The 1,008,688-nt window shown below is 44.5% G+C and overlaps 5 protein-coding genes, 2 long non-coding RNA genes and 1 other non-coding gene across 12 annotated transcripts in view; 6 read left to right on the forward strand and 2 right to left on the reverse strand.

Annotated features, from left to right (window-relative positions):
* Nucleotides 1-4,824: 4,824 nt before the first annotated feature.
* LOC148137426 (uncharacterized) lies at nt 4,825-22,231 on the forward strand. The gene is made up of 3 exons (XR_015754263.1): nt 4,825-6,126; nt 10,956-11,112; nt 22,141-22,231. It is a non-coding gene; the product is annotated as an uncharacterized LOC148137426 (long non-coding RNA).
* A 1,067-nt stretch (nt 22,232-23,298) lies between these two features.
* Nucleotides 23,299-292,444, forward strand: unc5b (unc-5 netrin receptor B). 2 transcript variants are annotated; one of them, XM_043679162.2, is made up of 17 exons: nt 23,299-23,878; nt 201,351-201,572; nt 215,192-215,335; nt 226,252-226,355; nt 230,294-230,474; nt 233,466-233,633; nt 235,879-236,043; nt 238,005-238,037; nt 243,600-243,794; nt 249,653-250,021; nt 261,684-261,771; nt 270,066-270,234; nt 274,629-274,862; nt 276,874-277,023; nt 284,653-284,817; nt 286,238-286,416; nt 289,073-292,444. In XM_043679162.2, exons 1-17 carry the CDS (start codon nt 23,794-23,796, stop codon nt 289,233-289,235), a joined length of 2,814 nt encoding a protein of 937 aa, XP_043535097.1. In that variant the 5' UTR covers nt 23,299-23,793; the 3' UTR covers nt 289,236-292,444. The 2 variants fall into 2 exon arrangements, with proteins under 2 accessions (XP_043535097.1, XP_087838535.1); XM_087982409.1 differs by lacking the exon at nt 238,005-238,037.
* Nucleotides 292,445-376,381: 83,937 nt separating this feature from the next.
* On the forward strand, nt 376,382-397,098 carry slc29a3 (solute carrier family 29 member 3). The gene is made up of 6 exons (XM_043679158.2): nt 376,382-376,590; nt 381,625-381,991; nt 383,077-383,159; nt 386,713-386,939; nt 387,640-387,802; nt 394,194-397,098. The coding sequence occupies exons 2-6, from the start codon at nt 381,737-381,739 to the stop codon at nt 394,855-394,857; spliced, it is 1,392 nt and encodes a 463-aa protein (XP_043535093.2). The 5' UTR covers nt 376,382-376,590; nt 381,625-381,736; the 3' UTR covers nt 394,858-397,098.
* A 40,337-nt stretch (nt 397,099-437,435) lies between these two features.
* On the forward strand, nt 437,436-437,537 carry LOC122541956 (U6 spliceosomal RNA). Its single transcript, XR_015754312.1, has one exon. It is a non-coding gene; the product is annotated as a U6 spliceosomal RNA (small nuclear RNA).
* Nucleotides 437,538-458,643: 21,106 nt separating this feature from the next.
* LOC148137427 (cadherin-23-like) lies at nt 458,644-893,598 on the forward strand. 2 transcript variants are annotated; one of them, XM_087982496.1, is made up of 16 exons: nt 458,644-458,813; nt 471,540-471,626; nt 474,847-474,927; nt 624,174-624,316; nt 630,228-630,275; nt 637,861-637,953; nt 676,077-676,271; nt 680,617-680,745; nt 694,392-694,470; nt 750,533-750,645; nt 768,518-768,706; nt 780,069-780,218; nt 789,306-789,464; nt 869,418-869,482; nt 887,988-888,225; nt 893,072-893,598. In XM_087982496.1, the coding sequence occupies exons 2-16, from the start codon at nt 471,563-471,565 to the stop codon at nt 893,084-893,086; spliced, it is 1,761 nt and encodes a 586-aa protein (XP_087838622.1). In that variant the 5' UTR covers nt 458,644-458,813; nt 471,540-471,562; the 3' UTR covers nt 893,087-893,598. The 2 variants fall into 2 exon arrangements, with proteins under 2 accessions (XP_087838622.1, XP_087838623.1); XM_087982497.1 differs by lacking the exons at nt 869,418-869,482; nt 887,988-888,225; nt 893,072-893,598 and adding an exon at nt 808,535-808,939.
* A 3,202-nt stretch (nt 893,599-896,800) lies between these two features.
* Nucleotides 896,801-916,951, reverse strand: LOC148137428 (uncharacterized). Its single transcript, XR_015754281.1, has 3 exons — nt 916,904-916,951; nt 900,252-900,417; nt 896,801-897,173 (listed from the first exon to the last, which is right to left on the reverse strand). It is a non-coding gene; the product is annotated as an uncharacterized LOC148137428 (long non-coding RNA).
* A 6,691-nt stretch (nt 916,952-923,642) lies between these two features.
* On the forward strand, nt 923,643-973,209 carry LOC148137429 (cadherin-23-like). Its single transcript, XM_087982342.1, has 11 exons — nt 923,643-923,675; nt 925,333-925,405; nt 926,067-926,183; nt 928,612-928,724; nt 938,280-938,387; nt 945,157-945,346; nt 948,083-948,228; nt 951,133-951,352; nt 953,214-953,366; nt 962,675-962,788; nt 973,040-973,209. The coding sequence occupies exons 1-11, from the start codon at nt 923,643-923,645 to the stop codon at nt 973,207-973,209; spliced, it is 1,437 nt and encodes a 478-aa protein (XP_087838468.1).
* A 15,736-nt stretch (nt 973,210-988,945) lies between these two features.
* LOC122541926 (uncharacterized protein C10orf105) overlaps nt 988,946-1,008,688 on the reverse strand; it is a 30,452-nt gene continuing 10,709 nt past the window's right edge. Inside the window, exons 1-3 of one of the 3 annotated variants that reach the window (XM_087982674.1) lie at nt 994,994-995,084; nt 993,230-994,343; nt 988,946-990,873 (exon numbers count right to left, since the gene is read on the reverse strand). In XM_087982674.1, the coding sequence (XP_087838800.1) occupies nt 993,922-994,343; nt 994,994-995,045 (474 nt within the window). In that variant the 5' untranslated portion in view covers nt 995,046-995,084 and the 3' untranslated portion in view covers nt 988,946-990,873; nt 993,230-993,921. Of the gene's footprint in view, nt 990,874-993,050; nt 994,344-994,993; nt 995,085-1,008,688 lie in introns of those variants that run through there. The other 2 variants (XM_087982673.1, XM_087982675.1) reach the window with 2 other exon arrangements.

A 1,008,688-nucleotide genomic window follows, 5' to 3' on the forward strand; every position in this document is an offset into this window, starting at 1 on the left:
CTTCATAGTTTTGAAGATTTCCACCAAACCTCCAGTTAAACTGCTCGGTTCCAATGTGAAGGTTTGGACATGGTTTCCCTTGTTTTGCATCCTTCCATCTCTGACATTCCCTCTGTGCCTCTCATTCTGAAGCTCAAGTGTAATCTCATTGCTCCTGGTATCTCAGAATATCCTCATCACTGTGTGGTGTCTATATGCTCAATGGTCCCTTTCTATTGTAATCACCAGAATGGTCTTTAAATTGACCAACTCCAATTTTCCAGGTAAATAATCAAATCCAATGATTTCCAATGCCTTCAAATTAAGGTTTAATTGGAAGCACTAGCTTTCGGAGCGCCGCTCCTTCATCAGGTGGTCCACAATCACCTGATGAAGGAGCGAGGCTCCAAAAACAAGTGTGCTTCCAATTAAGCCTGTTGGACTGTAACCTGGTGTTGTGTGATTTTTAACTTTGTACACCCCAGTCCAACACCAGCATCTCCAAATCATTCAAATTAAGGAAGGTTTATGTTAACTGTTGCTGGATTATTTATTTGCAACAGGAAGTGACGGCTTCCTGTGTAATCCACCAGGGAGCAAGTCTAACAGCTGAATTGGTTCATGTGGGAATTTGGTTGTGTAGTAACGGAGTTTGCTTTTACAGTTGCTTGAGTGAACCGAGACCCCTTTGTCAAAGCAAAGCTCTTGGCATCAGGGAGTTGGAGAGGGCGTCTCGAGACCAGCTGTGTGTTTGTTCAGTGTTTGGCTCCATGACATTTGATAGAGAGCAAGTGACGGGCACAGCTCTCTGCTGTATTGATGGTTTCTGTGCCAGCACAAGGCATAGTGGTGGCCTCAGCTGAAAGATTGAAGGATGGTACGGGCGGGGCATGGTGAGCAGCGAAAGAGAAAATAAAAGGAAAACCACATGGCATTTGCAAAATGAACTTGCAGAATGTTACTGGAAGAAAAGGCTAGGAGGGGATTGAAACGTACCTCAGGTTGCAAAAGGAAGTTTGGATGGCATAAGCAATGATGGACAAGTTATTGTCATACTCTTTTTCTATCTTCCTGGGGTATTTCAGATGTTATTTTTGGTCTCATTGTTATAAACACCCTTGAAAGAGGAGATGGTTTGGGTATAACAATGATATGCTATTGATAGCATTCACAGCTGCCCTCCATTAGACACTCTACAATCAACCAACCAACCAGGAATGAATGATCAGGGTCCAAAGTACATCCATTCAATTCCTCTTTGGTGAAGCTTGGAGGCTAGGGCTGCTCTCTCTTTAGGAAGACAGACGACTGGCTGTGGTTTAACCTGAGGGCCACCACACCTCAGGCAGGGGTGAGGTTGAGAAGGAGAGTCCATCATGGGAACCTAATCAATGCAGGAATTGAACCCATGCTGTCAGCATCACCTGCATCCTAAACCTGCCGCCTAGCCGACTGAAGGTTGTGAGAAACTTGAGCTCTGCAGCAGAGACGAGTTGGGCCAAATGGCCTCTCCACAAATGTTGCCAGATCTGTGGAGTTTCTCCAATAGTCACTGCGTTTGTCTCTGGATTACTAATCCAGCAACAATACCATTATGGTGTGAAACTATTTCATAGAATTCCACAATTTTGAAGCAGGTCATATGGTCCATCAAGTTGACACCACCCTCAAATAGCATCCCACCCCATCCCCATCCCCATCCCCATCACCCTGCATTTCCCATAGCTAACTCACCAAGCCTGCACATCCTTGGACACTATGGGTAATTTCCCATAGCCAATCTACCTAACCTGCAAATCTTTGGACTGTGGGAGGAAACCGGAGCACCCGGAGGAAACCCACGCAGACACGGGGAGAATGTGCAAACTCCACACAGACAGTTGCCCGAGGCTGGAAACAAAACCGGGTCCCTAGCGCTGTGAGGCAGCAGTGCTAACCACTGAGCCATCGTACTACCACGCCACTGCATTCATTTAATGTGAAGATTTCAGGATCTCAAAAGAAGAGAAGTTTTATGTGAGTGTTTCTATGCTGAAAATGTGTTGCTGGAAAAGCACAGCAGGTCAGGCAGCATCCAAGGAGTAGGAGAATCGACGTTTCGGGCATGAGCCCTGAAGAACTTTCCAGCAACACATTTTCAGCTCTGATCTCCAGCATCTGCAGTCCTCACTTTCTCCTGTGAATGTTTCTATGTCAAGCTCGAAACAGTCTTCAATGGTTCAAATCAAATTAGGGGGGAAGTAATATTCTTTGGTTGTGCGATATTTTACATTTAAATCCTTACCTATAATGAGTAATAATCTCCCCAATTTATTGAGCATTACTTTCCCAGTCTCGGGATGACAAATGGAATTCCAACCTTCCCTGAGCTGTTGCCTTTTGGCTTGGAGTTCTTCCCTGCAGATAGAGGCAGGACAGGTCAAGGATTTTACTCCAGGGACGGGAGGGAGAGAACTCAAGGGACAACGTTCTGTGACGGATGCAGTGGATCATTAAAGGCCATGCAGTGATTTGATACAAATTAATGGCTTGCTCAGCCATTTCAGAGGGCAAATAAGAGTCAACCACATTGTCATTAGTAAGAGATACGAATTCTGAGAATGCTAGCTGGCTATGTGCCATTTCAGAGAGTAGTTAAGAGTTAACCGCATTCTTGTGGGTCAAGGATCACATGTAGGCCAGACCAGGTGAGGAGGGCAGATAATATGGTGGGACTGGTTATTGACTCACTGGAGCTGCAGCTCTGTACTGGTTACCCCCAATCTGGCCTGTGCTGAGGTGGAACAGTACCTAACGAGAGGCTATCAGCTTTCCCCAGGACATAATATCTACAGCACAGAAAACCAAATGCCAGGCTTTTACTCCTGGACCATGGGTCTAAAATCCACGTGCCAACTGATGGCATTTTATCTCAATAAATAAACCTGGAAGATAAAGCTAGTGTAATGATGGTGCCATGAGAACTATCATTGACCACTGTAAAAACCCACCTGATTCACTAATGTCCTTTAGGAAAGGAAATCCATACTTGGTCTGGCCCACACATGATCCCTGACCCACAAGAATGCGGTTAACTCTTAACAACCCTCTGAAATGGCACACAGCCAGCTAGCGTTCTCAGAATTCGTATCTCTTACTAATGGCACACATTTCCAGCAGAGTGGGTAAAGGAACTGTCCAATGCTCTTATCCTTCTGGGATGAGACAGTTGGCTGTCCTTGGTGCTAGTGGTCAAAGCACTATACAATGGGTTGCATCTTCATCCCGGACCAACCAACCCAACCACCCTGTGGCTCAACATTTCAATTCCCCCTCCCACTCCACCAAGGATATGCAGGCCTTTGGACTCCTCCATCGCCAGACCACAACAAAACGACAGTTGGAGGAAGAGCGCCTCATCTTCCGCCCAGGAACCCTCCAACCACAAGGGATGAACTCGGATTTCACCAGTTTCCTCATTTCCCCTCCCCCCACCTTGTCTCAGTCAAATCCATCGAATTCAGCACCGCCTTCCTAACCTGCAATCTTCTTCCTGACCTCTCCGCCCCCACCCCAGTCTGACCTATCACCCTCACCTTGACCTCTTTCCACCTATCACATTTCCGACGCCCCTCCCCCAAGTCCCTCCTCCCTACCTTTTATCTTAGCCTGCTGGACAAACTTTCCTCATTCCTGAAGAAGGGCTTATGCCCGAAACGTCGATTCTCCTGTTCCCTGGATTCTGCCTGACCTGCTGCGCTTTTCCAGCAACACATTTTCAGCTCTGCATCTACATCCAGCAATGCCAGAGGAGAGAAGGGGACAGTGACTCATGTTCACCTTCCTGATCAATATGCGCTAACTCCAGCAAGAGTCTGCAATAACATCTCCAGTTGTGTGATGTTGCACTGGATCAATCTCAAGGTGCATTGGCACTTCTGAGCCAGAGGCCTTAGTTCGAGTCCCACCTACTTCAGAGATATGGCATGCCATCACTGATACAGGCTGATCAGAAAATATAAAGGTTATTACACTACAGCGTCAGCCTTGAATTTCATGCTCAAATTCTAGAATGAGACTTAAACCCAGAATGTTGTGACTCAAGAAGTAAGAGTACAGAAAGGTGATGTTGAGGTAGTGGCAATGCTAGTAATGTATGGGGAGCAGTTCTAGGACAGATGGTGAAATTTGTATTCAGTAAAATATCTAAGATATTTACTTAACAGTGACCATGGGTATTATTGTAAAAGTCTATATGTCAAATTGACGTGACTCTAGGCACACAATGATGTGGTTGACTCTTAACTGTCCTCTGAGGAATTGGAGATGGGCAGTAAGTGCTGGCCCAGCCAGTGATGCTCATGTCTATGAATGAACAAAAACAGACTGATGCTTCTAGAACCATATGCTAGCACTTCGGGGGACAACGCAGGGGGAGAAAAGTGACAGAGCAAGTCAAATCAAATCTAATTTCACATTCAGCCAGAACAGACCTGATCATTTATATCAAGATGGTTCTTTTTAGCCAGTCCTGTACCATGCCTGGAAACAGGACTGAGTTGAATTAATTGGGGTCAATACACACCACTGAAGTCAGCAATTATCAGGAGCCCGGCTCCGCAGTGTCTACATGATTATTGACAGAGAACTAAGGCAGCCGGAACTGATCAGAGCCTAGCTTCTGAACCCAATAGATAGGATCAGTAAGCAACCTGCTAGTAAAAGACCAGCCAACACGGAGAATTACCACAAATGCTGCTTCACTCACCGAAATAACTCATAATAAATGGTCATGTTCTTACAGCCGCATCTACTTTGGTTTGTCTTGGGGGGGGTGAGTCATATATTTGTATAATGAAGGGCAAATCTAAGCAATCTTCTGTCGTTATATGTCAGAAAAACTGAGTGTCAGATTGAGAAAACCCACTGCTGGAGCAACAAATTGTGTGTTGGAAAGGATGACGATTCTGACCAAGCTGTGCACTGTTATTGAGGTTACTGTGGGGCAAGGGATTTACACAGGGTGAATGAAGCATCATTCTCAAAATCAGCTACACCATTAACAATTCAAATCTATCACATACCAATTAGGAAGCACATTGAAACGCAGGAGAAAAGGAACCTGGGTGTATATGTGTATAGATTACTAAAAGTAGCGGGACAGGTAGAGAGAGCAGGAGGTAAAGCATACAATGTCCTTTCTGTGATTACAAAGGAAAGGCACCACTTCAAGGTGGGTGTGGAGTAACAGGGCTGTGTACAGGCTCTTGCCTCAGGCTCATCCACTCCTGCCAATCTCTTTCTTTCAACGGCTGCTATTTTTCTTTCATTTCTTTTCTTTCTTTTTTTTCTTCTTTGGAGCCTTTTGAGGTGGGTTGGTCGGTGAAACCGGCATGGCAGTGAGAGCGAGTGGAATGGTGGCGCCTCTGGTGGCCGGAGGCAGCGGTGGAGGACGCATGGAGCTCCTCACTGTGAGGATCTTGAGAGGGGGAATCTGCAATCCCCCTTGATTGCCTTCCCGTGCCCATACCTTGGGGCCAATTTGTTCTTCTTGTTCCTCGGTCAAAAGGGTCATTCTGACTACTATTTGTCGGTCGCCCACCCCGATCCCGAGTCCTAATAGTATAATTAAGTCTCTCGGTGATTCAGCACTATTTTTGGGATGAGGTGGATACTTAGATATACAATCTTAGCTCTCCTAGTCCTAAAATTTCGTCGAACCTTGGTGTGGTCCTCTTACTTGGTAGTAATGTTCCCCAAGACCGCTAATCTGCAAGTAATAGATACCGATGTCTGCAGCCCAGTTGATAGTGGAAATGTGGAAAATCAGAGGCAGTACAGCTACTCAGAGATACATCTTCAGTCCTACCAGGATGGCCTTGGGGTAGTACTTGGATTAATCCACTCGTCACAGTACACCGGGGCCCCTTCCGGCCAGCTCTTGAGTGTCCCGATAAGAAGTGTAACCCAATGTATTTAACGATAAAGAAAACCACATGGCACAAAGCGGTTCTGGGGGGAGACACCTATCAGGTCCAATTAAATGAAACATCTGGGATAGAGATGAAAGCAAACAGGAAGGATTCCTCTGGCTGTTGTTTCCACATACAGGTGGGCAAAGGGAAGTGGCCAGTCGAAGTAAATGAAAAGAGCACTCAGATGCCACAGGTATGTGTCCAAAAATTAGGCACACCCCTGAATAACATTAGTGCTTATTTATACAGTTTCTCTGAGTCTGTCGATACTTCCCCTTTTACCTCATGTGACAATTGCAGTTGCTCTGTGCAGCTGCTAATCTAATCGGTTAACCACATCCATCTGTGGCCTGTTGTTAGCGTGCAACCCCACCCCCCCACCCTTGATAGCTGAGTCTTATCCCTTCCGCAGAAGCAGCACTTACACACATTTTCCACACCACCCAGATCCATCCACCGTTACTCTACATATACCCCTGACTAATGCACCTAACCTACACATCCCTGAACACTATAGGCAATTTAGCATGGCCGATTCACCTGACCTGCTCATCTTTGGACTGTGGGAGGAAACCCACGCAGACACGGGGCAACTGTGTAAGCTCCACACAGACAGTTGACCCAAGGCTGGAATCGAACCCAGGTCCCTGGTGCTGTGACACAGCAGTGCTAACCACTGAGCCACCGTGCCACCCACCATTGCGCCCATCAAATCCACTCCAACCCTCGAAAGGCATCTCACCCACCTGTACCTTATCCCCGTAACTTTGTATTTTCATGGCCAATCCACCCTAACCTGTATACCTTTGGACTGAGGAAATCCACACAGACACGGGGAGAGCGAGCAAACTCTGCACAGCCTGAGGATGGAATCGAACCCGGGTATGTGGGGTTGTTAAGGACAAGGAGACAAGGGGCTAGACCAGCATTTATTGTCCATTCCTAATTGCTCAGAGGGCAGATAGAAGACAACTAATTGCTGTGGGTCTGGAGTCACTTGTAGGCCAGACCAGGTAAGGACGGCAGTTTCCTTCCCGAAAGAACATTAATGAACCAGATAGATTTTTCCGACAATCGACAATAGATTCATGGTCATTGTTAGACTCTTAACCCCAGGTTATTATTGATTCAAATTCCACCATCTGCCATGGCAGGATTTGAACCCAGATTTGAACATTACTTACATCCAGCAGAGTGCCACAAGGATCAGTGGTGGGTCTACTGCTTTTCATCATTTATATAAATGATTTGGATGTGGGTGGCACGTGGCACAGTGGTTAGCACTGCTGCCTCACAGCACCAGAGACCCAGGTTCAATTCCCACCTCAGGCAACTGTCTCTGTGGAATTTGCACATTCTCCCTGTGGCTGCGTGGCTTTCCTCCGGGTGCTCCAGTTTCCTCCCAGAATCCAAAAATGTGCAGGTTAGGTGAATTGGCCATGCTAAATTGCCCGTAGTGTTAGGTGAAGAGGTAAATGCAGGGGAATGGGTCTGGATGGGTTGCATCTTCGGAGGGTCGGTGTGGACTTGTTAGGCTGAAGGGCCTGTTTCCACACTGTAAGTACTCTGATTTAATATAGGGGGGGTGGTTAGTAAATTAGCAGATGACACAAAAACTGGAGGTGTAGTGGACAGTGAAGATGATTATCACACGGTGGCACAGTGGTTAGCACTGCCTGCCTCACAGCGCCAGAGACCCGGGTTCAATTCCCGCCTCAGGCGACTGACTGTGTGGAATTTGCACATTCTCCCCGTGTCTGCGTGGCTTTCCTCCGGGTGCTCCAGTTTCCTCCCACAGTCCAAAAATGTGCAGGTCAGGTGAATTGGCCATGCTAAATTGCCCGTAGTGTTAGGTCAAGGGACAAATTTAGGGGAATGGGTCTGGGTGGGTTGCGGGTCGGTGTGAACTTGTTGGGCCGAAGGGCCTGTTTCCGCACTGTAAGTAATCTAATCTAATCTCAGATTACAATGAGATCTTGATCAATGGACTGAGGAGTGGCAGATGGAGTTTAATTTAGATAAATGTGAGGTGCTGCATTTTGGGAAAGCAAATCAGGGCAGGACTTACACACTTAATGGTAAGGTCCTGGGAAGTGGTGCTGAACAAAGATACCCTGGAATGCAGGTTCATAGCTCCTTGAAAGCGGAATCACAGGTAGATAGGATAGTGAAGAAGGCATTTGGTGTGCTTTCCTTTATTGGTCAGAGTATTGAGTACAGGAGTTGGGAGGTCATGTTGCAGCTGTACAGGACATTGGTTAGGCCACTGTTGGAATATTGCGTGCAACTCTGGTCTCCTTCCTATTGGAAAGATGTTGTGAAACTTGAAAGGGTTCAGAAAAGATGTACAAGGACGTTGCCAGGGTTGAAGGATTTGAGCTACAGGGAGAGGCTGAACAGGCTGGGGCTGTTTTCCCTGGAGCGTTGGAGGCTGAGGGGTGACCTTATAGAGGGTTACAAAATCATGAGGGGCATGGATAGGGTAAATAGACAAAGTCTTTTCCCTGGGGTCAGGGAGTCCAGAACTAGAGGGCATAGGTTTAGGGTGAGAGGGGAAAGATATAAAACAGACCTAAGGGGCAACGTTTTCGCACAGAGGGTGGTACGTGTATGGAATGAGCTGCCAGAGGAAGTGGTGGAGGATTGTGCAATTACAACATTTAAAAGGCATTTGGATGGATATATGAATAGGAAGGGTTTAGAGCTATATGGGCCAGGTGCTGGCAAATGGGACTAGATTAATTTAGGATACTGGTTGGGAATTGACAGGTTGGACTGAAGGGTCTGATTCCGTGCTGTATAACTCTATGACTCAGTGACTCTGCATTAACAGCCCAGTGATAACACCACCAGACCTTCGGACCCCCGCACATACACCCTTCCCCCACCCCCGGCCTCCCCATCTCACATATGGGATTTGGGAGTTGTTGGCTGGGCCAACATTTATTACTCATTCCTAGTTGCCCCTTGAGAAGGTGATGGTGAGCTGCCTTCTTGAGTCCCTGTGTAGGTAGACACACAATGCCATTAGGGAAGGAATTTCAGGATTTTCATTCAATGACAATGAAGAAATGGCGATATATTTCCAAGTCAGGATTGTGAGTGGCTTGGAGAGGAACTTGCAGGGAGTGGTTTTCCCATATATCTGCTGCCCTTGTCTTACTAGATGGAAGTGGTCAGCTGTTTGGGGGGTGATGTCTAAGGAGCCTTTGTGAATTTCTGCAGTGCATTTTGGAAATGGAACATATTGCTGCTCCTGAGTGTCGGTGGTGGAGGGAATGGATTCTTATGAATGTGGTGCAAAACAAGTGAGCTGCTTTATCCAGGATGGAGTCAAGCCTCTTAAGTGTTGCTGTTGATGCACCCATCCAGGCAAGAAGTGAGTATTTTCTCACACTCCTGACTTGTGCCTTGTAGATAGTGGACAGGTTGTGGGGAGTCAGGAAGTGAGTTACTTACTGTAGTAATCCCAGACTCTGACCTGCTCTTATAATCACTGTGTATATGTGGTGAATTCAGTTCAATTTCTGATCAATGGTAACCTCCAGCCCATTGACAATGGGGGATTCAGTGATGGTAACGCCATTAAATGTCAATGGGCAGGTGTTCCATTATCATTTGTTGGACAGTCATTGCCTGGCATTTGTGTGGCGTGAATATTACTTGTTTGTATTGTCCAGTTGTCCAGATGAAGTTTAAGGAAGCCTCAGTGCTATTTCAAGAACAAAAACAATGAGAAAATGCTGAAGCAGGTCTGACAGTATCTTTGGAGAGAGAAACGGGGTTAACATTTTGAGGCTAATATGGCTCTTCTTCAGAACTGAAGACACAGAACATGGGGCACAGATTTCAGAATAGAGCTTCAGTTTCTCCTGCTGAATTTTCCCTGTATTTGATTCAGATTTTCAGCATCGGCAGAATTCTGCCCTTATTCCCCTGGTATCTTCACCAATGATCTTCCCCAACCAACAGCTGAAAGATAGTTCAGAAATAATTTCACTATTTGAGTGAATGTGGCATCATGTCATGTATAAAATAATGACTCTATTACCCCTGACAGTGACAATCTTTCATTTAATTGCAGCATTTACGGGTCTTTGAGAGGTCTGAGTTTCACATTGCTCCTTTTATTGACATTACACCAAGTGCCACCAAATACACCTCAGACTGTAGCAAAAAGACAATGTCATTGCTGAAGGCAAGAGCTATGTTCAAGAAATAGTGTTATTGTCCTCCTTTATGACAATGAGTTTTTGGGATTAGCTTTTAGCAATGCAAATTTATGGGACATTATCCAGCAGGTACCATTTCAACATCGTCTAACGATCTGTGTTCAAATGAAACATGAATGTGCTCCTGAGGAATAGTTGCTTGCACAATAGAACATTTGAGGAATTGTAATAAGTTACAATTTTGACACACCTCAGTACAGTCACTCTCTTCCCAAGGGTGCTGTGTGTTTGATCATCCGTCCATAAACCTCCATATAGGGCTCAGAGTCAAATGGTGAAAAGCCATGGTGCTACTTCTTAATGACATCAGAGGTGCTATGGGACTGATGGTGTGGTGCTGAATATACACCCAGGATGGTCCCACCAAATTAAATGATCGTCTAGCGTCTGTTTCTTTTCAGTGCCAGCTCAGAAAATGCCATTGCCCTGTGCTCCTTTTCAACTTGAGTCAGGGCAGCACTAAACCTAACATTGCATCTGAAAGGTGGCACTGCCAACAATGCAGGGCTCCCTTGACACCTCTCCAAAGTTGATCATGTGCTCACCTCTTTAGAATAGACCTTGAAACCATGACCTTCTAACACCAGGCTGTGAGTGAGCCAAACCAAAACTTAATGAAGGAACTCATAAAAGAGATTAAACAGAGCAGGAAGTAAGTACAAACAGAGGCAAGGGGAGACCATTCAGCCCCTCAAGCCTGCTATGCAATTCAAATAGATCCCGCTGATCTTCTACCTCAGTGCCATGGTTTTGAACCTCCATCTAACCAGGGGAAACATTCCTTCCACAGCCAATCTGTCAAGACGTGTATGACCTAGGATGCTTCAGTGAGATCTTCCATCGAAACCCAGGAGAATACGGGGCCCTATCTCGTCAATCTCGCAAAAGCAAGGTGATAATCAAAATTAGAGACCAGAAGGTGAAAAAGAGAACAGAAGACAACACAGGTAACAGAAGCAGACAGGATCAGTGGGATGGGTAACTTCGATGGGAGACAACCAGGTGATTGTTAAAAAGATCAATAATCTGAAACTACAAGAAGTTTGGGTAAATGTTGACAGTGAATTGTCAGACTGCTCCATATCTCTCTCAATCGTCAGTTCAAAGAACATCAAAAGGGAGAGGTATAAAACAAGCTCACCTGTTAAACATTGCTGCTCCAAGTCAAGTGCTTACCTCTTGGTTGATCAGGAACTGAAGTGTTTGCCCAATATCAGCCTGGAAGGTAACATAAGGGACAAGAAATGAGAAAGTGGAGGGTACAACTGGGAGCATGGGTCTTGAATGAGATTGCACCATGATCACTGAGTTAGGTACAAAGGGGCCATGTTATAGAGACATAGAGATGTACAGCATGGAAACAGACCCTTCGGCCCAACCCGTCCATGCCGACCAGATATCCCAACCTAATCTAGTCCCACCTGCCAGCACCCGGCCCATATCCCTCCAAACCCTTCCTATTCATATACCCATCCAAATGCCTATTAAATGTAACGATTGTACCAGCTCACATAGCCTCCGTGAGAGACTTACTTTGCGTCTTCCCCTTTCTAAAATACACAGGAACAGCGGTGAAGTGCTTTTTGAACCCTGCTCAGGAGGTGCTGGTGGAAGAAGCTGTGCTCGTGAGCTGAGGTTCTTCTGCTGCCAATAGGTTGAGGTACTCTGCTATCCCATTTGAGGGTTAGTGTGCTGAGAAAGTTGCACTCTAAGAATTAACTATTCATGACTTTTGCATTTCAGATAAACAATACTCTCACTCAGAGTGCTAAGTTAAAAATCACACAACACCAGGTTATAGTCCAACCGGTTTAATTGAAAGCACTACCTTTCAGAGCACCGCTCCTTCATCAGGTGGTGAAGGAGACTGATGAAGGGTGAAGGAGCGCCGCTCCGAAAGCTAGTGCTTCCAATTAAACCTGTTGGACTATAGCCTGGTGTTGTGTGACTTTTAACTTTGTACACCCCAGTCCAACACTGGCTCCTCCAAATCACTCTGAGTGCTGGAAGCCAACTCATCTGCAAGGCAACCTTAGGAAACTTTTCTTTTAATCATTCATGGGATGAGGGCATAGCTAGCCAGGTCAGCATTTATTGCCCATCCCTAATTACTCAGAGGGAGGTTAAAAGTCAACCACATTGCTGTGGGTCTGGAGTCACATGTAGACCAGACCAGGTAAGGGCAATTCCCTAAAGGGCATTAATGAACCAGATGGGTTTTACCAAGCATCTACAATGGTTTCATAGTCACAATTAAACTGTTAACTCCAGACTTTTTTTTATTATTGAATTCAAATTCCAACATCCGCTGTGGTGGGATTCAAACCCAGGTCCCCAGAGCATTGGGGAGAAAGTGAGGACTGCAGATGCTGGAGATCAGAGCTGAAAATGTGTTGCTGGAAAAGCGCAGCAGGTCAGGCAGCATCCAGGGAGCAGGAGAATCGACGTTTCGGGCGTGAGCCCTTCTTCAGGTTCCAGCAACACATTTTCACCCCAGAGCATTGCCTGGGTCTCTGGGATTAACAGTCTAGCGATAATACCACTAGGCCATTGCCTCCCCCAATGGCAAGTGAAGGACTTTCCAGCTTTGAATTTTCAGTCAACAACAATAAAAAGTTACCAGAATGAAATGATTTTGACTAACCTGCTAAGTCAAGAATCCCAAAATTGTCAGCTCCAACTGTTGACGTTGCAATATCTACTGTTTACAAATGATCCACAGAGTCCCAGACATATATCTTTAACTTGCACTTGTCTGGTATCACTCCTATAAAATGTCTTGGGATATGGTTACAATAGTTGAGGTGTTATTTAAATGCAATTTATTGTCATTGCAATCACAATCCTTCCCCTTTTCACTGTGTGAATTGCTTTGAGTAAAAGTGAAGGCTCTGTCTCTGTGAGGCTGCTGTGTGTTTTCATTGGCATCATCAAGGACGTCAAAGGTAAAAAACACAGACATTGCTCATTGGAAAAGTTGAGGCTGTTGCAGATTAAGTGTGTGTTGCAGAGAGGCAGACTGTCTCAGAGCAAGGCCCTGATACTCGAACAACATTCTTAGGGGGAGAGATTCAGACAATGCCAGAGACTGTCAGAGTTTACCTCCAACAGACTGGCACATTCCACCACCGACCTGAATCAAGACATTTACAAGGCTCTGACCAAATAAGAGACGGGATGGGGGATGTTAGAGAGCTGCAGGGAAGGTTAGGTGAACTGGAATCAGAAATCAATCCCGAAGGAAAACTGCCCACAGAAAGACAGCACGACAACACCACTGACAACATGATCGAGTGAGATGCCCAGGACTGGGTGATGCAATAAGATGGCAATTAAACACATCTATTCAAACCATACTGACGATTATTATAACAGAATTATAACCAGACCAAGTGACATAAATCTTTATGCCTTATTTGACAAACTCAAACTGACCTCATCATTCAAAAAACGATGCAGTCAGTTTCAATGAATGTGACAGGAGGTCACACTCACTCACTCTGACATACACACATACTGACACACACACACTCACATTCACACTCACTCACTCTGACATACACACACACTCACATTCACACTCACTCACTCTGACATACACACACACTGACACACTCACTCACTCTGACATACACACACACTGACACACACACACACTCACATTCACACTCACTCACTCTGACATACACACACACTGACACACTCACTCACTCTGACATACACACACTGACACACACACACTCACATTCACACTCACTCACTCTGACATACACACACACTGACACACACACTCACATTCACACTCACTCACTCTGACATACACACACTGACACACACACACTCACATTCACACTCACTCACTCTGACATACACACACTGACACACACACTCACATTCACACTCACTCACTCTGACATACACACACACTGACACACACACTCACATTCACACTCACTCACTCTGGCATACACACACTGACACACGCACACTCACATTCACACTCACTCACTCTGACATACACATACACTGACACACACTCACATTCACACTCACTCACTGACATACACACACACTGACACATACACTCTGACATACACACACACCGACACACACTCACTCACATTCACACTCACTCACTCTGACATGCACACACACTGACACACACACTCATATTCACACACATATTCACACACTCACTCTGACATACACCCACACTGACACACACACACTCACATTCACACTCACTCTAACATACACACACACTGACACACTCACTCACATTCACACTCACTCACTCTGACATACACACACACTGACACACACACACTCACATTCACATTCACTCACTCTGACATACACACACACTGACACACTCACTCACTCTGACATACACACACGCTGACACACACACACTCACATTCACACTCACTCACTCTGACATACACACACTGACACACACACACTCACATTCACACTCACTCACTGACATACACACACTGACACACACACTCACATTCACACTCACTCACTCTGACATACACACACTGACACACGCACACTCACATTCACACTCACTCACTCTGACATACACACACACTGACACACACACTCACATTCACACTCACTCACTGACATACAGACACACTGACACACACACTCTGACATACACACACACTGACACACACTCACTTACATTCACACTCACTCACTCTGACATGCACACACTGACACACACACTCATATTCACACGCATATTCACACACTCACTCTGACATACACCCACACTGACACACACACTCACATTCACACTCACTCTAACATACACACACACTGACACACTCACTCACATTCACACTCACTCACTCTGACATACACACACACATACTCACATTCACACTCACTCACTCTGACATACACACTGACACACACACACACTCATATTCACACACTCACTCTGACATACACACTCACTCACTCTGACATACACAAACACTCACACACACTCACTCTGACATACACACACACTGACACACACACACACTCACATTCACACTTTCACTCTGACACACACACTCACATTCACACTCACTTTGACATACACACACACTGACACACACACACTCACATTCACACTCACTCACTCTGACATACACACATACTGACACACACACTCACATACTCACTCACTCTGACATATACACACACTGACACACACTCACACATTCACACTCACTCACACTGATACACACACAAAGATACACATACACTGACACACACTCATTTCTGACATACACACACACTGACACACTCACGTTCACACTCACTCACCCTGACACACACACTGACATATACACACTGACATACACACTCACTCACTCTGACATACACTCACACTGATGTGCATACACTCACATTCACGCTCACTTATGTACACACACACACACATTCAGTCCACTAGCACAATGTGCCCCATGTGACACAGATCAGGGTTACAGTCAGATATTTTTGGTTATTCCTGAAAGTGCAAAACGCAGTTGATATCTACAAGAGGTGGCCTTTTGTTGAAAGTAAGAATACAGTCACACCCCTCATTTTCTCCTCCTGTTCCATCCCCCTCTCTCTCTCTGTCTCTGTGAAATTTCCCTGATACCCTCCAGGTGTAACATTCCAATGTTCCCACACATGACAATGTCAGGCAGCACTGAATTCACATCTACAGTACTTTTTACCTTTAAAAATCCTTTTTTAAAAGCACATTTTTGAATTACAGGTTCATAAGTACTTTGGAGTTCAGTTTCATCATCATATCTCACGCTTAGTATTATTCAGATACCTTAAAGGGACATGCCCATGATATCCTCACGATATCATGTGACCTACAGTTATAAAGATTCTGTGTTCCATCTTACTGCAGTGCTCCAGTGAAGCTCAGCACAAGCTGGAATAACAGCACCTCATTTTCTGCTTGGGGACCCTGCAGCCCTCCGGACTCAATCTCGAGTTCAATAACTTTAGGGTTTGAGCACCTTCTCCCATGTCCTTACCCCAATCCCCACACACCAAGTTCTATCATCTCATGGACTGCTACCGCAAACAACTCATTATCAGCCACTTATGGTCCCCATTAGCAGTTATTGATTCCCAAAGGCTGACTTTTACCCATTCCTTCCTCTGCCATACTATCCATCTTGATCTATCGTTTACTCTTCCCATCTCCTCCCACCCCACCTTCGGCGTATATACCAGTCCTTTTCCCAGCTATTCTCAATTCTACAGAAGAGTCACTGGACCCAAAACATTAACTCTGCTTTCTCACTGCAGATGCTGCCAGACCTGCTGAATTTCTCCAGCAATTTCTCCAGCAGTTCTGGAAAGCATGCTCATCTATGCAATACCATAGATTAACATTAACCCAGACATTATTGTATCTGAAAAATATAGAGATTTTTACAAAATAGCCACCTGTCATAACCATCTGTTGGATTCTTCACTATCACAAGATTCATGTCTAGCTTGGTACGCTATAAAGGATAACATAAGCATTGTTGCATCAGATAAAACACTCTGTTAGAGGCAGTATTCTCATTATTGCATGTTCCTGTCTATTTAATCAAAGACACCAAACCTGCTTATAAAGACAATGGGGACTAGAATATCCTGAAACTGCAGGGGCAAGGCCACTGGCATCATCAATTTATTGACTCCGAAACATTGATAGTTATTATATCCCCAGCAGATTAATTATTGAGATGACATGGGAAGGTTTGATGCTTCCTGGCTGCAGTGTAAAGTATTTGCTGTGAGTCTCCCACAGAGACAGTTTTCATCCTTTGTATCAAAGGGAGAGAGCAGGTTATCTACTGAGCTAAATCTCCAACCAACAGGGAAATAGAAACAACTTCCAGGTAATTATTGTCCATGGATATGCACAGGAGAGAAGCTCATCAGATACACACAGACAGATCACTGTTTATTCCACAGGTTCTCCTCCTCTTCTACTTGGATAGTAAAAGAAGGTGATATACTGACACAGCCCATAAACCCGCTCAGATCCTACTTTCATTGTCCCTCATTCTCACAAGGATGCAATCTCCAACAACAGAGTCGTTGAGTCATAGAGATGTACAGCATGGAATCAGACCCTTCGGTCCAACTCGCCCATGCCAATCAGATACCCTAAATTAATCTAGTCCCATTTCCCAACACTTGGCCCATATCCCTCTAAACCCTTCCTATTCAAATGCCCATCCAGGTGCCTTTTAAATGCTGTAATTGTACCAGCCTCCACCACTTCCTCTGGCAGCTCATTCCATACACGTACTACCCTCTGCATCCCTTTTAAATCTTGCCCCTAGCAAGTTACAGTTGGAAATCTGAAACAAACACAGAAAGTTCTGGAGAAACTCAGCAGGAATAGCAGCATCTGTGGAGAGAGAAACAGTTTGTGTTTCGAGTCCAGTACAACTTTTCTTTTGAGCTCCAGGACAGTTAGGAATGGACAACAGATGCCAGCCTGTTCAGTGATGCCCGCTTGTTGTGAAAGAATAAATAAAAGAGGAATGAGCCCCCACCAGATTCCATTGACCACACTCCTTATTTAATGCATGGATGGTTTTGGAAAATCAGGACGAGGTCATATTACTGAGCTGGATTGAGTGCAATGCAGAGTGATACAGACAGCACAGGGGATGTGTGTCACACAGTGCTGCTGTTCCTAACCTTGACTCAGAGAGTCCAGCTTCAAGTCCCACCTGCTGTAGCCTTAATGTGCCTGAGTCATTAATAACAATTACAAACAAAGTTAAAAATCACACAACACCAGGTTATGGTTCAGCAGGTGTATTTGGAAGCACTAACTTTCAGAGTGCTGTTCCTTCATCAGGTGGCTGTCGAGTATAAGATCCTATGCTCCACAACCACCTGATGAAGGAGCAGCGTTCCGAAAGCTAGTGCTTCCAATTAAACCCATTGGGCTATAGTCTGCTGTTGTGTGATTGTTAACTTTGTAAACCCCAGTCCAACACCGGTATCTCCAAATCATAATTACAAACACGGTGGGTTAAATCCCTGTGCTGGTTCGTGAAGAAATGCCACCTTCTTTTCTAACACAGCCATTGCCTCAGGACCCAGGATGACTTTCTCCCACAGTGGAGCCACAGTTGCTGATTGGATGATTCTGGAGTTAGATGGCACCTCACAGGCAGGCAGGGGCTGTTTGAAGGTTCTGAGTGGGAATGAGGCTTGGATTTTCACACCCTCCCTCCACTTGAGCTTTCGAAGCAATTGACCCCTTCACCGGCTGCTTCTGCCCCAACTGGGATCGTTTCAGGCTCAGATTTCCCAGGAGTCAGTGGGGACTGATGCAACATGATGCCCCTCAAAATAAAGAACCATCTCCCCATCTCTCTAACAGACACTTCCAGTGTCTTCATAGACAGTAGCTACTATCTGGCAACTGAAGTTATGACTAGGGAAGAGAGGGGAGTCATTTTATTTCTGCCTTCCTTTTTGCATATTTAAATGGAAATTCTCCAGCGCACTCCTTCATTAGTTACAAAAGGGGACGTGGATCTCATTGGCTGAGCCTTCCCTCATTGCTCTGAAAGTGACAAGACGGTGGGGACCAGTTGTTGTCTAGTTGACCCATTGCAGTCAGCAGGGATACCCCCCAGAAGGGTATTTAGAAGGAAGTTCTCAGATTTTGACCCAGCCACACTGAAGGAACGGCGATATAATTCCAAGTCAGGAAGGTGTGTAACTCGGAGGGGAACTTGCAGGGGGGTCCTGTTCCCATGTATCTGCTGCCGTTGTCCTTCTCGATGGTTTGGAAGATGCTTCTTGACAACCAACACGAAAATAAAACAAAGCACCGTGGATGTTGAAAACCTGAAACACAAACAAAAGTTGCTGGAGAAACTCAGCAGGTATGGCAGCATTTGTAGAGAGAGAAAGCAGAATCAGTATTCCGGGTCCAATGATCCTTCTTCAGAACTGACTTGAAACATTAACTCTGCTTTCTCTCAGTTCAGGAATCACACCGAAACGTCGACTCTCCTGCTCCTCTGATGCTGCCTGACCTCCTGTGCTTTTCCAGCAACACACTCGCGACTCAGACAGAAGCCACACGACACCAGGTTATAGTTCAACAGGTTTATTTGAAATCACAAGCTTTCGGGACACTGCTCCTTCATCAGGTGAAGAAAGCTCGTGATTTCAAATAAACCTGTTGGACTATAACCTGGTGTCAGGTGACTTCTGACCTTGTCCACCCCAACACTTCCACATCATCAGCTGTCTCTCGCTACAATTTCTTGAAGCAATTTTTTTTAATAGAATCCCTACAGTGTGGGTGCAGGCCATTCAGCCCAACAAGTCCACGCCAACGAGTATCCCACCCAGAGCTATTGCCCTAACTGATGCACATAACCAACACATCCCTGAACACGACGGGCAATTTAGCACCGCCAGTTCACCAGACCTGCACATCTTTGGATTGTGGGAGGAAACAGAGCACCCGGGGGAAACCCACGCAGATACAGGGAGAATGTGCAAACTCCACACAGACAGTCACCCGAGGCTGGAATCAAACCTGGGACCCTGGCACTGTGAGGCAGCAGTGCTAACCACTGAGCCACCATGCCAGCAGTGGGTTTGGCTTTTCTTTGCATGGCCTCCTCCCTTTGCCATTAACAGTCATCCTCCGAAGTACAAAGCATGAATGTGCAACCTGACCACACAAAGAGTTCGATGTACACTGAATGGTTAGAACTTCAACTCCATGTTATTTGTTTCGCAGATAAGCTCCGGGGGGGGGGGAGGAGGATTCCAAGTTTGCAAGGTCATTATTACCAGGGAGTTTTTTTTTAATCCTCCCTTCATAACACTGACTAATCTTGAGCTAGCATGGGGACATTGGATGTTGGCTTGGTTCTGATACTCGGCTACGAGCGCCCCCTCGTGTCGTGCCCAATATTGCTGCATCGTTGCTGTTTGCCCTGAAGTTGCGAGTTGACTGAGCTCCCGAGAAACCAAAATCAATTCATGGCAAGATTACATTTTACAGAAAAGGTGGAGGGGGGAATTCCGGAGGGTAACCTCCGCAAAGTTTTATTTAAAATTTTAAATCTTAACATTTTTGCATCCACCGGATAATTTAAAACGGTGTTTCATTTGTTCCTTTCTTTTAAAAAAAATCAAATTCAAAAGGAAATTATTTCAAAGATTTAATGTTTTTAAAAAGAAATCAGATGAACGTTCAGACATTGGGATTCTCATTCAATCAACTTGAACTTTTAAACAAAAGACCGGGTTTAGTAATCTCCGCTGTTCCTCACTGGCAATGAGATATGAAAGTGAGGAGCAGACTAAAAAAGAAAGTTAAGACTTGTCCCAGTTTTGTGCAAAACAAAAGATCTCTCTCTCTCTCTCTCTCTAAAACAGGCCAACTTCAAATCTCTCTCCACTCCCCTCACGTCCCAGCCTAAAACACCGGTATCTTCCCTCTAACCCCGCATGGCGCCAGCTTGCTCGCTCTTATCACAGTGTAAAACAATAAAAATGGACCCGACCAACACATGAAGGTCACCGATTGTGATCGTGGTGAAATTAGCAAGGCAGTGCAGCTGCCTGTTAATAGGGGTCTCTGGCCTGTTATCTCCCAACTGCTACCTGAAGCTTTTACTGCGATTAAACAGTTCATTTGAAAATGGAACTATCTTGGACTAGAGCGCTGATTACAAACTCTGTGTGTTTTTGTGTGTGTGCGAAGTATACTTTCTGAATGTTGGGTTTTCTGTTTTGATATTTTGGGTGTACTCCCGTCAGCGGGCTAACTCCGAGAGTATACAAAGGTGTTCGATTCTGCTGCCAAAATGCCGAGTCTTTGTCTAAGTAATTGCCTCTGGCCTGTTTTCAAAAGGCGATTTGCAACTTTATCACAGCGTCCAGACTGAGGAGGGATCTATTGTATCTCTACACCAGGGAATGAACCAAGTGGCTTTTAAGACATTCAACACAAAACAAAAACCCCACAAGGAACTGCTGGTGCTGGAAGACCTGAAACAAAAACAGAAACTATTGGAGAAACTCAGCAGGTCTGGCAGCATTGGTGGAGAGAAAGAAACAGGGTTAATGTCGGAGCAAATTACTGCAGATGCTGGAATCTGTACTGAAAAAAAAACAAATGCTGGAGATCCCAGCGGGTCAGGTAGCATCCATGGAGGGAGATCTGGCTAACCTTGCCAGTTTAAATGAGTCTTCATCATGAATCTGTGATCTCCAGCATTTGTTGTTTTCGAAGAGTCCCTGTACGGGGGAAATATGAACTGTTGTTTTCTCTCTCTCTCTCCACAGATGATGCCAGACCTGCTGAGTTTCTCCAGCAATTTCTGTTTCTGTTACATTTAAAACACCTTTTGTTGTTGTGCAGTTATTATCCGCTTTTGCAATGGCAGGTGGAGGTATCCAAGTGTGATGCGTGGCTGTATGCTGTTTGCTGCACACTTTATAAAAATTAAAATAAACCTTCACTAATTTGTTTATTGTACCAGACTCATTCGGGATTACCTGCTCGGCTCTGTATTTGCTGTTCAGATTGGGAACATTCACACTGTTCAGTGAGAGAGCGGTTTATACAAATTGGAGAACCCGTCCTTTATTCCGCTGAATTCATGTCAATTCATTTCGTGGGAGGGACTGTGCATCATAGAGTCATCGAGATGTACAGCACGGAAACAGACCCTTCGGTCCAACCCGCCCATGCCGACCAGGTATCCCAACCCAATCTAGTCCCCCCTGCCAGCACCCAGCATTTATTACCCATCCCTAATTGCCCAGAGGGCAGTTAAGAGTCAACCACATTATTGTGGGTCTGGATCACATGTAGGCCAGACCAGGTGAGGATGGCAGATTTCCTTCCCTCAAGGGCATTAAGTGAACAGGCTAACTGACAATATTTACATCTTTTTTAATTGCAGATTTTTATTGAATTGAGAATTACACCATCTGCCCTGGTGGGATTTGAACCCTGACCCCCCAGAACATTAATCTGGGTCTCTGAATTTCCAGTCCAGTGACGTTCCCACACTTTCAATAAAATGATCGAACTGCAAAGTTTACTCTGGTGAATTTCACTGTATATAAACAGTCAGCGTTCCCTTGTTTTGGTTTGATGTCATTTATGTTCGCTCTCCTTCAGAACTGGAGCCCCCGGTTTAGTTGGTTTTACTTTGAGGGGTGGGGGACAATAACCAGTAGGTGACAGGCAGTGAGTTCCGTCCTCCTCCTAATTTAAAACAGGAGCTTGTTTTCAGGAACTAAGCGAAGGCAAGTGTTTTCCAAGTGCTTCATTTGCAATTTCTCCCTGTCACCCTGGTCCCAAATCGCAACATAGATGGGGATAAGATTGGTCAAGGCCTTGGTGTATTCTCTGAGATGTTGTGGAAGGCAGTGAGTGTGAGACTGTGGGTGCGTGAGTGAGTGGGTGTGACTGTGGGTGCGTGAGTGTGAGACTGTGGGTGCGAGAGTGAGTGGGTGTGACTGTGGGTGCGTGAGTGTGAGAGTGTGAGACTGTGGGTGCGAGAGTGAGTGGGTGTGACTGTGGGTGCGTGAGTGTGAGAGTGTGAGACTGTGGGTGCGAGAGTGAGTGGGTGTGACTGTGGGTGCGAGAGTGAGAGGGTCAGAGAGTGTGGGTGCGTGAGTGTGAGTGCATGTGTTTGTGTGAATGCGTGTAAGTGTGAGTGAGTACATTTCTGTGCGTGTGTCATGGTCTGTGTAGTTGCTTTAAATTAATTGTGGGGAACGGGAGGTGACACTTCCTGTGTGTTTTAATAATGAAGAGTTTACAATCTATTCCATCAGAATCCGAATAAACTGTACCTTGACAGCTTGCTGGGGGGTGGAGGGGTGGGTGCGAGCTGGAGGATAGTGTGTTAAATGTTGAACCATTCACTTGCTCCTTTTATTTTCCGGTTTCAACTCCGAACAGCAGCGTCGCAACTGAGGAGAACGTGATTGGAACAGATCCCTCACACACTTGAGGGAGGAAGGGCTTAGGGGGGGAGAGAGAGAGAGTGTGGAAGAGAGAGAGGGAGGGAGGGGACGGGACGGGGATAGCTGCTGGAGGTTTTTGGAGAGAGAGGGAACAGAGTAAAGTCGGATCTGTGTCGATTGGCAGAACCCCAGAGCCATCAGCGAGTGTCGAACATCGCAGTTTTAGACCTTGGGATTGGAGGGGGTTTTTTGTGTGTGTGTGTGTGGGTGGGTGGCTCTGGGACACAGACACACAGAGACACACACACACACCCACTCCACAGTTTAAACCCGGAATGATGAGAACACACAACTTGGGATTTCGAAGTGACCGGGAGAAATTGAAAACCTAAGGACTTCTTGCCGCTGTATCAGCTGCACCTCTGGAAGAAATTCACAGGATTTCTCCTGCAAACATTTTCTATTTTAAGTTTATTATTTCTGTGAGGCAACGGAGGGAGAAGGCTGTGTGTGTTTTGTTTTGAAGAAATCTCCCATTCTTTCTGCTCCTGCACTTTCGAATCCGTGTTTATTTCTGCATTGGCCTTAAACAGAGAGAGAGGGAGAGGGAGAGAGGAGCTGTTTCCAACGCCTTCATCATGCTCTCCCCTCAGCCACACCGACTGCGGGCTCTGGCTCTGCTGCTGTCGCTGTTTCTGTGGATGGTCAGCCCGGGACAAGCAGGTACGGTTCCACCTTGAGGGGGCTGCTGAGGGGCCAGCGACTAAACTGCATCCCTCACTCAGATCTTCAGGAGTTAGCTGTGTTACAATTTAACCTGTGTCTTTCCTCAAGTCCGTGGTGGGGCTTTTTGTGGGGAGAATAGTTTGTGTGTGCGTGTGTCCCAATCTAACGCTACTTTGTGTGGCTTTCTGTCTATTTTAGCAATGTTTACCTCACCCCCCCCCCCCCCCCCTCACCCTCAAACTCTCGGCTCAATGGCAAGAAAGTTTATTTGTCCCAGCTTTCCCAGTTTGTTTCCCTCCCCCCATCCCCACCACCTTTTGGATTTCAGATGCAATTTAACCGCCCCCCTCAAACTTCCCCTTTTAAAAAATTACTCCTTTTTCCCTAAACCCAGGGGAGGGGAGGGGAGAGAACAGGAGGCAGAGAGCTGCTGGTGCCCGGCGTTTGACAGTGACATACCCCTGCCCGGCCTTATCTTACTCATTGCAGAGGCAGGGGGACAGACAGGGAGAGAAGAAGAGAGAAATGGACAGGGAGGGAAGGAGAGAGAGGGAGAGAGAAGGAAAGGCAGAGAGAGAGACAGATGGGGTGGGGGTGTGGGGAGAGAGAAAAAATAGGCAGGGAGAGGGAGAGAGAAAAAGAAAGAGACAGAGAGACAGACGGGGGACAGAGAGAAATAGAAAGGAAGGGAGAGAGAAAAATAGGTAGATGAAAAAATAGACAGGGAAAGAGAAATTGTGAAATGAAGAGAGAGATGGAGAGAGAGAAACAGACAGGGAAAGAGAAAAAGTGATAGGGGAGATTGAGAAAGAACAGATGGGGAGAAAGAAACTGACATAAGGGGAAGAGAGAGAAAAGACGAGGAGAAAGAAAGATGATGGGAGAGAGGCAAGGGCAAGATGGAGACACGTGAGGGGAAAAAAGAGAGAGGTAGGAGAGAGACTCGAGACTGAGACAGGAGAAAGTTAGCCTGGGGTAGAGAGGTGGGAAGTGAGAGACAGGGGGAAGAGAAACAGAGAGAGGACCAAGAAAGAAGAAATGGGGAAGAGGGAGAGAGACAGGGTGAGTGTGTGTCAGAGAGAGAGAGGGTAAAGAAAGACAGAGACAGGCAGGAAACTGACTCTCTGCAATTGTAGTACCACCTCCAAGAGGGAGAGACCGAGGACCCCCATCCACCTGGGGCACTCCCAAAACATTCCCCAGTGCCAGCCCTGCTGTTTGGTAGCACCTCGTTCCAACAGTCAGCCCCCACCACACCCCCTGACTCTGGTGAACACTTTCCTCCTTTGCGACTCTTCCCTGACACTACACCCTGCACTCTCCCCAACACTCCTATCCCCATCCAACTCTTCCCTCATCAATGCTTTTCCCATCTGACTATTCCTGTACCCGTCCCATTCAACTATTCCCAGACTCCAACTTTGCCCAACTCCTCTGTCATCCTCTCACCCCACCCTGCTCCAATTCTGTCCCCTTGCTCCCCCCACTCTTGTTTGAAAAATGTATTTAAGACTGTCAGGTTGGCATTTGGGGAACCTGAGGGTATGGGGCACAGGGAGATTGAACCTGTATGTTCACATATTGCTCAGATTAGATTCAGTCATTCACAAGTCCCCATAACAATTTGGTGCAAAGCTTTTGCTGCTACCTCTTGTGAAATTTCAGTATTTTATAAATATTGAGTGGGTCTGTCTGGGAGACCCTTCTTGTTTATCAGGATTATATGACTGACCTGCACTGTGTAGTTTGTCAAACTTATTTCTCTCTGCACTTAGTTCCCAACAACAAGATATCCATCTCCTTTATGTCAACTTTCAAACTTACAATTGTTACTTTCCTGACAGTGTGTAAAATGGGACCTCTCTAAAGATTCGGTTAATTAAACCCATCTGCTCCCGAGTTAACTCAGTGTTTTAACCCTGGTTGGAAATCACTTACAATCTGCTCAACTTCATCCTAATATCATTCAGGATAAACTGCTGACAAGTCAATAGCAGCTTCCAATTGAATGAAAACTTTGCTTCAGTAAACACAAACAATCAATATTATGAATAAAAAGATCCAAAAAATCCTCTGTAAATCTTTTTAAAAGTGTACACATGGTACAAACACACAGTCAGCCTGACAATTAAATTAGTAAAATAAGATTGTTAATGGGGGCTATTTTCCTGGGTTCTGTTCCAGTATCTCAAAGAGTTAGGGGATTATTAGCAGAAGGTTGAAGAGTCAAACAGACATTTTCCTGTCAATGGGGTTAATAGACATAATCAGCATCTCACACTGAAATGTATCATCTGATTTGAATGAAAAGAATTTGATCTAATCAGCTCTGAACATGAAGGTACAGTAAAATGTAACTTGAAGAACAATGGAATGCTGCTTAAATTGGAAATTGTCAGTTATCCACATTTTGTACACCCTGCCCTCCTAGCCTTCTCCAGGCATACCTTCTCCCTCTGTGTGTCTCTTGTTTCTCACAATTGAACATGCAACCTCACCTTACTCCCTTCATCTCTCTCTCTCTCTCTCTCTCACACACACACACACACTCATACACGCACGCACTCACTCGTCCCCATTCCCTTTCACACAGGCACCCAGCCCCCAGACTCCCTTGTTCCCCTACAGATGCTCCAATGATGCCCTATTTGTCCTCCTCCTTGCATTTTTTTAGGTTAATTATAAACTGTGGATCTCCTGCAATGTTTGCATGATTGGATTGCTCACAGAGCTGATAAACTTCCATTTCTAGATTAAAATGCATTTGGCCTAATGGTTTCCAAGATGCTGGTGACACATCACCCTGACGTAGAGTTATATCACTGTTCTTTCAGTATTTTTGGGTCAAAGTCCTGGTAATCTCTCCTTAATGACTGTCGGGTCTACTTCCAACACATGGACTGAAGTAGAAGTCAAGTCACAACCACCTTCTCAGGGGCAACTGGGGGTGGGCAATAAATATCCAGGCCTGGCTAGAAACATCCACATTCCACACTCATTACTTATCCTCAAAAATGTATAAGAAATGTCAAATTATTTGATGTTTATGCCCCTTCTCTGGTCAAGGGTAGCCTTCCCTTGTATTGCTGCACTGTACCTCTTTCATTAAAATCTGGGTGTGATCGGGAGACAGGATTGGCTCAGAACCCGTTAACTTCATGTCTGTTTAATTGATTTTCTTACAAATGCATAAAGAGATTGTTATCAAAGGATTCCGAACTCGCTCAGTGAAAGGATTTATTTGGGTGCTGCTATGCATGTATTACTTCAATGTGTTGTTTCATTAACTCATTTTTTTTATATTTGAAACTGCATTTGCAACTCTTATTAATGTGCTCTTACATCACCGTATAAGTTCAAGATAACAATAAGATGTAGGAGCATAAGTGAGCCATTCATTCAGAACATCAAGTTAATAAGATTTTGACCGATCCAAAGATGTGCAGGTTAGGTGGATTGGCCATGCTAAATTGTCCATAGGGATGTACAGGCTGGGTAGATTAGCCATGGGAAAGGGTTACAGGACCACAATAGAGGGCTGAATTTGGGTGGGATGCTCTTCGGAGGGTCAGTGTGGACTCAATGGGCTGAATGGCCTGCTTCCACACTGTAGGCATTCTATGTTCTGATAATCATCAACTCCACTTTCATCTCCTTAATTTTCTGACATCCATCTCATCCCAGAGTCACTTTTTACCCTTCCTCTCCTCTTCCTTCCCAATTCTTTCTCGTCTCTCCCCATCGCTTTTTCCCTTCCACCCTTCTATTCCTCCCTCCATTCTGAAGCTGCACCCTGCGGCTGGTATGACCCTGTCGATTCAGAATGCCCACTGTATTTCCCACCATACCCATTGTATGCTCCTGGGTAGACTGACTGACTGACTTACTGACTCACTCCGAGAAATTGCAAATCTCTCGCCAGGTTGGGGAAAACCATTTAGCTTCCCTCACTGGAGTTTGGATGATATGTAGGAATCAGCATTTACCATTACAATCTGGGGTTTCTCTCTCGTCCATGTAGACCTCCCATGGGTTTGCTCTTCCCTTGAAAGAATTGTGAACCTTCTCAGAGGGGTTTGCATTTCATGTTCGGTGAGAGTTCACTGAAATGTTTTGAACATTACTTAAGGAGCAGGCTTCACAAAAGGGCTGGGGGTGGTGAGTGATGAATGGGGCATAACAAAGAGGGTTCAGGGAGGCTTATGTGGATCATCAGTGCCACCATGAACTCTTTGGGCTGAATGGCCTGCCCTGTGTAATACCCAAATCTCATTTAGTCACAAAGCTCAAACTTTAAAAAGACCTGAGTGATGACTCACAGAATTTAATCTAAACTTTGTCTGGGTGCTGGTCCTTTGATATAGTTCCTGGTTAAGATCTGTGCGTGAGTGTCTTCCAGCATTTTATACAACAATCTGTTTTATTGTTCCTTACTTTGGAATCCACATGCAGTGTAGGTGCAATTGCTTTTAAGTGTTCCTCACTCAGTCACGAGTCTGTGGGTAGGTATTCACAGCAGACTAGTGCAATGGTAATGGGAGGGTTTCATAAACTACCCTTAATGCTTTATGAAATATATATTCAGCAACTAATGGCACATTTCAGTCGGAGCTGGACTGTGTAATGATGCGCGACTGCACCAGCAAAGTAAACAGGAGGAGCCAATGTGTGATTAGTTGGTCATAAAATGTCTTTGACAGAGACTGCCAGGGGCAATAACATGCAGGCAGACTGCTGACTGGAACCTCCAGACACACTCTGCCAACCAGGGGCCAGAATAGTTTTGGGATGCTTGTCAGCGCCTAACTGGATGGGCATTTTCCAGTGTTGGCGAAATGGACAACCAGCTAATGTTGTTTTCTTAAATGTGCATCGATCCGTCTGAGACTGCTGCCAGGCTGAGGCATAGGCACGAGTTTACTTGGTAACTGATACTGGTTGGCTGGGGGATGGTGGGGAGCAGTCAATGGGCTATTCAGCTTTCACCACTAGGTGGCATTTTGAGGCTTCCTCAATGCAGTTGGCTGACAGTGCACCCCAGAGACGTCTGGAGGTGGGAGAGAAATCTCATGAATTTCACCCACTAGTGAATGTGGGGAACTACAGCGTAAATGCTAACTTCCCCTAACAGTCAGATGGAACGTGATAATCTGATTCCTGACTCTTGCCCGATTTTAATGAAGGTGGGATGAAGAAGAGGGTGGCCTGTCATGATTTACACGGCTGGTTGACAATTGGGTGGCTCAGTAGTTAGCGCTGCTGCCTCCCAGCACCAGGGACCCAGGTTCGATTTCAGCCTCGGGTGACTGTCTGTGTAGAGTTTGCACATTCTCCCTGTGTCTGCCTGGGTTTCCTCCGGATGCTCTGGTTTCCTCCCACAATGCAAAGGTTAGGTGTATTGGCCGTGCTAAGTTTTCCCGTAGTGTCCCGGGAGGTGCAGGCTAGGTGGGTTAGCCATGGTTAATGTGGGTTATGGGGAAGGGTGTTGGGGGGAACTGGAGGTCTGGGTGGAATGCTCTTTGGAAGGTCGGTGCTGACTCAATGGGCTGAATGGCCTCTTTCCACACTGTAGAGATTCTATGAAATGTTACAACCTGTTTCTGTGTTTTCTATTTAACTAGCACCAAGGTTACCCAGACCTGTCAGTGGCTATGGTAGGCCAGGGCACTTGGGTCTGGAAGGTAACAGCCAGCTGAATCCACAAAGCTTGGAAAATCCACCTCAAACTCTTCAGGATTGTAGGAAACAGGAGCATGTCCCTTGAGCCTTCTCTACCATTCCATATGGTCATGACTTCTATGTACCTCAACTCCACCTTCTCACACTATCCCAAAACTCCAAACTCCCTTCATACACAAAGGAATCTATTGGCACAGATAGGGTAAATAGACAAAGTTTTTTTCCCCAAGGTGGGAAAGTCCAAAACTAGAGGGGATAGATGTCAGGTGAGAGGGGAAAGGTATCAAAGGGACCCGAGGGACAACCTTTTCATGCAAAGGGTGGTACGTGTATGGAATGAGCTGTCAGAGGAAGTGGTGGAGCCCGGTACAATTACAACATTCAAAAGGCATCTGGATGGGTATATGGATAGATAGGGTTGAGGATAAGATGGGCCAAGTGCTGGCGAATGGGACTAGATTTATTTCGGATGTCTGGTTGGCATGGATGAGTCGGACCGAAGGATCTGATTCCCAGCTGTATATTTCTTATGACTCCATAATCTCCGTCTTGTAACCCTTAATGACTGAGTATCCACAAATGTCAGGGACGTGGAATTCCAAAGATTCACTGATCATTGAGTAAAGAAATTTCTCCTCCTCTCACCTTCAGAGCTCCTGCATAAGAAGTCTTGATAACCCTGCCTCTTCCGAACCCTCCAAATTCCCTTTAATCTTCACTACCTTTGAGCTCCATGTGGTAGATTATAGGGATCGCAGCTTGCGGCGTCCACTGACCCCAGTCTCCTTAGTGCTCCTGACCATGTGTCCCCTTTATACCGTGCTGCCATTTTCCCTAACTATGCACTCCTTCCTGACAGTTGGCTAATTCAGCCTCTACTCCCCTCCCCTCATCCAGCATCTTCCCTGTAACTTCCAGTTTCAGCTCCCCTGCACCCATCCTTGGCACTAAGTTAAAAATCACACAACACCCGGTTATAGTCCAACAGGTTTAATTGGAAGCACACTAGCTTTCGGAGCGCCGCTCCTTCATCAGGTGATAGTGCTACCTTACCCAGCCACCTCTGTCACTCTGGCTGGCTGCAGTCAGGTAATGAAGCTAAATATTACTGCCATTCAAGTCCAGTGCAGATGTAGGCCTCTCTAGCTTGCTGCGCCAATCTATAAACGAAGGCTGTTATTCCACAATCCCGTCCAGCCCCGAGAAACTGTGAATTGGGAACTCGTTTGTCCGGGCTGAGGGATAACCCTTCTCTTCCCAGCATTTTCCCCATCTCACAGCAGCCCCTCTGTCCCCTCCCCCACTTCCTGAAATAAAACCCAGCCCACGGAGTAACTCAAGCAGAAACAGAGGAAGCATGATAAGAAGAGCAGTTGAAATGACCCTGAGAGCTCAGTGGGGTCGTATCACCACAGAGAGAGGAAAGTTCCTTTAGCTGTGTGGAGCTGCAGTGTGAATGATTTACAAAGTGCATGCTTCGCAAAGTCACAAAACTCTTTCTCACCACCCCCCCCCCCCCCCCCCCCCCCCCAACTGAAGTGAAACTTGAGCTTATTGCATTTGGCTTTATTCTCATGTGGGAGGCACCCAGTGTGTCCAGCAGTATCCAAGAGGAGTTTTATCGACAGCAGTTTAGAAGAGTCGTAATTCTTGGTTTTTTTTTGAAGAGCAAATAGTTGATTTGTTTATTGCCTCACTTCTGTCAACACAATCAAAATGCCCTTGAGTCTGTGTGGCAGAGTTCCAATGCCCCCTAACCCAAGGACAATACCCCCTTCACACAGCCCAGCACAGAATCTGTGTTTTCTCTTAGAAACAATGATTTCTTTATTAAAGAGATGAATAAGTCAGTTGATTGCAAACATTCACCCACTTCTTTCACATTGAATTTACATGGTTAAGACATGTCCCTCAGGACAACTGGTCTGTGCTGGTGCTAATGCCCCTCTCAAGCCTTGTCTCACCCCTTTCATATCTCATTCTATCTTCAAATCCTGACTTCCTCGAGTACTTACCTCATGTCCCCTTGCCAGTGTCCAGTTCTGGTTACTAGTCCCCTCAGCTGTTCCGTGTGTTAGAAGTTCAATACTCTCACAACCCTCTGGATAATAATATTAATAAATAAACTTAATATTATTTTTCTTGTGATTCTGTTTTTTTCCCCTTATCCAAAAAATGCAGTCATCCAAATATGTATGTAAGCAACTGAAGAACAAGCAAAAACTTCAAAGATAAGACAGGACAGACCTCCTGATTGCCTCAATGACACCTGCCCATTTTAAATACCCCTACATTCTCCCCGTGGCTCTGCATTGGGACGTCAAGCTAACTTAGCCAAGCCGTTACCTTTTGAGCTCTGTGTTATGCTGTAAGTGTTGGCAAGGTGACTTGGCTTTGCTTGTGCAGCCCTTACTTTAGGCATTGTGTACAACACTCCGCATGGATTCAGAGATTTGCAATTGCTTTTGGTTTTGTTGTAGTTTGAAAACACACAGCAGCTGCCTTTGGCTGCCAGCCCATCTGAGTGTGCTGGGCACAGTTTTGTTCCTTGCATTATTTTGCAATGTTTGGGGTTTAACAGAATTTCATCCCAGCCCCTCATCCTCCAACATCCTTTGCTCAGCTTTTTAAAATCCCCCTCTACGCCTCTCTTGACTGAAGGCATTCACTCCAACTGTGAAAATGATATCCAACAACATTCATAACCTTGTCCAGTGGTTGTTGTAGACATTGTAATCAACCTGTTTAGATATAACAGATGCCTGGGGCAGTAGGGGTGGCACCCAGGTATTGTGGCTCAAAGGTAGGGACACTACCACCCTACCACAAGTGGCTTTCCTGAATCAACATGCTAATTGTCATGGATGTAGGTTTGCTCACTGAGCTGGAAGGTTCATTTCCAGACGTTTCATCACCATACTAGGTAACATCTTCAGTGAGCTTCCGAATGAAGCACTGGTGATGTAGCCCACTTTCTATTTATATGTTTGGGTTTCCTTCAGTTGGTGACATCATTTCCTATAGTGATATCATTTCCTGTTCTTTATCTCGGGGGTGGTAAAGGGGATCCAAGTGCAACTGAAGCTCTATCAACAAACACATTGACTTGGATCCCATCCAGAACCTCAACCTGAGCTACAGATCGTCTCAAATTGCTAATTGTCAGTCTGTTGCTCAGTTATTGGGGTGAAGGGTAGGGTCAACCCCCATGTTTTGGTTAATGTGCACAGAATCATATAGCCCAGGAGAAGCTCATTCAAGCCATCAATCCTGTCCTGGCTCTTTGGAAGCACTGTCCAATGGTCCATTCCCTTTCTTAAAATCCCATCAGCAGTTTCCCTGTGATTTTCTAAATCCAAATTTCTTTCAAAAGTTGATGTTTAAATCAGCTTCTTACCCCCTTTTGAAGCAACACAATCCAGATCACAATATTCCTCGAGTCATTTTTGGCTCTTTTTTGAACCTCAGCTTAAATCTTGTATTTTCTGTCTCATTTCCCCTATCGCTAACAAAGGCTTATATTCATTTACCCAATCCAAATGCACTGTGCTTTTGAACCCCTCAATCAAATTTCCCTTTCACCCTTCCTTGCCCTTAAGGGGACAATGTGGACTCCTATCCCTCCAGATCCCTTGGCATCCTCCTTCAAGTAACTGCTGGGGGTGGGTTGAGGAGATTCTGGAGCCAGGGAAAGAAAATTGAACGGAAATCAGGATTGTTCCTGGTGATGTGATGGTGTGGTGGTAATGCCACTCTAACTTAGTCTCTCTCTTCCCTATTCCTGCCCAGGGCACCTTGGCCCATGTGTGAGTCCTTCCTTGTTTTCTAAACCATCCCCCCCCCCCTTCCTGGGCATCTCCACAAACCCCAGTTTGTGAACAATTGGAATGATCAATGGAAATTCCAAGAAAAATCAAAAATATGGAGGAAAAATCAAATTATTCTGTTTCTGTAAATTGCCTCTTTTACAGAAGAATATCCTGCCATATATAATTTCAAAAAACATAGAAACTTAGAACATAGGAGCAGGAATAGGCCATTTGGCCCTTCGAGCCTGCTCTGACACTCAGAACAATCATGGCTGATCATCCAACTCAGTACCCTATTCCTATTTTCTCTCCACACTCTTTGATTCCTTTAGCGCTAAGAACTATATCTAACTTCTTATAAACATTCAGTGTTTTGGCTTCAACTGCTTTCTGTGGCAGAGAGTTGCACAGGCTCCCCACTCTCTGGGTGAAGACATTTCTCCCCATCTCAGTCCTGACTGGCCTACTCTGCATCCTTCAACTTTGACCTCCAGTTCTGGGCATTCCCCCTCTTCCCACCCCACACCCCATCCCCCACCCTGGTCATCAGGAACGTTTGTAAAAGCTGTTTTCTCTGGTTGAAGCGACGTACTCCAGAAAGCATTAGAAATTTTGCAAACTGAAAGCTGTGTGCTTTCTGTCTGTTGGCCTGCTTTATATAAGTGGAGATTGAGGGTCCCCAGGGTCTCAGTGCAGCGACTGTTTGTTAACTCTACACACAGGAACTTGATGCAGTCTGGCTGATTTTATCCTGTTTGTTCACTTTCTCCCCTACATTGTACCCTGGCACTCTCCCATACACTTTCCCTCTACCCTACCATTTCTTCTTCCCCACCCCCCTGTCCTATACACATTTTTTTCTGACACTTTCATGTTTCTTGCGACTCGACTTTCCACCTTGATGTGTGTTCGCTGCAGCTCATTGGTTAGCGCTCCTCCTGTAACATTGTTTGAGTTCCAGACAATTCAAGACAGACACCAGGAGTGTGGTACACCAGAGGGAGTTCTGTTCCGTATTTTCCAGTGATCTATTTAACCCAAGGCCCATCTGCCCCCTTCAGGTGGATAAGAAACATGCCATCACCATGATAGCAAAGAATAAGCAACTGTCTAATTGATTCCCTCAAGAGGAACCCTGAAAAAAATCACAGCATAGTCCATCTATTTTGGGATGGTCAGTTGCTGTCCTGTGTATCATGTGTGTTTTAATTTGTTCACGGGATCTAGGTGTGGCTGGCTCGCAGGTTGATGAGATGCTGAAGGGGATTGCGAAAGTAGACATGGAAAGTTTGTTTCCTCATGTGAGGCAATCTAGAATAAGAGAGGGGTCATAGTTTTAGGATAAGAGGGTAGCAAATTAAAAACAGAGAGGCGGCATGGTGGCTCAGTGGTTAGCACTGCTGCCTCACAGCACCAGGGTCCCAGGTTCGGTTCCAGCCTCAGGCAACTATCTGTGTCATGTTTGCACATTCTCCCCTTGTCTGTGTGGGTTTGCTTTGGTTTCCTCCCACAGGTCAGGTGAATTGCCCACAGTGTTAGGTGCATTAGTCACAGGGAGATGCGTTACTCTTTGGAGGGTCGGTGTGGATTGGTTGGGCCGAAGGGCCTGCTTCCACACTGGAGGGAATCTAATCTCATCTACAAGGCGGAATTACTTTTCTCAGAGGGTCATGAATCTGTGGGATTCTGGGTAGATGCTGAGACATTGAGTAAGTTTAAGAAGGAGATAGACAGCTTTGTAATTAGCAGTGGGTTGGAGTGTTGTGGAGAATGGGCCAGGAGGTCAAAGGAGATCCTGCAACTTTCCTCCATCCCAGACCATGTGCCCAAAGATCAGGAGCATGCATGCAACCAAGAGAATAACAATATTTTTCAAAAAACTAAAAGGGGGGTGCAACTGTCCACAACCATCATGCATATGGTCCACAGACTCCAGAGCATAGCTGGGCCGGGAAAGGTTTCCATTTATCAATTTTGTTCTAATGTCGACAAGACAGCCCCTCTGACTGTGCAGCACTTACTCCGTATGGCAGTGAAATGTCAGCTTTGAGTTTTATCCTCGAATCTCTGGTGTTGGACTTGACCCCACATCCTTCAGACCCGGTGCTGAGGAAGGGTCATTTGACCCGAAATGCTAGCTCCGATTTCTCTCCACAAGTGCTGCTGGACCTGTTGAGCTTTTCCGGCAATTTCTGCTTTTGCTTCAGACTCTGCCTCATTATTTTCGAGTAGGTCATTCAAAAGTGATGTCTGCAGCACACGGTCTCTTCCTTCTCACGATAATTCAGCAAGTTAACCAAAAGCATGTTCTCCTTTGACTCCACGTTATACTCTGTCTGATTATCAATGCGTCTTTATGTCCTTTTGGTCAGGGAGGGTTTGGTTTGCTTGTGTAGTCGCTGTGACTTGGTATCCTTGGCGTCTTACTCTGCCCTCCCCATTACATTCCTTTTGTTGCTGTCTGGTGAACAAGCAGACGTTAGCTTTGTGTGCACTTTGAGTTGCTTGGAAGCTTTCACCCCTCTGTTATGAGTGCAGATGAGGAGATATTTCATTGAGATGCACTGGTAATTGTCAGGGAGTGGTCAGTGAACACACGGAATGGATAATTGATCTAATGGCCAGGAGATGAAGTGTAACTGCCTGGCCTTTTCAGAAGGTGGGCATGTTAAAAGCTGCTCTTTGTGCCAGATGACCTGCTGTGCAATGCTTTAAAGTTCATTTATTTAACTTGTTGCCAAATTGCAGTGCTGATAATCTGTCACAACTGTGAGTTATTTTGTCCCTGCAGCCGAACGCCAATAAAAAATGGTCTGAAGATTCAAAGGGGCAAATTGGAATAACATTTTTAAAAGTTAATGTGACAGGGGCTTGTTTGAGTTCAGATCCATAAAGGGTCTATTGTAAGCTCTGACCCATTACACTATTAAATAAAGTGGAAAGGTCTGTGATTTTTCAAACTGGAAGATTGGCTGGCTTTCAGTGATTCATTTTTGTGCCTTGAGATCAGTGAGGGAAATTCTCAGGGGGTCACTTTAGAAAAGATTTCACTCCCAGGACAGCCCGAGGATTCTCTCTCTCCCCCTGGGGAATGTGCATGCACTGGGTGGGAAGCCAGAGGAGAACGCTCAAAGCGCTGGTACATAGGCAAACCTCCTGCCAAAAAGTGAATTCCTAAAACCCATCTGTAAAAATGAAGAAGTGCATTTCAATAGCACCTGTCAGCAGCTTGGGATGCCCCCCACTCCCCTGTACTTTACAGTCAATTAAGTGTGTATTTGTTTTAGTGTGGTCATTGTTGTAATGTAGGAACCCTAATGATACTGTACACAGCAAGCTCTCTCACACACAACGGTAATATAGTGACTAATGTGATATTGATTTGAGGGTTAGATATTGTCCAAGACCCTGGGGAGTATAAGGGAGATACCTGTACTTTTTCAAATCGTACAATGGGATCTTTTATGTCCACCTGAGAGGGTAGACTAGGTCTCGGTTTTGTCTCAAAAACCTCACCTGGCCTTTTCGTTGAAATAGGACTTGGGTAAAAATGTGCCACCCAGTGTCGCAAGGCAAGTTCCACAAACAGAGAGAAATCAAAGCCCTTCAGATGTGAAGGGAGTTGACTGAAAAAAGATGGAGCCTCACACCAATAGATCAGGAAAGGGAAATCCAGATCACAGCTTCAAGACCCCAGCTGGCAACTGGTCAACCTGGGATGTTCATGGGGGAAATCTACATACTATTTACAGCATAACAACAGGCCATTCAGCCCATCAGCCACTTACCTACACCTCCCCATCTCTGTAAATGTCTAATATTCCTTTGAGACATGTGTTCCTCTCACTCTGGCCTTTTGTGTGTTCCCACTGCAGTCAGTTCTTCTATAACAGAATGGTAGTGTTCTTATGCAACCTTGCGTTATAGAAAAATTACGCTTTAAAAACAGCGCATGAAATGTTGATGCTATCATTGGATTATAGCCAACACACATTTTAAAAGTTCTCACTGTAGAAACAACGTCCCCAAATCGTCAATTGTGTTTCGGCGAATTTGCGTTGATGAAACACGTGTTATAACAGAACGCCCTGTAACAATTGCCTTACTATTGGGAGTGGTGCCTTTAATTTGCCTGGGGTCCAAAGCTCTGGAATTTCTCCCCTGAGTTTCTGTGCCTCCCTCAGTTTCCTAGTTTCAGTCACTCCTTAAACCTCCTTTATCAGGTTTTTGGTCATCTGACCTAATATTTCTTCACGTGACTTGGAGTTTGTTTTATAATACTGCTGTGAAGAGTCCTGCAGTGTTTTGTAATATTGAAGCTACTTTATAAATATTGTAACCATAGAGCTCCACATAATTTATTCTGCTGGATCTATTTCTTGCCCTTTGTTCAACAAATACTTCCATTTTCCCCTTTGTACTTATTTTTATGCATCTATTCTATTTGTTCTAGTGTAGAGTTTTGTGCATCTGAGTATTAGCTCTGACCAGATTTCTGGATTACCATTAAACAAAGTTTATTAACAGTCTGTATTGATGGTAAGGTCAATGACCAGCATGTTTTGAACCGTACAGAATCTAATCTTCTAGCAGAGTATTAGCTAACTGAGGGTAACAGTTTACTTCAGAGATTCATAGAATCCCTCCAGTAAGGAAGCAGACCATTTGACCCATTGTGTCCACACCGACCCTCTGAAGAGCATCCCAACCAGACACACCCCTCTGCCCTATCTCTATATTTTCTATGGCTAACCCACGTAGACTGCACATCCCCAGATACTATGGGCAATTTAGCATGGCCATTCCACCTAACCCGCACATCTTTTGGACTGTGAGAGGAAGCCCACGCAGACCTGGGGAGAATGTACAAACCCCACACAGCCAGTCACCTGAGGGTGGAATCGAACCTGGGTCCCTGGTCCTGTGATGCAGCTGTGCTAACCATTCAGCCACCATGCCACTCCCCTACATATTCACAAATCACTATTTCTAGACTATTCACCTCAACCAATCAACGCTATAGTAAGCTCCTTGTTCTTGACACTCTCTGACAAATGAAGGTTCTCTTAAGTTCCATGTGAGGGGTTTACTAAGGACCATCTTGTCCTTACACCCCTAGTCTTGCTCTTGCTGATGGTCATCTTTATCCTATCCAGCTCTTTACTAACTGTGAAAAACCTCCATCAGGTCATCTCACAGTCTTCTATTAGTGGGGAAAAAAAAGACTCAGCCTATTCAGTCATCAGCAATTTTTTTTTCCACCTTTGTTGCTGTCTCTCACATCCTTGTCATGGTTATGTCAGATAAATGGCATCCAGATTTGATGCAGAGTGATGCCAACAGCGTGGGTTCAATTCCCGCACTGGCTGAGGTTACCATGAAGGACTCTCCTTCCCAACCTTCCCCCTCGCTTGGCTGTGGTAACCCTCATGTTAAACCATTACCAATCATCTCTCTCTAACGAGAGAGCAGCCCCTATGGTCTGGTAAGATGATGGCGACTTTACTTTATCACAGTCAGCAGACCAAATCTGAGCACAGAACTACAGATACTGGGGTGGGGATTAGGAAAGGTTGGTGATTTGAACATGTCTGAGGCAGTGAGTGAACACTCACAATTGTGTAACTCGAAGTTGTTCAGTATCTAACTCCTGCATGTGAAGAGAGAGCAATGGGTTCTTTGGAAGGTAGTCAGGATGTTTGTTTTATTGAGAGTTTAGTTGACAGATCTAGCCAGTGCCGGGACATCTCAATTGAAGGCCCTTGAATCCTCTTGGTTGAAGGTTCCATATCTAGTGGTTAGAGATTCAGGTTAGAGTGGTGCTGGAAAAGCACAGCAGGTCAGGCAGCATCCAAGGAGCAGGAAAATCGACGCTTCAGGCAAAAGCCCTTCATCAGGAATGGAGATTCAAACAAGAGCTAGGAGACATTGAGTGGACTCAATGGGAATTGAATTCCCCGTGTGGGTGATGGGGATTTGGAATTCACCACCTGAAAGAGCGGTAGAGACAGAAATGCTCATAACACTCACAAAGTAGTTGGAGGTGTACTGAAGTGCTGTAACCTTTCAGGTTATTGCTCAGAACTGGAAAGAGGGACTAGATGTCAACTTCATGGAGACTTGGGTCTTTGATGATTTTTGAGCTGACCTGCCCTATTACCCTCTTCATCTACACTGACCCTGCTTACTCCCCTCGCCACCATGAACTGGGGAAATGAGCTGTTGTGGTGGAGTCTGTCGTTCTGTGTTGCAGAGTCCCACAACCCATTTGGGGAAACTTTCTGGGGCATTGTACAAGGTGATTTCCTGTATGCAGAAACAGTTGCCAGGTCGACTCCTGCACTGACACAAAGAGATATTTAATTAAACTGGTACAGCAAAGAATTTGTGCTGAAATTTTCCAGTCACTTGCCGAGAGGCTGTCTGGAATATGCTGCGTTGCCTGAGGCCTTTCCATTTTTAGCTTGCCTGCCAAAAGCCCATCAGGATATTGCTCATTACTAAGACGAAAGTAAGGACAGGCTCAGCAGCCCAGTCGAAGCTCAAGAGTGATTTGAAACAAAGCCTCTATAATGCCTGTCTCTTCACGGGCCTTGTTTTGAAGAGTTCATTGGTTTTCAGTCTGGATGGATCTGAGCGTGTGTTGTGTTGCTGGATGACAAAGTAACATTTCTACAATGTGAAGTGGCTTCAATGCATCACTGATGGAATTTGTATCAGGAAAGGTCTTGTAACCCCTGAGACCCATTTGCATCTTATTTCCAAGTTATGCTTTCCTCCCACCCTCTTTTCAACTCAATCTGTCTCATTCTTCGCTCGTAACAGACTGAGCCCTCTCACCTTGTTCATCCTGAGCCCCAGAACAATTCTTTCCAAGTCTTCTCTAAGGTAGATGGTGTTGGGATTCACAAAGATATATATATTTATAATGGCAGACAAGGGATTCACCTGTTAAAATGTTCAAAATCAGAATCTCTCTTCAGCTCTATGAATTGGATGACCTGCAAACTGTTAGATTTTCATGCTGATGAATAGGAATAGCTCACAGATATACATTGGCACTGTACTTTTTAAAATTCCTTCGTTGGTTGTGGACATCTCTGACATAATCAGCATTTGGTATAGAATCCTAAACTCATACAGCACAGAATCAGACCCTTCGGTCCAACCTGTCCAGGCTGACCAGATTTCCCAAACTAAACTAGTCCTATTTATCCACGCTTAGCCCATATCCCTCTAAACCTTTCCAATTCATGAACCTGTTCAAATACCTTTTAAATGTTTTAATTGTACCTGCATCTACCAGTTCCTCTGGCACTTCATTCCATATCGAACAACCTTCTGTCTGAAAAGTTGCCCTTCAGGTTCTCTTTTAAATTTTTTCTTTCACTTTGAAAGTAAGCCTTCTAGTCTTGAACTCCCCTGCCCTGGGGAAAATACCCTAGCTATTCACCTTACCTATGTCCCTGATGATCTTATAAACCTCTATAAGATCACCCCTGAGCCTCCTCCATTCTGGGGAGAAAAGTCCCTTTTATTCAGCCTCTCTTTGTCATTCATGCCCTCCAGTATCGGTAACATTCTTGTAAACCTTTTTTGAATCCCCTCCAATTTAATAACGTCCTTCCTATAGCAGGGGGACCAGAACTGCACATAGTATTCCAAAAGTGGCCTCACCAACATCCTGTACAACTACAACATGATGCCCCAACTCCTATACTCATTGATCAGAGCAATGAAGGCAAGCGTGCTAAATGCCTTCAACACCCTCTCTTCCTGTGATGCAACTTTCAAGGATTTGTTTCCCATCCCTAATTGTCTCTGAAATGTGGTGGTCAGCCAACTTCCTGAACTATTGCAACCTAAAAGGTTAGGTAGACCTACAGTGCTGTCAGGGAGTTCCAGGATCTTGACCCTTCGACACTGAAGGAACGGTGATATATTTCCAAGTCAGGATGGTGAGTGGTTTGGAGGGGAACTTGCAGGGGGTGGTGTCCCCATGTTATCTGCTGCCCTTATTCTTCTGGACACAATGATTTTGGAAGGTGTATATGGTGGCTTGGTTGTTGCATCATATAAACAGTACACTCTGCTGCTACTGTAGGGCAGTGGTAGAGGTAGTGAATGTTGAAGGTGACGGATGGTTTACTGATCAAATGGATTACTTCTCCCTGGTGTCAAGCCTCCTGAGTGTTGTCGGAACTGCACTCATCCAGGCGTGTGCAGAGTATTGTGTCACCTTCCTGACTTGTGATTTGTAAATGGCACAAGCTCTAGTGAGCTTGGAGATGAGCTTCCTGCCACAATATTCCCAGCCTCTGACCTGCCTTTACATGTGTTTATATGGCTCGTCCAATCCAGTGGAGAGTTTTCCTATTGACTCCAGCTTTGCTGGGTTTTGTTGATGCCATTCAGTCAATGCAGCCTTGATGTCAAGGGCAGTCTCTCTCTCCCCTCATCTCTGGAATTCAGCTCTTTTGTCCATGTTTGAACCAAGGCTGTAATGAGGTCAAGAGATCAGTGCCCTGGCAGAACCCAAATAGAACATCAGTGAGCAAGTTATTACTGTGTAAGTACTCCCTGATAGCACTGTTGATGACCCTTACTGATGATTGTCAGTAGTCTGTTGGGGCAGTAATTAGCCAGGTTGGATCGGTCATGCTTATTTTTTGAGTATTGGAAATTCCCAGGCAATTTTCCACATTGGAACATAGAAGAGTAAAACACAGGAATAGGCCCTTCAGTCCACCATGTCTGTGCCAACCATAATGCCATTCTAAATTAATTTGATCTGCTATCATGTGGGCCGTACCCCTCTATCCCCTGAGTAGCCATGCGTCTGTCTAAGAGTCTCCTGAACTTTGCTATTTCTGGAAGATTGGTCTGTTTCTACCACCTGTTCTGGCAATGTGTTCCAGACGCCGACTGTGTAGAGTTTAGACTTCTCCCCTCTCACCTGAAACCTATGCCTCTGAGTGTTGGCATTGTTGGGTTATTGCCAGTTTTATGGTTGCATTGGAATACCTTGCTAGGGGCATAGCTACCTGTAAAGCCCAAATATTTGGTACTACTCCCAAAACGTTGTCAAGGTTCACGGTCTTGAAAGCGTCCAGTGCCTTCAGCCGTTTCTTGATATCACGTGGAGTGAATAAAATTAACTGGAGACTGAAAACAACAAGCACTGGAGATCATAGCAGGTCAGGCAGCATCCACAGAGAGAGAGCAAGCTAATGTTTCCAGCCGAGGTGGGGATCTCTGGAAGATGTCAAGATGGATCATCCACTCAGCACACCTGGTCAATGACTCAGTCTTGGATGCTTCAGGGCGAAAATGAGGACTGCAGATGCTGGAGATTAGAGTCTGGATTAGAGTGATGCTGGAAAAGCACAGCAGGTCAGGCAGCGTCCGAGGAGCAGGAAAATCGATGTTTCGGGACTTCCTGGTGAAGGGCTTTTGCCTGAAACGTTGATTTTCCTGCTCCTTGGATGCTGCCTGACCTGCTGTGCTTTTCCAGCACCACTCTAATCTTGGATGCTTCTGTCTTGTCTTATTATTAAGGAATAACTAACCAGTGAATATTGGGAAATGTGTAGGGCTTTCCTTAATTGATATCACCCCAGCATTTGGGAGGTCTGAAGGATGAAGAACTGATATTGGTAAGCTAGTCTTTTGACTGTAGTGACTTGTGTAATGTAGGAGAAGACCCAGTAATTTTACACGCAGTGAGCAAGGTCATCAATCTTTTCTGCATAAGATGATTGCGTTTATGATTATCTAAAAGGTCGATAGTTTAAGATTTGCAAAGTAAGGTGGAGATGAGGAGCAATCTTTTCTCTGGCCATGGTGGAATTCTTCAGTGCTGAGACCTGCAGAGCTGCACCATTAGGTATATTCAAGGCTGAGATATATTTTTAATCAGTAAGGTAATCAAGAATTATGAAGAAGAGGCAGGAAAAGTAGAGTTGAGAATCATCAGATCAGCGAGGATCTCATCGAATGGCCTCCTATGTCTCAGGATGAAGAGTTATCTATTGTCCAGGAAAAGCACACCTAGCATTCGAAAAGATGCATGTAACCTCTCTTTGCTGTCGAGGAGGTAGGCAAATGACTCATCTGAAAGAAAAACGAAAACAGAAATTACTGGAAAAGCTCAGCAGCATCCGCGGAGGCAGAGCAGAATTAAGACTGCAGCCCTCTGAAGAAGGGAAACGTTAATTCTTGCAGGCTTGCTGGGTTTTTCCAGCAATTTTTGTTTCTGATTTCCAGAAGTTGCAGTCCTTTGGATGTTTTTTTTGTTCGTTTAGTGCGTCCTCTGAAAGACTGCACCTCCAGCAGTGCAGCACCCTGTCAGTACTGCACACGGAATCTCCACTGAGGTTGTTGTACTCAGGTCTCTGGAGTGGGACTTGCCTCTAAATCAGATGGCTGTGAGTTTAAGAGAGTGCTACCCACTGAACTTTGGCTGATACCTAAAGGTTGTTACATTGAACACCATGAAAATATAACTGTGGCCCCCTCGGTCGCCTTTTAAGTCTCCATATAAAAGTTGAGCATTATTTTGTGACTGCTGTTGCTTCTGCACAACTCACAACACCATTTGGAAACAAACCAATCTGGAACAGAGCTGTGTGTATTTCAGAGCGGAGTGAGCCAGAGGGTCTGTGTTTATAGGTGGCCCGTGAAGGATGAGATTGGTTGCAACAGTATAACTTAATTCTTCTGGTGCGTCGCAATTGTAAATCTCTTGGACAGGCAGTCATTGAGGATTTACCCCACCCTTCAAAGTGAGAGCTAACCCCATCAGTTTGGAATCTTGTTAGCACTAAGCACGAAAAAGAAAGGCATACTGTGTTCATGCTGAGCATGCCTTGTGGCATTTGGCGTTTAAATCCTGAGAAAGCATTTTAATTTCTGCAGAAAATCCTCATGAAAGGTTTGCTTTGAATATTCAAGCTGCTTGGACAGCTCAGAAACTAAAAGTCAACTCGGTCAGATCATATTGCAGTGATTTAGGATGATCTTGTGCTCTTTCTCTCTTTCTCTCTCTCTCTCTGTTTGAACGGGGGGGAGGTCTGAGGTGAACGTGCTGCTAATATCCAGCCAGCGCTTGTGAAAATTTGCTGACAGTTTTCACAAGTGGCAGGTGGGGCTGCGTGGTCTTTGAAACCCCACGGAGATGCATTGTGATGTTTCTTAATTCGTAGGGAAAAGTTTTCCTTGGCACGGTATCAATGGGCGTCTGGAAGGAATAAAAAGCGCACTGCAGGGGACCTGATTGTTCTCCTGTGTTTCTGGCAGAGTCTGCAGCCTCTCTTGCCTAGACATGTTGTTGCAGCACAGTGCTCTCACAGACCTGCCTACTGCAGCAAGGGCTGACTGACTGACAGACAGACAGGAGACAAGTAGCAGGGAAGTTTGGGGAGCGCGCCTACTCTTTGTGCTCAACAATCAACTGAAAGGCGTGACATTCATTGACCGCAGTGCGTGTCGAGTGAGGCTGCTTTACTCCAGCTCCAATGTTGGCAGCAGCTGTGGTCTTACATATAGGGGGGATCAGCTGTCTCTTGCCCTGCCTGAGCCACAAAGGTAATCACAACAAAGCTCTCCACTTTCCAAAAGTAAAACTGATTTGGCAATGCGAGATACCTCCAGTTATCCAACAAGCTGCTTGTTCCAGTAAACCCATTCTCCTTTCGAATCACCAAGCCAGATTTAGCACACTTGTAACTTCCTGGGCACTTTGTCACAGAATCAGCAATCCGAGCTGATTAAGGTTGAAGATCGAGGCGAAGGAGCACCCAAACCTTTTAGGAAGCTCTTAGATGTACGTTATTGTGAAGCTGCAACATCTCCTTTCTCATTTAAACTCAAATTATCTCATTCATTTCAAACACTGAGGCAGTAGTGTTAACCATTGAGCCACTGTGCCTTCTTGAACTGCTGCTGTCTGCGTGCAATGGGTTAACCAAAATGTTGTTAGGGAGGGAATCCCAGGATATTGACCCAGTGACAGAGAAGGAGTGGTGATGTATTTCCAAGTCAGGATGATGAGAGGCTTGGAGGGGAACGTGCAGGGGGTGGTGTTCCCAGGTACCTGCTGCCTTTGTCCTTCTAGATGGAAGTAGTCGTGGGTTTGGAAGGTGCTGTCTGAGGATCTTTGGTGAACTTGTACAGTGTACCTTGTTGACAGTACACACTGCTGTTACTGAGCTGGGTATATTCCCTTTAGCATCTATTACATCAAATAAAGAGTGTGGCCTTCAGTTCTGCACTGATGCCTCTGAGGATAACCAGACAACAAGGATAACCAGACAACAAGGAAAACTTCAATTCTGCTCAGTTTTGTACATATCTTTTCATTAAGATGTGTTTTGTATTTCAGACTCCCCTCTCCATAGCAGCATAGCGAAGATTGAGGACCTGTTGCTTGAATCTCTCCGTATATGAACTGATATTGCACCAATAGATGCTCACTGTGTAGCTTATGGAATCGGGATCAATTACTCTAAAGTGATTTTGCTGGCCATTACCTCACATCTTTAATCTTTTTAAGTGCATTGTGACTCAATAATGTAATTGGTAAGACATGACTAATAGTGATAGTTTGATAAGGATTTTATAATTGTGCATAACTGCATCGATTTTCCAAAGAGTGAGCTCCTTGTGCCATGCCCTTTTCCAGTGGCACGTCTTCCTGGATTGGGAGCCAAGGGCTTGTTGGAACGATTCAGTGTGGCTAGTGCAGAGAGACATGCTGGCAACCCCCATCCTCGGAGCCAGCCATGTAAAAACAATTTCAAACACCGTTTATCAATTTCACGGGAAAAAGTCAGATTACTTTGTGATCTCCCTCAGCAGTTTTGTGACAAAGCCACGTTAGATTTGATACTGGGTAATGAGCCCGGCCAGGTGTTAGACTTGGAAATAGGTGAGCACTTTGGTGATAGCGATCACAATTCTGTTATGTTTACTTTAGTGATAGAAAGGGATAGGTGTATACCACTGGGCAAGAGTTACAGCTGGGGGAAAGGCAATTACGATGCGATTAGGCAAGATTTAGGAAGCATAGGATGGGGAAGGAAACTGCAGGGGATAGGCACATTAGAAATGTGGAGCTTATTCAAGGAAAAGCTCCTGTGTGTCCTAGATAAGTATGTACCTGTCAGGCAGGGAGGAAGCTGTAGAGCGCGGGAGCCGTGGTTTACGAAGGAAGTGGAATCTCTGGTCAAGAGGAAGAAGAAGGCTTATGTTAGGATGAGATGTGAAGGCTCAGTTAGGACGCTTGAGGGTTACAAGGTAGCCAGGAAAGACCTAAAGAGAGAGCTCAGAAGAACCAGGAGGAGACATGAGAAGTTGTTGGTGGATAGGATCAGGGTAAACCCTAAGGCTTTCGAAAGGTATTTAAGGAATAAAAGAACGACGAGAGTAAGATTAGGGCCAATCAAGGATAGTAGTGGGAAGTTGTGTGTGGAGTCAGAGGAGATAGGGGAAGTACTAAATGAATATTTTTCGACAGTATTCACTCGAGAAAATGACAATGTTGTCGAGGAGAATACTGAGATACAGGCTACTAGACTAGGTGGGATTGAGGTTCACAAGGAGGAGGTATTAGAAATCCTGCAGAGTGTGAAAATAGATAAGTCCCCTGGGCCAGATGGAATTTATCCTAGGATCCCCTGGGAAGCCAGAGAGGAGATTGCCAAGCCTTTGGCATTGATCTTTAAATCATCATTGTCTACAGGAATAGTGCCAGAAGACTGGAGGATAGCAAATGTGGTTCTCCTGTTCAAGAAGGAGAGTAGAGACAATCCTAGTAATTATAGACCAGTGAGCCTTACTTCAGTTGTTGGTAAAGTGTTAGAAAAGGTTATAAGAGATAGGATTTATAATCATCGAGAAAAGAATAATTTGATTAGGGATAGTCAGCACGGTTTTGTGAAGAGTAGGTCATGCCTCCAAACCTTATTGAGTTCTTTGAGAAGGTGACCAAACAGGTAGATGAGAGTAAACTGGTTGATGTGGATTTCAGCAAGGCATTCGATAAGGTTCCCCACAGTAGGCTATTGTGCAAAATGCGGAGGAATGGGATTGTGGGAGATATAGCCGTTTGGATCAGTAATTGGCTTGCTGAAAGAAGACAGAGGGTGGTGGTTGATGGGAAATGTTCATCCTGGAGTCCAGTTACCAATGGTGTACCACAAGGGTCGGTGTTGGGTCCACTGCTGTTCGTCATTTTTATAAACGACCTGGATGAGGGCGTAGAAGAGTGGGTTAGTAAATTTGCAGATGACACTAAGGTCGGTGCAGTTGTGGATAGTGACGAAGGATGTTGTAGGTTACAGAGAGATATAGATAAGCTGCAGAGCTGGGCTGAGAGGTGGCAAATGGAGTTTAATGCAGACAAGTGTGAGGTGATACACTTTGGTCAGAGTAACCGGAATGCAAAGTATTGGGCTAATGGTAAGATTCTTGGTAGTGTAGATGAGCAGAGAGATCTCGGTGTCCAGGTACACAGATCCTTGAAGGTTGCCACCCAGGTTGACAGGGTTGTTCAGAAGGCATGCAGTGTTTTAGTTTTTATTAGTAGAGGGATCGAGTTCCGGAGCCATGAGGTCATGCTACAGCTGTACAAAACTCTGGTGCGGCCGCACTTGGAGTATTGCGTACAGTTCTGGTCACCGCATTATAAGAAGGATGTGCAAGCTTTGGAAAGGGTGCAGAGGGGATTTACTAGGATGTTGCCTGGTATGGAGGGAAGGTCTTACGAGGAAAGGCTGAGGGACTTGAGGCTGTTTTCGTTAGAGGGAAGAAGGTTGAGAGGTGACTTAATAGAGACATATAAGATAATCAGAGAGTTATATAGGGTGGACAGGGAGAGACTTTTTCCAAGTATGGTGACAGCACGCACAAGGGGGCATAGCTTTAAGTTGAGGGGTGATAGATATAGGACAGATGTCAGAGGTAGTTTCTTTACTCAGAGAGTAGTCAGGGTAAGGAATGGTTTGCCTGCAACGGTAGTAGATTCGCCAACTTTAAGTACATTTAAGTCGTCATTGGACAAGCATATGGACGTACGTGGAATAGTGTAGGTTAGATGGGCTTCAGATTGATATGACAGGTCGGCGCAACATCGAGGGCCGAAGGGCCTGTACTGCGCTGTAATGTTCTATGTTCTGTGCTTTGTCTACTTATCCTTGGATTGTGATCAGTTTCTGTGCCCGGGACGCAGGTCTATAAAGTGTGTCACAAACTCATTTCCCACATGGGTCTTGTACCAGAGAGTCGGCCATAGGGAGAGATGACCGATTCCATTTCCCCGTAGGTATGAGCTCTCCTCCATGCAGAAGTCCAGATTGGGCAAACTGAGCTTGGGAACCAATTTAGGCCTGTCTGATTGGTGATTGTTGGAATTGCGAAGGAGTAGCAGTTTGAGAGTTACATTGGTGTTGGACGAGATTGCAAATGACAGATCCATGCATTACTCTGCGAGTTTGCCAGCCGGCGCATTTTGTTTTCCTGTGAAGGGATTTTGAGGAAGAATTTGCATCGCACCTTCCATGACCTTGAAATGACCCAGTCTGCTGACCAGCCAATGGAACGCTTTTGAAAGTGAATGCTGTTGTAATGCAGCCAACATGCACACAGTAGGTTTCTGGCTCTTACTTGGAATGGAGAAGGCAACCTAAGTGGCAGAATTGAGAGGAATGATTGCATTTCTGCAGCAAACATTAATATGACCTTTTTTGCTAGATACACAGACCAGCCAACTAATGACTGAGAGCTTCATCAGTACATCTCGCAGTAATCGGTATGAATATTTAACTGTAGGTTCTTAACTAATGAATGACCTCCTTCTTAATCCAAGTCCATTTCAACGAGAACTGCTTGATAGAATGTTTTAACACCTCTGGGAGTTCTAATGCTTTTCACAGCCATCGGGTTAACCCTTGTGATGTTGGGAAAATGTGCCAAGGGTTTTTTTATGGAAGTGTAATCACAGAAAACAGGTTGTGGAAACCGGGTAAGGAGAAAGTAAAGAGGGTTGACCATGGACTTTGTCAAAGAAGTGAACATTAAAGAGGTTCATGAAAGAGGATCAGGAGGTGGAGAAACAGAGAGGTTAAAGGAGGGAATGACAGAGTATTCAGTCTTGTCCTCAAATTCTGAGCCAGGAGGCGAGAGAGCTCCATGAGGAGAGGAGTAAAAAGTGATGAGATATGACCTACAGTGTTGGGGGAGGTTTGAGAGGTTGGCAGCTTGAAACCGGTGAATAATTTTAAATATGAAGATGAATATATTGGAGACAAAGCAGCAGCAGATTACTAAAGATTTAGCATGATGCATGCGTGACATAATGCGGGTAGGAAATTTCAGGTGACGGTTATTTGGTGAAATACATGACTCTTGCTGAACAGAGAGATGCATTGCTGAAGCTTTTCATCCTGCAGCGTCAGGGGACACAGAAGAACACCAAATTTCAAACTATCGCAACGATTTATTCCACATGAGACATGGGTGCTGGTACATTGGCATATCGGTTCTGATTGGCTGAGGCGTTGCCATGGAGAAAGCAATTGGGAGTTGTAGAAATTTGGTATTCTTGCTTTTTGTCTTGAAGAGTTCAAGGCAGAAAAATTCAGCTCTCCCATCAAGTCAGATTCCCGTTTTGGAAGAGCTGAAATTTATCGAACGCCAGAGAATTCATCAGGTGCCCACTGGGAGACTAGAGAGTTCTAGTAGTAACAGATAAGAGTCAGAGACAGGAGATGGGTGATGTTCCAGAGGTGTGTGAAAGCGGGAATTGTGCTGGAGGAAATCTAATTTCACTCCCTTATTTCGGGGTGCTTGCTGTGTGTCTGTGCAAGAATACACAGGAGAGAGATTTGCAAGTGGTATCTCAGTCATTATGGAGGTGCCATTTTGTATTGGAGTCCAGACACCTGGATCATTTTAGTTCCAATGCAGTCACTTTTTAACCTGACCCCTTTCTCTGGGGCTCCCCAGTGTTTCCCAGCAGTCTCTCACCCCTGCCTGTACTGGTTGGACCAATAAAGGTGTTGTAGAGTGTGTATTAAAATCTTCCTTCCTCACACCCCATGGAGCCAGGGTGAATGATGGTGTGTCTCTTACACATGGTAAGTATGCTATACAGTTGCATGTTTGTCTGCAAATATTCCCAGTAATCTTTCAAATCATGTTTATATCACATTCACAACATTAACTGACTTCATAGTAAAGGAGATTGTATCTTTGATAAGGTGGTGGAAAGGAAGATTTCTATCTGTTTGCGTGCTACCATTGCACAATTGTATTCAGCTGTGGTTCGGATGGGAGAGTGTTTGCCACTGAATCACAAAGTTCAATGTTCAAATCCTTGGGTTAGTACAGAAACCAAGGCTGGCACTGTGGTGGAGGTATGGGTGAGTGCTGCAATGCCAGCCATGTTGCCTTTCAGGTGAGAGGTTTAAACCAAAGCTGTGTCTCCCTGCTCAGAATAATGGAAAGAACTGTAGGCCATCAGAGCTGGATAGGCAATTTGGCCTCTCAAGTACCTTTCCAGTGCACTTTGGCTGAGTAGTGCAGCGGGAGGGTGCTGGGCCCATAATCCAGAGGCCAAGGACGGCACGGTGGCTCAGTGTATAGCACTGCTCCCTCACTGCACCAGGGTCCTGGGTTCGATTCCAGCCTCAGGCTATTGTCTGTGTGGAGATTGTACATTCTCCCCGTGTCTGCGTGAGTTTCCTCTGGGTGCTCCCGTTTCCTCCCACAGTCCAAAGATGTGTAAGTTAGGTGATTTGGTCATGCTACATTGCCCATAGTGTTAGGTGCATTTGTCAGAGGGAACTGGGTCTTTGGAAGGTCCGTTGGGCCGAAAGAGTGTGGAATGAAACTGAACATGGCCAGTTTCTGAAGTTTTGGGATTCAGTGTTGAGCCTTCGAGGCTGTAATGTGGCTGAGCAGGAAATGAGGTGCTTTTCCTCCTGAGCTTTATTGGAACATTGCAGCAGAAATTTTAGCAAGAGTGAGCAGGCTTATTGAGCTACCTAAATGCAGGTTATTGTTGTTTTCTCTCACACCATAATGTGAAAGATTGTAAGTCAAGGCATGAATTCAGACTTTATTGTATTCTGGTGTATTGAATATTTCCCGTTTTTTTTCCCCCAGTTCATCACTCCAGGCTAATTCTTAAAGGCATGATGTCCTACACCCCCCTCCTTAGTTAATCTGCAGTTCTGCAAAACAGTGTAACCAGGCTGAGATTGCCATTGTTGTGAGGTAAAAACAATGACTGCAGATGCTGGAAACCAGATTCTGGATTAGTGGTGCTGGAAGAGCACAGCAGTTCAGGCAGCATCCAAGGAGCAGCGAAATCGACGTTTCGGGCCAAAGCCCTTCATCAGGACGCTGCCTGAACTGCTGTGCTCTTCCAGCACCACTAATCCAGAATGAGATTGCCATTGTTGCCTGACTACACTCCTGTCAGTCTGAGGGTGTGTTTGACCATCTGCTCTGCTGGGTAAACAGTGAGGACTGCAGATTGCAACAAGGTGAGGTAGCTGAACATTGTGAAGACTGAGGCAGGTTTTCAGCATGGACCCGTGAGGAAAAACTACAGCTCTTTATCATCCCTGCAGCGAGGTGTCTATCAGTGCTTGAGGGAGGGTAGTGCAGGGAGTAAACAGGTTCATGCTGATTCCTTCTTTTCAGTCACTGCAAACGGCTTAGAGTTGTCAACATTCCAGGGATATCCTGGTCAGAGAACCATGTGACATAGGAGCAGACGTAGGCCATTCAGCCCATCAATTCTACTCCACCATTGACTGAGATCGTGGTTGATCTGATAATCCTCAACTCCACTTTCCAGCCTTTACCCCCATGTTCTTATGATTCACTTCTTAGCATCCCCAGGAATTCAAAGTTTGCCTCTTGTGTCCAAATACGGTGGGACAGAGTGGGGAATGAGGAAAAGAAGCTGTATAGATATTGAAATGAAAACCATGTCTTCTAATTTTATGTTTAACCATTTTGGTTGCTTCAGCGAATGGACGTGGGCAGCAAATCGATTTGGGCATGTTGGGGGTGGGTGGGATCGTTGGAAATGCAAGGTCAAGTAATGGGACCTCTAGGTTTATATCCAACATGAGTTGGCAGCCTGATTTGTAATGTGATTTACTGCTGGGATATTGGAGGTTGTAAAAAAAAGCACTAGCGTGTGAGTGAAAACAAATGGCTTAATTATTGGGCAGTAAAACATCCTGACACATGTCTTGTCTCTTTTGCTTATCCAAAATAGAAAGGACTTGTATTTATGCAGCATCTCAGGATGTCCCAGGGCCCTTTACAATCAATGACATCTTGCTAATGGCCTGTAACATATTTTAAATGTAACCGTATCGCAAAAAAAAACAATGTGTGCCATTTTTCTGGTTGGATCTCAGCTTTCAATAAAAAAGCAGCTATTTTGTAGCACCACAGGGGATGTTACAAACCCCAGCCCAAATCCTTCCTTTACTGTCTCTGGGCAACACCAGGAGGGTATTTAATCAAATCAAGAATTACAGATGCTGGAAATCTGAAACAACGCCTGAAATTGCTGGAGAAACTCAGCATGTATTCTGATGAAGGGTCTCTGGACCCACAACATTGTCCCTGCTTTCTCTCCATATATGCTGCTGAGTTCTCCAGCAATTTCTGCCTTTGTACCAAGTGTGTTTTTGCTAGTTTTCTGCCCAGATGTTCAGAATCTTAACAGAGAGGCATAGAATCATGTAAAACACTGAAGGAGGCCATTCAGCCTGCTATTTCCAGGCTGACTGGAGTTACTTATTGTACCCCTCTATTGGTGTGAAGCCTTGTGGACTGGCGGGTGCCTATCTGAATATTTTTTTGATTGCAATGAGGGTTTCTGCCTGTACCACCCTTTCAGCCAGTAAGTTCCAGACTGGATGGAAAAGAAAATCAATTTTAACTCCCCTCTAACCACGGCAGCCATTAACTGTGGGTGGTCTGTGCCTCTTGGTCATTGAACTCTCTGCACACAATGATAGATTCCTCCTAACCACTCTAGACCCCTCTCATCATTTTAAATTTAAATGAAATATATGCAGCATTTAAAAGGCATCATGATTAGGAAGGGTTTAGAAGAATATGGGCCAAGTGCTGGCAAATGGGACTAGATTAATTTAGGATATCTGGTTGGCATGGATGAGTTGGACCGAAGGGTCTGTTTCCGTGTTGTACGTCTCTGAGACTCTAAGCTCACATCAGTGTGGCTGATTCTTAACTGCCCTCTGGACAATTAGAATCCCTACCGTGTGGAAACATGCCCTTCAGCCCAACCTGACCCTCCATAGGGTAACCCACCCCCCTACTACTCTACATTTACCCCAGACTAATGCACCTAACCAACACATCCCTGGACATTACGGGCAATTTAGCATGGCCAATTCACCTGACCTGCAGAAACCCACACAGACACGGGGAGAGTGTGCAAACTCCATGCAGACAGTCGCACGGGGCTGGAATCGAACCTGGGTCGCTGGCACTGTGAGGCAACAGTGCTAACCACTGAACCACCATGCTGCCCTTTTGGGGGTGGGCAAGAAATGCCAGTCCAGCCATGATGCCCACAAAAGGATAATAAAATAAATTTACATCTTGTGAGTGGGGTCAGGGTGGGTCCTCGCTGTAGGGAATGTTTGACATTTTCTACACGCCCCCTTCATTTAGCCATGCAACAGGAGCAGCCAAGCTTTGTGATGGGAAATTAATTCATGAAACCACTTGACCCTTTTCTCTTTCATTGACCAACTGTTGGTGACCGGCCCCTGCTGGGCAGTTCTGTCGATTTGAGCAGATGGCTTAGAATCTGCACTTGCTTTCAGTTTGCAGAAGCCTCACAGGCCACCTTCTATTGGGGCCCTTATCATTCCTCACCCTGAAGGAAGTGAAAAACCAACAAATCTTGGAAAGTGCAGCACAATGAGCATTAAAAAGTGTTCAATACTTTGTGAGGTACCTTGGCTCGATTGTCATTAATGTAAGTGCTCCCTGAAGGTCCAGGATTGGTTTGTCAACATCATCACGACAGCAGTTTTGCTATTATCGAGTGGATTCCTATGGTATTCAAAGCATGACAGATGGTAATGGACTGATGGGGAAGTTCCTGTGATGTTATGTGTATTTAATATAAATGAGTCACGCATTCCTTGCTTTCTGGAAGCAAAGGTTTTTTTTAAAGCTGAGGAGTTGGGATGTCAGACAAGTTTGTGGGCCAGAACTCAAGAGGAAAACAAACAGGTTTTCTTTTCAATTCCTGCTCCCTTCACCCAAGGAAGGCAGATGCTACAAGAATATTTCTTGATGCATTCATAAATTTAAATAGTGCTTTTCAGCATCCAGTGAAATGGAGGGAGGACTCGACAGGCAGTAGGATCACCCAAACTAGCGCAAGATAATCTTTTTAATCAGACAGTCATTATTTTTCACCTTGCTGCTTTTCTCTCCTCCTTTTAAGCCAGTCCTTAAGACTCTGATCAAGCTCATGTTCCTCTCAGCCAGCTCCCCCCACAACGGTGTGGTTCCTGTAACTGAGTATTCCATCCTATGGGCCTGTATAGTTTCGAATGGCTATTTGAGCTCATGTTCCCTGCCTGCAGATTTTTCCTGTTCACATTTTGAATTGCGGAGGCTTTGACATGTGCTGTTAGCTCATAAATCTCGAATTGGAATACCAAAATCTCTTAGCAGTGGGAACTTGAGTCATTCCTAAATTAACAGGAATGGTAATTTAAATTTTCCTAAGAAGTTACAGTGCATATGATCCAAAGAGATGTCCGAGCTCCTATCTTAAATCAATGATAAATAACATTGAAGAAGTTTTGAAGTGAGGTGAAATCTCACTGTGAGATTTGTATAGTATTCTTTTGTTCACTGTTTTTAATGAGTATCTTGACCCACCTTCATTAAAACAGCTGCCATAGATTAGCATTTAAACATGTTAACAGTTAATATCATTTTAACCTTCTGAAGTGCTGCCTCTGTGTTAATAATCTAGTTTTGCAAACTTGTAAGAAACTAGCAAAGCTTTTCCCTGTTTAACCAGCCAGAAGTAATAAAATCAGATATGCCTCTTCAACATACGAGGAGTCCAACTGCAGACAGAGTCATGAACAACGATCACGTTCTACTTGAAACATTGACTCAGCTACACTGCATAGATGCTTTTTGGATTTCAGATTTCCAGCATTCATAATATCTTGCTTCCATCTTTGTATTCATGTTCGATTGGGTTGACACTGGTTTGACCTGTCACCTTGGCTGCTCAGTCCTATTGGGTTATGTTATAGAGTCATAGAGATGTACAGCATGGAAACAGACCCTTTGGTCCAACCCGTCCATGCCGACCAGATATCCCAACCCAATGTAGTCCCACTGCCGGCACCCGGCCCATATCCCTCCAAACCCTTCCTATTCATATACCCATCCAAATGCCTTTTAAATGTTGCAAATGTACCAGTCTCCACCATATCCTCTGGCAGCTCATTCCATACACATACAACCCTCTGTGTGAAAAAGTTGCCCCTTAGGTGTCTTTTATGTCTTTCCCCTCTCATCCTAAGCCTATGCCCTCTAGTTCTGGACTCACCCATCCCAGGGAAAAGACTTTATCTATTTACCCTATCCATGCCCCTCATGATTTTGCAAACTTCTATAAGGTCACCCCTCAGTCTCCGACGCTCCAGGGAAAACAGCCCCAGCCTGTTCAGCCTCTCCTTATAACTTAAATCCTCCAATCCTGGCAATATCCTTGTAAATCTTTTCTGAACCTTTTAAAGTTTCACAGCATCCTTCCAATAGGAAGGAGACCAGAATTGCACACAGTATTTCAACAGTGGCCTAACCAATGTCCTGTACAGCTGCAACATGACCCCCCAACTCTTGTACTCAATACTCTGACCAATAAAGGAAAGCATACCAAATGCCTTCTTCACTATCCTATCTACCTGCGACTCCACTTTCAAGGAGCTATGAACCTGCACTCCAAGGTCTCTTTGTTCAGCAACGCTCCCTAGGACCTTACCATTAAATGTATAAGTCCTGCAAAAATTTGCTTTCCCAAAATGCAGCACCTTGCATTTATCTGAATTAAACTCCATCTGCCACTTCATAGCCCATCTGGTCCAGATACTGTTGTAATCTGAGGTAACCTACTTCGCTGTCCACAACACCTCCAATTTTGGTATCATCTGTAAACTTACTAACTGTACCCCATGAGGTTTATGACTGAAAGACTGTACTATGTCCATTTTTACTGTACTGTGTTTCAGTCATGGCTTTATGTAAGAGGGACTATTGAGTGACTTAAGAGCTAACAAACTCTTTATTTGCTTAAAATACTATGTTTTGGAGGTTGGTTAGTTCAGTTGGCTGGATGGCTGGTTTGCAATGCAGACTTATGCCAACAGTATGGGTTCAATTCCTGTACCGGCTCCTTCTCAACCTCTCCCTGGTATGGTGACCCTCAGGTTAAACTGCCACCAGTCATCTCTCTCTCCAATGGGAAAGCAGCCCTATGGACTGGTAAAACAATAGTACAGATCTGTTTTGTATCAGCTATTCCATCATCTCCTCTCAGAGTCTCAGTAGCATGTGACTACTGATACTAGTTATCATCATCATCGTATACACTATTGTGTCATTAACCCATACATTCTCATTGTACTACACGGTGGTTGGATTTCTCTGCCTCTCCTTCTGTGAATTGCCTCTCAATACCATTCGTCTGTCCTTATGTTTCCATTCAAGTGGTTTGATGTCAAAGCTATAAAACATTTTGTGTCATTTTGCTACACCAGAGGTGCTATGTATAATTTAGGCTCTTCACATTTGATCAAGTTGTTAGGGTATTCGTCTTTCTGACAAAGGTCTAGCCCCAGTCGTTTTGTAACCCCCCTGTCCAGCTTATCATTGCTTTTATTTTGCAGCTTTTACTGGTGCCACCCTCTGGCGTTGCCCCCCATTCCTTACACATTCTTTCTATTTAAATAACTATCCAATCCCCTCCTCGAATGCTTCAATTGACTCTTGTTTCCACCAGACTTGCACTTGTTGTTTTAAAATCCTCTTTCTCATTTCACAGAGAGAAGGTGTTTCCTCATGTGGGGGAATCTAGAATGAGAGGCCATTGTTTTCGGATGAGGGGTAGCAGATTTCAAACAGAGGTGAGGAGGAATTGCTTCTCTTCTAGGATCATGAATCCGTGGAATTCACTCCCCCAGAGTCCGGTGGATACTGGGGCATTGAGTAAATTTGAGGAGGAGATAAGCAGATTTTTAATGGGTAATGGGTTGAAGGGTTATGAGGAGCAGGCAGAAAACTGAAGTTGAGGTCAAGATGAGATCAGCCATGATGGTATTAGATAGTGGAACAGGGGGATGAATGGCTGAACCCAGGCTCCTAGTTCTTATATTCTTACATTTGTTTGAAATCTATGCCCTGTCCTTCTCAATCATTTCACAAGCAGGAACTATTCTCCCTATGCACTCTATCTAGCTCCCTTAGGATTTTGAAAACCTCTATCAGATCTCCTCTCAGCCTTTTTTTTCTCTCTCAAGGAGAACACTCTTTGATCTAACTTTACATCCGGTATTTCTCATCCCTGAAACACATCTTGTCAATCTCCTCTCTCCTCTGCCACCTCTCCAAAACCTGTACATCCTTCTCATAGTATGGTGCCTGGGACAGGACACAATGCTCTAGCTGAGCTGTATGAAAGGTTTCATGCAGTTGCAGTTGAGAAGTGTGGTGCTGGAAAAGCACGGCAGGTCAGGCAGCATCCAAAGAGTAGGAGAGCTGACGTTTTGGGCTTAAGCCCTTCATCAGGAATCGTGCAGTTGGAGCACATTTTTATCAGGATGATTCCCACCAGTGCATATTTTAACACTACCTTTTGCTTATTCAATAGCTCGATAGTTCTTTGCCGAGAATTGGGTCCTATCAATTTTGCAGGATTGCAGCTTTGGGATGCAAATTTAACAGAAAAAAAATGTGTCCAGAATTATTCTGTTTGATGAAATGTTCTATGTCAGTGAGGTTATGCTCCAAAGGTGGTGGTGGGGAGGGGCGGGGGGCGGTTGACGTGTTGGGGGAAGAGAGATGAAGACAGAGAGAGAGTGAGAGGAAAGAGAGAGAGAGGGGAAGAGAGAGAGAGAGGGGGAAAAGAAAGGGGAAAGAGAGAAGGGAGAGGAAAGAGAGAAAGAGAGAGAGGAAAGAGAGAGAGAGGGGAAAGAGAGAGAGGAAATCAAGCCATGAGCTCCCAGAATGAAGCCCACACTCATCCCGATAAGTGTTAATAAGATCTTCAGGAGGTTACAATTCTGATTTCCCTGATTGAAAATCCAAGTACTATGGGATAACTATTGCATGCAGAAGCAAGACGTCTTTCTGACTGACTCTTATATAGGAATTCCAGTTGCTTGGATGGCCTGGATAACAGAAACTTTACTGTATTCCGAATGCATGCGGAAACTGTTTCAGTGGTGGATTGGAGAGCTCGGGCCCATGATGGGTGCTTGCTTTGTGGAAGTGGATGATGTGTCCAGCGATCTGTCCTGACAATCTGATAAAACAGTAATCCCAATATATCATTGAGTGCCAAAGTGTTGAGCTGTTCAGTTTGAAAATCAACAATACCCGTGGGAGGGAATTACATGTAACGACTCAAAATCCTTCATTGTCCTTCTTTCAACTGGTTTCTTCCCCTCCCGGCTAGTTTGGGAGCTCCTTGTGGGCCACAACAACAGTGTTTGCAAGTTCTCCAGCGCTGTGAGATGGATTTCCCCTCTCTTGATGTAGTGCTTTGGAGAATATAACTTGCTGTTCCCTGAGGTCTACTGATCCAGGTTTCAAGTCCCCCCACCGCAGCTTCACTGAGCTGGGATTTTCAATCTATGAAAGGGTAGCAATGCTGTCAAGAGCCTTGCAGTGTAATTGTCGCTGTATGCCACTCTGTCCGTGCCACACAGTGTCTGTGGACATTTCCTTGATGATGCCACTTGCTCAGTGTTACATACCTTCAGTGCAGTGCTCCCTCATAGCACATATTCGTACCTCATTTCCAGGACCAATAGCAGGGTGAATTCTGTGTTTTCAGTGAATATGTTAAGAATAGCAAAGGCTCAAATCTCACCTGTAAGTTTTAACATTCAGAGTGACCCACTCTGTGAATTTAGTGATCACTGAGATCGTGTTGTGTACACAGGAACTTGAATGTTACTGGCAAGATCACAATTACCATTGAGCCAAAGACAGATGGAAGAAATAATTTGGATTATCTGAGCCACTTTAAGTTGATTTAGCCAACTTACAAGATGGAAAGCATTTACAATTTGTTAAAGACATAAATAAATAAGCAAATGAAGGGATTTGGGAGAAGGTTGGAAACCTCGAGTTCACATCAGCTCTGAACGTAAGTGGCAGAAATAAAAATAGAAATTGTTGGAAAAACTCAGCAGGTCTGGCAGCATCTGTGGAGAGAGAAACAGAATTAACATTCTAAGTCAGGTGACTGCTCTTCAGAATTGAAACAGCAGGGTAGGATGGAAGGGCTGAATAGCCTGTTCCCACTTTTATTCCTTATGGTCCTCTTACAACGTTATTGTGTAACTTTGCATTAAGGTTGTATGCTGTGCACTGCAGGTGAGCAGGAATAACTGTGTTCATCTCTGATTCCCTAAGATAAAGTTGGATGAAATAGTTTTGATGAAAACACATAGGCTTGAAGCATTAACTCTGTTTCTCTCCACCTGATGTTGTTATAACCTGCTGAGGACATCTCAGAATTTTCTGTTTTTATTTCAGCATCCACAGTATTTCACTTTTTGATAACAAAGAAAGGTACCCTTTTCTACTTCAACTGACAACAGAAATCCCGATTTCGATCTCTCAATTCATTCTCTTCAGTAGTCATTCAACCTCCTTAGGCTTCACAGATGTGCCTCTGGGTTTTTTTCCCCTTTCCCAATACTGTCTTTTCACATTAAGTTATCTCCTGGGGGTTCTCAGTCTATCTCCAGCTAGGCCAAGACTCCAGCCTTGTTCAAACTTTTTCACAAATGAGCTTTTCAAATTGGGGGTGAGTTCCCATCAGAATTCCGCATGGTGAATGAAGAGTCGCCACTTTTTCCTCTGAAGGTGTAGATCTAGCCAACAGTAGCCTGTTGCTTGCTCCTCCCTTTGAGATACATGTCACTCAAAACCAGAAACTGCTCTGCCTATGCTTCAATCATCTCCCTGAACTTATAGGAAAGCCTATAATCTGATCTCAGAATGCCATTCTCCAATCTCCTCACCATTGCAACATGAACCACCCATTATCTAAGAGCTACCTTCATGTACCACTGCTTTCCATCTTATGAACAAAGTTCCTACACAATCACTTGCAAGTTGATGGCAGTAACAAATTTCTGGGTTTTGGGAAATCTAACATCTCTCGATTGTGGACATAGAAGCAGCTGCCATTGCCCCCATTTGACATGTTCATTTTGACAAAGTAATGTGATGTGCCCTTTGACAAACTGTCAGATACTGTAATCCCAGTTACAGGTACTACCTAATCAACCTCTTCAGTTTTCGGGAGTAGGTAGTCCTCCTTGCTCACAGATTCACAGATAGGGTCACTGCCTCTGTACAACAAGAACACCTTAGCAACCTGTTCCTGCATGCTATGACACACATCTGGAGGAGCTGAAACCTAAATTCAGTCCATCTGACTCAGAGGTAGGGACACTACCACTGTGCCATAAGATCTCTAGCCTTAGTCCCATGTTTCCTTTCAGTTAACCTACCTTTAAAGATATAGTTCCAGAACATGGTAATCTTTATGGACCAAAAGAAATAGTCCAACAACATTATAATCCTAACCTCACGTCTGTACCAATGAGTGGAGTTCTGAGAGGATTTTAGCTCAGTAAGAGTTAACATGTGAGATTTTGCTAAGAGTGTCACTCTAATCCTGAACAAGCTGAAATGAGTTCATGGGGCATGACAGAGTGTCACACCAAAGGGGTAATGGGCCATGTGAACAGACAATGTCTTTTCATAAAGTGTATCCAATTACTTCAGAGACATTTCCTGTGAGAGGGACTAAGTGCTAATCATATTGGGTAGCTGCTAATGGTTTATGGCATTCTGGTACTGCTGTGCTCAACTCTTTCATCTCTCCTGATACTCTGAAACATAACCAGGTTACTTGGTCACCAGCTGAAAGACAGAGTTAGTAGTGGATTAAAGAGGAACCTTGCTGTTTCACACTAAAATGCACTGCCAAGGGGACTGTGTCAGACTCACAGATTAGTAAAATTCAGCACTGCCTTTTGACTGGGTTGAAGGCTTCCTTTAAATAAACTGAAGTGTTGCAACTGATAACGAACGCAATTCCTCTTGCTGTCGATTATTCGGTTTTGTCCAACAGTGACAGGCGAACGTTGACTGTCTTCACTGAGTTACTGAGGCTGACAGATGGCAGCAGGACAGTTAACCTGTACTGGACCTTTCCTCCATCAGCTGTCCGTCTCCATTCCATTACCACAGCAGAGAGGGCAATGGATGAAAAGATGTACTCTGCAGTGGATTTGAATACATGCATACAGAGGCTTTTGCTGCAGAGGCTGGCCCTCAGAATACACCTTTCATGAGCCTCAGTTATCCCAAAGTGCATTATGAAATGAAGTGAAGCAATGGTGCTTCACGCAGCGAGCTCCTGTTTAAAAAAAAGGCACAATAAATGACCTAGTTCGGTGATGTTGGCTGAGCATTAACTATTGACCATGACCCAAGGGAGAATCTCCAGCCCTCTGGAATTGTACCATAGGAGGTTTGTTTTGCATTGTCCACCTGAGCTCTGATTAACATCTGACTTGAAAGATGCAACAATTCCTCAGGCTTCAGAGTGACATTTGAACCCATGACTTTCTGAGTCAGAGGTTTGAGTATTACCCACTGGATCACATGATATTAAACTCAACCTCATCTGTAGCTTGTGTTCATTTCCTAATAAATAGTTAGCATCAGGAAAATAAAACTCACTCAATTCAGACATTTCACCATCTTGCTTAGGCCTGGGAGTGAGGCTGTTACAAATTATGTGCATTGCTCCATCTCATAAAGAGCAGGAAGAGACACCAGTTGAAATAGTCACTTGGTAGTGCAGAACTCCAGTCTTACTGAACACAGATGCATGTTGCAGAAACTTATTATTTTGTGCTCATCAGGAAATCTACTGTAATGCCACATTTCAAAATATCAGAACAGTTTAGCAATAGGTAGAACAAAATGCCTACTCTTAAATTTGGCAGCATTTGCTAAACTATTCTGAGTGTGTTACACTAACATTGAATTGAAGAAAATCAGTTGAGCCCGTAATGTGGCTCATTGTTGGAAACAGCAAACATTCACACACAGTGTGTCACAAAAGCATAATCTCAAACCCCATGTCTGCTTCAAATTTACAAACTTGGGTAGCATATTGTTCCCCATTACTTTCTTCCATGAAAGACCTTGGCAAATCAGAGTAGATTGTTAATCAATCAGCGCCTAGAAAAACTGATGTGATAGTTTGAAAACTGACATTCTCGCAGTTGTCCTGATAACTGTAAGATAAGAATCTTCAGTAACATATCAGCAGCACAGTGACAAATCTCACTTGTGTCAATGGGTTGAAATCTGTGTTGAAGTGGGTTCATTCACTCCCATGTTCACTCCCACTTTCTCTCACACACTCATGCTCCCTCTCTCTCTCACTCACACACACTCACACCTTACACACACTCTCTTACACCCACATCCTCTCTTTCACACGCACTCTCTCTCTGTCTCTCACACACACATTCTCACGCACACACTCTCCCTCTCATACATTCTCTCTCTCTCTCTCACCTGCACACACACTCTCTCATACATACACATTCTCTTTCACACACTGTCTCACACACACTCACACTACACACAATCTGTCTCAGACACACACTCACATTCACTCTCTGACTCTCTCTCTTTCTCGCACACTCACACTCTCTCTCTCACACACACTCTCTCTCATATGCGCACACTCTTTCACACACACTCTCTCTCTCACACACTCTCCCATGCACAGTCTCTCATGCACATACAGTCTCTCTCATACACACACACTCTCTCACAATACACATACTTTCTGTCACACACACGCACACTCTCTCAGCCACACACTCTCACACATACACACACACCCTCTCTCTCTTTCTCTCTCTCTCTCACACACTCACACTCACACACATGCACACTCACTCTCTCTTGCATACTGGCAATGAAAGGATGTGATACATATGCAAACATACATCCACACATGCACACACACACTGGCAAAGAGAGGGAGACACATAAACACACAGATGCGCACACCAGGCAAGAGAGACAGAATACCCTATACTACAAGCCCACCGACTCCCGCAGCTACCTAGACTACACCTCCTCCCAACCCTCCTCCTGTAAAAACGCCATCCCTTATTCCCAATTCCTCTCCCTCTGCCCCACCTATTCTCAGGATGACCAATGCCATCGCAGAAAGTCCCAAATGGCCTCCTTCTTCCATGACCACAATTCCCCTTCCCATGTGGTTGACGATGCCCTCCAGCGTACCTCCTCCACTTCCCACACCACCGCCTTTGAACCCCACCCCTCCCAATGCAATGAGAACAGAACTCCCCTGGTCCTCACCTTCCACCCCACCAACCTCCGCATGCAACGCATCATCCTCTGCCACTTCCACCACTTATAAACGGACCCCACCACCAGAGATGTATTTCCCTCCCCACCTCTATCAGTGTTCCGAAGAGACCATTCCCTCCGTGACTCCCTCATCAGGTCCACACCACACCCCACCAGCCCATTCTCCACTCCTGGAACCTTTCCCTGCCACTGCAGGAAGTGCAAAACTTGCGCCCACACAACTCCCCAAGGGATCTTCCACATCCGACAGAAATTTACCTGTACCTCTACCAATGTCATCTACTGTATTCTTTGCACCCGATGTAGTCTCCTCTACATGGGGGAGACAGGATGCCTTCTTGCGGATCGCTTCAGAGAACATCTCTGTGACACCCGCACCCACCAACCTCACCGCCCTGTGGCTGAACACTTCAACTCCCCTCCCACTCTGTCAAAGACATGCAGGTCCTGGGCTTCCTCCATCACCAAATCCTAACCACCCAATGCCTGGAGGAGGAATGCTTCACATTCACCTTGGGACCCTGCAACCACACAGGATTAATGTGGATTTCCCCAGTTTCCTCACTCCTGCACCCCCAAACATTATCCCAGTCCTCAGCCTCCAACTCGGCACTGCCTTCCGGACCTGACCATCACCTTTCCAATCTATCCGCTCCACCCTCTTGTGTGATCTATCACCTTCTCCCCCAACTTCATCCACCTATTGCTTTCTCAGCTACCTCCCCCAAAACCCCACCCCATCCCATTTATCTCTCAGCCCCAACCCACGATGCCTCATTCCTGATGAAGGGCTTATGCCCGAAACATTGATTTTCCTGCTCCTCGGATGCTGCCTGACCTGCTGTGCTTTTCCAGCACCTCACTCTCGAGTCTGATCTCCAGCATCTGCAGTCCTCACTTTCTCCTAGAATACTCACATACATCCAAGCACACTGGCAAAGAGAGAAATACATATACACAAACAAGCACAGAAACTGTACCGAACCAGTGTCTAAGACAATATCAGGTAGAGGTTCTACTCAGGAAACCCCCGATCCCTGTGGCGGAAGATGTGCAGACTCTGGGACAATGAGGTAAAAGATAACCAGAACCAATTCTCCCAAGATTTCCATCGAGCCTGGGCCAACATTAGACCAAGGAAGCACTCTCACCAATTCCAAAAGATTTGTGTTTGATTTGAATTTCTGTCACTTTATGAATGTGCTGCCTAGTTCCACATGGGTATAGCTGCTGATTACTTTCATTAATATTACAAATTATTTCAGGATGATAATAAAAAGAGGGAAGGCTATAGGTAAATGAAGTGCAGCTAATTTGATAATGTCTCTGTTCTGGTTTCTGGAGTCTGATAAAGGTTTACAAAATTATGAGGGGCATGGATAGGGTAAATAGGCAAAGTCTTTTCCGTGGGGTCAGGGCGTCCAGAACTAGAGGGCATGGGTGTAGGGTGAGAGGGGAAAGATATAAAAGAGAATCTAAGGGGCAACTTTTTCACACAGAGGGTGGTACAGGTATGGAATGAGCTGCCAGAGGATGTGATGGAGGCTCGTACAATTGCAACATTTAAGAGGCATGTGGATGGGTATATGAATAGGAAGGGTTTGGAAGGATATGGACCGGGTGCTGGCAGGTGGGACTAAATTGGGTTGGGATATCTGGTCGGCATGGATAGGTTGGGCCGAAGGGTCTGTTTCCATGCTGTACATCTCTATGACTCTAAGTCTGCTTGCAGAGGTAAATATTGTATTTTTTAAATCTCAGATCTATGCAGAGATGGCTTTAGTTTCCATGTGTGTAATATGTTTTAAATCACAGAGCTTTGAAATGTCTGCTCCATACTTCCGTAAAATAAATAATACCTTTTATTGGTAAGAATGGAAGGAGCTGTTCATTGTGATACCAGGTCATATGGAACAAAACTTTGAATTCATAGGGCTTCAGGTAAATCCTCAGTCTTACCATCCTCTGCATTTCTGTTCAATAAAACCTGTTGCTGTTCCCTCATGTTAGTGTAGAGGTCACATTGCTGCTACCTCTAGCTCGTGTTTTCAGCATTTTTGATATGAAGCTGTGCTTGGTCGTTAAGTCTGTTCGATGATGTGGAGGTGCCGGTGTTGGACTGGGATGGACGAGGTCAGAAGTCACACGACACCAGATTATAGTCCAACGGGTTTATTTGAAATCACAAGCTTTCAGAGCGCTGCTCTTTCATCACCTGACTATAACCTGGTGTCATGTGACTTCTGGCCCAGTCTATTCAAGGGTGAGATAGGTTTTTAATCAGTGAGGGAACCAAGGATTATGGGCAGGAAAATAGATGAGGATTATCGGATCAGCCATGATCTTATTGAATGACAGAGCAGACTCAATGGGCTGAATAGCCTGTTTCTGTTCCTACGTCTTACAGTCTTATTTCCTACATTACAACAATGGCCACTTTTTCAAATTACTTTATTGGTGTGCGGTGCATTGGAGGTCAGGCAGCATCCAGGGAACAGGAGATTCGACGTTTCGGGCACAGGCCCTTCTTCAGGGCCTGTGCCCGAAACATCGAATCTCCTGTTCCCTGGATGCTGCCTGACCTGCTGTGCTGTTCCAGCAATAAAGTTTCAACTTTGATTTCCAGCATCTGCAGACCTCACTTTCGCCTGTGCGGTGCATTGGAGCATCCTGAGGTCCTGAAAGACGCTATATGAATGCAGGGTCTTTCTTGACTTTCTCTATGCAGAGTGCTGGAGATGACCACCCGCTCTCCTCCCCCCCCCCCCCCCCCCCCCCAGTAGTGGCTGCTACTTCGAGCTATCAGTAATGGGAGAGTACTTGTGACATTGTTTTGATTCATTCCTGTGGTGAGGTGCATCCAGGGGTAACTTGAGACCGAAAGCAGCACAGGGAACTGAATAACTAAAGTACCACCACTTTAAAAAAAGGTCTTTTATTTAAGGTTACAAAATTGAGAAATTAAACAAAATTAGATTTGGGGCAGAATTGAAATAAACCTTTGTTCTTTCCCCCCCACTATTTATTAACTAACGTGTTTACAGAAGCCGATGCAGTGACAGATAAGAACTGGCAGCTGCATACACTTCACTTCAATCCTTGCCCTTTAATGAGATGGTCTTCCTAAGGAGCCTGAGGCAGGATCCCAGGCAGCCTGGACATCCGTGGCCATGCTGAGCAGACCCCACAGTTCTGGCCTTGGTCCAGCACATGTCCCAGAAATGGTGCCATCCATCGCCTATCACATCGTCTGGATAGGAAATTAAACATGCAACAAGCAAAAGGATTGAAACTGACCGTTCTGACAGGGGGGGGGGCGTGTCATTTATTTACAGGGTGTTCCTGGGGGAGTGTGTTAGTATTTACACGGGGGTCCCTGGGGGGGGGAGTGTGTCAGTATTTACAGAGGGGTCCCCGGGGGGAGTGTTTTAGAATTTACAGGGGGGTGTCCCTGGGGGGAGTGTGTCAGTATTTACAGGGGGGTCCCGGGGGAGTGTTTTAGAATTTACAGGGGGGTCCCTGGGGGGAGTGTGTCAGTATTTACAGGGGGGTCCCGGGGGAGTGTTTTAGAATTTACAGGGGTGTCCCTGGGGGGAGTGTGTCAGTATTTACAGAGGGGTCCCCGGGGGGAGTGTTTTAGAATTTACAGGGGGGTCCCGGGGGAGTGTGTCAGTATTTACAGGGGGATCCCCAGGGGGAGTGTTTTAGAATTTACAGGGGTGTGTCCCTGGGGGGGAGTGTGTCAGTATTTACAGGGGGTCCGGGGGGAGGGGGGGGTGTCAGTATTTACAGGGGGTCCCAGGGGGGTCCCAATATTTGCAGGGGCGTCCCTGGGAGGGGTCGGGGGAGTGTGTCAGTATTTACAGTGAGTCCCTGGGGGGGTCAGTATTTACAGGGGGTCCCCGGGGGGGGGGGGGGGGAGTGTGTCAGTATTTACAGTGGGGTCCTTGGGGGAGAGTGTCAGTATTTACAGGGAGGGTCCCTGGGGGGGAGAGTGTCAGTATTTACAGGGGGGTTCCTGGGGGGAGTGTGTCAGTATTTGCAGGTGGGGTCTTTGGGGGGGGCTGTGTCATTTATTTACAGGGGTTCCCTGGGGGAGTGTGTTAGTATTTACATGGGGGTCCCTGGGGGGAGTGTGTCAGTATTACAGAGGGGTCCCCGGGGGGAGTGTTTTAGAATTTACAGGGGGGTCCCTGGGGGGGGGGAGTGTGTCAGTATTTACAGAGGGGTCCCTGGGGGAGAGTGTCAGTATTTACAGGGGAGTCCCTGGAGGGTGTGTGTCAGTATTTACAGGGGGATCCCCGGGGGGAGTGTGTCAGTATTTACAGAGGGTCCCTGGGGGGCCGTGTCATTTATTTACAGGGGGTCCCGGGGGGAGTGTGTTAGTATTTACAGGGGGGTCTCTGGGGGGAGTGTGTCAGTATTTGCAGGTGGGGTCCTTGGGGGGGGCCATGTCATTTATTTACAGGGGGGTCCTTGGGGGAGTGTGTCAGTATTTACAGGGGGGGTTCCTGGGGGGGAGAGTGTCAGTATTTACAGGGGGGTTCCTGGGGGAGTGTGTCAGTATTTGCAGGTGGGGTCCTTGGGGGGGCCGTGTCATTTATTTACGGGGGTTCCTGGGGGAGTGTGTTGTATTTACACGGGGGTCCCTGGGGGGGAGTGTGTCAGTATTTGCAGGGGGGTCCCTGGGGGGAGTGTTTTAGAATTTACAGGGGGGTCCCTGGGGGGAGTGTGTCAGTATTTGCAGGGGTGTCCCTGGGGGGAGTGTGTCAGTATTTACAGGGGGGTCCAGGGGGAGTGTGTCAGTATTTACAGGGGGATCCCCAGGGGGAGTGTTTTAGAATTTACAGGGGTGTGTCCCTGGGGGGGGGGTGTGTATCAGTATTTACAGGGGGTCCGGAGGGGGTGTCAGTATTTACAGGGGGTCCCAGGGGGGTCCCAATATTTGCAGGGGGTGTCCCTGGGAGGGGGCGGGGGAGTGTGTCAGTATTTACAGTGAATCCCTGGGGGGGTCAGTATTTACAGGGGGTCCCCGGGGGGGGAGTGTGTCAGTATTTACAGTGGGGTCCTTGGGGGGGGGGGGGGAGTGTGTCAGTATTTACAAAGGGGTCCCTGGGGGAGAGTGTCAGTATTTACAGGGGGGTCCCTGGGGGGTGTGTGTCAGTATTTACAGGGGGTCCCTGGGGGGAGTGTGTCAGTATTTACAGGGGGGGTCCCTGGGGGAATGTGTCAGTATTAGGGGTAGATTGGTGGGAGATGAGTCCCTGAGATGAATCACTGGGACTCTTGAGGATTGTGACACATTCCTTTCTCATGTTGTTTATTTGTGTGATATTAGTTGTGCTGGCAAGGCCAGGATTTGTTGTCCATCCCTCATTGCCATTGATCATGCCTTGCTGGGTAATTTCAGAGGGCAGGTAAGAGATAACCACATAGCTGTGGGACTGGAGTTACATATCAGCCAGTCCAGGTAAGGATGGTAGATAAAAGCAAATTACTGCAGATGCTGGAATCTGAAACCAAAAGAGAAAATGCTGGAAAATCTCAGCAGGTCTAGCAGCATCTGTAAGGAGAGAAAAGAGCTGATGTTTCGAGTCTAACTGACCCTTTGTTAAAGCGGATTCCTTTTGTGCGTGTGAACCAGATGGGTTTTACAACAAGGATTCTTTCATGGTCATCATCATTGATGACTAACTTTCAGCTCCATGTTCATTAAATTTAAATTCCACCTTCAGATACAGTGGCAACTGAACCTGTGACCCCCAGAGAATTTGTTAGGTTGAGCTCGCTTACTGACAATTACCACTATACTACTGCCTTCCCAAAGAACGTTGCTCTTGTGCTGTGAATCAATGTTGTACCCAGCCCAGAGAGGTTCAAACAATATTTATGCTTCATGCTGTCACATTTATTAAAGACAGAGACATATTTAAAGAATCCAACATGTTTTTGTCAAGCTGTCTCCTAACATTCCAATATCTGAGACCTAAATTTTGTTTTCCTACACAGTTATTCTTGCTAACAGGTCTGTGAAACATGAAAACAATTTCAGTTTAATTATCACAGCATGCCTGTAATTCCTACAGTGGCACTGCCTAAAATGGATAGACGCCCCTCTTAATTTGGCCATTTCCTTAGCCTGTTCTGTGTTAGTGGTTCTTTTTGTGAGATGTCTGGAACTGAATTTGATCAGCCCAACAAAATGAGGGATCGCTGGCATGCAGAGTCCTGGATTGGATTCTTCTGTCAGTTTTTATTTTGAAAATCTGGGTCTGTGATGGGGCGGGGGGAGCGGAAATGGATTTTTTTTGTGTGTTTCCCTGCCAACAGTCCATCAGTTGGTTTGTATAGTAACCTCACTGACTCTGAAGGATGTGCAGAGTGTGTCCATACTGGGAGGTTGGACTGGGGAGAGAATGAGAAGGAACATCATCATGTTAGGTTTTACTGTTTGGCGGGCTCTCTCTCAAAGTCACCTTTTCACCGAGACACCAGAGACGTGGAAGCAGTGAGTCATTAATACAGCTCTGGCCCGACTCAAGTCTTAGAATAAAGATTTCCCTCAGCTGTGGTAAATGCCAAGTCAAAAATTGGTGCATTAATCTTGAATCCCACTATAGTGCCATTGTTGATGTCCTCCCAATATTATTAAATACTGCTCTTAATCTCGGAAGAACAGAACAATTTTAATAGAAGGTGGAAAGTCATACAACAATTTATCTTTAAGCTGCAGATGTAATAAAGGTCTTGTTTATCTAAAGCATCACTCACAGCTGTGGGATGTCCCAAAGCCCTGGTCGGACAATTGCTCACTTTCTTCGTAACAGTGACTACACTTGTATGGAGGAATTCATGGCAGGAATTCAGTGCAGCAGCCAATTTGTGTGCAGCAAGCTCCCAAAGTCACACTGTAATAAAATGACCAGATGATGTGTGTAAAAGTGGTGTTGGCTGAGAGGTGTGTTTTATGGGGCTCAGAGCACACCTCATTGTTCTCCAGTTGTTGCTTACAATAAGGTAGATTTGCTGCCACTATCATGCTTCAGAGAAAACACTTGCGAACAATGTTCCCTGTAAGCTGTACGCCCACACGTTCCCGACACGTGAATCCACGTGCTCATGAACGGCTTCCATTTTCAGAGGCCACTGATATACACAGACCTCAGAAGATTGCACAGCACCAAAAGAAAATTACGCAGAATGTAATTGCTGGGCTATTTTAGTGAAAAAAGGCTCTTGTCTTAAACAAGATGTAGTTTGGTGCAGGATAGCAATGACCTTACACTAATGCAATCGTCATTATTACAGAGCAGGACGCAGTGGTTAGGTCTTATCCCTTTGAGATCCGAGCCTGTTCTCTTAACACCCAGCTCATATAACATCATCGCATTAGGCAGTGCTTAATGGGCTCCTTTGCATTAACTCTTTCGGAAACTTATATTCTGGTATTCAGAAATCACACGACACCCAGGTTAAAGTCCAACAGATTTATTTGAAATCACAAACGTTTGGAGCGCTGCTCCTTCGTCAGGTGGAATCCTCCTTCTGACATTGTCCACCTCAGTCCAACACCAGCACCTCCACTTCATTGAATAGACTTAACAGCTTTGTTTACATTTATTGTCAAAAATGCGAAAAATCAGAGCTAGGATTAGCAGCAATGTGACCTCTACACTAATATGAGGGAACAGCAACAGGTTTTATTGAACAGAAATACAGAGACAGAACAGTAAGACAGAAGATTTACCTGAAGCCCTATGAATTCAGAGTTTTGTTCCGTATGACCTGGTATCACAATGAACAGCTCCTTCCATTATTACCAATAGCTATCCTTACAATGAAAATATTATTTACTTTACAGAAGTATGGAGCAGACATACTTGTGGGTGGCACAGTGGTTAGCACTGCTGCCTCACAGCGCCAGAGACCCGGGTTCAATTCCCGCTTCAAGCGACTGACTGTGTGGAGTTTGCATGTTTTCCCCGTGTCTGCGTAGGTTTCCTCTGGGTGCTCCGGTTTCCTCCCACAGTCCAAAAATGTGCAGGTTAGGTGAATTGGCCATGCTAAATTGCCTGTTAGATGCAGGGGTAAATGTAGGGGAATGGGTATGGGTGGGTGCGCTTCGGCGGGTCGGTGTGGACTTTTTGGGCCGAAGGGCCTGTTTCCACACTGTAAGTAATCTAATCACATTTCAAAACTCTGTGATTTAAAAAAATGTTACACACATAGAAACTAAAGCCATCTCTGCATAGATCTGAGATTTAAAAAATACAATATTTACATGCCTCAAATAAACCTGTTGGACTCTAACCTGGTGTCGTTGGCCTCTGGCCTTGTCCACCCCAGTCCAACATCGACACCTCCACATTGTACATTCTTGTCGAACAGGATGGAATGGGGCAAACTCCTCAGCTTCACACTTTGAATTGTTGCTATGGGATATTTTTGCACCTACCTGGGAGGGGAGATGGGGCAGCTATTTGGGTTGGAAATCAAAACTGCATAGCTGACTCTTAATCTGTTTAGTACTGGCAGCAACAGACACCACTAACATAATCACCGGGAATGTATTGAATAATGTATTTTGGTGTCTTAACTGAAGTCAGCATTTGGCTCCCATTCTGTGGGTATAATTCACTGGGAGATCACATCATATGAGAGTTCTAATGATGGTCTCCACATCCTGTAAAATGAATTGGCTGCGAACAGCAATTCCGTTGTACTCCAATTTAGTAAACAATACTTTTAATGTTGAATAACTGCCACCGTGGACAAAGACTTCATGCTTGGTCTGCTCAGGGAACAGTAAAACAGAAGGCAGATCAGACACCAGTACTGCTGCATAACTCAAATAACATCTCATATTTTCCACCCTGAGTCTGCACAGGGACTAAGCTGCAGCAAAAAGATTCTCAGTCTAAATAAGGTTATTACAGAAAGTCTGCAGAAGGATCCTGGTCAGCAATAATATTGTTGGAGCAGACCCAAGATCCATTAGGGTCAAATGTTTATCAAGTCTAAAGGGAGCAGATGGGATGTCCAGTTAATCGCCCATATTTACTGCTGGCAGGACCTGATGCAGAGGGCTGGCTGACTTTAATAATCCCAGTTCTGGGCAGGAGGTGCTTAATAGAGTCATACAACATTGAAACAGACCCTTCAGTCCAACCAGTCCATGCCAACCATGTTCCTAAACTAAACCAGTCCCACCTGCCTGCGCTTGGCTCATATCCCTCCAAACATTTCCTATTTGTGTACCTATCCAAATATCTTTCAATCATTGTAACTGTACCCACATCCATCATTTCCTCTGAAAGTTCATTCCCCACATGAACCACTCTCTGTGTAAAAAAAAAACACAAAAATTACCCTTCATGTCTTTTTCTATCTTTTTCCTCTCACCTTAAAATTATGCCCTCACCCCACTGCCCCAGCCTTGAACTCCCCCACCCTAGCGAAACGACACATACCATTTACCCTATCGAAACACGCTATGATTTTATAAACCACTATAAGGTCACCCCTCAACCTGTCTGCCAGTCTCACCCAGTATACCCAGCTAAAAGGGGACTGCTGTAGACAAATGCCAGCTTTCTCTCAGCTGCTTGAGCTGTTTCCCGTGGTGATAGATTCCTGCCACCACCTTCTTCAAGTGTAAGAAACTGCTTGGTCCTGCTTGGTCCAGTGTGGGAGAGGTACCCCTCTTTATCAGCCACGCTGGTGGAATAGACTCGAGAAGCTGGAATGATCTCAGCCTGTTCGTGAACCTGTAATGAGTTAAAAAGTCACCATGAGGTTTCCAAAATTATGAGGGGTATGGATTGGATAAATAGACAACCCATGGCGTCGGGGAGTCCAGAACTAGAGGGCATAGGTTTAGGGTGAGAGGGGAAAGATATAAAAGAGACCTTAGGAGCAACGTTTTCACACAGAGGGTGGTACGAGTATGGAATGAGCTGCCAGAGGATGTGGTGGAGCTGGTACAATTGCAACATTTAAGAGGCATTTGGATGGATATATGAATAGGAAGGGTTTGGAGGGATATGGGCCGGGTGCTGGCAGGTGGGACTAGATTGGGTTGGGATATCTGGTCAGCATGGACGGTTTGGACTGAAGGTTTGTTTCCATGCTGTACATCTCTATGACTCTATGTAGTTGATGATATAATGATTATAATGTTTTGAAAGCCCTTCATTAGTTGTGCGGTGGTTAGAACCACCCCAAGATTGAAAGGGGTGATATCAGTGCACTGTTGAGTGAATTTCATAAACATCTCTTTCCTCACTCTGGGTATCTCTTCAGTCCATGGACTGTATCTGTTCAAGAAGTCAGCTCAGCCCCATCTTCAGCCGGGCACAATTAGGGAGCAGCCGAAACTCCTCATCAGCAGGGTGCATCTTCGAAATGAATAAAAAGGTTACAAAGGGAATAAGGAAGTGAAAAAAAGCTGCATTTCCTTGCCTCCTTCACAACCTGAGAGTGGTGCAAAGCACTAGTCGGCATGTTTGATGTGTAGGGACATTCAGGTTTCCACAAACTGTTTGCTGGTTATCAGGTTCTATGTTTGTTTTACATTGATTGTGGGATAAATATTGCCCTTTTGAGAAAGGGATCAACCACTAGTCTATCAATCTGCGACATACTACATCTTTGTGGGTGGGTCAGTGATAGCGAAGCAAGGAGAGCTGCTGTCCAGATCTCACTACCACATGGGTCACATGTTGTACATATACCTTACCTTTAAGAGGGCTCAGCTTTAAGGATTCCACATGCTCTGACAATACAATATTGTGACTCTACCTGCCAGTTGCTCTGCTCTGAGCCTCCAAGCTGCTCACTTAGAAATCACTTGAATTGCTGTAATGTCTGCCTCATAACTTAGAATGTGTTTTATTGTTTTAAATAATCTAACCCACAAAGTTATGAATCCCTGGTGAGCGACTGACCATTAGACCATTTTCACTGACGTGACAGGGAAATCCTGTTGCAGATACCAAGAATTGGTCTGTATAATCATATAGCTGCCCACAGCAGAAATGTGTGACCCATAGCAAACACCGTCCTGGCATCAAGGGACATTCAGTGACGAGTGGCCTGGGATACTAGGGGGAAATTTCCAGAAAATTTCTGGAAAATGATGCAGCAGGGTCTTCTATGCCCCTTTGAAAGGACCTTGATTTCGTGTCTCATCTGAAAGACAGCACCCCTAACAATGTGGGACTCCCTCAGCAGTACGCTGGAGTGAGATTTGAGTTTTATTTTAGGAATAGGAGACAGTTTACCATTTGCTAAATTTCCACCAATGTATCGCATGTGACAAGATATTGGGAACAAGTTTTGTCTTTTCATACAGATACAGTTTAGCCAACATTAAAGTATTTTATTCTGTCTTTTCTACATTATTTATTTATAGTTAAATAGAAGCACATGCATAATTTTAGTCAATGGGATTAGGTAACAGACTGGGAAAATGGGACATTCAGTAGAGGCACTTCAGCATCCCCTGTGGCTGGAGGTTGCAATTACAGGCAAACAAATGCCATTCAAACAGAAATTTATAATCAAGTGTAATGTGTCAACATCAGTTTGATGGGCTCATACTCCACAAACTTTCTGCTGACCTTGAGGTCAGGGTGCTGTATAGGTTAAAAAGTGTTTTGCATAAAAACAAAATACAGTGGGCCTGGAAATCCAATCAAAAATTGAAAAATGCTAGAAATACTGAGATCAGGCAACGTCAATGATGAGGGAATCAGAGCTAACATGTTACCCTTTTGTCAGTAATGCATTAACATGTTCCTAAGCGCTTATGCATGAACCTGTTTATACACCACACAGCTTACCACTTCACTCAGAAAATCCTGACAGTGCAGAAGCAGGCCGTTCAGCCCATTGAGTCCACACCGACCTGCTGAAGAGCATCCCACCCAGATCCACACCCCTTACCCTACCCCTGCATTTCCTATTTCTAAACCACCTAACCTACACTCCCTGGACACTATGGGCAGTTTCCCATAGGTCAGTTCACCCTAACCCGCAAAAGTTTGGATTGTGGGAGGAAACCAAAACATGAGGAAGAAACCTTCGCAGACACAGGGAGAATGTGTAAACTCCACACAGGCAGTTTTCCAAGGGTGCAATCAAACCCCATTCTTGGCTCTGTGAGGAAGTGGTGCTAACGTCATTGCTCATAAATTTGTCCCAGGTTGTATTCAGTAATACAACGCGACTGATATTGAGAATGGGACCACTCCCTTTGAAAGAAGGCAGCAGACAGGAGATTTGATAGAGCTTGTGAAAGTCACGAACAGGCTGGATAGAGTAGATAGGGAAAAGCTGTTCCTGCTCGTAAAAGGAACAATGAGAGGGGCATAGATTTAATGTGATGTGCAAATAAACCAAGGATGATATGAGAAAACGTTTTGTCACTCAGTGAGGAATTAGGGTCTGGAATACACTGCCTGGAAACGTGGTGGAGGTAGGTTCAACTGAGACATTCATGAGGCGCATTATATAGTTATTTGGATAGAAATGGTGAGTAGGGAGATGGGGAAAAGGTGGGAGATTAGTGTTAGATAGGGAATAGAACTAGTGCAGATAGAATGGGCCCAATAGCCTCCTCCTGCCATCCCTTAACAATTCTGAGTGAAATGACTCTACAGAAGTCAGTACCTATTCACAAGTCCCCCTTTTTCCGTGCACAGTACTTGACGCTGGTCGGGCTCCCTCAGCTCTGATGAAGAGTCATCTCGACTTGGAACATTACCTTGCTCTCTCTCCATGGATGATGTAAATCTGCTGAGATTTACAGTATTTTTTGTTTTCAGTCCAGATTCCAGCACCCACAGTAATTTGGTCAAAAATTAGGACAACATTGGTCAGGATCTTACTGAAATCTCTGTGATGTTATGGAAGGCAGATTTCCCTCCCATTAGTGAGCAATCAATGAGTGTTTCATGGACACCATTACTAAGACCACCTACTTATGAGAATTATTAATTACGCTACCTTCATCCTTGTTCAGTGGTTGGTTGTTTTGACTGGTGTGTACATGATGGGTTGAAGGGCTTTTTACTGTATTGTAGATCTCCAGCTCTATGAGAGGAAAGATATGTGACACACCTGTAATTAAATCGTTAAAGGAGGGTTTTAGCACCTACAAGGAGGAATGAGCCCATCATGGGTGACCAGATATCATGGGGCAATTTGAACCCACGTTAACGTGGAAGCTCTATTATTAATTGGCATTACCACATCATCACCATCAGAATGTAGTGAAAGCTGCTGCCTCAGGTATGCTTAGAACAGGAAAGTAGCTTCTGAGAAATGGCTTTTCTATTGACGGAGCTGTTTAAGCTGGGTTCTGACTGCAGATGGGAATGTCGAATTAATGTGTAGTGACAGCAGTCACTGAGGCAAGACAAGGATCACCCATTCCTGTCAGTGCTGAATAAATCCTTTAATGATCCAATTACAGGTGTGTCAGATCATTCTGTTTCTTCTCCAAGTCAGAATGTTGCTTGCAGGCTTAAGAAGAATAGAATCCATTCATTTTTTGCTCAGGTTACAGTGGCCTATAGGAAAGCAAAGAATTAATGTGCATTTATAAAGCAACTTGCACAACTTTGGGATTTCCCAAAGCACTTTGCATCCAACTGAAGTGCAGTCTCGTAGGCCAGCGTCAGCCGATTTGTGTACAGCAATCTCCACCAAAGCAATGCCCCACAGTCAGATTGGCTTTAATTTGCAATGTTATTTGAGTGATATGTGTCAGTTAATGTGGTCATTCAGTGGTTAAAAGAAAACTACTTCTGAAAAAGAATTACTACTGCCTAACAAAAATAGAAATTGCTGGAAAAGCTAAGCAGGTCTGGCAGCACCTGTGGAGAGAAATCAGAGTTGACGTTTCGGGTCCAGTGGCCCTTTCCTCAGACCCGAAACGTTAACTCTGAATTCTCTCCACAGATGCTGCCAGACCTGCTGAGCTTTTTCAGCAATTTCTGTGTTTGTTTCTGATTTCCCGTGTCTGCAATTCCTTTGGTTTCTACTTCTGCTTAAGCTTTCTTACTTCACTCATCAGGACAATGAGCAAGAATGCAAATTTAAGGGGAAAAGTAGCATCTGTACTGTTTTAGAGGAGAATGCTTATTGATTGGCAAATGGAATCTGATTGGAAGTAGTCTTGCCGCAGAGAATGCATCAGTTAATGGTGATTGACAGTTAACAGCTAAACTTTGCTCAAAGTTTAAAATCAGGTAGGTTGTCTCCACTTGATCAATCCATTGCCCAGGGATTTTCCCCTTCAATTGGCATTTCTTGCATATTGTCCTGATGTGTGCCAAAATGTGTCTTTTTCAGCAATATTAGATATTGGTCAAGTGTTCGAACGGAATTACTTTATTATTTAGCCATCTGCAAAAAAGGAGCGTGTGTTTCTGAATTGCTTCATTATATCTTGTAGAGATTAGGTCATGGAATTTCTGGGCAAATGATTGAACACCCAAATGCAGAATTGCTTACAGATTTTAAAAAGGTGTTTACATGGCTACAGAAAGCTCATCCTGAGGCTTGACTTAATTGCACCTTGTGTTTTACCCAGGGAAAGGTCTTCCTTTGTGCTGGAATTTAATAAATACTCATTCGGATGTAGGAGTCGAGTGTGTTCTCCAATGTTTTATATAAACTGAACATTTCTGTCCTGTTTTCAAATTTTATTTAAAGCAGTTGAATGAGCTATTCATCTCTTTACGTGGGGATTGCATTAGCCTCCTTCCTACTTACCATTCAGCTCACATCTCACAGCTTTCACTGTGGGTCGACTTAGATTTATATAGTGCCTTTAATGTTAGCACAAGTCCCAAAGCACTTCAAAGAGGAAAAATATGAAAATTCAGCTGAGAAAGATGCCAATATGAGTGGATCTTGATCAATGAAAGGGAGAGAATTATAGAGTGTGAGGCAACTGGGATGGAGGGACCATGGCTGAGGGTGATGTGGGAAGGAGAGAGAAAAAACTCTCTGAGGAGGGAGGTGGCTGGGTGACGCACACTCCAGAGATAGAGGCAAAAGGCTACTGGAGGACTACCATTGTGAGGATCAGAGTTTGGGAGCTCTGTTGTTTTGTCACAGAATATGACCAGCATAAACGATGAGTTATTCTGGGTTAGTGGAATAAAGGATATTGGTCAGAGGATCTTGACAGGCTGAGTCTTCAAAAGGAATAAACCATGGAGTGTTTATACCTTTCCAGAAGGTAACACTTCTGAATATTCTCTCTGGTAATGCTGTCGGCCCATGAATGTGGTGAGGACCTTGAATACGTGACTCTCTGACAAGAAAATGGACAAGTTCCTCTTCACAGCCATAATGCTTTGTAACTCCTTATCCCTTCAGCCTGTCTGCAAGAGGTCAGTGAGTGACTGAGCAGCAGCAGTTGGACATTTGATGTGTGATGTGTCTTACTCAAGGGATTCCCAGTTCTGACGCTATCACTGCAGCTTTTATGGGAGTATCCCACAACTAGATATTATGGTTTGCACATTTATTATGGAGCTATCAAATCAGCTATGTCCATTGACAGAACCATCAGCTGATAAAAGGTGATGTTCTTAAAAGGAAACATTGCCTCAAGATTCCTTGTAAGCTCTTAAGTAAGATCAGTTACTGTCACTAACTGATCAGATGGACCAATATGGCAGCTGTGTGTGACTTGATGTTTTCAAAACCAGCATCGAAGCAGATTATCGGGACTGTGACTATACAGTCCCAGCGATCTACAGCACTGAAAAGCACATTTCAATCCATCAAGACTGTGCCAGTCAAAAAGCAACCACCTAACTATTCTATTCTCATTTTCCAACCTTTGGCCAATAGCTTTGTGTGCTTTTGCACTGCAAGTGCACATCTTATTCTTACATTTACATCTTCAATGGTTTCTGTCTCTCCCACCCTCACAGGCGGTGAGTTCCAGATTGCAACCACTCTCTGGGTGAAAAATATTTTTCCTCACCACCCCTTGAAACCACCTGCCCCTTACCTTAAATCTGTCCCAACCCCTCCCTGGTCATAATCCCTCCATCGAGGGGCACTGTTTCTTCCTGTCTACCTGATGTGACTGATGTATTTTGTACATTATGTCAGCGTCTTCTCTCCCGCAGCAGTCAGCTACACGTCATCCAAACGGTCATCCTGGACATGAAACACTAACTCTGTTTCTCTCTCTGCCAGACCTCCTGAGTGTGGCCGACTTCAATACAGCGTTTGCATCATTTTTCTTTAATTTAAAAAGAAAAGTTGGCATTCAGAGAGCGGTTAAATTTCTTCAGGGAAGCTGTGGGAGGGAGGGGAGGTCACCTGATGTCTCTGTTCAGTGTGTTGTTCTGTAATCCCATTACCATTCCCAACAGAAAGGAGGAATGGGGGGTTGGGTTGAGTGTGAGATGTTGTACCGGTCAGGGGAGCCAGCGTGGTGTCCCCTTCCCCTCACCATTCAGTTTTGCCACCCAGGGGCTTTAGCATACAGAGTCATAGAGCTGTACAGCAAGGAAACAGACCCTTCAGTCCAACTTGTCCATGCCGACCAGATATCCTAAATTAATCTAGTCCCATTTACCAGCACTTGGCCCACATCCCTCTAAACCCACATATCCATCCAGGTGCCTCTTAAATGCTGTAATTGTACCAGCCCCCACCACTTCCTCTGGCAGTTCATTCCATACACGCACCACCCTCTGCGTGAAAAAGTTGCCTCTTTGGTCCCTTTTATATCTTTCTCCTCTCACCCTAAACCTATGCCCTCTAGTTCTGGACTCCCATACCCCAGGAAAAAGACCTTGTCTATTTATCCTATCCATGCCCCTCCTGATCTTATAAACCACTATCGGGTCACCCCTCAGCCTCCGACGCTCCAGGGAAAACAAACTCTGCCTATTCAGCCTCTCCCTATAGCTCAAACCCTCCAACCCTGGCAACATCCTTGTCAATATTTTCTGACCCCTTTTAAGTTTCACAGCATCCTGTGACAAAATGAGGGAAACACAAAGGCAGCAGGGAGACTACCCCAATAAGAGTTAGCACCCTCTGATGTCAGGGACAGGACATTTGGTCAAGTCATTGTGAAAATAAAGTTACCGCCACAGAAAGGAAAATGGTCACACTGAATTAACCAGCCTTCCTCATCAACCAAGGATCTGTACTGGTCTTTGTAACAAGACTGCAACTTGTATTTTTAGAAGGAAAAAAAAGGTCTTCCTCAACGGAGAGATCTAATAAATACTTCCTCAGTGTGTTATCAAATATTTTAGGTGAGCTGAATGCTTTTAACTCTGAGTTTGCAGTTGTTATTGAAAGCTGTTGAATGAGCCATTCATCTCTTTGGTTGGGAGTACATTAGGCCACTTGTATATAGCCTTGCGAGCATTCCCTTTGCTAGTTACAGTCCACTGCAAATCCTTTCAACAGCTTTATAGCTTCCAGTTACGGGAAGCAGAGCTGACTTGGTTTATGTATATTTAAATTAAATGATGGCCACAGCTAATGGACCTTGATTGGGCAAACATGGAGAGTCAGCTCACTTATGGAGGGCACTTAGGGTCAGCATTCTGCTTCCCTCAGAATCTACACACATCATGAGACCTTCCTCACAAAGGTTTTTAGACAAGATTCACAGGCTGGGGTGAGGGAAGGTAAGGCTTGAGTCTTTGCCATGTCTTAATCATTCAAGATTGTGATCACAGCTGGAGTGCTGTGTGCAATTCCGGTCTCCACACTCTCGGAAGGATGTGTTTGCACTGGAGGGGCTGCAGAGGAGATTCACCAGGATGTCGCCTGGCATGGAGCAGTTGAGCTACAGGGGGGGACTGGATAAGCTCGGGTTGTTTGCCAGAGAAGGCCAAGGGGAGATCTGATTGAGGTGTGTAAGGTTATGAGGGGCGCGGACTGGATGGATAGGAGGCAGCTGTTCACCTTCATTGAAGAATCAGTAAGAAGGGGGCATTATTTTATAGTGAAAGGCAGAAGATTCAGAGAGGATTTATAGAGTCATAGAGATGTACAGCATGGAAACAGATCCTTCTATCCAACTCGTCTACGCCAGCCAGATATCCTAAGCTAATCCAGTCCCATTTTCCAGCACTTGGCCCATATCCCTCGAAACCCTTCCTATTCATATACCTGTCCAGATTCCTTTTAAATGTTGTAATTGTACCAGCCTCCACCATTTCCTCTGGCAGCTCATTCCATACACGTACCACCCTCTGCGTGAAAAAGTTGTCCCTTAGGTCTCTTTTATATCTTTCCCCTCTCACCCTAAACCTTTGCCCTCTAGTTCTGGACTCCCCCACCCCAGGGAAAAGACTTTGTCTATTTACCCTATCCATGCCCCTCATGATTTTATAAACCTCTATAAGGTCACCCTTCAGCCTCTGACACTCCAGGGAAAGCAGCCCCAGCCTCTTCAGCCTAAACTTATAGCTCAAACCCTCCAACCCTAGTAACATCCTTATAAATCTTTTCTGAACCCTTTCAAGTTTCACAACATCCTTCTGGCAGGAAGGAGACCAGAACTGCACACAATATTCCTACAGTGGCCTAACCAATGTCCTGTACAGCCGCAACATGACCTCCCAACTCCTCTACTCAATACTCTGACCAATAAAGGAAAGCATACCAACCACCTTCTTCACTGTCCTATTTCAAGGAGCTATGAACCTGCACTCAAAGGTCTCTTTGTTTGGAAACACTTCCCAGGACCTTACCATTGAGTGTATAAGTCCTACTCTGGTTTGATTTGAGGAACAATTTTTCACGTGGGGGATGGTGGCGGCCTGGAATGCACTGCCCAGAGTGGCAGAGACAGGAAACCGAACAATCTTTAAAAAGTAAAATAAAAAGAACTGCAGACTCTAGAAATCAGAATCAAAATCAGAAGGATTGTAGAGTCACACAGTATGGAAACAGACCCTTCGTTCCGACCCATCCATGCCGACCAAGTTTCCGAACTAAACTAGTCCCACCTGCCTGCATTTGGTCCATATCCATTCCAAACCCCTCCTATTCATGTACCTGTCCAAAATCTTTTAAATGTTGTCACTGCACCTGCATCAACCACTTCCTCTGGCAGTTCATTCCACATATGAACTACACTCTGTGTGAAAAAAATTGCCCCTCAGGTCCCTTTTAAGTCTTTCTCCTCTCACCTTAAAAATATATCCCCTAGTTTTGAACACCCCTAACATAGGGAAAAGACCTTTGCACCTTAGCCATACCTTTCATGATTTTATAGACCTCTAAGATCACCCTCCAACCTCCTACATGCCAACTAAAAAAAGCCCCAGCCTGTCCAGCCCTCTCATTATTACTAAAACCCTCCAGCCTTGGCAATATCCTGGTAAATCTCTTCTATACCCTCTCCAGTTTAATAAATTCCTTCCTATGGAGTGGAAACATTAACCCTGCTTTCTCTCCACTGATGCTGCCAGCCCTGCTGAGTTTTTTTCCAGCAATATTTGATTTTGTTTCTTCTAAAAAGTATGTGGATGAACATTTGAAATGTCGTAACATTGAAGGCTACAGACCAGGAATTGGAACGTGGGATAAGTGGAGACCTGATGGGCCAAAGGGCCTGTTTTGTGCTGCAGAAATCCATGACTCTGAGTGTTAGTTACATCCCCCAGTCACACATTGTGTCAATGCTGCAAGTCTGACATATGACAGAAATGGGGAACTTACTGCCTCAGTTCATAAGTGGTTATCATATAGAGAGGAGGCTGTTAAAACCAATTGGGGCCAAGTCATTAACTTGACTTGCTTCCTCACTGCTGCTTTATTTATTCACAGGATGAGAGCATCATGGCCAGGCAGTATTTATTGCCCATCCCTAATCACTCAGTGGGCAGTTAAGAGTCAACCACATTGCCTTGGACTTCACCAGTTTCCTCATTTCCTCTCCCTCACCTTACCCCAGTTCCAACATTCCAGCTCAGCACCATCCTCATAACCTGTTCTACCCACCAATCTTCCTTCCCACCTATCCGCTCCACCTTCCTCTCTGACCTTTCACCTTCAGCCTCACCCCCATCCACCTATTGTACTCTTTGCTTCCTTCCCTCACCCTCCTCCCTGACCTATCACCTTCATCCCCAACCCCCATCCACCTATTGTATTCTTTGCTACCTTCTCCCCACCCCACCCCCATTTATCTCTCCGCTCTGGAGGCTCCCTGTCTTCAAACCTGATGAAGGGCATTTGCCCGTAACGTCGATTTTCCTACTCCTCGGATGCTGCCTGACCTGCTGTGCTTTTCCAGCACCACTCTAATCTATACTCTGATTTCCAGCATCTGCAGTCCTCACTTTTGCCACACTGCTGTGGGTCTGGAGTCACATGTAGGCCAGACCAGGTCAGGATGGCAGTTTCCTTCCCGAAAGGACATTAGTGAACCAGATGGGTTTTTACAACAATTGACATTAGACTCTTAGTTCCAGACATCTTTTTTTCATTGAATTCAAGTTCCACTATCTGCCATGACAGAATTTGAACCCCTATATTACCTGGCTGTTTGGATTAATAGTCCAGCGATAATGCCACAAGGCCACCGCCATCCCAGATGACTTGAAGTAAAATAAAAACTTGTTCATATAATAGATGTCAAATGATGCAGTGATTTGAATTCAAGTCTGTGAATAATAGAGAAGAATGGAATAATATGAACTAGAGAGATCAATTGATTTCAAATCCCAATTAGAAGTGAAACAAATGAGTGGATTTTCAACAAAGAAACCTCAAAACTTTATCTAAAGATGTGAGCTTAGATAGAATATAAAACCTCCTCCATTGCCAAATCCAAACCACCCGACGCCTGGAGGCAGAAAGCCTCATTATCTGCCTTGCGAACCTTCAACCACACGGCATCAACATTAACTTCACTAGTTTCCAAATCTCCCCTCCCCCCACTTCATCCCAGAACCAACCCTCCAACTCAGCACCACTCTCTGTACCTGTCCACCTTCCTTCCCATCCGCCCTATCACAATTACCCCCACCTGCATCCACGTATTGCCTTCCCAGCTACCTTACCCCCCACCCCCAACCCCAACCCCACCCCCACCCCCTGCCATTTATCTCTCAGCCCCCTTACCCTTCCACATTCCTAATGAAGGGCTTATACCCGAAATGTTGTTTTGCCTGCTCCTCGCATGCTGCCTGACCTGCTTTGCTTTTCCAGCATCACGCTTTTCAACTACAAAACCAGAATCTATTGGACCCCAGAGGCAAGTGTCAAAGATACAACTGTGCAGTTTATTCTCCTTAATGTCAAAGGAAATGATCTGCATTTATACAGTATCACTTTTGTATATAAAAAAGAAGCTACCTGGTCATCATCACAGTGTGTGGGATCTTGCTGTGTTCTCCAGGATAAGTTGGGTCACTTGAGTTACTACATGAATACAGTATGTTTTTCTACTTTAAATTCTAAATCCCATTAGGGAAGCTTGAGAATTGGAACTCAGTTTTCCATTTTCAGAAGATAATTGGAAATAATTTCTTCAGTTGAGCATGAAGTTGTTTATTGCCCAAGAAATCCACTGGTTGGTTAATGTCCATTCTGGTAGTGGAATGAAATGTGCCTTTAACTAGTCAGGGCCATTGGTCAGTGACAAGACAATGAGCGTATACTCAGGGAGAGTTGTGTGTCAGCGTGAGACATGGAGTGCATATTCAGGGGAAGTATATGTTAGTGAGTTGAGTGGTAGTGTGGGACACGGAGTGTATATTCAAGGGAAGCTGTGTTTTAGGATGGGTCAGGGAGTGTATACACAGGGGGAGTGGTGTGTAGGTGTGGGACATGGAGTGTATACACAGGGAGAACTGTGTGTGAGTGTGGGACATGGAGTGTATACACAGGGGGAACTGTGTGTGAGTGTGGGACACGGAGTGTATGAACGGGGGAGCTGCGTGTGAGTGTGGGACACAAAGTGTATGAACGGGGGAACTGTGTGTGAGTGTGGGACACGGAGTGTATGAACGGGGGAGCTGCGTGTGAGTGTGGGACACGGAGTGTATGAACGGGGGAGCTGTGTGTGAGTGTGGGACACGGAGTGTATACACAGGGGGAACTGTGTGTGAGTGTGGGACATGGAGTGTGCACACAGGGGGAACTGCGTGTTAGTGTGGGACATGGAATGTATACACAGGGGGAGCTCTGTGTGAGTGTGGGACACAGAGTGTATACACAGGGGGAACTGTGTGTGAGTGTGGGATATGGAGTGTATACACGGGGGAACTGTGTGTTAGTGTGGGTCACGGAGTGTATACACAGGGGGAACTGTGTGTTAGTGTGGGACATGGAGTGTATGAACAGGGGAGCTGCGTGTGAGTGTGGGACACAAAGTGTATGAACGGGGGAGCTGTGTGTGAGTGTGGGACATGGAGTGTATACACAGGGGGAGGTGTGTGTGAGTGTGGGACACGGAGTGTGCACACAGGGGGAACTGCGTGTTAGTGTGGGACATGGAATGTATACACAGGGGGAGCTCTGTGTGAGTGTGGGACACAGAGTGTATAGAAAGGGGGAACTGTGTGTGAGTGTGGGACACGGAGTGTATACACGGGGGAACTGTATGTTAGTGTGGGACACGGAGTGTGTACACAGGGGGAACTGTGTGTTTGTGTGGGACATGGAGTGTATGAACGGGGGAGCTGTGTGTGAGTGTGGGACAGGGAGTGTATGAACGGGGGAGCTGTGTGTGAGTGTGGGACAGGGAGTGTATGAACGGGGGAGCTGCGTGTGAGTGTGGGACATGGAGTGTATACACAGGCGGAACTGTGTGTTAATGTGGGACATGGAGTGTATGAACGGGGGAGCTGTGTGTGAGTGTGGGACACGGAGTGTGTACACAGGGGGAACTGCATGTTAATGTGGGACATGGGGTGTATGAACGGGGGAGCTGCGTGTGAGCGTGGGACACAGAGTGTATACATGGGGGGAACTGCGTGTTAGTGTGGGACATGGAATGTATACACGGGGGAACTGTGTGTTAGTGTGGGACACGGAGTGTGTACACAGGGGGAACTGTGTGTTAGTGTGGGACACGGAGTGTATACACAGGGGGAACTGTGTGTTAGTGTGGGACACGGAGTGTATACACAGAGGGAACTGTGTGTTAGTGTGGGACACAGAGTGTTTGAACGGGGGTACTGCGTGTGAGTGTGGGACATGGAGTGTATACACAGGGGGAACTGTGTGTTAGTGTGGGACATGGAGTGTATGAACGGGGGAGCTGTGTGTGAGTGTGGGACACGGAGTGTATACACAGGGGGAGCTGCGTGTGAGTGCGGGACATGGAGTGTATACACAGGGGGAGGTGTGTGTGAGTGTGGGAAATGGAGTGTATACACAGGGGGAACTGCATGTTAATGTGCGACATAGGGTGTATACACAGGGGGAACTGTGTGTGAGTGTGGGACACGGAGCATATGAACAGGGGGACCTGTATGTTAGTGAGGGACGGGAGTCTATGAACGGGGCCAGCTGAGTGTGAGTGTGGGACATGGAGTGTATGAACGGGGGAGCAGTGTGTGAGTGTGGGATATGGAGTGTACACACAGGGGGAACTGGCTGTGAGTTTGGGACACGGTGTGTATGAACGGGGGTAGCTGTGTGTGAGTGTGGGACACAGAGTGTATACACAGGGGCAACTGTGTGTGAGTGTGGGACAGGGAGTGTATACACAGGGGGAGCGGTGTGTGAGTGTGGGACATGGAGTGTATACACGGGGGAACTGTGTGTGAGTGTGGGACACCGAGTGTGTACACAGGGGGAAGTCTGTGAGTGTGGGACAGGGAGTGTATGAACGGGGGCAGCTGAGTGTGAGTGTGGGACAGGGAATGTATACACATGGGGAGCAGTGTGTGAGTGTGGGACATGGAGTGTATACACAGGGGGAACTGTGTGTGAGTGTGGGACATGGAGTGTATACACAGGGGGAACTGTGTGTTAGTGTGGGACATGGAGTGTATACACAGGGGGAACTGTGTGTGAGTGTGGGACATGGAGTGTATATACAGGGGGAACTGTGTGTGAGTGTGGGACATGGAGTGTATACACAGCGGGAGCTGTGTGTGAGTGTGGGGCACGGAGCGTACACACAGGGGGAGCTGTGTGTGATTGTGGGACACGGAGCGTAAACACAGGGGAGCTGTGTGTTAGTGTGGGACATTGAGTGTATACACAGGCGGAACTGTGTGTTAGTGTGGGACACCGAGTGTGTACACAGGGGTAGCTGTGTGTGACTGTGGGACACGGACTGTATACACAGAGAGAACCATGTGTTAGTGTGGGACATGGAGTATATACACAGGAGGAACTGCATGTGAGTGTGGGACACTAGTGCATACACAGGGGTAACTGTGAGAGAGTGTGGGTCAGGTAGTGTATACACACGGGGAACTGTGTATGACAGTGGGTCAGGGAGTGTATACACAGGGGCAACTGTGTGTGAGTCTGGGACACGGAGTGTATATACAGGGGGAACTGTGTGTTAGTGTAGGACACGGAGTGTATATACAGAGGGAACTGTCTGTTAGTGTGGGACATGGAGTGTACACACAGGGGAAGCTGTGTGTAAATGTGGGACATGGAGTGTATACACAGGGGGAACTGCATGTTAATGTGGGACATAGGGTGTATACACAGGGGGAACTGTGTGTGAGTGTGGGACACAGAGTGTGGACACAGGGGGACTTGTGTGTTAGTGTGGGACACGGAGTGTATGAACGGGGGGAACTGTGTGTTAGTGTGGGATATGGAGTGTACACACAGGGGGATCTGTGTGTGTGAGTGTGGGACATGGAGTGTACACACAGGCAGAACTGTGTGTTAGTGTGGGACACGGAGTGTATACACAGAGGGAACTGTGTGTGAGTGTGGGACATGGAGTGTACACACAGGCAGAATTGTGTGTTAGTGTGGGACACGGAGTGTATACACAGAGGGAACTGTGTGTTAGTGTGGGACACGGAGTGTATACACAGAGGGAACTGTGTGTTAGTGTGGGACATGGAGTATAAACACAGGAGGAACTGCATGTGAGTGTGGGACACTGAGTGCATACACAAGGGGATCTGTGTGTGAGTCTGGGACACGGAGTGTTTACACAAGGGGATCTGTGTGTGAGTCTGGGATACGGAGTGTATACACAGGGGGAACTGTGAGTTGGTGTGGGACATGGAGGGTATACACATGGGGAACTGTGTGTTAGAGTGGCACATGGAGTGTACACACAGGGGGAGCTGTGTGTTAGTGTGGGACATGGGATGTATACACAGGGTGACCTGTGTGTTAGTGTGGGACACAGAGTGTATACACAGGGGGAGCTGTGTGTGAGTGTGGGGGCACGGAGTGTATACACAGGGGACCTGTGTGTGAGTGTGGGGGCACGGAGTGTATACACAGGGGGACCTGTGTGTGAGTGTGGAATATGGAGTGTGTACAAATGGGGACCTGTGTGTGAGTGTGGGACACGGAGTGTATACACAGGGGGACCTGTGTGTTAGTGTGGGACACAGAGTGTATGAACGAGGGGAGCTGTGTGTGAATGTGGGACATGGAGTGTCTGAACGGGTGGGGAACTGTGTGTTAGTGTGGGACATGGAGTGTATACACAGGGGGAGCTGGGTGTGAGTGTGGGATACGGAGTGTATACACAGGGGGATCTGTGTGTTAGTGTGGGACATGGAGTGTATACATAGAGGGAACTGCATGTGCGTGTGGGACATGGGATGTATACACAGGGTGACCTGTGTGTTAGTGTGGGACACAGAGTGTACACACAGGGGGACCTGTGTGTTAGTGTGGGACACGGTGTGTTTACACAGGCGGACCTGTGTGTTAGTGTGGGACACGGAGTGTATACACAGGGGGAGCTGTGTGTGAGTGTGGGGGCACGGAGTGTATACACAGGGGGACCTGTGTGTGAGTGTGGGGGCACAGAGTGTATACGCAGGGGGTCTTGTGTGTGAGTGTGGGATATGAAGTGTGTACACAGGGGGACCTGTGTGTTAGTGTGGGACATGGAGTGTATGAGCCAGGAGTGCTATGTGTGAATGTGGGACATGGAGTGTCTGAACGGGTGGGGAACTGTGTGTTAGTATGGGACATGGAGTGTATACACAGGGGGAGCTGGGTGTGAGTGTGGGACACGGAGTGTATACACAGGGGGATCTGTGTGTTAGTGTGGGACATGGAGTGTATACACGGGGAACTGCATGTTAATGTGGGACATGGGGTGTATACACAGAGGGACCTGTGTGTTTGTGTGGGTCACGGAGTGTATACACAGGGGGAACTACATGTTGATGTGAGACACGGAGTGTATGAATGGGGGGAGCAGTGTGTGAGTGTGGGATACGGAGTGTATACACAGGAGGAAATGTGTGAGTGTGGGACATGGAGTGTATACACAGGGGGAAATGTGTGAGAGTGTGGGACATGGAGTGTATACACAGGGGGAACTGTGTGTGAGTGTGGGACATGGAGTGTATACACGGGGGGGCAGTGTGTGAGTTTGGGACACGGAGTGTATTCACAGGGGGAGCTGCGTGTGAGTGTAGGACAGGGAGTGTATGAACAGGGGAGCTGTGTGTGAGTGTGGGACACAGAGTGTATATACAGGGGGACCTGTGTGTGAGTGTGGGACATGTAGTATATACACAGGAGGAACCCATGTGAGTGTGGGACACTGAGTGCATACACAGGGGAAACTGTGTGAGAGTGTGGGTCAGCAAGTGTATACACAGGGGGAGGTGTGTGTGAGTGTGGGACATGGCGTGTATACACAGGGGGAGCTGTGTGTGAGTGTGGGACACGGAGTGTATACACACGGGGAGGTGTGTGTGAGTGTAGGACATAGAGTGTATACACAGGGGAGCTGTGTGTGAATGTGGGACATGGAGTGTATACACAGGGGGCAGCTGTGTGTGAGTGTGAGACATGGAGTGTGTACACAGGGGGAACTGTGTGTTAGTGTGGGACATGGAGTGTATGAACGGGGGAGCTGTGTGTGAATGTGGGACATGGAGTGTATACACAGGGGGAGCTGTGTGTGAGTGTGGGACATGGAGTGTGTACACATGCAGAACTGTGTCTGAGTGTGGGACATGGAGTGTATACACAGGGGGAGCTGTGTGTGAGTGTGGGACATGGAGTGTGTACACATGCAGAACTGTGTGTGAGTGTGGGACATGGAGTGTATACACAGGGGGAGCTGTGTGTGAGTGTGGGACATGGAGTGTGTACACATGCAGAACTGTGTGTGAGTGTGGGACATGGAGTGTATGAACGGGGGCAGCTGTGTGTTAGTGTGGGACATGGAGTGTATACACAGGGGGAACTGTGTGTGAGTGTGGGACATGGAGTGTGTACACATGCAGAACTGTGTGTGAGTGTGGGACATGGAGTGTATACACATGCAGAACTGTGTGTGAGTGTGGGACATGGAGTGTATACACAGGGGGAGCTGTGTGTGAGTGTGGGACATGGAGTGTATACACAGGGGGAACTGTGTGTGGGTGTGGGACATGGAGTGTATGAACGGGGGCAGCTGTGTGTTAGTGTGTGACATGGAGTGTATACACAGGGGGAGCTGTGTGTGAGTGTGGGACATGGAGTGTATACACAGGGGGAACTGTGTGTGGGTGTGGGACATGGAGTGTATACACAGGGGGAGCTGTGTGTGAGTGTGGGACATGGAGTGTATACACAGGGGGAACTGTGTGTTAGTGTGGGACATGGAGTGTATACACAGGGGGAACTGTGTGTGGGTGTGGGACATGGAGTGTATGAACGGGGGCAGCTGTGTGTTAGTGTGTGACATGGAGTGTATACACAGGGGGAGCTGTGTGTGAGTGTGGGACATGGAGTGTATACACAGGGGGAGCTGTGTGTGAGTGTGGGACATGGAGTGTATACACAGGGGGAACTGTGTGTGGGTGTGGGACATGGAGTGTATGAACGGGGGCAGCTGTGTTAGTGTGTGACATGGAGTGTATACACAGGGGGAGCTGTGTGTGAGTGTGGTACATGGAGTGTCTTAACGTGGGCAGCTGTGTGTTAGTGTGGGACATGGAGTGTATACACAGGGAGAGCTGTGTGTGAGTGTGGGACACAGAGTGTATACACAGGGGGAGGTGTGTGTGAGTGTGGGACATGGAGTGTATACACAGGGGGAGCTGTGTGTGAGTGTGAGACATGGAGTGTATACACAGGGGGAGCTGTGTGTGAGTGTGGGACATGGAGTGTATACACAGGGGGAGCTGTGTGTGAGTGTGGGACATGGAGTGTATACACAGGGGGAGCTGTGTGTGAGTGTGGGACATGGAGTGTATACACAGGGGGCAGCTGTGTGTGAGTGTGGGACATGGAGTGTATACACAGGGGGACCTGTGTGTGAGTGTGGGACATGAAGTGTATACACAGGGGGAGCTGTGTGTGAGTGTGAGACATGGAGTGTATACACAGGGGGCAGCTGTGTGTGAGTGTGGGACATGGAGTGTATACACAGGGTGAGCTGCGTGTGAGTGTGGGACATGGAGTGTATACACAGGGGGCAGCTGTGTGTGAGTGTGGGACATGGAGTGTATACACAGGGGGAACTGCATGTGCCTGTGGGACATGGGATGTATACACAGGGGGAACTGCATGTTAATGTGGGACATAGGGTGTATACACAGGGGGAACTGTGTGTGAGTGTGGGACTGGGAGTGTATTACGGGGGGCAGCTGCGTGTTAGTGTGAGATAGGGCTCTGATGAAGAGCCATCTAGACTCGATACATTACCTTGCTCTCTCTCCATGGATGCTGCCTGACCCGCTGTGATCTCCAGCAATTGTTATTTTCAGTACAGATTCCAGCATCTGCAGTAATTTGCTCCAACAATATACTTGGGTGGCTGTTTGTCTGTCTGCAATCTGGTAGCATGTACATCATTCAGCAACAGTTCCTCCTTCTAGAATGGATCCCACCTGGGCTTTTCAAGCGTTGAACATTATTTTCTCCCTGAAGCTGGGCAGAATAAAAAGGTCGGCTAATGGATGTAATTACCTAAACTCGGCCTATTCCTACTGTTAGCACAAATCAGTCTTGTAAATGTTCCAGTAGCCTGATCAATGGGTGCCAGAGATGACTTAAGCTATGATTCATTATCTTATCGAGAACTCTGCTCCGACCTCAGTAATAACTCACCTGTAAATGCTGGGCATTCAGCATTTAACAAAGGAAAATTATCCTCTTCCTCTCTGTACCATGAGTGCACCTACATGAACAGGTTTACTAGTGGCTTGAAATGAAAGGCACAGCAAGAAGTTTATCACAGAATGGCAGTGCACAGCAAGAGGCCATTCATTCCACGGTGGCTGCGTAGCTTTTAGACAGGACTTTCCAATGAGTCCTAGGCTCTTGCTCCTTCCCTGTCAAGTACCTATCCAATTAATTCCTGTTTGAACATTCCTATTGAATCCACTTGCCTTCAGGCAGCCTGTTCAACATCAGAACAGCTCTTGCACAGAATGATTTCACTCAATTCCCCTCCTCCCCCGCAACATTTGTTTTATTTTTACTAATTATCTTACATCTGATGAGTGATCCTACTCACAATGGAAGCCATTTCTAAGCCCTTTGCAGTTTTGAATGCCTTTTTCAAATCTCCCTTAAGACCATAGATGTTGGAGGCCATTCAGCCCAGTTCAGTTTGAGAATTGGGTCTCATGACCTTAAGTGTCTGAGACTGTGTGGGATCAAGAGAAGGGAGCAGTGGGTCACTTGCAAAAGCGTTGCTGGTGCATTAATTCTTCCATTCTAGTGGCAGACTGCAGTGACTCAAGGAAAAGCTGAAACCAAATAACACTCAGCAGGTGGGAAGTGGATCGAGCTGGAGAGAGATGCAGCTGTCCACAGTAAACCCTGAAAGACAGAATTGAAAGAAGTCCTCCCATGTTGTTGCTTCAAAGCCATGATTCCTAGACGGAGCTGATAAAGACAGCCAATTAGTGATCTTGCCAATTAGTGCCTGGGATAGCTGCTCTTGATTTTTATCCACTGTTGAAAAATAAACAGGGACGGCTGGAAAATGGGGGGATGACTTCAGAACTGAGAATAACGAGAGTCCAGAGACAATATATTCCTGTCAGGGTGAAAGGAAAGGCTGGTAGGTATAGGGAATGCTGGATGACTAGAGAAATTGAGGGTTTGGTTAAGAAAAAGAAGGAAGCATATGTCAGGTATAGACAGGATAAATCGAGTGAATCCTTAGAAGAGTATAAAGGCAGTAGGAGTACTTAAGAGGGAAATTAGAAGGGCAAAAGTGGACAGAAGATAGCTTTGGTAAATAGGTTTAAGGAGAATCCAAAGGGTTTTTACAAATACATGAAGGACAAAAGGGTAACTAAGGAGAGAATAGGACCCCTCAAGGATCTGCAAGGCAGCCTTTGTGTGGAGCCGCAGGAGATGGGGGAGATACTAAACAAATATTTTGCATCAGTGTTTACTGTGGAGAAGGACATGGATGATATAGTATGTAGAGAAATGGTTGGTGACATCTTGAAAAGTGTACATATTACAGAGGAGGAAGTGATGGATGTCTTGAAATGCATAAAGGCAGATAAATGCCCAGGACCTGATCAGGTGTACCCTAAAACTCTGTGGGAAGCTAGAGAAGTGATTGCTGGGCCTCTTGCTGAGATACCTGTATCATCGATAGTCATAGAGGAGAAAGTGAGGACTGCAGATGCTGGAGATCAGAGCTGAAAATGTGTTGCTGGAAAAGCGCAGCAGGTCAGGCAGCATCCAAGGAACAGGAGAATCGATGTTTCGGGCATAAGTCCTTAGGTGAGGTGCCACTGTTTAAGAAGGGCGGTAAAGACAAGCCAGGGAACTATAGACCACCCCATAGGAGACTGCTTAGCAAGGTTAGATCTCATGGAATAAAGGGAGAACTAGCCATTTGGATACAGAACTGGCTCAAAGGTAGAAGACAGAGGGTGGTGGTGGTGGAAGGTTGTTTTTCAGACTGGAGGCCTATGACCAGTAGAATGCCACAAGGATTGATGTTGGGTCCACTACGTTTCGTCATTTATATAAATAATTTGAATATGAACATAGGAGGTATAGTTAGTAAGTTTGCAGATGACACCAAAATTGGAGGTGTAGTGTACAGCAAAGAAGGTTACCTCAGGTTAGAATGGGATCTTGATCAGAGGGCCAATGGGCTGAGAAGTGGCAGATGGAGTTTAATTCAGATAAATGCGAGGTGCTGCATTTTGGGAAAGCAAATCTTAGCAGGACTTCTACACTTAATGGTAAGGTCCGAGCGAAAATTGCTGAACAAAGAGACCTTAGAGTGCAGGTTCATAGCTGCTTGAAAGTGCAGTCACAGGTAGATAGGATAGTGAAGAAGGTGTTTGGTATGCTTTCCTTTACTGGTCAGAGTATTGAGTACAGGAGTGGGGGGGGGGGTCATGTTGCAGCTGTACAGGACATGAAATAGGCCACTTTTGGAATACTGTCTGCAATTTTGGTCTATCAGAAGCATGTTGTGAAACTTGAAAGAGTTCAGAAAATATTTACAAGGATGTTGCCAGGGTTTGAGGGTTTGAGTTATAGGGAGAGGCTGAATAGGCTGGGACTGTTTTCCCTGGAGCGTCGAAGACTGGGGGGGTGACCTCATAGAGGTTTATAAAATCACGAGGGGCATGGATAGGGTAAATAGACAAAGTCTCTTCCCTGGGGTGGGGGAGTCCAGAACTAGTGGGCATAGGTTTTGGGTAAGTGGGGAAAGATTTAAAAGGGACCTTAGGGGCAACTTTTTCATGCAGAGGGTGGTGCATTTATGGAATGAGCTGCCAGAGGAAGTGGTGGAGGCTGGTACTATGAATCCAGAGACCCAGGTAATGTGTTGAGGATGAGGGTTTGAATCCCACCACAGTAGTTGGCAGAATTCAAATTCAGTGAAAATCTGGAATTAAGAGCCTAATGATGACCAGGAATCGATTGTCAGAAGAAAAAAACGCATCTGGCTCACTAATGTCTTTTAGGAAAGGAAATCTGCCATCCTTATATGGTCTGGCCTGCACGTAACTCCAGACCCACAGCAATGTGGTTGACTCTTAACTGCCCTCTGGCATCACTGGCGAGGCCAGCAGTGACTAACCATCCCTAACTGCCCTGAGGGTAATTAGGGATGGTCAATATATACTGACCTCACCAGCAAGGCCCACATCCTATGAATGAATTTTGAAAAAAAATTCAGAGGAGTGAAAAATGTCTTCATGCAAAATGTTGTGAATCTTTGGAATTCTTCAGATCAGAGGATTGTGGATGCTCTATTATTGAACACCTTGAGGGTGGGAACAGAAGGATTTTTGGTCTCTTGGTGAATCAATGAGTGTTGGGAATGGTGAGAAAGTGGAGTTGAAACACAAAATCGACCATGATCGTATAATGGCTAACAGAGCAGGCTCAATGGGCTGGATGGTGTACTGCTGTCTTGTTTCTTGCATTCCGTGAAATAGGTTCAAATCAAGATTCAATGCCAGGGCATTGGTGTTCTTGGACATATCTCTACATATCAGGGCTGAGCGAACTTTGGGATCTTCACAATGTCTGCTGTGTCGATGAGATCGGGTGTGGCTGATCACTTTTAAAACCAACCCAACCTGTTTACTAACACACCGATGATCAGAAAAACCGAAATGACTGTGGATGCAGTTAATCAGAAATTGAAAATGCTGGAAAAGCCCAGCAGGTTGGGCAGCATCCATGCCCTTCATTCCTGATGAAGGACTCCTGTCCAAAACATTGATTCTCCTGCTCCTCGGATGCTGCCTGACCTGCTGTGCTTTTCCAGCACCACTCTAATCTTGACTCTAATCTCCAGCATCTGCAGTCCTCACTTTCGCCTCTGTGGAGAGAAATCAGAGTTAATGTTTTGGGTGGAGTGACCCTTCCTCAGAACTGATGGTCAGTGCTGATGTATGTGAGCGTAATATCAAGCTGTTATTTTCAAAATTAAAATTAACGTTCTACTTTTTTTCACAGTTTATTTCTGCTACCCGATGTACTGTTTCATTAAAGTTGTAGCGTTAATTAGTTCTGGTGAATATTTGTTTCTATATTTATGAGGGATATCACTGCTCAAGGTCTGTGCTGTCAGCAGACGTTGGCTAAAATCCTCGCTATTTTGTTCTGATGGTGAGAGTGACCTAAAGGACAGAACGTTGAGGCTTAAGTATTGCCACTACAAAAGAAGCCAGTGAAAAGTTAATGGGTGTTTTCTTTGAAAGTTCTAAATACTTGCTCCTAAATTCAAATGCATACGTGTCTACACACCCCACGCCCCCCCCCCCCCCCAACCACTGAAGCCCACCTTATGCCCACTGCTGCTGAACAAAGGAGTGCCCAATTATCCACCCACATTCCCCAGTCCCACTTAACAACTCTCCCATCCTTCAGGTTTTCAGTCTGGGCTGTGGGTGGTCACATGGACACCCTGGAGTGTTGAAATGGGACCGGGTTTGAGAAACATTGATGGTCATTTCCCCGTCTGACCTCTCGTGTGGAAGCTTCAGAGCCCCTGACCCCGTTTCACGAGACTTGGCGTTCTCCCAGTGTCCCGGTGAAAATGTATTCCCAGAACAACATGTGTAATATAGGGTGCTATTCACTGTAAACAAAATCCGAAAGAACTACAGATGCTGTAAATCAGGAACGCAGACAGAAGTTACTGGAACTTCTGTGAACACCTTTGAAGAAAAATCAGCGTTAACGTTTCAGGTGTCACTAGACCTGAAGTGTTAACCCTGTTTATTGCTTTATTGTTTGTGGGATCTTTCTGAGCACAAGATGGCTACCTTTGAAAAGCACATTCATAGGCTGCTTTGGGACTCTCCCTGACATGGCTGCACGTACTGTAGAGAATTTTTAAATCACCTGCTATGACAGACGTCTGGAGTGGGTGGGACTTGAGCCTGGTTCCAGAGATTGGGACGCTACCAAAGGGCCACTCCAACCTTTAAAGTGACACCATAAGTAATTTATGAGTGAATTGTTGAAAGACAGGATGCAAGGGTCTGATGCAATGAAATGGTAGTGCTGAGAGCAATACATTTTGGTTAATAATCATGCTTTTTCTTCTTTTCTAGGTAAGTGCATCGAGTTTTATCTTTCCAGTGGTTTTTCTGATGAGTGCTAGTGATGAGTAGAGGGACAGAGAGAAGGACTGCAGCCTGATACTCTGGGTGTGTCCAGGATGATGACAGCGACGACAGTCTCGGGTAACATCAGCTTCTTTTCTAAAGCTTCTTGTGTGAGGGGCTTTCCAATGTTTGCTTGGATTGTGTTTGTGCAAAGTCTAAGCTTGGTTGAACTCAGAAGCTCATGAGAGCTGTTTTTTTCCCGGAGAATCACCAGGGCGTCCCACTTGGCGCTGCCAACTCTTGTGTTGCTGGAGGCTTTACCATGCTTCAAACACCTCCAGCCCCTGATCCAACCGCCTTCCTCCCCCTGTCTCCGAACCAATCGGAAGAGTTGACTGAAAATATGAAAGAAAAATGTGCAGGTTAGGTGAATTGGCCGTAGTGTTCAGAGATGTGTAGTTTAGGTTCATTGGTCATGGGGCTGGATGGAATACTCTTCAGAGGGTCAGTGTGGACTTGTTGAGCCAAATGGCCTGTTTCAACACTGTAAGGATTCTATGAAAGGCATGGTGGAATTAATCGTTCTTTACCCAGGCACTCAGCAATGCCAGCGAATCAGATTTCCCATCCCTGAAACTTCCAAGACCAATCCAGAAGTGTTGGCAACGAGAAGCTGCTTTAGTAGTGGCCCAGAATGTTGACTTTGGGCTGAATGACTGGTGAGCTAGTGTTGCAATCAGAGTTTGTTAGACAGTGTTAGGAGAACGGGAGAATTTCAGGATGTCACTTGTTGAAATGATTCATTCCGTTTTTGTCAAGTTCAGGACAGCCGCCTCAGCCGAGCAGGTGAAAGGCCCCCGGGGAGCCTGGCTTTGTGATCTCTCAAGCAATGGAAACGCTGGCTAGAGTAGTCGCTGGGGCTGATCTTTATTGGGCGGGTGGGTAGAAGAACAGGGGAGCCCAGATGAGACACTTCGCACAATTGCTAACGAGACCAAAACGACCACCCTCCAAAGACATTTCTTTACATCACAACAGACTCATTACAAAGATCCTCCAGTCAACCGTTAGAGAAGGGAAATTTACTCAACAATTTGGATTCAATAAATCTGTTTGCACTTGCTTCTGGAAACGGGATGTGGTCTTCAGAAAGGCAAGAGTTTATTGAAAGCATAAAACTCTCCAGACATTCTTTAGCGTTGCAAGCAAAGTGCATAAATCAGGGGAAGCTTTAATTGACACAATCACAAGTACATGATTAAAAACAGTCCTCGCCTCTCTGTTGTGTCTCTGTCTCCGCCATGTATTTGTTATGCCAAAAAGCTCTGTTTTTGAGGAACTGACAGACATTTGCGTGGATTTTAAAAGCACCGCACACAGTCAGCATGTGATTAATATTGGGCCCCAAGCACGTTCCTGAGGGTGGGTAGGAATCTCACAGCAGGAAGCCCAGAGAGTAAGAGAAAGACATTCTACAAAGAATTATTAAATAAGGAAAGAGTGTTCCAGCCAGAACCTGGGAAAGAAAGGAGGTTGAGGGAAACCTAGGATAAATACAAAGTTCAATTAAAAAGTCCTGTCCAATCAGCTTTGAGAGACAAGGCATTGTTGCACTTTACTCTGGACAAACTGATGGTACTTCACGGGAGAGGGATGGGGATAACAATCCAATACAGAATCACAGTCAGGGAAAAGCTTAAAGGAGTAACTGCAGATCTCAATCCATCTTGGATTAGGAGGTTGAGAGGTGGCCTTATAGAAGTTCACGAAATAATGAGGTTTCTTGATTGAGTTAGTGGAAGTTGCCTTTTCCCGAGGATGGACGATTTCAAGACAAGGGCGCACATTTTTAAGGTGTGAGGGGAGAGATTTAAAAAAGACCTGAGTGGCAACTGTTTTACACAGAGGGTGATTGGAGTGTGGAACAAACCTCCTGAGGAAGTGGTGGATGTGGATACAAGTGCAACATTTAAAAGACATTTGGATAAGTACGTGAATAGGAAAGTTTTAGAGAGATATGGGCCAGGTGCAGGCAGGTGGGACTAGTATAGTTTGGGATCATGTTCGGCATGGACTAAGCGCCTGTTTCTGTGCTCTATGACTTTACGTCATGTGACTATGACATGAATTCATTGTGGAATTCATTGCCACGGAGCACAGTGGAGGCCGGGATGTTAAATGTCTTCAAAGCAGAGATTGATAAATTCTTGATCTCGCAAGGAATAAGGGCTATGGAGTGGAGTTGAAATACCCATCAGCCATGATTAAATGGCGGAGTGGACTCGATGGGCCGAATGGCCTTACTTCCACTCCTATGTCTTATGGTCTTACCTAATTGCTACAGTTTCATTCACCTTGCTCAGTGGAAAACTCTTTTGCACTGAATGAGAATTCCTTTCTGTTTGGTTATGCAGGCTTTCCGTTGACTTGAAAACTGCTGTTAGCTGCTTCATAGAGATGCTAATTATCAGCTTTAAGAGGTCACACTGTTCATTATAGACTGAAAAGCAGGGACTTGAGACTGGAAGTGTTGCATTTGTCCTACTGTTTGTTATTTGGGATGATTTTTGGCACCTAACATTCACCCCAAATCAGCCACTGACCATCTCCAACAAGAGAGATTTTAACTCTTCCCCCCTTGACATTCAGTAGCATAACAATCACTGAATCCCCCATAAACAACATTCAGGATGTTACCATTGACCAGAAACAGACCTGACTCTCAAATGGAAAGCTCTGCTAATAGGTAAAACAACTGAGGAACAGTGGAGTGTGTTCAAAGAAATGTTTAATGCTATTCAGGAGCAGTTTGTGCCCATAAGGAGAAAAAGGTCTATCTCACACAAAATACAGCCATGGATATCTGAGGAGGTAAGGCCCAGCATAATACTGAAAGAAAGGGCTTATAAAAATGCAAGGAACAGTACAGATCCCACAGAACGCAACAAATACAAACAAAGGGTCGCAAAGCAGCTTATAAGAGCATCTAAATGGATTATGAAAGGAAACTTGCAAGGGACATAAAAGACAGTAAGAAGAGATTTTATAGTGACATAAAGGGAAAGCAGCTGGTTAAGCAGTCTACTGGCCCACTGAAGACTGAGAGTGAGCATATTGTCAATGGCCTTGAGAAAATCGCATCATGTTGAACGATTATTTTGCTTTGTATTCATAGCAGAAAAGCTTACGACAAGTCCTGAAGAAGTTAGCAGAGGGTCAGGGTCTAAATAAAAATAGCTTAAGTAAATCATCAATAGTGGGGACATTAATGGAACTGAATTGTGACAAAACCCCAAGACCTGATGGTTTCCACCCACGGGCATTAAAGGACATAAGAAAGCACATTGCTAATGCCCTAACCATAATCTTTCAGAGTTCCCTGGGTTCAGGAAATGTACCAACAAATTGGAAGTTTGTTCATGTAACTCCGCTTTTTAAGAAGGGTTCACAGGGAAACCAGGGAATCGCAGACGGGTTAGCCTGACGTCTGGTGGGGGGGGGGGAGGGAGACGACTCATTGGAGTCCATAAACAAGGGTAGGGTAACTGCTCAGCTTGAAAAATTGCAGTTAATCATGAAGACTCAGCATGGATTCATGATGGGAAGGTTATCCCAAACAAACTTCATAGAGTTTTTTGAAGAGCTGACAAAGGATGTTGTTAAATCGATGGATGTTGTTAAAGTGGACATCCAGATGATTTTGATAAAGTCCCATGCAAGAGTTCATTAGATAAGGTGGATGCCCACAGAATTGAGAGCAAATTATTAACATGGTTGAGTGACATGAAACAGAGTGTTACAATAATGAGTAAGTATGCAAACATTGGCAGAACGTGACTGGTGGTGTCCCACAGAGATCTGCGTTGGAACCTCAATTATTCACAATTGAATCATAGAGTCATAGAGGTGTAGAGATGTACAGCATGGAAACAGATCCTTCTGTCCAACCTGTCCATGCCGACCAGATATCCAACTCAATCTAGTCCCACCTGTCAGCACTGGCCCATATCCCTCCAAACCCTTCCTATTCATATACTCATCCAGATGACTTTTAAATGTTTCAATTGTACCAGCCGCCACCACTTCCTCTGGCAGCTCATTCCATACACGTACCACCTTCTGCATGAAAAAATAGCCCCTTAGGTCTCTTATATATCTTTCCCCTCTCACCCTAAACCTATGCCCTCTAGTTCTGGACTCCCCCACCCCAGGAAAAAGACTTTGACTATTTATCCTATCCATCCACCTCATGATTTTATAAAAACTTGGCCGTGAACAAATTGGACAATGGAGTAAAAAGTGCAGCACCAACAACACAACAGGACAAAGCAACTCACTTGATTGGCACCACCTTCAACATTGACCCCCTCCCACTGACGCTCTGTAGCTGCAGTGTTTACTGTCTGCAAGATGTACAGCAGCTCCCTTAACAACACTTTCCAAACCTGTGACCTCCTTTACCTTTAGATTAGATTAGATTACTTACAGTGTGGAAACAGGCCCTTCGGCCCAACAAGTCCACACCGACCCGCCGAAGCGTAACCCACCCAGACCCATTCCCCTACATTTACCCCTTCACCTAACACTACGGGCAATTTAGCATGGCCAATTCACCTGACCTGCTCATTTTTTGGATTGTGGGAGGAAACCGGAGCACCCGGAGGAAACCCACACAGACACGGGGAGAATGTGCAAACTCCACACAGACAGTCACCTGAGGCGGGAATTGAACCCGGGTCTCTGGTGCTGTGAGGCAACAGTGCTAACCACTGTGCCACCGTGCCACCCACAATGGTAAGGTCCTGGGCAGTGTTGCTGACCAGAGACCTTGGAGTGCAGATTCATTGTTCTTGAAAGTGGAGTCACAGGTAAATAGGATAGTGAAGAAGGCGCTTGGTACGATTAGATTACATTAGATTCCCTACAGTATGGAAATAGGCCCCTAGGCCCAACAAGTCCAACCGACAATCTGAAGATTAACCCACCCAGATCCATTCCCCTACCCTGACTGGTGCACCTATCATTATGGGTAATTTAACATGGCCAATTCACTGTGTGAGGAAACCAGAGCACCCAGAGGAAACCCACGCAGACACAGGGAGAACATGCAAACTCCACAGACACAGTCACCCAAGGCAGGAATTGAACCCGGATCCCTGATGCTGTGAGGCAGCAGTGCTAACCTCTGAGCCACCGTGCTGCCCCCTTAAATGATTGAGAAGGAATTACAGATGCAGGGGAACACCATCACCTGCAAGTTCTCATTAAAGCAACACACATCCTGACTGGGAAATATATCGCTGTCTTTGCATCAAAATCCTGGGACTTCCTCCGTAACAGCATTGTTGGGTGTCTCTATTCCTCATGTCTTTAAGTTGAATCTCCAGTCATGATCCAGGTTGAATGTTGTGCTGAATCGGTAGACATCATTTCACAGAACTATGGTTTAAACACATGCTCGGAGACACACTGGGCTTTCAGCTAATGATGTCTGAGAGCAGTTTGCAATTGCTACTGTGTCAGTTAAAAGGCTTCTCTTTTGTACCTGTGTTTTAAAGTGAAATGACAGGAAATGAGTTATACACTAGGAGCTAGAAATTGGCAAAGAATTGTATGTATTAACTACAAGCTGTTGAAAGTGTGCAGTTGTCTTAGAAAAATGTGAATGCTTTTCATGGTGGACGTTGAATTGTATTTTGATTTAGCTTAATGCCTTCAGGTAGTTATATCACTAACCTTGCAGTCATTTCTTAGGTCATTATGTCTTTTGAGAAGCATTCCACACAGTAAAACTAATAAAATGTCTGCAATGAATTGAGGTTTTTTTTGGGGGGTATCATGGTGTGAGAGGTGTTTGTGAAGGTTGTGGTTTCTGCAAAAATCACAAGGCTGAGTCATCGCGTGGGGTGTATGTTAAGTGAGATATGTTTGCACAAACAGTTACAAGTAGCTGCATCTTGCTTCTGCAAACATCGCAAGGCGGAATCATGAGAGTGTATACCAAGAAATAACTAACCAAAAAGGGAGATGGTCGACTGGTAGAAACAGATGTATTGACATGACAGTTGCAATTGTCACGCACATAGGGAGTTAGTATGAACAAGATAACCAAATAAGACCCAGTGTTGCGTCAGCAAAACTAATAAGGCCCAGCTATCAAGGGAGTTGCACCCTAACAACAGGCCACAGACAGATGTGGTAAGCCGATTAGATTAGCAGCTGCACAGAGCAACACAACTATCAGATATGAAGTAAAGGGGAATACCGAGAGACTCAACTGAACTGTATAAATTGTAATGTAACCTCCTGATCGATGTGCCTACTTTCTGGTCACTCGGCTTGCAAGAACGTATGAATTAAGACTGCTTCACAATTTGACTCGAACTGAACTTATTGAACAGTGAGCTTCGTTTCTCAATGGTCTGACATTGTGGTTTGATAATGAGGATCCCCTTGTGCGTTGAAAATCTAATGTTTCAGAATGTGTCAATCCTCTGTTAATGATATGCAGTCTCTCAGGCTTCCGTATGTACTGTGGCAGGCATGCAAATATATCAAAATGTCAGCAAATTAATCTGGAGAGATGGTCTTCAATGGATGAGCTCACTCAGTCAGTGCATTGAAGACGAGACAGATGGATGTACACAGACTATGACCATGCACTAAACTGATTTTGAGGAATTATTTTACCTCTTGTGCAATTCTGGTCTCCCTCCTACAGGAAGGATGTTGTGAAGCTTGAAAGGGTTCAGAAAAGGTCTACAAGGATGTTGCCAGGATTGGAGGGCTTGAGCTACAGGGAGTGGCTGAACAGGCTGGGGCTATTTTCCCTGGAGCATCGGAGGCTGAGGGGTGACCTTACCGAGGTTTATAAATCATGAGGGGCATGGATTGGATAAATGGACAAGGTATTTTCCCCAGGGTGAGGAAGTACAGAACTATCCAGGGGGACACAGTGGTTAGCATTGCTGCCTCACAGTATCAGGGACCTGGGTTTGATTCCCGCCTCAGGCGACTGACTGTGTGGAGTTTGCACATTCTCCCCGTGTCTGCGTGGGTTTCCTCCAGGTGCTCTGGTTTCCTCCCACAGTCCAAAGATGTGTAGGTCAGGTGAATTGGTCATATTAAATTGCCCATAGATAATTTAATGTTAGATGCACTAGTCAATGGTAACTATAGAGTAGGGGAATGGGTCTGGGTGGGTTACTCTTTGCAGGGTTGGTGTGGATTTGTGGGGCTAAATGGTCTGTTTCCATACTGTAGGGAATCTAATCCAAAAAAAACTAGAGGGTGTAGGTTTAGAATGAGTGGGGAAAGATTTAAGAGGGACCTGAAGGGCAACTTTTATACACAGAGGGTGGTATGTGTATGGAATGAGCTGCCAGTGGAAGTGGTGGAGGCTGGTACAATCACAACTTGTAAAACGCATATGGATGGGTATATGAATAGGAAGGGTTTGGAGGGATATGAGCCAAATGATGGCAAATGGTATAGATTAACTTGGGATATCTGATTGGCATGGACGAGTTGGACTGAAGGGTATGTTTCCGTGCTGTACATCTTTATGATTCAAACCGTAAGACGGTAGACACATTTTTAATCAATAGGGAAATTATAGGTGCTGGGGAAAAGGCAGGAAAATGGAGTTGAGGATTACCAGATCAGCCACGATCTCATTGATTGGTGGAGTAGGCTCAATGGGCCAAATGGGGTCCTATCTCTGCTGTGATGCCCTCTGGCCATGTGATATTGAAGAATTGCTTTTACTCTCAGCCTCAACCCGTCTGCCTATTGATTTCCCCAACCCGTTCCAGAGCCACAAAAGCAAAATTCTGTGGATACTGAGACAGGAAGCAAAAGAATAGCTGGAGAAACTCATAGGGACTAGCGGCATCTGTGTAAGAGAGAAACAGAGTTAACATTTCAAGTTAATGGCTGGCACAGTGGTCAGCACTGGTGCCTCACCGTGCCAGGGACCTGGGTTCGATTCCAGCCTTGGGTGACTGTGTGGCGTTTGTACATTCTCCCTGTGTCTGCGTGGGTTTCCTCCGGGTGCTCTGGTTTCATCCCACAGTCCAGAGATGTGCAGGTTAGGATGGATTGACCATGGGAAATTGTGCATAGTGTCCAGGAATGTGCAGGCTTGACGGTTTAGCCATGGGAAGTGCAGGGTTAGGGTGGGTCTGGATAGGTTGCCCTTCAGAGGGTCAGTGCTAACCGACTGGCCTCTTTCCGGGGATTCTATAAATGCACTTTCAGATACCTGTTATTCTGCATTCGATTCACTGCCTGGTATCTGTTATGAACCAACAATATTCATTTCATCCAATGGCCACAACCTGCTGCTTTCTCTCCTTGCCGTCAGCTAGTTTCTTTGCATGCATCTCCCCCTGCCCCTAACTATTACTCAATTCCCTTTTTTTACCCTTGCTTGTTTGATTCTGCTCCAGTGTATGTCACCGAGAGTGAGCTCAGCACAGCAGTGTATGGGAAGCTGAAAGTCTTTTATTTTCAATTAATGCAGAAATTTACATTAAAACTTCCTCTCTGTTTCTATTTTGAGTCTCATTCTGAAATAAGCCCCTGGTTCTGAGGCTGCTGGTCAGAAGTGCTGAGTCGTTGCAGGGTCATTAATAATGCAGTGCTCCCAAGTTTCCAAGGAATGCACAGAGCAGAATCTCACTCGACTCAGTGAACCTTTTGTCTTCAGATTTCACATCATCTGAGGTGCCTTGACTTTGTAAACTCACTTCTGGCTGAGAGGTGTCCTGCTTCTTTTTGTAGCTTAGAAATTCTTTGCAACCCTGCTGACCTGCGTGTGCTAAATGTCTTCCAGTCTATAGTTTCCCTTCCTGAGGAACTCAGTTTTACGTTTTTCCAGAATGCAGAAATGTAACCTTGTTGTAGAGCTCAGAAAGCTTGCAAGCACAGACCCTATATGGAAGGCAGTCAATCCATTTTCGAGCTGGCATATTCAACATGGGAGCACAGCACAGGAAGAGGCCATTTGGCCCTCCACTTTTTTTTCTCATTTGGAAAGTTAAAGTCCCCCATAACAACCACCTTGTCACTCTCGCTCCTATCCAGAATCATCTTTGCTATCCTTTCCTCCACATCTCTGCAACTATTTGGAGGCCTATAGAAAACTCCCGACAACATGACCTCTCCTTTCCTGTTTCTAACCTCAGCCCATCCTACCTCAGTAGATGTGACCTCAAATGTTCTTTCTGCCACCGTAATATTGATCTTGATTAACACATATGCACACACTCTCACACGCTGTCTTGCTCACACACGCTCACTCACTCACCCTCTCACTCACTCTCTCACATACACACACATACACACACTCTCACACGCTCTCTTGCTCGCACATGCTCACTCATACACTCTCACACTTATACACACACACACTCTCTCTCACACACACACACAGACTCTCACAAACACATATACATACACACTCACACTCTCACGTGGATTCTCAGACTCACACACAAGCACACATACACACAGACAGGCACACAATCCATTGTGCAGTAATTCCTGCCTGAGGAAGTGTCACCCAATGTGAACTTTCCTGTTTCCTGTTCCATTATTGTTTAATTAATGACTGAATTGAAAAGCTTGATTGACTAAGCACCTCCCGCAGCTGCAATGCAGGATGCACAGTTCGGCTTTACTGCCCCTTCATTTCTATTATTTTGAATCATCTGGGAGTTGTCCATTCACCTCATGTCCTGGGGCTTTTTCCCATTAAAAATTCCCACTTTGTATACGGTTTGGGAAAAACACCTGCCTCGACCAAGTCGCCAGTTCTCACTGGACGAAGGACGTTAATCCCATTGTGTTATAAATAATGGCCATTTGTCTCATTATTGTCCGTGCAGCACATTTTCCGACCTCCGGATTTCCTGAATTGCTATACAGCCAAGAGGTAGTTTGGAAGTGCCTACAGTGCAGTTCATTCAGAGCGAGTTGATGTTGGGAAGTTTCCACTCCAGGCAATCAAGTATATTCAAAGCTGGGATCGATGGGTTTTTGGGAATCAGGGCAGAGTTGAGATAGGAAATCCATCTTTTTCATATCGATTGGTGAAGCAGCCTCAAGTGACTGAATAAGCTGATAAGATATAGGAGCAGAACAGGGCCATTTGTTCCATTGAGATTGATCTGCCATTCAGTCATGGCTGAGATGTGTCTCAACCTCATTCTCCAGCATTTTCCCCTTGATCCTCTTACTAATCAAAAACATACCTATCTCTGTCTTAAATACACTCAATGACTCAGCCTCCATATCCTTTTGTGGCAATGAGTTGCACAGAGACATCACCCTCTGGCTGAAGAAATTCCTTCTCATCTCAGTTATGAAAGGTCATCCCTTCACTTTGAGGCTGTGCCCTCAGGCCCTAGTTTCTCATACTGGTGGAAACATCTTTTCCATGTCCATCCTGTCCAGGCCTCTCAGTATTCTGTATGTTTCAATCAGATCCCCCCCCCCCCCCCCCCCGCCACATCCTTCTAAACTCCATTGAGTACAGACTCAGAGTTTTCAACCACTCCTCACATAACAAGACTTTCATCCCCAGAATCATTCTTGTAAATCTCCTTTAGACCCCCCTCCAAGGCCATCACATCCTTCCATAGATACAGGGTCCAAAACAACTCACAATAATCCAAATGCCATTTGACCTTGGCAGTATACTTTTGCTCTTGTATTCTCGCTGTGTTAAAACAAACACTAACATTGCATTTGCTTTCCAAACTGTCACATGAACCTGCGTGTTAACCTTAAGAGAATCCTGAACCATGAACCAGTTTTACCAAGTCTCTTTGTGCTTCAAATTTCCAAAGCCTTTCCCCATTTTGAAAATAGTCTATGCTTATTCTTCTTACCAAAGTGCATGACTTCATGCTTTTCAATGTTGTATTTCACTTCTTTGCCCTGTACATATTAAAGTTAAGAAGATTAGATTACCTACAGTGTGGAAACAGGCCCTTTGGCCCAACAAGTCTACACCGACCCTCCAAAGCGAAACCCACCCCCCCTATATTTACCCCTGACTAATCCACCTAACACTACAGGCAATTTAGCGTGGCCAATTCACCTAATCTCCACATCTTTAGACTGTGGGAGGAAACCGGAGCACCTGGAGGAAACCCACGCAGACACGGGGAGAATGTGCAAACTCAACACAGACAGTTGCCCGAGGCAGGAATTGAACCCAGGTCCTGGTGCTGCGAGCCACCATGCCACCCTGATGGACACCTGCTTGTATTTCTTATGAACTGTACACACTGAAGTCCCACGGACTGCAATGACATAAAAGATGCTGAAGGCTTGTTTCGCAAGGTTGCCTGAAGCATTATTATCAGCCGAAGTTCTCCTCCTCTTCCTGGAACCGTGCCCATGATACGTTTATAAGCAAAATAATGCCGATGTCAGAGATCAGAATGAACAATGTTGAAAATCACACAACACATTATAGTCTAACAGGTTTATTTGGAAGCACTAGCTTTCGGAGCACTGCTCCTTCATCAGGTGATTGTCAGTGAAAGACATGGAAGCGTGTTTCTGAAGACAGGGGAGTCTGAGTCCTGGCATCATAGTTATGGACTGGCCGGGTAAGCTATTTAGGATTGAGATGAGGAGAACTGTCTTCGCCCAGAGAGTGGTGAGTCTGTGGAATTCACTGTCACAAAGGGTGGTCAAAGCTTAAACATGAAATGTTTTCGAGAAGGCATTAGATATAATTCTTAGTGCTAAAGGGATTAAAGGGTATAGGGGTGAAAACAGGAACAGGGGACTGAGCTGAATGCTCAGCTATGATCCTATTGAATGGGGAACAGGCTGGAAGGGCTGAATGGCCTACTCCTCCTCCTGTTTTGTTTGGTTCAATATAATTCAGCAGAACCATCGTTCCGATCACTTATCCAAGATGGTGGCGAAGTAGGGCTCCTGAGGCCAGGCCTCATCTGCTCCATCCATGTATCTTCTCTTGTTTTTTTAATCTTTTTATTTACCTCTCATGAAGAGATCTTGTCAAGGCGATGGCAAGGTGAGCCCAGTGCAGACCCGTGACAGAGGCATTGGAGGTGAGTTTGGGCCCAGTACGAGACCCGGCAACATCGGTGGCAGCTGCATTGGCACAGTCCAGTGAGGACTCACGGTGGCAACATTGTCAGTGGAGGCAAGATGGCGTCAGGGAATGGTGACTTGTGTTCTGGCAACACGGCGAAGGGGTGTTATTATATCTTATTATATCTGGCCACTCCAGGCCCATGGCTAAGCACTGAGCAAGAAGGACTGTAAAGTTGAATTTTATTTCTTTTTTTTCCTGCCTTTTATATTCTATGTTTTGGTTTATTTTCTTGTGTGTTAAGATGGCGCCGGAGAGTGGCGACACTATACACCACCTTTCACTGCAGTTTGTAACAACATTCATTTGACAATAAATTAATCAAATCTTTCTCGTCTTCCAATTGTAGTCTCGTGTGGCATCTCTGAATTTCATCCTCCTACCATTGATGGCAACACCTCCAGCTGGCTGGACACCCCCTCCCCCTCCAAACTCTAGAATCCCCTCCTGAAACCTCACCACCTTCCTTTAAACTATACTGCAATCCAAGTCTTTGATCAGAGCACCTGGACCAATATCACTTTCCGTGGCTCCGTATCAAATTTTCTTTGGTTCACCTCTGAAATTGCACGAGGTCCTGGGTGCTATATCAATGCATAAGCTAGTGGTTGTGACTTGCAGCGACACTATGCATGTATTAGCTTGACTCAGTTAGTAAGTTGTCAGGGACTCTGAAGTGAGGGAGATGATTTGCTGGCAGGAAGTACGGGTTGAGATGCAGAAGGGGTATGATAGCACTGAATGGTGGAGCTAGATCAAGGAGTCGAATGGTCTACCCACCCCCCCCCCCGTTCCCATTTCTTAGTTCCTTATATAGCCCTCACAAGTCATCCTGAAGCATAACCCAGGGTTAAAATTGAAGGAGCATTGAGCAAGTACTTCGGTGTTGGAGGTGCTCTCTTTTGAATAAGACTATACTAAGGCCTCGCACTCAACAGATTGATCCCCTGGGATTATAGGAGGAGGATCAGCACATTCTCCCAGCATCCTGCCCAAGGGAATGAGCATTCTGCTAAGGTAGTACAGAGTCATCCTTCCTCTTAAGTATGTGTTTGTAAAGTTCCACCACAATCTAGTTCAACTAGAACTTAGTTTAATTAGAAGTTAGCCAGCTTAATTAGAAGTTAACCAGCTTAATTAGAAGCAGTAACAATGTAGCTGCCAGAACCTCCTTCATTTGAAACCACCCACAATCTCTGTCTGAAATAATTGCAGCGAGACTGGTATCCCGTCACCCTTTATTTTCATGGGCACAGTGCACTGGCTGTGGCCAACCAGCTCAGAGCCAGTCCCCTGAACTGAGGCGATTCTAAATCTCCTGTTTATATTTTTTTTCTTTGTGGAGACTCTAAATCTCCAGGTTATATTTTTTTTTGTTGTTCTTTTTCTTTTTATATGTTTCCTCCACACTGCTACTTAATTGCGGTAGTGCTTATTTTTCCCCAGCACCCATGGTGTGTGTATGTGTGTAGGTGTGAGACACAGTGAGAGACACAAGGTACACGAATCTTTATTTAATTTACACCACCAGGAAGATAGGAAAACACCCGAGTGGCCAGTGACAAGCACTGCCCTTCACATCAAAGGGCAATGCTGTGTGATCAAACAGTGAAGGGGAGGGCAGGGATTAAATCAAAATAGAGTGGGAGGGGGAAATAAAGCATGTCACTCCCAGCGGTGCCCGTCTCTCCCTGAAAACCTCGAGGGACCTCCTGTTTATTTTTTTTCTCTTTTTTTCTTTTCTCCGGTATCCCATCACCAAGTCACCTTTATTTACATATGGAGAGTCCTTGGCACTGACCCAGTTCCCTCAGAGCCAGCTCTCAGAGTGAACAGAACCCCTGACACTCCTGTTTGTTTTCTTTTTTCTCTTTTTTTTAACCCCCACACTACCACCGAACTGCGGTAGTGCTTATTTTTTCCCCAGCACCCATGGTGTGTGCAGGTGTGAGAAACAGTGAGAGACACAAAGTGCACGAATCTTTATTCAAATTCCACCACAGGAAGATAGGAAAACACCCGAGTGGCTAGTGACAAGCACTGCCCTTCACATCAAAGGGCAATGCTGTGTGATCAAACAGTGAAGGGGAGGGCAGGGATTAAATCAAAATAGAGTTGGTAGGGGAAATAATGCACTCCACTCCGTGCAGTGCCCACCTCTCCCTGAAAACCTCGAGGGACCTCCTGTTTATGTCTGTCAGCCAGGGCTCCCTAATTGGCCCAAGTTAACAACCCCACTCTACATCTCATAGTGATCGAGGTCCACCTGGTTTCAAACACTACACTGTCGCTTACTCAAAGAGAGATGGTCTTAATTAATTCTAGCTTGTTTTCACCTACCAGTTCAAACCTGTAATGACACACCTCTGGGACAGGTTGGATGAGAAGCTGGATTTATTTTACTGAGAAAAACGCATCTTGCTGCTGGCTAATGTATCTGTGGCTTCTCTTTGTATGAGTTAAGGATCTCTCCCCTCCTTTGGCTCCTGGGATTTCCCCAAGTTACTGTTCCCAGCCCCACTCTCACAAAACTACTCTAGACCAATAGCGACTTCATTGCAACATGTACGGTCGATCGGGTAAATGTGAAGAGATTCTCCCTTTTCCAGAACAAGCTAAAATGAGGGGTCAATGTTTAAATGTGAACATTGCCAAGTTCATGTAGAGCTAAGGAGAATTATTTTTCTCATAAAAGGTGGTTCCTCGTAAGACAGTGGAGTTTTGCACCAATTTAAGGGAGAGGTGGATGGATTTTTGACCAGCAAGGGGGTCAAAGGTTATCAATGGTAGATGAAATGTGGAGTGATCACATCAGCTAAGATCCTAATCATAGCTTCATAGAATCCCTACAGTGCAGAAAGAGGCCATTTAGCCCATTGAGTCTGCACCTACCCTCTGAAGAGCATCAATCACATCCCTGTATGGGGTTTTAACCATAGCTAGGCCACCTAGCCTGCATATCCCTGGACACTATGGGGTAATTTCCCATGGTCAATCCACCTAGCCTGCATACCCCTGGACACTAGGGGGTAATTTCCCATGGTCAATCCACCTAGCCTGCATATCCCTGGACACTATGGGGTAATTTCCCATGGTCAATCCACCTAGCCTGCATATCCCTGGACACTATGGGGTAATTTCCCATGGTCAATCCACCTAGCCTGCATATCCCTGGACACTATGGGGTAATTTCCCATGGTCAATCCACCTAGCCTGCATATCCCTGGACACTAGGGGGTAATTTCCCATGGTCAATCCACCTAGCCTGCATATCCCTGGACACTATGGGGTAATTTCCCATGGTCAATCCACCTAGCCTGCATATCCCTGGACACTAGGGGGTAATTTCCCATGGTCAATCCACCTAGCCTGCGTATCCCTGGACACTATGGGGTAATTTCCCATGGTCAATCCACCTAGCCTGCATATCCCTGGACACTAGGGGGTAATTTCCCATGGTCAATCCACCTAGCCTGCATATCCCTGGACACTAGGGGGTAATTTCCAATGGTCAATCCACCTAGCCTGCACATCCATGGACACTATGGGGTAATTTCCCATGGTCAATCCACCCTGACCTGCACATCTTTGGACTATAGGTGGAAACCAGAACACCCGGAGGAAACCCATGCGACCATGGGGAGAATGTGCAAACTCCACACAGACAGTCGTCTGAGGGTGGAATAAAACCCAAGTCCCTGACGCCATAAGGCAGCAGTGCTAACCACTGAGCCACCGTGCCACCCACAGATGGCATTCAGAGATGGAGCAGCCTCAAGAGGCTGAGCAGCCTCCTCCTGCTCCTTGCTCCATGTGCTCCTGGAGCTGTGAAAGGACTGGAGGTGACATGAGCCAGTGAATACTGTGCACATTACTATGAGAGTCCCTGGCCTTGTTATTTTATGCAAAGGCACTGATCTGTCGATTTTTAAGTGAGTCAACACCCCCAGTAAAATGGCAGCATTTCGAATATCATGCAGTCACATGAAGTACAAGTATTAGAAGAGTCTCCAAAGGTTACTGGATCAGGAGGATAAATGGTAAATTTGCCTGATCTCCCATGAGAGATGATAGTGCTGATTTAACCTGAGGGTCACTGTGCCTCAGGTGAGGGGAGAGGTTGAGAAGGACAGGCCTTCTCAGGAACCTGAGCTGGTGCGGGAATTGAACTCATACTGTTGGCATCACTCTGTATCACAACTGGCCGTCCAGCCAACTGCCCCTCTCCTGTGTAAATACCCAGGTTAGTGTGAGCTCACGATAGCCGTGTGTACGGCTAAGGCATAGCAGTTTCAGTGAAGGTGACTTTATTGTTGCAAAACATACCCGAGAATAAGTTGGAGCTGGCAGGTGTGAGGGGATTGATGTGGACCACCTATCAGAAGGGTTAATTTTTGTCCCTTTCTGGATTTGCCAGTCATCTTGTTAATGTGTGATCCAGGTTACCACCAGTCTCTGGAGAGTGATCACAGTGCAATCCACTGGGATTAGGCTGTGATCACAGACCCTTACTTGCACGACAGCTTCGGAATAGGATCTGTAGCGACATGTTAAACTTAATCCCATTAATTAACCGAGTTAGTAAGGTGCCAGGCAGCTGCAGTTTAACAGTAACAGCCTTGCCAGTAACATCCAAAGCTGTTATCTAATGTTGGGCCAGCAGAGGGTTCTCTTAGAGGGAGGGGTAAAGCGACTGTATTCATGTTTATTTACCTTTGCCAATCTTATTCCTTACCCCAGCGCTCAGTGGCCACGCATCCTTCTTAATCTTCCAACATGAGTTGCGGTTGGCTATTTAAATGCAGGAGCATCACAATCAGGTCTCTCCTTGGATGGGGCACTTGCTGAGCAGGGCTAGTGCTGGAAGGAACCACAGTGATTGTTGTGGTAGAGATTCTGATCATCACTCTCCTCACCCTCTTCCCTCCGGCAGGAGATTGAAAACATTGGAAATGTCAAAGCAGAGCAGATCTTCCATCAGTGAATGATTCAATGAATCATTGCTAAAGACCACTGACCCCATTGCAGAGGGAGGGCTGGATGTTTGTATTTCAACCCATCAGATGAAAGGTGCATTTCTATAGCACCTTTTGCCCAAAGAGGCGTGCTTACAGCCAATGAAGTAATTGCTTTTGAAATGTAACAAATGCAGCAGCCATATTGTACTGGAGGAGCACAGAGATTGAAGAGAGCAGAGCTAACACAGGAAGGATATTATTAAGCTGGAAAGAGTTCAGAAGAGATTTACCAGGATGTTGCTGGATATGGAAGGCTGGAGTTATAAAGAAAGACTGGATAGGCTGGGATCTTTTTTACTGGAGCGTAGAAGGTTGGGAGGTGACCTTATAGAGGTTTATTAAATCATGAGAGGCACAAATAGCGATTAGTGATAGGTGTCTTTTTCTGAGGATGAGGGATTCAAGACAAGGGAGCACATTTTTAAGGTGAGAGAAGAGAGATTTTAAAAAGACATGAAGCAACTTTTTTACACAGAGAGTGGTTGGCAGGTGGAATGAACTTCCTGAGGAAGGGGTGGATGTGGGCGCAATTACAACATTTAAAAGACCTTTAGGTAAGTACATAACTGGAAAAGGTTTGGAGGGATATGGGCCAGGAGCAGGCAGCTGGGTCTAGTTTAGTTTGGGATTATGTTCGTTATGGACTGGTTGGACTGAAGGGTCTGTTTCCTTTGCTGTATGACTCTATGATAAAGGCGTTCGGGACTTGATGAGGCTGTGGAAGTGTTTGAATGTGCATAGAAGAGAATTTGAAATTTGAAGCAATCCTAGGGAACAAGAGCTAATGTAGATCAGTGTGCACAGAGGGTAATGGAGAAATGGGACTCGATGTGAATTAGAATACAGGCAGCTTGAGTTTTGGGATGTGACATTATCTAGGTTTCATGCCCAAGTGGACATTGTCGATGTAATTGAGTACATGCTGGAAAACAGACGAGGTTGTATTCCTTTTGAAAGATAATTCAAAGCCTTCTCTCTTTGACACTGAAGTCAAAGCAATCACTGACGCTGGTTGCAATTCATTGTCAGCTGCATTGCTCCTCTGTGATAATGAAGGCTACCAATGCTTCAGTTGTACCTGCAAAAGGGCAGAGCATAGGCAATCCTTCCTATTCTCCTCGTACATCTTCATATTGAATCGCTCGACCACTCGCAGTCTTCAGTCTCGGAGCCTGGAACTCGCCTCCCGAAAATACTCTGCCTGTCTGCCATTCCTTCCTTTAAGATGTCTCTTCAGATCTAACTCTTCCAACAAGCTGATCTTGGCTGGGTGGGTGTGACACGTCAGGATAACTCACTGTATTAGAGATGCAGGTGTTTGTTGGCAGAGAGCAGTGCAGGTCAGTGAGCACAGGGCAGCACATGGGTGGAAGTAAAGATCCCATTCTCTTGGGGTTGGAATGCATTCCCCACTTCAGCGTTTTATCAGACCTGTCTTGCATTGACAACCGCCTGTGCGTTAACAGAATAATTGACTTTCCTACTGTCATATTTTGACAAGGCACGGAAGCTATTCATAGATTTGAATGATACATCATAGATTTAAGTGCACACACTGCACTAAACCATCATCAACAATGTAAAATATTAAGATGTGTCAAAATAGTTGTCAAGCTTACAAAAGATTTTTTGTGAAGGAGTGATGGACAACAGGGATAACAAGTGCATATTTATTTGTGAAGAGTCATGTCAGTTTTAAATGACGTATGATTGATGGATCATCCATAATGAAACTGCACCATACAGCTTAGTCCTCAAAGCCCATTGACACATGATGTGATTATTGTGATGATGGACTTCATGATATTGAACAGGGGCTGTCATTGGTAAACACTAAGTGCAGGATTGCGTGGGGGTCATTGAGGTACCCGAAAGATGGTGGGATCTGGGTCCTAATCACTCAACAACAAGTTAGCTTGAGACATCTGATGGCAATGTGAAGGAAAAGGTTGACCATTAAAAGTTACCAAACTTCTTTTCACTGAGGGTCAGTCACTAAAGTGTAGTTATCTTCAGCTCATACAGAACTTGAAAGAAAAACTGACTCTTTGTGGTGAACAACCTTCAATGAATTTAGCTTAGAAGTGCACTTACTGTCGGCCTGTGGGCAAGAATGACATCCATTTTACACACAGCAAGATCTCACTGAGAAGAGACACATTTATTATCGAAGAGTGTCTTTTGGATTGTCTGCCATTCAATTACAGCTGAGTGGGGATCCAATCAGATATAAAATCTGCCCCAGCTCCCAATTAAGACTTCACTCCACACACGAGCATGGGGGCTTGGAAGGGTGGGAGACCATCTCCTGCACGGAGGTACCTGGGCACTTGCAAACTAATTGGCAGCTTCCCAGCTCGATGCTTACAAAGCTCCCAAATCCAACTTTGATCTCACTCAGTTTACAAACGAGTCCCAAAACAGAAGATAGCAGGGTATAACAGACTCTAGATTAAGGATCCAGGCCCTGTAGACAATTGCACTTTCTCCAGGGAATTTAGGGATGGGCAGTAAATGCTGGCCTTTTGAGTGATGTCTACAGCCCCTGAATGAATGAGAACAAGTGTTTGCCGTCTGTACCCACTCCCTGCAGTCCACACGGCAGAGTCTTGAGTTGATAGCGCATCAGTGTCACATGGAGTACAATTACTCCTCAGACTGGTGAGTTTATCACATACTGATTTGGAGTGGGATAAACAACCAAATGAATGCTGGGTGGACAGAATTGATTTTCATGTCGCTAAATCCATTTGAGCCCTGTGACACTCAGTGGCAAAACATTCAATCCTTTTCCAAATCAAGCAGTTTGCTGCCAATTAGTTTGCAAGTGGCCAGGTACCTCCGTGCAGGAGATGGTCTCCCACCCTTCCAAGCCCCCATGCTCGTGTGTGGAGTGAAGTCTTAGTTGTGCACACTTAATTCTGTCAGATATGTATGAGATGATCTGAAATATTTAACATATTCTGGTTTTTATAATAATGAGAGACAATGTTTGTGACTCTCTCCAGTCTGTTGTCACAACGAGAGGATATAAATTGTTTGATGTTTGTAGAAAAACTGAATTGCTATCTTTAAGGGATCGATGCTGACACAGTTGTACAGAGGATCACTGTCATTATATGTCAATGAGATTGCAACCGATATAGCTTCACCCCCTCCCCTGTGTCTCGCACGTTTTGATATTCAATTGCTTCATGCTTCCTCTTCAAAGAATTGTTGCCAATTCTCGTTGGACCTTTTCCTGGAGAATTTACCACATGACGTTTGACCGCCCTGCAATTGATAACGTGACACGTCCATTCCACCACCAAATAGACAATCGAAGGAAGATTAAACTACATATCTTGGTTAAATGGTCTTTGCCAGTCATCGAAAAGACCTTTTTCCTCCAAATTGCAGAAACCAAATAGGAATGGCCAGGCTAGTAATGGGTGGTTGTGCTGCTTGGAAGGCTGTAGTTTGAATTTTTGAAATTATTCATTCACCCAGGGATGTGGGTGTCACTGGCTGGACCAGCATTTATTACCAATCCCTAGTTACCCAGAGGTAAGAGTCAACCGCATTGCTGTGGTCTGGAGTCACATTTCAACCAGACCAGGTAAGACTGGACGTTTCCTTTCCTAAAGGATGGTCTTGTTTCTTGACCCAGAAGTGTTTTAAAATGATTAACAGTAGTTTCATTGTCATCATTCAGCTATCTTTACAGATTTTAGTCAAACCAAATGTCACTCTCAACAAGTTAACAACAGGAACATATGCCTGGAGAAACAGAGTGACTGGCTAAAGGGAGTTTCTTTATTTGGCTATTGAACTGAATATTTTCATTGAAAAGACCAATCATGATTTCTCATGAACAACTGCTGTGACAAACAGTTCCCCACAAAAAGTACAAAGTCGGTTAATTTGACGTTTGATGCCTTGAACCCTGATAAGCAGAGGGATTAGCGAGGGCTTGAGTGAATCTGAAATGTCTTCTTGTGATGAACTATAATTTAACCAAGCCTAAAGGAGCTGGAGTCTGGCTGGGTGTCTGGTCTTGTCTACTCCATCAAGAACTGAGACTCTTCAGGCAATCCCTTTGTAAGAAGGAATGCGTTTACAGACTGAATCAGGCAATGACTGTAGCAACAGTACGAGACCATTCAGCCCCATTGAGATTCACCTCGATGGATGCTCTGTATCTCAGTTTAGCCAACCATCCATCCTGGATCTTTATTTTTATTCAGTTAAGATAGGAGGATATTGACAGGCCAATATTTATTGCCCACCGCATAGGATATTTTAAGAGTCAACCACATTGCTGTGGGTCTGGAGTCACATGTAGGCCAGACCAGGTAAGCAAGACCATTTCTTTCCCTAAAAGGACATTAATAAGCCAGATGGGTCTTCCCAATAATTGACAATGGATTCATGATCATCATTAGACTCTTAATTCCAGATTTTTATTGTGCAAGTTGTTCTGCTATAATGCGCATTTCATTAACGCGATTGATGAATTGGGGACACAGTTTTAAAACATACATACAATGCAATTCTGGCCCCATTAATTTAATGGTGCTGCTATTACGTGATTTTCTTATAACACTTGATTCCACGAGAATGGGATTACCGCTTTGTAGCAGCATTGACTGTATTCACATTCCACTATCTGCCAAGGTGTGATTTGAACCGAGGTTCCCAGGATATTATCTGGGTCTTTAGATTAATATTCTGGTGATCATACCACTAGGTCACCACCTCCCTGTATCTCCTAATCAAGCCTGCTACAAATCTTTATATCTCAGTTTTGGAATTTTCAGCTGATTTCCCAACTTCCAAAGGGTTTCTGGGGAGAAAGTTTCAGATTTGGCCTGTCATATGGGGGAAGACATCCTTCCTGATATCACTGCAGAGTCCAAAACTGCCATTGATCTCGTTTTAAGGTTAGGCTCCTTTGTTCTGGACTCTTTCACTATTTCCCTCACCCCATCAAATGCTTTAATTAGCTTAATCACATTGATCAAGTTGCCCATTGACTTTCAAAACTTACTCTTACATGGACATCACTGCAAGCCCAACACTTTCATCCATCCCTAATTGCCTTTGAACTGAGTGGCTTTCTACACCATTTCTGAGGGCATGTAAGAATCAACAACATTAGAATCCAGACAGTGCAGGACCCATTGAGTGCTCACCAACCCTTCGAAGACCACCTCACCAAGGCCTCCACCCTTGTCACATAACCCTGCATTTTGCATGGTCCATCCACCTAACCTGCACATCTTTGGATGGTGTGAGGAAACTGGGAGCCAGAGGGAGCCCACAGAGAGAATGTGCAAACTCCATACAGACAGCCGCCCGAGGGTAGGATTGAACCTGTGCGCATGGCACTGTGAGCCACTGTGCTACCCACATTGCTGTAGGGTCTGGAGTTACTTGTTAACCAGACAGGGGTAAGGATGGCTGATTCCTTCCCTAATGGTCATTAGTGAACCAGATGTACAGCAGTTGTTACGATCACAGTTTTCCAATTTCAGATGTATTACACACATTGATTTTCCATGAGCTGCTGCAGTGGGATCTGATTCAAGGTCCCAGCCTCTAGGTTGCTAATCACATGATGTTACCAATACAACACCACCTTCTTTGCTTCACTGAGCCTTTCTAGAGAAGGGAATGAAAGTCTTGTCTGTGCAACTTGTCCTCAGTTCAGCTCCACTCACACTGGAGTTGACATTAGAGGCTGTGGTGCCAGTTCTGTGTGGCCAGAGCTTGTCTTTGTCTTCATTGTGCTGTTGGTAGACCGCAGATTCTTGGGTGTGGCAGTAGTGTTCTCTCTTGATTGTTTAGTGAGAGGACATCAAGAGAATTGCTGGGTCACAAGGGTCAGTCGGGCCCCACTTGATCTGACGACATTAAAAAACTGAAGCTTGATGGGAAGTCCTGTTACCTTGTTTTTACAAGGTTATGGTTTCAAGTCCCACTCCAGACCAAGTTAAAAATCAGACAACACCAGGTTATAGTCCAATAGGTTTAATTGGAAGCACATTAGCTTTCGGAGCGGCGCTCCTTCATCAGGTGATAGTGGAGGACACAATTCTAAGGCACAGAATTTATAGCAAATATTTATAGTGTCATATAACTGAAATTATACATTGAAAAATACCTTGATTGTCTGTTGAATCTTTCATCTTTTTGAATACCATGATAGTTTCACTTCTTTCATGTGTAAATCATGGTAAATCAATTTTTGCTATAAATTCTGTGCCTTACAATTGTGTCCTCCGCAATCACCTGATGAAGGAGCATCGCTCCGAAAGGTAGTGCTTCCCATTAAACCTGTTGGGCTATAACCAGGTGTTGTGTGATTTTTAACTTTGTACACCCCAGTCCAACACCAGCATCTCCAAACCATAATCCTTGGAGTTGTCATAATACTTTGAACATGAACTCCTTCTTCTGCCGCTGTTTTTAAGATGCCAATGACCAAAATCTACTTCTTTGACCAATGTTTTAATCATTTGATGTAATACCTCCCTAAGTGGCTCAGGCACATTGTCTGGTAAGGTGACTCAGGAGTGACTTGGCTGCAGTTAAAGGTGATGTATAAACATGAGCTGTTGCTGCTGTTTGTTTGTTTGCAAATTGGGTTTCTGTGCTTCTGACATTACACAGTGGTAGCACTTCAGATGTGTCTCATTGGCTCTTTTTAACCTCCTGAGATTATGAAAGGCACTATACAAATGCAAGTTATTTACTTTGAAGGATGCTACTTGATTTGTTACAATGGGAGTCTGCTGCAAGGAGATGTCTTGGGAAGGTCCTTGCTGGCTTTAGTCTAGGCTGCTGATACCCATGTAGAGAAGGATTCCCACATCAGATCTTAGGCAGAAGAGAGGCTCAATATTGATAAAACAGTAAATAGAATTGTTACATACTGTTTAAGAGCTATTATTTTTTAATTCATGATGTGGGCATCACTGGCTAAACCAGCATCATTGCCCAGTTAAGCATGAACCACATTGTGATTAGGTTCCCTACAATGTGGAAACAGGCCCTTCAGCCCAAGAAGTCCACACCGACCCCCCAAAGAGCAACCCACCCTGACCCACATCCCTCTGATTAATGCACCTACATTACGGGCAATTTCCCAAGGCCAATGCACCTGACCTGCTCATCTTTGGACTGTGGGAAGAAACTAGGGCACCCAGAGGAAGCCCAAGCAGATATAGGGAGAACATGACAACTCCACACAGGCAGTCACCCAAGGCTGGAATTGAACCCAGGTCTCTGGTGCTGTGAGGCTGCAGTGCTAACCACTGAGCCACCATGCCACCCTTTTTTTTAATTGCAGGCTTGCTTCCATGGTAAATGGTAAATGAGTAAATGGTGCTGGAGTCACATGTAGGCCAGACCAGGCAAAAATGGAGTTTCCTTTCTTCAAGGATATTAGTGAACCAGTTGGATTTTTCCATGGCCGTCATTACACTCTTAATTTCAGATTTTTAAATAATTTGAATCAAATTCCAACATTTGCCACAGTGGGATTCGAACCCAGTACCCCAAAATGTTACCCAAGTCTTTGGAGTAGCAGTCCAGCAGTAAAGCCATGAGCACATAACCTCCCCAAATTAATAGTTGCTTCCATGATATGTGAAATACATGCTGCTCTCTTGTGAGCTAGCAGTTTCAATGCAAGAGTAAGGTGACATTATGTCGACTAAAATATTCTCACTCAGCACTGGGACCAAACGCAAATGCAGAACTGGTTGAGACACAGACACACACACTTTGTTTAACTGTTCCCAAAAAACAGTTCTTCGCATCCTGATAGGTGGAGCCTAGCGCGCAATCTTAATTAACCCTTTCAGAAGCTAATTGTCTTCGGCTACACAATTTGCCCGGGTGCTTTTTTGCTGGGGCAGGATGAAATGAGATTCCTGTGGCCAATCTGCACTCAGTGAACTACAGTGGAGACTGGATTCCCCCTAGCAGAGCGCTTTAGGCAACGTCTCCGGGACACCCGCACCAATCAACCACATCGCCCTGTGGCCCAACATTTCAACTCCCCCTCCCACTCTGCCGAGGACATGGAGGTCCTGGGCCTCCTTCACCGCCACTCCCTCACCACCAGACGCCTGGAGGAAGAACGCCTCATCTTCCGCCTTGGAACACTTCAACCCCTGGGCATCAATGTGGACTTCAACAGTTTCCTCATTTCCCCTTCCCCCACCTCACCCTAGTTCCAAACTTCCACCTCAGCACTGTCCCCATGACCTGTCCGACCTGCCTATCTTCTTTACCACCTATCCACTCTCCTCCCTGACCTATCACCTTCATCCCCTCCCCCACTCACCTATTGTACTCCATGCTACTTTCTCCCCACCCCCACCCTCCTCTAGCTTATCTCTCCATGCCTCAGGCTCTCTGCCTTTATTCCTGATGAAGGGCTTTTGCCCGAAACGTCAATTTTGCTGCTCTTCGGATGCTGCCTGAACTGCTGTGCTATTCCAGCACCACTAATCCAAAAACAAGCATCTGGGCAGCGAGCTTGGAGCATGAGGCTTTGATTCATCTCATGGTCCAACAGCATGTTCATTGTCCAGGGTGTAATCATGCAGGGGAGCGGCTGGAAAAAGAACTGATAGCCGCTGATCTCTTCCCAGCTCTGATTGGGAATGTAATTGACCATTAATGAAAATGGACCAACTGTTCCAAGTTCATAAATCCTGCATTCTATTTGTGCCACATTCTTCTATCCACACCCTGCTCCTGGAGTGTGTGTGTCTCTAGACAAATTGGCCTTTGACTGCTCATCCCAACTCTAGTTACTAATGTCCTGTTCAGACCAATTGGAGTCAACAGACTGGTTTATTACGTTAAGACACTAGGAGGCTTTCAAACCATGCTATGGGGTGTGTGTCTTTGTTATATGTGTTATGCATGCATGTTTCGTGTGTTTTTGTACATGAGTGCATTTGCATGTGGAGTGTATGTTTTGCATGTGTGTGTTTTTTTGTGTGTGTTTTGCACATATGTGTGCTTGTTTGTGTGTTTTGCATGTGCTTATTTCCATGCATAGGAATGTGTTTTGCATGTGTGAATGCTTTTTGTGTGTGTTTTGCATGTGCTTATTTGCAGGTGTGGGAGTGTGTGTTTTTTGTGTGTTTATTTGCAGATGTGTGTGTGTTTTGCATCTGTTTACATGTGTTCATTTGCACGTGTGGGAGTATGTTTTATGTGTGCGGGTGTGTTTTGCGTGTGTTTATTTGCAGGTGCGTGTGTTTGCATATGTTTATGTGCAAGTGTGGGAGTGTGTTTTGCGTGTGTGTGTATTTTTGAGTATGTTCATTTGCAGGTGTGTATGTGTTTTGTGTGTATATGTGTGTGTGTTTTGCATGTGTTTATCTCCAGGTGTGGGAGTATGTGCTTTGTGTGTGTGTTTGTTTTTTGTGTGTGTTTATTTGCAAATGTGGGAGTGTATGTTTGTATGTGTGTTTAATGTTTTTGTATGTGTTTTGCGTGTGTTTATTTGTAGGTGTGGAAGTGTGTGTTTTATGTGTGCATTCGTGCATGTTTTGCGTGTGTGTATTTGCAGGTGTGGGAGTGTGTGTTTTGTGACTTTTTTTATGTATGTTTTGCGTGTGTTTATGTGCAGGTGTGGGACTGTGTTTTGTGTGTGTGTTTGTGCATGTTTTATGTGTGTTTATGTGCAGGTGTGGGACTGTGTTTTGTGTGTGTGTGTTTGTGCATGTTTTGCGTGCGTTTATTTGCAGGTATGGGACTGTGTTTTGTGTGTGTGTGTGTATTTCTCGACCCCCAGTCTAAAAAGCTATTTTCTTTACACTGTTCTAAACCCCTGTTGCTGTGGCTCAAACTCATTGGAAAGCCTTTCAGAAAGTTAAATCTGCCCGGGTGAGATAATGAGATGAAAGGGGTGCCAGAGAGAGAGAGACAGTGAGAACAGAGATTACAATTTTGGCTTGTGGCATTTGCTTGTTCCCATTGGCGCTACATAAATGCGAGCTAATGTACCATCCTGCTGTTCAGTTGGCAGGGTGAGATCGGAATGAGTTGAGCTCCTTGATCCTAGCTCGGGGGTTGCTGGTTGGAATTAAAAGCATTTCAATGTTATTTAAATGCATCTCCCCACCCCCCCACCCCGCCCTCAGGTTAGGGAAGGGACATTAAAGAACTGCATCTGCTTGGAGCACTAATGGGACATGGTTTTAATGTAGAAACTGCCAGACATCAAGGCATTGCTGCACAGCAAAATTCTTGTATGTCTTTCTTGCCCCTCAGACCTTTGAAACCTTTCCCCTCTCACCTTAAACCTATGCCTTCAATTTTTGAACTCCCTCACTCTAGGAAAAAGACCTTGGCTAACTCCCCCCTATCGTTATAGATTTCTATAAGATTGACCCATCTGTTGCTGGGAAAGGTGTATCTTTGTTTTGTGTGGATTCAGGAGGCCCTATTGAGGCAGGTGCTATGTAAACCAGATGTTGTTTATACAGTGCTAAGGCACAGAGGGCTTGGGCAACTAGCCATGTGTTGTTACCAGTGGACATATTGACTTGTTACTCTTTGCAGATAAGCTCTCCTGATAATAACAATCTTCGCAAAACTTGAGACAGCAGACTGCGGCCGTTGTCATAGTTGCAGAGTCACTAAAAGCTTTTTGTTGTCTGGCATTTCAGGTGCGGGGCTGGGGGGGTGGTGGGGGTGGAGGGAGGAGGAGTGGCTACACTTAAAAGGCTTGCACTGTTAATGGCTTACTTTAACCCCAAATCTGCACATCAATCTCCCCATGGTAGGAACCCCAGGTAGATTACATTGCCAGGAGCATGGCAGACTGTTTATGCTTAAAGAGAGGCAGGTTCGTTCAGCAGGAAAAGCTTTTACAAGAAACTGAAACAGAACTGGCCACAGTGCATCCCATTATTCGAGAGCTTTCAGTGCTGAGAGTTACCTGGCCTGAATTATCTTAACACTTCACCCCCCCACCTCCTCAAACAGGGTAACTTGCTTTGAAGCTTTTATCATGTTCCTGTAATGTTACTTTGCAATAGTATCGAAGAAAAAAAAGGGTTTGGCACGCTTGCCATCATTGCTCAGTTGTTTGAGTGTAGGTCATGATTTGGAGATGCTGTTGTTGGACTGGGGTGTACAAAGTTAAAAATCACGCAACTTCAGGTTGTAGTCCAACAGGTTTAATTGGAAGCATGAGCTTTCGGAGCGACGCTCCTTCATCGACAGCCACCTGACGAAGGAATTTGAGTACAGGAGTTGGGAAGTCATGTTGAGGTCATGCAGGACATTAGTGAGGCCTCTTTTGGAATACTGTGTCCGGTTCTGGTCACCCAGTTACAGGAAGTATGTTATTATGCTGGTGAGCGTTCAGAAGAGATTTACCAGGATGTTGCCGGGTGTGGAAGGTTTGAGTTATAAAGAAAGGCTGGATAGGCTGGGACATTTTCTCGCTGGAGCGTAGGAGGTTGAGAGACGACCTTTTAGAAGTTTATAAAATCATGAGGTGTATAGATAGGGTTTAATGGTAGTTGTCTTTTCCCTGGGATGAAGAATTTTAAGACTAGGGGGCACATTTTTTAAGGTGAGAGGAGAGAGATTTAAACAAGACATGAGGGGCAAATCTTTTACAGAAGGTGGTTCATATGAGGAATGAACTTTCTGAGGAAGTGGTGGATTCAGGTACAATTGCAACGTTTAAAAGATATTTAGATAAGCACATGAAGAGGAAAGGTTTGGAGGGATATGAGCCAAGAGCAGACAGGTGGGACTCGTTTAGTTTGGGATTATGGGTGGCATGGACTGGTTGGCCCAAAGGGTTTGTTTCTGTGCTGGTTGACTCTATTACTGTAAACCTATTTATTTTTATGCCTTTATTTAGATTAGATAAGATTCCCTACAGTGTGGAAACAGGCCCATCGGCCCACCAAGTTCACACCAACCCTCCGAAGAGTAACCCACCCAGATCCATTTCCCTCTAACTAATGCACCTAACACTATGGACAATTTAGCATGAGCAATTCACCTGACCCACACATCTTTGGACTGTGGGAGGATACCGGAGCACCCGGAGGAAACCCATGCAGATACGGGGAGAATGTGCAAACTCCGCACAGAGGCTAGAATCGAACCTGGGACCCTGGTGCAGTGAGGCAGCAGTGCTAACCACTGAGCCACCCATTGAGCCACCATGCCACCCCTTATATTTGATGTTTTGGTTTACAATTCCGTGTTTTAAGACGGCAGTGGTGAGTGGCAACTTGATACAACACTTCTCACTGTATTTTATAACCACATGCACATGATAATAAATAAATTAAATCAAATAAAAGAACGACTTGAATCAATAGACCTTTGCATAAGGTCAGGACACCCCGACCTCAGATAAGCAAATATATGAAATAGGAGCAGAAATGAATCACCCCAATACCCCCCTCAAATCTACTCCACTGATCAATAAGACTATAGCTGATCTGTTTGTGTAAAACTCCAGATTTCCAACCGTCTCCCCTCTGCCACCCCCCTCACCATGATCTTCCTTGATTCCCCTGCCTCCCAAGAAACTACACCCCAAATAAAGGCAATACACTGCAGATACAGGGAATCTAAAACAAACACTCATGCAGAGTGCTGGAGAAACTCAGCAGGGCCGACAGGATCTGTGGAGTGAGAAAGACAGCGTTCATATTTCAAATCCAATATGATCGTTCTTCAGCACTCAAAACATTAACCCTGTTTCTGTCACCACAGATGCCGCCAGATCTGCTGAGTTTCTCCAGAGTTTTCTGTTTGTTTATACCCCTCTGTCTTAAAATATTCAATTGTCCCACTTCCCCACCACCATGATTCAATATGATCATGGCTGATCATCACAACTCATTACCTTATTCCCACTTTCACCCCAGAACCATTGATCCCTTAAGCCATAAGAACTATATCTGTTTCTTGAAAACAAGGTTGTTTCAATTCTACAGGACATGGTGAGACCCCCATCACAAATGTATGGGAAGCGATGGCCAGATGAGTAACCTCGTGACACAGGTAATAAACTGGGAACCTGGGTTCCAATCCCACCCTGGCATTAAATTAAAAATCTGGAATTACAGAAGTCTAATGTGACCGTGAAACGATTGTCAAAAAAAATCTCATCTGGTTCATTGGGTGGCACTGTGGCTCAGTGGTTAGCACTGCTGCCTCACAGTGTCAGGGTCCCAGGTTTAAGTCCAGCCTTGGACGGCTGTCTGTGTGGAGTTTGCACATTCTCCCTGTGTCTGTATGGATTTGCTCTGGTTTCCTCCCACATTCCAAAGATGTGCAGGTCAGGTGAATTGGCCATGCTAAATTGTCCATAGTGTTAAGTGCATAGGTCAGAGGCGGGTGGGTTACTCTTCGGAGGGTCGGTGTGGACTTGTTGGGCCGAAGGGCCTGTTTTCACACTGTAGGGAATCTAATCTAATGCCCTTTTGGGAAGGAAGCTGCCACCCTCACTTAGTCTGGCCTACATGTGACTCCAGACCCAGAGCAATGTAGTGCTGCATGCAACATTTGCAACTGCTACTGGATTCTCTATCTTGTTGGGGTGTAAGGGAATGTTAAGTGCGTGGGGAACCTGTCTGGGAGATGTAGCTCGTTGAAAAGCAGCCAACCTTCACCAGTTGATTGAGTTCTGAGCCAGATCCTTGCGATGGTGGTGCCAAATCTTGTTTTCCCATTGCTTGCAGTGGTCAACATGGGCCCAGGGGAGTCTTTCCCTTCTGAAACTCCTGTTTGTCTGTGAGACACAGACAGGCACAGCCACAGGTCTGAATGATGCAACCTCAGAAACAGCTACGTGGCATAATGTAATTCCACCTAGTGCTCTATCAGAGCTAACACTGGTGTCATCAGGCTCCTGTTCCAGGAAAACAGAGCCCTGTACCTTCAGCACCTCTGTTGCCTGATTCGGCTGTACTGTGTGTCACAACTGTTTCTTCTGCCTGATCATAATTGGTCCTGGGAGAGTTGGGTTAAACCCATTTTGCCACTGCGTTCTCCCGAGGTTCCAGCTTATGTATCTTTTTTGCTTATGTTTCTCTCTCTCTCTCTCTCTGTTGTTGCTCTACCCTCAGTCAAATTCACATGCAATGAATCAGATTGCTCATTTAAAGAGATAGACGGACTTGCATTTATGTAGCACCTTTCACTGCCACCACCCTCAGATGCCCCAGCATGCCTCGTAGCCACAGAAGTCCTCTTTTGAAGTGCATTCATTATCGTGATTTTGGGAATGTGGCAGTTCATCAACACACAGCAGACTCCCAACAAATAGCATTAATTCAGTGGTAGCTGTTGAGCAGAAGGCTGGTGTATAACACACAGTATAGCACCAGTAGCACATGGTCGGTTCCTTTACTGGCTGATGTTACCATGAAGGATTCTCCCTCACCCGAAGTGTAGTGACCCTCAGGTTAAACGGCCACCAGCCGTCTCTCTCGACTGATGATGTGGAAGTGCTGGTGTTGGAGTGGGGAGGACCAGGTCAGAAGTCATGTGACACCAGATTATAATCCAACAGGTCATTCTGTTAGAACGCGCGTTCCATCAATGCGAATTTGCTGTAATGCGATTGATGAATTGGGGACACTACAATGTTTCTACACCATGAAATTTTAAAATGTGTGTTGGCTGTAATAGGAATGCAGTGGCAGCACTTTAAGCGCTGTTTCTAAAGTGTGATTTCTCTATAATGCAGGGTTGCATTGCGTTATAGCAGAAGTGACTCTATTTGAAATCACAAGCAACTGGGGTATTGCTCCTTCATCAGAATGGAGTGCTCCAAAACCCTTGTGATTTCAAATAAACCTGTAGGACTATAAGCTGGTGTCGTGTGACTTCTGACTCGCTAATGAGAGAGAGCAGCCCTATCATCTGGTAGGACTATGATGGTTACTTTATTGACCAGGAGAGAGCTTCCTTTGATGTAGTTCTGTGGGATGGTTTGCATCCATCTGAGATGGTAATTGTAAGGCAGTACCTCCGACAGTGTAATACCATAGCGGTTCCACTAGTTCCATGAACTGGACGATGCTCAGTTACTCCAACGGTGTAGTTTCAGTGTTTGGGCAGGAGCTATCACTCTGAGCTGTGCCCTCATTTGTGAATGATGACTCTCGGTTTCAACTCACCACCAGCTCTCTCTCTCTCTCTCTCTCTCTCTAATGAGAGAGTGGACTGTTGCGATTTTCTGTCTTTTGGGTGTATCAGTGCGGAATGTTGTGCTCAAGTCCGGTAGAAAATGTAGAATTTATTCACCATCAGTGTGAGGTCAAAACCTCAAACTCCAATTTCTCACCTTATTCTGACCTTTCTCACCTCCTTCTCTGGCAACAAACTGGGTTAGTATAAGCCTTGAAGAAGTTTTCCTCCTCTCTCTGAAGAAGTTTTCCTCCTCTCTCTACAAGAATCTCAGGGAGTCTCTCTCCCACTGCAACTCCCAGTTCATTTCCTCAGCCCTGAAGCTCCTCCCTGACCTATCACCTTCATCTCCTTCCCCACTGACCTATTGTACTCTATGCTACTCTATCCCCACCCCGACCCTCCTCTAGCTTATCTCTCCACGCTTCAGGCTCTCTGCCTTTATTCCTGATGAAGAGCTTTTGCCCGAAACGTCGATTTTGCCTGTCCTCGGATGCTGCCTGAATTGCTGTGCTCTTCCAGCACCACTGATCCAGAATCTAGTATAACCCATCGCACATGGGAGATGGTCACACCCCTGAGCTTATCATCCTCAATCCCTGGGACATGACTGACCCAGGACTGTCCAAAGAACTGGTTCTGAGGAAGAGTCACTGGACCTGAAATGTTGACTCAGACTTTTCTCTAGATACTATCCCACCTGCTGAGCTTTTCTAGCAATTTCTGTTTTTCTTTTGCAGAACAAACTGACAGTCAAAATTATTTAGCAATGAAGCATGAAGTAAACACTTTTCATGAACCTCCAAAGTTAAAGGTTTAGTTCAGACATGCATACTGTCGTCATGAAGTAATTTTGCAGGGGTTAACTGTTTTTTGGCCCGCTCACTCAGCTGATTTCTCAATCTTCATGGGACTAAATCCTTTCCACCATCATTACAAGTTTCAGAATTGCACAATGTCAGAACTGCATTACTTTTTTGCCTAGTAACTGCATGTGAAGGGTGAACAGTAGAAAAAAGAATTTACCTGCACTCCCTGAGAGAATGGAATCTTTCTTACAATGTAAGTTTTTCCAGGAGAGAGCCTCATAACGAGGGCTTTAATACCGTGAACTCCAAAATAAATACAAACTACATAAAGATGTAATGCCAACCAAATGTTCACCTTCCATTTACTCTGATTGTGAGGAACACCACACTGTATGCGGTACCTTGCCTTTAACAGAATTCACCTTTAAGGGCTCTGTGTGCATACAATATTGCACCTCTGCCTGACAGTTAGATTAGATTCCCTACAGTGTGGAAACAGGCCCTTCAGCCCAACCAGTCCACACTGACCCTCCGAAGAGTAACCCACCCAGACCCATTTCCCTCTGTTTAATGCAACTAACACAATGGGCAATTTAGCATGGCCAATTCACCTGACCTGCACATCTTTGGACTGCGGGAGGAAATCGGAGCACCCGGAGGAAACCCAAACAGACACGGGGAGAATGTGCAAACTTCTCGCAGGCAATTGCTCGAGGCCAGAATCGAACCTGGGATCCTGGTACTGTGAGGCAGCAGTGCTAACCACTGAGCCACCGTGCCACCCCAAATTCTGGTTATTCTGCTATGACCCTCTAAACTGCTCATATAAAAATCAGTCAGTCTGCTGTAATGTTTGTTTCATAAGAGTTGGAACTATGCAGACCATTAAAGGCCTGAGAAAGTCTGAGCTTCCAGAAATGACTGGTCAAGGGAAAAGACCTTGGAGTTCACCCGATTTGAACTAAAGAGAAACATATGATAGGGGAGGAAAATATAAACTGATGGCATTGGGAAGTGGATGGGATTTTGTTTTTGGCTTTTTGAAATCTATTTAACAGTGTAACACATGTGTAGCTTGGTCTATTTTATTTTATTATTCTGCCTTTTGTGTTCTACTCTATTGTTAAAACTAAATCTGCAGCCTCATGTGTCCACAGTTTAGTGAAAAACCAGAAGGGGTTAAATTAGAAGACGATGTGATGTAAAAAGCCATATTTCATTCTGGGATCTGAAGTGTCCAGTGGTAACATCGGCTGCAATCATAACATCCCAAATGTTTAACCTCTAAACTGGGAGCACCCTTCCAGCTTCCAAAGAATGGCTTCCATTCAGCAGTGACTACTCATAATGGGATGCACGGTGGTTCAGTAGTTAGTACTGTTACCTCATGGTGCCAGGAACCCAGGTTTGATTTCAGCTTCAGGCATAAGCTCTTCATCAGGATTCACACTGTAGGCATTCTATCAATTATTACACTGCAGAAGAAGGTTACTCAGCCCATCATTTCTATACAGGCTGTCTGGATGTGCTTGATGACATGCTCCTCCCTTTTTCTATGGAACCCTGAATATTATGTTTAATTCAAATAATCATCCAATGCCCCTATTTAATGCCACATTTGAATCAGTCTCCACCACATTTCCAGGTAATGCATTCCTAACGACTCGCTGAGTGAGAAAGTTTTTCCTCGCAAGAATATATATAATATAGAACTCACTGGCATATGCAGTGACCTCAGAGAATAGCATTGATGTGCTCACAGAAAGCCCATGAGAGGGAGGAAGGTGTAGAAAGATACACTGATAGGGACAAAGACTGGAAGGAGATTGGTGTGAAACATAAACACAGACCTGTCAGTGCACAACAAATATAGAAAGGCTTGAGAGGACATCTTGTCAAATGTGCTCTAAATATATTCAAGCATTTGAGTAGATCTTATGACCTAGATGTTTGTTATAAAGAATGTACCATATGTTGGATCGTTCTTAGTATCTGCCCTCAATTACAGGTCCCCACAGTGTGATCTAACCTGCATTATTACTTAATCTTTCTCAACAGCAAATCTGCATGAGTGTTTTTGATGTCTGTCGGTTTGCTGACAGGAGAGCAGGAGGATTGAATTAATAACCTGCCTGCAATCTGTTAATGGCTTTTAGATTTTATTTAAGCTATTTTACACACTGAACATGATTGTTAGCGAGTTTTGAGAAGATTTATGGCTCAGTTTGAGATTTTGGATGTAGGTTTGCTGGCTGAGCTGAAAGGTTCATTTCCAGACGTTTCATTACCTTACTAGGTAACATCTTCAGTGGGCCTCAGGCAAAGCAATGCTGAAAATTCCTGCTTTCTATTTATATGTTTGGGTTTCTTTGTGTTGGTGATATCATTTCCAGTGGTGATGTTATTTCCTGTGGTGAAGTCATTTCCTGTTCCTTTTCTCAGGGGGTGGTAGATGGGGTCTAACTCGATGTGTTTGTTGATAGAGTTCCGTTTGGAATGCCATGCTTCTAGGAATTCTCGTGCGTGTCTTTGTGATTGTGTCTGTATTGATTGTAACAAGGTCAGTCAGGTGGACCTCATAGAATATGGGTTCCCTGATTGGGGCTGTTAACCCGGTCCAATCAGAGAGCTCCGGCATGTCAGAGGTTCTGTTCACTCTGAGAGCTGAGTGTGTCAAGGACTTTCCAGGTGTAAATAAAGGGTGACTTGGTTTTGGGATACCCCTGTGAAGTTATTTCAGTGTCACTGATTCTCCAACCAACCTTCATGGTATATCCAGGCTCTGGGTGGGATGCTTTTTGGAAGGTCGGTGCAGACTCAGAGGGCTGAATGGTCTCTCATACTTACTGAGTACCTCCAGCACTTTCTATTCTCCTTTTTTCAGATTTCCGGCATCCTGAGTATTTCGCTGTTAGTTAAGCTCTTCTGCTAACATTCCTTCACTACCTGATAGCACTGAGACTCCCTTTCACCACACCACACCCCACCCCAAATCGACTCATTGGTCAGCGAGCTTGTGGGATCTTCCTTTGCACAACATGTCTGCTCTGCAATGTCCAGACTGCCAACTGAATGTTTTAGGGGAATCTTAACTTTCTGAACATTCAAGTTGTCTACCCACATTGATTCCTGGAATTGTCAATATTTCCATCTAATAAGGGAAGAGCATAAGAACATTGGTCTGATCATCCCTCATGAATGTCCTACTCTAGCTGCTGTGTCCCCCTGCTCCTAACTTGTCACTAATCAATTTAATCAGGAGATAAATCTTTTAAGAGAGTGCTGAGAATGTAGAACTCTCTACTCCAGAGACTGGTTGATATATTTGAGGGGAAGCTGGCTAAACATGGAATCATAGAGTCAAAATGACTCCGGAAAAAAGAATCATGGAGGTCTACAGCACAAGGGACAGAGCAAACAGCATATAGGAGGGAGAAAGATGCAGAGTGGAATTGAAATAATCCCATCACCAAATCACCCTTCGGTTACACATGCCAAGTGCATGACACTGACCCAGCTAGAACTGAGCCGGTTCCTAGTGTGAACTCAGCCCCTGACGCTCCTGTTTATATATTTTTTATTTTATTAAGCAATACAGTTTACAAAACATTTAACATTAACAGCTGTATACAGAGAAACAGCAATTTACAGGAGAGAGGACCGGCAAAGCCAGACCCCAAACCTCATCATTCAACCAGTTTTCAGGGAAATGAGGACAAACCTCAAAGCCCACTTTCAGTCATTGCAAAACAGTATCAGTAGCAAATACATATAAGTCAGTCCAATTAGATAATGCATAGATCACAGACCCACCCAGCTACCCACCAGTCCCTCGCACCTTCTGGCTGAGACTCCAGTTTATTTTTTTTAATTTTACTTTATTAAACAGTACACAGTTTACAAAGCAGTTCACATTAACAGCTGTATAGCAGTGGCAAAGCCAGGCACCAAACCCTACAGTTCAACCAGTTTTCAGGGAAATGAGGACAAACCTCAAATCCCCCACTCCTGTTTATATCAGTCAGCCAGGACTCCCTGATTGGACCGGGTTAACTGCCCCAATCAGGGAACTCCTATTCTATGAGGTCCACATGGCTGACCCCGTTGCATTCACTACAGACATGTTGATAGGGTGAGATGAAGAGGGGTGGCAGGAAACCTCTTTGGAGTAGGCCATGCCCTTCCCATCAGGCCTAAGGGGCTGTATGTATGCAGCATCATCCGTTCAGGCCAGGAGTTCAGACTGGGTCTGGGCTGTACTGTAAATGTTTCCTAAAGACTGAAAGTGTTCAACCTCTTGTAAGGTCAAGGTTAAAATGGAGCGTGACCGTGTTCGAATCAATCCGATCTGTTTGAGTGGCATTACGTGGTGTTTTAAAGGAGCCATTAATTTGCTTAAATGCAGCCTTTAAAGTGGTAGACCAAGTAATCCCCTATAAAAGTTAGTATGGGCCCTCTGTGGTAGTGCCCTTACCCCTGGACTGAGAGGCCTGGGTTCAGGTCCCACCTGTTCCAGAGGTGTGTAATTAAACCTCTGAACAGATTGATTGGAAAAATAGATAACTTTTTTTAAAAAGCGTGTATCTCCCTTAGCCACAGAGCTTTGTCAGACTGGAATTATGTTCATGTTGGGGGTCGTGTGATTCAGCTTAGCTGTGTTTGTAATCCACTGACCCCTCAGCAGGAACACTCGCCAGGAGAAATTGATTTTGTTGTTGAAGAAAAAGTCACTTGTTCTCTTCAGTATCTCAAAAGCTGCTACAACACTTTTATCTCTTTCAGTGTGGAAGTACAAACAGGTTTTAATGTGACAATCCGGCCAGTCACTGGTATGGCGATTAGGAGTTGTGAAGGAAAATTAATCCACCTTCCAGCAGCAACAGGAACAATAATCCTATCATTATCATCATTAACGATTGCCCTTTGACCTCAGGTCAGGCTATTAGAGTGCTGGAACCAGTGAGGACAGAGAAGTTGCCCCTCTGGGTACAAGCAGATGACACGTATCATTAATAACATGGTGTCACCTTTGGGAGACACTAGTGGGGGGGGCAGTAATTTGGCGTTTTTATCTACAGGAGAGCAGTGCGACACTTCCACAGATGGAGAACTCAGCAAATTGTATGATGTACAGAACAAGGATGCCTCAGCTCTTGAATTGATACTAGTGACTCGTTTCATATAGAGGAGCACAGTCTTTGCTTTCCTGAAAAGGATGACTGTTGTTCTTTGTCATAGCCAGAAGGAAGTGCAAAAATCCTGGGTGCTGCAATTTAGTCTCACAATATTCCTTTACTTCAGTGAGCACCACTTGTATCAGTTTTGTGTGTGTGCGCTTTATGGATGATTCCTTCGCCATCGTTATGTGCCAATGTCATAATTAGACAAAGCAGTTAGCCTCAGATTGAAGAAGTCAGGTTTTTAAGATGAAGCAGCCTTGTAGTTTTAATCTCATCCTTTTTCCATTTGCTCGTGGCTCTCAGTGAAACCTAACGTGTTTCCAGTTCTGTTTCAATCTCAAAACGCCCATGTTCCCTGTGTTTAGTTAAAGCACCTTGTTATTATACAGTGCGTTACACAGAATAATGGATACCCACGAGTAATAATTACAAGGCAGTAACTTAATCATGGGTTCCTTGTTAATAATACAGAGGCTCAACTGGTTGATAATCACCACCCAAGGACTCAGGGTTCATTTAAAGCTTTGACATCGCTCTGTGATATCTGCTGTCGACAGTTTTTTACTGTCCTTTGTTCTGTGTACCTATTTGTGTCAGGCATCCATTGTGCTGTGTATTTGATGTTTGATAAATTTCTACTGTTGAGGACGAAGTGTTGCAATGATGTTAATTTTAGTGAGAAATAATCAATTACCTACAATCAGAGGTGATGTTCCAATTGAGATTGTTTGCAATCTCCAGAATAGAGGAAGGCCATTCAGTCCCTCAAACCTATTCTGCCAATTGATAAAACATGAGAATAGTGTGTCAACGTGTCCACCCAAATTGGCTGCTTTAGTCCCCAATATTCCCATCCTACAAAAATTGTCGAGAAACGCAGTACTGAGCAAATGCTGGTCTGGTCATCCTCAGACAGATACAGAATATGGGGAACACTAGAAATATTTAACAGAAAAATGCTGGAATTACTCAGGTTTCACCAGATCTGAAATTCTGAATCATGACTGTTAGATAGATGGCGAAAGAATGAACAACTTGTTTTTACATCCAGGAACATTGCAAGTCAATTGAACGCCAGCGTAGAAAGGGTGTTTTTGAGCTCGTAATTCTGTTTTACACCATTCTCAATCTTTATGTCCAATGTCTTCAAATATTATAATTGCCTAAAGTCAAAACCAAACCCTTTGCCTTTAAAAACAAACACACTTGTTAATGAGATCAGTAATTTAGTGAATCATTTGATAACTAAATCAATGATTGTCTTTAGGCATTTGGAATATTTGAAGGCATTGAAAACAAAGATTGGGAAATAAAGCAAAGTATTTTTGAAGTGTAGTCACTGTGGTAAATACTTTTTATTTAATCACGGGATGAAAGAGTTGCTGGATGGGCCAGCATTTATTGCCCATCCATAATTGCCCAGAGGGCAAGTCAGAGTCAACCACATTGCTGTGGGTCTGGAGTCACAGGTAGGCCAGACCAGGTGAGGATGACAGATTTCCTTCCCCAAAGGACACTGGTGAACCAGATAGGTTTTTCTGACAATGGACACCAGTTTCATGGTCATCATTAGACACCTAGCTCCAGATTTTATTGGATTCAAATTCCACCATCCACTATTGCGGGATTCAAACCTGGATTCTCAGATCGTTGCCTAGCTTCCCCGGATTAAGAGTTTGGTGATCATATCACTAGGTCATCATCTTCCCATTAAATATAGGAAGCATACCAATCAATTGGCACAGAGTGCTTCCACAAATAGCAATGTGATAATGGCTAGATCACATTTCGATAATATAGTTGAGGATTAAACATTGGCAAAACCTCCAGAGTAAAGTCCCTTTTCATCCGGAGTAGGATAGTGGGATCTTATATATTCTCAACAGATCAAACTTGGCTTAATCATAGAATCCATACAGTATGAGGAAACGCCATTTGGCCCATCGCGTCTACACTGACCCTTTGATGAGCATCTCACCCAGACTCACCCCTCCACCGTATTTACCTTGATCAGTCCATCTGACCTGCACATCCCTGGACACTGTAGGCAATATGGCATGGCTATTTCAGCTAACCTGTGCACCCATGGGCTGTGGGAGGAAACCGGAGCACCAGGAGGAAACCCACGCAGACACGGGGACAATGTGCCAACTCCACACAGACAGTCACCCAAGGCTTTTTGAACAGATAGAAGCTCTGCTGAGACTCCCTGAGGACGACATAGTCTGGAAGGCTTTGGGCTCATTACCTTCTGACTCAAGATGGAAGGGCACCACCCTTGAACCATGACTGACCATTCCAACTGACTGCTTTTCTTGGGAACTCGGCCCTGTTTTCTGCATACATTTCCAGAAGTTATTGTTTTGTTTCCCCAGTTTTATCTTCACTGATATGCTCTTTCCAGTTTCCAATTTCTCACGAGCCACCCAACTTCATCGTTGGACAACTTCTCTGCCAGTTTACTCAGATTGTTAACGAGCTTGCTCAGAGGGTGGTCATGGTCAGACTGCACCAAGCAGGGAGATGTAGAAATTAACATGAGCGCAAAATGAAATCTGAAAACTTCGAGGAATGAAAGGGTGAATCTCACATAAACCGAAACAATTCTAACCGGACTAGACTGGTTAACTGCAGGAGGGCTGTTCCTGACAACTGGGGATTATATGGCCAGGAATCACAGTTTGAGAAAACATAGTGGACCATTTATGACTGAAAACAGCAAATGCTGGAAATCACAGTGGGTCAAGCAGCATCCATGGAGAGAGAGTGAGCTCATTAGCTTTATTTTGTTTTCAGTCCAGATCTCAGCATCTGCAGTAATTTACTCCTCCCTGAGTTGAGGAGAAGTGACTGGGGAGCCTGTGGAATTCTCTGCCACAGAAAACAGTTTTGGCCAAAATATTGAATGTTTTCAAGTAGAATTCAGATGTAGTTCTTAGGGCTAAAGGAATCAAAGGGTTTGAAGGGGATGTGGGAACAGAATACTGAGTTGGATGTTCAGCCATGATCAACTTGAATGACAGAGCAGGCTCAAAGGGCTGAATGGCCTACTCCTCCTGCTCCTATATCCCATGTCTCTGAATGAGCATGATCATATTTCCACTCTCTGTGACATGCAGAAGGAGCTGTGCTATTCTTTTCTCTCATGTGGTACACTCCAAACTTGAAAGACACTGAACGATGTGATGTTGAAGGAGTATATTCTTGCCCCTGCAATCCTGAATTCTCACCCATTTTTAACAGACCCTATTCATCCACTGCACTTTGTAGTAATAAATAATTTGGCATCTTTGGGAGACAATCCAAGAGGTTGGAGCAGCTTGGTGATGTAATGACCTGTTTTACAAACAGAAAATGAGGCCATGACATCATGCAGAACAGCGAGGCCCTTCGGCTCATCAAGTCTGTGCTGACCTATCTGCACTAATCCACTTTCTCACACCAGGCCCAGAGGCTAGAATGTAATAATGTTTCAAGTATTGATCCATGTACCTTTTAAATATTGTGAGGTTCCCTGCTTCTATCTCTCCCACCACCCCCTGACTGAGAACAAAATGTCTTCCCATCCCCTGTAAAGCTCCTTCCCATTCATGTTCAAATTATGGCCCTCATTATTAACCCTTCAACTAAGGGAACAGCTGCTTCCTATCCACTCTGAGGCACCTGATAATCTTATGCATCATTCGCACCATCCACAACTCCTTAGATACTGAAGCAATCCACGTTCAAATGCAACAAGATCTGGACAATGTCCAGGCTTGGGCTGACAAGTGACAAGTAACATTCATGCCACATAAATTCCAGGAAATGACTATTTCCAATAAGAGCAAATTTAACTAGCATTACCGTCACTGAATCCCCAACTATCTTCATCTTTGGGTTTACCATTGACCAGACATTGAATTAGCCTTGCCACATAAACACAGTGGCTACAAGAGGAGGTCAGAGGCTGGGAATGCTGAGTACAGCACCTCCTGACTCCACAAAGCCTGTCCATCATCTACAAAGCACAAGTCAGGAATACTCCCTGCTTGCCTGGGTGGGTGCAGCAGAATCAACACTCAAGAAGCTCAACACCATCCAAGACAAGCAGCCCGCTGGATTGGCATCACATCCACAAGAACCACTCCCTCCACCACCAATGCTCAGTAGCAGCAGTGTGTTCTATGTACAAGATGCACTGCAGAAACTCGCCAAAGATCCTCAGGTAGCACCTTCCAAACCGATGACCATGTCATTCTAAAAGGACAAGGGCGGCAGATGCATGGTAACACTATCCCCTGCAAGTTCCCTGCCAAGCCATTTATCGTCCTGACATGGGAATATATCGCTGTTCTTTCAGTGCCACTGGGTCAAAATTCTGGAATTCCCTCCATAAGGACATGTGCCTCAACCTACAGCAGGTGAAATGCAGCAATTCAAGAAGGCAGCCCATCCTCACCACCTCTAGGGACGGGCATAAAGTGCTGGCCCAGCCAAAGAAGCCTATGTCCTATTAGTGAATGAAATAAAACCTCAATCAGGCCCAGTCCGTCCTGGTAAAATATTATTTTCTTCATCCCTCCCCATGAATGCTCCAGTTAGATTTGAGAGAATAGACAAACCTCAGCCACCCATTTAGATTAGGTTAGGATATCTGGTCAACATGGACGAGTTGGACTGAAGGGTCTGTTTCCATGCCGTACATCTCTATGACTGTATGACTTTCCCTTTGAACCAGTCCTCAGAAGGTGCCAGACCACCTGACAACGAAAAACATTCTTCATCTCCTCCACTCTTGCCCAGAGATGTAGCTTGCCTCGGCTTGTCCATCTACTCTGACCATTGGAGCTCTGCTTGTTATAGAAAGTAAGCTATTTTTAAAGAAAGAGTTGAAAGTACTCATTATATTTTACCTGTACACCTCTGGAGTTGAAGTTGAACTCTCAACTGAGTGGATCAGAAGTGAGCATGCTACCCACAGTTGATATTAATGATGCAGTGGGTGAGATGTTGAAGGCAATGACACTTGTTAGCCCTCCCTGAACACCCCTCACATCAGCAGGTGGCATGGTGGCTCGCACTGCTGTCTCACAGCGCCAGGGACCCAGGTTCAATTCCAGCCTCGGGTGACTGTCTGTGTGGAGTTTGAACATTCTCCTCGTGTCTGTGTGGGCTTCCTGCCACAGGCCCAGTGAATTAGCCATGCTACATTGCCCATAGTGTTAGGTGCATTAGTCAGAGGGAAATAGGTCTGGGTGGGTTACTCTTCGGAGGGTTGGTGTGGACTTGTTGGGCCAAATGGCCTGTTTCCACACTGTAGGGAATCTAAAATAATCACAGGGCTCTCTGTGGAGTGGATGGGTGTAAATGTTTATAGTTTCCGTCTGGCACGGGTAGATTTTGCTCAGCCTCACACTGTCCCGAACAACATGATGTGCGTAAAACGGAATCTTTTGGTGCTTGGGAGGCAGGACACAGTACCATGATGCTCTATGTCTAGATCAGAGTGGTGCTGGAAAAGCACAGCAGGTCAGGCAGCATCCGAGGAGCAGGAAAATCGACGTTTCGGGCAGGAGTCCTTCATCAGGAATACCATGATGCTCTATAATGACTTTATATTGCCAATGCTGACTCTATTGCTGATTGGAAGCACAGCCTATTGATTGGGCCTGCAAAGATGCATTGACTTTTTGAGTTTCTGTGGTTGCTTCAAGTTCATTCATTTTTCACTTGCATGTTGCAGGTGCTAGAATGTCTCCCGGATATTGATTCCTGTTCCGTGGAGAAAAGAAATCAGTGAAAGCAATGAAGGTCAAACCTGCTCCGGCTGTGGAAGCTGGTGAGCTGCTCCGTCCAATATCTCTGGGACAATTGATTTTGATTGCTGGTGCTTTGATCATTGCCATCAAGCACATTCATTACGAGAGACATTTATTAGGCAGCCATAAAATTAGTACATTATCTCTGAATTTAATAAGCACAAGAGTCTCATTTTGTCAGCAATTCAGAACTCCCATTTATGTCAGTTGCTGTTCATTAAACCTGCGTTGATATTTATGTTCGCAGATTGACTCTGCAGAGACTTGTTCTCAGTGCTGCCTGGTCTTGTTGGGTAAGCAGCTTACACACGGCGCCAACCCAATGCTGCCACTCTTTGCTCGTAAGAGCCTGTTTGTCCAACGATGGGATTGTTGGTTTTGGCATTTTGTGTCCTCGGTGGGTGTTGGCACTCGGCTCAGATTTGCATTGGAGGCAATAGAAGAAAGGCACCAGAATTCTGTGCTAACTTGGTTGAATATGAGAACCCTTCAGAAACCATGAGATCATTGACCTGAAATTGGCTGAGAAGGAATTTTGATTTACAGGATGCCTTTCACATTCTAAGGACATTTTGCATTTTGAGTGGTTTGAGCTACAGGGAGAGGCTGAACAGGCTGGGGCTGTTTTGCCTGGAGTGTCGGAGGCTGAAGGGTGACCTTACAGAGGTTTATAAAATCATGAGGGGCATGGATAGGATGAATGGATAAGGTCTTTTCCCTGGAGTGGGGGAGTCCAAAGCTAGAGGCTTAGCATTAAGATGAAAGATTTAAAATTAACCTAAGTGGCAACTTTTTAATGCAGAGAGTGGTGCGTGTACAGAATGATCTGCCAGAGGAAGTGGTGGAGGCTGGTACAATTATAACATTTAAAAGGCATCTGGATGGGTATATGAATAGGAAGGGTTTAGAGGGATATGGGCCAAATGCTGGTAAATGGGTCTAGATTAATTCAGGGTATCTGGTTGGCATGGATGAGTTAGACCGAAGGGTCTGTTTCCATGTTGTACATCTCTATGACTCTATGAATGTGTAGTGGCTGCTATTTGAACAAGCTTAACAGCCATTTTAGAACATAGAGCAGTACAGCACAGGAATAGGTCCTTCGGCCCACAATGTTGTGCTGAACCTGACGCCAAATTAAACTAATCCCTTTTGCCTGCCCTTGGTCCATATCCCTCCCATCCATTCATATTCACGTGCTTATCCAAACTCCCCTGTAAACACCTGTATCTACCACTTCCTCTGAAAAAAAAATCTGACCCTCATATCTGCTTTGAACTTTCCTCCTCTACATTTAAATTGCAAATTTCCACAGACAAGAGAGGCAATGATGATGTGAAAATGACACTGGATATTAATCCAGAGGCCCAGGGTAAATCCCCAGGAACTTGTGCTCAAGTCCCATCATGGCAGATGGTGAAAACTGTATTCAACAAAATCACAAATCTGGAATCAACTGCTACCCGAACTCTAATCAATGAAACAATTGCTATAAAAACCCTTATGGTTTACTAATACCTTTCAGGAAGAAATCTGCTTTCCTTATTTGGTCTGGCCTACATTTGTGTCCAGATGAGAAACAGTGGCTTAGTGATAATGTTATTTGACTTGCACGGTGGCTCAGTGGTTAGCACTGCTGCCTCACAGCGCCAGGGACCTGGGTTTAATTCCCACCTCTAGCAACTGTCTGCGTGGAGTTTGCACATTCTCCCTGTGTCTGTGTGGTTTTCCTCCCACAATCCAAAGATGTGTAAGTCAGCTGAATTGTTCATGCTAAATTGCACATAGTGCTAGGTGCATTAGTCAGGGGTAAAATGTAGGGGAATGGGTCTGGGTGGTATACTCTTCGGAGAGTCGGTGTGGACATGTTGGCCTGAAGTGCCTGTTTCCACACTGTAATTAATGCCTTGGAAGGGCGCCAGCACAATGGCTCAATGGTTAACACTGCTGCCCCACAGCGCCAGGGATCTGGGTTCAATTCCAGCCTTGGGCGACTGTCTGTGTGGAGTTTGCACATTCTCCCCATGTCTGCATGGGTTTCCTCCTACAGTTCAAAGATGTGCAGGTTAGGTGAATTGGCCATGCTAAATTGCCCATAGTGTCCAGGGATATGTAGGTTAGGTGCATTAGTGAGGGGAAATAGGGGTGGTGGAATGGGATACTCTTTGAAGGTTCGGTGTGGACTTGTTGGGCCGAATGGCCTGTTTCCGTACTGTAGTGATTCTATGATGGGTTTGAATCCTTCCACAGTACATGGTGGAATTGAATTCTGGAATAAATCAGCTCGATGGAGACCAAGTAATCACTGCTGATTGCTGCAAAGATCCATCTGGTTTACTCATGTTCTTTAGGGAAGGAAACTGTCATCCTTACATGTGACTCCAGACCCACAGCAATGTGGGTGATTGGTAATTGCCCTCTTCGTCATTAGGGATGGGCAATAAATGCTGGCCCAGCCACTGATACTCACATCCTGTGTATGAAAGAAAGGAAATATCACACAGGACATGCAGTTGGTATGTAGCTGACGACTGAACAATTAAGCAAAAGTGGGGACTGAAGATGCTGGAGATTAGAGTCAAGAGTGTGGTGCTGGAAAAGCACAGCAAGTCAGGCAATATCCAAGGAGCAGGAAAATCGACGTTTTGGGCAAAAGCCCTTCATCAGGAATGCATAATCTGTACAATCAATGGTGGCTCAGCCAGTGATGCTTACATATTAAAAACAAGTTAGGAAAATCACAAAGGTTTGCAATGAATTTTAGTTTGGGTGCATTAGTCAAAGGGAAATGGGCCTGAGTGGGTTACTCTTTGGAGGGTTGGTGTGGACTTGTTAGGCCAAAGGGCCCGTTTCCACACTGTAGGGAATCTAACCTAATCTACTCTGAGCTTGTATGGTTGTGGGAAAAATTAATTTTGGATAAAAGGGTGAAAGAGAACACTGCTTGATCTTCTGATACATTCCACACTGCTGCTGGGCAGAATGTCCCTTACAGGTTCCCATACCATTAGTCCCAATTGTTATGAACCTTATTGAGAGTTCACAGGTTAACAGTCTCTGAAGGAACAGTCCTATCACTAGGTGCAGGTTCACTATGACTGGCACCATTATTGAAACACAAAATTGTCATAGAACAACGGAAGGCCATCCAGTCCATCATGATCTGGTGCCAATCTCCCACCCTTTCCCCATGTCCCTGCTCACCATTTCTATCCAAAAATAACCACCCAATGCCCTCTTGAATGCCTAAATTGAACCATGCCTCCTCTATATTTCCAAGCTGGACTGTTCTTACCAAACCAAACCATTGGTGATCCAATTGCTTCCCAAGGTCAAGGAAGAGCTACCATTGGGCAAAATCAACCCACGCCATCACTGTGCCCCCAGCAATGCACTCAGTGCCTTTCTACCGTCAAGGCCTACCCTTCTTCAGGGGTGACACACTTCAGTTAGAGTGTGCTAGCCTTCCCTCGATTACATTCTTACTTCTCAGCAGTCATGTCTGTGATAATACGCTGACCTTAGCATCTGCTCAGAGGTAATTAATAATCTCTGATTTCACGGAGCACCATATGGGACGTACTGTGCACACAGACACAGAAATAATGTGGAAAGCTGGAAAGTGGAAACAGCTGCTGGGGTCTTGCTGAGCTGCTTCTGGGAGTCTCTTACTCCTTCTGTGAAATTGTGGAGTTCTCCACAAGACTGAGAACATCAGCTGCTGGAGGTAGGGTTCACTGACCGAGAGAGGGCTTTAGGACAAAAAGGTATAGATTAAGTGGAAGATGTTTGAGTCAGAGAGCAGGGCAATTCCCTGTGTATAGGAACATGAATAAGGCTATTCTGTAAAAATCATATTGAAACATCTAATCCTAAGGGGACTAGATGGGAGCATGTTTCCTCTTGTGAGAAGGACTTGGAGTCAAAAAGATGTACACCACGGTAACTAACCGATCCACACCGGCCAGTTATCCTAAATTAATCTCGTCCCACCTGCCAGCACCCGGCCCATATCCCTCTTAACCCTTCCTATTCATATACCCATCCAGATGCCATTTAAATGTTGTAATTGTACCAGCCTCCACCAATTCCACTGGCAGCTCATTCCATACACGTACCACCCTCTGCGTGAAAAGATTGCTCCTTAGGTCGCTTTTACATTTTTCCCCTCTCATTCTAAACCTATGCTGTCTACTGCCCCACACTGGGTAAAAAAAACCTTGTGTATTTACCCTATCTATGCCCCTCATGATTTTATAAACCCTTATAAGGTCATCCCTCAGCCTCCAACACTCCAGGGAAAACAGCCCCAGCCTGTTCAGCCTCTCCCTGTAGCTCAAACTCTCCAACCCTGGCAACATCCTTGTAAATCTTTTCTGAACCCTTTCGAGTTTCACAACATCCTTCCTATAACTTAAATGAGGGGACACAGGGGGTTTTCAGCCTTCTTTATTGCCCACCCTTGTTGCCCTTGATGAGTTGTTGATGCTGAATCACTGCAGTCCGTCTGGGGAAGGTGCCCCCACAGAGCTTCTGAGAACAGGGTGCCAGTGAAGATGAATGTGCAGCTGATACAATACCAATCAGAATGGTGTCTGAGTGAAATGGGAGCTTGGAGGTGACGGCATTCCCAACCACACCTGCCTAGCTCGGTACTGGATTAGCAAGGTCACATTACAGATCTTTACATCAGCACCAGTTGCATATGTAGTGAGCACAGAAGCTTCTTCAACTTTGCACAGTCAAATTTAGCATTATTAAATATTAACCAAATATAAATATGAATAAACGTATAGCACTGTAAAGTGTTCACAACTGTTTAAAATATTTGTGCCTGGGGATATCATTGGCTAATGTTGCCTTTACTGCCCCTGTGAAGGGTAGTCAATCACATTGCTGAGGGTTTGGAGTCATGCATCAGCTAAACAAGGTAAGAATGGCAGATTTCCTTTTCTGATGGTCATTCTTGAAACAATTGTTTTCTTTGTAAGAATGATGATGTGCTGGTCATTATGCCAGCTATATATTTGGCGCCACCATTCAATAAGGTCAGGGCTGATCTATTTCCACCTTCCCCGATAGCCTCTCAACCCTTTCCTTAACATGAACCCTCCCTCTGCCTTAAAAAGATTCAAGGACTCTGCTTCCAAAACTGTTTGAGGAAGAAAGCTCCAAAGACTTCTGAAAGTAAAATTCCTAATCTGTTTTAAATGGACAACCTATGATTTTAAATCATTTACCCCTTGTTCCAGACTACACATTGAAATATTGTCCTGATATACCTTAAACTGTAGGCAGCTTGAGGCAGCTTGCTTCTTACCACTAGTAAGCCTCCTACCACTAAGTAAGGTTTCTTCACTCCTTTTGTACTTAAACACACCTTCATCTGTAAATAGTAGGTTATCAATTACTGCGCTCTCGTGTAGTGTTTAAAAGCTCCCTTTCTCTTCACACACTCATTCCAGACTGGTGTCCACTCTTACTAATATCAGAGCAATGTGATCACATGCTCTCATGAATTACATGAATCTCTATCACTTACACCATCATTACCATCTCTCTGTTATTGCAAGGACATCTCTTCTGGAGAAAATAAAAAGTGCTGGAAATCAGAGCTGATGAAGAGTCATCTGGACTCGAAACGTTAGCTTACTATCTCTCCACGGATGCTGCCTGACCCTCTGTGATCTCCAGCATTTGTTGTTTTCAGTTCAGATTCCAACATCTGCAGTAATTTGCTCTTCTTTTCGAGAGGTTTGTGGCTTTAACCACTGGACAGATTTTAAAAAATGAAGAGATAGCTTTTCCAGCAGCAACTGCATTGATCATGTGTTACTCATTCTTCCTTTGCTAATCCCCAGCTACAGTTGTCCAACCACTGTTACACTGATGTGATTCTGTCCTGACTACTAGGATAAACACTGATGGGCCTTGACAAAGAGGAATCTTCTGTCTTCCCAGTGTTGCCCAGTTATCAGTAGGTCTGAAGCACTCAAAGCTGATTAGCATTTCCCTGATTGAGGTCTCTACTGCCTGCATCATTGATGTTATCAGCCCTTTCATAGATTCCTCCAAATACCAAGATTCCTGACAGTTTGTGCTAATTTTTATTTGATGGAAATGGATTTTTTTTGGATCCTTGGAGGAATTAAGGATGGGAAACTGGGAGTTAAGATGGAAAATCAGCCACAAGCTTAGGGAGTGGTGCAGCAGGCTGGAAAAGGTCATCACCTGTGTCTTAGGTTCTGCTTCCTGTTGATCTCAGTGAATGCACTTGGCAGTGTTTTATTTCCATGGGGAAGGCCCGATCCAGTGTCCACACTGAAAACACCGGTCACAGCCCGGAATACCCACTCCAGGTGCCACAGGTGAAACAAAACAAACTTGACAAACTGCAGCCGTTTCTTAACAGAAATCCAGACTGAAAGGAAGAAGAGCACAATCACTTCCGAGGCTGGAGTTTGTGTTTCAGACATCCCAACATTGAAGTAGTAACCAAACCCAGATGCTATTTCCTCCACCCTCATTTCTTTTTATCATAATTCTGTTGCCTCTTTGTAGTCCCTCCGTTTTCTGAGTTTGGTTCTTCCTATCTTCCCTAATGTAGACATTGAGTCATCGAGTTCTACAACAAGGAAACAGACCCTTTGGTCCAACTCATCCATGCTGACCAGATATCCTAAACTAATCTAGTCCCTTTTGCCAGCATTTGGCGCATATCCCTCTAAACCCTTCCTATTCATATACCCATCCAGATGCCTTTTAAATGCTGTAATTGTACCAGCATTTACCACTTCCTCTGGCAGCCTATTCCATACATGCACCACCCTCTGTGTGAAAAAGTTGCCCCTTAGGTCCCTTTTAAATCTTTCCCCTCTTGCCTGAAACCTTTGCCCTCTAATTTTGGACTCCCCTACCTTGGAAGTAAAGACCTTGGCTATTCACCCTACCTATACCCCTCATGATTTTATAAACATCTGTAATGTCACCCCTCAGCCTCCGATGCTCCAGGGAAAATAGTCTCTCCCTATAGCTCAAATTCTCCAACCCAGGCAAATTCCTTATAAACTGGGGAGGCATGGTGGCTCAGTGGTTAGCACTTTTGCCTCACAGGACCAGGGACCTGGGTTCAATTCCTGCTTCGGGCGACTGTCTGTGTGGAGTTTGCACATTCTCCCCGTGTCACTGTGGGTTTGCACTGATTTCCTCCCACAATCCAAAGATGTGAATTGGCTGTACTAAATTGCCCATAGTGTTGGGTGCATTAGTCAGGGGTAAGTATAGGGTACAGGAATGGATCTGGGTGAGTTGCTCTTCGGAGGGTTGGTGTGGACTTGTCGGGCTGAAGGGCCTGATTCCATATTGTAGGGAATCTTTCAAGCTAGGTAACATCTTTGCCCCTCTTCAATTATTTCTCTGGACAAAAGGAGCACCGTACAAGTTTAGACTGTTGAAGCACTTTGTAAGATGTTGCTAGGTCCATGTCCTGAAAGAGCAGTGCACGGCCAGTTAACGCCAAAGGAAGTGAAACTCTTCCCCAGCCTCAGCTGCAAGAAGAAACACCGGCACACTGAGACTTTGTGGGCTGCGAATGAATTATTAATAAAATACATGGCTTCTCAGCCATTAGCTGATTGAATCAAACAGCAGGTTCCTTTGATTGTCTGTAACAGGCTGAGGACAGACATTCATCATCCAGGCCACTCTTGCAAAACACAAACTACTGCATCTTCTGTTAAATGTGATTTCATGAATTTTCAGCACTCACTGGACAATCCCAAGTGCATGAATAGCCACACCAACTAGCAATGTAAGGTAATCAGTCAGGCGTACAATGTGACTCACTTGTGCTAATACATTCATAAAGAGGGACCTGTCCTCTGCAAATAAAAGAAACATGTTACAAAAACAGAAATTGCTGGAAAAGCTCAGCAGGTCTGGCAGCATCTGTGGAGAGAAATCAAAGTTAATGCCTCCGGTCCAGTGACTCTTCCTCAGAATCTGTTTCTGATTTCCAGCACCCACAGTTCTTCCAGTTTTTTAATTGCGTGTAAGGTTTGCGTCTGTTTTGAATTATCTGGGAGCTTGGGAAGCCTATTGTTCCCTGTTGTTTTTCCCATGGCAATGCTTCCACCAATCAGAGTCAATTTGCCAATTATTCTTGTCTCTTGCCCAGAGGAGTGCAAGACAGAAAGCTTAAGTGACATGTTTCCCTTTTCAGAGAGCTAGTACAGACACTGTGGCCCAGATGGCCTCCTTCTGTATCAGGTAAAAACAGGTCCACGCCCCCCAACAACCCACCCTCCCTTCCTGGCACCCTCCCCTGCAGAAATTGCAAAATCTACGCCCACACCTCCTCCCTCACCTCAATCCAAGGCCCCAAGGGAGCCTTCCACATCCATCAGAGTTTTGCCTGCACATCCACCAATATCATTTATTGTATCCGCTGCTCCCGATGCGGTCTCCTCTACATTTGGGAGACTGGGCACCTCCTTGCAGAGAGCTTTAGGGAACATCTCCGGGACACCCGCACCAATCAACCCCACCGCCCTGTGGCCAACATTTCAACTCCCCCTCCCACTCTGCCGAGGACATGCAGGTCCTGGGCCTCTTTCACCGCTGTTCCCTCACCACCCGACGCCTGGAGGAAGAACACCTCATCTTCCGCCTTGGAACACTTCAACCCCGGGGCATCAAGGTGGACTTCACCAGTTTCCTCATTTCCCCTTCCCCTGCCTCACCCCAACTCCAACCTTCCAGCTCAGCACCGCCCTCTTGACCTGTCCTACCTGCCTATCTTCCTTTCCACCTATCCATTCCACCCTCCTCTCTGACCTATCACCTCCATCCCCACCCCCATTCACCTATTGTACTCTATGCTACTTTCTCCCCACCTCCACCCCCCTCTCATTTATCTCTCCGCTCTGCAGGCACCCTGCCTCTATTCGTGATGAAGGGCTTTTTCCCGAAACATCAATTTTCCTGCTCCTCGGATGCTGCCTGACCTGCTGTGCTTTTCCAACACCGCTCTAATCTAGACTCTCCTTCTGTACCTTCTGTGATTTAGCAATGTTCAAGTTTTGTTCAGCTAAAGTGCCTTTGTTCCAGGGAAATGGACAGAAAGGCCTGGGATATTGTAGCAATCCATTGATTTTTCCATTGCTCTTTCTTTGACAGGGTAAGTGATTAGGTGGAAATGAGGACTGTAGATGCTAGAGATTAGAGTCACAAGTGTGGTGTTGGAAAAGCACAGCAGGTCAGGCAGCATCCGAGGAGCAGGAAAATCAACGTTTCGACCAAAGGCCCTTCATCATATCCGAAATGTTGATTTCCCTGCTCCTTGGGTACTGCCTGACCTGCCGTGCCTATCCAGCACCACACTCTTGAGGGTATTGATTAGTCAAGGGTGGATTCATTCATTGGATGTGGGCATCGCTGCTGAGGTCAGCATTTATTGATTATCCCTAATTATTCCAGCAAAGGTGGCAGTGGATAACAACAGAGATAGGATTACCCAGAATTCAACCCAAATGAGCACCTTGTAGTTAATACCAATCGTCTGTGAGTGGCCAGCTGACTACCTCTTATTGGTGTCAATGAAGCCAAGCAGAAGTAGTAGAAAGGATATTTTTATTGCAAGATGTTATTGGTTGCAAACTTTGATAAAAACTCTTCGTGATGTGCCTGCAGTTTGCAACGAGAATTGTAGTAGTTGCTGTCTGGTAACAGTTAGATTAGATTAGATTACATTACAGTGTGGAAACAGGCCCTTTGGCCCAACAAGTCCACACCGACCCGCCGAAGCGCAACCCACCCATTCCCCTATATTTACCCCTTTACCTAACACTACGGGCAATTTAGCATGGTCAATTCACCTAACCTGCACATCTTTGGACTGTGGGAGGAAACCCACACAGACACGGGGAGAATGTGCAAACTCCACACAGTTAGTCGCCTGAGTCGGGAATTGAACCCGGGTCTCTGGCGCTGTGAGGCAGCAGTGCTAACCACTGTGCCATCGTGCTGCCCACTATGTCTGACTAAGTCATGCTGACTGTTTGGAAATGGCCAAACACCCAAATAGTCAACATTAAACTCTTGATGTTGGCTAGCAAGTTAACCTTAATCGCCCCTGTGTAAAACCAAGGGGACCCCAGATCTGCTTCATTTCATGGAGCAGAGCAAATACCGTCTAAACCAATTCTTTCCCTCTCTCAAAATGCAACTGAATCCACATTTTGATTCCCATTCTCAGACAAGTTTCCAATCTTAACCAAGCTGTTGTAACATCTCTATAAGGAATGTCAATTTCCTACTGCAATCCCTTAAAACATTTTGATTTATCTTTGTGTTTGGTTGACGTCGGAGTGCGAATGCTTGGAAAAGATGGGCATGCGAAACCAACACACAGAATGCTGTAGAAACTCAGCAGGTCTGGCATCATCTGTACAGAGAGAAACAGTTCTTCCAAAGGACTGTAAAAGACTCAGACTGGACTCAAAATGCTAATTCTGTTTCTCTCCTTCAGATTTTTAGCATTTTGCTTTTATTGTGATGGCCATGTGTTCACACAGTGCCTTTCATAATCTCAGGAGATCCCAAACTACTTTCCAGTCAATTAAATACTCCTGAATAATAAACAATATGGAACATTTCCAATGGTTATGTTGTTGTTCAGCAACTAAGGCAGGTTGTTGCCTGGGATTGGCATTGACATTCTCAGGGGATCTCGCAGGTTGTGAATATCTTTTGGAAATCTTGGGAGAAGGTCAGGATTTGTCCATGGTCACTGGAGTGTGTATAGTTGCAGAGACCTCTGGTCACATTTATGACAGGAAGCTGCCATTTTTCCAGTGGTGCCCTGCGAGTAGGTTATATCATTGGGTTAGTCCTCGCAGTATTTCTGTCTTTGCTCCAGTCCCATGTGCAGAAACTTTTGCAAATATGTTTAGTACTAGCAATCCACTATAGTGATTAGAACAGGGGTCAGGTGGATCTTATTGACCATGAGGTCCCTGATTGGGATTATTAACTTGGGTCAATCAGGGAGCCCTGGCTGAGATTCCCCTCAGTCTAGGGGCTGTCTCTAAGCTGGCTTGTCAAGAGCCCAGATACAGTGCACATGTAAATGAAGGGTGACTTGGTGACAGGATACTGGACTCTGTGCAATTATTTCACTGCAAAAAGGTGGGTCCACTGTTTACCTCTGCCATTTGGTTTGAAGGAACCTTACATTTTGACATCAATGAGCAATATCATTAGGTTAAGAGTACTTGGCCTAATTTCCTGTTACCTTGCTCCTACTTAAAGAAAACCTTTAAAACCCCTCTACCTGAAATGAAATCACAAAGTGCTGGTGAAACTCAGCAGGTCTGTAGAGAGAGAAACAGAGTTAATGTTTCGAGTCCAGTGACCCTCTGTATTCATTGGGAGAGCCCTCCTGCTGTGATATTCTTGAGACAGTAACATGCATATCTTCACCCATTGAACATGGATCCTTTATTGTCAGTCCCTCCATGTGCGTGTGTGGTAGCCTCAAATGGACCAATTGCATGATGCGATTTTCAATACACTGCGCTTGGTCCATTTTAAACTGTGCCTTGAGGACTTCTGCATCTAGCTGAAGCAGCAAACACAGTCTCATTGACAGCTCTCTGGAAAAACCAGTGCCTGGACAGTCCCTCAGTTCTGCCCCAGAGCCACTAAGATTATGTGCTCAGAGGTCGGCACATTCAATAAGACTTCCTTGTTTTTGTATTCAGGCTTCAAAAATGCATTTTGCATTTTCTACCTACGGTGTTACATGCTTTACTGAGGTAGGAAAGAAAGAAGGTTCCCAGATTTTCTCTATCCATCTCCCACCATCTTGAAAACCTCTTATACATTATCCTATCTTTTTTACCTATATAAGTAATAATCATAGATTGTAAAGTTGCATCCATCTATCTATCCAACTTGTCTCTCACAATGCATTCACCATCCCATATCACCATCCCATCTATCCTTCCCCCAGCCCCCACCCCCCTCCCTCTATATTCTTCTGGGCTCCCTCGCCTTCCCCAGTCCTGGCAAAGAGTTTCGGCCAAAATCGTTGACGTTTCTGCTCCTCAAATGCTGTCTGACCTGCTATACTTTTCCAGCTTCATATATATTGTCTCTCACAATGTGACCCTCTCTGTATCATGATGTGCACTCCCCACCCCCATGATACCATGTGATCTCCTCAAGGGGGGTTAGTAGCCTTTGGCCAATAGTTAACTCTGTGTTAAACTTTGTAAAACACTGTCAGCTTCAGGTGGAGTGTTGCGTTGAGTTTTTTTGGTGCTGCATTTTAGGAAAGATGTGAAGACATTAGGGATGGTGTAATAATGATTTGAGAGAGTACTCCTAGGGATAAGGAACTACAGTTATGAGGATACGTTGGAAAAGATGGAGAAGGGAAGGTTCTGAGGCAAGATAGGGACAAACTGTTCCCGATTGTGGAAGGATGAAGAAGATGGGAAAAAAGAAGCAAATGGATAAAATCTGGAATGTGTTTCCTGAAAGTGTGGCAGAGGCAGGTTCAAGCAAGTGGAAGTAGGATTATAAGCTGTAAAGGAAGAAGTTTTTTGTCTGTTTATGGGATATGGCATCACTGGCTAGGCATTTCCATTCCCTCATTGCCAGGGGAAATTTTAGAATCACGTGGATCTGAAGTCACACGTAGGGCCAGACCAGGTAAGGACAACCAGGTAAGGTCCTTCCCTCCAGGACATTAATGAACCAGATGGGTTTCCCCCAGCAATTGGCAATGGTTTGATGGTCATCATTAGGTTCTGAATTCTAGATTTGTTTATTGAATTCAAATTCTACCAGCTGTCATGACAGGATTCAAGCCCATGTCCCCAGAACATGACCTGTGTTAATAGTCCCATGATATCACCACTACATCACCGCCTCCCCCTGCTGTGTGCAGTCATGGGGAGAGGTTGGGGAACGGGTACACATTCGCAAAATCAATGCAGACATAATGGGTTGAATGTTGAAATTCAGTGATTCCGTGAATTCGGGGGTGGAAGTTTTTAAGAATCTGCAAATTCGTTCTGCAATCCGTCTTGAAATTAGACCAGGAGCTTCAAGGCTGCAGTCCCTGTCTCAGGATCAGGCTGCGATACCTTGGCAATGTTGCTCGGAAAGCTGATTTGCGTGTTTCGGGAGGGAACGTGCTACATTGGCAAACTTCAACTGCAAATGGGCCTGGAAGCAAAGAGTAGAACGGAGAAATGAAAGTGCCTTTCAAACCCTCACGATGTCTTCAAAGCACTTGGCAGCTAATGAAATACTTTTGAATTACAGTCACATTTCTATTCTCAGCAGAAAGGGAAAGTTAATCCCTTCTATGAATGATTGCAGTTTGGCTTTAGGTGCGGAGGTGATAGTCTATAATTCCGATTATTTTCTTTGTAGAGATCGTAAATTTTGCATGACGTTTAGATTTAGACAGTTTGTTTGATCTGTTGATGTTCCTGAAGGAGTTGATGTCGCTCTCGGAACGAGTTTATTTCACTTGTTTTGAAAGGGAGATGTTTCGCAGAATGTTCAACAACTTTGCCCTGGTCCAAAGAGACTGAAGTCTTCCACCCAACAGTTCGAATTGCCCGTGAGTGAACTGTTGGTTTGCACAAACCTGGGACAGGCACTTTCCTTCAGAAGTGTTCATCACTGCTGAAAGCTTTTATCGTTGTCGGTAAAGCATCAGTTTGTGAGGCAATCCAACTGCCTCCTGATAACATCGGAAATAAGGACAGCAATCAGCCATTGGACCTACCTTGATCCTTGCTCAATGCCAATTTCCCACATTATCCCTCAATGTCTTTAATATCCAGGAATATATTGATTTAAGTCATGAGCATACTCAGTGACTGACCCTCTGAAGTGGAGAATTGCATTGAATCACCACTTATTGAGTGAAGAAATTCCTCCTTATCTCAGTTCTAAATGGCCAAACCCTTAGCGAGTTTTGAGAAGATTTGTAGCTCAGCTTGAGGTTCTGGATGTAGGTTTGCTCGCTGAGCTGGAAGGTTCATTTTCAGACGTTTCATCACCATACTAGGTAACAACTTCAGTGAGCCTCGTGCTTCATCTGGAGACTCACTGAAGATGTTACCTGGTATGGTGACAAAACGTCTGAAAATGAACCTTCCAGCCCAGCGAACAAACCTACATCCAGGGCCTAACCCTTATTCTGAGACTGTCCCTTCAGTTCTCAGTTCCACCCCTTTCCAGCTACTTCCAGCCAGTGGGAAGGTGCTGCCTGTTTCTCCCCTATTGACCCCTGTAATTCTTACATGATGTACACTATTGTTGGAGATGCTTTTATGATTGGCTGCAAAATGTGTTAAATGACCATTATCTTTTAGTTTCTTCTCTGGCTTGATGTCCTCCAAAGTTGTCTCCGTCAGATTCAGGAATGTGGCTGTTAGATATGGAGGGTTTGGTTTTGTAAGATGCAGTTACTCAACAGTGTTCAGCTCTATGATCAGGGGCAGGAATCCAGACCCAGCCTTGTTGACAGCTACAAACATTGATATAATGACTAATGAAGATGAGTGTTTAACTCCTGCCAATCACATTGCGGTGAGAGGGAGTGATTGATTTTTCACAGATAACCTGCGTTTCAGTGTAACAATCCTGCATGAAACTGCATTTTCCTGGAGAAATGATGTTGCTTTTATTGGGCTGTCAGCTTGTTCACGTTGTGCTTTTGACTGTAGCAGCCTTTTGTAAATAGACTCTGTAGACTGGTACAGCACTTTGTTTAAGCACAAAGACTAGCATTGTTCAGTTGGGCCAAATGTCCTCTTTTTGTACTTTATATTGTACGATAACTCTACATAATGTATGTGCAGCTGAGCAGGACTGTAAGCTCAGGGACCCTGCAACCACACGGGATAAACGTGGATTTCAACAGCTTCCTCATTTCCCCTCCCCTCACATTATCTCCAACTCAGCACTGCCCATCACTGCCCCCTCTGACCTATCACCTTCTCCCTCACCTTCATCACCTATCGCTTTCCCAGCTACCTCCCCCCAACCCCACCCCCCTCCCCTTTATCTCTCAGCCCCGACCCACAAGCATCGTTCCTGGTGAAGGGTTTATGCCTGAAACGTCGATTTTCCTGCTCCCCGGATGCTGCCTGACCAACTGTGCTTTTCCAGCACCACACTCGCGCCTGTAAGCTCAGGGAGGAGGATGGGGTGTCAGTGGTATATCCTGGGGATCATTCATCGCTTGGAACCTCCCACTGTCATATGGAGTCAGGGATTACCCACCCTGTGTTCGTTTTAAAATGAGCCGCGTATTACTTTGCTAATTTTATTTTGTTTCTGCCCTGCCTGCAGTTGGAAATAATTGGATTTGCTGAGATTTACCGGGCAAGGTCATGGCCCTCCACCTCCCCACCATGCCCAGATACCATGGGCATTGTCAAGGTAGGGAAGTGGAGGGACATCCTGCAGGTCAAGGATTTGTGTTGAGAGCCAACCACATTGCTCTAGGGTTGGGGTCACATGGTTAGATTCCCTACAGTATGGCAACAGGCCCTTCGGCCCAACAAGTCCACACCGACCCTCCGAAGAATAACCCATCCAGACCCATTTCCCTCTGACTAATGTACCTAACACTCTGGGCAATTTAGCATGGCCAATCCACCTGACCTGCATATCTTTGGACTGTGGGAGGAAACCGGAGCACCCGGAGGAAACCCACGCAGACACGGGGAGAATGTGCAAACTCCACACAGTCAGTCACCCGAGGCTGGAATCGAACCTGGGACCCTAGTGCTGTGAGGCAGCAGTGCTAACCACTGAGCCACCGTGCCACCCCGGCAGACCGGGCACATTTCCCTCCCGAACTAATATTAGTGAATCAGATGGGTTTTCCCCTCCCGTCCCAATAATAATTTCACGGTCATCATTAGACTCTTAATATTCCAGATTTTTATTCAATTGGAATTCCACTATCTGCCAAGTCAGGATTCGAACCTAGGACCTCAAGACATCACCTGGGCCCCTAGAATAATAGTCCAATGAAATAGTCCATGAGACCATTGCATCCCCAGGCTTGTGAAAAGGAACAGGCTTGGCTTGTAAACAGAACCATGGTGCCCAGTGATGAAAGGGACCTTTGAAAGATCACATGAAGTCATGCGATGCTGGCATCCAGCTGCAAACTTTATTACAGTCATTGGCAGCTTCTTCTGGCGACGTCCCTGGCATATGCAGCATCCCTCATCATCAACAGCAACATCTGTTCTTAATTTCAGCTCGTGGGCCTCTGTCAAATGGCCATAAATAATTCGGCACGGTGAGCCATTAACTCATTTGACTGCTGCCTGTTAACTTCTGGCCTGGCCTCCAAGGGAAGCAGTGTTCCTTCCAGTGTGGTTTCTGTCAGTGGAGACTGTATGCTGCTAATCAGCAACAGCAAGGTGCAGGACAAACTTCAGACAAAGGAGCAAAGCCCTGTATCCTGGCCAGGGGCAGCGACAGAGTACAGCACGTGTTGCTGCAGCCGAGACGGGATGGCTTTGACTTTCCCATTATCCTGTATTGACTTCCGTGCAGTGTTGAGCTACAATCAGAAATTGCTGGGGAAACTCCACAGGTCAAGCAGCCTCTGTAGAGAGAAAGCAGAGTCAACGTTTTGGGCCTTGTGACCTTTCTTATTCAGAGCAATGCTTTGGAGTGGAATAGGTTCAGTCTGTACTTGTTGGAATTTAGAAGAGTGAGTGGTGATTTCATTAAAACATGTAAGCCTTTAGGGGCCTTGAGAGAGTAGATTTGGGACGGTTGCTTCCCCTTGTGGGTGAGTTGAAGACCAATCTCAGAGTAGGAGGTTGCACATTTAAGAGGAATTTCTTCTCTCCAAAGGTGGTGCATTCTTTACCACAGAGGTTGGGTTGCTCACTATATTCAAGGCTGAGAGAGGCAGATCTTTAATCAGAAAGGGATTCAAGGGTTATGGGGAGAAGGCTGGGAAGTGTAGATAAGGATGATCAGATCATCCAAGATCCCACTGAATAGTGGAACAGGCTCAATGGGCTGCATGGCTTACTTCAGTTTCAACGTCTTATGGTCTTACATATCATTTCTAATGGTCCTTTACTAGCGAAGAACTTGAATCTTGCTGAAAAGAGACTTGTCAAAGCTTTAGGATTGTATTCATCATGACATAAAGCAAAAAAATGTCAAGTTTAAAACCATCAGAACAGGAGAAGTGGGTGCTGTTAACATGACATGTTTATACTCAATAGGAGTAAAACATAAACTACCACAGAGTACCATTCTCTGCAAGCATTAGGAATATGTTCTAGCCCTGTGCATAATTTTGAATTGCCCAGAAGCTTGAGAAGCATATGGTTCCCCATTGCTTTCTCCATGTCAACACCTCAACTAATCAGAGTCCTAGGGAGTGTTGCTGAACAAAGAGACCTTGGAGTGCAGGTTCATAGCTCCTGGAAAATGGAGTCGCAGGTAGATAGGATAGTGAAGAAGGCGTTTGGTATGCTTTCCTTTATTGGTCAGAGTATTGAGTACAGGAGTTGGGAGGTCTTGTTGCGACTGTACAGGACATTGGTTAGGCCACTGTTGGAATATTGCGTGCAATTCTGGTCTCCTTCCGATCAGAAAGATGTTGTGAAACTTGAAAGGGTTCAGAAAACATTTATAAGGATGTTTCCAAGGTTGGAGTATTTGAGCTAGAGGGAGAGGCTGAACAGGCTGGGGCTGTTTTCCCTGGAACGTCGGAGGCTGAGGGGTGACCTTTTAGAGGTTTGTAAAATCATGAGGAGCATGGATAGGATAAATAGACAAAGTCTCTTCCCTAGGGTCGGGGAGTCCAGAAAACTAGAGGGCATAGGTTTAGGGAGAGAGGGGATAGATATAAAAGAGACCTACGGGGCAACTGTTTCACACAGAGGGTGGTATGTGTGTGGAATGAGCTGCCAGAGGAAGTGGTGGAGGCTGGTACAATTGCAACATTTAAAAGGCATCTGGATGGGTATATGAATTGGAAGAATTTGGAGGGATAAGGGCCAGGTGCTGGCAGGTGGGACCAGATTGGGTTGGGATATCTGGTCAGCATGGACGGGTTGGACCGAAGGTCTGTTTCCGTGCTGTACATCTCCGTGACCCTATGACTTGCCAATTAATCAGCATCTTTTCTCCTGTTGTGTAAATTGTCACCATCATTTGAAATTTGGGATTCCTGCATTTGTGGGAGAGAAACAATGTGGGTAGGAGAGAGGGGTTGGCGGATGTGGACAAGAGGCAGTGAGCGATAAAAACTGAAGGAACTGTGGACGCTGTAAATCAGAAACAAAAAGAGAAATTGCTGGAAAAGCTCAGCAGGTCTGGCAGCATCTCTGGAGAGAAATCAAAGTTAGCATTTTGGATCGAGTGACCCTACCTCGGAATTGTGATCCTGCCAGACCTGCTGAGCTTCTCCAGCTATTTCTGTATTTGCAGTGACAGATAGATGGATGACTGGAGTGGAAGAGGGGCTGGAGGGGGAGAGACGAGCTGGGAGGGGGTGGTTTGGGACTATGGGAGAGAGACTGCTTGAGTGGGAGTCTCTGATTCCCAGTTGTCTTCATTAAATAGAGCAAAATTGTAGCTGGCAGCCAGGCTGCATGCTAACTGCTGAAGATAAAGTACAAGTTGTCATGGCAAATGTGTAAAGTGTACGCTGGACACAGATGCACAGCTCACAAGAAGGGGATTAAAAGACATCAGCTGCTTGTAGACTCCTGTTAACATTCCTGAACCACTTAAAGTCAGGAGCCCCTTGGTTGAATTACGGCCTCATAAACTCCCTCCCAGGTACCTGTCATCCTATACATTCACTTGTCAGCACTGAACCACTTTGATGTGATCATTTATTTATTAAAGATATTTCCACAGGATCTCTCATTTAAGCTTGTTCACAATGAGCTGGTGCCTAGAGGCAGGGAGCAGATGCAGTGTAGAACAGGAGACACAGTCAGCAGCATGCTGGTCAACAGGATATAATCCAACCTTTCAGATCTCAGCGTCATTGTCATATCGGAAGAATGTGCGATGCTTTGCTGAGTAATGGGGGGGGGGGGGAGGGCTGGTTGCTGACTGTGTGTGCCGTAGGGACTGGAGGTTATGGCTTTCATTGCTGCTGTAGCAAAGATGTTTCCAGCTGAGGATCTGACCCATCGCGTTCAGATATTTAGGACTCAGAAGGAGGCAGGTTGGCCCATTGCTGGCTCTCTGTAATGCCATAGAGTCATACAGCACAGAAACAGACCCTTCGCCCCAACTCATCCATGCTGACCAGGTTTCCCAAACTAAACTAGTCAGTCCCACTGCAGGTCTACAATTCTACCCTTGGAATTGGGTGTTAGTTTTGGAACTGGGAGGCATTGGCATGGCCTGAGATGATTCAAAACAGAAAGTTACATACAAACATATCCACAAGGAACATGTGGAGGCCATTTGGCCCTCCAAGCCTGCTAGGCCATTCAGGATGATCATGGCTCATCAGATTTTAACCTCAACTCGATATTCTTGCATCTCCCTGATCATCTGACACCCCCTTGGTAAACAAGAAGCTATCTCCTGCTGAGTGAACAATATTTCAAGATTCTGTATCCGCTGTGTTTTGAGGAGGGGAATTCCAAAGATTCACCACCATCAGAGAGAAAAATTGTTTCCTTATCTCTGTCTTATTCTCAAAACAATTGGGGAGGTGTTGGTCTAGTTGTATTATCACTGGACTGGAAATCCAGAGACAACAGTAATGTTCTGGGGACCCAGGTACAAATCCTGCCATGGTAGATGGTGGAATCTGAATTCAATTAAACCTAGAATTAAGTGTCTAATGATGACCATGAATCTGTTGTCAATTGTTGGGAAAAACATCTGTTTCATTAATGCTCTTTAGGGAAGGAAACTGTCGTCCTTTCCTGGTTTGGCCTACATGTGACTCCAGACACACAGCAGTGTGGTTGAATCTTAACTGCCCTCTGGGCAATTAGGGATGGGCAATAAATGCTGGCTTAGCCAGTGATGTCCTCATCGCATGAATGAATGTAAAAAGCTCTATAGTCTCACTCTCATTACTCCGCTCTTTAGCCCCAGGACCCTCCAAGTTCTTTGCACCTCTCGGGTTCTGAGCATCTCTGGTTTAAATTGCTCTACCAGTGGAGACTGTGCCTTCAGCTATTGACCCCCAAACTCAGTCATTTCCTCCTAAAGCCTTCGTGACTTTTTACCTCACTCTCTCTCTCTTTCTCTATCTCTCTTCCTCCTTTCAGTCTGTCCTTAAAACACACCACTATATCCAATCTAGAATCAGAGTCCCTACAGTGTGGAAGCAGGCCATTCGGCCCTTCAACTCAACACCGACCCTCCGAAGAGCATTCCACCCAGACACCCCGTTACAATCTCTCTGTAACCCTGCATTCTCCATGGCTAATCCACTTAGCCTATACGTCCCTCTGCCCTACTATGGCCTTCTGTGAGTCAGCATCAAATTTCACTCCAAGAAACTCTTGCATAACTCTTCAGGATGTTTGCTCACATACAAGGTGCTATGTAAATACAATTTGTTGGTGTTATTGTAGATTTTGAGATGCATTACTAAAGGGCAGAGTGAAGAGGTGATGGAGAGACAGTGATGGATTTTCTCCAGCCTCTACACTTCCCAGCTGCTATTCCACAGATTAGAAGCGAAGTTGTCGCAGTTAGCAGCCTGAGAATATGGATTAGCTCATTTCGGACTGAAATGAGGAGAAATTTCCTCGCTCAGAGAGTGGTGGAATTCTCTGCCAGAGAAAGCAGTTGAGGCCAAAACATTGACAATTTCCAAGAAGGAATCAGATATCGTTCTTAGAGCTAAGGGCATCAAAGGGTATGAGGGGAATTGAGGCTATTGGGCGGCACAGTGACTCAGTGGTTAGCACTGCTGCCTCACAGCGCCAGAGACCCAGGTTCAATTTCACCCTTGGGCAACTGCATGTGGAGTTTATACATTCTCCCTGTGTCTGTGTGGGCTTCCTTCCACTGCCCAGGGATGTGCAGGCTTGGTGGATTAGCCATGGGAATGGCAGGGTTACAGGGAGAGGATATGATTTGGAGGTGTCGGTGTTGGACTGGGGTGGACAAGGCCAGACGTCACACTACGCTGGGTTATAGTCCAACAGATTTAATTGTAAGTACAAGCTTTCGGAGCGCTGCTCCTTCATCAGGTAGCTGGTGGGGCAAGGTCATAGGGCACAATTTATCTTCAATCAGTTAAAGTGAAGGTGCAGGTTTTGATTGATTAATATATGAGGGGCTGGGTGGGATGTTCTCCGTAGGGTTGGTGTGGACTCGATGGGCCAAATGGCATACTCCTGCTCCTGTTTTCCATGATTCCAAAGACTGGCAAAGCATCAAACTCCACTCCCCTCACCCATCCCCAACTCTGTGACCCCACCTATTTCTACTCGTGAATACCAGGATTGAAACATTCATTGCAAATGTTTATTACTTTCAGATGTCGGCTGCACACTTAAAGCTGGAGGATTTAAAATAAATCCTGCCAGGGCCCCCTCCACTCATTGTTTTGTAAACCCCGAATCGAATGTTGTCAGGGAGAAAATAAACGGAAGGAAGCCGATAAGGGCTCCATTGTTTCTCGCACCCCGGGGTTCATTACCGTCTGAGAGCTTGGCTCCTCGTTTTCTGAGTCTGAGATTTGATCTTTGCTTTGTGCAATGACACAGGGGTTCCTCTGCAACCCTGTGCAGTGATGTGTTCAGCCAGTGGTGCTGCCACCGGGATTCAGTGGCTCTGCTCTGCCCAGGAATATGGATCATTACATTCCCAACCCCGGCTTTCCTCGCTTGCGTTGGCTCCAAACATTCCGCAGTGCCAAGGAATGTGGGTCACTGCCAGGAAGAAGGCTGACTTTTCGCAGCAATTTGTTCTTCATGAGGAGCCAGCGTAGAAGAGCCAAGCTAAATATGTGGAGAATGTAGGCACAATGCTCTGGTGGTGGATCCCATGGTCTGTGGTCGGGAGCAGGAATGTCCATAAGTGCCACTCAGTAACCCTTCGCACCACGCATCCCCTCCTCACCCCACCGCCACCATTCCCCAACCCCACGGCTGCTATCACTCTTCACATTGGGCTGAGGACACAGCAATCATCAGCTGCTCCTGTCACTGTTTTAGGGTAATGCAGTGGCTCAGTGGTTAGCACTGCTGCCTCACAGCGTCAGGAACCCGGGTTCGATTCCACCCTCAGGGGACTGTCTGTCGGCACGGAGTTCTCCCCGTGTCTGTTTCCTCCGGGTGCACCCACAGTCCAAAGATGTGCAGGTCAGCTGGATTGGCCGTGCTAAATCACCTCATTAGTGACCAAGGGTTACAGGGATAGGGTGGGTTTGGATGAGATGCCTTTTGGAGGGTCAGTGTGAACTCGATGGATTGAATGGCCTGTTTCCAAACTGTAGGGGCTTTATCTCTGTTAGGCTCCTCTGGGACTGCACCCATTGTTGGAAGTTAATCACCTGACACAGGACTTTACTTTGGATATGGGGGCAAAACGGAGTCTGGGTTATGACCTTTCACAGGCTTTCGAGAGTTAAACCTCTGGTCATGTTGCCTGCACTGGATGAATATACAGGGCGTGCCCCAGTAAATCTTACAAGCCTTTATCCTCCAGCTACATGGTGTGTTCTTTCATCACTCTATTGCGGTTAAAGGAGCTTTTTAATTAAGCTCTCAGTATTTAACCCACAGGACCATCAGATGTTCCAGATGCCTTTAAAGTTGGCAGCTTCTAATTTTCATTTTTCCTGTGTTTTTTTTCCTCCCCTCATTATTCCGATGCGTGACTCCTTGAGATTCATTTTCTCACACTGTGTTCCAGTGCCTTATATTTAAGGAAATGGCTTTGACAGGTTTTTTTTCAAATTCCTAGTGCAGAACACAGGGCTGCTCAGACCTGCAGAGTGACAGATGTTTCCTCATCCTTTTTAATGTGCTTTCTCTTTGTCTCAAGTGAATAGTGTGTCTTTAACTGCAGAGATGAGGAGTTAATAAGTGAGTGCGCTGGTGGATGCTGCACTAACATAATTGACAGGATAACGACAGTGGATCTTCACTTGCTGGGTTTATACTGTAGCATAGGTATAAGACAGCAATGGCATTCATAGGAACATGTCTAGATGAGGGTGAGGGGTCAGCAATGGAGGTGGAGTCGGTTGCACTCACCTTAAAACTCAGTTTCACATTAGATCCTAAAGACAGCATCTCTGACAGTGCAGCATTTCCCGACTGGGAGCATGGGCATGGATTTTATGCTCAAGTCTCTGGTGCTGGAATTGAACCCACCACCTTCAGATTTCAAAGCAAGAGATCTCTCCACTGAGCCAGGCCAATACAGGGTTCTGGTGGGATGTCGATGAGTTCTCTCTTTGTAAAAAGAACTGTGGATACTGTAAATCAGAGACAAAGATAGAAACTGCTGGAAAAGCTCAGCAGGTCTGGCAGTAACTGTGAAGAGAAATCAGGGTTAACGTTTCGGGTTCTGTGACCCTTCCTCAGAACTGGACCCAAAGCGTTAACTCTGATTTCTCTCCATTGATGCTGCCAGACCTGTTGAGCTTTTCCAGCAATTTCTGCTTTTGTCTGGAGTCTCCTTGTGGTTGGCGAGAATATATAGTTGTTGGGGGAGACCACTTCTGTCTGTAGATATTTTTAAACAATCTGTCCAGACATTTTATGGCATCTCTCTGGAGCAGGTGGCTCTTCAACCTGGGCCTTCTGACCCAGAGTTTAGATTAGATTACATTACAGTGTGGAAACAGGCCCTTCGGCCCAACAAGTCCACACCGGCCCGCCCCGCCGAAGCGCAACCCACCCATACCCCTACATGTACCCCTTACCTAACACCAAAGGCAATTTAGCATGGCCAATTCACCTTACCTGCACATCTTTGGACTGTGGGAGGAAACCGGAGTACCTGGAGGAAACCCACGCAGACACGGGGAGAATGTGCAAACTCCACACAGTCAGTCGTCTGAGGCTGGAATTGAACCCGGGTCTCTGGCGCTGTGAGGCAGCAGTGCTAACCACTGTGCCACCGTGCCGCCCACGGGACGCCACCACAAGAACCCTTGAGAAATCAACAGTTAAACCCACGGCTGTGAAATCATCAAATCCAAAGAATCCCACTTCTGTTTGTCATCTTCTCTTAGCAAGTCAGAGTGGAGTCAACCTCCTCCCTCCCAGTGAAGATCAAGGACATGCATCAGCCAATTCCCATCCTCCATGAAACTGCCTTCTAGATATTTCATTTTATATGAACTTGTTCTTATGCACTTCCTGAGCAGATGGGCTCTGAACGCAGCCTCCCTGGTTCAGAGATAGAGACACTACCACAACACCATCAGAAGATCCATACCATCTTTTTTCTTCACTCACAGGATGAATTTAGGCCAGTCCGTCCCTAACTTCCCCTTGGGCCACATTGCTGTGGGTCTGGAGTCACATGTAGGCCAGGCTAGGTAAGGATCGCAGTTTCGTTCCTTAAAGGGCATGAGTGACCCAGATGGGGGTTTCCAACAGTTTGATTAGATTAGATTCCATACAGTATGGAAACAGGCCCTTAGGCCCAACAAGTCCACACCGACTTTCCAAAGAGTAACCCACCCAGACACATTCCCCTACCCGATATTTACTCCTGACTATGGGCAATTTAGCACAGCCAATTCACCTAACCTGCACATCTTTGGACTGTGGGAGGAAACCCACACAGACACGGGGAGAATGTGCAAACTCCACACAGACAGTCATCCGAGGCAGGTCCCTGGCGCTGTGAGGCAGCAGTGCTAGCCATTGAGCCACCGCACCACCCCTTGGCAATTGCTTCATAGTCATTATTAGATTCTTAATTGCAGATTTTTATTGGATTCAAATTCCACTATCTCCTGTGGCAGGAGTTGAACCCTAGTCCTCAGAACATTAGCTGGGTCTTGGATTAGCAGTCCAGCAATAATATCACAAGGTAGTCGCCTCCCCTTCTTGAAATTGTTTCCCCCTGCGGCAGTTTGTGGTGAGCAGAGAGACAAACCACTGGTTTAACAGGTCATTCAACTGTTCAACAGAGAAATTTGAGCTGATTAATTAGCCCTTTCAAACTTATCCTGAAATACTGGGCAATGTTCATTCAGTGACCGCTCCCTTTCATAGTGACCACTTCCCTGCAGCCCTGGTACAATATGCAAAACACCAGGAGGGCAGTGAAAGGTTAAAGAGTCTTGAAATTCATCTGAAAATGATCAGGAATGCCCATTTAATTGAAGATTGCAGACAGCTGCTTCATGTTACCCTTCCTCCAGCTGTATTGGGCAGGCCGAGAGAGCACTCAGTGTTATTCATCCAGCAAAGGGTTAATAATTTAATTTTGAGTGAAAGGTATTGATTGTGTCGGGATCTAATGGAACAGGGGCAGATGAAAGAAAAAACTCTTAATTACCAAGCTTCATAATCCCTGGTTATGATTTTTTTAATGCATGTTTTATTAATTAGCAGATGCAATCATCTCTTGCCATTTGAGAATGACATTCTTCATTTTTAATTCACCTTTTGACATTTTCCCTGACAGCTTGTTCTCCCGATTGTAGTCAGGAGATCGGTCTGATTTCGAGGGCATGGGAGGTCTTCAAGCGCTGGTTCTTTGGAGCCAATGTGAGATTGAGGTCTTTGTTTAGAGGGGAAGGTGAGGCCTAGTAGGGGGATTTCCAAAAATTAGGATCCATGCACTAAGGAGAGATGAAAAAACTGCGGAATTAACCCTAGGCCTACCAGAGGGGAGATGAATAAACTGAGGAAATAGCCCTGGGGGTGAAGGTAAAGGTACATAGAAGTTCAGGATTAGAGCGGGAGGGGAGAAGTCACGGAAGGATCTGACTGTGAGGATGGGAATTAAAAAGTGAAGGCAGTGGTGGGCAGGGAAATAATGTCAGTCAGTGTAATGTGACACATGAGGGAGGTTGAGTGTGTCCAGAGATCAACCAAAAGTCTTTATTTATATGCATGTGAGACATTGGTGTCACTGGCTGGGCCAGCATTTATTGCCCTTCAGAAGCTGGTGGTGAGCAAAGTTTTGTGAACCGCTGTAGTTCACGTGTTCTAGGCACATTCTTAGGGAGGAAGTCCCAGGATTTTGACTCACTGATACTGAAGGAACAGTGAGATATTTCCAAGTCAGGCTAGTGAGTGGCTTGGAGAGGAATTTGGAGCCGGTGGGGCTGTTCTGTATCTGCTGCCCTTGTCCTTCTAGATGGATGTGGTCATGGGTTTGGAAGGTGCTGGCTGAGGAACCTTGGTGAACTCCTGCAGTACATCATTTAGATGGTACCAATCAAGTGGACTACCCTTAACTAGATGATTTGATTTGATTTGATTGGCATGTGTACTCAGTACAGAAGTACAGGGGTACAGTGAAACGTGTATAATTTTGCCACACAAGATGCCATCTTGGGTACAAGTGCCTAGGTACAAAATCCTAAGAACAACGTAGAGAGAAAGAACAAAGTTGAATGTTATAAACTGCAGTAATTATAATGTAGTGACACCTTATCAGTTTTAAGTAGAAAATAAAGAAATAAAGCTGAAAGCTTCTTGAGGGTTGTTGGAGCTGGCTCCAGGAAAGTGAGGAGTATTCCATTCCATTCCTGAATTGTGCCTTCCAGATGGTAGGGGTCAAAAAGCGTGGTGTTGCAAAGGCACAGCCGGCCAGGCAGTGTCTGAGGATCAGGAGACTCCTGACGAAGGGCTTATGCTCGAAACGTCGATTCTCCTGCTCCTCGGATGTTACCTGACCTGCTGTGCTTTTCCAGCGCCACACTCCTGACTCTGATCTCCAGCATCTGCAGGCCTCACTTTCTCCCTGTAGATGGTGGACAGGCTCTGGGGAGTCTGGAGGTGAGTTAATCGCCTGTTAACTGCACTTGTAAGCACTGTGTTTATGTGTTAGCAAAGACCCAGAATTGATTCTGGGACTGTGCTGGAGTTAGTGAAAGTCACTTTATAAAGTAAGGCCATTTCTGACTGGTATCTCCCGACTCTGAGAGACGAGAGGATCAGGTGTGACTGCCGTGCCTGTGCTGATGACCCGGGCTCTTTGCATTCTGTTCTGGGAGGCAGGCAAAGTGCCATGTCTGTGGAAAATGGGCCAATGCTTCCAGCGGATGGGAGGTCACAGTGGGAATGACTGGAATGGGTCAACGTTATTGAGGAGAAAGGAGAGCTGCTTGCTGGGATTCTGGTAGGGGATGAGTTCACAGCCGCCAGTACTGGGGAAATGGGGAAGAAGAGACATGGCCAATCAGCGCAGAGTATTGGCTGCCTATTTCCCAATGTGTTGATGGCCAGTGAGGAGGTTATCTGTGAGCCTCCTGGTCAAATGTGGGTGAGGGGCTGCAGTGGAATCTGGGACATTTCATTGATCAAACTTCACAGTGGAGAGGTTTTCACTAAAAATTGCTTCACCTCTTCCCCTTTGTAGTCTAGGTCTATGTGTAAGTGTCACACATTTTACTGCATCTCTGTTGCTGTCTGTTAACGTATCTCTGTTGGTCTGTCAACATATATCTAAATATTTTCAGTAACAGTATCCTCAAAGTTACTACAGGTGGGTGATACAAGTTGATCATATTTGCATTACAAGTCCAACTCTCTTATTGATTATCTCAGAGGATGGACTAAGGGCTATTGACTTGGACAGCTAAATTTAATTTTGAAACATAAGGTTATAAATCAGGCAAGCTGAAGTGATCGCAGCAAGACTCTGCTGTCATCCTGATCAAATCAGGCCACAGGAAAATAAAAACACAGAAAATCGGTGCAGGAGTAGGCCATTCGGCCCTTCAAGCCTGCACTACCATTCAATATGATCATGGCTGATCATCCAATCCCAGTATCCCATGTGCTTTCTTTCCATACCCTTCGATCCTTGTAGCTGCAAGGGCCACATTCAGCTCCCTCGTGAATACAGTATACCAAATGAATTGGCCCCAACAGTCCCCTGAGGGAGAGGATCCCACAGGTTCACAGAGTGTTGTTGGAATTGCCTTCATCCAGGAAAATGGGGAGTACTCCATCTCACTCCTGACCTGTGCCTTTGTTGATGGTTGACAGCCTTTGAGGAGTCAGGAGGTGAGTTAATCATCTCAGACCTGAATGATTTACCCCTTATGCTTAGACTACAATCCCCTAGTTCTGGACATCCCTAACATCGGGAACATTCTTCCCTCATCTGCCCTGTCCCGTTCCATCAAATTTCATATGTTTCTATGAGTTACACCCCGCCATTCTTCAAAATTCCAGCGAATGCAAGCCATCCAAGACTCGGCCTTTGAATTCTTCCACCTGTTCGGTTGCGTCCTAACAAATGGGTCAGTGCTATGCAGTAACTTAAACTAACACTCAACACAGGGTCGCTTCATTCGAATGTCAAACAGTCTTTGTTTCTCGGCTGGCTCAGGAAGACATTCTCAACTGGCAACCCAGAAGATGTCTTCATCTGTACAAAGTTTCCAGCACTTTACAGATACTAGCCTGTTCCAAAATGTTATTACACGCCTCTGGAGCAGGTGGGACTTGAAGCCAGTCCTCACGGTTCAAAGGTAGGGACACCACCACTGTATCACAAGAGCCCTCTGAGCTAGTTATATGGAATATATGCTACTCTGTAATCTTCACAACAGGAGTGATATCACGAACAAAGGGCAATTTAAGACAATACAACAATGACACCAGATGAGTGCCATCAGGTAATCTCTTTAAGAAATGGCAGAAGTTATTGTTATAATCAATAATCCCTGACAACATCCATTCACCCCTGTCATAGAAAGAGCAAAAGTCTTTTACATAAAGATTGGGTTGGGAGCCAGGGATACTCTGTTTGATGAACTTGTTCCATTACTAAGTGCCTGTCCATAGTAAGGTAGATGCCAAGCACTGAGCCCTCGGTAGCATTTCCTGACAAGGGGTGTTGGTGATAGTGCTTACTGAAACCCAACCACACACCTTCAGAGTTACTGTGCTGTTTGTACTTTGTGTCTAAGAATCATTTGAAGACCCATGACTGGTGTTTGGTTGAAAACCCCACTTCAGATAAGAATACCATTGTTAGAGTGGATTAGAAAGAAACCTTTTACCTCAGTGGTGGCTTTTGGTGTTATATTAAATGCCTCAGCCCATTGTTTTAATCGGGGTAAAAACCAAAGGAACTGCAGATGATGTAAATCAGAAACAAAAGCAGAAATTGCTGGAAAAGCTTAGCAGGTCTGTGGAGAGAAGTCAGAGTTAACACTTCAGGTCCGATGACCATTCCAATCTTCAGCTCAAACAGAAATGATCTGATTGATCATCCATCGATCTCATCAAATTATCTTTGATATTCTCCAGAAAGGCATCAGGACTTTCATTCTGAAAGAGGCTAATCAGTTTTAAAGCGCCATGGAACACTCTGGGGGGTGGGGGGTGTCGATGGGGGTGATAGAAAGTAGATATGGTTGAACTCCTGCCGATGACCTCAACCCTTGTTGCTGTGCACTTCAGTAAGTAAGAGTTTCAGCCTGACTGATAACACCGATAATTCAATCAAGCTGTTCAGACCACAGGCAGGAAGTCAAATCTCAAATATTTTAATTGGACTGCCATGAAACTTCATCCTGTGTTATTGTCCAACCACAACATTGAGGAGAATGAGCAAAGGCACCACATAACTACAGCTTTTAATTCTATTTTGAACAGCCTTTTGTTTCCACTAACACTGCGATGGTTCTCAACCACAGGAGGTGGTTATGGAGTGGGTTAAAGTGACCTACAAATGAAACAAGGGTGATGTGGGGAAAAAAAGACTTCTTCACTCAGTGAGTAGTTAGGGTTTGGAATGCAGTGCCTGGAACTGTGGTGGAGGCACGGTTCCATGGAGACGTTCAAGAGAGGCCTTGGATGGTAATTTGGATAGAAGTAGGGTCCAGGGGTATGGAGAAAAGGCAGGAGATTGACATTAGGGGATAGAACTGGTGCAGGTACAATGGTCTCCTTCTGCACTGTAACAATTCTGTGGTGATGGCACTGGACTGGTCATCCGGAATTCTACTCTAGTCATCCGGAATTCTACTCTAATGTACTCAGACAGAAAAATTACAGGAGGTCAGCACAAACTGTGAGGAGAGAAACAGAACTCCTGTTTTGAGTCCACTGTGACTCTGCTTTCTTTCCACAGATGCTGCCAGGCCCACTGAGCTTCCCCAGCAATATCTGTTTTTTGCTCCCCAGATAATTAGACTGGAATAAAAATGCAGCACTCTCCTACACTTTTAGATAAGCGCAGGAATGGAGGGATATGGACCAAGGGCAGGCAGAAGAGGTTAGTTGAAGTTAGCATCATGTTTGGGGCTGTAGGGCCCACTCCTGTGATGAACCGTTTCTGTGTTCTATCGTTTGAGATGCTGGAGATAGGAAATAAAAACGGGGATTGCTAGTGATCTCAGCAGGTCTGTGGAGAGAAAGCGGAGTGAACATTTCGGGTCCAGTGACCCTTCTTCTAAGCTGGGTGTGAATCCCACTGCAGGAGAAGGTGACATTCTGACTCAGTCAATATCCAGAATTTAAAGTTACTCCAGTGATGACTATATAACCATTCTCAATTGTCGCAAAAACTCATTGGATTCACTAATTGTTCTTCAGGGTAGAAAATTTGCTGTCCTCACCCAGTCAGGGCCTACACATGACTTCAGACCCACAGCAATGGGGTCAACTCTTAATTACTCTCTGAATTGACTGAGAAAGACACACAGTTCAAGGGCATTTAGGGATGGTATTAAATCTTGGCTCATCCAGAAACTCCTACATCTCATGGATGAAGGCAACAAAATTGAAGGGGAAAAGATTTACAAGGGTTGGAGGGTTTGAGCTATGGGGAGAGGCTGAATAGGCTAGGACTGTTTTCCCTGGAGAGTCAGAGTCTGAGGGGTGACCTTACAGAGGTTTATAAAATCATGACGGCATAGATAGCATGAATAGATAAGGTCTTTGCCCTGGGGTGGGGGAGTCCAAAACTAGAGGGCATAGGTTTAGGGTGAGAGGGGAAAGATTTAACAGGGACCTAAGGGGTAACTTTTTCACGCAGAGAGTGGTACATGTATGGAATGAGCGGCCAGAGGAAGTTGTGGAGGCTGGTACAATGGTAACAATTAACAGGTTCCAAATAAACCTGTTGGACTATAACCTGGTGTTTTGTGATTTTTAACTTTGTACACCCCAGTCCAACACCAGCACCTCCAAATCACGTTCAAATCACATTTATCCATCTCTTTCTTGAATGTATTCAGTGACTTGGTCTCCATTGCCTGCTGTGGAAGAGAATTCCACAACTTCACTAACCTCTGAGCGAAGACATTTTTCATCATCCCAGTCATTTCCTCAGGACGTTCATTCCATGTGGGAACTACCCTTTTTGTAAAACATTTGCCCGTCATCTCCCCTAAATCTATCTGCTTGCACCTTAAAAATGTGCAAATTTTTAAGGTGTCCAAATCCTTGATTCTAGACTTCCCCAAACAGGGAAAACATTCCCCCTGCATCCAGTCTGTCCAGCCCTGTTAGAATTTTATGCATTTAATCAGATCCTCTCTGGACCTTCCAAATTCCTCTTTTCAGCTTTTGTTTCAGCCTCTGTAACAGCATTGATAATTTGCTTGCTAAAACTTAAATAGGTTAGATAGAGTCATACAGCACGGAAACAGATCATTTGGTCCAACTTGTCTATGCCCAACAAGTTTCCCAAACTAAACTAATCCCATTTGCCTGTGTTTAGCTCATAAACCTTTCCTATTCATGTACACACCCAAATGCCTTTTAAATGTTGCAACTGTGCCTGCATCCTCCACTTCCTCTGGCAGTTCATTCCATATATGAACCACTCTCTGTGTGAAAAGGTTGCCCCATCCCCAATAAATTGTAACAACAGCCTGTCAGGACTCACGTGCTTCAACAGGATCATTTTTCATTCTTCTAAGCTTAAATTGACAGGTGGTTCTGTCCACTTTATTCTTTTCTGCAACAATTTATCGAAGGGTACAGGGAGAGGACGGGGAGAGTGGGGATAGACTATTGACTTGGAAGATCAGCCATGATCATAATAAATGCTAGGGCATGCTTGAAGGGCTGAATGGCCTACTCCTGTTCCCATTCTCTATGGATCGAGCACAGAGCATAGACAGGTTTGAGGGAATGGCTGCTGTTTGTGCAGCATGATCCTGGCGATGCCATGGAAGATGAGTAAATAGAATTGAGATGCAGATCAGCCATGATGGAACCTGAATGACAGAACAGGAGCCGGGGGCCGAATGGCTTTCCTCCAGCTCCCAAGCCCACAGCAAATGTTCAAGCACTCGTATTTGCACAGTCTGGAGTTAAAGAAGCCAAAGGGAATGAGTATAGATTAAGAGGTCCAGTTCTGGTCGCCCAGTTATAGGAAGGATATTATTAAGCTGGAGAGGGTTCAGAAGAGATTTACCAGGATGTTGCCGGGTATAGAAGGTTTGAGTTATAAAGAAAGACTGGATAGGCTGGGACATTTTTCACTGGAGTGTAGGAGCTTGGGAGGTGACCTGGTAGAAGTCTATAAAATCATGAGGGGTATAGATAGAGTTAATGGTAGATGTCTTTTCCTGAGATGGGGGCTTTCAAGACTCAGGGCACATTTTTAAGGTGCAAGCAGAGAGATTTAGGGGAGATGACGGGCAAATGTTTTACAAAAAGGGTAGTTCACATGTGGAATGTATGTCCTGAGGAAATGGGTACAGTTACACCATTTAAGACATTTGGATAGATACATGAATGGGAAAGGTTTGGAGGGATATGGACCAGGAGGAGGCAGGTGGGACTTGTTCAATTTGGGATTATGGTTGGCATGGAGTGGTTCGACGAAGGGCCTGTTTCGGTGCTGTATGACTCTGAGAGGGAAGGCAGGGGAAACGGGAGGCCTCCCTAAAGAGAGACACTAATAAATGAAGGGCAAGTGTTAAGTGTCAATGATGGTTGATCCAGCTTTTTCAGCTCCTATCGTACACCTTACACTGACGGGCTGGCCCAGTGGTCGGTGTATTGCCCTTTTAAAAAAATACTGTCTTGAGAGCTTTGTGCACAGTGTATGGTGCATGTGTGTGTTTGTGTGTGGGGTGTGTGTGTGTATGTGTGTGTGTGTGTGTGGGGTGTGTGGTGTTTATGTGTGTGGTGTGTGGTGTGTGTGTGTGTGGTGTATGTGTGTGTGGTGTGTGTGGTGTATGTGTGTGTGTGGTGTGTGTGTATGTGTGTGTGTGGTGTATGTGTGTGTGGTGTGTGTGTGTGGTGTGTATGTCTGTGTGGTGTGTGTGTGGTGTGTGGTGTATTTGTGTGTGTGTGGTGTGTGTGTGTGGTGTGTGTGTGGTGTGTGTGGTGTGTGTGTGGTGTGTGTGTGTGGTGTGTGTGTGTGGTGTATGTGTGTGTTGTGACTGTGTGGTGTGTGTGGTGTGTGTAGTGTGTGTGTGTGTGTCTGGTGTGTGTGTGTGTGGTGTGTGTGTGTTGTGTCTGTGTGTGGTGTGTGTGTGTGTGTGGTGTGTGTGTGTGGTGTGTGTGTGGTTGTGTGTGTGTGTGTGTGGTGTGTGTGTGTGTGTGTGTGTGGTGTTTGCACTTAGCCAGTTGGTATTATTTACAGCGCTCATAAACATTGCTTGTAGCTTTGGAAATATTGTTTATCTGACTTCAAGACAGGACAGTAAATTATGTTGGAGGTTGAGAACTACATTTGGTTGGTGGCACCTGTGTGTTGAGGGTTCTGCCCTGTTGTACTTGCGCTGAAATAATTGACTCATAAACAATGGAATCAGAAAAACTTTGCACTGCTGACATAATCAAGTAATCACTGGGGATTCCTGCATCTTTAACACTGCAAGGACAGCAGCATTCGATAATGGTGGCGTCACTCCTGAATTTAATAAATGAAGAGTGATATTGGAAAACATTTGTGCATTTAAACAAGTGGTTCAACCAGCAATACAATTACACACTTTTAACCATTCAATCTTGGATTACGTCCTGGCAGACAGAAAGGAACAAAGTGCCAGTGGTTACCGGTAATCTGTCCCCTCTCAGGCATGAACATTTTTCCTTCGGTAAGGAAAGTAAAGTAGCACACCTGAGGCCAGCTGTGATCTTACCAAGTCCTATATTGACAGCAACACTTCCTTGTCATTCTACCCCACCCTGCTAGCAGTAAGGGTTAACCTTAACCTTTCCAAATATTTTACTGTACCTTCATGTTATCATGCTCTGATTTGTATTTACTTTTCCTACTCGATAATTCCAGGGTGTTTTGTAATCACAGAAATGATGGAATAAAGATGAAGTTCCTATGGTCTTACCAAACCATAAGGTAATCTCCCATTAGAGAAGGAGAGAGAGAAAGAATTAGAGATGTGTAGTGGTGGTTTAACCTAAGGAGAAGGTTGAGTAGGAGAACCCCTCATAGGAACCTTGGCTGGCACAGGAATTGAACCCATGTTATTGACATCACTATACCTCACAAAACAGCCAACCTGCCAAATGAGCTCATCTGATGCACCCTCCATCACCCCACCAAACCCATGGTGCCCCCTTGCACCTCATAATGTCTCTCTTGGTCTCGCATGTGCACACACACACACAGACACATACCATAATGTGGGAAGTGTGAGTTGATTTTGAGATTTTCACGGAAATTACTTTCATCACTGAAAAAAGAACAGACGGAAACATTTAATGTTCCCACAGTTTCTATTCATGGACATCTTCTGAGCTGTGTTGTTTAATGTGAATTGCAGACACTGGGAATGCTAGCACTCTGTCTCTCCAACTTGTGTCCTCCTCAGCAGTGAGCAAGGACACTGAAACTCAACTCTACTCAGCTCATCAATTGAAACCAAAATACAGGTTTGCTGGATCAATGGGAGCCTGGCACAGTGTGAAGTAGGGTCAGTGACTCTGTAATCTCTTACTTTCCTTTAGCTCACTTCAACTTAGACAAAGTGTTGAAAAATAAATCCTAAAAATTGTGAGCGCAAACTCCTTTTAACAAATTGGTCTATTTAAAAAATTAAGCAAACGTTCTATCTTTATCCCTGTGTATCAAGTATTTTACCCTAAAAAACCTACCACCTACATTTATTTTAAATTAAGTTTCTTTCCAGTGGGCTGCAGATTCTCAGAGCATCTATAAGCTCATTGTTTTTCTGCATATTGGCAGCCAAGCCTGCTGAGGACAGGATCTCAAGAATTCAAGATTTGCTGACTCATACACACCATGTTCTCTTGCTGTTTAACAATATGTTTGTTTTCTGCAGTGATACCACTGCTTTAGACACATACACATATACAGACACTCACACACGCACAGACATACAAATCGAAACACAGAAAGAGACATAGACCCGCAACACACAGACACCTTCAGTGAAGCACAAATGATATTGGAAAATCATGCTCATGAACAGCGAGAGAGAATGCACACAGGAAGGCACACACATACACAAAGACACACAGACTCAGGCATAAATTACTCTCACTCACTCTCTCAGTAACTATGCTCTTTCTCTCTCATATGCACTCTCTCACTTATTCGCTCTCTCTCACCCTCACTCACTCACTCACATTCACGTACTCACTCTTAACTCTCACACTCTGTTACACATCTTAGTCACAGAAACAGATACCCGCAGTTCCACAATAAGATAACCCCACTGCGGTCATCTTGACAGTATCATGAAACTTGCCCAGTCTTCCCCTAATACCGATATATTTCCAGGGATACAATTTGTTTTGTCATGGAACCTTCAAATTAAACTATTAAATCAAAGGACTGCCTACAATTAATGTAACCAGGACAGCAAAGTGTTGCAGCTTCACCTGGTCCTGTAGCTTCTGATTTACCTGTTTTTAGTTTTAAAAATGGGAATATGAAGAGGTAAATATTGCTTACATATGTAAGGGTGATAAAAACTTCACCCACCAGACAGTAAAGCAGGTTGTGAAGAAACCCCACCATCATCAGTTTTGTCAAAAGCAGTGAGTGATTTGCAGAGTCACCAACACCAGAAAAATTGCAATAATCTTGAATAATATAAACATTAAACTGAAAATGTTGGAAACTGTCGCTGAACAGGGTCTATGGAGATTGCAGAGGAGCTAGCAATGAGGTGTAAATTTGCATGAGATACACATATTTTGAAAAAGGACAGAACAAGGGGACAGGGAGGATAGACACATACACATATGCAGACATATGCACAAACATGCATACAAACACAAACATAGATACGCACACACATGCAAACACATATGCATACACATGTACAAACACACACACACATGCATGCACTCACACACATGTGCATGCACAGAAGAAAAATGTGTGACTGCACAACATTCAAAATATTCCAAAGCACTTTACAACGAGTTATGTGTTTTAAATACATTGTAATTATGGACAGAGGAACGAGCCAATATGCACACAGGAAGCAGCCATGTGATATTGACCAGATCATCTGCTTTGTTTGTGGGGATAGAAAATACTGGAATTATCCGGTACATACCGGGTCAATGACCTTCCGACTGAACTGGAAAAAGTCACTGTCCTGAAGAATTAACCCTGTTTCTCTGTCCCTGGATGCTGCCTGAGCTGTTGAGTGTTTGTGGCATTCTTCACCCTCAGTCCAGCAATATGTTCCTTCAGAATCAATGTTTGAGGCATTAGCTGAGTGGCAGGATCAGCCAGGGCACCAAGATTAACTCCTGCCTTTCACAAAGCCATAGGAATCTTTTCTTGGCATCCTCTTGCGACTGCAAACCATTTCACATGTTGTCCAAAATCTTCATTTCTTTTTTAAACTTGTTCACAGAGTGTGGGCATCTCCAGCTAATCCAGCAATTATTGCCCATCCTGAACTGCTCAGAGAGTAGTTAAGAATCAAGCACACTCTGTGGGACTGGAGTCACCTGTAGGCCAGACCAGATAACGATGGCAGTTTCTTCCTCAGAAGGACATTAGTGAACCAGATGGGGGTTTTGCAATATTCAGCAGAGGTTAGGTGGTCACCACTGGGCTAGTTTATTCTTGAATTCAGATTTCACCATCTACCGTGATGAGATTCAAAGCCAAATTTCCTCTGGATTATAAATCCAGTAACGTTACCACCACCTCAGATGTAATTGTCTGGGAGGATCGTTGAGGTAAGAAACCTCACAACCTTTAAAAAGTACTTGAATGGGAACTTGAAATGGCATAACCTTTAAGTTCATGTGAGGAATTGGGACTAGTGTCGTTAATAATATTTTTTGGCAGTACACACTTGATGGGTGAAGAACCTCTTCTGTACTGTATGAATGTATGATTCCACTCCATCTGTGTAGTATTCCCTCAGTATTAGCACCAAAGTGTCAGCACAGAGTGTGTATTTGCCTCACTAGAGTGGGACCTGAACCCACAACCTTGTGATAGTTTCCACCATAACAAGAGAAATTAAAGACATTCCAGAGAAGCTCATAATATAGGAGGGTTTGAGGCATTGAGATTCAATTAGTCTGAGAGCCAGGGAGAAGGATAGTTAAGTCAGACCCAGTTGGTGTGACATCTCACCAACTGGTGTTCCTGTGAGACCACCCCAACCAAAGGCACTGAACCTTCTCTCCCCTCCTCTTCATTGTCATGGACATTCATGTTTCCACCTGAAATGGAATCTGATACTAGGGGGCCCCCACAGAAACCATCCTTAATAAATACAATGGACAATTCAGGAGAAAATTCTTGATGCAAAGTGGTGAGAATATAAAGGAGTGGTTGAGGTGATTAACATGGAGGCATTTATAGAGGTTTATAAAATCATGAGGGACATGGATAGGATAAAGAGACAAGGTCTTTTCCCTGGGGTGGGGGAGTCCAGAACTAGAGGGCGTAGGTTTAGGGTGAGAGGGGAAAGATTTAAAAGGATCCTAAGGGGTAACTTTTTCACGCAGAGTGTGGTACGTGTATGGAATGAACTGGCAGAGGCGGTGAGGGAGGCTGGTACAATTACAACATTTAAAAGGCATCTGGATGGTAACATGAATAGGAAGGCTTTGGAGGGATATGGGCCAAATGTTGGTAAGTGGAACTAGATTAATTTATATGGGCAGCATGGACAAGTTGGACTGAAGGGTCTATTTCCGTGCTGTACATCTCTCTGACTCTAAATGCTCCATAATCCACTTCAAAGACATCTCTTGCAACAAAATGGTGAAGTCTAAATTTATTAAAGTAAACAAGAACAAACCATTTGCCATTAATTAACACCCTTTCCTCATGCAGGAGAAATTGTTGTCCCCATTGAAATTTGACATTCTTGCACCAGTTCTGATGAGTATAAGACAAAAAGGTTCGCCAACATGTCTCTTCTTCTTGGTAACATGAAATGAATGTTTATGACAGGAAGTTGTGAAAGTGACTAATAGGAAAAAACATGGTTTGATTCTCCTTGAAATTGTGTGGAGATTCTACCTAGCAACATTGAAGGGCCACAATGAGAGAGAGGTCTGGGTGGGAGCATGGAGATTAAATCTGTTTTCTTCAGTCACCCCGTGACCATCATCTTAATCATAAGCAGCTGGCTTTCCACAAAGTGATTCTGAAAAGGCTGTTAAAAGTCCCAAGTAATTAAAACAGAATGTGACTTGTTCAGACAGTGTGAATGAGTGAGAGGGAACTGAGACCTTGTGTAGCAGCCGATACGTCTGTTGTGCATTTTGTGCTTGTGGATGCAGGTACGGTTCCATTACATTTGGATATGTACATGACCAGGAAAGGTTTGGGGAGACATGGGCTAAATGCAGGCAAGTGGGACTAGGTTCGTTTGGGAACACAGTCAGCGTAGATGAGTTGGATCAAAGGATCTGTTGTATGACTCTATGACTACAATTGCTTAATACAGCTGTGCTTTTCTTGATGATCACTGCCCACAGGAAGCATATTTGTGTATTGTCCTTGCTCAAAAGCCCTGAGCAGTGGTCAGCCAATAGATCATATCTCCACGTTGTCCCATCAGAATCCAAGCTGGGAGGACGGCTTTCCAAAATAACTGCACTGCGTCCTCTATTTGAGGTCAGTATTTGTAGTAATTGCTTCAGAGAGAGCTTAAGTGCAGCAGGGATTTTGATGCTTTAGGTATTCCCTGAGATGAGCAAGTAACAGGTATTCGTATGACGACAGTGTTATTTCAAGATTGACGTCAGCTGTTTAAGGTCACCTGTTGCGTAACGCTTACAGTTAAGAATTAATGAATAAAGCTGTCTGCCAACTGCCACCATGCTTCTGGACCCCATCTGATGTTCAGTAGTCCTACAATTAACCTTCGCAGCATCAATACTTAGTTAGAAATATATTGTTGCTAAAGCCAGATTTATTGTTACTAGTTTCCCAGTTGCCTTGAAGATGGCTCTCCCACTGAACCACTGCAACCCATCCTGTGATTGTGATTCCCAAATGGCTTTGGGACAGAAGTTCCAGGATGGCAACTTGGGACAATGATTGACAAGATGAATATTTTAACAGCAAAGCATATTTTAAAATGCAGTGTACATCCATTGTAATTAGTGGGTCAGGCCACACTTGCAGAACTGCATGCTGGTCTGGTTAGGGTTAGCATACCTTTCAGTTCTGAAACAGAATCATATCAAACTCAAAGCGTTAACTCTGCTTCTGTCTTGATAGATGCTGCCTGACCTGCTGAGTTTCTCCAGCATTTTGTATACTTGTCTAAAGCAAAATACCTGTTTAATTCATGTGCCATCACCTTATTTTTCAAGATTTCTTTAAGAGCAATGCTCAGTTCTAACACTTTTTAAAAATATATAGAACCTTTTATTATTTGTTTTTACATTTCTAGCTAGCTTTCTCTTGTATTCAATTTTTTTCTCATTATTAATCTTTTAGTCATTCTTTACCTTTTTTTAAAGTTCTGTCTAATCTTCCAACCTGCCATCCATCACCTTGCAATTTTATAGTTTTACTTCAAGTTTGATGCTATCTCTACCCTACTTAATTAACCACAGACATTAGGTAGTCCTGTTGGAATTTTACATTTTCATTGGAATGTTTCTAATCTGCGCATTCTGAAATGGCCCTGAAACATCTGCTATTGAATCTCTCTTGACTATCTCATAACCTACCTTGTTGGTTCATCCTAGCTGGCTCTGCTTTCATGCCCTCATAAGTACCTTTATTGAAGTTTAAACAGTTAGTTTTGGAACCTCTGTTCATTCCCTCAAACTTAATGTAAAATTCATCTACATTATGATTGTTGCTACTTAGGGGTGCCTTCACTATGAGGTTATTAATTAATCCTACTTTATTTGTAGGTAGTGCAGTGAAGAGGTAACAGAGCCTTGGTGAGGGGAAGGCTGTTGATGCGATGTGCATGGACTTCCAAAAGGTGTGCAATACAGTGCCACACGGCACAACAGATAGGGTGGCACGGTAGCTCAGTGGTTTGCACTTGTGCCTCACAGCACCAGGGGCCTAGGTTCAACTTGACACTCAGGTGACAGTCTGTGTGGAGTTTGCACTTCCTGTCCGTGTCTGCGAGGGTTTTTAGATGAGATTAGGTTACTTACGGTGTGGAAACAGGCCCTTCGGTCCAGCAAGTCCACACCGACCCTCCGAAGAGCAACCCACCCAGACCCATTCCCCTACATTTACCCCTTTACCTAACACTACAGCAATTTACCCTGGCCACTTCACCCTAACCTGCACATTTTTGGACTGTTGGAAGAAACCGGAGCACCCAGAGGAAACCCACGCAGACATGGGGAGAATATACAAACTCCACACAGACAATTGCCTGAAGTCAGAATTGAACCCAGGTCTCTGGCACTGTGAGGCAGCAGTGCTAACCACTGTGCCACTGTGCCGCCCACAGTCCAAAGACGTGCAGGTTAGGTGGGTTGGCCATGGGAAACTGCCCCGTGGTGTGCAGGCTAGGTAGGCTAACCATGGGCAGTGCAGGGTTTTAGAGGTGAAGTGGGTCTTGGTGGGATGCTGTCAGAGTGTAGGTGTGGACTCAACAAGCTGAATGGCTTGCTTCCACACTATAGGAATTCTATGAAAATTGTGGACCATAAAATAAAAGGAGCAACAGCATTAAGGTTACAAAATTAGCTGAAGGATAGGATGCAGAGAGCAAAGGTGACTTGGTATTTCTGGGATTGGGAGATTGGAAGATTATTTTTATTAATTCACTGGATGTGGGCACCACTGGCTAGGCTAGCATTTATTGCCCATCTCTAATTGCCCAGAGGGCAGTTCAGAGTCAGACACATTTCTGTGTGTCTGCAGTCACATGTAGGCCAAACCAGGTAAGAATGACACTTTCCTTCCCTAAAGGACATTAAGTGAACCAAATGGGTTACCCAAACTCAGTATTCAGGTCCTTGTTTTTCCAGACTTATATTAATGATTGAGATCTTGCTCTGCAAGGGACAATTTCAGGGTTATCAGATGACACAAAACTTGACAGAATTGTAAACTGTAAAGGGGACAATGCAGAGCTTCAAAAAGACATTGGTAAATTTGTGGAATGGGCAGAGAGAGGTGGCAGATGAACTTCATGTGGAGAAGTATGAGTTGACATGCTTTAAACAGTCATAGAGTAATAGAGCCGTACAGCATGGAAACAGACCCTTCGGCCCAACTCGTCCATGCCGACCAGATATCCCAACCCAATCAGCACCTGGCTAATATGGAGAAATAGTATAAAATAAAGGTTACTATTCTAAAGAGGGGCAGAGAGGCCTGCTATGTGTGAAAGTAAGTCAATAAAGATGAAAGTTCAGGCAGAGAGCAGTTAAACCATCATTATTCTAGGCTTCATTATTAGGTGCATGCAAGGCTATGATGAACTGGCCCTCATTTGGAGTATTGTATCCAGTTCTGGGCACTACACTGTAGGAGAGAAATCAACACCGTGGGACAGCACGATGGCTCAGTGGTGCCTCTCAGCACCAGGGACCAGGGTTCGATTCCAACCTCGGGGGATTGTCTGTGTGAAGTTTGCACATTTTCCCTGTGTCTGCGGGGATTTCCTCCGGGTGCTCTGGTTTCCTCCCACAGTCCAAAAGAAACATGTAGGTTTGGTGAATTGGCCATGCTAAGTTGTCCATAGTGTTCAGCGATGTGTAGGTTAGGTGCATTAGTCAGGGGTATATGTAGAATGATAGGGTAGGGGAATGGGTCTGTTTGGGTTACTCTTCAGAGGGTTGGTGTGGACTGGTTGGGTTGAAGGGCCTGTTTCCGCACTGTAGGGATTCAATGATTGACAATTGAACACATTTCATAGAGTAGGCAAAAATGAGGACATTTCATAAAGTGCAGAACTGAGATGAGGAGGAATTTCTTCAACCAGAGGGTGGTGGAATTCATTGTCACAGAAGCCAAGTCATTGAGTGTCTTCAAGATAGAGATAAATAGGCTCTTGATTAGTAAGAGGATCAAGGGTTACGGGGAGAAGGCAAGGGAGTGGGGTTGAGAAACATACCAACCGTGATTGAATGGCTGGGCAGCCTCGATGGGCTGAGTGGCCTAATTCTCCTCCTATCTTATGGTCTTACAGAAGCAGTTTACAAAAATGGATGAGGAAAGATTGGGGAAGGTGGGACTTGAGGAAGAGATTGGGCAGAAATTTTCAAAATCACGAGGGGTCTGGATTGAGTGGATAGGGAGAAATTGTTCTAGTGGAGTGGCTTCCTGCATTTCTGGGTTTCCGAAATCCATGAGAAAAAAATACTATATTAAAAGAAAGGTAGTTTACCCAGCGCCTAATCGACATAAAGCTGGAGAGTGGCTCCGTTCCTTCTGGACTTGCTGAATTAACTTGTGTCCCTGGATTAACTGCTTTTGGCTTGGCAGGGATACATACTTTGGCAGCAAAAGAATCAAATATTTGCAGGCTTGAGCCCCCTGCATAAACTGAGCATTGATACAAGGGTGGCCTCCCGTTTAGCTGTGCACTGAAGGACATTCAATTTTGTTATAAATATGATACGGACATAAACACAGCAGAGCCAGACAGCTCGGTTCCGTGGCGCAATCTAATTTTGTTCAGCTTGCTATGTAAACAAAGGTCTAACTTTACAGCCACAGCTCTGAGAATACACAGGAAGCCATGGAAATCTAAGATAAATAGGAATAATTTACAGCGCACAGTCAGACATTTCTAAATAAATTTTATGTACATATATATCTGTGCTTGTATTTGTCTGCACGCATTCTGGCTACGTTCCACATTGAGTAGATGATGTGATTTAGTATTCCAGTTAATCCAGGGCAAGTAATGAGTGGGACATTTTCGGGGGGGGGGGGGGGTTGCCTTTTGAGTGCTTCTGTGCTTTAGCCTGTTTGGAGCAAAAGGCAATTTGGGTGCTAATGAGTTAACAATGCAATGGGTTTTCCAGAATGGAGACCACTCCTGAACCATAGGAAGAGGCCAGTCAGCCTGTCAGACCTGTCCTCCTGTTCGGTTAGATCACAGTAGGGCTGTACTTTGGTGTCCTCAACACTGACACAGGAAACTCGGTTGCTCATTGGTGATCGGTTCCGGGACGCTGCTAAGATTTCGGAAGTCATGTTCCTGTATCTTCTCCTCTCTTGTTACATTCTCATGAGCAATAACAGGCCTGCTTTCTGGAGCATCCATGGAATGGAATGTTTGGGAGGGTGCACAACCAGACTGCAGAACCCCTCACCCCACCTCCTCCCACCCCCTCCACCGACCTGTCACGTTTCCTTCAATTGGTGCAATCTCAATTTTATGGGGTGGTGCGATTTTTTTTGTTGCGTGACCTTTTCCGCTGTGAGGACATGACAGAGATTAGTGATTTAAGCTGTCAGCTATTTCTTATTTTACTCGAGCACAGTCCGATCCCACAGTGCCCATCTTATTGCTGTAGCAATAGCGCAGGAATTCAAGGACTTGCTTTTGTGTTTTTTTTTGCTTTTTTGAAATCCAAATGAGAGGAGAGAATATCAGGCAGCCTGGCCAGACATTGTCAATCCTTCACGCATTTTCAGCTTCACAGACTAGTTGGGAAATGCAGTGATGGTTTCCATCACTTCAAACATCTGCATTCCGGTCAGAACCTCTTGGAAAATGAGGCATCGTATTTGCTTAAATTTAAACTCCGTAAACTTAAGTCATCTTTTTTCCATTCTCCTCCCACCGCAGTTAAACACAGCAACATAAACAACTGTGAACAACTCATCTAACATTCACTCACTCAGTTTTATTTGTTTACCTTCAGGTCATGGCCTGTATATTAGAGTAATTACGACCAGATATTTCACTTCCCCTTTGTAGTGGTGGTAATGGGGCTGCTGCTGTGACAGTAAAATGGATTGAAAGGCTCTAAGAGCTGCCAATGTACAGGCACTTTTTATTCACTCTTAGAAACACAGAATCCGACCGTGCGGAAGCAGGCCATTCAGCCCATCAACTCTGCACCAACCCTCCAACACATCCAACCCAGACACATTTCTATAATCCTGCATTTCCCCTAGCTAATCCACCAAGCCTACACGCCCCTGGACACTATGGGGCAATTGAACATGGCCAATCCACCCTAACCTGCACATCTTTGTACTGTGGGAGGAAACTGGAGCACCCGGAGGAAACCCATGCAGCCACGGGAAAAATGTGCAAACTCCACACAGACAGTCGTCCGAGGCTGGAATCGAACCTGAATCCCTGGGTTGTGAGACCGCAGTGCTAACCACTTGGGATGTGGGTGTCATTGACTAAGCCAGCATTTGGAGCCTGTCCTTAATTGCACACAGGGCAACTAGGAATCAACCACACTGTTGTGGGTCTGAAATTATTAATAGGCCAGACCTGGTCTGAGTGACAGATTTCATTCCCTAAAGGGCTTTCATTATTTCTTTTCAACTGAATATCATTGGGCCAGATTTCAGCTGAATTCAAGTTTCCACCTAATGGGATTTTAATCCACATTCCCAGAATGAGGGTTCTGGCTTGTTAATCTTGTGATATTACCACTAGGTCACTACCTTCACCTACTCTAAACATATAGAGGGTTCTTGTGGTAGTGTCCCTATCTCTGAGCCAGGCATCCTTGGTTGAAGCCCCATCTAGAGTCAGCCCATTGAGTCCCCACCAACAAAACTACTACTAAAGGTGCGCTGATCCCAATTTCTTGCATTTGTCCCACATCTTGGAATGCTACGATATTTCAAATGCTTATCCAAATTTTTTGAAGGTTTCTGGCCTGCTCTAGAGGTGTGTAATAACATCTCTGAAACGGGTTGATTTAAAAATATACCTGCTATGACAGGGAACCACCTTTTCCACCTCTTCGAGGCATCATCGAAAGGGCTTGGATACAGACGTGGTCCAAAAGGGGTTATTTCTCTTTTCACTATTCCCTGCAAGTTGAGTTCGGACTGAAGAAACCTCTTCCCTCAGAGAGTAGATAGACTGTTGAATGCACCGTGATGGGTGGCACGGTGGCTCAGTAGTTAGCACTGCTGCCTCACAGTGCCAGGGACCTGGATTCAATTCCAGCCTCGGTCTGTGTAGAGTTTGCACATTCTCCCTGTGTCTGCGTAGGTTTCTTCTGCGTGCTCCGGTTGCCTCCCACAGTCCAAAGATGTGCAGGATAGGGTGAATTGGCCATGTTAAATTGTCCATAGCGTTAGGTGCATTAGTCAGAGGGAAATGGGTCTGGGTGGGTTACTCTTCAGAGCTTCGGTGTGGACTTGTTGGGCCAAAGGGCCTGTTTCCACACTGTAGGGAATCTAATCTAAAATTTGACATTGAAGGGAAAGTAGCCCATCAGAGGAGGGATAGGGCATGGAAGGCTATATCCGTAAGATGAGTGGGAAGAGGTTTGTGTGAATCACATGCAGAGGCATGAAGCAGTTGGGCTGAATGGTCTATCCCCGTGCTGAAGAACCAATATAGTTCATTCCGTGACATGCCAGATGAAGTCAGATGCATTGACTCAGGGTGCCTGAAGCAGTAAAACACTTTTCAAAACTGCAGTGTAAATCCCTTTCCCTGTGTTCTGACTCTGATGGATTTGAATTGATTCTAACATTGACCTATAAAGAGCCTTGATTGTATCATAGTCAGGAAAGATTACAGTAAACCAGTCTGAATTGGTTCTGTCCACGCGGGTCAATTGGAATCAGCTTCCAACTGAGATGTGCGGAGATTTGCTCTAAAACCATTACTGAGAAACTCGACAGATAAAGGAAGCTGATCAAAGTGGAAGTGTAAATTGTTGGGAAGCTGGAGGGGAATTGTAGCTTTTGACAATTTAATATGGCAGGACATGAAAAAATGTCTTCCAAAGGAGAATGTTGTCATTGTTGATGGATTATTGTCAAAATGGAAATGTAAAAGCAGAAGGAGAATATGTCTGAATATATCAGCAAGTAATAAATGTATTGACATTGGCCCATTAACCCCAGGTTGGGGGGTTCGGCTGGTCTGCTGTACATTTCCATTGGTCCAGTTTACTGAGAGTGACTGTGTCAGAAACTGTTGTTGAAGAATTTCTCCCGTCAGCTTTGCATTGTTTGAGATGGATGAAGTCAGGGCACTGAGTGCTCTGTTGAATCTTCAACAGCAAGAATGAGAGAGGTTTGTCATGTCTGACCCCCACCTCACACCACTGACCCATTCCACCAGCTGTGGCCTCATTAAAGGGGGTCAGTTAGTTTAGTTGGCTGGACAGCTGGTTCATTAATGCAGAGTCACACTAACGATATGAATTCAAATCCTGCACTGGCTGAGGTTACTGAGAAAGAATTTCTTTCTCAGCCACTTGCCCTCACCTCAGGGATGGTGACCCCTGGTTTAAATCGCCACCAGTCAGCTCTCTCTGGTGGGAGAGTGGGAGGGTTGTAACTTTAGCAACTGGATAACGCTTTCATCTCTGAATCAGACAGTTGTGAGTTTGATCCAGGCTAACACATTCAGACAAAGCATGTCAGAGTGGCTCAGTGATCAGCACTACTGCCTCATACAGCTTCAGGGACCTCGGTTCGATTCTAGCCTTGGGTGACTGTCTTTGGTTTTCTCCAAAGATGAGCAGCCTGGGTGGACTGGTCATGCTAATCTGCCCATAGTATCCAGGAATGTGCAGGCTAGGTGAGTTAGACATGGGAAGTGTGGAGTTACAGGGATAGGGTGGGTCTTGGTGGGCTGCTCTTCAGAAGGTTGGTGTTGCCCTGATGGGTCAAATGTCCTGCTTCTACACTAGGGATTCTATGTTGAGCTGATACTGTGCTAACAGAGGAACCTTGGGTCACTGCATGACTTGACATTTTCGGATGGATATAAAGGATCCTGCAGACTGATTACAAAGAAACACAGGGATATTCTCCTGAACTAATATTCATCCTTCAACCAACACTGACAGCAAACAGGTGATAGAACATAGAACAATACAGCACAGAACAGGCCCTTCGGCCCACGATGTTGTGCCGAACATTTGTCCTAGCTTAAGCACCTATCCATGTACCTATCCAATTGCCGCTTAAAGGTACCAATGATTCTGACTCTACCACTCCCACAGGCAGTGCATTCCATGTCTCCACCACTCTCTGGGTAAAGAACCTACCCCTGACATCCCCCCTATACCTTTCACCCTTCACCTTAAATTTATGTCTCCTTGTAACACTCTGTTGTACCCGGGGAAAAAGTCTCTGACTGTCTACTCTATCTATTCCCCTGATCATCTTATAAACCTCTATCAAGTCACCCCTCATCCTTCGCCGTTCCAATGAGAAATGGCCTAGCACTCTCAACCTATCTCGTATGACCTATTCTCCATTCCAGGCAACATCCTGGGAAATCTCCTCTGCACCCTCTCCAAAGCTTCCACATCTTTCCTAAAATGAGGCGACCAGAACTGCACACAGTATTCCAAATGTGGCCTCACCAAGGTCCTATACAGCTGCAACATCACCTCACGACTCTTGAATTCAATCCCTCTGCTAATGAACGCTAATACACCATAGGCCTTCTTACAAGCTCTATCCACCTGAGTGGCAACTTTCAAAGATCTATGAACATAGACCCGAAGATCCCTCTGCTCCTCTACCTTACTAAGAACCCTACTGTTAACCCTGTATTCTGCATTCTTATTTGTCCTTCCAAAATGGACAACCACACACTTGACAGGGTTGAACTCCATCTGCCACTCCTCAGCCCAGCTCTGCATCACATCTAAGTCCCTTTGCAACCGACAACAGCCCTCCTCGCTATCCACAACTCCACCAATCTTCGTATCGTCTGCAAATTTACTGACCTCCCCTTCGACTCCCTCTTCCAAATCATTAATAAAAATTACAAACAGCAGAGGACCCAGGACTGATCCTTGCGGAACTCCACTTGTAACTGCGCTCCAGGCTGAATATTTACCATCTACCACCACTCTCTGACTTCGACCGGTTAGCCAGTTCTCTATGCAACTGGCCAAACTTCCCACTATCCCATGCCTCCTGACTTCCTGCATATGCCTACCATGGGGAACCTTATCAAATGCCTTACTAAAATCCATGTACACTACATTCACTGCTCTACCATCATCCACATGCTTGGTCACCTCCTCAAAGAATTCAACAAGACTTGTAAGGCAAGACCTACCCCTCACAAATCCGGGCTGGCTGTCCCAAATCAAGCAGTGTCTTTCCAGATACTCATAAATCCTATCCCTCAGTACCCTTTCCATTATTTTACCTACCACTGAAGTAAGACTAACTGGCCTGTAATTCCCGGGGTCATCCCTATTCCCTTTTTTGAACAGGGGCACAACATTCGCCACTCTCCAATCCCCTGGCACCACCCCCATTGACAGTGAAGACGAAAAGATCATTGCCAACGGCTCTGCAATTTCCTCGCTTGCTTCCCACATAATCCTAGGATATATCCCATCAGGCCCGGGGGACTTGTCTATCCTCAAGTTTTTCACAATGCCTAACAACTTGTTGGGCCAAATGGCCTATTTCCACACTGTAGGGAAGTTATGAATTCTACATCTTCCTTCCTAACAAGTATCTACTCTAGCTTACCAGTCCGTTTCACACTCTCCTCTTCAACAATACGGTCCCTCTCAATTGTAAATACTGAAGAAAAGTACTCATTCAATACCTCTCCTATCTCTTCCAACTCAATACACAGTCTCCCACTACTGTCCTTGATCGGACCTACCCTCGTTCTCGTCACCTATCAGATTAGATGTTTGTTTTCTACAGTATTTAGTTACTTGTGAAACATGTTGGGTCATCCTAAGGTGCTATTGAAATGCAAGTGCTTCCCTTCCCATCTCTCGAACAGCAAGTGTTGGTAGTTGAAATGAGGAGAGGATGTTGCTGGTGCACATTAACGAAAAGGCTTTTATCTTTCTGGGCTGTGTCAGGTGTCATGAACAGTTGATGTTGCCAAGTCTGTGAGGAGAAATTTTCCCGTCTTTGAATAAACTGAAAGATTGATTTCTTCTTTCCCCGTTTACTGAGCTTTAATCCATTTGACAAGTGAACTGACATCTCATTGACTTCCTGTATTCAAGCCAGGGAAACAAGTCAAACCGAAAGCAAACCCCTCTTTGAAATTATAGTGCAGATTACAAAATTAACTGCAAGGTCTGAGGAAGGATCACTGGACCAGAACTCTGATCTCTCTCCATAGAGGCTTCCAGATTTACCGAGCTTTTCTAGCAATTTCTATTATTGTTTCTGACCAGAATGCCTCTCAGTTTACTGAGAGAATGTATCTTGGAATGTATTAATTATTTCAGATTGTTGTAGGGGTAGGTGCTGGTTATGTAGCACTGGACGGATAATGCAGACTAAAGTTCTGAAGGCATGAGTTCCAAGACCATTCCGATTAATGATGAAAACTGAATCCATTTAAACAGCTGGAATTATAAAATGAGCAGTCTAATGGTGAGCATGTAACCATTGTTACAAAAACCCATCTGATTCTCTAATGCTCTTTAAGGAAGGAAATCTGATGGGTCTGTATGTGACTCCAAATCCACAGCCCTGTGGGTAATTCCAAACTAAATGACCAGCAATAAATACTGAACCAGCCAGTGATGCCCACAGCCCATGAATGAATGATGAGCAAGAGTGCTCCCAATCACAGCCACCAAGTCCTGTTTCTGCATATCTACCTCCAGTATTATTTACCACCGGAGATAACTAAAATGGAAAGGAGTCTCCTTCTCAACCTCTCCCCTTGCCTGAGACTGTGGTGACTCTCAGGTTAAACCACCACCAGTTGTCTCTCTCTATAATGAGAGAGCAGCCCCTATGGTCTGGCAGGACTATGATTTTAACTTTATTGTAAAAAGTGCAAACAAACATCAGGATTTGTAGGACAGATCCCATACTGTGAAGTTATAAATATTGGGGAAGGCAGAATGGGCTGGTGCTGTTGTTTCTAAGAGAAAGGATGGGCGACCAGAGGTGGACAACAATATGCAATAGGTTTGTCGGGTGTGCGTGGAGATGATGCTTCCACTTATTTTAATATTGAATCCTTACAGTGTGGAAACAGGCCATTCAGCCCAACAAATCCAAACCTACCCTCCAAACAGTAACCCACCCAGACCCATTCCCCTACCCTATGTTTGCTCCTAATGTACACATCCCTGAGCACTATGTGCAATTCACCTAACCTGCACAGACATGTGAGAATATGCAAATTCCATGCAGACAATCACCTGAGGCTGGAATTGAATTTAGGTGCGCTGAGGCAGCAGTACTAACCATCAAGCCACCATGCTACTTCCCAGTCACTAGGGAGACTGTGACTAAGTGAGTCAGGAATTAACAGCCATCAGTATCTCTTCCCATTAGAGACAGGGAATTATTTATAAAGAGTCACAGAGATGTACAACATAGAAAAAGACCCTTCGGCCGGTCAGCTGGTCAAAAACAACCCCCTAACTATTCTAATCCCACTTTCCAGAAGTTGGCCCATAGCCTTGTGTGTCTTGGTATTGCAAGTGCACACCTCAATACTCCTTCAATGTGCTGAAGGTTTCTGCCTCTCCCACCCTTTCATGCAGTGAGTTCCAGACTCCCACCCTCTGGGTGAGAAAGCATTTCCTCACATCCTCTTGAACCCTTGTGCCCCTTACCTTAAACCTATCCCACATGGTCACTGATCCCTCTACCAAGGGGTAGGTCTGCCACTTACTCTGCCTCATTGGTACTTAGGCTATTTGGCTGGAGAACTAGGAACTTTAAGGATAAGATAGCCACTAATAAATCTGATAGAGGCTTCAGAAGAACCTTTTTTAACCACGGTGGCACAGTGGTTAGCACTGCTGCCTCACAGCGCTAGAAACCCAGGTTCAATTCCCGCCTCAGGTGAATGACTGTGTGGAGTTTGCACACTCTCCCCGTGTCTGCATGGGTTTCCTTCGGGTGCTCTGGTTTCCTCCCACAATCCAAAGATGCACAGGTTAGGTGAAGTGGCCATGCTAAATAGCCCGTAGTGTTAGGTGAAGGGATAAATGTAGGGGAATGGGTCTGGGTGGATTGCGCTTCAGCGGGTCGGTGTGGACTTGTTGAGCCAAAGGGCCTGTTTCCACACTGTAAGTAATCTAATCTAATCTAATTAGCTTAGTGAGAACATGGAAGTCACTGGATGCATTTGAGGCAAATCGCCTTGATCCATGAAAGGGTGGCTGGAAAAACATGCAGAAAGGAGTTGTAGGATCGGGTATGGAATGGGATGAAGAGGTAACTGGAGAATGAACATATGGAATGGTTGGGCCGAATGGCCTTTTCCTATTGTACATGCAGTGTGCGTATTCCCACAGCCACTGAATGTGAGACGGCGTTGCCAAGAGATCTGTCTGTATGTGCAAGATGCCTTTGTGGAATCTTCCTCTCTGAGGGTTTGTTTTAATGATACTTCCTTCGAACTCTGCCTCGTTGGGTCTTTCATCACGTGAGATCAGCAGCATTCTGCAGACCACCCAAAAGCAAATACTTGTGGGAAGTATGTCCTATCAAACGAAACGTACATTTCGCACGTGAACTCCCTCCAGTGACAGTGTGGTGTTTCTCCACTACTGTACACCGTCTGCTTTGTCACTTTTAGCATGGCGGTGGGTTGGTGGGGGGGGGCTGGGCAAAGTTGTCTGATTCATGATTTACACTTTGGAAACCGTAATGTGGGTTTATTAATGAGGCTGTTCTCCTGGATAATAAATGGTGCCTTTTTTGCACTTAACAGTTTGACCCGATACATTCCTGCCATCGTGTTTGCAGGGATACAAGGAACACTTGTCCCTCTCAGCACACACCTTTGCGTGTAGCATTAAAACTGGTCAGAAGCAGATGCAAGTGGAGCATCTGCTTAATATGTAAAGTTATTGCATTTTTTGGTGTTTCCATGTGTAGGTGGACAATCTCTCTCTCTTCCACCCTATCAATATTGATGCACTCCTTCCTCCCACTGGCATTCGATCCCCTGAAAGGCGTTGTCAGATAGCCAGAGGCAGACTTGCTCAAATTGCAGGCAATATGTTTTCGGTTGGGCACGGCAGACCAAGGCAGTACAGAAATGCTGAAGAAATCCAGAAATCTCATGTCAACTTGACACGATTTCAAACTTCCAATTTAAAAACACATGTTTGAGTAAAAAGGGGAGGGGGAAAAAAGACAATTTGTCCTTCTATTGCATCTTTCACCAGCTGAAAACACGGTGAAGGTGACAGAGTACACTTTGTGATGTGTGGTAATGTAAGAGAGCCGGCAGCCATTTTGCACACAGCAAGATCCCACAAACACCGATGTGATAATTTTTTTTGTGTAATGATGTTGCTGTGGTGATAAATATGTGTCAGGACACAGGGCTGGGGGTGGGGAGTGGGGGAAGCGTTCCGACTCTTCTGGGAAATAAGTCCAAAGGGTCATTCACACCCGAAACACAGGGCAGAAAGGGGGCTCAGCATGAGGTCTCATCGGAGAGATCAAGTGCACTGAAATCGAGCAGAGCCCCACGCTGGCAATGGCCAGGTTTTGTAGCATCGCTCAGGAGTCAGATTGATTTTGGGGGGCCTTCCCAGCTCAATATGCCTGTCACCATTACCTGTTCCAGAGACAGTCAGTGTGGAGAGACCTGGGTCAGCTAAAACACTCCTTTACCAAGTGCAAAAATAACATAAAATATTGCACAAAACTATCCAATATTCTTCACGTTCTCAAAGGAAATTATAAGGGATCTGTTTCTAATTGGACCTGACTGCATGGAAAAATCAACCAGCCCAGGTTTCCAGCGATGCTATTTTTTTCCACAGGTCAATTTGACCTGCGTATTAACTCCAGTTCACCCTGGTACAGCCAAGCATTTCATGTGGTTGGAATGACAGCTCCTCACCAATGGCCAAGACATCTGGCTACGGTGGAAAATTGCAGCGACTCGTGTGTTTTATTTTAAAATCTTTGCCTTCACGTGTGGGTCAAGCAGGACGTGTTTCCCTGAAAAAGCACAGTGCATCCATTTACACAACAAAAGAGGTATTCAGAGTACGGTTTCCTAAAGCATGCATTGGCCTGCCACCATGAAGCCAGGTGGTCTAACCCTCCCCTCCACAATGTTGCTAAGACTCAGTTGGTAGTCTCTGTGGATTACTGAAGGAACGCCGCACTGCGTGGGGGCATGGATATTAAACTGGGGCTATTGCCTGGCCCTCTGACCTGCAGGTGAAGACTCGCCTGCGAGGCACTTAGCTCGACTGGCGATGTAGAGTGATACTTTTTATTCATCCATGGGATGAGGACGTCACTGACTAGGCCAGCATTTATTGCCCATCCTTCATCACCCAGAGGGCAGATGAGGGTCAATCACATTGCTGTGGGTCTGGAGCCACCTGTAGGTCAGACCAGGTAAGGATGGCAGCTTCTTCCCTCAAGGGCATTAGTGAACCAGATGGATTTTTCCAACAATCAATTCATAGTCATCATTAGATTCTTAATTCCAGATTTTTTTAAATGAATTCAAATTCCACCATCTGCCACAGTGGGATTCTAACCAAGATCCCCAAACCATTATCTGGATCTCCAGATTAACAGTCCAGTGATAATACCGCTAAACCAGCACCTCCCCATCTACCATTGCTAACAGTGGGACCAAGAAGGTTACTTATTCTCAACCTTGCCTTTTGCCTGGGGCATAGTGACCCTCAGGTTAAACCACCACCAGTCCCTCTCTCTCTCTCTCTCTATTGAGAGAGTGGGATTATGGTAATTTAACCTTTGAAAGTCTATCAATGATGTGATTGCAGAGATGAGCAGTGGAGTTAACCCCTTCCACACTGGCTGACAGACAAGACAATTGAATGATTCTCTCACTGATGAAGTGTGATGAGCATGTTGTAGCGAGCAGCTAACTTCCCAAACGTCACTCAGTAGATTAATTACTTCAGAAAGTAGACAGGATACTGTGTTACTGTTACTGTTAGCATAATACATGACCTATTTCTAACACTCCACTGGCTTAATTTAGGGAACACAAAAGGTTCCAATTCATTATCCAGCTAGACATTGTTCCAGAGACAATGATGCACACAGGGCCATATTGTAACATAAATTGACAACTGCTGTCGGTGTTGTACAATGTCTTTATGCAGGTGTACAGCATTTAAGCATAAAAACTAGGAGCAGGAGTAGGCCATTTGGCCCATCGAGCCATTCACTAAGACCAATGGCTGATCCTCAATCCCAGATTCTCCTCATTTCCCTAAACATCTTAACTGTCTAGAAATATATCTATTTCTTTCTAAATATATTCAGTGATTTGGCCTCCGCAGATTTAAATGGAAGAGAATTGCACAGGTTCACCACCTAACAGGCTTGCCCAGTGTCCCGAGACTTTGACCATTTGATCTGAGCACCTACAGTGCAGGGAAACATCCAGCCCTGTCAAAGCTCTGCAAATTTCAAGAGATTCCCTCTCGATCTTCTAATATCCAGTGAATCCAGGCCCCAGCTAACCTGCTGTCTCCTGACATTCAAAGGAATCAGTCGAGTGGTAACTTTATCAGTGCTTGTCTTAAAATAGCAGGAGAAAGGAATTTGATGAAAAAGAACAAAATATTGCTAATGCAGGGAATAGAAATGAAAGTGGAAAGTGCAGGAGAAACTCACCAGGTCTAGCAGTATCTCTGGAGGTAGAAGCAGAGTTAATGTTTCAAACGTTCATCAGATTTGAAATGTTGACTTTTGTTCCTCTTTGCACAGATGATGCCTGACCTGCTGAGTTTCTCCAACAGGAATTTGACATTTGTGTGTTATCCATTCACACAGTGATATCATGACAAGCATATCCAACCTTAAAATAATTGACTGGACAGCTTCTTCATGATTCAGAGTGACTCCAACAGCGTGGGTTCAGTCCCCGCACAATGAAGGACTCTCCTTCTCAACCTCTCCTCTTGCCTGTGGCGTGGTGACCCTTAGGTTAAACTATCACCAGTTTTTTATTCCTCTCTCTCTCTCTCTCTCTAATGAAATTAAAAATCACACACCAGGTTATAATCCAACAGGTTTATTTGGAAGCACTAGCTTTCTGATGAAGGAGCAGCGCTCTGAAAGCTAGTGGACTATAACCTGGTGTTGTGTGATTTTTTAACTTGGTCCACTCCAGTCCAACACCAGCACCTCCACAGCACCTCTCTAATAAAAGCAGCCCTGTGGCTTGGTAAGACTATGGCAACTTCCCCTTTAAAAGACAGAACATATCACTTCACATTGGAGAATAAACTCTGTCAGTGAAAACACTGCAGTGTCATGCTATGCAAATTGTGATATTCCACAAGGATTCACATTCTGAATAATTATGTTTAATGTGAATGTGATGTTAGCATTCACAGATGATTGAATGATCGTGACAAAGTGTTTGTAGGGCTGAAACAAAATAATGATAACCGATATCCATCTCTTGACTGAAACACTTCGCAAAGATTACTTTTGAGATTTGAACTCTGTGTTTCACCTAATGATTGCAGCTCGCATTTATTTGTGTGGGAGCATCTCAAAGTGTTTTCCAAAGGCTTCATCAAGAATGAAAATTAAGATGTCAGCTCAAGAAGGAGACACTAAAGAAGGAGAGATGAACGTTTGGTCAGAGAGGTGGATTTAACATTGGATTTCAAATAACAAGTAGCCAGGAATGAAGATGTTTTGGTGGTTTTAACAATATAAGACTCCATGCAAACTCTTCCAATGAGACAAACTCCAAAGAACATAAGAACTAGGAGCAAGAGTAGGCCATTCTGCCCATCGAGCCTGCTCCACCATTCATTAAGATCATGGCTGATTTTTCCGTGGACTCAGTGAGGAATTGTGTGTTTGAGGAGATGACAGATTAATATTTCATAGGTTGCTGCTTCATTAAATTGCCTCATGAAAAATCACTGCTCACCTGGAGTTACCTTTCCACAGGCTGTTGCTGGGCGGAATAGCAAAAAATGCTTTCTTTACTTTCTCTCAGTTAGCAAATAGCCTTCTGTTTTTCATTGCTTACATCTCGTTTTTGGGGTTTAGTGTCTATTTGTGCTCCAGCAGGTTTCAATCTGCCCTTCAGGGAAGCTGGAAGTCAGCCATTAACCCCAACAGCAATAACTGATTTCCAGCTCTTCCTCTTCCACCTTGTTCTTCTTTCTCTTCCATTTCATGTGGTGCGTCCAGCAGTGTTGGTTGAAGTCCTTCTCCATCCCCTCCTGTCAGTCAGCCATTCGTCTTCCAATCCCACTACATTTAAAACTCTTGCCACTGCATCTTTCTGTCTGGTCTGAGGCACTGCTCTCCTCTTTCTTCCTGGCAATCCCAGCTGCATCACGCCCCTCATCGCACTCTCCCTCTCTTCATAGAACAGATGACCACATCATTTTGCTCTCTTTGCAGTTACTTTCCTTAGTTCTCCCACAATCTTTGCTGCTTCCTTTCATACACACCTTCCACATACATCTCAGCTTCCAAATCTTCTTCCCATCCAGTCACTGGTCCTCTCTTGATGTTACCACATCTTCTTCTCTTTCTCACAATGCCAGTCTCACAACGTATATTTATGCAAAAACCCAAAAAAACTACGGATGCTATAATTCAGAAACGAAAACAGAAATTGCTGGAAAAGCTCAGCAGGTCTGGCAGCATCTGTGGAGAGAAATCAGAGAAAGGGACCAGTTCTGAGGAAGGGTCACTGGACCTGAAAAGTTAACTCTGATTTCTCTGCACAAATACTCCCAGACTTGCTGAGCTTTTCCAGCAATTTCTGTTTTTTCTTAGTTACATTTACATAAGTTATGTTTATCTAAGTCAACATTGCCTCTTGCTTTCTTGGTAACAAACAGAGCATGCTCTACAATTTCTGTCTCTCATTGGTCTTTCAGTCTTGATGGATGTTGACCCCCACCTTGGACCAGCTGTAATACTGTCCTGTTTGTATTGGCTGCCTATCTTTCATTTCCTAGTTATACTTCAGTCCCACAATGCTCTGTCACCCAGTAGACATTCTACTAGCCCAGGCTTTCAAATCCATTTCTTTCTCCATCATGTGGTCTCTGGGTGGACATGATACCAGCTCACCAACACCTGCTCCAGGGCAGCTGGGGATGAACAATAAATACTGACCCAGCCGAGAGACCCAAGTCCCAAGTCTGTTGCCAATCCATTGACCTGATTAATCAGCAGCTAATTGTATGGTGAATCAGACTTGATTTTAACTATTTTAGTAGTTAACTATTTTAACAGAGAGTTGGAGATGCATTTGATGAATAAACCAGCTGGCTGACAAAAAATGTTCTGTACTTTCTATTTTTGAACTGCATTGTAAATGAGATAGTGCAGAAAGCTCCAATTTAGTCCTATATGTTACAATGCTGTACTAACTCATTATAATCACCGTAATATTCTCCTTCTGTAGAAACAAAGTAAACAGGGATAGGCCATCCAGCCCTTCGAGCGTGTTGATGGATAGGTGCTCAGTTTAAATAGTACAGGCATAAAGAACCTAGCCAAGAGGCAGGGGCAAGTTACAATGACTGGGCAGAGGAGAGAACATTTGAGGAGAGAGAGATTTGCAATTCATCTGATCCTCCTCAGTCCTCGTACTTACACAATTCTGTCTAATAGAATGATAGAGCCCTCATTTTCTTTATACTGAGCTGTTGTTGAAAGATTAGCAGCATTGCTAACAAGAGAGTGCGTATTCATGGGTAAGGACACCGCCTCTCCCCATGGGGTACAGGTGAATAGACAATGTATAACTCACAGGAAAAGGAGAGAGAGAGGAAACGTGAGACTGAACTGAAAGCCTGAACTAGGAGCTCTTTGTGAAGTGGACGCTGGGAGCCTAGCACTCACCAAGGTGCAGAAAGATCCAATGTTAAACACACTGACAAGCCCTGTATCAACCACGGAGAGGAATGGGTGACTGTAAATATTGAGGGCAGCTGGTCTGAGTTGGCACATTGCTAAACTAAACAATTCCTTATTATCTGTCCTGAAAGACACTGTAAACACATTAGGCTGCAGAAAATGCACTGCACACTTGTTATGACACCAGGCTTGATTGATTAAGTGCTGGAGTTCTCTATAACTAGTGTCATTATCTCAGGATAATGGACAGCCTTTGGTTCCTGTGTGACTAATCTCCTGTGCTGTATATTAAATGCCATGCAGTTAAACCTTCCTTAAATACTCTTCAGTAATCTCTGTGCTGTTCCTTATCACCCCTAGGATCCGAATATAGTGATCTGCTTCCCGAGAGTTTCCCCTCTTCACCAACAGAGCCACTTCCACGATTCCAAGTGGAGCCAGATGATGCCTATATTGTCAAGAACAAGCCAGTTGTCATGGCCTGCACCGCTACACCAGCCACCCAGATCTACTTCAAGTGTAACGGGGAATGGGTGCATCAGAAGGACCATGTGACTGAGGAGAATGTGGATCAGATCACAGGTAAACGGACATAACCCATTCTCACAAGCACCGTGGTGATCCAACAAGGTTGCACACTCTTGCTTGCGGGATTCACCAATGCAAGGGTGGACCAGACCCATCCATGATCGTCCTCAATGTCTCCACTGACACAGGGTTCCTCTCAGTTTGTAACTGTACAGGGGTCAGAAGGAACAGAAAGGTATGCACCAGGTCCCCTAACACTCCCTGATCCCTTTAGGTTCAACTGTCCTCGATGAGAGAATCCTGACAACATTACAGCAATCTGCTAAAGGGGGTTAAATCCAAAAAGTAAAAGAGGAGGCTTATATGAATTATAAATGCTACAGAAACAGGTTTAACCCCACTCCACCGTTAAATATGATAATTGAGCTTAATGCCCTAGTCCCACTCTCCAAATTATTGAGATTTATTACCCAGGCAGGTCATGTTGCGGCTGTACAGGACATTGGTTAGGCCACTTTTGGAATATTGCATGCAATTCTGGTCTCCCTCCTATTGTAAGGATGGTGTGAAACTTGAAAGGGTTCAGAAGAGATTTACAAGGATGTTGCCAGGGTTGGAGGATTTGAGCTACCGGGAGAGGCTGAACAGGCTGGGGCTGTTTTCTCTGGAGCGTCAGAGGCTGAGGGGTGACCTTATAGAGGTTTATAAAATCATGAGGGACATGGATAGGATACATAGACACGGTCTTTTCACCGGGGTGGGGGAGTCCAGAACTAGAGGGCATAGGTTTAGGGTTAAAGGGAAACATTTTAAAAGGACCTAAGGGGCAACTTTTTCATGCAGGGGGGTGGTACGTGTATGGAATGAGCTGCCAGAGGAAGTGGTGGAGCTTAATACAATTGCAACATTTAAGAGGTATCTGGATGGATTTATGAATAGGAAGGGTTTAGAGGGATATGGGCCGGGTGCTGGCAAATGGGACTAGATTAGTTTAGGATATCTGGTTGGCATGGATGAGTTAGAATGAAGGATCTGTTTCCTTGTTGTATATCACTATGTTTCTATGACTTTTGAAGCGTGGGGATTTGAATACTGGCCTGCTGGCTCACAGGTGGGGGTGGTACCGTTGCACTAGAATTGACCCTGGCCTACATGGGCTAGTTGGGCCGAATGGCTTATTTCTGTGCTGCCAGTTCAATCAAAGTCCAACTGAAAGCTGTAATGTTGATCATGAACATCTCAAAGACGTTGGTCACTAAGGACACCAGCACCTACTGCTGTTAAGAGGAGGAAGTTCAGGATAAGGAGCTACTAACACTGGCATTTTGGTGCGGTGGGGGGTGAAAACCTTACAGCAGAAGAGCTAGAGCTTTGTGAGAGGAACTGGCCAGATTGGAAGTGTCAGCAGTGCTACATGGTCGTTTGGGCTCCACTTACTGCCCACCCAGCTCTCCATCTCCCATCCCAAATTGTCACCAGGGAGGCCATCGGAATATTGGCAAAAGCACTCCAAAAGGAATTACTATTAACCCTCCCTGTCCAACTCTGCGTCAGTGCCCAGATTAGACACAGGTGTGCCCGCACACACACAGACACACACACACACACACACACACACACACACACACACACACACACACACACACACACACACACACACACACACACACACACACACACACACACACACACACACACACACACACACACACACACACACACACACACACACACACACACACACACTCTACACCACCCCCACCACCGCATGGGTAAGTTTCAGCAGGACCCTACAGTCCAGACAGGGAGCTTGTTAAGAGAAAGACCGGAGTAGGGGACCCTGGCTAGCTTTTCTGTCTCTTGCCCAGGGGCACGGTATATCAAAAACCATTCTCAGTACAGGCCATGTTTCATTTTGTATATATAAGTTTGAAAAGGGTGAAACACTGGAATGCAGAACATGAACAGGAGACAGCTTAAACTGCCTCTAAATGCTAATGTCTGTTTATATTACAAGAAATACTCTTCAGACTTTGAACAGACCTATAATTATGCATTCGGCACACTGTCTCCATAATGTCTGTTCTTGCTTGGTACTGGTAGCATGTTGCTGCTGATAGCCATTGTTACACTACGGACATATGTTTTCTTTTTAGCTCTGCTTATTTATTTCCTGCTTGCTTAACAAGACAGATAAAATGTCTTTATAAGTAGCACTTACTGACTTCTGTGTTAATTATCCATCCCCATTCCAGCACTAACAGACAGGATAGGGAAAACTTTTGCCCTGTGTTTATGACTTTATGTTTAATACTGGTTTTTGGATCACAGAATTATAGAGATTATTATGTGAGACAAGGCAGTTCTACCTGTTGAATTCTGATTGGTGCTCGGTCTTCATTGACCCAACAGCAATTACATTCCTGTCCCATAAAAATGAACTCCATTGGATGCTGGAAATCTGCAATAAAAGCAGGAAGTGCTGGAGAGAATCAGTAGGTCTGGCAGCATCTGTGGAGAGAGAAAGTAGTGTTTGATTTTTCCGATGGGTGTGTAAACATTGTGGTAATGTGCATAACATGAAGGACAGAAGAACCAGGAGCAAAATTAGGCCGTTCAGCCCATCGAGCCTGTTCCTCCATTTGATATGATCATGGCTGATGTTATCTCAGCCTTAACTCCACTTTCCAACTACTGTCCATAACTTTTAAACTTGTTACTGATTAAAAGTCTTATCTATCTCCTTACTCAATGTCCCTGGGGAATGAATTCCACAGATTCACGAACCTATGAGAAAATCAATTTCTCCACATCTCTGTTATCCCTTGTCCTAAAACTATGACCTTTCATTCTAGATTGCCCCAAATAAGGAAACATCTTTTCTACATCCACTTTGTCAATTCCCTTTAGCATTTTATATACCTCAATTAGGTCTCCTCTTGTTCTTCTAAACACCAGAGACAAACGTCTTAAACTGCTCAATTTCTCTTCAAACCCTGCATCTCTGGAATCAGTCAGTGAGCTTCCTCTGAACTGCCTCCAATGCAACTACATCCCTCCTCAAGTAAGGAACAAAAACTATTTGCAATGCTCCAGATACACTGCTTCAAACTAAGATTAGATTCTCTACAGTATGGAAACAGGCCCTTCGGCCCAACAAGTCCACACCGCCCCTCCGAAGAGTAATCCACCCAAACCCATTCCCCTACCCTATATTTACCCCTGACTAACACTGGGCAATTTACCTGACCTGCACATCGTTGGATTGTGTGAGGAAACCAGAGCACCCAGAGGAAACCCACACAGACACAGGGAGAATGTACAAACTCTACACAGACAGTCTGGAATCGAACCCAGAACCTTGGTGCTGTGAGGCAGCAGTGCTAACCACTGAGCCACCGTGCTGCCCATGAGTGATAGAGAGACAAACAAATGGAGAGCAATCAACAAAGCTTTATCAGAAAGTTCTTCAGGAAGTCATTAGGGTCCTGAGGCAATGGATTGATTTAGCAAACTGTTGGATGGTGTGATGGGGATGAAGTGTGGGTGGATGGATGTATCCATCTTGTGAACAGATCTTCTCAGAGTGAGCTTTAGTATGGGGCTTCACAAATTAATGCAATGATGCAGCAAGGAAGGATGCCATTTGACCCATTGTGTCCGAACCAGATCATTGAAAGAGCAATCTTCGTAGTCCCACTTTCCCTTTAGCCCTTCAGATATTTCCCCTTCAATTATTTATCTAATGTCCCTTTGAAAATTATTATTGAATTTGCCTCCACTGCCCTTTCAGATGGTGTACTCCAGGTCGTAACAATGATTTATTATCCAGTGCTGAAAACTTAAGCATTGCCGGGAAACAATGCTGTCATTGAAATATTGATTTCAAATTGTTGAAAAGAATGACATTTTGTGGATCCTCTGTAATCAGTAATTGTTTCTAAATTTCTGTCCATGGAGACATTGGCTTGATGCTCTTGTATGGAACAGAATGGTACTGATGATTTGAGCAATGTCCTAAGAACACAAGGAGTAAAGTCAACGAGATTAGTGTGTTTGCAATCTGTCCTCAGATCACAGACACTGCAAGTGAATAATAATGGAAATCTTTAGATCCCTGGCATTGTACGCAGAAAAGAATCAAAGCCCTCAGAAGCAAAGATTATTTAAACAAAGGATTGAAATTACTGTCAGCAATGTCATATACACATACTGGGGGATAAATAATATGGTGGCTCAGTGGTCAGCCCCGCGGCCTCACAGCACCAGGGACCCGCGTTCAATTCCAGCCTCAGGCGACTGTCTGTGTGGAGTTTGCACATTCTCCCCATGTCTGTATGGGTTTCTTCTGGGTGCTCTGGTTTCCTCCCACAGTCTAAGGATGTGCAGCTTAGGGTGAATTGGCCAAGCTAAATTGCCCATAGTGTTCAGGGATGTGTAAGTTAGATGGGTTAGCCATGGCGGGGAAATACACAGATAAGGTGGGATGCTCTTCAGAGAGTCAGTGTGGACTCGATGGGCCGAATGGCCTGCTTCCACACAGTACGGCTTCTGTGATTCTAACTAACACTTGTGTTGGCACCTTTAATGTCACAAAACATCCCAAAGGACTTTTTGCAAGCCTCCATTAAAATGTGATGCCAAGGCAAAGGCGGAGACATGGGAACGGCTGACCAAGAGGAAGACTTCTAGCAGAGTTCTGAGAGAGGAGAACAAGGTCGAGAGGTTTAGGGAGGGAGTTAGTGTGCAGACAAGATGACAATACATTCGCAACAGATTGCTACGCACCGCCTTTTTTTGAAAATAGATTTGTTCATCTATTTAAAATGCACAGGAGAATTTGCAGTGAATTTTGTAAAGGGATTTTCTTCCCTTATTTCCTCAGCTTGAGGGGCTGGTGCTTGTTACTTGTGGCAGCACTGAACTGGAGAGACCGGATGCATTAGTGTAGATCTAAAATACATTAGAGACCGTTGTCTTTGGGAAATGTATCTAGGTTACTCTGCTGGGTAAATAAAGAGTAAGTTATTTGATATGTCTGATGGTTTCTGTTGAAACTGTACACCAGAGAACTGATGTAATTTTTTAGCTGCCTACCCAGTCCCATTGTTAATTAATTTGGGACGCAGTTTGTCTTGGGTTTTGCACATGAATTTCTCAAAAGACATTCAGCAGGAAAAGAAATGACAACAGACCGATTCTCCTGCCCCCAGTCTTGGGTTATGTCAGATTGCCTCAGTTATTTGAGCCAGAGGTTATAGGTTCCCAATGCCAGCTCAGGATGCAAATACATAATTATAGATTGACAGATCCAGGCAGTGCTAAATGTGAGCGGCATTATTGAGAGTGCTGCCCCTCCGAGGATATGTTAAATCAAGGCCGTCTTCGTTGGTCCACGTGTGGGCGAAGGTCCCATTGCACTGTTTGCAGAAGGGGAACATCGCTCAAGGCTCCCCCATTCTTCACTTAGCACATGACACCTCACTGTAGTTAGTGGGATCTTGTCGCCTGCTAAATAACCACTTCCAATTCTAAAGCAAAAGTTCTCACATCTTGAGATGAACTTATGACCACATGTTGGCACCATCATTAAGGCTGGCTATTTCCATCACTGCCATATTCTCCCACTCCATCCATCCACACAGCTTAGGTAGATTGGCTGTGCTAATAGGGCGGCACAATGGCTCAGTGGTTAGCACTGCTGCCTCACAGTACCAGGGACCCAGGTCTGATTCCGCCTTGGGCGATTGTCTGTGTGGAGTTTGCACATTCTCCCCGTGTCTGCGTGGGTTTCCTCCGGGTGCTCCGGTTTCATCTCATGGACCAAAAATGTGCAGCTTAGGGTGAACTGGCCATGATACATTGCCCATAGTGTTCAGGGATGTGTAGGTTAGGTGCATTAGTCAAGGGAAATGTAGAGTAATAGGGTAGAGGAATGAGCCTGAGTAGGTTACTCTTCACGGGGTCAGCGTGGACTTGTTTGGCTTAATGGCCTGTTTCCACACTGTAAGGATTCCATGATCTATGATTAAATTGCCCATAGTGTTCAGGGATATGTAGGTTAGGTGCATTAGCCACAGGAAATGCAGAGTTATAGGGATAGGGTGGGCGATTGGGTCTGGGTTTGACGTTCAACACAGGGTCAATGTGGACTTGTTGGGCCAAATGGCCTGTTTCCACACTGTAGGAATTCTATAATTCTGCTGCTAAAGCCCTCACTTGTGCCATTATTCACTAGACTGGACTATTCAATGATGCCTTTTTGTAGTCATGGAATCCTCACAGTGTGAAAGCAGCAATTCATCCCATTGAGTCCACAGTCACCCTCTAAAGAGGAGCATTCCCCTCCCACCCCCTCACCGAAGACCCACATTTTTCATGGCTAACCCACCTGGCCTAGAATCATAGAATACCTATAGTGTGGAAACCAGCCCTCTGGCCCACCAGGTCCACACCAACCCTCCGAAGAGTAACCCTTCCAGACCCATTCCTCTATCCAATTATCTGATATTTATCCCTGCCTATTGCACCTAACCTACACATCCCTGAACACTATGAATTTGGCATAGGCAATTCACCTGACCTGCACATCTTTGGAGTGTGGGAGGAAACTGGAGCACCTGGAGAAAACCCACACCGACATGGGGAGAATGTGCAAACGCCACACAGACTAGAATCAAACCTGGGCCCCTAACGCCGTGAGGCAGCAGGGCTAACCACTGAGCCACTGTGCTGTCCCTGTTCTGCCATCTTTGTATTGCCTTTATCAAACCTTTTGCAGCCCATGGCCAGAATCATGCCAAGTCTTGCTCACCAATCAGCCTGCGCCCTCTGTGCTTGCTGACACATAGTGGCTTCCAATTAAATAAGATCGTATATTAAAATTCTCATGCTTGTTTTCAAATTTGCCGCTGGCCTGGCTCCTCCCTAGAACATAGAACATAGAACAATACAGCACAGAACAGGCCCTTCGGCCCACGATGTTGTGCCGAACATTTGTCCTAGCTTAAGCACCCATCCATGTACCTATCCAATTGCCGCTTAAAGGTCACCAAAGATTCTGACTCTACCACTCCCACAGGCAGCGCATTCCATGCCCCCACCACTCTCTGGGTAAAGAACCTACCCCTGACATCCCCCCTATACCTTCCACCCTTCACCTTAAATTTATGTCCCTTGTAACACTCTGTTGTACCCGGGGAAAAGGTTTCTGACTGTCTACTCTATCTATTCCCCTGATCATCTTCTAAACCTCTATCAAGTCACCCCTCATCCTTCGCCATTCCAACGAGAAAAGGCCTAGCACTCAACCTATCCTCGTACAACCTATTCTCCATTCCAGGCAATATCCTGGGAAATCTTCTCTGCACCCTCTCCAAAGCTTCCACATCTTTCCTAAAGTGAGGCGACCAGAACTGCATACAGTACTCCAAATGTGGCCTAACCAAAGTCCTGTACAGTTGCAACATCACTTCACGACTCTTGAATTCAATCCCTCTGCTAATGAACGCTAATACACCATAGGCCTTCTTACAAGCTCTATCCACCTGAGTGACTGTCTCTGCAATCTCCTCCAGACCCTCAGCTTTCTGACATACCTGCGTCCTTCTCATTCTGGCTTCGAGCATCATGCCTGATTTTAATGGTTTTGCTGTTAGTGGCCATACCTTCAGCTGCTGAGGCTCTCGAATACCCCCCCCAAAGCCATTCCATCTCAACCTTTCTCTCCTTCTTTCAGATTCTCCTTAAAAAACCTCCTACTTTGACCCAGCTTTTTTTTTGGTCTTTTGGAATATTGTGTGCAATTCTGATCTCCTTCCTACAGGAAGGATGCTGTGAAACTTGAAAGGGTTCAGAAAAGATTTACAAGGACATTGTCAGGGTTGGAGGGTTTGAGCTATAGGGAGAGGCTGAACTGGCTGGGGCTGTTTTCCCTGCAGCGTCGGAGTTGGAGGGGTGGCCTTATGGAGATTTATAAAAGCATGAGGGGCATGGATAGGATAAATAGACAAAGTCTTTTCCCTGGGGTGGGGGAGTCCAGAACTAGAGGGCATAGGGTGACAGGGGAAAGATATAAAAGGGTCCTAAAGGGCAACTTTTCCATATAGAGGGTGATGCGTGTGTGAAATGAGCTGCCAGAGGAAGTGATGGAGCCTGGTACAATTAAAGCACTTAAAAGGCATCTGGATAGGTACATGAATAAGAAGGGTTTGGAAGGATATGGGCCAAATGCTGGCAAATGGGACTAGATTGAGTTGGGATCTCTGGTTAGCATGGACGAGTTGGACTGAAGGGTCTGTTTCCGTGCTGTATATCTCTATGACTCTATGACCTGCCCTTGTGGCTCATTGTTAAATTTTGCTTCAGAGTATTGGGAGTTTTCACTGGGCGACAGGCACTACAGAAATGCAGGTTATTTTTCTCAAAGATGAACTCTCTTTGTTCTCCTGTCCTTTATAAGTCACTCAGATGGCTTTTGTGCATCATGTATTGTGTTGCTTAATGAATTCTCAGAGTACCTGGTTACTGAGGGCACTAGACTGAATGATATTTCAGAATGTCCTGTATATACGGTAATAAGGCAAGAAGGTCAATTGACCTTCCCTACCGCTCTTCAGGCATTTATCCAATTCTCTGTTTAAACTTATCATTAAATCAGCTTTTGCTGCTCTTTTCAGTTCCAATTCACAGCATTTTGGCTTGTTTGCCAGTCGCTTTAATCTGTGACCTCTGATCACTGCTCTGTGTTCCTCATACAATGTGCTCTTCGTATTCAATGTTTTCAATGTACAAATCTTTCAAATTTACTTACATGGCTATTTAACCTGGAACAGCGCCTGTGTAGTATCTTCCCAAGCTGCTGGGTGAGTGCACATGTGCACAGCTTAACCTGGACATTGTTAAGCATAAAACCATATAGTGTAGATGAGGCCCTTCAGCCCATTGAATCTGTACTGGGCTCCTGCCCGGGACGTCGATTTTCTTGTTTCTCGGATGCTGCCTGACCTGCTGTGCTTTTCCAGCACCACTCTAATCTTGACTCTAATCTCCAGCATCTGCAGTCCTCACTTTCACGACTAAAAATGCACCACTCCCTACATCTGTCCCATTTGCCCACACGAGGTCCGTGGTCTTGAATATTATGACACTTCAGTTATTCATGCAAGTACTTTTTAAAGGTTTTGAGGTTTCCTGTCTCAACTATTTGGCAGTACATATTTGATGGGCCAAATGGCCTCTACTGTATCTGGTACCCCTCTCAGGCAGTGACTCCAGCCTCACCACTCTCTGTTTCCCTCAAATCCCCTCTTTTCCTCCTGCTGTTCACTTTAAAAGTGTCTGCCCTTGTTCTTGACCTTTTGACTAAGGGGAACAGCTGTTTCCAATCCACCCTGTCCATGCCCCTAATCTTATACACCTCCTGACTCCCCAAAGCCTGCCCACTATCTAGAAGGCACAAGTCAGGAGTGCTATGGAATACTCCCCACTTGCCTGGATGGGTGCAGCTCCAACAACACTCAAGAAGCCATCCAGGGCATAGCAACCCACTTGATTGGCACCACATCCACAAGCATCCATTCCCTCCACCTCCAATGTTCAGTAGTAGCAGTGTGTGCTATCTCCAAGATGCACTTCAGGGATTTACCAAAGATCCTCAGGCAGCACCTTCCAAAACCCACAACCATTTCCATCTAAGAGGGCAAGTGTAACAGATACATGGGAATACCACTACCTCCGAGTTCCCCATCAAGCCACTCACCATCCAGACTTAGAAATACATCACTGTTGCTGGGTCAAAATCATGAAATTCCCTCTCTAATGGCATTGTGGGTCAACTGACAGCAAGTGGGACCAGCTCACCACCACCTTCTCAAGGGGCATCTAGGGATGGGCAATAAATGTTGGCCCAGCCGGTGACACCCACATCGCACAAATAAATAAAAACAAACTTCTCCATTAATGCAAATAATTTCCCTCTTCTTTATACGAACAGCAAGACGTTTGAGTGCTTTTCTTTCTGCACTCTGCAAAGTAACAAGCCCCATCTTCTCTGGCTTTCCTGTATAAGTCCCTCACTTCTTGGGTCATCTTGGTAACTCTTCCCTACACCTTCCCTGAGGGTTTGACAGCCGTTTTCAAGTGAGTTGTTCAGAACAGGACACAGTCCTCCAGCTGGGGCCCAGGCAGTGAGGTTTTGTAAAGGTAGAGGAGACTGTGATTCAGAAAGTGCTGAGCAAGACCATTGTGTCTGCATTTGCTCTCTGAGCACTTAACGCAAAGCCTTTCTCTCCTGTCTTTTCCCCATAGCTCCGCACATTGTTGCTTTATAATTAATCTCCTGAATAACTATCCAGCAAGGTAAAAAAAGAATCACAGATCATACAGCCTGCCTTGCTCAATGGGTAACTCTCACTTTCTGTAGCACATGCATAGAAACCAAGAGATGGAATAGGCCATTTAGTCCTTCGAGCTTGCTCTGCCACTAAACATGATCATGGTTGATCTTCTATCTCAATTCCATATTCCCACTTTCTCCCCATATTCCCTGATGCCTTTCATATCCAAAACACAATCCATCTCTTTCTTGAATATACTCAGGATTTGGTCTCCATAATACTGTGGTAGAGAATTCCACAGCGTCACGAACCTTTGCATGAAGAAATATTTTTGAACCTCAGTCCAAAATAATCGACCCGGTATTCTGAGACTTTGCCTCCTGGTTCTAGATTTTCCAGCCAGGGGAAGCCCCTCCCTATACCTAGACTCTCCAGGCCTGTTAGAATGTTACAATTCCATCAGATCCCCAGTCACACTTCTAAACTCTAGTGAAAACAAGCCCAGTCCTGGAACAAAAATCTGTCCTGACTGAACTGTGAAAACTTGCATTAATACAATTCTTGTTGTGGTTCTGTTCGCCGAGCTGGAAGTTTTTGTTGCAAACGTTTTGTCCCCTGTCTAGGTGACATCCTCAGTGCTTGGGAGCCTCCTGTGAAGCGCTTCTGTGGTGTTTCCTCCGGCATTTATAGTGGCCTGTCCCTGCCGCTTCCGGTTGTCAGTTTCAGTGTCCGCTGTATATTGGTTTCCAGGTCGATGTGTTAGTTGATGGAGTTTGTGGATGAGTGCCATGCTTCTAGGAATTCCCTGGCTGTTCTTTATTTGGCTTGCCCTATAATGGTAGTGTTGTCCCAGTTCTCCGGTAAATGCCGGAGGAAACACCACAGAAGCACTTCACAGGAGGCTCCTAAGCACTGAGGATGTCACCTAGACAGGGGACGAAACGTTTGCAACAAAAATTTCCAGCTCGGCGAACAGAACCACAACAACGAGCACCCGAGCTACAAATCTTCTCCCAAACTTTAATACAATTCTTCCTTTCTTCAAATATGTATTGTGTCAGCAAAGAGCATGTGTATATGGATAGCCGAAAGAACAAAGAAAAAAGATTACAGCACAGGAACAGGCCCTTCGGCCCTCGAAGCCTGTGCCAATCCAGATTCTCTATCTAAACCTGTTGTCTATTTTGTAAGGATCTGTATCCCTCTGCTCCCTGCCCAGTTATGTATCTGTCTAGATACATCTTAAATGATGTTATCTTGCCCACCTCTACCACCACTGCTGGCAACGCATTCCAGGCACCCACCACCCTCTGCGTAATGAACTTTCCACGCATATCTCCACTGAACTTTTCCCCACTCACTTTGAACTCATGACCCCTAGTAACTGAGACTCTCACTCTGGGGAAAAGATTCTTGCTATCCACCATCTATACCTCTCATGATTTTGTAGACCTCAATCAGGTCCCCCCCTCAACCTCCTTCTCTCTACAGGCTGATACAATTGCAGCATTTAAGAGGGTATATGAATAGGAAGGGTTTGGAGGGATATGGGCCGGGTGCTGGCAGGTGGGACTAGATTGGGTTGGGATATCTGGTCGGCATGGACGGGTTGGACCGAAGGGTCTGTTTCCATGCTGTACATCTCTATGACTCTATATTGAAAATAATCCTAATCTACTCAACTTCTGTTCATTGCTACTGCCCTCCATACCAGGCAACATCCTGGTGAACCTCCTCTACATCCTCTCCAAAGCATCCTTTTGGTAATGTGGTGAACCAATTTCCAAGAAGTCATGATTGTAACTCATCCTGACAGATATTTCCCAAATTCCTAATCTTATGGCACATCTCTGGGGTGGTTGGGATTTGAACCCAGGTCTCTTGGCTCCGAGATAGGGACACTACAACTGAACCCTTCCTTGTCCTGGTAACAGCTGTAATTTGAGAGATCAAACCACATTCAAGTTTAGCAGCATAGCGGTGAATTAATTATATTTTTCTCTTTGCATATTGGAATCCATTAACTTTTCTATAAAATGCATTCATTGGATAGGAACATCACACTTGATGCCTATCCCTAATTACTCTAGAACAAATATTCTCTCTTCAATTCCACATTTTATTTAATTGAATTCAATTCTAGCAAATGCCTTGGTAAGGTTTGAACTCATGCCCCAGGAGAATGAGCCTGACCCTCTAGTTTAACTTGTACCATAGTATTCTCATGATACCACTCTCGTCCCCAGAACCTAGTGTCTGTTTGGGCAATATAATGTGACATAACACACCCTCACATTGTAGCAATTTTGAAATAGCAATGTGTTTCTGATTCATAGGCTGAAATTAATGAATGCATCCATTCTCTGCAGTTCACTGGCCATGTACTAATTGAACATTTTCTTAATAACAATTAGATGTTATGGCTTTAAGATATGAAACCGGCTTAGAGTATGTGTTCCTTCATTTTTTTTTAATAGCTCATGGAATGTGGGTGGCACTGGCTGGGTCGCTATTTATTGTCCGTCCCTAGTTTCACCTGGAGAAGGTGTTGGTGAACTGCCTTAGTGAACTCCTGCAGTAGGTAACACCACAATGCAGGTGGAGAGGGAGCTTGAGGATTTTGACCCAGCCATACTGAAGGAGTGGGGATAAATTTCCGAGTCAGGTTGATGAGTGGCTTAAAAGATACAAAAACCCCAGCCCTGATAAAATATCGCATCTAACAATTGCCAAGGAGTAATGTCACAGGAGAGTTGCTCAAATTTGGAAGTGGTTGCCTGTTTGTGTGTAAAACTGTTATAAACCTGTTTGTCAAAGCACATGCTAGAGATTACGAGGCATATTTCCAATGAGCTGGAAATGTGTTGCTGGAAAGGCGCAGCAAGTCAGGCAGCATCCAGGGAACAGGAGAATCGACGTTTCGGGCATAAGCCCTTCTTCAGGAAAATATTTCCAGTGAGGACCAGGGAGGTGTTTTCAGTGCTCTGACTAAAGTAATTCTACTGCTGCTGGAAACAGTTAGCAGGTTAGATCACTGTGGGATCTTACTGTGCAGAGAATGGCTGGTGCTCCTTGCCTCCATATCATTGGATGAGGCATTTAAAATTGATCTGAAGTGTTCCAGGAAGTCTGCGAGCTGTGCAGTGATGAAACGGCACATTGGGGTCTGACTGGATTGTCAGGCTTGGTCATGGGAAAGAGATGGGATTGCAATCCAGGATAGCTTTAAAGCAGATAGTCAACCTTTTGTCGCATGGCGGGGGGGGGGGGGGGCTGCTACACCGTCAAACAGCGCGGCCCCCTGGCTCTATGTAATCTGTCTCTCTCCTTGTACAGGACTGGTGGTCCGGGAAGTTCACATCGAGGTCTCTCGGCAGCAGGTGGAAGAGCTGTTTGGTTTAGAAGACTTCTGGTGTCAGTGCGTCGCCTGGAGTGCTTCTGGCACGACCAAGAGCAGGAGAGCATATGTCCGCATTGCCTGTGGGTATACCCTTACATTACACTGCTCACCTCACCACTGTGATCGACTCCTTGCTATAAGCTGTAACATGTAGTCTCACTCCGTACTGTCTTTGCAAGTCATGGGTAATCAACGTTGGTGATCCTGTGAACAAATAAATCGTCTTTCCCTCTTTCCTCTCCCCCTCTTCTGGCCCTATTTCAAATGGAGCGCAATGGGATTAAAGGAGACATTCAGAATGAGCCAATGTCCAAAAGCAATAGTGGACCTGGTTAATTTGCAGCTGTTTGTTTACAGTGAGGCACAGGAACCCAACCCATCCCTCTGCTAATGCCAATCTTACCATCCCATTGACAACAGCTATTGAAGCAATCTAGAAGTGAGCTCCCATACTGAAGTGATTCGTTCTGAATTCACTCTCTCCTTCCATTGAGATGTCTGCACTCAATCTTAACTGGAATTTGAACCTGCAATATCCTTCTGAAAGAGCCTGCTTTCAGGGGTTAAGTAGACTCGGGCTTGGTGGTACTTCCTGGCAATCCCAGGAAATACCAGGTGAGATAGGCTTTATGTTTCCAGTAGGGAGGCTACTCATCTCAGACACTTGTGTTCTCCCACACAATGGAATGGCTAGCCATTCATGGGGCCCTTCATGAGCACCATACTAGTGTCCCTACCTTTTGAATAACTGTCCAGAGGCTGGTATCCCATCACCAATCACCCTTTATTTGTAAATGCATAGTCTTTGACAATGGCACTGCCTCTCACTCAGTCAGGCAATCAGCCTCTCAGTTTCCCTGGCATTCATCCTTTTATATCAACCAGGGCTCCCTGATTGGACCAGGTTAACAGCCCCAATCAGGGAACTCATATTCTATGAGATTCAGCTGGCTGACTTTGTTACATTTACATGACACCTTTCAGCTGGAAGGTCTTTGTTCAAATCCCACCTGCTCCCTCTACCTGTCCTTTCTGTTCAGTTTCCCATTGGAGTATGCTTAACCAATTGAACTATTGCAAACAATGATCATTATCAAATTAGGTCATTTGTCCCAATCAACTCCACTTGAAGTTCCTCTTATCTTTCTTCAGTTAAGGCTATCACTCATGGTTACCTACACCTTCATTTGCCAGTCATTCTTCCCCCATATGTGTGTGACCTGCTCACTTTACCCACTCCCCCATGATTTATTCTGAATTCTCTGTTGGATCTTTTTTGTAACTGCCTTGTGTTAATGATCTCTAGTTATGTTCATTGCCAGAAGAGGAATGAGCCAATTCATATTTTGAAGAGTAACTACATAAATGCAAAACAATAAACTATCATCTTCCCCCAGAGCTCCATGTCAAAATGTGACATACCTTCACCTGACCTGAATTTGCTTGCATCTTAGATTAACAATAAGAGCTGGAAGAGGTCATTCTGCCCCTCAAACCTATTCCAACATTCAATAAGCTAGTATGGCAGATCTACCTCAACTACCATATGGTCCCCATCTCTTTATTGTCTTACTACTCAAAAATCTATTATCTATTATCTTTTTATTTTACATGACAACCGAATGTCCAGGATACTTTAGTGTGAGAGATTGCGCTATTATTCCATTGGAAACAATAAAATGCAATGGGTGCTGGAAGACAAAGTAAGATGTCATCACAGGATCCTAGAAGTGTTATGGCACAGAAAGAGGCCATTTGGCTCATCATGTCTGCACCAGCTCTCCAATGAGCATTACAACTTAGTGTCGTGTTCCTGCCTGTTTGCCCTGGCAAATTGTTTCTATTTAAATAATCATCTAATACCATCTTGAATCCCTTAGTTGGACCTGTCGCCACCACACTCCCAAGCTGTGCATTTCAGACTGTTACAAACAGTTGTGTTTGACTGAGCCAGTTGTCCATTTGGCAGAAGGTGTAATCCCATTCATCGCCACTCCTGAATTCACTGTAATTCAGTTCATGTCACCACTTGGCTTTGAAATCAGGAAATACTTTGTGGCCAGAATCAGATCACTGTAAAAGAGAAAGAGTTGAGTTCTTAAGAGAAGGCATTGGTACCTAAATGTTTCATTAACCTGGATAATGAGGTTTTGTTGGCAAGCGTGGAGCCTGCTTGGTTGTCTGAGAAAGTGCAAGATTAATCTCTCAGTGTTACTCTTAAATGAATCTAAGGACGTAGAATCAGGAGGCAACCCGTTAGCTCCACATGAACCTGTTCCACTGATTTAAATTTGACAACTCTGCAGGCTTGGCCTATAGCCGCCAGGAATTTGTGGTTAATCTTGAGGACGCTGATTTGTGCAAATCCTGGAGAAAAATCACAGGGACATTAAAATACAATATTTCTTTGTCATTGTCTTCGAACATTTCTCTCTGACAGCCGTAAAAAATGTTGGAGATTGGATTGTTAAAAATAGGCTGGCAGTCACTCACCATCCAGCTGAGACTTTTTGCTTTTTCCAATTGGTGAATACAGAAAATGCATCACCCGTATTGGTCAATTAAAGACTGAAGTGTGGGGGTTAGTTAATGGAGGGAATACATTTAACCTCAGTTAGCAACCCCATCTTTTACTTCATTGGAAAACCACTGATCTGCAACTGAACTCCATAAACCTGTCATTGCCCCCTTATCGCTTAATACCATTGGCTAACAAATATCGACTAATCTTGACAACTACCAGTTGATCTAGTGTCAAATGTCATTTGCAGGAGAGAGTTTGAAAATTTGGCTACCCTTTGTCCAGTCAAGGAACCAGAGTAGGTCACATGGACCTTCAACCATGCTCCACCATTCAGTCTGATCATGGGTGATCTGATTTCACTCTCAACTCTACGTTTCTGCATCTATCATCTCCTTGGTCATCAAGAATCTATGTACAGTTCTGCCTTATAAAGATTTTAAAGACTCTGCATCACTATCTTATGAGATTAATTGATTGATTTATGCTTGTCACATGTACCAAGATACAGTGAAAAGTGTTGTTTTGCAAGCTGTACAGGCACATTGTACCATACAAAGTGTATCAGGGTAGCAGAACAGAGTGCAGAATACAGTGTTACTGCCGTAGGGAAGGTGCAGAGACAGAGATTAGAATTAACATTCGAGAGGTCCTTTCAAAAGTCTGATAACAACAAAGCAAAGAGCTGTTCTTGAATCTATTTGTACGTGTATTGAAACTTTTATATCTTCTGCCTGACAGAAGAGAGTGGAAGAGAGTTGAACCAGTCTGGGAGGGGGTCTTTGATGATGTTAAAAATCACACAACACCAGGTTATAGTCTAACAGGTTTAATTGGAAGCATACTAGCTTTCGGAGCAACGCTCCTTCATCAGGTGGTAGATGATGTTGGCTGCTTTCCGGAGGCAGTGGGAAGTGTTGACGGAGTCAGTAGATAGGAGGCTGGTTTGTGAGATGGAGCTGGCTGTGTTCACAACTCACTGTCGTTTCTTACAGTCATGGGTAGAGCAGTTGCCAAACCACGCTGTGATACACCCGGATAGAGTGCTCTCTGTGGTGCAAGGAAAGGGAATTCCAAAGATTCACAAATCTTTGAGAGAAACAATATGTGCTCTCACCTCAGTCTTAAATCAGCAATTCCTTATTTTTCGAATTATGAATCCTAGTTCGAGATCCTGCCACAAGAGGAAACATCCTTTCCACATCCATCTGGTCAAGTCTCCTCAGCAGCTTTGTATGGAGAAGAATTTCCTAACTTCACTGTGGAAAGAGCTAGCTCTAATTTTCAGACCACTCCCTTCACAATAGAGTTGGGTTGGCAAGTGGACTTTTTTTTCCATTCATGGAATGTGAGCCAACATTTATTGCCCATCTCTAATTGCCCAGAAGGTAGGTAAGAGTGAACCACATTACTGCAGATCTAGAGTAACATGTAGACTAGACCAGGTAAGGATGGCAGTTTCCTTCCCTGAAGGATATTAGTCAATCTGATGGGTTTTGCCAACAATTGACAATGGATTCATGGTCATCATTAAACTCCTAATTCCAGACATTTTATTGAATTCAGTTTTGACCCATCTATGGTAGGATTTGAAGCCAGATGCCTAGAACATTACCTGGGTTTGGATTAAAAGTCGAATGATAATATCACTAGGCCTCACTTAGGCAGAGGTGTGGTTAGATTAGATTAGATTAGATTAGATTAGATTAGATTAGATTAGATTAGATTAGATTAGATTAGATTACTTACCGTGTGGAAACAGGCCCTTTGACCCAACAAGTCCACACCAACCCCTCGAAGTGCAAACCACCCAGACCCATTCCCCTACATTTACCTCTTCACCTAACACTATGGGCAATTTAGCATGGCCAATTCACCTAACCTGTACATTTTTGGACCGTTAATGGACAGTGCACCCATTAATGTTTATTGACAGTTAACAGCCAGATTTTAAGTTTGATGGTTGCCAACCAATTGGAACTCTCCTGTCATGCAGCATAAATGTTAGTTTTCCCCGTGAACTGGTACTCTTGCAAAATGTCCTGATGACTGCAAAGATTAAAAACCTTTGATAAAAATGTGTTTTTTCTATGGCAATACTCAAGCCCAGTGACATCACCATTAAACTGTTCTGCCCCTCTCAAGGTGTGGGCAGCACTGGGTAAATGTTGGTGAGCCAACCCTCCCCTTTTAACACCCCTACCAAGCCTCAATGATCCAGTGCCTTCTCCTCTACACCTTCACAAACTGCTTCCTGGATTCAATTCAGTTCGAGATCTGCAAAATGATCGAACTTTTTCCAGCTAGTCTCTCTCTTAATCCTGTGCAGAGAAAGGTCCAAAAATTTAGCAGCACCCTTGCAACAGAAATGAAATTGAAACAGTATATAATGCTACATAAGAGCAGAATGCCAGGGAGTGATTAGAAATCTGCAATGAATCTAATTTCAGGGTTCACTTGATAGTGATAAACCATTCACAGTTCACTCATGCAGTTGGTGACATCAGCTGGAGCTCCTCAATCAGGTTAGCGATCAGTAATCACTCCCAGGTGTCCCTGAGAGATGACTCTGAGATGACTCAGAGAAGCCTGTTACAGTTCCAGCCCTGTGCTGTACACATTGCTTCACTTCATCCATTTCAGAGCACTGACATAAATTGAAAACACTCTGCTCAAAGCCCACCAAAGGTTTATTTTGCAGAGCCCAATGTTCGCATGTTTAGCTGATCATTTTTCCCAAGGACTGAATTCCTGAATGGAATGCCACAAAGTCCGAAAACCTCTCTCGGGGACAAAAGGTTGAGTCAACTTTAAAAGCTCAATGCATTTCACTGCATCTAAAATGAGTGAGAATTAGAAAACCTTTCATATCTTGCCTTCCTAGAACTCTTCACCTCGAGCAAACACTATAAACTATTACAATCTGGAGTGCTCCTTGGCTAGACACGTGTTTTGCATTCATACAATAGTCCGTCCCAGCTCAGAGCTGAGCAAATGAATCTCAGTAAGAGGGGGCTGTATTTTTGGGCTCAGCACCTCTAGGCCTGATTGGGGGAGAATGGGTGGTGGGAGTCATTGGAATAAGCAATGGGGCGCAGTGTTTGAAATAACTCCAAGGAGGTAGGTATCCCGTCACCAAGTCACCTTTTATTTAGTTGTGCATGGGCTTTGACTAGCCAGCTCAGAGACAGCCCCTGGACTGTAGGGCCCTTCTGAATCTTCTGTTTATTTTGTTGCCCCCCCACAACCACGTGTGTGTATGTGTGTGTGTGTGTGTGTATGTGAGTTTGTGTGTGTGTGTATGTGTGTTTGTGTGTGTGTGCATGTATGTTTGTGTGTGTGTGTTTGTGTGTGTATGTGTGTTTGTGTGTGTGTATGTGTGTGTGTTTGTGTGTGTGTGCATGTGTGTTTGTGTGTGTGTGTATGTGTGTTTGTGTGTGTGTATGTGTGTGTGTGTATGTGTGTGTGTGTTTGTGTGTGTGTGTTTGTGTGTGTGCGCGCGTGTGTGTGTGCACGCGTGCAGTGACTCAGTAAAGACACCACATGCAAAAACATTATTCAATATTTCCACCACCAGGAGAACGCCCTTGTTTCCAGTCGCCAGTAAAAAGCAAAAGCATGATGAGGGCAATTCTTGTGTGAGAAGAAGGCAAAGGGGGAAGGTAGGGATTAAATAAAAGTAGAGCTGGAGGGGGAAATGAAGCACTCACCCCCAACCCCACCCCCCTCCCCCCCTCCCACCCCATGGTGCCCACCTCCCCCGAAAGGTATCGAGAGCATTGGTGAACAATCTCCTGTTTATATCAGAGTCGAGAGTGTGGTGCTGGAAAAGCACAGCCAGTCAGGCAGCATCCGAGGAGCAGGAGAATCAATGTTTTGGGCTAAAGACCTTCATCAGGCCCGAAACTTTGGCTGTCCCGCTCCTCGGATGCTGCCTGACCTGCTGTGCTTTTCCCAGCACCACACTCGTGACTCTGATCTCCAGCGTCTGCAGTCCCCACTTTCTCATGTTTATTTCTGTCAGCTAGGGCTCCCTGATTGGCTCCAGGTTAACAACCCCCAATCAAGGATCTCGTGGTCAATGAGATCCGCCTGGCCCTGGTTCAAATCACTACAGTGATCCTGTTATGTATATTTCCAGAATGTACAGCTCTGGGACATTAGGTATTAGGATGAGGATCAGATCCACCAGGGATGGTACTTGCAATCAAATAACCTGCTGACCTTTCCCGGTCACAGAGGATGGCCACTTGGTTGTGGTGTGTAATAAAGGCGTAACTCATCAGTAGCCAGCAGCACTTGGAAGGAGACTGGGCCTTTGGCTTTCTTGAGGGTCTGACATCAGTCATAGAGTACAGGTCATTCAGCCCATCCAGTCTAGACCTGTTTTTATTCTCAGTATGAGTTTCCCCCCACTCAATGTTCCTCTTCTCCTACTTTGTCCCCCTCTTCCTTTTAGTCCCCTCTCCCTTTAGAATTAAAATGTTAATTTTTGCAGTTGTTGACAGTGCACAAGACAGGCTGCGGGATACAGAGTCTGATCTCGTTTTCAAGTTTTTGTCTGAATAGTGTAGTTCACTACGTCATCTTAAAAGGAAGAGCCAACATTTGGAAGCTTATGTTCTGAAGCTGACTGTGATCAAAGACACTGCTCCCTCTCTCTTCTCACCTTGTTCTTGCAGCACACTCTGATCCTCTCTCCTTTCAAGGGGCGATATTTGAGCTGATGTTATTAATGTGGTTGTTTCATGGTGGTTTCCCCCGGCTCTGCCAAGGATTGCAGCAAGGGGAACTGTTCACATGGCTTGAGCAGAAAGAGACTGCAATGTTCTTGGTTTCCTCTGCTACTCCTTTGCCAGTATTCTCTCGTGCCCTCACTATCTCAAGATGTTAACTCCTTGGTGAAATGCTGTTCGATTGTCTCCACACAATGTTGCTGGGATACAGTTTTCATGCAAATTCCACATAACCTCGTACCAAGCCATGAAGTATGTAACACCACTAAAGATGACTCGTTGTTTCCTAGCCTTCAGCCAGTTTATTTTTAGCCATTCCTAGTGTTTACACTGAATCCTTACAGCTTAGATTTTAAGTAAGTCTTTCATGTGCAACTTTGTCAGAACAAAACCTTCTGTGAGTGGAGGTAACCACATTCGCAGACTCTGTTTGGCCTATTGTCACTTACTCAAACTCAGCAAGGAGTACGCCTTCCTCCATTGCTGTTACTGTGCAGAGAATACTCACGGTTTCACACGATGTGTGATTTCGCTGTTTAACATGGGGAGTTAAGATAGATTAAACAGGCCTGGAGTCACTTATCTCTACCTTGTTACCCCTTTTGACTAGACATGCCACTTTAACCTCTAACCAATCCTCCCTGGTGTCGTCTGCCTGGCTCATAATGGTTGTTGGTGTTTTGCAAATTGACCCTCTCGTCTTTTTGGCACTCTGGGATAAATATCATCTGTCCCAGGAGATTTATCTGTTTTAAGATCGATCCACCTGTCTCAGATTTCCATCTCTTGTATAACAGCTGATTGATTATACTATACTGGAAGATGGTTCAGTTTCCCCTGTGAATACTTGAATGAAGCATTCATTTTGAATATTTACCATTTTCTGCTTGTCCTCAATTACAGGCAGTTTCTTTCTCTTCTGGTTTTCACCTTTATCTGACTGCAGTTTTGCTGATTATGACTCACTGTTCTGCTCAACGCCTGCTGCTTATCTCACCCTCTTAACCTTTCCAATGATCTTTTTAATGTGTTCCTGTGACTTCTTCCCTTTAACCCATTGTTCACACCTTTCCTTTCCCTTTCAGGGATTGTAAGGGCCGTTTCTCCCCTTGTTATCTCAGTTTTAATCAGTTTTCCGATCTGCTTATTGTCTTGTGGGTGGAGTCTGAGCTTGCTGTTTTGGAGAGTGTGTCTTAATTCTGTGCAAACTCAGCATAACATCTTTAAAGGTGATCCATTTGTCTTTCACTGCTGAGAGGTTGATCAACCTTTTCCAGTCTATTTATTTCAGTTGCTCCTTCCAGCATTGACTATAAATTCAAAGCACTAAAAAAAAACTGGGATTCAAGTGTAGGAGCATATCCAATAGAATTGCAGTCTGCAACACTACACCACACAAATAAACCAGGATCTGCTGTTATAAGAAGCTTGTTGCAGGGCTGACAATTATTTGCCACTTCCTCGCCCTTCAAAGGAATATCAAACAGCTTGCATTAAATTCTGACGAAGAGTCATCCCAGACTTCAAACATTAACTCTGCTTTCTCTATCCACAGATGCTGCCAGACCTGCTGAGTTTCTCCAGCCTTCTCCGTGTCTGTTGCATTCACACAGTCCTTCCATGACTACCATAGGGCCAGTTAATTTGTTTTCAAATGTAGTTGCTGTTGTAACATATAATAAAAACCGAAAGAACTGCAGATGCTGTAAATCAGAGACCAAAACAGAAATTGCTGGAAAAGCTCAGCAGGTCTGGCAGCTTCTGTGGAGAGAAAGCAGAGTTAACGTTCTGTGGAAGGGTCATTCGACCCGAAACATTAACTCTGATTTCTCACTACAGGTGCTGCCAGACTCTGCTGAGCTCTTTCAGCAATTTCTAATTCTGTCTCTGTTGTAATATATGGCACTGAAGTTTACACAGAAGACATTCCTTCAGCAGTGGGGTAATGAACTGATTATCTCTTCCTTTTTTGGCATTTGGATTGAGGGTTAAATATTCGTGTGGACCCGAGGGAGATCTCTTCTGTTATTCTTCAAAAAGGTGCCATGGGATCTTTAGCATCCACCAGGAGGCCTCAGTTTAATATTACATACAAAAGGTGGTACCTCTGAGAGTGCAGCACTCCCTCGGTACTGTCAGCCAAGGTTCCTGTGCTCAAGGGTGCAAATTGGAACTGAAACTGTGCAGCTCAGAAGCCACTGCAAATGCTTAGGAGACTTCAAGATTATTGCTTTGACTGGAAACATTTTGGGAGGGCCTTGCAGTCACAGCAGGCTCTATGTAAATGCAAGTCTTTCATTTCTTTCGGAGCTACTTTGCTGTGACTGGTAGAAAATGTCATAGATCAGTACAGCACAGAAACAGGCCCTTCGGTCCACCATGTCTGTGCTGATCACAATGCCATTCTGAACTAATCCCATCTGCCTCCACATGGTCCATATCCCTCTATTGCCTGCCTGTTCATGTATCTGTCTAAATTGTGATTGTATCTGTTTCTACCACCTCTGTATTCCAGGCACCTACCACCCTCTGTGTAAAAAACATTCCTCATACATCTCCTTTAATCCCCCTCTCACCTTAAACCTATGCCCGTTAGTATTTGACATTTCCACGCTGGGAGAAAGACCCTGACTGTCCACCCTCTCAAAGTCTCTCATAATTTTAAAGACTTCTGTCAGGTCGCTCCTCAACCTCCGATGCTCTAGAGAAAACAACCCAAGTTTGTCCAACCTCTCCTTATGACTAATGCTCTCCAATCCAGGCAGTATCCTGGTAAACCTTTTCTGCACCATCTCCAAAACCATCACGTCCTTCCTACAGTGTGGTGACCAGAATTCAAGTGAGGCCTACCTAAAGTTTTACACAGCTGCAACGTGACTTACCAATTTTTATACTCAGTGCACTGACCAATGAAGGTAAGCATGCCTATGACTTCTTTGCCACCTTATTCAGTTGTGATGCCATTTTCAGGGAGCTATGGACTTGTACCCCAAGATCCCTCTGTATATCAATGCTCCTCGCTATCCTGCCATTTGTTATATACTTTCCTCTTGCATTTGACCTCCCAAAACGCATCACCTCACACTTCTCCAGATTAAACTCCATCTGCCATTTCTCCATCCAATTTTTAACCAGCCTACATCGTGCTGTATTCTTTGATGGATTTCCTCACTATCCACAACTCGACTAATTTTTGTGTTGTCTGCAAACTTACTAATCAGACCACATGCATTTTCAACCAAATCATTTGCAAACAATGTGAGTCCCAGCACTGATCCTCGTGGAACACCACTGGTCACAGGCCTCCAGTCAGACATAAAATAACTACCAGAGGCCCTCTGTCTTCTCCTTTGCCTCCCTCAGCATCCTAGGTCAGGTGTCATCAGGGTCTGGGGACTTCTCTACCTTAATGTTTTTCAAGACACCCAACACCACCTCCCTCTTAATACCGACATGTCCCGAGGATATCTGCATGCCCCTCCCTAATATTACCATCATCCATGTCCTTCTCCATGGTGAACACAGATAAAGGACTCATAATGCACCTCTATATTAGCAGCTTTCACATCAAGTAGATCAAGAGCATTGATGAACAGGTGAAGAGTGACACCATTGCAAAGAGGTAGATGCTGGATGATAATAAAGAGATGCCTTGATTGCATGATAATTATTTTAGTTGTTTTGTGAGGAGCTCTGGTCTAGCACAAATTCAACTGCGACATTTTCTTGTTCTGTCCAGACCTGAGGAAGAACTTTGAGCAGGAGCCATTGGGAACAGACGTGTCCCTGGAGCATGAGGTCCTGTTGCAATGCCGCCCTCCAGAAGGAGTCCCACCAGCAGAGGTACCAGTGCATTCTCATAGAACTAAGACCATCCCCTCTGGTCCAGTCCTTTATCAGTAACTGTGGATGTGCGCGGTCTGTCCTCCCAGTGATGGAATAAATAGAGGGACATGAAAGAAGGGGTTCAAAGGACTCACAAGGATGATGCCAGGATTGAAAGGAAATGCAAATAGGAAACACACTGAAGAGACTGAATATCTTGTCTCTGAACATAAAGCACACAGAAACAGGGAATATAGGAGCAAGGGTAGATCATTCGGCCCTTCAGGTCTGCTCTATCATTATGGTCATGTCTGATTGTCCAACTCAGTTCCCTATTCCCGCTTTCTCCCCATAGCCTTCAATCCCTTTGAGCTGTATCTATGTCTTCCTTGAAAGACTTCAATGCCTTGGCCTCAACAGTTTCCTGTGGCAGAGAATTCCTCAGTCTCACCTTCTCAGGGTGACAAAATTCCTCCTCTTCTCTGTTCTCAAAGACCGACCGTTCAGAAAAGATTTACAAGGATGTTGCCAGGGTTGGAGGATTTAAGCTTCAGGGAGAGGCTGAATAGACTGTATCTGCTTTCTCTGGAGTATCAGAGGCTAGGGGATGACCTCATAGAAGTTTATAAAATCATGAGGGACACAGATGGGATAAATAGACAGGGTACTTTCCCCGGGGTAGGGGAGTCCAGAAGTATAGGGCATAGGTTAAGGGTGAGAGGGGAAAGATATAAAAGAGACCTAAGAGGCAACTTTTTCACACAGAGGGTGGTACGTGTATGGAATGAGCTGCCAGAGGAAGTGGTGGTGGCTGGTACAATGACAACATTTAAAAGGCATGTGGATGGGTATATGAATAGGAAGGGTTTGGAGGGATATGAGACTAGATTAGGTTAGGATATCTGGTTGGCATGGACGAGTTGGACCAAAGGGTCTGTTTCTGTGCTGTACATCTCTCTGACTCTATCCCCCTTCATCTTTTTGACAACATAAGCTGGGGGAAGGCATTACTCCACCAATGTTACTTTCTCGGTACACACGCTTCCAAAGTGCAGGCACAGCATCGATGTCTGAAACCAGAAGTCAATGAGTTGGAGGTCCAACCACCATTTACAGAACCTCAAAGGAAGTTTAGAGGGAACATTGAGGGGGTGTGGTTTGTTCTGATCAGTGTTGTGAAAAGGTTTGATGAGTTAAATGTTGAACAAATGCTACCACTTGTGAGTGAATCTAAAGTTAGCAGTTATTACTAAGACAGTCACTTTAAAAATTGGGATAATTTGGAGAGAGAGTTCCTGACTCATAGAGTGATGGAAACGTGTATCGTCATGGAAACCCTACAATGTGGAAGCAGGCCATTCAACTCATTGAGTCCACACCAACCCTCCAAAGAGCGTAACACTCAGACACACTCCCATATCCTATCTGTACATTTCTGTAGCAAGCCTGCATATCCCTGGACACTATGCGCATTTAACTTGGCCAATCCACCTAACCTGCACAGAAACACAGGGAGAATGTGCAAACTCCACACAGACAGTCGCCCAAGGGTAGAATCGAATCCACGTCCCTAGTGCCGTGAGGCAGCAGTGCTAACCACTGAGTCAGTGTGCCATCCCCTTGCTAGCCTTGTAACTTGCTGTGACATTGGGGTGGTAAAGGCAAATACAATGGATGCATTGAAAGGGACGCTGAATATTCACATGTCAGAGAAGGGAAATAGAAGGGTATTGCAGGTGGGGTGTAAGGTAGGAGAGTGGGGCAAGGCTTGTGTGGAGCTTAAACACAGCTTGGCTAAAAGTCAGTGACAGTCCCAAATCACTAAGCAAGTGTTCGAATGGTGTTTGACCATGGACACCAGCACTGAACTGCCTAGAGTTCACTATTGGCTTTATCTGAATGCTGCTGAAAAATGTGTTGCTGGAAAAGCGCAGCAGGTCAGGCAGCATCCAAGGAGCAGGAGAATCGACGTTTCGGACATAAGCCCTTCTTCAGGATTCCCCACTTGCCCCTCTAGTACCTTCCCCTGGCAAAATCCTGTATCAAAACGGGAGCCTGTCTTTAGTTTCAGGCTGCAGCTTGACATGAGGCGTCCTGGGAGAGCTGAGCTTCCCTTTTGACAATTACTGGATATAACAAGGTTTCTAAAAGCAGCACTTAACACAAAAAGCTGTGCATTGGCACTTCTCCATAGATCAGTTTTGGTATGTTACAAGATCTGAGCGGACTTGTGCTGAGCCAGGTTTTGACTCCTATTGAGAAATCATTCAAAGCGTCTATTCTTTAACCCACCCTGTTACTATTAAATATTTCTCAATAGCATCCCGGCCCAGCCTTGTAGACATTGCTAGTTTAGAACATCAAGGCACAGTATCATTCCAAAGGTAAATTCCAAAGAGACAAGACCTTTATGCATGAAAAAGAATATGTTGAATGGGTCCAGTTTTATTAACGCACATTTTAATAAGAGTCAATGTAGCAAGAGAAGATTAAAGGGGATAAAAACCTCTCGAGGTCAGGGCGATTAATCAGTGAACACTTGTAACTTTGTGAAAAGAAACAAATTAATTATAAATGCATTAAACCTAATGAAAATAAAATTCTGCTTACTGAGCTTCCTTCCCTGCGTCTGGATTAAATGATTCTTTGCCCTTCACAGATTAAGTTGCATGCTTCACTGACTTTCACTGGGCACTCTCGAACAGACAACTCAGCAGCGAATATGATTTAGTAATCACACCCCTGAAATGATATCTTTAAATCTTGTAGACTAAATGATACTGAGTGGAAACGTGGGAGAGAAAGGCTGATTGAGGTAAACCTGTCAGGTTATTTAACAACATCATCACTGTCTCTAAGTGAAACCTCCCCTCACAACATTGCCATGAGCGAGTTAATAGCTTGCCTTGAGGCCATGTTAAAGAACCCTTACAGTGCATACGGAGGCCATTCAGCCCATCGGGGCTGCACCGACCGTCTGAAAAGTATCCCATCCAGATCCACTCCCCCACCATCCCCATAACCTTACGTTAACCACAGCCAATCTCCCTAGACTACACATCCCTGAACACAGCCAATCCTGCACACCTTTGGACTGTGGGAGGAAACCCACGCAGACACAGAGAGAATGTGCAAACTCCACACAGATAGTCACTCGAGGCTGGAATCGAACCTGGGTCCCTGGCACGGAGGCAGCAGTGCTGACCACTGAGCCACAACCTGTAGACCCTTATACTTCCTTCACTATCAAACATGTGAAGGAAGAACTAACAGTGCATTTCCTGATGTATTTCTCTTACCTTGAGGAATCTTTAGCTGAGAGCTCTCAGGCAGTCACCCAAGGCTGGAATCGAACCTGGGTACTTGCCGCTGTGAGGCAGTGGTATTAAACACTGTGCCACCCTCCAAGCAAAGGTTGATGTGCACAAGGCTTTCCTCATCTCTGGACACCTGGTTGCATTTGAAATTTCCAGGGTGTATTACTGTGTGCCCCTCCCTTTTACCTGCCCTTTCGAAAACAAAAGCAGCGGAATTCTCCCTCACATCAATCAATCATACGTTCTCAGTGAACGGTGGATCATATTCGAGGGATGGGTGAATTATTCCCCCTCCCTATTTTCTGTCCTTCTATAGACATGAGGATAGTGCAGGGAAATGTCATTGGAGTAGAGGTTCAGCCATGGCTCATTCTATTTTGCACACTGCTATGTTTGATACCTCATAGTAATGGGTGAAAATATACTTGCAATGACTATCTGTCTGTTGTTACCTGGAAGCTTTTAGGATACAACTCTGCCAAATCCATTTGTGAATTTGTAGGTTCTTGCTATATCTATATGTTGCTTCATCAGTTTTATATGATTAACCATATAACCGATGACAGTGCTATCAGTATGAGGGACAATGGCCCTCAGAGATGCTGCCATTTATTTCCACTGCTTCCTTACCTCGTTCAGGTGGAGTGGCTAAAGAACGATGAAGTTATCGATCCAGTGCAAGACTCGAACTTCCTCCTCACCATCGACCACAACCTGATTATCAAACAGGCCCGCCTCTCCGATACGGCAAACTACACGTGTGTGGCCAAGAACATTGTGGCGAAAAGACGTAGCACCACGGCCACAGTGGTTGTATACGGTAAGTGAGGGGACTTTATCTAAAGAAGATGTTTCTGCCAGTGGGAGCCGGGGGCAGAGCCTCAGGGTGAAAGGACGGCCCTTTAGAACTGAGATGGGGAGAAATTCCTTCAGCCAGAGATTGGTGAATCTGTGGAACCGATGGGCTGTTGGGCCAAGTCATTTGGGTGTCTTTAAGACAGAGATAGATAAGTTCTTGATTAGTGAGGGGATTGAGAGTTACAGGGAGAAGGCGAGAGATCGAGGTTGAGAAACATGTCAGTTGTGATCAAATGGTGGAGCAGATGCGATGGGCTAAACGGTTGATGTTTGCTCCTATGTCTTATCGGCTCTCAGAAGCTGCTCCACTCCCATGTTGCTCTCGCTGACTACACAACATTTTGTAACAAAGTACGTGTGAAAGTATATAAATCAAATCAAATCTCCAACAGTTGCTTTATGCTTATGGACAGGCAAAGTGTGAGGGGGTTCCATCTCCCTCTCACAACACGTGGGCCAAATAGTTCAGGTGAGCGATGAGCTGGGCTGACCACATTCAGCAGAATTGTGGGGAACGCAGTACATATATTGCTTTAACAAAACGGGGCGGCACGCTGACTCAGTGGTTAGCACTGCTACCTCAGAGCACCAGGGACCCGAGTTCGATTCCACCCTCAGGCGACTGTCTGTGTGGAGTTTGCATATTCTCCCCGGGTCTATGAGAGTTTCCTCCAGGTGCTCAGTTTCCTCCCACAGTCCATATTGTGCAGGTTAGGGTGGCCATGGGAAATTGCCCTGTAGAGTCCAGCGACATGCAGGCTAGTTGGGTTAGACATGGGATGTAGAGGGACAGGGGGTGGGTCTGGGTGGGGTACTTTTTGGAGGGTCAGTGTGGATGGTCTGTTTCCCCACACTGTAGGGATTCTATGAAAAGTGCACTTGGCTTTTTGACTTGTTTTCTGCAGATTTAGCATCAGAACCCTGTCAGTCCCAAGCGTCCTGCAAAACCTCTTAACTCATGGCGTGTAATTAACCCCTTGCCCCTTAATTCGTGAGCAGGGAAAATGAGTTACAGGGATGGTAGAGAACAGCAGAAATGTCTGATTTTACACTGCCTGCTATTCTAGCAAAACATGGAACAATATTCCCTTTAAAACTGGTCACAAAGAGATTTCATTAAAATGTTGTTACTGTAATTTCACACCCAGCAATTCACAGGCTTATAGGTTTAATGGTGCCAGTATAATTGCACCTTGTTCCTTCACAGTGCTTAACCCGTGATACAGATTCCATTTGGATCTTTTTATGTGCAGTTTTTGATGACAAATTTAAGGATCTGTACTGCATCTATCTTGTGGAGAGAGAGAGAGATATTTAATGGCATGCTGGGGGCTGGAGGGGGAAAGCAGCAGAATTCAACATGCACAGTCAGACTTGATGATAATTGGAGGTGAAGGTGGGTCAGGAGGTTGGGGTTTCAGGAGAGGAGTAAAGCTGGGGATTATCAGAGAATCCCATCAGTGTAGAAACAAGCCATTAGGCCCAGCAAGTCCACGCTGACCCTCCAAAGAGTATCCCATCCAGACCCACCCTCCTACTTCATTCCTGTCACCCCACATATCCCATGGCCTATCCACCTATCCTGCACATCTTTGGACTGTGGGAGAAAGCCAGAGGGAGGCCACACAGACACGGGAAGAATGTGCAAACTCATTACAGACAGTCACCTGAGGGTGGAATTGAACCCAGGTCCCTGGCGCTGTGAGGCAGCAGTGCTAACCACTGAGCCACCGTGTAGATTATTTCTACGCTCAAGAAAAAGGCTGAAGCAACAGGTTTTGCACTATAGTGAGTGTGATAGACACAAAATAAACCATAAATATGAGGTAGTAACTAACCAATCCAATAAAGAAATAATGTGAAATGCCCGTTTGTGGGGAGTGGTTAGAGTGTGGACCTCGCTATCACAGAAAGCGCGCGTGATAAGTGGCTTAGATGCTTCATAGAATGGGTACGTGAGAGAAAAAAGGAATAGAAATATTTTATGAAAGGGTAGAGTGAGGAATGAGGAAAGACCAGAGAGAGGAGTTGTCTTGGATTGCCTCTGTCTCTCTCTTGTGAAATCTATGCAAATATGGTCTTACAAATGTTTGCAGGTTGATCATTGATCATGGGAAATGCCAAGGTTGAATCAATAACAGGTGTTATGTTTCTGAGCCACCTACACCATCTGGTTGACCCCTGACCTAAGGGGCCCCTGAGACGGCCAAGCACATTGCACATGCAGCTCAGCTGAGTCTACACCAATCCGTGTGCTCAGTTTGCTGCTAATGTCCACATTGAGTGGAGAGATGCGCAGAGCCTTGTTTGATCTAGTGTGGCTCTAACTGGAACAGACTCTCCAACTGAACAAAATGTGGTTTGTTGCATATGAGCAATCAGCTCCAAGTCACATTGACATGACCGCTATTGTCATAGAGACTGAGGAGCTCCTCAATGTTCGGTCTGTCCTGAGATCCTAAGCCTTTGTTCCCACTATTCCAAATGACATGGTCATAGTTGGTGCTGCCACACCTCAGTATTAACTCTTCCAGACCCATATACAACAATGTGGAGACGTTAGTAACTCTCATTGTCCCAGTAAACAGATATTGAAGCTTTGAAGAAATAGATTGGGTAGCTAGAAACTATTTCTGAGGGCAATTCTTTCACACAGAGAGTGGTGCGTGCATGGAATGAGCTGCCAGAGGAAGTGGTGGAGGCTGGTACAATTGCAACATTTAAAAGGCATCTGGATGGGTATATGAATAGGAAGGGTTTGGAAGGATATGGGCCGGGTGCTGGTAGGTGGGAGTAGATTGGGTTGGGATATCTGGTCAGCATGGACAAGTTGGACCGAAGGGTCTGTTTCCATGCTGTACATCTCTATGACTCCATGACAATGATTTTGAGAGGAAGGAGTGCAATGATAATGTCACTGGTAATTGAATAATGCGGCTCCCCCCAATTGCAGTGAATGGTGGCTGGTCGACCTGGACAGAGTGGTCTTCGTGCACTAACCGCTGTGGCCGGGGCTGGCAGAAACGGACAAGGACGTGCACCAACCCAGCACCCCTCAACGGCGGGGCCTTCTGTGAGGGACAAACCTTTCAGAAGATCGGCTGCACCACCATGTGCCCAGGTGAGTGGAGAGAAGGTACAGCAGTTTCCCACAGACCCGACAGAGAGAAACAACTCAGTGAAACAAGAAATGCTTTCAAGGAGGAGATGAATATAGTTCTTCTGGGTAAAGGGGATGGGCGAAAGCAGGAACGGGGGACTGCATTGGATGAAAAGTTCTGAGAAACGGTCACTTGACCCAAAATGTGGACTCTTGATTTCTCTCCACAGATAGTGCCAGACCTGCTGAGCTTTTCCAGCAATTTCTGTTTTTGTTGCTGAGTTGGATGATCAGCCATGACCATATTGAATGGTAGAGCAGACTCAAAAGGGCTGAATAATGTTTTCTGTGCTTCTAATAAACACTAACTCCATTTCAGAGGAATTATAGTCACGCCAGAATCATTAAGAATTGACGCTCCCCCCCCCCCACCCCCTCCCCCCTCCCCTGTATGCAATATAATAGCTATATTCACAAATGGCCCTTTTTCTCTATATTCATTCACAAGATGTGAGCTTTGCTGGGAACGGGACTATTTATTGCCCATCCCTGATTGTCCATGGGAAGATGATGCTCAGCTGTCTTCTTGAACTGCTGCTGCCCATGTGGTGTGGGTGCACGCACAAACCAGCAGCTAGGTGTCATGGTTTGGGACAAGCCATGTGAGGAGGTTTGGCACATTGCAGCAGTTCATCTTGTAGATGCTACTGAGTGGCAGGGGTGAAGGGAGTGGATGTTCACGATGGTGGATGGGGTGCCAGTCAAGTGGGCTACTTTGTTTTGGGTGGTGCCAAGCTCTTGCTTGCACCCATCGGGAAAATGGGATGTATTCCATCACACCCCTGACTTCGACCTTGGGAGGCTCAGGCTCAGGGTGAGACAGGGGGTGGGGTGGTTAATGAATCACTGCAGATCGCTGCATTCTGGCAGAAAATGGGTAGGTATGGGCTCCGTGAAGGGAAAATAGAAGAGTTGGATGAAGAAGAGTGGCAGGCTTCAAAATTATTGGATTCCCCATCCTTAGATCTGGTGTGGTTAGTCTAATTTAGTTTCTGGTTTGTGAGGGTAAACCAATCAAGTTAGTGCTAAGTCTATCAAGGTTGGTGACTTAGAGTCATACATCAGAGAAGAGTTTATTTGGCCCATAATGTATATTCTAGCTGTCTGAACCAATAAGTTCCTAGCTCCTGTCCTTTCTGACAATACTGCAAGCTTCTCCCCTTTACATTCTTATCTTGTCCTTTTGTTTGCTAACTACCTTGAACTGAGCATTCTGACATCTGCTGCTAGAAAGTTCCTCTCTCTCTCCCTGAAGCACTCTCTACATTAGCTTCTAGTTGGATGGGAACTGAACCTGATGATATTCTCTGGATAACCAAGTTTGTCCTGAATTCCTTATTGGACTTTGTCGTGACTGTCTAATATTTCTGGTCCCATGGACACTGCCAAAAGTGTAACTACTTCCTCTATGTCCACACTGTCGACCCCCTTCATTATTTTAAACCCTGGTCACTTGGTCACCTCTGAACTTTCTCTTTTTGAAAGGCAAGAGCCTGTTCTGCCTTTTCTGATCATTACACTCTCTCAATTCTTGTACTATCCTTTCAAATCTTTCAATACACATTCTCTCGGTCCTTTTTGAGAATGAGGAACTTGCTTTCACGTGCAGTAGTTTTTATAAAAGCTCATTAATTCACGGGATGAGGGCATCGCTGGCCACGCCAGCATTTATTACCCATCCCTAATTGCCCAGAGGGCAGTTAAGAGTCAACCACATTGCTGTGGGTCACATGTAGGCCAGACCAGGTAAGGATGGCCGTTTACTGCCCTAAAGAGCATGAGTGAAACAGATGGGTTTTTCCAGCAGTCGACAATGGATCCATGGTCATTATTAAACTCTTAATTCCAGATTTTGTTGAGTTTAAATTCCACCATCTGCCATGGCATGACTTGAACACTGGTCCCCAGAATATAATCTGGGTCTCTGAATTAGCAGTCTAGCGATAATACCACTAGGCCACTGCCTCTCACCTTGAGGTGATTTATATCAATGCATTTAAGGTAAAGCCCGGTATGCACATGAGGGAGAATGGAAAAATAGTCAGGGGTTCAAGTGGCAAGATAGAAATTATGAAATGTCAGTGCGAGTATGGCCAATGGACTTTTTCTGCATGAAGTAATGTCATTGTACGTACGTTGTTTGAGCAAGTCCCTTTCACCCACGCCCCGAGTCATTCTTCTCTTTGTTCTTTCTGGTGAAATGCAGTTGACGGCGGGTGGACAGATTGGAGCAAATGGTCAGCCTGCAGTACCGAGTGCACCCACTGGAGGAGCCGTAAATGCACCGAGCCCTCACCCAGAAATGGAGGCAAGGATTGCATTGGTCCTGTTCTGGAGTCCAAAAACTGCACAGATGGCCACTGTATGCAGAGTACGTTGTGTTTTTTCTCTCTCTCACTCAGAAACATTACCTGGGTCTCTGGATGAACAGTCCAGCAACAATATCACTAGGCCATCACTGACTAACAGTGAGGAGGGAGGATTTGCATCTCTCTTTCCTCAATCGCCCTCAGTTGTGTTTAGTTGAGGTGAAGTCTCCTCCTTCTGAACCCTTCATAACTAAATCAGACCCACAGTGGCCAGAAAAAAATGGCTTGGTGAACTAGCCAGCATTCCCTGCGACTTTCACTGCTCACTTTTTATGAACCAGCCACAGGATCCTCAGTCAGCCCTGTGCAGTCTGCAGGAAAATCTGAAAAGACCACACAGTTGCACACTTGTCAGGTCAAATTATCTCTCATTCCCCGGCGCTGCCAAGTCATAAACTCACCACTCCTCCTCCTCCCCTGCCCGACATCTTTGCAGTGATTTGTTGAGGTGAAAACCCTCAGGGTCATGTTTTCAGAAACGTGTAGTGGAAGACTGATGGAGTCTCCACAAGCTCGATGGGCCTGCAGTCATGTGTCCACTCCAGGGAACAGTTCGGTGCCACTTGCCAATGGCGCACACACACACACACACACACACACACACACAGACAATGCTCAGCCTTCTATTGCTGAGCTCAGCTCCCTCCTCTCCCCAGCCCTCCTGCAGCATCAGAAGCACTGCAAAGAGTTCTTTATTTTATTGTGAGCTGAATAGCCAGGAGGCATTGCCATAAACAACTACAGAAGAACCTGCATTGTATTGTTCAGGGGAGGGAGGGAGTTCGATGTCTTTCCTTTGTATTACAAATAAATGCACAATATTCCTTGTCATTGCCATGCCCTCTGGTGTAGTTCTGGTCTGACGTGGATGGTTTATTGACTATTTTAACGTTGCCCCTGGCTCTCAGATGAATGGGATTTGACTGAATTCCTATAGCAGGGGTTCTGGGCATCTGTGAAATGTTCAGTCAATAAAACGGCAAGATGATCGCTCGTGCAAAACGTCTTGACATCCCTCTCCCTTTTGCCTTTAAAGTAAAATTCTTAATCCTGTTCCACAAGACTGTAATCTCTCACCAGTGATTACCGGCTGAAGCAGGGCGTTCTTAAAGTGTGGAGGAAGAATTTTAATAATCACGTCTCAGGATGTGCATCTTAGTCACCACCCTAACAATTTTGGGATATTTTCACAACCCCATCATTTTTCTTACTCCACCTTTATTTATCATTCTGTGCAGAATAACAGCATGCTTTCCCCAAAATCAAGCAGAAATTGCTGGAAACGCTCAGCAGGTCTGGCAGCATCTGTGAAGAGAAATTGAGAATTAACATTTCGGGTCCACTGGATTTATCTTCGCAGATGCTGCCAGACCTGCTGAGCATTTCCAGCAAATTCATGCAATCCCTACAGTGTGGAAACAGGCCATTGGGCCAACAAGTCTACACCGGCCCTCTGAAGAGTAACCCACCCAGACCCATTCCCCTACCCTATTACTCTACATTTAACTCTGACTAATGCACAAACCTACACATCCCTGAACACTAAGAGTAATTTAGCATGGCCAACTTACCTAAGCTGCACATCTTTGGACAGTGGGAGGAAACCAGAGGACCCAGAAAAAATCCACACAGACACAGGGAGAATGTACAAGCTCCACACAGACAGTTGCCTGAGACTGGAATCGAATCTGGGTCCCTGGCGCTATGAGACACCACTGAGCCACCATGCCATCCAAATCCTGGGAGGGGTTGGTTCTGATATATAGCATCGTTGGTTCTTTCAGTTTTGATATGGCTTCCCCAAAATTCTTGTGTGAGTGTGCGGTGCCTTTCCACACATTAACATTGTTTTCAGTGCATTTATTTTAACCATTTTAACTAATTTTTTACTTCTGTGTGCATTCTAATAAATTCATTTCATTCTTTTTTTCATGTTGATTTCATTTTTGTTTTCTTTTAACAGATAAAAAGTTTTTAAATGAACAAATAAGCTCTCGTAAGTTTCCATTTCATTATTTCAATTCCATTTTATTTTTTTTTGGTCATGTGCAGTAGTCACTGACAGTAAGACTCAGATTCATCCACTCCACTGTGACTGTTGGGTAAACACCAGTCTTCATGCCAGTGTTAGGGTATTCTGTATATTTTATGCTGAGCTGGAATGTTTAACTTATCCAAATTAATTTTATGATGTCTGATAATAAATGTCTTTATGTGCTTCCTTGTCAGTAATCAATGAGTTTTTTTCATTCACTCATGGGATGTGGGTGTTGTTGGCTGGGCCAATATTTATTGCCCATCCCTAGTTGCCCCTTGAGAAGGTGGTGGTGAGCCGCTGCAGTCCATATGCGGTAGATACACCCGCAATGGGGCAGCACCATGGTACAGTGGTTAGTGCTGCTGTCTCACGGCCCCAGGGACAGTTTCAATTCCACCATTGGGTAACTGTCTGTGTGGAGTTCGCACATTCTCTCCATGCCTGTGTGGGTTTCCTTCGGGTGCTCTAGTTTACTCCGTCAGTCCAAAGACGTGCAAGTTAGGTGGATTGGCCATGTTAAATTGCTCACAGTGTCCAGGGATGTGCAGGCTAGGTAGATTAGCAGTGGGAAATGCAGGGTTACAGTGATGGGTTGGGACAGGGTGGGGTGCTCTTTGGAGGGTCAGTGTGGACCCGATGGGCCAAATGGCCTGCTTCCACACTGTAACGATTCTATGATGATCTAACACTGTTAGGGAGAGAATTCCTGGATGTTGACCCAGCGACACTGAAGGAACGGCGATATATTTCCAAGAGAGATGGTGAATGGTTTGGAGGGGAACTTGCAGGGGATGGCGTTCCCATGTATCTGCTACCTTTGTCCTTCAAGATGGTAATGGTCGTGGCACCACTGTCTTAGCCTCCTGTGGCCATGAAGTTAGACAACAAGATTCTTTCCCTTAATGTTTTGTGGGAACATTAGCTCATTTTCTGAATGCATCGATAAGATTGTGTCGCAGGGAAGTCGAAGCAACTGCATTGTGTGGGTGGATCTTTGGGATCATTGCCGTGACTTCAGTGTCTTGTGTTTTGAACATTGCCTCCCATTGGTTATCTTTATGATTTGCACAGGACCATTGTTGTTGTGCCCCCCACTCTGACACTCCCTTGTGAAGCCACCTACTGCAGTCACACTGGTTCTTTGGGAACTAGGAGCTATCAATGTATACCATGGTCTCTAAGTTCAAGAGGGAGAAACATCTTCATCTAGAGAATGTGGAGCTCACTACTACAAGGTGTAGTTGAGGTGAATAGTAATCAAGCTGCAAGAATCATCATAGTCTTCCTTAGCCATACTTGTTCTTCAGAGAAACGTAGTGTATTTAACCTGAGGGTCGTCACCCCTCAGGTGAGGAGAAATGTTGAGAAGGAGAGTCCTTCATGGGAACCTCAGCCACTGTGGGAATTGAACCCACGCCATTGACATCTCTCTGCATCACAAACCAACCATCCAGCCAATTGAGCTATTGGTGCAGTAAAGGGGAACTGGAAGTTTTTGTTGCAAACGTTTCGTCCCCTGGCTAGGCGACATCGTCAGTGCTTGGGAGCCTCCTGCGAAGCGCTTCTTTGATGTTTCCTCCAGTGTGTATAGTGGTCTGTCTCTTCCGCTTCCGGTTGTCAGTTTCAGCTGAAACTGACAACCGGAAGTGGCAGAGACAGACCACTATAAACACCGGAGGAAACATCAAAGAAGCGCTTCGCAGGAGGCTCCCAAGCACTGATGATGTCGCCTAGCCAGGGGACGAAACGTTTGCAACAAAAACTTCCAGCTCGGCAAACAGACCCACAACAACGAGCACCCGAGCTACAAATCTTCGCACAAACTTTGAGTAAAGGGGAAGCTGGGGAAGCATATACATGAAGGGGAAAGAACTTGAAGGATAAGCTAGAGAAAGAGGAAGCTCCTCTGGGTCACAAACAACAGCATAGATGGTTGGACCGAATGGCCTGTTTCTGTGGTATAGATATTATGTCATGGAGGGGATTTTTTGAACCCCAGATTCCCTTTATCTATACAGCACAATGTGACTGGAAGAATCAGGGAAAATTGGCTTTGTCTGGACTTCATGGGGCGATAGGTGAACACATATGCTTGTGAGAAGTTGGAGTACGGAACGGTTTAGACATTCCTGGATTGAAGAGGATTTATCATTTGGTTGCTTTGAAACAAAATTCAAAACTTCAAAGAGAATAATGGTTTGTTTTCTGTTTTCTGGGAGAGTAAGTCATTTGGGAGAAGTGTCCAGTTAAAAAAAAATCTGTTAAGAGAGTTGAGTTGATTTTACAGACCCCAACTTGTGGATGCACAGACTCAGGAAAGCCTTGTGCTGTTCATCGTCTAGCAACAGCCTCTGGTTTCATGTTACTGTGTGTTATCGCAGGCCTGGGATAGGAGTTATTGAAGGAGCTGACAGTAGGAAGCCACTGTCTTGCTCAGTGAGGAAGAGAACAATCTGAAAGCAAAAACCAGCTAAAAACTCAAAATGAAATTATTTTGGAAAGCCGGGAAAGCGTCAAATATCAGGATTCCTATCTGTTTCCAATCTGAATGTGAAATCTGGCCTGCTGATCTTCCTTCCTTTTGTGACTCTCAGCAATTTGATCTTGTCAACAGGAATCGAAGAAACTGAGAGATGTCAACTCATTCTATCTTCAGAATTGATACCCTTTGACTCCTCGGGGTGTTGTTGTTCTATTTCACACCCATATCTGTACAGTGCTATGCCATATGGGGATTAAAGAGATGCAGTTTAATTCTGAAAATTAACTTAGTTCTTAACCATTTTTTTCCGCTCGGTTGAAGAATAACTCTTGCTTGTAATAGATGAATTATTTTGAGTTAATTAAAGAAGCTTGATGGGCAATTATTCTGGTAGTAGGACAAAAGAGAGATAGATTGACCATACTGGTGATAAAAAAGAGAGATTTATACTTCTTGTATGGCTTGTGGAGTAGTGAGGCTTGATACACTCCTCCCACCAGAGTCATACAGAAAATTGAAATGTTTAATGACACAAAAGGTAGTTGCAATCACTTGTAGGCTCTAGTTTGAGTACATGTTCAGGAGTTTGGATGCCTCACTGTGACAGTATGGGGAATTAATATTGCATTTGTTTTCTTACTGGGCGTCCCTCTGCTCTGAATGGTGATTGCTTATGCACTAAAATAAGATCCAGCGGAAACAATGACTGAAAACTAGCATTGTCTGCAGTTCCTTCATCTCTCCAATCGATGTGATTTTATTTGTCCATCTATATGCAGTTCTGGACACCACACTTCGGAGAGAACAAGCCTCGGAATGAGAACAGCACAACTTCTCCAAATTGTTGCTAAACTTCTGTAGCTAGGAGGAATTATAGTCATAGAGTTGTACAGCACAGAAACAGACTATTCGGTCCAACTCGTCCATGCCGACCAGATATTCTAAATTAATCTTGTCCCTTTTGCCAGCCTTTGGCCCACATCCCTCTAAACCCTTCCTATTCATATACCCAATCCGATGCCTCTTAAATGCTGTAATTGTACCAGCCTCCACTACTTCCTCTGGCAACTCATTCCATAAATGCACCAGCCTTTGTGTGTAAAAGTTGCCCCTTAGGTTGCTTTTAAATCTTTCCCCTCTCACCCTAAACCTATGCCATCTAGTTTTGAATTCCCCTATCTTGGGGGCAAGACTATTTAGAGCTGAAAATGTGTTGCTGGAAAAGCGCAGCAGGTCAGGCAGCATCCAAGGAGCAGGAGAATCGACATTTCGGGCATGAGCCCTTCTTCAGGAATGAGGAAAGTGTGCCAAGCAGGCTAAGATAAAAGGTAGGGAGGAGGGACTTGGGGGTGGGGCGTTGGAAATGCGATAGGTGGAAGGAGGTAAAGGTGAGGGTGATAGGCCAAAGTGGGGGTGGGGGCGGAGAGGTCAGGAAGAAGATTGCAGGTTAAGAAGGTGGTGCTGAGTTCGAGGGTTGGGACTGAGACAAGGTGGGGGGGAGGGGAAATGAGGAAACTGGAGAAATCTGAGTTCGTCCCTTGTGGTTGGAGGGTTCCTAGGCGGAAGATGAGGCGCTCTTCCTCCAGCCGTTGTGTTGCTATGGTCTATTTACCCTATCCATGCCCCTCATGATTTTATAAACCTCTATAAGGTCACCCCTCAGCCTTCGACACTCCAGGGAAAACAGCCCCATTCTATTCAACCTCTCCCTGTAGCTCAAACCCATCAACTCTGGCAACATCCTTGTAAATCTTTTCTGAACCCTTTCAGGTTTAACAACAACTTTCATATGGGAGAATTAAATAAATTGGACACGTATTCCTTGCAATATAGAAGGTTGAGGTTTTTAAATGACTTATACAGAAGTTGAATATTGCTGAAGGATGATGTGTTTTTAAGTTTTTTGATTTGCAGTTATCAGGTAAAAATGGTAAAAATGCTAGTTTGAAGGGAGAAACCCTTGCTAAACAATCAGCACTCTCCTCACACAGTATGCAGTGTTCTCCACTATGTTAATTCTTTCAAATGTTCCTGATGAGAGCAAGATGCAAATGTACGTTTTCTTCAGAGATATTGAGGTATTTAGGATTTTAAAGCTATTTCCATTGATTGCAGTGGGGTTAGAGGTATCAAGGACGTAAACTAAAAGCCAGTTCATTCAAGAGAGGAGTTAGTAAACACATCATACAAAGGCTGGTCAAAAGGTGGAATATTTTCCCAAAAAAAGTAGGTGTATTACATCTTAAGATGGATAGAAATTTGCTAGCCAAGAGTGTGATAAGTACTGGAGCAATTGGATCGGGCGCAAGTATAGACAAACTATAATTTCATTGAATTGCAGAACACGTGCAAATGGGGAAATATGATGATACTGTGGCTTTTGTCCTGGTTTCATTTAGAGAGAGATTGGGGGACAGGTGCCGAGCAGTCTACGAGAAGATAAGCAATTTGTGAAGTCTTGGGTGTTATATTTAAAAGTTGGAACAACAGAAGCAGCCTGAATGGGTGGAGACAGACGCAGACCCAAGATTTTGCAGGTTTTGCTTTGGTTGGCTAATGGGTGTGAACTGAGATTGTGGAAAGACCTCTCTCTCTGGGGAGCTGCTGCACATATCTCTTTCTTGCTGATAGAATTGCAAGTGAGACAATCTGAATTTGCCTTTTGCCAAGGGGTGTGCTTATGGGATGTTACTATATTAGAACAGTTAATTAGTAATAGTTGCTATATCTATTGTTCTGTTAAGTTTTCCAATAGACTAAAGTTATTCCAAATACTTTTTCCTTTTGTTGAATTTTAACTATAGCATTTGAATAAACTGTGTTTTGCTTAAAATTGAGTAGTTTGATCAATTGAATTGCATCCGGAACACAGCACCTCATAGTTACCTTTGAAATAAGAAAACTTTAGAGTCTAGGCTGTCTCTTTAATATAATTGGAGGAGGTCTGTTCTGTTCTGTAACCAGGGTGAATGGTCATCTCCTGCTGCTATGAATTTATAAACAAACTTCACATGTTTGACTGTTCTTGAATTCCACAGCGATGAGGAGCAAGGGCGATGTTGCCTTGTATGCAGGGTTGGTGGTGGCTGTGTTCATCTTCCTGGTTATAATGCTGGTGCTCGGTATCATCGTATACAGAAGGAGCTGCCGGGACTTTGACACTGGCATCACCGATTCCTCTGCCGCACTCACTGGAGGTTTCCAGCCCGTCAACTTCAAGACAGCCCGGCATGGTGAGTAATGCAGTGTGCATCTGCTGTCTGCTTATTCCCGTGGTGGGACCAGTGCAACGGATAGGGGCACGAAACACATTCCCACTCTCCCAAGCCCCACTTCCACTCTCCCCATCCCACTCTCCCCACTCCCACTGTCCCCATCCCCATTCCCCCACTCTCCCTATCCCCACTCTCCCCACCCCCACTCTCCCCATCACCACTCTCCTCACCCCCACTCTCCCCACTTCCACTCTCCACATCGCCACTCTCCCCACCCCCAATCTCCCCATCCCACTCTCCCCACTTCCACTCTCCCCATCCCACTCTCCCCACTCCCACTCTCCCCACTCCCATTCTCTTCATTCCCACACTCCCCAACACCCCATCGCCACTCTCCCCATCCCCATTCTCCCCACCCCCACTCTCCACGTCGCCACTCTCCTCACCCCCACTCTCCCCACCTCCACTTTCCCCATCGCCACTCTCCACACCCCCACACTCCCCATCCCCACTCACCCCATCCCCATTCTCCCCACCCCCACTCTCCCCATTCCCGTTCTCTTCACTCCCACACTCCCCAACACCCCATTGCCACTCTCCCCACCCCCACTCTTCCCGTCACCACTCTCCACACCCCCAATTTCCCATCCCCACTCTCCCCACTCTATCGCCACTCTCCCCACTCCCCCATTCTCACCAGCTATCATCACTCTCCCACCCCCCTCACCATCCCCACTCTGCTCCCCCACCCCTCCCTCGTCGCCACTCCCAATCAGCTGCCTCTCAGCTGAAAGGTGGAATGTGTTGGAAAGGAAAGGGGGTCAGACTTTCATTTGTGTGGCACCATTCACCAAATTAGGACTGCCCTACACAGTGCTTATCAGCCAATGAAATGCATGGCAATGTAAGCATTTCCATTGTGGGTACTGCAGGATCTCCCAAATCACAATGTGGCTGTGACCAAACGGTGTGTTCCTCCTTGTTGACTGAGGGATAGATACAGCCGAAAAGGGCAGAGAGAGCTCTTCAAAACAGAACTAATTCAAGACCCTGCATTTGTTTTATTTTTATTAACCTGTTTTTCTAATCAACCCATTCAGAGATGATGTCATTACACAAGCCTGGAGCAGGTGGCACTCTACCATCGTATCACAAGAGGTCCCCTGCATTTACTTGTCTGTAAATGCTCAGGGCCATTGATACCAGGACATTGCTTTCCCAGTTTAAAGAGAATGACAACAGTTTCAGAGCCTCACTGACTGAGGCAGCTTACTGACTAACTCCAAGGCAGCTCGGTTTTGGATGCAGTGCTAAAAGAAATACACTTTCTAGTAATTGCTAAAATTTCTACTAGTTATTAAACCGATTGATTTTTGTAATGACAGTTGTAAAAGCAGGAAGTGAGAATTGCTTGATATTTAGCAGGGTAGTATTGTTAACTGTTGGACTGGGATTGTGTTGAGAAGGTTTACTGCAGTAGTTCAGACAGGGCAACACTGGGAGCAGGGTGATAACGGTAAACTTCAGAACTTTAATAACTAACAGAACCCTGGACAACCAGAGACAGACACTGGTGGCTGGAATGGGAGGTAAATTCCTCCATTAGTCACATAATAGCCTAGTTGAGTTGTGAAGCTTAATTTGTTTACTTGCGGTGTCTTGTTTTGGTTGCTGCATGCAATAAAGTTTCAGGATTTGATTATGTATGAGATTTCTGATAAGTAGCTGATTTTAAAGGTAGCTGGTGATAATTGACACACAACAGTAGCCTCAACAGATACAGACCAGAAAGGCCATTCAGTCCCCTATGGCTGTGCTATCAAATCAGTCTGTTCTGGTATAACATGATAGATCTGTTCCTGTGTGAGTCTGCAATATAAGAAAATTGCGTAATAGCAGCACCATTTAATAGTAACACCATTTAGAATTGTGTTATGGACAATATGGGTAAAGGAAGTTTGTATTCTACAAGTAACAGCCTAAATTCTTCAATTGCATTAGAGCCAATTTGCATGGAAGATACGCATGTTATAGCAGAAGCGACTGTATGTTAATGCAAACCAGGAGCCAGCCATTCTGCCCCTGGAGGCTCCTCTGTTATTCAATAAGCTCATGACTCACCTGGTTGTGGCTTCAACTCTCCCAACACCTCAACAACCTTTGTTAGGCGATTATTTATCTACCTCTGCCTTAAAAATATTTAAGAGCCTCGCCTCCTCCGTTCTCTGGAGAGCGCTGTTCCAAAGGCTTGTGAAAATGTAAGCATGGTACTGCAGCTGCCGGAGACCCGAAAGCAAGTCAGAAAGTGCTCGGGAAGCCCAGCAGCATCTGGAAGCGGCCATGGAGAGAGAAACACAGTTAATGTTTCGAGTCTGATATGGTAATTCTTCTTTGGAACTGAACTTTGGTTTCTCCAATGCTTTCTGTTTTTATTCCAAAAGCCTGAGAGAGAGAGAGAGATAAAATTCTCCTCACTTCCATTGTCAATGGGGGAGCCTTCTGTTTAAACTGTGTTCACGAATTCAATATTCTTGCCCCAAAGCCACTCAGTTATTTCTTCATCAAGTATTCATCCAATTTCTCATTGACATTTATTTCACTGTATCTGCTTCCAGCATCCAGCATCCTTATATGTATATAAAATTTGAATGGCTATATATGTATTCATAATATAATATATATGTAAACAACAGTCAGATCCTCTTTCCTCCAAGTATAATTTTCAGCTGAATTGTATTCTATCTCTTGTTACACTGAGGTTTGGTTTGTATTCAAAGGCTTGGTCAAACCACCTTGGTTCAATACACCTCATGTTTCAATTGATTGATAAGTGTCGTATAGTGTCACCAAACCCCAGCATCATCTTAAAACACAGAAAAATAAACCAAAACATAGAATATAAAGGCAGATAAATAAAGAACATGTCCACCTTTACAGTCCTTCCTGTGAAGTGCTGTGCCATGGGGCCCTGGTGAACAGGCACAAACCCCCTTTTCTGCGATGTCATTGCTGGAATGGAAGTTGCCCACTCTTTGGTGCCATTGGTCAGACCCTTGCTACCAAAGAGAGCCAGGGAGATTCAAAATTCCTAGATCATAAACACGGCCCATCTTTAAGAGACTCCATCTCTTTATCTTCCCATGCTTTGTCCGTAAGAGTTGTGTGGACCCCCTTTGATCCCACCAAAGGGAGGCAAATGCCCCCTTAGTGAGGGGGGGGGGGGTCTTGAACAAGACAGTCAGCTGTAGTCCAATGTGATGGCTTTCTTCACTATGGATAGTCAAGGTAAGGCAACTTCCTGTGGAGGGAGCTTTATTTTCCTTATTCAGATAAAGATCATCATTGCCAGCATTTTAAGGGGAGGGGTGAGGGTGTCACTAGCTAGTCCAGCATTTATTGTCCTTATTTAATGGTGGCCCAATGGTTAGCACTGCTGCCTCACAGCACCAGGGACCTGGGTTCGATTCCAGCCTCAGACTGCCTGTGTCTGTGTGGGTTTGCTCCGATTTCCTCCCACAGTCCAAAGATGTGCAGGCCAGGGTGGATTGGCCAAGCTAAATTGCTCATAGCATTCAGGGATGTGTAAGCTCGGTGCATTAGTTAGGAGAAAATGTAGATTAATAGGTGTAAGGAATGGGTTTGGGTGGGATACTCTTCAAAGAGTCAGTGTGGACTTGTTGGGCCAAATGACCTGTTTCCACACTGTAGGGATTCTAATTCTAATTGCCCAGAGGGCAGTTATGGGTAAACCGCTCTGGAGTGGCATGGACGAATGGAACTGAAGGGTCTGTCCTGTACTGTATGACTCTATGAGTTGCACATAGGCCAGATGAGGTAAGGGTGACATTTTCCTTCCCTAAAGGCACCAGTGAGCCAGACGGGGCTTTTCCAATAATTGACAATGGATTTATCGCCATCATTCGACTCTTAATTCCAGATTTTTTATTGAATTCAAAGTCTACCATCTTTGTAGCGGGGTCTGGACCCAGGTCTGTTGATGAATAGTCCAGCGATAATTCCACCTCCTCTAAAGTCCTGGTCATGAGAGTGAAGCTCGGAGGTAGTGAGGAGAAAGCGAGTGCAGCTGATGGCCAGCCTTGGAAGACATTGATCCGTGGAAAGTTTGTATAGACTTCAAGCTCAGCAGAGTGGGATCCCAGTATGCACAGCATGCATGGGCAGCAGAGAACAAAGGGTTAATCAGGGTAGAAAGAAAAATTCTTGCATTCCTATAGCCTCCTTCACATCCCAACGCTTCCTGAAGCACCTTACATCCAATTAAGCCATGTTAAGCAAGAGACACAGTGGCCAATTCTGGCACAGCAGGATCCCACAAACAGCAATGTAATAATAACCAGATGATTTATTTTAGTTTGTTGAGGAATAAAGATGGACATGGTAGAAAACGCTATTGTTTCTTTCCTTCAAAGCAGTACTTTCCAATCTGAGGAGGTCAGATGAGGCCTCAGTTTAGTGTCTCGTCTGAAAGATGACAAATCTTGAGAGTGTAGCTCTCCCTCAGTCCTGCGTTGGAGTGTCAGTCTGGATTGTGTCAGTCAGACCTCTGGAGTTTGACCCAAACCCACAACCTTCAGACTTAGAGACAAGTATGTTGACCTCTGGGCCATTGCAACATAAGAAGCTAAGTTGATATCACTACGGATGCAATGGCCTAGTGGTGTTATCGCTGGACTGTTAATCCATGGATCCAGGCAATGTTCATAGAGCCTGGGTTCAAATTCCCACCCCCCGTGGCAGATGGTGAAATTTGAAATCAATAAAAGTCTGGTATTAAGAGTGTAATGATGACTGTGAAATAATTTCAGGGAAAAAAAAATCCATCTGGTTCCCTCATGTCCTTCAGTGCCTGACATTCAGGGTGTGAGGAGCAAGCTTGTCTAGATTGTATATCTCAGGCTTGAGAAACTAGAGTCATAGAGATGTACAGCATGGAAACAGACCCTTCGGTCCATCCCGTCCATGCCGACCAGATATCCCAACCCAATCTCGTCCCATCTGCCAGCACCCGGCCCATATCCCTCCAAACCCTTCCTATTCATGTACCCATCCAATCGCCAGGGGGCTAAGACAAAACCAGTTAATAAGGACTGACCTTTCTTGCTGGGCCGGGAATCACAGCAATACTTCCAACAGCTTTCGTCTTCTCGGGATTTTAACAAACATTGTGCAATTTCCAGACGAAGGTACTAAGGGGTATGGACCAAAGGCAGGTCTATGCCATATTGTGGTGCAGAGGTAATGTCACTACCTCTATTCTAGGAAGCCAGCACTCAAGTCCCACCTATTCCAGAGGTGTACAATAACATCTCCAAACAGATTGATTATCGAAAATAAGTTAAATAAAAACAAATGTAAGGAGTTAGACCTTAAATCATTCATGGTGGGACAAGCCTGAGGGGCTGAATGGCCTATGTATGTCCCAATGTAAGAAACAGGATCCAAGAATCTGTCTTTGGATCAGTTTTTCTTGGTGCTGAATTCAAAACAAACTTTTTTTCACTTTTGGGGAGAGAGAAACCAAAACCAAGTACCATTAAAATACCTTAAATCCAACATGGAATTGGGAACAACACATGCACACAACCTCCCTCCAGGTGTAAGAGTGGAACTGCTGGATTTCTTTTGTCTAGTAACATTGACAAAAATAACAATGAATGAGAATAACATTGTCGAATAACATTAACTATATCACTGCATTGAAAGGGAAGTTAGATTAATCCCCGAGGGAGTCAGGATATGTTAAAGAAATGAGATACAGAGAAATGAGAGGTAGCTGATTTGGGGCAATCCGGTAGGATTGATCCGTGCTGTAAATTCAGTGCTAATCTCGTCGTGTTTCTATATCTTTGTTCTAGATAATTCCCAATTGTTGAACTCGTCAATACAGCCTGACCTGACGGCCAGCGCTGGCTCATACCGAGGACCCATGTACACTCTTCAGGACACAGCTGACAAGATTCCCATGACAAACTCCCCACTCTTGGACCCCTTGCCCAGCCTGAAGATCAAAGTATACAACTCCTCGACGACCACCTCCATGCTGGTGGGTGAGATGGACTCAGGCACATACCCTGGGGGCAACAGCAGCGACAGCAATATTACCATGAACATGAGGAACAAAGCCCTCAGCTCCCAGCACTTGGGCACCATGCCCAGAGACCCTGGATACAGTGCCAGTGGAACCTTTGGCTGTCTGGGCGGACGACTGACAGTGCCCAACTCAGGTTTGTGTCTTGGACTTGCATTCAGGGTGGGTAAAGGCTACAACCACAAATGTCATTGATATGAAGCCTTGTCAGACAGTGAAAGGTCCAAAGGAAATTTGTTGGGGTGGGGAGACAGTGGTATATCTCTGGGACTCTGGACAATTCTATTGTTGATTGTTGGAAAAATCCATCTGATTCATTAACGTCCTTTAAGGAAGGAAGCTGCCTTCCTTACCTGGTCTGACCTACATGTGACTCCAGAGCAATGTGGTTGACTCTTAACTGCCCTTAGGGCAATTAGGGATGGGCAATAAATGTTGTCCTGGCGAGCAAGGCACTCATCCTGTGAATGAATTTTAAACAACTAATAACTCAGAGCACCAGGCTAATATTCTGGAGATGTGAGGATGGATCGGCACTATGGCGGATGGTGAAATTTGAATTCTATATAAGAAAAATAATGCTGGTCTATATGGTGGTGGATGATGGTACAATTACAACATTTAAAAGACATTTGGATAAGTACATGAATAGAAAAGGTTTGGAGGCACATGGGTCAGGAGCAGCCAGGTGGGACTAGTTTTAATTTGGGATTATGTTCGGCATGAACTGGTTGGACCAAAGGGTCTGTTTCCACGCTCTATAGCCCTTTGTAATTATTGTCAATTATATAAAGACCCCTTGACTAATAGCTTTTAGAGAAGAAAATCTGCCATCTTTATCTGGTCTGGCCTACATGTGACTCCAGGCCCAAAGCAACATAGTTGACTCTTTGCTGCATTCTGGGTAATGAAGGATGGGCGATAAATGCTGGACTAGCCAGCAGTGTCCACATCCCATGAATGAATGAATGACAAATAAAGGACCTCAATTGGCCAAGCCATATCAGGAGGTGTTAGGATGACTCACCAAATCACTGAGGCAGGTTTTAAGGAGCAGTTTCAAGGAGAACAATGAGGCAGCTGCAGAGCTTTCGGACTAGGACTGAGCATGTCTGTCACCAGAGGATTTCCGGAAGTCATGATGCCAACATGATCACACATAGAAATCCTGAAGGCTTGGAGGAAGTTGCAGAATTAGGGATGAAAAGGACTAGGTCATCTTATGATTTGAAAATGAGAACTTTAATGTTGAGATATTGCCAGAGCAGGAACCAAGAGTAGGCCATATGCCACAGCAGAAGACTAACCTTCAACTGGTAGAGTTTAAGACCTAGACTGCTGAGAACATAGCCACCAACGACAACCTTACTGTGTGTACCTGTTTTTGAGCTCCGTATTCCAGCTATAATGTAATGGGGGGCATGGCAGAGACAGGAATGAATATCTACCAGTGGCGATAGAGGAGCAATTCTAATAGGGGCTCCATTTCTATAACTGGAGGGATGTCATTATGGGAAATAATTGGGCAAGCCAGTGATTGCTCAGTTGGTTGGTCAGCTGAAATAAAGCAAAGGATTGCTCGAAATTTGAAACCAAAGCAGAAATGTTGGAGAAATTAAACATCTGTGGGTTGGAAGCAGAATTAACATTTCAGATCCAGTGAGCTTTCTTCAGATTGTTTTCTCTCTACAGATGCAGCCAGACCTGGTGAGTTTCTCCAGCAGTTATAAACAAGCAAGAAAGATGTTGCTGGAAAGCAGGTGTAGCAGCACCTGTGCAGAGAAATCAGAGTTAACGTTTCAGGTCCAGTTACCCTTCCTCAGAACTCATTCTCCAGCAATTTCTGTTTTTATAGCTGATTGACTGGTTTGCGATGCAGAATAACACCAACAACATGGGTTCAATTCCTGCACCAGCTGAGGTTACCTTGAAGGGGTCTCCTTCTCAATCTCTCCCCTCACCTGGTGAAATCAGCACCAGTCATCTCTCTCATGAGGGAACAGCCCCTATGGTCTGGTAGGATGAGGGAGGCTTTACCTTTTACCTTTTTACTATTTGGTCTGGCACAGAAAGGACTCAGAGGTGATTAAGTCACTGTTTTAAGAATTCTATTGGGACTAAATAATACCAGGATAGATAGCAGCTCCTCATTGTCCAAAGTGCACCTGAACGGTTGTGGTGGTGGTTGTGGTCGGAGAGAGGGAGGTGTGGGGAATGGTATATAAATCCAAAGCACATCTGCGGAACCAATATGTGGATAATCAAGCAGTTGAAATGTGGAGCACACTGTCCAGGGAGAAAGTGGAAGCAGTCAGTGCTGATCAATTCAAATGTAAATTTGATTGATTTCCCATAGATAGAATCTATGATTGATTTGAGACATATATGGTAAGCGGAGCACGGAGCAGGTGACTTTGAGCCTGGGTTCAGTGAATCTAGAGAGTTTAGTGGAGGTGCACATGAAAGCTGTGGTTAATGGTTGTGTCATCAGTAAACTGTCCCCATGGCTCTCCACTCCTAGGGATTTCCCTCTTGTCATGTCTGGTTCTGCTCCAGACTTCTTAACATAGACTGACTGCAATGATGAATCATAAAGACCCGAGTGCCATCATATCATAACAGAGTAGGTGATGAATTGGATAAACATCATGACCTTTCTCATCCAATAAAATTCCATTTGGAGCAAATCTTGTGCACATGGGGCAAAAGAATTTTTATTTGGACATAGAGGTTCCTTGAAGTTCAGGACAAATGCCACTGGGTGTTTTTTTATATTATGTTAATGGCTCAACATAACATAAATTTGAAATTTGCAGAGGACACCAAGTAAGTGCAGAGTGCAGCGAGAAAGGCAGGAATAGACTTTAAAAGGATAGAGGTAAAAACAAGGACTGCAGATGCTGGAAACCAGAGTTTAGATTAGAGTGGTGCCCGATGCAGTCTCCTCTACATTGGGGAGACTGGATGCCCCCTAGCAGAGCGCTTTAGGGAACATCTCCGGGACACCCGCACCAATCAACCCCACTGCCCTGTGGCCCAACATTTCAACTCCCCCTCCCACTCTGCCGAGGACATGCAGGTCCTGGGCCTCCTTCATCGCTGCTCCCTCACCACCCGATGCCTGGAGGAAGAACGCCTCATCTTCCGCCTCGGAACACTTCAACCCCAGGGCATCAATGTGGATTTCCCCAGTTTCCTCATTTCCCCTTCCCCCACCTCACCCCAGCTCCAACCTTCCAGCTCAGCACCGCTCTCATGACCTGTCCTACCTGCTTATCTTCCTTTCCACCTATCCACTCCACCCTCCTCTCTGACCTATCACCTTCATCCCCACCACCATTTACCCATTGTACTTTTTGCTACCTTCCTCCACCCTCCTCCCTGACCTATCACCTCCATCCCTGCCCCCATTCACCTATTGTACTCTTTGCTACTTTCTCCCCACCCCCACCCCTCCTCTCATTTGTCTCTCCACGCTGGAGGCTCCCTGCCTCATTCCTGATGAAGGGCTTTTGCCGAAACGTCAATTTTCCTGCTCCTCGGATGCTGCCTGACCTGCTGTGCTTTTCCAGCACCACTCTAAAAGGATAGAGACAAACTGATAAAATGGATGGAGGATTATAAGAAAACGTTCAATGTGGAAATGCAGGAGGCAATATACTTTGGGTGGGTGAAGCAGGAGAGAAAATAAACCTAAAATGGTGCAATTTTAACAGGATGGAACAACTTTGGGAGGTTTCTCCTAAGATTTTTGTGAGTGACAGTGTAGGTTGGCAAAGTAGTTAATTAAAACTTTACAAATAAACAACACAGAGTACTATTGGTACCACATCCACAAGCACCCTCCATCACCGACGCTCAGTACCAGCAGTGTGTACTATCTACCAGATACAGAAATTCACCAAAGATTCTTGGGTAGCATCTTCCAAACCCGTGACAACTTCCATCTAGAAGGACAAAGGCAATTGATAGATAGGAACACCACCCCCTGCAAGCTCTCCTCTAAGCCACTCACCATTCTGTCTTGCAAATATATCGGCGTTCCTTAAATGTCACTGGGTCAAAATCCTGGAATTCCCTTCCTAAAGGGCATTGTGGGTCCACCTACAGCAGATGGGCTGCAGCGGTTCAAGAAGGCAGCTCACCCCCACCTTCTCAAGGGTAACTAGGGAAAGGCAATATATGCTGGCTGAGCCAGTGACTTACATCCCACGAGTGAATTTAAAAAATGAAAGGTAGGAAATTGTGTTGAAGTTGATACAAAGCATTGGATCATTCCAGCTCCATGAATGGGTCTAATTCTGGCCACTATGCATTGGGAAATTCATGAGCTGCTCTAGATAAGATAGTTATGGTGCAATGATTCCAGGGATCAGGGACTGTTACAGAGATAATTGGAGAAGTTGAGGTTGTTCTCAACTGAGCCAAGAAAGGTAAGAGGAGATTTTACTGTTTAAAAAGAATTTAGCTCAGGGAAATAAAGTGAAACTGTTATTAATGGCTGAAGGTTTTACAACTAACTGTTCCACGAATATTTCTTTCAAAGTGTATCAAAGTTAGTGATAATGATCAGAGATTAATTAACTCATTAAAACAGTAAAATAAATTATAAGTTACAAAGCAGGGAATGAACTGGTTCCTGTATGTGTGCAACATGCAAACCCAATGCAAATTATCAGTAAGGCAGAGTCACAACACGGTATACAAACAGCACATGGAGCCCTTAAAGGACAACTCTCTTCGAGACAAAGTGTACGCACAATGAAGGGTGCTGGCAACTTCATTGAAGTGCACTGCCTCTTTGAACATTGTACACAGCTGCACATTGATCTATTCCTTTAAAGGAGCTGGCCTGCTCGTGGCCTCCACGGGAACTTTCGGATTGTTGAAAGACCTCTGGAAATTACAGCTTAAAGGGACATTGTCAGTAATCACAGGCTCCAGATTTAAAGTGATTGGCCAAACCAAAAATAAAGGCAATGACTTTCTTACAATTCCAAGAGGTTAGGATCAGGAATAAGCTGTGGAAACAAACCACTGCAGCTTTCAAAGGGACTTAGGCAATAGATAAAGGAAAAAAAAATTGCATGGATATAGGGAGAGAGCTAGGGGAGTGGGGCTAACTGAATTGTCCTGAGGAAGGGCTTATGCCTGAAATGTCGATTCTCCTGCTCCTCAGATGCTACCTGATCTGCTGTGCTTTTCCAGCACCCCACTCTCGACCCTAACTGAATTGTTCCTTGAAAGAGCCAGCATAGACTCAGTAGAGCAGATAGCCTCCTATTCTCTGTGCTTCCATGAATGTGTAACACACTCAGCCTATCCCAGAGTTGTTACTGTGCAGAATGAGGCTGTTTGGCCCATCATGCATGCACTGTCTGTTTGCACACGCATCATTACCTAATGCCTATTTCCTGCAATTAACTGCATACGCTTGCACACAATTTCCATCTAAATAACCGTCCAGTGTCCCTCTTGACTACCTCAGCTGAACCTGCCTCCACCACATTTTTAGGCAGGGTGTTCCAGACCCAAACCACTCACTGAGGGAAAGAAAAGGTTTTCTCTCACATCAGCATTGCTTCTTTGGCACATTATTACCCGTCAGTGTGGCTGTTCCCTATTTCACCTGCACTTTGCTGATGGATGCTTGGCAGCATTTTAATCAAGGCACTTAGATGGCATCAGATTCAAGATCAAAAGCTTTATGAATGTCATCTTGAGAGGATATTGCATTCTGGGAATCAGTCCAGGGTATTGTGTTTTGTTTTGCATTGTTTGATATTTCTGAGCATTCCTGTTCAATTTAGGAGCAGGAAGCATAAAGAGTAACTTTGATTTGGGGATAATCTCAACTTTGACAGTTTGGCATCTGACTGTGCTGCATTGACACTCATGCACCCCATTTCCCATGCTCATATTATCGTGGATGTGATCACCTCCACATGTACAGAGGTCTTTACGCAACATAGAGCTGTCCCAAGTCCCAACATGTCCAAGAAACAAACAACATTGATTTTACATCCCTGCGTTTGAACATCTCGAGGTGGTTCAGGGCTTAGGGCTGATTGGGTACAGACTGAGACAAGGTCTCAAACATTAGAAGACCCAGTGTCCTGCTCTGTGATGCCTTAGTTGACCTCTTCCAGGGTGAAAGCAGTTATTTAGCTTTAAAGTTGCAAGGCTGTTGTCTGGGTAGACAGTGAAAGTCTTTTTCCTCGGATATGACGTCAGCGTGTATGAGGGGGCATAACTACAAATTGAGGGGTGTTAGATTTAAGACAGATGACGGAGGCAGGTTCTATATGCAGAGAGTGGTAAGGGCGTGGAATGCACTACCTGCTAATGTAGTCAACTCAGCCACATTAGGGAGATTTAAACAATCCTCAGATAAGCACATGGATGATGATGGGATAGTGTAGGGGGACAAACTGAGAATAGTTCACAGGTTGGCGCAACATCGAGGGCCGAAGGGCCTGTTCTGTGCTGCATTGTTCTATGTTCTATGTTCTATCAGCCATGGTCTGAATCTTCAGCTGAAAATATATCCGTGAACAGACTTGAGGACTGCACAGACACGTTTTCATAATGGTGATGGTTTTTAATGTTCCCACATTAAACTCCTTTCTGCACTTCAAATAAATATACTGAAACCTGTCCAAAAAATGTCACAGGCTGGAATGTCCGGCAAAGCACATTAACCTACCAATTCACCTTGCTCTTTCACATAAATTAACCTGCCCAACTTCACTGAAATCCAGACACAGTTATAGCCCACCTTCACTCCGCCAAGGACACGCAGCTCCTTGGCCTCCTCCATCGCCAGACCATGGCAACACGACGCCTGAAGGAAGAGCGCCTCATCTTCCGCCTAGGAACCCTCCAACCACAAGGGATGAATGCTGATTTCTCCAGCTTCCTCATTTCCCCTCCCCCCACCTTTTCTCAGTCCCAACCCTCGGACTCAGCACTGCCCTCTTGACCTGCAATCTTCTCTCCGACCTCTCTGCCCCCACCCCCTCTCCGGCCTATCAGCCTCACCTTAACCTCCTTCCACCTATCGCATTCCGAACGCCCCTCCCCCAAGTCCCTCCTCCCTACCTTTTATCTTAGGCTGCTTGGCACACCCTCCTCATTCCTGAAGAAGGGCTTATGCCCGAAACGTCGATTCGGTCCAACCAGTCCATGCTGACCATAATCTCAAACTAAGCTAGGTCCCACCTGCCTCCTGGCAGATACCCCTCCAAACCTTTCCTATTCATGTACTTATCCAAATATCCGTTAAGCGTTATAATTGTACCTGTATCTAGCGCTTTCTCAGGAAGTTCATTCTACACGCGAACCACTCTCTGTGTAAACAATTTGCCCCTCATGTCTTTCTTAAATCTCTCTCCTCTCACCTTAAAAATGTGTCCCCTGGTCTTGAAATCCCCCATCCTAGGGAAAACACACCAACCATTAACCCTATCTATACTCTTCATTAGTTTATAAACTTCGATAAGGTCACCTCTCAACCTCCTACCCTCCAGTGAAGAAAATCCCAGCCTATCCAGCCTCTCCTTATGACTCAAACCTTCCATATGGCGCAACATCCTGGTAAATCCCTTCTGAACCCTCTCCAGTTTAATAATATCCTTCACATAACTAGGCAAGCAGAACTGGACACAGTATTCCAGAAGAGGCCTCACCAATGTCCCTGAACTTCCAACTTCTATTACAGGGCATAAAATCATTGCCCATTTCAGAGTAATTCACAGGGCTTTCAGGAAAGGGAACAATATATAGACCTGCAACAACAACTTATTTTGTAAAACACCCCTGAGGGTCTGAGGATCATTTTGGAAGTTACAGAGTGGTAATCAAATTGAAGCAAATTTGATCGTTTATAAATCAAATAATATGCATGAATTTTCTGATGAGGGAACTACACAGACTGGGCTAAAACTGTGAGGAAGTGAGGACTACAGATCAGAGCTGAAAAATGTGTTGCTGGAAAAGCGCAGCAGGTCAGGCAGCATCAAAGGAGCAGGAGAATCGACGTTTCGGGCACGCTGGGGGAATGCTGCACTATCAGAGGTGCAGATTTCTGAGTGAGGTGTCAAACCAAGGTGCCAACTCCCCCTCTCCGTTGGGTGTAAAAGTTCTCATGGCACCATTTGAAGGTCCACTGGCTAACACCTCTCCCTCAGTGCCTCGTCACTGAGGCAGACTGTGTGCTCCATTTTCCCAATGATTTATGGGAGCTTTCTACACACAGTGACTACATTCCAAACATCTTCAGAGTTGCTTGTGGTCACAAAAGCAGCTACATAAATGCAGGACTTGCTTTTTAACTAGCCGATTTCACAGTGGTTAAACAGCACCCACCAAGACGCTCCAGGAACAAAGTATTTTAGCTTTACAAACAAAAACAGAAATTGCCGGAAAAGCTCAGCAGGTCTGGCAGCATCTGTGGAGAGAAATCAGATATAACCTTTTGGGTCTGGTGACCTTTCCTCAGAACTGACCCGAAACATTAACTCGCATCGCAGTGACGTATCAGAACAAATTCAGAGCACTGTCATCTTTAGCTTCTAAGGAAAACTTAATAAGGGATCAGAGTTAAATCAAATCAACTCAAACCAATGGGTGAAGGAACATTAATAAAAACCGAAAGAACTGCAGATGCTGTAAATAAAAAACAAAAGCAGAAATTGTTGGAAAAGCTCAGCAGGTTTGGCAGGATCCATGGAGAGAAATCAGTGTTAATGGTTCAGGCCCGGTGACCCTTCCTCAGAACTGACCCGAAATGTTATCTCTGATTTCTCTCCACGGATGCTGCCAGACCTGCTGAGCTTTTCCAGCAGTTTCTGATTTTGTTCTCGTTTACAGCACCTGCAGTTCTTTCGGTTTTTATCCTATCATTTTTTCTTTGCCCCGCCCAAATGTACACTTGTCCCTTTCTCATCTAAAACTAAACCGATCAATGGGAGCTGGTCGCTGATCAATTCCATCCCAGTGTTCGCCTCCACAATGCAACTACAATCACAGTTGGATCAGAGCTCTCCCGTGCCTGTTGCCTCATTACCCAGGTTCTGGATTAGTGGTGCTGGAAAAGCACAGCAGTTCAGGCAGCATTCGAGGAGCAGTAAAATTGATGTTTCGGGCAAAAGCATCAGGAATAAAGGCAGAGAGCCTGAAGGGTGGAGGGATAAGTGAGAGGAGGGTGGGGGTGGGGAGAAAGTAGCATAGAGTGCAATAGGTGAGTGGGTTAGGGGATGATGGTGATAGGTCAGGGAGGAGAGGGTGGAATGGATAGGTGGAAAAGAAGATAGGCAGGTAGGACAAGTCATGGGGACAGTGCTGAGCTGGAAGTTTGGGACTGGGGTGAGGTGGGGGAAGGGGAAATGAGGAAACTGTTGAAGTCCACGTTGATGCCCTGGGGTTGAAGAGTAAATCGATGAGAGGTGTTCCTGCAGCTTGCTCCTCTGTGTTTGTGTTGATTTGCCTTGTTCTGGGAAGTTTCTGTCAGTCACAGTAGCTTCATGTCTGGCAGAAGCAGGTCAGGTGTGCTCGACTGGTCTGCGCCTGAGAAAAGGCAGGTGAGTCACACCCGACCGGAAGCTTACTGATAGATCTAGCAAAGCCATGCTCAATGGTAACATGATCTTCTCATTTCAGAAACGCCTGACCTCAGCCATCAGTCAGCTCTGGGTGTCAGGCAGCTGACTGTACCATGTGATGGGGAGTGCAGACTGAGCAAATACATCAGTTTGATGCAATACCTCAGACTGCATCATCTCCCAATCCCCCCATGTGAATTTCAGATTCCCCACCCCACTCCTCCCATCCCCTCATTTGTACAACTACCAGGAATTCATTTTGTACCCGCTCCTGTCTCCCTTCACAAGGAGGATAGACAACAGGTTGGTCCTGATCCAACATCAATTGTTGAGTTCCCATGTAAAGCAACATTTTTTTTTATTTTATAGTTCATAATCATTTCCTGTTTTCCAAGCTGACTGAGATGTAATCTCTGCTCCTGTGCGGACATCTTTATATTAAAAAAATCCCAAAGCAGAAAATGTCAACAATAATACAGTGGCATGAAATTTATATTTATGATAAATGTCACCTGCCAACTGCATTAACTGGAAACCAACCTCCCATTTTAGTTCTACTGTCAACCAGCTTTCATTATTCTTGGCATATACAATCTCGAAATGTCAAGATTACTAGAGATTAAGAACACACTCAGCGGTTTGCACATATTTTATAGAAAACTCGATAGTAAACTGCTGGGATTGCTTCGCAATAATTACTCTTAAAGACATTATTGAGCAAGTCCATCAGTGAGCATGATCGAGATATTCAAAGATCCTGCCCAGTTATTGCTTTAATATTACAAACGATTCCATTCAAATGACTGCAGCATATCTAATTTATCTGTTTATGTCAACTTCAATTCATATAAATGCTTGAATCCTGCACTGCATAGACATGCCTGTAACTCCAGCAGATAGAATCGAGGTTACTTAAAACACTTCTTTTTTCCATGCTCAGTAATGAGGGGATTTAATTTTAAGGTGAAATGCGGAAGGTTTTGAGGGGACTTGAAAATCTTTGACACCCAGAGGATGGTGGCACACTGTCTGGGCAGGTCATTGAGACAGGGAAACCACAAAACCTTTAAACTCTGCTTGGATAAGCATTTAAAATGTCATTCTCTTTAAGCCAATTGCTGGAAAGTGGGACTCGTGTAGATTTAGAATCGTTTTGTCAGTGCAGGCTCAATGGGCCAAAGGGCCTCATCTGTACCATATGGTTAAAATGGTAGGAAAAAGTCCTGTAGTTGTGCAGGGGCTTTTGTAGCCAGATTGCTTTCCATCCAATGGGATATTTTTTGAAGTGAGATACAGGTATGAGTTAGGGTCTATGTCCCCAGCAAATTCCCCAGAAACAGCAAGGAAATAAACCAGATTTTCACCCAGAGTATCAGAGGCTGAGGGATGACCCCCCTTATAGCGATTTATAAAATCATGAGGGGGAAGGAAAGGGTGAATAGCCAAGGTCTTTTCCATAGGGTGAGGGAATCCAGATCTAGAGGGTTTGGGGTGAGAGGGGAAAGATTTAAAAGGGACCTAAGGGGCAACTTTTTCACGCAGAGAGTGATGCGTGTACAGAATGAGCTGCCAGAGGAAGAGGTGGAGTCTGGTACAATTGCAATATTTAAAAGGCACCTCGATGGGTATATGAATAGGAAGGGTTCAGAGGGTAAAAGTGGGTGCTGCAGATGCGAGTCAAGATTAGAGTGGTGCTGGAAAAGCACAGCAGGTCAGGCAGCATCCGAGGAGCAGGGAAATCGACATTTCGGGCAAAAGTCCTTCATCAGGGCTTATGGGAATATGTGCCAAGTGCTGGTAAATGGGATTGGATCAGTTTAGGTCAGCATGGATGAGTTGGACCGAAGGGTCTGTTTCCATGCTGTACATCTCTATGACTCTATAAATTTGCTTCTTTTACATTGGTTAATGGGTAAATACTGATTAAAACAATGCTTTGGGAACCTTTGTATCCACTTTGGAGGGTCTCGATTTAACATCAGAAAGACAGCATCTCTAACACTGAAGCACTCCCTCAGTACTGTAGTCAAAGTGTCAACCTGGGTCACGTGCTCAAATCCCTCACGTAGGAATTGAACCCACAAGCTCCAGCTCCAAGGACGAGAGTGTCACTTGCTTCAAACATGCAGCAGTGTGTTTTCTAACCTGTGTCAACTGCTCTTCACTTACCAACCTTCCCTTTCTTGTTCCAAACAGGTGTCAGCTTATTGGTACCACAGGGAGCAATCCCACAGGGCAAGTTCTATGAAATGTACCTGATAATAAACAAGAGGGAAAACATGCTGTAAGTAACATACTTCCTACAGTGAATCTAAGCAAAGCTTTCACGGTGACTGTAACCAACCAAAGCAAAAACGCAGCAACCTCAGTCTTTGTCGGGTCCACTTACTTCATCCAAAAGATCACAGTAAAGCACAGCTCAGAACCAAAAGAGAAAATTGGAGAGTTACCTCCAAACAAATAGCAAACATGGGAATTCTCACACTGAACTGTAACAATCGCAAGTTCAAAACTTTCAGAGTTCTAAAATAATTTACCCTACAAAGTCTTCATTTTCAAACTGTGACAGTGATCACTGGGGTGGCATGGTGGCTCAGTGTGCCAGTGCCAGGGACCCGGGTTTGATTCCAGCCTTGGGTGACTGTCAGTCTGTGTGGAGTTTGCACATTCGCCCCATGTCTGCATGGGTTTCCCCCAGGTGCTCTGGTTTCCTCCCTCCAAAGATGTGCAGGTTAGGTGAACTGGCCATGATAAATTGCCCCATAGTGTTCAGGGTTGTGTAGGTTAGGTGCATTAGTCAGTGGTAAACATAGGCTAACTGGGGAAGGGAATGGGTCTGGGTGGGTTACTCTTTGGAGGGTCGGTGTGGACTTGTTGGGCCGAAGAGCCTGTTTCCACACTGTAGGTATTCTATATCATATCCAATCTATTTTCAAATTAAAATGTACCCGATACATTGTGCTGAGAAATGACTGCTTTCTGATTTAATGATGAATTTCAAGTGAATGGTGTATAAGAGTTTATGTTTGTGTATGATAAAATTGGCACATTTTGAGGGGTGAAGCAATATGTATAGTTTTCAGAATATCTTCTCAAGCTGAGCATAGGAATCTGCATTAATAATTCACCTATCGCTTCCTGTAGGGTTCAGGAAGTTAATGTGTGCACAGAACCTGCTCAGTGATTGAGAATAAACTAAAACAAAATACTGCTGTAAATCTGAAACAAAAACAGTATATGCTGGAGAAACTCAGCAGTTCTGGCAGCATCGTGGAGAGAAAGCAGAGTTAATATTTCAAATCCAGTGACTTTTCTTCAGAACTGAGTTGAAAGAGAGCTTGAAATGTTCACTCTGCTTTCACTCCACAGATGCTGCCAGACCTGCTGAGTTTCTCCAACAATTTCTGTTTTTTTTTATCTGAGCGATTGAGAAATCTCACTTATCCTTTTACTATCACAAGAAGGTCAGATATTCATACAATTCAACCGCTAGAGAGCTCCCCTCCCATCTTCCTCCACTGAAGAAACACAGTTACTGCGTAAAACGTAAATATTGTATCAATGTTAATATTTCTCTTTTGTCATCAGGAGTTAACAGGAATGTGGAGTGATCTAATCAGTCATGAATTTTTTGAATGATCCAGCAGGTTTGAGAAGACTGACTGACCTATTCAGCTCCTAATTCTTATATTTATATCTTTAAAACACCCTTCTGTTCAATAAGGTGTTTGCTAGCTCATATTCAATGCTTACAATCTCCATGATAGTTACATCAAGACAGAGATGAGGAGGATTTTTCTTTTTCTCAGTAAATCTGTGGATTTCTTTACCATAGAGGGCTATCAAGGCTAGCTCATTCAACGCTGAGGTCGATGTTTTAAAAGGCAGGGAATTAAAGGTTATGGGGAAAAGGCAGGAAAATGAAACTAGGGATTATCAGATCACGCATGGGTCTTACTGAATGGCAGACCTGACTGGATGGGCTGAAGGGACTACTTCCACTCCTGTGTGTTATGGTCATCAGCCCATCAATGCCCATCAGCCATGATTGAATGGCGGAGTGGGCTCGATTGGCCAAATGGCCTTACTTCCACTCCTATGTCTTCTGGTCTTTTTGGGCTTCTTGATAGTAACAGTGCATACTTGTACGAGGCACCCCTACCTTGCACGGAAATTATCTGGTCTTTCTTACAAGCAGCTTTTAAAAATCTCATGCACTGAGTTCCAGTTGACAGCTGTGCAGTTTCCGAGATTGCAATATTCAATCTTGGATTGACTTATCTGTTGAAGTTAATGGAAAGAAAGACAATAGGCTGGGAAACCATGTGAATCTGCCTATACATGCCTCTGATAATTCTTGTGCAAGTAGCCTCCATCCAACTAACACAACAGAATGGCCTCAATAAAGAGAAAGCAGCATCCTGACAGTAAAACATTTGTAACGTTATTTATTTTCTGGCTGAAATTTCCCTTCACGTTGTTAATGCCCAACAGGTTCTTTCCCAGTTGTGGGTATGTTTGTCAAGCTGAGAAGTTGATTTGCAGACGTTTTGTCCCCTGTCTAGGTGACATCTTCAATGTTTTGGAGCCTCCTGTGAAGCGCTTCTGTACTGTGTCTTCTGGCATTGATTTGGCTGCGTTCCTGCTGCTCCCGGTGGCTGGTTCTGGTTGTTCATTGTAGTGGCCTGTACATTGGGTCTAGGTTAATGTGCTTATTATTAGAGTCCATGGATGAGTGCCATGCTTCTAGAAATTCTCTGGCTGACCTGTGTTTAGCTTATCCTATGATCATTGTGTTGTCCCAGTCAAATTTGTGGACCTTGTCATCTGTGTGTGTTGTTACTGGGCAAGCGGGTCATGGTGTTTTGTGGCTAGTTGGTGTTTGTGGATGCGGATTGCTAGTTGTCTGCCTGTTTGCCCTATATAGTGTTTTGTGCAGCCTTTGCATGGAATCTAGTAAATTATGTTTGTCTTGGACATGATGGGTATCGGGTCTTTTGACCTGGTGAGTTGTTGCCTGAGCGTGGCTATCACATTATGGGCTGTTGTGAATCCGAATGGTCAGAGAAGTCTGGCTATCAGTTCCGAGACAGTTTTTATATAAGGTAGCGTGGCTAGCGCGTTCAGTCGTGACACATCCTCTTTGCATTAACTGTCTGTTAGGCATCTGGAACCAGCCACCGGAAGCAGCACGAACGGGACCAAATAAGTTTTAGAAGACCCCAGTGCAGCAGCGCTTCACAGGAGGCTCCAAAGCACTGAAGATGTCACCTAGACAGGGGAACAAAACATCTGCAAATCAACTTCCCAATTCAGCCAGCATACCCACAAACGTGACAACCAGCACCCGAGCTACAAACCTTTATGCTAACCTTGAAGTTTTTTTCTCGATTTGATTCCCTACAGTGAGGAAACAGGCCCTTCGGCCCAACAAGTCCACACCAACCCTCCAGAGAGTAACCCATTCAGACCCATTTCCCTCTGACTAATGCATCTAACACTATGGGGTAATGTAGCGTGGCCAATTCACCCGACCTGCACATCTTTGGACTGTGGGAGGAAACCAGAGCACCCGGAGGAAACTCACGCAGACACAGGGAGAATGTGCAAACTCCACACAGACAGACAGATACCCGAGGCTAGAATCAAACCTGGCTCCCTGGTGCTGTGAGGCAGCAGGTGCTAACCACTGAGCCACCATGATACCCCGATACCAGGTTCTTCCCCATTTTGATAAAATAAATTAACTCAATTAGCATAAACTGAACTTCTGCCTACTTATTAAAAATAGTCAGGGTGACAAACTTGTTACAAGAAATTTTAAGCCTGCAAGTTAAATCAGCAGCAATATTTATTCTCACTGTTTATTACAATGTAGGTTTATTTATCTAATTCAGCAACATGTTAGGTACCAAACCCAGTGTGCTGTTTAGTGCCCCTGGAGACATACCAGGTGCATAAAATAATTAAACCTGTACCACAATTTGTCTGGAAGCTCAGAAATATCCTGTAACGAAAGCAAGACAATAACTTAGAATGGGGTTTCAGGATGATGGGTGTGTGATTAGCTCAGAATGCTTATATCTCAAGATCCCTGATCTCATATTTCTTCAGCAATTTCCAAAGACTTGGCTTCGCCCTGTACCTCCATGTATGTCTTTTCTTGAATAATTTCAAATAATTTACCTGAACATGTAAACTCCTCATGAGAATAAGTTATAGTGTCGGCACAGTGGGTTCAGTGGTTACACTGCTGCCTCACAGCGCTGGGGACCCGGATTCAAATCCAGCCTCGGGTGACTTTAAGTGAAGTTTGCACGTTCTCCCCGTGTCTGCGTGGGTTTCCTCCAGGTGTCACCACAGTCCAAGATGTGCAGGTTAGGTGGGTTAACCATGGGAAATGCAGGGTTATGGGGATGGGATGGAGTGGGTTTAGATGGGTTGCTCTTCGGTGGATTGGTATAGATTCATTGGGCTGAATGGCCTGCTTCCATAGTGTAGGGATTCTATGGGTCATAAAGTTGCACAGCATGGAAACAGACTTCGATCCAACCAGTCCAGCTGACCATAATCCCAAACTAAACTAGGCCCACCTTGATTCATATCCCTTCAGACATTTCTTGTTTGTGTATTTCTAAGAAATGTAGAATTAACTCTAGAAATAAGCCTGGATCTGAGGAGCCATACTACTCTCAGTCCACCATGTTGGAGATGTTCCTCATTATCTCCTTCACCTCGATTAAGGAGCATCTGCCTGTTCCTCAGGGAGAACAATGGACACAGTATTCTCAGTCAGGAATGTTCTGTGAAGTTGGAATCCAAAGTAGACGGTCAGGATGCTGGAAGAACACAGCAGGCCAGGCAGCATCAGGAGGTGGAGGAGTCAACGTTTTGGGTGTAAATATTTCGGAAGTCCTGAAGAAAAGTTCCACCTGAAATACCGACTTCTCACCTCCTGATGCTGCCTGGCTTGCTGTGTTCTTCCAGCCTCCTACCTGTCTGCTTTGGATTCCAGCATCTGCAGTTTCTTTGTCTCTGATAATTCTTAGACAAGCAACTTCCTCCCACCTAAATGGAGAATGGAAACAATGGTTTGGCAGACAGGAAAAAGTGAGGACTGCAGATGCTAGAGATCAGAGTCGAGAGGGTGGTACTGGAAAAGCACAGCAGGTCAGGCAACATCCGAGAAGCGAGGGAGTCAACATTTCAGACATAAGCCCTTCATCTGGAAAGTCTGGCAGACAGTCAATCAAAAAGGAAATAGTCCTGCACGCATTCTAATTTCTTGTTTGACAAGAAGAGGATGGAGAATGTGTTAACAAATACACACATGAATTCCCAAAATGTCTTCACCTGCCCATGAGCAAAGTATAACTCTGTTTGTGACTGGTTAAGCCATAGGACACTGACCGAGACTTACAAGTCTTGATTAACAAGTGGCAGGGCCTGTATTTGACAAATGATTTCTCGTGAAGAAAGAGAATTTAGATAGCACCTTTTGTGGCTTGAGGACATCCCAAAGCCATATCGTACAGTGACTGAAATAACCCTTTGAAGTTGTCATGTGGCAAGCGTAGCAGCCAACCTGCACACAGCAAGATCCCAAAAACAATGTCACCACGGCTAGATCATCATACTTTTGTGATGTCAGTTGAGGGGTAATTATCAGGCACTGCACTAGGGAGAACTCCTGTTGCTGTCCTTCAAAACAACACCATAGTAACGTAAACAGAAATTTCTAGAGAAACTCAGCAGGTCTGGCAGTATCTTGCATTCTGAAGGAGGGCCACTGGACTCAAAATGTTAACTCTGTTTGTCTCTCCACAGATGCAGCCAGACCTGCTGAGTTTCTCCAGCACTTTCTCTTTCAGATTTCCAGCATCCCACAGTTCTCTGTTTTTATGTTACCATGGTCACTTCTACATGAACAGAGTAGGTTGGGCTTTGGCTTGACAACTCCTTTAAAAGGCAGCTTCCCCAACTGTGCTGCATTCCCTCCGTGCTTTCCAGCTTTTCGCATGCAGCTACTGAGCTCATAACCTTCTGATCCAAATACAGGCGTCCTGCTCACTCAGCGACATGGGCACCTCCTTTAACATGTTGCCATTCTGAGTCAGAATTATGATTCCATTTTGCCACTCACCAGGAGCTCTCTCAGTGACTTATTCATAGAATCCCTGCCATGTGGAAGCAGGCCATTCAGCCTGTCTTCACTGAGACAGCATTTGACAGAGCAGCCTGATTCACAATGCCCTGCAAATCTGGTCCCATCAAGAACCGTCCCATTGCCTCTTGGAAGCTCCTCGGAGAACCCACCTCTCATTATAGACCATGCGTTCGTTCCTCCCAGGTGTGAACACGTGAGGTGTGTTTCTCGATTGAATAATACTCAGGATGGATCTTCCTGGGTCACACTGAATCCTGGTAGATCTATTTGCATCAACCAGATCAGAGATGTTTCTACAACCTTCTTGAACCCAGAGCTCCTGGTTCAGAGATAGGGAAGCTACCATGATACCACAAGAACCCCTGTCCAAACCAAGGGAAAGGCTGCATTAATGGGTCCAGAGGCATTGACACATTTGACAAAAAAATTGTTGGGGAGGTTTCCAATGGTGCTTCTGGGAAGGACATTGCTGCCCCCTTGTGGCAACATCCATTATAAACTTAGTTTATTGTGAGCTCGAGGTAACTGAGCAAATGGACAAACATGCAATGGACCTGTGTCGCTGTCCCCCACAGGCCCAGAACTTTAGCACAGTCTTACTTCACCGAAAGCAGTAGACTTATGCCAGTGTTAAAGTGGCATGTCAGCCAAATATGTTCACGCACAATGTAGATTTGCGTTAATATCTGGCAACTTGTGGAAAAAAGTCATTCTGCTTTTTAAATTTGTTTGTTGAACACGTGTATGATTGGCTAGGCCCATGTTTACTGCCTGTCCCTTGAGAAGGTGGTGGTGAGCTCCCTTCTTGTATTGCTGCAGTCCATGGTTGACCCACAATACCATTCGAGAGAGAATTCCAGGATTTTGACCCAATGACAATGAAGGAACAGTGATATATTTCCAAGTCAGGGCAGTGAGTGGCTGGGAGGGGAACTTGCAAGGGGTGGTGTTCCCATGTATCTGCTGCCCGTGTTCTTCTAGAAAGAAGTCGTCGTGGGTTTGGAAGGTGTTGTCTGAGGATCTTTGGTGAATTTCTGCAATGCATCTTGTAGATAGTACACACTGCTGGTACTGAGTGCTGGTGATGGGGAGTGTGGGTAATTTTGTGGATGTGGTGCCAGTCATTGGGTTGCTTTGTCCTGGATAGTGTCAAGCTTCTTGAGAGTTTTTTTGGAGCTGCACCCATCCAGGTAATTGGGGTGTATAGCATCACACTCCTGACTTGTGCCTTGTTGATGGTGGACAGGCTTTGGAGAGTCAGGAGGTGAGTTACTCGCTGCAGAATTCCCAGCCTCTGACCTGCTCTTGCAGCCACTGTGTTTATGTGGCCAGTGCAGTTCAAATTCTGGTCAATGGTAACCCCGAGGATGTTGATAATGGCGGTTTCAGTGATGGTAACATTATTGACTGCCAAGGGGTGGTAGTTAGATTGTCTCTTATTGGGGATGGTCATTGCCTGGCATTTGTGTGGCAGGAATGTCACATGTCAGTCTAAGCTGAACTAGCCAGTGCTGGACTTAATATTCCACATGAGATTCCTCACAATCCATTTACTCTGGTCTTTCAGTGTATCTTTCTGTTCGCTCTCTTCCCATTTATGTTTGGCAGTTTCCAACTTCATCGGTAAGATGTGGGTGTGTGTGGTGGGGCCAGCATTTGGCACATGTCCCTTCCCTTGAGAAAGTGATGGTGAGCTGTCTTCTTGAACTGTTGTAGCCCACATGTTGTAGGATGACCCACAATGATGGTAGGGATGGAGTTTAGGATTTTGATTCAGCGACAGTCAGGGAACAGCAATAGATATCCGAGTCAGAACATTGAAGGGTTTGGAGGGAAACTAGCAGGTGGTGATGGACTTTTGAAAGTATCGACACTCCTCAGCTCAGCATGTCTGGTGATGGCAGGGTCCAGATTTGAATGATTCCTGAACTGATTTCCATGTTGAATTGGCACGTTTATATCTTGACTTGACGTTGTCTTGCTATCAGGTTTTATTTTGTCCACTGCTGTCAGCTGCAGGCACCTAATTGGGAACAGAAGAACCAGGAGCAAGTGTAGTCCATTCGGCCCCTCAAGCCTGCTGCCCCATTCAATGAGGTCATGGCTGATCTTCTTGTGGCCTCAACTGCACTTCCCTCCATTAACCCTGAAGTCCCTTGTCTTACCAAAACTCGATCAAACTCAGCTTCGAATAAATTCAGTAACCCCACCTCCACCGCTTTTGGGCAACACAGACTAATGGGAGAAATGAGACCCCATCTCCATTTTAATAATGAGAGCACTTATTCAAAGACGGTGTCAACTATTGGTATGCATGTGTTAATCTAACCCCTTTTATCAGAGCCATAAGGATGGAGGTTTTGTTTCCAGTGATGATTGAGGAATTCTCTTATTATTGTCTTCCCATTAAGGCCCCCATCTGAAGGTTCACAGACGGTCCTGAGTCCAATGGTGACATGTGGCCCAACGGGCATGTTGTTGTGTCGGCCTGTTGTCCTCAGTATCCCTCACTGTGCAGACATCTGCGGATCTGACTGGACCATTAAATTCAAGACACAGACTCACCAGGCGGCATGGGAGGTAAGAACACAAGGACCCAGCGAAGCCCTCTCGCAGACGATCCCCAAGTCCAGCACCCTCTTCATAATACCCTTTTGTTGATTCATTTGTGGGATCTGACTGCACTTATTCCCCATCCCTGAAGGCTCTGGAGCTATGGCTCATCATCAGCAACAAGCAGCAACTTTCAGACACTGTTTTTGTTGTGTGTGATATGCCTGGCAATGACAGAAGTGGAAGAGGTTTAATAACGAAGAGTGTTTCATTTGAATTGTTGGGCTGTCATCTATCATGGTCACTCACTGCCAATTCCAGTTAATTTGAACTGATGTAAAATTCCTCAAGCTCATGGGATTTGAACCCATGCTCTCGGAGCACTGGATTGAGTGACTACATTACCAACTGTGTCACCATCACCTCATGAACGTTGGCGGAGTGCGGATGTGATGCCAACACATCTAAGCCAGCCCACCTGTTGAAGCAACGCCCTGCCAGTTGGAGGGGCCGGTGAGGACTCAGGACTCATAATCCAGAAAGATAAAATTAGGAATTTCTTTTACACCTAAGCCTAATCCAAGAATTAATTTTACCCTCGAATGCACTTGGTCTCATTAGATTCCCTACAGTGTGGAAGCAGACCCTTTGGCCCAACCAGTCAACACCGACCCTCCGAAAAGTAACCCATCCAGACCCTCTGACTAATGCACCTAACACTATGGACAATTTAGCATGGCCAATTTACCTGACCTGTACATCTTTGGATTGTGGGAGGAAACCCACGCAGACACTGGGAGAATGTGCAAACTCCACACAGGCAGGTGCCCGAGGCTGGAATCAAACCTGGGACCCTGGTGCTGTGAGGCAGCAATGCTAACCACTGAGCCACCCTCTCTCCTGCCCTAATCTGTATCCATTCCTGGAATGTGGGCATCTCAGGCTGGTCCAGCATTTATTACGTCCCCAGTTGCCATTGGGAAGGTGGAGGTGAGCTGCCTTCATGAACTGGCCATGTGCTGTGGGTTGACTCAAAACGCCCTTAGGGAGGGGATTCCAGGACTTTGACCCAACGACACTGAAGGAATGCCGATATATTTCCAAGTCAGGATGGTGAGTGGCTCGGAGGTGAACTTGAAGGTGCTGGTGTCCCCATGTACTTGCTGCCCTTGTCCTTCCCGATGGAAGTGTTTGTGGGTTTGGAAGGTGCAGTTGGAGGACCCTGAGTGAGTTACTGTAGTGCATCCCTCTCAGACAATGTACTGAAGGTAGCTGAAAAGGCTCGCCTGAAGAAATGTCCCCAAGGGAAATTATTGCAATAATACTCAGGGGTAATAGTTCAGTTCTGTTTTGTTTGCTGACTTTACAGAATCATTACAGCCCAGGAGGCCATTCGGCCCAGTGAACTTACTCTGTGAGTTGTCATTGATGATTGTTACACCCCCTGCAAGTTCCCCTCCAAGTCCCACAGCATCCTGACTTGAAAATATATCACCATTCCTTCAGTGTCGCTGGGTCAAAATCCGACAACTAACAATATTGTGGGTCTACCCTGCAGTGGTTCAAGAAAGCAATTCACCACCACCTTGTAAAGGGGCAATTAGGGCAGTCAATAACTGTCCCACAAATTAATAAAAATAATGGGCAGCATGGTGGCTCAGTGGTTAGCATTGCTGCCTCACAGCACCAAGGTCCCAGGTTCGATTCCAGCCTCGGGTGACTGTCTGACTGTCTGTGTGGAGTTTGCACATTCTCCCCATGTCTGTGCGGGTTTCCTCCCATTATCCAAAGATGTGCAGGTCAGGTGGATTGGCCATGCTAAATTGTTCAGGGTTGTGTAGGTTAGGTGCATTAGTCAGGGGTAAATGTAGGATAATACGGTAGGCGAATGGGTCTGGGTGGGTTACTCTCCAGAGAGTCAGTGTGGACTTGTTGGGCCGAAGGGCCTGTTTCCACACTAGCGATTCTCTGAATGGAGGGAAAGACCAACTGCAATCGAAGGATAAAATTAATTCTTGGATTAGGGTTAGACAAAAAAATGCATTCAAAATTTTGTCTTTCTGGAATATGAGACATGATTCCAAGAACCATCCGGTGAGATGACAGGGCTTTGGTTTGAGCAGGGCAGACTCCTTCTGCTTTAAGTGTACAAGAACAGGGAGTGCTAGAGAAACTTAGCAGGCCTGGCAGTGTCTGTGGAGAGAGAAACAGAGTTGATGTTTTGAGTCCCGTCAAGCTCAGAATATAGGTCACAAGACATACAAGCAGAAGTTAGGCCATTCAGCTCATTGAGTCTGCTCTGCCATCCAACCATGGCTAATAGGTTTCTCAATCCCATTCTCCCTGTAACCCTTAATCCCCTTGATACTCAAGAACCTATCCAGTAACAGGTCACGGGACTCGCAACATTATCTCTGCCACGCTGCCAGATCTGCTGAGTCTCCCCAGCAGTGGTTTCAGATCTCCTGCATCTACAGTTTTTTGTGTTATTTCTGCGTTCATTGTGATGGCTGTAGAGCAGGTGAATGGTAACGGTTGAAGGAGACAGTTCACCACCAGTTTCTCAAGGGGCAACTAGGAACAGGCAATAAATGCTGGCCCAGCCAGCGATACCTACATCCCACAAATGAATAAAAACAACACACCATTCTGACCCTTAATCATGCCCACGATTCCAGTCCATTGTTGCTGCAGCCTCTTTAAATGAAGAAAAAATCTAAACAAAGTTTGGCTTGTGATAATGTCAAATCTATGTCTGAGAATAAAAATACTCCCATTTTGTTCAAGCTTTTTGACTTCCGTCTTTGTCAGGTTGATGCCAGGTTACACACACAATAGAAACAATGTCTGAAGATTATAGACATTGCCTGGACTGATTGCTGTTCAATTGATTGGACTGGACACTATTGTAATGCTAATGAACAAAGCTAATTGTAAAGAGCTGCATCAGATTTCCCCAATGAGCAATTGGTGTTTATAAGTTTTTCTTTTATGCAATGTGTCGTCACTGGCAAGGCCAGAATTTGTTGATTGTCCCTCAGTTTCCTTGAACTGAGTGGTTTGCCCAAGCTCTTCAAAGGGCCATCAAGAGGCAACCCCATTGCTGTGAGTCTGGGATCAACCCCATTGCTGTGAGTCTGGGATCAACCCCATTGCTGTGAGTCTGGGGTCAACCCCATTGCTGTGAGTCTGGGGTCAACCCCATTGCTGTGAGTCTGGGGTCAACCCCACTGCTAAGAGTCTAGGTCAATCCCATTGCTGTGCGTCTGGGGTCAACCTCATTGCTGTGAGTCTGGGGTCAACCCCATTGCTGTGAGTCTGGGATCAACCTCATTGCTGCGAGTCTGGGGTCAACACCATTGCTAAGAGTCTAGGTCAATCCGATGGCTGTGCGTCTGGGGTCAACCCCATTGCTGTGAGTCTGGGGTCAACCCCATTGCTGTGAGTCTGGGGTCAACCCCATTGCTAAGAGTCTGGGTCAATACCATTGCTGAGAGTCTGGGGTCGACCCCACTGCTAAGAGTCTGGTCAATACCATTGCTGTGAGTCTGGGGTCAACTCCATTGCTGTGAGTCTAGGGTCGACCCCATTGCTGTGAGTCTGGGGTCAATACCATTGCTGAGAGTCTGGGGTCGACCCCACTGCTAAGAGTCTGGGTCAATACCATTGCTGTGAGTCTGGGGTCAACTCCATTGCTGCGAGTCTGGGGTCAACCCCATTGCTGCGAGTCTGGGGTCAACCACAGCAGAGTGGATCTGGAGTCACGTGTAGGCCAGACCAAGTGAGGATGGCAGATAAAAGCAAAATACTGCGAATACGACAGTTCTGAAATAAGAGCAGAAATTGCTGGAGAAACTCAGCAGGTCTGTGCAGACAGAAGCAGAGTTAATGTTTTGAGTCCAATACAGCTCTTTCTCAGTGCTCTGTTTCTGAGTCTGCAGATGCTGCCAGACCTGCAGAGTTTCTCCAGCATTTTATGCTTTAGTTTCCGATTTCCAGCGTCTGTAGAATTTTGCTTCCATCTCCTCGGAGTATTTGCCTGGGCCTTGGGATTACAGAACACTCCGAAACGCCTTCCTGTTTGACCAATCTTTCAGGCCTTTGTCTGAATATCTCCCAATGGAGCTCGGTGACAAATTCGATTTGGTAAACCTCCAGTGAAGCACATTTTACTGTGTCAAAGGTGTTATAATTTGTTGTTGGTGATCATGGAGCTAACTGTCCAGGTTTGTCTCTCCCTTAATTTGGAGAAATTTGCAGCTAACTCCCTGCAGAAGAATAACAGAGTGGCTAATTATTCTGTTGTCAAGTAATCACGCGAGGACCATTGCCCAAAGCTCCAAGGGGGAGCTTTGTCATTGGCTGTTCACTCCTGACTTTTTTATTTCTCTCTCTCTCTCCCTCTCTGTTTTGCTCTTCAGGAGGTGGTGACACTGGAAGAGGAGAATTTAAATACCCCCTGCTACTGTCAGCTGGACCCCCAGTCCTGCCACGTTTTGCTTGACCAATTGGGCACGTATGCCCTCGTGGGAGAGTCTGCCTCCAGGTCAGCCGTTAAAAGACTCCAGCTCGCCATATTTGCACCCATCTCATGCACATCTCTGGAGTACAGCCTTAAAGTGTACTGTGTGGACGACACTCCAGATGCTTTAAAGGTATCGGTTATATTGTAAACTCCTCCGCACCCATGCTCAGCTTTCGACATGACAGTGATCCTCTCTTTTATCATTGTGTGTTTTGTAGTGTCACACAATAGACACGTTCTCAGGGATTTAAAACCTTCCAGATACTGAGTTAACTAACCTGGGGAAGGGTCACCCAACCTGAAATGTTAACTCTGATTTCTCTGCACAGATGCTTTTCTAGCGATTTCTGGTTTTGCTTCCAGATATTGAGTAGAGGAGTTGGGAGGTCATGTTGTGGCTGTACAGGACATTGGTTAGGCCACTGTTGGAATATTGCGTGCAATTCTGGTCTCCTTCCTGTCGGAAAGATGTTGTGAAACTTGAAAGGGTTCAGAAAAGATTTACAAGGCTGTTGCCAGGGTTGGAGAATCTGAGCTACAGGGGGGAGGCTGAACATGCTGGGGCTGTTTTCCCTGGAGCGTCGGAGGCTGAGGGGTGACCTTATAGAGGTTTACAAAATTATGGGGGGCATGGATAGGATAAATAGACAAAGTCTCTTCCCTGGGGTGGGGGAGTCCAGAACTAAAGGGCATAGGTTTGGGGTGAGAGGGGAAAGATATAAAAAAGACCTAAGGGGCAACTTTTTCACACAGAGGGTGGTACGTGTATGGAATGAGCTGCCAGAGGAAGTGATAGAGGCTGGTACAATTGCAACATTTAAGAGGCATTTGGATGGGTATATGAATAGGAAGGGTTTGGAGGGATATGGGCCGGGTGCTGGCAGGTGGGACTAGATTGGGTTGGGATATCTGGTCAGCATGGACAGGTTGGACCGAAGGGTCTGTTTCCATGCTGTACATCTCTATGACTCTATATGATTTCGATAACTTCAGTTTGAAACTGCCCCTCTGATTTCATGCAGCATTGGTTTCAGCTGGTTCCATTTACACCTCCAATGGACTCATTTTTTTCTCTGTTTCCTGTCCCAATATCAATCTGTTTTTGCTTTCCCTTCCACCATCCTCCCTTTTGTCACTTAATCATTCCCTGCACCCTTCAGTCTCTAGTGATTTCAAAACTTGGTTCTGCTGGTTAAGTTATAAAACACAATGATTTAATACAACCAATAGCACTTATTTGTAAAGCATATAACGTGTTTTTTACATACCTCGCTTCCCCATTCAGCTGCTGGGTAAATCCCCACACACCGTGTGCAGATTCTAACTCGGACCTTGACTTGACGAACAGGTCACATGACTCCTCCCTTAGTGATCCTTCCTCAAAGGGGCCAACTACAGCACAGTCCATTGGGATCGAGAGGGAATGGTTTCCACTTGGACTCACTAGATTCTGATAATGAGCTGATAAACTCAACCTATTGATGTGTGGACAATGCCACATGTGAATATGTTCCTCATTACTTTACCCACTGGATTTATCAATAACTCTCTTATAGTTATGGATTCTTGTGAAGGGTCGGGCAGTGGGTTAGCTGAAGGTTTGAATGCCCCCTCAGAGACCTCAATTTCACCTCCACATGTTCCTGCTGAAGTCTCTCCATGTGTTCCTTACTTTCCCAAATCAGTCTTCCACATTTTGACCAGTAACTTACCACATCTGACCTCTTCGAGAATGATTTAGGAACATCCCTAAAACTTGCTTAATGTCCTCCCTTGAGTCTCTGCCACGGTTAAGGTCCCTGCTATGCTTCACTTTTGTTCTGTACTTGCTTCGAGACAGTTAAAGCCCGAACATCTCCCTGCCCCAGCGGAATGTTTAAGCTTGAATGTTAACTCCATTAAACGCCAAGAAACTCAGCAGGTCTGGCAGACCCGTGGAGAGAGAAACAGAGTTAATGTTTTGAGTCCAGTATGACTCTTCTTAAGAACTCTAGGCTGAAGTAGGGTCACACTGGACTTGAAACGTTTCTCTCCCCATAGATGCCGCCAGACCTGCTGAGTTTCTCCAGCATCCGTCACGGAATCGATTAACAGTCTCACAGAATTTCACATTCTTGTTTCTTTAATCTGTCTCCCAACAGGAAGTGCTGGAGCTAGAGAGGACTCTGGGAGGTTACCTTCTTGAGGAACCCAAGACACTACTGTTTAAGGACAGTTACCACAATCTCCGGCTGTCCATTCACAATATCCCCCACTCGCTGTGGAGAAGCAAGTTGCTCGCCAAATATCAGGTCAGGCCTGAATTGTCACACCTCCAGCCCCGCTTGCAGAGAATAAAGAACTGTGGTTTGCAGTTTGACTTATTCAGAATTTTATGTTCAGCCGCAGCTAGAACAGCAACTGAGCTGAAAGCATTTGCTCGGTGATTAATACTGAATTGATGATTTGCTACTCAAGGGAAGGCCATTCAGCCCTGTGCTTGCTTTTTGATAGCTTCCAGCCCCACATTCTCACCGTGAGGGCGGCACGGTGGCACAGTGGTTAGCACTGCTGCCTCACAGCGACAGAGACCCGGGTTCAATTCCCGCCTCAGGCGACCGACTGTGTGGAGTTTGCACATTCTCCCCGTGTCTGCGTGGGTTTCCTCCGGGTGCTCCGGTTTCCTCCCACACTCCAAAAAAAAATGTGCAGGTTAGGTGAATTGGCCACGCTAAATTGCCTGTAGTGTTAGGTGCAGGGGTCTGGGTGGGTGCGCTTCGGCGGGTCGGTGTGGACTTGTTGGGCCGAAGGGCCTGTTTCCACACTGTAAGTAATCTAATCTAATCTAATCTAATATACCCATTAAAGCTCATTGTGGAGAAAGGGCATGAGGAAGTCAGAATAAAGTGTCCCACGTTTTTGTTACTATCCCACTAGCAGTTGGTAACTAAACAATCCTGAACCATTCAGACTAGACAAGCTCTTCCATGTGTCTATAACGTTGCAATTGTTCAGTATTTTGTTGTACTGCCCTCTCTGATGGGGAGGTGCAAATAAACACAGGAAATACAGGCAGGAGTAGACCATTGTGCCCATCGAACCTGGTCTGTTGTTCTATACAATCGTGGTGGATCTTCTGCCTCAGCTCCAGTTTCCTGCTTTCCCTCCCTCCATATCCCTCAATTTTTAATCAGAAAAGGCATCACAGGAATAGATAGGAAAGTGGAGTTCAGGATTGTCAGACCAGCCACAATCTCAATCAATGGAAAACCGGGTTGATGGGCTGAATGGCCTGTTTCTGGTCCTACATCTTATGCTTTTAATTTTTCTGAGAGACCTGTCTCCGCCTTAAATATTGGATTTGGATTTCGTTTTTATTGTCATGTGTACTCAAGCACAGGAGTACAGTGGAAAGTGGCTAATATTGCCACACATGACACCATCTTGGATACAAAGGAACTGAAGTACAAAAAAACCTCAGGTACAAAGTAATAAGAGAAACAGAGTTTAAAAGTTAAGTATTACCTGTGGTGGCATGGTGCCTCACAGCACCAGGGACCCGGGTTCAATTCCCTTCTGTGTGAAGGTTGCACATTCTCCTCGTGTCTGCGTGAGTTTCCTCCCACAGTCCAAATATGTGCAGGTCGGGTGAATTGGCTGTGGGAAATTGCCCATAGTGTTAGGTGCATTAGTCAGGGGTAACCTTAGAGAGTAAGGGAAATGGGTCTGGGTGGGCTACTCTTCAGAGGGTCAGTGTGGACTTGTTGGGTCGAAGGGTTTGTTTCCATACTGTAGGGAATCTAACCTAATCTCACAGAATAAGTAGAAAAATTAAGGAAATTAAGTCTTTCTTAATTTAAACTAGAAAAATAAAGGAATTAGGTTAAAGGTTCAGCAGCTTTTGATGAGCCCTGTGCTTAGCTCGCTCTCCAGGAGACTTCAGCTGTTTGTTCTCATCACTGCAGATACCAGGGAGGGTCCTCCCTCACCGCTCACCCATCCCACATTGGGAATATATTCAGCAATGGGCACTCCACAATTCTCCAGCAGAGGGATTTCCAATTATTTACACATCGCTCTGCATGATGACCTTTCTCAGTCCGAAATAATCTTTCAATATGAGTGTGACCCCACACCCCTTCGGTTCAAAGTTGCTCAGTAATGGCTGCCTGACAGCAAGTCCATGTTGACCTCACTATTATGATCCAGGCCAGACCATATTTTAAGAGGGTAGCCCAGACCTAACTTTTTTTTATTTTAAAGGTAGATGTGAAGTGGATATTCCAGGTGTGAGGCAGTTTGTCAAACCAGAGCTGAAAATGTGTTGCTGGAAAAGCACAGCAGGTCAGGCAGCATCCAAGGAACAGGAGAATCGACGTTTCGGGCATAAGCCCTTCTTCAGGAATGAGGAAGGAAAGAGCTTATGCCCGAAACGTCGATTCTCCTGTTCCTTGGATGCTGCCTGACCTGCTGCGCTTTTCCAGCAACACATTTTCAGCTCTGATCTCCAGCATCTGCAGCCGTCACTTTCTCTCAGTTTGTCAAACCACTCAGCTTTAAGCAAAGTAGTGTTTATTTAAACACTACAGTTGAAACACAAACAAAAGAAAATGGAATTTAGAATAACTTAACTATTAGAAAACATAACCAACTCGACATAGCAACTTAACTAAGGAGCTGGTCCAATTCTCGTAACATTCCATAAACACACCCCTTGGCAAAAGGTAAATTCAAACACAGGTTCTTACAGGCTGGAGAGATTTCAGAGAGAAAAGTCAGTTAAGAATCATCTGCTGAAGCTTGGAACTTTTCTCTGGACTGCAGCAGCTTTTGTGGCTGCTACAATTAAACTAGAAATTGAATTGGGAGAACTGACCACTCCCCTGCCATTGTTAAACTGGGATCTTTTCAGACATTTCAACACATCTGCCAGCGCTCCTCAGTTGGGTTGGGGAGCAAAAGCTGGCATTTTGAGCAAAGCCTGCGATGTGTCATATTTCAGCATCAGCCTGTAGATGAGAGAAGGTGATGAATTCGAAAGGGAGGTGTTTTGGAGTTCTGAAATTTCCAGTGCTTTCTGACCTAATTTGCTTTCATGTACCTGGTGAGACTTTGACACTAACATAAAGATTATTTCCTCCCCTGCTAGTAATATAAAATATTTATCGTCATCCTGGTCTGTGCTAGCCCAGGAAAGCTGTCAAAGGTCATGTTTTAGATTTAGATTACTTACAGTGTGGAAACAGACCCTTCGGCCCAACAAGTCCACACCGACCCGCTGAAGCGCAACCCACCCATTCCCCTACATTTACCCCTTTACCTAACACTACGGGCAATTTAGCATGGCCAATTCACCTGACCTGCACATTTTTGGACTGTGGGAGGAAACCAGAGCACCCGGAGGAAACCCACGCAGACACGGGGAGAACGTGCAAACTCCACACAGTTAGTCACCTGAGTCGGGAATTGAACCCGGGTCTCTGGCGCTGTGAGGCAGCAGTGCTAACCACTGTGCCACCGTGCCACCCACCTTGTTATGGAAACTGTGACCAGCAAAGTACGGGCATGGAGTGCACCTTTTTGATCATTTTCTGTGCGTTTCTGGTCTATCATAAAATCTCTACAGCGTGGGAACAGGCCATTTGGCCCACTGAATCCATACCGACCCTCCAAACAGCATCCCATTCAAAACCCCACCCTATTCCTGTAACCCACATTTCCCATAGCTAACTGACCTACCTGCACATTATGGGGCAATTTAGCACAGGCGATCCACCCTAACCTGCACATTTTTGGACTGTGGGAGGAAACCCACGCAGACACAGGGAGAATGTGCAAACTCCACACTGACAATCACCTGAGGCTGGATTCGAACCTAAGTCTCTAGCGCTGTGAGGTAGCAGTGCTAACTACTGAGCCACCGTGCCATGCACGAGGAGACAAGCTAACGATATGTGACTCATGACATCATCCAGGATTACACTTGCTTCCAATCATTTGCCTTATTTTGTTTCTGCACATGGATATTTCTCCCTGCTCGCCCTTGCTGTCAATTCCCAAGATGTTGCTTCAAAAACCTTTCCTCTTCTTTCGTGATGCACCTTGTAACAGATCTGAAATGATGCCAGTATATTCCCAGGGGCTATCTAGTAATGTGTGTTTTTTTCAGTTTATTAATTCATGGAACATTCACCAAGACTCCTTAGATATCACGTCCCAAACTCACAACCACTTCCATCTAGAAGGACAAGGACAGCAGATACATGGAACACCATCCACTGCAAATTCACCATCCTAACTGGGAAATATAACACCGTTCCTTCAGTGTCGCTGTGTCAAAATGTCTTCCTAACAGCATTAGGGTTCTATCTAATCCAAATGGACCGCAGTGGTTCAAGAATGCAGTCCATCACCTCTTTCTCCTGGGCAGTTAGTAAGCCGTGCTGATCCAGCTCTGATCCCTTGAATGAGTTTTTTTTTAAAAAAGCACATTGCTATCTTGGCCAATGTGTGTATATGCCAACCCTAATTCCTATTGACATGGTGGTAGTGAGCTATCTTCTTAAACTGTTGCAGTGTCTGGGACATGGGGTCACCTACAATACAGTTAGGAAGGGGGTTGCAGGATTTTGACCCAGCGATACTGAAGGAACGGCGAAATATTTCCAAGTCAGGATGGTGAGTGGCTTGGAGGGGAACTTACAGGGGGTGGTGTTCCCATGTATCTGCTGCCCTTGTCCTTCTGGATGTCAGTGGTTGTTTATTTGCCAGTATTCTTTAAATTCTGAGCCTCTGATTTGCTGTAGCTCTGTGTTAAAGTTGGCTTAAAATGATTGTCTCAGGATTGTCACAAAAACAGAGTAAAACTTTCTCAGAGGAATCACCATTGGATTAGTCACTGGGAGAGTATTCTCAAAACCTGGCTTCATTTCATAAAGAATTGTGGTCAAATTCTCTCAAAGCAGCTTCAGAATTTAAATCCAAGTAATTGAATAATTGCAGAATTTAATGCTAATCTCAATAAAGACGCCATGAAACTATCGCGTTGTCATTCAAACCCGTCTGGCTTGCTGGTGTCCTTTCGGGAAGGCAATCTGCTGTATTCACCTGGCCTGGTCTACATGTGACTCCACACCCCAGTAATGTGATTGGCTCATAGCTGCCCCATGGTTCAGCTAGTCATTCATTTCTGTTAAAAATTCTGGCCTAGCGATGGATGTATAACAATTGATTTTTAATAGCTGTTCAATGTACCTAACACACTATACCCACCACTACAATTCCTTCCCAGAAAATCTGCAACTACTGACACACTCCCCCCAGGAACCCCCCTGAGAATACTGACACATTCCCCCAGGGACCCCCCTGTAAATACTGACACACTCCTCCCAGGGACCCCCCTGTAATACTGACATACTCCCCCAGGGACCCCCTGTAATACTGACACACTCCCCCAAGAACCCCCTGTAAATACTGACACACTCCCCCCAGGGACCCCCCTGTAAATACTGACACACTCCCCCCAGGGACCCCCTGTAAATACTGACACATTCCCCCAGGGACCCCCTGTAAATACTGACACACTCCCCCCAGGGACCCCCTTTAAACACTGACACACTTCCCCCCCAGGGACCCCCTGTAAATACTGACACACTCCCCCCAGGGACTCCCTGTAAATACTGACACACTTCGCCCCCAGGGACCCCCTGTAAATATTGACACACTCCCTGGGGACCCCCCGGAAAATACTGACACACTCCCCCCAGGGACCCCCCTGTAAATACTGACACACTCCCCCCAGGGACCCCCTGTAAATACTGACACACTCCCCCCAGGGACCCCCTGTAAATACTGACACACTCCCTCCAGGGACCCTCTGTAAATACTGACACGCTCCCCCAGGGACCCCCCTGGAAATACTGACACACTCCCCCCCGGGACCCCCACTGTAAACACTGACACACTCCCTCCAGGGACCTCCTGTAAACACTGACACACTCCCCCCAGGGACTCCCCTGTAAATACTGACACACTCCCCCCGGGGACCCCCCTGTAAATACTGACACACTCCCCCCAGGGACCCCCCTTGTAAATACTGACACACTCCCCCGTGGACCCCCCAAGTAAATGGTGACACATTGCCCCCACGGACACCCCTTGTAAATATTGACACACTCCCCCAGGGACCCCCCTGTAAATACTGACACACTCCCCCAGGGACCCCCCTTGTAAATACTGACACACTCCCCGGGAACCCCTCTGTAAATACTGACACACTCCCCCCAGGGACCCTCTGTAAATACTGACACACTCCCCCCCGGGGACCCCTCAAGTAAATACTGACACACTCCCCGGGGACCCCCCTGTAAATACTGACACACTCGCCCCGGGGACCCCCCAAGTAAATACTGACACATTCCCCCCAGGGACCTCCCTGTAAATACTGACATACTCCCAAGGACCCCCCTGTAAATACTGACACTCTCCCCCAAGGACCCCTCTGTAAATACTGTCACATTTCCCTCCAGGGACTCCCTGTAAACACTGACGTACTCCACCCGGGACCCCCTGTAAACACTGACACACTTCCCCCAGGGACCCCCCTGAAAATATTGATATTCCCTCCCAGGGACCCACCTGAAAATATTGACACACTCCTCCCGGGGATCCCCCTGTAAATACTGACACACTCCCCCAGGGACCGCCCTGTAAATACTGACACACTCCCCTCCAGTGACCCCCTGTAAATACTGACACACTCCCCCTAGGGACCCCCCTGTAAATACTGACACACTCCCCCCAGGGACCCCCTGTAAATACTGACACACTCCCCCCAGGGACCCCTGTAAATACTGACACACTCCCCAGGGACCCCCTGTAAATACTGACAAACTCCCCCCAGGGACCCCCTGTAAATACTGACACACTCCCCAGGGACCCCCTGTAAATACTGACACACTCCCCCAGGGACCCCTCTGGAAATACTGACACACTCCCCCCAGGAACCCCCCGATAAATACTGACACACTCCCCCCAGGGACCCCCCCCTGTAAATACTGACACACTCCCCCCAGGGACCCCCCCTGTAAATACTGACACACTCCCCGGGGACCCCCCTGTAAATACTGACACACTCCCCCAGGGGCCCCCTGTAAATACTGACACACTCCCCCCAGGGACCCCTGTAAATACTGACACACTCCCCGGGGACCCCCTGTAAATACTGACACGCTCCCCCAGGGACCCCCCTGGAAATACTGACACACTCCCCCCAGGGACCCCCTGTAAATACTGACACACTCCCCAGGGCCCCCCCTGTAAATACTGACACACTTCCCCCAGGGTCGCCCTGTAAATACTGACAGCCCCCAGGGACCTCCCTGAAACACTGTCACACTCCCCCCCGGGACCCACCTGTAAATATTATCCCCACCCCCTTCCCACTCCTGTGGACCCTCTTTCGATGTTGACAGTCACTGGGAGTTTCTTGTCCTGTGTCCAAACTAAAACATAACACCCTTTGTTATGTTTTATTAATGATAGAAATAAAAGGTCAATCCACCGACAAATGGAGAGTATTCCTGACTCTCCTAAATTCTGTGCTCCCTATATCCCTAACCCCAGCGGTTTGCAATTCACAAAGCTTTGCTTTCGCTAACTCCCAAAATTTGCAAAATTTTTATATTGATTTGTTTCTCATGTCTCTCTTAATGAGTAGATTAAATGAAAGGAGTCAAATGTCATCCTCTCCCTCCCTCTCTCTCCCATCTTGCTCTCCTCTCTCACTCCAATCTCATCTCTATCTTTCCTCCCTGCCCTCTCCTCTCTCCCTCCTTTCCCTTTGCCCACTCTCACTGCCCCCATCTTTCCTGCCTCTCTCCTTCCTCTCCCCCTCCTCTCGGTCTCTCACTTTCTCATTTTCGGGCTATTGTGTATTCCAGGAAATCCCATTTTATCATATTTGGAGTGGTACCCAGAGAGCATTGCACTGCACCTTCTCACTGGAGCGATACAGCCTGGCATCCACGGAATTCTCCTGCAAAATCTGTGTCCGACAGGTGGAGGGGGAAGGTCAGATATTCCAGCTACATACAACCATTGAAGAGGTAAGAGATCGGGAAGCTGAAGCTGTGATCACAAACCTCCAACACTTTCTGGTTCATGACGATAAAGAAACTATGAGCTGTACCTCGCAAAGTAAAATTTCCCAGAGTTTTACCAACCCACAAGGCTGTCCTCTCTTTAGAGAGAGAGAGAGAGAGAGCGAGACAGGACAGGTACTGGTTTAACCTGAGGGTCACCATACCACAGACTAGGGGACTGTCCTTCATGGTAACTTCAGCTGATTCGGTCATAGAATCCCCACAGTGTGGAAGCAGGCCATTCAGCCCATACTAACCCTCCAAAGAGCAGCTCACTCACCACCCCCCCGTCCCATCCCTGTAACCCTGCATTTCCCATGGCTAACCCACCTAGTCTACATGTCTCTGCACACTATATGACAGTTTAACATGGCCAATCCACTTAATCTGTACATCTTTGGACTGTGGGAATAAACCAGAGGATCTGGAAGAAAACCCACATAGACAGGGGGAGAATGTGCAAAACTCCACACAGACAGTTACCCAAGGGTGGGATTGAACCCAGGTCCCTAGTGCTGTGGGGCAGCAGTCCTAACCACTGAGCCACCATGCCACACTTTCAGGGGTCAAACTCATGCTGTTGGTATTATTCTGCATTGAATGCGCCATCAACCAGCTGAGCTAACCAATGGGAGAGGTGCAGGATACTGAGGGGTGAGACAGCTGATATCCATCCTTATCTGTATTACACAGTACATACAGCGTAGATAAGGCCATTTGGCCCAAAAGATCTGTACACATTCTAACAGATTCCACAGTCTCACCACTTTCTTGGTAAAGTCATTTCTCCTGAACTACCATTTGGACATATTAGTCACTGATTTGGATTAATGGCCCTTTGTTCTGGTGTCACCCATATGTGAAAACAACATCTCTATCTCAACCCTTTTCAAACCCTTTCATAGTCTTAAACGCCACGCTCTGTCAGATCTCCTAATTTTCTCTTTCCTAGACTCGTCACACTTTCTTGACCTGTGTAGTCCACTCTGACCTGGTGTTATTCCAGTCTTTGTGTTTCGTGATTTCTCTGGTGACTGTCATCATTTTGATCAATCTCTGTGGGCATCTTATAACAAATTTCCTGGGAGGGTGGGGAATGTGAGTTGGACCTGGACAATGCCCCAGAACATTTGCACATACGATGCCTCTCAAAGTGAATTGAAGAATCTGGATTTTTTTCACTCAGATAACAGTTCTGTGAAGCACCAGGGAATGCCTTACTAGGTGCTATATAAATAAAAGCTGTTGTCAATGGATTGGTCACTCTGTGCCCTCACTTTGACCATCATGAAGTGTCGTATTCCATGATCTCGTTTGCCATTGAAACTTCGGACATTTTCGTCAGTCTTAAATAACAATAGATATGTGTTGCTTTTGCCAACAGAATGCCAAATGTGTTAGCCCATTCCACACGCAGGGTGGCACCAACATTACCACACAGGTCGGCCCTTATGCCTTTAAGATTCCATATTCCATCCGGCAGAAAATCTGTACGAATTTGGATGCACCAAATACCCGAGGGAATGACTGGAGGCTCTTAGCCGAGAAGCTGGGGGTGGACAGGTGAGTGGAGGAACGCCTTAGTGGCTGTCAGCAAGCAGTATTGGCAAAAATACTAGAATCCATCAACAAGGAAGCAGGGGCAGAACGCTCTGAAAATCATTACACAAATGGGCAGAGTCAACTTGGTTTTGTGAAAGTGTGATCCAGAATGACTGGAGTTTGTTACGACACGGGGTAAACCCTCTCTGTTAATTTTAAACCAGCAACACAAAAATGATTTATCCTGTGCAGTAATCTGTGAAAATTCGAGAGTAAAGTAAAAATTAACAACTTTATTTCTTAAAAGCATAACGGAGAATAATTAACTAACAACTATTTACAACTCCTTCCTCCAACCTATCTTTTACTTTCCCTTCTATAACACTAGTCCGGTAAAACCCCCAATTAAAATTTACTGAAAAATTCAAATTTCAAAACCAGCCAGCGGTCCAATCTTCTCTTTATATCTTCCTTTGTAGATCTGCTCTCCAGGTCGGTGTCGATGTTTTTTCTCTGTGCAAACTCCTTCTCTAGACAGGTACCTCTAAGAGAGTGCTGACTAGTAGCCTACATCTGTTGGTCTTTTGGCAGGTCTCTCCCAGCTGTTCAAGTTTTCCTGGTCTTATATTCCCACAGCATCATATTGTGTCATTGGCTTTTAATATTGTCAATATAGTCAATTCAAACTTGATTGGTGTTTGGTATTTTTTTAGGGAGTATAATTTAAACTGATTGGCCCAATTTGAGTTTGTTTTTATCTTCTGGCAACCAGCTACTCTAGCTGCTGGACTACATATTACATTGTGTCTTGTTCAGAACACTTGGTGCTGTGTCAGGTAGCTTTTAACTCTCTTAAAGGTACAGTATGTCCACATCTTCATAACAAGTTCTTTGAAGTTGTAACAAACAGACTGGGTGAAGGCAATTGGCAGATGTGGCATATCCAGATTTAAAAGGCATTCAATAAATCTCCACGTGAAAGGTTACTGAGGAAGTTAAGAGTTCATGGTGTTCAAGTGGTGATATGTGGAGCTGGAAAAGCACAGCAGGCCAGACAGCATCCGAGGAGCAGGAGAATTGACATTTCGGGCATAAGCCCTTATTCAGGAACAAAACGTCGATTCTCCTGCTCCTCGGATGCTGCCTGACCTGCTGTGTTCTTCCAGCACCACATTTTTCAACTCTGGTCTCCAGCATCTGCAGTCCTCACTTTCTCCTCCTTCAAGTGGTGATATGTTAACAAGGATAGGGGCCTGGCTAACCAATAGGAAGCAGTGAGTCCAGATAAATGAGTTAGTTTCAGGATTACAAGCTGTAACAAGTGGAGTGCCACAGGAATTAGTATCGGGACCTGAACTGTTTATGAACTGTTACCAAAGCAATTACATCCTTCCTTAAGTAAAGAGATCAGAGCTGTCTTCAACACTGTCTGCTTAATCTCACCCAAACTGTTGCAGCAAGATATCGCTCCTTTCATATTTCACCCGTCAGTAATATAGGCCAGCATTCCACTTGCTGTCCTTCCTGAAAGCAAAGTCTGCTGAGAAAAGCTGAATTATTTCTCCGGCAGAATGCAGTCAGTCAAGAATGGTCATACAGTTGATAGATGTTATATAAAACCATGTCATTTAGAGTAATGCAATTTATTATTGGGGGTGCTGGGATTAACTAATTCTCCCCTTTCTGCTGGGAAGGAGGAATAATTAGGTGAAACCATTGGTTTATTAATTTGTCATATTTCAGTCACTTCATCTCAATATATGTAAAACCATAGACAAGCCCAAGCGCAAGAGAGCCTTTCCATTTCAACCTGAACTAAAAGATTATTGTGCTGTCAGTGTTATTTCAATATATCAGTATGACTGTCCTATATTAGAACATACATAGAACGTAGAATAGTACAGCACAGCAATAGGCCCATCGGCCCATCATATCTGTGCTGAGCATGATGCCATTCTAAACTACTCCCAGCTGCCCTCACATGGTATATCTGTATTTCCTGCCTGTTCATGTGTCTATGTAAATGCCTCTTAAACGTTGCTATGGTATCAGCTTATAACACCTCCCCTGGCAGTGCATTCCAAGCACCTACCACCCACTGCTTAAACAGCTTTCCTCACACATCTCCTTTAAACTTCCCCCTCTCATCTTAAACCTATGCCCCCAAATATTTGACATTTCCACGCTGGGAGAAAGACCCTGTCTGTCCACCCTATCAATGTCTCTCATAATTGTAGAGACTTCTATCAGGTCGCCCTTCAGCCTCCAACACTGTTGTGAATACGATCCGAGCTTGTCCAACCTCTCTTACAACTGATACACTCCAATCCAGGCAGCATCCTGGTAAACCTCTTTTACACCCTCTCCAAAGCCACCTTCTTATAATGTGGTGACCAGAACTACACACAATACTCTAAATGTGGCCTTATGGTTTTACACAGCTGCAACATGAATTGTTAACTTTTACACTCAGTGCCCCGACAAATGAAGACAAGCATACCCTATGCCTTATTCCATTTTATCCACTTGTGTTGGCGCTTTCAGGAAGCCATGGACTTGCACCGTAAGATCCCTCTGTGTATCAATGCTCCTAAGGGTCCTGCCATTTACTGTATGCTGTTGCATTTGATCTCCCAGTACATGTTAATTTTGCTCTCTCTCTCTCTCTCATGTTTAGATATCTCACCTATTTTGCTACAAAACTTAGTCCGACTGGCGTCATCCTGGACCTGTGGGAAGCCCAGCATCAGGATGATGGAGACATCAACTCCCTTGCCAGTGTCCTCGAGGAGATGGGCAAGAGTGACGTGATGGTAGTCATGACAACAGAAGAATGCTGAAAGATGGATAACTTTACAATGTAGTGATGGATCCCCAGCATCCATGGCAACTGTTAGAGAAATCCACCTGCTGCTGACTGCAGCACCAAGCCAATTAGGAACGAGTAGCAATTTTTACATGAGAGCTGAAGATGTCATGTTCGATCCAGACAGAAAAAAAACCCTCTCTCCTCTCAAAAGCTTTGGGCAGCTTGTATAACGTTAACAGTTTCTTAGGAAACGCATTTAATTTATTGTCCATATCTTTGGATGCTCTTTTTTTTTGTTCGCTCCTATGTTGAGACTTTGTATAAAAACCTGAGGATTTGTTTACATTCACAGCCAATGTAGACATCCCTCAAAATCCCAGTGCACATGTTGCACAAATCAGAACAGGGAGAGGAATCCAATTGAGTTGCTCAACAAAACTATACGAGAGGAAGAGGATGAATTGTGAATGTTGGCAGATGTCACAGAGTCATGTTAATGCCTTTCATTTTATTATTATGTTGCAAACACAGTTTCTCCATACAGACAAGGACATGGACAGACAAGGACAGCCATACAGGTTTCTCACAAGCCATGACTGCAGAAACACAACTTGGATCTAAAAGTGGTTTTTAAAGCTTTTCCCTCTCTCTCTCTCTCTTTTTGATACAAGCTCATTAGTTATGGTTGAGGATGGCAGTGGCTGAGCTTGTTCTGCATTCACTGTCCACAATGTCACAACAGCGTTTCCAGTAAGTCAGTCAGTAAGTGCAGAGGAATGTCGTTTGATGGTTAGTGGGCATTCACCCAGTAATATCAACTGCAATCATTTCCAGGCTAGCAACCAGCATTTCTGCTCAAAGGATTTGTTCATCTACTGCAGTTATACTGCTGACCTCCTGCCTCTTTCCCCTTCACCACATTGCCCCAGCTCTCCATTGACACACACAGGAGTGATTCCTACTCCAGGCTGCGCTAATTGATACCAGGATTTAAGGACGCTCATGAAGTGAAGCAATAGTCAATCATCGTAGGGACCTACCATTTCCCAGGAGAAATAAGCCTGATTCATAAGCTTGCAAAGTCCTCACCGGCGAAATGGCCAGATTCACGCACACATGAGGAATGAACATCCAACTTCTTGGCTTGAAGAAATATGGGCCTGGAGATTTGATTGTGTCACCATGTCTTTGTTACTTTAAAGCACATTGTCAGCGTTAAACTGTTCTTAAACTGCAGTCCCATTTTTGTTCCTCTGAATTTTCATTTCAACATCAAAAGTTATTGAAGTGGAAAGTTAGGTGGAAATCATGGAGGAAGCATACGGATGGGTTCTGACACTATCTGACGTATTCCTCCATAACAGGGGCTTTATTCAGAGATGTGATTTCCTCTTCTGGCTACAGCTCCCTCAATCCCAACCTCCATCCACTCCACCTCACCTTCAAAACCTCAAGCCGCTGCAAGCTGGAGTTCCGAGAATGTTTAACCGTCGATTTCCTTTGCCCACAAACTGGAAGAATTGTAAAGCCATTTTCAAAGCCTGAGGTCAGTTCCCAGAGAGAGCTGTGGACGTGGATGAGGCGAAGGTGCATCATGTGGGGAGCTGGCCTCCTCAGGTCAGAGGTTGAAATGGAAGCACTCACCGGGAGACAATGCAACCCGAGATCATTTTCTTGTCAGAACGTCTCTTGCATAGGGAAGCCTTCACATGGTCTCACTCTGCATCTGGTGTTGAGGATCAGTATTCAATGATGTCTTATTCCAAACTTGCCTTTAAATAAAAACACCTTTGGTTTTTGTCATGTCCTCATCGAGATATTTGATAGTAAAAGCCAATAGACATCGAAAGGTGGGTACACCATTAGAAACATCTTAAGTTGAGTAAATGGTCAAGCCAACCCAAGAAATTGGGTGATTGTGGGAGTGTGCATTTTTGATGCTATGGTAGTGTCAATAAGAGTATGAGATACACAAGGCTGCACCATCAAAAGTGATACTAATTTGTGTTATTTGTAAATGTTGTTTAAATGTTTAAGTACTTGGTAGCATGGCACATTTTGATTTATTTATTTTCAAGGTGGTTTGGACAAATATATTTTAAATTCATCATTGTGTTAATTTTAATTGTTTTAAGTGTCTGATTCAGAAAGTGAAGTATCAGACATTAATTATCAGCCTTAGTCTGGCTTGTGGGGAGAAAGAACCTTCATACTTTTTGCCTAATCCAAATCAGACACCTGTGTATAAAGAAATCCACTTATAATTCCATGATTGGGTTGACAACTCTCCCCGGATTGCTCTGGAATCTTCCGCTTTTGAAAGTTAATCTCCGGGGTCCCGCTACGAGTAAGGCCCAGGAAGAGATTCACAGGGCTTCTAGAGAACTTGTATCTCCCAGTTTCTTTGAGTGCATCTTTTTGTTAGTTATAAAAACGTATGGCCGGGGAAGGGGGGGTGGGGTGTTGGGTGGAGCTTAATGGGAGAAGGGCTGTTCAATCTGGTAGAGGGAACAAGAACAAGGGTGGTCACGTGCTGGAAATTTCCAGGAGTGCACCCACCCAGCACTGACACCCCTCCTTCCAAAGAGCTGATGAAAGAGAGGTCGATCTCTCCCCATATGCAAACCAACAACTATCTAAACCACACACTCCTTATTAAATATTTCAATCAAGTTTTATCGACGTGTAGCGGTGAGCTTTTAAAAGTAAAGAATCCTCAGTTTAGATGACAATATATAGTTTTTATAAAATTATATTTGAACAATCCATGATGGCTACTGGTGTGCATTTCAATAATGGTGTAACTGAGACTCTGGACCTAAATAAGAGCAATCCTGCTTATTGCAGAGAGGGGTGGTTGGCGCTAACTTTTAGATGGCTATGGCCAGCATTTTTCAGTATTCATTGATTAAAAGCGGCTGAAGGTGTTTTAGTGAACAGTAAATCCTCTTTTTCCCATATAAAGGGTAACATGACACCAAGCAGTTAGCAAAATAATGCTTTAATTTCTTTCATTCACTCCAAGTGCTATGCAAGTTCATAGAAGTTAATTCATTTTCAGGCATATCGTTATGCTTCAGTTTTTATGTACACCTTTCATATTTATATGTATAGAAAGTGCTAGAATCAACTGCTCTGTCCCTCTTTTCATGTATTGTTCATTCTGTAAACTACCAATTGTAAATAAGTTTAGCATTCCTATTGTAACAAATTAATTTTTATGCAATAAATTATATTTCCTAGTTTAATTAATCAAATATTGTTTTTTTTCTTTAAAATGCCAAATATTGATGCTCATAATGTTATCAGTTAGATAACATTCCTCTCCCCTGTTTGAACATAGTTGGAATTCTTTGGTATGAGTAATTAAGTGCTCACAATATTTTTTGCTCCTTTTGAGATTGCCCCAGGGATATATTTTGATTTTCAGGAGCTTTTTGATATACTTTTTCAATCTCATCAGTCAATATAGTCACTTAGTAAAAAATAACTTTTGCATTTGTTTTCATAGTTAGAAGTCAACACAACACCAGGTTATGGTCCAACAGGTTTATTTGAAATCACAATTCTCAAAGCTCTGCCCCTTCATCCTGACAAAAGCAGTGCTGCAAAAGTTTGTGATTTCATATAAACCTGTTGGTCTATAAGTTGGTGTCGCGTGACTCCTCACTTTGTCGACCCCAGTACAACATTTTACACATCATCACCTCTGTTCTAACAGAGCCATCACCTTAAATATGTTGTGCACACACTGGCAAGATCAGTTAAAATTTGACTCAAAACACAGTCACTGCACCTCAAGTGGTTCACAGAATGGGAAATGCTTTGAAACATGATAACACATACAGAACAACCTCGGTTATCCAAACATCATTTATCCGAATTTCAGATTATCTGAACAAGATCTCAAGGTCCTGTAAAAATTTTATCAAAGTTAAGTAAAAGCACAACAAAAGCAGGCAGCCTGGGCTGGTGGCAAGAGCAGGAACAGGGTCGCCACGGGAACCCTGTTCCTGTTACTGCCCCGCCCCCACGGGAACCCTGTTCCAGTTACTGCCCCGCCCCCACGGGAACCCTGTTCCTGTTACTGCCCCGCCCCCACGGGAACCCTGTTCCAGTTACTGCCCCGCCCCCACGGGAACCCTGTTCCAGTTACTGCCCCGCCCCCACGGGATCCCTGTTCCTGCTATTGCCCCCGCCACGGGAACCCTGATCAGTTATCCAAACAATCAGTTATCTGAACAATCAGTTTTCCCAATAAAATACTCCCTGCCCGTCTCATTCGGATGATTGATCTCGTTCTTGTAAATGCAAACCTTCATGTAATAAAACTGTTCAATATTCATTGGAGTTGTGGAGGAAGAGGTGTATGCTCCTAGCCATAAGGCAGCTGTGCAGTTTGGACGGTCACCACAGGATTAAACGGGACACCAAGGTTTTATGTGGCTCAGCCTCATACAGTTGCTGGGGTTGGAACTTCCCATATTGAATTTCCTTGCAGATATTTTGAATCAACCTGTTCAGAAATGGTTAATTTACTTGAGTTTATCTTTCTAATCAACCCATTCAGAAGTGTTATTACTCGCCTCTGGGGCTTGAATCCAGACCACCTGGTCCAGGGGCCGGAACACTGCCACAGCACCACAAGAGGCTCCTATCAATTTACTTGTACAGTCAAGGAGCCTACAGATAACATGTGTCCATCACTGTCACACGGTAATGGGTTCAAGTTTCACTCAGAGACTTGGTCTGTTCACAATAAGGGGAGTTTAATTTCAGTGTTTAAACCAGTGTTAAAGGATGGCAGGGATTGCTATTTATTGATTAGATTACCTATAGCCCAACCCAACCCAACCCTCCAAAGAGTAACCCACCCAGTCCTATTTCCCCCTGACTAATACACATGGCCAATTCACCCGACCTGCACATCTTTGGACTGTGGGAGCGAACACGCGTTGACACGGGGAGAATGTGCAAACTCCACGCAGACAGTCGCCCGAGGCTGGAATTGAATCTGGGACCCTGGTGTTGTGAAGCAGCAGTGCTAACCACTGATTGCAAATCTCATCAAAGTAGCTTCCACCAACACAGGCCTGAATTCTGACAAAGTATTGGAGAATCGACGTTTGCAATTTTCCATGACTGTTATGCCTGCAAAAAGCAGGAAAGTCGACTTTAAAAAAAAACAATTGAGAGAGGTTTCTCTTGATGGAAACACATTTAGATTTATGCAGTTATTAATGGGTTAACTCAGGGCTTTGCAGTTTTTTAAAGAGTGTGCTGTATTTAAAATCCTGTCAGGAACTCTCACCAGCAGTTCAAGTGGGCTGCCTGATGTGATTTTGAATGCAATCCATTTAAAGTAACTATTTAAAAATCTATTATCTAAAAAAAGAAAAGTAAACCTTGTTAAATGCAGTGACAGAAACAGAATGAGCATCTCATTCATTGGATTGATTCCCAAGTCTTCCGTTTTCTCATACATCCCTGCCAGAGTTTCCATGCTATTGACTGAATGTTGTGCAAGACAGAGGCAGACCTCCCAGACCTTGGGGCTCCAGTTTGGCTCAGTGCAGAATATCCTTATCTTTATCTTTAAGTCAGACGAGTTTGTTCCCGAGACCTGACCACGGTAATCTGGGCTAACATTTCTGCTCCTTCCTTGTCGGGGGATGGGATTGTTCAAACTCAAAGTAAAATTGTGACCCTGTGAACTTTCTTGAAGCAATGTGAAAGATCCTGTGACACAGTTTGGAATAAAGGGGATATTCTCTGAATGGTGTTGTTATTCTTCATCCATCACCAAAATAGATTTCATGATCATCTACGTTTTTGTGCAGTTTGTGGGAGTTTGCTGAGTACAACTGACTGTTGTGGCACTGACATTTCAACAGTGACTCCCCTTCATAATTGCAACCCTTTTTTTCAGATTTCTCCAGCCCCTACACCCCCCCTTCCTATCCCTGTAACCTCCCTCAGAACCCCACACCCCTTCCCAATTTCTGTAATCCCCCTTAGAACCCCACACCACCCTCCCTATCTCGGTAACCGCCTCCAGCCCCTATACCCCTCCCTATCTCTGTAACTTCCCCCAGCTAATACACCCCGCTCCCTATCTCTGTAACCTCCTGCAGTCCCTACACTTCCTCCCTATCTCTGTAACCTCCTCCAGTCCCTACACCCCCTCCCAATCTCTGTGAGTTCCTCCAGCCCCTACACCCCTCCCTATCTCTGTAACTTTCCCCAGCCACTACACTCCCTCCCTATCTCTGTAACCTCCCTCAGAACCCCACACCCCCCTCCCTATCTCTGTAACCTCCTCCAGTCCCTACACTTCCTCCCTATCTCTGTAACCTCCTCCACTCCCTACACCCCCTCCCAATCTCTGTGAGTTCCTCCAGCCCCTACACCCCTCCCTATCTTTGTAACCTCCCTCAGAACCCCACACCCCCTCCCTATCTCGGTAACATCCCCCAGCCCCTACCACCCCTCCCGATCTCTGTAACCTTCCTCAGAACCCCACACCCCTTCCCTATCTCTGTCAACTCCTCCAGTCCCTACACTCCCTCCCTATCTCTGTAAGCTCCCCAGCCCCTACGCCCCTAGCAACTCTGTAACCTCCCCAGCCCCTTGACCCCTCCCTATCTCTGTAACTTCCCCTAGCCAATGTTGTGTAAGACTCTGCTGTGTTTATCTAACTAACTAGTGTTTCTTCACCAGTTTGTTGCAGCATTGTTCCCTGTGGCCTCTCCTACCTTATCAACATCAGATCCACTTTTACAGCCCTCCCCTTGATTGAAAAATGTGATTAGAATCTAATAACCTATACAGCGGTGTTTAGTTTCTGCCGACCTGGCTTTGGCAGAAATAAAATTATTTTGTTTTGTTACTTGCAAAGAAGAGCATAGAAACGAGCCAAGACATTGCCTTTTGACTCATTGTACATAGTTTAAAAATTACTGGCTTTAAATGCATACTTTTCTCATCTCTGGGACATGGAACTTGCTATCTGGCCAATTACACTACTTAATGCATGTTACCATGTTTGTAATTAGCTGAAACTATTAGCCACTCCCATCTGCACCTGCCCAGCCATCCACTCTGTTATTTTGAGAGACTTTGCATTTTCAATTGTCGGCAGTGAGGAGACTGGGTGCAGGTGTCATTAATAAGCCATGGTTACCTACAACACCGCTGCTCAGTGACAGCGGAAATTCACCAAGCTTCCTCCATCAGTGCCTTACCAAACCCACGACTGTCTGGAAGGACAAGGGCAGCAGATACATGGGAAACACCACTAGCTACAAGTCGCCTTCCAAGCCACTCACCATCTTGGAAATACGTTGCAGTTCCTTCAGTGCCACTGGGTCAAAATCCTGGAGTCTGAAATGTTGTGTACTTACACATGGGAATTGTTAATATCAGGGCTTATATACAAGTTAACGATCACCAGGATTAATTAGGTAATCCCTCCCTAAGGGCTATGTGGATGTATTTACCCTGAATGGTTGCAGATGTTCGAGAAGACAGCTCACCACCCGTTCTCAAGGGCAACTAGGGTTGTGCAATAAGCGCTAGTCCAGCCAGTAACATCCGCATCCCATAAATCACAATTAAACATTACCCCTATCTCACCTTGTCATGGAGAAAATGTAGAGAATCACCAGGAGACGCAGAGAGTTCTTCAAGAAGTAGGTCTTCTTTTTGCAAATAAAAACTGTGACACTGAGAAAGCAGATTCTTTAATGCCCACGGACCTCAGGTTTCTGTTAGCTTATCAGCACGTCCAACTATATTAATCAAAGTACCTCACTCTAGCTACACAATAAACCAGTGATGTTAGTTCCCATTATCTCTTTAGTTGTACATTCTACTTAATGTTATTCTAATGTCACGGTTAGATATTTAGTACCAACTCTTGCAACGATGGGATTTCATTCCAGACCCTACTTAATATTTTCCTAATGTCATAATTAGATATTTATTATCACCTCTGCTAAAGTGATCTTCCATTCATGATAGATATTTAGTTATTCCATCTATTACAACAGTCTACTAAGTATTAATTAGATATTTAATGTCATGTCCCAAATATTTATGGTCCCAACCTTGTCATAATGACACTTAACAGAGAAACTAGCTCTTCTAACTGTTATCTCATCTCACCATAGTGACCTTTCAGCCTTAACCTTACTCTGCTCATTGGTGTAAGAGTATTCCACTGTTCTTATCCCATCCTGCCTTCCACAGACCACAGATTGCCAGTGGTCTTCATGCTTTCACCCTTTGATGCTTTCATGCTCTTTATTTTCCATAACCTCATCCATTGAAGCCAACGTTTTAAGCCTTTTTAACCCTAGACTTGACCAGCACATTCGTCTCCCTAGAGATCATTCAAAAATCAATAGCCCATGTCCTTTCCTTGCAGTGGCCTCTACATCAGCTCATAGCCTGGAAACAATTTGATTTTAAAATTCCCTTCCTTGTTTCCAAAGCCCTCCGTAGCCTTTCCCTCCTTATCTCTGGAATCTCCTCCAGCCCCTAACCTCCCTGACATCTCCATGCTTCCCTATACATGTTGTCTTGAGCATCCCTCGAGTTTAAAGTTGCCTTCACCACCTCAGAGAAATTGACCTTGACCAATCTGAAAATGAGATTGCATGATTGGCATGAAATAGAGTAATGAATACTTTCAGAATATGCAATCTGTCTGTAGTTTTGGGCATGAAAAATGTACACTGGAACGAGAGAACATGCAAGCAAGAATGGGTCATCTTTCCCAGTATCTGTGTCCCATTTACACAGATTACTGTGAAAATCAATCAAGTCAATGTTTCTCTGTAAGCTTTAGATATTTTTACCAACATGTTCAGACTTGTCATGTCTGGAGTAGATGGGACTTGAACCAAGGCCTATAGATAGAGATACCATGCACCTTAAGGGCCAAATCTTTGTCAACTTGAAAGATTTAGGAAAGGTTTGTTCATGAACCAGATACAGTAATAAATAGTGGCTTTGTATCTATCGGCTGTTGAGTTCTCAATTTCTCCTCTCTAGCGTACAAGTTGTCTGCCTCTGGTAATTAATTGTTTCTCTGAATTACAATCGTGCCCAAATCAATAAAAGCCAACTCACCAACCAATCACACTAATACAGGGAATAGGAGGAGGAGTAGGCCATTCAGCCCTTTGAACCTGCTCCTTCACTCAATATGATCATGTCTGACCATCCAACTCAGTCCCTCATTCCAGCTTTCTCCCCAACCCCTTGGATTACTTTGGTCCTAAGAATGATGTCTAACTCCTTATTGAAAACATTTGGTGTTTTGGCCTCAACCTGTTTTTTGTGGCAGAGAGTTCCACAGGTCTCACCACTCTCTGAGGAAAAATAAATCTCCACATCTCAGTCCTAAATGGCCTACCCTATATCCTTAGACCGTGATCCCTGATTCGGGACAGTTTGGTCACCTCTGCATTTATCCTGTCTTGTCCTGTTAGAATTTATTCCTTTCTATGAGGCTCCCCCCTCCTCACATTAGAAGTCCAGTGAACATATTGCTAACAGATCCAGTCTCTATTCATATGTCAGACCTGCAGTCCCAGACGTCAGTCCGGTAAAATGACATTAATAGCAACCTGTGGTATAAACTGTAATCAAATAGAATCTAGAAAGTCTTTGACAACGTGTCTATGTTCAGCAATTGGAAGAGTGTTATAGAGGTATTGGAGCAAAGGTGCAAGAAAATCCCTCATAAGGGCAGCACTAAAACTGACAAGTTATAACCATTGGGAAAGATTGGTTGGCTGGTGTGCTTTCCCCTGGGTTACTGTTTTGGGAGCATGCTGTGTACAAAGTTTCTACACTACAGCAATAACTATGTCTCAAGGGCAATCATTGACTGAAAATAATGAGCTTGGACATCCTCAAATTATCAAAAGTCAGATGACTGCAAGTTCAGATTGAAACATGGGAACGCATTGCAGGAGTAAGCGAAACAAACTCTTGAGTCTGCTTCATTATCCGATGAGACCTGCAATCTCAAATGCACTTTCCCACCCTCTCCCTGGAGACTTGACTCCCTTAAAGCCCAAAAATCAAGCATGTCAGTCCTAAATAGACTCAACAATCAAGCATTGCTCTCTGGTGTAGAGAATTTCAAAGAGTCATAAGCTGCTCAATGAAGAAATCCCTTCTCATCTCAGTGCGACAGGGGCTGAACCCACAACATTTAAGGTGCGATCTCATGTTCTGCACTCTCTGCTCAATCAGGGAGCAGCTTCTACCTTCATCCAGACTTCTAAGAACGTCAGAAAAAGAAACAGAAATTGCTGGAAAAACTCAGCAGGTCTAGGAGCGCCTGTGGAGAGAAAGCAAAGTTAACATTCTGTTAATGTGTTAACAAAGGGGACTAAAGAAGGCTCACTGGACCTGAAACATTAAGTCTGCTTTCTCTCCACAGTTGTTGGCAGATTTGCTGAGTTTTTCAAGCTATTTCTGCTTTCCAGCATCATAGTTATTTCAGGTATTTTTTCTAAGAATGTCATATGTTTCCATGAGATCACCTCTCACTTTTCTTAATGTCAGACAGATGAATTGCAGCATCCTGTGCAAGAGCACAGAGCAGTGAGCTTAACAGTAAGTGACCTTTAGTTAATTCCCCTGCCCAGCAGAGCCACATTCAGTTATTTATAAGATGCTTAACAATCGTCATTAATATTTTCTACAGCTATGCATCTAGCGATTAATATGTAGCAAGAAGACAGCACATTCTAACTGGGGTCACACAGCAGTGAAATTGTGCATTGCCAGAAGATTAAAATAAGCTCTCTTTAATAAAAGCTTTTTTTATTTAGTATGAAATGAATTAAGCTGTCAAATCCTCGTTAATGATATTGGCATTGAAGTATTTTTTTAAAACTGAAGAAAAGACCTCTCAGATGATGTCAAGTGATTGTATTGTGGGTTTTGTTTTACAGATTGCACGTGACTAACTGAAATCTTTGCCACTTTGTTGATCTTTCACATAAACGTCTGTATTACTGCTTTGATTGAGAGGTGTCGGAGGAACCTGGAATATCGTGAGAATTGGAGTGGTCGGTAGTTTTTTTAATTTCACCTGGCTTAGTGGCTCATACCAAGTTTTAAGTGGAGAATTTGGACTGACATTGATTCGGACTGAAAGAGCAACGCTCCGAAAGCTAGTGCTTCCAATTAAACCTGTTGGACTATAACCTGGTGTTGTGTGATTTGTAACTTTGTACACCCCAGTCCAACACCGGCATCGCCAAATCTTGCAAAATAATGGATTCCATTAAACCAGGTGAATTTTGTTTTATTTATTCATGGGATGGTGGGTCACACTGTTGTCTGTCCCCAGATGTTCTTCAGGAGGTGCCGGTGAGCTGCCTTTGTGACTATTGACTTGGTCCGTATTTCCGGAACATTGATTTTAGAGCCAATATGTGTTTCAGAGCAGATAACTGCAAACACCCGTGTAATATTAATGGAAGTTTGTTGATATTATAGGGAGGTGGGGAACTACAACAAGAGAGAAGGGGTGGGGTACAAAAAGATGGGGTACTGGGCTAACGGTCGGATACTTGGTAGTGTGGATGAGCAGAGGGATCTTGGTGTCCATGTACACAAATCTTTGAAAGTTGCCACCCAGGTAAATAGTGCGGTGAAGAAGGCATATGGCGTACTGGCTTTTATTGGTAGAGGAATTGAGTTCCGGAGTACTGAGGTCATGTTGCAGTTGTATAAGACTCTGGTGCGGCCGCATCTGGAGTATTGTTTGCAGTTTTGGTCGCCATACTATAGGAAGGATGTGGAGGCACTGGAACGGGTGCAGAGGAGGTTTACCAGGATGTTGCCTGGTATGGTAGAAAGATCGTATGAGGAAAGGCTGAGGCACTTGGGGTTGTTTTCATTGGAGAAAAGAAGGTTTAGGGGTGACTTGATAGAGGTGTATAAGATGATTAGGGGTTTAGATAGGGTCGACAGTGAGAATCTTTTTCCTCGTATGGAGTCAGCTATTACAAGGGGGCATAGCTTTAAATTAAGGGGGGGTAGGTATAGGACAGATGTTAGGGGTAGGTTCTTTACTCAGCGAGTCGTGAGTTCATGGAATGCCCTGCCAGTAGCAGTGGTGGACTCTCCCTCTTTATGGGCATTTAAGCGGGCATTGGCTAGGCATATGGAGGATAGTGGGCTAGTGTAGGTTAGGTGGGCTTGGATCGGCGCAACATCAAGGGCCGAAGGCCTGTACTGCGCTGTATTCTTCTATGTTCTATGTTCTATGTTCTAGAACAACACTTAACCATTAGCATAGCAAAGTCTTGGATAACCAAATTTTCTCTTTAAATTTAGTTCAAAGTTTTTGGTTCATTTCAAAGCAGATCTGGCCACCAACTTTAAAAGGCCTTTGTACAGCCAGATACACTCGGTCAGTCAGTCACTGTCCTGCATGGTTCCTGACATTCCACCAACTTTAAAAGGCTGTAGTACAGCCAGACACACTCGGTCAGTCAGTCACTGTCCTGCATGGTTCCTGACATTCCACCAACTTTAAAAGGCTGTAGTACAGCCAGACACACTCGGTCAGTCAGTCACTGTCCTGCATGGTTCCTGACATTCCACCAACTTTAAAAGGCTGTAGTACAGCCAGACACACTCGGTCAGTCAGTCACTGTCCTGCATGGTTCCTGACATTCGCCCTGCACATGGCGGATAGGGGGTAATCGGTGTCCCTCTATGCAGACAGGGACAAGGAGGTCCTGCTGGGTGGGGTGGATGTCAGGAGTTCTTACTCTTCGCCCAGGACTAGCAGAGGAGGCCATGTCTCACCTGGTCTGAGGTTACTGCACTGGTCAGTGTGGTGTCAGTGTCTGGAGGAATGCCCAGTGCTGTAGGAAGGAGGCCAATGATCTTCTCCACTCTGCCATTGTCTGCCCCCTCACACACACTCTGTCAACTCTGTCAAGGATCATGCTCTGCCACTCTTCTCTCACTCACTCTCACCCTCCCCCATCCTGGCACCACTCACCCCGCATGCCCTCTGCGCTGCCCACTCACTCACCCGGATCCACTCCCCACCTGCACTGACACCAACAGCTGTGCCACCCACTTTCAGCACCCTGAACACCTGCCTCTGTCTCATTCCAGGAGGGCAATAGCAGAAGATAGGCATAAAGGATCAAAACGAGAGGTGAGCAGGTTGAATAGGCGATGGAGGGAGGCGGGTGCGGAGCGTGGGTGTTCTGCCTAACATTCAGCTCCTCACCCCTGATAAGGAGGGTATCCTGACTCTGAACACACTGATGCGCTGACTGACTAGCCTTGGCCTAGTATCAGAGGCTGCACTTCACTCACTGTGATGGGGACCCATCCTGAAGGAAAACTATTCCCCCTTGTCTTGATTGCGACCTGACGACCACGACAAGCTTCCTGGTTTTGTGTCTCTGCCGAATGGCATGGAAGTACGGCAATACCGTGGGCCTGGTATCACTGACTAAAGGGCAAAGCAGAGGAAGGCAAGGCCAGGCAGGGATGCTGTCAGCATCATTTCAGCTCAGAGCAAGTGAGCGCTACGACAGTGAATGACGCGCCCGGAGATTTAGCCTGGTGCAGTCCCTGAGCTGGGGGCGGGATCCCTGAGCACACAGTGTCCTTATTGTAGTGTTACAATGAAGGTTACCAGGGCAGTCTAAGGGACAGCATTGAAGGGCAGAAGTGGCCTGTAAATGTATCAGAGATGTGCCAGGAGGGTGCTTAGATGCTGGTACATGTTGGATGCCAAAGTCCATGGACATGGGGTGTGTGTGGCTGGTGCCCATTCGGTATCCCCTGAGATGTTGGTGCCTCCTCTCCAACATGGACTTCCTTAGGAGCAAGCCCATGGGTCGGCATTGGACTGGTGAGCTCTGGATTATCACTGAACTGTTAATCCAGAGACCAAGGTAATGTGCTAGTGACCTAGGGTCAAAGCCTGCCATGGCAAATGGTGGAATTTGAATTCAATAAAAATCTGGATGTAACGGACAGATGATGACCATTGTTGTAAAAACTCTTCTAGATCCCTAATGCCCTTCAGGGAAGGGAACTGATCTGCATGTGACTCTAAACCCACAGCAACGTGGTTGCCCTCCTAGCAATTAGGGATGGGCAATAAATGCTGGCCTAGCCAGTGATGGCCTCATCCTGTGATGAATGTTTACAAAAAAAGGATTTTTACTTGGCTTAACAATGAAAAGAATTAGCACATGCTACATAGAATTGTAAACCGTCGAGTTTTAAAGAAACAAAAAGGAATTATGCATCAAAAGACTGACTTAAAGCTAGTCACAATTGTTGAAAACCACATTGAAAACTGAATTCTTTAGACTGACATATAAATAGCCACTCACCTTTCCCTTTCTAATCGAGATGGTAAAGTTCTTATGCTATGTCAAGCAAGACTGCATTCTCCCATCAGCACTTACAAACCAACCGGCCGTTCGAAGGCTTCCTGCACATGTCAAAGGTTCCGATTTAATGAGCAGCTACAAATCTCTGGTGTGCAATCATTCTGTCTTTCTTGTCAGTTCATGTCTAAGCAGCCTTAACAGTACTGTGGCAGAGATAGCTCATGGATCCCATGGCACTAGGCTTGGCAAAATATGTTACCTGCAATAATTTTTCACTGGCAGTATCTGCACAGCTCAGTTTGGTAAATGACTCCTAATTTGGAGGGCTGTGGGTTTGCAGGAATATAGTATAGGTGGTTGGAAATAACGGAAAGCTACCTTTAGTTTTGAGTTTTTTTCTCTCTCCTGCTCTTTTGATTTCCACTCCTCAACCCCTCTTGTCCCTATTTACCCCCCTCTCATAGACACCAGCCCCCTCCAAGAGGCTAAGAGTAATTATCCAGGAGCACACCCCCAAAGTGTCTGAGGATATTCTAGGTTGTGAGAGATGCTGTACTTCTGAGGAGAATTTACCTCGAGGTGCCCTCTCTCAGGTTAGAAGCTCCTTGTGTTCCAATGGTCCAATGGTTTTGGTTAATGCCAGAGTCTCGAGTAACACCCATTTCTCCAGGTGACATGCTAAAACACAGCCAGAGCCATTTCCCGTGATTCCCAAGAAGGGTCACCAGACTCTGTTTCTCTCTTCACAGATGCTGTCAGACCTGCTGAGTTTCTCCAGCATCCTCTGTTTTCATTGCAGATCTTCAGCATCCAGAGTACTTTTCTTATATTTATTCTGATTCCTTTTTATCCCAAATGTGAGATATGAAAAGGAATGGGCTGTATACTTGATAAAAGGAAAAATGTTAGAGCTACAGGAGACTGTAATTAAATGGATGACTTTTACATGGAGACATAAAGACTGATGAGCTAAGCAGTTTCCTTCTATGTTGTAAAATTGGAAAATATTTCTGAGGGATGTGAGTGGTGCTATGCTAATGTAGGCCTTTCAAGACTGAAACCCGCTTTCTTGCCTTGAGTGTGTTCAATGTACACATGGTATGGCTGAGTTTTGTGATCATTGCCTCTTTCACACCGTAAGACCCATATAGACTGTCACTGGGCACTCACTATAATATAAGCGTCTTTGATCACCTTGATGAAGAGGTCCTGCCTGAAATGTCAATTCCCCTGCTCCTCAGATGCTGCCTGACCTGCTGTTCTTTTCCAGCACCACTCCAATCTTGACTCTAATCTTCAGCATCTGCAGTCCTCATTTTCGCCTCTTTGATCTGCCAGTAGTGAGTTTACAATGGGAGGTCAGTATACAGCTTGTTGTTTCAGGAGCACCATGACATGCTAGAAATATTGTTGAATGCAAGAATTGTTACAAAATGCACCCAGTAACTCAGCAAGGCTCCTTAGACAGTACCTTCCGCACCACTGACCTCTACCATCTGGAAGGACAAGGGCAGCAGATACATGAGAACACCTCCACCTGCAAGTTTCCCTCCAAGCCACTCACCATCCTGACTTGGAAATATGTCGCCGTTCCTTCAGTGTCACTGGGTCAAACTTCTCGCTCTGGCCCCTAGAGTGTAGAATCTACTTGGACACGAAGGACCAGGGCACTTCAAGAAACTGGCTCATCATCACCTTCTCAAGAACAATTAAGGATGAGCAATCAATGGTGCTCAGCCAGTGAGGTCCACATCCTGTGAAAGATTTTTTTTAAAAATGAGCAAAGTTTTCATTAAAATTGAAGACTGACGTGTTTAATTGTCTATACGGTGCACTAATGCACTCTGTCTACGCTTATGAATATTAATGAGCCAATACTAACTTGTGCATTCACACAGGAAACCATAAGATTCAATAGCAGCAGGGTATATTTTTTAAATGGTCAATTGAGAAGATTTTAATTTAATGTTCTATAGTGAACCCACAAGCTCTTATCTTGACTAGAGTACAAATGCCAGCCTTCTCTATGTCAAAAACCAACAAGGAAGGACAAGTGGTAAAAGGTCATATTTGACTTTGAGGCTGTCGTGTGTTTAAATATTCCTGGTGTTAGTCTGTGAGAAAGGAGTCAAACCAAAGCAGCAATGCAACCCTGGGAAAGCATTCCAAATCATTTTGTAAATTGATGCTGAAATAGTGATCTTCTTTATTGCTAAGGTGGATGCAAATGCATTGGGTAGAACTGAGAATTCATAGTTTTTATTCATTAATGGGATTAGGACATCGCTGGACAATTAATGCTGACATAGCCATTGGGCAGTTAAGAATCAGTCACATTGCTGTCGGTGTGGAGTCACATGAAGGCTAGACTAGGTAAGGATGGTAGTTTCCTTCCCTAAAGTACATTAGTGAACCAGATGCATTTTTTTCTGACAATCAATAATGGTTTCATTAGACTCTTAATTCCAGATTTTAAAATTTAATTGAATTCAAAGTCCACCATCTGCCATGTCAGGATTTGAACCTGGTGTGGAAAATGTGTGGAAGTGTTGCTTCAGCAGAAGTCATAAGACTCAGCTATCAAGGTGGGGAGGGGTGGTGGGGGGGATTGCACGCTAACAACAGACCACAGACGGATGTGGTAAACCGATTAGATTAACAGTTGCACGGAGCAAATGCAACTGTCACGTATGAGGCAAAAGGGGAAGTACCGAGAGACTCACAGAGACTGTATAAAAATGCACTGATATTGTTCAGTGGTGTGCCTATCTTTTGGACACCCGTTCTTGCAAGAATGTATGAATAAAGACTGCTTCGGAATTTGACTTGGACTAAAATTATTTAGCAGTGAGCTTCGTTTCTCACACTGGGTCCCCAGAACGTTACTGGGTCTTGGGATTAACAGTCCAGTAATAATAACATTAAGACATTGCCTCCCTGTGTTCTGGAAAAATAAGCTGAATCCTACCAATTCCACTTCCCTTTCTGTGTAATATTAGTGTGGTTGTTTTGGAAAGGTAGAGATGCATGTTGCTAAGCTTGCTTTAGTGTGTGGTCAATTTAAATAACCAGCAGCAGGCTTTTGTGAGTTTAAATTTAAAGATTGTTTATTCACGCACACCCTGAAAAAGTCTATGCTCTGTCATGTGATCAATAATATAAAAGCAAAGATACTGCAGTTGCTGGAGATGCAAAACAGGAAATGCTGGAGAAACTCAGCAGGTCTAGCTGTATCTTTGGAGAGAGAAGCAGAGTTAACCTTTCAAGTCTGGTATGACTCTTTTTCTGATCAATCTGTTTTGTTACAGGTTTGTCTGTTCAGATTCACTCAGAGTACACAGCAAAGTGTTTATTCACATTAGACACATGAGGATCTAGGGGTAGAGATGTCTGCTCTAAGTTACCCCACCTTCATCTGTCCAGTCAAGTCTATCCCACATGGCCCTAGGGTCACTACTGGGTCACAGCATTCCCCTGGAGGCTTATCTGAAAACCTTTCTCTCCACAAATCTCAGAGTCATTGAGTTATTCAATACAGAAGAGGCCCTTTGGCCTATCGAGCCTGCACTGACCTGTCTACACCAGGCCCACCTTCCAGCACTTGGTCTGTAGCCTTGAATGTTATGATGCTTCCAGTGCTCATCCGTGTACTTTTTAATGATTGTGAGGTTTCTTGCCTTCCAATGTGCTGTGCCCCTGTGTTGGGTAATTCTTCTTTTGTATCGACAGCTTTGTGGGTCAGATGTCGTTAATCCTGTGTTATGTAAATAGCCAGGAGACATTGCTTTTCTCATTTGGATACTCTTCCAACTTCACTCATAAAGATAACCCTGTCCAGCCGTGATGGAACAATATTCAAGGGTGTTTGCTCTTTGTTCCCTGAACAGTTCACAGGACATAGGTTAAAGGGTTAAACACTGTATGGAAGGCTTTTGCTCAAAACGTCGATTTTCCTGCTCCTCGGATGCTGCCTGACCTGCTGTGCTTTTCCAGCACCACTCTAATCTAAACTCTGGTTTCCAGCATCTGCAGTCCTCACTTTTGCCACTGTACATGTACATCCACAGAAACTCAAGGTATAGAACTTGGTTTTTCTTTGTATCACCTTGCAGACAGAATATTGAATTCAACTATTTCAGATCGTATCCTCTGCCCAATTTGGTTTCAAACAGCAGTGACCACCAATGATTCTGCTGTTGCCATTTACAATTCCTCTGAATTCAGGTCTTTGATTCTCCAATGGACCAATTGTCGTCCACTATTGTCCCACACCAGACCATTGTTCGAGAAGAGTTTACTGAAGATAACTCAAACCAAGCAGGTTTGTGTAAAATTTCATGTGCAGAGAAATGAAATATCACAAAACACCTCTGACTGCTAGTTACTAAGCAACGATACAAGTCCTTTCTAACAGATGACCATAACAGAATGTAATTATGGTTTGGGCCTTTTGTGTCTGTATGCTGCTGTCAAGAATGAAATGAATCATTTCTTTCCCTGTTTGCCACCTGTTCAGTTTAGTAGTTCTTCAGGATGTTTTGTGGGAAGTTGAATCAAGTTACTGAGTCGAGTGAAGCTGTTTTAGGAGCCTGTCACCATGTTAATGAATGAGCTTACTGTACCTCATTGTTACTTCTCCAAACATGTCACCTTCAGCCCATCACTTGGAATTGGCACTGAGATGTGACAACTATTCCGTAAAGAACAAGATTCAGCAGCCATCACAGGCACAAGTGACTGATTCAGGGTGAGATATGCTCCTGTGCTGACTGCCACGTCACTTCCATCACTATTTTAAGTGTAGCAAGTGGTTAGGATCTGGTATGTGCTTGTCAAGCTGGGCTAGAAACAAAGGGCAAAGGAATTACACAACCTGTCCTGCACTTGTAGATAGCAGGGCCATACTGGGAAGGACGGCTTTCTTTGATGACTGAATTTGAATAGTGCCTTTGCAACCACAGGAAAGCATCCCCGTTTCCCACCCCCACCCGCCTCCCCACACCATGTTTATAGCTGACAAGGTGGGTTTGAATGCGATCAATATTGTGGGAAATCCAACAGCCAATTTGTGCACAGGGAGTCCCCATCAACAGAACGTAACAGTGACCAGGCGATACCAGAGAACATTGGAGCGAAGTGTACAAACTCTGTAATAACCCGATGCACAGTGCCTGTATATCAAACCACCTCACCTTCAATCTTCTCCCCACAGTCCACACTACAATCACTTCTGTTAGGATTAGATTCCCTACAGTGTGGAAACAGGCCCCTCGGCCCAACAAGTCCACACCGACCCTCCGAAGAGCAACCTACCCAGACCCACCTCCCTCCGACTAATGCACCTAACGCCATGGGAAATTTAGCATGGCTAATTCACCTGACCTGCACATCTTCGGACTGTGGGAGGAAAGCAGACCACCCAGATACGGGGTGAATGTGCAAACTCCACACAAACAGTCACCCAAGGCTGGAATCAAAACTTGGACCCTGGTGCCCCAAGACCACAAAAGACTGGGTCAGTTGCTCTGAAATTCATTCCAAGCAGGAAGCAAGTAAACAAACCGAAGTAACTGCTGTGTTTAAACTGATTGTAAGATCTGGGAAAGCACAGCAACACTCAATAAATTTCTTCACAATCGGCACTTCTGGTGATTGCTAAATAGTCTTGGCTCCGTATCAAAGTCAGGAAGATATTTTATGGCAATTAATCAGGTTTGTTTTCATTGAAACTAGGGACACTACTATCAAAGAAATTTGCAGACTGACTGTAATTATAGAATCATACAACACAGAGACAGATCCAACCAGTCCACCCTGACCATGTTCCCAAACGAAACTAGTCCCACCTGCCTGCTCCTGACCCATATCCCTCTAAACCTTTCCTATTCATGTACTTATCCAGATGTATTTTAAACATTGTATTTTAAACATTGTAACTGTAGCCACATCCATCACTTCCTCTGGCAGTTCATTCAACACATGAACCACTCTCCGCATAAAATAATTGCCCCCCCATATCCTTTATAAACCTTTCTCCTCTCCCCTTAAAATTATGCCCTCCCTGAGTTTTGAACTCCCTCACCCCAGGGAAAAGACACCTGCCATTCACCTTATCTATGACCCTTGTGCTTTTATAAACCTCAATAAGGTCACCCCTCAACCTCCTATGCTCATAACCTTTCCAGTCTATTTTTATATGTCAAACCCTCCATTCCCAGCAACATCCTGATAAATCTCTTCTGAACCCTCTCCAGTTTAATAATATCCTTCCTATAGCAGGGAAACTGGAACTGCAAACAGTACTCTAGAAGATGCCTCACCTGTACAATCTCAACACGACTTGCTGCTGTGTTTACCTGAACCTTTGTAGTGTTGGATCGTGGTGTGCATTTTTATGTTCGGAACATACATTCCAATCGGATGTAAACTTCTAAAGGAATAAGATGCAGTGTGATGAGAAAAAGGACATGAGGGAATGGGAGTAATCGGACAGCTCTTTCAAAAAGGCCACCATAGTCATGCTGGGCTGAGGAACCTCTTTTTGCGCTATAACGTTGTCTAAACTGAACTTCTGATCCTGATGATAGTCCTTTGAGTAAATGCACAATGAGGTAGAAGTGAGCCTCACTGACTAATCCAAAACCAATTACATCTTCCGATCATTGCTGCATGAACCAATCTCTGTTGAAGGCTGCACCGTAACTTGACCTTTAACAATGCCTTTTTCAGAAAGGTCAAAAAGACTTCGATCAGGTGTTTCCCAATTTCAACTTACAGAAATATTGGGAGGGAAATGATTAGCTCAATTTTAAATAGAAAATTCATGAAAGTAAAAATTCAGTTCTTAAGGCTAGATTAATTTAGGATATCTGGTCGGCATGGACAAGTTGGAGCGAAGTGTCTGTTTCTGTGCTGTACACCTGTCTCAGTCTGTGACTCTTAGCGTCACCTTTGACTCTTATTGTTAACTCTCTCTTTTTTTCTTTTTCTCTCCCCCCCCCCCCCCCTTACCGTGTCACGCCTCACTAGGACAGAGAACTGGAATTAAGCCCCATTGTTCCCTGAGTCAGTACAAACATTAAAGATTTTATCTAAAGATGAAAAATTTCCCAATTTACCTGTCCTATTAGACCCAAGTTAACAGAAAGTACAAACCAGGATTCCATACTTAACAAGAATTTCAAATAATTACAAATAAAAAGATTGAAGCTACAGATAAACAATTTTGAATTGTCAACCTATAACTCTACTGGTTAAATCTCTAAACCCCTTATAAAGTCCCTGCGCACAGACACAGACAGGCACAAAAAACATTGGTGTTATGGGTGGAGGGAAAACTGAGAAAGCAGAGAGAGACACTATCTCCTGCTCCAGAAGTCCAAAGGTTTCTGTTCATATCATTCACACCAACAAACTGTTGTGCCACCCAGGAACCAATCACATCGTTGTTAGCAGGCAGATAACTTTTGCCATGGACAACTGGTGACCACTCCACAAACCTATCAGCTTCTTGTCGCTGGCTGAATCTCACTTCCTACACACTCTTGGCTGTCAGTCTGTCTGCAGTTACATTCCCCTGCACCCTGCATTCCCCCATCCTGGCTGAACAAGCAGCAGATATAAACTGCTTTTCCAATGAACTCGCCTTAAAAAGTGCAACAGATCCTTCCACAACCCTCAGTTTTTCAAACAGTTCTTTTCCCATCAGAGTTCACAATACATCAAAAATACAGAAAACGAAAGGTAAGGTCTTTACAAAAGATGCTGTCAGACGTGCTGAGTATTTCCAGCGCATCATTATTGATAAATCAGCAAAAATGTGGCCTCGTCAACCTTTGATAGATTGAGGGTGTGAGTACAGGGTGTATTGAAATGACACAAATGACACCTCTTCAGAAAAAACAAAATGCCAATTCTGTCAAAAACAAAGACAAAGAGGAAACTGTTTTAAAGCAAATAGAGTTTTTCTTTAATCAACAGCACTTAAATCTTTGTTCACAGTCTCCCTGCAGTGTGGAAACAGGCTGCTTTGCCCAATGAGTATGTACACACCCTCTCAAGAGCATCCTACCCAGCCCCCTGCCCATCATCTCACAGCTCACCCACCTAGACTGCACACTACAGACAATTTCAGCATGGCCAATGCACATCTGTGGGCTGTGGGAGGAAACCAGAGCACCCAGAGGAAACCCACATAGACGCAGGGAGAACATGCAAATGTCACACAGACAGTCATCCAAGTCTGGAATCAAACCCAGGTCCCGGGCGCTGTGAGTCAGCAGTGCTAACCACTGAGCCACCCATTGTAACCCAATTATCAGACTGCATCTACACAGAGCAGGCTTTCAGCTGTCAACTCAGTTGAGGTCTCCTTTCAAGAGCAAAGCTTACTGTGCTAGAGTGTCATTGTGCATGCAGCTAATGTTCCAACACTTCCCACAGCCATTATCTGGCAAGAAAGCTCTGAACGATTACTTGTCAGGTGACAAAATGTGAAAAGAGACTTCCAATGAAAGCATTTTTTACGTAGGAGGGTCCATGTTTCTTTTTCTTATCAATTACATCCCTTTTTTGCGTAAAAAATTGGTTTATACCACTGCTTTGAAATTATGCTTTTCTCCAAAAAGTGAAATGTTAATCCCGAATTTCTGTCGTCATGTCAGAACGATTGGCTCCTTCAGTTCTTCACAATGACATTGATTAATTCCCATCTGTACTCAGCATTGTGTTTCTGTATTCTCAGAAAACTTGCCTTTAAAAGGGTGACTAGGGACGGGCAATAGATGGGAAGTTCAATGTGGAGACGATTGGAGTGATATTTTCAGAGGAAGGACACGGAGGACCAGTTCAAGATATTGGCTACTGCTCTCAGTAATAGTGTGCAAGAGCAGAGAGATATCGTTGTACATGTATATAAGATTTTAGAGGTGGCAGAATAGCAGAGAAGGTGGAGGGAACAGTTAACTAAACATTCAGGATTCTGGGATTTCCTAATAGGAGCATAGAGTACAAGAGCAGGGATGTCATGTGAATCTGTATAAAGACCTTAATTGTTAGAGACAGTGTAGACGTTTATGAGAATAATTTCAGGAGTGAGAAACCTCAGTTATGAAGACAGATTGAAGAAACTGGAACTGTTTTCTTTGGAGAGGAAATGGCTAAGAGAAGGTTTGATGAACGTTTTCAATATCATTGGCAGTGTGAATAGAGCCGACAGGGAGAAACTGTTCCCATTCATTAAAAGATCAAGGGTGACAGGGCACATATTGGGGTGGTATGGTGGCTTGGTGGTTAGCACTGTTGCCTCAAGCAGACCTGGGTTCGATTCCAGCTTCGGGAGACTGTCTGTGTGGAGATTGCACATTCTCCCCGTGTCTGTGTAAGTTTCCTCCCACAATGCAAAGATGTGCAGGTTAGGTGAATTGGCCATGCGCAATTGCCCATAGGGTTCAGGGATGTGTCAGTTAGGTGCATTAGTCAGGGATAAATGTGGAGTAATAGAGGCATGGGTCTGGGTGGGATACTCCTTGGAGGGTTGGTGTGGACTTGGGCCAAATGGCCTGTTTCCACACTGTAGGGATTCTATGATTAGAAGCAGTTTATGGAAGATGCAAAGGTGAAATGAGGGAAAAAAACCTTTCACACACCAGGTTGTGGGGTATGGAATGCACTGCCTAGAATTGTGGTGGAGGGAAGTTCGATGAAGGCCTTTCCGGATAGAAACAACGTAGGGAGAAAGCAGGGGGATGGCTCTAAGTCGTGATGCTCATTCAGAGAGCAGGTGCAGACATGATGGACTGAATGGCCTCCTTCTGCCCTGTAACCCTGCAGTGAACTTTATGATTTAAGGTGATTGGTAAAAGGATTAGAGGGAGCATGAGGAAAACCTCTTTCACCCAGAGGGTGGGGGTGCCTGAAATTCCCTGCCCAGATTGGTGCTAGAGGCAGGAACACTCTACTCATTTAAAAATGACCTGGGGAGATCCAAGATGGCGGCAGTCTGAGTGGTCTGCAGTGCTGGGCTCTATGCTATACGCCCGGGCAAGGTGGACCTTTACCCACCCCGCCCTTATCAACCACCCCCTGGAGAAAAAAGTATTAAATTAAACTTACTGACTATTTGGAGCTGCTGGAATCGTATGTGATAGCTTTAAGGCCAGGATGAAGTCGAATAAAGGAAAGGGGCCTAAAGGAGTACAGAAGACAGGGCACTCCCCTACTTGCATTAGGTGTAGCCAGTGGTCAAACTCCTGGGATGGCCCCTTTGGATCCAGCAGGACAGCAGCATTTACTCTCAGAGTTTGCCAAACAGCAGTTGAGCCACTATCTGCCATGCTGAGGAAGCATGAGCAGAAAACCCAGCTGCTGGACCGAAGACTGGAGGCAGTGGAGGAGAGGACCACGGCATCGGAGACCGTAGCGGAGCTCTCGGAAGGACAAATCCGAACGCTGGAAGACCAGGTTCGGGTCCTTCAGGATCAAGTCGACGACCTGGAAAATAACAATAAAAACGACCTGGATTTGTACCTGGAAACCACAAGGTTACAGAGTAAGTGATGGAAAGTGGGATTAGAGTAGGCAGCTAGTTTATTCAGCCAGCACAGACGCGATGGGCTGAACAGCCTCTTTCTTGCTAGAACCTTTCTATGGTTTCCATATCCTTTGACTTGCTTCCTGAAATGGTTAATGTGTCATTGGACTGCAATACATTAGATGCAGAGAATGGAATGGGTTAGTCCCCGTACCATGGAAATGGATCAGTACAAGCAATAACATTTCATAATTCTGGCTTTGGGGTAAACTAAGTGCCCAGGGGATTGATGGTCAGAAAGCGAGCACCATTTCTAGGGTTAAAAAAAAATCTATCCTTTGCTCCTCTCCTGGTTATTTCATCTGACTTGGCTGCAGACAGAGCTGTTAAGTTTTTAACCCATCATTTGATTCTTTGCCAATAGCAGGGAGAGCAAAGCAGTGAACATTTTTTTATAGAGCCTTGAGACTGCTGTAAAAGGCACACACACAGCCATTAATTGATCCTCAAAATTCCGAAACAAAAGGCAATGATAAAGTTGCTCACAACCCAAGGGATTTTCTTTAAATCTGGCCCCTGGGTAAACATCAAGGACAGGATCTTGTTATTACTGAACAAGCAGGGAATAGAGGGCTTAGACAAGGTCTCTGTGTAGCTGAGACAAGAGAAAAAAAAACTATAATTTCTACTTTGATGATGAGTATAATCTGAAATATATTATTTGTTTGAATATCCTGCATTTATTTATGAAGGAATTGACTACTGTAATGATTTCGCACTTTACAATATTGTAAATCTTATTATAATATAATCCAAGGCGTATCTTATCATATAACGTTAATAAGCAATCATTATAAAATCTGCATACTCACTTTATGCCTCAGGACCCTAAACCTTGCGAGAGTTCTTAAATGAGGGGTTTTATATGGTGAGAGTGGTCAGTTCAGAGGATTTAATTTTGCTGTCGCGTACTTCGATGTTTTATGGACAAAGCTTTTGACTGTGCCTCGTTGCAATTCAAATTCAAAATCAAATTCTAAGATTTTGTTGCTTTAGAAGGATAGGAGATAGGAGTAGGAGTAGGCCATTCAGTCCGTCAATATGATTGTGGCTGATCATCGAGCTCAGTACCTTAACTCCACCCACCCTTCATATCCCTTGATCCCTTTAAGCCACAAGAGCTGTATCTACCTCTTGAGTGAAAAAAACTCTAAATATTCCTGGGAACAAGGACATTTGGGGTCTGTGCCCAGTTTTTTGGAAGGATATTATTAAGCTGGAGAGGGTTCAGAAGAGACTTATCAGGATGTTGCCAGGTATAGAGGTTTAACTTGTAAAGAAAGGCTGAATAGGCGAGGACTTCTTTCACTGGAGTGTAGGAAGTTGAGAGGTGACCTTATAGAAATTTATATAATAATGGGGGGTATAGATAGAGTTAATGGTCGTTGTCTTTTCCCTAGGATGGAGGATTTCAAGACAAGAGGGCATTTTTTAAGGTCAGAGGAAAGAGATTTATAAAAGAACTGAGGGGCAAATTGTTTACACAGAGGGTGTGATTTGCATGTGGAATAAACTTCCTGAGGAAGTGGTGGGTGTGGGTACAATTACAATGTTTAAGAGACATTTGGATAAGTACACGAATAGGAAAGGTTTGGAGGGACATGGGCCAGGAACGGGTGGTGGGACTAGTTTAGTTTGGAATTATGTTCGGCATGGACTGGTTGGGCCCAAGAGTCTGTTTCCATGCTGTATGACTCTATGTCTCTCTGCTCTATAGCTAGTAACACTGTCTAAGATCTTCCGATGGATTTATATCACTCCTAGGTGAGGATGAAGAACAAACAATAAGTTTGACTGAATAAATGTTCTTTGTTGGAACCATTACACAGCCAATTGCTGAGGGGGGTTGGAGCTTTCTCATGGTGTTGTGGGGTGTGTGACCCAAAATGGGGGTGGGCTGGCGCAAGTGGGGGTCTCTTTGAAGCTGTGATAGACTGAGGGGGCATTTGATCCAGAATGTGTTTGAGGCCCTGACCCAATCCCCTGACAAAGGCTTTGGAAATGCAGATGGGGCAGCCCGCTCGAAAGGTGGTAAGCATTCTGGCCAGGTCACCTCCATCACTTAGCTACAACACCCTCCGTAAGGGAGGCACAGTGGCTCAGTGGTTAGCACCAGGGACCCGGGTTCCATTCCACCCTCGGGAGACTGTTTGTGGAGTTTGCACATTCTCCCAGTGTCTGTGTGGGTTTCCTCCCAGGTGCTCTGGTTTCGTCCCACAGTCCAAAGGCGTGCAGGTCAGGTGAATTGTCCATGCTACATTGCCCAGTGTCTAAGTGGATTAGCCATGCAGGGTTTCAGGGGTAGGGCAGATAGCAGGGTCTGGGTGGGCTGCTCTTCTGAGAGTCAGTGTAAACTCGATGGGCCAAATGACCTGCTTCCACACTGTAGGGATTCTGCAATTCTATATACAGTACTGAAAGGCTTCACTTGGGCAGTCTGGCTTTGAGACCCCACCCACCATCATCAATTGGACAGAAACCCCATCCTCTGTCCTCTAATTGGCCAATACAAGCATGAAGTAATGTCAGGTGACCACTCCTGACACAATGTGGTGTCAGGGCTCTGATACTGGTGTCACAATACAAAATGCAAAATCTTGCTCCTGGTCTTTATTGGACTTGCAAACCTGAGTTTAATATAACTGGAGGTAAAATTTTGTAAACCATTTCTCAGAAGTGGGGAAAATCTTTTGAAAGAAACACAATTTTGATCAGCGGAACATAAATTGCAATATTGAATTTTACAAAAAAAATGCAATGTTAAAGTAAAAATCTAAACGGTTCTCATAAAGTTTTTGGCAAAGCAAACAGAAATTGCAACAAATATTTCTTTACTTGTCGAAAGGGAAGAAATGGAAGGATGTTATCTTGAGACATAATCTATACAACCGCTACCTGCTGTTTCTGAGCAGGTATTTTATCAACATCAGCCAAAGGCAAGATTTTACTCTGGTAAATAGCAACTGGGTTTAGATTTGTTACTGTTCATCTTAATACAAAGGGAATTCATTGTCATGAGTGAGCAGGCCACTCGTTCTGAGCATCTTAAGTGGACCTCCTCACCCTTTCTAAGTGCAATCATCCTCCACTATTCAATATAAAAGCACAACAGCAATTTATCTCTGCTGGCAGTTCCAGAAGCTTCTTTCAGACACTGCCTAAAAGGTTACACTCTAGGAGAAAGGGACTATGCAACATTAAGTGGGCCCTCTTTAGAACAGACCACTATCTCTCCTTTCCCACCAGCTGCCACCAAGCCATTTGCGGTCACACAGAAGAAATAATTTCAGTAATTACAAGTACTGCCGGGTGTCTGGGGGTGACATGGAGCACCAATCACTGGGCATTTCAATTTTCAGTCAGCACTGAGTTTAAGCTCCATTACTATCTTGTAATTATGAAAGTATTGTTGCATGAAAAATAGCAGGATCTGGCAAGTGACGTGTAATCCATTTTGGCCCCAAGACTGAAAAATAGGATGGAATGTAAGAATGGGGCCCACACAAAACCTTGAAACATAAAATATTTTCCTCTATCCTTCTCAAATATCATCACTGTGAGAGAAGTGTGGTGCATAGCTTTAAATTATAGCAGCATTTCATCTTTGTTACTTTTCCAGAATCTCACTGTGGCATTGTATTAAAAGAGAAAGGGGTTATTAAAGGGGCATATTCTATTAAACTTGGGGTGAAAGATTTGGTGGCTTCTCATGGAATTTTAAAATGGTACAGCTCCAAAGGAGGCCATTCAGCCCATTGAGTCATGTTAGCTCTGTAGTACAGTAACTAGTCCCACCTCTTTTCACACCAAGATCAACTCATTGCAACATCACATCCTTCTATTGAGTCTTTAACAAAGTAAACTTTCCCATCACGTGAGGTGACGTTAGGCCAAATGTTCTTAAGTCGTTACAGAATAGCAAAGCAACAGCCCATTCAGCCCATTGAGTCAGTGCTAGAATATGGAAGGAAATAAAGGACTCGCATTTAAATAGAAACCAAAGAGATCTGCCGATGCTGTAAATCAGGAACAGAAATTGCTGGAAAAGCTCAACAGGTCTGGCAGCATCTGTGGAGAGAAATCAGAGTTCTGGAACCAGTTCTGAGGAGGGTCATTCAACACAAAGCGCTAACTCTGATTTCTCTGCACAGATGGTGCCAGACCTGCTGAGATTTTCCAGTAATTTCTGTTTTTAATTCAAATTAATATATTTATATACCATCACTTGTATACCATCTCATATTTATATATTTATACCATCTTTTATAAATGCTCTTGTATTTTGATCTGGGCGGCGCGGTGCCTCACAGCCCCAGAGACCCGGATTTAATTCCTGCCCCAGGCGACTGTCTGTGCGGAGTTTGTACATTCTCCCCGTGTCTGCGTGGGTTTCCTCCGGGTGCTCCTATTTCCTCCCACAGTCCAAAAATGTGCAGATTAGGTGAATTGGCCATGCTAAATTGCCCGTAGTGTTAGGTGCAACGGTAAATGTAGGGGAATGGGTCTGGGTGGGTTGTGCTTCGACGGGTCGGTGTGGACTTGTTGGGCTGAAGGGCCTGTTCCCACACTGTAAGTAATCTAATTTATATATGATATCACCTTTTATATACCATCTTGTATGTATGTATTTATACCATCTTTCATAACCTAGGAAGGCCCAACGCCCTTTACAGTTCATGAAGTGTCATCACTGTTGTGGACAGGAAATATGGAGTCAATTTACTCTCAGCAAGAGCACATGGGCCTGATAATGACCAGAGAGCCTGTTTGTGTGATGTTGGTTATTCAGTCAGTTATTAGTTCCATTATGGAATAAGCAACATGAATAAAATTGTGAATTTAAAAGCTGCCTCTTTTACCTGGGGACTTGTATCACTAATTCTGTTTCTGCAGGCACTCATCAGGAATGATACTAATTCGGTTGGCTCTTGTGTGGCAAGCAGCTGCTGTTGTTCCCTGTGATTTACATACTAACAGAGTAAAGTACACATTGTCTCCTCTCAATATTGAGAGCACTGTGGGCTGCTCACGTTTGTTGTAATCCTCAGAAGTCTTCCAGCCCCAATTTTTGCATTGAATCATTTCCATTATCATTTATCACACATTAGAATTCATTTAACAGCTATGTCTTTCACTGAACATTTGTGAGTTATTGTCACATCTGAGATGCAGGGTTGTGAATTATTCCATTGACTGGCAAATCTAACAACACTTCCATTTCTCTTTAAGTGTCTACTTTGTTCAGTTTTGCTGATCTATTTAAACACCCTTTGATACGGGCCCGTACAAAGTGCTGAAAAACATTTTACCCCTTGCTCCCTTATTTTCTAATAGTTTGGTCTCAGTGATGCAAATACAATAATGAGGTAGGAAAATAGTTTAATTTATTAACTCAGCAAAAGGAAGCATCCTGAACCGTGGCCTCCATCAGAGTAATCTGCATTATTTCAAAACCATTCAAAAACAGTGTGAGATGTGTACTTAAGTGAAATGTTGCAGTCATAGCAATGAAATAGATTGTATAGTTCATAAAGACGCCTGGAGGAAGAACGCCTCATCTTCCGCCTCGGAACACTTCAACCCCAGGGCATCAATATGGACTTCAACAGTTTCCTCATTTCCCCTTCCCCCACCTCACCCTAGTTCCAAACTTCCAGCTCAGCACTGTCCCCATGACTTGTCCGGACTTGTCCTGACTGCCTTTCTTCTTTTCCACCTATCCACTCCACCCTCTCCTCCCTGACCTATCACCTTCATCCCTTCCCCCACTCACCTATTGTACTCTATGCCACTCTCTCCCCACCCCCACCCTCCTCTAGCTTATCTCTCCACGCTTCAGGCTCACTGCCTTTATTCCTGATGAAGGGCTTTTACCCGAAACGTCGATTTCGCTGCTCCTTGGGTGCTGCCTGAACTGCTGTGCTCTTCCAGCACCACTAATCCAAAAACTGCAGATCAGAGTCAAGATTAGAGTGGTGCTGGAAAAGCATAGCAGGTCAGGCAGCATCCAAAGAGCACAATGGTATAAATATAGAAGATGGCGTATAAATATATAAACATGAGATGGTAAATAAAAGATGGTACAAATATATAAATACAAAATGGTACTTAAAAGATGGTACAAATATATAAATACAAGATCGTATATAAAAGATGATATAAATAAATAAATGCCAGATGGTATATAAATATGTAAGTATATAAATTCCTGATGAAGGGCTTTTGCCTGAAACGTTGATTTTCCTGCTCCTCAGATGCTGCCTGACCTGCTGTGCTTTTCCAGCACCACTCTAATCTTGACGGTAAATGCACTTTGTTGGTCTGGCTGGTTGAGAGCCAAATGTATATTGTTCAAAGCAGCAATTCTTTGCCCCTCCCTCCACCTCAGTATCGGTCAAACCAGATTCACCACACGTCGGAAATAATATGTGTCCATTGCACTTCACGTTTACATGATCAATTTGTATCAATGGAACCAAAAGTACAAGGCCTCACTCACACAACTAGCTACTCCCAAAATAAAATCATAGAATCCCTACATTGTGGATGCAGGCCATTCAGCCCATTGAGTCCACACCGATGCTCCGAAGAGCTTCCCACCCAGAACCACCCCCTCTACGTTATCCCCATAACCCTGTTTTTCCCATGGCTAACCCATCAAGCCTGCAAGTCCCTTGACACTATGGGCAATTTAGCTCAGCCAATCCACCTAATCTGCACATCTTTGGACTCCAAACTGATTAATCCCCAATCTAAGTTTCCACTAATTGTCTCTTGTACATATCTTCAAGTACGCACTTAAAATAAAGCCACTGAAATGGTTCAAAGTTTTTGGATTTAAAAAAACATTCATTCATGAGGTCTGGGAGATGCTGGTCCACTTTTATTGCCCATTCCGATTTCAAGTGTCAAACACATTTGTTTTGGGTCTGGAGTCACAATTAGGCCCTCTGAGCCATTCCATATGATCGAACATAGAACATAGAACATTACAGCGCAGTACAGGCCCGTTGGCCCTCGATGTTGCGCTGACCTGTCATACCAATCTGAAGCCCATCTAACCTAACTATTCCATGTACGTCCATATGCCTGTCCAATGACGACTTAAATGCACTTAAACTTGGCGAATCTACTACCGTTGCAGGCAAAGCATTCCATACCCTTACTACTCTCTGAGTAAAGAGACTACCTCTGACATCTGTCTTATACCTATCTCCTCTCACTTTAAAGTTGTGTCCCCTTGTGTTTGCCATCCCCATACTTGGAAAATGGCTCTCCCTATCCACCCTATCTAACCCTCTGATTATCTTGTATGTCTCTATTAAGTCACCTCTCAACTTTCTTCTCTCTAACGAGAACTGCCTCAAGTCCCTCAGCCTTTCCTCGTAAGACCTTCCCTCCATACCAGGCAACATCCTTGTAAATCTCCTCTGCACCCTTTCCAAAGCTTCCACATCCTTCTTATAATGCAGTGACCAGAGCTGTACGCAATACTCCAAGTGTGGCCGCACCAGAGTTTTGTGCAGCCACACTTGATCATAGTTAATCCTCTGTCACTCTGCAACACTCACAGTCTCTCCCTGTACTACTAGATGACTTTAATATCTGATTATTTCTTACTTGAATATGTTCAGTGATTTGACCTCCACAGGGACAAGTGCAAGAGTGACCACCTTCTGAGTTTTTTCGGTTACCAGGTTAGGATGCCAGATTTCCTTCCCCAGAATTGATGGGATTTTGCCCTCATGGACAGTGGTTACTTTTAGCTTACTTAGTTAAATTCATTAGTTAAATTACTTAGTTAAATTCAGAGCTTTGTAAAATTCAAACTTCACCATCAGCCATGATGGGGATTTCAAACCTTGGCCCCAGAGCATTAGAGAGATGATCACAATTACTAGTGCAGTAACATTACACAAACACCTCACCCTTAGGGCAGTGTGTGTTTACTGCTATTGCATTAACAGTGCCACAGATTGACTGTCTGAATGCTGCTTTTAAATTCATTTTCAGTCTTTTTAAAAAGAGCTCACTCACAGGTGGAGGATCCAGGCACTGCAAACACAATGTCTATGTACCTACGATAAACCTGCTTCCAGTTGTCTGATTCAATGTCCCTCTCTCAAGGGCATCATGAAACGTCCTTTAGCACAAACACATATTTCGAAAAATGCGACGGTCTGAGATTGCACAAAATTGCGCAGGTTCACTGAAGGTTCCACATGCAACATACCATGTGAGCTCAGGTGCAAATTTGAACAAAAACAATAATTTAAAACAAGTGTTGAATTAGCACACAGCGTGTGCACAGAGTGCTAAGTGCTGAGTTCTGTACTTACCAGAAAAGCATTCAGAAACAAAGCAGAAACAGTCACTAATCTCTGGAGATGATCTGACAGCAGCAAGAACCACATGCAGGTTAAAATCCTTTGGAAACTCAAATCAGTTTAACCCAACAATTGTTTCTCACTCCGTATTCTATGTTTTAAGTTGTCTCCCTCCACGGACATAATTTAATATTAATCATGAGCAGAGAATCTCTTAAAGGATTACCATTAATCCCCATCCTCCATCATTCTGACATAATGATGGAGGCACTTTTGGAATGAGCATTGGATGCGATAGTGTACTGAGAATGATTGAAGTGAGGCGTACTGGCTAGGTTCAAGGCAAGACACGTACTGTGCTTTTGCAGATTTTAAAATAAATCATGACTTAAAGTCAATTTTATTTTGCTTTAACATTGTCAATAAAAGAGGGAGTGATGAAGCCTATTTCCCGTGTTTCTAATTCCAGCAGGGAACACGCGGTTCCATTATATCATACATGGAGAGCACATCGGTTTCCAAGAGTGGTTCAGTAATAACATTCAATTCTGCCCAGCAACAGGGGAGGGGCTCACTGCCAGGTTCTCAATACATCACAAAAGTGAAGCTCAAAGGAGACAAAGGTGTACAGGATGGAAACAAACCCTTCATTCCAACTCCTCCATGCTGACCAGGTCTCCTAAATTAATCTAGTTTCATTTGCCAGCATTTGGCCCATAACCTTTCCTATTCATATACCCATCCAAATGCCTTTTTAATGTTGTAATTGTACCAATATCTACCACTTCCTCTGGCAGTTCATTCCATACACGCACCACCCTCTGTGTAAAAAAGCTGCCCCTTAGTTCCCTTTTACATTCTTCCCCTCTCACCTTAATTCTATGCCCTCTACGTTTGGACTCCCCTACCTTGGGGAGAGACTGAAAGACATTTACTTGGTGACAGAGGCAGGGTCAGACAACATTTCAGCAGTGTCTGAGAATCAGTTGGGAACTATGAGATTCTATCTAACTGGGGACCCAGTGAGAAAAGGAATTGAACAGCTCAGGACTTCAAAGAATCTTCAAGCATTATTACATCAGTGCAGCTGAGGGAGACAGAGAGAGTCAAAAAGCCACATGCAGTAGCCACTTGAAACAACTGAGGAAGGTTAGAGCTCAGAAAAATTGCCCGAGTCAGTTTCTAGCTTGGTGAAGCTAGCTGTCTGTGAAAGGCTGAGGTTTGTGCCTGTGAATGAGCCATGGTGGGCAGTTTCCTGGACAAGGGGAGAGTGGCAGAACGGTGACTGACTCGAACAGGAACAGTCATTGCGGTAGTCCCCAAGGACCTTACAGAGGTTTATAAAATCATGAGGGGCATGGATACAGTGAAAAATCAAGGTCTTTCCTCAAGGTAGGCAAGTCCAAAACTAAAGGGCACAGGTTTAAGGTGAGAGGGGAAGAATTTAAAAGGGACCTAAGTGGCAACTTTTACACATAGAGGGTGGTGTGTGTATGGAATGAGCTGCCAGAGGAACTGGTGGAGGCTGGTACAATTACAACATTTAAAAGGCATCTTGATGGGTATATGAATAGGAAGAGTTTAGAGGGATATGGGCCAAGTGCTGGTAAATGGAACTAGATTAATTCAGGATATCTGGTCGGTATGGAGGAGTTGGACCGAAGGGTCTGTTTCCATTCTGTACATCTCTATGTCCATGATACAGCATCTTTTGAGAGTGAGGTACAAGATTGGATCAGCAAAAGTGAGGAATTGTGATCCCATGTAGAGCTTAACAAGATGTTAATGACCCACTGATCATTAACATCTGGAGGAGGGGACCACTGAGAAATCAGAGGGATCTGTCCTGATCACATTTGTGATTGTAAGTCCACCAGGGGGTGGGTTTGATCGCAGCTCTTATTTACTCATGTTTACCACAGATTAGAAACAAGACATTAATTGAACACAGATTGTGTTATCATTCCAAGGTATAAATTCTACTGTTTATTTAAAACAAAAGAATCTTGTGGTTTTATTCATATCCTTTTTGAAATTATAGGTTGTTAGCTGCTCACTATGATACGTGTTGGTGACCAGATAGTAACTGTGTATTGTGTATCCATTTAACATTCACTGGGATATTGTTTGCCAGTGATTTCATGTTGTGGGCCTGCACATCCCACACCAACATGTGGCCCTCCCTAAAACCTCTCCCCACCCACTCCGGGTGTTGGCCTCAGTTAGATAGCATTGCCACAATCCCACTCCCTTGTTACAGAGAGGGATGATGAGGAGTGAGTGAACCTGAGGGTAAGGATGAGAAGGCAGGAGCTCAGGCGATATAGGAATTGAGCCCAAGCTGTGGGATTCATTCTGCATTGTGAACCAGATGTCCAACCAACCAAGCTAACTGTCGCTGACCTGGGGTGTAACCTTCCCTCGGAACTCAGTGCCACAGTTGTGAAGAAAGGTCATACTGTCCATTTGTTGTCTCTCTCTGTCTTTATCTTTATATCTCTATCTATCATGGATGTATTATCCACATCTCTTTAACTATTCTGTATCTCTATGTCTATGTTAATCTATATCCATGCAGTATCTCTGCATCTCTCTCTATCTCTTTGCAAGTATTCTATCTGTATTTATTTATCCCTTTACTTATCTATGCTGATCTCTCTATCTCTCCAGCTATCCCTCTCTCTGTCTCTATCTATCTACCTCTCTGTCTGTCTCCCTGTCCATCTATTTCTGTTTATCCCTTTCTCCATCTCTGCTGCAACTCACAATGTTCCTATCTTGCTCGCTCTATCTGCCTATCTATCTCTATTTATTCCTTTATCTATAATGCAGGTCTCTATCTCCCTCTCTCTCTATCTCACTCTCTCTCTATCTCCCTTTCTCTATCTACATCTCTCTGTATATATCTCTGTCCCTTTCTATCTCTCTCTACTTCTCTCTCTATCTCTCACTGTCTCCCTCTCTCCATATCTCCCTATCTCTATCTCCCTGTCTCTCTCTATCTCTCTCTTTCTCTATCTCCCTCTCTATCTATGCATCTCTCTCTCTATCTCTCTCTCTCTCTCTTTCTCTATCTAACTCCCTCTCTCTCTACCTAGCTCTCTATTGTCTCTGTCCTTACCTATCTCTGTTTCCATCTCTGTATGGGACATGGCAACAAGAAAGGGAGATGGTATTAAATGAGTGTAACTCTGGATGATGTCCACAGCGGTGTCTAGTCACTTTGTCTCCTCTCCAACAGCACGGTGGCTCAGTGGTTAGCACTGCTGCCTCACAACTCCAGGGACCCGAGTTCAGTTCCACTGTCGGGCAACTGTCTGTGTGGAGTTTGCACACACTGTCTGTGTCTGTGTGTGATTGCTCTGGTTTCCTCCCACAGTCCAAAGCTGTGCAGTTAAGGTGGGTTAGCCATGGGAAATGCAGGGTTACAGGGATGGGTCCAGGCGGAATACTCTTCGGACAGTTAGTGTAGCCTCGATGGGCTGAATGGCCTGTTTCCACACTGTAGGGATTCTATGGATCACTTTGCTGCAGTTTATGGTGTCAAGGTATCTTCAATGTCCAACTAAAGTCAGGGAATAAGCAACCAGTTTAAATCTCATCCGAAGGGTTTGAGCAGCTGTTGAATCTGAGCAAACTGTCTCATTTTACAACCTCAGTGTCGAGATCCAGAGCTGCTATAACATCGGCGAGGGTCGAGGACTTCCTGGGAATATGCCAGAAGCTGACGTCAATTAGGGCCCAGAACAAAGGAAAATATTTCTACAGAGTTGTCATCTCCGACAAGTCGTTCACCGAATAAGTCCAGAGGTTTATTTACCTGGTAATCATGTGAATGCAAACACAGCCAATTTGTCAGACTGTGATCATTGCTTTTGTTTCATACCCCAGGCCTCTGAGAGCCCATCAACACATCATTAAGATGCGTCAGTGAGGCCCCATTCTGCCCGGTACAAAACAGGAGCTCTACAGGAGCAATGCTGTGAGCAGAAACTGTGGGGTTGTCAGTGAGATGTTCGGACAGAGCTGTCCCCATTTGGCTCAGTCGCCTCAATTTGGAGTGGGAGTGGTCTAACCTCCTTTCTAATGATGAAACCCTTTCTATATTAAGGACACTACAAAGAGGTCAATGCCTGTGATGCAGTGAGCCAGCACACAGGCTCTGAAAGGGGGCTGGTCTGTGCGCTCAATGCTCACTTCTGTTGACAAGACATTGCAACAGACCCAGGCTATTCAGGTTTCAGGCATAATTCCTTCAGCAGCAATGGAGGGGGAAAGGGGGCTGAGAGATAAATATGAGTGGGCTGGGGGAAGGCTGGGTGGAGCAGAGAGGTGGGAAGGAAGATGGATAACTCCACCCCACCAACTGCAAACAGTCCTATCTATCCACTCCACCCTCCCTCCCCAACGTGTTACCATCACATGCCCACCTGCATCTACCTATCACCTAGGTAAAAACAATGACTGCAGATGCTGGAAACCAGATTCTGGATTATTGGTGCTGGAAGAGCACAGCAGTTCAGGCAGCATCCGAGGGCTGAAGGGCTTGAAGGGCTTTTGCCTGAAACGTCGATTTCGAAGCTCCTTGGATGCTGCCTGAACTGCTGTGCTCTTCCAGCACCACTAATCCAGAATCTACCTATCACCTTCCCAGCTACCCTCCCCCAAGCCCCACATCCCGTCCTATTTATCTCTCTGCTCCCTTTCCAACCCCCTTTTCCTGATGAAGGGATTATGCCTGAAATGTCGATTCTCCTGCTCCTCAGATGCTGCCTGACCTGCTGTGCTTTTCCAGCCCCACACTCTTCGACTCTGACTCTCCAGCATCTGCAGCGCTCACTTTCTCCCAGGCTACTCAGCCCAGTGATGGAAAAATAACAGGAAACAGATGACGTGATCGTTTACCTTGTTGCTGTTTGTACTTTGATGCTGCATTACAACAGCAACTACACTTTGAAAGTAATTCATTGGCTTTGGGATGTCCTGAAGCTGTGAGAGGAGCTTTGGAGGTGCAAGTCTAGCATTAATTTTATATTATGAATGATGTGCCTTTTCAGTTCTTTCTGACTTTTGTGGATTGAGAGTGTCTTTTGAATCCAGGTCTGGTCACAAACTGATCCACGTACCTCCCCCCTTTCCTAAAGAAACCAGGAATCCTGTGAGCTGCAGCTGGAGCAGGGTCTAATTTTAAAAATGATAGATTCTCCTGTCACTCCGAGCAATGTGTGTTCAGCAAGGCGCCCAGTTGTTCACCCTGCAGACTTGTGTGGCTCATACATGATGTGAAGCCAAACCTTGATTTACAGTTCCGATTGCAAATATTATGTTTAAGTTCAATGTTATTGAGTGAAGCCGTTGGTTTTGTCTGGCCTACAGTAACAGGGCTACTCTGTTCTCCTCAAATGTTGAGATTGCTTGATGCCAGAGCCTTCTCCACTTGGAGCTGACCAGAGGCTGGCTGTTTCACCGTAGAGTGGGGTTCAGCTCAGAGGCTGTGGGATTCAGTCATCTTTGAAACTAAGGTGACAAGTTTTCATTGCAGACAAAACATTGCATTTAACATTGTTAAGTAAATCAAATTGGAAAAAATCTGGTGCAGGGTGACAAAATATGAGGAAACTGTAATTCAGCCTGTCTGGTAAAATGACATCTTCAAATGTCTGCTTTAAAGTCAATTTGTTTGTTTAAGGAAAGGTGAGGTGGCAACATAACATGGAGCAATGCTGCCCTCTGTAGGTAAATCACAGAATGACACATCCGAGCATTACTGAAAAATCTCAGGTTCAAATGATATCTATCTCTAGCTTATGATTTAGAGATGCTGGTGTTGGACTGGGGTGGACAAAGTTAAAAATCACACAACACCAGGTTATAGTCCAACAGATTTAACTGGAAGCACTAGCTTTTTGAGCGCTGCTCCTTCATCAGGTGGTTGTGGAGTGCACAATTGTAAGACACAGAATTTATAGCAAAAGTTTACAGTGTGATGTAACTGAAATTATACTTTGAAAAATACCTTAATTGTTTGTCAAGTCTTTCATCTGTTAGAGTGACCATGTTAGTTTCACTTCTTTCAGATGTAAATCACAAAACCTTTTTTAAAAGTTACATTCTCAGGTTAACTTTAACAATTGGTGTCAGCCCACATAATGTGTTGAAGGTGTTAGCACCCCTGTAAGTTACCCTTCTAACTTACCTCTCCAACTTACCTTCCCTTCTATAGTCCAGTTGAACCCCTTCATGCTCCGTCACTGGATTAGTAATCCAGAGACCCAAGCTAATGTTTTTTGAGGGGGGAGGACATAGGTTCAAATTTCTTCACAGCAGCTCGGGGTGGAATTTGAATTTAAAAAATTAAAACTGGAATTGAAAGCTAATCTCACGATCAATGATGGTGAAAATACCATTGATTTCTGTTAAGAAAAAGAGCCATCTGGTGCAAAGAAAGGAAATCTGCCATCCTTACCTGGTCTGGCCTATATGTGACTCCAATCTCACTGCAAAGCAGTTGACTGGGAAGTTTGAGAAGTCTAATTCCAGAGTGAACTACGCTGTAAACAGTAGAGCCTTGGGAAAAGTTGATGGGCAGAGAGATCTGGGATTGCAAGTCCATTGTACCCCGAAGGTTGCTGCACAGGTGGATAGAGTGGTCAAGTAGGCATATGGTATGCTTGCCTTCATTGGACAGGGTATTGAGTATAAGAGCTGGCAGGTCATGTTAAAATTGTACAAGACATTGGTTCAGCCACGTTTAGAATACTGTGCACAGTTCTGGTCGCCACATTACCAAACGGATGTGGACGCTTTGGAGAAGGTGCAGAGGAGGTTTACGAGGATGTTGCCTGGTATGGAAGGTGCTAGCTATGAAGAGAGGTTGAGTAGGTTAGGATGTTTTCATTAGAAAAAAGGAGATTGAGGGGGGACCTGATTGAGGTTTACAAAATCATGAAAGGTATAGACAGGGTGGATAGAGATAAGCTTTTTCCCAGGGTGAAGGATTCAATAGCAGGAGGTCATGCATTCAAGATGAGAGGTGAAAAGTTTAAGGGGGATACATCGGAAAGTACTTTCCACAGAGGGTGATAGGTGCCTGGAACGCGTTGCCAGCAGAGGTAGAAGAGGCAGGCACAGTAGATTCATTTAAGATGTGTCTGGATAGATGCATGAGTAGGTGGGGAGCAGAGGGATACAGATACTTAGGAATTGGGCGACAGGTTTAGACAGTGGATTTGGATCAGCTCAGGCTTGGAGGGCTGAAGGGCCTGTTCCTGGGCTGTAAATTTTCTTTGTTCTTTTTTGTTCTTTGACTCTTAACTGCCCTCTACAAGCTACTCATTTCAGGCATAGGCAACAAATGCTGGTTTGTCAGCAACAGTCACATCCCATGAAAGAATAAATGACCTTACGTAAGATGCAGCTTATTTAATGTTTTCCCTGGAGTGTCAGAGGCTGAGGGGTGACTTTATAGAGATTTATAAAATCATGAGGGGACATGGGAGTCCAGAACTAGAGGGCATAGGTTTAGAGTGAGAGGGGAAAGATATAAAAGGGACCTAAGGGGCAACATTTTCACACAGAGGGTGGTACGTGTATGGAATGAGCTGCCACACGAAGTGGTGGAGGCTGGTATAATTATAACATTTAAAAGGAATTTAAAACATTTAAGGGCAGCACGGTGGCTCAGTGGTCAGCACTGCTGCCTCACAGTGCCAGGGCCCCAGGTTCAATTCCCGTCTCGGGCAACTGTCTGTGTGGAGTTTACACATTCTCCCCGTGTCTGCGTGGGTTTCCTCCAGGTGCTCCAGTTTCCTCCCAGAGTCCAAAGACGTGCAGGTTAGGTGAATTGGCCATGCTAAATTGCCTATAGTGTTAGGCGTAGAGGAATGGGTCTGGGTGGGTTGCTCTTTGGAGGGTCGGTGTGGACTTGTTGGGCTGAAGGGCCTGTTTCCACACTGTAGGGAATCTAAAAAAAAGGCACCTGTACAGATATATGGATAGGAAGGGTTTAGAGGGATATGGGCTGGATGCTGGCAGGTGAGACTGGATTAATTTAGGATATCTGATCGGCATGGACAAGTTGAACCAAAGGATCTGTTTTCATGCTGTACATCTCTATGACTATATGCAGCACTGTCACAGTTATAGTACTGGCCTGCTGATCGCAAGAATGATATTCATGCCGCACAACTGCCAGGTATTAAAGAGAGAAGTTAACCATCGCCCCCTTGACATTCAATGGTGTTATCCTCATCGAATCATTAATATCAGTCAGAAGCTCAACTGGACTCACCATATAAAGACTGTGCTCATGAGAACAGGGTCACAGGCTGGGAATCCTGCAGCGAGTAACTCACCTCCTGACTCCCCAAAACCTGCCCACCATCTACAAGTCTCAGATCAAGACTGTGATGGAATACTCCCCACTTGCCTGAATGGTTGTAGTTCCAACAACACCCAAGACATTTCACACCATCCAGGACAAAGCGGCCCCCGCTTGATTGGCATCATCCACAAACACTTGCTCCCTTCATCGCTGATGCTCAGTAGTGTGTACTATGGACAAGATGCAAAATCTCACCAACACTCCCTTGAGAGCATCTTCCAAATCCATGACCACTTCCATCCAGAAGGACAAGGGCATCCAGAAGGACAATGCCAGTGACCCAGACGGTGCCTGAACTGTGCGTCTCAGATTTTGCATCCATGACACTTGTATCTTGTCTCTTTGTGCCTCTGTTTGTATGTGTATTGGAATTTTTAAAAAGGGGTAGAGTTTAAGTAATAGAGTTAAAAGTCGATAAGTTATCTCTTTTTTTTCAATTAGTTACAAACAGTTTGCGTATAATAAGTAGTCATTTTCTTGTTAATGTAAGCAAATAACTGATGTGCATATTCTAAATTATTCAGGCAGTTTGGTCATTTAATCAAATTTGCACATTTGTGATGACTCCAGGAAGAGTGATTAGATTACTTACTTACAGTGTGGAAACAGGCCCTTCGGCCCAATAAGTCCACATCGACCCGCTGAAGCGCAACCCACCCAGACCCATTCCCCTACATTTACCCCTTCACCTAACACTACAGTCAATTTAGCATGGCCAATTCACCTAACCTGCACATCTTTGGACTGTGGGAGGAAACCGGAGCACCCGGAGGAAACCTACGCAGACACGGGGAGAATGTGCAAACTCCACTCAGAGTCACCTGAGGCGGGAATTGAACCCTGGTCTCTGGCGCTGTGAGGCAGCAGTGCTAACCACTGTGCCACTGGGTTTGATTTTTAGCTTACAACCCCAGCAAGTCACGACCCTGTGATCAGAATGAATTTATAGTCTCAGGAGTTTAGAAGAATGAAAGATATCACATTGAAACATAAACATTTCTTAGAGGTCCCAACAGGTTCAATACAGGGTGATTGCTTCCCACAAGCTGCTATGTCTATAAATAGAGGTAATTTAGAATGAAGGATAGGAGAACACTGGTCACACACAGGGTTGTGGATTGTCAGCCATTGAGTATGTTCCAGACTGAACCGCACAGTGTATTTTGCAATAGGGTCAGGGAAACAAGAGATATTGGGAAGTAGCCAGGAAAATAGATTCAAGATAGAAAATCAGCCATGATGTGCTATAAGAAAGATGTTGTTAAACTTGAAAGGGTTCATGAAAGATCTAAAAGGATGTTGCTGGAGGAGTGAGCTATAAGGAGAGGCTGGAGAGTCTGGGACTATTTACCCTGGAGTGTCGGAGGCTGAGGGGTGACCATATAGAAGTTTATAAAATCATGATGGACATGGATAAGGTGAATAGCTAAGGTCTTTTTCCCAGGGTAGGGGAATCTAAAACTAGAGGGCAGAGGTTTAAGGTGAGAGGGTAAAGATTTAAAAGGGACCTAAGGGGCAACGTTTTCACACAGAGGGTGGTGTGTGTATGGAGTGAGCTGCCAGAGGAAGTGGTGGGGGCTGGTACAATTACAGCATTTAAAAGTTACAAATCACACAACACCAGGTTTGTAACTTTGTACACCCCAGTCCAACACCGGCATCTCCAAATCATAACATTTAAAAGGTATCTGGATGGGTATATGAACAGGAAGGGTTAAGAGGGATATGGGCCAAGTGCTGGCAAATGGGACTAGATTAATTTAGGATATCTGGTCGGAATGGAAGAGGTAGACCGAAGGGTCTGTTTCCATGCTGTACCTTATTGAACTGCAGAACAAGTTCAAGGGGGCAAATGGCCTGCTGTTTTGTTTTAACATGCTCCTTATTATGGCCTTGCTGTCTGTCCAACAGGTAACTCCCCTCAACAGGGACAACAAGACACCTACAGTGTAAGGGATTCCAGGTGGATGATAGTCCAGGTCCATCAGCATGGTCCATGTTGCCTTTGCCAGCATCGCCCAGAGGATTAAGACCTAGGAACGTACACTCGCCTCAACATCACCCGCATCACAGGAAATAGACAGGAAATGTACAATCTAGGAGGATGCTGTACACTTTCTGATCATTCCCAGCATGTTCCCCAGCAGCTTGTAGAGAGCCACAGCCAGGCGTCTGCTCTAGCAGAGCTCTGTCAGCAGCCCCAGTGAACAGGATTGGATCCATAATCACCGATGTCTCACTCAGTCTGAGGCTGACACACGCTTGGCTTTTTCAAATGTCTTGTTGACACTCGACAAACGTGGGACTATTAACTGTTACAAGCTGTGTCAATTAAATTTGCTGCGCTTTCTCCTGGTCAAATACTGAAATTGGTAAATAATTACTTTGTCTCTGACAGCTCCAGCCCCAGCTCTTGCCAGCTTTTATTTAAGCACTGACAAAATTTTATTACTTAATTCAATCAGGGAACGCAAGCGTCTGTGATGAAGAGCTCCCTGTTGCTGAGGAGACCCTGTCTATTCCCTTTGCGACCTGCTAATGGGCCTAATTTATGCCAATTCAAAACCAGACATATGTCCTCTGCGACAGCGATTGAAAATCTCGGAAGCCATCAGCTTCATCAAAGTCGGCCTTATTTGTTTTACCTCGTACCCCTGACTTCCCCCCAACCCCCCCCCCCCCCGTGGAGGAGCTAGGCTGTGTACCAGTAAAACGTGCAAATGGCAATCAAGGCTGTGTAAAGGGGTTTAAATCCATTTAGGCCCCGATATCACAGCCACTTAGTGGCAACAGGCAGCTGCAAACGTAAGGAAACCAGGCGCAAATCAGATTTTGAAATGGAACTATCCTCCTTAAATGGTGCAAGCTGCAAATTAAACCACTTTCCTTCTGGAGACAGCCTGGAAGTACATTGACAGAGCTGAGGCAAATCTCAAACAAAATCAGACTTAAGCAAAGAAAAATGACTCCTGATGTGGTCTCCTGGTGCCATTTCAACTCGGGCTCATTATGTTAACATTCCTCACTGATAAATGGGATGTATTAGAGTTTAAAACAAAGGATAGATGTTTATCAGCACTGTGTGCCTTGCAGTTTTTGCCTGCTGCATTAGCAAAGAATTGCTTAAAAGCTTGAACCTATAGCCAAAAGGTCATTTCGCACACAGATAAAACGCATTCTATGAAAAAAAGGTACACATCAAATGGTGCTTCTGTCACAAAGAAATGATGTTCGTATAAAGTCCTGTCACATCTCAAACCAAAAGCCTGACCTATGATTTGAATTGCAGAAGTTATTACACAGGCAGCAGAGGCAAAAAAATCTCTGCACAGCAGGAGCCCACAACAAACTATCAAAAGGCTTTCGGAGGAAAGACTGTCAATCAGGAGCCTAGGAATTGTTATCTTTCATTTTAATGAGTGTGGCACATAGTTAAAAAGTGTCTCAAACAGTGGAATAACCTTGTATGTTTTATAATGTTCCTCTGAAATGCCTTGAGGTATTATATTATATCAGAGGCTCTACATGAATGGGATTATACTCAACGGATTTTAGAAGAATGAAGGGAGATCTTATAGAAACATATCAAATTAGAATAGAATCCTTACGGTATGGAAATAGGCCCTTTGGCCCAACAAGTCCACACCGACCCTCTGAAGAGTAACCCACCCAGACCCCATTTATCCAATATATACACCTGACTAATGCACCTAACCTATACATCCCTGAACACGATGGGCAATTTAGCATGGCCAATTCAACTGACCTGCACATCTTTGGACTGTGGGAGGAAACTGGAGCACCCGGAGGAAACCCATGCAGACACGGGGAGAATGTGCAAACTCCACACAGTCACCCGAGGCAGGAATCAAACACGGGTCCCTGGTGCTATAAGGCAGCAGTGCTAACCACTGAGCCACCATGCCACCCTCCATTATGAAGGGAACAGATACAATAGGAGCAGGGAGGTTGTTTTCACTGGCGGGTGAAACTTGAACCAGGGGGCATAGCCTCAAAATAAGGGGGAGCAGATTGAGGACTGAGTTGAGGAGGAACTTCTTCACCCAAAGAGTTGTGAATCTATGGACCTCCCTGCCCAGTGAAGCAGTTGAGACTACCTCATTGAATGGTTTTATGATAGATAAGGTTTTTGAACAGTAAGAGAATTCAGGGATACGGTGAGCGTGAGGGTAAGTGGAGCTGAGTCCATGAAAGGATCAGCCAAGTTCTTATTGAATAGTGGAGCAGGCTCGATGGGCCAGACAGCCCGTTCTTATATTACCACGAGTCAGTGCTGTTGTCACTACGTGCAGCTCTGTGGCTGGAATGGGACCCAACAATTTAGATGCAAACTGAGTCATAGAGTAAGATAAGCGTAGGCCTTTCCAAAAATTCTGTTAACACAATCCTGTTCAGAAAAAAAGTTCGCAATTCAGTTCAAAAATGAATCAAAAACATTGACAGCACTGACATGTAATAACTGTAAGAAGTAAATCTGAATTTCAGGAGCAGATGCAAGATCCATGTTACTCTCAGTCCACCATCTTAGAATCTCCTCACTCTGAGAGTTGGGGTTACATGGTCTGTTGTAAACCATATTATGATTTCAATCTGGAGGATGACAAGATGAGTTGCTGACTTCATAGAATCCCTACAGTGAGGAAATTGGCCATTTGGCCCACCCTGACTCTCCAAATATTCCAACCAGCCCCACAACCCCACACATTACAATGGCCAATCCATCCTCTGGCCACTATGGGCATTTTAGCACAGCCATGCCTTCTAACCTACACATCTTTGGACTGTGGGAGGAAACCAGAGCATCTGGAGAAAACCCACGCAGACACGGGGAGAACATGCAAACTCCACACAGACAGTTGCCCAAGAGTGGATTTGAACCTGGTTCCCCAGTGCTGTGAGACATCAGTGCTAACCTGCAAACAGCAGTTTTCCCAACCATCCCGCGACTGAGGGCCTGAGGTCACAGAATTCTTACGGCACAGACAGAGGCCATTCAGCTCATTGGGCCTGCCCTGGTTCTACTACCCAGTGCCCAATCTCCTGCCTTTCCATGAGCATTAATTATCTAATGCTCTCAACTGAACCTACCTCCTCTACATTTCCAGACCCTAACTACTCGCCAAGTGCAAACGTTTGTCCATCCATCATCATGGGCTTCATTGTCCAACTGGATGATTCTTTTAACCAGGTGTAATAAATGGGAGGTTTCAATGAGACACTGAATTTTGTGTGTTTTTTCCGATTTTATTCTTTCATAAAATGTGTGCAACACTGTTGTAATAACTCCAGACACCAGACTGGCTGTCTAACATACTGTGTTTTACCAGCTTCCCACCTACTGGCTCTGATTTCCAGCATCTGGAGTCCTTACCATCACTGGGAAGGAAGACTGTCCTTGTACACCAAAATAGAGCTGCTACTCATATTGCCCATTGGCTGGTTCCAGCTCAGGACAGACCTATCTGCACTTATCTCTGCATTTTTAAAATATCTATCCAAGTTGTTCTTACATACAACTGAATGCTTTCCTCTACCGCCAAAATCAATGCTTTTTTTTTAATCCATTAGCCAGCACCAGTAAATCAGCCACATTTGTAATTGAATAATTTATATGCAAAGTCTGTTAAGCACAATGCAAAACGTCAAAGGTGAGGGACCGCTTCTGCCTTTATAGGCATCTTCTAATCAATCCACTCAGCGATGTTATGACACACTTCAAGTGGGGATTGAACCTGGGTTGCCCGAGGTAGAGATAGGGACACTACCACTGCACCACAAGATCCCTTAGATTGGCTTGATCATATTACTTATACTCTGAGTGACATTATATACAACTGAGGGGTCATCCCACCACTAAAATTATTTTATTCCTGTTCACCACCTCCAGTAATCACCCTTGTAGCCAATCAATATTTACAAGCAAAGCCCATAATAGGTGATGAGGACGCATGCAGATTTGAATTAGGGACCTCTTTACCTGCAGTCAGATGTCCTACCACTGAGCTCTACCCACTTGCATCTGCTTTGTAAAGGGCTCAGGTGGTGAGTTCTAGCTGGGCAGGCCATTGCCTTTTATTGTGGGAACTCAAACACAAGGAGACTAATTGGTGAATCCCATCGATCTTGTAGGCAAGGCCAATGTTTGCTGCCCATTCTGGAATAACACCCCAGAAGGAACAGGACTTGGCCATTTCGCCCTTTGAGCCTGCTCTGCTGTTCAATAAGATCACTGAATGATCATAGAATCCCTACAACGTAGAAACAGGCCATTCAGCCCATCAAGTCCACAATAACCCGCAGAAGAGAATCCTACCAAGACTCTCAACCCCCTACCCTATCCCTGTAACCCCACGTTTTCCAGGTTAATCCATCTAACCTGCACATCTCTGGACACTATGGGGCAATTTAGCATGGCCAATCCACCCAACCTGAACTTCTTTGAACTTTGGGAGAAAACTGAAGCACCCAGAGGAAACCCTTGCAGACACGGGGAGAACGCGCACACTCCAATTTGGGTGAAGAAATGTCAGATGGAACTTAATTTGCGCAAGTGTGGGGTCCTGCACTTCAGAAGATCAAATGTTAAAGAAAAGTATACATTTAATGGCAGAACACTGAACAACATTAATGTACCGAGGGATCTTGGGGTTCCAAACAATAGCTCCCTGAAAGTGGCCACGCAAGTAGATTGGATGGTAAAGAAGGTATATGGCATGCTTGCCTTTATTAGTGTGGAGCTGGAAATGTGTTGCTGGAAAAGCGCAGTAGGTCAGGCAGCATCCAGGGAACAGGAGAATCGACGTTTCGGGCATAAGCCCTTCTTCAGGAATGAGGAACGTTTGTCCAGCAGGCTAAGATAAAAGGTAGGGAGGAGGGACTTGGGGGAGGGGCGTCGGAAATGTGATAGGTGGAAAGAGGTCAAGGTGAGGGTGATAGGTCAGACTGGGGTGGGGGTGGAGAGGTCGGGAAGAAGATTGCAGGTTAGGAAGGCGGTGCTGAATTCGATGGATTTGACTGAGACAGGGTGGGGGGAGGGGAAATGAGGAAACTGGTGAAATCCGAGTTCATCCCTTGTGGTTGGAGGGTTCCTAGCCGGAAGATGAGGTGTTCTTCCTCCAACCGTCGTTTTGTTGTGGTCTGGCGATGGAGGAGTCCAAAGACCTGCATATCCTTGGTGGAGTGGGAGGGGGAATTGAAATGTTGAGCCACAGGGTGGTTGGGTTGGTTGGTCCGGGTGTCCCAGAGGTGTTCTCTGAAACGCTCCGCAAGTAGCCGGCCTGTCTCCCCAATATAGAGGAGGCCACATCGGGTGCAGAGGATGCAATAGATGATGTGTGTGGAGGTGCAGGTGAATCTGTGGCGGATATGGAAGTTTCCTTTGGGGCCTTGGAGGGAGGTGTGGGCGCAAGTCTTGCACCTCCTGCGGTTGCAGGGGAAGGTGCCGGGAGTGGAGGTTGGGTTGGTGGGGGGTGTGGATCTGACGAGGGAGTCACGGAGGGAGTGGTCTTTACGGAATGCTGATAGGGGAGGGGAGGGAAATATATCCTTGGTGGTGGGGTCCGTTTGGAGGTGGCGGAAATGACGGCGGATGATGCGCTGTACATGGAGGTTAGTGGGGTGGTAGGTGAGGACCAGTGGGGTTCTGTCCTGGTGGCGGTTGGAGGGGCGGGGCTCAAGGGCGGAGGAGCGGGAAGTGGAAGAGATGCGGTGGAGGGCATCGTCGACCACATCGGGGGGGAATTTGCGGTCCTTGAAGAAGGAGGCCATCTGGGTTGTGCGTTTTTGGAACTGGTCCTCCTGGGAGCAGATGCGGCGGAGTCGAAGGAATTGGGAGAATGGGATGGCGTTTTTACAGGGGGCAGGATGGGAGGAGGTGTAGTCCAGGTAGCTGTGGGAGTCGGTCGGTTTGTAGTAGATGTCCATGTTGATTCGGTCGCCTGAGATAGAAATAGAAAGGTCGAGGAAGGGGAGGGAGGAATCTGAGCCTGTCCAGGTGAATTTGAGGTCGGGGAGGAAGGTGTTGGTGAAGTGGATGAACTGTTCAACCTCCTCGTGGGAGCACGAGGCGGCGCCGATACAGTCATCGATGTAGCGGAGGAAAAGGTGGGGGGTGGGGCCAGGTAGTTGCGGAAGATGGATTGTTCCACATATCCTACGAAGAGGCAGGCATAGCTGGGGCCCATGCGGGTGCCCATGGCTACTCCTTTCGTTTGGAGGAAGTGGGAGGATTGGAAAGAGAAGTTGTTCAGGGTGAGGACCAGTTCAGTCAGTCGAAGGAGGGTGTCAGTGGAAGGGTACTGGTCGGTACGGCGGGAAAGAAAGAAGCGGAGTGCTTTGAGTCCTTCGTGATGGGTGATGGAGGTGTACAGGGACTGGATGTCCACGGTGGAAATAAGGCGTTGGGGACCGGGGAAGCGAAAATCATGGAGCAGGTGGAGGGCATGGGTGGTGTCCCGAACGTAGGTGGGGAGTTCTTGGACTAAGGGGGACAGGACGGTGTCAAGGTATGCGGAGATGAGTTCAGTGGGGCAGGAGCAGGCGGAGACAATGGGTCGGCCGGGGCAGTCAGGTTTGTGGATTTTGGGCAGGAGGTAGAAGCGGGAGGTGCGGGGTTGTGGGACTATGAGGTTAGAGGCGGAACTGAGTACAAGAAACAGGATGTGACATTGCAGCTTTATAAGACTTTGATTAGACCACACGTCGAGTATTGCATTCAATTTCGAGTCACCACATTACAGGAAGGATGTGGAGGCTTTGGAAAGGATGTAGAAGAGATTTACCAGGATGCTACCTGGATTAGAGGGTATAAGCTATAAGGAGAGTATAGAAAAGCTTGGATTTCTTTCTCTGGAGCAGCAGAGGCTGAGGGGACACTTGAAGGAAGTCCATAAAATTATGAGATGCAGAGATATGGTTGGCGGTGCGAATCTTTTTCTCAGAATTGAAATGTCGAAAACTAGGGGCCGTGCATTTAAGGTGAGGGGGGAAAGTTCAAAGAAGATGTGAGGGACAAGTTGCTTCCACAGAGAGTAGAGCACACTCCATGGGGAGGTAGTGGAGTAAATACAATAGGGGCGTTTAAGCGACTTTTAGATAAGCACATGAATACACAAAGAATAGAGAGATAAGAACCAAGGGCAGGCAGAAGGAATTAGTTTAATTTGGTGTCATATTGCGGGCTGAAAGACGTGTTCCTGTGCTGTGCAGTTCCACACAGGCAGTCGCCTGAGGGGGAAATTGAACTTGAATCCCTGACACTGGGTGGCAGCAGTGCTAACCACTGATCCATCATGCCAGCCGTGGTTGATCTGTTCTGTTGGAGTTTTAAATTCCACATCCCTGTGGATTCCTAATGACTCTCAATCCCCCTGTCTAAAAAGAATCTATCTACCTTGGCCTTAAAAACTATTCCAGACCCTGGCTCTACCGCATACTGAGACAGACACTGTAAAAGCTTCCAAGAGAAAGCCCCCCTGCTCACTGATCGGTGGAACCAGTAAAACCTTGGGGATTAGTCACACTGGTCTAACTGGAGTTGCCTAACTCAAAATGGGGCCACAGTACGGACAATATTCACTTCCAAATGCTACTTTCTTTTACTGTTTTTCTTGCTCTGGGATGTGGGCGTTACCATCAAGGCCAGCATTTGTTGCTCATCACCAAATGCCCGTGAACTGAGTTTCTTGCTCAGAGTCCAACCAATTGCTGCAGGTCTGGAGTCACATCTAGATCGTAGATCATAGAAGATCATAGAATCCCCACAGTGCAGATAGAAGCCATTCAGCCCATTGAGTAATCCAAGATGGAGGATGGGAAAAATTTCTGGCTGTAAGAGCTGCTCCTTTTTTTGAGGTATTTTAGGTGTTGGAGGTGATTTCCTCGAATTCCAGGAGCAGCAATTACTGTTTTATATGCTGTTGCATTGTTTTAGAACTTTTGGGAAAAAAAAGTCAAAACAACAGCAGTTTTAAAAGGGAGAAGCGCAGACAAAGGAAGCACATGGTGAGGACAGTGCAGGAGAGAGAGAGAACCTGCACAGTTATTGCCTTTGCTGTTTTTGAATTCATGTATCGCTGGACATCGGAGTACGTCTGGGAAAATTAACAAACAGTGGAATACACAACTAATCTTGGAGGAACCTGTTTGGGTGAAGTTCACAGCACAGGATCAGATAAGTTCATCGTTGTTTTAAGTCTGTCCAATAGAAAGGCTGCAGTAGTGAGTACAGTGGGTTCTTTCTTGATTATATGTTTTTGGAGATAAATCTCTTGATTAAACTTAAAATATAAGCCATAACTACTAATTTAACCTGGGGCAGTATTTGTAGAAGAATAAAATGGTGTTATTTTCTGGGTCTGTAGATTGTGAAGGAGCAAAAATGGCCTTTACAGTGATATGTACTTCTTGTCAGATGTGGGAGTTTAAAGAGAGTTTAAGGGTTACTGCGGATTATATCTGCCATAAATGCTGTTGGATGAGAATCTTATTAGATCGAGTGGATCAGTTGGAGAGACAGTTAGAAGCAATGAGGAATTTGCAACAGCAACAGTATGTGATGTATGGCAGTTATAGGAAGGGGGGAAAGTCTCAGATACAGTCACATAGATGGGTTAACTCCAGGAAGGGTAAGAGAGATGGCAACTAGTGCAGGAGTCTTTTGTGGATATACCCATTTCAAACAGGTATGCTGTTTTGGAAAATGTAGGGGGTGATAGATTCTCAGAGGAACGTAGCACAAACAGCCAAGTTTCTGGTATTGAGACTGGCTCTAATGCAATGAGGGGTACATCAGTTTCTAAGAGATCAATTGTGATAGGGAATTCTGTAATCCGAGGTACAGACAGATGTTTCTGTGGCCAGCAGAGAAAAAGCAGAACAGTGTGTTGTTTCCCTGGTGCCAGGATCAAGGATGTCTCAGAGAGGGTGCAGAATGTTCTCATGGGGGAGAGGGGCCAGCAAGAGGTCATTGTCCACATTGGAACCAATGATATAGGAAGGGAAAAGGTTGAGATTCTGAAGGGAGATTACAGAGAGTTAGGCATAAATTTAAAAAGGAGTTCCTCAATGGTAGTAATATCTGGATTACTCCCAGTGCTACGAGCTAGTGAGGGCAGGAATAGGAGGATAGAGCAGATGAATGCATGGCTGAGGAGCTGGTTTTATGAGAGAAAGATTCACATTTTTGGATCATTGGAATCTCTTTTGGGGTAGAAGTGACCTGTACAAGAAGGACGGATTGCACCTAAATTGGAAGAGGACTAATATACTGGCAGGGAAATTTGCTAGGACTGCTTGGGAGGATTTAAACTAGTAAGGTGGGGGGGGTGGGACCCAGGGAGATAGTGAGGAAAGTGATCAATCTGAGACTGGTACGATTGAGAACAGAAGTGAGTCAAACAGTCAGGGCAGGCAGGGACAAGGTAGGACTAACAAATTAAACTGCATTTATTTCAATGCAAGCGGCCTAATAGGGAAGGCAGATGAACTCAGGGCATGGTTAGGAACATGGGACTGGGATATCATAGCAATTACAGACACATGGCTCAGGGATGGGCAGGACTGGCAGCTTAATGTTCCAGGATACAACTGCTACAGGAAGGATAGTGGTGGAGGGAATCCTGAGGGACAGGATGTACATGTATTTGGAAAGGCAAGGACTGATTAGGGATAGTCAACATGGCTTTGTGCGTGGGAAATCATGTCTCACAAACTTGATTGAATTTATTGAAGAAGTAACAAATAGGATTGATGAGGGCAGAGCAATAGATGTGATCTATATGGACTTCAGTAAAGCGTTCGACAAGGTTCCCCATGGGAGACCGATTAGCAAGGTTAGATTTCACGGATTACAGGGAGAACTAGCCATTTGGATACAGAACTGGCTTAAAGGTAGAAGACAGAGGGTGGTGGTGGAGGGTTGTTTTTCAGACTGGAGGCCTATGTCCAGTGGAGTGCACGAGGATCGGTGCTGGGTGTTCCACTTTTTGTCATTAACATAAATGATTTGGATGCGAGCATAAGAGGTACAGTTAGTAAGTTTGCAGATGACACCAAAATTGGAGGTGTAGTGGACAGCGAAGAGGGTTACCTCAGATTACAACAGGATCTGGACCAGTTGGGCCAGTGGCTGAGAAGTGGCAGATGGAGTTTAATTCAGATAAATGTGAGGTGCTGCATTTTGTGAAAGCAAATCTTAGCAGGACTTATACAATTAATGGTAAGGTCCTAGGGAGTGTTGCTGAACAAAGAGACCTTGGAGTGCAGGTTCATAGCTCCTTGAAAGTGGAGTTGCAGGTAGATAGGATAGTGAAGAAGGCGTTTGGTATAGACAATAGACAATAGGTGCAGGAGTAGGCCATTCTGCCCTTCGAGCCTGCACCACCATTCATTATGATCATGGCTGATCATCCACAATCAGTATCCTGTTCCTTTTTTATCTCCATAAGCTTTGATTCCACTATCCTTGAGAGCTCTATCCAACTCTTTCTTAAACGAATCCAGAGACTGGGCCTCCACTGCCCTCTGGGGCAGAGCATTCCACACAGCCACCACTCTCTGGGTGAAGATGTTTCTCCTCATCTCTGTCCTAAATGGCCTACCCCTTATTTTTAAGCTGTGTCCTCTGGTTTGGGATTCACCCATCAGCGGAAACATGTTTCCTGCCTCCAGAATGTCCAATCCTTTAATAATCTTATACGTCTCAGTCAGATCCCCTCTCAGTCTTCTAAACTCAAGGGTATACAAGCCCACTCGCTCCAATCTTTCAACATAAGATAGTCCTGCCATTCCAGGAATTGACCTCGTGAACCTACGCTGCACTCCCTCAATAGCCAGAATGTCTTTCCTCAAATTTGGAGACCAGAACTGCACACAATATTCCAGGTGCGGTCTCACCAGGGCCCTGTACAGCTGCAGAAGAACCTCTTTGCTTCTATACTCAATCCCTCTTGTTATGAAGGCCAGCATGCTATTAGCCTTCTTCACTACCTGCTGTACCTGCATGATTGCCTTCATTGACTGGTGTACAAGAACACCCAAATCTCTTTGTACTGCCCCCTTACCTAACTTGACTCCATTTAGGTAGTAATCTGCCTTCGTGTTCTTGCCACCAAAGTGGATAACCATACATTTATCCACATTAAACTGCATCTGCCATGCATCTGACCACTCACCTAACCTGTCCAGGTCACCCTGTAATCTCCTAACATCCTCCTCACATTTCACCCTGCCACCCAGCTTAGTATCATCAGCAAATTTGCTAATGTTTCTATTAATACCATCTTCTATATCATTAATATATATTGTAAAAAGCTGTGGTCCCAGCACTGATCCCTGCGGTACCCCACTGGTCACCGCCTGCCATTCCAAAAGGGAGCCGTTTATCACTACTCTTTGTTTCCTGTCAGCCAACCAATTTTCAATCCAAGTTAGTACTTTGCCCCCAATACCATGTGCCCTAATTTTGCTCACTAACCTCCTATGTGGGACTTTATCAAAAGCTTTCTGAAAGTCCAGCTACACTACATCTACTGGATCTCCCTTGCCCATCTTCAGAGTTGCATCCTCAAAAAATTCCAGAAGATTAGTCAAGCATGATTTCCCCTTCATAAATCCATGCTGACTGACCTATCCTGTTACTGCTGTCCAGATGTGTCGTAATTTCATCTCTAGCATCTTTCCCACCACTGGGGTCAGACTAACTGGTCTATAATTTCCTGCTTTCTCTCTTGCTCCTTTCTTAAAAAGTGGTACAACATTAGCCACCCTCCAATCCGCAGGAACTGATCCTGAATCGATCGAACTCTGGAAAATAATCACCAACGCATCCATGATTTCTAGAGCTTTCCTTTATTGGTCAGAATATTGAGTACAGGATTGGAAGGTCATGTTGCAGCTGTAAAAGACATTGGTTAGGCCACTGTTGGAATATTGCGTGCAATTCTGGTCCCCTTCATATCGAAAAGATGTTGTGAAACTTGAAAGGGTTCAGAAAAGATTTACAAGGATGTTGTCAGGGTTGGAGGATTTGAGCTACAGGGAGAGGCTGAACAGGCTGGGGCTGTTTTCGCTGGAGGGTTGGAGGCTGAGGGGTGACCTTATAGAGGTTTACAAAATTATAAATGGCACGGATAGGATAAATAGGCAAAGTCTTTTCCCTGGGGTGGGGGAGTCTAGAACTAGAGGGCATAGGTTTAGGGTGAGAGGGGAAAGATATAAAGGAGACCTAAGGGGCAACTTTTTCACAAAGTGGGTGGTACGTGTATGAAATGAGCTGCCAGAGGAAGTAGTGGAGGCTGGTATGATTGCAATATTTAAGAGGCATTTGGATGGGTATATGAATAGGAAGGGTTTGGAGGGATATGGGCCGGGTGCTGGCAGGTTGGACTAGATTGGGTTGGGATATCTGGTCGGTATGGACGGGTTGGGCCAAAGGGTCTGTTTCCATGCTGTACATCTCTATGACTCTATGAGTCTGCACTGACCCATCCAGACCCACACCTCCATCTCCATAACCCCACATTTAACACGGCCTGTCCACCTAACCTGCACATCTAAATACATCTCAGCCTGACCAGTTAAGGATGGCAGATTTCCTTCCCAGTGAGTTTTTGTTTCCCAATGGAACCCCACATGGGTTTTTACAATGATCAATGATAGTCTCATGTTCAGCTTTAAGGAGACCAGCTTTAAGTTTGAGATTCATTACTGAATTTCAATTCCACCAGCTACCTGCAGAATATTAACCTCTGGATTATTCATCCTGTAACATTGCTGCTGTCTCCCAGTTCCTAGCTGTTGCAGGGTCCTGGAGATTTTCTCCAATTCCCAGAGATTCCATGATAATCCTGGAGAGTTGCCAACTCCACAGAGTGGCCACACATTTGGGTATTAACTGAAGGTTAAACAACCCATTTCTTGAGCATTGTTGAAATGAACCAGAGATGCTTTTCAAGCTTTTCATCTTGCTCTCATCAGGACGGATGCTAAAGTCCCACATTTCAAATGGAACACCAAATTATACGGCATGACAAAACGGTTGGCGAGTCATCTTTGATTGGTCAGGGTGTCTCCATGGAGCATGATCAGGGAACTACTGTCCCTACCCCTTGCGATATATTCAAATCAGAAAAATCACAACACACACATCTGTTCCTTCCTCTGCAGAGATCGAGTCTCTGTACCAATCAGAAACAACTTGCAAACTAATCAGAATCTTTTCCTTATTGCAATACAATTTGTTAATTCATTTGGAATTTGGCATTCTTGCCATCTGTCCTGATCAGTACAAAATGAATACTTGAGGCAGTATGTGCCTATTTTCAGTAATGTCCAGGTCCTGCGCTGCAGTCACAACGATCTCTTTAAACTGGTGAGTGATAACCAAGATAAGTGAGGTACAAGCTGTGCTCCAAGATACAACTACAGCTGTCAATCACGACTTCTCCTTTCGCTCTGACTGGAAATAATATGACCAGTGCAGCATGAAATGTGACATTACACAATTCCCCTCCCTCGCTATAAATAGCAGATTGGCTAAACCACTTTTGAAAATCAACTGAATCCTGCTTCAGGCAAAATTCTCAATCTGAAGTTTTCAGTCAAAATTCTGCCAAATGGCAGTGACTTTAAAAAAAACAAAGGATTGGCTTTCCCAATAATTATAAAGATCTTATTGCAGTTCCAGTGTTTATTGGAGATTATTCACATTCTCTTGTGACACTAATTAATTAACACCATGATAAAAGTCTGCATAACAACAACTTGCAGTTATATAGCACCTTTAATATAGTAGAATGTCACAGGAGCAATTATCAGACATCTGTTACATTTGGACTGTTTGCAATTTCTGACTCTGCTCTCTTGTTTGTCCTCTGATTGACTTCACTCCACCTGTATTCCTGATGAAGGACGTTTGCCCAAAACGTCGATTTTACTGCTCCTTGGATGCTGCCTGAACTGCTGTGCTTTTCCAGCACCAATAATCTAGAGCCTGGTTTCCAGCATCTGCAGTCATTGCTTTCACTCCACCAATGGCAGACCTACCTTCAGCCTCCTAGCGCCTTTAAGATGCTCCTTAAAGTCAGTCTCTTTAACACATCTGTTTGGTCCCCTGTCCTAATGTCTCTACATGTAATTCTCAATGTGGAATCTGGATTGTCAACTTGCTCCCCACTCCCTCTCTGCAGCAGCATACATTGGCTTTTCAGGGAGTAGAGCAGGATATATTAGGCTTGGAGGGAGTGCAGCAGGATAGATTAGCCTTGGAGGGAGTAGAGCAGGATATGTTAGCCTTGGAGGGAGTAGAGGAGGATATGTTGGCCTTGGAGGGAGTGCAGCATGATAGATTAGCCTTGGAGGGAGTAGAGCAGGATATGTTAGCCTTGGAGGGAGTAGAGGAGGATATGTTAGCCTTGGAGGGAGTAGAGGAGGATATATTGGCCTTGGAGGGAGTGCAGCATGATAGATTAGCCTTGGAGGGAGTAGAGCAGGATATATTAGCCTTGAAAGGAGTAGCCATGGGCACCCGCATGGGCCCCAGCTATGCCTGCCTCTTCGTAGGATATGTGGAACAATCCATCTTCCGCAACTACACTGGCCCCACCCCCCACCTTTTCCTCCGCTACATCGATGACTGTATCGGCGCCGCCTCGTGCTCCCACGAGGAGGTTGAACAGTTCATCCACTTCACCAACACCTTCCACCCCGACTTCAAATTCACCTGGACAGTCTCAGATTCCTCCCTCCCCTTCCTCGACCTTTCTATTTCCATCTCAGGCGACCGAATCAACACGGACATCTACTACAAACCAACCAACTCCCACAGCTACCTGGACTACACCTCCTCCCATCCTGCCCCCTGTAAAAACGCCATCCCATTCTCCCAATTCCTTCGACTCCGCCGCATCTGCTCCCAGGAGGACCAGTTCCAAAAACGCACAACCCAGATGGCCTCCTTCTTCAAGGACCGCAATTTCCCCCCCGACGTGGTCGACGATGCCCTCCACCGCATCTCTTCCACTTCCCGATCCTCCGCCCTTGAACCCCGCCCCTCCAACCGCCACCAGGACAGAACCCCACTGGTCCTCACCTACCACCCCACTAACCTCCATGTACAGCGCATCATCCGCCGTCATTTCCACTACCTCCAAACGGACCCCACCACCAAGGATATATTTCCCTCCCCTCCCCTATCAGCATTCCGTAAAGACCACTCCCTCCGTGACTCCCTCGTCAGATCCACACCCCCCACCAACCCAACCTCCACTCCCGGCACCTTCCCCTGCAACCGCAGGAGGTGCAAGACTTGCACCCACACCTCCCCCCTCACCTCCCTCCAAGGCCCCAAAGGAAACTTCCATATCCGCCACAGATTCACCTGTACCTCCACACATATCATCTATTGCATCCTTTGCACCCGATGTGGCCTCCTCTATATTGGGGAGACAGGCCGCCTACTTGCGGAGTGTTTCAGAGAACACCTCTGGGACACCCGGACCAACCAACCCAACCACCCTGTAGCTCAACATTTCAATTCCCCTCCCACTCCACCAAGGATATGCAGGTCTTTGGACTCCTCCATCGTCAGACCACAGCGAAACGACGGTTGGAGGAAGAACGCCTCATCTTCCGGCTAGGAACCCTCCAACCACAAGGGATGAACTCGGATTTCACCAGTTTCCTCATTTCCCCTCCCCCCAGCCTGTCTCAGTCAAATCCATCAAATTCAGCACCGCCTTCCTAACCTGCAATCTTCTTTCCGACCTCTCCGCCCCCACCCCAGTCTGACCTATCACCCTCACCTTGACCTCTTTCCACCTATCACATTTCCGACGCCCCTCCCCCAAGTCCCTCCTCCCTATCTTTTATCTTAGCCTGCTGGACCAACTTTCCTCATTCCTGAAGAAGGGCTAATGCCCGAAACGTCGATTCTCCTGTTCCCTAGATGCTGCCTGACCTGCTGCGCTTTTCCAGCAACACATTTCCATCTCTATTAGCCTTGGATTGAGTAGAGCAGGATATATTGGACTTAGAGGGATTACAGCAGGATATATTGGCCTTGGAGCGAGTGTAGCAGAGTATATTAGCCTTGGAGGCAGTAGAGCAGGATATATTAGCCTTGAAGGGAGTAGTGCAGCAGGATATGTTGGCCGTGGAGGGAGTGCAGCAGGATATATTGGCCTTGGAGGGAGTGCAGCAGAGTATATTGGCCTTGGATGGAGTAGAGCAGGATATATTCGCATTGGGGCGAGTAGAGGAGGGGATATTAGCCTTGGAGGGAGTAGAGCAGGATATATTGGCCTTGAAGTGAATGCAGCAGAGTATATTGGCCTTGGAGGGAGTAGAGAAGGGTATATTGACATTGGAGGGAGTACAACAGGGTATATTAGCTGTGGAGGGAATAGAGCAGGGTTTATTGGCCTTGGAGGGAGTGCAGCAGCGTATATTGGCCTTAGAGGGAGTAGAGCAGGATGTATTGGCTTTGGAGGGAGTAGAGTAGGATGTATTGGCTTTGTAGGGAGTAGAGCAGTGTTTATTAGCCTTGGAGGGAGTAGAGCTGGACATATTGACCTTGCAGGGAGTAGAGCAGTGTATATTAGACTTGGAGGGAGTAGAACAGGATATATTGGTCTTAGAGGGAATAGAGCTGAAAATGTGTTGCTGGTAAAGTGCAGCAGGTCAGGCAGCATCCAGGGAACAGGAGAATCGACATTTTGGGCATAAGCTTATGCCCGAAACGTCGATTCTCCTGTTCCCTGGATGCTGCCTGACCTGCTGCGCTTTTCCAGCAACACATTTTCAGCTCTGATCTCCAGCATCTGCAGACCTCACTTTCTCCTTAGAGGGAGTAGAGCACGATATATTGGCTTTGGAGGCAATGCAGCAGGATATATTGGTCTTGGAGGGGGTACAGCAGGATATATTGGACGTGCAGGGAGAAGAGCAGGGTATATTGTCCTTGGAGGGAGTACAGCAAGATATATTGGCCTTGGAGGGATTAGAGCAGGATATATTAGCCTTGAAGGGAGTAGAGCAGGATATATTAGCCTTGGAGGGAGTAGAGCAGGATATATTGGCCTTGGAGGGAGTAGAGCAGGATATATTAGCCTTGAAGGGAGTAGAGCAGGATATATTAGCCTTGGAGGGAGTAGAGCAGGATATATTAGCCTTGGATTGAGCAGAGCAGGATATATTGGCCTTGGAGGTAGTAGAGACAGATATATTGGCCTTGGAGCAAATGCAGCAGGATATATTGGCCTTGGAAGGAGTGCAGCAGAGTATATTGGCCTTGGAGGGAGTAGGGCAGGGTATATTAGCCTTGGAGGGAGTAGAGCATGATACATTGGTCTTGGAAGGAGTGCAGCAGGGTATATTGTCTTGGAGGGAGCGCAGCAGCATATATTGGCCTTGGAGGGAGTAGAGCAGGGTATATTAGCCTTGGAGGGTGTGGAGCAGGACATATTGGCCTTGCAGGGAGTAGAGCAGGGTATATTGTCCTTGGAGGGAGTAGAGCAGGGTATATTGGCTTTGGAGGGATTGCAGCAGAGTATATTAGCCTTGGAGGGAGTGGAGCAGGGTATATTGGCTTTGGAGGGAGTAGAGCAGTGTATCTAAGCATTGCTGTGAGTAGAGTATGGTATATTGGCCTATGAGGGGGTAGAGCATGGTATATTGATCTTGGAGCGAGTAGAGCAGGATATATTAGCCTTGGAGGGAGTGGAGCAGGATATATTGGCCTTGGAGGGAGTAGAGCATAGTATATTAGCTTTGGAGGGATTGCAGCAGGATATATTGGCCTTGGAGGGAGTACAGCAGGATATATTGGTCTTGGAGGGAGTAGAGCACGAAATATTGGCCTTGGAAGGAGTGCAGCAGGGTATATTGGCCTTGGAGGGAGTACAGTAGGATATATTGTCTTGAATGGAGTGCAGCAGCGTATATTGGCCTTGGAGGGAGTAGAGCAGGATATATTGGCATTGGAGGGAGTGCAGCAGCGTATATTGGCCTTGGAAGGAGTTGAGCAGGATATATTGGCCTTGGAGGGAGTAGAGCAGTGTTTATTAGCCTTGGAGGGAGTAGAGCAGGGTATATTGGCCTTGGAGGGAGTAGAGCAGGGTATATAAGTATTGCTGTGAGTAGAGCATGGTATATTGGCCTTGGAGCGAGTAGAGCAAGGTATGTTGGCCTTGGAGGGAGTAGAACAGGATATATTGGCCTTGGAAGGTGTAGAGCAGGGTATATTAGCCTTGGAAGGAGTACAGCTGGATATATTGGCCTTGGAGGGAGTAGAGCAGGATATATTCGCCTTCGATGGAGTAGCTTTGGAGGGATTGCAGCAGTATATATTGGCCTTTGAGGGATTGCAGCAGGATATATTGGCCTTTGAGGGAGTGCAGCAGGATATATTGGCCTTGGAGGGAATAGAGCAGTGTATATTAGCCTTGCTGTGAGTAGAGCATGGTGTATTGGCCTTGGAGGTAGTAGAGCAGGATATATTAGCCTTGGAGGGAGTGGAGCAGGATATATTGGCTTTGGAGGGAGTAGAGCACGGTATATTAGCTTTGGAGGGATTGCAGCAGGATATATTGCCTTAGGAGGGAGTAGAGCAGGGTATATTCGCCTCGGAGGGAGTGCAGCCGGGTATATTGGCCTTGGAGGGATTTCAGCAGGATATATTGGCCTTGGAACAAGTGCAGCAGAGTATATTGGTCTTGGAGGGAGTAGAGCAGGTTATATTACCCTTGGATGGAGTAGAGTACGATATATTGGTCTTGGAGGGAGTGCAGCAGGGTATAATGGCCTTGGAGGGAGTAGAGAAGGGTATATTGGCATTGGAGGGAGTACAGCAGGGTACATTAGCCTTGAAGGGAGTAGAACAGGATATATTGGCCTTGGAGGGAGGAGAGCAGCATATATTTGCCTTGGAGCGAGTAGAGCAGGGTATATTGGCCTTGGAGGGAGTAGAGCAGGGTATATTGGCCTTGGAGGGAGTAGAGCAGGGTATATTGGCCGTGGAGGGAGTGCAGCAGGATATATTGGCCTTGGAGGGATTAGAGCAGGTTATATTGGTCTCAGAGATAGTACTTGATTCGAAGCAAACAAAAAAACTGCAGATGCTGGAATCCAAAGAAGACAGGCCAGATGCTGGAAGAGCACAGCAAGCCACGCGCCATCAGGGGGTGGAGAGGTCTACCTTTTGGGTGTAGCCCTTCTTCAGGACTAGGGGTGGGTGTAGGGGAAGCTGCAGATAAAGGTGTTTGAGGGGGCAGGGTGGTGAAGTGGAGATGGATGAAGACAGGTAGAGGGTACGACTTGGTTGGTCAATGGGAAGAATGAATCTGGAAGGTGGCCACCCTTTCCCCCACCACTCCCTTTATCTGGTGCTCTTCTTATACCGACTCCCAGTCCTGGGAAGGATTACACCCAAAATGTTGACCTCTCCACCTCCTGATGCTGCCTGGCTTGCTGTATTCTTCCAGCCTTTGCAGGGCATATGGTAGGATATATTGGCCCAGGTGGGAGTACAACAGAAGTTTATAAGAATGATTTGTGGACTTCATGAGGAGATAGTATACAAATTAGGCCTGTTTTCTCTAGAAGTTAGAAAGGTTAAGGTGTGAGTCGATTAATGTCTTTGAGATATTAACTGAAAAACACAAGTTAGATAAACTATTTCTATTGGTTGAAGATTCTAGAAAAAGGAACATAGTTTGAGAATTAGGGCCAGAATATTCCAGAGAGATGTTAGGAAAAGATGATCTTTCTCAACCAGCCCTGCCATTTCCATGGATTAAAAGTGGCAGATTGAATTTGATTTCAGTAAGTACATGATACTACTACCCAAATAGCAGGAATTAACCACAGAGTGAATGCAGAGCCAGGGGATATTGAGATTATCAAATTCACAAGAGATTACAGACAACACCTTGTGTCAGTAAAACTATTCAAACACAGATTTTAGAATTAGGTGATTTAAAACGGTGATGAAATAAAATGTCATACAACTTTTGGAGAAACGACTTTCTCCGGTAATCTGAGATCACAGATTTAAGGCACAGGCGTAAGTACAAAAAGGGAAGTGTGACGTTTCACCATCGGAGGATCATTAAGGTCTGGCCACACACCCTGAAATGGGAGAGGCATCAGATCCTCAAGGAACAGATTCAAACTCATTACAACATGCTCTGAATGATGACTAATTTACTGTGTTCCAGAGAAGGGTTGGGAGTGAATGAATGATGACTAATTTACTGTGTTACAGAGAAGGGTTGGAAGTGAATTGGAACATTATTTCAAAGAACCATCACAAGCATAAGTATCCCCCCCCACCCCGGCCCCTCATCATCTCCCTCCTCTAACTCTTCCTCACCCCACCTCTTCCCACTGTCTCCCTCCCTTCCTTTCACCCTCTTTCCCACTCTCTACCACATTTTCTTACTCTCCCACTCTACCTTTTTTCCACTTTCTTCCTCTCCCACACACTCCCTTTCTCCCTCTCTCTCCTTTCTCCCACTTCACCTTTCGCCCTGTCTCCCTCTCTTCCACTCTCCCTCTCTCCCATTCTCCATATTCTCCTCCTTTTCCTCCTTCCTTCCTTCCTTTCTCCTGTCTTGCTCTACCCATTCCCAATCATCCCTTCACCCTTTCCCTCTCCTTCCTCCTCCTCTTCCTTCCCCTTTCTCTGTGGCCTCTCCCTTCCTCTATCCTTGCACCCCCTCTTCCCCAAAACATCTCCTTGTTTAGCTTTCCAAAGAAGAGTCATATCAGATTTGAAACATTAATTCTGTTTTTCTCTCCATTGCTGCTGCCAGACCTGTTGAGTTTCTCCAGCACTTTCTGTTTATATTTCAGATATAGATAATAAAATATAATCTGTTTAAAGTATTTCCTCTCTTTGAAGTCCTGTTAAAATTTTAAATAGACTTGACACAAGTGAGCCCGTAATGGTGTGTAACCACTTGAGGACAATGAGTGGTCACATTAATGTCCATATAACATCCTTGGAATTGGCTACAAACTATAGAAACAGGGTTGCAGCCTAGATTCTAGAGTGTTAGACCATATGCCACAGGAACAAAATTAGGCCATTCAGCCCATCAAGTCTGCTTAGCCATTCAATTGTGGCTGACATGTTTCTCAATCCCTTCTCCTGCCTTCTCCCTGTAACCCTTGGTCAACTCACTAACTCTAAATTCTGGAGTTGAGATTCTACAGTGAGGATGCTGGACTTTTGTGTACCTAGTGCAAAATCTCACACAATCAGAGCCCAGTCTGGGACTCTGGGCTCAGAGTCGCAAATGAGCATCTCTCATAACTTTCTCTTAAACTTTTTTGTGGGATGTGGGTGGTCGCTGGCTGGGCCCAGTATTTTTTTGCCTGTCCCTAGTTGCCCCTTGAAAAGGTGGGGGTGAGCTGCCTTCTTGAACCACTGCAGCCCATATGCTGTAGGTGGACCCACAATGCCCTTAGCGAAGGAACTCCAGGATTGTGACCCAGCGACAGTGAAGGAACAGCAATATATTTCCAAGTCAGGATCATGAGTGACTTGAAGGGGAAGCTATAGGTGACGGTGTTCCCATGTATCTGTTGCCCTTGTCCTTCTAGATGTGACATTAAATGAATCTCTGCGTTGGCTAAGTTAATGGCTACAATGGAAAGAGTAATGGCCTCCTGCTAAACTGCTACAGGGTATAAAAGGCAAAGCATTTGTCTCACCGCCTGAAAGGATATGGGTTCAATTCCTATTCTGGATGTTTTGTGTATCTAATCCAAACTGACTCTCACAGTGCAGTGCTGAGGGAGTGCTGTATTGTCAGAGGTGGCCTCTATTAGATCTTAAAGTGGGACCCAATCTGAAGCAAGGACTTAGGATCCCGTGCCAGTATGGCATGGGGAGACCTGAACAAATTCATCACTTAACTAACTACGGCAAAGCAAATCATCTGGTTATTGTCACAGAGTTGTTTGGGGGAGCTTGCTGTGCACAAATTGGTTGCTGACTCTCCTACAATACAACAATGACCCCCTACAGTTCAAAAAATAAGACATTGGCTAACCTTGGTGTGGACTTGTTGAGCCAAATGGCCTGTTTCCACACTGTAGGGATTCTATAATTCCATGAAATGGATTCTGGGGCATCCTGAGGTTGTGAAAGGTGCTATATAAATGTTAATCTTTCAATGTGCTCTCTGGGAAGAATCTCAAATTATCTGTCAGAAATATGTCAACAACAAAACGCCCACAGCTTTCCGACCAACCAGAAAACAGTTTAAAAAAACAGTATAAATCACTCAATTTCAGCACAATAAGAATTAAAGATCAACCCTGAATATAACTCATCATGAAGATGAAACGGTCAGGTCAATACGATTTATTTTATTTTTAAAAATCCTGAAATTGACTAAACGCAGTTCTTCGCAAGTTGAGGGGGAAGAGGGAGGAGGGAGAGATAGTTGATGTTAGTAAATGGGAATGTGATTCACTTTCTGTGGATTGTACAGCAGCCCCAATTGTTTATGACATTGTTTCACAGCGGCATTTTGGAGGCAGTGGCATAATTGTATTGTCACTGGGCTATTAATCTAGAGACGCAGTCTGATGGTCTGGAGTCATGGTGTAGCGATTGGAACCAGGTGGATCTCATTGACTATGAGATCCGTGATTGGGGCTGTTAACCCGGGCCAATCAGGGAACCCTGACTGACAGGAGATTCAGAAGGTCTCCTCACTCTAGGGACTGGCTTTGAGCTGGCTGGTCACTCTGTACATGCAAATGAAGGGTGACGGGATACCAGCCTCTGCACACTTATTTCACTTATGGCAGATGGTAAAATGTGACTCCGGTACAAATCTGGATTAAAACGAAAGCCTGATGATGACCACGTAACCCATCTGGTTCATTAATCTGAAGGAAGAAATGTGATGCAAGGCGAGGAAATCTGCTGTTCTTGGCTGGTCTGGCCTACGTGTGACGCCAGACCCTCTGGGCATTATATGCTGGCCCAGCCAGTAACACCCATACCCCACAAGCAAATTTTAAAAAGTGTTGAAACTGTGAAAGATGAATTTTTGAGAGGTCAAGCTGTAAGGCATAGGGCAGGGATGGCATTGGACACAGATTAGCCTTAATTGAACTGAATGTCAGAACAGATTCACAAAAGCAGGAACCTCTAGAGAAATTCAGCAGTTCTAATAGAATCTGTAAAGAGAGAAGCAGAGATGATATTTGAAATGTGATGTGAATCTGCTCTGGATTCAAACATTTACTCTGTTTCTCTCTTCATAGAAGCTACCTGAGCTGTTAGCTTACTCTAGCACTTTCTATATTTTCGTTTCAGATCCAGCATGCACTGTGTTTCATTTTATTTTATGACGGAACAGACTCAATGGGCTGAATGTCCTCCCCCAATCTTCCTGGATCTGTCCCTCTGAGGTAAATAAAGTGTTCAGCTCCTGAAAACATTGAGGTCATTTTAAACTGGAAAATGAAACCTTAAAAGGTTCAGTTTGAAATTTAATTCCACTGTGTGATTGCTGAATTGAAAATAGCTGCAAACAGGGCCTGCACTAACTTTTTATTCGTTCACAGGACGTGGACATCGCTGGCCAGGCCGGTATTTATTGTCCGTCCCTAATTGCCCAGAGGGCAGTTTGCCGTGGGTCTGGAGTCACACGTAGACCCAGACCAGGTAAGGACAGCAGATTTCCTTCCTTAAAGGACATTAGTGGACAGATGCTTTTTCCAACAATTGACAGTCTTATGGTCATCATTCGACTCATAACTCCAGATTTATTTTTAATTGAATTGAAATGGCACCATCTGCCATGGCAGGATTTGAACCCAGGCCCTCAGAACATGACCTGGGTCTCTGGATTAATGCACTAGTGATAATCACGAGGTCATCGCCTGCCCCAAATTAACCCAGTGTACACATGCCCATAAGGCAGAACTGACCGAGCACTGCATCTATTTCATCTGTGGGGCGGTTGAGTCATAGAGTCATACAGGAGAAAGTGAGGACTGCAGATGCTGGGGATCAGAGCTGAAAATGTGTTGCTGGAAAAGTGCATCAGGTCAGGCAGCATCCAAGGAGCAGGAGAATCGACGTTTCGGTCATGAGCCCTCAGGCTCATGCCCGAAACGTCGATTCTCCTGCTCCTTGGATGCTGCCTGACCTGCTGCGCTTTTCCAGCAACACATTTTCAGTCATACAGTCGTACAGCATCATCCTTACTGAACAAGTTTCCCAAACTAAACTAGTCCCATTTGCCTGCACTTGGCCCAGATCCTTCTAAATTTTTCCTGTTCATGTACTGGTCCAAATGTAAATCTTGTAACTATATCTACATCTACCACTTCATTACGCAGCTCATTCAACATATGAACCACCCCCCTGTGTGAAAAATTTGCTCCTCAGGTCTCTTTTAAATCTTTCTCCTCTCACCTTAAAATTAAACCCTTTAGTTTTGATTAACCCCATAGGGAAATGATCTTGGCTATTCACCTTATCTCCACCCCTCATGATCTTATAAACCTCCATAAGGTCAGCCGTCATGGTCCAGTGAAAAATGTCTCAGCCTATCCTGCCTCTCCGTATATCTCAAACCCTTCAGTCCCAGCAACGCCCTGGTAAATCTTTTCTGCGCGCTTTCCGATTTAATAATATCCTTCTGAGAGCAGGACGACCAGAACTGCACACAGTAATCCACAAGAGGCCTCACCAATGTCCTGTACAACCTCAATATGACATTCTGAGGCAACTGGACAAAGACCTGGATTCTTGGTGTGTGAAGTTGGTTATTTTGAAAGAAATAACTTTTTTTTATCTAACAGTTTTGGAGCGAAGCGGGTGAATGCAAATTGTTCGACAGAACTGTCACTCCCGCCCCCACCAATTAATGTGCTTTTCCTCTTTGGGATTTACCCATCTCATTTACAATTGACAACCTTTAAAACTTCAGAAGGTTTGAAATGAATAGAAGCTGGCTAAATGTTAATTGTGTTCATCTGAAAGCCAACATTTTCTGTTGAAACAGCAGGTGGAGCTACAGTAAATATTAATTTACTGTTCATGTCCAGCTCTCTTTCCAACACTTGGGGCTCCTTCAATACTAATTAAGATACTCATTTTTGTAAAGCTCCATATTAGATTCCTAAGACAGCACCTTCCAAACCCAGGACCACTTCCATCTTGAAGGACAAGGGCAGCAGATACATGGGAACACCACCACCTGCAAGATCCCTCTGAGCCATTTACCATCCTGACTTGGAAATATATTGCTGTTCCATCAGGTCGCTGGGTCAAAATCCTGGACATTGTGGGTCAACCTGCCCGCACAAGACTGCAGAAGTGCAAGATGGCACCTCATACCACCTTCTCAAAGGCGACTAGGCACAGGCATTAAATGTTGGCCCTCCAAACGACGCTTACTCACCACCGAATGAATTTTAAAAAACAAAATAACTAGCATTAGAAGAGTCACTGGTCTTTTCTCTTTCCTTTTCCTCACATTTTACAGAACCTCACATGATCAGATGGATTCAAAAGGGAATTCATTTATCACATGAGCAGCTTGAACGCAGAAGCTTACCCCAACTACTTTGTTGCACAATGCATCTTTATGTCAGCAACTGAATCATAAAAAAACAAAAAATGTTGACAAGACCAAAATTAAGCATACACAGACTCACACCCACTCACGCATGCACATGAGCTGATACACACACACACAGACACACTTATACACACAAATAATGTGTACATGTACACACAACACACACACACCTGCACATGCATACACACTCACATACAAATATGGTACACACGTAGGCAGGCATGGTTTAACACACATGTTCATACATACACACCACATGCATGCAGGCACATTTGCACATCCACACTTGTTTGCACACTGCATGCAAATACACAGACAGGCACGTACACACACATATTCGTACATGCACACATGCTTGCACACTCATGCAAATGCAGATGCATGATGCACACACACACACGCACACACACACATATGCAGACAGGCACTTACACCCATGCATGCATACACTTGCACACACAACACATGGGCACACACATGCCCATAGACATTTAACAGAGCCACTTCCAATTTCAGGAGAGCCTTGCTGCTGAAAATCCTGTCTCTGAACTTTGGCCACAGCATTCGGTTCTTGCAGGTCAGCTTCTGACCCTCGGGCAGTAGGGGGCTTGACAACACGTTATCAATATTATTGGATGGTAAGAAAGGAGATTTTATCTGGTCACAGCACCTATGCCACACCATTCAAAGCGGCAGACTGAAGGAATTATTAGCTTGCTTGGAGAGCTGAATATGCCAGAATGCTGTCAGGTGTGTGGCTGTCAGGAGGAGAGTGGCCCTTATTGTGACCCTCCTCACCAGGTTTGATTTTGATAAACTTCACAATGGGGCATTTCGACCGTTTTGTCAATGTATAGTTCATGAATTTTAAACTGCACACAGCTGATAGAACTGTCGTTTCTCAGTAAATGGTGTAACCTGAAGGTGAACAATAATATATTTTTATCATTATAATGTATCATTATTGGATGGCATGGTAGCTCAGTGGTTAGCACTGCTGCCTTGTAGCACCAAGGACCCAGTTTCAATTCCACCCTTGAATGGCTGTCTGTGTGGGGTTGCATGGTTCTCCCTGTGTCTCTGTGTGTTTTCTCCCACAGTCCAATGATGTGCAGGTTCGGTGGCTTGGCCATGGGAAATGCAGGGTGACAGGGATGGGGTACTGGGCTGAATCTTGGTAAGATGCTCTTCAAAGGGTTAGTGTGGATTTGATGGGCTGAATGGCCTGTAGGAATTCTCTGCTCAGTGGAGTTTAGCCTGAAGTCAGACAGTGAGGATGTTTGTGGTGTTTCTAGTTTCTGTCGGGCTTTGAGTTTCTGTCTGTGGTAAAGTTTCTGCCTTCGTCATGTCCTGCTGATTTGTTTCAGACCCTGTCATGAGGAATTGTTCCAGATTTCCTTCACCGTCTCAAACTCTTTTAACCACTTCATCATGCACCAAGCCAGAGCCAGAAACATTCCCCTGGATCATGAATCGGTTGCAATCATTTGGCTTGTTGCATTTTTGAGTTGGTTCTGATTATAGCAAAGCTGTTGTTTTTGTAAATTGAATTTGCTTGCTCCACATTACTGTTGTTGAGGAAGGCAAAGTTTTGCAGAGTTTCACAAATCCGCCATTGGCTTGAGAATATTAGCGATTGTTATTTGTGAGGCTTGCTGGCGTGGCTGGTCAGCGTGTGGACGCTCCCAGCAAAACAGATTTGCATTTATCTAACACCGAACACAGTACATCACAATGCAATGTCCAGACAATGAATTACTACAGGAGTGCAGTTACTCTAGCAAACCTAGGGGGAAAAAAAAGTGACATTTTGTACACAGCAAGCTCCCACAAAAAGAGAATCTGACAAACGACGGGATAAGCTGTGGTCAAGTTGATTGTTTTCTTTTATATTTTTTCACAGGATGTGGCTACTAATGATTAAGTCAACACTGGTTGCCCATCCCTAATTACACTAGAGCTTTAGAACGCAGTTAAGGGTCAATCACATCGCTGTGGATCTGGAGTCATATGTAGGCCAGACCAGGAAAGGATGGCAGATTTCCTTCCCGGAAACACACGAGTGAACCAAAAGGGGTTGAAATGACAACAGCTGTCATGGTCACCAGTACCTAAGTCTGACTCTTAATTCCAAATTTAAACAAGTGAATTTAAATTCTGCCCGTTGCCAGATTTGAACGCCAGTCCTCAGAGCATTATATGGGGCTTCTGCGCTGCGAGGTCAGTCATAGAGTCATAGAGATGTACAGCATGGAAACAGACCCTTTGGTCCAACCTGTCCATGCCGACCAGATATCCCAACCCAATCTAGTACCACCTGCCAGCACCCAGCCCATATCCCTCCAAACCCTTCCTATTCATATACTCATCCAAATGCCTCTTAAATTTTGCAATTGTACCAGCCTCCACCACTTCCTCTGGCAGCTCATTCCATACACGTACCACCCTCTGCTTGAAAAAGTTGCCGCTTAGGTCGCTTTTATATCTTTCCCCTCTCACCCTAAACCTATGCCCTCGAGTTCTGGACTCATCTGCCCCAGGGAAAAGACTTCATCTATTTATCCTATCCATGCCCCTCATAATTTTGTAAACCTCTATAAGATCACCCCTCAGCCTCCAACACTCCAGGGAACACAGCCCCAGCCTGGTAGGCCTCTCCCTATAGCTCAAATCCTCCAACCCTGGCAACATCCTTGTAAATCTTTTCGGAACCCTTTCAAGTTTCACAACATTTTTCCGATAGGAAGGAGACCAGAATTGCACGTAATATTCTAACAGTGGCCTAACCAATGTCCTGTACAGCCGCAACATGACCTCCCAACTCCTGTACTCAATACTCTGACCAACAAAGGAAAGCATACCAAACACCTTCTTCACTATCCTATCTAGCTGTGACTCCACTTTCAGGGAGCTATGAACCTGCACTCCAAGGTCTCTTTGTTCAGCAACACTCCCTAGGACCTTACCATTAAGTGTAGAAGACCTGCTAAGATTTGCTTTCCCAAAATGCAGCACCTTGCATTTATCTGAATTAAACTCCATCTGCCACTTCTCAGCCCATTGGCCCATCTGGTCAAGATCGTGTTACAATCTGAGGTAACCCTCTTCGCTGTCAGCTACACCTCCAATTTTGGTGTCATATGCAAACTTACTAACTGTACTTCTTATGCTCACATCCAAATCATTTATATAAACGACGAAAAGTAGTGGACCCAGCACCGATCCTTGTGGCACTCCACTAGTCACTGGCCTCCAGTCTGAAAAACAACTCTCCACCACCACTCTCTGTCTTCTACCTTTGAGCCAGCTCTGTATCCAAATGGCTAGTTCTCCCTGTCAGGTTATTATGCTCCACCATCTCCCTTTAATTTGAGATCTGGACTTTGAGAGGAGCTTCCATTCTTGTCACAGCATCAACAAGTGCTTTGTAATTTTACACCACCTGAGACAGCGAATCCCACTGAGTTTCACATCTACTTCAAAAGATGACTCTTCCGACAGTGCTGCACTACCCCACAGTGCTGCACTACCCCACGGTGCTGCACTACCCCACAGTGCTGCACTACCCCACGGTGCTGCATTACCCCACAGTGCTGCACTACCCCACAGTGCTGCACTACCCCACGGTGCTGCATTACCCCATGGTGCTGCACTACCCCATGGTGCTGCACTACCCCACAGTGCACCACTACCCCACAGTGCACCACTACCCCACAGTGCTACACTACCCCACAGTGCTGGAATTCCCCACAGTGCTGCACTACCCCACAGTGCACCACTACCCCACAGTGCTGCACTACCCCACAGTGCACCACTACCCCACAGTGCTGGAATTCCCCACAGTGCACCACTACCCCACAGTGCTGGAATTCCCCACAGTGCTACACTACCACACAGTGCTGGAATACCCCACAGTGCTGCACTACCCCACGGTGCTGCACTACCCCACAGTGCTGCACTACCCCACAGTGCTGGAATTCCCCACGGTGCTGCACTACCCCACAGTGCTGGAATTCCCCACAGTGCTGCACTACCCCACGGGGCTGCACTACCCCACAGTGCTGGAATTCCCCACAGTGCTGCACTACCCCACGTTGCTGCACTACCCCACAGTGCTGGAATTCCCCACAGTGCTGCACTACCCCACAGTACTGCACTACCCCACGTTGCTGCACTACCCCACAGTGCTGGAATTCCCCACAGTGCTGCACTACCCCACAGTGCTCCACTATCCCACAGTGCTGGGATTCCCAACAGTGCTGCCCTACCCCACAGTGCTGGAATTCCCCACAGTGCTGCACTACCCCACGTTGCTGCACTACCCCACAGTGCTGCACTACCCCACGTTGCTGCACTACCCCACGGTGCTGCAGCATCCCACAGTGTTGCACTGCCCTACAGTGCTGCACTATCCCACAATGCTGCGCTACGCTACTGTGCTGCACCACCCCACAGTGCTGCACTACACCACAGTGCTGTGTATCTCACAGTCCTGCACTATCCCACAGTGCTGCACTACCCCACAGTGCTGCACTACCTCACAGTGCTGCACAACCCCACGGGTCTGCATTACCCCATAGTGCTGCATTACTCCACAGTGCTGCACTACCCCACAGTGCTGCATTACCCCACAGTGTTGCACTATCCCACGGGTCTGCATTACCCCAGAGTGCTGCATTACCCCACAGTGCTGCACTACCCCACGGTGCTGCATTATCCCACAGTGTTGCACTATCCCACGGGTCTGCATTATCCCACAGTGCGGCATTACCCCACAGTGCTGCACTACCCCACAGTGCTGCATTACCCCACAGTGTTGCACTATCCCACGGGTCTGCATTATCCCACAGTGCGGCATTACCCCACAGTGCTGCATTACCCCACAGTGCTGCACTACCCCACGGGTCTGCATTACCCCACAGTGCTGCATTACCCCATAGTGCTGGATTACCCCACAGTGCTGGAATACCCGATGGTGCTGCACTACCACACAGTGCCACACTATCCCACACGGCTGCATTACCCCACAGCGTTGCACAACCCCACGGTGCTGCACTATCCCACGGGGCTGCATTACCCCATAGTACTGGATTACCCCACGGGGCTGCATTACCCAACAGTGCTGGATTACCCCACAATGCTGCAATACCCCATGGTGCTGCACTATCCTACAGTGCTGCACTACCCCACTGTGCTGCACTACCCCACTGTGCTGCACTACCCCACGGTGCTGCACTACCCCACTGTGCTGCACTATCCCACAGTGTTGCACTACTCCAGAGTGCTGCATCACCCCACAGGGCTGCACGACTGCACGGTGCAGCATTACCTCACAGTGCTGCATTACCCCACAGTGCTGCATTACCCCATAGTGCTGCACTATCCCACAGTGCGGCACTAACCCACGGTACTGCACTAACCCACAGTGCTGCACTATCCCACAGTGCTGCACTATCCCACAGTGCTGCACTACCCCAGAGTGCAGCATTACCCCATTGTGCAGCACTACCCCACAGTGCTGCATTACCGCACAATGCTGCACTATCCCACAGTGCTGCACTATCCCACATTGCTGCACTACCCCATGATGCTGCACTAACCCGCAGTGCTGCACTATCCCACTGTGCTGCACTACCCCACACTGCTGCATGAACCTACGGTGCTGCACTATCCCGCAGTGCTGCACTGCCCCACAGTGCTGGATTACCCCACAGAGCTGGATTACCCCACAGTGCTGCACCACATCACAGTGTTGCACTACGCCACAGTAAAGCACTACCTCACGGTGCTGCACTACCCCACAGTGCTGCACTACACCACAGTGCGGCACTATCCCACAGTGCTGCACTACCCCAAGGTGCTGCACTACCCCATGGGCTGCACTATCCCACAGTGCTGCACTACCCCACAGTGCTGCACTATCCCAAGGTGCTGCACTACCCCATTGGCTGCACTATCCCACAGTGCTGCACTACCCCAAGGTGCTGCACTACCCCACGGTGCTGCACTATCCCACAGTGCTGCTCTACCCCACAGTGTGGCACTACCCCATGGGCTGCACTACCCCACAGTGCTTCACTACCCCAAGGTGCTGCACTACCCCACGGTGCTGCACCTTTCCACAGTGCTGCACTACCCCACAGTGCTGCAACACCCCACTGCACTGCACTACCCCACAGTGCTACACTACCCCACGGTGCTGCACTATCCCACGGTGCTGCACTACGCCATGGTGCTGAAATACCCCATGTTGCTACACTATTCCATGGTGCTGCACTACCCCACAATGCTGCATTACCCCACGGTGCTGCACTACTCCACAGTGCTGCATATCCCCACGGTGCTGCACTACCCCACGGTGCTGCACTAACCCACAGTACTGCTCTACCACAGGGTGCTGCACAATCCCAAAGTGCTGCACTACCCCACGGTGCTGCACTACCCCACGGTGCTGCACCACCCCACAGTGCTGCTCTACCCCAGGGTGCTGCATTACCCCACAGTGCTGCACTATCCCCCAGTGCTGCACTACCCCGCGGTGCCGCACTATCGCACAGTGCTGGACTATCCCACAGTGCTGCATTACCCCACAGTGCTGCACTTGCCCACAGTGCTGCACTACCCCACAGTGCTGCATTACCCCACGGTGCTGCACTACTCCACAGTACTGCATTACCCCACAGTGCTTCATTACCCCACGGTGCAGCACCATCCCACAGTGCTGCATTACCCCATGGTGCTGCACTACCCCACGGTGCTGCACTAACCCACAGTTCTGCTCTACCCCAGGGTGCTGCACAATCCCACAGTGCTGCACAATCCCACAGTGCTGCACAATCCCACAGTGCTGCACTACCCCACGGTGCTGCACCACCCCACGGTGCTGCTATTACCTACAGTGCTGCATTACCCCACGGTGCTGCACTAACCCACAGTGCTGCTCTACCCCAGGGTGCTGCATTACCCCACAGTGCTGCACTACCCCACAGTGCTGCACTATCTCACAGTGCTGCACTACCCCACGGTGCTGCACTACCCCACAGTGCTGGACTATCCCACACTGTTGAATTACCCCACAGTGCTGCACTACCCCACAGTGCCCCACTACCGCACAGTGCTGCACTATCCCACATTGCTGCATTACCCACGATGCTGCACTATCGCACGATGCTGCATTACCCCATAGTTCTGCACTACCCACGATGCTGCATTACCCCATAGTTCTGCACTACCCACGATGCTGCACTATCGCACGATGCTGCATTACCCTATAGTGCTGCACTACCCTCGATGCTGCACTATCGCACGATGCTGCATTACCCCATAGTTCTGCACTACCCACGATGCTGCATATCCCACAGTGCTGCATTGCCCCATAGTGCTGCACTACCCTCGATGCTGCACTATCGCACGATGCTGCATTACCCCATAGTGCTGCACTACCCACGATGCTGCATATCCCACAGTGCTGCATTGCCCCATAGTGCTGCACTACCCATGATGCTGCACTATCCCACGGTGCTGCACTATCCCACGGTGCTGCACCATCCCACGGTGCTGCAGTGCCCCACAGTGCTGCACTATCCCACGGTGCTGCAGTAACCTAGAGTTCTGCTCTACCCCATGGTGCTGCATGAACACGGTGCTGCACTACCCCATGGTGCTGCACTATCCCACAATGTTTCACTTCCCCACGGGGCTGCACTATCCCACAATGCTGCATTACCCCATGGGGCTACACTACCCCCTGGTGCTGCACTACCCCACCGTGCTGCACTACCCCGCGGTGCTGCACTACCACACAGTGCTGGACTATCCCACAGTGCTGCACTACCCCACAGTGCTGCACTACCCCACGGCGCTGCATGACCCCATCATGCTGCACTATCCGACAGTGTTGCACTACCCCGCACTGCTGCACTACCCCACGGTGCTGCACTACCCCACGGCGCTGCATGACCCCATCATGCTGCACTATCCGACAGTGTTGCACTACACCGCACTGCTGCACTACCTCACGGTGCTGCACTACCCCACGCTGCTGCATTACCCCACGGTGCTGCACTATCCCACGGTGCTGCACTACCCCACAGTGCTGCACTACCTCACGGTGCTGCACTATCCCACAGTGCTGCACTACCCCACAGTGCTGCACTACCTCACGATGCTGCACTACCCCACGCTGCTGCACTACCCCACAGTGCTGCACTATCCCACAGTGCTGCACTACCCCACAGTGCTGCACTACCTCACGGTGCTGCACTACCCCAAGCTGCTGCATTACCCCACAGTGCTGCACTACCCCACAGTGCTGCACTACCCCACGGTGCTGCATTATCCCACTGTGCTACACTACCCCACGCTGCTGCATTACCCCACAGTGCTGCACTACCCCACAGTGCTGCACTACCCCAAGCTGCTGCATTACCCCACAGTGCTGCACTACCCCACGGTGCTACATCATTCCATAGTGCTGCACTACCCCACGGTGCTGCACTACCCCATAGTGCTGCACTACCCCACGGTGCTGCACTATCCCACGAGGCTGCACTATCCTACGGTGCTGCACTACCCCATGTTGCTGCACTACCCCATGGTGCTACATTACCCCACAGTACTGCACTACCCCACAGTGTTACACTACACCAAACGGTGCTGCACTACCTCATGGTGCAGCATTACCTCACAGTGCTGCACTACCCCACAATGCTGTATTACCCCACAATGCTGCATTACCCCACAGTGCTGCACTACCCCACGGTGCTGCATTACCCCACAGTGCGGCACTACCCCACGGTGCTGCATTACCCCACAGTGCTGCATTACCCCATGTTGCTGCATTACCTCACATTGCTGCACTACCCCAAGGTGCTGCATTATCCCACATTGCAGTAACCTAGAGTGCTGCACTACCCCACGGTGCTGCATGAACTCATGGTGCTGCACTACCCCACAGTGCTGCACTACCCCATGGGCATGCATAACCCCCCGGTGCTGCACTACCCCACAGTGTTGCACTACCCCACAGTGCTGGACTATCCCACAGTGCTGCACTACCCCAAGGTGCTGCATTATCCCACAGTGCAGCACTACTCCACACTGCTGGACTATCCCACAGTGCTGCATTACCCCACAGTGCTGCACTATCCCACAATGCTGCACTACCCCATGGTGCTGCACTACCCCATGGTGCTGCACTACCCCACGGTGCTGCACTAACCCACAGTGCTGCACTACCCCATGGTGCTGCATTATCCCACAGTGCAGCACTACCCCACAGTGCTGCACTATCCCACAGTGCAGCACTACCCCACACTGCTGGACTATCCCACAGTGCTGCATTACCCCACAGTGCTGCACTATCCCACAATGCTGCACTACCCCATGGTGCTGCACTACCCCACGGTGCTGCAGTATCCCACAGTGCTGCACTGCCCCCCAGTGCTGCACTACACCACAGTGCTGCACAATCCCACAGTGCTGCACTACCCCACAGTGCTGCACTATCCCACAGTGCTGCACTACTCCACGGGCTGCACTGTCCCACGGTACTGCACTAACCCACGGTGTTGCACTATCCCACAGTGCTGCACAATCCCACGGGGCTGCACTACCCCATGGTGCTGCATTACCCCACAGTGCTGCATTACCCCATGTTGTTGCATTACCCCACAGTGCTGCACTACCCCACGGTGCTGCATTACGTCACAGTGCTGCATTACCCCACGGTGCTGCACTATCCAACGGTGCTGCGCTAACCAGGAGTTCTGCACTACCCCAGAGTGCTGCACTACCCCACGGTGCTGCATGAACTCATGGTGCTGCACTACCCCATGGTGCTGCACTACCCCACAATGTTTCACTACCCCACAGTGCTGCACTACCCCATGTTGCTGCATTACACCACAATGTTTCACTACCCCACAGTGCTGCACTACCCCATGTTGCTGCATTACCCCACAGTGCTGCACTATCCCACAGTGCTGCACTACCCCATGTTGCTGCATTACACCACAGTACTGCACTACCCCACAGTGCTGCACTATCCCACTGTGCTGCACTACCCCATGTTGCTGCGTTACCCCACAGTACTGCATTACCCCACAGTGCTGCACTTCCCCATGGTGCTGCACTACCCTGCGGTGCTGCACCATCCCTCAGTGCTGCACTATCCCACAGTGCTGCACTACCCCACAGTGCTGCACTACCCCACAGTGCTGCATTACCCCACAGTGCTGCACTACCCCGCAGTGTTGCATTACCCCACAGTGCTGGACTATCCCACAGAGTTGCACTACCCCATAGTTTTGCACTACCCCACGGTGCTGCACTATCCCACGGTGCTGCACTCCCCCATGGTGCTGCACTGCCCCATGGTGCTGCACTGCACCACAGTGCTGCATTATCCCACAGTGCTGCACTATCCCACAGTGCTGCACTCCCCCATGGTGCTGCACTGCCCCATGGTGCTGCACTGCCCCACAGTGCTGCACTATCCCACAGTGCTGCACTATCCCACAGTGCTGCACTATCCCACAGTGCTGCACTAACCCAGAGGCCTGCACTACTGCACGGTGCTGCATGAACGCACGGTGCTGCACTACCCCACAGTGCTGCACTACCCCATGTTGCTGCATTACCTCACAGTGCTGCATTATCCCACAGTGCTGCATTACCTCACAGTGCTGCATTATCCCACAGTGCTGCACTACCCCACAGTACTGCACTACCCCATGTTGCTGCATTACCCCACAGTGCTGCACTGTCCCACAGCGCTGCACTTCCCCACGGTGCTGCACTACCTCGCGGCGCTGCATCATCCCACAGTTGTGCACTATCCCACAGTGCTGCACTACCCCACAGTGCTGTACTACTACACAATGCGGCATTTACCCCACAGTGTGGCACTACCCCACGGTGCTACACTACCCCACAGTGCTGCACTACCCAACAGTGCTGCATTACTCCACAGTGCTGCACACTACCTCATGGTGCTGCACTTACCCACGGTGCTGCACTACCCCACAGTGCTGCATACTATCTCATGGTGCTGCACTTACCCACGGTGCTGCACTACCCAACAGTGCTGCACTAACCCACAATGCCACATTACCCCACAGTGCTGCATTACCGCACAGTGCTACACTACCCCACAGTGCTACACTATCCCACAGTGCTGCACTACCCCACAGTGCTGCATTACCCCACGGTGCTGCACTATCCAACGGTGCTACACTAACCCACAGTGCTGCACTACCCCAGAGTGTTACATTACTCCAGAGTGCTGCACTACCCCACAGTGCTGCACTATCCCGCAGTGCTGCATTACCCCACTGTGCTGCACTGCCCCACAGTGCTGCACTATCCCACGATGCTGCACTATCCCACGATGCTGCACTAACCCAGAGTGCTGCACTACCCCACAGGCTGCATTATCCACGGTGCTGCACTACCCCACGGTGCTGCATTACTCCACAGTGCTGCACGACCCCACAGTGCTGCACTACTCAAAGATGCCGCACTACCCCACGGAGATGCACTATCCCACGGTGCTGCACTGCCCACGGTGCTACATTACCCCACAGCACTGCGCTACCCCACAGTGCCACACTACCCCACAGTGCTGCACTACCCAACAGTGCTGCATTATTCCACAGTGCTGCACTACCCCACTGTGCTGCAGTATCCCACAGTGCTGCACTACCCAATGGTGCTGCACTATCCCACAGTGCCACACTACCCCACAGTGCTGCACTACCCAACAGTGCTGCATTATTCTACAGTACTGCACTTACCCACGGTGCTGCAGTATCCCACAGTGCTGCACTACCCAATGGTGCTGCACTATCCCATGGTGCTGCACTACCCAACGTTGCTGCACCATCCCACGGTGCTGCACTGACCCACAGTGCTGCACTACCCCACGGTGCTGCACTGACCCACAGTGCTGCATTGCCCCACAGTGCTGCACTAACCCACAATGCCGCATTACCCCACAGTGCTGCATTACCACACAGTGCTACACTACCCCACAGTGCTGCATTACCCCACGGTGGTGCATTACCCCACAGTGCTGCATTACCTCACGGTGCTGCACTACCCAAGAGTGCTGCACTAACCCAGGGTGCCGTATTACCCCACAGTGCTGCACTATCCAATGTTGCTGCTTTACCCCACAGTGCTGCACTACCCAACGGTGCTGCATTACCCCACAGAGCTGCACTACCCAACGGTGCTTCACGACCCCACAGTGCTGCAGTACCCCACTGTGCTGCATTACCCCACGATGCTGCACTATCCCACAGTGCTGCACCATCCCAGGGTGCCGCATTACCCCACAGTATTGCATTACCCCACAGTGCTGCACTACACCATGTTGCTGTTATATCCCACATTGCTGCATTTCTCCGCAGTGTCACACTACTCCATGTTGCTGCATTACCCCACGGTGCTACACTACCCAATGTTGCTGCATTACCCCACAGTGCTGCACTACCCCACAGTGTTGCACTATCCCACGGTGCTTCACTACCCCACATTGCTGCACTATCCCAGGGTGCTGCACTATCCTACAGTGCCTCACTTTCCCACAGTGCTGCACTACCCCACAGTGCCACATACCCCACAGTGCTGCATTACCCCTCAGTGCTGCACTACCCATGTTGCTGCATTACCCCACAGTGCTGCACTACCCCACGGTACTGCACTACCCAACAATGCTGCATTACTCCACGTTGCTGCACTATCTCATGTTGCTGCTCTATCCCACAGCTCTGCAGTGGGGTTGAAGGCCTGAATTTTCTGCTCATATCTCTGCTATTAAATGCTGTTGACTTTACTTGTCTGTCTTAACATATTTATCAAAGATATTATATCCTTTTAATGTGTGAAATGCTGAGAATGGGAAGTCATTCTGCTCGGGCAGATTTGAGGTTCCAATGCATTGAAAATTTTGGTTATCGGCGTGTAGACTAGACAGTAGAGGTTCATGTTCCAAAGCATGGTTATAGGAATGGAGACCTTGTTTGTTCGTGTGTGTGTGTGTGTGTGTGTGTGCACATATGTATTTTTTTTTGGTGAGTAACTCTGTGTTTGCATTGGCTGTTGTTAGGCATGTGAGCACAAAGACTCCTGATGGGTCAGTATCTAGCAGATCCTTGATGACATTAAGTCATGGGTGGAAGAGTTACTGAGGGCACCTAGATTGTTATAATCCTATATACTCACTAAGAAAGATAGTGTTTGTTTGCCAGAATTAAGCAAATGTATCCATTAAAGAATGTTAGATGGGATGGATCTATATGGGGCATAAGTGCAAACATAGATGAGTTGGGCTGAATGACTTGTTCCTATGCTGTAAATTCTATGCAATTTAACTTGATTTCAATTAGATCTACCTTCAACATGGTGATTTGTTCTGTCTTGACATTAGGGAGAAAGGACAATTTCTGATACAATCTAGAATGAATGGTGACTGGCTTCATAAGGAAGTTAAAAATCACACATCACCAGGTTATAGTCCAACAGGTTTATTTGGAAGCACTAGCTTTTGTAGTGCCACTCCTTTATCATGTAGCTGTGTTCCGAAAGCTAGTGCTTCCAAACAAACCTGTTGGGCTATAACCCGGTGTTGTGTGGTTTTCAACTTTGTTCACCCCAATCCAACAATGGCATCTCCACATCATTCATAAGGAAGGGCTAGCCTCCATTAATGTTGCTGAATCATACAATGATGCAGCGCATATGGAGACCATTCTGTCCAAACTGCCTGTAGTAGCTCTTAGAAAGAGCGTCTGATGAAGACCTTATGCCTGGAATGTTGATTCTCCTGCTCCTCGGATGCTGCCTGACCTGCTATGCTTTTCCAGAGCCACACTTTTCGATTTAGTAGTCCCAAGTAGTCCCACTCTTCCCTGCCTTATCCCATAGCCATGCAATTCATTTCCCCCTTTCAAGTATTTATCCAAATCTCTACTGAGAATTATTATGAATTGTTTGTAACAACATTTCCCCACTCCCATCCAGACAGTGTACAGGAAAACCCTTCTCTCCACTGGCAATGTGCTCTGGGGTATGTTGCAATTGACAATTTTTGTGAACAGCAAAAATGACTGACCATGCCTGCACACCACACAACTGTGCAAGCACATTATGCAATATATGCTAGTGCACATGTTTACTCCCAGAAAACCAAGGATGTAGGACATTGAAGCTGCAGTGGGTGATAAGGAGCACAGTAAGTGTTGAGCGGATATGTTAATTCAAGAAACATAGGCAAGTGAACAGTGACACATTTTCAGACCATAACTTGTTAAGTAAAAACAACAAAAAGCAAAGAATTGCACATGCTGGAATTCTGAGATAAAAGAGAAATTGATGGAGAAATGGCAGCATCTGTGGAGAAAAAACAGGGTCAACATTTTTGAGTCTGGGGCCATTTATGAAGAAGGATCATTGGACATTAACTCTGCTTTCTCACCACAAATGCAGCCAGACCTGCCGAGTTTCTCCAGCAATTTCCACTTCTGTGTCAAAAGAAAGCCTCTCCTCACATCACGTTAAGTCTGTGCCCCCTGATTATCTGGCATTGGGAAACAATTTGTGAAGAATGCAAGGTTTCATAAATGATGGCTATGTTTTAAGTAAAAAGGGAGCATAGAACGTAAGCTAATGTGATCTGGTTACCATGGAGATGAGGGATCTAGGTCAAGATCTTTAAAATCCAAATGTGAATTTTCACACCTGAACCAGAAGGCAGTACAGTATAAGGTGATCAATGTCTATGGAGGTTCTGGGCTGGAACAAAGGGTTAATGAAGTTGATCCAGTGAAGAGTAAGAGTGATTTATAGCAAGAATAATGATAGTGTAACAATACAAATTTACATCATTTTTTAGATTCACTCATGTAGACATTGCCGGCTGGGTTAGCATATCTTGCCCATTCCTAATTGCTCAGAGGGCAGTTAAGAGTCAACCACATTGCTGTAGGTCCAGAGTCACATGTAGGCCAGACCAGGTAAATATGTCAGATTTCCTTCCCTGAAGGCCATTAATGAGCCAGATTTTTTAAAAAATGACTGCCAAGAGTCATAATTAGATGAGCTTCTTATTTCCAGATATCTACTGAATTTGATTATTACCATCTGCGATGGTCAGAGTTGAACGCATGTTCCAAGGTCATTAACCCAGAGTACTAAATCAGTGACATTACCAGTAAACCACCTCATCCCCTCAAGTATTTCACTGTAGTAACATGCCCCAAGATATTCACGTGAGAGGATTTAACAGCCTAATATCCGACACTGAGCCACACAAGCTGACATTGGAACTGCCAAACCGAAGAGGCGGACTTTTAAATTGATTGTCTTAAAGGCAGGATCAGCAGCAGAGAGGTTTAGGGAAACAATTTGAGTGATTAGGGCACAGATAGTTGAAACCACAGTCACTGATGATAGTGCAAAAAGGAATTAGAGAGACTGAATCTAGAACTGGAGAAGCCTGGTAAAGATAAAGAGACTGGAACATATAAGGAGATCTGTAAAGATTATCACAGAGTTACAGAGGAAAAATTGTGACGTAGTGGAAAAAACCCAGACTGAATGAATTTGTATTTTGTGAATAAAGTGTGTGTGTGTGCAGCAGCTTCCACCTGCATTTGTAATTTGTTAAATCAGTTGATCAAATAAATTATCTAATTATCTACCTGCAGCTGCTGAGTGGTAAAAGGCATGTTTGTTTATGGGAAGAACATGCAAATTTTGCTGTGAAGTGCAAAGCAGGATAAATGATAATTAATTGTTCCATTGCTATTCCTCCACCCCAGGAGCTTGTCAACTGTAGTTTGTGTTTTATATTTGGAATTAATCTTTCTGAATTAATGGCAGGGAGTTTGTACAATGCGGCAGGATCATTGCAAAAATCTTGAACAATAGCTTTTTGTATTCATAGAGGGCATTAAATACAGTAAGGTGTTTCAGAAGAACTCCCTGGGCAATAATTATTGCAGTATCACCATGGTCATCACAGTCCAAAGAGCTACATTATAAGGAGTGATTTACAAAGAGGATAGTGAGGCTAGGAAGGTTAGGGAGAGAATTCCCGACCTCAGGGCCAGGAAAACTGAAGGTAAGGTTGCGAATATAAAGCGACCAAAATTGCAAATGCACAAGAGACCAGTATTAGATGATACTGATATTTCTGAGGCTGGATGAGGTCAAAGACACTGGGATTCAGAGTGATAACTTTAAAATCGGCCCACTGTCATAAATCCAACAAGGGTTGATTCTTTTTAAAGAAAATATCGGGGATTCGGCGTATTTTCGGTCATGTTTTCCGAATCATCCCATGCCAGCATGTTACTGAAAATCAGAGTGATTTAATGGATGCAGAGTAGTCAGCATTATCTCAGCCACCGCTTTCAATACTCACTCTCCCAACTCATCAGCAATGTACACTGAGAGCAGTAGGCACCATCTACAAGATCAACCACAACAACTCATCAAGAATCCTTCAACACGATCTTCCAAAACAAGGGCCACTATCATCCAGCAGGTACATGGGAACACCAGCACCCACAAGTTCCCCTCCAAGACACTCACTATCCTGACTTGGAAATTTGTTGCTGTTCCTGCCCTGTCACTGGATCAAAATCCTGGAATTCCCTCCCTAAGGGATTCAATTTTACTGAACACACTTAAGGAATTCACTCCCTCAGGTCAACCAATAGCATGTGGACTGCAGCGGTTCAAGAAGGCAGCTCACCACCACATTCTCCAGGGCAGGCAATAACTGCTGGTCCAACCAGTGACACCCATGTACTGTGAATGATTAGATAACCTACAGTATGGGAACAGGCCCTTCGGCCCAACAGGTTACTCTGAAGAGTAACCCACCCACACTCATTTCCCTCTGACTAATGCACCTAACACTATGGGCAATTTATCATGGACAATTCACCTGGCCTGCACATCTTTGGATTGCGGGAGGAAATTGGAGCATCCGGGGGAAACCCATGCAGACACGGGGAGAACGTGCAAACTCCACACAGACAGTCACCCGAGGCGGGAATCAAACCTGGGTCATTGGCACTATAAGGCAGCAGTGCTAACCACTGAGCCACTGTGCTGCCCGTAAATGAATAAAAAGCTCTGGGTTGCAGGTATGGACATACTTAAAACAAACACAGAAATTGCTGGAGAAACTCAACAAGTCTGACAGCATCTGTGGAGAGAAACAGAATTAATGTTTCAAGTCCAGTGATTCTACTTCAGATAAAACAAAAAGTGTGGAAGCTGGAAAGACAAACTGCTGGAGAAACTCTTCAGATCTGGCTGCATTTCAAGACAGAAACAGAGTGAATGTTTTATGTAGTGCGAACCTACAGAGAAACAAAACCTGCAGTTCCTTGTTTTATTTTATGTAGTTGGCTGGAATATGTTTAGCCTGTTGCCTGAAAACCTTTAAAACCTGCAGATTGCACCGGAATTATCTTAATCGTTGCTGTTAAATGTGAAATAACAGAGGAGCAGAGTTAATTCTCAGGTTCCCATCTGATTGCTGCAGTATTTGCACCTTTTATTTGTTTTAATTTTGATTCATTTTTTGCTCTCTCATGACAACCAACCAGAGACAGCATTGCAATGTTTGGACAATCCTGCAGAGGGTTCCTTTCTGCGGGGAACCCCTCACTTATTCTGAGACAAGTTTGAGAGAGAGTGCTGGGGAAACCGCCTAGATCCGGAATGCAGCCTGCTGATTGGATACTCGCTGCAAGGGGGTGGAGAGATTGGTGTGGAAGGGCCGAGCGGCACCGGAACTGGGAGCGAAAGCTGGAACCGTGCAATGCGGCGAACTCCAGGGACAGCGACAGGGCAGTAGCTCCAGTGCGGAGCTCCGCGGTAGCAGCAGCGACCCTCTCTCTCTGGGGACAGCGATGGAGCAGTAGCCCCAGTGCGGAGCTCCGCGGTAGCAGCAGCGACCCTCTCTCTCTGGGGACAGCGATGGAGCAGTAGCCCCATTGCGGAGCTCCGCGGCAGCAGCAGCGGGTCGGTAAAGTCTGGGCCCTGGGTTTAAGTAGCTCTCTGTGTGAGAGATGGATAGAGTGTGTGAGGGTCAGAGAAACTGAGACAGACAGAGAGAGAGTGAAACAGTGAAAGGGAGAGAGAAACACAGGGAAAGTTGAGGGGGAGGGAGAGAGATTGTAAGGGGGACGATGGATAGAAAATGTGGAAATCCTCGTAGGACAAACAAGACATTCAAGAAAGGCAATGTATGAAAGGGTGTTTTGGTTGTCTGTGTGTGTGGTATTGAGATGGAGGTATGTGTATCTCAGGGAAATGGGCAGAAGGTGCCTGTGTTTCTCTGGGCAAGGACAGGGATATTCCTGGTTTACAGTATCTGATTTATGTAACTGTGCTAAGATACATTAAACTTGTTACTGTAATCATATTAGGAGACAATGTTTCTGTTGGAGTTTGAGTGAGAGAGACAGATGCCTTCTTTGTGATTAATGTCTGATATCCATTGAGATCCTGATTATACGTTTCCACAGCCATGTGTGCTCTGCACCTTCTGAAATTTGCTTGTTTTCAGAGAATCCCTGTGGAGTGCAGTGTTCATGGCTTTGTTGTCCTGAGGGAACAATAATGGGAAAATGGAGTTTCTATCCTTGGCTTTATCAAAATGTAGCCTTCAGAGTTTTGTGTATGTTTTGAGTTTCTGTTTATATGGCGGGGGTGGGGCGGGGAGTGCAGTTGCAATTTTGCACTGCCAATTATTGGTACAGTTTCACATTGGGGCTTAATTTTAGAATCAATGCATTTCATTTTAATGCGCTGTCTGGTTGTCAGGCTCAGGTATTCACCAGTTGTTTGCAAGAAACCCACTGTTTTGCAAAGCAACTTTGAAAGCCTACCAAAAATGATCAATTATCACTTAATGTCTTGAGTTGGAGTGAGCTGGACAGAAGAAATTGCTCCCCCTTGCATTTGGACTAAAAGTGTTTGCATTGTAAAAATTACATTCAAGTGGCAAGTTTAAGGAAGGACATTTTAGGCTCTGTGTCTATTTGAAATGTGTTCAATAAAACTGTGTTTCTCGACACAATGATGCTCAGGAGCGATTGACTGAGACTACACTTTCAGACAGGAACCTTGCAGTTACATTGTCCCTCACTTTATTATTTGTTATTTTTAGACTCACTGAAGTGAAACCACTTTTGCACCAATATAACACTTGTGACACAACTGTACTAATCACAGATGGGGTGGCATGGTGGTTCAGTGGTTAGCACTGCTGCCTCACAGTGCTAGGGTCTCCGATTCGATTCCAGTCTCAGGCGACTGTGTGGAGTTTGCACATTCTCCCCGTGTCTGTTGGGTTTCCTCCCACAGTCCAAAGATGTGCAGATCCGGTGAATTGGCCATGTTAAATTGCCCATAGTGTTAGGTGCATTAGTAAGAAGGAACTGGGTCTGGGTGGGTTACTCTTCGGAGAGTTGGTGTGGACTGGTTGGGCTGAAGGGCCTGTTTCCACACTGTAGGGAATCTAATCATGTTGCCTTTTGTGACATTTATTATTTCTGGGCAGGTCCTTTCACCAGTCCCTGTCACTTAAAGGTGATGATTTGGTGATTATTTCAATGTTTTGTCCCTTTCAAGGTGATGTGCACGTCTACTTGTAGTTTCAGCGTTGAAGAACAAACTTAGTTTTATTGAATCCCACTCAGGCTGACCAAAGTTTCAAATCCCAATGGATCAGTTTTCAATGATGCTGCTGGAGCTGTGAATAATGAGCAGGAAATGGGAGGGACTTCAAAAATAAAAACAGAAATTGCTGGAGAAACTCAGCAGATCTGGCAGCATCGGTGGAAAGAGAAAAGGAATTGATATTTTGAGTCTGATATGACTTTTCAGAACTGAAGTTCCAAAGCAGATCTGTTGGACTTGAAATATTAACTCTGTCTCTCTCCACAGATGTTGCCAGACCTGCTGAGTTTCACCACTTGCTGATTTTATTTCTGATTTTCAATACCTGCTGTATTTTGCTTTTATTTGAGAGTCATAGCGTCATAGAGATGTACAGCACGGAAAACAGACCCTTCAGTCCAACCTGTCCATGCCGACTAGATATCCCAACCTAATCTAGTCCCACCTGCCAGCACCCGGCTCATATCCCTCCAAACCCTTCCTATTCAATTGTACCAGCCTCCACCACTTCCTCTGGCAGCTCATTCCATACACGTACCATCCTCTGCATGAAAAAGATGCCCGTAGGTCTCTTTTATATCTTTCCCCTCTCACCCTAAACCTATGCCCTCTAGTTCTGTACTCCCGACCCCAGGGAAAAGACTTTGTCTATTTATCCTATCCATGCCCCTCATAATTTTATAAACCTCTAAAAGGTCACCCCTCAGCGTCCGATGCTCCAGGGAAAACAGCCCCAGCCTGTTCAGCCTCTCCCTATAGCTCAAATCCTCAGAACATCCCAACTTGCTTAAAATACTGTCACCTTGGAGGAAAAGGGCAACAGATACACGGAAACATCAGCACCTGCAGGTTCCCCTCCAAGTCACTCAGCATCCTGACACTTGGAAATGTATCACCATTCCTTCAGTGTCGCTGGGTCAAAGTTCTGGAATTCCCCCCCTTAACAGTATTGTGGGTATACACACAGCAAGTGGACTGCAGCATTTTGAGAAGGCAGCTCACAATCACCTTCTTGAGGGCAACTAGGGACAGGCAATACATGCTGGCCCACCAAACAATGTTGACATCCCAACAATGAATTTTTTTTTTATGGAATCCTTTGCATCCATCTACCAGGGCACTCGGGGTTTCAGTTTCCCAGTCCCTGCAGAAGTTGATAGCTCTGACAGTGCAGCCCTCCCTCCGTCATTCTCTAGACTTGTCAGCCTCGATTCTGTGGTGAAACCTCTGACCTGGAGTCTGAACCCACAACGTCCTGAATGACGGGTGAGAGAGAGCAGGCTGGCTGCTCGGTGCAATTTACTGAAACCAACTGTTGCGCCTGTGCAGTGCAGAGACACTTCAATCCTGTGTGGCTTTATTTCTTAACTGTGTTAATAATGAGTTTTGTAAAGAAAATGAGAGGAGTGAGTATTGAGACAGACTGTTGAGACAAGTGTCAAGCTGCCTGTGCTCAGCATGGCAGTATTTTTGGAGAGTTACTCATCGAGCACAAAAATCGCCAAATAATTGGGTCAATTGTCTTTTTATTGTGCTGTAAATTTCATAATCATTGATTTTATTGGGCCCATTAAATCCGAGTCAACTCTGTATTTCGGTTATTGTGTACTTGTGGAATTGATTGGACTTCAGGACGTCTGGTGTGATTTCACTATGAATTAAGTGCACCAATGGAAATTTTGACAAGTTCCCTTCAGCTTCTGGGGAGATGCTGGAGCAGGACACAGCCGGAGAGAGAGCACTGAACCAGACAGGCAGCCATAACAATAGGCCAAGGGACTGGCTTTTGAAAGTGTGTGCAAACTGCTGTCTTCTTTTGATGAGAACTTTTTTATCGGGAGGATGATCAAGCAAAATGTGACACCCGACTCTTATGAGTGAAGAATAAGTTGATCAAACAGGCAGTTTGTAAGGGAACGGGGGACTTTTACGGAGAAGGGAGAGGTTGAGGAAGGTAATTATAGAGCTTAAGGTATGGGCACCGATGATGAGGTTGAGGAAGGACAAGGCACAAAAGCTGGAGGAGCACGGAGATGGTGGGGGGGGAGGGGGTCTATGTTTGGAGGAGATCACAGAGTTAAGGAAGAGTGGGCTATTGAAGTTTCTGAAAATCAGCATTCACAATTTAAAATGGAGGTATTGGCAGGACTAGGAGTAAATCTAGGAGTGACTACAGGGACGAATGGGAAGTGGACATTAGTACAAATTGGGACAATGAGTGGCAGAGTTTTGGATGTGTTTAGGTGTCCATGGAGTGAGACATTGGTCAGGGAACATTGGAATGGTCAAGGCCAGCAGGTTTCAGCAGCGTTGCCCTGAGGTGGGAACTGAGATAGTCATTCAGCACGGAAATGGACCCCTTGATCCAACCGTGGGTAATATTGTGAATGTAGAGCGGAAGAGTGCAAAGGTGCCTAAAGAGTTTCTCAACACCCCGTCTAAAGATAGCTGTGTCATGTTGCGTGATGTGTCAAGAGATGATGCTCCCCTCACAGGGCATGTTTGGAATGTGGAAATGTTGAGAGAGCTTTGTGGGGCAATCAAAAAGTTCTGGTGCAGCAAATGCACAATAGGAGCAGGAGGTGGTTAGTCAGTGCTTAAAACCTGCTCACTTCTGGTCATCATTTCACAATTCACGAGTAATGTTCATGGTAAAGGCAATCAGATTGCATTATCTGTTCCTCAATCACATCCCAGTGATTTGTCTCGTTTTTATCAAAACTTACTTTCACTCCTAAAGTGGTGAAGGTTTCCTTTCTCCAAAGTTGATTTCGTTTCTTAAAAGCCTCAGTTGTCTGACAACCACATCATATTGTCAGAAAACTACCCACAGTGTGCTTAGATTGATGCTGATATCGATTAGTGAACCAAATAGCCCTCTTACAAATGACTGGCTTGAAAAATGTTGTGGGGGGACAGGAATCGCAGAAAAACAGTTTGATTTACCCTTGTACCACAGACAGGATGAGGAGGTCACTGGCTTGGCTAACATTTATCACCCAACCCAGAGAGCAGTTAAATATCCATACGTCTGGAGTCACATGTAGTCCAGATCAGGTAAGGATGGGAGATTTCCTTCCTTGAAGGGCATTAGTGAACCAGATGGGTTTTTCACCTGACAATTATTTCATGGTCATCAGTAGACTCTTTAATTCCAGATTTTTATTGAATTCAAATTTTACCGTGGCAGGGTTCGAACTCCAATTCCGAGAACATTACCTGGGTCTCTGGATTAAGAGTCCAGTGATAATACCACTCGGCCATCACCTCCCTTTGGCTTAAATCAGTGGACCAAGTAGCCAAGTATGTCCACGGCAAGTGTCAGACTTTTGTGTTCAGGAGTTCACTAACTCCTCCTGTTTTGTTTCATAGGTGTGTTGCAGCATCACAGGAGACCTGAAAAGCAGATGTTATTGTGGACAATTGCCCTATCATTGTCCTCTGACATCGTCCTCCCTCTGGCATAGTCCCAGCTTCAGTCAAAATGGAAAGTCAAGAGTCTCTGTACAGCACCCCCAACTCACAGACCGAAGAGGAGGACTCTTTAATCTTCACGCCTTTGGTTCGAAGTCACTTTCAACAGGCACCTCCTGATAAGTTCAATGCAGTCTATATGATTTTCTTCTTCCTTGGGATTGGCTCCCTGTTGCCATGGAATTTCTTCTGCACTGCAAAGCAATATTGGTTGTACAAGCTGAGCAATGCTACAGACCACTCTCCCCAGCGAAATGACCTTGGTGTGAGTATAATGCCATGGCAAGTGTGCTGCATTTGGCAACACATTGATAATCAACTTGTAAATCTTTCCAGAACATACCAATGGCGTGTAGTCAGAGCGGGAGAAATTCATAGTTCTGCCACCCGATGGACAGAAATCTCCACCAAGCTCCCAGGCTGCAACATGCTGTGTTGTGCTGCATGGTGGCTCAGTGGTTAGCACTGCTGCCTCACAGCGCCAGGGCCCCATGTTTGGTTCCACCCTCAGGCAACTGTCTGTCTGTGTGGAGTTTGCACATTCTCCCCATGTCTATGTGGGTTTCCTCCCACATTCCAAAGATGTGCAGATGAAGTGGATTGACCATGGGAAATGCAGGGTTACAGGGATGGGGTGGGGGTGTGGGTGTAATGCTCTTAGAGGATCGGTGTGGACTTGATGGGCTGAATGGCCCGTTTCTACACTATATAGGGATTCTATGAACATGCATGTAAAAGTGTGTGTTGCCATAACAACACAGACTCCACACGTGATTTTAATCCAACACCACCATCTTACAGTTACAATTACTCAAACAAAAGCATCGCATTGTGGATGCAGGACATCTTAAAATAAAAACAAAGTCCTGGAGAAACCCAGCAGGTCTGGTCAGGTCTTTTTATTCCTGTTACAAGAAAGAGTCAGACAAGAATTTGAAATGTGTACTGTGTCTGTCTCTCTCTCATGTTCTCTCTCACTCACACATATGCATATATACAGATGATGCCCAGCCTGCTGAGTTTCTCCAGCATTTGCTGTGTTTAGTTTATATTCACGGCTTCCTGTTTAAGATGTCCTCCGAGGAAGACCCACCTTACCTAAGCAATACTTATCTGGTCCTGTTTCAAGACCTCTGTCAGGCCATGCCTCAACCTTGTCCTTTTCCCAGGAAGGGTCTCCTGTTTATTCAGTCTTTCCTGATATTTCTAACCTCTTCAGTTCTGGTGTTACCTGCGTGCACCTGTTCTATGCCTCAGTATCCTTTTTGTAAAATTTACAGTAGTTTAATCCCTTATATAGTAAGCATTGCAGCAATCTAAAACCTGTTCTCATTTTGGCTTGTTTCCTAGAATTATTTTGAGAGCTACCTCTCATTTGCATCGACTGTACCCTCTGTGCTATGCCTCATGGTTAATTACCTCCTGGTGAACAAGTAAGTACTGTTGACAGCAATTGACTGCTCCTATTTCCTGTTTAACCTGTTCCAGCACAATGTGTCGTAGTACGGAGGATTGGTTAGTTCAGGTGGCTGGTTTGTGTTGCAGGGTGACAGAAACCGTGTGAGTTCAATCCCCACTCCAGCTGAGGTTACTGTGAGGGACTGTCCTTCACAACCTCTCCCCTCACCTGAAGCGTGGTTACCCTCAGGTTGAATCGCCACCAGTTGTCTCTCTGTAATGAGAGCGCAGCCCCATGGCCCTCTAGGACTCTGCCAAATTTACCTTCATAGTAAGAATGTTTGACAGTCATTGCCTGGGTAGTGGCATTGATCTTATTTGGAAAGGTAAATACAGGTCGTTCTGCTATAACGCGACAGTTGTGTCCCTCAGCAACCTTGTTCTATAGAAAATCGTTCTATAGAATATCACCTAGGAGACAGTGAGGTCTGCAGATGATGGACATCAGAGTTGAGGGTGTGGAGCTGGAAAAGCACAGCAGGTCGGGCAGCATCCGAGGAGCAGGAAAATCGACATTTCGGGCTGGAGCCTGTCATCTGGAATGTGTTGGGCTCCGGCCCAGTCGATTTTCCTGCTCCCCGGATGCTGCCTGACCTGCTGTGCGTTCCCAGCACCCCACACTCAACAGTAGAAAGTTTGTGTAATCCATGCAGCGTCCATAATTTGTCAATCGCATTAAAGCCAATTTGAGTTAATGACACGTGCGTTATGCCAGAGCTACCTGTGTGAGACTTTCCAATACTCATCATTCAACAGAGTGTGGGCCATTTGGTCCATCTCCTCTGTGCTTGTGCTGGCCCGAAAGAGCTGTGTTTCTGAAGTTTTTAATTTCCAATACCTGGATTACTTTCTCTGTTCGAAGAGGGCAAAAGTCTGCATGCTATCCTTTCTTGTGCATTATAATTTATTGTTCCCTTTGAAATTTGGTATTCTTCTGATGCTGTCATTTTGTTCAAATTCATAAAGATTTATAACATCAAATGGAACGACCAAGGTATGAGACAATTGATTAGTTATTTCAGAGCAGGGACAGTGGACCCAATAGTCTCCCTTTGACTTATTGGATTCTCTGATGTGAAAATCAAATTTGCCAACAGACCTTTTCCATTTCAGGAATTTTTAGTCGTCCCATTGTTCCATAGAATTTGCACAGTGTGGAAGCAGGCCATTCAGCCCATCAAGTCCACACTGACCCTCCAAAGAGCATCCCACCCTATCCCTGTAACCCTGTGCACCTAGTCTGTCTATCCCTGGACACTGCGAGGCAATTTAGCACGGCCAATCCACCTAACCTTCGGACTGCCAATAATTCCAGGCAATACTTACCCTTGAACCAAAGTATTATTAACCAAATGTAAAACTGAGGGACCATTTTGGGTTCCAGTTTTAATTCATGTAAGTTTTACTGCCCCGGCTTGCACTTATTGCCCATCCTTAATTGCCCCAAGGACAGTTCAGAGTCAACCACATTGCTGTGGGTCTAGAGTCAAATATAGGCCAGACCAGGTAAGGATGACTGATTTCCTTAAGGCCATTACTGATGTGTTTTTTTTAATGACAATTGACAATAGTTATATGGTCACTATTAGGCTAGCATTTCAATTCCAGAATTTTATTGACTTTAAGTTTCACCTTCTGGGATTTGAACCCCTGTCTGTAGAACACTAAGATGGATTATGAGTCCAGTGATGTAATCCCAACTGACAAGAAAACAGAAATATCTGCACTTGCAAAATAATTCGTTGGTATCAGAGGACTTAGATTTGCCAGGCTCTCTATAAATAAATGTTCATTTATTCTCCTGTATCTAAGATGTTGTAGCTGGATTTTGGAGATTTTATCAATTTTATGTATTAAATAAAATCCAGAAGCAGACCATTCGCTCCGTTTAAGCTCCATGTGTTGCTGTTTAGATTCCAAGTGGGTCTCCTTTTATTGCATCTACTCCACCTCTGTTTTAAGTTTAATTCTCTGTTCCCCTCTCCATCTCACAAATACCTAGTTTCCTTTTCAAAAGCATTTCAGCTATTTGCCTCGAGCTTCTCCTGGGTGAGTTCCGCATTCTCTGAATAAAGAATTTATCTGTAATTACCTGTTTAAATTTATTATTAAATGTATTTAAAGATTGGGTGGCACGGTGACTCAGTGGTTAGCACTGCTGCCCCATAGCGCCGGGGCCCGGCCTCGAGTAACTGCGTGTGTGGAGATAGTACGTTCTCCCCATATCTGAGTGGGTTTCCTCTGGGTGCTCCGGTTTCCTCCCACAATCTGAAGATGTGCAGGGTAGCTGGATTGGCCATGCTAAATTGCCCATAGTGTCTAGGGATGCGCAGACTAGGTGGGTTAGCCTAGTGAGAAGTGCAGGGTTACAGGTATAGGGTAGAAGGGTTGGGTCTGGGTGGGCTGCTGTTTGGAGGGTCGGTTTGGACTTGATGGGCTGAATTTTGCCTGCTTCCACACTGTAGGGAATCTTTGATTGTATGTACTGATTGTGGTGGTGAATTGTGTGGACTTTTTAACATAACGATTGTGCAATCACAAAAGCATACAGTACTGAGAAAGCTAGTTTGGCCCATCATGCCTATATTAATAGCTCTTTAATATAGCTATTTGGTTGTTTTGATTGCATTGAGAATCCTGCAAACGTTTCCCTTTGTAAATAGTTATCCAGTCCCTGTCTGGAAGCAGTGGTTGAATTTCCTTCGCCTGTCTCCTGAGGCGGTGTGTTCCAGATCACAATTCATTACTCTGTTTTCCTTGCCATGTGTCGCCCCCAGATTCTTACACCGATCACCTTAAATCTGTCTCCTGTTGTTGCCAGTCTTTCTGTGTCAGGCAAGCATTTCTGCATATTTACTCCCCTCAATATCCTTCACGGTTTTGAACAACTCTCATCAAATGTCTCTTTGACTTTCCCCAATGCAAGAAAAGTTCTTACTGTGGGATTTCTGTGGGTTGTGGCCAAAACATTGAATGTTTTCAAGAAGTAGTTAGTTAGATACCTTTCTTAGGATGAAAGGGACCAAAGGCTGTGGGGGGGGGAGAAAAGAGAACGGGGTTCTGAGTGGGTGATCAGCCATTAGTGAATAATGTAGCCGGCTTGAAGGGCCAAATGGCCTACTACTCCTGGTTTCTGTGTGAGAACAAGCCCAGCATCTTCAATTCTTCCAGCTCACCAAGGGCCCACACTAATCATTTATTTCTTGCAGAGTTTGTCTGCACCACCTTTGAACTGAGGCTTTTCTGCTTGAGGTATGGTAGTCAGGATTGGATTCAGTCCTGCAGCAGACAGCTAACCAGGTTCTGTGGAGCGTCCTTGCTTTTGTATTCCTGTGGTCTTGTGTGTAAAACTTGGGGAGCTTTTTTAAACAACTATCTCAACTCGTCTGTCCATCTTCAGAGTGTACCTGGTCCTACATCCCTCTCCCAATTGTACCGGGATAGTTTGATTTTCCTGCATTGTTCTCTATTAGGGAGTGGATTGGAATAATTCAGTACCATCTCTGCACATCTGTTCTTTTGTTTTAGGATTTCTGCAAAGGTCCGCGTGCTCTCTTCCTTGTTTGTCATGCTCATTATATTTTGCGTCACCACCGTTCTGGTGAAAGTGGACACCTCTTCCTGGACCTACGGGTTTTTTGGTATCACCATGGCCTGTGTAGTCATCATTAGCGGAGCTTCCAATGTATTTCTGGGCAGTGTTTTTGGAGAGGTTGGAAGGTTTCCCATGAAGAACTTGCAAGCGTTAATTTCAGGTAAGTTACATCGAGTGTACAGCCTGAGAACAGCCCATTCAGCCCAACTCGTCCATGCCAACCTCTATATTCCTCAACACAACTCCTCATTGAACTCCATCAGTATGTCCTTTTGATTCTCATGCAATCGTCCAGTGCACCCTAGAAGTATCTGTGCCATTTGACTCAGTACTCTGTGTGGTTGCAAGTTCCACATTCTCTGCAGAAAGAGATTTCTCCTCAGTTCTTTATTGTACGTGTTAGTGACTGTGTCTTACGTGTATAGACCATGGACTGCCCCAAATAAGTGGAAGCATCTTCAAGTCCAAATAGTGCTGCTGAGGAGGAGCCCATTTGGTCCATTGATTCTGTGCTGGTCTTTCAAAGCACAGACTATTTCTTGCCCCAAACCATTGCAGTTTAACCTCCAGGAAGCACCAATCCAAATCCCTTTTTGAAAGCTAATATTGCATCTGTATCCACCATCTAATCAGATAGTGCATTCTGATCTGAGCGCTGGCAGTCTAATCACCTAACTGGAGTCCTTCATGCCTGGCCTCTGTCGCAGTGGGGCACTTAAAACTCAATGTTAGCTAGCTCACAGCTTCACAACTGTGGACTAAAGTTGCTTCTGTATTTGGAGAAATGTGAAGTTGCCCATTTCTGTGGAGTGATTTGGTTTCTGGTCTGATGTTCATTGCTTCTTTTGCTTCCTGTATAGGGCAAGCCATGGGAGGGACGTTCAGTGCCCTGGCTTCAGTGATAGATCTTGCTGCTGCTGGTTCCATTTTAGACAGTGCACTGGCTTATTTTCTCACGGCTGACGTTTTCCTCCTCATCTGTATTGTGCTGTACCTGACCCTGCCCAGGATCCCATATTCCAGGTAAGCATGTTCCCTCATCGTCTTTCATTCTGACCATTGGACTCTCTTATTACAAAAACGCCAAAGTGAATTTGTCAGACCACCTCTACCTGAACGTTCCCCTTCAAGCTACACAACACACCATCCTGACCTGAAACTTTATCGTTGTTCCTTGAGGGTCAAAATCCTGCAGTTCCCTCCCTGACAGCATTGTGGGTGTACCAACACCAGGTGGACAGCACTTGTTTAAAGAAGGCAGCTCACTAGCACCACCTCCAGGGCAATTGGGGATGGGCAACAAACGCTGGCCCAATCAGTCAGAAGTCACATGACACCAGATTACAGTCCAACAGGTTTATTTGAAATTAAGTGTCACTTTACCTGAAGATGGAGCAGTGTTCTGAAAACTTGTGACTTCAAATAAACCTGTTGGACTAAACCTGGTGTCATGTGACATCTGACCTTGTCCACCCCAGTCCAACACTGGCACCTCCACATTATAGCTCAGTCAGTGATAAGAGTCATAGGGTCATACAGCACAGAAACAGAGCCTTCGGTCCAACCAGTCCATACTGAACATAATCCCAAACTAAACATAGTCACACCTGCCTGCTCCTGGTCCAAATCCCTCCAAACCTTTCCCATTCATGTATTTATCTCAGTGTCTTTTAAGTGTTGTAACTGCGCCTTGCATCCATCACTTCCTCAGGGAGTTCATTTCACACATGAACCACCCTCTGTGTTTAAAAAATGTTGCCCCAGTGAAGTACACATTTCATGAAAAAAGAGAAATAAAAATGAACGTACTTCAAAGCAAGTCTGAAATATTCCCCGAGTATGGACAGTTGTTGGGTTAGTAACATTAGTGGTATGAAGTTTGATTTTAACTGTCCTGAATATGGAATGGAACTTAAACAGAACTGACTGGAAGAAAGTTGGCTACTTTTGGGAAAGATTTTCTAACATTTTTTTCTATTCCTTTATGGGATGTGGCTGTTACTGGTAGAGCCAACATTTGTGGACATCCCCTAACTGCCGCTGAACTAAGTAAATGTGAGACCAATTAGGGGCCAGCCATACTGTTGTTGGTCTGGAGTTACATATAATGCCAAGTTAGGATGGCTGATTTGCCTCCATTAATAAGGCCATTAAGAATATAAAACCATAAGAAATAGGAACAGGAGTAGGCCATTTGGCTTCTTGAACCTTTTCCACCATTCAATAGGATCATGACTGATCTGACGATCCTCACATCCACTTTCCTGCTCCTTCCCTGTAACTCTTGATTCCCTTTCTGGTCAAGAATCTATCCATCTCAGCCTTAAATTTACTGAAGGACTCTGCCCCACAGTTCTCCAGTGGCAAGGAGTTCCAAAGCCGCTCAATTCTTGGAAAGAAAAAAATTCCTCTTCATCTCAATCTTAAATTGGTGCCCCTTGATTCTGAGACTATGTCCTCTGGTCCTAGACTGTCCCAAGAGAGGAAACATCCAGACGTTTCATGGAGAAAATGAGAAAAGAGATGTATAATTACTTGCATTTGAAAGCAAGTCTCCAATATTCCCAAGATGTTGTTTGCTGGGTTAGTAACATCATGGGTTAGGGACATTAGTGAACCAGATGGGTTTCTAAGACTATCAGTGGTAGTTTCACGGTCACCATCACTAAGAGTAGTTTCAGTTGCAGGTTTTACTTAATGCATTTAAGTTCCACCAGTGACCATTGTGAGATTTTAACTCATGTTCCCAGGAGCATTTACCCATTCAATGACATTATCACTGCCATCCCACCTCTTTCCTTTCCCATTGGGGATGGTTCTGGGGTTTAGAAGGGGCTACAGTAACCCAATTTCAAATATGCACAACACACAAAGGTGGTCAGGAAAACATTGGCAAACACAGCTCCCTTAAAGTGTTTGGAAAATATCATACTGACGTGGTGAAAGTGAAGTGCAAAGTTATTGCATTAATTCACAGTTACTTACCTCTAGTTATTTCTGTTCTTTCCTCCATTGTCATTAAAATTTCAGCAGTCATAGAGATGTACAGCATGGAAAGAGACCCTTCGGTCCAACCCGTCCGTGCCGACCAGATATCCCAACCCAATCTAGTCCCACCTGGCTGATATCCCTTCAAATCCTACCTATTCATATACCCTTCCAAATGCCTCTTAAATGTTTCAATTGTAGCAGCCTCCTCCACATCCTCTGGCAGCTCATTCCATACACGTACCACCCTCTGTGTGAAAAAGTTGCCCCTTAGTTCTCTTCTTATATCTTTTCCCCTCTCACCCTAAATCCATGCCCTCTAGTTCTGGACTCCCCCACCCCAGGGAAAAGACTTTGTCTATTTATCCTATCCATGCCCCTCATGATTTTATAAACCTCTATAAGGTCAGCCCTTGGCTTCCAACGCTCCAAGGAAAACAGCCCCAGCCTGTTCAGCCTCTCCCTATAGCTCAAACCCTCCAACCCTGGCAACATCCTTGTAAATCTTTTCTGAACCCTTTCAAGTTTCACAACATCCTTCTGATAGGAAGGAGACCAGAATTGCACGCAATATTCCAACAGTGGCCTAACCAATGACCTGTACAGTCGCAACATGACCTCCCAACACCTGTACTCAATACTCTGACCAATAAAGGAAAGCATACCAAACACCTTCTTCACTATCCTATCTACCTGCGACTCCACTTTCAAGGAGCTATGAACCTGCACTCCAAGGTCTCTTTGTTCAGCAACACTCCCTAGGACCTTACCATTAAGTGTATAAGTCCTGCTAAGATTTGCTTTCCCAAAATGCAGCACCTCACATTTATCTGAATTAAACTCAATCTGCCACTTCTCAGCCCATTGGCCCATCTGGCCCAGATCCTGTTGGAATCTGAGGTAACCCTCTTCGCTGTCCACTACACCTCCAATTTTGGTGTCATCTTCAAACTTACCTCTTATGCTCGCATCCAAATCATTTCTGTAAATGACAAAAAGTAGAGAGTCCAGCACCGATCCTTGTGTCACTCCACTGGTCACAGGCCTCCAGTCTGAAAAACAACCCTCCACCACCACTCTGTGTCTTCTACCTTTGAGCCAGTTCTGTATCCAAATGGCTAGTTCTTCCTGTATTCCATGAGATCTAACTTTGCTAACCAGTCTCCCATGGGGAGCCACCTTGTAAATGGTGAATCAATAGTTACCATCTGTTGAGCTAGGTGCTACAGGACACTAATGGAAAAGAAAACACTCCCGACCTATTCAATTCTTCCTTGTTAATCAGTGTGGGCACTTCCCTTCCACAAGTGTGACTGGGTTAATTGTAAATGTCACTTGGCCAAATTAATTTGTGCTGGCTCAGGTGATGGAAAGTCAGTGGATTGCATTTCTATTTCTGCCAAACACCAAGCGAATCTCCACTTGTTCAACCCTGCACTTTCACCACAACCCAAAATCGTTGTCTCTGGCTGCAAGTGCCCACTTCCCACAAATTCAAGGTGGTTTTGTGCTCTGGACCTCTACAGATTGGGGCTTTCTCAAACTATTCTCTGGAATGATCCTCTGGAGAGGTGCAGTCCATTGGAGTAGGTTGTGATCCGCTGTACCATCCGCTGCTCCTGTTGTTAATAGTTTCTAATTAACCTGTTCAGAGATGTCATTATACATCCTGGAGTAGGGAGGACTTGGACTCCTGGCTCAGAGATAAGGACACTCCCACTGCAGCATGTGTCCCACTCTGAGGTATATGCACGTTTAATTGGTGACGTTGTTGTATCTAGTTAGACTTGAATCTACTACAAACCGACCGACTCCCACAGCTACCTGGACTACACCTCCTCCCACCCCGCCCCCTGTAAAAACGCCATCCCATTCTCCCAATTCCTTCGTCTCCACCGCATCTGCTCCCAGGAGGACCAGTTCAAAATACGTACAACACAGATGGCCTCCTTCTTCAAGGACCGCAATTTCCCCCCCGACGTGATCGACGATGCCCTCCACCGCATCTCCTCCACTTCCCGCTCCTCCGCCCTTGAGCCCCGCCCCTCCAACCGCCACCAGGACAGAACCCCACTGGTCCTCACCTACCACCCCACCAATCTCCATGTACAGCGCATCATCCGCCGTCACTTCCGCCACCTCCAAACGGACCCCACCACCAAGGATATATTTCCCTCCCCTCCTCTATCAGCTTTCCGTAGAGACCACTCCCTCCGCGACTCCCTTGTCAGATCCAGATCCATACCCCCCACCAACCCAACCTCCACTCCCGGCACCTTCCCTTGCAACCGCAGGAGGTGCAACACTTGCGCCCACACCTCCCCCCTCACTTCTCTCCAAGGCCCCAAAGGAAACTTCCATATCCGCCACAGATTCACCTGCACCTCCACCCACATTATCTACTGCATCCGCTGCAGCCGGTGTGGCCTCCTCTATATTGGGGAGACAGGCCGCCTACTTGCGGAGCGATTCAGAGAGCACCTCTGGGCCACCCGGACGAACCAACCCAATCACCCTGTAGCACAGCATTTCAACTCCCCCTCCCACTCCACCGAGAATATGCAGGTCATTGGACTCATCCACCGCCAAACCACAACAACCCGACGGTCGGAGGAGGAGCGTCTTATCTTCCGACTGGGAACCCTCCAACCACAGGGGATGAACTTGGACTTCACCAGTTTCTTCATCCCCCCTCCCCCCATCTTGTCTCAGCCGAATCCCTCCAGCCCGGCACCGCCTTCCTGACCTGCAGTCTTCTTCTTGACCTCTCCGCCTCCACCCTACTCCGACCTATCACCCTCACCTTGACCTCTTTCCACCTATCACATTTCCAACGCCCCTCCTCCAAGTCCCTCCCTACCTTTTATCTTCTCCTGCTGAACACTCTCTGCTCATTCCTGAAGAAGGGCATGTGCCCGAAACGTCGAATCTTCTGTTCCCTAGATGCTGCCTGACCTGCTGTGCTGTTCCAGCAATAAAGTTTCAGCTTTGAATCTATGTAAAACAACTCAGGGACTACATCTTCGTGTTTGGTCACCATAGAATAACTTTTAGAATACTGTGGGTGGCACGGTGGCACAGTGGTTAGCACTGCTGCCTCACAGCGCCAGAGATCTGGGGTCAATTCCCGCCTCAGGCGACTGACTGTGTGGAGTTTGCACATTCTCCTCGTGTCTGCGTGGGTTTCCTCCGGGTGCTCCGGTTTCCTCCCACAGTCCAAAGATGTGCAGGTTAGGGTGAACTGGCCATTCTAAATTGCCCATAGTGTTAGGTGAGGGGGTAAATGTAGGAGAAGAGTCTGGGTGGGTTGCGCTTCGGCGGGTCGGTGTGAACTTGTTGGGCTGAAGGGCCTGTTTCCACATTCTAAGTAATCTAATCTAATTTGGGATAAAGTTGAAATGGTTTGTGTTTTCAGTGTTTAATGTCTGCAACAACTGACTTAAGAAGTAGACTTGCATTTGTATTTTGCCCAATGCTTCATGTTGAATTAGAGTGCAGACACTGTAACTGTGCTGGCTAAGGAAGATTTCATAAATAGCAGAGGTGAGTTAAACTTTCTTTGAATGGATTGGTTGAGGGATCTGACAGATGTGCCTGCACTATCTTGGAATAGTCTGGTGGTGTTTTTAATATTCTCTTTCCCTGCCTTGTCAACCCCAGCAGGACAGCATTTCTGACAGTGTAGCACCATTGTGACTCTAGCAGCTTGGATTGGATCCTGAAGACGTGGAGTGAGGTTTAAACCCAGAACTTTCACTGGTGGCACTCACTTCAAACCCACATTTGCCGCCAGGATCGATTTTGCAGTTTTTGTTCATTCGTTTATGGGATGTAGGCATTGCTGACTAGGCCCCCTACTGCGAATCCTCTTGCAAGGATGCCTGCCTTGAAGAAGTTTTCCTCCTCTCTCTATTCCTGATGAAGGGCTTTTGCCCGAAACGTCGATTTTTACTACTCATCGGATGCTGCCTGAACTGCTATGTTCTTCCAGCACCACTAATCCAGAATCTGGTTTCCAGCTTCTGCAGTCATTGTTTTTACCAACTATTACCACGCTAACTGCCTAACCATCACTACCCTAACCGCCCTCTATTAAGGACATTAGTGAACCAAAAGGTTTTTAACTGATTGCCATGAGGCTAGCTTTCTTTCCAAACCCTTACTGAATCTGCTAAGGTGGTATCTGAGCCCATGTTCCCAGATCATTAGTCTACATCATTAATCTAGTGACACTACACTATGACTTCCCCTAATGTACTTTCTTGTAGATTGTGACATTAAATCAATGGGTATTTTGCACAGAGAGAGTTCCCAAGGTCCATAATCATAAATTCCTATCCCTGATAATAAAATTAAGATATTGAGAATTGTGTGTCCTGTCCTAATTTCTAATGTAAATCTAACATTTCTGTTGTTTGATCCTTAGCTACTATCTGAAGAGTCTGGATCAGAGAACACAACACACTGGAGGTGAACCGAATGGTTTAGTCGCTAATGACACTGGCTCAGTCAGAAGTGCTTCCCCTTCAAGCAGTGCTGGTACAATTCCTCCATTGAAACCCATCCTGAAAAAGACTGCAGGCGTGGGCTTCAGTGTATTTTACACCTTCTTCATTTCCATCATTATCTTCCCTTCCATCTCGTCCAGCATCAAGTCCACTTCCAGAAACTCAGGCAGTGTGTGGACAACTAAGTACTTTGTGCCTCTGACCTGCTTCCTCTTGTACAACCTTGCAGACTGGGCTGGTCGTCAAATAACCGCTTGGATCCAGGTCCCTGGGCCAAAAAGCAAAGCTCTTCCCGTCTTGGTGCTTTTACGGACTGCCTTCTTGCCTTTGTTCTTATTTTGTAATTATCAGCCACGAGATCACTTACACATTGTATTCTTCGACCGAGACTTTTATCCTGCTATCTTCACCTCTGCCCTGGGCCTGACGAACGGATACTTGGGGACTTTGCCGATGATTTATGGCCCAAAGATTGTGCCAAAAGAATTGGCTGAGCCGACTGGCGTGGTAATGTCTTTTTTCCTGACTCTTGGCCTTGCAGCTGGATCTGCTTTTTCTGTTCTTGTCGTCCACCTGATTTAGCGAAGACTGTTCGAGCGTTTGTGGGATTTTAAACTAATTGAGAACTGCAGTGGACCAGAATTAGACTTTTCACCCTTCATATGGGAAAATACTTGGACTACATTCTGTAAAATAGAATCACCGTCTCAACAGGGCTATGAACTGGCTTGAGTTGTGCAGTGACTCTGTTGTTGCTATTGTTCAAATGTCTTCCATTTTGGACAATATTGGATCACTTTTTAAAAAATTATATTCATTCATGGGATGTGCAGGGTGCTGGAAAGACCAGCATTTGTTACCCATCTGCCCCTTGTACTGAGTGGATAGCTCAGATTTTTCAGAAGGCAGCTAATAATCAACTATGTTGCTATGGTTCTAGAGTCGTATGTCAGCTGGACCAGGTAAAGATGGCAGATTTCCCTCCCTAAAGGGAACTGGATGGGTTTTATTTTTACAACACTCAATAGTCATTACTTGATTGTCATCGAGGAGATTTCCACTCCCAAATTTGTATTGAATTCACATTTGGCCATCTGCCGTGGTAGGATTTGAACTTGTCACCGGAACATTAGGGCCTGAGGTTCTAGATTATGGGTTGAAGAGTGTGGTGCTGGAAAAGCACAGCCGGTCAGGCAGCATCTGAGGAGGAGGAGGAGAATCAACATTTCGAGTGTAAGCCCTACATCAGAGCTAATGCTCAAAACATCGACTCTCCTGCTCCTCAGATGCTGCCTGACCAGCTGTGCTTTTCCAGCACCACATTCTTAGACTGTTATCTCCAGCACCTGCAATGCTTACTTTCTCCCCTGTTCTGGATTGCTAGTCCGGTGACATTACCACTACATCACCACCTCCGCACTCCATTTTGATGTAGGTTTCCTACTTGGCCCTAGCTACATACGATCAGGTGCGTGAAAGATTATGCAGGTTGCTTAAGCGAAGGACTGTGCACTCCTTAGCCCTATCTTGAGGACATCGGTCTGGTTTGGATAACATTGCAATTCCTTATGATCCCTTTACTGAGTGGATTTAGTGCTGAGAGGAACCAGGAGGTGAAGGATGGTGTCATGATGGTGAAGAGCAGTGACATCCAATGCAAAACATTTGGAGTGGATTTGCTTCCCTGTTGGAGGAAGTCAAGTAGAATGTTAACCAGCCCCAATGCACCAAATTTCTCTAACATGCAACCCAAATGTATTCCTTGGGTTGATTTTAAAGAAACAAAAATGTTGGATAAAATTTTAAGTCATTTATTTTGTACCTTTTTTTTAAAAAAAAATCTGGAGCACCCAGGAGATGCTCCCAAAAGTGATCTTCCTGACCAAGTGGCTTCCATGTTTGAAAGGAGCAACATTTGTAATTGTTTTTGTTTCATTGAACAATAAAACAAAGAGAAACCAAAATTGCTGGAGAAACTCAGTGGGCCTGACAGCGTCTGTAAAGAGAGTTAACATGTCAAATTTAGTGACACTTTTTCAGAACTAGGAGGAGTTATAATTCTGAAGAATGGTCACAGGACTCAAATCTCTGCTTCTTCTCTCCCCAGAGGCTGACAGACCTGCTGAGTTTCTCCAGCAATTTCTATTTTTGTTTGATTGCAAACAAACAGATGTTCAGTACTTTTGAGAATTATAGGAAAGTGACATTTCTTTTGTTAGAAGTCCATTGTATCTCATTTCACACTTCTGCACACAGAAGGTTATGTATTGGATGGAGATGTCTCATTTCAACTGGGATAACGCATCCATCCTCTGACAAGCCAAACAGAGACTCTCTCAAGAATTCCTACAAGCATGGCATTCTAACCGGAACTCTTATCAACAAACACATTGACTTGGATCCCGTTTGCCACCCCTGAGAAAATGAACAGGAAATGACATCACTATAGGAAATGATGTCACTGCAGGAAATGACATTACCCAACCTTAGGAAACTCAAACATATAAATAGAAAGCAGGCTACATGACCAGCGCTTCATGAGGAGGTGCACTGAAGATGTTACCTAGTATGGTGATGAAATGTCTGAAAATGAACCTTCCAGCTCAGCGAGCAAACCTACATCCAGAACCTCAACCTGAGCTACACATTTTCTCAAAACTCATTGGATGGGGAGTTTATTTTTTTAAAGAAACTGATCATACCTTTTGATTGAACATACAGATATACAATTTGCCAAATGTATAACCTCTGAGCAGCCTTGACACAGAGACTATCAGAAGGAAGATGATGCCAAATAAAAATATAAATCTGTGTTTAACAATTTCACTGAAGCTGGAGAATAATTTCTTTCCTTTTACAGAATCAACATTTTGAATGCGGTAGTGTATTTTAAATTGAGCCATGATGGTAAGGAAACAGATTGGTTTAAAATTACAATGAAAGAAAGGTTATCAATACGCAAGGGATGAATTAGCAGTTAGCATAAAAGGCTCACATTCAGTGAGAGATGGTGAAAATCAGTCCAGATTTTGTATATAGTTGGGAGAATGATACATTAATTTCTCAATGGATGAACAAAGAACAGCATGGCACAGGAAAAATACAGGCCCTTCAGCCCATGAAGACTGTTGATACATAATGCTTATCTAAACTAAAACCCTTTTACCTCTATGCTGTCCATATCCCTCTATTCCCTGCCTATTCATATGTCTGTCAAGCTGTTATTTTATCCCCCTCCTCCACCACCTCTGGCAGCACATTACAGGCACTTAACACTCCGTAAAAACGCCCTGCTTCTCTCATCTTCTTTAAACTGACCCCCTTTTACTTAAAGACCTATGTCCACTAGTGGTTGAAATGGGATAAGATGGGGATGAATACCATTCTTTACATCATTAAAAATCACACAACACCCGGTTATAGTCCAACAGGTTTAATTGGAAGCACTAGTAGCTTTCGGAGCGACGCTCCTTCATCAGGTGGTTGTGGAGTACACTAGTGTAAGGCAAATAGTTTTTTTGTAAAAGTTTACAGTGTGATGGAACTGAAATTATACACTGAAAAATACCTTGATTGTTTGTTGAGTCTCTCATCTGTTAGAGTGACCATGTTGGTTTCTCTTCTTTGTTAAAAACGTTTCGCGATTTTTCAAGTGAAAGAAGAGAAACCAACATGGTCACTCTAACCGATGAGAGACTCAACAAACAATCAAGGTATTTTTCAGTGTATAATTTCAGTTCCATCACACTGTAAACTTTTACAAAAAAATTCTTTGCCTTACACTAGTGTACTCCACAACCACCTGATGAAGGAGCGTCGCTCCGAAAGCTAGTGTGCTTCCAATTAAACCTGTTGGACTATAACCGGGTGTTGTGTGATTTTTAACTTTGTACACCCCAGTCCAACACCGGCATCTCCAAATCATGACTTCTTTATATCCATTTTGTAATGAAAGATGCAGAATATGTTGGCATATATGGTGAAGCAGGTTGGCGATAGAGATTGGAGTGGATGCATCAATCCAACTTTTTAACAATGACGTGTGCTCCAATTGTATTTTTTGGTAGCTGGATTTAGGGATGGACAGGCCACCAGATTTCCCTTGGTGGAAGGCACTCTGCTAGGAAGCGGAGACTGGACGCCTCCTAGCAGAGCGCTTTAGGGAACATCTCCGGGACACCTGTACCAATCAACCACACTGCCCTGTGGCCCAACATTTCAACTCTTTTCCCCCCCCCCCCCCCAACTCTGCCGAGGACATGGAGGTCCTGGGCCTCCTTCACCGCCGCTCCCTCACCACCAGACGCATGGAAGAAGAACACCTCATCTTCCGCCTCGCAACACTTCAACCCCAGGGCATCAATGTGGACTTCAACAGCTTCCTCATTTCCCCTTCCCCCACCTCACCCTAGTTCCAAACTTCCAGCTCAGCACTGTCCCCATGACCTGTCCTACCTGCCTATCTTCTTTTCCACCTATCCACTCCACCCTCTCCTCCCTGACCTATCACCTTCATCCCCTCCCCCACTCACCTATTGTACTCTCTGCTACTTTCTCCCCACCCCCATCCTCCTCTCACTTATCTCTCCATGCTTTAGGCTCTCTGCCTTTATTCCTGATGAAGGGCCTTTGCCCGAAACGTCGATTTTACTGCTCCTCGGATGCTGCCTGAACTGCTGTGCTCTTCCAGCATCTGCAGTGATTGTTTTTACCCAGTTGATTTTAACCTGTTATTAACAGGTTAATCATTCCTGTTTATTGACTGTTCCTTGACTTATTCATTTATTCCTTTGCGATCATTTTCTCTTTTGAAATCTTAAAACAAAAGGCTGCATCAGAAATAATAGTCCCAGCAATCTCAAGCCCAGTGTCTCCAACAATGAAAATTACAATCAGTGTACAAGTTAGACCATGGAGGGACACAATCTGATGTCCCAGGAAGCAGTTGGATTAATTAATTACAGAGACGAGCTATCCAGAATATGATTGTTAATTAAATCCTACATCCAAGTGATTTGGCAGATTGTTGACCTGTGTTTGAGTAAAAGCAGAGTTAGTAATTTTTAAGTTCAGTGGAGGTGCGATCATTTCCCAGCCATGATGTCACCAATCCCATTAGGTAAAGTTACACAAAACATGGAGTCTTTAAACATCTGTTATCTTTACAGATATCCATTTGAAATGTTCAGTGTGGGACTTGCAATTCTCCTCTTTGATTATTTCAGCAGTTCAGCTTACCTGAATAAATGTCACTTCCTTCAGTAAATTTTCTTTGATGTTTTAAGGAGGTGCAACGTTAGTTGTTTTGAAATTGCACTATTTGGAATTGCTAATTATTCTCGAAGGAAATCATTTTCTTTCTCAGTCTTTTCAAGACCTCGTTCTGACAGGAATTGTGCTTTCCTAGACTGCTCTAGCGGAAATTGATACATTTTGAAAATAACTCTTCGTGGGCTGTGTTCATTGCTGGCTGGGCCGGCATTTATTGCCCATCCCTAATTGTCAAGAGGACATTTAAGGTCAATCATATTGCTGTAGGCCTGGAGTCACATGTAGGCCAGGCCAGGTAATGATGGTCGATTTCCATCTCTAAAGGGCATTTGTGAACCAGATGGGTTTTTACAACAATTGGCATATTTAACAGTGGCTATGTTGGCATTAGGCTAACTTTTCATTCCTGATATTTATTGAGTTCAAATTTTTCCATCTGCTCGGGCGTGATTTGAACTCCATGTCCCCAGAGCATTAGTGCGAGGTTCTGGATTACTAGTGTAATGTCTGTCCTGGAGCTCTGTAGGATTTATAATTACTGGAGTGCAATGATCCCATATTTTACATAAGTACCCTGAATGGTTATTTTAACATAAAGAATCTGCATGCTGAACAAATGGGTAATTGTCTTTTGGAATCTTCCCTGAATTCATTTCTTCAATGAAACCGGTTTGGAATTTCACTCTGTAGCCTGCCCTGGAAACAAGCAGGCCTTTATCTGATTGGATAAAATCCGAGAGAAATGTAGCTACTGGAAATCAGAAAGAAAAACAATTTGCTGGGAAAGCTCAGCAGGTCTGGCAGCATCTGAGGAGTTCGCATTTCGGGTCCAGTGACCCTTCCTCAGACCCTTCATAGGAAGAGTCAGTGAACCTGAAACACTAACTTTGATTTCTCTCCTCAGATGCTGCCAGACACGAGTTTTTCCAGCAATTTCTGTTCTTGCTTTTCTAATTGGGACTGTTTTATGGCACGATTTGATGTGATGCAACAAATTTCCATCAGTGTTTACTCTTGCTGCCACAATACACATACACTCTTCCAATAGGAGTCGGGCAGTTACAACCAGGAGCAGAGCTCCTAGTCCCAATTCTCATTCATTCATCTGGTGTATCTACATACTGATAGTGAACTGTGCTGTAATTGTTGCACTTCAGTCTATTCCACCAGGAGATCAGCAGCAATCCACCTGTGTAACCTTACTATTCCCTTTGCTTTTTGACAATGCATCAAGCATATTGTTAGATCACTGGGTAAATTTTAATGACATGTTAATTGATGTCCTATCAAAGCTCTACACGTGGTAATCAACTTGTGTCATGTCTCACAGCTACAACATTGATATACCTTTAGGAGATCTGCTCAATACAATCAGGGTATATGACGTCAGGTCTGAGGGTCCAAAATCCATCTTAACCAGGGTCACTGGAAGCAGGACCTGCGGATGAAAGTGTGCAATTGTTTGAAACTGAATAGGTTAGTATTAGCCCAGACATGGAAATCCATGTGAGTGTAACATATCAGGAGCTATAATAAAGATCCACTGAATCTCTCAGGTCTACATTACCACATCTAGTTCTTCTGTGTATTGATAGCATTAATGGTGAGTGTCTTTTCCCTAGGATGAAGATTTCAAGAGCAGGAGGTACATTTTTAAGGTGAGAGAGATTTAAAAAGAGACACAAAGTGCAAGTTTTTTACACCGTGGTTGGCATGTGGAATAAGCTTCCTGAGGAAGTGGTGGATGTGGGTATAATTACAGTGTTTAAAAGACATTTGGATAAGTACTTGAATAGGAAAGGTTTGGAGGGATATGGGCCAAATGCAGGAAGCTGGGCCTAGTTTAGTTTCGGATTAGATTTGACATGGACTGGTTGGACTGAAGGGTCTGTTTCTGTGCTGTGGTACTTCTTGAAGTGTCATCCATTGTAATGTAGGAAATATGGCCAGGTAGTTGCTGCAAACTACAATGTGATAAATGTTCAGATAATCTGACTTTGATTAAGGAATAATATTTGGTCAGGGCACGGTGGAATCCACAAATCTCTTTGAATAGAGCGGCAAAATTTTTTAAATGCATCTGAGGGGGCAGATGGGGTGTCAGTTTCAAGCCTCATGGAAGATGGCATCTCTGGCAGTGTGCCACTGCCTTGGTACTGCACCTACTCCAAGGGGGTGTCAGCCTAGATATTGCGTCCAAGCCAGTGGAGTAGGAACTGAACCCACAATTTTGTGACGGGGAGGCAAACGTGGTATTCCTGAGCCAGAGCTGAAACAACTGAGGGACTTTAAGATAATTGGCCTCCAATCACCTCCATTCCTTGTTCAGCCTGAATTTATTGTGTGGAGAACAACTGCTGGGTTTGGAAACAAAGCCAAGTGTTTGCTAAGTTTTTACTTTCTGCTGTAGAGATTTTTAACCAACCTGTTTTCTTTTTCATTCATGGAAAGTAGGTGTCACTGGCTGGGTCAGCATTTATTGTCCATCTCTAATTGTCCAGAGGGCAGGTGTGAGTCAACCATTGTTATTGTGGGTCTAGACCAGACCAGGTAAGGGTGGCTGTTTCCTTCTCTAAAGGGCTTTCGTGAACCAGATGAGTTTTTCCGACAATTGACCGTGGTTTCCTGGTTATTGTTAGGGTTTTCATTACAGCTTTTAAAAAATTGGATTCAAATTCAAATGGCAGTATTCAAACCCATATCCCCAGAACCCGCATCCCCAGATTCCCTGGGTTATTGGTCTAACAATAATATCACTAGGGCCATTACTTTTCCAAGACAGGTCAGGACACAAGTCTGGGGCAGGTGGGCTTTGATTCTAACCCAAAGGGAGGGAAAGCTTTCTCTTGTATTCCCGGACTGATATTGATCATGAATGTATTGGTGCTTAATTCATATTACTCCAAAGACTCATTCACATGAATTAATGAATAAATTGAATAACTTACAACAAGTTTACATGAGCAAGGTTGGAGCTAAAATTGCCCAGACACTTTTAAAGAGAAATGTCTTGTTGTTCTCACCTTCTGCCTCTGGGAGATGCTCTTAAGCCACGGACTGAGCAAAGGCAGGACCCTTCTATTTGCCTGTATTCTCAACACTCAATGCATTCAGGTTATTTACAGTTCAATGCCACAGCTTAATGTGAGCTGACAATATTCCCGCTTTATCCTTCCATTTACTGTGGAGCTGCTGCCATAAAGCAGCAAGTTCTTCTGGAAAACTGTCAGCCTGACTTTTTTTTTTGTGAGCTGTTAGTGGGATTGCACTTGCACGCTGAGATTTTTCTCATGTTTTATCAATGTAAGCTTGTGTGATGGTGCTGTGTGAGGTGCACCAGCCCCCAACCAATAGTGGTGGTTGGTGTTAAGGGTGTGGGGGGGGAGGGGGGGGGGGTGGGTAGGCGGTAAATGTAATGATTGGAACCAAGGCCAGTGGAGCTCATTGACCATGAGATCCCTGATTGGCCGTCATTAACACCCCAATCAGGGAGCTCTGGCTGACAGGGGATTTCACACAGCATTACCTTTTGTGAAGGGAACTGCTTCTCACTGGCCACTCGCGTGTTTTCCTTTCTTCGTGGTGGTGGAAATTGAATAAAGATTCGTACACCTTGTGTCTCTCACTGTGTCTCATACCTGCACACACACACACTATGGGTGCTGGGGAAAAAAATAAGCACTACCACAGTTAGGTGGTATGTGGGGGGTTAAGAAAAAAAATGATAAATAGGGGATTATCCTGGAGGTGGTTGGAAGGTGTGTCAGGGTGGACCAAGAACCAGAAGGAGTGTGGGGCGGACCGAGATTCGGAAGGGGCTTGGGGCGGGCTGCCTTAGAGTGGCCGGAAGGTGGGATGGATGGGTGGCTTGCTGGGGATCTGTATTGTGTGCACTGTTCTTTATGTAAGTGGACTGTCGTATATGTATTTGTTACTGTTTTGTGATGACTGAAAGTGGGATTTGAGGTGTGTCCTCATTTCCTGAAAACTGGTTGAACGGTAGGGTTTGGGACTTGGCTTTGCTGCCTCTCTCCCTTGTAAAATTGCTGTTTCTTTGTATACAGCTGGTAATGTTAACTATTTTGTAAACTGTGTATTTAATAAAATCAGAGAGTCTCCTCATTCCAGGGACTGGCTCTGAGCTGACTGGTCAGTGCCCATGCACTGTGCACATGCACTTAAAGGGTGATTTGGTGACAGGACACCAGTATCTGTGCAGTTATTTCAGCAGACTAATCGTGTAAGGAGCTGGGATCAAGCCTGTCTGAAAACTCCTTCCAAAAACATTGCTATTCTTCAATTTAGCTGATACTGAAATGATCACTCGCAGCACAGTATGCCATTGAATCAAACTGTGGGCATCTCCTATTTCCCTATCTTTCAGTGAGACCTTGTATGAACAATTGAAGACACCATTGCAGCTGGCAAGAAATGCTAGAAGAGTTCTGTTTGAAATTAAAACATACCTTAAAGGGGGACATGGTGATTAAAACACAAATGAAACTAATTAAGCACAGACAACAAAAGGTTAGAGACAATAGTTTAGTCTCTGAAAGACAGACCAGGAAAAAAACGTAGCAACATCACACCTATGTATTTTTTCATGTCAATTGCTGGAGGAATATTGGGTCAAACCAACCTGTAAGAGATCCTTATTGGAATAATACAATTAGCATGCAACAACACTCAGACATGGAAATCTTTAGTGATAAACACTTAATGAAGAATTCTTTTCAGATTGAAGAAATAAGGGACAGATTAATTGAATGTCCATATAAGATTATAAAACATCACAAACAAATCGGTTAGATGAAAGCTTACATCTTCACAAAGAAATCTTCACCAAATAATTAAGGAATAATGTTAAATGATGAAATGAGAGGAACCAATATCTAGGATTAAAACCATACTTGCAAAGCAGGAAGGATCAGGAGAAAATATCTTTCTTACTTGAGGTTTTATGGTAAAACTTTACTTTAAATGCTGATGTAAATTCTATTCTTGCCTGTTCTTAGATAATCCTGGATGTTCTTAGATATTCTTGAAGAGTTATTTCATTGTATAAGGGGAGGGGATAACCTATTGGTATAATTGCTCGACTGTTGACTGAGGTAATGTCCTGGGGACCAGGGTTTGAATCCTGTCACAGTAGGTGGTGAAGTTTGAATTCAATAAATATCTTAAATGAAGAGTTTAATGATGACCATGAACCGATTGTCAGAAAACCCCATCTGGTTCACTAATGCTCTTAAGGGAAGGAAACTGCTGGCCTGCATGGGACTCCAGGCCACAGCAATGTGATTAACCCCTAACTTAGGGAAGGGCAATAAATGCTGGCCTAGTCAGCGATGTCCTCATCCTGTGAATGAATAAAAAAAATTGGATTCTATTGGGTTTGATATTGCACCTTTTGATCATTTTTAAGCATAGCCATGTACTGATCCACTTAAAGTATGTTACTCGTTAATTTCAGTAAATGAAATTGTAAAATTAGTAAATCCACTCATTTAAGTTTTTCTGTTACAATTGGAATAAATCCTATACTCTCTATACTCTTTAAATGGGGATGTATATGTTCTGGAGAGAGAAAACCCAGAACCTTAAAAGACCATGAGAATTAATAACAGTAGGCCATTCAGCCCCTCGAGTCTCCTCCACCATTCAATAGGATCATGGCTGATCTAACAGTCCATATGTCCACCATCCTGCCAAAAATCTTAATTGACTAATGAAGATCGATCTTAAATACTCTGCCTCCACTGCGCTTGGTGGCTGGAGTGGTTAAAGAATAACTAAGGATGATTAAAATTAAACAGATTATTTAGAGCAAGGTAACTTTCTCGAGCAGTTTTGTTCTCCTGTGGATGGTCCTATCGATCCTATAAACGGCAGGCAAAAAGTTAATGGGATTGCCTAATGGTATTATTGCTGGACTATTAATCCAGAGAGTCAAGAGTGTGGTGCTGGAAAAGCACAGCAGATCAGGCAGCATCCAAGGAGCAGGAGAATCAACATTTCGGGCAAAAGCCCTTCATCAGAATCCAGAGAGCCAGGTCACATCCTGAGGATCCATGTTGGGATCTCAACATGGTGGATGTTGGAATTTGAATTCAATATTTAAAGAAGTCTGGAATTCAGAGTCTATTGATGACCGTGAATCCATTGTCAATCGTTGTAAAAACCCATCTGGTTCACCAATGTCCATTAGGGAAGGAAACTGCCATCGTTACCTGATCTGGCTTACCTGTGACTCCAGACCCACAGTAATGTTGTTGACTCTTAAATGTCCCTCTGGGTAATTAAAGAAGGATAATAAGTACTGGGATGGAAATGTGTTGCTGGAAAAGCGCAGCAGGTCAGGCAGCATCTAGGGAACAGGAGAATCGACGTTTCGGGCATTAGCCCTTCTTCAGGAATGAGGTAATGTCCTGGGGACCAGGACCCTCATTCCTGAAGAAGGGCTAATGCCCGAAACGTCGATTCTCCTGTTCCCTAGATGCTGCCTGACCTGCTGCGCTTTTCCAGCAACACATTTCCATCTCTGATCTCCAGCATCTGCAGACCTCACTTTCTCCTAATAAGTACTGGCCCAGGCAGAGACATGCTCAACCCGTAAACAAATAAAACCAAAGTTCTAATCTAAATTATCCCTAAATAACAGTTACAAGCTATATGTCACTTCACAGTTACGGGTAGCTGGTTATAACCATGGGCCACATCGAGACTACCGAAACATTTTTTACCTGACAAGACTTATAATACTTCCTCAACTTTAAGTAGGGAGGAAGCATCTTTGAGTCTTTGTACTATGTGTCCTATTATCAACGTTGATCCTCACTCTTTGTTCCTCATGGGGACTATTAGATAGGCATATGGACTTGACAACTCTCTGATGGCACCTCACTCAAATGGCTTCCACAAATCGTGTTTGACCTCTTCCCAGTGATAAAGTGGGATCTGGCAGCAAGAAACCTTTACTGGATGGCCATCTTTAGTCATAATCCTGTGGTTTACTAGGTGATAATACCCAATGTCACCATCATCTTTACTGAAAGTTGTCCTGTACTCAGTGACAGTGAAGACCAGCTGCTTCCTCTGAGTCTCCTCCAACTCGCCAATATCCATCTTTGAAATGAAGTTAGAGGTTTCTCCTCCAGCTGGTCCATTGTCCACGATGGTGGCAGGTTCAGGAACACCTGTGAGCGTTCTTGGTTGGAGAGAATCATTCTTGCTGCTGATCTGTGCGAGTATCCCACGGTAGTGAGAGCAGTTCCCAAAGTTACACCAAGTAGGATTCACTCCAGTTGTAACAGAGAAACTGAAATGAGATAAGTTAGTAATTTTGCCAGTTTATTAACAGAAGTAAGAGCTGCTCCACATAATGCATGTCTCTGTAGCTGGGCCAGATGTTGACCAATTAAGAGTGGCTGATATGAGCCTTTAAGAACAATGATGATATAGGCAGGTTAAGGAACAACGCGATTACCTGCTGGAGTCTCATACGGACTGATATACCATGAATGCATGGAGCAAGGTCAATGACTCCCTGTGAGCCAATCCTGCAATGAGTTGCACACAGCAGTCACCATCCATACTTTCCAAGGAAACTGAGTATCTCTTCATGCATTTGATCTTCAACAAAATGGGCATCTCAACTTCTTTACTTTCACTGGTGTATCGATTGGGTCATGAACCATCAGAAAGATCAGGCTATGGCAAAGGACAGATAGGGAGAGCTCGATGTAGCCACAATAGGGATGTCTGACCCCTGTGAAGCAGAGACTGGGATAAAGGAAAAGATCTCAATCAGGTCATAACCCTCAGCAAGCTGGTCATGGAAAAGCTGGAAAGTAATTCTCGACACTTCCACTCCTGTGTCAATGAGACACAATGCTTCTACCTTGCCAAATTTCACACTCAATTGTAGTCCAAATTCTTCTCACTCTACATAAGGCTGAGAATCTCAGTTCCTTCCTGGCTCTCTGTGGGAGTCTGAAGTAAATGTAAAGCATGGTAAGAAGGGAAGGCTGGTGCACTGGATGGGATCTCAAAGCCTCACAGCAGTGGAGGCTGGCATTGCCGAGGGCACTTCTCAATTGAGATGTCTAGTCCTATCCTAATTCCAACATCTCTTTAGAGCATCTTTGGACAGGATTGGTCTCCATAGAGACAGGACAGCAAGGACTGGGTCTGTACTTGCTGTACAGCAATCTGTTCCAATTGCCTCTTTAGACTGAGGTCTGCATCCGTGCCAACAGTCACCTCCCTGATGGTAGCCACTTCCCGGGTATTAGGAGCCCAATCTTCCTCATGATCTGGTTGATGTGATCCTGTGACAACTAGGTTTTGTCACTCGTAGGCATCTTTAGCTCCATTCACTGGTTCCCGTCCATTACTGTTTTCACGATTAGGTCTTCCAGCTGACTTTCCTGTGTCATTTTGAAGCTAGATCCAGGAGGAATGATGCATTTGAACAACGTTATCAGGTTCAGGTATACGGATACCAGGTCCTCCTAAAACCTCCGCTGTAGCTGTGACTGGCTAGTGCTGTCCCCAAAAATTTGTCAAGCACCTCAAAGATCCACTGCTGGTATCTTTGAACATTCTCCTCTTCCTCGTATTTCCTGACTGGTTTTCCCGCAGAGATGTTTAATCATAAATGCTGCCTGCTAACTCACATTGAGGGCCCTGGATACCTGTCTGTCCTTAATCCAGTCTTCAATCCGCAGATCATTGGGCATTTCCGGTCTTTCCACAAATCTATCCATGTACCTACTCATCGATGGGAAGAATATCCAATCAGAGGTATTGCTTCCTTCCTCTGTAGTATCGAGGGAACACACACGGGCAGACTCTCACCAGTTTCCTCCATGTGCGATGACACCAAAGTAGATTCCCCGAAAGCACTGTCCTCCAGAGAGGGTCTGTTCGACTGCTTGAGCTCCCCTGCTCAGTGCCCTCCGTCACTATCGCCACCTGCTGCTGGAGTATCTTGCTATTTTTGACTGTAGCCTTGACAACACAGCACAGAGTGACCAGAGCAATCCCCATTACATTTCCAGATCTCTTAGGGGCTGCAGATCTATGAGAATAATGGGAAAATGTGAAAGGCAATGCATTTTGAAAATAGAGTGTTCTGAGGCAATAAATCTCAAACAAGTGAATGGATTTATGCAAATGAAATGGGTTCATATTACAAACAAAATACTTCATGTCATATAACATAATGAATTATGTTAGAAGAATGTGGAAATGCTAAGGACTGTATTGGGTGCATTTAAATAATCCATACATCAAAATCAATTGCAGTCAAGAGGTATAATGTTGGCAAGAGCACAATGGATTTTGGAAATCGGATGAATTTACTGCATGGTTTTGGTCACATGCTTAGGGTTGTGTACACACTGGTTATAATTTCGGATGATCCCACCAAATGTTTTACAGTGACTGTGCAGAAGAATTGTACGCATCTTTCAATTGTTTATTGCAAAAAGTATACTCTGAGAGTCTGACAGGTAAGCTGACAGCTCAAGTTGTTGATATGTTCCATGTCTCACCTGGTGCCGAAGGTCACAAGTACAAGTCTGGAGGATGATTATCAATTCTACCTCATTAGCTTCACTCTCCAGGTGAGCTGCTGGACAGCTGCCTGAGTGCAAGGCAAGGCAATTCATGACAGAGGGAAAAGTGGCTCATACAGTGTGGAGTTCTTTCTTCTTTTACCCTAAGTTCCAAAAGTACTCACTTTTAAAACTTGTGACAAGAACTTGATGAATCTTCAGCTTCGAGGCTGAGCGTGAGGGTTTGTGGAAAACTGCTTGAAGGAAGTTTCAGACTGATCCCTCTTTTTATCTTTGAGTCAGAAGGTTCTCTGCCACAGAAAGTGGTTGAGCCTAAATCATTGGGCGTTTTCAAGTATTTAGACATATTTCTTGGAGCTAAAGGAGTCAAATGTTAAGGGGAGAAAGTGGGAATGGGTTACTGATTTGGGTGATCAGCCATTACCATGTAAAATGGTAGAATAGGCTTGAAGGGCTGAATGGCCTACTCCTGTTCTAGTTTTGATGTTTAAACTTGCTGCTGACCGGAATCCGTTCCTTCCAAATGGTGTCTATTTTCACTGTCCTGGAAAGAGGAATAGCTCAGTGCTTTATACATAGACCATGTGGACAACTCAGACACAGGCTATACGCCACTCTCAAAGCCAAGTGGTTATCTGCACTGCTGCATTAGCAGAGCCCAGGGGCAGTTCTCAACCCATGGACTGAATAAACCTCGTCATAAAAGAAGTGAAGAATGGCAGAAAAGGCGCAGTTCCTCACAAATCGTTCAGAATGATATTATTTGATTTCTTCCCAATTTACTGCAACATTCAGTTACACATTGGTCAGTTTCATGTGGCTAAAACATCAGAACAATTTCTACAAAAGATAGATTATAGAACATAAGACTGTACAGCACAGGAACAAGCCCTTCGACCCACAATGTTGTGCTGAACATGACACCAAATTAAACTAATCCCTTCTGCCTGCAATTGGTCCATATTCCTCCATTCCTTGCATATTCGTGTGTTTATCTGAAAGTCTCTTAAACACCCTTATCATATCAGCCTCCACCACCCCTGGCAGTGTGTTCCAGACTCCTACCACTCTCTGTGTAAAAAACTTCCCCTTCATATCTCCCTTGAACTTTACTCCTCTCACCTTAAGTGCCTGTGCCCTAGATTTAGACATTTCAACTCTGGGGAAAATATACAAATCGTCAACTCCTTTCTACTCATCTCATAATTTTATTAACTTCCTGTTTCCACACTGTAGGGATTCTAATTCTGAACTTCTAACTGTCCCCCCTCAGTCTCTGCCGCTCCAGAAAAACAAGTTTTTCTAGCCTCTCCTTATACCTCATACTCTCTAATCCCGGCAGCATCCTGGTAAGCCTCTTCTGAATCCTCTCTAAAGCCTCCATATCCTTCCTATAATGTGCTGACTAGAATTGAATGCAATACTCTAAGTGTGGCCAAACCGAAGTATAATAAAGCTGTAACATGACATCCTGACTCTTGTTCTCAATTCCCCAACCAGCAAAGACCATACGCCTTCTTTACCACCCAATCCACTTGCAAGGCCACTTTCAGGGAGCTAGGGACTTGAACCCCAAGATTCTCCTGCACATCAAGATGTTGCATGTTTTTGTCCCAGTGGGTGAACTTTTCTTGTGGAAAATATTTTCTCCCATTGCCTGTCTCAAGGTTGTAATGCCCAGCCCTCATCATTGGTACTGAGGGGCAGGATGTCCATGTCCCTGCTGGATGTGATATTAGGCTGTGGGGAAGAGGTCACCAGATAATGTGGGGAAGCACGGTGACTCAGTGGTTAGCACTGCTGTCTCACAGTGCCAGGGACCCAGGTTTGATTCCTGCCTCGGGCGACTGTGTGTGTGGAGTTTGCGCATTCTCCCTGCGTCTGCGTGGGTTTCCTCTGGATGCTCTGGTTTCCTCCCACAATCCAAATCCAATTGGATGAATTGGCTAATTTGCCCATCGTAATCAGGAATGTGTAAGATAGGTGCATTAGTCTAGGGTAAAATGTAGAGGAATGGACCCTCTTTGGAGGGTCAGTGTGGACTTGTTGGGCCAAAGGGACTGTTTCCACACTGTAGGGATTCTATGATGATTCAAAGTAATGCCCTGACTGTTGGCAAGAAGGTTATGACAATGCTGTGGCTTTAAGAGGTTATTTTGTCCTGGTTCTTTCTGAAGAGAGGTTGTAAGGTAGAGGTAGCGAGCAGTCTACTAAAATCACTAGAGTTAACAATTTGTGAGGCCTTGGGGTTTTTAAGTTGGAACAATAGAGGTAGCCTGGCTGGGTGTGGCCAGCTCTCACAGACCAGGGTTTTTAGTTTTTCTTTAGTTTTAGATTTAGCTTTAAGCAGTTGCTGTTGTGGATTTGATGTTGTGGAAGCTCTCTTTTCCCTCACTTGGTTACGAGTAGAAGCTGGGGTTTCTCTCTGCTGCTGGGTTACTTGTCAGACAAATGTATTTTTCTGAATTTTCCTTTCCACCAGGGGGATGTGTTTATGGGATGTTGCTACATTGGAACAGCCAATTCGTAATTGTTACTGTATCTATTATTCTGTTGAGTTTTCCAATCGTTAAGTTATTCAAAATTCTTCTCTCTGTGGTTGTGTTTTAACTATAGTCTTTAAATAAATTGTGCTTTGTTTACCATTGAGTAGTTTGACAGTCACATTGCATCTAGAAAAATTGCACTTCACAATTGCCTTTAAAATAAGAAACAGTTTGGGTCTAGGCTACCTTCTTAGAGGGGGTCTGGTCTGGTCCATAACAAAGGTCAATGACTTGAGCATGCAGTCCAAATCATAAACTCCTTGGAGCTTCTCAGGCCCTGAATGATGCAGTGCTTAGTAACTGCTGCCTGTTGGAGATGCTATCTTTCAGATGAGATCTTAAACTGAGGTCCTAACTGCAATCTCAATCTCATCCCATACCAAGTTCAGTGCAGAGCAGGCAAGTAATCTCCATTATTGCGGCCAACATTTACCCCTCAATCATCAGTGCAAAAAATACAAATTATCTGTTGATGATCACATTGCTGTCTGTGGGAGCTTGCTGTGCACAAGTTAGCTGCAGTGTTTCCGACAGTGACTTTACATCAGAAGTGCCTCATTAGCTGTAACCCAGTCTGAGACATTGCATGGTCATGGAAAATACTATCTAAATGCAAGTCTCTCTTTTCACTCCTTCAGTTTGTGAACCAATGGTTCATCATTATTTTCTGTCAGAGAGCACTAATGACCAATTTTAATCTTGCCTTAGGTGAAGGGACTCCAAAAAACGTTTAGGAATGGATTCAACAAAGCACTCACAGCAAAATGCTAGATTGGGTATGACAGAGGCAATATTAACTTCAGTGAAGATCGTTTTGGAGTCTTGAGATATATACATGCCTGAATATATGCTAAATGTATTTATTATTCCAGAAACAAGGTTTCATTTACTCTTTATGTGGCAGACCTCCTATAGCAATGCTCCTGGCAGGTTAATTAATAACAGTTTCTAATTATAGGAATATTACATCGTGTAGCAAAGTATTGTTCTGCTGCTAAAGCAGACTTCTTTTGTTACTGAAACTCCTTCCAATACAATGAGATGGGACTGCTGTACCTTGCTTCCTAATTGTCCTTGGTTAGGCCTTCAGGTCAATTGAAGATGAGACTGATTTTTAAAATAGTTTTTTCATTGAAAGTGGAGGTTGGCACGGTGGCTCAGTGGTTAGCCCTGCTGCCTCACAGTGCCAAAGACCTGGGTTTGAGTCCACCCTCTGGTGACTGTCTGTATGGAGTTTGCACAATCTCCCCGTGTCTGTGTGAGCTCCTAAAAATGTGCAGGTTAGGGTGGCATAGCCCATGTTAAATTGTCCATAGTGTGCACGGATGTGCAAACTAGGTGGATTAGCTGTGGGGAATATTGGGCGGGATGCTCTTCGGAGGACTCGATGGGCTGAATGGCCTGCTTCTGCACTGTAGGGATTCTGTGAGAAAATGCAAATTTTCCATAGATTATAATTGATATTTGCATGCAAGCACTTTATTTTTCACCAGATGCTCAATTTTAGATAAGATTTGGATAATAAGGGAGCAGAAGATGATTCTGAAAATTAAGATTGTCCCGTCCAGCTAAACCATTTAAGAAAAGGTGGTCTTGTTGCACAGTCAGTAGACTCTCTATCTCCAGGCCAAAAGCTCCTGGCTAATGTCCCACTTCAGGACCGGTTAGCTGTGGAAGGTGCAACAGGAATATAGCCAAACAGGTTGATTAGAGACTAATAATTTCCAATTCTGCCTGACGGGAGAGCAGGAGATTGCTCTGCCAGTTGTGATACTGAGGGCAATGGAAAACCATTGCTGTACCCTGCCCAGTAATCATGCAGCTCTCCCACTCCAAGTCACAAGCATGTTCCTGGCTGTTCTCTGGCTTCACTGCTCTACAATCTTGGACAGATCCAATGGTATTCTTCAGTTGCCAACAGCCCCTTGAAGAGAGAGAGAGAACTTCAGAACCTAAACTCGTAGGGTGAGGAAACTGAGACTGTGGTAGAGGTGATTGACCTGATGGAAACTTTAAACGCTAATCATCAATCTATTGCAAGAAAGTTTTCAAATCTGGAGATGAAAACCAGGGGGTGAGCATTGTATGTGAATTCGAGACACAGGTAATGATTGTCAGCAATGAACTTGACCTATGCTGATTTGGAGTGACTTATAACTGCTATTCTGAACTGTCTGTGGAACTGTTAGAGTTCTGTCTACACATCAGTCTAAACCTCAATTTTTTCAGTGATAATTCAGGGTGTCAATATTTGTGGAAGCTGGGGTGCCAGTGGTGTTGGGGTGACAAAGGAGCCTTTTCTCCACTTAAACTCATTCTATCAATGTACCCGTGAAAGTATTTGTAAGTGAAGAAAGACAAGCTGACCTCAAGATGGTCTTGTGAGTCAGATCTGGACAGTAAACCCTTGGGTGTTTAATAAACTCAAGGTGGACATAAATCAGAAAATTTACAATGTTATTGGAAATAACACAATTATATGACAAGCTAGCGAGTGCGTTTCACTTCCTTGAAAAAGAAGGATGACCCTGTTAGCTTGACACCTAACAGTTCGAATCTATTGTAAAAGATACCGTTCTCGTCCATCTGTTGACAATAAATCCAAGCTAACTGGGCCTTGTGAAAGGAATCTAGCATCTAATGAGCTCTTGGAGAATGTTACTGAGTTAGTGGCTGAGGTATTGTGCTTCCTATTGCACATTGATTTCTGGAGAAAATTCAGAAATTTATAATTTGTTACAAAATAGAATGGATGGGAATGATCAATAGCAAGGAAAATAAATTGAATTTTGTCGGAATTCTGTGCCGCTCATGATGAATTCCGACGGGAAGTCACAGTCGTGTTTAGTGTTCAGATGAAGTGGCGACAGAAGGGGATGGTATTGGTCACAGAGAAAATATTGTCACCATTTTAATGTGGCGAGTGTTTTTATTAATTTGTTCACGGGATGCAGGCATCACTGATTAGGCCAACACTTATTGTCGTCATTGAACTGAGTGACTTGCTTGCCCATTTGTTGCCCATTCCCAGTAGCCTTGGAAATGGAGTGGCTCATTGACCCATTTCAGAGGGCAGTTAAGAGTCAACCATAATGCTGTGAATCTGGAGATAAATACAGGCCAGACTAGGTAAGGATGGCCAATTTCTTTTCCTGATGTAAGTTCAAAAGGACTAGCAGAATCCTTGGAGAGAGAAACAGAAAGAACATTTCAGGTTGACCCTCTATCCCCATAACTGCACGGGTAAGCTGCGGTGACCGGGTCTCTGGCACGAGGTCCGGCTCTGAGGCCCAGAAAGGAAAGGGGGAGAGGAGGAGAGCGCTAGTTATAGGAGACTCGATAGTTAGAGGGACAGACAGGTGGTTCTGTGGACATGGGCAAGACTCTCAGATGGTTTGTTGCCTCCCAGGTGCCAGGGTCAGAGACGTCTCGGACTGTGTCTTCAGAATCCTTAAGGGGGAGGGTGTGCAGCCAGAAGTTGTGGTGCACATTGGCACCAATGACATAGGTAGGAAGAGGGGTGGGGAGGTCATTCAGGAGCTCAGGGAGTTAGGCTGGAAGCTAAAAGCTAGGACGGACAGAGTCGTCATCTCTGGGTTGTGGCTGGTGCCACGTGACAGCGAGGCAAGGAATAGGGAGAGAGTGCAGTTGAACACGTGGCTTCAGGTATTTGGACAATTGGACTGCATTCTTGGAAGGTGGGACCTGTACAAGCAGGACAGGTTGCACCTGAACCAGAAGGGCACCAATATCCTGGGAGGTAGGTTTGCTAGCACTCTTCGGGGGGGTTTAAACTAATTTGGCAGGGGGATAGGATCCGGACTTGTAGTCCAGCAAGTAGGTTAGCTGTTTTTCAGGATGTCCAAGAATGTAGGGAGGCTGTGGAGAAGGTAGCACTGACAGGGAATACTTGCAGACACAGAGATGGGCTCAAATGTGTATACTTCAACGCAAGGAGTATCAGAAATAAGGTGGGTGAACTTAAGGCGTGGATCGGTACCTGGGACTACGATGTTGTGGCCATCATGGAAACGTGGATAGAAGAGGGACAGGAATGGTTGTTGGAGGTTCCTGGTTACAGATGTTTCAGTAAGATTAAGGGGGGGTGGAAAAAAGGAGGGGGGGGGGGTGGCGTTGCTAATTAGAAATGGTATAACGGCTTCAGAAAGGCAGTTCGAGGGGGATCTGCCTTTGGAGGTAGTATGGGCTGAAGTCAGAAATAGGAAAGGTGCAGTCACCTTGTTGGGTGTTTACTATAGGCCCCCCAATAGCAGCAGAGATGTGGAGAAACAGATTGGGAAACAGATTTTGGAAAGGTGCAGAAACCACAGGGTAGAAGTCATGGGCGATTTCAACTTCCCAAATATTAATTGGAAGCTCTTTAGATCAAGTAGATTGGATGGGGCGGTGTTTGTGCAGTGTGTCCAGGAAGCTTTTCTAACTCAGTATGTAAATTGTCCGACAAGAGGGGAGGCCATATTGGATTTGGTACTTGGTAATGAACCGGGACAAGTGGTGGGCTTGTTGTGGGTGAGCATTTTGGTGATGGTGACCACAATTCTGTGACTTTCACCTTGGTTATGGAGAGAGATAGGTGCGTGCAACAGGGCAGTTTTTACAACTGGGGGAAGGATAAATACAATGCTGCAAGACAGGATCTGAGGAGCATAAATTGGGAGTATAGGCTGTCGGGGAAGGATGTCGTTGAAATGTGGAACTTTTTCAAGGAACAGATACGACGTGTCCTTGATATGTATGTACCTGTCAGGCAGGAAAGAGATGGTCGTGTGAGGGAACGTTGGTTGATGAGGGAGGTTGAATGTCTTGTAAGGAGGAAGAAGGAGGCTTACATAAGGTTGAGGAAACAAGGTTCAGACAGAGCCTTGGAGGGATACAGGATAGCCAGGAGGGAGCTGAAGAAAGGGATTAGGAGAGCTAACAGAGGGCATGAAAAATCTTTGGCGGGTAGGATCAAGGATAACCCAAAGGCATTTTATGTGTATGTGAGAAACATGAGAATGATGAGAACGAGGGTAGGTCCGATCAAGGACAGTAGTGGGAGACTGTGTATTGAGTCAGAAGAGATAGGAGAGGTCTTGAATGAGTACTTTTCTTCAGTATTTACAAATGAGAGGGACCGTATTGTTGAAGAGGAGAGTATGAAACGGACTGGTAAGCTAGAGTAGATACTTGTTAGGAAGGAAGATGTGTTGGGCATTTTGAAAAACTTGAGGATAGACAAGTCCCCCGGGCCTGACGAGATATATCCTAGGATTATGTGGGAAGCAAGAGAGGAAATTGCAGAATTGTTGGCAATGATCTTTTCGTCTTCACTGTTGATGGGGGTGAAACCAGGGGACTGGAGGGTGGCGATTGTTGTGCCCCTGTTCAAAAAAGGGAATAGGGATAACCCCGGGAATTACAGGCCAGTTAGTCTTACTTCAGTGATAGGCAAAGTAATGGAAAGGGTACTGAGGGATAGGATTTATGAGTATCTGGAAAGGCACTGCTTGATTAGGGACAGCCAGCATGGATTTGTGAGGGGTAGGTCTTGCCTTACAAGTCTTATTGAATTCTTTGAGGAGGTGACCAAGCATGTGGATGAGGGTAGAGCAGTGGATGTAGTGTACATGGATTTTAGTAAGGCATTTGATAAGGTTCCCCATGGTAGGCTCATGCGGAAAGTCAGAAGGAAAGTCACAGTGGGAAGTTTGGCCAGTTGGATAGAGAACTGGCTAACCGGTCGAAGTCAGAGAGTGGTGGTAGATGGTAAATATTCAGCCTGGAGCCCAGTTACAAATGGAGTTCCGCAGGGATCAATTCTGGGTCCTCTGCTGTTTGTAATTTTTATTAATGACTTGGAAGAGGGAGTTGAAAGGTGGGTCAGTAAATTTGCAGATGTTACGAAGATTGGTGGAGTTGTGGATAGTGAGGAGGGCTGTTGTCAGCTGCAAAGGGACTTAGATATGATGCAGAGCTGGGCTGAGGAGTGGCAGATGGAGTTCAACCCTGTCAAGTGTGAGGTTGTCCATTTTGGAAGGACAAATAAGAATGCGGAATACAGGGTTAACGGTAGGGTTCTTAGTAAGGTGGAGGAGCAGAGAGATCTTGGGGTCTATGTTCATAGATCTTTGAAAGTTGCCACTCAGGTGGATAGAGCTTGTAAGAAGGCCGATGGTGTATTAGCAGAGGGATTGAATTCAAGAGTTGTGAGGTGATGTTGCAGCTGTACAGGACCTTGGTAAGGCCACATTTGGAGTACTGTGTGCAGTGCCTCATTTTAGGAAAGATGTGGAAGCTTTGGAGAGGGTGCAGAGGAGATTTACCAGGATGTTGCCTGGAATGGAGAATAGGTTGTAGGAGGATAGGTTGAGAGTGCTAGGCCTTTTCTCATTGGAACGGTGAAGGATGAGGGGTGACTAGATAGAGGTTTATAAGATGATCAGGGAAATAGATAGAGTAGACAGTCAGAGACTTTTTCCCCGGGTACAACAGAATGTTACAAGGGGACATAAATTTAAGGTGAAGGGTGGAAGGTATAGGGGGGAAGTCAGGGGTAGGTTCTTTACCCAGAGAGTGGTGGGGGCATGGAATGCGCTGCCTGTGGGAGTGGCAGAGTCAGAATCATTGGTGACCTTTAAGTGGCAATTGGATAGGTACATGGATAGGTGCTTAAGCTAGGACAAATGTTCGGCACAACATCGTGGGCCGAAGGGCCTGTTCTGTGCTATATTGTTCTATGTTCTATGTTCTAACTAGTTTCCATTGTAACTGCGGATGCAAGAATTGAGTGGGTCATGGGGAAGGGCAGAACATTTGCAACTCTTGCAGATCAGATGGCCCAAATAGACTCATTCTGTGTTCCATGATGTAAGAGGAATGCAAATGAACCAAAATTGAACATTTCTGGTCCTGGTTGTAAAGGAGGCTTTGTGGCACAATGTATAGTGTCCCTGTCTCTGAGCCTTCTCTGTGTTTGACTCTCATTTCAGGACTCTCAGGAAGGTGCATTCCGTAACATGCTCAAACCATGGTGAAAGAGAAAATCCTTGTGTTACTCCAGTGGGAGTCGTAAAAGTGGGAGAGTTTCCTGGTCAGCCATGCTTGATGTGGAGAGAAATTTTCTGGCAATGCACTAGTCACCTGTTCCAGGAGAGACTGGTCATGGGCACAGACCCAAGTCTATACTTTGTCTGCCTCATGCACCATGTGATGCTCGAAATCTTGTACGTCTAAAATCCTGTGAATATTCCGACCGTAAATAATTGAAATGGACAGCTGAGACCATTCTACCATTCAGATGGATTGTCCAGGTATTCACTGTTGTTTTGCCTCATTAGTTTGGCTTACTCCTTTCAACTCGAAAACATTTTTCACAGTTAGGTATTGGAAATATCCATTCTAATGGCACAGTGAGTTATTTAATGAGGTGCTCATCAGTCAAACCTTTAACCAATATGATCCCGAGGATTAAGAGAAAGGGTGAATCAGAGTCAAATCAGCTTCAGACTGATAAGTCAGAGGGCAAAAATGATTAAATGTGGCAAGGCAGGAAAAGTAACAATAGAATTTTAAAAATTGACATTTAGATTTAATTAGGAGAAAGCGAGGACTGCAGATGTTTAAAAATGTGTTGCTGGAAAAGCGCAGCAGGTCGGGCAGCATCAAAGGAACAGGAGAATCCTGAAGAAGGCCTTATGCCCGAAACGTCAATTCTCCTGCTCCTTTGATGCTGCCTGACCTGCTGCGCTTTTCCAGCAACATATTTTTAAGATTTAGATTTAATTGTGTCTCTAAGCTCAATTAAATTTTGGTTTCAATTCTTTCTTTTCTTGGCAGGAACTCAAATGCTCTCGATAAAATACCATTTATGCTGCTGAATGTTTGTCCTAACTTTGTGCTGTGGGTTTCGCAGGTAATTAATGTTATTGAACCTTGTGAGGAGGTTGAGGACAAACTGCAGCGGAAAGGAGCAAATAGTTTAGCGATTCGTAATTCACTACATGTCTCTTCCTCACCGCAGTTCGACTGATCATCTTGCACGTTAATAACAATGAGTGCCGTTAAACCCATCGTTATTTCGGCAGCACATTCTGGCCTAACTGGTTTATCTGGTGTGCTCCTGTTCTTATTTCATGTGGTCTTATGAAAAGCCATAGGGAATACCTCCCTCTGCAACTCCCCTTGGTATTGATGTTTCTAGGGTGACAAGAGATTGAATACTCTTTACTGAAATGAGGGAGTATTCAAGAGGATGACCATCATATCTCTATCTCGGCACTGTTCTGAGAAGGCTCTGTGACAATCCTCTAACCTGAAGGTGTCAATCTTTATTAATTTGCTTTCAAATTCTTTTTGTGAAATGCTCCAGTAGACGCGAGGACTAAATCTTATACTGTGTTGGGTTAGCACTCTGCTCCCTCCCTGCTACATTTATATTTCTACCAGAATACATTCCTTTTTCCAGAGGGTGTCATTAATATTTATATCTGATTTATTTTCCCCATCTGTTTCAGCCCCCTGAAAGCACTCCTTATTTGGAGCAGTTAGCTATTTATTATGTGTTTGAGGCTGTGATACCACCTGTAATTCTCTCCCCTAGGAACTTTCCTTAACCTGACCCTAAATCATAGCCAGTATATATTAGATTCTGAGGGTTTTATCCAAGTGAGCGAGCTTAAGTCCTGCTTAGTGTGGAAGAATTGAAAAGATCATCCTGTTGATGATTGCAGAGTAACTGACTGCTTCTCTTCAGTGCAGTTTATTTTCAATTCTAGTTCTCCCCAGACTAGAACCTTCAATGATTTACATAGAACATTTCAGGGAGAGGTTTTTAAAATTCTTCCTGTCTTCTTAAGGATTGGGATATCTGATAGTTTAAAGAGAGATAGCCAATCAACACTGATGAATCTAAATTATGTGGAAAGCTGCAAATTTATAACAAAAAAAAACCAAAGAACTGCAGATGCTGGAAACCATAAATATGTTGTATATTAATAATATTTAAAGTTCTGTCATCAAACAATTTAAATTATAGAAGTAGTCCACACATACACATTTACATATTCACACTCGGATGCGCTCTCAATCACACACACAAACACACACTTAGGGCGGCACAGTGGCTCAGTGGTTAGCACTGCTGCCTCACAGCACCAGGGACCCCGGGTCAATTCCAGCCTTGGGTGACTGTGTGGAGTTTGCACATTCTCCACATGTCTGCGTGGGTTTCCTCTGGATGCTCCGGTTTCCTCCGACAGTCCAAAGATTTGCCGGTCAGGTGAATTGGCCATGCTAAATTGCCCGTAGTGTTAGGTGCATTAGTCAGAGGGAAATGGGTCTGGGTGGATTACTCTTTGGAGGGGTCGGTGTGGACTTGTTGGGCCGAAGGGTCTGTTTCCGCACTGTAGGGAATCTAATCTCACAATCTCTCACACACACACTCACCCTCTCACTCACACACAGACTCTGAGACACACATTCTCACATACAACAGACACACACACATATACACTCTCTTTCTCTCTCTCTCGCACACACACACACAGTGTTATACCAAATACCCCATGACAACTATATTTGTGTCACCATGACTCCACAAGTTCGACTGTTCTGATTCAGAAAATTAAGGATTCAAGACCCACTCCAGAGATATTGGTACAATATTCAGTATGATAGAACAATAGAGTACAGAGGGAGTGTTGCATTGTCAGAGGTGCCATCACTTGGACTCATGTTAAACCAAGGCCTCATTCTGTCCCTCCAGATGGATGTAAATGATCCCCTTTTACCATTTGAAGTGAATGGTGGAGTTCTGCCACATAGTGTCCCAGCCAAACATTTATCCCTCAGAACAGATCTTCTGGTCATGGCCATTTATCGATATTGTTATTAATTGTGAGCAAATTGGCTGCCACTTTTACTCATTACAGCAGCCATGTTATTTCAAAAATAAAACTCTTTGGTACATTGCTCAATAGCATACTATCCACTGCAGAAACTCACCTTAGACAGCACCGTTCAAACCCACAACCACTTCCAACAAGAAAGACAATGAATAAGAAGACCATCCCTTGCAAACTCACCATGCTGATTTGGTAATATATCGCTGTTTCTTTGGTAATATATCGATGGTTCAAAATCCTGGAACTCCTTCCGTAAGGGTTTTGTGGGTCTACCTACAGCACACGGACTCCAGCGGTTCAAGAAGGCAGCTCACCCCCACCTTCTTGAGGGCAACTAGAGAAGGGTAATAAATGCTGACCCAGCTAGCAACACGCACGCTTTATGAATGTATACGAAAAGCTTGTGAGATAGAAGATCAGCAACATTGGTATTGAATAGCAGAGTAGCTCCAAGGATCCTTACAGCCAACCCCTGTTGCTACTGTATTGTTCTAAACTTCTAATCAGCCCACAAAACTGGCCTCTGACTTTGATAGATAGCCTTTTGCCGTCATTTCATCTGAGGCGAGTAAATTGTAAACAATCTTTCAATCTGTATTGTCTGAAGACTGGGTTAGCTCGGTTGTCTCTTGGTCTGTACCTTGATCTGAATGTTTGAGTTTGGACCATCCTCTCTCATGCACCAGTGGACAATGGGTTCTGTTGATCTTTTACTGGTTAAGTTAAAGCTGGAATTGTGAGTCCTTTCCTCTTACTTTTACTTTGAGAGGCTCAAAAGAGGCTTGCTGTTTCTTTTCTTCCTAGCTATCAATGTGGTGAAGAGCACATTGGGATCAATTATACACAAATAACCACATGAAAATAAACTGTAGCAGCCTAGTTTGGCATTTATTGTAGAAATGATTAGCCATCCTAATCCCATGTATCCACTCAGATCCGGTACCATTTTCCCACTTTTTCCTTCTATCATGTATCTATCCTTTTCTTGACAGTTCACGTAATTCCTGGTCCAACCACAATATCTGGATATGAATCCCCCAGCCTCATAACCCTCAGTATATCTCTCTGACACTCGCATAGCATCTTAGATCTAACTACCCTTGTTCCACACATTTCAGTCACTGAAAATGGTCTGTAGCCTCTTTACACATTGTCCATTCCCTTTGCAATTATAACACCCTTTAACAAATCATACTGTATATGTTGCAAAAACAGAAATTGCTGGAAAAACTCAGCAGATCTGGCAACATCTGTGGAGAGAAATCAGTATTAATGTTTCGTGTCAAGTAGCCCTTCCTCATTAACTCTGATTTCTCTCCATGATTGCTGCTAGACCTGCTGAACTTTTCCAGCAATTTCTGTTTTTGTTTCTGATTTCCAGCATCAGCAATTCTTTCGGTTTATATTCTGTAAGTGTTGAGTCCGAGCTATGCTGCCCTCTACTCTTTCTATTGCCACAATATATTTCCAGTAGTCTGGATCCAAATAACAGCACTCAGTTGCCCAAGTGCGGTCTTTTTACAGACATTCACCACCTTTGCTTTAATAATCTATGCCTCTTGACATGAAGCACAGGTTTTATCTGGTTTTGTGACCACATCTATTTGGGGTTCTACTTTTCTTGTGCACCTGAATCTGCAGATTCCACTGTTCTTCCACATCACCTGAACTTCCCCTCATTCAAAGTCTTTTGTTATTTATTGTTTTCTTTCATGGTACGTGGATGTAGCTGGCTAGGTCAGCATTTATTGTTCATCCTTAATCGCCCTCAAGCTAACTGACTTGCTTGGCCATTTCAGAGGGCAGTTTTACGATCTGGGGTCATTTGTAATCCAGACCAGGTAGGGGCAGCAGATTTCCCTCAAGGGTATGAATGAACTAGATGATTGGTATGTAAGTTAACTCACTGAGCTGGAAGGTTTGTTTTCAGACGTTTCGTCACCATGTCTCGGTAACATCATCAGTGAGAATCTCTGGTAAAGTGCTGGTGGTATATCCCGCCTCTCTATTTATAGGTCTTGGTTTCTTAAGGCGAGTGATGTCATTTCCAGTTCTTTTTCTTCAGGGGAAGATAGATGGAATCTAAACGATGTGTTTACTGATGGAGTTCTGGTTAGAATGCCTGTAAGAAGTCTCATACATGTCATTGGATGTGTGTGTTGTCCCAGTCAAAGTGGTGTCCTTCTTTGTCTGTATGTATGGAAACAAATGATAGTGGGTCATGTCTTTTGGTGGCCAGTTGGTGTCCATGTATCCTGGGGGCAAGTTTCCTGCTTGTTCCGATGTAGTGTTTTTACAGTTCTTGCATGGTATCTTGTAAATGCGTTAGTTTTGCTGGTAGTATCTAATGGATCCTTTAGTTTCATTGGTCGCTGTTTAAGTGTGTTGGTAGGTTTATGGGCTACCATGATGCCAAGGGGACTGAGTACTCTGGAAGTCATTTCTGATATGTCTTTGATGTAAGGTAATGTGGCTATAGTTTTTGGTTGCATCGTGTCTGCTTGTTTGGGTTTGATGAGGAACAGGCAGATTATGTTTATTGGGTATCCGTTTTTCTTGAAAACAATGTAAAGGTATTTTTCTTCTGTTGTGTGTAGTTCTTGGGTGTTGCAGGGTGATGTAGCTTATTGAAATAATGCCTTGCTACAGCTCCGTTTGTGGGTGTTGGGATGACATCACTCACCTTAAGAAACAAAGACCTATAGATAGAGAGATGGGACATACCACCAGCGTTTCACCGGAGACTCTCACTGATAATGTTACCTAGTCAGGGTGACGAAACCTCTGAAAACAAACTTCCAGCTCTATGAGCTAACTTATCATCAACCTGAGCTAAAAATCTTCTCCAAAATTGTGAATGAGATGATTTTTTTGATGACAATCATGGTCACTATCAATAAGACTATGTTTCAATTCCATAATGGTGAATTGAATTGAATCCCACCAGCTATAGTGATGGAACTTGAACCTATGTCCCCAAAGCGTTAGACTCAGCCTCTGCATTACTGGACTAGTGCCTTTACCACTATGATGCCACGTCCCAAAATGTACTAATCATACGATGCTGCTGGAGGCAGTTGGTAGCATCATGGGCTTATCATTTAGACATGAAGGTTAATCCTCTGGGAAAGTGGGTTCAAATCCCGCCATGATATTTGTGGAATTTAAATTCAATTAAAGTATGAATGTTAGTTCAGAAACCATAAAACGATCACAATTTGTCATTGAAAACACATGCATTATCCCTTCAGGGAAGGAAACCAGTCATTCTTACCCAGCCTGGCCTACATGTGACTCCAGACCCAGTATGACCCAGTAAATCACACATTAGTGGATGGACAGCAAATGCTGAATTTTTTAGTGACAACCACAGCACATGAAAGAATAATATTGAGATTTGCCCAGTTTTCCAAATCTGACAATGGCCTTTCAGCTTTAATAAAGAACAGATTTAGAACATAGAACATAGAACAATACAGCGCAGAACAGGCCCTTTGGCCCTCGATGTTGCGCCGACCTGTGAACTATTCTCAGTTCGTCCTCCTACACTATCCCAAAATCATCCATGTGTTTATCTAAGGATTGTTTAAATCTCCCTAATGTGGCTGAGGTGACTACATTACCAGGTAGGGCATTCCACGCCCTTATCACTCTCTGTGTAAAGAACCTGCCTCTGACATCTGTCTTAAATCTATCACCCCTCAATTTGAAATTGTACAAGCTGACATCATCATCCTAGGCAAAAGACTTTCACTGTCTACCCTATCTAATCTTCTGATCATCTTGTATGTCTCTATCAAATCCCCTCTTAACCTTCTTCTTTCCAATGAGAACAGACCCAAGTCTCTCAGCCTTTCCTCATAAGACCTTCCCTCCAGACCAGGCACCATCCTGGTAAATCTCCTCTGTACCTTTTCCAATGCTTCCATATCCTTCCCAAAATATGGGGACCAGAACTGTACACAATATTCCAAGTGTGGCCGCACCAGCGTTTTGTATTGTTGCAGCATGATATTGCGGTTCTGGAACTCAATCCCTCTATGAATGAAACCTAACACACCGTATGCCTTCTTAATAGCACTATCCACCTGGGTGGCAACTTTCAGGGATCTATGTACATGGACTCCAAGATCCCTCTGCACATCCATTGGAATTGGAATACGAAAGAAAGAACTTGCATTTATACATTGCCTTTCACAATGTTCCAACACGCTTTACCACTAAATGCAATTGTTATGACTAGATCCCAAATGAGTCCACAGTTTGTCATGAGCTGGCCTTGAGCAAGTTTGCCCGAGTTAACATGGTTCCAGATGGAATACCTCAAATCGTTAAACTACTGGATGAGGTGCAATGAACAGAGTCACCTGGATCATTCAATCATCGGCTCAGTTCGTCACAACAAGGTTCACATTGTGAATACCTCTTCCCAGACCCAAATGAACTTGGGTTTTAAAGGGAACCAATTTAAGGAGGCTTTCTTGAATGAACAAAAAAAAAGAGTCTATTACTTGGTAAATGCAGAAAGACATAGTGAGAGAACATACATATACACAGAGTAGAACTAAAAGGTGAGTTCACAAAGATAAAAGTTAAAAAAATATAAATCAGGCTGTGATCTGTTTGTGAAGAGTGTGCATTGACTGGGACACCTGTTGCAGTGGATGTCACCAGTAACATTGATGTCATGAGTTGATTTTGAGATTCTTGGCTTTGTGGATATATTTAAAATCTTTTGTTCTGATTTCACTCAGAGTGAGGAGTATTTTTGCTTGTTTTATGTACAGTGCAGGGGCACTTGAATGACTGTCCTCAGAGCTGTGACCCTCACAGTACACTAGTCCACTCACAAGAACATCAAGCCACTAACATGCCCAGATTGGTGTTGTGGTCGGTTTTTAAACCATTTTTGTCTATTCCTGGAAGATCGAAACAGAAACATTCTGCAAGAGTGGCTTTCTGCTGAGAAGGGGAGAAAGTCAGACCTTCATTATGTCTTCCTGTTACATCCCTCTCTCTGTTTGAAGTTTCCTTGACACTCTACAGTGAGACATTCCATGACCCCACACAGGAATTTGCCACATAGTTACTGAGTTTATACCAATGTCAGTTTATCTTGCAGCAGAGTTATTTTAAACAACACATTTTGGAACTAAAAATTAACAATGTCGGTGGTAAGTTGGAGTTTATTCCCTTCGTCATGACCCTTCCCATGCAGAACAAATGAAATCAGATCCATTTTATTGCCTTATCATGGGAACATGGCGCAATGTTTGCTTTTGCCAGATCTGGGATCTCAATCAAATAATTCACTTCCCCAATGTTTTAGCTACTCTGCACAGCTCACTGATCTGTGCCTTTAAGTGTTTGCTAACACCTAGTCTCCTGCCTGAAAGGTTGGAGTTCTGGAATGTTTAGTTTGGCTTTGGCATCTTCGCCACGTGAGAGAATTTCAACTGTCCTTGGGACATTTCATACTACGTTCTTCTGCATTTTTTTTCCAATGCGTAGACTACTGATGCAGAATAGCAACTTCTGCCTGTTGAAGTCAATGTTTTGGCTTCTGAGTGGCTTGCATGAGACATCCAAACAGCCTTACAGGTTAGAGAGATCATTGCTTCACGGCTTCATGAGAGTTGCTCTTGAGGCTCTGCTACACAGTCTAATAGGGAAATACTTTCTCCTGTTCTGAAAACCTCTCTTTTAGCAGCTTGCGAAAATGCAGGACTGACCTTGAGTAAGGCACCCCTATGTTTGAACAGCTTCCCCAAAACCAGGAGAATCTGAGATGCTGGCAAGTCTACTGTTGTTGTCCACCACTTACTGAGGTAGTGGTAGCAGCTGGTAGTTATTCTGATGACTGAATGGGTTACAAATCTCATCAACAGGCATCAAAAGCCAAGCATGTGCTTTTAGCTGGAGTGATAGCCGAGTTAAACAAGAGATTAATGATGGGTTCGCTCAACTGAAGAACATGAGTGAACAAGTAGGATTTTTCTGACAAGCTTTTCTGGTCACAGTCCTGATGCAAACCCAGCCAGGGGCCAGGTATGTTTGTGTTGATTTACTGATGTTTTGTCAATTTTGATGACCCAGTGCAAAGCTATGACTCTCCTGTGGCCCGTTGGATGAGGAGGCAGAGTGTTAAGTATGGGTACAGGATTAAACACAAGTCCTGCACGTCAGAAAATCAGGAGGACACTCCTGAAAATAACGTCTCCCGTAGACATTGGCACCAAGAGATTCATCGCAAAGACAGCTTTGTCTTTAGTAGCTGCACGTTCGTTTAACTGTGATGATAAATAATATGCTGCTCCATTAGTTCAAACTAACTAAGCTCATCACTCTGTCTTTTCACAGCCTGATATTGGGAAGTTGTAGCAGGAGTGTAGAGTGTGTCTGACTTTACTTGGCACAGGATGCTGTGCATACGGAGTAATTGGTGCAGTGGTAGCAAAGGTCACTCCCCGGTTTTATATGACATAGCAGCTCATTATCGGTGTGAGTGAAATAGCTGAGGAATGGAGAAGATCCCTCTGGGTTTCTGACAGCGCAGTGTACGGTGAACTATAATGATCAACTTGTCCTCCACTCTGAGTGTTGCTGTACAAACAGCAACGTCTTTGACACATTTTTACAGGATTGTTGCAAGGTGCAATCTGTTGTCTGGTTGAACCTCGTCAAGTCTGGATTGTTCGAGCAGACTGAGGGTCTCGTGGAAGAAATGTGACACCAACTACTGTGCAAAAAAAAAGTGCACCTAGGAGAAAGTGAGGACTGCAGATGCTGGAGAGTCAGAGCTGAAAAGCATGGTGCTAGAAAAAGCACAGCAGGTCAGGCAGCATCCGAGGAGCAGGAGAGTCAACGTATTGGGCCTTAGCCCTTCATTAAAAAAATGAAGGCCTATTGCCCAAAACATTGACTCTCCTACTCCGCGGATGCTGCCTGACCTGCTGTGCTTTTTCTAGCATCACGCATTTCGACACTGCACAAGAACAAGCCATTTGAATCTGTGCTGATACTTATGCCAATCACAAGCCTCCTCTCACCATGCTACGTCAAAGGAACACAAGAAATTGGAGCAGGAATAGACCATTTGGCCTTTTAGCCTGATTGCTTTGTCCGCACATTAGTAATAGAATCATTTTTGAGTATTTAGTCACTGAGTAGGTACTGCAGTAGCCAAATTGCCAGCAACACGCTCCCATAAGCAAAAGTGAAACCAAAAAGGTATTAAAGCTAAGTTTGGCTAGGTCTGAGCAGCATTGGATATTTTGGAATGTTTGTTTTTACCATGACAACTACCATGTTTTCTTGCCATATCTTACCAAAGCACCATGTTAGTTACCTGCCATGCCTCTATATCATCTCTCATGCTGGATTTCCTGTCTGTGTGTGCAAAGTATCCTCAGTGTAGCCTTTCAGTGCTAGGTCTCTGCTTTCTCAGTGATCTGACGTATATCAGCGAGGTTCATTCCTGGTGAAGAGCTTATGCTCAAAACGTCAACTCTCCTGCTCCTTGGATGCTGCCTGACCGGCTGTGCTTTTCCAGCACCACACTTTTTGACTTGTATAAGCGAGGTACCATGTTGGTCATGAGGAGGGTTGGCAAATATCATTTCCCAAAATCTGCCAATGGCACTGCGCGTGGCTGATGCCAGTGGATTGTACCTGAGTTGAAGCGTAGTCATATACGACACTGAGGTTGTTCAGAAAAAGGGGTGAGCTCAATTTCCTTGATACACGCTCTGGTTTCCATGCCAAGTGGCCTCATTCCTGATGAAGGGCTTTTGCTCGAAACGTCAATTTTCCTGCTCCTCAGATGCTGCCTGACCTGCTGTGCTTTTCCAGCACCACTCTAATCTAGACTCTGATTTCCAGCATCTGCAGTCCTCACTTTCGCCTTTCTTAACATCTTGTTTGTTTGGTGGGACTTGGCATGGTGTCAAAACTGTATGTTAATGAGCGGCTTGATTCACCAATGAGGCGTTTAACAAGCAATAATTGGTGTCAGCTCACCGCTGCCTAGTGAGAAACCTGCCACACCACTTGTGAGAAGCATAAAAGACGATGCAGGAAGGATGCTAGTGCTTGCTGGTGTTGTCCCTACCTCTGGGCCAGGAGGCCTGGATGGCAATCCCACTTCATCCAAGAAATCATGTCATAACATCTCTGAACAGAGTGATTAAAAATATCGAGAAAATGGCTTGAGATGCTCCTGAATTTGAGATGGGCCTCAGTGGGCATCTCATCAGATTCCGCCATTAATTTTGCGATGTAGGCTGAGGAACAAATATCAGTCAATACATTCCCCTGTCAATCATAGAGGTTCATAAGAGCCACCCGAGGGGACTGACAAGATCTTTAATGCCCCACCTGAGAGATGACACATTCGACAGGGCATCTCTTCCCTGGAAGTCGAGAGAGGGGCTTGACTCAGAGGAGAAAATAGGCGAAAGTGAAAACTGCTAATGCTGAAGATTAGAGTCAAGATTAGAGTGGTGCTGGAAATGCACAGCAGGTCAGGGAGCATCCGAGAAGCAGGAATATCAACGTTTCGGGCAGGAACCCTTCATCAGGCTCCTGCCCAAAACGTCGATTTTCCTGCTTATGGGATGCTGCCTGACCTGCTGTGCATTTCTTGCACTACACACTGATCTTGACTCAGAGGAGAGAATGTTAGACACTGAGCAAAGGATGATTTCTAGTGAGCGTGAAGTAAGAACCATCATCTGATGGCGATGACCTCCATTCTAAATATGTTGAAAGGAAACTTTAATGGAAAAAGTTGACACAAAAGTGTGACAAAGATGTGATGTTAATAACTGATGTTAAGTAATAGGGAAATGCTGACAGATGGAAGATTTTTGAAAGATTACAAGCCTTCCTTTTGAGATAGCCCTTTTCATTTTATCACAGGTAACTTTCTCTGTGGCTGTTTTTGTAGAAAGTGTAAAAGAGAAAAACACCAGCAAATCAGTAATCAGATCACCACCTCACATGTCCATCACAGCTGGGATTTATCTTTTTGTAGCTGTATCACTCTCAATGTTGCAGTTCAATGGAACACTTTGCACAAAGGGCTGAGAAAAACTGAACATTCTCCCCTTAAAAGTTATTGTGGCCCCATGTCAGTTGAAAAATATCAAAACTGAGATTGATAGATATTTGAAACTAACAGAACTTGCTGGAGAAACTGAGCAGGTCTGGCAGCATCTGTGGACAGAGGAAGCAAGTTTTGAGTTCAGTCACCCTCCTGTAGAAGATTAGATTCCCTAATGTGTGGAGACAGGCCCTTTGGCCCAACAAGTCCACACCGACCCTCCGAAGAGTAACCCACTCAGACCCATTTCCCTCAGACTCATGCACCTAATACTACGGGTAATTTCGCATGGCCAATTCACCTAACCATGACATTCCTCCCCAATGTCATCTGGGGGTTGATTCCATTCTGCTGGTGAAGTGAGGGTGAGAGTTTTTCTCGAATCTCTGTTTGCCTGTTCATCTGCGATTTGATAGTTTGATGGCGAAGAGAGAAATGGAAGTGGTGAGGGTTTGGAACTTCTTACTCGGCATATCCTTGAGGGTTTTTCCCATCCCCTTCATCTCAGGACAATCAAGGGTTGCTATCTCCCATTGGTTCATATTCTTACGGGTTTCACAGAATTGTTATTCCAAGGAAGGAGGCCATTTGGCCCAATGTTTCTGGACTGTGGGAGGAAACCAGAGCACCCCGAGGAAACCCATGCAGAAGTTGGCAGTTTTGCAGGAGAGTCTCTAGATTTGAAGTGTTAGCTCTGTTTCTCTCTTCACAGATGCTGCCAGACATGCTGAGTTCCTCCAGCAATTTCTGTTTCTGTTTCAGAATTCCAGCATCTACAGTTCTTTATTTTGTATTATTTCTATACTGGTAGGTGTTTGTAAGGTAAGGGTTCAGGTGCCAAGGCTGGTAAATTAATTTATGACACATATCAACCGTGATATAATTGCAAAGCAGATTAAGCTCAATGGTAGCCTCCTCTTGCCATTGTTTGAGACACAATGAACTCCAAGACAAAGTGACATTGTTCAGGCATCTGACAAGTGAGGTTTCAGGGCAAGAGTTTGTGTTCTGTTTAGTTCCAAAAAGTGTTTTTTTTCTGACTGGCATGATGATGAAGGGGCTGAGAGAGAGATGGAGAGAGAAGGTTTGACTTACAATTACCAGAGAAAGCCTCAGTGTGAAATTGCTTAGAGAATAGCAGGATTACTGGTCTTAGAAGCTTGCAATGCAGCAAGACTTGTTAAAAGTGAGACCAACCTGGGAGCCAATGCTTTTAATAATTTTACTCTGATCCAAAGACGATTTTAATCCGAAAACATCATTTGATCAGCAAAACTGTATATAACAACATTGCTGGTGGTATCTAAAGAAACAGTTTCTCGCTATTGTTTCAGGATAGGACAGGAAATATATCCTGAGGTTTTCCTGTATGAAACCACACCGCAAATACTCTTACATTTCCAAATGATTGTGAATTCCTATTAAATGCATCCTTATACATAGAAACACTCCTGTAACCTTCAGTAAACACTGGGATATTCTTGAGACTCTCTGTAAACACTAGAACGTTCCTGGAACCTGCTGTAAATACTCAGATATTCTTGAGACTCTCTGTTAATGGTGGGATACCAGTAGAACCCTGTGTAAAGATTACCAAGCTCCTGGGCACCCTCTTTAAACAGTTGTGACCCTCAGCAGTTTACTAGACACTGAGATTTGCAGTAGTACTTCCACTGATAATAAGGAAAGCAACCAGAAAAACAGAGGCTAAGAATTTATATATAAGTACATCCATTAAATAATTGGCAAAAAGTTTTGATTTCAAGTTGCTACTCACAGAATTTGTGCTTTAATAACAGCAAGTATATTACTCTCTGCTATAAAGTTAAAAATCACACAACATCAGGTTATAGTCCAACAGGTTTATTTGGAAGCACTTGCTTTCGGAGCACTGCTCCTTCATCACTCTGAATCATCTCTTCTCTTAAGTCACTTTAATTTTTTCTGATATTACAATGAATTTCACAGTGCCTTGTTCCCATTGACATAAGACCAGAGAAAGCAAAGGCCAGTCAGCCTGTTGTGCTGGTCCTACCTATAGTCAGTAATTACCTTACTACCGGTTTTATGACCTTCCTCCTTCAGGCACTCATTCCTACCACACAATCCTTCCTTACTTTGAGATGTTTTCCTGCTGGAAATCAACTTTTGAATATTAGAATGAGAAATATTGTTAATGTTTCCTTAACCCACAATGACATTCCTCCTCAATGTCATCTGGGGGTTGATTCTATTGTGCTGGTGAAGTGAGGGTGAGAATTTTTCTCAAATCCCTGTTTGTCTGTTCATCTGCGATTTGATAGTTTGATGGCGAAGAGAGCGATGGGAGTGGGGAGGGTTCTGAACTTCTTACTCGGCATATCCTCTTCATCACAGAACAATTGAGGGTTGCTAACTCCCATTGGTTCATATCCTTGTGGGTTTCACAGAATTGTTATGCCAAGGAAGGAGACCATTTGGCCCAATGTTTCTGTACAGCTCTCCAATAATTATGTGCATTTCGTTGCCTTTTCCACATCCCTTTCCTTCAATCCAAATAATCACCCAATGCCCTATCGAATGCTTGAATTGGACCCAACCACAGTTTTTTTTAAATTGAATCCCTACAGTGTCGAAGCAGGCTATTCAGCCCATTGAGATCCACTGACCCTCCAAACAGTAGCCCATCCAGACCCACCTCTCTAACACTGCGTTTCCCATGGCTAATCCAGCTGGACACTATGGGGAATTTAGCATGGCCTACCCACCTAACCTGCACATCTTTGGACTGTGGGAGGAAACTAGAGGACTCAGAGGAAACCCATGCAGACACAGGGAGAATGTGCAAACTCCAGTCAGACAGTTGCCCAAGGCTGGAATTGAACCCGGGTCCCTGGCACTATGAGGCAGCAGTGCTATCCACTGAGCCACCGTGCTGCCCCCACAGTTTGAGCCAGTGCATTCCCGAACGAGCTGTCTGTTGTGTGAAAAAGATTTTTCTTGCATCAAGTTTGCTAGGTTTGCAAATCACTTCAAATCTGTGTCCCCTTGTTCGTGATCCTTTTGTATGCAGAACAATTTATCTGTATCTAGAAACAAATTCACAGGTTGGCAATCTTATTCTCTCCAACCACCTGATGAAGGTGCTGCACTCTGAAAGCTAGTGCTTCCAATTAAACCTGTTGGATATAACCTGGTGTTGTGTGATTTTAAACTTTGTATCCCTGGAGAGATTTATGCTTGACGTCCTGGTGCCCTGTAGCTCTCTCTCTCTCTCTCTCTCTCAGTGACCTGGCTGAGGGCTAAAGTGAGTAGGGTTGGAAACTGGTGTAGTTTCATGGTCATACCAAGCTGTGACTCCATCTGATCATCCGGTTGATTACTGAATTGGATTACATAACGTGTAGGGTAATAAAGCAAAATACTAATCACATAACTTTCAGATCCATCTCAGCATTAGATGGTGTTCCTTCAGAGGAGACCAGTACTTTTACACAAGGTGGTAGTGGTGACACTTGCACAGAGAGCTGTCCAGCAATGTACCCTCCACCCCCCCAGGTTATGTCCAAGAAGTTACAAGGCAGTCAGGACAAGAACTGCAGGATTCTGCCCGCAGACAGACCTTTAAAAAACAACCAGCAAAATTGGAGGCACCATTTCTCTCCCTGTGCATCTCACTTCATCCAAATGGACAGTTTGAAGGCTGCAACAGGCAAATAGTTTTACAATTCATTCCATAAATTGGGATTTCCTCTTGGGGAGGAAGATTTAATCTCAGTTAATAGAACCTGGAGCCTGAACACTTCTCCGTGGTTTCATGTTTCTTAAAATATTAAAAAAGAATAAGCTGGGCTTCCCATGATTTCCAATTACGCATGAAAGAATAATCCTATATTCTACACTTCAATAATATTTTATAAATAGTATAGATTATAAGAGCAGGGATAATTCTCCCTCTGTCTCTGTGGGTTTTCTCTGGGTGTTCCAGTTTTCTCCCACAGTCCAAAGATGTGCAGGTTGGGGTGGATTGGCCGCGCTAAATTGCCCCATAGCATCTAGGTAGATTAGGTATGGGAAATGTGGGGCTACAGGAATAGGGTAGGGGAGGTGTGTCTGGGTGGGCTGCTCCTCAGAGGTTCAGTGTGGACTTGATGGGCCAAATAGCCTGCTTCCACATCAGAGGGATTCTATTAAAAACTAACTGTTGTTGGGTCTAATGGAGGCATTCAAAGGGGCATGGTAAGGTTATTTGGAGCTGCACAGGATTTTAGAGAGACCATGTCTGGAGTACTGTTTGCAGCTCTGGTCTCTGCACTATAGGACGGATATTATTGCACTGGAAGCGCATTTGCCAGGATGTTGCCTGAATTCATCCATTTGTTATTCATTCAGTTTGAGGAGATCACCAAACATTCTATCCACATACCCCTCTGCCTTGCAGATGCACAAAAGGGACTGCAGCTGCTAAACTTCCAAAACTCAAAGTTCAAACTTGTACAGCCAATGAGACTTCCTACGGATATGTTTACCTGTGACATATCACAACTCATACACTCCACTTAGCCACACTGACCTGTAACCTTAATAACTATCTATTGTGATTTTTTTCCCCCTTATTCATTCATGGGATGAGTGTGTCACTGGCTAAGCAGCATTTATTGCCCATCCCTAATTGCCCCAGAGGGCAGTTAAGAGTCAGCCACATTGCTGTGGGGCTGGAGTCACATGTAGGCCAGACCAGGTAAGATGTCAGTTTCCTTCCCTAAAGGGCATTAGTGAACCAGATGGATTTTTCCAACAATTGATAATGGATCATTAAACTCCTATTTCCATATATCTTATTGAATTCAGTTTTGACCATCTACCCTGGTGGATTTGAACTCAGGTCCCCCGAACAATCCAGTGACAATACCACTAAAACATTGCCTCCCCAAACTGCTATTAGAATAGTAGAAACAGTCCTCAACAATCAGCATCGTTCCCCCTCCATCGCAAAGTAAGACCCAACCATAGAGACAGCTACCAGGCCAGATACTGTTCTCATGCTGCTTTCAGTCTCTCAAACTGCTCTCTTCTCTAGGTGATGCTTACTGCCTGGGTCAGGACCATCACCTCAGCCACTCCTCGCTGGAATTTAGAAAAAAAACCAAGAGGTGATCTCATTGAAACATACAAGATTCTGAAGGGGCTCAACACGATAGTCACTGTGACGTTGACATGGGGCACAGTCAGAGGAAAAGAGCATTTAGGTCTGAGATGAGGAGGAATGTTGTGCATCTTTAGAATTCTCTACCCTAGAGGATTGTGGATGCTGCAACGTTGAGTCCATTTAGGGCTTGGGTGAACATATATTTGAGCTCTAATGGAATAAGGGGTTATGGGGAGTGGGCAAGAAAATGGAGTTGAAACTCAAGACTGACAATAGTTAATACAAGTGGCGGAGCAAGCTTAAGGAACTGAAAGGATTACTCCAGCTCCTATTTCTGGTGCTCTGTGGTTAATATGGTGGGTGTTGAGCATGCATTGCCTTCAAGAGGGGGCTGGAGTGGTCCCTGACTTGGATAGAGATTGCATTCCATTGGCGCTAAGTGTCTTGTTAGAGAACACTTGGTTAATGTGATCTTCGAAATTCATTCTAATAACCTGAAGGGATTGGAAAGGAATTTTTCAGTGTATTTTACTGACTTTGTATTTTTGATTTCTTTCTCATTGTCCCTTCTCATTAGCCTTGTACTTTCTTAGGAGCAGAGGTGTAAGTGTCATGTTCTCATGCATCAACCATCAATTAATTGGCTTCAATTTTATAATGATGCAATTGCCCAGCAGGGGGTGCCATGCTGCAGAGTTAGCATGGTGATTAATTCTGTCAGCTCCTGGCCAGAGTTCATGGGTTCAACAAGTTAGAGCTGAAAATGTGTTGCTGGAGAAGCGCAGCAGGTCAGGCAGCATCCAGGGAACAGGAGAATCGACGTTTCAGGCATAAGCCCTTCTTCAGGAATGAGGAAAGTTTGTCCAGCAGGCTAAGATAAAAGGTAGGGAGGAGGGACTTGGGGGAGGGGCGTCGGAAATGTGATAGGTGGAAAGAGGTCAAGGTGAGGGTGATAGGTCAGATTGGGTTGGGGGCAGAGAGGTCAGGAAGAAGATTGCAGGTTAGGAAGGCGGTGCTGAATTCGATGGATTTGACTGAGACAGGGTGGGGGGAGGGGAAATGAGGAAACTGGTGAAATCCGAGTTCATCCCTTGTGGTTGGAGGGTTCCTAGCCGGAAGATGAGGCGCTCTTCCTCCAACCGTCTTGTTGTTGTGGTCTGGCGATGGAGGAGTCCAAAGACCTGCATATCCTTGGTGGAGTGGGAGGGGGATTTGAAGTGTTGAGCCACAGGGTGGTTGGGTTGGTTGATCCGGGTGTCCCAGAGGTGTTCTCTGAAACGCTCCGCAAGTAGCCGGCCTGTCTCCCCAATATAGAGGAGGCCACATCGGGTGCAGAGGATGCAATAGATGATGTGTGTGGAGGTGCAGGTGAATCTGTGGCGGATATGGAAGTTTTCTTTGGAGCCTGATCTCCAGCATCTGCAGACCTCACTTTCTCCTCAACAAGTTAGAACATGGCAATTAAATACAGGCCTTAAAAACCGACCTTATGAAAGCTGCACTTTCCCTACACCATAATTACGCACCTCACACTCACTCAGAATGTTCCTGTCTTTCACCACCTCAATTCTATTAATCTTCACCTCTTTGGATTCAGTGGATTGTGCACAGACTCCCAGTCACCAATTCTGCTCACTTCAGTCATAAAAAAAATGAATGACACAGAGACGGTTAGCATGGACCCTGCACAAGGATGATGCAAAAATTGATGAAGGATTCTGTTTTATGTTTGTAGGTATTGTCGCTGCCTCTGTGCCAGAACATCTGGGCTCAAAACCCATGTCAAGGCATGTTGGCCACAGGGGTGTGTCATCACATCTCCAAACAGGTTGGATTTTTGATAAAAAAACTATCTCTGGATGACTTCACACATATCACATGATGTATACTCTACTTGACCAAACTGACCTGCCATTGTGTAACTTTAGAAATGATAAGTAACCTTGCTCCTCTAACCAACAACTGCATCCCCACACTCCTCCTATTGGTCATCTCCACACTCCTGCTATTGGTCAACCCCACACTCCTGCTGTCAGTCATCCCTACACTTCTCCTATTGATCATCACCACACTCCTATTGGTCATCCCCACAATCCACCTATTGGTCACCCCACACTCCCCCTATTGGTCACCCCCACACTCCCCTATTGGTCATCGCCACATTCTTGCTATTGGTCTTCCCCACAATCCTGCTATTGGTCACACAACATGCCCATCCTCATGGTGTCTCATTTTAGCACAGTGCGTCGTTAACCTTAGGTATAATTTGGCTGACAGTTAAATAAATTTGTTTTTGCTGTAATTTGTTTTTATATCACTGATAAACATAAAATGCTCAAAGGAATTGAAAAATGTTTATGTCAGCTCCCCAAGGATTGATCTCTCCTATACTATCTCGCGACAATGCCCTTAAAATTAATTTTTAATTGCTGGAAGCTCTAGAATCAGAGATTGATATTAATACTGATAAGGATTAACAAATTGGGGATGGGAAATAAATAAATAATAATGTCATAAAGTGCTGGAGAAACTCAGCAGGTGTGGCAGCATCTGTAGAGAGAGAAACAGAGTTAAGGTTCTGAGATAAGCATTGTTTTTCTTCAGAACAGGGAAATAATTGCAGGCCTAGCCAGTGACTTACACATCCCATTGACAAATCATCAAAATTAAACCACAGCACAATGCAATCCTTTCTACACTAACACTGAGGCAAACCCATCTATTGAAATCGACACATAACTTCCATTACCAATACGATTACTCTGAAAATCTCTGCCCTTCTTCCTGATTCCTTTCACGACTCCTGCTCTGGTTGACTGTCAGAACTCTAATCATTTGTGCAATTTTGGCATCATTTTTCCAAGCCCCTGCTCCCTTTCCAAATTTTCTCCACATCCTTAAATGTTTGCTCAGAGCTGAACTCTTCACAGATTTGTCGCGGTACTGAAGGCCATTCGGCCCCTTTGTGTCTGCATTGGCTCTCTGAGCATATTCATTGAGCACCATTCTGCTGCCTTTTCCCTGTAACCCTGCACCTTGTTTCTATGTAGGTAACCATCCAGTACCCTCATGAATGCCTCAACTGAACCAGCCTCCACCGATATTTCTAGGCAGTGCATTCCAGACCCTAACTACTCGCTGCAAGAAAAAGATTTTTGTCATCTCATATTTGAGATTTTTCAATCTTCAAATGAACAAACATTCTGACTCTTGCCGAGGCAATTATTTCCATTCAGCTTCCTGAAGTGTCCTGGGAAATTTTGCACTGATTAAGGTTTGGCTCAGGCAACTGTTCACAAGAAGCAAAACACTGGAATGTCATGCTCCAGAAAATTTGATAGCCCTTACAGATGTCAGAGTGCATTTGTCACTTAAACATGTATGTTATATACTTACACACAAGGATAAAATTCAGGCTCATCACCAAAACATTAGGAGAGGTTGCAAAAAAGATATTTTTGGGCCTGTGGGCCCTACAAGCCTCTCACATGACACCAGGTTATTAGTCCAACAGCTTTGTTTGAAATCATAAGGTTTCGGAGCACTGCCCCTTCTTCAGGTGAAGACACCTATGTACCTGTGAAATTCTGTGCTGCAAATCACAGCATGCTTTCAAGAAGGAATTAGATGTAGTTTATAGGGCTAGAGGGATCAAAGGGAATGGGGAGAAAGCAGGAACAGGGGACTGAGTTGGGTGATCAGCCATGACCATATTAAATGGCAGAACAGGCTCAAAGGACCGAATGGCTGCTCCTGCTTCTACTTTCCATGTTTCGATAAGAACACACCTCTGAGCCTCCTGAACCTCTATTGAAACTTTTGCCCATGGTTTGAATCCCATTATACCGCCCTATTCCTGAAACCTCTTCCCAATCTCTTCCATTCTTTTAATTCAGACTATTGCGTGTAAATTTCCCCATCTTCCCAACCTCCATTTCACACCTCACCTGCAAGGCAGTGTCTTCAACAGTGTGGCACTCCCTTGGTGCTGAATAGGGAACCTCTGATCTGCTTTTCAGTGCTCAACAGTCTCTGGAGTATCTTCAACTCACAACCTTCTGACTGTGAGGTGGGAGAGTGACATCCCGAAGCTAAAGATGAGACTCAAAAGCCCTAATAGGACCCCTTGAGACAATATACCTGTTAGACTGAAAATGATTTTGGTTCTCAAAAGTACAATGCAGTGATGTAAATCATAAAGAAATGAATAAATTCATACAAAAAAAGTCATAAATTCACTGTCACCCACTGAATGCTATGAAAAATTACTATTGCTAATATTAAACTCAGCAGTCAGTTTCTCTCATACAACACTGAAATGCTACAGATTCAATTTAACATTACAATGTGATTTTTAATACATATATATTTATAAAATTCTAGAAGCTGCCAGTTGATTTAAAATTATTTTGCTTTCTAGCTGCTAGTCTGAAAGCACGACAAATCTTTTTCAATCCCCTCTCCTCTCTATTTCCCTCTGTCAGGTATCTCTGTTATAATTGAGCTGAATTTCAAACTCAGCTCCCAAATGTAAACTAAGTCTAGACCTGGCATGGAATGAAAACTCTCACCTGCACCTCTTAGACAAGTATCTGTCAGGAACCATTTTTGCAAACATACGCTGCTTGGAGCTCAGATATCAAAACAAACACTTGCCTTCCCTCAAATTGCCAATCATTTTCCACATTTCAGAACAAGATCAAGGTAGATTGTCCTGAAATAAACCTCATGACTAGTTTGTACTGAAGGATTTGGGGAGTGGTACAGTGGCTCAGTGGTTAGCACTGCTGCCCCACAGCGCCAGGGACCCAGGTTCGATTCTACCCTCGGGTGACTGTCTGTGTGGAGTTTACACATTCCGCCTGTGTCTGAGTGGGTTTCCTCCTGGTGCTCTGGTTTCCTCCCACAGTCCAAAGCTGAGCAGGTTAGGTTAGATTAGATTAGATTCCCTACAGTGTGGAAACAGACCCTTCAGCCCAACCAGTCCACCCTCCGAAGAGTAACCCACCCCAATTAGTCATTTCCCTCTGACTAATGCACTTAGCACTATGGGCAATTTAACGTGGCCGATTCACCTAACCTGCACATCTTTGGACTGTGGGAGGAAACCGGAGCACCCAGAGGAAACCCACACAGACATGGGGAGAATGTGCAAACTCCACACAGACAGCCGCCCGAGGCTGGAATTGAACCTGGGGCCCTGGTGCTGTGAGGCAGCGTTGCTAACCACTGGGCCATGATAAATTGCCTATAGTGTCCATGGATGTGCAGGCTGGGTGGGTTAGCCGTGGGAAATGCAGGATTACAGGGATGAGGTGGGTCTGGGTGGGATGATGATTGGTTAGTCAGTGTGGACTTGATGGGCTGAATAGCCTGCTTCCAAGCTGCAGGGCTTCTATGATTACCATCATGATCTCCCTTGGCCACCCCATTCAGAAAGTCCCCTTCCACGTCACCCACTATCCTGACCTGGAAATCCATTCATTCAGTGTAGCTGGGTTAAAATTCTAGAACTCCCTCCCTAACACCATGACCACCCCAAAGACTGCAGCAGTTCAAGAAGGCAGCTCCCCTCTGCCTTCTCAATGGCAACTAGAGTTGGGCAATAAATGTTGACCCAGCCAGAGACACTCACATCCCATGATTGAATTTTTTAAAAAGCGCGTCTTGCTTTCTACATTTCTCCATCTACATCCATCAACTCTGCACCACCTCAGTGTGACAGAAAATCTCTGGTGTGTGGTCAGTTAGCTCATTTCGTTGGGCAACTGCTTTGAATGTTAGAATGATACCCACAACAGAGGTTCAACTTTAACAGTGGCTAGCATTTACCATGAAGAATATTCCTTCTGAGCTTCTCCCCTCCCCTGAGACATGGTGACTCTCAAGTTAAACCACTACCAGTTATTTTTCTATTGAGAGGGCAGCCCTATGGTGTGGTAAAATTATGGGCAACCAAACCTTTAGTCACCAATAAGCTGTGATGTCCTCCAGTTCAATATCAAACAGCCTGGGATTCTCACCTTCAAACCCTAGCACAAACTGCACAATACTTCCATCTCCTTCTCTGGCCACTGTCTATGCTTGGCGCAAATCTTGGAGTTCTTAGCGAGTCTTGAGAAGATTTGTAGCTCAGTTTGAGGATCTGGATGTAGGTTTGCTCCCTCTGCTGTAAGGTTCATTTCCAGGCGTTTCGTCACCCTACTAGGTAACATCTTCAGTGGGCCTCTGGGCAAAGCACTGTTGATAGTTCCTGCTTTCTATTTTTTGGGTTGGTGATGTCATTTCCTATGGTGACATCATTTTGTGTGGTGATGTCATTTCCTGTTCTTTTTCTCAGGAAAACATAGGGTCTAACTCGATGTGTTTGTTGATAGAGTTCCGGTTGGAATGCCATGCTTCTTGTGTTCTATCTGAGTCTGAGTTGAATGTTTGACCCCAAAAGTAAACTTTGACTACACACGTCTCCATCATTACATACCCTCCTGTCTCCTTTCAAACATTCGATGCTGATATTCTCATCCATGTACTTGTCACATTCTGATTTACCTCATTGGCAATCAGCTAGGTGCCTTGTGAGGGATATATGGGAATATTGTTGTATATCAGCTGATGCACGGTCCTTCACAGAAGAAAGATCTACTTTGAGTGGGCAAGGAAACGTTGACGATCGGGATGTCTTGACTGCTCCAGCCTTCAGCCACCATTGATACCACATGGATACCTTCCACATGAGTCGTTGTTGAGGGCATGTTTTGGATTGCACTTTCTGGTTCCTCCCCTCAGACCTTGCCATCATGGGTGGCCCTGCCTAGAGTGGAGAGCTCCCCAGCAGCATTGTGCGTGGGATCAACGGGAACACTTGACCCTCTGCCACTCAGCTGGGTGGAAAATCCTTGGAAAAATCTAATTGACCTCACCCTGCACTGTCCTGGCTGGCTCCTCAGCCTCCACACACTTCAGCTCATACACAATATTGCAGCCCGTATCCTTGGAACCTGCAGTAAGTCACATCCATCATCTTCTGGAAGATCTACATTGGTCTCAGATTATCCAGTCCCAGTTGAGGACTGTTAGTAGTTGTGCCTTTTGACTATTTGGGGCTGATCTTTGGAAATACCGACATGAACACCTCTGCTTCACCACCGTCCTCTGACTTTTCAATTGTTCTTTCATGAATTTTGGGCATCAGTGATAGGGCTAGGATTTCTAGGGGTTTGCCCAGGCTATTTCACAAGGCAGTTAATAATCAACCACTGTGGATCAGACCAGGTAAGGACAGCATCTTTCATTCCATAAAGTATATTAGTGAGCCAGATGTATTTTCAAATAATAATCAGTGTATATCATCATTACAGCGATGAACTTTGTATTGTAGATTTATTCATTCAGTTTAAATCCACCAGCTGCTGTGGCAGGATTTGAACCCCTCAAAGGTCAGCTTGAGTCTCCTGATTGCTAATGAATACCTCTATGCCATCTCTCCACTATCTCAAAAAAACCTTACTTCTGTGAGCAAGTTTGTGGCCCGTCCTCCTCACAGCTCCCCCCGTTTGCTCAGTCTGTGCTTTAACATGTTTCAGTTTGCAGATAACAGAGTCGGTACAGTGCAGTAGGAAGCCTAGGTAAAAACAATGACTGCAGATGCTGGAAACCAGATTCTGGATCAGTGGTGCTGGAAGAGCACAGCAATTCAGGCAGCATCCGAGGACAGGCAAAATCGACGTTTCGGGCAAAAGCCCTTCATTTATTCCTGATGAAGGGCTTTTGCCCGAAACGTCGATTTTGCCTGTCCTCGGATGCTGCCTGAATTGCTGTGCTCTTCCAGCACCACTGATCCAGAAGCAGTAGGAGGCCTTTCAGCCCATTGCATTTGCAGGGCTGTCCAACTGCATTTGTTTCGTTTTCAGATGATTCCATTTTGATTGAGCCTGCCTGGACTGTGAGTCGGTGCTTTCCGGACCTTAATTACACGCTATCTGAAAAGGTTCCTCCTCATGTCATTTCTGCAAATTATTTGAAGTCTTTGCCCTTCTCATTCTCAATCCCTTTAATGAATGGGGCAAGTTTCTTCCTATCTACTCCATCCAGAGCCCTCATGATTTTGACCATCTCTATCAAATTCTGGATCAGTGGTGCTGGAAGAGCACAGCAATTCAGGCAGCATCCGAGGACAGGCAAAATCGACGTTTCGGGCAAAAGCCCTTCATCAGGAATAAAGGCAGAGAGCCTGAAGCGTGGAGAAATAAGCTAGAGGAGGGTGGGGGTGGGGAGAGAGTAGCATAGAGTACAATAGGTCAGTGGGGAAGGAGATGAAGGTGATAGGTCAGGGAGGAGAGGGTGGAGTGGATAGGTGGAAAAGGAGCTGGGCAGGTCGGACAAGTCCGGACAGGTCAGGGGATCGAGTTTCTGGAGGTTAGAAGCTAGGATGAGGTGGGGGAAGGGGAAATGAGGAAACTGTTGAAATCCACATTGATGCCCTGGGGTTGAAGTGTTCCGAGGCAGAAGATGAGGCGTTCTTCCTCCAGGCGTCTGGTGGTGAGGGAGCGGCGGTGGAGGAGGCCCAGCACCTCCATATCCTCGGCAGAGTGGGAGGGGGAGTTGAAATGTTGAGCCACTGGGCGATGTGGTTGATTGGTGCGGGTGTCTCGGAGATGTTCCCTAAAGCGCTCTGCTAGGAGGCGTCCAGTCTCCCCAATGTAGAGGAGACCGCATCGGGAGCAACGGATACAATAGATGATATTAGTGGATGTGCAGGTAAAACTTTCATGGATGTGGAAAGCTCCTTTAGGGCCTTGGATAGAGGTGAGGGAGGAGGTGTGGGCGCAGGTTTTACAGTTCCTGCGGTGGCAGGGGAAAGTGCCAGGATGGGAGGGTGGGTCGTAGGGGGGCGTGGACCTGACCAGGTAGTCACGGAGGGAACGGTCTTTGCGGAAGGCGGAGAGGGGTGGGGAGGGAAATATATCCCTGGTGGTGGGGTCTGTTTGGAGGTGGCGGAAATGTCGGCGGATGATTTGGTTTATGCGAAGGTTGGTAGGGTGGAAGGTGAGCACCAGGGGCGTTCTGTCCTTGTTGCGGTTGGAGGGGTTGGGTCTGAGGGCGGAGGTGCGGGATGTGGATGAGATGCGTTGGAGGGCATCTTTAACCACGTGGGAAGGGAAATTGCGGTCTCTAAAGAAGGAGGCCATCTGGTGTGTTCTATGGTGGAACCGCTCCTCCTGGGAGCAGATACGGCGGAGGCGGAGGAATTGGGAATACGGGATGGCATTTTTGCAAGAGGTAGGGTGGGAAGAGGTGTAATCCAGGTAGCTGTGGGAGTCGGTGGGTTTGTAGAAGATGTCAGTGTCAAGTCGGTCATCACTGATGGAGATGGAGAGGTCCAGGAAGGGGAGGGAGGTGTCAGAGATGGTCCAGGTAAATTTAAGGTCAGGGTGGAATGTGTTGGTGAAGTTGATGAATTGCTCAACCTCCTCGCGGGAGCACGAGGTGGCGCCAATGCAGTCATCAATGTAGCGGAGGAAGAGGTGGGGAGTGGTGCCGGTGTAATTACGGAAGATCAACTGCTCTACGTAGCCAACAAAGAGACAGGCATAGCTGGGACCCATACGTGTGCCCATGGCTACCCCTTTGGTCTGGAGGAAGTGGGAGGATTCAAAGGAGAAATTGTTAAGGGTGAGGACCAGTTCGGCCAAACGAATGAGAGTGTCGGTGGAGGGGTACTGTTGGGAACGTCTGGAGAGGAAAAAACGGAGGGCTTGGAGGCCCTGGTCATGGCGGATGGAGGTGTAGAGGGATTGGATATCCATGGTGAAGATGAGGTGTTGGGGGCCGGGGAAACGGAAGTCTTGGAGGAGGTTGAGGGCGTGGGTGGTGTCTCGAACGTATGTGGGGAGTTCCTGGACACCATCTCTATCAAATGTCTCTCCCCCACCCTTCTTTTCTCTACGCAAAGCTTCTCCATCCTTGTAACTGTAGTTCCTCATCACTGGAATTCATTTCCTGCACTCTCTCATACCTTCACAACATTCCAAAAGTGTGGTTCCTAGAATATTGACCACAAATCTTAAAATTGTGCCCTGTACACCAATGTCTGTGTGATTAGTGCATATAAAAGTCTGAAAACTGACTCTGGGAAATACCATTAGAAACCTTTGTCTTGACGAAAAACCATTTATTAACTGCTATTATGGAGAGAAAGCAGAGTTAACGTTTCAGTTCCTAAGAAGGTTCACAGGAACCAAATTGGTAAAAACAAGGACTGCAGATGCTGGAAACCAGAGTTTAGATTAGAGTGGTGCTGGAAGAGCACAGCAGGTCAGGCAGCATCCAAAGAGCAGGAAAATCGACGTTTCGGGCAAAGGCCCTTCATCAGGAATAGAGGCGGGGTGCCTGCAGAGTGGGGAGATAAATGAGAGGGGGTTGGGGGCTCAGCACCATCCCCATGACCTGTCCTACCGGCCTATCTTCTTTTCCACCTATCCACTCCACCTGATCAGGTTGAGATGGAGAGTCCTTCATGATAACCGAGGTCAGTGCAGGAACTGAACCTACACTGTTGGTCACACCAACCAGCTATCCAACCAACTGGGCTAACAACATGTCAACAGCATTGGCCTGTTATCTCTCCAAAAAAAAATCATCCCAAGTACCCTGTATATATCAATGCTCCTGAGGGTCCTGCCATTAACTGTGTACTTTCCTCTTGGATTTGACCTCCCAGAATGCATCACCTCGGACATGTCCAGATTAAACTCCATCTGCCACTTCTCTACCAAACTTTCCAACTGACCTATATGCTGCTGTATCCGTTGATAACATTCCTCATTACCCTCAACTCCACCAGTTTCCATGCCATCTGCAAACTTACTAATCAGACCACCTACATTTTCATCCAAATCATGTATACATATTATAAACAACAGAGGTCCCAGCACAGATGCTTGCTGAATACCACTAGTCACAGAACCCCAGTCATAAAACCACTCCTCCACGACCATCCTTTGTCTGGAAGCCAATTTTGTACCCAACTTAGCAACTCACTGTGGATCTGGTACAACTTAATCTTCTAGACTCAAAAGTGTGGCACTAGAAAAGCACAGCTCGTCAGGCAGCATCTAAGGAGCAGGAGAGTCGATGTTTTGAGCATAAACTCTTCATCAGCACATTCCTGATGAAGAACTTATGTTTAAAATGTCGACTCTCCTGCTCCTCGGATGCTGCCTAACTGACTACGTTTTCCAGCACCACACGATTCAACCCTGATCTCCAGCACCTGCAGTCCTCACTTTCTCCTAGTTACTGTGAAGCTTCTTCTGAGGATTCCCACCTTGAAGAAGTTCTCCTCCTCTCTCTACAAGGAGCACTTCCTGATGAAGAGCTTATGACTGAAACGCCAACTCTCCTACTCCTCGGGTGCTGCCTGACTGGCTGTGCTTTTTCAGCACCACACTCTCGACTCTGATCTCCAGCACCTGCAGTCCTCACTTTCTCCTAGTTAATCTTCTAGACTAGCCATTGCATGTAACTAAACAAACATGATCAGTTCTGGCATTTAGTTCAGTCTAGCTGTCACCTTGGATTAGTTCCTTCTCTAATTTCTTTCCCAATCTGCTAAATAAAAACATATTTACAATGCTAATGACTCATTGGGAAAGAGATTTATGCTATCCCAAAATACATTGTTAATGAGACCATTCTGAAAGCATTGATTGAGAAAAGAAAAAATAGCAATCATATCAAACTTCAAGTGCTACTCTTGTAATTAATTACTTGGAAAATCTGTGACTTCTTTTGCAGTTAAATATGACACGCAGCAAGATCAGACAAATGGCAAATAACCAATTACTCCTTATTATTGGTGTGACTGGGGGAGGAGGTTGATTAGGTAAGCTCCATGCTCGATTTGAAAAATGCAGTGGAATTTTTAACATTCACTTGGACCATCAGAGCAGAAATGTTGTCTCAGGTTAATGTTTCATTGATGGAACAGCAACACTGACAATGCAGCATTCCAGCACTCATGAACTGGGGTATTGGCCAGGAGTAAATCTTTGGCATTGTTCTCAAAGCCATAAGATGACTGTGAAGTGTGTTTTCACGCCTGCACAATCTCCTCTGGAGCTTTGTGGATGGCTCAGTTGGTTGGACATCTGGTTTGTCAATACAGAATAAAACCAAAGGTGCAGGGTCAGTTCCTGCACTGACTGAGGTTACCATGAGGGACTCTCCTTCTCAACCTCTCCCCTCACCCTGAGGTGTGGTGACCCTCAGGTTAAACGGGCATCAGTTGTCTGTATCCAATGAGAGAACATCCCTTTTGTCTCTACAATATGGCAACTTTACTAATCCAAAGCTTTAAATAATGGTGGGAGAGGCTAAAATTTTGTTTCCATCACTTGGCTGACCAGTAATATTTCCCACTCTTACTGTCTGCCATTGATATGTGATGGAAAGATTTGCAAATTGCTTTAAAAGTATACAAAATACTAATCTATTTGGCCGCCTTATGAAAGCAACTTTAAGAAAATACCAAATAATGTAGATGCACTAAGTGTTCCCAGTATTTGTCTAACCATGGGCACAATTGTAATTATGAATTGGAAAACCATTCAGGGCCGAGGTAAGTGATCTGCTGTGGTGGATGGTTAGTGATTACATAGTCATTGAGTATGACATAGTGATAAAAACAGACACAGGCCATTTGGTCCATCAAATCTAGACTAAAGTTCATGTTCCACATAAGCTTCCTCCCTTGTTCATCTAACCCCGTCAATACTTCATCCCTTTCTCCCATATATTCCTGTCCAGTTTCACCTTCATGCGTTAGTGCTATTTATCTCAACTACTCCTTCTTGTAGCAAGCTCAATGTTTTTCACCATTCCCTCGGTAAAGAATTCTCCCGAATTCCTTATTGCATTTATTAGTGATAGTTTTATACTTTTGGACTCTTGTTCTGGTCTCCCCTCAATGTGAAAAGATCTATTTTACAATCTCCCTATCAAGCCATTTCATAAAATGTAATGCCTCTATCACGTCTCAGTTGCTTCCAGAACATTCTCAGCAAAGTTGTAGCATTTGGGTGACAGATCGTTAAATATGACGAAGATGTGAAGTCATGGAGTTTGTGGCAGGATGGCTCCCATAAATTTTAAACAGTCTGTACAAACTGTCATAAACAGAGACAAACCCGCCATCCAGATGGGCAGGGGCATCAGGCACAGGGCAGCAGTCCATGTTGCTCTCCGAGTCAAGCAATTCACCACCCAGCTTGAACATTTATCGCCAATCCTTCATTACTATTGGGTTAAAATCCTAGAACTCCTCAGAACAGTACAGTAGGTGTACCTACAACAACAGTTGAAGATGGTGGATCTTCTCAAGAGTAAATCAGGTTGGGAATATAGTGAATGACCTCAATTTGCATTCAGACAAAAATCCAGTAAGTACTTATGCTGTGGAGCAGACATTTCTGGAGTATGTTCAGGATGGTTTTCTAGAACAGTGTGTCAATACATAGTACAGAAGTAGGCCATTTGATCCAGTGAGTCTGTCCTGCCATTCAATGTGATTATGCCTGATCTGAAAATCATCAACACCATTTTCCTGCCCTTTCCCCATTACCCTTCATTCCCCATTACCCATCATTCCCCATTACCCATCATTCTCCATTACCCTTCAATCTCCATTACCCATCATTCCCCATTACCCTCATTCCCCATTACCTATCATTCCACATTACCCTTCATTCCACATTACCCTTCATTCCCCATTACCCTTCATTCCCTTTCTGATTAAACATCTGTTTACCTCAGCCTTGAGTATATTTAATAGCCCAGTCTCTGCAGTAAGGAATTCTATCGATTCACTACATATCAAGAGAAGAAATTTCTCCTCAGACTGTCTTAAATGAATAATCCCTTACTCTGAGATTATATCCTCCGGTCCTTGCCTCTCTCACAAGGGGAAAAAACCCTTCAGCATCAACCTGAATGAGTCCTCTAAGAATCTTGTATGTTTTAATAAGCTTGCATCTCATTTTTCTTAGCTCCAATAAGTACAGACAGAACTAACTCAATGTCTCCTCATAAGACATTCCTTCCACATCCAGAATCAACCTAGTGAACCTTTTCTTGATCTGCTTCCAATGCCAGGATATCTTTCCTTAGATGAAGAGAATCAAAATTGCTCACCACTAAGTGTAGTCTAACTAGCGTCTTGTATAGTTTAGCAAAGCTCCCCTGCTTTTATGTTCCATTGCCTTTGAAATAACATCCAACAATTCATTTACTTTCTTTATTACCCACTGAACTTGAATGCTAGCTTTTTATGATTTATGCATGAGGACTTCCAAATTCCTCTGTTCCACAGCTTTCTGCAGTCTTTCTCCATTTTAAGTATGAATCTTCTCCTCTATTCCTCCTGCCAAAGTGCATAATTTCATACTTTCCCTCATTATATTCCATCTGCTATGTTTTAGTCCATTCAGTTAATCTGTCTCTTCACACTCTTGTTGTCAACCTCACAAATTACTTTCCCACCTACTTTTGTGTTATCTACAAATCAGGTATAGTATATTCATTTCCCTCATCTGAGTCATTAATGCACATTCTAAATAATTGTGATCCCAATACTGATCTGTGTGGCACTCAGATTGTTACAGTTTGCCATCCTGACCATGATCCTTTGTCCCAACTCTGTTTTCTATTAGTTAGTCAATCTTTTATCCAGGTTTATATAATACCTGACCAACATAGATTCTGAATTTATTAAGTATCCTAATTTATCAAATTCCTTTTGGAAAATCCAAATATTTTCCATTTCCTGATTTATTTTTATCTATCCTGCTTGTTACTTCCTCAAAGAATTCCTATTAATTTCTCAGCCATGATCTTCATGAAACCATGCTGATTTCTCCTTATGCAAACTTTATATTTCTAATTGCTTTGTTATTATATCCTTTAAGACATGCACCTACATTTTACCAACAGTAGATGTTAAGCTAACTGTCCTAATCTGATTTTCTACCTCCTTCCTTTTTTTTCAATTAAGGTGTTACTTTTGCAGTTTTCCAATCCTCTAGGAATTTTCCGGATGCTAAGGATTCTTGACAGATTACTACCAGTGCTTGATTTAATTCTCTCATGGGATATCGATGTCACTGCCTGCGCCAATATTTATTGCCAGTGAGAGTGGGCTGCCTTCTTGAACTGCTGTTGTCCACGTGTTGTAGGTAGACCCACAATTCCATGTGGGAGGGAGTTTCAGGATTTTGACCCAGCGACAGTGAAAGAACGGCGATATATTTCCAACTCAGGATGGTGAGTGGCTTGGAGAGGAGCCTGCAGCTGGTTGTGTTCCCAATTATCTGCTGCCCTTGGTGGAAGTGGTTGTAGGTTTGGAAGGTGCTGTCTGAGAATCTTTGGTGATTTTCTGCAGTGCATCTTGTAGATAATACACACTGCTGCTACTGAGCGTTAGTGATGGAGGGAGTGAATGTTTGTGGATGTGGTGCCAATTAAGCAGGCTGCCTTGTCCTGGATAGTGTCAAGCTTTTTAAATGTTGTTGGAGCTGCCCCCATCCAGGCAAGTGGGGAGTATTCCATCACACTCCTGACTTGTACCTTGCAGATGGTGTTTAGGCTTTGAGAAGTCAGAAGGTGGATTACTCACTACAGTATTCCCAGCCTCTGACCTGCTCTTGTAGCCATTGTGTTTATACAATGAGTCCAGTTGAGTTTCAGGTCAATGGTAATGTTCAGGATGTTGACGGTGGAGGATTTATTGATGGTAAAGCCAGTGAACATCAAGGGGCAGTGGTTAGATTGTCTCTTAAAGGAGATGGGCATTTCCTAGCAGTTGTGTGGCACCAATATTACTTGCCACTTATCAGCCCACTCCCAGATATTGTTAAGATCTTGTTTTCTTTGGACATAGACTGCTGAGGAGTCATGATTGGTGCCGAACATTGTGCAATAGTTGGCGAATGTCCCCACTTCTGACCTTACGATGGCAGGAAAGTCATTAATGAAGCAGCTGAAGATGGTTGAGCTGAGGACACTACCCTGAGGAACGCCTGCTGAGATGTCCTGGAGCTGAAAAGACTGCTATCTGTCATTCATTATTTTTGTAGTTACCTGTGTTACTGTCCGAGGAAGCAACCTAATCATTCAAGGGGGCTTATTGGTCTTTAGCACCAGAAGTTTCTCCAGTGCTTTTACTGATAGACATAGTATTTATTTCCTCTTTCATCTTTGACCATTGTCCTTTTTTTTGGAATGAGAGAAGTGTTTTCTACCATTAAGATTGTTCCAAAATATTTATTCAAATGCTCTGTCACTTCCCCGTTCCCCATTGTAATTTCCTCAGTGTCTCTAAGGGGCATATTTTGACTTTGACCTATCTCTTCCCACTTGTCTATTTAATGAAGCTTTTACTGTACATCTTTATGTTACTTGGTAATTCACCTTCAAAGTTTATTTTGTCCTTCTTTATTTATGTTGGTTTTCAGAAAATTTCCCAATACTTTAGCTTACCACTATTTTGTGCCACATTGTATATTGTTTCTTTCAATTTGATAGTATCCTTAATTTCCTTAGTTAACTATGGTTTGTCTATCCACTTCCTAGAGTCCTTCTTCCACACTGGGATAGATCTTTGTTGTGAATCATTCATGATAATATTAGATATCTGCCATTGTTGTCTTTCCTGCTAAGCTCTTTTCCCAGAACACTACAGCCAACACTGACCTTGTTATTTTGTAATGCACTTTTTAAAAAGTTTATCACAGTTGTTTCTCCTCCAAGTTTCTAACTTTCAAATTAAATGTTAAATTCTGTGGTGCTGAGGTCATTGTTTCCTCAGGGATTTTTCACTTTGATCATTTATTAAATCTGCTTCACTACACATTACTAGAATAGCCTGATCACCAGTTGATCCACAATATATTGCTTGTGGAAACTGTTCCAAATACACTCTATGAATTGTTCCTTGTGGCTACCTCTGCCAATTCGATTTGTCCAATGTGCATGAAGATTAAAGTACGGGACATGAAAGCTCAGTCATTGAGTATGCTTGAATTACAGGTTGACAGATCTTATGAACCAATGTCATAAAGTTATATAGGATTGAGTGAGGGAAAAAAAGCGTTGTGGTGGATGCTCAACCATAATCATACTGACTGCAGATTAAGCTTGATGAATTGAATTACTCTTCTAGGGTGTGAATTCTGTCATTAACAATTCAAAAAGATGAAATAACCAACATGCAAAGTCAACAGGTAAGGAAAGACCACCTGAACCTATCTCACACTCACGGCTGGAGAGTATTGATGAAACACTTCCTTAGACTACCCCCACTATCGTGTACTTTACCGCAGTTGAATTTAATGGGGCATATATGGGTGGCTTGCTGTCATGTTTTAGAGCCAACACTAGCAGATCTGTTGCGATGGGTTTTTTTCTAGAGGGACCCCTTAATTACTTTGTTTAAGCCTCTTGTACATTTGGTGTTAGTGTGGTTGCTAAGGGACCATTTTTATTGCTTGATGTGGGACTTTGTGTATCTACACAGAGGGAATTGGAGTCCGTTTTGCCGTACTCATATGAGGAAAAGAAATGTTTCCATTGAAAGCCATTCCTAATTTTGATTTAATCTGATTTCCCTGAACAGTACTGAGGGACTGTTATGTTGCTGAAGGTGCATTCTTTCAGATGAGATGCCAATCAAAGACCCTGTCTGAATTTTTTGCTGGTTGGAATGACATTTAAAGATTCTCCCTTACGATTTAAAGAATTCTACTGTGGTTCTAACTCAACCAGCACTGGCAAAAGTAGATTGATTGATCATTTGTCTCAAGAGTGAGATCTTGCTGCGTACAAGCAGGTTTCTAACGTTGCCTACCCGATGGCCACCACGATCAAAAGTAATTTGCTGTGCATCAAACACTTGATATGATGTCATCATGAGCGGTACAAACATTAGTCTTTCTTTGATGAAGAGGTAATACTATGGATAGAACAAGGAGGTACACACGGAACTGTGGTAAGGTTTGATTCCAGCCTCGGGTGACTGTCTGTGTGGAGTTTGCACATTCTCCTTGTGTCTGCGTGGGTTTCCTCCAGGTCCTCCCACAGTCGAAAGATGTGCAGTTCAGGTGAATTGGCCATGCTAAATTGTCCATAGTGTTAGGTGCATGAGTCAGGGGGAAATGGGTCTGGATGGGTTACTCTTCGGAGGGTCGGTGTGGACCTGTTGGGTCAAAGGGCCTGTTTCCACACTGTAGGGAATCTAATCTAATCTAATCTAATTCATGATGGCAATGAGGCTCAGAATAATTTGATTTGTGGAGAATCTGCCCAAAAGAAGAGAAGATTGGAAGAAAAGAAATATCATTCTGAGAATGTAACTGAGGGAAAATTACAAAAGAAGGTACTAATTCAGTTCAAAAGCAATGCAGGTGCCGTGTAAGAGAAAGGAAAGCAAAAGAATTTTATTGCTGTCAAAGTATTTTAATATAGTTCATTTAAACTTATTTTAGATTGTAATGCATTATGCATTTCAATTGATGGCTTTAGCATGTATATCAACATCTCATTAAGAGTTTGTTATGCATTTCAACATGAACAATATATCTTTTTTGCTTTATGAATACTAAATTTATGTCATTTATTCATATTTAATATTTCAAACAATATGCATTACATTCTTATAATGCATGTTCTGCGAGTATATTTATGTTTGTGTTTTACTTGTACTGTGAGTGAAACAATGTACCTTGTGACACGCCTATGATTGGCTAGGGCAACATTCATGATTCACAGTGTTTTGCTATTGTGTTTTTAGTATTACTTCTTGTTGTTCACCATTGTTAAAGCTGTTGATCATCAGGAATGGGAAATTTTCTGTTTTAAGTTCCCAGTCTCCTCATCAAGCAGCCCTAATTAAGGTGCAGAAATGCAGAGTAAACCTTATTGAACTTTGACCCAACAAGTTTTCTTACAGTCTGATCACTTAACAGAAGTTTCACGTTGCTTTGAAGCTAAACCTGCTTTACATCAATGTAAAACTAGAGCATAATTTTGGAATGAACTGGCACCAAAAAAGGAGTGGAGGGACACTATCTTCTCCAGAGAATTTAACTTCACGTTTTTTTACTAGTGGGTTAGGCTGGATCAAAATAGGTCGAGGGGCTAAATGGCCTATAGTTGTGGCTTTTGTCTTGGTGTTTATAGCAATGCATATCACGAACGGGACGGGTCTGAATCTGTGCAATTCTGTTTGTTGGGCAAGAGATTGACAGCTTTTTTGTGTGACACTTTTGTGTGGTATGCAACTGTGTAAGGAAAGGCGTTTCCTGGACATTATAATCAAGCACTTTCATGATAACAATTAACTGGCATGGAATTCTAATAAATCCCACACAATGTAATGTCAGACAGAATGGGAATCAAGTCAACCATCCATCCCCTTTCTCCGTCCCCCCTCAATATCCTTAAAGGTTCCTTTCCGATATATCACCCAAGCCTCTTTCAATACAACACCCATTGCCCTTTTAGGTTCAGTTAAAGCTGCTGTATCAGTCTCACTTGTAGTATAATTCCAATAACCTGTTTTATTTTTGTTGTTTTTATAATGTTTTGTGGGTATTACAGGCTAGATCAACAATTATTGCCCATCCCTAATTATCCTGGAGAATGTAGTGGTGAAATATCTTATTGAACTGTTGCATGGGAGATACAGATGTTGTGCTAATGTCACTAACTGGAGAAAGTGAGGACTGCAGATGCTGGAGATCAGAGTCGAAAAGTATGGTGCTGGAAAAGCACAGCCGGTCAGGCAGTGTTTGAGGAGAAGGAGGGGGTGTGGTATCAGTGAAATGGGCTGCATTATCCTGGATGGTGTCAAGCTTCTTGGGTGTTGTCGGACCTGCACCCATCCAGGCAAGTGGGAAGTATTCCATCACACTCCTGACTAGGCCTTGTAGGTGGTGAACAGTGTTTAGGAAGTCAAGGTGAGTTTCCTAGCCTGTCTTCTCTAGTAGCCCCGTTATGTATATGGCTAGTCCAGTTTCAGTTTCTAAATTGTTCAGTGTCCATAATGCCATGGGGTCGTATATTCCAACTGACCAGGCACCAGGTACCTGGAGCCTCAGTTTAATGTCTCGTCTGAGACAACAATTCCCACAAAGTGCAGTGACTGCAGAATCAGCCCACCCTTGAGTTTAGGATTCTTGAGTTGGTGAGTCCAGAACCAGGGACCACTGTCTCAGAATAGAGGGTAGACCATTGAGGATTGAGATGAGGAATGATTTAAGGAGTAATGAACCTGTGGAATTCTCTACCACAGAAAGCCGTGGGTTTCAAGTCACTGAATATATTCAAGAAAGAGATGGAGGAATTTTTAGATTTTAAAGGCATCGAGGATATGGGGAAAAGCAGGAATATGACTTTGAGGAAGAGGCCACGATATGGAGAAACCGGTGTTGGACTGGGGTGGACAAAGTCAAAAATCACACAGCACCAGGTTACAGTCCAACGGGTTAGCTGCCTGAAGCAGTGCTCCAAAAGCTTGTGGTTTCAAATAAACCTGTAGGACTATAACCTGGTGTCCTGTGATTTTAAACTTTAAGATAGAGGACCAACCTTAACCAAGTGAGGACTGCAGGTGCTGGAGATTAGAGTTGAGAGTGTGGTGCTGGAAATGTACAGCATGTCAGGCAGCATCGGAGGAGCTGGAGAATCGACGTTTTGGGCTTTTGCCTGAAACATCAATTCTCCTGCTCCTCGGATGCTGCCTGACCTCCTGTGCTTTTCCAGCACCACACTCTTGATTCTATTGACCTGAAAGGTTAACTCTGTTTCTCTGTCCACAGAGTTGGGCTGACTCCTGAGTATTTACATCATTTTATTATTGCTGTTTGCTTTAGGAGTTCAAGCTAGTTGTTGTATGGAAGTCCAGATCAATAAATAAGAAGAGTAAGCATTCATAGAGTCATAGAGTCATAGAGATAAACAACATGGATACAGACCCTTTGGTCCAACCCGTCCATGCCGACCAGATATCCCAACCCAATCTAGTCCCAACTGTCAGCACCCGGCCCATATCCCTCCACACCCTTCCTATTCATATACCCATCCAAATGCCTCTTAAATGTTGCAATTGTACCAGCCTCCACTCCACATCCTCTGGCAGCTCATTCCATACACGTACCACCCTCTGTATGAAAAAGTTGCCCCTTAGGTCTCTTTTATATCTTTCCCCTCTCACCCTAAACCTATGCCCTCCAGTTCTGGACTCCCCAACCTCAGGGAAAAGACCTTGTCTATTTATCCTATCCATGCCCCTCATGATTTTATAAACCTCTATAAGGTCACCCCTCAGCCTCCGACGCTCCAGGGAAAACAGTCCCAGCCTGTTCAGCCTCTCCCTGTAGCTCAAATCCTCCAACCCTGGCAACATCCTTGTAAATCTTTTCTGAACCCTTTCTAGTTTCACAACATCTTTCCTTGGTTGAATCTCAATATCTCTTGGTAAATGGCCTCTAATTTTATTCTGAATCTTAGTGTCTCATTGCAGTTAACACTAAAGTGCAATTCCTAACTTTGCCATTCGGGTAGATTTTCCAAATTTTTGATAAAATCCCATTTGTCTTGAGGGTTGGCAGCAGTTAAGAATGAAACATCACAGAAGAGAATGAAGCATCCTGCTGTCAATGAGGAGTTGGATAACCTACCTTATCTGGCGAACTTACTGGAAATGTGGCACAAAAACCCATTAAATGGTGTATGTAAAAAGTTGTGTTCAAAGTGAAGAAAAGAGTGGCTAATAATTTCCAATTAAAACTAACTTCTGGGTGAGTAGTTGGTATCTAAAAGAGAGAGAAAAAAAAACTGTTCAAAATTGTAATTAATCATTCTGGCTTGGATGTTAAGCAACTCACTGAATAATTTCAGTCCTTTTTTGTATTTATATTGCTCCTGTTACGCTTTTCTTCAAATTAGAAAACCTGTAATTTCCAACGTGACTGTCTTTTTAATAAGTAGAATTTGCCGTTAATTAAAGCATTTGATGTTTCACAATTATCTGTCCCCTCTGTTACAGAGCAAGTTCACCTTTTTTTCTCTTGTTTTGGACATGTACGACTAATTGTTGTTCAGGATTTGCATAATTCATTAGTGTAAATCAGTTGGTGTTTTTGGGGTGCCCTTGACAGCTGGAGTGAGACTGTATGGATTAAAGTGCAGCCCACACATCATGTTGCCCTCCAATCATAACCAATTGTAATTTGCCATTTATTCCCAAATTATGTCCACTCTGGTCCAGCAGTTTCGACTCTAATCAGCCCGACGCGTCTGGAAAATAAACCCCTTCTTGATGTTTGTGAATTGAAAAGAGCGAATTAAAAGGTTAGGGTTTGAACAGTGTGTAGTTTGCCTGAACATTTGATTTTTACAAAGTCATAATATACAGTTAATCATTTTGGGTTGGGGAGAATTAAAACAAGAATTTGCCACCGTGGATCTGCCCTTTCCAATCACTTTATTGCACCCAACACAATAAAATGATTTTGCAATGTTGCATCGGCTGATTTCCCAAGGTTTCTTTAATAACTCTTCTGCAGTGGAATGATTGACAGAGGTGGGGACCCGCCCATCGTCCCACCCGCAATGATTGATTGACACGCCCGTGTCCAATCAGCACAAAGGCCCCCCCCCCCACCTAACCTCCCCCAGGACGGATTGATTGACAGGCAGGGCAGGGGGTAGTGTTGTAGCTCAGGTGCAGGAGCTGCTCTGAGTGTGTGTCAGTGGGAGAGAGTGTGTGGTCCTGTCTGAGCAGTGAGGAGAGGGGCGATAGCACAGCAATGCCAGAGGAAATCCAGCAGACAGCATCCCCTCACTGAGCCCGGGACTTCAGGAGAGACTGTATCCATCCCTCTCTCAACAGGTCCATCCGAGCGAGAGAGGCTTGGGGCGAGAGTCCGCCAACACAGCCAGGGAGCTCGGGTAAGATAGCGCCTGTGTATCCATCGCGAACGGATAGATCCATTCCTCTCTCTGACAGTGACACAGTTTGTTGCAATCCGAACTGCCTGTTTACACAATTTAAAACAAAAAAAAATACCCAGTATCTATTCCCGATTTCTCAAGTTATGTACTTTGTTTCCAGAAAAAAATTGTAAAACCTTTTTTTAAAGTTGTGTGCTTTTCTCAAAAAAGTGTACCTTCTTTATTCAAATTTTGTACTTCTGTTTCAAATTGAGCACTTGATTCAAGTTGTGAATCTTACGCCCCCCAATTGTGAATCTTTTCCACCCAAATTGTGAACCCTTTACCCCCAAATAATGACCCCCACTTTCCCCCAAATTATGAACCTCTTTCTCCATACACTGTGAATCTTCTCCCCCGAATTGTAACCCCTTTTCCCCCCTCCCCAAATTATAATCCATTTCCTCCCAAAATTGTAACCCCCCCCCCCCACCAGCAACTTGTGAAACCCTTTCCCCCCTCAAATTGGGAACCTTTTTTTTAAACGGTGTGTCCTTTTAAATCGTGTACCTTTCTGATTTTTGTTTTGTGCGATGTGGGGTGTATGTAAACAGTGTTGTGTCAGTCGTTTATAAAATTCTTGGCGTTAAAGTCAGGTAGAGACCCCCCTGCAGCCTGAAGGTATTTTCCAACCCGAGATAGCCCCCTCCGGTCTAACGCTGCACCGCTTCTTGTCAAACTGCAGGAATGTGCTCTGTGCTTGAAGGAAGAACTCGAGCTTACGCTGTCGTTAGTGTTCCATGGTCAAGAATTTGGGTTTTCACTGGGCACCCTGGTACCTGCCAGGCACCTGGGTTTACTCCCCTGAGTAACGGCAAATGTCAACCCGCTTTTGTACTATTTGACCGAGAGGGATTATAGACCTAGTCTGTATTACAGCCAGTTTTTGTTTGGGGAGACATTGCTGGTGGGAGAGATTTAGGGGTAGAGGTGTGAGGGGAACAGTATGGGTGGCTGTAACGAGCGGAAAGCTCTGTATTTTGGCGTATGTTAGACGGTTTCTTGACCGTCAGAGCGTCGGCTTAACATTTCCAAAGCAGAGCAAGCATGTCAGTGAAAACTTGAAGCATCTTACCCAGCCGTCGGCGGTCACTGCTGGGCACCTCTCTCTCCCTGTCTCTCTCTGAAATGGCGTGTTTTGGAGATTCAGAAGCATGTTTAGCGTGTGTTGCAGACGGAAGCTGGGTGTGTGAATGATGCAGACTAATGAATGTGTTGGATTTGAAAACATCGATGTGTTTCCAATTTATAGTCAGCAACAAAATCCTCTGGATATTTCTTTAACTTGCCGAACTCGTACAGTGCTACATGCGCTCATTGTCAGCCGGAGTGTGTGTGTGTGTGTGTGTCTGGGAATGTGAAACCGTGTGTGAGAGACAACATGGGACTCTGTGTGTGACTATGTATGTCTGTGTGTGTTGACACTGTATGTGTTTATGTATGAGACACTGTATGAGAGAGACATTGTCTCTGTGTGAGGGTGTGTGGGTCTGTGCGTCTGTGTTTGTGTGTGTGTGAAAGAGAGACTGTGTGTGAATGGGTCTGTGTGTGAATGGGTCTGTCTGTCTGTGTGTGTGGGGGGGGGTCTATGTGTGGTGGATCTTTGTGTGTGTGAGAGACTGTGTGTGGGGGCGTCTATGTGTGGTGGGTCTTTGTGTGTGTGAGAGACTGTGTGGGTCTGTGTGTGTGAAAGAGACTGTGTATGTGTGTGTGAGTGAGACTGTGTGTGTATGTGTGTGTGAGTGAGACTCTGTATGTGTGGGTCTGTGTGTGAATGGGTCTGTGTGTCTGTGTGAATGGGTCTGTGTGTCTGTATGTGTGGGTCTGTGTGTGGGGGTGCCTATGTGTGGTGGGTCTTTGTGTGTGTGAGAGACTGTGTGGGTCTGTGTGTGAAAGAGACTGTGTGTATGTGTGTGTGAGTGAGACTATGTGTGTGTATGTGTGTGTGAGTGAGACTATGTGTATGTATGTGTGTGAGAGAGAGACTCTGTGTTTGTGTGGGTCTGTGTGTGTACATGTGAGAGAGACTGTGTGTGTGTGTCTGTGTGTGAGACTTTGTGTGTCTGTGTGCGCGCACACGTGTGTGTGTGTGAAAGAGAGACTCTGTGTGTGCGTGCACATGTGTGTGTGTATGTGTTTGTGAGAGAGAGAGGAGGTATTCTGTTATCTCATTGTTGTGCTAATAGGCTGTAAGAGCAATCCACACAACCTGGAACTGAAAACTTCAAAGGCTCGCTCCAGCAAACAGTCTCAGCTGCTGGCTGGAGCTCGGAGAGATAGTGAGGAGATGATTCTTGAGGTTATTAGTCAGGGGCTGGATGCTGAGATGGTTGCAACCCGCTGCTTATTGACACTAATTGAGCTATTCATTTTTGCTTCTAATCCACTTAGACTATGTAAAACGTGACAATCTTAATTCTATAGCCCACAGGGCCAGTGTATCACTGCTCCTGCCTATGACTTGGATCTTCCTGATCACAATTACTTTTTACACATGCTACTGACGCCCACTGATGGCATCTTTGCCCCAGACTCACTCTCCATTGTAGTGCTAAGGGAGTAACACAGGGTGCCACCATTCAGATTGGCATTAGTTCCAGCCCCATTGGTCACTGTTTTGAAGAAGGGCAAGGGAGCAGGAACAGGCTGCAAGGCAGCAGGGGAGATCAAACCCTTGTGAGGAGTGTGAATCCAGCAAGACCAGGTGCCTCTGGTCAGTAGTGTTGACCTTTTAACTGTGTTTCTTTGTTTTTCTGCTTTGAACCTAAGATTCTGTGCCTAGGTACCTTTGTACCTAAGATGACTCTAAAAGTGGTGACTTGTGTGACAATAAACCTAATTCTAATTCTCTTTGATCTTATCAGTATTTATCCCTCAGCCAACAGTATACCTTGTCGTTACTACATTACTGTTTCTGAGGATCAGGTTGTGCCCAAGTTGGTTCCTGCATTTCCTACGTGACAGCAGTGACTTGATATATACTCCGTTAGCTAGAAAGCTGCTGAAATTGGAAAGGGCGATAGAGAATTGCAAGATCTCTCTTGCTGTGTAGAATAAGAGTTAAAAATCACACAACACCAGGTTATAGTCCAACGTTTATCTGGAAGCACTAGCTTTTGGAGCGCTGCCCCTTCTTCAAGTGGTTGTAAGAGCGGCATTCCGAAAGCTAGTGCTTCCAAATAAACCTGTTGGACAACAACCTGGTGTTGTGATTTTTAACTTTGTCCACACCAGTCCAACACCGGCACTTCCAAGTCATGTATAGAATGAATTGGTGTTCATTTGATAGTAGTTCCTTATTATCTCTCTAATTACTGTGTTCCAGTCCTGATCAGAATGTTTTCTCACATGGAGAGAACATTAGCAGAACTGACTATACTGTACTAAAATTTAACTAATATCACCTTCAGTTTATACGGTCCTCAAAAAGTCACATTGGCCCTATGTCTCTTAAGCAATCTTTAATGTCCCATTTGGAGTTATGTATTCTGCAGTATTGTGGTAATCTTGTCACAATCCTCCCAGAGTCCAGTCAGCTCAAGGCTGCTGCTATTATTTTATCGTTTTTGTGATGTTGCAGAGTGGGAAATGCTTTGAGATTTTGCTGTAATTTCACCAGTGTAATATGTTGTAACTACAGCACCGTTTTCATTGGGGGTGGGGATTTAGTTGGAGCAAAGATGTATGTATTTGCAACTATTAAATTTTAACAATTTGCAATAATGTCTTTGAGATTGTAGATTCGTTCGCTGAGCCGGTGTGATATTCTGCAGACCTTTCGTTGTCTCGTTAGGTCCATCTTTGATAAAGTGTTGGTGGTGTGTCCCACTTGATATCAATGTGTCTCTGTTTCTTGGTACTTCTAGCTCTATATCTGATGTCTTTATCTATTGTATTTATTTCAGGGCAAAGAAATGTTAAACCCAACTTTCAACCATACTTCTTTGAGATTTGCACTGTTTGCATTTAACTCTTCTCTGGGCGCAGTCCAAGTTTCAGCTTTAGTCACTTCCACTCTCATAGCATCCCTAAAGTGCAGAAATAGGCCATTCAGCCCATTGAGCCTAAACCAACCTTCCCAACAACAGACCACCCAGACCCACCACCACCACTCCCACCCACGACCCCCATCCTATCCCTGTAACCCTGCATTTCCCATGACTAACCCACCTGCTCTGGACATCTCTGGACACTATGGACAATTTAACATGATCAATTCAGATAACCTTCACATCGTGGGCTGTGGGAGGAAACCAGAGAACTCGGCAGAGACCCACAAAGACACGGGGAGAGTGTGCAAACTCCGCGCAGACACGGGGAGAGTGTGCAAACTCCGCGCAGACACGGGGAGAGTGTGCAAACTCCGCGCAGACACGGGGAGAGTGTGCAAACTCCGCGCAGACACGGGGAGAGTGTGCAAACTCCGCGCAGACACGGGGAGAGTGTGCAAACTCCGCGCAGACACGGGGAGAGTGTGCAAACTCCGCGCAGACACGGGGAGAGTGTGCAAACTCCGCGCAGACACGGGGAGAGTGTGCAAACTCCGCGCAGATAGTCACCCAAGGCTGGAATTGAACCCGGCTCCGTGCCACTGTGAGACAGCAGTACTACCTATGGCATTCATGGAGATTCATTTTAAGTGTTTTGTCAACTGGCAAAGCACTAACATGATAATCTAGTGTCAAAGGAGGCCATTCAGCCATCATGTCTGTGCCAGGCATCTGAAAAAGCCAGGCGTTGAATCACCAGAGATAACAAAATCAATTGACAGACAAAATGATAACCAGAGAAACCTTCAAATCTCTGAATTACGTAGTTCCATTTGGGATCTCATTGATTATTGGAGGCTAAGTGACTAAAGGTGCTAGGAAAATCCCTCAGATCAGTGAACTTCCAGGTGAATTCCTTTCTACCGGCTGTCTGCCCTTAAAGTGGAATGCAGGTTCATCTATTTGTTTATAAAGGCTTGTGCTGAAATGCAAACTGGATTTGCTGCACAATTAACTTCTATCACATTTGCTAATTGAAATAAAATGACTTGATGAGCAAAATAACATTCCCTGCTCTGATCGGATGCTATAATACGTACAATAAATTCTTTATGAGGATGTTAAACTGAGGCCTGTCTGCCCTGTCAGGTAGCTGTAAAGGATCCCATTGTCAGGGAGATCTCCTGGCATTCTGTATCCCTGTGCAATCGTCACTTTAGCCACCTCCTTGATGTTTATTGTGCTGCTGTGTATGAAGGTTTGTTGTCTTTATGTTAGCTACTGTGTCTCTTTAGGTTACAACAGTGACTTTGCAGGAATTCTGTATCGACTGAAGTACTTTTGGATGTTGGAAAGTCATGAAAGGTGCTCTTGTAAATACAATTTATTTTTTCCTACCCACTTCGAACCAGCGTGTGTTTGCAAGAATTCTCGTCTCCATTGCAGCTGTCATTTACTGCACCTGTCTTTTTTTTAAGCAGTTGTCCCTGTCATTTTCTGGTTTGATTTTAAATAATAGCGAGCCTTTGCCTGTGTAGTGAGGCAATAACGCCACTTAGGGTCTGTTTGGACTCTCATACTGAGTAATGACTTGGTCAGAAATTGGATATTTTTCCTTCCTGATGTGAGGAGGCATTACAGCTGTAACAGATTATCGCTGTTTAAACCTGGGGGTGGGGATGCTTAATTATTGAACCAAACCTAGCTTTGATCAAATGATAAATCCTCCAGATGACCAGGTTATATCTCTTAGCTTCAAGAACTTTGAAAAGATTAAACTCCCTACCATTTGGAAGTGGACCTGTAACCTCCTGCATTTGAAGTTGTCTGAAGGTTAACAGTTTGCTTGCAGTACGTAAGATAGAACAAGACACGCAGTGCAGCTTACTGAGTAGTTGCAGATATCCGAAGAAGGGATAATATTGTCAGATGGTTAGTGTGCTTTTGGGTGTTTGGGATCAGTCTGGAAGGTGAGAAAAGTTTCATGGAATATATTACAAATCATTCTTTTCTCAACCATCTTCAAAAGTGGTAAAGTCATAATCCTCCCAGACTATAGGGCTGCTCTCTTATTGGGGAGGGGGGGGGGAGGGTGGAGGGGGGGAGGGAGTGGAGAGAGAGAGACTACTAGTGCTGGTTTAACCTTCTCAACCATGAAGTTGAGAAGGAAAGTCCCTCATGTTAACATCATGGTTACATTCTCCGTCAAGAATAGAGTGCTCTGCTATTGGCCTGCATGGCCATTCTTGTTGCTAAGAGACAATTGAGATACTCTTCCATTCTGAAGAAGAGTCACGCCAAACTCAAAAAGTTCACTCTGTTTCTCTCTTTGCAGGTTCTGCCAGACCTGTTGAACTTCTCCAGCACTTCCTGGTTTTATTTTAGGCAACTTGGATTCCTTATTGAGCCCAGAATCCTCTCTGACCCGACATGCCTGTCATCAGTCTGCCTCTGGGTTCCATGAAACTAGATTGAAACCACGCACTTCTTGTTTGGAGACCTTGTGTTTAACCCGTCAGCATGCCCAATATATGGCTCCATGCAGAAAGTAAGCAACAGGGAGCAATGTTAGATGTGTTTTGAATGAATGTGAGGTCAGTGAGCTCAGGTGGTTGATTGGCTGATCTGCAATTGAATCCATGCTGTTTGCAAGAGTGATGCCAACAGCATGGGTTCAATTCCTGCCACCAGCTGAGGTCACCATGTAGGACTTTCCTTCCCCAATCTCTCCACTCACCTAAGGTGAGGTGACCCTCAAGTTAAACAACCGCCAATTGTCTCGCTGTAATGACAGAGCAGCCCTATGGTCATAGAATCATAGAGATGTACAGCACAGAAACAGACCCTTCGGTCCAACCCATCCAGGCCGAACAGATATCCCAACCCAATCTAGTCTCACCTGCCAACACCCGGCCCATATCCCTCCAATCCCTTCCTATTCATATACTCATCCAAATGCCTTTTTAATGTTGCAATTGTACCAGCCTCCACCACTTCCTCTGGCAGCTCATTCCATACACATACCACCCACTGTGTGAAAAAGTTGCCCCTTAGGTCTCCTTTATATCTTTCCCCTCTCACCCTAAACCTATGCCCTCTAGTTCTAGATTCCCCCACCACAGGGAAAAGACTTTGCCTATTTATCGTATCCATGCCCCTCATGATTTTATAAACCTCTATAAGGCCACCCCTCAGCCTCCCGACGCTCCAGAGAAAACAGCCCCAGCCTGTTCAGCCTCTCCCTATAGCTCAGATCCTCCAACCCTGGCAACATCCTTGTAAATCTTTTCTGAACCCTTTCAAGTTTCACAACATCCTTCCAATAGGAAGGACACCAGAATTGCACGCAATATTCCAAAAGTGGCCTAACCAATGACCTGTACAGCCACAATGTGACCTCTAAACTGCTGTACTCAATACTGTGACTAATAAAAGAAAGCATACCAAATGCCTTCTTCACTATCCTATCTACCTGCGACTCCACTTTGAAGGAGCTATGAACCTGCACTCAAAGGTCTCTTTGTTCAGTAATGCACCCTAGAACCTTACCATTAAGTATATAAGTCCTGCTAAGATTTGCTTTCCCAAAATGCAGCACCTTGTATTTATCTAAATTAAATTCCATCTGCCACTTCTCAGCCCATCTGATCAATTTCCCGATGGAATCTGAGGTAACCTTCTTCGCTGTCCACTACACCTCCAATTTTGGTGTCATCTGCAAACTTACTAACTATACCTCTTATGCTCACATCCAAATCGTTTATGTAAATGACAAAAGGTAGTGGACCCAGCGCTGATCCTTGTGGCACTCCACTGGTCACAGGCTTCCAGTCTGAAAACCAGCGCTCCACCACCACCCTCTGTCTTCTACCTTTGAGTGGGAACTTGTTCACATTTCACCAAATTATCCCTTGTCAGGCTGATGAAACCAGTCTCACATCTTCAGGAAAAATCAATTCTGAGAATCTTTGCTCTGACCTGATGTGAAATACTTTCCTTCTGGAGATGCTGATGCTGAGTGGACAACAGCTTGTCAGATAGTATAGAAATGACAGAGTCAACAAAGATCGAATCTAAGTCAGTTCAGTGTGAAACTGTTGCTTTTAGATTTCCAATTGCTGTTTCAGTTGGTGGAGAGCAGCACTTGTTGTGAGGAAGAATGAATGGTTCTGGGACAAGAAATTGTCTTCAGTCAAAGTTAGAGTGGTGCTGGAAAAGCACCTCAGGTCAGGCAGCATTCGAGGAGCAGGAAAATCGAGGTTTCGGGCAAAAGCCTTTCCTGATGTCTTCAGTCAGTCAGAGCTTTTCTACTTTGCATTGGTATCTCACTCAGTACAATGCACCTTGTGCTGAACGTAGAACTGAAGTCTGATTGTTGGTTGGATTGGACATCCACATGAGTACAGCCTAAATAAAAAATAGAAAGTTCTGTAAATCAGTTCACTCTGATAATCTAATATAACTTAAGTTGCCCTGCTTATGTCGGTTTCTTGTAAGTACATGGTAATGTAATGCACATTTAAAAGTCTCTCCTTCAGGTGAGAGATGCCTGTGGTGAGGGATTAAGTGCTGCGTACTTGGCAACACGATAGCAGCCTCAGTTGTCTTCAGATCAATTATTGAAAATGACTTGAGGCACTAACAGGTGGATGTCTGATTCCCTTGTATCAACAGCTGCGCATCTGGAGGGGTTGGTGTGGAGGTGGGGGGCATACATGTTCACTTGGATACCTGTTTCTATGATGGGTAAATGGAGTTTCTGGGAGCATATCTGCCATTCCCATTGTGTTTCTATTGTGGAACCTATCTGTGGCTCACTTGCTCAGTTAGGCTCGAATGATGAAAGCGACCCACATTGCACAGGATTGATGTGGGCTATTCTGTTAAGATCCAATGCATAAAAACAACATTTGCTGAATTGTAAGCTAGCAGGAAGCTGTTGACTGAGAAACAGAATCATAAATCATAGAATCCCTACAGTGTGGAAACAGGCCCTTCAGCCCAACAAGTCCCCACTGACCCTCCAAAGAGTAATCCACCCAGACCCATTCCCCTACCCATTTACCCCTGACTAGTGCACCTAACCTACACATCCCTGAACACGATGGGAAATTTAGCATGGCCATTTCACCTAACCTGCACATCTTTGGATTGTGGGAGGAAACCAGAAAAAGAGACTCTCCCAATCCGATCGCCATCCCGGGATAGTAAAGCTGAGAGCGCACTTCATTCACTACCTCTGTTGATGCCATTGACTGATTTCACCATTAGTTGGCCATTTTGCAGTGTAATACAAATGAAACATTAAGTGGGCTGATTTGAAATAGCAAAGTAAACCCTCTAAAGGTATGTTAAGTGTGCCAGGACAGCTTTCTGTCTGCCTCGTCAGAATGCTTGTTTCACACTGAGTAATGTTAGGGACATCACAAGCCACATTGTACCAGACTGCTATCTCTGCATGAGACGATGACTCACTTAAAGGTTCAAAAGAAAATCAATCAACAAGGGGTCTTGAGAAGAGGAATAAAAGGTGAGAATGCTTTTCCCTTCTGTGCTTTGCACTAGTAGTAGATTCATGCTAAATGGATGGTGAGAATGTGGCAGCTATTACCACATGAAGTGGTCGAGATGAATAGCATAGCTATCTACCTACCTTCTCTTTAAAACGCATGGGAGACAGAACTGAATACTGCAGGAAGGTAAAGCAAACGGGAGGGGGTTTGTGCAGAGCATTAGTACTGAATGGATGAATTGGGCTGAATGGCCTGTTGCAGTGCTGTAAATCTGTGTAATTCTGTAATCTGCCTGGCTGTCTCCTCTGCTGCTGTTAACAGATTTTCAAGAATAGAATTTAGATTGTTCTTGCTAATTCTTATTCCCTGGAAAGCAATGGATGTTGATCTCTTCTGTCAATGATGGGGCTGTTATTCCCTTGGCCTAGTTTGTGCATTGAGTATATTGCTGACACCAACAGCACCCTCTGCCATCATTCATTTGCAGTTATATGTGGGAATCTGCACGTTGCTATCTGATTTTGCTCACTGTCTCTACAGGCTTTATTGTAACAGTACCTCATGTATTGCTAAGCTGTGATGCTTGTTCACTAGTTACTAACTGAACAGAAATATTTGGAGCTCAGTGTATTCAGGCATAAGTGAATTTCTCAGAGTGCTAGGTCACAATTATCGGCAAATAAATTCCCTAGCACCAAAAAAAAACTTACTTCTATAAACTTGGACTCTCGTTCCATCAGAATTTAATTAGTGTTGGAGATTTTTGTCTCAAACCAATCATCTTTTTCTCATATCTGCCCATGTCAAGTAGCACAGATCATGAAAGATGCTGCACTGGATCTCACCATCCTGACTTGGAAATATCGCACAGAATCCTCATGGTCTGGAAGCAGCCATTTGGCCCATTGAGTCCACACCAACCCTCCAAAGAACATGTCACCCAGACCCAACCTATCCCATGGCTAATCCACCTCCGTATCCCTGGACACTATGGGCAATTTAGCACAGCCAGTCTGCCTAACCTGGGCATCTTTGGACTGTGGGAGGAAACCCATGCAGACATAGAGAGAACATTCAAACTCCAGACGGTCGCCCGAGGCTGGAATCGAACCTGGATTCCTGGAGCTGTGAAGCAGCAATATGAACCACTGAGCCACCATGATGCCCCTATGTTGCTGCCCCTTCAGTGTCACTGAATCAAGATGCTAGAATTCTCTCCTTAATACCATGGTGGATGTACCAACCCCAAATGTATTGAAGTGGTTCAAGAGGGCAGCTCACCACCATTCTCTCAAGGGCAATCAGACATTGGCAATAAATACTGGCCCTGCCAGCGATGCCCACCTCCCATGAATGAATTTTTTAGAAAAAACACAGAAACACTAAACAGCAATTGGCATTCATTTGCTGCTCACTGCAGCATCCAGCCCGTGTTATTTGTCAAATGTGACATTTCTAGTTTGCTTTTTAATAGTGAAGCAAATTACAGTAATTTTTAAAAACATTTGATTTAGTTAAATGCACACAGTTCATTGAGCAACAATGACAACCTATTAAGTGCAGATTAAAATAAATAATAAGCACTTGCTTTTGAAATATAATACAGTGGTTTGTTGCCAAAAGTTTACTTTGCTACCCCCTTACATGGGATTGTTTGACTGAACAGTATTGGGAATTGTAGAGGAATCGAAAAAAGACCAGTGTGCAGTTGATAGGGCAGGGTTCCAGAGACATTTCAAATACATTGTCTCATAACTTCAAGGTGAATATTTATTTTTGGGATATGCAATCTTAGAATATTAATTGTGCTCAGTAGATTACACATTTGACTCCTGAGTCAGAAAGTTTATGTTCAGATTTCAGTGCAGAAGCTTTGGCCACCCCATCTTGGCTGGTACTTTGCTGCAGTGCTGAGAGGTACCATCTCTCATTCAGGTAAATATAAAGTCATCCCATGGGGTTATTAGAGGGAGAGAAACATTTATTCTTCAAAGCACACCAGATATGCTGATCAAAACCAGGAATTGCTGGAGAAACCCAGCAGGAGAAAGCTTTCTCTCCACAGATGCTGCCAGACACTGTTGAGTTCTTCTTCCCGACCTCTCCACCCCCACTCTGGCCTATCACCCTCACCTTAACCTCCTTCCACCTATCGCATTCCCAACACCCCTCCCCTCAAGTCCCTCCTCCCTACCTTTTATCTTAGCCTGCTTGGCACACCCTCCTCATTCCTGAAGAAGGGCTTTTGCCCGAAACGTCGATTCTCTTGCTCCTTGGATGCTGCCTGACCTGCTGCGCTTTTCCAGCAACACATTTTTCATCACTGCTGAGTTCCTCCAACAATCCCTCGTTTTGTTTCAGATTTCCAGCACCCAGAGTTCTCTAGTTTTTTTTGTGTGGACAGGGAAACTCTTCAGGGATACCCTCAAGGCCTCACTGGGGAAGTGCAGCATTCCCACAGACACCTGGGAATCACTGGCCCGAGATGTCCAAAGTGGAGGAGGAGCAATGGGGAAGGCCCCTCGAGACTTGCCATCAGGAATAACGCTGAAGTCAGGGGGAAACAGCGTCAAGAACAATGCCCCACCCAACCCTTCCCGTGCTCACCGCCTTCCCCAAGTGTAACAAAGCCTGTGATAGCCCCATCATTCTGTACATCCCCCTACGGACTCACCCTGAGAGTGGGAGAGAGTCATCCTCGTCTACAAAGGAGTGACGATGATGAGTTTTTTGATTCAATGCCGGTCACAGATCTTTGCTCCACGCAGATTGGTTGCTACGTTTATCTGCAGAACAACAGCGTTCACACTTCAAACCAATTAGCAGTGAAGTGTTCAGGCATTAAAGAATGTTTATATGAAGTAGCTTTCCTCCTTTGTAATTGTAGATGTCTAATTTCACTGTCAACTTGAGTGTGTCTAAATATTTTCTTTTAAAAGGGAAATAAATACCTAGAAATTAGTGGGAGGATGTAGCTTGTTTATGTAGCATACTAATAGAGATGTGAATGTGTTTATTTTAACACTTTTCTATTCATGTAACTAAGGAATGCTGTTCAAATTTGTTTTATGTTCAAGCTTTGGCTCTTTATAATTTAAGATGAATGTATTTTGCTTGGTAATGTTTTTATAATTTCAAGACCAAGTATGAACTGCTTTTCCTCTCCTCCACTCTCCCAACAGGACACAGATATCTGCACGCTGAAATGAAGGCCAATCCTTGCAACAGTATCCTTGGTTGGTTACTTTTCCTGTATTCTCTATCTCCGTGTAAGTATTGTCAGGAAACAGAATGTTATCTGAAACAAAAATAGCTAAGAAATAGTTAGCTATAAAAGTAATAAGTGTCCATTCTAATGAAAATGGTTTTTCTTTGTTGCTTTTTCCTATCAGGCTATTTCATAGAGTTACAGTTTTTTGCAGGGTTTGGGGGTTTGTAGACTGCCAGATAGCAGTGACGGGAAAGCCATGGATGTGTACTACATATAGACAGCAAAGTGTCTGTTGTGACTTAATGGTGAGCTCTTTCACCTCTCTGTGAGTCAAAAAGTTGTAAGTTTGAGTCATACACCAGATTGTCGGCTCATATGCCAGTGCAGTCCTGAGGGAGTGCTCCAGATAGGCCATCATTGGTAATGCTGCTGGTTTAAGGAGTCAGTGCAGGTACCTTGGGCCAAATGGCCTCCTCCTGCAGTGTAACAGTCTGTGACTTTGTGCTCTCTGTGGTTGTATTAGGTCCCAGTGCATGTTGTCCGGAGAAGTGCAGAAGTTCACTGAACTGTTCCATGCTACCCTCTGGTTCTTTTGCCATCTCCGTTTAACCTGTGTCCTTGTGCTCCTTGGCACTTTTGCAGCTTGAGACCTTGTCCTTACTTACCTGTCTGAACCCTACATGGTTTTGCTTGAAATAAACAAATGCTGGAGGTCATGGTGGGCCAGACAGCATCCATGGAGAGAGAGCAAGCTACCATTTCGAGTCTCAATGACTCTTCACCAGAGCTGAAGTGTGGATGTGACAGCATTACACAAGAGTTTGGGGAGGGGGGCACGGTGGAGGTAGTGGGTGTAGAGTGCTGGTGGAGAAAATATGTCGATAATTCATATGAAGTGATCAGAATATGAGAATGGCAGAAGAATGGTGTGTCTCCTGCCAGAAGGGGGAGATCCTGGGATGAGGGGGAGGGGAGGACATGATGACAAGCTAAAAGAAAGGGAAGAAATGTTCACAATTTAAAGGCGTGGAACTCAATATTGAGTCCTGTAAATCGCCTAGACTAGAGATGAGATGTTGTTCCTCCAGCTTGTGCTGTGATTCATTGGAACACTGCAGAATGCCGTGGACAGACATGTGAGCAGGACACTGCGTTAAAATAACCTGCTATGGGAAGGTTGGGGTTATATTTGCACACAGACCGGAGGTGTTTCGCAAAGCTGTTGAATTGTTTGCCCCTATCAAACCTCCTTTTCTGCTCCCAAGGAGAATATATTATGTTCCAAATTGGGAGGGTGGTGGACATTGTGCTGGGGAGCTGATAATTGATTGATTGGATTATTGTCACGTGTACCAAAATACAGTGAAAAGCCTTGTTTACAAGCAGTACAGGCAGATCATAACTGAATACATTGAAAATCCTGCTTAGGGCAAAGCTCAGAGGATAAAGATTGCAATGTAAGATTCCGGGCTCAGGAGATTTCTCAAAAAGAGTGGGAACTGGGCAGTTGAGTTTGAGGTTTTCCTGCATTTCTCATAAATTAATCTGCAATGTGAAATCAGAATCACTGTGTAGCACTTAACAGGAGCCCTGTTGTAGCAGCCTCACAGGGAAAACTCCATTGGGAATGACTGGACATCCCGGTTTTGGTCAATGCTCCTCTATACAATCATATTCCAACTTTACAAAATATATGGCTGACAACTCTCTCCAACGCCTTCCAAACCATTTACTATTAAACAGTTAAAGGGTTGATGTATGATTGCATGTAGTATCATCAACATTCAACCAACTGAAAAAGAAGTGTAATTATGGAATGTGATAGTTCAATGAGCTGAGTTGTCTTGAATGACAGGGGTCAGAAGTTATTTTCTGGGTTACTGCGTCAGGAGCAGTTTGCCAGAGAAACTGTAGACTACATATTGTAATATCAGAAAATGGCAATAAATTTTGTGGTGATGGCGGTGTTAACTTATCTTTATCACTGCTGCAGTATCTCTCATTTCGCTTCAAGTGTTAATCATGGAACTGTGTTTTATCCAGTCATCTTTGTTTGATTTAGCTGTTCTTGGCCACAGCTTAATCCCATTTTTTTTGTCAATAAAAACACACTGTGCCAAATGTTAAAGGGAGTCTCTGTTAGTCTGTAAGATTGTGAGCTTCCTGTACCATGAATCTCTCGAAGATGTGATTTACAAGTCTTCTTTTGGTTAGCAAAAGAAGTACAAATATACAGATTGACCTAAGGATGTCCCAAAAGGAACTGATTATATGTCTTTGTAACAGAGCCAATCTTGAATTGTAGGAAATGCTGCTGCTAATGTTCACACTTGCTGATGTGTGATAGCATACAGCTAACCTAAATCAAATCAGATAAACTGGTTACTAGTACTAACCAGGAAACAGTAATGTGTAGGCTAGGAACTTAACCAGTCTTTGTCATGGCTTCTTACAGCCTGTTTTGAAAGGGCAGACAAGTCTCTTTGTTAAATATTGCAGCATTGGATGAGTGTTTCACTGTCAGAGGTGCTGTCTTTCGCATGAGGCACTACACTAAGGTACTGCCTTCCCTCTTGAGTGGATAACAAAGATTGCATGGCAGTAATTTGAAGAAGTTTGGTGAGACATCCTAGTGCCTTGGTTCAAGCTTAGCTGACTGGGCAGCTGGGTTGTAATACCTAATAGTGTGGGTTCAATTCCCACACAGGCTGAAGTCACCATGAAAGACTCACCTTCTCAACCTCTCCCCTCACCTGAGGCGTGGTGACCCTCAGGTTGAACCACCACTGGCTGTGTGTCTCTCTAATGAGAAAACAGCCCTGTGGTCTGGTAAGACTATGGCAATTTTTATATACTCGATATTTATCACTAAAACTGATGATCTGGTCATAGTCACATGGGAATTTGCTGTGTGCAAATTTGTTTCATATATCACAAATGAAACTACATTTCATTAAGAACATCATTGTCAGTAAAACACTTAGCAACATCCTAAGATCATGAAATGTGCTGCACAAATGTAGGCCTGTCTTCCTGTTTGATATTGCCCCTTTCATGCCCAGTTAAGCTGATAATCCTCTTTGACAATTCTGAACGGAATGTGAGTTTCAGAAAAGTTGATTTAAAATATCTAAGAAGCAAAACTAATGGTGTATTAGAAATGTTTGGCTATCTAAGAGCTGATGCAAACTATAGCTCTGCTTTTATGACCCAGCCTGGTGGTATATATCTCGTTGTAATTCACCTTTTTGATCTGATTTTTATTTCCTTCTTTACAGGTCTGTCATATAATCGACTACCTTACTTCTTAAATTACTACTTTGATCAATATATTTTAATATACGAAAATGCCTCTGTTGGTGAGTACACTTTTATTTAACCTGGAGTGACTGTGGTGGTTCATCAGTTATCTTGCTGTTGAATTGTTTCGACATTGTCTGAATGCAGTTGCTTATATAAACCTCATGATAGTGAATGAGAGTTTGAGAGGCTGACCTCCAGCCCTTCAGACCCATTCCAGCAGGTGGTGGTGATTGTTCAAGTTCCTGTTGGGCACCCCACCTCTCTATGTCTGTCTGTCTGATTCTCTCTCTCTCTCTCGCTCGTCTCTCTCGTCTCTCTCTCACTCGTCTATTTCTGTCTCTCGTCTCTTTCTCTCTCTCTCTCGTCTCTTTCTCTCTCTCTCTCTCTTTCTCTCTCTCTCGTCTCTTTCTCTCTCTCTCTCTCTCTCGTCTCTCTCTCTCTCTCTCTCTCTCTCTCTCTCGTCTCTTTCATTTTCTCTCTCTCTCTCTCTTTCTCTCTCTCTCTCTCTTTCTCTCTCTCTCTCTCTCTCGTCTCTCTCTCTCTCTCTCGTCTCTCTCTCTCTCTCGTCTCTCTCTCTCTCTCGTCTCTCTCTCTCTCTCGTCTCTCTCTCTCTCTCGTCTCTTTCTCTCTGTATATGTCTCTCTCTCTCTCTCTCTCTCGTCTCTTTCTCTCTCTCTCTCTCGTCTCTCTCTCTCTCTCTCGTCTCTTTCTCTCTCTCTCTCTCGTCTCTCTCTCTCTCTCTCTCGTCTCTCTCTCTCTCGTCTCTCTCTCTCTCTCTCTCGTCTCTCTCTCTCTCTCTCTCTCTCTTTCTCTCTCTCTCTCGTCTCTTTCTCTCTCTCTCTCTCTCTTTCTCTCGTCTCTTTCTCTCTCTCTCTCGTCTCTTTCTCTCTCTCTCTCTCTCGTCTCTCTCTCCCTCTCGTCTCTTTCTCTCGTCTCTTTCTCTCTGTATATGTCTCTCTGTCTTTCTCTCTGCTCTCTCTCTCTCTCTGCTCTCTATGTCTCGGTGGTATCTCTTTCTTTCTTTTCTTTCTGTCTCTCTGCCTTTTGTCTTTCCCTGACATCACCAAAGATAAGTCACTCGCTAACTCATCGCATTGGTGTTTGTGGTCACATACACAATGCTTCTGCATTTGTAAAGCAACCTCCAGGTATTTAGGGCTTTGTTTAGACTGTGTACTTGGACTCTTGTGAAAAACTTTGGGATTGACTGAGATCATGGGACTTGTTGCTGAGCAGATCAGTGCTTGATATACGAAGGTGAGAGAAAAGAAAATGTGAACTGGCAGCAGTTTCCAAACACCGTTAATGGATGGTTCCATCTCAATCATTCGGAAATATGGGCACTGTAATTTCTGTGCACGTTTCCCTTGTTTTAAAAGTTGACATTACAAATGTGTAGGGTTTGTTTTTTTTAACAGCTCTGGCAAGCTGCAGATTAATGCAAACACAAAACACTTCAGTACTCTCCAAACGGTACTTGTTGTGAATTATCCTGAAGAGACTGCTGAGATTAAGATGAAAGACATGGACATTGTAGTGCTGAAGATAAACACTGCTAAATGAGAGATGAGAAATTGAAATGTTTCATCTTGCACTCATCAGGATCAGGACACAAGAAACAGGCTCAAGGAAAGGAACATCAGTTATTCAGCAGGGGAAGAGGTTGCTGATTGTTTGGGTCAGCAATGGCTTGGAGATATGGCTGGAGCAGTTAACTGTCATAGATTCATCGAGCCATGCAGCATGGAAACAGGCCCTTCAGTCCAACTCCATGACAACCAGACATCCAAAATTAATCTATTCCTATTTGCCAGCATTTGGCCCATATCTCTCTCAACCCTTCCTATCCAAATATCCATCCAGATGCCTTTTAAATATTGTATTTGTCCAGCCTCCACCACTTCCTCTGGCAGCTCATTCCATACAACATCTAGTGAAAATGTTACCCCTTGGGTCTCTTTTATATCTTTCTCCTCTTGTCTTAAACTTATGCCCTCATGGTTTGGACTCCCCTACCCTGGAGAAAAGACATTGTCTATTCACCCTATCCATATGATTTTATAAACCTCTATAAGGTCATTCCTCAGCCTCCTTGCTCCAGGGAAAATAGCCCCAGCCTTTTTTTTCATTCAATCACAGGGTGTCACTGGCTGGCCCAGTATTTATTGGGGAGAAAGTGAGGTCTGCAGATGCTGGAGATCAAAGTTGAAACTTTATTGCTGGAACAGCACAGCAGGTCAGGCAGCATCCAGGGAACAGGAGATTCGACGTTTCGGGCACAGGCCCTTCTTCAGTATTTATTGCCCATCCCTAACTGCCCTGAGGGTGGTTAAGAGTCAACCACATTGCTGTGGGTGTGGTGTCGCATTAATCTAGACCAGGTAAGGATGGCAGTTTCCTTCCCTAAATGACATTAATGAAACATTTATTCGTTCTTATTTCTCAGACCCAGCAGGTAGACTCTGACTGATCAGAGTGTTGTCATGAGAATGCAGTACAGATTGGCAATCTCCATGATTTGGGAGTCCCATGGGGTCTTAAAGACTGTTTGCTTATGTTTTTTTTATTTTATAACTGGGGGGGGGGGTGAGGGGTATTTTTGTGCTGTGATCGTCTGTTTGGATCAGGTAATATCTTCCTTATCTGCAGTTGTGCTGCTGAGTGCTGTGCACACAGTTATCTTCATTTAGATAATCGTCAGATTTGTTCCTCATGATTGACTCCAGTATTCCACCAGCTCCTGATTTGTAAGACTAAATTGTCCAGCTTTGTTTTCATTGCCGCTCTTGTAGCTTGTTGGCTTGTTTCTAGTTCAGAATTGATTTGACTCCCACCACAATGAATGTGTCAGCGACCCTTTTGGATTTTGTCCTGAATCTCGCATACCTCTTTGAAGTAACAGGTCTGCGATGATTTCCTCTGCTCTGAGTATTTTGATCTGGGTGTAAAGATGATAAAGAGATGGTCATGAGTTTAGATGTAGAGCCTCCTATGGTGGGTGGTATGTTACTTTTGTGTTTTATCTGTTAAATGTTTGCAGGGACTAATCTCTCTCTTTTTGTGAACTACTCTTAATTCATCCCCAGATTTAATTCTGTTGGCACCCATGAGAGCTCTCATCCCTTCTTTGATAACCAGCTTGCTGTTATAATTCTGAATGAATCCCTTACTGCTGTACTTGGCTCCTAGACCAAAACTAATTTCCAATGCGCTGTTTTGTTCTTTGACTGCTTTTGTTATATTTCCTTTTCAGGACATTGTTGTTGCATTTTTGTTTGACTTGTTTTTGGGGTGTGGGCGTCGCTGGCTGGTCCAGCATTTATTCCCCATCTCCAGTTGCCCTGGCGAAGGTGCAGGAGAGCTGCTTTCTTGAACCACTACAGATCACTTGCTGTAGGTCGGCCCACAATGCCCTTAGTGAGGGAATCCTGGGATTTTGACCCAGTGGCACTGAAGGAACAGCGATATATTTCCAAGTCAGGTTTCTGAGTGGCTTGGAGGGGAGCTTGCAAAGTGGTGGTGTTCCCATGTATCTGCTGCCCTTGTCCTTCTCGGTGGAAGTGGTTGTGGGTTTCACATGTGTTGGTTAAGGAGCCTTGGTGAATTACTGTCCCAGTTTTCCTAGCCATACACTTACTGGCTTTAGAGAATCTGTTTATTTGACAAGTCCATTTTAGTGCTTGGTTTCTTTCCAGTGTGTTACATTCCTGGATCAGATTTAAGTTATGATCTGTTTAGGTACCAATAACTATTTTTTTGAAAAAGTGCACAAAGTGTGAGACAATGAAGACTTCCAAAGGGAATAAAGCTGCAAGATTACCACGGTGTTAAACAAGCAGCAATTAACCGCACTATACAAATCAGAACAATATTATAACCTATAATACATGTACAACCTATTTCTAACAATCAGAATTAATATGTGGTAAATATAGGTGACAGACTGTGATCAAACAGCATGTGCAAAATAGCAAATGTGCTCAAGGCAGATCTCATGAATTTCTCAGCAATTTCTTCCCTATCCATATATGATGATGTCATATCCGATCACTAAACCTCATTAGGCTTCACAAAGGATCATAATTCTTCATTTTTGTGGATCAGTCCTTGAATCTGCTGTCTCAAGAATCCTTCCTTGTGAATTACCTCAGTGAGCGCTCCAGATCACTCTTCCCCCCTTCCTTGGGTCTATGCTCTCCTGGACTCGGAAACCATGTTCCATCATTCATTGTCAAGCATGGCTCTGGCTCTACACCAGCAACTAGCCCCACTACTTAAGTTGTTCCTAATTTTGCTCAGCTGCATGAAGCAAATACAGCCTGTGAGCTTTTCAAAACAACTCTCAGCTAGAGTATTCATGTTTGCAGGATGGTTCTGAGGCCCTTACAATGGGGGATGAACTTCCATAGGAAGTGGTGGATGTGACTATTATTACAATCTTTAAAAGACATTGAGATAAGTACATGAATATGAAACATTTGGAGGGATATGGGCCAGTAGCAGGCAGGTGGGACTAGTTTAGTTTGGGATTATGGTCGGCAGGGACTGGTTGGGCTGAAGGGTCTGTTGCTGTATAACTCTGCGACAATGACACGCAGCTCAAAACCAACAACCACCTCATTTTCTCACCTCCCCTCTGGTCGTCTTGACTCTGACACCTTAGCTGCCCACAAATTCTTAGACTTTCTTGCTGAGCATAAAGCTATTCACCTGTTCTTGACTCCTCATCAAGTCCCCTACAAGAAAATGTATACTTCAGGTGTCTCCTCAGAAATACGCTAACGGTCACACTCATCATATGGAGAATGCTTCTAACTGATTTCTTTTTGTTTTACTAACTAAGGAGGATAAAGTTTAAAAAAAATCACACAACACCAGGTTATAGTCTAACAGGTTTAATTGGAAGCACTAGCTTTCGGAGCGACACTCCTTCATCAGGTGATTGTGGAGTACACAATTGTAAGACGCAGAATTTATAACAAAGTTTACAGTGTGACGTAACTGAAATTATACCTTGATTGTTTGTTGAGTCTTTCATCTGTTTGAATACCATGATAGTTTCACTTCTTTCCATGAGTAAATCGCAAAGTTTTTTTAAAAAGTTACATTCTCAGGTTAACTGTGACAATTGGCGTTAGCCAGATAATATATTGAAGGAGGATAGTAATCTTTGAACTTGTCATTGACTCACTCCAGAGTGAACTTTGAAAAACCTGCCAATAAAAACCTTCCAATAAAACCACCCCATTGCTGGCCAGTATTGAATGGGGCTACTGAGCACCTCATGGAATTATCCATTCCAGGACACTCGCACCAATCAACCACACCACCCCGTGGCCCAACATTTCAATTGGGATTGGGAATACGGGATGGCATTTTTGCAAGAGGTAGGGTGGGAAGAGCTGTAATCCAGGTAGCAATGGGAGATGATGGTTTGGTGATGGGGGGTGGGGTCATGGTCGGGGGGCAGTAGGAAGAAGTGTCCTCGAATTGGCATTTGGCTTCAGCGGCGTAGAGGTCAGTGCGCCAGACTACCACTGCGCCCCCTTTATCCGCTGGCTTGATAGTGAGGTTGGGATTGGAGCAGAGGGATTGGAGGGTTGCGCGTTGTGAAGGTGAGAGGTTGGAGTGGGGGAGGGGGGTAGACAGGTTGAGGCGGTTAATGTCCCGGCGGCAGTTGAAAATGAAGAGGTCGAGGGCAGGTAATAGGCCAGCGCGGGGTGTCCAGGTGGATGCAGTGTGTTGGAGGTGGGCGAAGGAGTCCTCGGAAGATGGGCGGGAGTCCTGATTGTGAAAGTAAGCTCAGAGGCGGAGGCGACGGAAGAATTGTTCGACGTCATGGCGTGTATTAAATTCATTGATGCTGGACGGAGGGGGATGAAGGTGAGTCCTTTGCTGAGGACTGATCGTTCGTCCTCAGTAAGGGGAGGTCTGGAGGGGATGGTGAAAACTCGGCAAGGCTGGGAGCTGGGATCTGGTGTGGGTGTGGAGTTGGGAGTGGGGGCGGAACCTGTAACTGGAGTGGCTGTGATGGTGGAGGGAATGGGGGTGGAGTCATGAGCAGGGGTAGTGTTCCCCTCGAGGTTCTGGGGGGTGGGGATAGTGACAGAGGGGTGTGTGGGAGGCGTGTCAGCAGAATGCAGGTGAGTGGCGTTGGTGGGGGCGGAAGTGGTGGTGACCACGGCAGTAGAGGTGGCGGAAGTCACTGAGCGTGTGGCATCAGCGATGATGTGAGGGGCGGAAGTGATGTCATGTGTGATGCATGAGGAATTGTGAGGGGCGGGAGTGGTTGTGGGAGTGGCAATGTTGGGGCGGAAGTGACATCATCAATCAGCATGGGGATGGCAGCTGCATCAGCCGCATGGCTAATGGCGTCTGAGTAGTCTCCGAGGCCAGGGGAATCTTCTGGAATGTTTGAGAAATGCCCCTGGTGCTCACCTTCCACCCTACCAAGGCCCTAAAGGAGCCTTCCACATCCATCAAAGTTTTACCTGCTCATCCACTAATATCATTTATTGTATCCGTTGCTCCCCATTACTTGTCTGGACCTGTCCTACCTGCCTATCTCCTTTTCCACCTATCCACTCCACCCTCTTCTCCCTGACCTATCACCTTCATCCCCTCCCCCACTCACCTATTGTACTCTATGCTACTTTATCCGTACCCCCACCCCCATCCTCCTCTAGCTTATCTCTCCACGCTTCAGGCTCTCTGCCTTTATTCCTGATGAAGGGCTTTTGCCCGAAACGTCGATTTTACTGCTCCTCAGATGCTGCCTGAATTGCTGTGCTCTTCCAGCACCACTAATCCAGAATCTGGTTTCCAGGATCTGCAGTCATTGTTTTTACCTTGCCTCAGCCTGAAGCCCTGGCATTACCTCCCCTCTATCTCTTTCCTCCTATATGACCCTCTTTAAAACCCAGGACTTCAATCTAGGTGTAGGACATTTATCTTTGTGTCTCGTCCAGCAACTTGTGTAACACTCTTCCAATGCTCTGGTGAAGCACGTTGAGATGTTATACTGTGCTGCAGTTATTAGATTGGATTAGATTACATTACAGTGTGGAAACAGGCCCTTCGGCCCAACAAGTCCACACCGACCCGCTGAAGCGCAACCCACCCATACCCCAACATTTACCCCTTACCTAACACTGCGGGCAATTTAGCATGGCCAATTCACCTGACCTGCACATCTTTGGACATCTTATTGATATGAGGTGAGGATTGATGAGGTGATGTTGCTCTTTCAGAGGCTCTGATAGTCTCTCAGCTGTTTTGTTTCTGGTGAAACAGTTAGTGCAGAAATTCACATTTGTCGTTCAGTTTTAATTTCTGAAAAAGAAATTCTGCTTCATTTTGTAAATAATTTGCATTGCTTCTTGTGTCTGTGGCACTCTTTTTATATCTTCACTTTTTGTTTCTCGTGTCGAACACTGTACTTGTGATAGTGCACACTAATAACTATCAAGGTGCACGTAGCATGTTCCTTTTGAAATCTCACCAGGGATGAAGAGATCTGTGATTAACCTCCTGAATAGCTCCAATTAGTATCAGAAAAAACGCCAATCCTGTCAATATCACCTCTGCCTTGCATGTCTCTTCAGTATTCTACTCTTGTTTTCATTTTAAATTACTTACCATATACAGAGGCGTCCTGTGCAATTGCGTTCTGATGTAGAAAGCAAGATTTGCATTTGCATAGCATCTTTCCAGACCTTGAGGCATTGTTCTTTAGGCAATGAAGTACTTTTGAGGCAGTTGTTAATCCAGTGGGTGAATAGACAGGCAACTACACAAGCAGCAGTCTGATAAATAACCATAAAAGATTTTTGGATGCTGTAAATCAAAGACAAAACCCAGAAATTGCTGGAAAAGCTCAGCAGGTCTGGCAACATCTGAAGGCTCAGAGGAAAGGTCACTTGACCTGAAATGTTCACTCTGAGTTCTCGCTGCAGATGCTGTCAGACCTGCTGAGCTTTTTCCAGCAATTTCTGTTTGTGTTTCTGATAAATGAGATGGAAATGTGTTGCTGGAAAAGCGCAGCAGGTCAGGCAGCATCTAGGGAACAGGAGAATCGACGTTTCGGGCATTAGCCCTTCTTCAGGAATTCCTGAAGAAGGGCTAATGCCCGAAATGTCGATTCTCCTGTTCCCTAGATGCTGCCTGACCTGCTGCGCTTTTCCAGCAACACATTTCCATCTCTGATCTCCAGCATCTGCAGACCTCACTTTCTCCTTTCTGATAAATGACCACATGGTCTCCTTTACTGGTGCTGACTTGCAGGATAAATACTGGCCTGGACGCTGGGGCGAACTCTTGTGATCAAAGCCACCAGTTTGCAATAAAAGTGAATGTAATTGTGGAATTTAATCTTAAGCATTTCACAGGAAACACGGTCCCTCAGTGATGGATTTTGACTTGCCCAGTCACCATAAGTAAGTGGCTGTAATTATAACTGACAGGATTGTAAAATGCTGTCCCCAACATAACAATCAAGGCCTGGCATCACCTGTAATGAAAATGGAATTTGACTTGTTCTGCCAACATTAATTAGTGGCCTTGACATTGCATACAATATGCTTCATTTTACACAACGTTCAGAAGTCACTACAAACACTGGAAGCGTAAGCAGATAACAGGCTGGTAACTGGTTTCTGCTGGTGTAAACTGCGCGTAAATAATCCACTGCCTGGGCTGGAATGGGTAACCCGGAGGTACACTCCACTATTGGGCTTCATTTAGCGGTGCAGTGGTATTGTCAGTCAGCTAACATTCCAGGACCTCAGGCTAATGACATACATTCAAATCCCACAATCGCAAATGGTGAAATTTGAATTCAATAAAAGTCTGGATAGCTACCGTGTCATTTGAAAACCAATCCAGTTCATTAGTGTCCTTCAGAAAAGGAAATCTGCTGTCCTTACTTGGTCTGGCCCTACATGTGACTCCAAACCCACAGAAATGTGGTTGACTGCCTACTTGGTAATTAGCCCAACCAGCGATGCCCATGTTCAAAGAATTAATTTTTAAAAAAGCTAAGATGAGGCCAATGGAATACAAACACTTATACTGAGCTTCATCATGGAGGTTGCAGACAGAAAAAAGGTTTTGGGAAATTTGGGGTGGGTTTGTGATCAGTAGGAACAGGGCAGCTGGGATCTAGTCTTCTGTATCTGAGGATCACTGTGCACCACTGTTTATACAAACATACAGCTATTCATAGTCACACAGACCCTTCAGTCCAACTCGCCTGTGCTGACCAGATATCCTAAATCAATCTAGTCCCATTTGTCAGCATTTGACCCATATCCCTCTAAACCCTTGCTACTCATAAATCTATCCCGATGCCTTTTAAATGCTGTAATTGTACCAGCCCCCACCATTTCCATGACCGCTCATTCCATACACACACCACCCTCTGTGTGAGAAAGTTACCCCTCAGGTCCTTTATAAACCTTTTCCCTTCCACCTTAAACCTCTAGCCTACGAACCCCTAGGAAAAACCCCTCGGAAAAAGACATTGGCTATTCACCGTATCCATGCCCCTCATGATTTTATAAACTTTTATAAAGTTAGTGATTTATAAGGTCACCACTCATTCAGCTCCTCACGCCTGTTCTGCTATTCAATAAGATCGAGGTGCTGTGTTTGTAGCCTTTAAATCCACATTACTGCCTACTCCTGATGGCCTTACACCCCCTGATTTGAATATGGTACAATTACAACATTTAAAAGACATTTTGGGTGGATTCATGACTAAGAAATGCTTGGAGGGATATGGGCCAGGAGCAGGCAGATGGGGCTAGTTTAGTTTAGGATTATGTTCGGCATCGACTGAAGGGTCTGTTTCCGTGCTGTATGACTCAATGACCCCATCTCCTCCTTTTCACAAAATCACTTAATCTCTCCTATAAATGGGTGGCGTTTGATTTTTAAGCAGTGACACTTTGTTTCATATTCTTCCAAAAGAGGAAACATCCTCTCCACGTTGGGACCCAAGTTTCAATCAAATTACCTGAACGTAGGCCTCGCCTGTCTAACCTTTACTCTTGTTATAGTACAAGTCTGATGGTGGAATTTGAATTCAAAATCTGGAATTCAGGTCTAGTGCTGACCATGAAACCATTGTCAAATGTTGGGATGACACGATGAGATTCACTAATGTCCTTTAGGGAAGGAAATCTGCTGTCCTTACACGGTCTGGCCTGCATGTGACTCCAGACACACAGACTCATAACTCCCTTCAGGGTATTTGGGGGTGGACCATAACTGCTGGACTAGCCTGAGACACCTACAGCCCATGAGTGAATTAAAAAAAAAACACAATTGGGATCTGGGAGGAGTTGATATGAAAGAGGAAGTGAAGGCTGGGTCAGTTGAGGCATGACCTTAGAAAATGGTGGGGCAGTCTTGAGGGACTGAATGGCGTATTCCTGCTCCTGTCCCTTATGTTAGACTGTGAGACATCAGACTGGGGGGATCTCAATACAATTTGAACATTAACTCTTTCCAGACCATAAACATACAGGACCCTAGTGATCCAGATGAGTTTTTATGGAGAAGTGACAGTCTTATGGTCACCATTATTGATACCTAGTGTTATGATTCCCAATTTGGAATTAATTGAATTAAAATCATACTATCTACTGGAGTGGGACTTGTACTCATGTTTCCAGAGCATCATCCTGGGTTTTCTAGATTGCAAATCACTATACCATCATGGAGCCAGTGAAGCTGGGAAGTTCAGTGTGGCCTTCTGCTAGCTGAAGTTGCCAAAGAAGCAAATAGAGTTTTCATCACTAAGTAAAGTCAGGCAGTCATAGTCATAGTGTCATATAGCATGGAAACAGACTCTTTATCCATAATTCCAAACTAAATTAGTCCGACCTGTCTGCACTTGGCCCATATCCCTGCAAACCTTACTTATTCATGTACTTATCTCCATGTCTTTCAAATGTCATACGTGTACCTGCATCCACTATCTCCTCTGGAAGTTCATTTTACATACACTCACACACGCCCAAACCCTCATATACCAACACACACACACACCAATGCACACACGCGCACACAGACACTCTGTGTCTCTCTTTTTATCTCACTCTCATGCTCCCTCACTCTCACTCTCTCACTCTCACTCTCACTCCATCTCTCTCCCATTCTCTCACTCTCTCATTCCCTCTCACTCTCACCCTCAAACTCTCTCTCGTCTTCACTCTCCCACTCTCTCTCTCCCACTCTCACTCTCTCCCACTCTCTCACTCTCGCTCTCTCTCCCTTCCACTCTCTCTCCCCCCACTCTCTCTCTTCAACTCTCTCTCTATCACTCTAACTCTCACTCTCTCTGTCTCTCTCTCCCACGCTCTCATTCTAACTCCCTCACTCTCTCTCCCCCCATTCTCTCACACTCTCATTCCGTCTCACTCTCACACACACTCTCTCTCTCCCCCTCTCCTTCTCTCCCCCTCTCCTTCTCTCCCCCTCTCCTTCTCTCCCCCTCTCCTTCTCTCCCCCTCTCCTTCTCTCCCCCTCTCCTTCTCTCCCCCTCTCCTTCTCTCACTCTCACTCTCACTCTCACACACACACACAAACACTGTCTCCCTCCCTCTCCCTCCCACCCTCTCTCTCTCTTTATCTCCCTCTCTATCTCTCTCTCCCCCTCCCACCACTCTCTCTCACACCCTCTCTCCCACTCACTTTTACTCTCTCACACTCTCATTCTCAACTTCTCACTCTCCCACTGTCTCATTGTCTCTCCCTCTCTCTCGCACTCTCACTCTCACTCACACACACACTCTCACTCACACACACTCTGTCTCTCACCCTCTCTCTCACTCTCCCTCTCACTCACACACACACTCTCACTCACACACACTCTGTCTCTCACCCTCTCCCTCTCTCACCCTCATTGTCTCTCCCTCTCTCTCGCACTCTCACTCTCACACACACACACACACACACACTCACACTCTGTCTCTCACCCTCTCTCTCTCTCACCCTCATCCTCTCTCCCTCTCTCTCGCACTCTCACTCACACACACACTCTCACACATTCTCTCTCTCACCCTCTCTCTCTCACCCTCACTCTCTCACTCCCCCTCTTTCACTTTCTCTCACGTCCCCTCTCTCCCAATCTCTCTCTCTCTCTCCCCTCCCACTCTCTCCCCCCCCCACTGTCTCTCCCCCACACTCTCTCACTCCCCCCACTCTCTCCCTCCCCCCCTCTCTCCCTCCCTCTCTCCCCCCACTCTCTCCCCCCCCACTCTCTCCCCCCCCACTCTCTCCCCCCCCACTCTCTCCCCCCCCACTCTCTCCCCCCCCCACTCTCTCTCCCCCCCCACTCTCTCTCCCCCCCCACTCTCTCTCCCCCCCCACTCTCTCTCCCCCCCCACTCTCTCTCCCCCCCCACTCTCTCTCCCCCCCCACTCTCTCTCCCCCCCCACTCTCTCTCTCCCCCCCCACTCTCTCTCTCCCCCCCACTCTCTCTCTCCCCCCCACTCTCTCTCTCCCCCCCACTCTCTCTCTCCCCCCCACTCTCTCTCTCCCCCCCACTCTCTCTCTCCCCCCCACTCTCTCTCTCCCCCCCACTCTCTCTCTCCCCTCCACTCTCTCTCTCCCCCCCACTCTCTCTCCCCCCCACTCTCTCTCCCCCCCACTCTCTCTCCCACTCTCTCTCCCCCCTTCTCTCCCCCTCTCTCTCCCCCCCACTCTCTCTCTCCCCCACTCTCTCTCCCCCCCACTCTCTCTCCCCCCCACTCTCTCTCTCCCCCACTCTCTCTCCCCCCCACTCTCTCTCCCACTCTCTCTCCCACTCTCTCTCCCCCCTTCTCTCCCCCCTTCTCTCCCCCACTCTCTCCCCCCCCTCTCTCCCCCCCCTCTCTCCCCCCCTCTCTCCCCCCCCTCTCTCCCCCCCCTCTCTCCCCCCCCTCTCTCCCCCCCCTCTTTCCCCCCCCCTCTTTCCCCCCCCCTCTCTCCCCCCCCTCTCTCCCCCCCCTCTCTCTCCCCCCCCACTCTCTCTCCCCCCCCACTCTCTCTCCCCCCGCCCACTCTCTCTCCCCGCCCACTCTCTCTCCCCGCCCACTCTCTCTCCCCGCCCACTCTCTCTCCCCGCCCACTCTCTCTCCCCGCCCACTCTCTCCCTGCCCACTCTCTCCCTGCCAACTCTCTCCCTGCCAACTCTCTCCCTGCCCACTCTCTCCCCCGCCACTCTCTCTCCCCCGCCCACTCTCTCTCCCCGCCCACTCTCTCTCCCCGCCCACTCTCTCTCCCCGCCCACTCTCTCTCCCCGCCCACTCTCTCTCCCCGCCCACTCTCTCTCCCCGCCCACTCTCTCTCCCCGCCCACTCTCTCTCCCCGCCCACTCTCTCTCCCCGCCCACTCTCTCTCCCCGCCCACTCTCTCTCCCCGCCCACTCTCTCTCCCCGCCCACTCTCTCTCCCCGCCCACTCTCTCTCCCCGCCCACTCTCTCTCCCCGCCCACTCTCTCTCCCCGCCCACTCTCTCTCTCCGCCCACTCTCTCTCCCCGCCCACTCTCTCTCCCCGCCCACTCTCTCTCCCCGCCCACTCTCTCTCCCCGCCCACTCTCTCTCCCCGCCCACTCTCTCTCCCCGCCCACTCTCTCTCCCCGCCCACTCTCTCTCCCCGCCCACTCTCTCTCCCCGCCCACTCTCTCTCCCCGCCCACTCTCTCTCCCCGCCCACTCTCTCTCCCCGCCCACTCTCTCTCCCCGCCCACTCTCTCTCCCCGCCCACTCTCTCTCCCCGCCCACTCTCTCTCCCCGCCACTCTCACTCACACACACTCTGTCTCTCACCCTCTCCCTCTCTCACCCTCATTGTCTCTCCCTCTCTCTCCCTCATTGTCTCTCCCTCTCTCTCGCACTCTCACTCACACACACACTCTCACACATTCTCTCTCTCACCCTCACTCTCTCACTCCCCCTCTTTCACTTTCTCTCACGTCCCCTCTCTCCCAATCTCTCTCTCTCTCTCCCCTCCCACTCTCTCCCCTCCCACTCTCTCCCTCCCTCCCTCTCTCCCTCCCTCCCTCTCTCCCCCCCCACTCTCTCCCCCCCCACTCTCTCCCCCCCCACTCTCTCCCCCCCCACTCTCTCCCCCCCCACTCTCTCCCCCCCCACTCTCTCCCCCCCCACTCTCTCCCCCCCACTCTCTCCCCTCCACTCTCTCTTCCCCCCCACTCTCTCTTCCCCCCCACTCTCTCCCCCCCACTCTCTCCCCCCCACTCTCTCCCCCCCACTCTCTCTCCCCCCCACTCTCTCTCCCCCCCACTCTCTCTCCTCCCCACTCTCTCTCCTCCCCACTGTCTCTCCTCCCCACTCTCTCTCCTCCCCACTCTCTCTCCTCCCCACTCTCTCTCCTCCCCACTCTCTCTCCTCCCCACTCTCTCTCCTCCCCACTCTCTCTCCTCCCCACTCTCTCTCCTCCCCACTCTCTCTCCTCCCCACTCTCTCTCTCTCCTCCTCTCTCTCCCCCCCCCACTCTCTCTCTCCCCCCCACTCTCTCTCTCCCCCCCACTCTCTCTCTCCCCCCCACTCTCTCTCTCCCCCCCACTCTCTCTCTCCCCCCCACTCTCTCTCTCCCCCCCACTCTCTCTCCCCCCCCACACTCTCTCCCCCCCACTCTCTCTCCCCCCCCACTCTCTCTCCCCCCCCACTCTCTCTCCCCCCCCCACTCTCTCTCCCCCCCCACTCTCTCTCCCCCCCCACTCTCTCTCCCCCCCCACTCTCTCTCCCCCCCCACTCTCTCTCCCACCCCACTCTCTCCCCCCCCCACTCTCTCTCCCCCCCCCACTCTCTCTCCCCCCCCACTCTCTCTCCCCGCCCACTCTCTCTCCCCGCCCACTCTCTCCCCCCCCACTCTCTCCCCCGCCACTCTCTCTCCCCCCCACTCTCTCTCCCCCCCACTCTCTCTCCCCCCCCCCGCCCACTCTCTCTCCCCCGCCCACTCTCTCTCCCCCGCCCACTCTCTCTCCCCCGCCCACTCTCTCTCCCCCGCCCACTCTCTCTCCCCCGCCCACTCTCTCTCCCCCGCCCACTCTCTCCCCCGCCCACTCTCTCCCCCGCCCACTCTCTCCCCCGCCCACTCTCTCTCCCCGCCCACTCTCTCTCCCCGCCCACTCTCTCTCCCCGCCCACTCTCTCTCCCCGCCCACTCTCTCTCCCCGCCACTCTCTCTCTCCCCCGCCACTCTCTCTCCCCCCCACTCTCTCTCCCCCCCACTCTCTCTCCCCCACTCTCTCTTCCCCCCTCTCTCCCCCCCCTCTCTCCCCCCCCCTCTCTCCCCACTCTCTCTCCCCCTCTCTCTCCCCCTCTCTCTCCCCCTCTCTCTCCCCCTCTCTCTCCCCCTCTCTCTCCCCCTCTCTCTCCCCCTCTCTCCCCCCCTCTCTCCCCCCCTCTCTCCCCCCCTCTCTCCCCCCCTCTCTCTCCCCCCTCCACTCTCTCTCCCCCCCATTCTCTCTCCCCCCCATTCTCTCTCCCCCCCACTCTCTCCCCCCCACTCTCTCCCCCCCCACTCTCTCCCCCCCCACTCTCTCCCCCCCCCACTCTCTCCCCCCCCCACTCTCTCCCCCCCCACTCTCTTCCCCCCCCACTCTCTTCCCCCCCCACTCTCTTCCCCCCCCACTCTCTTCCCCCCCCACTCTCTTCCCCCCCCACTCTCTTCCCCCCCCCACTCTCTTCCCCCCCCCACTCTCTTCCCCCCCCACTCTCTTCCCCCCCCACTGTCTTTCCCCCCCACTGTCTTTCCCCCCCACTGTCTTTCCCCCCCACTGTCTTTCCCCCCCACTGTCTTTCGCCCCCACTGTCTTTCGCCCCCCACTGTCTTTCGCCCCCACTGTCTTTCGCCCGCACTGTCTTTCGCCCCCACTGTCTTTCGCCCCCCACTGTCTTTCGCCCCCCACTGTCTTTCGCCCCCCACTGTCTTTCGCCCCCACTGTCTTTCGCCCCCACTGTCTTTCGCCCCCCACTGTCTTTCGCCCCCCACTGTCTTTCGCCCCCCACTGTCTTTCGCCCCCCACTGTCTTTCGCCCCCCACTGTCTTTCGCCCCCCACTGTCTTTCGCCCCCCACTGTCTTTCGCCCCCCACTGTCTTTCGCCCCCCACTGTCTTTCGCCCCCCACTGTCTTTCCCCCCCATTGTCTTTCCCCCCCACTCTCTCCTTCTCACTCTCTCTTGTTCTCTCTCTGTGTCTCATTCTCTCTGTCTCTGTCTCTCTCTCCCCCCTTAATCTTACTCTCACACTCTCTCTTCTCTCTCTGTCTCTCTTCTCTCTCTGTGTCTCTCTCTCTCTCTCTCTGTCTCTCTTCTCTCTCTCTCCCACTCACCTGGTAGATTTCAATTAATGTGAAAATAAGATTGTACTTATTTCTTTTGCTTTACTTTATATTTCCCCGTTTATTACTGTGAGATGCTAATTATTAGAATTAGGTTGTGTTTAATGTGGGTTAATCCAGTGTTTCGCCTAATCCAGTTGGGTCGAGCGAGTTTCCATTTCCTTTCAAATGTGCTGACCCTGTATTTGCTTTCAATTTTTTTTGTTTAGAATGATGTTTTTTTTTAACTTTCTGTTGCCTTTAGTTCATTTGTTTGTGGGATGTGGGCATTGCTGGCTTGTCCAGCATTTATTGACCATCCCTAATTGCCCAGAGGGTAGTTAAGAGTTAACCACATTGCTTTGGGTCTGGAGTCACATGTAGGCCAGACCAGGTGAGGATGGCAGATTTCCTTCCCCAGTGAATGCCATTGAACCAGATGGATTGTTACATCAACTGGCAGTGGTTACATGGTCTTAGCAGAAAGTGAGGACTGCAGATGCTGGAGATCACAGTCCAAAGGGTGGTGCTGGAAAAGCACAGCAGGTCAGGCAGCATCCGAGGAGCAGGAAAATCTACATTTTGGGCATAAGCCTTTCATCAGGAATGGACTTAGGTTGGCTTTGATTCCAGATTTTTATTGAATTCAGATTTCACCGTCTGGCAATGATGGGATTTGAACACATGTCCCTCAGGAGTTATTGTTTGCTCATCCAATGACATTGCTATCACAATGACATCTTAGAACAAAATCAGATCATGGTCATCCTTCGTTGGGAGCTTCTCAGGGAACTGGTGGAAACATTAAATAAGGAAACTCAATCAAATCAAATTAAACCAATTGGCAAAGGAACATTAAATAAAAACCAAAAAAACTGCAGATGCTGCAAATCAAAAACAAAACCAGAAATTGCTGGAAAAGCTCAGCCAGTCTGACAGCATCTGTGGAGAGAAATCGGAGTTAATGTTTTGTGTCCAGTGACCCTTCCTCAGAGTCCTGTTTTTAATAGGCCCTCCGATTGAAGATTGGTTACAGTTCAGCACAGAATCCCAGACAGTGAGACTGGAATCCGATCTATTCAATCTCTATACACTATGGAATTACAGTTCACCATCACCCACTTGTGGAATTTGGCTTCTTTAATCAATTGAGCCTAAAAGAAAGGGTGTTAAATGTACAGTGAGGTGTATATTTGTTTTAACAATGGAAAATAAGTACTTCTGAGGTCACCATTTGCAGCCAGTTACAGATGAACCACTCCAGGTTCGAGAGAAGATTGTGGATACCTGTAAGTCAATTTTAAGGTAATTTTATTTAAGGCATTGAGAGGATATCAAACAGCAAGTGTGAGGCTTAAGTGGCTTAAGGGTGTATTCTGTACCCAGGACTTCAAATTGAAGATTTTTTTAATCTCATCAGACACAATCCATTGCAATTTCTTTTTGTGCTTTTTATACTCTGATCCCAAGAAAATGAAAATCTGCTTTGGCTCAGTGAGTAGCACTTTTGGAATCTTCAATTCCCAACTAACCTCACTAAAACTGTTGCTCTGGCCAGTATAACATTGCAGTCTGTGAGACTGCCCAGGCTGGAACTGATCGGCATGGATGGGTTCGACCGAAGGGTCTGTTTCCATGCTGTACATCTCTATGACTCTATGATGGTCTGTATTTCCCACGGCATTACAATCCTCTGAGCTTGATTCAGAGAGAAAAAAAAAATTCTTTAATGGGATATGGAAGTTACTGGTGGGGCCAGCATTTGAATTCAACTAGCTTTATTGCCACCTGCAATGGTCAGTGCATTGAGTACAGGAGTTGGGAGGTCACGTTGCGGCTGTACAGAACATTGGTGAGGCCAATTTTGGAATATTGCGTGCAATTCTGGTCTCCCTGCTACAGGAAGAATGTTATGAAACTTGAAAGGGTTCAGGAAAGATTGACAAAGATGTTGCCAGGGTTGGTGGGTTTGAGATATAGGGAGAGGCTGAGTAGGCTAGGGCTATTTTCTCTGGAGCATCGGAGGCTGAGAGGGGACCCCATAGAAGTTTGTAAAATCATGAGGTGCATGGATAGGGTGAATAGTGAAAGTCTTTTTCTCTGGGGTGGGGAGTCCAAAACTAGAGGGCATAGATTTAAGGTCAGAGGGCAAAAATTTAAAAGGGACAACTTTTTCACACAGAGGGTGGTGCGTGTGTAGAATGAGCTGCCAAAGGAAGTGGTGGAGGCTGATACAATTATAACATTTAAAATGCATCTGGATGGGTATAACATTTAAAATGCATCTGGATGGGTATATGAATAGGAAGGGTTTAGAGGGATATAGGCCAAATGCTGGCAAATGGGACTGGATTAATTTAAGATGTCTGGTTGGCATGGACGAGTTGGACCGAAGGGTCAGTTTGCGTGCTGTAAACAGTATGATTGATTAGATTAGATTCCCTACAGTGTGGAAACAAGTCCACACTGACCCTCCGAAGAGTAACCCACCCAGACCAATTTCCCACTGAGTAATGCATCTAACACTATGGACAATTTAGCGTGGCCAATTCACCTGACCTGCACATCTATGGATTGTGGGAGGAAACTGGAACACCCAGTGGAAACCCACGCAGACACGAGGAGAATGTGCAAACTCCACACAGACAGTCACCCGAGGCTGGAATCAAACCTGGGACCCTGGTGCTGTGAGGCAGCAGTGCTAACCACTGAGCCACCATGCCGACCATTGTGTAAGTATAAACGCATACAGTGAAAAGTTTACAATTTGCCACTTACAGTGCCATCTTGGGTACAAGGTACCTAGGTACAGGTTCTTCAGTACAAGTTCTTAGGGGGAAAGAAATTAGAAGTGTAAAGTCCAATATTACAGATGGTAGGAGTAAATCAGAAAGTACAGAAATAAAAAGTTGCCATTTCCAATTGGCTTGCTAGCTGAGGGTAATTCAGGCACGACCACAAACAACAAGAGGACATTTCTGTGGAGAGAGAAAAGGAGTTCATGTTTTGAAATTGAAAGACTCTGCTTTGGACTCAAAATGTTACCTCTGTCTCATCCTCCACAGATGCAGCCAAAGTTGCTGAGTTTCCAGCAGCAGTTTCTTTTTTATTTCAGAAATGCAGCATCCGCATTTAATGAAGCGTCAGCTACATTAATGTGGGTCTGGAGTCACTTGTACATCAGGAGGTTCCTCATGATCATTGATTATCATTAGGACCAGCTTTCAATTCCAGCGTTAGCGACTGAATTTAGAGTCCAGCTGTGGTAGAAACCCATGCTCCCAAACTAATCATCTTGGTCTTCTGTAATTACTAGCATGGTGACCTCATCGCCGTGACACCATTATCTCCCCTCACATCAGCAGAAAAGAACAGTGAGATAGCGTGAGGTTACGAAAGGTGCTACATAAATGCAAATCTTTTATTACGTGCTGTTAAATCAGTAGAAGTAGAACTGAAATTACTTGGGTTGAAGGCTGTCTTTTCAATTTAGTCTGATTCACACTGGGTGTAAATGGAATTTATTTGCACCTGGAACTAGTAATTGGGATATAATGAGCATTACTCAGTGCGAAAGAAAATTGAAACCACCTACCTCCAAACAAAAACATGTTTTGTACCATTTTAATATTTCTTACCGGTGTTGAGTCAATAGTTTTGACATATTTTATTCTAAACTACCATTTTATGGAAAAATAGCTATCTTGACATCCTTCATTGTTGAAGATGTCCTTTGCATCATGTGAAATGTATTCATTCACGGCATCAAATTTTTTGAAAATCATTTTCAAGTTAAGCGTGCCAGGATATCTGTAAAGTGAACTGTATCTTTTTAAAAGCAAATTTCTGTGAAAAATGCATTATCAGTTATTAATGCCTGACAGATATTTAAAATCTAGTGGTCAGACGTTCCTTTCTTAACTCAGCACTTTGCACAGACTCTGTATTAATGAGAATTTAAGTGTTGCTTGTAGGATTAATGTGAGTCCTTTGCAGATGTGGAAGTTTTCATTTAGTTTTTAATCTGTAAGTCATACTTCATAGATGTTTAATATAAAACTGAAGGGTCATGCAGTGACTAAATTCAAACATGAATTAAGTCAATATCCTCCTCATATGCTCCAGAAAAAAATTGAGGTGGAATGTTTTTAAGGGTCAACTTGGGTCATTTATTCACACTTTGACTTCGACCTTGAGTCGATAGGCTTAGGCTTAAGCCTCACTATTGGCCTTAAGCTTGTAATTGAGGTTGACTCTGCAATACAGTACAACTGAAATGCTACCTTAGAGAGTGTGGTGCTGGAAAAACACAGCAGGTCAGGCAGCATCCGAGGAGCAGGAGAATCGATCATCAGGGAGGGCTTATGCCTGAAACGTCGATTCTCCTGCTCCTCGGATGCTGCCTGACCTGCTGTGCTTTGCCAGCACCAGACTCTCGACTCTGATCTCCAGTATCTGCAGTCCCCACTTTCTCCTGAAATACTACCTTGCCTGAGCAACCTTATTTTTGGATGAGATATTAAACCGAGGTAGATTCTGAGAGGTTAGAAGCTATGTGCAATTATTCAAAGAAGAGAAATGAAGGTTTGCTATTTTCTAGTCACCATTCTTCCCCCAACCTCCAGCATTAACATGGGATAAGCAGGCTTTTACATCACATTCCAGTTTCTGGGAAAAATAATGCTGGCTTCAGTAACAGTGTGATCACCTTCAGAGGTCTACAAAATTGAGCATTCTTGATAAAGCCAACACCAGTTGACAGCAATTGATCTTATAAACCCTAAAACTGCACCCTCAGTCTCTGACACTCTAGAGAAAATAGCCCCAGCCTGTTTAGCTTCTCCTTATAGTCCAAACCCTCCAAGTCCAGCAATATCCTTGTCAATCTTTTCTGAACCCTTTCAAGTTTAACAGCATCTTTCCCAAAGCAGAGAGGCCAGAATTGAATGCAGTATTCCAAAAGTGGCTGAATCAAAGTTCCATACAGCTGCAACATGATCTCCTAATCCTATACTCAATGCTCTGACCAATAAAGGAAAGGGGGCAGCACGGTGGCTCAGTGGTTAGCACTGCTGCCTCACAGCGTCAGGGATCCGGGTTCAATTCCTGCCTTGGGTGACTGTGTCTGTGGAGTTTGCATGTTCTCCCTGTGTCTGCGTGGGTTTTCTCTGGGTGCTCTGGTTTCCTCTCACAGTGAATTGGCCATGTTAAATTACCCATAATGATAGGTGCACCAGTCAGGGTAGGGGAATGGATCTGGGTGGGTTAATCTTCAGATTGTTGGTGTGGACTTGTTGGGCCAAGGGGCCTATTTCCATACTGTAGGGAATCTAATGTAACCTAATCGTACCAAGCGCCTTCTTCACTATCCTATTTACCTGTGACTCCACTTTCAAGAACAATGAATCTGCACTCCAAGGTCTCTGGTCAGCAACACTGCCCAGGACCTTACCATTAAGTGTATTAGTCCTGCCCAGTTAACCCTATCAAAATGCAGCACCTCACATTTATCGCAATTAAACTCCCTCTGCCATTCCTCATCCCATTGGCCCATCTGATCAAGATTCTGTTATATTCTGAGGTAGCCTACTTCCACTGCACCTCCAATTTTGGCGTTATCTGCAAACTTACTAACCATTCCTCCTATTTTCACACCACCTCCCCCCAAATCATTTACGTAAGTGACAAAAACATTGTTTTCCTTGCTGCTCCATCTCCCCCACACTCTGAAACACGGCCAGTGATCTTGCTTCACAGTTTTTCAGATTTTATTTCAAATCAACCGTCTCCAAGCACTTCATAGAAATATTCTTCCCCGCTTATTAAAAAAAAATCACATTGCAGATGAGAGTTCGATTTCAGGATCACCAAGAGAGAATCTCTGGGGCAGATGCTCGGTCAGAATCAGTAACCTTCTGATTTACTTTGAACAGCTCCCCAATACAAAGTACAACAATCTATATTGCCAACTAATACCAGCTCTCAGATGAAAAGGTAAAAATCCATCTCTATACCACTTAGCAACCTTTTTTGAATGAATATTTTAACTGTCGGCATTAGTTGAAAGAAGGATAAAATTGATGGCAATTCTCAATGCAAGTTGATCTAACTAACATTACTGAAGCTCATCCACTGATTGTGATGAGTTAATAAAACTAATTGCAAAGCAAAACCAATACTTAGAGCAGGATAATAAAAATGCAGGTATTAATGATCGGATGTATACGATGTGATAATTCTGATAATAACGGTCCCATGCTACCAGACTCTGAGAAGGGAGCAGGGTTGTAAAGCAGGGATCAGAATTCTGTCTGAAATTAAAGGAGTTTATTAGAACTCCAGAGTGTCAGGTAGAAACAGAGGCACAGCAGATCCAGAGATGGAAGAGTCTAGTCTAAGAAGCAGCCTCTACATTGTAACACTAAACCCAGACACTCAGGCCTCACTGCAAACAGATCCATGAGGACTGACTGACGAAGGGATGCACCCACAGTGGTAAGTGACAGCTTTAAAAGGGGAGGCAATGGCCTAGTGGTATTATCACTAGGTTGTTGCTCCAGAGACCCAGGTACTCTTCTGGGGACCCAGGTTCGAGTCCTTACATGGCAGATGGTGTAATTTGATCTCAGTAAAAGTTGGAAGTAAGAGTCTAATGGTGACCATGGATCTATTGCCAATTGTTGGGGGAAATACCCATCTGGTTCAATAATGTCCTTTAAGGAAGGAATCTGCTATCAGGAATCCCTGATGATGGGTTTATGCCTGAAACGTCGATTTGCCTGCACCTCAGATGCTGCCTGACCTGCTGTGTTTTTCCAGCACCACACTCGATTCTGATCTCTAGCATCTGCAGTCCTCACTTTCTCTCAATCTGCCATCCTTACCTGGTCTGGCCTACCTGTGACTCTCGACCCACAGCAATGTGGTTGACTCTTAACTGCCCTCTGGGCAACTAGGGTTGGGCAATAAATGCTGGACAAGCCAGCAATGCCCTCCTCCCGTAAGTGAATTGAAAAAAATACTCACAACCACAATAAATGTAGACATATCCGAGAATGGAAGCAACATTAAACCGTCCTCTAACTGGCCATTATGTACATAGCACCTCTCCACAACAGATGTCATGCATAGAAGATCATCCACCAGAGCTGCCATCAATGTCACTGACCATGAAGATATTTAAAGGGGCAATCTTACTTCCATTTCTCCACTCAGCACCACCCCACAGAGAATGGCAGCAAGTAAAGGAACTCCACTGGGAGTGTAAAAGGTAAAACCACCATAGCTCCACTCTCATCAGAGATAGAGATGACTGATGGTGGTTTAACCTGAGGGTCACCATGGCAACCTCAGCCAATGCAGGAAGTGAACCTGCTCTGTTGGTGTCAGTCTGCATTGCAACCCAGCTGTCCACCCAACTGTGCTAGCCAAACCCCAAAGTGGAAAACATGCATACATCCCAGTGACCTGGAGACCCAATACATAGGGTGCTGCAACACTCTGTCCTTCCTGTGACATCTAAACCTGACTTAATCATGTATAAATGAAAATATCCAATGTCATAGTTCTCATGAGATTCCTTTGGCCTTCTGATTCCAAAAGACGGCTGTATTTGAAAAGGATGCATTTTTTGTGTGAATACCGTGTTGCTGTAGATAGAAGGCCATTCAGCTCCTCATACCTGTTCCACCACTCATTGTGATCATGACTGATTATCAAACTCAATACCCTAATCCCACCCTCACCCCATATCACTTGATTCCTTTAACCATGACAGCTATATCTATCTCTTTCTCGAAAGGTCCTCAATTCATGTCAGAAAGGACACAGTCATGGTAGGGCATGCGCTCACTGCAAGATGCTAATATAAGACAGAGCACATGTGCAGAGGCAAGGCAATATTTTCAGTTCATTTAACGATGATCAGAATGCAGTTGGCTGGTAGCTCAGCATCCTTGGCTGCATTGGGCTGGACATAAAGGTAAAATTTCCTGGGTCCACTAACTTGAATAATGAATTGATGCGTCATTTTGAAATATAGGTACATTTCTGAAAACGGACTTGAAACATTTAACCCTGCTTCTCTCTCTCTCCAGATGCTGACAGACCCACTGAGTTTCTTCAGCACTTTGTTTCTGTTATGAATGAAATTTTAACTGGAGCGCATTTTCCTGCCTGTGGAAAACACAGCCAAATAAATTCAAAAAGTCAATTCTTTCCCACACTCACACCTAAACCCCAAGTTCTGGAAAGGCACAGAAAACAAGAATATAGAATACTGCAGCACAATTGCAGGAGGTACATCCAGAGATCTCAAGGGTATTCAGGGGTCAACTGTTTGAAGATACTCTGATTCTTTCCAGAGATCCTTTTAAGATGGTGCAGACATCAACAAGAGAGAGGTCATGTTGCGGCTGTACAAGATATTGGTTAGGCCACTTTTGGTTGACTTGTGCATCCTCCTATCGAAACGATGTTGTGAAACTTGAAAGGGTTCAGGAAAGATTTACAAGGATGTTGCCAGGGTTGGAGGATCTGAGCTATAGGGAGAGGCTGAACAGGCTGGGGCTGTTTTTCCTGGAGCATCGGAGGCTGAGCAGTGACCTTATAGAGGTTTCTAAAATCATGAGAGGCATAGATAGGGTAAATAGACGAGGCCTTCTCCCTGGGGTGGGGGAGACCAGAACTAGAGGGCATAGGTTTAGGGTGAGAGGGGAAAGATATACGGGGCAACTTCTTCATGCAGAGGGTGGTATGTGTATGGAATGAGCTGCCACAAAAAGTGGTGGAGGCTGGTACAATTATAAAATTTAAAAGGCATCTGGATAGGTATATGAATAGGAAGGGTATTACATGCTGAATTGCCAACTATCAACATTCTCTGGATCACCACAGATCAGACCGTGGACTGCACTCACCATATAAATACTGTGGCTGCAAGAGCTGGTCAGAGGCTATAAAACATGCGGCTCATCTCCTGACTCCCCAAAATCCGTCCACCAACTACAAGGCACAAGTCAGGAGCGTGATGGAATACTCCCCACTCGCCTGGAAGGGTGCAGCCCCAAAAACACTCATGAAGCTTGACATCATCCAGGACAAAGCAGTCCATTTGAATGCCACCCCAAACATCCAAAACCTCCACCAACAACACTCAGTAGCAGCAGAGTGTACCATCTGCAAGATTCACTGCAGAAATTCACCAAAGATCCTTAAACGGCACCTTCCAAACCCACAACCACTTCAATCTAGAAGGAGAAAGGCAGCAGGTACGTGGTAATAAGTTGCAAGTTCCCCTGAAAGCCTCGTGCCATCTTGACTTGGAAATATATCTCTGTAGCTTCAGTGTCTTTGGATCAAAATGCTGAAGTTCTCTCTTGAATGGAATTATTGGTGTGCCAACAGCACGTGGACTGCAGTAAACTGACTGCAAAAAGGAGTAAACATACTCCTCCAGGGCAGTTAGGGATGGGCAAAAAAAAAACACTGGCAGCCAGCGATACATACATCCTATGAATGAATAAATAAAATGGGAGCCATACACGCTATAAGACTTATTGGTTACTGAGCATTCTATTTAACGTTGAAAGTGTAGACTTTCAGGAGCTACTGTTACTTTCACTGTAACAGCTTGGAAAGCTTTGCAATTACTGTGTTTAGATTTTACTGTTTTTCCTGGTCTGGTTATATACAACAAATAGAGAAAGATGCACATCAATTTATGCACCACCCCCTATCAATTGATTCAACATGTTGTCTTGAAGCATAATAAAGGTCAAGGAATCAGAGAAATATTTAACAACCAACAGCTCAATGTCTTTCATTCTGAATGAAGGGTCACTGGACCCGAAAGGTTAACTCTGCTTTCTCAGCACAGATGTTGCCGGACCTGCTGAGTTTCTCCAGCAATTTCTATTTGAGCTCAAGGCCTTTGTAAAAAGCAATGAGAGCGCAGTTTGTTTATTTTTTAGCTTCACAGTTGTGTCACAAGTTCACTTTACAGCAGATCAGGCCACGGAGATGGTTTATGTTTTTGTCCCATTAAACCAAACAGATTTCCACTCTGCAATAAGACATCAACCTGCTGGGAACAGGATGTATTCTTTCAAGCTCGATTGAATCCTTGTTCTTTGTCAGAAGGATAGAGAGCATGGTTTGGCAGCACAACATGCATTACCGTGTCGTACATTTAAATTGTTCAAACCTGAGATTTCTTCCGAACCACTGTAACTAGTTATTTAGCTTACACAGATAATTCGTAATTTTCAGTATAGTTTATTTTATGAACATTCAAGTAAACTGTGTCCAGTTCTGTATGCCCGGTTATAGGAAGGATATTATTAAGGGTTCAGAAAAGATTTATCAGGATGTTGTCAGGAATGGAAGGTTTGAGTTCCGGTGAGAGGCTGGATTGGCTGAGAACTCTTTCACTGGAGAGTAGGAGGTTGAAATTTACAAGATCGTGAGGGACATTGATTGTGTGAATGGCAGGTGTCTTTTCCCGAGGGTGGGGGGATTTTAAAACTGGGGACATATTTTTAAGGTGAGAGGAGAATGATTTAAAAAAGAAATGAGGGGCAACTTCTTTCCACAGAGAATGGTTCATGTGTAACAAAATTCCAGAGGAAGTGGTGGATGTGAGTACAATTACAACATTTAAAAGACTTTTGGATAAGTACATGAATAGGAAACATTTGGAGGGATATGGGCCAGGAGTAGGCAGCTGGGACTAGTTTAGTTTGAGATTATGGTTGGCACAGACTGGTTGGACCGAAGGGTCTGTCTCTGTGCTGTATGGCTCTATGGTGATCAGATGGGCCAATGGGCTGCGGAGTGGCAGATGGAGTTTAATTTCGATAAATGTGAGGTGCTGCATTTTGGAAAGGCAAATCAGAGCAGGACTTATACACTTAATGGTAAGGTCCCGGGGAGTTTTGCTGAACAAAGAGACCTTGGAGTGCAGATTCATAGTGCCTTGAAAGTGGAGTCACAGGTAGCTAGGATAGTGAAGGATCTCAGTGATCCTGAAATTGAACTCTCATTTGCAATGTGATTTTTTTTTTAATAAGCAGGGCAGAACATTTCTATAAAATGCTTGGGGGATGGTTGATTTGAAATAAAATCTGGAGAATTGTGAAGCAAGATTGCTGGCCGTGTTTCAGAGTGAGGGGGAGATGGAGCAGCAATCAAAGGAAAACAATGTTTGGTCATTTATGTAAATGATTTGGGTGTGAAAATAGGAGGAATGGTTAGTAAGTTTACAGATGACGCCAAAATTGGAGGTGTAGTGGACAGCAAAGAAGGCTACCTCAGACTACAACAGGATCTTGATCAGATGGGCCAATGGGATGAGGAGTGGCAGATGGAGTTTAATTGCGATAAATGTGAGGTGCTGCATTTTGATAGGGTTAACTGGGCAGGACTTATACACTTAATGGTAAGATCCTAGGGAGTGTTACTGAACAAAGGCACTTTGGAGTGCAGGTTCATAGCTCCTTGAAAGTGGAGTCACAGATAGATAGGATAGTGAAGAAGGCGTTTGGTATGCTTTCCTTTATTGGTCAGAGCATTGAGCATAGAGTTTAGGAAATCATGTTGCAGCTGTGTAAGACATTAGTTAGGCCACTTTTGGAATACTGCGTTCAATTCTGGCCTCTCTGCTTTAGGAAAGATGTTGTTAAACTTGAAAGGGTTCAGAAAAGATTGACAAGGATATTTCTGGGCTTGGAAGGTTTGAACTATAGGGAGAAGCTAAATAGGCTGGGGCTATTTTCTCTAAAGCATCGGAGGCTGAGGGGTGAAGTTTTACAGGTTTGTAAGATCATAAGGGGCATGGATAGGGTAAATAGACAAGATCTTTTTTGCAGGAGAATGGGAGTCCAAAACTAGATGGCTTATGTTTAAAGGGATCTAGGGATTTAAAAGGGACCTAGGGATCGAAGGGGAAACTTCTGCACATAGAGGGTAGTGCGTGTATGGAATGAGCTGCCAGAAGAGGCTGGTACAGTTACATCATTTAAAAGGCATCTAGATAGGTACGTGAATAGGAAAGGTTTAGAAGGATATGGACCAAATGCTGGCAAATGGGACTAGATTAATTTCGGATATCTCATTGACACGGGTGAGTTGGACCGAAGGGTCTGTTTCTGCACTGTACAAATCTATGATTAACTTAAAACAGCAACATCGCTGCTGCTGATGTTCTGTTTGCATAATTTCCAGAAGACTTGGGGACATTTTCTGAACAGCTGGAGAAATGATGGGGAGTGAGCAGCAAACATAGCAAGGAATGTGAAAGGCAGGAAGCTGTATTTTCCAGACAGTCACCCTCCCCGTGTGGGGAGTGTTCAGAATGCTTGGCTTAATGATGTTTTTGAGAATGTCTTCGCTAAAATTACTTCCCTTTATCCATTGCAAATAGTCGAATTGGTGCCAAGCACTATCAAAGTTAAAAATCACACAACACCAGGTTATAGTCCAACAGCTTTAATTGGAAGCACTAGCTTTCGGAGCCCCGCTCCTTCATCAGGTGGCTGTGGAGTACACGATTGTAAGACACAGAATTTGTAGCAAAAGTTTACAGTGTGATGTAACTGAAATTATACATTGAAAAATACCTGAAATGTTTGTTAAGTCTCTCATCTGTTAGAATGACCATGTTATTTCACTTCTTTCATATGTAAATTGCAAAATGTTTTTAAAAGTTACATTCTCAAGTGAACTTTAATAATCAGAGTCAGCTCAGATAATGTATTGAAGGTGTTAGCACCCCTGTGTGCTGATGTCACCTTCAATAACTTCACCTTCAATAGGGGTGCTAACACCTTCAATACATTATCTAGACTGAAACCAATTGTTAAAGTTCACTTAAGAATGTAACGTTTTAAAAAAGTTTTGTGATTTACATATGCAAGAAGTGAAACTACATAGTAATTCTAACAGCTGAGAGACTTAAACAATCAAGGTCTTTTTCAATGTATAATTTCAGTTACAACACACTAAACTTTTGCTATAAATTCTGTGTCTTACAATTGTGTACTCCACAACCACCTGATGAAGGAGCAGTGCTCCAAAAGCTAGTGCTTCCAATTAGGCCTGTTGGACTATACCCTGGTGTTGTGTGACTTTTATCTTAACACACTGCAGTCCAACACCGGCATCCCTAAATCAAGCTCTATCAATGTTTTCCTTCACCAAATAGTCAGTTTGGTAAATGTTTTCCTGGTGATCATCCAAAGGATGGAATGCAAAGTCTTTTTCAGATCCAAATACAACCTCAGCTCAAATTGTTTTAGAAGGTTCAGGTCCCCTAATGACAACAGAAAGCTACTTGAATGCCTAACCAGCATTTTTTAACACGGTAAATAGCTTTAATGCTTGAAAATATTTTCTTAGCCATGTGACAGAGTGGAAAGAAATCTTTTCTGGTTTAGACATAGTAGTTTGGAGCCTACTTCAACTTCAGTATACAATTCTGACCAATTAAAATCGTAGTCAGGTCAGAGGTTTCAGATCCTACAGTGAGTAACTCACCTCCTGACCCCCCAACACCTGTCCATCATCTGCAGTGCACAAGTCAGGATAATGGAGTCCCCCCCACTGGCTTGGATGGCTGTAGCTCCAACAAAACGCAAAAAACTTGACACCATCCAAGACAAAGCGATCACTTGCTTGGCACCATATCCACTAGCATCCGCTCCCTCCACATCTGACACTCAGTAGTAACATTTTTCAGCATCCATCAGATAAACTGTAGAAATTTACCAAGGCTCCTCAGACAACATCTAAGCCTGTGACCAATATCATCTCGAAGATAAACGGGAACACCACCACTTGCAAGTTGCCCTCCAAGCCACTCACCATTCTGACTTGGAAATATATCGCTGTGCCTTCATTGTCACTGGATCAAAACCCCAGAATTCCCTCCCAAAAGGCACATTGTACCTAAGCTAAATGAACTGAAGCAGTTCAAGAAGGCAGCTAGGGATGAGCAATGGCCCACAACCCATGAATGAATCATGAAACTCTGTAAAAGTTGATCTCTGAAAAGTTGACTGCTTGCTTTTAGACCTCCAATTATAACTTTTTGCCTACCTCATAAGAATCAAACATGATTTCTCAGGGATGGAATCTCCAAAGTTTTGGAGTCAAACTACAGTCCTGGAGATGTGATTTCATTTAAAATGTATAAATATGAATAAAAACGCACACTATTTCAGGTATAGTATTTGTGAACAATAAGTAATGCAAATCCTTTAGTGTTGTTGGTTTGTAGCTTGTTCCATTGTGGCTGTCTTTTTTGACCTTCACTTGTGTGTACGGCAACTTCTGAAACAATATGCATATAAAATTCGACACCAGGGTTTTCAGCTTAAAAAATTGGTCTTAAAATTTTGACATTTCCGTTCGCCTAAATGGTAGACGTTCTGGCACTAGTTTGCAGTTGATCTGGGTCTGTCCCTGCTGCCTAACGTTTATCCACCAGACGCCATCAGAATATGATGAGGCTGATCCTTATCATAGTGCTGTTTGTGGGAACTTGCTGTGTTCAAATTAGATGTTCTCAGGCTCCTTACTTTTAAAATGGTGAATAACACTCCTGAAGTACTTGATAAGCTATAAAGGGCTTTGGCACATTCTGATGTTGCAAAAGGTGCTACATAAATGCAAGTTTTTCTTCTTTCTCCTGCTAAAAGTTGCACAATGTGTTGGTGGATGTTTAAGGTGATGCCTAGTAATATAATACGCCCGGAATTTCAGCGAGAGATTGCTAATTTCTCTGGCCCCTCATACGATCATGTGGAAGCCTACTAGAGCTTAGGTTTACATACAAATACAAATAAATTTATTTTATTTAAGTATGTGATGCACTTTTTTTGACTGCTATTATCAGGCTTTAAAGTTGCCTTGTGTTACAATTTTAAGTGATGTTTAATAGAGTTTTCAATTTTAGACTGAAAATTCAAGTCAATCTACCAAACACCCATGTTGACCTGAAATCAGAATGCTGGGCGACGCAGTGGGATCTGTGTGGAGTGAAACAGGATTAGTGTTACAACTCAACAAGCTACTTTCTAAATTTATTCACAGAATGTGGGCATCACTGGCGAGACCAGCATTTATTGCCCATCCCTAATTGCCCCAGGGGGCAGTTAAGAGTCAGCCACATTGCTGTGAATCTGGAGTCACATGTAGGCCAGACCAGGTAAGGATGACAGTTTCCTTCCCTAAAGTGCACTAGTGAACCAGTCAGGATTTCCCAACAATGGACAGTTAATTCATGGTAATCATTAGACTCTTGAGTCTGCCATTTGCTGTGATGGGATTCAAACCCGGTCCCCAGAATATTACCTGGGTCTCTAGATTAATAGTCCAGCAATAATACACTAGGGTGTCACCTCCCCTTTCATTAACTCTCTTTCTGAATCCTTGGGTGGTTTTTGGGTAACATTTTCTGTTTTTCATTTGGATTTCTGTGAACTGCAGGATTTTACCTCTGCTGCAGTTGCAGACCCTCTCCACCAGATGACGCTGAGTTATATCTTGCCCAGAATCGGTTGCTTGAGCAAATCCTCATCCATTCCTTGTTACTTTGGATTGTAAAAAATTTCAGGATTAAGGAATTAAGCAAAATGGAAGTGTCTTTACCGAGGTCAAAAGAAGATGTTGGAAGAACTAATGTCTTAAGCTCAGGGTTTTGTCTGGATTGTTTCAGCGGTGAATTTTCAGAACTTGCTGGAAAAGCTCAGCAGGTCTGGCAGCATCTGAGGAACAGTCAATGAACTCAAAGTTTAACTTTGATTTCTCTCCACAAATGTTGCCAGAGTTTTTCTAGCAATTTCTGTTTTTGTTTATGATCTACGACATTTGTAGTTCTTTTGGTGTTAATCGAGCAATTTTGTTCTGTTTAGCTTTAGTTTCTGAGCAAATTGTACACATTCCATAAGAAATTCTCAAGTATAACATCTGTGCGGCAACAATTGAAAGTTGTGGTTTTTGACCGGCGACACTTTTATTGTCTGAAACACAATGCGACTATTCTTGACCAATGTCCACCTGAAAATTGACTAAGAGAAAGAGAGATAGACAAGCAGGAGGCTGGAAGAACCCAGCCTCCTCCTGCTTGTCTATCTTGGAATCCAGCAACTGCAGCTTTTTAGTCATGAAAAGAAAGAGAGAGCAGGATTAGTCATCAGTCTGACGGTCAGAAAATAGTCTTTGCTGGTAATTATTTATTTCTATGCAGAAGTGGGTACTGCAGATGCTGGAGATTAGAGTCAAGATTAGAGTGGTGCTGGAAAAGCACAGCAGGTCAGGCAGCATCCGAGGAGCAGGAAAATCGACGTTTCGGGCAAAAGCCCTTCATCGGGAATTATTTATTAAAATGCAATTTTAAAAAAATTCTCTTCTTGTTCAAGAATGAAGAGTGAATCCAATAACGCAACTATAATTTCTTAGTGGACGTTTGTTCAAGAGTTTTAAATGACGATTTAACTTGCTAGGGTTGGCAACTTTACATGAACTGAAGATCATTCTCCAGCATTCTGCTGTTTGCAACTCTGGAGAAAGATCACAAACAAGAAAGAGTTCTGTCATTTTCTTTCAACATTCCTTTTTAAAAATATTGAAAATGGGGAGAATAGGCTGTTTGGCCAAAAGCCAAGTAACGTCTGGTTGGGTAACAGGTCGTCTTGCTTCCCTATTGATGTAGGTGTGTCCCCAGGATGAATGTGTTGGCCAATGATTCTCCCAGAATTCACTTGATCCCATAAAGCCAACCTCGCTTGCTTGTGTCCAGGGGGAATGTGCTCACCTGTAATTAGTGAATGTTTGGGAGGAGGAGGAGGGAGGGAGGTAATTTCAAAGCTTAGGGCCTAATTCAAGGCATGGCCACCAATGGGGTGGTGATGAAAGCCAGGGAGAATTGCTGCACAACGATTTCAGCATTGCAGGTACAGGTCATTCTGCTATAATTTCGTTAATACAAATTCACTGTAACTCAACGAATTGGGGACACTGTTTCTAAAGCGTGAACTTTTAAACAATGCATTGGCTGTAATGCGATTACGTCACCAACTCTTTAAGTGCTGTTTATAAAGTGTGATTTTTCTACAGTGCGGGATTGAACAAGAACGCCACCATCGCGTTATAGGAGAACCATGGGTACTTCACATTGGGAGGAGTGAGACTTTGGTCCAGAGAAACCTGGTCACCTCCAAGGTCCCTGGGCAGGTGTCAGTAGTTTTGGAGGTCCCACAAAGAGAGAGAGGGTCAGTAAACATTCAGGCACAGCTTTGCTGAAGAATGACATTTTTCTTTCCAAATACAAACCTCTGGTCCCAGTGAGCTGATGACCTGCAATAAATGAGCTCTAACATGGACCTGTTTTGTGAAGGAATTTCTGAACATCCACATGCTTCAACGCACATAACCTATTCCTCAGTGCAGTCTTTCTCAAATCGACAGGGAAGCGATGTACCTTTAAAAAAAGCTACTGTGACATCTGATTGAGAATTCCAGTGTCAGAGAATTCATAATCCAACTTGAGCAATTGACAAAATCAAAAGACAACCTAGAAATTAGATTATAATTTTGCAATTGTTTCTCTCTTCCTGTTTTACAGCAGCGCACACTATTTCAATTTTATGCTGCTTTTGGCCTTTTCTTTTTGCTCAAGGGAGTGGTTCTGTGTGTGCTGTGCTTAGAGCTGTCTCTCACTTATGCTCTGAGTTAATGACTCTGACATTATCCTTCCTCTGTAAGGCTGGAGCAATGAACAATGGAGTCTGGGGAAATGCTGTGTCTGCAGTAGGGTGGGTGTGTTGGGATTGGGGTGGGAGGGGTTTCTGAATGTTTTGGGAATGGAGTCTACCTTGGTAGACCTTGGTGAGCCATTTGAATTTGGACAGCGATCTGGCTGATTTGGTGGGACTTCTGTTTTCCCCTGGTCATGTCAGAAACTGCCTCATTTCAGGAAATTCATTTTGTATGTTGCTGGATCTGACTCCAAACCCTCTCAAATTTTTACTCCAGTAGCATCAATGCAAGGCTCAAGCTGCATGGTGGCTCATTTGTTAGCTCTGTCACCTCACAGCCCTAAGGACCTAGGTTCAATTCCAGCCTCGAGTGACTGTCTGAGTGGAGTTTGCATGCTCTCCCTCTATCTGTGTGGGTTTCCTCCCACAATCCATGTTTCAAAACTCCAAATCGACTTGATTCAAATCTTTTGCTGGAGTTCCTCTAATGCCACATTTGGTTATTTCTGTTTGTGTGGGCTGACTGGGTACAAATCAGAAAAATGGCTGCACTTGAAAAGATTATCATGGGATAAATCAGGCGAAATCAGGAGTTATCTTCCATCCCTATTTTCTCTATCTGACAGAAATTGCTGGAAAAGCTGAGCAGGTCTGGCAGAACTGAGGAAGGCTCACTGGACCTGAAATATTAACTCTAACTTCTCTCCAAGGTTGCTGCCAGACCTGCTCAACTTTTCCAGCAATTTATGTTTTTGTTTCTGATTTACAACATCCACGGTTCCTTCAGGTTCTGTTCTTTATTTGATGGCTTTGCCAGGCCCTTTAAGAATTTATTTAGGAGTCAGTCACATTCCTGTGGGTCTGGAGTGACATTGCTGTGGGTCTGGAGTGACATTGCTGTGGGTCTGGAGTCACGTTGCTGTGGGTCTGGAGTCACGTTGCTGTGGGTCTGGAGTCACATTGCTGTGGGTCTGGAGTCACATTGCTGTGGGTCTGGAGTGACATTGCTGTGGGTCTGGAGTGACATTGCTGTGGGTCTGGAGTCACATTGCTGTGGGTCTGGAGTCACATTGCCATGGGTCTGGAGTCACATTGCTGTGGGTCTGGAGTGACATTGCTGTGGGTCTGGAGTCACATTGCAGTGGGTCTGGAGTGACATTGCCATGGGTCTGGAGTCACATTGCTGTGGGTCTGGAGTGACATTGCTGTGGGTCTGGAGTGACATTGCTGTGGGTCTGGAGTCACGTTGCAGTGGGTCTGGAGTGACATTGCCATGGGTCTGGAGTCACATTGCTGTGGGTCTGGAGTGACATTGCTGTGGGTCTGGAGTCACATTGCCATGGGTCTGGAGTGACATTGCCATGGGTCTGGAGTCACATTGCTGTGGGTCTGGAGTGACATTGCTGTGGGTCTGGAGTCACGTTGCAGTGGGTCTGGAGTGACATTGCCATGGGTCTGGAGTCACATTGCTGTGGGTCTGGAGTGACATTCCTGTGGGTCTGGAGTCACATTGCAGTGGGTCTGGAGTGACATTGCCATGGGTCTGGAGTCACATTGCAGTGGGTCTGGAGTGACATTGCCATGGGTCTGGAGTCACATTGCTGTGGGTCTGGAGTGACATTGCTGTGGGTCTGGAGTCACATTGCCATGGGTCTGGAGTCACATTGCTGTGGGTCTGGAGTCACATTGCAATGGGTCTGGAGTGACATTGCTGTGGGTCTGGAGTGACATTGCTGTGGGTCTGGAGTCACATTGCAATGGGTCTGGAGTCACATTGGTGTGGGTCTGGAGTGACTTTGCCATGGGTCTGGAGTCACATTGGTGTGGGTCTGGAGTCACATTGCCATGGGTCTGGAGTGACATTGCTGTGGGTCTGGAGTCACATTGCTGTGGGTCTGGAGTGACATTGCTGTGGGTCTGGAGTGACATTGGTGTGGGTCTGGAGTCACATTGCTGTGGGTCTGGAGTCACATTGCTGTGGGTCTGGAGTCACATTGGTGTGGGTCTGGAGTGACTTTGCCATGGGTCTGGAGTCACATTGGTGTGGGTCTGGAGTCACATTGCCATGGGTCTGGAGTGACATTGCTGTGGGTCTGGAGTCACATTGCTGTGGGTCTGGAGTCACATTGCTGTGGGTCTGGAGTGACATTGCTGTGGGTCTGGAGTCACATTGGTGTGGGTCTGGAGTGACATTGCTGTGGGTCTGGAGTCACATTGCTGTGGGTCTGGAGTGACATTGCTGTGGGTCTGGAGTGACATTGCTGTGGGTCTGGAGTCACATTGCTGTGGTCTGGAGTCACATTACTGTGCGTCTGGAGTCACATTGCTGTGGGTCTAGAGTCACATTGCTGTGGGTCTGGAGTCACGTTGCTGTGGGTCTGGAGTCACGTTGCTGTGGGTCTGGAGTCACGTTGCTGTGGGTCTGGAGTCACATTGCTGTGGGTCTGGAGTCACATGGCTGTGGATCTGGAGTCACATGGCTGTGGGTCTGGAGTCACATTACTGTGGGTCTGGAGTCACATGGCTGTGGGTCTGGAGTCACATGGTAATTGTAGTAATTTCTCTTCCCTTAGTAAATAAGATGGGTTTTACCGATGATGCATTGATAATTTCATGTTATCTTTCCTAAATTTGTCTTCCGTTCTTTATTATTTTAATTTGAACAGCTGCTGTAATGCAATTTGAACCACTATTTTCAAAGAATTAGTTTAGATCTGGGCAGGTTTAATCCACGGACATCAGCATTAAAGCACCTTCTCCTGTTTTAACTTCTGAATGTCCTGAAACGCATTAATTCAATGTGGGTCTTTATTCCTCCTGTGTCACCTCTATCTTGCTGTATGCAACAGTCGTTTATTGCCACCAAATTTATTTTCTCTGTGTTAATAAAATTCTTCTCATCTTCTTGGATATTTTCCCTAAACCTCTGTTGCAGAGTTTGCATTATCTCAGGCCTGAATGGGTTTGTGATATTTCTGTACCTACAGAATCACCGAACGCAGTATCACAGACTGAAACCAAATTGAAATAATTGTGTCTCCTTCTGGTGTCAGTTGAGTATTGAAGATATGCACCAATTTCCCCTGTTGCGAATGTTATTATCTGCCTAAAACAGGTAGGAAATCTCTGACACATGAGCATAACGCAAATAGACTATTGATAAGCTAAATGCCTTTGAGATGTTGGCATATCGGGGGATTCCATATGGACAGACAGTCAAATGGAGTAATACTTGAATAAAAAGGAAAATAATGCAGAACATCATCAAATAGAAAGTCACATCTTGTGACCATATCTTTAGAACAGATGGTAGACAGAGATAATTATTGGGGAAAAAGCAGATCAACAGGGAGAGGGAAATGGAGGAGAAATTGGCTGATGGATGGACTGGGCTTGGTGCATTTGACCAGTGCAGAATGGATCAAGGGCTGCACAGGACAGGGAGATGGGTGTCAATCAGACCATTCAGCTTCCTGGGAACAGGATCTTGCCAATGGAATGGCAGAAAACTAATTACATCTGCAACATTCTCCAGCTCTAGCCAACGTTTGTTAACCTGAGACATTGAGTGTGCTTCACTCTCTCTCGCTCTCTCTCTCTCTCTCTCTCTAGCTTTCTCTGTCTGAATGTCATCTGTCTGACTCTCTCTGCACAAACCCCACCAGACCCACTTGGATGTTTCAGAGATATTCTATTTATTCTTGATGATCCACCGTTCATTCTGGCTTTGGACTTTGAGTTAGAATCAATATCATTTTCCACTTGTTGTCCCCTTATGTTGGACTCCCAGTTCAGGGAGCAGATTTAAAGACGTTTCAACATTAAAGCAAATAGTGCTTTTTGGAAGTTTGTTTCTTGTTGGTACACTGATGTGAGTTGTGTTAATTCACTTGGCAGAGCCCCAGGCATGGGTTCAATGTCACTGACCCATCTAATTGGCAACTGAGGTTTTTAAAGGGACCGTTTGCAAGGAGCAATGGGGTCACAATGTAGCTGGTTGTAAACTGGCTTAAATGCAAACTTCCAAAATTATCCGGACTGCTCCTGTTGCAAAGGGTACAGCTGAAGGTGAACTGGTAATGGTAACGTTGTGTACCCCAAGGTCAATATTTTTAAAGTGGCCCTCAGCTTAAATGTAATACAAAGGGATATGAGCAGAAATTTGGTATAAACTCCGTAACAGATTGGAGCTGCCACAGCTCCTTGGGTTTGCAGCAAAGTGGGAGATTCAGTCAAATGTTTGGGTCAACATTTGCCCTTTTGTCTCCACTCAAACTTAGGGAAGGACTAGTTTTCATTGATTTATTGTTGTCATGTACCAAGATACAATGAAAAGTGTTGTTTTGCGTGCGCTTCGGGCAGATGGTATCAGAGTAGCAGAACAGAGTGTAGAATACGGTTTCATAGCCGCAGAGAAAGTGCACAGAGAGAGATCAGAATGAACATTTGAGAGGGCCATTCAAAAGTCTGATAGCAGCGGGCAAGAAGGAGTTCTTGAACCTGTTCATATGTTCAAACTTATATATCTTCTGCCCAACAGAAGAGGGTGGAAGGGAGTATAACCAGGATGGAGAGGTCTTAGCTGTCCACATTGGAAAAGGTAATTAAGGAATGTAATTTAACGTTAAATGATTGTGTGTTGGGTGGACAGCTGCACTGGTGACCTTTGTGCAAAGAGTTCCTCTTGGAGAAAGCTCAATTCTAATTACAGTGTTTCAAACGCTACACAATGGGAGCCATGCCTGCAATTATTAGTGCAGGGTTTGGTGCATCTTCTGTAAACTGGTATTTTCCTTTGGATTTGCAACAGTGGAGGTCTCTGTGCTGATTATTGGCACACATACATACATACAGAGGCCTTACTGAAACAGATTCTCCAAACGATCATCTGTTTCAATTTGTAGAGTTGTTGCTGTGTTTCCATTCATTAGTGTTCCCATTGCTAATGTACTTGATTGGCTGGTTGAGAAACCTTTTGGCCAATCTGATGGCATGAACACACCGTGTAAGTGCTGAGAGGATTTATTCTGGATCTGTTCATCTTGTTTTCTCATCAGCGAGAGTTACCAACTCATGGAGAGGCTTGGTGTGTATTGTGAGGGGAGGGAGAGGAGTAGAAGCTTGGGAGGAAATGGTAAAGTGATGGCAGAAAGTGATGGCAAAAATGCACCATGGACTCCTCTAGCACATTGCCTTCCAAACCCACAACCACTTCCATCCACAAGGACAAGTGCTACTCTGATGCACTGGTACCATTTGCCTGAAGCGCACGCAAAACAACACTTTTCACTGTATCTCGGTACATGACAACAATAAATCAATCAATGAAAACTAGTCCCCACACCATCCTGGCCTGGAAGTATATCACCACTTCTTCACCGTGGATAGTTCAAAAACCTAGAACTTTCTCCCTCAGGCTATTGTGAGAATATAGACTGCAGTGATTCAATAAAGGCAGCTCATCACCACCTTCTCTTTTGGGCAGCACGGTGGCTCAGTGGTTAGGACTGCTGCCTCACAGTGCCAGGCACCAGGGTTCGATTCCAGCCTTGGACGACTGTGTGCAGTTTGCGCATTCTCTCTGTGTCTGCGTGGGATTCCTCTGTGTGCTCCAGTTACCTCCCACAATCCAAAGCTGTGCAGGTTAGATTAGATTATGATTATAGATTAGATTACATTACAGTGTGGAAACAGGCCCTTCGGCCCAACAAGTCCACACCGACCCGCCGAAGCGCAACCCACCCATACCCCTACATTTACCCCTTACCTAACACTACGGGCAATTTAGCATGGTCAATTCACCTAACCTGCACATCTTTGGACTGTGGGAGGAAACCGGAGCACCCGGAGGAAACCCACGCAGACACGGGGAGAATGTGCAAACTCCACACAGTCAGTTGCCTGAGGCGGGAATTGAACCCGGGTCTCTGGCGCTGAGAGGCAGCAGTGCTAACCACTGGTGGATTGGTCATGCTAAATTGCCCACAGTGTGCAGGCTAGGTGGGTTAGCCAATGGAAATGCAGGGGTAAGGGATAGAGTGGGGGTGGGGGGAGTGTTGGGTCTGGGTGGGCTGCTGTTCTGAAGGTCGGTGTGGATGCAGTAGGCTGAATGGCCTGCTTCCACATTGTAGGATTACTGTGATTCTATGATTCTTAAGGACAACTAGCGATGGGCGATAAATGCAGACCCTGCCAGTGACACCCACATCCCATGATTGAATTTAAAAAAAGTGGGAATGAAATGGAATCTAATGTTGCTCTCCGATAAGAGTATTGCAGCTGCAGAAACGTTCCCTTAAGAAGTCTGAGACGCCAGAATTGTTAAGCCCTTGACTTGTATCAATTTAAAGAAATAGGACAGGCAATCAAATAGTGGATGATAAAGAAAGCAAACTTTTTCATGTCTGACTGTACAGAATATATTAGCAGCAAAAGTTAATGCTTCGATAGTGTCCAGTTTTTTTTTTTATCTTTACGGACTCCACACTCTGCAAGTGAATTATGGGATTAAAATATGTGCACTACTTCAAATCATCAGAAATTATTGTTCTATTTATATGATTTCCAACATCTATGCTGCCAAATAGATTTTTGTTCTGTGTTTTAACTCGAGTCCCAGGAGACCTATAAATACTGAGAGACATTCTACTCTCTGTGAATTTAGTTTATTTCATGGAAAAGCTGCTGTACTGTGCTGAACATTTTATTGATCTTTCAGTAAAGAGTGATGTTCTGGTAAATGTGGAAATAATAACCCCATACATCAGGCCCATGCACAGTGAGAAAACTTGTGTAGATGCGGTTGCACATGGAAATGCCTTGTTATCTCGCTGATGTTTGCAGTTGCTCAGGACTTGTGCCATCTGCCTTGTTGAGGTTGAACTTCCATCTAACACTATTTAAGAGTTAAAAATCACACAACACCAGGTTATAGTCCAACAGGTTTAATTGGAAGCACACTAGCTTCCAATTAAACCTGTTGGACTAAAACCTGGTGTTGTGTGATTTTTAACTTTGTACACCCCAGTCCAACACCGGCATCTCCAAATCATTAATAATAGTTGACAGTGCTCTTCCAAGAGCAGTCTGTGTTGCCGGACAGCCCCCAGTGAGGATGCAGCAACAATTTGATGCTGCCTCAGTCTATGCCTCAACAGGAATGAGATCTCATGGTACCATTTGGACTGGAATTTGAGGTTCTCCTGCTCTGGGTACCTCTCTTGGCCAACACCACCACATTAAGTCTGAGGAAATTACTTCAGGTGCTGGAGTCTGTACTGAAAACAAAAAATGCTGGAGTTCACAGCAGGTCAGGCCGCATCCATGGAGAGAGAGCAAGGTGACTCTTCATCAGAGCTCAGATTTCCAGCACTTTCTTATTTTCACATTATGCTAAACTCACTGTTCACCTTGTACGTTCCTATCCATAAAGTGTCTGCTCAAGAAGGAGGTAAGTGGTTTGTTGGCCTACATAGTAAGAGAATTCAAGTACTGTCTTACTGCGGTTGTACAGGAGGCATTGATGAAACCTCACATAGAACATTACAGCGTATTACAGGCCCTTCGGCCCTCGATGTTGTGCCGACCTGTGAAACCAATCTGAAGCCCATCCAACCTACACTATTCCATTATCATCCATATGTTTATGCAGTGACTATTTAAATGTCTTAAAGTTGGCGAGTCTACTACTGTTGTAGGTAAGGCATTCCACACTCTTACTACTCTCTGAGTAAAGAACCTAACTCTGATGCCTGGATCCTTTTGTGCTGGTTGGTCAGCTTTATTTGAGGAAGGATAATAAAGAACAAAGAAAATATACAGCCCAGGATTAGGCCCTTCAGCCTTCCAAGCCTGAGCCAATCCAAATGTACTGTCTGAACCTGTCAGTCAATTCCTAAGCATTTGTATCCCTCTGCTCCCCACCTACTCATGCATTTATCCAGATGCATCTTAAATGAATCTACCGTACCTGCCGCTACCATCTCTGCTGGCAACGTGTTCCAGACACGCACCACCCTCTGTGTGAAGTACTTGCTATGTGTATCCCCCTTAAATTTTCCACCTCTCACCTTGAAAGCATGACCTCTTGTTACTGAATCCTTCACCCTGGGAAAAAGCTTGTCTCTGTCCACCCTGTCTATACCCTTCATGATTTTGTAAACCTCAATCAGGTCTCCCCTCAATCTCCTTTTTTCTAATGAAAATAAACCTAACCTACTCAACCTCTCTTCATAGTGAGCACCTTCCATACTAGGCAACATCCTCATAAACCTTCTCTCTCTAAAGTGTCCACATCCTTTTGGTAATGTGGTGACCAGAACTGTACTCAGTATTCTAAATGCGGCTGAACTGTACAATTTTAACATGACTTGCCAGCTCTTATGTTCAATACCCCGCCCAATGAAGGCAAGCCTTCTTGACCACTCTATCCACCTGTGCAGCAACCTTCAGGGTACAATGGACCTGAACTCCCAGATCTCTCTGCTCATCAACTTTTCCCAAGGCTCTTCCATTCATTGTATAATTCGCTCTAGAATTAGACATGCCTAAATGCATCACCTCACATTTGTCTGGATCGAAAACCATCTGCCACTTCTCCGCCCAACTCTCCAGTCTATCTATATCCTCCTGTATACTCTGACAGTCCCTTATGCTTTCTGCTACTCCACCAATCTTCGTGTCATTTGCAAACTTGCTGATCATACCAACAGTGCCCTCTTCTAGATAATTTATGTTTATTACAAACAACAGTGGCCCCAATACTGACTCCTGTGGAACACCACTGGTCACCTTCCTCCATTCGAGAAACTCCCTTCAACTACTACTCTGTCTCCTGTTGCTCAACTGGTTCTTTATCCACCTGCTAGAACACCCTGCACACCATGTGACTTCACTTTCTCCATTAGTCTACTATGGGGAACCTTATCAAACGCCTTACTAAAGTCCATGTCTATGACATCAACAGCCCTTCCTTCATCTAACAACTTGGTCACTTCCTCGAAGAACTCTATTATGTTGGTACGGCACGATCTGCCCCGAACAAAACCATGTTGCCTATCACTGATAAGCCCATTCTTTTATAAATATAAATAGATCCTATTCCTCAGTACCCTCTCCAGCAACTTCCCCACCACCAACATCAGGCTCACTGGTCTGTAGTTACCTGGAATATCCCTACTACCCTTCTTGTACAGGGGGACAACATGAGCAACCTTCCAGTCCTCTGGCACCTCACCTGTATTTAAGGATGCCACAAACATATCTGACAGGGCCCCAGCTATTTCCTCTCTCGCTGAATCAGCAACCTGGGATAGATCCCATCCGGTCCTGGGGATTTGTCCACCTTAATAACCTCTAGCATGCCAACTTATCAAACTTCTATCGCTAATCTCAAGATTCATCATGTCCCTCTCCACAGTGAACACTGATGCAAAGTAATCATTCAGAATCTCACCCATTCTCTCAGGTTCGACACACAGCCTTTCTTCATTATCCTTTAGTGGACCAATCCTTTCTCTAGTTACCCACTTGCTTCTTATATAGGAATAAAATGCTTTGGGATTCTCCATAATTCTGCTTGCTCAGGCTATTTCATGACCCCTTTCAGCCCGCTTGATTCCTCGTTTTAGACTTGTCCTACTCTTCCAATATTCCTCCAGGGCTCGTTCTGTTCTTAGCTGCCTGGACCTTATGTACACTTCCCTTTTCCTCTTGGCTAGTTGTACGATTTCTCTTATCATCCACGGTTCACGAATCTTGCCCTTCCTATCCTTTGCCTTCAACGGGACATGCCTATCCTGCACTATCTTTAACCTATCTTTGAAAGCCTCCCACATCTCAAATGTGGACTTCCCTTCAAATTGCTGTGTCCAATCCACATTTCCAAGCTCCTGCCTAATTTTGATATAATTGGCCTTGGCCCAGTTTAGAACTCTTCCCCGAGGACCACTCTCTTCTTTATCTATGAGTAATCTAAAACTTACAGAATTGTGGTCACTGTTCCCAAAGAAACCCCCCACCGCAACTTCTACCACCTGGCCTGGTTCGTTCCCCAGTACCAGGTCCAATGTGGCCCCTTCCCTCATCGGACTATTGACATACTGCTCTAGAAAACTCTCCCGGAAGCTTCGTACAAATTCTACCCCATCCAGACCTCTGACGCTAAGTGTATCCCAGTCAATGTTGGGAAAATTAAATCTCCCATCACCACTACCCTATTGCCTCTACATCTTTCTATAATCTGTTTACCTATTTGTTCTACTACCTCACACTCACTGTTGGGAGGCCTGTAATACGGCCCCAACAATGTAACTGCACCCTTCTTATTTCTCAGCTCCACCCATAATGCCTGACTACCCAAGACCTCCATAGTGTCCTCCTTTAGCACAGCCGTGATATGATCCCTGACCAGCAATGCAACTCCACCCCCCCCCACTTCCCTCCCTGTCCCTGAAGCGTATATATCCTGGAACATTTAGTTGCCAATCATCATGCCCTTCCTTCAACCAAGTCTCTGTGATTGCAATAGCGTCATACTCCCAGGCACCAATCCAAGCCCTAAGTTCATCTGCCTTACACACTATACTCCTTAGTATAGTATAGATGCATTTCAGGCCAGTAGTTTTTTTGTGCTCACCTGCTCTCTGCCTACTCTTCCCTTTATTAATGCTATCTTCATAATCCTTACAGTCTCCAGTCTCCACCTCGCTGCCGACTTGTTTTCTCTTCTGGTTCCCAGTCCCCTGCCACATTAGTTTAAAACCGGCCCAACAGCAGGAGCAAAAACTCCCCCCAGAACATTGGTTCCAGTCTGGTTCAGATGTAGGCCGTCCCTTTTGTGATAGCCCCACCTTCCCCAGAACCAGTCCCAATGTCCAACAAATCTGAACCCCTCCCTCCTACACCATCTCTCAAGCCACGTGTTCATCCTGCCTATTTTTCCATTTCTACATTGGCTGGCACATGGCACTGGTAGTAATCCCGAGATCACTACCTTTGAGGTCCTCCTCTTTAACTTCTCTCCGACAGCTCCCTGACTTCTTCTTTCAGGACCTCATCTAGTTTTCTACTTATATCGTTAGTGCCTACATGCACCGAGGCAACTGGCTGTTCATCCTCCCCTTTTAGAATGCTCTGCAGCCGATCGGTGACATCCCTGACCCGAGCACCTGGGAGGCAACATACCATCTGGGAGTCCCGTTTTCGGCCACAGAACCACCTATCTACTCCCCTCATAATAGAATCCCCTATGACTATGGCCCTACAAGTCTTTTTCCTGTTCTGTCTATTTTGGGGAATGCAGACTGAAATACTGGGTTGGCAGCTCTGATGTAAAAGGTCAGTTAGGACTATATTCATTGGAGTTCAGAAGAATGAGGGGGATTGCATTAAAAACCCAAAACGTTCAGGATTAGACAGGGTAAATGCAGAAATGACCAGGGAGTCCAGAACCTGGAGACACAGTCTAAGAATATGGGGTAGGTCATTTGGGACTGAGGTGAGGAGAAACTTCTTCACTCGGAGAGTGGGGAGCCTGTAGATTTCTCTGCCACAGGAAACTGCTGAGGCAAAACATTGAAGAACGTGGGTGGCACGATGACTCACGGTGCCAGGGACCCAGGTTCGATTCCATCCTTGGGTGACTGTCTGTGTGGAGTTTGCACATTCTCCCCGTGTCTATACGGACTTCCTCCGGGTGCTCCGGCTTCCTCCCACAATCCAAAGGTGTGCAGGTTAGACAGATTGGCCATAGGAAATGCAGGGTTACAGGGATAGAGTAAAAGGGTGGATCTGGGGTGATGCTCTTCAGAGGGATGTTGTGAACTCAGTGGGCTAAATGGCCTGCTTCCACACTGTAAGGATTCTATCACTTTCCAGAAAGATGCAGGTGTAGTTCTTAGGACCAAGGGGTATGGGGAGAAAGTGGGAACAGGTAACTGAGTTGGATGACCAGCCATGGCCATATTGAATGGAGGAGCAAGCTTGAAGGGTTGAATAGCCTACTCCTGTTCTCTGTTTCTATGTTACCAGTGTCCAACCTGAACTAAGTGGGCCAAACAGCCTCTTTCTGTACTGTCCCATTTGAGGATGCTAGGTTTGTTGACACGTTGACTCAATTCTCTTCAAGCTTGCATACTCCTTGTGAAGTTTTAAGGTATATTTGTTTATTCTTGGGATGTGACCGAAAAGGATATCTTTAAAACAGAGCACAACAGTTGTCATGGTCACCAACATTGAGACCAGCTTTGTTTCCCTGCTTTGTTCATTGAATTTAAATCCCCCCAGCTGGTGTTGGTGGGATTTGAACCCCTGGCATTAGGCCAAGCCTCGAGATGACTAAAATAAAACAAGAAACTGCAGATCTGAAATAACAAACAGAAGCGACATCTTCTGGTGAAGAGTTCAAAATGTTAACTCTGTTTCCCTCTCCACAGATACCATCAGAGCTGCTGAGTTTCTCCAGCAACTTCTGGTTTTGTCTCTGGATTTAATCCTAATATGCCCAAGTATCCTGTCCTCAAATCCAGCGAGACATTTCACATTTAGAAGATGCTGAAACATTTGGGTTCCAGTTTGAACTGAAAAGTTGACTCTTAAGAAATCAGAGGAAAAGAGAAAGTGGCACAGTGGTTAGCACTGCTGCCTCACAGCACCAAGGACCCAGGTTCGATTCCAGCCTCGGATGACTGTCTGTGTGGAGTTTGCACATTCTCCCTGTGTCTGTGTGGGTTTCCTCCGGGTGCTCTGGTTTCCTCCTACAGTCCAAAAATGTGCAGGTCAGGTGAATTTGCCATGTTAAATTGCCCGTAGTGCTAGGTGCATTAGTCAGAGGGAAATGGGTCTGGGTGGGTTACTCTTCAGAGGGTTGGCATGGACTTGCTGGGCCGAAGGGCCTGTTTCCACACTGTAAGGAATCTAATCTATTACTTGGATGCAGTTACGTTTATCTCACTTTATCTTCCCCGTGGGGAAGTTCAGTTGGATGGTGAATAATCTTATCATCATGGAGAACTGGCAATATTAAATCCGGAACCTTCAATGTCACAGTCACAATTAGGAATTTCTACTTTCCTGTTCCTCAAGAGGCAAGTCTACAGCAACAATGGTTTGTGTGTGTGTCTGTCTCTCTCTCTCTCTCTCTCTCTCTCTCTCTTAAAAAGACAGACACACCAGGCCATCTGCTCCAAAAATGATGATACTTGCATAATGCAATGCATTCGGGTGAATACTTTTACTGCTGGTCATTTAGAATGTGCATCTTTTATGCTGCAGGTGTGCTGTCTCTGAAATAGAACAACAGGGCCACAAGGTGAGGACTGGAGTAACCAGATGATTTCGATGACAGTGAAATGAGTCACTTTGGTTTCCCTTCTGAGACTTGGTATAAACGTGGCACAGATGGGGATGATTAAAATAGTATCTCTTTATCAGTTAAGGGTCATTAAGTGAAATGAGTATGAGCAGGTTCAGCCTGGTTTTCAGTGGACTTCAATTCCTAGCACAAAACTGCCTCCAATCTGGTATGATTTCACTGAATCTGGTTCTTTGCACAGACCTGATTTATTGTAAACCAGATGAAAATGTTTTAGTAAGTAACAAGCTTATAGCTCTTATTGCTTTAATATTTTTGAACAGTGTCTCCCTGTACGCTTGGATATTGTCTCCATATTGTGGTAACAAATTATTTGCTAATATAACTGTTGAAACACATTGATTTATAACATTTGAAACTTATAAATAAATCCAGAAAGCTAGTATCACTTAGAGAATCAAAATTTTGCAACAAAACTTTTGGAAACATAGATTTGGAAATATAGTAGAAGCCAATTAAGAGCAGGGAGGTGATGCTGAAATTCTGTAAAGTGTTGGTTGGGTCATAACTGGTGTTATGTATGTAGTTCTGGGATCCTCATTATAAGAGGGATGTGATCGCATTGGGGAGGAGATTTACCAGGATGTTGCCTGGGCTGGAGAGTTTTTTAGAAGTTCATGAAGAGAGATTGGACAGACTGGAATTGTTTGCCTTGGAGTAGAGGGGACTGAGTGGGGTGGGGGATTGAGATGTATAAAACTTATGAGGGGAATAGACAGGAAGAAACAGTTCCCTTTTGAAGGGGATCAGTGATAAGGGACAGGAGGTTTCAAGAGAATGAGTTGAAAAATCTTTTCACCCAGAGGGTGGGGGGAATGTGGAACTCACTGCTCGAAAGGGTGGGAGAGACAGAAGCCTTCCTCACTTTGAAAAAGTATTTAGATGTGCACTTACGATGCCAAGGCACACAAAGCTATGGAGAGTTGAAAAATGTGCTGGAAAAGCACAGCAGGTCAGGCAGCATCCGAGGTGCAGGAGAGTTGAAGTTTCAGGCATAAGCTCTTCACAAGGCTATATGCTAAGTGCTGGACGATGGTATTAGAATAGTTAGGCAGTTGTTTTTGGCCAGTGTAGATTCGATGGGCTGAAGGGCCTTTTTCTGTGCTGTAGATCTTTGACTGTCTGAGCAGTGAGTTAACCCAGTGTTGTTTTGCAGTGCCAACGTAGAAAAGTATTCCTTGTCTGTTAAGCCTCCCCCACACACTGGAATATCAGCACAAAGCTTCTCTACCCTTTCCCACTCAGCCTCACACATGGTGCTCACTCCTCATTGGCATGTAATCTCTGAGGAAAAGCAAAGAACCCAAATTACCTAACACTCCTTTAGACCTTTTCAGTTTCCCTATCGAGGGAAACTTTGTCAGTTACTCGGTAATGAGAATGTATTCCTTTTGGGATTAATTGAGGTGCACACTCATGGCTTTCCTCAAACAAATGAATACTCAAATGTCTCTCTCGGTGGTCTTCATTAGCTTTGGTTCCTCAAACAAATGAATACTCAAATGTCTCTCTCGGTGGTCTTCATTAGCTTTGGTTCATGCTCCATAACTTCACAGTCCATTGTTTACTCTGCCTATTCTTCTTGTCCCTTGCAACTGCAGACTCTACTGAAGTAGAAGTAATGCATTTGTCATCCTCCAAGTCCACATTGTCTGTAAGTAACTCCCCAAAGCCCATCCATCATCTACAAGGCACAAGTCAGGAGAGTGATGGAATACTCCCCACTTGCCTGGATGGGGGCAGCTCCAACAACACTCAAGAAGCTTGACACCATCCAGGACAAAGCCGCCCAATTGTTTGGCACCACATCCACAGGCATCCACTCCCTTCACCACCCACGCTCAGTAGCAGCAGTGTCTACCCTGTGATTGATACAACTTTTCCTTTTGAAAATATTGTTTCTTTTCTTAAATGTTCTCTCGGTAAAGTGCATCATGTGATGCCGTTCAGTTGGGCAACGCTAAGCTGTGGCATGAAAGCACAAAATGTTGGAGGAATCGAGTTCTGACAGAGTTCTACCGGAACTCAAAAGATTAACTGTTCCTCTCTTCACAGAGAGACCTGCCAGATCTGCTGAGTTTCTCCAGCACTTTGTGCTTGTTTCAGGTCTTTAGCATCTACTTTGGCAATGTCCAGAATTTAGTAAATAAAAGGAAAGAGCAACGAGATCAGACACTACAATTGGAAAAGGTCACCATGCTTTAAATGTTCCCAAGGGTGCGATTTTTCGGGGCATCTTTTTTTGATAATCTGTAACTTCAGCTGACCAGGTAAATAAATGAAACTAAGTTTCCTTGAATTGTGTATAAGACCATTAGTTGGGGAGGTGTGAAATTAGCAATATTTCAAAATCACTGCTTGAAAGAGTGATGGAAGGCAGATTCAATATTAAGAACATAGAACATAGAACAATACAGCACAGAACAGGCCCACGATGTTGTGCCGAACATTTGTCCTAGCTTAAGCACCCATCCATGTACCTATCCAATTGCCGCTTAAAGGTCACCAAAGATTCTGACTCTACCACTCCCACAGGCAGCGCATTCCATGCCCCCACCACTCTCTGGGTAAAGAACCCACCCCTGACATCTCCCCTATACCTTCCACCCTTCACCTTAAATTTATGTCCCCTTGTAACACTCTGTTGTACCCGGGGAAAAGTTTCTGACTGTCTACTCTATCTATTCCTCTGATCATCTTATAAACCTCTATCAAGTCACCTCTCATCCTTCGCCGTTCCAATGAGAAAAGGCCTAGCACTCTCAACCTATCCTTGTACGACCTATTCTCCATTCCAGGCAACATCCTGGTAAATCTTCTCTGCACCCTCTCCAAAGCTTCCACATCTTTCCTAAAGTGAGGCGACCAGAACTGCATACAGTACTCCAAATATGGCCTTACCAAGGTCCTATACAGCTGCAACATCACCTCACGACTCTTGAATTCAATCCCTCTGCTAATGAACGCTAATACACCATAGGCCTTCTTACAAGCTCTATCCACCTGAGTGGCAACTTTCAAAGATCTATGAACATAGACCCCAAGATCCCTCTGCTCCTCCACCTTACTAAGAACCCTACCATTAACCCTGTATTCCGCATTCTTATTTGTCTTTCCAAAATGGACAACCTCACACTTGGCAGGGTTGAACTCCATCTGCCACTCCTCAGTCCAGCTCTGCATCATATCCAAGTCCCTTTGCAGCTGACAAGAGCCCTCCTCGCTATCCACAACTCCACCAATCTTCGTATCATCTGCAAATTTACTGACCCACCCTTCGACTCCCTCATCAAGTCATTAATAAAAATTACGAACAGCAGAGGACCCAGAACTGATCCCTGCGGAACTCCACTTGTAACTGGGCTCCAGGCTGAATATTTACCATCTACCACCACTCTCTGACTTCGACCGGTTAGCCAGTTTTCTATCCAATTGGCCAAATTTCCCTCTATCCCATGCCTCCTGACTTTCCGCATAAGCCTACCATGGGGAACCTTATCAAATGCCTTACTAAAATCCATGTATACTACATCCACTGCTCTACCCTCATCCATATGCTTGGTCACCTCCTCAAAGAATTCAATCAGACTTGTAAGGCAAGACCTACCCTTCACAAATCCGTGCTGGCTGTCCCTAATCAAGCAGTGCCTTTCCAGATACTCATAAATCCTATCCCTCAGTACCCTTTCCATTACTTTACCTGCCACCGAAGTAAGACTAACTGGCCTGTAATTCCCGGGGTTATCCCTATTCCCTTTTTGAAGTTTTGAAATGGACTTGGTGAGCTGATTGGAGGGAAAATCTTTGCAGGGCTATTGGAGGAGGAACCGGAGAGTGGGTAAAGATTAGATTCCCTACAGTGTGGAAACAGACCCTTCAGTCCAACAAGTCCACACCAACCCTGGGAAGTGTAACCCACCCAGATCCATTTCCCTCTGACTAATGCACCAAAAACTATGGGCAATTTAGCGTAGCCAATTCACAAAGATGTGCAGGTCAGGTGAATGTGGGAGGAAACCCACGCAGACACAGGGAGAGTGTGCAAACTCCACACAGACAGTCACCCGAGGCTGGAATCGAACCTGGGGCCGTGAGGCAGCAGTGCTAACCACTGAGCCACCGCGCCATCCAAAGAACTAGTACAGGCACAATGGATCAAACACTGATCTCCTCTGCTCGTTCAGCCTGATTCGATATGTAAATCCATTCCTTTGATTTTATGATAATAACAAATCCATGTTAGTCATTATATCTGTTCACTGTTTTGTCAGGTCTAATTTAGCAGCCTCCTTTTGATATTATTATCTGCAGTGAGAGATTAACTGAGTCAAAAGTAACTTGCTTCTGCAGCATTCCCTCTTAGCAATTGTTAACTTTTGTGAGTTTACAGATTGCGTGAGTTAGACAAATTGATCGTTGCTGATGCTTGGGTTATTGGGAATGCCTTAAGAAAGCTGCTACTTTTTCAAATTGAAAGACATTAGCACAGGAGGCTTTGTGGCTTGTATCACTTCCTGTTACCACCACCCCTGACACACAAACCCACAAACCAGTGACTTCAGTACATAGTTGGCATCCAGTTCCTCTGTGGTTCAGTAGGGATTGGGTTATCCACATAACCTATCTTCACCTGTTCATCCAAATACCTTGAGTAATGAGTTGTTCAGGAAACAGGCCCCAGAAAAGGATAGGTTACCCTCTTCTTGTCTGATTAATATATTTTAGATTTAGTTTTAATTGGAACAATTATATTGAATTGCATTAGCTTTATTATCATGTATTCAAATGAGGGCAATGAGAAGTTTACAGTTGCCACATTACAGCGCCACCTTGGGTACAAAGGTACCGAGGTACAGATACCGAAGGGCAGAGGACATGGTGGCTTAGTGCTCCAGGGACCTGGGTTCGATTCCAGCCTCGGGTGACTGTCTGTATGGAGTTTGCACATTCTGCTCGTGGGTCTCCTCTGGGTGCTCCAGTTTCCATCCATAGTCTAACCATGTGCAAGTTATTGGCTATGGGAAGTTGCCGTAGTGTTCAGGAATGTGTAGATGCAGGGTTGCAGGGATAGGGTAGGGGGAATGGTTCTGGGTGGGATGGTCTTCAGAGGGTCAGTGTGCTGAATGGTCTGGTTCCACACTGTAGGGATTCTATTCTGAAGATCAAAAAGTTAGAAAAGTAAAGAAATAAATAGGCCAGCATATAGGTGAAGTATTTCTGATGAAGGGCTCATGCCCGAAATATTGATTCTCTTGCTCCTCAAATGCTGCCTGACCTGCTGTGCTTTTCCAGCAACACACTCGGCTCTGATCACCAGCACCTGCAGTCTCACTTTCTCCTAGCATTATAGGTCAGAGGAATAAATCTATAAAGAAGTAAAAAATTCAGAATATCAGTCTCCATCTGACCCAGTCTGTGCGATACCTAGCCTCAAGGGAGACATCCACCACCTCACTGATCCCCCTGTGCCAGACCCACCAATGCCCCACTTTAGGTGTCATCTCTTTGCCATGTGCCCACATCGCTGAAGTCCCTGGCTCCATGGCCTGGCCAGGCCTGGCCAGGAATCCTACATTGGCTGCAGATGTCAGCTCGCTGGTGCTGCCATTTTGAAGAGTCTGTTGCCACCGATAGCTGGAGGAGCGTTGCTGCGGCTGATTGTCTGAATTTAATGTAACGTCTGTAATATACACTGAGTTTATGGTGGCTTAATGACTCGTTGGTGATAGACCTTCGTAAATAATTGCTTATCTTTAGGGCAAGACGTAGTGCATTAGATTAAATTAGAGTGGTGCTGGAGAGAAGCACAGCAGGTCAGGCAGCATCCGAGGAGCAGGAATATCGATGTTTCGGGCAAAAGCCCTTCATCAAGGAGTGGTACGGTGGCTCAGTGATTAGCATCTGCTGCCTCACAGTGCCAGGGACCCGGGTTCGATTCCGGCCTCGGGACACTGCCTGTGTGGAGTTTGCCCATTCTCCCTGTGTCTGCGTGGGTTTCCTCCGGGTGCTCCGGTTTCCTCCCACAGTCCAAAGATGTGCAGGTTAAGTGAATTGGCCGGGCTAAATTGCTCATGGTGTTAGCTGCATTAGTCAGGGGTAAACGTAGGGAAATAAGTCTGGGTGGGTTTCTCTTCGGAGGGTCAGTGTGGACCTGTTGGGCCGAAGGGCCTGTATCCACACTGTGTAGGGAATAAAATATAAATAAATCAGATTCCTGATGAAGGGCTTTTGTCCGAAACGTTGATTTTTCCTGCTCCTCGGATGCTGCCTGACCTGCTGTGCTTTTTCCACTTTATTGGCTCCAACTCTCTGTACCCTAGGGGCAGAATCCTTCTGTACCCTCCTGAGGTCCAGGAGAGAGGGTGATGGGCTAACCTGGGCTAACTTTGTCTGTCTAACTAAACCAGTCATCCCTGCACAGTGGCTGATGAATTGTATTGTCCCTGCGCCCCTTATTAAATCGAGTTTCTGTGTGTCATTCTCCTGCGGGATGTACAAAGGTCTGATTGCTTTCTTTGCCAACCTGCTCCACACAGACACACACACAGACACACACACATGCACGCACAGACACACTCTCACACACTCTCACACAGACACACCCCTCCCCCCAACTAGAAATACTGACATTCTCAGAAAACTAATTTGCCTGGATCCATTTTTGTCGAGCGCTTTGAAATAGCACTTCAAACACACTTTGAAAATGACCTGACTGATGGTTTCTGAAAGGGAACCCTGCTGTGAAATCAGGTGTCCAGCTGATGTCACAGATGCAGTTCATTTGTAAGTGTAAAAACCATTGATTTTTGCCTTTTCTCTTTATTATTTGCTATCGCTGCTGCAGGCAGACTGGTATCCGAGCTGCTGCCAAGCTCATCAGCTCCTCATGTTGTATTAGTTGGCACGAACTTCAAGTGTTTATGGCACAGACCATTACCAAGAGCCTGTGGTATTCCTCAGTGCTACAACATAGAGACAGGGCCTTTGGCACAAACTGGTCTATGCCGACCAAAATGCCCATCAACACTAACCCCATTTCCCTGCACTTGGCCTATATCCTTCTAAACCTTTCCTATCCGTGTATTTATCCAAATGTCTTTTAAATGTTGTTACTCGTGACCTGGGCAGGGGTGGAGTAATGCCAACAATGAGCAGGGTAGGGCAGTGCCAACTGGGATGAGCTGATGCCAGCCTGGTGTAGGATGATGTTAGGGGGGTGGACTGGGTTGATGTCAACTGGGGCAGGTGTCGGGGGGGGCTTGCCAACCAGGGGGCAGGGATAGAGCAATGCCAGTTGGAGTAGGGTAATGCCAACGAGGGCAAAGCAACATCCGTGAGGAAGTGGCACCAGTGGTTCCCCTTTCAGGATCATCCCAATCCAGCAGCAAAGAAGGTGGCTCTCTCCCATATCGAACCACCCAGCAGCTGGGTGCTCATTGTCAGAAACCCACCCCTCTGGGCGCGCCTTGTCGGTCGGGAGTCTGGTGTCGGGCGTATGGAGTAGCTGGTCTGTGAGAAACCTCCTTGGGGCAGGGGACTCCTGGGGCAAGCAGAGAAGCAGTGTCCCCTGGACAATCCTGGAGAGGTCAACCAGAGTCGCCAACCCCCTCAGGAGACCTTGGCTGGTGACCGACGCACAAACGAAGATTCATTTGAGCAAAGCACCAACTCATCGAGTGACCTTTGTTGGGCACGTAGCGAGGTGAAATCAGAGGAAGTGTAAAAGTCCCACAGCCCCTCACCCCTCCCAAACAGCCTATCTTCTCTCTCCCCAACACTGCCAATCCTATAAGCACCATCTGCCCACGTGGGGCAGAGTTGCAGATCACGCAATGGATTTCCAGCTGGCTCAGATCACCGTCGAGCAGAATTGGGAGTGAGTTATCCAGGATCCTGAGGGGCCGGCTATCTTTCAGACTGTGTTACTTTTACAGTGAGAGGATCGTGCATTATGGGGGGAAGGCAGGAAAGTGGAGTTGAGGATTATCAGATCAGTCATGATCTCATTGAATGGTGGAACAGAAATGATGGGCTGAATGGCCTACTTCTGTTCATAAGCCAATGACTAGGGTCATCTCTGGCTTCAGGTGCAATATTCTGTCTAAGCTGCATGGCCATGTAACCACAGTAAGGCTCAGTGTGTGTCAGTCGATGTGCCGGCATTCCCAGCATTCCTGTCCTGTTTCCCAGGCCAGACCTGGAGCGTCCATGAAGGGGACGTGAGGGGTTGGGGGGGGAGGGGAGGGTTGCGGTCATGACCTCATTGCCTAGTCAGAAGATTCTGAGCTCAACTTCCAGTCAAGTCAGAGGACAAGTTGGACATTCAAGTAGAGCACTGGGTGAGTGCTACACTTCCAAAAGTGCCATCTTTTGGATGAGACATTAAGCAGAGGCTCTGTAGAGTTCCCCTGAGTGGGTTTCAAATAGTTCTTGGCACTTGTGCCTTGCTTCATATTTATCCCTCAAACCATGTCGTCAGGTTGCTGATCACATTGCTATTAATGGGACCTTGCTGTGCATTAATTGACTGCCACATTATCTATATTACTGACAACACAGCTCATTTTCTGTGGTATCCTGTCATTATCAAAGGTGCTATACAAATGCAAGACTTGTTTTTTTTTTCCCCTTTGCTGATAACCCACTTTAATTTTCGGTTAGGGATGTGAAGAATGAAAAGCACCTGGCAAGCATGTTTAATGAGTTCAAGATATTTCTTCTCTGCTATTAAGATTAGTAGCATCTGTCCCACCCTGACCTGGGGATGTATATCGATCCTGAGTGGTGTGGCCTGTTGAGGAATGGGTCACTTTTCTCGGACGTAACTTGTTGGATACTGACTGTACTGAACTAAAATGTTTGCAAATTATTACAAAACCTGGGAACAAAAAAACACCATGCGTAGCCCAACAAGGAAAGAAATATAAGCAAAGCATACTTCAGAGAAACACTGAAATGCAAAAACTCGTTTGTTAAAACTAGCACAGAATCCTGGTTAGACTACACTTGTACGCTGTCCATCCTTCTGCTCACCATAGTTCATTCTTGTGACGGGTTGAACCTCTTTTCTAGTCAATTCACTCAGCAATGTTATTCCACCCCTCTGAAACAGGTTGAGTGGTTAGGGAGAGCAGAGGGGTCGAGGCCAAGGTGAGATCCACCATGATCGTATCAAATGGTGCAGCAAGCATGAGGGACTGAATGGCCTACGTCTGAAGTCCTCTATAAGGGGACATAGAACATAGAACATAGAAGAATACAGCGCAGTACAGGCCCTTTGGCCCTCGATGTTGCGCCGATCCAAGCCCACCTAACCTATACTAACCCACTATCCTCCATATACCTATCCAATGCCCGCTTAAATGCCCATAAAGAGGGAGAGTCCACCACTGCTACTGGCAGGGCATTCCATGAACTTACGACTCGCTGAGTGAAGAACCTACCCCTAACTTCAGTCCTATATCTACCCCCCCTTAATTTAAAGCTATGCCCCCTTGTAATACCCGACTCCATACGCGGGAAAAGGTTCACACTGTCAACCCTATCTAACCCCCTAATCATCTTGTACACCTCAATCAAGTCACCCCTAAACCTTCTTTTCTCTAATGAAAACAGCCCCAAGTGTCTCAGTCTTTCCTCATACGATCTTCCTTCCATACCAGACAACATCCTGGTAAACCTCCTCTGCACCCGTTCCAGTGCCTCCACGTCCTTCCTATAGTATGGCGACCAAAACTGCACACAATACTCCAGATGCGGCCACACCAGAGTCTTATACAACTGCATCATGACCTCAGGACTCCGGAACTCAATTCCTCTACCAATAAAAGCCAGTACGCCATATGCCTTCCTCACCGCACTATTTACCTGGGTGGCAACTTTCAGAGATCTGTGTACATGGACACCAAGATCCCTCTGCTCATCCACACTACCAGGTATCCGACCATTAGCCCAGTATCCCATCTTTTTGTTATTCTTCCCAAAGTGAATCACCTCACACTTAGCTACATTGAATTCCATTTGCCACCTTTCTGCCCAGCTCTGCAGCTTCTCTATATCCTGCTGTAACCTGCCACATCCTTCCTCACTGTCAACAACTCCTCCGACTTTCGTATCATCCGCAAACTTGCTCACCCAACCTTCTAACTCCTCTTCCAGGTCATTTATAAAAATGACAAACAGCAATGGTCCCAAAACAGATCCTTGCGGAACACCGCTAGTGACAGCACTCCATGAAGAAACTTTGCCATCAACTACTACCCTCTGTCTTCTTCCATCCAGCCAATTCCTAATCCAAACCTCCAACTCACCCTCAATGCCATATCTCCGTATTTTCTGCAGTAGCCTACCATGGGGAACCTTATCAAACGCCTTACTAAAATCCATATATACCACATCTACCGCTTTCCCCTCATCAACCTCCTTCGTCACCTTTTCAAAGAATTATGGAGGCACTGGGAAAGATACCTAGATTTATAAGAATGATGGAAGAATTAAGATGGTCCAGCCAATGTGGAAAGATTAAGAAAAGACTGAAGGATGTCTTGCTTTGCATATATTAACGTTTTTAAGAAGAAGTTTGTTCGGGCAGGTGTAAAGGGTATGCTTCCAGTTGAGGTTAAAAGAATTGTGGATCTTTTACATAAGAGCCAATATCCCTATGGGATGTTTCAGGAGAAACTTCTTTGACCAAAGTGAATGAGTTAGAATGTGGGGCCTTTTTCTGTGGAGTGGGCAGACACCGTAGAGGCAATTAAATACATGACCTGAAGTAGTCTTGTGGTAATGCCCCTATCTCTGAGACAGGAGGCCCAGATTCAAATCCCACTGCTCAAAAGGGCGTGTAATAACATGTCTGGGCAGATTGATTTGAAAATAACTGAAAGCTCGTGAAGGAGAAAGGAACTGAAGCATGCTGACGAGCCAATAGAACAAAGAAAATTTACAGCCCAGGAACAGGCCCTTCAGCCCTCCAAGCCTGAGCCGATCCAAATCTACTGTCTAAACCGATCACCCAATTCCTAAGCAACTGTATCCCTCTGCTCTCCACCTACTCCTGCATCTGTCCAGACGCATCTTAAATGAATCTACCGTGCCTGCCTCTACCACCCCTGCTGGAAACGCGTTCCAGGCACCCACCACCCTCTGTGTGAAGTACTTGCCGCATGCATCCCCCTTAAACTTTTCACCTCTCACCTTGAAAGCATGACCTCTCGTTATCTCTATCTACCCTGCCTATACCCTTCATGATTTTGTAGACCTCAATCAGGTAATTGATTGGTGGCAGAGGTACATGTAGAGACAAAAACAAACTGCAGATGTTGGAGTCCAAGGTAGACAGGCAGGAGGCTGAAGGAACACAGCAAGCCAGGCTGCATCAGGAGGTGGACAAGTCCGTGTTTCGGGTGTAACTGTTTCGGAAGTCCTGATGAAGGATTCCACCCGAAACACTGACTTCTCCACCTCCCAATGCTGCCTGGCCTGCTGTGTTCTCCCAGCGTCCTGCCTGTCTACTTGAGGTTTAGGTAGAGCAAAAGAAACACAGACCAATTGGGCTCCATGTTTCTATGCTGTAAATACATGTAAAATTTATCTATAAATGTTTAGAAATCTCAATCTAAAAATCAAATCAACATTTGAAGAAAGAGGAGATGCATTTGGAATGGGGAGCTGATTCTAGAGCTGACACATGATGATCGATAACCAAAATGTGAATGGGCCATTTCTAATTTCCAGTATGACTATGATTCTAGGAGATGTACAGCATGGAAACAGACTCTTCAGTCCAACTCATCCATGCCGACCAGATAACCTAATCTAGTCCTTTTGCCAGCACTTCCTAAGCCCTTCCTATTTGTATACCCATCCAGATGCCTTTTAAATGCAATTGTATCAGCCTCCACCACTTCCTCTGACAGATCATTCCAAATACGTACCACCCTCTGTGTGGAAAAACTTTTCCCTTGGGTCACTTTTATATCTTTCCCTTCTCACCCTAAACCTATGCCCACTAGTTCTGGACTCCCCCACCCCAGGCAAAAGATCTCGTCTATTTATCCTATCTATGCCCCTCATGATTGATAGATTGTTTTGAACAGTTTCCAGTTTAATTTCAGAAAAGATTTGAGTGTTACGTTGGAGTGTTAAATGGGAAAGCTTTCCATTGGGAAACATTTATGACCATTAGTTGGACAATAACTACACATGAATTGGGCATATTTGAAGGAATTGGATTTGGTGCCCTTTCAACTGATACCTAAGATATTACTGCTTTTGGTTTCTGCTTCAGTTTTTTTTCTTGGTTTGGATTTGTAAACCTAAAGAGCTTTGGTGAGAACACACATGGAGTATGGTGTGCAGTTTTGATCTCCTTATCTGAGAAAGGACAGTCAAGCTACAAAGAGAGTGCAATGTAGGCTCACGCATGCCCACTCACAGACTTATACCCCTTTACACTCACACACATACACACAGATACACTCTCTCACAGTCATTCCCCCTTGCTCACATGCACATGTGCACCCTCTTACAAACTTATACCCCTTTACACTCACACACACGCTCTCACAGGCACTCATACCCCCCGCACACACACACGCGCACACGTGCACCCTCTCACAGAGATGCTCCTTTACACACACACACACACACTCATACTCCACCCCCCGGACACACGCACCCACATGCGCATGCACGCACACACACGTAAGTTTGTAGGGTGAATTTGTTCTTGCAGAATTTCATTTTATTTTGCTGAAAAACTGCATGAATCCATGTAAGATTCTGTAAATCCCTTTAGTGGATTAGAATCAGTCTGAACATTGGGGCACAGACAGCCTCACACAGGGCACCTCACACCTTCAATGCATTATTTGGGCCGACATGGCACCCATTGTTATAGTTCACTTGAGAATGTAACTTTAAGAAAGTTCTGGGATTTACATATGAAAGAACTGAAACCAACATGGTCATTCTAAAAGACGAGAGACTTAACAAACAATCCAGGTCTTTTTCAATCTATAATTTCACTTACATCACACTGTAAATTTATGCTATAAATTCTGTGTCTTACAATCTTATACTCCACAACCACCTGATGTCTGAAAGCTAGTGCTTTCAAATAAATCTGTTGGACTATCACTAAGTGTTGTGTGATTTTTAACAATGAAGGCTTAGCAGACTGATTCTTGGGATGGCAGGACTGATGTCAGTAGAGAGACTGGATTGGATAGAACTATATTCAATACAGTTTAGAAGAGGGAGGATTTCATAGAAACCTGTACATTTCTAATAGGGATTGACAGGAAGGATGTTCCCAATGCACAGGGAGTCCAGAGCCAGGGAATCACAGTTTAAGGATACAGGTAGGCCATTTAGTATTGGGATGAGGAGCAATTCCTTCACGCAGAGTGGTGAGCCTGTGGAATTCACTGTCACAAAAAATTGAGGCCAAAGCATTGAATGTTTTAAGAAGGAGTTAGATATGGTTCTTAAAGGAAGAAAGATCAAAGGGTATGAGGTCAAAAGCGAGAATAGAGTTCCACGTTGGATGATCAGCCAAGGTCATTGAGTGGTAGGGCAGTATTGAAGGGCTGAATGGCCTAATTCTGCTCTTTTTTGGTTATAAAAATGTTCAGCAAGGTACCGAGGTAAGAAGTGTGCTCCAAAACCATACACAAGTGATGACACTTTTAATGACTCCTCCAGTAATAGCTCTGATTATTCATCTCATGTGGATAGTAACATCACAGGTAGAAAATCCTGCTAAAGAAATAATGCAGTTTCTAATTTTCCACAAAGCTACATTTTAACATATCAGAAGATGAGAACAAATAACAAAAGCAGTAGGCCGCTCAACCCTTCGATCCTGGGCCACCATTTGATAAGGGAATGATAGATCTTCTGCCTTGGCTTACCTCCCTGCACTATCTCCATGCCTTTGTATAGCTGAGCACCCAGAACTCTGCGGTGGTCTGCCGTCAATATATTCAACTTGTTCTGACTTTCCCCCGTGTCTTCTAGAACTGAAATGAATAAATGTTCTAAAGTCAGATTGCTGGAAACATTCACAGTCAGAATAATGGGCATGATTTCCTCAAAGGAACTGCTTGATGACATCCTTTAATGAACATTTTCAATCAGTGCTGTGAAATAATTTCTTTTTACAGCTTTTGTCTTTGAAGAACTGTACTGTCACAATTTTTCTGAATGCTTTTAAATCAAATGAAATGGCAGATATATTTGAAGTGATAAATAGCATTATGCAACAGTTGTTTAAACTACCAATAGATAGACTTTTAAACTTGATATTTCATGTATTTTAGCACTGCCTAAACACTTGAGAGAAAACAGCAAGGGGCTCTTTTCTATAGAGAGATACCTGTTGCTTGCACAGGTTGATGGGTAAATTATACAATTAACCACTTTGTCTTCATTTTCAGGTAAGTGATGTATTGATTTTAATAACAATTAGTAAAAACCTTTTGAGTTTTGTTTTCACCCTGCCTGGACACTTATCCAGTACAGGCTGGGACATGGATTCGGACCTGGACCTTGCTCAATACTGGTATTGAGCAATAAGACTTCCCAATGAGAAGTTACCTTTGCATTGGTGAATTCTAGCTGAGGAAGCGGAGGTACTTACATAGATTTGAGGTTAGTTGCGAATGACACTGGATTGCTTATATTGTTGGTCCACCGGACTGTAATTGCTTGTAGAAAGCTGTTTACAAGTATTGGGTTCACCCCAAATATTGTAGTAAGTGGCAGTACCTGAAATTTCCTCAAACGTGTAGCACATAATACTTTCTTTCATCAGGCTTTTACGGTCAAATGGTAAGTGTTGATTTTGGTTTTGCATTAGATAAATGTTGGCTAACTCCTTTTGGTTGTGGCTAAACAGTTACATTTCTCTCCATTATACTGTGTTCATAGACTGCTGAACACAAGTGTTACCACCTTGAAAGTTGCATTTTTTTTTCATCTGGTATCACACTAGTTAACCATGGTCAAGGCTATCCGTCAACAAATGCACTTGCTTTTTCCATAACTGATTGACTTGTATTTTTTCACTCTATAACAGAACCAGATCAGAGCATCTGAATAGATGCCAGTCATACTACAACAGTCATTGGATCGATTCAGCATTGTTTGATGTAGGCACGGTGTCATAGAGCCATACAGCACGGAAACAGACCCTTCGGTCCAACTCCTCCATGCTAACCAGATATTCTAAATTACTCCAGTCCCATTTACCAGCATTTGGCCCATATCCCTCTAAACTCTTTGTATTCATATACCCATCCAGATGCCTTTTAAATGTTGTAATTGTACCAGCCTCCACCACTTCCTCTGGTAGTTCATTCCATACTAGCACACTTTCTGCATGAAAAAGTTGTCCCTTTTTAAATCATTCCCTTTCTCACCCTAAACCAATACTGTCTAGTTCTGGACTCCAGCACCGCAGGGAAAAGACCTTGGGCCATCCACTCTATCCATGCCCCTTATGATTCTATAAACTTCTATAGGGTCACCCCTCAACCTCCAAAGCTCCAGGGAAAACAGCCCCAGCCTATTCAGCCTCTTCCCTACTGCTTAAACTATCCAATCCTGACAACATCCTTGTAAATCGTTTTCTCAACCCTTTTCAAGTTTCAAAACATCTTTCCTATAGCAGGGAGACCAGAATTGAATGCATTATTCCAACAGTGGCCTAACCAATGTCCTGTGTAGCTGCAAAATGACCTCCCTACTCAGTGACTAGAATTATTTCAGATATTTGTCTTTTTTTAAATAAAACCTGCTAATTAAGAAAGTGCTGGAGTTTGCTTCAGTCTTCCACAAAGGAAAGTAGGCTCTTATCTTATGATGGAGGACAGGAATTTGAATAGATAATTGACTGTGCACAGATAAGTCACTCAGTGGTAGCCACCATCTTGGATGTGAATAGCCTGCAGTGGGGTTGGGGTGGTGGAAGAGGAAAGGAGCAGGAGAAAGTAATTGACACATTTTGTATGAAGCTTTTTGTATAGTAATTGTTCAAGTTTATAGGTAATTCGAGAGTCTTGACTGATGACTTGTGGATCTAGTAAATATTTGCAAACCAAAATATTCTTGTTGGAAAGGTGTGAATTGTGTTTAATGTAACACTTTATTTATTCAGATATATGAACTTCTCAGTATTTTAAATATATTGGGAATAATTAATCTATTATCATCACTTTAAACATTTATTTTGTGTTCTAGGTTTAGCTGATGCAACACTGAATATATTTGTGGAAGTAGGCCTAAAAGCAGTTTGTGTTATTACTATGCAAATAATATGTTAAGTGTGCGTGGACGGAGTCAGAAGTCATATAACCCCAGGTTATAGTTCAATGGGTTTATTTGAAATCCCAAGCTTTCGGGCATCTGTTGTCTTTCAACTCTGCTATCTATTGTTTGTCATTTGTTTCTGTCAAGCTTTATCTTCCATCAGTTTGCATGTTATATTTTTGAGATCAAAACTTGAATTTCAACCCCTTTTTAATCTTTTGAAAGCTGCTTTTTCCTTTCAAATTACATTATATTGTAAATTTCTTTTCTGAAGTAAACAAACTCTTTTGGGATTCCTTACAGATTCCCAAAATTTTTAATTTTCTGTAGTGATTCCTTGCAGACACCTTTGAGAATTCAATACAATATAAACTAATGTTCATACCACCACACTGGACATGTGCGATTTTCTTTGAAATTTAACAATAGGGTTGTTGTGATTCACATACAGAGGTGTTAAATGTTTGGAGAACGGGATTGAGTTGATTTGGAATGGAAACAATTTACATAGAGCAGGGCATCCCAAATTCAACGTTGAGACTCCAACTTGTGACCCCATTTGAAATGTTAGCATCCTGACCTTCCCCAAGGCCACCATTAGCTGTTATGGAGCTCTGATGGAGTTACAACAGCTATTCTCCTACTCTGAAAAGCCCCCATACTCTCAGCAACTTCCTTCCTTCCTCACCCTCCCCAACACTCTCCAGCCTGCACCTATTGTTCTCCCCCAACACCTACTCTTGCCATTCTCTCTCCCCTGCTCCATTCTCTAGCCCACTCCCAGTTCCCATTCTCTCAAATCATGTAGAGAGATTGTGGCAATTTTCAAAGGTCAATGTAGGATCATGATGGGGGGAGATGTTTTAGACGCAGTGACGTAGAGGGGGCAATTGAGGTGTTATCTGAAATGATGGTTCGGTGGCTCATTGGTTAGCACTGCTGCCTCACAGTGCCAGGGATCTGGTTTTGATTCCAGCCTCCAATGACTGTCTGGCTGTGTGGAGTTTGTGCAATCTTCTCGTCTCTGTGTGGGTTTCCTCTGGGTGCTCTAGTTTGCACCCACAGTCCAAAGATGTGCAGGTTAGGTGAATTGGCCATGCTCAATTGTCCCATATGTCCAGGATTTTCAGGCTGTGTGGGTTAGCTGTGCGAAATGTGGGGTTGCAGGCATTGGGTAGGGCAGTGGGTCTGGGTGGGATGCTCTTTGAAGGATCTGCACAGACTAGATGGGCTGAATGGCCTGCTTCCACACTGTAAGGATTCTGTAGTTGAACAGCACTCCGATAGTTTGGTTCTGTTTTCACATCAGAAACATTAATTTCTCAGAGTGGGGTTAGGGTAAGGGGGCATTTGGCAGGGAGGCACTATTTTTAGATTTCCTGAGTTAATTTTTAAATTACAAAACATATAAGAATAGGTGTTTAAAATAAGCCTCTGATTGCCGTAGACGGGGGGGGTAGAGCAAAGTGGCCACAGTCCCAGAGGATCACGGAGCTGTGTTCTCGGAAGAGATAGACGACTGGTGATGGTGACTGAGGGTCACTGTACTCTTAAAGAGGGGAGAGATTGAGAACTGACCACAGCAACTCCCCACCCCCACCAAGCCACCACCTCCAAGAAGCAGATTAAACTCTTGCTGTCTAGGTATTAATTCTCTTCCTATGCATCCTTGAGCTTAGAGGAAAGAATAGAGGGAACCAACTGTTTTAATGGTGATTGCTTCAGGTTCAATGGAAAATTCTCTACTTGCTGGGAAGTAAAAGTTCATATTCAAATACACAAATGGAGTTGATAAAACCCTGATGAGATGCTATAATATGAGTTTTAAAAACAAAATATAAAACTGAAATGTGTATATAGTCAGTCAGCACTAAACTGCCACTTTTCGATGCATGAAACCTATTGCAGACTATGTTCCACCTGGTGCCATTAGTATCAGAAATGATATATTTGCTGTCTTGGGTATACTTATGTTCCTGTGGGCATGTATTTAATCTGCAGGGGGTGTCTCATCATGATCAGCGAACATTGTTCACTTCATTCCTTTACAAAGATGCTCCAGTAAACATTGATAAACTGATGTTAGCTTCTTTGAACTGTGGATAGAGTGAAGCCTTGATAGCAGCAAACTGGAGCAGAACCAATCTAAAGGAACTGTGGATTAAGGGGATAAAACGATGGTGACACACAGCAATGCTATCAACATTTGAGGTGATGAAAGGTTCGATTATTTTTTAAACACATTCGAGGTCAATTTGCTTAAACAGTAAACATCAGGCCCAAGGATGTTACAGATACAGGATCTTCTCAATGAAGAGATGCAGGATGTCATGTTTTTTTTAATTTAAATTTACTTATCAATCTCCAATAAGCTTTGGCTGTGAGCCAATATAACTACCCATGGTATAATTATTCATTCTAAACTTAACCTACATTCAAAGTGACATACTTGTCTCATCTGAGAGCATGGACACACAGGAACAGAATTCACGATCATTGGCGCTCCCTCACAGATGAGGATGACTGTCTCCCACACTCAGGATGAGGCTGTAGGTGACTGTGTAGACTGATGGGTTTACCCCAGGCTTTGTTACACTGGGGGCAGAAGGTGGTCATAGGAAGGGGTGGCAGTGCGTTCCTTTCTGGCTTCCATCTGTTTTCACCCGACAGCAAGTCTCGAATAAAAGAGACTTCTCCACTTTGGATGGTCTGGTGTTTGTGGGAATGTTACTTTCCCCCAAGGCCTCATTGGAAAGTGAGGGATTCAGCAACCATGCCTCCTTCCCAGGCTGACTCTACCGTTGAATACAATCATGACTAACCTTTCTTTGTTTCAAGTTCCATTCTCCCATCAACTTCTGACTTAATCTTTTGATGCTGTTTCCTAACAGGAAACTATCAATGGTTCCATCTCCCCCACCTTTTGACCTAATGTTCCAAATTTGCTTAACCATCAGAGGCAAAGAATAATTCTCCTCTCCTTTCTCTTGAAAGGGTAATCCCTGATTTTAAATCAATGTCCCCTAGTTCTGGACTGACTCCAAAGAGGAAACATCTTTTCCACATCCACCTTGTCAAGACCATTTCGGATCTTGTATACTTCCATCAAATCAAAACCCTCAGCCTCCATCCATCCCTGCACTTCTAAATTCTAGTAAAAAAAAATCCAACTTTTCTTCATAATAAAACCCACTCCTAGAGTCACAGAGTTGTACATCATAGAAATAGACACTTCAGTCCAACTTGTCCATGCTGACCAGATATCCTAAACTAATCTAGTCCCATTTACCAGCACTTGTCTTATATCTCTCTGAACTCTTCTTATTCTTATACCCATCCAGATGCCTTTTAAATGTTATAATTGTACCAGCCTCTTGCTCCATACACTCACCAGCAAGTCCTTTTTTTTAAACCTTTCCCCCTCTCACCTTAAATCTATGCCCTCTAGTTTTGGGCTCTTTTCCTCCTCCTTCCCCAAAAAGGCAGGGTCTTTGGTTATTCACCCTATCCATGCCCCTCATGATTTTACAAACCACTATAAGGTCATCGCTCTGTCTCCAACACTCCAGGGAAAATAGTCCCAACCTATTCAGCCTCTCCCTATAGCTCAAACCTTCCAAACCTGGCAACATCCTTTTTAAGTCTTTAACTGACTCCTTTTACGTTTCACAACATCTTTCCGATAGGAGGGAGATCAGAATTGAATGTGGTATTCCAAAAGTGGCCTAACCAATATCCTGTACAGCCACAACATGATTTCTCGACTCCTACATTCAACGCACTGACCAATAAAGGCAAGCGTACCGAACACCACCTTCATCATCCTATCTACCTGCGACTCCGTTTTCAAGGAGCGAAGAACCTGCACTCCAAGGTCTCTTTGTTCAGCAACACTCCCTTGGAGAAAGTTAGGACTGCAAATGCTGGAGTTAAAGAATGTGGCACTGGAAAAGCACAGCAGGTCAGGCAGCATCTGCGGAGTAGGAGAGGTGATGTTTCAAAGGACTTATGCCCAAAATGTTGATTCTCTTGCTCCTTGGATGCTGCCTGACCTGCTGTGCTTTTCCAGCGCCACATTCTTCGACTCCAACATTCCCCAGGACCTTACCATTAAGCGTAGAAGTCCTGCCCTGATTTGCCTTCCCAAAATGCACCACTTCACATTTTATGAATCATTGCAGGTACCAGAAAATGATGGGCAGTGCTTCTGTGTTAAGAGTTCATAGCAGGGCCTTTAGCCCATTATACCTGACCTGGAATTGCTCAATTTAGTTTGAGCTGTTACAGCACAGAAGGAGGCAGTTTGTCCCATTTTGAGTGCAGTCTTGCTCCTCCTACACCCTTACCACTTCCATGTAGCGCTAAAAGGTTTTCCCTTCAGATGCTTATCCAATTTCCATTTGAAATGTGCCTTCACCTCACTCGTAGGCTAGGCTTTCCAAATCCTAATTGAATGCTGTGTAAAAGAATATTTCTTTGTTGCTTCCAATTCTTAACCAAAAATATACCAGTTTACCCCTTGCATCAACAGAACATTATGGCATACTGGTAATGTCACTGGGCTAGTAATTCAGAGACTCTAGGCTAATGTTTTGGGGACATAGTTTAAAATTCTCCCACAGCATATGGTGCAATTCAAATACTGGTCTAATGGCAATGTAAACATACACATGGTTCACTTCTATCTTTTTTTTAAGGAAGGAAATCTACCATCTTTCCCTGTTCTGGCTTTTGTGTGACTCCAGACCCACAGCAATGTAGTTTGACTTTGAAATGCCCATATCCCAAATGTGGTTTGGGGAAAAATTAAAGTCTTTCTCTATCTACTCAGTCACGACACCTCAGAATTTTAAGCACGTTTTTATTAAACCTCTGCTGTGAGGTGAACATGCAGAACTGTCCCACTCAATCATAGATTCTCTACTGTGTGGAAGCAGGCCATTCAGTCCATCAAGTCCACCCCACCTCTCTGAAGAGCATCCCACATAGACCCCCCCCAATCCCTGTAACCCTAGATTTCCTATAGCCAATCCATCTAACTTGCAAACCCACAGGGAACTCTACATAGTCACCTGAGGCTGGAATTGAACCAGATCCCTAGTGCTGTGAAGCAGCAGTGCTGACCACAGAACCACTGTGCTGCCAACACCTATCCTCATGACTGAAGTCACTCAACCCTGAAATGTTTCTGAAAAACCTTTTTCAATGCTCTCTAAACTTTCTGTAGCACAGTGTCCAGAATAGAGACCAATCCAGTGTTATATGTGAAAACTGTACTTTATTAACGCACAATTTACCTCAATTGAATGCACTGTGCAGGAAGCTTTGTTCTGTATCACTAATGTCAAAACCATGTTGGATTTCCTTGTTTGAGAGTTGGCGCAAGGAAGAAAATCTGAAATTTATTTCACCAGAAATGCTACCTCCACCCCCCCCCCCCCCCCTCACTTTAAGCATGAAATGTGTTTCCTTTTTCCCCATTTGATCCTGCAGCTGATGCACTTGGCATCAGGTCGAAATGAAAAGAGAGTCTTTTGTATTTGCCTGCCGAAATTGCGACTGATGCAATCATGTGATTCCTTCAAATGTAAGGTGCTTATTTCCAAAGTGCATGTTCTGACTCAGGCAGAGGGATCCTGTCAGTGCTCACAGTTCTTGGTTTTATTGTAGACTCCAAGCACTGCACACTTCCATGAAGGAAATCAAACAATCACATTCCTTTCAGAAGCCTTGATTGGCCACTGGTGAATTCTGGATCAGTGGTGCTGGAAGAGCACAGCAATTCAGGCAGCATCCGAAAAGCTTCGAAATCGACGTTTCGGGCAAAAGCCCTTCATCAGGAATAAAGGCAGAGAGCCTGAAGCGTGGAGAGATAAGCTAGAGGAGAGTGGGGGTGGGGATAGAGTAGCATAGAGTACAATAGGTCAGTGGGGGAGGGGATGAAGGTGATAGGTCAGGGAGGAGAGGGTGGAGTGGATAGGTGGAAAAGGAGCTGGGCAGGTCGGACAAGTCCGGACAAGTCAAGGGGATCGTATTGCTGGAGGTTAGAAACTAGGATGAGGTGGAGGAAGGGGAAATGAGGAAGCTGTTGAAGTCCACATTGATGCCCTGGGGTTGAAGTGTTCCGAGGCGGAAGATGAGGCGTTCTTCTTCCATGCGTCTGGTGGTGAGGGAGCGGCGGTGGAGGAGGCCCAGCACCTCCATATCCTCGGCAGAGTGGGAGGGGGAGTTGAAATGTTGAGCCACGGGGCGGTTTGGTTGATTGGTGCGGGTGTCCCGGAGATGTTCCCTAAAGCGCTCTGCTAGGAGGTGCCCAGTCTCCCCAATGTAGAGGAGACCGCATCGGGAGCAACGGATACAATAAATGATATGAGTGGATGTGCAGGTAAAACTTTGATGGATGTGGAAGGCTCCTTTAGGACCTTGGATGGAGGTGAGGGAGGAGGTGTGGGCGCAGGTTTTACAGTTCCTGCGGTGGCAGGGGAAGGTGCCAGGATGGGAGGGTGGATCGTAGTGGGGCGTGGACCTGACCAGGTAGTCACGGAGGGAACGGTCTTTGCGGAAGGCGGAGAGGGGTGGGGAGGGAAATATATCCCTGGTGGTGGGATCTGTTTGGAGGTGGCGGAAATTTCGGCGGATGATTTGGTTTATGCGAAGGTTGGTAGGGTGGAAGGTGCGCACCAGGGGCGTTCTGTCCTTGTTGCGGTTGGAGGGGTTGGGTCTGAGGGCGGAGGTGCGGGATGTGGACGAGATGCGTTGGAGGGCATCTTTAACCACGTGGGAAGGGAAATTGTGGTCTCTAAAGAAGGAGGCCATCTGGTGTGTTCTATGGTGGAACTGCTCCTCCTGGGAGCAGATACGGTGGAGGCGGAGGAATTGGGAATACGGGATGGCATTTTTGCAAGAGGTAGGGTGGGAAGAGGTCACTGGTGAAGTTAATTTTAATAATCCTTGATGCTCTCCCCTTGATGCTTGAGCCCCAAGGCAAGTTCAGGATAAATCTTCAGAGATTTAAAAACCATTGGAGAGTAATTAATTCAATCAATCTGCTGTAGTAGCACTCAGACCTCTAGAGTCTGAAGACAGTGCTCAATTCTCAGAGGAGGTGGTGGATACAGGTACAATGCAACATATAAAACACATCTGGACAGGTACATAATAGGAAGGGTTTAGAGGGATGTGGGTCAAACACAGGCAGGTGGAAGGATTTCAGTAAGGGCCTGTTCTGTGCTGTGTGACTCTAGAGCTCCAGAGCGAAAGGAGGTGGAGTTGCACTGATAATATGGGATGGGATCAGTACATTTAGTAAGGGAGAGTCTCCGATCAGGAGAATAAAGGCAGCAAGTGATAGAAAACATTGGTTGGAGTTACGTAAAGGCTCCAAATAGTATTGGTTGTGTGGGGCGTGGTATTATTAATCAGAAGATGAGGCAATCTTGTAGCATGGATATCACTGTTATTATGGGTGATTTCAATCCACATATAGACTGGGTAAACCTGGGAAATGGAATGTCTTTGGGACGGTTTTCTAGAGCAGTTAACTTCAGTGCTGTGTAGAAGACCTGTTGCCCTGTTAGAAACATTGGCCCAGAACATCTCTTGGAACAGATCTGTGCTGGGTCAGAGAGGAGTGTCAAGTCAGGAATGTCAGACTGGGGGGAGTGTTGATGGTGAGTAAGTGGGAGGCGATGGGGATTCGGTTGGTAATTACCCAGGAGTTAGAATAGATTGCCAGTCCTCTGATATTTCCATGGCCGCTGTTGAACTCCACACGTTGGAACCATTGGATGTCCCCAGCTCTAACTGAGTTGGGGACATTTTTTGGAGGATTCCAGATGATGGCAATTGCAAATCAGAAGTTTCAACTTGCCGGACAATTCCCACTGAGTCAGTTGCATTGGAACCTCAGTGTTGCAGCAGCTATGTTTCTGATGGAGGACCCGAAGCTGGGCCTTTCAAATGGACAATAACATACTCCTGGAAATCTGAGGGATTGGGGCAACTTCTGTGCAGGTGGGACCTGTACTAAAAGAATGGATTATGCCTTAATAGGAACTGGGACTGGTTTTAAACTGGGAATCTGAAAGGTAACCCAAATTATAAGGAACCAAAGTTGGAAACTGTATATCAGAAAATGCCAGGGAGGCTGGAAGACAGAAGAAACAAAGGCAAGGATTGAGTATGTTTCAGAAGGAGAATAGTTTCCAAATGAGAGTGTTCAGGTAGAGCACCCTTAATGCACACAACATTGACAACACGTAGTCTATCCTCAAAATGCAAACAGAGATATGTGGGTATGATCCAATTATCATTACAGAAACATGGCTACAAGGTGACTAGGACTGGGAACTGAATCAAAGATATTCAACATTTTAGCAATGACAGACAAGAAGCAAAAGGAGGTGGAGTTGCACTGATAATATGGGATGGGATCTGTACATTTAGTAAGGGACGGTCTCTGATCAGGAGAATAAAGGCAGCAAGTGATGGAAAGCATTGGTTGGAGTTACGTAAAGGTTACCAAATAGTATTGGTTGTGTGGGGCGTGGTATTATTAATCAGAAGATGAGGCAAACTTGTAGCATGGATATCACCGTTATTATGGGTGATTTCAATCCACATATAGACTGGGTAAACCAATTAAAGCTGGGAAATGGAATGTCTTTGGGACGGTTTTCTAGAGCAGTTAAGTTGAAGAACTGATTATGGGATATGCTATTTTGGATCTCGTATTTATGTCATTAAAAAAAAGCGAATTCATCCTGTAGTAGAAACTTTTAGGGATGAGTAATCTTAACATGAATTTTATAATGCGTTCGAAAGTGACGTATTTCAATCTGAAGCAAAGGTGTTAAATAAAAATAAGGGAAATTATGAAGTCATAAAGCAGAAATTGGCTGAGGTGGATTGAGAAAAATCATTCAAAGGCGTGACTGTAGATTGTTCATTTACAGACTGTGTTGCATTTTGCATGGCTTTTAGACACTATACATTTCATCAAGGTGTAAACACTCAAGATCAGTCAACTGTCGCTAACAAATTAAGTTCAGGAAGTATAAGGTGAAAAGGAAAGGCCTTTAAAGTTGGCAGAAATATTAGTAAATCTGAGCAATAGAAATATTGCTCAAGTGGCCCCATGATGAGGAAAGAGCGAGTAAAATATAAAGGCAATCCAGAGGGAAATGGACTGCATTGAGATAAAAAGGTTTTAGTTTAGAAAGGCATCATGTGTCGGTGCAGTCTTAGTAGGCAGAAAGGCCTGTTCCTGTGCTGTTCTGTTCTTTGTTCAAGCAGAGAACATAAAAATGGACTGTAAAAGCTTCTGTAGTCACGTTAAAAGAAAACATTTGGCTAAAACAAAACAGGGTTAATTACCGGCAGAGCCAGTAGAATTTATAATGGGGGGGGGGGGTAAACAAGAAATAACAGTGATTCTAATTGATTGCTTTGTACCTTTTTTGCTGAGGAAGGTATGGAAAATCTTCCAGAACTAGAGATCCAGGTAACTATGGCCAGTTTAAGAATCAAATAACACTGGAGAAAGTAATGGGGCATGATATTCTGTATTCAAAAGAGTTGAAGGTGGAAGTAGTTGATGCAGTGGTAATCAGCACCCAAAATTCTACAGATTATGGGATGATTGGAAGGAGAAAATGTCACCCAACTACCTAAGGAACTTTAGACGAGTTAACCTTACATCAGTGGTAGGGAAAATGCTAAAATCTGCTATAAAGGATGGGATAAGTGGACACTTGGAAAGTAATGATTGCACTTACAGTCAGCATTCCTGATGAAGAGGTCTGGCCTGAAACGTCGATTTTCATGCTCCTCAGATGCTGCCTGACCTGCTGTGCTTTTCCAGCAACACACTCTCAGCTCTGATCTCCAGCATCTGCAGGCCTCATTTTTTCTCCTACAGTCAGTTCACCTTTTAGGCCAAAAGACAGAGGAGCAGAGTTCAGTCATGTGGCCCATCGAGGCTGACAACTTTCTCAAACCCCTTCTCCTGCCTTCTCGAACATAGAACATGAACGTTCTCTCCATAACCGTTGATCCCCTTATTAACCAAAGACCCACCTTTCTCTGTCTTAATACACTCAATGACTTGGCTTCCACAGCATTCTGTAGCAATGAGTTCCACCGACTCACCAGCTCATGGATGAAGAAATTCCTCATTGTCTCAGTCTGCAATTAGGGAACTTATTGGAAGTTTTGAAAATGTTCCCAATAGAATTTCTAAAGGACACACAATGGACAGGAGATGCTTTATAATTTGAGAAGGCTTTTTGATGGAGTTACTCAAAAGAGGCTAGTTAGAAAAATTAAAGCACATGGGATGGTAGGTAATGTATTGGTATGGATTAATGATTGGTTCCTGTCTATGAGCCAGAGTAGAAATAAATGGGTTCTTCTCATGTTGGCAGCCAATACTAGTGGAGAATGAACAGGATCAGTACTTAGGGGCCCTAGCTGTTTATATATCAATGATTTAGAGAGGGGACCAAATGGAATATTTCCAAAATTGTGGATGATACAAAGCTAACTGGGAACGTGTGTTTTGAGGAAGAAATAATGAGGCTTCAGGAGAATTTGGACAGGCTTGGTGAATGGGCCAGAGCATAGCAGATGGGATATAACGTGGAAAAATGTGAGGTTATTCACTTTGGTGGGAGGAACAGATATGCAGAGTATTTTTAAAATGGTGAAAGGTTAGAAAATGTACAACAGGACTTGAAAGCTAACCTGCAGATTCAGCAAGCTATTAGAACAGCAAATGGAATATTAGACTTTACTGCAAGTAGATTTGAGTACAAGAGAAATGACATCTTGCTTCTATTGTATGGGAGCTTGGTTAGACTGTACCTGGGGTGGGCAGTTTTGGTCTCCTTAGATCAGGAAAGATATTGCTGGAGAAGGAGTGTAATGAAGGTCCACCACATTTCTTTCTGGGAGAATAGGACTGTTCTACGAAGAGAGCTTGGGAAAATTGGGCCTGTATTCCGTAGAATCTTGAAGAATGTGAGCTAATCTCATTGAAATTTACAAATACACTTAAAGGGATCGACATTGTAGGTGAAGGTAAGATGTTTTTCCCCGATTGGGTAATCCAGAACAATTTAAAAATAAGGTGGAAGTCAGACAGGTTCATAATGAAGAGAAAGTTTTTTTTTGGAAAGAGGGGATTGAACCTTTGGAAATTATTTAGGTCAGAGGGCTGTGGAAGCTGTTTTTTGAGTGTGTTTAAGAGAAGAGCATGAGAGATTTCTGATTTACTGATGTCATATAGGATTATGGGGACGGGATGAGTAAAAGGTATTGAAGTGTTTGATAAGCTGTGATCTGTTGGAATGGCTTGACGGGCTAAATGGCCTGGTGCTGTTCTTTCAGCTCATGCTTGCTGTTAGAATATATCCTCAGTGCTTAATATTTAGCAGCAGATGGTGCAGCTTCATAGCTGGCATGTTTTAAAATCTGTTCCCCTTTTTCTTAGTCAACACAGAGCCATGGCAATATCTATTTTGGCTCAGTGACTAGCATTCACGCCTCAGAATCTGCAGGTGATTTGTTCACAAAGTCCAACTCCAAGAAGACGAGCATAAAACCAAATGCAAAAGCTCAGCTGATGTTTGAGGGAAGTACTGAGTGTATTGCATTGTTGGAGGTGCATGTCTTTCAGGATGAGGCAATAAACTTAGGCCCTGTCTTTCCATATGCAGGCAAAGATGCCTGGATGCTAATCTCAAAAGAAGAGGAGTTGGAAACAATACCCAGGCAATAGTTAACTTTTCCCCAAATCACCTTTAATTCACAGGATGGTGTCTCCGAAACTCACCATCAGTCAAAAAAAAAGTTGTCCAATAAGTTCTCACAATTTATCATGTTGTTGACCATCTGCTGTATTTTCTATACTGCTGCAGTGACTGTGTGTCAGGACTTACTGAACTGGTCAAAGGCAGTAATTAGCCCGAGTGAAAAGCTGGTCATCAGAATGGCCACATGCCTCACTGAACTTCTGTCTCCATTCTCCACCAGCCAGGATACGATTCCAGTGACAGGGAAGCTTGTAATATTACAATAGAGCAGAGCTCAAAACCCATGATCCCACACTTTATTTCTGATTGTTTGTGAATTGCTCGATGTGAGATTCCACAAAGTGTAGCTGTGAAGAGAAAGAATGAGAGACTCATCTGCAAACTTAGTGACATTGCTATTGTTTACTTTGTCTCCAACATTAATGCACATACCAATACCCAGCTGAATTGTACTTTTTTAATACTCTGTTCAGTGAAGGGAATCACCGGGTAGGAATATACATCTTGTGCAGATGCTGGTTCATTTACATACAAAGCAGATATTCTACAAACGTGGGTGTCAATATTGGCTTTACTGTGTCTGTGGAAGTTTGATATTATTATTTTTGCTCTAATTACACCCTCCAGCTTAATAAGTCCTGGACCTAATTAGGTTATTTATAAACCAGAAAATAAATAACCAGACTGGTTATAAAATTCAGCTGTTTTTGTTGTATCCACAATTGCTGCTGGTTTTTTTAACATGTTAACATGCCTTTATCTCTCCGTATGAAAAGGGAAGTCTCTTTGCCTTGACTGTAAAGCCTCCTGATGCCAATTTGTTTCAATGTGAATATAATTAGCTATATCAGTGAGAGGCTGTGGGAAGAATCAACAGGCACATATGGCCAGATTATAGGAACAGCTGGCAGTCTGTGATTCGCACTGCCTGATGAAGCAGACTAATAAAACACAAGATATGGTCATAGTAACAGCTGCATGTTGATAGAAGATGCTCCTCTTTTTTTGAAAAGCTATAATGTCAAAGTATAAACTCATCATTTACTTCATTACACTTGATCAGGTCAGCTCTTCTGATTTCATTTCATTACCATCCTGAAGGAAATTTGATAACGTTCAACACTTTATCAAAGAATCGTGGAGAGACTGATGCAGGAATGGGGAGCTGGCCATGGAAGATGCATGCGATGCCAGGAGACTGACTTCTCTGCGAAAGTTGCTCCCGTCTCTCACTCTCGACTGCCCTGGTGGTCTACACAACAACACTGCAAATACACTTCATTGACTGTGACGCACATTGCCCGCTCCTGAGAGTGTGAAAGATGCACTGGTTGGAGAGTGGGGTTTTATTTGTGATTTCAGAGTGCTGTCCCCCTCTTCATCACTTTTGTAGGCTACAGTAGGCTACAGCCTACTTTATTAGAATAGTACTCATCGTATTCTGAACAGATAATACTACTGAACCACAACATGGGGTGGCATGGTGGTTCAGTGGTTAGCATTGTTGCCTTACAGCGCCAGGGACCTGGGTTCAATTCCAAACTCAGGTGACTGTGCGGAGTTTGCACATTTTCCCCGTATCTGCATGGGTTTCTTCCAGGTGCTCTGGTTTCCTCCCACGGTCCACAGATATGCTGGTTAGGTGAATCGGCTATGCTAAATTGCCCATAGTGTTCAAGGATGTGTAAGTTCAAGGGCATTACATAGAAGAACATAGACAAACATAGAACATCAAAAGTGTACAGCCCAGGAGCAGGCCCTTCGGCCTTCCAAGCATGAGCCAATCCAAATCCACTGTCTAAACCTATCACCCAATTCCAAAGGATTTGTATCCCTCTGCTCCCCACCTACTCATGCATCTGTCCAGATGCATCTTAAATGAATCTACCATCGGGGGGAAATGTAGGGGAATGGGTCTGGGTGGGTTACTCTTCAGAGGATTGGTATGGACTTGCTGGGCTGAAGGGCTTGTTTCCAAACTGTAGGGATTCTAATCATGACTGAGACCAGTTGATACAGAAGCATTCATTCTAAGTTGACGTGGAGGCTGAACAAGCCCTTATTGAATCCCCAAAATGTCTAGAAACTCTGTTTTGTACATTTTATGCTCCTGTAGTATAGTTATGTCATCTTCTGATCATCACACTGTTAGAAAGATATGGATGCTTTGGAGAGGGCACAGAAAAGGTTTACCAGGATGTTGCCTGGTCTGGGGGATTTTAGCTATGAAGAAAGGTTGGATAGTCTATGTTTGTTTTCACTGGAACACAGGAGGTTGATAGAAGTTTATAAGATTGTGAATGGCATGGATAGAGTGGAAAGTATGAGGCTTTTCCCCAGGGTATAGGAGTCAATTACTCGGGGAACACAGGTTCAAGGTGTAGGGAGTGGAGGTTTCAAAAGAAATGTGTGAGGCACGTTTTCTCGTATGTGTTGTTGAGGGCCTGGAACGTGCTGTCAGAGGAGGAGGTGGAAGCAGATACAATAGCAGCATTCAAGAAGCACCTGGACAAATACATGAATAGGAAGGGAATAGAGGGATACGGATCCTGTAAGGGAAGACCGTTTTAGCATGGAAGGACAAAATATGTTGGCATGGGCTTGGAGGGCCGAAGGGTCTACTCCTGTGGTATTGTTCTTTGTTCTTTTCAAGCCCTCTTTTCACAGGTAAAACTGATTTTGACTGAAACTTGTACCACTCCCTGAAATTTAAAAATAAATGTACAATGTTTTTACGTGTCCAATCACAATAGGTAAGCATCTCTGGTTAATCCAGCATTTATTGCCCGTCCCTAATTGCCCAGAGGGCAGTTAAGAGTCAAATCACGTTGCTGTGGGTCTGGAATCATTTGTAGGCCAGACCAAGTAAGGCTGGCAGTTTCTTTCCCTAAAGAGCTTTCATGAATCGGATGATTTTTACCTGACATTTGACAATGCTTTCACAACCATTGTTAGACTCTTAATTGCAGATTGGAATTTAAATACAATTCCAGCAATCTGCCATGACAGGATTCGAACCCAAGGCCCCAGATCATTATCTGGGTCCCTGGATTAACATATTGGGATAATACCACTTGGCCATCACCTTTAATTAAGTCTTTCATGAGTCAGCCAGCCGTTGATGTATAGTTAAACTCTCAGTTCAATGGGCACTGCTGTAAATTTTGTTGCTTTTGTTAGTGAAGAGTGTTAAGAGATATGAGGTTATGCTGGGAAATGAAGTTGTGGTTGGCTGTGTTCTCATTGGTGGGCTCAAGGGGCTGAATAGCCTGTTGTAATTGGCCTGAGCATAACCTTGTATCTTCTAAGTCGAGTTAATAAATGCTAACTCTCTTCAAAATATGTCAGTGGTCTTTCTCTCGCCTATAATTGATGAACGTGATTTCAACATGCATTTCTTTTTTTCAAACTGGGCAAAATGGAACAGCGTAACACTTAAATTTGGCATAAACTTTGCTTAATATCAGTCAGTTTAAGAAGAACAGCCTTCTGATGTTCAGTAAAAAGAAGGAAGTGAAGTTTGTTTTTAATTCAAAGTGCTGGAGAAACTCAACAGGTCTGGCAGCATCTGTGGAGAGAGAAACCGTTAAAATTTAGCATGTGATGTGACTTGTCTTCAGAATTCAGAAGTGAGGTTCAGCTACTCAATGGGTAAATTATCCTTTTCATTAAGTCCTTTCCTCCCCTTCATTGTTTACTGTTACTCTTTCATAAGATGAGTGTAAAAGGTAAAGCCAGCATTTTTTACCCAACCTTACCTGGCCTTGAAGTGGCTTGCTAGACTAATTCTGACTAATTTTGACCACACTTTGGGAGTCTGGAGTCACACAGGCTAGACCAGCTAAGATGCTAGATTTCTTTCTCCAAGGAGTATTAGTGAACCAGATGGGCTTTTGCAACTGTTGCTGATAGATTAAATGGGGCAGAACCTTCTCACCAATAAATTATGTGGGCCGTCGTGAGTCAGTTGTGAAAATACGGTGAGATCAGAAAGATGCCTCTCCTGCTTCTCCTTTACAAAGAGTGCTCTTCCCTCTTGCCTCTCGATAAATGGAAGCCCCTGTGCCTGTGGTAAGCTTTTTAAACCGTTTTACTTCCCTTCCCAGCAGTCCTCTTCTCCTCCCTCTCACCTCTCGATAAATGTACAATTTGTCATATAATTGCAACATTTAAAAGGCATCTGGATGGGTACGTGAATAAGAAGAGTTCGGAGGGATATGGGCCGGGTGCTGACAGGTGGGACTAGATTGGGTTGGGATATCTGGTCGGCATGGACGAGTTGGACCGAAGGGTCTGTTTCCGTGCTGTACATCTCTATGACCCTGAGATTTTTGACATCGAGCGGGAAAATGTCTGATTCTGCATCCACGTTTTGAATGATGAGAGGTCTATTTGCATGCATTAGCATGACATTGTTATGTAACCTTGTTGCTTTACATATGCAGTTTCCCAGAACCTAGACTATGATGTTTCTCCATGAGAAAGTCAGTGGGTATTTGTTGACCCCAGCTCACTGTTTGCTCCTCTTGCGAAGGTGTAGAGAAATTAGCAAGGAACCATTGGGTCTGCAGCCCCGATGTGAAGAGGGTGCAGCTGAAGACCTCCTTTTGGATATGCAGGAAGAATTGTCATCTTCGATGCAGTTTCCATCAGGCGAACAAGCTGCAATGTCCTTGCAGACTGAGGATGCCACTGGACACTGTCACAGAAGAGTACCTGCTGCAGGAGCAGGACCCTGTGAGATTGAGGTGGCCATGAAGACTGCAGTTATGTGAAACTTTTTTCTGCAACCAACTCTGTCCGAGGATCAATTGGGGAACTTCAGACATTCGGATGTAGGAGCAGAAGTAGGTCATTTGGCCCATCAAGTCTTCTCCACCAATCGATGAGATTATGGCTGATCTGATCATTCTCAATTCCATTTTCCTACTCTTTTTAATTCCCTCATTGATTAAAGTCTGTCTATCTCAAGCTTGAAGATACTTAATGACCCACCTTCGACAGCCCTCTGCGGTAAAGAATTCCACAGATTCCCTCCCCTCTGAGAGAAGAAATTCCACCTCCTCTCCATCTTAACTGGGTAATTCCTTACTCTGAGATGATGCCCAATGGCCCTGGACTCTTCCACAATGGAAGACAAACTTTCCACACCTACCATGTTGAGTTTTCCAAGAATCTTGTACATTTCAGTAAGGTTCTCATTTGTCTAAACTTTAATGAGGCCCAACCCCTCCTCCTTGGACAATATTTCAGTACTTTGTCAGTCAAGGGAACCTTCTCTGGAACCTCCAATGTCAGGATATCCTTCCTGAGGTAAGAAGCACAGAACTGTTCACAATATCCCAACTGTTCTCTGACTAGCGGCATGTATAGTTTCAAGCAGACTGCTATTTTTAGACTCCATTTGCTTTTAAAATAAAGGCCAACATTCCGTTTGACTTCCCTGTTACCTGCTGAGCCCGTATGCTCACTTTTTATGAGTCGAGCACGAGGACCTCCTAATCCATCTCACCTGCAGATTTTTGCAGTCTTTCTCCATTTAAATAACATTCGGTTCCTCTGTTTTTCCTGTATGGCTCACAGATTAACCTTTTATATAGTCATCAGTGGATCTTCACTTAATCTACAAGACTGTTTCTTCAATTTTACTTTTAGAGACAATGATGTATAATGTTGTGGCAATCGTGGATCAGTAACATTTTGTTGGAAGCTGTGCATGTGGGGATATGGTAGTGTGTGGTTTTGCTCATTCTTTGAATGAACTGTGTCTTCGGCCTGATGAAGAGCTTTTGCCTGAAATGTCGATTTTCCTGCTCCTTGCATGCTGCCTGACCTGCTGTGCTTTTCCAGCACCACTCTAATCTTGACTCTAATCTCCAGCATCTGCAGTCCACATTTTTGCCCTGTGTTTTTAACGGGCTATCAATTGTGGTGACTGTGTGCTAATCTATTAATGAAAGAGTGAACGAGTAATATTTGCTAACATCCCACACAAAATCTAATGATGAAGCACATCTCTTCAACAATATTTCCAAATTTTAACATCTGTTATTCATTGGATAAAATGGTAGTTCCAAAATGTGCCTATTGCATTGAGACGGTAATAAACTTCATGGAGCATGCGGTCTGCATCCTTACATTGCACAGTTAGATATACCCTTCTCTGGCTCTGACCATTTTTTAAACTTCAGTCTTTGAATATTTTAATGATTTATCAACAAAATGCGTTTATGTTGATGACTAAATGTAAGGAAAATCAGCCAATTATTGTGCAATAAAAATTGATTTGAAGTATCTTTTGTGGTCACTTTTTTTTGTAATCTGTGTAAAGATTTGAGAAAATGATTCCACAATGTCGCCTGACCAGAACTTGCAACACCATCATTACATGTATCACAAAGCTGGCCCCTTTTTTGCTAAAAGCTGCTCCTTTTCTCAAGGATACTGTGCCTTTGGTTTTTTTTCAGAGGGGTCATAAATCCCTCTTGGCTCTGAGGTGACTAGCTGAAAAATGTGTTGCTGGAAAAGCACAGCAGGTCAGGCAGCATCCAAGGAGCAGGAGAATCGACGTTTCGGGCATAAGCCCTTCTTCTGAGGTGACTAGTTTGGTACAGTGATGGAAAAGGATTTTGAGAAGCCTTTTTGTTTATATGTAAACAGATGAGACTTCAGGCCAAAATGGTCATGTTTTAGAAGTGACCTGTATAATGAAAGGGTGTGGTCAGCTCTCTAGAAGAGCAGTTCAGTTCAGAACTAGTTCGGAGTTCAACTGTGAGCAGTGTGGAAACAGGTTGTGAAACTCTCTCTCTCCTTCTGCCCTTCTAACTTCAACCTATAAGCACTTATTCTATTTTCACTTTTTTTCTCAGGGGGTTTGCTTATTGGGACTATTGTGTATATTCAAAACAGCATAATTAAGTCTAGTTTGGATAGACTGAGTTCTGTAGGGGTCCTTTATTCTGTTCTTCGTGTTTCATTGTGCAAATTTGTGAATAAATTTTTGTCTGTTTGAAAACCTAGTAGTCAACCTCGCTAACTTAATCCGGGTAATTTTCACTGTACACCTACTGAAACAAATTACAAAGTTATGGTCTAGGCTGCCTGCTTAAGAATGTTTTGAATGGTTTGGCCAAGTCCATAACACATGCAACTGTTTATATACCTTTTTCATTCCAAGTGGTTCTAAGCAGCTGCCTTGTTAATTACAGACACAACAGTTAAGAGTTTGGGTAAGATGTCCTTCGACAGGGAGGTAAGTTTACTAATCTCACTTGGCATCTTCCCATTTCAGATGGTATCCTTTATTCTTTTGCATTTGACCTATTTTCATATCTTTCCTTGCCTGTTTAGCAGCATCAGTGACACAACCCCCACCAGTAATGGTTGTACACTCATCCCTGACCTTGCCAACCTACCTTTGTTCTGAAGAAGGGTCACTGGGCTTGAAACATTAACTCTGTCTTCTCTCCACCGATGCTGCCAGACCCTGCTGAATTTCTGTAGCAATTTCTGTGTTTCTCCAACATCCACAGTTCTCTGCTTTACCATAACTCTAGGTCTAGGTAAAAACAAGGACTGCAGGTGCTGGAAACCAGAGTCTAGATTAGAATGGTGCTGGAAAAGCACAGCAGTTCAGGCAGCATCCGAGGAGCAGGAAAATCGACGTTTCGGGTAAAAGCCCTTCATGATTCCTGTTGAAGGGCTTTTACCCGAAACGTCGTTTACTGCTCACCGGATGCTGCCTGAACTGCTGTGCTTTTCCAGCACCAGTCTAACCTTAACTCTAGATCTGCCAACCTTTCATTTAGCGTACTTCCTTTTTTGAGTTACCTGCCTGCCCATCTCTGTGAGCACTTCCCTTTTCTCCAGCTCTGAGATTTCTGATCTTCGAATGCTATCTTCCCTGAGTGCAGTATTTTGCTTCTTTTTGCCCCAGTGTTGCTGACTGTGGCCATAGGTAGAAGCAGTTTCCATTGTAAATGTGCACATGAGGATTAACAGACTTTCTCGCTGCATTGTGGGTTTTGAATTTTATCTGCATCCAGATATTCCCAAGCCTGATTTCCTGTACGGTCCTTGATTTTCACTCTCTACTACTATAGATGTGAATGAGACAACTTAAATATGTTTTGTTTATTGTTCAGTGTTTAAATGGAAAGAAGAAAGGATACTAATTTCTTCCAGTCATTTTTTAAAGGTAAATTTTATTTTGTAAAACTGAAGAGTCTGGCATAATGCAAGTTTCTATCAAGTAAACAGTTTACGGGAGGCATATTGACAACTTTGCAGTTCCAAGTCCATTGAGTTTAAAGTGGAGTGTTGCCTTTGACATATCTAATACACCTTCTGGGGCTTTGTGAAGAATGTGTGCCCAGGATGTTGCTCGTACTGAGGATAAAAATATAGGCATGATGTCTGACTGTTAATGCAGTTCCTGTGGCGCTATCCAATTGTGATGTGGATTTGTTAAAGAGTGATAAAGTGAAGCTTTAGTTACTGTTCATCATAACGTGCCCAGGATGTGACCTTCAAGTATGCATTTTGTTTTTGGAGGAAACAATGAGCTCCCCAGCCATGACTGAATTGGTTATAAATCTACAAAATTAATGTACTCGACCTCCAGGTTCATTGTCCTGTTTGCATATAAGGGAGGTAAAATTGTAAGGCTTGCTTGGACAATATTTATCAAGTAATCTGTCATCTTCATAAGGAAAGAATCCTAGAACTGAAGGTTGGTACATTTTTCTTCAGTTCATTTTACCCTTTTTTTTTGTAGTTCAGAACAAATGGCATCTCCTGTTCTCTCTCTCTCTCTCTCTCTCTCTCTCTCTCTCTCTCTCTCTCTCTCTCTCTCTCTCTCTCTCTCTCTTTCTCTCTCTCTCGTAAAATAGTAAGTGCTTCACAAGGTGGTGGTGTCCAAAATTATGCTTTAATCAATGCCATGAAGTTCCTGCTAATGCACTGGATGTACTGCTGAGGATAAGGCTGTGGTCAGACCACATTTGAAATATTGAGAGTTTTGGACCACCTCAGTAAGGAAGGATGTGCTGGCCTTGGAGAGGGTTCTCAAAGTTTTACAGTCATGGTCCCAGGGATGAAGGGCTCGTCATGAGGAACAGTTGAGCACCCTGGTTCTGTACTCCATGGAGATTAAAAGGATGAGGGGATGGGGGTGGATCTGATTGAAACTTGCAGAATACTGAGAGGCCTGGATTGAGTGCAGACCGAGAAGATGTTTTCACTAGTAGGAGGCACTGAGACCCAAGGGAACAGCGTCCGAGTGAAAGGGTGACCTTTTAAAACTGAGATGAGGAATTTCTTCAGCCAGAGGGTGGTGAATCTAGAACGTAGAACGATACAGCAGAGTACAGGCCTTTCTGCCCTCTGTTGCACCGACCTTTGGAACCAATCTGAAGCCCATCTATCCTACACTATTCCATTTTCGTCCATATGTTTATCGAATGACCATTTAAATGCACTTAAAGTTGTCGCTGTGTGGAGTTCATTGCTGCAGAGGGCTGTGGAGGCCAAGTCAATCAGTGTATTTAAGACAGAGAGAGATTCTTGATTAGTGAGGGGGTCAAAGGTTATGGGGGGGAAGAGCAGGAGAATGTGGTTGAGAAACATATCAATCCTGATCAAATTGAGGAGCAGACTGGATGGGCTGAATGGCCCAATTCTGACCCAAATATCTTGTGGCCTTATAGAGGTGGTGGTGAAGTCACTGAACGAGGCATCCAAAGGCCCTGGCTCATTAACTGGGTGGCATGGATTCCGATCTGACCACAGCATTTAAATTGAATTAATAAATCTGGAATTAAAACCTAATCCCAGCACTGAGTGACTTCCATTTGATTTTCTGCACATACATCTGTCCTCCAAGTGGAATGGAACATGTTGTCCTAAACTGCGTCCAGTCTCCATGTGACTCCAGACACACAAAATGATTGAGCCACTACTGCCCACAAAAATGGCCGGGCACCCTGCTCTATTCGGGAGGGGTGCGGGGGGGGGGGGGTGGGTGGGGGGGGGGGGGGGGCGCAATTGGTAAGAAATGCTTTCCTTGCCGGCCACTGCCCCATGCCATGACCCAAGGAAAGACATCCTCCTGGTTGTCAAGGCCAGATTCAGCATGGGAAGTTACTTCACTCGTCATCGAATAGGCCAGCCCAGATGGAGGGGTGAGTGGCTAGGAGGGGAATTGGTGCTACATGTATTTGCTGCCCTTGTCTTTCTCGATGCTGGTGGTCATGGGTTTGGAAGATACTGATTGTTTATTGAGGTTTTTTGTTTGCGATGAATCTTATTGTTGGCACACACCTGTTGTGACTGTGGTGGTGGAGGGAGAGTGTGTTCAGGGATATGGCGATAATAAGCAGGCTGGTAGGTGTGAACTTTCTGGTTGTTGGAGCTGCACCCATCCAGGCAAGTGGGGTGTGTTCCAGCCCAGCCCTGACTCGTGACTTGGAGATGGAGGAATTGGTTTGGGGAGTTGGGAGGTGAGTTACTCACCAGAGGATTCCTGTTTGAAGAGAACTTTTTAACTTTCCACAGGTAACAAGTTTCAGAGGTGATTTGAGAGAGGGTTTACAAACCGACACTTTAATTTTGATAGGTGGCCCCTGAAGGAGCAATCCCATCTCTTGACTAAATGCCAGAATTTGCAGTTCTGAAGAAAGCATCTGGAAACATTAACTCCGCTTTTCTTCCCCACATGTGCTGCCGGACCTAGTTGAGATTTTAGAATTAGAATTAGAATCAGAATCCCTACAGTGTGGAAACAGGCCATTCAGCCCAACAGGTCCACACTGACACTCTGAAGAGCAACCCACCCAGACCCATTCCCCCACTCCAACATCCCACATTTCCCCTGACTAATGCAGCTAACCTACATATCCCTGAACACCGTGGGCAATTTCCCATGGCCAATCCACATCTTTGGACTGTGGGAGGAAATCCACACAGACACAGGGAGAATGTGCAAACTCTACGCAGACAGTTGCCTGAGGTTGGAATCAAACCTGGGACCCTGGCGCTGTGAGGCAGCAGTACCAGGTGCTGTGAGGCAGCAGTGCTAACCACTGTACCATCATGCCACCTGCAATTTCTGTTTTTGTCTCAGCATCTGCAGTCTGCTTTATTTTAGGAAAGCAGGAATTGGCATATCAATGGGTGTATTTGAATGTTGCTTCATACATTAGGGCAGGAAAAAACTTTTGTTTCCAAATTGACTTCATTCTGGGCCAGCCTCCTTGAACTGCTACAGTCCATTTAATATAGGTTGACCCACAATGCTGTTAGGGAGGGAATTCCAAGCTTTTGACCCAGGGACAATGAAGGAACGGTGATATAATTCCAAGTTAGGCTGGTGAGTGGTTTGGAGGGGAACTTGCAGATGGTGGAGTTCCCATATATCTACTGCTCCTGTCCTTCTAGTATTGGTTGTGTGTTTGGAAATTTGGTTTCTGAGGAGCCTTGGAGAATTTCTGTGGTGAATTCCCCCCCCCCCACCCCATCACACCCCCCCTCCCCCCACCACCACAATTAGAATATTACATGCCTAAAGATTGGGTTTGTAATTTGTCTTTTCAATAATGTAGTTTAGATTTTAGGGTGCAAACCACAAAAAGATTGATTGTCGTCTTAATGCACTGGTTGGGAAATTTTTGATTTTTCTATTTTCATGTTGTTTGGTATCCTTCAGTACAAACAGTGATGGCATTATCAGATCAGGGAGTTTACCATATCTGCATGCATAATGCATTATGAAGATTGATATTGCGTGGGAATTATTTGAAGACATTGGTAGAGGTACCAAACTGAGAGCAAAATTAGTTTTTATTGTCCTCTGAATTCTGATATTACTGCGTCAATTTTTCTGGTTTAATGCTCCCAGCACTCGCTTCATGAAATGAGGCAAGTATCAGAAATTCAAGACATCAGTGAAGTCAGTTTGCAGATCTAATGATCTGATCTCTGCACTCAACATCCCGGTAATGTACTCTTAATTCTGATCGGCGTTGGCGCAGTGTAAAATTCCATATTTGTATCTCTTACATCACCGTAGTCGGCTGTGTTGCTTTTGTGTTGGGTGGTTCAGCTGTTGAGGAGCACTCTGAGCTGCACAATCCAGACATGGTTCAAACGCATGTATTTCTGCCAGGCACAATCATTATCCCATGTTGAATGCTCCTGCTGTCCATTGCCGTTCACTTAAAATCGAGACAGACTCTCTCGATCATCTCTTGTTCATTTTATTTTCAAAATGGTGGAGTAAGACTAGCTCAGATCTTGCAGTTACTCCTGAGATTGCAAACTTATTTCTAGATTTTTTTTTAGTTATTACATTTCAGTCATATAAGATTTTTATTTTCATTCATTTCTGATTCTTTTATAGTCAAAAAATACATAAAAAACCAAGCAATGGCACTTAATATTTTTCAAACAGTTGTGTTAATGGATCTTTTCAAGATGCCTAAACATGGAGGGCTGGGTTTAGTTTTAAAATCGTCCATGCAGAAGGCATGATTGTTAGAAACAAAAGCATTGCTAAAGCAATGTTAGCAGGAGGAGAGATTCGATAGAAGGTTAAAAGCAAAACCTCAAAAGTAGTAATCTCAGGTTTACTCGCAGGGCCAAACTCGAATGAGGGAAAGAGTAAAAGGATAAAGGAGATATCTGAAGTCAGTGGTTGAAGGGGTGATGTAATATGCAGGTTGTTGGATCATTGGGATCTCTTCTGGGGAAGAAAAGACGTGTTCAAAAAAGATGGGTTTCACCTGTACTGGAAAGGGACCAATATCCTAGCATGGAGATTTGCTAATTCTGTTAAGAGAATCTCTCAACTATTAGAGAAGGGTTGGGAGGAATCCTAAGTAGCAGAGTAAATAGATGAGGATGGTTCTGAATCTGAAAAGAACACATTAATAAGAAAAGACAGTCAAGAGCATTTCAGAGAACGAAGTAACCGTGAAGAATTAAACTGCATTTATTTCAATGCAAGCGGCCTTACTGGTGAACTTGGGGCGTGTTTAGGAACATGGGATTGGGGCGTCATGGCTATTACAGAAACTTTGTTGAGGGATGGTCAGAACTGGCAGCTCCATGTTCCGGGTTTCTGATCCTATAGGAAGGGAGACAAAAGAGGAGGGTGAGTGGCATTTCTGATGAAGGAAAACACTACCACTGCAACTAGAGAAGATATTTCTGAAAGATCATCCACTGGAAGTATATGGGTTGAAAGGAATGATGACGTTGATGGGATTGTGTTCAGATTCCCCCTGCGTACACCCCACCCCAAAAAACAAGAGAGGAAAATTGAGGAATAAATAAGAATAATAGGTTGTAACAGCAGGGGATTTTAATTTTCCAAACATTGACTTGGGCTGCCACAGTATTAAAGGTTTGGATGGTGAAGAATTTGTTCAAAATCACACACTAGGTTATAGTCCAACAGGTATATTTGGAAGGACAAGCTTCCAGAGCAGTACCTGATGAAGGATCAGTGCTACAAAAGCTAGTGCTTCTGAATAAACCTGTTGGACTTTAACCTGGTGTTGTGTGATGTTTAACTTAGTCCATCCCAGACCAACACCAGCACCACTAGAGAGAGCAAAACTTGACCTTCTCTTGGGAAATAAGACAGGGCAAGTGACTGAAATGATAGTAGGGGAACACTTTGGGTCTAGTGATCAGAGCTGAAAATGTGTTGCTGGAACAGCGCAGCAGGTCAGGCAGCATCCAGGGAACAGGAGAATCGACGTTTTGGGCATAAGCCCTTCTTCAGGAATTCCTGAAGAAGGGCTTATGCCCGAAACGTCGATTCTCCTGTTCCTTGGATGCTGCCTTACCTGCTGCGCTGTTCCAGCAACACATTTTCAGCTCTGATCTCCAGCATTTGCAGACCTCACTTTCTCCTCTAGTGATCAGAATTGTATTTGTTTTAAAATAGTTATGGAAAAGGATAAGTCTTCCATTAAAATTAAAGTTTTTTGGAGTAAGGCAAATTTTAATCGTATGAGACAAGAACTTTTCAAAACTTGATTAGACTGTTTACAAGTTAAAGGACATCAGATAAGTGGGAGGCTTTCAAAAGTGTGACAGTGAGAATTCAGAGTCATTATGTTCCTGTTTGAGTGAAATGGTAGGATTAGAGAACAATGAATGAATAAAGACATTGAGGTTCCAGTCAAGAATAAAAAAGAGGCCTATATTAGATATAGACAACTAAGTTCAAATGAATCTCTTGAACAGTGTCAAGACTGTAGGACCTTATGAGGGAGATTAGGCAGGCAAGGAGAGGATATGAGGGAACCTTGGCAAACAAGGTTAAGGATAATCCAAAGCGATTTTACAAATACATTTTAATGGCAGGAAGGTGACTGGAGAGAGAGTAGGGCCCCTCAAAGATCAAAGAGGTTGTCTTTGTGTTGAACCTTAGGTGATGGGAGAGATATTAAATGAACATTTTGCAGCAATATTTACTGGCGAGGAAGAAATTGAGGCTAGAGAACTTGGAGAAAGAAATATTGATGTTTTGAAAACAGTTCACGTTGCAAAAGTATTAGTGCTGGAGGTCTTAGGAAATATAGCGGTAGTTTAAATCTCTGGGACCTGACTGACTGAGTGTATTCTAGGACATTGTGGAAGCTAGGGAGAAAATTGTGGGCCTCTTGCAGAAATATTTGTTTTATCTATAACTGCGGGTGAGGTGCTGGATGACTGGAGAGTGGTTAATGATGTGGCTTTAAGAACGGATGTAAGGAGAAGCCTGGGAACTATGGACCTGGGAGTCTGGCTCCGTTGATGCGTTGAGCTTTGCAGGTGATTATGAAAGATGGGTTTGAGTATTTGGACAGGCAGGGAATGATTTAGGGATAGTCAGTATGGTTTTGTACAAGAGAATTCCTATCTTTCAAGTTGATTTGAGGTTTTTTTGAGGAAGGAACCAAAAAGATTGAGGGAAGAGCAGTAAACGTTGATAATTTGGATTTTAGTAAAGCCTTTGACAAGTTTCCATATGATAGACTAATTTGTAAAGTTAGATCACACTGAATTCAGGGTGAGCTTGCCAATAGGATACAAAAATGGTTTAACAGCAGGAGAGAGTGATGGTGGAAGATTCCTTTTTGGACTGGAGGCCTGTGACCAGTGGAGTTCCACAGGGATCAGTTCTGAGTCCTCTTTTGTTTGTCATTTATATAAATAATTTGGATGAGAACATAGGAGGAGGCATGGTTAGTAGGTTTGCAGATGACACCAAATTCGGTGGTATAGTGGACAGTGATGAAGGTTATCTAAGATCGTAAAGAGATCTTGATCAATTGTGTCAATGGGCTGAGGAGTGGCAGAGGGAGTTCAATTTGGATAAATGTGTGGCATTGCATTTTTGGTAAAACAAATTTGGGCAGGACTTTTAACTGTATAAGGTAAGGTTGTGGGTAGTGTTGTAGAACAGAGAACCTAGGGGTGCAGGTCCATAATTCTTAGAAGTTTGTATCACATATAGACAGGGTGGTTAAGAAGGCATTTAGAACACTGACCTTCATTGTCCAGTCCTTTGAGTATAGGAGTTGTGACTTTGTGTTGAGGTTATAGAGGATGTTGGTGAGGCCTCTTCTGCAGTACTGTGTCCAGTTCTGGTTGCCCAGTTATAATAAGGATATTATTAAACTGGACAGGGTTCAGAAGAGATCTAGCAGGATGTTGCTGGGAATGGAGGGCTTGAGTTATAAGGTGAGGCTGGATTGACTTGGACTTTTTTCACTGGAGTTTGGGAGATTGAGAGGCGACCTGATAGAGTTTTGTGAAATCATGCAGGGCATAGATTAGGTGAATGGCAGGTGTCTTCCCCCTGGGGTGGGAGATTTCAAGATGAGGGGACACACTTTTAAGGTGCTTGGAGAAAGATTTAAAGACATGAGGGGCAACTTTTTCAAATAGTTGGAGTGAACTTTCAGAGGAAGTGGTGGATGCGGGTACAGTTACAATGTGATGGACATTTGGAAAAGTTCATGAATAGGAAATATTTGGAGGGATATGGGCCAGGAGCAGGCAGGTGGGACTTGTTTAAATTGACATGATGGTTGGCATGGACTGGTTGGATGGAAGGGCCTGTTTCTGTGCTGTATGTCTTATATTATTTGCAATTATTAACAATACTGAGAAATCATACTTTGTTTAACAAGGTACAACTACAAATAAATGACAGCATATTATTCTGATTGAAAAAACTAATATCTCAATCAAAGGTTGAAGGGAAGATGTCATTAATGTTCCTAATTGCCCATGATGGCCCAGTGGTTAGCACTGCTGCCTTGCAGCACAAGGGACCCAGGTTCAATTCCAGCCTCGGGCAACTGTCTGTGTGGAGTTTGCACATTCTCCCTATGTCTGCGTGGGTTTCCTCCAGTGCTCTGGTTTCCTCCTACAATCCAACAACGTGCAGGTTAAATGAGTTGGCTACGGGAATTAGCCCACAGTGTTCAGGGATGTGTAGGTTAGGTGCATTAGTCGGGAGTAAATGTAGAGGAGTAGGGGAATCAACCTGGGTGGGTTGCTCTTCAGAGGGTCGGTGTGGACTTGTTGGGCCGAAGGGCCTGTTTCCACACTGGAGGGATTCTATGAATTATTAGGGAGGTGGTGAATCTTAACCCACTGTAGTCTGTGAGGTGTAGTTACAGCCAAAGCACTGAGAGTGCAGGGTTTTTAACTCAGTAGTGATATTGTCTGTCTTGAAGGGAGACCTCCATTGTTATGTCAGATGTCTTCAGCTTGGTATTTATACCAGATGAGGCATTGACTTATGTTGTCTTCTGTAACACACATGAATTAAATGTGCATGAAATGTTATTGTAAATGCAATGCATGCTTATCACAGCTTCTGGCATGTGTATGCATTAGAGTCAGCACTTCAGTGTTTGGGCTAATGTGAAGCTATTTACAGACAAACATTAGTAAACCTACTCCAGCATGTCATGCTTCAAGTGGTCCCAGTTAGGATTTTTCCTATAATTTCTGATGCAAGACAATGGAAGATTTCTGGAAAGCCCAATTCCCAGCATAGTTTCTCTTTTTATTCAAACATTGCATCCATCAAAACACATCTGCAGACTGTGTTACTCTGGCTTTTTTTTAAACCGGGTGTTCCAAAAACAATGGGGTTAATGTTTCTTACTGCAAAATGAAGCATGTATTTGCAGGATAGATACAGAAGAAATTGAGCTGTCTAGAGTGGAATGGAAAAGGCTATACTTAGTGTGAAACAGAGCTTGAAGATTTCAGTTTAAATTGAAACCCAAGTGTTGGTTTGAAAATCATTACCCTTGATCCGTAAACAAAAATATTGCACAGTGGTTACTGCGCCATTAGTCAGAATCCTTCAGCAAACAGAACCTGACACACTGGTTGCTGCATTTACTGAGTTTTCAGCAGTAGTCTCCATCCAGTTGCTACCTGCAACTTAACAGACTGGTTATGATCAATTCCAGTTGACAACATGTTTGGTTTGTTCCTTCAGAATGAGGCCTTTCAGCCCATTTATGTTTGTGCTGGCACTTGGTTGGGGAAATGAAAAGCCACTGTTCTGCTTTCCTCCCCATAACTCCCAATCAGATGTGTATCCACTTCCGGCTTCCTTCCCCACCCCCCTGACCTTAACAGCAGAAGGAGGCTATTCAGCCCATCGAGTGTACTGTGAATTCAATGAGATCATGGCTAATTAGAAAATTCACAGACCCACTTCCTGCCTGTTATTGTTTTTTTTGCTTTAGCCCTGGGTACCTCTTATTGATTAAAAATCTATCTTCTCCTTGAATATACTGAATGATACAACCTCTACAGCCCTTTCCAGAAAACCATTCCAGATTCACTACTCCCTGAGAGAAAAAATCCTTCCACATCTCTGTCTTAAATATGCAACCCCTTATTTCTGAGTTTATGCCCTCTTGTCCAAAGATCTCCCATAAGGGGAACTGTCATTTCTGCATGTCACCTGTCAAATCCCTAAGAATCGTGATGACCAGTTCTATTGACTAGAAGACCCGGCTCAATCGGTTGAATGGCCTACTGTTTTTCCTATATTCCTGTTCACACATTACAGTCCCAGCACACCAGTGTCTGGGCTAACGTGAAGCTGTTTGGTTACAGGCAGTCGTACACTCCCATCAGAGTCGAAGAGAGTGGTGCTGGAAAAGCACAGCAGGTCTGGCAGCATCCGAGGAGCAGGAGAATCGACGTTTCGGGCATAAACCTTCCTCAGGAATGAGCACGTCCATCACTTTCATCAGCATGTCATGCCTCAAGTGGCCTGAGTTCAGATGGGATCTGAGGTCCCATGCTGTAATATAGTAATATTATTCATGTGTCTCTTAAATGCACACTGCCTGACATAACACCAAAACACATATTTCTATCTTAAATGGATGAACCCTTATTCAGAGATGGTGCCCTCTGGTCCTAGACTCTCCCACAAGGAGAAACAACCTTTTACCATTCACCCTTTCAAATCCCTAAGAATCATTTTGACGTATTAGGCAAGAACTTTCAAAAGCTGATTGGAAGCAGATGTTCGCAGGTAAAGGGACGGCTAGAAAATGGGAAGCCTTCAGAAATGAGATAACAAGATTCCAGAGAAAGTATATTCCTGTCAGGGTGAAAGGGAAGGCTGGTAGGTATAGGGAATGCTGGATGATGAAAGGAATTGAGGGTTTGGTTAAGGAAAAGAAGGAAGCATATGTCAGGTATAGACAGGATAAATTGAGTGAATCCTTAGAAGAGTATAAAGAAAGTAGGAGTATACTTAAGAGGAAAATCAGGAGGGCAAAAAGGGGACATGAGATAGCTTTGGCAAATAGAATTAAGGAGAATCCAAAGAGTTTTTATAAATATATTAAGGACAAAAGGGTAACTAGGGAGAGAATAGGGCCCCTCAAAGATCAGCAAGGTGGCCTTTATGTGGAGCCGTAGAAAATGGGGGAGATACTAAATGAGTATTTTGCATCAGTACTTACTGTGGAAAAGGATAAGAAAGATATAAAATGTAGGGAAATGGATGGTGACATTTTGCAAAATGTCCATATTACAGAGGAGGAAGTGCTGGATGTCTTGAAATGGTTAAAAGTGGATAAATCCCCAGGACCTGATCAGGTGTACCTGAGAACTCTGTGGGAAGCTAGAGAAATGACTGCTGGGCCTCTTGCTGAGATATTTGTATCATCAATAGTCACAGGTGAGGTGCTGGAAGACTGGAGGTTGGCAAACGTGGTGCCACTGTTTAGGAAGGGTGGTAAGGACAAATCAGGGAAGTATAGACCAGTGAGCCTGACGTCGGTGGTGGGCAAGTTGTTGGAGGGAATCTTGAGGGACAGGATGTACATGTATTTGGAAAGGCAAGGACTGATTAGGGATACTCAACATGGCTTTGTGCGTGGGAAATAAGGTCACACAAACATGATTGAGTTTTTTGAAGAAGTAACAAAGAGGATTGATGAGGGCAGAGCAGTAGATGCGATCTATATGGACTTCAGTAAGGCATTTAACAAGGTTCCCCATGGGAGACTGGTTAGCAAGGTTAGATCTCATGGAATATAAGGAGAACTAGCACTTGGATACAGAACTGGTTCAAAGGTAGAAGACAGAGGGTGGTAGTGGAGGGTTGTTTTACAGACTGGAGGCCTGTTATCAGTGGAGTGCCATGAGGATTGGTGCTGGGTCCTCCTACTTTTTGTCATTTATATAAATGATTTGAATGTGCACATAAGAGGTACCTCGACACTGTCCTATCCCCCCCCCGAGTCCAGAAACTCCCCACATACGTTCGAGACAGCACCCACACCCTCCACCTCCTCCAAGACTTCCGTTTCCCCGGCCCCCAACGCCTCATCTTCACCATGGATATCCAATCCCTCCACACCTCCATCCTCCAAGCCCTCTGTTTTTCCCTCTCCAGACGTCCCCAACAGTACCCTTCCACCGACACACTCATTCGTTTGGCCGAACTGGTCCTCACTCTTAACAATTTCTCCTTTGGTCTGAAGGAAGTGGGAGGATTCAAAAGGGTAGCCATGGGCACACGTATGGGCCCCAGCTATGCCTGTCTCTTTGTTGGCTACGTAGAGCAGTTGATCTTCTGGAATTACACCGGCACCACTCCCCACCTCTTCCTCCGCGACATTGATGACTGCATTGGCGCCACCTCGTGCTCCCGCGAGGAGGTTGAGCAATTCATCAACTTCACCAACACATTCCACCCTGACCTTACATTTACCTGGACCATCTCTGACACCTCCCTCCCCTTCCTGGACCTCTCCATCTGCATTAGTGACGACCGACTTGACACTGACATTTTTTACAAACCCACCGACTCCCACAGCTACCTGGATTACACCTCTTCCCACCCTATCTCTTGCAAAAATACCATCCCGTATTCCCAATTCCTCCGCCTCCGCCGTATCTGCTCCCAGGAGGAGCGGTTCCACCATAGAACACACCAGATGGCCTCCTTCTTTAGAGACCGCAATTTCCCTTCCCACGTGGTTAAAGATGCCCTCCAACGCATCTCGTCCACATCCCGCACCTCCGCCCTCAGACCCAACCCCTCCAACCGCAACAAGGACAGAATGCCCCTGGTGCTCACCTTCCACGCTACCAACCTTCGCATAAACCAAATCATCCGCCGACATTTCCGCCACCTCCAAAAAGACCCCACCACCAGGGATATATTTCCCTCCCCACCCCTTTCCACCTTCCGCAAAGACCGTTCCCTCTGTGACTACCTGGTCAGGTCCACGTCCCCCTACAACCCACCCTCCCATCCTGGCACTTTCCCCTGCCACTGCAGGTACTGTAAAACCTGCACCCACACCTCCTCCCTCACCTCTATCCAAAGCCCTAAAGGAGCCTTCCACATCCATCAAAGTTTTACCTGCACATCCACTAATATCATTTATTGTATCCGTTGCTCCCGATGCGGTCTCCTCTACATTGGGGAGACTGGGCGCCTCCTAGCAGAGCGCTTTAGGGAACATCTCCGAGACACCCGCATCAATCAACCACACCGCCCTGTGGCCCAACATTTCAACTCCCCCTCCCACTCTGCGAGGACATGGAGGTCCTGGGCCTCCTTCACCGCCGCTCCCTCACCACCAGACGCCTGGAGGAAGAACGCCTCATCTTCTGCCTCGGAACACTTCAACCCCAGGGCATCAATGTGAACTTCAACAGCTTCCTCATTTCCCCTTTCCCCACCTCATCCTAGTTTCAAACTTCCCAGCTCAGCACTTTCCCATGACTTCTCCGGACTTGTCCGACCTGCCTAGCTCCTTTTTCACCTATCTACTCCACCCTCTCCTCCCTGACCTATCACCTTCATCTCCTCCTCCACTCACCCATTGTACTCTATGCTACTCTCTCCCCACCCCCACCCTCCCCTAGCTTATCTCTCCACGCTTCAAGCTCACTGCCTTTATTCCTGATGAAGGGCTTTTGCCCGAAACGTCGATTTCGCTGCTCGTTGGATGCTGCCTGAACTGCTGTGCTCTTCCAGCACCACTGATACAGAATCTGGTTTCCAGCATCTGCAGTCATTGTTTTTACCACAGTTAGTAAGTTTGCAGATGACACCAAACTTGGAGGTGTAGTGGACTGCGAAGAGGGTTACCTCAGATTACGACAGGATCTGGACCAGATGGGCCAATGGGCTGAGAAGTGGCAGATAGAGCTTAATTCAAATAAATGCGAGGTGCTGCATTTTTGGAAAGCAAATCTTAGCAGTACCTATACACTTAATGGTAAGGTCCTAGGGAGTGTTGCTGAACAAAGAGACGTGGGAGTGCAGGTTCATAGCTCCTTGAAAGTGAAGTCGCAGGTAGATAGGATAGTGAAGAAGGCGTTTGGTATGCTTTCCTTTATTGGTCAGAGTGTAGAGTATAGGAGTTGGGAGGTCACGTTGCGGCTGTACAGGACATTGGTTAGGCCACTGTTGGAATATTGCATGCAATTCTGGTCTCCTTCCTATCGGAAGGATGTTGTGAAACTTGAAAAGGTTCAGAAAAGATTTACAAGGATGTTGCCAGGGTTGGAGATTTGAGCTATAGGGAGAGGCTGAACAGGCTGGGGCTGTTTTCCCTGGATCATTGGAGGCTGAGGGGTAACCTTTATAGAGGTTTACAAAATCATGAGGGGCATGGATAGGGTAAATAGACAAAGTCTTTTCCCTGGGGCCGGGGAGTCCAGAACTAGAGGGTATAGGTTTAGGGTGAGAGGGGAAAGATATAAAAGAGACCTAAGGGGCAACTTTTTCACACAGAGGGTGGTACGTGTATGGAATGAACTGCCAGAGGAAGTGGTGGAGGCTTTTACAATTGCAACATTTAAGAGGCATTTGGATGGGTATATGAATAGGAAGGAATTGGAGAGATATGGACCGGGTGCTGGCAGGTGGGGCTAGATTGAGTTGGGATATCTGGTCGGCGTGGATGGGTTGGACTGAAGAGTTTGTTTCCATGCTGTAAATCTCTATGACTCTAAGGTCGCCTCTCATTCTTCTAAACTTCATTGAGGGAACTTCCAATAGTCCAACCTACTTGACATCTCCTTATTAAAAAAAATCCTACCTTGACCTCAACTCAACAAGTGAACCTTTAGATTAAGAGGAGGAGAAATTACCCAGAGTGGTGAGCATTGGGAATTCTTTACCTCATCAGACTGTGGAGGCCCCAGTAACTGAATATTTTTAAGAAAAGAATAGATTCCGATGGGGCTAAAGGTGTCGGAGTGTATGGGGAAAGGACAAAGTTTGCCATTTCAGCAGAGGATGATGTTGAATGGCGGACCAAGCGGAATGGCCTAATCTTGCTCCTGTTTTGCATCCATGAGGAGTTTGTAGGAGGAGGCGGTACGAAGTTGTCGTGACCAAGGATGTTGGGGAGAAATTGCTTGAAGCAGGTGTGATGACAAGAGAAGAAACTGATTTTTGTCGAGATAATATATCTGGGGCTGGCCAGTTTACAATTGCCTGCTTTAGTGGATAATGCTTGACGATAATTGATGTCAAGTATTAATGTAGATCATCCATCAGGAATTCCAAACTTATTTCGAGTAGGCTTTTGAGAAGAATGCTATTCATGATACATCTAATACAAACCAAAACAAAACATTTCAGAATGCCAGGGGTCTCATGCTAATGAGGAGACTTGCAGCATCTTGAAGGTTTTTTTCTTTAGAAAATATTATAAACTCCATCTTTATTGCCTGAAAAATTCTCAACTGCATTCTCTGAATTGTGTTCAATCTTGCTGATCTAATGGCTTGCTAGCTGTCATTCAAAGATATAAACAACTTGGTTGCTCAGTACCTCATTGGTCTACATTAACACATCTATTAATTTGAACTGTCACTTGACTGACTTGGTTATTTTTGGTATAACTATGGTGAAATAAGTTGCAACTGTTAACTCCTAAACAGAAATCCAAGTAAGGCATTTAACACACTTGCCTTCATTGCTCAGACCTTTGAGAATTGGCATTGGGACGTTATGTTGAGGTTCTATAAGACGTTGGTGAGGCCTCTTCTGCAGTACTGTGTCCAGTTCTGGTTGTCCAGTTATAGGAAGGATATTATTAAGCTGGAGAGGGTTCAGAAAAGATTTGCCAGGATGTTGCGGGGAATGGAAGGTTTGAGTTATTAGGAGAGGCTGGGACATTTTTGACTGGAATGTAAGAGGTGAGGGGGACCTTGTATAGAGGTTTATAATGTCATGAGGATCTTAGATAAGATGAATAGTACAAGAATATCATGGATCAAACCAATTCTTTGCCATTTTACTCTCCATCTTGAGGTTTTCAAATAAATAAAAAAGAGTCATAGAGATGTACAGCACGGAAACAGACCCTTTGGTCCAACCCGTCCATGCCAACCAGATATCCCAACCCAATCTAGTCCCAACTGTCAGCACCCGGTCCATATCCCTCCAAACCCTTCCTATTCATATACCCATCCAAATGTTGCAATCGTAACATTTCAGAGATCCAGCCATTATCAATCCTTCTTCACAATAAACACAGTCCCAGAAATTCAACACCTCACCAAGACCATAAGATGTAGAAACAGAAGAAGTAAGCTACTCAACCTAAGGATTCTCCACCTTGAATATACTCCACCATCTCCTCTGGCAACTCATTCCATACACGTACCACCCTTGGCATGAAAAAGTTGCCCCTCAGGTCCCTTTTAAATCTACCCCCCATCACCCTAAACCTATGCCTCTAGTTCTGCACTACCCCACCCCAGAGAAAAGACCTTGTCTATTTACTCTATACACCATTAAGATTAGATTAGATTACATTACATTACAGTATGGAAACAGGCCCTTCGGCCCAACAAGTCCACACCGACCCGCCGAAGCGCAACCCACCCATACCCCTACATTTACCCCTATACCTAACACTATGGGCAATTTAGCATGGCCAATTCACCTGACCTGCACATCTTTTGGACTGTGGGAGGAAACCGGAGCACCCGGAGGAAACCCACGCAGACACAGGGAGAACGTGCAAACTCCACACAGTCAGTCGCCTGAGGCGGGAATTGAACCCGGGTCTCTGGCGCTGTGAGGCAACAGTGCTAACCACTGTGCCACCGTGCCGCCCACTGTGCCACCGTGCCGCCATGCTAAGATTTGCTTTTCCAAAATGCAGCACCTCACATTTATCTAAATTAAACTCCATCTGCCACATCTCAGCCCATTGGCAAATTATCTTTTAATCTGCTATGATATCTTACTCTGTTTCAAGAGGAGGCGGTATCACAGTGATAATGTTACTAGACTAGTAACCTAGAGTTGTAGACTAATGTTCTGGGTCTGGGGTCATGGGTTCAAACCCCACCATTGCAGGTTGTGAGATTTGAGTTCAATAAATAAACTGGCCTATCTAAGACTGTGTTGATTGTCATAAAAACCCATCTGGTTCCCTAATGCTCTTGAAGGAAAGAAATCTTTATTTGGTCTGGCTGATGTGACTCCAGACCCACAGCATTGTGGTTTGACCATCAGCTGCCTTCAGGACTATTAGGAATGATGATGTGGTGTCTGAGCCAGCCGCACACACATTCGCTGTCAAACAACCTCAAAAAATTCAGGCCAGTATTCATCAATTAGGTAACACATAAAACAGATTTAGGTTGCTGTTCTTGAGAGCGTGCTGTGTGCTAATTAGCGTGTTTCCAACCTTACCTCAGGGACTTCCCTTTTAAATGTACTTTATTGAGGGAAATGTGGAAAGTCCTGATCCTGAGGTGAGATCAGTCCTGATCCTGTTCAAAGCGGGAGCAGGGGCAGAATGGCCGACTCCTCCCAAGTCATTCCCTTGTTTGAGAACATGAAAGGTGCTTTATAAATGCAATTCTTCTTATTAAGACCCATGCAAGTGTTTTAAAATTATTGAGCAGCTATTGGCTCTTTAACATATGGATTTTTATGGCGATTTCCCACCTGGTGCTATATCTCTCAACAGTTTTGACTCTGAGAGGCTGGGTTCCCACTCCACCTTCCTCTGTTTGCCCTAAGTTCCAGGTGATTCTGAGAGCAGACATTAAAGCTGGAGACAGGAGAACACCTAGACGGTGGCTATTATGTCTTTGATCCACATACAGATCACTGCAACTGTACCAAATTGACCAGAAATGAGAAACTAGATGGTCCATCTGTCATCTCATTCCTCCGCTCAGTCAAAGCAAAACGCTTAGATACACAGTATAGTTTTACTTCCTTCATCTTTATTCCGGGCCCTGGAGGGAGACAGAACAATCACCCATGTGCACATAGACATGAGTCCACCGTCTTCTCTGGAACAGTAGTTTCTCGATGAATTATATAATCATTTTACAGGGAGCATCCAGATAAGGCAACATATGTATTGATTGGGTGACCATTACAATCAGCGAGTGTCAATAGTAAAGATTAAGCCATCTGCAGTTAAACTGACCTCACATACTGAATGCTACCTCATCTTGTTAAATGGCTCTACATAATGAATGCTTTTCTGCCTTGTTAACCCATTACCCTTGTCTCCAACATCCCATTGTTAACTGTAAGTGCTTATCTGATCTGAGTCATGCTCTGTTGAACCTCTTGTTTCACAAAACTCAGAACTTAACTCTTATACCCATTCTCACACATTCTCACATCCACCCCTATCCATGGTTGGGGTGTTATTTTCACCTATTCAGTCCTTTGCTAAGGGAGGTAGAAAAACCCCAGGGCATAAAGTGGAATAGCTCCTCCCTGGTAATTGAGTTCAGATCAAGTTAGCAAGATTCTATCAATATTCAGAGGCTGTATACTTGCAGTACAATGTGATTGCCTGTTTCTCTGCTCGTTCCAGTCCGTGTGTTTCTTTAGACTCTCACAGTGGGGAAGAAATCGCAGTGCGGACTGACTTTGTCTTTGCAAGACCTCAAGGGAAGCAAATATGGAGAATTATCTCCCAGGCACTTTGACTGAGAAGGATAAATCAGTCTTCCAATTTTTCTCTCTTTTTGTAATGATGTGACAGCCCATGACTCCATACTCTCGCAATGTGGGGATTTGAAAATGAGTGCTGTCCTTTTCAAAATAATTCTTGCTGCATTTTGCTGGTGAGATTCTATGACTAAATGAGGATTCCGTGGTAGGTGCTTGATATATGCAAATCTCTTGGATTTGAGTAGATTGATGCCGGGGATGAGTGGATTGCGCTATGAGGATAGGTTGGGACAGACTGTGTTAGTTTCACTGGAGTTTAGAGAGTAAATGTAAAGTCACCATGGTCTCTTAGGGACCTTTTGGGCTGCTTTCTCTAATTAGAGAGAGGCTACTGGTACTGAATTTAGCCTGACGGTCGGCATGCCTTTGGCAAAGTTGAGAAGACAAGACCTTCCTGGTAGCCTCAGTTAGTACAGGAATTGACCCAATGTTGTTGGTGTCATTCTGTAACACAAACCAGCTATTCAGGTAACTGTTTCTTTTCCTTTAGAGTAAACTTGCCATTGTCTGACTGGACCATGTACCTGCTCTCTCTCATTGGAGAGAGGTGACTGGTGTTGGTTTAACCTTAGCGTCACCATGCCTTGGGTAAGAGGAGAGGTTGGGAGAGACAGTCATCGTGGTATTTGGGGCGGCACGGTGGGCCAGTCATTAGCACTGCTGCCTCACAGCACCAGGGTCCCAGGTTCGATTCCAGCCTCGGGCGACTGTCTGTGTGGAGTTTGCACATTCTCCCCGTGTCAGCGTGGGTTTCCTCTGGGTGCTCCGGTTTCCTCCCACAATCCAAAGATGTGCAGATCAGGTGAATTGGCCATGCTAAATTGCCTGTAGTGTTAAGGGCATTAGTAAAAGGGAAATGGGTTTGGGGGGGTTACTGTTCGGAGGGTCGGTGTGGACTGGTTGGGCCAAAGTGCCTGTTTCCACACTGTAGGGAATCTAATCTAATCAAATCTAATCTCAGCCAGTCTTGAACCCGCACTGTTGGTGTCACTCTGCAACACAAACCAGCCATCCAGCCAACTGAGCGAACCAACTCTCTTCTCTTAGAGTCATCCAGCACAGGAACAGACCCTTCGGTCCAACCTGTTCGTGCCAGCCATGTTCCCAAACTAAACTCGCCCCAACTGCCTGCGTTTGGCCCACATCCTTCCCAGCATTCCTTACTCATGTACCTATCCAAATATCTTCTGATTGTTGTAACTTCAGGTGAATTGAAGTCTAAAATCCTGAATTCTCTCGACAAGGTGAATGTGGAAAGGATGTTTCATCTTGTGGGGACCTTTTTTTATGTCTTTTTGTAAAAGTAACTCATTAAAAGGTAAAGTGGGTGAGATTCTTTCTGTGGGTTGTGTATCTTTGGAGCTCTCTGCCTTTGGGGAGGTGGTTGAGTTGGGGTCATTGAGTATTTTTTAAAGTGAATCCTTGTTAGGGAGGGGACGGAAAGGTGGTCAGAGAGTTAGATGGAAATGTGCAATTGGAAACGCAAACAGCACAGCTAGGGCCAGTCTGACCGTTATGGTGCAGTAGGTCATTTCTCCTCCAGCTGAGTGGCTCCTGAAACACCCAGCCCCCTAGTGAGGGAAGGGCACCTGGTGTACACACTCTGTCGCTATGCCCTCAACCCTGAAGACCAGTGGCTGGGCCGATTGGGGATGTTGGTGTCTACAGCTCTCCCGGAGATCCTGTCCCTCCCTCATCTCCTCCTGTCACTTAACTGTGGAATATCTTTGCAGGAATCTATCTTGCTGTACTGTTGGGGGTGAAAGTTACTTTCAGTACTAGACCGGTAAGTACCAGCACTAACTCTTGGGCTGTGCACAGCAACAGCTTGAAATCAAGAGCACCCAGTATTTAAGGGTAAGATGAGAGGAGTCTCCGGGCAATGGAGACGTTGAGATTTGTTTGCCTGTTCTTGATGCAGTCAGAACTCCCAACATCAGTTGGATGCTGATAGTCGTGGGTGATTACTGTGTTATTCATTACAGAACCCCTCGGGCAGTGTGTTACAGTCAATCACAGAACAATCCTTTTACGCTGATCGCATCAAAGCAACACAACAAAGGGCTGTTCCTCCGCCATAAAAATAAACCAAATGTGTCATTGGAGAAGTGCACACGCCATCTTTTATTGCTTTTCAAAAAGGTTCGTATCCACTCAGTCCTCACCTTTGAAATAAAATCCTGTTTGGTCTCGTTCAAATCTGGGTTCAAAACAACTCCATCTCCCTCACGCTCGCCCTCTCTCTCACTCACTGACCTTTTTACACTTGCCATTGCCATTAGTATGGGCTCTACATGATGTTTCTGGACTAATCTTTTTGACCCTAAGTGTATGCATTTCCTTGATCAAAGACTGATTTATAATTTCCAAGCAATGGTTAGTAAGTAGTGTTAATACTTTCAAACTTCTACAGCTTTGCTTTGCATTTGTGAACATGATTTTAATCTCTGTTTTTCACTTTTTTGGGTTAAACTGACTAGCGGTTCGTTACCTTCCTTCCGAAGTTTACATTCCTGAAAAGTGGAATGACTGTGTGGCACATTAATCATGTGTGGAAACATTGGAGTATTGGCTACTTTTATGAATGTACTGGACCTGGCACATCATTCATAATCCTGAGAGCAGTATCACTTGTTTCAGAAAGTTACATTCATCAGCAGGCGAATTGCTGAGAGACGGAGCTAAAAGAGTGAACAAATCCTGGTCCCGGAGATTCATTGAGGCCTGATGACAACTTTTAGAGGAGATGTGGTATAGGTGGAAGGGGAGGTGGGGGTGGTGGAGAATGTTGATTGGAATTGTTTTGGACAGAACTGTACACATGGAAGTACCATTCGTGTGAGAAGTTTGGTCTTGTCTGTTCTTCCAACTATAGTAATGGAGAATGTGAAATAACTCGCCAGAGGCCAGTATCCCAACACCAATCACACTTTATTTACAAATGCATAGCCTTTGACAATAGTACTGCATTTGAAGGCTCAATATCCCAGATGTTCATCTGGTTAGCACTGCTGCCTCATAGCAAGAGAGCCGGGTTTGATTCCAGCCTCAGGCGACTGTCTGTCTGTGTAGAGATTGCACATTCTCCCCGAGTCTGCGTGAGTTTTCTTCCAAAGATGTGCTGGCAAGGGTGTATTGGCCATGCTAAATTGCCCCATCGTGTCTAGGGTTGTGCAGGCTAAGTGGATTAACCATGGGATATGCAGGGTTGCACTTATAGGGTAGGGGGATGGGTCTGGGTGAGAAGCTCTTCGGAGGGTCAGTGTGGGCTGAATGGCCTGCTTCCACACTGTAGATTCTGTGATCCTTTTATGTCAGCCTGGGTTCCCTGATTGTACCAGGTTAATAGCACCCATTCGGGGAACTGCTATTGTAACTCATTCAATCACTCCAGAAAGCTTCAATATTTGCTTGTGTTAAGTCTTCCTTACAATGGAAGAACGTAATTCTTCAAGCCATCCTGTCAATTTTAAAAAAAATGCGTTTTATTCTTCCACGGGATGGGGGTATCGTTGGAGCGACCAATGTTTGCCGTCCATCCTGAATTCCTCCTTGAACTGAATGCCTTGCTTGGACTATTTCGGAGAGCAGGCAGGAGATTAGATTCAAGATTAGAGTGGAGCTGGAAAAGCACAGCAGGTCAGGCAAGCATCTAAGGAGCAGGGGAATTGATGTTTCGGGCAAAAGCCCTTCGTCAGGGAGGAGAGCAGCTAAGAGTGGCCCACAGATTCTGGAATCTCACGTAGGCCACATCAGGTAAGCTCAACAGATTTCCTTCGACAAATAGAGTCAATAAACCTGTTGAATCTTATTAAATCTAAGCTCTAAATTTGAGAGTGTCTGCTCTCCCCGAGAAGTGCTTATTTTGTTACATGAGCATTTTGCTCATTATTGAAGTAGAATTCATGACATCAATTGTGGAGTTTAATCACCCAGCTGCCTATACAGCAGTTAGTTTGATCATCTCTGCTGATTTTGTAAATGGAAACCAGACCTGTGGTAATGTAGTGCACCAGAGGAACTGGCTACGTGATGAGACAATGCACTGAAATATCGCAGAAAATGTTTTTTGAGGGTTGTGGAGTGTGCATTGCAATATGGCTTCCAAAATAATGGCAAATGCCAGGATTTGAAGTTCGCTGATCAACCGCATTCGTTTAACTTTGGGTTAAAATATGCCTTTTTTTTTCTCTCCTCACCAAAGTAACTGGTTCAAAATCAATTGCATTAGGGAATCTGTTCTTCATTAGTGCGGTGCTGGAAAAGCACAACAGGTCAGGCAGCATCCGAGGAGCAGGAGAATCGACGTTTCGGACTGGTGCTTTTCATCAGGAATGAAGCTGGGAGCTTCGGGGGTGGAGAGATAAATGAGAGGGGAGTTGAGGCTGGGGGAAAGATAGCTGAGAGTGTGGTAGGTGGATGGAGGTGGGGGTGAAGGTGCTAAGGTGGAGCGGTTAGGTGGAAAGGAAGATTGGCAGGTAGGACAGGTCATGAAGACGGTGCTGAGGTGGAAGGTTGGAACTGGGGTGAGATGGGGGGGAGGGGAAATGAGGAAACTGGTGAAGTCCACATTGATGTCCTGGGGTTGAAGAGTTCCGAGGCGGATAATGAGGCGTTCTTCCTCCAGGTGTCGGGTGGTGAGGGAATGGTGGTGGAGGAGGCCCAGGGCCTGCATGTCCTTGCAGAGTGGGAGGGGGAGTTGAAGTGTTTGGCCATGGGGCGGTGGGGTTGATTTGGTGCGGGTGTCCCGGAGATATTCTCTGACCTTCCAGCTCAGCACCATCCTCATGACCTGTCCCATCTGTCCATCTTCCTTCCCACCTATCTGCTCCACCCTCCTCTCCGACCTATCACCTTTACCCCACCTCCAACCACCTATTGCCCTCTCAGCTACCTTCTCCCCAGCCCTATCCCCATTCCCATTTATCTCTCCACTCCCGAGGCTCCCAGCCTCACTCCTGATGAAGGGCTTTTGCCCGAAACGTCGATTTTCCTGCTCCTCGGATGCTGCCAGCATCACTCTAATCTTGACTCTAATCTCCAGCATCTGCAGCACCCATTTCTGCCCAATCTATTCTTCTTAGCTATTTTGAGCCGAACGGGTCAGATCAAAGAGGCAGTGGCCCAGTGGCATTATTGCTGGACAATTAACCCAGCAAATCTGGTAACCACTGTTCAAATCCTGCCATGGTGGAATTTGAATGAGATTTTTAAAAATCTGGAATTATAGAATATCCTTTTTATTGCACTGTAGAAATACAGTGAAAAGCTTTTACAATGTCCACCTCTTACGGCATCACCTTGGGTACAAGTACTTCGGTACAAATCGTGAAAACAAAAGAGGAATAAAAAGTACTTGCATTACTTCTTAGAGTTTAAAAAATAAGTTAGCAATAAGACATTGTTAAAGGATTGACATTGCGGTCAGGTAAAAAGTTTCAAACGCACATTACAGTGCAGCGGTTCAGTGCAGGGATACCGCAAGTGGTCTGACTGCCCATCCCAGACCCGAGTGCAGCAGACCCCTGCCACCCAATCCCCCAACCCAGACCCCAGCCCAACAGATCCTCCCTTCACCCCCCCGCCCCGACCCCAAGTTGCTCCCTACCCTGCTCCTGCTTCCATCCCCGCCCCTGCCCCAGACCCCAGTCCAACAGCTAACCCAGCCCCGCCCCACCCCATCTCACCTCCACCGCCATCCCCACTCTGCCCCAGACCTCCGTCCAGCTCCAAGCCTCCAGCCCACACTGTACTGGCTCTCAGCTGCTCCAAGGTAAGTTCCAGGGCTGCCTCCTCCCTGTGCCAGTCTCCACCTGGGACCCGCCGCTCCGGGACGTGCCTCTTCAGCTAAAGGGAGAGAAAGGAAAGAAAAATAAAAAAGGGGAAAGAGAAAGAGCAGAGGAGCTCCAACAGGAATGTCTTACTCTGTTGCCATTAGTTGAGGGAATCCTCTGCTTTTGTAAGAAAGTAATGATCACCCATGAATCCAGTATCCATTGTCAGTCAGGAAAAACAAATCTGGTTCCCCTAATGCCCTTTAGGGAAGGAAACTTCTGTCTGGTCTACACGTAACTCCAAACCCACACCAAAGTGGTTAACATTTAACAGCCCCCTGGGCCTTTAGGGATGGGGCAGTAAATTCCTGATGAAGGGCTTTTGCCCGAAACATCGATTTTCCTACTCCTGAGATGCTGCCTGATCTGCTGTGCTTTTCCAGCAACACTCTAATCTTGGCATGGGGCAGTAAATGCTGACCCAGCTGCTGATGCCCCCGTCATATAAATGAATTTTTAAAAAATTGTACAATTTTGTTTTTAATGAAAGTTTTTATTCTTGAACCCTGTGTCTTAATAGCTCAGCTCACCGTTGAATCATGCCATAGAATGGTACAGCGCAGAAAGAGACCATTCAACCTATCTAGTCTATGACGTATCAACGGGAGAAAGCTCCCACTGTGTTCATGATCTAGACACTTTAATAAGCAAGGATAACCTTTCCTTTCCATGTTCAGCTCAGTACCACGTGACTTGTTTGTTTAAAAGGCCACCATTCTTTGGAATACAGGCATCACTGGCAAGACCAGAATTTACTGCCCATACCTAATTGCCCCTGAGCTGAAAATGTGTTGCTGGAAAAGCGCAGCAAGTCAGGCAGCATCCAGGGAACAGGAGAATCGACGTTTCGGGCATAAGTCCTTCTTCAGGAGGGCTTATGCCCGAACGTCGATTCTCCTGTTCCCTGGATGCTGCCTGACCTGCTGCGCTTTTCCAGCAACACATTTTCAGCTCTGATCTCCAGCATCTGCAGACCTCACTTTCTCCTAATTGCCCCTGAGCCAAGTGGCTTGTTGGGCCATTTCAGAGTGTTGTTAAGAGTCCACCTCCATTCTGCATCTGGAGTCACATGTAGGCTAGATAAAATAAAGGGCACCACAGTAGTCAGCACCCCTAGCTCACAGCGCCAGTGTCCCAGGTTCTAGTCCGACCTCGGGGGACTGTCGATGTGGAGTTTGCATATTCTCCCCGTGTCTGCGTAGACTACCTCCCACAATCCAAATGTGCGCAGTTTGGGTAGATTGGCCATGCTAAATTGCCCATCGTGTGCAGGATAGGTGGGTTAGCCATGGGAGATGCAGGGTTATAGGGTAGGGGAGTGGGCAGGGAGGATACTCTCCAGAGAGTCGGTGTGGACTCGATGGGCCAAATGGCCTGCTTCCTTACTGTAGGAATTCAAAGATGAGGATGTCAGACTTTCTACAGGGCATTCATGAGCCAGGTAGGGGTTGTTTTTAACAACAGACAGTTGTTGACATGGTCACTTTCACAGAGATTAACTTTTATTTCCGAATTTGTTAATTTGAGATTAAGTTCCACCAGCTGCCATGTTGAGATGTAAAGCCCTGTGTACCACTGGATTACAAATCCACTACAATTTCCTAGCTGCCCGTCCTCCCTCCATCTCATGGAGTCGATGTCCATTTTTAAAAATGACTAATCGTTGTCTGCAGGGCTTCATAATGATGTGTTTCTTTAAGTTTTCAGTTGAGCCGATCTGTGGGTGTGAATCTACTTGACTGTTACACAATGTATGTCTTACCTAAATCAAAACTGCTTGAGTTTTCATATGCTAAGACATAAATTTAATTTCCATCATTGAGAGAGTTTTGATATTGCAGCATCATTGACCAGCCTTTACTTCTGAGGACAATTATTTCAGAGCACTGAGTAATGGAAGGAGCTACACCAGACTCCCACATGAAAACTCATTGTCAGCTTGTATCTATGTAATTCATGTTGTGAGATAAGTGGAATGCAAGAATGTCAATTCCATTATCTTCAATCGGCCTCTAGCAGGTTCAAGGCTATCAACAGAGATGTTTAGAGATTTCTTTCTACTCTCCCACCTATTCTGTCTTTTATTGTTGTGCTCCTCAGTTTGTACTTCTCCCAGGCAGGTAAAAAACTTCAAAAATATGACTGTGCTTCCTTTGCTGTGACAACCACAATGTCGGAATGAAGAGAGAAATAGAGAGGGTTTTAGGATCAGGTCAAAAATCATAGCGGTACTGCAACTTTGTTGATGTTGTTTGTAGATGTAGGGGTGACGGAACAGTGTGGTGGGGTCAGCACCAGAGTTCGCAAAGGTTTCATTTCTGTTTCTTTGTGAATCGCTTTATGTATGTTTCACTAATATCATTCAGGGCACAAAATCTGCCATCCTTACCAGCTTTGACCTACCTGTAACTCCAGAACTACCATGCGATTAATTCTAAACTGTCCCCTCAAATGGCCAAGGAAACCACACAGTTCAAGGGCATCAAAAGGCGCTTTTGTGAGGCAGGGAGAGGTTGTTGTTGAGACTTTTCCTTCAGTATCTGGCATTTATACATTCAGTATTTGCCACTTGCCAAAGCAAAATTGAATACCTGACTGTAAGCCAACACATGCTGCTTTGTTATGACAGGAGCATTGAGTTAATTCACTTCATGTTAGAAAACTGTCCACTTTTATTTAATAATGGGATGTAAATCATAGTATCCTTGTCTCGATCATCTTTAGGTGACATAATAATGCAAGGTATATGACATAATCGTATTACTACCATTTTTGGAGTTTGGATTTCAAAATAGAGGCAAATGAACCTTAGTTGCTTATGTGACTTTTTTAAAAAAAAAGTGACTAAATCCAGCATTTGTCAGAAAGCATTCTTTGGATTAGCGGTGCTGGAAGAGCACAGCAGTTCAGGCAGCATCCGAGGAGCAGCAAAATCGACGTTTCGGGCAAAAGTCCTTCATCAGAAACATCGAATTCGCTGCTCCTCGGATGCTGCCTGAACTGCTGTGCTCTTCCAGCACCACTAATCCAGAATCTGGTTTCCAGCATCTGCAGTCATTGTTTTTACCTTTGTCAGAAAGCAGGTAACCCCCGCATTGTTAATGGAAATATGTTTATCCTGTTGGGAGTATAAAAAGTAGATTAAATACTTGATCATTTAGCTTTTGCTTTCAGCTCAGAACAATTTCTGAATAAATAAATCAAATTGATGACAATATTGAGTTCAGAAACCAGCCTCTGAGGAGAAGTTCAAGTTAGTTCAGGGTACAAGCCATCTCAGTATAATGGTTTATCATCTGAAACTTCCAAACTGGGAGAGTTTAGTTAAAAATCTGCTGAGAGATTTATAAGTGAGAAAGTTTTATGTTCTCAGATTTGTGAATAACTTACGTTGGCAGGCTTGGAGAGGATTCATCAAGTTGTCTCCATAGTTCAGAGAGAAAAAAATGTAGGAGTCAGTTAAGTCAAGACTCAAGGAGTTAAGATAAGGGTGTAATTTCTCTGAATTTGAGACTCTGTAGCAAGACGTGTCAGGAAAAATATTGAAACTTTTTGTTTTGTTGCATATTTTAGTATCATTCCAATTGTCCATATTTAGGTAACTCTGCTTGTCTATTCTTCTTTTAAGTAATAAATAACAGATCAATTGTTAAAGACATTCTATAGCCTTGTGTGATCTTGTGGACAAGACCAGACCTCCCCCCCACCCCCACCCTTCAAAATCTATTGAGAAGGTAAATGTAAGATGGGGTGTTCCAAATGCAATTGGATTGGTCAAACTATTTAATGTTCAGCATAACACAATTTATTCAAACACTCTAGTTAAAATACAACAAAAGAAAAGAAGATCATGGAATAACAAGTCTACTGTAAAACTTAACAGAGTAATAGTCAGAGTAACTATTACTAATTAAACATTCAAATATATTCACTTTCCATAAAAACCCTTGGCAAAAGGCAAATTCAGAAATCAGATTTGTCTCTTGTGCAATCCAGCAGCCCAGGAAGAGAACTCTCAGCTTTTGGCTGTAATCAAAAGAGAGAAAAATAGCTCCCACTTCAAGATCCTAATAGCAACTGCCTGATTCTGTGGATGGGAGCATGACCACACCCATTCAGGCTGCTTCTATTATTCTAGCCTTTTTTTAAAAAAAAACACCCAAGGCTTCAAAAGTTGTTTATCTTCTGATAGACTGCTCATACTTATCCCCCAATCTCTGTCTCTTTTTTAAGAAAAAGGACAAAACACATCTCTGAAAACCACAGCCGCATCACAGTAAATATATTTCGATGATGAACCATCATGTTAACCAACAGAACAAAAAATCGGTTCGAGCCAGATTCCATTCTGGAATGTGACTTATCGATTCCTACTATCAGCTAGAATCATAACAATAGAGCTTTGAATGTCTGTGCAATGTCCGAGTATTGGAATAGTTTGACTATTGGAGTCACACTGTCCCCGTGACTTGTCCTACCTGTCTATCTTCTTTTCCACCTATCCACTCCACCCTCTACCCCCCCCCCCACCCCGACCTATCACCTTCATCCTCTCCCCCACTCACCTATTGTACTCTATGCTACTTTCTCCCCATCCTCACCCTCCTCTCATTTATCTCTCCACCCTTCAGTTTCTCTGCCTGTATTCCTGATGAAGGGCTTTTGCCCGAAATGTCGATTTTCCTGATCCTCGGATGCTGCCTGAACTGCTGTGCTTTTCCAGCACCACACTAATCTCGACTATTGGAGTCACAACCATTTTGCTGCATGCAAATTGGAATTGCAGCCTCTGACATGACTCCCTATTGTCTGTGGTTTGACTAACTCCTTTTACTCTCACACCATAACCTCTTGTTCCTGTACTTCACTGAGCATCAAATTGAAGTTGCACAGTTTGTATGTTTGTATGAGGTAGTTGTTACGGATGACGCACAGTAGAATTTGAAAATTGGAGTGCTCCATTGCTTTGCCATTAGCAAGTGCCGGTTTTGACGGAGTGAGTTGAAATTCTGTTCCTTATCTGGTTTCACCAGGAGGATTACGATCCCCATGTCATTGAAATGGATGATGGACCACCGTTTCTAGAAAGGACCAACTCCCGGTCTTTGCTTTGATTTGCAGTGTGAAGCTATAACTTTGTACCAATACTCGTAGCTTGCAGACAAGTACTGAAGTGGAGCCATGTGCTCTGATGTGTTTTAACAGGATCGCAAATAACTTGCTAAGTACAGGTTTAACTCTTTAATTCATTTTTCTCACTGGTGTATTCATAAATACTTGAGATCATTCAGCCTTTGCATTACTTAATCCAGTCGTAAAGTTGGATCATGAAAGTACAGTTGCTTTTGGTTACTTCCCACGAATTAGTGAAGTTTGATAAATATCCTGTAACAAAGGAGAGACCAGTTGGTATATCACAAGCCTTATGCAGTTTCATTAATGTTATGAACTGTGTCGATCAACCCATTCTAGGACAGGATATTTTCCCTCATCGACCTTTTTAGAGATGCGATAACCTGCCTTCAGAGCAGGTGGGTCTTGAACCCAGTCCTTTTGAATCAGAGGTTTCAAGCTCAACACTAATCTTATTGAATCAGAGATGTCTGGTTTCCAGCATCCATAGTTTTGTCTTTGTTTAGCCTTGGGGAAAAGTGCTTGGGTGGCCAAATTGAAATGTCATAACGTTCAAGATTTCGAGTGTAGCAGAGCTGGCCAATTGTGGATTTGGTTTATATTTGGTGGGACCCTGACTCAATGGGCAGAAGGGCCTTTTCTCAATTGGGTGATTCTCTATCCTCTATCTGAAAGTTTTTAGCAGTGAGACAGGGTTATGCGGGGAATAGCTAGAATCTCGGGAAGGGTGCAGTTAAAACTTTCCGTGCGATTGATCACTCAGCTCTACAAACATGATCTCCTGCATTTTTAAGAAGCAGATCAAAGGAAAAGCAGTGATGTTACTGTGCCCTGCACCTGGTGGTTCTGTAGCTGTAGGGCAGATGGAGTCTAGGACAGATGGCGCGGATCTTTAATGGGACGCTCAGGCTTACACTGACAGTGAAGGAGGTGCCGAGGGGAGGATCAGGGAGTGGGATGTGCAGCAGATGAAACACTTGGAGAGATTCCAAGAAGGTGTTGCGAAGCCAGAGTTTTATTTTGCAGTCCTGCTTTTAACCTGATAGCTGAACATGGAGGCAGGTCACTGTTAACATTGTGTGTTCTTCACTCAAAGAGCTTTCTTGGTATCGAGGCACTGGAGAAACAGGGGTGATACTGATGACATGAGGAGTGAAGCCCATCAGTAAACTTGTGAAAAGGCCGCGGCGCTCTCTTCTCACGCGGAGAAGATCGAAGGGTTACGATAGTGGTTTTGAAGATTTATGAGAGGGTTTGTTAGGGGAGACTTGGAGAACACACGTACTTGTGAGAAAGATCCAAACATAAACCTAAGATCCTCCGTAGAGGTGTCTTTGGGAGCAACCTGCTGAGGGTTTGGCAATTGTTGAGTGAGTGCAACTCTCCATTGAATAGCATAAAGAGAAACTAGCTATGCTTAGTTAGAAAGGGCTAGAATGATCTGCGGTTAGAGTGAAGAGGAGTGGGAGGGGGTTTCCTGTGGAATATTTATTTTAAAAGAAATTGACTGATTAGGCTGAATGGCCAAATAGTGAAAATCTTAATGTCTTCATAGTAATTCAGTAAGAAGAGTATATTTCAGCAAGCAATATTTTTCACTGTTAACCATTGAAATCTAGTCCCTTTTCTGTTCCTTTCAACAAATCCGGATTTCTTGGAGTGTCACATTTATGAAGCAATACTGTAATCCTCTATCATTGAATCATCTTTAATCGCAAGTGACAGCATGTAAAGTGCTCTGAAATATCTTTGCATCTTAGTGTCTAACTGTTATCTGTTCCAGAGTGTTTGTCATCAGTTTCTGTAAACCTTACTTCCCACTGCTGCTTAATAGGAATTGGTTTATAATTTGGGACTATTCAAAAATGTAAGTTTTTAGAATTGGTTTAAAAGAGAAAAATCCTTTCCTATAAATTGTTTACTTCACTGTCTCTCACTGTATCTCCTATCCCACTGTGAGAGTGCTGTGGTGATTTATTATCTTGGTCTGAATACAAACTATAAACTCAAGTCCACTCAGGTAAATGCACAAAGAAGCGATATATATCGAAATGGTTCACCATAATGTTTACGCATTCCTTCCATCCGTGAAGTATGGTAGGACCTCTGCACTGAATTATCTCCAGTTTACTGACCCCTTCCAGACCTATTCTTAGTTAGCAGTGAAGAAGCAGCTTAGTTGACGACATATGACTTTTTCTTCTCCACAAAACATGGAAACATTGACATTTGGGCTTTGAACTTGGATCAATTGGTGTTTGATCTCGAAGGCGTTGAATTATGTTCAGGTCGATGGCTGGAACATCGGGAATGACATTCTGGGATTCGGATATTATTCCGAATTGACCTGTTCAGGGACATTGTGAGAAGTCACCTCTGGAGCAGATGGGACTGGAACCTGGGGACACGACTACTGTATCACAAGAGTGCGCCGCCCCCCCCCCCCCCCCCATTCTGGGGTTTGTTGATTGGGATCCAAGTATCAACAGCATAATATGTAATCAAGGTGTTTGTTCAACTATTTGGGTGAATGGCAAGGTGCCAGCCCAAGATTGAAATGGCAGAGGCAGAGAGTAAATGAAATAATGTAAATCTTTGCTCTGTCGCCTGGCACCCATTTGATATGTTTGTTAAAGCCACAAGGTTAGTTCTGCAGCAGCCTCTGTGCATTAGTCTGGTTAATTACTCACTCCCGTTCCACAAGGGCTGGTTGTAGCTTAGCTTCTAGGCTTCTATAAATATGCAAGCATATTCCTGTAATGCACACAGCTGCCTAGTCATTCCTACATTCAGAAAGAAGGACATATTTTGCAAGGGAAGGGAAGGGAACCTCACCTCGTGTTTACACATTCCCATTTGTTACTGATTGACAGTAGTGGTCAGTGAGGACTGCGGATGCTGGAGATTAGAGTCGAGAGTGTGGTGCTGGAAAAGCACAGCAGGCCAGGCAGCCTTTGAGAAGCAGGAGAATCGACATTTCGGGCATAAGCCCTTCATCACAAGGACATTCCTGGGAAGTTCCGTGTGGAGTCTGAAAGTTTAGGAGAGATGCTAATTGAACTTTTTTTTTCAGTATTCATAAAGGAAAAAGATAATGTTGTCGAGGAGGATACTGAGATACAAACTACTAGAGTAGACTGGATTGGGGTTCATAAGGAGCAAGTGTTAGCAATTATGGAAAGTGTGAAAATAGATAAGTCCCCTGGGCTGATGGGATTTATCCTAAGATTCTCTAGGAAGCTAGCGAGGAGATTGCCAAGCCTTTGGCTTTGATCTTTATGTCATCATTGTCTACAGGAATAGTGCCAGAAGACTGGAGGGTAATAAATGTTGTCCCCTTGTTCAAGCAGGGGAGTAGAGATAGCCCTGGTAATTATAGACCAGTGAGCCTTGCTTCGGTTATGGATAAAGCGTTGGAAAGGATTATAAGAGAGAGGATTTGTCATCATTGATTATGATTTCGCAGTTTGGATCAGAAATTGGCTAGCTGAAAGAAGACAGAGAGCGGTGGTTGTTGGGAAATGTTCATCCTGGAGTTCAGTTACTAGTAGTGTAGATTAGATTCCTTACAGTATGGAAACAGGCCCTTCAGCCCAACAAGTCCACACTGACCCTACAAGGAGCAAACCAGCCAGAACTATTCCCGTACCCTATATTTACCGCAGACTAATGCACCTAACACTATAGGCAATTTCCCATGGCCAATTCACCTGGCCTGCTCATCTTTGGATTGTGGGAGGAAACCCACGCAGACACTGGGAGAATGTGCCATCTCCACATAGACAGCCACCTGAGCTGGGAATCGAACCCCTGTCCCTAGTGCTGTAAGGCAACAGTGTGAGCCACTGTGCCACCCCATTGTACTGCAAGGATCTGTTTTGGGTCCACTGATGTTTGTCATTTTTATAAATGACCTGGATAAGGGCATAGAAGGATGGGTTAGTAAATTTGCGGATGACACTAAGGTCAGTGGAGTTGTGGACAGTGTGGAAGGATGTTGCAAGTTACAGAGGGACATTTGTAAAGTTGCAAAGCTGGGCTGAGAGGTGGCAAATAGAGTTTAGTGTGGAAAAGTGTGAGGTGATTCATTTTGGAAGGAGTAACAGGAATGCAGAGTACTGGGCTAATGGTAAGATTCTTGGTTGTGTAGATGAGCAGAGAGATCTTGGTGTCCATGTACATAGATCCTTGAAAGTTGCCACCCAGGTTGATAGGGTTGTTAAGAAGCGATACAGTGTGTTAGCTTTTATTGGTAGAGGGACTGATTTTTGGAGCTATTCGGTCATGTTGTAGTTGTACAAAACACTAGTGCAGCTGCACTTGGAGGATTGCATATAGTTCTGGTCATCGCATTATAGGAAGGATGTGGAGGGGTTCAGAGGAGATTTACCAGGATGTTGCCTGGTATGGAGGGAAGGTCTTTTGAGGAAAGGCAGAGGAACCTGAGGCTATTTTCATTAGAGAGAAGAAGGTTGAGAGGTCACTTAATAGAGACTTACAAGATAATCAGAGAATTAGATAGTGTGGACAGTGAGAGCTTTTTCCTCGGATGGTGATGGCTAGCACGAGGGGACATTGCTTCAAATTGAGGGGTGGTAGATCTTGGACAGATGTCAGAGTTAGGTTCTTTACTCAGAGGAGTAGGGGTGTGGAATGCCCTGCCTGCAGCAGTAATAGACTCACCAACTTTAAGGGCATTTACATGGTCATTGTGTAGACTTAGAGATGATAATGGAATAATGTAGGTTAGATGGGCTTCTGATTGGTTTAACAGGTCAGCACAAATTTGAGGGCCGAAGGGCTTATACTGTGCTATAATATTTTATGTTGTGTGATGTACATCTTGACATTGCCTTACCATTTGTTATTGTAAGCCTTGACACGATCACCTAGATTTGCTAGAGACTTTCAGCAAGTGACGTTTTGTGCTTTAATAATTTCACCAAATGGCTTGAGGTGTTATTTCTGGTGTGGTTTCCAGTTATCAGCTGCTGGTTTGGATTGCACTGATTTGACTGAAAGGATTGGATGCGCACTCACTTGAAAAGTACGTATTTGTAGGGCAATAGGGAAAGGCCTGGATACCATAAAACCAAACATTATAGGAGTGGAAGTAGGCCGTTCAGCCCATCAAGTCAATGAGCACATGGCTGATCTGTTAATCCTCAATTTCACTTCCCAATCTTTTTCCTATCCTCCTTGATTCCCTTCTGTTTGTCTCAGTCTTGAATGTACTTAATGGCCCAGCCTCAGCAGCCCTCTGTGGTAAAGAATTCTGTGGATCCACCAACATCTGAGAAGAAATTCTTCCCCATCCCCATCTTCTCTGTGTGATCCATAAAACCATAAGTCATAGGAGCATAAATTAGGCCATTCAGTCCATCAGGTTTGCTCTGCCATTTGGTCATAACTGGTATGTTTCTCAACCCCATTCTCCTGCCTTCTCCCTGTAACCTTTGATCCCTTTAACAGTCCAGAACCTTCCTATCTCCGTCTTAAATATCCTCAATGATGTGGCTGCCACAGCCTTCTCTGGCAGTGAATTCAATAGATTCCCCACCCTCTGGCTGAAGAATTTCCTCCTCATCTCCGTTCTAAAAGGTCTTCCCTTCACTCTAAGGCTCTCCTGCCAATGGAAACCTCTTCCCAACATCTGCTCTGTCCAGGCTTCTCAAAAATCTGTAAGTTTCTATTAGATTCCACCCTCATCCTTCTAAACTCGAAGGACCAAGTTTAGACCAAGAATCCTCAAACCTTCCTCATATGTTTCATTCCTGGGATCATTCTCATGAATCTCCTCTGGCCTTGGAGCAGGTCCAGTACACCCTCCCTGAGATACAGGGCCCAAAATTACTCTCCATATTCTAAATGTAGTCTGACCAGGGCCTTAGAGCCTCAGAAGTATATTGCTGCTTTTATAATCTAGTCCTCTCGAAATAAATGCCAACATTCTATTTGCTTTCCTAGCTCAACCTGAAAGTTAACCTTAAGAGAATCCTGGACTGGGACTGCCAAATCCCTTTGCACTTTCGATTTCTGAATTTCCTCCCAGTTAGAAAATAGTCCATGCCTCTGTTCCTCATACTAAACTGCATAACCTCACACTTTCCCATGTTGTATTCCATCTGTCAGTTCTTTGCCCACCCTCCTTCTGCATCCTCCCTGCCTCCTCAATGCTATCTGCCCCTCCACCTATCTTTGTATCATCTGCAAACGTAGCCAGAATGCCGTCAATCCCTTCATCTAGATCATTAATGTATAAAGTGAAAAGTTGTGGTCCCCACACTAACCCTTGCATAACACCACTTGACACCAGCTACCATCCTGAGAAGGAATCTTTTATCCCCGCTCCCTGCTTTCTGCCAGACAGCCAAGCTTCTATCCATGCTAGCACCTTGCCTCTGACACCATGGGCCCTTATCCAACACAGCAGCCTGATGTGGAGCCCACTGTCAAAAGCCTTCTGGAAGTCCAAGTAGAAAACAACCACTGGCTCTCCTTGGTCTAACCTGCTCATTACCACCTCAAAGAATTCTATTCAATTTGTCAGGCATGACTTCCCTTGATAAAACCATGCTGACTTTGCCTTGTTTTACCATGCCCTTCCAACTATTCAGAAATCTCCTCTTTCACAATGGACTCCAATTTTACCAGCGACCAAGATCAGGCTAATCAGGCTAATTGGCCTATAATTTCCTTTCTTTTGTCTTATGCCCTTCTTAAACAGGATCCCTTTTACTTTGAGATGATGTTTTCTCTCCTTGACTCTCCCACAAGGGGAAACAGACTCTCCAAGTTGACCTTGTCAAGCCCCCTAAAAATCTTGGTTGTTTTAACAATATTAATGCCTCTCATTCTTTTAAATTCCAATGAATACAGGCCTAACCTACTGAACCTCCCCTCATATGGCAGTCCCTCTGTACCTGGGATCAGTGCAGTAAACCTTTTCTGGATTGCCTTGGGGACTTTGGGAATAGCTCTTTCAAAGGGCAAATGTTGTGGGCTCAATAGCCTTGACAATGCTGTCTGACTTTCTGTTTTAGAAGGCTGTATTTTTGTTCTCTTTTCCTCTCTATTCTGTTACAGACGATGTTTCTGAAAGCATCGTGATGGCTGACACTGCTGCTCGCACCTGGCATTTTGCCCACCTGTGAAATTCCAGGATTTTGTTGCGGTCTTTGAAGTTTTATGATAAGCAGTTTATTCTTTGAGAAGCAAGATCTCCTGCTGTTGAGATCAAATGACTGCTATGTGATTAGCATTTCTTTTTGAGCTATTATTACTTTCCATCTTGTTTTCCATTGACCCAGCCTATCCAAACAGAATTGTACAGCACGTAAGGAAACCACTCAGCCCATTGTCTGTGCTGACCCTTTGAAATATCTGTCCAATTAAAGTCATAGAGATGTACAGCACAGAAATAGATCCTTCAGTCCAACTTGTCCATACTGATCAGATACCCTAAATTAATCTAGTCCCATTTGCCAGCACCCGGCCCATATCCCACCAAACCCTTCCTATTCATAGACCCATCCAGATGCCTTTTAAATGTTGTAATTGTACCAGCCTCCACCACTTCCTCTGGCAGCTCATTCCATACACGTATCACCCTCTGTGAAAAAGTTGCCCCTTATGTCCCTTTTAAATCTTTCCCCTCTCACCCTAAACCTATGCCCTCTTGTTCTGGACTCCCCCACCCCAGGGAAAATACCTTGTCTTTTCACCCTATCCAAGCCCCTCATGATTTTATAAACCTCTATAAGGTCACCCCTCAGCCTCCGATGCTCCAGGGAAAACAGCCCCAGCCTGTTTCGCCTCTCCCTCTTGCTCAAACCCTCCAACCCTGGCAACATCCTTGTAAATCTTTTCTGAACCCTTTCAAGTTTCACAACATCCTTCCGATAGGAAGGAGACCAGAATTTCACATAATATTCCAAACGTGACCCAACCAATATCCTGTACCAATAACCAATAGCCGCAACATGACCTCCTAACACCTACACTCCGTGCACTGACAATACAGGCACGTGTATCAAACACCAGTTCACTACCTTGTCTACCTGTGACTCCACTTCCAAGGAACTATTGTGACAGTATTGCTGCTTTAACAAGGTTCTGCTGTACTTGGCTTTTTTTTTCCAAAGAGGTTGTAAATTCAGAAAAGTCTAAGTTGAAGGGGTTTAGGACCAATTTGATTATAGCTAACGACTGCCTCAGACAAAAGACTTTCAATTAAAAAAAAACAACTTGTACAATGAAAGGGGAGTGGCCAGTTCTCTGAGCTCAGCTCCTCTCTGGTTTGGTCTGGTCTGTAGCAGTCCGGCTGTTCACTGAAAGCAGTCAGTTGTGAAGCTGCTGGACCCTAGGAAGCAGGTCTATGCTGGTCCTCTATCTCTGTCCTGTAAGACCCTGTGTTTGACTTTACATTTTTTTTTGCCAAGGGGGTGTTTATGGGGATTGTTGCAGGAATTTGGAACAGGTGGTACAGTGGCTCAGTGATTAGCATCTGCTGCCTCACAGCGCCAGGGTCCCAGGTTTGATTCCAGCCTCAGACGACTGACTGTGTGGAGTTTGCCCATTCTCCCCGTGTCTGCGTGGGTTTCCTCCGGGTGCTTCGGTTTCCTCTCAAGGTCCAAAGATGTGCAGGTCAGGTGAATTGGCCATGCTAAATTGCCCATAGTGTTAGGTGCATTAGTCAGAGGGAAATGGGTCTGGGTGGGTTACTCTTCTGATGGTCAGTGTGGACTTGCTGGGCCGAAGGGCCTGTTTCCAGATGATAGGGAATCTAATCTAATCAGCATCATTAAGTTGGGACATTTGTTGGATTTTCAGATAGATCTAGTTCTTCTATATTCTGCGTCTTTTTGTTTGTGTTTCATTCAGTAATCTTGAAACTAAATTCTGTTTTGTTTAAAACTCAGTTGTTTGACCAGCTGCATCACTCCTGGAATATCCTGCTTAAAATAACCAGCACGGTGGCACTGTGGTTAGCACTGCTGCCTCACAGCGCCAGAGATCCGGGTTCAATTCCCGCCTCAGGCGACTGACTGTGTGGAGTTTGCACATTCTCCCCGTGTCTGCGTGGGTTTCCTCCGGGTGCTCCGGTTTCCTCCCACAGTCCAAAGATGTGCAGGTCAGGTGAATTAGCCATGCTAAATTGCCCGTAGTGTTAGGTAAGGGGTAGATGTAGGGGTATGGGTGGGTTGCGCTTCGGCGGGGCAGTGTGGACTTGTTGGGCCGAAGGGCCTGTTTCCACACTGTAAGTAATCTAATCAAAGTTACGGTCTGGGCTACTTCCTTGAAATATTTTGACGGGGTCTGGCCTGATCCATAACACTATGAACCTACACCCTAAGGTCTCTTTGTTTGGAATTAGTCTGAGATTTCTGCTCTCTCTCTCTCTCCACAGCCCTGTAAGGTTTACTTGCATTCAATCCTATTGAAACTGCTCCCACCACCCTTTTTGAGCTAAGGAATCCCGAAATAAAAATAATAAAAATCAATGCATTAAAATGTTTCGTGACTTTTTCCTGGCTGTTTATTAATCATCTTAGATCTGTCTCTCTCTGGTTATGAACTTTTGTTGAATCTGAGGGTCACTGCTCCTCAGGCAAGGGGAAAGGTTGAGAAGGAGAGTGCAGGAATTGAACCCACTCTATTGGCATCACTCTGCATCAGAGACCAGCTAACTGAGTCCCACCTTGTGAATCAAAACCCTGTGTATAGTGCAGTAATTTTTAGTAATTAAAGCCAAGATGTTTTATGGATCATGGCTGAATTGAGTCATTAAAACTCAAAGCAGTTTAGTGTATGTCACTGTTGTTGAGATGTGATATGGCATCAAACAAAGGTATATCGTTTGTTTTCTTGTATTCTGTTACACTGTGCAGCTTAAATTCAGGTCACCTCAAGCACATTATTTCCATGTTGTAGGCAGCATTGTAAAATGCTTGAGGCTTAAAGTGATTATGTGACCAAGAGTTTGATACAGAATGATGAAATAATAACAGCGCAGGAAAAAAGCGCACGTAAGTGTGCGCTTGTGATTTGGCTTGCTATGCCCAACGACCTGGCCCTTTCCCTGTGGTACGAGAATTTGTTTCTTTATCAGGTGCTTGTCAAGTTGCCTTTTCGAAAGCTGCATTGGAACCTGCCTCTTTGACACTCTCAGGCCGAGGATTCCAGATACTAACCACTGAAGGCTGAATGTCATCATTGCTTTTGCCATGCAACTTAAATCAGTGGCCCTCTGGTTCTCTACACTTTTTCACCAGTTTCTCTCTATTTCAGATCCCCCATGGTCTTGAGTATTCCTTTCAAATCCACCTTTTGCCTTCTCTGAGGAAAACAATCCCAGTGTAGAATCGTAGAGTCCTACAGCAGAGACAGGCCCTTCAAACCACACTGGTCCATGCCGACCAAAATATCCATCCATACCAACCCCATTTCCTTCTAAACCTTTCCTAACCATGTATTTATCCAAATGCCTTTTAAATGTTGTTCATGTAGAGGGTCACCATGTCTCAGATGAGGGGAATGGCTGAGAAGGAGAGCCCTTCATGGTAATCTCAGCCAGCGTGGGAAATGAACCCATGTTCTTCGTGTTACAAACCAGCCATTCAGAAACTGAGCTCACCAACCCCCTAAATTTATTCTTAAATTCACCCTCATAACTGAAATACTAACCCCACATTACTAGAAACATTCTCTCAAATCTCTATTCCATCTTTTCAAAGTTTTGCATTCTTCAAATGTGGCACCCATAATTTGATTGGATTAGATTGTGGAAACAGTCCCTTCGGCCGAATCAGTCCACACCGACCCTCCGAAGAGTAACCCACCCAGTCCCATTTCCCTCTGACTAACACACCTAACACTATGGGGTAATGTAGCATGGCCAATTCACCTGATCTGCACATCTTTGGACTGTGGGAGGAAACCGGAGCACCCGGAGGAAACCCACGCAAGACACGGGGAGAAATGTGCAAACTCCACACAGACAGTCGCCCGAGGCTGGAATCAAACCTGGGACCCTGGTGCTGTGAGGCAGCAGTGCTAACCACTGAGCCACCGTGCCGCCCCATAATTGGACAGCATTCCTTCCTCCAGATTGTTACTTGTCTTTTTCCAAAAAATAGTGTCTCATATGGTTTAGGTTATGATCATTGTTGCCTACGTTTACCTCAGTGGACACCTGATCCACTTGAGATCAAGGTGAGTAGCTGTAAGGATGTTGATGCCAGGTTGCAACCAATGAATCTCAGATTGATTTTGGTACAAAGCATCACATTATGAGACTATTTCTCCCTTTGAAGAATCAGATTTATATCGTGGTTTCACAACAAGCTGTTTTTGAGATGTTGCTTTTGAGGTTGGTCAGACCCTCAACATTAAGAATCTCCCTTGTGCTTGGCCAGAGTCAGGAGAAACAGGTGAACTGGACAGAGGAACCATGGAGTTCCCTGGTTTTAGAGATTTTTGCGGAGCAGTGGCAATGTCCTGATTTCTGGACTAGGAGGCCTGCATTTCAGTCTCACCTGCTCCATAGGTGTGTAATGACACCTGTGATCAGTTTGGTTAGAAAATATCTAAAATAATTGTCCTGAAAAATTAGAGATTTCAGAACCTGCTAGACTCTGCTTTTGAGAAAAGAAATCATTCCTTGGTTTCAGAAGGCTCTAGAGTCAGTGTCAAAGTGTGGCACTGGAAAAGCACAGCAGGTCAGGCAGCATGCAGGGAGCAGGACAGTTGACGTTTCGGGCATAAGCCCTTCATTAGGAATTCCTGATGAAGAGCTTATGCCAGGAACATCGATTCTCCTGCTCCTCGAATGCTGCCTGACCGGCTGTGCTTTTCTAGCACCACACTGTTTGATTGATCTTCAGCATCTGCAGTCCTCACTTTCTTCCACAGGCAATGTCCCTTCCTCTGAGCCAGGAGGCCTGGGTTCAAGTCCCACTTGCTCCAGAAGCATATCTCTGAACCCCTCTTGTAGTTTAAACAAAAAACCTTCCTGTCTCAGCTGTTCCCTGTATGAAGAAAGACAGATGCTTCACTCTCTGTACTTAGTATCTGCCCAGTGACCTTGACATGGCCCCCAAATGTTGTGGTTAAAGCGTGAGCATTCTGAATGTGTCATTTCCAGAACTTTGTGAAGGTGTTATAAACAGCGGTGCTAACCCAATGTGGACCACTTCTCCATTAGCTGGGGGGCCTTCTTTCCTGCAAAGACATTAAATCTTTTTATTTCCATCCATAACAACATGTCCATTTCACACGTGTGTTCAGGGCTTCTGAATCTGATACCACCTGATTAACAAACTCTGCAATGTTTTATGATTAAAATTGTACTGATTTTATGCCTGGAAAAGAAATTGGAGATGTGCATTTGTATCGTAACTTTCAGAATCACCCCAACTGGAAAATGACGGCCCAATGGCATTATTACTAGACTATTAACCCAGGGACTCAGGTAATGTCCTGGGGACCTGGGGTTCGAGTCCAGCTATGGCTGTTGGTGCAATTTGAATTCAGTACATATCTGGAATTAGGAATCGTTTGATGACCATGAATTAATTCTTGAGGAAAGATGTTGAGGTTCACGGATGTTCTTGAGGGAAAGAAAATGCCATCATTACCTGGTCTGGCCTACATGTGACTCCAGACCCACAGCAATGTGGTTGACTTTTAACTGCCCTCTAGGCAATTAGGAATGGGCAATACATTTTGTTCTAACCAGTGACACCCTCATGCCATGAATGAATTACGAAGAAACTTCTTCAACACTCTCATTCCCTTTTCTCTTTTAAAAGGTTTCTTTATTAAAAAAAACCTCCTTCGTGGAGCCTCATGGTTATTAATGTATTCTTGTCTGACTGAGTATCAACTTTTGTTTGGTAATGCTCTTGAGGTATTTTATGATGTTAAAGATGCTATGTAATTGAATGAATGTTGCTAAAGTGGTCAGTGGAATTGTAGTTGGTGCTTGTTTGCGTGGTAATACTTTCTGGACCCTTGTGTGTGAAAATTTTTGATTTTTCAAGGAATGCATTCTGACTTGAGCAGATGAATTATCCACCACCTTCTAATTTGTAATATGAGGGTTCAGCAGACTCTCTGAGCACACTATGCGAATCACATTGTGTCAAAGCAAACACATTGAACGGGTGTCTTCCTGTTTGTCTTTTAGATGAGCCACTATACAGGGTTAGTGTCTACCTTCTTGGATGACTTAGACAGGCTAGGTGAGTGGGCAGATGCATGGCAGATGCAGTTTGATGTGGATAAATGTGTGGTTATCCAATTTGGTGGCAAGAACAGGAAGGCAAATTACTATCTAAATGGAGTCAATGTAGGTGAAGGGGAAGTACAACTAGATCTAGGTGTTCTTGTACATCAGTCAATGAAAGCAAGCATGCAGGTACAGCAGGCAGTGAAGAAAGCTAATAGCATGCTGGCCTTCATATCAAGAGGAAATGAGTGTAGAAGCAAAGAGGTCCTTCTGCAGCTGTACATGGCCCTGGTGAGACCGCACCTGGAATATTGTGTGCAGTTTTGGTCTCCAAATTTGAGGAAGGACATTCTGGCTATTGAGGGAGTACAGCGTGGATTCACGAGGTCAATTCCTGGAATGGCGGGACTATCGTATGATGAAAGATTGGAGCGACTGGGCTTGTATATACTTGAGTTTAGAAGGATGAGAGGGGATCTGATTGAGACGTATAAGATTATTAAAGGATTGGACACTCTGAAGACAGGAAGCATGTTTCTGCTGATGGGTGAGTCCAGAACCAGAGGACACAGCTTAAAAGTAAGAGGCAGGCCATTTAAGACAGAGATGAGGAGAAACATCTTCACCCAGAGAGTGGTGGGTGTATGGAATGCTCTGCCCCAGAGGGCAGTGGAGGCCCAGTCTCTGGATACTTTTAAGAAAGAGATGGATAGAGCTCTTAAGGATAGTGGAATCAAGGGTTATGGGGATAAGGCAGGAACAGGATACTGATTGTGGATGATCAGCCATGATCATATTGAAAGGTGGTGCTGGCTCGAAAGGCCGAATGGCCTACTCCTGCACCTATTGTCTATTCTTGGGTGGATTCAAATGTTCACACAGCATTATCTCAAGGAAGAGCAGCAATTTGACTAATATTTATCCCTCAACCACCGTGTCCAATCGGAGTACAGTCAGTTCCTCGATAACACAGTAGTTCCGTTCTCGTGCAATCCCGTGTTGTAAGAAAATCGCGTAATAGCAGCACCACGTAAACTAATGGGGCCTGAATTGTGTTATCACTAATACACGCTTTAAAAGTTTGTGCTTTAGAAACAGTGTCCCCAAATTCATCAATCGTGTTATAGCAAATTAGTGTAAACAAAACGCGCATTACCACAGAACGACCTGTATCCGATTATCATCATGTTGGTGTTTGTGGGAGCTTGCTGTGCAGAAATTGACTGCTATAGATCCTGCTTTACTGCAATGAAAGCTTCAAAAGCAGCTCATTGGTGGTGAAGGTCTTGAGTGGCCTGTGATTTTGAAAGTTGCTATACAAATGCACATCTCCAATTTTTTTTGCCAACCTGAAATCAGCAGAATTTTCATCATAAAAACACTGCTCAGTTTGTTGATGATCAGGTCTCCATTTCAGAAGGGCATGTTGTTACCACACAGGGTAAACCCCTCTGCTAACTTAAACCAGCCACACAGAAAAGATTCACCCCGTGCTGTAATCTTTTAAAACTCGAGAGGCAAAGAACTATCCCAGAGGTCACTATTTAAACTAAAAATTCAAACTTTATTCCTTAAGTCCAACAGAGAATATTAAAAGCCAACAACTCCTTTCTCTTAAACCTATCTTTTACCTCCCACTGAGCAATACTAGTCTAGTTTAAAAGGTCCCAATTTAAGACTTACAAAACAAAAATCATGTTTCAAAACCAGTCAGCTTTGCCGATCCTCCTTTGGAGATTTTCCTCTGAGGATTCTCTCCAGGTTGGCCTAGATGTTCTGCTGCACCAACACCCCTCAGACAGGTACCTTTGGAGAGTTCTTCACCTCACAATCTACATTTGTTGGTCTTTAGCAGTTCTCCCCCAACTGTTCAAAATGTCTGGTTTTATACCCCAAAACATTGGATCAGTTCATTGGTTTTAATATTATCAAAATACTAAATTCAATGTTGAATTTTGTGATCTTGGGGCATAATTTAAACTGGCTGAATTTGAATTTGTTTTTGTTTCATGACAACTCATCTGCTGCTATTTGTTTTGACCATTATTACCTTGTTCAGGACTCTCTGTGCTTTGTCAGTCCTTGCTAGCTTTTCAACTCTCTTAAAGGTACAATACACCTCTACACCTGCATAACAGTGTGGAATGGACATTCCCAGGTTAAGACAAGAGCCTGCAGTTGCTCAGCTGATGGTCACTGGGTCGCAGAGTCTGAATCACATGGGATTTCAGGGAAATCACTTGAGAGGAACTTGACCAAGACAGGAATGTTGCTTGTGACAGCATCCGCAAGGGATGACCAGCTCTTCGCTGACCGTAGGTTATCTCTCTGTGGCAATATATCTGCTAATTTCTGTTCCTTCTAGATTTACTGTTGCGGTGTAAGCTAATTTGTTGCCTGTCCCTAACTTGCTTTAGAAGTGATAGTAAGCTGCTGTATTGAATTGCCACAGGTGTAGGTGTACAGGAACCTCCAAAAGCAGGTGTTGAATGTGCTGGAGAGAGCAGTGAGTCCTCTGGGCCCTCCAGCAGGTGGCAGCAATGAGGGATGGAATCTTGCTAGACAAAGGAAGAGGGTCTTTGGTGGAGTGAAGGCAGATGGGATGGGATTGGAGTTGGAAAAATAAATCCTCCAGTCCATTGTAACCCTTATAGAATCCCTACCATGTGGAAGCAGGCCATTCAGCCCGTAGTGTCCACACTGATGCTCTGAAGAGCACCTCACCCCCCAATCTCTCCCTTTAATGCTGCATTTCCAATGGTCATTCACACGTGTAAACAGTTCTTAGTGTGTTCTGAATTATACTTCCTAATTGTAACAACCTGATGCTCGTGGAGTAAAGAATCCCTCTTCATGATCTTTTGGGCCGTCCCTATGTTCAGGTTCCATGGTTATACGCATACACCCAGAGTGCTGCTGTGAAGGGAGCCCCAGCATTAGGACCCAGCCATGCCAAGGAATGGTGATGTAGTTCCAATCAGTACACTGTGGAGCTTTGATTTTGATTTGATTATTGTGACATGTCCTGAGATACATTGAAAAGTATTGTCTTGTGTGTTATACCTTACCTAAATACACCACGGTAAAAGAACAGAATGCAGAATACTGTGTTACAGCCATAGAGAAGGTGCAGAGAAAGATCAACTCAAATATACAAAGGTCCGTTCATAAGACTGAAAACAGCAGGGAAGAAGCTGTTGGTACTTGTTTTCAAACTTTCACATCTTCTGCCTGATTGGAAGAGAGTATTAATAGGGTGCGAGAGGTCTTTGGTTATGTTGGTTGCTTTCCCAAAACAACAGGAAGTGCATATGGAATCATAATCAACTTGTAAGTAGGTGGCAGTGGTGGGAAACTGTAAATACTGTCTCTGATCTCTGACTAGATTTTGTTCTGTATTGTCCTATTGGCATAGTTCTGTGATATTTGAGGTGGGGAAGAGTTATTAATGAAGCCATACCATAAGATATACAAGCAGAATTAGGCCATTCGGCCCATCTGATCTTCTCTGTCAGTTAATTGTGGTTGATACATTTCTCAACCTCCTTCTCCTGCCTTCTCCCAGTAACTCTTGATCCCCTTAGCAATCAAGGACCTATATATCTCTGTCTTAAATACACTCAGTGACTTGGCAATGCATTCCACAGATTCATCTCCCTCTGGCTGAACAAATTCCTCCTGATCTCAGTTCTAAAGTGTTGTCCCTTCACCCTGAGGCTGTGACCTCGGGTCCTAGTCTCTCCTACTCATGGAAACATCTTCTCCACATCCACCCTATCCAGGCCCCTCAGTATTCTGTAAGTTTCAATCAGATCCCCCCCCCCCCCCCATCCTTCTAAACACCATTGAGTACAGAACTCTGAGTCCCCAACCACTCCTCATGTGACAAGACCTTCATTTCCAGGATCATTCTTGTCAACTTCCTCTCGACCTCTTCCAGCGTTAGCACTTCCTTCCTTATATACTGGACCCGAAACTGCTCTCAATATACTACTTTTACTGTTAAAATTACTTGAGACCAGGAGTTCAGGTTCTAGCTGTGTTACTACGTATGAAAATTTGTTTCCCAGTTGTTAAACCAGATGCCGTCCCTCTGCTTTTGAACCATGCTGAGGCAAGGTATTGATCCTCGACGTTTGGTTGGCTTGGCTGGAGGGCCCAATGCCATTTAAATGACGGTGGATTAATGGCACAGACCAAGAGCTCGAGAGACAGTCCAACTTAGAGTGCATTTAAATTGATAGTGACTGCTTCATGGCCATCCGCTAGTTATCTCACCAGCTGGTAACTTCCTCCATTGGGCCACAGATGGGCATTGAGCTGTGGGTCAGAGCTGCCAGCATCTGGCAGTGTGTTGGAAAGTAGCATCAGGTAGTTAGTTGATTGAGTGGCGCTGTCAAATAGCAAATTTATTTTTGACATAGCTTAGCAAAAATGCGTTTTTTAAAAAAAATAATGTCTTTCCCAGAGTGGCATCACAGTAAACAGGTTTATGCTTCCAAGATTATTATTTAAATAGAAAGAAAGCAGGTGTAAGTCTGCCTCAACGGTGGGGGGTGGGAGAAAAACAAATATTGAGGGATAAACCCCTCAAGGTAATGCTACTGAAAATATTAATATATTGCAAGTCAATGGCAGCATAGAGCTTCAATTAATAGACGTTGATAATGAATTAGGGGGACTGTGAGAATTCCCATATGCTTCACTCCTCCAGACATCTTCATTTAGATTAATTTTAAATTATACTGTTCTGCAGGTATGTCATCAAATCTGTTGATTTCCTCTGCTATGTAGGAGGCAGTTTGAGAGCTCATGTGAGAGCTCTCTCGCACAAATCCGTATTTCCGATTTCCATGGAAAAGCTCCCTGTTCTCGAAAGCTTCAAAAGCCTGTCATTGCATTCAGAGGCTCCCTGACCTTGCTTATCTTGCTGAGCTTTCTTCTTCAGCAGTGTGTCCAGCTGATTTGCTCCAATCCAGTCACTCTGTTTTACCTCCTGCTGACTACACTTAATCATTAGACATGGATCCGTCAGCCTTTCTGCTGCCCACCTTGAAATTCCCTGCCAGAACCATCCAGCCTTGTTAAACCCCTTGCTTTTCTGTTCACATTCGATGTCAGACTCTGGTTTGGTTTGATCTTGAATTTTTTCTGCTGCTGGTCCCTGTGTCTCCCACTTGGAAATGCCTCATGGCCTCATGCCCAATGAGCCTTTCACATATAACCAAGAAGTGCTGTTTTATTTATCTCCCTTGATTTCCCCCTCCCCCCCCTCCCCTTTCTTTCTCTCGCTGTCTCTTTCTTTCTCTCCCTCTTTTTCTCTTTTTTTTTCTTTCTTTTTGTCTCTATCTTTTTGTCTCTCTCTTTCTCATTTCTCTTTCTTTCACCTTTTTCTCTTTTTTTTCTTCTTCTCTTGGCTCACCTTTTTCTCTTTCTGCCTCATTTCTCTCTTTCTCTTTCACTTTTCTGTTTTTCTCGCTCTCCCTCTCCCTCTTTCCCTCTCCCTCTTTCGCTCTCCCTCTCTTGGTTTGGAGATGCCGGTGTTGGACTGGGGTGTACAAACTTAAAAATCACACAACACCAAGTTATAGTCCAACAGGTTTAATTGGAAGCACACTAGCTTTCGGAGCGTTGCTCCTTCATCAGGTGGTTGTAAGACACAGAATTCAGTGTGATGTAATGAAATTATACATTGAAAAATATCTTGATTGCTTGTTAAGTCTTTCTCTGTTAGAGTGGCCATGTTAGTTTCTCTTCTTTCATATGAAAATCGCAAAACTTTTTTACATTCTCAGTTTAACTTTAACAATTGGTGTCAGTCAGATGTTGAAGGTGTTAGCCTGCTGTGTTCCCTGTCTGTGCCATCATGTTTAGACTGATTCTAAAAAGTGAGTTAACAGAGTCTTACATGGATTCATGCAGTTTTTGAGCAAAGTACAATGTAACTCCACAAGTACAAATTCACCACACAAACGTACGTGTGTGTGTGTTTGTGTGTGTGTCTGGGGTGGGGTTTGTGAGTGTCTGTAAGAGAGAGTGTATATGTGTATGTGTGTGTAAAGTGTCTAAGTCTGTGAGAGGGTGCATGTGGGAGTGTGTGTGTGTCTGTAGGAGTGTGTGTGCGCGTTGTGTGTATATAGTGCAATGGTGGTCACCTGTAGTGTGACATGAGCCCAAGGTCCCGGTTGAGGCCCTCCCTATTGGTACCAAATTTAGCTATCAGCCTCTGCTCGGCCACTTTTCGCTGCTGTCTGTCCCGAAGTCCGCCTCGGAGGATGATCACCCAAAGGTCCGAGGTTGAATGTCCTGGACCGTTGTAGTGTTTCCCCAACTGGGAGGGAACACTCCTGTCTGTTGATTGTTGTGTGGTGCCCATTCATCCGTTGCCGTAGCCTTTGCTCGGTCTCACCAATGTACCATGCCTCAGGGCATCCTTGCTTGCAGCGTATGAGATAGACAATGTTGGCTGAGTCACATGATTACTTGCCACGTACATGGTGGGAGGTGTCCCCACGCAAAATGGTGGTATCCATGTCTTGCAGCACCTACTGTGACAGGGTTGTTTTGAGTTGTCCTGAAAGCCAGGCAGTTTGCTACGAACAATGATCAATGATCTGTTTGAGGTTTGACGGTTGTTTACAGGTGAGCAGTGGAGGTGCGGGGAAGGACTTGGTGAGGTGCTCATCCTCATTGATAATGTGTTGCAGGTCACGAAGAACATGGCGTAGTTTTTCAGCTCCTGGGAAGTACTGAACAACGAAGGGTACCCTGTTGGTTGCAGCACGTGTCTGTCTCCTGGGGAGGTCATTACAGTTCCTTGCTGTGGCACGTCGGGAGTTGGGCATTGTACCCCGTTCTTGTGAGGGCATCCTTGAGTACTTCCAGGTGCCCGTCACGTTCCTCCTCATCTGAGCAGATCTGGTGTATGCGTAGGGTTTGTCCATAGGGAATGGCTGTTTTAATATGTTTTGGGTGGAAGCTGGAGAAGTGTAACATTGTGGGGTTGTAAGTGGGTTTGCAGTAGAGTGTGGTGCTGTTCATTTTCCCTTTTAAAGGGTTACAGAAGTTATGCCCTGCACGGTTGCCTGTGGCAAAATATTCATTAATCCGTGGATATTATGGAAATTTAAATTTCTTGGAATCCCACATTTCACTGGTGGTGATGATGGACCTTTAAAAACACGTAGGACCTTTCAGCAAACGGATCACAATGCTGTCTGATTGTCAGTCACCTTTTGAATTGAGCATACTGAAACTTGGATGCACATGTCTGTGATTCCAAATTTGCAACTACTGATATAGAAAACCACATCACTGATTATGCCAATCGATATTGATTATGCTAATTGACATTTCATTGTTTGCACATATATAAATGTAGAATCGCTGGCTGGGCCAGTATTTATTGTCTGTCCCTAATTGCCCTGGAGAACTGCCCTCTTGAACCGTTGCAGTCTGTTTGTTAGGGAAACCCACAATGCTGTTGAGCAGGGAGTTCCAACTTCTCCCTCAAGGGGAGGGTCATTTCTGAAGAAGGGTCACTGTACTGGAAATGTTCATGCCAGACCTGCTGAGTTCCTGCAGCAATTACTGGTTTTTGTTTCAAATTTCCAGCATCTACAATTCTCCTGTTTTTTAAATTTTGCTTTACTTTTCCAACTTCTGTCTGCTGCTGCTGCTGCTCATTCCAAATTAATTCCTCTTTGGATAACCGGGTGTGGCTGTATTTCATTTGAAGCTCCCCACCACTCTGAATCAGATACTCCTGTAGCATGTCTTGGATATTTTTATTTAAGCTACATTAACACACTATTTAAAGGCAAGTTGTTGTTGTATATGCTGACAAGCCCTGGCACTGTGGTGTGAATGTGGTTGTCCAAACCATGAATTGGCTGGTGATGACCCTTACAACACCCACGGGAAATTACTAATTAATGTTCTTGTCAAGTATCAGTTCCCTTGGTAACAGGAAATAGCCTGTGACCAGGAACTCATCACCTAAGCCCTTTATTCAAGTCCCACCTGGTCCAGACATGTGCAAAAAATCACTGAGGAGAATGGTTGGCAAATAGTATAAAGCAAACTTAGGGCTGGGTCTGCTCCTGGGCCTGGTCTCTATAAACAGGCTGTGAAGGGGATCATATCTGCTGACTGTTTGCCCCGTTCCATGGTTGCATTCATATATGGTGTCCATCGATGTTCTTGATGCCTTTAGAGAGAGGTGGCCCCCGTGGGTACACAGTCCTTTATTTCCCCCTCTCCAACTCCATTCTGATGTAGTCCCTTCCCGCTCTCCCAACCCCCTCCTTTCACTTTAGATGGTTTGCTTTGATCCGAACAGGATTGTAACTATCTGCTCAGCTGCATGGGTGTTTTGTTGATGGTGGTTAATAGTTTGAAACAAAAAGAAAATTCTTCGTGATTTCCTGGTAGGATTCGTTCGGTTGTCTGTGATAACACTTCTGGATTTAAAAAAAAGCGATACTCAGGGGTGATGGGGGGGGAGGGGGCTGGTTAGCTCAGTTGGTTGGACAGCTACTTTGTTATGCAGAGTGACACCAACAGTGGGGAGTCTATTCCCCGTAGAAGTTACCATAAAGGACTCTCCTTCTCAACCTCTCCCCTCGTCTGAGAAGTGGTGACCCTCAGGTTAAACCAACACCAGTCATCCCTCTCTAATGGGAGCAGCCCTGTCACCTAGCAAGACTATAAGGTAGACCCAGGAAGGAAGGACCACTGGGGTATAGTGGTAATGTCCCCACCTCTGGGTGCGGAGAACCAGGTTCAAGTCTCACCTGCTCTAGAAGTGTGTCATAGCACCTCTGAGCAGATTGATTGATTAGAAAATATCTAAAGCAGACCAAGGTTAGTGGTGAAAAACAAAAATCACTGGGTTCTTAGGTTCAAGTCCGACTTATTCCAAAGGTATGAAATAACTTCACGGAGCACGTTGATTAAGAAATACGAAAAAAAAGGAGACCAAGTCCCTTTCAACTCTCTTTTGATTTAGCCCTGACTCACCCTCCCTCACCTTTTAATGATCCACATTTCCCTTTAACCGGCATTTTGTGTAAATTATTCAATTGGAAGTATGTGTGATTTACAGGTGCTGGTTAGTAGATGGAAAGAAAATTCCCTGGTGATTTGCTGATCTGAAAAAAAAAATTAATTGTGTGATAACAGTTCTTCATAAAGCAGAGCCAGGGGTGGCTCTGTCCTGGCCTGGAACTAGGCCTTTATTTGCCACAAATAGTGGCTCTGTTTTGGTGTCCAACAATAGACAATGTTCCTTTCCAGTCTGGTTTCTGAGTTAGTACAAAGCTCTCATCATTTAGAATCTAGACAAGCTAGGTTGGAAACCATTAGCGGAGAAAGCGAGGTCTGCAGATGTTGGAGATCAGAGCTGAAAATGTGTTGCTGGAAAAGCGCAGCAGGTCAGGCAGCATCCAGGGAACAGGAGAATCGACGTTTTGGGCATAAGCCCATTCCTGAAGAAGGGCTTATGCCCGAAACGTCGATTCTCCTGTTCCCTGGATGCTGCCTGACCTGCTGCGCTTTTCCAGCAACACATTTTCAGCGGAAACCATTAGCTGCAAGGCATTGACAACGCTCTAGATAAATGCACGAGTGAGGTTGAAGGTTAGGGAGAGAGAATGTACTGACCAGGAGGGTCATGTGGATAAAAATCACCATGGTGGACCAATCGGGCCTTGATGTTCTAATTGTCAGGGATATGAGCACAGCACCCCCTTGCAGTGAGGAACGTTACTGCGCTGGTGGTGCCATTTCCCAGATGTCATTGAAAGTCACTGTAGGTTATCTCCCAGCAAGTGTGGTTGAAAAGGCAGGGCCTTGAGACCCTGTCGGTTCTTTGGAGTGGTCGTACAGTATCCCACACTGCTTGGAGGAAGAGTAGTGCTGTTCCTTTGCACAAGTGTCGTCATTTCCAGATACCCCTTTATCTGCCGTAAACATTGCTCACCAGTAGCTTCCTTGCTGTAAATTCAATGTACGTCAATGTAATTGTAGAGGAAAATGCACCTTGCCCTGCAGGAGACATTGTGATCGGTCTCCTTTCTGTATCGAGAGGCTGTATCTTTAAAACCATGAAAGCCTAGGTGCTCTTTGTAATGCTGTAACAGTCAGAGGCTGAAACTGTTGCATTACTCAGTGAATAATATGTTGGTGATCTGCCAGACTTCAAGTTCAAAAGCATCTTTCTGGCATTGCCCCAGTAGAACATGGACTGCTTTTTCATTATTTAAATTCTGAAATAATTTTCCAGGATTTAAAAAAAAAAGCCAAATACATAAATTTGTTCCCAACACCAATATAAACTGATGAACATGGGAAAAGTTCATCAATTCAGGCCAAACAGGTAAAACTGTTCCACACTGGGAAATGGCTGCAGCAAATGTTTTATGTTCCTATCACTGGGCATAACATTCCGGGGGAAAATACAGTGAGTGTTTGTGCTGTGGTTTTATATTCCTGTATATGAGAGTCTTATGAGCTTATTCATTCTATGGATTTATACACTTGTATATATCCTGCTCAGAGTGCTGAAATTCAGAAACCTCCTTCCATGTCTGAATCAATGAGAGTTGGAGTTACCTGTCAACATTGAGCTTCCTCTGAGGCTGAGTGATCTTCCAGTGGGGCTGGAATGTTCACTGGAGCATGACGAGTTACATGGATCGGGTCCAACTGTCGGAATTTTCAGGTCTAAAGTGTTTGCTGTATTTGAGGTCACTGTGTTTATGGGGGTGTGGGAAGGCTGAGCCAGGCACAGGTGCTAGCCTACATCCTTCAGTGTTGTTGCTGGGCTGGGCTGTTTAGCTGACAGCATCTCGCTGACAACAGATGGCTGTGCCTTTTCATCTTCAGCCTTGTGTCGTCTTGAGTCCAGAGAGAACACTGACAGACCCAGTGGCCTCACCATCAAAGTGTTGTACCTGCTGTAGGTTGATGAAGTTTCTCTTCTGATCTCGCGCAGGGGGAATCACAGAGGTTCGGTTGGGGAGTTTTGACCGTGTGATGAGCTTGTAGCCTATCAGCATAGAACATAGAACATAGAAGAATACAGCGCAGTACAGGCCCTTTGGCCCTCGATGTTGCGCCGATCCAAGCCCACCTAACCTACACTAGCCCACTATCCTCCATATGCCTATCCAATGCCCGCTTAAATGCCCATAAAGAGGGAGAGTCCACCACTGCTACTGGCAGGGCATTCCATGAACTCACGACTCGCTGACTAAAGAACCTATCCCTAACATCTGTCCTATACCTACCACCCCTTAATTTAAAGCTATGCCCCCTCGTAATAGCTGACTCCATACGTGGAAAAAGGTTCTCATGGTCAACCCTATCTAAACCCCTAATCATCTTGTACACCTCTATTAAGTCACCCCTAAACCTTCTTTTCTCCAATGAAAACAACCCCAAGTGCCTCAGCCTTTCCTCATCCGATCTTCCTTCCATACCAGGCAACATCCTGGTAAACCTCCTCTGCACCCGTTCCAGTGCCTCCACATCCTTCCTATAGTATGGCGACCAAAACTGCACACAATACTCCAGATGCGGCCGCACCAGAGTCTTATACAACTGCAACATGATCTCAGGACTCCGGAACTCAATTCCTCTACCAATAAAAGCCAGTACGCCATATGCCTACTTCACGGCACTATTTACCTGGGTGGCAACTTTCAAAGATCTGTGTACATGGACACCAAGATCCCTCTGCTCATCCACACTACCAAGTATACGACCATTAGCCCAGTACCCCATCTTTTTGTTACTCTTACCAAAGTGAATCACCTCACACTTAGCTACATTGAACTCCATTTGCCACCTTTCTGCCCAGTTCTGCAGCTTATCTATATCCCGCTGTAACCTGCCACATCCTTCCTCACTGTCGACAACTCCTCCGACTTTCGTATCATCCGCAAACTTGCTCACCCAACCTTCTAGCCCCTCCTCCAGGTCATTTATAAAAATGACAAACAGCAATGGTCCCAAAACAGATCCTTGCGGAACACCGCTAGTAACGGCACTCCAAGATGAACCTTTACCATCAACTACTACCCTCTGTTGTCTTCTTCCAGCCAGCCAATTCCTAATCCAAACCTCCAACTCACCCTCAATGTCATACCTTCATATTTTTTGAAGTAGCCTACCATGGGGAACCTTATCAAACACCTTACTAAAATCCATATACACCACACCTACCGCTTTCCCCTCGTCCACCTCCTTAGTCACCTTCTCAAAGAATTCAATAAGGTTTGTGAGGCACGACCTGCCCTTCACAAAACCATGCTGACTATCCTTGATCACATTATTCCTATCCAGATGTCCATAAATCCTATCCCTTACAATTCTCTCTAAGACTTTGCCCACAACAGAAGTGAGACTCACCGGCCTATAGTTACTAGGGTTATCCCTACTCCCCTTCTTGAACAAGGGAACCACATTTGCTAGCCTCCAGTCTTCTGGCACTACTCCTGCACTACAGCCAAGCTTTGAGTGGCATAATAATGTTTGGAGTGTGAATAACCTTCAGCCTGTTGTAACTGAGTTGTACATCTGTCAAGGTCACTGAACTCACAAAGTTGGGTTGATAAGTGACACCGCCCACTGGGGTGGCCTTCTGACCTGGCGAGGTGATCTCTAACCTCACATGCTGGACTCTCGGCCTAGCCTGACGAGGCAATCTCTAACCCGACATGGTGGTCCCTCAGCCTGGCCTGGTGTGGCAATCACTAACCCCACATGCTGGTCTCTTGGCCCGGCCTGACGAGGCAATCGCTAACTCCACATGGTGGTGGCTCGGCCCGACGTGGTCTCGATGTAGACATCTGGTCTTCAGTGATTCCTCAAAGTGTGGTTCCATTGTGGCTAAAAACTTAAAGACTGTAATGTTTGAACTTTCAGCTTTATTTCTTTATCTGGTATTTAACACTAAGAAGGAGTCACCACAATAAATATTACAATGTTTGACTTTTAGCTTTGTTCTTTCTTTCTACCTTATTCTTCAGATTCTGTACTTTGGTACTTGTACCTAAAATGGCATCCTGTATGGCAATGTCATACACTTTTCCCTGTGTAACTGTACTTCAGTAATTGAGTACACACAACAATAAAATCAAAATCCATTTTTAAAACAATTGATGTTCACGTCATGCATGTACCAAGCAATGATCATAGTCAGCAAGAAAGAATCTAACCATCTTCTGTTATGGACCAGACCAAAACCCCTTCAAATGTAGCAAGAGGATGGCCTCAACGCTAATGTTTATCTTTCTTGAAGGCAAGTATAAGGTGCTGTGTTCCAGATGTAATTAAATTGGTCACGCTATTCAGCTTTAAGCTAAACACACTTTATTCTTGCACTCAGTTAAAGTACAAACAAAATTAAGAAGAATTGGTATAACTTTTAACTCTTTTGGAACACCTAACAGAATAATAGCTTATTTAACTAATATACAGTAACTGTTCTGATATAGTAAAATCCCATAAACATACCCTTGGCAAAGGCAAATTCAGTAAAATAGATTGTCTGACATGTGATGTTTATCCAATCTGGGAGAAAAGAGAAATTCTGTCAGAGAGAGAGAGAGAGAATTCCGTATTTTTGCTGAACCAGAGAGAGCTGTATAGCAGCTTCCACGGCCAACTTCAAAACCCCAACAACCACTGAAAGTTAAACTGAAACCCTGCTTCTGTGGGAGCATAACTCCACCTCTTTGTGCTGTTTCTTTTATTCTAAACTTTCTAAAAAAAAAATCCCAGGGCCTCACAAGCTGTCTACTTTATAGTTTGGAATAGACCACTCAATTTCTCTCGGTCAAAACCTCTCTTCAAAAACAACCAGAAAAAATCCAGCTGTCAAAGCCATAGTATCATCACACTCCCTGTGGAGCAACAGACCAGAAACCTCATGGAGCCCAGCCCATGACTAACCACGGTATTTAAGAGTAGACCAGAGGTGAGGCATCCTGCAGCAGGTAATTCATCTCCTGACTCCCCAAAGCCTGTCCACTATCTACAGGGCACAAGGCAGGAGTGTGATGGAATACTCCCCATTCACCTGGATGGGTGCAGCTCCAACAACACTTGATACTGTCCAGGACAAAGCAGTCCACTTGATTGGCACTACATTCACAAAATTTACTCCTTTCACCATCAATGCAGAGTAGTAGCATGTGTATGCACCATCTACAAGCTACACTGTAGAAATGGCTCCTCCAGCAGCAACCTCCAAACCTGCCTACTCTACCACCAAGAACATCATCGTTGCAAGATCCATTCCGTCCTCCCCAACGTTGCACACCATCCTGGTTTGGAAATCTATCGCTGCTGCTGTTGACTATTGTTCGGTCAGAATCCTGGAGCTCCCTTCCCAACTGTGGGGAGTCCCAGCATCCTCAGACTGTAACTAGAGTCATAGAGACCTACAGCACAGAGACAAGCCCTTTGGCCCAAACTGGTTCCTGCTGACCAAAATATCCATCCACACTGACCCCATTTCCCTGCACTTGGCCCATAGCCTGAATGATTATGGTTATTCGAGAGAGAGTCATAGAGATGTACAGCATGGAAACAGACCCTTGGTCCAACGTGTCCATGCCAATCAGATATCCCAACCTAATCTAGTCCCATTTGCCAGCTTTTGGCCCATATCCCTCTAAATCCTTCCAATTCATATACCCATCCAAATGCCTTTTAAATGTTGCAATTGTACCAGCCTTCACCACTTCCTCCGGCAGCTCATTTCCATGCAAGCACTAGCCTGTGTGTCGCCCCCTTAGGTCCTTTTTAAACCTTTCTCTTCTCACCCTAAACCTATGCCCTCTAGTTCTGGACTCCCCCACCCCGGGGAAAAGACATGGTCCATTTATCCTATCCATGCACCTCATGATTATATAAACCACTATAAGGTCACCCCTCAGCCTCCGACGCACCAGGGAAAACAGCCCCAGCCTCTCCCTATAGCTCAAATCCTCCAACCCTGGCAACATCCTTGTAAATCTTTTCTGAACCTTTCAGCTCAGATCCTAAATTCAATGTGATGGTTGTCATGTCACATTCTTTCCATAAATTCTTTGATACTCTGTACTGTGACTTAGCCCAGTGATATTGAATGAATGCATTGAATTAGATTTATTGCTATGAACTCAAATGAGTACAGTGAAAACTTTATAAGTCGCCACTTACAGTATCACCTTAGCTACAAAGACACCCTTAGTTACAGACTAGAGGAGTGAAGAAAATAAGTTACATTCCAGCTATACGTGGTATAATCCTGGGTCAGTTACATTACAGCTATACATGTTATAACCCTGGGTCAGTTATAATACAGCTATACATGGTATAACCCTGGGTCAGTTATAATACAGCTGTACACGGTATAACCCTGGGTCAGTTACATTACAGCTATACATGGTATAACCCTGGGTCAGTTATAATACAGCTGTACACGGTATAACCCTGGGTCAGTTATAATACAGCTGTACACGGTATAACTACCAGTCAGTTACATTACAGCTATACACAGTATAACCACGGGTCAGAAACACAAGAAGAATCAAAGTTAAAAAGACAACCATGGCAGTATCTCTCCAGGTATTGTCCAGCATGCAAGAATGTAACCACCAAGCCAAGGATCAGTCAGGAGGTCGTTGGTCGCAGAATCTTGGCTCTCAGAATCCAAATAGTATGACAGGGCAATTAATAATGGCAAAAAAAAATGTTGTGTTGGTTATATTGCCAAATTAGTTGGAATTAAAAGCTATGAAGGGTGTGCCAAAATTTTGTAGCTCTCGTACCATTACTGAAATGGGAGTAAAACTCATAATACCAAAAAAGAGAAAATGCTGGAAAATCTCAGCAAGTCTGGCAGCATCTGTAAGGAGAGAAAAGAGCTGACGTTTCGTGTCTAACTGACCCTTTGTCAGCTTTGACAAAGGGTCAATTAGACTCGAAACGTCAGCTCTTTTCTCTCCTTATAGATGCTGCCAGACTTGCTGAGATTTTCCAGCATTTTCTCTTTTTTGGTTTCGGATTCCAGCATCCGCAGTAATTTGCTTTTATCTCATAATACCAAGCTGTTTATGAGAGCAATGCATTGAAAGTCGTTGGTGGAAGCAGATATAGTTGTAACTTTCTAAAGAGCATTGGAGTAAATACTTCAAGGGAAGACACTCGCAAGGGTGTGAGGTCATTCAGATGGCTCGCTGCAGAGCCTAACACCAGCACAATGGGCCAAATGGCCTCCTGCTGTGCTGTACGATCCCAACTTATGTAACTTCACAAATTTGCAGCTCACTCCATTGCAAAAACCAGCCTTCCTTCCACAGCCTCCGTCTATACTTCCCACTGCCTCAGGGACGCAGCAACATAATTAAAGACCCCTCCCAACCCTGATTATACTCTCTTCCAACCTCTTCCATCAGCAGAATATACAAAAATTTGAAAACACGTACAACAGATTGAAGAACAGCTTCCTCCCCACTGCTATCAGACTTACAAATGGACTTTTATTAGGGTTGACCTTTCTCTGCACTTTCTGTAGCTTTAACATTATATTTTGCATTTTGTTCTGTTACTCTGTATTTATGTAAGGTTTGATTTGTCTGGATAGCACGCAAAACATTACTTTTCACTGTATCTCGGTACGTGACAATAACAAATCAAATCAAAATTCAGTATCATGAATAGCCAAGCAGCAAGGTTATGTGGACTGAGCCAAAATAAAGTGTAAAGAAATTACCTATCATGATGGATGGTTTTTGTTTGTGAAATCAGGACAATCAGAAATTTCAAATTTCGGCCTGACGGTGACTCAGTGGTTAGCACTGTAGCCTCAAAGCACCAGGGTCCTAGGTTCGATTCCAGCCTCGGGTGACTGTCTGTGTGGAGTTGGCACATTCTCCCCATGTCTGCGTGGGGTTTCCTCTGGGTGCTCCGGTTTCCTCCCACAGTCCAAAGATGTGCAGGTTAAGTGAATTGGCCATGCTACATTGCCCGTAGTGTTGGGTGCATTAGTCAGAGGGGAATGGGTCCGGGTGGGTTACTCTTCGGAGGGTCGGTGTGGAATTGTTGGGCCTGTTTCCACACTGTAGGGAATCTAATCTAGTCTAATCTAATCTAATGAACTACTCAATCACAGTCCTTCAATAACCCTTCCTGCTTCATCTCCACTATTCAGTGTCTGAATACCGTGCCAATGGAAATCTCTGTTGGAGTTTATAAATGATCAATCTCCAATGTAATTACTTTAATTTGTATTTATCTTCATTTTGAATTAACGAGCTGAGACACTGAAGCTCTACAAATCTGCCATGTGGCTTTGCTGTGTGAGACATTGAGGAGACTTGAGGTTGTCCATAACTGATTTGATTAACTGGTTAAATACATTAAATTGTAACACTGAAAATGAGCTTTCATTCAGTGCGTCTTCTACCTCATCATTGCTTCTTTTTCCTTCTCTGTCAATGTTCTTGATCCACTTGCCACTGAACACCTGATAACCGCAATGAATGATGTCCACACCCTGGGCTAAAACCATAAGACATAGGAGTAGAAATTAGGCCATTCAGCCCATCAAGTCTGCTCTGCCATTCAATCATGGCTGATAAGTTTCTCAACCCCATTCTCCCACTTTCTCCCCGTATCCCTTAACTCCCCTGACAATCAAGAACCTATCCATCTCCATCTTGAACATACTCAATGGCCTGGTCTCCACAGCCTTCTGTGGCAGTGAATTCCATAGATTCCCCACTCTTGGGCTAAAGTGGTTTCTCCTTATCTCCGTTCTGAAAGATCTTCCCTTTACTCTAAGGCTGTGCCCTCGGGCCCTAGTCTCTCCTGCCAATGGAAACATCTTCCCAACATCCACTCTGTCCAGGCCATTCAATACTCTGTATGTTTCAATTAGATCCCCCCTCATCCTTCTCAACTCCATCAATTATAAACCCAAAGTCCGCAAATGTTCCTCATATGTTAAGCTTTTCATTCCTGGGACCATTCTCATGAACCTCCTCTGAACATGCTCCAGGGCTTGTACATCCTTCCTGAGATTTGGGACCCAAAACTGCGCACAATACTCTGAATGTGGTCTGACCAGCACCTTATAGAGCCTCAGAAATACATCAACACTTTTATATTCATGTTCTCTCAGAATAAATGCTATCATTGCAATTGCCTTCCTAACTAGTTTATGGAATCGTTTGTGGACAAAAAGATGTGAAATCCTGAGTAAGATGTAATGCATGTGGTAAAGATGGAGAGACACAAACAGATTTAACTTGCTTAGCAGTGGTTAAGTGACCAGAAGCTGAACGAGACTCACCACATAAACACAGTGGCTACAAGAGCAGGTCAGAGGCTGCAGTGCGTAACTCACCTCCTGACTCCCCAAAACCTGTCCACCATCAACAAGGTACAAGTCAGGAGTGTAATGGAGTACTCCCTACTTGCTTGAATGGGTGCAGCTCCAGCAACACTCAAGAAGCTTGACACCATTCCTCGACACCACATCCACAAAAATTCCCCATCTCCAACCCCAGCAGCAGCAGTGTGTAACCCACATGATGTGGATAGCGGGGTTTCAACATGGTGATGTCATTGAATGTCAAGGAGCATGTTAGATTGTCTCTTGTCGGAGATGGTCATGACCCAGCACTTGTGTGGTATGAATGCTTCTTGCTAGTTGTCAGCCTAAAGCCTGGATATTGACCAGGTCTTGCTGCATTTGGACACCTTCTGCTTCTTTGGTAGAGCTATTTAACTGATCCCTGCCTCTTCCCAAATATCTGTGAATGTTCTTCCTTGAAGATGTAAGTAATATCAGGTTATTAAAGGAACACCATCCTTGAACTTGCCCTGCATTTTCATGCTATCTTATTGTACTTAACAGATAAGATCAGGAAAGGACAATTCAGCCCCTCGGACCTACTATCCCATTTTGTATCATCATGACTGATCTCACTTCTGCCTCCACTCCACAGTGTCCCAGCATTCACCAGTCTCTGGAGTCCTAAATTTCACAAGTTTTCATCATTAACAGGACACTGCCATCAAACAAAATGATGTTTTGCCTACCGCTTAACTGTTGTGTGAGTTTCAGTGCCTGTGTGATGCCAGGACTGTGGGCTGTACATCCCAATAATTGGTAATACGGCATGTTCCATTGATCACTCGCAGTGGGCAGCACGTTAGTCATTGCCAACCAGCCTGTGCTTGTAGGCTTCAAAGGCATGCCCACTATTAGCTGTAATGTTAGATTTGGGTTTGGATTTTATTGTCACATGTATCCAGTACTTGAGTACAAGAGTACAGTGAAAACTGTACAATGTCACCACACACAGGGCCATCGTAGATACAAAGTACCAAGGTACAGAAATAGAAAAATGAAGAAATAAGTTTAAAAAGTTCAGCACTATAGTAAACTATACTATATAAAAATAGTAAAATAAAGAAAGAAGTTTTTAAAAAGTCAGACATGACAGTCCTTTCTTAAGGCATGGACCTGCAGATGCTCCAATCTCGACTTTGCCCAAGAGGGTTTACTCTCCCCCACGCTGAGCATACTTTCACCTGCTCTGGGCTAAGACCCCCCACCTGGGCACATCGGGCTTTGCCGCTACTCGCGAGGCTTTGTCGCTGACCCCCACACCCTGGCTGACCACCATCTGTTCCCATCCTTTACCAGCATCTGGGCTCACGCTAGGCACAGCTGCTGCCACACTCTGTCACACCGCCACCTCCAGAAGGCGAATAAGAAACATCGAAACTAAACAAAAACCAGAGAGGAAGGAAAAGAGGAGAGAAAGAAGATGGAATGGATTAAATCCAGGCTCAAGCCTGGATGCTATCTACTCCTGCCTCCACCTTGATACCCATGTGCCATTGATAATCATTTATTAAATAATCCCGAGTTCAGAAGTCCACTGGAATCCAGCTCAAAAGTGTCAGTATGATGTGTGTGACAGAAGCTACATGTATTTACACATGGCGCCCTGTTTTTATGTCAGCAAAAGGCATTCAGTTGTGCATTGCGCAGTTTTCATTAGGGGGGAGGAAGGATTACAGAAAACGGCAATCATTACTTCATTTCCTTGGCAACACCATGACCAGTCGAATACCCCACTCTTCCTGCTGTGATAAAGGAGATTGGCAGTTAACTGTTCTTGTCAAGTGTCCATCCCAATGGTCAGTTAACAAATCAGCACCACTTTCTCATGCTGTATAAGATTCTAGGCCCTCTGTATTTTGTCTCCTAGTCCTGATGAGTGCAATATAAAAAGCTTCAACCTTTCCTAGCAGCAATGTTTAAATGAACTGGAAGCAGTGGAGTGGCATGGTGGCTCAGTAGTTAGTGCTGCTGCCTCACAGTGCCAGGGTCCCAGGTTCGATTCCAGCCTCAGGCGACTGACTATGTGGAGTTTGCGCATTCTCCCCATGTCTGCTGTGTTTCCTCCATGTCACCTGGTTTCCTCCCACAGTCCAAAGATGAGCAGGTTAGGTGAATTAGCCATGCTAAATTGCCCGTAGTGTTCTGAGATGTGTAGGTTAGGGGTAAATGTAAGGGAATGGGTCTGGATGGGATACTGTTCAGAGGGTTGGTGTGGACTTGTTGGGCCGAAGGGCCTGTTTCCCCACTGTAGGGATTCTATGATATTTCTCTGGGCAGAGGGCACAGTTATTGAATTGTCAAAACTGGCATTTTAAAACTCAGGATTTCTGCTAACATCCCAACAAGAGAAGAGTCAAAGGATTTGTCAGAATTGAAAATTACTTTTAATTCTTATTTAAAGCTATCCTAAAGTTCTGGTGCCTATTAATCTGAGCACTGAGTGAAATAAAAACATGTCGGAGTAAAGCTAATTTGAATGTGAGATTTAAAAGTCTATCAAGATACATTTGTCTCTCATTTAACTAAAGCCTTGCAATTAACTGCATAATCCATTAAGAATCTTGTGAACACTTCTGGCCTTTGTCTTCACTCTGTGTTGATCACAATCCAGTCTGTGTGGTGCCCTGCTCTTTTAATATTGTGCTGTTGCAGAATTATTACAAGTAAGGTTTTCTCAAGTGAAACGTCTGACATATCCATGGGTTGCTAACTCTTTGATCACTCTTTCAACGTGTCAACACTTCCCCCATCCCCACCCAAATAAGAAGTTTTTTTTTGTTTTGGGAGCAAGTGACTGCAAATGCTGAAATCTGTACTGAAAGCCAAAAATGTTGGAGATCACAGTGTGTCAGGCAGCATCCATGGAGAGGGTAGGAGGTAGTGAGGACTGTAGATGCTGAAGAGTCAGAATTGATAAAGAGTGGCGCTGGAAAAGCACAGCAGGTCAGGCAGCATCTGAGGAACGAGAGAGTCGACATTTCGGCACTGAAATGCAGCCTGGTCCAGTCCATGAGATGAACGGCTGTTCCTAAATACAAAATGTCCTTGCTGCAGCATTACGTTGGGAATTAATGACGCACTCCAAGCTGCAACAATAAAGTGCAGAAGCACCCTGTGAGTCAATTGGAGATGTGGTTACTACCCCATGGAGCTTGCACTCTTATGGGGCTATGCATTTTTATTTCAAAGAAAGAGGGGCAACACGGTGGCTCAGTGGTTAGCACTGTTGCCTCACAGCGCCGGGGCGCAGGCTCAATTCCAGCCTCGGCTGATTGCCTGTGTGGAGTTTGCACATTCTCCCCGTGTCTGGGTGCTCTGTTTCCTCCCACGATCCAAAGATGTGCAGGTTAGGTGAATTGGCCATGCTAAATTGCCCATAGTGTTCAGGGATGTGTAGGTTAGGTGCTTGAGTCAGGGGTAAATGTAGGGGAATGGGTCTGGGTGGGATACTCTGCAAAGGGTCAGTGTGGACTTTTTGGGCCAAAGAGCTTGTTTCCACGCTGTAGGGATTCTAATTTTAATTCACTGATTCCTGTGATGACAGGTTTGACACACTAAGGGAGACTGGATCTGTTAGGTCTATTTACAAGAATTTGGAAGAATGAGGGGAGACTTTGTTAGAAACCTATAACCTATAGGTGACCTACTTGCTGGTTTTTGGGTGTTTGGGAGGTGTCTTCCAATTGTCCCGGATGGATTGCCAAGAGGCTGATTGCCTGGCAGCATCTGGGGAGCAGGGACATCACAAACACAGCTTGTATTGGACTGAGATATTTCCCATGCTCTGCGGTCAGCTCTTAAACTGTTTGGCATGAGATCAGTTGGGTTTTCTTGGTGGTTTTGGTGACAATTTTGTCAACACTGCCATGCCCAGCCCTGTACTTGAGAAAATCACAGCCAATGAGATACACCTTCCTGGCCTTTGTTTTCAAATAGCTTGAAATGACTTGCTTTGCACCCATTTCTACTTTGCTGACATATTGTGTCACAGCATCTAGGATGAGCTCTGGACCGAGGGATTGTCTTATGAGCAAAAACTAAACCAGTTAGGACTCTGCTCGCTGGAGTTTAGTAGAATGAGAGGTGATCTCATTGAAATGTATGGGATTCGTAAAGAGGCTTGACAGGGTCAATGCTGAGAGGATGTTTCCCCTCATGGGAGAGTCTAGGACCAGAAAGCATAGTCTCCGAATAAAGGGACACCAATTTCTTCTCTCGGAGGTTTGAGAGAGTTTGGAACTCCTTGCCTCAGGGAGCTGTGGGGGCAGAGTCCTTGTGTATATTTAAGGTTGAGATAGATTCTTGAGGAATCGAGGGTTACAGGAAAGGACGAGAAAATGGTCATGAGGAATGTTGGATCAGCCATGATCCTATTGAATGTCGGAGCAGGCTTGAGGGGCTGAATGGCCTACTGCTGTTCCTATTTCGATTGGTTTTTTGGAATGAAGTCTGAAAAAATTCCGAGAGACTCTGCTTGAACACACACGTCTACCACAAATAATTCTGGTGTTTGTTCAATTGTCATCAGTCGTAACCACCTCTTTTTTCTCTTGATGACCAGTTATTTTCCTCTGATGTGTCGTAGGTTCCTCCATTACTAAATTGTGGGCCCGCGATCCGGACAACGATACTCTTGTGTTTGGAGTTGTCGGGGAGGAAGCCAGCAAGTATTTTGCAGTGGAAAGTGAGACGGGAGTTGTGTGGCTTCGACAGACTTTGGATAGAGAGGTAATGTAATTGCTTTTGGCAAGTCTAGAGTGCAGTGTAACACCAGCCCACGCATCTAAATGCATGTGCCATTGTAGGGTGGAGTGATTTATCTTGGCTAAAAAATCTATTAATTAAGTAATATTCAGCCTTTGGGAATAAATTACTGCCAATTTGATCTTGATGATTTGTGGTGAGTAATAGTCATCAGATCAGTAGGAAAACAAATGTCCACTAATTGGCAGTAATAGACTCCCACACGTGCCTTGTGGTAATTCAGTGTTATTTTACAGTGGATTAATGTAGTATTTGGTTCACATCGTTACTTTTTGCCTTGAATCATGCAGTGGCCAATAAGCTTCAATCTTGTAAAAATATTTTTCAAACTCATTGATTTTCTGGTGCAGTTTTCCGCTTCTGTGTTAAGGTTATGTGTTGTGGTGATACTGTTGTAGTGAAATTTATTTAAATGTGCAGAAAGGATGTCCAACTCTAATTAGTTTTCCGATTCCCCGAGCTCCATGTCGATCCCTGATGTTCTGATGTGCCCCTTTGCAGATGGTGAAATGCTCCAAGACTTCTCCCCCTCCCCAACCCCACCCATTCTGCTTCTCCTAATGGGGAAACTGCATGATAAAAGATGCAACAGAATGGAGAATTTAAAACAAAAGTCTAAATCTAGGATTTATCTGGAAACAATAATATTTTGCTGCATAACATGCAGCTCCCAGCAACATTCCAGAAACTCAATACCTTCCAGGGGGAAAACAGCCCGCTTGACTGGCACCACAACCACTCCCTCCACCATCAGTGCTCAGTAGCAGCAGTGTGCACTGTCCACAAGATGCACTGCAGAAATTTGCCCAAGATCCTAAGCACCTAGCTTAAAAATATGGGGTAGACCATTTAGGACAGAGATGAGGAGAAACTTCTTCACCCAGAGAGTGGTGGGTGTGTGGAATGCTCTGCCCCAGAGGGCAGTGGAGGCCTAGTCTCTGGATTCATTTAAGAAAGAGATGGATAGAGCTCTCAAAGATAGTGGAATCAAGGGTTATGGAGATAAGGCAGGAAGAGGATACTGATTAGGAATGATCAGCCATGATCATATTGAATGGCGGTGCAGGCTCGAAGGGCTGAATGGCCTACTCCTGCACCTATTGTCTATTGTCTATTGTCACCTTCCAAACCCACTCACCATCCTGACTTGGAAACATATCACCGTTCGTTCACTGTTGCCTGGTCACAATTCCGGAATTCCTTCCCTATGGGCATTGTGGGTCAACCCACAGCACAAGGACTGTCATGGTTCAAAGAGGCAACTAGGGATGGGCAATCAGTGCTGGCCCAGACTTCAAAGCCATGGCCCCAGAGTAAATTAAATAAAAAATCTTAAATAAAACAAAAAATGGCAGATGCTGAAACTAAAACAGAAAGTGCTGGAGAAACTCAGTGGGTCTTGCAGCATCTGTGGAGAGAGAAAGCAGAGTTGACCTTGCGAGTTCAGCAACTTTTCCTCCAGCTGTAAAATTAACAACCGCTCCTGCATCCATTGCCATTTGTGGAAGGGGGTTACAAACATCTCCCACCATTTGTGCAGAAGTGCCTCCTGAACAATCTGGTCCTAATTCTCAGACTATGTCCCCTCGTTCTAGAACCCCAACCAATGAGAATAGTTTATCTTTCTCTACCCTGCCCTTTCCTTGAAGACTTCAAACAGATCACCCCTTAATCTTCTAAACTCTAGACAAAACGGACCTAATTTGTGTAATCCCTCCTCATAACTCAAGCCCTGAAGTCGTCGGTAACATTGTCTTGTACTCCCTGCTGACAGGAGAAAGAATCAGTGAGTGTAATAAAGAGGTATTTGTGGGAGTGAAAGAAATATAGAACGAAATAAAATATTAGAACAATTGGAAAATGAATCAGACATTGAGCATTTTAAAAAGTTGACCCTCCAGCGGTGAGGTGGTGGCCTAGTGCTATTATCACTGGATTGTTAGTCCAGAGATCCAAATCATGTTCTGCTAAACCGTCTTCAAATCCCACCATGAGGGAAATTGAATTCAATAAAAATCTGGAATTAGGAGTCTAGTGACAACTGTGAAGCTTTATCAATTGTCCGGGTTCACTACCATCATTTCGGGAAGGAATCTGCCATACATACCTGGTCTGGCCAACATATGACTCCAGACCCACAGCAATGTGGTTGACTCTTTACTGCTCTCTGGGCAATTAGGCAATAAATGCTGGTCTAGCCAGGACTGACTTCATCCCATGAATGAATGAATAAAAGGAGTTGAGAGATTTGGCCATATGGGGGCATGTATGAGGTTAGTTGTTATGTTATAACCTCCAGAAAACTGTCAAAGTGACTGACAAAAGCTGTTTCGGACTTAAACTGAGTTGTGTGAATAAGACATGTTAAATAGTCCAACTCCTGCAGTATTTTGCTTTCATTAGAGTCATAGAGGTCTAAATTGCAGAAAAGGGCTCTTTGCCCTATCAAGTTAGTGCAAGTCAAAAACAACCACATAACTATTGTAATGAGGGTTTCTGCCTCTACACGCAGCAAGTTCCAAATTCCCACCACCATCTGGGTGAAAAATTGTTTCCAAACATCCCCTCAAAAACTCCTGCCTCTTAACTTAAATCAATGACCCCTGTTCATTGGTACTTCCTCCAATGGGAAAGTTCCTTCCTCTCCATCCTATCCATCCCCCTCATAATACATCTCAATCATCTCGCCTCTCGATTTCTTTTTCATGGAAAGCAACCCAATCCGATCAAATCTTTCTTCATAACTCTCCATCTCCCTACCTGCCCTTACACTGGTAGGTATCCCCACCAAGGTGCCTGTGATCTTATTTATCATGTAATCCCTTGTCTGATTTGTCCTGACCAAGTGTGGTCCACAATTCTCTGGATTGAATTTCATTTGCCACTGTCAGCCCATCTGACCATGCTGCCCCTATCCTCCTAAAATATATAGCTATCCTTTCCCATATTTGCCTGCCCAGGACGGTTTTTGTTCTATCTGTGAACTTACTAATCAACTCTCCTACATTCAAGCCTAAATGTCATATACCACAAATAGCAAGGGCCCTGGCATCAATCCCCGTGGACACAGGATATTGCCCCATTGGACACAGACGTTCAGTCTCAAAAACATGCCTCAATCATTACCCTCTTCTTCCTGCCACTCAGCCAATTCTGGATCTATTCAGCCAAGTTTCCCTGAATCCTATGGGCTCTTCCTTTGCTATTCGAGTGGGACCTTACCAAAAATCTTGCTGAACTCCAAGTTGACAATGTCAAATGCATTGCCTGCATCTGCAGAGCGGGTCACACATTCAAAAAAATTGATCAAGTTGGGTCAGACATAATTTCCCCTTTAGAAAACCATGCTGCCTGTTCTTGACTCAACCGTGCCTCTCCAAGTGCCATTTAATCCTGTCCCTCAGAATGGCTTCCATAATTTCCCCATCGCTGAGTTTAGACTGACTGACCTGTCATTTTTTTAGGTTATCATTTCCTCCCTCTCTGAACAACGGTATCACATTGGCTGTCCAGAGGATGTGTTACCTATAAAACAACATCCTTACAGACTTAATCCAGAGACATTAGCTCAAGTGAAGGAAGTGATGAAGTTTATGATGGTCAATGACATTATTGAACTGAGTCACAGCTAGAGATCATGTATCATGATGTGCTGAAACCTAATGGGTTACATTTAATATTGATTATTGCATGATAGCATGATAACAAAAGTAAACTCGTATCCTTTACCATGATTGGAAGACTACATTGAAAGAATTGGACATGAACGATTGTCACCAAAATTGACTTGCTAAAAGGAAATAAGTAAATTCCATTGACTGATGGAGCCAAGGAAATACCAGGTTTTGTAACATGAAGGACTTTATAAATGTCAACTATGCTATTTAGAATGAAAAATATACCTGCAACTGTAGTGAATTAAACTAAAAAGGTCAGTGAAGGACTATGTAATTGCCCTGTCAATATCAGCAACTTAATTATGTTCAGCCAAACCCAGTAAGGATATTTGCACCACTTGACTAAACTGCTTGATTAGTTACAAAGAGTCAATTTGTTTATAAATATGGATGAAAGTGAAATTGCCAAAACACAAAAAGACTTATTTGGCTCTCATTGTGAGACCTCTAGCAGCTAAAATAAAGGTTATCTTGGATTGCCCTGTGTCTAAGACAAAATACAAAATGTTGTGATGTGCTGGTATATGTGGATTTTATCAGAAGTTTATGCTGAACATTAACACCATCATGTCTCCTTTGACAAACTTATTTTATAAAAGGTTGAAAATTTGAATGGGCACAAAGATGTCAAAGGATGACTTGTAAGCTGTGCTGACAACTGTACCAGTTTTAGTAGCATTGAATTACGGAAAGCCACAAAAACTGGCCAGTAAAACCAGTAAACATCAGTATGGGTGCATGTTGCTACGACGCGATTGAATAGCTATCAAACAGAATATCAGGTATTTTGTTGAACAAACTGAATACCTGTCAATAAACTATTGGAGAGAAGAGAAGGAGACATTGAGCCTTGAGTTGGTTCTAAATTAGTTTGAACTTTATTTAGGACTGTTAAGTAATAAACTGTTATTTATGTAGACCACATCCTTTGTTGTCCTTTTGATACAATTTTGGGATAAAAACAATACTTGTTTCAATGGAGTTTGATGCTTGAACCATGCAATTTTTCATGTGGCTAAAAAGATTTCATAGCAGACAGTTTGTGTATGAAGAAAGCTGAATGCTGTAATCATAATCAACTTAGCTAAAATATAATTCTATTGACTCTGATTCTGTTAAATATAAACATATTATTATTTCTAATCAAACCATAGTGTTAAAAATAACTTTTTGACAGGAATTTAAAATATATATTAATGATCAATTTTTATTTTTCTTTTGGTAGAGATGTGTAATGAAACCTGCATAATTTATGCTTAAAAATAATTTTTGAAATTTGCATTTCAAAACAAATGCAAGTGAGTGTTGGTTAATTCTGGAAAGGTTTTTATTTTAATAAAACAAGATCAGATAGTCCTTATGATTTGAATGCAATGTTTAGTCACAGGGCAGTGGTTGTGAACAGCTGTGGTATAAATGGAAATATTTTTACACTATTAGGTTTTCAACTAGTGGGGTAATCTTGTAAGGTCTTTAGTTATGTTTTCTGTTTCGAAGAACCTAGAATGAAGTTTGGTTTAGATTCAGGCGATACCAATGTTGCGTTTAAAAGCTTGTCTTGTTTCTCTCTCTCTCAGAAGAAGGCTGTGGGACAGTTCTGAGAATAAGTCAAAAGGGTTTATTTTGTCAATCTTTCAAACCAGAAGAGCTTGTTTAGAAATCCACAAGTTTATAGAGTCATATAGCACAGAAACAGACCTTTCGGTCCAACCAAGCCATGCCAAACATAATCCCAAACTAAACTAGTCCCAGCTGCCTGCTCCTGGCCCATATCCCTCCAAACCTTTCCCATTCACGTGCTTATCCAAATGTCTTTTAAACATTGTAATTATAGCCACATCCACCACTTCCTCAGGAAGTTCATTCTGCAAAAGAACCACGCTCTGTATTAAAAAATTGCCCTTCATTTCATTTTTAAATCCCTCTCCTCTCACGTTAACAATGTGCCCCTTCATCTTGAGAAGGTGATGATGAGCCACGTTCATGCAGTCTGTGTGCTCTCTCAGTGCTTTTTGGGATACCGTCTCACAATTTGACCCAACAATCTGGCCACCACCTCAAACGCTGCTGGTATTTAGGATTGTATCTTTCATTTTCCATTTGTTTTCTGTGAAAGCCTCAAAGCCATGGCCGAGTACATTTCTGTGATTTCATTTTTGCTGCATCCTCGTTTTTGAATCCTCTCTTTTTTTTTTCAGGAGATTTCAGAATTGCAAGTAGAGTTCTCCGTCAGTGACAAGCAAAGTGTAAGTAGCAATTTGGCTCTTTCTAAATGAGAGACTTGAGCAACTTAATTTCCTTCAAGAAAAGGATAATACTATGGATGTGAAACAGTAATACAACAGAAAATGCTGGGAATGCTCAGCAGGTCTGGAAACATTGGTTTAGAGTGAATCAGAGGGAACATTTAAAGTTTGCTTTGACTGTTCCTCAGGTCTCCTTGACATGATGTGAATGTGAACAAAGATGTCCATTTTTATTTTAGATCCAATTTGATGAGTATATTTATGGTGTAGCCCTTTCACAAAGGGTTGTGATGAGCTGTGAGGTGGAGAGCTGGAAGGTTGTTACTTTGCCTCCTGGCACAGAAGAGGATTGATATGGTCTTTGGAAACTTGCTTAATTCGGAGGTTGTGGGTTGCGTTTTTTGCTGGTTTCCCCTGAATTACTTTTTCGACTTTTTTATGGCTTTCCCTAGCTGTTGGTGTTGGGGAGATTGTTGGATAAAGTTCTCCTGAAATCTGGATCAGATGTTTAGATACAGGTCATTCTGCGGGAAAGTGCATTTTGTTAACGTGAATTCACTATAACGCGACTGACGAATTGGGGACATTAAAGCACAAACTTATAAAATGTGTGTTGGCTGTAACGCAATTACATCGCCAACATTTTAAGAGCTGTTTCTAAAGCATCATTTTTCTAAAATGTGGAGTTACACAAGAACACAACCATCACATTATAAAAGAACTACCTAAACACCCAATTGTCTTGCCTTGTCCTCCTTTTCATCTGTGTTTTCCAACAGTGCATGAGTGCACCAGTATATTAGAGCAGAGTTCTGAAGAAGGGTCATTGGACTTGAAACATTAACTCTGATTTCTCCCCACAGATGCTGTGGGACCTGCTGAGATTTTCCAGCAATTTCTGTTTTTGTTTCGCATTTCCAGCATCCACAGTTCTTCCAGGTTTTTCTTGTCTAGTATTATGATGGTAGTTTCGTGTTTATGGAAAGTTATTAGAACTCTTAGATTAGAACAGTAATGAAGTGATCCTGTGATGGAGGTTGGGAAGACTGTCGGTCCTGACTTGAAAGCAGCACCAGTCCCTGCATTTTAACTGCACTGTTTGGGTTTCTTACTATCTAACAATCTCCGAAATAAAAATGGCCAAAATTGTACAAAGGGACAATCAGAAATTGTGTTTCAGCACCAAGACCAGAATCTGATGCCCTATCGACTCCCCAGAACAGCAGTACATCAGTTCTGCTGCAACAATGCGAATTGGCTAGAACACAATCGAAGGATTTAGACCATTATTTATAGAACATGAGCATTCCTTAGCTGTGTTGGCTATAATGTGATTCCAGTCCCATTTGTTTAAATGGTGCAGCTATTATGCAATTTTCTTATTACACGGGATTGCACAGGAATGGAATCCTGCGTTATATCAGAACAGACTGTAGGTGGGTTCACAGCCATTCACCTTGTTCTGGAAGTACACTGCCTTTCTACAATGGGGTGGGATTTTGACAAGGTGGGGACTCTCCAGCCGAGCTCCAGCTGTGTTTGTAACTTCCATTTTCCGGCTGAAGACATTTCCTGATTTTAAGAAGGAACACCTGCAAGAAATGCGGATTTGCTTATCACTTACTCTGTTGGTGTCCATAATGTTACTCCAAAGGGTCATGTCAAACTTGAAACATTGCCTCTGTTTCTCTCCACAAATGCTGCCAGACCTGCTGAGTTTCTCCAGCACTTTCTATTCTTATTATCTCATTTCTAGCATCTGCAGTACAGCGTGTTTATTTGCTTATTCTGATAAGAGGACAAAGATGTTACAGCTGCCGATATTTCTTTTGAAAGCCAAGGTTTGTTTTATTTTTAGTTCAAAATGTTTTTCTCTTGGAAGGAGAATCATATGATACAAGTGAAAAATGCTGGAAAATGTCAAGCCCCTCACAATCTTATAAGTTTCAATGAAATCACCTCTCATTCTTTCAAATACCAGAGAATATTGATCCAGTTCATTCAGCCACTCATCATAGGACCATGATGTGGCGGTGCCAGTGATGGACTTGGATAGACAAAGTCAAAAATCACATGACACCAGGTTATAGTCCAACAGGTTTATTTGAAATAATAAGCTTTCAGAGCATTGCTCCTTTGTCACCTGATGAACAACCAGCACTCCGAAAGCTTGTGATTTTAAATAAACCTAATGCACTATAACCTAGTGTTGTGTGACTTCTGACTTCATCATTGGACAGCTAAATTACTGCAGGGACTAACTTAATGAACCTTTGCTTACTAACTCCAAAGTATAGGATTCCTTAATATGGAGACTGCTGGTAAAGTGTCACCAAATAACTTACTCTCTTGTGCAAGAATTTGAGTGGCACTCTCTTTGAGAAACCAACTTTTATTTTAAGACAGCCACTTGACCTTCGTAAAGCCTAGCCTCTGTGTGTGCTGTGTACTAGGCTTGGCCTCAAACCCATGACTTGGCACAGACTTGGAAAGTGTCCAGTTGTCGAGGCATTTCCCTTGTAAACGCCATCCTATTGCGGGACAATCAAAGCAAAATATTGCAGATGCTGGAGACCTCAAATAAGAATGCGAATATTCCACAGACTGAACAATTGAGTTAGAGACAAGCAGGAGGCTGGAAGAACAAAGGGAATACCTGAAATATTGACTTCTCCACCTCCTGATGCTGCCTGGCTTGCTGTGTTCTTCCGGCCTCCTGCCTGTCTACTCTGGATTCCAGCGTCTGCAGCTTTTCTTTTGTCTCTGAAAAATTTAGTTGCATTTCGAGTGGAATGTGATGTTGGTATCAACTTCAAACTATAACTGTGTCACACGCCAGGCTGCCAGGTGATTGCAAACATATTATTTTGTGGCATTTTCCACTTTAAGGATCATATGGATTTTACAGCATGCCAGCACATGCTGTCACTTGCTTTGCTTTAAGGCAACTCCACTTTTCCATGGTGCAAGTTCCACATTCTCCAACACTCACTGTGCAAATGTCTTGATTGATTATTTTTGTTGTCGTGAATATTTCATGCTTATGAGCAATGCTCTCTTTGAGAAACAAGCTGAAAGCTCCTCCCCCAGGTCCTCTTCCAATTACCATGCCAAACCTTTTAACGGGACCACGTGGTTGAGCTAATCACCTCCAAACTCCAAAGTGGAACGTGTTTGAGGAAACTTGGACTCCCAAGAGGTCCCCTCATTCTGGATTCCTTCACCAATGGAAGCATGATCTCCATTTCCACCTCATCAAAACCCTGCACAGTTTTGAAAACCTCTGTTGGGCTCCTCTTTCTCAGAGTAAAGGATCCCTGTCTGTTCCATCTTCATTCTGCAACTCTCATGCATGGACATAGTTTGAGATATGGATCCTGCCATCAAGAAATTGCTGTAGCTGTTAAGACTCTTTCAAGTAGAGATAATGTCAAAACATTTTGTTTTCAAACTGTCACCTGTTCCTACATTCTCCACATTTTACAGTACGACATAAGTTTTATTGATTAATTCACCATCACGCTTGTTCACAGTGTACATATCACACTGGCAGCTCCCTGATGTAGACAGATATGAATTCCATTAACACTCAGGCCTTTGTAAAACCCCTTTCTGCTTTTAACACTTTTTTTCTTTAGATCTTGTATCTTCTGACCGAATCCAAAAGGTCGTTTAGACAGAGTTCATTTATTGATAGGTTTCCTGTCGTGTGCTTTTTGTTCCTGCAGTACTGTGAAATTAGACCATGTTCCTTTACCATAGAACTCTGTCCAATCCATGAAATTGTGATAAAGCCATTCTTCACTCTCCTTTGTTTAATTTTCGATGCATTCGCGATTTGAACACTTTCATTTATTTTGCACAGTCTGTGCAGTGCCAATACTCATTAAACCAACTGCTTGTCTCTCCCGAGCTCAGTAATCTCCTGCAGCCTTCCGAGATCTCCGCACACCTCCGGTTCTGGCCTTTGTGTGTTGCTGTTGTCCGTGGTCCAATCTTGGTGGCTGTGTCTTCAGGCACACAAGCCCCAAACAGTGGAGTTCCCTCCCTCAACCTTTCTGCATCCAACAACCCAACACTCTCCCACAACAGCTCTCCACCTTTTCCTTCCATTCCAAGTCTCGGAGTCTGCAGCTTTAACCTCGCTGCGATTACCATCACTTACGCCTCTTGTATGGCTTGTAGGCCATCCTAGGTGCCTGTGGTGCTAATAGGGGCTCACACAATGAGCACAGGGCTGTTACCCCAATTTGCCTTATTGTTCTGAATATCCTTTAATGTGCTGCTTAAAACCACTGTCTTTGACCAAGTCAATCCACATATCCCCTTGAGTGGCTCACTATCACATTTGTTTGTGTTCCTTCAACACATCTTGGATCGTTTTGCAACACTAAGGGTGCTTTATAAATGAGCAGAATCCCGACAGTCTGAAAACAGGCCATTTAACCCGACAAGTCTACACCTGAAGACTGTCTGAAGATTGTCCCACCCAGGCCCAACCCCCTACCCTATTGCTGTAACCCTGCAGTTCCCATGGCTAACCTACACATTCCTGGACAATTTAGCACAGCCAACCCACCTAATTTGCATTTCTTTGAACTATGGGAGGAAACCAGAGCACCCAGCAGAAACCCACACAGACAGCATGCAAACTCCATACAGCCACCCGAGAGTGGAATTGAACCCAGGGCCCTGGTGCTGTGAAGCAGCAGTGCTAACCACTGAGCCACTGTAAGCTATTGCTGTCTAATCAGCTGTTTTGCTGCTTTTACAGTGAATCGTGCAGTGTGACAATGAATCAAGAGTGCTTATGCCTGAAACATCGATTCTCCTGCTCCTCGGATGCTGCCTGACCTGCTGTGCTTTTCCAGAACCCCCACTCTCGACTCTGATCTCCAGCATCTGCAGTCCTCACTTTCTCTTGGTGTGACAACGAATGCCATGGCTTGTAAAACTAGTGAAGTCCACCGTTCTCGTGATCTTGAATATCAAAACCATCAAAACCTTGAAGTTACAAAAACAGAAGTTGCTGGAAAAGCTAAGCAGGTCTGGCAGCACCTGTGGAGAGAAATCAAAATTCATGTTTCGGGTTGTGTGATCCTTCTTCAGGTTCTGAGGAAGGGTCAATTTACCTGAAATGTTAACTTTGATCTCTCTCCTCGGATGCTGCCAGACCCGCTGAGTTTTTCTGAGGTGGTTTCTGATTTCCAGCATCCACAGTTCTTTGACTTTTTACATTTAGCTTGAAACCATGAGGCCTGGGTTCAAGTCCCAGAGGTGTGTAAGAGCAATTTGTGTTCATGTTTCTGTTTACAACATCCACACTTCTTTCAGTTTTTAAACCTTTTGAAGTTGCTACTTTTCAACCGACCACAGCACCTCGTCACCACATGTCGGTTCATGATGTGTGGAGCCTTTCTTCAAACCTTTCGCTGGGATGTGGGTATCTTGACTGGGGTTAGCATTTATTGCCCATCCCGAAATGCCTTTTGAAAAGAGAGGTAGTGAACTGCCTTCTTGAACCTCTGCACTGTGAGCGAGTACTGGCACTTTGACCCAGAGACACCGAAGGAGCAATAGCACTTGCCAGTCAGGATAGTGTGAGGTTTGAAAGGGAAGTTGCTGGTGACAGTGTTCACTTGTGTCTGCATCTCTTGTGGTTCCACATGACAGAGGTCGTTCGTTGGGAAGGCGCTGTCAAAGGACCTTTTGTAAGTTGCTGCAGTGCATCTTGTAGATGGTATACACTGCTGCCTCTGTGCATCGGCGGTGGAGGAAGTGAGTGGCACCACAACCACAAGCAATCGAGCAGTCTGCTTTTATCCTGGACATTGTGGAGCTTCTTGAGTGCCCTTGGAGCGGCACTTACCGAATCATAGTATCCCTACAGTGTGGAAACAGGCCATTCGGCCCAACCAGTCCACACCGCGACCCTCTGAAGAGTAACCCACCCAGACCCTATCCAGGTGAATGGGGAGTATTCCATCTCACAATCCTGAGCCGTGTCTTGTAGGTGGTGGGTAAGCTCTAGGAAGTCAAGAGGTGAGTTACCCATCTCAGAATTCTAAGTCTCTGACGTCAATTGTCCTTTGCTTAGGACTTAGAGTTGTTTTGGTTTAATTGTTGCCATTTAAGAGTCCTCCAATTCTAGACAAGTGATATGGAGCTGTAGAATATGGAAACAGTTCCTACAGTCCAACTCGTCCATGTCAACCAGATATCCTAAATTAATCTCGTCCCATTTGCCAGCATTTGGCCCATATCCCTCTAAACCCTTCCTAATCATATACCCATCCAGATGCCTTTTAAATGATGTTACTGTACCAGCCTCCACCACTTCCTCTGGCAGCTCATTCCATACATGCACCACTCTCGGCATGAAAAAGTTGCCCCTACGGTCCCTTTTAAATCTTTCCCCTCTCACTTTAAACTATGCCCTCTAGTTTTAGACTCTCCCCATCCTCGGGAAAATACCTTGTCTATTTACCCTTTCCATGGCCCTCATGATTTTATAAGCCTCTATAAGGTCACCCCTCAGCCTCCAATGCTCCAGGGATAACAGCCCCAGCCTATTCAGCCTCTCCTTACAGCTCAAACCCTCCAACCCTGGCAATATTTTTGCAAGTATAGGCCAGCGACATGAGATGGGAGTGAGATTCATGGAGCTGCTTCTCTCAATTGAATTTTCATCTGGTCTTGATATCATTATGTAAACTTATCCCAGAGAATTTCCCTTCACTTCTGTTGCTTCTCCTGGTTGTCACTATGAATTATACGATGAGACAACACAGGAGGAGACAATTAATGTCAGTGCCGCTAATGTGCAATTGATGTAAGATTTGGAGGATAGACTTCTTATAAGCTTAAACATAATCCTCCTAACTGAACGTTCAAACAGGACTGCTTCCAGAAAAGATGTGCTTGCTTTCGCAAACATGATAGCAATTTTTGTGCCAAATAACAGCCAATCAATATGCTCACACGTTTTTTTTTTGTTTCTTTTAACTTGGTAACAGTGTATGGAATCTTGGCTTTAAAACAACAAACCCGCTTTTATAATGAGTACAGGTGATATGGGGCTGTTTAAACATTAATGGGGTTTAAATATTGCAGGGGATTGTATTGCTGTGCTGGAATATTTTGAATAAAAACCAGCTGAAGCCAGGTTCTGCTCAGTGCAGGTTTAAATATTATAATGAAATAATGAAATGAAGTTGTATTCATCAGTGTTCCCGAAATATGATGTCGCTGATTGTGGTTCCTTGTACTGATTAGGTATACAAGATCATAACTGGCTTCACAGTGAGTGATCTGCATGAATTAATCAAGCTGTTTCACACTTAGCATAATGCATATTGATAAGTTCATTGCACAATGCTTTTCTATTTTTGGTGGAAATGGGATAGAGTATGAGTCTCAAATGACAACTTAATGGATGCAAAAGCTATTAGGTGTGTGCCAAAAAGTGATGCTACGTTTTTGTCAGGTGGAGGAATCCATCAATGTCCAATGTTCATTTGATTCATTTATAATTAAGTGAAATGTCGTCCAATATCTCAACATTGTTTTGACTCATCGTTTACAGGTGATTAAAGGCATTGTCAATATTCAGGTTGGTGATGTGAATGACAACCCACCCGTCTTCCACAATCAACCGTACAGTGTCCGTATCCCAGAGGTAGGTGATAAACCCCGAGGAGGAGCTTTGCATTAAAGCCAATCAGAGCTCCGTCCTTTGTATTTTGCTAAGCGTCTTTGCGATTGGTGAATTTCTGTAGGTCATAGACTGTGCTGCCTTGATTCATTTGAATTCTGCCTTAACCCAACAACTGGTCACTTGACACAAATTTACTCGCTAGTTAGGGGGTATTAGTCTGATTTAAGCCTCCCCTTGGCCCAGTCAAACCTGCTCAGAAGTTAGACAATGCTAGGTTACAGTCCAACAGGTTTATTTGAAATCACAAGCTTTCAGTGCACTGCCCCTTCAGCACTTCACCTGTCAAAGGAGCAGCGCTCTGAAAGCTTGTGATTTCAAATAAACCTGTTGGACTCTAAGCTGGCATTGTATGACTTCTGACTTTGTCTACCCCAGTCCAACACCAGCACCTCCACATCAGTCAAACATGAACACGTATCAAATCCGGCTCTGTGAGGGAGTGTTACACTGCTGGATATGCTGTCCATTGGATCAAACGTTCCACTGGGCCAAATGGAAATTAATGATTGTGTGAAGTTATTTGCGGAAGACTGTTTCTTCGGCGAACATCAGTGAAAATGGATCAGATGGTTTTATGCCACTGCTGTCCCTGGAGCTTGCAGTGGAAGAAATGGGAGTGATGTTTACCCGAATAGCATCTGTAATTAGATAAATTCTGTGACTACTCATTGGAGACATTTGAGGGATGTGAATAATATATACTTTCTTACAAGGTAGTTGTTATTGCTATGTACATTGTCCGTTGGAGGTTACTGCAATGTTGGTGGGCACTGGACAGCATCCTGAGTGAGGATCCCTCCACAGTGAGACACCTTTTGGTTAATTTTACAGATGCAAGTTTGCCCCTATTTGTCCTGGACCCTTTGATTCTAAAATATTGATCTTTTGTGTTCAAATCTTTCCCTGGCTTTGCACCTCCCAGTCCTCCAACCACCTCCAACCTTTCAATCCTCCAAAAACAATCTCTGCATTTTGTAGCTTTGGCCTCATGCATATCCTAATTTTAATCACTTCACTCTTTGTGCCTTCAGCTTCCTAGACTGTAAACTCCGGAATTCACCCTCCGTCTCCCCTCCCATTGGAACCGCCGTCTCTCTCCTGCCTGCCTTTCACCGATCTCTTTATGAAACTCCTTTTTAAAAAAAAAAGCTCTGTTTTGTTTTCACCAAGCCTTTTGGCCTTTCCTCTGGCCCATTTATTCTGGGAACTCTGCTGTAAGTGGTTTCTTTTATTCAAAGTGTGGCCACACCTTGAGTACCACGTACAGTTTTGGTCTCCTAGCCTGAGGAAGGACATTCTCACTGTTGAGGGGAGCCCAGCAAAGGTTTGCCAGCCTGATTCCCGGGATGGCAGGGCCGACACATGAGGAAAGACTGGATCGAGTGGACTTGTTCTCACTGGAATTTAAAAGAAAAAAGGGGAGATCTCATAGAAATGTAAAATCCTGGTGGGGCTGGATGGGAGAAGAATGTTCTTTATGTTGTGGAAGTCCAGAACTAGGGGTCAAAGTCTAAGAATAAGGGGTAAGCCATTCGGGACTGAGATGAGGAAGAATTTCTTCCCCTCAGAGCGTTGTGAGCCTGTGGAATTCTCTCCCACAGGAATCTGTTGGAGCCAGTTCATTCGATATATTCAAGAGGAATCTGGAAATTGCCCTTGTGGATAAAGGGATTGAGGGGCGCGGGGAGAGGGTGGGAATGGGATCCTGAGATTGTATGGTCAGCCATGATCATACTGAATGGTGGTGCAGGCTCGAAGGGCTGAATGGCCTACTCTTGCATTGATTTTCTATGTTTCTGTGTTAATGATTGTTGTAAGTGAACACTCAGATTGTGTCAGAAATCAAAATGGTATTAATGTTTACTTCAGAATTTAAGATGTTGAAGCACGAACAGTTTATTGTTTAAAGTTTTCAAAATATTGATGCACTTTATGGACATTGCTACATTTGGTAATGAGCAGACAGAACTGTCTCTCTTGCATGTTCCTCTGCCCACACGATGTTCCACTTCCAAATAATGAATAAAAATCTCTCCAATGGAGGCAATTTCTAACATCCATTTACATACGAAAAGAAAAAATTCTTTGCTGTTGCCAAGATGAGGAACATTGTAAGGTTTTCTTTTGAATCTGCAATTATTTACTGTTCGATCCTTGCAAAACATGTGCTCACTGGTTGGGCAAATTGCCCAACTTTAATGGACCTCAAAATTGATTGTGAGTCCCCGTCTTGAACCCCTGCAATCCATCTGGTGTAGGGTGACTCACAAGGCCATTAGGGCAGGACTTGCAGGACTTTGACCCAGTGGCACTGCAAGAACTTTGGATATATTTCCAAGTCAAGACAGTGATTGACTTGGAGGGGAACTTGCAAGTGGTGATCTTCCCCTGTGTCTGGCCACCAATATCCTTCCATGTAGTTAAGGTCAGGGGTTTCTGCTGAGGGAGCCTTGGCATGTTGGAGCTGTGTACGTGAGGGATGGTATAAGCACAGCTACCACTGGTGAAGGGGGTGAAGGTTTAAGGTGGTGAATGGTGAATTTTCCAGGGTGGTGAATAGCAAAGTGGGCTACTTTACGCTGGAAGGCGTGAAGATCCTTGACAGTTGTGGGAGCTGCACTCATTCAGGCGACTGGGGATGAGTGTTTATCGAGCGATTTGTTGTTGACTGCTCTTATTAAGTGTTCTGAAATCAATTTCCTGGATTGTGTCCAGAGGCACACATTTTCAACAAGGTTGTATGGATGATGTTAGATTTCAGTTCAGAAATGAAGGTAGCAATGTTTGTAAAATCCCATGGGATTGTAAATTATTCAGGAGCAAAGTAACAAATCGCTAAAAGCAAACACTGCAACAATAAAATCGTTCACTGAAAGTCTGCTCAAATTTAGCAGGTGTACAAAATGTTAATTTGTAGTAATAGTTGACCATTGATTCAGTAAGAATGTGTCTCATGAATAAAAAATTGAGTGTGAGCCAAAGAGGCTCCTCCTGTAAACTGACAAAGAATGACAGATGCCCTAAAAGTGGAAATCTAATTGGTGATATGGAATGATATCCTAAATGATGCAAACAAAAACTCAAGGAGTTTAATTGACACGTGAACCTTGTGAGCAGATAAGTGGGTGTGAGTACCCAGTGTCTTGGAGAATGTTCTCTCTTGCTCGCTCGCTCTCTCTCTCTCTCTCTCGCTCTCTCTCTCTCTCTTGCTCACTCTCGCGCTTGCTCTCAGGAGTTGGTTAAAGCAGTCTCTGGTCACCATGCTCTTGGCTACAATTCTGGTCAGTACACACTGATCACCGTTAATGTGACAGCAGCTTCTGATTCTAGGGATCCACAAGATGTCCTTATGCATGAAGTGAAAACAGCAATTTCTGGAAGAATGCTCCCACACTTTCTTAATTTATTTCAGATCATCTTCTGGAGTCCTGTGCTTCCTGACACACCCCGTCAAAGATTTATGGTAATATCTTTCGTGTTTGGAATTGATCCATTTTCAGTCGGTGACTTTACATATGTTACGAAAATGGCTCAGGATCAATGCGGGGAAAAAAAAATCCCATTACATGTCTATGTTTTCCTTCCTGGGGAGACTGCTGCAATAGATTTTCCAATCCATTAGAATTTCATCAAAATCATTACCAGAAGCTGAGGTTTACAGAACAAAATGAAGCAATTTGTAATAAATTTAATCTGGAGAATAGTTTCAATTCTTAACATTTTAAACACTTCATTCATAATAAAATCCAAGATACCTATATTTTGCAGTGTGATTAATTGATACAGCTGTTACTTTGGGATTTGAAACAATGTGGAATCAAGCCTTTCTTGAATTTATGAACAGGTTTGACCAGCAGTGTCATTCGGATGGAGTCCTGCATTGTTGGGGAAGTGTTGGTGGTTCACATGGGTTTTAACAACCCTGACAAGCCGTGTTCAAATATTCAAGGAGTTCTGCTAGTGTCCTGACTCCGCATTCTTCCATCAGTCAAGAGTGTATGAACTAAAAAAAGAATCTGTCCACCTTTTGTCGTAACTTACTGTGCTCCAAATGGTGGCTGTGATTATCATTGAATCTCTACAGTGTGGAAGCAGATCATTCGACCCATCAAGTCCACACAGACCTTCCAAAGAGCATCTCATCAAACCTCTGCCCCCTTAACCTTATTCCCTATAATCCTGCATTTCCCATGACAATTTCATCTAATCCTGAGACTGGAATCGAACCCAGGTCCTAGCGCTATTCGTTTCCAAGAAGGTGAACGTGTGAGAAGCACTCGAATTGGTCTCTGATTTATTTCCTTTACAATGGTTGTTACATTCTCCAGTTGGAAATGTTCAGAGTGCAGCAACACTAACTTTTCATCGACACATCTTGCAAGTTTTTCACAGCCTTTATTTTTCAAAGGGCATATGAAGCAAATGTTGGGATCATGGTTGTAAACTGTTGTCCTGCATGATCCCTATCTGCCATGTCTTCATGCCCCACAACCCTCTGAGATCTCTGCACTCGGACACTCCTGAATCCTGATTTTGTTCCTGTCTCCATTAGCACTTGCTGAGCCCTAGTTTCTGGATTTCTGCCTCGACATTTCTCCATCTCTGACGTGGAACAATAATTAAAAAAATCAGAGTGTCACAGAAATGCAGAGGGACATGAGTCACATAGAGGTTGATATTTAGATGCAACACTTGGTCAAGAAGGTGAATGGGATTATTGCAAGAGGAATGTAAAAATAATGAATGTTATGCTTCAATTATAGAGGGCATTGTAAAACCACCTCTTGAATGCTGTGTGCAGTTCTCCCATTTAATGAAGGATGTTAAAGCACTGGAGGTGGATCATGAGGAAGTGTACTAGATCGACACCTGGAATGAGGGGTTTGTCTTCTGAGGAAAGGTTGGATAGTCTGGGTTTTATTATACTGGAGCTTAGAAGCGTTGAGGAGTGATCTGATTGAAGTTTGTGAGACCCTGAAAGGTTTTGACAAGGTGGATGTGGAAAGGATCATGGGGGGTCAGTCCAGAACAGAGCTTCCAGTAAGATGGCAGTGTAGTAGGGCTTCAGAGTTCTGGGGCTGATCCACTTCTCTTTTCGTTTCCTTTTCTGTCTTTCCCCCATTCCTTGTTAATTCTTTCTTCTCTTTTATTTTACTTACCTCTTGGTGAAGAGCTCTGTTGTGAAGATGGTACCGGAGACAGTGAAGCGAGCCTGTTGTGGACTCGAGTGAGTCCAGCCCAGCACAGCCCTGGTGACGGCTGTGCCGGAGATGGAGGTCGATTTCCTGGCAGCGTCTCTGTCCAGCTCAGGTGCATGGCGGCTTTGGTAAGTTTGGGCGCAGCAGGAGAGCTGGTGGCATTGGCAGCAGCTGCACTGGCAAAGTGGGCCCAAAGAGGACTCATGGCGGTGTAGAGTTTGGGCCTATGTGGTAGCTGGCAGCATTGATGGCATCCAAATTGGTGAGGTCCAGTGAGGACTCCGAGTGGTGAGAATATCTATGGAGACAAGTTGCGCTGAAGAGTGAGCAACTATTGTTCCAGTGGTTGTGACTGAGCACTTAACACGAAGGACTGTCAAGTTGGACACTAGGTCTTTACTTCTTTATTATTCTGCCTTTATATTTCATGTTTTGGTTTACTTTTCTGTGTTTTAAGATGGCGCCGGGGGACAGCAGCACAATTCACTGGATTTTGTTGCAACATACACATGACCACAAATAAATTACATCAGATCAAACTAGGGGCTCTCTGTTCACAATTGGACCTCTCTCTTTTCGGACAGGGATTAGTGAATTTTGTTTTTTTTTTGCTGAGGGTTGTAAGACTTTGGAACCTCTGCCTCAGAAGGCAGTAGCAGTGGGGGTCGTTGACTGTTTTGAAGGCAGAGATGGTTAGGCAGGAGGATGCAAGGCTATCAGCAGGAGGAGGGAGGGGAGAATCTGAAACACAAAACAGATCAACCATGATCTTCTTGAATGGCGGAACTGGCTTAAGGAACCAAATAGGCTACTTTTGCTCAACGGATTATTTTTGGTTCAATAAAGGATACGATTTCTTACTCCCACACACTCCTTCAACTGGCTTTGAATAATGATTTAGTTCTCTGTGCAACTCACCAATCACCAACGACCAAGATCCACATTTCAGGAGAAGGCTCTTCACTCATTAGAGTTTGTCAGATCAGGGAAGATAACTAGGTGTCATTCAACTCGATCGGGGTATTAATGTTAGGTGTGTACTAGTTCTTATGTTTGGACTTTTGGATTGAGTGTGGACAAGGATGTGGTGTCACTGACTGGGTTAGCATTTATTGCCCAGAGGGCAATGCAGTGATTGCAATGAGGTCAGCCAGGTGGACCTCATAGAATAGGAGTTCCCTGACTGGGGCAGTTAACCTGGTCCAATCAGGGAGCTCTGGCTGACGGATAAGAACAGGAGTGTCAGGCACGAGGCACTCTGGGAGTTAACTCTGATGAGGCTTGACCAGATTAAGGGGACACTTCATAAAGGGTGACTTGGTGGCCGGATGCCAGCAGCTGTGGAGTTATTTCAGGGAGTTGAGTCAATCACATTGCTGTGGATCTGGAGTCACATATACACTAGACTGGGTAAGGCAGACATTTTCCTTCCCTGAAGGACATGAGCAAACCAGATTATTTCACCGATAGCAGACAGTGGTTTCATGTCATGGTCATTGCTAGACTGGACTCATGTCAACAGAACATTACTTGGTCTTTGGATTGCCAGTCTTGTAATAAGACCACTAGGCCTTTGCTTCCCTGTTGGGATTTAGGATTGGCTGTGTATATACATGCAGGAGTGTTTTCTATTAAAGCTGTTCAGAGATGTCATTCACATCTCTGGAACAGGTGGGACATGAACACAGACCTCCTGGCTCAGAGTTAGTGGCATTGTCATTTGCCTCAAGAATCTGTGTGTGCCTGTATGTGTTGTGCATTGGAGTTGAATGTGCACACGTGTGTGTGTGTGTTGGGGCAGTGGGGTTGAGTGTGTACACGTGTGTGTATGTGTTGGGCAGTGGGGTTGAGTATGTACACGTGTGTGTGTGTGTAGGGCAGTGGGGTTAAGTATGTACACGTGTGTGCGCGCGGCAGTGGGGTTGAATGTGTACACGTGTGGGGCAGTGGAGTTGATGCGTACACGTGTGTGTGTGGGGCAGTGGGGTTGAGTGCGTACACGTGTGTGTGTGTATAGGACAGTGGGGTTGAGTGTGTACACGTGTGTGTGCGCAGCAGTGGGGTTGAGTATGTACGCGTGTGTGTGTGTGGGGCTGTGGAGATGAGTGTGTACACGTGTGTGTGTGGCAGTGGGGCTGAGTGTATACACGTGTGTTGGGGCAATGGGGTTGAGTGTGTACACGTGTGTGTGTGCGAGGCAGTGGGGTTGAGTGCGTACACATGTGTGTGTGTAGGACAGTGGGGTTGAGTGTGTACACGTGTGTGTGTGCGCAGCAGTGGGGTTGAGTGCGTACACGTGTGTGTGCGCAGCAGTGGGGTTGAGTGCGTACACGTGTGTGTGTGGGGCTGTGGAGATGAGTGTGTACACGTGAGTGTGGGGCAGTGGGGCTGAGTGTGTACACGTGTGTGTTGGGGCAATGGGGTTGAGTGTGTACACGTGTGTGTGTGCGAGGCATGGGGTTGAGTGCGTACACATGTGTGTGTGTAGGACAGTGGGGTTGAGTGTGTACACGTGTGTGTGCGCAGCAGTGGGGTTGAGTGTGTACACGTGTGTGTGCGCAGCAGTGGGGTTGAGTGTGTACACGTGTGTGTGTGTGTGAGGCAGTGGGGTTGAGTGTGTACACGTGTGTGTATGTGCGCGGCAGTGGGGCTGAGTGCGTACATGTGTGTGTGGGGAGCAGTGGGGTTGAGTGTGTACACGTGTGTTTTGGGGCAGTGGGTTGAGTGTGTACTCGTGTGTGTTGGGGCAGTGGGGCTGAGTGTGTACACGTATGTGTTGGGGCAGTGGGTTGAGTGTACCCATGTGTGGGGCAGTGGTGTTGAGTGTGTACACGTGTGTGCTGGGGCAATGGGTTGAGTGTACTCGTGTGTGTTGGGGCAGTGGGGTTGAGTGTGTACTCGTGTGTGTGTTGAGGCAGTGGGGATGAGTGTGTACACGTGTGTGTGAGGCTGTGGGGTTGAGTGTGTACACGTGTGTGTTGGGGCAGGGGCTCGAGTGTGTACTCGTGTGTGTTGGGGCAGTGGGGTTGAGTGTGTACACGTGTGTGTTGAGGCAGTAGGGTTGAGTGTGTACACGTTTGTGTTTGGGACAGTGGGGTTGAGTGTGTACTCGTGTGTGTGTGGGGCAGTGGGGTTGAGGGTGTATACGTGTGTGGGGGGGCAGTGGGGTTGAGTGTGTACTCGTGTGTGTGTGGAGGGGGGCAGTGGGGTTGAGTGTGTACGCGTGTGTGTGGGGCAGTGGGATTGAGCATGTACTCGTGTGTGTTGGGGCAGTGGGGTTGAGCGTATACATGTGTGTGTGTGTGGGGCAGTGGGGTTGACTGTGTACATGTGTGTGGGGCAGTGGGGTTGAGTGTGTATGCGTGTGTGTGGGGCAGTGGGGTTGAGCCTGTACTCGTGTGTGTTGGGGCAGTGGGGTTGAGTGTGTACACGTGTGAGTTGTGGCAGTGGGGCTGAGTGTGTACATGCGTGTGTGTGGTGCAGTGGGGTTGAGTGTGTACACCTGTGTGTTGGGGCAGTGAGCTTGAGTGTGTACGTGTGTGTGTGTGTGTGTGTGGGGGGGGGGCAGTGGCGTTGAGTATGTACTCGTGTGTGTGGTGAAGTGGGGTTGAGTGTGTACATGTGTGTGGGGCAGTGGGGTTGAGGGTGTATACGTGTGTGTGTGGGGGCAGTGGGGTTGAGTGTGTACACGTGTGTGTGTGGGGGCAGTGGTGTTGAGGGTGTACACGTGTGTGTGGAGCAGTGGGGTTGAGGGTGTACACGTGTGTGTGTTGGGGCAGTGGGGTTGAGTGTGTACACGTGTGTGTGGGGCTGTAGGGTTGAGTGTGTACGGGTGAGTGTGTTGGGGCAGTGGGGTTGGGCGTATACATGTGTGTGTGTGGGGCAGTGGGGTTGACTGTGTACAGGTGTGTGTTGGGGCAGTGGGGTTGAGTGTGTACTCGTGTGTTGGGGCAGTGGGTTTAAGTATGTACACGTGTGTGTGGGGCTGTGGGGTTGAGTGTGTACTCGTGTGTTGGGGCAGTGGGTTTAAGTATGTACACGTGTGTGTGGGGCTGTGGGGTTGAGTGTGTACAGGTGTGTGTATTGGGGCAGTGGGTTGAGTGTGTACTCGTGTGTATTAGGGCAGTGGGGTTGAGCGTGTACACGTGTGTGTTGGGGCAGTGGGGTTGAGTGTGTATACGTGTGCGTGTGGGGCAGTGGGGTTGAGTGTGTACACGTATGTGTGTGTTGGGGCAGTGGGGTTGAGTGTGTACACGTGTGTGTTGGGGCAATGGGGTTGAGTGTATATATGTATGTGTTGGGGCAGTGGGTTGAGTGTGTACTCGTGTGTGTTGGGGCAGTGGGGTTGAGTGTATATATGTGTGTGTTGGGGCAGTGGGTTGAGTGTGTATTCGTGTGTGTTGGGGCAGTGGGTTGAGTGTGTACTCGTGTGTGTTGGGGCAGTGGGGTTGAGTGTATATATGTGTGTGTTGGGGCAGTGGGTTGAGTGTGTATTCGTGTGTGTTGGGGCAGTGGGTTGAGTGTGTACTCGTGTGTGTTGGGGCAGTGGGGTTGAGTGTGTATATGTGTGTGTTGGGGCAGTGGGGTTGAGTGCGTACACGTGTGTGTTGGAGCTGTGGGGTTGAGTTTGTACATGCGTGTGTGTGGGCAATGGAGTTGAGTGTGTACACCTGTGTATTGGGGCATTGGGGTTGAGTGTGTACTCATGTGTGTGTGGTGAAGTGGGGTTGAGTGTGTACACGTGTGTGTGTGTGGTGCAGTGGGGTTAAGTGTGTACACGTGTGTGTTGGGGCAGTGGCGCTGAATGTGTACTCGTATGTGTGTGTGTGTGGGGGGGGGGCCGTGGGGCTGAGTGTGTACTCGTGGGGTTGAGTGTGTACACATGTGTGTTGGGGCAGTGGGGTTGAGTGTGTACACGTGTGTGTGTGGGGCAGTGGGGTTGAGTGTGTACACGTGTGTGTGTGTGGGGCAGTGGGGTTGAGTGTGTACACGTGTGTGTGTGGGGCAGTGGGGTTGAGTGTGTACTCGTGTGTGTGTGTGGGGGGCAGTGGGGTTGAGTGTGTACACGTGTGTTGGATCAGTGGGGTTGAGTGTGTACACGTGTGTTGGGGCAGTGGGGTTGAGCGTGTACACGTGTGTGTGTGTGGGGCAGTGGGGTTGAGTGTGTACACGTGTGTTGGGGCAATAGGGTTGAGTGTGTACTCGTGTTGGGGCAGTGGGGTTGAGCATGTACACGTGTATGTGTGTTGGGGCAGTGGGGTTGAGTGTGTACATGCGTGTGTGTGGGGCAGTGGGGTTGAGTGTGTACACGTGTCTGTGTGGTGCAGTGGGGTTGAGTGTGTACACTTGTGTATTGGGGCAGTGGGATCGAGCGTGTACTCGTGTGTGGGGGGCAGTGGGATCGAATGTGTACTCGTGTGTGGGGGGCAGTGGGGTGGTGTGTGTACTCGTGTATGTGTGTGGGGGGCAGTGGGGTTGAGTGTGTACACATTTGTGTCGGGGCAGTGGGGCTGAGTGTGTACATGTGTGTGTGGGGCAGTGGGGTTGAGTGTGTACACATATGTGGGTGTGTGGGGCAGTGGAGTTGAGTGTGTACATGTGGGTGTGTGGGGCAGTGGAGTTGAGTGTGTACACGTGGGTGTGGGGGGCAGTGGGGTTGAGTGTGTACACGTGTGTGTGTGGGGCAGTGGGGTTGAGTGTGTACACGTGTGTGTATGTGTGGCAGTGGGGTTGAGTGTGTACACGTGTGTTGGGGCAGTGGGGTTGAGTGTGTACACGTGTGTGTGTGCGCGAGGAAGTGGGGTTGAGTGTGTACACGTGTGTATGTGTGGCGGTGGGGTTGAGTGTGTACACGTGTGTTGGGGCAGTGGGGTTGAGTGTGTACACGTGTGTGTGTGTGCGAGGAAGTGGGGTTGAGTGTGTACACGTGTGTGTGTGGGGCAGTGGGGTTGAGTGTGTACGTGTGTGTGTGGGGGGCAGTGGGGTTGAGTGTGTACACGTGTGTGTTGGTGTAGTGGGGTTGTGTGTACACGTGTGTGTGTGGGGGGGGACAGTGAGGTTGAGTGTGTACACGTGAGTGTGTGTGTGGGGCAGTGGGGTTGTGTGTGTACACGTATGTGTTGTGGCAGTGGGATTGAGTGTGTACACATGTGTTGGGGCTGTGGGGTTGAGTGTGTACGTGTGTGTGTGCGAGGAAGTGGGGTTGAGTGTGTACACGTGTGTGTGTGGGGCAGTGGGGTTGAGTGTGTACACGTGTGTGTGTGGGACAGTGGTGTCGAGTGTGTACACGTGTGTGTGTGGGGGGCAGTGGGGTTGAGTGTGTACACGTGTGTGTCTGTATGTGTGGCAGTGGGGTCGAGTGTGTACTCGTGTGTGTGGGGCAGTGGGGCTGAGTGTGTACACGTATGTGGATGTGTGGGGCAGTGGGGTTGAGTGTGTACATGGGTGTGTGGGGCAGTGGGGTTGAGTGTGTACACGGGTGTGTGGGGCAGTGGGGTTGAGTGTGTACACGTGTGTGTGTGGGGCAGTGGGGTTGAGTGTGTACACGTGTGTGGGGGGGGCAGTGGGGTTGAGTGTGTACACGTGTGTGGGGGGGGCAGTGGGGTTGAGTGTGTACACGTGTGTGTGGGTGGTGCAGTGGGGTTGAGTGTGGACATGTACGTGTGTGTGTGTGTGTGGAGCAGTGGGGTTGAGTGTGTACACGTGTGTATTAGGGCAGTTATTGCTCTCTTGTATTGGTAGTGTCTGTGCTAACAGCCTTGGCACTGGCAAAGGAAGATGATCTGTTTCCCAACACTGGATGAAAGATGAAGCTGAGACTGGGAGAAGAGGGAGTGTAGGAGGTCTAAATGGCTAGAGCATTGCTTTCATAGCAGCTGGAAATGACAAGGAAACATGCCAGACTGAAATCTGGCATTTTATGGTGAGCTGCTGTTAAATATAATCCACACAAATGTCTATTTATTGCAGATTAATTTTGGAAAATCTGTTTCTCTTGCATGGATTTCAGATTATAACCCATGATTTGTAAAATCATTCACTGTGACCAATCCCTCTTCCTAACGTCATGCTCCACACTTTTCCAATCTCAATGCTTTATTATCGCAGTTTTGCCAACCTGATGGGAAAGTTAGTTTCAGCCTCTGAACGCACAAGCAAACATTGTGTAACAGACAGCATCCCTGCTCATCCAGCCTCTCTCCACATTGATCAGCAGGTTATCAGTGCCATATCTGGTTGGGAATCTTCCTGCTTGCAAAGTGTTTGCTATGCAACAGTATCTTCACCTCAAACTCATTCCACGGCTGCTGGACACTTGAAACTATGTAAGAGGTGACGTGAAGGCACAGGAAACTGCAGAAAGAGCCTCTGTTTTTCCTAGTGTGACAAACTGGCAGTTATAAATTGGGGATCAAAGCAATTAAGTCCAAATACTTAGATCATCAGCTCGGATGGTATGTATGAATGTAAATTATTTATGATCCCCAAATTATTTTATAGCTTGGTTTGTCAAATGAAATAAAGGCACATGTTCATAAATTTATCATGAAAATGACTTTACCAATTCCGTAAAATTTTCCTGAGAAAACATAATGATTCTTTTGTCGTTTTAAAGGACCATTGAGTATTGACACAGCTGAAGCTAATTCATGAAGTTAGATGTGACAAACCTCATTAAATTTGCATGTATTCATTTTATGCTAATCACTGTCCTCTGACTGATATTTGAGTCTGGTAATAGAGTTTTATGACTTTCCAATTTTCAGAATGTATTCTGTCTGTCAGGGTGCCCTGCAGTCTGTGTCGCACATTAGTTAAGGACTGATATAGAGGTATAAATATATATTCAGCTGACCTTCAGTTTCCACTCTGTGCAATAAAGCAGCAATGTCATCAAATGAGAAGATTTTGACAGAGAAGGAATAGAAAGTGTCGAATTCCCACACCCGGTGGGTTTATACGATGAAGCTCGACTTGATGACTAAAGTGAGCTGAATGCATTGGGAAAGATTAAGAAGCTTTCTATAAACCTTTGTCACTGGGTCAGAAACTCAAGGATGCTCTCCTTAAAAGCCTTAGTTATAGAGAAAAAAACCTGCAGAATGCTGGAGTCCAAGGTAGACAAGCAGGAGGCTGGAAGAACACAGCAAGCCAGGCAGCATCAGGAGGTGGAGAAGTCAACGTTTCAGGTGTAACCCTTCTCCAGGTATCCACATCCTGATACGGCCTGGCTTGCTGTATTCTACCAGCTTCCTGCTTGTCTCCCTAACAGCCTTGACAAAGATTATTTTTGTCCTACAAGCCACAATATTTCAAGGGAATAATCTACCTCCACAACCTGGAAGAGCAGCTGGAGATGGGCTAGTGACCTCCACAATCCTGCAAGATAACTTTTCAAGTCGAGGAAAAGGCTTTGATCACTGCAGTGTTTGCTAGGCTGGGTCTGTTGGAATCTTGTCAAATGTTTGGAATGTGTGTATCAGTGAATTTTGATGTGAAGAGCCTAATGGATACCTCAAATGGTAAAGCCATGAAGTTTCTAGCAGCCCCTATTTTCAATAGGAGTTCAACTTGTCTGTGTGTCACATGTTGCACACAGTGGTGATCACAATGGTCTTACCATTTGCAACATACATTCCAGGTTGGATATACAGCCCAAGGACAGAACATCTCTAATTGGAGGTGACTGAACGTGCAAGATAAATGTTTCTCTGTATCCCATCTTTCCCTCTGCGGTGCGCGGTGTAATTTCAATACTCTTGTTCCTCTTTATTGTCCATGCTTCAGAAGGGATGCAGCTCGAGGAGATTCTATAGTTTGCAACCCCTCAGTGTGTGTTGGCTGAAAGGTCTTAGACTGTGACCCTTCTCCATAGTGTCTCTGGTGGCTGCCACTGCCTTTCCTAAATCCCTTGGGATGTAGTCCTGCATCTCAGAATGTCACTGACAGTCATGTTGAGAATGTGACAGTTCTGCTGGCCACGACCTGCGGCAACGTGCCCTGAGGCCACATGAGAGAATTCCAGATCAAACACTCCAATGTGGCACAGATTGGGAATGTGGAGAGTTCCCCAGATTTACAAGTTGTTTTTTGTCTCACCATTGATGGTGTGCAACATTATATCTAATTTTGCTGCTGCTTCTGCAATTAGCAGTCAACACTGGGACTGACATTGATGCACCTTGCCAAGTGTTAACCCTCAAAGTGACTGTGCACAGCATAGAGGGCACATCAATGTTCTCTCAGCTGCATGGGCTATAAACTCTAGAATTCCCTCTGTAAACCTCACTGACTCCCACCTCCCCTTTTCCCTTTATCTTGGATATTCCTCTCTCTCCAAGCTGTTGGTTGTATGCTGTGGTTCTGTTCGGCGAGCTGGAAGTTTTTGTTGCAAACATTTCGTCCCCTGTCTAGGTGACATCCTCAGTGCTTGGGAGCCTCCTGTGAAGTGCTTCTGTGGTGTTTCCTCTGGCATTTATAGTGGTCTGTCCCTGCCGCTTCCGGTTGTCAGTTTCAGCTGTCCGCTGTAGTGGCCGGTATATTGGGTCCAGGTCTATGTGTTTGTTGATGGAGTTTGTGGATGAGTGCCATGCTTCTAGGAATTCCCTGGCTGTTCTTTGTTTCACTTGCCCTATAATGGTAGTGTTGTCCCAGTCAAATTCATGTTGCTTGTCGTCTGCGTGTGTGGCTACTAAGGATAGCTGGTCGTGTCGTTTCGTGGCTAGTTGATGTTCGTGGATGCGGATCGTTAGCTGTCTTCCTGTTTGTCCTATATAGTGTTTTGTGCAGTCCTTGCATGGGATTTTGTACACTACATTAGTTTTGCTCATGCTGGGTCCTTCGTTCTGGTGAGTTGTTGTCTGAGAGTGGCTGTTGGTTTGTGTGCTGTTATAAGTCCTAGTGGTCGCAGTAGTCTGGCTGTCATTTCAGAGATGTTCTTGATGTATGGTAGTGTGGCTAGTCCTTTGGGTTGCGGCATGTCCTCGTTCTGTTGTCTTTCCCTTAGGCAACAGAACGAGGACATGCTGCAACCCAAAGGTCTAGCCACACTACCATACATCAAGAGCATTTCTGAACTGACAGCCAGACTACTGCAACCACTAGGATTCATAATAGCACACAAACCAACAGCCACTCTCAGACAACAACTCACCAGAACGAAGGACCCGATACCCAGCATTAGCAAAACTAATGTAGTGTACAAAATCCCATGCAAGGACTGCACAAAACACTATATAGGACAAACAGGAAGACAGCTAACGATCCGCATCCACGAACATCAACTAGCCACGAAACGACACGACCAGCTATCCTTAGTAGCCACACACGCAGACGACAAGCAACATGAATTTGACTGGGACAACACTACCATTATAGGGCAAGTGAAACAAAGAACAGCCAGGGAATTCCTAGAAGCATGGCACTCATCCACAAACTCCATCAACAAACACTTCGACCTGGACCTGATATACCGGCCACTACAGCGGACAGCTGAAACTGACAACCGGAAGCGGCAGGGACAGGCCACTATAAATGCCGGAGGAAACACCACAGAAGCGCTTCACAGGAGGCTCCCAAGCACTGAGGATGTCACCTAGACTGTGGACGAAACGTTTGCAACAAAAACTTCCAGCTCGGTGAACAGAACCACAGCAACGAGCACCCGAGCTACAAATCTTCTCACAAACTTTGTTGGTTGTATTCCAGAATATCTCCATAAGAAATGGGAACAAGAATAGGCCATTTGGCCCCTCAAGTCTGCCCTACTATTCAGTGGGATTAGAGCTGACCTGACATCCCTCCTGTCCACCGTCCTGCCCTTCCTCCGTAAACCTTGATTCTCTGACTACTCAAATAGACACAAGAACTCTTCCCCCACCATTCTCTGTGGCAAGGAGTTCCAAAAACACTCTACCCTCTGAGAGAAGAAATTCCTCCTCACCTCAATCTGAAATTAGTGTCCCTTTAATTCCGAGACTGTGCCCTCTGGCCCTAGCCTTTCCCATGAGGGGCAGCGTCTTCTCAGCATTGACCCTGTCAATCCCCTTATGGATCCTATATGTTTCAAACAATGCTTGGACTGTGTAAAGTTGTGTTCAGTAATGCTCTTGTTAAGTTACTGCAAAGGTTTACTTCATTAATGGAACTGGATGATTGCACGTGTTTGCTGTTGCTTGCATTTAATACAGTGAAGAGTATTTTATGGATTTAACTGTTATGCTAATTCAAATAAAATAGTAACAGAGTCTCAAAACTGGCAACTCTGAGATGAAGACTTTGCTGGTTTTCAGATCAGGTGTGATGTGCTGGTACCTTTGATTTTAGATCAGTAACATTGCCTGAGTTTACAGTGAGGGTCTTGTTGCTAATTTTATTCAAACATTATGTTGGTAGAACGGCAGTGATTTCTCCCTGTGCAATTTCAGTAAAAGCAGCTCAGCACCTTTTCCCTTAAGCTGTAGCAGTGCAAAATTTATTATTAACAATTTGTTTGTAATACAAGGTATTTATTTTAATTGGGACTGGCTTTACAAAGGGCCATTGGTTTCAGGCCCAGTTTGGCACAAATTAAAAGATCATAATCCTAGAAGTTGTCTCAGTATCCCAGTACCTCTGAGACAGTCTTAAATTGGGGTGGTGGAACATGTTGAGGTTTCAGGAAAAGGATTAATCTCACCGAGGAGTTTAAGGTATTGGTCAGTTTGAGATTGGAATTTTTGTTTTTCTGGCAAGTCCAAGCAGTCTGAGATACAATAGTGGACTGCACCCAATGGTATCTTAGTTTTCTGGATGGCCAGCTGGAAGCTGGTGAGGCATTTTGTTGCTTTTAATAAGAATTTGGAACTCGGTCCAATTGGGATGCCTGGTCAGCACAGACAAGTTGGACTGAAAGGTCTTGTTCTGCGCTAGAACTAAAATTTGTGTGTGGTCCTCGTAAAAATGTCTGGTTTTTGGCTGTCTGGGTTTGAAATTTTATATCTATTCTGCTCATTTGTGAGCAGAAGTGTTGTGGCTAATTTGTAACAAATCCATCACTGAAACATCAAAGTTTTCTTTGTATTATATGAAGGAGCAGAGGTTAGGTTTACTGATGAAGCTAATTCATTACCACATGTCAGTTAATGCATGCAGCGAAAGTGTTTTAATTAAACTCACACTTGCTGAGCAAATTTGAATTTGGAACAGCCAATTTTACTTGTCTGTATTTTAATAACTTAACATGGAGCATGTTTAATTGTCTTTATTTCAACTTCAGTTTTGAAGAGTGTGTCTTAACATTAGTATTCACTCAGGATCAGTAACACAATTCCACACTGGAGGCTCAATTGCTTTTTGCTCCCATAATTCCACAGAAATGGTTTTCCAAAGGGCAACAGCTGAGGTATTTTGACTGCCGTTCAAAGGAAGCTTTTTCACTCACGGACACCTTCTGTGTTTGAATCCCTTGCATATAATCTCTGAAAGTTAGCAATGACCTCCTGCAAGGAGCTATTGAAGAGGGATTGTCCATTAGGCTGACTAAGCTGACCACACCATTTTGTTTGCTTCAGGACTTTTTGCAGATCAATCTCTTCATAACTTTGTGTCCCCACACCCTGCCACCATTGACTGTCCTTTTTTTCCCTAGACTCTGGGATTTATACTTTAGGCTTTTACCAATCTCAACAAATCTATAAGTAAGACTCTAGATAAGATGAGGTTAATAATTTTGACGTTATTTAAGTGAACACTGTACCGGAAGAGAATTAGTTGGATCCCAATATCTAAAAACATTGGAGAAAGTGCCCAGACAGAAAATTAGGGATCAGTACCATACATGGGAGAGTGCTGGAGAATTTCCTGAATATTTATCTGAAGGCATGACATCTGGTAGAAGTAACTAGATAGGGTTGTAGAAAGAGTTGGCCAAAACTAAAGGCAATAAGCTCCTTGTGTTAAGTGGAGTTGGTTTGGAAGTGGCTGCCAGTGAAGATGAAGCAGAGTTTTGGGTCGACTGGGAAGAATGTGATGGTTATACAGAGCTTGTAACAAATGATGGGCAAGATGGAGAAGTTGATGTTGTGATATGCCATTCTTTCTCAGCTCAACTATTGTTTTGTTGTCACTCGGTTTCCCATTGTGTGAAGACTTCGGGTGATGTAAAGTCAGAGACTAAGAAATAATTGGAGCAGGATATAAAGATGTAATGGATGTGTCCTTAGATTTCTCATTTATAACTATGCCTCACATTTACCACAGTAAGGTCATATGTAAACCTGTCACGGTGTTGATGCATTATTCTTCCAGTGCTGGGGCTGTAGTGCTCCCAGTATGGGGGAGAGAAAGATCAGCAGGACAGGTTTATACTGCCAGTCCCAACTGTTACATGTGGATAGAGAATTTATCACTAAGAAAGTTGGCAAAAGTTAGTCGTACCTTGAGATTTTAAAAATCATTAGGAAGTGGGTGAAATGCCGAACTTGAGTATTTTGGAAACACCCCATTATTGAATTTAAGAACAGCAACGCTGTTGATTTTCATGAGAAAAATGATTCCACTCTTAAGTTACAAAACTCAGCATTTTGAAGGTTAACTAACATAAACATTGCTGGAATGGGACTTTCCTCGACCTGTCTTTCTCAACTTATAATCAAGAACGACCTTTGACGAGAACCTGCGATCACTGGGGTTCAGTAATGGTTGGTTAACTTCTGAAGTGAACATTGTCGCAGCTTGAAATATTTGCATCACAATAACATACATCTTCATGTATCTTCTAATTCGGTTTCGCTGTCTTTGATAAATGTTTCATACTACATGTTGATCTCCACAGAAGATCAGTCCTGCTGAGCACAGGTCCCACGTGACACCGAGTTATCTCTGAGTGCAGGTTTAACTCTCCTTCATATCCCTATTTATGTAGATGGTTCTAAATTCTTGATGAGGCCTGGTGTTTGAAGCTTTACTTCAGAAATCTCATTACTGGGTGCAGACCATCTTGATAATTTGATTCCATTCCATTTGTAGCAAAAAGAATTTTCATAGCCAAGATCTACTATATCGAATGCGACCATTCTCTTTCCCTCGGCTCTCATTTTGCCTTTGTGCTTGCGTTACCATTAACCTGATTATTCAGCACTCTTTTGTTGCTAATCAAATTCCGTCATTAAGAATCTCACAGCACAGTGGCTTAGTGGTTAGCACTGTTGCCTCTCAGCACCAGGAACCCAGGTTTGATTCCAGTCTTGGGTGACTGTCTGTGTAGAGTTTGCACATTCTCCCTATGTCTGCATGGGTTTTCTCCGGGTGCTGCAGTTTCCTCCCACAGTCCAAAGATGTGCAGGTCAGATGAATTGGCCATGCTAAATTGCCCATAGTGCTAGGTGCATTAGTCAGAGGGAAATGAGTCTGGGTGGGTTACTCTTCGGAGGGTCAGTGTGGACTAGTTGGGCTGAAGAGCCTGTTTTCACACTGTAGGGAATCTAATCTCCCAAAAAGATCTTATTTTCACAACAGCCTGTTCAGAGATGTTATCCCACGCCTCTGGAGCACTGGGATTTGAACCAGGCCAACCAGGTCTAGAGTGAGGGACACTACCAATGAGCCACAAGAGCCCCTCCAAAAAGGCCACATGAAATGTACTTCTGTTCTGACCAGGTGAGAAGCATGATTTGGCTTCCTCGTTCTCAACTTCCTCAACTACTGGCAACAAACTGTTTTGTTTTTTTGCATGACGCTGTATCTGCTGTTTAATCTTTTAGCTGCAAGCTTTAAGATCCAATTGCACAGCCTTCTTGATTAAAGAAGAGAGTGATTTTATTAATTGAACCCTAGAGAAAATAATTAATGTGTGACATCGAGCCTACAGCTTTGTGCCAAGAATTTGATCTAACTCTCATACATAAGGTTAAAAGCAGATAGTGTCCAGATAATCTAAAAATTGGGTGACCTGAGGTATAGGTTTTAACTTAGGATCGCATTCAATTAGTCAGTTTCTTGCACCAACAGTAGTATTGAATATTGCCAGAATTAACTTTTTAGTCCTCTGATGCGTCCTTCCAGTCAGTGCTGCTGAACCAGGCGTTTAGATTAGAGTGGGGTGCTGAAAAAGCACAGCAGGTCAGGCAGCATCCGAGGACCAGGAAAATCGACGTTTCAGGCAAAAGCCCTTCATCAGGAATAGAAGCAGGGTGCCTGCAGAGTGGAGAGATAAATGAGAGGGCGGTGGGGGTGGGGAGAAGGTAGCAAAGAGTACCATAGGTGAATGAGGGTGGGGATGGAGGTGATAGGTCAGAGGGGAGGGCGGAGTGAATAGGTGGGAAGGGAGATAGGCAGGTAGGACAGGTCATGGGGACAGTGCTGAGCTGGAAGGTTGGAACTGAGGTAAGTTGGGGGGAGGGAAAATGAGGAAACTGGGGAAATCCACATTGATGCCCTGGGGTTGAAGTGTTCCGAGGTGGAAGATGAGGCGTTCTTCCTCCAGGCGTCGGGTGGTGAGGGAGTGGCGGTGAAGGAGGCCCAGGACCTCCATGTCCTCGGCAGAGTGGGAGGGGGAGTTGAAATGTTGGGGCAGGGGGCGGTGGGGTTGATTGGTGCGGGTGTCCCGGAGATGTTCCCTGAAGCGCTCTGCTAGGAGGCGTCCAGTCGCCCCAATGTAGAGGAGACCACATCGGGAGCAAAGGATACAATAAATGATATTGGTGGATGTGCAAGTAAAACTTTGATGGATGTGGAAGGCTCCTTTGGGGCCTTGGTGGAGGTGAGGGAGGAGGTGTGGGCGCAGGTTTTACAATTCCTGCGGTGGCAGGAGAGGGTGCCAGGATGGGAGGGTGGGTTGTTGGGGGGCATGGACCTGACCAGGTAGTCACGGAGGGATAGGTCTTTGCGGAAGGCGGAAATGGGTGGGGAAGGAAATATATCCCTGGTGGTGGGGTCCGTTTGGAGGTGGTGGAAATGTCGGCGGATGATGTGGTTTATGCGAAGGTTGATAGGGTGGAAGGTGAGCACCAGGGGCGTTCTGTCCTTGTTACGGTTGGAGGGGTGGGGTTCGAGGACGGAGGTGCAGGATGTGGATGAGATGTGTTGGAGGGCATCTTTAACCACGTGGGAAGGGAAATTGCAGTCTCTAAAGAAGGAGGCCATCTGGTGTGTTCTGTGGTGGAACTGGTCCTCCTGGGAGCAGATATGGCAGAGGCGGAGGAATTGGGAATACGGGATGGCATTTTTGCAAGAGATAGGGTGGGAAGAGGTGTAATTCCGGTAGCTGTGGGAGTCGGTGGGTTTGTAAAAAATGTCGGTGTCAAAAGTCGGTCGTCACTAATGGAGATGGAGAGGTCCAGGAAGGGGAGGGAGGTGTCAGAGATGGTCCAGGTAAATTTAAGGTCAGGGTGGAATGTGTTGGTGAAGTTGATGAACTGCTCAACCTCCTCGTGGGAGCACGAGGTGGCGCCAATACAGTCATCAATGTAGCGGAGGAAGAGGTGGGGAGTGGTGCCGATGTAACTACGGAAGATGGACTGTTCTACGTAGCCAACAAAGAGACTGGCATAGCTGGGGCCCATATGGGTGCCCATGGCTACCCCTTTGATCTGGAGGAAGTGGGAGGATTCGAAGGAGAAATTGTTAAGGGTGAGGACCAGTTCAGCCAAACAAATGAGTGTCAGTGGAAGGGTACTGTTGGGGACTTCGGGAGAGGAAGAATCGGAGGTCTTGGATGCCCTGGTCATGGTGGATGGAGGTGTCGAGGGATTGGATGTCCATGGTGAAGATGAGGCATTGCTTTGCTACCTTCCCCCACCCTCCCCTTTGACCTATCACCTCCATCCCCACCCCCATTCACATATTGTACTCTTTGCTACCTTGTCCGCAGCACCCCCACCCCAATTTATCTCTCCACCCTGGAGGCTTCCTGCCTCTATTCCTGATGAAGGGCTTTTGCCTGAAATGTCGATTTTCCTGCTCCTCGGATACTGCCTGACCTGCTGTGCTTTTCCAGCACTACTCTGATCTAAACACTGGTTTCCAGCATCTGCAGTCCTCACTTTTGCCTTGCTGCTGAACCAACACCTTGGTTCTGAGCAAGGAAGACTTCATAGTCTGTTCAATTCTGCATCCTTCATTCCATCTCCTCTAGTTTGCCAAAAGCATTTCTGATGAAGGGCTTATACCCGAAACGAAGACTGTCCTGCTCCTCAGATTCTGCCTGACCCTCTATGCTTTTCAAAAATACTGCTTTTAGACTCCTTGAAATAGTAGCTTATTAGCACTGTGTGTGTCTGCTGGGTTATGTTTGCAGCCCTAATAATTACAGGTGCGGTTTCATCTCCAACATGTGAGGATAGTCATAATGGTGCAAAGCCATGTAGGCATCCAGGACCTTGTTCAAGTCTCCTAGTGATATCATTTGCCCTTTGGAGAAAATGTTTATTTTGGTTCTCTGGTCTAATCCCTCCTTAATGAAATGTGGCCAGCTTTGTGGGTCAGGTGATCATTATGGCCATTTTATATCAGTGTTTTGGTCTTGTTTTAAAACTGTTACAGTCCATTAAAGACCCAGGTATTAAATCAGTAGAAGAAATTCAAAGATCAGGTGATTGTATTTTTATTATCATGGTGACAACCTCCACATCATTATAGAAAATTAAAAGCGTTTATGATATCAATATGATAAGATAGCTCTGGTGCACATCTGCTGAAATTTGACTGAACTTAATGTGAGTGATATTTTATACCTCCCTCTCCTTGGTTGATATGGTACATTCTTACCTGAGTCACGGGTTCAAATCTCACTCCAGATGTTTAAGCGGATCAGCTGAGCTGGTATTCTGGTGCAGCACTGAGAGAGTGCTGCCCTGCCAGGAATGCTGTTTTACAAATGAGGCACCCACTTGCAGCTACTCTATCCTGTGAGGACCGAGCAGCTCCCATGGTACTCCCTTGAAGGAAGTTCTATTGTGCGCCCTGGCCAACGTACCTGCCACAGATGTCTCTGTCCACAGGAGGTCAATTAGTGACACCCACACAGTCCTTGTGCAGACAGAGCAGCAGACACAAACTCGCACACAATCTGCGACCTCAAGATCCAGCCTAAATCACCCCCTCCCCCCCACCCACCATTACCATCAAACTCAGGGAACAACCTTGATTCATTGAAGAGTAACGGAAGACATCCCATGAGGAGCAGCAGCAGGCAAACTAAAAATGAAGCAAAAATATAACAAAAAACTGCAGGTGCTGGAGATCTGATACAAGAGCTGGAATTGCTAGAGAAACTCAGCAGGTCTGGCAGCATCCGTGCAGAGAGAAACAGAGTTAACAATTCGAGTCCAGTTTCAATTCTTCAGAATGTAGGATGGTGCCAGACTTTCTGATTTTCTCCAGTGGTTTCTGTTTTTTGTATACCTAAAAATGGTTCAGATCTAAACTCTGCAGTCCAGCTACATCCAGTCATGAATGGTAGTGACAATCAAACAACTCACTGGAGGAGGAGGCTGCACAAATATCCCCATCTGCAATGATGGAGGAGCCCAACACATCAGTGCAAAAGATGATGCAGAAGCAGTTGTGACAATCCTTCGCCAGAAACTGAAGTTAATTGCACATCTTCACCTCCTTTGGATCTCCCAGCCTCTCAGGTCTCAAGAAACAGCGGAAGAGACTGGAACTGACTTTGCAAAGGCTATGGGTTCTGACAATAATGCTTAGACATGTCCTCCAGAACTTGTTGCTCCTCTAACCAAGCTGATCAAGTACAGCTACAACACTGGCATCTCCTGGACTATGGGGAAAATTGCCCAAGTATGTCCTTACGCACACAACCAGGCCAAATTCAACCCGCCCAATTTCATCCCCATCAGCTAACTCTCCATTAATCGTGATAGAAGGTGCTATGACCAATGCTTTCAAGCAGCACTTGTTTAGCAATAACCCGTTTATCTCACTGATGCTCAGTTTGGGTTCCTCCAGAATCGCTCAGCTTCTGACTTCCTTACAGCCTTGGTTCAAACCCGGACTAGGAGCTGAATCCCAGAGGCACGATTGTCTGCCTTTGGCATCAAGGCTATACTTGACCAAGTGTGGCATCAAGGAGCTCCAGCAAAACTCGAGTCAATGGGAATTGGCAATCTCTTCACTGGTTGCTATTGTACCTGGCACATACCAAGATGGCTGTGGTAGTCGTAGGCCATTCCTCTCAGTTCCAGAACGTCTCTATAGGGGTTCACCTTCAGCTGCTTCAACCATGACCTTCCCTCTATTGTAAGGTCAGAAGTGGGAATGTTTGTTGGATATTGAAGACTGATTAAAGTCTTGAAGACCATGAAAGGATTTGTGTGAGTAAAGAAAATGTTTTGAGGTTGTGGACAAGAATATCACCCTTAGATAGTCATTGATAAATCTGACAAGGAGTTCAGGGTTGTCCAGGGGGTTTCTGGAATGTGGGAACTCAATATCATGGAAAAGCTGAGGAAAAGAGCAGGGAAGCAGTTGCGGGACTGCTAGATAAGCAGGTGAGCAAGAGAGATATCGAAGGACTTGTTTATGGTGTAAGGATGGAAAATGGAAATGTGCCCTTGTAGCAGAATAACACTGGACTGGACCTTTTGGACTGATTGGCCTATTCCTGTGCTGATAATACTCTACTATCCTGTGTAGTTGGGGAAAGCAAATGTTGTAATTATCCAGTGAGATCTGTGGCTCAAGATTACTCAGGAATTGTTTGGCTTTGAATAGTGGGTGATCCATGTTAATGTGATATACTATATCGGCTTATCCCATGAACATGCCTCATTAAGGAACTGTTTGATATCGTCTATCAAACTTGCTGCTGGCTCTGAACATTAGCAATGAAATTTCCCACAATAAACACCTCTGTATCTCCTTTACAACCAGATAGTTACATTAAAACTATATGGGGAATGTCTTCTAATCTAGCACCAGTGTAGAATCACGTAGCCATTATTCAAACGCCTATATTCGACACAGTAATTACCAACTTATATTAATACCATTTAGTGATAGGAAGGCAAGTTTTTGTGAATTGCATTTCTAAGATTTGCACCTCAGAATTGCAGCACATCAAATAACAGAATCTGGGGCACGTTACCGCTGTACATTTTTCAGGCTAGCAGGTAAGATGTGCATTCAACACAGAGTACTCAAGTTGTCAGAGGCCATGTAGGAAAATGATCCATAAATTAAAACCTTTCAATTAAGCAGTTACAACACAGCCGTGGAAACAATTACGAAGTGGAATGCTTAATTGGAATTTTGCCTTTACACGAGCCAGTGTTAAATCACAGTGAGGCATTTAATTCACTCCTCAACACCTCCTTAATATATTTTTGGGCAAACAGCCCATTTATATTAACTAGCACTGTTGTGGATAGTTGTGCTGTTTACCAACTGTGATGTTGACATTCTTATTAAAATTTCTACATAGAAACATGCATAACATTTGCTTTTCATCAACACCACTGTCATTGGGGCGGCACGGTAGCACAGTGGTTAGCACTGCTGTCTCATAGCACCAGAGACCCGGGTTCAATTCCCACCTCAGGCAAATGTCTGTGTGGAGTTTGCACATTCTCCCTGTGTCTGCGTGGGTTTCCTCCCACAGTCCAAAAATGTGCAGGTCAGGTGAATTGGCCATGCTAAATTGGGTTGCTCTTCGAAAGGTCAGTGTGGACTTGTTGGGCCGAAGGTCCTGTTTCCATACTGTAAGTAATGTAATCTAATCATTGTCAACCCTGCATTCTGGAATGAAGACTTGAATGTTTGGGTAAAATGGATCACTGTCTCTCCAGGAGAGAGAGCTTGAGTGGTCAAAAGATTTAGGGAAGCCTTTCCAGAACTTAGGGCCTAAGCAACTGAAAGTCCAGCCACCAGTGGTGGCTCAGTCTAAATTGGGAATGTTCAAGAGATCAGGGTCTAAAGACAACAGAGACATGTCAGAGGTTTGTAGTTGGCTGGAGGAGATCATGGAGCACTGCCACTGAGGAATTTGAAAACCCCGGCTGAGACATGTAAAGTTGAGGCACTGTTGAACTGGGAGCCAGTGTAGGTCAGCAATGGGTGAACGGTATTTGCTGTGAATTGGAACACGGGCAGCAAGAGTTTTGTATGTGTACCTCCAGGCTCCAGCAAAGTAACCAAATCCAAATGTGGCAAAGCCATTGATCATCTTACTCAAACAAGATACCACACACCTGCAAAGCTTGTTGGCACATTTACCATCTGTGTTCAGTAAATGTTTTGCATGACTTCTTTTGAGAACAGTCATGGAATATTTCTGTATGTGAATTCCAATGTACTCAGACGTACGACAATCCATTAAATCTGTTTGTAATCTGGACAGATGATTCTTTTTTATTATTAATCTTTGCGCTATCTGGTGTTGACTCTTTCTGACGTCAGCTTGTGCTCTGTAAATAACTAAAGTGCCACTTCAAAAATATATTGTTCTTTTTTTCTTAGCGATTGAAATTGATTTTATGGACAATGTTTAAGAAGTTACACATTCCATACATTAAGGTGGCATTGAATGTGCCAGTGCAATCCATTTGTGGGGAATGAATCTTCGAGAAAAGTAACATTATTAAGTGAATCCATTGATTTTTTTTTTCCTTTGTGTTCTCTGGTGTTTTTAAACCCCTCACTTTCGAGTTCTGGTGTAGCTAATTTACCAGCATACATCAATACCATGCAATATACTGGATCATGTTTCTTTGGAAAAATTCTGATCCAGTGGCTTTTAAAAGTTTCTTCTAAGGGATGCTGGAGGACAAATTTCAAACATTGTATTCAGATTAACTTCATTGCGCTGTTTTCAAAGCAGGGAGTTAGGGAGAAATGGCAATGGACTAATCTGGATAGCACATTGGGTAGATGTTGTTATGGTTTAAAAATGTGTTGCTGGAAAAGCGCAGCAGGTCAGGCAGCATCAAAGGAACAGGAGAATCAGGAAGAAGGGCTTATGCCCGAAACATCGATTCTCCTGTTCCTTTGATGCTGCCTGACCTGCTGCGCTTTTCCAGCAACACATTTTTAAGCTCTGATCTCAAGCATCTGCAGTCCTCACTTTGTCCTAGATGTTGTTATGGTGCCCTGTAAATGTGAGATCACATGTTGCCTGGATTTTACAATATTTAGAGAAAGTGAAGACTGCAGATTTCGTCAGGGTGAAACTTACCATGTTCAATTCTATATCGTTACTCCACCAAAACTAGCAGGAAGTTTGGGAGCCCTTGCCTTTGTCAAATGATGTGACAATTATTTCATTTTGTTGATTTGATTTAATTTTTAAAAATGTTACATTTGTAGCTGTTAATTTCCTCCATTCTGATTTTTAAAAACTCTACACTTTCTGTAAAATAATTCTAACTTTTTATTTTAGTTCCTTCCTTGCACCAAAATCACTTGTTTCACTGTCTAAACATTTACATTAGTTGAGTTTAACTTTCTGTGAGAATGCTAAGGTGTGATTTGATCATTTACCATGTCTGTTGATACCATCTCTACTGCATGTCTGGAGATCCCCTTTGACTGTACACCAGATTTAAACTGTCAGTGAGAAAAGGGAAATTACGAGATAGGGACCTCTGCGGGCAGCTTTCTTTAAGGTCAGGGTTTTTTCCATCATTGCTTCAATGTCTGCATTAAAATCTAGACCATTTACAATGCGGGAAAAACTTTTCTCCAGGCAATTTGAGTTCATGCAACAGAACCTCCAACAGGAGGCAGTGATGATGAGCAAGGACAGCGAGCAAGGCAGCTCTAACAGTCAAACAGACCATCGCTGAAGGAAAGGGTGACTTTGGGATAAGGAGTCTTGATGGGGGAGAAGCTTCCAACAGCCAAAGGATTTCTTCAGAAAGATGTAAACTACAGACTTAGTTCTGTGTAAGTGCTGTTCCCTTCTTGTTTAGCCTTAATTTTCCTTTATGTTTGGGATGACCTGATGCAAATGGAGTAAAGAATCCATGATTTTTGGGCTGTGCGTGCATCTCGTGTTACGCAGACATATTCTGAATTCTGAAACCTATGACTGAGAGGTAGAGAGAGCAGGTTAGAAAATATAATACAGACACAACAGAAGTTGCTGGAAAAGCTCAGCAGATCTGGCAGCATCAGTGAAGAGAAGTCTGATTAATTTTGTCTCCGATGACCCTTAGCGTTCTGAAATGTTAACTCTGATTTCTCTTCCCAGATGCTGCCAGACCTGCTGAGCTTTTCCAGCAACTTCTGTTTTGTTTCTGAAGTACAGCATCCACAGTTCTTTCAGTTTTTACAAAATATAATGATAACCCTTTTAATTTACTTTTTAAGGTTCTGATGATAATGGTTTTAGCTTCTCTCTTAATCAAATCATTTGTTTTAGTGGCACCTGTGATTCGAGCAGCTGATGGATAGAAAATGTGAACATTCTGATGACAGACACCTGTGAAGGGCAGAGGGAGAGAGAATGTGCCGGAATATCTTTCCTCACCATAATGAGTTCATTCTTGAAAGAGGTGTTTTAGATTAGATCCGGAAGTAAGGGAGGGTTAATAGAGGTAAGAGAGCCTCTGGCCTGCTGTCAGTCAGCCTCCAGTTGGTAGTTATGGTGAGGGGAGAGGGTGACTGTGTTGGTTGGGTGATGGTGATGGGGTATGACTGAATTCCAGGATAAGGCTAGTCAGTCACAGGGGAAGAGGTCACATCAGGAAGTGAGGATCTGAAAGGGATGGTACCTGAATCATACAGACCGCATTCTGGACAACAAGAGTAATGGAAAGATCGCCCACAAGGTCTGAGGAAATTATTCAAAGCTGTACCCTTCACCCCACTGCCCCGCGACCCCCCAACCCTGCCAACCGTTTTGAATGATACCCCCTCAAGCTGATAGCTCTTTGTTCCTACTCTGTACATCAGTGAACTGAGAACTGTGCCTTTACCAGGACTGTAATGGAATAAAACACAGATAATGACCAGGAGGTACTCAGCAGTGATGATCGTCATGTTAATGCTTGTGGGTTTCCTGCAGTATTCTGGAATAATGCCTGAACACCTGTTTGTGAACACCTCTGTGACCTCAGCTTTCCCTTTCTTTTTACCTCCTCCAGCCCCTACACCCCCTCCCCACCTGTGTAACCCCCTCCTGCCCCTACACCCCCTCCCCATCTGTGTAACCTCCTCCAGCCCCTACACCCCCTCCCCATCTGTGTAACCTCCTCCTGCCCCTACACCCCCTCCCCATCTGTGTAACCCCATCCAGCCCCTACACCCTCTCCCCGTCTTTGTAACATCCTACACCCCCTCCCCATCTTTGTAACATCCCACCACCCCTCCCCATCTGTGTAACCTCCTCCTGCCTCCACACCCCTTTTCTAGCACCTACACCCCTCCCTATATCTGTAACCCCTAGTCGCCTACACAATCGCTGTAAACCCATCCCATTCATACACCCCTCCCTATCTCTGTAACCTGTTCCAGTCCTTATAATTCCCCAAGGTCTTTGCACTTTATTGATCCGGGTCTCTGTAACGTTTCCTGATTTCCATTGTTGTTCCACTCTTGATGTCCGTGTCTTCAGCTGCGTTGCCCTAAGCCCCCTAAAACTCTCTGCTTCACAACCCTGTTCCTTTTCTTTTAATGACACTCCTTCAAACCTATCTCTGACAAAGCCTTTGGGCCCGTGTGGCTGTGTTCAGTTTGATCTTTCTCGGTTGAAGGCATCACACTAGTATATCTTTGCAGGAGGACCTTGTTGGACTTTGTTTTCATGGAGTCCCTGTCGTGTGGGAGCAGGTCATTCGCCCCACTGAGTCTACACTGACCCTCCGACGATCATCCCGCCTACCCCTACCCTATAACCGTACAGTTCTCATGGCCAATCCACCTGACCTGCACAACTCTGGACTGTGGGAGGAAACTCTCACAGAGGAGAGGGAGGGGGGGGGGAAACGTGCATGAGAGGGGGGGGGGGGGGAAACGTGCAAACTCCACACAGACATTAATCTGAGGGTGGAATCGAACGCAGGGCTCTAGCACTGTGAGGCAGCAGTGCAAACCACTGAGCCACCATGCCCCCTAATGTTAGGGCTGTAACATTTGAAAGATTTAATGAAAAGGGAGTTGCACTTGAAAACTACATCAGCTCCCTCTCTGATTACAAACTGCATCTTGTCAGTTCTTGTCTGGTGCGTTTGGGAGCTAAGCAATTGCCTAAGTAATGAAATGTCAGATACCAATTGTTGAAGAAATATTTAAAAATTACATACTGAAAGAGAAAAGAGTGGCTAAAGCAACTGAACAACTGAAAATATTCAAACTATGTGTGGTTTGCTAAATTGAATTTATTTGCTTCATTATTTTGCATCTCCTGGATGACTCCTAGACTGTACATCGAAGACAAAATAAGCAAACTTGTTTCTCATGTCCTTTAGATTAGATTCCCTACAGTGTGGAAACAGGCCCTTCGGCTTAACCAGCCCACACCGACCCTCCGAAGAGTAACCCACCCAGACTAATTTCCTTCTGACTAATGTGCCTAACACTACGGGCAATTTAGCATGACCGATTCACTTAACCTGCACATCTTTGGACTGTGGGAGGAAACCCACGCAGACACGGGGAGAATGTGCAAACTCCACACAGACAGTCGCCTGAGGCTGGAATCGAACCTGGGTCCCTGGTGCTGTGAGGCAGCAGTGCTAACCACTGAGGGATATGGGCCGGGTGCTGGCAGGTGGGACTAGATTGGGTTGGAATATCTGGTCGGCATGGACGGGTTGGACCGAACGGTATGTTTCCATGCTGTACATCTTTATGCCTCTATGACTCTAAGTACCCAGAATGTGGAGGTGCCGATGTTGGACTAGAGTAGGCAAAGTCAGAAAGCACATGATGCCAGGTTACAGTCCAACAGGTTTATTTGAAATCAAAAGCTTTCAGCGCATTGCTCCTTTGTCACCTGATGAAGGGCCAGCGCCCTGAAAGCTTGTGATTTTAAATAAACCTGTGGAACTGTAACCTGGCTTAGATTAGATTACTTAGTGTGGAAACAGGCCCTTCGGCCCAACAAGTCCACACCGCCCCGCCGAAGCACAATCCACCTATACCCCTACATTTACCCCTTACCTAACACAATGGGCAATTTAGCATGGCCAATTCACCTGGCCTGCACATCTTTGGACTGTGGGAGGAAACCGGAGCACCCGGAGGAAACCCACGCAGACACAGGGAGAATGTGCAAACTCCACACAGACAGTTGCCTGAGGCGGGAATTGAACCCGGGTCTCTGGCGTTGTGAGGCAGCAGTGCTAACCGCTGTGCCACCGTGCCGTCCCTGGTGTCGTGAGGTTTCTGACAAATAACCGTGTCCATTGATTCTGTGGACACTAAATGCAACTTTTGGTTGTGGATGGTATTTTTGTCCCAAGTGCAGTGCCTGGATAATGCAAAATGAAGGATTGAGGCTAATGCCGCTGAAGGCAGTTCAGTCCCTTGCTGCACTCTGTCTCTCTTTATTAATTCTGACTTTGTATGTCTTACAGCTGGGTATTGTAACTGAGCCATTCCACAGTGGGGAAAGGTTAACTACAGTGTCTGTTTTACTGTATCTTTTAAAAGCTTGAAAATTGCTTGGTGTGATATTAATATCTGAACGCTGTGCCGCGATGTCAAATTGTGTCAAACCAGTTGATCAAAAGTGTGTTAACATCTCTGGTAAAATAAGAGGAATTTGATCACCAGCATGTTACACATTCCTGTATTTTCACCAGTCGAGTGCTTTCCATTTCAGTTAGTTTTTTGTACTTAATTTCTAAACAATTAATAAATAGAAATCAGTGTCTGAGGATTGGGCACATTTTGGAAAGTGGTTTTCATTTCCAAGGTGGTTGTTAAATACAAGATGAAATTTATTTTTTTCATCTAAGTAGATTTAAGGACAAAATGTTACATATAGCTCTCTAAATCACATCTGTTTCATCCAGGGATATCGGTAACCTTTTACTTAATTTAAACAAAACATTTGAAAAGGCGTTCCTGGATGGTGTAGGTTACCTTGCGGCATCAAAATCTGTCAATCTTTTTTTAATCCTTTAGTTTTATTTGTTGCATTTGTTTTATATCTCGTGGATTAAATGATGTGTGCCCTGTCACTATCTCTTTTATGTGGCATGACATACGTGTTTCATACTCTGCTTCCCACGAGAGACAGTAAATTCTTGCTGGCTATGTTGTTTCCTCATCTTCAGCACCACATCTCGTGAAAACTTACACCTCTCCTGAGACTCTTGCAGAGCTACACTGAGGGAGAGGCAGTGTAATTAAGTAGATGGTGTTTCTGAAAATTGGGGGAATTGAGGCAATTACTTTTTGAATGAACAAATTCACAGCCTCCTTTCCTATTTAATATCCTTGTTCGCCACTGTATTGATTGTACGGTGTTTGTAGCCTCATAGATTTTTTTTTATTCCATTGTTGAGAAGTTAGACTGCGCAGTCCACTCTCTATTACCACACTTACAGACAATCTTCCGATTGAAGCAAAAATGCTATCTTTTCCAAATTGATCCAAAAAAAAGACTGAGGAAAGGATTTTATTTAAATGCCAATTTTTTTCCCCCAATTGTTCTCCATTTGCTTCAAGTATAAATGGCAGATATTTCTTCAGAAAGAAAAAGAAGTTACCCTTCTCTAGCAAAGTTCATGACCTCTGTTATCCAAAACAGTTTTCATGCAGAAAATGTAGGCCATTCAGCCCCTCGAGCCTGCTCTGCTATCCAATAAGGTCATAGCTGAGCTGTTTGTGTTCTCATATTCCCATTGACCCTTGATAACCTTTGACCCCCCTGCCTAACAAGAATCCACCTTTAAAAATATTCAATGACCGTCCCACCTCCAACACCTTCTAAGGCCGATTCCTCCAAAGTCAAACAACCCAGGGAATGACAATTACTGTCTGAAAAGGTGAGCCCTGATGCTAAAGCAGAGCTCCCTACTTCTGGACTCACCCACAAGAAGAAACACCCTTTCCTTATCCATCTCTCATTTCAACATTTCAACCAATATGCCCCTTGGGCTTCAAATCTCCAGAGAAAATATGTTCAAACTGTCCAGCCAATCCTCATAAGGCAATGCGGCCTATCAACCTACACTGCTTCCAGAGTATTTAGGTTCTTTATGAAGTAGGGAAACCAAAATCAAAAACACGGAATTCGAGATGTAGTTTCAATAATGCTGTAAGTCACTGAAGCATAACACCCTTCTCTTTTTGCTCAATTCCTCTCTTAATAAATGAAAGCATTTCACCGACCTTTTTACTTGCTGTACCTGCATACTAACATTTTGTGGCTCATACAATAGAACAAGTTAGATCCCTCTGTCAGTGATGCACATCATCCAGTAAGATGGCAGTGCAGTGGGGTTTCTGAGCATGGGGCTTGCCTGCTCTGCCCACCTTTCTTATAGTTTCTTGGGTTTTTTTCCTCTTTTATTCTATTTACCTCCTCGGGAAGAATCCAGTCATGGCAACGGCATCTATTCGGAATAGCAGCGAATGGGCCCAGCAGCATGAACTCGGTGACTGACTCAGATGTGAGTTTGTGTTCCCGGCAGCATCTGTATCCAGCACTGATCCATGGGGATGGAGATGGGTTTGGGCCCAGTATGAGAGCCAGCAGCTCTCCCGCTGCTTGGCGAAGTGGGCCGAAGCAGACTCTTGGCGGTAGCGGAGTACAGTTTGGGCTGGTGCAGTACCTGGTGGCATCTGTGCCATCTGCATTGCTGAGGTCCAGTGAGGCCTCATCGTGGCAAGGGTGTCAATGTGGGCAAAATAAAGCTGAAGAGTGAAGACGTTTGTTTCAGCAACAGCATGGTGAAGGGGACTAATGTCTGACCATCAGGCCCATTACAGAGCATTTAATAACAAGGGCCATCGGGGCGGCACAGTGGCTCTGTGGTTGGCACTGCTGCCTCACAGCACCCAGGACCCAGGTTCAATTCCCGCCTCGGGCAACTGTGTGGAGTTTGCACATTCTCCCCGTGTCTGCATGGGTTTCCTCTGGTTGCTCTGGTTTCCTCCCACAGCCCAAAGATGTGCAGGTCAGGTGAATTGGCCATGCTAAATTTCCCATCGTGTTAGGTGCATTAGCCAGAGGGAAATGGGTCTGGGTGGGTTACTCTTTGGAGGTTCAGTGTGGGCTTGTTGGGCTGAAGGGCCTGTTTCCACACTATAGAAACTTTTTCTTAATTTTCCTGTCTTTTATGTTCTACGTTTTCACTTATTTTTGTGTTTTAACATGGTGCCGGGGAGTGGCAACACTACGCAACATATTTCATTATGTTTTGTTACTAAATACATGTGACAATAAATAAATCAAAATAAATCTTATCTTCAGTTGCTACTATTATGTAGGCGATATGGTAGCTGATGTTTCCATCAATCAGGAGCTACTGAGGACTGCGGATGCTGGAGAGTCAGAGTTGATAAAGGTGTGGCGCTGGAAAAGCACTGCAGGTCAGGCAGCATCCGAGAAGCAGGAGAGTTGACGTTTCAAGCAGGAACCTTCAGAATGTTGCCTGACCTGCTGTGCTTTTCCAGTGCTACACTTTATCGAGCTGATGCTTACATAGCAAGTGCCCCCAACAAAATCTCTGTTTCTGTTGAATGTTGAGTGACGGATAAATATTTGAGAAAAATATCTTTCCCCTTCCCTTGAATTCGCAATGAGAATAGTGGGAATACTCAGCCCATGGTTTAATTTGAGTGGGTTACCATTGAAGAAAAAGTGCTTTATTGCCCCATTTATAATTGAGTAAAACATTTAAATGGTGTTTAAATGTGAAGAAATGGGTCAGAAAAGGATTCTTTTTTCAGAATTTAAGCAATGAATTTCTGGTTGTTGAATGTCCCGCTCACCAGCAAGTACAAAAAATACGTGCTGTAAGTTAGTTTTTTGTAAGTTAGTCAGAAACAGCCAAAATATATTTGCTTCCCTATTCCATCTTTTCCCGGTCTTTCCTTATGCTTTTCTTTCATGTTTGCTTTTATGCAGAATTCAATCTTGCCATAAATCACTTGTCACTGCTGTTTATATTGTCTTGACTCCCTCGATCCTCTTATTTCGAGATTTATCTCTGTTCTGTACTCTGCATTCTACACTCTCTCTTTCCCTTCTCCTTACAATTGACCTTTTAAATTGATTGCTTGATCTGAGAAATTTCTTTTAATAACCTTCTGTTCTATTAAACTCTTAAACTTCATCTCCTAATCTTCAGCTCATCCCCACACGTTCAGTTTTATCTTGCAGCACTGTCTGCATGCAACTGCAGGGTAGAGTCCTCATTTTTTTGCATAGACGCTGGCAACTGATGGGGTTTCGGTATTCATCAGTGTTCAGTCACCCATGGAACAGAGACAGCATCGCAATAAGAGAAGCCAAACCGGCTTTGTTAAAAATCCACGACTGAAAATAGAAACCTGAGCCCAGAGCATGGAAACCCGGAGATTAAACAGAGATGGGATAAATATTTTATCCTCACTATCCTAGATAGTTAGGATGAAGAAAAATCAATGCAGCATGGAACTATAAAATTGTCTGGAGGACAATTATGGGGTGCCATGAAGCCTCAGTGGTTAGCACTGCTGCCTCACAGCGCCAGGGACCCAGGTTGGATTCCACTTTCGGGTGACTGTCTGTGTGGAGTTTGCACATTTCTCTCTGTGGTTGCGTGGGTTTCATCCGGGTGTTCCGGTTTCCTTCCGCAGTCCAGGGATGTGCAGGTTTGGTGGATTCGCCATGGGAAATTGCCCAAGTGTTTAGGGATGTGCGGGCCGGGTGGGCTAGCCATGGGAAATGCAGGGTTACAAGGATAGGGTAGGGATACTCTCTCATAGGGTTGGTGTAGACTCTATGGGCCAAATGGTCTACTTCCATTTCGTAGGGATTCTATAAAACTATGTAATTTCTGTGTCTTAGCTATTCTATATTCCAAAATATAGGCAGTGCTCATTTCCCAAGTATGGAATGTATGTTGTATGGACATTACTGTGGTGTACGTGTTCCTGATGTACTTGTGAGCCAATTGTACTTTGCTTTGCTAACAGACACATTATATTGCATTCTGTCTTCCCCCACACAACGTACTGCTTTTATTGCTGAATTTTTATTAGGTTCTGAAAAACTCTTCCACTCAAAGTGGCAAAACTGATGTTACATAGTAAGGATCCATTAAATAATGAAGGAAAAAAAAATAGTGATGGAGTCCTGGATGATTTATGTGCAATTGATTTACTGAACGCTCCTGTAATTAAAATGAAATCTTTAAGGGGTTTCAGAAAATCAATATGCAACATCTCTGCTTGAAAGATCTAAAGGCTTCTCTGTTCTGAACTTTAACATCAGTCATTGCCTTTGGCACTCGGTAACTGCTATTTTAGACCTTACCATTTTTCAGTGTAAATTGATTGGATTTTTACATAAGATTTCTTGCATTTTAGTTTCCAGTCCCAAAGATGCTGATGTTTCCATTGCAGATTCAACCTAATACCTTTTGAGATTGTGCCACTTGACAAGATCTCTGGAGTGTGCACAGTTTGATAGACCCACTTTACCCTGAAGGAGCTATCAAATTAATCCCACTTGCTCGTTCTTTCCCCTAGTTCTCCAAGCCTTTGCCCTCCAAATTTTTATCTACTGGGCGTCCGAGAGTTTCTGGCTTGACTTTCACCATCCTTTACAGGCGGTGTGTTCCAGATCACAGCTTACTGCTTTGAAGAAATTCATACAGCTGTTGCTTGAGTCAATCATCCTAAGTTGGCATCCTCTGGTTTTTGGTCCTTCTGTAAATGAGAGCAATTTCTCCCTATCTGCTCTCTCCAGACAATTAATGATTTTGAACACCTCTATCAGACTTTCACTCAGAATTCTGTGCTCCAAGGAGAGCTTTACCAACTCCATTCCATCTGGAACTCTATCAACAAGCACATTGATTTGGATCCCATCTATCACCCCCCTGAGAAAAAGAACAGGAAATGACGTCACCAACACAGGAAATGGCATCACCAGCATAAGGAAACCTAAACACACAAATAGAAAGCAGGCCATAACACTAGTGCTTCACCAGAACCTCACTGATTATGTCACCTGGTATGATGACGAAACATCTGAAAATGAACCTTCCAGCTCAGCGAGCAAACTTACATCCCTTTACCAACTCCTCCATGCAATTGAAGCTCCTCATCCCCAGAACAATTATTGTGAAACATTTCAGCGCCATCTCCAATGTGTTCACATTCTTACATTTACATTCCCACCCGAGGTTGGGGGAAGGTTCACCAGACTGATTGCTGAGGTGAGGGATATTCTCCTGTGAGGAAAACCATGTAAGTTAGACTTTTTTAGCCTGGAGTTTGGAAGAATGAGAGGCAATCTAATTGAGAAGTGTGACATTTTCCAAGGGCCCACCAGGATAAATGCTGGGAGGGTGTTTCCCCAAGCCTGAGTGAAACCATTGAGACTGACATGAAGAGAAATATGTTCACTCAAAAGTTTGTGAATCTTGAAAATTCTCCGTTCTAGACAGCTGGAGATACACAGTGATTGACTTTTTACAAGAATAAGGTTGAATGCTGTGGTAATTGAGACATACAGAGATAGTGTAGGAAGCTGGGTTGAGGTCAAAGGTTGACTGTGATCTTATTGAATAGGAAACAGACCTCAAATATCCATTTTCTTATACTCCTAGAGAAGAATGTGGAAGGAACTCTGTGATGTTGAGATGCTTTGTCTTTGAATTGAGTGTAATCAGAATGTGAATTCAAAGGACAGAATATATGGAATTCTTCTTTGAATGTTTTTTGTCATTTCACCCTTCTAATTTTGGGTACCTTTCCTTACCTCGCTCCCCACCCCACCCCCAGAACACCCCTACAGGGACCCCGATTTTCATAGTGAACGCGACAGACCAGGACCAGGGCACGGGTGGCAGTGTGCTCTATTCCTTCCAACCTCCATCACGCTTCTTTTCCATTGATGGCGCCCGGGGAGTTGTAACTGTGCAAAGACCACTGGATTATGAGACCACCCGAGCCTATCAGCTACAAGTCAATGGAACGGTATAAACTTGCTTGTTCTTCAGTGTCCTGCACTGTGTGTTTAATTGTTAACATGCATTACCCTGGAGCAGGGGAAGGTTGACTTTAATCTCCTGCTTTTTCTAATATTACTCACTCGTGAAATTTGGGTGTTGCTGTCTAAGCCTGTATTTATTGTCCATTTATAATTGCCCAGGGAACAATGAACAGTGAACCATGTTGCTTTGGGTCTGGGCGTCCCTTGTAGACCAGACCAGGTAAGGACAGCAGATTTCCTTCCCTAAAGGACATGAGTGAAGCAGATGAGCTTGCACTTTGCTGAATCCCTGATTGGGTTCCAGCAGAAGTTTGCACATTCTCCTTGTGTCTGCATGGGTTTCCTCTGGGTGTACCAGTTTCCTCCCACAGTCCAAAAATGCGCAGGTTAAGTGGATTGACCATGGGAATTGTCCATAGTGTCCAGGGATATGAAGGCTAGGTGGATTATCCATGGGAAATGCAGGGTAGCATGGATATGGTAAGGACTGGGTCTGGGTAGAATGCTGATTGGCGGGTCAGTGGTGAATGGCCTCTTTCCAAACTGTGGGGATTCTATGGTTCTATAAAAGTCAGGCAGCTTTGGCCTGGGTTATATGTACCAGTCCCTGGAACAAGCCTTGGGTCTACAACCATCTGACTCCAAGCCAGAGTGACCCCCCACTGAGCCATAGTTGGCTTAGAGAGCAAATGGACGTGGAGCAGCAGATTTAGAAAACACAAAAGATGTTGCAAGATTTAGAAGGGGCTCTGAAGAAGTGAGCGATTTAGTAAATTGCAGAGATTTAGAGTGAGCCATCTATAGAATGAGCCTGATAGTTGATGGGTATTTTATTGATTCAGTGCAAAAAGAGATAGGCAGGGAGCATCTGGTGTGAGGAAATCAAATATGGTAAACCACTAACAACATCTGAAGAAAATCAATAGGAAAAGTTTTACATAAACTAATCAGAATTTTTTAAGTTTAATGGGTGTGCATTTGCTGCCTTTGCAACAGACCGAGTTGACAGGTGATTTGTTTTTGCTCTTTGCCAATGTGAACGTATTAATCAGAGGAAGTGACAAATAACCCCACAGTTGGTGACATCTATTATTCATTTACTTAAAATTTAATTAGCAGTCACTAATGACTTCTGTCACCAGAGACAAAATATTCTGTTTGACTCGATGCATTTGAGACATTCATTTACAATGGCTAAATTTGTCCTCTGACTTCCAGAGAGTAAAATAAATTTGCATATACTCAGCACCTTTCATGACCTCCGGGTGTCTGAAATCTCTTTAGAACTAATAAAATATTTTGAAGTACAGTATCAAGGTAGGAAATGGGGCAGCCAATTTCTGCACAGGAAGCTCCTATTGTGGCACAGTGGCTCAGTGGTTAGCACTGCTGCCTCACAGCACCAGGGTCCCAGGTTCAATTCTAGCCTCAGCCAACTGTCAAAGATCAGGCCATTTGCACAACCCCAGTTCAAGAAATAATATGGCCTCACCTGTTCACCTAAATTCATTCCCTCCACAGGCGGCATGTTGGCTCAGTGGTTAGCACTGTTGCCTTAAGCACCTGGGACTGATTCCCCCCTTGGGTGATTGTCTGTGTGGAGTTGGCACATTCTCCCTGTGTCTGCATGGGTTTCCTCTGGGTGCTCCAGTTTCCTCCTGCAGTACAAAGGTGTGCAGCTCAGGTGGGTTGGCAATGTTAAACCCCTGTACTGTCCAGAGATGTGCAGATCAGATGGATTGGCCATGCGAAATTGCCCTGTAGTGTCCAGGGATGGAAAGACTGGATAGATGGGCCATGGGAAATGTAGGGTTTCAGGGGTGGGTGTGGGTGGGGTGCACTTTGATGGGTTGGTGTAGACTCGATGGGCTGAACGGCCTGCTTTCAACTGCAGAGATTCTATGATTCAATCTGATACTCACCCAGTAATCTATTTCCACGCTTCAGTGGAAAGATCAAGGGTAGCAATTGTCTTATCATTAGTCTATTAACCCAGAGACTGAGGAAATATTCTGGGAACCGGGTTCAAAATCTCCCATGGCAGATGGTGGAATTTGAATTCAATAAAAATCTAGCAATAGGAGTCTCTGATAACCATGAATCCATTGTGGATTGTCAAGAGAAGCCCATCTGTCTCACTTCGTGGGCGGCACGGTGGCACAGTGGTTAGCACTGCTGCCTGACAGCGCCAGAGACCCGGGTTCAATTCCTGCCTCAGGCGACTGTCTGTGTGGAGTTTGCACGTTCTCCTCGTGTCTGCGTGGGTTTCCTCCGGGTGCTCCGGTTTCCTCCCACAGTCCAAAGATGTGCAGGTCAGGTGAATTGGCCATGCTAAATTTCCGTAGTGTTAGGTAAGGGGTAAATGTAGGGGTATGGGTGGTTTGCGCTTCGGCGAGTCGGTGTGGACTTGTTGGGCTGAAGGGCCTGTTTCCACACTGTAAAGTAGTCTAATCTAATCTAATGTCCTTCCTGCCATCCTTATCTGGTCTGGTCCGGAGATGCCCTCATCCCATGGATGAATGAAAAATAAAAGACTGCCCAAGAGATACCTTAGAATGTGACTAGTTGTTCAGAATAATCCGTGGACAGTTTTAACATCTCATTTGAGAGGTGGCACAAGTGACAGTATGACTTTCCCTCAGCACTGCAGTTGGAATGTCAGTCAAGATTTATTCTTTGTGTTTTTTAGTTTCTGGGATGGGTCTTCAGGCCTCAATCTGTGGGCTCAAGGCTGAGACTGAGAGTGATAGAGCCATCGGTGGCTAACCTTGACCGTTTTCCTGTATGATCTGCAGTGATAGGGGAGGGAGTGATGAATCCTGTTCCAAATAAGGGTTCTGCCCGCAAAAATATGAGTGTGACTACATTGGGTTAGGGTTACGTCAGGGTTTTTGTGGTTTGCAATGTAGTGTAGAACTGCGATTGAACACGTGGGTGAAATATCCCAGCTACGTACAAAATCTAACACAACATCGGCTTACTCCCAGAGCTCGGTGAAATATAGGCTGGTAATAGAGGGAGCTTCAAGTCTTAAGCCCTGAGTCACAAGTCTAAGGTATGACTGATTCCCAGTGACTGAATTCCATGAAATGAAAATTGCGAAAATTAAATAGACCAAACTCAATACTATTCAGTCAGTTGCTATGTGTTGGTTCAATGGCCAATAACTTTCACTGAGATCGGTTGCTTATCATAAGCCCTCATGAGTACCTTTTAATTTAAAGACAGGTCAACCAATAAGGATTAACCTTACATGTGAAATGAGGTTTACAGGTTTCTTATGAATTATTTTGCTGCCGTCCGTCACACACTAGACCAGTGTTATCTCTCAAAGAAACACAGCTCACCCTTTAACGCCTGTTTGTGCATACTGCCAACTTGTTTACATCTCGCACCGGTGCCTTTTTCTTGAACAACATTCAAAGTTTGCTTGAAAACGACCTTAATAACTGTTTTATGATCGTCCAAGAATGTGTCACTTGTAACTAGGTTAGTGTAACATAAAAGCCAAATGAGAATGGATTGATGTCATTGATGATTGGGATTAGAGTCAAGATTAGAGTGGTGCTGGAAATGCACAGTAGGTCAGGCAGCATCCGAAAATCAGGAAGATTTTCCTACTCCTCGTGCTGTGCTTTTCCAGCACCACTCTAATCTTGACTCTAATCTCCAGCATCTGCAGTCTAGCTTATGTCATTGATGTATTGAATTAGCTGTGCATCTAAATACACAGAGGAATATTGACGTAGAAATTAAGAGCAGGAGCCAGCCATTCTGCCCATCAACTCTGCCCCACCATTCAATCTGATCATGGCTAATCTTCTATCTCCACACTTCCAGTCTCTCTCCATACCACTTGATATCATTAACCTCTCAAAATCTATGTTTCTTTCTTAAATCATTCAGTGCCTAACCCATTTAGCTGTTCTTAATAAGTCAACCCTTATCCCCACAGGAGCATAATGAATCTGTTTTGAACTGCTTCCAATGCCAGTACATCCTTTCTTAAAGCTGGGGACCAAAGCTGTACAGAGAGGGGTCAGGATGTTCTGTATGTGTCCTGGGCAAATTCTCTCCCCTAAATAACATCACTATAATGATTACTTGGCTGCCCAACCCATTGCTGTTTTGTACTGTACTGTTGTGATCCAAACCTGATAGTTCACTGCATCCAAGGGGCAATTCATTAGGGTCAGTTCGGATATAAAATTATTCTGTTAGACAGATCAATATTCTTTTCCATCAATGTTTACAAAATAAATTGCATGATTACAAAAGAACACATGGAAATAATTTCATTTACATGAAGATTTATTCTCTTTATTTCAGGACCAGGACAAAGACCATCCTCTCTCGACACTGGCTAACCTCGCAATCACCATTACTGATATCCAGGATATGGATCCTATATTTGTAAATCTTCCTTACAGCACAAACATTTACGAGAACTCCCCTCCTGTGAGTAGCAGTTTTCTGTACGTCTCCTCCATTGTGGTTGATATTTGGAAATGCATGTTGGATGAGGATTACTTCGATTAGTATCCTGGCATGTTCTCCTTGCAATGTAAACTCTTATTGTAAATTTGTCACACTGTAATTATAGCATCCTGCCAGTGGTGGGAGCACCACTATACCCTGTGTAACTCATAATGCAACGGTGGCCTCAGTGGTAAAGATTGACCCCCTATTTTTGTAAAATCTTGAACTGGACATGAGGATAATTGAGGGTTTATTTTATTCCAATAGTTTTGGAAATAACTGGTATGTAATGACACACCTCTGGGGCAGGTGGAACTCAACCCACTTCTGGCCCAGAGGTAGGGACATTACCACTGTGCCACAAGACTCATGTGCTTGTATAGGCTTACCTCAATCTAAAGGAATAATTTTAACTCCTCCTGTGGCAGTTGAAGATCTAATCTAGGTCAATATTGAATTATCGATCTGAAACTATTAAATTGTTAGGGTAGCATAGAGATAGCATGTGTTATGTGAGATAATTGACACCACCCAGGACCAATCAGTATTCTTGTCTGGCAGTACCCTCACCCCTCCACTTCCACTCCCCAACCCCTTGACAACTGAACGCACTGCGCCACCTCACCAAGCCCTAACCCTCCACTCTCGTTCCCAAACCCTCCACCATTCCTTCTCACCCTCCAACTACCTTCCACCCCTCTACCACACCTTCCATATTCTCCGACAATCACCCCAGCCCCACCCCTCCCTTCACCTCCTTACCCTCCAGCTATACTCTCACCTCTCCCTTCACCTCCCGACCCCTCATTACCACCCCATCACAGTTGCCTGAACATTTGGTTTATGAAACAGAATAACATAAACAGTGTGGGTTCAATTCTCACACCAACTGAGGTTACCATGAAGGTCACCATCTCAGCCTCTCCCCTCACCTGAGGCATGATGACATGAAGACTCTCAGGTTACACCACCAGTAGTTCTTCTCTCTCTCTCTCTCTCTCTCTCTCTCTTTTTCTTGTGTGGTAGGACTGTAGCAACTTTACCTTTTAGATGTTAACTCAATGGGTGTTTCAGAGAGAACAGGAGTTTCTCACAGTTAAGACAAACGATTCTTCTAAAACAATGTCAAACAGAGCAGATGAGCTGGCCATGTACCTTATTACTGCTGTGATATCACTGGTGTGTGGAATGTAGCAAAACACAGTAACTGTCTTCACAGATGCATGTGATTTATTGCATGTGAAATAATTAGTCATTTCTGAGAGACAGGATAGGTTAAACCTCATCTTGTTTATCAAGTGAAGATCTTTCCCAAAATAGGGGAAGATTAAGGTGTTTGGGTATTAGTAATGGTGCTTATAATGGGTACGCTAGCTAGGGCATTTCATAGTCATGAAGTCATACAGCACAGAAATAGACCCTTTGGCCCAACCAGTCCATGCCAACCATAATCCCAAACTAAACTAGTCCCAGCTGCCTGCTCCTGGTCTATATCCCTCTAAACCTTACCTATTCATGTATCCATCCAAATGTCTTTTAAATGTTGTAACTGTACCTGCATCCACCACTTCCTCAGGAAGTTCATTCCACATGCAGTGTAAAACATTTGCCTCTTGTGTCGTTTTTAAATCTCTCTCCTCTCCCCTTAAAACTGTGCCCCTAATCCTGAGACTCCTTATCTTGGGGAAAAGCAAACTACCATTAACTCTACCTCTACTCTTCATTATTTTATAAACGTCTTTATATATTATTTTATAAGGTCGCCTCTCAAATTCCCACACTCCAGTTTAAAAAAAACCCGCCTATCCGAACTTCCCTTATACCTCAAACCTTCTATGCCCCTTTTGCTCTCACATGAATTTACGCTCAGCATTGGGTGATTGTGGTGATTTCACTGTTAAAGATCGATGTTTCAGCCTGTGCGTATGGTATAGATTCTACACAACTGTGTAATTCCAAGGGGAGACGGCAGTGTACGCTTTAAACTGGTGATCAACAGAGATATACTTCTTATTTGCAGGATTGAAATACACTGCTCCCATGCTTCACAGACCACCTAGTTCAAAGGAAATCTTCCTGAGGTGTTTCAGTTAATCACCTCATTACTGTCCTGATTTTTGTGTACAGCCTTCCTCAGCACACCATTAATCCTTATCATTAAATATTTAAAGATAATTAGAATGAATAGTAAAGATAAAGTGTCAAAGTATCAATGAAGCCCAATCAGCTATGTCCTTCAAGTGTTACATTAATGGGGCAGAAGGTCTGTTGTACAAGTCTTTTGCAAGATTAAAGTTTATCCCATGTGCTTCCAGTCAAGAAAGTTTGATGGCTCTCTGTTTTAAATACAGTATGTCTGAGTATATTCTGTTACATGGCCTTACAGTGCCAGGGACCTGGGTTGGGTTCCACCCTTGGGAGACTGTGTGCAAAATCCACACAGGCATACTCCTCGTATTGCGTGGGTTTCCTCTGGGTGCTCCAGTTTCCTCCCACAGTTCAAAGATGTGCAGGTCAGGTGGAGTGGCCATGCTAAATTGCCCACAATGTGCAAGATATGTGGATTAGCCATGAGAAATTCGGGGTTACAGGGATAGGGAGGTGGATCTGAGTGGGATGCTCTTCAGTGGGTCGGTGTGGGTGTGATGGGCTGAATGGCCTGCTCCGACACTGTAGAGATTCTGTCACAATGCATGCACCAGCTGTTTGTGTGCTGTTTCTTGTATATCATGCAGTTCGATCTGATCTCTGTGCAAAGCCTGTGGCTGCGTTTGTCTAATTTGATGTAGTGATATATTTTCTGCACTGTGAATTATTGCTCATGTCCTGCTGCACTAGCGGTGGCTGGTCGTGCCATTCTTTGGCTACTCTTTTCGTATGATGACCCAATCCTTTGTTTGAATGCTCTTTTCCCCCAGTTTGGAAACCTCTGCACCCGGGTAATTTATCTCAAAGCCTTTTAAACTATTGGTCTCGCATCCTGATTCCAGACCCATTCCCTGTCGGGTTTATGCGGGTCTGGAGAGATGTGGAGGCAAGATGAAAAGGGGATGGTGACCTTACTGAAGCTGCTGCTGCTATGGTTCAGCTCAAACAGCCCAAAAGAGCCGATACTGTCACATACCGAATCTAACAGGAGATAGGGAGAAATGAGAACATCATGGGGCTGAAGTTTGGAATAGAACAGCACGGTTGGATTCCAAAGACACATGAGTTCAGAGGGTGGAAGAGGGACCATTGTTAAATGATCAGATAGTAAGGAGGTGGAGAAGGGGAATTCAGGTCAGACCTTAGTCTGCTATTTGCCATCACAATATCCAGGATGACTTTGTTTCATTGTAAATTAGTTTGCTCTGAGATTATTTGACATTTGTATTTTTTTTTAAGACAAGAGCTCAATGTGGAAAGAGTGCTGTCTCAGCAAAGACTTAAGCTATGCAAAGCTCAACTAAGAATACCTATTCACTCTTTCAAGTCAACAGCAAATTGGACATTTAGTCATGACGGGCAGTTTTTGGGATAACTTGACTCTTACTTTATATTTCCTGATAGTGTCAATGTGAAAATAGCTGTTCATAATCAGTGAACCTAGCAAAGGAAAGCTTTAATCCAGCAGGTTGCATGATGTCAGAATGCCATGCGCACATCACAGTTAAATGAAGTATCTTTTGGAATCATAGAATCCCAACAGTAAGGAAAGAGACCATTCAGCCCATCGAGTCCACACTGATCCTCGGAAGAGCATCCCACCCAAACCCACCCCTCACCCAATTAGTGTAAACTGGTATTTCCCATCTAGCCTGCACATCCCTGGACACTGAGTAATTTAGCACGGCCAATCCACCTGACCTGCACATCTTTGGACTGTGGGAGAAAACTGGAGCACCCAGAGGAAACCCATGCAGACACTGGGAGAATGTGCAAACTCCACACAGACAGTCACCCAAGGCTGGAATCAAACCCGGTTCCCTTCCCCATTTCCTGCCCTGTATTTATCCCTAAGCCAACATCACTGAGACATCAATCTTGTCTTTGTTATTATTTGTGGCAGCTTACTGTACGCAAGTGGACCACCTTGTTTCCTACAGTGCAGTGCTGACATTTCACAAATTCTTAATTTGGCTGTAATGCGTTCTGCGACACCCTGACATTGAGAATAGATCATATATTAAATATTTTTAAAAATTCCCACTTGGAATCTTTGTTCATGGTTATAGTTTTCTATCGATGGGTAATTGAAGTGCTTTTACATCTTTATACTGTCCTATAATTGCTCAGAAACAATTTAATTCCTCTCACTATGTTAGAGTACATAACGACAAACCATTGTATGAACAAAACCTCACAATGAGTCAATCATTAATATATAGCCTGCAGAATGAAAACACATGTCCCTTGTGGGATAGTGCTATCAATCAGATTCAGAATAGCTTTTTAACACCACTGGCAGCTTTAGGAGAGGGCATTTATTTTTTAATTTGCATTTTTAAATTTGCAACATAAAGTGAGTATTTATAACTTGCTGATGGATTATGATTTTATTACAAAGCAATTCCAACATTATTGCTGAGCTGCAATCCTATTACAGTTTGCATTATAAAGCGAGTTTTAAACCATGGTCAGTGAAGTCATCATGTTTCTCTGTCTCGGATCAAATTTTCGGAATTATTAGCAAATTACTCCTTGTGCTGTACGTTCTAATAACAAGACCTTTTTTTTTAATCATACTCCTTTGGATACTTGCAGCCTTAGACAAATTCGAAGGGTATTCTGGTACATTGGATCTGTCTGGGAGTCTGACACTATTTGAAAGGGGGTCCCTGAGATGCGTGGATATTTATACAGGTTACTGGTAGGTTGTGGAACAGGCTGGAGAGACAGGGAATTGGAGGGGTGAGGGAGAACAGGCAGCCTGGAGTGGGAGAGAGAACAGACAGAGTGCTTCACATGACTACAGCAAGCCAGGAGGCACATTACTACAGAATTGCCATTTCATGCATTTTTTAGGTTGTGAGTTACTCTAGTTACCCGCGATGCAGACATTTGTTCTCATGCATTGTCTGATGGTCATGCACATCAGTCTCTGCACATTCATTGCATGCACGATCTTTAAATGATGCCCATCTCTTGATGGTATGTTTGCCTGTTGTCGTTGGCTATTCAGCTGGGTGCTGCTCCTTCCCCTGGAAGTATTGTGCCGTTGCCATGGTAACCGTTGTTCCGCTGGTGAGAGCTGGGTTGCAGACCATGTCAACACTTACTTAGAAAATTTCACAATCTGTCACAGCATCTTCTACTTTCATCATAGGGAGAGCTGCTCTGAACAGCTGGTCAGCAATGGACTTCAGTTTCCCTTGCTAATGAGTCTCATCCAGATTATATCATTGTAACTGCAGTAACAACTCGAAAGATACTTGTGTTCCTCTTTTAGTAGCTATGCTTCTACATAGCGGCTGTTCATCACTTAACTTGATCTCATATCTGACACCATGTTCGGACCAGCAGGCTTGTACTGTGTCTTTATTGAAATGACTACAAGATGGATGTCTGTAGTAACTATCTCAATACAGATGTCACATTACTGCAGCAAACTAAGAAACACATTAATGTAGTATTGCATTTCAATCCCAGAGTGCATCAGTATTAGCCAAGAGGATGACCGCTCACTAATACCTTTGACATATCAAATGATTAGTGAAAGTTGCCTGTGATGAACCTTTATGAATTGGGTGCAAATTCCCAAAGGATTGGAAACACACTGGGCAGAAGATTCCAGAAGTTTATAAGATGAGGATTTATGTCATAAAGAGACACAGTTAACTTAGTATTGTCTTGAAATGGGAATGGATAACTTCAACAAGTTAAATACAATGCAAGACTAACAGACTGTAAGCTGCTCAACCGTATAAAATACACATTGCTTATTTGTCACTTCTGAGATTGAATGTGCAGCTATAAAATCATAGTACGGCAATTCTATGTGTATTCATAGCAGTAGATATTTAGGCGCCATTGAAATGGCCTCTGAAATATGCATCAAGTATCTGAGATTGCCCTCCAGTAGGTTCTGCTCGTTAACCAGACTGTGACACAGTTCCCACAGTTTACCCACTTTAAGAAAATAGAATATCAATTCTTCTGTGACCGAGTGATTTTGAGGCAAATCTCCTGGGGCAGCCAATTATGTGCTATAAATTCTGGAATCAGAATGGCGAATATTAGACATTACCTCGATTTCCTGTAATACACTCTTTAACATCGTTGCTGATTTGGAAAACACAATTACCAAAGTGACTGATTGCCCCTGGAGACTATTTCTTTCCTTCGCCTGACCCACCGCCCTCCAACAAAGGTCAGTGGCCTTGGATTTATGGATGTCACTGTTTAAGCCTAAATGCACTTCTGATTTTGATAGCTGGGCTCAATGCTCAGTAAACTGCTCCAGAATTTGAATTGCAGCATCTGAGATGGCAGACGATGTAAAGGTTGCTTTCAATTGTAAAGAAACAAATTATGCTATTTTGAAGCTAAGGCAGCTTGTACTTTGCTTCAGGATTAAAATATTTTTTTCCAAAATGGTTCCACTCCAGATTCCTACTGGTTACTTCAAACTGTGCAGCCCGGGGTAAATCGCAATTATGAGTTTAACCCAAGTTCTATTTGCCAAAAGTGGACAAGTAATTAAGATTTGTGTTTCTATGGTACACCGTTACCTAGATTTTTGTAAATTGTAATACCAGGTAAAGATTGGGATAAAGTGCCACCACCAATCCTTCTTTCTGGATATTTTCTAATCAGCCCATTCAGAGATGCTCTTACACATCTCTGGGACTTGAACCCAGGCCTCATGGTTTCAAGCTAAATGAAAATGTGCAAGAACTGTGGATGCTGGAAATCAGAAACCAGCTCAGAAAAACTCAGCAGGTCTGGCAGCATCTGTGGAGAGAAAGCAGAGTTGACATTTCGGGTCCAGTGACCCCTCTTCAGAACAGGACCCGAAATGTTAACTCTGCATTCTCGCTACAGATGCTGCCAGACGTGCTGAGTTTTTTCAGCACTATCTGTTTTTGCTTCTGATTTCCAGCATCTGCAGTTCTTTGGTTTTTTTTGATTAACGTATTCTGATGCACCCATTGTTTTTGAATGTAATAACCATGCCCGAACACCTTTGGGTTGGTTGGTCACGAGGGGAATGACACCCATTTTCATCATATCCCTGATTTGCTTCTGATCTTGATTCACTGAAGGGATGCAGACTCGTCCTGTGGATGTAGTGACATAATCATTTAGCTTTCTTCTTTAAATACTGTATTCAGTATTCTGTATACAGACTGAAGACTGAGCCCTGCTATTCCCGGAGGAGGTTAAAAAATGAAGCTATTGGTAAACTTCACCAATTTACCTGTCTTTCATAGAATCCCTATAGTGTGGAAACAGGCCATTTGGCCCAACAAGTCCATACCCATCCTCCAAAGAGTATCCCCACCCAGACCCATTCCCCTACTTTACATTTCCCCTGACTAATGCACCTAACCTACACTATGGGCAATTTAGCATGGCCAATCCACCTGAGCTGCACATCTTTGCATTGTGGGAGGAAACCCACGCAGACACTGGGAGAATGTGCAAACTCCACACAGGCAGTCACCTGAGGCTGGAATAAAACCTGGGACCCTGGTCCTGTGAGGCAGCAGTGCTAACCACTGAGCCACCATGTAGCCCACTTGGTTGCCAGAAAACATGGAGCACATTTCGGTACTTAGCAAGAATCCCTATTTATTACAGATCAGTAGAGTCTAGTTACAGGTATATGATTATGAACAGTTGACATATATACTAGTTAAAACTCTGGCCTATTTAATAAAATTGCCCTTATACACCCAGACATGCACACTTGCAAATGCACACACACACAAACAGGCACACTTCTTCGTGCACACGTGCACACTCGCATGTACACACATACATGCGCACACACATGTGCACACGCACGCACACACACACACACACAAAAGGCATGTGTGCAATGGGTGGAGAGAAAGACTAGGAAAGCAGTTCATTGGTTCCAATACACAGGCTTCACTGAGATAAGTCATTAGACTCTTTGGACCCTGCTGTTCCTCAAACTTCCCTCTTCAGTACTGTATCTCTATACTGCTTGTTGGGGATTTTCCCACTTTTTTTATTGTAGTGGTGGTTTTTCAATTTTCATCTCCTTCAATTTTTGATTGTTATAAAATCAAAATAAAAGCCCAAACTAAATAATATAAATTACTACCAAGCTTGGCAAAAGTTATTGAACAAACTAAGAAGATCATGATACTTCAGTCGAGTTTGAGTTATAGATTGTGAGAGAAAAGGAGACTTGAAGTGGTTAATGGTTTCACAGGCTTAAGACTCTGTGAAAGAATGAGTGTTCATTTTTGGCTGTGACAAGTCTGCATTTTATATACAAGATTCTGCAGGTTAATATGTTGGAGCTTAGGCAATAACAAAGGAACATACTTGTGAGGATCAGTGGCTGTCTTATGGATAACATAGATAAGAAAGTTTGCGGTGAAGGGAGAGAGATTAGAGAAAAAGCAAGTTTGCTTATCAGATAGCAAACAGTTCTTAGTATTCTGCCCAAGAGCAGGAGAGAAGAACAAAAATGGCAAGATATAATGCCTTAAACAGAGAAAAACAAATCATTTCTGGACATTTGAGAGACAAATGGGGGGAGATGATGCCGTGTCAGAGCAGGTGAGGTGGCAAGAGTTGAATTTCAAGGTTCATCTTGGTGGAGGAGAGTGGTTGATTGATTGATTGATTTATTATTGTCACATGTACTGAGATCCAGTGAAAAGTGTTGTTTTCTGTGTTCTACAGGCAGACCACGCTATACAAAGTGCATCAGGGTCGGAGAACAGAGTGCAGAATACAGTCTTACAGCAGAGTACAGTCTTACAGCAGGGAGAGAGAGCTCAGAATTAATATTTGAGATGTCTGGTAACAAGGAAGCAGCTGTTCTTGAATCATTTGTACACGCATTCAAATTTTGATATCTTCTGCCCAACGGTAAGAGGGTGGAAGAGAGGATAACTGGGGTGGGAGCGGTCTGTGATGATGCTGGTTGCTTCCCCAAGGCAGTGGAAAATGTAGATGGAGTCGGTGGATGGAAGGCTGGTTTGAAAGTGAGTGGCTAATACTGAAAGGTTAGCTGCCTGTGGTGGCGCAAAGACAGTGAGAGATACAAAGGGGTAAAAACAATGACTGCAGATGCTGGAAACCAGATTCTGGATTAGTGGTGTAATCCACTAATCCAGAGTGAGAGATACAAAGTGGAGTGGAGCAAAAAGGACAGGTTCTTTGGGGACGAAAAGTCACAAAGCTGGAAGAAAGTCAGAAACAGGGAGGGGATGAAACTATGGAGAAACTTAATCAGGTTTCAGTGTTCTAAAATTGACATGTTGGATGTGTAATGAGGCCTCCAGCAACAGATGGCGATGGTGAGCAGAGCAGCTGAAGCAGCCAAAGAGACCCAAAGAGGTGTGTCTTTGGGAAGGAGTCTTCATGGGCAGAAAGATCAGCCTGACAAAAGTTTCCTCAACTAGAGGCAAACCACAGGCTTAGTTCCATGTAAACTCTGCATCTTTCATGTTTAAGGAGAAAGTGAGGACTGCAGGTGCTGGAGATCAGAGTCGAGAGTGTGGTGCTGGAAAAGCACAGCAGGTCAGGCAGCATCTGAGGAGCAGGAGAATCGACATTTTGGGCATAAGCCCTTCCTCAGGAATGAATCATGATGAAGGGCTCACGTCCAAAATGATGATTTTCCCACTCCTCGGATGCTACCTCACCTGCTGTGCTTTTCCAGCACCACACTCTCAACTCTTTCATGATTAACCTTGATTTCCCTTCATATTTATAATGACCTGATGCTATTGGAATAAGGAATCAGTGCCTTGGGCCATCCATGTATTCAAAAGAACAAAGCAACATTGTAGGTCATTGAAGACAAAAATGACTGGCGAGTGTTATTAGCGATCAGGTATGAAAAGGGCGAGAATAATTGGGATTACCTGAAGGTTGTAGAGGTGGGTAATGGGCAGCTAACCAGCTCAGCTTAGTTCAGCTCAGTATTAGAGTAAGAGAGTCTGTTGACAGTGAATATGTTGGTCGAGATTTCGAGAGCAAGCAAATTGGGGTTGGATTTGTGGAGGGACTAGATGGCTGGAAGTTGAATTGGGATCCAACAGGATGCTTCAATAATGAACAGTTCTGGATAGTGGTCAAGTGGGAAGATGATGAGGTGGTGAGGGAGCTAAAAATTCAACTGGAGAAAGCTGCAGCTCAAACATTGGATGTTGGACAGAGATGGGCTCCTTCATCAACATGCCAGGAATACATTCCCAGAGCAATGATCCTGTTTAATACGGATTTGGTTTTGTTTGAAGGGGAAAGATTGGAGTGGAGACAAGGAATTCTCTTTGACAGCAGAGGAACAAATTTTTGTTTTAAATTACTCAGGACGTTGGTGTTGCTGGCTGGGCCCGCATTTATTGCCAATCCCTGATTGCTATCTTCACTGAGTGGCTTTCTGAGGCCATTTCAGAGTCAACTACACATTGCTCTGGGTCTGGAGTCACATGTAGACCAGACAAGGTAATGATGGCAGATTTCCTTCCCTGAAGGAGTTTAATTAAACCGATGGGTTTTTAATGACAATTAACAATGGTGACATCGTCTCAATTGGGGGTAGCTTTGTAATTGCAGGCACTCACTGATTTGACTTCCATCATGTAAGGGTAGGATTTGAAACTATGTCCTAGAGTATTAACTTGTGGTTCTGGATTACTTGTCCAGTGATAATACCACTCTGTCACCATCTCCCCTGACCAGTATTGGAAGCGCTTTGGGCCAGGCCATTTAGACCCATGGAAAATACTCCCACTCTTCTTCGCAAAAGGCTTGTGCCCAAACTCCTCTGACTCCAGTTTTGACATCACCATGGCCCTTCATTCTGGGGTTTCCAGAATCCTCCGGGCCTCCCCCTCATCGCACGCTGGAGTAAAGAGCAAAAAGGGTGTTTGAGCCAAGGAGATACCTGAGGCAAGGAGTAGGGAATATTTCTGAGTAAAACAGTTTGCCGAATATTTGCGTTTTCTTGAACAGCGAAGGTGCGGATTTCCCACAGCACCTGAGATGGTCCATTCTGATCAACAATTGGTGACCGTACTGTGTGTGTTTGTGTGACAGGTTGATGGAACTGAGAGAGTGCCCAGGTTCCAACCTTGTTAGTCAGAGCACCTCGTGGTGACTGGGTAACTGAAATCCAGTTGATTAGTTGAATGGTGTTGAAGGGTTCACTGTATTTGTTGTTTTGATGAAGAGAAACTCTTCCAAAACGAACAGCGCAAGTTTAATCTAGCCTATATGCTGACATGTCAGGCCCCTCCCCCACCCTCATTCTTCCATATATGTAGTTTTCACACTATAGCAACATTTTAGCTTCAATTACAATTCGAAAAAGAAAACATTAAACAACATGTGTGCTCTTTGACACTTCGAAACACATTGCTGCCTGTTTGAATTACTTATGGTGAAGTATTTTGTGTTTCAGTAATTAAAATATGATTGTACAATTTGACGTTTTTGATATGTCAATTCAGGTGGTATTTTATGAATATTTCCGTCCAATAAAAAAAATTTTCGGGAGTGTAGTGTGGGAAGGAATTAATCAGTAATGTGACCCCCTGTAAAGAAAAGATCTTCTGTGATTATTTCAAACTTAATTCACATTTCTGTGTGTTGCAAAGCATTTCTAGCCATTGTCAATTACAAGGAGCATCATGACAATCTATTCAATTTCTATCCACAAGGAAACATCTTTTTGATTTGCACTCTATCAAAAGACATTCACTACCTCGACTTCAGTCACACCAATGCATACCATCAATTTGCCAAGGCTCCTTAGTCAGCACCTTCCAGTCTAATGGCCACTCCATCTCGAAGGGCAAGGGCACAGATACATGGGAACACTAACACTTGCAGGTTCTCTAACAAGTCACTCATCATCCTGATTTGAAAATCTATCAGCTGTTCCTTCTGTGTCTGTAGATCAAAATCTTTGAACACCCTCCCTAACAACACCTCCACCATCTTCTCAAGGGCAACTAGGGACGGGCAATAAATGCTGGCCCAACCAGCGATGCTCACCTTCCATGACTAAATTTTAGCAGATGGGTTTTCTCTCACGTGTTTCCGCTGAAATCCGTCAGGTGTCAGGGAAATGGTCAGGCAGCTGTACAAATTCACTGTGTTTGGCGTCAGTCATAGTTCATGTTGGCCATTTATGGTGTACTCAAATTGAGCACACCTAGCTGAGCTGCAAATACCAGTCTCGTTTCAATCCCGGGGGCATCAAGCTGTGAGCATTCTGTGAGATTGCCTTGTTTCACCTTTATGTAACCAGGACATTGCAGCACTTGGTAAAATGAAATGTGCTCTAAAATAAGCAAAATAATTGGACAGGTTTCCAAATGCCACAAACGGGGTTATAATTCCAGTCTTTTGGTCATACAGAACTTGAGGATTCCTTTAAAAAAAAAATCTATGCACGTCATCAAACCTTCTTATCTTGTCCTCAACAGGACACTTGCAAGAAATACCAATGCAAAGATGAATTGCCGTTTTTACTGTGCACTAAAAATCACACAGGCAGAGAGAGCGTAATCACACACTGCTCTTGTTTCAGCTGAACAAAATATGTGACAGCCATTCACTGGTTCATTGGTCAAGACATTACCTTGAGTAATCAGTTTTTTAAAAACGCTTGGCAGTTAATTGGCAGTCATCACCTAATTGGTGCATTCTCCATCGCAATGACACTACCAATCAGGGTCCACTTGGCAACTAATCAGTGCACTCTGCTTAGAGGGTAAGATGTTGTTGACCTTCACATTGGTATTTTGTGAATTGTGAAGGTCTGTGTTTAGGTCCCACTCACCAGAGAGGTGTGGCCCGACATGATGAAAAAACAATCCAACCTGCACTCCAGCCTCCCGCACACCACCCCGAGTCACTTTGGAACCCCGATAGTTCCCAAGTCTTTACCATTCAGGCAGCGTCCTGTCCAATGGATCCAAAGTGCTGGGCCTTCCATTTGCTTTTATTGAAACCCTGTTGCCCACTTTGACATCACCTACCAATATCTGGGCGACAAGGTTATGGGTTCAAGGGAATGTGAGCACAAGATGTGAGCTGACTCTCGTAGTGCAGCACTCCCACGTTGGGGGACTGCTTCCGTCACTGACGGAGTGCTGCACTGTCCGAGATGCTGGTCATCCGTTGGATTGAGTTCTCCTCCTGGCCATGTGCCAAAGGTCCCATGGTACTATTTTGAAGGAAAACAGGGACATCCTACCTGGCGTCCCGGACAGTATCGAGCTCGGAAAGAATTGTTATCGCACGCTACTATTTATATGAGTTTGCCTAAATTGGGGCCACACTACCAAAGTGACAATACCTTTTTAAAAAGTGATAAGGCTGTAAAACTCTTTGGGATGTCCCGTCATCACAAGACCTGAAGTGTGTGGTCTTTATTTCTGCCTTCTCTTGAATGTTGTGCATTTGCCGTTCTTTTTCAGGGTAAGACGGTACGGGTTATTACAGCCATCGATCAAGATCGAGGGAGGCCACGAGGCATTGGGTACACTATAGTCTCAGGTAAGAGAGTTAACCTTGTGGTTTCTTTTCTCAAGTCATGTTCATTATTAAAAAGGACAAGGAAACTCAATTTTGAATATATAATGAAACCAATTTGAAATCATGTATAACAAACATGAAAAGAGAGGACTGAGTAATATAGCCTGCTGGGTATTATTAACAGCATAGATGGGAACAGCTTGTAAATGATACATGTTGTTATTTCTAAGTGAAAATGCCTCCAAAAACATTAATTAAACCTGATGGTTGTGACAAGTACCCAGCGGATTTTTTTTAAATTGCTTACCTTTCTATGGCATTGTAAGTTTTGCAGCTTTATTTTAGCGGGTGGAAAGGTGCTTTTGCTTATTTTATCAGGAATGTCAAGTCTCTGGAAAGTGCAGATTGAATAGATTTCATGCAATGAATGTACAATATTTGCACAATGATATCACTGGACAGAGGAACCTCGATTATCCGAATGAGATGGGCGGGCACTATTTCATTTGGATAATCGACTTCATCTTAAACAAGGGAGGCCATACTGATCTAATGCTGTGCTCTACTGGAGAATTTGTTTAAATTTATCATTTTAATGAGTCTGTCATTTAAACAAACTAATCTTTGCAGTCTGCAAATTACAGGTTAAAATGAGAAGGACTTACCATCACATAAGGACATTAGTTAGGCCACTTTTGGAATATTGCATGCAGTTCTGGTCTCCTTCTTATCGGAAGGATGTTGTGAAACTTGAAAGGGTTCAGAAAAGATTTACAAAGATGGTGCCAGGGTTGGAGGATTTGAGCTATAGGGAGCAGCTGAACAGGCTTGGGCTGTTTTCCCTGGAGCGTCAGAGGCTGAGGGGTGACCTTATAGAGATTTATAAAATCATGAGGGGCATGAATAGGATAAATAGACAAAGTCTTTTCCCTGAGGTGGGGGAGTCCAGAACTAGAGGGCATAGATTTAGGGTGGAGGAGAAAGATAAGAAAGAGACCTAAGGGGCAACTTTTTCATGCAGAGGGTGGTGGATGTGTGGAATAAGCTGCCAAAGGAAGTGGTGGAGGCTGGTACAATTGCAACATTTAAAAGGCATCTGGATGGGTATATGAATAGGAGGGGTTTGGAGGGATATGGCCTGGGTGCTGGCAGATTGGTTTGGGGTATCTGGTCTGCATGGATGGGTTGGACTGAAGGGTCTGTTTTTGTGCTGTACATCTCTAGTCAAAAAAAACTGTATATGGGAACACCAGCCCCTTCACGTTCCCCTCCGAGCCACTCACCATCCTGACTTGAGAATGTATTGTCATTTGTCACTGTCGCTGGGTCACAATCCTGGAATCCCCTCAGTGACTTTGTGGGTCAACCGACAGCACGTGGGCTGCAGCGATTCAAGAAGGCAGCTCACCACCACCTTCTCAAGGGTATCTAGAGATGGGCAATAAATGATGGCCCAGCCAATGACACCCACGTCTCATGAATGAATAAAAATACTGACAGTTGGAGGTGGGTTAGGACTTGCGGGCAGCAAGCAGTCTATTTACTCAGAAGGGCTTTTGCCCGAAACGTCGATTTTCCTGCACCTCGGATGCTGCCTGAACTGCTGTGCTTTTCCAGCAGCACTCAAACCTAGAATCACAGTTTATATAGCCTAGAGTAAACAGAATTCAAAACCTCACCTATAAGCAAATCTGTTGGTATAGGCAGGATTATTAATGTCACTGGGCCAGGAATCTAGAGGCCCAAACATGGGAACATGTGTCAAACCCCATCTGTGCAACTTATGGAATTTAACTTCAGTTAATAATTCTGGGATTGATACTAAAGTTGTTGTAAAAAAAAAACCCACCTGATTCACTAATGTCCTTAAGGGAAGGGAATCTGCCATTGTTACTTGGTATGGGTGTACGTGACTCCAGACCAACTGCAATGTGGTTGCCTTTTGACTGCCCTCTGAAATTGCCCAGTAACTCACTCCATTCAAGGGTAATTAGGGATGGGCAATGGTGGCCCAGCCAAGGGCAGCACATCCCATAGAAGAAATATTAGGTGACCACTCCAGTGAGGGGAGGTTATATACTAATTTGGTGATAGTGAGGACTGAGATGCTGGAAAGTCAGAGTCCATAAGATATAGGAGCAGAAATTAGGCCATTCAGCCCATTGAGTCTGCTCCACCATTCAATCATGGCTGATAAGTTTCTCAACCCCATTCTCCCTTTTTCTGCCCATAATCTTTGATCCTCTTGATGCCCAAGAACCTATCTATCTCAGTCTTAAATATACTCAATGACCTGGCCTCCACAGCCTTCTGTGGCAATACATTCCATAGATTCCCCACTCTCCGACTGAAGCAGTTTCTCCTTATCTCCATTCTAAAAGGTCTTCCCTTTACTCTAAGGCTATGCCCTCAGCTCCTAGTCTCTTCCCAATGAAAACATATTCCCAATATCTACTCTGTCCAGGCCATTCAGTATTCTGTATGTTTCAATTAGATTCACCTCCCCCAATCTTTCTAAACTCCATCAAGTATATAAATCCAGAGTCCTCAAATGTCCTTCATATGTTAAGCTTTTTATTCCTGGGACTATTCTCAAGAACCTCCTCTGAACATACACCAGGGCCAGTACATCCTTCCTGAGATATGGGGCCCAGAACTGCGCACAATACTCCAAATGTGGTCTGACCAGAGCCTTACAGAGCCTCAGAAATACATCCCTGTTTTTATATTAACGTCCTCTCAAAATTACACATGCCTTCCTAATTACTGACTCAACTTATCTTGAGAGAATCCTGGACTAGAATTCCCAAGTCTCTTTGCACTTCAGATTTCTGAATTTTCTCACCATTTAGAAAACAGTCCATCCCTCTATTCTTCCGACCAAAGTGCATGACCTCACTTTCCCACATTGTACTCCATTTCTTTGCCCACTCTCCTAACCTGTCCAAATCCTTCTGCAGCCTCCCTGCTTCCTCAATGCCACCTGTCCCTCTACCTATCTTTGTAGCATCTGTAAACTTAGCCAGAATGCCCTCAAGTTCCTTCGTCTAGATCGTTAATATATGAAGTGAAAAGTTGTGGTCCCAACACTGTGTCTTGTGGAACACCACTTGCCACCAGCTGCCATCCTGAGAAGGACCCTTTTATCCCCACTCTCTGTTTCCTGCCAGACAGCCAAGCTTCTATCCATGCTAGCACCTTGCCTCTGACACCATGGGCCCTTATCTTACTCACTAGTCTCCTGTGTGGCATCTTGTCAAAGGCCTTCTTGAAGTCCAGGGAGATAACATCCATTGGCTCTCCTTGGTCTAACCTGCTCGTTACTTCCTCAGAGAATTCTAGCAGATTTGTCAGGCATGACTTCCCCTTGATGACTTTACCCTATTTTACCCAAGTATTCAGAAATCGCATCCTTCAAAATGGATTCCAGGATCTTACCCATGACTGAGGTTAGACTAATTGGTCTGTCATTTTCCATCTTTTGCCTTCCTGTGAATAAAATGTGAAAGCTGGAAAAAGCACAGCAGGTCAAACAGCATCAGAAGAGCAGGAGAGTTGCTGTTTTGGGAAGGACCCTTTATCAGGAGGTTATATTGTATATTGTAAGATACGGTGGCATAGCTCTTATATTATTGACTGATAATCTAGTGGTTTGCACTAATGATGCAAAGGGTATGGAGTCACAATCTACCCTGCATCTAGAGAATTTAAATGGAATAAATAATGATGCACAAAACTAGCGTCAGCAATAGTGTTCGCACTCCTCCTAGGTGGTCATTAAAATTCCATCTGATTCACTGATACTATAAAGGGAAAAGAAATCTGCCATCCTTATCTGATCTGGTCCATATGTAACTCTGGACCTACTGCAAGATGGTTCACTCTTAATTGGCATTTTAAGTGGCCCCAACAAGCCACTGCATTCAGGGACAATTAGGAATGGCCAACAAACGCTGGTCCTACTGAAGGACAACCCATGTCCTGGGAGTGAATTGGAGGAAAGATCATTGTATTGTATAGATTGTGAATGAAACTATTCCTGCCTACTTCGAAAGTTATGCAGTGTTCAGGCATAATTAATGGGGTGGGGGAGAATTGAAATTATCTAATCTCCCCCATAATTAGATGGAAGACTAGAACTGGGAACAGGAATGACTGAGGAAGCCAGTCCAGGGAGCACAACTGAACAGTTTCTCTGTTTAACCTCGAGATGGCGAATTCAAAGGCTGCCTGAATTTTAATTGGTTGAGGAGGACTGATTTGTTCCTGTGGACAACAACTTGTTTTGAATCCTACTTAGTGGTTTGACCTTTTGGAAAATGATTGGTATTGATCATCATTTGAGTAGACTGGGGTATATAGTGGAATCCTACATTTAATATCGAACAGAACAAGCAAAGTGTACTGCTTCTCCAGGGCACACTGAAGATTACTTTAATCACTTCAGTTTGTAAGAAATGTGGGCTTACTTGCCAGGCACAAATTATCACACTTCTGTTACAGTATAGTTTCCATATGGTCACAGAAGCAATGTGTTGGATTATTACTTTCATGGGGTTTAGGCCTGAGACAGACAAACAGATGCGTTCATTTCTGAATTTTTTAAACTAGTTTTTCCTTCATTTTGCTATTGTTTGCTCAACCTCATATTATAAAAAGAGCACTTGAGAATCTTAGCTTGCAGCCATTTGAATGAACTTATATAAAAAAAAGTCTCAGGTGATCTGAAGCTGAGAACAAGAATGTCCTCAGTTTTATGATGTCGGGTCCTGATGGTAGAACTTTTCAATAATGATAATGTTTTGAACAGAAAACTGACCATGAGAAACACCCAAATTATCGAGGAGGCTTTTGATGTCTGCATGAGTTCACATAATGCAACGTGCAAAAACAAATTGGCCATTAGTACTTGGAAGTACTTTCTGGAAAGGTTAGAATGGTGTTTTCTGAGGCTTGAATAAATATTTTCACTTCTTGACTTGCGCTTCATTTTTTCAGAAAGGTCGTGCCAACCTCATTCTCCATCCTCGTATAGATTGTTCTGAGGAAGTTTCACTGGACCTCAAACATTAACTCTGTTTTCTCTGCATAGATGCTACCAGTCCTGCTGAGGTTCTCCAACACTCTTTGATTTTGTTTCTGGTCTCCAGCATCCACAGTTCTTTGAGTTTTAAAATGGGGAAAGACTTGCTCATTCAATTAACAGTTCTTCTCACTGGAATGTGAAACTTAAGAGCAGCTTTGTTTTCTGAACCATTATATTTAGACCAGTTCTTCCTTGGGTCTTGGTGAACAGTGCCTGTAGACAGCATCTAAACATCATTGCCATTCTCCACACTACCTCTGAGTAAGACTGTCAAATGTTCACTACTTATTCCTGTCATCCTAGTAATGTAGCAATTTACGTGCTGCGCTGTTTCGTTGTTGTGGTCTGTAATGTTATGTTCAGTTCACTGAATATCATGTTCAATGACTCGCTCTCTTTATCTTCATTAAAACTGTTTTGAATATATTGCTTTTGAATGTGTTGTTTGGGAAATGAACAATACGCTGTAGTGACAAAATTGTTGTAGATCTATAAACCTTAAAACTGTGGACTATGGGGGGAGTAGACTGCATGTTTAGGATTACCAGCTGAAAAGAAAAGAGGTTTGTATTTATATAGCACCATGGATGAACACAGGATGTTTTACAATCAATGAAGTAACATTGATGTGGGGGAAATGTGACAGCTATTCACACATACGGAGTATTGTGACAGGCATTAAATAATCCTGCTACCTCAATGCTGGTTGAGGGATAAATACAAAGTACTGGCATGTTTAAAATAGATCTACCTGCTATTCAAAAGCAAACAGAAGCTGGTGATGGACAATTAAGATCCAATGTACATAATGCATTCCCCCAATAGTACACCTCACTCCATGAACTGAATGTTTATCAAAGAATAACCATTGACCACTGTGTTAGCAAATCAGGTTAATATTTCCAACACTCAAAGCCAGTGATTGGTATCTATTCACAAACATGGCAATGGACTTGGGTTTGATCATAAACCACTCACAAAAAATGTTCAACCAATGGAAAGCCGCTCTCAGCATCACTAATCAAGTACTTGAATGTGTGTTGAGTACCTCCTGATTATAAATTGAAACCAGTTATTTTAACCCAGTGTATCTTATTAGCAAGGTCACAAGTAAAATACTGTTTGCAATTCTGTCTTTGTGCTAACTGAGGCATGTGAATGTATACGTGAATATTGAAACAAGAGCAACCCTGGCTTAGAAATTATAAAGTGTGACCTGGAGAACCGATCCTGTTTTTAATTTTTTTTTCTTTTTTTTGACACTCCAATTTTTTTTTGCACACCTGTTTATTTTTTTTACTGCTAACCCCCACACTACGCGCCTAACCACGGTAGTGCTTATTTTTCCCCAGCACCCATGTTGTGTTTGTGCAGGTGTGAGACACAGTGAAAGACACAAGGTGTACAAATCTTTATTCAATTTCCACCACCAGGAAGATAGGAAAACACCCGAGTGGCCAGTGACAAGCAGTGCCCTTCACAAAGGGCAATGCTGTGTGATCAAACAGTGAAGGGGAGGGCAGGGGTTAAATCAAAATAGAGTTGGAGGGGGAAATGATGCACTCCACTCCCTGCGGCGCCCACCTCTTCCTGAACAACTCCAGGGTGTTGGTGGACACCGCGTGCTCCTTCTCCAAGGACACCCGGGCTCTAACTTAACTGCAGAAGAGGGGCAGGCAGTCGGCCCTAACGACCCCCTCCACGGCCTGCTGCCTGGACCTGTTGATGGCCAGTTTGGCCAGGCCCAGGAGCAGACCCACGAGGAGGTCTTCGGACCTGCCCTCCCTCCTCCGTACCGGGTGCCTGAAGATCAGGAGCGTGGGACTGAAGTGCAACCAAAAGCAGAGGAGGAGGTTTTTCAGGAAATCAAAAAGGGAGTGCAAACACCCACACCCAATCTACACGTGGTCCATGGACTCCACAGCGCCACAGAGCAAGCAGTGTTTTTACTGCAGGAAGAGGGTAGAAGACTCCGGTGCTTTAAATATGATTGAAAATTGAGTATTGTGAAGACTGTTTGCCCGAGAAGGCAGAGTTAGAGGGCAAGAAAACAAACGTTATCAAAGGCAGATTAGATAATGAAGGAGATTATCATCTTCCTTCATACTACAACATAATGAAACAAAGCTGAGGACAGCCAAAGAGAGATCAGTTAGCTCGGTTGGACAAGTCCATAGTTAAGGATAACGCAAACAGTGTGGATTTAATTCATGGCAGAGGCAGACTTGGGACCTGAGAATAGAAGGAAATGGTAAAAATAACCGATGCTAAACAAGCAGCTCAGATTGAAGCAACAGCAGATAATGAGCTAAGGGCCTGTCTCTTGGCTGAACACTCATGAATGAAATGATGGACAAACACCAGGAGTAAATATCTGATAAAGAATTGTGATTGAATACCAGTTAGGAGCAGTAGTTTTAGATGAATGAGCAGCCAGACCAAAAGGATGGTTCCTTGTTATTACTGGACCCATGACAGATGAATAATGCAGGTTAGTGAAATGACCTTTGAGGGATAAGGATGAATGCTGATGGTTTATTTCTGTGTCCTTTTTTTCTCCTGTGGTTAATGACCTTTCTTGGTTGATTAAAGAGGTTGGGCAAAGACCCTGATAGGTCAAATTGTCTCTGCCAGGATTGGAACTGATTAGCAAAATGGCCTGTGCTCAGTTGGCACCTTTTTCTAAAGTGGTGAGTGATTAATTTACGCAAGCTTCGATGCAGGTAATTACCCCGATTGTGTGATTGACCATTTCATATGGGTCTTTGTGGTTCTGACTGCTTCTTCACACCAAACCCTTGGAGGGAAATCCACTCCACGATTGATAACTCTCCTTCCCAAATAGCCCAGTGATTCGTTGAAGTGGGCTTCGACACTTGTTATGAACAAGACCAGATCCCCCTCCAAAATATATGAAGGATGTAGCCTAGACCCTAATGTTTCTTATTTTAAAGGTAATTGTGAAGTGTTGTGTTCCAGATGCAATGTGACTGGTCAAACTACTCAACGTTAAGCAAAAATACAATTTATTTAAACACTATAGTGAAAATTCAAACAAAAGAAAGAAGAACTTAGAATAATAACTACATTGGAAAACTTAATAGACGCAGGAATTATTACTAATTAACTGTTCCAATATAGGTACATTTCATCAACATAACCTTAGCAAAAAGGCAAATTCAGGCACAGATTCTCACATGCAGTTCTCCAGTCGAGGTGGGAAAAAACTTCAGGAGAAAATTCTGAGAGAATAACAGCCAGGTGAAATTCACTGAAGCTTCCAACTCTGTTGAGACCCCAATAGCTTCTGAAGCTACTTAGAAATCCTAATCCGTGCGAGAGCTGGCCACACCTATTCAGGCTGCATTAGACAAAAACCCAAGGCCTCCCAAGCTGTTTACTCAAGTGGTCTTCAGTAGTTGGCTCGGTACCTCTTGTTCAATCTCTCTTTTAAAAGAAACCAGGACAAAATAACCTCTTAAAGCTACAGCATCGTCACACACTTTAAATCCAATCCCAAGTAAAAATGGGTCAAAAGCAAAGAGTCATCCACTGTTCACCATTAACTTGCACTAAATGTTTGCTCAGGCCGCACAGTGTTTGAGTGCAGCTCATCATGAGGAAGAGGACACCTCAGTCTGCCGTAGAAACTGTTTTATTCTTCATCTGACTAAAAGGCATTTAATTCAGGATTGATCAATACCAACACTGGGTGGAAAATTGCTTCCACTTTTGATTTAATTTCTCTAACCGTGACCACCCACCTCCTAAATTTTACAATCATCAAAGAAAGATGTCACCATACAGGGGAAAGGGGAAAAGGTTGAATGTTGCATAACGTATCTGTAGAATCACTGGTGTAATATGTGTTCTAATTATGAGGGAAGTTTGCAAGGACTTGTCTTTTGAAGAGCTGCTGGCACTGTGGCAGTGTCTCTACCTACAGGCTGAAAGATCTCATTTCAAGTCCCACCAGTACTGAAGGTGTGTCATAAAATGTGTTATTTTTACTCTCTGAGACATGGATGTTGCTAGCATTTATTGCCCAACCCTAATTACCCAGAGGGATTTGAAAGTCAACCATATTACTGTAGGTCTGGACTCAAGCTTAGGCCATACCAGATAACTCAGATTTCACTCACCTAAAGGGTATTAGTGCACCAAATATATTTTTACAACAATCAATAATGGGCATACGGTCACCATTAAGCTACCTTTCAATTCAATTTTGATTGAATTCAAATTTCACCGGTTACCATGGTGGGATTTGAACCTATGCTGCCAGAACATTAGCCTGGAATTGCTGAATTTTTGGTCCAGTGGCAATAGCACTCTATCTCCACCTTCTCTCCTCAGTCTTCACCTGTTTTTACTATGTACTTCATTGACTGTAAATCATTTTGTGATACTTGATTCATGAAAGTCACCATCCAAATACAGATTAATTATTTTCCTACTTTACCATAACCTGAAATGATCAACTGCTGTGACCCCAGGTGTTTATTACCGGGCTAGTCAGATCCCAGACTGAAATTTGGCTTAATGGAACATATGTTGATTTGTGACTTTAACTTTGGGACTAAAATTTCAGATAGCTGCTTCCTGGAGCTATTCAGACACCCGTGCTTAAATATATTTAGCTTGAAATAACCTCTTCAGGGTTTTATTCCAACATTTTGATTGGGAACCATCACAAACTTGAGATAATTTAGTTTCACTATATTCTTTCTTCACAGCGTGGTCTATGCGTGGCCTATTCATCCAAGAACTTCATAAGATTGTTCAAAACTCGAAATGAGAGCTTTTTTTTTAGCTTTACTAAGCTATGGGTGATTTTCTCAAGCTTAAAAGAAAACTTTACCAAACTGCTAAAATTGAGTTTGCTCAATTTGTTCAGTTGTAAAACCTGACCCAAAAACTGATTAATTCTAAAGTTAGATCTCAAAAATGGGTTCAGAAGAAATCACCATGGCTACAGAAATATTTAAAAGCCAGTTTTTAACGTTGGCTACACAGAAAATCTACATTACCTACTCAAAAACAAAAATCTCAAGCTTACAATAAGCAGTATTAAAATTTATGGAAATCACGATCTATATCACACCTCTAGGTTACTTCATTGTTTTTAAAGGGTATTGGGTCTGAATTTGGAAATGAAAAATCTGCACTGTTATAGAAACAAGAGGGGTAGGTGAGCTCTCTCAAAGAGCTGACACAGTCTTGATTGATCATATGTTATCCTGTGGCATTCTATAATTTTGGGGCTATGACAATAGACAATAGGTGCAGGAGTAGGCCATTCTGCCCTTCGAGACTGCATCACCATTCATTATGATCATGACTGATCATCCTCAATCAGTATGATGAAAATTGGCTTAATAAGAACATTCTAAAAAGCACATATTTTTTCAGTTATCATCATTTTCTGTCTAATGTGCATTTAAAGGCCGAAGTGTTTTTTTATTGGTTTAGTCATAGTCATTGTGACCAACTCAGTGCCGCATCATTCACTGTACCTGACATAGACACCTGTGAATGACTTAATGGGCACCATTAATGGGAAATATTTTATTGCCTATTTTTATAGGGAGAGGGAAGGAATCACCTCTAGTCCTCAATGGGGATATTGAATTAAACCCTTGACAGAAGTAATGAGCGGAAACTGTTCTTTAAAATGCTTGGCATTAAGTAAACTGTCTTCAAGAAAAAAATTATTATTCCTTCTCAGCATAAATGTAGAAATTAATTCCAGAATGACATAACGAATGGCTAGAATGTCCCTTGTAAAAGTTGGAATAGTATAAGCTAATTTAAAAATTTGTTTTTGTGTGACCGGTCTGTTACGGTTGGATGATGCACCTCATCTGTGATCTATAGTGTAACTGTGTGGTGTCTAGACATTGCTAGTTCATAACCCGGTCACACAAGCCACAATGATCTGAATGAGTGATACAGTTGAGAGGCAGCCAAGATATTGAGACAAGACAAAAGACCGATTTTAAAACAAAAATGTTTCCATTGCCCTGTCAGAATACGGGCTTAAGCAGCACAGAATGTGCCCTGATAAAAGGCAGCACTATAGTAGTGTAACAACTAAAGAAGAAATCTCTCCAGGGTGTGCCTTTCTATTTCTGCTCATTCACCTGCCCCTTTGAGCACTTTGCCCACATTTCCACATCTCGCTGCAACCTCCCAGAAGACCTGAAATTCAAAACAAAATGTGGTGTCCCTGGATACTGCACACTCTTCCCAATCTGAAGCTGCTGTAACACTCAAACCCATTGGATTTACTACTCTGAATGCGTGTGATATGATTTTAGTTTTACACAGGTTATTTTCATGGAGTCACGAATCAGATTTTGGTCCAAAGTTTTAATTTAATACAAATATTGCAAGTTCTGTTGAGTTGTCCATAAAACACAATCACTGTCCAACTTGAGTTCTGTTCTTTATTCAGTTTATTGTATGCCCAACAATAGCCATGTGCAACAGGATTTGAACAATATCCAGGCTTGGGCTGACACATAGTAAGTAACATTCACCCCACACCAATGCTAGCCAATGACCATTTACAAGAAAAGAGAATCAAATCATCGACATTCAGTGGTATTGCCATCATGGAATCTCCCACATTACCATTGACCAGATGAAAGTGGTATACTGTAGCTGCAGGAGCAGGTCAGTGGCTATGAATCTTGCAGTGAGTAATTCAACTCCTGACTGCACCCATCCGTCTTCCTTCCCACCGATCCGCTCCCCCCTCCCCCCGACCTATCACTATCACCCTCCACCTGCATCTACCTAATTGCCTTCCCAGCTACCTTCCCCCCCCCCGCCCCCATGCCCACTCTCCTGTTCATCTCTCAGCCCCTTTCCCCTCCACCCCCCACATTCCTGATGAAGAGCTTATGCCTGAAACTCACCTGTTCCTCGGAAACTCACCTGCCCGACCTTCCATGCTTTTCCAGCACCACACTTTCTGACTCCTCAAAGCCTGTCCACCATCTACAAGGCACCAGTCAGGAGTGTGATGGGATACTCCCCACTTGCCTGAATGGGGGCAGCTCCAAGAACACTCCAGAAACTTGACACCATCCAGGACAAAACAGCACACTTGATTGGCACCACAACTGTGAACATTTGCTCCCTTCTCCAGCGATGCTCTGTAGCAGCAGTGTGTGCCATTTATAAAATGAAATGCAGAATTTCACCCAGGGAACCTCAGACAGTATCTTCCAGACCCACCTTCTCAAGAGCAACTAAGGAGGGACAGTAAATGCTAACCCAAGTAGTGACAGTCACATCCCATGACTGAGTAAAATGAAGGTATGAGCTGTTCTTTAGATGCAGAAAGTGTTTATAACTCTCATTGCAGCTGATTGAACTGTAGCTTGCAATGTCCAAGAGGTACATTTGAGACTAGTCTGACTTGATTAAGCATAAAAGATTCTGTGAGGGGTCTCAGCAGACGAGATGTAGAGGGGAAGTTTTCTGTCATGGGAGAATCCAGATCTGTGGACCACTGTTTAAATGTCTGAAACTCTAGCACTGCTTTGAGGGGGTATTGTTTTTTTTTTAATTAGAATACCTACAGTGTGGAAACAGGCCCTTCAGCCCAACAAGTAGCCATTGACCCTCCATAGAGTAACACACCCCCATTCCCCACTTGACTAATACACCTAACCTACACTTCCCTGAACACTATGGATAATTTGGCATGGCTAATTCACCTAACCTACACATATTTGGAGGAAACCCACACAGACACTGGGCAAATGTGCAAACTCTACACAGAGAGTCTGCAGCAGCTGGAATCGAACCCAGGTCTCTGGCACTGTGAGGCAGTAGTGCTAACCACTGAGCCACCGTACCATCCTGCTTTGTGGAAGGTGTTCTGTTTTCAGTGAGACAGTGAGCCAAAGTCATGGTCAGATATAATTTATTCAGTGGTTTTATTTTAAGGTGACCATTGCTGGTCTCCCTGTTGTTCCACCCAATATTTATACCCCTAGTCATTGTCACTAAATTCAATTATCTAGCCATTGGTTCTTTACTGTCTCTGGGATCTTGCTGTGTACAAGTTAGCTGTCACACTATTCCAGTAATGCTGCTAGATGCTAGAAATATCATGGCACAGTTATCAAACAAATATATATTTCATAATGTCATAGATAATATTCTTTCCTTGACTAACAGCACTGGAGATGGGTAAATTGATGATCTGTTTTGCTGCTTTTTCTCGAAATTAGAGGCGACATAATTGCTGATAACTTTGTTACATTCAAAGCAATTAACTGTACAACAAGCAATTTGGGAATGTATGAGAAACATCATCAGGAGAAAAGACATCAAACTGAGCCTGAAGCTCATATGGGAATCTGCAGCACCTCCTCCTCCCTGAATCGAATACCACAGAACTGGGGCTTGGGCCGACTTCCATTAGTGCACACTGTTTTGCCAAACAAGCAATATACACTTGGCGAACAATGACACAAAATTGACAGGGCAGAATTTATGAGTTCATTTCCTTGACTGATTTGGATGCTTTTGAAATCTTTGACTTACAATCGTTAACCATTAAATTGAAAAGCTAGGGAACTATATGCAGCCCTAACCCTTCTCTCCATTCTCAATATAATAAGATTGGTTTGCTTCAGGGAAAAGTAATGTGTGTTGTCTTGTCATAGTTGGGGTCAGTGGGCACACGGATTGTTTCAGTGAACTGCTGTGCCCTGATGTGCCAGCTGGTGATGATTTGTAAGTCAGGTTGTGATCTCCAGTATTCTGAGAGGAACAACACAGCATTAAACATGGCTGTCTGGATGCAGACCCTTCTCTTACTGTGAGGAAAATGAACAGAAAGATCAGTTTTGTGGAAAAGGAAACAGCATTGGCGTGTATTGGTTGACCATTTCTGATGAAGGGCTTATGCTCAAAACATCAACACTGCTGCTCCTTGGATGCTGCCTGACCGGCTGTGTTTTTCCAATGCCACCCTTTTCGACATTAGTCTGACAGTCGATTTTATTAAATTGTCTTGTTCCCTTGCTGCTGTCACTTTGTAACGTTAACCCCTCTGACATTGATTTGCTGATTGATGATTCTTAAATAGGATTCCAAGACCTGGTGCTAGCTAACTTTTCCAGGACTTGCATTGACAGTGAAATTCGAATGTGACATGTAGAATTATCAGCTTTAAGTGCAATTTGTGTGATTTAACAAGAGCTACTTGTGGATATTAATCAATAGAAAATCTTGGATGCAATGTATGCCCAAGGGACTCCGATAGTCCATTGTGTTACTGCAGTTCTATCTTGTTATTGGATGATGGGAGGGAACATAGCATCCAATTCTCTCACTTAAGAATTCCTAACCTCCGGCTCTGTGACAAATATAGAGGTATTTAACCAAAGCCTTGTTTGCGCTGTTGGGAAGAGTTCAAACTAGATCCGCAGAAGCAAGAGACACAGTTCAACAGAGGGCAACACAGCATCACTTCAAAAAGCGACCATGGGAGAGCAAGTTCAGTCACATGGTGTCTCAAGGGAAAAAGGCAAGACACAATGGTCTCTGCTTTAATGCAGGGAGCATTAGAAGTAAGACAGATGAGTTAAGGGCATGGATGGACGCATGGAACTCTGATATTGTTACCATCACAGAGACATGGTTGAGAGAGGGACAAGACGGCAACTTATCATTTTGGGGAATGGGATCTTTGGACAGGGGAGACGTGTGTGAATGTGGAGACGGGTTCACACTAGTAGATAGGGTGTCAGAAGTGGGTACTGCAGATGCTGGAGATTAGAGTCAAGATTAGAGTGGTGCTGGAAAAGCACAGCAGGTCAGGCAGCATCCGAGGAGCAGGAGAATTGACATTTCGGGCAAAAGTCCTTCATCAGGAATCACCCTATTAGATAGGGTATCAGTTATTGCAGTAAGGAGGGATGATGTCTCGGAAGGGTGGTCAAATGAGACTTTGTGGATGCAACTTAGGAATAAAAAGGAGGCAGTCACACTTTTAGGAGTTAATATAGGCCCCAGATACAATTGAGGAGCAGGTATGTGGTTAATTCAGTAAGGCTTGTAAAAATAATAACCGAGTAATCATTTTTGGGGATTTCCATGACTCCAATATTAATTGGGATAATCGTAGTATAATTTAAAGGGGACAGATTTCTTGAAATGCAAACAAGAGAGCTTTATTATGTCCACATGTAGATAGTCCAACCAGGGATGGTACAGTGCTGGACCTAATTCAGGGGAATGAAGCCAGATAGGTGTTAATGATAGTGATGACAACATGTTTGTTATGGGAAAGGAGAAAGATTGTTGAGAAAAACGAAGAGCTTTGAATTGGGGTGAGGCAGATTTTGTGAAAATAAGGCAGGATCTGGCTGAAGTAAGACTGGACACAGATACTTGAGTGTGAGGTGTAAGACCATTATGTTCTCTTTAGGGTGAAATATAGGAAGAGCAAGCCTAGAGAAATCCCGATATACAGAAATATTCAGGTCAGGTTAAGAAGGAAAAGAGAAATGTGTATCAGATACAAAGGGAGCAAATCAACAGAGGGCCTGAAGGAGTGTCGGAAGTGCACAGGTAGAGCTCAGGAAAGCAATTAGGAGAGCAAAGAAGGATGGACAATAGACAATAGATGCAGGAATAGGCTATTCTGCCCTTTGAGCCTGCGCCACCATTCAATATGATCATGGCTGATCATCCTTAATCAGTATCCTGTTCCTGCCTTATCTCCATAACCCTTAATTCCACTATCTTTGAGAGCTCTATCCAATTCCTTAAATGAGTCCAGAGACTGGGCCTCCACTGCCTTCTGGGGCAGAGCATTCCACACCGCCACCACTCTCTGGGTGAAGAAGTTTCTCCTCCTCTCTGTCCTAAATGGTCTACCCCATATTTTTAAGCTGTGTCCTCTGGTTCGGCACTCACCCATCAGCGGAAACATGTTTCTTACCTCCAGAGTTTCCAATCCTTTAATCTTCTGGGATTTTTTGAGGATGTAACCCTGAAGATGGACGAGGGAGATCCAGTAGATGTAGTGTACCTGGACTTTCAGAAAGCTTTTGATAAAGTCCCACATAGGAGGTTAGTCAGCAAAATTAGGGTGCATGGTATTGTGGGCAAAGTACTAACTTGGATTGAAAGTTGGTTGGCTGATAGGAAGCAAAAAGTAGTGATAAATGGCTCCATTTCGGAATGGCAGGCAGTGACCAATGGGGTACCGCAGGGATCAGTACTGGGACTGCAGCTTTTTACAATATATGTTAATGATATAGAATATGGTATTAGTAATAACATTAGCAAATTTGCTGATGATACTAAGCTGGGTGGCAGGGTGAAATGTGAGGAGGATGTTAGGAGATTACAGGGTGACCTGGACAGGTTAGGTGAGTGGTCAGATGCATGGCAGATGCAGTTTAATGTGGATAAATGTATGGTTATCCACTTTGGTGGCAAGAACAGGAAGGCAGATTACTACCTAACTGGGATCAATTTAGGTAAAGGGGCAGTACAAAGAGATCTGGGTGTTCTTGTACACCAGTCAATGAAGGCAATCATGCAGGTACAGCAGGTAATGAAGAAAGCTAATAGCATGCTGGCCTTCATAACAAGAGGGATTGAGTATAGAAGCAAAGAGGCTCTTCTGCAGCTGCACAGGGCCCTGGTGAGACCACACCTGGAGTACTGTGTGCAGTTCTGGTCTCCAAATTTGAGGAAAGACATTCTGGCTATTGAGGGAGTGCAGCGTAGGTTCACGAGGTCAATTCCTGGAATGGCAGGATTACCTTACACTGAAAGACTGAAGCGACTGGGCTTGTATACCCTTGAATTTAGAAGACTGAGAAGGGATCTGATTGAGACATATAAGATTATTAAAGGATTGCCTTCCTGTTCTTGCCACCAAAGTGGATAACCATACATTTATCCACATTAAACTGCATCTGCCATGCATCTGACCACTCACCTAACCTGTCCAGGTCACCCTGTAATCTCCTAACATCCTCCTCACATTTCACCCTGCCACCCAGCTTAGTATCATCAGCAAATTTGCTAATGTTATTACTAATACCATATTCTATATCATTAATATATATTGTAAAAAGCTGCGGTCCCAGCACTGATCCCTGCGGTACCCCATTGGTCACTGCCTGCCATTCCGAAATTGAGCCGTTTATCACTACTTTTTGCTTCCTATCAGCCAACCAACTTTCAATCCAAGTTAGTACTTTGCCCACAATACCATGCACCCTAATTTTGCTGACTAACCTCCTATGTGGGACTTTATCAAAAGCTTTCTGAAAGTCCAGGTACACTACATCTACTGGATCTCCCTCGTCCATCTTCAGAGTTACATCCTCAAAAAATTCCAGAAGATTAGTCAAGCATGATTTCCCCTTCATAAATCCATGCTGACTCTGACCTATCCTGTTACTACTATCCAGATGTGTCGTAATTTCATCCTTTATAATAGACTCCAGCATCTTTCCCACTACTGAGGTCAGACTAGCTGGTCTATAATTTCCTGCTTTCTCTCTCCCACCTTTCTTAAAAAATGGTACAACATTAGCCACCCTCCAATCCGCAGGAACTGATCCCGAATCTATCGAACTCTGGAAAATAATCACCAACGCATCCACGATTTCTCGAGCCACCTCCTTCAGTACTCTGGGATGTAGACCATCAGGCCCCGGGGACTTATCAACCTTCAGCCCTAACAGTCTCTCCAACACCAATTCCTGGCAAATATAAATTCCCTTCAGTTCAGGTCCTTCAGCCACTGTTACCTCAGGGAGATTGCTTGTGTCTTCCCCAGTGAACACGGATCTGAAGTACCAATTCAATTCTTCTGCCATTTCTTTGTTCCCCGTAATATATTCCCCTGTTTCTGTCTTCAAGGGCCCAATTTTAGTCTTAACCATTTTTTTGCCTTTCACATACCTAAAGAAGCTTTTACTATCCTCCTTTATATTTTTGGCTAGTTTACCTTCGTACCTCATTTTTTCTCTGCGTATTTCCTTCTTAGTAATCCTCTGTTGTTCTTTAAAAGCTTCCCAGTCCTCCGATTTCCCACTTATCTTCGCTATGTTATACTTTTTCTCTTTTAACTTTGTATGTTTCTTAACTTCCCTCGTCAGCCACGGCCACCCATGCCTCCTCCTAGGATCTTTCTTCCTTTTTGGAATGAACTGATCCTGCAACTTCTGCATTATACACAGAAATATCCGCCATTGTTCCTCCACTGTCATCCCTGCTAAGGTATTGCATCATTGAACTTTGACCAGCTCCTCCCTCATAGCTCCATAGTTCCCTTTATTCAACAGAAATATTGTCACTTCCGATTGTACCCTCTCCCTCTCAAATTGCAGATTGAAGCTTATTATATTATGGTCACTACCTCCCAATGGCTCCTTCACTTCGAGGTCCCTGATCAATTCTTGTTCGTTGCACAATACCAGATCCAGAATTGCCTTCTCCCTGGTAGGCTCCAGCACCAGCTGTTCTAAGAATCCATCTCAGAGGCACTTCACAAAGTCTCTTTCTTGAGGTCCAATACCATCCTGATTCTCCCAGTCTACCTGCATGTTGAAATCCCCCATAACAACTATAGTAACATCTTTGCGATAGGCCAATTTCAGCTCCTGATTCAACTTACATCTGACATCCAGACTATGTTTAGGGGCCTGTAGATAACTCCCAAGAGGGTCTTTTTACCCTTATAATTTCTCAGCTCTATCCACACTGACTCTACATCCCCTGATTCTAGGTCCCCCTGTGCAAGGGACTGAATATCATCCCTTACCAACATGGCCACCCCACCCCCTCTGCCCATCAGTCTGTCCTTACGATAGCACGTGTAGCCTTGAATATTCATTTCCCAGGCCCCGTTCACTTGAAGCCACGTCTCAGTTATCCCCATAATATCGTATCTGCCAATTTCCAAAAGAACCTCAAGCTCATCCATCTTATGTCTAATGCTTCGTGCATTCATATATAGTATTTTTAATTTGTTATTGCCCTCACCCTTCCCATCAACTCCTATTTCACTCAACCCTACAGCATTATCCCTTTTTGAGTTTTCTGCTTCATTGATACAGTTGTCTTTCTTGACTTCCCTTGTTCTAAATTTCCCTTCAATTTCCTTCTTAAACATCCAGTTCCTCCTCTTCTTCCTGACATCATTTGTGCCAACATGTACCACCACCTCTGGCTCTTCACCTTCGTCCTTGAGGATTTCCTGCACTCTGTCTGTGATGTCTTTAACCCTGGCACCAGGAAGGCAACACACCATCCTTAAGTCCCGCCTGCTGCCACGAAAACCCCAGTCAGTTCCTCTCACTATGGAGTCCCCTATTACCACGGCTCTGTGCGATGTCCGACTCTTCCGCTCTGTCTCCACGCCAACTTTTGATTGACAGACCTGGCCGCCTCTCGGACTGGCAGTGTTATCTGTCTCTACTGTTCGAAAAGATTCAACTTGTTCCTGACAGGTACTTCCCCCGGGGTCTCTTGCACCTGTCTCCTCTCTGCCTTCCTCATCCTCTGCTCTCTTCTGGCATGATTGGTGTAATAACCTCACTGAAGGTCTTGTCCAGAAAGATCTCGTTCTCTCGGATGAGCCTAAAGTCCTCGAGTTCTTTCATCAGTGCTGCAATATGCTCTGTCAGTAGCTGAATGTGCACACACTTTCCACACTTATACGAGCCAGACACACCAGGGTCATTAACCTCCCACATCAAGCACGTAGCACACTGAACCAGCTGGGCAGTCATGTCTTCACCCTCTTCAACTGTGGCGTAATCACTTCACTCAACCTTCTTGTCAAAGACTCCTCAACTAAAGCCTCACTCTTCAATCCACAGGTACTTCCTTGAACCCTCTTTTTGGGGCAAGTCTGTGGACTTTTAATTGAGGTTAGAGGATGAGGAGGGAGGGAGGGAGACCCTACTTTGTAGGACCTGGGGTCTAGAACACACCCACTCAAATAACAATCACTTACCTTCCCAACCGGCTTTGCGCTCCGACTTCACTTCCGCCCAGCTCCTGCCGCTCTCTGCTGCATAAAGACCGTTGACGTCGAGGTAAGTTCTTAAATAACAATCACTTACCTTCCCGATATGAGTAAACACGGGCAGGCACTATTAGGGAAAATCTTTGCAAGTATGACAAGGGGAAGAGAGTGGCCAGGAAGAGTGATGATTCAGGACCAAGTGGACAATCTGTCTGCGACACTGGTAAAGTGTTAAATGAATATTTCTCATTGGCCTTTGCTCACGAGGAGGAGGGTACAAGTGCAGAATTCAAGAAGATGGCCTGTGAAGTGTTTGAGCAGGTTGACAGAGGAAGCAAGGGGATTTAAAGGTGGATAAATCCCCAGGTCCCAATTGACTTGTATCCTTGGCTATAGTGGGGCATGAGGGAGGACATTACAGAAGCCCAAAGTTTTAAACTGGTGTCTGGTCACAGGGGAGGTGTCAGAGGGCAGCTAGTGTGGTTCCACTTTACAAGAAAGGTAGTAAAGGTAGACCATGGGGCTATAAACTTATGAGTCTAACATCAGTGGTAGGGAAACTATTGGAGAAAGTAGTGAAGAAGAGAATTAATCTCCATTTAGAGAAGCAAAGATTGATCAGGATAATTGGCATGGCTTTGTCAGAGGGCAGTCATGTCTAATAATCTGGTGAAAGTTTTTGAGGTGGTGACCAAGTGTTTGGATGAGGATGGGGCACTTGATACAGCTTATATTGATTTCAGCAATACCTTTGACATGGTCCCACGTGGCAAACTGGCAAAGAAAGCGAAAGCTGAGGGGATCCAATGTAACTGAGCAAGTTGGATCCAAAATTGGCTTAGTGACAGGAATCAGGGCTAATGATAGTCTGAATGTGTGCAGCTATTCCACAGTGATCAGCACTGGGCTCCTTGTTGTTTGTGGTATTTGTAAATGATGTAGATGGGAAGGGTGGGTGGGTGGGGGGGAAGCTGATAAGTAAGTTTGCAGATGACACAACGTTTGACCGGGTGGTTGACAGTGAGGAGGAAGGTGTTAGGTTACAGGAGCATGTAAACGGATTGGTCAGATGGGCAGATGAGTGGCAGATGGAACTTAACCCTGATAAATGTGAAGGGATGCACTTTGGGAGGAGGATGAACGTGAGGGAGTTCTCAGTGAAAGGCAGGACATTAGGAAGTTCAGAGGAACAGAGGGATCTTGGAAGTGCTTGTCCACAGATTCCAGAAGGCAGCTGGACAGATTAATAATCTAGTTAAAAAGACATACAGAATGCTTACCTTAGTTAATAATGGCATAGTTTATAAATGCAGCAAGTTCATGTTGGAGCTGTACAGAATTGTGGTGAGGCCACAGCTGGAGTACTGTGTGCAGTTCTGGTCTCTGCACTGTAGGAAGAATATGGTTGCACTGGAGGGGGTACAGAGGAGATTCACCAGGACATTGCCTGGGATGGAGTATTTCAGCAATGAAGAGAGATTGGATAAGCTCAGGTTGTTTTCTTTAGAGGTGAAAATGTGTTGCTGGAAAAGCGTAGCAGGTCAGGCAGCATCCAAGGAGCAGGAGAATCGATGTTTCGGGCATGAGCCCTTCTTCAGGAATGAGGAAAGTGTGACCAGGAGGCTAAGATAAAAGGTAGGGAGGAGGGACTTGGGGGAGGGGCGTTGGAAATGCGATAGGTGGAAGGAGGTTAAGGTGAGGGTGAGGTTTTCTTTAGAGTAAGGAAGGTTGAGGCAGGACATGATGGAGGTGTGTCAGATTATGAGGGGCATGGACAGGGTGAACAGAAAGCAGATATTCCCCCTTAGCTGAATGGTTGATCAGAAGAGAGCATAATTTTAAAATGGAAGTCAGGAAATTTAGAGGGGATTTGAGAAAAAATGTTCCCACACAGAGGGTGAAGAGGGTCAGGAATGCAGTGGCCCTGGGAGGGTCTTTGAGAAAGGAAACCTCACAATCTTTTAAAAAGTTCTTGGAAGAGCACTTAAAGAATCATTAACATCCAAGACTATGGACCTAGTGTGGGAAAGTGGGACTAGTGTAGCTAATAGTGTGTTTTTGAAGCTATAGACTTGATGGGCTTCTTTGAAGAAGGGAAATGAAAACTGGAAAGAGATTCCATTTCCAGTGATATGTCAGTAGACAGCAGCAACGTTGGCAGTGACCATCGAGTTAGTCTGAACATTTAGTGCTGACTGGTTTTACAGATGACACCAGGGGAAGCAGTGAGTTAGGATCTGCAGTCATGGCTGTAATGATGCTGGAACTCACAGGAACACTTCTCTGGCACCTCCGATCAGAAACAAAGGAAACTAATCTCAAAAAGACTTCAGATTTCATGAGGCATGCACTCCCTGAAAAGGCTAGTGGGCACCAATGCATCAGGAACCTTCTAAAGGTGATTGGACAAATCCCTTAAAGGGTGGGGGGGGAGAATTTGTCTTTGCTTGATGATGAGCCTTTATTTATGTAACCTCTTAAACCTTCCACCTAGATGCAACCTGTCTTCTACAAGTGGGAGAGGTGCTAGATCACTTGTGGATTTTGAATCTGAGATAGGTAAATTTTTGTTCGCTAAAAGTATTAAGGGATATGGAATGAAGGTAGGCAAATGGAGTTAGACCACAGATTGGCCATGATCTCCCTGAGTGGCGGAATAGGCTTGAGGGGGATGAATGGTCTCCAGCTTTTCCAATCGTCTTATGACTTGTTTTGGGGATTTTTGACACCTCCCATCTCTCCCCCCCCCCCCCCCCCCCGCCCACCACACTCCCGCCCCACACATCTCTGCATCTGCTAAAAGGTCACAGACTGGAAGCACTAACTCTCTTTTCCCTCACCCCTGTGTGATCTGCAGAGTTTTCCAGTTTTATTTTGCCTGTTGCATTGATCACGCAGTGTCTGTTTAGGTGCAGACCAGGTATCCTCTTGCTTTCAGGAGATGGCCTGGCCAGGTTTCATTATGAAAACTCTCTCAAATATGATCTTAAGCTACTTCCTTTTACATTTTGCAACAAAACATTATTCAACGTGTATTCAGTCTGCCCAGCAGTGAATGATCTCAAGGGGTAATGCACAATGCCCTTTATACTCTTTGCAGCTGGCTTCAGTTGCAGGCAGTAATTGTCAGCTCTGACACCGTTTATTAACAATAGATTTTACATTTTCCTTTCTGCTTGATCCATGCTTTATTTCTGATTCATAGCTGTGGCTACCAGAACTAGCATAGAGTCGGTAAGTTACTTGGGTGAGGATATTCTGTCTTTTTCTCTTTGCAAACACAGGAACTTTGTAATTACACTGAACCGGAATATGTAGCACAACCTGACATCTCCGAGTGCTGAGGGGATGTTTCTCAGAAGAACTGAGGTCCTGTCTGCTACCTCGAGTAAATGAGTAAAGATCCCACGTCACTACTCAGTGAAGAGCAGGAGTCTCTAGGTATTTTGGCTATACCTGCTCCTCTCAAGAAAGCAATGCAATGGTGTAATGTTAATTCACGGAGCTAGCAATTCAAAACCCCATGATAAATCTCCAGGGACAAGAGTTCAAATTCCACCAAGAGGTTTTTATTTTAAATTCCATATTTTTTTTATTGTTAACTTCAAACCCCACCATGGCAGCTGGTGAAATTTGAACTCCATAAAGCAAATTTGGAATTTTAAAAAAAAACTTACCTCATTGAGAGTTGTAAAAACCCATCTCATTCAGTAATGTGGGGGATCTTTGGGGAGGGAAATCTGCCTCCTTACCTGGTCTGACATCCATGTGACTCCAGACCCACCGCTGACTCTTACCTACCGGAGGAAATGGTAGATGCAGATACAGTGTGACGATGCGGCCCATTTAACAAGGTTGTGCTTTTATTAAGAGAGGGCATAAAGGCAGAGGAACCAATTTGTCTGGAAATGGTTACTTTGAACAATGGCAGCGGAGTGGCCAGTTCTTCCAGTTCAGGGTTTTTTTCTAGTTTCTTAGCAAGCGGTCAGAAACTGCGGGGGACCTAGAGAAGCAGCTACAGTGAAAAAAGGTTCCATGCTTCAACAAATGTTTCTTGCCTGAACTCTCTCTCTGAAATCTCTCTGGCTTGAAAGACCCTGTGTTTGAATTTGCCTTTGGCCAATAAATGTGTTAATGGGCTGTTGCAGGGAGTGGAACAGCTTTGTTAAGTTGTGATATCGTGTCAGCTGGGTTTTCACGTAAGTGAAAGTATTCTAAATTCTGTTGTCTTTTGCTCACACTTCATTCACAATGTTCAAATAAATTCTGTTTCCTTTAAAGCCGAGTGGTTTGTCCAGCTGCATCACTCCTGGAATATCCCTTTACAAAAAATTAAAAAGGGTCTAGGGTCCTTTTTAAAAAAATGTTTTAAAGTGGAGGGGCTCTGGCCTCGTCCATATCAACAGCTACAACATTTAAAAGGCATCCAGACAGGTCCATAAATAAGAATGGTTTAGAGGGATATGGGCCAAACACAGGGAAGTGGATCTAGCTTAATTTGAGAAACATAGTCAGCCTGGATGAGTTTGTCTGAAAGGGTCAGTTTACATGCTGTGTGACTCAAGACTCTATCCTCCCCACCCCACCCCACCCCACCCCCTTTCTAAACTCCAACAGGTACGGATCCAGAGTCATCAACCACTCCTGATAAGATAAACCCTTCATCCCGGGGATAGTTCTCGTAAACTTCCTCTGGACTTCCAAGACCAGCACATCCCTAATTTAGATAAGGGGCTCAAAAATGTGACTTAGAGGTTTGTAAGAGGTAGTGTGAGTAAGGCAGAGTAAGCTGTGTGGTCTGGTGCTCAGATTGTGATGGGTGCAGGAATGGGCCGGTGTACGTGCAAGCAAGTACCAACCGTGGCAGCTCCAGGCTGTGAGAAAGTGTTGGTTTGAGGCTGCTATGCTACCATGGTGATGGTGAAGGGCAACTCCGACCTGCCGACTGGGGGGGGGGGGGGGGGGATGTGCACAGTAGGAGTTCAAAGATGGCACCAACACCAGGCTATTCTGGCAGTTGGAAATGTCCTGCGCCCATGGCACGTGGGAGAATCGGGCTAAAATCGGACAGAAGAGGTGGCAAGATGGGTAGTTAATGAGGCAGGTTTGAGCCATTTACACCATTAGATTCTCTCGACCTCACAGAGAGGGAGAGACACTCTGTGAAACAACAGAAGTAACCCTTAGCCAGAAGTATGACAAGAATAAACCAGTAACATTTGGGAAGAACATAGTACTCGATTCCTCACAGGAATGGGAGCAGGTTCTCATCAGTCCATGCTGTTTACTGAAGGGCTCAAGGTAACAGTACATTATATCCTCATTAACACACAGTGGCTTGCGTTGAATAAATAATGAGGATCTCCATCTTGCCAGCTGGACTGAGCTGATTGTACACAATTAGATGCTGCAGCTTGCTTTGAATTTAGGGCTATAATTGTTTGGAAAGTTGGCGACAATTCGACAGAGTGCCAAAATAATGATGGAGCTGTTGCTGAGAGACACAATGCAAATTGGCTCCAGGCCATGTGCACTCAGTCCAATTGTGTTGGAATGAAACAAAAATATACCTTTAAAAGAAATCCAACATTTTTTTAAAAAAAGCTCTATTGAACCTTTGTTAATGAAAGTGAGCATCACTCGATGTCTGAATCAGTGAAGCTGAAGACTGACTGAACATAAAAACAAGATCGATGTTTGCACATTCCATTTACATCACCTGCAGTGCCAAACCAGGATGAAAGATTTGCATTTATATAGTACCTTTTTGGGACCTGAGTCCTTTGTAGTCTTTTGAAATGTGGTCACTGCCTCAGTGTAGGAACTACCACAGCCAATTTGTGTCAGGAAAATCCCGTGAGCAGCAACAAATACAGGTAGGGGTTGAGTTCCGAGGAGAGTCTGGATAGGCTGGGACATTTTTTTTCTCTGAAGCGTAGTGGGCTGAAGGGTGACAATGTAGAGGTGATTATGTAGGTTAGATCTCTGAGCTGGACGGTGTCGGTCACTATGACTTGGTAACATCATCAGTGAGAGTCTCTGGTGAAGCACTTCTCACTGATGATGTTCCCTAGTCATGGTGACGAAACGTCTGAAAGCAAATCTTCCAGCTCAGCGAGCTAACTTACATATTCATCATCAACCTGAGCTACAAGTCTTCTCAAAAATTGCTAACAATATAGAGGTTTGCAAAATCATGAGGGGAATGGATAAGGTGGATAGTCAAGGTCTTTTCTCTAGGGGAAGAGAGTCCAAAGCCAGGCATAAGTTTAAGGTGAGAGGGAACACAAATTTAAAAATAGGGTGTCTTTCATTTAAGACTGAAGTAAGGAGAATCTTTCTCTTGGGGTTATTATTCTGTGGAATTCTCTTCCCCAGAGAGCAGTCGAGGCTGGACTATAGGAAGTGTTCAAGGCTAACTGCTTGGGCTTTTGATTTTCAGCTTTTAAATTATTTACGTGAGACAACAAGGAACTGGTGCTGAGGCTGAAGTCACATCAGTTGAGAGGGTACAGACTCCGAATGAAGGGGTGCCAGTTTAAGACTGAGATGAGGGGGAATTTCATTGCTCTGTGGGTTTATAGAGTATTTAGAACTCCTTGCCACAGAGAGCAGTGAGGGAACAGCCCTTGTGTATATCTAAGGCTGAGATTGATATATGCTTGAGCAGTTGGGGAATCAAGAGTTACAGGGAAAGGCAAGAACGTAAACGTATTGAATGGCAGAGCAGGGTTGAAGGGCTGAATGGCCTATTCCTGTTCCTATCCCTTCTGGTCGTATGAAGATCTTATCGAACGACAAAGCAGTCTTGAGGTACTGAATAGTTTACTCTTCGTATCTGATGTTCAATTACCAACCTTTTTCTCCAGTGGTATAAATTGTTCTGACTGTTTGAAATTTGGTATTCTTGCATTTGTCCGGATGAAAGGCAAAAAGGTCAGGCATTTTCAACAGGAGAAATCCCCTTTGTGCAGCAAATGTGTCTCGATTCTTTTATTCTGACTCCCCACCCCACCCCAACCCCCACCCCACTCTGGCAGATGAATGTGATTTTCTCCATATTTGCATTATTTAATGTTTTGATGCAGAGGGGATTTTATTCAATATCTTTAAATGACTATTTTTATTGGCTACTGCTACTGATCTGTTTAGTCAAACACCTAGGTACTTAGATTTTGTACTATTGTAGTCATGGAAGGATATGAGGACGGATACTTTTGGCCCATCAGTTTGTGCCACTACTGACTCTAAATTAGAATTATTTATTCTAATCTCGTTTCCCTGCACTTATCCTGCACACTTCAGTTTTTTTTTACTCTTCTTCAGATACTTAGCTCCCCCATATGCATAATCTGAAACATTTTAGATGCTATCTGTGTTGGCATGTTTCATGTTCAAGATAATCTTTCCCTGTCTATAAACATCCTTCACCATTTCTCTAATGGTCTCTGTACTAATTCTCAATTTCTGCTTTGTTACCAATTTGCCAGTGGGAATAAATTTGTTACTAGCTCCCCTCCTGAACCTCTACTCATTTTGAACACATCTGCCAGTATTCTCCCTCCCTACTTTGGTGAATGTGGCATGAGATTTTCAAAAACACACATTATCCCGAGGACGGTACATCTCACCTGTGACTTCAGTCTTTTGAGAAAGGGCAATAATAGACAGGCAATAGATGTGAGTGATGCCCACATTCCTTGAATGAGTTTTTAAAAACAAAACCTTCTGATACTAGACTACGGGACTTACTCGTATTAAGTGGTACAGGATTAACCACTAATAAGGCTTCAGTACATGAATTAGAAGAAGTAGTTTATTACAGGAAGCCCCCGGGTTACGAACGCCCGACTTACAAACATCTTGGACTTACAAACCAACCTCTGCCTTCTCATTTTTAAAAATTATTTTAAAATATCCGAGTTACCTACAAATTTCGTCTGAACAAATGGGCGAGCTAAGTAACCCGTATCTGTTCAGACTTAGGCACAGATTTGGCTTACAAACAGCAGAAAAACAGAGCTCGTTCATAACCTGGGGACTCCCTGTACAGAACAGTAAGGTAACAGGCTACATTGTCTCAAGTCTGGTTAACAGCATTAGCACTTGCTAAGAGACATTGTTACCTCCTGAGAGATAGTCGCTAGGTCTAATCTAATTGATTGTAGACTGTAGAAACAGCAAAAACCTAACAGTAAATTGAATTATTGGCTCACTCCTCCCTGAGGCAGTCAGTTATATATCAATTATGTTCCAAAGTTTTTGAGTTAACCCTTTCAGGCCTCTTATGCACCAATTGATGTTATCTGTCATTATTTAGTATATTTCTGCTGCTAAGCTGAGGCTAGAGTCAGAGATGTACAGTATGGAAACAGACCCTTCGGTCCAACCCGTCCAGGCCGACCAGATATCCCAACCCAATCTAGTCCCACCTGCCAGTACCTGGCCCATATCCCTCCAAACCCTTCCTATTCATATACCCATCCAAATGCCTCTTAAATGTTGCAATTGTACCAGCCTCCTCCACATCCTCTGGCAGCTCATTCCATACATGTACCACCCTCTGTGTGAAAAAGTAGCCCCTTAGGTCCCTTTTATGTCTTTCCCCTCTCACCCTAAACCTATGCCCTCTAGTTCTGGACTCCCCGACCCCAGGGAAAAGACTTTGTCTATTTATCCTATCCATGCCCCTCATAATTTTGTAAACCTCTATAAGGTTACCCCTCAGCCTCCGACGCTCCAGGGAAAACAGCCCCAGCCTGTTCAGCCTCTCCCCATAGCTCAAATCCTCCAACCCTGGCAACATCCTTGTAAATCTTTTCTGAACCCTTTCAAGTTTCACAACATCTTTCCGATAGGGAGGAGACCAGAATTGCAATATTCCAACAGTGGCCTAACCAATGTCCTGTACAGCCGCAACATGACCTCCCAACTCCTGTACTCAATACTCTGACCAATAAAGGAAAGCATACCAAACGCCTTCTTCACTATCCTATCTACCTGCGACTCCACTTTAAAGGAGCTATGAACCTGCACTCCAAGGTCTCTTTGTTCAGCAACACTTCCTAGGACCTTACCATTAAGTGTATGAGTCCTGCTAAGATTTGCTTTCCCAAAATGCAGCACCTCACATTTATCTGAATTAGACTCTATCTGCCACTTCTCAGCCCATTGACCCATCTGGTCAAGATCCTGTTGTAATCTGAGGTAACCCTCTTCGCTGTCCACTATACCTCCAATTTTGGTGTCATCTGCAAACTTACTAACTGTACCTCTTAAGCTCGCATCTAAATCATTTATGTAAATGACAAAAAGTAGAGGGCCCAGCATCGATCCTTGTGTCACTCCACTGGTCACAGGCCTCCAGTCTTAAAAAACAACCCTCCACCACCTCCCTCTGTCTTCTACCTTTGAGCCAGTTCTGTATCCAAATGGCTAGTTCTCCCTGTATTCCATGAGATCTAACCTTGCTAACCAGTCTCCCATGGGGACCTTGTCGAATGCCTTACTGAAGTCCATATAGATCACATCTACTGCTCTGCCCTCATCAATCTTCTTTGTTACTTCTTGAAAAAACTCAATCAAGTTTGAGAGACATGATTTCCCACGCACAAAGCCATGTTTACTATCCCTAATCAGTCCTTGCCTTTCCAAATACATGTACATTCTGTCCCTCAGGATTCCCTCCAACAACTTGCCCACCACCGAGGTCAGTATCACCGGTCTATAGTTCCCTGGCTTGTCCTTACCACCTTTCTTAAACAGTGGCACCAGTCTTCCGGCACCTCACCTGTGACTATCGACGATACAAATATCTCAGCAAGAGGCCCAGCAATCACTTCTCTAGCTTCCCACAGAGTTCTCGGGTACACCTGATCAGGTCCTGGGGATTTATCCACCTTTAACCTTTTCAAGACATCCAGCACTTCCTCCTCTGTAATATGGACATTTTGCAAGACATCTCCATCTATTCCCCTGCAGTCTATATCTTCCATATCCTTTTCCACAGTAAATACTGATGCAAAATATTCATCTAGTATCTCCCCCATTTTCTGTGGCTCTACATAAAGGCCACCTTGCTGATCTTTGAGGGGCCCTATTGTCTCCCTAGTTACCCTTTTGTCCTTAATATATTTGTAAAAACCCTTTGGATTCTCCTTAATTCTATTTTCCAAAGCTATCTCATGTCCCCTTTTTGCTTTCCTGATTTCCCTCTTAAGTATACTCCTACTTCCTTTATACTCTTCTAAGGATTCACTCAATCTATCCTGTCTATACCTGACATATGCTTCCTTCTTTTTCTTAACCAAACCCTCAATTCCTTTCGTCATCCAGCATTCCCTATACCTACCAGCCTTCCCTTTCACCCTGACAGGAATATACTTTCTCTGGATTCTTGTTATCTCATTTCTGAAGGCTTCCCATTTTCCAGCCGTGCCTTTACCTGTGAACACCTGCCTCCAATCAGCTTTCGAAAGTTCTTGCCTAATACCGTCAAAATTGGCCTTTCTCCAATTTAGAACTTCAACTTTTAGATCTGGTCTATCCTTTTCCATCACTATTTTAAAGGCTAGCTAGCAGCAAGCTTAGACAGTGGCGTACATAGTGATTGCAAAGTGGGAGCACTTCACAGTAACTTGTTAGTTGGGGAAGGTGGTGATACAATGGGACACTCAATGGACGAGTAACCATAGCACCAGGTTAATGTCCCCAGGCTGGGGATTTGAATCCCATGAAGGCAGGCAGTGAATTTGAATTCACTAAAACCCTGGCCTGATAGTGGCTATGGAACCATTGTTATAAAAATCCTTCTGTTTCACTGCCTGTGACCAGGAAGGATGACAAGGGTAGGGCCATAGACGTATTATTATAAGTATTTCAGGAAGGCCTTTGATAAGGTTCCAGACGGTAGGCTGCTCTGGAAGGTTAGATCGCTTAGAATCCAGGGGGAGCTGGCAAATTGGATACACAATTGGCTTGATGGTAGGAAGCAGAGGGTAATAGTGGAAGGATGCTTATCAGACTGGAGGCCTGTGACTAGTGGAGTGCCTCAGGCCCAACACAATTTGTTATCCATATCAACGATTTAGATGAGAATGTACAAGGCATGATTAGTAAGTTTGCTGATGATACTAAAATAGGAGGTATCATGGACAGTGAGGAAGGTTCTCACAAATTGCAGCAGGACCTTGATCAGCTGGGGAAGTGGGCCAAGAAATGGCAAATGGAGTTTAATACAGATAAGTGTGAGGTCTTGCATTTTGGAAAGTCAAATCAAGGTAGGAGTTTCATGGTGAATGATAAGACCTAAATGAGTGTAGTGGAACAGAGGGACCTTGGAGTTCAGGTGGACAGTTCTCTGAAAGTGGGGTCACAGGTAGACAGGGCAGTGAGGAAGGTTTTTGGCACACTGGCCTTCATCAGTCAGGGGACTGAGTATAGAAGTTGGGAAGTTAGGTTGCAGTTGTACAGGACGCTGGAGAGGCCACACTTGGAGTATTGTGTTCAGTTTTGGTCACCTTGTTATAAGAAGGATGTTATTACACCAGAAAGAGTGCAGAAGAAATTTACCAGGATGTTGCCTGGATTCAAGGATCTGAGTTATAGGAAGAGGTCAGACAAGCTAGGACTTTTTTATTTCGAGGGTAGGAGACTGAGATGGGATCTTATGGAAGCGTATAAGATCATGAGAGGCATGAATAGGGTGAATGCACTCAGTCTTTTTCCCAGGGTTGGGGAATCAAGGGCGAGAGGGCATCAGTTTGGGGTCAGAGGGGAAAGAATAGAAGGGAACCTGAGGGGCAACGTTTTTACACAGAGGGTGGTACGCATATGGAATGAGCTACCAGTGGAAGTGGTTGAGGCGGGTACATTCACAACATTTAAAAGGCATTTGGACAAATACATGGATCGGAAAGGGTTAGAAGAATATGTGCCAAGTGCAGGGAAATGGGGTTAATGTTGATGAACATTTTGGTCGGCATGGACCAGTTTGGGCCAAAGGGCCTGTCTCCGTGCAGTAGGACTCTATCACTCGGTGATAGCAGGAGATGGAGCAGAGAGAGAGAGAGAGAGAGAGAGAGCGAGAGAGAGAGAGAGACTAACACTTGGGCAGATAAAGGCCAGCCTGGGAAAACGAAGAGCTGCTAATGTGTGCCATTAGCAGCTGACAAGGTATGTGTTAGCAGCCCATGTAATGACAAGGCCTGGTGTGTGCTGGTTGGGGTAAGGACATGGTGGGGGGGGGGGAATGTGTTGAGATCATGATGTGGTTGATCCTTAACTTCCCTCTGGACAACTAAAGGATGTACAATAAGTGCTGGTCCAGCCAGTGATGCCTATATCCCATGAATGAATATTCAAAACAAAAAGAAGAAGCTGCCAGCAACTTAACAGGGGTCAGAAGTAGGTGGTTGAACATGTGGGTGAGACAAACTTGGAAAGGACACAAAGGAGAGTTGAGATAGAAAGTTCAGATTGGGATTAGGGTCTTGGGCAGGGGTATGGTCTGTGAGAAGGCTTTGCCTGATGGGCAAGAGGGAGTGGGGGAACGAGCAAGGTTATCTGAATGGGTAGTCTTGTTCAAATCGCAAAGTCTACACTCTCATTGAACTTGCTATGGATGTTTGGATGGAAGAGATTTTTAATGAGAGACTTGGTCACTTGAGAAAGGACGCAGGAGATTACTTTAGCCCAGTGTGACAATCTTGGAGTTGTGGGCAGATTTGACCGTATACATTGTGATCCAACCATGTCTGCTGATTAGATGTGAGTGAGTGAGTGACTTACCAGGAGAAACAACCAAGACGGGAAGGAGGAGAGTTGAGGACCAAGGACATGGAAGATCGAGGTGCAGTAGGGAAGGAACATTTCAATAATTGTAGAAAGAGCTTTGTGAATGAAAGAGGGTCAGGGGTTGAAGATGTTTGCTCCTGACCTGGAGGTTTATTCCAGCAGGACAAGGGAAGGGGATGTGGATGATGTGGAATGTGGGGTGGCATGGTGGCTCAGTGGTTAGCACTGCTGCCTCATAGCTCCAGGGTCCCAGGTTCGATTCCAGCCTCGGGTGACTGACTGTGTGGAGTTTGCATATTCCCCCCATGTCTTGCGTGGGTTTGCTCTGGTTTCCCCCCACAGTCCAATGATGTGCAGGTCAGGTGAATTGGCCACGCTAAATTGTCCGTAGTGTTAGGTCAGATGGGAATGGGTGGGTTACTCTTCGGAGGGTTGGTGTGGACTTGTTGGGCTGAAGGGCCTGTTTCCACACTGTAGGGATTCTAGTAAATGTAAGGAAGTGCTCAGTGAAGGTCTTGGGAATTTTCAGGTTCAATATGCTTATAATGTCCGTCTCATTCAGACTGATCTCCTCCTCTCTGAGCACTGACCTCTAAGTAGGTACCCAAACCAACACACACTGCCCTCCTTCTCTGAATTAACCCCCCCCCCCCCAAACCCCACAACCCCTACTCCATTGCTGCTCCATCTGTAACAATTGATTGATGTGAACACCTCTGCTGGTTAGAGAATTCCCACAGCTTGTTTATCTTTTCCCCCTATTCCTTGGAAAACCTATCCCATTGACTGTATTTCACAACCTCTGCTTTAACCTTTCCTTTCCAGAGCTCAAGTGCTCCTCTCAGAAAGAATCCTCAGGGATCTCCGTGTATGGAAGGCTACTATCTAAATGCAGATTGCTGTTGTGGTTGTGTTTACAGTGGATCTGCAGCTGTAAGCTGAGGTCCTGCTTTGGATAATATTCAAGTGTCAAAACTGTTTCCATTTACTGCAGCACACCTTAAGGATAAAAATCAAGGACAGTTGTGGACAGTTTAATTCCAGTCATTTAAGCTCCATTCCCCGCTTTCATTTCAAAGTGATGTTCTGACAGCTGGAAATGACATATTTGCTGTTGTTTTTTTTAGGATTTAAAAACACTGAAATATATTTTCAAACAAAAAGAAAATAGATTAACCTTTGAGATCTTGTTTAGCAAAACCTAACCCTCAAGATTGGATTCAGCCCTACACATAGAACATGGAACAATACAGCACAGAACAGGCCCTTCAGCCCTCGATGTTGCGCCAACCTGTGAACTATTCTCAGCTCGTCCCCCTACACTATCCCAAAATCATCCATGTACTTATCTAAGGATTGTTTAAATCTCCCTAATGTGGCTGAGTTGACGACATTAGCAGGTAGGGCATTCCACGCCCTTACCACTCTCTGCATATAGAACCTGCCTCTGACATCTGCCTTAAATCTATCACCCCTCAATTTGTAGTTATGCCCCCTCGTACAAGCTGACGTCATCACCCTAGGAAAAAGGCTTTCACTATCTACCCTATCTAATCCTCTGATCATCTTGTATGTCTCTATCAAATCCACTCTTAGCACCTTGGGGTCTCTCAAAGTGCTCTATTTTACTTTGATATCTTTTCAAACCTATTCTTTCACTGGATGTGGGCATTTCCCACATAAAGTACTTTTATAAAAGTATTTTAAATATGTCCTGTGCCCCTTATCTCAAATGGGGGCATGGGAATGAAGTAAATTGTCTGTGGTGCATTAATTTGAGGAACGATTTTGGTGAACTGATTGTGGTTTCACAGAACTAACGATTGCAACAGGAGTAGGTTTGAACTCCTGCACAATGATTGAATGAGTGGAAGGCAATGTGATTGAAATTCTCAGCGTGGACATCATGTGTATTTTAAATTGGCAATGTTTTCAAAAAGGGTGATTATTGAAGGAGTGACTTGAATCTCTTTGTAGTCTTTTAAATTGGAAATCACTGGATCTATCCCGGGGATGGTGTCACAGGGAACTTTGTGTAAAGTAATTAAGCCAGCGATTTCAGAAAGAAGCAATTAATCTGAACCTATACTACGTCTGTTTGTTCAGTGCCATTTTTATTGTTTAGTTGTGGTACAATAATTGGAACACCTCTTGAGGTTGGAGATGTGGTATGAAAAGGCAGACTCGTGTTTGCAAACTCTGCACAAATACCTCGACAGCACCTTGAACACCACAGACTCTGTGTGGATGATGTAGCAGTCGGTGTAAAAACAGCAGGATGCTGACAGGTGGAGATTCTCTTCCATGCAGTGATTTATATGATGCAGAGTAAAACGAGTTTGACGACTCTCAGTCACATGCACCGTGAGTAGATTGAAGAAATCTCTCAACTCTGCGAGAACCTAGCAATCTAATTGGGAGGGACTGCAGGATGGGAGCTGAGGAACTCGTCCATGCGCTGAATCATCAGTTGCTGTGTGGCTGGTGTTGATTTAATGATGAAATGTTAGTCACAATACCAGGAGAACTCCCTCTCTCCAAGTTGTTCTAGAACATACAGCATAGAAATGAACCCTTCGGTCCAACCAGTCCATGTTCCCAAACTAAACTAGTCCCACCTGCCTGCTCCTGGCCCATATCCCTGCAAATGTCTCTTATTCATGCACTTATTCAAATGTATTTTAAACATTGTAACTGTACCCACCACTTCCTCTGACAGTTCATTCCACGCACAAGCCACTCTGTGTCCCTCGTGTGTTTTTAAAATCCTCCTTTTGCCTTAACTATATGCCCGTAGTCTTGAAATCCTTCACCCGAGGGAAAAGACTTTTGCTTTTCATCCTATCTGTACCCGTCATGATTTTACAAACCTCTATAAGGTCACCCCTCAACTTCCTGCACTCCAATGAAACAAGTCCCAGCATCTCTTTATAACCCAAACCCTCCATTCAGTTCCATCCTGAACAGGCAGGTTGTGGCGCAGACATACGCCTCATCTGGAGGATGGCACCCTATGCTGGCAGCTGACCCGAGATACTATCCCAAGTCCAAGTCGGACATAAGCTCTTACCCTGGTGGGACAGTTACTGCCCACGGAGCCCTGCTGATAAGCAGCGTGTGGACATCTGAACTGTATCAGGATGAGGGAGTCGGGAGTGGATCCTTTCATAAAGATTAGCATGAAGCCATTGGTTCATCTAGCTTTGTGCTTTGTCAGTTGAAATGCTTTCCATTTTTCCCCAACCCACACAGAGAGATGGTCAGTTTATTGCAGAGTTCTGACACTCTTGCCATACTGGTCAAGAACTCTCTTAATTTCCTCCAACTCAGTTCATCTAACTTTGCACCTTCTCACTGATAGGAGGAAACTTTCACCCCACTGACACGGAATGGATAGAGTTTTCTTTGATCGCATTTGCACAGCTACCATCATCAGTGACAAGGATAAGACCAGTCTTACATTGGGAGCAGGGTCACCACTTGATTTCCTTCCCAGAGTAAATCCCTCTCCATTCCCGCTAGCTAAAAAAATGTTTGCAATTCCTTATTCACACCATCATCTGCAAAGGGCCTGCAGCAGATTCAGGAATATTCACTACAGTCACAAGGGAATAGCAAATAATAAGTCTTAACAAAGTCTTCAACATCTTGAAAATAAATTTGAAAGCACAATGTCTATTCCTCACTAGTCAGTCAGTCCCCGTGAATATTACCTCCAATTTGAAGTGAGGTGATACTTGTGTGGACTACCAGTCTCGAGATCCTCTAGGTGAGGCCGAGAGCAGGCTGGAGGGGTGGGCCCAGTGTGGTCTGGAGGGGAAAGGGTCAAGGGTCAGTGCGGTCTGGAGGGGAAAGCGTCTGTGCTGTCTGGAGGGGGAAGGGTCTGTGCTGTCTGGAGGGGGAAGGGTCTGTGCTGTCTGGAGGGGGAAGGGTCAGTGCGGTCTGGAGGGGGAAGGGTCTGTGCTGTCTGGAGGGGGAAGGGTCAGTGCGGTCTGGAGGGGGAAGGGTCAGTGTGGTCTGGAGGGGGAAGGGTCAGTGCGGTCTGGAGGGAGTCAGTGCGGGCTGGAGGGGGAAGGATCAGTGCGGGCTGGAGGGGAAAGGATCAGTGCGATCTGGAGGGGGAAGGGTCAGTGCGGTCTGGAGGGGGAAGGGTCAGTGCGGTCTAGAGAAGGAAGGGTCAGTGCGGTCTGGAGAGGGAAGGGTCAGTGCGGTCTGGAGAGGGAAGGGTCAGTGAGGTTTGGGAGTGGTAAGGGTCAGTGAGGTCTGGGAGTGGTAAGGGTCATTGCACTTGTGTGAGTAGGTGGGACAATAAACCTCGCACTAATTCAACTTGTAGATCTGTGAAAGCATTGGAAAGGGTGCAGAAATTAGTCACAAAAATGGTTGCAGGAATGAGAACCTTCACATATTCTATAAAGATAGGTCCAAGGATTTTGACCTGCTCCCTTGGAGTGAGGAAGGCCAGGAGCAGATTTGAGTGAGGTTTCAAAATGATAAGCAGCCAAATTGAGTAGAGAGGGAAAAGGTGTTTCTGCTCGTAAAAGAAAAACAGAACAAGACGGAATAGATTGAAAGTGATATGAGAACAAAGCCAGGGTGGTGTGAGAAATAACCCTTTTCTCACAACAGCTGGTTGGTTTATGCCTAATAATATTGTGGAAGTAGTTTCCATGGAGATATTAGATAGTTATTTCGATGGAAATTGTGTGCAGCGATATGGGGTAAAAGCAGGAGATTGGCATTTGGTTATAGAATGGATGCAAGAACATGGGCTGAATGGCCTCCTTCTGTGACATAACCATTCTATGGCTCTGTGATATTGCGAACATGTCAAAAAATCACCATTGGTCATATAAACCTGCCTGCCATATCTTCGTTAAAAAACAAAGGTACGGCTGTGTGTGATGTAGGACCGCACAGATTCCTTGTTTAATGAGGTAGGACCACACAGATTAGACCTGTAATGAGATAGGATCCAACCAATTCAGTGTTTAATGAGGTAACACTGTTAAGGGTCATCCTTAATGGAAGGGAGAGGACTACACAGTTTCTGACATTCAGAGTATTATCTTATTATATTAGCTAGTGACATTGAAGCAAGTTTTTTTTTTAATGTTGGCTCCATGGTGATTGGTGGTTGCCTGGTAATAACTGCAATGCAATGCTTCGTCAAATTTTGTCGGTAACAGCCAACACGCAGTCGGCAACACGGGATGTCCCAAAGCTTATGAATTTTGCTCTTGATGTAAGTGCATAGTCTAGTATCTGAAGTCGTACGCACACTGTTCCTGAAATTTCCGCAGGGCTTCGCCTGAGCCCCCTCCGTGATTTAGGTGGCAGGAACATTGGCTTCTTTTCTGCTGAACTCGCATCTGAAAGCTGCACAGAGTCTCGTGTGTGTGTGTGTGTGTGTGTCCCCGTGCTTCTCTGCTTCATAATCAATTAGCTTTTACTTCATAATTCTACAGAATACAGCCTCCAAATATTTAGCCAGCAAATGAATTAAGGTCAGCTGTAAACCAAACAAGAGTTTCTCTCAAATGCTGCTCTGATCACGAAAAGAAAGAAGGAATAATTCATGGCGAGATTTCAGTACTTGAACATCCTGCCCTCTGGTTGTGCTGACAACTTCTCCTTTGTATCTCGGTGTGCTGCAACAGACCTTAAGGATATTAATGATCTCGCTGCATTCTCTCCTGATTTAGATTGCATTCAGCTTAGAAAGATGCACATGCACAGAACACTCCTGCGTTTTGTTTTTGTTTTAGTTCATGTCTGGGATGTGTGGATAGAGATGGAAAGGGCAGCGTGTATTGCCTCCCTTTAGCTGCCCTGATCTCAGTGGCTTGCTTTTCCACTTCACAGGGCAGCTCGGAATCTTCCCATGTTGGTGTGGGATTGTAGTCACATCTACATTGTACTGGGTAATAACAGTAGATTTCCTTCCCTCGTGCACTTTGGTGGAGCGGATTGGTTTAGTTTGCGAGACGATTTTTAAAAAGTCGCAGTTATTTTTGCATTTTATTGATATTATAACGGAATTAAAATTCATGAACAGCCGTGCTGGGATTTGAACTGACATCGCCCTGGTTCAAGGTCCAGTAATAAAACCATTATGTGACCAGAGCTGCGCAGGCTGACCTTTTGACCCTCATAAAACTTGACATGGGAGGAATGGGTCTCAGTGGAACCTGTTAAAGAGTGTGAAGGGAGAAGCTGGTTGGAGATGAAGGATAGATTAATTTATTTAGAGTCACTTGTACCAAGGTACAGTGAAGAGCTTTGTTTGCGAGCAGTACCGGTAGATCATAGTAAGCAAAAGTGTACAGAACACAAGATTTAGATGGAGGGATGCAGATTACATTGTGGGCGGCACGGTGGCACAGTGGTTAGCATTGCTGCCTCACAACGTCAGAGACCCAGGTTCAATTCCCGCCTCAGGCGACTGACTGTGTGGAGTTTGCCCATTCTCCCCGTGTCTGAGTGGGTTTCCTGCCACAGTCACAAAGATGTGCAGGTCAGGTGAATTGGCCATGCTAAATTGCCCGTAGTGTTAGGTAAGGGGTAAATGTAGGGGTATGGGTGGGTTGCGCTTCGGCAGGGCGGTGTGGACTTGTTGGGCCGAAGGGCCTGTTTCCGCACTGTAAGTAATCTAATCTAATTTCACAGGATACACAAGAGAGATCAGGCATAGCAAGGTAAGCATTATTTGAGGCTGGAGAGTCCATTTGTCAGTCTAATAACAGCCGGGAAGAAGCTGTTCCTGAACCTGCTGGTGCATGTGTTCAGGCTTTTGTATTTTCTGCCTGACGGAAGAAACTGGGAGAGCATTACCGGGGTGTGATGGGTCTTTGATGATGTTGGCAGTCTTTTTTGCAGCAGCGAGCTATGTAAATGGAGTCCATGGCTGGAACATTGGCTTCCATGATGGTCTGGAGAATTGAAGTTTCAGGCATAAGCCCTTCATCAGGATTCCTGATGAAGGGCTTATGCCCGAAACATCGATTCTCCTGCTCCTCGGATGCTGCCTGACCTGCTGGGCTTTTCCAGCACCACACTCTTGACTCTGAGCTCCAGCATCTGCAGTCCTCCCTTCTCCCATGATGGTCTGGGCTGTACACAGATGGAGAAAGGGGATGCGCCCAGGAGCTGTTGGAAAGGGGGCAGAAGCTCAGGAATTTGGAGGTGTTGGGGTTTACCCGGGAGGGCCTGAGCAGGAAAGTCCTCATCCCAAACGCTGTGAAAGGGAAGAGGCCAGAGAGGTCCTTTGAGCTCTTAGTCTGAGTCAGAACATCCAAATCTCATTTCCAGCTAACATTTCTGGTGGGACACTGAGGGAGAGCTGTATTGTTGGAGGTGCGATCTGTCGGATGAGATATGAAACCATGGCCCAGGCTGTCCTTTCAGGTTGTGACACTATTTATTTCAGAAAGAGGAAGGGATCATTCCCTGATGTCCTGTACTCAAACCTCAAACAGCATCGGTAAAGCAGATTAGCTGCCTATTAGCACTTTGTGTGTGTTTCTGATCTGACATCCCCTGAAAACTCTCTACATTGTTTGGAACACATACAGGGACATCCTGAAGTCATGGAACATTTCATAAAAGCAAATTCTTCTCCTCTTTCTGACTTGGAGGTAACAACGAAGACGAATGCGAGGTCAGTGGGGAACTCATCTAAATCGGATTTGGAAGTTGGATGGCTTAGAATGTTCTTGTGAACTGACTTCAGATGGACTCTGTGAAGTGAGGGCTAGAGATAGGTGGTGACTAATGAGGCAATCTTGGGTAAGGTAAGGATGGAAATTTTAATGCCAAGTCAGCAGCCAAGTATTGTTGTGTAGCTGGTTAGCCAGGATTAGCCAGTATTTCATGAAAACTAGTTGACCATTAAGCTCATTTGCAGCATTTGCTACAGATATATCTGGAAAACACATAATAATGTACAGGCAGTGGCAGAGATGAATTATGTGTCTGGATGGACAGATGACCAAGAAAACTGAAATAATATATTTTACGCTGTTGGTGTTTCTGCTAAAATCAAGCCAAAGTTGTAGTGATTGTGTAAGGCAGTTCAAGGTTATCAGCGGGTGTATTAGGTGACTGATACGACAGCATGGAAAGGTAATTTATATAATGATAACTGTGGCTGTTGAAAGCTCTCTGAACCACATCAAAAAACATTTATTTCAGGTGAAGAGCCTGACAGAGCAAATTTTGAATAATAAATTCGCTGACACTAACAGGGCTGATGGACTTTCCCTTCATGTTCCTTGAATGTCACGAGTAGTTAGGCTCAGGAAACCGAAGAGGGAAGAGCATCAAATGTGTTTCTAAATGCAAACTCTTGAGACTTGTGGCATTGACAGAAGTGTCATCTTTAGCAGCTTCAATAAGTAAAAAGGATTGCACTTTATTACAGTGTGGTAGTTCTCCTTTGGGGTTTGGTTTGCTCAGTTGGCTGGATGGCTGGTTGGTAATGAAGAATGGCGCTAACATTCAATTCCCACACCAGCTGAGATCCCACCTTCTCGATCGCTTCCCTCACCTGAGACATGGTGACCCACAGGTTAAACCATCACTACCATCACTCTTTCTCTCTCTCTCTCTCTCTCTCTCTCTCGCTTACTCTCTCTCACTTTCCCTCTCTCTCACTACCTCTCTCTTGCTCCCTTTCTCTCGTTCCCTCTTTCTCTCTTGCTCCCCCCCCCGTTGATCTTCCCCTCTCTCTCTCTCTCTCTCTCTCTCACACACACACACACACACACACACACACACACACACACATTCTCTCTGTCTCTCTCGTTCTCTTTCTCTTTGGGACAACAGCTCTGTGGTCCATTGAGGCTCACTTTTAGGAATTCTCCTGAATGGAGAAAGTGAAGTTACACGCATTGAAATATGAAGAAAGCCCTTTCTTCAGTGGGAGTTCAGTTCTGGGCCTTGGTTTTGGTCAGCATTATTTTGCTCAGGTGGCCATGAAAAGTTGCCTTTCCTCTGCATTACAGTGGAACAAGGCCAAAGCTGTTGGCTATGATTGGTTCTTTTTATTCATTCATGGGACGCAGACACTCATGGGTGGGATGCACTTCAGAGGGTTGGTACGCACTCAATAGGCTGAATGGCCTCTTCCTGCACTGTAGGGATTCTATGATTATACAAAATCAGAGGCTGGGAAATCTATTACCATGTACAGCAGTGTTCAGTATTAAAATAATGTTACTTTGAAGTCTAAGTCTGAAGATGGTCCTTGATTTTGCCACCTCCCTTGAACTAAACTCATCTTGAGACATCAAACTGCATGATAAAGGAACTTAAAAGCTCTGTGCACCGTTCTGGTCTCCATACAGCTGAAAGGGCAGAGAAGCTCTGGAAAATGCTCAAAATAGGTTGGCAAGGATGGCACCAGAATTCAGAGCCTATAGCTCTCTGGTCTTTTTCTTTCGGAAGGACTTAGTGCAGCCTGATTGATGTACTGAAAATCCTGAGTGGGCACGGCAGGACATATGTAAAGAGCGAATGTTTCCTCTCATGGGGGATTTCAAAACCAGCAGAAGGGTAATAAATCCCACAGGAAAATAAGGAGAAATGTCTTAATTCTGCAAGATGAGAATGTGGCAATGGCTCTCAAGTACACAAATTGCCTGAGGCAGGAAGCTCAGATGTTTCCGAAAAGAAAATCAACTCAAGAAAAGGGAAGATCTGCTGAAACATTGCGATGAGCTGCGGGAATGAGAAGAGATCTCATGGTGTGTAAACACCAGCACAGATTGGATAGGCCAAAAGGCTTACTGTTTCTCTCTTGTATAATCACTGTAGCTGTCAGAGAATCGTAGGATCCCTACAGTGTGGAAGCAGGCCTCCGAAGAGCATCCCACCCACACCCATCCCACATCCCTGCATTTCCCATGGCTAATCCACCTATCCTATACATCCATGGACACTGTGGGCAATTTAGATTTTTTTTTAGATTCTCTAAAGTGTGGAAACAGGCCCTTTGGCTCAACAAGTCCACACTGACCCTTCAAAGAGTAACCCACCCAGATCCATTTCCCTCTGACTAATGTCCCTAACACTACGGGCAATTTAGCATGGCCAATTTACCTAACCTGCACATTTTTGGACTGTGGGAGGAAACCGGAGCACCCGGAGGAAACCCACGCAGACACGGGGAGAAATGTGCAAACTCCACACAGACAGTCACCCGAGGCTGGAATTGAACCTGGGACCCTGGCGCTGTGAGGCAGCAGTGCTAACCACTGAGCCACCGTGACGCCCCAAAGCACGGTTGATCCAGCTAGCATGTGGGACTGTGGACTGTGGGAAGAAACTGGAGCACCCGGAGGAAACCCGGGCAGGTGCGGGGAGAATGTGCAAACTCCACAAAGATAGTTGCCCGAGAGTAGAGTTGAACCCAGGTCCCTGGTGCTGGGAGGCAGCTGTGCTAACCACTGAGCCACCACGTCTCTCTGGGTATGATGAAAGTGCATGTTGTGACTGATGAGGACAAAAATAAAGTTGAAATGGTTTGTCCAACTTAAGGAAGAACGAGTAAGAGGCTTGGAAAATGCAGAGGTGTCAGTTATATCAGTTGAGGTCCAGGGATATTCACTTGGCATGTGTAAAGAGACTTTTCTGTCTCAGCAGTGCAGACTCGAGAGGGATACACCTTTAATGTTGCACTCGAAATTTAATCCAGGTAAAGGCTAGTGCTTTCATCAACTCCAGGACTGGAGTATAACAATAGACTCCAGGACTGGAGGAGGAAGCTCACTCTGGCTGCCGGAAAACAAAATGCCAAATGGTTAACCAATGAAACAGAAGCAGGTGACCCACATGATCACTGTTTCTCCCCTTTGCTCTTGTTCTCCTGAGTTTACCTTCCTCTCGTTTAGATTTTCTCTTCTGTCTCTCATAACCATGAGCTGCTTCCATTTTCAATTTGGTTTTATTGTTCATTTGGCTAAGGTCTGACTAACTTGAAGTATTTCTGTACTTCAGGCATTTATGCGCTTGGCAAAACTATTAAAAATAAAGATTAGGGGTAATAAGCTGCATTAGATTTACTGTGATTTTTTGTACAGGTGAGTGAATATTGTTACTGACGTGAACATTTCTAAAGTGTAATTCCAGGGAGAGCAATGAAGCAGGCAGACCAATTTAGAGCCATCATTTTCTGTTCGATTGTACACTATCACCCGCATAACAGTATATTCAAAGTTGTCAGTTTATGCTAGTGTGGTGGAAAATACAAACATGCTCCTCGTTATTCTAGCAGAATGAATTCCCAACAAATCCTATTCACTTTTTCTACTCATACTGAAAGCTGTCTTAATTGTGAGAAGTGCATTTGAATTGTCTGGTATTGTTATTGTCAGTTGATGGACACATTGCGACATGGGGCTATTGCTGAAATGATTGGTATTCATTCAGGTGTGAATTATTCCCTGCACCATCTCCAGTGAAGTTTGGAAGAATTGCATCCCTGCGTTTACAGTATAGAATGAGTTCAACGGGGGTTAAGAATTATGGATTTGAGCCCCATGCAATCACGGTAGGCTTGTAATCTCAGCAGAACTTCCAGTGCTGCACCTGAAGTTTGCCCAGTCAGTTGGATCAGATTTCAAGGTCTTAGGAAACTATTTGCAGAGCTGGTGGGAGGATCAAAAAATGAGCCCTTGAAACAAACATGGACTGAGCCACAACAGAAAACATCCTTTCCACATCCACAAAATGTGAGATCTTAAAATTTCTCTTGTATGTTAGGTGCAAATCCCAGTCCTCGTTGCTGTTCTTTGAAACATTAGATTTTGAAGCATTAGATTTTTTTTCGCTCCCACATGAGAGGGTAAACTTGGTTTGTTGCCTCATTGAAAGATAGTGTTGAGGCAGTGCAGCACTCCATCAGTACTGCACTGAAATGTTGGCCTGATATAATGCTAAGGTACTTTAGAGGGAGATGGCGGGGAAATTTGTTCTGGTCATGTTGTTTATTCGTCCAATAACTTAATTGCTCTGTGGCAATCAGCGGTGGTGGCAATATTTAATGCCAGATTCCTACAGATTATAATCGTGAAGTTGTAAATATATTTCAGCACTTGAGTTTCTGTTTTCTAACACAAGTGAAATGGCAAACATTGATTACTTCCAAAAACAGCAGAGAACTTTCAAATCGACCATGTCAACCTTCTTTGTGGACTTGCAACATTTTAAGTGTGTAAATTTTACAGCGCATTGCCACATTGGAAGGTCTAATGTTTTCTTTAAAAATTTCTCTCTCCCTGGTCTCATTAACCCTACATTAATACTTCCATTAAAACACTGGACAAAATTAAAAAATGATGACAATGACTTGAGTGACAGTTTTGCAACATGTAATTGTGTGTTCTGTGCCTGAAAGCTGGTGACTGGCATCTGTCTGAAACTCTGAATGAGATTGCCAGCGTACGTGGTAAAAGTAATGCTTTCCGAAAAGAAAGTGGTTGAAGCGATAATGGAGCTTCAAGTGGAATACAGTACAAATGGTTCCTTGAGTGATTTTTCTCAGCCAGTTCTGTAGATCTCCAGGTCGGGTTATGAAATCTGATGGTGTATTATTTATTTCTTGTGTGAGTGCAAGGCTGCTGAGTTCAAGCTCTCTTGTTGAAAGTTGAGTGCAGAGCAATACTGAGACAGTGTTACATTGTTAAGGTTTCACTCTGAAGCTTCCTGTTTTGATGATTTGTGGATACACTTTACGCAATTAATACAGAACTTGAATTTGACATAATGTGTCTTGTCTCTTTGTCGTTTTCTTACCCCTCACACACAAGTGTCTCGCTTTCTTGTGTGTGCGTCTCTCTCTCTTCTCTCTTTTGTTTCCCACCCCTCTATATCTATCTCTTTTTGTGTGTGTTTATTTTTCAGTCTTTGTTTGCAAGTGTCTTGCTCTGTCTCCCTCTCTCTCTCTGTCTCTCTCTGTCTACTGCTTCCCACTTCCGATCTATGTGTGTGTTTGCATGTGTGTGTCCCTCTGCCTGTGTATGTGTGTCTCTGTCTTTCAGTCTCTCTTTGTGTGTCTCTTTCTTTCTGAGTCCAAATCTACAAAATAGGAGCCGGTGTAGGCCATTCAGCCCCTTAAACCTGCCCTGCCATTCAAGAAGATTATGACTGAACTGTTTGTGTTTGAAATTCCGTATTCCTAATTATACCGAGGGCACTCGATCCACCGCCTCACAAGAATCTACCCACATCTACCTCAGAACTATTCACTGATCCCAATATATGAAAAAACTAACTGTGGATGCTGGAAATCAGATACAAAAATAAAAATTGCTGGGAAAACTCAACAGCATCTGTGCAGAGAAATCAGAGTTAATGCTTCGGGTCTAGTGACCAATCTACAGAACCCAGAATTCACCCACATCCCATTAAAGAGTATTTTTAGAAATTAATAATGAATGGTAGAACAGGGTGGATGGGCCAAATGGCCTACTGCTGGTGTGTATGTTTATAACTGTCGCACACTTTTAAGATCGAGTTCAGTTGGAATCTAACTAAATCTAGGAATGTTGGAAGAGGATGAAAAATAGTACTGAGAACAAAGTTCTGCTGTGATCCTACTAATTAGAGTCCGCTTGCCAACCATTCAGTATGCTCCTCTCATGTAACATAAATGTTAACAGGCCTGTTAAATTGGTACTTCTTGCAAATTGTCCTGAGGGGTGCAAGGCAGAAAGCCTCGACAAAATGTGCATGTTCTCAGCAATATTCAAGCCATTAATAATGAACATTAGAACAGGGTGGATGGGCCAGGTACCCTCAGTCCCTTTTAGAATTAGAATCCCTACAGTATGGAAACAGGCCCTTCAGCCCAGCAAGTCCACACCAACCCTCTGAAGAGTAGCCAATCCAGACCCATTCCCCTCTGACTAATGTGCCTAACCTACACAGTCCTGAACACTATGGGGCAATTACACATGGCCAATCCACCCTAACCTGCACATCTTTGGATTGTGGGAGGAAACCAGAACACCTGGAGGAACTCCACACAGACAGTCACCCGAGGGTGGGATTGAACCCAGGTCCCTGGTACTGTGAGGCAGCAGGGCTAACCACTGAGCCACCATTCCCATCAGGTCTATTCCTCTTTGTGAAATTCTGATGATTTTATCAGAATATGTGTTATTTTTTAATCCTTTTCTCTCTTGCTCCCTAATATTTGATCTATTCTCTTTTCACTCCAGCTGTTTCCAAGTTTTATCGCTTCCTTCCTTGGTTCCTCCCTCAAGCTATTTGTGTTTAAGTAGTAAAAACTGAAAGTGAAGACAGAAATTGCTGGAAAAGCTCAGCAGGTCTGACAGCATAGAACATAGAACATTACAGCGCAGTACAGGCCCTTCAGCCTTCAATGTTGCGCCAACCTGCGGAACCAATGTGAAGCCTATCTTACATTATTCCATTATCAGCCATGTTTTTATCCAATGACCATTTGAATGCCCTTAACGTTGGCAAGTCTACTACTGTTACAGGCAGTGTGTTCCACGCCCCTACTACTGTGAGTAAAGAGAGAAATCAGAGTTGACGTTTCGGGTCAAATGACTGAGGAAGGGTCACCGGACCTGAAATGTTAGCTCTGATTTCTGTCCACCGATGCTGCCAGACTTGCTGAGCTTTTCTAGCAACATCTGTTTTAGTTTGTGTTTAAATAGTCATTTGCTAGCACAGGACTTTAATATTGCTGAGAACATGCACATTTTGTCGAGGCTTTCTGCCTTGCACCCCTCAGGACAATTTGCAAGAAATACCAATTTAACAGGCCTGCCAACATTTATGTTACATGAGAGGAGCATACTGAATGGTTGGCAAGCGGACTCTGATTAGGAGAGGCATTGCCATGGCGAATGCACCTGTTAATGACAATTGATAGTTAACTGCCAAGCTTTGTTTAAATCTTAAACCAAGGAGGTTGACTCTGATTGGTTAAGGCATTACCTTGTGAAATTTACCACAAATAGCTGCTAATTTTTTTCTGAAGTTGAACAAACATGTTGCATATTTATGTGTTTTAAGTCTGCAGAGAACAGTCCCTTGACTATTAATGTATTTGTCTGATTTTTAGCAGTAATCTTTTGTCTTTGAAAAAACGCATACTCCTTAATTCAACACCACTGTTCTATATCACAGCCAGCTTAAATAATAACTCACATTTATATTGATTCGTTAGCATAATGAAATGATCCAGGGATTTACACAGGAGTACCATCAAATAATGCTTGAAGCACATGAAAATTTCAGACATAATTGCCATTTTCTTACTGCATCAGGCACTGATATTGTCCATCACTTTGGTAACATCTGGTGGTATAAAAGTTTAATGCAAGCCCACAGGAAAGGGAGTCACAATATATTGAGCGTATTGGCACCCTTGTGAGAGATGGTACCACTATTTGAGAACCCTGTTGTGAGCAGGAGAGGTTAAAAACAGGCTTTCTCTGACATGCTCAAAACAATGTTGCTGGGAACTAGCATAGCTGAGGTGTAGTTACCATCTGCTGTCATCGGCACCTCAAAGCCGCTCTGTCTCCTTCCTCTGTCTCCGGCTGATCTCTCGGAGGAATTTCCATCCTCCCCACATTGGCAGCGGCATTCCTGACAACAGCTGAAAGCTAGCTACTCGTGAGGAATATCAGTGGGAATGAGAGGTTTAAAAAAGCCAAAAAAAAAAAGAAGCCCAAGCAAAGTTTAAACAAAAACAAGAGACAAAATAAAAGTAAACAGCTAGAATGTACAGATAGATTGTAAAAGCTTCACAAATAAAATATTTCCAGCAACAACAACTTGGGTTTACTTAGCTCCTTTTATACGTAACAGAATTTGACACATGTTGAACCGCATGCCCATAAACCTGACCAAAGAGGTAGGTTTTAGTGAATGCCTTGTGCCTCGCTTTCTACTTCCATGATTTTAAATTCTGGATTTCTCTCAGTAAACCTCACTTCGTCAGGCCTGTCTCTTCTACCAAGTTTTGAAAGATTTGTAGCTCGGGTTGAGGTTCTCGATGTAAGTTTGCTTGCTGAGCTGGAGGGTTCCATTTCAGACGTTTCATCAGCATACTAGGTAACATCATCAGTGAGCCTCTAGTGAAGCACTGGTGTTAGTGACCTGCTTTGTATTTATGTGTTTAGGTTTCCTTGGGTTGGTGATGTTATTGACCACCCTCTGAGAAAAAGAACAGGAAATGACATCATAGGAAATAATGTCACCAGCCCAATGAAACTTAAACATATAAATAGATAATGGGTCACTAACACCAGGGCTTCACTGGAGGCACACTGATGATGTTACCTAGTATGGCTTGTCCTCGGATGGATGTGTTGGCCCAATCGAAGTGGAACACTTCGAGACACGCACAAGACACGCAAACAGAGACACGCACGAGAATTCCTAGAAGCATGGCAATCCAACCTGAACTCCATCAACACATTAACTTGGATTCCACTTAACACCCTCTGAGAAAAAAGACTGGAAATGACATCACCACAGGAAATGACATCACCACAGAAAATGACATCACCAGCCCAAGGAAACCTAACACCAGTGCTTCACCAGAGACTCACTGATGATGTTACCTAGTATGGTGACAAAACGTCTGAGAACAAATCTCCCAGCTCAGCGAGCAAACTTTCATCCAGAATTGTTTCTTCTCCTTAAAGATGCTCCTTAAATTACCCCTGTTAGATTAAACTTTTACGTACCTGCCCTAATGTGTGACCAGTGATCTAGTTTGCTTGATAATCCTACTGCAAACAGCCTTCAGAGTGTTGACACTAAAGGGTGCTGTATGAATGCAAGTTATTGTTGTAGCTATCCTTTCACACTAAAGGTGCTGCCTGATCTCTCTGCACCCTCCAGTTCTGCATCTTCTGCATTTCCCCTAGCTTTCCTCACCATCGTCAGTCCTGCTTTCACACTCTGAAATGGCCAGACTGAGCACCTTTATCTCCTTCCCTCCGTCCTCACCACCTTCAAAACACTCCTTAAAACCAGCCAAGAGATATGCCATTGTGAAAGAAAGTGAGACTTGCAGAATTCATGGCTAAAAAGGGAAATTAATAATAGTTTCAACTTGAAAGCAAAGGCATACAGTGGTGCACTGATGAAGGGAAGTGGAGAGTATTCCATCACACTCCTTACTTGTACCTTGTAGATTGTGGTCAAACTTTGGGAGAGTCAAGAAGTGAGATACTTGTCCTAGCTCGTCTAGAACCATACAATTCCTGCAGTGTGGAAGCAGGCCATTTGGCCCATTGAGTTCACACTGACCCTCCGAAGAGCATCACACCCAGACCCACCTCCGCTATCTATCCGATCCGTGTAACCCTGCACTTCCCATGGCTAATCCACCAAACCTGAGCTTGCTTGGGCACTATGGGCAATTTACCACGGCCAATCCACCTAACCTGTACATCGTTGGACTGTGGGAGGAAACCAGAGCACCCGGAGGAAACCTACATAGACACGGGGACAATGTGCAAGCTCCTCGAGTTAAGGTCCTGGCCAATGCTGTGCAATCCCCACCCACAGGATGTTGATGGATATGTTACCATTCAGACCCGTTTAATAGCAGGTGCCCCAGCTTGCTGCTTTGTTGGAGCAGCAGCAACAGCACTTGGGGCAAAATTTCATTGGAAAGCAGATTTGTGTCGGCTCAGAATCAGACTGTGTTTTGAAGCGATAAGCATATCTTCTTTCGTGACACTTTAGCATTCAGCCAGTGTTCAATTTGTCTAGGTTTTGATGTTGGCAGCGAGGGACTTTATCAAGCTCTGGTCAAATAGAATGAGACTGCTTCCAAAATGTGAACATTTGCAGTAATAAAACTTTCATATCTTTGTTCATATTGTTGGAGAATTTGCTTTCTATCTCCTCGCTGCAATTGCACTCTGCAGCAATGTATAAATAATAAAAGGGCAACGGTTTTGAAAGGAGCATTGTGTTTCATTAAAAATCTTCCAAGGCACTTGAAAAGTTTGCAAATAGCACAGCACCAAGGGAGTTGCCGATTTGATTGCTTTATGAATTTAACGTCTTGCATTCAGTTCTGAACAAAAACAGAAAATTCCGGTGCTGCTTACTGAGTCAGGTGTATGTCTGTGGAGAGAGAACAGAGATATCATTTTGGGCTAATGAGACTTCATCAGAACAAGACATGTTGTGAAACTTGAACGGGTGCAGAAACAATTGAAAAGGATGTTGCCGCGATTGGAGGGTTTGAGCTATAGGAAGAGGTTTAATAGGCTGTGGCTGTTTTCCCTGAAGCATTGGAGGTTGAGGGGTGACCTAACAGAGACTTATAAAATCATGAGGGGCAATAGACAATAGACAGTAGGTGCCGGAGTAGGCCATTCTGCCCTTCGAGCCTACACCACCATTCATTATGATCATGGCTGATCATCCTTAATCAGTATCCTGTTCCTGCCTTATCTCCATAACCCTTGATTCCACTATCCCTGAGAGCTCTATCCAACTCCTTCTTAAATGAATCCAGAGACTGGGCCTCCACTGCCCTCTGGGGCAGAGCATTCCACACACCCACCACTCTCTGGGTGAAGAAGTTTCTCCTCATCTCTGTCCTAAATGGCCTACCCTGTATTTTTAAGCTGTGTCCTCTGGTTCGGGATTCACCCATCAGCGGAAACATGTTTCCTGCCTCCAGAGTGTCCAATCCTTTAATAATCTTATATGTCTCGATCAGATCCCCTCTCAATCTTCTAAACTCAAGGGTATACAAGCCCAGTCGCTCCAGTCTTTCAGCATAAGGTAATCCCACCATTCTAGGAATTGACCTCATGAACCTACGCTGCACTCCCTCAATAGCCAGAATGTCTTTCCTCAAATTTGGAGACCAGAACTGAACACAGTACTCCAGGTGTGGTCTCACCAGGGCCCTGTACAGCTGCAGAAGAATGAGCCTTCTTCACTACCTGCTGTACCTGCATGCTTACCTTCATTGACTGGATTCCATTTAGGTAGTAATCTGCCTTCCTGTTCTTGCCACTAAAGTGGATAACCATACATTTATCCACCTTAAACTGCATCTGCCATGCACCTGACCACTCACTTAACCTGTCCAGGTCACCCTGTAATCTCCTAACATCCTCCTCAATTTCACCCTGCCACCCAGCTTAGTATCATCAGCAAATTTGCTAATGTTATTACTAATACCATCTTCTATATCATTAATATATATTGTAAAAAGCTGCGGTCCCAGCACTGATCCCTGCGGTACCCCACTGGTCACTGCCTGCCATTCCGAAATAGAGCCGTTTATCACTACTCTTTGTTTCCTATCAGCCAACCAACTTTCAATCCGTGTTAGTACTTTGCCCACAATACCATGCACCCTAATTTTGCTGACTAACCTCCTATGTGGGACTTTATCAAAAGCTTTCTGAAAGTCCAGGTACACTACATCTACTGGATCTCCCTCGCCCATCTTCAGAGTTACATCCTCAAAAAATTCCAGAAGATTAGTCAAGCATGATTTCCCCTTCATAAATCCATGCTGACTCTGACCTATCCTGTTACTACTATCCAGATGTGTCATAATTTCATCCTTTATAATAGATTCCAGCATCTTTCCCACCACTGAGGTCAGACTAACTGGTCTATAATTTCCTGTTTTCTCTCTCCCACCTTTCTTAAAAAGTGGTACAACATTAGCCACCCTCCAATCCGCAGGAACTGATCCCAAATCTATCGAACTCTGGAAAATAATCACCAATGCATCCACGATTTATCGAGCCACCTCCTTCAGTACCCTGGGATGTAGACCATCAGGCCCCGGGGACTTATCAACCTCCAGACCTAACAGTCTCTCCAACACCAATTTCCCTGGCATTGGTAGGGTGATTAGCCAAGATCTTTTTCCCTGGGGTGGGGGAGTCCAGAACTAGAGGGGCATAGGTTTAGGGTGAGAGGGGAGAGATATAAAAGAGACCTAAGGGACAACTTTTTCACACAGAGGGTGGTACTTGTATGGAGTGACCTGTCAGAGGAAGTGGTGGAGGCTGGTACAGTTACAGCATTTAAAAGGGATCTGGATGGGTAGATGAATAGGAAGGATTTAGAGGGAATTGGGCAAAATGCTGGCAAAAGGGACAAGATTAAGTTTGGATATCTGATCAGCACGGCCGAGTTGGACCAAGGATCTGTTTCTGTGCTGTGCAACTCAATCACTCTAAAGGAAACTAAAGGTATTCACTAGAATTTAGAAAATGAAAGGGGATCTCAATGAAATGTGTAAAATTCTGATAGGACTGGACAGACTGGATGCGGGGATGATATTCCCCTTGACAAGGGGTCACCAGCTCAGAATATGTGCTCAGCCATTTTGAACTGAGGTTATGAGAAATTTCTTCACTCAAAGCATGGTGAATTTGTGGAAATCTTGACCACAGAAGTCTGTGGAGGCAGTCAATGAATATATTCAAGAAAGAGATGGATAGATATCTAGAAGTAAAAGGTGTCAAAGCGATATCGGGAGAGTGTGGGAGAATGGTGTTAAGGTAGAAGGTCAGCCATCATCCTATTGAATGGCGGATTGGGCTTGATAGTCCAAGTGGATTATTCCTGCTCATGGTTTCTGTAGCTAGAGATTGAACCTTTTATCAGGAAGCAGAGATACTTGATGGCCAAGGGGATGAAGGATTATTGGGAATATGCAGGAATGTCGAATTGAGGTGAAAATCTGCTCAGTCATGAACTCATTGAATGCCAGAGCAGGGTTGAAATCCTTTGTTCGTCGGTTCAGGCCCTGTGGGGGTAAATTGTTTATCTCCTCTAGAGGTGGGAGGTCCCAGCAAAATTAATCAAAATATTGAGAAAATTTAAAATGGTGTGTGGGGAGGGAAAAAATAACGCAAGCATCTACACTACAGTACTTCTGAAAACTCTGATCCAGGTCACAGCTGGATCAGCACTTAGTTGGAGACTATGTTGCCTGATAGGACGGTGGAAGCAAATTCAGTGGAAACCTTTTTTCAGAAGGAATTGGATTTACAAAAATAAAAGGAAAGAATTGCAGAACCTTGGGGCAAGGGCAAAAAGATTGACCCTTTGAGCCTGCTCCACCATTAAGCGAGATCGTGATCGCTCTGATTTTAATCTCAACTCTACGTTCCAGCATTTCCTCTTTACTCTTTCATCCCTTCGGTCATCAAGAAACTGTCGACCTCTGCCTTCAAAATATTCAAAGATTTTTCATCACTGGTCCTAGTCAGTTTCAACAGGCCTCAGTTCTTGGAAGTTTCGAGAGGACCCCAGTCCTCAGCAGTTTCAAGAGACCCCCAGTCCTCAGCAGTAGCTGGTTTGTGAAAGCAAGAAGCAATGGAATTATCAAAAAATAATATTTATCTTAACTTTGTATCTTTTTGTATATAATTTATGTAATTAAATGGTGCTATTTTGTGGCGACTTATACACATTTTACTGTGTTTTCTCAAATACAAGTAACAATAAATTTCTATCTCTCTATCTTGAGGAAGAAAATTCCAAAAACACTCAACCCTCAGAGAGAGAGAAAAATTTCTTCATCTCAGTTTTAACTGGGCAACCCCTTATTTATCGACTGTGACCCCTCGTAAAAGACACTTCGCAAGAGGAAGCATCCTTTTGACAGAGCTCTTTAAAAGGGGTTAGAGCTGGATCCCCTAGCAATTGACATTTTTCTCCTGGGACAAGGATTCCAACTATCCATTCTGTCCATGCCTTTCATACCTTCAGTCAGGTTGCCCCTCATCCTTTGACATTCAAGTGAATACCAACTTTGTCCAGTCTCTCCAGGTAGCTAAGAGCCTCCAAACCAGGCAACATCCTGGTAAACCTTTGCTGGACTGTCTCCAAAGCCTTCACATCCTTCTGGTCGTGTGCTGACCAGAACTGTACACAATATTCCAAATGTGGCCTCACTAAAGGTCTAAAATGTACAAACATATCAGGTCAAGTGGCAGTGCAGACCTGATGGCCTGATGGGATTAATTCTGTTCCTGTATCTTATGGTCTTATGCTGTTACCCCATATACCTGCTGTTGGTCCATGTTCCTTAACACCTGCGCAGCCAGACCCGACCCTCCAACCCAGCACCGCCCTCTTGAGCTGTCTTACCTGTCCATCTTCCTTCCCCCCCTATCCGCTTCACCCTCCCCACCGACCTACCACCATCAGATCTTTATGGGAGGCACGGTGGCTCAGTGGATAGCACTGCTGCCTCACAGCACCAGGGTCCCAGGTTCAATTCCCGCCCCAGGAGACTGTCTGTGTGGAGTTTGCACATTCTCCCCGTGTCTGTGTGCGTTTCCTCCGGGTGCTTCAGTTTTCTCCCTCAGTCTAAAGGTGTGCAGGTCAGGTGAATTGGCCATGCTAAATTGCCCGTAGTGTTAGGTGCATTAGTTAGGGGTAAATGTAGGGGAATGGGTCTGAGTGGGTTACTGTTCGGAGGGTCGGTGTGGACTTGTTGGGCCAAAGGGTCTGTTTCCATACTGTAGGGAATCTAATCTAATCATCAACCCCCACTTGCATCTACCTATTGCCTTCCCAGCTATCTTCCCCCAGCACCATCTTTCTATTCATTTCTCAGTCCCTTTCACACCACCCCCTCTCCCCATTCCTGATGAAGGGCTTATGTCCGACTTATGGTCTTATGCTGTTACCCCATATACCTGCTATTGTTCCATATTCCTTAACACCTTTGCAGCCAAAAGATTATCGATCTCAGATTTAAAACTACCAACTGATTCTCCATCCACTGCAGTTTGTGGATGAGAGTTCCAAACGTCTACCCCACTTTGTGTGGAAATGCTTCCTAACATCTCCCCTGAATGATCTGGCCCTAATTCGTAGAATATCGCTGCTGCATCTTCAACCGAAACAGTTTGATTGGTTCTTCTGTCCTGTCGTGTATTTGGCAAGTTTGACTCTCCTGCTTCTCAGACAGTGCCTGACCTGCTGTGCTTTTCCAGCACCACACTTTCAGAAGTGTTATTGTTTACCTGTCATACAGTAAAGGCTGTTACAGTCAATCCAGCCTACCTCCAATGGATGACAAAAGCTGTTTAGAGGTTTTTTTGTTCTTGTTTATTTACTGTCCTTCTGCTCTGGGTGAATAACAGACCAGACTGGTTTTGTTTCCACAGGTAACACCAACAGCATCTTTGCCTTAGATTACATCAGTGGAGCTCTAACTCTGAACGGGCCTCTGGATCGAGAAAATCCCCTGTACAGCTCAGGGTTTATATTGACTGTAAGGGTGAGTGATTCTAACATAGAGACCCTTTCATCAGCAAAAAAAGCAAATGAGATTTGGTGCAAATGAATTTGGAAAATTGCTTAGATCCTGCTGGATCTTCAGGGAGATGAAATACGTTGTGCAATGTTTTGACAAGATCAACTGGGGGATGCAAAGACTTGAACCTTTTAGACTTGACCGAGCAGAAACATTTAAAGGGGACGCCCACGTAAAGAAATGACATCACAGAATAATTATGGTGCAGCAAGAGGCCGTTTGGCCCATCATGCCTTTATCAGCTGTCCTCCCTGGTGCCAATCTCCTGCCTTTCCCCATATTCCCAACACCATTTCTATCCACTGCCCCTCCTGAATACCTCAGCTGAACCTGCCTCCCACCACATTTCCAGGCAGTGCTTTCCAGACCCCAGCTGCCCAGTGAGTGGAATTTTTTTTTTCCCCACATTGCCCTTGCTTGTTCTGCACTTGACATTTTGGAAAGTGATAAGAGGGAATGTTGCTAGATGTCTCTGGTTTCCAAAGTAAATGATATTATCCTGTTCCTCTCAAACTCACCCCTTGCCCTCAAACCTAGCTTTTCTCCCAGGCCTTATCTTTAGAGGCACAGAGATGTACAACAGGGAAACAGATCCTTCAGTCCAACTCATCCATGCCGACCAGATATCCTAATCTAATCTGTTGCCATTTGACAGCATTTAGCCCATATCCCTCTAAACCCTTCCTATTCATATAACCATATAAATGCCTTTTAAATATTGTAATTGTACCAGCCTCTACCACTTCCTCTGGCAGCTCATCCCATACACGCACCACCCTCTGTACGTTAAAGTTGCCCCTCAGATACCATTTAAATCTTTCTCCTCTCACCTTAAACCTATGTCCTCTAATTCTGGACTCACCTACACTGCGATAAATTCCTTTGACTATTTGCCCTATCTATGTCCCTCATGATTTTACAAACCTCTATAAGGTCACCCTTCAGCCTCCGGCGCTCCAGAGAAAACAGTCCCAGCCTATTTAGCCTCTCCCGGTAGCTCAAACCCTCCAAGCCCAATGTTGTGGTTCTGGGCTCACTGATGCATGAACGGATTCAAAGCCAGGGTCTTCAAAAATTGTGCAAATGCTTAATTTTATTTTAGTTAAAGCTAATATTTTAACAAGTGCGATGACTGCTTTATTCAGCAACTCTGGTTAAAGTAACCGGGAAAGTGATATCGTACATCAGTTAAACTATCTCAAAACAATGTTTCAAAGGCCTTAACAAAGAACCTTTCTAACATTCAAACAATTTGATTGGGGGATGTTGTGTGCACAGACCCTCAGCCCATCCCCACTGCACCCCCCCCACCCCACCCCTTATGGAACCTCAACTGTTCAACAGGATCATGGAAGATCTGATTGTGGCGTCACCCCCACATTCCTGCAAACCCCTGATAAAACTTTCACTCCCCTTTTAGGCGAGACACTATCTCCCTCTGCCGTAACAAAATTCAATGACCGTTTCTCCACTGTTTTTTTGGAAGGGTGATCTACACACACATGTCCCTCTGAGAGAAAGTGCACTTGCTTAGCTTTGCCTTAAATGGGAGATCACTTATTTTTAAATTGTGCTCCCTCATTCTTTTCTCTGTGTTATTTCAGCATGTACCCTGCCAAGCCCCCTTATCTTATATATCTTGATAAGGCCATACAAACATTGCATGGTCAAAACATACTGACTAGCAACAGAGTCAATAGACCATTCACCCCATAGGTCGCTAAAGCAGCTTTGAGCCATGATCAAGTTGAATGGTGGAGCAGATACATTGGGCCAAATGACTTCCTCCTCATCCTGTTTTCAAAGGTCATGATTCTGTTTGGGCGACAAAAATATGTGTGTGTAAGTGTGTGTGTGTGCGTGCATGTGTGCGCGGGGTGTGGGGAGGGGTGAGATTCAAATCTGGCGCTGTAACTGGAATAAACAATGTTGTTTTGTGGTTGTGACAACTGACACAAGGTTTAGTTCCTGCTGTGGTTGAGGTTTACCCTGCGGATTATGTCACATTCTGATCTTTTTCACTGCTTTAATGTTGTGCGCCACTGCTTATTTAGCAGGACAGAGATTAGGAATCCTGCAAGTGAGTAGCTCACTCCTTGACTCATCTACACGGTACAAGTCAGGAGTGTGACGGAATACTCCCCACTTGCCTGGATGGGTGAAGCTCCAACAACACTCAAGAAGTTTGACACCATCCAGGACAAAGTAGCCACATACATATGCACCGCGCCCATCATCTTCAAAGTTCAATCCCTTCACCACTGATGCATGACAGCAGCACTGTGTACTATCTACAAGATGCACTGCAGCAAGACCTCTCAGACAGCACCTTCCAAACCAGGGGCCTCTGCCTCTTAGAAGAACGAAGGCAGCAGATACATGGGAACATCACCACCACCTGTCCAGGACCACCTCGTGGCTCAGAAATATATCCCTTTTCCTTCCATGTTGCTGGGTCAATACTCTAGCTCCCTGCCCGATTGGCATTGTGAGGATACCTACATCAAATGAACTGCAGCAGTTCAAGAACACAGCTCCCTGCCACTTCTTCAAGGAGCTCAAAAGCAGACCTACCAAGCGACGTCCACATCTCTTCAATTAATACATTTTGATAAAAAGGTAGAAGTCAGTTCATTTTGCACCTTTCTTTGTGATTGTGAACAGGTATATTAGCATAAAAACAGAGAATAGGAGCGGGAGTAGGCCATTTGGTCCCTCGAGCCTGTTGCACTAGTAAAAATGATCACGGCAGATCATCTAGCTCAGAACCCTGTTCCTACTTCCTCCCCGTACTCTTTGATCCCTTCAGCCTGAAGGACTATGTCTGTTTCCTTCTTTTGGTTTCAGCTGCTTTCTGTGCATTTCAGCAATAAATGTGCTCTCTGTCCTGATGAAAATTCCCTCTTTATTAAGTGTCACTAAACAATGCTGATATTAATGATAAGTCAATCCAGCAGTGTAGATGCAGCTTCTGAGTCAGGGAGCAACGTTTCATGACTGGGAATTGCGCCAAATGTTTCCTCACGTTAGATTGTTTTGTTCTGGCAATAAGTGCATTCTTCTTTATTGATGGAAGTCTTTAATGTACTGCTGAGGGATGTGCAACTCTATAAGCAGTTTATTGAGAGCTGTAATTACTGAAGTCCAAGCGTTAATGTGCTTATATTTTCAGAAGGGATTGCAAAGCACATTAACACATGTCAGTGTGGAAACAGTGATGCATCTCTTTAAAAGAACAAAAATCCAAAGCGTCAAGATGTAATGCCAACAATGTTGGGAGGGTAACAATGGCTTCTGTTTCTTGATGCTGTGAGGGTTTCAGCTGAAGAAGCATACCATCTTTCTAATCCAACACTCCGGCTGTCATAATGTAAAACAAAAATACTTTCCAGTTATCGAGATGACCAATTAAGATAACCTTGTCTATACTGTGTTGTAAATAAGAAAATCTATCAACTAGATGTTATTTTAACAAACACAGTTATGGATTTCTTATATTAAACAAATTAATCAATAACTCTGCAATAATTAATTAGCATAGTCTGTAAATTAAAGTAATGCTCATCTTTCTGAATATCTCTAAAGTGATATCCTATCCTTAAAGTGTAGGCAAACACATACTTCAGGAAGAGAGAAAAAGAAAGCAGATTTCTGCAAAAGCTTGATTTTCTGGAAGAATTAAAGAATGTCAGCCAATGGGTTAATCTTGAAAGCAGAAGGTCAAAGATTAGACTGTTCCTCAATGTGTTGCTTTTATGTTCTAACTGGTGTGGTCAAGTCACTACACACACACACAGTTGCCTCAATGTCTTGCAGATATTACTTGCTTAGGAAATGCAATCTTGAGATGGTTCTTCAATAACTCTTTCAAACAGATAGGTTTCACCCTGAACTCAACAGGAGGGTTTTCCTTTCAGAAATGGGAGACGGGCTAGGCAGCTTGTTCTTGGCAGGTTTTCCTCCATGGGGGCGAGGGGTAATTGCATTAAGTCAATCAGGAGGAGGGAGGATCAGATCAGAGGAAGGGGGTATTGTGTTGGGTCAGGATTTAGGGGAGGTGTTGGATAGGGTTTGGCACAGGGATACGGTGGGGAGTGTGGGGGCAAGGGAGTGGAGCATGGGACTGGTTGGGTGCCTGGCTAACAGGGGAGGGAGGGTTGGGTCAACTCCAGTCAGGAGGTAAGGGAAGTTGAAGTTGGGGGGGTGGATCTCAGGTCATGGTCTGAGAGTGTAAATGGCCTCGGAGGGGGACGGGATGTGGTTGGGGGTGAGTAAGGTAAGTATGGGCTGTGTTGAATAATTAGTCAGTGGTTAGATTGTGTTTAACAGTCTAACATTTCCTTAATGTCATCATCAGAACCAGCGAATGTACCCCTACCATCCCTACCCCAGCTCTACCACCCTACCCCGTCCCACCCCCACCATCCCCACTCCCACACCCACCATCCTTATCCACAGCCGCACCCCAACCGTCCTCATCCCCACTGTCCCACCTCCAACCCCACCTCCACACCCACTGTTCCCACCCTCAGCCTTACCATCCCGACCCCTGTCCCCACCCCATTCCCAGCGTCCCCACTCCCACACCTACCATCCCCACACCCATCCCCATCCTCAGCCCTACCATCTCCACCCCCACCCCAAGCCCTAGGAGACTTTCAGAGACCTCCAGACAGAGTAAAATTGCACAGTGGAAAATTCAATTTCCCACAGCATTCCTTCTGAGTTTTGAGTGTTGGGGAACCCGCAGAGTCTCCATGTGCACCTCCAATCTTCACTGGAATAACAGCTGTTTGACCCCAGGAAAATCCCGGTCATCATTTTCAAAGAATCTCCAATGTCCACGGTTACTACTTCCAAAGAAACCTTCAGACCTTTCCACGAAACCCTGTAATAAATCTCTTTTTCTACAATCTTTCAAAAGTTAAATCCTCCAAGTAAGATTAAATGTAAAGTACCTTATTACAACTGCCACAAGCCACGTTTGTGTATTTGTTTCCCTTTTCCAAATTGCTGTTTTTGATGTCACGGTTAAAGCTGTCAGCACATTAATCTGGTAAAAAAGGATTTTAATTGTTAACACCCCTGTTCCCTCAAGGGTGTTTAATCTGGCAGTGGCTTCAAAAGGATTTATGCAGTTTGGTGGTTTTTAGAACCACAAAAACATTCACATCTATTGTTTTTTTTTATTGACACTGCATCTATCTACATTTTTCTGACTCTTATTTGCTTGTTTATGACTGTCAGCATTTCTGCTTATAGAAATCCATGTGTGCACGTTTCTGTACCTCAATATAACTATACCATCTACCTGCATTGCTGTTTATATGTATGTCTAGTATTTAGCTGGGTTTGCTGCATATATCTCATTTTTATGTTAGTGAATGTGGGTTTGCTCGCTGAGCTGGAAGGTTTGTTTTCAGATGTTTCGTCACCATACCCAGGTAATATCATCAGTGAGGCTCCAGATAAAGCACTGGTGGCATGGCCTGCTTGAAGCCATACCAACAGTGCTTCATCCGGAGGCTCACTGATGATGTTACCTAGTACACTAGTACAGTGACGAAACATCTGAAAGCGAACCTTCCGGCTCAGCGAGCAAACCTACATCCAGAACCTCAACCTGAACTACAAATCTTCTCAAAATTCGTTTATATTAGTATGTGTCGAGTTATCCAGGAGAGTATCTGTGCTTTAATCTGTCTGTATCTCTGTTTCGATGTTTCCAAAGTCAGAAGTCATATGACACTAGGTTATAGTCCAACAGGTTTATTTGAAATCACAAGCTTTTGGAGCGCTACCCCTTTGGCAGATGCAGTGTGGGAGAAGGGCACACAGACACAGAGTTTACAGGCAGAGAGATTACGGGCAGAAATATCAAAATATCATCCAACTGCTATGAGTGGAGTGTCAGGTATTAAGTCTCTGCAGTGATCAAGGGTGACAAGATGGTGAGTGAAGTGTCAATAGCTGAATAAGCAGCAAAGGGATGACCTGTAATCTGATTAAGTGAGGCAGAGAGATAATTACAAAAAGTTATAAATGAGGTGGTGCTGGAGACAAACTAAATGACCGGAATAACGTGGCTGGGTATAAGAGTCACATGTCAAGGTTCTACCCAAAGTAATAGGTAATCCAAAACTGTACAAACTAATTAAGGTGGAGAGATCATAACAACATTTATCAAAGTAATGGTAATGGGACAGTAAGGAAGATTTTGCAGACACAAAACAGTGTTTTCAATTGTGTGAATCTTAGTGTCTGTAGGTGTCATTTATCTGTATGTGTATTTTTGTCGAGCTGTTTGGGGTTATCTAAGCCATCCTATGTCTGTGGCTGTATTTGAATGTACGTGTGGTATATGTACATATGCAGCTTGTGTATATTCATTGCACATAAGCAATATCTATACTGGTGCTGACAGGCAGCCTTTACTTTGGTCTGGGAGGAATGTGAGACTCCTGAAGCTCAGTGGAACTCTCATTGCATTCCCAACAGCATGAGGCCAATTAGCCATAGCCGGGATTGTTCCCTGAAAACCCAGTTGAAAACCCAGTGCATCTCTTTTGAACCTTTGGCTATCACTCCCTTCACTGCTGGAGTGAGATTGTAAGATACTGCATGATCCCTGACTGCTTTCTGAGTTAGGAATGCCAGAACGGATGCGAGCATCAGAACGATGATTGAGCAGCAAGCAATTAATCTGAAAGCTCAGGTTGCTTAAAGCTGCAACACCTCGCAGAATCAGTGACGTTGTATTGCCCTAAACCTACGTACAAAAATCTAATAAATCTTATTCAGAAATAAATGATCATTTTCGTCAGTCAGCAGTCACATGACACCAGGTTAGACTCCAACAGGTTTACTTGAAATCACAACTTTCGGAGCGCTGCTCCTTCGTCAGGTGACCTTGTTGCGACGGTTACCTGGATCTGTCTGAAATACCTATTCCAGTGAGCAGATCACTTGTTTTACTTCACAGCTGTCTTCTCGGACTCTCAGTCCTGGCCCCTGAAGCGGGATCAGTGGCCCAGAGTGGGGAAGCCAGCGGCCTGGTCTGGAGCTTGGGGGCAGCCAGCAGTCAGACCATGTGACTGGTCTGCTGCAGAGAGCCCTCGGAGAGAGAGACTGTGATGTCTGTCTTTTTAACTTTGCTTCTTCTTGCATTTCTGACCTATGGTTATACTGTGTATAGCTGGAATTTAACTTCCTTTCTTCATTTCTCTATTCTGTAATTAAGGATTATACCTGGGTACCTTTATACCTAAGATGGTGCTTACACGCTTTTCACTGTACTCATTTGTGTATATGGGACAAGAATTCTAAATCTAACTCATGGGAAGTGGCATTAGTCTTCTATGGCACCTCCAATCACAGGGCCCTTGTGCTCTTCTTCAAAGCACTGAAGTTCTCCATTATCACAAAGGGCCTTCCTTCCATTACCTCCTTGAATAGAGCCATCAGATTTAGCAACTTCAAATGTTGGCATCCTGCCCTCTACCTTGGTATACCCACGGCATTGTTACTCAGTAGCTTTGTGACGAGTGGAGATTTCTGAATGCCCACTTTCTGATCCACGGTCTTTTTTCCCCAACAATCTTCCAGATGCAACTCTCTTATCTCAAAAGAACTGATCTCGTGCTTTGGGTGAAATTGGCTTTCGATGTCCCCAGTCCCCGTCTACTGGTGTAGACATCCAGAGAGCAGTCATGGCCAATGTATCCATTCCTGCCCCCAATTCAGAAGCCCACTGTGCCAATGTGCCAATGTTTAGAGAGCAGTGATCAAAATGATTGGTGTATATCACTGAAACGGCTCTGGGTGCACTGGCTGGCCTCCATTCTGGTCTTTGCAATGCCGACGATGGAGGTGTAGAGAACCATCCTGCAAATGTCGAGAAGGTAGCAGTTTGTTCAGACATAAGTATAGCTTTCATCAGTGAAGGAGGCAATTTTGAGCAGCAACTCACCCAGATTGCATAGCTGTGCCTTCAGAGGCTAACATTAAAACAAATTGCAGTGCCGGGGAAGTGGAACTTGAATGCGTTATGACCATGTTACATATGAAATGTGTGGGCTTGATATTAAAAATAGAAGCCAGAATTGAACAGAATGACCACCTCTCAGTTCTCACCTCAGTGAAAGCAAATCAAAGTAAACATTCAGACAACACAAGGTTATAGTCCAAATAAACCTGTTGGACTGTGTGATTTTTAACTTTGTCAACCCCAGGCCCACACCGGCTCCTCCAAATTGAAACAAAGTACGCATTGTATTAAAAAGCAAACCACAGAAACGTATCTGTGGTTTTCAGTTGACAATGGTATGCACTAGTGGAATTCATGGACTAATGCCCTTGAAAACTACCCCAGGGCTGTTGGATAGTTCTGTTTTGCTTTGGTTGGCACATAGCAGTCAGACAGGACATAGCGTCATCATTACTCCTGTTTACCGCAACATTGTGCTCTCTGTTTGCATCATTCTCCATGAGACTATCCACCATGTCTTCCGCGAGTTGGAAAGCTTGTGACAGCTGTCCTTTTGAGAAAACCCGAAAAGACAGGGTGACCCTTGAGCTGCATTAGGTCTTCGTTGGACAGTTCCGTCACATCACCCTCATCAGAGGCAGTCTATCCCACCAAGGTCACAATCTCACACCCAGCCTCGGGGGACAATGGTGTGAGATTCCTTTTGGCCATTCCCACTCTCAAACTGCTATCTCAGCCATGCTCACCTTCATGAGCGTGACTTTATCCTGTGTATTGACATTATCGTTGATATTCTTTGTGTATGTTGTACCTACACCTTGATGAGGTGGGGAATGGTACAGCTGAGGCCGTCAGCCTTTAGTCCTCCCTGACCCATGACCTGGAGAGAGAGAGAGAGAGAGAGAGGAAGCGGGCAGGGGAGGAGGCAGTATTGAGGGAGCTCACTGAGCCACAGCATTCTTGGCCAGGGCTTCCCAGGCTCTCGTTATTCATGGTCAACCTCTTGTGATAGCCACTGCTATCAGAGAAGATGAGTGTAGAAAGACCACACTGGCGTCATCAAGGGGACAGCAGAGCAAGGGACTCCTGGTCGTGGGGCGATTGTGGGTTCGACACTGGCATTGGCAGTGGTGATATCCACTCTGTGGCAAGGAGATGGTGCCTCCTACACTGGTGTGTCCAGAGCAGGCGGCAGTGAGCTGGTGGAGAAGGTGTGGCAGCAAAGGTGAGTTAGCTCATGATACTCATGGCATGGGCTGCCAGAGGAAGTGGTAGAGACAAAGACCTGCAGATGCCAGAATCCAAGGTAGAAAAGCAGGAGGCTGGAAGAGTACAGCACGCTAGGCAGCATCAGGAAGTGGAGAAGTCAACGTTTCAGGTATAACCTTTCTAGAAGACAATGACTTCTCCACCTCTCCACCTCCTGATGCTGCCTGGCTTGCTGTGTTCTTCCAGCCTCCTGGTTGTCCACAGAGGCACTGGAGGAGGCTTGTACAATTACAGTATTTAACAGGCACCTGGATGGGTATATGAATAGGAAGGGTTTAGAGGGATGTGGGCCAAGTGCTGGCTAATGGGACTAGATTAGGTTACGATATCTGGTCGGCATGGACGAGTTGGACCAAAGGGTCTGTTTCTGTGCTGTACAGTACTATGACTCTTAAGTTGCAGAGAGAAGGAAGTGGTCAGTTCATCCCCAGCTTGAGAATGAACTGTGGGAGGAAACCGGAGCACCCAGAGGAAACCACACAGAACGGGGAGAATATGCAAACTCCACCCAGACAATTTGCCCGAGGCTGAAACTGAACTCAGATCCTTGGCACTGAGAATAGCGATTGACCCACAGTGCCACCCAAATCAAATTCAAATTCCACCTTCTGCCAGAGCAGGATTTGAACTCTGGTACCCTGGGCATTATCTGCGTCTCTGGATTAACAGCCCAGAGGTTATACCACTAGGCCATCACCTTCCTAAACTTCACATATTGGTAACAAAAGAAGAACTTGCTGGAAAATCTCAGCAGGTTTGACAGCGTGTATGTGGTGAGAAATCAGAGTTAACATTTCAGGTCCATCAGAGCACAGTTCTGAAGAAGGGTCAGTAGACCAGAATGTTTGCTCTGATTCCTCTCCACAGATGCTTGCCAGACCTGCTGAGATTTTCCAGCAATTTTAGTTACTGTTTCTGACTTCCAGCAGTTCTTTTCATTTCTCACATACTGATAACATATTCTCTCATATTCACACATATTGATTACCTTGTAGCTGTTGTATGTATAAGTTACAGAAGTATTTTCGTTCCCCTCCCCTACCCCCTGCAAAAAATTATTTTCAAATATATGCCTAAGTAAACTGCAGTCAATATGTAATGACATAACAGAATTCCAAGCTGTCAAACCTGATAGAGTTTGAGCTGGTTATGTAACTCTCTGGTCAATCATTTGGAACATTCAGGAGAACTGGGTCTTAGCAGGCTGAAGCTGTAATATGTATTGGTGAGTGAAAATTCCTTCAGTATTCAGTTTGAAAGGATCAATGTGCCGTCACATATCACAAAGAATTCTATAGGCACTCTGTTCATTTCCAGTTGTTAGGAATCTAGAACAAGACAGCTTTATCTTCAAATTACACCGCTGCTATCTGGGAGTACACTGGGGAGGCAATTACTGGACATGGGGGTGATGAAAAATCCAGATCTCTACCCTCATGAGGCTGGGAGATTAGGGTTTTCAATGCTAATGATTGACAGGTTTTTATTCAGTGGGAGTGCAGACAGAGGTGGGTGAAGGGAGTTGGAGATACTAACGATTTCTCCCAATGAATCAGCAGGCTGGTAAACGCGTATTGCGCTCTTCCTATTCCTGTTATCCAACATAACACTGTGCAGTCTAGAGTAATAAAAATTGAGAGAATACCAGACTGAGTGCATGCACAAGATAATTTACTCCACAGCCGTCTCTGTTATGAATGGTTGCAGCTGCAGTTGTTTTTCACTCTGTGTTTATGAAGGTGAGATGAGGTGAGAGGTGTCCCCTGTAGGTAATGATATTGGGAGAGTTTTTCTCCTGCTTAAAGGGGATTTGATTGTTCAGTCTGGCCCTGTCATAATATACATCGCTGTGGATTTCTTTGTTGGTGGGGGGAGTGAAAATTCCAGAAACCAGACTGGAAAAGAATAATGTTTATTATTGAACACCAAATTAGAGCAACTATTCATGGGGTCCACATGCCACGCCCAGCCCGCGGCAGACCATTCTACAGGCCTAACCCTGGCTCTGCTTTATGTTTAATTTATTCAATCTGTTCAGAGATGTTATTACACACCCTCTGAAGCAGATAGGACCTGAACCTGGGCCTCCTGGCTCAGAGATAGGGATACTACCACTGTGCTACTACAGCTGTCTGTCTGCTCTATCCCATAGCAGAGAAGTGGGGCATGAACACAGACCTCCTGCCTCAGTGGTAGGGACAGTACCACTGCACCATCCTCTGCCCCTTCCACTAAAATCTGTTCCCCACCCCTCCCCAACCCTGGTCATTGATCACTTCATCCTGGGGCAAAATGTCTTCCTGTCTACCCAGTGTATGTCCATCATCACTTCATACATCACAACCATGCCATAGAGTCATTGAGTCCTACTGCACGGAGACAGGCCCTTTGACCCAAACAGTCCATGCCGACCAAAATGTCCATCCACACTAACCCCATTTCCCTGCACTTGGCCCATATCCTTCTAAACCTTTCCTGTCCATGTAATTGTTCAAATGCCTTTTAAATGTTGTTAATGTACCTGCTTCAACCATTTCTGCTGGCAGTTCATTCCATCTGCGTACCACCCTCTGTGTAAAATGTTGCCCCTCAGGTTCCCTTTTATTCTTTCCCCTCTAACCTTAAACTGATGTCGTCTAGACCTCAATCCCCCAACTCCGGGAACAAGACTGAGTGCATTAACCCTATCCATGCCTCTCATGATCTTATACACTTCTGTAAGGTCCCTCTTCAGCCTCCTACACTCTGAAGATAAAAGTTCTAACCTGTCCAACCTCTCCCTATAACTCACACTCTTGAGTCCTGGCAACATCCTTGTAAATTTCTTCTGCACTCTTTCCAGTTTAATAACATCCTTTCTATAACAAGGTGACCAAAACTGTCATCCTGCTTTCTTACTGCTGTCAACTGGAATCATTATCTTTCTTGGCGAAGAACAATATATTTGTTTGCAGTTCCTACCAAAACAATTATATTTTTAAATCAGTTGTCTGGATGATACAGCTGAATATCAAGCAATTGATCCAGGGTCTTTAAAAACCTCAATCAAATGTGGCAGTTTTAGACATTGGAATTTATTTTAGGCCTATTAGACTTTTCAACTATTAGCCTGTTAGTCTGAGATTCGTTTGTTCTTTACCTGAGGAATAAACCCTTTATTTAAATTTACTCATTTTTAAAAGCTCTTAAGCACATTGTGCAGGGATGTTTCGCAGGTTTCTTAACTGTTTGTGCATTAATTAATGAGGAAGTTGGTATTATTCATTATGGGCTGTGGGTGTGACTGGGTGGCCAGAATACCTTATCCATCCCGGGGGGAAGGCGGAGGCTGAGCTGCCTTCCTGAACTGCTGCAGTCCTTGGGGTTTAAAGGGCACGGCAGAGCTACTGGGGAGAGAGTCCCAGTGACACTGAAGGAGCAGCAATGTAATTCCAAGTCAGGATTGTTCGTGACTTGGAGGGGAACTCACGAGGTGGTGTTGTCATGTATCTGATGCTCTTGCCTGCCTAGATGGTTGTGGTTTTGTGGTTTTGGAAGGGGCTGTCTAAGGAGCCTCAGGGAAATGGTAATTTTGAGGCAGACCTTCCTGAGTCATAATTTACCTTTGTTTGCCTCGCCACTGACTCAAATTGAGAGAAACGTTCAGCTTCAGGATATTGTTCCTGTAATTGCTTTGGCACTTCTCTGCTTCGTTGTGTTAAAGGTAAAGTTAACATTGTCGTAGTTGAGAGTGTACCATTGGGCTGCTCTATCATTAGAGAGAGATGATTGGTAATGGTTTTACCTGAGGGTCACCACACCTCACAGCGCAGCACTGCTTCAGCCCTTATCTGGGTGTGGCCCTCCTCTGATATTCCGACTGTAATCTCAGGATTGGAACTTTGAACCCAGAACTTGGGGGTCGGAGAATAATGAGGCAAAAGTGAGGATTGCAGATGCTGGAGATCAGAGTCTAAATTAGAGTGGTGCTGGAAAAGCTGACTCTGATGCGAGCGTGCTCCCCACTGAGTGTTGCTGCCTTTAAGAGTGGAGAAATCCCAAAACACTGTGAGTGTCAAAGGCCAGTGAAGTTCAGTGTTGCTGGAAAACCAAAGGGTGGAGGTGCAGAAGGAGATGCAGAAGTGAGTTCCCCAAAACACCGGGGAGAGAGTGAACAAAGAACTCCGGATGCTGGAAATCTGAAACAAACCGAGATTCCCGGAAAAACTCAGTAGGAGAGAGAAACAGAGTAAAGCTTCAAATCCTGTGACCCACCTTGAGAAGTTCAGTTAGTGACTCGTAATAAAGCAGATGTGTAATTAACCTTGCATGTTTACACAAAATGGTGGAGCACACTACCCCAAAGTGCCACAATGCCAGTAATTGTTGTCTCTCCTTCTACACACCTAGGGTTGCTTGTCTCTATTTTTGTCTCTACATTGAATCACTAAATTAAACCTGAAAGTTATAATAAAATGTGCATTGAAGCATATGCACACCATGAGAAAAGTGCTGACTTACCTTTCTGGATTTATGTTCAACTCCCTGGAATTCTTTTTTTTTAATTAAAATCAATAAGAGAACTGGTGGCCTGCTGAATACATATTTGTTAAATATGGATTTACGGCTTGGACTTCAGTTCTCATTGATTGTAGCAGCCTAACAGTTGGATAAGTCTTTAAGAAAATATATACTTTGCACTTCAACGAATGTTACTTGCTCAGACCAAGAGTGTAATTGCTACAAGCCGGCCTTTCAAATTCTACTGATTTTTTTTGTTGTTTTTAGATATTTTTATTGAAAATTTTAACATGTTTTAACAAGTTTACAAAAGAACACTAAAAGAAAACCCAAGTATAAACATTGATATACAGTTAAATCTTCAATAAATGATCACCAAAATCTATCAAACAAGAAAACAGAAATACCAAGAAAAAAAAGACAAAACTCAACTAACTACTTGTCTAACTTACAACTAACCAGAGTGTATCATTAAAATTCTTACATTATTCAAGAGAAAACAAATCCAACAGATAACACATAAATTGAGCAGTGATATACATGCTCGGAATGTGTTAACATCAGATCACAACAAAACCCGTATTTATCCAAAACATCCTGACCATAGAGCACATAAAATTCACAAAAATAATAGCTCTTTAGTACATTCAGATCAATATACAAAAAACTATTTCTAAATGGTAAAAAAAAGTATAAAATGTATTTAAATAGAGATCTTCCCCCTTATTCCCAGGGGGCATCACTTCCTTTCCAAAAAACCCATCATAACCTCTCCCAACCAGTGCCCCACCCTTGACCCAGGCACCCCACGATAGGATAAAGAAAATTCAAGTATACTACTGAACTAGAACTAACAGTGAGTACCCTATCCCCCATCCCCCCCACCCACACCAACACCTGGATGTATTTGGTAATGTTAATGCCATATATGAACATATATGACTATAAAATTACAGTCTCAGCAAATAATAATTAAATATATTAATACAAAATAACAGGGGAAAACAACCCCGCTCCCAAAGACAAAGATAAAATAAGATAAGGTAGCCACCTTCCCCCCCATCTACATTAACTAGACCCCTGGCCTATATATATATAAAAAGGGGGGGGAAGGAAATCGCTAAGTAAAGGATGAATAAATAAACCCTTCTTCCCACCCCCCGGAGATAATATTAAAAAGTAAGATAATGAAAGGAAAAAAAAGTGGGGGTAAACCGGGGTGGGGGTAGGGCAAAACAACATCAATTAACTCTTATAATTTGTCTAAGAGAGTCTAAAAGTTCCTTTGCCTTCTCCGGTGATCTGAAGTTATACACGGACCCTTCATGGCTATAGCGTAGTGTAGCTGGGTAGCGCAAGGAATATTGAATCCCCTAAACACTTCTTTGCTTCATCAAACACCTTCCTCTTTCGGACCAAAGCTGGGGAAAAGTCCTGAAATAACATAATCTTGGATCCTTTATGAGTCATGGCTTGTGGATCTTTCCCAAGATTTCTGGAGGCTTCCAAAAGCATCACCTTATAGCTCTGTAGCCGGAACAGGATTGGGTGGGGGCGCTGGTTCGAGCTGGGCCCGCATATTGCAACCCGATAGGCCCGTTCTACCCTTACCTGGCCTGATCCAGCCTCCAGATTTAAAAGCTGTGGAAGCCACTGTTTAAGGTACCTTGTAAGCTGGCCTTCTTCTTCCTGTTCGGGAAGGCCCAACAAACGAATATTTTTTCGACGACCTCAATTCTCGAGGTCATCAATGTGATTCCCTAAGGTCTGGACTTGCTGCTCGAGAGTCCGGACCCGATCCACAGCCGATTCTGCAATGGCCTTGGAGGTCGCGGCCTTTAGCTCCGCCCCGCCGACTCGGCATTTAATTTCTTCGATGTCTCGGCCGTGCTTTTGTAGCGCGACCGAGAGTGAATTCCACCAACTCCGGGACTCTTCTATGAAAGCATCGATCTTCGCGTCGAGTTTGGAGATGATTTCCACAAGGCTTGCCACCGTAGGTAAGTCCCCAGGGGCGGCTGCGGACGCCTGTGCTGCAGCTGGAGAGGGTGGTGGAGGGGCTCCTACCTCTGAGAACTGTGGGCTCCTTTCCCCCTAGTCATTTTTACAGGAGACTGAACGGTATAAATTTAGTACTAAACCACTAATTACATTAAATAAAAACTATTTTTAATTGATTTGGTGAGTGTGGTGGATGAGGGTGGCCCACTTTGCCTAGGTCTTGGGAGGAGCACTATAGAATCAGACTTGCTGAGTCGCCGCCATCTTGTATCCCCAGATTCTACTGATTAATGTTATGGCTTGATTCTGATGTTAATTTTTGTCATCGTGTGATGCATTGTAATGCAGGTTGTCAATGTCATGTATTCCTGGTGGGCTCATCATTTCCTGATGAAGGGCTTTTGCCCGAAACTTCGATTTTCCTGCTCCTCAGATGCTACCTGACCTGCTGTGCTTTTCCAGCACCACTCTAATTTAGACTCTGATTTCCAGCATCTGTAATCCTCACTTTTGCCTCATTATTCTCCGTCCCCCAACTCAAGGGTGATGTCTATTCAGGCTCCCAGGGTGTCTGCCCTGGGTCCTCATGTGACTGAACGGGCCAATTGTTGACTTGCTAATCTTTGGGAATGTGGGGGCAGGAGGTGAGAGCAGAATCGGCTTTCTGTTCTTTCTATCTCTGCCTCATCCATCAGGTGCTCAGTTTCAAGATGTGGTGTAATCCGGAAGGCAGCTCATTGGCATTGTGACCAATTGATTGCAAGCCTCTCCCTGTTTCAAGGAGAGATTCCCAGCCTTTGCAGCATTTTCGGTGTTCTGCCCAGAATGCTGGCTGTTTTAAGAGTTGACAAACTAGGATCTGATGAGGGGAGACACTTTTCAGCCCTTGTCCATCGTAGTTGATTTTGCAAGGGTTTTCCCAGAATACTTGTAGAGCTAGCTCCTTAGTTATTAAAATTGTGGAGTCACTGCCCATTGCATAGGACATCAGAGCAGAAGACTATAAGTTATGGGAGAAGAATTAAGCTATTCGGCCAATGGAGTCTGTTCCTCCATTCCATCATGGCTGATATGTTCCTCAACCCCATTTTCTTGCCTTCTCCATGTAACCCTTGATCCCCTCACTAATCAAGAACCTATCTATCTCTGTCTTAAAGATAATCAATAACTTGGCCTCCATAGCCCTCTGCAGCAATATGTTCCTCAGATTCACCACCCTCTGGCTAAAGACATTCGTCCTCAACTCCATTCTAAAGAGTCGTCCCTTCATCCTGAGACTGTGTCCTCAGGTCCTTGTGTCTCCTAAGACTGGAAACATCTCTATGTTCACTCTATCCAGACTTCTCAGCATCCTGTAACTTTCAATCAGGTTCTCCCTCATCCTTCCAAACATCCTTATTAACACAGCTCCCTCGTCTGTCCGCTCAAGTTGGTGTTGAGGATCCCCAAGCATTATTCCAAGAAAGACCCTGGCATTGTCCTTGCAAGCATCCCTCCAGAAAACAGTGGACATACAGGTGGAGGCCCCTCGATTCTGCCCCACCATTCCATGACATCATGACTGATCCATGTTCTAATTACTTATAGCTGTCTGTCATATTCCACGTGAAAACATCTTATCACTCTAAACGTGCAGTTACTGCTGAGCATTTTGTTCTTGGCTTAATATTCATCAAGTGACAAAATGTTGTCAATCTCAAATTTAAGATTAACCATTTATCCAGCAGCAACTGGATAGAAAGTTCTAAATTGTTGTCACCTTTTGCATGAAGGAGTGTTTCCTAATTTCACTCCTGAAAGGTTTAACTGTAATCTTTGCAGTATGCCCTTTAGTCCTTGGCTCTCAGACTAACAGCAACAGTTTCTCTCCGTCTGCTCTGAGTAGTCAATAATATTAAAGGGAACAGAAATTCAATTCTCTGCTATTTGTGGGATATTGCTTTCTGTCAGTTGGCTGCCACATTTACCTCCACCACAACAGTTGTTACACTTAATGTAAAGACTTTGATATGTTTTACAGAATGGTGTATAAATGCTTTTTTTTTTGTAATCCTGTCTATTTTTTGCCTTTCTGGTTAGGGTACTGAACTAAATGAGGACCGGACGCCATCAAATGCCACAGTTTCCACAACATTTAATATATTGGTCATTGATGTGAATGACAATCCGCCAGAATTTAACCGGTCTGAATACTTTGTCAGCATCACCGAATTGGCACAAGTGGGCTTTGCACTCCCTCTCTTCATCCAAGTACAGGATAAAGATGATGTAAGTATTAAAATAGAGCTTTGCAAACACAACCTGATTAAAAGCTGACAGCTACTCCCAGTCATGGAGCTGTTTTATGGTCCTCAGTCAACTTCTGGCCTTGTGTCCAGTAAACCCATGGCAGTTCTGCATCCATCATAACGGAGAAATCAATATACATGGACAAGCTGTATCACTAATTGGGAGAATGGATGGACAGTTTACATAGATGTGTTGTGGATGTTATACATCAGGCTGTTTTGTGTACTGTCTGTTGGCTGACTTCTTGTTGCTGGGTACAGCTTTATTTTCATATCTGAGGCTGAGAGAAAACACAGCAAGCCAGGCAGCATCAGAAAGTGGAGAGGTCAATGTTTCAGGTATAACCTTTCTTCAGGACTAGATGTGGGGTTAGGGAGACCTCTCGCTACCCCTACCCCCCAGTCCTAAAGAAGAGTTATACCTGAAACGTTGACTTACTCCCTCCTGATGCTGCCTGGCTTGCTGTGTTCTTCCAGCCTCCTACCTGTCTACTTTGGATTCTAACATCTGCAGTATTTTTGTGTCAAATCTTTCTTTCAAATCCAACCTGCTGTGCTCTTTCCCAACTCTGTAACTGCATTGAGCCCTACACCTTCCCAGGATTTCTCTACTCCTCGAGTTCTGGCTTCTTACACGTCCTTGATTTTATCGTTCCATTGTTAGCAGCCATCCCTTCTGCTCTTTTAAACCTCTCCATCTCTTTCCCTTCCTTTCCTCTTCCTTTAAAATTCTCCTTAGACATACCTCTTTGGCCAAGTGATAGGCCATCTGTGTAATATTAACTTGGGTAGAATGGTGTTAAGTTTATTTTGTCTGATTACCTTCACTGGGTTCCTTGGAACATATTGACTGTATTAAGGACTCTGTCATACTATCCTACTTACCAGGTAGCATTACAACTGTGTGAATGCAGTCAGTCCCTGTTGCTTCCTTTTCCATGCGTAGTCCATTCCATCCATGCATCACTTTCTGCAAAAACACCATTCACCCTTCATTGTACCTTTTCTAAATTTAAGTCGTAAAATTGTCTCCATGCTTCTGCAAATCGTCACAATTGAATGGTGGAACCATTTTTCAGTTTAAAGATTAAAGCTTCACTATTGACCCCAAATTGATCAAGTTGACTTGAAGCTCACAGATCGTAGCCAATTTATTTTTGTGTGTTTCTGCATGTTTCTACATCTTTGAATTTGTAAGAGTCAAAGTGTTTGGAGAGTCTTGTCGAAGTGATGGCTTATGTCTGTTCAAAGCTGTTGATAACCTGTCCTCACACCTGTTTGCTGATCCAGGGAAGGAGTTTGTTGAAGTCTGACATTGAGAAGATGGACCTGAGCAGTGCTGGATATGGTGAAGGTTGAATCGATAAATGTTAACAAACCATTAGAAGGTAGTGCGTGAGGGTGATCAACAATATACTTGGGAGGTGGCTGATGAGAGATTATATAAGATCGAAGCAGTTTGTGAATAAAATTCCAAATTGTGAAAGTGACACATCTGGTGGGGAGAAAGTGAGGATTGCTGGAGATCAGAGTCAAAACGTGTGGTGCTGTAAAAACAACGCAGGTCAGGCAGCATCCTGATGAAGAGCTTATGCTCGAAACATCAACTGACTTGCTCCTCGGATGCTGCCTGAGTGGCTGTGCTTTTCCAGCGCACACATTTTGTCATCTAGTTGAGCAGAATACATAGTAAAGTGGATGAGAACTGTGTGTGCGCGCGCATGCATGTGTGTGTATGCGCGCGCGTGTGTGTGTGTGTGCACGTGTGTGTGTGTATGCGCGTGTGTAGAAGGGTAAAGTTGACCAGGTGTAGGAAGCAAGCTGCAGAGCATAGTGGAGGTTGCACATAGATCAGACCCTGTAGCTGGTTGATTTCCTCCCCCGAAGGAAATCGGTGAATCAAATAAATCGGTTTTCACAATAATCAGGTAAATCAGATGTACTAGATTCTCGATCATTTGAAGAAGGAAAAGGTTATGGGGAAAGGGACAGGAAGGTGGACATGAGGAATGTCCAATCAGCCATGATCCTATTGAATGGCAGAACAGACCCAAGGGGCTGAATGGCCTACTGCTGTTCCTGTTTTGTATGGTATCTTCTTGGTCATCATTACAGATGGTAGCTTTTATTTCAGATTTATTAACTAATTGAATTAAAATTCCCCAAATGCTGAGGTGGGATTTCACTCTTGACCGTAGTCCAGTGTGGTACCCAATATACTACAGCACCACAATTTATCCAGCCCCTCTGGGAAATGAGGCTTCTCACTGAAACATAAGGAGAAATGAGCACTCAGTCAGAAAAGTTATAATTTGGTCGAACGCATAAATTAAACTCTATTCCATGTGAAACCAGTTAGAGAAAATGAGTGTACAGCACTTTCAGAGAGAGAGTTCACATAGAGTCATACAGCACAGAAACAGACCCTTCGGTCCAACCAGCCCATGCTGAACATGATCTCAAACTAAACTAGTCCCACCTGCCTGCTCCTGACCCATGTCCCTTTAAACCTTTCCTATTCGTGTACTTATCCAAGCATCTTTAAAATGTTGTAACTATACCAGCATTCACCATTTCCTCAGGATGATCGTTCAACACGCGAACCAGCCTCTGGGAATCACTGACCCGGGACCGGCCAAAGTGGAGGAGGAAGGCAGCGAGCCCCTGGAGACTTGCCGTTGGGAAAAAGCAGAAGCCGGGGGAAACAGGGAAAGGAGTGCACTGCCACACCAACGCCCCACCCACCCCCTTCCCGCGACCACCACCTGCCCCCAGTGTAACTGAGCCTGTGGTAGCCCCATCAGTCTGTACAACCACCTGCAGTCTCACCCTGAGAGTGGGAGGGAGTCATCATTGTCTGCGATGATGGGATGTAATTAGGTCAGGCACATCCTATGAAGGTTCAAATCATTCAAATGTTAATTTTGAAACAGAGAGTTGTGCTCACTTCTGCCCCAGAGAGAAGTCTCTGTGTTTGCAGTGACCATTTGGAAATTTGATTTCAACTTTTCCAGGCAGCTGTGAGGCATGCAGTTGTGGATTGCTTCAAGTAAAAATTAATTTGCTGCAGAATGGATGACGTTGCACTGAGAAGTAGATTGAAAGGAGGAAAGAAAACAAAATCAATAGCTTCTCTCATCAAACAGTGATAAGTCACAAGCTTGTTGAATCCAATTGATCATTCCAGTGTTTGAAATATAAGCAATAATTCAACAGCAACAGAAATAGCAAAACTTCTACCAATTCTTTCAGTCACTTTACTTGGAGAAGGTAACAAGAGGGACAGAGAACTTGCCAGGATCGTCATCTGTCATGTACTTAGCTTGGCAAAAAAATATGCAACCGAGACCAGAAGTGGGGGGACATGTTAAATTTTTACACTCTCAAAAATAGCATGTTCGTGTTTAAATTTATTTTCCTGATTTTCCTGTTCAAAGTATATTCCTCCAGTTCTCCCAAATTATTTCATGGATTTCTCTGCCCACTGTGGCATACTTTGTTTTGATCGAAATGGAGAGCAGAGGCGACATACTGCCAGCCTGTCGTTGCAGACAGTCTCCAGTGTCTTTCACTCCGGATTCTTGGAAGCACCTCCCCCCAATGGGATTTCCTGGGTTTATGAACTCATCACGTGGGGAGTTTCACGCATCAACCTGCGCCTTCCTCCAGTTAGCTCAGTTGGCTGGATGTGATGCAGAGTGACGCCAACAGTATGGGATCAATTCCTGCACTGGCTGAGGTTACCATGAAGGCCTCTACTTCTTGACGTCTTCCCTCACCTGAGATGTTGTGACCCTCAGGTTAAACCACCGTCCGTCATATCTCCCTAATGGGAGAGTGGGACTATGGTGACTTTGCATTTATCATATTTCCTCAGGGGTATATGTTCTCTCGATGGATCTTTATGAAATGTTATAGTGGTCCCCAACCCAGTGAGTTGGGAAAAGTATGAGAAATTGAGTAACAAAATTGACATAGGATTTTCACAGTCTCAGGACACCCCCACCCCCGAATTGCTTTATAATTAGTATAATGTTTTTAGCGTGTAGGCGCTGCTGCAGTTGAGTGAAGGTGAGAACAGATTTAGATACAGCAAGGCCTCTGTAAGGTCAAAACAGAAATGGATAGAAAAGTTCAGCAGGTCTCACAGCATCTGTGGAGAGAAATCAGAGTTAACGTTTTGTTTTCCAGTGACACAAATGAAGACCTGCTGAGCTCTTCCAGCAACTTCTGTTTTTGTTTCTGATTTCCAGCCTCCTCAGTTCTCTTGGTTTTCTGTAAGGTGAGGTTTGGGGATTGTATGAGCAGTGGGTTGTGTGGAGGAGCAGGGACTGGATGGAGGTGGGGATGAGTCTGGGGTAATGGAGCTGGTGGGTGCTTGGGTTTGGTGAGTATGGGTGGGGCCAGTAGAGATAACTGTGGCTGACATTCTCTGCATGTGGTGATGGGAGTGGGGTGTGTGTGTGTGTGTGTGTGTGTATGTGAGAGAGAGAGGGTGTGTGTATGTGAGAGAGAGAGGGTGTGTGTATGTGTGAGAGAGAGAGGGTGTGTGTATGTGTGAGAGAGAGAGGGTGGGTGTGTGTGAGAGAGAGGGTGTGTGTTTGTGAGAGAGTGATTGTGTGTGTGTGTGGGTGTGTGTGTGTGGGTGTGTGTGTGTGAGAGAGATGGTGTGTGTGTGTGAGAGAGATGGTGTGTGTGTGAGAGAGTGAGATGGTGTGTGTGTGTGAGAGAGAGAGATGGTGTGTGTGTGTGAGAGAGAGAGATGGTGTGTGTGTGTGTGAGAGAGAGAAATGGTGTGTGTGTGTGAGAGAGAGATGGTGTGTGTGTGTGAGAGAGAGATGGTGTGTGTGTGTGTGTGTGTGAGAGAGAGATGGTGTGTGTGTGTGTGTGAGAGAGAGATGGTGTGTGTGTGTGTGTGTGTGAGAGAGAGATGGTGTGTGTGTGTGAGAGAGAGATGGTGTGTGTGTGTGAGAGAGAGATGGTGTGTGTGTGTGTGTGAGAGAGAGATGGTGTGTGTGTGTGTGTGAGAGAGAGATGGTGTGTGTGTGTGAGAGAGAGATGGTGTGTGTGTGTGTGTGTGTGTGAGAGAGAGATGGTGTGTGTGTGTGTGTGTTTGAGAGAGAGAGAGATGGTGTGTGTGTGTGAGAGAGATAGATGGTGTGTGTGTGTGAGAGAGAGAGATGGTGTGTGTGTGTGAGAGAGAGATGGTGTGTGTGTGTGTGAGAGAGAGATGGTGTGTGTGTGTGTGTGAGAGAGAGATGGTGTGTGTGTGTGAGAGAGAGATGGTGTGTGTGTGTGAGAGAGAGATGGTGTGTGTGTGTGTGTATGAGAGAGAGAGATGGTGTGGGTGTGTGTGTGTGTGTGAGAGAGAGAGATGGTGTGTGTGTGTGTGAGAGAGAGAGATGGTGTGTGTGTGTGAGAGAGAGAGAGATGGTGTGGGTGTGTGTGTGTGAGAGAGAGAGATGGTGTGGGTGTGTGTGTGTGTGAGAGAGAGATGGTGTGTGTGTGTGTGAGAGAGAGATGGTGTGTGTGTGTGTGAGAGAGAGATGGTGTGTGTGTGTGAGAGAGAGATGGTGTGTGTGTGTGAGAGAGAGATGGTGTGTGTGTGTGAGAGAGAGATGGTGTGTGTGTGTGTGAGAGAGAGAGGGTGTGTGTGTGTGAGAGAGAGATGGTGTGTGTGTGTGAGAGAGAGATGGTGTGTGTGTGTGTGTGAGAGAGAGATGGTGTGTGTGTGTGAGAGAGAGATGGTGTGTGTGTGTGTGAGAGAGAGAGATGGTGTGTGTGTGTGTGTGTGTGAGAGAGAGATGGTGTGTGTGTGTGTGTGTTTGAGAGAGAGAGAGATGGTGTGTGTGTGTGTGTGAGAGAGAGAGAGATGGTGTATGTGTGAGAGAGAGAGAGATGGTGTGTGTGTGTGAGAGAGAGAGATGGTGTGGGTGTGTGTGTGTGTGAGAGAGAGATGGTGTGTGTGTGTGAGAGAGAGATGGTGTGTGTGTGTGAGAGAGAGATGGTGTGTGTGTGTGAGAGAGAGATGGTGTGTGTGTGTGTGTGAGAGAGAGATGGTGTGTGTGTGTGTGTGTGTGAGAGAGAGATGGTGTGTGTGTGTGTGTGTGAGAGAGAGAGATGGTGTGTGTGTGTGAGAGAGAGATGGTGTGTGTGTGTGTGTGAGAGAGAGATGGTGTGTGTGTGTGTGTGTTTGAGAGAGAGAGATGGTGTGTGTGTGTGAGAGAGAGAGATGGGGTGTGTGTGTGTGTGAGAGAGAGAGATGGTGTGTGTGTGTGTGTGAGAGAGAGATGGTGTGTGTGTGTGAGAGAGAGAGATGGTGTGTGTGTGTGTGTGTATGAGAGAGAGAGATGGTGTGGGTGTGTGTGTGTGTGTGAGAGAGAGAGATGGTGTGTGTGTGTGTGTGAGAGAGAGATGGTGTGTGTGTGTGTGTGTTTGAGAGAGAGAGAGATGGTGTGTGTGTGTGAGAGAGAGAGATGGGGTGTGTGTGTGTGTGAGAGAGAGAGATGGTGTGTGTGTGTGTGTGTGAGAGAGAGATGGTGTGTGTGTGTGAGAGAGAGATGGTGTGTGTGTGTGTGTGTATGAGAGAGAGAGATGGTGTGGGTGTGTGTGTGTGTGTGAGAGAGAGAGATGGTGTGTGTGTGTGTGAGAGAGAGAGATGGTGTGTGTGTGAGAGAGAGAGAGATGGTGTGTGTGTGTGAGAGAGAGAGATGGTGTGTGTGTGTGTGAGAGAGAGAGATGGTGTGTGTGTGAGAGAGAGAGAGATGGTGTGTGTGTGTGAGAGAGAGAGATGGTGTGTGTGTGTGAGAGAGAGAGATGGTGTGGGTGTGTGTGTGTGTGAGAGAGAGACATGGTGTGTGTTTGTGTGTGTATGTGTGAGAGAGAGATGGTGGGTGTGTGTGAGAGAGAGATGGTGGGTGTGTGTGAGAGAGAGGGTGGGTGTGTGTGAGAGAGAGGGTGTGTGTTTGTGTGAGAGAGAGGGTGTGTGTTTGTGTGAGAGAGAGGGTGTGTGTTTGTGAGAGAGAGATTGTGTGTGTGTGTGAGAGAGAGATGGTGTGTGTGTGTGTGAGAGAGAGATGGTGTGTGTGTGTGTGAGAGAGATGGTGTGTGTGTGTGTGAGAGAGAGATGGTGTGTGTGTGTGTGAGAGAGAGATGGTGTGTGTGTGTGTGAGAGAGAGAGATGGTGTGTGTGTGTGTGAGAGAGAGAGATGGTGTGTGTGTGAGAGAGAGAGATGGTGTGTGTGTGTGAGAAAGAGATGGTGTGTGTGTGTGTGTGAGAAAGAGATGGTGTGTGTGTGTGTGTGAGAAAGAGATGGTGTGTGTGTGTGTGTGAGAGAGAGATGGTGTGTGTGTGTGTGTGTGAGAGAGATGGGGTGTGTGTGTGTGAGAGAGATGGGGTGTGTGTGTGTGAGAGAGATGGGGTGTGTGTGTGTGTGTTTGAGAGAGAGAGAGATGGTGTGTGTGTGTGAGAGAGAGAGATGGGGTGTGTGTGTGTGTGAGAGAGAGAGATGGTGTGTGTGTGTGTGTGAGAGAGAGATGGTGTGTGTGTGTGAGAGAGAGATGGTGTGTGTGTGTGTGTGTATGAGAGAGAGAGATGGTGTGGGTGTGTGTGTGTGTGTGAGAGAGAGAGATGGTGTGTGTGTGTGTGTGAGAGAGAGATGGTGTGTGTGTGTGTGTGTTTGAGAGAGAGAGAGATGGTGTGTGTGTGTGAGAGAGAGAGATGGGGTGTGTGTGTGTGTGAGAGAGAGAGATGGTGTGTGTGTGTGTGTGTGAGAGAGAGATGGTGTGTGTGTGTGAGAGAGAGATGGTGTGTGTGTGTGTGTGTATGAGAGAGAGAGATGGTGTGGGTGTGTGTGTGTGTGTGAGAGAGAGAGATGGTGTGTGTGTGTGTGAGAGAGAGAGATGGTGTGTGTGTGAGAGAGAGAGAGATGGTGTGTGTGTGTGAGAGAGAGAGATGGTGTGTGTGTGTGTGAGAGAGAGAGATGGTGTGTGTGTGAGAGAGAGAGAGATGGTGTGTGTGTGTGAGAGAGAGAGATGGTGTGTGTGTGTGAGAGAGAGAGATGGTGTGGGTGTGTGTGTGTGTGAGAGAGAGACATGGTGTGTGTTTGTGTGTGTATGTGTGAGAGAGAGATGGTGGGTGTGTGTGAGAGAGAGATGGTGGGTGTGTGTGAGAGAGAGGGTGGGTGTGTGTGAGAGAGAGGGTGTGTGTTTGTGTGAGAGAGAGGGTGTGTGTTTGTGTGAGAGAGAGGGTGTGTGTTTGTGAGAGAGAGATTGTGTGTGTGTGTGAGAGAGAGATGGTGTGTGTGTGTGTGAGAGAGAGATGGTGTGTGTGTGTGTGAGAGAGATGGTGTGTGTGTGTGTGAGAGAGAGATGGTGTGTGTGTGTGTGAGAGAGAGATGGTGTGTGTGTGTGTGAGAGAGAGAGATGGTGTGTGTGTGTGTGAGAGAGAGAGATGGTGTGTGTGTGAGAGAGAGAGATGGTGTGTGTGTGTGAGAAAGAGATGGTGTGTGTGTGTGTGTGAGAAAGAGATGGTGTGTGTGTGTGTGTGAGAAAGAGATGGTGTGTGTGTGTGTGTGAGAGAGAGATGGTGTGTGTGTGTGTGTGTGAGAGAGATGGGGTGTGTGTGTGTGAGAGAGATGGGGTGTGTGTGTGTGAGAGAGATGGGGTGTGTGTGTGTGAGAGAGAGATGGTGTGTGTGTGTATGAAAGAGAGAGATGGTGTGGGTGGGTGTGTGTGTGAGAGAGAGAGAGAGAGAGATGGTGTGTGTGAGAGAGAGAGAGATGGTGTGTGTGTGAGAGAGAGACATGGTGTGTGTTTGTGTGTGTATGTGTGAGAGAGAGATGGTGGGTGTGTGTGAGAGAGATGGTGGGTGTGTGTGAGAGAGATGGTGGGTGTGTGTGTGAGAGAGACATGGTGTGTGTTGTGTGTGTATGTGTGAGAGAGATGGTGGGTGTGTGTGAGAGAGAGACATGGTGTGTGTTTTTGTGTGTATGTGTGAGAAAGAGATGGTGTGTGTTTGTATGTATGTGTGAGAGAGAGATGGTGTGTGTGTGAGAGAGAGACATGATGTGTGTTTGTGTGTGTATGTGTGAGAGAGACATGGTGTGTGTATGTGTGAGAGAGAGATGGTGTGTGTGACAGAGATGTGTGGGTGTGTGTGACAGAGATGGTGTGGGTGTGTGTGAGAGAGAGAGAGAGACATAGTGTGTGTGAGAGATGGTCTGTGTGTGTGTGAGAGAGACATGGTGTGTGCTTGTGTGTGTATGTGTGAGAGAGATGGTGTGTGTTTGTATGAATGTGTGAGAGAGAGATGGTGTGTGTTTGTGTGTGTGTGAGAGAGATGGTGTGTGTGAGAGAGAGAGAGATTGTGTGTTTGTGTGTGTGTGAGAGAGAGAGTGAGGGAGAGAGAGGGTGTGCATAAGAGAGATGGGGTGTGTGTGAGAGAGAGAAAGAGAAATGGTGTGTGTGCGAGTGTGTGTGTAAGAGAGAGATAATGGGGGATGTGTGTGTGTAAGTGTGTGTGTGGGTGTGTGTGAGAGGATGGGTGTGTGTCTATATATCAGAGGGTGTGCATGTGTATGTAGCAGTGTGTGTTTGTGTATATCAGAGGGTGTGTGTGTGTTTGTGTATCAGAGGGTGTGCATGTGTGTGTCAGTGTGTGTATATCAGAGGGTGTGCATGTGTGAGTATATCAGAGGGTGTGCATGTGTGAGTTAGTGTGTGTGAGTGTGTGTGTGTCAGTGATTTACTGCTTCCATCCTGACAGCCAGCTCACTTGCTCACTGCTGTTGATGAAGTGGAAATTCCTATTGATGCCGGAGTTAGTCTCTGATAGCCTGAGCTACCCAGGGCAAAGGGCCCAGTCACTGCATTGCAAACATAGTCAGAGTGTTTAGCCATTAGCAGCACTCCATGCATGAAATTGTACACCTTTTCATGATGGCATTTTTTTTACTAGATTCTGAAGAATTCTGATTATATGCTGTTAAGCTGTGCTACTATGTTGCATATCTCTGAAATCATTTTGGTTCACTCCTCCTCTGTCACCTCCTCCCACCACCACCACCATATCTCTCTGGCTGTCAGACAGACTTTTGATTTGTGTTCAAGCTAGGTCCATGTTGAGAGCACTGCTTTTTGTTGTTTATGTAAATGATTTAGGTGTGAATATGGGATGGTTAGTAAGTTTACAGATGACAACAGTATAGGTGGAGTAGTGGACAATGCAGAGAATTATCTCAGAGTACAATGGGATCTTGAACAGATGGGCCAATGGACCGAGGAGTGGCAGACACAGTTTTACTTAGATAAATGTGAGCTTTTGCATTTTGCTAAGGCAAACCAGGACAGGACTTATATAGTTAATGGCAGGACCTTGGGGAACGTTGCTGAACAAAGAGACCTTGGAATGCAGGTGGATAGTTCCATGAAAGTGGAGTCGTAGGTAGCTAGGATAGAGAAGAAGGCATTTGACACACATGCCTTCATTGGTCAATTCATTGAGTATAGGAGTTGGGAGATCATGTTGCAGCTGTACAGGAGATTAGTGAGGTCATGTTTGGAATACTGCATTCGTTTCTGGTCACCCTTCTATCGGAAGGATGCTGTTAAACTTGAAAGGGTTCAGAAAAGATTTACAAGCATGTTGCCAGGGTTGGAGGGTTTGAGCTACAGGGAGAGGCTGAATAGGCTGGGGCTTTTTCCACTGGAGCATCAGAGGCTGAAGGGTGACCTTATAGAGGTTTACAAAATCATGAGGGGCATGGATAAGGTAAATAGACAAGCTCTTTTTCCCCAGGGTGGGGGAGTCTAAAACTAGAGGGCATAGATTTAAGGTGAAAGGGGAAAGATTTAATTGACCAATGAAGGCATGTGTGTCAAATGCCTTCTTCTCTATCCTAGCTAAAGCTCACATTTATCTAAGTAAAACTGTGTCTGCCACTCCTCGGTCCATTGGCCCATCTGTTCAAGATCCCATTGTACTCTGAGATAATTCTCTGCATTGTCCACTACCCCCCCTATACTGGTGTAGAGGTTACTTTTTTCACACAGAGGGTGGTGCGTGTATGGAATGAGGAAGTGGTGGAAGCTGGTACAATTACAACATTTAAAAGCCATCTGGATGGGTATATGAATAGGAAGGGATTGAAAGGATATATGGGCCAAGTGCTGGCAAATGGGACTATAGGTCAGATTGGGGTATCTGGTCGGCATAGATGAGTTGAACCGAAGGGTCTGTTTCCATGCTGTATGGCTCTCTGACTCGATGCTAACTTTCTGCAATTTCAAGTTGTTCGAAGAGAAATATATAATTTTCATTTCTCTTCCCTTTCCGTTTCCAGGCACCCAACAGCATGTTTGACATCCAACTCATGGGGAACAACTCTGAACATTTTACCATTTCCCCAACGTCAGGCCAGGGGAAGGTCGACATCCGAGTACGAGTGGCACTGCCTTTGGATTTTGAACGCATTTCTCACTATGAGTTCTCTGTAAGTTGCTTGATAAGACCCTACTCGAGGTGTGATATTTTGTTCTCTCTTATTGCAACATAAGGGAAAGGTTGGTGTAACCCTTACAGCCTTGCTCTGCAGTTCGATGAACTCCATTAAAACCCCATGAAGCTCCAAGAATGCTGGAGAATCTCAACAGGTCCAGCTGTATCCGTTCAGGAAGAAACATGTCCAATTCTCAAATGTCACTGGACCCAAAACATTATTTTTTAATTCACTTGTGGAATGGGGCTTGTCCAGCATTTATTGCCCATCCCTAATTGCCCAGAGGGCAGTTGAGAATTCACTGCATTGCTGTGGGTCTGGAGTCACATGTAGGCCAGGCCAGGTAAGGATGGCATTTTCCTTCTCTAAAGGGCGTCAGTGAATTAGATGGATTTTTTCAACAGTCGATCATGAGTTCGTGGTCATTATTAGACCCTTAATTCCAGATTCTTTACTAAATTCAAATTGTCCCATTTGCTGTGGTGGGATTTGAGCCCAAGATCCTTGGACATTAGCCAAGTTTCTGTATTAATAACCAGCAATAATACCACTAAGCCATTGCCTCCCCTCAAAAATCAATGTTCCCTGACAGGAGTCGAACATTAGCCCTACTTTCTCTCGCCCTACTTTCTCTCTTCACAGATGCTGCCAGACCTGCTGAGTTTCTCCAGCAATTTTTGTTTTTGTTAATGTGGTATGACTTTTTTGCAGAACAGGAATTGAAGGATTTTGTTTCAGATCTCCAGCATCTGCAGTATTTTGCTTTTAATCATAACTTCTCCTGGGAGGAGATTGCTTTACTAGTTGGTGGAGTTGTCCACTCTCCAGGAATTGAGCATTTATCTCCAGAGCATCTCATTTGTTTTTCATCCGGGGAGAAAAGAAATCCACTGGGTGCTAAAGAAAACTGGAGCTTCTTTGCTTCTTCATTTTCTTTAAATGCGTTTTATTTATTGGTCAGTAAAATCATTGGAGAGGGGGTGGGGATTGGAAGGCGGTTTGGTGAATGTTCTCAAGGTTAATGCAATATAGAACGCTGCTGGAAATCTGAAACTAAACAAAGCACCTCCAACCTATTTGTGATTCACAGAGGCTTACAGTACAGAAGAGAGCTTTTTGGCCTATCACATCTATACCATGAAAAATAGACCATTACCTACACCAGTCCCACTTTCCCACATTTGGCCCAAAGCCTTGAATGTTATGACACTTCAAGTGCTCATCCAAGTATTTTTTTAAAGGTTGTAAGATTTACTTTCTCAAATACCCTCTTAGGCAATGCATTCCAGACCCCCAGCACCTTCTGGATGAAAAAGGTTTACTTCATATCCCTTCAAAACCTCCTGCTTTTCACTTGAAAATGATGCCCCCTTCTTATTTTGAACTTTCAAATAAGGGGAGCAGTGACCTTCTAGTCACCATGTCCATGATAATCTTATACACCTCAATCATTGAATCCCTACAATGTGAAAAGAGGCCATTCAGCCCATCATGTCTGCACCGACCTTCTGAACAGAATCCCAACCAGACGCAGCCTCATCCCCTCTACCCTATCCCCATAACCCTACATTTCCCATGCCTTGACCCCATAGCCTGTACGTCTCTGGACACGAGGGACAATTCCCCATGGCCAATCCACTCTAAGCTGCACATCTTTGGATTGTGGGAAGAAACCAAAGCACCTTAGAACTAGAGGGCATAGGTTTAGGGTGAGAGGGGAAAGATATAAAAGACACCTAAGGGGCAACTTTTTCACACAGAGGGTGGTACGGGTATGGAATGAGCTGCCAGAGGAAGTGGTGGAGGCTGGTACAATTGCAACATTTAAGAGGCATTTGGATGGGTATATGAATAGGAAGGGTTTGGAGGGATATGGGCCGGATGCTGGCATGTGGGAGTAGATTGGGTTGGGATATCTGGTTGGCATGGACAGTTTAGACCGAAGGGTCTGATTCCATGCTGTACATCTCTATGACTCTATAACCTGGAGGAAGGCTACACATGCAACCTCTATATGGAGGGTCACCCGAAGGTGGAATTGACCCCGAGGACTGGTTGGACCAAAGGGTCTGTTTCCATTCTGTGTGACTCTATGATTCAATACGAATACTTTGGTGGGGACAGTTGATTGTTCATATACCCATCCAGATGCCTGTTAAATTCTGTAATTGTACCAGCCTCCACCACTTTCTCTGGCAGCTCGTCCCATACACGCACCACCCTCTGCGTGAAAAAGTTGCCCGTTAGGTCTCTTTTATATCTTTCCCCTCTCACCCTAAACCTATGCCCTCTAGTTCTGGAGTGCTTTGGCTTCCTCCCACGGAATTTACATCTCCACTTAGGACAATTGAGTAGGGTCAGGTGAACATGGCTGGACTGAGGAGGGTGAATGGGGGTTGCTGTAGAATGGAGGTGAGAGGAAGCCAGCTGTCCCAGTGGAAATTTGCAGGTATACTTGGATTAAACATCCACACACCAGAAATGAGTAGAGTGGCAGGACAGTGTGTACACAAGTGAAGAGAAAATGGAGTCGGCATGTACACTGGAATTTGAGTCTCGTTCATGGCATTTTTAATGGACATCGTTTTGCATGTCTGTCCTCTTGTGAAGCTATTCGCTCCGAATTGAAGTGTATTTCTGCAGGCATTCAAGCAGTGCTCTGGCTTCCTGCCCAGCAGACAGACCGTTTACTGAGGTGACCTCTAGTCAAAAGGTCACCCCACTGAGAGCACAAACAATGAGAATTAGCGCTCTCCATGTATCACCTGCCTTTTACTCAGGCTCGAACCTTGGATCATCAGCGACATCAAGCCAAGATCAACACTTGCCAGGCAGTGATTGAATGCACAATCAATCCCCCGTGATACCACTCCATTGGCCTCTGAATCCGTGGTAGCTGGAGGTGTTTATCTGAGGAATTTTGCTGCCTCCAGAAAGCAGCAGCTTAACTGAGCACAGCAAAATGAGATTCCTCAATCCTCACAACCCAAATGGGAACCAAGAAGGTGAGGAAATTCAGACTGTGCAGAGCGTGTTTCTGTAAAAAAAAAGAAAGCTTACCCGTTTACCAAGACAATTACATAAGGCAAACATAACTGAAAGGTGTAAAATAACAGGGAAAACAAACCGGGAGAAATTTAACAATCAGAGTTGAATCTTAATTTGGGCCCCTGGAGATAATACAATGCCTGTTTCTGATGCCAATCGCAGTGATTTTGTTTGTACTGTGAATTGCTGTGAGCTATCATGTCACCTTGGTACAAAGTAATTGTACAGGATGTCCCTTTTCCACCAGCACAGCTACTAAACAAAGTGCCAGCGGTATGAAGTGTGTGCACAATGCAAAATCTCATTAGAAAGCAATTTACGTTCTGCTGGAGTGTGTACCAGCTCTGATCTACTGCTCTGGCTTGTCAGCTTCTTGTGGCACCACAGCACTGAATGGAAAGTGAGGACATAGCTTGGAATCTGGGGCAGAGAGTTTTCAACACCAACTCCTCCAGAAGAGAAATGCAGATGGAGAAGGGCAGCTGGAGGATGGTGTGGATGACAAGCACCAGTGTTGAACAGACGGGCTGCATATTCAATCATTCAATCAGGACACTTGATGCATTATTTGTGACTGTAATGTTTTCTGACACGGAATCACCTGATGGTGAATTTGAGGCAGCTGGAATGTTAAAAATTGCACTGTTCCCTTCCAATGTCAACAGTAAAAACAAGTTTATGATTCCTTTGCAATAATCAAAGGGGAGGAGGGTGTTTTCCAGGTGCCCTGTGTCACCTCATATCCAACACCACCAGAAACATTTCACTTGACCATTTATTCCATTGCTTTTGGATCTTGCTGTGTCTACTGCATTTGCTTCAGGAATACTTGCTGCTGTGCACACATTTACTCTTGCATTGATACTTCCTTCATCGGTGGCTTGTTTTGCTTTGAGTTTCTCAATTGTTCCTTCATTCTTTAACAGCTTAGTGTCTTTATGGCACATCGCTGTTTAAGACATAGAACAGCTTAATTATTCTTATTTATAAATCAGACAAATCTAAGGCAGATTCTTATTGCTAATAGAGCAGAGATCCTTCATTAACCGATATTATGAGCCCATATGTGCACAGTATGCTTGTTTGCATGTGTTTATAATTACCTCGTCAACTAGTGTAATGATGTGGATAGAGGTAGATTTTTCCTATGGAGCTGTGAGAAGGAGTTAACTCGGAGTCTTGATAACTGAACAATCCTTTGATCGGACTGTAATTGTGGTGCAGTTATTGGAGCTGTGCACTGTGCATTCTGGGGACTGAATAGCAAGGAGACTGTTCACAGGGAACCTTCAGCACAGAAACAGGCTATGCAGCCCGTCTGTTCAACACTGGTGCTTGTCATCCACACCATCCTCCAGCTGCCCTTCTCCATCTGCATTTCTCTTCTGGAAGAGAGGAGGATTGAACTTTAAACATTAACTGTGCATTCTCTCTCCACAGATGCTGCCAGACCTGCTGAGTTTCTCCAGCAGTATTTTATTCCATTAAGAATGTGCGGGGTTATGGAGAGAAGGCAGGGGAAATGGCAATAGATGAATTCTCAGTTATCAGAGCTAGTACAGATACAATGAGCTGTATGGACCCCTCCTCCTACACTGTAACAATGGAGATTTTGCTTCTCCTTGATGTATTTATTTAGCTTACCCAAAAAATATATTAAATAATCTCAAGTGACTCCCTGGTAGTGAGTTTGAAATTCTCACCACCCCGAGTAAAGCTGTTTCTCCGAATTCTCTGCTGGATTTTTTAAAATTCATTTGTAGGACTTGGGTGTCACTGGCTGGCCAGTATTGATAGCCCATCCCTATTTGCCCTTGAGAAGGTGGGGGTAAAGCTGCCTTATTGAAAGGCTGCAGTCCACCTGCTGTGGGTTGACCCACAATGCTGATAGGGAGGGAATTCCAGGATTTTGACCCAACGACTGCGAAGGAACGGTGGTATATTTCCAAGTCAGGGTGGTGAGTGGCTTGGAGGGGAACTTGCAGGGAGTGGTGTTCCCAAGTATCTGCTGCCCTTGTCCTTCTAGATGGAAGTGGGTGAAGGTTTGGAAGGTGCTGTCTCAGGATCTTTGGTGAATTTCTGCAATACATCTTGTAGATAGTACACACGGCTGACTACCTGATATTGATGGCCCCTTTGATTCTGGTCACACTCATAAGTGGTTATTTTTTTTTGTTACATCTTCTGTATTGAATGCTTTGTAGTTTAAAACTTTTTTTCAGATAATCACTCAGTCTTCCTCATTGCCAGTGAAAAAAAACCTGAGTTCAAGTCTGTTAAGTCTTTAATGACACTACAACTCCTTGGTTCAGGTGTCACCAATGCAAACCATTATTCCTCATCAATTGTGCTTCCCTGTTTGCTATATACAGACCAGAGCTATATACAGTACTTGTAAGGTTCTCACTACTCAAAGCTTTATTATTAATTATTAGTCTTACTATTGTCACATGTATTAAGATACAGTGAAAAGTTTTGTTTTGCATGCTATACAGACAAATCATACCATCAAAATACATCAGGAAAATAAAGCGTAGAAAGCAATGTTACAGCGGCAGAGAATGTGCAGAGAGAGAGAGCGTTCAGCATTATATAAGTTCAACTTAAAACCTGCTTGCTTTTTAATTCTGTTCCTCTAGAAATCCAGCTCTATGTTTTGTACCTCTGACAGATTTACTCAGCTGTTTATCAATAGTTTGTGAATCTGTCCCCACCGTTCAATTTGAACCTCTGTTCCAGTTAGACTCTGAGAAAGGCGTAGTTCGTTATTCATTCTATAAAAAAGGACTGTTTTTATTTGGAATTTAAGTACAGAGAATTTGTACAAAGTTAGGAATTATTCGAGACCCAACTTTGAGTCCAGTAGTTTCATACCTGACTCCCTGCATCTATTTTATTTCCATTTCTTAGCAGCAGTATGTACCATCCACAAGGTGCTCTAGAGAAGTTCGGCAAGGTTCCTCAGACAGCCCTTTCCAAACCCATGGCCTCTACCATCTAGAAGGACATGGGCAGCAGATACATGGGAACCTCACCCCCTGCAAGTTCCCCTCCAAGCCACTCACCATCCTGACTTGGAAATATACCACCATTCCTTCAGTGTCACTGGGTCAAAATCCTGGAACTCCATGCCTTACCCGTAGACCTCAGGGTCTGCAGTGGTTTAAGAAGGCAGCTCACCACCACCTTCTCAAGTGTAACATGGGATTTGTCAAGAAAATGTAGGCCCAACCAGCATCACCCACATCCTATGAATGAACAAGTAGAAAGTTTTAGCCTTGTTGTTCTGTTGTTTCTTTGAGACGATTGAACGCTGCTCTGGACACTTTTGATTTCTTTTCAACACCCATTCCAAACTCTTTCATTATTTCACATCTCCTTGTCTCTTCCTAGCACAGGCCTTCCCTTTCAGTTACATTATCCTGTTCCCCATAACCTGTTTAAAACCACTATTTCTTTTTATCTTTCCTTTGTTCTGATGAAAGGTCTTCGACCTGAAACATCTGTTTCTCTCTCCACTGATGCTGCCTGACCTGCTGAGTTGCTCCAGCACTTTCCATTTTTATTTCCGTCACTAGTGTGTTTTCAGAGTGCCTACATTTTGGGCTATTTTCCGAAGTTTTATGGCCTTGAGCTAAATTAGCTTTATGTGCATTTTAATAATTTGTACAGAGATTGTTAATGTTTCTTTTTCATACACTCAAGCATAAACATTCATGCCTTTGGGTCTTAATTAAGAAAAAAAATAATGTATGCCATCAAATCTAGTTACCAAGTTAATGGAAACTTGCAGAACATTCAAATCACTTCGACTCATAGATCAAGGAAAGTAATTGGAAGTTAAAATGCATCCAATTATATATTCTGTAAACAAATGTTTCCTTCCAGTTCCCAATGTTCTGGGTGTGGTAATGCTGACAGTACATGTGGAACTCCCAAATGTACATTTGAATAATTACTCCACTTGTGTCCTTCTGAAGATTAAAGTGAAGACCACATTTTCTGCCCTGGTTCCTTTGAGCAATTTATGGGGCTGCGGTTCAGCACTGTTTCTTGTTGCTTTTTAGGGAAGCAACAGGCTAGTGGTATTATTGCTGGACTGTTAATCCAGAGATGGAAATGTGTTGCTGGAAAAGCGCAGCAGGTCAGGCAGCATCTAGGGAACAGGAGAATCGACGTTTCGGGCATTAGCCCTTCTTCAGGAATGTTAATCCAGAGACCCAGGTAATGTCTGGAGGACCATGGTTCAAATCCCACCACAGCACATGGTGGAATTTGAATTCAATAAAAATCTGCTATAAAGTTGTCTAATGATGACAACAAAAACCATTGTCAGGAAAGGGAGCAGCTCAGTGATTAGCTCTGGTGCCTCACAGCATCCGGGACCCGGGTTTAATTCTAGCCTCAGGCGTCTGTCTGTGTGGAGTTTGCACATTCTCCCCGTGTCCTCCAGGTGCTACGGTTTCTTCCCACAGTCCAAAGATGTGCAGGTTAGGGTGGATTGGCCATCCTGAATTGACCATAGTGCCCAGGGATGTGTAAACTAGGTGGGTTAGCCATGGGAAATGCAGGGTTACAGGGATAGGATAGGGAGAGTGGGTTTGGGTGAGATAATCTTCAGAGGGTCAGTGTGGATTTGATGTGCCGTTTCTACACTGTAGGGATTCTGGGAAAAATTCATCTGGAGGAAGTGGCCATCTTTACCTGGTCTGGCTTATATATGACTCCAGATTTATGGCAATGTGGTTGACTCTTATTCGGGAAATAACCCCTCACTGATGCCCTCATCCTGTGAATGAATATAAAACAAATCTTACTGTATCAGATGGAGCAGGTTAACCATTATCTAGGCTTCACCTGGAACTTAACTTGACCTGAAATTTCGATAAAAGCTCGGTTTTCTTCATTGCATGTTGCACGTATGCATCATTCAGTGTATTACACAAACCGCAGTGACCCAGGTACAACATCTGAGGTGTGGTAATCCCTGGGTTCAAGTGAAATCAAAGTCAGAAGAAGATTCAACTCCTTGAGTCCATTCTGCCATTCAACAAGAGTTGAGATTTTGGATAGGGTGGAATGCTGCTTTTTTTAATATAAAAGATAAAAGGAGCCTCCATTGTCTTTGTGAGTGCTCGAATTATATACTGTACTTTTAATGAGAAGAAACCAGTTGAATAAACTTTGAATTTTTTTTTGTTGTAAAATGTGGTTCCAGCTGCTGTGAGAATGTTATTGTGTCCTACGGGGGAGCTACTGAATTTTATATCAGGCTTTTAATTAGAACCAGTTTTAAATATTTTGATGAAATATCCCACCTCTCTCTAGCAGGAGACTCATTCGACACCAGATTTACCATCACATTGGACAGAGAATCAAGGGTTACAGGGAAAGGTTGGGAAAGTGGGCATGAGGAATGTTGGGCCAGCCATGATCCTACTGAATGGTGAAGCAGGCTTGAGGGGCCGAATGGCCTACTCCTGTTCCTATTTCTTATGGTCATAAAGCAGTAGATGCAACCTGATGGTATATTCTTTGTCTCCCTGTCCAACCCCAGCCATTTCTCTCCTGCCCATTGAGTTGGAGGGTTGGGTTTCATGTACACCCCATGTTGTTCCTTACTGTCTCCAAACTCTTCAATAATACCATAGTTAGTAATTGATAAACCATAATCAATATGGGAAATGTGCAGAAAAGGGAGATGGCAGGATATCTTTACAGAAAGAATGGGGAGAGTCGGTTAGGCACAAAGATATAGTGTAGCATAAACAGATAGAAAGGACTAATAGAGAAAAGAAACGAATAAGATGGTGACAGGATGAGAGAGAATTTTATTTTGTTCTTACCTGTGAAGTACACTATGGTAAATTAGCCCATGTATGTTGAATTACTGCAAACTTCTTGAAGGTGGAACAATCTCTGGTTTTGAATACCGAATGTTATTTATTTTGAAGCTTGTACATTGTATGATGTAACTATGTTCTCTCCAAGCCCACCCAAACTCTTTTTTTTTAACTCTCATTTTGGAAACAGCTTTTTGCAAATGAGACGGCCTCTGATCACGTTGGTTTTGCTCGGGTCAAGATTAACCTAATCAATGAAAACGACAACAGGCCGGTATTCAGCCGATCGTTATACAACGTGAGCTTGTTTGAGGATGCGTCTGTTGGACTCTCCGTCGTTGGTATTGTTGTAAGTACCTTTTGATAATTGTGCATTTCTTCCTGACCTAATGGTCTAAACCTTTCCCGTCGGCAGCTGAGAGTTAATGTTATATCAGTCAACAAAATGTGACATTAGTGTTGCTTGTGTGTCAAATTCCTCCAAGTGATCAATGATCATTCTTCTGACACATGTCAGAAAGATTAAGGAATGTTTTATGCAGCATCCCATGAATATAAATTTACGGGTAATATATCTTGGTTTGATCCATGCAATCATGTTTGTTAGTCTGAAAATGAATAAGGAATGGGTACTTTTGATAATCATTTACTAAGTAAATGTGAAGTTAACCATTTTAGTCAGAGGAATGCAAAGACAACTTATTATCAAAATGAAGAAAATCTTCAGAGTGTTATGGTGCAGAGACATCGTGGTGTTCTTGTGCATGAATGGCAGAAACCAATACACAGGGACAGTGGGTAATAAGGAAGGCAAGTGGAACTGTGGCATTTATTGTTAATAGGATAGAGTGTAAAGATAGGGAAGTGTTGCTTTTATTGTACAAGGCGTTAGCAAAACTGCACCTGGAGTATTGCATAGAGTTTTGATCCCCCTTGCTTCAGGAGGGATGAAGTTGCATTGGAGGTTGTTCGGTGGAGGTTCACTGATTGATCCAGAGATAAGGGGTTTATTATGGGAAGAGCAATTGAGCAGTTTCGATGGATACTCCCTGGGGTTTAGAAGAATGGGAGGCGATCTAATTAAGGTCAATAAGATATGAAAAGGGATTGACAAAGTAGACGTAGAGAGGATGTTTTCTCATGAGGAAATCTAGAATGAGAGGTTGTAGTTTTAGCATTTAATTTTAGTTTTAGATTTAATGTAGTTTTAGATTTAAAACAGATAGGGAGAAATTACTTCTCTCAAGTCTTGAATCTATGCAATTCACTACCCCAGAGTGCAATGGATGCTGAGTAAATTTAAGGAGGAGATAGACCGATCTTTAATGAGTAACGGGTTAAAGTGTTATAGAACACGGGCAGGAAAGTGGAGTTGAGGCTGAGATGAGGTCAGCCATGATTGTATTAAATGGCAGAGCAGGCTTGAGGGGCTGAATGGCCTACTCCTGCTCCTAGCCCTTATGTTCCTAATGATGGGTGCTGTGAGTAAGCTGAAAGGAAAAGATCCATGTCTGAATTGTTCCACTTTAGTTGACGGTTTGGGATTGACCTTTAATATGTGTCTGGACAAGTATTTTCATGTGGAGGGGAGGCGGTGGCCTAGTGGTGTTATCGCTCGACTATTAATCCAGAGACCCAGAATAATGTTCTGGGGACCTGAGTTCAAATCCCACTGTTGTCAATTGTTGGAGAAATCCATCTGGTTCACTAACATCCTTTAGGGAAGGAAATCTGCTCTCTGGCCTACATGTGGCTCCAGAACCACAGCAATGTGGTTGACTCTCAACTGCCCTCTGAAATGGCCTGGCAAGCCTCTCAGTTGTATCAATCGCTAGAAAGTCACAACAAAGAAATGAAACCTGACGGGCCACCTGGCATCAACCTTGGAACCGGAAAAGACAACGGCAAAAACACAAACAACCCTGTCGCCCATGCAAAGACCTCCTTACCAACATCTGGGGGCTAGTGCCGAAATTGGGAGAGCTGTCTCACAGACTAGTCAACCAGCAGCCTAACATAGTCACCTTTACGGAATCATACCTTACAGATAATGCCCCAGACACCATCATTATCATCCCCGGATACGTCCTGTCCCTCCAGCAAGACAGACCCAGCAGAGGTGGCGGTACAGTTGGGAGGAAGTTGCCCTGGGAGTCCTTGACATTGACTCTGGACCCCGTGAAATCTCATGGCTTCAGTTACACACGAGCCAGGAAACTCTTACTGGCTAACATGTACCAACCTCCTTTGGCTGATGAATCAGTACTCCTCCATGTTGAATGACACTTGGAGGAAGCGCTGAGGGTGGCAAGGGTGCAAAATATACTCTGGGTGGGTACCACTACCACCACCAGGAGTGGCTCAGCAGCAGCATCACTGATTGAGCTGGTTGGATTTTAAAAGATATAACTATTAGACTTTGTCTGCGACAGGTGGTGAAGGAACCAACAAGAGGAGAAAAACATCCTTGACCTCATCCTTACTAACCAGCCAGCTGCAGAAGCATCAGTCCATGACAGTGTCAGTAAAAGTGACCACCGCACTGTCCTTGTGGAGACAAAGTCCCACCTTCACACTGAGAATAACCTCCATTGTGTTGTGTGGCAATATCACCGTGCTAAATGGGACAGACTTTGAACCGATCTAGCAACTCAACACTGGGCATCCATGAAGCATGTTGGTCATCAACAGCAGCAGAACTGTACTCCAGCACAATCTGCAACCTCATGGCCCAGCATATCCCCCACTCAGCCATTACCATCAAGCCAGGGGATCAACCCTGGTTCAATGGAGAGTGCAGGAGGGCATGCCAAGAGCAGGATCAGGCGTACCTAAAAATGAGGTGTCAACCTGGTGGAGCTACCAAACAGGTCTACTTGTGTGCCAAACGGCATAAACAGCAAGTGATAGACAGAGCTAAGCTCAGTGGTTAGCACTGCTGCCTCACAGCACCAGGGTCCCAGGTTCAGTTCCAGCCTCGGGTGACTGTCTGTGTGGAGTTTGCACATTCTCCCCGTGTCTGTGTGGGTTTTCTATGGGTGCTCCGGTTTCCTGCCACAGGCCAGGTGAATTGACCATGCTAGGCGCATTAGTCAGAGGAGAAATGGGTCTGAGTGGGTTAACCTTCAGAGGTTCGGTGTGGACTGGTTGGGCCAAAGAGCCTGTTTCCACACTGTAGGGAATCTAATCTAATCTAAAGTGATGGAAGGTGTCATCAACACTGCTACCAAGCAGCACCTGTTCAGCAACAATCTGCTCAATGACACCCAGTCACTTACCAGGGTCAGGGCTGCATTTCACTGAGTGTGGCATCGAGGAACCCTGGCAAAACTGGAAGTAATGGGTATCAGGGGGCAAACACGTTGCTGGTTAGAGTCATACCTGGCACAAAGGAAGATGGTTGTGGTTGTGGAGGGTCAGTCATCTCAGCTCCAGGACATCTCTAAAGGAGTTCATCAGGTAGTGTCCTCGGCCAACAATCTTCAGCTGCTTCATCAATGACCTTCCCTCTGTCATAAGGTCAGAAGTGGGAATGTTTACGGATGATTGCACAATGTTCAGCACCATTCGCGACTCCTCAGATACTGAAGCAGTCCGTGCTCAAATGCGACAAGATCTGGAAAATATCCAGGCTTGGGCCGACAAGTGGCAAGTAACATTCACGCCACACAAATGCCAGACAATGACCATCACCAGTAAGAGACACTCTAACTACCGCCCCTTGACATTACCATCATTGAATCCCCACTGTCAACAACCTAGGGGTTACCATTGACCAGAAACTCAACTGGACTCACCACATAAACACAATGGCTACAAGAGCAGGTCAGAGACAAGGGATACTGCAGCGAGTAACTCACTTCCTGACACCCCAAAATCTATCTACTATCTACAAGGCACAAGCCAGCAGTGTGATGGAACACTCCCCATTTGCCTGGATGGGTCCAGCTCCAACAGCACTGAAGAAGCTTGACACCATTCAGGTCAAAGCCGCCCGCTTGACGGGCACCACATCTACAAACATTCAATCCCTGCACCACCAATGCTCAGAAACACAGTGTGTCCTATCTACAAGGTGCACTGCAGAAATTCACCACAGCATCTTCCAAACCCACGATCACTTCCACATGGAAGGACAAGGGCAACAGGTACTTGGGAACACCACCCCCTGCAAATTCCCCTCCAAGCCACTCACCATCCTGACTTAGAAATATACTGCCGTTCCTTTGCAGTCATTGGATCATAATCCTGAAATTCCCTCCCTACCGGCATTGTGGACTGCAACGATTCAAGAGGGCAGCTCACCATCACCTTCTCAAGGGCAGATAGGGATGGGCTATCAATGCTGGCCAGCCAGCGATGTTCAGGTCCCACAAATGAACAAATAAAAAGCCATGATGTGGAGGAGCCGGTGTTGGACTGGGGTGGACAAAGTTAAAAATCACTCAACACCAGGTTATAGTCCAATAGGTTTATTTGGAAGCACTAGCTTTTGCACTTCCAAATAAACCTGTTGGACAGCCACCCAATGAAGGAGCAGTGCTCCAAAAGCTAGTACTTCCAAATAAACCTGTTGAACTGTAACCTGGTGTGAGTGATTTTTAACTAAACAAAAATGTCAAGGTACATCTGTGTGCTGAAAGTTTCATGACTGAATTCCTCTGAGAGATTCTGGATTAGTGGTGCTGGAAGAGTACAGCAGTTCAGGCAGCATCCGAGGAGCATTAAAATCGACGTTTCGGGCAAAGCTTTTGCCTGAAACGTCAATTTTACTGTTCCTCGGATGCTGCCTGAACTGCTGTGCTCTTCCAGCACCACTAATCCAGAATCTGGTTTCCAGCATCTGCAGTCATTGTTTTTTCCTCTGAGAGATGTTAATGATTATCTCCTACGTTTTGCAGTTATTAATTGCTGCACATTATAACAGAATCAGTTGTTGTGATCCCAGTGGATGGTAATAATTGACAAGCCCAATCCCAGAGAGAAACCTGACTTGATAGACCATAAGTTTTCCCTTTGCAATTTGCCTTCTGTGGTGGCCAGTCACTGAACACATTCACAAGAGGCTGACAATTATTTTTAACAAAATAATGTCAAAGTTTATTAACATTAAAAGAAAATAAATCTATTTCACACTTTTACAAGGGCAGTCAGTCCAGGGGTTACAGGTAACTCGGTCAGTAGCTGGACCATGTTCAGTTGGAGCTGTTCTCATTGGCCCATTCCCAGGATCGCCATCAATTCGGGGAAAAGTGGGAATCCCAGGTCTGGAGCTGGGCTTTGATTTGATTTATTGTTGTCACATGTATCTAAGTACAGTGAAAAGTTTTGTTTTGTGAGCAGTATTGGCAGATCATAACATACATGGACATATAGATCCTGAGGTGTTTAGACAGAATGAGGTATACTAGGATAGAGCTGCACAGGAGATACACAGATCACGGCCAACATTATTTAAAGTTAGAGAGGTCCATTCAGTAGTGTAATAACAGCAGGGAAGAGGCTGTCCCTGAACCTGTTGATGTATGTGTTCAAGCTTCTATACCTTCTGTCTGATGGAAGAGATTGGAAGAGGGCATTATCTGGGAGAGGGGTCTTCTTTCCATAGCAATGAGAAAACTAGATGGAGTCCATAGCTGGGAGGTTGGCTTCCGTGATTGTATGCACAGCTCAGACCATGTTCTCTAGCTTCGTACAGTCCTGGGCAGAGCAGATGCCATACCAGGCCATTATGCACCCGATACAGATGCACCATTGGAAGCATTCTAACAGTTGGTGAGGATCCTTATGGACATACTGAACTGCCTAAGCTTCCTGAGGAAGAAGAACTGATTAATTGAAATGAGTCATTGAGGAAATGATTACATTGAATGGAGGCAATTCAGGATAGAAATTAAGGGTCTCTTGGATTGAAGGAGGTGACTGGGAGTAGCAGGAAGGGATTTTACCAGTCATGATCATTCTAGCCTCTGTATGATCAAGTCCATGATAATTTGCAAAGCCATGGGCTCCAGGGGAAGGGGTGCAGGAGGTGGTAAGTTGGGAAAATTGATGGTTTTATAAATCGGTTAAATGAGAAACACAGGGACAGCCGCAGCACCAAGGGAATAGGACGATTGTGTGACTCAGAACCAACCTGGAGGTCACTCACGGGGACCTCATCAGCTCACCAACTTCCACCCAGTGTCCGCTGCGCAATGACAAGGCAAAATGACTGCCATTATAGGCAGAGTGGGCAGACTTAGTTATTGTCTATTTCTTCAGCAGCCAATAAAACTTGTTTGAACCACTAAGGGCAATTGTATTCATCTTGTATCCACTGCTCCAGCAATGGCACCCCACCGAGAGCAAATTGCACTTTGTTACAGAATCACAGAATGGTTCCGATGCAGAAGGAGACCATTCAGCCCATTGGGTCTACAGCATCAGCACCCATTGTCCAAAAATGATTCTGGCTTCCAGTGGTCATGACCGTTACATTGTTGACACTAATTGCCTCCTTATCATGTGAACGCAACAAGTGTATTCAGACGCGCTAACGTAACAGCATCACTTGGCCTCGGCATTTCTGAAGCACGTTCTGGAGCCAACACTGAACGAAGCACTTCAGAACCCCCTCTGGTTACACCTTTCTCCAGTCAAGTCAAAGATTGTTCCCTCATGGCACGACAATCTGCCCCACACCTGCCACCTTCTCCACTGGGCAGTCATAACCCTCGTTGACCTGGTTGAGAGACAATCCTTCCTGTATTGAGAGAAAGATAAGGTTTAAGACTGACAGAGGGGATGCAAGAGGAGTTAGCGGTGTTGCAGTGTTCAGTGAGATGGTGTGGAGTCCCCAGTGAGTGAGTTGGAAGCTCAGAGGGTAGAGTATATAGTTTGGAAGATGAGGTGTGGGAGAGTCCTTGAGTGGATGTGATGAATGCAGTGGTGAGAGCTATATGAGCCACGATGACACGTGTTTACGATCGCCCAGTTAGAGCAAGAAGATGCTAACACTTCCCACGCACGTACGTGTGTGTGTGTGTGTGTGTGTGTGTGTGGGCAGTGTTGTGGGAGTGTGCGGGGGCAGCATTGGGGGAGTGTGCAGGGGCAGCAGCAGCTTACTGACCTTCTCTCCACACCACACTGCATTGTGTAGGACAGTGCACTAACCTGGGCTACTGGGTCAGTCCAGAATGATGCACTCACGTGGCACATGGTGTCCTTTCCATCTGTATCTCCAGGCCCCAGGCACTGAACTGAGGAACTAGCCTCCTTTCCTGGGCCCACAGGGTGAGAGGTAAATCCTGGCCAACAATATCTGAAGTGAAATGCAACTGGGCTACAGACATGCATCCACCATGAGAACAATTGAAGATACCGGCAATTGGGAACACTTCACCTCACCCTAGGGGAGGTGGTAGCCTAGTGGTATCATCACTGTGCTGTTAATCCAGAGACCCAGTAATATTCTGGGGACTTGGGTTCAAATCCTGCCATGGCAAGTGGTAGACTTGTAATAAAAATCTGGAATTAGAAGTCTAATAATGACCCATTGTCAATTGTTGGAAAACCCCATCTAGGTCATTAATGTCCTTTAGATTCCCTACAGTGTGGAAACAGGCTCTTCGGCCCAACCAGTCCACACCAACCTTCCGAAGAGTAACCCACCCAAACCCAGACCCATTTCCCTCCGATTAATGCACCTAACACTATGGGCAATTTAGCATGGCCAATTCACCTAACCTGCTCATCTTTAGACTGTGGGAGGAAACCGGAGCAAACCCACAAAGACCGTCACCTGAGGCTGGAATTGAACCTGGGATCCTGGTGCTGTGAGGCAGCTGTGCTCACCGCTGAGCCACCATGCCACCATCTTTACCTGGTGACTCCAGACCCACAGAAAAGTGGTTGACTCTGAACTGTCCTCTGAACAATTAGGGATGGGTAATAAACGCTGGCCTGGTAGGTGAGAATAAATCTTAAAAACGTGCTGCGTGATTCCACGAGGTAGGATTATGAGATAAAGAGCAAACTGTGAGCTGTGGGGGATGACATCATCAATCTCACTTGGAAGAACACTTTGCCTGCCTCACCTTCACACTCTAAACATGAACCAATGGTTAGACATGACTCCGTTCCACTTTGGAACCCCGGTTTAAGATAATGATAACAGTGTATTATGAACCTTCATTAATATGTCATGTTTCAACATGGAAATGGTGGGGAAATGTAATTCCTTTACTCCCTAAGAACCTGGATGTTTTCAGGTGAGGAAGTCTTCCAACGATATGTTCTGATTGGCGCTTCAGATGGCTTTTTAGAGCAATTTGCAGTGATTGTACCTATCCTGTGAGGTTAGTTATTTTTGCAACTTAACCTAATTTATGTCACATTGTTGTGCTACTTGTGATCCATCTCTGTAGGTTTCTCATCTTGATGCCGGTGTTGGACTGGGGTGTACAAAGTTAAAAATCACACAACACCAGGTTATAGTACAACAGGTTTATTTGGAAGCACTAGCTTTCGGAGCGCTGCTCCCTCATCAGGTGGTTGTTCAACCACCTGATGAAGGAGCAGCACTCTGAAAGCTAGTGGGCGACACGGTGGCACAGTGGTTAGCACTGCTGCCTCACAGAGCCCGAGACCCGGGGTCAATTCCCGCCTCTGTGTGGAGTTTGCGCATTCTCCCCATGTCTGCGTGGGTTTCCTCCAGGTGCTCCAGTTTACTCCCACAATCCAAAAATGTGCAGGTTAGGTGAATTGGCCATGCTAAATTGCCTGTCGTGTTAGGTGAAGGAGTAAATGTAGGGGAATGAGTCTGGGTGGGTTGTGCTTCGGCGGGTCGGTGTGGACTTGTTGGGCTGAAGGGCCTGTTCCCACACTGTAAGTAATCTAATCTAGTGCTTCCAAATAAAGCTGTTGGACTATAACCTGGTGTTGTGTGATTTTTAACTCTCATTTTGAAGGGATGGCCATCGGATAACAAATACAAAATATTTGGAGATGCTGATAAGTTATTAGAAGTTATCTGTGTTAACACAGTGGTAGTATCTATTCCTCTAGGCTAAATGGTCTGGGTCCATGTCCCACATGCCCCAAGGTGTGTCATAAATGTCCTAGCAGATTGATTAAAAGTAATTGAAGGTTTTTGGTAGTTAGTGAGGATTTGAGACCACTCCAGGATTGGACCACATCATTGGGCAAAGTGTGCTGCACTTTCTCAAATGGGAAATTTAATGCTTGTCCCACTATACTGTTTCACTGCATCTGTTGGTGATTGCAGATTCCATGCCACTGGATTAAGACAGCCATAGGATTTCCCCAGTATTGCAAGACAGCAAAGGAACGCAAGTTGATCATCCATCCCACTGTGATTTACTGCTACCTGCTGCTTTTTGCCTGAGTAAAAGTGAAGTTGACACTCATAGTGTACCATAGGGCTGCTCTCTCATTAGGAAGAGAGATGACTGGTGGTGGTTTAACCTGACGGTCACCAAGCCTCAAGTGAGGGGCAGCATTAAGACTGAGTCCTTCATGGTAACCTCAGACAGTGTGGGAATTGAACCCACGCTATTGGCATAATTGTGCATCGTAAACCATTTGTCCAGCCAGTAATGATTGCAAGTTCCCCACCAAGCCACTCACCGTCCTGACTTGGAAATATCTCACTGTTCCTTCAGTGTCACTGGCTCAAAATCCTGGAACCCCCTTCTCAGGACATTGTGGGTCAAACCATAGCACACGGTCTGCAGCGGTTCAAGAAGGCAGCTCACTCCCACCTTCTCAAGGGGGGGCAACTAGGGACAGGCAATAAATGTTAGCCCATTTAGTGATACCCACCTCCTGATTCAATAAAATAAAAACGATATTGTTGTAAATTATTGTATTAGGTGGTGACACATTGAATTTGAAGACATTTCAATCACTTCAGAGAGATCTGATATGTTGTTTTATCATTGCAAGCTCCTTGCCTGCAGTGTGCCATGTTAATGAGGATATATTGGCCCAGATTTAGTTCTAGCTCCATGCTCACTATTATAAAGGGATAACGTGGATAACAACTTTTGGCAACTCTGCATGTACAGTTGAACGGAGAAATCAAATTCTACCGTTATTATTCTCTTACAGAGATTTTTCAACAGGTTATGCTTTGAAATGAGCTTAACATAAGGTGTTCACAGCACCTTCCTTATTAAAGTGTTGAGTCCTTTTCCAGATCGAATGATATAAAAACATTGGGCTCATTTGCAGCAGATTGTTGAGAGTGGTGACCCTACTGGGTCAGAACTGATCAGAATCTGTGCAGTGCTGGCTTTGACCAGCCCCACCAGTGATGGGAAGGAAAACAAACTCTCTAAAACTGAGTCTTGAACTGTTTCAATGGGACCAGGACTAGCATCGATGTTTAAGGAAAGCCCACAAAAGATCATTTGGGTTACTGTTGCCGCACCCTGTCCTGTAATTTGCTGTTAGCCCGTACCAAATCAGCCAATTGAGGTGGTTGCTCGGCAGCGTACAGCTCACGTGACCAACTCAACGAGGCCGAAGCCTCAGAATGGCAGTGAGTCAAAGAGTCATACAGCACGGAAACAGACCCTTCGGTCCAACCCGTCCATGCTGACCATTGTCCCAAACTAAACTAGTCCCACATGCCTGTGTTTGGCCGACATCCCTCCAAACCTTTTGTACTCATGTCCTTATCCAAATCTCTTTTAAACATTGTAACTTTACTTGCATCCATCACTTCCTCTGGCAGTTCATTCCACACACTAACCACTCTCTATGTAAAAAAGGTTGTCCCTCAGGTCCTGTCTAAATCTTTCTCCCCTCACTTTAAAAATATGCCCCCTAGGTTTGAACTTCCCTACTTAGGGAAAAGACCTTTGTTATTGATCTTATCAATGCCCCTCATGATTTTAGAAAGCTTTATAACATCACACTTCAACCTCCTCTGCTCCAATGAAAGAAGTCCCAGCCTTTCCAGCCTATAGCTCAAACCCTCCATTCCTGTAGTGGTGGTTGGCATGTGCATCCTGCCAATGCTATAAACTCCAGAATAAATGGCTGCAGTCCAGCTCAGGCAATTGTCAATAGTGATCTGCCACTTCAATGTTGACTGCAGTGTGTAAACACAACCAAAGTCGATAAAGTGCGGAGCTGGAAAAAGCACAGCAGATCAAGCTGCATCAGAGGAGCAAGAGAGTTGACGTTTCAGGTTGGGTCCTTTCATCAGTGCCACACTTTATCGCCTCCGACTTTCCAGCACCTGCAGTCCTCACTATCTCCCAGTAAGCACGACTATGGCTGACTTCATCCCTCCCCCCCAACTCTCTCTGGATAACACAGCGGGTGTAGACACATAAGTAGCAAAAACTGCAAAAGTTAGGTCTAATGCAACAGGAAATTTACTTTATGGTCTCCCTGTCATTTATAGAGTATGTTGCCTTTCAGTGTTGTCACTGCTTCATGAGTAGTCCATCTGAATCTCTGTTTGTAGAACATTCTTGGCCCTGATTCTCTAAAGTCTCTCCAAGATATTCGTGTGATTTTGGCTGATGGCCCAAAAACTGCAGGAAAACCTGGTATTACGTTTGGGTTCCATTGCAATCTTAGTGACATTCCAACAATGACTACACTTTGAATGCACCTCATTGGCTATTTGGGATATTCTGAGGCCAGAAAATGTGTGATATCAATGTATCTCTTTTTCTTTTTAGAGAATGTGAACATAGACTTGTTTCATTTCTTTATTTCATGCTGTCCAAGTGCAGCTGGTTTATTGGTAACAGCATGTTTCGATGATATTAAGTGCACTAACAGTTGGCCTATTCACTTCTAACAATGCAACACAACACATCAATTGGAAATAATGCTTCTTGTTATTTAGAATATATATCAGAGACTCTTTTTTAAACTGTAATCCTTCATGTGCCTTTTAAATGATAACTCCAGACCATTCCAGTTTTATTCTTGAGTTGAGATCTTGTTAGAGCATGCAATTATCTAATTTCACTCCCAGGTATCCATTACTGTCTATTTATTGGTGCAAACGTGTTCTGTAAATTTTGCATTTAAAAAGAGCTCTCACAAAGTCCTCATAACTGCGCAGTTTTGTTTGTTTTTCTTTTGTGGATAGGAGCAATACATAGAATTATTTTCAGTTGTGATTATTTTATGAACAGATGGTTTTAAATTAGAAATTGCACACAAGATGGCTACATTTGGCAGGTATAATTACTTGAAACAGATGCTCGAAAATCTAATTGCTCAGCCATTAACAGCAATAATGTTGTTTCTTTAGATTTTAAACACCAACAGGCCAACAGAAGAAGAAAAAAACAGTACGCTACCAACAAACAATTACTTAATTCTTGAGGCATTGACTAAAACTACTGAGATAGAATTTCCATCCTTTGCAGTCAGTCCCTGTCTAGAATTACCTCAGAGCTGAAAATGTGTTGCTGGAAAAGCGCAGCAGGTCAGGCAGCATCCAAGGAGCAGGAGAATTGACGTTTCGGGCACAAGCCCTTCTTCAGAATTACCTCAGAAATGACAAATTGCCACAGAAAGGACAAGGGGCAGGTTTGGTCCAGTGAATCAATGTTGATGTTTATCCATCACACAAACAGTAGCACTAATCTGGGTGCATTCCTGACAAGTTTTACTACCCCTTTCCTTCATTCACCTCGCCCTCACCCATTCTTCAGCTGAGGATGATCACAGAATTGACAAACAATACGAAAATAGTGCAGCAAAAAAGTACTCCCAAAAACCAGGAGATTACAGGGAGTATTATGGGAGATAAGATTCCATGTCAATAATTGTGAAGTGGTAACATTTAAAGTGAAATAAATATGGAAAGCTGTTTCTGCTGATTGGGGCAGGTGGAGTCAAAGATGTGGGATCATTGTCTTAAACCTTGGAGCCAGACAATTTAGGCATGGAATTAGGAAACATTTCTTCACACATACGCGAGGAGAGGCTTGGAATTGTCATCAGTAAATGGCTCTTGAAGCTTAAAAAAACATTTTAAATCTGAAATGGATAGTTTTTGGTCAGTAAAGGTATTGAGAGAATGGGGCATAGTATCTGGTCGCTAATTCAAGTCATGCATTTCAACTCTTCCCAAACCTCTGGATTATAAAATTCTGTTCTAACATGTATCTCAAATCTATTTCCCTCCATACTCTGGTTCTCAATCATTTTGTTTTCATCTCCTTTGTTCAAACCCCTCAAAACTTTCTATATTTCCATCAGATCTCCCTTTAACCCTCCCTCCCCTGTCTGCATTGAAACTTGCCCTAAATTCTCGCGCATGTAGGCCAGACCAGTAAGGATGGCAGATTTCCTTCCGTGAATACATTGTAGAATCCCTACAATATGGAAACAGGCCATTTGGCCCATTGAGTCCACACCAACCCTCCGAAGAGCATCCCACCCAGACCCACCCCCACCCTATAATACCATGGCTCATCCACCTAGCCTGCACATTCCTGGAGACATTGGGTAATTTAGCATGGCCAATCCATCTAACCTGCATATCGTTGGACGATGGGAGGAAACAGGAGCACTCGGAGGAAACCCACGCAGACACGGGGAGAACATGCAGACTTCACGCAGTCAAGCGCCGGAGGCTGGAATCAAACCTGGGTCCCTGGTGCTGTGAGGCAGCAGTACTAACCACTGAGCCACCATTCCGCCCTATTCTCTGAAGCTAATGGAATTTCTTACTGCTGAGGGTTGTTGAAGCTGCAGTGTTATATATGTACAAGGGGCTGAGACAGTGAGATATTTAATCAAAGAGGGAATCAAAGATTATGGGGAAAGGCAGGAAAGTGGGGTTGAGGGTTATCGGATCAGTCATGATTTCATTAAAATTTGGAGCTCACTGAATGGCCTGAATGGGCTGCTTCTGCTCCTGGGAAAAAGGCCTCCTTCTGTGTAGCAAGTGCCGGACTCTAACTTGTTGGTCAATATTAAAAAGGCCATATGCTACACACAAGGCCAGTCATTCAGTTTACCTGGTTGCCTGTTCTTTTCGGCAGCCCAGAAAAAAAAATCAACCTTGGATTGTTTGTCAATGGTTTTCTGAAAGTACCGCCTTGCCCACTGGGGATCAGGGTGCAAGGGGAATGGTAATGCCCCAGTCAAACCAGGAATAGATCTGAAGCAGCACTTTATGATATTGCAACATAGCAGACAGAGATTGTATCACATATCTCCTCAGGGGGAGGCTGCTGAACCTGGAAGGTATAAGTTGCAAAAAAGAAGCACTGGTCCCACACCCCTCCATCATTGCAATACACTCACCGAAGGAATTACAGATACAAAAGATTAGATTGGAATAATTTATAGAACAGATCTTTTCAAAGGGCTTTTGATGGCACTTTGTGCAATAGCTATCTGTTGCTCATTACAACAAAGCATGAAGGAAATTGATACGGGGAGCAGGTGTTTAAATGGACAGAATATGGTCAGTGTAATCCAAGGCAGGCATCTATCTGCTTTAGCTGGAGTGACAGATTGTGTGCTGCATTCTGCATCCTGTTTGCGCATCTGCAAAATGAAGATCATTATCAGAAAAGTTCAATGCCCATTGGCTGTCGCTCTTGCGCTGTACTGACAAACTGAGGCTTGGTTTGACAGTCAGAGGGTAAGACTAAGATGTCATCATCAACTGGCTATTGTGTCATTTGTTTGTCATTATTTTTGTGAAACATTTCTCTCACTGCAGAACATATTGTAGTTTGATAAGTTAAAAAGAATAAGTTTGTCCAACCTCTTATGTTCTTCAAGATTTTAAAGTAGCAGTCTGTCTCCCAAAGGCTTGGTTAGGCATGGTGTAGTGATCAGAACAATATCAGGCAGATGGAACTCATAGAATAGGAGTTCCCTGACTGGGGCTGTTAACCTAGTCCAATCAGGGAGCCCTGGCTGACAGATATAAACAGGAGTGTTAGGGGTTCTGCTCTCTCTGGGAGTTGGTGCTGAGGGAGCGAGGTCAGTGTGTTGTGTTATGCACATGTAATTAAAGGGTGATTTGGTGACGGGATACCAGTCTCTGTGGAGTTATTTCACATGGCAGTCTTTTTTATCCACTCTTGGGATGAGGGTGTCACTGGCTGGACAGCATTTATTGCCCGTCCCCAGTTGCCCCAGAGAAAGGTGATGGTGAGCTTCCTTCTTGAACCGCTGTGGTCCGTGTACTGTAGGTTTACCCACAATGCCATTTGGGAAGGAATTTCTAGATTTTAACCCAGCGACCCAGAGTCTGATTCTCACAGAGTTTAACACTGAAGTCTTAAAGAAATTCTTCAATAGCAATAACAACTTGCATCCTAATAGCATCTTTTAATGTAGCAAAGCGTCCCAGGGACCATCACAGAAATACAAAAACTATGTAAGGAGATGACAGGTGCCCCCCAAAAAAATAGAAAACATGTTGTAACAGGTAAAGCTGTCATAGTCCCACTGGACCTTCGGGGTACACTCTCATGAATCAGAGAGAAAGAGAGCTAGACAACTGGTGATGGTGTAACCTGAGGATCAGGTGAAGGGAGAGGTTGGAAAGGAGAGTCCTTCATGGGAACCACGGCTACATTTTAAGGAACATCTGAAAAGAGGGGGGAGAGATAGCAGGGAAGAGGAGTGGGAGGTAAAGGGAAGGAATTCCAGAGGTTTAGGACTTAGCTGAAGGCATGGCCACTAACAGTAAAACATATGAATTGTATAGAGCCCAAGTTTGGCCGAGATCCCAGAGGTTTCAGAGATAGGGAGGGGCAAGGCCTGGAAGGTTTTGAAAGCAGGCACAATTAGTTTAAAATCGAGGCAGTGCTGCACCAGGTGCCGTGTATTTCAGTGGGTGCAGGAGAGCGAGTAGGTTAGTCTGCACAACCCATGCAAGTTGGGGATAGGGCCAACAGAGTTTTGGGTACATTGTGTTTTACATGGTTCAATATTTCTGTTTAATTTTAAAATGTAAATTTCAGCATCACCAACATTCAAGTGTTCAATTCCCGTTTTGAATTTACTGACTTCACCAAAGTTGATATATTTTAAGCGATGATTGCTTCATTTCTGACCTGGACAGAGAACTGTAGCTCAGGGCACAAAGATTTCATTGGTTTTAAAGCATACACAGAGCTAATAAAATATGAGGAATTGATGTTTGTAATTTGGAACTAATAGTATGAAATTGTGCTCCTATCTGGATCTTCACCCAAATACGAGGAGGAGAGTCAGAGTCAAGAAGTGCAAGAGTGGAAAAGCACAGCCGGTCAAGCAGCATCCGAGGAACAGGAGAGGTGATGTTTCTGGCATAAACCCTTCATCAGGAATGTGCAGTCAAATATCTTACTCTGCTGTTTATAAAATCCGTGCTCCTTGTTATTAAGAAGGCTGTGATATCTTACACTGAGCAAAGTTCGCAGCTAACAGGGTTTATCTCATTTGAGAAGAACATAAGAATTAGGAACAGGAGCAGGCCATTCAGCCCTTTGAGCCTGCTGTGCTATTCAGTACAGTCATGGCTGATCTCATTTCAGCCTCAACTCCAAATTCCCACCCACTCTCCATATCCCCTCAGCCCATTACTCAATAAAAATCTATCTCCTCCTTAAATTTACTTAATATCCCAGCATCAATCACACTTTGGGAGAGTGAATTCCACAGAATCACAACCCTTGCAGAGAAAAGTAATTTTCACCTCATCCCTGTTTTAAATTTGCTGCCCCTTACCCTAAAACTATGACCCCCTTCGTCCAGATTGACCCACATGAAGAAACATTTTCTCTACATCTAAGTAGGTGTAGTTGATCAAAGCATACAAAACAGCTGTACTACAAGAAACCAAATAGTGACTTTAATGATAAAATGTACCCACTCACCAACATTGGGAGCATTGCTAAACTTTGGAAGGAAACCAGGCGTGAGGAACGCAGGCTGCACTGGCCCAAGAAAGCTATAATTTCTATTGAACTGAAACAGAAATGCGGTAGTAAATGAGTTTAAGTCCCTATGTAGTACTTGACCATGTAATCCAGGCTGAATGTCTAGTGCAGGAATGAGGGACTGTTGAGTTTTCGAACACGGTCCTTAGTTGAAGGGTTGAACTGCATTTGGGTTCATGTCAATGTTAAGGAGCTGATTCCACTGTGTATGAGCAAAGTCCTCTTGCTGGCAAGCAATCCTCTCTCAGTTAATAGCAATGTTTTCTTTAAATTGCATACCCTTTAAGATAAGGGTATTCTATCACTTGTGCTTATGGCCACAAAAGACGAGCAAATTTATTACAACTGTGAAATAACATGTAATGAAATATTTATGCATCTCCATGGACACATTAAACTTTAAGTCATTTAAACAGTTTTCTTTTCACACAAGCTGCCTGTAATGGCCTCCTGTTGTACCAGTAGTACTGTTAGTTCTAATTTCTAATGAAATGGTTGCTGATGGTGCTTCCTTCCCCATAACCTGTTCCATTGAGTTTTATTGGGAGTTAAAGCAATGACTTTCTAAATTGTCAGGTCTCTGTTTCACAGTGAAGTGAAAATCCAACTTTGTAATGAAATGGATTAAAAAGCTGAACTCATCTGGGAACGTTTGCCTCTCTCCACACATTATGTTGCCATTCTCATAATCTATATTCAAGTAGTTAAAGTCCTCAATTATAGCCTCTTTGTAATGTTGGCTCTGTAGTTTCCCTACAGATTTGTGTACCCCTGCATCGTTCCAACTGGTGTTACATAGACTCCACAAAGGAGGAAAATTCATCCTTTTTGTTCTGTAACTTCAGTCAGTCTTTCAACCCATTGAAACCTCATCTTTCTCCCACTCTGAGCTGCTATCCTTAACCTGCCACCTTCTTCTTTTCCTTCTATTCCTATCTTTTCTGAAAACTTTGATCCTGGGAATATTTAACATCCAGTCCTGCCCTTCCTTGAGTCAGGCCTCTGTTAAAACCTCTCAGCATTGTATTTCCACATGGCAATTGATGCCTATAACTCCCCAGGCTTATTTACTATACACTGTGTGTTCACATACATGTGCAATAAACCTTGATTTAGACTTCATTACTTTCTCTCTCATTGCAACTTTATCTATTCTCTATACTAGTGCTTTTTGTCTCCAAATATTTTGTGCATTCTGATGTTGCCCTCTAACATTCTCTCTTGCTTCCCATACTTCCTGCCAAATTAGTTTAAAAACCCTCCCACAAGCACTAGCAAAACACCTGCCACTCAGTCCTATCGGATTGTCTGTTTATTATCTTCCTGAGAGCCAATTCCGTTGTCCCAGGAATCTAAAATGCTCCTTCCTGCATCACATTTTCAACTGCGCCTTCATCTGCCTCTTCCTCCTCAATAAAGTATTATGTGTTTTTTAAGCTGGGCTTTGTAGTTGGGAAAATGTGAAAGAATGATTGAGGAAATGCAGGCAATATTCAGCAAGCCTTTCAGCATTTGTGAAAAGAGGAATACAATTAACCTTTCAGGTTGCTGAGGTTTTACAGGTTGTAAGGAAAGTATCATTCTGCTTCCATTGCACCCATTGCATTCTCTTCATCAGGAATAGCATCCTCTTCATCACAGGTTTAAGGTGCAACAAGGAAGAGAAAAGAGCACGAGCTTAAAAAGTTCAGGCTCATCTCCATTAACTTCAGCGCTTCCAAATCTTTGCCTTGCAAACCCCAATTTGTTTGTCACCCGTGTGCTTGCTGACCCATGTTGATTCCTGATCCGGCAAGCTCCCAATTTGAAAATTTCTAATCCTCGTGTCCAAGTCCCTCCATCACCTCAGCTGTCTCTGACCATAAGTTCCTCAAACCTTCGAACCCTGTCTGAACTTTGGCCCTCCACAGTTCTGGCCCTTATCCCCAGTGTTCATTGCCCTGGGATTGGTGGCTGTGCCTTCAGCCAATCAGGGCCTACGTTTTGCAGTTTGTTCCTTCTCCCTTCTCTGAGACGCGGTGTAAAACCTGGCTTTGGGATCAACCTTTTTTTTTAATGCAATAGTGGGATGTGGGAATTTCTGATTGGGCCAACATTTATTACCCGTCCTTAGTTACCCTGGAGAAGGTGGTGGTGAGCTGCCTTCCTAAACCACTGAATGCACCAGCAATGGCTTGGGCAACAGCTTCAGTATCGGAGACTTGGTGGGTCCGGTCTGTCCCTCCCTGCTATGTCAGCTTCGGCAGTGGCATCATGAAGAATGCTTTGGCCCTCTCAGGAGCAGCTTCAGTGGCAGTGTTCCATAGTCACTCCATAAACCCAGAAACCTTGGTGGAATCAAAAGGTGAACTTTGTTCTAACTTTGTCTCAATTATTTCTTTTTATAATTTATGTAATTAAAATGATACCTAATTGTGGTGACTCATAACATCTCGCTATATTTTTCACAAATACAAGTGACAGTAAATTGTTATTCTATTCATAGAATCCCTACAGTGGGGAAGCAAGCCATTCAGCCCATTGAGTCCACACCAACCCTCTGAAGAGCAAACCACCCAGACCCACCCCATGTCCTATCCCCATAACCCTGCATTTCCCAAGGCTAGCCCACACATCCCTGGACACTATGGAGCAAGTTAACACAACCACAATGGGAGGAAACTGGAGCACCCGGAGGAAATCCACACAGACACAGGGAGAACGTGCAAACTCCACACAGACAGTTGCCTGAGGCTGGAATTGAATCTGCGTCCCTGGCGCTGTGAGGCAGCAGTGCTAGGATTCCAGGATTACCTGTTCTTGTGTCACCTGCTTTGAATGTTAAATATCAATGTTTGACAGTGCCATTCCTGTGAAACCACACGATATGATCTTAAAGGTGCTATGCAGGTTCAAGTTGTTGTTGACAAATATTTTGTTTAGTTCTCTTCGACTCCCACTTGTTGGACCCATGTCTGTGAATGTGCAATGGGTTAGGTTTGCAGCCTAGCATGGGTAATGAAGCATTACTTAATTATGTTCAGTCAGCCTTCAGGCATTCTGTTCTGTGGCACATTATGTTTTCAAAATGTCACTGCAGTTCCACGCTCCCTTCTCAAGTTACTCAATGACAAAACAAAATCGAGTCAGGAGATACAAGGCTGAGTGCATCCCTGGGGGTGGATGGTGTGCAAAGGGGGTGAAAGTAGGGTTGTATCGCCACTAGTTCTGACTGCAACTAAATATTGTCCAGAAATGCGAGGTTGGAATAAGACTGACTTCCAGCTGCTTTTGCTAAATGTTGCTCTTGCAGAGACATTAGAGCTCTACATTAGTCCGAGCTGCTAAGTGCATAATTTACTGAGAGCTGCTCATGGAACCTTTAAGGGAACTTCTGTCTCTCATGGGAAAATTTCAAGTTTCTTCACACAACATGTAGGTAAAGTAATGGAAAGGCTACTGAGGGATAGGATTTATGAGTATCTGGAAAGACACTGCTTGATTAGGGACAGCCAGCACGGATTTGTGAAGGGGAGGTCTTGCCTTACAAGTCTTATTGAATTCTTTGAGGAGGTGACCAAGCATGTGGATGAGGGTAGAGCAGTGGATGTAGTATACATGGATTTTAGTAAGGCATTTGATAAGGTTCCCCATGGTAAGCTTATGCAGGAAGTCAGGAGGCATGGGATAGAGGAAATTTGGCCAATTGGATAGAAAACTGGCTAACCGGTTGATGTCAGAGAGTGGTGGTAGATGGTAAATATTCAGCCTGGAGCCCAGTTACAAGTGGAGTTCCGCAGGGATCAGTTCTGGGTCCTCTGCAGTTTGTAATTTTTATTAATGACTTGGATGAGGGAGTCGAAGGGTGGGTCAGTAAATTTGCAGATGATACGAAGATTGGTGGAGTTGTGGATAGTGAGGAGGGCTGTTGTCGGCTGCAAAGGGACTTAGATATGATGCAGAGCTGGGCTGAGGAGTGGCAGATGGAGTTCAACCCTGCCAAGTGTGAGGTTGTCCCATTTTGGAAAGACAAATAAGAATGCAGAATACAGGGTTAACGGTAGGGTTCTTAGTGAGGTGGAGGAACAGAGGGATCTTGCGGTCTATGTTCATAGATCTTTGAAAGTTGCCACTCAGGTGGATAGAGCTTGTAAGAATGCCTATGGTGTATTAGCGTTCATTAGCAGAGGGATTGAATTCAAGAGTCGTGAAGTGATGTTGCAACTGTACAGGACTTTGGTTGGCCACATTTGGAGTACTGTGTGCAGTTCTGGTCGCCTCACTTTAGGAAAGATGTGGAAGCTTTGGAGAGGGTGCAGAGAAGATTTACCAGGATGTTGCCTGGAATGGAGAATAGGTCGTACAAGGATAGATTGAGAGTGCTAGGCCTTTTCTCGTTGGAACGGCGAAGGATGAGGGGTGACTTGATAGAGGTTTATAAGATGATCAGAGGAGTAGATAGAGTAGACAGAAACTTTTTCCCCGGGTACAACAGAGTGTTACAAGGGGACATAAATTTAAGGTGTAGGGTGGAAGGTATAGGGGAGATGTCAGGGGTGGGTTCTTTACCCAGAGAGTGGTGGGGGCATGGAATGCACTGCCTGTGGGAGTGGTAGAGTCAGAATCTTTGGTGACCTTTAAGCGGCAATTGGATAGGTACATGGATGGGTGCTTAAGCTAGGACAAATGTTCGGCACAACATCGTGGGCCAAAGGGCCTGTTCTGTGCTGTATTGTTCTATGTCTATGTCTATGTCTATAATGGGATTGTACTCATCACCAGTCCAGCCAGAGAGCAATCACCCTCTGGTTAATACAGGGTCACCCTTGGCCCACTCTGGACCAAGATCTGGAATTATCGACACGATGGCCCCTGTACATGTGGAGAGAAAACCCTTATATTTTATCTTGATTTTGCAAAGAACTATGTTTCTTTAAAAAGGGATTTATCATAAAGCTCCTGGTTTCCAGTGACTGACCTAATTGCCAACGAGGGAAATCAATAGATTTTAAGTAATGCTCCACATAAATAAAGAGAGAGGTTTCTTCTGTTATAAAGAATCAGTTTAGGTTTAGGTTTTAGACTAAGCTAACCTCAGCAATGAAAACATCTCACTTCAATGAGAAAGTTGGAATTTTGTGTGTTGGCTAAGAGACATTTCAGAGGACCTTTAACCTCGCCACATTGCTGTGGAAGGTTTACATAAAGGCTTATAGATCAGGTGCCGGCTGTGGGTATATTTGACCAGATGGGACATTGATTTGCAGACAACCTTTCTTGCTGACATCCTCAGGGCTGTGGAGCCTCCTATGAATCACTGCTGTACAGTATCTTCTGGAATTTATTTGACTTCATTACCACTGCTTCCAGTTGCTTGTTGTTCATTGCAGTGGCCAGTATACTGCGTCGACATTGCTGTGGGTCTGGAGTCAAAGTTAAGCCAGACCTGGTAAGGATGGCCAATTTCCTGCCCCAAAGGGCTAACTGGGTTTTTACAGCAATCAACCCAACAGTTACATGATCGCTGTTAGAGTAGTAACTAACTCCAGATTTTTATTGATTACAAATTCCATCATCTGCTGTGGTGAGATTCGAACCTATATTTCCAAAGTATTAGCCTGGATGTTCTGGATTTCTAGTCCCATCACAGTTTCACTTGGCCACCACCTCTCCAAGGATAGCACTGTTTCCTCAATGGAGTTAAAATCTTCCTGACATCACTTCACTGCTACACTCCCATGATTAGAAGTTTTATATGCACTGTAAAAGATCAAATCGAAAGCTCACAGCCATGCATCTATAATACACTCCCCGATAAATGGTTAGTAATTGCATTGTAACATGATCACATTGACCTCACTCTGCTCCTGTTCTCTATGATTGTGAAATTGATTGTTACATCTCGATCATTTTGATAAGGGGAATAACTTCCATTGAATTGGCAGCAGGGGGGAAAGACTGCGACAATTAAACGTTCCTTTTGCATGTTATGTTAAGGGGTCCCCAATTTACAAATGTCTGACTTATGAGCACTCACACTTACGAACGCGATCCCATAAAGGTGTGTAACTTAAAGATCCACAGTAGTCCGTTTCCTCATATTTACACACGGCTACTTTGTATTCTTCTAAATTGCGTTTCGACTTGAATACAAATTGACTTGTGACAGCTTCAAACAGAAACAGTTTGCAACCTGAGGACTGCCTGTATAAACACTTAACGGTACTAATACTGTTCTTTTTTCTGTCAGATGTATAATTAGCCCAGATCCTGCCAAATGCTGCTGCTAACTTTGACCATTTTGACCAAAATAATCTTTGGGTCCTGATGACTGGATGAGATCCCAATTTCAGTGCTACAATGATGGTCTCACCTGCTTCTGACAAGCAACTAAACTGGAGGTGTTCTGGACCCTCCAATCAATTGGACATTAGTCAGCTAGGCACGAGAAACCCCAAACAACAATGCAGAAAAATTAACAAGGCACTGAAGATAAATTAGAAAATAATTTCTTTTATGTTCCCAGCGATGAGAGAGTCCAGAACCAGAGATCACAATCTAAGGACACTGGATAAACTATTTAGGACTGAAATGAGGAGAAATATCTTCACCTAAAGAATGATGAGCCTGTGGAATTCACTACCACAAAACATTGTCCGATTTCACGAAAGAGTTTGGTTATAGCACTTTGGGCTAAAAGGATCAAAGGATATGGGGATGAAGCAGGAACAGACTATTGAGTTGGGTGATCATATGGAATGGCAAAGCAGACTCGAAGGGCTGAATGGCCTACCTCTGCTCCAATTTTCTATGATTCCATGTGGTTTTCATGATTGTTTAGTATTACATCAGATAAATGGTGCAGAAACAGACCAGCCAATCCCACCGGTTCATGTCAGTGTGTGTGGTCCACTCAAGCATTCTCCCACTTCCCTCTTAGCTTTCCGTTCACCTCTCTGTCATACACTTTGTCTAGTTTCCTCTGAGGTATGTCTATACTTTTTCACTTCAGCCATTACTTGTGATAGCAATTTCCACATTCTCACTCTCTGAGTCAAGAAGATTCTTTTGAATGTTATATTAGATTTCTTGATGACTATCTTATGTTGGCAGCCTCTTGATATGATCTGTATTTGCCAACTATTTGCAGAATCTGTGTTTTCATCATCTCACAGCGTCAGGGTCCCAGGTTCGATTCCAGCCTTGGGCGACTGACTGTGTGCAGTTTGCACATTCTCCCTGTGTCTGCGTGGGTTTCCTCCATGTGCTCTGGTTTCCTCCCACAGTCCAAAAATGTGCAGGTTAGGTGAATTGACCATGCTAAATTGTCCATAGTGTTAGGTGCATTAGTCAGAGGGGGGTGGGTTACTCTTTGGAGGATTGGTGTGGACTTGTTGATTCCATACTGTAGGGAATCTAATTGAATCTAATCTAATCTCCTAGAATTTGTTGCATGCCTGTTAAATACTGACTTGGAATAGTTGCCCTATATTTCTACAATACAGTCTCGAAGCAAGTGAACACACTGTTCTGTCATTTTTTTCCCTTGATTCAGCAGTTTCTTAACTTTGCATTATGCTCATCTATTAGTTTACCCTGATTGAATGCTTTTAAAAATCGACATGAATTATGATCAACTCTCTCTCTCTCTCTATCTCTTCTCCAAAAATGTAAGAGAGTTATAATAAGATTTGGAGATAGAGACCTGAGGCTGATGGAGCTGGGAGTTTGGGGGAGGAGGGTTTGCAATAAAGCACTCCCAGCCATACCTCCGTCTAGAGTGTGGAGGAAGTGGCATTGTGGTAATGTCACTCGGCTCATAATCGGAAACCCCAGTGGGAATGTGGATTGGAATCCCACTATGGCAGATGGTTCAAATTTGAATTCAGAAGAAATCTGAATTGAAAAAGCTTGTCTAACAGTGGTATTGCGTTGTTTATTGTAAAACACGTTTGGTTCTCTGATGTGCTTTCAGAAAGGAAATCTGCCACACCTTACCTAGTCTGGCTGACATATGACTACAGAGCCACAGCAGTGTGGTTGACTCTTAACCATGAAAATGAAGAATGGGTAATAAATGCTGGCCCTGCCAGTGATGTCTACATCCCATGGGCAAATGTTTTAAGAATGTTAGCAATTCTAACCTCATCCACCGTTTCAAATGTATGAGCATTCTGTTGAAATGCAGACCATGGGCAGCTATCAGCCGAGGGGCATATCTTGCAGCACGATTCATAGAACAACAGTGTGATGATGCTGCTTCTTTAACAAGGTTGTATTGTCTTTGGTTTCTTTCAAAAATGTCTGACAAGACACAGGTTCCTGATTGTCAAGCTTGATCTACTTGAAGAAGCTTTAAGTTTAAAAAAAAAACACTTGTGCAATGAAAGGGGAGTGGCCAGTTCTCCCAGCTCAGCTTTTCTCTGGTTTGGTTTGGGTTTTAGCAGTCTGGCTGTTCAGAGTAAGCAGTCAGTCAGTTTGGAGGCTGCTGGTCAATGAAACAGCTCCATGGAGGAGGATGCTCTATGCTGAATCTCTGTGTTATCTCCCTCTCTCTCTCATGTAAGACCCAGGGTTTGATTTTACCTTTCTTGCCATGGTGTGTTTGTGGGGATTGTTGCAGGAATTTGGAACAGCATCATTTAGTTGGAATAATCTGTTGGGTCTTTAGAGGTTAAGCTATTCCATATACTGTTTGCTTTTGTTTGTGTTTCATTCGGTAATCTTGCAAATAAATTGTTTTGTTTAAAACTAAGTGCTGCATCACTCCTGGAATATCCACTTCACACCTGCTTGGAAAACCAGTAAAGTTAGGGTTGGGCTACCTTTTATTTGAAATATTCTGAGGGAGTCTGGCCTGGTCCATAACAACACTGCCCCATTCCTGTGAAGAATGGGGACTAAGGTTTTGACTGTTCAGGTTACAAGTGAGTGATCCAAAACATGGGCATTCATTTTGAACTTTTCATGACCTCTGAAAGTCCCAAAGCACTTTGTGGCCAATTGAATACTTTGTAGAGAGGAGTCGTATAGGAAATGCAGCAGCTAATTTTGTACACAGCGACCTCCCACACATAGCAGTGCGATACATTGTCAGATCATCTGTTTTAATGATAGGCTGGATCAACTAAATTACTAGAAGGAAGCAATTTAGTGAGCCAATCAGCCTTTTTCCCTTTCATGAACACTTGCTTCTGACAATCCAACCTCTACCTACTCCATGTAACTAGCCCATCGGGGGTGGTGTAGTGGTGATTCCACTGACTAGCATTAGGCTGTGGGTTTCTGAACTGTATCAAATGGACTATTCAGTTTGTTTTGGTTTCTGTTTCCAGTTGCTTTTTGTGGAAGAGCAGATGGTGGAGGTGAAGTCATACACCAGTTTGCAGTCCCAGTTTGGTGTGGGGCCAGTACATAGCTGAATCACCACACTCGGCAGTTGCTCTCTGACCATCTGTCTGTTCTGCGCAATAAATGCCAGACATTTTTGTTTTAGCTCGTTATTTCTGTGTGTGAAAAATGGGCATTGGCCAGTCAGGGGGAGATGGCTGTGCTGGTGAGAGGAGTGACAAGATTAAAGAGCATTGAAGTCAACCCAAAGGTGGTCAAAGCCGAGAAACAAGCCATTTGACCTGACTTTATGTTTTCATCATGTTGTTTATTGACCATCAAAACTACCCCCAAGAAGGTCACAATGATAATTGGGTTGAGGCACCATTTCAAATGGTGGTGAAGAGTCAGCCACAGTGCTGTTAGCCTGGTCTCACACATTGGCCAGACCAAGTAAAGGTGGTGGATTTCCTTCCCTGAAGGGCATACAGATGCTTTTCATGGTTTTTTACAGGCATCCCATGGCTTCATGTTAATTATTACTGATTCCAGTTCTACAACAGAGCTCATGTTCCTCATGCCCACCCTCTTCAGCTCACCTTATCAACATATCCTTGTATTTCTTCGTCATGTATCTCTCGAGTTTCCCTTTCAACTCATCAATGCCAATTACAACAAAAACTCTTTGAGGCATCAAATCCCATACTCTAAGCACTCTCTGGGTGATGTTATTTCTTCAGAACTCCCTTGTTTTGCTGGATAGCAGGCATGGGAATACATGGGGCAGTCGAGATTATCCTTTAATATTTCCAGCGGATTTGTTCAGGTTGGGTTGTGTGTATCTGCCAATGTTTTTTGGCTGAGGGTTGACTTTCCAGAGGTTTATAAAATCATGCATGAATAGGGTGAATAGTCAAGGTCTTTTCCCTGGGGTCGGAGAGTCCAGAACAAGAGGGCATAGGTTTAGGGTGAGAGGGGAAAGATATAAAAGGGACCTAAGGGGCAACTTTTTCACACACACGGTGGTACGTTTATGGAATGAGCTGCCAGAGGAACTTGTGGAGGCTGGTACAATTACATCATTTTAAATGCATCTGAATGAATAGGAAGGGTTTAGAGGGAAATGGGCCAAATGCTGCAAATGGGACTAGATTAATTTAGGATATCCGGTCAGCATGGATGAGTTGGATGGAAGGGTCTGTTTCCATGTTGTACAGCATGATGACTCTAAAACCCAATATCCACTTAAAGACAACCACGGGCAGCAAGATCAAGAACTTATCATTGTCATGAAGCACTGATGTGAATTACAGCACAATGTGACAATAATGCAATCTTCTGTTAAAATTGTTGCCATCAAAATGGATCCATTGCCACGTTTGTGTGCGTATTCCCTCTCTGTTCTGCTCTCTCATGATAAAATACAAATAATAAGCAAAAGTGAGGACTGCAGATGCTGGAAACCAGAGTTTAGATCAGAGTGCTGCTGGAAAAGCACAGCAGGTCAGGCAGCATCCGAGGAGCAGGAAAATCGACGTTTCGGGCAAAAGCCCTTCATCAGGAATAGAGGCAGAGAGCCTCCAGGGTGGAGAGATAAATGGGGGGGGGGGGGGGGGGGGACTTTTTTTTTCCTGAATTATTCTCACAGTTAAACTGATACAAAGCATGCTTTTTTTTAACCAAAATAGTTCCCTTGTGTGAAGAAAGAGTAAATGGACTTTCCACCATAGGTTTAGTAGAGATGTGAGGAAAACATTTTCCCCACAGAGGGTGGGAACCTGGAACTCACTGCCTGTAAGGGTGGGAGAGGCAGAAACTGTCAGCACATTGAAGAAGTATTGAGGTGTGCTCTTCCAATGCCAAAGCACACAAGGCTATAGGCCAAGTGCTGGAAAATGGGATTTACATCATTAAGTGGTTGTTTTCGACTAGCACAGAGACAATGGGCCAAAGGGCCTCCTTCTGTGGTGTAGACATCGATGACTCTATGATTAATTCTGTATCCAGAATAATCAGCAAATTATGCAAAAACTAGTTGAAATGCATGATTATAAAGTTCAGACTCCTTAAAGCTTTAGCTGACAGGCAGCACTACCAGGTCAGGAAGGTTTGAATGTAATAAGTTGCCTGCATTAATATACGCTGTGTTTTGGAATTGATGTTTCCATTGTTGCAATCCCAGCTGAAATCCCAGACTGAAAGCTGGCATCATGGATTACAGTTTGTTTTGTTTATACCTCACAATGTGGTTTTTCACTGAAACACAAACATCAAGGCTACAGATTTTGTTTTAACAAAAGAACAACAGTTTATTATACAGAAGGAGTAGAAAAAAAATGGAATGAACCAAACTACTTCAGTGCAACACAATTTAAAATATTTTGAAATGACGGTAAAGTACAATTTCATCTTTGCCAACACCCTCATTTCATTATGCTGAAACACCAGAAGCTGCCCTTCTCTTTCCCATTTCTGGGTCTGATTTTACTGCTTCTTTTAATTTGCATTATTGAGAGTTTTGTAGCCTTTTACTTGATTAGTCACACAACTGAACTTAGAGTGAGATTTTCTCTGCCTCAAATAATTCCTGCAGAATTCTAACCAAACACTTCTGATCTGGAACTTCAAAACAAAATCCTTGCCCTGAGGTAAACTGTTCCCCACTGGTTTTAAATTTTCTCCTTATTTCAGGAGAAACTATGCCTTTACATCTAACTACAACCAGGGCTTATGCAAACTAAAGTGAAGAGCTTTCCAAATGGTTCCTTTCGGAATTTGAGTAATAAACTTTGTTTTTGTTGTTAAAAGCAAATTTGCAGCTTTGTGTGCTTGTGTTTCAGTGAGAGACTGCCACTTTAAGTTAAGCAATAAAACATGATCTATCAAGCCAGGTTTCATTCTGGGATCTGATGTGTCTAGTAATAACACCAGCTGGATTGTAGCAGTATCGGGTGAATGCTTAGCAGCATAGAACTTAAGAATTGTCAAAAGGAAACTATGGATCTTTTAATCTTGCATTCATCAGAACTAGGACACAAGGGGCAAGCTTGAGAAAAGAAACACCATTTTATACAGAATGAGAAGAGGGTGCTGATTGCAGGTGCAGCAAGTACAGTTAACTGTCGATCTTAAACCTTAGACAAGCCGGTAGATTCTGATTGGTCAGGGGATTGCCATGAGATGTGTTTGGCTGTCTCCATTAAACTTTTCTTGAAAAAAATGGTGTAATACACATATACAAATTTGTATTGCTCCTGTAAAACAGATTCTGAGTAATTATGAATGTAGCTTGCAGCATTGACAAATGCCCCATACTGTGAGCCCAGTTGATGGTCTTTACCTGCTTTCCAGTGTAAGCTGGTAGCACAGTTTGTGCCTTGCATAGTCTAGGCGAAAGTGAGGACTGCATTTGCTGGAGATCAGAGTCAAAAAGTAGGGTGCCAGAAAAACACAGCAGGTCAGGCAGCATCTGAGGAAGTGTTGACTCTCCTGCTCCTCGAATGCTGCCTGACCTGCTGTACTTTTCTGGTGCCACACGTTTTGGTCTTGCATAGTCTATTTCTCATATCCTAGTTCTGCTGAGCCCGAGACAAAGAAACTTCTAGACTACTGTAAGCAATATTTAAGTGATTTAAGTAAATATAAATTTAAGTAAGTGTGCCTTTGAGTATAAGAGTTGGGACATTATGCTGAGATTGTACAGGACATTATTGAGGCCTGTTCTGGAGTATGGTGTCCATTTCTGTTGAGGAAGGATATTATTAAGCTGGAGAAGGTTCAGAGGAAATTTATTTGGAGTGGGGTATTTGAAGACTAGGAGGCATATTTTTAAGGTGAGAGGAGATAGATTACATAAAAAAAAATGAGGGGCAATTTTTTTAACATAAGTGGCTCACGTGTGGAATGAACTGTCAGAGGAAGTGTGGATGTGAGTACAATTACAGCATGTAAAAGGTACTTTGAGAAGTACATGAATAAGAAATGTTTGGTGGGATGTGGGCCAAGCACCGGCAGGTAGGACTAGTTTGGTTTGGAATTATGTTTAGCATGGACTGGTTGGACCAAAGAGTCAATTTCCAAGCTGAATGACTCTAAAATTAGGGAGAGATGTATAATGGGCAGTTGATTGATTGTAACTTGTTTCATAACAGCAGTCAAAGTTAGTCATGCCCTTAGTGCATGATAGCAGGTACACTTTGGTGCCTCAGTCCTCATAGCCCTCAGATCTAACCCTACTTAGTCTGGTTCCCCACATGGTGCAGGAGATTGACACGTGGTATAAGGAGACACTAATGAGCCAGTCAATGGATCAATAGCCAGCTGCTTATATTTTCATTATTAGTCCTCAGTTGTTTGAGAGACCTAATCACTCTGTCTAACTTGAAGAGCCCTCCAGGGGTTTGTCGTTTTGAACTCCTGCCATTTGGTCCAATAAAGGGATGAAAATTGACATCCCCTGAGTGTGTAGCTTCAGGTGACAGGCAGCTGTTCTGTTGAAATGAGGTCGTCAGTGTTCCTTTCCGACAGAGAGATGATGTGGGTGATCCGGCCACCACCTGCAGCCTCGCCTGATCTCAGCTCTGACCTTCGGTCAAATGAAACCACCAAACAACCTTGCCACCTCAGTGCAGTGTTTTGTCATTGTATGAGTGGACTGATTCTGTAATAAACTCCCTTACTGGAGCACGCACAAGTGAAACACCAGACCTTGTGTTTAATTAGGGCTGCCAAACATCTTTAATGTTGCTTGTTCAAGATGTTGGTGAGCCTTGCATGTTTATCCAGAGTGTCATTCGAGGTTAAGGATATTCGAGGTTAGAGAGTGTTCAGCAAGGTCATGGGTTCACGATGTGCCAACCCCGTGCTCAATACCTCATGGTATGGTTGGAGCAGACTCAGACTCTGAGCCAATTGCAGAACAATGAAGCTGGGCTGATTCTCCTTAACACAGGAAGATGTGAGATTTAATTGTGGGATACAGAAATATGCAACATTCTGTGTATGTAACCATCTGTGCAGTGATAAACAGAGCTATTTTTTCCAGTACTGTATAACTCTTCTTCAGAAATTCTGTTTATCTCTCTGTCTCCCTCTCTGTCTCCCTCTCTGTCTCTCCCTCTCTGTCTCCCTCTCTCTCTCTCCCTCTCTCTCTCTTTCTCTCCCCCTCTGTCCACAGATGCAGCCAGACCTGCTGAGTTTCTCCAACACTCTGTGTTTGTACCATTTTTGGGCAGGGTGTTAACTGTTTCTAGTTAAAGGCAAAATCTTGCAGATGTTGGAAACTTGAAATGAGCACGGAGAATGCTGGATAAACTCAGCAGGTCTGGCTGCATTTGTGGGAGAGAGAGATAAACAGAATTTCTGAAGAAGAGTCATACGGATTTTGAAGCATTACTTGTGTTGGTTTCAGCTTTAGTTAGGCTAAGCGAGACCCTGCCTCGCATTGGGGTGAATATAATGGATTCCACAGCTCTGCTCTAAAGATAAACAGTCGAGTGCTCACTGGTGTCCTGACCAATATCTATTTCCTCAGCTGGCAGTTACTTCAGACAGGTTGCTGAGTTATTTGCCTCAACATGTTTGCAAGATGTCAGAAGAAGGTTTAAGCCAAGCTGTCATCTGCCTTTTGTGCAGTATGTATTAAGTATTCCACAGCATCATTTGTCCTTCAGTCATAGTCATACAACACAGAAACAGACCCTTTGGTCCATGCTGACCATAATCCCAAACTAAGCTAGTCCCACCTGCCTGCTCCTGGTCTATATCCCTCCAAACCCTTGCTATTCATGAACTTATCTAAATATGTTTTAAATGTCGCAATTGCGCCCACGTCCACCACTTGCTCAGGATGTTCATTCCACACATGAACCACCCTCAATGTAAACGATTTGCCCCATCCTGTCCTTTTTAAAATCTCTCTCCTCTCACCTTAAAACCATGCTCCATAGTCTTGAAATCCCCCACCCTCGGGAAAAACAACTACCGTTAACTCTGTCTGTACCCCTCATTATTTTATAAACTTCCATCAGGTCGTCTCTCATCCTTGTACGCTGCAGTGAAAGAAGTCCCAGCCTATCCAGCCTTTCTTTATAACTCAAATCTTCCACACCCAGCAACATCCTGGCACATCTCTTCTGAACTCTCTCCAGTTTAAAAATATCCTTGCTATAACTGTGTGACCAGAACTGGATACAGTATTCCAGAAGAGGCCTCACCAATGTCCTGTACAACCTCAGCATGACTTCTCAACTCCTTAAACGCAAAGGACTGAGCAATGAAGGCAAGCGTGCTAAATGTCTTTTTAACCACTCTGTCTGTATGTGACACAAACCTCAAAGAAGTATGTACCACGCCACCAGAACATATCAGAGTAAGAGGTTCCTTATCCCATTGCTGTCCATGGGACCTTACTGTGTACAAAACCAGTGGAGGCAACAGCCGAGTGGTATTATCATTGGACTGTTAATCCTGAGACCCAGGTAACAATCTAGCGACCCAGTTTGAACTCTGCCATCTGTGGGAGATGGTGGATTGTGAATTCAAAAAGAAAACAAATCTGGAATTAAGAGTCTACTGATGACCGTGAATCCATTGTTGATTGCCTTTCACTTGGCTGTGGTCTGACACAAAGCTTCACCTTAAATAACATCCTTATGTCGCTGCCAAGTTTTGAAACAAAATGACTGATATGGAATGCCTGGGATAGGGTTGTCATAGAGACAGGCCCTTTGGCCCAAACTGGTCCATGCCGACTATAATGTCCATCAACACTAACCCCATTTCCCTGCACTTGGCCTACACCCTTCTAAACCTTTCCTATCCACGTATTTGTCCAAATACCTTTTAAATGTTAATGTACCCGCCTCAACCACTTCCATTGGCAGCTCATTCCATATGAGTACCACCCTCTGTGTGAAAAAAGTTGCCCCTCAAGTTCTGCATTCCTGTTGGAAGTAGCTCTGACCCACAAGCAGTCACCAAACAGGAGACTGACAATTGGCTTTAATTAACATGGAGTCAGAGGGAGATGAGCCGCAGGAAGGAGAGCTCTGCAGACAGCCACGCACCAGCTTCCCATTTCCTTGCTCATTCCCTTCCACTTGTAGCTGTGAAATCCAGAGGTTTCCTGAGAGTCACTTCAATTTTGGTGCAAGCAAATAGCAAGGCAAAAGGATATCAGCACTGAGGGACTAATATTTGTAAAGTTAAATGAAATGATGGAGTCGGCTGATAAAATTGCTACAGCCATTAAAAATGTATTCGAAGTGCATCCCAGTTCAGCTGGTGCAGAGTGAATGGTTCTTCTGTTCTCGCAGCTGAGTTTTAATTCTGTTTGTGTTTCCAAACTTGCTGCTGGGGACACTAATGCTGCAAAGCACTGTATTCCTGCTGGTCCTATCATCGCTGAATGAGCTAACCCTGAAAAATGCAGTAAATCCTCCTTTTATTGTCAAATTACTCGTTCCTTTTGCTCATGTTCAGGCTATTGGTGGAATGAGCTGTGATGTGTTAATAAAACAAGAAAGTGGACCAGTTTGAAAGACTTTCCTTGAAATGTCCTCACTCCACCTGACAAGGGTGGATTGTTGTCTATTTATTCATGCATGAAGGCGTTGCTGACTGGGCCAGCATTTATTGCCTATCCCTAATTACCCAGAGGGCAGTTAAGAGTCACCAACATTGCTGTGGGTCAGGAGTCACGTATAGGCCAGACCAGATAAGGATGACAGTTTCCTTCCCTGAAGGACATTAGTGAACCAGATGTGTTCCCAGATGTGTAAGTAACGAAAGCAGATGGAAGCAAAGCAAAACCAATCTTATGGCCTTCTTATTAAAGTCAGAATTTATAAAAACGTATTCATTCACATGACAAGGGTGTTGCTGGGAGAGCCCGTATTAATTGCCTCTAACTAAGCTTTGAGATGAGGTTGCCATAGTAGTTATTGTCACTGGGCTACGTGGTTTTTTTCCTGCGGGGATTTCGTCTATGTGTTCCAGTTTCCTCCCACAGTCCAAAGATATGCAGGTTCGGGTGAATTGGCTGTGTTAAATCTCTTATAGTGTTCAGGGATGTATAGGTTGGGTGGGCTAACCATAGGAAATATGAAGGTATGGTAGATGTCTGGGTGGGATGCTCTTTAGAGGGTTGGTGAAGACTCAACGGTTGAATGGCTTCTTTTCACATTGCAGGGATTTGCGATTTTTGATAAGATTTATAACTCAGGTTGAGGTTCAGGTTGTAGGTTTGCTCGCTGAGCTGGAAGGTTTGTTCTCAGATGTTTCGTCACCATGCTAGGTAACATAGTCAGTGAGCCTCCATGAAGTGTTGTGTTATGTCCTGCTTTCTGTTTATGTGTCTTGGTCTGTTAAGGTGGGTGATATCATTTCCAAATCTTTTTCTCAGAGGTTGGTAAATGGGGCCCAAGTCGATGTGTTTATTGATGGAGTGCCGGTTTGAAAGCCAGGCCTTTAGGAACTCCCGTGCGTGTCTCTGTTTAGTCCATTCTGGGGTGGATGTGTTGTCCTAGTTGAAGTGGAGTCCATGCAGATGAAGAAGAACAGGAATTCCTAAAGGCCTGGCATTCAAACCGGCACTCCATCAATAAGCACATCGATTTTGGGCCCCATTTACCAACCCGTGAGAAAAAGATTTGGAAATGATACCACCCACCTTAACAGACCAAGACACATAAACAGAAAGCGGTACAGTACACCAGGGCTTCACCGGGGGCTCACTGAAGCTGCCACCTAGCATGGTGATGAAATGTCTGAGAATGAACCCACCAGCTCAGTGAGAAAACTTACAACCTGAACTGTATGGATTCTATGATCTACTAATCAATTGCCTGAAGTTCTTATTTTCTGAGCACCTGACAGATGGTGAAATCTGGAATTAAAGTCTAATCTAGTGGTGACTATATAGCCACTCTTAATTGTTGTAAAAATCCCATCTGGTTCACCTTTAGGAAGGATGTTTGCTGACCTTTCCGGGTGTGGCCTGCATGTGACTCCAGATTCACAGCATTGGGATTGACTCTTAACTATCCTCCATGAGAGCCTAGCAAGCTACTCAGTTTGACGATAAAAAGTGCCAGTGACTTCCCATGAATGAATGAAAGGAATCAAATAAAAATTGCTTTTGAAATGTTTGGGCAGATAACTCAGTAGCTTGTCAGACCATTTCAGAGGAAAGTTATCAGCTGTGCGTCTGGAGTCACATGAAGGCCAGACCAGGTGCAGATGGCAGAGTTCCTTCCCTGACGGACATTCACGTTCCAGTCAGGCTTTTCCTGACAACCTAATACTTTCATGGTGACTATTAGAGTTTATTTCGTGCCAAGTTTCTTTAATTGTTTAAATTTGAATTCCCATCTGCTGAGGTGAAGTTTGAATTCCTGTCACAGGGTCATTTGTCCTAGATTCTGGATTAACAGTCCAAAGACAGAACTGCTTCACTATTTTTCTCAACAGTGCATTTGATGAGCCTTTGTCTCCAAAACCCAATCGATGTTTTTAAACAATTTGAAGAGTGATACTGATGTTTAGTTTCATTACTGAGATCAAACTGTCAAAGGGCTGCATTTTTTTCCTGTAATCTAAAGGAAAATGATTGTTCATAAACTGTTGTTATAAACGAGCGAAGGTTTAATCAAACAATTTAACTAATTGTGGAAAATTGATCTGTTGGACAGGGGAGAATCTCAGATGTTGCCAAACCATTATTGTGATTGATGTCTGGATAACAGAACCCCTGATAATTCCACTGTTGTGTTTTCTTTCTGATGAAATGATTGAATTTGCATTTACCTCACATTGCAAGATGTTGCTTTATTTAGTGTACATTCAGTGATGTGTCCATTCTATCTATGTCCTGAGAGCACACATTGGTAAGAGTCAAAGTTGGAGTAACACTCAGTGTGTGCTGAACGGTTGGTGGAATTTAACTAACTAAACTGAGTTGGCAAAGCTGGGGCAGCACAATGTTGGTTTGCACGCAGTAATACAGATGGAATTTAGCTTGCAAGGTTAGCTGAAGCCAAGTGGGAAGAAATTTCAGACACCGCTCTCACCCCGTTGAATCTGTCTGGCTGGATAATCATTAACAGCCTCTCCAATTCTGCAGCCCTCCCTGGTTCCTGAAACTAACTCATTCTCGTCCTGTAATAAGTTTCCTCCCTGACATGCTTCCTCCCTGTCTCCCTACAACCCTTGGTGATCCTGCAGTGCTGACAGCTCGTATGGCCATGATTTTTATGGCCCCATCATGGAGTCACATGTCGGCCAGACCAGGTAAGGATGGCAGATTTCCCTCTTTGAAAGGCATGAGGGAACCAGATGGGTGTTCACAACAGTTGATAGTGGTTACATGTTTTTACCAGTGGTCGATGTTAAATTTCACCATCTGCTGTCTTGGGATTTAAACCTATCATGTCAGAACAGCAGCTTGAGTTCTAGATTGTTAGTTCATTGATATTATCATTGACATGACTCAGTGGCATTACACCTGCCTGCCCTTGCATTCAGCTGCCTGGCCCCTCAGCTCTGCATGTTCCTTGCTGAACCCACTGGCTCTCTACCTCACTTGTCTTCTAAGATGGTCCTTAAAACCAACCATTTTAACAAAGCACCTGCTCTAATGTCACCTCCTCAGTAAAGTGGCAGATTACCTCTGATAATGTTCCAATATATTGTGCTTCAGTGCTTTGAGTGGATGTGCAAGTGACAATATATCTTCTGACATTTGTTAACTAATGAACTCATTCTGTCATTAACTCAAGAAAGCCTGGTAAAATTGGCTCCTTTTTAAAAATGTAAATGTATTTGGTTCCAGAGAAAGACATCCACAAGGAAAGGGATGCTTTTATTAAGTTAACCTTGTTGCAACTAACTTGGGCTGGAGGGGGGAAGGGGGAGGGGGGCAACTTAGAAAGGGAGACGGTTCATCCCTCCAGTCTGCTCCACCTTCATATCATGTTAATTAGCTTATAGAAATGATGACCAGTTTCCTCCCCCCACACACCCCCACCTCCTCCTACAATGCTGTCACACTGTTTTAAGGGTGGGGCTCTTACCCAGCACTGGTGGTGAAACAGAGTGTATCCTGTCCTTACCACATTGGGAGTGGAGGCTTTGTGAATCGAGTGTGTGCAGCGGGAATATTATTTGTGCATTTGCAGTGTGGCACTGCAGTTTGGGGGATGCACATGGATAAATAGGAACAGGAGTAGGCCACTCGGCCCCTTTGAGCCTGTCTCACTATTCAGTAAGATCGTGGCGGATCCAATTTCAATCCCAATTCAACATTCCTGCATGCTCCAATCATCTTTCACCCTCTTGGTCATCAAGAGTTTAGCTCCCTTTGCCTTAAACATATTTTAATGATGGTGTACCACTCGCTTTTGAGGAAGGGAATTCCAAAGACACTCAACCCTCTGAGCATTTGTTTTCCTCTCTCTGTCTTAGATAGACAACCATCATTTTTAAATGATGAAGGAACATCGTTTCCCCATCCACTCAGTCAAGCCCCCTCAGGAATGGATCTGTTTCAATGAAGTTGCCTCTGATTCTGGAGGATACAGGCAGAGCGTGTCTAGCCATTCCTCATAAGGCAATCCACTCGTTCCAGGTTATATTAAACAAAAATAAATTCACTGCTTAGTCTTACCATATCATAAGGCTGGTTTCCCATTACAGAAGCGATCAGTAGTGATTTAACCTTAAGGTCGTCGTGCATCAGGCAAGGGGAGAGGTTGAGAAAGAAAGTCCATCATGGGAACCTCAGCCAGTGCAGGAATAGAACCCACACTGTTGGCATCACTCTAGCCAACTGAACTAAACCAGTCATCTTAACTTCTCAATCGGTGGGGGTGTTTGACTGTAGGAGGGGGAAGCAGTGGCCTAGTGGTATTCTCGGTAGCCTGTCAATCCAGTTACCCAGGTAATGCTCTGGGGACCTGGGTTCAAGTCCTGCTGTGGCAGATGGTGGAATTTGAACTCAGTAAAATCTGGAAGTAAGAGTCTAATGGTGACCAGGGATCCATTGTCGATTGCTAGAAAACCACATCTGGTTCAGTAATGTCTTCCATTATGGTCAGGCCTACATGTGACTCCAGTCCCACAGGAATATGGTTTGGCTCTTAACTGCTCTCTGGGCAATTAGGGATGGACAATAAATGCTGGCCTAGTCAGTAACATCCTCATCCTGTGGATGAATAAAAGAAAAAGGAGGATAATCACAGCAATGTAGGTGAGGAGGCTTCATCAACACATAGCTGGGGCCACAGGCCCCAAGAAAGAAACTACTGGTCCCCAGGTTAATCCTGAAACAGGTAGCTCCTTCCATGATCAGCTTTATCTTAGCAGCGGTATGTCTAAGATTCCCAGTCTTGAGAAATAGTGGTATTATTTCAGAAACCAAACATTCCTTTTTGTCATTTGCTTCTTTTCTGAATATTGGATTTGCTCCCCAATTGAATAATCAGAGACACTGAGCAGTTCATGGGAAATATTTAATATCATTTTAATGTGTAATTGGGCTCGAGTTTGGCAAGCTAACTTGGCAATCTACTGTCATTCATTTTAGCAGCAAGTATTTAATGGATGCTTGGGGTTAATCAAAATCAGTTGATTATGAATAATATGATTGATATATCTCACCAGATTATGATCAGCATTCAAGTGGTGTATAAAATACCAGTTTAGATGATTATAATGCACTCTGTGTAATTATTATCTGCAGTCTATACAGAAGCAATTTGTTTTGATTAAATTGTCCATTTAACTCTGCGTTTCAAAGGGCTAGAAGTATTCAGTGCAGATTTATTGTACCTTGGGCCAGGAAGATTAAGTTGTCCTTTAAACTGAGCAATCTAAGTAGTTCCTTCGTGGGTTTGCTCCCTTTTGTGTACGAAGATTGTTCAATGCTCCCCTATTTGTGACCACATTATGGTTATATTATGATTTATGAGCTGTTTGTTCAGTGGACGCCATTAATGATCCAGAGAGGATTTCTGTGCCTGTCAAATTCTTTTAAAATGTTCATTAAGTGAACGGGATGCAATTGAAGGTAAACCTTGCTCTAATGACTGAAGTGACTTTGTGCATTTTAATGCATTGGCCTTTCCCCACAGAGTGAAGATATCAGCTCAGCTCAGCTTGTAACAAACTTGCTGGTAACTCAGAAAAGTTTGGTTCAGGTTACACTCTGAGTGACTGTTCTAGACTGATACTACAAGCTGGTATTGTATTAGTGCTGTACTTCAAAAGAGGCATGAATCCATGAGACTGAGCCTTTTACTAACTGGAAAGAAGATGGCAAAACCTTCGGTGCACTAATCCAATGAAACTTGATGATTCTGAAAGATGTTGTTTTGCTGGAACGTCTGTGCCTGATAAACTTAAGATCATAAGAAACAAAGGCCGGAATAGGCCAGTCTATCAAGTTTGCTTTACCGTTCAGTAATGTCTGATCTGATTTTGACTTTATTCCAGGTTTCTGCCTGTTCCCCATACCGTTTAACTCCAAAGTCTTGTCAATCTCAGCCTTGAAACTATTCAGTGACCCGGTCGCCGCTGTTGTCTGATGCAGTGCATTCCAAAGATTAATGATCCTCGTAAAGGAGAAATTATCAGTCATCTCTGTCTTAATTTGAAACTCTGCCCCCTCATTCTCGTTTCTCTACAAGAAGAATACAACTCCTTCTCTGCACCCCCATCCCGAATCTTTTATGTTTCATTAAGATCGCAGCTCATTCTTCTCATCTCCAGCACACGTGGGTCTAACTTACACAACCTTTCCTCCTTTGACACCCTCTGAAAACTGGAGCCCGGATTTTTTTTAACATATTGGTGCACATTGCTCCAAACCAACAGCTGGCCTTTAACCGATGAGCTAACAAATGAAATGGATCTGATTACACCAAGGACCATTTATTCCACAGTCATTTGTATTGTCAATTATTAAACAAGTCATTACAGGCGAAGGATTCATTTAGCTCATGATATATTTGGCAGGACTCCAGTTTAATTTAATTTAGTACCAGTATATAAATTAAAGTAAACTGTTAACTTGTATATTTTAGTTTCTGCAGATATTTATTTGTGATTCATGACTGTTTCAATAGTCAGCCTTTATTTTGTGATCCAGACATGACATCCCTTTTGAGGATATTGTATTGGAGGACAATATGATATGGATTGTAATACAAGACAGGAAAGGATGGACTGTACTTGGAAAAAGCCGCAATAAACATATTGTGTTTGGACCTATATTGACACAAGTTGCAGTTGTCAAACCTACCATACAGATATCCAATGGTTACTTTGTAGAGCAGCCAGAAGTAGCAAAGTGGTAAAGTTAGTGACTGCTAGTCTAGAATACCCAGGCCAATGTTTTGGAGACATGGGTTTGAATCCCACCAGGGCAGACTGTGGAAATTTGAATTCACTAAAAATTGGAATCAAAATCCTGATCTAATGATAACTGTGTAACTGTTGTGAAGACTCATCTGGTTCACTAATGAACTTTAGGGAGTGTGTTGATACTGCAGCTTTAAGAAATACATTTTATCCTGTTTTCTTTCGAAGCAAGGTTTTAAGGCAGAGGTGAAAAGCAGTCTACCAGAGTTACAAGAGTAAACTGCTTGTGAGGCCTTGAGTTTTTTTTTTAAAGTTGGAGCTATAGAAGTAACCTGAATAGGTGTGGACAAACACTCGATTAATCAGGGTTTTTAGTTTTAGCTTTCAGCCGTTGTTTCTCAGGTCTCAGCAGGGTTGGAAGCTTCAGTAAATCTCTCCTGATTGCTACACTCTCTCAGAATTTTCTCTTGCTGTTTCTTCCTCCTGGGAGGCAGTCTGTTTTCTGAAGTTGCCTTTTGCAAAGGGTGTGTTAATGGGATGTTACTATGTTGGAATAGTTAATTAATAATAGCCACTGTGTGTATTATTCTGTTAAGTTTTCCAATTGAGTTAAAATATTCGAATTCCTTCCTGTAACTATAGTGGATGAATAAAGTATGATTTGCTTTAAATCCGGTAGTTTGACAAATCAAACTGCATCTGGAAAGCAACACCTTACATTTACCTTTAAAACAAAACAAGAGTAAGGTCTAGGCTTTCTTCTGAACATATTGAGTGGGTTTGATCTCATCCATAATAGGAGGAAAATCTGGTATGGCCTACAAGTGACTCCAGACCACGGCAATGTGGTTGGCTGTTAATCAATTACAAAACTACTGATGGTGATCATAGAAATTGTTGTAAAAAACCCATCTGGTTCACTAATGTCCTTTGGGAAAGGAAATCTACTGTCCCTACCTGGTCTGGCCTACATGCGATTCCAGGACGCACAGCAATGTCGTTGACTCTTATTTGCCCTGTGGTAAGGCCTGACACACCACTCATCGGCAATAAATGCTGGCTTTGACAATGACATTCACGTCCAGTGAAAGAGTAACAAAGAAAGGTTTATGTTATATTGAGTCTGCAGCAGCAAAATAGACCATTTGCTGAACTGATGTGTGCCAAAATTACTACTCCTCAGAAGCTACCTCTCACCTTCCTCAATCTTACCAAACTCACTATTCCTTCCTCCCACACTAATTTATCTATCTCACTCATAACGGGATCAATCTTACTCACCTCAACCATCACCTGTCGCACAAGGTTCCACAGTCATCTTTGGATAAAGAATTTTAACCACTTATCCATTAATTTGTTAGTCGACAATCCCTACTGCCCACTCTTGAGCTTGTTGGCTTTCTCTGCCTTGTGGAAGATCCCAGTTTATAACACATACATAGGAATCAAACCCTTCAAAACTAGGAAGCATGCTGGCTTCCAAGTTCTTACTCATTCCAGTAGATGGTCACAAGCTCTGCCAAGATTCAACCTATGCAGCCCACGGATTGATGGTTTTATTTCCATTGCTTTTCTTTTTGGGAATTAGTGGTGGGCGGAGCCTCAGTGAGGGGACCTGTTACGTGTGGGTGAGGCAAAGGGTGACGGCAGTGGAGGATTCCCTATGTTGAAGGACTGTTGTAGGACTGCGTTGAGGAGGAACGTCCTCACCCAGAGGGTTGTGAATCTGTGGAATTCCCTGCCCAGTGAAGCAGTTGATGCTACTTCAGTAAATGTTTTTAAAGCTAAGGTAGATTTATTTTTGACCAGTAGATGGATTAAGAGTTACTGTGAGAGCTGAGGCCAGAAAAAGATCAAAATGATCTGATTGATTGGCGGAGAAGGCTGGAGGGGGCCAGATGACCAGCTCCACATCTTCCCCAACCTCAATGGCACTTGGTGCTGGCTCTGGAGGCCAATACATTGAGTGAGAGGCAGCAGGCGTAATGAAGTGGAACCCATGTGGGGCAAGACGCTGCCCTGAGTTGGAAATTCTGAAGAACTCTTAAAGTCATGTGCTGTTTTAAAATAAGAGAACTTCACAAACACCTCAAAGTCATCTGCAGCATTGGTGACCGGGCCTTCCAGTGAGATACAGCTCTAGTGATGTGTGTGTCTACCTGCAGTAATTAATTTGCAGCTTCATTACACTCCAACAAAACGAAGAAAGCCAAATGTTTAATCCTTGGTTCTCTTGAGTTAGAATCTGAAATTTACCAGCAACGTACCAATCCCAAATTGATCTTGGCTACTCGGTGAGTGAGATTGGTGTAATTAGATTTGCTTAATCAATATTTATGACACAGGTCTCCTTAGCAGCTCCAAATCCTCACTATACTACTCTTCTGCAATGCTGCTTATCTAACAGAAATATGCTGTGCAGTTAATAATTTTCGAATGTATAGTCAGCTTCTGTAGGCAATCACGCTCATAAACTCTCTGAGCAGATCAATGTACTCGATGGCTGTGGGATCTTCACTGTTCACAGGTGAGCTGCTGTGTTTATGACAACATTAACTGTACTGTCAAACGTTGTCATTAACCAGTGGAACACTCTGTGGTTTCTGAGCTCATGTAAAGTGCTCTGTGGATGTGAGCAGTGTGATATGTTAAGGAGAGGTATACCTCCCAGGAAAGGCTTGTGCTATGATTCTGATTGCCATCATGGACACCATATGATATCTGCCACCTCTGCCGGTCTGTGGCTCACATTGCTTGAGGTGGTTCTGCCACAGTCCTCCATTGTCTCTCCTGTGTCTAATAAGCAGTGGTCGAGGATACACACAGTTTGCAGAAGAACCATTGTTGGTTATTGCATCACAGTAATAAGGGCAATTCCATTCCTAGTGGTGGCATAACTTTTAGGACTTTTGGGCGCTGTACAGAATACAGCCGCTCTCTCTGAAGGAAAATGCAGAACTCATTGTCTCCAACCACAGACTGAGTGAGGCAGTGACAGATTGGGTGGTGCTCAATGTAAAATGAACATTAACTCCTTCAGAACCATTCGCTTGTCATCAAGACTCTTCTTCTCACTGAGAGGTGGAAGGCCAGGTTGGGGGAGAGGGGAGTGAGCTAATCAAAGTCATCCAACTTCTGAGAGGGTCTGATAGTGTCAACAAATGGGAAACGTTCCCACTTTGGAGGGGTAATCCACAAGTGGAAATAAAATAGATGCTATCAATTAAATCCAATCAGACATTCGACAAAAACTTGTTTTCCCAGAGCATGGTGACACTGTGCGAACACATGCAGTAGTTGCGGCAAATGGCATTTGTGCATCTAATGGGAGGCTGGGTAGAGCCACGAGAAAGAAGGGAGCTGAAACATCTGCTAGCAGAAGGAAGTGCAATGGAAATTCATGTGGAACATAAATACCAGTAGGAAACAGTTGGGCTGAATGGACAGATTCTGTCCTGTGCGCCCAGTGGAGACAAGAAATTGGCAAATGAAAGATTCATTTTCTGTAAGCTGCCTGCTTCTCTTTATTATAAAGTGTCACTTAATTATCTTTTACTTCATGGTTTAAACTATTTTCTGTGTTTACTCCCTCACTCTCCCTTGTTTGGTGTTTCAGCAAATCTGTCCAACATTGGCAAAATGCCAAGTAATATAAAGAAATAAAATTCGGCAGACTGCCTAGAAACATTCTTAATCTCCAAGTGTCTGTGCAAACATCAAGGACTAGTGGCTAACATAGAATAACCCACTGTGATTGGCAGCTCAACAGAGAAGCAATCTGTTGCTTCTGGATTTACTTCCTGCAAAATATTGGCTTCTAACTTGCCTTGTCCACATTTCTGTGATATTCTTAACTAAAAATGATAAGAGGGCGGAAATAATTTTCCTATATAGTCGCTGTGGGTTAGCAGAAGGCTTTGAACTCCCTTCAGTCAATGAACACATCATCATGGCGCCTCATTGGCAGCACTGCTGCCTCACAGTGCCAGGGACCTGGGTTCGATTCCAGCCTCAGGTGACTGTCTGTGTGGCGTTTGCATGTTCCCCTCTGGGTGCTCTGGTTTCCACCCACAGTCCAAGGATGTGCAGGTTAGGTGGGTTAGCCATGGGAAATTGCCTATAGTGCCTAGGGATGTGTGGGCTAGCCATGGTAAATGCAGGGTTCCAGAGGGTGTGTTTGGGTGAATGATCTTCAGCGGGTCAGTGTGGACACAATGGGCCAATTGGCACACTTTATGATGATGATCTCAGTATTGTGCTTTCAACTGAATCATCATTAAAAATCTATAACCCTGACCAACCTGTCATATCACAGGAGAAATGGGAGCAAGAATATACCCCTTTCGGGCCACTCTGCCATTTAGTGGCAAGAAAGTGGGGGCGTCACAATAGTATCAGTGGCCTAGGAAGCCAGAGTCTCAGGTAAATATTCTGAGGACATGGATTCCCCTCCCACCATGGACGATAGTGAAATTTGACTTCAATAAAAATCTAGAATTAAAAATGGTGACAGTCAAAAAAATCTGTCCAGTTTGCTAACACGCTTCGGGGACATAGACCATAGAACATTACAGCGCGGTGCAGGCCCTTCGACCTTCAATGTTGCACCAACTTATGGAACCAATCTGAAGCCCATCTATCCTAGTTATTCCATTTTCACCCATATGTCTATCCAATGACCATTTAAATGCCCTGAATGATGAGGGCAGAGCAGTAGAAGTGATCAGTAAGGCGTTCGACAAGGTTCCCCATGGGAGACTGATTAGCAAGGATAGATCTCATAGAATACAGGGAGAACTAGCCATTTGGATACAGAACTGGCTCAAAGGTAGAAGACAGAGGGTGGTGGTGGAGGGTTGTTTTTCAGACTGGGGGCCTGTGACCAGTGGAGTGCCACAAGGATCGGTGCTGGGCCCTTTTTTGTCATTTACATAAATGATTTGGATGCGAGCATAGAGGTACAGTTAGTAAGTTTGCAGATGACACCAAAATTGGAGGTGTAGTGGACAGCGAAGAGGGTTACCTCAGATTACAACAGGATCTTGACCAAATGGGCTGAGAAGTGGCAGGTGGAGTTTAATTCAGATAAATGCGAGGTGCTACATTTTGGGAAAGCAAATCTTAGCAGGACTTATACACTCCTCGGATGCTGCCTGAACTGCTGTGCTTTTCCAGCACCACTCTAATCTAGACTCTTATACACTTAATGGTAAGGTCCTAGGGAGTGTTGCTGAACAAAGAGACCTTGAAGTGCAGGTTCATAGCTCCTTGAAAGTGGAGTCGCAGGTAGATAGGATCGTGAAGAAGGCATTTGGTATGCTTTCCTTTATTGGTCAGAGTATTGAGTACAGGAGTTGGGAGGTCATGTTGTGGCTGTACAGGACATTGGTTAGACCACTGTTGGAATATTGCGTGCAATTCTGGTCTCCTTCCTATCAGAAAGATGTTGTGAAACTTGAAAGGGTTCAGAAAAGATTTACAAGGATGTTGCCAGGGTTGGAGGGTTTGAGCTCCAGGAAGAGGCTGAACAGGCTGGGGCTGTTTTCTCTGGAGCGTCGGAGGCTGAGGGGTGACCTTATAGAGGTTTATAAAATCCACGAGGGGCATGGATAGGATAAATAGACAAAGTCTTTTCCCTGGGGTGGGGGAGTCCAGAACTAGAGGGCATAGGTTTAGGGTGAGAGGGGAAAGATATAAAAGAAACCTAAGGGGCAATGTTTTCACGCAGAAGGTGGTACGTGTATGGAATGAACTGCCAGAGGAAGTGGTGGAGGCTGGTACAATTGCAACATTTAAAAGGCATTCGGATGGGTATATGAATAGGAAGGGTTTGGAGGGATATGGGCCGGCTGCTGGCAGGTGGGACTAGATTGGGTTGGGATATCTGGTCGGCATGGGCGGGTTGGACCGAAGGGTCTGTTTCCATGCTGTACATCTCGATGACTCTATATTGCATGCAGGGCCTTCCACAGCCCTACTACTCTTTGAGTAAGGAAACCACCTCTGTACTAAATCTATCACCCCCTCAATTTCAAGCTATGTCCCCTTGTGCTTGCCATCCCCATCTGAGGAAAAAGGTTCTCCCTGTCCACCCAATTGAACCCACTGACTGTCTTGTATGTCTCAAAGGGTTTTTTGCCAATGTTGCCTGACGTCCAGGTGACTCCAGACACTCCATCATGTGAGTGCCCTCTGAAACAGCCTAGCACACCACTGTGTTGAGGGCAATTAGCGATGGGCAGTAAGTGCTGGCCCAGTCAGCGATGCCCACATCCCATCAATCATGAAGGAATATAAAGTGGTTGGATGTCTATAAACACTGTGGTCTGCTTGCTCCCATTGGCCGGTCCCCATGAATATTGCAATGACTCTCCATTACGTCCACCAACAATGTAAATCAGTGTATTCAGAATTATTCAGGGAAGGTAAATTGCTTTTCCCGCAATGAATATCTCTTTTAAAAGACATTATTTTTGAGTTCTGTAACTTTGCACAAATGGAATGCTTTGAGAAGCTGCATCATTTCCCCTGGAGGAAAGATAAGTTTTTGCTGTGATTTAATTTTATAGCAAATTCCCACATTTCCTGAATAAAGTCACCCTGCTTAGAAACAGGGCTGTGTTGGTTTGACTGGACACGCTCTGCTTATCTATTATCTCAAACCTTCTCTGCTGTGGAGCAGGGGAAGTTAATATGCAATGATTCATAAATAGCAACGCAGAGGAAAGAATATGAAACCAGATCTGGGCTATAATTCTCCCATTTGGTTTAAAAGATGGGAGAAAAGTCTGCTTTTCTTTATTGTTTAACCTGCTAATGAAACTGCTGTTTTTTAGTGAACGATTCGTGAGTACATTATGCCCCTGGAGGGACAGAGAAATATTCAGCCAGTCATGGTTCTTCCGTGATAATGAATCTTCAACACTTCTCAAGCATCTAACGAGCCCCTTAATGAGCATAAATGTTCAAAAGCTTGTTAATCCAGTAATAAACTACATCATTTTTGTGCAAAATTGATGCAAGGAAAATCCTGATTTAACTGCAGCATCACGATGCTCCTAGACACCCATCACTGCAATTCTTGAAGACTGTCTGATGTAAATAATCATAGCCCAGTCCAAGTGCACCAGAAACCTAGCGGCCTGGCAGGGCGGGGTGCCACAATGTATCTTTCTCAACTGCCCAGTCATTCTGCATGAATGGGCTGGGCAGTCCTGGAAGCCAGAGGTTGGAAGATTAGAGTCCCAGCCTGCTCAGTGCCCCAAGCTCTGTTGGATGCTGTGATCTTAAAGGATCATCCGATTCACTGGATGAGATGTTGAACCTCACTGAGTGAATGAGTGAGCCCTTGTTCACTCGCACAGAAGTTCCACCATGTCGACAATTGGCATTGTATCTTCTTTCATTTCCACACTAGCACAGCAGATGGTGGGTCTTTGGCACATTAAAGTGGACCGTTCCCTACATTGTATCACTCCCTGCTGTATGGTGACAGCAGGATGTTGCTGAATAAAAGATGAAAGAGTGGCTTCACGTCAACTTCTGATGTAAAGACCTTTGGGAGTCTTTTCTTTGATCTGGGCACCTTGCGCCGTGATCACTGTGGGTTTAAAGGTCACTGGTCTCCTCCAAGGTGCCATCAATGTTTCCTCCGACTGTCCATTACATACAAAATTAGAGTGGTGCTGGAAAAGCACAGCAGGACAGGCAGCATCCAAGGAGCAGGAAAATTGATTTTTGCCCGAAACATCGATTTTCCTGCTCCTCGGATGCTGCCTGACCTGCTGTGCTTTTCCAGCACCACTCTAATCTAGACTCTTATCTCCAGCATCTGCAGCCCTGTCCATTATATATGACCATCACCTTTCTCCCTCAACTCCTGCTTTCCACCGTGTCCATAAAATGATAAACCCATCAAATCTGCTCCACCATGCACTGGGATCATGGCTAATCTGATAATTCTCAACTCCATTTTCCTGTCTTTTCCCCTTACCCTTGCTTCCCTTACTGATTAAAAATCCATCTCTCTCAGCCTTGAATATACTTAGTGACTCAGCCTCGACAGCCCTCTGTGGTAAAGAATTCCACAGATTCCCTCTGAGAGAAGAAATTCCTCCTCATCTCTGTCTTGAATAGATGACCCCTTACTCTGAGATGGTGCCCTCTGGTCCTGGACTCTCCCACAAGGGTAAATAACCTTTCACCATCTACCCTAATGAGTCCCCTAGGAATTTTGTTTGTTTTAATCAGGTTGACTATCATTCTTCTAAGCTCCAATGAGTACAGGCCAAACTTACTTAACCTCTCCATAAAAGACAATACCTCCATACCCAGGATCAGTTGGATGAACTTTTCTCTGGTTTGCTTCCAATGATAGTATGTCTTTCCTCAGATAAGGGGCCCAAAACTGTTTACAGTATTCCAGCTGTGGTCTGATTACTGACTTATATAATTTTAATTATATCCCTATTTATTGTACTCTCTTTCCTTTGAAATAAAGGCCTTCCCTATTACCCACTGAGCTCGTGACTCTCAAATCCCTCTGTGCTGCAGTTTTCCCCATTTCAATAACATTCAGCTCCTCTATTTTCTCTGCCAAAACATATAACCTCACAATTTCCCATCTTATACTTCATCTGCCAAGCGTTTTGCCCACACACCTAACCTGTCCTCGACCCTCTGCAGATTCTGTGTCATTTTAGCCACTTGCATTCTCACCTATTATAGTACATTCATTTTCTCATCCAAGTCATTCATATATATTTAAATAACTGAGGCCCTAGCTCCGAATCCAGCGCCACTACATCCATTGTCATCCTGAAAATGCTGCACAAGTTACAGATTGTCTTTTTCCCCAGCTACGTTCTTCATTTGTCAGCCACTCTTCTATCCATGTCAATATATACCTAATGCTTTGTGCTATAATCTTATTAAGTAGATGAATATTTGGTACCTTATGAAACACCTTCTGAAAATCCAATGTCACATCTATAGCTCTTCCTTTATCCACCCTGCTTCTTACCTGCACAAAAAATAATATTTATAAGCATCACTTCCCCTTCCTGAAGCCATGCTGACTGTGCTATTGTCGGTCCACTGCTGTTACATGCTTTATAATAGTGTCTAACAGATGTTAAGTCTGTAAAAATGTTTGGTTTTTTTTCCAGGGTAGGGGAGTCCAAAACTATTTGGCAGAGGTTTAAGGTGAGAGGGGAAAGATTGAAAAAGGACCTAAAGGGCAACTTTTCCAAACAGAGGGTAGTGCATGTATGGAATGAGCTGCCAGAGGAGATGATAGAGGCTGGTACAATTGTAACATTTAAAGGGCAACTGAATGGGAAGGGTTTAGAGGGGCAAAAATAGAAATTGCTAGAAAAGCTCAACAGGTCTGGCAGCATCTGTGGAGAGAAATCAAAGATAACATTTCAGGTCGAGTGACACCTTATCAAAGAATAGTTCTGAGGAACGATCACGTGATCCGAAACGTTAACTCTTGATTTCTCACCGCAGATGCTGAGCTTTTCCAGCAATTTCAATTTCTGTCTCTGATTTATAGTGTCCACAGTTCTTTTCAGCTTTATTCAGGGTTTAGCGGGATTATAGGCCAAATGCAGGTAAATGGGACTAGATTAATTTAGGATATCTGGTCAGCATGGACAAGTTGGACCGAAGGGTCTGTTTCCATGCTTTACAACTCTCTGAGTCTGTTGCGACAAAAGAAAAGTGCTCCACCTCCTGGACAAGGATAAAACAGCATCGCTATGAACTTCCACCAAATTTAGGAAGTCTCTTTTAGGAAAAGAATGCTGAAGTTCTGGTCACCTTGGGGCTGTGTGACTCCAGTCCCTTCCCAATGTGGTTGGATCTTCAACATCCCGCTGAAGTGTCCAACCAATGTCCACTCCACTTTATCTCACGTTCACCATGCAAACCGCCATCCCTCATAAAGACACCTCACCATAGGGAGAGAAACAGAGTTAACATTCCGAGATCACTCATAGACCCATAGACATTTAGAACAGCGAAGGACATCATTTGGCCCATCATATCTGTGCCAGTCAACAAAGATCTGAGGACAATAATCCCATTTTCCAGCTCTTGGTCCATAGCCCAGGAGGCTATGGCAATGCGAGTGAATATCTAAATACTGCTTAAATGTTACTAGAGTTTCTGACTCAGTCACCCTTTCAGACAGTGAGCTCCAGACTCCAATCACATTCTGAGTGAAAACGTTGCCCCTCAACTCTCCTCTTAGTGTCCGACCTTTTACCGTAAAGCTATGTCCCCTAGTTATTGACCATCCCAGTAATGGTAAATTATGCCCTTCTCCCCAACTCTACCCATGCCCCTCATAATCTTATACACCTTTCCCAACTTCCCATTCATGAATGGGCAGCGGAGCCTGGGGTAGGCCATTCAGAAATGGTGGATTGGGGGTGTTGGATTATGCCTATTCAGGAACATAGGGTGTTGGGATAGACCATTCAGGAATAGAGGGGGATGGGACAGCCCACTTAGGAATGAGGGGAGGCCCACTTAGGAACAAGGAAGACTCTATTGAGCTGCTGAAGCCTATTTTACCAGTCGATGAGATTGTAGCTGATTTATATATTAAGTCGATCCACCTGCTTTGTCTCTGAAGTCCACTCACCGGCAAAAATCTATTGATATCAGACGTAAACTGATTGAGCTACAACAACGGAAAGATATAAAAGAGACCTACGGGGCAACCTTTTCACACAGAGGGTGGTACGTGTATGGAATGAGCTGCCAGAGGAAGTGGTGGAGGCTGGTACAATTACAGCATTTAAGAGGCATGTGGATGGGTATATGAATAGGAAGGGTTTGGTTGGAGGGATATGGGTTGGGTGCTGGCAGGTGGGACTAGATTGGGTTGGGATACCTGGTCGGCATGGACGGGTTGGACCGAAGGGTCTGTTTCCATGCTGTACATCTCTATGACTCTATAAGTGCTTTTTGCAATAGCCTTTCTCATAATTCTACGATCATAGAACATAGAACAGTACAGGCCCTTTGGCCTCGGTGTTGTGTCAGCCTTTTATCCGACTCTAAGATCAGACTAACCCACACACCCTTCATTGTACTATCATTCATGTGCCTATCCAAGAGTTGCTTCAATGTCCCTAATGTATCTGACATCCTTTGAGTGAAAATGTGTTTGATATGTTCTTCCTTATGTTATACATTAACTATGATTTCTCTCCACAAGTGTTGCCAGACCTGCTGAGCTTTTCCAGCTGCTGTTGTTTGCACCATATCTCTGTATCCACTCTGTTAGTTCTTTTCAAAAATCAAAAATTCTTTTCAAAATTTTCAAAAACCTTAATCAAAATATTCCTTCTGCTAGATAATATTTCCCTTGTTGATGTAACATCTCATCATAAGCTAATACTTTGGCTCTGCTCTCCCTCTAAGGCCATTTCTAAGCTTCAGTGCTCAGAACTGTCCTCAGCGTTGAAGATGTAATCTAAACAGGACTTTGCCCAGCTACAGCAAAACTTTCTCCTAACATCTTTCTCCTAACGACTTGGGGCGGCACGATGGCTCAGTGGTTAGCACTGCTGCCTCAGCTCCAGGGTCCCCGGGTTCGATTCTAGCCTCGGGGGACTATCTGTGTGGAGTTTGCACATCCTCCCCGTGTCTGTGTGGGTTTCTTCCGGGTGCTCCGGTTTCCTCCCACAGTCCAAAGATGTGCAAGTCAGGTGAATTGACCATGCTAAATTGCCCATAGTGTTAGGTGCATTCGTCAGAGGGAAATGGGTCTGGGTGGGTTACTCTTTGGAGGGTCGGTATGGACTGGTTGGGCTGAAGGGCCTGTTTCCACACTGTAGGGAATCTAATCTTAGTCCCGTACTTATAAAAAGCTAGTATTCATAAGCCTTTTTGATGAATTGTTTGCAACAAACTACTGGGCTTTTGTAATCTGTTTATACAGGTGTACATCATCTCTTTGGAGCTCCCATCTTCTGAGCATTTCATCATTTGAATAATGCTTGGATATATTATGTCCTCTACTTGTACCCTTCTGAGGTGCTGTTAAATAGCTGTCCCCAATCTGTGCTTATTATTCCCTTCAGTAAATAAAGTAAGCCTCTTAAAATTATATACTTTGATTCATAAGTATTTCTAGACTACCAGGTCATATCAAATCAGTCCTCCAGTTCTTAAGCAATAACAGATACCAGGTCAGCATGGCAGTTGCATCTTTCATGTTGTGAATTATGGAGCTTTTGTATATTACTGTTACCAAATTGGATTCTCACTACTTGGGCTTTCTTTTGCTCTAATACATGTTTGACTTCGAAGAACATTGAAGGTACCCATAGTAGTTTTGGCCTGTAACACAGATTTAGTGAAATTTCTATTCTCATTGAAATGACACCAGAGTATTTCACTGGATAGTTTGTGCTTTTCCATTGGATCAACTTGGTTTATTTCCTGGGCATCTGTGAAATGTGAATGCTATTTTGAAAAATTGCGTTGAATTCTCGTCTCCCTGCTATTGGAAAAATGTTGTGAAACTTGAAATGGTTCAGAAAGGATTTACAAGGGTGTTGCCAGGGTTGGAGGGTTTGAGCTATAGGGAGAGGCCGAATAGGCTGAGACTACTTTCCCTGGAGCATTTGAGGATGAGGAGCGACAATAGAGGTTTATAAAATCATGAGGGGTGTGGATACAGTGAATAGTCAAGGTCTTTTCCCTCGAATAGGGGAGTCCAAAATTAGAGGCAGCATGTTGGCTCAGTGGTTAGCACTGCTGCCTCACAGTGCCAGAAACGTGGGGTCAAATCCAGCCTCAGATGACTGTGTGGAGTTTGTACATTCTCCCCGTGTCTGTGTGCGTTTCACCCCACAATCCAAGGATTCGAGTGGATTGGCCATGCTAAACTGGCAATAGTGTTCAGGGATGTGTGGGTTAGGTGCATTGGACAGGGGTAAATATAGAGTGGTAGGGGGGTGGGTTACTCATCAGACGGTCAGTGTAGACTTGTTGGACCAAATGACCTATTTCCACGCAGTAGGAATTCTATGATATCCTTTCCTTTGATTGAAAATGGATAAACTCACCTATCTGTCACATTTTTGCTGATCATCTGTCTCAGCATTTCTTTCTGTTCCCATCTACGTTGTGTACTACAACCCCAATCCTTGTGTCTTTGTAAATTTGAATGCACGGTCACATTTATTGAAAAATGAAAGAACTATGGATGTTGTAAGTCAGAGACACAAATACAAACTGCTGGAAAAGCTCCGCAGCTCAGAACTGGAGTCCTGAGGAAGGATCACTCAACCCGAAATGTTAACTCTGATTCTCTCCACAGATGCTGCCAGACCTCCTGAGCTTTTCCAGCAATTTATTTTTGTAGTTGTGTTTGAAATGGTGTAGGGCTTTCAGCTCATCGCGGCCAGTTCTATCATTCAATAAGATGACCTTGGATCCATTGACCCACTTTGGTTCCATGATTTTTAATACCTTGATCAATTGCAAGTGATAGAGAGGAATCGCAAGTCAGCAGGTTTATGTGATAGCTTGCAATATATGCAGATATAATCTACATTAGAATCTCAATTCCTCTAATTCTGAACAAACTTTGTCAGATAATTGCCTCATTATAGCCTCTTGTGAATCAGGTGGAAGTATTATTCCTCAGTGATGACTTCACAATGATATCTTCAGTCTTCAATTGATATAATTTCAGAACCGTGTTTAACTGTGATTAAAATTTCCATGTTATGAAGACTGTAAAAGATATTGTTAAGAGAAATGTTTAAAAAAAATCAGGGAAATAAGATGGTAATTTAATCTGCCAGTTAAGATGAAATTCATAAATCACTTGGGATTTGTTCTTACGGCTTATATCCTTCTGCGAGTCAGCGGAGTAAATTAAAGTCTTATTATTCACTCAGCTGTATTTTGTTACTGTGAAGGTAATGTATTAGTTGCAGTGAAAGCCTGTGAGTTTATTTGCAAAAACTACTTTATATTTCCAATGGGGGCAAACTTCTGAGCTACTGAATGTTTTAAATATTTAATTATTTTGCTCTATGCCATTAGATGAGGTGACACAGTTTCAGCAGCATGTTCAAGCCTATTAATGTTAGCGCTTCCCAAAAACTGAACTCGACTCATCACATAAAAACAGTGGTTACAGCAACAGGTCAGAGGCTGGGAATCCTGCAGTGAGTAACTCACCTCCTGACTCCCCCAAAGCATGTGCATCATCTTCAAGTCAGGGGTGTGATAGAATATTCCACACTTGTTTGGATGGGTGCAGCTCCAACAACACTCAAGAAGCTTGACACCATCTAGCATCTAATTTGATTGACACTACATCCACAAACATTCTCTCTGTCCACCACTGATGCTCAGTAGCAGCAGTGTGCACCATTGACAAGGTGTACTACAGAAATTCACTAAGGCCTATTAGACAGCACTTTCCAAAGCCACAGCCAGTATCATTTCAAAGGACAAGGGCAGCAGATACATGGGAACACTACAATCTCCAAGTTTCCCTCCAAGTCACTTACCATCCTGAGTTGGAAATCTCTGTTTCTTCATGTCGTCATGGCAAAATCCTGGAGCTCCCTCTCTAAGAGCATGGACTACAGCAGTTTGAGAAGGTAGCTCACCACTAACTTCTAACAGTCAACTGAGAATGGCAGAAAATTCTGGACATCTACATTCCCTGAATGCATAAAAACATTCAGATCCTAGATCAAGAGGGAAATCTGCACTTGGCCACGGAGTGCCCTGCAAGATCAATTATTTGGCCCTGTGTGTGGCACAATCAGAGCTGTAATGTCCCTACCTCTGGGCCAGAAGGTCCAGGTACAAATTCTACCCATCATAGTCTGCCGGGTGAGTCCTCATGCTGGTGAACAGCAGCAGTTATTTACCATTTGCACCGAGTACATGAATGGGTAGGAGAGCGTATTCTGCACATAGGGAGACCATTCAGTCTATTGGGCTCTGTTGGAATGTTGGGTCCTTAAATAGAAAGCAATTCACTGAATCAGTTACTCTACAATAGTCCAATAACTATCCAGCAAGTTTCGTCTGACATGAAAATTGATAACAGTCTTTAGGTAGAATCACCCTTTCTTTCAAGGCTATCTCAGGCAATTTCAAGTTTCTTCTTTCTCTGTCGAGGCTGAAGTGTTTTTTTGTTTTTCAGATGCAGGTTTTGATTTGGTCAGACTCATTATGTCTATGTGTTCCACCATACTTTGTGAGTTGTTATCTGAGTTCAGTTAGCAGCATTTCCTGTCTATGTTACAGAGAGGTCTCAAGGTCCACTCCAGGTACGAAGCATGCTATTTCAGACACAGCAGCACTCACTTGAGTGGCACCTCCTCCAGCTCCTCGTGAACATTCCTTCCCTCAGTGACATGTCGAAGCAAGCTGAAGAGAACTATTTTCTATTAGTTCACGTTATTTAGCAACTAAACAGAATCATAGAATCACAACAGAGTGGAATCAGGCCATTCAGCCCATTGAGCCTACTCCAACCCTCCAAAGCACATCCCATCCAGACCTGTCCCCTGACACTATCCTGCTCATCCCTGGACACTACGGGGCAGTTTAGCATGGCCAATTTGCCTAACCCGCACATGTTTGGACTGTGGGAGGAAACCGGAGCACCCAGAGGAAACCCACGCAGACACGGGGAGAATGTGCAGGCTCCACACAGACAGTCGCCCGAGGCTGGAATCAAACCTGGGACCTGGTGCTTTGAGGCTACAACGCTAACCACTGAGCCACTGTGCTGCCCCGATTCCACTTTTATCAGGATTCGATCCTGTTACTGATGAGCCTTGCAGCTGATGCTGGAATTACAGACAAAATTCAATTTTCTCCCAATTGGCAATACCCAGAATGTGGTCAAAAAGCGTGACGCTTGAGTTAAATACCACAAGTGCTAGAGAAACGTAGCAAGTCTGGAAGCATATATGGAGAGAGGAAAATAGAGTTAACATTTCAGATGTGTGACCTTGCAGCAGAATGAGAGGATGTTAACTGAGCCCCTGGTACGTGTTGGTTTGCTTCAGATAATATGGCTGCGTTTTTGTATGAATTTTACTTTGCAATCTACACAAGTGACTGCCAATGACAGATTCACCTTCAAAACTCCAATCATTCTGGCATTTCTGCTGGAGACAAAGGAAGCAAAGTTAATGTCAGACTGCAGTGCCCGTCTTTGTTGCTTGTTCCCACTAGGGACATGGGACTTTAGACGTTAACTCGGTTATTTCCGTGAAATGCGTGTCTTGTTAGATGGTGAAGTGCAGTGTTTTCCAAGACTACAAGTGTTAAATCGTGTGACACATTATACGATTCTGTTCTTGATCCTATAGATTCGAAAGTATGACCCATATGAAGTTACAGATTACGTATTGCGGGTAAATTGGCAGCTTTGTCTTTGTTTTCAACTCCAAAATAGTTTGGATTTTATCCTGACATTTAAAAAAGTTTCAGTGGGTGATGTACTTGCCTCTGAGTCAGAAGGTTCTGGTCTAAGGTCCCATTCCAGAGATGCTCCGAGTGCAAAACAGAGTGAGAACTATCAGATGTCCCATCTGCCGAGTGAGTCCTCATGCTGGTGAACAGCAGCAGTTATTTACCATTTGCACTGAGTATATAAATGGGTAGGAGAGCGTGTTCTGCATATAAGGAGATCATTCAGCCCATTGGGCTCTGTCAGATCCTTAAAAAAAAGCTATTCACTAAATCAGTTAATCTACAATAGTCCAATAACGATCCAGCAAGTTTCATCTGACATGAAAATTGGCAACAGTCTTTAGGAAGAATCATTTTTTCTTTCAAGGCTATCTCAGGCAGTTTCAAGTTTCCTCTTGTTAAGGCTGAAATGACTTTTTGTTTTTCAGATGCAGGTTCTGTTTTGATCAGACTCATTATGTCTATGTGTTCCACCATGCTTTGTGAGTTGTTATCTGAGCTCAGTTAGCAGCAATTCCTGTCTATGTTACAGAGAGGAATGGAGCATATTATCCTGTACATAGCAGTCCCCATTTGAGTAGCACTTCATCCACCTCCTCATGAATGTTCATTCGTTCCGACACTGGCACTCATTTGCTGCAGCGTGTATTGTTAAGGGATGCATTGTGGCAACTCCTTGAGGGTGATAGTGATCCCTTTAATCAGCAACCAACCACCCCATGTGCATCGATGAGACCAGCAGCTCCAAGTCTGCCTTTCCCCAGATGAAGTCTTGTGTGAATAACCTCATGGATCAATAGGACACTGTGCAATCTTGAATTAAGCACAGTGTGGAATTGTTGTAATGTCTGTCCCATCACAACACCTGACCTGGTGATTAATCTCATCATACATTCAGTGCTCATGTCCGGAAACAGCTGCTGCATAATCGCAATCATGACACTTCCCAATATTTCTAGGTATCTGGATGTGATGAGGAATCTCAATTTCCAATACATGAGCAGCAACTTGATTTGAAGCACTGACCTCAACACCTTCAATAACAAAACCGGGCATTGATGGAAAAGCTCAGCAGATCTGTGCAGAGAAACCAGTGTTAACATTCAGTGACCCTTCCTCAGAACTGATGGTAGCTAGGAAAAAGTTGTTTTCCTTGATGCACAAGATGAGGTGGGGGAGGGGGTAAGGAGTAAACAATAGGTGGAGGTAGAGCCCAAAGAGAGAGAAGAGCAGTTGGACAGATAAAGGAGTGGGTAACAATCAGCCTGGGAGAATGAATAGCTACTAATGTGGATTGTTAGTAGATAACAGTAGGTGGTGTGCAATAACAGACCATAACAGAGCAATAAAGAGGCAAAAGTGAGGACTGCAGATTCTGGAAACCAGAGTTTAGATTAGAGTGGTGCTGGGAAAGCGCAGCAGGTCAGGCAGCATCTGAGGAGCAGGAACATTGATGTTTCGGGCAAAAGCCCTTCATCAGAACATGTGTGTGCAGGGCGGGGGTAAGGATTTTAACACCTTATTCTGTTGCTAACGTTGTTGGAGAAGTTCAAGTCCATGCAAAATGGAATTCTACCTGAATTCCTTGCAGGGATGTAGCAGTAGTGGGCGTTTGCTCCCCATTCTCAGATACCTCAATTCAGGGTCTTATGAGGCTTCTTTCACGAGCAGGTCAGAGCCAATTGCATTGGTCAGGAGTCACGTATAGGGTCACAGTGGCATTGGTCAGGAGTCACGTATAGGGTCAGAGTGGCATTGGTCAGCAGCTTTGCTGTCTGGGAGATTTAGATGGAAGTATCAGTGGAAACCCCTCCCAATCCCTTCATCAATCTGACCTTCAGCACAGCCCGCATGCAGAAATGCTGTTTACTTGAGAACTTTGGGTCTTCACAAAAATGATTACCTTTCCCCTGCTCGTTGGCAGTTTACCTATTTAGTTACAATCAGACTTGCTAAGTACAGCCACCAGTGTATTTATCTCATCTCGTCTAAATGGGAATCCAATCTGGGGAGGGAAATGGATTAGCAATTTGAATATTGGCAGCCACTCTGTAATAAAGCAAGACGTTTTTCCAAGCGGCCAGCCTGAAACAAAGGCTGTCTCCGGTTGTATAGCTGCAACTGAGGATTGTGACCTGTTCCAAACAGTAAATAATGGAATTAGTTTCTTGAAGAAAGTGAGTTAAAGAGACTAGGGGAAGAATAAAACACTGACATATTTGTAAAATATAAAATAATGGAACGAGATTGGAACAATTTATTATGGTTTTCTAGTAAGCTAGCAATGTGCTGATGCTCTAATTAATGAATCACAAAAAATTGGTTGGGTGTTTGCTGAGTGCTTTCAGAAGATTGACAGCTGGAAATGCTTGCCATTTTGCATTTTAAATGGCTATTTATTGATGTTTGATGTCCCAGTCCCTGTGAGGGACAGCTACATTATTACCTCTGTGTAGTTTAGCAGCCGGAACTCAGTGGAAATCAGTTGTGGATTGATTTTTCAGTTCTGATGTGAATTCTGTCTGAGTAACTAAGTAATGAATGCTTAAAAAATATACAGAGAGATGACTTGCCCAGAGGACAGGACAGATCTACCAAATTGAATCAGAAATTCTCATGACGGAGCACACATTTTCGCTGCATAAGCCTCTCGGAAAGAGCGTTCTGCAGAGCCCTTGCGAACTCTTTTCAAATCCTTGTGAGAAAGTTATCTGAATGTTATCACTCTCTTGAGCAGTTCAGGTGCAGGAGAAACCTGAATCTGCATAATTCAACACAGCATTAGCTGCACAGATATTCAGGGATTGAAACGACAAAGGAAGACTGACTTTCAAAAGATCATTTCATGAATTAAAGGCTGAAAAAATATCCAAAGAACAACATGGATTAGAAAATTAGAAGATTTTGCAAATGTGCGAGTTTCCTCTCGAAACAACCTTTTACCTTGTTACCATCACTTGTTTTACATCAATTGCATCCAACTACATTCTCAGAAGTGGTGAGTTTTGCTTTGTAATTGCATCAGGTTTGCACCATCATTTATAGTCATAGAGTCATAAAGATGTACAGCACAGAAACAGACCCTTCGGTCCAAGTCAGTCATGCCAACCCAGTATCCTAAATTAATCTAGTCCCATTTGCAATATCCCTCTGAACCTTTCCTATTCATTAACCCATCCAGATGCCTTTTAAATGTTGTAATTGTACCAGCCTCCACCACTTCCTCAGGCAGCTCATTCCAGACACACACCTCCCTCTGCATTGCTCCTTAAATCCCTTTTAAATCTTTCGCCATCACCCTTAAACCTATGCCCTCTAGTTATGGACTACCCTAACCTGGGGAAAACACCTTGGCTATTCATCCTGTCAATGCACTTCATGAATTTACAAACCTCTATAAAGTCCCCCTTCAATTGCCAATGCTTTACAGAAAATAGCCCCAGCCTATTTAGCCTCTCCCTATAGCTCAAACTGACCCCCCCCCCTCAATGTTGGCAACGTCCTTGTAAAAGTTTTCTGAACCCCTTCAGGTTTTGCAACGTCTTCCCTATAGCAGGGAGACCAGAATTGAACTTAAAGCTATTTCTAAATAGTTTCATCTCCATTTCATCTCATTCACTGAAAATTTCAATGAACAAACCAAACGTTTGAGTCAGAGAAGAAAAATGCATACGTCAGAAGAGACTTTGTTTATCTATGATCATGAAACATGTAAATTGGGTGCAGAAGGAGGCCATTTGGCCCAGAAAGCCTGCTGTACCATTCAGTAAGGTCATGCTGATCCGTGTGTGTTTTGAATTTAATATTCCTTTTTCCTGTCCCCACCCCCACCAATACCCTCCATTCTCCTGCCTAATAAGAACCTATCCCCTGCATCCAAAGTTCTTATTTTATACAGGAATCTATTTCTCTCAGCCCTACAAGTATTTAATGAGCCGCAGCTTTCTGAGGCAGAGTCCCTCAATCGTCTGAGAGATGAGGAGAATATTTCTGTCTCTCTCCTAAAAGAGTGACGCTAAATTTTAAAACAGTGCACTCTAATTCTGGACTGACCCACAAGAGGAAACATCCTTTCCACGTGGACCTTGTCCAGACCATTCAGCAATTATACACTTCAATCAAGACACACCTCTCCCCCACACTTCTAAACCCCATGACAACGACCCAGTATATTCTAAAATATCCTTATCAAAACAACCCAGTAATTCCAAGTTTCTACCCAGTAAGCTTCCACTGACCTGCCTCCAATAACTTTGCATTCTTCCCTAAATAGGCAGACTGTGGTAACTCCTACACAAGGCTCACAGGGAAATACTATGGCATGGAGGTGCCAGTGATGGACAAAGTTAAAAATCACACAACACCAGGTTATAGTCCAACAGGTTTATTTGGAAGCACTAGCTTTCAGAGTGCAGCTCCTTCATCAGGTGGCTGTCAATATTAATTATTTTTCTTGTGGAATTGGTTGTGTGTGAGTTCCCTTGGTGACAGGTAGTGGCCTGCCCAACAGGAGCTCATCGCCTGAGCCAAAATAAAAGCAGACCCAGGGATGGCTCTTCAGAAATATTTGTTCCAGGCTGGGACTTGCCTGTACACACCATGAGCAGTGGCTCTATTTTGATGATCAAAGATAAACAATGTTCCTTTCCAGTCGGGCTTCCTGAGTTATTACAGAAACCAAGCAGCACACAGTATTTAAGTTGTATTCTCACCAATCCCATTTGTAATCAAAACATAATATCCTTACTTTTAATGTTACATTCCTCTCTTAATAAAGGATAGCTTACCATTAGTTATCTTATTTTTTTGTATTACCTGTATGCTAACTACTGGTGACTAAATCCCTCCATACCTCTGAATTCTGTAGTTGTTCTCCATTTAAGTAAAATGCTAACTTTGTATTTTTCCTGGTAAGATGTTCAACTTCACTATTTCCTATGTTGCACCCCATCTTCCAGAGTCTTTTACCCATTTACTGAACTAATCTATATCTCCAGCAACTTCCCTACATCATCTTCACAACGTATTAACCTAATTATCTTCATATTGTCTGTGAATTTAGCATCCATGCCTTCACTCCTCTCATCTAAGTCATTGAAGTGACTCTGTGCCACATTCTGTCAATCATACAAAGACCCATTTATGCATACTCTGTTTATCCAATCCTCTATCTCTGCCAGAATGCTTCCCCTTGAACCATGAGCTTTTATTTTCCATTTTCACCTTTTCATCATTCATCTTATGAATGTCTACTGGAAACCAAAGTACAGATTACCTGCAGACTCCCCTTTATCCACACCGCAGTAGAGGGAAGGTGATGACGTAGTGGTATTATCACTGGATTGTTAATCCAGGGACTCAGGTAACATTCTGAGGACCCAGGCTTGAATCCTGGTGGAATTTGAATTTAATTTTTTAAAAATGTCTGGAATCACGAGTTTAATGATGATTATTAAATGCCCTTTTGGGATAGAAATCTGCCTCCTTACCTGGTCTGGCCTACATGTGACTCCAGAAACACGGTAAAGTAGTTGATTCCTAAATGCCCTCTTGGTGATTAGGGGTGGGCAATAAATGCTGACCTAGCCAGCCACACCCTCATACTGTGATTGAATTTTAAAAACGTTCCACTTTCAGAAAACTGGCTGCACCCCAGGAAGAGAAGTCACCAGGACTGGATAGAAAGCATCCTAGATTGGTGAGAGAGGTCAGGGAGCAGGTCAGGGAGCAGGTCAGGGAGCAAGTCAGGGAGCAAGTTACGGAGCCGTTGATAGAAACTTTGCAGGCCTCTCTGGATACAGGATTAGTCCTCAACAAAAGGAGGATTGCAAATGTGAGATTATTATTTCTGAAAGGGGAAAAGGATAAACCAGAAAACTCCAGACCTATCAGCTTGACAACAATAATGGGGAGAACTGATGGAGACCATCATATAGGATAAGATATACACTGAGAGAAAATTATGTTAATACTAGGCAGTCAACATAGCTTTGTCAAGAGCAGATCATGTCGAACCTGGGTCCCTGGCGCTGTGAGACAGCAATGCTAACCACTGAGCCACTTTGCCACCCTTTAGCAGTTAGGCGTAGCCTGTCTGGTATAGTAACGAATTGGGGAACCCATCTAAGAGCCTGGTCATAATCAGAGTGCCTGGCAAGATGCAGGAGTCAGCTGTATCGATAAAATGCTTCACTTGACACACTTTGCGGGTTTTCTTCAAATCGGAAAACCAGGAGAAGACACTAGTTAACACAGATTGAGAGAGATTTTGGCTGTGAGAGTCTATAGAGTCTTTATATTGTGATTACACAGTAGGTCATCTTCCGTACACAGTATGTTTTGGAAAGTATGTTAAGTCATAAAGATGATTTGAGAGTGAAAGAATGTGTTTTAGATTTTTTTAAATCCAACTGTTCAGCGATGTTATTACACACATCTGGAGGGTGGGACTTAAAACCTGGGCCTCCTTACTCACAGGTAGGGACACTACCACAACAGCCCTTCATTTTACTCTTATTTTACAAGAAGAGGAAGAAGAACACCTGTACAATGTATTCGCCAAAAACGGATACCCGTGCAATTGCATCAACAGATGCCTAAGGGAAAGACAATGGAACGAGGACATGCCACAACAAAGGACTAGCCATATTACCATACATCAAGAGCATTTCCGAACTGACAGCCAGACTACTGCGACCACTAGGACTCATAACAGCACACAAACCAACATCCACTCTCAGACAACAACTCACCAGGACGAAGGACCCGAGACCCAGCATGAGCAAAACCAATGTAGTGTACAAATCCCATGCAAGGACTGTACAAAACACTACATAGGACAAACAGGAAGACAGCTAACGATCCGCATTCATGAACACCAACTAGCCACGAAACGAGACAACCAGCTATCCTTAGTAGCCACACACGCAGATGACAAGCAACATGAGTTCGACTTGGAGAACACTACTATTATAGGACAAGCCAAACAGAGAACAGCCAGGGAATTCCTAGAGGCATGGCACTCATCCACAGATTCAATCAGTAAGCACATCGACCTGGACCCAATATACCGACCACTGCAACGGACAGCTGGAACTGACAACCGGGAGCGGCAGATTCAAACCACTATAAATGCCGGAGGAAAGATCACAGAAGCGCTTCACAGGAGGCTCCCAAGCACTGAGGATGTCACCTAGACAGGGGGCGAAACGTCTGCAACACAAATTCCCAGCTCGGCGAACAGAACCACAACAACGAGCACCCGAGCTACAAATCTTCTCACAAACTTTGAGCTCTTTTGTCCTTTATTTTTGTTCTGAACAACCTGTTCACAGATATTGTTTTATAACTCTGGATCAGGTGGGGCTTGAACCCAGATCTCCTATTCTAGAGGTATGGACTCTACCACTGTGCCACAACAGCCTTTCATTTTATATGAGGATAGTTTAAAGAAAACACCAGCTGACTTTCGGCCAACTCATTATCTTCCCGGTGTTGTGTTGACAGTTTAAGGTCAATGCTAATTGCTTTCACATGTGAAGTAATGGTTCTAAGATTGAGAGAGAGAGAGACGGCAGGGGATGAGGAGTGAGCAGGAAAGACTAAGAGAAAGATCGTTTCCGTGCTCATTCTTCGTAGCGAAGCAAAGTTAAATTTTGAATGCAAACTTTGAAAGCATTTTTTGAAGGTGATGAGGAGAAAGGAAGGATTTAAGAAGGACCAAAGGGGCAACGTTTCCGCGGAGAGGGGGTGCTTGTATGGAACGAGCTGCCAGAGGAAGTGGTCGAGGCTGGTACAATTACAACATTTATTAGGCATCTGGATGGGTATATGAATGGGAAGGGGTTAAAGAGGGATAAGGGCTAAATGCTGGCAAATGGGACTAGATTAATTTTGGATATCTGGTTGGCAGGGATGAGTTGGACCGAAGGGTCTGTTTCTGTACTGCACATCTATATGACTCTATGGAGTGTGTTGTTGATGAAGCCTGGCACCTATCCTCCCTCAAGGGAACTCAGCAAGGGGTGATTACCTGCAATCGAGTTCAGAGATGATGGGGTAAAGGATGAAATTGTTGGAAAAGGAGGAGAGCAGGCAGTATGCTGGAGGAGGAGGAATTGGTTGAGAGCCGCTGAGGGCTGAATCTCCTTCATTATTCTCATTCCAAATGCTGTCAGCTCATTGGTGACTCCTTACAGTGCCAAAACATAAATACAAATAAAGAAGGAAAAAACAAAAAGAAGCAGATCGAATGAAGGGGAAAGGTGCGTAAAAGAAAGATAAGACACAAAAACCTGAAAGGTGAATAGGTTACTGACTGAAAGGTCTGATTCAGTATGTAATCCCACAGGATGTGAGTTAACAAATGTGAAGCACAGGGAGAGATTGTGACTCAGTGGCAATTCAAAGGCCCAAACAAATGCTCAAAGACTCAAAGGTATTTGCAGCAACATGGGAGGCTGTTCGGCCCATCAGATCTGTGCCAGAGACAAAGATCTGTCAACACTAGCCATGTTCTCTAATTCTTAACCAGTAGGCTAGGAGGCTATCGTAACACAAGTTGATGTTCTGGGGACACAGATTCCAAGCATGGGTTTGAATCCCTACCGTATGAGACGGTGAAATTCAAACTCATTTAATAAAATCTGGAATCGAAAGTTAACTTCAGTAATCGTGACTGGGAAATTACTATTGATTTTTACATAAAAAACAGTCTGATTCATTAGTACTCTGCAATAAAAGAAATCCGCTGTCATCACCTGGCCTGACCTTACCTGGTTATTGATCACACAGAAATCTAGTTAATGTTTAACTGCTCTCTGAAATGGCTGAACCAACCTCTCCGTTGTCCTGAAGGAGGCGACTCACCACCACCTTTATAAGGCACTTTCGGAATGGGCCATAAACCCATCGCCTCACCAGCGATGGCTGCTTCCTGTGAATTAATTAATGCAAAAATATATCCCGCTCGTTTCTTTCACCCTTGGGGAGGAGGTCACTAAATAGTGGCTTCCAATCTGGGGAGGAAAATCTCCAACTAGGCAGAGAAGCCTATTTTCCCCACAAGAATGGGGTTTGCATGCAGGAAATCAGACCAACAGTCTTTCAGAAAGAAACAAGCTAGTTATATATTACACCTCTTGATGTGCAGGTGCTGGTGTTGGACTGGCATGGACTAAGTCAGAAGTCACAAGACACCAGGTTATTGTAACTCGTAGAAAGTGAGGACTGCAGATGCTGGAGATCAGAGTCGAGAATTTGGTGCTGGAGAAGCACAGCTGGTCAGGCAGCATCCGAGGAGCAGGAGAGTTGACGGTTCAAGCAAAAGCCCTTCATCAGGAATGAGGCTTGTGGCCCAAGGGGGCTGAGAGATAAATGGGAGGGGGTTAGGGCTGGGGGAAAGGAGCTGGGAGTGCGATAGGTAGATTGAGGTGGGGGAGAAGGTGATAGGTCAGAGAGGAGGGTGGAGTGGATAGATGGGAAGGAAGATGGACAGATAGGGCAGGTCAAGAGGGTGGTACCGAGTTGGGAGGTTGGAACTGGGATAAGGTGGAGGGAGGGGAAATGAGGAAACTGGTGAAATCCACATTGATTCCATGTGGTTGGAGGGTCCCAAGGTGGAATTTGAGGTGTTCATCCCCCAGGCATCGGGTGGTTAGAGTTTGGCGGTGGAGGAAGCCCAGGACTTGCCTGTCCTTGGCAGAGTGGGAGGGGTTTTAAAGTGTTTGGCCACAGGCCAGTGGGTTGTTTGGTGTATGAGTCCTAGAGATGTTCTCTGAAACGTTCTGCAAGTTGGCGTCCTGTTGACCTAATATAGAGGAGACCACATCGGGAGCAATAGGCAGAGTAAATAACTTGGGCCACAATCTTCATTCCTGATGAAGGGCTTCTACTCAAAACATTGATTCTTCTGTTCCTCAGACACTGCCTGACCTGCAGTGGTTTTCCAGCACCGCAATCTTTGACCAGGTTATAGCCCAGCAGGTTTATTTGAAATCACAAGCTTTCGGAGCGCTGCTCCTTCATCAGGTGAAATGCTCTGAAAACTTATGATTTCAAAAAAAGCTATTGAATTGTACCCCTTCAGCAGCAGAATAATACTTTGTATGTTACATTCAATATTGTATTGAATGTTCTGGGTCACGTTGATCGATGAGCATTTCACGTCGGCAGATCATAGTGAACCATGCACATGGAAACTGAATCCACTACCTTCCACTCAACATTGTAACATCATTACTATTTGTGGGAGCTTTCTGTGCACATAATGGCAGCAGCATTTTGCTCAATCACTGCACTTCAAAACAATTGATTGTATGTCTTCGGGACATTGAAGAGACAAAATAAAGTCCGCAGTGCTGAATTCTGTATCAAATGTAAATATTCTGTGTTTCAGACCGTTTTGTTATTCTTCCTCATTAATCCCTTATTGTCAATGCTTTCTAAAAAGTAAAGAAACAACATGCATTAATCATAATACTGTATAGCATTGTCAGAGTGCTTTACACTCTGGATTGCTTTTTGATTGCACAGTTATATTAGCAAGTGCAGTAGTCACACAAGCTATTGTACATTTTTGACAGGTTTTCAGTTGACTGTGGTATAATAGCTCATTTAGCAGCTAGCTAAGCAGTCATTCATAAAGCAGAGTGGTGGATTCTTTGTTTTCTGATATACTGCTCCTCGTTCACCATACTCTGAAGTCTTTCCTGCTCCCCAAAGTGTTTTTGGGCAATGCCTTTTAATATATGTTTAATCGTGTGTTATGTGAACTCTATGGCGGTGCATAACATCAAAACTCTTTAATTCAAACATTCCAATTAATGTTGTTTTAACACGTACTCTCAGGAGAGAAGAGAAGAGTGCTGATTACAATTTCAGATTTCTTCATTTAACCCCTGTCTTTAAACTAATTGGAAATAATCATTTGAGAGTTGAGTATTAGTATCAGGCACAGATTGCCTTGATGTACTTTATGCTGTGAATTGCTATTATAACAATGGGTTTATAATTTCACTTCACACAGCACAGAGGGAATCTTCCTTTATTGTGGTCCTAGATATAACACATATTAGAATGGGCTTTCTTGGTCATGTGTTAGTTGATACGTCATGCAGTAATTTTGTGTAGAATCCACATACATGACTCACGTGTACAACAAAGCCGTGCATATGTGATGCTTTGTACATGTGCCAAGTGGATCCTAATTCACTCCAGTGAACTGAAATAATCCATACCTGCTTTAACTCTCTCCAATGGCATTCAGCACGCATGGACTTTCAGGACACTGCACTGTTTTCTGCTCCCCAACTCCCCCGCCTCTATTACAATCGCTTTATTTCCTTATTTCCCCATTAAGGCACTTGCTTAATTTGCGGTCTCCAGTTATGAAAAATAAGCTGGAGCTATTTTCCCTGGAGCGTTGGAGGCTGAGCGTAGACATTTTAGAGGTTTATAAAATCTTGAGGGGTGTGGATAGGGTGAATAGTCAAGGTCTTTTCCCTGAGTGGAGGAGTCCAGAACTAGAGGGCATAGGTTTAAGGTGAGAGGGGAAAGATTTAAAAGGGACATAAGGGGAAACCTTTCCAGGCAGAGGGTGATGCACGTATGGAATGAGCTGCCAGAGGAAGTGGTGAAGGCTAGTGCAATACTTGAGGCTGTTTTCATTAGAGAGAAGAAAGTTGAGTGGTGACTTAATTGAGACATATAAGACAATCAGAGGGTTAGATAGGGTGGACAGTGAGAGCCTTTTTCCTCGAATGGTGATGGCTAGCACGAGGGGGCATAGCTTCAAATTGAGGGTTGATAGGTGTAGGACAGATGTCAGAGAGTAGTAGGGGCGTGAACCACACTGCCTGCAACAGTACTAGACTCGCCAACTTTAAAGGCATTTAAATGGTCATTGGATAGACATATGGATGAAAATGGAATAGTGTAGGATAGATGGGCTTCAGATTAGTTCCACAGGTCGACGCAACATTGAGGGCCGAAGGGCCTGTACCGCAGTGCAGTGTTCTATGTTCTAAAAGGCATCTGAATGGATACATGAATAGGAAGGATTTAGAGGGATATGGGCCAAATGTTGGTAAATGTGATTAACTTAGGATATCTAGTCAGCATGAACGAGCTGGACTGAAGGGTCTGTTTCCATTCTATACAACTCGATGATTCTATAACTACCCTCCCTCCTTTTAGACCTTGCCCTGCCTTTGTTTGAAAAGCACTCTCTGGCTTAATTTCAGTAACAAGGTTTTTTTTTGTCATGATGTAGAAATGTTTGTAATTCTCTTTTCCTGTTCTGTTGTAACATTCACACTTTGGGTAGAGGTTGATCTGTCACATTCACTGGGCATTTCATATGGCGAGCGTAACTTGGTCAAATTCGACCTGAAATTGAAACTTAGGAGAAAAGTCCTATAATCTCAAAGGTTGTCAAAGTTTGTGTCATTTGCAGAATTTTTTAAACACCCACTCTTAGGATGTTGGTGCCGCTGGCTGGGCCAGCATTTATTGCCCATCGCTAGTTGCTCCTGAGATGGCGAGGTGCCTTCTTGAACTGCTGCAGGTAGACCTATCATGCTGTTAGGGACGGTGTTCAGGATTTTAACCCAGTGACAATGAACGAACAGCGCGATATTTCCAAGTGAGGATGGTGAGTGGCTTGGAGGGGCACTTGATGGTGTTCCCATGTATCTGCTGCCCTTATCCTTCTAGGTGGTAAAGGTCATGAGTTTTGGAAGGTGCTGTCTGAGGAGCTGTGATGACACCTTCTGTATGTCAGCATTCAGCAGCATTTCTATGTTTTTAAAAAATATTCTGCTTTTATATTTTTCCTGGACTGAAGCCGATTGAAACAGATGGGGGAGCAGAGGTTATTGCGCAAATTGACGTGTCTCCCTGTTTTAGTTTTCTAGAGTTATCATTTTAGATTATTTTATACTGTCCGCTGAACAAATGCAAGTGACATTACCCAGCTCCTGTTTAGTAGATTTTAACATACTTACTGAGGGTTAACTCATGAAAATGGACAGAGGAATGAAACTGCTCACTGATATCAACATCAGCAATTTACAGTGTTGGCTGTTTTATTTTCTCTTGTTGCCTTCGATGAGCTTCATGCTATACATTACCTCGTTTCTTCAATGTTGGTGAAGCCTTTTGTACTTTCTGCAAAGACTGATTACATTTAATTGTGGGAGCTCCCTTTCATTTTGTAGTAATTTCATTTTCATTTTGCACTAATTTTCTTTTCATTTAGGAATATCGACTCAATTAGCTCACTTTACTTATCAGTGTATGAAGAAAAGTGCAAATTTTGTGATCGTTACCCTCCCAATGTGACAGTAATTTAAGATGCATTGCTCCTACTATAAGGTTTCGAGGACATTCTATTCTTTGTGAGCAAGTGATCAGTCCTCATAATTCTAGGGTTTATTCATTCTTAGCTTTCATAATCTAGTGTAGAGCACAATGTTTGTGGGATTTTCAATATCACTTTGACTTAGTTATTTAAGATCCTTATTTATCCAGGAGGCTAAAGTCTACAACTCCAATCAGATTATCACCCTGTTCTGTGCATGTGTGTTGTGTGATAAGAATTCTGCATTCCGAGAGCCAGCCTCTATATTTTGACTTCTGCCTTGTAAGTCTGTCTCTTTCAAGTGTTGCTATGTGGGGGTAGGTGTATCTCCTACAAATATTGACCCTCTCATGCAATCTCCTTACAAAGATTAACAAAGCTCACATTGACCCTTTTCAAACAATGATACAGTCTCACCTGTTCACTCCCTGCAGGGGTGACATGGTGGCTCAGTGGTTAGCACTGCTGCCTCACAGCGTCAGGGACCCGGGTTTGGTTCCACCCTCGCACAACTATCTATATGGAGTTTGCACAATCTCCCCGTGTCTATATGGGTTTCCTCCGGGTGCTCCAGTTTCCTCCCACAGTCCAAAAGATGTGCAGGTTAAGATGGATTGGCCATGGGGAATTGTCCAGGGAAGAGTGGGTGAGCTTTGGGAAATACAGGGTGGAGGAGTGGGTGTGGTTGGGACACTCTTTGGAGGGTCGGCGTGGACTCGATGGGGCAAATGGCCTGCTTCCACACTGTAGGGATGCCACTAGCGATGCACAGCAGCAGCATTGTGTACTGTCCACAAGATGCACAACAGCAACTCAACAGTGCTCCCTTAACAGCACCTTCCAAGTCCATAACCTGTGCAATGTAGGAGGACAAAGGCAGCAGATAAATAGGAACACCACCCCCAGCAGGTTCCCCGTCAAGCCACATACAGTCCTGAACTGGAAATATACAGGAAAGATTAGCAATTTATTGTCACGTGTATTTTTACAAAAGAAAATACAGTAAAAAGTTTTATAAGTCGCTATACCACCACACTAAAATTAATGACAGAGGTCATAAATAAGAAGGAAAAAAGCAAAAATTCATCACAGTTCAATTAATAACTCTTGGGTTCAGGGTATGCTCAGAAACTCGGCCAGGCTGAGACAAGACTTCCGCACCGGAATTAGACCTTCACACAGGTTGCTGGAATACCTAAAGCCACCAAAGAAGACCTCCACACCAGGATAAGAACACCCTCCCTCGATAAGGTCACCATACCAAGAGACTGCCCCACCGGGCTGATACCAGGCCGATCCCAGGGCCTATACCGGGCATCTGGAAACCACCTCGTCACTGGACCTGGGCTGAGAGAAGACGCCTTCCGCTGAAGTCATTAAGAGGAAGTGAGGTACCATAATAGATAGAAGCATTTTAAAAAGCATTTAGAAAGCGAAAAGAGAAAGGAGTCATCAAGCTCCAGGCTCCTGGGCTGAGAAGCCCACACGTTGCACTGCTTCTCCTCCACCATTTGGAGATGTTATCGACATCCCTGCACTGTCACTGGGTCAACTCCTGGAACTGCCTGCTTATTGTGGTTCTACATGGACTGCTGCAGTTCAAGAGGGCAGCTCACCACCACTTTCTCAAGGAACAGCAACGCATTAGTAATACCAGCTAAAGGTCATCCTATGAATGAATTTGAAAAAGTATACACCCTTCACCTTCTTGAGTCGTTTCTTATTTTTCTCCCTTCTTGCCTTCACTCTGTCCTAGAGCCCATCAGGGTGTGGCAATTCAGATCTGCCTTGTTTGGTGTCATTACAAATGTTTTTGTTAAAGAATCAATAGCTCTTAGTTCCTAATAATTCAGCTTCGGGGAGATGCTGTGTAATTTGCCTGTGTTCGAGACAATGCTTGCTGTGGGCCTTTTCTGCTGAGTAAAGCCACCCTAGTCCCAGAGAACAATAGGGTTGCTCTCTCATTCAAGAGAGACACAACCAGCAGTGAGTTTAACCTGAGGATCAGGCGAGGGGAGAGGTTGAGAAGATAGTATCTTCAGGGTAAGCTCAGTCGGTGAACCCACACTGTGGTTGTCACTCTGCATCATAAAGCAGCCATCCAGCCAACCGAGCTAACTGACCTCCACCACCTGTGGCTTTCTGCCTCCACAGACCCTGCTGAGTTTCTCCAGCACTTTCTGTTTTTACTTCAGATTCTCTAGCACCTGCAGTACTTTGTTTTTATTTCACCGCAATAGACAGAGATTTATATCAAGACTTTGTGTTCAATCTGTGGAGAGGGTGGAGGCAAGTAAAGATCAGCTTAGACGTTGAATTGACTGAATTTACTGGGAATGTTGAGCATTGCAGGATACTGAGGAGGAAATTGCTGTTTTGGTAAATCAAAGGAACAGATAATGTGTCCTTAAGATTATTACCTTTGCTTACTGATGGTCTGTTCAAAGTAGAAATATTGAATAATAATCGGGCACATTAGCTTGGTGCTTGCAATTTTTTTCTTCTTAGACGTTGCATGCTGTGATTTATTTTTACAGAAGAGAACATTTTTGCATGCCAGAGGATTTTAGTTTAGAGGAAATGGAGTCTGCAGCAGTTTGTAGCTACCATCTCTCATAATGACCAGAGGATGTAGTCTTAGAATAAATTTAAGACGGAGCTGAAGAGGAATTTCTTCTCTCGGAGGGTTGAGAGTCTTTGGAACTCTTTGCCACAGACAGCTGTGGGGACAGCGTCCTTGTGTCTATTTAAGGCTGGAATAAATAGATTATTGATCAGTCGGGGAATCAAGTGTATGGGGACAGGGCAGGAAAGTGGACATGAGGAGTGTCAGATCAGCTGTGATTCCTTTGAATGGCAGAACAGGTTTGAGGGGCTGAATGGCCTACTATATCCTATTTCTTATGGTCTTATAAGAATATCCTCATAGATCCCACGAGTTTGGTGATACAGAGGTTTGCGTAGTTCTTGACATTCAGGCATTGTGTGGAGTTAAAAGTTCACAATTAATATTAATGACCACCAAGTCTCTGATGCACTATGGAGCAGTTTTATGCATAAAGGCGCTATGTGAATGTACATTGCTGTCATTATTGGTTGAACCAGGCAGAACTAACAATCTCTGAATCAGAAATTCCGATAGGAATCCTACAGCAAATAAAGCACCTTTTGACTACACAAAGCCTGTCCATCATCTGTAAGGCACACGTCAGGAGCATGATGGAGCATTCCACACTTCCCTGAATATTCTTATGAGCAATGGCAGATACAAAGTCCTGTCGTCTTCCATTTTCTGAGTAAAATTACGACCCTCAGTCACGCAAAAATGAAGTTTTCTTCTGTATCAATAAGTCACAACATGCAGCATCCAAAACACCAATGAAGCTTTGCCAATTTGCCCAACTGTTATTCAATATTTCAACGATACTCAAAAAGCTTGACACCATCCAGGTAAAAGCAGCACATTGATTGGCACCACATCTACCATCTTCAGTATCGATTCCTCTCACCACCAATCACACAGTGTGGGAGATACACCACTGCAATTCACCAACCTTCCTTCAGCTTCCAAACCCAACCTCCGCCTTCTAAAAGGACAAGGGCAGCAAACACATGGGAAAATGACCACCCACAGATTCCCCTCCGATCCACTCACCATCCTGACTTTGAAATAAGTTGTTATTTCTTCACTGTCGCTAGGTCAATATCCTGGAATTCCCTCCCTAACAGCATCATGAGTATGCCTGCAGTTGTTCGGCAAGGCAGCTCATCTTCTCCAGGACATTTAGGGATTAGTCAACGAATTCCACACAATGAATTTTTCTTCCTCTGTCACCATGCTTACTTTTTCCATTGAGACTCCCATCCACCCACTGATGATTCCTTTTCCCGCCTCCAACACACTCCATCCACCTGGACACCCCGTGCTGGTCAGTTACCCGCCCTCAATCTCTTTATTGCCAACGCCACCGTGACATTGACCGCCTGAACATGTCCAACCTCCTCACCCACTCCAACCTCTCACCCTCGCAATGCCCACCCCTATCAACATTCCCTCCATGACTCCCTTGTTAGGTCCATGCCCCCCACCAAGCCACCCTCCACTCGCGGCACCTTCCTCTGCCATTGCAAGAGGTTTAAAGCCTGCACCCACACCTCCCCCTTCACCTCCCTCCAAGGCCCCAAAAGATGCTTCCACATCCAGCAGAGATTTTCCTGCGCATCCGAACATCTCATTGACTGTAGCCGTTGCTCTCGATGTGGTCTCCTCTACATTGGGGAGACAGGATGCCAACTTATGGACCATTTCAGAGAACATCTCTGGAACAACACTGAACAACCCACCACCCTGTGACCAACCACTTTAACTATCCCTCCCACTTCGCCAAGGACATGCAAGTCCTGGGCCTCCTCCACCGCCAAAATCTAGTCACCCGACACCTGAAGGACGAACGCCTCACCTTCCGCCTTGGGATCCTCCAACCACACGGGATCAATGTCAATTTCACTAGTTTCCTCATCTCCCCTCCCCCCACCTTATCCCAGATCCAACCCTCCAACTGAGCACCGCCCTCTTGAACTGTCCTACCTGTCCATCTTCTTTCCCACCTATCCTCTCCACCCTCCCCCCCCCCGACATATCAATATCACGCCCACCTTCGTCAACCTATCGCCTTCCCAGCTACCTTCCCCCCCAGTCACCCCCCTCCTATTTATCTCTCAGCACACCGCCCCACAATCCTGATGAAGGGTTTATGCTCCTCGGATGCTGCCTGACCGGCTCTGCTTTTCCAGCACCACATTTTTTACTCTGACCTCCAGCATCTGCAGTCCACACTTTCTCTTGATAGTAAGTAATGCAAAAAGGTTCATGTGCTCACAAAGTGGGTGCAAGATCTGACAGCCTAACCGCTCCCAATTGTGGTGAAAACCCATCTGGGTCACTCATGTTTTGGGTCACTCATGTTTCTTCAGATCCTTAAGGAAGGAAATCGACATGTGCCTCTGAAACCACAACAATGTAGTTGACTCGTGACTGTCATCGAGCTGGTAAATTCCGGCTTAGCCATCCCAAGAATGAAATTTTATTTTAAAGAAAGCAGAGATTGAGAGTATAGGCTTGCTGGATTCTATGGGAGGAGAGGTGTTAGGAAAAGGTTTCATTTCTCACAATTACCTCTTTCTACGTTTTGTGAGCCTTGACCCCAACATGGCTAAAAGCTGCTGAACCGGGCCCACCCATCTCGTCAACGCTTGAAGTTCTTTACCCTGGTCCAGTAGCAATTGTGTTTGATCTAAAGCAATCATCGCACTTTAGAATAATTAATTACATATGAAGTGCTTGAATTTTTTTTTTGAGACAAATTAATTGCACATTGTGCATTGAAGATACACCAGGCAAGGAGCCGTGAAGTGCAATGTATCTGACAACCAAGAGCTGTAGCCGGCCTTTCTCTTGGACAAGCTGACCACAGATGTCTACCTTTCACCGTGCGTTCTGCAAATCTTCAGTTTGAAGTGGTACAGGCAGTAACAGAATTCAGTTGTGTGTGATGGCTGCAGGTCATCACAGCTTCTGACAACTTTCTGACATTTAATAATTGGATCCTTTTATGACTCTTTTAAAGAAGAGCTTCTGGCAAAAGCAATTTGCTTTCCATCAATTTTATTCATAGTTTAAATAAAAGCTGAACCTCTTTATCTAAAAGCATTCTGTCAGCTTTTATTATATTCGTTATACCGCTGTAGCCTTACAAGAATGTGTGATAATGAATAGGTTTCTGTGTTTTCAGTGATCCAGAAGTCGTGTTAGATGCTGTTTGTGTGAGAGGGGAAGAAGACGCATGCTTGAGCTGGTAGCTGCTCTTCGAACAAGGCGTAATTTTATCAGAGACTTGTCCAAAGTGACAGGTTCACAGCCAAGTCTTCAATTGCTGAGGGTGACTAGAGGTAATTACACATGAGCTGGCACTTTCGGAGCTGGGGAATATTCCTTATGCAAGTGGAACAAAGAGGATGGAGTGGCGAGAGACGAACGAGCAAAAACATTATTCCTCAGTTCTGGGTCAGAGCTCATTTCAGATTTAGCTTTAGTTTGCTTCAGGGCTGATCTACATTCAAGTAAAGTACCCCTTATTTGTTGTCACCATTAAACACAATGATGCAATGGGATAGACATTAATCTTGAACAAGATTAGAATGGTGCTGGAAAAGCACAGCAGATCAGGCAGCATCTGAGGAACAGGAAAATTGACGTTTCAGGCAAAAGCCCTTCATCATTAATCTTGAACAGTCTCAGCCTCCTGATATCCCGTTCCAGCAGCTTCAATGAAGTTGCTTCCCCAGTACAGTGTTAACAGTTGCCTGACAATACCATGTTGAATATGGACCAAGGAGTGTCGAGCCAAATGAGACCATTACAGAGACTGTTTTGAATTGGCTGCTGCAAAACGTGAGACGTAGAAACTTGAAAAACAGAAGCCATTCAGTAGGCCATTCAGCCCTTAGAGCCTGCTCCAGCATTCAGTACGATTGTGGCTGGTCATCCAACTCCCTATACCCTGTCTCCCTATACTCTTTGATCTCTGAAGTCTTAAGTACTATATCTAACTCCTTCTTGAAATGTTTCAATGCTTTGGCTTCAACAACTTTCTATGGCAGAGGATTCCTCAGGCTCCCCACTCTCTGAGTGAAGATGTTTCAATGCTGCTGAGTTCTTATCCTCAGGAGTAAATGATCCCTTGAGTTTAGCCTGTGTTCATGGTTAGAGTGTTGAGGCACAATCTACATGTGTACTATCACACATTAGGAATAGTTCACTTTCTCCATGAAGAATAGAGCTTCTGTACACTGAACATGGCCTCCAAATCTGGTGTAACCCTAACCCTATCACAGATGTCACACATGAAGAAAGCATCTTTTGTAACAGTAAACCACTCAAATGTTAATGGCAGTCATTTACAGGAAGAGACTTATGCTTTTGTCACATAAGGCAGAGTTTCTAATTGGACTAGATTACCCCATACAGACCACCAGATTTAGAATTGTACAGTGTGGAAGCAGACGATTTGGCCCATTGATTCCACACCAACCCTCTGAAGAGCATCCCACCCAGACCCACCCCTTACCCCATCCCTGTGATCCTGTATTTCCCATGGCTCACCCACCTAACCTGCACATCCCTATGGGCAATTTAGCATGGCCAATCCATCGAGCCTGCTCATGTTTGGATTGTGGAAGGAAACCGGAGCACCCGGAGGAAACCCACGCAGACACGGGGAGAAAGTGCAAACTCCACACCCAACAATCGCCCGAGGCTGGAATCAAACCCAGGTGCCTAGCGCTGTGGGGCAGCAGTGTGAACTGCTGAGCCACTATGACGCCCAAAGTCTGGTTACAGCCATGAATCTCTGTATTCGATACTACACCTGTCCCCCACCCTGCCACAATATTTGTAGATGTAGCAGAAATTATTTGTTGAATTCTAATGAGCATGTTCTACAGTTGTTTGGGCAGTTAGCGTAGATTTCTGAAAGCTAAGATAGGGTATGTGTAAGGGAAGTGAAGCACAGCTTGCGGGAAACTCCCAGGAATGCAGCACAATTTACAAGGAAGCCCAGGAATATATCGGAATTTGCAGGGAACCCCAGGAATGTAATGAGATTTGACAGAATTTGACAGAATGTAGAAACCTCCCATACAGGAACATCTGACAACCATTGTGATATACCAATGCTGTGTTTTTAAAAGGATTTAAAATGAAATCTTTCTAGTTAGAAACCATTAAAAAAGAGCAGACTGGTTTTCTTATCTGTGTGCTGGGGCTGGGTGGATATCCATCTGCAATTACTGAAGCCCTTCCTGTCTGATGAGCAGGTCCATGTCATCTCTCTCAACCCCCAGACCCCAGTTGGCATCAGACTGCGTACCCGAGTGGATCATTGTTCTCAATCAGCTCTTGACGCTGCAGGAGTTTGCGATGCATGACGGGTGTGAACAGAAAAAAAGAACTTGCCCTTTTATAACACTTTTGATGATGTCAGCAGTCGAAGCATCTGCCAGCCAATCAAGACCCTTTGTGTCAGAAAACGTGGCAAATATGCAGCAAGTGACGAAGTAATCTGCTCCGGTGGGGCATAAAGATTGGCCAATACTACTCACCTTCACAATACACCATGAGTTTTTACACATCCATCTGAGAAAGCAGATGGGAACACTGTTTCACTGGAAAGACAGTACCTCTGGCAGTGCAGCACTCCCTCAGGACTGCACTGAAGTATCAATGTATTTCAGAGGCAGAAACCGGAATGGAGAGAGCTACCATTTATTTGTGCAGAAAAGAGTGAGAGAACTTTGAATCCAATGCAATAAACTTTCTTACATTTTACAGTAAAATTAAAGTGCATCAATAAATAATTGAGAATCCTTCCTTTTGCAGGGTGATTCCTCAGGCTGGTCATTTGTTAAATATTCCAACTCCCTCAAATCTAGCAGCTGACAAAATACTTGTGATATTCGGTGAATTTCTCACCACAGCTCTTCATTGTGTGAACCTGTAAATTAGAAATAACTTTCTGTCTCGGAAATTCTAGCTGTCATAGAGAGCAAAGGACAGATATTGGGGGCAGTGGTCAGCATGAATGCAGTAATGGACTGTGCATAGAGAGATGGATGGTCTTACCTCGTTGGCAGCAGCCGTTGCTATTAACCCTGGTTGGTTTTTTTTATTTGAAATTTTACAGACATGCTGTCAAATCTACACCTTTGCAAATTAAACTGAACTTCTATTAAGCTGACAAGATAAGAGGTTTATCTCTCCATCGGCTTTGAGAGTCTTAAGTGAAATGCATTTGATCAGTCTCCTCCACTCTGGAGAAATAATGTCAACAGCTCAAGCCTGCCCAAAATTCAGCAATAATTGGAATTAAATCAATAGTTTCAATCAGACAAATCTGCCATAAGGAAATGGAGGTGTCACATTGCTTTAATATGAAAAGCTCAACTGAAATTTGGGGTTAGGATACCGTCTTAGTGTGAAAGAATTTCCAAAGTCTTTGAGTTTTGCATCCAATTCATGAAGTTTTACCAGATTTTAGGATATTTCACTTGTAACTGGGAATGCAAAGATGGGTTATGTAATTAAAAAACTCGTCCTACAATGACCCTTTAAATGAACATGAAAATTCAGCTTCCAGGTGACAGTGGTCAGTTCTATTTCACTACCGTCACTGTTCCAAGAGTACAACAGCTCACTGAGTAGTCTGAGTGGCCAAGCAAAGACTTCAGAGGCATTAAGGCAGAGAAGGGGGCCATTCACTCCATCTAGACCATCACAGCCTTTTGAAGGGCTGCACAATGGGTATTGGGAAGGAAACTGAGGACAAGTAGTTGAGTTCACGATTAAAGACTGGAAAAGAGGAAAAGCTCGCTGTGTCTGGAGTTTGTGTTCAGTCAGTGTGAAGGCTCTGGAAAAGCAGGGGAGTGGCACAGAGTGAATTGCTCCTCGGGGAGCCAGGTGAATGGGCGGAGTAGCCTCACATTGCACTTTAACTGTTCCATGAACTACCCACGAGTCTGTACTCTCAGTCCATGAGGTCGTTTGGGGAGAGGAAGCGCAGAGATTTTTTTATCTAACTTCGCTTGATGCTCATGAAATTTGTCCTGGTGCTTCAGATCTTTCGCAATGTTTGCTTAATTTGAACTTGCTAGTGCTGTTCCATATTTACCTTTATCTTCTCTGTGTGTGACTCACAAGCTGTATTCATGACCAGTGAGTTGGAGATGTGAGCTAAAAGTACAGGGATGGCGCAATTGTACTTGTTCTCCTGATGCTAATGTGCTATTCCATTGTTGTTTCCTCCAGGCTACAGATAATGACACTGGAAGCTACGGAAATGTCAATTATTTTTTCAGTGACGAATCTGACAGGTAGGAACTTGCTCTGGACAATAGAGTTTCAGCATCTGTAACTGTGTGGTCTGTGCGTGTCAGTTTTACAAACTATACAATTAATAATGTCATACAATCAATTATCGACAAACTGCCAAGTGATGTGACATATTGCCTCACTAGTTCTCTTCACTGCTAAAGAGAGGAAGTGTATGGATTTAAAACAAAGACAGAAAGTGCTGGAGAAACTCAGCACCTGTGGAGCTGCCAGACCTGCTGAGTTTCTCTAACACTTTCCATTTCTGATTCTGACTTCCAGCATCCACAGTTTTTGTTTTGTCTGTAAGAATATCTATTTAACTCACTGCTAGCAGCTGGTGGCTTTCCTATCTCTCAGGCTGGCCTTCCCCAGTCATTAAACAACCTAATTTGCAACTTATCCTACATTAGTAAGAAAGTATAGAGTAGGAGCAGGCCATTCAGCCCCTCAAGCCTGCTGCACTATACTGTAAGATAATGGCTGATCTGTTACAGCCTCCACTCCAGTTTCCAGTATCCATAGCCATTATAAACAATAACAAAAACTGACCCTGATCCTCCTGCTGCTTCCCAGCTGTACACACAGCATTTCTCCCTCCGCTGGTAAAATCTCCTGGTCTTGCTACCAGTGATGCTTCAGCGTTCCCACTCTTACCTCGAAGAAACAAGATGTGACTCCAACGCTCACTCAGCACCTTATAATCTCAGCTGCTGTTTCTGTCCATGCAGGGTTGGGATGGCAGGATGGACAGATGAAGTGAGAATGGATTGGTTAGGATCATATAGACTGCAGTTCAAAAGAATGAAGAGAGGGATCCCATAGAAAAACCTAGCAAATTCTGACAGGGTGAGATGGAGTAAATGCAAGAAGAATGTTCTCAATGGTGAAGGAGTCCAGAACCAGGGGGCGTGTTCTATTAATACAGAATAGGCCATTGAGATGAGGAGAAATTTCTTCATCGAGAGAGTGATGAATCTGTGGATTCTCTGCCACAGAAGGTATTTGAGGACAAAACATGTTTTTAAGACGGAGTTACATATAGTTCTTAGGAGTAAAAGAATCCGATATTGGGATGGGGGGAGGGGGGGGAGAGAAAGTGGGAACAGGGCACTGAGTTGATGATCAGTCGTGATTCTATGGAATGGGAGAGCAGGCTTGAAGGGCTGAATGGCCTTTCCCCCATTATTATTTTCTCAGTTTCTGCGTGTCCTTTGGGGGGGGGGGGGGGGGGGCTCCTTTGAATACTGCTTTGCACAAATGTGCCGCCTTTCCAGGTGAATATGATAGATCCTGCTGTGTTTTGTGTGAAGGTGATCAGGGAATTCTCTCATTGTCCTCACCACCAGTGATCTCTCAAACAACACTGCCAGAATAGATTAGCCATTGCTGAGCTCCTGCTCTGCGCAAATTGGCTGTCAGGTTTGCCTGCAAAAACAACAGTGATTACACTTCAAAAGTAATTCATTTCCTGTGTGAAGGGTTTTAAAATGTCTTAAGGCTTTTGAAAGGCACAGTATAAATGAATGGAGAGCTACTGATAATTTAATCTCGAGGGTGCTTTTCTCTGCATCAGTTTTGTGTCCCATTTCCACTTTGCCTCGACGTTTTGTTTTGTACTTGTGTGTCTGTCTGTCTGTCTGTGGGGGGTGGGAGCTGTCAACTCCAAAATGAACCTGGAAGACTTTGCAACAGGCAGGAAATATCAGCATGTACCACTAGCTAAAATGCAAGAGGTCCCCATTGATTCCACTTTGAGATAAGTGGCCGATTTTACTCGAGAAAGGGAACAGCACGTGAACATTTATTTCTTTGTTGTCCTTCGAGATACGACAGGTGAGTAGAGATGTAATTCAGCCTTTGGTGACACGTAAAAATGGGTCATATTGATTCTGCTGTCTATTACACACTCCTCCTGTTTTGAATGCCATTGAAATCAGCACAAGTGCAGGGAGTTTTGTTTAAAGCTGGTGGAAGAATCTATATTGCTTTGTTTGAAATTGTCACCTGAAGCCCAAACGACCCCTGAAGAGTTCAAAAGGCGTTCAAATTCCTGTGACGCAGTTTTGGAAAAACTTTTTTTACATAAGCATGCGTTCCTTTTTAATGTCCCCGTGCATCAGTTTGATGCAAATTGGACCATAGCATTGACGTTTTCAGAAACTGTACAGAATGATTGAAGTCCAGCATGTACAAATGGAACTGGATTTATTCGCTCACCGCAAATCCCTGACCTTAGCTGTAATATATTTCTGTTAATTCAATGATCTCACTGTTCACATGACAGCTGGCACATTTGCAACAAAAATTGTGAAGAGTAACCCAGCTATAAGACTAACCCTCAGCAAAGCCAGCTGTATCATTGCCAACACACCGCACGTGCCTCTGAAACTTTAGCTTGAACAATTAGTTTAATTTTTGCAACAGGAGACATATGTAATATTCGAGGTCAGTTAGTTCAGTTGGCCAAACGGCCAGTTTATGCTGTGCAGGGTTGCCAGCAGCGTGGGTTCAATTCTCGGCTGAGGTTACCATGAAGGACTGCCCTTCTCAACCTCTCCCTATGCCTGAGGTGTGGTGGCCCTCAGGTTAAACCTCCACTAATCATCTCTTTCCAATGAAAGAGCAGCCCTATGGTCTGGGAAGACAGTAGCCACTTTACATTACTTATGCTAAATGTGCAGAAAAATAGAAGGGAAAACTAGGAATTGTACACCCACATTTGTGATTATGGGATATGTCAAAGAATTTATGAGCCATTTCTGGCATGCAATGAAGTGTAAGAACTGCAGCAGGCATTTTCCTACAGAGCTAAATTCCATAAGCTAAAGGAGCAGAATTAGGCCATTTGGCCCATCGAGTCTGCTCTGCCATTCAATCATGGCTAAAATGTTTCTCAACCCCAATCTTCTGCCTTCTCTCCATAACCCTTCATCCCTTTACTAATCAAGAACCTATCTAGCTCTGTCTCAAAGACATTCAATGCCTTGATCTCTATAGCCTTCTTCAGCATTGAGTTCCATAGATTTACCACCCTCTGGCTGAAGAAGTTCCTCCTCATTTCAGTTCAGAAGTGCCGTCCCTTCACTCTGAGTATGTGCCCTCAGGTCCTACTCTCTCCTTATACTGAAATGTCCTCTCCATGTCCACTACATCCTAGGCCCAATCATCTACAGCTGCTTCATCAGTAACCTTCCCTTCATTACTAGGACAGAAGTGTGAATATTTGCTGATGATTTGTGCAACATTCAGCACCATTTGCAACTCCTTGTATACTGAATCCATTTATGTCCAAATGCAGCAAGAGTTGGACAATATCTAAACTTAGAGTGACAAGTGGCAAGTCACATTCTCGGCACTCAAATGCCAGGCAACGACCTTCTCCAGTAAGAGTCAATTTAACCCCTGCCCCTTGACACTCAGTGGTGCTACCATCGCTGGCTTCATCAGGACTGAGAAAGGTCCTGCCCAAAACATCGACTGTCTTCCTCCTTGGATGCGACCTGACTTGCTGTGCTTTTTCCAGCTCCACATTTTATCTACTCTGATTTTCCAGTCCTCACTATCTCCAACATTCTAGGGGAGGTAACAACTCAAACTGCACTCGCCACAAAACACAATGGCTACAAGAGCAGGTCAGATGCGAGTAACTCACTTCCTGACTCCCCAAAGCCTATCCATTGTCTACAAGGCACAAGTCAGGAGTGTGATGGAATACTGCCCACTTGTGGATGAGTGCAGCTCCAACAACATTCAAGAAGCTTGTTGCCATCCAAGACAAAGCAGCCCACTTGATCAGCACCACATCCACTAACATCCACTCCCTCCACAGCTGATGCTCAGTGGCAGCAGTCCGTACCATCGACAAGATGCACTGCAGAAATTCACCAAAGATAGTTTGACAGCACCTTCCAAACCCATGACCACTTCCATCTAGAAGGATAAATGCAGCAGATACATGGGAACACCATCACCTGCAAGTTCCCCTCCGAGACCCTCACTATTCTGATTTGGAAATATACTGCCATTCCTTCAGTGTCACTGGGTCACAATCCTGGAATTCCCTCCCTAAGGGCATTGTGCGTCTACCCACAGCACATGGACTGCAGCGGTTCAAGAAAGCAGCTCACTCCCACCTTCTCAAGGGGCAACTAGGGACGGGCAATAAATGCTGGGCCCAGCCAGTGACACCCACTTGTGAATAAATATAGAAAGTGGATTTCCAGTATTTCACAAATAGAAAGATGACAGTGATCAGATAATTGGGTTTATGGATATATTTTTCTAATCAACATGTCCGGAGATTTTATGATACACTTTGGGAGCAGGTGGGATTTGGTTGTGGGTCCTCATGGTTCAGAGGTAGGGACAGTGCCACAGCACCACAAGAACTGAATGGTTCACTGATCTGAAAACAAAACATCCTGGAAATGCTCAGCAAGTCTGACAGTATCTGTGAAGAGAGAAACGGTGCTATTGTTCTGAATTGAATGTGGCCATTCAGGACGGAAAGAAGTAGAAATTTGATCAGTTTTATTCTTTCAAAAAGAGGACAGGAGGAGAACAATAAATGGAGAGGTCTGAGATAGGGTAGAGACATAGACATAGACATAGACATAGACATAGAAGAATACAGCGCAGTACAGGCCCTTTGGCCCTCGATGTTGCGCCGATCCAAGCCCACCTAACCTATACTAACCCACTATCCTCCATATACCTATCCAATGCCCGCTTAAATGCCCATAAAGAGGGAGAGTCCACCACTGCTACTGGCAGGGCATTCCATGAACTTACGACTCGCTGAGTGAAGAACCTACCCCTAACTTCAGTCCTATATCTACCCCCCCTTAATTTAAAGCTATGCCCCCTTGTAATACCCGACTCCATACGCGGGAAAAGGTTCACACTGTCAACCCTATCTAACCCCCTAATCATCTTGTACACCTCAATCAAGTCACCCCTAAACCTTCTTTTCTCTAATGAAAACAGTCCCAAGTGTCTCAGTCTTTCCTCATAAGATCTTCCTTCCATACCAGGCAACATCCTGGTAAACCTCCTCTGCACCCGTTCCAGTGCCTCCACATCCTTCCTATAGTATGGCGACCAAAACTGCACACAATATTCCAGATGCGGCCGCACCAGAGTCTTATACAACTGCATCATGACCTCAGGACTCCGGAACTCAATTCCTCTACCAATAAAAGCCAGTACGCCATATGCCTTCCTCACCGCACTATTTACCTGGGTGGCAACTTTCAGAGATCTGTGTACATGGACACCAAGATCCCTCTGCTCATCCACACTACCAAGTATCCGACCATTAGCCCAGTACCCCATCTTTTTGTTATTCTTCCCAAAGTGAATCACCTCACACTTTGCTACATTGAATTCCATTTGCCACCTTTCTGCCCAGCTCTGCAGCTTCTCTATATCCTGCTGTAACCTGCCACATCCTTCCTCACTGTCAACAACTCCTCCGACTTTCGTATCATCCGCAAACTTGCTCACCCAACCTTCTAACCCCTCTTCCAGGTCATTTATAAAAATGACAAACAGCAATGGTCCCAAAACAGATCCTTGCGGAACACCGCTAGTGACGGCACTCCATGAAGAAACTTTGCCATCAACTACTACCCTCTGTCTTCTTCCATCCAGCCAATTCCTAATCCAAACCTCCAACTCACCCTCAATGCCATATCTCCGTATTTTCTGCAGTAGCCTACCATGGGGAACCTTATCAAACGCCTTACTAAAATCCATATATACCACATCTACCGCTTTCCCCTCATCAACCTCCTTCGTCACCTTTTCAAAGAATTCAATAAGGTTTGTGAGGCACGACCTGCCCTTCACAAAAACATGCTGACTATCCTTGATCACATTATTCCTATCCAGATGTGCATAAATCCTATCCCTTACAATTCTCTCTAAGACTTTGCCCACAACAGAAGTGAGACTCACCGGCCTATAGTTACTAGGGTTATCCCTACTCCCCTTTTTGAACAAGGGAACCACATTTGCTATCCTCCAGTCTTCTGGCACTACTCCTGTAGACAAAGAGGACATAAAAATCAAGGCCAATGGCTCTGCAATCTCCTCCCTTGCTTCCCAGAGAATCCTAGGATAAATGCCATCAGGCCCAGGGGACTTATCTATTTTCACCTTTTCCAGGATTTCCAATACCTCTTCTCTACATACCTCAAAGCCATCCATTCTACTTATTTGTGTCTCAGTATTCACATCGACGACAATGCCCTGTTCCTGAGTAAATACTGAAGAAAAGTATTCATTCAGTGTCTCCCCAATCTCTTCCGCCTCCACACGCAACTTCCCACTACTATCCTTGACTGGACCTATTCCTACCCTAGTCATTCTTTTATTCCTAACATACCTATAGAAAGCCTTAGGGTTTTCCCTAATCCTACCGACTAAGGACCTTTCATGTCCCCTCCTTGCTGCTCTTAGCTCTCTCTTCAGGTCCTTCCTGGCTACCCTATAACTCTCAATCGCCCCAATTGAACCTTCACGTCTCATCTTGAGATAGGCCGCCCTCTTCCATTTAACAAGAGATTCCAATTCCTTATTAAACCACGGCTCCCTCGCACGACCCTTTCCTCCCTGCCTGACAGGTACATAATTATCAAGGACACTCAATAGTTGCTCCTTGAACAAGCTCCACATATCATTTACACTCTTGCCTTGGAGTCTACTTTTCCAAGCCACACATCCTAAGTCATGCCTCACCGCATCATAATTTCCCTGACCCCAGCTATAACTCTTGCCCTGTAGTACACACTTATCCCTCTCCATCACGAGAGTAAAAATCACCGAATTATGGTCACTATCCCCAAAGTGCTCACCTACCTCTAATTCTAACACCTGGCCTGGTTCGTTACCCAGAACCAAATCCAGTATGGCCTCACCTCTTGTTGGCCTGTCTACATATTGTGTCAGGAAACTCTCCTGCACACATTGAACAAACACTGACCCATCTAACGAACTTGAGCTATAGCTTTCCCAATCAATATCAGGAAAGTTAAAGTCCCCCATAACAACCACCCTATTACTGTCGCTCATCTCCTGAATCACCTTCCCTATCCTTTCTTCAATGATTCTAGGACTATTAGGAGGCCTGTAAAAGACTCCTAACAGGGTGACCTCACCTTTCCTATTCCTAACCTCAGCCCAAACTACCTCAGATGGCAAGTCCTCATCCATCGTCCTTTCCACCACTGTAATACTATCTTTGACAAGCAATGCCACACCTCCCCCTCTTTTACCCCCACCTCTGACCCTACTAAAACATTTAAATCCAGGAACCTGCAACAGCCAATCCTGTCCCTGTTCTAGCCATGTCTCCGTAATAGCCACAACATCGAAGTCCCAGGTACCAACCCACGCTGCAAGTTCACCTACCTTATTTCGTATACTTCTTGCATTGAAGTATACACACTTCAAGCCACTTTCCTGTTTACAGACACCCTCCTTGGAAATTGATGCCATGTTCCTAACCTCCCTACACTCCAGGCCCTGCACCCTGAAGCTACAATCTGGGTTCCCATGCCCCTGCAGAGTTAGTTTAAACCCCCCCCAAGAGCACTAGCAAACCTCCCCCCAAGGATACTGGTGCCCCTCAGGTTCAGGTGTAGACCATCCTGTTTATAGAGGTCCCACCGTCCCCAGAAAGAACCCCAGTTATCCAAAAACCGGAATCCCTCCCTCCTGCACCATCCCTGTAGCCACGCATTTAAGTGTTCTCTTTCCCTATTCCTCGACTCTCGATCACGTGGCACGGGTAACAAACCAGAGACAACAACTCTGTTCGTTCTAACTATGAGCTTCCAACCTAGCTCCTTGAAAGCCTGTCTAACATCCTCGGCACTCCTCCTACCTATGTCGTTGGTGCCAATATGGACCACGACTTCGGGCTGCTCCCCCTCCCCCTCCAGGACCCAGAAAACACGATCAGAGACATCACGTACCCTTGCACCTGGGAGGCAACACACCAAACGTGAGTCTCTCTCGTTCCCACAAAACCGCCTATCTGTGCCCCTAACTATCGAGTCCCCAATTACTACTGCTCTGCTCTTCTTCACCCTTCCCTTCTGAGTAACGGGGACAGGCTCCGTGCCAGAGACCTGAGCCCCGTTACTTACCCCTGGTAAGTCATCCCCCCCACAAGTATCCAAAACGGTATACTTGTTCTTGAGGGGAACGGCCGCAGGGGGTCCCTGCACTGGCTGCTTCCTCCCAGTCCCCCTCACTGTCACCCATCTATCTGCCATCTTTGGAGTTACTACTTCCCTATAACTCTGATCTATGACCCCCTCTGCCTCCCGAATGATCCGAAGTTCATCCAACTCCAGCTCCAGTTCCCTAACACGGTCTTGGAGGAGCTGGAGATGGGTGCACTTTCTTCGCGCTTTTAAAGGGGGAGAAAACCTACCCAGGTAAGCTTACACTAACTGCTTCCGGGTCTCGGCTGCCCCTCTGGTCGTCGTCACTTCCCCCTGGTGCTCCCGCTCTTTCTGTGAAGAGAGAGTGAAAGAAAAAAAAACACCGCTGCCCGCTACCGGTAAGCACTTTTAAAACCAAACGGTCTTACCTTCGCTGCTGCTCGCACTGGAAATGACCGACGGCTTCGAAGGGTGAGTATTAATACTCACCGCCTTCCTTCCCGGCTGCCCCTCTGGTCGTCGTCACTTCCCCCTGGTGCTCCCGCTCTTTCTGTGAAGAGAGAGTGAAAGAAAAAAAAAAGGGGGGAGAGATTAGATGACAAAGATGTCACAGAAGATAAAGCAAAGAGAACAGCAGTAGCTGCAGTAAAGAGACAGAGCAGTTTTACTGTGAGAGTGTGAGTAACACAGCTCTGTCAGAAAGCGAAAACATGAAAACGTTTTGAATTGGTACGTGGCACAAAACAATCAAAATCGACATATGGGCAGAACTCATGATGTTATGAAGAGAGATTGGTTTCCTTCGAGCAGAGGATGCTAAGGGGAGGACTTAATAGAGATTATGAAGGACATAGACAGGGTAGACTGAAAGAAACTTTTCCCCTTGCTAGAGTGATCTGTCACCAGGGTGCATTAACTTAAGGGAAGAGCAGAAGGCTTTGAGGAGATGGGAAGGTTTTCACCCAGAGGGTAGTGGGATTCTGGAACTCGCTGCATGTAAGGTTGGGAGAGGCAGAAACCCTCAGCGCATTGAAGAAGAATTGAGGTTTGCCCTTGCAATGCCAAGGCACACAAGGCTATGGGCCAAGTGCTGGCAAATGGAATTAAAATGGTTAAGGGGTTGTTTTTGACTGGTGCATACTCAATGGGCTGAATGACCTTCTTCTGCACACAAGATCTCTATGACTGTGAGTCATGATCTAGAATTGTTGAACACAAGTGTTGAGCCCAGAAGGCTATCAAGTGCCCAATGTGAAGATGAGGTGCTGTTTCTTGAGTTGGAACACATTGGTCATGATGTTGATGTTGCTAGAGAATGGATGTTGGTCAAGAAACCAGGGAGATATCCCCAGATGTTCTGTGAAGTTGTGCATTGGGATCTTTTCTATCAAGCTGAGAGCTGTCGTCAGAGGATGGCCTTTGTAACGATGAAGCCTTTCCTCAGTATCATGCTTGGGAGTCGGCCCAGAGTTTGCACTGAAGACTCCTGTGACTTAGAGGCGAGAGGGGAGAAAGTGATCAGAGTCAAAAAGTATGGCGCTGGAAAAGACAGCAGGTCAGGCAGCATCTGAGGAGCTGGAAAGTTGACATTTTGGGGATAAGACCTTCATCAGGAATGTGGACTATCTGGACTACACCTCCTCCCACCCTGCCTCCTGTAAAAATGCAATCCTTTACTCCCAATTCCTCCACCTTTGCCATATCTGCTCCCATGAGGAGCAATTTCACTCCAGGACATCCTATTTTAAGGACCACAATTTCCCCTCCCACGTGATCAACAATGCCCTCAAGCACATCTCCTCCACATCCGCACCTCCTCTCTTGAACCCCACCCCTCCAACCACAACAAGGATAAAACTCTCAGGCCTCACCTTCTACCCCACCAACCTCCAGACGCATCATTCTCCACCATTTCTGCCTTTCCATTGTTACAAGCAGACCCCACCAGAGATATATTTCCCTCCCCACCCCATCGGCATTCCAGAGACCATTCTTTCCATGACTCCCCCTTAAGGCCCACACTACCCTACCCTCCACTCCCGCACCCACACCACAACCCCCTCACCTCTATCCAAAGCCCGAAAGGATCCTTCTACATCCAGCAGAAATGTTCCTGCACATCCAAACACCTCATCTACTGTGTCCGTTGCTCTCAGTGTGGTCTCCTGTACGTTGGGGAGACAGGATGCCATCTTGGGAATTTTTCAGGGAACATCTCTGGGACACACGCACCAAACAACCCCAGCGCCCTGTGATCGACCACTTCAACTCCAACTCCCCCCCCCCACTCCACCAAGGACATGCAAGACCTGGGCCTGCTTCAACACTAAATCCTAGCTACCCAACGCCTGGAGAAAGAACGCTTCGTCTTCTACCTTGGGACCCTCCAACCACATGGCACCAATTTCCTCATCTCCCCTCCCACCAACTCATCCCAGGTCCAAGCCTCCAACTCTGTGCCTCCCTCTTGAACTGTTCATTTTCCTTCCCACCTGTCCACTCCACCCTCCCACCAACCTATCACCATCAGCCCTCACCTGCATCTACTCATCGTGTTCCCAGCTACCTTCCCCCCAACCCCAACCCTCCTATGTATCTCTCAGCACCAACCCCCCCCCCCCAACATTCCTGAAGAACAGCTTATGCCCGAAATGTTGACTCTCCCGCTCCTCAGATGCTGCCTGACTGCTGTGCTTTTCCAGCACCACTTTCTTTGACTTAGAGGCGAGAGTGCTACCCAGAGAGCCAGAGCTCACACCCTGTACATTGACAATTATGTTTTTATCCAGTGACTTTACTAATCAATTAATAGGACAGTACAGTACTGACCTATTGACAGTGCAACACTCCCTCAGTACTGACCCTCTGACAGTGTAGCATTCCCTCAGTACTGCACTAAAATATCAGACTGGATTTTTTTTATCAAGTTCTGGATAGGGACTTAAAACTGGGACCTTGTGATTCAGAAGCAGAAGTGAGTCAGCTGAGCCAAACTCAAAAGAACTGAGGATGTTGGAAATCCAAAACTCCACTGGGATCCAGGTCTGAGGAAGGGTCACTGGATCCGAAACATTAACTCTGATTTCTCTCCACAGATTCAGCCAGACCTGCTTAGATTTTCCAGCAATTTCTGTTTTTGTTTCCAATATTCCAGTATTGAAAAGTCTCGTCACAAGTTCTGAGAAAGAGTCAGATTGGATCTGAAACACTATTTCTGCTTTCTGTCCACAGATGCGTTCAGACCTGCTGAGTTTCTTCACTTATAGCTCACAAGTATATCCTTGTATTAGCAATCTTGATTATGGAAATGTAACCACAGTAGTTTTGTATAAATTGCAATTGCTTTGGGTATGCGCCCTGGGGCTGCAGGGGTCCCAAGGTTACTTCGTGCTTCTCGGCTTCACAGATTCCCCCGGTGCCCCTCAAAACAAAATCACTGTACATGCAGCAGGGTGTGAGGAATATCAATCCCACTCCAGATATTTTGAAAAGAGATTCCTTGCACACTTCACATTCTGTCCCCTAACTTCACTCAGCCCTCCCCACTGTTTGCACTGATCGTTTCTTAGTCAGTAAACAGTGGGCTGTTGTCTGTCCTATTACTTGGATACTATGGTAAGATAAAGTCACCCTGGTCCCAGAGGATCATAATGGCTGTTCTCTCACTAGAGAGAAATGATTGGTGGTGGTTTAACCTGAGGGTCACCATGCCTCAGGCAAGGGGAGATATTGAGAAGGAGAGTCCTTCCTGGTAACCTCAGCTGCTTTCAGAATTGAACCCACAATCTTGGCATCATTCTGCATAGCAAACAAGGGTGTGACTGGGAGCAGGCTTCTCCATGCTCCAGGACTCTCATCACTCTTGAACCCTGTGTGTAAATCACCTGCACTCAGGTGAGGCCTGGAAGGCAATTACAATTCATTGAGTCTGAACCCTACCGGGTGCCTGTCACTTTAGAGTGAAAATGAGTGAAGAATAGAAACAGGAGCCACTCACAAATCCTAGGGATGTCCAGCTTTTCATTTCCATTTCAAGGAAAGATATGTTCACTTGGGATTACATAAGTACGTGAAAAATAAATGCAACAAACTTTATGGAAAGTAGAATCCAAATTGACTGTTCAATAAGGTCTAAATGAACTCCTGTACGGCAAATTCTATAATATGTAATCATTTATACATTTCTAGCATTGTGTAGCAGTACTTCCAAATTTCCTCAGCACTTCATATTAAATAGGTGCCAGTAATGTGATAAAACACGTCAATTACTCTATAATGTGCAAATAATGAAAAAAACAATTCTATTCAAATCCACATTTGCCAGACTACATTGCAAAATGTAAAGTTAATTTATTTTGCTGCAAGGATATTGCACATGCATAACTTTTCATTACTCTACTGCCAAAATATTTAAATATAGCTCATAGTAAAATAATGTCATTGTTTTTTTTTCCCCCACAGTTTTGCTCTTGCCTTTTGTACAAACTTTTCAAAGCAGCCCATGATGAACCTATTGATTACTGATATTTATCAATGGGGCAAGTGATTTGTTATCACTTGATCGTGTGTCTTCCAGCACAAACAGTTCTGGCGACAAAGTTTTGATGGACTGTGCTTACATTGTTGGTTTCTCTTGTTGCTCCGTGGGTAGTGAGCCTGAGTGTTTGTGAGTTTCAGTCCCATTCTGGAGGCTGGTGTTACGGTGCAGTACTGAGTGAGTGCTGCATTGCCTGAAGGTGCCACTCGGTGGATGAGGCGACTTGACTTCTCAGGTAAAATATTGCGTGGCTCAATTCAAAGAGGAGTACTCCCCCCTGGTCCTGGCCAATAGTCATCCCTACAAAAAATACCCAAAAGCAACTTTATTGTGTGATCTTGCTGTGCATGTTAATTGCCTTATTTCCAACACTGCAACTATGCCAACCCTGAACAAAAAATGCTTCAAGTTGTTGCCTAATTCTTTGGGATATGCTGAGGTTGTCAAAGGTACAATACAAATGCAGGATTCTCATCGCCAGATTGTGTCTGTTTTTCACAAGATTTCACTGCGGCCACAGATGTGACATATTGTTTCTGAAGATCTGCAGCAATTAAACCCATTCAGCTTTTGGAGGCCTCCATTCATCCCCTTAAAAAGAAACATTTGCGTGCATTAATTAACAAGCCAAAAAGTCTAAGACATCGAAGCAGAAGTCCTTTGTTCTTTCAGATTCTATTATTGAGTACAGGAGTTGGGAGGTTATGTTGTGGCTGTACAGGACATTGGTTAGCCCACTGTTGGAATATTGCGTGCAATTCTGGTCTCCTTCCTATCGGAAAGATGTTGTGAAACTTGAAAGGGTTCAGAAAAGATTTACAAGGATGTTGCCAGGGTCGGAGGATTTGAGCTACAGGGAGAGGCTGAACAGGCTGGGGCTGTTTTCCCTGAAGCATCAGAGGCTGAGGGGTGACCTTATAGATGTTTATAAAATTATGAGGAGCATGGATAGGATAAATAGGCAAAGTCTTTTCCCTGGGGTGGGGGAGTCCAGGACTAGAGGGCATAGGTTTAGGGTGAGAGGGGAAAGATATAAGAGACCTAAGGGGCAATGTTTTCACACAGAGGGTGGTACGTGTATGGAATGAGCTGCCAGAGGAAGTGGTGGAGGCTGGTACAATTGCAACATTTAAAAGGCATTTGGATGGGTATATGAATAGGAAGGGTTTGGAGGGATATGGGCTGGGTGCTGGCAGGTGGGACTAGATTGGGTTGGGATATCTGGTCGGCATGGACGGGTTGGACCGAAGGGTCTGTTTCCATGCTGTAATGGAAATGGATGGCAGATTTAGGGAGAGGTTATGGATTGGCACAGACTTGGAGGGCCGAAGGGCCTGTTCCTGAGCTGTAATGTTCTTTGTTCTTTGTAAGTAGGGTATTCAAACCATCAGGTATGCTCCACTAGTCGGATAATCTTCAACCCCGCTTTCCGAAGTTTGCCCCATTACCCTTGATTCTCCTGACTGATTCAAAATGTATCTCATCACTGAATACACTTAATGACCCAGCCACCACAGACTCACTACCCTTTGACAGAAGAACCTCTTCTTCTTGAGTTTTAAGTGTGTGTGACTCCTTACTCTGAGATGTGTCCTCTGCTCCTCATTATGTTGGTGCTTGCTTTGGAGTTATGTACCAGGTAGACAAATGGTAAATCTGAACTGGAACCCTTTTTATTGACAGTGCTCACATTTCCACTGCTGGTTCTAGACTGGACATAAGCCCCGCCCTCTTTCATGTCACCTGACCAGCTCTCTCAAAGGGGCAGCATCCCCAACTACATAACAATCCTCGACTCTCCCACAAGGGGAAACATCAACCCTGTTAAGCTCCATAAGACTCTTAGATGTTTCAATAAGGTTGCCTCTAATGCCTCTAAACTCCAATGAGTAGAAGTTGTGGGTTTCCTCCACTCCCACAGTCCAATGATGTGCAGATTGGTTGGAATGGCAATGCTAAATTGCTCATAGTGTGCAGGGATATGTAGGCTAGGTGGATAATCCATGGGGAATGCAGGGTTACAGGGGTAAGTTGGGGGTGGTGGGTCTGGGTAGGATGCTTTTCGGACGGTCGGTGTGGACATGATGGGGCGAATGGTCTGTTTCCACATTGAAGGGATTCTATGATTCTGTGAAAAAACTCAACCTCTCCTTTTCAACCTATCTTTGCTTGACAAGAAAATAATTGCGGTTCTCTGTAGATTTACCTTTTTTTTGACGCATAGTGTTTGTTGATTAAAAACCTGATGGCGAAATGTTGACTGCGTGTGCTAGTATTATTGGTTTTGCTTTAATAAGTCAAAAATTATCTGAATCTTTTCCGAAGTTTTTAAATGCCTGAATTCCCTCCATCACTCCCTTTTTACCGTCGTGTCAACTACATGGCTGCCGTCACAAGCAGTACGCTTCTGTCTAACAATTGAGATTCGGAGAAGTGTTTTAAACCACTGACAATGGAAACTAAGCAGTGAATTTCAAGAAATAATTCATTGTTGGGGTCTCTGTTGGTCGTAAACCATCCAAGCTGTGCTTTTATGACTGCTTGCAAACAACTCGACAGAATTATTGCCTTGTAACTGTCACCAGCTCCCTATTTTTCTCTTATTGTTCCACAGTTAAGAATATCCTACAATAACCACATTTCAGATCTCTCAATGGAAGAGCCTAAAGGACTAACTGTTTTTTTAAAGAACAGTTCAGAGAGAGGGAAACCCACTGTTTTACATGGTTTAGTTAATATGATCATCATTTCAAGTTTTATCATTTCTGCTTTAGATTCAGTTGGTGTTGGCTGTGGACCCATTAATATTTAAAGAAAGTAACCTGGACAGTCTCAAGAATATCCCACATGTTGCCTTTGTCATCAAATTTTCCCCTCTTTCAATTTGCATAGTGTAAATATGTAAATTGAATTTTAATACCATGAAACATTAATCAGCTGTTAGTGATTGGCTGCCTTTTTTCAAGCATAGGAATGTAGTCTATAAATCCACTTTGATAAACTAACTACCACCACATCCTTGTTACAAGGTCCAGAATATTAATTTTTTTTAAGGGATGGGAATCACAAGAAAATAATTGCTTTTTCACCTTGATTTCATAGTCCAGAGGTTTACAAAGCATGTCCCCAGGTCCAAAGGGAATTGGTTAGATGGAAAAATCAGTTAAACCCTTGACATTTGATACAATCCTGACTAAATGTTCTTTTGATATTCAGCCGTAGAAAATTGTAGCAATAATATGTGGTTTGCCACCCTGGTGTGGATTTCACTGCCTAACAAGTACATTTGCCTTTATTCTGCAGAGCTTTAATTTCTAAGGTTAAGAATGTGGTAAGATCCAACAGTTTCTCTGTGATTCACACCAAAATGTAGCTAATGCCTGTTCTGTGAATCCCCTTCAGAAACTGTTTCAGCTGTTTGGCAAGGCGCAGTGAGGTTAATGGACTGTAACAAAAGCACATAAAGGTGTGCGCGTGTGTTGTATTTCCAGAGGGATAGAGTAGAAAAACAGCAGAAGTAACATTGCAACCCTAAATCAAGCCTTGGTGAGACCAAACTTCCCATCTTTTCAGAGACAAACTGGAGATTTAGGATTTGCGAGGATGCCACCAAAATGCAGAGGTTCTAGTTTATCGAGAAAAACTCAAGAGGCTGGGGCATTACCTTCCATTAGAAAAGAGGACTTCAAAATTCTGCAGGAGCTCTATAAGATAAACTTTGGCAAATATTTCCACACGTGCAGTGGACTGAAATCAATAGCCAGAGATAAAAGCTAACGTTGCCATTGTCTGACCAGACAATAGAGTTTCTCTGTCATCGACTGGTGGTGGTTTAATCAGAGAGTCACCACACCTCAGGTGAGGGGAGAGTTTGAGAAGGAGAGTCCTTCATGGTAACCTCAGCCAATGTGGGAATTGAATCCACGCTGTTGGCATCACACTGCACCACAAACCAGCCATCCAATCAATTGAACTAACCAATCATAAATTTAAGAGGGTCAATCATAAATCCAATAAGGAATTAATGAGAAACCTCTCTACCTAAACAGTAGTGAGAATGTGGAACTTGCAACTTGAGGGTGCAAGAGCTGAGCAGTCTTGAAACATGTAGAAGTGGATAAACCCCCAGGACCCGATCAGGTCCCCTAGAACTCTGTGGGAATCTGGGGAAGTGACTGCTGGGCCCCTTGCTGAGATATTTGTATCATCGATAGCCACAGGCGAGGTGCCAGAAGACTGACGGTTGGTTAACACGGTGCCACCATTTAATAAAGATGGTAAGGACAAACCAGGGAACTATAGACCGGTGAGCCTGACATTGGTGGTGGGCAAGTTGTTGGAGGTAATCCTGAGGGACAGGATGTACATATATTTGAAAAGGCAAGGACAGATTAGGGATAGTCAGCATAGCTTTGTGCATGGGAAATCATGTTTCACAAACTTTATTGAGTTTTTTTAAGAAGTGACAAAGAGGACTTTGTATTATGGGAGACTGATTAGCAAGGTTAGATCTCATGGTGTACAGGGAGAACTAGCCATTTGGATTCAGAACTGGCTCAAAGGTAGAAGACAGAGGGTGGTGCTGGAGGGTTGTTTTTCAGACTGGAGGCCTGTGACCAGTGGAGTGCCACAAGGATTGGTGCTGGGTCCACTACTTTTTGTCATTTACATAAATGATTTGGATGTGAACATAGAAGGTATAGTTAGTAAGTTTGCAGATGACACCAAAATTGGAGGTGTAGTGGACAGCAAAGAAGATTACCTCAGATTACAACAGGATCTCGACCAGATGGGCCAATGGGCTGAGAAGTGGCAGATGGAGTTTAATTTAGATAAATGTGAGGTGCTGCATTTTGGAAAAGCTAATCAGAGCAGGACTTATACACTTAATGGTAAGGTCCTAGGGAGTGTTGCTGAACAAAGAGACCTTGGAGTGCAGATTCATAGCTCCTTGAAAGTAGAGTCGCAGGTAGATAGGACAGTGAAGAAGGTGTTTGGTATGCTTTCCTTTATTGGTCAGAGTATTGAGTACGGGAGTTGGGAGGTCATGTTGCGGCTTCAGGATGTTGGTTAGGCCATTTTTGGAATATTGCGTGAATTCTTGTCTCTTTCCCATCAGAGGAAGTGGTGGAGACTGGTACAATTACAACATTTAAAAGGCACCTGGATGGGTATATGAATAGGAAGGGTTTAGAGGGATATGGGCCAAGTGCTGGCAAATAGGACTAGATTCGGTTAGGATATCTGGTCAGCATGGACAAGTTGGACCGAAGGGTTTTTTTCCATTCTGTACTTCACATCTCTATGATTCTATTGACATATTTCAATTAATAAACATATGAGAGTGAAACAAATGGATCTTAACTCTGAAATGGTTGTAGGCGAAGTCTCTCATGTGGGAAATTTTTAAACTTCATTCATGAGATCTGGGTATTACTGTGGGCCAGCATTTATTGCCCTTACACTGAGTGGTTTACTGGAGCCATTAGAAGGCAGTCAGGAGTCAACCATTTGCTGTGGTTCAGGAGTCATGTGGAGGCCAGACTAGGTAAGGAAGGTAGATTTCTTTCCATAAAGGATTTCAGTGACGTAGATGGATTTAACGCCAGATTTTCTATTGAATTCCAATTTCACTATCTGGTTGAGTGGATTTGAACCCATGACCCCAGGATGTGAACCTTGGGCTCTGGATTACTGCTGTTGTGAGATTACCACTGGGGCGCGACCTCCCCTGTTATTTTGTTATATAGTATGCAATTTGTTTCATTAATACTTTTCTTTGTCGTCTGGCAGATTTACAATTGACAAGGATACTGGCATAGTGACTCTCATCCAGAGGTTAGACTTCGAAGCAACACGGCGATACACTTTAACTGTTATAGCAAAGGATGGAGGTGGTGAAGAGACCACAGGACGTTTGCGAATCAATATTTTGGACATTAATGACAACGTGCCCACCTTTCAGAAGGACACCTACCTGGGAACAATTCGTGAGAATGAGGCCTCTCCAGTGCAGGTGGTCAGAGTTCGAGTAAGTGAAACGGTTTTGTGCAGAATAATTAGGGATTGGGCATCAGCCACACCATGCTGACTACACTGCTCCATATCTGCATGCACACAGTCAAACACACGTACCCCACCACCTCCAAATCTAAGTGGGAGAAATCTGAATCTGTCTTTCCAAGGCTGTTGTATTGGCAGGAGATTTCATTGGTGAGGTTTTGGGAATCTATTCACCCTCCCCTTCTCCTCACCAAAAGTACCCAAGAGCAACAAGAGAAAGGGAAGGTCAAGGTGCAAAGATAAAGCATTTTGATTCAATAGGTCACCACCTTGTGTCACTGTCTGCAGAAGCATTTCGCTTGCAAGCAGTTCAGAGAAGGTTCACGCGGCTGATCCCAGGTATGGAGGGACTGTCTTATGAGGAGAGGTTGTGTAGGTTGGGCCTGTACTCATTGGAGTTTACAAGAATGAAAGGTGGCCTTATTGAAACATTGGAGACTTGCAGGATAAATATGGAAAGATTGTTTCTGCTTGTGAGAGAGTCGAGAAGCAAAAAGCACTGTCTCAGAGTAAGAGGTCATCTATTTAAGACAGAGACAAGGAGGAATTTCTTCTCTCAGAGGGGAGGGAATCTGTAGAAGTCTTGACTGCAGAGGGCTGTCGAAGCTGAGATAGATTTTTAATCAGGGGAATTAAGGGTTGGGAAAAGTCAGAAGGGTAAATGTGAGAATGATCAGATCGTGATCATTAAATGGTAGAGCTGACTCAATGAGCTCAAAACTTATGGTGTTGGAAAAGCACAGCTGGTCAGGCAGCATCCAAGGAGCAGGACAGTCAACATTTCAAGCATATGCTCTTCACCAGGGATCTTCATCTTCCTGATGAAAAGCTTATGTTCGAGACGCTGATTCTCCTGCTCCTCAGATGCTGCCTGACCTGCTGTACTTTCCCAGCACCACACTTTTTGACTCTGATCTCCATCATCTGCAGTCCTCACTTTCTCCTGACTCAATGGGCTGAATGGCCCACTTCTGCTGTTCCATCTTGTGTCTCAATTTGGGTGCCATTTGCTGGGCACTGACACATTGGGTTTGTGCTGAGGTGCAGTGGACAGTGAAATGTTCTCTCCAGCCAAACACAGACAGGAGGGTGTGCCATGGGGTAAGATAGTGAATCAGTAGCCCAGTCTCCATCTTTTTCGGTCTTCACTTAGATTGCAAGAGGTCAAGTGTTACAGTTGCTAAGCTTAGTGACCACATGACCAAGCCTTGAGTTGCCTCACCCACTGGCGCTCAGCTAAAACCTAACACATTATGACCCACCATGACCTTTAGTCTTTGTTTATACTAAAACCCCTTAGCCTGCCATTGTGTTTTGCCTGACAGTCAGTATATCAACAAACCTTTCAAAAACATGCTCACAATTGCATCACTCTATCATCACATGTGACCTGAGGCTGTAACGGTCTCAGACTCCATCTTAACTTGGGCCCCTGGAAGCATGCCATGCCAATAGGGGTGTGCTACTGTTTATGATCAAATAGCTGGAATTTTAGCCCAGGCACAGATGTGCTTGTGAATGTAATATTTGTAGACATTAGTGAGCTGTAAAAAAACTTTGGATCTTTCGGTATCAGTTCACCCATCTGTGGATCTTATGTCTTGAGAGATAGCATCAGCATTATCAATTTCTCTTTGATTTGATTTATTGTAGCCACATGAACCTAAATACAGTGAAAAGCTTTGTTTTGCGAGCAGTACGGGCAGATCATAGCAAAAAGGACATATAGATCACAAGGTGCTTAGACAGAGTGGCATATTTAGAATTTAGGTTTAAAAGTGCAAGGTGGTTATAAGAAATGTGAGAATAAGATCTGCTGTACAGAGCTTGCAAAGAGCTCCCGATGTTGGCACCATTTTGAATCTCTTGTACATTACCAACTGCAGCATAGCCTGCTCCCTCGTTGGCTGTCAAACATACTGCTCTGAAGAATTATCCTGAATGTATCCTGTGAACCTCTTTTCCAGGTTGCCTTTGCCAAGCTTCAGCCAGAGGCTATAGAATCCATTGTCACACAAAGCTGTGGAGGTCTTTGAGTATATTTAAGATGGAGATAGATAGGTTCTTGATATAGGGTTATGGGGAGAAAGCGGGAGAATGGTGTTGAGAAACTCTGTCATGATTGAATGGCGGACCAGACTTGATGGGCTGAATGGCCTAATTTCTGCTCCTGTGGTCTTATGGTCTCTTCTGGTCTTAACTGATTCACCCAATCGACATGAGGAAGTCACCTATGATTATTGCAGCACCATTCTTACATGAAGCATTTATTTATTCCTGTATACTCTGTGCTACAGGGTGACTATTTTAGCAGTCCTATAACTACTGCCACAAGTGATCTCTTACCTCTGAAATATTTTAACTTTCCCCAAACTGATTCTATATCTTACTGTTTTCCACTGAGGTCACTTCACAATATTCACAATATGTCATCTTTAATGAACAAAACTGACCGATTACTTTTACCTGGATCCAAAATGTCAATAACCTGTTTGGGTGTCAGTCTTGGCCACTTTACACCATGTCTTTCAATGGCATTACCATTGCTGAATGCTACGGTAACAACGTCTTGGGCATTACTATTGAACCGAACCTGAACTGGACTCGCCATACAAAGTTACTATGGCTGCTTGAACAAGTCAGAGGCTAGAAACCTTATGGTTAGTAACTCACTTCCTGACTCTCAAAGCCTGTTTGCCATCTACAGTCATGAGTCAAGAGTGTAATGGATTATTCCCACTTGTCTGGATGAGTGGAACTTCAACAACATTCAAGAAACTCAACACCATCTAGGACAAAGCCACTTATTTATTTGCCCCAATTCCTCAAACATTCACTTCCTTCAGCACAGTGGCAGGAATGTGTACCATCTACAAAGTGTGAACTGACAGAGACCCCATTGACAGCACCTTCCAAGTCTGTAGCCACTGACATATGGAAGGACAAAAGCAGCAGATATATAGGACCACCACCATGCAAATTCCCCTAAAAAGCCACTCACCGTCCTGACTTGGAATTATATTGTCATTCCTTCAATGTCATGAGGTCAAATTCCTGGAATGTTCTTCCTAAGAGCACTGTGGGCGTTCCTACACTCCAAAGACCTCCAGAAGGCCACCTTTCAAAGGGCAATTAGGGATGGGGCAATAAATGATGATCAGTCACCTGTGTCCTGTGAATGAATAAATAAGAAAAAGAATCTAATTTGACATTGAGCCTCTCAGATTCCCGAGGAAGAGCCTCTTTCCTGGTACTCCATGTTATTGGTACTCCATGGTCCACAATCAGATCTTACCCCTCCCATTGCAAGTACCTTTCTGGCCCTGAGCAGATGTCCCAGTCCGTAGCACTTGGCAGGCATCACAGCTCCCTGGACTCTTCCTCTCAGCTGCAGAGATCTGTGTCTATCATCAACTGGGCGATCATCTGCTCCAAATGTATTCTTAACAAGCCCATCCACTTCAATGGCTTCCTTTATCACAGTGCCACAGTCAGTCTGCTTATCCACCCTGCAGCCCCTGCTCTCCTGCATACTGGCTGTAAGAATCTCAATCCTGTCAGACAATTGGGACAGCAGTGTGTCTCACAGCGCAGACATCGATTCCAACTTCAGACGACTGTCTGTGTGGGGTTTGCACGTTCTCCTCGTGTCTGCATGGGTTCACTCCGGGTGCTCTGGTTTCCTCCCACAGTCCAAAGATGTTATGTTGAGGGCTACAGGACATTGGTGAGGCCTTTTCTGGAATACTCTGTCCAGTTCTGGTTGCCCAGTTATGGGAAGGATATCAAGTTGGAGAGGGTTCAGAAGGGATTTACCAGGTATGGAAGGTTTGAGTTGAAAGGAAAGGCTGGAGAGGATGAGACCTTTTTCACTGGGCCACAGGAGATTGAGAGGCGACCTCTTAGAAGTTTATAAAATCATGAGGGGTATAGATAGAGTTAAGGTTAGTTGTCTTTTCCCTAGGATGGGGAATTCAACAGTAAGAGGCACAACTTTAAGATGAGAGGAGAGAGATTTTAGAAAGACATGAGGGCCAATTGTTTTACACAGAGGATGGTTTGCATGTGGAATAAACTTCCTGAACAAGTGTGGCTATGGGAGCAATCGCAATGTTTAAAAGACATTTGGACATGAAGAGGAAAGGTTTAGAGGGATATGGGCCAGGAGCAGGCAGTTGGGACTAGTTTAGTTTGGGATTATGTTCAGCATGGACTGGTTGGACCGAAGGATCTGTTTCCGTGCCGTATGACGCTATGTGCAAGTTAGGTGGATTAGCAATGCTAAATTGCCCATAGTGTCTAGAGTTGTATAGGCTAGGTGTGTTGGCTATGGGAAATACAGGATTATAGGTATAGGGTCGGGGGTAGGTCTGGGTGGGACGCTCTTCGGAGGGTCGGTGTGGACTCAATGGGCTTACTGGCCTGCTTTCACACGGTAGGGATTGTATGATTCTAATTGCAAGAGCTGGGGTTTCTATAATCCTCATCTTATTTCTCACCTTTTTCAGATAATCTTTCAATTTGATTGGGTGCGTTCACTTAGATTGATTCCTGGTTCTATTGTTGTACAGAAGTTAAACTGTGTAATGAACAATGATGACATTGCACTCTCTAAGTAAAAGCTGCTAAACGATTTTTTTCCGTTTTAAAAGGATTCTGGACATTTGAATGTTTTCCGATCATTACAACCGAGATCCCAACAGTTTTATCTTCAGTTTTAAATGCATAATGGTGTTTTTGTAAATGAGGGAAGAGTTCTAATGTATTTCAACACTTACACAATGCCTAATGTAATGGACAACTTGCTTTTGCAGGAGAAAGTCCTATAATCGAATCAGTTCAGCAAAAACCCATCTAACTTTCAACACAGCATCTACCTATTGAAATCAGAAGAGCAACACAAGAGTGATGGTCTTGTGGTATTATCGCTGGACTGTTAATCCAGAGACCCAGATAATGTTCTGGGGACCCAGGTTTGAATCTCACTACAGCAGATAGTGGAATTTGAATTCAATAAAATATCTGGAATTAAGAATCTAATGATGACCACAAATTGATTGTCAGTAAAGCCCACCTGGTTCACTAATGTCCTTTAGGGAAGGAAACTGCCATCCTTACCTGGTCTGGCCTACATGTGACTCCAGACCCACAACAACGTGATTGACTCTTCACTGCCCTCTGGGCAATTAGGGATGGGCAATAAATGCTGCCTAGCCAGTGATGACCTCATCCTGTGAATGACTAAAAAAGCATTGCAGCTTATTGGTGATTGTTCCCAGTAATTAGTGGTCAAAAATGTTACATGTTGACATTTATTGTCTTAATCTGTGTTGTACTGAACTGCTCAATACCTCTCTTAAAATAAAAAAAATCTTCAAATCCCTGAGTATGTGTATGCCACTGTCAGCAGACAATATTTCTCAGACTCTTTTTCAAAGGAATGTTCGATAGGTTGTAAACTTCACAGCTAATCTCTTGTAAAATTAACATTTATTTGAAAAATCAGGTGTATTTTGGAGATGTTAGGTCATCCTAGGGCCAGTCATGTTTTGTGAAGATACATCTTTGAACAAATGAAACAGTTTCATCACTGAAGTGCAGTATAATTATAACTGCTGTGCCTTACGGGGGTCTCATTGTATCAGCCTTGTCCCTGTGAAGCATGTTAGTAATTTTCAAAGCCATCACATTTACTGTGAGCGATTCTATTCATCCCTTTTCCTCTATTGGCCTTCCGTTCGCTTGGGTTGAGCCTCATTCCTGACTCTGTTCTCACGTAAAGTTAAACTCTGTAATGACCAAAGATGACGTTATACTCTGTGTGCAGTGTATTATCTCTGTCAACAACAAGCAAAGCTTTAGTAGGACTTAACTTTAAAAAAATTTAAATTTTATGCAGTATCTTCCATGACATCAGGGCGTGCAAAGCACCCTGTAAAACAAATGAATTACTTTATGGAGTCACTTATTGGAAATGCGGGACAATGTTAATTGAGGGATAAATATTGACCAGGATATGGGGGAGGAGTTCCTTCAACCTCTTTGAGTCAGTGCCAAGAGATGTTCTAACACCACTCGAATGATTCCTCAGTTTAATGTATCACCCCAAAAGATACTTCAACAGTTCAGCACAAAGCACAGGAACACTCGAGTATAAATTTGACATTCTTGCATTTGTCCTGATGAGTGCAAGATGAAAAGCTTCAGCAACACCCCTCTCTTTCCAGCAGCACTTGAATTCTGTTCAACCAGGTGAATGTCAACATAAGCCTTTGTAGATTCACTGATGAGCTTTAATTTGGAACAAAAACAGAACATTCTTAAAACTCTCAGCAGGATTTTGCAGCTTTTGTATTTCCAAGTAGAGTTGGCTGAGGGAGATATTTGGAGTAACAGACAACAAAATACTTGGTTGGGAGGGGGGAGCAGACCAAACGAGTTGGGGGTAAAATTTGTTTTGTGGGTTCTATTTGGCTGCTTTTGAATACATTTGTGAAGCCAGTCCTCTGTTATTAGTCCAGAGTTTTCATTTAAATCTGGAGAAATCAATTCAATCCTGGTAGCAATAGATGAGATTGCTGGAAAATGGACCCACAAGTCTGTTCCACCAATCCGTCAGATAACAGCAGGTCTGCAGCCCCAATCCATTTACTCATCTGTGTCCATATCCTTAAAAAACGGACAATTTCATTTCATCCCCAGTGTCTACAGCCTGTGTGTGGCTTCCCAAAGTGGGGGTCACCAGCTTTGAGGCTGCAGTAACCTCCAGAGGTCTCTGACTGATTTGTAAAAGGTGTATTCCGGCTTTAACAGGCAGGCCACCACCTTCCCAGGCTCCCCTGTTCCTACCATCTCCCCAGCTCACTCACGCAGGTCTCACTGCTCCTCTCATGGTTGTCTTTGTGAGGTGGGTGCGCCAGTGTTGGACTGGCGTGGACAAAGGCAGAAGTCACACAACACCAGGTTAGAGTCTGACAGGTTTATTTGAAATTAAGTGTCACTTCACCTGACAAAGGAGCAGCACTCTGAAAGCTTGTGATTTCACATAAACCTGTTGGACTATAACCTGCTGTCGTGTGGTCACTGAGGGGGGTCATGATTGGTTAAAGCCTCAAAATAGGGAAAGTAGGGTAAAGACTGGAGTGGATTACAGGGTGGGAATTTCCTGTTTCCTTTACCCTCTGTGTGGAAATGTGCTTGGCTAGAGTCACCTTTCTTGGTGACTTCTCTTTTGAAGATTGCACTCCCTTTTGTCTTGAGTTGGCGGGTGGTGTTGGAAATGTTAGCATGCTAGCACTCTCCACAGCTGCTGTGCTTAGTTTGCTGCCCAAATTCTGTTTATCTTCCTGTCACTGCATTTTAAATTATCCCGGCCACGTTGTTGAGTGAAAGAATGAACGGTATTATGTGGCTGTACATCCATGGGCATCGAGACAGAGCCAGGGAGTTCTTTAATTACAAACCCCCATCGTTATCTGCGATTTCTCCCAGATAAAACGAGACTGACTGATACTTAATTACTTGTTTTTTTTAAAGAAAGCTATTTACTGCGCTGTCAAGTTCCCCAAATCCACTGTCATTTTGCCTATTGTATCTGATTAAAACGTGATTGTGATGTTAATGTAATTGACAATGTGTTCCATTGCATGGCAGTTTAATTTATTAAAGGTAAAGGGGGAGCAGGTGGAACCATTATGTGTTGCTTCAAAATCACTTTTTAAATCTACGATATAACCAGTGAAACTGATGGGAGGTTTAAGAGAGGAAATTTCATCTGAAAAGGAGCATTGTCTTTTCAGGAACATTGCTTGGCAAAAGTCTGATTTCTGGTTGCCAAATGTTAATCCCAAACAGAGAAGAGCCAAGTGTTCTTGCAGCAAGAGAAATTAATAGCGCTCACCATCATAGGAACAGGAGGAGGTAATTCAGCCCGTCAAATGTACTGTTTCTGTCTTTCCATTCAGTTATGGGATGTGAGTGATGCTGGCTAAAACAGTATTTATTTCCCATCCCTAGGGCTCTTGTAGCGCAGTGGTACTGTCCCTGTTAGACTTGACCAGGTTCAAGACCAGCTGCTTCAGAAGCATGTGATAACATCTCTGATAGATTGATTAAAAACATAGGTTCAATTTTTTTTTAAATTGCCCATTCCTAATTGTGCTTGAGCAAGTGGCAGTGAACAGCATTCTTAAATCATTACAATTCTTGGGCACTAGGGACGCCAAACTGCGGTCAGGATGAGAGATTTTAAGAAACAGCAAAAAAAAAATTGAAAAATAATTGAGAGAAAGTAAAATACAAGAGAAAGCTCACGAACAGGAAAAGAGATAGCAAGAATTTCTACCAGAGTTTAAATAGAAGAAAAGGAGCTACATTAGTTTTTGTCCTCTACAGATTGAGTCTGGAGAATTGGTAATGGATAACAAATAGTTATGATGTAGAGGTGCCGGTGTTGGACTGGGTTGGACGAGGTCAAAAATCACACGACACCAGGTTATAGTCCAACAGGTTTATTCGTAATCACAAATAGTTAAGTGCTTGCTTTGTGCCCAGCACAGACTGGATGGGCCACAAGGCTTTTTCTGTGCTGTAGACCTGGATGACTGTCCATCAAGGACATGGCAGAGACTTTGAACTGGCATTTGATGGTCTTCCTGGAGGAAAACTTGGAAAACTTCCTTAAGATAATTGAAAATCAAGAGGTGAATAGGGAGCAGGGGACTTAAAGCATTCCACATCACCAAGGGAAAAGCTGCTGGAGAAGCTGTTAGACCGAAAGCCTGACAGATCCTCAGGTCCAGGTATCCTACATCCTGGGATCTCAAGGGGATCTTATAAGGTGGATCTCAGGAACATGTTTCTCCTTGTCGAAGAGAAAGTCTAACGAGAGCCACGGTTTAAAAATAAGTGGTGTTCCTGCAAGATAGAAACAAGGAGAATTTATTTCCATCAGAGGATTGCTAATCTGTGAAATTCACTGACACAGACAATAGTGGGGGCTGGGCTATTAAATCTCTGCAGTGCGGAAAGAGGCCATTCGGCTCATCAAGCCCACACTGACCCTCGAGCAGATATAAACAAGCACAATGTGTTTTTGCCCTTTGTCTCCTTCCTTAACCTGTGAGGAATGCAGGTGATGACTAATTTGATCTAACAGAAATTGAATTCTGCTTGTTTTGTCTCCACATCATAGGAAATTATAAATCATTCGCCATCATTTTTTAAAAATTGGCTGGCATGTCGCAAAGTACAAATAACCTGTTTCTTAATTGAGGGATAGATATAAGCCAGGACACAAGAGATAACATCCCAACTCTCCCTTGAAATAGTGACCAATGGATCCTTTATATCTACCATGCCCCACCCTCTCCCTGTCATCCTGCATTTCCCACCTGCTAATCCACCTAGCCTGCACACCTCTGGACGCTACAGGGCAATTTACCATGGCTAATCCACCTAAGCCACACACCTATGGACTGTTGGAGGAAGCCAGAGCACCCAGAGAAAACCCACACACATGCAGGGAGAATGTGTAAGCTCCACGCAGACAGTCAACCCAAGGGTGGAATCAAACCCAGGTTGCTGTGAGGCAGCAGTGCTAACCCCTGAGCCACCGTGCTGTCATGCACTGAATCTGTACAAGGCTGAGTTCAATGGATTTCTTCATAAACATGCGTGCTAAGGAAAGGGAGATGTAAACAAAAAAATAGAGACCACTTGCAGATCAGCCATGATCTTATCAAATAGTAGAGATAGTACCAAGTGCTGACCTCCTGCTCCAAAGGCCTGTGTTCCACTTCATGAAAAGAGCTGACACAAGCACAATCTATTTTTAGCCCTTTATCATTCCTTGACATTTTTGATCCATAAGAAATTGAATTCTCCTTCCTTATAGCGAATGTGAGACTTGTGATCATCAAAGGTCACACACGGAAAAGTGAATGGAATCGATCAGTCCAGTGTCAGCTGTGGCTCAGTGAGTGGCACTCTCACCTCTGTAATGGCCAGCTTCTGGGTTCAACTCCCACTCTAGGGTCCACAATGTTATGAAAAAGCCAAGGCTGATACTCTAGTGCAGCACCAAGGGAGCACTGTACTGCCAGAGGAGCTGTCTTTCAGATGTGATGTTGAACTGTGCTCCAAGAATCGTAAAGGACCCTCTGATCACTATGTCAAAGGAGCGTTGAGATGTTATTCTCTCATGTCCAGCATTATATCTATCCCTCAATCGAGCCCACAGAAACAGGATATTTGATCATTGCCACATGTCAACCAAAGTCATAATTATTTTTAAATGATGGTGAAGTATATATTATGCTGTGTTGTGGACACAAAACAGGCAGAATTCAATCCCTAAAGTGTCAGTGAAATCCACATGTATCCTCTGTATAAAAGCAGAATTTCACTTACCCAGGTTCCTGAGCGAGTGCTGATTGTACCTGTGCAGCAGATAACTGAAGTAGTTATTTGAATTATACGTGTTCCCTGTAATATATTTCCCAACATTCTTTGTTGGTATTGTCTCATTGTTGTAAAATACAATATTCACTTAGACATACCCAACTTGAATCTTGCTGAGGAGTGAAACATGATTCTGAAATCTCATCTTTCAATCCTCAGGAAGTTGCAAGAATGCCAAATTTTAAAAAGGTGACCACCGTAGAAAAAAAGGCTGCTGATTATTTGGCATGTCAACCCTGATTGGCTGAGATGTTATCATGAGGAAAGCAACAGGGAACTATTGGCTCCCAGGCTGCTAAGGTTTTGGATTAATTTTGATTTTTGGCATTCTTGTGTTTGTCCTGATGATTGCATGATGCAAAGCTTTGGCAAAGCAATTAAACATAATATCCTGTGACTCACCATGAGGAATGCCACAAGAGATTGATTTGTATATTGGAAAGAGTGACAAAACATAGCCCAGCTAACTTGGAAAAGCAAGAGTTTGCCTCCTAGTTTCCCCATCTCAGGGTTATGCTGTAATTTGGTATGTCCCAGAATTCCCAAGGTATTGTTTCTAGGATGTGTGTGAAAGTCTACTCTGCTCACTGTATAATTCTGTGAGTTGGAACTGTGTTTAAGAGGATCTGGTCCTCTAAGGTCACAGAGACTAATTGCTGTAAGTACCCTGGGGTCAATTACAGATTAATTTTTGTAGATGTAGAAAAGTTGCAAGATGTCAGCTACTTATAAATTTCAGACTCAAGGTCAGAGCATTCCAGTAAAATCAATTAACTTATAATTGACCGCAGTTTGAAATCACTCTATTCTGTCTTCTATAATTTTGGCACTTTGAAATGCGATGGGTGTTCCAAGAACTAAATGCATAGGGAGCATGACTCATTAATGTTTTATCATGGAAAGACTTAGCTGAAAGACAAATCAAACTCTTTATATTTGCCTTTAGCAACACCCTTGGATCTGGAAAGGCTTTCTACAGCGTAATGAGGCAGACAAAGCAGATGCTTATATTTGTTTCAGTAGCTAGTATTCCTCGGAATGGGTCACCACCCAGAAGCCGTGGCTTGAGGAGCCCCACTTCACTCAACCTCTTCCTGCATATCAAAAACAAAAGATCTTTCCCCCACCAATACTAATTTGCATTCTGACCCTCTCTTGCTTCCTGCTCTTTTTGGGTTTTTGCTCCTGTTACATTGTGGGCACCTTCCCTGGCCAACAAGTCATGGGCTGTGACTCAAGCCCTGCGTTTCCAGCTCTGAGATATGCCGGCAACTTTCTGCCCCACCGGGCCTCCTGTTCAGCAACAGAATGAGACAATCATTGCCCTTGACCTCAGGTTCAGTGAGTGCTACCTTTACAAACACGAGCTGCTGTGGGATTTTCCAGGATGGGACTGCTGCCAAAGCTGGTACCTGCACATGGCTCAGGGCTACCACAAGACCATAACAAATGGGAGTGGAAATAAGGCCATTCAGCCCATCGAGCCCACTCCACCATTCAATCATAGCTGGTAGGCATTTCAACGCCACTTACCCGCACTCTCCCCATATCCCTTAATTCCTTGTGAGATTAAGAATTTATCAATCTCTGCCTTGAAGACGTTTAACATCCCGGCCTCCACTGCACTCCATGGCAATGAATACCACAGGCCCATCACTCTCTGGCTGAAGAAATTATACTGACAGCAGCTGTGACATAACTAGAAAGAATGAGAGAGAACCTCATTGAAACTTGCAACATGCTTAAAAGGATAGACAGGGTAGACACAGATAAGACTCATCCCTGAATGGGGAGTCCTAAACCAGGGACACTGTTTAAAATTAAGGAGCATGCCATTTAGGACTGAGATGAGGTGATTTTATTTTGATACAAAGAATTCCAAACCTTTAGAATTCCCTACTCCAGAGAGCTGTGGAAACTCACTCTCTGGGGACATCTCATGCCAAGACTGATGGATTTCTGATGAACAATTTGTAAAGGGTCAAATAAAAGCCAAAATGCTGCGGACACTGAAAATCTGAAATTGTCTGTGGAGAGAGAAAGCAAAGTTAATATTTCAAGTTTGGTGTGACTCTTCAGTATGGTTTTGAAGTGTTACTTTGTAAAGGGTAATAGGGATAGTGCAGTGAGAGGCATTGAAGTGTTCAATCAGCTGTGATCGTATGAAATAGTGAGGCAGGTTTGACAGGCTGAATGGCCTACTCCAGTTCCTGTACCTATTTGAAATTTGAGTGCTTAGAAATTTGAATGCTTTTCGACTCCTGCAGTGGGGAAGCAACAATGATTTTGCTCCTAGTGTGTTTGGCAGCCTCTGAAACACCATCTTTGTTTTCCTTTTAATGCAGGCCATCGATGATGACTCACCACCAAACAACCAGATCACCTACAGCATTTTCAACACTTCACTTCTGAGCAACTACTTTGATATCAGGGTATCAGAGGGTTATGGGGGTAAGACCTTTGCTTCTGCCTTTGGACCAATACCTATGAGCATTTGGGCAATGGGTGTTTACGCATTGTAGTTGGCAATTGATATTTGTGATCACTCTCCAAATTTAAGACTGCCTGTCAGAAACCAGAGCCCGTAGCTCTGTTGTCTAATGCAAGTATTCAGGAGTACAAATGTGGCATCACTTCTAAGAAACCAGCATCGTCAGATAAAGAGTCTTCATTTGTGTAGGTAACCACTTTTTGCAACTGTAGTGCTTTACAACTATTGCAGTACAAGAAAAAGTGTTGTCATATAAAAACCCAGCAGCCAACTTGCACACAGCAAGCTCCCAGAACCGTGTTTTATGTCCAGGCAACCAGCTTTAGATGATGTTAGTCAGGAGATAAATGTTGAATGGGACATGGGGAAGAATGGTCTTTTCCTTTCTCATAATAGTATTTAGCACAGAGAGCAAACAGGGCCACAGTCCATCATTTCATAGGAAGCATCACAAACAATGTGGCACCCACTCTGTACTGCACTGTAAGTGTGGACATCAGTTTTTTTGTGCTGAGGTTTCTAGAGTGAAATGCAAAGGGAATCCTGCCAACACCTCTAATGTTAATCATCCAGAGCTTTGGTAAGTATGCTCTTTCTGAGCCTCTAACTGTTGTCAGTTCCCAAAAGCTGCACTCTTTCTCACTGCTGACTTCAGCTGGTGAAGGAGGGAGCAGATGGGCAATGACCATCTATCACCAATGATCTATCACGTAAAATGACCCAAAGAAAAGGAAAATATTCTCTTTGAAAGGTTTGCTCAAGTATTATCATAAATACAGTCACATTGCAACTGAAGGGTCATTATGTTCAGGTTTTCAGTTCAGTGTAATTACACACTGTGATTAAAAATAGATCCCTGTTGTGTTGTTCAAGCCAGAAAGTGTGTGCTAACAGTGTAATCACAGAAGCCTGGTTTGGACTGAGTGCTGTTGAAGTATTCACCTCACTTTTAGAGTGAAACTCAATGGACAGGATCGAGTCTAATCCTACACCTTCTGTGAATACTCTCTTATTGCTCGTGTGTGGACACCCAATTGTGGAAATGTCTCTGCAGTCCTTTTCTGTGCTTCTCAGCTTGTTCAATCTCCTGATTTCAAGTAAGATCAGTGATTGAGAACCAACAAACAAAGTTTTGTCGACTGCTCCCAATTCTCCACCAATCTACCAATCTAATCTACTCTGAAACCAAGCAGGAGATCAGATTAGGTTCCCTACAGTGTGGAAACAGGCCCTTCGGCCCAACAAGTCCACACCAACCCTCTGAAGAGTAACCCACCCAGACCTATTTCCCTCTGACTGATGCACCTAGCACTATGGGCAATTTAGCATGGCCAATTCATCTGACCTGCACATCTTTGTGACTGTGGGAGGAAACCGGAGCACCCAGAGGAAATCCACGCAGACATGGGGAGAATATGCAAACTCCACACAGACAATTGCCCAAGGCTGGGATCGAACCTGGGTCCCTGGCGCTGTGAGGCAGCAGTGCTAACTACTGAGCCACTGTGCCAGATGTTGAGTAATAAGGACCTGGTCAGGCCCTTCAGAACGGGGAGCCAACATCACGTGTTAAAGGGGCCTGACAGGGTGAGGTGCCGCACTGTCATTTCCCCTGGCTCAGGAATCTCAAGACAGGGTGGGGGTTCACGTTCCAAGAACGAGGGAGTTTGATCATTTGGGACTTGTGTCTTTGGGAATTCTCTACTGTAAAGAATCTACAGTCTCAATCATTGCGGATATTCGAGACAGAGACCAATCAATTTAAGGAAATGAAGGAATATGGGGGCAGGCAGGAAAAAGTGGTTGAGATAGTGAGTTGGCAATGATCTTATTCATTAAACAGCAGATCAGGTTCCTGGGGCCAAAGGGTCTGTCCCTTCCTTCAATTTCATGTGCTTTATAGCCTGGAAGCTTTGTGTGTAGAAGGTAACATCTCTGAAAGAAGTGTTTTCTTCTTAAAAAGATCCAAAATTAAAATAAGCTAGGCTAGTAGGTCCAAGACGGTCTCATCAGTGAAATAAATCAATCCATCATCTTTAGAAATACTCAAGGCATATTCCTAAATCGCATGCACATAAATTTTTTGCTGGAATCAGGTGGTTTATAAAAAGTCGTCTTAAGTCTTGTAATTCCCTATTCTTCAAACTTTGAGTTGTTACGGTCAAATTTAGCCCTCAACTAGCTGCTGCGTCTATCCTCTTGACAGTAACTAACATAAAGTACAGGAAGATCTGGATAAGCAGGGAAAAGTCTATCTTCCTATATATATATGTCTGATGTACTTTTCATGTCTGTCAAGGCTCCTGCATCACATCAACTACTTCAGAGATTGAAAGCTTTGTATTCACAGATCTGCTACAAATCACAGCTGATTGTCTTTTTTTAAAGCCCTTAATCTACGAATTGACACTTTTACCGATAGCCTTGAAATTATCATTGATGCAAATACTTTAAATACTCATATGTTGAACCTCTGTAAATTCTCAACTCATGTTTTAAATTAATTAAAAGTATTCCCTGGTATAAGTTCATGTCTCTGCAAGTTTATTAATTAAAAAGACTATTGATTTTTACATCACGTGAAGAAATTAAACTGCTCACAGTTACTGGGAATGCAAACGTAAAATGTAAAAAGGTAATATACTGTTGTGTTAACTTCCATGGCTGGTGACTTTTATGAAGTATTGACCAGCAATAATCTTCCCCAATGTCTGTGTCTGTTCCAGTTATTACCGTCACAAGGCCTATTGACTTCGAGCAGGTTCCAGGAGGGTTTATCTATTTGACCATCATGGCAAAAGATGCTGGGACCCCTCCTCTATACAGTACAGTCCCTGTGACTGTGGAAGTTTTTGTAAGTACTTATTAATCTATGTTGTCAGCTTTTCCATTAACTGTAGCAAACCTGGTTCGTTCAGGGCCACTGTTCAAGATTAGTCAAGGCCCTGTTATCTCCCGCAAGGCAGCTGTTGGATCTCAATCAATACTTCTATAGGGATGAATGTTATGCTACTGGTAAACAAAAGTGGGGAGGCTGTGATATAGTGGGCTACAAACCTAGAACTCCAGGTTAAGAATCTCGGCGGCATGAGTTCAAATCCCATCGTGGTAGACTGCCAGATCTGAATGAAATAAAAGCTGGATTAATGGTGACCACATTGCCAATGTCGATTGTTGGGAAAGACCACCTGCTCTATCGATGCCTACCATCTGCTGTCCTTACCTGGTGTGGCCTACACGTGACTCCAGACCTGGAGCGCAATGCCTTAACTGCCCTCTGAAAATTAATCAGGCCAATGGCAATTCAGGTTGCACAACAAATATTGACCTTTCCAGCAATGTCCATATGCCACACAAACAGAAAGAAAAGAAACACTTGTAATCATATAGGATCTGTCAACCATGTGGCCTTGCAAGGTAATTATTTGATTTTGAAATGTTATCTTCTAGGTAACTGGGAGTTGTTTAGCTCAGTGGACTGGACAGCTGGTTTGTAATGCAGTGTGTTACAATTCCAGCTGAGGTTACCAGGAAGGACTCTCCTTCTCAACCTGTCCCCTCACCTGAGGTGTGGTGACTCGCAGGTTAAACCACCAGTAACTCTCTTGCTATTTCATGAGAGAGCTGACAAGTAACACTCATGCTACACAAATGCCAGAATATGTCTTCTATCAATAAGAGACAATCTAACCATTGCCTCTTGACATTCACTGGTGTTACAGTCACTGAATCCCCCACTGTCAACATCCTGGGGGTTAGCATTGAATTCCAACTAGACTCACCACATAAACACAGTGGCTACAAGAGCAGGTCAGAGACTAGCAACACTGAAGTGAGTCACTCACCTCCTGACACCCCAAAGCCTGTCCACTATCTACAAGGCACAAGTTAGCAGTGTGATGGAATGCTCCCAATTTGCCTGGTGAGGGCAGCTCCAAAAACTTAAGAAACTTGCCACCATCCAGGACAAAGGGACCTGCTTGATTGGCAACACATCCACTCCTTCCACCACCAACACTCATTAGCAGCAGTGTGTACTATCTACAAGATGCACTGCAGAAGTTCACCAAAGATCCTCTGACAGCACCTTTCCAACCCACGACCATTTCCATCTAGAAGGACAAGGGCAGAAGATACATGGGAACACCACCCCCTGTAAGCATCCCTCTGAGCCACTCACCATCCTGACTTGGAAATGTATCATCGTTCCTTCATTGTCATTGGGTCAAAATCCTGGAACTCCCTCCCACATGGCATTATGGGTGAACCCACAGCAAGTGAACTGCAGTGGTACAAGAAGGTAGCTCATCACCACCTTCTCAAGGGTAAGTAGGGACGAGCAATAAATGCTGGACCCAGCCAGAGATGCCCACATCCCACAAATGAATTTTAAAAAGAGCCAGTTATGAGTGTGGTGATGGTGGTGGTAGGGAGGCTCTTTTTGTTTTAATCTTTCTCGTCGTCGACAAACTGGGGGAGCACTGACTGTAGCTCTTCAGTCAGCAACTCCATCTCCCACTGACAGCAAACCTCCCCCCTCCCCCCGACCAGGAGTTTGGGCATTGGCATACCTCTCAGGAATGACAGTTCTAGGCTTACAACTTTCAAATATTAGTTTCGGATTTGAATTCTCTTAAAGTCAAGGTGAGACTGTTAGCAAATGAACAAAGTTTCATATGATCTCATGCTAAGCTGCTCATTCGGGAACCCTGGGCAAGTCAGGAATTGAATGGAATTCTCACTGAGTTGGCATCTGCTGGCACAGGCCTCATGATATTATCGCTGGACTGTTAATCCAGAGACCCAGGAAACTTTCGGGGGATGGGGATTTGAATCCTGCCATGGGAAGATGTTAGAATACAGAAATAATCTAGAAATAAGGTTCTAATGATGACCATGAAATCACTGCCTATTGTCAGGAAACATCTCAACTGGTTCACTAATGTCCTTGAGGGAAGGAAATCTGCCATCCTTACCTGGTCTGGCCCACATGTGACTCCAGACCCACAGCAATGTGGTTGACTCTTACTTGGGCAATGAATGTTGACCCTAGCCAGTGATGCTCACATCCTGTTAAGTGGCGATGAGTAGTGATCTTTTGGAGTAAGTTTTGTCGGCTTCTCATGAAAGTTTCATAAAGCGTTGTCATTCTTTAAAGGGTCGAGATGGTGGGTTTTGTTATGAATTAAACCTGGAATCTCAAGTCTCAATGAGCTCACCTCAAATCAAACTCCAGAGTAAAAGATACTGTTCATTCAGTAACTGAGATGCAGTGGGGTAACTTCAACATGTCTGCCTTTTGATTAGGAGCATGGCAGCTTGCCAAAGTGAAATGATAACTTAACAGCGACTCATAGCGGCAATTTATAAATTATTCTTCATTTCTGTCTCTGTATCTTCATTCCACAATCATCTTTGTTGTGCTCCAGTTCTGGGGAGCTGATGCTCAGGTATCTGGTTTCGTTGAGGATGACACATATGGGTAACCAGAGCTGAAAAATGTGTTGCTGGAAAAGCGCAGCAGGTCAGGCAGCAGCCAAGGAGCAGGAGAATCGACGTTTCGGGCATAAGCCCTTCTTCAGGAATGAGGAGGGTGTGCCAAGCAGGCTAAGATAAAAGGTAGGAAGGAGGGACTTGGGGGAGGGGCGTTGGGAATGCGATAGGTGGAAGGAGGTTAAGGTGAGGGTGATAGGCCGGAGAGGGGGTGGGGGCGGAGAGGTCGGGAAGAAGATTGCAGGTTAGGAAGGTGGTGCTGAGTCTGAGGGTTGGGACTGAGATAAGGTGGGGGGAGGGGAAATGAGGAAGCTGGAGAAATGTGCCACGGGGCGGCTGAACACTTTAACTCCCCCTCCCACTCCGCCCAGGGACATTCAGGTCCTTGGCCTCCTCCATCACCAGACCATGGCAACACGGCGCCTGGAGGAAGAGAGCCTTCATCTTCCGCCTAGGAACCCTCCAACCACAAGGGATGAATGCAGATTTCTCCAGCTTCCTCATTTCCCCTCCCCCCACCTTTTCTCAGTCCCAACCCCCGGATTCAGCACTGCCCTCTTGACCTGCAATCTTCTTCCCGACCTCTCCGCCCCCATCCCCACTCCGGCCTATCACCCTCACCTTGACCTCCTTCCACCTATCGCATTCCCAACGCCTTTCCCCCAAGTCCCTCCTCCCTACCTTTTATCTTAGCCTGCTTGACACACCCTCCTCATTCCTGAAAAAGGGCTTATGCCCGAAACGTCGATTCTCCTGCTCCTTGGATGCTGCCTGACCTGCTGCGCTTTTCCAGCTACACATTTTTCAGCTCTGATCTCCAGCATTTGCGGTCCTCACTTTCTCCCAGATGGGTTACCAGACCTGCTTTGCATAATTACTGTCATTGTGACTTAACGCCTTATTGATTCTTAATTTGAAAGTCTGTTTTGGAAGAAAAAGGCTGTGTCTGTACCATGCTGAGTGCCTGTGATCAAGCCAGATAGCGGGGACTGCCACAACGCATGGTCTGCTCTCAGTTTTAGACAGTGTGTTCTGAATGAATCTCTTGTTAATTGTGGCCCTGTTTTTAAACAATAAGTGGTTCTGCTTCCACTGTGCAAGTAAACTGTTTCAATCTGCCTTTGATCAATCTTTTAGCTCAGTGTACAACTTGCACAGTTTGCTAAATAGAGTCTTTGAGATGTACAGCACAGAACAGACCCTTCAGTCCAACTCGTTCAAGCCAACCAGACATCCTGAATTCATTTAGTCCCATTTGCCAGCAAATGTCCCATATCCCTCTAAACGTTTCCTATTCATGCATCCATCCAGATGCCTTTTAAATGTTGTAATTGTACCAGCCTCCACCACTTCCTCTGGCAGCTCATTCCATACACGTACTACCCACTGTGTGAAAAGGTTGCCCCGTAGGTCCCTTTTAAAGCTTTCCGCTCTCACCCCAAACCTATGCCCTGTAGGTCTGGACTCCCCCACCCCAGGGAAAATTTGCCTTGTATCAGATTTAGGTGTGTTTCTATATGTTCTGAAGTTCCTGAGATGAACCAGGATTTTCCAAAAACTCGGTATATGTTCCCAACATTTCTGTCCAGGCATCAATTGATGATCTCACTGATCACATGGCACCCATTTGTATGGAGACAGGGAACGTTCTTTACTATGTCCCAGTTTGGGGAGCTGATGCTATTTTATTGGGTTTCAGCTGTGGAAGATACGGCTGAATTGTCATACAGGTAGTTTTGCTATAACGCACATTTCATCAGCTTGAATTGGCTATAACGCGATTGATGAATGTGGACATTGTTTGAATAACATGAACTTTCTGTTGAATGGGCATAGCGATTTTCTATTAGTGATCTTCTCCAGCGTGATTTTCTGTAGTGCATGGTCACAGAGAAACACAACTGTCTCATTATAGCAGAATGACCTGTACCTACTTTACATAGTTACCCGTGAGTGCAGCTTAGCACAGAGTTGAGATTGAACTGCAACCCGCCTTCTCTTGGTTACATCTCAGGAACTTTAGGACATATGTAAACAGATCTAATTCTGAGGTAAAAACAATGACTGCAGATGCTGGAAACCAGATTCTGGATTAGTGGTGCTGGAAGAGCACAGCAGTTCAGGCAGCATCTGAGGAGCAGCAAAATCGACGTTTCGGGCAAAAGCCCTTCATCAGGTATAAAGGCAGAGAGCCTGAAGCGTGGAGAGATAAGCTAGAGGAGGGTGGGGGTGGGGAGAAAGTAGCATGGAATACAGTAGGTGTGTGGGGGAGGGGATGAAGGTGATAGGTCAGGGAGGAGAGTGGAGTGGATAGGTGGAAAAGAAGATAGGCAGGTAGGACAAGTCATGGGGACAGTGCTGAGCTGGAAGTTTGGAAGTAGGGTGAGGTTGGAGAAGGGGAAATGAGGAAACTGTTGAAGTCCACATTGATGCCCAGGGGTTGAAGTGTTCCGAGGCGGAAGATGAGGCGTTCTTCCTCCAGGCGTCTGGTGGTGAGGGAGCAGCAATGAAGGAGGCCGAGGACCTCCATGTCCTCAGCAGAGTGGGAGGGGAAGTTGAAATATTGGGCCACAAGGCGGTGTGGTTGATTGGTGCGGGTGTCCCGGAGATGTTCCCTAAAGCGCTCTGCTAGGAGGCGTGCAACACAACTAGCAAGTTGTACATTGAGCTAAAAGATTGATGAAAGGCGGACTGAAACAGTTTATTTGCAAAGTTAAAAATCACACAACATCAGGTTATAGTCCAACAGGTTTTAATTGGAAGCGCTAGCTTTCAGAGCGACACTCCTTCATCAGGTGGTTGTCACCTGATGAAGGAGCAGCGCTCCGAAAGCTAGTGCTTCCAATTAAACCTGTTGGACTATAACCTGGTGTTGTGTGATTTTTAAGTTTTGTACACCCCAGTCCAACACCGGCATCTCCAAATCATATTTGCACAGTAAAAGCAGAACCAGTCACTGATTTTTTAAAAAAGGCCCACAATTAGCCACACTTGAGCCACTGAAGCCCCAGGTGTTGTCCGACTGGTCATCCAGTGGGCGGCACGGTGGCACAGTGGTTAGCACTGCTGCCTCACAGCTCCAGAGACCTGGGTTCAATTCCCGCCTCAGGCGACTGACTGTGTGGAGTTTGCACGTTCTCCCCGTGTCTGCGTGGGTTTCCTCCGGGTGCTCTGGTTTCCTCCCACAGTCCAAAGATGTGTAGGTCAGGTGAATTAGCCATGCTAAATTGCCCGTAGTGTTAGGTAAAGGGTAAATGTAGGGGGTGTGGGTGGGTTGCGCTTCGGCGGGTTGGTGTGGACTTGTTGGGCCGAAGGGCCAGTTTCCACACTGTAAGTAATCTAATCTAATCTAATCCTTTTATTGAATCAGGAAGCAGTCTGTCACCCGCAATCATATTGTTTTAAAAAATCAAAGAACTGTGGATGCTGGAAATCAGGGTCAAAAGCAGCTGGTGAAATTCAGCATCCGTGGAGAGAAAGTAGACATTCAAATCCAGTGATTTCAGGCTTTCAGGATTACAGGTATCTCCATCATGTGTAAACCTCCTGAGTCAGCTGCTCTTGCCACATCCTGAGATCCACACTCAGACCATACGTCACCACATGTACACTCTCAACCCCTCTCTCCATCAGCACCACCTCACACTGGCTCAGAGCAGCCCTTCTCCCCCTGCTCCCAGTTCCACTTCATTCAACAGATCTATAGAAAGGTCACTTGACTCAATATGTTTACTCTGCTTTCTCTCCACAGATGTTGCCAGACCTGCTGAGTTTCTCCAGCAATTCCTGTTTTCGATCCACAGCTCTTCATTTGGTTTCCATTGTTCAACGCAAACTCCATCAGGGACATGTTGTTTGCAGATGACAGGGCACTAGCAACACACTTGAAAGATCAACTGCAACACCTCATGGACAGTTGCTCAAGAGCCTGCCAGGACTTCAGCTTGACACTCAGCCTGAAGAAGACCAACGTGTTGGGTCAAGGTGTTGAGCACCCCCCCCTCCCTCCCCCTCCCCCCCCCCCTCCCCACTCCCGCCATTACTATCAACAACTACATAGTGGGGGTAGACCATGAATTTACAAACGTTGGCTCCACCGTCACAGTCTCTCCCTAGACTCTGAGATCGACAGACATATCGCACGATCAGCGTCAACATTTGTCAGGCTGACAGAAAGTCTGGAAGAGCAGAAAGCTGATGACGCACACCAAGGTTGCCATCTACAGGACCTGCGCCCTCAGCACACTGCATTACGGCAGCGAGTCCTGGAGCCTCTACTCACAAGAGCGGCGTCTCAATTCCTTCCACTTGCACAGCCTAAGTCACATCCTGGACATCAAGTGGATTCACTGAGTCACCAACAATGAGGTCCTGGCCCACGCCCAGATACCCAGTCTCTTCACTCTGCTCCAACAACGCTATCTCCACTGCATGTCAGACAGGAGGATCCCAAAAGACCTGCTGTGGGGGAACTGGCCTTCAGCAAGAGAGCATAAGGCGGCCCTATCTTCATTTTGAGGGACATGAAGTCACTGAACATGAACGTCGAGAGGTGGGACATTATAAGCGATCGCTCTGGCTGGAGGCAGGAATTACACAGAGGCCGAACAAGAGGTTTGCTGCTGAAGAAAAGCCCACCCGCCGATTAAACAACACCAAGACAACACCGGAGGACAGCACCTTCACATGCAGTCTCTGCAGCGGAAGCTGCCACTCCCGTGTAGGCCTCAATAGCCACAACAAATGCTGCTCGACCAATAAAGATTGAAACAGGACTTCCCACGCACAGATTCATGGTCTCACGACACTAACGGATGCCATCACCATACCACCAGCTTTGAATTGGAAAGACAGGCCATTTTCATTTCTTCAGAGATGTTATTGCACACCTCTGGAGCTGTTGGGGAATTGAATCCAGGTTTCCTGGCTCAGAGATACCGTGGAGCCTCAATAACCCAAGTGAAATAAACACAATCCAGAGATTCTGTTAGACAGCTTTGAATTAGTGAGTTTTCAGAAGATTTGTAGCTCAGATTGAGGTTCTGGATGTAGGTTTGCTCGCTGAGCTGGAAGGTTCATTTTCAGACGTTTCGTCACCATTCTAGGTAACATCATCAGTGAGTCTCCGGTGAAGCACTGGTGACATGGCCTGCTTTTTATTTATGTGTTTAGGTTTTCTTGGGTTGGTGATGTCATTTCCTGTGGTGATGTCATTTCCTGTTCTTTTTCTCAGGGGGTGTTAAATGGGATCCAAGTCAATGTGTTTGTTGATAGATTTCCGGTTGGAATACCATGCTTCTAGGAATTCTTGTGCATGCCTCTGTTTGGCTTGTCCTAGGATGGATGTGGTGTCCCAGTCGAAGTGGTGTCCTTCCTCATCTGTATGTAAGGATACTAGTGAGAGTGAGTCATGTCTTTTTGTGGCTAGTTGATGTTCATGTATTCTGGTGGTTAGTTTTCTGCCTGTTTGTCCAAAGTAGTGTTTGTTACAGTTCTTGCAAAGTATTTTGTAAATGACATTATTTTGGCTTGTTGTCTGTGTAGGGTTTTCAAGTTCATTAGCTGCTGTTTTAGTGTGTTGGTGGATTTATGGGCTACCATGATTCCAAGAGGTCTGAGTAGTCTGGCAGTCATTTCCAAGATGTCTTTGATGTAGGGGAGAGTGAGCAGGGTTTCTGGGCATGTTTTGTCTACTTGTTTGGGTTTGTTGCTGAGAAATCGGGGAACTGGTCCATTGGGTACCCGTTCTTTTTGAACTCACTTCAGGTGATTTTCCTCTGCTCTTCGTAGTTCCACTGTGCTGCAGTGTGTGATGGCTCGTTGAAATAATGTTCCGATGCAGCTCCATTTATGGATGTTGGGATGATTGTTTCTGTGGTTCAGTATTTGGTCCGTATGTGTTGTTTTCCTGTAGACCCTGGTTTGAAGTTTCCCGCTCTACTGTGACATCTAGGAATGGCAGTTTGTTGTTGTTTTCCTCCTCTTTAGTGAATTTTCTGCCAATAAGGGTATCATTGATGGCCCTGAAGGTTTTCTCTAATTTGTTCCGTTTAATGGTGGCAGAGGTGTCATCTACATAACAGACCCAAAGTTTGGGTTGGATGGTTGGCAGAGCTGTTTCTTCGAGTCTCTGCATTACTGCCTCTGCTAAGAATCCTGATGTTGGAGATCCAGTGGATGTTCTGTTAGTTTGTCTGTAGGTTTTGTTGTTGAAGGTGAAATGTGTGGTAAGGCATAGGTCCACTAGTTTGATGATATTGCCCTTGCTGATGAAGTTGGTGGTGTTTGATGTACATGTCTTTGGTTCATCTAATAGTGTAGTCAGTGTTTCCTTGGCCAGGTTGACGTTAGTGGATATGAATAGGGCTGTTACATCAAAGGAGACCATTATTCCATCCTCTTTGATGGTCTTCAGGAATTCTTGGGTGGAGTGGATGGAGTGGTGTGAGTCTTCTATTAAGTGTTTTAGTCTTTGGTATAGCTCCCTGGCCATTCTGTAAGTTGATGTTCCAGGTAGCGAGACTATGGGTCTTAGGGGGGCTCCTGCTTTGTGAATTTTGGGTAATCCATAGAAGCATGGTGTGTTGGATCCATCTGGTTTAATTTTTTCGCAGTTGTCTTATTTATTTCTGCAGATTACTGAAGTTTTTTGAGTAGGGCTGTGATTCAGTTCTCTAGTTGTGGGATCGGGTCTATCGTCATTTATTGGTAAATGTTGGTCTCGGCAAGTAGTGCGTTCACTTTCTCAGGGTAGTCTCCTTGATTTAAATGACTGTCAAGCATGCTTTGTCTGCAGGTGGGATAACAATGTTTTTATCCTTTTTTTAGTCTTTCTAGCGCTTTCCTTTCTTGTGTATTGAGTGTGTTTCCTTCCATTTTCCTGCTTTACATTGATGCGACTGTCTGTCTGATGGTTTGCTGGGTTTCTTCTGTGAACTCATGGCCTTTAGTGTTGTTTCTAATGCTGCTACGAAATCTTTCTTGTCCGCAGCCTGGCAGTTGCAATTTAATCCTCTTACTAAGACGACTTTTTCAGTGTCTGTTAAGGGTCAGTCAGATACTTTTTTATCCATGCTTGTCTGTGTTGTCATTTTGTATAAATTTGTCTAGGTTTTTTCTGCAGGTCTAGTTTTTTCAGTTTCTGTGTTTGTCACTGTCTATTGTCTATGGCTTGTTGTACTTTATCTGTCCATTCATGGTGTGTTTTATTAGTGGGTAAAGCTTTTTGGCGGGAAATTTCCCTGGTTGTATTTACAGAGTATGTTGTGGCCATTTTGCTCTGCTATTCTTTTGGCAAGTGGGGTGTTAAGGGAGGTTTGTATTTAAGACATTTAGGTAGTAGCTGTTTCCTTAGGCATTCATGCAAGAAGTACATAGTGCTCTGACGGATGGCATTGGTTTCACATTTTTGGGCCAGTTTTAGCATATTGTGTCCATAGGTGTTAGTGAGTTTTGAGAAGATTGAGGTTCTCGATGTAGGTTTGCTCACTGAGCTGGAAGGTTCATTTTCAGACGTTTCATCACCATACTAGGTAACGTCATCAGTGAGCCTCCGATGAAACACTGGTGGTATGGCCCACTTTTTATTTATGTGTTTAGGTTTCCTTGGTTGGCGATGTAATTTCCTGTGGTTATGTCATTTCCTGTTCTTTTTCTCAGGGGATGATAAATAGGATCCAAGTCAATGTATTTGTTGATAGAATTCGGGTTGGACAAGCCAAACTGAGACACAGGCGAGAATTCCTAGAAGCATGGCAGTCCAACCAGAACTCTAACGACAAACACATTGATTTACCACTCCCTGAGAAAAAGAAAAGAAAATGACATCACTAACCCAAGGAAACCTGAACATATAAATAAAAAGTGGGCCATACCACTAGTGCTTCACTGGAGGCTCACTGATGATGTTACCTAGTATGGTGACGAAACGTCTGAAAACGAACCTTCCAGCACAGCGAGCCAACTTACATCCAACAGCTCTGAATGTTTTTAACACAACCAAATCACCATGATTCTAATTAAATTCACAAACAGAAAGCTAGCCCTTTATATTTTCTAATCAATGTGTTTGGAAATGTTGTGAGACACCTCAGGAGCAGGTAGAATTTGAACACCAGTGTCCTGGTTCAGAGGTAGAGCACTACCACTGCACAATAAGACCCCAGAAAGACAGCCCTTAAAGGTATGCTCCAGCAAGCATTAGTCACTCTCAATAACCTCTGGACCATGTCCTCGTTCTTTCTTAAAGAGACCATCATTTAAAACCATCATTACAACATTAACTTTATTTTATTGTTTTTCTGCTTTTATGCTAAGAATATTGTAGTGGTGAACTTCTTAACTGATTTCATTATTTCTCTATTTCTGTAACTAAGATTTTGTACCTGGGTTCTTTGGACTTAAGATGGCGACGTGTGTGGCATCATTGCACACTTCTCACTGTACTCTTGTACTTCATGCCTGAGTACATGGGACAATAAAACCTAAATCCAAATCTAATTGGGATTGGGATTCCTTGCCTGATCCTGTTCTTTCCAACTCCCACTTCCTGTTCAAGATGGTGCTTCAAAATCAAGCCTTGTCACCAAACCTGTAGTTCCCCAGCTCCTGCCCCAATTCCAAGATGGACTTCTTTTTAACTCATCACCAATTGGTTCTCATATTATACATCTGTTGAGTGCCTTTTGATGTTTCTTTGTTACAGGCACATATTTAAATATAAGTTACACATTTGTTGATTTATGCACAACTTATTTCCCATTAATCAGATAAAGTTATAGGCACACTGTGATTGCACTGGAGAGAGTACAGAGGTGATTTACCAGGATGTTTTCTGGTCTGGAGAGCTTCAGATATGAGGAGAGATTGGTCAGATTGGGTTTGTTTTCCTTGGAGCAGAGGCAACCAAGGGGGGGATATGATTGGGATGTGTAAGCTCATGAGGGATGCAGATAGGGGAAATAAGAAGAAACATTGCCCCTTGAAGGAGAGATGAATGACTGGGGATGGTTCAATTTACAGTAAAGGGCAGAAAGATTTGAGGGGATGTGAGGAAAAAGATTTGTCGAGCAGAGGGTGATGGGAATTTGGAACTCACTGCTTGTGAGGGTGGTAGAAGCAATCGCTCTCTTAACATATAAAAAGTATTAGATGTGCAGTTGCGATGCCAAGATACATAAAGCTATGGAAAGTTTTGGAAAATGGGATATGAATAAGTAGGTTTTGACCAGCACATATTTGATGCACCAAAGAATCTCCTTTTGCTCTGTAGACCTCAATGGTTCGATGATTGTGAAAAAGTGTTCAGCACCTGGAGTGGGTATCAGCTGCTCAGGTCTTCACTGTCTCCACTTCTCAACTCATTATGCAACAGTGCACAAACAAATAAGAATCAAATCCTTAAAACTCTGTATCCGAAGACTCAAGCCAAACCTTGTCAAAAATAATGCTTTGCTGCTGCACCTTCCGCAGATCGTTAATCAGTTCATGGCTTTCCCTGCCAGCTTTCAGCTAGAATAAACCCATGGATAAGCCCGGCAAGTTCTGTTTGCTGAATAAAAACTGAAAGAACGGCGGATGCTGTAGATCGGAAACAGAAGCAGAAACTGCTATAAAAGCTCAGCAGGTCTGGCAGTATCCCTGGAGAGAAATCAGAGTTAATGTTTCAGGTAAAGTGACCCCTCCCCAGAACTGCTCTGGAGGAAGAGTCTGAGGAAGGATCACATGACCTCAAACGTTAACTCTTGATTTCTCTCCTCAGATGCTACCAGACCTGCTGAGCTTTTCCAGCAATTTCCGTTTGCTGTTTAGATTAGATTAGATTACAATACAGCGTGGAAACAGGCCCTTCGGCCCAACAAGTCCACACCGACCCGCCGAAGCACAACCCACCCATACCCCTACATTTACCCCTTACCTAACACTACGGGCAATTTAGCATGGCCAATTCACCTGACCTGCACATCTTTGGACTGTGGGAGGAAACCGGAGCACCCGGAGGAAACCCACGCAGACACGGGGAGAACGTGCAAACTCCACACAGTCAGTCGCCCGAGTCGGGAATTGAACCCGGGTCTCTGGCGCTGTGAGGCAGCAGTGCTAACCACTGTGCCACCGTGCAACCAGACTGTTGTTTTCTGTCCGATGAAAAGAACCCTACAGAAAATAATATTGGAGAAACGCTGTTGTTTGGAATACTAACCAGTAGTTCTGCTGTCAGTAGTGTTGGGGATGAATCACTGGACACGCAGCCTGAGAGAGGTTTGGAACTCTCTTCAGAAAAAAGCAACTGGTGTTTGACTAATTGTGAACTTTAGATCAAAGGTTGGTGTACTTTGTTTTGTTAACCAAATATATCAAAGGATATGGGGCAAAGTTTTTTTAAATTTAATCAGGAGATGCAGGCATTTCTGGATGAGTCAGCATTTATTGCCCATCCTTAGTTGTTTTTTTACTTCAAAAATATTCTTTACTCATAAAAAAATCTTTGTTATGTATGTATTTTATATACACACAAAGTCATAAAGGCAGTTCAGGTCTATACAGTAGCATATAAAAAAAACAAACATTGACCCTATCCAACAAACCAAAAGCATCTCTTACTTGAACCAGACTATATTTACTTGCATTGGAGGTGCTTGGAAGGTCCAATAACTGAACAGATTCCCATTTATCTTCAGCAGGAAGACCTCAGACCGTGGTCTCCCCCCACTGCACCTTGGCAGCAGCTGCCCCAAGCTTTATTGCGTCCCTCAGCACGTAATCCTGGACCTTGCAATGTGCCAGTCTGTGACACTCAGTCAAGGTCAACTAGTTACTCCTGAACCCCAATGGCTGCAATTCATGGGCTGCAGGGTGACCCACAATGGTGTTCAGGAAGGAGTTGCAAGTTTTTAATCCAGCCACACTGAACAAAGAGTGATTTATTTCCTAGCTGGGATGGGTATGTGGAATTAGGGGCTTCAAAGGACTGAATTGCTTCTTCTTGTTCCTGTGATCTACAAACTTGTGGTCTTCATGTGGAATAAAAACATGGAAATGTTCTCCTCAAACAGCCTGGGAAACCACTGGATGTTGTAGTGAAGGAATGTCATCTTAAATGGGCTAAATGACCTTCCTCTTTCACTGTCTATCTTCAGTTCCAGCCTGCTGCCGAACCTTCTTTACCCTCTCAAACAACCAACTTGTACTGAGCTGTCAAACCCATGCTTTTCCGCCAGGTTACATTGACTTGTAGCAAGGTCAGACAGTCCATCAACTGATCTGTCTCCATGATTAGAAAGCTGGGCAGCTGTTGTTTAGTTTAATTTGCTTTGAGGCATTTAAACTGAAAGGAATTGACCAAGCTGCTTCAGAAATAAAATTTGCTTTCGAATGTTGTTCGTAAAGCTGCAGGTTGAAGTGGTGAGCAGTGTACTGGAGAAGCAAGCATACAAAATTGGGAAAACTGTTCCTGATTAAATTGAATCATTTGGACAAGTGTGTTGCTGGAAAAGCGCAGCAGGTCAGGCAGCATCCAAGGAGCAGGATACTGCCTGACCTGCTGCGCTTGTCCAGCAACACATTTTTCAGCTCTGATCTCCAGCATCTGCAATTGTCACTTTCTCATTTGGACAAGTGACTTGTTTGGTTAATGAGGAGGCTGCGAGATGTTGCTTGCAGTTTGTTTAGATGTCACTTAGTGTTGCCCATTGAATGATTTATATTTACCTAGCTCTTTTCACAAGCTCTGAATATCCCAAAGTTCTTCATAGTAAAGAGTGTGGTGCTGGCAAAGCACAGCAGGTCAGGAGGAGCAGGAGAATCAATGTTTCGGGCATAACCCCTTCATCAGGAATGAGGCATGTGGGCTGGGGAGGGGGCTAAGAGATAAATGGGAAGGGTATGGGGCTTGGGGGGGAGGTAGCTGGGAATGCGATAGGTGGCTGAAGGTGTGGGAGAAGGTGATAGGTCGGAGAGGAGGGTGGAGCGGATAGATGGGAAAGATGATGGACAGGTCAGGAGGGCGGTGCCAAGTTGGAGGTTTGGGACTGGGAGAATGCGGGGGTAGGTGAAATGAGGAAACTGGGGAAATCCACATTAATCCCATATGGTTGGAGGGTCCCAAGGCAGAAGATGAGGTGTTCTTCCTCCAAGCATCGGGTGGTAACGGTCTGGCAATGGAGGAGGCCCAGGATCTGCATATGGAGTGGGAGGGGGAGTTAAAGTGTTCAGCCACGGAACGGTGCGGGTGTCCCAGAGATGTTCTCTGAAATAATCCGCAGGTTGGTGTCCTGTCTCCCCAATATAGAGGGTGCAACAGATACAGTAGATGACATTGGTGGAGGTGCAGGTAAATTTCTGTTGGATGTGGAAGGATCCCTTGGGGCCTTGGACGGAGGTGAGGGGAGTGGTGTGGGCACAGGTTTTGCTCTTCCTGAGGTGGCAGGGAAAGGTGCCAGGAGCAGGGTGTGGGCTGGTGGGGGGTGTGGACCTGACAAGGGAGGCACGGAGGGAATGGTCTCTCCGGAACACTGATAGGGGTCAGGAGGGAAATATATCTCTGGTGGTGCGTTCCGTTTGTAGGTGGCAGAGGATGATGCGTTGTATGCGGAGGTTGCTGAGGTGAAAGGTGAGGAGCCGGGGGTGGGGGGGGGGTTCAAGGGTGGTGGTGTGGGAAGTGGAGGAGATCATCGACCACGTGGGAAGAGGAATTGTGATCTTGGAAGAAGGAGGCCATGTGGGATTTTCTAAGGTGGAATTGGTCATCCTGGGAAAAGATGCAGCAGAGGAATAAGGGATGGTGACCAGAGCTGCACTCCTTCAGCTATGGCCTAACCGACATTGTATACAGTTTAAGCATAATCTCCCTGCTCCTGTAGCCCTATGCCTTTGCTAATAAAGGCAAGTATTCCACCTTCTTGAACCACCTCCTGAAGTCATACAGCACAGAAACAGGTCCTTTGGTTCCATGCGTACATAATCCCAAATTAAACTAGTCCCACCTGCTTGTTCCGAGCCCATATTCTTCCAAATCTTTCCTATTCTGTACTTATCTAACTAAGTGTCTTTCAAATGTTGTAATTGTGCTCACAGTCCACCACTTCCTCTGGCAGTTCATTACATAAACAAACTACCCTCTGTGTAAGAATAAAAGTTGCCCCTCATGTCTTTTTTAAATCTCTCTCATCTCACTTAAAACTGTGCCTCCTAGTCTTGAAATCTCCCATCCTAGGGAGAAGGCACCAACCATTAACCCCTATAAATCTCTATAAGGTCACCCCCCCCCCCCCCCAAACCTCCTACGCTCCAGTGAAAAAGGTTCCAGCCTTTCTTCATAACTCAAACCTTCCATAGCCGGTAACATCCTGATAAATCTCTTCAGAACCCTCTGCAGCTGAATAATATTCTTCCTATAACTGGGTGAACTGAACTGGGCAGAATATTCCATAATAGACCTCACCAACGTCCTTTACAACTTTCAACATGACATCCCAACTCCTACACTGAAAAGATTCAAAAATCACACGACACCAGGTTATAGTCCAACAGGTTGACCTGAAATCACAAACACTGCACCTGACGAAGAAGCAGTGCTCTGAAAGCTTGTGATTTCAAATAAACCTGTTGGACTATAACCTGCTGTTGTGATTTTTGACTTTGTCCATCCAGTCCAACACCAGCACCTCCACATCAAATACTGAAAAGACTGAGCAATGAAGGAAAGCCTGCTAAATGCCTTCATCTACCTGTCCTGCTGTGTGCCGGGATCTGAGGATATGAACAACAACCTCGGATCAATAGTACTTTCCACGTTCCTCCCAATCATATTCCTTACCCCTGGTTGCCCTTCCCAAGTGCATTTTCTCTGGGTTGAATTCCATTTGGCACTGCTCTGTTCACCTGAGCAGTCTGCAGATACCTTCCTGTAGACCCCTCCTCCCAACCATTTTTTTGTGTCATCTGTGACATCTTTATTGCACCCCTTACATTTAAATCCAAGATGCGGAAAGAGAAAGGCCATTCAGTGCATCTGACAATGTCTATCCCTTCAACACAATATCCAGAGGTTTCCTGGGCGTATTCTAGGAAAGCCATTCTATTCTGTACCAGATGAAAACTGGGAATGCATTTCATTGTTAGCCTAGTGCCCAGATGGCGTCTGACAAATGCAGTTCCTGCCCGGCAGATAGTCGTTATTTGGCAAAATGGATCTTTCTCCAGACATCAGTTTCACTTTCAAAAGGGGTCCATGAAATGAAGGATTGTGCTGTGACTGTGCAGCTGTAATTGTCACCAGTTTTCAGTCCAGATGATCAAAATCTCGAGCTGTTTGTTTGCAAAAAGTGTATTTATGACTGTGGTGTCTCACACTGATAAAGAAGCAGAGGGTTATCATTATAATAAATGCAGGTTAACAGTCTATTAAACTAATCTTTTTGTCCTTAGCTGGAGTATTTAAGAGAGGAACATTTCTTTTCTGCAAGGGGACTATTAGTGTCTGAAGCTGCAGACTGTGGATTGATTTTATAAGTGAGATGTTCAATGCGGTTCCTTGCCTGAAAGCCATGTCTTTCAGGAATTCTGCCAGGCAAGCTCCAGATAAATTTCCATTCGTTTTACTGGTCTTGCTGCACTGGTTTGTGCAACCCAGAGGGAGACCTACATCTGTATAGCGCCTTTCATAATCTTGGGATGCACCAAAGCACATTACAGCCAGTTAGATATTTTTGAAGTGGAGCCACTATTGTGATATGGAAGTCATAGCAGTCAATCTACAAGCAGAAAACGCCCCCATATAGCAGTGAGGTAATGACCAACCAGCCTTGTTTTTCTATTTGAAGCACTGCAGGTTCAAGTCCCATGTCAGGACTTGAAGGCAGTTGAAGAGTAAAAGCCACATGTTTTATCATTCTTTATTTTTTGGACTGTGGACTGCTTTAAATATACTAATATATTTACTGCTTTAAAACAAGGACTGCAAGGAGTTGCATTTTTAAAAGCAAGGTCATGCAGAGGATGGTGCATATATAGAATGAGCTGCCAGAGGCTGGTACAATGATGGGTACATGAATAGAAAGGGTTTAGAGGGATATGGGCCAAATGCTGGCAAATGAGACTAGATTAATTTAGGATATCTGGTTGACATGGACGGGTTGGACTGAAGAGCTTGTTCCCGTACTGTACATCTCTATGACTGTAAGTCACTAGAATCCATTGCATGTTGTATTTATACTGTTGCTTGGTTCAAACAGTAGGTGAAGATGTCTAACTCGCTTCAGCCCCAGGAGTGTGCAGACTGAACTCTGCCCAGAGACAGATTGCTGATTGGTTTGTGCAGTTGGGGTCAGTTGAGGAAGCCAGGAGCTGACAGCATGTCAAAAGCTCTCTCGTTGGCTCCTGGGCAGGTAAACAGGAAGTGTATGGACAAAAAACCTCTGGACTGCGAAGGAGAAAAGACCTCTCTATTTCTCTGATTGACAGTGAAGTAGCCAAAAACCAAAAGCTGCTTGTACTTCTGTCCTACCATTTGCTATAAGCCGGTGCCTCTCACAGGTACCTAATAGACTGAAAAAAAATTGTTTCAACCATCCTTTCAACCTTTGGCAAAGAACTTAAAAAATCTGGAGGTCAGATGAATGGGAGAGCACAGATGGTCTTGGAACAAGCAAAATGAACACTGCATTGAATTACTTGGACTGGTGCTATTGAACTATGTTTCCCCAGTGTGTTTTTCTTCACATGTATGTTTGTTTGTTTGTCTGTCTCTGTCTGGACATGTGTATGTGGGAGTTAAGAAGAGGGTTAGAGTTTCATCTAGCTGGGTTGTATGTTTAAAAAATCATATTTTTGTTTGTCTGTGATTAGAATTGAAGTAACAGTAATAAATTGTACTTAATGTTAAGTACGGAAACATAGCCAGTGTTTTCTGACAACCCGAGTCCATCAGGCAAGAAAACTGGGGACTTTGAGTAATTTGATTGAATCTTTAACTTTTATGAGGACCCAGGAGTTTTATTTTATTATTTGTTCTAAGGATGTGGGCATCATTAGCTGGGCCAATATTTATTGACCTTCCCTGGTTGCCTTTGAGAAGTACAGGGGCTTATGTAGCAGCACGATTCCCAAATGGAGCATGGCAGAGAGAGAGAGAGAGATGTTGCTAAAAGGATAAATGCTCAGGGTGGCATGGTGCTATAGTACTGCTGCCTCAGTGCCAGGAACCTGGGTTCAATTCAAGCCTCTGGCGACTATCTGTCTGTGTGAGGTTTGCACATTCTCCCCCTGTCTGCGTGGGTTTCCTCCCACAGTCCAAAGATGTGCAGGATAGGGTAGATTGCCCATGGGAAATGCAGGGTTACATGGATTGGGTAGTGGATGTGTCTGGGTGGGATGCTCTTCGGAGAGGACTGGTATGGACTCAATGGGCAGAATGGCCTGCTTCCAGGCTGTAGGGATTCTCTGATCCATGCCAAGGAAAAACAGAAATTACTGGGGAATCTCGGCAGGTCTGGCAGCACGTGTAGAGAGAGACAGACAGACAGAGTTTTGTACTTTGAGTCTTGTGACCTTTCTTTAGAACTGTTGGAAATCCATTTCTGGTTTTATTGTTTCTTCTGAAAGATTGCTGCTGTATCCATACTTCAGAGCAAGTCTCAGATTCCGTGCGTCACTTTGCTCGACTTCTAACTTTATATTGAAGGTAGTTTGGGATCTCAGGATAGTCTGAAAGATCAAAATAACAAATTTACCCTTGGCAGCTGCACACAGATAGCAGAATGTTTCACCAACGGAGCGGGTACTAAGGAGCAGCGACATTGTTACACAACCAAATCTTCACGGCGATTTCTCCAACATCTCACAGATGACAGTGGCATGCACAGTCAGTTGGTCTGTGGTTGTTGGTTGGGGGGAAAGGTTAGCCCTGAGGAGGAATAGGTCATCTAGCCTCTCGGGCCTGAATGTCGAACATTTACCTGATCATGGATAATCAGGTGATATCTGAAAGATGCCACCCAATTGTGTGATACTCCTTGGGGGCTCTGTGCACCATTATTCACATTTAATGAACAGGACCGAATGAACATCATGAGTTTCATGCTAATTGTTTCGGGAGCGCCATTTCTGTTCGATATTCATCAGATGTAACTTATTTTAGTATTTACTTCAGTTTAATTTATTCCAGGGCTACATACTATAAAAATCCACATGTTAAACAGACGGGCTATAAAGATGAAAACTTCCTGCCATCTGAGACACATGAGTCTTTATTTTATTTATTTATCTGTCCATGTACTTATTTATTTAATTATTTATTCATTTCACTCTCGTTTGTGAGGGAAATAAACAAAATCATCTGCATGCGATGCAAGGGAAAGGAAGAGGTTTATAGCCCAGGACTCAATCCAGAACGTGTTATTGTGATGCTGTGGTAGGCTCTTTCCCAAATTTAATTTGCATAGTCTTTCAGCAGAGATGTCTGCCTCTCATCTTTACCCCTGCAATTTTACCCCTGGTCACCCGCCACCTCCCCCACACACTCTTAAATATAGCTCGCTGAACAATTTCACATGGGATTTGCTTACTCTTTAAAAAAAATCACTTCTTTCTGAAGTAAGTTTCCAGGATTCTCAAACTGGTGAATTATTACTGCAGCTTCATATGTTGGGGGAGTAGGCTAATACTTTGGTGATGGAGGAAGTGGTGGAGGCTGGTACAATTAAAACATTTAAAAGGCATCTGGATGGGTATATGAATAAGAAGGGTTAAGAGGGATATGGGCCAAGTGCTGGCAAATGGGACTAGATTAGTTTAGGATATCTGGTCAGCATGGACGATTTGGACCATAGGGCCTGTTTCATATAACTCTATGCCATTGGTTCAAATCAGCTGGTAGATATCATGTTCAAGTAATAAATCCAGAATTGAAAGTTAATCTCAGTAATGATGTCCATGAAACTATCATCAATTGTTGTAGAAACCCATCTGGTTCACTAATGTCCTTCAGGGCAAGAAATCTGCTGACATGTGACCCCAGTCCCACAGTAATGTAGTTGAATCTTAACTGCCCCCTAGGCAATTAGGGGTGGACAATAAATGCAGACTTTTCACTGCTCTGTGAAATGGCCTCTTAATTACTGAAGAGACTGGCAGGATGGTGGAAGATGTTGGGAAAATGGAGTTTATGCAGAAGATCAGCCCGTTCAGGCCTTAAAGGCCAAATAACCTACTCTTCCTGTTTTGCTTTAAACATGTTCATGTTTCATGGAGTCCTTACAGTGTGGAAACAGGCCCTTCGGCCCAGCAAGTCCACACCAACCCTCCCAAGAACAACCCACTCAGACCCATCCACCCCATATTTGCCCCTGACCTACACATCCTGAACACTATGGGCAATTTAGCATGGCCACATCACCAAACCTGCACATCTTTGTGACTGTGGGAGAAACCAGAGCACCCAGAGGGAACCCACACAGACGCGGGGACAATGTGCAAACTCCAGACAGTCGCCCAAGTTTGGAATTGAACATGGGACCCTGGCACTGTAAGGCAGCAGTCCTAACCACTGAGCTACTGTGCCACTTGAGTTTGTTATGTATGTGATCCCAAGTGAAGCTTGTGTAAATCCTTTTATATCTGTCTGTCTTTCAGGATGAAAACGATAACTCGCCCACTTTTAGCCAGTCTTCCTACATCATTGCAATCCCTGAAAATATAATTGCAGGTGAGGCTGGGGTGGTGTTGGGGGAGAAATTGAAGAAACTGGGTCTGTCTTCCCTCGCACTTTGAAGAAGGAGGGATGTTCTCATCGAAACTTATAAAATTATAACAGAGCATGACAGAGTGGATATATAAGTGTCCCCCCCGATCTGTGGGTGATACGTTCCAAGACCTACTGCAGATAGTAGCGAATCCTATCATTTAAATGGGAAACTTACCTCCCCAGCAGCCCCCACTGGAATTATTTCTGGAATGTTCCATGTAATATTTTCGGGCCACGGTAAACGGCAGATAACTGAAATCGCGGAGGCCAAATCCGCAGATAGGGGGGTTCCACTGTACTTTAAATTCTCTGCCTTTTTGTCCCAGAGCCAGGCCTGGGGAATACTTATTTTTTTGAAATGAATGTTTTTCTGGTCATCATGATTGGGGCTGGGTCAGAGCTGGGTGAAGACTGGTGGCATCTAAGTGTGACCCTGCCACACAAACAGCCAAAGAGCCAATTTTAAGAAGAGGGGCAGAAACGAAGTGTCTCACTGTGATGATCAGGCAGCATGTTGTGGGGCAGGCTTGATAGACCATCTGGTTCCTTGTGTCATTTCCGGGTGTTTGTATAATTCCATTCTGCTTCTCCCTCTGTCTCTCTCTCCCTCTGTCCTTCTCAGGAGCCACAGTGTTGTTTGTATCTGCGTCCGACTTGGACCAATCCCGGGAATTTGGCCAGGAATCAATCATCTACTCTCTCGAGGGATCGTCCCAGTTCCGGATCAACACCCGTTCAGGTAGTCGATCACCTTCCAGCATTGAAATAACCAACTTGTTCTCCCTTAGCCAAACAGTAAATCAAAGTCATGTTCAGTAAAATACTGATTTGACCAAGAAAACTGAACCGTGGAAGTATTAATGTGGTCACCAGAAGTGACAATCTGAAAATCTTTCATTGTAAATAACTCATTCCTTCTCTAATATTTGTCATTTCTATAAATGATTTAGATGTGAACTTAAGAGGTATGGTGAGTAAGTTTGCAGATGACATCAAAATTATAAGTGTAGTGGACAGTGAGGAAGGTTACCTTAGAGTACAATGGGATCTTGATCAGATGGGCCAATGGGCTGAGGAGTGGCAGATGGAGTTTAATTTAGATAAATGTGAGGTGCTGCATTTTGGGAAAGCAAATCTTAGCAGGGCTTATACACTTAATGGTAAGGTCCTAGGAAGTGTTGCTGAACAAAGAGACCTTGGAGTGCAGGTTCATAGCTCCTTGAAAGCGGAGTCACAGGTAGAAAGGATAGTGAAGCAGGCATTTGGTATGCTTTCCTTTATTGGTAAGAGCATTGCGTATAGGAGTAGGGAGGTCTGTTGCGGCTGTACAGGACATTGGTTAGGCCACTTTTGGAATGTTGCGTGCAATTCTGGTCTCCTTCCTATTGAAAGGATGTTGTGAAACTTACATGGGTTCAGAAAAGATTTACAAGGATGAGTTGGAGGGTTTGAGCTATGGGCAGAGGCGGAATAAGCTTGGGGCAATTTTCTCTGCAGTGTTGGAGGCTGAGGGGTGACCTCATAGAGGTTTCTCAAACTAGGAGGGCCATGGATAGGGTAAAGAGACAATATATTTTCCCCAGGGTGGGGCAATCCTAAAACTAGAGAGCATCGGTTTAAGGTGAGAGAGGAAAGATTTAAAAGAGATGTAAGGGGCAACTTTTTCACACAGAGGGTGGTGCGCGTGTGAAATGAGCTACCAGAGGAACAATTACAGCATTTAAAAGGCATCTGGATGGGTCTATGAATAAAAAGAGTTTAGGGGATATGGGCCAAATACTGACAAATGGAACTAGATTAATTTAGGATATCTGATTGACATAAACGAGTTGGACCGAAGGGTCTGTTTCTATGCTGTACAGGTCTACAACTCTAATTCACAAAGTCTACTCCCTATCCAACTCAAAACAATTTTGGTTAGTCTGGTGATAATGCTGCAATTCCACAAACAACTGATTGAAAGTGTGATGGGATGCTTCGATCCTTTCGCCCCGAGCATGCAGTGTGTAGTCCCATTAACGAGTGGACACCCCCTGGTGCTTAACCAATGAACTTCTGGCTGTAGGGTAAATGGCTTCACTACATTTTGGATACACCAGAAGTGTTGAAGGCTGAGTAGTGGGAGGATGAGGCGTCAACCTTGTCAAAAAGAAATTTCTGAGACAGATTTTGCCAAAGCTTGCACTCATCAGGACAGTTTTCAAAAAGCCAAAGTAAATGGAACCAAGATGAGGCTAAAACACATTTTAGCCATGATTTGGTGAATAGCAGAACACACTGGGCAGTGGCTCACCTGGGAGGACTGCCTGGAGTTCCATAAACTCTGTCCTCTCGCACAGTACCAATGTTGTTCCCCTTTAATTAGGTATTTCTTGCAAATTGTCCTGATGAATGCAAACCAAAAAAGCTCAGACAAAATGCTGCTTTTCTTAGTAACACTCAAATGCTTAAAAGTAAGGATCAAGAAAGGAGGTTGGCCATCTCATTCTGATATAGGGTCTAAGAATTGACCTGAGTTTAGGGATTTTCCAGCTACCTTCAACATCAACAGCTGGAGCTGCATCAGCCTCAACATGTGCCTGTTTCCAGTGATTAAACATCAAGGTAATGGTTGTGTTAGACAGAGCCATGCCTTCGCTCTGTACTATCACCAGGTGCCAGGAACAGCTCCATGAAAAATGTACCATAACCTGGGAATGGTGGAACTGGCCTGAGGTCATCTTGTGTACAGGTTGATCCGCTATAACGTGACAGTTGTGTTCGTCTGTGTCCTTGCGCTATAGAAAATCGTGCTGTAGGAAACCATTGTAGAAAATTGCTATACCCATTCAGTCAAAAGTTCGCATTATCCAAACAGCTTCCACAATTCGTCGGTCGCGTTACAGCCAACTCATGTTGACGAAATGCATGTTATACCAGAACGATCTGTACTTCAACATTTTTGGAGCACGATTGTCGTTTCTAGGTTTAATTGTTGTTGTTTTCCTTCTTGCTCAGCCCCTCTAGCGTTTTGTGACATTTGATCAGTTAAAGTTGAGATGTTTTCTCTGTCCATCTTATTTCTTTAACTCCTTTCCTAGGAAACAGTTTCAATACCTTTTGGAGTTATTGTCGTGATAGTTTTACTTCTGGTCCAGTGTTGTCACATTCTGTACACTTTCCTGTAGGAGAAGTCACAACTACTTCGCTGCTGGACAGAGAAACCAAATTTGAATATATCCTGATTGTCCGAGCTGTAGATGGTGGAGTCGCAAACAATCAGAAAACTGGAATAGCCACTGTGAGTAATAAAGCAATATCTACTTGTTTGCAGCAAACAGGTTCCAGAAGGCAAATCCTCCGCCAGTATATTCTTTTTATCTTTGTTCTGTCATGAGATGTAAGTATCGCTGCATGTGTGGCTCCTCCCTAATTGTCCTTGAACTGAGGTAGCTCACTAGGCCATTTCAGAGGACAGCTAAGGGTCAACCACATAGCTCTGCGTCTGGAGTCAGATATAAGACAGAACAATTAATCTGACAATCAAACAGACAGTGCTGGAGAAACTCGGTAGGTCTGGCAGCATCTGTGGAGAGCAAAACAGAGCTAGTGTTTCTTAGGGGCAGCACTGTGGCTCAGTGGTTAGCACTGCTGCCTCACAGCACCAGGGTCCCAGGTTCGATTCCAGCCACGGGTGACTGTCTGTGTGGAGTTTGCACGTTCTCCCTGTGTCTACGTGGGTTTTCTCCGGGTGCTCCGGTTTCCTCCCACAGTCCAAAGATGTGCAGGTCAGGTGAATTGGCTGTGCTGCATTACCCCATAGTGTTAGGTACATTAGTCAGAGGGAAATGGGTCTGGGTGGGTTACTTTCGGAGGGTCGGTGTGGACTTGTTGGGCTGAAGGGCCTACTTCCACAATGTAAGGAATCTAATGTAATCTTGTCTGATATGATTCTCCTTCAGATCCATTAACTCTGTATCTCTCTCCACAGCTGCTGCTGCACTTTGTTATTATTGCAGGGTTTACTGCAGGAAGGGACTTAGCAATTTTTTTTATTCATTCACAGGGTGAGTGTGTCACTGGCTAGGCCAGAATTTCTTGCCCATCTCTCAACCACATTGGCTTGGGTCTGGAGTCACATGTAGTCTGGGCCAGATGAGGATGGCAGTTTCCTTCCTAAAGGGCATTAGCAAACCAGATGGTGTTTTCCCCTGACAATCCACAATGGACTCATTGTCATCACTAAACTCTTAATTACAGACATTTTATTGAATTCAAATTCCACCATCTGCCTTGGCAGGATTCAAACCCAGGTCCCTAGAACATTACCTGGGTCTCTGTGTTAACAGTCCAGTGATAATGCCACTAGGCCATTTCCTCCCCTAAATTAAACAACTCTTTGTCCATTTCATGTTATTTGCTGTCAGACACTGGTAGATGTGGTCATAAGAGTGCGGAAGATATATGGCACACAGGTCTTTTGACCAAGCGACTCCATCTCTGTGTTTATGCTATGCGCAACTTTCTTCCATTTGTCCTCACCACACCCTTCTTTGGCTATTTTTTCAAGGCGGTTGGAGTAAAAGAGTAGGGAAGTCTTGCTGCAGCTGTACAAGGTGCTGGGGAGACCACATCTGGAGCACTGGGAGCAGTTTTAGTCCCCTTGTTTCAGGAAAGGAATCATTTCATTAGGAGACAGTTCAGGGAAGGTTCACTGGGATGATCCCCCGTTTGGAGGGATTATCTTATGAGCTAAAAAGGCTGGGACTGTGCTCAGAGGAGTTTAGAAGAATGAGAGATGATTTCATTGAAATATACAGGATTCTAAAATGGCTTGACAGGATAAATCATAGAATCCCTACAGTGTGGAAGTGGACCTTTTGGCCCATCAAGTCCAAAGAGAATTCCACCCAGACCTATCCCATCACTGTAACCCTGAATTTGCCATGATTAACCCACCTAGCCTATATATTATGGGTAGTTTAGGATGGCCAGTTGACCTAGCCTGTATATCTTTGGACTGTGGGATGAAACTGGAGTACCCAGAGGAGATACGGGGGGAATGTGCAAACTCCACACAGACAGTTGCCCGTGGTGGGGTGGGGGTGTGGGGTGGGGGGGAGTTGTATCCAGGTCCCTGCTGCTATGAGGTAGCAGTGCTAATCACTGAGCCACTATGCCACCCCAAATGCTGAGAGAATGTTTCCTGTCTAAAAACATAGGAGAGTGTCCAGGACCAGAGGACATCATCTCAGTATAAAGGGGGCGCTGAGTTCAGACTGAGGTGAGGAGGAATGCCCGCTTTTTTATACACATAAATAGAAAGTGGACCATACCACCAGCACTTCACTGGAGGCTCACTAATGATGTTGTAAAAACAATGACTGCAGATGCTGTCCTCGGATGCTGCCTGAATTGCTGTGCTCTTCCAGCATCACTAATGATGTTACCTAGTATGGTGACAAAACTGAGCCTTCCAGCTCAGCGAGCAAACTTACATCCAGTTGAGGTGGATTTTTGATCAGTTGGGGAATCAAGGGTTATAGGGAAAGGAATGGAAAGTAGATGTGAGGAATGTTGGATCAGCCATGATCATATGGAATTGTGGAGCAGGCTCAAGAGGTGGAATGTTCTACTCCTGTTCCTATTTCTTATGGTCTTCTTACGGTCTCACACCCCCATCAACATAATCTTCTATTTCCTTACCTCTCGAGGTCTTATCTAACCTGCCCTTAAATATATCTGTACTACTGTCTTCACCCACTTTGCACTCTCACTGCTCTCTGAGTGAAGAGGTTTTTCTTGAATTCCATGTTGGACATTGTGATGACTGTTTTATACTGACAGCTTCTAATTTCATTCAAGAGTGTGGTGCTGGAAAAGCACAGTATGTCAGGCAGCATCCAAGGAGCAGGAAAATCGATGTTTCAGGCAAAAGCTCTTCATCAGGATTCCTGATGAAGGGCTTTTGCCTGAAACATCGATTTTCCTGCTCCTTGGCTGCTGCATGACCTGCTGTGCTTTTCCAGCACCACATTCTCGACTCTAATCTCTAGCATCTGCAGTCCTCACTTTCACCCGCTTCTAATTTCATTCATCCTGCAAAACCCTCTCATGATTTTATAAAATCCTTCATAATTTTACAGTCTCTCTTGAGTCAAGGGGCACAGCCGGTTCAACCATACCTGATGGACATATCCCCGGTATCATCCTTGTAACATTTCACCAGTGCTTTTCAGTTTCGTTTATCTAATATGCCATTTCCAGTTGGCAGAATCATTTTAAGGTGCCTGGCTCTTGTACAGCTCCCTAACTGCAGCTTCATGGAATGAGCAAGTGGCAATGTAACTACACATAAAAGGAAGTGCAGAAATTTTGTACATCTGAAGTAGAAAATACTGGACTGTCATAGCACAGTCAACATGTGAAGAAAGATTTGTTTTTCAGGTAGTGCGTGAGATTTGTCACTGTCTTGTCAGCTATCTCAAAGAGCGTTTCTTGGCCAGTTCTACAAGGAATCTGGTTTGATCTGTCTGTACTTTGCTCCAAAGTCTCTGTCAACCCTGAATGTTAGCAGCACATAATGAAATGGTCCCCCCTGCAGTAGTGCTCTGTAAGAATGGTTTCACTTGCACCACCACATCCTTGCACTCCCACAACCCTGTCCCTGTAACCCTGCAAGTAATTGTTGTTATCCAATTCCCTTTTGAAAGCCAAGATTAAATTAGCCTCCATTATCACACAGCTTGGAATATACCTTAAAGAGACATTCTCATCATATCATCACTATACCATAGCATGTGACTTGTTAAAAGTTATTAAAAGTCTCAGAGTCCATATTAACTGGAGCCACTTGAAGCATGACATGCCAATGAAAGCATGCTACTGTTATGTTAGCTCAGACACTGATGTGCTGGTGATTGTAACCTATGTACACACGAGGAACAGTTTCATCGACATCTGTTGAATCCTTCAAAAACCACATTAACCATGTCGAGTTCTTATGCAAATCCCCTGCTGAATGCAAAAGGCCACACCACAGTTCATCCACCACACTCTCAGGCAGCATATTACATTCCAGATTCTAACCACTCACTGCATTAAAACAATTCCTTCCACTCTGCTATGGCAAGTGCTCTTGAGGATTGTTGTGGCTCGGTGGTTAGCACTGCTGCTTCACAGTGCTAGGTACCTGGGTTTGATTCCACCTGTGGGTGATTGTGTGGAGTTATGGAGTTATGCAGCATGGAAATAGATCCTTCAGTCTAACCAGTCCATGCCAAATATAATCCTAAACTAGTCCTGGCTGCTTGCTTTTGGCTCACAGCCCTCCAAACATTTCCTCTTCAAATGTCTTTTAAACATTGTAATTGTACCCACATCCACCACTTCCTCAGGAAGTTCATTCAACACACAAACCACTCTCTGTGTAAATAATTTGCCCCTCATGTCTTTTATAAATCCCTCTTCTCTCACCTTAAAAATGTCCCCCTAGACTTGAAATCCTCCATCCTAGGGAAAGAGCACCTACCATTAACTCTATCTATACACTTTGTTATTTTACAATCATCTATAAGGTCGCCTCTCAACTTCAAGTTTGCACATTCTCCCCGTGTCCGCATGAGTTTCCTCCAGGTAATCCAGTTTCTTCCCACAGTCCACAGATGTGCAGGTAAGGGTGGATTGGCCATGGGAAATTCCTCATAGTGTCCAGGGATGTGCAGGTTAGGAAATGCAGGGTTTTAGGGTAAGGAGGTTGGTCTGGGTGGGCAGCACTTTGGAGGACCGGTGTGCATGCAATGGGCTGAATGGCCTGCTTCCACACTGTAATGATTTGATGACTCAATAAAATCCTCTCTCAGGTAAGTGACCCCAGCTGCGCTGAACCATCCATGTTACTGAGGTCCCTCATCCCTGGAACCACTCTTTCTCTGCGTCACTTCTGAAGCCTTCACTTGGCCAGAATTGCACAGAATACTCCAGCTGAGGCCAATCTGCTGCTTTATGAAGGTTCACCATAACTTCCTTCTTGTTCTACTATGTGGCCCTCTTTATAAATCCCAGGATCCCATTAACCTTATTAACTGCTTTCTCAGTCTAAGCTGCCCGAAAGCAATTTGCGCACATCAAACTGTCAGGTCACCCAGTTCCTGCACCCTATTTAGAATTGCTCCCTCTGTTTTATATTGCTCATTTTACAACAGTTCTTAGCTGATCATTTATTTTTAAATCAGAACAGAGCTGACTGCTCTAACTGGATCCATCACTATTCATGCATGTCTTGGCAGAGAAATTCTGCTTTCAACCTCAAATCTTGCTGGAAGCTTATTTTTTTGATCCATGTGTCCATAATCCCAACCTTTCAGGTCCTACTAAGTGCTTAGCTTGGAGCAACGTTGCCTATTCATCTCAGAGTCTTATAAAATGCTGTCAAACAGTTCTTTCCATCACTTCCTTCCTCAAAGTTAGTCTCTGCTTTACAAAGAAACTTTTCCCAACTTTTTCTTGTTGATAAGGGGATTGTAAGTGTGCATCCTCTGCTATGAAATAATAAGTGCAGCCGAAAAACATTCCACTCGGATTATTATACGTACTTTCAAAGTTTATCCAAACATAAGGTGCCTCACAGCGGCAGGGACCTAGGTTTGATTCCAGCCTCGGGTATCTGTCTGTGTGGAGTTTGCACATTCTCCCCGTATCTGCGTGGGTTTCCTCCGTATGCTTCGGTTTGCTCCACAGTCCAAAGATGTGCAGGTCAGGGGGATTGGCCATGCTAAATTACCCATAGTGTCTGGGGTTATGTAGGCTAGGTAGGGAAGGAGTGGGTCTGGGTGAGATGCTCTTCAGAGGGTCCGTGTGAACTCGATGGGCCGAATGGCCTGCTTTCACATTGTAGGGATTGTATGATTGAGGATCGGGGGCAGGAGTAGGCCATACAGCCCGAAAAGCTTGTTTTGCTGTTCAGTACTATCATGGCTGATTTCATCTTGGCCTCAACTCCACTTACCCATCCACTTCCCTTAACCCATAGCTCAATAGAAGTCTGTCTGTCTATCTCCTACTTAATTTTTTCAGAATCCAGGCTCCACTATACACTAGGGGTACATAACCCTTTCAAAGTAATTCCTCTCATTTGTTTTAAATCTGCTACCCCTTAAAACAGTACAAAGTCTACCAGTGTGATTGTGGGATTTGAAATCCCGTTTCTTGAGCATTGAGCTAGATTACTGGCTCAGCGACATTGCTACTACACCACTGCCTTCCATCAAAGGCCCTCAAAAGCTTGCAAGCAGTTTTCTTTTTCCTGATATGCCAGGGTATTTTTGTTCTTATTCACGATAACTGCAGCAGAAAGACCAGAACTGAAATTGACTAAACTTTGTTGTCACGGGAACCATTGTTGAGGATAGTGATAAACCATTTGAATCCAATCGGCTTCTGTCATTGTATTGTAGAACTCTCCTGCAGTTTCTCTCTCCTGTCATGGATTGCTCTGCTTGAGAGATCTTCAGGGTTGATACAATCAGTCAGAGCCTGGGCATTACTTTGCTGCAAGGGCTACAGGAGGCTTTTGGCTTTCAAAGAGATAGCAATCACAAGGTCCTTTCAAGGGTGTTTTGTCTAGTTGGACAGATGTAGACCGATACACAAATGCTCCTGAGAAACTAGAAGTCATTAACGAGAATGAAACCAGACATGTTGCTACTTTTAATATAATTAAAGAGAAGGAAAGTGTGCATCTTATTACGTCACCTAGGTACACCTTGAAGCATTTCATAGGAACATAGGAACAGGAGTAGGCCATTCATCCCCTCGAATCTGTTCACCATTCAGTGTGACCATGGCTGGTCTATGCCCTAACTTTATATCCCTACCTTCGGCTCATGAGCCTTAATACCTTTGCTTAACAAAAATTTATCTCTCTTAGATTTAAAATAACAACTGATCCAGCATTCACTACCGTTTTTGGACGAGAGTTCCAAAGTTTATAATGTAAATATTATTATCTGAATGGTCAAATTCGGAAGTCACCCAACACCAGAATTCTGTGCCTGTGCGCTTCCCTCCACTCCACCCGACCAAGGGGCAGCGCTTTGAAAGCTCGTGATCTCAAATAAACCTGTTGGGACTATAACCTGGTGTCGTGTGACTTCTGACCTTGTCCACCCCAGTCCAACACCGGCACCTCCACATCATATCTGAATGGTGGCAGTTTAAGAAAAGGTGAGGTGCAACGAGACCTGAGTGTCATGGTGGAACAGTCACTGAAGGTTGGCGTGCAGGAGCAGCAGGTAGTGAGCAAAGCTAATGGCATCCTTACCTTCATAGTGAGAAGATTGGAGTGTAGGACAAGTGATGTCTTGCTGCAGTTATACAGGGCCTTGATGAGGCTGCACCTTGAGTATTGTGAGCAGTTTTGAGTGAAGTTTTTGTGAAAGGACATTCTTGCTATTGAAGAAACCCAGCAAAGGTTCACCAGACTGATTCCCGGGATGGCAGGTCTAACAATGAAGAAAGACTAGATCGACTGGGCTTGTACTCACTGGAATTTAGACGAATGAGGAGGGGTATCTCATAAAAGTATATAAAATCCTGATGAGATTGGACAGGCTAGATGAGGGAAGAATGTTCCCCATGCTAGGTAGTCCAGAACTAGGGATTACAGTCTAAAAATAAGGGGTAAGCCATTCAGGACTGAGATGAGGAAGAAATTATTACTCAGTTGTGAACCTGTGGAATTCTCTCCCACAGGAAGCTGTTGGGGTCAGTTCATTAGATAGATTCAAGTGGGAGCTGGATGTGGCCCTTGTGACTAAAGGGATCTGGGGTTTGCAAAGTGGGAATGTGATACTGAAATTGCATGATCAGCCATGATCATAGTGAATGGTGGTGCAGGCTCGAAGGGCCGAATGGCCAATTCCTGCACCTATTCTCTCTGTTTCTATTTACCTTCCCTTTGTGTGTGGAAGTGCTTCCTAACATCTCTCCTGAATGCTCTGGCCCTAATTCCCAGACTATGCCCCAGGTTCAAGAATCTCCAACCAATGGAAATAGGGGCTAGATCAGAGTGGTGCTGGAAAAGCAGAGCAGGTCAGGAAGCATCCGAGGAGCAGGAAAATCGACGTTTCGGGCAAAAGCCCTTCATCAGGAATAAACAGGCCTAATCCTGATGAAGGGCTTTTTCCCAAAACGTCGATTTTCTTGCTCCTTGGATGCTTCCTGACCTGCTGTGCCTTTTCCAGCCCCACTCTAACCGAGACTCTGGTTTCCAGCATCTGCAGTCCTTGTTTTTACCTAACCAATGGAAATACTTTATCATTGTCTATCTTGTCTTTTCCTGTTAATGTCGTGAAGACTTTCATCAGATCTCTCCTTAACCTTGTAAATTCTACAGAAAACAGGCCTAATTTTGTTCAGAACAAGATAAAGACCTGTGGATACTGGAAATCAGAAACAAAAACAGGTTGCTGGGAAAACTCAGCAGATCTAGCAGCATCCGTGGAGAGAAAAAGCAGAGTTAGCGTTTTGGGTCTAGTGTGGTGAGGTGTTTGCGGAACAGCACATGGTAAGATGGGGTAAAAATCCACCATGAGAGACATCGTGGAAATGAGGTCATTAATAATGAGGCTAATTCGATTGGACAACATTCAGCAGCGTGAACAGACACCCTCCAAAAAAGTGATGGAACTCAGACCTAGCCAAAAAAAAAACAGAAAATTGAGCTCATAAAATTGTCTGCACAGTTCACGAGAAACAAACTAGAAAGCATCAATTGTGTAAAGTAACATTAAGCCAAGATAGGGGCGATAGTCCTCTGGGATTATGTCTCTGTAATGGTCGGTTAAATAAACTTGTTTTGATGTTTGTGCTAAGATCTTTCTGAGCGTCCTATGTATATCATTCTGTTTGTTTATTTCTTTTATGTCCTAAACTTCTGTAGTTATTGATCGTCTGCAGCCTTGTGTGTGTGTTTCAGTGACTAATCACTATATTAACCAACTGCAAAAATGAAACATTTGGTCTATCAGCCAGATTTCACTCTGGGATTTGACTAGTACAATAACTCCATCAGCTGCAATCATTACATTGAGCAAGACAAAAGTTAGCCCAAGGGTGTCACTAATTCAGTGTTGGTTAATTAGTTGAGTTTATACACCCAAAGATCAGCTCCCCAAGCCTATAAAGGGATGGGGCTGCACTGCAGAGGGAGAGAGATGTGAAACCTCTCCCACAAATCAGTTTGGAGCAGCAACTTGGACATTTTCAATTTTCCAACTTGGGGAGTAACCTGGCAGAGTGCATTTCACCCTGTCCCAGCTTCCGTTCCATCGGAGCTAATGGAACACAAATTGGGGGCATGTTCTTTAGCGATCAGGATCACCAGGTTACAGACTCATAGTGAAACCTGAAACAACCCCACTGGTGAATTGTTGGTTAGTTGGAGCTCTGTTTGATGAGGTACTAGACTGGGCCCAAGGGAAGCCACAGACCACATTGTCACACTCTCGGGACTTGCTTAGTGCTGTATTAAAGGGTAAAATCTGCTGACTCCAGAGACAGAACACTCCTTCATCCTTGCAGTTCGGCAACACCACCTTGGGAAAGGAAACACGATCAGACAGTGACAAAACACAAAACAGGGAGGAGAGAGTGAAGAATTGTTCCTGCTTGATATTACAACAGTTGCAAGTTAGCTGTAACATTTGAGAAGTTCCAAAATGTCTGACCCAAACCCTAACCCAATCCCACCTCACCAAGAGTTCAGAAGAGAACGATTTTACAAGGGCTTGAATAATTGAAGGATTGTCTCTTTCATATACTTTGCTGATTTAAGACATTTTGCGAATTGTTTCAGGTGAATATAACTCTACATGACATAAATGATAATCGTCCCATTTGGAAGGATGAACCATACTTAGCCAATGTGGTTGAAATGTCACCCGTTGACACAGATGTTATCACAGTAAGTATTTTACCATTCCCACGATGTGTGCGTGAGGGTTTGAATTCACTCTGGGAAGTGTGCAGTGAAATCACTGCTATGTTTCAGCCTGAATACATCCATGACCCCGAAACCCCAGCACAGCTGTATGGCCGAGAGCCTTAGTTTTCTATTTGCCCAACGTAAATATTTCTGAGGTTGGGCTGGTTGGCTGAAGTGACCCAGAAATTATAATTCACTACAGCATAAGATTCAGCATGTTGACAGAATGAGACTCACAGCACCTTCCAATGCTATAAATGGCTTTAATGTGTGCCTGTTCCATTGCCTGATCTCATGCCATCCTCTGTCTGCCCATGGCTTGCAATTTAACTAAACAGCAGTAACCAAAGCTCTGGGATAAAGATTCTTCCTGGCTGCTTTATGCCGACAACATTGTAAGTGGTTTCTTCCAGATATTTCAAAATGTTGATGGGAAGTCAATCCCAGGAAGTCTCCTTGTTCATCTTAGAATGCTATAAGTACGCGTCAACAAAGGGAAGATCAAGAATGTCATTGCAGAGTGTCCCAAGGGGGATTGAGTTTCACATTCCCTCAGCCTACAGTACTGAAATAAACGCACAGAGTCCAGTATCCCGTCAGCCTTTTTTTTTGCACATGAACCGTACATGGGCTGTGACCAGTTTGTGCAGGATCAGTCCCTAGAATAAGGAGCCTCTCTGAGACTCCTGTTTGTACAACCTGTTTTTCTGACCAGCCTGTTCAGGGATCATATTACTCATCTCTGGAGCAGTTGGGCTTTGAACCCAGGTCTCTTGTTCAAGGGGTAGAGACAGTACCTCTGTGCCACAAGAGAGCAAAGACTCATGTTTATATCTGTCAGCCAGGGCTCTCTGATTGGTCCAGGTTAACAACCCCAGTCAGGGATCTCCTAGTCAATGAGATCCATCTGGGCAACCTTGTTCCAATCACTACAAAGACATTGCCTTTTACTTATTGCCAAATGCAGCTTGTTCCCTTGTGGTTGGTAGTAACTGTACTCCTTAAAATAAATGGACACAAAAATGGGCACTCACACCCTCCACCAGCGCTGTTACATGCACTGATACAGCCACCATTTGTACTAAATACTGCCCATGGGAGTTAAGGCCCTGCCATGTGAAATAGATGTTCTCGTGGCTGTGTTGTTATGTGCTATGCACAGTTCATTTTCATTAATAATCTGCAGATTTGTTGAATTCATGGTCACTCGTCACAAAATATTGCATTTATTTAGCCAGTTTAGTTATGCAAAATGTTGCTTTTTCTAGGGGAGCTTGGGTATTGTTGAAGCTTGACGTATTCCGTCAGTGTTTTGTCATGCACTCATCAGGACAGTTTTCAAGAATGCCAATCTAAAGGAAAAATTACATTTATGCTGTATAGAGGAGAGTGCTGATTGTTTGGCAAGTGGATTATGATTGATAGAGGCATTGCTATGAGGAATGTTGCCATTGAGGCAACAAATCTGCCAATCAGAGTCCACCTGCTTAATATCAGAATGTTTTTCTTGTATAATACAAAATGTCTTTCCTTTACACTGGTGTTCCTGAGAATTGTCCTGACGAGTACAAAACATAAAAGCTTTAATAAAATGTGCCTTTCTTCAGCAGCTGTCAAATGTCCCTAAGTGCCTCTCTCAGTGGGTTGAGAGTCTTTGAATTCCCTTCCTGAAAAGGCAGTGGATGCAGAACTTTTAAATATTTTTAAGGCAGAGGGCGATAGATTGTTGACAAGCAAGGAGATGAGAGATTATAGATAGGGTAGCATGCTGGCTCAGTGGTTAGCACTGTGGCCTCACAGTGTCAGGGACTTGGGTTCATTTCCAGCCTTGGGTGACTGTCTGTGTGGAGTTTGCACATTCTCCCTATACCTGTGTGGGTTTCCTCCGGGTGCTCTGGTTTTCTTTCACAGTCCAAAGATGTGCAGGTTAGGCAAATTGACCATGCTAAATTGCCTATAGTGTTCAGGGATGTGTAGGTTAATGTGTAAATGTAGAGTAATACGGAATGAGTTTGGGTGGGTTACTCTTCAGAGGGTCAGTGTGGACTTGGAGGGCCTTTTTCCACACTGTAGGGATTCTATTACTGGGGATATGCAGGAATGTCACATCGGGGTTAAACCGAGATCAGCATGATCTTATTGAACAGTGCATCAGGCCTGAAGGGCCGAGTGGCCTCCTCCTGTTTCTTGTTCATGGCGGCATTACCAAACAAAATTTCACAGTACGTTACGTGAGGAGACTTTAGAAAAGATGAGAAAAATCTTTGCGGAAGAGGTCAGTTTTAAGGAGCGTTTAAAGGAAGAGACAGAGAGAGAGAGAAATGAGGAGGAAGGGAATTCCAAAGTTTAGTGCTCAGTTAGCAGAAGGGATGGCCCCCAATTGTGAAGCAGTTGGAGATGTACAAGAGACCAGAGTTGGAAGAGTGCAGCAATGTCAGAGGGTTGTGTGGTTGGAGAAGTTTGTGGACCCTGGGCAGGAGTCAGACCATAGAAGGGTTTGAACAAAAGGAAGCAAGTCCTCTACCTGTAACACCTTCATGTCGCTGAATGTAATCCGGGAAGTTTGAGTGGACATCTAAAATCAAAAATGAGATTGATTGCCTTCATCTGACACCCATGATCATGTTAAAATCTCTCAGGCTTCAATCAAAAGTCAGAAATCACACGACACCAGATTATTGTCTGACAAGTTTATTTGAAATCACAAGCTTTCAGAGCACTGTGTCTTCCTCAGGTGAAGTTTCCTGAAAGCTTGTGATTTCAAATAAATCTGTCAGACTATAACCTGGTGTTGTGTGACTTCTGACTTTGTTCACCCCAGTCCAGCACCAGCACCTCCACATCATTCAGTCAGAAGGATTTGGTTTAAACCCCATCCTCAAGACATCAGCACTCAGTCCACGCTGAGTTGGCGCTGCATTGACCGAGCTGTAGTCCTTCCGGATCAGCTGTTCCGGCTGGTTTAATATTGAAGGTCCCGCAGCTCTATAGCAAGAGGTGCAGGGAGAGCTCTCAGTATCCTGTCCAATGTTATTTCCCCAGTCAAAATCATCTGAAATAGAGTAAGAGGTCAGGCATTCACCTTCCTGCTGCTGGTGCAAGTCCCTACTATGTGCTTTATGTCTCAATAAAGCTGGAGTCATCCAACTTTATTCATGTGTTATATGGCAGAGAAATGTGACAAGTAAAAGTGTTACATTGTTGTGTGTAAACATACTTCCTGATGGATTGTTAATTTTCCTCTAGTGCAGAAACATTGACGAGATTTATTGCGCAGCAGATTTTTTATTAGAATTCAGTGGATGTTACAAGATGAGTGCTTTGTAAATGCTATCAGTGTGTTTGTATGAACGTTAGGTAGATGTGATTTAAATACACTGCTCGGCTTACGATGAGAAATCTCAGTATCTGAATTATTGATTACATGTCAGTGTGGTGTGTGAATATATACACAGCCACAAAGTCTGTGTTGTCTAGACAAAAGATAATTGAACAATTAAATATCATAAAGTATCTCTGATTGTGCTCACATCATTGTTAGTGCAGACTGATCTATGAATCTGCACAGTCTCAGAGCAGACCAATTAAATTGAAGGTTGGACTAGTCTTGTGGAACAAATGGTCACAAAGTGAGTTTGTTATTATGACAAAGTGAAAATTAGTTATGACGGCTAATTTCCTCAGTGATGCCCCTCAGGAAGGAGAACCTTGTAGCTGCAGAATTTGACAGGGTCTCAATCTCTTAAAAGCGATCCTTGTGTTATCAATATTGCATTATTCATACTGTTTATAAACAAGCTGTCAGTAGTGCAGTTATCAATGTCCCAGTGAGTCCTGTTTCCTTGTTCTCTCTCTGTCATAAGCATCTTCAATGATTAATTACTTTGAGACGCTGTCATTGTTGGATGAATAAGTGCATGCACGATTCAGTGCACAGCAAGATCCCACCAAACCTGAGCTAAAAGGGTCGTTTGTTGTTCCTTTTGCTGGGCGGTGTTGGATACAACAAGGGGCCTCCCTCTGAGTGTCCCAAATGAAACAGCAGGAGCTCAAGGTTTCACCTCAAAGTTGATGCAATTGCCAGTTCAGAGCTCTCCCAGTGCCATACCACAGTGCCCACCCTGATCACCAGGCTCAGGCTACAGAAAGCCATTCTGGGTAACAGACCTAAGGGGGAGGTAATGGCCTAATGATATTATTGCTAGCTTGTTAGTCCAGAGACCCAGATAACTTTCTGGGGACCCAGGTTCTAATCCTGCCAGTAGATGGTGGAATTTGAATTCTGTAGAAATAGAGTCATAGAGATGTACAGCGCGGAAACAGACCCTTCAGTCCAACTCATCCATGCCGACTAGATATCCCAACCCAATCTAGTCCCACCTGCCAGCACCCGGCCCATATCTCTACAAACCCTTCCTATTTATTTACCCATCCAGATGCCTTTTAAATGTTGCATTCATATTAGCCTCCACCACTTCCTCTGGCAGCTCACGATCTGGAACTAAGAGTCTAACAACGACCATTGTCGATTGTTGGAAAAATCCATCTGGTTCACTGATGTCCTTGAATGAAAGAAAGTGCCATCCTTATCTGGGTCGAGCCTACACGTGACTCCAGATCAACAGCAATGGGGTTGACTCTTAACTGCCCTCTGGGCAATAAATGTTGGTCTGGCCAACGAATGAATAAAAGGTTCACATTGACTTTGGAGAGAGCGTAATGTCAGTGTACCTGCTGCTAATTACAAAGAAGGAATAAGCAAACTTGGAATGTGTCCCTTGGAAGTTAGAAGGATGAGCAGGTGGTTTAATCAACATTGTTAGCTCCTAAATGAACAGAGAAGTGAGATTGGGAAAATCATTCCCACTTGGCAAAGAGCTTCGGGAAAAGTGTGTAGACTAAAACTAAGGCTTTTGGGACTTTTTTCATTCATTCCTGGGATATAGACATCACTGCCTAGACCAATATTTATTGCCCACAGGGCAGTTGAGAGCCATCCCCATTACTGTGGGTCTGGAGGCACATGTAGGCCAGACCAGATTAGGACAGCAGATGGGTTTTTACTATACTATTCATATTGGCACTATTAGATTAGCTTTGTATTCCAGATATTTACTGAATTCAGATTTTAACACCGGACAAAACAGGATTCAAACCCTCAGCCATCCTCTGTGACAGAAGTGAGGAAACACTCATACAGGTGAAGAATGGTGAAAATTTGGAACTTTTTTCTGCAATTTATATTAGATCAGTTGATTTTAATTCTGAGATTGATAGGTTTCTGTCAGCCCATAACATCAAGAGATATGTAACAAGGCGAAGTATATGGAGTCCAGTCATAGATCAACGAGGATCTCACTGAACTGCAGAGCTAGCACTCAGGGCTAAGTGACCTACTACTGTTCCAATGCTCAAAATGTTCCATTGTTTCCTCATCAACCTCTCTTGGAATCTTTGGATCCCAACTATCTTAGTCTCATTTACTTGTTTTTAAATACACTCACCATCTTTATAAATAATGGATGCAACACCCATTTAATATCAATCATCTAGATGGTCAAGGTGAAGGAGTCATAGAGATGTGCAGGAGTCTTAAAGAATTCTGTTTTTGTTCCTTATGTCTGCTTACAAAAGCCAATCATTTACCTATTTATGGAATTTTTCTTAATCTTTTATTTTTCAATCACCCTTGTATTTGAGTCTGGGTTCTATTTTGTATAGTTCTCCTAGTTTCTTAATTGTTATGATCTATATTTAACATTTGCATCTTTGTTTCCTGGTCCTACGTCCCCTCCTACCCCCATCCTCCTCGCAAAACACCCCCTCTCCCAAATCCCACTTTCTCACTTCTTCCCTCTTCCACACTCTACTCATCCCCCTCCCCATCTCTCCTCTCCCCTTCAGCTCCACCTTCCCACCCTGCCCAATCTCTCTCCCTACTCTTCCTCTCCTTCTCTGCTCCCTCCCCTTCTTTGCTCCGTCCCCCTTCTCCCTCTCACCCTCCTCCCCTACCCCTCCTCACTCTACCCCTCCTCCCTTCTCTCCCTCCTCCTTTTCTCCGTCAACTTCTCTCCCCATCTCCCACCTCCCCGTTCCACCTCCTCCCTTCTCTTCCTCCACCCTCTCCACCTCCTCACTCTACCCCTCCTCCCTTCTCTCCCTCCTCCTTTTCTCCGTCAACTTCTCTCCCCATCTCCCACCTCCCTGCTCCACCTCCTCCCTTCTCTTCCTCCACCCTCTCCTCCTCCTTGCTCTACCCCTCCTCCCTTCTCTCCCTCCCCTTCTCTCTCCATCTCCTTCCACCCTCTCCACCTCCTCACTCTACACCTCCTCCCTCTCTCCTTCCCCATTCTCTCCACATCTCCTGCCTCCCCACTCCACCTCCTCCCTTCTCTTCCTCCACCCTCTCCCTGTTCACCCTCTCCCCTTCCTTGCTCTACCCCTCCTCCTTTCTCTCCCTCCCCCTTCTCTCCCCATCTGCCTCCTCCCCTCTCCACCTCCTCAGTCTATCCCTCCTCTCTCTCTCCTTCCCCATTCTCTCCCCACTGCCTCCTCCCCCTCCACCCTCTCCCTCTCCTCCCTCAACCCCTCCACCCTTCTGTCCCCTACGTCTTTCCTTGTGTCCCTCCTCCCTCTCTCCTTCCTCCCCTCGCCTCCTCTCCCTCCACCCTCTCGCCCCCACGGTGTTTTAACACCTTTACTGATTGAATAAAACTGGACAACAGTGTCACATGCCTGTCTTCCACAGGTGTCAGCCTTTGACCCAGACCGGGGTGAGAATGGTTCCGTAGTGTACACCATCAACCCTCCCAATCCATTCTACCGAATCAACAGGACCACAGGGAAAATCCGCACATCTGGAGTGGTGTTAGACCGCGAGAATACAGATGCCAAGGATGCTGAGATGATGAGGAAAATCGTTGTGTCAGTCACAGATCGTGAGTTATTGGTGATCTTGTGAAGCAATCAAGAGATCACAGAATCTATGCAGTATGGAAGCAGGCCATTCGGCCTACCAAGTCCACGCTGACCCACCAAAGAACGTCCCCCTACCCTATAACTCTGCATTTCCCATGGTTAATCCATCTAGCCTACACATTACAGGCAATTTAGCATGGCCAATCCACTTAACCCTGCACATCTTCAGACTGTAGGGGGAAACCCACACAGACACAGGGGGGACGTGCAAACTCCGTACGGACAGTCAGCCGAGGGCAGAATCGAGCCTGGGTCCCTGGCACTGTGAGGCAGCTGTTCTAACCACTGAGCCACAAGCTAATATCGCGTTTTCCTGGAATTGTCTTCCCATTTTGCTTAATAAATTGAGAGTGGTACATTAACCAGGAACAAACCTGTGGGCTTCCTGAAGGGGTTTGGGGCAACCCGGAAACAAGAGGGTGAGGAGGTTTGGAAGGTTAATTGATCCCTCCAATGAGAGTCCAACCTTCAGTCCTCAATCATATACTTTGATCTTGTGCTCTTTGTAAAACATAGCACGAATCTCAAGACACCAAGGCAGGGGATCAGGTGTTGGTGACCATAACTATCGTGACAGCAGTGAGTTTGAAGGTAGAGAGAGACCATTCGCAAATGCAAAAATGTGGATACAGGAGATGGTGCAGAGAAATACTTTGAGATGGCGGAGCATTGAAAAAAGGACATATCAATGTGAAATAAATCAAAGCATTGAAAATGGTTGGACTCATCTATAGTTGGTTCTGCTGTAACATATGTTTCTTCAACATGAATTGGCTATAATGCGATTCCAGTCTCATTGGTTTAAATGGCACAGTTATTACTCAATTTTCTTGTAATGAGGGATCGCATGGAAATGGAATTGTTGTGTTATATCAGAACAGACTGTATAAGGTAACACAGCTGCTAATTTCAACAGTGAGTTCTTCACTAAAGTACTTAATTTGTAGTTAAACCATTTGGGACATGCTCACAACACAAAAGACAAAATATAAATATAAATTCAGTCCTTCATCATTCATGTAGTTTAAAAAAGATATCAGGTCATCCTTATTTGATTGTTAGCAGCACTCTATTCTTCTAAGTCCCCACAGGACAGTCCATTTTCATCCAACATACTCACTGACACTGAGGAAATGGCCAAGAGAAATTCTCACCACTCTGTATGGGACCCATTCATAAATAACATGATGCTGTGCTGCTGCTACTACACACCCATAGCTGATCAAAGTGGTTTTGCCTCTCTTCCCTTGCTGTATGTGAATGCCCGAATGGTGCCGACAGTGCACTTTATAAGGGACAACTTGCTGCATCAGGGAAATCATGTTCCTTCTCATCTATTTTCACACTGGTCTTTGTGCTTGTCAGTCATTCTATTGGCAATGCTCCGGAGCTTATCTCTTGTGTACACTGAGTGATTGGCACCCTGCTAATGGAGCAGCTTCTTATCTTGCTAACGTGATGTGTTGTAATTTGGAAGGTCTTTCCTTCTTTGTTGCAAGTCTTCACAGCAGTTGGATTCATAATTGGGAAAGCACGCAACATGTGCCTTTGCTCTTGCTGTGCCCCAGCTACACTCATCGCAGTCAAAATTCTGCAGAAGATACTTTGGCATGTTCAGGAAACAAATTTCACAATTCCTCATGTACAGAATTGAAAGCTAGTCTCATTAACTGTGACCGTGCCAAGCATGTTAATTATTGTAAAAACTCACCTTGTTCACTAATTCCTCCAGGGAAGGAAATCTGCTGCTGTTACCCTGTCAGGCCAACATGTGACTCCAGACCCAGCAATGCAACTGATATGGGGTTGCCCAGTGGCTCAATGGTTAGCACTGCTACCTCTCAGCACCAGGGACCTGGGTCCACATCCCACCCATCGCTGACTCTCTGTGTGGAGTTTGCACATTCTCCCCGTGTCTGTGTGGGTTTATTCCGGGGGCTCCAGTTTCCTCCCACAGTCCAAAGATGTGCAGGTCAGGTGAATTGGCCATGGGAAATGTAGGGTTCCAGGGATAGGGTGGGTCTGGGTGGGGTGCACTTCAGCGGATCGGTGTGGCCCTGATGGGCTGAATAGTCTGCTTGCCCACTGTAGGTATTCAGTCATTTTCTGTATCCCAGATTGCTGTCGATGCTCTTTCCTTGGATGTATTCAAGACTGAGGTCAGGAAGGTTTTAGACATTGAGGAATGTGCAGAGGAATCAGGATTGTGAAATTGAAGGAGAAGGTCAGCCCTGGGCTCGTTTAGTGGTGGGACTGGCTTGATAGGCCCAGTGGCATGCAACATCTCCTGTTTCTTGATGTCTAGACGAAGACAGTGTAAACACAGGAAGGATTTTCCCAATGACTGGGGAATCCAGGACTAGGGGTCACAGTTTAATAATAAAGAGTAGGCCATTTAGGACTGACATAAGGAGAAATTTCTTCACCTGGAGAATGGTATGGCCTGTGGAATTGTTTGCCACAGAAATTGGTTGAATGCCAATCATTTAATGTTTTCAGGAAGGAGTTAGGTATAGTTCTTAAGGCTAAAGGGATCAAAGGGCATGGGGAGAAAGGGGGAACAGGGTACTCAGTTGGTTAGCCTGTTGGATCAGGCTGGAAGGGCCGAATGGCTGAGTCTTGTTCCTAGTTTTCTGCGTTTTGATGTTTCTATGTCCTTGTGTTCTCTGTTGCCTTATCCCTTTATTCTGTTGCAGGGGGAAGGCCTCCACTACAAGCTTCCAGTAGCACCATTGTTACTGTAAACCTGCTGGATCTCAATGATAATGACCCAGTTTTCCAAAACCTGCCATACACTGCTGAGGTTCCAGAGGGTCTGCCTGTTTCTTCATCCATTTTTCAGGTACTGCTTCCAGGTCATTACAAACGTCTAGGAGAAAGTGAGGACTGCAGATGCTGGAGATCAGAGTCGAGAGTGTGGTACTGGAAAAGCATAGCAGGTCAGGTAGCATCCGAGGAGCAGGAGAATCGACGTTCGGCCTTAAGCCCTTCATCACTTATGCCCGAAACGTCGTTCATTCCCAATGAAGGGCTTATGCCCGAAACGTCGATTCTCCTGCTCCTCGGATGCTGCCTGACCTACTGTGCTCTTCTAGCACCACACTCTCAACGCTGATCTCCAGCATCTGCAGGCCTCACCTTCTCCTAGTGCTTTCCCGGCATTGCAAACTTCTTCCTTGTTCAAAATAAGACTATAGTATAACTACACAGAGCACCCCTAGGTCAAATGTGCGATGTTCAGTTAAAATTGTTTGCTCTGGAGTTCAGACAACTGAGGGCAGATCTCATACAGGCTTATAAAATTCTAGCAGGACTAGACAGGGTAGATGCAGGGAGGGCATTCCCGATGATAGGTGTGTCCAGAACAGTCTGAGGATTTGGGGTAGAACGGAGATGAGGACTCATTTCTTCATCCAAAGAGTGATGAGCCTGTGGAATTCATTACCACAGGAAGGAATTGATACTAAACCATTCAATGTATTCAAGAGGTGGTTGGAGGAGAATGGGATCAAAGGTTATAGGGAGAAAGCAGGATTAGGTTCTTGAGTTGGACGCTAGGCCGTGACCATGATGAATGGCGGAGCAGGCTCAAACGGCTGAAAGGCCTCCTCCTGCTCCTATCTTCATCTTTTAAGTGAGGAGGATTGGACTACTGACCACTGGAAACTCTTCAGTCTGTTGTCAGCTCTGCCACAGGTCCAAATGCACTTACCCCAGCCCTAAGTATGTGGAAACTTTAAATTAGTGAAGGTAAAGAGTGGAACAGTACCAGAAAATATACATATTTCTGAAAGGGGAAAATTGCTGACAAAATGTTTCATCTTGCATTCATCAGGACAAATGCAAGAATTCCAAATTTCAAAGGGAACGCATGAGAAGCAGCGCTGATTCATGGTTGACTTGCCAACTTTGTTTAGAACAGAAAGACCGAGGGATTCAGGTAGACAATTCTTTGAAGTCTGCATCCCATGTAGACAGGGTAGTTAAGAGGGTGTTTAGCTTGCTTACCTTCTTTACTCAGGTCTTTGAGTACAGAGTTGGGATGTCATGTTGAGGTTGTACAGGATGTTGGTGAGGTCTATTCTGGACTACTGCGCTCAGTTCTGGTCATCCTGTTGTAGAAAGGATACTGTTAAGCTGGAGATGGTTCAGAAGAGATTTACCAGGATGTTGCTATGAGTGGGAGGTTTGAGTTATAGGGATAGGCTGATTAGGCTGGGACTTTATTCACTGGAGATTAGGAGGTTGAGGGATGACCTTATACAGGTTTTTAAAATCACAAGATAGGGTTAATGGCAGGTGTCCTTTCCCTGAGGTGATGGCTTTCAAAACCAGGCAGTATATTTTTAAGGTGAGAGGAGAAAGATTTAAAAAAGACATGAGGGGCAACGTTTTGACACAGAGAGTGGTTCGTATGTTGAATGAACTTCCAGGGGAAGTGGTGGATGTGGATAGAGTTACATCATTTAAAAAGCATTTATATAAGTACATGAATATGAAATGTTTGGAGGGATATGGGCCAGAACCAGGCAGGTGGGACTAGTTTAGTTTGGGATTATGGTCGGCACAGACTGGTTGGGCCAAAAGGTCTGTGTGACTCTCTGACTGTGACTAATCAGCACTTTTTCCTCTCATTTGGCGTAAGTTGTTGTTCCCTTTGAGATTATTTTACCTATTTAATACTTATCATGAGCTGACCACTCCACATCAGCAGCAAAGTGCTTCAAAGGCGTTAAGTGGTTCTGCAACTTACAAACACAGACGAGCGACAATTCCCTGATCTCATGACGAGGACAGCTCATCAAGTACAGACCATGGAAGGTTCTGGCAATGTAAACCCAGGAGAGAACTGCAGGATTTGTGCTGGGAAATCCTCTGTCCTGTGGCAGCAATTTAATGTCCTGAACTTTGAGCACTCCTCAAATCAGTACCTGTTCTTTCCGAAATCCAGAATGTTCTTCCACAAAAGGCTGTAGGTTCTGGGGTTCAATTGAACGTTTTTGAAACTGCGCTTGATAGATTATTACTGGCCAAAGAACTTGATAGTTCCAGAACCAATACAAGAAAGAGATAAACTATAGAGACCAGCCATGATGTAATCGAGGGGATGAATGGCCTATTATTCCTTGTGTTTGTCTTCAATTCCCTTCATTGAATCACCAACTCCTGTTCCTGAGACCTCCTCCAGCTTTCTCTCCCGTCTCTCACTCTCTGGCCAATGGTGTTTTGCCCCTCCCCTCCTGTGGGGACCACCTTGACTGGCCTCCTCCTTCCTGTGCTCACAAAGAGTATTGCCCCTTCCCCATCTTCTCTCACATTCCCATTCCCTCCTTCCCCCATCCCTCCACCTCCCTTCAACTCCCTTCCCCCTCTTTCCCTCCTCCCACTCCCTTCTCCTCCCCCACCTCTCCCATCTTCTCCCCTCCCGTCCCCTCCTGTCCCCTCTCTTCCCCTCCTTTTCCCACGTTTTGCCTCCTTTCCCCCTCTTTTCACCCTCCTCTCCCCCCTTCCATTCCCTTCCAGAGCCTTCCCGTCGCCTCTCGACACCTTCCTTTCCCTCCCTCCTACTCCTTTTCCTCCCCAATGCCTTCCTGTCCCCTTCCTTCCTCCTCTTGTCCCCTCTGGTCCCCTCCCTCTTCTCTCCCCTCCTTTCCCCTCTCTGCCCCCTTCTGCCCTCTCCTGGTTTGTCTTGCTCCCTTTCAGACTGTTCCCAGGTACAGTTCTGCTTCCCTTTCTCCAACACCAGGTATCAGTGCTGGATCCGGACGAGAACTCCAATGGGATGGTCACGTACTCTATGCAAGTGGGCATGCCCAGGTTGGACTTTGTGCTCAACTCCAGCACAGGATTAATCACGTCGACCACGACGCTGGACCGAGAGCAGATAGCGGAGTATTACCTGAGGTTGATAGCCAGAGATGCAGGGATGGTACCGAGGAGCTCCACCAGCACCCTGACCATCAGGGGTAAGCAGTAACAATTTTGAAAGGTCCTGGATCAATAGCACTGGCAGGAGAACAGTATTTTACAAGCATTTATTAAACCTCCAAATTTCAGGAAGGACTGTGTGCATTAATGAATTAAATCGGTTTATCCGCACCTAGCACAGAAATTGCTGGAGAAACTCAGCAGGCCTGACCCATCTGTGGAGGGAGAAAAACAGAGTTAACATTCCGAGTCCAGTATGAATCTGCTTCGGAGCCGAGCTTGAGTTTTTGCTATGGCTACACCCCTTCCCACTCACTCACAGAAGTGTTATCCCCCGAGAGTATGGGGCAGAAAGTAGAGGAAGGTATTTGAAGAAGTGAACCATTACTTGTCCACTGCTGCTATTGTAGCCAGAGGAAACCCACACTGACACAGGGAGAACATGCAAACTCCAGACAGACAGTCACCCGAGGCTGGAATTGAACCTAGGTCTCAAGCACTGCGAGACCACAGTGCTAAACACTGAGCCACCAAGCTGCCCTCTACTCTTATTGTATTGGAGGAGGAGGAGGTTGGAGCTCAATGATGGGGACTCATCTGAATCGAAGGTCATTTGTTCTGCACTCATCAGGACAAATGCAAGAATGCCAAACTTCAAGCATAATAATTTCTACCTCAGGAGGCCGTTGATTCTGATCAGCTCAAGCTGTGTAGATAATTTTAATAGATCTATTCAGATACATCTCTGGAACAGGTGGGGCTTGAACCTAGACCTCCTGGCTCAGGAGTATGGGCACTACCGTTACACCACAACAGCCCCTCAACATGTGTATTTATTGTCATTTTAATCAAATTGTTCAGACATGTTATGACACACCACTGGAGTTGATCGGACTTGAACCTGGGCTTCCTGGCTCAGAGGCAGAGACATTACCACGACACCACAACAGCTCCTTGGCTGAGGATTTGTATTCTTGCCTTTGTCCTGATGAGTGCAACTTGTCTCTGAGCAAGGTTGGAGAGATCCATTCTTCTGGCTTCATTGAAGCCCATTTCCTTAAAACTTCAATCCCAGGATGTGGGTCCTGCTGGCTTGGATTGTTCAAAGGGACAGTTCAGATTCAGCCACATTGCTGTGACACACACAGGCTGTGCCTGGAAAGGTTGGCAGCTTCCTTCCCAAGTGAACCAAGTGGGTTTCTCCTCCCAACAGTTTCATGGTCAACATTGGATTCTTAATTCAAGATTTTTGTTAGAACCATAGAATGCCCTACAGTGCAATGTTGCCCATTGAGTCTACACCAACAGTCCCCCCCTCCTATCCCCATAAATCTCACAGCAAATCCACCTAGCCTGCACATCCCTGGACAGTGCAGAGCAATGTAGTCTGGACAGTCCACCTAACAGTGGCTCAGTGGTTAGCACTGCTACCTCCCAGTACCAGGGACCTGGGTTTGATTCCACCCTTGGAGTTTGCACATTCTCCCTGTATCTGAGTGGGTTTCCTCTGGGTGCTCTTCTTTCCTCTCACAATCCAAAGATGTGCAGGTTAGGATGGATTGGCCATGGGAGATTGCCCACAGTATCCGGGGATGTGCAGGCTGTGTGAATTAGCCTTGGGAAATGCAGTGTTGTGGGGGGTGTGTCTGGGTGGGATGCTCTTCAGAGGGTCAGTGTTAACTTGATGGGCCAAAGGGCCTGTTTCCACACTGTAGGTTTCTGTGATTCTAACCAGCACCAAACCTGCTGATTTCATGCCTTGATGGGATTTGAATCCCGGTCGCTAGAGCGATACCTAGGTCTCTAGATTAATAGTCTAGTGAGAGTACCAATATTCCATTGCCTTTCCTGTTTAGTTCTTAACACCACCTTCCTCCTTTCAACTGTTGTTTGTTTCAGTGCTGGACATAAATGACGAGGTTCCTACATTTCACCCAGCTGTATATGATATCTCTCTCTCCGAGGACGTGCCCAGGGATCACAGGGTGGTCCATCTCAACTGTAGCGACAGTGACGATGGCCTGAACGCAGAGCTCAGCTACTTCATCACAGGTGGGTCCCTCCCTTGGAGCAGCAGGATGAGGACGGTTTACCAAATTCTCATCCCTCTCTGAAACCCAATCTTTGTCATGTTTCACCCTTAGCTGTTGTATATTTTTGTTATTCAGATTCTGCTGCCCAAGCTCTGTTTGGCAGAGATGAATAGGTACCAGCTGTTCATGCAGTCTGCATTGTGTGTATGCTGCACACCTGTGGTGTTTGTAATTAGGAATCTGAATTAAAATGCTGGTGAGCAGAGAGCTGAGCTTATGCAATGTGTTAAGGCTTGACATTCACCTACTCAAGAGCCAGGCACAGCCATTTAGCTTTCACCCAGCTCATTCACCTAGACTGAAGAATATTCAAAGTACTTCTTTTATATCTCTGTGGAATGCTACTCCATTTCATTAAAAAATGTTGCTCACTCCAGTAGGGACAGAAGCTGGCCCTTGAACCTTCTCCATTATCCTTTGGGATCATGGTGACTCTGCATCCCAACACCATCTCTTCAGTTTAATCTAGAGTAGTGACAACCATAAAAATGGTGAGATTGTGGGGAGTTGATGAAATTAATAGTCTAGATGCATTTAAGGTGAAACTGGACAAGCACATGCGAGAAATGGGGAATAGGTAGCTCTGTGGTCAGTATTGCTATCTCACAATTCCAGCAATAAGGGGTTCGATTCCATCCTCAGGCGACTGGCTGTGTGGAGCTTGCACGTTCTCCCCCGTGTCAGCGTGGGTTTCCTCAGGGTGCTCTGGTTTCCTCCCACAGACCAAAGATGTCCAGGTGAATTAAGCCATGGTAAATGCAGGGTTACTGGGGTAAGGCGGGGGGGGGAAGGGGTGCTGGCTGTAGGTGGGCTGATCTTTAAGGATTGGTGCAGACTTGATGGGCCAAATGGCCTTTATCCACACTGCAGGGATATGAATAGAGAGTAATGATCAGAGGTTTAAGTGAGAAAGGATGGGATGAGTCTTGAGTCGTGCATAAACATTCTCTCTCTCTCTCTCGGCCCCCTCTCTATCTGCCTCTCTCTGTCTCTCTCTCTCTCTCTCTCTCTCTCTCTCTCTCTCTCTCTTGCTATACCCTGGACTGAACCATCATTGCACTTGTTGATGGCAAGTATATCTTTCCTTCATTAAAGAGACCAAAACTAGGCACAATATCCAAGTGCAGTCTCACCAAGGCTGTACATAATACCAGCATAGACTGGTTAGACTGCTCTTTATCCTTTACACCCTGTGTAGCAACAGTGTAGAAATAAATTCCTATTATTTTCACCATGTTGTCAGAAGCTAAGTTCTGCGGGGGTAGGTTTTGGAGAATGTAGTTTTCTAAACTCCAGATGATAAAAGCTTAGTCTGTCCAATCTTTCCTCAGAAGACAGTCCTCTCCTTTCAAATATTAGTTTGGTAAGCCATCTCTCAACTACTCCCTCTTCAACTTGGAAACCAAATCTGTGCACAGTCTCTTCATTATTCTGTTTAACTGAAGCATAACTTCCCTGTTTTTGCATTCAATTTGCCTTGCAATAAGTGATAATACTCAATTGCATTTCCTAATTACTTGCTGCAGCTGCATACTAACATTTTCCAATTCATGCACTAGAGCATTCTCTCATAAGCCATAGGCTTCTAAAATGGGCAATGTCTCATTTTTCCACATTATACTACTCTTGCCAGATCCTTGTCCACTCACTTAGTCTGATTCTGTACTTTTGCATCCTCCTCACAGCTTATGTTGCCACCCCTCTTTGAGTCATCAGTGAATTTCAGAAGGTTTTTCCCTCTGGTAAATGATAAGCCAACTGATCTGAAGTTTCCTCCTTTCTGTTTCCCTTCTCTTTTGAATAAAGGAGTTACATTTGCTATTGTCCAATCAGATGGGATCTTCCCTAAATCAAGATTGTTTGGAACAACAAAACAATGCATCCACTATCTCACTGGTCACTTCTTTTAAGATCCTAGAATGATCCCTCCCCATAGAACAGCTGAACCATCCCAGAGATCAGATTGGTGAACCATCATTGCACTTGTTGATGGCAAGTGTATCTTTTCTTCATTAAAGAGACCAAAACTGGGCACAATACCCAAGTGCAGTCTCACCAAGGCTGTACATAATTACAGCAAGACATCTTGACTTCTGTACTGAAATCTTTCACACAAGTGGTCAATTTACTTTCTGAACTGCTCGCTGCGCCTGCTTATGTTAATTTTTGGTGACTCGTGCACAAAGACAAAAGTTATAAGGATAGGCTGGATAGGCTGGGATTGGTTTCACTTTAAGTAGGCAGTCGAGGGGTGACCTGGAAGAGGTTTATGAAATCATGAGGGTCTAGGTAAGGTGAATGGCAGGTGCCTTTTCCTTAGGGTGGGGGATCTCAAGATGATAGGACATATTTTTAAGGTGAGAGGAGAAAGATTTTAAAAAAGATATACAGTGTAATTTTTTTACACAGAGGATAGTTCGTGTCAGGATAGAACTTCCAGACAAGGTGGTGGATACAGTTACAATTACAACATTTGGAAGACATTTAGGTAAATAAATAATAAATGTTTGGAGGGATATGGACCAAAAACCAGGCAGGTGGGACTTGTTTAGTTTGGGATTGGTTGGACCAAAGGTTCTGTTTCCATGTTGTACGTCTCTATGACTCTCTGATACTCAGGTCCCTTTTAGTCATCAATGCTTCCCAATCTCTCACTGTTTAGGAAACTATTTGGCCTGGTGATCCATTGGACCCAAGTTGTGCTTATTTTTACATTGAATGAGAGTTCTTTGCACCGTTGAGCAGACAGGTGTCAGGGATCACTTAGTCGTTTACTGGGATCGGGATCTAGTGATGCTCCACTGAGCACTGCCGTCTCATGTTGGCCACAGTGAAGTATAGGCCAGTTGTCCAGGAAGATCAAGTTAATCCAGCAGAGCCTCCGTACAGTCCTAGGATGTTATTACAGATGTTCCTCCAATTTCTTAGTCTTACTCTTTGGCCATCTGTAAGCAGACTTCATGTACACTCCACTTCCTTCAAATGTTGATTGAAAAGGGCCCTCAATCGGGAAAAGCAATTGATACATTCCTTTCCCCAGTTTCTGAACTTCAGTAATTTTGAAATTGTTTGATTTTTGCTCCTCTAAACCATCCCTGCACTCAGCATTGTTCCAAATACAGCACTGTAATTGCTCACGCAGTGTGGAGAACTCGACTCAGAAAGCATTATTTTTCATCAGGGGGTTACTGTAGGGAAATTTTCATTGATCTAATCAACTCAGAGGCATCACACTCCCCTTTGAAAAGCTCCCATCAAGCCCTGTACTCCGAAACTCAAATATCTTTTCATGTCCTTTTATTTGAAGTTTATGGTAGCTGAATTTTAGGGAGTCACGATGATCATTTTGATATCAAACTCCACATCAGAAAGGTCCAGTGGGCTCCACTAAAACACACACACACAAATGCAGGCATGCATGCACATGTGCTCACACATGCATGCACACACATCCTAGCGGAACCTCTTTGCATCCTTCTCCTCAAAACACATTTCCATTTAGTTTTGTGTCATCAACAAACATAGAAATCACGCATTTAGTGCCCACATCCACGACAGTGATGTAGATTGTGGCCATCTAGATCCCATTGGCCAATGCCCTCCCATAATTCTCTGGTCCAGGAGGAAAAACATAAAGAGAAGACTGTGTGTGTGTGTGTGTGTGTGTGGAAGAGAGTAGCAGGGAGAGATGTACTGCAGTTTCCAAACTCAGTTTCAAGACCCAGCAACTGCTACTGAAAAATGTAAAGTATAAATCTTGGTACTGTGGCAGCCTGACTCCACCCATTAAGGCTGCTTCTGTTGTTCCAATTTTTAAAAAGTCTCAAGGCCTCAGAAGTGATTTATTTTATTGACTTTAGAGCAGACCACCAGTCACCTCTGTCACAACCTTTCTTCATAAAAAAACTCTGGAGCAAATACACCTGTTAAAGATGTAGTATTGTCACAATGGGCTTTACCAAATTTCAGTTCCATTGATTATCCAGTTCCACTTTTTTATGAATAGCTCCTCATCTTTACTAGACCCTTGATTTTCCAGTATTCCTGAGAGGTTTTCTTTTCCCCAGGGGATGCAAGGCATTGTGGTATTGACTCTGAGCTACAAATGTCAAACTTCGGGTTAATGTTCTGGGCATATAGGTTCAAATCCCATCATAGTGCAGTCATAACATTTGACATCAATAAAAAGCTAATTATGACCATGAAACCAGCGTCAATGGTCCAGTTTATGAATGTCCTTTCAGGAAGGCAATGGGCCACCCTTATCCAGTCTAGCCTACATTTGATTCCAGGCCCACAGCAATGTGTTTGACTCTTAACTGCTTCCTGGGCATCTAGGGATGGGCAAACATGCTGGTCTAGACAGGAATGCCCATACCCTGTGACCAAGTGAAAGAAGAGTACCATTTTTGTGCTATCTTGCTGTGCATAGAATGGCCATTGTGTTTTTACATCACTGCGACATAGTCACCTTCATTCCCCCTTGAAATCTTGTATCACACAAGAATTATAGGCAATAATGTTTCTCAATGCCATATATTTAATTTATTCATCCCTAACTAAAACCTAGCAGTCATGAATGTAAAGTATGTTTAACTTGTTGTTTTGAGGGAGCTGTAAAAGTATCTGCACCACATTTGTCATTGGCAGACGATTCTATTTAGTTGATGTTTAATGGATTTTCAGATGATGAGGCTTAGCTCTAATGACCTGAGGGACTTAATCTTTCCGTGCAACATGAAGGAAGGATTTTCATCGATTCTATCACCTTTGCTTAAGACCATGTGTACTGCAGTGATCCTTTTAAAATTCAAATTCAGTTTATAAGGAAACTTGAGATCAGAAATTGGTGTTGGTGACTGAGAGTAATTGGCTTTCAGATTTCTGAAAGTGAGATTCTACAGATACTAATGATGCAAGGTGGATATTTTCCTGCATGAGAGAGCAGTAAGTGAGTTGTTATGATCCACAATTCACTATCTGAAAAGGCATTGGAAACAGATTCAATAATAACTTTCAGAAGGGAATTAGCGAAATACCTGATAAGGAAAACTATTGCAAGGCTGTGGTGACCAGTTGAATTGCTTTTTGAAAGAGCTAGTGCAGTCTTGATTGGCCAATGACACCCAACTGGACTGAGGTTGCGTGATTCTAAACTTGCAAGTATTTGTGGAGAAAAGGAGGACAATGTTGTGTTTTGTATTCAATCAGAGTTTATTTTTTTCAAACCATTGGGAAGTGAACAGTGAGTGATACATTCGTCAGGCTGATATCCCCCTTTTCTTTCTCATTCACAGCTTGTGGGTATCGTTGGCTAAGCCAGCCCTTACTGTCCCTTAATGAGACAGCTGTTCAGCTTTAGGGGCCTGCCTCACCCTTCAACACAATTACTGCTGATCGAACACTTCAGTGCCTTTTATCCACCCCATCCCCATAACCCTGTATGTCATTGATAATCTTAGTCTCTATCTTCAACAGACTCAAAGACTGAGCTTCCACAGCCCTCTGTGGCAGAGAATTACAAAGGTTCACAATCCTGAGTAAAAGAAAATTCTCCTCATCTCAGACCTAAGTTATGCTCCCAGATTCTAGACTCCCAATTCATGGGGAAATATCGAACCTGCATCTACCCTGTCTATCCCTTTCTGTATTTTGTAAGTTTCCCAAAGAGACTATCTCTTATTCTTTGAAACTCTCAATAGTACAAGCCCAGTTTGCCCTATTCCCCTTTATAGGACATTCCCAATATCCCAGGGAGAAATCTGGTGAACCTTTGTTGTACTGTCTCTATAGCAATAATATCTTTCCTGAGATAGGGAGACCAAAGCTGTGCAGTACTCCAGGTGCAGTCTAACCAAGCTCCTACACAACTGAAGCAAGATTTTACTATTTCTCTACTCAAATCCTCCTGCAATAAAGGCTATCATTTCATGAGGCTTCCTAACAACTTGCTGCACCCACAATGTTAGCTTTCAGGACACTTCGGTCCCTTTGTACATCTACAATTTCCAACCACTCACCATTTAAGAAATATTCTGCATATCTTTTCCTCCTATCAAAGTGGATAAGCTCACATTTTTCCACATTATATTCCATATTGCCTATCCCTAATTGCCCAGAGGGCAGGTAAGATTCACCCACATTGCTGTGGGTCTGGAGTCACATGTAGGCCAGACCAGATAAGGATGGCAGATTTCATTCCTTTAACGAACCAGGTAAGTTTTCCAGCAATTGACAGTGATTATGTATTCATAATCTTGTTTTAATTAATTATTTCACTTTGATCACTGTTCACTTCCCAATGGTTTGAAAAAATAAACTCTGATTGAATACAAAACACAACATTGTCCTCCTTTTCTCCAGTGATCTTTAAAAAGCTGTAAAAGACCCAAGGTGTGACAGTTATTCAGTGGAAAGTATTCTGTCACTGTCCTGATACAAGATGTTGTCATGTCACATTCCTCTCTTTTACTCAGGATTGTGAACCTTTGTAATTCTCTGCCACAGAGGGCTGTGGAAGCTCAGTCTTTGAGTCTGTTGAAGATAGAGCCTCAGGCGACTGACTGTGTGGAGTTTGCACGTTCTCCCCGTGTCTGCGTGGGTTTCCTCCGGGTGCTCCGGTTTCCTCCCACAGTCCAAAGATGTGCAGGTCGGTGAATTGGCCATGCTAAATTGCCCGTAGTGTTAGGTAAGGGGTAAATGTAGGGGCATGGGTGAGTTGCGCTTCAGCGGGTCGGTGTGGACTTGTTGGGCCGAAGGGCCTGTTTCCAGGCTGTAATGTAATCTAATCTAAAAAAAAGTAATCTGATCTAATTTTGAGTGACTACATTGAACAGAGAGGGATTTTATATGGACACACTGGACAGGAACAGCACTTTGAAATGCTACTCAGCAGAATCAATGATAAAGTGCTAAAATGAAAGGCAATTAAGGATTGGCTTGACTTGAGGACCTTTGATTTCATTCTTCAGTCATTAAGCTGATTCCTACTGCAGCCATACTCCAGGTTTCTTTCTGCAGTTTGAAAATTTAATTTGGAATCTTGTACTGAAAGTTAAAGCCTGGTTTGTATTTGAGGGTGAGTGGGGGTTCAGGAAATCAGCGCACCAGAATTTGCGACATTGAAATGCGACATTATGTGTTACGATAAATTCTGTGTTACGATCGAGCCCTCCACAATCACCTGATGAAGGAGCGTCGCTCCGAAAGCTAGTGTGCTTCCAATTAAACCTGTTGGACTATAGCCTGGTGTTGTGTGATTTTTAACCTAAAACCAGAGTGCCCCAATCTCAGACTCAGTGTATCGTTCTTGGTTACAACTCACTATTATTGGCATGACTTTGGATTGCTTTTAAACAGGAATGTTATGGAGACAAAAAGGCCATTTGGTTCATCAAGTCTTACCCACATGATCTGTCAAATCCCATCTCACATTCTTGCTCGATTCTCATATCCTTCCATCTCTTCTTAGAATTCCTATAGTGGGGAAGGAGGCCGTTCATCCCTGTCTACACTGACCCTCCAAATACCATCACACCCAGACCTACCCTATCCCCATATGCCTGCATCTACCCATGGCTGACCTACCTTACCTGCACATCTTTGGACTGTGGGAGGAAAGCAGAGCACCGAGAGGAGACCCACGCAGACACAGGGAGAAGATGCAAACTCCACACAGGCAGTCACCCAAGGCTGGAACTGAACCCACGCCCCCGGCATTATGAGGCAGCAGTGCTAACCATTGTGCTGCCAGGAAACGTTTGAATGCTCTTTGGATCTAGATTTCCCACTCTCCCTCAACAATAGTTTGTAATGAAGTATTCAAGAGCAAGCAAGAGATCTCCCGAATGTCTTCAGTCAACGTCAATAACATAATTAAAAATCGCACAACACCAGGTTACAGTCCATTAATATTAATGAACCGAAACCTGCAACCCATTCTAAAAGATGAAAGGCTTAACAACAATGTAGGTTTGGTCAATATGTCATTTCAGTTGCATGACACTGTGATCTTTTGCTCTAAATTCTGTGCCTTATGATTCTGCTCCACAGCTACCTGATGAAAGAGCAGTGCTCCGAAAGCTAGTGCTTCCAGATAAACCTTTTGGACTATAACCTGGTGTTGTGTGATTTTTAACTTTGTCCACCCTCATCCAACACTGGCACCTCCACATCACCAATAACATAGATCATTCAGTCATCATTATATTGCTATTTTGGGTAGCTTGCTGTGTGCAGATTGGCTGTTGTTTTCCTATGTTACAAAAGTGAATACTTTGTCAGCTAGGAAGTACTGTTGAGCATTGTAAAAGACACTAAGGAAATACAAGGCTTTTTTCTTCCATTCTTACAAGTTAACTACAATGTGTCAGCAGATGTTGCAGTGAATTTGCTATTAGCGAGATGTGATTGATGTTTTCTCAATTGGGATTTTGTTAGTCATGCAGGACTTGAGCACAGCTGCTTTTTGGCAATTTCTGTGAAAATTGCAGTGTGACAGGGTAGCAAACTCCAGATCGCTGAATCGATTCTGGCCAACGGCAGTAACTGGTGCAAACCAGCTCTGAGAAACTTTCAAACTTTGTTCTGAAAATTCATAGTTTAACAAAGAATAGGTTCGACTCAGCATCCAACTTGGATTGCTATGAACAGAGATTAAACAAAAATCTAATTCCCCAGATTTCCCTGCAATTTAAAGGGTAACAGTTTGAAAGGACGACCATGGGTGATCGATTGTTGGAATGATCTATGAACATTGCATTTTCTAAAAGAGAGAATGAGGTCATTGAAAATGCAGTGGATAATCTTTTCCAGTGAATCGATGTAAATGTATACATAATCTGAGAGACATTCCTCCAAGAATGGTTATGATGTCCAAACATCAACAAATGGCAACAGGAATAAATGGGTGTAACTATCACTGATTCAAAAGAGATATCAGGTACAGATACTTCCCTTGTTTTTGTGTTTTAAGAATAACATGGGATTTAGCTTGAGCTGCAAGTGGACAGGACCATATACCTGAGGGGTGAATCCTTAGGATATCCTCCATCAGGTTAGACTCTCTACTAGTAGAAAGGTGAAACTGTCCATATCTATGCTAGCAAGACATGTTACAGTGCATCTGAAACACATGATATGAACTGTCCATCTGATTTCTGATATCTTTCGGGATCTCTGACCTGTCTTATTGAATGTCTCAAATCTTTGTTTAGCCTGAAGCTGGTACCTCAGCCTTTAACATAGTAAAGCAACTTGATCTTTCAGGTGGCAACGATGATGGAAAATTCAGCGTCGGCTTTAGGGATGGAACAGTCAGGACTGTGGTGAACCTGGACAGAGAAATCCAAGTTTCTTACACACTCATTTTGGAAGCAATAGGTGAGTGGCTGGTACGTGTTTTTCAAACGCAAATATCAGGATGTAATGCTGTTGTGTAAAAGACGAAAGTAAAGAATCTCTTTAATCTGTGCTACTCACAAATCTCTGAATGTGATCATTCCACCAGCCATGCCTTCATATGTTTGAATAAACCCCTCTGAAATTCTCTCTCTAAGTCTCTCCCTTGCATTTTGAACACTGGTCCTAATGTCTCCTTTGTTAGCTTGGTGTCCATTTTTGTCTGATTACACTCCAGTAAAACAGCTTTGGATGCTTCCCCATGTTAAAACTGCAAGATAGATGGAAGCTTTTGTTTTCATGAGACTGTATTGTTAAAGGTGTGCTGTCTGAATGGATCTACTGTACTGAAGTGAGAACCTCAATCTTTTCAAGTTTGGGTTCCTGGGCTGCGAGCTGAACTCACTGGCTTCGATCTTGGAGTTGAGAATGCTAACCACTGCGTGTTCTGTTAGAAATTGATAGTGAATTGGGCTGTTGGCCAGGGATCAATATGTGCACCAAAGAGTTTGAAAAGAGAGAAATTAAAGAAAACTTCTTTTGGGTGTAAAAGTGCAATAAAATCATTGGGGAGCTTGCTGAATGCAGAAAAAAATCAAAGTGAGAAAGGTTATTTGAGTTGATGAGAGCCCTCGTTGTCTGATAAATATCTGATAGCATCTGACGTAAATTAACTTCAGCCAAGTGGCTTGATCCTTTCAAATTCTGTAAGATAACTTTTCTCTGTTATCATTTTTGAAATTGATTATTAATAAGAATCATTGTTGTCGTACTGTCTTTTCAGAATACAAATTATTTTGAAAGGAATTGGTTGCACCTCTTATAACCTCGAATTAAATTTCAAAGTAGGTTTCCAAGTCACTTGTGTTCAATAACATAGCCTTGGTAGTCATTGAGAATTCCTAAATGAAGCTTCTGGCTATTATAGAGGTATTATAGAGTCATAAAGATGTACAGCATGGAAACAGACCCTTCAGCCCAACTTGTCTGTGCCGACCAGATTTGCTAAATTGGTCTAGTCCTATTTTGCTGGCATTTGGCCCATGTCCCTCCAAATCCTTCCTATTTATATACCCATCCAGATGCCTTTTAAATGTTGTAATTGTACCAGCCTCCACCACTTCCTCCAGCAGCTCATTCCATACAGGCACAACACTCTGCATGAAAAGATTGACCCCTAGATCTTTGTAAACCTTAAGCCTGTGCCCTCTAGTTTTGGCCTCCTCTACCCTGGGGATAAAAGCTTCACTATTCACCCTATCCATGCCCTTTTTATCTTATAAAGATCTTCTATAAGGTCACCCTTCAGCCACCAAAGCTTCAGGGAAAATAACTCCAAGCCTATTCAGCTTCTCCCTGTAGCTTAAACCGTCCAATCCTGACAATATCCTTGTAAATCTTTTCTGAACCCTTTTCAGTTTCACAACATCCTTCCTATAGCAAGAAAGTTTTTTCTCCCGTTCACTGTTCTGCAACATGTGATTTATTATCATTTATTTTAGGGTTTGGATGTTGAACTGGTGGCATATGGCTATTGTGTATGAGAGGGTTAAATGACTAACTTGTCAGTATTTCTGGAGCCTTTTTTTTTTAAACTAATATGTGTGAGAAAGTTCCCAGGTGAAAATGAGAATTTGTTTGCAATGGAGGAGGCAGACAGAGTAAACATTGAGGAGCATTAGCTTGCTTTTGGTTGGAAGAATCAAGAATTAATATTTCTTTTTGTTTGAGGGAGAAACCGAAAGCTTAGCTAGCTTTTATGTTCAGTTCCCAGAAGTCCTGATTGGATTAGATGTAATAATACATTTCCTCCTGGAATTTGGAGATAATTAACTTGATGGGTTTGGTGAGATTTGGACTTAGTTTAGATTAGATCCCCTACAGCATGGAAACAGGCCATTTGGTCCTGCACGTTCACACCAACCCATTTCCCTCTGACTAATGACCTAACACTGTGGGCAATTTAGCACAGCCAATTCACCTAACCTGCACATCTTTCAATGGTGGGAGGAAACCAGCGCACCCAGAGGAAACCCACACAGACGCTGGGAGAATGTGCAAACTCCACAAAGGTAGTTGCCTGAGGCGGGAATCAAACCCAGGTCCCTGGCACTGTGAGGCAGCAGTGCTAACCACTGAGCCACCCTGCCACCTTATTGGTCTGCAGCCAATGTCAAGGACTCCCAAGGCAACTCCCTCCTGACTGTGTCCTACTGTTCAGCCACCTCTGCTGGGTCTGTCCTGCCAGTGGGACAGGTCATATCCAGGGATGGTGATAGTGTTGTCGGCGACATTGTCTGTAAGGTATGATTCTGTATGATTGTATCAGGCTGTCGCTTGACAGGACTGTGAAACAGCTCTCCTAATTTTGGCACTGTTCCCCGGACATTGGTCAGGAGGAGTTGATAGGGTTGCAGGGTTGACAAGACTGAGTTTGCCGATGTCATTTTGAGTGGCTTAGTCAATGCCAAGTGGCCCATCCAGTTTCTGTCCCTCTTTAAGACTTTCTCATGGTTGATACAACTGAGTGTCCTGCTAGGCCATTTCATAGGGCAAGCAAAAATCAAAGAACTGTGGATGCTGGAAATCAGAAGCACAAACAGAAACTGCTGGAGAAACTAAGCGGGGCTGGCAGTATCTGTGGAGAGAAAGTAGAGTTAACATCTCAGGTCCAGTGGACTTTCTTCAGAAAGGCCAGTTGACTACATTGCTGTTCAGTTTCATGTGCATTTCTTTCCTAACTGGAATTGGTGAACCACAGACATGTTTACAACCAGTGACAATGGTTCATCATTCAACTTTTAATTCCAGATGTTTGTTGAATTCACATTCCACCCTCTGTATTGGTGAGTTTTGAACCTGGGTCCCCAGAACATTACTGGGTTTCGAGATGACTAGACAGTGACAATACCACAAGGCTATGACCATCTCCTATTTGAGGTTGAAGTGGTCTGAGGGCAGTGTCTGGCAGTAGATTGCCGGGCTAGAAACAGAAGAAAGGAGCTCCACAGCCTGTACTTGGCATTGTGACAAATATAAACTTCGTCAGATGATTCTTTGAAGAGCAACTTCCAGAATCAACCCACAGTAATTTGGCATGAGGTAATAAAAGTTCAAGTGTTCATCAATTTGTGCTGAAGGCTGGGGTTTTCTTTTGAATTTTTCTGATGCACTGTCCTTACTTCACCTACCTCGAGAGTACCACCAGAACTTCAAATGTTTTGGAGCCCGAAAGGGGCAGAAATAGACCATTCAGCCCTTTGAGTCTGCTTTGCCATTCAATGAGATCCTGCTGATCTGATCATCCTCAACTCCAATTTCCTGCCCTTTCACAAGGGACCCTTGATTCTGTTCCTGGTTTTAAAGAAATGTCTTAGTTTCAGCCTCAGCCTCGAATATACTTAATGACCCAGTCCTGACCTACCCCTGAATAACACAGATACACCACTCTCAAAGAGGAAAAGCTCCTCTTCATCTCTGTCATTCTAATGCAGTAACAGGTCATTTTAGTGAAGTACATTAGTGGCATTGTTTATCTCTACCTGATTTAATCATTAACTCCTGCTCAATCCCCATGCTCTTCAAAATTCCTGCCTCACTCTTCTGTTTCAACATGGCTTATGATTGATAATTCCACATTTTAACTGTGCACAATAAATCATTTATTCCATTGCTTTCCTCCCTCATAATTTCATTCTGAGTATGAGTGTCTGGAACACTGATTCTAACCCCTTTGCAAGAACTTTCTGCAACCATTCCTACTACTGGCTATGGAGTACTGAGACTTTTCACCCAGAGAACTCACTGTGTTTGAGCTGGGATTGAACAGCAGGTATTTCATGGTCACTGCCAACTCCATGCTGGCCCCATTTAAAGGTCTTAAGGACCAAACTAAACCCCCTCAAAATATATTAAGAAGATAGCCTAAACCTCAACTTTTCTTATCTTTATAAAAGCAGATGTAAGGCATTGTGTTCTGGGTGCAATTCAACTGGGTAAACTACCAGGCTTGAAGCAAAACACACTATAGTTCAGGTAGAAACAAAAGCAAGAATTGGAGTAACGTAACTCTATTGGAAAACCTTACAGAATAATGAATTATTGAACAATAGATGCAATTCACCCTTGGCAAATTCAATAAAATAGATCGTCTCACATGCAATTCTCCAATCCAAGAGGAAAGTGCATCAAGGGAAAACTCTGAGAAAGAACTCAAGCATTTTGCTGCAGCAGGGAGAGATGTGTAGCAGGTTCCAAACCCCAACACCTACTGAAGTTTAAACTAAAGCCTAGTTCCATGGGAGTTTGACCCACCCATTCAGGTGTCCTCTATTGTTATAACTTTTTTTTTTAAAAACCGAAGGCTTTGCAAGCAGTTTACTTTGTTTGCCTGGACACAGGTCATTCAGCAACTCTGTCTCAACCTCTCCCCATAAAAGAACCAGGACAAAATATATCACTTAAAGGCATAGTATTGTCACAAAGGCCAGTGAACCTCAGGCAAATTAGACCACCCTGAATTTGTGTGACAGAATCATTGGGGAAGGAAATCTGCCATTCTTGCCAGGTCTGATTGACATGTGATTCCAGGTCCATTTTATGTGTGTGTGTGTGCGTGTGTGTGCGCGCGTGTGTGTGCATGCGCATGTGTGTCTGTGTGTCTGTATGTGGGTGTGTGTGTCTGTGTCTGTGTGTGGTGTGTGTGTGTGTCTGTGTCTGTGTGGGTGTGGGTGTCTGTGTGTGTGTGTGTGTGTGGGTGTTGGGAGCCTAAACTGCTCTCTGAAATGGGCTGATAAGCCAATCCCTTTCAAAGGCAGCAGGGGATGGGTCTGATACTGGCCTTGCCGGTGATGTCCACACCCGACAGGAGAATAAAGGAAATATATTGTGGGCCTGTTTAGCCTAACTGATTTACATAATTGAAGCGATGTCAGTTCAGCCATTTCTGGCCAAATGCCTGGTCGGTGTTAACAAAATCTCATTGGAAAGTAAGAATCGTCATGAGGGCTGCATCTAAATCTCTTGTATTTCATTCCACATGGGGAGTTATTGTCCAACAGTGCCTGCTGTGCAGCCAAAGTGAGACAGAGTGAGAATGGAAGAGGTGATGATGTAATGATCAAAGCTCAAGAGCAGAGAGGTCACATTTACTCTCAATAATGTGCTGTAGTTTTATCCAGATTCATGTACTGCAGATGCAGGAACTCTGATGTTAAAATAGAAACCACTGTACTGGCTTGGCAGAACCTATGGAGAGCAAAATAGAGTTAATCTTTCAGGTTAATGACATCTCATCAGAACTGCAAAGAAGTTTGAGAGGTGATAGGTTTTAAGCAAATACAGTGGCAGGAAGGAGAGATGTGAATGTCACGAGACAATGATGCAAGACAGTATGATGGGGAATGGAACATGTTTAATAAAAAGAAAAGAGAATTTTCTGGAGGAGGGTGACTGGCAATGGCAGAATCACAGCTGCAGTTGTCTGAACAAATGGGAACAGTAGTTCTGATGCAAAATTATTCAAATCATCTTCGAGTTCAGAATGTTGGAAAGTTCCCTCATCAAAAAATGGGCAATGATTCCAAAAGCTTCCATTGAGCTTTGAGAGAAGATAGCAGGAGAATAGAGGGATCAGGACATGAGTAGGATCGAGAGTCAAAGTAGAAATGTTGGAGCAGGAGGAGGCCATTCAGCCCCTCAAGTCTGTTCTGCCATTCAATTAGATCATGGTTGATCTGTAGCCTCACTTCTTATACCTGCCCTCAGCCCATATCCCTTAATACTTTTTCTTAATAAGAATTTATAGAACATAGAAAAAACATAGAACATTACAGTGCAGTACAGGCCCTTCGGCCCTCAATGTTGCGCTGACCTGTGGAACCAATCCGAAGCCCATCTAACCTACACTATTCCATTATCATCCACATGTTTATCCAATGACCATTTCAATGTCCTTCAAGTTGGCAAGTCTACTACTATTGTAGGCAGTGCGTTCCATGCCCTCACTATTCTCTGAGTAAAGAAATTGCCTCTGACATCTGTCCTATATCTATCACCCCTCAATTTAAAGCTATGCCCCCTCGTGCTAACCATCGCCATCCGAGGAAAAAGGATCTCACTGTCCACCCACTTTAACCCTCTGATTACCTTATTGTCTCAATTAAGTCACCTCTCAACCTCCTTCTCTCTAACGAAAACAGCCTCAGGTCCCTCAGCCTTTCCTCAGAAGACCTTCTCTCCATACCAGGCAATATCCTAGTAAATCCCTCTGAACCCTTTCCAAAGTTCCCTCATCCTCCCTATGATGTGGTAAGCAGAACTGTACGCTGTACTCCGAGTGCACCAGAGTTTTGTACAGCTGCAGCATGACCTCATGGTTCCAAAACCCAATCTGTCTACCAATAAAAGCTAAAACACTGTATGCCTTCTTAGCAACCATATCAACCTGGGTGGCAACTTTCAAGGATTATCTATCTCAGATTTAAAATTAACAATGGTCCACCATCCACTGGTTCCAAACATCCACCATCCAGCATAGTTTTTTTCACAGCAGAAAAAATCATGTCTATGAACCTGATTGACTTTTTTGAAGAAGTAACAAAGAGGATTGACGAGGGCAGAGCGGTAGACGTGATCTATATGGACTTCAGTAAGGTGTTCGTCAAAGATCCACATGGGAGACTGGTTAGCAAAGTTAGATCTCATGGAATACAGGGAAAACTAGCCATTTGGATATAGAACTGACTCGAAGGTAGAAGACAGAGGGTTGTGGTGGAGGGTTGATTTTCAGACTGGAGGCCTTTGACCAGTGGAGTGCCACAAGGATCGGTGCTGGGTCCAATACTTTTCATTGGTTATATAAATGATTTGGATGTGAGCATAAGAGGTATAGTTAGTAAGCTTGCAGATGACACCAAAATTGGAGGTGTAGTGGACGGCAAGGAAGGTTACAACGGGATCTTGATCAGATGGGCCAATGGGCTGAGGAGTGGCAGATGGAGTTTAATTTAGATAAATGCGAGGTGCTATGTTTTGGAAAAGCAAAGCAGAGCTGGACTTATACACTTAATGGTAAGGTCCTGGGGATTGCTGCTGAACAAAGAAACCTTGGTGTGCAGGCTTATAGTTCCTCGAAAGTAGAGTCGTAGGATGATAAGATAGTGAAGAAGGCGTTTGCTATGTTTTCCTTTATTGGTTCAAGTATTGGGAGGTCATGTTGCAGCTGTTCAGGGCATTAGTCTGGTCTCTTTCTTTTTGGAAGGATGTTGTGAAACCTGAAACGGTTCAGAAAAAAATTTACAAGGACGTTGCCTGGGTTGGAGGATTTGAGATATAGGGAGAGGCTGAATTGGATAGGGCTATTTTCCCTGGAGTGTCAAAGGCTGAGGGGTGACCTTTTCGAAGTTTATAAAATCATGAGGGGCAAGGATAGGATAAATAAGCAAGGTCCAGAACTAGTGTGCATAGGTTTAGGATGAAAGGGGAGAAATGTAAAAGTGACCTAAGAGGCAACGTTTTCACACAGAGGGTGGTGCATGTATGTAATGAGCTGCCAGAGGAAGTGGAAGTGGTGGAGGCTGGTACAATTGCAGCATTTAAAAGGCATCTGGATGGGTATATGTATAGGAAGGGTTTAGAGGAATATGGTCCAAGTGCTTGCTAATGGGACTAGATTAGGTGAGGGCATCTGATTGGCATGGATGAGTTGGACCGAAGGGTCTGTTTCCATGTTGTAGAGCTCTATGACTCTGTAACTCTAAAAGAAAATGCTGGAGAGAGTCACCAGGCCAGGCAGTGTCTGTGAGCAGATACACTACCAGAGCTGCCGAGTCTATATTTTGCATTTTGTTTCCAATTTCTAGCACCTGCAGTACTTTGCCTTTATTTCTCTCATTAGGAGTTGACCTATTTTCTGCTCTTAACACCTACCATTAGCATTTACATTGCTTCTCTACTGCCGTGAACAACCCCTCGTCCCAGCTCTCACCCCCTTGCCTATCACTCTGGGGTGCCTCTGACATCTGTTCAATTTATTTGCTCCTTCTCCCCATTCCTCTACAGGATAAAACCCTCACTTTTCCAGTCTCCATCAGGATCGAAGAAGAGCTGTATTGAACTCGAAACGCTAACTCTGTTTCTTTCTCCACAAACACTGGCAGGACCTGTTGAGTTTCTCCAGCATTTTCTGTTGTATTTTAGAGAATAAAACTGACTTGTGTCTGAAAGCTAAGCGCTGTACTAATACCTCAACTGGACTCTGAGTGCCATTATTAAAGAGCGAGAGCTCTGTTAGTGACAACTGATGGGGATATATTGTCCGTACTGCTTATAGAGTTGGACTGTAACAGAGTCTAGATTACAGTGGTGCTGGAAAAGCACAGCAAGTCAGGCAGCATCTGAGGAGCAGGAAAATCGACCTTTTGGGCAAAAGCCCTTCATTAGGAATGAAGGCAGGGAGCCTCCAGGGTGGACAGATAAATGGGGGGAGGGGGGGAGGTGGGCAGGAGAAGGTAGCAAAGAGTACAATAGGTCAATGGGGGTGGGGATGGAGGTGATAGGTCAGAGAGGAGGATGGGGGAATGTAGCAAAGAGTACAGTGGGTGAATGGGGGTGGGGATGAAGGTGATAGGTCAGAGAGGAGGGTTGGGGAAGGTAGCAAAAAGTACAGTGGGTGGATGGAGATGGGATGAAGGTGATAGGTCAGAGAGGAGGGTGGAGTGGATAGGTGGGAAGGCAGATTGACAGGTAGGGCAGTGCTGAGCTGGGATGAGATGGGGGAAGGCGAAATGAGGGAACTGGTGAAGTCCACATTGATGCCCTGGGATTGAAGTATTCCGAGGCGGAAGATGAGGCGTTCTCCTCCATTCGTCGGGTGGTGAGGGAGCGGCAGTGGAGGAGGCCCAGGACCTCCATGTCCTCGGCATAGTGGGAGGGGGAGTTGAAATGTTGGGCCACGGGGCGGTGTGGTTAATTGGTGTGGGTGTCCCGGAGATGTTCCCTAAAGCGCTCTGCGAGGAGGCGTCTGGTCTCCCCAGTGTAGAGCAGAGTCCAGCCTGAGAACGTGCTTCCCACAGATTCCATGACCATATGATCTGACATCACTGTTGATTCACTCTTGGCATTTGTATACCAGCTGTTCACACTTCATGTTACAAGAGTCACATTTGCAAACTAAACACAAGTATCAAGATAAATTATCACCACTCCCATCCCCGCGCCACCCCCCCAATCCCACCACAGTCTGCACTTTGCCTTCCCAATAAAGTTGAGACCTTATCAGGAGCAATGGATGAATTTTTAGTGCGTTGGTCTTGTTGAGTTACAGATTTGTTACAGTGCAGAAGGTGATGCTCTTGGCCCAGCTCTGTCAATGATTCAGTGCCACTCCCTTACCTTTTTCTCGTAAGCCTGCAAATTATTTCTGTAAATGATCATCCTGTTGAATGCTTCAATAGCACCTGCCTCTACTAGCTATGTAGGGGCGGCAATGGCCAAGTGGTATTATCGCTCGGCTGTTAATCAGAGACCCATGTAATAGTCTGGGGACCCAGTTCCAAATCCCACCACGGCAGATGGTGTAGTTTGAACTCAGTAAATTCTGGAATAAAGAGTCTAATGATGATAGTGAAACCATTGTTGGAAAAACCCATCCGATTCATTAATGTCCTTCAGAGAAGGAAATCCGCTGGCCTACACGTGACTCCAGACCCACAGCAATGTGGTTGACCCTTAACTGCCCTCTGGGCAATTTGGGGTGGGCAAGCAATGTTGGCTTAGCCAGTGACGTCCTCGTCCAATGAATGAATAAAAAAACCAATCAGTGCATTCCAGACCCTAACCACTCGTTGTGTGGAAATGTTTTTGTCTCAAGTTGCATTTCTTTTGAAAGTTACCTTAGACCTGTGTTCTCTCACTCACAATCCTCCTACAAGTGGGAACAATTTCTCCCTGTATGCCCTGTCCAAACCACTCGTGACTTTGAAAGCTATTAAATCTCCTCTTAGCCTTCTCTTCTCCAATTAAAACAGCCCCAATGTCTCTGAACCATCTTTATACCCGAGGTTTCTCATCCCTGGATAGGAGCACGGAGGGATCTTCCACTTGAATGAAAATAGTAAACACGTTTATAAAGAGAGGGTTTGCAATTTTATGGTAGTTATACATGCAGAAGCTGAAATTACTGCCATCTAGTGCATTTGGGAGCGTTAATGATCTGCTGTGGTCTTTGTGCAGATAATGGGCCTGCAGGAAGTAGGAAGACTGGGACAGCGACTGTGTACATCACGGTGTTAGATGTGAATGACAATCGACCCATCTTCCTGCAGAACACCTTTGAGGCAAGTGTCCTGGAGAACATCACAGCATCGGGCAGTGTGGTGAAGGTACGTTGCATTGGACGCTGAAGACTGGGCAGTTTGAGACAATGTCCCAAATCACTGGAGCTGAGTTTGGTGCTGCTTGATTCACGGTTGATGAGATTTCCCAGAATGTTGCCTGGGCTGGACAGTTTCAGTTATGAGGAGAGTGTAGATAAACCGAGGTTGGTTTCTTTGGAGCAGAGGAGACATGGGTGGGGTGGGGGGGCGGTGACGGTTGGGATATGATTGAGAAGTATAAAGTTATGAGGGGCATAGATAGGATAAATGGTAAGGAACATTCCCCTTGTTGGAGAGATCAGGTGGCATAGATTTCAGGTAAGGGAGAGGACGATTCAAGGGATGTGAGAAAAAATGGTTTTATCCAGAGGGTGGTGAGAATGAGGATCTCAGTGCCTGGAGAAGTGGAAAAGCACAAGCCCTCCTAACATTTAAGAGTATACATGTGATGCCACTTATGGGCTAAGTGCTGGAAAATGGGATTAGAACAGTTATGAGAAAGTGAGGACTGCAGATGCTAGAGATCAGAGTCAAAAAGTGTGGTGCTGGAAAAGCGCAGCCGGTCTGGCAGCATCTGTGGAGCAGGAGAGTCAGCATTTTGGGTTTATGTTAACTTCTACTAACTTCAGACTAACTTCTCCTTTTCGACATTAGAATAGTTATGTGGTTGTCTTTGGTCTGTGCTGTAGATCTCTATGACTCTGGGATCTCAGTTACACCTTGCCGTCCATAGTGCTCTGGGGTCTCTGCTATTCCAATTCCCATCTCTTGTACACTCCACCACCCACCGCACTTTAATGGTCTTACCTATGGCCAACCTTTGGTGGACAGCCAACTCTTGGTCCCAAACTCTATAATTCTCTCCCTAAACTTCCTCCCCCCCCACCTATGTTCTCCTCTAATAAGTCGCAACGAAAAGGAGAGTGGAGTAGATCTCCCTCCACAAGGATCCACATACGTGGTCCCACAATAATGGCTGACAGCTACCAAAATCTTAGTAAGCATTTGTGACAACCCAAGCCAAAAAAGGTATTAAATTTCATTCCAAGACAAGATCAGTTCCTGGATGCATTTGGAGAGGCCACAAGGGCTCCAGGGAGCAACAGAGCCTGTCAGGATACGTGAATATATGGTTTAAATTTCTTCTGGTTCCAGTTTTTCTTCAGTTCCTGGACGCACTCGGAGGGGTCACATTTGGGCAGTTGCTTTACCCGAAACACTACTCGAGTAGTGACTCCCACCATCCTCCTCCTCTAACCAAAAAAAAACGTTCTGTGCATAAATTGGTAAGGTGACAAGTGTTTTTTTCTCGTGTTTCATTTTTTTTCCAGCAGTCTATTTAGGAATTTAGAATAGTGGGAATGGAGGTTAGGGCAGTTGAATGTTCCTCCTACAGTATGTGGGAGCTGAGGGTCACCTCTAGTGTCCCTGCTGACTTCATCTGTGGGAAGCGCACCCAACTCCAGCTCCTTGAGAACCATGTTAGGGAACTGGAGCTGGAGCTGGATGAACTTCGGATCATTCAGGAGGCAGAGGGGGTTATTGAGAGGAGTTACAGGGAGGTAGTTACCCCACAGCCACGTGAAGAAGGTAGATGGGTTACCGTCAGGGGTAGGAAAGGGAACCGACAGGCAGTGCAGGGATCCCCTGTGGTGGTTCCCCTCAACAACACGTATACCGTTTTGGATACTGTTAGGGGGTAAGCCACGGGGCACAGGTCTCTGGCACAGAGTCTGTCCCTGTTGCTCAGAGGGGCAGGGGGAAGAGGAGCAGAGCGTTAGTCATTGGGGACTCTATAGTTAGGGGGACAGACAGGAGGTTCTGTGGGAACAAGAGACACTCACGGTTGGTGTGTTCCTCCCAGGTGCCAGGGTTCGTGATGTCTCAGATCGTGTTTTGGGATCCTTGAGAGGGAGGGGGGGCAGGCCAAAGTCATGGTTCACATAGGCACCAACAACATCGGTAGGAAGGAAGGTGGGGATCTAAGGCAGAAATTCAGAGAGCTAAGGTGGAAGCTTAGAGCTAGAACAAACCGAGTTGTTATCTCTGGTTTGTTGCCCACGCCACGTGCTAGTGAAGTGAGGAACAGGGAGAGAGTGGAGCTGGACATGTGGCTGCAGGGATGGTGCAGGAGGGAGGGTTTTGGATTCTTGGATAATTGGAGCTCTTTCTGGGGAAGGTGGGACCTCTACAAACAGGATAGTCTTCACCTGAACCAGAGGGGCACCAATATCCTGGGGGGGAATTTGCTAATGCTTTTCGGGAGGGGAGTTTAAACGAAGCAGGGGGGTGGGAACCTGAATTGTAGTTGTACAGGAGGTTGAGGGTAGTGAGGTCAGGGATAGAGTTACAAGGTCACGAGGGGGCACCGGCAATCATGATATTGGTTTAAAATGTGTTTGCTTCAATGCCAGGAGCATCCGGAATAAAGTGGGTAAACGTGCAGCAAGGGTTGGTACCTGGGACTTCAATGTTGTGGCCATTTCAGAGACATTGATAGAGCAGGGACAGGAATGGTTGTTGCAGATTCCGGGATTTTGATGTTTCAGCAATAACAGGGAAGATGGTAAAAGATGTGGCATTGTTAATCAAGGGTAGTATTACAGCAGCTGAGATAACTTTTGAGGACTCATCCACTGAGGTAGTTTGAGCTGAGGTTAGAAACAGGAAAGGAGAAGTCACCCTGTTGGGAGTTTTCTAAAGGCCTCTGAATTGTTCCAGGGATGTAGAGGAAAGGATAGCAAAAATGATTCTCCATTGGACCAAGAGTAACAGGAAGTTGTTATGGGACACCTTAACTTCCCCAACATTGATAGGGAATGCTATATATGTTCAAGTAGTTTAGATGGGTCAGTTTTTGTTAAATATATGCAGGAGGGTTTTCTGACACAGTATGTAAACAGGCCAACAAGGGGTGATGCCATATTGGATTTGGTACTGGGGAATGAATTCGAACAGGTGTTAGATTTGGAAGGAGGTGGGCACTTTGGCGATAATCTAGATTAGAGTGGTGCTGGAAAAGCATAGCAGGTCAGGCAGCATCCGGCTGCCTGACCTGCTGTGCTTTTCCAGCACCACTCTAATCTGGACTCTAGCTTTCAGCATCTGCAGTCCTTATTTTTACCCACTTTGGCGATAGTGACCATAATTCGGTTTTGTTTATAATAGCAATGGGCAGGGAGAGTATATACTGCAGGGAAAGAGGTATAACTGGGGGAAAGGCAATTATGATGTGATTAGGTAAGAGTTAAGATGCATAGGATGGGGAAGGAAACTGCAGGGGATGGACTCACTTGAAACGTGGAGTTGATTCAAGGAACAGATACTGTGGGTCCTTGGTAAGTATATATCTATCAGGCAGGGAGGTGGTTGATGAGAGAGGGAGCCATGATTTTCTAAAGAGGTTGAAGCTCTTGTCAAGAGGAAGGCTTATGTGAGGATGAGGTATGAAGGCTCAGAGAGGGGGCTTGTGAGTTATAAGTTAGCAAGAAAAGATCTGAAGAGAGGGATAAGAAGAGCCAGGAGGGGACATGAGAAGTTGTTGATGGATAGGATCAAGGAAAACCCTAAGGTATATCAGGAATAAAAGAATGATGAGAGTAAGATTAGGGCCAATCAAAGTCTGTAGTGGAAAGTCCTGTGTGGAATCTGAGAATGTGGGGAAGTACTTAATGAATACTTTTCATCAGTATTCACATTGGAAAAGGGCAACGTTAGTGAAAATACAGAGATACAAACAACTAAATTAGATGGGATTGAGGATGACAAAGTGGAGGTTTTAGCAATTTTGGAAGATCTGAAAGTAGATAAGACCCCAGGACCAAATGGGATTTATCCTCGGATTGTCTGGGAAACCAGGAAGGAAATTGCAGAGCCTTTGGCTTTGATCTTTATGTCATTATTATAGGGAGGACGTGGAAGCTTTGGAAAGGGTTCAGAGGAGTTTTGCCAGGATTTTGCCTGGTATGGAGGGAAGGTATTATGAGGAAAGGCTGAGGGACATGAGGCTGTTTTTGTTGGAGAGAAGAAGATTGAGAGGTGAATTGATTGAGACATATAAGATAATCAGAAGTTAGATAGGGTGGACAGTGAGAGCCTTTTTCCTCAGATGGTGAAGGCTAACACGAGGGGACATAGCTTTAAATTGAGGGGTGATAGATATAGGACAAATATCAGGGCTAGTTTCTTTATTCAGAGAGTAGTAGGGGCATGGAGCAGCCTGCCTGCAACAGTAGTGGACTTGCCAACTTTAAGGGCATTTAAATGCACATTGGACATACATATGGATAATAATGGGACGGTGCAGGTAGATGGGCATCAGATTAATTTCACAGGTCAGAGCAACATCGAGGGCTGAAGGGCCTGTACTGCACTGTAATGTTCTGTGTTCAGTGCCACAGAGTTTGCTTAAATGTGAAAACACAGAGGGAGGTGCATCTATGAAATGAATCAGCAAAGGAAGTGGTAGAGGTGGGGGCAATTACTGCATTTAAAAGACAGTTGGACTGATATATGAATAGGAAAGTTTTAGAGAGATATGGGCCAAAATCAGGCATATGGGACTAGTTTATTTTGGAAAACCTGTTCTGCATGAACGAGTTGGGCTGAAGTGTCTATCTCCGTGCTGCATGACTCTCTGTTGGAGCAGGCAGCTTTTCTATATTTCTGAACTGCAGATCCTTTTCCATGAGACACATAGTCTGGAGAGTGAGGTTGGAACAAATTGCTCATCGATGCTTTAGCAAAGCCAGCTCAGTCAGTATGTTGCCATTAATTAGCCCAAACTCAGAAGCTATTTCTTCACCACACACTCAACGTGGCCATGACTCAGCGGCTGGCTGTTCAGATGTTTAAATAAACAGAATGAAATGTACGTGCTTGGCCAAGGACGCAGAAGAAGAGAATAGTTGTGCCTCTCAGATTTTCATTCCTTTCATCTGGTGCAGAGAAGCAGCTGAGGCTGGATCTGGGAAAGAAACACACAGGCCCTGAGCGGAGTGTGTCAGGCCATAAGTGTACTGCACTTCAGGAGCCTCACCACCCACCCAGACCCTGTACTCCGAGTAAATGCACCACCGTAATTCCGATTTGGAGGAGCCGGTGTCGGACTGGGGTGGTCAAAGTTAAAAATCACACAACACCACGTTATAGTCCAACAGGTTTATTCGAAATCACTAGCTTTCGGAGCGCTGCTCCCTCATTAGGTGGTTGATGAAGAAGCAGCGCTTTGAAAGCTAATGATTCCAAATAAACCTGTTGGACTATAACCTGGTGTTGTGAGATTTTTTAACCATAATTCCTGTGTGTCTCAGCACTCTTCAAGTAAGGTAGCCTGCACCTACTCCCTTGGATTCAAGGATGAAAGTCGCTTGCAGACAAACAAAAGATGCATTACTCTAAGATCTCAGGCATGTAGGTTTCACTGTCTTCCAGTGTGTCTGTCTCTCAATCTGACTCTACCCCTACACCTCAGTGATTGCATCTCTCTCGCTCTTATTGATCAGTGCATTGTTGGTTGAAGCTGCTGCAATGGATTTAAGAGAGGCTGACGTTCCAGTGTCTTACTGAATGAGTGCTGCACTGCCAGAGTCATTGTCACTACCAGAGAGGTATAAAAGACCATGTGAAGAGTAGACAGCTCCTGGCCTTCTGCCCAATCTTCTTCACTGAACAAACACGACCAAAACATATTAATTGGCCATTCATCTTTGTAGGGTCTTTGTTAGTTGGAAAATAGCTGCCCAATGGGCGGCACGGTGGCTCACTGGTTAACACTGCTACCTCAAAGCACTGGGGACCCAGGTTCAATTCCAGCCTTGGGAGACTCTCTGTGTGGAGTTTGTGCATTTTCCCCGTAGGGTTGCTCCAGTTTCCTCCCACAGTCCAGAGATATGCAGGTTAAAAACAATGACTGCAGATGCTGGAAACCAGAGTCTAGATTAGAGTGGTGCTGGAAAAACACAGCAGTTCAGGCAGCATCCGAGGAGCAGTAAAATCGACGTTTCGGGCAAAAGCCCTTCATCAGGAATACAGCTACCGGAGATATGCAGGTTAAATGAATTGGCCATGCTAAATTGCCCATGGTGTTCAGGGATGTGTAGTTAGGTGCATTGTTAGGGGGAATGGGTCTGCGTGGGTTACTCTTCGAAGGGTTGGTGTGGACTGGTTGTGCTGAAGGGCCTGTTTCCACACAGCAGGAATTCTAATTTGATAACTTTGGTTTACTTAACAATGTTAGCTGCAGGTAATTTTCTTCTGTGAAGCTCTTTGATAACACATGAGAATCATTGTATTATAGACCCCCCAATAGTCAGAGGAAAATTGAGAAACAAACTTGTAAGGAGATCTCAGCTATCTGTAAGAATAATGGGGTAGTTATGGGAGGGGATTTTAACTTTCCAAACATCGACTGGGACTGCCATAGTGTTAAAGGTTTCGGTGGAGAGGAATTTCTTAAGTTTGTACAAGAGAATTTTCTGATTCAGTATGTGGATGTACCTACTAGAGAAGGTGCAAAACTTGACCTACTCTTGGGAAATAAGGCAGGGCAGGTGACTGAGGTGTCAGTGGGGGAGCACTTTGGGGCCAGTGACCATAATTCTATTAGTTTTAAAATAGTGATGGAAAAGGATAGACCAGATCTAAAAGTTGAAGTTCTAAATTGGAGAAAGGTATTAGGCAAGAACTTTCGAAAGCTGATTGGAAGCAGATGTTCGCAGGTAAAGGGACGGCTGGAAAATGGGAAGCCTTCAGAAATGAGATAAGAAGAATCCAGAGAAAGTATATTCCTGTCAGGGTGAAAGGGAAGGCTGGTAGGTATAGGGAATGCTGGATGACTAAAGAAATTGAGGGGTTGGTTAAGAAAAAGAAGGAAGCATATGTCAGGTATAGACAGGAGAGATCGAGTGAATCCTTAGAAGAGTATAAAGAAAGTAGGAGTATACTTAAGAGGGAAATCAGGAGGACAAAACGGGGACATGAGATAGCATTGGCAAATACAATTAAGGAGAATCCAAAGGGTTTTTACAAATATATTAAGGACAAAAGGATAACTAGGGAGAGAATAGGGCCCCTCAAAGATCAGCAAGGCGGCCTTTGTGTGGAGCCACAGAAAATAGGGGAGATACTAAATGAATATTTTGCATCAGTATTTACTGTGGAAAAGGATATGGAAGATATAAACTGTAGGGAAATAGATGGTGACATCTTGCAATATGTCCAGATTCCAGAGGAGGAAGTGCTGGATGTCTTGAAATGGTTAAAGGTGGATAAATCCCCAGGGCTAGATCAGGTGTACCCGAGAACTCTGTGGGAAGCTAGAGAAGTGATTGCTGGGCCTCTTGCTGAAATATTTGTATCATCGATAGTCACAGGTGAGGTGCCGGAAAACTGGAGGTTGGCAAACTGTTTTCCACTGTTGATGCCACTGTTTAAGAAGGGGGGTAAAGACAAGCCAGGGAACTATAGAATGGTGAGCCTGACCTCGGTGGTGGGCAAGTTGTTGGAGGGAATCCTGAAGGACAGGATGTACATGTATTTGGAAAGGCAAGGACTGATTAGGGATAGTCAACATGGCTTTGTGCATGGGAAATCATGTCTCACAAACCTGATTGAGTTTTTTGAAGAAGTAACAAAGAGGATTGATGAGGGCAGAGCAGTAGATGTGATCTATATGGACTTCAGTAAGGTGTTCGACAAGGTTCCCCATGGGAGACTGATTAGCAAGGATAGATCTCATGGAATACAGGGAGAACTAGCCATTTGGATACAGAACTGGCTCAGAATTAGAAGACAGAGGGTGGTGTTGGAGGGTTGTTTTTCAGACTGGAGGCCTGTGACCAGTGGAGTGCCACAAGGATCGGTGCTGGGTCCTCTACTTTTTGTCATTTGCATAAATGATTTGGATGCGAGCATTAGAGATACAGTTAGTAAGTTTGCAGATGACACCAAAATTGGAGGTGTAGTGGACAGCGAAGAGGGTTACCTCAGATTACAACAGGAGCTGGACCAGATGGGCCAATGGGCTGAGAATTGGCAGATGGAATTTAATTCAGATAAATGTGAGGTGCTGCATTTTGGGAAAACAAATCTTAGCAGGACTTGTACACCTAATGGTAAGGTCCTAGGGAGTGTTGCTGAACAAGGAGACCTTGGAGTGCAGGTTCATAGCTCCTTGAAAGTGGAGTCGCAGGTAGATAGGATAGTGAAGAAGGCATTTGGTATGCTTTCCTTTATTGGTCAGAGTATTGAGTACAGGAGTTGGAAGGTCATGTTGAGGCTGCACAGGATGTTGGTTAGGCCACTGTTGGAATATTGCGTGCAATTCTGGTCTCCTTCCTATCGGAAAGATGTTGTGAAACTTGAAAGGGTTCAGAAAAGGTTTACAAGGATGTTGCCAGGGTTGGAGAATCTGAGCTACAGGGAGAGGCTGAACAGGCTGGGGCTGTTTTCCCTGGAGCGTCGGAGGCTGAGGGGGTGACCTTATAGAGGTTTATAAAATTATGAGGGGCATGGATAGGATAAATAGACAAAGTCTTTTCCCTGGGGTGGGGGAGTCCAGAACTAGAGGGCATAGATTTATGGTGAGAGGGGAAAGATATAAAAGAGACCTAAGGGGCAACTTTTCACGCAGAGGGTGGTACGTGTATGGAATGAGCTGCCAGAGGAAGTGGTGGAGGCTGGTACAATTGCAACATTTAATAAGCATTTGGATGGGTATATGAATAGGAAGGGTTTGGAGGGATATGGGCTGGGTGCTGGCAGGTGGGACTAGATTGAGTTGGGATATCTGGTCGGCATGGACGGGTTGGACCGAAGGGTCTGTTTCCGTGCTGTACATCTCTATGACTCTATGACTAAGAATAGATGAACTGTAACATCAGTAGAAGTGTGTTGTGCCTTTTCACAGAGGAAATGCGAGAATAGCAAAGTGTTAATTTCATTATTACTTGATCTGTTAGGATTGAGTATAAATGTATAGTTCCTTCAAAAACATTCATACTCTATGATTCTCTAAGTGGTGGAGGCAGTTACAATTACATTTAATCGGCATCTGGATGGGAATATGAATAGGAAGGCGGGGCGGGGATATGGGCCAAGTGCTGGCAAATGGGACTAGATTAGGTTAGGGTATCGGGTCGGTATGGATGAGTTGGACCGAAGAGTCTGCTTCCATGCTGTAGCGCTCAAAGACTCTGACAATGTAGCATTAATTGTAACTTGATGAGGAACATGTCAAGAAAGGTACTGTGGAATGAAACCAAGGGAACAAAGGCTATGATCAAAATATAGAACTGTTCTTACAGGTTGCAATGAGGAGATGGAACACCCTTTGCTATAAGACAGTCTATTGTTCCATTGGGATTAGTATATTGAGTAAATGCACAGCCCTAAATAATCTCTCACTGATGTGTATGCGCAAGTGATGCAACATGACCAAGCTGCTTTTCTCAGTCCTGGAAAACGGAGAGTAAATAGTGAGTTGAAAATAGTCAGTGCTGGTTTGGCTGAAACAGAACACGTTCACACTGTCAGACCACGTACGAGTTAGGAGCAGGAAGAGGCTATTCAGCTTAATATGATCGTGGCCGATCTGTATGTGACCTCAGCACCACATTCTTGACCATCCCCAAAAGCCATAGACTCCCTGTCAGTCAAGAATCCATCTACATCTGCCTTGAAACTATTCAGTGACACCACCACCCCCCACAACTTCCCACCCCCCTACCAATAACTGGTAACCCTCTGACAGAAGTAAATCCCCTTCACCTCCACCTTGTAGGGGAGATACCTTCATTGTGAATTGTGGTTTCATATGTCTTTGGAGGATTAGATTTTATTTTTGTGTGTACCCGAGAACAGTGAAAAGTGCCCCAAGTCGCCACCCTCCGGCGCTATCTTAGAATACAGTAGTTTGAATTAAAAACAAAAAATGAAATTAAAGGATCAGAAACAAAGGGAAATGAAAATGTCCACTTCACCCTCACTGATGTTGTAGCTGTCATGAGTCTTGAGCCTGGCTCACCAAAGCTAACAATCTTCTCTCGAAACTGCTCCAAAATCAGACGTAAAACTCAACTTTGACAGAAGTATAGGATGGAAGATGAATTGCCAAAAGGACTGCAGACGCTGTAAATCAGAAACTAAACCAGAAATTGTTGGAAAAGCTCAGCAGGCCCAGCAGCACCTGTGAGAAAAATCAGAGTTAACGTTTCAGGTCCGTCTGAGGAAGGGTCACTCGGCGTTCACTCTGATTTCTCTCCACAGATGCTGCCGGACCTGCTGAGCTTTTCCAGAATGGAGGATTGATGGGTTGTTTGGTATATACCAGATGGTTTAGAACTGCTCTCAAGCCCTCCTGCTCCACCAACCAGTCTACTCTTCTGTTCTTTGGAAATATTCCTTCCCATCCCCACCATCCCATGAGCTTCTTCGTTCTCTGCCCTGATGTTGCCAGGCCCTCTGACTTGTTCCATCATTGCTCTGTTTTTCTTTCTGGTTTCCAACACTCTTTCCTGGTCACTATTCTCTCATTATTCCCAGCGTTTTCTATCTTAGTTTCGGCAAAGTACAAGTATTGGGAGGAGCTTGTGATTTGAAGGAGACTGAGGGGTGACTGTATAGAGGTTAGAAAATCATGATAGGATAAATAAACAAGGTCATTTCACTGGGGTGGGGGAGACCATAGGTTTTGGGTGAGGGGAAATATTTAAAAGGGATCTAATGGACAACCTTTATACACAGAAGATGGTGCATGTATGGGACGAGCTGCCAGAGGAAGTGGTGGAGGCTGGTACAATTACAACATTTAAAAGGCATCTGGATGGGTATATGAGTAGGAAGGATTTAGAGGGATATGGGGCCAAGTGCTGGCAAATGGGACGAGATTAATAGTGTTCTGATGAAGGACTTTTGCCTGAAACGTCGATTTTCCTGCTCCTGGGATGCTGCCTGACCGGCTGTGCTTTTCCAACACCACTCTAATCTAGACTCTGATTTCCAGCATCTGCAGTCCTTACTTTTGCCTAGATTAGTTTCGGGGATGTTACAAGATGGGGTGCCATGGGATTGACCCCTCAGAAAACTCCCCTATTTTCCTCTCATCTAGACATTGGGCAGAGACGTGTAGGGAGTGAGTACTTCAATGTCGTACTGAGGGAGTGCTACACTGCTGGAGGTGTTCTTCAAATAAACAACCCCCTCAAGAAAACATAAAACATCCCACCTTAAAAAAAGAGTTTCGGAAGATCTCATGGTATAATGTCTGTGCTATTATTGGGAATTGTGTTTCCCACGTTGCAATACTGGCTACAATTTAAAAGCGCTGGATTGGTTGCACAGAATTCTGGAACGGCCTGTGCTTGTGGATGTGATATAAATGCCAGTTTGTTTTTGTAGTTGATGTATAATTAAAACACCAAGCAGTCAATGTGGTTACAGTAAAACCTGTCCAACTTTCTAACAACAATTTGTCATGTGTTAAATTATCCTTTAAGACATGAAGGCAGACTCTTCCAGCTAATTAAATCTTGTCTGCACATATTTACAATTGAAGTCTTTCATTCACTTCTTCCTTTGTTATGCAAGTATCATTAATTCATGCATCCTTGATGTTACTTGTGCGAGGATAAATTCTTGTTCAATTGAACACAACTAAATAATTCTTTTGTCTGCAATCCTCTCACTTCACTGCAGTTAGCTTTCAACTTTACCATCGATTTTGTATAATTTTTTGGCTGATGCTACTGTGCTGCTTTTTTGTAAGATTTATAATCAATGTTGGGATTTTGCTTTTAAAATGTTTCAAAATATTATCTAGTAACTTTGATCAGATTATTCAAAACTCTGCTCAAATTGAAAATATTCATCTAAAGTTTAGTTTGATCCATCACTGGCTTTGTTAACAATAATACATAGGAGCAGAAGTAGGCCATTCAGCCCATCAAGTCTCTTCCACAGTTCGGTGAGATCATAGCTAATCTGATAATCCTCAATTCTATTGTGTGGCCTTTTCCCTGTAATGCTTATTTCCCTCACTGATTAGAGTCAGCCTTGAATATGCTTCATGACCCAGCCTCAACAGCCTTCAGTGGTAAAGAATCCCATAGGTTCTCAGAGAGAAGAAATTCCTCCTCATCTCTGAGTTAAATGGGTGATGCCTTAATCTGAAATTACACCCTTTGGTCCTGGATTGCCCCACAAGGGGGAAATACTCTTTCTGTATCTACTTGGTCAAGTCCCGTAAGAACCTTGCATGTTTCAATAAGGTACCCTCTCATTATTCTAAACTCCAATGATTGCTGGTCCAACCTTCTTAGCCTATTCTCATAGAAACTTCCTCCATGTACAGAATTAATCAAGTGAACCTTCTCCACATTGTCTCCAGTGCTGGCATGGCTTTCCTTAGATAAGGGCCGAAACCAGTTCACGACATCCTACTCATCTGATCTCACAGATCTCTTTGTTGCTTATGAAGTGACTTCCTATTTACAGTATTCTAGGTGTGGTCTAACTAGTGCCTTTTATAGTTTTAACAAGACATCAATATTTTTATACTTCATTCCCTTTGAAAAAAGGCTAACATTCCATTTGACTTCCCTATTACCTGTAGGCTAGCTTTTTGTGATTTATATACAAGAATCCCAAATCCCTCTGTGTCTCAGCTTTCTGCAATCTTTCTCCTTATAAATAATATTCAGCTCCTCTGTTCTTTCTGCCAAGGTATATAACCTCATATTGGATTCCATTGCTAGGTTCTTTTCCCAGTCATTGATCATGTCTGTACTCCTTTGTAGATTTTCTTATGCCATCCTCACAATTTGACTTCCCACCAATTTTTCTGCCATTCACAAGCATGACCGTAGTACATTCACCTATGTCATCTAATCATCCACATTTATAAACATATAATGTAAATAATTGTCACGCCAGCACTGATCTGTGTGGCATTCTACTGATTGCAGGTTGTCATCTTGAAAATGCCCCCTTTATTCTCAACTCTCTGTCTTGTATTAGTTTTCCAATACTCTATCCATGCTATGAGAGAATACGCATTAATCTGTCTTCTGTGTTCATTTTTCTGATGAAAGTATTTTGTTGCCAGTGTATGTGTATCATTGTGTGTTTTCACGAATGTATAAATACGGAAATGTAGAAACATTGAAAATAGGAATAGGTAATTCTGCCTATGATCCTGTACCACCAGTCAATATGATCATAATTGAACATGCAACTTCAGGATCCCACTCCTGCCCTCTCCCCATCCCCCTTGCTCCCTATATCCACAAGGGCCACATCCAGCTCTCTCTTGAATATATCCAATGAACTGTGGGAGAGAATTCCACAGGTTCTCTGAGTGAAGAAACTCTTCCTCATCTCAGTCCTGAATGGCCTACCCCTTCTTCTTAGACTCTGACCCCTCGTTCTGAACTTCCCCAACATCGGGAGTATTCTTCCCACATCTAATCTGTCCAGTCCTCCATTTTATATCTGGGTTTTATATGTGGCTATGAGTTCCTGGAGTCCAGAACTAGAGGGCATAGGTTTAGGGTGAGAGGGGAAAGATATAAAAGAGACCTAATGGGCAACTTTTTCACACAGAGGGTGGTACGTGTATGGAATGAGCTGCCAGAGGAAGTGGTGGAGGCTGGTACAATTGCAACATTTAATAGGCATTTGGATGGGTATATGAATAGAAAGGGTTTGGAGGGATATGGGCCGGGTGCTGGCAGGTGGGACTAGATTGGGTTGGGATATCTGGTCAGCATGGACGGGTTGGACCGAAGGGTCTGTTTCCCTGCTGTACATCTCTATGACAAGCCCAGTCAATCCAATCTTTCTCAATATGTCGGTCCCGCCATCCTGGGAATCAGTCTGGTGGACCCTTGCTGGACTCCCTCATTAGCAGAATGTCCTTCCCCAGGCAGCTTTGTGCTTTTAAAAAAAATGCTGATCACTGGAAATCTTAAACAAAAGCCTCATGTGCTTAAAAGATACATTGTCTGTAAAGAACAAAGAGGGGACAGCCCTTCAGTCATCGCAAACCTGAAATGAACTTGTCCAATCAAATACTATTGGACTCTACGCTGTGTATAGTGTGTTTCATGAATTAATTCACTTGAGGCAGCAACTAGGTTCTGTCAGACTGACTGCAATCCTTCTCTCCAGAGGAGAGGAAATTGTGAAATGATAAATTTGGAGTTTAAATTTATGAAGGGGTTTGACAGGTTAGGCATTGGGAAAGTGTTTCAACTTGTGTTGAGACTAGCACTACAATGATTGTGCCAATATAAATTCAGAAGTCCCTCAATGGTGAGCATATGAATTTCACTGCCATGGGAAATAACTGAGCTGGACTGAAGCGATGTGTTCACAAGGAAACTGGATAAATAGATGAGGGAGAAAGTAATGGAGGGATTTGCTGATAGAGTGAGAAGCTTGGGTGGGGGCTTACAGGACAAGCCTGACATCAGGCGTAAAGCAGACGATCTGAATGGCCTGTTTCTGTGCTGTAAATATCTCAAAGTCTTCATGATTTAACTCCAAAACAAGGGTATATTTGAGTAAGTAATGTCCTCTTCCATTATCAATCACTGAAATTAGCTTCCTGTTTATTGTGAATTGTGACTTGAAATGGAGACAAACAAAATGACCATAAAACAAAACAATTAGCATGAAAATGTTATTCTTCTATTCTTATATTAACATAGAACAAAAATATTATTATTTATGAGAAGCTACATGAGACCAAAATGCTCCCAAGCTTCATTGGGATTTTCTCTTTTTGTGAGTACCATAACCTTAACATTGCTCAGTGAATTGGAAAGTGTTTCTGTAATTAATCTGAGTGTTTCATTCATGCCTCGTAATGTTACAGCACAAAACACAGCTTCACTTTGTGGTTCTCAACGGAGGAAGCTGAGTGTTTATGGAATAGAGAGATGACTGCTCCCCTGCGGACTTCCACCTGGGATACGTTTATCTGACAAAGAGGCTGTCCCCTCTTTGTTCTTTACAGACAATGTATCTTTTAAGCACATGAGGCTTTTGTTTAAGATTTCCAGTGATCAGCATTTTTTTTAAAAGCACAAAGCTGTGGGCGGCACGGTGGCACAGTGGTTAGCACTGTTGCCTCGCAGCGCCAGAGACCCGGGTTCAATTCCCGCCTCAGGCGACTGACTGTGTGGAGTTTGCACGTTCTCCCCGTGTCTGCATGGGTTTCCTCCGGGTGCTCCGGTTTCCTCCCACAGTCCAAAGATGTGCAGGTCAGGTGAATTGGCCATACTAAATTGCCCGTAGTGTTAGGTAAGGGGTAAATGTAGGGGTATGGGTGGGTTCGCTTCGGCGGGTCGGTGTGGACTTGTTGGGCCGAAGGGCCTGTTTCCACACTGTAATGTAATCTAATGTAATCTAATCTAATCTAAAACAAGCAAGCTTTAGGTGTCAGGGACAAGTATCATTTGGATGTCTGGAGAACAATCAGCATTCAGCACTTAATTCACATTCTGGTCTGCTATATCTGTAGCACAGGCTTACCTGGATGGGGAGTGAGTTAATTTGGCTTGAGTAAAATCAGAACTGAAAATGTGTTGCTGGAAAAGCGCAGCAGGTCAGGCAGCATCCAAGGAGCAGGAGAATTGACGTTCCTGAAGAAGGGCTCATGCCCGAAATGTCGATTCTCCTGCTCCTTGGATGCTGCCTGACCTGCTGCGCTTTTCCAGCAACACATTTTCAGCTCTGATCTCCCGCATCTGCAGTCCTCACTTTCTCCTCCCTGAGTAAAATCAGTTGTGTTTCAGTTGTGCCCTTCATAAACTAATTCATAAAATATGACACAGATGATGTTGATCAAATGGTGGAAGATATAACAACAATGGCAAGGAACATCCATTGCAGGGCTTTATTGTTCAATGGTATATTAGTTTAGAAACATATTGATAGATATTGACCCTGCGTGATTATATAATGCAAAACAATTCATTGTGCATCTCTTTCCATAGACACCCAGTGAAATAAAATTGGGAAAAAAATATGTAAAGCAGACTGTCTCAAAGGTCTAATCCAAAGGACCAAATCAGGCATCTCTCATTCCTAGCAGAGAGTCTCAACTGGGAGCCAGAGCTCAAATCTAATCGGCGGACGTCATTCTCTCGGCCTTTTGGCCCTTACTGGGAGTGTGCATGCATTCACATTGACTCTCCTTCACCCCCGCACTAACACTGAGGATTTCTGTGCTGACTGGTGAGGGAGAAGCCGGGATTTAACAACAAAGAGTTGAGAAAGAAGACTATTTTATGGGATTTATGGATCTCTGACTCAAAGCAACATGAAGATGACAGCAGTGCTCTGCTGCTTTTCTCTCCTCATGCATATAAACTCTCCGATGATCCGAGCCTGGCAGCTCTGAGAAATGTGCTTTAAAGTGTCAGTAACATTTCCAAATGTCGATGATTAGAACCTTCTCTCCCTGTTATTCTCCTGATACTCAGCTTCTCTTGGAAGGTCACAGGATTAATGGTTGCGTTTCACGTAACTCTTATCAATGATCAAATTCACTTTGCTGCTTCAACTTTGTGAGAGAAAACAATTTGCACCGTCATTTAAAATTGCTCAAGGTGCCTTTTGTAGTCTTGTCGGCTGAGATTATATGTTTTCATTTTTATTTCCTCCGCAAGTTCGGCTTTCGGGGATGCTGAATTATTTCAATTTAAGCTGCAAGGCAGAACTTACCTGAAAGATAGCCACTAAATACTTTTCTTCATTGTCATTCATCTCTTACCCTTTAGTTGTCATCCCAGACACCCACCCCAGCACACTTCAACTTTCGAGGCAAAAGTGAGGACTGCAGATGCTGGAAACCAGAGTTTAGATCAGAGTGGTGCTGGAAAAGCACAGCAGTTCAGGCAGCATCCAAGGAGTAGGAAAATCGACGTTTTGGGCAAAAGCCCTTCATCAGGAATGCTATTCCTGATCTAAACACTTCCACTTTCTCACTAATGCACTCCCCTGTACGTATATCTGCAACTTCAAAATCTTCTGCAAAGCCTCTCTCTTTGACTGTGCTATCAGCTACCTCCTTGTTATTCATTTGTTCAGGGGCTTTGCTAGCTGGGCTGGCAATTATTACCCATCCCTAGTTGCCTCTGGAGGAGGTGGTGGTGAGGTACCTTCCTAAACCTCTGCAGTCCATTTAGTGCAGGTACATCCTCTCAAGTCTGACCACCTCTGGGCTCAATTCTCTGCTTTAGAAGTGCCTTGAAACACCTTAAGGGTATTGGAGACATGCAAATTGTTGCTGGATTTGTCTAATTGTAACATGACTGTATCCCATCTTCTGCATCTCAAAGGACTAACTGAATGGTTTCCTTTTCTTTCACCACTAATGATTTAGTTTCGTTGTAAGAAAATCCCAGTTTTGTTTTAGTGATAGGCAGGCATCCGATGGATTAACAACTAGGTGGTCTGCTTGGCACTGTCTACTCCTGGGATAATGGTTGAGTGGTTTAAGGCGTGTGGAAGTGTGGGCCATGTATTAACGTCCAGCGACTTTCCCTGACTACCTTCCATCACTGTTTGATGGTTTGATGATCTTGTGGTGTTTTCATTTTGATCCTTTCTTTGATCAGAGAGTTTGAGTGGTTCGGCAGAGTAAACCGGGGCTTCCCAAACTCTTCCACTGTGACTCCCAACCCTCTGAAAGAAAAAAACATTTTGTCATCTCTGTTTTAAATGGGCAGACACTTATATTTAAACTCTGACCCCTAGTTCTAGATTTTCCTACAAGAGGAAACATCATTTCAACATCCATCCATAAGTAAACTAGATGCGTTTTATTAATGATCTGGAGGAGCCGGTGTTGGACTGGGGTGGACAAAGTTAAAAATCACACAACACCAGGTTATAGTTCAACAGGTTTATTTGGAAGCACCAGCTTTCAAAGTGCTGCTCCTTCATCAGGTGGTTGTGGAACAGGATCATAAGACACAGAATTTATAGCAACAAGATTACAGTGTCATGCAGCTGAAATGATATATTGAACAAACTTAGATTAAGTCATTTATCTTTTAGAATGGGTTTGCTCATTTTGGATCTTTAATATAAGGTTTGCACATTCTCCCCGTGTCTGCATGAGTTTCCTCCCAGGTGCTCCGGTTTCCTCCCACAGTCCAAAAATGTGCAGGTTAGGTGAATTGGCCATGCTAAATTGCCCATAGAGTTAGTCAGAGGTGCATTAGTCAGAGGGAAAAGGGTCTGGGTGGGTTACTCGTCAGAGGGTCGGTGTGGACTGGTTGGGCCAAAGGGCCTGTTTCCACACTGTAGGGAATCTAATCTCAAATCCCAGAACTTCTTTTAAGTCACATTCTCAAGATAACTCCAGGTTTTCTAACAAAAGGTGCCTTTACCCCATCACACTCACACACACAGTTTACCAAGCTTACACACATGCAAACACATACTCTCTCAAACACTCACACCCATACTCACACACTCACATGCACACACACTCACTCTGCCTCTCTTGCATGTGCACACATATAAGTTTATCGGATGAATCTGTATTTGCAGATACATTCCATTTTGCTCAAAAATGCATAACCTACAGTCAACCCATGTAAATTCTATAAATCCCACTTCAGAAATAGAACCAGTCTAACTCAAGATTGGGACAGAGACAGACTTTAACCTCACACCTTTAATACATTGTCTGAACTGAGATGGCACCTTTTGGTAGAAAACCTGGAGTTATCTTGAGAATGTGACTTAAGAGAAGTTCTGGGATTTACACACTAAAGATCCAAAATGAGCAAACCCATTCTAAAAGATGATAGACTTAATCTAAGTTTGTTCAATATATCATTTCAGCTGCATGACTCTGTAATCATTTGCGATAAATTCTGTGTCCTATGAACCTGCTTCAAAACCAGCTGATGAAGGAGCAGCAGTCTGAAAGCTAGTGCCTCCAAATAGACCTGTTGATGAAGGGCTTTTGCCCGAAATGTCGATTTTCCTGCTCCTCGGATGTTGCCTGAACTGCTGTGTTTTTCCAGCATCACTCTAGTGTAGAATCTGTTGGATTATAACCTGGTGTTGTGTGATTTTTAACTGTGTTTTATTAACTATTGGTAGTCACATGGTTACCATTGATCTACCTTTTTTATTTCTAGCTTTTATTAATTGAATCCAGATCTTTCACCATCTGCTATGGTGGGATTTGAACCCATATTGCAACATTCTCCTGGGTCTCTGGGATTTCTAGACTTGATAAAGTGTGGAGCTGGAAAAAGCACAGCAGGTTAAGCAGCATCAAGCAGAACCGATGAAAGGTCCCAACCTTGAAACATCAACTCTCCTGCTCCTCTGACACTGCCTGACCTACTTTCCAGCATCTGTGGTCCTTGTTATCTCTGGATTTCTAGGGGAGAAAGTGAGGTCTGCAGATGCTGGAGATCAGAGCTGAAAATGTGTTGCTGGAAAAGCGCAGCAGGTCAGGCAGCATCCAGGGAACAGGAGAATCGACGTTTCGGGCACAAGCCCTTCCTGAAGAAGGGCTTATGCCCGAACCGTTGATTCTCCTGTTCCCTGGATGCTGCCTGACCTGCTGCGCTTTTCCAGCAACACATTTTCATCTCTGGATTTCTAGTCCTGTGATATTATCACATTCCACATCCTCCCCCATGCATCCACTGATGAGAGCTGCCTTCCGTAATTAATATGTAGCTTCAAATGTTTATCAATTCTAAACTTTTTACTGATACTTTGAGAATTCTTGATACTGGTTATCACTACCATATACAGTGCTACACATCAGAGTCATTGAGGACTCTATTTATGTAATTCATATGTTATAAATTCAACAAGTTCAATTGTACCAGTAACATTGGCAGGTCGTTAACTTAATGTCCATTTTTGTCAGTTCTGAGGAAGAGTTATACCAGACTTGAAACATTAACTGTTTCTCCACCAACGCTGCCAGACCTGCTGAGTTTCCCCAGGCACTTTCTCTGCATTTGTTTCAGATTTCCAGCATCCCCCGTATTTGCCTTCATACCTTTAGGTCCCTGCCGTGCTTCCTGTTGGATGCAGGAGATTTGTAATTTCTATTGGGCATTTGAAATAATATCATTTTTCCTCTGAGAAACATTATTAGACTGAAATAAGAATTTCGGATTGCATCAACCGGGGCATTATTGCAAACTGTATCATTAGCTTCCCACCCACTTGCCCTTGAAAGTGGTTGCGTTTCCTTCAATCTCAAATTTCACTGCCCAGGATTAAATATGAAACTGGTACTGAGGATGACAGGAGCTGCTGTCAGTCTGAATGTCTCATGAAAGATGAAGGAGAATCGGGGCCTTGCAGACTGATGATAAAAGTGTAATGAGGTTGTAGTTCTGTAATGATGTTATAGTTCAATATTAAAGTGAAACAATGAACAACTTTTTTGAACTGAAAACTTCCAAACAGCATTGTTGTATCCTTTAGCTTATGGTTGTCTTCCAGTCTGAAGGTTACCATGGATTAAGTCGTTGGAGCACAATGTGTTTTCCCTGTGGATGCTAGCCACTATACAAATTGCAATCTGTTCGGTATTATGAAGTACGTTTCTCGAATCCTCATTACAACTGAGATCTTGCTTTTTGCTGATGCCTGGAGCATTGTTTGCAGCAGTAGTTAACCTTTCATTACTTCCCCACGCTGGCCTCAATGCATCTATTTGCAAACTTGATGTTCGCTGAATCATTACATTTTTGTTGACTCTGTGAGGTCCGAGTCGTTTTGGTCCATCTGACAACGACTTGCAAAGGTTTGCGGAGGTTGATGGAAGGGTCGATTCCACCGGAAGCTGTTTATGGAGCACCTCAGGGATCCCAGACGTTTCCACAGTTTTAATCGGGGCTCACTGGAGTCCTCCACATGATATGGCATGCACTCATAGGGGCCGTAGCGGGAAGCGTCCAGACCCGCAGGATTACACAAGGCAACAAAACTCACACATGTTGCCAAGAGAAGGAATATGCATATCAAGGCGATGATGATTGGCAGAGGGTCTGCCTTTTCAACTGAGGGATCAGTCCTCTGGAAAGTCTCTTGGGTTGTCAGCAGAAATTCAAGAATATTCTGAGTTACAGTTGTCCTATTCTCCGTCTCTGAATTCATTGTTCCTGTGTGTATTTGAGTTTAAGAAAGAAGGATTAGAATTAGAATTGGCTTTATTGTCACTGCGCACAGTGAAAAGTTTACAAGTTGCCACTCACAGCGTTATCTTAGGTCCAAAGGTACCCAGGTACAGCTTTTTCATTTATAAAGTCTTAGAAAAACCTGTTAACTTTGATTTTTTTTTGTCTTGTTCATTGAGATTCAACCAATTTAAGATCAAATTTCATTTTTCACCAAGCAGAGCACATCACCCAACTAAAATAAACAAGGAGCTGCAGATGGCGGAGATCTGAAATAAAAACAGAAATTGCTGGGGAAATTCAGCAGGTCTGGCAGTGTCTGTGAGGAAAAAAGCAGAGTTACTGTTTCCAGCCTGGTTCTGATGAAGGACACAAACTCTCTTTCTTTCTCCATTGATGCTGCCAGACCTGCTGAGTTTCTCCAGCAGTTTCTGTTTTTGTTTCACATTACCCAACGATATGGTGTGGGGTCATAGGGTCAACCAGCACAGAAATAGACCCTTAGGTCCAACTCGTCTCTGCCAACCAGGTATCCCATAATGCTTCAGCTATGGTGAGTGTGGGACAATTGGTGGATCAGCTTGTTGATCCTTGCCTAGCAACGTAAGATGATCATATAGTAGGTCCTCACTTACGGTTGCAGTAGCATTCCTGACAACTGACTTTAAGTGAATCATAGGTTCCCATAGGAATCAATGTTACGGTCAGAGTTGGGTTCCATCGGAGATTTCTAACATGGAGAAAACATTGTACAAGTTGAAATAAGATATTGTACCTGTGCATTCCTAGCAAGAATAACTCTTAAAGATTCACTAATGGGATGTGAACATTGTTGCTTGCTTCACCTGTTAGTGCCCATCCCAGAGGGCATCTAATAGTCTGGGAAATGTTATTAGAATAATTAGTTAGTTGTTTTTGCCTGGTACTGAGCTGTAGATCTATGTGACTGTATGGTTCTAATGTTTGTAGTGAGTCTGGAGTCACATGCAGGCCAGGCCAGGAGAATGGAGTAGATTTCCTTCTCTAAAGGGAATCGATGAAGCAGGCAGGTTGTTATGACGATAGTTACACAGTCTCCATTTGGCCAACTTGTCACTGAATTTGAATTTCCCCACGTGCTGCCATTCAAAACTTGGCAAGGCTGGGGGTGAGGAGACAGGCAAGGTGGGTGCAGGTGGTGGTCCAAGGCCAGGACAAGAATGGAGTGGGGCAATGCCAGAGGGACGCAAAGCCTCAGGGGAAGGGGGAGGTGAAAGGGGGGGTGGTTCCAGGCAATAATGCTTGGGGAGCATGAGAAAAAGCAACAGCATTAACCTGAATGAAAATTGATGCTGTAAATCAGAAACAAAAACACAGATTACTGGAAAAGCTCAGCAGGTTTGGCAACATCTGTGAAGAAAAATTAGAGTTAATGTTTTGGGTCCAGTGGTGAAATATTAACCTTGATTTCTCTTCACAGATGCTGCCAGATGTGCTGAACTTTTCCAGCAACCTCTGTTTTTGTTAGCATTAAACTGAAAATGCCAAGGAAACAGATCTTAATCATGACCAATGTTAAAACAAAATAAATTTTAGCTTGGATACTTAAAAGAAGGATTTCCTGTATAGACATGGTATCACAAAATTGGATGAGATGAGAAAGCTTGTTTAGCCCACATGATGTCAACCCTGCTGAATTCCCATTGCAGACTCCTTAAAAATTAAGTATTCACTGGACACAATCTCAGTTGAACATCTCCTGTGTAGGACCTCTGGCTGTCTGCCTGTAATATTTATCAGTACTGACCTGTCCCTTCAATCTAGGGATGAGGTTCAAACCTGTGAATTTCTAACCAGCTGAGGCAGAATGACCCAGTTGGCATCCATGGTGTGAGATCTGTTTTAATCAGCGCATCTTGTTGGAAAAATGACCTGCACAAGATATTGGGTTTCAAATTACGTGAACCGCGGCTCAGTTTGCTGACTCATACATAGCCTTATCTTTCAATTATTTTGCTAATTTATTAAAATTAAATTTCACCAACTGCAATAATGTGATTTGAACTTACATCCTAAAACTGGGCTTCTAGATTAGAGCACTTGGTGACATTACCATTCTGCCACCCTCTCCTCTCATCGCATTTCTGTTGAACTTCTTCATAAGAATGTTCTGTTGCACAAGACATTTATACCTTGTGTTCTGACTTGAACAAAATAGCTCAAAGCAGGAAGAGAAAATATGATTATCTTCACCTAACCACAATGTGTTGACTCTTTTACTCTAATACCTAATGGCTTGAGCTAATACCTTGAGCTTGTAACTTAAACAAACGAATCATGAAACTGAAGGAATCCCTGTTATCCTATATCACAGATTAAAGCACAAAGACTATCACATTGCAAACCACTTGACATTGGTCCATGTTTTACAATTAATACGCATGGTCAATCATTTTAGATCTTCCTGAAGGTAAATTGCTTCAGACTCATTTGGCGCTTGCAGCTTAAGTAATGGAAGGGAAATAAAATAAAAGCCAATTTGCATTTATTCATCCACATAATTCTTTGTGACCTCCATCTTGAGCAAGTAGTTGATTTTTCTTTGGATTGAAAAATTGAGCATATTCTTCCCTCGTCCTAGCACCTTTGACAGCATCCTTTTGTTTCTGTATGGGATGTGGATGTTGCTGGCAAGGCTGCTGTTTGTTAGCCATCTCTTCTCGCTCTTGAACTGATTCAACTCCAGTTCAGAGGGTAGTTTCACCACATTGCTGTGTATCTGGAGTCACTTGTAGGCCAGACCGGGTGAGGATGGCATATTTCTCTCCCTGATGGACATGAGTGAACCAGATGGATCTCAGGTCAGCTGTGGAGTAAGCAGCTATGCACACAACCAACATCGCACTTGAGCTTCTCATCTCCAGAGGTCATGCATGGTCAGACCAGGATGTCATTAATAGTTGCCATGCAAGCCATGTTTCATGTCTTCTTGATTGAATTGACCTTGATTGGAAAGGGATCAGAAATGGTTGCATGCGTTGGGACACACGAGTCCCACTGGAGGAGAGGCAAACGAGACCCGTAGGTGGGGTGGCAGGAATAGTGTAAGGCGGCTCAAGGTTTATGGGGAAAGGGGAGGGAAATGGACATGAGGTGTGTCAGATTAGCAACAACAGAGGTCTTTTGGTGTGTGGCCGTAATGAAATGAAGGTGAGGATTGACTGTTCGTCCTCAGTGAGGGAGGGGTCTGGAGGATGGGAATCCATGATCCTGTTGAGTGACAGAGTAGGCTGAAGGAGCTGAACAATAAGGGAGTCCAAAACGAGAGGGCATGGTTTAAAGTAAGAAGGAAAAGATTTAAAAGGAACATGAGGGGCAACTTCTTCACACAGAGGGTGGTGCATGTATAAAAAGAATTGCCAGAAGTGGAGACTCGTACAATTGCAACATTTAAAAGATAATTGGACAGGTACATGAATTGGAAAGGTTTAAAAGGGTCTGGGCCAAATGGGACTAGTTTAGTTCAAGATACTTAGTCGGCATGGACGAGTTAGACCGAAGAGTCTGTTTCTGTGCTGTACGACTCAATGACTCCTGCAAAATTCCCGTCCTTCCAGACAGTTGCCTCTCATAATTCTCAAAGTTGGCTGAGATTGAACTTTGATTAATTCATTTCATTATACAAAACATACTCTGAAACCCTTCCCTTTTATATATCCAGTTCCTTTGTGAAATTTAACATCGATCCTGATTCCACCATTTGCTTTCCATGACTGTTACCCTGAAGGATTTTCTTTCTCAACCTCTCCCCTCACCCGAGGCATGGGGACCTTCAGGTTAAATCACCACCACTTGTTGCTCTCGAATGACTGGGTGCACAAGTCACTGGCTGTGCAAAACGTCTTCTAAACCCTCCACTTGTCCTTTTCGTGGAATTACACAGTACAGAAAAGGCACTTTGGCTCATTGAGTCCTTACCAACAAAACAATTCTAAACCTATGAGTCCCACTTTCCAGCCCACAACCTTGATTGATACAACATTTCAAGTGCTCATCCAAGCACTGTTTACAGATTGTGAGGTTCCTGTCTGAACGACACTCTGAGTCAGAGTCATAGAGCTGTACAGCACAGAGGCAACTCATCCATGCTGACCATTTATCCTAAATCAATCTAGTCTCATTTGCCAGCATTTGGTCCATATCCCTCTTAAATCCTTCCCATTAATATACTCATCCAGAAGCCTTTTAAATGTTGTAATTGTACCAGCCTCCACCACTTCCTCTGGCAGTTCGTTCCATACACACACTACCCTCAGCATAAAAAAGTTGCCCTTCAGGTCCCTTTTATATTGTTCCGCTCTCACCCTAAACCTATGCCCCTCATGATTTTATAAGCCTCTATAAGGTCACCCCTCAGTCTCCAACACTCCAGGGAAAACAGCCCCAGACTATTCAGCCTCACCCTGTAGCTAAAACCTTCCAATCCAGCCTCACCCTGTAGCTAAAACCTTCCAATCCTGGCAATATCCCTGTAAATCTTTTTTGAAGCCTTTCATGTTTCACAACATCCTTCCTATAGCAGGGTGACCAGAACTGAACATTTCCAATAATGTCCTGAGGTGCATTGCAGACCTCTTACCAATTGTCTGAAACAATTCTCTGGTTACTGACTCTGCTGCCATCAGGACAGTGCCTTGTCACTTATTCTTGATGGTTTCAATATTTTCTGTTACTGGCTCTGCAGCAAGGAGAACCCAGCTTTCTCAGTATTCCAACTTGTCATTTATGATAAGTTGGGGTTTTGGTTACATTCTGCCCAGGAATGTTGCAATATTCCTGACTTTCAACATTTGTTACTGGTATTCCATTTTCTAACACCCAGGCTGTGACTATAGATTAGGTAGACAGGCAGGAGGCTATAAGAGCACAGCGAGCCAGGCAGCGTCAGGAGGTGGAGAACTCTTCTTCAGGTCTCCCCCTCCCGATGCTGTCTGGCTCACTGTGTTCTTCCAGCCTCCTGCCTGTCTACCTTGGATTCCAGCAACTGCAGTTTTTTTTTGTCTCTAACCATGTGAATATAGATTGGCATCAGGTGTTTGAATGTCAATTTTGATATTGTTTATGAGAAACTCAGAATGCAAGTCACTACGTGAAGCTAAAAGCACATTTTCAGAACAGAATCGTTTCAAAATTGTCGTCATGAAAAGTCAAAGGATTTGTTTTTAGGCCATATAAGACTTCTGTTTCTGACAATGCAGTTGTCAGTGCTTGAACAATGAGTGTAATGTTTCATTAATATATGGCTCAACATGTGCATTATACTTGGAGCTCAGCATCATTCACCTCCAGAATTCACTCAGTCGGGCACCTCTTATGAAAGAGGTTGTCTCTGAAGATATACTGGAGAGCTGTAGTCCTGCTCTGTGGCTGCTTGAGGCCAGGAGATGAACTTAGAGCAAGTGAGGCTGACCAGCAGTTATTGATATAATTCTGTGCTTTTAATAAGCACAGTCCATTCTCATCAACCCTCCTCAACACATCAACATGTCTCAGTGCCAACTGTGGCTCAGTGTCAGCATTGTTTCATTCAATGTTTATTGTTTAGACTTGCATGAAATCTGCCTCAACTCTGTCTGACTCTTTCACGTCTCATTGGAACAACATAACCTGCAGGATGTTGCACACTACTCTGTGAAAGAGTTGGAGAAACAAGCAAAAGAAGGAGGAAGTACTACTTAAGAGTGGGGTCAAAGCGCAAGAGGTCGGTTAGCTCAGTTAGTTGGTTTGTGATGTAGAATGAAGCCAACAGAGTGGGTTCAATTCCTGCACTGACTGAAGTTACCATGAAGGACTCTCCTTCTCAAATTTTTCCTTCATCTGAGACATGGTGACCCTCAGGTTAAACTCACCACCAGTCGTCTCTCTCTCTCTCTCTCTCTCAGTTCCATGATGTGGAGGTGCCGGTATTGGATTGGGGTGGACAAAGCTAAAATTAACACAACACCAGGTTATAGTTCAAACAGGTTTATTTGGAAGTACAAGCTTTTGGAGCGCAGCTTCTTCCTCAGGTAGTTAGTGGAACAGGATCATAGGACACAGAATTTATAGTAAAATTGTCGAATAACTGATGCGTTGTGTTGAACAAAGCTAGGTTTCTGTTAAGTCTTCAATCACTTAGAATAGGTATGCAGGTTTCAATTGATGAATATGTAAATCTCAGAATTTCTTTCAAGTCACAGTCCCGAGATAACTTAAGGTTTTATAAAAAAAGGTGTCATCGCAGCTTAGACAATGCATTAAAGGTGTGAGTTCAGAGTCTGTCTGTGTCCCAACCTTGAGTCAGACTGGTTCTGTTTCCAAAGTAGGATTTTATAAAATGTCACATGGACTGACTGCCTACAGATAATGTGCTTTATGAACAAAATAGAACATATCTACAAATACAAATCTGCAAATGCAAATTCACCCCATCGCTGATGTGTGTGTGTGAGAGAGAGGGAGGGAGAGAGTGTGTATGTGGGTAGGGAGGCAAGAGGAGGAGGAGAGAGAAAGAGAGTGTGTGTGTGCGCGCGCTCTGTCATTAGAGAGCAGTGCTATGGTCCTCTTGGGACTATGATGACTTAACTTTTATGGTAAAATAGCCATTGAACATGCTGAGAGAAGGGAAAAGGAAAGAAAATGTCGACATTTACAAATATGTGGAACATAAAAGGCTGAATTCAAAACATAAAGAGAGCTGAGTTCTTCAAGGAAGAAAATATCATGGGTGATTCGGTGGTGGAATAAACTTTCAGTGGTCCTTAAAAGTATCTCTGAATATATAAAGCTGTGTAAAAAAAATTAGATTAGATTGGAAAGTTGATGAAAAAGCTGATTTCTGTCCAATCAGAGGTTGACGTCTGGGAAAGGTGGAAGCTGGTGTTTATGCTAAACTATAGACTCACAATAAAATCTTTGTAAATCTCTGAAAATCTTTTGCTGCTAATTCAACATCTAGACATCTGCCTGTGAAACATTCCAGCCCATACTTAATCATCAAGTTCCATGATCACTAACTTTGCAGGTTTTTGCACTGTGAGGTATGAATGAAAAAGCCAGGAATGTGTAGTTTGAAGGATTATAAATCACTGCCTTTGAGTGAGACGCTACTCATGGACTCTAGACAGAAAATCGGAGTGAAATCAGCCTCTGAGTGACTAAGGACAGGGAGCAAGTCTACTCTCCGTTCTTTAAACTCCAGTCATTCTGAGAGTTTGGGCACTGGGGAGTTCATATAGAAATTGAATAAGCTCAAGAAAGAGTGCCTTGTGTACAGTATTTAATAAAATGGGAGATGATTTATAACCAGTCCCCTGGAATTGATCAGAACTCATGTGAATGATCAGTTCAGTTTCCCAGTAAGATTTTAATCAAATCCCACAGCTTTTCATCATATATTTTCATTCACTTAACCAACTTTGTGAAGTCAGTCAATCAGTTGTTCGTGAGCTGATCCTTCAGATATTGCCTCTAGTTAAGTGTGATAAAATGTAGACTCAGGCCTCAAGGTCAGGATGAACCCATCTCACTGTCACTCTGTTAACTTTAGTGTTCAGTCTTTTAATGTCAGTGACTAAATGTCAGAATATCCAGGTCAAATGCTTTCCTCCCTGGAAGAAAGTGCCAAATACAACAGAAAGAGTTGTGGTTTTCCAGTACTGAGTTGTCACTCTGGGATACCTAACAAAACTCTGCAGGTAAGAGACTCTTCTGTTATAGAGTTATAGAGTCATAGAGATGTACAGCATGGAAACAGACCCTTCGGTCCAACTCATCCATGCTGACAGATATCCTAACCCAATCTAGTCTTTCCTGCCAGCACCCGGCCCATATCCCTCCAAACCCTTCCTATTCATATACCCATCCGAATGCCTCTTAAATGTTGCAATTGTACCAGCCTCCACCACATCCTCTGGCAGCTCATTTCATACACGTACCACCCTCTGTGTGAAAAAGTTGCCCCTCAGGTCTCTTTCATATCTTTCCCCTCTCACCCTAAATCTATGCCCTCTAGTTCCGGACTCCTGCACCCCGGGGAAAAGACTTTGTCTATTTATCCTATCCATGCCCCTCATGAATTTATAAACCTCTATAAGGTCACCCCTCAGCCTCCAACGATCTAGAGAAAACAGCCATAGCTGATTCAACTTCTCCCTATAGCTCAAATCCTCCAACCCTGGCAACATCCTTGTAAATCTTTTCTGAACCCTTTCGAATTTCACAACATCCTTCCGATAGGAAGGAGACCAGAATTGCACGCAATATTCCAACAGTGGCAAAACCAATGTCCTGTACAGCCTCAACATGACCTCCCAACTCCTGTGCTCAATACTCTGACCAATAAAGAAAAGCATACCAAATGCCTTCTTCACTATCCTATCTACCTGCGACTCCACTTTCAAGGAGCTATGAAACTGCACTCCAAGATCTCTTTGTTCAGCAACACTTCCTCGGACCTTACCATTAAGGTGTATAAGTAACATTCCAAATTCACCTAAATTTAGAACAGTGCAACAACTGCACTCCCCAAGATACAGCAAGTTAATCCAGCACTGAACTAAACAACTGTTACCATGCAAATGGATAAGGTGGAAATGTATCAGGCACATCTTAATGGAGGTATGCTTGTAAAATAAGTTGCATCATCTGAAGTTCTTACATTATTTTGCAATATCTTATTGGTCATTTCTACCAATCTCAAATGTTGAAAAAAGAACGCTTCTATGCAAAGCCAAAAATCAGACCTTAGTAAAAGCTTCAGGGTCATTGGTGCTTAGTGTCTAATTTACATAATCGAGTAGTTCCTCTGAACTTTCCAAAGCATTGTTGCATATGGTCAACTGGTTCTGGAGTTCTTGACTTTAACTATCTCTGCCACTGAAAGTTGTAGGAGGTAGTTGTTTCATCTGTGTAGGATAATCTATTACTCAGTTTGGCTGGAAACAATTTATTTCAAAACCTAGTGGATGGGATTTCAATGGAACTTGGTGCAAAAGGTGTGTGTCTGAGAACTAATTGGCTTTTGACAAATATGCCAACTTGGAGCCTTGAAATTTTAAAGAAACCATTAACATGTGGGATTGAGCAAATTGAAAACATCTAATATGGTGCCATGTGGCAGGTTGGTTAGCAAATCAGAAATGTTTGGAATTGATGGGTCCTTCACCGCATGGATTAGAATTTGGCTAAAAGATAGGAAATAGAGGATAGGTATAGATGGCCGTTGCTCAGTTTGGAGACGAATTGAAAAAGGTGTCCCCCAGGGATCAGTGTTGAGACCCTTGCTTTTTCTGATTTGTATAAATGATTTGGAGGTGGGGGTTAAAGGCAAACTCTCTAAATTTGCAGATGCAAGTTAGGGAAACAGTGAACGGTGAGGATGATGATGCTGACAGACTTCAGAGGACCATTGACAACTTGGCCAAATGAGCAGACATTCATGAAGAGACAACACAGGCTCAATGGTACAACCTTCAGGAGAAAACAGGAGCAGAGAGACCTCAGGGTTCACAAACGTAACTCTCTGAATGTGGCCAGGCAAGTTGAAAGAGTTGTTAAGAAGGCTTATTGGGTTTATATAATAGAGACGTAAAGTATAGGAGCAAGGAAGTGATGCTACACCTTAATAAATCATTGGTCAGACCACATTTGGAGTATTATGTTCTGTTCTGGGCAGCTTACGTAAGGAAGGATGTTAAAGCTCTGGAGAGACTTAAAAGGAGATTCACTGGAATGGTATCAGGAAGGTTTCACTTGGTGGATTTCATTTATTGGGCAACATGATGGCTCAATGGCTAGCATTGCTGTCTCGCAGCACCAGGGACCCAGGTTTGATTCCAGCCTCGGGTGACTGTCACATCCCCACAGATGATGCCAGACCTGCTGAGTTTCTCCTGCACTTTATGTTTTTGTTTGTTTCAAACTCCAACATCTGCAGTTCTTAGTTTGCGACAACTCCGTCGCCAGAGAGTCAAAGTTGCTGTGGTAACATATAATGTTACAGACATGCATTACACATAATGTACCTACATGTGCATAGAGTGAACTGCCAGAGGAAGGTGGTGGAGGCTGGTACAATTACAACAATTAAAAGGCATCTGGATGGGTATATGAATAGGAAGGGTTTAGAGGGTTATGGGATTAGATTAGGTTAGTATATTTGGTGGGCATGGATGAATTGGATCTTTGTTTCTGTACTGTACAGCTCTATGACTCTATGTTATAGTCTGGGGCTCTGGACAGCAATGGTAGAGTCTCCAATTTTCATTCCATCACATGACATGAGCTAGCATGTCAGTCATCACCTCATGGATTAGGAACCTCCCTGTTGAGTTCTGATGACAGATCCGAAAGGTTAACTCTTGTTTTCTCCCCACAGATGCTGCCAGACTTGCTGAGTTTCCTGTCAATTTCTGCTCTTGTTTCGGGAATCTCTCCCACTTTAACCACCCACTATTGTTGTGCACTGCAAGGATTTGTAGATTGATACTCAACTCATTTGACCAGATTATCAACAGCACCTTCCTGAGCCATTAATTCTTGGGGTCGGACTTGAACCCAGATGTTCTAGCGCAGAGACAGAGAGACTGCCCACTGCACCTCCGTCGCTCACTCTCCTTCATTGATAAAGGAACATTCCCCAGAGGCATTTTGACCCTTGATGCAGGCTTCCCCAGTGGACTTGACAACAACTTGCACTGGGAAGGCTGCAGTACCCTCTCCCAAGGAATCAGTTCTGCAGATTCATGTTGTTGAAGGAGCTCAGTACAGTTAATAAAGATTAAGATGATTACAGGGATGTGCAGCTCCACTTGACATCAATTTCCATTCATCACAGTGTTCAGGGAATTAATCAAAAGCAACGAAAACTCTGGCTGTCATTTTCAGTTCAAGTATCACAGTAATAGGAGATTAACTTTAATCTCAGGGACCTCTCTCTATGCTTGGAACACAGTGTACTGGACATGACGCATAGTTGACTATGCTGATTTGAAAATAACCAGAGGTGGTGTAGGCTAGAAATAGACATTAGAGCAATAAAAGAAAGACCTGCATTTATATAGTGCCTTTCATGACCCCAGTAGGTGCCAAAGAACTTAGAAACTGGTGAGCTGTAGTCATCGTTGTAATGCAGGAAATTCCGTGTAGCAAGACCACACAAACAGCAATAGGGTAACAGCCAGATAATTTGTTTTAACGTTTGTTGAGGTATAAATATTGGCCAAAGCACTGCTACATTCAATGCAATGGGATTGTTTACACCCAGTCCAGACAGCACACAGGGCTTTGCTTCAGTGTTCCAGCTGGAGCATGGCACCTCTGACAACACCCCTCAGCTTTTTATTATAGAATCCCGACAGTGCGGAAACAGGCCCTTTGGCCCAACAAGTCCACACTGACCCTCTGAAGAGTAACCCACCCAGACCTATTCCCCAATGTGTCTGATTTGATTTGATTTGATTTGATTTATTACTGTCACGTGTCCCGAGGTACAGTGAAAAGGGTTGCATTACATGCTTTACAGGCAGGTCGTACTATACAAGTGCATCAGGGTAACAGACCAGAGTGCAGGACACAGTGTTACAGCTGCCAAAAAGGTGCAGAGAGAGATCAACCTTAACATTAAAGAGGTCCATTCAAAAGTCTGATAACGGAGGGGAAGATATATCGTGTCCAGATCCCTCATAATTTTGAAAACGTCTATCACATCATAGACTCATACAGTGCAGATGAGGTCCTTCAGCCCGTCAAGTCTGCACCGTCTCTTGAGAAATACCTGACCTTCAATCTAATCCCATTTACTAGCACTTGGCCATAGCCCTGAATGTTATGACATGTGAAGTACTCATCCAGATCCTTTCTAAAGGATGTGAGGTAACTCATCTCCATCAGATCTCCCCTCAGGTTTGCCATCTGCATTTCTCCAATCTACCCTCAGAACTGAAGTGGATCGCCCTTGGAAATATTCTTGTAAACCTTTTCTGCAATCTCTTCAATTAGTTCACATCCTTCCCGAAAAGTGGCACCATTTGGGGCGGCACAGTGACTCAGTGGTTAGCACTGCTGCCTCATAGCTCCAGGGACCCGGGTTCGATTCCAGCCTCGGGTAACTGTCTGTGTGGAGCTTGCACATTCTCCCGTGTCTGTGCAGGTTTTCTCCAGTTTCCTCCCACAGTCCAAAGATGTGCAGGTCAGGTGAATTGGTCACGATAAATTGCCCATAGTGATAGGTGCATTAGTCAGGGTAAATGTAGGGGAATTGGTCTGGGTAGGTTACTCTTCAGAGGGTCAGTGGGAACTTGTTGGCTCAAAAGGCCTGTTTCCATACAGTTGGGAATCTAATCTAATCTAAAAACCGACCTCACTAATCCAGATATTTTGTATATATATATATATATATATGGATTCTGTATAACTTCCTTGCTTTTGTATTGTCTTTCCTGATTAAGCCTAGAATACTGTTAACAAAATCTACCAGCCTTGCCACCCAGAATGACTTGAGCACACATTCACCCTCTCTGCTCCTGTTCCTACAGAGTAGTACCCTTCATATTGTATTGTCTGACCACGTTCTCTGTAACAAGGTGCAGCACCCCACTGTTATCCATATTGATCTTCTTTTGCCAACTAACCACCAGCTCCAACTCACAAACATCTTTTTGAAGCAACGAACAGAAAGTGCTGGAGAAACTCAGTACGTCCAGCAGCGTTTGTAGACAGAGTAGCAGAGAGTTAATGTTTCAAAACCAATAGGACTCTTCTTCACTCCGGATCTGCTTATGGATTTTTTTTCCAACTTATTCTTATTCTGTTGTTTTTCTGTCTCTTCTGCTGTTACTTTGTCAACCTGTATGTTTACTTTCGCTTGTTTACCTTACATATCTGACTTTTTTTCTCTTTTTACCCCCTCATCTCCTTCACATTCTCTCTTTCTCTACCTCTCTCTCTTTCAGTGAAGCACGTTCTTTCCTATGTATGGGCAAGAGGAGATTTGCAGCCTATGGAGTTATAAGCATTTCTCTTGAGGGCTGTTATCTAGTGCAGCAAGCATTAAGTGATGCCTGAACCCAGTGATCAGCCAACTTTGGAAATAAGAGGTTACTCAGCCAAGAGGAGACGTTAAACATGAGAGGCACAGGAAGTCTTAATATTGTTGTGCTGAAGGAATACTGCTCGTCTTTGTCAGGCTGACTTCACCACAGATTCAGCTGCCTGCACTTTCGTAAAGCTCTGGAATTCCCTCCCTAAACATTTCCTCCACACTACCTCTCCCTTTAAGTCAATCCCTTTCAACCAGCCTTTTGGATACCTGCCTAAGCTCTAGCAACATGGATCAGTGTCCAATCTTTGCCTGGTCATATACATTGTGAACCAGTCCTGGAATGGTTTGTAACTGCATTAACGGGACAGTGCAAATGCAGGAAGTCTTGTGGTTTTTAATGCTGCAGCGTACACTGAAGTGGAGTAATTTGCATTGAAGCAGCATGTGACGAGGTGTGTGTCTGTGTCTGAGAGAGTGAGTGTGTCTCTGTGTGAGAGTGTGTGTGTGAGAGAGAGATGGGGTGTGTATCTGGTTGTGTGCATGTGTGTGTGTGCGCGTGCGTGTGTGTGTGTGAGAAAGAGAGATGGGGTGTGTGTCTGGTTGTGTGTGTGTCTGAGAGAGAGTGTGTGTGTGTGAATGTGAGTATGTGTGTGTGAGAAAGGGGGTGTGTGTCTGGTTGTGTGTGTGTGAGAGAGATGGGGTGTGTGCCTGGTTATGTGTGTGCGTGCGTGCGTCTGTGTGTTTTGTGTGTGCGTGTGAGTACCTGTGTGTGTGTGAGAGAGATCATGTGTGTGTCTGGTTGTGTGTATGTGTGTGTGTGTGTGTGAGAGAGAGTGTGTTTGTATGTGTGTCTGTGTGTGCGAGAGAGAGTGTGTTTGTGTGTGTGTCTGTGTGTGCGAGAGAGAGTGTGTTTGTGTGTGTGTCTGTGTGTGCGAGAGAGAGTGTGTTTGTGTGTGTGTCTGTGTGTGTGAGAGAGAGTGTGTTTGTGTGTGTGTCTGTGTGAGAGAGAGTGTGTTTGTGTGTGTGTCTGTGTGTGAGAGAGAGTGTGTTTGTGTGTGTGTGTGAGAGAGAGTGTGTTTGTGTGTGTGTCTGTGTGTGTGAGAGAGAGAGTGTGTTTGTTTGTGTGTGTCTGTATGTGTGAGAGAGAGAGTGTGTTTGTTTGTGTGTGAGAGAGAGAGTGTGTTTGTGTGTGTGTCTGTGTGTGTGAGAGAGAGTGTGTTTGTGTGTGTGTCTGTGTGTGTGAGAGAGAGTGTGTTTGTGTGTGAGAGTG

The sequence above is a fragment of the Chiloscyllium plagiosum genome, unplaced genomic scaffold (assembly GCF_037043375.1).
Source record: "Chiloscyllium plagiosum isolate Xiang-an unplaced genomic scaffold, Cpla_swu_hap1 HiC_scaffold_43, whole genome shotgun sequence".
Taxonomy (NCBI): Eukaryota; Metazoa; Chordata; class Chondrichthyes; order Orectolobiformes; family Hemiscylliidae; genus Chiloscyllium; species Chiloscyllium plagiosum.

What these genes read in the sequence shown, in the direction of transcription:
- unc5b (XM_043679162.2), top strand. Translation starts at nt 23,794, where the DNA reads ATGCTCTCCCCTCAGCCACACCGACTGCGGGCTCTGGCTCTGCTGCTG. An exon ending in CTGCACCACCATGTGCCCAG is followed by an intron (nt 233,634 to 235,878) that starts GTGAGTGGAGAG and finishes GGTGAAATGCAG; the next exon opens with TTGACGGCGGGTGGACAGAT. An exon ending in AAATGAACAAATAAGCTCTC is followed by an intron (nt 238,038 to 243,599) that starts GTAAGTTTCCAT and finishes TGAATTCCACAG; the next exon opens with CGATGAGGAGCAAGGGCGAT.
- slc29a3 (XM_043679158.2), top strand. Translation starts at nt 381,737, where the DNA reads ATGGAAAGTCAAGAGTCTCTGTACAGCACCCCCAACTCACAGACCGAA. An exon ending in CCCAGCGAAATGACCTTGGT is followed by an intron (nt 381,992 to 383,076) that starts GTGAGTATAATG and finishes CTTGTTTCCTAG; the next exon opens with AATTATTTTGAGAGCTACCT. An exon ending in CTTGCAAGCGTTAATTTCAG is followed by an intron (nt 386,940 to 387,639) that starts GTAAGTTACATC and finishes CTTCCTGTATAG; the next exon opens with GGCAAGCCATGGGAGGGACG.
- LOC148137427 (XM_087982496.1), top strand. Translation starts at nt 471,563, where the DNA reads ATGAAGGCCAATCCTTGCAACAGTATCCTTGGTTGGTTACTTTTCCTG. An exon ending in TTTACGAGAACTCCCCTCCT is followed by an intron (nt 680,746 to 694,391) that starts GTGAGTAGCAGT and finishes GTTCTTTTTCAG; the next exon opens with GGTAAGACGGTACGGGTTAT. An exon ending in TCTCCGTCGTTGGTATTGTT is followed by an intron (nt 789,465 to 869,417) that starts GTAAGTACCTTT and finishes TGTTTCCTCCAG; the next exon opens with GCTACAGATAATGACACTGG.
- LOC148137429 (XM_087982342.1), top strand. Translation starts at nt 923,643, where the DNA reads ATGTCGAACATTTACCTGATCATGGATAATCAG. An exon ending in ACCTGATCATGGATAATCAG is followed by an intron (nt 923,676 to 925,332) that starts GTGATATCTGAA and finishes TCTGTCTTTCAG; the next exon opens with GATGAAAACGATAACTCGCC. An exon ending in GCTCAGCTACTTCATCACAG is followed by an intron (nt 953,367 to 962,674) that starts GTGGGTCCCTCC and finishes TTGATCTTTCAG; the next exon opens with GTGGCAACGATGATGGAAAA.